Source organism: Lissotriton helveticus, chromosome 2_1 (genome assembly GCF_964261635.1).
Source record: "Lissotriton helveticus chromosome 2_1, aLisHel1.1, whole genome shotgun sequence".
NCBI classification, from domain to species: domain Eukaryota; kingdom Metazoa; phylum Chordata; class Amphibia; order Caudata; family Salamandridae; genus Lissotriton; species Lissotriton helveticus.
In genome coordinates, this window is record NC_136059.1 from 1,054,881,481 (window position 1) to 1,056,034,913 (window position 1,153,433).

General features: G+C 46.1%; 2 protein-coding genes across 3 annotated transcripts; both read right to left on the reverse strand.

Annotated features, from left to right (window-relative positions):
• Positions 1-131,329: 131,329 nt before the first annotated feature.
• Positions 131,330-222,063, reverse strand: PSAT1 (phosphoserine aminotransferase 1). The gene is made up of 9 exons (XM_078675854.1): positions 221,670-222,063; positions 203,094-203,154; positions 202,516-202,585; positions 202,115-202,320; positions 191,563-191,735; positions 165,318-165,487; positions 160,897-161,025; positions 140,356-140,493; positions 131,330-132,712 (listed from the first exon to the last, which is right to left on the reverse strand). Exons 1-9 carry the CDS (start codon positions 221,727-221,729, stop codon positions 132,613-132,615), a joined length of 1,107 nt encoding a protein of 368 aa, XP_078531980.1. The 5' UTR covers positions 221,730-222,063; the 3' UTR covers positions 131,330-132,612.
• A 104,506-nt stretch (positions 222,064-326,569) lies between these two features.
• CEP78 (centrosomal protein 78) lies at positions 326,570-863,237 on the reverse strand. 2 transcript variants are annotated; one of them, XM_078675855.1, is made up of 16 exons: positions 863,116-863,237; positions 853,335-853,616; positions 832,064-832,239; positions 828,154-828,226; positions 805,099-805,202; positions 798,944-799,118; positions 794,539-794,652; positions 787,450-787,514; positions 696,624-696,732; positions 628,887-629,022; positions 608,829-608,874; positions 583,778-583,921; positions 554,788-554,865; positions 506,949-507,115; positions 337,159-337,297; positions 326,570-327,467 (listed from the first exon to the last, which is right to left on the reverse strand). In XM_078675855.1, exons 2-16 carry the CDS (start codon positions 853,585-853,587, stop codon positions 326,910-326,912), a joined length of 2,337 nt encoding a protein of 778 aa, XP_078531981.1. In that variant the 5' UTR covers positions 853,588-853,616; positions 863,116-863,237; the 3' UTR covers positions 326,570-326,909. The 2 variants fall into 2 exon arrangements, with proteins under 2 accessions (XP_078531981.1, XP_078531982.1); XM_078675856.1 differs by lacking the exon at positions 583,778-583,921 and having other exon boundaries at positions 326,761-327,467.
• Between the last annotated feature and the right edge of the window lie 290,196 nt (positions 863,238-1,153,433).

Below are 1,153,433 nucleotides of genomic sequence, written 5' to 3' on the forward strand. Positions count from 1 at the left end.
GGACGAGTGGAGGACGGCAGCCAGGGCGGGTGAAGGCAGGTCGGGGAAGGGACGGGCTGGAAACGCCCGGGACGCGGCCTTATATCGGCGCCATCCGCCTCTCTCCTCCTCCATCCCCACCTTTTAATTGATTTGTAATAATTAAGTTGCCTTTGCATCGATGTCTCTCGCTTGGAAAACAAGCATTAACAAGAAACAACGGCACAAAAGGGGGGCAGAGGCTTACCTAAAAGCCTCGGTAGACGCTGCTCAGAAAGCACAGCGTCCTGTAGGGATTCGGGGGCGTGCTCTCCCCTTCCCATTGGCTGGAAGGTAAAATTCCAGCCAATGGGAAGAGGAGAGGGCGTGACTTAAAAAAAGACACGGAAACGCCCCCGAATCGCGTTTTCACGGGGAGAAAGTGATTGACGCAGATGTCTTCCAATGGCTAGCCTCCATTTATGGAGCTAGCCAATGAGAGGCAGAGGCGGTGCCTACATCCCTACTAGAGACAATAGTTTTCGATCTGGGAGTGGCACTGCGTGCCCCTCGCCAGGTCGAAACCTAAAAATGAATAAGATAAGGTCGCAGGAACATCAAAGCGGGTATAACAAGTAGCACTGTACAACATGGTTTGTGAAATAATCAATTTCTAGCTTGTGCTAGAATTCCATTGCCTTGCAGGAAAGGGATTTGTTCAACTTTTTCAAACTTGGGTAAATATAAAGAGGCAGGACTCAAGCAACGCTCTGCAGGACTCTGTTTTGCTTGCTTAGACCAGGGGCCTTGGTTACAAATTTGTCAGAAAAGAGTGGGAAAGACCACTATCATACATCTCTTAATGCTGATCCCTGGGCAAACACGTTTATAGCCATCGGCTCGCAGAGAGGGCCTAACTATTCATTTTTACAGGCACAGCCTTCTAAAATGTGAATGTTATACTCTGGCCTACATTTCCAAACCAGCCTGATAACTTCAGTATTACAGATGTCTTTTTCTTGCGTATGCTTTACTACTGAGCAAATTGAGAGGTATCCCCTGTGCTGCGTTGATTTCAATGTACTGATGTAAAAATATATACACACACATATGTTTATGTATTCTAAAGGGAAATATAACTCGTCTGCAGCTATGGTTGAGATGGTAATCCAAAGGAATTGCATATCTGTTTATCAATAATTTTGGCGCTGGTTTAGAAAACTCTAAAAAAAGGGAATTCACTTTTGATCTATTCTAGCTGAACTGTTTCTAACGCATCAGGCTGAAGACTAATTTGCATATGGCTGTGTGTTTTTTTGTTTTAAACAGCACCTGTACTTTTAATGGATTTGGGCTGCTTCAATAGAATTTCCATTTTGGAAAGCGAATGAATTGACGGAGGCCTGCTGTGGCTCGCACTTCTCCACCCCAGCATTGGCAGTCAATCAGAGGGGCTTACTAATTGCAATCTACCTAATTATTATTTATTGGCAAAGTGGTTTAGGGACCCCCTGCTAATGGACAATTTGCGAGGTGACCTAAAGATATATGAGCTGCATTGCAAGGGAAATGTGACCCTCTGACCATCGGTTTATAACTTGTAGTGCGTCAGATTCACATGCTGTGCACAACCCTGCTATCTAGTGTTGGGCACGAATGTGTGCAAGTAGTTTTTCTTCGAGAAGTCTTTGATCTCAAGATGTCTTGTGGTTCCTCCTTGAAACCCACAGGGTACCAGGACAAAGGCTCTACCTCACATTGTGACACACCCCGGGTGGGTTTATTAGGTGAAGTAAGTGAAATAGAAGAGTTAAAGTCTATTAGTGCATAGTACAAGGGAAAAGCTCATCTGAAACATTGCCTCGCATCTGGGAGGGCAGGCGGGCGCATATGAATCTACAGCACTACAAGCTACAAACCGATGGTTACAGGGTAACATTTTCTGTTGGTAGTATGTGTTGCGAACAAAGCAAACACAAGATGATGAATGGAGAGCTGATACTTTTCAGATACTCACCCCTGCCACAGATCTGGGTTAAATCCATCATCGTTCTTTAGCTCACTTTGCTACCCCTGTTCCTCATGGGAACATTCTAGCCTTAACTGCCAAGCCAGGTCTTCCCTATACCAGAAACAAGCATCCTGGGACCGGTTTCATGGTAACACCCTTCATCATTCAGGCTAGCTTGAATCTAGTGGCAAACTGTGCAAGGGATCCACATCAGGGCATACCCTACCAACTTAGGACAAACAAAGCAAACACAAAGAGATGATGGACGGAGAGCTGAAACTTTTCAGACACTCACCCCCAGGCACAGATCTGGGTTGAATCCAACATCGTTCTTTAGCTCACTTTGTCACCCCAATTCAGACCCAGCTATGTACAAATAAGTCTTGACCCTGTGTCTCTAGGGAACAGTCCAGCCCGAACTGCCAAGCCAGGTCTTCCCTGGACTGGAAAAAAGCATTCTGGACCGGTTTTGGGGTAGCATCCCTCATCAGCCAGGCTAGCTTGAATCTAGTGGCAAAGGGCCCGATTCACAGAACTAACTTAAGACAAAATCCTAAACTTACTACCATTTTGGTATTCACAGAAGGCACTTATTCATTTTGGTATTCACAGAATGCACTTACTCATTTCGGTATTCACAGAAGTTAGGAGTCCTAACTTTAGGACTCTTAAATGCCTTCTGTGAATACCGAAAGTCTTAAAGTTAGGATTTTTCTCAATTTAGTAGTAGTAAAGTTAGGACTCCTAACTTTAGGACTCCTAAATGCCTGCTGTGAATACCGAAAGTCTTAAAATTAGGATTTTTCTCAATTTAGTAGTAGTAAAGTTAGGACTCCTAACTTTCGGACTCCTAAATGCCTTCTGTGAATACCAAAAGTCTTAAAATTTGGATTTTTCTCAACTTTACTACTACTAAACTGAGAAAAATCCTAATTTAAATACTTTCGGTATTCACAGAAGGCATTTAGGAGTCCTAAAGTTAGGAGTCCTAACTTTACTACTACTAAATTGAGAAAAATCCTAATTTTAAGACTTTCGGTATTCACAGCAGGCATTTAGGAGTTCTAAAGTAAGGAGTCCTAACTTTACTTCTACTAAACTGAGGAAAAAAACCAATTTTAAGACTTTCGGTATTCACAGAAGGCATTTAGGAGTCCAAAAGTTAGGAGTCCTAACTTTACTACTACTAAATTGAGAAAAATCCTAATTTTAAGACTTTCAGTATTCACAGCAGGCATTTAGGAGTTCTAAAGTAAGGAGTCCTAACTTTACTACTACTAAATTGAGAAAAATCCTAACTTTAAGACTTTCCGTATTCACAGAAGGCATTTAAGAGTCCTAAAGTTAGGACTCCTAACTTCTATGAATACCGAAATGAGTAAGTGCATTCTGTGAATACCAAAATGAGTAAGTGCCTTCTGTGAATACCAAAATGGTAGTAAGTTTAGGATTTTGTCTTAAGTTAGTTCTGTGAATCGGGCCCAAAGTGAGCAAGGGACCCACATCTGGGCATACCCTGCCAACTTAGGGCGAACAAAGCAAACACAAGGAGATGATGGACGGAACGCTGAAACTTTTCACACACAGATCTAGGTTCAATCCATCATCGTTCTTTAGCTCACTTCGCCACTTCAGTAGTCTGTGGTGCTGCAGATCATATGCTCTGCAAAGACGACAAAGAAGTGCAGTCCCACTAAAACAGTGGCTAGGGAGCCAATGAAGCAGATGTATGAAATACAGTTCTGAGCAATGTTTGGTTAACTTGAGCCTCTCAGCAAGTTTAGAATATCCACTTAATATTTATTGAAGATGTCTGGTGTACTGTAAGAAGCAGGTTACACTGGTTTGCTAGTAGTATGTTCTCATAAAATGCCATTGTAGACCCTTTATTTCTGGTAGAATGTGCCCTTGGCACCAAAAACAAAAGTTGTTTTGCTTTGGCATAATAGACTTGGTTTAGGCTTAGCTAAAGTGACAACGAGTTTTTTTGTCTAACTGATATAGTTTATTCTGTCAAAGTAAAATATTCGTACTCTCCTACGTCTAATGTGTCCAAAGCTCTTTCCACTGCTGTGCATAGGTGCAGAAGGAAATGAGGTAACTCTCTGGTTAGGTTGACATGACAAGGGCAAACCACCTTGGAAGAAAATGGATATTAGTCTTCAAGATGACCCTAGCGCTGTACAAGTGAATTACAGATGTGTTCCTCTGTGAAAGCTTGCAATCAACTTCAAGGAGGGATTGTGAGCAGAAAAGCCACCTTCCATGAAAGAAAGATATTGCATTGCACAAGAATGACAGTTCTCAAAGGGAGGTTCCTTAAGCCTGGTAAGTACCACCTTAATTACAATTGTGGGAACCAGTGGTGCTCTTGGGCGGATTACTCTCTTTACCCATCCATGAATGCTTTGATGACTAGAATTCTAAAAAGTAAAGTGTGTTTCCTGTTTTACATATAGGAGCCACTGTTGCCAAATGCACCATAATGGGTGTATATACTAACCATACATTTTGAAACAGCAGATAATGTCTTCCACCAAAGCTTCTAGAGGCTCTGCTTTTTATTTTAGGCAGTAATGAACAAAACACTTCCAATTTGCTGCATGCCTCCCACTGGATTTGCACACTGTCTTTGGGTAGTTTGAGGTACCCAAACTCTATGACCTCAGGTGCTAAATTGCAAGGTTTATTTCTCTGAGGCTTGGATGTCTCCGCTTACCCCTAATGTTGTGACAGATTATCTGCCTTTATGGGGAGCTTCTCGTGTGGATGGGCTGATATTTCTAAAAGTGCTGAGTACCAAGGCTGTGTTGCCCATTTTGACGCGACCAGGATGAGAGTCATTGTCATTTGTCTGAGTGTCCTCACTACATAAGGACACAGAGGTAGTGAAAGAAAAGCGTAAGTTCAGATTCTTAACCAAGTCAACCATTGTGCACTGCCAATGGACTGTGCATACTGGAGGTGCCGTTTGGGCATTTTGGGTTTTCTGCAGTGGCAAGAAGATTGATTGTGGGCATCCCTCATTTTTTGAGGTAGTGCCGAAGTACTTGGGGATTTAGCTCCCATTGGTGTACTTGTCGATGAACCGTGCTTAGTAGGTACACAAAGGTGGTATACACCCCTGGAAGGTGCTCTAATGGAGCTATATCTGATTATGAATGGCCTGGTGGCAGTTCATTTTGGCCAAGGATGACAGCAGAGACAACTAAGTGCCCCTAATGGCTGTCATGTTGTCTGTCCTCACCAGGACTTTTTTATGTCTAATGTGCATGTAAACCCCTATGAGCGCCATTTGTCTTTCTGTCAGTTTTAGGAAATGTATGTCGTATTTTCTATTCTTCCGTCCAGATACCATGAACAATCATATCATTTTGATGTGCTCCCCTCCCCATGAGTGTAGCATCAGTGGTAAGGGTACCTTACTCTGAGGATCCGTCCTCAAATGGCATGCCCAGTGACAAGTGTTTGCCGTTCCACCAAGGGTGAGTGTGCTGCACTCTGGGTTCTACCAACACTAGATCTTACCAGCAACCAGTGACTTTTGATAATTACCTGGCCAGACACACTTGTATGGGGCGCACATGATGATGTGCATATGGCACTATGGCTATGCATTAGGCCAGCATCCCCCAAAAATTGCATTACTGTTCTCATAGTTAAAAGACGTGTTGTCTGAAAAGGGGAGCAGATTTGAAATGTAATTTCCCTTTCCTGGTTTGAGTAGGATTTACCTTTAACTGACGTTAGCACTGCTCTTAGAAATGGCAGAACCTTGCTATGGATAGAGATGGGACTTCTTGGCCTTCATTGTGAACCATAGCCTACGTATGAGTGGTACTGCTACCTGAGTGTATGTTAGCCACTGCTGTTGGCTTTTGCTTTTTTTGATCAACCATTCATCCAGATAAGAAACCAAGTGAATGCATTGAGGCAAAGATGTGCTGCAAATGCCGCAAGCCATTTTGTAGGTACTCTAGTGGCTTTTTTGATACTTGCGCGTAAAATATTGAACTGGTAACATTGACCACTTACCACAAATAGTAGATAGTGGTGATGTGCCGAATGAATCGGCATGTGGAAATAGGCCTACTCCATGTCAAGGAACGCCATGTGTTTCCTGTGCAGAGAAGAGGGATGACATCATGCAGGGTTCTCATTCTGAAATGCTTTGACAGAATGTGGCAATTTGGTGGCCTGAGGTAGTGAATAAGATGCATGGTTCTGTTCTTTTTGGGAATACTGAAATACAGTAAGTACCCTCCTGGTCTCTGCTTGTGTTGAGGTACAGGTTTGATGGCAAGTGATTGCACTTCCTCCTAAAGCAGTCATTGATGTTCTAGGGTGATTGTTTGACTTTGTGCTGATATGTTTGGTGGTGTGGAACTCCAAGCATTTCTTTGCTGAACCAGAGATAGGGCCTACCTTTGTGATGGTGTTTATGGCTATTCCAGATAGAAAATCCTGATCGTCCCCCAACAGGTGCTGTCTCACCGAGAATCGAGCCGAAACCCTAGCCTTTACCAATGATCAAGCTTCTGAAATATACTCTCTGATTGACGACATTCGGTCCTTCACTGTGCAGGGGAGCAGTTTGCCGCAACAATTAAAACAGCTTGAATTTTTAACAAAAAGACGCTTAAATCAACGCCTTCATGCGTCCACACTTGTGCAGTATCATCGATCAAAGAGAATCCCAAGAGGATTAAGAATGCCCATAAAACCTATGTTATTTCGTTTCCACATGAAGAAAGACTTTATGGACCGCTGGTACGCAGTTCTGAATAAATGTTCTTTGGACTTGATTTTATTGTTGATTGAGGAACTATCTGTTGTCATTAAAGAGATTACAGACGAAATCACTCTCATTGAATCAGACCTTGAGACCAGAATGGAATCGGATGATTGGTCAAAATTTCTTGAGGAAATGAATGCCAGAATGGATAAACACACCAAAGAGATTCAGGAAGGGAAACTCAGGAAATACAAACGAGACACTCTCGACTACAAACTAAATGAAGTATATACTTGGGCGGAGGTGTATGCCCAAAGAAGAACCTTCGTCAAACGAACCACCAACACTTCATCACAAGAGAGCGTGGCCTCAGAGGGAGACACGAACATCAATAGAGCACCACCCAAAGTAGTTGAAAGAACCCCTGATAGCAGGGACACAACATCAGTGGAAGGAGCTTCTTCATCTAAAACGTCTTTTTCCACACAGGACGCGGATGCCACACAACCACCAGGAAAGACAAAAGGAAAACAAGGAGAGGCAAAGGAGGTGGTAAAACCGAACCTGAGGAGTACCAAACAAACCTAGTGATTAATATCTCTTCACAGGAATTGACCATGCAACAAACCAGAATTCTCAACAAAGGTTTAAATTTTGTACCGACCTATCAAACGAACTCCTTAGAAACTGAAGTAGATTTCTTTAAATTTATGAGGATCTTGCGACTCAAATATTTCTTTTCAACTTTACCCGATCCATCATTAGAATCTGATCCTCCAGAATATGTTGAGTTCAAACCAAAATCGACCTTTCAGGCACCAACATCACACAAAATTCTAGATGCATTTGAAAATCTTGTGCTTAAAGATCTGAAATCAATTAACACGAAGAAAAGTTGTCAGTTGAACTTTTCAAAACATGACAGAAGGATTCTCAAAGAATTGGCGGAAGACTCCAGGATACACATCCAACAAGCAGACAAGGGCGGCGCAATTGTCGTCATGGATCAAACATTCTATGATTCTAAAGTTCTGGAACATGTATCCGACACCAACACATATCTCAAATTGGATCAAGATCCAATCAAAGAATTACAGACCACTTTGGAAAATATTCTACAACACGCAGAGAATATGAAATGGATCACTAAGAAAACCCGTCAATTTCTGACAGTTTCTTTCCCCAAACAACCGGGAATCTACATGTTACCCAAAGTCCATAAGGATCTTTCGAACCCACCATTCCGTCCTATTGTCACCGGGTGCGGCACCATCTTTGAGCCTCTGGGCCAATATATAGATCAGCTCTTACAACCATTTGTCCAAGGCTGGTACTCTTATACCAAAGACACCACTCATTTTTTGAAAAAACTCATGGATGTACAGGCAAAACCAGGTTTGTGGATCTGCACGTTAGATGTCAAGGCCCTCTACACCTCTATCCCACACTCCGAGGGTATAGAGGCTGTGGAATGGGCCTTGTTGATACAAGAGGAGATATCAGCAGAAAAAATCTTTGTGTTAGAACTTTTGCATTTTTGTTTACATCATAGTTACTTCAGGTGGAACTGTGATTTTTATTTACAGAATAAGGGTACCTCTATGGGTTTTTCGGGAGCGCCGGCATATGCCAATACATACATGGCAAGGTATGAAGACATGTTCCTAAAGAATGATGAAGAATGGACAGACAATATAATTTTATATTGTCGTTATATCGATGATATATTCTTGATTTGGCAAGATACTAAAGAAAGGCTGGAACATAAAATTGCCCAAATGAATTTGTATGATGAGAACATTCAATTTACTTGTAACATACAACAAAAAGAGATTGCATTTCTGGATGTACTTGTGAAAATAGAGGACAACACCATACAAACTGAAGTATACCACAAGGCGACTGATAAGAACACGGCCCTTATGTATAACAGTTTCCATTCTAGGAATCTCATTAACAATTTACCTTATTCCATGATGTTATGAGCCAAAAGAATCTGTTCACAAGCAGAAACATTTCAAACTAATCTGAACACCATTACAACCAAGTATGCATCCAAGAGGTATCCCCCTACCGTGCTAGAAGTAGCAAAGGATAAGACTGAAAAACTATCGCGTGATTCTCTACTTAGCACGAAAGCGAAAAAGCAACAACATCGTCAGGTACTTGTCTCTAAATACTCCACCAGTTCAAATGAGATTAAAAAGAGCATCATTTCACATTGGGAATTACTGAGGCATGAGACTGATTTCAAAGGGTTGTTCTGTGACAAGCCCATTTTTGCTTATAAACGTTCAAGAAACATAAAAGAAATGTTGAAACGTCATCCTATGATTACATCCAAAACCTACAAGGGCATGAAAAAATGTCAAAATTGCGTTCACTGCAATAACGTTATTGTGACTGACTGCGTCAAGCATCCCCACACAGGAGAAACAATTCCCATTGGGATTAATGCAGATTGCAACACAGCTAATGTTATATATGCCATTAAGTGCCCATGTGGACTTTTGTACATAGGTAAGACTGAAAGAAAGATTAAAATCCGCATTTCGGAACACAAGAGCACCATCAGAAATAAGAATCCCAAGAGCAGTTTAGCCTCACACTGGGAGAACCATAGACACACTATAGCGCAGGTGAAATTCCAGATCCTCGAAGTGGTTACCCCGTCACCGGGTAAATGTCTCACCAAGACTCTTTTACAGAGGGAAGTTTTTTGGATTCGAAGATTACAGACACAAGATCCCAAAGGGATCAATGATCGAGTGGACCTTACTTGTTTTCTATGAGAACTGCACAATTCACTGTACGCAGAAGGACAGTTGATATTGTATTGTAACTGTGTATTTATGTATTTTGTTCTGTCACCGGGTGAAATTCACATTATTTTTCACATGACCCCGTTTATACATACATTTTCCCATTACAATATGGCGCCTCTTGATTTTTGCAGTCATTGACCCCCAGGACTGTCCATGGTTTCCGTTTCGTTCGTTTCATTGTTTGGTCCGTCATTTATTTTTATTCATCCATGAGCCACGTCATTTAATGGCGTCGCGCTGTGTCAGGGAAGAAAGATTGAATGGTGGTAACAGTCCGGTTGGGTAGAAGAGTATCGTCGAAGCTTTCAGGTACTTTCGCACTGTTTTTTTGAGGCAGGATGAATCGGGTAATCATATGCAAGTATTCTTCAGTTTCGCCGTTTCATTTTTTCTAGATAGTTGTGCCAAGTCGTAACTGGAAAAGTGATTGCCGATTTCAGCTTGCGCGTTACTGTTTGACAAATACGAAGGTCAGTCCGAGATTATGCTAGTTCAGGATCACGACAAAGTGAAGAGTGTGTTTCACAGTGTATCGGACATGGCTCATAGCCGAGCTCGATTGAATCGATAAGAACGAGTTTGTCTAAAGCGTGGTTCATTCTGTTTCCTTTAGGTCGGGTGCACCAATTGTTTTCGAGTGATCGTCAACACATTCGTGCTGGCTAAGTTTTGACATCACAGAAAAGCCTCATGTGAGTGAGATTCTTTAGGGTTCAAACCGGCACGTTTATTTTACCCGTATTTGAGTGGGTGTATTTATACATGTCTCTGTATCATTTCTTTTAGTAAACTGAAAAACACAGCCCTGACTCACCACGCTCTCAAACAGAACACCTCACGGAACCCCCATATTTCGGTATTACCTTAGGTGACACAAGTGAGTTATTTCAAATATTAGGGGTTATTCAACTAACCACACGTCTTTGGATGTATTTTCAACGCGTCATTTCAAAGTGGCATTATGTATATTTTTCTATTTTGCACATGCATACTCATGACCATGGTTCACCAGAGTTTCTTTTAAACGCATTTTCTATGTTCATTAATTTGGTATTTATGTACGTTTTTACATGTTAACAATTCATTGTGGCAGATTGCACAACTGTACGATGTCAGACCAGTATATGAAGCAACAATTAGATTTATGTCTCTTTTCAGGTACTGCCCCCGACGAAGGGCCGCGGGGCCCGAAATGCATTGGGCATGACAACTTGTGGCCATAATTTGTAAGATGAAAGTCATATAGATGTGATTATAACATTAAGACTTAATGAATTCATTCATTCAACCAATTATAAGTATTGCACATAAATTTGTGATTATGGATTAATAATACAATTCAATGTGACTGAAATCACAGCGTGTGTCGTTTTCTTTTTGAATTTTGAAAGTAAATTGTTTAGAGTAACTATATAGAAACCCAAAGGGGAATAGCTACAGTGCGCAGAGGGCAAGCTGTTTAGCTTGATTCTTTCATGCTGTGTGTTTGAGGCCCTAGGAAAGTACATTTTTTGAGGGGGAGGCAACTTTTACAGAATCACGGTTACCATTTCCACAACCATTGCCTTAAAATCCTCCCTTGTGAAAGGATTTTTGGGTTTGAGTTTCCTGGTAGGGTTATTGTTGATAATCTGACTGCTGCAGTGCTGGTCCAGTCTTCGGACTCCCTCACATCTGTTGAAAGTGACATCCAGGCTTTATCATTTGAGTCTGCAGTGCTCTTTAGTGGTAGTGGTGTCCATTTAAATTTTCTCCAGGCTGGAGTAAACCTGAGGGATGAAGGGATGTTCTCTATCAAAGGGGTCATTAAACAGATGTTGCGGCACCTCAAGCTGAAACCCTGGCACCATGATCCATGTGTGGTGGTCAAGGATCACATTGGTGTTGACCACTCTGGTGGCTGTGATGACTTGCATCTAGGCCACATTGAATGTAAGGATTGGAAATGGTCTTTTCCTCCTGCACCAAGTCCTGCCTCTTTTCTTGTAGGCCTGTAGAAGTCATTTTACAAGTTGTTCCATCTTCTCTCAATGGTCCCTATTGTACCTAGAAAAGTCAACCGAGTTTGCAATATGCCTTTGTGCTGCTGCTTCAACTGCAACACATTTCCTTGCAGCATCTATATTCCACCTTTCTATGTTGGGAGAAGATGCATCACCTATGCAAAGTCTCACTTATAAGCTGTGTACACCACTGGAGAATCAGGAGAAAAATGGTCCTGTATGTAGATTGGGTCCTCGGGAGTGACACCTTGTCTTCACTAACTCCTTACAGTTCTCTGCTTCACACTTTGTCATGCTTTAAAGCATCAACAGGAACTGAACATAGTTCTCCCTCATGGGCAGTGTTTTCTACAAGAAAATCTCCATCCTCAACCATATGAAGTTTGACTTCATGATGATCAGCCAACCTCTGAATAACCTGTCATCCGAGGTAAATGCTAAAGCTGGAATCAACAGCACTTTCAGAAATGATTTTAGCACCAAAGATTTAATACCTAAAACCTGAAAAGGTGTCCTTTTGATTCATGGCTTAATGTCTGTGGGTCAAGGATTTTCTATTAGAGACTGGCCTTACTGGAACCACAGCCAGAGCCAGGTGTGGGCCTCTTAGACTGTGTCTTAGTGCTCGAAGCCAGCCACCCTAGGGAGCAGTGCTTTACCTCTGTGTGAGTATTTTTGAGGCGAAACCCCAGGGAGTCAATCCTCTTGTGCAGAAGGAGACATGGGTGTTCTTGGGGTGGTTGTTTCCTATGTGCAATTTTACCCCAGACATTCTTTTGTGATCTATGTCGGAGGACTCCAAAAATAGGGTGCTGGGATTCTCCTCAGCTTGTTCTGGTGGAACACCAGAAAGGCCTCCCTCTCCAAGTACCTCAGTCCAAAGAGCAGTTCCTGCCCTGCTGGGTCTTGTAGTTTCATTTTATAATGAACCCAGCAATGTACCAATTAGTCTTCTTGTTTTTAAATCCCATACATGAGGAGTGAGTGGATTCCTCATGGTTTGGAGGAAGACAGAGTTTAAATACTAGGGGGCAGATTTACAAGCCCTGTACGCCACATTTGCACCACCGTTGCGTCACTTTTGTGACGCAGCGGCTGCGCAAAGCCAGCGCCATGCTGCGTGGTATTTACAACGTGACGCAACTAGGGAGATGAGTCACGTTGTAAAGCCATGTGCCACATGTGGAAGTTCCAGCACAGAGGGGGGGAGGTAGGGGGGGTCCGGCGCAGGAACACCTCGGAAAAGTGGCTGAGTGAAATCTACACGATTACACTCAGTCACTTTTACAGCCATGCTGCGTCAAAACCCTGCGCCTGCTTTGACGCAGCATGTTAGGCATAAGGGCACCCTAAGCCTTGCTGGAGCTGCGTCGCGCTTGCGACGTGACTCCAGCAATGCGCCGCCTTTCCGCCGGGAGATGCGACACGCATCTGCCCATCGTTGCACCATGGTGCACCGCATTGTAAATGCGGCGCATCAATGGTGGCGCACGGGTGGTTTGGCGTGTCGCAACTGTTCTGGCGCATCCCTACTGATTAGCAGAGATGCGCCAGAAGTTGTAAATCTGCCCCTAGGTGATGGTCTGAACCCAAGAAGTGTTATAATATTCAGTGCAGAATTCGAAGGGTCTGTTCTTCATAACTCACCTGTTATAATTGCTATGCTTTTTTTCTTTAGGTACCCCCTTTTTTAAACTATATATGTTGGTTATTAAATGGAAATGTCCAAACCTTATTCAAGCTCCTATTCATTGCAACATAACAGTCAAGTCTTCTTGAATATATTCATGTTATTTCGTATGAATCAAATCCTCTGTTCTAGTGATTGTTTTGAATGATGGACAAGAGTTCATGGAAGCTGAAAATTTCAATTGTCGTTCATTGTTTTTAAACAGAAAGCATGGTTCCACGAAATTCAAGTAAGTGAAAGTGTGACATACAACCACTATGCAAAAGTTGACCACTTCACAAGCCTGCCATGAGGCTTGCCGAGAAAAGCTGGCAACTCCATGGAGACCACAACCACACCAATGGAGAACGAAGACATGGATGACAACATCCCGGAAGGGGTCGCACAGTTAATCCATGCCATAGAGCAGTCTCAGATACGCGTCCAAATGGCACCTCGCTGCCGGACCCTGGGGGGGAGCCAAATCTCAATGGCACTCATAGACACTGAAGCTTCAATCAACATACTGTCACTGGCACTGTGCAAGTCAATGCCCACTCCACTGATCCTTCGCCCTACAACTACAAGGATATATGCTTTTGGCACCAACACATGCATTCCCTTGGCTGGGGTTCTCACCTCCGACATCACCAGATCTTGCTTTAGGGTAGTGCAACTGGTGCAGTCAAACCTGCCTCTGACATTGGTGGGGGGGCGCTGTGCTTAGATTAACTATTGGCTTAAAAGCATGTGAACTTCCTTGTGCATCAAGTAGTTTTCAGGTAACAATAGAAGATATCACAATACCTCTGGTGATTAATGTTCCTGTTGGAGAAAGATAGGAATTTTGTCTAGTGGCAGTTTTGACTGAGCATAAAGTAGCGTGGAGAGTTAATGTGCCTGCTACAGAGAACATGTACCAGGGGAATCACAGAAATGAGTGTGAATGAACTATGAGTAGCAATATAAAAAAAATGAATTGTGTATCAGAGAGGGGCTATGGCGGGGTGAGAGGCACTGGTGGAGGGTTGTAGTGAGGGGTTCCTTGAAGAAGAGGGTCATTAGTGGGCGCAAAAAAAGATTGTCGTACCAGGCGCCATCAGCTCTAAACCTGGTTCTGGACATCACACACCAGGGACAATCAACGAGGGCAAATATATTTGTCATTTTTGGAGCAGTGGACATGTTCCCAAGCAGTCAGCCATCTGAACACCTCCAACTAGTCCAGTTGGTATTTGGAGTCCATGCACCTTCAACTCCCTTCTAGGAATATTCAAACACCAGTTCCAAGTTATTGGCTGCCTGAAAGGCTGAGTGGTCAGCCTGCACATCAACCAGTCCATCCAACCCGTTACTCTGTGCCACAGACGTGTAGCCTTCTATCTCAGGCCCATAGTGTAAGTGGAACTCTGGAAACTCAAAACCGAGACACCGGTAAAAAGGTCAGAGAGCTTACCCCATGGGTCTGACCCATTGTTGAGGCCACGAAGCAGAAGCAACATGGATAGATGCAAATCTGTGTAGATCTGTGCCTCCCAAATATAGCCATAAAACGGAAGAGTCATCTGACCCCCGCAGTCGACGAAATCGTAGGGGAGCTCACAGGTTCCCGCTGGGACTCACCTAGGTGGAACACTAGCCTCAACCTTGGCATTTCCAGCACTGATGAAGTGTTTCAGGACATCATTAGTGGGGAACTCTCCGGACTCCCAGGGGTACTAAACATTAGTGCTTATATTCTGGTACTGTCACCAACCCTAGAAGAACACCTCAGCAGCCTACGAGCTGTGTTCAGTCGACTTCAAGACAATGAACTCACTCTGCACAAGTAGATGTGTTAGGAGATGTGTGAATGCTTAAAAGAGGAAATATGCTTCTACGTGAAAGGAGTTACCTCCAGCCAAAGTCTGTAACATCCAGTCAGTACCAGCCCCAACCACCATGACAGGTGTGATAAACTTCCTAGAGATGGACACGTACTTCGGCAGGTTTAAGCAAAAAAACCCTATGCTCACCAACCCCCTCCGGGAGTTTGCCAAGGCATCCACACCCGTGCATCAGGATGGTGAATGGGATCTAGCATTCCAAGCCACTAAACGAGGGATATCTGAACATACTACCCATGCCTACTTTGCCCAAGAAGGGGCACAGAACTATCAGTGGATGCTAGCTCCACTGACCTAGGAGCTGTACTCTCACAGAGGCAGTCGTGCGTAGAACGGGCTCTCATTGCCTACACTAGCATGGTTCTGACCCCAGCAGAGCCGCGGTATGCCTATATTGAATAGGAGGTGGTCGCCATTCACTGGGGCTGCAAGTACTTCCACCTGTACCTGTAAGGCCACTTCTTGATTGTGAGTACCGACCACTAGCCCCTAGTCCCTTTATTTAAATAATCCTCACTTACACCCCGCTTCTAACAAGGATCGAAAAGTGGATCATTTAGCTGCAGGAGTAAGAGTTCATCAGTGAGAACAAACCTGGGGCACACAATCCTGCTGACTATGCCGGAAAGTCCGACTGGCTATGCTCCAAGAGGAGAAGGAAGTGGCTGACACAAAAGACTATGGGCCTGAATTAGATCTTGGCGGGTGGGTTACTCCGTCACAACAGCAATGGATAGTCAGCCTGCCGAAATAGAAATTCTAATATGTTCTATGGGATTTATATGTCAGCGGACGGGATATCCATCATCGTTGTGATGGAGTAACCCATCTGCCAAGATATAAATCAGGCCCTAAATCAGAATGGTCATAGAGCAATCGCGCCTCTCTCCCTATCTCTAGCTGACATAGTGGAATCCACCAACTCAGATGACTGCCTGCAACTAGCCGCCAAGGCAGTACAATCAGGTAACTGGAAAACCACCACTGATGTTCTATCACAGAGAATAGAGGAGGCAAAGCAGATGCTAGCATCACTAACACATGTATGAGACAAATTGACAATCAAGGCAGAAGGCTGCCTTCAGAGAGGCCCCGGCTAGACATACTGAAGAGCCTGACACGAAGGCTTCTATCAAGGTATTGTAAATATGAAGAAACTATTTTGCAGCAAAGCTTGGTTCCCAGGGCTGGATAACCTTGTTGAGCAGACGGTCCAACACTGCGAACTCTGCCAAGTCACTGGGGCATCCAACCCCCGATGCCCATCATCACAGAGCATATCCCTTCTGTGCCTTGGATCTCATCAGTGCAGACTTTGGGAGGCTCCCCGGCGAGAGATACCTGTTAGTGGTTATCAACAATTTCATGAAATACCGGAAGGTGGAGATCGTAGGATCAACATCAGTAGGAAAGACTGTACCCAAATTGGAAACAATCATTGCCACCCATGGCCTGATCAAAGAACTACGTATGGACAACAGGCCTTCATTCAGTAAGCAAGTATTAGCAAACTAAGTCATGTCCCTAGGAACCAAACATCGCAAAAATCACTCCTCGGTGGCCCCTAGCCAACAGGAAAGTCAAGAGGTTCATACATACACTACCCAAAACTATCGACATCGCTCAAGCTGAACAGCAGTGCGTGGAAAAGACCATTCATGCTTTCTGACTGACTACTGAATAACTTCCCATACCACAACAGACGTTGCTCCCTGCCCCCTATGGTTCATCTGGAGAGTTGGAGAAGCCATCCCCCATTACTCTGCATGGGCGGAGGAGGCCTCACTATTCAACCAAGCACATCACTGGCGAGTGGACTAGAACCACCAGTCCCCCCCCCCCTCCCGAGAGAGGAGGGCCAAACCCATCAGCCTGCAGGTCGGGTGACAAAGTACTAATTAAAGATTGACACACCCGGAAGCAAATTACAGCTTCTATTTGAGCAGCAACCATGGCAGGTCGCCCAGAATCATGGCGCTATGATGTCTGCGAGGAAAGGGACAAAGGTAACCTCAAAGAACGCATCATCTTTCAAATGCTTCCACACATCACCAAGGGAAAGCAAGTGATCACAGTACAAGAGGTCACAGTAGACTGAATTCAAGATACCAGGACCATGGACCACCAAGAAGGACCACGGACCCCTCTCTAGGCTAGAACACAGGTAACAGGTGGCACGCCATCTCAGCCAGAGTTACGAAGCTTGGCCCCGGTGAGAAGGCCAGCAAAGAAGCTCCAAGAGACACTGCCTTAAGCACTGAAGGGATCCAGGCCAGTCAACAGGACAACCGGGGGTGAGGTTTACCTTGCTACAAACTCCTGAACAATTGTGCCCCCACTCAGAGATTCCAGGACTATGCCATATACTCCTAAAACAGCGAATCACAGAGCACGAGGCTCGTCTAGCCAATATCCATTTGTTGGTGTTTAAGCATTTAGTGAAGACAGTTGTGTATGTCTTTGTGTCATAGGCCCAGTGGTGTCTGAGTTACCACCCTGATCCCTAGTGAGGATAATAATTGCACCTGTGTTCATGTGACAGAGGGCAATAAAGATCGCAGCAGAGCCTATTATAGGCAGTTGCATGCTAAACGCAGCCACTCGTGTGTGCATCCATTATTTACTGCGTGCAGTGCGGCTCTGTGGCTTACGTCACTGCCACAGCCTGCCCCACCTCTACCAAATATAGCCACAAAACATAGGGGCGACTGACCACCATGGTCGATTACAACATAGGGGAGTTCACAGGATCTCGCTGGTTCTTCAATATGGACCTAAGATCACGATATCACCAGATCCTGTTAGCACCAGAAGCACGTCACAATGTTTTCCACCCACTTCAGATTGAGGCGGTACAAGCGCTCACCTGGGGCTAACATAACAGAGAACTCTCAATGTTCATCTATTGAATCACCAGGGAAATTTAGTTTTTGGTGGGTTATTGTGGTAATTACAACAGCTGGACTTGACATGGCCACACCATTGCAATGACACATCAATTGTTTATGATCAAGTGCCTGTACAACTAGCTTTGTCCCAAATTCTAAACGTTCATTGCACAGCCCTGCTGTAGGCACAGATAGTAATGCTAGAAGGTGGTAGTCGCGTTTTACTAAAGATCTCTATGTGCTGTGCTCGTCAGCTACACAGGTAACTACAAAAACCTGTGCGATGCTTCATGCACTTTACTTTGCTTCCTTTAACAATACACAGTGTGGTAGTGCCCAGAGGAGCCCTTCCTTAGGGCACCTCACAAGACACCATAAACACAGGGCAAGGACTAGCTGCCTGCTATCTGGCTGATCTTACAGACTTTTGTTCAGATTGTTCTCAAGGGCCTATTACTGTAATGCCACCCTATCAATAGAGCCAGCCTTATAGCTGGTGGCGCCTGGTGCAACAATCTTTTTTCTCATAGACACACTATTGTATTTTCACTCTCTGCAGTGCATTTCTGCAAGTCAAAGCCATAACCCTAAAAAGTATTACCAACACTAATAGGTGTAAAGTGCATGAACACAAATAAATATGTTGTCAGCCCACACTCACACTGCTGTCCTCACATGGGCACATTCCTCTTGCTGCATTCATACAAACAGATAACTAAATGTCATGCTTGTAAAAAAGTGCATTCCACTTTTGTCGCAGAATTGCATTCCTTACAATCAGTCTTCAGCATGCCTTTCAGGCAAAGCCACAAGCTCCAGCACCTCCTTTCCAAAACCATGCTACCTTCCAGGTATGTGTACATTGAATCACTTTTTATAAATTTCATTAAAGTCATTTTGATTTACAAAAGCATACGCAAATGGAGTTTGTTATACTCTGATCAGTAACTGATTAATAGTCATTGTATCTAACTGTATTCTAGTACAAATAAAAGTTCCTAAAATCTTGAATTTATTTATAATTCTAAATTGATGTATGATTGTAAGGCTTTTTCTTATGGTCCTTGTGAAGTCCTACTCTACTGGACTTTACCCTTAATGGGTAAGGTTGGTCACCACTGATACCGCACAGCAGTCTGAATTGGATTTCCAATAGAGTCGCTCATGCAGGTAACTCTCTCAGGGTAGTGATGGCGAACAGGGAAGGCTTCTTCCATGGTAAAGTGGGGTTTACAAACTAAGAAGCAGTATGAAAGTTTGGATAATAAAGAGTACCTGAAGTGTTCAGTTAGTGTCAGGACAACGGCCGTACAAAGTCTAGGGCCCGCCCCACACATTCCACGCATCCCTATTGTGTGCAAGGTTTGTGTACCTTTGCCACCCAGTGTTTCACACCTCTCTTTTGAAGGTAGCCAGTGATACGTGTCCAGAGCGACCAGCACCTCTCTTTGTGCAAGGTCATTGAGAATATGAAGAGCAAGAGATGTCAGAGGATCTTCTTTGTGGTATTTGATATCCTGGAAGGGATATGGACCTGAAAATAACTCATGGGAGCCTGCGAGAAACGTTCACGCTCTACATTTATTGAGAAGCTTCCACCTCCATTATCCTCAAAACCCGGGCCCTAGACCACGCTTGGGAGGGGGGAGTACTGTCAGGACTAGGGCGGTACGCGGTCTAGGGCCGGCCCCACACATTCCACACATCCCTATTGTGCGCAAGGTTTGTGTACCTTTGCCACTTTGTGCCAAATCACGAGGTGGCAAAGCTCATGAAGCAGCCTCTGTTGCACAGTGGTGGGTTTGGTGCTCCTATTGTTATTAATGATGTTGATAGGTTTCATTTCTCCATGCCCCGCCCACTGCATACATTATGCTTATGAGTTAGCAGAATGTGTCTAACTACTGATATATTCATTTATGCATTTACGTTTATATTCTACTATTAGTTATTCATTTATGCGTGTGACATTATTTCAGTGTTCTTAGCTTAGCCTGTGTGCCACCATTTTGATGCATTTCCCTTTTCGTGCGAGTTGCACTTGCTCATTCCCCCTCCCGTAGGAATAGGAATATTCCACATGTCAGCAGTTTTTGCTTCTCGGCCCACTGTGACTGAAACTACCAGCGAAACTCCTTATCACTCTGTTCTCATGTGCTGGAGATGCTCAAGCCTGGCTCAGTGTCCTTGGGGGCTGATAGGGGAATGTTGCAATCCCAGGTGCAGATGCCTACTGTATGAGACCATTGTTCACCATCTCAGGGGTTCAGTACTTTTTCAGTATGGGCGTGCCTTACTCTGCTTTTTCGCATTATAATGTGTTACTGTAATGACGTGAGTCAGTCCTTCTCGGCGCACTCTTAGGGGTGAGGTCGAACAGGGTCCTCTCATATGGGAGAGGTGTGGCGCCGCGGCCAGGGCGACTGACGCTGGAATCTGGGGATCAGGGTTCGATCCCCGGCTCCGGCGGCAGGTTAGCCCAGCACCATGCGACTCTGGGCAATAGCTTGCTTAATCTTCCCGACGGCCCCCAGCGCCTAGAGACCCTAACGGGTGATTGTGCGCTATACAAATGTGTATTATTATTATTATATGGGAGCTTATGGCCTAATAAAACTAATTGTTTTTATTCTTCTCCACTGACCGGCTGGCTTATTATTGGGTAATAATAGGTGAGTGCTGTAAGTCACTCGGGTGGATTTGAGCCACGCTTATCAGATGGCGCCCGAACAGGGACTCCGCGATTAGGACTTTTTCTCACCCGTAAGGGGGTAGCAGAAGGCCGGGGACCCTCTGGTCGGCACGGTGGGCCCGGGTACCCACTTGATGCCGAGCTTGGTTCTCGCAGCGCTGCCCCGCCCTGCTGATCGGAAGAGGTCCCGGTCCATGATCCTACGCCGGAGTCCAGAAGGCGGAACTTCGGAGCTGACCGTGTTGGTCCAGGCAGCCGGAGGTGGAGAACGGTAGAAGTTGGTACCGCGCATAGAAGGTGAGTGGTCCGACTGTTGCTTGGAGGAGCCGGAGTGCTCCGAGGGACCGGTGCGTCTCTGGTGATTGGAGGCTAGTGTGCTCCGGGGAACTCAGAGTGCAAGTGGCGCTCTGACAGACTTGGCGGAGATTGGGTGAACGTTGTTTTGTGGTCATCCGACTGGATAATACTGTAGGCGGCGGGTGGCTTGCCACAGAGGGACCTCGGGGCTCACCCGAACACCTAGGGTGGTGGTTCGCGGAGATGAGCACTGAGTCCCACGTGGTGTAGTGCATGCCGATCTGTAGTGTTGCCCGGGAGACGGATGTGTTCCCCAGTCTCGGAATAGCCGGTGTGCGCTGTTCGGTCTGCGGTAGGATCCAGGTTCCCCAGGACTTGGTCGACGGGCCTTGTCCCATTGTGTAACACGTGTTTTGGTACGGATTTGAGGTAGTGTGTACTGAAGTTGTGAGTGTGATCTACCGGTAAGTGAGCAAGAGTGCAGGTGCGAGTTTTTCTGCTAGTGTGTGATTGTGTGAGAACAGGATGCCGTGTTTCAGTAAATTACGGTGCTTAGGGTGCTGTGGCGATGTCTCAGACGTTAGATTGGCTGAGAGCCAACCTGCCCCGGTGGAGGGCTCTCCAAATTTCGACATGTACGTTAAGCATGGCTTACCCCCGATTTTGTTTTCTACTTTGTGGCATAAATATACCAAAGATAATGTGGATTTACAGTGGCCTTTGTTTGGCTCTTTTGATGGGGCAAAGTTAGATTATTTACAAGATAGATTGTTTGCTAGGCGCAGCCGCCAGAGTATGTTCGATTCTTTGCGGATGTGGCAGAAGGAGGTACGAGAACGGCAAATGAGGGAAGAGAAAGTGATTCAAAAGAGAGCGGCACAGACGATGGCGCAGAAAGTAGGGAACACACTAAGAAAGAGAATGAGCAGCGAATTGAACGCGCAGATAGACGTTTTAGGCTATTGGATAATAAGAGCTTTGTGGTGAGAGAAGATGACCAGGATGAGATGGAGGACATTTTGAACACCCGACCCCCTCCCCCATATGCCCCGCAGTCTTTGTACCCCGTGTTGGTGGATTCCACCTCCTCGGCGGCGGTTTCAGTTCCCCAAATGGGTGCCCCTCCCTTGTCCGGTGCACCTGCTTCCTCCGTGGCTGAACGAACTCCCCCCTCTGTCACTACACCCCTGCTCTCTTTCCCCGCGGCAAGCCCAATTGTACCTGCTGTGCTCTCCCCGGTGTTCTCTACTGATTCTGCTATTCCCGCTGTTTCAGCCAGTGCTACCCCTCAGAGCGCGCTACTGACCCCCACTAGAGGAGCGGGAGGCGGACTGTTTATTCAGGTACGGAAGTTACTTACACGTTCGGCTGTTGGGTTGGATGAGAAGACAATGGTAGCCAACCAAGCTTGTCAATGGGCCAGAAATAACATTTATTCATTGGAAGACATTTGGTCTACCATGAAAGACTATGAGCCTCTGATGCAGCAACATGCTTTGTGGCATATGTCGACGACATTGATAGCGTTGTGGGAACAGGGATATGGTGGGGAGACGCCAGCGATTCTCCGAGATATCAAGAATAATGCCTATAGGGCCAACACTGGAATAAGGGATGTGTTCCGTAGTCTGAGGTTCCTGTTAGAATATAGAAACGAGTTGCCAGAGGCGGGGGAACCCCATTACCCTGGGGTACACCCGATGCGGGAAGTGCATCCTATATTTCACCCTGAGGTACCCGAGATAAGAGACCCTACAACGCAGGTTGTGACCCGAGCTCGTATCGACGCTCATTTCCAGGAACAGTGGGTGTACACGCCCTGGAAAAGGAGCGAGGTATTAGCTTTGAAAGCTCAGTTGCCTGACTCGAGAAAAAATCCAACGGCTTATTACAAGGAATTAACAGAGGCAGCTTCCTCGACGGTCATGACTTTTGCAAATATTGAATTGTTTTTCGGATTATTGGTTCCCGTGGATGTGTGGAGACAGGTGAAGGGTTCAGATCATGTAGAAGAGCTGTGTGGTACTTGGGAAGAGTTCAAAGATTGGGATAAGGAGCGGAAGCCAGGAGAAAAACCGAAGGCTGAGGTACTAGCGCTGCCAGGGCGAATAATAAATTATATGCATTCACTCATCCCACCTAAAAAGGTAGATTGGGACAAGTTGACGGCCTGCAGACAGAAAAAGGATGAGGCAGTTTCAGATTTCTTTACCCGTTTTGAGGAAACGTTCATGGATTTTAGCGGGCAGGATATATCTCAAGATGGCGGGTTGCGACTTTTTGTTAACAGATTCGTAACGAATCTGTTGCCAGAGATATCAACCCGATTGCAAGCGTCAGAGAGTACATGGACGACATCCACTCCCTCTGGGATTCTGAGTATGGCCCAGTATTACGAGCATAGGGAAAATGAAAATAAGGACAGGCAAGAAAAAAAGGCGAAGGATTTGAAGACAAAGGTGTTATTGCAGCAAGTGGCGAAGGGACGGGGACGTGGAGCCCCGCCATGGCGGCTGGTCGAGGAGGAGGTAGCTACGGAAGGGGACAGAAAAGAGAGCGTTTGGGCCACAACCAGTGTGCCAACTGCAAACAGGAGGGGCACTGGTGGAAAGACTGTCCACTGCTCCGGTCTACTGCCGGACAGGGCAGGGGACGGGGACGGGGAGACGCGAATAAGGATAATAGGCAGTCTGAAGAAGGCAGGAGACCGGGTGGGAATTACTTCGACGGGGGAAGAGACAGGCAGCACTTTCAAAAGGAGGGTGACGATTACAGAGATCGGCAGTACTATAACGATGCATATGCTATGGATGACCTGACAGGATTTTCTTACAACTAGGACAGCGTAGGGCAGAGCGAGGGACCTGTTTCTGTGGATGTTGATCAACGTGGGCCTTATGTAACGGCAGACTTGTCGGGATCCCCTCAGAAATTTTTTGTGGATACAGGTGCTACAAAAAGTTCTGTGGCACATTCCCAGGTCCCAGGGGCAGCTCTGTCTGGCAAGACTAACATTTCTGTGGGATTCTCCGGTACCCCAGTGGTTAGCCCCATCTCTAAGCCTCTTGCACTTACGATTGGCCCTTTCACTGTTGACTCTCCTTTTCTTTTAACATCAAATTGTGGTGAGAATTTATTGGGTTTGGATCTGTTGAAAAGATTGAATGCTACAATTTACTGTTCTCCAGACGGTGTGTACCTCACGTTGGGTCCTTCTGTCGCGCGTGCGCAGCAGTGTTTCTCGAAAGATGAGCCCCTCCCGGTTGAGTTGGAGGGTGTTCCTGGGAGTCTGTGGGCCAGCTGCGATACTGATGTGGGGAAGATGGACATTGACCCAGTGTCCATAAAAGTTAAGGTGGGAGCGAAGTTGCCTCGGATACCCCAGTATAAAATATCTAGGGATGGGGAGAGGGCTCTGCTGCAAATAATACAGGACTTGATCCGGTCTGGGGTAGTAGAAGAAACAGATTCTAACAGTTGCAATAGCCCCATCCTTCCGATACTTAAGAGACCCTCAGGTGATGCAGGCGAGGGTACACCTGATGTCTATCGTTTTGTGATTGATTTACGCCACATTAACAAGGTGGTTGAGCCTCAGTATCCGGTGGTCTCCGATATCACCACTATTTTGACCATGATACCTTCCACAGCTAAGTACTTTTCTGTACTGGATCTTAAGAATGCTTTCTTTAGTATCCCTGTGCATCCAGATAGCCGTTATCTCTTCGGATTCTCATTGGCTGGCCGCAGCTTTAGATTTTGTAGAATTCCCCAAGGTTATACGGAAAGTCCCAGTATTTACAGTCAAGCTCTGAAAGCACAGTTGGATGATTTGGAGCTCCCACAGGGGAATGTCTTGTTGCAGAATGTAGATGATATTCTCGTTGCCTCAGATACGGAGGATGGATGCCGTGAGTCTACTGTTAAATTGTTACACCATTTGGCCTGTAAGGGACACATGGTGTCTCTTCCTAAATTCCAATACTGTCGACAGGAGGTTACCTACCTCGGTCATCTCCTATCGAATGAGGGGAGAAGGCTGACGGCGGAGCGCATCAAGGCGATAACTAACATGGCTATACCTAACACGCAGCGAGAGGTGCGCGCATTTTTGGGCATAACATCATACTGTCGCCAGTGGATACCTAATTATGCTTTACTAACAAAACCCCTTCTGTATCTGACTACTAAAGAAGTGCGCGAACCCCTACCTTGGACTCCAGCATGTCAGGAAGCGTTTGAGTCATTAAAAACTGCTTTATGTTCTGCACCCGTCCTGGGGACACCCGATTACCGGTAGTCCTTTGTACTCTACGTGCACGAGGCGGAAGGTTGCGCGCTGTCTGTCCTAACTCAGAGTTTTGGTGGGAAACAGAGACCTTGTGCTTACTTCTCTGCTATGCTTGACAACGTGGCAAGAGCACTGCCGAGCTGTCTAAGGGCTACAGCGGCTGCTGCGGTCTCGATAAGACAATCGGCAGGGCTCGTACTGGGCTCACCCCTCACAGTAATGGTACCACATGCCGTGGACATTTTGCTAAACAGGACACAGACGCAGCATTTAACTAGTGCTCGTCTAACAGGTTATGAGATGACATTATTTGCACCACATGTAACGATAAAAAGATGTGCCACCCTGAACCCAGCCACGCTATTACCCCTCCCTTCAGATGAGAAAGACGATGAGGTCCATGATTGCCTGTTTCGGACACAGGAGGAAACAAAGGGAAGAGTAGATTTGACAGATAAGCCCCTAGATGATCCCGATGGGGAGCTGTATGTTGATGGGTCCTGTTTTAAATTAGCAGATGGTACCACAACGGCAGCATACGCAGTTACGACTTTAAAAACAGTGGTAGAGACTTCTAGAGTCCCGTACAATTCAGCTCAAGCTGCAGAGATAATAGCATTGATGCGAGCGTGTGAATTAAGTGAAGGATTGGATGTGAACATTTACACGGACAGCCAATACGCCTTTGGCGTGGCTCATAGTTATGGGAGACTGTGGGCGGAGAGGGGATTTTTGACATCACATGGACAGAAAATTCAAAATGGCCCATTGATATTACGACTGTTGACAGCCTTGACACTCCCCAAACGATTGGCTGTGATTAAGTGTAGTGCACACAAGGCAGTGGTGGATGATGTAGGACGAGGGAATGCACTTGCAGACCAAACAGCTTAAGAAACTGCTAGGACAAAACTTCCACGAATGTTCGTGGCAGGACCAGCTAGGTGGGTACCAGATGTTAACATGTTTGCAGACACTGTACAGAGTGTGCGGAACATACAAGAGAAAGCAACTGAGGAGGAGTTGAAACAATGGAAGGATGGAGGGGGGCGGTAGGACTCGGATGAGTGTTGGACGGATGTGTCAGACAAACGACGATGGTTGCTCCCGAATGCATACGTTCTCCCGGTAGTGACGATGGCACATGGACCAGCTCATATAAGTACAAAAGGGATATGTAAATTATTAGATCCGGTGTGGAGTAATAAGAACATTTCCAGGGTGGCGACACATTTGATACAGCAGTGCATGGTTTGCTTAAGACACAATCCTGGGAAGGGAACACCCGTCCCTGTAGGCAATTTCGCACCTCCATCCTACCCCTTTGAAGTGATACAGATGGATTACATTGAAATGGAAAGGGTGAATAACCTTAAATACATCCTTGTGGTGGTATGCTCATTCAGTAGGTGGGTGGAGGCTTTTCCAACAAAAGACTGTACAGCCATATCGACAGCTAAGATGTTGATCAAGGAGTATTTCAGTAGGTATGGTTTACCCAGGGTGATCTGGAGCGATAACGGCACATCCTTCAATGCTGAACTGATGAAACAGATCTGTAAGGGATTACAAATCTCTCAAAAATTCCACGCAGCCCAACATCCACAGGCGGCGGGTTTGGTTGAAAGATTTAACGGAACATTGAAGTTAAAAATGGCCAAGATACAGGAGAGTACAGGGCTGCGTTGGCCAGACGCGCTTCCCCTTGCCTTGCTTTCCACAAGAGTAACAGTGAATTCTAAGACAGGAGTTTCCCCCCATGAAGTTATATTTGGCAGGCCCGCCAATGTGTGGGGTGTTCCTAGACCCAAATGTTTCTCAGAGATTGAATATCCTTTGTTGACAGATTATCTGTACGCTTTGACTAAAGATCTTCGTTCTATTCATCAGCAGGTAGCAGACACACTGAAGCCGTTGCCTGAGGGGCCGGGACACGACATCCACCCAGGGGACTGGGTCGTGGTGAAGAAATACCAGCAGAAGTCCTGTCTGGAGCCTAGATGGTCCGAACCAAAGTTGGTGCTCCTCACCACCCGCACCGCACTTCGAGTGGAGGGTCGGAAGGCGTGGACGCACGCCTCCCATGTGAAAAAAGTTCCTTTACCTCTACCTTATGATGCGTGGGTCCGAGGTGGCGTTGCAGATCACGAGACCGAGCGTGTGCCCAGATATATCCCCTTCTCTGATGCTTTACTGACAGAGGGGGAACACAACGAGAGCGCGCGGAGGCCAGCCCTGAGTACAAGTAGCGAGGCTTCTTTTGGTCGCAGTGCACAAACAACGGAAGCCACCCCTTTTGAAAGTGATTCACCAATTCTGTTCACAGATCCTGAAGTGCGAGGGAGCACTCGCTATAACTTGCGGCCCAGAAAAGAGACGCGAAAGAACTGAGCACTGGAAGAAGGGCTGAGATAGGGATTAGAAGTGGACTATTTTGAACAGGTTAGTCTAGCGATAGGGATGGACTGTTGAAAGAGCCCTGGTGCACTATTGAGACACTGCTGAACGGGACGCTAGAGTTGTGTGTGGGCCCAAGTTCAGTGCTCCTGAGTTGCTGCAGTTGTACGACTCCGTCGAGGGATTAGGGTTTGGGAGACTGAAAAGCCTGCCTATGAGGCTTTAACAGACATAGGGAGAAGAGCCCTTTGAAGGGCAAAGCACCCCTCTGGCCGGTTTTGGAGTGTCTGGAACTTTTTAGTAGAGCCCCTAGTGTTTTGAACTTTTAGGGTATCACTTGGTCCGTTCATTAGGAGACATGTATCCCTTTGGCCGTCCTATCCCCGAGGAGGAACAGCCTTTTGCTGCTCCTCGCAGATCCGAACCCGATTCCCCATGGCATGCTCTGCCGCGAAAAGGCAAAATTGTGGCTATTGTGGTGTTCATTATTATATTCTTGATAATACTTGGAATATTGTTCTTTCTGGATGAAGCTTACCCTGTCCACAAGCTGGTTCCTACTCCCTCTACTTTGCCAGAGCATAATATGATCACTGTAGATTATGGTGAACAATGTATGAGAAAGGGCTATCGTGATAATGTTTTCATAAAAACTTTGCATCATGCTCATGCTGTGTATAATGTGACAGACTGTTGGGTCTGTGGGTTGCTTCCTTCTGCTGCATATAAGAAGGACAGGTTACTGGCACTTCAATTGACTCCTGTGAATAGCTGTGTGGGCTGGTATACCCTGATAGGCATGGTAAAGTTCTTTCAGCAGCCTGATTCTCTATCCCCATGACTCCCTGGTAGTGGGTCAACACTGACAATGCGAGTACGCCCTCTGCCCCCTTCATCCCTTGGACGGTTGTATACTGATAGACGTTTTGACCAAAAATTCCTCGAGACCTGTTCGAAAAAGGTAGAACGATTCACGATGCCTAATGACACTGACAAAGTGCGAGAGAGTTTTCTACAGTTGAACTCTTCCCTAGCATACAGACATCCCCCTGCAGCAAATAGTACTAGTCATTCTCTGGTACCCCTAGCGACAGTAGGGCCCTCACCTTACTTTTGTATTCAAGGTAGAGGTACGATTAAAGTGGGTGACAGCCTTTGCAATGTGACTGCCTCGATTCGCCTGTCCCTCAGTCCTTCAATGGTTACCCCCCCCGAATATTTATTTTGTATGTGGCGATAATGGGTATTTGTGGTTGCCTGAGGGTTGGGGTGGAACATGTTACTTGGCGTCCTTACTCCCACCTGTTTATGTGGCACCTTCAGATTATCATAAAACTCACCGAAGGTTTGCCGTCATGGAAGGACTGCGCAAAAGGAGGGACCTCCAGGTGGAGGACGTCGATCAGACTGACACTTCTGGGCAACAATTCACAGACTTCTCGAAGGGTTTGTTACCATTCTGGGGTCCTATCTTTAATAGTAGAGCCATTAGGCATCTGTCGAGGGTGATGGAAAAGGTGGTAACTACGGAGGCTGACATTGCAGCAAATATGTCTCTTGAGATGCAGGCTATGAGATTATCCACGATCCAAAATCGGATGGTGCTTGACGTCATCCTTGCAGATAGGGGTGGAGCTTGTCGCGTCATCGGGACCTCTTGCTGTGTGTATATCCCTGACTCCGCCCCGACGGTTAATTTAGCTGTACAGAAACTCCATAGGTTGGCAGCCGAACTCCATCAGGACACAGGTACCTGGTCCTTGCAGACATGGTTATGGGGTGTTTTCTCCTCCTGGGGTTGGAAAATACTGATGGGTTTAGTAGGAGTAGTTGGTGTCCTTCTGACATGTTGCCTTTGCGTGTACTGCCTTCCTCCTTGCTGCTCTATGTGTGCCAGTAACATACGAGTTTCTAAAAAACGGTCAAAACAATTCCCTGTTTCCAATGATCTTGAACTTTATGATCCCCGCTGGCTGATGCTTATCGATGATGATGTTCTTGATTAACATGTTATGCTGGCCCTTAGAATTTGATGTAAAGGCTCTCCTTTTAGTTAATAAAGTTAGCCACAGTCTGCTAAAAGGAGGGTCTGATAGGTTTCATTTCTCCATGCCCCGCCCACTGCATACATTATGCTTATGAGTTAGCAGAATGTGTCTAACTACTGATATATTCATTTATGCATTTACGTTTATATTCTACTATTAGTTATTCATTTATGCGTGTGACATTATTTCAGTGTTCTTAGCTTAGCCTGTGTGCCACCATTTTGATGCATTTCCCTTTTCGTGCGAGTTGCACTTGCTCATTCCCCCTCCTGTAGGAATAGGAATATTCCACATGTCAGCAGTTTTTGCTTCTCGGCCCACTGTGACTGAAACTACCAGCGAAACTCCTTATCACTCTGTTCTCATGTGCTGGAGATGCTCAAGCCTGGCTCAGTGTCCTTGGGGGCTGATAGGGGAATGTTGCAATCCCAGGTGCAGATGCCTACTGTATGAGACCATTGTTCACCATCTCAGGGGTTCAGTACTTTTCCAGTATGGGCGTGCCTTACTCTGCTTTTTCGCATTATAATGTGTTACTGTAATGACGTGAGTCAGTCTTTCTCGGCGCACTCTTAGGGGTGAGGTCGAACAGGGCCCTCTCATATGGGAGCTTATGGCCTAATAAAAGTAATTGTTTTTATTCTTCTCCACTGTCCGGCTGGCTTATTATTGGGTAATAATAGGTGAGTGCTGTAAGTCACTCGGGTGGATTTGAGCCACGCTTATCAATGTGCCATTAATGCTGTGCCTATTTGTCTTATTGTGTTCTTGGTTTGAGGGCTTCTTATGGCTCTTCTTCTATTGCCTTACAGGGAAGTATTCGTATTGGGACTACCTGTCCCATTATGCCTGGGGTGAAGACAGGTTGAGCGTGGCAACATTTATAAAAGCTGCCACACCCTTTTCTCCGCGCTCACTATTCTCTTGGCGGTCAGTGAGGAGGGAGCGCTTCATTCCGGTGCTGCTCCAGTTTCCAGGAAGAGCATTTACGGACCTTTTGTGAGTACCCTAGTGGTTTCAGCAGCATTCCGGCATTCTAGTGGCTGGCTCCTGCAACTCTGGTGAGTGCTTGTCTTCGCTGCGTCGAGTCTGTCATCACTGCCGGCCCCCCACTGGAATTTCCTGATACCGCAGTTCATGCCAGCTCCCGCAGAGATTTCCCTCACTACCACAGTTCATGGGTACTTTATTCAGAGTAGGCCATACTGTGTAGGGTAAGAAAGGAATGTGAAATGCTTGAAATTGAACGAAGAGGCAACAACTTTTCTTTGTCATATTGTGAATATTGATGCCTGTCTGAACCATTCGACAAGATTCATGGTGTTGAGCAAGTTAGAACATTAAAACAAAGTACTAGTTTGTGTAAAAAGCGAGTAGTATGCCTTAAGATTCTGCATATAAAACTCAAGACACGCATATCGGTGATTTTATGAGTGAACTTAACTCGCATAGACTTTAGAGTGATTTTCACAGTCAGAGTATGACTTTTGTATTGAAAATGAAACCTGCAAAAACGACAATCTGCACAAAAGCATGCTTTTAATTGTTCTTTATTGTATAATTTATGTTATATTACTTTAACCTTTTCCTTTGCAGATCTCCTTCCCAGCTGTTCCCATCCTAATTTCCATCCCCCCCCCGCTTGATCACTCCAATACGCTGTTACTGTATAACCCAGAGTTGGAGGTATCGAGAGGTGGGTCCATTGTGTCTTCGCGTCCAGATCCTGAGGAAGAACGTTCGCTCTTACAGAATAGTGCGCCCACGGGTTTTATTCCTCCCGGTCTGTATGAGGGGATACAATGGCCACCATAGACGATCTTATGAAGGTCATTACCCAGATGCAGAGAGATTTAACGGAAGCTAAAAATGCTACAGCGGCACTTTCTGACAAAGCAGACCACTTGGAGCAACAAGGTGTTGGCAGTTCTTTTCCTCAGAACACAGTACCGCCGCCTAGATTTGATCCTCACCCTTCCACTAACATTGCTGTGAACATTCCTACGCAGATCCCGTTAGCTCTACCTGAGCGTTTTTTTCTGGTGACCCTTCCAAGGTGCAAATATTTCTGACTCAGGTCAAGTTACATTTTACATGTACACCTAGTGCATTTCTAGATCGGCAGTCCAGAATAGCCTTTTTCATATCTTACCTGTCTGGAGACGCAGCCACTTGGGCTGTTCCCTTGGTGTGGCAAGACAGTCCAATGTTGTATAATTGGCAGAGGTTTGTGAAAGAATTCAAGAAGGTTTTTGATCTAAGTGCCATTACTCTGTCAGCTGACAGAGAATTATTGGAGTTGAAGCAGGGGAATAAAGATTTGATAACGTATTTATCCCACTTCAATCGGTTAATAGCAGAGACTTCTAGGCCTGAAGAAAAAAGGGCAGCTTTATTTTATCAAGGACTGAAAAGATGAGCTCAAAGACGTACTTGCTCAAATCGATCCTCAACCAACTTTGTGTCTTGAATTGATAAACTTGACCCTACAATTAGATCATAGATGATCTGAAAGAAGTGGTGAAAGGAAAAGACCAGAAAAATCAGGTTGGCCACTAAAAAGGCCAAGAGTACAACCTGCTGTTTCAAAATCAGCTATAGAGCCAATGGAAATTGGAACCATTCAACAACCACTATCCAAAGATAAAAAGGACACTTGTCGTAAAAATGGGCAATGTTTATATTGCGGTCGTAAGGGGCATTTTGTTAAGGAATGTCCGATAAAACCTAAAGGAAGAAACCCAAAAATGTTATCGCTTCCACAGATAAAGGAAGAAACAAGAACAGTTGTCGCTTCCACAGATAAGTCGACGGAAAACTGATCTGCCCAAGATGTTTGGAAGGGGATCTCTTGGGTACTCTCACCTTCCCTTCGATTAATTCTTGTATCACAAACTACAAAACTCATTTTCAACTGTCTGTACAAATCATAATAAATACCAAAGTTCACCAGTTACAGGTATTAGTGGATTCAGGGGCAACTGGTAACTTTGTTGATTTGGAAACAGCTCAAAGGTTACAGATTTCTTGTGTAAAAAATGAAACACCATAAATTGTGCAAGCAATGGATAGACAGATGCTGTCTGGAGGTCCAGTGACTGTGCAAACTACCATGATTCACATGCTTTGTAAAGATGCTATGGAACAAAAATATTCTGAAATCTTACAACTTGACGTTATCCAAGCCCCTCAATATGGTTTTTATTGTAGGGATGCATTGGCTCTGTTTACATAATCCTTTCATTGATTGGCAAAAAAGAGAAATTCGCTTTCACTCCCTGCAATGTCTAACTCATTGTCTTTCGACAACAAAAAACACCATCAACAAAGTAATGCACGGACATATCGCTACAGCAGAGGAAAAAGAAACCATATTGACTTTTCAATATTCACAATTCCATTATGTATTCAGTGAAACCAAGACTGCTCTTCTACCACCACATCGGACATATGACTGTCAGATAGACTTGATACCTGGTTCTTGTGTACCAAATTGTCGAATTTATGCTTTATCAGAAACTGAAAAACATAATTCATGACAATATCTCGATCAATACTTAGAGAAAGGCTTTATACGTCCATCTCAATCTCCAGCCGCTTCATCATTCTTTTTTATCCCAAAATCAAACGGTGAACCGATTACAGGGCATTGAATGAAATCACAATTAAGAATAAATATCCTCTGCCACTTATCCCTGTCCTCTTGGATCAAGTGAAAACAGCAGTAATTTATACCAAACTGGATCTTAGATGGGCGTACCATTTAGTCCGCATTAGAGAAGGGGACGAATGGAAGACCGCCTTTAAATCGCAATATGGTATTTTTGAATATTTAGTCATGCTCTTTGGTCTTTGCGACGCCCCTGCTGCGTTTCAGTTCTTTTTAAATGATGTTTTACGAGAATATCTGGATTTATTTGTCATCTTATATATTGATGACATTTTAAAATATTCAGAGAATGTGGACATTCATGAAAGTCACGTGAAAAAGGTTCTGGACACCTTACGAGAACATCATTTATATTGTAAGTTATCTAACTGTGACTTTCATGTTACACAAGTAGAATAAGTAGTACTTTTGGGAGTGATTTTGACACCATCAGGAATGAAAATGACCGAAAGAAAGATACAAGCAGTTGTAGACTGGCCGATACCTACGTCAATCAGAAATGTGCAATGCTTTTTAGGTTTTGCAATTTATTTTCGGCGATTCATCGATCACTCATCATCCCTAGTAGCTCCTATCACAAGAATGTTACATAAGAGAGTGAAGTTTGAATGAGCGTCAGAAGCTGACACTGCTTTTCAATCTCTAAAGAAGGGGTTCACGTCTGTCCCAATTTTGATGCATCCGTATGTACATGACCCATTTATTATAGAAGCAAACGCCTCTGATGTTGCCATTGGCACCATTTTGTCACACAGACATTCTACTGCAGACAGTTACACCCAGTGGTATATATATTTCACCCCTAAGGCAGGCCCTATGCAGTCCATAGAGAAGGGTCCAGTGGATTTAAAAAGTTGGACATGTCCATCACCACCTGACCTGTCTACCACAGCTGAAAGTGATCACAGAAGAGGACTGAGCTTCCACAGTCTCCACACAATAGCCTGAGCACACCAGTAACTTGCCGAAACCTCATCGGCTGGCTCACTTCATGCACCCACACCCTGGTTTCCCTCAAGTGCTACCCAACAGCAAAAGATTGACCACAGGCCAGATAATACAAAGAGAAATTCAGTCAGACAAAATGCCACTGCAAGCAACAGGAGCGCAAATGGAGAGCAAGTGAGGCACCATGGGTAAAGACCTGTTCAAATCTGCCCTACGACTGTACCATCAGCAGATATGGAACATCAAATGCACAGCTCTTGCAGACCGCATCACCACCCATACAAACAGTAGCAGTAAGGAAATCTTCACCATCATCAAAGATTTTAACGCACCCCTGACCATCTCCAGCAACATCACCACCTCTCAAGTCCTTTGCAACAAGCCCTTGGCCCTTGGAACTATTGTGTAACAAAATGGCCTTCATGTGCTTCAACGTCGACCCTCAATGAACTTCATCATTACTCTACTCTACTCTGAATCAAGAACGAGCCCTGACCTCATGGTCTCCTGTTATCACAGTCAAAACTACACCTAACATTAAGGTCATCTACTCGGGGTACCCATCTGATCTTTGGCCCCACCACGGCCTTCACCAATGACTCCTACCGACCAACGAGGTACAAACACCCATCCTCAGCAACTCCATCGTCTCAGCCATATTCCTGGACACCTGAAAACATGCCACGTCCCTGCTTAAGAAAACATCTGCTGATCCTGCCACGCTTTCCAACTACGGAGCCATCTCTTTCCCACAATACCTGGCCAAGGTCTTAAAGAAACTTATCAACTGATGCTTCACTGACCACCTCACCAACCAGCAGATTCTTAATTACACGCTTTATGGATTCAGGCCCCACAACAGTACAGAAACAGCACTCATCGCCACCAATGACATCTGCAACAGAGACATGGCAGCCCTCATTCTCCTATATCTCTCATCAGCATTTGACATGGTCTTACACCTCATTAGGCGACTGCATGAGATTGGCATCCAAGAACCCGCTCGCCACTGGCTCTGCTCCTTAATAGATAGAACACAAGCTGTTAACCGGGGCACCTTACTCTTCGGAAGCCCACAAACTCATCTGCGGAGTGCCTCCAGATCCACAAACAAGTTCACCTCCTGCGTGACTTAATTCGCCATCTGGATGAAAGCTAACTATCTAATGGTCATCACTGACAAGACAGAAGTACTGATCTTTGGCAAGAACACCTTGCCATGAAGCTCCAACTGGGGGCCGGCCAAACTTGGACCTGTACACAACACCCACGCCAGGAACCTTTAAATCAACATTGACAGCAAACTAGACATGATTGCACAAATTAAAACTGACAATGCATCCTGCTTTTCTAACTTGAAAATTCTGAGGAAGATCTTGAAAGGGCTCAAAAGCAACAGAAGAAAAACTGTCAGTCATGTGCTCGTCACCAGCAAGTTGGACTTCGAGAGCGCCCTCAATGGTGGGATCGCCAAGCAACTCACTGGAAGACTACAAATCATCCATAACTTAGCAGCCAGACGCAGCCTGAACCTCCCACACAGATCTTGCATCACACCACTCCTCAGGATGATCCACTGGCTCACAATTGACAAATGAGCTCATTTGAACACACACATACATACACACACACACACACACACAGACACACAGCCACACATACCCACACCCCCCACACTCACACAAACATGCACACACACACACACAAACTCTCTCTCCTCTCTCTCCACTACACAACTTAGGCTCAACCTACCTGAACTGTCGAATCTCATTAATCCAACCATCCAGACACCTCCACTCCACAGGACTCTTATTCGCACACACCCCACACATATGCAGAAACAGATCAGGAGGATGGGTGTTCTTTTACATCGCTCCTAAGCTAAGCTGTGGATTGACCTCTCACTCCACATCAGCTCCCCCTCCTCTCTTCTTGAATTCTGCAGTAAGCTGAAGTCCTAGCTCTTCAATCAACTAACTTTCCCTAGGCAGGGCTAAGCAAACACACCTGTTCTGCACTGCGATACCCTCGCAGGTGATTGTGCTCTTTACAAATACACAGAATACAACAACAAAAACTTGCCTGTACTGATCCTTATTCAAAGATGCAAATCATCCAGGTGACAGCAAACTAATTATTGTCAACCTCCTCAAAACCTCCTCAAAAATTATTCCAAAATATATTTTATTTTTCATTTTTCAAAAATCATTTTGTTTTTCACATAATATCATAAATCAACAATTTTTGATATTACACCAGAAGACCAAAGAACAATTTTAACCAAACAAACCACGGAATGACTAAAGGTCAATACACAAATAATGGACAACATCAAAAGATAACTTACTCACATACAAAACATGAAACCCAGAACATATACATATACATATATTCTTTTCTAAAGAATTTTTTACATTGCTTAATCCATCTAGAGAAACCAACAAAAACAATGTGGATTGTTCAATGGAAACATTTCTGCACTGTGCCAATTTATGAACGTTTCATAACTCATTTTACCAGGCAGAAAACATCTTATCATTCGTCACACTTGTTTTACAATCACAACAAAAAAGGTGGACGCATTTCGAACCCCGTGAGTTGTTGGCTGGGGGATCTCCTCAGGACCAATCACTACTTGGCAAAATCGGCCGATTTCGCATAAAGACTCAATCAAATGCTGGCTAACATAGGTTTTTAATGTGAAAAGAGTCTGTGGGACTTCATAATGGCTTGAATAGAAAGGATGTGCCCTTTTATCGATTTCTTTTATTTGTAGGTCTAGTCGGCCTCGTGGCAGGACCAATTTCCTTTTTCAGAATCTATTATGCACGTCCGGGCTGAAAGACACATGCAAATACACAACATGAAAAGATCAATCAAAATATAGTACAAGAAAAGATGCGAGAGGCAAATAGGTTATTGCAACTTACCAGAGCTGATGCTCTTGGTAAGTTAGTGGAATTTCAACGTCCTCGAAAAGGACGTATTCCTCTGGAGGTTCCTCTGTTTTGTAGTAGTGGAACTCGTGTGACACAGCATTTGCTATTGGTAATGTTATCCATGAAGAGAATACCTCTGTCTGCCGATATTCATGGGCCTCTACCACAAATATGACTGTACCACCTCTTGATGATACTCATCAAGAGGTGGAGCATCCGGGTCATTTTGTTGGAGAGCTGTGTCATCTAAGACTACTTGAGCTGCTATTCTAGCTCTCTCCCTTTCGTCGTTACTATCCGTCATTTTTCTGACAGAAAGTTGGCAGAGCACGTTTCCAGGAAACAAAGATTAGGTGCACAATATTTTGGAACACTGTATCATTCAACGTTGACTAAACCAAAAACTAATACATAGGATTCTCTTCCTACTATGTTTTGGCGGATATTAACCTTTCACCCACTCCAGATGTCTATTGGAGTTTTTACGGGAAAAAGGGGTCTGTGTGAAAAGCACGACTGAGTTACTCTAGTATCTAGCATTAAATTATCGCCTTACCAAACGTTTGGTGCCATGTAGTGTAGTTCCTATATTCCCAATAGGCTCTGCGCATTGGAATAACATAAACGATAGTTTAGACGTAGGACTTAGGTCGACTAGGTCCCTATTGAATATGTTAGACTTAATTATGAATGCCAGCTAGCTCAGAGGTCACTAGAAACTTTCTCGAATTCACAAGAAGGGAATAGTTTCTGACAACTGCATAAACATGACAACTTTGCTCCCTCCAGAATAAGGAGTATACCTCCAGAGTCGCGGAAACAATAGATAACTATTTTACTCAGTCAATCGTGCATGCTTAGTTTCACCAGAAGTGCAGAGAAACAGAGAGACGGGCGTTTTCAATAAAAGAGGTTATTTATTGAACAGTCTTCTTTCTCATGCAAGAGAAGTGAATTGCTACAATTGCAATACTTGTCATAAAGTAAAGTGTGTACAGTAAAATGAGTATTATGAAATAATACTGTAAAAGCATGGTATGGTTTCTAAGCCATATGGTGTTTAAAATGGATACAATATATACATTGATAAAATCATGACTAAACGTACTCAACTGGTGCTTCTAAGATACGCCTACCCCGGTGTACCTAACCTAAGCCTAGTACATGGGAAGGAGTAAGTGAGCTGTAGTTTGAGTTAAGATAGTTTCTGCCAAGAATCTAAATCAAGAATTCTCTAAGGGTCCGTACCTTGGTTATAGAATGAAGGAGGTCTTGTATCTCTCTCTCAGGACTCGATCTCCCAGCAACCCGCAAGGGTGACAGGGAAACACTGGGGTTGGATTCTCAGCAGGAGAAAAGACAGCGTCTCTCTCAGTGCGTCAGCGGGAGGGTCGGCTTCCTTCGGCACTTGCTACAGCAGGGCGTCGGGCAAGTAGATAGTCGATCTGCTCCAAACCACCGTGTGTTGTGCTAGGGCAGATGCTGGTATATTTATACCTGGAAGGTGCCGAGTTTGACATAAGGTTGGACATAAGACGTCACTAAGAACTCGCAGTTCTTTCAGAACTCAGGGAGTTCTAGGACTAATCAATACAGAAGCAGGGGGAATTCCCGGGCTGCTGGAGGCTTGGTTTGTTTAAGAACGCGTTGTGCTTTCTAGGAGTCTATGGGAGTAGCCTTGCCGTATTTGGACTGCATTGGCTATGTCTTAATATGGGTATGATTCTTATGCCTATATAAGGATATGATTTGATATAACCACATAAGGGCATAAATCGGGAATATTTACTAGAGTCCTAGATTCGTCTACAACAATATGAGATGTTGTTTGACTACTGTCACAATCCTTAAATCCTGCTATTGGGGGGGCTACTTAAAGACCTTCTGTGAGCCTCCTCCCATCATGTACACTAGGTTGGAACCTGTGCGGCACTTCGGTTTTCATTCAGAGACCTTACAGATTATTTTGGAAATCATACCCACTCCAGATTCCATTCCAAACTTAACATATCAACAACACATGCATTGTGGTACTTGTATGCTTTACATGAGTGTGCAAGCTGGAGTGGAGTCTTTTGGTAAATCTTATTATACTTGGAACTCTTGATTACCATTTCCAGCATGCCCATGTGCTTCTTTGCATGAATTCCTGCCATGTCCAGGAACATAATCTGATCATTGTTCCATTTCGGAGTTTCATTCGGCCTACCGGTTGCTTCATGGAACTTCAGTGCACTCCTTCAAGCAGAGAGCTGAAGGAAGGTCTTGTACTGCTCTTGCCTGCACTGTGCTGCAGCTAGCTCACATAATTTCTGAATGCCAATCACCCTGTGTTGCTGTGAGCTGGGAGGAGGGATGTAAGCCTGGCTTCTGCATTCAGTATTTGTGCTTTAACTGCTGTTACTGGGAGTTACTGTTTTTTATTCAGTTGCTTTCACTGCCGGATACTTTAACCCCTCCTGTGCTGAGCTCGTCATGAGCCACGGCGCTCCGGTGCTCATGACGAGCTGAGCTTGTCATGACCGCGCCCGTTTGATGGGACGCTCGCATGCTGGGCTGATTCCCCTGCTGTGCTGAGCGTTCCATTAAACAGGCGCAGTCATGATGAGCTCAGCTCGTCATGAGCACCGGGGCACTGTGCGCGCCCCCCCCACCCACCAACACAGCGGGGGGAAGCAGCCCCGCAGGCAAAGGGGTTAAAGCTGAGAGGAGTCCTGATTCCTGCTACTGCTGTTTGCAGTGTTCTGCTTTCCTGTGGCTGCAATGTGCAGCATTGTGCTTCATGAGTTTTCCTCTCTTCACAGTCTTGCTTTTCTTTCTGTCTTTCCTTTTTAACCTCATCTCATGATATATGAGTTTTCCCTATTGGCTTTCTGACCACATATTCATGAGGTTGGCAGCTGTTTCCTCTGTTTCCTTGTTCTGATTTGCTGTTCAGACCTTGTACTGAATGCCTTTGTGTATTCCATGTATCAGCAAGGCATTACTTGTTTCAGTGCCTGTTTGGGATATTTTCGAATTCCTTCTTTTAGTTACAGTTTCCATGAACCAGTAGAGCATTACTTGTTCCAGTGCCTGGCAGGTACATCCTTGAGTTCCTTGTTCTGAATCCTAGTCGCAAGTTCCCTGTACCAACAGGGCATTACGTGTCCCAGTGCCTTTTGAGTGCAGCCTGCTCTTGATCTCTGTACTCCTGTCCTTGATTTCTGAAGCCCTGTTCATAACTCCTCATCTTGGCTTTCTCCTTGTCTCATTGCTGTCCTCATCTATCCTGTATTCTGGTTATTCTTTCCACTCTGGTATTCTGTTCCATTACAAATCTGCTCCACTTCTACTGCAGTCCATATCTGTTTACAGTGTGACTTCTGGCTTTGTCTCAACTCCAATCAGGTAAAAGAAAGACTTCTGTTGTTGCACCCTGGTCCTTTGAAGTCTTACCTGTCTCAGTACTTTTGTTAAGAGCAATCCACTGTTGTGAGCCCACAGGGTGTTCCCTAAGCTACTAAGATACCTATTGTCATATACTAGTACACCTTTACTTTGATTAAACCTTGTTCTCCTCCAGCTCCTGCCCTTTGTAGTTCTGTGACCACTGTTTTAGTTTGAGTAGCCTGGTATTGACCTTGCTCTGTCACCTTGCTAAATGTGCCCTCAGAAATCACCTGTCCCTGCCTTCACTCCACTGAGTTACACTCATTGTTGGCCTGGCCATTGTCCTCTACATATGTTCATGGATATGTCAGGATTGCATGCTACTGACAACAAAATAATTATGTCAACAGGTAGCCATCAAAGAATTGTAAGTCAGCCAGCAGGTTTTCACCCCAGTGGTCATATGGTAAATATAACAATTAATTTGCAGTTTGTTGGCAGTCATTGAGTTATCAGTCTGATGGATGTGGACAGCAGATTCTTTTCTCCCTACCTTTTTACATTTTCATACAGGTTTGTGGTGTGCCTTTGGATGATAAGATGGTTCTCTGGCACTGAAGAAGTTGCCAACAGAATTTAAGGCAATGAAATATGTTATCTTGATGCAATTAACAGGTCGTAACATGCACTATTATTTTTAACCATGCGCCTTGTTACCACATTTAATAAAATACAGAGGGCATCTCGGACACATTTTTAATAATAATATAGGACAGAATAAGTACAGCGATTTGGCGTGGCTGTACCACCCAGCTATGGTTATAATTGCCAAATTGTTAACTGAGCTAGGCTGACTGAACCTCAGATGCAAAGCCCCTTACCCTTGCATTCATAGGAGTACACTTGTGGCAGCAAGCCCGGGGCACTGGAATTATCCTGCAGTGTCGCTTTTGGTCACTTATGTGATTGTGAGATGTCTCCTACTTCTCTTACAACGCTCTATGCTTACCAAAGTTCACTGTTGTAAATAGATGCACTTTGAGTAGCCCAGTGAGCCAGACAGTGGCTGGACTAATACCCTTGAGAGTCTGTTCAATTGTCCCAGTGCCTTTTGGGTGCAGCCTGCTCTTGATCTCTGTACTCCTGTCCTTGATTTCTGAAGCCCTGTTCATAACTCCTCATCTTGGCTTTCTCCTTGTCTCCTTGCTGTCCCCATCTATCCTGTATTCTGGTTATTCTTTCCACTCTGGTATTCTGTTCCATTACAAATCTGCTCCACTTCTATTGCAGTCCATATCTGTTTACAGTGTGACTTCTGGCTTTGTCTCAACTCCAATCAGGTAAAAGAAAGACTTCTGTTGTTGCACCCTGGTCCTTTGAAGTCTTACCTGTCTCAGTACTTTTGTTAAGAGCAATCCACTGTTGTGAGTCCACAGGGTGTTCCCTAAGCTACTAAGATACCTATTGTCGTATACTAGTACACCCTTACTTTGATTAAACCTTGTTCTCCTCCAGCTCCTGCCCTTTGTAGTTCTGTGACCACTGTTTTAGTTTGAGTAGCCTGGTATTGACCTTGCTCTGTCACCTTGCTAAATGTGCCCTCAGGAATCACCTGTCCCTGCCTTCACTCCACTGAGTTACACTCATTGTTGGCCTGGCCATTGTCCTCTACATATGTTCATGGATATGTCAGGATTGCATGCTACTGACAACAAAATAATTATGTCAACAGGTAGCCATCAAAGAATTGTAAGTCAGCCAGCAGGTTTTCACCCCAGTGGTCATATGGTAAATATAACAATTAATTTGCAGTTTGTTGGCAGTCATTGAGTTATCAGTCTGATGGATGTGGACAGCAGATTCTTTTCTCCCTACCTTTTTACATTTTCATACAGGTTTGTGGTGTGCCTTTGGATGATAAGATGGTTCTCTGGCACTGAAGAAGTTGCCAATAGAATTTAAGGCAATGAAATATGTTATCTTGATGCAATTAACAGGTCGTAACATGCACTATTATTTTTTAACCATGTGCCTTGTTACCACATTTAATAAAATACAGAGGGCATCTCGGACACATTTTTAATAATAATTTAGTACAGAATAAGTACAGCGATTTGGCGTAGCTGTACCACCCAGCTATGGTTATAATTGCCAAATTGTTAACTGAGCTAGGCTGACTGAACCTCAGATGCAAAGCCCCTTACCCTTGCATTCATAGGAGTACACTTGTGACAGCAAGCCCGGGGCACTGGAATTATCCTGCAGTGTCGCTTTTGGTCACTTATGTGATTGTGAGATGTCTCCTACTTCTCTTACAACGCTGTATGCTTACCAAAGTTCACTGTTGTAAATAGATGCACCTTGAGTAGCCCAATGAGCCAGAGAGTGACTGGACTAATCCCCTTTGAGAGTCTGTACAACTGACCTCTGGTATAATGACTGCATATTGTGGAAGGTGCTAGAGCAGGGTTTTATTGGGAATGCAAGATACATGAATGAAGGCCCCCCCAGGCTCCTCTTGATTCCCTCTTGGCTCCCACCTTTGTTGATGGATTTATTATCATTACTACCCTGACCAGAACTAAACAACTTATTGGCCACAGCCACTTGCATAGTAGAATGAGTAGTGTCAAGCTGTCTAGCATCTTCTTCTGAGCCCTCAAGACTTTTGGCAAAACAGTTGCCTCATCCAATGAAGGATCTTGCATGCTAATAGTGATGCTTGCTCCTTCTTCGAATCTCACCTAGACAAAAGTTGATCTCTTATGAGTAAGATTACGCAGTAAAATATGAGTCTACTGATTCAGTAGGAGCCTGTACATTTGTAAAAAGAAATTGTGGGAATGAACAACGTTATTGAATTTGCCTTCAAAATACATTTTCTGACGTTTCACAACAACTAGATGTTCATCTATAATATCATCACCTGCAGATGTATAATCAGGTAAATGATCAAGCACATTTTGGCCTTCAGACCTTAGATGATAATACAAAAATTTCAATTTCCATCTGCTTGGATTTATTACCATCAATAGCCCCATGATACGCGTAAATGACAAAAACCAAAATCTCCGTTTGAGTAGAGGTACTTGAAGGAAAGGGGATTACATGTTAGCAATGAATGAAATAAAAAAATAAAAATAGAGTAAAAAGAGAGAAGGAAAATATCACAAATTTACATTTACCCTTGTTTTCACAGTGCTGAGTTTTCAAAATCGTGATATTGAATGTGAAAAAATAAAGATTAGCAGAAAATAGATATTAATTGATGTTCCCAAAGCATGGCAATTGTTGTGAATTAGCACGTGTCTGTTAATATTGTTAATCAATGTTGATCACGTTGCATGAATTGTCAAGTGACATATTGAATGTCGTATTAATTGCTGTAACATGGAGAAATCAGTACAAGCTTACTCGCTGCTGCTGCAGAATGCGAATAGGACTATTATAATATAATATAGTATATTATAATATATAATATATAATATATATATATATATATATTATAATATATTATATTATATATATAATATAATATATATTATAATAGAGAATTATTCAAGCTTGGTAGAAGTAGAATGTATTATTTTACTCCTTGTTTTGTGTCAAGTGTGCCAATCGCTGGCAATGCATACTGCAGAGGTCTTCAAACTGGGGGGCCTTAATTGATCCCAGTGGGGGTCGCTAGACACTGTCCAAGAGAATCATCATGCTGATAAGAGTGCTTTGTTTTTACTGGGGAAAAACAGAGCGGCAGAAGGCCACTCTGTGATGAGCCATTACTAACATCTGTTGTCGTTCATATCCTGCTGGGAATAGATGTCAAAGGACGAGGGCCTCCAAATGAGACTTGTACGCTTCAGTGTAACCTGACCGAACAGAGTAGGATGTTCCAATCATGTATTTGTTTGCATTTTTACAAGGGATAAATAACTGCAATGTATAAATATGTTCATTCATATTTACATATTGACAATTTTGCAGAAGAATTGTGAAGAAATAATACGTTTTCTTTAATGGAAAGAATAGGGGCAATTATTTATGTATTTGTGTATTTTGACACCGGACTGGGCATACAATTAAATCGATTGAAGACCACTGGCATACTGGAAAATCACCGTGAAATAAACTTCATAATAATATTAAAGATGTCCAGCAGGTGGGGCTGTAAGTTCACTGTGAACAGAGGGAAAAGGAGCAAAGCGGAGTTGAACCAAGCACCAATAAGCACTAGAGATGGGCGCGCCCACTGGCGGTTCGGGCCGAAAGCTCTGGCTCAGCTCGAGGTCTTCCTGTCCCTGGAGACCAAAGAAAGGAAGCTGAGATTTCATGTGGCGTTTGCCTTCTCATTGTGAAATTCCATAGCTGCCAAGTTTGAAGTGTAGTTGTGTGTGATATTTCTATGTTTGCAGTGAGCTTATGTGTGACATTCTAATGCATTATGTGTGACATTCTGCGTGACACTTTAAGGTCAGCTGAAAAAAGCAGTTACGTCCATGTAATGAGATTAATCTTTCTTAAAGCTATGTTTTGGAAGGGGCTTTAAAAAAAAATTGCAATCCTCCTGCAAGGTGATTAACCTTTTTAACGTGATGCCCAGGCATTTCCCAAACTAGTTCCTGCAAGCCTCACTCTGATCTCGGCCTTCCGGCTATGCCTTTCTACCTCAGTTAATGCCTCTTTCCATTTTTTTACTACTGATTTTGTCTTCTCCCATCCCCCTTTAAGTATAGATTCTTCCTTTCACTGATTCTTACCCTGGTCTAGCCCTTTCCTCAGAGCACCATGGCCTGCTTTGAATAATACACTTTCTTTCCCGCTCCTTACTCATCTGTGGTTCTGTCTCCTCATGATGGATAACTGTGCAGGTGCCATTTCCTCTTTCCTTGTTACTCACCCTGAATTTTTCTCTCCTGTTGTTTTAGGTTCATAATTTCCAGCGATGTATTGGTATATGTAAGAGTGTTTTATATTTATTTTAGTCCTGTAATGCAGTACTTCTGTAAAGTACTCTAATGCCCTTCGGTCAGGTTATTCCAAATCGCTTCCGTGTAATTGACGGGGCTCTGGTGGTATATTTTAGATGTTGCCACAAGAGGGCAGCAAATTACATATTTTCTTTTCTCACGTTCTTTCACTGATTGTCGGTGGTGATCAGTCCGACATAGGGAGCAGCGGTCTGAACTCCGTATTGCGATGCGGTCGGTCAGACCGCTGCAGGCTGGGAAAAACCGACGCCTGGGACAGGATGGGAGATCCGGTCAGGGCGTCGGTAGGACAGATAATCCCTAAACATAGCTGCCAAGGTTTAAGATTGCTCTGTGTGACATCTTCATAAATTCAGTGTAATTATGAGTGACATTCAAAAATTATGAGTGACACTTTCTCACGAGCAAAATTAAGTGCATGGAAAGAGCGAAATATTAGAAATTACTGCCTTTTATGTCAATGGGAAGCCCTAAAATACTGGGAACTGCTCAAAACCCCTGAAATAAAAGGCAAAGATCCGATACCAATGAGACAACTGTTTAGGGCACCAATATCACATTGTTGCAATCAGAAATGTAATAGCAATTGTGCTTGTCTGAAGGATACAACTGTGGAGACCGCTATGGGTAAGCATGATGAGAGTAGGGTGTTCAGTTACTACACGTAAATTAACATCATCAAAACTTGTAAGCCAAGCAGGATGAAAGAGACAGTAGCTCATGAGTAACATCCAGAAAGAGTGGAACTTTATCTGCAACATCTCTCTCAAGATTCACTCCAACAAGAAACACAGGTAGAAATTATTCATGGCTGCACGTGCAAGTTCTCAAAATGTTTCATATGCTCCATTGCAAAGACCAAATTAAATGTTTGATATTGACCAATAGCCGCAGAAGGAGGAAATCAGTAAAATCTGGCATTAACTTTAAAGCTGTTTTAAATAGAATGCAATTTGCAATGGATACAGTAATAAAATGTGCACAAAACATAAAGGTAAAGAAATTATCATTGAGCACGTCTCGTATACTTATGCCATTTCACTTGTTTTAACCTACTACAGTTAAGTACTGTACATGTTGCCGGTATCAAATTAACTAACACAGGGCACAGCGGGTGACTAACCTTCCTGCTGCCACTCCACACGTGCCTGGGGGCTCAAAGCTGAGCGCTTCGGCCAGCAGCTTTGTTTACACATCTTGAGCCTTTGAGATGGAGGGTCGCAGATAGGTCTCCTCTTCTGAGGAGTGTCCCGCTCTGGTTGGCAGCAGTTTCGATAGTTAGGGAACCCATTTGGTATTTAGCAAAATGAAACAACTTTCTGCCTGGTATCAGTCGCGCGCCGTAAACCCATTTTCATCGACTTTTCCAGTTGGATACTGTCAGAGCTTAGGACGTTTTGCTGGTTAAAGTTAATGCGAGACAATATCTTCCCAACAGGTTTCTTTATTGCTTGCATTCTGTGATTGCGGACCGCAAACCAGCAAGCGCAAAGCCGCGCCCTCCTCAATACTTCCCGCTTCCTGTCAAGCGGAAGTGACGTCCCCTGCGGCGCAATTAGGAACAACCGGACATTATCTTGAAACATGACTGCACACTGCCATTCAGCCTCGCTATGGGGAATCTGATCTAATCCATGGTACATCTGGCATTGTAGTTCAGTTTTTACTTTTTGTGTTTGACTGCCCGTTACTGCCTTAGCTGCACCAACACCTACGGGAGCACAGCTGCGCAGGGCACCTGCCACGGGCAGTGCGCTGTCTCTGCATTGGCCCTATCAGTGAAAGCTGCGTCGGCACTACACAGATTGATATGCGTGACAATTCATTTCAGTGCGGTAATGCGGATTACCACATTGAAATGCGTTGGTATCACGCCCGATGCGTGATACTTGGCAGGACTGCCTAAATGGTAGCGGTGCTTGTTCAGGGGCAGCCGCCAGGATTATGATGTCAATTTTCGACAACCTTTCCATATCAGCCTTTCCGACAGGGAAAGGCTGTGGGAAAGCAACTTTGGGGGCCCCAAGCAGGGTCCATGCCGGGCGCCCTCCGCTAGGGGGCCCACTCATCCATGCTGTGTGGCAGGCTAGGGCGCTCGAGCTCGGACCTGGGGAGCTGGGTTCGAGTCTCGATAACGACGCCAAAAACCTCCTGTGATTCTGGGCAAATCACTTCATCTCCCCGTGCCTAAAATGAATGTGTGTCCTCATGTAACGTAACTGGTGCTATGTAAAGCGCTCTGATACCAGATTCGGTTCGGGTCTAGTCTGCGCTAAATAAAACTGCAAAAAAATCAAATAAAATGGTGCCTGCCACACAGGGCATGGATGCTCTAAAAATGTATGTTTTCTATTGAGGCTTGACGGCTGCCGTGAAGGTGGTCGCATCATAATGATGGAAGTGGGACCACGACTCCTTGTTGGGCAGTCCCGTTTCCGCTACAATGTCGGTCGGACGCTCGTCCAACCGACATTGTAGTTAGGGCCTTAGTCTTTCATAGTAAACTACAACGCAATGTTTCTTTACTGTCTAAAATGTAAGCAGATCACTGTAGCGCTGTTCCAGTAGGGAACAGCGTCCTCATTCGGCACTCAGTATAATGAAGTTCCTTAGAAAGTATTCCTTTCAGTATATTTTTATTCCAGTAATTTCATCCTTAATAAATCATAAATTCATCAATAAGATCGTCATTTTTCATGTAACAAAATCAAAACGCCCAATGCATTTCGGGCCAATTGCCCTTCTTCAGGGGCATGTCATTCTGTTGAGGAAAAAACACAACTATAAGAAATGTCGTTTGAAAATGTTTTTGGTACAATGCAATTCGAACGGCTTTTTTAGAAACCTTATATCCCATCATATAAATGTATAAACACAGTATCTGTAGCTCCATGTATAAAAGCATTTCAAAGCATAAAAAACATCATGATAGACCCAGTCATGAAACGTGTTCAGTCTTGTTACCAATGAAGTGTCTAAGAAGTTCGTACCTGAATGGTAACGCCCACAGAAATTCTGATGGCGATCGGTAGAGACAAACACGCAATTGTAACCTGCAATATATGTGATTCCCGTATTTTAACATCACGGTAATTTAATTGTTGACATTGTCATAAACGTAAGTAAAAAACTTACATACCAGCAGAAAAATGCTGCCCGTGGCTTGCAATGTCTGTTTACCGGTAGTTCGAGGAGTATTCCTGAAACAAAACATGAAGCGCGTTTAAGCATTAACGAGTGAGGGAATGTTTCACCTTCACCAAATGTCGATTTAGCGGTTAGTTGGCAAGCGCTTACCGTAAAAACGGGAACAGTTCGTCTGGATAGTATCGCCGGTGTCGAACCAACAGCCCGGACAACACCGGAGGTGTGTACAGGATGCAGCTTCTGAGCTGCCATATTTAACCCGGAAGTTTCTAACGTCGTCAAGGGGTCGTGGTCATCCGCATCAAAAATGGACTCCATTTCATGGAATATACACCATGCAACATGGCGTGTTGTCCGGGCTGTTGGTTCGACACCGGCGATACTATCCAGACGAACTGTTCCCGTTTTTACGGTAAGCGCTTGCCAACTAACCGCGTAATCGACATTTGGTGAAGGTGAAACATTCCCTCACTCGTTAATGCTTAAACGCACTTCCTGTTTTGTTTCAGGAATACTCCTCGAACTACCGGTAAACAGACATTGCAAGCCACGGGCAGCATTTTTCTGCTGGTATGTAAGTTTCTTACTTACGTTTATGACAATGTCAACAATTAAATTACCGTGATGTTAAAATACGGGTATCACATATATTGCAGGTTACAATTGCGTGTTTGTCTCTACCGATCGCCATCAGAATTTCTGTGGGCGTTACCATTCAGGTACGAACTTCTTAGACACTTCATTGGTAACAAGACTGAACATGTTTCATGACTGGGTCTATCATGATGTTTTTTATGCTTTGAAATGCTTTTATACACGGAGATTCAGATACTGTGTTTATACATTTATATGATGGGATATAAGGTTTCTAAAAAAGCCGTTCGAATTGCATTGTACCAAAAACATTTTAAAACGACATTCCTTATAGTTGTGTTTTTTCCTCAACAGAATGACATTCCCTGAAGAAGGGCAATTGGCCCGAAATGCATTGGGCGTTTTGATTTTGTTACATGAAAAATGACGATCTTATTGATGAATTTATGATTTATTAAGGATGAAATTACTGGAATAAAAATATACTGAAAGGAATACTTTCTAAGGAACTTCATTATACTGAGTGCCGAATGAGGACGCTGTTCCCTACTGGAACAGCGCTATAGTGACTTGATACATTAGGCTCCCATGACCCAGAAGGGAGATCTTATTGAGCACCAATAAACTTTCAAAACAGATTTGAACTTTCAAATAGCCAGGAGTGCGAGGATTCTGATACATTCTAAGTTCTAAAATGTAAGCAACCCATGTCACAAAGCAGCTGTATCTGCCATGTTTTCATCCATACTAATATAATAAAGAGAGAGCCCAAACCTTTGAGGCGGGTAATCTCAGGAACCACAGCACCAATCACAACACCCAATACAGCATTGGAAAGGGCAGTTGCAGCAGAAGGACATAGGCTATGCAGACATCCACCGTATACATTTAGAAGGTAAAAGAACGTGCCAGCAAAGTAGTCCCTTGTGAGCGTGTCTGCGTTGTGCTGTGGGCGTGTGCTGGGGGCGAGACAAACGCTGGGGGCATGTGGTACATTCCGCCCTTCATGCCATGTCTCATATCGTGTGCTGTGGACGTGTGCTGGAGGCGTGGGCGTGTGCGGGGCGCGGGATTACGGGGAAAAAAAGCGAGCTTTGTGTCCAATATTTCATTGTTTTTTCTTCCCAGGTTCTGTACATTCCAGCTCCGGATGTCCACCCTGCTCCCTTTAAATACCCCTGCACCCCATAATCATAACCCACCCTTACTCCTTAAAATACCCCAACACCCTTAAACACTAACCCATCTTAACCCTATAAATATACCCTGTACCCTAAAACCCAAACCTATCCCTAAACCCTAAAAATACCCCTGTACCCCAAAACCCAAACCTAGCCCTGAACCCTATAAATACCCCTGTACCTCAAAACCCAAACCTACCCCTGAACCCTAAAAATACCCCTGTACCCCAAAACCCAAACCTAGCCCTGAACCCTAAAAATACCCCTGTACCCCAAATCTACCCCTGAACCCTAAAATACCCCTGTACCCCAAAACCCAAACCTAGCCCTGAACCCTTAAAATACCCCTGTACCTGAAAACCCAAACCTACACCTGAACCCTAAAAATACCTCTGTACACCATAACCCAAACCTAGACCTGAACCATAAAAATAACCCTGTACCCCAAAACCCAAACCTACCCCTGAACCCTAAAATACCCCTGTACCCCAAAACCCAAACCTAGCCCTGAACCCTAAAAATACCCCTGTACCCCAAAACCCAAACCTAGCCCTGAACCCTTAAAATACCCCTGTACCCCAAAACCCAAAACTATATCTGAACCCTTAAAATACCCAAACACCCCAAAACATATACCTCAGTACCCCAAAACATATACCCCTATATCCATACTTACCTTATCCAAACATTAAAAAACAACATGCTTTTACCATTCATGCATTTACAACGAATTTCGTTATAAATGTATGCGTGGTAAAAGCATATAAAATGTAATGCCATGCGTTATAATGGCATTGTGGAGTCATGGTACTTTCGTAATGAAAGTATGCGGAGTGATGGTATGCGGAAAGAAAGTTGCGGAATAATGGGTGTTTACCCTCCCCCGGTAAGTACATTGGTGGCACGGCGGCCCACATCTCCAGCAACATACTCATATTTTTTCACCACCGATTTGAAAAATGCACAGGTCTCTCTTATTGATGGCCAGCACCGACATACACTTTTAGACACACCTCCCGCCACAAGTTCTAGAATTGCGAACTTTAGAGCTGGGGAGCTACGTTCGAATCTCGGCATCAGCTCAACATCCTGTGATTCCAGGCAAATCGCTTTGTCTCCCCATGCCTACCACAAATGAATGTGTTCTTCTGTAATGTAAATTGTGCTCATGCCATGTTGTCGAGTTCGCGCTATATAATATTGCAAGGAAAAATAAAGTAGGGAAACTCGAGTTCACACAGTACTGAACGCGCACTCTTAAGTGCATCAGCAGTGCACTGTGAATCGGAGCGTTTCACAGGCCTGTCACAGATAAGAAATGCTATCAAAACGAAATCCTACAAAACAATATACTACTGGCCGGCAGCAATTCATACCCGGACAACGTCGGGCGGGCTGCTAGTGGCATATAAAGTCAATCTTGGATGCTGTGCTGCATTTAATAGAGTGCCACCGTCACGGTAGCTTTCAACTTTCTGCTTTAGTTCCCTCAGGCTCAGTGCTCACAGGTGGTCAAGGCGCTAAAAATGTGTGATTTTTTTAATGTGGTGATGCGGACCACCACATTAAAATGCATTAATTTAATGCTTGATGCCTGGTACTTGGCATAGCTGCAATCCTCCTCTCCATTCCCCTGCCTTTTTGCAGCAAAATTGCTGCCCAGCACAGCCATGAAACAGAGGAGGGACAGTAAAGACCAGTAGAACCCATCTGCACACAGCTCGCAACCACAGAGGGTAATAAATAGTGCAAAAAGGTTTCACAGTGGAAGATTTGCCACTGCACTTCCTTTTTAGGTCTCGCGTGGGCGTGGCAGCGAAGCTGCTCCACCTCTACGAGAGATATTGTTTGAAAACATTTTCTAAAGGGGACTCCAAGCCTGCCCCTCTTTGCCATTGGGTAGCGTCAGCATTTATGGTAAACGCTTGCTTTCCAATGGAAAGGAGTGTTTTTGGGTGCCACCCTGTCTGTTTCCTCGGACAGCCCCTCTGGACACCATGGCGTGGTTTGCGGCTGTCTTGAAGACTTTTCTTATCTGCTTGTTTATTTTAGCAAGCAGGTAAGAAAAGTGTTCACGAAGCAGACGAGCCGCGGCGCACAGGCATTCCAAGGGTGCCTGTTCGGAGCACTTCCCTTTTCTCTTATCTGATGGGCCGTCACTCGCCTCTTCTGTTTACTCCCTCCCTTCACTACTCTACCTCCCACCCCATTCTTGCTTGAGGTGCGTTTCTGCTTGTAGGGCACGCTGAAGAACGCTGCTGTGTTTGATGTGCACCAAAATGCAACAGTCTCTTTTCGTTGTTACTGTGAAGACCAGCCCTCCCGCTCTCGGGGCTCTCACGTCTCAGAGGCAGATTCCTCCCACACCCTGCCTGCTGCTTCTGCCGAGAGACGCGCCTCTGCCTTCGCAACCCTAACATTTGGCTGTCAGGCAATTGCCGTTTAAAATACAGCAAAAGTAAGTGTTACCTACGGACAATGCCCACTGGCTCGCAAGCAGTGTGTGACCGTGGGCACAATGCCGAGGGAGGCGGTGTTTCAGCACAACAAAGTCAGGAGTTGGTAAACGGAGGATGGGGAGGGGTGGAGTTGCCTTCATTTTATAATAATTATTAACTATTTGCTATTGAGTGTAAAATGCTCATGGCCGCCAGTCCACATCACCGACCCCTGGGAGGCAAAAACGCCTTCGTATTGCGCCTTTTTTTATGTCAAGGGCATTTAAACACACTGTGGTGCAGTGCGACTCCCCCCTCCCGCGTCATCAGGGCAGGCAGTGCTGCGCAGCGTCCCTCAGAGAAGGCACTACTACACCCTGACACTGTGATGCAGTGCGACTCCCCCCCTGCGTCATCAGGGCGGGCAGTGCTGCGCAGCGTCCCTCAGAGAAGGCACTACACCCTGCCACTGAGGTGCAGTGCGACTCCCCCCTCACACGTCTTCATGGGGGCAGTACTGCACACTGTCCCTGTGGTGCAGTGCGACTCCCCTCTCCCGCGTCCTCAGGGCAGGCAGTGCTGCACAGTGTCCCTCAGAGAAGGCACTACACCCTGACACTGAGGTGCAGTGCGACTCTCTCCTTCATCATTTGGGCGGGCAGTGCTGCGCAGTGTCCCTAAGAGAAGGCACTACACCCTGACACTAACACTATGGTGCAGTGCGACTGCCCCCTCACACGTCTTCATGGGGGCAGTACTGCACACTGTCCCTGTGGTGCAGTGCGACTCCCCCCTCCCGCGTCCTCAGGGCAGGCAGTGCTGCGCAGTGTCCCTCCGAGAAGGCACTACACCCTGACACTGAGGTGCAGTGCGACTCACTCCTTCGTCATTAGGGCGGGCAGTGCTGCGCATTGGGGCCCACCCAGGAGGGCGAGGGGGGGGGGGAATGACCGACCACAGACACTGTATTAAGGTGTGACAAATGCCGCTTTATTGAAAGCAGGTGCATCCTGAAAACCAATAACCTTGGCCTGCGCTGAACAAAACTAATCCTCACTAAATAAGTAAATACCTCAGCAACACCCCCCACCCCCTCCCCTAAAACATATCCCCCAAACAGAACTTACTCATAACATCACCACAACATCTCCTCCGCCACATGCCTTCTTTCTGAATTAAACATTCCTTGCCCCCTGCAAAGACACCCCACCCCTTGAACAAGCCATCCCAGTGCTCCAACTTAGCCCCTTTTCTCTAGGAAAAGCGCCCATCCTTTGCATAGCACACCTGCACCTGCTCCAGCGACACTGTAAAACACCAAACTATCACCCGGATGCACCGGCTCCCAACAAACCCCCTCAGATCCACCACCGCTACACCGCCACCTTTTACTCCTCAGGCAAAACCCCCCAGGCCAAGACCCCTTGGTAACCCCCTCCGAGAAGGTCCACCCACCAGGAACCCCCCCCCAGAGTAGGAGTTTTCCCGCAAGCACCGTAACAATTGGGAGGGTGGGAGGGCCAAAAAACACCAGCCCAGTTAACCCCTCCGGCAGATGTGTCACTGCCACCGAAATGGTGGACAGTGACACAAAATGGCCGTAGAAATACCCCCCCAGCCCAAAAACAGCCCAAAAGCAGCCCACCCCGCAGCCAGAAGCCCAACTAGCCCAAGCCCCCAGAAACCCAATTCGGGCTCTCTCTCTCCCCCCCCTCCTCCGGGCCCCAAATCCCCCCGGGTGTGGCAGGCCTCCCGGTGGTCGCCCCCCCTCCCAAAACCCCAGTGTCCCTAAGAAAAGGCACTCCACCCTGACACTAACACTATGGTGCAGTGCGACTCCCCCCTCACACGTCTTCATGGGGGCAGTACTGCACACTGTCCCTGTGGTGCAGTGCGACTCCGCCCTCCCGCGTCATCAGGGCAGGCAGTGCTGCGCAGTGTCCCTCAGAGAAGGCACTACACCCTGACACTGAGGTGTAGTGCAACTCCCTCCTTCGTCATGAGGGTGGGCAGTGCTGCGCAGTGTCCCCAGGGCCGGACTGGGAACCAAAACCGGCCCTGGCAAAGTGCTCTGCCCCCCCCCCCCCCCGCCCCCCGGGCGGGAGGGGGGCGAGCGCTTTGCCAGGGCCGCTTTTCAGCCGATTTTGTTACAGGGCCGATTCTGCAGCTATGCTGCAAAAACGGATCTGCAACAAAAACGGCCCCCAGGGCCCAAAACCGGCCCCCACCCTTGCGGCCGACCGGGGGATTACCCGGTGTCCACAACTGCCAGTCCGGGCCTGAGTGTCCCTAAGAGAAGGCACTACACCCTGACACTAACACTATGGTGCAGTGCGACTCCCCTTTTCCACCCCCTTCCCGTGTCATCAAAGGGGCAGTGCTTCGCAGTGTCCCTGGGAGAAGGCCCTACACCCACAGCCGGCATTATGATACACTTTCCCCATGGCATATTCAGTCCCCATAGTGATACCATACTATTGATGTTGTTAAAAAAAAAACATTAATAAAAGCCATTACCATTTACAATGCCAATAGCTCACACTCATGTAAATGCGATGCAATATATTCACATTTACAAAACTTTTGACTATTAGCATTTTAAATTACAATGCCTTTTATTTATGTTTTACTAAAGAAAAACAAAAAAAAACAATGTCATTTGCAATGTCAATAGCTCACAACAATGTCAGTGCGAGACCTATTGCATTGTAAATGCTTGTTATAGATGGGAAGATTTGTCATGATGTTGAATCGCCCACATTGTTTGCTTTACCAAAGGTGTATTGCCTGCTGTGTACGTAGTGGTGCTTCACACTCCCCCAGTGCTGCGAGCCGGTGTGCTCATACCGGCAGGTCATTTCGTCTCATGGGTGTGACAGGGAGGCCCACCCATGACCACAGGCACCATGCTCCAGGCATGTGGGTCCGAGGTTTCCTTGCTGCGCGGTTCGTCTCCAATGCCCCACCTGGTGACCTGAGGCCACGGTGGCCGGTCCCTACATCGCAGGTGTGCAAAGCCCACCGCTGCATCTGCGGAAAGCGAAAGTATCACCTGGAGGCAGTTGAGGACATCTCACCCTGCCTCGTATCTGGCCTGGAGGTGTCACTGTGAGAGGCAGTGACATGTCTCAGGGAGGGCCTCACATGAGGAAGCAGGCACCGGAGTAACTGTAAATGGGCTAAATTTGACAATGAAGAAAATGACCTACACCAATGACAAAACACTTGATAAAGACCATGAAAGATGGGTGACCAACTGTGTGGAGCAGCACATAGAGTGTGTGGAGCAACTGATTATTACACTGCATAATATTTGGACACCACTGAAAGGAATTGGGTGGAAATTATATGCAGAAAAGACTGCAAAGACTGTGTCTTGCAGGAAGACCCTCAGAAACTGCTCATACTAGGGCTAAGGGCAAACCACCCAGTCTGCCTGAGAAAAAGGGCCACGTCGACACCTGGCATGCAGTCCGGATGCTACCCACGCGAGAGACTCAGGGGTCGCACACTATGACCCAACAGCAGAATCCTCCCCTGACTGCCCCTGTGCACTGAGCTCTCTCTCCTCAGTCACTTGCAGACCCTGCCATGGCCGCCCTGTGCGGACACACATGGATAGGGTGCCTGCAGCATTATTTTTGTGCCACCCGCCAAATGGATTGGGCACTAAAAAGGTCAATAATACTCCATATCGGGGTGCAGAACTAAATTACCTGTTTTAACACCTTCCAACACAGGTGGAGATGATGACTTTGATGCTGCGGTGGCAGCACTGAACCACCATTTTGACCCCCAGATCAACCCTGACTATGAGAGGTTTCATTTGTAGCAGGCCTGGCAAGCAGAGGATGAGTCCGTGGATGTCTTCTATGTGCAATTCAGAACATTTGGAAGCATCTGAACTGACATCAACCAGTCCGACGAGATCAGGGTTCAGATTGCTGTTCGACCATCCCGCGGAAGCTCATACTTCATCAGCCACATATTTCACTGGACAATATATTAATATTGACATGGTCACATGTGCTGGCGGATAGCTGAGCTGACGACATGGAGGCAGAATTGGCAAGGGGAGCAGCCCCTGCAGGCACAGCCTGGATGGTGAAGGAGAGGGCAGATATAGCCTGCTCAGCACCAGACTGCAAACATGCCCAAACCACCTGATAAGGGGTGCCGCAACTGTAGTCTGACACGTCGCACGCCAAATTCATGCCCGGGGCAGGGTGAAGCACGTTCCAGGTGTGTAGGAGAAGTGGGCACCATGCAGGTGCAGAAACAGAGGAAAGGGGAAAGCAACCCTATGACAACTATCTCTAGAGGAGGAAGAGGCCAGGCACCCATCGAAAGCACCTGACACAATGGATCGCCCCAATGATAACAATGTGTCATTGGGAGTCAGTAAACAAAGTACAATGTATAACAATAGATAATTATATAAACCCGTACTCGTATATTTGTAGATTCAAGAATTCATATTTATCAAGGGAAAAGTTGACTGTGTTTTCACAAAGAAATCTGATGGCCGCATCAGTAGCATTTCTTAAATTGTGCGCAAAGTGCAGGGTGAACACATAGTGCTCGTGAAAAAAGTGTTTTTAAACAGCGCAAGTGAAACACGTAGGTAAAACAAGGAAAAAGAACAGCATATAGATTGGAAGTCTTCTGATGCAAGAATTATATATGACCAAATGACTTCACAGTATAATTAATAAAATCATAACATAATTAGCAATTCTAATCAAGCTGTATGAAGTTGATGGAGTTTTGACCTTCATAATTTGAGGTCTTCTTCAGGACAAAGAGAACTCAATGCGAAACATTGCTGCCTGGCGGGGAAAACAGATGAAAAGGATTATGCCCAAAGCATAATTTATGCATTACATTTTTAGACCAGTGTACATATCATTGGAATACATGTCTGAAAGGTACATGAAGGAAATCCAAGGCTCCTGAAAAGATGAAAAGAGGAACTGAGAAAGGAACTCCTAGCGAGTTTCTGAGTAATTATTAAGTACTTCTGACTGTCAACAGCCGTAGAGTCAGAACAGAGGTAGGTAATATACACTGTTACACACAAATGGGGCTGCTCCCAAATTATGAAATGAAATGAAATTAAATTAAATTAAAAAAAATGTGTATAGCGCATGGCTACCTGGAGGCATCCCAGCACTGGTAGCCGCAGTGGTGGGGAGTTTCAACCAGCTAAGGGAACAACAAAGTCTTTAGCAGTTTACGGAAGGTTAGGTGGTTGGTTTCCTTTCGTAGATGGGGTGGGAGGGAGTTCCAGAGCCTGGCTGTGTTAAATGAGAATAGCCGACCCCCGCTTCTGACTTTCTTAATCCTGGGGGCAATGACAAGGTTCATATTAGAATGGCCAGTAGTGCTCAAGAAGTCAAATTCATACTGTGAGTGTTGGCATCTCACAAAAAATAAAGGACTGGCCTCACACACCACCTGGTGTCATGCTTCATCATCGGCCATCCTTGCCCTCTAAAAACTTGGTTTGATGGAGGGCGGCAATACACCTGATGACAGGGATGCACTTCTAAACTAAGTGGGGCCTGTGAATAGAGAATGTGATTTTAAAAACCATTATAGTTGTCTAATTAATTTTAGTAAGGTGGGCAACTGTACGGTATTAAAACAGTGGTGTTTTGAATTGAGGAATTTATTATCCCCTCACCGCGGTGTATAGGGTCGACATGTTTCTGTCCAGTGTCCCAGTAGGGTACGTAGCATTCATCAGGACCTGTTTTTTAAGAGCAGGCACCGGCCTTACCAATCTTGTGATAAGGGAAACCACTATGTGACCTTTTTTCACTCCACTCGTTGAGGGGGCTGCACGTCAGCCCAAATTTCTTAGCCTATGTGCTCCATTGAAGGAGTGGAGGGAAGGCTCCTACAGTCACACTTTCGTCAAGGTGCACCTTCCGCTGAAAACACCTAGCTCTGTCCATCTCTCCTTCCCGTAGATGGTAATATACACTCATAGTGGTGTGGTTATATGAGTTGTCAAAATCCAAAGCTGGGCCAGTGGTTCTGGTCAACAATGAAGAGGGATCAAATCAACCATGAGTCCTTTGAACTAACTTAATTCCTAGACCCCAGGGCTGTGTAGGGAGACAACAACAAGGCGGAATGGCAGTCAAGGGACAATAGTGCATGTATTGAATTAGGACCGGATGGGAAGGTGGAAAGAAGCTTACCCATGTGGGCCAATCTGAAATGCACATCACTACCCCAGTGACACACAGACAACATCTCATGCCAACACGTTTTTTAGCAAGTGGCCCTGGACGCGGCAGAGGACCGTGGGAATTATCAATATGAATAACCAGGGGAAGGACAAACCAGATGTAAATTCTACCAATAGGGCTATCCACAAAAACAGTTCCACCGTAAGAGATTCATCAGAAATCCATACTATACCAATTTCCAATCTCTCTAGCCATAATCTGTCCGGGGCAGAGGTTAATCTACTGAGTAAAGGTCTATATTTTGTTTCCACAGTACCTAACAATTCTTTTGAACTGCATGAGCAACTTTTTGGAATTTTTCAGGAAGATGAGTTTTTTGGTAATAAACCAGAGAACCTGAATTCCCCCTGGTCTCCATTCCACCCTTCAACCACATTCCACCCCGTCTTCAACAATGCAGCCGGAGATCCTAACGAGATACTAACTTTTGAAAAATTGATTTTACAGGAAATTTTAGAACTAGAACAAGAATTTGAATTTGTCCCACACAACTTGCCTTTTTTGGAAAAACAAGCTCTTGATTCTCTAAAAACCAACAAGAACCTGATCATCAAATCAGCAGACAAAGGTGGAGGAATAGTTATCAAGGACTCCACAAAGTACAGTGCAGAAATTGAAAGACAACTTTTGAATACTGACCATTACTGCCGGTTACCTACTGACCCACTTCCAGAAATCCAAAATGTGATTACCACTGCTACTAACCGTGCCTTGGAACAAAACATAAACTCCAAAAAAGAATACCTGATCCTTAACAACAAAAGTCCCCGCTCTGCAGTAATTTATGTCCTCCATAAAATACATAAGGACGTTCAGAACGCCCCAGGCAGACCTATTGTCTCAGGTTGTGGTTCGGTGCTAGAACCGTTGGGCAAATACATTGATTCTATAATCAAATACATTGTACCACTTATCTCCTTGTGTTTGCTCCACTCACAAATACCTACATTCATGATAGCATGGACTTAATTTGCCAAATTGAAAACAGACAATTTGCCCCTACCACAGAGCTTTTGTCAGAATGGATATAGAATCCCTATATACCAACATCCCCTACATGGAGGGGATGCAGATGATAAAAGATCTCCTCAACACCAGACCCCTACCCACACGTATACCAACGGACTTCATCATGGAACTATTACAAATTGTGTGGCAACAAAGCTATTTTCTATGCAAAGAAACCTTTTGCCTAAAAAAGAAAGGTGTATCTGTGTGGGCTTGCTTCGCCTCAAACTTTGCCGTCCTATATGTGGGCCACCTGTAAAGAAAAATCATTCTTTGCCAACACAATCCAGTCCATGTTCAAATTTCATTCGGGTGTAGCTACTTTGATGATGTCTTACTCATCTGGAAGGGTGTCGAGACTATTTGTAAATTGGCTCAATACCAATCAACCACATTTTAGGTTCACTTTCGAAGCCAAAAAGAATGAACTTCTCTTACTTGACCTGTCTCTTCAGAATGAAGACAGTAAAATAACAACCTCCCTCTTCAGAAAACCAACCGAATGTAACGCTTTGTTGCTATACACCAGCAGCCACCCCAGAGGACTAAAAGATGGGCTATCCTATGGACAGTTCTACACTGCAAATGGAAATAAAACTACTTCAAAGAAGCAGCTATACTGAAGAAAAAATGCATGTCACGTGGCTACCCGATACGCCTGGTATCATCACGCTCCCTGAAGCGGGCAAGGTACTGCCCCAAAGAAACACTTTTGTCACCCAGCACTAGAACTGCAAATTCTTGTATTCCATTTGTATTCACATTTTGCCTGGCAAGTAATAAGATTAACAACATTATCAAAAAGAACTGAAATGTGCTATGCACCTAACCAAATTTGAGGGCCCACCCTCATTTTCCTACAAAAGAGTTAAAAATGTAGGCAACCATGTCACTCATGCGATCACATGGACACCTAAAACAAAAGCCAGTACGCCCATCACTCCTGCTCCTGTATGGGGACTCCCACCAGTGATTGGACACTACAAATGCCAAAACTGCACAATGTGTACCCAAACCATTAACACCAAAACTTTCATGACGAGGACTCAGACATACGATTTGAAACAACTGGGCAACTGTAGATACTCTAATGTAATCTACACAATCCACTGCCCTTGTGCCCACATCTATATTGGACAAACTACTCAGTCAGCTAAAGATCGTATCATACAGCAGAAGAGTAGAATCAGATGCCAGGTACAGACTGTCCCTTTGGTCACACACTCCATAACACATAATCATACTGAAAATGATTTTACATGGCAAATAATAGACCAGCCTACCTTGCCAATACACAGAGGCAATTTGGGGCAACTCGTATTATGCTGTGAGTGTCGCTGGATCACACTCTGTAACTCTGTTGACAATGGCTTGAACACCATTGACGAATGAAACAACATTGTATCAACCTAACAACTTATTACTATCTCCTCTGGCTATCATGATATTCTAAATGTAGTATTAATCTAACAAAATTGGTCAAATTGTGGTCATTTCCATATATACTGTTTTATTCCTGTGACATTTATGTAACCACTTTAACATGTATCTTTAGACCAGTCCCTCTTGATTAGCTCTAGAAAGTACGCCATCTAGGGCAGACTACCAAACATTCGATTGCCCCTGGGGCACTTCCTGGTCCCCCTTTCCCACACAACTCTAGAGGCTGGCTTGACCCAGTCTCTTACGTTCTGGTAAACCATTAGGCGCACTGTTCCTGATTAGCTCAGGACACGCCCTCACCTAGACAAGTTTGGCTCCCATCGAGGTCTTGGTAAGTCCTGCAATGTATTCCTTAAGATAACGGGCTACTGCAATTTATTTTCTTTTAGAATCCATCCCCGGGCCGTGCCATAATACCTTCATCCGGCACAGATAACACTTTTGCCTTTGCATGATCCTTGGTATACACTCCCACAGGCATCTAATTCTACGTGAATGCCCGGATGCACCCAATTGGATCTCCCAGACTGCATTGGCCCTTGAGGGAGCGGTTTTCCAAGCCCCCAATATGCATACTTACAACTCTGATTAATTTTATTTTAACTGCAAGAGGCCCATTATTCAAGGACATTTTCCCATTGTGTGGAGCAAATTGATTTTTTCTGTGGCGCCCCCACATACAGAACTCGGTCGCATCTCATGCCAACGCATGCTTGCCATCCTGAGCAATTCACATCTCAAGCTTTCAAGCCATCCTGTTATCGCATGCCTTGTTGCTTTAGCAATTCACCCATGCTCATCACCTACAGCGATACAAAATAAGGGTCCATTTAACAGGACTCTTAATTGTTTCTGCGGTGCCCACACACAAGGAATTCTGTCACAACTAATGCCAATGCAAGCTTGCCATCATGAGAACACAGCACCGTCTACACTCTTGATAGTCGGGAGGCAGCATGTATATACAAAGGGACTAGCCCCCCACATCGGAAGCCCCAATCATAGACACTTACTGCATCCCTACATTTGTCCTTCCTTTTATCAGATTCATTTATCTTGACTGATGGATATCATTTTCTGGATTGAATCTTAATTCGGCCCATCTGTACGTTTTAATTTGGCCCATATGGGGAATCTTCTTTCCTCCTTCCCATCCGGTCCTAATTCAATTCATGCACCATTGTCCCTTGACTGACATTCCACCTTGTTGTTGTCTCTCTGCACAGCCCTTGGGTCTAGGAATTACGCAGATCCAATGTGGTAGTTCAAAGGACTCATGGACTTTATCCCTCTTCATTGGTAACCAGAACCACTGGCCCAGCTTTGGACGTTTCACGACTCATAAAACCATACCACTATAAGTGTATATTACCTACATCTGTTACAACCCTACAGCTGTTGACAGTCGGAAATACTTATTTATTACTCAAAAACTAGCTTGGAGTATATTTTTTAGTCCTTCTTTTCATCTTCTCAGGTGCCTTGGATTTCCTTCAGGTGCCTTTCAGACAGGTATTCCAATGATGTGTATACAGGTCTAAACATTTAATGCATAAATCATGCTTTGGGGATAGTTCCTTTCCTCTGTTTTCTCCTCCAGGCAGCAATCTTTCACACGGTGTTCTCTTTGTCCTGAAGAAGACCTCAAGTCATGAAGGTCGAAATGCTGTTGACTTCATACAGCTTTATTGAAATGGCTAATTATGTTATGGTTTTATTAATTATACTATGAAGTCATTTCCTCATATATAATTCTTGCATCAGATCACTTCCAATCTACATGCCATTCTTCTTCCTTGTTTTACCTATGTGTTTCACTTGTGCTGTTTAAAAAAAAAAATCACGAGCACTATGTGTTCACTCTGCACTTTAAACACAATTTAAGAAATGCTACTGATGCTGCCATCAGATTTGTTTGTAAAAATACAGTACATTTTTACCTTGATAAATGTGATATTGAATCTACAAACATACAAGTGTTTATGTAATTAATTTACTGTTATAACTTGTACTTTGCTTACTGACTCCCATTGAGACATTGTTGTATGACACTACACTCACCCAGGTCTCAACTGGGGATATGGGTTTTGCTCCTGTACCTTATTAACACATACTTTAACCCAAGGTGCCAGACCGAACGGGTGGTAGATACATGCCTCATGGGACTTATGCAGTTCTCCTGCAGGAAAAACGAGGGGTCATGGGTCCCCATATGTAAGTAGAGCATTGACAGACACTGAGACGAGGTACGCACAGTTGAGCATGAGGCACTGGCAACCAGTGGGCCTGCCGCCATTTCCACTTGTACCTCTGTGGACAGTGGCTTCGGGTCACAACGGACCATGAGCTATTGGTCCCACTGTTGGCTGGATTGCCCAGAATGCTCCTCTCCCACATTGATAAGTGGGACGTGCAGCCTCAGCTGTACATGTTGATGTTGTGTACTGTCCCGGAGTGAATAACCCAGCAGACTACTTTTCGATACATTAGCAGGCACAGACTGGTCCCGAGGAGATGGAGGAAAACGAAGGTGCCAAAGAATTTGTGAAAATAGTGGTACATGATGCCTGTCCCAGGCGCTATCATTTCAGGAGATCCAGAAGGCAAACTAATTGGACATGAGCATATCAAAAGTGAAAGAAGTGCTTCTCAAGAAACAGTGCCCAAACCTCCATAGATGGTGCCAAGGGGCTGACAGCCGTTGAGCAGGCGACAATGGGCTAACTCTGGAGGGTCAGAGACTAACTTAGAACAAGTGCAGAGGGCCTGCTTTTTCCGAAGAAGGCAGATCATTATTCCCAAGAGCTTTTGGACACAAGCTGTTGATCTGACCCACCAAAGTCACCAAGGCGTTGTGACCACAAAAGCCAGGCTTTCCTCGCATTTACACGTGGGCTGACGATAAAGTCAGAGTCTGTTACTCATGCATGATTAGTAGGGCACCCCCATCTGTTCCAGTAATCACAGAAGAGTTGTGTCTGACACTGTGGTTCTGTGTCAGTATAGACTTTGGCAGTTTCTCTGATGGCTGTCTCATGGCTGTGATGATTGACAGTCATTCCAAGTAGCCAGTTGTGGAGTTGTTATCCAACACAGCATTCTCAAAAGGGAAACCGGTACTGGAGATCTTCGAGTTACTGGGGATCCCAGAAGAGATCAAAACTAATAATGAACCCCCATTCCAAGTTCAAGTCAAGACTTTCAGTCATATCTATTTAGTCTCAACATGAGACACTGTAAAGTAACCCCACAATGGCCGCAAGCCAAAGGGGAAGTGGAGAGCCCTACCTGGGGGTTGTTTTTGACGAAGGCTCTACGTGGCAACCTCAAATGGTAGAGAAAAAAAATAGCTTTGTCACGTTCGATTTCGGCGGTGCTGAACTTCTCTCGTAAAGTAGGGGTGAAGCCCACCGAAGCAGTGTTAAAAGTATATGCTGCCAAATGCACTGCTATCGCCATGTATGGGGCCGATCTGTGGGGCTTTAAGCCAGTCATATCGCTTCAGGTTATAGAGGACAACTTTTTAAAAACACTTCTTTCCCTCCCAAGATCCACCGCAAGCTACATAGTTCATCAGGAAAACGGCGTGGGTTATTTGGAGGATAAAATTGCCTTGGCCCCCCTGCTAAAATGGTTAGCAGTCTGGCTAAACCCAGAACTTGAAGTGAACCACGAAATCTTAAAAGACTGTTTGTTGCTAGATCACTGGGAAAAGATCCCCTGGTTGAAATACGTGCAACAACTGTGCGAAAAGCTGGGTCGGCCCGAACTGTTTGACAAACCTTCCAGTTTGGTGAAAGGAGATCTGAAATGGGCCAAAATACCTTTTTGTTGAATAGGGAAATGGATAGAGAGGACAGAGAGCTGCTAAAGCCCTCTGTCAGGACCCATCAGCTGATCGTCTCTTCTGGCCCCGAACCGGAACTGTACCTCAAAGTTGTGAACGATGCCAATCATAGGTATTTGTTAACAAGGTTCCGATTGAACAAAATTCACCTCCTAATCTCCGGACGGCCTGTCTGGACCAGGACTAGGGACTTGGATTTATGCAAATGCGACGGTTGTTCAATTATGGACACTGTCCATTTTTTGTTTTTTTGTGATCACTTTAAGGGCATCAGATCAAAATTCATTCTACCACTGTTAAAAGGAAAGGGCTTTAGACAAGTGAAGCCAGCTTTGTTGTACCTTCAACTTTTGACAGAAATATGGGAAATCTATTATGTGGCAAAATTTTTAACCATAGCAGTAAGACTTGGCAAAAAGATCGCTTGGTCCTAGTTGATTCTCCATAAACGTCAATTATTGCATGAATCTTTTAATGAGGTGAGAAATATTTATGCTGTTGTTTTTAAACTTTTGCCACCATGTATTGCAGATTGTATAGGGTATTCCCTGTTTTTGCATTTATATTGTATTTTAACACAAATTATGCAGTCTGGTGACTTGTGGACCTTTTTTACTTGTACACTTTTATGGTTTTTGTGATTTAAACCGAATAAAGTATCTTTGATGATGATGATTGACAGTCATTCCAAGTAGCCAGTTGTGGAGTTGTTATCCAACACAGCATTCTCAAAAGGGAAACCGGTACTGGAGATCTTCGAGTTACTGGGGATCCCAGAAGAGATCAAAACTAATAATGAGCCCCCATTCCAAGTTCAAGACTTTCAGTCATATCTAATTAGTCTCAACATGAGACACTGTAAAGTAACCCCACAATGGCCGCAAGCCAAAGGGGAAGTGGAGAGCTTTATGTGTACACTAAACAGCGCTCTGCAGATTGGTGTGACACTGGGGAAGGCTTCGGGTGTTTCCTACACCGGTTCTTAAGAGCATACATGCAAACACTATACAGTCCCACAAACTGTAGCCCGAGTAACCTACTGATGCGAAAAACTACCCGAGACATCATTGCGGTGGGTCCCAGCTGGAGCCCAACTGTCCATGAAGTATAGGACACACAAGAGAAGAGAAGTCCACGAATGGCCACGCAAGCTGAAACAGCAAAGCAATGGTTTCTGATCTGACCGTAAGGGACAAGGTGATCATGCAAGATCGCCACCCAGAAATTCATACTCCGTTCGAGAAGGAAGTGTGGGAAGTTGTGAACATCCATGGCACAATGCTCACCATTCAGTGTGAGCAATCCACAGTTGCCAGGAATATCTCCTGGTTTAAACGAGTTGAATCCCTGGTGGGGGACAAAACTACAGCCATGAGGAGATGGACAAGATGAAAAGTGGAAACCTTGCAATACATCTGGCAAGACTCAACACAAGGGGAGCAAGGGCAGGTAGTGGCAACGACAAGAGCGGCAAGTCCCGGGAGCATAGTAGTTTTTCATATCTGGCACTCAAGTGATCATCACGACCACCGGTAATCCAAGGGACGGAAGTATGGACTCCAGCCTAACCCTGCAGCCAGTCAGAGACTATTGGCCAGATGTAGGTTGCCCAATACCGGTCGGTAAAGGCCGAAATTACCAAATTTCGGCCGTTACCGACCGGTATTGGGCTTTTTAGATGTAGGTGGCATTTTTTTAGGATTCGGTATTTTACCGAATCAGTAATTTAAGGATTCAGTAAAATACCGAATTCTTAACATACCAATTCGGTAAATTACCAAATCCAGGATGTAGGGAGCACTCAAGTTGGTGCATTCCTCAGTTAAGGATTCGGTATTTACCACCAACTACAAGTTAGTGGTAAATAATGAAAACCTTTGAAAAAGCATTCTTTTTGCTTTTCCAACTGTGCGATGTGGCAGACATACATGCCCTTAGGGCATGTATGTGTGCCACATGTGCACCCATACACAATTGAGGGGTGCAACAGGGTATCAAAGTGACACCCTGCCACCCTTCAATGTTTTCCCCCTTTTACCGAATCGGTATTTACCCATTCGGTAATTGCCATTCATTCCAGGCCCATAGGAATGAATGGCAATTACCGAATCGGTAAATACCGATTCGGTAATTACCGAAACTTACCGATTCGGTAATTTTTTACGAAAAATTACCTACATCCCATTTACCTATTCTTAAATACCGAATCGGTATGATTCGGTATTTAGGAATAGGTAAATTGAGATTACCTACATCTGGCCCTATGTCTGCTATGTGCCCAGAAAAAGAGTTCTTGCATTTTCTGTTATATTAAAAGTTGTAAGGGATGTGGAGTGCCACTCGGCCTCTACTATATATTGTTAGCAATTCACCACCCTGAGCGAAGGGTGCAGTCCGAGGGGATAAATAAACAGTGGAGTGGTCGTTTGCGGCCACTCAGCGATTGCACCGGCAGTACCTGTGTGTTGTGTGGTGTTTTCCAGCAATGCTGCTGGGCTTTTGCAAGTCTCCATGAGGCAGACGTTACATCTAATACGTAAGGCGAGTGAGCCTCATACATAGAGTCACATCTAACAATAAGATGTGTGACAGCAATGCCAAGAAGAATACTTCAGGTCACGCGCAGGCTCCAGATAATAGAATGGTGAGAGTGAGGATTGTAGCCCGATATAGATGGGAGTCTTTACCTATTGTCATTTACTCTCCATTTAATGGTGCTTGGTTCTTCTTCCATATCGACTATCTTCTGCTCACAGTTCATAATGTCTAGTTTGATGGTGAACTTTCTAGCACCACCTGCTGGACATCTTTAATATTCATCTGAATTTAGGTTTTGCCTGCACAGCGCTTGGGCTGTGCTTGAGAAATCTATTGTTTTCAATATAAAGTTAACAAGCATTTACAATGCAATGGTTTTGCCTTTGTTAAAGTTAGAGCTATTGGCATTGCTCTTGACATTATTTTTGTTTATGTGTTTTTTTTAGAACATAAATAAATGGCATTGTCATTTACAATGCAACTAGCTTTATCTCTCGCAAATGACACACACAAACACCCACAGAGAGCCCCCCCACACACACACACACACACAGAGCCCCCCACACACACAGAGCCCCCCACACACACACCCAAACACTGCTCCCCCCCACACACACCCACACAGAGCCCTCCACACACACCCACACAGAGCCCCCCCACACACTGCGACCCCCCCCCACACACTGCAAGCCCTACACACTGCGACCCCCATTTCAATAGATGTGTGATGCTTACCTGGTACTAAATTGGTCCCTGCATGGCTGAAAGGTTGAAATGGTGTAGGAGGCAAGGGGACAAATGTGAGCATGGAGAGAAAGGAGTATAAGTTTGAGATTAGTGACTAGGTGAAAATAAAATCAGGAAGGACACAGGGTGGTCTTTCCAAATTAGATGGTCTATTTCAGGTAGAAAATGTCAGTAGGTTATTTGTGTTCTTGAGGGGGGATAGGTCCAACCGGCACCATAATCGGACGTTTATTGTTTATACCTAGGCTTTCCTGTTTTCAGTTTCTATTTTTGGTAAATTCTGGTGGGGTTTTTTCAGTGTTTTCAATATCTTAAAAAACAGTTTGTATCAGTGGTTACACATTTCCGCGCCACTAAAAACAACAGAAAAAGTGTTTTTCCGGTGTTTATGGAACGTTTTGATTTTATTATTGCTTGCTTTCTGCACTGAAAGAACATGGTATATAGACAGTATACTTATAGTGTACATGAGGTCCAAATAGACTTTTGCAAATTAATCTTATTGTAGTACACCATACAATACTTCTTCAGTGAGTCTTTGGGTCATGTGTGCTTGCTCTTTCCTTCCCATGTAAATTTCTGTGAAAAGGCCCTCTTAGCATTCTTAGCCCATTGGGCTGAGCACCATCAGCTAAGGGACACAGTTGGGATGACTCTTCTTTGATGCCACATAAAGCAGGAAATGATAAATATTTGCGTTTTAGTTCCTGTGCATTAGAAACCAGTGCACCAGAATGGACTAAAAAGTTAATAGCATCCCTCATTAACTCTTAAGATTGTAAAGATGCTTTCAGCATACCATCTAACAAGTAGCAAGGATCTACTACAGGGAATCACTTCAGCACGGGTATCAATTTTGACAGGTCATCACACAACTTTTTTATATACGTAGCTGAATCACTGCAAATACAAACAATATCATTACAATCTTTGTTGAACTTGGAAAGAACCTTTTTTGCAGAGCATTACAAGTGACACTGCGTTCCATGTTTTCCAAAAGTCTGGTGTCATGTTTTCACCACTGTCCCAGATGATTGGTGATATATATACTTGTCACTATACCTTGCATTGAATGTTTAAAGCCTGAGGTGTTGGCAATTCACCTACTATCAATACTGACCCACTAGAAACTATGGTCTGATGTATTAAGGGTTTTTACCCATTCTCTGTGGGTAAATGTGATGATACATATTAGGAAAGATTTTTAAAAAAACCAGCCATTTTACCTATCGGTGAAAGAATCAAATGCAGGCAAAATATCAAATATGAGTTTGATATTTCCTGATTCTCTATAGTTTATAAAATAATTAAACTAGACCTAAAACATGAAACTAAACCCTACATCTTTAGACCAAAGGCCACAAAACTGAAAAAGTAAAAGGAAGAAGAAACAATATTTTAGTGGCATCCCTAAAGAACAAAACTCAAGCAGAATAATGTTAGCCAGTCTTTCTTACTGCTACTTGTGTAACAAAGTTACATTGTATTGACCCCTTCAGGAAGAAAAAAATGACTCTCTCACTCTCTTTTTCCTTTCTTTGAATGACATTTAGTTTGTGGTTGTCCAGGTGTTTTTTCAGTGTTTATATGTTTTCACCGGTGAGGGCTATTTTTCTTTCAGTGGGGTTTTATCAGTTATTATAGGTTTAAACCTAAAACCCCACAGCCTATTTATACCCATTCACAACAGGCAACTAGGCAGGATGGCCGTCTCAGAGCCCAATCAGCAGTGAAGCAACAAGGTCCCTAAACCTCCGTAAAAGCATGTCTAACACTGAGGGGCCCTCCTCAACACACACAGGGCTTGATAGAACTTAATTAGTTCCATACTGACAATTATTGCCAGACCAAAAATGTGTTTAAAACAGTAACTTGTCTTCGGTTTCTTTCAACAGTTCGTGAAGCAGAAGTGTTAAACCCCAGTCACCGAGTTCACAGCATTACTCACCCCTGGGCCTCTCTGGCAGCCAAGTAATCAAAGACAGAAAACAACCAAGGGGCAGACAGGACACAGACAGGGACACGCCTAGGTGCGGGGGGCATCGGAAATACACAGAGAACAAGAAACAGACACTGAAAACTAAGCAGGGGCATAAACCGGAGTCAGGCAGACAAGGCACCTGGGTAAAATTAAAGTACAGGGAGGACAAGGAACAGACAAGTGTCAGGCAAGGGCACAGAAAGACATCTGGAGTATACAGAGTACAAGGAGCAGGCACTAGGAACAGACAAGACACAGGCATGGGCACAGAGAGTTATCTGGAGTATACAGAGCAGAGGGAGCAGGCACTAGGAACAGACAAGACACAGGCAGGGGCACAGAGAGTTATCTCGAGTATACAGAGTACAAGGAGCAGGCACTAGGAACAGACAAGACACAGGCAGGGGCACAGAGAAGTCATCTAGAGTATACAGAGCAGAGGGAGCAGGCACTAGGAACAGACGAGAGACAGGCATGGGCACAGAGAGTTATCTGGAGTATACAGAGCAGAGGGAGCAGGAACTAGGAACAGACAAGACACAGGCAGGGGCACAGAGAGTTCTCGAGTATACAGAGTACAAGGAGCAGGCACTAGGAACAGACAAGACACAGGCCGGGGCACAGAGAAGTCATCTGGAGTATACAGAGCAGAGGGAGCAGGCACTAGGAACAGACAAGACACGGGCAGGGGCACAGAGAAGTCATCTGGAGTACACAGAGCAGAGGGAGCAGGCACTAGGAACAGACAAGAGACAGGCATGGGCACAGAGAGTTATCTGGAGTATACAGAGCAGAGGGAGCAGGCACTAGGAACAGACAAAACACAGGCATGGGCAAAGAGTTATGTGGAGTATACAGAGTACAAGGAGCAGGCACTAGGAACAGACAAGACACAGGCATGGGCACAGAGAGTTATCTCGAGTATACAGAGTACAAGGAGCAGGCACTAGGAACAGACAAGACACAGGCAGGGGCACAGAGAAGTCATCTGGAGTATACAGAGCAGAGGGAGCAGGCACTAGGAACAGACAAGACACAGGCAGGGGCACAGAGAAGTCATCTGGAGTATACAGAGCAGAGGGAGCAGGCACTAGGAACAGACAAGACACAGAGAAGTCATCTGGAGTATACAGAGCAGAGGGAGCAGGCACTAGGAACAGACAAAACACAGGCATGGGCAAAGAGAGTTATCTGGAGTATACAGAGTACAAGGAGCAGGCACTGGGAACAGACAAGACACAGGCATGGGCAAAGAGAGTTATCTGGAGTATACAGAGTACAAGGAGCAGGCACTAGGAACAGACAAGACACAAGCATGGGCACAGAAAGACATGTGGAGTAAACAGAGTACAAGGAGCAGGCACTAGGAACAGACAAGACACAGGCATGGGCAAAGAAAGTTATCTGGAGTAAACAGAGTACAAGGAGCAGGCACTAGGAACAGACAAGAGACAAGCATGGGCACAGAGACATTTGGAGTATACAGAGTACCAGGAGCAGGCACAAGGAACAGACAAGCCACAGGCATGGGCAAAGAGAGACATCTGGAGTATACAGAGTACAAGGAACAGACCCTGATAACCGAGGACGTGACCTAGGAACAGGCAAGAGACAGGCAGGGGCACAGAGAGACATCTGGAGTATGCATAGTGCAGAGAATAGACACTGAAAGACAACCGAGGACGTGACCTAGGAACAGGCAAGAGACAGGCAGGAGCACAGAGTGACATCTGGAGTATACAGAGTACAAGGAGCAGGCAATAGGAACAGACAAGAGACAGGCATGGGCACAGCGAGTCATCTGGAGTATACAGAGTGCAAGGAGCAGGCACTAGGAACAGACAAGAGACAGGCATGGGCACAGAGAGACATCTGGAGTACATAGAGTACAACGAGCAGGCACTAGGAACAGACAAGAGACAGGCATGGGCACAGAGAGTCATCTGGAGTATACAGAGTGCAAGGAGCAGGCACTAGGAACAGACAAGACACAGGCATGGGCCCAGAGAGACATCTGGAGTATACAGAGTACAGGAACAGGCCCTGACAATCGAGGACGTGACCTAGGAACAGGCAAGAGACAGGCAGGGGCACAGAGAGACATCTGGAGTATACAGAGCAGAGGGAGCAGGCACTGAAAGACAATCTGGATTATAAAATGGAAACAGCCAGGAGACAGAGAGGGAGACACTCGAGCACAAAGAGACACCTGCAATACACAGAGAAAGCTCAAAACCTACTCTTGAAACGGTCAGGACAGGCAGGGACACACTTGGCCCCATGGAGGCGTCTGCAATAGGACCATGGGAGAATACGGACCATGCACAGAAACTGACCGACAGGAAAACCCCTGGAAACAAAGTATCCGAAGTTCAGAGAGAACAGGGAACAGGCACTGAAAGACAACCAATGCATAAACTGGAGACAGGCAGCAAACAGACAGGGCCACGGCTCGACACAGAAGCACATCTGAAATACACAAACTGCAAGAAATAGACAGTGAAAATCAATAAGGACACACACTGGAAACTTACAGTGACACACCTGTGCACAGAGGAACATCTGAAGTATTGATTAAACAAAAATCAGACACTGAAGAAACAGGAACATTAACTGGAAGTAGACAGAAGACAAACAGGCAACCAGAGACATCTGAAAATATTGAGAAAAAGAAACGGATGCTGAAAACAACTAGGGGAACTCTCTGGAAACAGACAGTCGACACCTAGGGTCTCTCCTGGGCACCGAGGGGCGTCTAAAGTATTAAGAAAACAAGGAGGAGATGGAAACCATGAAAAACACAAATACAGAATCAACTGCTAAAAGCCACAGACACGACTCACCAGTAACAGCTGCAGGATAATAGAAGCTGGGGGTTAGGAGCATGCAGGCAAGAAATGACGAGGGAGGTACGGGCGTTAGGAGCATGCAGGCAAGAAATGACGAGGGAGGTACGGGCGTTAGGAGCATGCAGGCAAGAAATGACGAGGGAGGTAGGGGGGCGGGAACGGGGCCGGGGAGACAGAGAGCGAGGCAGCGGTAGGGGGGCGGGAACGGGAGTCGGTCCATAAGAGTAGGAGAACAACACAAAAAAGCAGGTCGTGTAGGGAGCTACAAAGCACAGACAACAGACTAGCTCGTAAAGACAAGTACACTAAGCCTGCAGAGTTGAGTTCATTATACCTCACCGCCGTGTTCTGACCCAGGTCACTAGAGTCACACTTTGGGGGTGGGGGGGGGGGGGTAACTCGGATATAATGTGCGCCGCGTTAAAAACAGGAGAAAAGCTTTTTGCTCTAGTTCAAGTTTTCACATATAAGCCCATTACAAATTCACATGAAGCTCTATCAATTTTGATTTCCTCCAGCGATTCGCTAATGGAAAAATAGCGCACAAAAAGTGATGCATCAATGTTGCGTAGTTTTCTAAAATCAGGTGAAGGGGCTCTGAGAGAAAGCAGCGCTGTTTGGTATTCCCTCGGAGGCCCCAGTACCCCAAAGGCGGGCGGGATGGGGAATAGTGGAAACAGCGGCGAATGAAAAGTGGAAGCGAAAGAAGGTGTACCAGACCATTTGGAGTGCAATAAAGGCATCATACAACCTAAATTACCTGCATTGAGCGGCTTCTTCCCCAGTGAGTGAGTCTGCCCTATCAAGCCGAGATAGCGGGCGTTCCTTGGAGTCGGCCCTCGCTGCCTCGCCTCCACGAGCTGCTGCCTTTAAGTCGGTCTCGCGCAGGACTTGGCACCCCAGGCGGCCTGCACCCTGCTCAGCACCAGCCTCTTTTTTGGGTGCTGAGGAGGGGAGGTGATAGGAGGGGGTGTCGCGTGCTGGGTGGCAGGACCGCGGTCCCAGCCATTCACCGATAGAGCCACGCCCGGAAGAGCCAGCTGCAGCCACTGTTCATCTGTATTTACTCGCACACGCAGAGCCGGGTTCGGTTACTCGGTTCTCCCTGGACCTGAGTCTATGTTTATTTTTCAATAATAATAAAAACAAAGGGCTGCTATGCCTCTTGTCGCACGGCTCTCAGTAGCTTTTCTTTCTTTGAATCCTTCATCTTCGGTTCATGGTCTGTTTCCGGTTTGAAATCTAATATCTATTTTTTTAGGCTTGATCATGTCATTTTTATTGATGACAAACACAGGAACTTCGCAATGAAAACTCTTCCCGCACAGGCTGAAACAAAAACAAGCATTTACAATGCAACGGAGGGGGGGCAGGAACGGCCACACACTGACAGCGGAGGGGGAGGGAGGGGGGGGGGCGCAAACAGACACACACGGACACACTGACAGCGGAGGGGGGGGGGGGGTGGGGGAGCGGGAACAGACACACACGGCAAAAAAAACAAAGCACTCACGCAAGCAGGAAGGCGGGTGCCGGCTCAATGCCGGACCAGATTCGGGGGCGTTCCCGGCTTTTGGCTGACGTCGCGTGACGTCGGCAAAAGCCAAAGAATCTCGGGAACGCCCCCGAATCTGGTCCGGCATTGACGGACAGGCCCCTCGTCCAATGGCTAGCCTCCATTTATGGAGCTAGCCAATCGGAGGAGGGGGCGTATCCCGACCCACACACACAACTCAAGAGGTTTTTTGGCGCATGCGCAAAGCGCATGGCCAGTCAAAACCTAAAAAGGACTTATATCCCTCTATCCTGGCCTCTCATTGGTTCCTGTGCATGCCACCTACATTTCTTCTATTTCCATTGCCTGTAGCATATTTTCCTTCATTTAGCAATGCTTGTTCCTCATCTTCTTCTCTTATCAGTTTTCCGGCTGAAATACTATTAACTTCTGCTTAAGTGGAACTATATTTTCATAAAGTTTTGCCTTTAACTATTGCAGCATAATAATATAACAATTTATCACCAGAGAGATTACGTGATTTGTATAGAATCACAGGATATTGGTAGCACTGCCAAGACTCAAACCCGGATCCCCAACTCTGCCTGCTGTGCCACATCCTCTCCACTCCCGTGTTATCTGTCAGGGAGCTCTTTCCTTCTCCAGACGATGATTAATGAAAATAGCTCTTTTCATTACCTAGGCGATACAGATGCATTACCAATGCTTGTTCAGTGTGTGCTCACAGGACTCGGCATGCTTTAGACAAAGCACGGAGTAAAAGAACAAATTCTTCTTCTACAAAGCTTGGATAGTTTTCACATTTTCTACATTTTTGCACAGGTTTATATATGTGTTCGGAAGTAGTTACTACACTTGTGCTGACTTCTATGTCTTGCATTATACCACATAATGCTAACATTTGGAAGCAAGAAAGAGGGATGATTAAAAACAAAATCTGAGTAATCTATCTTACTTGCATTAATTTCAAGGCAATTTTAGGGAGGAGACAGCATAAAATAAAGCTTTATGTGGTTTAAAAAATTGTGAGTCACCCTACTGAGACAGGTGTGTTGGCACGTAGGACATGGAAGTGCATGCAAATATTCTTCAAGCGCACAAACATTTTGGCAATGGGGCCTACATTAATAGGGTTGCTATCTAGCACTGTATGTGAAATAAAAAAGTTTGAGAGGGTACTCTAAAAAAAGGCATGGGCATAGAAGTGTAACTAGGAATATTTTATTAGAGGCGCCACCGTAATAATATGAAACACCCTGCGTATATGATTTTGATACCTTCATTATCTACATCCTAATTATTTTCAGGGAGAAAAATGCAAGTACTCCAGAGGCCAGGTTAACATCCACCCCACCCTCCAAAAAAGTATCAGTGGCAATGGCCAGTGGGTCAAGGGAGCTGTGGGTCAAAAACGTTTGGGAGCCACTGGGCTAGACAGTTCAGAGTCCACCAGAGGCTGGTGCAACTTCTCTGATGAACAATATGGTTGAATGCGCTCCTTAACAATTAGGTTATAGAGACCTTCATAATTGCTCACTTTGTTGTTTTTAATCCAGCCATACAGGGCCTTAATTGAGGTATCTATGAAGTCAACCCATGACTCTTGCCCTCCATTGTGCTGTTCTAAGCTTCTGCCTATACAATTCATAAATGAGCCCAAATAGTTCAATAACTGCTGCATTCATAATACAGTGTGTAGGTAGGATTCTGCTAACTAATCCGCAAGTGTGAGTAGTCTATACCTACCAACTACTGGCACTAATTTCTAGAGTAATGGCCTCCAGTGTTGTGTGCCCACCTTCCTCATAATGTGAGCTCTCGCATATGAGGACAGCCACTTATCTATATCATTTCCCTGGATGGTACAATCCCTTTGGGCAAGCTGACTTCTTCAGCACCCCTGTCAGATACCTCAATTGCTCTTCTGCTTCCACAATCTTTTCTGAACTTCATGCCAAGACTTGCCCTCCTTCCCTCAAGTGCCAGTCTTCCCTTTTCCTGTACCAGAGCTGTCATGGCCTTCTGAAGAGACCTGTGGCCAATGATGGTTCCCCTTAGACTGCTGGCTCTGGAGGCCACGCTTGAATTGGCTTTGGGGGCCAGGTTTTTACCAGCCCTTTCAGTTTCCTCAATGACACTTCAGCCATGCTCTTCTTCTTCCACACTGCCTTGAGGTAATTGCTTTGTCAGTACTCTGTGGGCCGCTTCCCAAGCCTTGATCAGCTCATTCTTTCTGGCCCTAGTTTTATGCTGATCATGCTGTCCCTGCAAAGTGCCCGCACCTCATTTCAGGCTTGCAATGTCAAACTCCATGTTCCCTTGGTGAAGATGTGAGTCCTTAAACTCTCCTTAAACTTTTTTTTAAACTTTGTTGAAACTTTCTCACAACTTTTCGCATCTCCTTGAAAAGTTTGGCAAACCTCTGGAATCAGTGCTTTTGGAGACAGCAAAACGCAACTACTGCTTGGGATGCACAAGACCTTTTTTTCCCTCTTGGCAGATTCTCACTAGTCTCAAGCTCCAACAACTGTATGGTACTGCTAAACACAAGTTCTGGATCCCACCGCTACCACCCTTGAGAGAAAATTATGTGTGTTATATGGTGTGGTTGTGAGACCTCAGCATGTAATACACTTACCAAGCCCTTTAGGACCAGGAGGTTTTATTTATTTAACCTTTAGCTCAACCCTGGGTAGCTGTGGCTCTCAGCAGTCAGGCTTACACGAAGTACAAGTGTAAAGCATTTAAACAGCTCAGAGACAATTGAAGATATCAATGAGACACTCAAGAAATGTGACTCCTATGTCTAAAAATAGTTTCGATTTTTATAGAATTGCTGCAACCAAAATGAAAAAGATCCAGCAGAGGGTTCCAGAGATACCGAATTTACGAGATACAGTAAATCAACACTTTTTACTAAACCACAAACAAGCATTGACAAAATTTAGCTGGCTAGCTCCAGCAGGGAGCTAGTCAGGGGGCCAGCAAGGTCCACAGAAAGGTCCTAGAGAAAAGAGGCAGTCTCTAGTCTAGTTCCAGCGTCAGTAGCTGCTTGCCTTTTTCTTATATGGAGTGCTCCTGAGAAGGGACACAAAATGCTGAAGAGGCTGTGCAGTCAATGGGGTCTTCCTGGGGTTACTCATCAGTCCACAGGCTTGGTGAGGCGATCCTGGCCACAGGGGTCGAAATCCCTTAATGTCCTCTCAAGCTGGGTGAAAGTCCAGTCATCACCAGAATACCAATCGCCCGGTACAGCGTTTTCACCGACAACGACTCCTGTTAAGCAGAGTCGGGGGGAGGCAACCTTTGGGCATTGGGTTCTGGTCCCTTGTACTGCATGGAGGTGAGGAGCAGTGATCCAGGAATCATGACTACCAACTCACCCTAGCAGGATTCTTCAGCTGACGCTGCTCTGTGCTGCGAACAGATCATCCAACTGACCCTTTGAGTTTCTTGCTTCGGCTGGGCTCAGGAGTCAGCTTATCCATGAGCAAGACACAGTCACGCTTCTTCGCTACCCACTAGGTGCAGCAAGCGGGGTCCATGTAGGTGCAGCCTCTCTTCGCTGGGTACTTGGTGTAGCAGGGCAGTCATACTCTCGTCCTCTTCTCCAGTCTAACGAGGTTCGAGTGCAAAGGTTGCTCATTTTACTCACAGAAAATGGCCTTAGGGGAGGTTGCGGTCACTAGCCAATGGGCTCCTAGGTTTCCTCAATCCTGATGACTACTTCCTGTGAAGTGTGGAATCCACCTATCCCAGAAGTCCTTATTCTGCTCACTCTCTCGGCCTGCCCAACCCAACGGTGTGGCTATCAGGGGGCTACACACCCGTGGGAAGCCGGTTTAACAACTAGCTTTCCCTCTCTGTCCCTTGTGCCAGCCAGTCTACCTGGACAATAGAGCAGTCCCTTTCCCAAGTGTTCATCATATGCTCTTTGATGGTTGCTTCCCATTTGAAGCTCACCTTTTGGGCCAACACTTGTGTGGCTCCCTGCCACGGAGAGGTAACAACTCTCCCCCATGCAAGTTTTTAGTGTTTCCTTTCCTGGGAGTCATTTACATGTCTCCCCAGGAGGGTAGAAAGCTGTCTCGGGTACAGAGCCCATGTGCAAGCATAAACGGGCACAGGAGACTGAGGGCAACAAAGTGGCAACTTTGTAAAGGTTGTACACCGCAACACATTATATCAATTTCAAATTGGTAAACAAGTCAGCCAAAAGTAACAAGTTGTTTGATATCTTACAGTATCAGCCTTAGTACTCCCAGTCAGAAGTTAGCGGTACTGTTGTGGCAACCTGTAACTCTGTCATTTTATTGTGGAATAGGCTAGTACTACCATTGGTGAGTGCAATTTTGGTATTTTACTGTTGGATGTAAAAGTACGTTACACTTTCCAATATACTGTACCCTGCCTTTAGGCTTGATAGGCCTCCCTTTGAGTGACATATAAAAAGAGAAGATTAGATGTTGCTATTGCGTTAAATGGCAAAGTTATCAGTTTGCCACTGCCCTTCCAGTTTGCAGTGGGAGACTGGAAGCCGCGTTTTGCCTTTGTCACACTCACAGTGGCGCAACCAGTGCTACAATCCCTGGGGTGACCTTCTAATGGACAAGCCCTGGGTACTATTCTAGGGACTTACAAGTAAGTAAGTGTTGTATCTGAGTCATAGATGGTGATGTCATGCCTAGGGAGACATTGGAATGATAAGTATGTCATGCTGGAATATTGAGGGGGAGAGATGAGCAGTTGGCCAGAGAAGCTGTTCCTTATGTTGGAATAATCTACTTTCTCCTCCACATCTCCGCTATGGACTCATTCATTTCGTCCCGGCAGCTATAGGAGAGGATCTCAACAATCCCGAATGGATTCGTATTACAGCCATATGAGTGGTTTGGAAGTCCTGCTCTACGACGTTTTGCCGCAAACTGGTGAGTAATCTCTTTAAAATTTTTCATTGGTGGACGTGTTCAGCCAAGCCACCCAGGGAGAATATAATACCGCCCTAGACTTTGGAACATATAACAGTAACATCTGGGTTATAGCCCATTTTGGAATTCATCCTAAGTGATTTGTTTCATGGTTTTTTTTCAGCCTTTTTAACCTCTTAAAGACTTGATGTTACTGTTAATCATGCACTGACCTGCTTAGACAACGGTGCTGAGATTGCATGCTGCCTTCATGCAAACACTCACTTGTTAAAAGCATGCTTCCCTCGTGACAGCTTCTCTGTTGACAGCTTCTCTGTTGACCACTCCCTTGGCAACGCACCACCCAGTGCTGATCTCCGTCACAGGTCTGGAATCCCTCATTGAAGTGGCCCGTTTCAACACTACCGCCTACAAGGATTGGCTTGGACTTCTCTGCGCAGTGACGAGCTTCCAGAACACCTGCATACAGTAATCAGCAGTGTTCCGCTTCACGTAGGCTGCCTTAGTGTGATCCTCTCATGCAATCACAAAAACTAGTCTGCTCACTTGCCTGTTCAGTGTCGGGCACACTTCTTGGAGCAGCAATTGTTATTATTTATTTTTTTTATGTTCAGAAAATGTTTATTGAAAGAATATGACATAAGCTGACAAAGTAAGACAAAGAAAATAACAAGCAAAAGTATACATCAAGAAAATTAAAGGTATTAATATAAGCTACAAAGAGAAACATCAAAAATTAAGAATAAATATAAGCAAAATTGGCAACTGGTATGATACAAGGCAATATAAGACGTACTAAATATACATTGTAATTACAAGAAAAGCGAAAATAATATTAATATGTTTAACAAAGTACAGGAATTCATGGAGGTTTAGGAACTTCTTGTTGTAACGGGGACAAAGGCAGAGAACTCTGAGCACTTAAATCAAAAAATAGTGTAACTGGACTCCACAATTCTTTTCGCTTGGCAGCTAAAGCCAAGGGGTATACAAAAGTCGTATCTAACCTGTGATTATAGCAAACAGCATACCACCAAGCCTGATACGATATTTTGGTAAAATCCTTCCAATTTTTAGTTATTTGCTGGAAAGCTACTGCTAACAATAAGTCAATTATTCTAACACTAAAAGTGCAATGATCCCAGATGGGGGAAACACTCCATAAGAAAATGTGAGATAAAGAGAAAGAGTGATTAGAGGAAAAGATCTTGTTAATTTGAGACCAAACTTGCCGCCAAAAATTATGAACATGAGGACAACTGAAAAGCATGTGTAAAAGATCTGCACATGGTAAGGAGCAGGACCAACACTTATCAGAAGCATCTGGGTATTGTTTACTAAGAACTAGTGGTGAAAACAATAAACGATTATAAATAAAAAATAGTGTTTGAGTAGTATTAGCAGCTCTGGAAGATCTACGAATCTTAAGCCATAATTTGTCCCATAGCTCATAGGCCAAAAGACTTCTAGGTCTTTTTCCCAGGATTCTTCAGTTGTGGTTTTCGTGCGGGATGAAGACTGAGTTTGAAGAAAAGCGTAGATTTTTGAAGCTTTAGGTTGTTTAAGAAGTAAAGAACTCAGTGAAGACATATCGGAGGATATGTGATTTGATGGAGGAGGTGCAGCAAGGGAAGCATTGTAGGCAAGTTGTAATGCGTGTGACAATAATGAATATTTAACTCGAAAAGCGGGAGGTAGATTGAAAGAAGTAGCAGCTAATGCAAATGGGATGATCTGATTTTGGTGAAACAATTGATGTACCCAGATAAGGCCACGTGATCTCCAGGATTTCCAAAAAATCGGCTTATTATTAATTAATATAGATGTATTGTGCCAAATAGGTTGATCAAAAAAGGATGAAACGTGAAAAGGAAGGAAGGATTTTGGAGGTATACTTAAGAATAGGAGTAGATAAAGATTGAGGTTTACGGGAAAACATAATATATTCTTTGAAAGAAAAGGGAGATATAAAAGATTTTTCTAAGGCCAACCAGAGAGGAGAGGATGATGCGGTATCCGTAATCCAGTTCGATACTTGATTAAATAAAATTTATTTATGACACAAGGCAAAATTCGGAAAGTTTACCCCACCCTCTCTTTTAGAACGCATTAATTTGGACAAAGACATACGAGACTTTTTATGTCCCCACAAAAAGGAAGATAAAATAGAGTTAATTTTCTAGAAACATTTCAAAGGGATAGAAAACGGTATGTTAGATATTGAAATAGGACAATGGGAGAGAGCATCATCTTGATTGTATCTAATCTCCCCCACCACGATAGATATAGAGGATGCCATTTGCTAGTGAGAGTAGTCAATTTTTGTAAACAGTCATCCATACACTTAGTAACTGTGCCCGAAAGAGAAGAAGTAAAATGGAGACCCAAATATTTAATAGAGTTAGGGCTCCAAGTAAAGCCCGAAGCAGAGAAATCGTCCTTGAGAGTGAGTTTGGTAAGTGGCAAAATTTCACATTTATCTTTGTTTAATTTGTAGCCAGATACTTGTGCAAATGAATTAACTTCATCCAAAAAAGCAGGGAGGGATGCGTCTGGTTGGGAGAGAAATAATAATACATCATCAGCGTATGCTGCCATCTTAATATCAGAGTCGTGGAAATTAAAACCATGTATATTAGCATTCTGACGGATTCTCAAAAGGAAAGGTTCTAAAGCAAGATTAAATAAAAAAGGTGAAAGTGGGCATCCCTGTCTAACCCCTCTAGTAAGTGAAAAGTAAGAAGATAAGGTACCGTTTGCCGAAATTGCTGCTCTAGGGCGGGAATAAAGGAACGAAATCAGGGCGGAAATCTTTGGACCAAACCACTTGAGAGTACTAAACAGATATGGCCACTCAACTAGATCAAAAGCTTTCTCTGCATCTAGGGCTATAGCTGCAAGGGGATGAGAGCTATGCGAGGTCTTAGAGAGAATGTCAAAAAACAATCTAGTATTATCCGTTAGCAGTCTACCTTTAACGAAACCGGATTGCTCTTTCCCTAAAAGCTCGGGTAAAAAAGATTCTAAACGCAATGCTAAAGCCTTTGAAAAAAATTTATAATCGATATTTACTAAAGAGATAGGGCGATAGTTTTTACAATGTTGTGGATCTTTACCTGGTTTCGGGATAATGCAAATAAGAAAGAGACAGAAGCAGAACCAGTTTGAAGGAAGGTGGAAAGAAGAGTATGTAATTTGGGAATAAGTAGTTTTGAGAAACAGGAGAAGAATTCAACAGTGAAACCGTCGGGACCTGGAGCTTTACCATGTTTGAGAGAGTTAAGAGCTTGAAGGAGATCTTTCTGCGTAAGGTCTGATTCCAAAGAGGAAAGGTCCGGAAGAGTGTCAAAAGGAGAGGAAATTTTGGACAAAAATTGGGAAATGTCTTGTTCAGAAGAAGAAGATTCAGACGAATATAATGTTTCATAAAAATGTAAAAACTCCTGTGGGATATCTTCACTTTTGTGTTTTAGTGATCCATCACAACTATAGATAGATTCAATATAGACCTTGTTCTGCTTTACCTTTAGATAGTTGGCCAGTAATTTCCCAGCCTTATTCTGTCCACCATAAAACTTGGCGCTAGATTTTAAGAGGAAATTGGAGGCATTGTACGTGGAATCTTTATTAAATTGAATTTTGGTGGCGATAAGATCATTTAAACAATCCTTTGATTTGGAAGTGTAATATAAGTGCTCTAATTGTTTAATTTTAGAAAGGAGGTCATTGGTGGCTTGGTGGGCTTTCTTCCGTTTGCGAGAAACATAGTGAATGATGAAGTCCCTAGCTGATGCTTTGAAAGCGTCCCAAACTACAGGGAATGGAACTTCATCCGTGTGATTGAACAAAAAATATTCATGAAAAAAGGATGTGAAAGAAGAAACAAACTGTGCATCAAGAAGGAGAGCATTATTGAAACGCCATTTTTTAATAGAAGTAGGTTTTTGTAATACATCTAAAGCAATGGAGACTGGGGCATGATCAGAAATTAAGATGGAGCCAATGTCAGAAGAAATAAGGGATTGGGTAAGTTGATGAGAAATAAAAAAATAATCCAAGCGTGATTGAGTTTGATGAGGGGGTGAAAAGAAGGAGTATTCTCGCAAAGTGGGATTGCAGAGTCTCCATGCGTCAGTAAGTTTGTATTGTGTAATGAGTTGTGTAAAAGATTTTTGTGACTTATGAGGGATGTATGTACTGACTGAGTGCCTATCTAAAAATGGGTAAAAAACTTCAATACAGTCACCCACAAGGATGAAATTATCAACGTAGTATTGAGTGATAAGCGGTGCGAGGGAGGTCCAAAAAGTGGCGTCGCCACTCGTAGGAGCATAAACATTTAAAATAGAAATAGGGACGTTATCTAGAGTGAGATTCACTAGCACCCATCTACCTGAAGTGTCTGCAGAATGTGTTACTACTTTAATTGGAAGAGATTTTCTAAACAAAATCAAGACTCCATTACGCATACCATCACCTGGGGAAAAATAAACGTCCCCCACCCAACCCCTATTCAATTTAGCAGACTCATCAGCCGACAAATGTGATTCCTGTATACAAGCTATATCTGCGTTGAGCTTGGCCAAGTGGGATAATACTCTCTGTCTTTTGATTGGTGAATGTAAACCTCTGACATTCCAAGACAATATTTTCAAAGGCATAACACACTTTTAGAAAAGCATATCAAAAAACCAGTTGAGGGACACTTATGAAGCAGAAAAGTAATTAAGGCATATAAGCATATTAAGAAGAAACACCGGAAGTGAAAGAGAAGAAATGCATTAGAAATAGCATAGTAAAAGTCAGTGAAATAATGGATGAAAAAGTTAAGAAGAAAAAAGAAAAAGAATAGGAAAGAAGTCAGCGAAACAGAAGGAAAATTAGAAAACTGAATCAATAAAGCGATAAATAGAGCAATAGAAGGAAGTAAAATGTAAGACGAATAAGAAGATAATAAGAAAGAAGTTGAGAACTGTAGGAACTTGAGAAGAGGAAGGAAAGAAATGAAAGAAATATGAGAAAACAAAAATAGAATAATGAGAAGAATGAACAACTTACATATTGATGAGAACATACAAAAGGGGGAGGGAGGATGGAGGCCACATAGAACAATGACGGGTCCTAAGCTCCAAAGGGAAGGCAGGGAGGGAAGACGACCGCAACGGACTCCAAGAACATAGGGATGGGATACAACGTGAAGGAAGAGAATCTGTGCAAAAGAGAAAAAAGGGTAAAGCTTAACATTGGGAATATAAAAATAGTACAAGCAAACAATTAGCGAATGAGGCTAGATATAACAATCTTAAAGAACAATAAAAAAGAAAACATAACAAGAATGCAATATTATAATGTCAACATGAAAAGATAATCATTTAGAGCTTGATGAAGCACTGGTATCCATTGTAGCAGTACTATGGGAGTAGAGGAAACTTTTAAGCTTTAGTGGATCATCGTAAGTAGTAGTTTTGTTATTGAAAGTCACTCTGAAAAGACAAGGATGGAATAGTCCATATCGTGCTCCCATAGAACGCAGCTGTGGTCTAAGTGAAGGAAATTCTTTACGGCGGTCGGCAGTTGCTTTTGAATAATCCTGTGAGAAGAAAAGAGTATTTCCAGACCAGGTGATTCGAGGCATGGCTCTGGCTGCTGATAAAACTGTAAGGAGATCCGTATATTCAAGGAAATAAATGATGACACCTCTTGGCCTTTTGACAGTGGAATTAGATAGCCCAGCAGGAGGAGGACCTAAGCGATGAGCTCTTTGTATGTTGAGGTTAGTGCTCTCAGGCAAGTGAAGAATTTTCAGCAAGAAGGATTTGAAAAAAGCAAGGGCATCAGAGCCTTCTGAATTTTCCGCAAGGCCATAAATGCGGAGGTTGTTTCTCCTGTTCCTGTTTTCCAAATTTTCAATTTGTTTGTGAAGTGCTGTAACTTGTGCACAAAGCGGATCAACTTTGGAAACAGAAGATGTGAGAGCATCGACGTTTTGTTCCAGAAGAGTAACACGTTCGTCAACATTTGACCATTTGTCAGATAACAGCTGAAGAGTAGATTTAGTTTCCTCAATGAAGGGGCGCAGGGCCCTAATTTCCTCCAAAATAATGTCCATTGTCACTGAAGAATTCTGTTTGGGAGGAGAAGGCGGATCCTTTTTTAGCCTTTTAGTAGAACCTTTAGTAGCTCCAACCGTTGGCGGGGCTGAAGACGAGGAGGAGCTTTTGGAAGATGTGTCGAGAGAGTCATCCATCGTAAGACACTGATATCGAGAACTGGTATGAAGGAGAAATTTACGTGGAACTGGAGAAGGCTGACGAAGATCCTTAGGCAATCTACCCATGAAATGAATGAATGAGTACAGAAATATAGAGAAAAATGAATAAGCGCAATCACAGTCAACTACAAATATATAATAGGAATGCGACCAAATGAGACTGTCTAATATAGATGAAAGCAGCATACGTATGAATCGATCATGACAGCAAACAACGACACCTAGGAACCAAGGTAAAGATGCTACCAAACCAGAAGGTAGTAAATTCAAGAATAACTTCTGCAATGAAGAAGTAGTAGGTCACAAATGGCACAAGGAAACAAATATCCTCAAAACATAGGTAACATTGTAGGTAAGCAATGACAAAACATCTTAATACTGTAAAATAGAATTGGTATAAAATGAACCATAAATAGAGGCCATTTAAATGTGAACCACATTGAAAGATCAATTAAAGAAATGCTAGCTGGTAAAAATAAGGGAAGCACTTCACCAAAAATGCATATAGTGGAACAAGTTATTGTGTGAAGTTTACAAAAACATTAGGGTAAAAACATTTGTATGCTTAACTTCAAGACCCAATACGCACTATATTATAGCACCAATCTGACCACTATGACAAAAAAGTTACTTACAGTCACATAAATGCATATTAGTATGAGCACTATTAATAAGAAGCAAATGTAGAGCAAGCATGTAGTTCATGAGAAGGTATAACCTCACAAGAATTGGATGAAAAACTGCGTCAACTTGAGGAGAAAACGCTTGCAGAAACTTTTCAAAATTATGATATAAGTGCCATTGGTACAAAGTCAGTGAATTCAAACATATAATATACACATAGTTAGATGAACGTAGAGTATGACAGAACACTTTGTCTATATATATAATAGCAATACCCAGGCAGAGCTATAGAAAATGAGTCAAACATGCATGAAGTGGTAAAAAGCAGCAAAGATATACAGTATCTATATCTAAACAAAATTATATAAAAATGAGATAAACATGCATGAAATGGAAAAAACGCCAAAGATATAGAGCCACAGCAAAAGAAAACAATGCATGACGCAGCTTATAGTAAATACGGAAAAAACAGTCCTGTCAACTGAAGGTCGCTTAGGCAGGAGACGTGATTTTAGCGCCACCCAGAAGTGAAGAAAGTCATGAGGTGTCAAAATATGAAGAATAACACCAGGGGTATGCACTAATTGAAAATTAATAACAGAGAGTCTCCTGCGGCAAGTGTTAATAACGATGTGCCCAGCAAAGCGTCTCCAAAGGAATAAGGTAGCGCATGGAGATAGTGAATATTAATGAACTCACTGGCGTCTACAGCAACATGTGAAGAGCCACACTGGAGTATGAGCTTTTGTGGGGACAAAACTGGAAATGGCGGGAACAGCCCGTGAGTAGAGTCAATGCAAGTAAATTACCCCATTGCGCAGGCACATGTAAATGTAAATGTAAATGTAGGTGTACTTATATAGCGCAAACCTGTCACCCAAAGGGCATCCTGGCGCTTGCTTAGGGAACCCGTCCTGGTATTCCCCTGTGAGAAACCCCGGCAGGGTGTCCACAAGAAGAAAGCCAGGCATCCCGCCGCGAGGGGCCGTAGTGGAGATTAAGCAAGCTATTGCCCAGAGTTGCAGAGTGTGACCCCGTGATTCGAGTAGGCACCGGAGCGAGAATTGTCGAGTCCGCGGAATTTTGAGCCCGAGACCCGCCGAGGCGGGGAATTGAACCCTGGTCCACGGTCGATCTCAGCTTCCGGGTCTGCCGCCTCTAACCACTGAGCCACGCTTCTCCACATTGAAGAGAAACCTCAAGGGAGGGCACAGGAGTGAGGAGAAAACAGCAATGAACAAATGTGCAGCTCAGCACACGTGAAAACCAAGTTGCCGCTTAGAGCAAAGCTCCGTCAGCGGGACAATGAAAATGATGGCCGCGCCCTCACGGACCTACGCTCCACTCACTTCCGGCATAATATGCCTGCTGCTGTTTCAAAAGTTCCTGAAACGGGAGCTAGTCAAGTCAGCAAGGCTTCCCACAGCCTTTCCCGCAATCCGGCAGCATAACACGAAGGAAGGAGTCACGCCAGGCCGCCTCTCATCTCCGCCTCCCAGGAGAGCTACGGGAACACCGCCATCTTCCGCGGGCTCAAGCCACGCCCCCCCCATCAATTGTTATTTAACACTACATAATAACACGCTTGAGTGCTGCTTAGTTGGATCTTGCCTGCCGAGTGACAGGCACACTTATTTGTCTCTAGTCTGCTCAGTTGCCTGTTTAGTGACGGCAACGCTTCCTGGAGCAGCTATTGTTATATTTGACACTCTTCCCAGGGCATGCTCATGTTGTTCCCGCCTGTTCCGTGACAGGCACACTTACTTATTGTTACTCTGAATTGCAGTGATGCGCACACTTCTTTGTACATCCATTCTCTCTAAGTTTCCTTTGTCAAGAAAACAACAGTGCTGCACACTCTCTATAATTCTGTCAAAGCAGTGTTAGTTGGTCATGTTGTCAAATTTTATGAGAACCCATTTACAAACGTTAGTTCTTTGGGCTTGTTTTTGGGACTCTTTTGAGTGAAAGCCTCATTAAACATGTACTGCTTTTGTGCTTACGTAATTGTTTTTAAGTATGCAAAATATACCTGCACCACCTTTTTTCCTCACTACTCCTGGTAATCCTTCCATGAAGTGGCAATAGTGGAAGAAAATATTTGAAAAAGGTATGCTAAGGTATGTGGGGCATCTTCGAATGATGAGAGAAGATCTTCCTTGCTGCTCCGTTGTTTAGGCTCTGAGGGGCAAGACATTTTCGATCATCTCCCAGATCTTGCTGCTACAGAGGCCAAAGACTTAAATGAGGATGACATTTGCATTAAAAAATTGGACAAACTTTTTTTGTACCAATAGTGAGTACTATACTAGAGAGGTATCATTTTGCAAGGAGGCTTCAAAAGGAAGGTGAATCTGTAGAAAGTGATGTCACTGAATTAAGAAAACTAGCTTCCTTTTGTAAATTTGGTGTCTTCTTGATGAACGAATTAGCTATCAATTCATATTGAGATGTGACATGGAAAGGGTCAGGGAGGAATGGGGATGAGAGATGAACCTTCATTAGATGAGGTATTGCAAGTTGCCAAAAGGTTTGAACACTCTATGAAATGCGTGGCAACAATAAAGAAGGAAAAAGACTAGAGTGTACAAGCGGTGAAAGAGAAATTGAAGAAGCTTAACATGCAGAGTGAGAGAGTTCAGTGAAACAGAGGGTAAACCCATGCAAGTTTTACAGGTGCGAAAAAACAGGACATCTGGCTAATGACAAGATGTGTCCTGCCTTCAGAGCAAAGTATACCAGGTGCAATAAAAAAGGGCACTTTGCTTCAGTGTGCAAGGCAAGAAGTGTCAGTATGTGTGTAAAACGGATTACAGTAGAGGATGATCCGGCAGAAGGTGATCAAGAAAATGATCCTCCAGATTTTGAGTGTGGATAAATTCTCTTACAGATAGGTTGTAATGACAAGAAAAAAAAAGGTTAGCCCTATTGATGTTGAGGGGGAACCAACCCTAAAGTACTCTTTGACTCCGGTGCAAAGATCACGAATGTCTCTAAAAAAATTTACCCGGAGAAACTTGCAGGGAAAATTGAATTGTTAAAACCAGATATTGTCCAAACGCATATGGAGGTGAACATATACGCCTACGAGGGTATTTTAAGGGGCTCATTGAGTATAAAGAAAGATATGTCCCAGGTAAGATTTATGTCTCTGAAAAAAGGGGATAGTATCATAAGTTGGATACATCAAGGTGAACTTGGCATCATGTTAGATCCCAATTGTGATCCCCCATTTGCCTTAAGGAATTAATGTCCTAATGTGTTCGGAGAGGATCTAGGTTGCTTGAAAGGTTATCAGCATAAAATAAGGTTGGTGGCTGAGGTCCAACCTGTACGTTGTAAAGTTAGGAATGTCCAAATAGATCTCAGAGATGCGATGCAGGAGGAGATTGAGAAACTTAAAGTTGGAAGGATAATATAGGAGGTAAAAGGGACAGAGTGGCTTACACCCATGGTTGCAGCACGCAAGGATAATAACAGTTTACGACTCTGTGTAGATTTCAGGCACCTAAACCAGAATGTCATTGTTAATAGGTATCCCCTCCCCAACATCTCTGAATTGTTATTGTTACTTGGGGGTGCAAACGTATTTAGCACCATCGATCTCACCTCGGCCTATCACTTGAGCTGAAGGACTCTTCTAGAGATTACATGGCATTTATTACCCCTTTTGGTACTTTGAGATATGTTCTACTGCCGTTTGGTTCGGTATTGGTGGCGTCAGTTTTTCAACATGCCATTTAGAAAGTACTACAAGGGATTGTGAGTGTCTGTGTGTATGAAGATGATATTCTTGTCTTTGGCAAGGATTTTGGAACAACACAATGCTTGCCTTAGGAAAGTATTGGAAAGGTTGAATAGGGCAAATCTTACCATCAAAGCTGAGAAGGAAAATACCACTTACCCAGTATGCATATGTTCTTTGCATGTAGAGCTGTAGATTCATATGCTCTGCATAGCCTGCCATCTAGTGTTGGGTCCGGATGTCTGCACTTTGTTTTTCTTCGAGGAAGTCTTTTCCAGTCACGAGGTAGGTGACTCTTCCTTTCTGTGATAGTGCGCATGGGCATCAACTCCATTGTTAGATTGTTTTCCAGCAGAGGGTGGTAAAGGAGTTAGTAATAGTAGTAGAATAGAGATGTCCATGTGCATGTATCTAAGTAAGATATCAGTGCAATAGGTATAGGGTCCTGGGGAGGCGGTGGGCGCATGTGAATATACAGCTCTACATGCCAAAAACAAATGCATACTGGATAAGTAGCATTTTCCGATCGAGGCATGTGAGCTGTAGAGCACATGCTGTGCATAGACTATATAGCAGTAATTTCCCAAAGCGGTAGCTAACCGGTAGCTGTCGCAGTGGTTTGAAAGAGTACGTAGACCTGCCTGGCCCACACTAGCTTTCTGTCTTGCTAACACATCTACACAATAGTGTTTTGTGAATGTGTGAGATGTAGACCATATTGCAGCTTTGCAGATGTCATCTAAGGGGATGTTTCCTAAGAAAGCAATAGAAGCCCCTAATTTGCAAGTGGAGTGCACTCTAGGGGGAATTGTTAATGTTTGCTTCGCTTTTGGATAGCATCTCTAAATGCATTTGACTATCCACCGTGCAATACCTGATTTTGAAATGGGATTGCCTTTATGAGATGGAGCAAAAGTCACAAAGAGTTGCTTCGTTTTACTGAAAAGTTTTGTCCTTTCTATGTAGTAGACTAATGCATGTTCTGCCACAGAATCTGGTTGAGGGAAGAACACAGGCAACACAACAGATTGGTTGATATGGAAGGCACAAATCACCTTGGGTAAAAATGTAGGATTAGTCCGAAGAACCACGTTGTTTTGGTGTTCTTGTAAAAATGATTCCTGTATGGTTAGTGCCTGAATCTCACCTACTCTCCTCAGTGATGTAATAGCTATGAGGAAAGCAACTTCCCAAGTGAGAAATTGCAGCTCACATTTGTGCAATGGTTCAAAGGGTGGACCCATCAGTCTGGTGAGGACAATATTGAGATTCCACACTGGGGCAGGTGGAAGTCCTGGGGGAATTACTCTTTTGTGTCCTTCCATAAATGCCTCAATAACAGGCACTCTTAAGAGAGACAGATGTTGTCTATTTTGAAGGTATGCAGCTATTGCAGCAAGATGTAAGCGTATGGATGAGTACGCCAAATTTGAACGCTGTAGATGCAGTAAATAGCAGATGATATATTGAACTGAAGCATCAAGCGGGTTGATTGGATTGTTATTACAATAAATAACAAACTGCTTCCACTTTGCTGCAAAGCAAGCTCTTGTAGAAGGACGTCTAGCTTTGAGAATGCTCATGCAGTCTTGCGGAAGATTGAGGTAGCCAAACTCTATGACTTCAAGTGCCAGATCGCAAGTTTGAGTTGACCGGGATCTGGGTGTTCTATCTCTCCACGGCTCTGCATGGGGAGATTGGGTGTAAGATGTAGTTTTTGGTGATGGACTACTGAGAACTCCAACAGGGTGGTGAACCACGGTTGACGGGCCGACGTGGGAGCGACTAGGATTAGTGTCATGGACGTCTGCCTGAGCTTCTGAACCACTAGTGGAATGAGTGGGAGAGGCAGAAAAGCAAAGGCAAATATCTGTGACCAATTCATTCATAGTGCATTGCCTCTGGACAGTGGGTGTGGATGCCTGGAGGCGAAGTTTGTACATTTTGCATTTTGGTGTGTGGCGAACAGATTTATGTCTGGGACACCCCACATCTGAAAGAACGGGAGTACTTGAGGGTGGAGTTCGCACTTGTGAATCTGTTGTCTGTGTCTGCTGAGCAGATCCGCAATTTGATTTTCTACTCCTGTAAGGTGTTCTGCGAGGAGATACATTTTGTAACGTATGGCCCACGTCCAGATGGTCTGTGCTAATTGTGACAGTTGGAGAGAGTGTGTCCCCCTGTTTCTGAATGTAATGCATTGCTGTCATGTTGTCTGAGCGTATCAGGACAGCTTTGTGTACCAGGTGAATTTGAAAGGCTTTGAACACTAGAAATATGGCTAGAAGCTCTAGATGATTTATGTGAAGTTGCTTTTGATGCATGCTCCACATGTCCTGAATTGTGAGTTTGGAGATGAGCTCCCCAACCAGTGAGCGATGCATCTGCTGTTAGCACTATCTGTGGAACCAGGTTGATGAAGGGCCGCCTTTTCGAAAGGTTTTGTGGATTCCACCACTGCAGAGAGGCAGAGAGAGAGAGAGAGAGAGGAGTGCAACACTAGATATGATAACTGACCGTGAGACTGATTCCACTAACAAGCTACACATTCCTGAAGGGGAAGAATTTGGAGACTTGCATAAGGGAGTATTAGGATGCAAGGCGCCATCATTCCTATTAACTGCATGAACACTCGAGATGGCAATGAGTGATGAGGCTGGAACTGGGAAAGAAGAGTTTGAATATTGCGGATTCTGGCCGGATTAGGATAGACCAGAGCTTTTTGTGTATCTAGAGTGGCTCCCAAGTACGCTTGTGTGTCGGAGGGTTGGAGATGGGACTTGGACAGATTGACTGAGAATCCAAAATCGTGGAGCAGCTGCACTGTTTTGTGAGTATGTTGTAGACAGTTTGCTTGCAAGCTTGCTTTTATGAGCCAGTTGTCTAAGTATGGGAAGGTGTGAATGTGTTGTCTTCGTAGATGAGCTGCGACTACTGCCAGGTATTTGGTGAAAACCCTTGGAGCAGTAGTGACTCTGAATTGGAGTACTTTGAATTGGTAATGTTGCCCCCCACAAACCTAAGGTATTTGCGGTGAGCGGGATATATCGGGATGTGGAAGTGGGCATCCTTTAAATCTAAAATTGACAGAAAGTCGCCTTCCTGAAGGAGTGGGAGTACTTGTTGGGGTGTCACCATATGAAAGTGATCCGATTGGATGTATAGATTCAGGTCTCGGAGATCCAGAATAGGTCTCAGAGTGCCGTCTTTTTGGGGAATTAAGAAGTGTAGGGAGTATACACCTGCCCCTTGACATTGTTATGGGACTGATTCTATAGCTCCTTTTTGTAACAGAGAGAGAACTGCTTGCTTGAGAAGGTGGAGACATTGCATGTGATCTTGGAGGAATGTTTGGGGGAGTGTCTGTAAGTTCCAGGCAATAACCATATTGGGCAATTTATAAAACCCATCTGTCTGAGGTGATTGTATTCCAGACAGGTAGAAATTGGGAGAGACGTCCCCCAACAGGCGTGGAATGATCGGGGGTAGAGGAAGGAAGTCACTGTTTGGTGTTTGCAGCGGAAGTGCGTGTTGAGTTGCCTCTGCCTCTTCCCTTGCCATTGTTCCCTCCAAATCCTCTTCCTAAGTAACCTCTTGACGAGAGCGATTGATTATTGGCCTTGTAAGAGGAGGAGGGATTCTCTGATGAAGTGTTTTTCGACCAGATCAAGTAGTGTGTTCCCTACTGTGGTGGGGAGCACATAGTGTTTTTAAAATACCCCTCAAACACAAACGACCGACGACTGCATGGGAGCACTGATAATGAAGACTATGCGTGGTAGGGTTATTTGTGAGTATGTGGTGGAGTGATACAAGTGAGTGAATGTTTAAAAAGCACCTGGCTCGTAGGGTAAGTCAAAAATAATTTTAATGAGCCCCCGGGCTGGTACTGGTAAAAGGGGTGCAGGACGAGGTGTTCTTATGTGATATTAAGCACATCCCCTCTTGGGTGCGTCGACATGTTTCGGAGATCAGCTCCTTCTTCAGGACAGGGTGCACCACACCCCACCTTACTCACATTTTTCTAAGTAAAAAATGTATTTACAAAGAGTGGAGAAGTAGAACTGAAATGTGCCTACAGGTCTCAATGAAGTTGTCTGCCAATATGCAAAAAACCTGGAAAAGAGAAGGAACAAAAGGGGGAGAGCTGCAATGTAGTACTCCACTCCTTATAGTTAGATAAGGTACAGTGACCTGCAACAGAAATTTTTTTATCGTATAAAAATATATATATATACAGTGAGGGGTCAGTTGACAAGTCCTGTCATTCTACTCGTGTAGGTGACCCTGTAAAAAATATACGAGCTTACCACACGACGAAACCCTATGCATTATTGAGGAGGTACTGTTTAGTAACCCTTGGAATTACCAAACACCCAGAGGTGTGGTCCTTGAATGCATTTCTTTGGCACTCACCAAAAACTTCTTCATGTACAATACCACCCTGTACCTTCAAAGCCATGGCACCAGCATGGGGAGTACTTTCGCCCCGAGTCTTGCTGGCCTGTACGTTCACCATCTTGAAACCACCAAGATCCTTAACACGACGAATCCCTTCAGGGACCGGATCCTCGTTTGGAAACGATACATTGACGACGTCTTTGTAATCTGGAAGGGTGATTTACAGTCAGTAACTGAGTTCATGACATGGCTCAATACGCAGAACACCTTCCTCAAGTTTACGAGCTTTGTCTCTAATGAATCCCTGGTTTTCCTAGATCTGAACATTTTCCCAGAAGCAGGCACTCTTAAAACCACGACTCACTTCAAACCCACAGCTAGAAATTGCTTACTGAGATTTGACAGCTTTCATCCTCGCCACCTACGAGAAAACCTACCATATGGCCAATTTCTACGACTTTGGCGGACCTGCTCTGATATAGCAGATTTCAAAACACAGGCCAGTGACCTGAAAACCAAACTGCAGCAAAGGCGTTATCCTGATCGCATCATCAACAGTGCTCTAAAAAGGGCTAGGAATAACAACAGAGACACACTCCTAGAGGACAAACCAGAACCAGACACCAACCAGAAAAGGCAGGTATGTGTGACAACGTACAACACATACTCAAATGATGTCACTAAAATTATTAATAAAAACTGGCGCATTCTGACATGTGTGAAACTGACCTATGAAAAGCCAATGTTTGCCCATGAACGCGGAAGGAACTTAAAAGACATACTAGTCCATACTCGTCCAAAAAAATGCCAATCACACACACCATCTATGCACGGCATACAAGGCCACTTCCCTTGTGGCAATTGTAGTAGTTGCCACCTCAGAGTCAAGAGCAAAAACTAACCTTCAGAAATGGCACAACATGGGAACAGAGAAAACTAACAAACTGTAACAGCAAAAATTTAATTTATTTAATTACATGCCCGTGCTCATTGGAGTATGTAGGGATGACAAGCAGGACCACAAAAACTCGCATAAATGAACACAAGAGTAACATCAGGTGTAAAAAGAGTACTACGAAAATGGCAACGCATTTTTTGGAAGCCCAACACTGTGTCAATGATATTAAATGGACTGTGATCTAACAACTACCATCAGAAAATGGGCTGTTCCAAAAAGAACAACGATGGGTGTTCCGTCTGGGTACTCATATTGATGGGCTCAATGACGAGATTCCATGGAGCCAACTCACCTGAACCAGTAGCCCAAAAACAATGTACCCTCCCTTTTCTCTTCACAGATGAGACAAGGAAAAAGCCACAGTAACTATCTATGATGGCTCTTTTTCAATCCATGACAAGCCCCTTCTTTGCCATCTCATACTGCTGACAAACATTCCCCTACATATGTCTTCCAAATCTGGGACTTTTTGTGGCAAAATGGGTTCTCGAAATTTCTTTCCTTGTTAATAGTTGCATTTATACATATGTTTTCCGAAATTGGGACTTTTTGTGAAGAATGGGTTCTCGAAATTTCCTTCCATGTCAACAGTTGCAGGTATACTTTATAAAACATCGTAATTACACTCGGGCACAGTGCGCTGCTCCGCCTCGCATATTTGAGCGGTTCACGCCTCGTATATTTGAGCCCTTCGCGCATGCTCCGATTAGTGATCGCGCCTCGTATATTTGAGCCCTTCGCGCATGCTCCGATTAGAAACACCGCCCAACTCACGGGAACTCTACATCAACGCGCATGCGCATGCTCCGATTAGAGACACCGCCCAACTCATGGGAACTCTACATCAACGCGCATGCGCTGTAAGGAAGACGCTGATGCGTCTTCTGACACGCATGCCCTAATCACAGACTCGCGTACGCGACTAGAACAACAACCGGTAAGGCTGACGAATGCTCACAATAGAAACGGAATACCCATATAAGGACCTTCCGCCAATCAGGTTATCAATTAACTTACTAAACGAGCACGGTTGGCGACTATAAATACTACCCCACCAGCGCACTACCGCATTCACAGCGGAGCCGCGTTCGGGGGAGCAAGGTGATTCCTGTTGCTACAACTCGTGAGTATATACAAAAAGGAGCAGGGGCCATCGGGAAGAATCTTTCTGTAAGTACAAACAATTGCTGAAATGTACATTACTTACAGGATTTGGGCCAGAGCAACACCCCCAACGTTCAGAGGCTCATGAGGCATTGTACTAGAAAATCCTTAGTGAGCCTTTTTCATTAACTTTACAAACAATTATGTCTCCACGTTAAGAGCTAAGTCCTAGAGGCACGATGGGTTAATACCTCTAGAGTGTGTGTTTTATGTTCAATGTTCGTTTGTTAAGTCTATGTCTTTTTTACAGGGTCACCTACACGTGTAGAATGACAGGACTTGTCAACTGACCCCTCACTGTATATATATATTTTTATACGATTAAAAATTTTCTTTTGCAGGTCACTGTACCCTATCTAACTATAAGGAGTGGAGTACTACATTGCAGTTCTCTGCCTCTTGTTCCTTCTCTTTTCCAGGTTTTTTGCATATTGGCAGACAACTTCATTGAGACCTGTAGGCACATTTCAGTTCTACTTCTCCACTCTTTGTAAATAAATTTTTTACTTAGAAAAACGTGAGTAAGGTGGGGTGTGGTGCACCCTGTCCTGAAGAAGGAGTTGATCTCCGAAACATGTCGACGCACCCAAGAGGTGATGTGCTTAATATCACATAAGAACACCTCGTCCTGCACCCCTTTTAACAGTACCAGCCCGGGGGCTCATTAAAATTATTTTTGACTTACCCTACGAGCCAGGTGCTTTTTAAACATTCACTAACTTGTATCACTCCACCACATACTCACAAATAACCCTCACACGCACCACGCATAGTCTTCATTATCAGTGCTCCCACGCAGTCGTCAGTCGCAGCACGCCGCATCCCGTAGAGGGGTGCGAAGACCCCAATGATGAAGCATGACACCAAGGGTCCTTTTGGTGTGTGAGAGGTATATTAAAAACACTATGTGCCCCCCACCACAGTAGGGAACACACTACTTGATCTGGTGGATTCTTGTTGTTTATTTACATTACCTGGGAAAAGGTATCCACCCCAACTTCTCTCTCTCTCCCCCTCCTTGTTGATTGTAAGAAGTGTTTATTGAGCCAGCCCTGTAAAAGGAGCGATGAAATGATCCCTGATTGGAAGGGAGTTGCAAAGGCCCCATGGATTTCGTGACCTCTGCATCTTTTTTCATCTTCTCTAAAGAAGTGTCCACTGTAGGGCCGAATCGGTGCTCTTTATGAAAGGGTTGGTTCAGAATAGAAGCTTGGCCTCAGGTTTGAACCCGAAATTCTGAGCCAAGCATGTCTGCGTAGCAACACACTGGTGTTGACTGCATGGGTTGCTGTGTCTGCTGAGTCTAAGGTGCACCTAATAGAAGTATTGGTAATTAATTTCCCCTCCTGCATAAGATAATTGGCTTTGGTTTTGTGCTCGTCGGGTAAAAACTGCATTAATTTTTCTAGCTCATCACAATGAGCTCGTCGTAGTGAGCTAAGAGAGCTTGTGCATTTGCAAATCACCAGTGATTGGCTGCTTGTGATGCTATTCTTTTGCTCAATGCAAAACAACAGTTGATGGACAGAATGCACAACAATGTCATACATTCGCCCCAGTACATAGATCTGGGCCTAAATCCATCGTTTTTTTGCACTCCACACCACCCCAGTTCAGACATGGCCATATGCAAATCAGCCTTGACCCTGTGCCTCATGGGAACAGTCCAGCCCGAACTGCCAAGCCATGTCTTTCCTAGACCGGAATGAAGCATCCTAGAACCGGTTTCTGGCTATCAGCCGTCTTCAGCCAGGATAGCTTGACTCCAGTGGTGTGGAGAGCATGGGACTCACGTCTGAACATACCCATCCCACTCGGGGTGACAAATGCAAAACAGCAGTTGATTGACAGATTGCAGAACAATGTCATACATTCACCCCAGTACAGAGATCTGGGCCTAAATCCATCGTTTTTTTTGCACTCCACACCACCCCAGTTCAGACATGGCCATATGCAAATCAGCCTTGACCCTGTGCCTCATTGGAACAGTCCAGTCCGAACTGCCAAGCCATGTCTTTCCTGGACCGGAATCAAGCATCCTAGGACCGGTTTCTGGCTATCAGCCGTCTTCAGCCAGGATAGCTTGACTCCAGTGGTGTGGAGAGCATGGGACTCACGTCTGAGCATGCCCATCCCACTCGGGGTGACAAATGCAAAACAACAGTTGATGGACAGATTGCAGAACTATGTCATACATTCACCCCAGTACAGAGATCGGGGCCTAAATCCATCGTTTTTTTGCACTCCACACCACCCCAGTTCAGACATGGCCATATGCAAATCAGCCTTGACCCTGTGCCTCATGGGAACAGTCCAGCCTGAACTGCCAAGCCATGTCTTTCCTAGGACCGGAATCAAGCATCCTAGGACCGGTTTCTGGCTATCAGCCGTCTTCAGCCAGGATAGCTTGACTCCAGTGGTGTGGAGAGCATGGGACTCACGTCTGAGCATACCCGTCCCACTCGGGTGACAAATGCAAAACAACAGTTGATGGACAGAATGCAGAACAATGTCATACATTCACCCCAGTACAGACATCTGGGACTAAATCCATTGTTTTTTTGCACTCCACACCACCTCAGTTCAGACATGGCCATATGCAAATCAGCCGTGACCCAGTGCCTCATGGGAACAGTCCAGCCTGAACTGCCAAGCCATGTCTTTCCTGGACCGGAATCAAGCATCCTAGGACCGGTTTCTGGCTATCAGCCGTCTTCAGCCAGGATAGCTTGACTCCAGTGGTGTGGAGAGCATGGGACTCACGTCTGAGCATACCCATCCCACTCGGGGTGACAAATGCAAAACAACAGTGATGGACAGATTGCAGGACAATGTCATACATTCACCCCAGTACAGAGATCTGGGCCTAAACCCATCGTTTTTTTGCACTCCACACCACCCCAGTTCAGACATGGCCATATGCAAATCAGCCTTGACTCTGTGCCTCATGGGAACAGTCCAGCCCGAACTGCCAAGCCATGTCTTTCCTGGACCGGAATCAAGCATCCTAGGACTGGTTTCTGGCTATCAGCCGTCTTCAGCCAAGATAGCTTGACTTCAGTGGTGTGGAGAGCATGGGACTCACGTCTGAGCATACCCGTCCCACTCGGGGTGACAAATGCAAAACAACAGTTGATGGACAGAATGCAGAACAATGTCATACATTCACCCCAGTACAGAGATCTGGGCCTAAATCCATCGTTTTTTTGCACTCCACACCACCCCAGTTCAGACATGGCCATATGCAAATCAGCCTTGACCCTGTGCCTCATGGGAACAGTCCAGCCCGAACTGCCAAGCCATGTCTTTCCAGGACCGGAATCAAGCCTCCTAGGACCGGTTTCTGGCTATCAGCCGTCTTCAGCCAGGATAGCTTGACTCCAGTGGTGTGGAGAGCATGGGACTCACGTCTGAGCATACCCATCCCACTCGAGGTGACAAATGCAAAACAACAGTTGATGGACAGAATGCAGAACAATGTCATACAGCCTGAAACCGGTCCTTGGATGCTTGTTTCCAGTCCAGGGAGGACCTGGCTTGGCAGTTCAGGCTGGACTGTTCCCATGGGGCACAGGGTCAAGACTGATTTGCATATGGCTGGGTCCAAGCTGGAATGGCATGGTGAGCAAAGAAACGATGGATTTAGGCCCAGATCTCTGTAATGGGGTGAACATATGACATTGTTCTGCATTCTGTCCATCACCTGTTGTTTTTGCATTTGTCACCCCGAGTGGGACGGGTATGCTCAGACGTGAGTCCCGTGCTCTCCATGCCACTGGAATCAAGCTATCCAGGCTGATGAGGGCTGAAAGCCCGAAACCGGTCCTTGGATGCTTGTTTCCAGTCCAGGGAGGACCTGGCTTGGCAGTTCGGGCTGGACTGTTCCCATGGGGCACAGGGTCAAGACTGATTTGCATATGGCTGGGTCCAAGCTGGAATGGCATGGTGAGCAAAGAAACGATGGATTTAGGCCCAGATCTCTGTAATGGGGTGAACATATGACATTGTTCTGCATTCTGTCCATCACCTGTTGTTTTTGCATTTGTCACCCCGAGTGGGACGGGTATGCTCAGACGTGAGTCCCGTGCTCTCCATGCCACTGGAATCAAGCTATCCAGGCTGATGAGGGCTGAAAGCCCGAAACCGGTCCTTGGATGCTTGTTTCCAGTCCAGGGAGGACCTGGCTTGGCAGTTCGGGCTGGACTGTTCCCATGGGGCACAGGGTCAAGACTGATTTGCATATGGCTGGGTCCAAGCTGGAATTGCATGGTGGGCAAAAAAACGATGGATTTAGGCCCAGATCTCTGTAATGGGGTGAACATATGACATTGTTCTGCATTCTGTCCATCACCTCTTGTTTTTGCATTTGTCACCCCGAGTGGGACGGGTATGCTCAGAGGTGAGTCCCGTGCTCTCCATGCCACTGGAATCAAGTTATCCAGGCTGATGAGGGCTGAAAGCCCAAAACCGGTCCTTGGATGCTTGTTTCCAGTCCAGGGAAGACCTGGCTTGGTAGTTCGGGCTGGACTGTTCCCATGGGGCACAGGGTCAAGCCTGATTTGCATATGGCTGGGTCCAAGCTGGAATGGCATGGTGAGCAAAAAAACGATGGATTTAGGCCCAGATCTCTGTACTGGGGTGAATGTATGACATTGTTCTGCATTCTGTCCATCCCCTGTTGTTTTTGCTTTTGTCACCCCGAGTGGGACGGGTATGCTCAGACGTGAGTCCCGTGCTCTCCATGCCACTGGAATCAAGCTATCCAGGCTGATGAGGGCTGAAAGCCCGAAACCGGTCCTTGGATGCTTGTTTCCAGTCCAGGGAGGACCTGGCTTGGCAGTTCGGGCTGGACTGTTCCCATGGGGCACAGGGTCAAGACTGATTTGCATATGGCTGGGTCCAAGCTGGAATGGCATGGTGAGCAAAAAACGATGGATTTAGGCCCAGATCTCTGTACTGGGGTGAATGTATGACATTGTTCTGCATTCTGTCCATCACCTGTTGTTTTTGCATTTGTCACCCCAAGTGGGACGGGTATGCTCAGACGTGAGTCCCGTGCTCTCCATGCCACTGGAATCAAGCTATCCAGGCTGATGAGGGCTGAAAGCCCGAAACCGGTCCTTGGATGCTGGTTTCCAGTCCAGGGAGGACCTGGCTTGGCAGTTCGGGCTGGACTGTTCCCATGGGGCACAGGGTCAAGACGGATTTGCATATGGCTGGGTCCAAGCTGGAATGGCATGGTGAGCAAAAAAATGATGGATTTAGGCCCAGATCTCTGTACTGGGGTGAATGTATGACATTGTTCTGCATTCTGTCCATCACCTGTTGTTTTTGCATTCTTTTGCTCGAGGCATCAATACATTTTGACTGCTTATCAGGAGGAGGGCTGATCTCCTGTAGTTTGTGAGTTTTCTCCTTTGCGAGCATTGGAGACTAAAAGGGAGTCTAATGGAAGTTGACCCCGATGTAGGAGGGGTCTGTAGGTGCTGGCTTGTACTTTTTCTCAATTCTGGTCGTGATAATTCTTGCCCGCACAGGGTCTTTAAAAATCTCGTCAATATGTTTAAGCATTCCCTTACGCATAGATAGTGTTGGTGTTGATCTCTGAGAGGAAATTAAGGTCTCAAATAGAAAATCCTCTTCAAGAGCCTCTTTATGTAACTCCACCACATGGTATTGAGCAGCCCTATTAACCACTTCCATGCTAATGACAAGGCCAGCTCGTCATGCAGTACACTGGAGCTGTGCTTATGACGAGCTGACCTTGTCATGAACAATGGGAAATCTCTAGTACCAGCACCCAGCGGGAATTGCCTTAGCATTGAAGGTGTTAAGTAGTTCTATATACCCGATGTTGTCATCAGGTGGTGAGGGTTGGGAAGGGTATAAATCCCATCGTTGTCTGATCAGATCTGTATCATAGTCCTCCCAGGGGTCATTAGTGTCCTGTGGCCTATCTTCATCCCCATCGCCTTCGTCTTGTATATCAGTTGATTGAGGTTGTGGGAAATTTGGGGGTGTGATGAGCAAATTTGGGTCAATGGGTGAAGGAGGTGTAATGGGAGGATAAGAAGGGTTAGTAACCACATTCTTGAGTTTTAAAGGAATAAGGTAATCTTCTTGTGAGCCCATTTTCCTTTTCTCTGGCAGTTTCACATGAATATGCCCAGTATCTGGATGGATAACCAGTTATTTTTGTTTCGGATCCGTGTTTGTAGGTGGATTGTCGAAACGAGGCTCTTTGGATGGAACAGTCGTTTTCCCTTTGGGCGCCATACTTTTTGGCAGAGGAAGGGCCAGAGCCTTTTTCTTCAACAAATGTTGGGGCAGGGGGGTGTCTGTACTCACGGTACGCTGATCCGGTGTCATTGCTCTTGTTCTTCCATGTTGGAGTCAGCTTCCGAAACGGAGATGTGTTCCCCATCTTCTTCGGCTCCTTGTGGTGCATGTAATTCTTCCTGGTCGGAATCTTCATTGAAGATGTTTGGTGGGAAGCCGCTTTGTTGGTGCATTTCGTGACGTCGAGCCCAACAGTCACAGAGCATCTTCTTGGATCGATACTACCGGCACGCGTTGCAGTCTTGTTTGTCGTGTCCCAGGGTAAGACAAAAATTGTACACTTCTTGCAAGTCGGTGCATGGAAACTTAGTGCGACACCCGGGACAGAATTTTAATGGAGTCCGTTCCATCGACTGCTAGCGAGCCTGACACGGGTAGGCCCAACTGCCCTCCACGAATCTTCCGATAGAAGACCTTGACTCAAAACAATATTCGGAGAATCGGAAATGCTATCGAGAACAACACCGTCAAGGATTGCGCGTCAAGGGGAACCTGAGATACAGTGTTGAACCGGAGCACCGCAATTCACATCCGAACCCGATGGCAGAAAAAAACAATTGAACAATGGGGTCGATGCCCATGCGCACGATCACCGAAAGGAGGAGTTACCTACAATGTGACTGGAAAAGACTTCTTTGAAGAAAAGCAAAGTGCAAACATCCAGACCCAACACTAGATGGCAGGCTATGCGATGCATGTGATCTACAGCTCACATGCCTCGAACATGCAGATTTGCCACTACCAACATTGATTATTTGGAGCACATCACTGGTGATGGGATAGCTCCCAAGGCTGAGTTGGCTAATACCATTGAGCGCATGTCCTTACCCTCTTCGAGGGAAGAAGTCATGAAGTTTTTGGGGCTGTTTGAGTACTATAAAAAATGTTTGCCTAATTTTGCAGAATTGAGTGTCAACATGAGAGAATTGTTGAAGAAAGGTACAGCGTTTTTATGGGATGAAGCTTTTTTTTGTTGCTTTTAAAGGAAAAGCTCAGTTCAACACCCTGATTGAAGAATTTTGATCTTCGGAGATCAGTCATCACCACTGATGCCAGCCATAAAGGTTTGGGTGCAGTTCTGCAGCAGGAGAAGAGTGATGGTGGCATGGATACCATCATGTTTGTTTCTCACCGATTGAAAGAGGCGGAGCCAAGGTATTAGGTGATTGAGTGTTAGGCTCTGGCACTATATTGGGCCATCAAGAAGTTGAGGAAATTTCTGTGGGGTATGAGATTTAAGGTTAGAATGGACTACAAACCTATATGTGAGATTTTTATGAAAAAAGGGATTGACTCAGTTTTGGGGAGAATAGCTAAGTGGGGTGTAGCTTTGCAAGAGTTTGATTTTCACATGAAGTATATCCCAGGGGTGGAGAACAGGATTGCCAACACGTTATCCAGGTTGGTCTCAAAGGAGAACCATGGCGAAAGTGATGCTGATATGTATGATGAGGAGTCTGAGTTTGTGTGTGTGTTGGAGAATAATGTCATCTCAGAGGAGCGATGGCATTGAAACTTAGACTCAGATACCTTACTCATGGAAGTGTTGTCTTTGGTGAGGAAGGGTTGGCATGGAAGTGTTGTCTTTGGTGAGGAAGGGTTGGCATTCAAGGAAACAAAGTTGAACACATGTGGTGGTCTTTTGTGTCGGAGTGCTCAACTAGTGCCTTCGGTTAATTAACGTGAACTCATAGACTTGGCTCATGAATCACATTTGGGCATGCCCAAGACAAAGGAGAGGTTGCGTCAGATGTATGGACATACAGGTAGAAAGAAAGATACAACACTGTTTGCCATGCTCTTTGAATGAGAAATCTAAGAAACCTAGGGTACAGCCTATCTTGGGGAGACAACGCCCCTCTGGACAAATGGAAGGAGCTTGCTTTGGACATTCTTGGTCCAATTCATAGTGGGGGGCATCAATCTTGTGTTGGTGTGGTGGCTTTGCACTCACGGTGGAATGAAGTATGTCGGACAAAGAGCGTTGAAACCAAACAAGTTTTGAGTTTCTTGAGGAGTCTCATAGCTAGGGAAGGTATTCCTGAAACTCTTCTAATTGACAACGGGGTTCAGTTGGTCTCAAAGGAGATGGAAGAATTTTTGAAGGCATGTGCATAGCACACAAGTGTGCACTCTAACCCTTCCACCATCCTATTTGTCTCAGAATGGTAAACAGGGTTCTGAAGGAAATCATTACGCTTGCAAAGTCCAATTCCTTGAAGTGGAAAAGAAATTGAATTGTGTAAGTTGACACCCCATAGCACAACAGGAAAGACTCCATTTGAGCGGTTTAGAGGGAGACGTCCTATTACCTTGTTTGAGCCTTCTTGGGTGCAGTATTTTGAATTGGAAATAAAGGGGAGGCGGCACAGATCTGTGGTGAAAAAGAAAGAAAGAAAAGTGTTAAAAAGAAAGGAAATGCTACACCAGTATGCATCTGTTCTTGGCATGTAGAGCTGCAGATTCTTGCACTGTGCATTAGATCGCCACCTGGTGTTGGGCTCGGATGACTGCAAGTTGTTGTCGTCTTGGATGAAGTCTTTGTAGTCGGCTCCATCCTTAGATTGTTTTTCGCCATGATGGGAAATGATGGAGTTTGTAGAAAGAAGAAAGGATGTTCATGCGTGTATATCTAATTAAGATAGAACTGGAACAGATACAGGCCCGAGGAGGCGGGAGAGCGTGTAAGAATCTGCAGCTCTGCATGCCAAGAACAGATGCATACTGGTAAGTAGCATTTTCCGTTCGAGGCATTTGAGCTGCAGATCTTACACTGTGCATAGATTGTACAGCAGTGCCTCCCCTTAGCGGTGGTCACCTGTATCTGTTGCAGTAGTTTGAAAGAGGTTTTTGAGGACAGCTTGGCCTACTACAGCTTGCTGCTTAGCTTGCACATCAACACAATATTGTTTAGTGAAGGTGTGTGTTGTAGACCATGTTGCTGCCTTGCAAATGTCTTCTAGGGGAATGTTCCCTATGAAAGCCATGGAGGCTCCTAGTTTGCATGTGGGGTGCGCCCTAGGAGGAACTGTTAATGTACGTTTTGCTTTTTGATAGCATATTTGTATACATTTTACAATCCACCTTGCAATTCCAGCTTTAGAGATGGGGTTGCCTTTATGTGGTGGAGAGAAAGCTACAAACAATTGCTTTGTTTTGCGAAAGGATTTGGTCCTATCTATATAATAGAGGAGAGTTCTTTTAACGTCTAGTGTGTGTTAAGCTCTTTCTGCTACAGAGTCTGGGTTTTGGAAAAACACTGGTATCTCTACAGATTGGTTTAAATGAAATGGAGTAATGGCTTTTGGAAGGAATTTGGGATTTGTTCTGAGAACCACTTTATTACGGTGTAATTGTAAAAATGGTTCTTGAATCTCACTTACTCTCCTAAGAGAGGTAATAGCTACTAGATAAGCTGTTTTCCATGTGAGGAATTGCAGTTCACATTTGTGTAGAGGTTCAAAAGGTGGTCCCATGAGCCTTGTAAGAACAATGTTTAGGTTCCACACTTGAGAGGGTGGTAACCTGGGAGGAATTATTCTTTTTAATCCTTCTATAAATGCTTTAATAGCAGGTACTCTAAATAGAGACAGATGTTGTCTATTTTGTAAATATGCTGCAATTGCTGCCAGATGTAGGTGTATAGATGAATATGCCAAATGACATCTTCGTAAATGTAGAAGGTAACAAATGATATTTTGGATGGAAGCATCTAGGGGATCAATTTGGTTATTGTTGCAGTAAATGGCAAATCTTTTCCATTTAGCACCATAGCAAGCTCTAGTAGTAGGTCTCCTGGCTTCTTTAATGATATTCATACAGTCTGGTGGTAGGTTAAGATAACCAAACTCTAAGACCGCAGGAGCCAGATCGCCAGATTCAGTTGACTGGGGTCTGGATGTCTGGTGTCTCCATGGTTCTGTGTTAGCAGGGATGGTGTCAGACATAGCTTTTGGTGTGGAACTAAGGATAGATATAGAAGAGTTGTATACCACGGTTGGCGTGCCCATGAGGGAGTTACTAAAATCAGTTTGAGCGACTGTTGTCGTAGCTTGCGTACTATTAGTGGTATTAGTGGTAGTGGCGGAAAAGCATACGCAAATCTGCCTGACCAGTTCATCCATATCGCATTGCCCTTGGACAGCGGTTGTGGAAACCTGGCGGCGAAGGTTGGTCATTTTGCGTTTTCGTGTGTGGCTAACAGATCTATGTCTGGATGACCCCACTTGTGAAAGAATGGTTGAAGAACTTACGGATGTAGTTCCCATCTGTGAATCTGTTGTGTCTGTCGACTTAACAGATCCGCTATCTGATTGTGAACCCCTGGAATGTGTTCTGCTAAGATATATGTTTTGTGGAATGGCCCATCTCCAAATGTTCTGTGCAAGCTGGGACAGCTGCAGAGAGTGTGTCCCCCCCTGTTTTTGTATATAGTACATAGCTGTCATGTTGTCCGTCCAGATTAAGAAAGCTTTGTTTTTTCCTTCTACTTGGAATGTTTTGAGTGCTAAGAATATTGCTAGCAGCTCTAGGTGATTAGTATGGAACAATTTTTGTTGATTGGTCCATTGCCCTTGAGTTGTATGATGTAGGAGATGGGCTCCCCATCCTGTGAGAGATGCGACTGCTGTAAGTACTGTTTGTGGAAGAGTTTTGAGGAACGGCCGCCCTTTTGTCAAGTTTTTGGTGTTCCACCACTGCAGAGAGCGATGTGTGCGGATGTCTACCAACACCAGGTCTGTTAGTTGTCCTTGAGCCTGATTCCACTGTTGTGCTAGACATTCCTGTAACCGACGCATTTGCAGTCTTGCATATGGTACAATGAAGATGCAAGATGCCATCATGCCTATTAGTCTCATGAACACTATGGCTGGAAGAGAGTGTTGATGTTGGTACTTTGTGACTAAGGCTTGAATGCTCTGTATCCTTGCTGGACTGGGATACGCTAGAGCTGCAGACGTGTTTATTGTGGATGTATGACATTACAACGCATGCTTTTACATCGCATGCCTTTACAACGCAAGTATTACAACGCAGTCCATTACAACGCATAGTGCTTTGGGGTGCTGGATAGTGAATAGTTTAATTTACTATTCCAACTCCGGTCCCCGTGGACACTAGGGAAGGTTATTGGTTAGTATATTAACATATTCCCTATCCTAGAGCGCCCCCCCAGAGCATTGCGTTGTAATAGTTTGCGTTGTAATGGTTGCGTTGTAAAGGCTCTGCGATGTAAAAGTTGCGTTGTAAAGGTTGTTTCCCGTTTATTGTAGCCCCTAAATATTGATGTACATGAGAGGGCTGTAGGTGCGACTTCATGTAGTTGATTGTGAACCCTAAGTCGTGCAATGTTTGAATTGTCTGATGTGTGTGTTGGACACACTGATTGAATGACTTGGCTTTTATGAGCCAATCATCTAAATAAGGGAAGAGATGTATCTGTTGTCTTCTGAGATGTGCTGCTACTACTGCTAGGCACTTTGTGAACACTCTTGGTGCAGTTGTTACCCCGAATGGAAGGACTTTAAATTGATAATGCTGTCTTTCCAGTACAAAGATTAGATACTTCCTGTGAGAAGGATGTATAGGAATGTGTAAGTAAGCGTCTTTTAGATCTAGTGTTGTAAGGAAGTCGCCTTGTTGCAGCAATGGGAGCACTTGTTGTAAAGTGATCATATGAAAATGATCTGAGTGTATATAGTGATTGAGGGGCCTGAGGTACAGAATTGGTCTTAGTGTCCCGTCCTTTTTGGGTATTAGAAAATACAGCGAGTAAACCCCTGTTCCTTGATGTTGTAAAGGAACTATTTCTAGTGCTTTCTCTTGAAGAAGTGATAGGACTTCTTGTTTGAGCAACGTAAGATGTTCTGCAGACATTGGACACTGCCTGGGTGGTATGTGTGGAGGGGTAGCTGTAAGTTCGAGGCAGTAGTCATACTGGATAATTTGTCTTACCCACCTGTCTGTTGTGATGGAATTCCAGACAGGTAGGAACTGTGTTAGTCTGCCCCCCACAGGAGTGGAGTGTTGTTGGGGGAGCAGAGGGAAGTCACTGTTTTGTGGTTGAAGAGGTTCGATTATTGTGGTTACCTCGACCTCTTCCTTTATTGTTGTTGCCTCTATAGCCTCCTCTAAAATATCCTTTACTGGTGGATGCCTGTCTATTGGATTTGAAGGAAGCTGTATTATCTGCTCCAGTTTGTTTGGAGCTTCCTTTATAGAAGGGCGACGAAAGGAGCCTCTAGCTTGTGTGGATTGCAAAGCTCCTATAGATTTGGCTGTATCTGTATTCATTTTCTCAAGTGCTGTGTCTACCTCTGGTCGAAACAATTGATGTTGGTTGAATGGCTGATTTAAGATGGTAGTTTGCACTTCCTGCTTAACCCCTTCCATGCTGATGACGGCCCCCAGCCGTCATGCATCACGGTGGGCGTATGCTGATGACGGCTGGGGGCCGTAATGAACCCGCCCACTCATTAAAACGGCCGCACAGATGCAGCATTGCGGCCGCACCCAAGGGGTTAAATCCTGAAATGCGTAGCCACGCATGACATCTAAGTAGGACACTAGTGTTTATAGCTTTAGATGCAGTGTCTGCTACATCAAGTGCACACTTGATTGAGGCATTTGAAATTAACTTGCCTTCTTGTATAAGGTCGTTTGCCTGTGCCTTATATTGGTCAGGTAGATGTTGCATTCATTTTCTAACTGATCATAATGAGCCCGGTCATATCTTGCAAGGAGGGCTTGCGTGTTAGCTATACGCCATGTATTAGTAGCTTGTGCAGCTATTCTTTTGCCTGAGGCATCTATCACCTTAGATTCTTTAACAGGGAGTGGTGCTTCACCTGCTGTTTGTGAGTTTGCTCTTTTTCTAGCATTTGAGACAACTAGGGAATCTAAGGGTAGCTGCCCTTTAATGTAGGCTGGATCACCAGGAGCAGACCTGTACTTTTTCTCAATTCTAGGGTTTAGGATCCTAGCAAGTACAGGATCTTTAAATACCTCTGGAGTATGTTTGATGACCCCTTTGATCATAGAAAGAATTTGAACAGACCTTTGTGATTGTTCTAACGTATCTAATAAAAAATCTTCCTCTGCCTCATCTGAATGCATGGTGACCCCATGATAAATGGCAGCCCTATTCAGTAAGTGCCCAAAACCAATATTATCTTCTGGGGGAGAAGGTTTTGATGGATAGTACTGTGGGTTGGGAATATCTGGCACATTCTGTGGGTTTGGGTACTCCCAATCTGGATCATCAACAGGGTAGGAAAAAGGCTCATCTGGGTCTACCCTTTCCCCTATGCTATACTAATCATTTTGAGGTGTATGTGGTGAAGAATGAGGAGGAGAGTGTTCATGAGAATTCGGAGGTGAATTGTTAGGAGGAACAGGAGATGAAGTAGAAGGAAGTATAGGAGAAGAAGGGTGCATAGGAGATGTGCCAGAGTCCTTCTTCTTGACAGGCACTCCAGGTGTAGGTGCTGTGTCAAATTTTCTTTTCCTGTGTGGTGTAGTGGATACATGACCTGTCTTTGGGTCAATGTAGATCTTCTTTTGTAGAGGATCAGGTTGGAAAAGTTCTCCTTGCGGAACCTTTGCCGGTGCCGATTTTTTCGGTTCCAGGCGTGGTTGCTGCTTGTCTTTAGCCTTAGGAGTTGTAACTGTGTCCTTTGGCATAGATTTCGGCACCAAAGGTGTTGTTTTCGGAGTCGTAGGCTGTTTCGAGGGCTGGAACGCATCGGAATCAGGCCTGGTAGGTTTCGGAACCAAAGATATTGGCTTCGGAGTGGAAGCTGGTCTCGTCGGCTTCAAGGCGTCAGACGCTGGCTTCATAGTTTTGTCTTTAGAAGTCGACGGTTTCGGAGCCGAGACTTTCGGTTCCAAGGGAGCTGGTGGGATCGGCACGTGCGGCTTGCTCGGTAAGGAGCTACCGGAAGGCTTGAGTATTATCTTCGGAGCAGGGCTCGATGGTGGGGATTTCGAAGTGTGTTTTCGGTCGCGACTGGACCTCGGAGGCGGAGTTTTGACCTTTGCCTTCGATTTGGGTGGTGGGTATGGGGCCGGGGCAGTAGTACTCACACGCTGACCCGATGGTATGGAGTCATCTGAGTCGTCTGCCTCTGATACGATTTGGAGATCGTCTGAATCTTCTTCGGGAACAAGCAGAACTTCTTCGTCGAAGATATCCACCGTTCTGGGGCCGATCTGTGCATGTCGTGTCGACGGGCCCTCCGATCTTGAATGGTTTTCTTGGATTGAAAGGATGCACAGGCTGTGCAGCTGGATTCATCGTGTTCTGGTGATAAGCACAGGTTACACACTACGTGATGGTCACTGTGTGGGAACTTTGCTCCACAGTTGGGGCATCTTTTGAATGGTGTCCTTTTCATGAGGTGTAGGCCTCACGGCGTGGATAGGCCCAACGGCCCGCGTCGACGACCGGAATCGAGTTGATGGAGTCGAGACGATGTTTGTCGATATCGAAAGTAGTTTGGTGAAGTTTAAATAAGTTTTTTTGCGTCGAAGTACTTGAAAAGTAGATTTCGAACCGGAGCGGAAAATTTTCATCCGAACCCAGTGGCGAAAAAAAAACAATCTAAGGATGGAGCCGATGCCCATGCGCACTATCGTCCAAGGGAGGAGTCACCTATCTCGTGACTACAAAGACTTCTTCCAAGATGACAACAACATGCAATCATTCAAGCTCAACACCAGGTGGCGATCTAAAGCACAGTGTAAGATCTGCAGCTCATATGCCACAAACATTTAATTTTGATAAGAGAAAAGCTGTAAAGAAAACTGTGGGTGATTTGGCAATGATCAAACATCCCGGGAGAGTTGGTGAAGAAGCAAAATATTCCCAACCTATCAAAGTCATTAAAGTTTTCAAAAATGCTGTGAAGACACAATAATATCACATTTGGAACCTTGGAAGAGTGGTGGTGAACGTTGCTCCTCTGGATTCCTCTTTGCCTAAGGGGTACCTGGGGAAAACCATGGGGAAAAGGAGGGGATTTTATTGACCCTCAAGGGAAAGTTGGGCCAAGAATGTCTCAGGGAAGAAAGAAAAACGAAATATTTGAAGGATTTTGTTTAAAATATGTCTTACATTTGATACCTTCCTGTGCTTTATGTTTTCTCTACTCCAATGTCTTGAGCACTGTAATATCTACTCGCTTGTTGCTTCTGTTTCCATTATTTTCAAGACATAGCTTGTTTTGTTTAATTGTTAAAGGAGAGAGGTATGTGATATCTTAGGTATAGATGGTGATGTCATGCCTAGTGAGACCTTGGAATGATAAATATGTTGAGCTAGAATCTTGAGGGGGAGAGATGAGCTGGCTGAGTTTCCTCTCCTTATGTTGGAATAAACTACTTTCTCCCCCTCATCTCCGCAATGGACTCATTCATTTCGCAACTGCCTGGAGAGATTCTTACAGTTAGCTTATTCAGATTGGGTATAAGCCAATCACTTACAGATTTTAAGGTCAGGGCACGGAGGTCTGGTTAGCTGACTGCAGTGCACACAGTCGAAAAACCAGCAGCATCATACAAAAAGAGGCTTTTCCTTTCACATGCATACTCATCTCTATTGATAAAGTAACTATATATTTATTACTGTGTGCTGGAGCTAGGCTTACCATATTTTCCTAAGATAAGTTCATGAAATTCTGGGCAAACGAGGGAAAATGCTACTTCCCAGTATGCATCTGTTCTTGGCATGTTGGGCTGCTGACATTCATATCTTAACATAGATTGCCGCCTAGTGTTGGGTCCGGATGTTTGCACCTTGTTGTCCTGGAAGAGTCTTTGCAGTATCACGAGATAGGTGACTCCTCCCCTGGACTACAGTGCGCATGGGCATCCTCTCCATCCTCAGATTGTTTTTCGCCATTGTGGCAAAGATGGAGTATAGAAAAGTAAGAGATGACCATGTAAATGTTTGTAGAAAAGATTACTGCAGCTGTGACATGCACCGGGGAGGAGGGTGGGCGATATGAATGTCAGCAGCCCTACATGCCAAGAACAGATGCATACTGGTAAGTAGCATTTTCCGTTTGAGGCATGTGGGCTGCTGAATTCATATCTTAGCATAGACTGTATAGCAGTATCTCCTCTAGCGGTGGTCACCTGTACCAGCTGCAGCAGTTTGAAAAAGAGTTTTAAGGACAGTGAATGGTAGACCATGTAGCCGCCCTACATATGTCTTCTAGGGGAATATTTCCTAGGAAAGCCATGGATGCCCCCATTTTGCGCGTTGAGTGGGCTTTTGGGGGGACTGTTAGAGCGCGCTTAGCCTTTTGATAGCATATTTGAATGCATTTAACTATCCATCTGGCTATTCCTGATTTTAAAATGGGATTACCCTTATGTTGTGGAGAAAAAGCAACAAATAGTTGCTTTGTTTTCCTGAATGATTTAGTTCTGTCAACATAATATAGCAGAGCCCTTCTTACATCTAGTGTGTGTAGGGCTCTTTCAGCCACTGACTACGGGTTTTGGAAGAAAACTGGCAATTCTATTGACTGATTGATATGGAAAGTGGATAGAACTTTTGGCATAAACTTAGAGTTAGTACAAAGCACTACCTTATTGTTGGGTATTTGCATGAAAGGTTCCTGAATGGTTAGTGCCTGTAGCTCACTCACTCGCCTGAGGGAGGTAATGGCAATCAAAAATGCCACCTTCCATGTTAAGAATTGTAATTCACATGAGTGGAGTGGTTCGAAAGGTGGCCCCATAAGTCTGGTAAGTACTACGTTTAAGTTCCAGACTGGCAAAGGTGGATGTTTTGGAGGGACAATTCTTTTAAGTCCTTCCATAAAAGCTTTGATAGGTGGTATTCTGAACAGGGACACATGTTGTCTGTTTTGGAGATATGCTGCTATAGCAGCAAGGTGTAGCCTTATGGAAGAGTATGCCAGATTGCATCTTTGAAGATGTAACAAGTAACAGATGTGTTGGATGGAGGCATCTAATGGATTGATTTGGTTATTATTGCAATAAATTACAAATCTTTTCCATTTAGCTGCGTAGCATGCTCTAGTAGTTGGGCACCTTGCTTCCTTGATAATGTTCATACAGTCTGGAGGCAAGTTAAGATATCCGAACTCTAAGACTTCAGGAGCCAGATCGCTAGGTTCATCTGATTGGGATCTGGGTGCCTGATTTCTCCATGGTTCTGAGTTAATAGCTGTGGCGACAGGCGCAGTCTTTGATGGGGAACTACTGAGAGTTCTAGGAGCGTCGTGTACCATGGCTGTCTTGCCCATGTGGGAGCAACCAGGATCATTGTGAGTGACTGTTGCCTTAGTTTGCGTGCCACTAATGGAATCAGTGGGGTTGGTGGACAAGCGTACGCAAATCTGCCTGACCAGTTCATCCATATCACATTGCCTTGTGACAACGGGTGTGGGAACCTGGCGGCAAAGGACTGGCATTTTGAGGTTTTTTTTGTGGCAAACAGATCTATCTCTGGATGCCCCCACTTTTGGAAGAATGGTTGGAGAACTTGAGGGTGAATCTCCCATTCATGTATCTGTTGGCTGTGTCTGCTTAGTAGATCTGCTATTTGATGGCCTTTCCCTGGTAGGTGTTCTGCGAGGAGAAAGATGTTTTTGGGAATTGCCCACCTTGTTATGTTCTGTGCTAGGTGAGACAGCTGCGGAGAGTGTGTCCCTCCTTGTTTCTGGATGTAGTACATGGCTGCCATGTTGTCCGTCTGGATTAACACAGCCTTTTTGTACAAGTATTTCTGGAAGGCTTTCATTGCTAGAAATACTGCTAGCAACTCTAAGTGGTTTATATGCAGTGTCTTTTGCTTGACTGTCCAGAGCCCTTGGACTGTGTATTGAAGTAGGTGGGCTCCCCAACCTGTCAGTGATGCGACCGCTGTTAATACTACTTGTGGAACTGGCTCTTGGAATAGTCGCCCCTTGGAAAGGTTTTGTGGGTTCCACCACTGCAGAGAGTTGTAAGTGCGACTGTCTACCAACACTAGGTCTTTTAGTTGTCCTTGAGCTTGGTTCCACTGTTGTACTAGGCATTCCTACAATGGACGCATTTGAAGTCGGGTATGAGGGACAATGAATATGCAGGAGGCCATCATGCCTATAAGCTGCATGAACACTTGAGCTGGCAAGGAGTGCTGTGGCCGAGATCTTTGAATGAGAGTCTGTATGTTGGCTATCCAGGCTGGATTTGGATATGCCTTTGCCACTAAGGTATCTATTGTTGCTCCCAGATATTGTTTGTGGGAGGGCTACAGACGTGATTTTGGGTAATTTACGTAAAATCCCAGACTGTGCAGCAGCTGGATTGTCTGAGACGTATGGTTTGCACACTGTGCGTATGATTTGGCTTTTATGAGCCAATCGTCCAGGTATGGAAACTGAGGTGTCCTGCTCTTACTGCTAGGCATTTTGTAAAAAACCTTGGTGCTGTAGTTACCCCGAAGGGGAGAACTTTGAATTGGTAATGGTGACCTTCTATTGTGAACCTGAGATATTTCCTGTGAGCTGGATGTATAGGTATGTGAAAATATGAATCTTTGAGGTCTAATGTAGCAAGGAAGTCACCTTGCTGGAGTAATGGGAGTACTTGTTGTAGAGTGATCATATGGAAATGCTCTGAGAGTATGTATTGGTTCAGAGGTCTGAGGTCCAGTATCGGTCTGAGGGATCCGTCTTTTTTGGGAATTAGGAAGTATAGAGAGTATACTCCTGTTCCCTGGTGTTGAAAAGGGACTGGCTCTACGGTTCCCTTTTCTAGCATGGATGTGACCTCTTGTTGTAACAGCGTGATGTGTTCTTTGGACATTGGACGATGTTTGGGGGGCATGTTGGGTGGAGTAGAAGTGAGTTTCAGGCAGTAACCATACTGGATAATTTGTCTCACCCACCTGTCTGTGGTAATGGTGTTCCAGACTGGTAGGAATTGTGTTAGTCTGCCTCCGACTGGTATTGAGTGGTCTGGAGGGAGTGTGAACAAGTCACTGTTTGGTGGCGGTGGAGGCTCTGGTGGTGTTGCCACCACGTCCTCTGCCCTTGTTATTATTGCCTCTATAACCTCCTCTGTTGGAGCCTTTATTAAAGGTGCTCTGGGTATTACTTTTGAATGTATAGGAAGTTTGGGATATGTTGCCTCTCCCTGAGCCTCTGAAGGAGGATCGACAAAACGAACTTCTGGGTTGTTGAAACTGAAGTGCGCCCATAGACTTAGCAGTATCAGTATCTTTTTTCATCTTTTCTAAGATGGTATCTACTGCAGGGTCAAACAAGAAATATTGGTTAACTGGCTGGTTGAGGATGGTTGATTGCACTTCATTCTTAAAGCAGGAAATACGTAGCCACGCATGCCAGTGTAGTAATACGCTAGTGTTGATGGACCTGGCTGCTGTGTCAGCTGCGTCAAGTGCACATTTAATGGAAGCGTTTGTGATTAAATTTGCCTTCCTGTATTAGGTAGTTAACTTCAGCTTTAAAAGGTTCTGGCAGGTGTAGTAAACCCTCTAGTTGGTCATAATATGCTCTATCATAGCATGCTAATAGAGCTTGTGTGTTTGCAATTCTCCAGGTATTTGCTGCTTGGGAGGCCACTCTTTTGCCTGAGGCTTCTAATATCTTTGACTCTTTGTCAGGAGGGGGAGCATCTCCTGTTGTTTGTGAATTAGCTCGCTTTCGAGCGTTTGATACAATCAGTGAGTCTAATGGCAACTGGGACTTAATATAAGAAGGGTCTGTAGGGGCTGATTTATACTTTTTCTCAATTCTGGGATTGAGGACACTCACTCTGGCTGGGTCTTTAAATATGTCTGGCGCGTGTTTTAGTACCCCTTTTAACATAGGAAGTGTACGTACACTTTTTTCTGAAGTAGGAAAAGTGTCAAATAGGAAATCCTCTTCTATTGGGTCAGTGTGCATGTCTACACCATGATATTTAGCTGCCCTATCCACTAGTTGGTTAAAAACAATGGTGTCGTCAGTAGGCGACGGCTTTGTATGATATGTAGAGGTGTCAGGGATGGGTGTGGCTCGTATGTATCATAAGGATCATTCTGGTCATCCCATGTGTTATCCTGTACATCATGATCCTCGGGTTCTACAAAATTATCCTGAGGATCTTCCCCCAAGTTTTCTGTCTCATCATAACCTGACGGTGTAGGAGAGTAAGGCACAAAAGGCATGTCAGGAAAGAAAGGAGGAGGAGTAAAAGGCCTTGAAGGAGATGTTCCAAAGTCTTTTTTCTTTGGAGGAACAAGGGAAGAAGTGTCAGTGTCCAATGGTCTCTTCTTCCTCTGGTAAACTGTTACGTGTCCTGTTTCAGGGTCTATATACAGTTTGGGTTGTTCTGCGCTCACTGGATCAGGATGGAAAAGTTCTTCCTCAACTGACCGTGGTTTTGGCGCCGATATTTTTGGCTTAGTCACTTGTTTGTGGTGAGTCTTTGGCTCGAGGGCCTTCGGCTGTGAAGCTTTTTTCGGCTCTACTGCTGTTTTCAGGTTGGTGACCTTTTTCGGTTCGACGACTCTTTTATTCGACGTCTTTTGTTAGCTGTACTGCCTTTTTTGGTTCGACGACCTTTTTTGGATCGACCGGTTTCCTTCGGTTCGATAACCTTTTTCGGTTTGACGTCTTTTTTGGGCTCGAGGATTTTTGTAGACTCGACGGCCTTCTTCGGGTCAACAGGCTTTTTAGTGTGATCTGTTTTTTGTAGATCGACACTCTTTTTCGGCTCGAAGACCTTTTTCGGGTCGACTGTTTTTTTTGGGATTAACGACCCGTTTCGTTTCGACACCCTTCTTTGTATCGACGAGCTTCTTCGGGTCGACAACCCTTTTAGGTTGGGCGGCCTTTTTGGGAAGAGTGTTGCTCGTTCCTGGGGTATCAGAAGGCTTGGGTTTGGTCTTCGGAGCCGAGCCGGAAGGCGGGGCCTCTAAAGGAGTTTGTCGATCTCGGCTAAGGCCTTTAGGTGATGCTTCGACTGGAGCCTGGTCTTGAGATGGAAGCGGGGTTGGGGCTTGGTACTCACAGTTTGCCCCGGTGTGATCTGATCATCGGAGTCCAACTGGTCCTCTACAGTGACAATTTCTAGGTCGGAGTCCGCCGCTTCTGGGAGGTCATGTTCGTCGTCGAAAATGTTCTCCAGTTCCGGTGCCTGCCGCTGCATCTCTTGTCTAGCAGCCCTTCGGTTCCGGATAGTTTTCTTCAACCAGAACTGAGCACAAGCTGGACAGTTGTGCTCGGGAGATAGGCACTTGTTGCATACTGTATGTTTATCAGTATGTGGGAATTTGGAGTGACATTGTGGGCACCTTTTAAACGGGGCAGAACTAGACACGGATTCTAGTCATCTAACAGAGTTTGTGACACAAGATGGCACTTTTGAGTTTTGTCAGATGGTATTGGGACACACCCTCAATGTTGTGGCATGTGCTTTTCTCAAAGTAATGATAACAACGCTTAAGAAGATTTCTGAAGAGGTAGTGTTTTAAAAGGATATTCAACTACACATTTAGAGACAGTACCTTGGGTTTTCTTATTAGTAACTCCTTAAAAATCCAAACATATCTTTAAAAATAACTTGGTGGCAAAATGTGAAGGATTTAGAGACCTGCGACTGACATAAGGTTAGCGGAGAGGATGTGCACTCTAAGAAATATCACAAGATAGTTACTAGGAGAGTGGATTACCTGCAGGATAACTAATGGGATAATATGAAAAAACTTGTCTGGAATATAGCGGGGCTTAGAGCTAAGAAGGAAAACAAAGATTGGCTAGCAATAGTCAATAGCTTTGACCTGGTGTGCCTTCAAGAAACATGGAAAGTGGATATGGTGTCTTTTGATGGGTTTTGTGTATTCCACACCCCTGCAATCCCGCCTCGGTCTGGAAGAGCGAGAGGCGGTATAGTAACGTTAGCAAAGAATATCCTAGCTATAAAAAAAAAAAATGATATGGGCATGCAGTCACCGTATTACAATTTATTAATTTTAAGTGGAGATTGCCAAACAGTTATTTTATTAGTTAACTACTATAGTAATTTTTTTGAAGGCAACATGGCAGAGGTAATATGTTCTCTTGAAAATGAAATAGAAAACGCTATAGCAAATTATTGCAAACCCCTGCATATAATGTGGGTGGGTGATTTTAATTGTCAGAGTTGCTCAAAAGTCTCAAGGCCAAGTTGTGGATTGGTAGATGATGATGGGGTTACACCATACCATTTTATTCACCATGAATATGGGGAGGAATTAAATAGATTTATGGTTTTTAGAAACTTAGAGATTTGCAACCCTGTAGATGAAGAAACAGGCATCCAGACAAAAACCTTTGGGGACCCCATGATTGGATCAACACTAGATTACCTTGTAGTGGCAACTGCCTTTAAGAATTTTGTAAACCAGAGAAGAATCTTTTTTTAAATTTTAGTGATCATGCCGCACAGTTTTTTACATTACACCAAGAATAGCAAGGAGAAATGGTATAGTGCTAAAATGGACGAAAATAAATAAAACTGTATTAATCCCTAGTGTAATTGGGTGTACCAGGACAAAATTGCTATATGTCTTGATTTGAATGGCGATTTGCAAAATATAGTAAAGGCTTTTGCATCACTGTTGAAGGTGGTGGAGGGGAATTTAAAATTGAATTCTAAGGTAAGTGCAGGAAAAGCCCCACGATGGTTTGATAGGACCTGTACAAAAGCATTGAACAGGCTACCTAAGGCATTAAAGGAAAAACCAAGAAGTATTGCCCTGGTGAGCCTCTTACGAGGAAAATATAAAACATGCAGACAGGAGAGACTTGTGGTTTTAAAAGAAGAGGCATGGGAAAAATTGTGGTTAGCCTCTTTTTAGGTCGAAGGCCTAAAAGGCTGCGCTTGCGCAGTCTTAGGCCGGAGATTTAATGACTCTTAGTAGCGCAGAAGGTCCCGCCTCCCTGTCCTGTCTCTCCTTCATTGGCTGGCTTCCTAAACGGAGGCCAGCCATTGGAGGAAAGATGCGTCACTCCAAACAAGCCCCGTCTTTTTCGGATTCGGGGGCGTAAATTTTGCTGTTCTTTAGACAGTGACGTTGTCTGTCACTCAAATCAGCAAAACTACGCCCCCGAATCCAAAAAAATCGGAACCTTGAGGCCGCCATTTTAGTTGTTGTCTGCAGTGAGGATCGATCTTTCATTTAGCCCTTCTACTGCAATCCACAGACACCCGGTTATGCCGCCCTTACTACTGCCCTGTGACAATCCCTCCCCTGCCTGGGCACTCTCGGCTCTTCACTCGTTTGCAGCGCGGAGCGTGCGGCTTTGGGTGGAGCCTGCCGTGTGCGCTGTTCCCTGGGCCGAATTCGGAGTGTCGTCACTGGCGGGAGGCCCTGCTGCGGCTGCATCCGTTGCTGGATCCCCGTGGTGAGTGTGAGTGGGTGTGGGGGGGCAGGGGTACCCATTAACTTGCTTGCTTTATCTTGCATGCGGGTGCGGCAGTGTGCTGTGCCTGCAGCAGCCAGAGGCTGCCAGGCGCTGGGAAGGTGCCCGAGAGCGAGGAAGCGACCCGCCATAGCCGGGGGCTGGCGAGCTGTTTTAGTAAGCCTACAATGTAGAGTCACTGCTCGGGCTCACCTATGGGCCATGCTTACAGAGACCCCCTCAACGCTGTCCGTCTCCTTTCCCCCCCCCCCCTCCCTCCCGCTGTCTCCTTTTCCGCACCCCCCCCCGTCCGTGTCTCGAGCGAGGAAGCGGCCCACCGACCCGCCATAGCCGGGGGCTGGCAAGCTGTTTTAGTAAGCCTACAGAAACAGCAAAATACATGTTGGACGGGTGGGGGGCTACTCGCAGATGCAGTGACAGAAACAACCCTCTACCTTATTTAAAAGTGCGGTGGGCTCATCCAGAATTAAATGTAAATTCACATTTGCGCAGATGGATTGTTTAATGTCTGTGGCTGCCACCCCTGGTGACACAGCTATTGAAATGATAGTGGTCTGGTGTAGGGCTGTAGGACGGCGCCTCAGTTACCTCAGTACCTTTCTTTCCATTCTTGGAAGGTGGATTTGTGGTTCAGGGCTTCTTTCCCTCACAGGTCTCCATGCACCTGGATCACCAGGGCGGGCAGGGATATGAGACTATGAGTGGGAGCTCTGTCGCAAAGCAGACATCTTGGTCTCTGTCAGCCCACCTGCCAAATGCACTCTTTTAATGCATCAGCCATTTGTGCTAACCGCAGTTGTTACCAATCGGTCCACATGGCATGCAAACAGCATGTGGACTGCTGTGGACTAGCTGAAGTAAAGGTATTAAGCCCCAGAGATTGAGGACACACGCTCACTAGGATATCATATCTCAGCTTTTACTGAAAATGCATGTAATCTGGTAGCTCTTTTCCTGTAATACCCACTGTTGCTCCACTTCGCAATCCTGGGAAAGTGTCGGAATAGAAGCATTGTACTACTTTTTTAATTGGCAGGTCAATTATGCAAACCTTAGTTTATTTAATCTTTTTTAAGTTTGCGCAAAAAATCTATATACTTTTTTTTTTTAACCAGTGGTATTTATTTGATGTAACCCCACTTTATTTAAAATTGTGTATGAAAGGTTTCTTAGTCACCAAAACCTTATCCTCGGATAATGCAGGAGGAACAGTAGACTGTCTTATTGTGTCTCCCTCACTACCTCACTCTTTCACTACCTCACTCTCTACATAACTGTCTCTAGCTCACTACTCCACTCTATCTCACTACCTCACTATCTCACAACTTCTCTCTCTCAAAACATCACTACCTCACTCTCTAGCTCACAACTTCCCTCTCTCTCTAACTCACTACCTCAATCACTCTCTCACTACCTCACTTTCTATTTCACTAACTCACTTTCACTCTCTCTTTCACTACCACTCTCTCTATCTCACTACATCACAACATCACTCTATGCTTATATCTCACAACATCCCTCTCCCTCACTACCTCACTCTCTCTATCTCACTGGCGCCGCGGCCAGGGCGACTGACGCTGGAATCTGGGGATCACGGTTCGATCCCCGGCGCCGGCGGCAGATTAGCCCAGCACCATGTGACTCTGGGCAATAGCTCGCTTAATCTTCCCGACAGCCCCCAGCGCCTAGAGACCCTTACGGGTGATTGTGCGCTTTACAAATGTGGACTTTACTTTACTACCTCACTCTCTCTCTGCTAATGCAATAGGTATCGCATATGCAAAAAAAAAAGCTAATGCCCATAGAAATGACAATGCCATTTATTTAGGGATACAAACAAGATAAAAAAATAATGAGCAATACCAATAGCTCTACCTATAATATTGCCGAGACCATTGCATTGTAAATGCTTGTTTATAAAGTTCTAAAGATTTTTGGGGGATAGTGAATTCTCCATTTCTAGGTGAAGACACAGATCCCTCTATAAGCACCCATGTGGGAGAAGAAGACTGGGTGAACCACTATACTGCGATATTTGGGTCGGCAAATTTTAATGATGACTATCAAACAGGCCCCAATACAGGCACCCCAATCATGATTACAATGCCCGAGGTAGAGAAGGGATTAAAATAATGCAGCAGTGCAAAGGCCCCAGGCCCTGATGGTGTGCCAATTGATTTTTTCTTTGAACCGTTGGGACCTTGGATACCGTTTTTAACTAATGTTTTTAATGTTATAATGAAAGGAATACAACAATAATCATACCAATATTTTAAACAGGTGATAAAGCATTGCCTAAGAATGATCAGCCGATTTCACGAATAGATGGCACCTGTAAATTACTGGGTAGCCTTTTGTTATATAGACTTGAGGAATGGGCTGGAGGGAAAAATAGTTTAATCAATACACAATATGGTTTTAAAAAAGGGATGGGGATACTTGATCTGTGTCTTAATCTAATTGCGGCAAAATATACTCATGCTAAAAATGGAAATATATACATGGCATTTATGGATCTTTCCACCGTGTTTGATTCAGTATCACATGGAAAATTATGGTCGATTTTAAAAGAGATGGGCGTGGAGGAAATATTATACATTTTATCAGACAATTATACTCTCAGTCCACAGCATGTGGTTCCCAGGGAGAATGCACAAGGGCCTTCCCAATTCGCCGGGGAGTTGGGCAAGGCTGCGTCCTAGTCCCCCTTTTATTTTCTATGTACACAAATGGGGTAGAGGCTGCAGTAAACAAGGATGTTATCGATGTACCTCGGGTAAATAAGAAACAGCTTCCCATATTATATGCGGACAATGCCGTTTTGTTGGCAAGGACAGATGTAGCCTTACAAAAATTAATAAATAATTATGTGTCTTACATGGCGGGACTAGACCTTCAAGTAAATGAAGCAAAAACGTTAGTCCTAATAGCTGGGAGTTCCAGCTTTTTACATTACCACTCGGAAAATTGAATTAACCAAAACCTTTTTATATTTGGGTGTTTTTTTTTAACAGTGAAGGGACTTGGAAGGACAAGGTGGCGAATAGATGTAACGTTGTAGGAAAAAAATGCCATGGCTATTCGATCCTTTACAAGAAAGCTGGGTTCAAAACCACTGGACCCAATCAAAAAGACGTATGGGGCCAGAGAGCGCGCCTCTGCTACATATGGAGCAGGTATTTGGGGTGTAGCTAACACTGATGTGCTACAAAAAAAAAAAAAAGGAAGATATGTTCTTTAAAAAAGTTATTTGCTATCACCAAAGGGTGCTCAAATTATATTATGCATCCGGAATTACAAGTCACTTTTATATCTGATCTGTTATTTTTATCCCAAGTTTTATTTTGGCATTCAATTTGGACGAGCGGCACAGTGGGATTTACCGAAGATATTATTCAAGATTGCTTGATTAGGTAAAACGAGTCCCATGGTTGTGTTACATTAAGAACACATTGATGAAGCTGGGTTTGGAGACTCTTTTTAGATCCTCTAGCTTGTAGGGGTACATCAAAAATGAATATGCTACTTACCAGTATGCATCTGTTCTTGGCATGTAGGGCTGCTAACATTCATATCTTAGCATTAGATCGCCGCCTAGTGTTGGGCTCGGATGATCGCACATTGTTGTCCTGGAAGAGTCTTCGAAGTATCCTGAGATAGGTGGCTCCTCCCCTGGACTACAGTGCGCATGGGCATCGGCTCCATCCCCAGATTGTTTTTCGCCATTGTGGCAGAAGATGGAGTGAAAAGTGTAAAGGATGTCCATGCTAATGAATAAATACAATAGTATATCTGCAGCTGCGACAGGCACCGGGGAGGAGGGCGGGCGATATGAATGTTAGCAGCCCTACATGCCAAGAACAGATGCATACTGGTAAGTAGCATATTCAGTTCGAGGCATGTGGGCTGCTAAATTCATATCTTAGCATAGAATACATAGCAGTCCCTCCATCAGCGGCGGTTGCCCGTGCCAGCTGCAGAAACCTGAAAAAGTGTCTTCAGAACAGCCTGTCCTACAGCAGCTTGCTGCTTGGAATGCACATCAACACAGTAGTGTTTTGTAAAGGTATGTGGTGTAACCCACGTGGCTGCTCTGCAAATATCCTCTAAAGGAATGTTCCCTAGGAAAGCCATGGATGCCCCCAGTTTGCGTGTGGAGTGCGCTCTGGGGGGTATTGTTAAAGTGCGCTTGGCTTTTTGATAACATATCTGGATGCACTTAACAATCCATCTGGCTATCCCTGCCTTGGAAATCGGGTTGCCTTTGTGTTGTGGTGCGAAGGCAACAAAGAGTTGTTTTGTTTTTCTAAAGGGTTGTGTTCTGTCTATGTAGTACATCAACGCCCTCCGTACATCTAAGGTATGGAGCATTCTTTCCGCCACCGTTTGCGGGTTTTGAAAGAATGCTGGTAAGTCAATAGTTTGGTTTAGATGAAACTGTGACACCACCTTCGGAAGGAATTTGGGGTTAGTGCGTAGCACTACCCTATTTGGATGAATTTGAATAAATGGCTCTTGGATTGTGAGCGCCTGCAGCTCACTGACACGCCTCAGAGACGTAATAGCTACAAGGAAAGCTACTTTCCACGTAAGGAACTGGAGTTCACACGAGTGCAGTGGCTCAAATGGTGGTCCCATCAGTCTGGTGAGAACGACATTGAGGTTCCACACCGGAGCTGGCGGTGTTCTTGGGGGAATGACTCGTTTCAGACCTTCAAGGAAGGCTTTAATGGCGGGCACTCTGAAGACAGAGAGGTGCTGCCTGTTCTGGAGATAAGCCGCTATGGCGGATAGATGTATCCGAATGGAAGTGTACGCTAGATTGCACTTGTAAAGATGCAACAGATAGCAGATGATGTTGGGGATAGATGCATCTAGCGGGTTGATGTCATTGGCTGTACAGTAAATGACAAAACGCTTCCACTTTGCAGCATAGCATGCTCTAGTAGTTGGTTTACTCGCCTCCTTGATGATGTTCATGCATTCCGGAGGTAGGTTAAGGTATCCAAACTCTAGGACTTCAGGAGCCAGATCGCCAGGTTGAGCTGTTGCGGATCTGGATGCTGAATTTCTCCATGGTTCTGCGTCAAAAGACTGGGTGTGAGGCGCAGTCTTTGATGCGGCACCACTGAGAGTTCGAGGAACGTGGTGTACCAGGCCTGGCGCGCCCACGTTGGAGCAACTAGGATGAGAGTCATCTCGTGCTGCCTTAGCTTTCTTGCGACCAGCGGTATTAGAGGGGCTGGCGGAAAAGCGTACGCAAATTTGCCTGACCAGTTCATCCATATCGCATTCCCCTGCGACTGTGGGTGAGGGAACCTGGCGGCAAAGTGTTGGCATTTTGCGTTCTCTTTTGTGGCAAACAGGTCTATCTCCGGATGACCCCACTGCTGGAAGTACGGGTGGAGGACAGATGGGTGTAACTCCCACTCGTGCATTTGATGGCTGTACCTGCTGAGCAGATCCGCCATCTGATTGTCCTTTCCTGGGAGGTGTTCTGCCATGAGGAAAATGTTCCTCTGAATGGCCCACTTCCACATGCTCTGAGCCAGATGAGACAGCTGTGGCGAGTGGGTGCCTCCCTGCTTTTGAATGTAGTACATCGCGGTCATGTTGTCCGTCCGGACTAGCACGACTTTGTTGCACAGATGTACAATGAAGGACTTGAGCGCCATGAAGATTGCCATCAGTTCCAGATAGTTGATGTGCATCTTCTGTTGCTGCGTCGTCCATAGTCCCTGCACTGTGTAAGTGAGCACATGAGCTCCCCATCCCTGGAGAGATGCGTCCGTTGTCAGGACAATCTGCGGCACAGGCTCTTGGAACAGTCGGCCCTTGCAAAGGTTGTGTGGAGTCCACCAATGCAGAGAGTCGTATGGCCGACTGGTAACCAACACTAGGTCTGTCAATTGCCCACGAGCCTGTGTCCACTGATTCGCTAAGCACTCCTGGAGCGGGCGCATATGTAGCCGTGCGTGAGGGACTATGAAGATGCAGGAGGCCATCATGCCTATCAACTGCATGAACACTCTCGCTGGAAGCGAGTGTTGTGGCCTGAACCTTTGGATCAGAGCCTGCATGCTGTCTATCCTGACTTGGTTTGGCTGAGCCATGGCCGTCAGGGTGTTGATCGTCGCACCTAGGAACTGCCGGACATGTGCCGGCTGAAGATGCGATTTTGGGTAGTTCAGGGAGAAACCCAGATCGTGAAGAAGGTGAATTGTAGACGACATGTCTGCGGCGCACTGTTGCTCTGACTTGGCTTGCACGAGCCAGTCGTCTAGGTAGGGGTAGACATGGATGTTCTGGCTCCTGAGGTGCGCCGCTACTGTCGCCAGACACTTGGTGAACACCCTCGGGGCTGTGGTGACTCCGAAGGGTAGGACCTTGAACTGGTAGTGCCTGCCTTGAATAGTGAACCTGAGGTATTTCCTGTGTGACGGGTGTAGTGGAATGTGGAAATAAGCATCCTTGAGATCTAAGGTTGCTAAGAAATCTCCCTGGTTTAGCAATGGAAGAATCTGTTGCAGTGTAAGCATGTGGAAATGTTCTGACAGTATGTACAGGTTGAGGGGACGTAGATCTAGAATGGGTCTGAGAGATCCGTCCTTCTTTGGAATAAGGAAGTACAGGGAATAAACCCCCGTGCCTTCCTCTCCCACCGGCACGAGCTCGATTGCTCCCTTTTGCAGCATCACCACTACTTCCTGCTGCAATAAGAGCAAGTGCTCTGCGGACATAGGCCTTTGCCTTGGCGGGATGTTGGGTGGAGTGGACCTCAACTCTAGGCAATAACCATACTGGACTAGTTGTCGCACCCACCTGTCTGTGGTGATGTTTTTCCAGACGGGCAGGAACTGCTGTAGTCTCCCCCCGACAGGTGTTAGGTGGTCGGGGGCAGTGACAGAGAGTCACTGTTTGCTTGGAGCAGAGGAGCGGGAGCTGTTGTTTCCTCTGCCGCGACCTCTGTTGCTGTTATTTCTGTAACCTCCCTTGTTCTGTTTCGTGAACGAGGATTGTGCCCCACCTTTAGAGAACTGGGATTGTTGACCCATTTGTCCTCTGGTGACTCCACGTGCACCTGAGCGACGAAAATTGCTGCCACGAAACTGTTGTGACTGCAGGGCCCCCATGGACTTAGCAGTTTGTGTCCTTCTTTATTTTCTCTAGGGTGGTGTCAACATCTGGACCAAACAGACTTTCAGGATTGACTGGCTGATTAAGGATTGTTGTCTGAATATCCGGTTTAAACCCTGAGATGCGGAGCCACGCTTGTCGTCTCAGCATAACGCTAGTGTTGATAGCTCTAGCAGCTGTGTCCGCAGCGTCAAGTGCACACTTGATGGCTGCGTTTGAGATTAGCTTTCCTTCCTCAATGAGCAGTTGGGTGGCTTCTTGGAACTGTGGAGGCAGGTGTTGTACAATCTGTTCTAGGGTGTCGTAGTGCGCCCTATCATAACGCGCCAAGAGTGCCTGTGTATTGGCGATGCGCCAAAAGTTTGATGCCTGTGCAGCTACTCTTTTGCCCCCTGCCTCTAGCACTTTGGACTCCTTATCCGGGGGAGGAGCTTCACCCGTTGTCTGGGAGTTGGCACGTTTCCTGGCATTGGCGACCACAAGAGAGTCCAGTGGCAATTGTCCCCGGATGTATGCGGGGTCCGCAGGTGCAGGTCTGTACTTTTTTTCAATGCGAGGGTTGACCACTCTCGCTCTTGTAGGCTCCTTAAATATGTCCCCAGCATGCTTGAGGACTCCTTTAAGCATAGGCAGTGTCTTTACTGTCCTTTCAGAGACTGAAAAAGTGTCGAAAAGGAAGTCTTCCTCAACCGGGTCGGCATGCATGTCCACATCATGATTGGCTGCCGCCCTTTCGAGTAGTGCATGAAAACCTGCTGAATCCTCAGTCGGGGATGCACGTGCATTAAAAAGCTGCGGGTCCTGCCCCACACCCTGGGTGTTCTGGTCACCAGTGTCATCATATGAATCCGGTTGTGCATCAGGTTCATTGATAGGGAAATTGTACTGCTCGTCTTCATCATACCCCTCACCCGCAGAGTGTTCTGGGGAGGGAGTAGGGCTCCGTCTCGGAGGAGGCTGGATTGGTTCCGTGAGGCCTGAGGCGTCAAGGGGCACCCTCTTCTTCTTTAGTGGGATGACATAGGAGTCCACTGGCTCCGAAGTGATTTTCCTCTTATAGAGGGTCAGTTTGCCTGTGTCAGCGTCGATGAAATGCTCTGAATCGTCCTCTGATTCGAGTACCCGACGTGGAAGCGGGCCAGCGGGTGAAGAAATCACCTGTTTCGGTGCCGACTTGGTTGAAAAAGCTTTCGGCGCCTCCCTCGGCGGCAAAATAAAGAGAAGTTTCCCAGAAGGCTTCGCTGGAGTGTCCTTTTGCGGCTGCGGCGATGGCATCGGAGCCGACGGGGCAAAGGCCTTCTCCCTGATTCTTTGCAGTGATTCGGCTATGAGGGACGGCTCACTCACAGTTTGTTTCGGCGCTGACGAGGATGGTCTGATCTTTCCCTCGGATCCGACGTCCTTGTGGGCCTTGTGCGCTTTGGGCGCGGATCCTGTCTTAACCGCCTCCGATTCCTGTGTTCGGGGCGCAGACTTCTTTCCGTGTGCCTGCGTAGCCTCCTTGGAGCCGACTTTGGCGGGCTTGGACGGCGTCGTAGCCGCTGACCCGTGCCGACCATCTTTTTTGGAGGACCCCTCCTCTGGCGTCGGTTTCGACTTTGCAGCATCGGAATCGACGGACTTCTTCGACTTCTGCGGACCGGAGGTCGACGGAGTCGATGGGGTAGCGGGCACCGTCGTTTTCACCGGCACGGCAGCCATCTTAGGGACACTCGAGTCCTTAAGTTTCGGTTTCGTTTTCGGGTCGGCCATTTTATGTGTTGTCGATCCCGATGGTTTCGGTTTCGAAACAGTCTGCTCAGCAAGTAAGTCCGTGGCCGGGCCCGAAGGCGGGGCTGTGGCTTGCGGCAACGGGTCTTGGGTAAGGCCGACAGGCGATCCCGTGTCCCGGTCGGTATCCTCGTAACCTTCGGGGCAGAGCTCGTCCCCCGAGCTGTCTGCCGCGGCCCCATAAATCTCATCGTCGTCTCCTACCTCATCGACATATTCAAGGCCTTGACCCGCGACTCCGTCGTCGTCTCCCGGATCCGCCTCGACCTCCGTCTCGGGTGGGGAGATTTGGAGATGATGACCCTGGTCCTCTTCGTCCTGGTCGCCGAAGATGTTCTCCGGATCCGGGGCCGCTTGTTTAGCTTCCATGCGCACCGCGCGCCGAAGCTTGAGAGTCTTCTTCGAGCGGAACTGTGCACACAACTTGCACTTGCCGTCGTCGTGGTCAGGCGAAAGGCATTTGTTACACACGGGGTGTAGATCGATGTGTGGGTACTTGGACCCACAGAGCGGGCAGTACTTAAACGGGCTCCGCTCCATGTCTGAAAAGGTTTGCAGTCGTGTCGCGATGAGAAGGCCTCAAAGTTCCGAGAGCGAAGAAAACTCCGCTTATTCCGGCTCCAAGAGACGGAAGACTCGAGACCGTGCGCAGACAATACCGACGCAAGAAAATCGAGGCCTTTTGGCCGCTAAAAGTTAGTTTAACTTGGTTCCGACAGTAAGACGTCGAGACCACATCCGAACCCAATGGCGGAAAAAAACAATCTGGGGATGGAGCCGATGCCCATGCGCACTGTAGTCCAGGGGAGGAGCCACCTATCTCAGGATACTTCGAAGAATCTTCCAGGACAACAATGTGCGATCATCCGAGCCCAACACTAGGCGGCGATCTAATGCTAAGATATGAATTTAGCAGCCCACATGCCTCGAACATGTAATTAAAGCATGTGCGAAAGAATTTAGAGAGAAGGAAAGAGATATGTTAAATTGTGTTAAACCAACTGTGGCATTATATCTAACCCTCCTGCTTCTATCAGGTGAAATGGACTCATACCCGACATCTGTGACAAACCCCCCGATATAGAATTATATTGTTAAAGTTTAGATTAACTTTTATCCCCTATATGTTGGATTATCCATCATGGACCCATTCAGTAAACAAACTTTCACTTTGTCCCTGTGATAACAAATCTATACAATCTAACGTAGACTTTATTCTTTTGTACATTTTATTCGTGTTTCCGGAGAAAGTATATCCGTCCATTGCTGCAAAAATGTAATTTTACTCAATGCTGCCCTGCTTAGTTTTTCCTCCAAATGCTTCCTAATCCATATGTTAATTATTGTGTCGCATCATATTTGAGCTTGGCATTATCGAAAAGGAGGTCAACAAGGAGTTAGATTGTTTTTTTTATTGAACACTGCACTTAAAAGCACTTTATAACAAAGGATTGTGGGAAGTCCGGTATCATGGGCCCTTAATATGTCTTAGATGAAATATTGGATAATGTGAGATATTGCATCTAATGTATTGGTTTTGTTTACAAAAGTCACTGTTAGCACGTTATATGGCATCTTGCGTATTTGCACAAAGCACATTATGAGCTATTGATTAACTTTTTGATGCGTTTAACTGGATCATTGGTGATGCATTTCTCTTTTTAATTATAAGCATGTGTATTATGCAGTGCTTTTATGATCTTGCCGTTTAAGATCGAATAAAGTTACGAATTGAAATAAAAAATTTATGAAATATAATCTAAAATATAGTATCTAAAGAGAAAAGGAAGAGGTTAACAGAAATTCACGTTGTGGAACAACACTTAAAGACAGAAAAAGAAAAAAGGTGCGTATGAGGAAGATATGATAATACAAGGAACGAGGGTGTAGCAATTAATAAAAACAAACTATTTTGAAGCTAGGAGGGAAATGGAAACTTATGTTTCGAGATCCAACTGATAACGTCAAACCAAAAAACTGTGCAGCCTGCACATCTAAATATGTGTAATGCAGGAAGAATCTCAAACTGGCTATTTCAAACACCAAAGTCTGCTATTTTCTTCCAGCAAACATTCACAAGCAAATTAAATATATGGCACTTCATTTTTTAAAACACTTTAATTGTTTCCCATTTCAGCTAGATCATGAACTGAAATGAAGAATTTGCCGATAAGAGCTCCAAAGGTAATGTCACAAAAATGTTATTGCTTAATTTCAGATGTAGAACGGCGAGTTACACTTAAGCATCCCCATATAAAATGTTAAGACATACAAATTATCATGAAACACAGAACATATACAATGCATTACATTTTTTACATAAATACAGATATGATTTTAATTCGTCCAAGACACCACTGATAAGTGCTTACTGGCACAGCAGCTTTAATGAATGACGTTTGGAAATTGGCAACACCGTTTTGTCATATCACAGTATATACAAATGATAGTCTTCTTGTAGTTTTCAGTACAACGTTCAGCACAGCAGTGAACGGTAGGAATGCAAACATCAACTGAGGAATGTTACAAAATTGCAAAAATAAAGCCTACAAATATGAAGTTATTTTGCGAGATGGAAATGTCTGATGTTGCACGTGATAAGAGCATGTAAACTCAAACACATAGCTGATTTTCTGACTAGACAGAAAATGGTACACCGTTGTTTGCAGGTATTCCCGGTCTACTGCATCTGCATGAAGTTCCTCATAAAAGTTGCAAGCTTCTCAACTTCTTCAACAGTAACAGCATTATAAAGGGAGGCCCGGATGCCACCGACTGACCTGTAACACAAAGGAAAAGTGAACACTTTCACACCACATGGTCACACTCAGAAGAGAGTTAAGAACCCTTTCCAGTCCAAAGAATTGGTTAACGCTCGGAGTATGGAATATGCTACTTACCAGTATGCATCTGTTCTTGGCATAGAGGGCTGCAGAGTGGTACATTTATGAATAGATCGCCATCTGGTGTTGGGCTCGGATGATTGCACTTGTTTTTCTCTTGGAGAAGTCTTTGTCGTCACGAGATCGATGACTTCTCCCTTGGGTGCTAGTGCGCATGGGCATCGGCTCCATCCTTAGATTGTTTTGCCATAGTAGGGTTAGATGGAGTAGTGTAATAGAATACAGAAAGAGATGCCCATGTAAGTGTATCTAAATAAGATAATGTTGGGACAGACACAGGTTTCCAGGGAGGGCATGTACCACTCTGCAGCCCTCTATGCCAAGAACAGATGCATACTGGTAAGTAGCATATTCCGTTCGAGGCATATGGGCTGCAGATGGTACATTTATGAATAGATTATACAGCAGTTACCTCCCTAGCGGTGGTCACCCGTGTCTGTCGCAACCGTTTGAAATAAAGTTTTTAATATAGCTTGGCCCACTCTGGCCTGTTGTGTAGCCTGCACATCAACACAGTAGTGTTTTGTGAAGGTATGTGGTGTAGACCAAGTTGCTGCTCTGCATATGTCATCTAGGGGAATGTTTCCTAAGAATGCCATAGATGCTCCTAGCTTACGTGTAGAATGAGCTCTAGGAGGAACAGCTAATGTTCTTTGCTTTTATGTAACATATTTGTATACATCTTACAATCCATCTGGCAATGCCCGCTTTAGAGATAGGATTGCCCTTATGTGTTGGGGAAAACGCTACAAATAGTTGTTTAGTTTTCCTGAAATTTTGTGTCCTTTCTATGTAGTACAATATTGCCCTTTTGACATCTAATGTATGTAGGGCCCTTTCTGCTACCGTCTGTGGTTTTGGGAAAAAGACTGGTAGTTCCACTGGTTGATTGATGTGAAATGCTGAAATTACTTTAGGCAAGAACTTTGGGTTTGTTCTAAGAACCACTTTATTCTGGTGTAACTGTAGAAATGGTTCTTGTATTGTCAATGCCTGTAATTCGCTTACTCTCCTGAGGGAGGTAATGGCTATAAGGAAGGCCACCTTCCATGTAAGGAATTGTATTTCGCACCTATGCATAGGTTCGAAAGGTGGTCCCATTAGTCTGGTGAGTACTATGTTGAGGTTCCAGACCGGGGAAGGTGGTAATCTTGGTGGAATGACTCTTTTAAGGCCTTCCATGAAGGCTTTGATTGCTGGCACTCTAAACAGGGATAGGTGTTGCCTGTTTTGTAGGTACGCTGCTAGATGACCTCTGATAGATGTGTACGCAAGATTACATTGCTGTAAGTGTAGTAAATAGCAAATAATCTCTTTTGTTGATACGTCCAGAGGGTTGAGGTTATTACTGGTACAGTATACAGCAAACCTTTTCCACTTTGCTGCGTAGCATGCTCTGGTGGTGGGACGTCTCGCCTGTTTAATGATCTCCACACAATTTGTGGGTAGATCTAAGTATCCAAATTCTAGGATTTCAGGAGCCAGATCGCTAGGTTCAGTTGTTTGGGATCTGGGTGCATTATTTCTCCATGGTTCTGTGTAAGGTGCATGGGTAAAATTTTTAGCTTTTGGTGTGGCACCTGTGAGAGTTGCAGGAGCGTGGTGAACCACGGCTGTCGTGCCCACGTGGGTGCTACTAGTATCATGGTCATTGAGTGTTGTTGCAGCTTTCGGACCACTAATGGGATTAGTGGGAGAGGGGGGAAAAGCGTATGCAAATTTGTTGGACCAATTTATCCATAACGCATTGTCCTGCGACAGTTGGTGTGGGTACCTGGATGCGAAGCTTTGGCATTTTGCGTTCTGATGAGTGGCAAAGAGATCTATCTCTGGTTGTCCCCATCTTTGGAAGAATGGCTGCAGTATTTGTTGGTGCAGTTCCCATTCGTGTATTTGTTCTGACTGTCTGCTTAAGATGTCTGCCATCTGATTTTGAACTCCTGGTAGGTGCTCGGCTAATAGATAGATGTTTTGAGGAATGGCCCATCTCAAGATTTCCTGCGCTAGTCTGGATAGTTGGAGAGAGTGCGTCCACCCCTGTTTTTTAATATAATACATTGCTGTCATGTTGTCTGTTCTGATCAGGACTGCTTTGTTGATAAACGTGCATCTGAAAGGCTTTCAATGCTAGAAACACTGCTAGTAGCTCTAGATGATTGATGTGCAGTGTTTTTTCCTGCACTCTCCATCTTCCCTGTACTGTATATTTCTCCATATGCGCTCCCCATCCAGTGAGCGATGCATCCGCTGTTATCATCACCTGTGGAATTGGTTCTAGGAACGACCGCCCCTTGGCAATGTTTGCTGTGTTCCACCACTTCAGAGAGCGGTGTGTGCGGTCGTCTACCAACACCAGATCTGTAATCTGTCCTTGAGCCTGATTCCACTGTGTCGCTAAGCATTCTTGCAGCGGACGCATTTGTAGTTTGGCATATGGTATTAGCAGTATGCAGGATGACATCATCCTAATAGCTGCATGAACACTCGCGCTGTTAGTGAGTGTTGTGGTTGGAATTTTTGAATGACTAATCATTGTTTGGATCCTGACTGGATTGGGGTATACTTTGGCTTTTTCTGTGTCTATAGTAGCCCCTAGATATTGTTGAACCTTGCTTGGTTGCAGGTGTGACTTTGTGTAGTACACCGTAAACCCTAGCTGGTGCAGCAGCTGAATTGTCTTTTGTGTGTTCTGAAAACATTCTTCTTGTGACTTGGCTTTTATTAGCCAGTCGTCCAAGTAAGGGAAGACATGTATTTGTTGTCTTCTTAGGTGAGCTGCAACCACTGCTAGGCATTTTGAGAACACCCTTGGTGCCGTTGTGACACCAAACGGCAGGACTTTGAACTGATAATGTTGTCCTTCTACCTCAAACCTGAGGTATTTCCTGTGGGCTTTGTGAATAGGGATATGAAAGTAAGCGTCTTTTAGATCCAGTGTAGAAAGAAAGTCCCCTTTCTTCAGTAAAGGAAGTACTTGTTGGAGCGTGACCATGTGGAAATGTTCCGAATTTATGTATGCATTGAGAGGTCTGAGGTCTAGTATTGGCCTTAGAGACCCGTCTTTTTTGGGGATCAGGAATTATAGGGAGTATACTCCTGTTCCTTGTTGGTGTTGTGGAACCTTCTCTATGGCATGCTTTTCTAGCAGGGATAGTACTGCTTGTTTTAACAGTGTTAGGTGATCTTGTCTCATTGGACCCTGGGGGGGGGGGGGGGGGGGGGGATGTTTGGTGGGGTAGCTGTGAGTTCCAGGCAATAACCATGTTGGATAATTGGTCTCACCCACCTGTCTGATGTGATGTTTTCCCAGACAGGTAGGAACTGTGATAGGCGTCCCCTGACCGGTGTTATATGGTCTGGGGGGAGCTGTATGAAGTCACTGCTTTGGGGTTGGAGAGTTGCGGTTGTTGTTTCCACGACCTCTACCCTTGTTGTTGTTACCTCTGTAATTGCCTCTAGAATTACCTCTGGGTGATGTCGGTGTAAAAGAGGTTGGTTGCTGGCTTGTACCTGTATTTTTGGATCCTCCTCTATAGGTGGACCTACGAAAGCAACCTCTTTGGGTTGGCTGTTGCAATGCTCCCATTGATTTAGCCGTTTCCGTATCTTTTTTCATCTTTTCTAAGGCCTCATCTGTCCCTGAGCCGAAAAGTGTTTTCTCATCAAAAGGCTGATTCAATAATGATGTTTGTACCTCTTGTTTAAACCCTGAAACTCTGAGCCATGCATGTCTCCTTAGCATGATGCTTGTGTTTATGGATCTTGCTGCAATGTCTGCTGCGTCTAGGGCGCACTTAATGGAAGTATTAGTTATTATCTTCCCCTCTTGTATGAGTTGGTCTGCCCTCTTTTGATGTTCTTTAGGGAGATGCGTGATGAGTTTTTCTAATTCATCATAATGAGCTCTGTCATACCGTGCAAGTAGCGCTTGCGTATTAGCTATGCGCCAGCTGTTTGCCGCTTGGGATGCTACTCTTGCCGGAGGCATCTATTAGCTTAGGCTCTTTGTCAGGAGGTGGAGCTTCTCCTGTAGTTAAAGAGTTTGCTCTCTTACGAGCGTTTGTGACCACTAGTGAGTCCAGAGGAATTTGTCCCTTGATAAATATTGGGTCTTTTGGAGCTGCCTTATATTTTTTATCAATTCTTGGGTTTAATACCCTAGCCCTCAACGGGTCTTTGAATATTTCTGATGTGTGATTGAGGAGACCCTTAAGCATTGGTAGTGTTCCTGATGTTCTTTGTGCAGCAGGTAGTGTTTCTAACAGGAAATCCTCTATTTGAGGTTCTGCATGTAGCTCTACCTTGTGGTATTTTGCTGCCCTATTAATTAGTTGTGCAAAACCTGTATTATCATCAGGTGGTGAGGGTTTTGAGGGATACCGTTCAGGGTCGTTATCATTATCTGACCCTACATTATAATCTTCCCATGGGTCTTCATCCTCTGGGATTGTGTCTTCATCATCCCTAGGATGTTCTCCCTCTCCTGTGTCACTTTCTACATCTGTTATAGGTGTAGATGGGCGTGGTATGAAAGGAGTAGTTGGCCTAGTGTGAGGAAGAGGAGAAGAGGGTGTGTCTCTAGGTTGGAGAAAGGGGAGGAGTTGTATTCGTCCCCATTGATCTCAAATTAGGAGGAGTTTTGTCGTCCAACTGTTCATTCTTCCTCTTTTTAGGTAGTTCTGTCACTACCTTGCCAGTTTGTGGATCAATAAACAGAGTCTTTTGTTTAGGATCGGTTTGATACTCCTGTGTCGGTTTTTGGTTACGAAAGGTGCTTTTTCTTCTGGCTGTCCATTTGTGTTTTCGGCACCGAATGTTTATTCGAATCTGATGTTTTCGGTGTCGAGGATGTCTTCGGTGTCGAGGTTGTCTTCGACATCGAAGCATGTTTCGGTTTCGAAATGGACTGTTCCGACTTCGAGCTTTCCTTTGTATGGAGCTTCGGTGTCGATGTGGGCCGTTTTTCGGATCCACCATGATGGGAGACTGAGTGTTTTGGTTTCGTTGCCGGGCCTGAAGGCGGGGCGTCTGAAACTTTTTTTGGTTGTCTGACCGGGCTCGAAGGCGGGGTCGACACCGTGCGGGGTCTGTTCTTTGGTAAAGGGACGTCGTCACTCACGGTTTGATGAACGTCGATTTCCTCGACGTCGGACTCGTCCGCTCCTAACCCCGCCTCGTCCTCTTCTTCCTACTCTTCGGGGTGCTGGTCTTCGAACAGCTCCGGGATTGCCTGTGACTGCATTCTCGATACCTCGTGTCTTCGGGCTCGACGGTTTCTAATCGTCGACTTGGAGGAGAATGCCGCGCAGGCTTCACAGTCCCTGGATTCGTGTTCAGGGGACAAGCAGAGGTTGCACACCTCGTGTAGGTCCTTGTGTGGAAACTTAGCACCACACGTTGGACATTTTTTGAATGGAGTCCTTTCCATGGACTCCGGGCTGGACTACGTCGAGATGGGCCTGTTGGTCTCGTCGACGTAGTAGTTGGAAATCTTGTTGTTCACGTCGAAATGGAAGTGTAGCCGCGTTCGATAACAATACCGTCGAATTGGAAAGGGAATACGTGCCAAATACAACTCCCTTTGTCGAAGTCGATCCGGAGCGCTTCGATCCTCATCCGAACCCGATGGCGGGAAAAAACAATCTAAGGATGGAGCCGATGCCCATGCGCACTAGCACCCAAGGGAGGAGTCATCGATCTCGTGACGACAAAGACTTCTCCAAGAGAAAAACAAGTGCAATCATCCGAGCCCAACACCAGATGGCGATCTATTCATAAATGTACCATCGGCAGCCCATATGCCTCGAACACATTAATACACTAGAAAGTAAAAAGTGACAAATCCATACATTTTACACTGTTCAGTCATACGAATTAAGTAGAAATAAGAGGAAAAAAGAAGCTAAAAACAATATTTCATGACAAATACGTTGAACTGAACAGGACAAACGGTCTTTTGAGTAGGCCTCGTTTATAACCAATTATAGCTTAGACATTGTGATGGACAATTATCAAAAGTTTATTAATGTAAGTGATGGGTTATTTTTGTCGCAAGGATAGGGTAGAATGAGAGTATTGCACCATCCACTGTACGTTTTTATCCATTCAGTGCCTGTAACTTCAAGGGTTTCCACATAAGACATGAAGAACAATGAAGAGAGCGCAATCACCACTGAGACACGTGTAAAAGACTTGTAGATTGACTTAAGTCATAACCGATCTTCACACTCCCAGAATGATTGGTACGTATGTGTCGTGTAACAAGATTAATCACACTGTATGCCAGGTCTTACAGGTGGCATAGTGGAAAGAAGGGAAAGGGAGAAGATGGAGTCTGAGCCACTAAATATATGATGTGCGTGTCAATCTTTTTTCTTGAACAGAAACATGGCTACGGGAAACATGAACATTGTTTCTAAAAGCGCTTGCTTGCCCAGAGGCATCTTGCCGCTAACTAGCATAAGCAAACAAAGTTGGTTAGACCGTATGTCCACTGTAAGAAATGGGAGGTTTTGATCAGCTTCCTGGAATGTGTGATCGTCCACAGCGTTGATGTTCATTGGGGGCGAAGTCCAGCTTGGCTGAGAGAATGGCAAAGGTACTTCCTACCCATCTAGATTACTTTATTCTTAGGACAGCCATGTCTGTGATCTCTGCTGACCTGGTAGGGCTCCAAGGGCATAACAATTAAACTTATATTTAATTGATGCTGCACCAGTCCTATATAACGCCCTAGGCACCAAGCAAAGGGCCTCAAATATGAAGTGTTTGAATAAAACAGCCAATGTAGGTCATTCAGAATCTCTGCCACAGAATCAATCTCGCAGACACATTCCGAGTGACATGTAATCATGAACATACCACCTGGGTAACTCCCAGATAGATGGGAATTGTAGTAACCCAGGCGAGAGGCAATTTTGGCTTGGACAACCGTTTTGTGCCGAATGGGAGATAATAGCTATATGTTGCTTTAATATTAGGAAGCTAAAGAAAATCTTACCTATTACTTGGTTTAATGAGGGCTTTAAAGGGCAAGTCTTAGTAAAAAAAAAATCACTCCATGATTCAATGCAGAATTACCTAGTTGCGGTACAGCACAGACAGCCACCATGCATGAGAGCAGGTATTTAGCGAGTTTCTAAATATCTGGACATCTCCTCACACCATTAAGTTTTCAGCAATTTGATCACTGTGTTAAGGCCAACACCATGAGAACCAGTTTTAACAGTATTTGGTTAAAGAGCAGCAACAAAGCCTCACTTCAGCCCAATCACAAAGGGCCACACCACAGCACATTAAACTGTTCCCTTTTGCTGGATCCCCCGGATCTCTCACCCCACCCCCTTCACTGCTTGTCCACATGGACCAATAAGATGGGGCTTGCTATCCGCAAGATCTAGAGCTGCGTGGATCCTCTACTCTGGGCTCAGATCAATATGGAAACAGTGGTCATTTACATAATAGACTGTGAACATGTATGCCATCACAAACATGCAAGCAAAAGTTACTGTCATCTTTACCTGTGACCTTTCAATGACATCATTCCCAGCTCAGCAGCCTTCTCAAGAAACATCTTTTCCAAAGTGTCATCACCTTTTGCATTTCCTATACGGAAAGGTATGTTCATTTTGCTTCTGCTCTTTTTTTCAACAGGGCAGCTAGAAAAATATAAAAATTAAATTGTTGGCTTCACCAATGTGCTGGGAATTGAAGGTTGAATGCAATAGCTTTACCTGCGTGTTCTTTCCACATAGTGTTTTAACAATTATCTGGCCTAATATTTACTGAGGAAAGGTCCAAAGGCAATTTTACAGAAGACAACAAAACATGTACATTTTGTTGGCAACACATCCCTTTGATCTGTCTTTGCTTCCATATGTAAAGGAGAAAAGGCTCAAAGGTATTCATTTTTCACCAACAGCATTTCGACTTGCACCCAAGCGATGATTCTTCTCTCATAAAAAACAGCCGAAAAGGACTTTGCAATAACTCATTTTTTGTAAACTATTTCTATATCAAATAAGAATTTAAAGAAAATGTAATACTAAATCAAAAAACTTGCAAGCATAGACAACTTAGATTTATTGGGCTTTTTTAATTCATTCGAAGATGCCACTCAAAAGCATCGTCTAATATGGTAAATGTTTTGGTTAAATATTGGCAATTGCACTAAAATCGGAGATTTTTTAGGTTCTCTTTTTTTAAGCCCATAGAGCAATTTCTAATAAAACATGAACTTATCACAGGAAACCCAATTCTGGACAGAGTATATTTAAGCATAATTAAATTCAATTAGATTTTCCATTTGATTATAAAAATATGGTGGCTCTTTCTTCAGTCCCAGGTGACTAAATCATGTAAAGACTAGAACGTTGCCCATATATTTGGCTCTCCACTGGAGGGCAGGATGTAAACAAAGACGAGAAGGAATGAAGACCCAGTTGTGGTGTAGTAAGGGCTACCGATGGCAGCACAACTTTTTGTGCAATCTTAAGTAGTTCTGAGATTTTGCACCGGGCAACGCAGAGCAGTCTACATACTAGTGCACTGGGCAGGTTTTTAGCTGGCTAAAAATAGTGTAATTCTCTGTAGGAACACAGATAAAATATATATAATCAAGTGCACCAAGTAAAGGCAATTACTACCTTCTGATCATACTAGTTATCTGACTCCCGGGTTGTGGAATTCCACATATAAAATCCCCTACTTGGCTGTTATAATCTCGCCTCCAACAGTGAAGATCCTGTAGTATGGATCCCACACACACTGGTTTTAAATGAAATAAGCATTGGCATAGCCAATAGGTCTCACTTTCGGGACCTTATAAGTGTTTAGCCATGCAGCACATTATCATGGGTGCTATGCCACCTGAGACTGGAGAGTTATACAATTACTACACACTGGATGAGGAGTCTGATTCAGGAATATATGCTTGCCTCAGGATATAATTTAACACATTCAAAAGGCTTTTTAACTGCAACCCCATTCTCACTACGAATGCACTGCACTCGGAGATCTCACATGTACAACCAGTGCACTACAGTCCGACATGTCTCAGGCACCACTGTGCACTGTACTTCGAGATGTCCTGCTTTCAGAAATGGCACAAACACAGACAATCTGCACATGTGAAAAATCACCAATTTTAAAAAACAAATGCTCAGCCATTGCAAATGCCCTAAGGATCCAGGACAGGCTGAATGAATGATTAAACGCTCCCGGCTGACATCTGCTTTACGTGTTTGAAAAGCCTTGAGCAGTATGTAGGCCCCCTGTGTCACATGGCACGCACGGAAGTCAGACAGTAGTTAGTCGGAATGCTTGGAAGCCATGAGTAATGAGCAGGGCCAATGGAATCATGCAATTGCAAAGCGATTTTGACTAAAAAGATCTTAGTTACTTTTGAAGTGTTTAAGCTAGAAACCAAGAATAGGACATGTGTTGCTGCACAGTGGAAGGACCTTTGCAAAGCTAAAGGGGTCTGCTTTGTGCTATATTTGAGTGTTAAATTAGTACTAATGTAATACAAGCAATGTCCAGAGAGCATTACCAAGTTTAAAAATGACGAAGTGCCACATTATGCCCCATAATTTTCCTTTCACTGCAATCTGCTGCTAAAAGAAGGGAGGCATTTTAACCAGTCCTTAAACATGACCCCTGGAAATTCTATTTTCTCAAGCAGGAAGTGGAAAAATATGTGCAAATTAATACCTCCCACAAAAAGAGCGAGCCTGGGTGAGCAGCAAATTGAGAATGTAAGCCAGAGACTGGTGTCTGCGGTTTTACCTGGTCTGGTCCCAGTTTGCAGCAAAGTGCAACCAGTATCTTCCATCCATAGTGGTCCAGGTGGGAGAGCACCCCGGGAAGCCGACCTTCAGCCCCTGCTTGATGCTGGGGTCGGTGGCCTTTAAGTTCTTGAACATGTCCAGGTTCTGCTGGCGGTACTCTAAGTACTGTGCCAAGAGGCAGAAGGCCTCGAAGTGGTTGAACTCCCTGGCCTGCAGGAACCGCAAGATGAAAGCGTCATCCGTGTGTAGGAAGCCAATGTCCGGCCGGGTGATGACCATGTCTCGGACCTCCTGGATGTCCTAGTGCAATGAATCAGAGTTCTCGTTCAGCTCTAGTCGGGCTTTCTCCAGGGCCTCGTGCGAAAGGCCCGCCTGCAAGTGGGCCATCGTGGCACCTTCTGGGGCCCAGCGTCCTTCTGCTGGGAGAGAGGCACTGCCCGGGGGCCGCAGTCACTGAGCAACAGGCACAAAATCTGATCCCAGCATAGGGTCAAAAGGTGGCTACCTCTACGTCGTGCAGCAACCAAACCACTTATTCCAACGGATGCATTGCTTCATCAGTGACGGAAAATTTTGCAGCTGCCTCCACCCTCCTTGCTCCATTTAGATTTTTGACATCCTTCAATCAGTGCGTGAGATTTACCAGTCAAAGATCTGTCTTGTTTTCTTTATAATGAATATGTCTCCTGCACCATTTGGTTTGTGTGCTCTTTCCCATTTTAGGCACATTTAGCAATAAACCGCAACGGAGTAAAATCCACCCAAGCTGTGTTTAACAAGAAGCAGCGATAGCTGAACATGGAGACGTAGAACAGAAGGAATACAAACCAGACACAGCCTGGACGGAGGCGTCCCGCGAGTGGCGCGCTGAAAATTTAAAAAAAAAACAAGTTACACCTCTACGCTCCACCCCCACAGTAGATGGCCAAGAGAGACCCCTGAGACACCCGCACCACACTGATAATCATAATGGTGCGTCCCACTGAAGGGGGGAGGGGGAAGAGAGGGTGGCACACGCCGCTGAGGCTGCAGGGGCCGCTGTACGCCACACTGAAGATCCACACTGGTCATGGGAAGTGCACAGTTATGCACTGTAAATAAAAGCAGATTCTTGCATTTCACGTGCCCACAGTAAGCCATGATTCATGACAGTGTAGGAAGCCCAGTCAAGGAAAGCTGCTGTGTGCGCACAGAGAAACTGGAGTGAAGAGTGACCTCACGAGCCCCGCTGAGCCCCGAAGGAATGCAGGACACTGCTCGCCAAGGCAGAGGGTGTGATCGGGGGCAGGGTGAGAGGGCTGGCTCTACTGACAGGCAAGAGAGGGCGCCTGTCTGATAGTGCTCTGGAGCGGGGCTGCTGGTATACACAGAAGACGCGTGGCCTGTTAGAGACCCGCAGACAGAGACTCGCTGTATGGGGGATCTGGGAGAGGTGGGGGTATTTTGGGCCGATGGATGGTTTACTACTGTGGGGTCTGTTTGCCCAGGGCAGATAAGGGCGACTGTGCTAGTGTTGGGCGCAACTCTGTTCCTGGTGACGAGCGTAGGGAAGCAATCGTGGCTGGGAACAATCCCAGCGCTGCTCAGCGGTGACATCTGGGGAATCCCTAGAGGCTGGACCAATACCAGCGTGGCTTGGCGATGAGGTTTTCGGAATCTGCGCACTGCAACGTTAGGCGCGAGAGCGCGCGCCACACAGAGACATGTGTTATGAATTATTGCGCACGCCTCTGCAATAGAAATGAACACATGGCGCCCGTATGGGTAACCGCAATCAATAGGCCATGGGCGGAGCAATGTGCCCGCCTTTGCCCAATTGCATGCTGTCTTCATTAAAAAGACCCATGCATAGGCCAATAGCCTGGGACAAAACAAAAAGCACACGCAGGAGCATGTGCGAGCGGGAGGTGAGATTTAAAAAGCCCTTACATAAAGTCTTCGCCAGAACGCAAGCGCTGTTACAGGCTCGACCTAAAAATGGCCTTCCTGCAGACCTTTGCTTCACTGAAATAAAGTAAACACCGTCCCACAGTCTAATTAAACCGGGCGCAATAACCTTGGTGGCTCATTTCCAGAACCATGTTCCAGTTCCAAGGAGTACCTGATTGCATGCCTTTGACATTTACTTCATCTGGCTTTTAGCCCTCACAATAAAACCAGACTGCATCAGAGGAAAGGGCAGTGAATCATGAACTCGTCAGTACTCAAAAGCAAATGTGACTCTATGGAGAGTGTCAGAAGAATTCAAAATTAAGGTCATAAAAACCATACATCTTTTCAAATGTATTCTTTTTTAAGTTCCTTTCTATACGAAAACATGAATTGATTTGAAGATGTAGGTCTATAGAGCGTCATATGCCACCATTGGCCGGCTTGCTTATTATATTGACGTCTCTGGTCTTACAAGGGGCATCTTGCTCCTCTTCAAATCCTTTATCGCATATAGTTTGTGGCTTCGATACCCTATGCTATAAGCATAAATGTAAACTTGAAGGTCTGTCTTCTGGCCACAGAGCTGTAGCCTTAGGCCTGTACGGATTGATCACTCTGCTGCAGGCTTCTTTACCACAGCAGCCTGGAGACAAATGCTAGGACTCAACTCCAAGCCATGAACTCAGTCGCTCATAAGGCACGGTGAAGAAAGAAAAGGAGGCATCCGGAAAAGGAGCAAGCTTTTGATAGTTTTAGTTTACATATGGTTCTGATGAAGCAAAGCTTCGCATATTTTGCGACCTTGCCGAAGTCATGAACCTCGTTTATGTGTAACAAGGTAATAAGTGTACGTCTTACTAACGTTTATTTTTAGTTTGAATAAGGATTAAGAAGCTTGCCTATGTGTATTCCTAATCATTTTAATCCGTGTCCGTAAAATATGGCCGCCGCTTGTATTTTGTTACTGCGCATGCGTCAGCCACACTCACGTGTCCTGACAGGTCTGCAGAAGTGGAGGGAAATTTATGCGCATGCGTAATTCATAGCTTTGCCTGCAACGTGGTACTGCTCGTGCCACTGCTCTTGTGTATGTTATGTGTAGCTAACATTTAGACTGCATAAGTATATTTTGTAGTGATAAGTTGAAAGTTCAAAACCAAATGATGTGTTTTCATAACGTTATTTCTATGTATTAATTTGTTTTCGCTTACTTTTCATGTACCGCGGGGAATGGGGGTCTGTTTGTACCGATGAGCCATCTTGGAGGTCCCTTCTGCGCATGATCACTTTTCCAGGGACCTGACAACTTTGGCTGATGGAACTTAGCCAGCTGGCAGTGATGGGCAAGATGCTCCTGAGAACTGACCTGAAAAACCCAGGAAAACAGAGACAATTGTCCTAGCTCGGCAACAATGTAAATTGTCACTCATGTTTCTGCACAGTTTCTCATGGGAACCCCAATCTCGCTAGGCGGTACCCAAATATGTAAATGTAGCATCTAAATAGACTGATATGATTGGTGTGTTACCCAAAGCCTACCTTAGGACCAATCGAAATTGGGGATTCTGACACTTTGCAACATTTGGGGGGTGGTACCCTGTCCCAAAACAGTATATCTACCCTGGGTTCACCTAGGGAATTGTCCGACTTGTCTGGTTTAGCTGACCTGTCACTGACCCATCGTACTCAATAGGTGACTGAAGATACAGAGAGCTGCGGAGCACTCTGTCCGAAATTGACCATAGACTAAGGTTTTACTGAACCTTAAAGTGCTGGCGAAGCACTTTGCTGGGAGTTCGTTGACCCAATCGGGGTCTTGATCGATCGCTGCAGAGAGGGTGGAGCGCAGGCGTTGCTTCCAAACTGCGGGTGCGGTCCTGTCCTGAGCGGTCCTGTCCTGAGGGTTTGCTGTCCTGTCCTGAGGTCCTGTCCTGATTCCTAATCTGAGGGTATCCTGTCCTGTCCGGGGTGTCCGTTCTGCACCTGCTGTCCTTTGAGGGGTATCCTTCCTTGAGGGTTTCCTGTCCTTAACTGACCCGTGGCCAGGGTTTGGTTTCCACACCAGTCTAGGTAAATACTGCTCTAAGTTCCTTTAAACTTGCACCTTTCTATATTTCTGTCTTTTGCTCAAATAAAGAGACATCTTGCATACGTTGATTTTTCCATGCTTTTGCCGCAAACTATTGAAACGTAAAGTCATTTGCATAATTTTCTTGATATGTTCTCATGTTACCCTATCTTTTAGAAATCATATTTTGCATTGCAGTTTGTCATTTTCTGATATGGTCTAGAACGACCTTACTTAGATTTTCTAAAGAATTCCTGCCTTGAATGCATAGCATATTTCCTTTGCATCTCATAATTTCATTTTAATGATTACCCTGACTTTATTTCTCTATAGTTATGTACTTTTCATTATCTTGATTATCGATTGCCTTATTCTTGTAAATCTCATGCTTTCAGAAAACGAACTTTAGATAAACATTTTAAAACTTCCAGTTGTCCGTGGTCATTTCCAACAGTATTGAATGTCATTTGAAATTGCATTTGCTGCCTTTCCTTTTACAGCTAGGCCCCTGATCCATTGAAGTCATAGGTACCCGTGTCGGTGGATGGTAAGTCGGGTACACTAAGTAATAACAGTAGGGAACACACACACAATTGGTAGCAGCCCGTGAAGTCGCCTGGTCAATGAATAGTGTGAATTGAAAGTATATGGGCCCTGAAGCCGGAAACGGCGTAATCATTGGCTGGGTGACCTCGCGCGCTCTATCAGTTTTCTGGTAGATCAGAGGATGGTTAGGGACTAGCTAAAGGTTAGGCAGGATTAGTTAGACTAGTTAAGTCGGAAGCTGCTAGTACATTAATGCTGCTATAAGAGCGGCTGTTCCGAGGGGACTGATCACTCTCTTGTGAATACGCTGCTGAAATCAATGAACTGTTTTTTCATTATTATTCTTGTTCTTATATTGTTATATGTATTAATCCATGCATTTGTAAACCGTATTGTTTCTTGTTGTCCGAACTCCCCGGGGAATTGAAAGGGCAAGTGGTGAATAGAATCCATTGTCCTGAGGTCACAGGCTTAAGGAAAGTTAGGTGCAGGTTAGGATAACCGGGAAGCACTAACTAGGGTTTTCTGAATACATGTGTGAATAAATGTCAGTAACGAGGTTCATTGGCAAAATTCCCATAGTGGCGTAACCTAGTAAGGGTCACATCGGAAGAGTAGCAGGTTCCTCGGAGCTTGGGTGAAAGCAGAGGGGTCCGCTGGGAAACCTTAGACTCAGATATATCCCGGAAAGAAGTGGATGAGTTTAGGGGAATAACAGGTTCACCAATGCTAGAGTGAAGGGTAGGCGGAAGAGATCTGCCCGCAGCGCGTGAAAAGTAAATGGAAGTAGTTTACTTGCAGTAAAAGAAATCTTGCTGTCTAGACACTTGAGCACTGTGGCGAATGTGTATTTGTTGTAAAATAACCAAGCACTGAGCACTTTAAAAGGAAAGAAAGTTTCCGTTACCTTGTGAAGGGAGCGAGTCAGTCGCGAAGCGCCTCTGACGTCACTCCGTGCCGCGCTGGGATTGGTAGAAGCAGCGGGCGGGTAGCGGGGCTGGAATTGTAAAGGAGGGGTGAAACGCCGGAGCGTGAGAACAGTCTCACGAAGGGGCCGCGCACCCATTGGCCGAAATTATTTGAACGCGCGCACCCCATTGGTTGCACGGAATTGCAAGACGCGTTCTGATTGGAGGTGACTTTGTAAACAGAGTTAAGCGTAGAAATTGTATGTGGCACTCGTATTGTCCAGAGACTAGACCCGATCCAAGAAACCAAGGGTTTGAAAGGGATCAGTGGAAAGCTAATAGATACGATATTATGTACGGAGCTAAGAGAAAGATGTCCCTTGTAAGCAGGGTAAAGAATTTCTTCAAAACGGACAACCCGATTAAGTCTAGAGAGGGTGTTACTATCCCGCCACCGAATACTCCTGCCTCATTCATGATGTTTGACCGAGGGTACAACACCTGTGTGTGGTTGGAGAATTGGGTAAAATACACAAAAGATGACAGAGTATTGGCTTTTCCGTTAGACGGTACTTTTAATGGCAGAATTTTATTTAATTTGAGAACCCGCATGAATGAATTACATCCCAGACCGAGACTAACGCAGTATGAGGCATTAGAGGAATGGGAAATTGAGGCTTTTGAAAGAGAGAAACACCGAATGGACAAAGGTCTGACTAAGTGGTACCCCAGGCTGAAACAAGAGACAAGGGACAAGAGGATGAAACAGTGGAGGCAGAGCATGATTGTTGAGGGTCTGTTTCCTATGATGCCAGCATGTACCCCGTCGGGGGGAGAAAAAAAGGACAGAAAAGTGTAAGCATTGGGGAGCCCTTGGAGAGTCAGATGATGAATTGTTAGATGACATCTTTACGAGAAGTCCGCCCCCTTATAATGAGGGAGCCCGACCTTCCAGTGCAGGAGAGAATCCCCAGCGTCCATCTATTAAGGAGGAGGACAGATCCCTATGTAGGGGGGGAGGGGGCCAGGTATTGCCCTATTTCGAGAAGCCCGAGCCCCCGGAGGTACGCAATATATATCCTAGAATGCCCGAGAGCTTAGAGGAAAAATATTCCCGTGAAAGAACATTTTACCCCAGACCTCTTTATGAGAACGAAGAAAAGCCAGTAGGCTCAGGGGTGCCCTTTTTGCAGCCTCCATATGGGGAAGAGCGCAGGTCGTTGGGGACAGGAACTTCGTTCCCGAAACCAAATTATGGTGGGGGTCCAAGTGAAACGCATCCTACTGCCCCGAGTCTTACCCCTCACTTGACCCCACAGATGATACCTGACCGGACATTAGGAAGAGTAATAGATTAAAGGGAGCAAGAGGCCCTAGCTAGACAGAGAACAGAAATAATTCAGAAAATCTCCCAGTTAAATACCAGTCCTGAAGCTTTGACTATTCCGGTAACAATCGGACCAGTGGTTCCGTTGTACGGGAATAATCAAGGAGGTCTGAACACTCCAGTTATGAACCCGATAATGGCCCCGCCGAGGCAAGAGCCCCTACTGATAGACGATCAGTCCAGTGAGTGTGAGTCCGAAGTGGTGTTCTTGGATCTACCAAACAAACAGACCGGAAAGGGAGTGCATTAGAGGCATAATCCTTTTGATGCGAAAGAAATTAAATTAGAATCAGCAACAGGGACTAGGAGTGTTTCCTTGGTAACGCCAGAAGAGATTGAAAATTGGAGTCGTGATTTAGAAAAACAGGCTCCGCAAACGAAACCTTTAGACCTCTACAAGCTGAGGGTAGAAATAGAGGAATTGATGGCAGGAAATGTGGGGTTAGACAGATTAAACACCTATTCTGAAGAAGAATTGCTGTTCATGTGTAAAAGCCTTACCAGAAGTACCAGGGTGCTCCACGAAAAACTGACCGACACTGCAGCTAGTATGGGGATAGATATATCGAGATCGAAGCCCTTGCAGAAACCATACCGAGCTGAGTTCTCAGATAAGGATTTAGAGAACTTGAATGTGTCAGGGAGGAAGTTGCAGATTAAAGAGTTGCTTGCAGTTTTGCAAAAATGGGGAGACGTGGAAAGGTGGAAAACGAGGTGGGCACGTAAGAAAGATGAGGCCCGATCAAGACAAGCTACCCCTGAGTTCCCTCTGAGAGAAGTAGACAAACCCGAAACATTATGCCCCATGCGGGAAGTACCAGGTGGGAGGTATGTGCACGTTCCATGGTCCAGACAGGATATTGTGTCCTTTACTAACGATTTCCCGAAACTGCGCGAGAAGCCGGTTGAATGGTACCGGCAAGTGGAAAGGTTTATAAAGGTGCAGAAATGCCTGTGGAAAGACCTGGATGGGTTTTTCGACATTGTGGTCCCAGTCGATCTATGGACCGAGTGTAAAATAGCCATAGCCTGGCCTAGTGAGGAGTATACAAGAGATAAAGAAACAGGGGAACCTTCGAAGGAAGTCATGAGAAAGTATGAACAAGTAATTCAGCACTTGAAACTAAAGGTGCCAGCTAAGGAAACTGATTGGACCAGGATAGATAGAACAACGCAGGAAAGAGAGGAGACAGTGCACTCCTATTATGAAAGGCTGTTGCAGGTGTTTAAAACATACAGTGGTATAGATAGCATCGAGATTAAGGACATGACGCACTTTATTTACAGGTTTGTAAACGGTTTAAGACCAGAAATTTGTCAGTGGATAAAAGATAACAAAATCTGTTGGCACTCCAAAAAGGTAGATGAGGTCCTGCGGTATGCAAAGTACTGCGAGGACAAGATGGCAGAGAAGAAAAAGTCTCTCAAGGAAAAAAGTGATGTGGGCTCAGGTGAAGCTCGCAGAACAGCAGGAAAAGCAGTTGAGTAACATGGTCAAAAATGCAAAGAACGAAGGCCCTGGGGGAGGAGGCAAGCCCCGGCCCAAAATGAGCAGGGAGGAGGCTATGAAGAAATTTCCCTGCCATCAGTGCGGCGAAATTGGACACTGGCGTAACGAGTGTCCTTACTTGCCCGAAGATAACCCCAAAACTCCTGATTTAACTCCACAGACGCAGAAAGAGAGACCAAGAAAGACTCAACCACAGGTAAAAACAGTTCAGGTGCCCCGAGCACCAAAGCAAGTATACAGGGGAAAACAGCCAGAGGGAGATGAGATAGAAGTCTGGGAAAGCAATGAGAACAGAAATGCAGCAACTTCGCAGTATCTTCTAAATGATACCTTCCTTTGTGATGACCAGTACTGACGGGGCCTGAGAGGGGAGGACGAGGAGTGCGTACTTGGCGCCTCCTTGCCGGTAGACCAGTCCGGACCATACATTGAAGGAAAGGTTGACGGAAACGATGTCACCTTTCTGTTGGACACTGGCGCTACCCGTTCTACTGTGAGAACAGTGGACGTTCCAAACCTACCCCTCTCGGGAGAAGCCATCCAAGTAGTGGGTGTATCTAATCAATTGATTAGTACTCCTGTTACCAAGCCCATGGAGATCTCAATTGGAAATTTTAGGGAAATGCATAGATTTGTCGTCTGTGACACCAGTCCAGTGAACTTACTGGGACGCGATTTGCTGTGCAAAATGAACTGTACCATCTTTTGCACACCAAAGGGTGTGGAAATTCAGACCCCAGATGAAGACGGCATTTATAAATTAATGTTAGTCAGACCTGACTCGGAAATTAAACGAATGACCATGCAGGATTTGCCCAAAGAACTCCAAGAAGCAGTGAAGCCAGAGGTGTGGGACTTTACTGGGAAAGATGTAGGGTTAATGAAAAATGTGGACCCCATACAGATAGCAATAAAGGACAATGCAGTATACCCCAATACTAAACCCTACAGGATGAATGCAGAAGTGAAAGCTGGTGTTGCTGTGGAAATAAAGAAATTGTTAGAAGGAAACATCATACAGGAGGTGATGAGTAGCCCATGTAACTCTCCGATTATGGGCATTAAGAAGCCTAGTGGCAAGTACAGAGTAGTACAGGATCTACGAAAAGTCAACAAAATAGTAGTCCCCTGTTGCCCTATTGTCCCGAATCCAGCAGTGATTCTGTATCAGATTCCCTGGGATGCTGAGTGGTTCACGGTGATAGACTTGTGTCATGCATTCTTTTCCATTCCTTTGCATCCAGATAGCAAATTTCTTTTCTCATTTGCCTTCGAAGGTCACGTGTATTGCTGGAACCGGGTCCCTCAAGGGTATACAGAGAGCCCCTCTATCTTTAATCAAATCTTGAAAAAATGTTTGGAAACTTTAGTCCTACCTGGGAACTCTGTCTTAGTGCAATATATAGACGACCTCTTGGTGGCGTCTAAAAGTCATAAGGATTGTGTGATTGACACCATTGCCCTACTGAATCACCTGTGTGAAAAGGGACATAAAGTGTCCCCTGACAAGTTACAGTTTTGTGCAAAATCGGTGAAATATCTGGGGCATCAGATAGAAAAAGGTGTCAGAAAAGTGACATCGGAGAGAGTGAGAATAATTCAAAAGATGCAGTTGCCCCGTACTCAGAAAGAAATAAGAATGTTCCTGGGCGTGATAGGATACTGCAGGCAGTGGATTCTGGGATTTGCAGTCCTAGCCAGGCCCTTGATAAAAATGACTAAAAGAGGAACACCCGAGATTGTAGAATGGGATGATGAAAGCTTAACAGCCTTCACCAAACTACGAGATTGTTTGTGTACTGCTCCTGCATTGGGGATGCCAGACTATTCCAAAGAGTTTGCCCTTTTCTGTGACACTCGTGATAATTGCGCATTGTCAGTCCTAACTCAAGAACATGGCACAACAAGAAGGCCAGTGGCATATTTCTCTGCCACTTTAGATCCAGTGGCTGCTGGATTACCAGGTTGTCTGAAAGCAGTAGCTGCCACCTGTGCTAGTTTAGAGCAGAGTGAGTCAATTGTCATGGGACATCCGGTAACTGTGTATGTTCCACATGGAGTGGTAATTTTGTTGACCAGAACAAAAACTCAGTATCTCACCCCTAGTCGGCTGACTAAATATGAGAGGATTCTTGTGGGTGCTGCAAATGTAAACATTGTTAGGTGCAGTATTCTGAACCCAGCCACCTTACTCCCCGACCCAAAGGATATGGAAGGGGGGGTGGATGATGAACATGATTGTATTGATCTAACTGAATTCAATACCAAGCCACGCCCAGACATAAAGGAAACGCCATTGCCTGTGCATGACAAAGAACTATTTGTAGATGGTTCATGTCTAAGGCATGAACAAGGAGGCCTGAGTGCTGCCTATGCAGTAGTGTCCCTAGAGAAAATTGAGGAAGCAGGTTATCTATATCACATCAAGTCTGCACAAGTAGCCAAATTGATTGCTATGATAAAAGCTTGCCAAATTGGGAAGAACATACGCATAACAGTGTATACTGACAGTCAGTACTGTTATGGGGTTGTGCATGACTTTGGCCAGTTGTGGCTACAGAGGGAGTTCCTGACTTCATCAGGTACCCCTATTCGAAATGGAAAAGTTGTTCAAGACCTTTTAGAGGCAATCCAGTTACCAAAGGAACTGGCAGTGGTAAAATGTGCTGCTCATAAGAAGAGCATGGACAAGGTATCACTGGGAAACGATTATGCTGATCGAGTGGCCCAATGGTGCGCAAGAGATCGGTATATCGTAAATCCGAAACGAGGGGGGCCAGGAACCAGCTGCCAACTTAAAGTGTTTGAAGAGGTGCCTACATGGGATGAAGTGAAAGAGTGGCAGCAGGCGGCACCTTGGCAAGAAAGAGAGAAGTGGAAGGACGATGGGTGTAGACCAAGACGTGTGGATGGTGTCATTTTATGTCCAACTGGTATGCCTGTGTTGCCTAGACACTTAGCACAATGGCGAGGTTGATACATGAAGGATCACACATTGGTAGGGACGCCATGATTCTAGTGTTCCAACAGACTTGGTACAGTAAAAAGTTCAGGAAAGTAGCAGAGTCCCTCTGCCAGAGGTGCCTGTCATGTCAAAAGATGAACCCAGGGAAGAGGACTGTGGTGGAACTGGGGAAAATTGGGAGGTCTGGGGGTCCCTTTGTAAGAATACAGGTTGATTTCATCACCATGCCCCGTTGTGAAGGGAAAAGATATGTCCTTGTCATGGTCTGTTTATTTTCCAAGTGGGTGGAAGCTTTCCCTACTCCCCAAAATGACGCAAAGACAGTAGCTAAGTGTTTATTAAAAGAACTGATACCTAGGTTCGGGGTTCCAGTCACTATTGAATCAGACCAAGGCTCACATTTTCAGAATGCAGTGATCGACGAACTCTGTAAGGCCTTTGGAATTTCCCAAAAGCTTCACTGTGCCTACCGTCCAGAGGCTTCTGGAGTAGTGGAACAAATAAATGGAACTATCAAGAACAGACTAGCAAAACTGTGTGATGCAACTAAATTGACCTGGGTGAAGGCCCTGCCCTTGGTCCTGATGGGACTCAGAAGTATCCCTGATCGCAAAACAGGCCTAAGTCCCCATGAAATAATTATGGGAAGAGTGATGAGACAAGCATGGGTGCCTGGAAGCAAACTGTTGAGTATTACTGATGATTTGGTGCTTGAATACTGCAAAAGATTGGGTGACCAAGTGCGTTCTATCTCTCGCCAGATCGGAGAAGACGCCATCCTCAATCCGACGACTCCTCTCCACAAACTGGTCCCGGGGGACTGGGTGAAGATAAAGAAGCATACTCGGAAGAGCTGCCTGGAGCCAAGGTGGGGAGAAAAACGTCAGGTGATTCTGGTGACTACCACAGCAGTCAAGTGTGCAGGGGTTCCGCGTTGGATACACGCCAGCCACACCCAGAAGGTACCACCAGACGAAGTGCCTGAAGCAGAAGGACGTCCAGCAGAGGACTCTGCAGGAGCCAGACCAGAAATAGCTGATGACGTACAGCCCAGTACCAGTCAAGCTGCAGAATCAGCAGACGTTGGCCCAAGAATAGTTGACAACGAACTACCAGGAGCCCAGCCTGCTGAAGGGGTCCAAGAAGCTGAGCCAGAAGTAGCTGAAGACGAGCTGCCAAGCATATGGCCAGAAGAGTGGATTCCATTGGTTGACCTCACTGAAGACCCTATTCGAACAAATGAAAGACTTTGGGAAGGTAGAGAGTGGACTAGTCAGGAAAAGCAAGGCATAGGCGAAGAGCCTCAGAATCTTGAGATTCACATCAAAACTGAGGAAGGAGAAGGTCAGACAGGGACAGAGCACGTGGTTGATACAGAACAAGTGAATAAGACTGAACAAGTGCCCGATACTGAACAAGTGCAGGATACAGAGCAAGTGTTTGATACTCCTCCACTGACTCCTGATATTGGGAAGGGACAGACTAGATATAGTGTAATAGTTCGAGCAGAAGAAAATCAAGAGATCGAAGTGCTTGAACAGGATCAGGTAGTGCCAGAAGAAAGTGTTCAGGAAACAGAACCAGAGACACTGGGAGAGCAAAATTTACCTGAACAAAGCCAGATTAGTACCCAGGCAGAAGAAACAGATGCTAGCCCTGGAATTAGTCAGATAGAAGAAGAAGAAACTGAAACAGAATTGCCACAAGTAAATGAGAACAAAAGGGCAAGAGAAGGAAACGAAGTCCAAGTACCAACAAAAAGACTTAAGAAAAGAAAGCATCTTGAGCCTAAATACATAAAGAAATTGAGATTGAGAATAAAAACAGTAGAAGAAAAACGTGCAGAAGAAAGGAGAAGTGCTCGTATAGCAGGACAACCAGAAGACACTTCCAAAAGAAGGAGTGATCGGATAAAGAGACAAAACAAAAAGTACAAGTCACCTGAATGGACACTTGTGTTAGAAGAACTTGAAGATCTCGATATCACTGACGTAAGCGACGGAGAGCCCGTCCCTGAGTACTCTGACGAAGAGGAAGAAGAGCCACCGTGAATTTGCACAAAGTAAGATACTTGTGTAGAGACACAAAGAGGGGTTGAGAAACTTCTACTGAAGCCAAAATGTCTGATTCAAACGTGAATGGTAGACCCAGTCGCAGCTGTTGCAAAACATGCTGCAAGGTATGTGTCTGTAGTATAGTTGTCCTGATATTACTGTGGATAGGACTAACAATTTTCATTCCCTTTGCTGTAAGCAAAGATACTAATATTGTCCCTACTGAAATTGTAAATACTGACAGTGAAGAGCTGACAACACAGAGTGTAGCTAGACATGAGAGCACTGAGACAAACAAAACAAGACTTAGAAGCATCAGATGAGGAAGAACTACACTATCATAGAATCAAAAACAGGACACGCTTAAATGTTTTCGCAAACTTGTTAATACACTATGTAGAGACTATGGAAATTGAAGATTGCTATGTCTGCATGAAGCTACCTACTTCTGTAGCTGAAGGCGTGACATACCATCACTTGCCGCTGACATACGGAATTTCCTGTAGCATTTTAGCTAGTTTATTTTACAAAAGAGGACCGTTACAGTACTATCACTCTAACAATGACGTGATCTTTTCTGAGCTCCCTATACGTGGGAACTTGAATCCTGTACATACCAAAAGTGACGCAATACGATACATGGGAGATTATTTCCTGACTATAGGTAACATTGACATAGCGGACGCACACAGAGATAACTTGACTTGTTCTTTGCATGAGCAGGAAAAGATGTTCCTAAACATGGCAGAGAAAAGGAGAATTAAAATACAAAAGAAGGCTAATGACGAAAGTCAGAAAAAGCCAAAGTGGGCAGAGAACATGGAAGGCACCTCAACTGGTGGGGCGGGTCCTGCTCTGTTGCTGGATTTTGAAAAGAAAGGCAAGCTATGTCTTCACCGCAAGAAGACTAGCTATTATAATAACATTTTCATTGGTTCCAGTGAATGCGAACATAATTACAAGGTAATTGGAGGTTGGGGTTTCAAAAATGGGTCAGAGCCTGTGTTTCCCGGAATTTATTATATTTGTGGGGACAAGGCTTATTTCAAATTGCCGGATCACTGGTATGGAAGTTGCTATTTTGGCATTGTCTTCCCGAAAATATACCATGTGAATGGAATTGCTGGAAGCAGTGAAAATACTAATGGCTTAGTGCGTAGTAAAAGAGAAAGTATAGGTGAAATTATGGGTAGTATTTTCAGTGCACTGATACCTGGAGTGGGAGTGGTTCTGAACACTCACAGAATTTGCAAATTGTCCACTATAGTGGATGTGTTGTCGACTGAGACAGCTCATGGATTTCTGCTGGTCAATACCGAAATGGTTGCGATCAGATCAATGGTTTTGCAGAATCGACTTGCTCTTGATACCTTATTGGCGAAAGAGGGCGGAGTCTGCCGGATGTTGAAGGCGCAACATTGTTGCACTTATATTCCGGACAAAAGTGTGCAGCTCAAAAGATATGTGAGAAACATTACTAATTTGGCAAAGGAACTCAGACCACTCGAGGTTGATAGTGCCTGGAAGAGACTGGTAGATGGTCTCTCAAATGTAGGTCATTGGTTCGCTAGTATAGGTAAAGGCTTATTGCTCAAAGTACTGATGCCAATTGTAATTATAGGTCTCATCCTATTTTCCATATTTGTCTGTTGCAAATGCCGCAAACACACAAAGAAGTATGAGGTGAATGAGAGAGAAGTAAATACAAGAGGAGTGAAACGGAGTGTGGATGAGCTCGAATTAGAAGAAATGAATAATCAGATCTATAAAAAGGTGAAGAATTCTCACCCTACCAAAAATGAACGAGAAAAGCTGGAGCGATTGCTAGAAGAAATAGAACTGTATAAAGTGTGAAAGAAAAGTTGGCATCTGGTTCCATTTATTTTGTGATGATAGTAAATATCATCAAAGAGGGGATTGATGAAGCAAAGCTTCGCATATTTTGCGACCTTGCCGAAGTCATGAACCTCGTTTATGTGTAACAAGGTAATAAGTGTACGTCTTACTAACGTTTATTTTTAGTTTGAATAAGGATTAAGAAGCTTGCCTATGTGTATTCCTAATCATTTTAATCCGTGTCCGTAAAATATGGCCGCCGCTTGTATTTTGTTACTGCGCATGCGTCAGCCACACTCACGTGTCCTGACGGGTCTGCAGAAGTGGAGGGAAATTTATGCGCATGCGTAATTCATAGCTTTGCCTGCAACGTGGTACTGCTCGTGCCACTGCTCTTGTGTATGTTATGTGTAGCTAACATTTAGACTGCATAAGTATATTTTGTAGTGATAAGTTGAAAGTTCAAAACCAAATGATGTGTTTTCATAACGTTATTTCTATGTATTAATTTGTTTTCGCTTACTTTTCATGTACCGCGGGGAATGGGGGTCTGTTTGTACCGATGAGCCATCTTGGAGGTCCCTTCTGCGCATGATCACTTTTCCAGGGACCTGACAACTTTGGCTGATGGAACTTAGCCAGCTGGCAGTGATGGGCAAGATGCTCCTGAGAACTGACCTGAAAAACCCAGGAAAACAGAGACAATTGTCCTAGCTCGGCAACAATGTAAATTGTCACTCATGTTTCTGCACAGTTTCTCATGGGAACCCCAATCTCGCTAGGCGGTACCCAAATATGTAAATGTAGCATCTAAATAGACTGATATGATTGGTGTGTTACCCAAAGCCTACCTTAGGACCAATCGAAATTGGGGATTCTGACACTTTGCAACATTTGGGGGGTGGTACCCTGTCCCAAAACAGTATATCTACCCTGGGTTCACCTAGGGAATTGTCCGACTTGTCTGGTTTAGCTGACCTGTCACTGACCCATCGTACTCAATAGGTGACTGAAGATACAGAGAGCTGCGGAGCACTCTGTCCGAAATTGACCATAGACTAAGGTTTTACTGAACCTTAAAGTGCTGGCGAAGCACTTTGCTGGGAGTTCGTTGACCCAATCGGGGTCTTGATCGATCGCTGCAGAGAGGGTGGAGCGCAGGCGTTGCTTCCAAACTGCGGGTGCGGTCCTGTCCTGAGCAGTCCTGTCCTGAGGGTTTGCTGTCCTGTCCTGAGGTCCTGTCCTGATCCCTAATCTGAGGGTATCCTGTCCTGTCCGGGGTGTCCGTTCTGAACCTGCTGTCCTTTGAGGGGTATCCTTCCTTGAGGGTTTCCTGTCCTTAACTGACCCGTGGCCAGGGTTTGGTTTCCACACCAGTCTAGGTAAATACTGCTCTAAGTTCCTTTAAACTTGCACCTTTCTATATTTCTGTCTTTTGCTCAAATAAAGAGACATCTTGCATACGTTGATTTTTCCATGCTTTTGCCGCAAACTATTGAAACGTAAAGTCATTTGCATAATTTTCTTGATATGTTCTCATGTTACCCTATCTTTTAGAAATCATATTTTGCATTGCAGTTTGTCATTTTCTGATATGGTCTAGAACGACCTTACTTAGATTTTCTAAAGAATTCCTGCCTTGAATGCATAGCATATTTCCTTTGCATCTCATAATTTCATTTTAATGATTACCCTGACTTTATTTCTCTATAGTTATGTACTTTTCATTATCTTGATTATCGATTGCCTTATTCTTGTAAATCTCATGCTTTCAGAAAACGAACTTTAGATAAACATTTTAAAACTTCCAGTTGTCCGTGGTCATTTCCAACAGTATTGAATGTCATTTGAAATTGCATTTGCGGCCTTTCCTTTTACAGCTAGGCCCCTGATCCATTGAAGTCATAGGTACCCGTGTCGGTGGATGGTAAGTCGGGTACACTAAGTAATAACAGTAGGGAACACACACACAATTGGTAGCAGCCCGTGAAGTCGCCTGGTCAATGAATAGTGTGAATTGAAAGTATATGGGCCCTGAAGCCGGAAACGGCGTAATCATTGGCTGGGTGACCTCGCGCGCTCTACCAGTTCCAACAAGTCATTCAAAGACTAGTTGCAGGCAGTCCGGAGACAATACAAATTGACCTAAATGTATCCAGGTATGGATACACAATTAAACATATTTCTTATTGACTATTTGAAAGAGGTTATTCAGACAACATGGCTGTGATCCTTCTTTGACTGCCGTTAGAAGAGACATTACAACTCCCCTCCTAGACAACTTTAGAGCACCATTCTTAAGAACTAGCGTTCAAATTCAAGTGCCATTGAACACTCCACGCAATAATCTCAACAGAAATAGCAATCTTTTATTCTCATTTAGAGAAGTATTTAAAATCATAAGAAACAAAAACGGATTTGAAACCTCAATCAGGAACAGCACAAAACCTGCACATCAATGCATGCGCTTACTATGACTTGCGGCTTGAATCGGTTACAACAAACAAGGATTGACAACCACAACCACCACTAAAACTAAAAACTGGTGCAGATCACTTCTCGTCGGGAGCCCAAATAAGTGAAACATTTCAGAGGAAGTGCATTTGCAAGATTTTCTTGCAGCCTATTAAACTACTTCTTTATCACACACAGTCATTCATTGAACACATAAATACTTCCAACTCCTCAAAATGTAAGGAAAGCAAACAACCAGGCATCCTCTGCTGTCCCACTTTTGCTAAATCCCTCCTGGATATGCCCAAATTACATCTGCTCACTAGGACCTCTTCCTAATACAAAAGCAAGAATAACCCACTAGAAACCCTAGTGTAACTCCGAAAAAAAGCACACAAAAAAAGCATGCATGTGGAATCCTACAGTGCCAGTATCAAATACCTATTTCTGGGACATCAGTGTGGGAGTAAGAAGTGAGCATCCTTTTGCATTACGTTGCTATAAATCAGCAATAAAATCGAAGTATGTGATGGTTTAAAATATGCAAAATACTTTGAATAAGAGAGAGGACATGAAACACTTAAAACAACAATAAGAAAAAATAGTAACTTACACATAAAATCCATGGGATTCATCAATGAGATCATAAATCATATTTGATTTGAGACGAGTCATTTTCTCCATGGCTGCAGCACCACCATTGTTCTTAATCCATTCCAGAACAAGACCTGTAATGTAGATGCTGTAAGAAGGAAACAATGATGAAGTCACAGTGTGCACCAACAGAGACAAATTACAACTGGTTCCCTGTCTGTAGTTCACCGATAAAACCAGGGAGTCCAATACAACCGACAACATAAATTAATTGCTTTGGATAGCCTTTTTCTGCATGCAATGAGAACATTTAAGACACTCCACTAATACTTTGACTGAATATAATACATAGCTACAGGAGGCACACTTTGAGGAAGCTGAACTTTACCTCCGTAGAGGTTAGCAAAAATATTAAATATCCAGCAAGATAGATGTGTTATCATTCGAGGATGCCTTGTACAAAACACCGGAGCAACTTAAACTTCAACTCTGGAGGGATTACTGTTCAGCAATGCTTTGAACTACAAAATGCAAATCATTATGAAGCAACAAAGAATGGTTTATGTAAATCTTAAGGAGGATATTAGGCAGCATACTTTTTTAATTATATGAATAATCAATTTTACAATTTGAAAAATGAGTAGCACACTTAAAGCTTTCTTTCATCTTGCAGATTCAAATTCTAGGATGCTCTTAAATATTTCACTGCATTACAAATTACTTTGTTGTGTGGATGATTTGCAATAGAAAATAGAGCATGTGCAAAGATCTACCATATTTTGCTAAGGATATGACAATTTCCATGAACTATACAAATCTATATATCATCAATTATAACTGGATCGGACAGAACATTTCTACACTGGCAGAGGCTTTCATTTTCCACAAAAGCCAGCATTTTGTCCTGGAAAGAGGAGGGTTTATGCCAAAATCAAGCAAGGTAGAAGCCGGAGGTGACTTTTTTAAAAATTCAGCACGGTTGTAGGGTGGATGTTTACCGTAGATGATGCTTGCCCTCTCCACAGCCCTTGGAGTCGTCAATAATTTTTTGCTGCATGAATTCTTCAGAATGGTTAAAACCACAATAGGCCCATGTAGCTGCTTCATAATTACATCAGAACAGATTTCAATGTGTTAAGTTGGCAAATTTGGTTTCCTCTTCTCCGAAACTTTGTAGAGTATTTAAACGACTAATTGTGTACCACTCCAAAAAACATTATGCACTGCATAAAAAAGTGCACAATTACTGTAGATCAGTCTTAAAGGGGGTTTGCTCTCTACTATAGACAAGTTATTTTGTTCAGGACAGAAACCCTCACCCACCCTCAGGTGGCATGCTTCACCATAAGGTATCTCCTCAAACCAGCCCCAGAGGTTGCTGGTGTGGGCTAGAACTGTAAATGTCCAGTATTTGTAAAGAGCGAACAATTACCCGAAGGTGTCAGGGCGCTGCGGGCCGTTGGGAAGATTAAGCGAGCTGTTGCCCAGAGTCACATGGTGCTGGGCTGACCTGCCGCCGGTGCTGGAGATTGAACCGGGAGCTCCCGGGTTCCGGAGTCAGTCGCCCTGGCCGCTGCGCCACACCTCTTCCACTTCAGCAAGGGAGGATTTCTTGGCGTGTTGGCGATGTTCATTAGCCTGTAGGGGCGGTTTGTGTGGATGAGGTAAGAAGAACGCAGCTTAAATTCTTAAGGAGAATAAGACTGCATCTTGGTGGACTGATCAGTAACTTTATTTTAATGTTTCAAAGGGATAATTAAAAATGAGGGGAGTGAAACGTCAACTCAACCCCCATTTAAAGCCGATCTAATACAATAATTTTTTTACACTGTATGCACTTTTTTGTGCAATGAACAATTTATAGAGTCCTTCGGGGCTCCGTCCTATTGCCATCACATTTTAAGTTCAATATCTTACCACAGCTCCAACTGATGCATTGGCAGGGCCTAAAATGTAATTCCTGTATAAGGACACCAAGATCAATCAGCAGGCAACTGGTGATGTCACCAGTCTATAGAGCACTTTTTCCTAGAAAGTGTCCGCTAGTTCAGGCATAGTGGTTCAAAACTTAAGGTGGTTCGGCCAAAACGCATTTGTGCCTCTTCCATGCTCGGTCCTCCTCACTACTGTCTTTGATGTCCCTCTTAAGTGTGTAAAGAGTCAATAAACTGGAATTCCAGTGCAAGTTACGTTCCCCCAACACTGGCTTCACCATCGAGGTACCTTCAAGAAAGAATGGGAAAAGGGCATAATAAAGTGAGCTAGGCCTGAGAAAATACGCATAAAAGCTGGAAAAAGGATAAGAAAGCACCAGCTGACCTAGCTAGCTGGGTAGATATGATTAATGAACTAATGAGGAACCCAGTAAAAGAAGCATTGCAAAACTAATGATTGAGATAGAATATGTATAGGATTCATGAATATCTATGCTTAGTGCAATACAACAGTATGTAGAAATCAACCAAGTTACAACCGATAAACATGATCGGATATTTGGCTTGCAAAAAGATATGCTGAATATTGGGAATGTTTATTTCTCGGCTTAATGACAATATCCTGATTTTTGTGTCTGTATTTTCATTTACAAACAAATAAAGAGTTTTAGTAAGGTCTTGTTCTCTAAATCAACAAAACTGTCAAGAACAGTAGGTTCAATCTCCAACTCCTACGAAAGGTACTCCGTTTGTACTGGTAAACTTTAATAAAAATACGTGCGGGAACCCTAATCAAATCTAAACTCGATAACAGCATCGCACTGTTTGGTAGACATCTGAAGTTTCATGTAGCAGCACAACCACCTCATAGCGACCATCTTGTTTACAAAACATCATTTGTCCTTCCAAAAAATTACTCCATTTGGAGGCCAGGAAGTTAATTCACTTACACAAAACAATTAACAAGTACTGCTCGTCAGACCTTTGAGATAAGCTAATTTCGTGCTACTGACAGTCACCCATTAAAATCCAAACACAATGGGACTTTAAATTCTATGAGCTTGATCCTAAATTGTGTGCTGCTCTTCCTCCTACTTTCAGAAAGAAATGTTCACCTTTCCCCTTTCTTAAACCCAAATAAGCATGGCTTTTCTGTTAACTCTTCCCGCTTCCTTAGGCCCAGAAATCACTGCTTGAACAGCACCTGAATACAATCGGGTTTTCGTGCACAGTACAAATAAAATGAATAAATTAGCACACTTTTAGTAAACATATACCTGGTCCTTCTTCAAGCAGCACGATCTTCTCGTTAAAACACTCAGGGGCCCCATTACGATGGCGGGCGGACACACCCTAACGGTAAACGGGACCGACCGCCAGAGGTGTGGCAGTCCCGCAAGCCCATTAGGATGCAACCGCCAGCCTGGCGGTCGCATCCTGCATATTTTACATTGTGGCAGGCGGTGCTGTAAGCAGCAGCCGCTGCAATGTAAAATATGCATGTTGTGCATTATGCCTGCCACCTAAAGTATGCCAATGAAGGGGGTATGATAGGTGGCAACGCCCCCACCCCATCCAGGGGCCCGTAACAGGGCCCCCAAAGCATTTTCCGCAAGCCTTTCCATGGCGGCATCACCACCATGGAAAGGCCTTTTAAATGGCACATGATAATACCACCATATTATCTACCTTTTCCTCCCAGCCAGGAAACAGACCGGCGAAAAGCAGCGGACGGTCTTTCCATCCGCCACAGTGCCCCTCGCCATACTAATATGGTGGTCCCTGTGACACACAGGGACATTTGGCAGGCGGATCACCACCGCCGGCCAGGCGGTGGCGATCCGCCCGGGATCATAATAGGCTCCCAAGTACGTCTGACCATACTATGTAGTGGTTCCTGTAGAAAACATACAGCCCCCAACATACAATTTAAAAGTGTTCTAAAAAGCAATGTTGTCTCGACCAATCAGAAAACGCTAGCTTTTATTTATGACTGATCTGCTTACAATAACTTCGAGTATTAGAAACCTACCAAATTAAAATAAAAAAAAGTAGTAAATTGGGGGGGGTCACCTTTTTACAGTTCTACACACCACTAAGTCTGTGTGCGTGCTAATGGTGTACTAAACCCAGCTCTGTGTAGACTTCATATCCGACAAAATGGGTGCGGCAATATTTCAGCTACTAATTGAGAGCAGGCCAGTGCTTGCATCTGTCCTTATTTGGGATGGTTTTATAAGCACGGTTGGCTTTCATTTCCACTGTACAATGCCATTGTACTGAAAGAGCTAAGGAAGCGCACGCGATATAAATAGGGAGTGTTTGCATCCAGTTTTTTGTTACCGTTGCTACAATTGAATGTGCCCAAATACTTCATCCAAATGTAAATGAAATCGAGAATAGAGGGAGGAACAAAAAAAGGTTTTAAAAATTCAAAAAAAAAAAAAAAAAAAGTACAGGAGTGTTGATTTCATAAGCTTGACTTTTACAAGAAGACCAGAATTACCTGAAACATGGAGGGGTATTGTATAAGGAATTGTTCCCCATTTGAATTTTGTAGTCGAAGATGGTAGGGCACTCTTTCAGAGCAAATCCGAGCAAGTCTTCGCGGACTATCACCACAGTGACGCCAGCACAGCCAATGTTCTTCTGCGCTCCAGCAAAAATGAGTCCAAACTGTAAAAAACGAAATTATAAGTCAGTGAACGCGGGTGTCATTTTAACGCTGCAAAGCACTGGAGAACATATATTCACTCTGGGCTTTGTGGTGGTGCGAACATTGCCATCCCACCGGGCTCCAAGGTTAAGGGTGTGCACGCTGCATGGCATGCTGATCCGAGATAAGAGCAGCATGCAGAGATCTTGCTGGGTGTGGCATCTTTCGGGAGATAATTACAATGGCATGGCAGCTCTCATGGTTAATGCACTTGAGGGAGAGATACCATTTTGACTCCTGATATAGTAGCATAGAGTGTTAATGTTCCTGCTACAAAGCACAACGTGTGACATGTAGATCACAGATGAGTATTTTATGCAGCTAGCTCAGTGGGATGTTGCTTTTGTCGCAGAGATCCTTTTGTTACTCAGTTTCAATCCTAAAATAGCATATTTGAGCTATAAAATGGCATCCAAGTACTGCATGCAAATTGAAAGGCATTTGTTTAGATTAGAACCTTACTGTTCTCTTCCCCTCAAAATTTCGTTATTCTTCGGTTGCTAAAGAGGTCTCCTTTAGGTAGCAGTTAAGTGTTATTAGAATTACCCTGTCCCGCCACCCTCAAATGACAGGGTTACATTTATGGATAGGATTTACTAACACTTTGCACCCAAGTTTGCATCACTAACGTGATGGTACAAAGTGCTGCTTTGGGGTTTACTTTCCAGCACAAATCCTGAATTGCGTTAACAGTAACCTTAAAGTAACACAAGATAGCACTATGCAATACTTTACGTGAAGGACCCATACAAAGGGTGGTACACAGACAGCCCCATACACTCACCCATGGATTTTTTTTTACCCCAATCTACTTTGTTACAAATAGAGTGGTAAAAGAATAACGCCTCTTCGAGGCAGACGTAAAGATAGAGAAAAGATTTAAATCCTCCAAACCTTTCCAACTTTGCACATATGCTCTATGTACAGCGCAGAAATAAAGTGGTAAAGTGTTAAACTTTGCCAAAGCATAACATTTTGTGCTAGGAGGGTACCCTTACAGCATAAAACCTAAGCTTGTCCTTACACACACACACACACACACCCCCTTCCACTATGGTGCAGTCTACATTGGGATAAGCAGCGCTATAAAATAAATAAATGTGAAAGAGGGGCAAAGGAGAGTGGAGAGCCACCGCTGGAGGGTGGTAGTGAGGGAATCCATGAAGATAGGTCAGTGGAGGCACCAACGAAGACTTACACTGGGCGCCACCGCGTTAAAGCTGGCATTCCATACATACTGCAAAACATGTTTTTGACAAAACACAAGGTAGGGTATAATGTAACTCTTTTTAGCAAAATTAATAGCAACACAAATCATCATAGCATCTTTTCAAGGTCTGTTTTCAGCTTCGGCCAACAGATTGATCAGGGAGTAAACAATATTCAATATGGCAGGATATTTTGTATTTTTTAATGTCATATACTAAAAATGAAGACAATAAAATACGTGAAAGTCTGCTGTTAAACTTCAGCATGCCAGCACACCTACAGACGTTGTGTGCATGCCAAGACAGTGGTCAATGTGCAGTTTGCATCATCTGTGGTGTGTTGGCAGGGGCACCAAGGACTGGCTGCATGATAATTAAACTATTTTCTCAGTAGTTGAAATCCAAACTCAATTTCTCCGAATCGAAACAAAGTGCCAAACTTACGGAATATTTTGTTTATATCATTTTATAAGAAGTTTTTGTCCTGTTGGCACAGGCTCTAGATGGAGATGAAAGCAAGACAGCAACCTTGAGGGTTTTACATCCGTTATAATTTACAGATTTGTCCCGAAACACCAAAGTTTGCTGTAATTGAGTCCAAGGTTTTGGTTTCAACCATCACTTCCAAGCTTATCGCAGTCTAACTTTCCATTTTCAACTACTGGAAGATGTAAAACTCGTTGAAATATCAGATCATATTGCTCAAGCCTGATATTGCAGACCGCTCTTTAATCTCACATCACTCCGCATCTTAAGTCTCAGGCCTTTTCTTCCCATTTAAAATAGGTCCACTTCCACCCTTCACATCATGTCTCACACAATGAAACCTGTAACCGATTTAGCAATACCATTTGTACATCGGGTAGTTAGACATTACAGCTCAATTTAAACAAGCATTTACAATGCAATGGTCTCGGCAATATTATAGGTAGAGCTATTGGTATTGCTCATTATTTTTTTATCTTGTTTGTATCCCTAAATAAATGGCATTGTCATTTCTATGGGCATTAGCTTTTTTTTTGCATATGCGATACCTATTGCATTAGCAGAGAGAGAGTGAGGTAGTGAGATAGAGAGAGAGTGAGGTTTTGAAATAATAGAGAGTGAGGTATTGAAATAGAGAGAGAGTGAGGTAGAAAGAGAGTGGGGTAGTGAGATAGAGTGAGGTAGTGAAAGAGTGAGGTAGTGAGGGAGAGGGATGTTGTGAGGTAGTGAGATAGAAAGAGGTAGTGAAAGAGAGTGAAAGTGAGTTAGTGAAATAGAAAGTGAGGTAGTGAGAGAGTGATTGAGGTAGTGAGTTAGAGAGAGGGAAGTTGTGAGCTTGTGAGCTAGAGAGTGAGGTAGTGAGGTAGTGAGGTAGTGATGTTTTGAGAGAGAGAAGTTGTGAGATAGTGAGGTAGTGAGATAGATAGAGTGGAGTAGTGAGCTAGAGAGAGTTATGTAGTGAGAGAGAGAGTGAGGTAGATAGAGAGTGAGGTAGTGAGAGACAGAGAGAGTGAGGTAGTGAAAGAGTGAGGTAGTGAAAGAGTGAGGTAGTGAGGGAGACACAATAAGACAGTCTACTGTTCCTCCTGCATTATCCGAGGATAAGGTTTTGGTGACTAAGAAACCTTTCATACACAATTTTAAATAAAGTGGGGTTACATCAAATAAATACCACTGGTTAAAAAAAAAAAAGTATATAGATTTTTTGCGCAAACTTAAAAAAGATTAAATAAACTAAGGTTTGCATAATTGACCTGCCAATTAAAAAAGTAGTACAATGCTTCTATTCCGACACTTTCCCAGGATTGCGAAGTGGAGCAACAGTGGGTATTACAGGAAAAGAGCTACCAGATTACATGCTTTTTCAGTAAAAGCGGAGATATGATATCCTAGTGAGCGTGTGCCCTCAATCTCTGGGGCTTAATACCTTTACTTCAGCTAGTCAACAGCAGTCCACATGCTGTTTGCATGCCATGCGGACCGATTGGTAACAACTGCGGTTAGCACAAATGGCTGATGCATTAAAAGAGTGCATTTGGCAGGTGGGCTGACAGAGATTAAGATGCCTGCTTTGCGACAGAGCTCCCACTCATAGTCCCATATCCCTGCCCGCCCTGGTGATCCAGGTGCATGGAGACCTGTGAGGGAAAGAAGCCCTGAACCACAAAACCACCTTCCAAGAATGGAAAGAAAGGTACTGAGGTAACTGAGGCGCCGTCCTACAGCCCTACACCAGACCACTATCATTTCAATAGCTGTGTCACCAGGGGTGGCAGCCACGGACATTAAACAATCCATCTGCGCAAATGTGAATTTACATTTAATTCTGGATGAGCCCACCGCACTTTTAAATAAGGTAGAGGGTTGTTTCTGTCACTGCATCTGCGAGTAGCCCCCCACCCGTCCGACATGTATTTTGCGGTTTCTGTAGGCTTACTAAAACAGCTCGCCAGCGCCTGGCTATGGCGGGTCGGTGGGCCGCTTCCTCGCTCTCGGGCACCTTCCCAGTGCCTGGCAGCCTCGGGCTGCTGCAGGCACAGCACACTGCCGCACCCGCATGCAAGATAACTCAAGCAAGCAAGTGATTGGGTACTCCTGCCCCCCAACACCCACTCACACTCACCGCGGGGATCCAGCAACGGATGCAGCCGCAGCAGGGCCTCCCGCCAGTGACGACACTCCGAACTCGGCCCAGGGAACAGCGCACACGGCAGGCTCCACCCAAAGCCGCACGCTCCGCGCTGCAAACGAGTGAAGAGCCGAGAGTGCCCAGGCAGGGGAGGGCTTGTCACAGGGCAGTAAGAGGGCAGAAGTAAGGGCGGCATAACCGGGTGTCTGTGGATTGCAGTAGAAGGGCTAAATGAAAGATCGATCCTCACTGCAGACAACAAAAATGGCGGCCTCAAGTTTCCGATTTTTTCGGATTCGGGGGCGTGGTTTTGCTGATTTGAGTGACAGACAACGTCACTGTCTAAAGAACAGCAAAATTTACGCCCCCGAATCCGAAAAAGACGGGGCTTGTTTGGAGTGACGCATCTCTCCTCCAATGGCTGGCCTCCGTTTAGGAAGCCAGCCAATGAAGGAGAGACAGGGCAGGGAGGCGGGACCTTCTGCGCTACTAAGAGTCATTAAATCTCCGGCCTAAGACTGCGCAAGCGCAGCCTTTTAGGCCTTCGACCTAAAAAGCACTCAATTGCGAAGTGCTATTTTATTACAGATTTTACCATCAAGGTCAGTGCAGGATTCCACCCTTTAAATGGCAAGCACAGATTTTCCAATGGCACAGCAGCCAAATGATTCAGTGAAACTGTGGTGAAGTTTGACAAGCCAGGAACAGAGTGGAGCCAACAATAGCAGGAATCACCAAGAAAACTGTACGAAATTATCAAACATCAATCTACTCAACAAACTAACCCCTCCACATATTAGGGTCCAATCCGCAGCCAAACTGCAATATATCTGCCTCCTACTTCCTTGAAAAACTCAAAAAAGATAGAACGTGATAAACAGCAATGGAACACCTCACGAGGATACCTCCAAATAGCCCCTGCCGCTCTGATCGAGCAGCTCCCAAACCAACAAGGACTTCCCGTCAAAAACACCACGTCATGGAACACTTTCAAAACCTTTGATGAAAATGTCATCCTGAAGATCTTGACAACACTTAAACCATCAAATCATTTCTGCGACCATCCACCAGCCATTGTCTTCAATGAGATCAAAACTTCTCTACTACCTCTCTGGACTAGGATAGTAAGTGCTTCACTACTTCAAGGGGCTAGACCAGACTGCCTAAAATTAGGACTGGTAACCCCCATTAAAAAAAAATCCACAAAAAGAAAAACCACACAGCAGACCACACGATCTCAGATAACCTACATCCAATAACCACCATCCCCCTCCCTGGCAAAGCTACTTGAGAAATGAGTCTATACCAAACTATGCAACCACATAGCTCAATTCCACCTTATTGACCAATTTCAATCCGGCTTCATTCAGGGCCATAACACTGAAACAGTCCTTACACACTGTCGATGACACACTGCAATTACTAGATCAAAACTATTCTGCCTCCTAGACCCATCCTCAGCCTTCGATGCAGTAAAACATAACAGCCTCCTGGACTTACCAGAACACATAATGGGTTTATCAGGGGTTGTCCTAAAGTGGTTCACCTGGTACCTAGACAACAGAACTCTAACAATCAAGGTGAACCATTCTCTGTCCCCTACCAGTCTGGTCACTTTGGGGGTCACTCGGGGGTCCACCTTATCAGCTACTCTCTTCAATCTGCTCATGAAGCCCTTAACCAAAATTCTGGAATTTTCCAAAATACTGTACCAGATGTATGCAGTTGATACCAAACTATACCTAAAAACATAGTCCCTGGATAATTTCTGATTACTCAACAAAACTGCAAAAAAAATAAAACGAATACTGGCTCACTAGAAACTACATCAAACTCGAATCGCTCAAAATCGAATGCCTCCCAATTGCTCCACCTGAAAGATCCATCAACATTGAAGACTGGCATGTTTAGAGAAAAGACGGTATACATTGCGAGAGGTTGCCCTAAGAAGTGGTCGCAAATATGGGGGGCATGGAACACATACCATGGGGAGATCTGTGGTCCACCACGCAACGTATCCTTGGATGACTTGCCCTCGCCATAAGCAACGTATCCCCAGATGTGCCATTGATTTATTCTAATTGTAGTCATGACTGTCAGTGTCCCCAAACGTATTCCACCTATTTGTACCTACATATACGAAATCTGCATTAGTGTTGATTTTTTTGATTGCTTAATAAAAAAAAAACTATAAAAAAAAACATTGAAGACTGTATGAAACATTTAGCAGCCTTCAACTGCCTACCACACATTATAGATTCCACAAGATCACTGGGAATAGCACTAGACTAGAATCTCACCATGCACGAACACATCAGCTCAGCCACCAGAGGAGCAAACTAGGAACATTCAAAGTAAACTAAAACCCTTCCTCCCTTCAGACGACCTCAAATCAGCCATGCAAGCTCTAGTGATTCCCACATTAGACTATATGACTGCAACCCTATGTGGTTTACCGAGATCCAGATTGGCTCCACTAAGGACATCCCTTAACTCGGCTGCAAGGCTCATCACTGGATCCAAAAGGAACAACCACATCACTCCTGATCTGATGGCACTAAACTGGTTCCCTTATGAGGCAAGAATACAGAGGAAAATTGCTTGCATGACACAAAGCCTTGCACCTCAACACACCAAAGTATCTAGCAGATAAACTGGAATTGTCAGGTGAGGTCAGACTGTCGAGAAGCACCAGCACCATATTACTAAAACCTCAAACAGCTCAGGAAAAGAAAAACCTACAACCGCACTTTCTCTGGACTAGCACCTAGAAGAAATGCGTTACTTACCTGTAACTGCAGTTATCCAGTATTGGTGTCTTTCATAGATTCACATGCCTGAATCATTCCCCGTCATCGAGACGGGAGTCTCCAGTACATAGAAAAGTAATATCCTATAGACATACATAGAGAATAGTAGGCCTAAAGGCCTCACATTAGTAAGATATCCATGTCCTTTTGTAAAAAGGACCAAATTCTAAACAAGAGCCAATCAGCTATCACCTCCCTCTAGAACCTTCCTGGCAGGAGCCTCAGTCCCTCAGATTTTCGTACGCACTAAGCTAAGTAGGCGTGACTCAGAGAGTTAGGCGAGTCCTTCCAGGGAAGGCGGGAGGGTTGCATGTGAATCTAATACTGGATAACTGCAGTTACAGGTAGGTAACGCATTTCTTATCCAGTATTATTGGTGTCTTTCATAGATTCACATGCCTGAATCAGAGTAGCAAGCAATGCAGAGTGCACATTTCTGATGGAACAGCATATACAAGTCCTTAGAGAATACACATCATGCGAGCATGAACCATCATTAGACATCCACAATAGTATTAGTAAAGAATTGTGCATTCCAGAGTAGGATGAGGGACGGAGGAAGGCTCACCTTACTGAAATAGATGGCGTAACACTACTTGTCCCACTGCTGCATCATACATCAGCTCCGTATCCAGGCAGTAGTGCCTAGTGAAGGTATGCGGCGACTTCCATGTTGCCGCCCTGGAAATGCCAATGACTGGCGCCCCTGCAAAGAGCCATAGAAGTGGACATAGCTCTCGTGGAGTGCGCTCTCACTTTGGAATGCAATGGCTGTCCAGCTTGGTCATGACAGAAAGCAATGGCTGCAGAAATCCATCTGGAGATGCTCTGCTTGGTAAGTGGTAGACCTTTCCTAGGTCTGCTGTAAGCTACGAATAGCTGGTTAGATTTCCTGAATGTTTTCGTTTTGTCAATGTGAAACTTCAAGCATTGTTTGAGATCCAAAGAATGCAGCGATCTTTCAGCTGCCGTGCTTGGGTTTGGAAAGAAGGAACGCAGAACCACAGGTTCATTTAGGTGGAAGTCCGACGGGACTTTTGGGATAAACCTAGGATTGGTTCTCAGGATTACTGTCGTTTTTAAAACTGTAGAAAAGGATCCTGGATTGAAAACGCCTGTAGCTAACTGACCCTCCTTGTGGATGTGAGCGCCAGGAGGAGTGCTGTTTTCCATGAGACATACTTCAGGTCAGCTCTGTGTACTGGTTCGAACGGATGTTTCATGAGCTGGTTAAGAACCGCAGTGAGATGCCAGGTAGGTGGCAACACACTTCCTGGCGGGAAAGATCTGTATAACCCTTTTAGAAATTGCTTAATCAACCTGCTTGACCAGAGAGATTGACTCGTTGAAGTTCTTTTATAACGAGATATTGCTGCTAAGTGTACTTTAATGGAGGAGTGGGCTAGGCCCGACTGTGCCAGATGTAATAGATAAGGTAAGATTTGCTCCGGTGAGGAGGAGAAAGGCTGAATGCTTTGATCTGCACACCTAACACAAAAGCGCTTCTATTTCAGGGAATACGTTTTGGTCGTGCTATCCACCCTTGCTCTGGCAAGAATGTCTCTACAGTCTTGTGGAATATTCAGATTGTGGAACTCTCGGAACTCAGGAGCCCGGTAGCTAACCTGAGAGACTTCAGATCCGGAAGTTGAACTTGATTGTTGTTCATTGTGAGCAGAGATGGAGACTGCTGCAGGTGGATCGGCGGCTCCAGGGATAGACGGTGGAGCTCTGTGAACTAATGTTGCCTCGGCCAAGTTGGGGCTATTAAAATTAGAGTACAAGGCTCCACCTAAATATTCCTGAGGACTCTGGGAAGCCTCGGGAATGGCGTACGCAAAGACATTGCGCCATGCGATGGAAAATGCATTCCCTAGAGACCCTGACTGGGGATGCCAACTTGCGAAGCGTGGGCGTTTGGCGTTCATTCTCGTCGCAAATAGATCGATTTGCGGCGTGCCCCATCTGGAGAAGATCTGGTCGATAATTTGTTGATCTAGCTCCCACTCGTGTGACGAGGTTTTCTGCCTGCTCAATGCGTCGGCGAGCACATTGTCCGCGCCTGGGACATATTCCGCCCTTAGGGTTACATTGTGGAGTATGAGCCAATTCCAGATTTTTTTTTGCGACTCGCGAGAGTGTCAGCGAGCGTGTCCCTCCCTGTTTGTTGAGGTAGTGCATAGTCGTGGTGCTGTCTGTCTGGAAGAGCACCAGGGAATGTTTGAGTCTTGGCAGGAAAGCTTGAAGGGCCAGGAAGACCGCCCGCAATTTGAGCAGATTGATATGTAGTTTCTTCTCCATAGGAGACCACTACCCGCTTATCTGTAGCTCTTGCAGAAAAGCTCCCCAGCCTTCCAAGAAGGCGCCTGTTGTGACAACATGAGGAGCAGCCGGAAGCAGGAATGACAAGCCTTGAGATGACATCCACCATTGCAGGGCTCCGACCATCTGAGGATTCACTTTTATGTGGTCGTCGAAAGACCCTGTGCATTGGACCCACTGCTTCGGGAGCGCCTCCTGTAGATTCCTCATTCGTAGTCGACAGTGAGGAATCAGGAGGATACACGCTGATATCATCCCCAGGAGGGATTTGAAGAGGCGGACTGTCAAGACTTTCGAGGCTACTATAGCAGCTAGTGCAAGGGGCTTGATCATCCTCTCTCCGGATGGGAAAGCTTTTGCTGACCGTGTGTCCAGGGTTGCACCTAGGAAACTGATGGTTGTAGGACCGATTTTTCCTGATTGAGGGTGAGACCCAAGCAATCGAAAAGCTTTAAACAGGCGTTGGAAGACCTGGACGTGTCTTCTAAGGATGGAGCCTTGACCAGCCAGTCATTCAGATACGGAAAGACCTGGTGATGGCACTGTCTGACCGGGGTACGACATTTCGTGAATATGCGCGGTGCAGACTTGAGCCCGAAGGGCAGAACGCGAAACTGCAAGTGTCTGCCCGTTACTGCAAATCGCAAGTACCTTTTTGTGATTCCCGTGAATTGGGATATGGAAGTAAGCGTCCTGCATGTCTAGGGACGCCCTAAAATCCTGCTCTTACAGAAGTTGCAAGACCTCCTGGATCGTTACCATGCGAAACGACTGCTTCTTAGGAATTTGTTGAGGGCCCAGAGGTTGTGGAAAAGTAAATTTTGCCATGTTCTGTGTCCCTACGCGTCCTCCATCATATGTTCTGTGTGCATGATTAATATGCATATGTATTCCCCATGTTCGATTAAAGACGCAATTACAGTTGTGTCCATCTCTAGTATGTCAGTTTCCAGTTCTCGTGAATACTACGAATATCAGGCCTATGTAAAGCTACGTTGCCACGTTTCTCAGTGCGCACGTTATTCCATTGTAAAGTCCCCGTTTCTAGGCCTCAAAAGGGCCTGGACACCAGATTCAGCTTCTGTCTCCTGAAGCCCTCGCTGAGGAGCGATACAGCCCCCACCTGTGTTCCTGACCCTTCACTTACTTCCTGCCTTGCAGTGCCCGGTCCAGCCTGGCTCTGCCTCTGAGTCTGCCAAGAGTATGTTATGATTCCAGTTATCAGTTAGTCCTCCTTCTCTGCATTCCTAAAGCTACTGAACTGCATCAATAGTTACCATCATAGTCTAGCCTTTACGTCTCCATGTAAGAGAAATACTGCATTTAATGGTCATTTAATATTCTTCATCACGCACTACATGTAGAATAATGCATGCTCCAGTCTTAGAGTCTGTTCGCCTTTGCCCCGATAACTTTTGGATTCTATCAACATGTTCTCTAAACATCAGATACTAGATACTGCTTAGGTACATGTCGCCCTGACTCTCCAGACTTCAGTCTCTGCTCCTAGCACAGAGTTCGTAGCCCCCAGCTTCTTCTAGTAACACGTCATTGCCAGTTTGCGCGCACCATTAGGTTAGAGGTCCCGGCTCCTTAGGTAGCCCCCTCCATGTTTCCGCCCCATTTATGACATATTCTGCTACGTTTGCATCACATGTCTATGTATGCGCCCCTGTTACACCCATTTTCACCCTTATCTTTCGCGACTGCTATTGACCACACCCACTGCTCCGCCTATCATATGTATTGTAATGCAACTGTTTTAGTATATATGTTCGTGTATTGTTATTAAATGTTAGCGCGCTCATCCCAGATCCTGCCCGGCAGCTGTCGGGGCCCCCCTGTCAGGCCCTGCCATCCTACTCCTGTGCAGGTTGTCCTGTTCCTGTCCTTTATGCTGTAATAAACCTGCAAAACTCCTACTACCTCGAATCTTGACTCTTATTTATTGAGCTATCTGTTCTTCATTTATCCATTCAAAAATAGAGGTATTATTTATTTATTTACCACATAATGGCGCCCGAATAGGAACTTGCCCTTTCCCCACGCGTCGGTGAAGCCACGCCGGCCCCCTGACCCTCTGCAGTCGTGACGGAACTCTTCTGCGCACCGGCAGATATTTCTGCTTCAAGTATCCCTCAGGCCCACGGAGGAGACAGAGGAGGCGGTCCAGCATCCAGACGAGACGGTGGAGGTACGCGGCGAGTCCCGACCAGAGCCCAAGCCGAGAGTCCAAGGTCCGAGGTATCCGGAGGCCCACCCGTAACAGAAGTCCGAAGTTCGTCCGTCCGGCGTCGAAGCAGTCCAGTCCAGTCCGAGGCCTTCCGTTCTTGCTGCCCGGTGAGTACCGTTGCTGGGGTAGTATCTAGACAGGGTCAATCTAAATTGTCTCTGGTCCGATGGGTCTGGGTACGCAGATCTGAAACGAAGTGTTCACCTAGGTGGATACGGGTCTTGATGCGTCCCTTTATGGGACCGGTATGTTCCGTGCTGTTTCAGCAGCGCATCCAGTAATTCTAGTCTGTTCCGTTCGAGAAATTCATGTGTTTCTGTTCTCAGTGTTCCAGGTAGTATTCTGTCCGAACTGTTGCTTCATAATGTTATTCAATGTATTTTCAATGTCGTGGTATGCCTGAATTGTTTTCTCAATTGTTATTGTTCCTCGTGTATTGTATTGTGTTCAGATTCAAGTTTGCAATGTCCCTCTTTTCGAGATTACGTCAGTTAAAAACTAGAAAGGGTCTGCTAGAAGAAGCAGTTCCTGTCCCGCCTAGGGACAGTCCAGGTCATTTTATGTATCAAAAGCATGGCATAAGTGCCATACTATATCTAGATTTATGGGTAGAGTATACCAAACAGTTAGAAGAAAAGTATAGATGGCCCGTATCGGGTACATGGGATGCCGAGTGCATCATGAGAGTAGAAGAAGCATTATGGAAAAAGAAAGCCAGACAGTCACAGAAAGACGCCATCGAGTTATGGCGCAAAGAATCTCATAAAAGAACCGAAAAAGAAATCAGAAAGTCAGAACTAAGTAGAGAATCCTTGGAACGAGCCCAGGAAAGGGAACTAATCGAGATTGGTGAACGAGTTAAAACCGAACAGTCAGACAGACAGAGGCATGCTCTTATTAAGGGTATGTATCCTCTTCTTGCCGAGGGCTTGCCAAAAGCGACCCCAGAGGCATCCAGTAATTTCCCGCCACCACTAGTTCCGATCAAGCTACGTCACAAACCGACCGCAGCTGATATTTTCATTTCGTCCTATTTGGACGACACAGTCCCAGAATATGCAAATCCTGTTCCTGCTCCGCCAGTCCCTGTAAATCAGGCACTTCCCGCTCCTCCAGACACCGGAGTACCTGTTACGGTACCCCCGGTCCAGCCCGCCATACAAGTCCAGCCTGCATTTCCATTTCCCACTCTGCCAGGACGAAGAGCATCAGTAGACGACTCTAGTTTAGGGGCCGCAGGGGGAGGTCCTCCTGGAACCCCGCCGCCACACAAGCGTTTAACGTTAGCCGAATTACATGCACAAGCGTCACAGCGTACGCCCAGATATCAGTCTGTTGCAGAAATAAGAAAAGCCCTTACCGAATGTGGCTATGATCCAGTCCCAGGCGAGGATAATATGGTTTTATATTCACTACGCGTGAGAAAGGTGACCGAGTATCTAGTCACTTTACCGAATATGAAGGAAGATCTAGACAGAATATATCGTTTCATCCGTACAGGGGATGATCCAGAAAGTATTAGTGAAGTCATGTCTCAAAGGAAAGCTGAGATCCAGCTCATGTTATTAAAGTTCCTGATTAATTGTCTAATAAGAGAACAAGATTCCCCGACTAAAGATCAGGCCGAAATGAAAATCCTGACAAGGTGGAGTGATAATATAGCCGAGGGTAAGCATAAGACCATCAGTAGTATAGAGAGTATGTACAAGAAGATTCGTAAAGAAATAATAAGGTTACACGAACAACGTAAAGCAGCACAAGTAAGCGAGAAAGAAAGTAACTCTGATACTGAAGAGGTAGACGACGAGAATCCCGCCAGGATAGCGTATGTAGGAAAATCTAGATTTCCAGATCGCCATTTGCGTCTAGAACACAAGACAGTTTTACATCATCCAGCACCAGGTTCCCTAGAACAAGTATTTCAAGCTACCGATCACATTCTGAAGTCACGAATCGGTTATAGCGAGTTAAGTACTATGCATGAACAAGAACTAGTCCGATCAGCAGTCCGATGGATTACTGATTCTACCACTTTTCCAGACGAAATAGTGGCACAAATGTTTCTGAAATTGCCCCCAGCCGAGCAACGACTGGTGGGTATGTATATGATCCAGCACCTCATTACATTGTATGAGGGTCAACATTCTGATCCAGGTCCGTTACATGATGTCCTGAACGAGTTACTCCAGTACAAATGGAAAGGTTTAGGTACCGATTTGATTAGTGTCATTCTAGAACAGCGCCACAAATACAGAACGTTTCTGAACCCACATTTTGTTCATTTCTCACCCCCAGAAAGTAAACCCTTTTACATAGACAGAATCCGTTACGAGAAGTGCATCCAGTTAAGACAGAGGGTGGTGAAATGCAACGAGTGTTTGTTTACACCCCTATCACAAAGATGGAACTCTTAGAGATGAAAAAATTAATTCCCTGTCATGATAAAGATCCAGCAGGGTTCCACCGAGAATTAAAAGACATGCTCCGTATGGGAGAATACACGTATCCAGATATTATTAAAATGTTAAAGGTCCTGCTGCCCGCAGGGGTATATGAGAAACTCAAGGAAAAAGAATGGGAGGTGGGAGAGAAAAAGATCGATTGGGCAGTTCTAGAAGCCGAAGATAAGGCACGAGTACCAGGTACCGGTCTTGGAGATAAATGTAAAGAATTACCTGAACTATTAATACAAGTTTTGCCCAGACTATTAGCAACTAAAAAGGAAGACTGGGATGCAATCTCAGCATGTAAACAGAAACAAGACGAAGATTAGTGATTTTTACTCTAGATTTGAAAAATGTTTTATTATAAACAGTGGCCTCAAGACGAGTAGCGAGTCATACCCTCATCTTTTTGTTACTAAACTAGTCGAGAATTCAAGTCCACAAGTTAAGAATCGAGTTTTGAAAGTCGAAAGTACCTGGCAAGCTAATACCCCGTCCCAAATGTTACAGATGCTTCAATATCACCAGAATAGAATCAGAGAAGAGCAAGATCACGAGAGAAAACGTATGAAAGACACGAAAATGAAAGTACTAGTTGCACAATCTGTTCCTCAAGACAGTCAGAAGAGGGGTCCGAATCAAGCCAGTCATCCTGCAGCTCCCGTTAAAGGAAACTGCAATTATTGTAAACAGCCAGGTCATTTTATAAACGAGTGTGCAGTTCTGAAACACAACATAGCTACTGGTAAGACTAAAGAAAGACCACGTCCGCCTAGACAAGAACAAGTTTCACAGACTTCTCAGCCACAGAATGCACCACAGACAGTTACAGCACCGCAGCCTATCGCTGCAACACAACATGTTACACAGCAGATGTACCAGTATGCACAGTCTGAGTATCCAGAGTATCAACCGTATTCATGAAACAGCCTAGAGAGGGAGGTAGGTTTGCCTCTCATCGAGATACCTGTAGATCAAGAGGGTCCCTATGTTCATAGTCAAGTATTAGGGAAAGACAGAAAGTTTTTGATTGATACAGGGGCAAGTAGGACCACCATCAGCCACGCCGAAGTTCCAGGGGCTCCACTCTCAGGCTCTAGAAATGTTTCCCTTGGATTTTCAGGAAAACCTATCGTAAATGAAATTTCAAAGCCAGTTACTCTAGAAGTAGGTCCATTGTCCCGCACTACTGATCTGTTACTTACTAAGTCATGTCCAGAGAATCTATTAGGCATTAAAACACTGAAAGAGTTAGGTGCAGTTATATGCTGTTCCCCAGAGGGAATACGATTGTTCCTACGCGACTTCAAGGGCACTATGTATTACGAGATTTTGATCCCAGATTGTCCAATGTTCCGCAGCATCTATGGGCGCAAGGTCCAACTGATGTTGGTTATATGCAAATCACACCCCATCGTGTGACTCAAGCCAGGTGTAGTGTTACCACGAATCAGACAGTACAGACTGCCACCTGAGGCTGTAGCAGCCTTATCCAAAATTGACGAGCTCATCGCTCAAGGAGTAGTTGTAGAAACTGACTCCAATGTATGTAATTCTCCGATCATTCCAGTCATGAAACGTACTGATCCAAATGCACCTCCAGTATATCGTTTAGTGATTGACTTTCGAGAACTTAATAAATGTATTATTCCCCAGTACCCAGTTGTCCCAGATATCTCTTCCCTATTGACAGCCATTGATTCTGAAGCCTCATTTTTTACTGTCCTAGACCTCAAGAACGCATTTTTTAGTGTCCCCATTCATCCAGACAGCCAGTTTCTTTTCGGATTTTGTTTAAATGGAAGGAGCTATATGTTCACACGCGCGCCTCAAGGTTTCACAGAAAGTCCAAGTATTTACAGTCAAGCACTTAAGAGACAACTAGACAATATTCACATGCCAACTGACACTGCCCTGCTCCAGTATGTCGATGATCTACTGATCACAGCCCGTTCTGAACGTGCTTGCGAGCGAGCCTCACTTACAGTCTTGTATTTCCTAGCCGAGATGGGACACAAGGTGTCCCCTTCGAAGCTTCAATTCTGTGTCCAGCAAGTGGTCTACTTAGGACACTTACTGTCCAAGAGGGGTAGGCAGTTGACACCAGACCGTATCCAGTTAATAGCGAGTCTTCCTCAGCCCAAGACCCAGAAGGAGGTACGTGCTTTTATTGGCCTTACTTCTTATTGCAGACAATGGATTCCTCAGTATGCATTTCTAGCTAAACCACTGATACAGTTAACGACACAGGAGGCAGCCGTATCGACTGTTCTCCCTTGGACATCTGAACATACACTTAGTTTTAATGAGTTAAAGAAAGCCCTATGTCAAGCTCCAGTTCTAGCAACACCGAACTACAGTAAGTCTTTTACACTTTTCGTCACAGAACGCGAAGGTACAGCATTATCTGTCCTCACACAAGATCAGGCAGGACAATACAAGCCCTGTGCTTATTTTTCGAGCACATTAGATCCTGTAGCCCAGGCTCTGCCTGCGTGCCTCAAGTCAGTTGCAGCCACAGCACTTGCTATCAGACAAAGTGATTCCATAGTATTAGGACACTCCCTGACAGTACAAGTTCCACACTCCGTGGAAGTTCTTTTAAACCGAACACAAACTCAGCACTTGACAATTGCACGTTTAACAGGTTATGAACTGACACTGTTCCAGCCACACATAGAAATCAGACGCTGCAACGTTTTAAATCCTGCTACATTGTTACCATCAGTTACTTCGAATTCTGCCACACACGACTGTGTGGAAGTTGTTAACATCATGACAAAGCCAAGACAAGATCTGACAGATATTCCATTACCAGATCCCGACCTAACACTTTATGTGGATGGTTCATGTATGAGAACAAGTACAGGAGAACTAGTAGCCGCGTATGCAGTGACTACTGACACTGAAGTTATTGAAACACACCGTATTGACACCCTGTCTGCTCAAGCAGCGGAGCTAGTTGCTCTGACTCAAGCCTGCATTCACGCCAAGAACCTGAAAGTTAATGTTTACACCGATTCACGTTACGCATTTGGAGTTGTACACGACTTCGGAGTGCTCTGGCAGGAGAGAGGTTTCATGACTTCTCATGGAACCAAGATTCAGCATGGTCTCCTTATTCAAGCTCTGTTAGATGCAATACACTTACCGACATCCATTGCTATCATGAAGTGCAAAGCACATACGAAAGTTACTGACACTATTTCTCAAGGTAATGATCTAGCAGATCGCACAGCCAAGCTTACAGCTCAGACACCAGACATTCCAGTTAATAAGACACCGACACACACTCCAGATCCGACTACATGTATGACAGTTAAGGACCCTACTCAAGATGTCATAGATATCCAGTTACATGCTACTCCCGATGAAATCAAGAAATGGTCCGAACAAGGAGGGGTCCAGACAGATCAGGGATGGGTAACAAAGGGTAGAGCCACATGGTTTCTCCCCGACTCCATGGTTCAAGTCATTATTAATACCGCACATAGTCCAGCACATTTAGGAGAAAAAGCTATGTTAGACAGTATCCAGAATATTTGGTTCAACAAGCATTTACGAGCTGCAGCCAAGCAGAAAGTCCGTACCTGTATGATATGTTGTCAGTTTAATCCAGGTAAAAGTGTCCCGGTGGAACAAGGTGGATTCCAGCCTCCTGACCACCCTTTTGAAGTCCTCCAGATGGATTATATTCAGATGGAGCGATGTCGAGGTTTCAAGTATGTCCTCGTAGTTGTATGCGCTTTGTCCAGGTGGACAGAAGCATATCCAGTCCCAGATTACACAGCCGCGACCACTGCCAAGCAGTTGGTTCGTGAGTTCTTCCCCCGTTATGGACTCCCTAGAGTCGTATATTCTGACAACGGCCAGCCATTCTCATCTGAACTCATGAAACACGTGTCCCTTCTGTTAGGGTACCAGTGGAAGTTCCATTGTGTACGCCATCCTGAAGCAGCTGGTCTCGTAGAGAGACACAATCAGACCCTGAAAATTCGAATTGCAAAGGTCTGTCAAGAGAAAGGTGTGGACTGGCTAATAGCTCTGCCAGTTGCCCTGTTCTATATGCGCATGGTCGCACATTCCAGATCAGGTCTGTCCCCGTATGAGGTCGTTTTCGGCCGCCCCCCTAACATGTGGGGTACTCCTAGACCCCGAAGTATTACCGATGTTTCAAGTAATATGCTGACAGATTACCTAGCTTCCTTGATGTCTGCCCTCAACTCTTGTCGTTCACAGGTTGCCGCCACATTTCCAGACAATACCGAGGTGGCACCGCATGAAATCGTTCCCGGATCCATGGTCCTAGTGCGAAATTTCGATCGTTCAAGTCCGCTGGAGTCTCGCTGGAAGGAGCCCCGACAGGTCCTCCTGGCCACCCGCACAGCCGTGAAGTTGGAGGGACGCAAAGGCTGGGTGCATCTTTCGCATATCAAAAGGTTTTATGGATTGAAACCAATTTCAAAGAACATTTCCGAGGATTTAAAGGACTGCCAAAGTACTATTCTTAAGGACTGTCCCGCAAAAGACAATGATACTGCACCCTCCCTGTTAGAGACAACTCCGCAACAGGAGTATAAGAAGAAATTAAGGTCTAGTAAAATAAGTCAGCCAGTTTGATTGTCTAAGTCCTCCCCTAGGTGAAACGGTTAGACCGGTTTCTGACATGTATAAAATAGACCCCCATAGTGAGAGAGTTAGTCAAAACTCAATCCGATGTATCGTTTTTCTATGTTTCATATTATTTCTCAGTATTATGATTTCCTGCACCAGTTATGCATTTTATCTGTATTTTCCAGTTTCTCATGTAAATAAGTCTTCTAATGTTACAGTAGAGCTCACGTTTAGTGATCTGCCTCCTCATGAACTCTTACCGCCTCGCTATGCGTAACAATTCTTTTATCCGCATGTTACATTATTCACACCAGACCAGCAATGCCACTAATTGTTGGGTGTGTGGTCGACTCCCCCCTTTCCAGACACCGAAGGGAGTTCTGCCACTCTTTCCTTATCCATTTTCACATAATGGTTCGTGTGGAGCATGGTCCACGTTAACGTCATCTTCAACAGATATGTCTTTTCTTAACAGTACATGTTTCCCAGACAAGCAAGGTCTTCCCCACAGAACAGGGTTAGATCTAGAAAACGAAGTTTACAATTTAGGTAATTATTCTTCGAATTTCATGGTCCTGAATGTTCAGTCTGATTCCACTCCAGACTTACCTGCTATTTCAGTACTACCAGTCAAAGGCGAATTATGTGTTAGAAATAATGGTTCCGTACATGTAGGACATAGCGATTGTACTACTATTGTCAAATATAGTGACAGTGGGAAATCTATTTTCAAAGCTTCACGTCATTCTTATTTTATTTGTGGTCAGACCGCATATGTTAGTCTGCCCCTCGATTGGGAGGGAACCTGTTACATTGCCTTCCTACTGCCACCTGTTTTCCTAGCTCCATCTGATTATCACAGAAACACACATCTAGTACACATTAGACATAGAAGGGAGTCCCCCATTGTCGATTATACTGAAACTGCTCTAGAACAGTATACAGATTTCAATAGAGGTTTCTTCTTCTTTATAGGACCTATCCAGAATAGTAAGCTAATTCGTAGGTTAACCAGAACCCTTGAAGCAGTAGTTAATGAGACTGCCTCTGCCCTAGGTAACTTAACTGAAGAGCAATCTGCTATGAGATTTGTCGTTTTACAGAATCGTCTCGTCCTTGACGTCATATTGGCCGATAGGGGCGGGGCCTGTAGAGTCATCGGATCTAGTTGCTGCATTTTCATTCCAAATAACGCACCGTCTGTTTATTCAGCTATAACCAGACTCCATAAAATTGCCCATCTGTTACACCAAGACCCAGGCACCTGGACATGGTCCGGTTGGTTCTGGAATATAATTTCCGCTTGGGGATGGAAAGTCTTGTCCTTTCTAGGTATTGCAGTAGCGATCATATTCAGTTGCTGCCTCTGTATACAATGTGGCCCTGCGATTTGCGGCATTTGTGCTACCTCTTGTATTCCTAGTCCCAAGTCCCGTTCTAAATCCCGTTCCAAGAAAATTCGAGACGAGCAAATGATACTGTATGAATTGATAGATGGTATCATGAATATTGATGTTTCCTGATGGAAACGTAGTGACAAGGAGGGAATGTGGAAAAGTAAATTTTGCCATGTTCTGTGTCCCTACGCGTCCTCCATCATATGTTCTGTGTGCATGATTAATATGCATATGTATTCCCCATGTTCGATTAAAGACGCAATTACAGTTGTGTCCATCTCTAGTATGTCAGTTTCCAGTTCTCGTGAATACTACGAATATCAGGCCTATGTAAAGCTACGTTGCCACGTTTCTCAGTGCGCACGTTATTCCATTGTAAAGTCCCCGTTTCTAGGCCTCAAAAGGGCCTGGACACCAGATTCAGCTTCTGTCTCCTGAAGCCCTCGCTGAGGAGCGATACAGCCCCCACCTGTGTTCCTGACCCTTCACTTACTTCCTGCCTTGCAGTGCCCGGTCCAGCCTGGCTCTGCCTCTGAGTCTGCCAAGAGTATGTTATGATTCCAGTTATCAGTTAGTCCTCCTTCTCTGCATTCCTAAAGCTACTGAACTGCATCAATAGTTACCATCATAGTCTAGCCTTTACGTCTCCATGTAAGAGAAATACTGCATTTAATGGTCATTTAATATTCTTCATCACGCACTACATGTAGAATAATGCATGCTCCAGTCTTAGAGTCTGTTCGCCTTTGCCCCGATAACTTTTGGATTCTATCAACATGTTCTCTAAACATCAGATACTAGATACTGCTTAGGTACATGTCGCCCTGACTCTCCAGACTTCAGTCTCTGCTCCTAGCACAGAGTTCGTAGCCCCCAGCTTCTTCTAGTAACACGTCATTGCCAGTTTGCGCGCACCATTAGGTTAGAGGTCCCGGCTCCTTAGGTAGCCCCCTCCATGTTTCCGCCCCATTTATGACATATTCTGCTACGTTTGCATCACATGTCTATGTATGCGCCCCTGTTACACCCATTTTCACCCTTATCTTTCGCGACTGCTATTGACCACACCCACTGCTCCGCCTATCATATGTATTGTAATGCAACTGTTTTAGTATATATGTTCGTGTATTGTTATTAAATGTTAGCGCGCTCATCCCAGATCCTGCCCGGCAGCTGTCGGGGCCCCCCTGTCAGGCCCTGCCATCCTACTCCTGTGCAGGTTGTCCTGTTCCTGTCCTTTATGCTGTAATAAACCTGCAAAACTCCTACTAGCTCAATAAATAAGAGTCAAGATTCGAGGTATCTGTTCTTCATTTATCCATTCAAAAATAGAGGTATTATTTATTTATTTACCACAAGGTCCAAGATTGGTCTCCACGTCTTGTCTTTTTCTGGATCAAAACAAGCGGGAATAAAAGCCTTTTCCCTTCTGAGATGAAGGTACTCTCTCTATTGCTCCTTTCTGCAGCATAATCGAGATCTCATAGAAGCAGCCGTAGATTTTTGTTATTTCCGCTGTCCTTTACCTTGAAAGGACGAACTCCCAAAAGAGGATTGCTTCTTTTGCCGTTGTTGGCGCTGTTGGTATTGCGGTCTACTCTGGCCTGAATAGCAGGAAGACTTGTATTGATAATTTCCTCTGTAGGAAGACGGTCCTCTTCCTCTATTTCAACTAAAGGACTGGTTCTTATACTGAAGAGTGCCTAAAGCTCTCGCAGTGTCTGCTTCGTCAATTTTTTGTGCCAAATAGTAACTGGCTATCATATGGCATGTGCAAATTCTTTGTTTGCATCTCAGGACGGAAAGAGGTTGCCTTTAGCCATCCTTGGAGCCGCAAGACTGCTTCTCCAGCCAACTGGTGGAACCCTGTCATAGTGATATCCATCGTGCAGTCTATAGTTTCTGACGCCGATGCTTCACCATCTAGCAGAATCCTCTTTACTTGCTCTTTGGATGAATCTGGCAATTCCGACAGGTATGGGGCTATGTGTGCCCACAATTGCCTATTATAGCGTCCCAAGAGCGCTAGGGCGTTCGCGGCCTTTACCGTCATTGCCGACATTGAGGAAAACCTGTTCCCAATGTTGTCCACTCTTCTTACCTCCTTATCAGGAGGAAGCGACAAAGGGGCCGAAGGATTCCTGGAGGTCTTCTGGGCCGCCTGTGTCACCACGTAGTCCGGCTTAGCATGTCCTGTTAGACACGCCAGTGTTGTATCTGGCGCCCTATACTTCTTATCCAACTGAGGGATCACTGGTGATACAGAGGAGGGGTTCTGCATGACCTTTACCCCTTCTGACTATAGGTAATCGATAGTTGGTATTGACCTTACTGCCTTCTTGAGAGGTTCTGTGAAGTCATACAAGAAGCAGACCTGTTCTTGAGACCGTTGAGATCTTAAAACGTTGAGCAGCCTTGTCTGCCACATTATAAGAGATTCCAGAATGGTCGGAATTTCCCTCGTCGACGAGCCCGTCGACGAGATCGGCGGGATAGACTGTGCCGTCGTAGACGAGCAGTCATAGACGAGGCCGTCGTAGGCGACGCCATAGACGATCCGTCGTAGATGAGGCCGTCGACGAAGACGCCGTCGTAGAGGAGCAATCGTAGATGAGGCCATGGTAAACGAGGCCATGGTAGACGAGGCCATGGTAGACGAGGCCATCGTCGACGCCGTAGACAGGCAGTCGTAGACGAGCAGCCATAGACGAGGCCGTCGATGACGATGCCGTCGTAGATGTGCCATCGAAGACGAGCCCTCGTAGATGAGGCCATCGTAGACGAGCCCATCGTCGACTCCATAGACAGGCCGTCGTAGTCGAGCAGTCATAGACGAGCCATCGTAGACAAGCCATCGTAGATGAGGCCATCGCCGACGCCCTAAACAGGCCGTCATAGACGAGCAGTCAGACTAGGCCGTCGTAGACGAGCCGTTGTAGATGAGCCATCGTAGACTAGAGAGAGAGTGTAATCCCCGTGCACTCTAGTGTATAATGATTTTTTGAATAACAAATTAGAGTCTGATAAGTTTGGCGCTGCAGACGTCGCACGTAGTCAGCCGTGCCTTTCAAAATGAAATGAATTATTGTGAGTATCATCAACTACCCACCAGTCTGTGCGCTCAATGAACGTTGAAACACTATGGTTTCTTCAACACTATCAAGTTTTATTCATAAAGAATCTTGTGGTTTTTCAAAACCAATTCTTATTGGAAGATTTCATAAATTCTTTTCATCTGATCATAATGTCCATCTTATGATACAAATTGCGACATGATTGAAATTATACATCCACCCAATGCATTTCGGGTCATAAGGATAGGACCCTTCGTCAGGGGTCTGAAAATAAGGGTCAAAACAGGAAGTGTTGAAGAAACCATAGTGTTTCAACGTTCATTGAGCGCACAGACTGGTGGGTAGTTGATGCTACTCACAATAATTCATTCCATCGTAGACTAGGCCATCGTAGACGAGGCCGTCGTAGACGAGCAGTCATAGACGAGGTCGTCGTCGACGAGCCATCGTGGAGGAGGCCATCGTGGAGGAGGCCATCGTGGAGGAGGCCATCGTGGAGGAGGCCATCGTGGAGGAGGCCATCGTGGAGGAGGCCATCGTGGAGGAGGCCATCGTGGAGGAGGCCATCGTGGAGGAGGCCATCGTGGAGGAGGCCATCGTGGAGGAGGCCATCGTAGAGGAGGCCATCGTAGACGAAGAGGCTGTAATAGGCAATGACGATGGTTTCTTCATTGACGATCCTGTTGACGATGTTAGCTTCTTAGTCTTTACCTCAGGAGGTATAGAAGACGCCTTCCTGAAGGGTCCTATGACCAGAGGAGGTGATTTTGACGGCTCAGAAGTCGGCTTTTTTACATGATTTTTCTCCAAAAGCAAGTCATTTACTCTAATTTTCCACAGAGTGAGGAGATTTTTTCAAACTGAGCCCAGAAGACCCATGAGTGGTCTTTGAGAGCCTTCTCAGGACGTTCCCCTGAGGAATGAGTTGGAGGAGATTTTCTTCTCTTTTGAGATCTCCTAGATGTTGAGGTCAACGTCTCATCACTGTCACTGGAGAAAATAAAAAACCTCCTTTCTGGTCTTAGTGCTCCTTACCAGACCTTCTTTAAAGAATGTATTTGAAGATAATCCATAGTAGGAAGAATCCTTAACAACCAAGTTAATAAATGAAGTACAAAACACAGAATCTGAGCAGAGCTCAGAGGAGACTTCCTTAGCACAACGTGCGGTAGAAAATCTGAGGGACTGAGGCTCCTGCCAGGAAGGTTCTAGAGGAAGGTGATAGCTGATTGGCTCTTGTTTAGAGTTTGGTTCTTTTTACAAAAGGACATGGATATGTTACTAAGGTGAGGCCTTTAGGCCTACTATTCTCTATGTATGTCTATAGGACATTACTTTTCTATGTACCGGAGACTCCCGTCTCGACGACGGGGAAGGATTCAGGCATGTGAATCTATGAAAGACACCCATAATACTGGATAACCTGGAACTCCTTGCCCCCTCAAGTCAGAACGAACATTTCAAGCAATTCCTTAAAAAAAAAAAAAAGCGAAAGTGTTTTTAAATAACAAAATTCTACCCTGAACACAACAACTCATTTATCCCGGTACCAATCTGACACAGTTCACCAACGAGGGTCTTCACTAGCCATTACGTCCTGATATTTAACTCACTCCTTCTCCTGATCTGTAACGGGTACTGACAGCATTTATGTTCCTTGGTGGTCTTGTTTTCTACTGCTGGAACATTTGTAAAGTACTCAGATACCCTTCCAGGATCTAGTTCACGCTACATAAAACTTTATAAATAAAAAACAAAAAACAAAATAGGGAATGCTTTACAGATGCTGAAGCCAGTCCAATGGGCACAAGTGGAATGTCAACTGTAAGATCTAGTGAAGGCCCAGGCAAAAAAGCAAAAGCATACCATTAGAAGTCACACTACTAACAAGCCCACACAAAACAACAAGCGTGGCCGCTAAAGTGAAAGCGACCGCGCTGGGGTTAATTAGTAACCCGATCCACGACGAGACGGCGAGGAATACAGCTGCCACCATGCGCGCCGCTGCTCGCTACAGAGAGCAAAACGCCGTGGGAGTGAACCTTTGGCCATTTGCGTGTTTTCATTATTGAAAAACACATGCAAAGGCCAATCCAATGTGTGGGAGGAGTCAGACTCATACGGAGAAGTCAGAGAAGTTTAGAGTGCTCACAAGAAGCCTCCTCATAGAGCAGCGCATGTGCGCGGAGCTAGGCACAACCGAAAAAAAAAAAAAAAAAAAAAAAAACTACAGTAATAAAGAATTAGCCACAATAATACATTTTCGTTCCTATGACAGTATACAATGTGGTATTGTAGAATACTGTATTCTTGTGTCATTTATCACTTTCTTACTCCTTTCAGCATGTTCTACTTTGTCACAATTCTCGAGTCCCAAGATTGATTTCAAAATTACTGCTTCTTTGAGAAACGTACCCAATCCATAATAAATCATTGGTGTTTTTACTGGCTACTGAAAAGGGAGAAGTAACATTTTGTGTTCAGGCAGAGCTCTGCGCTTTAAGTATATTGGAGCCTGAAGTCAGGAGGAAAAATACCTTATGGAAAGAAAAGCTGGAATGGCCTTACACTATGCAAAGAACTAATCAACTGGTACTACTTGCTACGCCCTTGAAGAGGACACTGTTGATACGCACTCTGCCTCCAGGCACACCACATCAAAGCCAAAACACGCTTACGTGGAAGAGAGGTTCAGTTTTGACAGAATAAACAGATTTTACCAAAGTGGGGGTCAGTTAATTCCTCTGCCAGGGGTACACAACAAGAGACCTGTGTCCTCTACAAGAATCTCATAAGTCACCAAACATTTGTCTCCTTCAAGGCAGTGGAGTGACAGAATAACCACATTCAACTGCAAGTGTGGTACGCTCTCGTTGCACATCTAATACTGAAGAACCCGGTACATAGCTGGTGAACAACATGAGCGTCAAGCTTACTGGGGGAAAAATTTAATCAACCCAGTAAGTTGATGCAAAAGGGCCGGATGTGGCACAGCGGTCTGTGCAAAGCAGTGGCTTGCATGAACTGAAACAATAAAATAAATAATTTGTGAGTGAGGAGTTTTAGGGTATTGATGTGTGTGCATAGAATTGTGTGTTACATATGTGCGTGCGAGGGAGAAAGCGGATACAAGTATCAGTCTTTCCTCGTAACTTAAAGAACACTTTATAGGGCCATTTGATAAAGTCATGTGCCAAGGTCGCTTATAAATTGGTTTAGTTGTGACTGGTATCCACTTTTGCACAAATCGAAAATTATAGATCGTATGGCCAAAATAAACAATTTGATTAAGCAAAAACGTTGTATCAGTACTCTCTACCTTTGAAATATCCACTGGTCTTGACAAGATATTTGAGGACATGTCACAAACCAAGACAGCTCCTTTGACATCAGGTACAAAGTCAAATTCCACACCATGGATGGTTTCATTTGAACAATAATACACGTATGAAGCATCAGGGTTAAGTTTCCAACTGCTCTGATCCGGGATTTCTGAAAAAGAAAGAAAAAGCCTTCAGTGTGTGCTATAACAATTCACATTCAATTAAGACTCCTTGAACTGAGCTATGTGGCTGAAATAAGTTTTGAAATTGCGTTGCCACTAAACAGTCTGAGTCAAAATATACTGCATGTGACCATTAGTGAGTGTGAACTGCGCATTTATTGGAGAATATACTTAATAGATTTGCCCAAACTACTAAGAGGAGTACCAAGGACATTAACTGCTGAAGGAGCGCAAGATTGTCCCTTAGAAGAAAACACAATAGGGCTAAGGAAGTCTCACAAAGATCATTTGTACATATTTTGCTGAAGACACCTGAACTTTGCTTTCCTGTTTGCGCAAGTGGAAACAAACTGAGAACACCGTGCAGAAAACTTATATGTAAACGCTCTAACATCATAGAACTCATGGAGTTTAACCCTTATACCAGTAGCCATAGACGCTTATGTGTAGGAGTATTTATCGTTGCGATCTTAGAATAAATTGCACTGCTGGTAATGTTAAGTAAACCCCGCCTTCTCATGTAGACTAGCTTAGGTCTACAAGTGTCTCTCAAAACACCACTTCCTGCTGACAGTAGTTTACCTGGCATAGAGGAGAAGGATTTATACGTAGATGCATCCAGGAGACTATACATTGAACTTTTATTACAAATATGTTGACCCAATGGATGCTAGGGATTGATACGTTAGCATGCAATTACCTGCGTCAGTTGATGAAGTGATAACATACCATTACCTCAACTTGACATATAGAGTTACCTGTAGTTTACTGCTAAGCTTATTCTATGGAAAAGGTACTCTTCAATATTATTACTTGAATCAAGGCTTGTTTTTTTCAGAAGTTCCTGTGTTGAAGCATTTGAATAGTCAGCCTGATACAACAAACTTAGAGATAGTGGGACATTTCCTTAGACCCACCATGACATCAGACCCTGCTTATGCGCATATATTCAACTTAACTTGTTCCTTAACAGGTGTAGAAAAGAAATTCATAGATTCAGTTTAAGACAGATGAAGAGACATATTGGCTAAAGCAGCAAATACTTCAAAAGTACCCTAATGGGCCAAAGAGGAAAGTAAGCACAGGTTTGTGAGAAATTTTAGCAGCATTAGCTTTAGATTGGCAACAAATTATGCATATTCATTTGAAAATCCACAACAGAAGGGCGGCTTGGCCCTGCCAGACCTTAATCTTTATTGTATGGCATTTCAATTTATAAACCTCTATATGCTTATTGGTGAGCCCAATTCTTCCACTTGGGGAGTTTTATTAGGGGAAATGACTAATGAGTTTGGGCCAGCAGCCTTTTTATTTAACTTCAGTGCTCAACAGTACTTTAAAAAAGTAAGGTTGAAGGTCCTAAAAGCAGCATTAACTCTTTGGAGTGCCGAGAGGAAGATGTTAAATATTGGACATTACTCGGAATTTGCACCAATCTGGGATTCCCCAGGAACACCGGAATGTCTGAAGGATGAATTGAGTCTTCCCTTGAAGCAAGCAGGAGTGTCCAAGTGGAGTGACCAGATAATAGCAGGTGAATTACCTCCAGTTTAGAAAAGCCCTAAAGACCCTCCTCTTCCCGCAGACATAATTTCATCAGACGGCTGAACCCCTTGGAGAACAGGTCAGCGCTGGGATGCTCCTCGAGTTACTACGCGCTTTACAAAACCTTTAAATAAATAAATAAATAAATAAATAGTTGCCTTGGGAGGTGCTTAGCGCCAAAACTGGCAATAGACGGTCTAGATTAAAATATGTCCAGCTCATGTCATGATTTTCAACAAACTTCCAGGAGACAGGTGGGCTATGGGACTTTGAGGTCATCCTCCAGGATGTTAGTGCAAAAAAATAAAGAAGTTGCAACGTGGTATGAGCAATTCCTGGAAGCAGAGGAAAAGAAACTGGAAACTCCTTGTGCGATCTGGCAGGACACATTCCAGGAAGAGAATCTACATCTGCTTTGGACGGGCTCATTAAAATTATTATACTCATTAGTAATACCTGCAAACTTTAAAAGATATCATTTTCTTGTAACGACTAGGTTGTATTGGACTGCTCAAAGAGTGGCTAAGTTCGTGTAACAGCCAGTCCCCAGATGTAACAGATGCAATCTTCCAAAAGCCAATGATGTACACATTTTGTACGTGCCCCACAATAAAAGAATACTGGAAGGTTGTAGAAACTACTATAAGAGATATTTTAGGGGAATCCTTAATTTTAACAGTTGGCTTAGTACGTACTCCTGGGGGTGGGTAATCATTTAAATAATACTTTAAACAGTAAGCAAAGGGGCTTGCTATTTTATCGATTCCTTCTGCCCAGACGTGAGGTATGTAAACACTGGACAGGCCCGGTGCCCCCCACATCCCACAGGGTGGTTAAAAGTGGCTAAGTGGACTAGCAAAATGGATACGGAATGTAATCCACGAAGGTCTGAGGAAATTTGAGAGGACTTTATAAAGTGGGCAAGCTAGCACTGGGATACAAAGTAGGGCTGCTTAGGAATATAACAATATCTTCCCTAGTCCTAGGTTTACTCCAGATCATGGTAGCTTGGGAGGTCATTCCCCCCTGGACCCTATAAGAGCTTTGGAGGCTCGGGCGAGTGAATGCAACAGACAATGAGACAAATAAGGGCGGCAACAATGGTACAAGACTTGCAGAATGCCATGGTGATATGAGGACTAAAAAAAAACAAAACAAAAAAAAACAGACAAATTATGTGGGGAACAGAGAACGTGATCATACTTTGGAAGTTTGTGGAAACTGGGGATTATACTTAGATTCCCTGGAGTTTATTCTATTTGTGGAAAAAAATGCATTTTACAGGTTACTCAAGAGATGGTATGGAACATTTTACATTTTCCAAAAATGTATCATGTGGAATAACTTGATGAACCCACGCTGGAACACATTTGAAAACAAAGAGGTGCTAGTGAAATTATAAGAGACATCTTTGGTGCTCCAATACCATCAGCAGGAGTGATACTGAACTTGCATAAGATTTGAAAGTTTTCTACTGTAGTTACTAAGTTATCTACTAGTACACCTGGATGATTTTTAGTTATAGATACTGAAATGGTTGCGATAAGACCCATGGTTTTGCAGAATAGACCTGCATTAGAAGTCCTTCAAGCAAAGGAGGGAGGAGTATGCAGTACGTTAAAAGTTCAATAATGTTGTACTTACAGTCCAGACGAAAGTAAAGATTTGAAGAAATAAATTAAGAACATTACAGACTTAAAGAGATGTTTGAAAGGGTTAGAAGCTACAGGTGCTTGGGAAACCACGGGAAAAGGATTTTCTGATATAGGCAGATGGTTTGAAAACTTAGGGTGGGTAGCTGTTGGAAGCATATTGAAACCCTTAGTGAGAACTGTTCTTTGTGGTTTATTCTTGTTTGTAATCTCGAAGGGATACAAATGTGCACAAGTGAAAAAGGGACTGAAGAGAAATAGAGCAGACCTAGAACTAGAAGATACAGAGCAAATACTATGACGACATGAAGTATCTAGAGAAATCCAGAAGAAAGATGATGAAAAACAACCAGATTGTGATTTGTCCATCTGATAAGACGCCCATCTTGATGTGATGGCTTGATTCGCCATCAGAGGGGAATTGGTGCAGAGTAATTTTAGCTCCGCTTACTTAGCACCTGTTTCTTGTGTGACTGAACGACTAATGTGAAGTGGTGCACTGGACACCATTAAAGTGCAGTTAGTGTAAAAGTCGGGACTTCATTCATACAGTGTGTGCCTTAATTGTATTAAATGATATATTCTTTGAAGACCTGATGAATAAACCAATCTTACTAATTAAATGTATACTCACTATAGAAATAAAAATGTTTTATATAATGTGTGCACTGTTTCATACATTGCATTAACATTTAGTTCCTAGTCTCACTTCCACCTACATATTCTAGATTTTACGGTATGTCACATGTAATAGGAGTCTTAACGTACTGACTATTTACATTTATTCGCGGTTGAAAGTGCATACACATTTTTAGGTTGAGCATTCGAGGCCTCTTGTATATACTTTAGTATATACTTATATGTGTATGTACTTTGTGGGCTCTGGAGATCAGCCCTAGGACTATTCTGCTGTCACTTTGGGACTTTTTTCTGTTCAACGGCCTCTATTTAAAGGTATTGATAGAAAAAGACCACCAGGTCGGTAAAATACCAGAATTGCTTTCTGCGGAGGTTTATTTTTTTATTTTTCTGGTCAACTGCCTCTCTTGAACTGTCTTGATAGAAAACAATCCCCAGAGGTCAGTATAATACCAGAATCACGTTAGCATTCTATAGATTTCAGTCCATAGAAATTGTCTTCCATGAGCACCCGTAGACAATAATATTTTTTTCAAATCTTGTATTTTCACTGATATGGCCACCGAAGGCACTGATTTTATATTATAAACAAAGCTTTGGACTAAACCATTTCCAGCTGAAAGGCAATGTTTCTCTCCATGTGTTCCCATACCTGGCGTGTCACGCAGTTTGGCGCGTACTTTCCCTCCATGTTATAGAACAGCAGATGTTTCAGCACCCAGGCTAATGTGCTGCATAGCTAAATACATACAAAGTCCCAATGGCGAGACCGATTGCATTGCAAATCCTTGCTAAGGTGCACCATTAATTTAATACTTTAAAGTTGACTTGACTAGGCCTGTTTTCCATTCTGCATAACTTACTGTTATCCAGTTTCTGCCTACATGACTTTGCCTTGCAGGTGCAGTCACAAGGATTGTTAACTGAGAATAGATACAATACCGTATTAGTGATAAAGAGAGCCTGAGAAGAATACCTTGACAAAGGAACATGGAGAACCAGAGTGCTAACTGAAAAGTCTTGTTCAGCACCATTGCAGCGTGGCTTGAGTGAACAAGAACGAGGTCGTTCCCATGTTCAGAGTGGGACATTTGGTCAATGTTGCAGCTTACGTGAGAATGGAAAAGGACCATGGAACCCTGATAAGAACAGAGGGGTGTTGCTCAAGAGACTCTTGTATATAATATCAAGTGTTCACACCATCTGAGTTCAGGTACTTTCCCTTTGGACTTTGAGAGGTTTATACCTCTATGTTTTCCCTAGATTATTTGCTAAGTGTGGCTAAGGCAAACGCTTACTCCCCAGACTAGAAAACTCTTGACCGAGGTTTCAAAATGATGACACCTTCCAATTCTTCCTATTTTTCCCGCACAGCCTTATTTTCCCTCTTATTGAAGTTTCCTAGCTTGGAAATCTTAAGTTTAGACTTTAACAATTCACTCATTGTTAGAAGAGAAAACCAGACACTCTTCTCTGAGCACCAAATCTTGTTATTGATCTTTTGTATTGCTGTGGCAGAATCTCTTGTTTGCTTAATACTAGTACACCTAATTCTTTTCAGGAGGTTGGGTTCCCTAGTTGTTATTCTGTACCTTTACAGCATGATGCTGAGATTTGTGTACCTTAATTGGATTGCTAATTTATACTAAACCATCTTAATTACAGTCACCAATTTCTGGTCCTTATTGTGTATCCAAATGGGTTACACGATTAATTGACATTTGAATAATTTAATTTTAACTCTCATCACCTCTCAGTCGACGAGAAAGGGGCATCAGAGGACAATTGGTAAGAATGTTGGCCCAGAGCGCTGGATCACACACAACGATTTAGTAGGGAAGGGGGAGGTTTTTACCCTGCTTCACAAGGGGCAATGGCGGACATTGCTAAAGTTCCTTTTAATATTCAAGGCTTTCTTCAGAATTATGAAAAGCATTAGGATGGTGACGAGTAGTAAAGGTAAAATTATGTTAATTTGAAGAGGGAGGCCAGAATGCCGAATCATGAAAGCTCCAATTGCTCTACAACACAAGGAGGAGAAGAAATCAGATACTGCAACACGACTGCCTGGAGGTGGATACATGTTTCCTCCAACTCACCATGAGTTCCAGGGATGAAAGCACGTCACATACAGATGGTGGACAAGTGAAACTTAAAAAGGAGAGGGGTTCATCAGTCTGTACTGTATTCACCATGTCCTGGCACATTTTCACAAACGTTAATCTGATTTTAAAACTAAATAGTTAACAACTGTACTCAAAAAAAAAATCTTTGGGGAGGTAGTGCCTGGATTTTGCTACGTACCACCGGCTCAGTACTTTCCACATGATCTTGTGTCATTTTTTGGGAGGGGGATCTATGTCCTTATACTCAACTAATAATGCTTTCTTTTTAATAGCGCAGGAGGCTCCCTCCGTTCCATTTCCTCTTCAATGACCGTTTCATGAATCTAGCTTCTGCTGAGAGTCCTCTTTTCTAAGAAATGTATCTAACACTGTTTAGAGCAACATATCCAAGGCAGTGGAAATTAAATTGGCACAATAACATGCTATTTAAAGCAACTGCACTAAGAAAAAGGCATTCATGCCTTTATTATTGAAGTGCAAAGTTCCAATTTGAGTTTTACCAGACTACAGCAAGAGTGTCTAGAAAAACTGTTTTACTACCACAAACTGGTTTTGCTACCACAGATTGCACAGAACTACTTTACACAGGGATACAACTCTCCCACTTGTCACAAGGTGTCTTGTGTGATTTTAACTTGCTGCACAAATGTAACCCTTTGTGTCCTGCTTTTGGTTGACTACAGGAGTTAAAACAAATGCACATGACAAAAATACCATGGCACAAACCATATATGCAGACACAGATTAATATGCTATTTATTATAATTTTTGAGTGTGAGGAGGTGCATCAGGACTCACAGAAGGTTTCCCTTCCCAGGAGTCATGGTCCTGCCCTACACTCAATGGTGTTAATATAGTACACTCTGCACATACGCTATTATCACTAATCACCCTCCTTTATTTCCCTTGCACAGCCTTCCTATTCCCCGCCAGTAACACCCATGGATCGCTCTGCATGATACTCAATACGAAATACAGATCGCAGACTTCTTGATGAATGTAAATTTTCATCTGAACTATATTGGAAACTACATCAATGATGATATATCTTTATTTGATGTTGCATATTGTTCCTCCATTATGGCTGTGAAAAATTGATCAATTGAACGTCCATGACTTTTCGCAAAGACCATATATAGACATAAAATTAACTTTTTTCGTCCAATCCAACTTTACTTGGCTTGAATAACATGGTACGGCCTTTCTCATCCACATTTTAACTTCACATCTGCATTGTAAGAATTTCAAAATCTGACCAGCAGATATGGGTGGAAGGTTGTCACTTTGTGTCATTTACAAAAAAGTCTAAGGTGAGGTCTTTGACTGAAGCTAGCAGTGACGAATAGTAACATTTGAAAGTGCTAGGGCGTGAAAGTTAGAAATTACTTTTAAGTAGCGAGCACCGCATTTTCTTTATCTTTCACCTTGTCGTTATTTTAAAGACTGTGTACTCCAATGATGGGTGCCCCATTATGCTCATTTTCACAGAATCACAATTACAACTTGAATACCGTATCACTGCCCTGTACTATCTCTGTAAAGAGGCCACGGGTTGGATGGCCATGTATTTAAAACACGCTTTTTGACCGACTGAAGCACTGTGCGAGACTACCTCGGTGTAGTGTGCCACTCACCTGCAGCCCTTGCTCCCTGGACAGTGTTTCTCTCTCATGGGATGTCTCGCTTCATACGTAGCCCCAGTCTAACAGTTGGTTCTAATGATCCTGCGTTTTCCAAGTCCAACAGAGCAGCAAGTTCCAGAGGGGGAGGTGGGGAGGGGAGGTGGGGAGGAGAGGGGAGGGGGGGGGGGGGGGGGGGAGAAGAGATGGAAGACTATCCAAATGCACCCCCAAAGGGAGATAGTGAGGGTACTGGATGTGCAGCTCAGCGCTAAGACATGTACATAACACATCTTGTTCTATCTGCCCAGGTACAAATGACTCTTATATCCTTTCCACTGACGCACCAAGCATTGTGCTCGCAAAGTGACAGGACTTCTATAGTCAGAGTTTAATTTTTCACACCCTTGCGAAATCGATATATTCCATGGCCTCCCAGTTCTATAAAAGGAGGAAACAAAAGTTACTTCTACCTAAAGTAATTATCCAAGGATCACACAATGTGTACATAGTAAACGCCAAATTAGTAACTCAACATCTTTTGTGAATTTTTTCGGTATCAAGAAAACTACATGGAGCGAATTCAAAGACACAACACAGCAGGTCTCGGGGCATCAACTTTATAAACCTGTACGTCTGTCCAATTAGTTTTACTAACTTTTGAAAAATGTACTTTGTTTAAAAAAAACACATCCACGTGATAAAAACGACTTATCAAGGTTTAAAATGTGCAGGGAAAGACCCCAGAGACACAGGACACCGTCCAATTGGTGTCTTCATAAAACGCAGAGCTGTAGTACGCCCTAATCCCAGGAATCTTCTGCAGGCCTCACTTATCCCAGGAATCAGGTGTGAGGACTATGCAGCAGGCTCCTTCCAGGCCTTGATTCAGAGTTTCTAGTGCATCTGATCTGCCTCGGAGTGCAGCGCACACTCTTGAAGTCCAATTGATTACTTTGGTTAGTGAGATGTGATACCTGTATTATGGACGCAGTGTGTTACAGACCCTTCAACATCAGATAGGTAATTAAAGTAAGAAACCTTCCAACACCCTTATCAATGCGGTTAGCCCTACAGTAAGTCTTCACTCTTACCCAAAGGCTCCAATTGCCAAATTAAAGTCTCTGTATCCGTGTCTCCATGTTTCGTATGATACCTGACCGCTGCTTGCTATTTCTGAGAACATACCTGTTCCCGACACTTAACATCTCGGAGCCCCCAGATGTAGCATTAGGCTCAACTAGGTTATTTTTGCTGGTTTCCATAACACCAGCGCATTTTGGGTGCGAGGAGAGGGGACGGCAGTCCGGGAAAGGAATTTTCAGTTCAGAAGATGCTCCAGAACCACTTTGGCATTTACCAGGAATAATCGATGTTCCCGGAAGCCACAGAGGGGAGTTGTGCCTTATTTACTTAAAAGAGCAAAAAGTCAACAAAACTAACTAATCTAGGAGCTGCTATCAGACTGTGTTCAGCATGAGAGAAGCACCAGCATTGGTTGAAGCAGGTTAACACAGCGCTCCTTTTGAGACTAGAAGCCAGTGTCAGTAGTCCACCTGGCTGTTTTACAGCTCAGATTGGTGTGATCTTAAGTGTGCATGTAGGAATGGCAGTCGCAAGACAGTCGGCAAATCTGACATGTACACTTTAAGCTTTAGGAAATTCATTACTCTGCCAATCAGCAGCAGGATTGGCCCAGCCTCCACCCTCATACTCGAAGTGGCACTTCACAAGAATGGTTACGACCATTTTATTTAATTTAGATTTTCTGCTGCACTCGCAGCAGGCGGGGTGCCGCCTCTCCACTGTAAAGGAAGAACCACCACTGGAAGGCCAATCACCTGTTCAAAATATAGTAGCAACTCTGCACGGTCTGCCACAAACACGCTCCTAAAGGTGGAGGGGAGAACATCACACAAAGAGGTTTGGAACCATGTTGTCATTATTTCTTAATTAAGTTCAGTATTTCAGGCTAATTCTTAAAGATAGGAGTATTTTACAGCCAAGCCGTATCCTCTTCACCCAGTGCAATTATTCATTGTTACAGCCCCACATTCTCTATTATAAGGGTACAGTCATCATAGTACCACCACTAGCGATAAACAGGGGAAATAAACTGCATAAGCAGTAACTCATTCAATGGATTTTAGCTACATTTTATCGACAAAAACACATTTACAACCATGCAGTTTATGCTCATCCTCACTCAATACATGGGATTGCTTGCCTGCAAATTAACTCAAATAGTCCTGGAAGAAAATATACAAATAAGAAACCTTAAGTGAAAAAAATGACAAAACAGACTATTATAACCGTGATAGTGTAGAGAGACTCAGCTATGCAATCTACTGAATTTCACAGATTATTCTTAGAAGTCACATGTGCATGCTGATTACATCTCATTATAAAGCAATCCGCACAGCGCAAACGCTTATCAGACCAACTCCCTTCCATAGATCTAGAGACTATCCACCATGTATGTAAAGATAGAGTGCCCACCCGTGTGTTCCACAATCCCACTGCCAACTACTGGACAGAGGTGGAATGGCTCATGCTAGGCAGAACAGTAGAATAGAGAATCAATCACACCTATTTCCCCCCACCTGTTTGGTTATTCAACAAGAGGGATTGATTCCAAGGAGCGAACTCGGAGAAAGGGGTTCTTGGCAAGTAACTGCTTTTAAAACTAATTGGCAGATGAACCTTATGCAATTACAAAGTAAGATAGCAGTGCTTCGATATGACGAACACATCTCAGACTAGAGATGTGTTCAAAGAGATATACCTGTGTAACTTCCAAGTTTAGGGTGAACAATATTCACGTTTCCATATTTCTCTGCCTCAAGAGCAGCCTTCGCAGACCAGGCTCCAGTGACGACATAGTCTGCACATCTGCTTCCCTTTAAGCCGATTAGGTTCAGGGGGACTGAACAAAACTGGCCCGATCCACCCCCCTGCAGGAAAAGGACCTTGTAGTTTTCTGGGATATTCCTGTGGTACAAAGAACATACATTCCATTAGTAAAGGAACAGAGACATGGAATTCAAGAAAGCTTCACTTGTACTGCACACTGTAGCAACAAGGATTAGGCAATTCACAGCTAAGTAAACATATCATTTTATGTTTACTAAGCATGAGTATGAAACAGAGATCACATTGTCAAGGTTACACCGAAAGTAAACTTACAATAATTCACGTAGCAGGTTTTCACATGTGTTGAGAATCTTAGTGAAATCCGATGATCTGTGGCTCATTTCTGGATAAAAAGCAAGATAAAAAGAAAGTTATTCCAGTTACTCAAAATTCCAGTATCCTTCCTCAGTTCATCTCCACAAGCCTTCATCAACCACCAGCCTCCCCCTACTAGCAAATCTTGTCTGCCAGCCTTACCAAATTTAGGAAGCCTATCAATCTCTCATCACCTTTGGCAATCCAAATCTAGGAGAATTCAATTTTCAGGGGCGACAAGAACACCTGACAAATGAATGACGTTGCCATCCAAAAGTCGGGCTAGTGGAGAACCCCTTTCAGCCTCCTTCAAGCCAGAGGGCACCAGAAACACACAGCTCCCCCCGTGGAGGGAAAACGCAAAACACCAATACAAACACATTGCGCTGCCACACAAAATGGATGCAACAAATAATCTTGTATCACAAGGTTATTCTTTTTTCTGAAGAGATGGAAAAAAACAATTTTCTTCATCTGAAGCATTTAACAGACACATTTGGAATAATTACTTAAAACGAATTGTCTGATATGCTTACCCAGAATACTAATACCAAGTCCTCTGTAGTCCACCAGTTCCTTCTGTGCTTCAAGCAGAACCTGTAAGTTGTCAAACAGTATCAAAGAGTCAAATACCAAAAGTCATTTGCTGTAGCAACTGGGTTTCACATTTTGAGTAAAATTGCAGTTTGTTTCAAGTTGTAAACTAGGCAAAAGAAAAATGTATAACTGGGCTCTCTCTGACGTGCTTGCTGGTTGCTACTATTGGGATTACCAATGCTGGTAAAATTATGTTGGTATTGCCAAAACCAATAGCAGTAGAAGGAGATCTTGGAAAGGTATTTTCTATATTACCTAGATGGCTGCCATGTTATGCTGCATGCAACAGGACGGCTTTGTTCGAATGGTATTTTCTATACTTCTAAGATGGTCGTCTGCCGTGTTGTGCTAAAGGCAATGTGGGAAATGTAGAAAATACTAATCCAGTCTAAGGTGGCTGACTACTGCTACTAACATTGCAAATGCTGCTGCAATAAGACAAGTATTGGCAAAGTGCGCAGAAAGAGGAGAAGGCCCTGAGCTGCACATGTGCGCTGGGGGGACCAGAATACATCTCCCTTGGTGGCAGAGGAGGACTTGGGCGTTTGTGTGGGGGAGAAAGAGAGCGAGTATTAGAGAAAAGAGCAGCTCATGCACTTCAGTGCTAAATGCCATGGTGGTTAAAGAAATAAGAAACTGAAATAGACATAAATGCCTTCCACTGATAAGCAAGAGGGCAGACTCATAGAATATTTAAAAGTATTAGTTATAATTCAGTCTGCAACAGAAAGCCTGAGCTGTATGTAGTGACATCACACAAAAAAAATTAGAGGCACTTTCAGGGTGTAGTTTAGCTTGCTAGGAAAAGTTTGCAAAATGAGATTCTCACCAGCTTTAACTTATTTCCTGCTCAAGTTCATGCATATTAAGTACCACCCTTAAGGTCTATGGTATCTAGCACTTCTAAGCACCGACAACGGTTTTCGTAAATTAGACTATGGATTTTGCAGCCAATCACAACAAGCATTTGGCCAAACCATTAGGTCTGGTTTAAATGAGGACCTTTTGGCTTTGACAATGCTCATTTTGTTTATGAAAGTTTTTGTATAAATGCGCACACTGTATGAAAATAAGCGTTGCCTAAAAGCCAAAATACATCTTTTATGCAAAAGCACACATTACACTGTAGTAGGCTCGAACACTGAAAAAGACTGCTTATCGTGAGGAAGTCCACTTTATTCAACAGCAGAATGTGGTCACTCTGATTTTAATTAAGCACAAACCCGTAACTCGCTCCGGTCCAGCTTGGTGGACGTGGCTGACTGATTGCAAGGAATTCTTATGTGAGCAGTGACAACCGGTCTCCACCGCCTTCCTGAATGTGTGAAACTGTTACTCTTTGAAATCATATGGCCGATAAGTGGCAAGTAGAGCGCTGACTGACTGTGTGCTGCTAAGTGCACAGGGGCCGACTAACTCCTGCCTTAATGCCGGGTCTTTCATTTCTCTTTAACCAAGGGTGTGGCAGGGGCCCAGCGCCGTCATGGATACGCCCAGCGGCGTAGGATTGTATGCCTTCGGAACCAGGAGGAGCTGGAGGCAGGTTATGCAGCAAGGAGTGGGACACGCCCAAGGAGGGCAAGGGCAGCACGCAATCTATTAACGAGGATGATTCTGGAATATCAGAGAGCAGAGTAGAGGGAGGACCCGACAGACAGAAACCTGAAACAATTGTTATTCCACTATGAGAAGCTTCTCAAAAAGGAGTCCAACAGATGGTGGGAGGTAACTTCCCTGAAAAATTATATTGAGGCAGGCAGGGTCCCAAAGGGACTTCAAAATCACACAACACCTATATACCAAAATCCCAACCCCAAATTACACGAAGAATAGTCAGCATAGCTGGCTTCTATGTGTAAAAACAGGATAGGCTAGATTACTTTCCAACCTTGAAGGAGAAAAAGCTGCTCAAGGTCACTTTGGATAAACACCACATATCGACTGACGATCTCAACCTATGTTTTACCCACAATATACATAAGAAACAAACAGATTTCCTGGTTGCATGTGTCAGGATTGAGAACGACTTCATACAGACTTGCATTTCCAGGAAGACCACCTCAAGCAACAGTGTATTACATGCTCAGTCGCCGCCCATTGAAACTAAAGTGGATCATTCGGTTTGGTGAGATCCACTCCGGCTCCCCAATCGACCCCTGCCCTCACCACATCTTCAACAAGGCCGACTCAGTCATCGCACCCCACCTACGGGACATCATCAACGCCTCCTTCGACACCGCCACCTTCCCTGAGAGTTGGAAGCACGCCGAACTCAGCGCCCTACTGAAGAAACCATCAGCGGACCCCACCGACCTCAAAAACTACCGCCCCATCTCACTCCTTCCTTCCTTTTCCTGCCAAAGTCATCGAGAAGACCGTCAACAGACAGCTGGCCGCCTTCCTTGAGAAGGATGGATCCCTCGACCACTCACAGCCCGGCTTCCGAGCCAACCACAGCACCGAGACCGCCCTCATCGCAGCCACCGATGACATCCGAACACTGCTCGACAACGGGGAAACAGCGGCCCTCATCCTCCTGGACCTCTCCGCGGCGTTCGACACGGTCTGCCACCGCACCCTAGTGCAGCGCCTCAACAACATCGGAATCCAGGAGAAGGCACTAGAATGGATCATCTCCTTCCTCGCCGGAAGAACACAGAGTACGCCTCCCACCGTTCAGATCCGAGGCCACCGAAGTCATCTGCGGCGTACCACAAGGATCATCACTCAGCCCCACGCTGTTCAACATCTACATGATCCCCCTTGCCGCCATCGCACGCCAACACAACCTCAACATCATCTCCTACGCCGACGACACCCAGCTGATCCTCTCCCTCACCAACGACCCTGCCACCGCCAGAACCAACCTTCACGAAGGGATGAAAGATGTAGCCGAGTGGATGATGACCAGCCGCCTGAAACTGAACTCAGATAAGACGGAAGTCCTCATCCTGGGATCTTCGCCCTCCACCTGGGACGACTCCTGGTGGCCCCCCGCCCTGGGCAGCGCACCCAAACCAACAGACCACACACGCAACCTGGGTTTCATCCTGGACTCCTCCCTCTCCATGACCAGACAAGTCAACGCCGCCTCCTCGTCATGCTTCAACATCCTACGCAAGATCTTCCGGTGGATCCCCACCGAAACCAGGAAGACGGTCACCCAGGCCCTCGTCACCAGCCGACTGGACTACGGCAACTCCCTCTACGCCGGCACCACAGCCAAACTCCAGAAAAGACTCCAGCGCATTCAGAACGCCTCAGCACGCCTCATCCTGGACATCCCCCGACACAGCCACATCTCCGCACATCTGAGAAACCTGCACTGGCTCCCCGTCAGCAAGAGAATCACGTTCCGACTCCTCACCCACGCACACAAAGCTCTCCACAACCAAGGCCCAAGATACCTCAACGACCGTCTGACCTTCTACACTCCCAGCTTCGATCGACCAGCCACGCCCTCGCCGCCATCCCCCGCATCCGAAGAGCCACCACGGGAGGAAGATCCTTCTCCTACCTGGCTGCCAAGACGTGGAACTCCCTCCCCATCCACCTCCGCCTGACCCAAGACCACCTCTCCTTCAGGAAGCAACTGAAGACCTGGCTGTTCGAGCAGTAGCGGATCCCCCTTCCCCAAGCGCCTTGAGACCCTCCGGGTGAGTAGCGCGCTATACAAATGCTTTGATTGATTGATTGATTTGTGCAGGGTGGAAAGGGCGAGATTTGCTGATAGGGAAATTCTGAAAGATGTGCGGAGAAAGGGGTGCAAGTGTCTATCAGAGACAGATGGCAGAAGAAAGTGCTGTGAAGGTGAGAATGTGTCCGAGACACCCCAAAGTGCACTACACTTTCAACAGCCCTGAACATAATTCACAATCTATAATGTTCAGAATATAACGTTTTCAATTATAATTTTTCAGTACAATCTTGTCGATATTCATTTACCTGATACAGCTAACAAGCATCGGCAGAGCCAATAAACAGGTCTGGCTTGTTTGAAGTATACGTGCCGAGTGCTGTAATATGTCTGGATGAGGTAACAAAAAAACAAAGCAAAAACAAAATAAAGGCACACTAAAACTAGCCAGGGGGCACATGTAATGTGAAGGAAAGGTTTTTAGTTTACATATTGTATCGCACGCCTTTCACTGCACAGGCCACGCCTCTTGGCCAGGATTCCTAATTGCGCCTCTTTGGCCATGCCACTGCCACCCAGGTTATCATCCCATTTAAAGCAATTACTATAGCTCACGCAGACTGGTGTGCGAGACCTTAAAGTAAATTAGCTCACTGATTATAACCTTTCAAATATTGACCGAAGGTCAAATAACAAAAACAAAAAGCTTGACCCTAAAGAATATGCATTTAATTAAAGAAATCTCAGCATTGTTCAGGTTACCGTACATGAGAGACCGATTAACTAACGTTGAATAGGAAAGATGGCATTGTATTTTGACTTCATACGATTAGGGGCAAGCAACAGTTTCAAACAAGCATTAGAAATGCAATAGGTCTCGCAGCATTAGAGTTAGTGCTTTTAGAATTGTTAATGGTTTTTTTTGTAAATCTTTAGCATGAGGTTGAGGGTGAGTGAGGGTGAGGGTGGGTGAGGGTGAGGGGTTGAGGGTGAGTGAGGGTGAGGCTGAGGGTGAGGGTGAGTGAGGGTGGGTGAGGGGTTGAGGGTGAGGGGTTGAGGGTGAGGGGTTGAGGGTGGGTGAGGGGTTGAGGGTGAGTGAGGGTGAGGGGTTGTTCCTGTTGGGCCAGCCCTGCTGCTGGCTGGGGGAGGGCTGGTGAGACTGGTGGAGGGAGTTGATGGAGAAGGGGTCGAGGTGTGAGTAGGGGTCTGCCGACTGGGAATACGACAGGGGCTGGTAGGGGGGCGGGAAGTACGGAGGCTGAAAGTCAGACGAGCCAGAATGAGAGAGAGGAGGGGCCGGGCTGTACAGGTGCTGGCTCATGGCCGAAAGGTGAGGTAACCTCGGGTTCCCGTTGCTGCTGCCATCATGTCGGTCCAGAGGAGAGAGGAAAAACACAAGATGTAGGTAATTGAGAAAGAAAAAGGACTCAAAATCCGCGCGCATGCTTCGTATATTCAGTTTTGCGCTTTTCACTTCAATTATCGAGTTTTAAAAAAAAGAAATTATATAGCTATATTTAACAGATTAATCGTAAGTCAAAATCGCTGGGAAAAAATATGCATCAATAAAATCAATTATCCATCTAAAAATGCACTATGGAATGGACTCCTTGCGTTTTTTTAGCGCCGGATACTTCCTATCCAATACCTGCGCACTATTGGAAGTTCGTAGAATAAAGACAGAAACACGATTTGCCCAGGATCACACAATTTTTATGGCGCTGGAAAACATTGTAAAACTCTGGACTCAGGATTGCGTAAACTACAATGTAGCCTTGATCACATGTATGACAGCTCGTTCCATGTGCATTAATGCTCAAACAGTGCTTCTCCAACACAAATGACATCCCCAGCTCACGGTAATCACCACAGGCACGCCACATCAGTCAAACAGAGCACGTACCCGAGATTTTAAAGGCATTTGAGCACCAGTTTCCGGGTGAAAAGAAATTAATTAATGACAGCGAGATATGTATGAGGAAAAACACATTTGGCAAGCAATGCAATTCAGCGGTGTGCTTTGTATATTAGAAGAAGTACGGGGAAAGCTGCAAAGTGTGTTTTTTTTGTTTTGTTTTTTAGGGGTGAGGGGTCCCACTGCGGAAAAATACATAGATGTTTTTGCAAACGATTGCTGAATTTTAAAACATAGACGGGTTGCCTAAAGCAAAACGTGAGTCACCAGTGGCACAGCCTGTCATCCGAGGGCAAGGCGCTTCCAGTGCGAAGAAAAACAGATTAACATATTTTCTCACAGAAAGAAACTGTGCCGTGATTTTACCGCTCCATGCTTGCTGGAATTACACAAATACTTAATTAAAGATAGTCGCACACATACTGCCGTTACGACGCTTGAAAACGACCGTTTCTAAATTCGTTTTACGCAAGCACCAACCAGCTGACTAACAGCTCCGCGACGAAGAAATCGCAGTTTTGTGCACCCACTGGCGTCCCCGCGTTACACTGTTCATGTGGTTCAAAAGCAGCTGACATAAGCAAAGTTCTGCGTTTAGATTCCACCCTGACAAGCACATTTATCAAGTTAATGCAAATTGTTATAGTGCGTGCCAGTTTTTAAGTGCGGCTGCGAGTGAAGTGGGCTTTATGTTAATAAATAAAAGTATTTGCGGCCGTGCACATTCTAGGTATTGCGTGGCTGTGAATATTATAGGTATTGCAAGGCTCTTAATAAAGCGGGCGCCATGTTAATAAATAAAAGTTTTCAGCAGCCATGCATATTATAGGTATTGCAGGGCTGTGAATAAAGCGGGCATCATGTTAATAAAATAAAAGTATTCGGCGACCGTGCACACTGTAGGTATTGCGTGGCTGAGAACATTATAGGTATTCACTCAGCATGGTGCCCTTGTTCACATTGCCCTGAAACTGCGCTTTAGATCTTGTTTAATTTTACATACACAGGCTGATCAAAATTATTTGAATAAACAACTTACCTCTGGTTAACTGTGCAGTTGTGCATTTATTTCATGTAACACAGTTTTAACCAGTCTTTTTTAAAAGCAAATAAACCATTGAAACAGGGCTGTCTACGGGATAACATGATTAGTCTACATCATACAGTGTGTTTGAAATATGCGTTACAGCAGTTTATCTAAGTACTGCCTTGTGAAAAACTAACTACAGAACCACTGAGAGCTTTATATTGTCCAGCATTTAAATCCGGCCGTCATCCATAATGCTTGGTAGCAGGCTCTGCACTCTGATTACAGAACGCCGGTGTCATTAAGTGAGCAAATTAAAGACGTGAATAATTCACTGGTGCGGCTGATTGTTGTGCTGTTTGCACGCAAGATATAAAAGAAGAGAGGGAAGTTGGGCGCGCCAGAGCTGGATGGGGCTAGGAACTTGTTCACTTCACAGGCGAGCATGTACGTCGGGCACAAACTGTGCAACTTCTATTGCCCGGCGGGTGTCTGTATGTTCCAGGCTTACCGGTACTTTTATTGCGTGGTGGAGCGGTGAGGCGCCCGCGAGCGGAGGGAGGAAGTTGGGCAGAGCAGCAAATGCTGCAGAGGGAAGTGTGTATTAAAGAAGCGTTGCAACCTTAAGGGAAAGATTGCATGTGTGCCAAGCGTGGGGATTCAATGCGAAGGGCAGGGGAGCTTGAAGGAGCACGCCGCGGCGTATAAAACAAAAGAAAGGAGGCGCCTGCTTCATGCCGGGTGAAACTGCCACGCATTAATGCACACTGCCCGGGCGAAACTGCCACGCATTAATGCACACTGCCTGGGTGATACTGCCACGCATTAATGCACACTGCCCGGGCGAAACTGCCACGCATTAATGCACACTGCCTGGGTGATACTGCCACGCATTAATGCACACTGTGAGAGCCATCTCCCTCCCTGGCTTCATTCCCATATGAAGAGAAGCACAGGGGAAGAGCAAATTAAGTTGTGCGAGCCGGCCTAAAAGACAAGACGGAGGGAAGAGAGGGGAGGGGGGAGGAGAAATGCGACACGGCGGGAAGGGGCAGGCAGGATGACTCAGGGGAGGGGGCGGAGCGGGGCAGAGCGGCATGTGGGTGTGAAGAAGCCGGGCCTTTGAAGTGAAGCTAAGCTTCACTTCAAAGGTGTCGGAGGAATGCGGGCGGCTGTGCACGCGCTTTTAAGCTCAATGCACATGCGCATTGAGCTTAAAAGTCACGGGCACTGCAAGGAATCGCCACGATTCCTTGCAAGTTAGATAAAGAGTCGATGAGCCCCTATAGTCTCGCTTGCTCGATGCGCATGCGCATCGACAGGCGAGACCTAAAAACTATAAATTGCAAAACCACCATTTAAAAGTTGTCTGAAAAGAGTATCAAATAAACACAGAAACGGAGGTTCAACAAAGGTAAGTAAACACACGTATGCTAAAAGGGGGGCTTGGGGGGGGGCAGCCGACCGCAGGGAGGTCCCCACCCCCGGGCTGATTGGGAGGGGCTAGTGGGGGGGGGGTTGCATCAGGGCACCGGCCTTGGGCTGGTTTTGGGCTCCCTCGGTTCCTACTGGGGGAGCCCAGCTATATACCCCTCTGGCCCCTCCTCCCGGCCACCATTTTAGGTTGAATGACCTGGTGGCCGGGAGCTCATAGTTATTTGGAAATTTTCTGAGAAGTCATTTCGTTTTATTCGTCATGTCGGGTGAAGATTACCGTGTTTTGGAGGCGATCCGCCTCTTGAGCGAAGCGGGACGCCTGGATCTGGTTATAGGAGATGGGACTGGGCCGTCGCGTCCTCGGCGACAGGCCTCAGCTCGTGTGGCGGCGGTGGTCGCGGCTTGCGCGTCGCCGAAAAAATCTCGCCGGGAGGGGGTAAGTGTCAGGGGCCGCCCGCGCGCTAGAAAAGCGGCCCCTGGAGGTGTGGAGCATGTTGGAGTGGGAGCGGGTTTACAGCGTGAGGCGGGTTTAGGGGAGGGAGAGGCTTCTACTCCCTTGGTGAATGTGGTGCCGCTGCAGCGCTCGCTTTCGGTCCCCGCTGCCAGAGGCAAGCGGGCCGTCAAGCAGGGAAGCAGAAAGCGTTCCGCTTCTATCTCCGCCTGTCAGGCTGAGGTCTCGGCGGCCGCGGCACCGGCGGTTGGCGCGCATGCGCATTTCGAATTCTGTGCGCCGCGCGCTCAAGTTGACTGTAGTTTCCCAGCGTCTGTGCCGGCCGGCATATCTGGTGAGCCTTCGGTTTTGGGGGCAATTGGTTTGCGTCAGGAGGCTGATTTGTTGGCTCCTCATGAGGGGTTTATAAATTTTACGCCAGCTGGCGCTTCTGGGCCGCAATTGTTGGGTGATGTTGAGCTTCGGCCTCCAGTGCAGCCTGGACAGTTAGGGGCTGGGGAGGTTTTTGTACCTTACAGCCCCCTGTTGTTTTCCCCCCCGTCTCAACTCGGGGGGAGGTACTGTCAGTTCTTAGTGGTTCTGTGGGGGAGGGGGAGTGGGCGCAGATGGAAAGGAGGGCAGGGGCAGGTTTGCTGGGACAGCAGTCTGGTCGTGTTTTGTTGTGTGATCCACAGGATGTTTCTGGGTCTGGCAGGGGGTTCATTGAGCCTTTTGAGGGTGGTGCTGTTACTTTTCCTCTGCAGGAGAGTGGCGATAGGCAGGTGGGTGTTAGATCTTGGGAGGGCCTAGATGTTTTTCCTTCCTGGGCAGAGGGGGTTCGTGATGCGGGCAGGGTTACACCAGTCCAGGACACTGATATGCTGAGTGGTTTTGGGGGCACTTTGAGTTTTCCGGGTTTGCCTGTTGGGGTCAGATCACTTGGGAGGATAGAGCAGCCCCGCGCTGATATCCAGCAGACAGGGCAGGGTGGACTGGCATCGGGCCCTGCGTCCAAGATGGTTCAAGGGTTGCTGGACTGGAGTAGTGGAGATGAGGTGGTGGAGCCTTCCCCTCCTCGGAGGGGCTTACCGGTTCAATCTAGGGGGTCTGTTGCTAGGGATGTTGGTAGGGTGCAGTTTCAGGATTCTGGTTTTTGTATGGCTAGTGGTGTTGATAGCTTTGGCCGTTTTGGTAGTAAGGGTCCCGGCACATCAGTTCAGCCTTTTGCTTTGCAGGTCAGGGAGCGTCGTGGAGAGGCAGACTTGGTAGGGTGGAGTGCGGCCCAGTTGCACCGAGGAGAAGGGAGGGTGGAGCCTGGCGCGGCATACCCCGTACCGGCGAGGGACCCCGGCGCGGTCAACATAAGCAGGTCAGGCGCGACCTCGTTGGCCCCAACGTCTTCATTACAGGATCTCGGCGGGGTCAGCAGAAGCAGGTCGGGCGCGGCCTCGCTGGCCCCAACTTCTCTTTCTACAGGTATCGGCGGGGTCGGCAGAAGCGGACCCGGCGCGTCCTCGCTGGCCCCATTGTCGGTTTCTCTGGATATCGGCGGGGTTGGCAGAAGCAGGACCGGCGCGTCCTCGCTGGCCCCACATGTTTCTTCTCATCAGCAAAGGGATTCATCGTTGGTTCAGTTGCACAAATCTGGTCAACGTTTGGGGGAGTACAGACGGGTCCAGTCGGCTCCCCGCCTCAAATGTCAGTACGGGCTGGTAAGGCCCGGGTTGGTTTCAGAAGTCCGTCAAAAGAATTGGCCCCTCCGAGGTTGGAGGAATCTTTGGTTTTAGATTATGATGAGGAGAGCCCTGAGGAGGGCGAGATACCTGCTAAGGGTGCAAGGGGGGGGCTTTTTCACGCTTCTGATGATGTTTTACAGGCACCGGTGGTGGTGCGTCCGAGAGCTACAGTTTCCAGACCAACTCGAGAGAGCGGCCCCGTGGTGAGGGTTCCTCGTTCAGGCGTTGATGTTGAACAGATGGCATGGAGAGAGAGGCCGGCCCAACTGCCTTTATGGAATCCAGGTGAGCTTGCTGGGCCGCGGAACAAGCCATTGATGGTTTCTGTTGGAACGGGGGGGGGATCCTCCTTCAGAGGGTGTGGATTTTAAGCTCCACAAGGGTCGTTATGTTAAGGATCAAGGAGTGGGTACGAGTGATGGGGGGGTGGGTTCTAAGGTGGATTCCGGGACTGTTACGGAGCCCATGGAGGTAGGTAAGGACCCCCCACATAGCAAGGAGCTTAAAATAAAGAAATTGCCTTACATGGGCGTCACAAAACCTTTGGGCGCTCATTTAATGCTGTCTACTAAGGAAAGGATTTGGAAAGGGGAGTACGTTGAATTATTGAAGCTTTTACATAGGGAGGTTAGGTCTAAGGAGGGGTCTAAGGAGGAAGAGTATGAGTTGGCCAAGCGCCCAAAGGTTCCTTTGACCATAGAAAACTGGACAGCGGCATTTCTTATATACGCTAGTGTGTATTGTGAGAAATTCCCTGAGCGCTGTGTGGCACTGTTTAAGTATATGGATGTGATCAGGAAAGCGCAGATTACTGGCAGTGGTTATGCCTGGTCACAGTATGATGAGGAATTCCGGGCTCGGATGGCTTGGGATCCTGAAGCGAAATGGGGGGAGTTGGATAATGACTTGTGGCAACACACTATGGGTGCCTCGGCGGGTGGTAAGACAATTTTCACAGCTAGTGGGTATCCATTACCTTCACGGCCCTTTCAGGGTAGGCCCACTCGGGGAGGGGTGGGTGCAGCTGTGTCAGTACAATCTGCCAATGGGACATGTTGGGATTTTAACAGAGGATATTGCCCAAGAGACTATTGCAAATTTCGACACGAATGCTCCCAATGTGGTAAACCGCACCCACTGTCCAAGTGTTGGGGGCCTCGGGTTACAGGGGGTAGACAGTGGTCACAACAGACAGCCAATGCCCCTGCTCCTGCACAGCAGCCTCAACCTTACAGGGGGGGGAAGAACACTTCTGGAACTGGGCCCAAAGGCTCATACGCCAGTTAATCCTTTTCACTTGGCTGTGGCTCTGAGGGGCTACGGGAATGTCGAGGCTGCTAAGTTGTTGTTGGATGGTTTTCAGGAAGGTTTTTGTTTGGGTTACACAGGGCCGCGGTTGCGGCGGTGGTCAAAGAATCTAATGTCGGCCAATGAACATCCAGAGGTGGTGCAAGACAAATTGGATAAGGAAGTGCGGGAGGGAAGGATGGCGGGTCCTTTTGATGATTGGCCCTTGGAAAATCTTATTGTCTCCCCAATTGGTGTGGTGCCTAAGAAAGAGCCTGGGCAATTTTGTTTGATTCAACATTTGTCATGGCCGGAGGGCTCATCAGTTAACGATTTTATTGATGGTGAGGCTGCTTCAGTGTCTTATTCTTCAGTGGATGTGGCCATGGCCCTGGTTGTATCTGCCGGCACTGGTGCGGCGATGGCAAAATGTGACATCAAATCGGCATTCCGTTTATTGCCTGTACATCCTGGGGATTGGGATCTTTTGGGGATTCAATTTCAGGGGAAGTGGTATGTGGATAAGGCTCTACCAATGGGTTGCTCCATATCCTGTGCGTTATTTGAGACCTTTAGCACATTTCTCCAATGGTTTTTCACCGACACGTCAGGACATCAGCTTGTGACTCACTACCTGGATGATTTCTTTTTTGTAGGTGCTCCCAATTCCTCAGCATGCCAGAATGCTTTGCGAACATTCCAAACTCTGATGGAATTTTTAGGTGTGCCGTTGGCACCGGAAAAGACAATGGGCCCTTGCGCGACCATGTCTTTTTTGGGAATTGAGATTGATTCTAATGTTATGGAGGCACGTTTACCAGTGGATAAAAAAGAAAAAATGTTGGACCTCTTACATGTTATGTTGAACAAGGCAAAGGTGACAGTGAAGGAAGTTCAGGTGCTGCTGGGCCATCTTAACTTTGCTTGTAGGGTGGTCCGGGCAGGTAGAACGTTTTGCAGGCGTCTGGGTAGAGCTCTGTCTGGTCAGTTTTTACCTCACCATCACGTTCGCTTGTCAGCAGGTGTTAGGGAGGATCTGCGGATGTGGGTAGCCTTTCTGCACTCTTTCAATGGCATTCCTCTGTACAGAGAAGAGAATTGGATTTGGGACGTCCAAATTTTTTCAGATGCTGCAGGCAGTGATGGTTTCGGTCTTTACTGGCAGGGCAGATGGTGTGCTGAACAGTGGCCTGCTGCGTGGAAGAACGGAGGCAGGAGTATTGCCTTCCTGGAGCTTTTCCCTGTGGTGGTGGCGTTGACTTTGTGGGGTCAGGAGCTTTCTCACAAAAAAGTGCTGTTTCGAATTGATAATAAGGCTGTGGTGGACATTATCAATCGGCAGTCGGCCAGGGATGCTCACATCTTGAACCTCTTGCGAGTCTTTGTGTTGGGGTGCTTGACGTATGACATCAGTTTTAAGGCCTTACACATTCCTGGGGTGGACAATGACATTGCGGATGCTTTGTCTCGTTCACAGTGGGAGAGATTCCATGGGCTAGCCTCGGAGGTGGACAGGACGCCGACCCGCATGCCGGAACATCTGTGGACTGTAGGCGAGACAGGGTTTTGCAGCTGGTGGTAGGTTCGCTTGCAGTTTCCACTAGGACAGCGTATGAATTGGCCTGGAAAGAGTTTTTAGAATCTGGGGCCGGCTGTCGCGCTCCGGGCTGGAGACGATCTGAAGATGTGGTACAGTTCATTCTTCACTTGATAGACAGGGGGCTGACACGTGTGACGATTGCTGGAAAATTGGCTGGTATTGCGTTCATGGGCAAATTGCTGTGGGGCTATTCTCCTTCGGCAGGGGAGGTGGGTAAGCGCATGCTAGAAGGTTGGTCTAGGGAGAGGGGTAGGGAACATATGGTTCGCCGACCTTTGTCTTGGCAGACGTTAGCCCGAGTTTTGCAGGTTTTGCCCTCGGTTTGTCTGAATGGGTTTGAGGTTTGTCTGTTTTCTACTCTTATGGTTTGGATGTTTTTTGGTGCTTTCAGAGTTTCTGAGTTACTGGGGTCGAAAGTTACTTTTGGGGTGGGGTGGGAGAATGTGCGATTTTTGGAAGCGGGGTTGCACGTTTGGTTGGCTCGGGCAAAAACTGATCAACACAGCAAAGGGAGGGGCATCTGGCTGGAAGCTTCTTCCCCTCCTGAGACGTGTCCTTTGAGGTGGGCCAGGCGTTTGCGGGACTGTTCGGGGGCCGCCTTTGAGGGCCCTGTTTTTCGACATGTGGATGGTTCCAGGGTGACGGAGTATCAACTGCGCATGGTTTTGCGTAAAGCGCTGCGCTTCCTGGGCTTGGATGAGACACAGTATGGGACGCATTCTTTCAGGATTGGGGCAGCTACAGAAGCTCATAACAGGGGTTGGTCGCAGCAAGACATTATGTCTTTAGGGCGTTGGTCCTCCAACTGTTTTAGGCGCTATGTGCGTACTGATCCTGTTATGGCGCCTGCGGATGATAGTTTTGCTTGAGTTTGATGCTGCTTTTCTTTTGCAGGTTCAGTGGCCGGCCCCCGCTCGACTGTCATGACGATCTGGATAGTGGGACATTCCTTCATTAGGCGCGCGGAAGATCAAGCTATAAGAAGCTATTTTGGTTCCACACTTGGTTTTAATTCTCGTCTTTTTAATGTTGTATGGAAGGGGAAGGGAGGTATGATCTGGAGGGAGCTTATCCCGGCCTTGAATTCTTGGTTGGTGGGAGGTATTTGTCCTGACGTGCTGCTCTTACACCTTGGGGAGAATGACCTTTGTGGGGTGAAAGGGGTGGTTTTATTGAGAGCGATGAAGAAGGATCTTTCTCTTATTCGTCAACAATGGGCGGGTTGCCATGTTTTATGGACAGAATTGGTCCCTAGAAGAACCTGGAGGGGTGCGATCAAGCCTAGGGCGGTTGATAAGGCGCGAAGGAAGTTGAATCTGGAGGTTTCCCGTTTTTGTAGAGATCTGGGTTTTGGGCGGGTGTCCCATAAGGACATCCGTTATGACAATGTGGAATTCTTTCGCGGCGATGGTGTTCACTTATCTCGTATAGGGATGGATTTATATCTATTGGAATTGCGAGAGGTGCTCTCCAGGTGTTTGAAGATTCAACATTTCTTGGGTTGAGGTTCTGGTTCCTTGGTTGGTCGTTTTTGGGGGGCAGAAAGAGAGGAGGGTAATTCCTTCCCCCTCTTTTCTGGGTGGCGGAAATTGGGCGTTCTTGGTCAGCAGGGACATGAAGCTTGTTGGGTTTTTGCTAAAGTTGGGCTATGGCTGGAAAAGTTTAAATAGTTGTTTCGTGGGGTGGTTACAAGGTTTTGGGTAATGTAAGTTGTTGGTGGGTAAGTTTTGCAATGTGATGTTTTGCCGTGGGTTGGGATGATATTTAAATGATTATCAGGTTTTGGTATTGTTTGAATTGTAATTATGTTGTGCTGGGTGGGGGCGGGGTTTGTGACGTGGTAGGGGCGGGCCTGACGTTTGGGGTTGTAAGGTAACATCTTATTTAGTGAGGACTAGTTTTGTGAGGCGGTTGCCAGGTTGGTATTTTTGTAAATATGCACCTGTTTCAATAAAAGCGGCCTTTTGCACACTTTCAATTTGTCTGGTGTCTGCTCACCCCCCCTCACCCCTCCCTCCCAAGGGGGGCTTGGGGGGGGGGGCAGCCGACCGCAGGGAGGTCCCCACCCCCGGGCTGATTGGGAGGGGCTAGTGGGGGGGGGTTGCATCAGGGCACCGGCCTTGGGCTGGTTTTGGGCTCCCTCGGTTCCTACTGGGGGAGCCCAGCTATATACCCCTCTGGCCCCTCCTCCCGGCCACCATTTTAGGTTGAATGACCTGGTGGCCGGGAGCTCATAGTTATTTGGAAATTTTCCCTCCCTCCCTCCCTATTCTCAGTTAGGTTTTTCTCTTACTTTCCCCGGGTTTTTTATTTATTCATTTATTTATTTATTTTCATTCTTTATTTGTTTTATCTTCCATAGTTTTAGGGTCTTTTGTCGGAACAGGTGGATATGGGGTAACAAAACATGTTGTTCATTGTCGCTTGGAACAGGTGCCGTGCGGAAATTGGGCGTTCTTGGTCAGCAGGGACATGAAGCTTGTTGGGTTTTTGCTAAAGTTGGGCTATGGCTGGAAAAGTTTAAATAGTTGTTTCGTGGGGTGGTTACAAGGTTTTGGGTAATGTAAGTTGTTGGTGGGTAAGTTTTGCAATGTGATGTTTTGCCGTGGGTTGGGATGATATTTAAATGATTATCAGGTTTTGGTATTGTTTGAATTGTAATTATGTTGTGCTGGGTGGGGGCGGGGTTTGTGACGTGGTAGGGGCGGGCCTGACGTTTGGGGTTGTAAGGTAACATCTTATTTAGTGAGGACTAGTTTTGTGAGGCGGTTGCCAGGTTGGTATTTTTGTAAATATGCACCTGTTTCAATAAAAGCGGCCTTTTGCACACTTTCAATTTGTCTGGTGTCTGCTCACCCCCCCTCACCCCTCCCTCCCAAAGAGGGTCGACATGCCATTGCCCAGTTTTCTCATAAGTGCGGCACGAGAAGCGTATGGAATCTAAAACAGAATGAAAAAACAGATGAGGGCATGCAGCCAGAAAAATTCAAAGTTGCGGAGAAACAGTTGACACTACACATTGTCAGGACTACCCACACGGGACACGCCCCTTTGTATCTCACTGGCTAAGAGCAGAGATTGTTGGCGCAATTTCGCCGATCTTTGGGTTTACTTCTCACCGTTCTACTAACAGCTGCTGGCGAGACAGCACGCGACACGAGTGCAGAAAAGTACAATTTTCATACAGAGGCTTTAAGTTGCTCGGGCCGCAAATCATGGCCATGCCATTTAACAACTAGAACGCGTGCTTACTTAGATAGCGACAGACTGCCAGGAAAGTGAAAGCTAAACCATATTTAGCAGCGGGCTCCGAAATTAATGACATAAGCACACAATTACACTAAAATCAAAAACAGAGTTTAAACCTTCCCACTTTACTTCCATTGGCTCACATTTTGATTCCTCGTACCAGGGAAAGGGAAAGTGCGAGGCCTCTCAAATTTCCATACAACACGTGAGACATTCAGCCTGTTAGCATCTCAATAAAGGACCCTTCTCCTGCAGCTGTTTTGAGCAGACCCCTCCTGGGCTTCAGCCCCTCCCTCTCAGCCACTTACATTTCGTAAAAGGCTGAAGGTGTGATTGTTACTTTTCAAGGGGGAGGGGGAAGCTCAATGCAATAGGCACCTCTCAACAGGAGGTATAATTGCAGGACAAATCTGCAGACTGTGTTGCAGCTGGGATTACAGGAGGGCCCTCCTTCCTACACCATTGCAGCCACCCATAGGAGGAGGGCCCCCTCCCCGTGTCTAATTGCAAGAAGACACCTCTCTTTAAACTGAAAAGGCGTGTCTCTATTGCATTTGCACAGAAACAATCCAGTGAGCCTTTTTTCTCTTTCTATGTGTACTGCTGCCCTGTATTATAAGGAAAGGGCAGGAATGCACTGTATTTATCCAATACGGCACATTCCTGTCCTTTCCCCTTGCGCTGGAACTGTTTTGGCAGCCTAGCGCCAAAGCAGGCACCCTTGCCCCATAGGGTGTCTCTGTTGCATCTAGTGAGACTTTTTTCTCTTTCTATGTGTACTGCAGAATGGAGCACTTGTAGAAAGAGGAAAAAAGTGAGGAGAAATGCATATTTCTCCTCGTTATGCCTTGCCTGGGAATGCCTACAATTTTGGGCACATTCCCAGGTTTACAAGCACTTGTAAATGTGTCAAAATCCATGGTAATTGCATGGGAACACCCACTACAACAACTCCCTTGCGCAGAGTTGGCCAACACAGTGATTTGCGTGGCTACATAATTCTGACCAAGAGTACTTGCGTTAGGCATGTACCACTTTGCATGGTGCAAACGTGACACAAACCTCTCGTGTCTGCACCATCTGAACCGTCGGGGCCTGGCAATCACTAATGTTCATGTTCGGAAAATGTACAGCGTCAAGGGAAGCTTTTTAAAGCCCAAGCATGCAACCTGTACCGTCGGCCTGCAACATCTTTCAATTGTAAATACAGCCCTTGAAGATGCTGCATTAATTTGACAGCGGCAAAGTGCCATGCACAGCTGCCTGTGGAGGAGCAAGGTCGGTCTACCAATAGGGCAATTTGGAAAAGCCACAAACCAGGTCAGACTGGGACTGGAATTAGGCCAGGGCACAAAAATAAGAGTAGCCCTTTTCACAAGACTGGTTAGCTAAAAAAAAGTGGCCTACATTTGTAAGCCGGGAAGTTTCGAACATGTAAAGACAGGTTTTATATATGTTTTGCAAGGTATGGGAGAATGTGCGCATATGTGGTGCTGCAGGAAAGGTTTGTAGTAATGTCTTGGTAAGCAACAATAAACACCAACACATCAGTTCAACAGATCCACACACTGAACGAACAGGCCAACCCTTCTGGCACCGCCAGAGTGCCCTATAGGGCGGTCTGACTCTGGCCAGAAGAGCTGCTTTGAGAGGTCAGTGCGTGGGCGGTTTTTGGCTGTTTGAGGACACGTTTTATGGGCCGGGTTTTATTACTGCTCAGTTCCCAAATATTACCACAAACATTCCCCGCAGCAACCACAAATGCATATAGTTGCACATACCATGCAAAAACTTAAGCAGCATGTCGCTAGTTTCAAACTACCCCAATTTGCAAATGTAGGCCACTTTTATAGTTATAAGATTCGCTAATTGTACACCTCATTTATTTTGGTGCCCCGGTCTGACCACTGGAAGGAGGGCAATTACAGATAAAAGGGTAAGTAGTACCAACGTCCAAAAATACACCTTCTAAATGTATAACGTCCCCCTTGACTGAGAAGACCCCCCCCCCAGCAGAGTTTAATAGCTTATGTCAAAAAGCTAAGAAAAGCAATCCCCAACACCTCATGAAGGGAAGCAAGCGCTACATACATGCCACTACACCGCAATACACCGAGTGACCAGTTAAGACAGTTTACATCCTTAATTAGGGGCAACACGAGGCAGGAAGGTGGACGAAGGTTGAAACACAACTTACAGACGCCGGCAGCTTGGCAGGCCCTGCCCCAAAATTCAGAACCTGCTTCTTATTCTCCATGTTGGATGTAATTCAGCTGCAGGTGGAGAAGAAATACGCGGAAGCCTGTGCTGCGGTTGAGTGCTGGGTCTGCAGGGGTGGCGTTACAAGAGAGCTGCAGAAGATGTTCACTGCTGCCGGGAGACAGATGGCGCTCTGGGATGTTACCGCAGGGGACTGACTGGCGGGCTCGGCTGGCGGGCTCGGCTGACTGACTCCCAGAGCGTCTCACTGCAGAAGAGCGAGTGATGGAGCTGTATTTGGTTTCAGGCCAGTCTACTTTTCCAGAGCTTGGATGTTTCTTCCCCGCGTCCTTGTGCAGCTGCGGCTCACGGTCCAGTCGCCCAGCACTAAATAACTCTCTGCCGGCCCTCTCGCCATTGGTCCGTTTCGCGTGCAGCCTATCATTGCCGTGCGGGGATTGGTCGCGGCGTGAGGCCTCAGCCCCGCCATTGGTTGGGTCTGCACGAGCGCGCCGCGTGATCACCGCTTCAGTGCAAGGCTGAGTGGAGATTGCACCATCCAGCAACAAATCTCTACACGTGAGCTCGGTGGAGCGCGAAGGAGCCAGCTTGGCGAGGCTGCAGAGCATCAGTATAATGTTTTATGCGTGTTTCCCCCCCCACCACCAAAAGACCTTTGTGGTACGGAGTACACATACCCTGCAGGTTGCACTTACGTTTACGAGGGTGCAACTCGATTCTCTTAAGAATCATTTTGAGGTTGCAGCAGATAGCATCTTACTGTCTGTTTTTGTCGTAAATAAAACAGTTGTACGAATACAATTCTTTTAACATCATGCCTGGGATTGGTTCCATAATACTAACTAGGCCCACGAAAGCCCAGTGATCGCGTGCACTATGCGAGGGTGTAGTGCACACATGAGTTGGCTGAAGCTGTGCATCTCGTGCTGCGCAACGAGACGGACAGAAGTTGTAAGAGGCGTGGTGAGGGGTTCCCAGATTGAAATGACGGCTGGGGTGTTGTCTTTGTTGGTGTATAGAGTGCGGAGGGTGGCAAGGGGGGCGGGGGTCGAAGTGTTTGTATATTGTTGCAATTTTGCTGTGGAAGTACTCTGCAAGGGAGCCACAGAGGTTCTGGGAGGGGGTGATGGCGTTCTCTGTTGATTATGGGTTGGTGAACTCCCTGACAATGCCAAAGAGTTAGTGCCATTACCGGCAACTTCTCCCACCCCCAGTCTGAGCATGCAAGAATGAATAAATACACAAGACAACTTTGTTATGAGAAAATATTGCTGCAGGTTTATTCCATACAAGAGTATGCAATATGTGGGTTATCTTACAGGCGATCCAAGGACGGGCAGCTGTGGCAACCTATGCTGCCCCGCCCGCCCGCCTGGGGAGCCAGCACTGGGGGGACACCTCGTCCGTGCTACCTTGCTGATCCTCTTACGGATCACGTGACACGTTGGTCTCTTCTACTCACGCCCTTTTCAGTGCGGAGCGTAGCAGGGCAAACCCCCGGTTGGTCAGGCCCCCAACCACCCCGGAGGACTACCGGGGCGCCGTCACGGTTTTCCAGGAACCTGCCCTGAGGATCCTGGACTTTGGCTCTGGCACCCCTATTGTGCCGCGCAGAGGTACCCTTACTGTACCGGTCTGCTGCAGAGGTACCCTTACTGTACCTGTCTGCTTCCAGATCACACTGTAACTCCGCCTACAACATAAAAGGAAAACATTAAAACATTGAAAGTACCCTGGCCGCCAGCCTGCACGCCGGGTAAGAGGTGGGGCGGGAGACGGCGAGGCTGGCGAACAGAGACTGCCAGGAGGGGCGGGGGAGGCTTATATGCCTTCCCCCCACCTGGCACACAGGAAGGACGCCACAGTGGCGACCTGGTGAGTGGGCTGCTGTAGGAGCCCCTAAAGACTAGAGCGGCGGTGGGCGATGCCAAAATGGCAATAAAGGGCCACCCTGCTGGATTGGCCCCCTGCGGGGGCCGCGGACAGCCGCATAGTGCCATTACCTGCAACGTCTCCCACCCCCAGTCTGAGCATGCATGAATGAATAAATACACAAGACAACTTTGTTATGGGAAAATATTGCTGCATGTTTATTCCGTATAAGAGTATGCAATATGTGGGTTATCTTATGGGCGATCCAAGGTCGGGCAGCTGTGCCAACCTATGCTGCCCCGCCCTCCTGGTGAGCCAGCACTGGGGGGACACCCTGTCCGTGCTACCTTGCTGATCCTCTTATGGATCACGTGACACGTTGGTCTCATCTACTCACACACTTTTCAGGGCAGAGTGTAGCAGGGCAAACCCCCGGTTGGTCAGGCCCCCCAACCGCCCGAAGGACTAACGGGGCACCATCGCGGTTTTCCAGGAACCTGCCCTGAGGGTCCTGGTCTTTGGCTCTGGCACCCCTATTGTGCCGCGCAGAGGTACCCTTACTGTACCGGTCTGCTGCAGAGGTACCCTTACTGTACCCATCTGCTTCCAGAGCACCCTGTAACTCCGCCACAGCTCTGAAGGAGGCTACCGTCGATGACAGAGCCCCTCACAATGAGCTACACCATCACCTTCAACCTGCTATCTTTCTAGGGCCTTGTGCATGTCCAGTGGAAATTGTCCATGCTCACCTGTGACAAATGCACCCCGTGTTTGTCAACCTAACCTAGGCATACGCCTGGATGGCAATGGTGACAATGGACCCCATGTTAGCAAAGTGACCTTTAGCATTTGCCTGAATCAGCTTGTGCCTGATGTAACCCAGGCCTCTCTGGTCTGCAAACTTAGGCCATGAATAGTTCCTTCTTGCAGGATGTTCAACGGCCTCTTCTGACTTAGCTCCGACCTCTGCGGGAGATCATCTCAGACCACCAGAGCTCACATTGACCCATGTAGTTGCTGATCTCACCAAAACAGCGCATTTCTCACCTGCAACCACTCATTTTCAGGCCTCCTGCAAATCTAAGAGCAGAGATCCCTTCCTACTGGTGATAGATGAACCCCATCTATATCACAATAGCCCTTGACGTTAGCCTGGATCAGCTGGTGTCTGAAGAAACCAAACACCCTTCCGGCCTGTGAACCTGTGCCAAGAACTATTCACCCTCCTGCGGGAAAGTTCCTCTGCCTCATATGACCTAGCCCCTTGCCGACTCTGGACGGGACGATTACCGACACCAAGGCTCACATTGCCCCATCTATTTGCTGATCCCACCTAGCTGCCATTCTTCTAGCACCGTGTCTGCCTGAAAACCTGTGTCTCCCCCCCCCCCAAACTATGGGACAGCAGCCCACTATTTGGGAGGCCGCTTCCACTCCCGCCTGCCTGCTTTGGCTATTCAGAATATGCTTACTCTTTTGCAGTCCTTTTGCTTTCTAAATCATGACGCACAGGAATATTAATAACTAGCACTATGTGACAAAGAGCAAGGGTGCCCTCCTGCCCATGCCCTGCAACCCTTATTCCTTATGGGAATTCCACCAGTTCCGCTCCCTCTGTGGTGAAACCCCCTAGGCATATCAGTTAAGAGAGTCGGTCTGATTTAATACAGTGCGCACTGAGCGATGTGGTGCCTAACATTCAGGATTGACTAAGTCCTACCTAACCTCCATCCTAGAATATTCCCGAACAGGGGGACAGGGGCGTTCCCACTGCCCACCCTTGGGCATCCCCGTAGGTGGAAAATTACCTGCTCCGCTAGATGTTATTCACTGATGCTCACTGGACGTGCCAAATGTTCTTTTACATAGTGGCCTTTTGTGCTTGACACCTTGTTTCCCCATTTCTTGGGACGGCAGCACACTATGTTGGCTGACAGCGTCACCACCCACGAGGCTACCATAGCTAACCGGACGGGCATTTGAGCTTAACTGCAGGAACTTGTCACCTGTCCTAGGTTCTGGGTGCACTTACTTATCCCATTGACCAGATGGTTGCACGAACCCCTTTGTTTGCTAAACCTTGGTGACCACCTTAATGGTATCAACAGCTGGTTTGAAACAATATATGTCTTGTACCCACTATTGGAGACACCTCACCCTTTCGTGCAATTACAACTTACGCAGCGCACCCCGCTTCCCTAACTGCCGTTGGATCACAAATGCACAGTGCCTACTGTTCATCTCCGACCCTGGAAGCTTTAAACCTGCCAGAGTGACGGAAACTAAGATTCCCAGTTCCCTTTTTTGCTGCAATACACCTTCAGTGGGTCCGCTAGGAGATACAACAAACCGCATTGGTCATGCAAACCTTAAATACCCAATTTCCACTTGGGTATACCTCTAAATGAGACAGGCTCCACACCGCTGTACCAGGGACACACGTATATGTATTTTGCCCACTATTGAAGACAACTCACCCCTTTGTGGAATGACAACTACACAGGTGCCTCCCAAGTCACCCAACAGACAAGTTAGCCCTTACTACCTAGTGTTCTGGTGCCAGATTTGGAAAGAGCCTTGCCTCTACTTGCTGCCCCCCTTAAACTTCTGCTGGTGTAACCCACGGACACGCCTCCCGTTCAGTACAATTTAGTAATTCATGGCACTGACAACCACAAGGGCCTACTGCTGGGCTGTATAAATGGGGCCCAGGGTGACCTTAAACAACCGGCTTGGTGTGGATGGGTGCTAACATTACCCGGCTTAAGTGCAATCCCTTTGACAATCACTCCTGACAAGATGTGCCAATGCAGGTAGAAGCAAGAGTTATCCAGCCCGCCTTACTTCCTGTCCCAGTTATCTGAGTAAATTAGTGAAAGATGCACGTTTGAACTGTCATCTGATTCTGTTCCTTACGTCTACGCCCTAGGTGAAGTCTTGCCCTTCCAAACTTCTGCTAGTATACCTGTGAGCAGACAAGGTGGTGGAAGGAGGAGGGGAAATCTAGGTATCAATACCTGCCCTTTCTTGAATACTGGGCTGCCAATGTTCTCTAATACATTATGGCCTATTTGCGCATTAACTTCCTGCTCCAACCCAGTTTGACCCAAACTTTGGGACAGTTGAAGTGGTGACATGACCAATATGGTACGTGACATTCTAAAAGCACTGCGATCCTCAGATCCTATGCATTTGTCCCTGCCTCTAAATGTTAGCTACCATTGTCATGCTCGCCGTCGTTATACGCTTTCGATCTGCCTGGTGGCTGCTCTATAACCTTGCAGTCACGACTCTTTGGCAGGGCATCTTAAGGATCTTGGAGCCCTGGGACAAACCCATGTCCGGGGCCCCTGTCCAGCACAGCTTAGAATCTATGCTCCAGCTACAGCTTTCATGCCCTTTCCTGGCCAGGTCGCTGTCCCTGCCGGCACACTTTCCCAAATTGCTGTCCCGTCTTGGTCAACCCAGCACTCGAAGAGTGCTCGCTTCCTATCAATCAATCAATCAATGACATTTATATAGCGCGCTACATACCCGTAGGGTCTCAAGGCGCTGGGGGAGGGGGGGTGCCGCTACTGCTCGAACAGCCAGGTCTTCAGCTTCTTCCTGAAGGAGAGGTGGTCTCGGGTCAGGCGCAGGTCGGTCGGGAGGGAGTTCCAGGTCTTGGCGGCCAGGTAGGAGAAGGACCTTCCTCCTGTGGTCGCTCTTCGGATGCGGGGGACGGCGGCGAGGGCGTGGTTGGCTGATCGGAGGTGGCGTTTGGGAGCGTAGAAGTTGATCCGGTTGTTGAGGTAGCTCGGGCCTTGGTCGTGTAGGGCTTTGTGTGCGTGGGTGAGGAGGCGGAAGGTGATTCTTTTGTTGACGGGGAGCCAGTGGAGGTCTCTCAGGTGTCCGGAGATGTGGCTGGTTCGTGGGATGTCGAGGATGAGTCTGGCTGAGGCGTTCTGGATCCGCTGGAGTCTCTTCTGGAGCTTGGCGGTGGTACCGGCGTAGAGGGCGTTGCCGTAGTCCTAGGTGAGGTGATGCAGCCTGACCAGCTATGCTAAGAGTGGAGTGCACCTGCTCCGTAACCCCCTGGCTGCTTCTCTGGCCTTCCTATATGCCATGGGATACCTAAGGCAATGCTTCAATTCGCACTTGTGTGACTGTGCCAGAAGTGTAGTGAGCTTCAGACAACAGACACGTTAGCCCTGACTAACCTTGTATTCTGTTGCTAGATTTGGGAAGGTGTATTCCATGTTCTATCAACTATTGGGCTGTTGGAATGCTGTGTGCAAGGTGGGGATGCTAACCTGCCCCAACTCGCGGCCCCACAGCTTGCGAGATACTAGAACATTTTTGGACGTTTAGTAAGTGTGACACATAGGACTTGTCCCTCAAACTTAAGTCAGGATTTGTCCATCGAATTGAGCCAGTACCAACCCTAGGTGAAGTCTGGCCCTCCCGAATTTCTGCTATTATACCCGGGAGCAGAAAAGACAGTTGTTACCGGAGGGGAACATACGTATCAATGCCTGCCCTTTCTTGACTACTGGGAATTCCAAATGGTCTTTAATACATTGTGGCCTATTTGTGATTTCTTTTGACTCACTGCTCCCACCCAGTTTGACTCCAAAACTTTGAGGCACTGTTAGTAGTAACATGCCCTTAATGGTAACGCCAGCCCGCTTAGCCGGACTTAGTAAAGCTACCCACTGTTTAATGATTCGGGCGTGCACAGTAAAGCTCCCCTACCAATGGGTGAAATCCTTTAAACTCCTAAGTGAGGCCCTGTTTCGATCCAAGGAAACTTGTTTTATGGCAGTCACCTGAACACAACACCATATACAACTGCAACAGACTCTCACGCATTACCATAGCTTCTCTTAAGTGGATCAGCTGATCATACACCACCGGCATTCTGCAAGAAAAAGGGTAAGGGGCTGTCGTGGGCAAGAGCTGCCCCTGACCCTGAAAAGTAAAACCGACCAGGGACACGACAGCGCACCCGCCGCAGCCCGGTCGGGCCCCGCAACAACAGAGGCGGCTGCGCCGTCCCCAACACTATCCAGCTCCACGACCTGCCTGCCCGACATAGCCTACAGATCAGTTAGCACGGCCCAGTAGTTCGCTTGTCCTTATATGAAGAACTTTAAGCTGGCATCTTTGCTTGGCATAGCGCGCTGCCTGGTTATACGTCTTGTGCCATTATGTCCATCCATTTATTCATCTTATAACATTGGGGCTATAGCCAGCCAGGTAAAACCAACAATTATGGCTACCTTGTAAGGGTATTACTGATGCCTGCGTTCTGAACTGATCAGACTGACAAGGAGGGTGGTGTTAACTTCGTGAGCAATTTACAAATATGCCAGACTTATCTGTTCGTATACCCTACCCCCAGAGGATGGGACCTAATTCGTACATAAAATGTGGGAAATGCAACGCAATCCAATTTCGTGAAAGTACCCTTTGACCCGTATGGGGATCGCACCCGTGACCTTGGTGTAACTAGCACCATGCTCCAACCAACAGAGCTGATTGGCGGGATCACCCAAGCAATTCCAAAAGCTCGGGACACCGATTATATGCCTTCCCCTCCACCTGGTGCACAGGAAGGACTCCACAGTGGTGACCTGGTGAGTGGACTCCTGTAGGAGCCCCCAAAAACTAGAGCGGTGGTGGGCGGTGCCAAAATGGCACTAAAGGGCCATCCTGCTGGATTGGCCCCCTGCGGGGGCTGCGGACAGCCGCATTTTTGCTGTGATTGGAGCTGGCTTTTAGGCGATTGTAAGGGCCTCTTTGATGGCAGTCTTTAGTTGGGAGTGGTATTTGTTTAGTGCTCTTTTGAGATTATCCCTGTTGGAGTTTTTTTTTTTGGTGCAACAGGTCCTTTCCAGTTTCTTGCAGGTTAATTTAGTGTTGACAAGTTTGTTTGTAAACCAGTTGGCTCAGTGGGGGGATTTACTGGGTTCGGAGTGTTTGAGGCGGGTGACTTTTTTGGTGCAGTGGGTGATCCAGGTTTTGAAGCTCTTGTTGGCTTTGTCAGGGTTGTGGGAGGGGGAAGGTAGTTATGCAACGAGGGTGTTTGTCCAGCAGTCCTCTGATACCTTGCTCTAGGTCCTGTGGTTGGTCGGGGGCTTGGTGGTGGAGGAGAGGAGAAAGTATACTATAGAGTGGTCAGGCGAGGTGATTTTGCTAGTGTGGCTGTAGGTGATTTTGTTGCTAGCAGAGAAAATGTAGCCCAGTGTATGTCCAACGGTGTGTGTGGGGTCGGTTACTAGCTGCAAGAGTCCAAGGTTTTCCAGGATCTTGAGGAGGTTGGTGGTGTTGGGGTCAAAGAGGTCCTCCAGGTATCTAGGTATGTGAGACCCAGGGGTTGTCCACCCCCTTACGCTCCCAGTTTACCCTTGGAACTGCTCTTAGGCACGTACTGATGTCATGGACGCCCAGAGTTGGGGGCGTGGAGGGAGAGTGGCTGGACACATGGGGTGACATGTACGTGGACTCGCAGTTACTAACATTTGAAGGCTTGGTGGAAACGTATGGTGTACCGCAGGGTTCCTTTTTAGGTCTCGCCTGACAGTGCATGCTGTCTCTTCGAGACATTTTGTAAGTGGCTTTTAAAAGTGCCACCAGAGGCTTTTGCTGGCCTACAGCTTGCGTTCACGAGCTCGTACACGTGCACAGCTGCCATCTGTGTTTTTATTGCTGTAATCAGGCTCCTCTGCTTGCACTACCCCCCTCCCTTTCCCCCTCCCTCCTGGTCAGCTTAATTTGTGTCTTCTAGCTGTAAATCATGCTCCTCTGCTCGAACTCCCCCTCCCTTCTCCCCCTCCTCCCCCTCCACTTCGTCAGTTTCATTTGTGTCTTCTATCACTGTGAATGCTCCTGCTTCCACTAGGCACACAAACCACCAGTCGTCAGTGCATGCTTTCACCAGGTACACACACCACCACCCGTCAGTGCACATTTCCACCAGGCACACACACCACCACCCGTCAGTGCACGCTTCCACCAGGCACATGCACCACCAGCCGTCAGTGCACACTTCCACCAGGCACACACACCACCAGCCGTCAGTGCACGCTTCCACCAGGCACACACACCACCAGCCGTCAGTGCACGCTTCCACCAGGCACAACCACACCACCAGCTCTCAGTGCATGCTTCCACCAGGCACACACACCACCACACACTTTCACAAGGCACACACACTACCAGCCATCACACACTACCAGCCGTCAGTGCAAGCTTCCACCAGGCACACACCACCAGCCGTCAGTGCACGCTTCCACCAGGCACACACACCACGAGCCGTCAGCGCACACTTTCACAAGACACACACACTACCAGCCATCAGACACTACCAGCCGTCGGTGCATGCTTCCACAAGGCACACACCACCAGCCGCCAGTGCACGCTTCCACCAGGCACACACACCATCAGTCATCAGTGCACGCTTCCACCAGGCACACACACCACCAGCCGTCAGTGCACGCTTCCACCAGGCACACACACCACCAGCTGTCAGTGCACGCTTCCACCAGGCACACACACCACCAGCCGTCAGTGCACGCTTCCACCAGGCACACACACCACCAGCCCTCGGTGCACACTTTCACCAGGCACACACACCACCAGCCATCAGTGCACGCTTCAACCAGGCACACACACCACTAGCCGTCAGTGCACGCTTCCACCAGGCACACACACCACCAGCCATTAGTGCACGCTTCCACCAGACACACACACCACCAGCCATCAGTGCACGCTTCCACCAGGCATACACACCACCAGCCGTTTATTATTTATTTATTTATTTAGCGATTTATAAAGCGCCTGGTGACCCGGAGGCATCCCCGCGCTAATGATACAAGTGGAGACCAGAGGGGGAAGGGGAGCTTATTTGGGGAAAAGCAGAGTTTTCAGTTTTTTATGGAAGAGGAGGTGGCAGGGTTCCAGTCGCAGGAAGCGGGGGAGTGAGTTCCATCCTGCAGACGCTTTTACTGCGAACCGTCTACCGCCAGTGCGTGCCTTCCTGAATCTCGGGACGGTGGCCAGGCGTTCGTTGTCAGAGCGTAGGAGTCTAGGGGCCTTGTAGCGGGTGACCATGTCTCTCAGGATAGAAGGGCCAAGACCATTGAGGAGTTTGTGGGCAGTGCACATCGCCTTGAATTCTACCCTCTGCCGCACTGGAAGCCAATGTAGGGCCTTCAGCGCTGGTCTGGAAGAGGTTCTGGAAGGGAGGCCCATAAGGAGCCGGGCTGCCGCGTTTTGAGTTCGCTGGAGTTTGGCCAGGGTAGATTCAGGGGCTCCCAGATAGACAGCATTGCTATAGTCTAGCAGGGCAAGGATCAAACCTTGAATCAAGAGTTTCCTAGATAGGGGCGGGAGTAGTGGGAGGATTTTACGGATGGAACGCATAAGTCCGAAGCAGGTGCCTGCTGTTTTGGCTGCCTGGGTCTTCATGGACAACTCCGGTTCAAGCCAGACTCCCAAGGTCTTGATTTCTGGTTTCGGGGAGGGCACCTCACCGAAAGCGTCTGGCCAGACCGAAGGTGGGATGGTGGACCATTTCTTGCCCATGAGCATGACTTCGGTTTTCGATCCGTTGAGCTTCAATGATGACTCGCACATCCAGTGGTGGATTTCCTGGAGGCAGTTCAACAGATTGTCCGGGTGATTGTCAAGATGAGAGAGTGAGACGACCAGTTGCGTGTCGTCCGCATAGCTCACTATCTTGATTCCGAAAGGGGAGACGACATCCTCAAGGGGCGCCATATAAGCGTTGAACAAAGTAGGGCTTAATGATGACCCCTGGGGAACTCCACTAGTGAGGGGGAAAGGGGCTGAGCGGGAATTGCCGTCCCATACCTGGAAAGAGCGGCCTGATAGGAGAGATTCTATCCACGCAAGCGCCGTGTCCGCGAGTCCCGCCACGGCCAGCCGGTGGAGTAGGACATGGTGATTCACCGTGTCAAAGGCTGCACTGAGGTCCAGGAGGATCACTGCCACTGACCCTCCTGAATCCAGAATGCACCTAGCCTCCTCGATGACAGCGAGGAGGGCGGTGTCTGTACCGTGGCCAGGGCGGAACCCAGTTTGGGACCGACGTAGAAGGTTGTTTGATTCAAGGAACTGGGACAGTTGGACGTTTACCAGTTTCTCTGCTATTTTGCTGATACTGGGGAGGAGCGAGATTGGTCGATAATTGGCCAAGTCGGAGGGGTCTAGTTGGGGCTTTTTGAGAAGAGCCTTAACTACAGCGCTCTTCCAGCTCGGTGGAACAGAGCCCTGGGATAGCGAGATGTTGATGAGTTCCGTGATGGTGGGGAGGATAGTGGGAACGACTGCTTTTAGGAATCTGATGGGTACGGGGTCAAGGGGGGAGCCGCTATTCAGTTTGGCCAGGGCTGATCCTACTTCGTCCAATGATACTGCCCTAAAGGCAGTGAGTTGTGGGGGCAGTATATTTCCTGTCTGATTGGTGAGTGCGTCAGAGTCCATGTGATTAGGTAGACTAGGAGGCGGGAGGGAGACTAGGATACGGGTGATTTTAGAGTCGAAGTAGGTTGCCAGTTCATCGCTTCTGTCCGGCGAAGATGAATTGTAAGAAGGGGGCGCCGGTATTTTCAGCAGTTCTTTGGCGATGAGGTAAGATTCTCTCGCTGAGTTGGTGGCATTCCTTATTCTGGTGTCATAATATGCGGCTTTGGTGCACCTCAAGGCGGCTTTGTAAGATCTCACCGACCTACGGTAGGCGTCCTTGTTAGTATGGAGCCAGTCCCTTCTCCATAGTCGCTCCGTTTTTTTACACTCAATGCGGAGAGTTCTTAGTTCCGGGCTGTACCATGGAGCTGACCCAGTTTTCCCGTTTTTATCCTCACGGGTTTTTATGGGGAGGATGGAGTCGACGGAGGTGGAGATCCACTCCCTGAACTTTCTGTCCGCGGTGGCTGGGTCCTCCGATGGACTAGGGGTTGCCTGGTCCAGGGCTTTGGCCCAATCCTCAGCCGAAAGTCTGGACCATGCTCTATCCCTAGTATAGGTGGCGGGTTTATGGGGTTTCCTAAAATCCCCTGGTAAGCGGAAGGGGACCAAAAAATGGTCCGTCCACGGGAGGGGGAGGGACTCTTTGGTTTGTAGGGTGTGGAGGTTAGTAAACACAGGGTCTAGTAAATGACCCTTAGTGTGTGTGGCTCCGGAGTTGGTAAGTATGAGGCCAATCTCCGCCAGGTCAGTGATCAAATCGGCTGCCCCAATGTCAAGGGGGTCGTCGAAATGGATGTTTAGTCGTCAGTGCACGCTTCCACCAGGCACACACCACCAGCCGTCAGTGCACGCTTTCACCAGGCACACACAACACCATACGTCAGTGCACAATTCTACCAAGCACACACACCACCAGCCATCAGTGCATGATTCCACCAGGCACACACACCACCAGGCATCAGTGCACACTTCCACCAGGTACCCACCCCACCAGCCGTCAGTGCATGCTTCCACCAGGCACACACACCACCAGCCGTCAGTGCACGCTTGCACCAGGCACACACACCATCAGCCTTCAGTGCATGCTTCCACCAGGCACACGCACTACAAGCCAACACACACTACCAGCAGTCGGTGCACGCTTCCACCAGGCACACACCACCAGCTGTCAGTGCACGCTTTCACCAGTCACACACACACCACCAGCCGTCTGTGCACGCGTCCACCAGACACACACTACCAGCCGTCAGTGCACGCTTTCACCGGGCACACACACCACCAGCCGTCAGTGCATGCTTTCACCAGGCACACACACCACCAGCCGTCAGTGCAGCAGGCAGGCTCTTCTTAGAGTTTCTTGGTAAATATGTGTTCGATGCCTGGGAGGGAGTGGGTCGAGTTTCCTTAAACCATGTTGAGTATGCAGGTGCAGTGCATGAACTCCTGTGTGAGTGAGTCATGCTGCCTGGGGCTCACTCCCTCCACACTTGTGAATTGCGCCTGCACCAGGCTTTTTCTCATTTGCAAAGTTCGGCGCACAGCTAGGCAGCCCCCACACCCCCGGGAATGACTGCTTCCTACAACCAGATTGGAAACAACATTCAGAGCAATGAAAAGTTCATTTGATGCAAAGAACTGTTAACAAAAACCATGTCCAGCTATTGTAGATCTGGCAACTTAAACACAACAGCAACAAAAAACAAACAAGCATTGGCATAGCCAATAGGTCTCCCTTTTTGGACCCTATAAGTATTTAGTTATGCAGCAGAATATCCTTGGTGCAACACCACCAACTGTTGCATGGCTAAACACTTATAAGGTCCCAAATGCGAGACCTATTGGCTATGCCAATGCTTGTTTACATTTCCAGTGCTGCTTTCAGAGGCGCCTGTTCTTCTGGAATCTGTAATTGCTACTGATTATAAGTGATTTGTTTTTTAAATGGTGCCTTTTACCGCTTTTAGACTTTGCCTTTACGTTGGATTTGAATGGCGGTGTGATCAGCAGAGGAAGTTGCGTGAATTGGGCTCGGAGAGCCGTGGTGTTGCTCCGGAGGCGGTGCCTGGCAGTCAGCTCACTGTGCTTTCAGTGATGGGCGGGGCATGCGTGGTAATGCATGCTTTCATGTTAGTAGCTGCTTCACAACTTTCGCTACTTAAAGTTATCGATTCCTGTGTACATCTCAGGCAGTCGTCAACTTATCAAATGCTCTACTTTCGCTGTCAGAATCTGTGTAATATGATGTTTATAATGCCCTGTTGTGGCAAGTATAAATATATAACTTCTGAATTCGTAGTTTAGTTTGAAGTAGTTCTTTATTCCTTGTTGACTTTACTCGCAGCATGAAGCGCGTCGCTGGTCTGAAGTTCGATCCACAACTGTCGTTGTACACAGTGTTTTAAATGGAAAAAAAATAAGTGAAAGTACTCACCAAATTGAGATGTAGATTAGGGGGCGGGGCGTTGGGTGTGGCAAGGGGGCGGAGCTATGGGTAGCGCAAAGGGATCCTGCCAGGGGCACCCATTTAAGCATTCATGCAGGCAGACAGGGCATTCAGTACATGTATTTTAGAAACGCTTACATTCGTTGTTGCCCTCATTACTAAACCTTGATCCCACGTGCTGTGCTACAGCATCACTATCGCCACCGTCCTCCTCATTCTGGTTGCAAACAAGTGCTGCTGTACTCTGCTTTACCAGCAGGAAGCCTGCTCTGAATGAATGTCTTCTGAAGGTCCCTCAATTAGTACATTGTAAGGGGAGATTGGCACTCGATCAGTGTTTCACGAAAACGGGTCCACTGTCCTCAGCTGTGTTGCGCTTTTTTGTAAATGCTAATTTCACTGAGCTTGGATTACATCTCCATGAGTACCGATACTCTCTTTCCGGTACTCAAGCGCCGAAAATTTAGAAGTGCCAGTACTCAGTACCGGCCCATTTCAAGCACTGGTTGTACACCGAATTCGGCCTCACCTCCACTCAGCCCCACCATGCACTCCATGCACGAGCGATCATTCTAAACATAACATTCTTTATTAAAAAAAAATGTTAGTCTTTTTATTGTAACAAAGCAGAATCATATCTTTACATCATCAGTATTGCAAACACAATTGAGCAGTAGCACCTGTCCCCTCCCCCCGAGTATTTTCAAAAGGCCTCGCAGGGCCGCTGTCCTCTTTACCCCCCTGTTATGCAATTGCTGCCCTCAAATGGTTTCTGCTTGAGTCATGGAAAAATTGGTGTCACCCACGGGAGGCGTACATGGATTCCCCCTATATACATTCCCTTTGTTCCAAATCTCCCCCCACTTTTTTGGACATCCTCTTTGGACGTATACCGCTTTCGCCACCACCATGCACCAGTCCATGTCCCTCTTCCAATCAAGAAGCAAGGGTGGGGTGGAGGGTGGAGGCCCCCCAACAGCGCGCTATGTTTCTTTTTGCCAGAATGAAGCCTAGGGTTACCCAGATTTGGTCCGGCCTCCCCAGGTCTGTGTCCTGCCACACATTCAAGTGGCACCATTTCGGTGATCTAGTCAGCTCTTCTCCCACCACCCCAACATGCAAGCCCCGACAGCCTGCCAGTAGTGCTGGATCAACTGACATGTCTATATAATATGGTAGAACGACCCCCTCTCTCTACATCCTCTGTTAGATCTTACTTCCGCCCTATGTCCCATTTTCATTAGTGCAGTGCATGAAATGTATACCCTATGTAGTATTTTGATCTGGACTAGTCGAAACCCAGCCCGGATTGCAACCTCCTTCGGAGAGGCTAAAGCCTCCGGCCAGTTCTCCTCTTGTAGGTCAGGAATATCGAAACTCCAGTGTTATTTCAGGACTGTGAACGGGCCGGTAGATTGTTAATCAGTTTTTTAAACATTAACGAGATTGCTTTTTTTGGTAGGTGTTCCTCAAGCAGTCTACAGTCCAGAGGAGACGACTCTGGGAGCTCAGCTCCCTTTGGCACTGCTGTCTGTATGACATGACGGATTTGCAAATTGCGGAAATACTCCGACTTGGCCAGTTCATATGTTGACTGCAGGTGCTCAAATGAGACCATCACTCTACCCATGTGGAGGTCTCCAACCTGGAGATCCCAATTAAGTCCCATTGAGTGAAGCTTTTCCTTATGTCTGAGGCCCCCAGTTGTTGGGATTCCCTAAGTGGTGTGGCTTTGGTGAGTTTGTTTTTCCACCCCAGCTTTGAGAGAGTCACATGACACTGATGAACCGCCATCGCTGTGGGGCCCTCCAAAGCGGATTTTCGTGGGTCAGTGTAAAGCACGTGGAGATAACCCCTTGGCTGCATTACCAGCCTATCCATCTGGTACGCCGGTTCTGTTAACGGTTGGTGGACCCATTGATTAACGATTGCGATTTGAGCTGCCCTGTTATACATCTGGATGTGTGGCAATGCGATACTTCCATCGTACCAGCCACGGGTCAGCTTATGGAGTGCAATTCTCAGGGGGGCCACCATCCCACAGGAGGGAGCGTACCTCACTGTCTATTGAGTTGAAGTAAGAGTCCTGGACCGGGAAGGGCGTATTGTGCAATACATATAGAAATCCATCAATTTAAACAAAGCCGCCCTACCGAGAAATGAGAGCGGAAGGGCTCGCCAGTGGCGAATGTCACTTTTGAAGCGTTCCAGTGGGGGCAGTATATTGCGGGCCTGAAAGCAGGTGTGGTCAGCTGTTACAAAAATGCCTAGGTAGCCAAATCCGTCTGTAGCCACCCGTGCCTCACACGCCATCGGCAGATTTGGCGTTTGTCCACTGAGGACAAACACTACAGATTTGGCCCAGTTTATGGTGTATCCTTAATATCGACCAAACATGGCGAAGATATTCAGTATTCTTTCTATGGAGGCCCGGGAGGACGCGACATACAGGAGGATATCGTCAGCATATAACCATATCCTATCTTCCCATTCCTTTGACCAGGGCAGCCCTCGTATAATAGGGTCCTTCCGAATCCATGCTGCCTTTATTAACATTCTTAAACATAATACAAACCACTCCCCATAAAATAAAGAAACAACAAATGTTGCCAAGAACCACACCGCTACCCATAATTCATCCAATTAATATTTTACAAAATCCTTGAATCTAGCTGGAACTCTTCTTACCCAACCACCAAGCTCAGCATTTGACGAGATTAAAGTTAAAGACCCCCCAACCTGGTCACTAACTGCGCGTCCTGCCCTTCCCAAAACTGAGGTGTTTCCAGTTTCCTCAGTAACCAATGGGCCCACCCGTGATCCTGCTCACTTAATGCCTCTTTCCTGCGCATTATCAGGCACATGCATCAAAGGATTTTGCGATCGCAAACGGTGCAAATCGCAAAAATCGTCTGTTTGCGATCGCAAAATCTGCTTTTGGAATGCATGAAGGGTCAAGGCCCTCGCAATTTAAGAATTCGCAAATATTTGCGAATTCTCAAATTGCGATTGCATTTAAGGAATCGCATTTTGCGATTCCTTAAATACAATGCATGAAACTTGAAAAAATTGCGATTTCGCCATTAAGGGGTGCAAATTACCATGAGGTTGAACCTCATGGTAATTTGCGAAAACTTTGAAAAATGCACTTTTGTGCATTTTTCAAAGTTTCATGTTGTGCACACACATGCCCTAAGGGCATGAGTGTGCACAACATATGTGCACAGATTGATTTCAGGGGTGCAACAGGGTGTCCTTTGGACACCCCTGCAGCCTTGAAATCGCATTCTCAATATTGATTCGTTAATTGCTAATCGCAAATTGAGAATGTCTTCCCATTCATTCCTATGGGCCTCTAGGCCCATAGGAATGAATGGGGAGGTATTCCTTAATTGCAACTCGCATTTTGCGAGTCGCAATTAAGGAATATTGAGAAATCGCAATTTATTTAGCGATTTCTTGATGCATTGCATTTTGCAATTCCTTAATTGCGATTCCTTATTTTTCGCAATTAAGGAATCGCAAAATGAAATATTGATGCATGTGCCTGTTAAATCCTAGTTTGATCTTTTGTCAGTTTCACTAACTGCCTCTTGTTCCACCATCCTTTACCATCCAAGAAAGCTACTCTCCTACTTATCCCGCTTACTTGCACCGGGTTTGAAAATACAGAGTCCCCTTTTTTTGCTTTGATAGGTTTTTTAATCATCACCCAATCACCTATTGCTATATCCTTGCTCTCTGGATAACTCTTCCTATCAAAATTTCTCTTTCATCCTTAACTGCTTTGTCCTGACTCTGTCCATGACCTCGTTTGCACTAACCTTTCTTCTGCCTTATCCACCCCTTTTCCCCCAACCATGAAGGAAATAAAGTTGTGTGTGCTTCTCTACCCCTCAAAAGTTTGAAAGGAGTAACTCCACTAGTGCACTGTGGTGTCGTATTGTGTTGTAACGCCATGCCTTCTCATCCAAAAATGTTCTTACATTTATGCCAGAAGCTAGAACTGACTGAATCCCTTCCTTCAGAACTTTTTTACCCCATTCCCCAAGTCCATTTGAGGTCGGAGAATACAATGCCACCTTGCAATGTTTTATATCTTGCATATTCAAAAATGTGCAATTTTGTTCCGACACAAACTGAGTTCTGTTATCTGTAACTATAGATCTAGGAGTTTCTTCTAACAAAAATACATTTTTCAAAAATTCTATTGTATTATCAGTATCCAGTGTTTCCACAAATTTGTATTACATCCATTTCGAATAGTAGTCCACAGCTCAAATTAGTTATTTCATTTTGATTGGTAATACATCTTATGGCCCTGGAAGTCCAGTCCCATCTTTTTCCAAGCTGATTCCGGGAACTGAGTTGGATGCAATGGAGTGTGAGCAGTCTTCAAGTGCTTGTCTGACAGCAAACACTTCTTGCATTTATTCAGTAAGTTGCTGACCTGAGAGTCTATGGCAGGCCACCAATATTGCTGCTTGACCATCATACTTGTCTTGGTAGCCCCCTTGTGACCTTGATGAGCTACCTTTATGATGGCATCTTCCAAATCCACTGAAGGAATGAAACTATCTCCTCTCATGACGACGTTATTTTTCACCGAAAGTTCCTCCGACACCTGAGCCAAATTTCTCAAGTCCCCAGACAAACTCCTTGCTTCAGGCCGTTTCTGAGAAGAATACACCAACACCTTGGAAAATATATTATCCTTCCTAGTAGCATCCCTCCATTCGTTTTCTGAAAGGACCGAGCCCCAGTCCTCAATGGCATCCACCACAGCCACACACTCCACATCCTCCTCATCATCCTTCTCTATCGACATTCTAGATAAACAATCCGCACGGAAAATATTCTCCCCAGGAACGTGCCTCATTTTGACGTTATACTCTTGTAACTTTGATACCAACCATGTCAGCCTGGCTGACATGTTGCTACCATTGACTCTGCTGAAGGTTAGAGGCTTGTGATTCGTACAAGATTTCGAACCTGCAACCCCCCAACATGTACATTTTGAATTTTTGAGCCGCCCAGACACAAGCTAACAACTCTCACTCAATGGTACTATAATGGCTTTTGAACTGTTTCAGTGTTCTAGAGGTGTATGCCACTGTCTGTTCCGTGACATCCACCCACTGGCTGAGCACAGCCCCCAAACCTCTCAAACTAGTGTCTACAGTTATGGCTGAGGTAAATCATCTCTACAAGCACGAAGGCCTGGGCTGAAACAATTAGTTCCTTCTCTCTTGCAAAAACCTCCTCAAGTTACCCTGACCACCCACATTTTTGACCCTTCTTAAGTAGTGCCCGTAAAGGTTCCATAGTCTGAGCATAGTTAACCACGAATCTTGAATAATACTCTGCTAGCCCTAAACAGGAGCGAAGCGTATCTTTATCACAAGAACGCTTCGCATATTTTTCCGCCCTGATCGCTGAAAATTTGGGTTTTATGCCTGCCTCCGACACCGTGTGACCCAGGTACTCCAACTCTCTCACTCCAAACTCACATTTATCCTCCCTCACTGTCATGCCTCTTTCACCTAGAGTAGACAACACCTTCTTCAGAAGCTTATTGTGCTCCCCCAAACTCTTTGCAAATACCAAAATATCGTCCATGTAAGCTTGCAATTCCTTTATGTTCTTAAATAACATGTCATTCAACCTCTGAAAGATGCTGGCTGCCGATGCCAGGCCAAACAGAAGTCTCAGGAACTTATACGCCCCAAAAGGAGTTACAGAAGTTATTAGCTCCTGAGACTCCTTTGTTAACGGAACCTGATGGTTGGCTGATTTCAGATCAATTGAGGAGAACCATCTGGCCCTTCCAAATTTGCCAAAAGTACGTGAATCCTGGGGAAGGGGTGGCAGCCCACTACAATGTTCTTGTTTAGACCCCTGAGGTCTGCACACAACCTGATGTCTCATGTTTTCTTGCCTGCTACCACAATGGGTGCGACCCATTGTGTTGGACTCAGTGGGTTGTATAATACCCTGAGAACATAACCCCTCCAACATGGTTTTCAACTTCTCTCTCACATTCAAAGGTACCGGACATACCTTGTGGACAACTGGTTGTTCTCCAGACAACAACTTAATTTTGTGTTCCACTCCTTTCACTAGACCCACATGATCACTGAACACAGACCAGAACTCAAATAATAGCTCATTTGTGTCTATTTCAGACTCATTCACATTGCACACTGACCTTTCTTTCACCCTAATAGGATTGTCATCTCCTGGTACCAAATACAGACTCATTCGAGCTAAATCTTTCCACCCTACTATGTTCTTTCCTTTGACGGCCACATACCCCTTAGTGAAAATTTCCCGGCCCATAACCTGTACATTGCCCATAAAGAACCCCATCATGACAATGTCCTTCTCTCCGAAGGCTTTAGGGTTTACATCAGTTTTGGACAAGAGAATGTCTTTACCCCACTTTTCATAGAATATGGAATCATGCAGGATCGTTATGGGTGATCCTGAATCCGCCCTAACCTGCAGTTCTACTCCATCAATGACAGCAGTGCACAAAGGACCTTTCATCTCAACAGCCTCCACCTCGTAATCCAAAGTTAACAACACATTGTTTATGGATTCTGAGCATAGATCTACCTCCACGTCCACACTGCCCCCCTTTGTCGGATTCTTCTGAGCGCTGCATACTTTCTGAAAATGACCAATCTTTTTGCAATTGCTACAACGTTTACCCAAAGCAGGACATCCTGGAGAGTTACTGAAATTAAATTTAGAGGCACACCTATAACAACAAGCATTGGCATAGCCAATAGGTCTCGCCTTTGGGACCTGCTGCATAACTAAATACTTATAAGGTCCCAAAGGCGAGACCTATGGGCTATGCCAATGCTTGTTACTACATGCCTTACTCTCTCGCTTGTCCCTAAGGACATGGAACGCTGAACAGATAGAACCTGTTACCTCATAATTACTACACACACTTTGCACACATGGTCGCGGTCGACGAGCTATTAGACTCGATGATCCTCCTGCATTGACGACACTGCATGCATATTGGGATAGGGAACTGTCCATTACCCTATCAGACAAACAATGGCAGCAATGTCTTAACCAACCCAAAACTATTTCAGTCAACACCAGAGTGAAATACATTCAATTTAATTACCTTCATCATATCTACCTCACCCCCCACAGACTGGCGCGTATGTGCCCTACTGCCACAGACGTGTGTCCCAGATGTAGAGCCCAGGGAGCTACCTTTACCCATATGGTCTAGACTTGTACCACCATACACGGTCAGAGGTGGTTACTGTGTTTACAGCGGCGACGGACGCGCTGGTGGAGATGGCCCCCCTCCATTTTCTTCTGGAGTCACAAGGCATAACTCGACTCGTAAGAACGTAAATACATTCTTGGATCTTGCTCTGGGCTTGGCCAAACGAAAAAAAGCCATGGCCTGGAAGGCGCAAACGGGCCCCAAGATTGGCACATGGCTGCTGGACTTGCAGAGAGCACTGATCCCAGAATGCACAAATCAGCGAGATGTGGAGGCAAGAGCGTCAGCTCCCCCGAGACAAACCCCTGCGCGGTGGCAGGAATATTTAACAGTGGCCGAAACAAAAATTGCTGCGGGTGTTCTCCCTGCCTGAGTCCTCCTAAATGGATGGAGCCTTGGGGTGGTTGCCCTCCCCTCCCGCTTGACTGCCTCCCTCATTCCACCTCACCCTTCACGCCCGCCCTTTCTCTTTCTCCCCTCTTATATTTATGTTTACATTTATATATACATACATATATATATTTTTTAAATTATACATGCTCGTTTCTTTGTGATACACAACAGCACACGGCTCATCACACCCTTATGTCCAGACACACGTCACTTCCTATTGCACCAGACCGGCACACGTACCTGCGATACTCTTTCCATCTAGAGATTTGGGGTTTTTGTTCCCTTTTTCGAGTTGCATATTCTTTTTTTTTATATATTATTATTTTGTTATGTTTCTTCTGTATGGACTCATAATTCATTACGCATATGTATGCAATGTGTCGTAGAACTCGATTTATGGAGCGTTGACCGATTTTCCTACTGTTAGGTTAACTGTAAACTGATTATGTTCCGTGGTGGGCACTGTGGAGTGAAGCAGCAAGCCACGCCAGCATAGTTGACATGGAAATGTTTTTTGGCTGAGTGCTTCCTTAAGCCCCTACCTATGCCATTCGATTATATTACTAATCTCCAATGTTAATAGTCTACCTTGATTGTCATGCAAATGTTTTGGATGATATCACACTAAAATTGAATAAACATCATTTATCAAAAAAAATAGGTCTTCCTGGTAGAATTGGAGGTCCCCTAGGAGGAGGAAGTCTTTGGAGTGGATAGCTAGTGGGGAAATTACATCTGCAATGTCCTTGCAGAAGGCAGGGTGGAGTGTGAGAGGTCGGTAGGCGAGGGTGTCTCTTAGTGAAGTTTTGCTGTTAGCGTTGATCGGAAAATGGAGGTGTTCCATGATGGGAGTGGGGTGTCTGTGGTGGAAGTGCAGTTCATGTCCTCTTTGTAAATGATGGCTATTTAACCACCCTGTTTGTTGGTGTGGTCACGGTGTATTATTTTGTATCCACTGGGAACAGCTGCAGCGATGATGGGTGCTGATGCGATGATGGGAGCCGATACCAGGTTTAGCCATGTCTCAGTACGAAAGACTAGGTCTGGCATGAGAGAGATTATGGTGTCCCAGATTTCACAGGTGTGTTTGTGGAGAGAGCGGGTGTTGAGTAGACAGTGGAGTTGTTCCACATCAGTGGTGGTGGGAGGGAGTTTCTGTGCAGCAGATTAGATGTTGCAGTGGAGAGGGCAGTGCCAGCAGGTGAAGGGTCCTGCCTTGTGGCTTTGAGATGCACAGTAGCAATTGATGTTGCAGGGCCTTGAGTTGAGGGTTTGGAGTTCGTTTCCTGAGTATCTGTGGTAGGATGTAGGGGGACCAGGGGAGCAGGCACTGGGCGCAGTCCAGACACGGACAGGTGCAGACGGGCTGGTCTTCTGTGCGCTAGCAGTGTGCCCACAGCAGACGCGCTGCGACCTCCATTAAGTAGGTTACCGGGAGGGAGGGCGGGGCACTGGGAGCACGTGGTTTGAAAAACAAGATGGAATCTGTGGAAAAAAGAAGAAACAAAGTTAGGGAATATGAAAGAAAACTAGAAAGTTGAGGGAATCTGAAAAAAAGAACAAATGAGAGAATCTGAAAGAAAACAACTAAGTTAGAAAATCTGAACGAAAACAACAAAGTTAGGGAATCTGGAAAAAAAAATGAAGTTTAGGGATCTGTGGGGGAAAAAAGGGAGGTTTATGGAAGAGCGGAGGACAGAAAGAGTGCCAGGATGAGGGAAAAGAAGCGAGAAACAGGCAGAAGGACGAGCAGTTAGGCGAGGGAGAAGTGCGAGAAAGAGGCAGACAAAGCTGGCAAACTGTGGAGAGTACGCTGAGGGACAGAAAGAGAAGAGAAGTTTAGTGGTTAAGGCGAGTGAGAGAGAGGCTGCTGGAGTCACTGGCAGGGGAGAGCTGGCACGATGACCTGCTCAATAGGACCGAGTTGTGGTCTCCATTAAGTAGGTTTCCTGGTAGGGGGGCGGGTGCTGGGCATTGTGCGAGGGAAGCGGGAGAAGGCAGATCAGCTGGGCAGGAGAGCGGAATGCATGGGGGAGTGAGTGGCTTAATAATGAAGAGGGAATCTGTGGAAAAGAAACAAAGTTAGGGAACCCGAAAGAAAAAGAGAAGTAAGTGAATCTGAAAGAAAAACACAAGTTAGGGAATCTGAAAATAAAGACAACGTTTTGCAAATCTGAAAGAAAAAGACAAGTCAGGGAATCTGAAAGAAAACGACAAAGTTAGGGTAGCTGAAAGAAAACAACTACCTTTAGGGAATCTGAAAGAAAAAGACAAGTTAGGGAATCTGAAAGAAGACAACAAAGTTAGAGTAGCTGAAACAAAACAACTACGTTTAGGGAATCTGAAGGAAAAAGACAAGTTAGGGAATCTGAAAGAAGACAACAAAGTTTAGGGAATCTGTAGGGAGAAAAACTGAGGTTTATGGAAGATCGGAGGTCAGAAAGAGTGCAAAGAATGAAGGAAAAGAAGCGAGAAAGAGTGAGCGGTTAGGCGGAAGAGAAGTGCGAGAAAGAGGCAGAGAGACAAAGATGACAAACTGTGGAAAGCAAGCTGAGGGACAGAAAGTGTGAGGAGTGCAGGGGTTAATGTGAGAGACCGAGAGTCTACTGGAGCAAGTGGCAGGGGAGAGCAGACCTGGGCCCATGTGTACCTTCTCAACAACTTATTCAAACATTGCAACAGTTCATACTACTGCCATTCCACCTTTTCCATGGCAAGTAACTTTATACAGTTGACGATCGAGCCCAAGATTGGCGCCTTGTCTATTCAATACTTCATACCACTCCGTCCATTTTACAAACGAATGTCCTACTATCCAGATCAATAGCTCTACTGTCTCTGGACCACCCAAAACACGATATATGAGATACAAAGAAGATGCAACTCTCTTATCACCCCTTCTGAGACAACCCTACATAATGCTGGAAGCAGCCTGATGATCACGGACCCAGTTGCATGATCCATGGTTTTTAGAAAGGTTTTTAAGCTTCCATACTCAACAAGGCGCATACTGATTTGCCTAGAGTTCTATATTCCAGCAATGGAAATAGAATGTAAAAAAGATATAGTTAAATGTGATCATCATATGATTTAGGCAGGTCCTGGCACAATCAGGAAAGCATTACTGTTAGAAATGGAGGTCTCTAGTTGGCAGTGGCTGGCCACAGTCCAAGTGGGGATCCTTCTTCCTAAGTCAGAGTAAGGGGGCTACACCCTTTGATAACCCCTGCTCAACCCTGTGGTAACGTAGCACAAGCAGCTAGGCTTATCTCATAAGCAGTGTGTAAAGCATTTATGATCATACACAGTAACACAGTGAAGGACACTAAAAATGGGACACCATACAAGTAGTTATAAAAATAAGTATCTTTATATATAGACTTAACACAAGACCAATAACGATAAAAAACTACAATACTGAAAAAGGGGGTACTCCTGAAAAGCAGAAAAAAGAGTTCAAAGTGTTCAAATAGGGGTTCAGTTCAAAGCAGGGGTCTCTGCGACCCTTTTACTTACAAAGTACCTGGATTTCGTAGCAAAACAAGCAAAATGTCGCAAACGAGCTGTAGGCCGGCGATGCGTTGAATCCTTGCCGCAAGGGAGGAGGATGCGCCGGTCTGTGGGTGCGTGCGGGACAAAGCGACAGACTTCTTCACGCTAGGCCAGCGATGCGTTGAATCCTTGCCGCAAGGGAGGATGATGCGCTGATCCTGTTGCGTGTGCGATCTTGTTGCGTGGAAAGAAAATGCCGCCCCGTGAGGGAGCGATGATCCGGTGCGATGCGAGGAAAATGGCAGATGCACGGCGGCCGCTCTGCGATGTCGTGATGCGATGATCTCGATGCGATGATCTGGGGTTAGCGAGCCGCCGAAAAGCCCGCAATCGTGCGATGCGATGATCTCTGGGGTTCGCGAGCACTTTGTGGCCCGCAAGCGTGCAATGCGATGATCTTTGGTTTGCGAGCGCTCGGCGGCAGCAGCACAATTATTTTTCTTACTCTCTTCAGCTGCGGCGGCTCACAAACGGGCGCTAGCGATGATTTCAGCACTCTCTTCTATGTAGTAGAACTAGAGGCCCTGTCACTCACAGGGGCCTCACCTGCAGATAGAAATCCTCGCTGGAAGGCATCAGGAGGCTGGTGGGGGAGTCAGATGTGACTGTGACTCCAGCAAGAGGCTAGCTCTCTTCTAGTCCTTGGGTGATTGCTTAGCAAAATAAAAGTCTCTCAAAAGTCCTTTTCCCTCTTCTTCCAAGTCCAAGGGGAACTACTGCAGGCCAATCCAAGAAACAGCACACAAGCACAAGGACAGTCCTCTCCTGCAGATTCCTTCAGTAACAAGGACAGAGGTTCCTCTTGAGATCCAGGAACAATACAAAAATCAGGGGTTTGGGCACAGATATTTATACCCCAAAAAGTCTTTTGTTCTCAAAAGTCTCTAGTCACTGAACCCAGCCAGAACCTGTTCTGCTCAGGCCTGGAGCACCTTGTTTACCAGGCTGCATCGTTCCTTTCAGAAAGAGGGGGTCTGCCATCAGACGCACAGTAGGAGGTGGAGCCAGCATTCACCTTGCCAGGCACAGCCCTATTCAGGTCAAGGAGCTACCGCTCCCCAGTATTCAATGCAGATCTCTCTATTCAACCCAGGTCTGACTCAGCCTGCCTTGCCCCTCTAAACCCAGACAGCCAATACACATAACAGCAGAGCACACTGGAAGGATTAGGCAAGAAAATACCCACTTTTTAAAAGTGGTATTTTCAAACACAGAATGTTAAAACCAACTTCACTAAAAGATGTATTTTATCATTCTGAGTTCAGGCATACTAAACTCGAATTTCTACCATATTCCCTGAGTCAGATAGGACTATAAGATAAAATAGCCAATCTGCCCATTCTAGCCTTAGGAGAACAGGTAGCCTTGCAGTAGTGAAAACAAAATGGAGGGTGATTCACTATCAGGACATACTACACATAGCAAGCCATGTCCTACCTTACACACACATTGCACCTACCATAGGGGTGACTGACATGATGCTAAGGGAAGGTTCAGGGGCTGGGAAGTGTAGGCACTTCACAGCCAAGATGGCAGCGAAAAATGGAAGGGAGACCCACGCCAATGGTGTCAGGTCTAACAATTACAAATGGTTTTTACAGATAACACTAGTCGCTGGGCAAGTGCTAGGCTTTGGCTGTACATGTTTTAGCACATTCATGTAGGGTACACTTTACATCTGTTCTCTCCTTTTTACTAAGTCCCCCCGAGTGTATGACCATGTACAAAATAGAAATTTTTAAAAGGACTATATATTTGTGAACACAATCGGGATTTGTATAAAGAAAAAGTATTCAGAATTTGTATTTAGAAATTTATGGAAAATCTGGTTTGATTCAATACTGAAAAGAATCATATAACCTCAAAATAAGCGGTCGCTAAGATAAAAATGTTCTTGAATACATTAGGCATTCCCTGGGGGAGTGTATACCATTACCCCACTCTAAGATGGCCACCTTGTAAACGAGAGGATCATCTGGGGGGCACTGAGAAAACCGGCAAGGTTGCTTCCGGTTCATGGTGATCCTTGATTGAGGGCGTGTTTAAATACTAGACACTCGCGTCCTTTGAAGATCTTCGGACGGAGCACGAAGTCGCTGGCAGTACGCGGTAGCAGGGGTTGAGTGCTGGTTTGTGGCGTGATTGCAAGGGCGAGGACGGGGCCACCTCTTTGGTATAAGTTCCCTCAGTTCCCTGTGATTATAAACTGAGATTGGCCATTGACGGTTGAGAGTCGTGGCGAGTGAAACAGGCCTACGTTGGGGGAGAGTATTCTTGCCAGATTGGGTGTTTTAAAGTTTTCAAGAGTATTAACATTGTGAATGAATATTCCGACATTAGACTTGAGGGAGTGTGAAATAAGGACACAAATTAGTGCACTTGATTATTGTAATATGATTCAATGTGTGTACATTTGTAGGGGATACTGTCAATCGCGGTCACCACTGAGACACGTGACCGTCTGACGCGTGGTCCCTGAAGAGTGGGTTGCAGGTACGAGGGATGATAGCAACCATTCGGTAATTATGCACATTTTAGAGCAGTTTTGAGATAATCCTTGAGTGCATTTGGAAGGAAGGTTGTATTTACTCCTGGCATGTTCTTCTTTTTAATGTCATACAACCACATGTCCAGTGTGAGTCTCAAGTGAGGTGAATACTGGTTACCCCGGCAGCCCTGATGAAGTTGCATAAATAGGTGGCAACGAAACATGTCAGCTTTCTGCTTTTGAAAATCATTCAAAATAGACCATTTTTAGGTCTCGGCTAGCGTAGGCTGTGCATGCGCAGTCTCGCTTGCGAGATCTTATGTCTCAGAGTAGCGAGGCTTAAACCCGCCCCTCTTCTCCATTGGCTGGCCTCCTAAACGGCGAACTCTTTTCGCTGTAAGCCCCGTCCTTTTCGGATTGCGGGGCGTGTTTTTTTTGTTTCTTTCTCTAAAGAAAAACACGCCCCCCAATCCGAAAAGGACGGGGCATTCCAAGTCTGGTAAAATGTCGGGCATCGCATATTGGTGGTACTTTTTCGCATAGTATGGGTATCCATAGCAATATGGTAGACTCTTCTGGTATAATTCTGACGTTACATAAGTGTGTTAATTCATGGCCTCTTTGCTGCTATCTGAAACCTGTGGGTTGATTGAGCATCCGTGCTAGGTTCTGAACCCGGCTCGAGCGCGGTTCTGAGCCCGGCTCGCGCTCTGTTCTGAAGCCGGCTCGTGCTCGGTTCTGAGCCCGGCTCGCGCTCGAGCCCCGTCCACGTCAGCAGTGGCCGCCGCCGCGAGGAGCGTGCCGCAGAGCACCGGCTACAGTACAGAGGCGGGCCCGCTGTTGCGTCACAGCGGCGGCTGCAAACATATCGGCCGCTGCATCACCGAGCATCCTGGGAAAGGCCGAGCCGCTGGAACATCCTCGCCCCTCCGCCCTGAGCTCGACCGGCATCCCGCAGCCTCCCTCCGCCTGCTGCCCGCCCGCTCGCGGGGACCAGCTGACCGGCGGCCATGGTAAGGGGGCGCTCCCCCGGCACCTGCCTCGCTGTCACCGCCCCTCTCCCCTCAGCCATTATCGAGCCCCCCACCAGCCCCCTGTCTCGGGGATGAAGCCGCTGTTATTTCAAAGTTCTTAGTGACCCGGAGCGTTTTTCAAAAAGAAACCAAGCACAGTAGCGCGACCTGTCTGCCACCTTGGTAGAGGGCTAGGGACATTTGTCAACAGAGAAGGTAGACGTTGCGAGGGACGTGTAATAATAGAATTATACCCCGTTGTGCTTGCTTTCCTGCCCCCTGTTCCCTCGTTCTGCTTGCTTTCCTGCCCCCTGGTCCCTCGTTGGGCTTGCTTTCCTTCCCCCTGTTCCCTTGTTGTGCTTGCTTTCCTGCCCCCTGTTCCCTCGTTGTGATCATTTTTTCTGGCCCCTGTTCCCTCGTTGTGATCGTTTTTTCTGGCCTCTGTTCCCTCGTTGTGATAGTTTTTTCTGGCCTCTGTTCCCTGTGTGTGGCTCTCTGTGTGTGTGTCTGTGTGTGTGTGTGTGTGTGTGTGTGTGTGTGTGTGTGTGTGTGTGTGTGTGTGGCTCTGTGTGTGTGTGTGTGGCTCTGTGTGTGTGTGTGTGGGGGGCTGTGTGTGTGTGGGGGGGGCTTTGTGTGTGTGTGGGGCTCTGTGTGTGTGGGGGGCTCTGTGTGTGTGGGGCTCTGTGTGTGTGTGGGGCTCTGTGTGTGTGTGGGGCTCTGTGTGTGTGTGGGGCTCTGTGTGCGGGGCTCTGTGTGTGTGTGGGGCTCTGTGTGTGTGTGGGGCTCTGTGTGCGGGGCTCTGTGTGTGTGTGGGGCTCTGTGTGTGTGGGGGGCTCTGTGTGTGGGGGCTCTGTGTGTGTGGGGGGGCTATGTGTGTGTGTGTGGGGGGCTCTGTGTGTGTGGTGGGATCTCTGTATGTGTGTGGGGCTCTGTGTGTGTGGGACTCTGTGTGTGTGTGGGGGGGTTCTGTATGTGTGGGGGGGCTCTGTCTGTGTGTGTGGGGCTCTGTGTGTGTGGGGGGCTCTGTGTGTGTGTGGGGCTCTGTGTGTGTGGGGGGGGCTCTGTGTGTGTGGGGGGCTCAGTGTGTGTGTGTGGGGGGCTCTCTGTGTATCTGGGGGGCTTCTGTGTGTATGGGGGGCTCTGTGTGTATGTGTGTGGGGCTCTTTGTGTCTGTGTGTGTGTGGGGCTCTCTGGGTCTCTGTGTGTGTGGGGCTCTCTGTGTCTGTGTGTGTGGGGCCTCTCTGTGTCTGTCTGTGTGTGTGTGGGGGGCTCTCTGTGTCTGTGTGTGTGGGGGGCTCTCTGTGTCTGTGTGTGTGGGGCTCTCTGTGTCTGTGTGTGTGGGGCTCTCTGTGTCTGTGTGTGTGGGGCTTTGTGTGTGTGGGGGGGGTTCTGTGTGTGTGGGGGGGATCTCTGTGTGTGTGTGGGGGGGGCTCTGTGTGTGTGTGTGGGGGGGGCTCTGTGTGTGTGTGGGGGGGCTCTGTGTGTGTGTGGGGGGGGGGGCTCTGTGTGTGTGTGTGTGTGGCTCTGTGTGTGTGTGTGGCTCTCTGTGTGTGTGTGAGTGTGTGTGTGGGGCTCTCTGTGTGTATGGGGCTCTGTGTGTGGGTGCAAATGCAATAGGTCTCGCATTTGCGAGAGATTAAGCTATTGGCATTGTAAATGACAATGCCATTTATTTATATGTTTTAAAAACAAAAACATAAATAAAAATAATGTCATGAGCAATGCCAATAGCTCTAACTTTAATAATGCCGAGACCATTCCAGTGTAAATGCTTGTTTGAATTGAGGACGCTCACGGCACCAAGTTAAATGATGTCTAGCAAGTGAGTTGTACCTCATTTTAAATACTGAGAATTGCATTTCTTTTCTCAGGGGGACCAGCAGGCACTTTAGTGACACAAGCACTGACAGTGCATTTACACATGTTTTTTCATTGTTCTTTTCCTTATCTTACCTCTGAGAATTCTATGAAGAAACACACACTTTTCCTTTCAGGTAAGAAAACTACCGATGATGATAAGTGGGTGAGCTAGTGAGTACCAATCAGCAAGTCCCCCTTGGTGTTACTACAGCGAGGTGCTTTCTTACCTCTCTCCCATTTTTTCACAAATTTTGTGTGGATACACATTTTTCTTTCACGTTTTGCTTTGAAATTTAACAATTAGACACATAGGCTAGTGGTAGTGGGCCCTGCCTTGAAGGAAGTTTTGGATTTTTTTTTAATAAACTCCTCAGGTGTCTTCAGAATAAATTTAGTTGTTCAGAATCAGTCAGGTCTACTTGTGTTTGTAGACTGTTGAGTGGGTGCGACCTGACTGTATACCCCCTGGTGCTCCTTTTGTGTTTATAATCTCTTGACGGCCAACAAGACATTGGGTCTGCCAGCTGATCTACTAACGGACATACCACTAACGACGGCTTGCCTAAAAAGCAGGAAAAGAACACCTCAAGGCAACAGGATCTTTAACGGATTAGATCTATCCGTGGCACAGAGGGCCTTGCCTACTCACACAAAGCTACCTCATGTCAACCATACCTGAAGGCAGGATTGGGAAGTCGAGCCCTACAGAATATTTTGAGGACTAGGTTCCTAACATTACCAATACAGGACTACAGGGCTCATTGAAAAAACACACTGCCAAGAAGCAGTGGATGTCGTTTGTGCCAATACCACATAGAATCTGCTGAGCACGTTATCTGCTGCTGTCCAGCTCTGTTGAGCCTGAGGCACCTATATTTAAGAACTATGTTCATTCAAAATGGCATAAGATCATGCAAGGAGGCCCTAATGTTCAAATTTTCAAATAGATACTGCCGCATTCGCCACGGAAACGAAGATCCACGCCTCGGTACCTCCAAGACGGCTAATGTCCCTGCGGAGGTGATCACAGCGAAAAAGATCTTCAAGCGACTCCTGGACAGCCCGAGTATGTCCCGCAATCGTCCTGAATCCTGATGAACCACCACAACCAGACAGGGCTTCTCAAACAGATACCGAAACCAAGCACCGGATCAGCACAGAGCTCAGCCCTTTAAGGGAGACTGCCTGACTCCATGATGGCCGCGCACGGCAATCACATGGATCTCTCCCGTACGAGCACTAGGGACTGCTGGAAATTGGACCTCTCATCTCCAGCCTTTGCAGCGAGGCTCAGCTTCCTTCCCCGACCACGTTCCAAGACGGAGCTGCCACTGGTCTCGCGCAGAGCGCAAGTTGAGACTGCCTGACCCCAAGATGGATGCACCCTTAGCTCCCACTTTGATGATTAATAGGGCGTGATAACCAGCAAATCACGGCTCTCACACCACACCCTCCAAGACCGGCAACTTGGATAGAGCCGCTAGGCTCAGCTTTACATGTGAGATTACGGGCCCCTTGCTGACTGCCACTGTGCACGCAGGGAGCGACACTAACTCGTCTTTGCCAACCACAAGATGGCCGCCCCTGACACACTCACTGAGCTAGATCGGATATCGGCACTGCACAAAGTTTCCAAGCATCTTTCCCCCTACTGACTGCCTCAGCTGGCCCAGCATCAAGCAACAACAGGCTGAACTGGAAGTCATCAATAGGAATGGAAGGTGAGGAAATGCTTAGTAGGGCAGAAATCCCCCACCTCCCTGCTCCAATGAGATTGGCCTAACTAGACCTCCCCTGGCCCGTAATAGACCAAGCTGATCCTCATTCAAGCTCTGACCTCTAAAGAACTGTCCTTATCCCACTACAATCAATCTGGAAGCAGACTAATGCTCTAATTGATCTAGCCTGACCTGCTAACTAGAGCTGATCCCTTTAGAGTGGTCCGCTTCCCCCCATCGACTAGTCCACTAGCTGATCTAGGTCTCCCTCACCTCTCAACAACCCAAGAAACAGAGAAACAATGGCTCCAATGAGATTGGCCTAACAAGACTTCCCCCGGCCGAGGGTCCCCAAAGCCCGCATCAGCCATTGAAGCACTGCCCGTAATAGACCAAGCTGATCCTCATTCAAGCTCTGCCCTCTAAAGAGCTGTCCTTATCCCACTACAATAAATCTGGAAGCAGACTAATGCTCTTATTGATCTAGCCTGACCGGCTAACTAGAGCTTATCCCTTTAGAGTGGTCCGCATCCCCCATCTACTAGTCCACTAGCTGATCTAGGTCCCCCTCACCTCTCATCAACCCAAGAAACAGAGAGGCAATGGCACCCGACACGTCAACTCTCGCAAGCCCTCCCGTACCAACCCACTTGATACCTCACAGCCCAAACTCCTTCGCAATCAGCTTCCCCCCCCAACGTCTCACTCAATGCGAAAAGAAACCTTAAACACAGATGGATCAGACAGTACCCCGAAACACTTTTCGCAGACATCTACCATTGCTCTTCTAGAGGGCAAATAAAAATGGATCTAATCTCCCACACTAATAGACCTGATGACTGGATCACCACATTCAGATCACAGCTACCCATCTCCAAAACCATGACCACCTTGCATAGCTGCAAACTGACGACCTCACTAACTAACCATTCGTCAAAGAACGGCAACACTTCTGTGACCATTTACAGGAATGGCAGTTCTGATTCAATCCAACAATGAGAATCTAGAGGCCTTTGACTCTCTCTTCCTCGCGATGCGAATCACCCCCTTGCACAAGCCCCTTTCCTCCGTGCCCTATTCTGTACCCTTGGCCCTTCTTCCCTGCCAGGAGAGATGATCAACCACCCCCACGCCCGATACCAGAACAACCATCCTGCCTACACAACCCACCTCCTGCAACCTCGCCCCTACGAACCAAGAGCTACAACCTCCAGCCCAAGGCCACCCTCATCCTCCTCCCCCTGATCACTCCAACCTTCAAGCTAGGATCGATCCTCTCTTGCAATCTCAATCTCAGTCCTCTAGACACCTCACCCCTACCGCGGACATCGGGTCGGTGATAGCGCGTCACGACCAACTGTGCTCCCTACCCACAGTCCAGAATTCAGGCAGCTCCTACACCAACAGGCCCTCCACCACTGACATCCCCACCTCCTTCCAAGACGCCCCTGCCCAAGTCGCCCGACCCCCGCCACGGGAAACATGGAACAGCGTTTAGCCCTCCTAGAAAGACAGCTAGAACTGATAACCCTGGGCCTGAGCGAAATCTTAAACAAACTCGATCTGGCCCGATAGCCTAGGCTCACTCCGCAATGGACTCCCACTCTGACCAGCTCCACCCAGCTAAATCCGGACAACATGCCTCACCTTAATGAGCTCCCAACCACCGCCGAGATCCTAACACAGGGACCCAGAGAAACCAATACCGGGTACCAAACCCAGAGACCTAGAAGAACCATAGCAGACATGTCCTCAAAGGAGGCGGCGGAGCTATCGTTATCCTACGACACTTCCCATAAAGCCTCACCCAAAGCCAAGATCCGAGTGATCACCGGTTTCGGAAGGGACCACCGCAACCCGAAATCACCTAGACTCCCTGCCCTCCTCACTGCCATACCCAGAGCCTTCCCATAAAAAAAACTCACCAATGAGGTGTACACTACCAACTGCATGCTCATAAACTGCAGATCAGCCTCCAAACATGCAACAGAATTAGCAGAAACCATTCTCTCCCATGACATAGACATCGCGTTCATCACCGAGACATGGCTAAATGAGTTCTCGGCACCAAGCCTAGATATGATGGTGCCCCCAGGCTTCTCCATCATTAACAAGGACAGAAAATACCAAAGAGGGGAAGGCATAGCAGTCATACATAAGAACAACATTGCCATTGCGGAAATGGACACCTTGAATTACAGCACCATCAAATGTCTTACCGCCAACATCAAGACAAATGAGCAATTCTCTACCATCTTCTATATCATCCCCCAGGCAACACCTCGGCATTCGGGGAACACTAGGCTGACCTGATTGCCCATTGCTCACTTGGGGACTCAAACAACCTAATTCTTGGTGACCTCAACCTACGTTGGAACAAGGTCAACAAGCCGCTAATTCTAACCCTAAACAATCTTCTTCAGGAAAACAACTTGACTCAATTTTGCTCAAAGGAAACGCACAAGAAAGGAGCAACTTTAGATGCTATTATCGCTCAAAATGACACAGTGACGATCGACCACGTCCTCCCCGTGGACTGGTCCGACCACCACAACATCCTATTCCATATCAATCAAAAGGCTCTACTCCAGTCCACTCCACAAGACCCTCCCAAATGGTCCAGAAATCTATTGCAGACTCCTCCCCAGCTCCTCTGATCACCTCTCTACAACCGATCTCACCTCGCACTACATCTCAAATATGACCTCCATTATAGATCAATTAGCCCCCCTGAAATAAACAAAAACCGGAGCATTCCATCTAGATCATGGTTTAACACTGACATCAACTCCGAAAGGAGACAACTAGGAGCCACAGAGAGACTTTGGATAAGCAATCCCTCCGACATCCTTCGCGAGCAACTCAAAGCAGCTCGCTGGAAGTATAAAAAACACATCAAGAATTTTTCTGCACCGCGCTGGATAACTCTAAAAACAGGCCCAAAGAGCTCTTTAACATCATTAGACAACAAACCTCCAAAGCCGCTACCCCCTCAGTGCAAGCCTGCAAAGAGCTCTGCGACAACTTTGCAAAGTTCTTTGAGGAAAAGATCAACAAGATTGAGCTCTCAACATCTCTCCCCTCAGCAAAATCATCTCGCCTGCATCCAAGAACATCACAGCAAAGCCCCCTTCAAAAGCCTGGAAATCTTTCGTCCCTATACAGGAAGCTGAGATAGTCAACCTGATCTCCACATCCAAGCCCTCCTCACACGCTCTAGATCCTCTTCCTCCACAACTGACCAAAAAGCTTAAACTCTCCCTTGCTTCGCTCTGGTGCAAGATTATAAACAGCTCCCTGAGATCCGGAGTCACCCCAGACTGTCTCAAAGTCGGGCAAGTCACGCCACTGTTAGAAAAAGCAGGCTTAGACACAAAAGATCTGAACAATCTCAGACCAGTTTCTAATTTATTGCTCCTATCCAAAATCCTAGAAACATGCGTGCTCCTGCAACTAACTCAACACCTGGAGAGCATCAACCTCCTAGACGCTCCCCAATCTGGTTTCAGGAAGGGCTGCAGCACGGAAACCGCGTCCCTCAACATCATTGATGACATCCACAAATCATTGGATGCGGACAAATGCTGCCTGCTCATTCTCCTAGGCCTATCGGCAGCCTTCGACACGGTCGACCACAAACTCCTCATTAAGGCACTTCAAGAAAGGGCAGGTCTCGAAGAGGTGGTCCAGCAATGGTTCTCCTCCTTCCTCCACAATCGCTCCAAAAGAATACAAATGTTTGCGTCCGACATACACCCTGTCAGCAGAGGAGTTCCCCAAGTTTCTGTGCTCTCCCCGCAACTTTTCAACATTTACATGGAATCACTCACAACCCTACTCAGAAAAGCCAATATCCTCTTCCACTTGTATGCGGACGACACACAGATCTACCTGGAAACCACCTCCAGTGATGACATTCAGAGACTTAATGATACGCTTAGAGGAATCCAACATTGGCTGTCAAGTAATCACCTAAAACTTAATCAAGACAAGACTGAAATACTCCTCATCTCAAACAAAGATGAGAATCCCCAAATTGTGGAATGGCTAATTGCAATCGATGCACTCAAAGGAAACATAACCTTGGCGGACTCTGTAAAATCACTTGGCTGTACTCTAGACCCGAAACTGAACATGACCAAACACATTAACAACTCCGCCAGGAGCGCCTTCCCCAACCGGAAGCTGCTACAGAAAATAAAACCTTTCATCCCCCCAAGGATCTTAAACTAGCGACCCAATCACTGGTTTTATCTAGATTAGACTACGTGATCGCAGCCCTTTCAGGCACGTCAAAGGCACACCTTGCTCCCCTCAAAACAATGCTAAATGCGGCAGCTAGAATGGTCACAGGAGTGAAGAAATTCGACCATATCTCACCTGCACTCAGAGAACTAAAATGGCTCCCAGTTGAACTGCGGGCCAGTTTCAGAACAGCTTGCCTTACCCACAAAGCCCTTCACACCGGCAAACCTGAATATCTGGCCTCCAAACTCAAAAAAGCCAGTCAGACCAGAAACCTCTGGAGCTCAAACACTCTTCTACTCATACCGCTGAAAGCACGCAAACAAAAAACCGCGGCCCGGTCCTTCGTGGGCAACGCGCCCAAAATCTGGAACCCTATCTCCCCCACATCAGAACTATCCCCACCTTCACAAAATTCAAAGGACAGCTCAAAAACATTTTCCTAGAACGTTCCCTAGCGAAGAGACTTGAGCCGCAGAGGTGCTGATGGCTACTCCCTGGAGAGAGCGCGACCCAAGATTATGTCACTCAGCGAAGGCACCTCTTGTCATCACTGCCCCTTGGTTATTTAACCTGCTGAAACTCATTTTTCAAGTTTGATACTTTCATTGTGTTTTGTTGTTTGTATTTGCGGTCTTTGCAATGCGACTGTTGTAAAGCGCTCCGATACCCTCTGGTCTGGCCAACGCTATATAAAACTCCTAAATAAATAATAAATAAAAACTCCACCACCACAGTGGTGATGGAGCTCGCACACATTTGGAAGTTCTCTGTGGCAGCTTGAATGACTCTACGATCAACGCAAGAACAGACGATGACAGCAAAATAATACATGAGCCACCGATCATCAACCGTGCCAGCAATCTTAGCATCATGATTTAAAATTTCACCCGCTTGCACTATTATTCATTATTTCACATCGTATAGGTTACTTTGAGAGGAGCAGTGTCCCTCAATCTATCCAACATGCCTGCCTACGCATATAAAAATCACATGCATGCCCCTAGGGCACTGTTTTGCATGCTCACGCACCTATGCCTCTCAGTTCTATCTGGTGACTCTGCTTCGTTTTTCTTTTACGTTCTTTCGCTGTTCTTTCACGGCTCATATATGTTCCATTCCATACATCCGCCTACGCATAAAGTAATTACACTCATGCCTGCATGACATCTTATTGCACGACCACGCTCCCATGCTTTTCAGTATTGCTCAGTGATGTCCCTTCTCTTTTCTGTTGCATTTTTTTTAGACGTTCTTAAAAAAAAAAAAAAGACGTTCTTAAAAAAAAAACAAATTCGGGTCACATGTTTTTTTAATACATTTTAAACCTTTTAATCAACCAAATGTATTTATTTACAATGTAGCATGTACTTTATTTGTAAATGATTTTAGGTAATCATACAATAAAGAATTACTTACAGTTGCATGATCCTAACCCTACCCCAACACTTTCATGCTGCTTCTGTGGCCACCCCGACCTGAAAGAACGGGACCCGTAATTTCCCGGCAGTTTCCCCAGTTTCATCAAGGCTTTCCTCAAAACCCATAAAAGTTAAAAATGCGTCACCCGGAGCCATCCAATGCCTGAACACCACCACTCACGATGCCCGCTGATCGCTCTAAGTTTGGTGGCCCACTTTACTGGGCATAAGCTTGACACTTTGAGTGGCTGCAACACCACTGTCTTCCCTGATGCCCTCTAATCAGTCTTAGAATGACAAATGTATAGCTCCAATCTGCCCAAGAGGCTCTTACTGCTCATACTATGCCTGTGGCCCCCGCCCTAATAAATCGGACAGCCTGAAATTCCAAATAACATCCATGTCATTAGTGTTGAGAACAAAACAGTTTCTTCCCTGCTACTGCATATGGCCGGTAGGGCTCCTACCACTTCGCCAAGAAGGCGCCTTTATAATGGGTTCCTCACTCGGGGATGGCGCCACCGCTCTCATGCCCAGCCCTCACCTTCTCCCTAGTTCCCCAAGCCGACGGCGTATAGCCCCACATGAACTTGCCTATAAATGCAATTCCCGTCAGCTTCCCTGTAATCATTATTCTGGATAAACCCTTCTCAATCACCACTAGCATATACTGTACTACTGTACTACGTCCTCCTCCCTATGCCATACCTCTTGACTATTGCCTAGACCCGCTGGCGATGAACTTCTGCTAAGCATGTGCTTATGCCTTCCAAGTGGATTCTGCCAGAGACCCTACCACCAACTGAAGCATCCTTTCTTGCCTATGCTCCTCATTGTTGCCGGGATCAGTGTCTTGACCTTGTCTGAATAAATGTCCAGTCCATGGAACCTCTCCCACTGTGAATGAGACAGAGCATCTGCAATGTCATTGTCCATCCCGGTATATGACTGGCCCTGAAAATGGCTCACGCAACCCATAGCACAAACTCTCAACAGTTTGAGCACTTGTTTATCCTGTGTGGAATGTATATTGACCACTTGCACCACCGCCATATTGTCCACACGGAGCAATACCTTTCTGTGCACCTGTTCCCGATCCCAAAGCGTCACCGCCATTACAAGGGGAAAACATTCCTGAAAATCTATGCTCCTGTCCCCCGCTTGAAGTCCCTCAGCCATTGGTCCACACACTTCCTGCTGCACCAGAACAAACCGAACCCTAGCCGACCTGCTGCATGGAAGTATATTTGTAAATCCCACTCTCAGTCCTGTGGTATTGCCATCCGGATGCCATTGAATTAATCCAAAACCCAGCACCACATGCTTAGTTCCTCTTTTGTGCCGGCCTACAATCTGATGTGGTGATGAGGTAGCGACAGCCCTGCGAGTGACATGCCCAGACACCTCCAAAACCTCCTCCCGGCCCTCACTACTCTACATACAAAATTTAGAGGGCTGAGCAGCACAAGTACCTCCCTGACAGTCACCTTTTTGCTTTTCTAGCATAGCATATGAAGTTTCTTGTCCACCGGAAGGCTCTCTTCCATGCAAACTGAATCTAGCTCAATGCCCAGAAATTAAACCACTGTGCTGGGTCCTACTGGCTTTTCTGTTGCTAGAGGCACCCCAATGTCACCCATGGGCTCTTGAAAAATTGCCAACTCTTATTGACAGTACACAGAACTAGGTTAACCTACAAAAAAGAAGCCGTCCAGGTAGCCTGACCAGAGAACAGATGCTCATGCTCAGGAGTTGTGGATATCAGAACCTCTGTGCTGAATCCAGAGTCCCTCAAATGGATTAGGCCCGTCATTGCTGAACTTCTTGAGAACTTGGTGCAGGATTGGTATCAGCGGAAAGGCGTACAGGAGTCCAGAGTCCCACTCGAGATGGAACGTGTCTCAGAATGACCTCTGTTTTGGAAATTCCAGCACACAGAAGTGCTGACATTGCTTGTTCTCGGGGTGGCAAATAGATCTAACCAAGGTACTTTCCAGTCTCGGAAGAGACCTTGCACAACCTTCGAGTGTAGATGCCATTAGTGATCGGCAAGATATCAACAGCTGAAATTGTCCATGCTGGTGTTCAAAGATCCTGTCAGGTGCTGTTCGACCTAGAAAATGTCATGACGGTCCAGCCACGTCCAGAGGTGCAGAGCCTCCTGCCATAGGGTCTGTTGGACTTGGGCCTTCTGGCAGGTTCACCCCTGAACTTTTTGCCTTGAAGTATAGTGATTTCTGTTCTTTGCGCACTTTGACACTGTGGCGCAGTGTAAAGTGCGTGCGCTCCCTGAGTGCGTGCGGGAGATAGGCCTGCCCTCCCATAGGAATGCATGGGGAATGTATGTGTCCCTGGTAGTTCCTGATGCGTGGGGTGCACAGGCTCGAGTCTGGTATGTGTGGACTCGTGTGATTGAATGCTGCGAGATGATGTATGTGGCATGAATGTGTCTAGTGGGGAAGTGCCACTTCTAGACATTGATGTATGTGTGCTGTGAGGGTGCTGGAGTGTGATTGGCTGGAGCTGGCTGGGATGCCAGGCTCCAGGATGTCTGGATGGGTCTGCCCAGTGGTGAGTGCTGAGATTAGCATGCTGATGTGAGGGAGGGGCTGCGCCTGTGTCCTGAATGGGGCTGGGCTTTTCCCACACAATGCTCGCTCCGCCCCCTGTGGTGCGACTGATGACCCAAACCCTGCCAGTGAATAGAGATGGTGGTTGAGCCCATCAGCAGTGCTCACAGACCAGCTGCGACTGGTTCTGCCCCCACCCTGCCCAAAGACAAAGGATTTGTCTGTATAAAAAGAGGCTGTGACCTCTTGAAAAATGTTCTTGTTCCCAACTTGAATCTACCAGGGGCGTGCTGCTGCTTGGGCCCAGGGGAAGGCTTGCCTCCCTGGGCCCTGCCCAGCCCCTGGACTACTGCAGCCCCTGGACCCCTGAAGGACTTTGCTGGACTGTTGGTTTGCCCTAGCGCTTGGGGCGCTTTATCTTGCCCCTAGCGCTTGAGATCGTTTTTCTGTTGTCCCTAGCGCTTCGTAGCGCCTTATTTCTGCCCTAGCGCTCCGAGCGCTTTATTTTTCCCCCAGCGGCTGCCCACGCCGCATATTGGCCCGTAATTGCTTCTTCCGAGGGAGCCCACCCCTCTTAAATCACCGCAGTCGGGCCCGGGATTCCCGAGGAGACGCTGTGCCCGCCTCCCTGCTCGGGGCCGCGCTGCCATTGGCGGACCCCTGAGGCAGGAAGCCAGGCAACCGGAGAGGAGACGTGGGCCGGGCCAGAAGCGAGCAGGAAGTCCCGCCTGCTGCTGGGCTATGATTGGCTGCCCGCCGGGATGGAGCAAAGAGGCCGAGTCCTCCCGCGGCCCGGGGCTCCCGTGAGCTAGGGAGAGCCCCGGGCCGCCCCACCTTGAGTCCCGGTCCCGAGATGGGGGACCGGGTGAACAGAGGCGCTGTCGGGCGGGGCTCCCAGGGATCGGGAGAGCCCCGCTACCGCCGCCCAGAGAAGAGCAATCCCGCGTAGCCGGTGAGTGGGGTCCGGTGCTGTGAAGAGGAGAGGGGGGCGTCGGGGCACATTGCCGGTGTCCGCCCCCCCCTCCAGTGGTGCATAGTCCTTATGGGGGTGCTGAGAGGCCCCGGGGGCATCACGTTGTTTTTGAGCCCCGAGAGGCTCAGGCGGCATCTTGGGAGTGACCAGGTCCCCCGAGGGGGGACTCCCACAGAAGGGCACAGTTCTTTGTTCGGGCCCACGAAGCTCCCGCATTGCTGAGGGTAGAGCGGCCCCGGCTGGCAGCGGGCCGCTCCCCCCACCCTGGCACACAGTCCTTGAGCCTAGTGAGAGGCTTGTGGGGGCATTTCTTTACTACCGCATTTTTGTGTTCAGAGCATAGCGAGGCTCTAGGGGGCACTTCTTTGTTGAGCCCTGCAAGGCTCCCCGCCCACAGTTGTATTCAGAGCCCAGAGGGGCTGCATTGCTTCGTTTTGAGCCCAGAGAGGCTCAGGGGGCATTTCTTTTGGCCAGAGCCTGCGAGGCTCCAGCGTGGGGCCTCATCCTCCTCCAGCTGCCCAGCACTTCGTGGGCAGCTGCTACGTTTAGGTCTTGGCGCAGTGGCGCAACCTGGACCCTGGACTTTTGATGTAAGTTCTGTGTTAATGTGATTTATGCAAAGTGTTCTTTGCTGCACCTCTGACTGTGTTGTAGATGCATCATGTGCCTTGTTCCTTACACCTCTGAATGTGTTGATTATGCATCATGTGTTCTCCTGTGCTGCACCTCTGAATGTGTTGTAGATGCATCATGTGCCTTGTTCTTACACCGCTGAATGTATGTTTATGCATCATGTGTTTTGTCCCCAGGTCTAGGCCCCTACTTGTATTGTGATACTTAGGGGGTTCTTGCTAGTACAGGTGGTGCTAGTGAGGTCCTGGTTCCCTGCGTGACCTGTTCCTAAGGTGGGTAGGATTACGTAGGTGGTACTTACCTGATTACCAGTAGTTACTGGTTGTATGCTATTTTGTGCTACAGTGATTTTCTATGTTATGTTCTAAGTGATATTCCAAGGGTGTGGTACTGAGCTCGCCCCCTGACCAGAGTCCCAGGACCAGTGGACTCAATTGTGCCTTCCCTGACAAATTGCTGGGACTTGTCTGATCTCCCTGGGCCACTGGGGCCTCGCTGAAGTGGGCCTCGCTCACTCCCCTCGGCAGCTCGTGCCCGGCCGCCCGTCCAAGCCTCGAGCCTCCCCGCTCTCCCCTGAGCCGCGCCGCTTCGCTGGGCCGCCCGCATCCTGCCTCCCCCTCCTCTTCTGAGTCGCACACATTGGTCGCCCCAGAGAAACGCTTGTAGCTACTCACTCGCATTATCCCGCGCAACCAGGACGGAAGGTACTGTCCGATAGGCTCTATGTTCTAAGTTCTAGGCCTACAAGTATTGTATTCTAAGTTCTAAAAGTGCTGATTCCTGACAGTGGTCCAGGTGGCCCTGTCTTGTACATATCCCCTGTAAATTCTGCCCGTGCCTGTTGGCACATTGTAAAGTGTGTTTTTATCTAATGTGTTTTGGTGTAATACAAAGGCTATTTTTACATATAACCTTGTGTGGAGTTTCCTTTGTGGTGGGCCTGGGTGTTGTTGCTGGGGTGCGTGCGCAAATACTTAACTCACATCGCCTCCAAGTTTAGCCTTGCTGCTCGCGCCACGTTACCTAGAGGGTGAGCAGGGGTTATCTTGGCGTGTAACTCCCTTGCCCTGACTTGGGAGTGGTGGTCTCTGACTGACTTTGGCGCAAGCCCTGGCCAGCCAGGGATCCCATTTCTAACAGGGTCCATGACCCCACCCCGCCCTGCTTATTGTAGTAACATATGGTGGTGGTGTTGGCTGTAAACACTTAGACTAACCTTTCTGTCTTCGCTCTTCAAATACAACAAATTGATTGGGAGAGACTCCACTGGAGACCAGAGTCCTTTGATCTCCACCTCTCCTACATGGCCACCTCAGCCCATGAGTGACGCATCTGTCTCCAGTGTGAACTCTGGTTAGGGAAGGGAGAGAGGTCTGTGGGTGGCTCAATGCGGGTTCATTAGCCACTACTTCATATCTTTAAAAGTTCCCTCCGATATCTGGACCAGGTCAGAGAGACTCCCCTGATGCTGCACCCACTGGGACTTGGGGATGTGTAATCAACATGATACAGAAGGCCACAAGATCCAGCACTTCAGAGTTAGTCTCAACGAAATCCAGGAAAGAGGTCGAAATATCGCAATGATAGCCTGAATATCACAGAGTTGCCACTGTAGAGGATAGAGACAGAACTGCACTGTGTCTGGAAAAGCTCTGATGAATGGGAGGGTATGAGAGGTTGTGAGTTGTGACTTTGACATATTTATAGTGAAACTCAGCGAATGCAGGAGGCCTGCCATAGTCTGGAGATCGATGACAACTGCCTGGGGTTAACCTGCTTTTATCAGCTAGCCGTTGTAGGGGAAAACTGGTACCCCTGCACTCCGCAGATGTGCTGCAACTAGCGGCATAACTTTCATGAACACCCAAAGGTTGCTGGTGAGGCTAAAGGGGAGCACAGCAAACATGAAATGCTCGGTCCCCTGTAAACAGTAGGTAAAGCCTGTGAGCCAGCAGGATGGTGATATGAATATACGCATCCTGCAAGTCCAGCACTACCATTGACTCTCCAGGATCCAGGGCAGACAGGACCTGAGCCAAAGTGAGCATCCGGAGGTTCTGTTTTATGGAAGTACTTGAAACGGCGCAGGTCTAGGATTGGGTGGAGGCCTTAGTCCTTCGTGAACAGTAGAAAATTGAGGCAATACCCCACACACTGCTACATATGCAGGCACCCTCTTGATGGCTCCCTTGGGCAAGAGAACCTGCACTTCCAGACAGAGAAAGGAGAAATGGTCCTCCGTCAGTCAATCGTAAATGGGTGTCATGAGTGGCGGGGTAGACGCACTCCTGTGGACGATGTGTAGGACCCACCAGGCTGGTGTCACTGACCATCTGTGGGGCAGGTGATGGTGTATCTTTGGCCTATGATGGTCGGAAGGCAAATTAACCCCTTGATTGCTGGGCACATTCCCCTGCTGTGCTGGGGGAGGGGGGCGCGTGCAGCGCCCCGGTGCTCATGACAAGCTCAACTCGTCATGCTGCACAGTGCTCGTGTACTCATGACGAGCTGAGCTCGTCATGACCACACCCGTTTCTTTAGAACGCTCCGCACAGCAGGGGAATTAGCCCAGCGTGCGAGCTTTCTAAAGGCCATGACGAGCTCAGCTCGTCATGAGCACATAAGCACTGTAGCTCATGACGAGCTGAGCTCGTCTTGAGCATGCAAGGGGTTAAAGAGTCTTGGAAGCAGCAGCTGCCATGGGGGGGGGGGGGGGGGTGAGCTCACCTGACCGTTGGCCGCACATCCTCTGTTGCTTATGGGGCCTGCTCCCTAGGCCACAAAATGGCTGGGAAGCCAGTTGGCCTTGGTGGTTCGGACGGAATAGGTGCCGTTTGAGGCCCCCTTCCGTGGCCAAGAAAGGGCTGGGAAGGTGGACTGGGGATGGCAAGGGGCCATAGACAAGCCCAAGGACCTGGGCATACATCTGCTGTCCTTAAAGCGTTCCAGTACTGAGTCCACTTTCTCTCCAGAAAGGTGAGAGGCATCAAGGGCATGTGCATGTTCATGAGGGAAGCCTGGACATCCCCTGAAAAGCCAATTGTTCTCAGGCGCTGCATGGTCACCAATGATGGAATCGCTCTGCTCAGCGAGTCAGTTGTGTCAATCCCACACCTTATGGTGAACTTAGCTGCATCTCTCTCATCAGCAATAGCCTGGGTAAGTAAGGCTCAGGCCTCCTATGAGACCATAGGCAGCACTTGCACAACCGCATCCCATACCGTATGGAAGTAACGGTCCAATGGGCATGCGGTGTTCACCATCTGCAGTGCTAGGCTGGCGGAAGAGAACACTTTCTTACCGAAGGTATCCAGCCTCTTGGAGTTCCTATCCAGTGGAGTGGTAGGGAATGCACCAGGATTAATTCTGGATGTGTAAACTTGGACTACCAAGCTCTCCGGAGTAGGCTGCGTGTAAGGAAACTGGGGTCCCCAGGAGCAGGGCGATGGTGACGGGCAATTGTTTAATGCACAGAAGCCCCTCTGCAGTGCTTGGACAAGTCCCAGGTTAGGACATGTGTAATGGCTTCATTATTAGAAGTAGAGGTTCAGAAGGGGTGACTGTCGGCTGAAACACCTCCGTCAAGACGTTCATCTTGCCTGCCACAGTGGGCAACTGAAGGTTCAAGACCTCAGCTGCTCTATGCACCATCATTGCAAAAGAGGATCCCTCCTCCATAGCCATGGTAGAAGGAGAGACCAGACCAGAGTCAGGTGAGTTGTCTGACCCACTGGCCTCCACCAGTTCCTCATACCAGTTGTCCTGTTCCTCATTAGAAGGGGGCTGGTAACCAGAAGGATCAATAGACCCCCTCCCTTTCATCTCCCACTCCAAGCCTATCAAACAAATAAGGCACTGGCTCCGCTCCGGGAATCATGGGCCTGGTTGGCATCTGATGACGCCCATCTGGCTTTGTATTGGAGTTGGGAATAAGGATAGGTATGGTGCCGCCTAGGGGCGTCGGAGGAGACAAGGAAGATCTTGGTCTTGCCAGTGGCTCTGCTCTGGATCCAGCATGGGCCGAGAGTGAACCCGCTGTTGTGGTTCTAGTAGTGACCCCTCCAGCGCCCATGGAGCCCAAAGAGCTGGCATGCCTAAATATGAAGCGCAAGGCCTCAAAAGGCTCCTTCAGTTGGGCGGGGGTTGCTTCAGCTCTGGGAAATCAGGAAAGAGCAGACCCAGGTTTGGGTTCCGCTGACTCGCCGGGTCTTGGAGTGCCGATGCTCCTGCATCTTCTTGCAAGACTTCAACGGACGCAGAGAAGTCAAACACCTCTTCGACTTCTTGGATTATATATGTTTCAGGTACTTACCCGACTTACCCAACAATTTGGAGTGTGATGACCACTGTCGGGAAGGGCTCCACAAATGGTCCTAGGACCTTTTGTGTGATCAGGACCTTGAGAATTGCATAGTCAACCGATGTTGGGCAGCAAGGAGCCTAAGGGAGCTATCCCTCAGTGCCTTCGGATGCATGGCATGGCAGTCCTCGCAGGTCTTGGAGTTGTGTTCCCATTCCAAGCACCACAAACACACTAAGTGGTGGTTTGTTGCCAACATTTGCCTTTGACAGGCCCCAAATGGTTTGAAACCAGCTGGTTTATTGGGTGACATACCATACACCAGGAGAACAATTCTCCCCAAAAAATTGACTAAACGTCAAAAAAAGACTGAGTGGCAACTCAGACTAGATCAACGGAAGTAAATAACTGATATTCGTGCACCAGGGTGGCGCCTATAAATGTGTGGAAACTAGCAGAGATCGCTGTTAGCATGAGCTGAAGCCATTTGGTTTTGGCAGCCATTTTAGTTAGCCATGTGCTCGCCTTGTGCTTGTTCCATCTTCACTGTTGCCTGTCCTTGTATTTCATCTGAGTCATCAGTATAGTTAACTCCTTCAGTACTGAGCCAGAGCTCAGTACTGCTCAGAAAGGCCTGTGGCTGCTGGAATGCACCAGTTACAAACTTAACTGTCCGGCTACTTTTACTGGTGTCATCAATTATGTAACTCCTCCCACTCTGTTGACTAAGTGATTCTCATGTACCCTTATATGTGAAAAGTTATTTGTGTGTAGGCTTGTACTGCCTCTTTTTGAACCTCCATGCTTACACTGCAACTATCACAATATATAAGCATCATGGTTTCTGTACTCCATGTACTGCCTCATACATTGCTTGAGGGTTATGTATCGCTGTAGTTACACTCATGAGTGTTAATAAACTATCTCTTTAATATTACAGCTTCCGTGCCAATCTCTATTTTGTCAGTCTAAAGGACCAGTGCGCAAAGAAGGGCAAACCCCAGCACCGGTGGGCCCCTGAAAAGGCTCACCCCCACATATGTACCCACACCCCACGTCCAGCGGGGCCGACACAGAGCCGAACAACGCCACCTACTGGTGCACAGGGATACTGCTCAAAAATCTTCCAGAATGAGTCTGATGCCAAGGAAATATCCTAAGGAAAGGAAACTGTGACTAGAAGTCTCTATCAGATATGTTCTGCAGGGGTTTTACAAAGTATGGGGGACTGTATGCATTGGTGCTTGCTGCAGACAATGTGTGTGATGTACGAGTCACTTACCTTTGGTAACGATGTATCTGGTAGAGACATTGTCTAGCCGCAGAATCCTTAACTTAGAATATCCCCAGGCGTCAGAATGGATCCGGAATCTTTTTTGCAGCAGGCGGGGGACAGCGCCACATGACCCCGCCCTGGCGTCGTCCACGGACGTGACATCAGCGAGGTCATATAAGTCCCTTTCGGCGCACTGGCGTCAGTTTTCTTCGGAGAAACCTATCCGCAGCACAACACGGAGCCACCAACAAAACTGTGAAAGTATGGGAACAGTGTGCGAAAGATGAAAAATCTGTGAAATAAAGAAGGTGGATGGTACAACACACCATCATAAAGGACAGTATCAGATACTGTCTACATATAAGTGAAGAAGTAAAGGCAGAGCAAAGCTCTGAGAAAGAACCTTGCAAGCGAAGTGTGGACTCTCCCCAAAGGCTGAGTAACAAGGGGAGAACATCTCAACAAACAAAGGTAGACTGTTATTACCACGTAGAACTGTGCCGGCCAACAAGGACGGAGCACAGAGAGAACAACAATCTACTGCGATAAGGTATGAAAAGAACGGCACTTCTCTTAAGTAATGGAAGGCCGAAACACAACCCAGCAGATCCCCAAAGAAGACGACTATAGAGGAGACAAGAGCCCTTAGTCAATGGAGAAGGCGGGAGGAGGGAGGCAACAGGAGAAGAAGAAGAATCTCCTGATGAAGGTGAATCAAAAAGCAGTGTTGTACAGGAAAGAAGCCACTTGGAGGGCAGCTGCATATGGTAATTCTTAAAAGGGTCGCACCAATGTGAGCACCCTGGATGAAAACCAATGCCAACTGAAAGGAGGGAAAGCGGAGAAGCCCACCTGACAAGGTCCTCGCAGAACAGGGAGGATAGGTGGGCGTTAAGGAATCTGCGGCTAGACGTCTCTACCAGATACATCGTCACTGAAGGTAAGTAACTCGTGCATCTGTTAGAGACATCTAGCCGCAGATTTCTTAACTTAGAATAGATACCACAGCCATACCCCAAGGGGGAGGTGGGTCTGCGACAGAACAACCGAAAGTGCCCAAAGCACTAGACTATAGGGATGGCTGTGGCGGAGTAGCCAAACAGCAACCCGAGTAGCTCAGAAGAGCAAATGACAACAGGAGACAAAGCATCACAAAACTGCCAGAATGGCGCAACACCATACCCGTGTGGGTATGAGATGTAGAAACGGCACTAGCCATATCCCATAACAGAGAGAGAGTCCACAACGAAGGGAGGAAGAAGGACTACACCCAGAGCTTAATGGTGCACTTTGTTGACACTAACCAAAGCTAGGGGACAACAAAGAGATGTAACCAGAGCCTACCAGGCTAGCCCACGCAAGGGATGCCGGAGAGGCAGTATCCAGGAAGCGAAGGGCCAGAGGCAGGAATTGAGCAACGTCTCAGAAGCACAGGCGGGAACAAAAGACACGCCAAGTGCACACCTAGTCACAAAGGGGGGCGACAGGGACGAACAGTATCACACTGATACAGACCACAAAAAAAACATGGCCAGAGCCGACAGCCACGGAGACAACAAGGTGGCGTAGGTAAAATGAGCACTGTACTGCCCAAAAAGGCAGACTGAAGGCCAAGGTGAGAACTCACCCATGAGAGACAGAGACGCAGGGTGCAGCACCTAGGACGACCTGCATTAGAGGAGCTGTCCCACAGGCATAGAGTAGGGTGACACCCTATGACAAAGGACACATCTGAAAAGAGTGGCAGCAGAGGCACTGAAGGTGCCAATAGGAGCTGTGAAGAGGAACACACATAATTGCTGAGAAGAACCTCAGATATCCAAACCACCTCCTCCGACTGAGAGGGGAAATGCACCCCCCACAGAAGAGTGAGACTGTTTAATACATGAATTGCAAGAAAGAGCATCCTGAAGCGGGGTACCACCCTAAGGAGTGGAACGCAAAGAACCCTTGTTGCAGTAAAAGTGCACTATAAAAGACACCGCTCTGCAGGACAAGGGCAAGCTTGAATACAAGCACTTGAATTGCTCCTTGAAACACCGAGATATAGGACCAGACCTCGCATCAGCAAAGAGAGGTGGAGGTGTATAACAAGGGATACCGCACAGGCAATCCGTGGGTATATACATATATAGCTAAAGGGGCGAACCACAATCACGTAGCCACGGGTGCCGTAAGAGGAACCCACCTAGTGCACCTGTGGCAGGAGGTACCCCTATTTTGAAGAGTGTTGAAATACATTGAAAACCTCCAAAAGAGGAAAATTAGGCACATAAGCATGACTCAGGCAAGGCGAGAGCCATGGCGTATAGTAGATTGTGCCAAAGGCACAACACTGAACACCGTGCAACGGTAAGATAGTGGACGAAGAGAGTACAAAGGGACCTCCATGCCCACCCGGCGCATAGTGGAGCTATACAATAGCATATAGGTACCCTACTTGGAGTATAGCACACTCCCAGGAAAAAGGGGGAACACCTCTTAGGGTAAATCACAGAGGACAGAACACAAACAACGTGTGGCACACCGCCACAGTAGGCTTACTGCCAGCTCAAAAATGCATAGTGCAACTGGTGGATGCTAAATGAAAGGGTAACCACACCAGAACATGACAGACTGAGACCTGCAAAGTACCGACCTATGGGGGAGGGCAAAAGCTTTTCAATGAGGCGCTGAACAGCCGAATCGGCGTGGGCATCAAAACAAAAGGACCCCATCAAAGGGAAGGTTAACAAGGCGTTCCCAGATATTCTCCAGAAAGACGCCATCCCGCAACCAAGCATGGCGCCGTAGGGCAACCGAACCAGCCATAGCTCGGCCTAAGGAAACCACGGTATCCAGGGCCGAGCGTATTGTAAATTCCGCCAGATCACAGCCGTCACAGAGAAGATGGAGGAGGTCAACACGAGCACCCTCAGAGGTGGAAGATAGAAGAGACTCGGTAGAGTCCCAAAGGGCAGATGTTGCCCGAGCCAAGACACACACTGTATTGAGTGAGCGAAGAGCTGCGCTAGAGGAGGCAAAAATATTACGACCCCACGTCTCCAGCCATCTGGACTCCCGGGAGGGAGGAAGCAGCACCTAAGGCAAGGAAGGGAAAGCAGCTTGCAGAACAAACCCCTGAACATCTTGGTGAACAAATAAGCAAACTGGGTAATGTGGAGCAGGACGGTGGCGGTGCAAGATAGAACGAGCCACCGGATCACCGGAAGCTGGCCGAGCCCAGGTTCCCAACAGGGCATCATAAAGAGAAGGTTCGAAAGGCAGAAGCGGCTCTACATTCCCCAACCCGTGGTGAACATCCAGCAGAGGGTCAACAGGCAGGGGGACCGAAGGGGGTTGCATACTTAGAACACGGGTGGCAAAGGACACAACTCGTATGAACGCCGCACCAGCCTTGGTAGCCCTCCGAGGTGGGGACAGCAACTCATCCGTGGGTGAGGGCTGTAAACTAAACCTCCCACCCCAAGGGGTTTGTCCAATGAACTGAGGATGAGACCAATGTCCAAAAGAAGAAAGCCCCATTGAGAATGAGCGTCCTGATAGGGCTCCTGAGGCGGTGGGGAGTCCGCCGGACCACAAATTCCAAGAGGGGGCGAGGCAAGGACAGATCCGGTGTCGCCGGACGTTGAGGCAGCACCGAACCCCGCTGGAAGCCTCCGGAGAGGAGTCAATAATCCGGCGTCGAGACGGCGCCAGGATGACTTCAGCTGGCACCGATCCTGCCTTGTGTGACGCCGGCCCGTCCTTGTCCGGCATCGACTCGACCTCAACCACGACAGGCTCCAGTTCTGAAGAAGGTACAGGGCCGGAGCCGGGGAGGCAAGCCTACGCCGCTGGACCGGCGCCGACCCAGCCTCAACCACAAAAGACTCTGACTCCGAAGTAAGGAATGGAGTTGTAGCCAGGGAGGCAAGTCTACAGCACCGACCCTGCCTTGGAACAGGCAGCCGCCTGTCCTGAAGGCCGAGGTGGTCTCGAAGCAAAGCTGTGAGCACCAGCACCCACCTGCCATGCCACAGGGAGCCCCACTGGACTATGTGACGCGATAGGGGTGCTATGAGTCGAAGAGGGGGACTCAGCCGTGCCGTGCCCTGACAACATCAGATCTCCATCATCCCTCGAGGCAAGGGGCTCAGCCGGCAACGGGGGCGAACCCGCGAGACCCAGCACATAGTGGAGGCTCCGAGGACGTCCTAGGGAGAGGAGGGGACTCAAGACATGCGCCGTGACTTACCCGGAAAGGGCGACCGACGCACATGGGAACCACATGGCGACCAACGCCGCAAATGGAACCCACTGCCACAGGGACCTGCCGTCGAAGAGGAGGCCGGGGCAAGGACGCCTCCGACTGGGATAGGCGAGCCGAAAGCAGCTTCATCTTGCGATCCCGCCGGGACTTCGGCTTGAGGTGTTGGCAGGCGTCGCAATCCATTGAGTCGTGGTGTTCGCCCAGACACCACATGCGGATAAGATGTGGGTCCGTCGTGGACATTTTCAGCGAACAGGAGGTACACGTTTTAAATCCCAAAGGCATTGTAGTGTTCCAGACGCGAAGCGGCAAAGGGGGCCTGAAAAGAAGCCAGAGAAACGGCTTACTCCGGATCCGCGTTGCACACGGAAAAGAAGGAAACTGACGTCAGCACGCCGGGAGGGACTTATATTACCTCACTGACGTCACATCCATGAACAACGTCAGGGCGGGGTTGTGTGGCACTGTCCCCCAGCGCGCAGAGGTGCTGCTGCAAAAAAAATTCCGGATACAGTCTGACGCCTGGGGATATTTTAAGTTAAGGAATCTGCGGCTAGATGTCTCTATCAGATAACAGGGAAAGCAACAGTAACATGCATTACCAAGAGCTGTTAACTTTGTTAATGTCAATGTCGTTTAACCATGTTGTACAGCAGCAAGACTGCTGTGCCGGATGACTGAAAGTTAGGAAAAAAAAGTGCTATGACGCGACCACGATGTGCAGTCATCCGTTTTCTGAGAATGGGATTATTCCCTGCCTTAAAAAAAATATTTCCAGGAATAAATGACAACACCTCAGCAAATGTAAACCAACAAGAAACTAAAACACACACTTACGCAGCAATCTTTTTTAATGGGGCAGTAAATGTAAGCCGAAGGCTGAGGAAGCTGGGCAAAGAACAAGTTACTTACCTTCGGTTACGCTTTTTCTGGTAGATACAATATCTGCCTGTGGATTCCTCACCTTATGAATATCCCCTTGCGTCAGCAACGTTCGGATATTTTCTTCGTAGCTCGCCGGCGTGGACGACGTCACAGGAGCACGGCATCGCGCGCGACTCCGACTATCGTCACCGACTCCTTATTAGACCCACGTCAGCGTGATGACGTCAGTTCGGCCCTTTTTTCCTGAGCCTTCGAGGCACCCGGACGGACCAACGACAGCAAATATGCAAATATACAATGTACACAGTACATACAAATCAAAATCGCACACAAAGTGCGCAGCAAAATTTTAGCAAAATAGCAGAAAATATACACACATAAAACCAGGTATAGCAGAATGGACAACGGGGAGGCGGGTGGGCATGTGAGGAATCCACAGGCAGATATTGTATCTACCAGAAAAAGCGTTACCGAAGGTAAGTAACTTGTTCTTCTGATAGATACATCTGCCGTGTGGATTCCTCACTTGTGAATAGAGTTCCACAGCAGTCCCCACTCCCGGAGCAGGGTGTCCACTCTGCTACACCAGGAAATCTTGGAGGACAGAACGCGCGAAGTGGCCATCCCTCCTCACCTCGGTATCCAAGCAGTAGTGCTTAGCGAAAGTGTGGAGGGAGGCCCAAGTCGCGGCTCTGCAAACGTCCTCAACAGGTACACCTCTAGACAAAGCAGATGTTGCAGACTTTGCTCTAGTTGAATGTGCTCTAATACCCTCAGGAGGGTCCTTACCCGCCAAGGAGTAGCAAGTCTTGATGCACAGGATTATACACCTGGAAAGTGTGCGCTTGTGCACCGCTCTGCCTTTCTTACAACCAGCAAAACCAATAAACAGCTGGTCGTCCATCCGGAAGTCTTTAGTTCTATCCAGATAAAAAGACACCGCCCTCTTAGGGTCCAGACGGTGCAGTCTCTCTTCCTCCTTAGATGGGTGAGGGGGAGGATAGAAGGTAGGAAGGGTAATGGACTGTCCTAGATGGAAGGGAGTTACCACCTTAGGCAGAAAAGCAGCCCTGGTCCTAAGAACCAATCTTTCAGCATGAATGGTCAGGAATGGGGGCTTAGAACTAAGAGCCTGAAGCTCACTCACCCTCCTTGCCGAGGTGATTGCAACCAAGAAGACTGTTTTAAAAGAAAGAAGTCTCATGCGACACTTGTGCAAGGGTTCGAAGGGAGAACCCATCAAATAGGTCAGCACAAGATTCAAATCCCAATGAGGAACAACAAAAGGAGTAGGAGGGAATCTATTAGTGAGTCCCTTCAAAAATCCTAAAACCACAGGAGACTTAAAAAGAGAAGGCTGATCCGGCAAACAGAGAAATGCCGACAAAGCCGAAAGATACCCCTTGACCGTGGCAACAGCAAATCCTTGCTGCGCAAGAGAAAGAGCAAACTGCAAAATGTCAGACAAATGAGCCTTCAAAGGGTCAACATCCCTTTCCCTACACCAAGAGACAAATTTAGACCACCTATACGAATAAATGGACTTAGTAGAGTCACGCCTGGCAGAAAGAATGACATCCACCACATCGTGAGGGAGAGAAAAAGAATTCAAGTTGCCCCGTTCAATCTCCAGGCATGAAGGTGTAATGTCTGGAGGTGTGGGTGTAGAACCTGCCCCTCCATCTGAGAGAGGAGGTCTGCCCTGTGAGGGAGACGGAGCGGCGGGTGAGAGGAGAGGTGGAGAAGGTCTGTGTACCACACCCTTCTTGGCCAATCCGGGGCGATCAATATGACTTGGGCCCGGTCCTGGCGAATCTTCCTCAGAACCCGAGGAATCAAGGGTATGGGAGGAAACGCGTAAAGGAGTTGATTTTCCCAACTCAACTAAAACGCGTCCCCCAAAGCTCCTTGCATCGGAACCTGGAGACTGCAGAATGACGGGCAGTGAGCAATCTCGTGAGTGGCGAACAGGTCCACCTGAGGAGTCCCCCACATCTGAAAGATGTCGTGAACCACCTCCGGGTGAAGCCTCCACTCGTGGTCGGCAGAGAACTGCCGACTGAGACTGTCTGCACGATCGTTCAAAACTCTGGCCAGATGATTTGCCATCAGACAAATCTGGTGATCCTGAACCCAGGACCAGAGACGTAGAGCCTCTCTGCAAAGACACTGCGACCCTACACCTCCCTGCTTGTTGATATACCACATCGCGGACGTGTTGTCCGTCATCAGGACCTGAACCGACTGACCGCGAAGGGAAGGGAGGAAGGCCTTGAGAGCCAGACGTATCGCCCGCAATTCCAGAAGGTTGATGTGAAGCAACCTTTCCCCTGGAGACCAAAGACCTTTGACCTCCAGGTCCCCCAGATGAGCACCCCACCCGAGAGTGGATCCATCCGTTATTACTGTGGCCACTGATGGAGGAAGTTGAAAAGGCTTTCCTTGCGACAGATTGCCTTCCACGCTCCACCAAGACAGATCCGCTGCAGTTTCTCTGGAGATCCTCACTGACTCCCTGAGATCTCCGTTGTGCTGATACCACTGCCTGCGGAGGCACCACTGGAGTGCCCTCATGTGCCAGCGTGCATGATTGACCAACAGAATGCAAGAAGCCATCAGACCGAGCAGACGAAGGACCTTCAGGACTGGAACAACCGCTCCATTGTAGAATAAAGGAATCATTTCCTGTATGTCGTGAATCTTTTGAGGTGGAGGGAATGCACGACATACAGTAGTGTCCAGTACCGCACCTATGAACAGGTTGCGCTGGGAGGGCACCAGGTGAGACTTGGGTACATTTATCGAAAAACCCAACATGTGCAACAACTGATTTGTCTCTTGCAGATGATGAAGCACATTCTCCGGCGATTCCGCTTTGATCAGCCAGTCGTCTAGATAGGGGAACACAGGAATCCCCGATCTTCTGAGATGCGCAGCCACCACTGCCATCACCTTGGTGAAAACTCGAGGCGCAGTAGTAAGCCCAAAAGGAAGGACCGCAAACTGGTAGTGTTGCGATCCCACCGTAAAATGGAGATACTTTCTGTGCGACTTCAGAATGGGAATATGAAAATACGCATCCTGCAAGTCGATCGACACCATTCAGTCTTCTTCCATCAGCGCTTGAAGAACCTGGCAAGTGTGAGCATTTTGAACTTCTCCTGTTTGAGATAGAGGTTCAAAATCCTGAGGTCCAGGATTGGCCGAAGCCTGCCATCCTTCTTGGGTATCAGGAAGTCCCGGGAGTAGCATCCCTGACCCCTCTCCTGCTCCGGAACCACCTCGATCGCACCCTTTCTGAACAGTGCCAGGACTTCTTCCTGCAGGAGAAGAAGGTGGTGCTCCGAACAATAACCTTTGCAAGGAGGGTAATTGGGAGGGAACTCCTGAAAAGGAAGTGCATACCCATTTTCTACGAGATTGAGAACCCAAAGATCTGATGTAACCGATTCCCAATCCCGTAGAAAATGAGTAAGCCGACCCCCTACCGGACCCGCACGTCCACGACCCGTCTGTCTACCTCTATAAGACTTGTACAGAGGGTTGTGTTGCTGCTGTTGTTGTTGCTGGCCTTGTCTGAAGGGACGAAAGGAGGATCTACCAAATCCTCTAAACTTCTTAGTGGTAGAACCTCTTGCCTGGAGACCCAAAGATCTTGCAGTAGCCCGGCTATCTTTGAATCTTTCCAAAGCCACATCTGCCTTCTTCCCAAAGAGGCCTGTCCCATCAAAAGGCAAGTCCATCAAAGTGGATTGAACGTCTGTTGAAAAGTCAGAAGATTTTAACCATGCAGCCCTTCTGGTGGCAACAGTAGAACCCATAATTCTGGCAACAGAGTCCGCCGTATCCATGCCACTCTGAATGACTAAACAGGCAGCAGCTTGAGTGTCGGAGACTACCTCATTAAAGATTTTCCTATCATCCTCAGGAAGCTTAGATGACAGTTGATTCACAGAGTCCATCAAAGCATGCACATACCTCCCTAGCAGACAAGTAGCATTAGTAGATTTCAAAGCCATGCTACTTGATGAGAAAATCTTTTTAGCAGATTGGTCTAATTTCTTTGAGTCTTTGTCTGCTGGCACTTGAGGAAATGAACCTGCCGACCTGTTGGAACAAGCGGCCTGTACTACCAAGCTCTCAGGAGAAGGATGTGAAGAGAGGAACTCGGGGTTACCAGGGGCCACTCTGTAACGTCTCGCTACAGATCTGGAAACCGCAGGAGCAGTTAAAGGTCTTTTCCAAACCTCCATTATCGGCTCAGTCAAAGCCTCAGTGAATGGAAGTGTAGGCTCAATAATGGATGAGGGTGAATGCAAAACCTCTGTAAGAATATTAGGTTTGTATTCAACAGTAGGTAAGGTTAAATTAAGTAGATCTTCAGCTTTTCTAATTACAATGTGGTAAGGTGCCACGTGCTTTGATGGAGCATCAGAAACTGAAGGCAAACCCCACTCAGGAGAAAGTTCTAGACCACTGGCACTATGAAGGTCATCAAAACAGTCTCCCTGATCCAGAAGTTCACCTTCCTCCACTTCAGGATCATCGTACTCCTTCTCTTCCAAAATACGCTGAGCTCTGCGCCTCGACCATTCCATACGAATCGAAGTCGATGGATCCGGTAACGACTCCGATGGAGCCGGATCCGACGTCGAGCGAGGAGCTGGAGCAGCAGGAGGATGAGACTCACGAATCGGCGTGGCACTTCGATTGGATTCACGAGGTCGATCCGGAGCCAGCGGAGTCGATGACCTCGTCGGAGCCGTACCGAGCCAAGGTGTATAAGGCGTCGGCATAAACGGCATAAAGGGAGCCGGGCGTAAGATTGAGGAATGCCCAAGTTGAAAGACAATGGACCCACGGGACCAACTGGTGAGCCAGTGGGGTACATAGCTCTAGAATAGACCCCAAACATCGCATTAAGAAAATGTGATGGGTCTTGTCCCGGACCAGGAAAGGGAGGATACGAACCAACCGGTTGTTCCGGAGGAGGTTGTTCCGGCATCGGCTCAACCTGGACTTCAAGTTTTACAGGGACTTCCACTGGAGTCTGAGCTCGAGGAACTTCCTCTTCAACCTCATGATCCGAAGAGTGGTGTGATTCCGGATCGGGTTCTTGTTCCGGAGTCGGGGAACCTTGAAGAGATTGTAAAGGAGAAGGAGAAACAAAGTCCTTATGATGTCTTCGGGACTTTTTCTTTGAATCCGAAGAGTCTTTACCAGAATGATGTCTCGAGCTATGTTTTCTCCTCTTGTGCTTCTTCCTCGAGGAGCCTGAAGCATGACCCGAAGCCGACTTGGATCCGGACCTTGATCTTTCTCTAGATCTCGACCTTGCTCTGGATCTCGACCTCGAAGCCGACTTCGACCTCGAAATCGATCGCGACTTCTGTCTCGACTTCGAGCGCCTCGACGTCGACCTCGATGATCTATCAACTTCTCTTCCTTTTACTTTCGCTAGAAGAAGTTTAGCTTCACGTTCTCGCAAAGCTTTAGGATTCATTTTGAAGCAGGATCGACAGTTTTTAACGTCATGGTCTGATCCAAGACACCATAAACAATCACCATGTGGATCGGTGATCGACATCATGCGAGCGCATGACCCACACTGTTTGAACCCTGTCTTCCTCGACAACATTCTCGATGAAGAAGGAACAATCAAAGATGAAATGGAAACACTAAAACAGTAGAAGATACTAAGTATCGCAGAAGATCCCAGAAACCGTTAGCGTCGATGACGCGGAAAAAAGGGAACTGACGTCATCACGCCAACGTGGGTCTAATAAGGAGTCGGTGACGTCAGTCGGAGTCGCGCGCGATGCCGTGATCCTGTGACGTTGTCCACGCCGGCGTGCTACGAAGAAAATTTCCGAACGTTGCTGACGCAAGGGGATATTCACAAGGTGAGGAATCCACACGGCAGATGTATCTATCAGAAGCAACAATTAAGCAATAATAACACAAATAAATAACAGCCAACTGTAAACGGGTGTGAGGACTGCAATCTACTTAAACTGGTCTGAAGCTGTTAAACTCGAGAAGGATCATGATATTTATTTTATTTATTTTATTTTGAAAGTTTTATATAGCGCGGACAAGATCTTTGCAGATATCAGAGCGCTTTACATAGAAGGGGTACATGAGGGAGCATAGTCTGGCAACAATATCTGAAACTCACAAATACATAAAAGGCATTTAAGGAAAAGAAACTTGTTTAGTTATCCTAAAACGAGTAGTATATGCCCGTGTGAAGACAATGCCAAAAAAGCCATGCTGAACCGGAAGCACGGCATTGCTTACATTTTTATGGCATCTAGAAACCTGATGGCATGAAATTTGGGCACAGTTTTTTCCTGGTGGGATAGGAGAATGCAAGCAACAAAAGGGGAGGGGTGGACGGGGCAAGCAATTACAAGGTAAGGAGGTGGGGGTGTACCAGACAAGCAACAACGCAGGAGGGAGGCAGGGCATACAACAACTCGTGATAGGGGAGGGAGGGGCACAAGTAAAAGGAAAAGTACCTTTGACACTGGGCAAAGGAAGCAGTACTTGGGTCGTAGAGGATAAGGGTGATTTCAGTATTTAGGTGTAGGTAGGGGTAAAAAGAGATACATGTGATTTTAGAGTTTAGTGGTGAGTAGAGGTAAAGGGCAGTATGAGTCATTTTAGGGTTCAGGGAGGTAAAGGTGATATTAGGGGTCAGGGTGGGTGGGGGTAAAGAGAAGTAAGGGTGATTTAGGGTTTATGGGTAGAGGTTAATGGAGATGAGTGTGAATTTCGTTTTCAGGGGTGTGTAGACGTAAAGGAAGCTAAGGGTGTTTTTAGGACTTAGGGGTGTGTAGAAGAAAAGGGTGGTAAGAGGGATTTTATGGTTCAGGGATGGGTAGAGGTAAAGGGAGGTAAGCGTGATGTTAAGGTTCAGGGGTGGGTAGCAGTAAGGGTGCTTTTAGGGTTCAGCGGCGGGTAGAGGTTTAGGGAGGCGAGAGTGATTTTAGGATTCGGGGTGGGTAGAGGTAGCAAGAGGTCAAGGTGATTTAAGATTTCTGGTGTGGGTAGAGGTAAAAGGAGAAAAGGATGAGTTAAGGTTTTGGTGAGGTGAAAAGGAAGGTATGGGTGATTTAAGGTTTCGGTGAGGAGTAAAGGGAGATTTTTAGGGTTCAGGGTGAAGTAAGTGACCCGCTTAGGGCCACCCGGGTCACCACAGACCACCTCTCAGCCTTCCATACCGAATGAAGAGTCAGAGAAACAGTAGAGAATATACACCAATAACCTAGTTTTTTTTTAAATTATTATGCGTGATTAATTAAAACCATTGCATACAGTAGACTAACAATAAAATTGAGGAATATTGTACTAATACAAAAATTACAAAGATTAAAATGCTTTGTTGTATGAGTAAAAAACTTAAAATAATCTCGGAAGTGGTAGCACCACTGGCGCAGTTTTTACTAAGTCTGTTAAAAGTCAATTGGATAAGAACTTTCTGTTTAAGCCGATAAGGTAGTCCAGTGCAGCAATTTACAGCACTCTGTTACCCCCGGTTGAGTCGACCAGGTGCCATTGTGATGAACCATTGTGTTACTTCACGAGGCTGGCTCGTGTACTGTGCAAAACCATTATACAGGGCTGGATCTTAACTGTTGAGAGTAGATTTTTTCAGCCTCAAAGATGTTAGGTCAAAAAATTTTATAAGGCGACAGTTTAGCTGTACTAAAGTTAGATTAAAGCACAGCATCGCCGCCTGCCAACAGGACCTTGCTCCATGCTGGTTAAACAATGGTTTTAACAGAGTTTTCTTGTTGCATATACATATGATATGAATCAGCGTCTCCATGTCGCAAGCGCACAGACGGCAAGGCTGATCTCCCCCTCTTCTTTCCCATGGTGGCAAAAACGGATTGATTGGACCGACTCCCAAGCGGATTCTTAGGAATTTTTTATTGGTCGCAATCTTAGTACCGGCCTTGAGATAGGGTTGGGGTTTGAGGACATCATAATTATTGAGCACAACCCATCCATGAGCTTGTTTGGATACCGCTTTCTTGTCCTCTATGGCTGATATGAGTCTTTTTTTTTTAAAAACACATTTTTATTGGGTTTTTGTCACAAAAAAGACACATCAATTATAACATTTCCCATATTTCCCGATCATATGCAAGTGGGCTTGTATAAGAAAGTCCTAACTAGCGGTCCCCAGTATGTACAGGGTCAAGGGTATAAATTCTCAAAAGGGGCAGTCCTACCCAATTTGCCCTTGAAGGTCCAGGAAATGCTAAAGTTAACTCCTCCACCCCCCTCCCCAGTTCCCACCATCGGTGCATGTTGAACATTGAGGTCATTGCGGTTCTGAATCACAGGAGCCGTCAGGTAAGGGATCATGCGGTGCACCTGTCACGTTACAGGGGAATAGTCTATTCGTAGTGTTAGTCTTCTGGGTCGTGTCGTGTGTCATGGTCCCGTAGTGCTTGTACCAGGGCCTCCCACGCCTGCGCCATCTCCAAAGCCTTGTCATTCTGCAGTCGTCGTGCCAATTGAAACCTCAATGTGCTTTCCCCACTAGCCCATTTAAGGAACTCATTGCGCCATCTATCACCCACTGGACCCGTCTGTGCTTTCCAGTGTCGCGTAATTTCGCGCTTCGCAAGAATGAGCCCCATGTCTATGAATTTGCTTGTGATCTTATTTTTAGGGGTATGCGGAAACCAATGGAGGACCCCAACAGCCATGTCAAACCTCAAGCCTCGCCCTGTCACCTCGTTGAGAGTATCCCCCACTGCTTTCCAATAGAGGTCTAAATGTGGTCAATCTCTACACCAACTACCTTACATCTGGGGCAACTCGCTGAAACGGCATCAAAATATTTCCTGATCTTTCCCGGGGTCAGGTGTGCCCTATGAAGGATGTAAAAGTGGACTAGTTGAAATCGCGCATTGCGCGTGCTCTTCCAAGCCCGTCGCAGCAGTTGTGCCCATACTGTCTCGGGAATGTCTCTCCCTATATCAGCCTCCCATTTGCTCTTCAGCGTCTCTAGAGATGGCAACCCCTCGTGAATCATTCTGGAGTACAGACACGTGACTGCTTTGACCGTTCCCGCTGCCATCATGGTGTATTAGCAGGCCATCGTCGCTTTTGACTCGTCGAGCCCCCCCTTCCAGTGTGCCTGAATTGCACGTGCGAGTGCCGAATGCAACAGAAAGTCTCCTCTAGGTAGGTCATAGCGATTCAAGAGCGTCGGGCAGGACAGTAGCGTTCTGTCTTCATAAAGGTCTCCTAGGACTTGGATCCCCGCCTCCTCCCAGTTCTGCAGCTGCGACCAGTCTCCGCCATGGGGCAGTGCTGTTAGCATCCCCAGCGGGATTTGGGGGGCATATGGGTGGGACACGCCCGCCCTACGTTGTGTTCGGTTCCAGCATAATCTGATTGTTCGCTCCTCTTGCGTGAGGTCATGAAGGACTAATCTCTGTTGCATTGCTATATAAGAAAGGACATGTCTAGGTATTCCCCGGCCCCTCCTATCCTCCGGTCCTCTGAACTCATGTGCTATTTCCTGGGTATATATCTGCAGTTGAGCCGCTAAATAATATACTTCAAAGTCGGGGACTGCTAACCCTCCTTCCAGTTTAGGTCTCATCAGCGTTGTGAGAGCCACTCTGCGTCGGCCCGTTCCCCAGAGAAAGGGCACCATCAAAGATTCCAGGAGGCAGAAGGTGGCAGGAGGGATCCAAACGGGAAGCGTCCTAAAATAATATAGCAGTCGTGGGAGCGCCACCATTTTTAGCAGTGCTATTCGACCCGCTACCGATAGCGGGAGTGTGGCCCAGAAGGACATACTACCCTTCAGTGCTCTGATACTGCGAGAGATGTTACCCTCCAACATATCAGTTGGGGTGTGATAGATAAAGACGCTTAGATATTTCAGGCAGCTGGGTTCCCACCTGATTGCCCCGATTGTGGTGGGCTGGACCTCCCCTTTACGTACTGGGAATAAGCATGTCTTGGACCAGTTTACTTTGAGACCGGAAATTTCACCAAAGGTGGTCAACAGGTTGTCGGCTCTCACCAAGGCTTCGTCAGCATCCTCTAGAAAGAGCAAAAGGTCATCAGCGTTTAACGAGATGAACTGCTGCCCCATCAAGCTCCGCAATCCCCTATAATGGGACCCCGTGCGGATTGACATTGCGAGGGGCTCCACAGCCAGATCAAACAACAACAGGGACAGGGAGCATCCCTGTCTTGTGCCTCTTTCTACTGAGTATTGTGGCGATATCAGTGCGCCCGATTTTACTCTAGCCGTCGCCGAGGCGTACAGCACCGCAGTCCACCGCAGGTACCCCTCGCCCACCCCATAGCGCCTGAGTACCTTGTGAAGGTATTCCCATTCGAGGCTGTCGAATGCCTTTTCCCGATCTACCGATAGTATCTTGGGGTGGGGGGCCTCTACATGTTCCTCTTCCAGCAGTCGTATCAGTCGGCGTATGTTCATCGTGGTGTTGCGCTTCGGTATGAAGCCCGCTTGATCCTCGTGGACCAGTGTGGTCATATGCCCTAAAAGTCGGGACGCTAGAATGCTACTCAGGATTTTGTAATCCGCAGTTAGCATCGACAACGGTCTGTAGGACGTCGTATCGTTGCTCTCTCTACCGGGTTTATGTAGGGGGATTACTAGTGCTTCGCGCATAGTTCGCGGTAGTCGACCCATTTGTTTTGCCTCCCTATAGACCACCAGCAGACGTGGAGCTAATATGTCCATGTATTTGGCGTAGAATTCAATGGGCAAACCGTCCAACCCCGGGGTTTTATTATGTGCCATCTGTTTTATGGCGCAGCGGATTTCGCCGAGCTCAATATCTTTACCCAAGTTCTTTGCATGTTCAGGGTCTAACACCGGAAAGGGGAGCTCTTCAAGGAACTGGTCTATAGCCGGAGTGCCAGCCAATAATTTGCTCTGATATAGAGTTTCATAATAATTTGTGAAGCTGCGCAGGATCTCAGGTTGGGTGTACACTTCGTCGCCCTCGGCCATGCGTATGGACACTATGGGGGAGCTTCGTCTCATGGGGTTGGCTAGCCAGGCTAACATAGCTCCTGACTTGTCTCCCTCTGCGTGGGACCTGGCTGTGTAGGTCTTGTGGTCAAAACTACGCAGCCTTTCTACTTCAACTGCCACTGCTTCTTTTGCCGCAGTGCTCTGTTCCTGCAACTCGGGGTGACCTGGTCGCAAAAGTTCCATTTCCCGGAGTTTCTTGTCTGCCTTATCAAGGTCGTCCAAGAGCGCCTTTCGCATTCCCACCTTTTTGCTAATGCAAAACCCTCTGATGACTACCTTGAAGGCATCCCATTCCGTCGCTCTCTCTCTTGTCGTGCCATCATTCTCTTCGAAGTAGTGGATTATCCTCTATGGAAGAGTGGATCGTCTAACATTTCTGGGCGTAATCTCCAGGTAGGAGCACAGGAGGCACCCGCGAACCACTTCATAGCAATCAACAAGGGATTGTGATCAGATAGGGTTCTCGTTAGATATTCCGTTCTCACAATCGTTGGAATTAACGATGAGGAACACAACAGCGCGTCCAACCTTACATGGAGCTCATGCATTCCCGAGAAAAAGGAATAATCTCGGGCGTGCGGGTGCTGAGCGCGCCAGACGTCGGTTAGGCCCCATCTTGATTGCCAATCTAGCCTGCCCTTAGCTATACAGTGCGCTGGGGAGTCTGCCAGCGCGGGGTGCGATCTGTCGAGGGTAACATCTAACACTGAATTGTAGTCTCCTCCTAGTAGCAGAGGTCCCGCCAAGAAGTGGGCGAGGGAGCCCGACAGTGTCGCGAGAAAGGTCAACTGGTCTACGTTGGGCGCTTATACGCTGCAAATGTTAATGTCCCTGCCTCCCAGCTTCCCCGCTATGGCGACAAACCTCCCTTCAGGGTCCACCACCTGCTTGACAACCTGAAAAGGGACTCCAGCTCTGATCCAAATTAGTGCGCCCCTCGTATATGCTGAATATGTAGTGTTGTATACCTGGCCTCTCCATCTGCGCTGTAGGGCTATCCCCTCCGCCTTCGTCAAGTGTGTTTCTTGTAATAATGCTATCTGGATCCCCCTGCGCATCAGGTAGGCATGCAGTTTATGGCGTCTCGTCATGGTGTGTAGTCCCCGCACATTCCAGGTAATGCATTTCAAGTTAGATAGTTCACCCATTGTCCCACAGTGTCCCGTGTCCGCTTCTCCATCCAACCTCAACGTGGTCCAAGTGTGAAAAATCCCCAGTACCGATGGTGAGCCCTCCCCCCAACAAGGTAACATTCCCCCAAACCTCTCCCCCCCCCAGAACAGGACCCAAAGATCGCAATCTAGTTCCCATCCAAACTTCCCACAAGAAACTGTCTAAATGAACCCAACGGTAGTCACCGCAGGTGTGCCTTAAGGGCAATAAGGGGGGTCGAGTACCAACGGGAAGCCGCCCACAACCCGGGTCTCCTGTGAGTGATCGAGCCTTAAATGATCACACGAAGCTGGGAGCTGCGCCCGCCTCCCCCCTGTAAATAATCAAGCAGCCTCCCCTCCCAGTGTGCAGTAACCAGTTCGCCATAGCTTGTGTTCCAACCTCAACAGCTCACCAGGAGTTCTCATTGTTCGTCTAGTATTCCTTCAGCCGTCTCTGGGGTGACCGTGGGCAGCGGCACACTGTCAGTTTCTGAGCCCTCAGTGTCCGATTGATCGTCACCCTTGCCGGATTCTGTCTCCTCCGTCATCGGCGTATCTTGTGAACCTGATATGTTGGACACCACCTCCAAAACACCTCGCCGCTCCGCCGCCGTCTCCTACAGTGAAGGTCGCCCCAGTCCTCTACGTCTATTGCGTATCCGCCTGGACTTCCGTCGTGGCAGCCCCTCGAACACCGTTGCAAGATGTGAGCCAAAGCCGTCTTTGCCGGCTCTATACAGTTCCAGCCAGCTACACACTTCTTCTGGTGAGTCAAAGAATTTGGTAGTGTCATCAACGATTATCCGGAGTCTAGCCGGGAATAATAAGGAGTATTGGATGCTCTCGTTTCTCAGCTCCCGTTTGACCGCCAGGAAGGAGGACTGTTTACGCTGACTTTCGTAAGTATAGTCCGGGAAGATATTGATTTTACTGTTGTCCAACTGAAAGGGACCGTTTGACCGAGCATTGTGAAGTAACAGGTCTCTGTCTCGGTAGTGCAGCAGTCGTGCAACCACAGGGCGTGGAGGGTGGCCCTGCTGCAGCGGCCGGGACGGGACCCTATGCACACGTTCCAGCGTGTAAAAAGGGGACAGTCCCTCCGGCGCCACCGCCGTTTGGAGCCAATCTTCAAGAAATCTAACCATATCTCCTCCTTCAATTTTTTCCGGTAGGCCTACAATTTGGATGTTGTTCCGGCGATTGCGCCCTTCAGCGTCCTCGGACCTTTTCTCCAATGCGTCTATTCGGTCCAGCACCTCAGTCATGGTGGCTGAGAGGGCTTTTTGCGCTGGTTCTAGGGTGCGAACCATGCTCTCCACCTCCTTGACCCTATCAGAAAGCTTGCCGTGATCTGCTCTGAGCAATCCAAGCCCCGTTGCCACTTGTGCTATGTCCTGTTGTGGCGCCGCACGGTTATCTGTTATCGCCGTCAAGATCTTGTCCAGCTGAAGTTGGAGGTGTGGATCTCGTGGCGTATCGAGGTCTGATTGCTCTCCCTTGTCCGGCACCTCTGCGTCCGATGTGGCTTGCGTGGTGCCCTTGGTTCCTATCGGTTTCCCCATGGCTAAAGCGTCGTCCAACGTTGCCCACAACGATCAGGGGGGAGCCGCCCAGCAGCAAGCGAAACCCGCCGAGGGCTACCCCGGTTAGTGGACACTCCGGTGGCCGCGAGGGACAACGCCCAGATGCTCGGAACTCGGGCTTGAAAGAATAGTCACAGTGAGGTCATCAGCAGTGCGCCGGCAGGCCACAACAGGTATATCCGGTCAAGATGGCACCGGCCAGGAACCCTGCAGCCTTCGGGCGTATTAAGGCCTCGGCGGGGGGAGAGAAGACCCAATGGGGGTCTCCATGCAGCGCGGTAAACCAACCAGTGTCAGCTGCAAGGCCAGTGTCAGCAGAAGTTTTCCAGTCCCACCTACCACCGACCGATCACAGGGAAAGGTCTGCTTGGCGTAGCTCGCAGAGCCAGGTGAAGTCACTCGGTAGTCCCCCGGTTTTATGGTACTATCGCCACTGCGCAGGGGGCCCTTAGCTTGCGCCGCTCCGCACCATCAGCCCCACTGCGTCACCAGCATGTGTCCCAGAGCGCAGCCGTCTGTGTACGAGTGACCTCAATGGTGCCCCCGGCAGGTGGCGACAGATATCTTGCCGCGGGTCGGCCACCCGCCACCGCGGAGCAAGCTCGCCGCAAGAAGCACTTCGCCCACATCTCCGCCCTCACTGTCGTACAGGGGGGGGCCCGCAAGGGCGTCCTGGGGCTCAAGGGGCAGCACGCCGATCAAGAGGGGCCCCTCGACAAGGCTACGGCGGCCGAGCGCCGGCAATCCAAGTTCCACGCCGGCCAGGGTCACCTGGCACAGCAGCGCGCTCACCTCGGTGCTCTCCTCAGGGTCGCTCAGCTCCTCGTAGGGACCCCCTGGCAGTTCATCCGGCCCTCCGGTCGCCTCCGCAGCCAGTATCCAGTCCAAGCACGGTTCGTCCACAGCCCGCCGCAGGGGCCTCCCAACGCACCCAGGGGGGACGACGCAATCCGCTACCCCCTCCGACACCGTCTCAAGCCCACCGCCGCCTCTGCCCCAGATCCGGCCCAAAGCGAGGTCGCGGGAAAGCCAGTCACCTCTCCCTGGAAAGAGGGAGGCCGATATCCCAGCCCGGCCCCGGCAGCGAAAGGTCCTCCCCAGCTCGGGGGCTCGTCGTTTAGCAGTGCTGCCTCCTACCCGGCCAGGCGGTTCTCGCCGCCTCTCCTGTCTCGCTCCGCTTAGTGGCAGCCGCCCGGCAGGGTGTTTCGCCCGGGCTCGCTGCTGCAATCAGAAGTCCGCTGGGTCCCCAGAGGCAGACAGAGCTCCCGGCGGTTTCAAAGTCAGAGGAACTCCGCGGGCGCCATCTTGGCCACCCGTCCTCGGCAACCCGGATCGTCCACAAAGCTCGGAACACTCGACTGCAGGGTCGGGGAGGGGACGCCCCGCTGCCACGTCACAGGAGATCGTCTCCGCCGTTCTTGTGAGGGGATACGGGGCCCCCAGCGTTCGACTATCAGGATAATATCGGGCTCGATCACGGAGCCCAGCTCTCAGGCGACCTCCACCATCGGCGCTCAAGCCACGCCCCCCTGGCTGATATGAGTCTTGTTGACTTTGTTACTAGCTCTTTAAAAACCAAGTGGCCCATTAGGATATTCCAGGCATCTGTCAGGCCTAGAGTGTGAATGGATTCCTGGAGGTACACATTGGCTGGCAGTTTTCCAGTGCTGGACATCTCAAGCGAAAGCTGATTATTCAAGGACCCTTTGTCAGCAGCTCTGATTTTGTGCCAGCTTTGTACAGAGGCTCCCTTTCTTTCTGTTGCCTGATTCTGGAGGCCAAATTCCAGCCTTATTTGGGCCGGTGAAACATATTTGGGGAGCTGAAAAATCGCTCGGTAAGAGGTTACTATTACGCTGTCAAGAATTGCTGCGTCTCTTCCAGTCAGAGATTCGCTTCCATAAGTGATTGTTGGCTGCAATTTGACTGGCAGGACTTTTAGAAAGGTTCAAGTGTTAGGTCCAGCAACAGCTTCTTCAGGGGTTTTAGTGCTAAATAGGTCATAACTCCCTTCCTTCGTAGGGATTCCAGCTGTGGCTTAAAAGGGTTGTTTTGATCTAAATGCACGCCCAGGTATTTATAGTTTGTTACTTGGTCTAGACGTTTGCCGGCCAAGTACCAGCTAGCGTTTGCCTTCTTGTGATTGTTTACACCCATAACTTTCGATTTTTTTTTTTTTTTTTTTAAACCTTTATTGTACAGAAAGCGCTCACAAATACGGGCCTACAACCCGTCGGGCCGGCCACCACAATGAAGGAAACATATCAGGCAGTACAGAAGCTCCAAGAGGATATCACAACAATCCATACAAGAAGCAAAGGTGCAAAGCCACCGAGCAACCACCACAAACAGGATGAGAGAAGGTTGATTTTATAATAGAAGAAAGGGTGTCGCAGAATAATGGCAAGCCGTAAAGTCCAGAGGGCCGTGGTGGGCCGCGAGCAAGCAGAAATATCGAACACAGGAAAAATCAAAAAGAACAGTCACATTTTGGTAAAGGCAGAACGTGAGTCCCACCACAATAAGCAATTGCAACCGCTGCCCAGCGCCCTCCCACCACTACGAGAACACACAATAATACACAAAACTGAAATTAAGCTTACAAAACAATGAGCCCTCTGTTACAACAACCCGGGGAAGGAAAGAAAAAAGGGGGGAGAAGGGGAAAAAAAGGGGGGGAAAGAACATAGGAAAAAAGGGGGGGAGAAGAAGAACGCAGCATCACTGCACGCGCCCCACGGCTAACGAAGCACTCAAGAATAGATCGGCACATGGAACTAGCGGTAACAGGAGGAATGAATGCGTAGTAAACCGTGACGGCAGAAATACCAGAAGGCCCATGCTAGCAAAAAACACCCCAGGGGGCCACATGCCGACACCGCGTCTCGAAAAAGGGGATACACAAGAGCCATAGAACCAAAAAATAAGGGGAAAACACAATACGACAGACCCCCCCCCCCACCCCGTACATCCCACCCTGCACCCCTGCAGAAGGCTATGGCCTACCCCCCGGCAGCGTGCCTGTCGCCCTAATCAGAACCCGAAATATAGAGAGATAAAGTAAGAAAGAACCACAAAGACAAAAAGAAGAAGGGAAAACAGGGAAGTAACAACGGGAGAGGAGCCATACAATCAAAACCCCAGCAGCTCCCACCTCCCCGTCCGAAAATATTCAGAGCCCACGGGAAGATAGTAAGCACAAGGATAAAGTCCAGGAACATGAAGGAGAATCGAACATAGTCATACAGTTACAAACGGATCATCCGACCATACCACAAGATAATAGTCCACCGAGGCAAGTTCATCTCAACCCTGTCCTTGTTTATCCCAAGCTGTAGTCGTCCAACGCACAAGGAACCAGATCATGTGGAACAGGAGGCGAACAACAGGGAGTCCGATCGGCAATCCACACAAGTCACATCGATTGCGACCCGGATGAACAGGATAGAACGGCAACCACATCAGGCAATGCAGGCACAGTTCCAGCGACAATATGAGGAAAGCCGATCCGGCGGAGCAATCACAGGATCTTCGATCGGCCATTCGAGGCAAAAAGGGAAGGGGAGATCCAACGAGGCCGGTCCGGACGGGACCCGGCCGGCGGACCCCCTGCACAGGGGGGAGCACAGGATGAAGGAGGGCAGCAGACATCCGCACACCCACACCGACGACAGCCGCCGGGCCCACGACCTCCAGGAAAGTTCCAGCAGCACACAACAGAGCTGAAGCCGCACCCATCAAGGGGGGCCCAGCAGGCCCGGCAAAATGATCCTCCTCCAGGTCAATGATAGGTGCGGCCATGGGAGCACCCCAGGAGCGCAAGGCGGCGAGGATGTCGCCAAGCGTAGGCTCACCTTTACGGTATTCAGCAAACGTGCCATGCGGCGGACCAGCGTCACCAGTCTCGGCCAGGTCGAGAGACACGGGGCCGGCCGCCATTTTAGAAGCCCGGCGGGGCCGCGGCAAACTCCGACCCCCGTCCGGACACCAGCGGGGCAAACAGGATACAGCCGACCACCAGCAGAGGCACCACCAGAGCAGGAAGGGGGGCCACCAGAAGAAGGCGGATCGCCGGCTCCCCACACGCTACCGGCTCCGTTCTCCGAGTCCGGGCGGAGGGACTCAAAATGGCCGGACCGGAGAACAAAGGGGAGACGAGCCACATACACGGTCAACCCCGTCCATGGAAGGCAGCGCCCCAACACCAGGTCACAGGACCGTCGGACCAGGCCCAGATAGCCGGCACCGGTCTAATTGCACATCGGCCTCACCGACCGAACCCACACCGCCACCAAGGGCCGGCCACAGCGCATCGTCCCTCCCGGGCGCCGCCAAGGAGTGTCAGGCCCGCTCGCTCCGGAGGCCCCGAAGCAGACAAGGGCGCAGCTCAGGATCCGCGGCACCCAGGAACAAACGGATCAAACGGTAAGTGCCTGTGAAATGTCGTAGTTCCATAGTCCATCAAAGAATACTTCCCGGGGCAGGATAAGACACAGGATAGACGTTCCAGACAGGAAAGCGAACGGAGCCGAGCTAAAACGCGGCCATCTCGGACGCGAGCTTGGCTCCTCCCCCAACTTTCGATTTTTTAAGTTTATTTTTAAAGCATTCCGTTGCGAGAATTTGTAAGTTGCATCTAGAAGGTGCTGGAGCCCTATTGGAGTTCTACTGATCAGAACTAAGTCATCAGCGTATAGCAGGTTTGTCAATGTCATGCCACCTAGCTTCGGGGCGTGTGAAGAACAACTGTCCACTTCTGCCGGCAAGTACGTCAGGAAAAGGCTGAATAACAAAGGGGCTAAAACGCATCCTTGCTTTAACCCCTTTGTAGTGGTGATTCTGCTTGAGAGATGCTTCCCTGCACCTAGTTTAATTCTGATCCACGTGTTAGTGTGCAGTTGTATGAGTTGGTCTAGGAGGGGTGCTTAGTACCCCCATTCGTTCAGGTTTTGCCAAAGCCTGACGCGGTCGACGTGATCAAAGACAGCTGAGTAGTCTAAGAAGCAGAGGCATAGGGGATATTTGCCATGCTTCGCTGAATCCATGAGCATAGTTAAGGCCATTATATTAGTTATGGTTCCATGCCCTTGACGGAAACCTGTTTGGGTTATAGGTATAATGCAGTTTGTGGAGGACCAGCTAACCAAATCTTTTACTACAATCCCGCATAGTATTTGGCCTCGGTATCTATGAGAGCTATCAGGCGATAGTTGTTTGGAGCAGACCTCACTCATTGCTTGTGTATAGGGCTAATGATTGAGCCTCTCCATGACTCTGGGATTGCTGTAGTTCTTAGAGCATGTCCTATAACTGGGACTAGTGCGTTGCTCCAAAAGTCAGGATCCTGTTTATATAGCAATGGTGGTATGCCGTTTGGGTCTGGTGCTCCTGCCTGTCTACCTCTGGATATTTGTTTCCTTATTGCTTCGACCAGGGGATCTTTTTGCTCATCTACTGCACTTAGTGGGCGGTGTGGACTTGGTGGCAGTGCTATCTCCAGCTGCGTCGGGTTGAGTAGTTCACGTGGGTGGTGCTGATTTGTTCCTGCCCTTATTAAATTGTTGATGAAAACGTGACCCGAAGAGGCCAGAGGAGTGAGTGTTTCTGGTTCTTGATCGTTGAAGTGTTTAGAAAGTCAGCCCAGGTAGCTTCAGTAATGTTGGAGTATATGGATTAGTTACTTACCTGTAATCCTAGTTCTCTTCCAGGGGTATACTCATTAAAGTCATAAGCACTGAATAATCTCCGCCCATGAGCGGGAACCCGGAACATATAATAATATATATATATATATATATATATATGTGTAAATACATATAATAGTAGTACATAGTACTAAACAAATTATACACATATATATGTATAACCAATAAAAATGCAGCCCAACATAACCCATAGGCTAATAAAGCCATAATTACATATTTTCTGCAGTATGAAAATAAATCATAAATAATGCAATAAAAGGCATGAGCCTCAAAAGCATTCCATAATCAGCAGAAAACCTTTATTTTCATCAAAGAATTTGTAATAAAAGGCAATTAGCCTAAGAAGGCTGCATACAGAAAAAAATATCCCTGTATAGAAAATCAGACTGACACCTCGCCTTTAAGGCATCAGAGAATCTGAACACTTTGCCTTTAAGGCCTCCAGGGGAACTCTGTTCCCATCATGCACCACAGGTGACAGTTAGGTCAGTTCTTTTGTATGGTACAGTAAACTTAGCAGGAATCTGCATCTAGAAACATAATAGTACCATCATAAAGTTACTGCTCGCCCGGGGAGGCGGGAGGGTGCTTATGACTTTAATGAGTATACCCCTGGAAAAGAACTAGGATTACAGGTAAGTAACTAATCCTTCTCTTCCAGGGGATACTCATTAATAGTCATAAGCACTGAATAGAGTAGCAAGCTCATACCCACAAAACGCGGGCGAACAGAAAAAATAACAACAACAACAACTGAAAACACACAGTTCTCAGGTAGCATTAGCAAATAAATTTCTAAGAGATGCTTGCCCAACCTGAGCATCTGCCTGTGTGTCTGAGTCAAGGCAATAATGGCGAGTAAAAGTATGCACTGAACGCCAAGTAGCTGACTTACAAATTTCTGCCATAGAAACATTTCTGAGGAGAGCTATGGTAGAAGCTTTTCCTCTTGTAGAATGTGCTTTTGGTCTTCCTGACAAAGACCTATTTGACAACTGATAAGTTAGAAGAATACAAGAAACAATCCATCTAGCAATGGACCTCTTAGATGCTGCAGAGCCTGTATTAACAGGACCATAGTTAATGAACAAACGGTCTGAATGTCTCAAAGTCTTTGTTCTATCTAAATAAAACTTAAGGACTCTCTTCAGATCTAAGGAATGAAGAGCCCTTTCAGCAGGACTAGTAGGATCTGGAAAAAAGGTAGGCAAGGTTATGACTTGATTAATATGAAAATCTGACACTACCTTGGGCAGAAAAGTAGGATGTGTCCTGAGTACTACTCTATTGGAATGGAACACAGTAAACGGTTCTTTGCAACACAGAGCTTGAATCTCGCTCACTCTACGAGCAGAAGTAATAGCCACCAGGAATGCTACTTTCCAAGTTAAGTGCTGCAAGGAAGATTTATGTATCTGCTCAAAAGGAGCACCCATTAACTTAGTTAACACCACATTAAGCTCCCACGGTGGAGAAGGAGACCTGACTGGCGGATACACCTTTCTCAAACCTTCCAGAAAATCCTTTACTACAGGCATCCTAAAAAAGGAGACCTGAGTAGGTGATTTTCTGTAGGCTGTGATCGCAGCAAGATGGACTTTAATAGAATTAAATTGAAGACCAGATCTTGCTAAATGTAAGAGGTAGGGCAAAATCACCTGTTCCTGACCATGGATAGGATCAAACCCATTACTCTCACACCACAGGTAAAATCCTTTCCACTTAAATCCATAGGATTTCCTTGTAGAAGGCCGTTTCGGCTCCTTATGGATGTGCATACAGTCAGGATTCAACTGCAAGTGTCCATACTGGATGACTTCAGGAGCCATGCTGCCAGGCGCAGGGAGGACAGATTGGGGTGGAACACTCTCCCCTTCTGTTTGGACAGAAGATCCGGGCGACACGGCAACCTCCTGTGTGGTACTTCCGACAACTGAAGGAGATCTGGAAACCACCATTGGCGTGGCCACTCTGGGGCAATCAAAATCATCCTGGAGTTGGTTCTGTACATCCTGTTGATTACTGTTGGTATCAACGGGGTCGGTGGAAAAGCGTATGTTAGACGGGGACCTGGAGGGTCGGCCGAGCACAAGGGGAGAGGCCTCCGGTGAGGGCCGTCTCCAGCGATCGTACAGACAAGTAACTTCCCCCCCACAGATGGACACCACACGAAGATCAGATTAACACCTTTTATAGGCAGTTCTGGAAGTAAGGTAGTACGATACAAGGGGGTCAGGACACGATGATCCTCTCAATTCTAGTCTCTAGTAGGGAAAGGGGGTAGCGGGACAGTCTTGGTACCGACTGGTACTGAGGTGAAACGGCGGTAGCTCACAATCCTCGAGCTCGGTGTTCGGACGGGTCGGACCGCGGCAGCGCCAGCAGGTCCCGAAGAGGTCGTAGATGGCAACGGGCCGCGGCAGCGCCAGCAGGTCCCAACGAGGATGACGGTTACAACGGGCCGCGGCAGCGCCAGCAGGTCCCACGAGGATGAAGGTTGCAGAAGGCCGCGGCAGCGCCAGCAGGTCCCACGAGGATGAAGGTTGCAGAAGGCCGCGGCAGCGCCAGCAGGTCCCACGAGGATGAAGGTTGCAGAAGGCCGCGGCAGCGCCAGCAGGCAGGATGATAGTTCACAAGGCAGGGCTGCGGCAGCGCCAGCAGTCCGTCAAGGATGAGTTCTTCTCGGTGTCTCTCGACTCCAGGATACAACTGCCCTCCCGCTCTGGGGCTGCCTCAGTTATAGGTCTGGCGCCCTTTGATGTCCGGACCCTCGCACTGGGAGGTCGGGAGGTCCGGGATGAGGGAGTCCAGACACCCAGCAGGGGGGTGGAGCCAGCACCCGGGGAGGCTGGGGGCGATCGGCACCTGGCTGGGGGAGAGCCATCGACACTTCTTTCTCCCATTAGCCTGCCAAGTGGTCCGTTCACCTCCTGGGTGGATGGTGGTGCCGGGATCGCGGGGCCTGGCCAGGTCCAGGGTTGGGGTCGAGCTGAGGCCACGCGGCCGCGTGGTGCAGTGTCCAAGATGGCGGCTGGGCCGGGCAATGGGGCTGACGGGGGCCCGGGCCCGTGACACAGAGACATCCGGGAGCAGGCGTCCCGGAGGGGACGGGTTGCGGGTTGCTTCTGCGGGTAGCCCCCGGAGAGCCGGTGTCTGGGCCCTGTCATGCGGGGAGGGAGCGAGCCCTTCGTGGGGCCTGTCCAACATGCGTCCCCCCCAGCTGAAGGCGGGGAGAGTCACCCATCCTCTTGGGGACTCTCCCCGTCGAGGCGGAAAAAGCGGGACAGGCCATCCGCGTTGTCGTGGTCTTGGCCAGGGCGATGCTCCACAGTGAAGTCCATCCCCTGCAGGGAGATGGACCATCGCAATAGTTTGGGGTTCTCCCCCCGCATTTGCATTAGCCATTGCAGGGGCCGATGATCTGTTTGTACCCGGAAGTGGGTTCCGAAGAGGTAAGGCCGGAGCTTCTTGAGGGCCCATACTACTGCGAAGGCCTCTCGCTCAATTGTGCTCCAGCGCCGTTCTCGGGGCAGTAGGCGTCTGCTGATGAAGGCCACTGGCTGGTCGACTCCCTCGGGGTTCAGTTGGGAGAGGACGGCCCGATGCCATGGTCTGATGCATCAGTCTGGACGATGAACTCACGGCTGTAGTCGGGGGCCTGGAGCACAGGAGCGGTGCACATGGCGGCCTTCAGCCTCTCGAAGGCCGCTTGACAGTCGGGAGTCCAGTTGACGGTTCTTGGGCTGGTCTTGGATGTGAGTTCCGTGAGGGGCCTCACAATGCTGCCATAGTCCTTTACGAACCGCCGATAGTACCCGGTGAGCCCCAGGAAGGCTCGGACCTCGGTTTGGGTTACGGGGGGGCGCCAGGACTGGATGGCAGCGATCTTGAGCTGGAGGGGGGCCACCAGACCGCTCCCCACTTGGTGTCCGAGGTAGGTCTCGGACCCCTGGCCGATTTGGCACTTGCTGGCCTTGATGGTGAGGCCGGCCCGTTGGAGGGCCTGCAGGACCCCTTGGAGGTGGCGGAGGTGGTCTGACCAGTGGCGGCTATACACCGCGATGTCGTCCAGGTATGCGGCGCTGAACTCTTCGAGGCCCGCCAATACCTGGTTCACAAGTCGTTGAAACGTGGCTGGAGCGTTTTTCATGCCGAATGGCATCACTCTGAAATGGTAGTGTCCATCCGGGGTGGAGAAAGCGGATCGTTCTTGTGCCCTGGGGGTGAGGCCGATCTGCCAGTAGCCCGCCGTCAGGTCGAAGATGCTTAGGTAGCGGGCCGCCGCCATGCGGTCAACTAGTTCGTCGGCTCGGGGGATGGGGTGAGCGTCGGTTCGGGTGACAGCGTTCAGACCCCGATAGTCGATGCAGAACCGGAGCTCGGATGTGGTGCCCGGGGCCGCAGCTTTGGGGACCAGTACCACCGGGCTGGCCCAGGGGCTGTCCGAGGGTTCGATGACTCCGAGTGCGAGCATCTTGGAGACTTCTTCTTGGATGCAGGTGCGTACCCGATCTGGTACTCGGTACGGCCGGTGTCGGATAGGAGGACTGTCGCCAGTGTCCACGTCGTGCAGGCACCAGGGGGTGACCCCGGGTGTGAGGGAGAATAGGTTTGCAAATGGCAGCAGGAGGGCCCGACAGTCTTGGCGCTGCTCCGGGGTCAGAGCTTCGGAGAGTTGGACCCCGTCCACCGAACCATCTTTTTCCCCGGTCCCCAGTAGGTCAGGGAGGGGCTCGGAGTCCTCTTCCGCCCCACTGTCTGTAGCCATCAGCAGGCTGAGCTCCGAGCGCACGAAGTGGGGTTTGAGTCTGTTGGCGTGGAGGACCCGGAGGGGGTTCCGGGGGGATTCCATGTTGATGAGGTAGGTGACGGGGCTCTTACGCTCGATCACCTTGAAGGGCCCCGTCCACTTGTCCTGTAAGGCACAAGGTTCGATGGGGGACATCACCCATACCTGCTGGCCATGCTCGAATTCGAGGGAGGAGGCATGTTGATCGTACCACGTCTTCATGTCCTCCTGACTGGCTTCAAGATTGGCTTTGGCGATCTCTCTGAATCGCCTGGTCTGATTACGGAGGGTCAGGAGGTACTTGTAGACGTCTGGAGGGGTCTTCAGGGGGGCCATTTCCCACTCTTCTTTAACTAGGCTGAGGGGCCCGCGAACAGGGTGTCCGTACAGGAGTTCGAAGGGGCTGAAGCCGAGGGACTTCTGGGGTACTTCTCGGTAGGCGAAGAGGAGGCACGGTAGTAGCACGTCCCACTGGCGGCGTAGGGGTTCCTCCAGCCCCATGATCATCCCCTTGAGAGTGCGGTTGAATCACTCGACCAGTCCGTTTCCTTGCGGGTGATAGGGGGTTGTGAATCGGTAGGGGACTCCGCACTGTTGCCATAAGGATTTCATATATTTTGAAATAAAGTTCGTGCCCCTGTCGCTGACGACTTCCCTGGGGAAGCCCACCCGAGAGAAGATTCCCATTAAGGCTCGACCCACCACTGGTGCGGTTACAGTTCGAAGGGGAACCGCCTCAGGATAGCGGGTGGCGTGGTCCACCAGGACCAGGATGAATCGATGCCCTTGTGCTGTTCGGGGGTCCAGGGGCCCCACAATGTCTATCCCCACCCTTTCGAACGGGGTGGTCACAACGGGGAATGGTTGCAGGGGTGCCTTGAGTTTGCGGCCGCTCTTCCCGCTGGCCTGGCAGGTCGGGCAGGACCGGCAGTGGTTGGAGACGTCATTTCTCATTTTCGGCCAGTAAAAGTGAGTCACCAGGCGGTTGTATGTTTTGTCTTGCCCCAAGTGTCCAGCCAGGGGGACATCATGGGCCAAGTTCAAAAGGAAGTCTCTGAAGCAGAGGGGCACCACCAGCACTCGACTGGCCCCCAGCTCCGCTATTCTTTGTTCGCTGTACAGTAAGTCATTGTCCCAATAGATCCAGTGGGCTCCTGCGGTGTCTCCTGCGCTCTGGGCGAGCGCTTGCTGTCGCAGTCCCTCGAGGGAGGAACATGTCTTTTGCTCTTGCCGAATTGTTCTTGGGTGGGCCCCCCTTCCTGACGCCACTGAGCCAGGTCGGGAAGGTCTTGGGGCTGAGCGGCCTCTCCTTGGGTTTGTTCCGGGGGGTCGGTAGGGATGGAGCTTCCCTCTGGAGCGATCGGGGGAGGCGGTGCTGGCCATTCGGGTTCTTCAGATCCAGGGATGGTGTCGGCGGCCATGGACCGGGTTGTTACACACGCCCAGCCCGGGAGGCCCAACATCCCCAGGTGCTCTCTTCTTTCAACGGCTGCCCACGGGGAACTCTCGAGATCGTTCCCCAGGAGGCAGTCCACGGGGGCATCGTCGCGGACAGTCACTCTTAGCATACCGGACACTCCTCCCCATTCGAAGGGGACGCAGGCCATCCGACACAGGCTCTCCGAATTGTCGGCCGATCGGACGGGGCAAAGAACGTTTGGCAGGATTTGTTCTGGGGTCACCAGGTGACAACGGACGGCCGTCACACTGGCCCCTGTGTCACGCAGGGCTTCGGCCTTACGCCCATTTATGTTCACCCACTGACTGTATTTCCTGGTGTTGGCTGGTAGGGGAGCCCGCGGGATCAGGTCTCTTCCCCCTAGGCAGGCCAGGGTCATGGCGGCGGGTTCCCACTCGGGCTGCTCCTGCTCGTACTCGTCAGGCTCTTCGGAGACTTGCTCTTCCCCTAGGGCGGCGGCAGCCATCTGGCGGGGCCCGGGGGTCTGGTTCTTTGGGCAGGTCGGGTCACTGGCATAGTGGCCGACTCGTTGGCATCGGTGACACGTAACGTTGGCTCGGAACCCCAGGCGCATCGGGGGGTTGCCCCGGCCGGCCGGGGGCGGGGCGTTGTTTGCGGGAGCGGCCGGGACGGCGTCTCTGCCCCGGCCCTGTCCTCCTCCTCCTCCTCGGGGACGATGATGACCTTGGTTGGTTCTGTTCTGCTCGTTTGGCCCACTCCGGGTCACTCGGGTGCTCTCCCATCGGTCAGCCTCGGCGGCGAGCTGCCGTGGGTCAGTCAATTTGCTGTCGAGGAGGTGCTGCCTGAGCTCGACGAAGCAGTTGTTGGAGAGGTGCTCCCACACAATGAGGTTGAAGAGCTGCTCGTATGTTGTTACATTGCTACCCTTGATCCATCCCTCGAAGGCTCGGCTGAAATAGTTCACATATTCTATCCAGGTTGTACCCGGGATCCGGGTGCAGTTGCGGAACCTCTGGCGGTACATCTCGGGCGTTAGCCCATATCGACTGAGGAGGGCGGCCTTCATGTGGTCATAGGACGTCATTTGATGGTCCGGAAGCTGCAGCAGGGCATCCCGGCCTTCATTGACGAATCTCCCCCATAGACCGGCTCCCCAGTCACTTCGAGCGATCCGGTGGGCAGTCATGGCGATCTCGTAGGCCTTGAACCACTGCTGTATGTCGTCGTTCCGATAATATTCACGGACCACATCTTTGGGGATGTGGACCTTCTGTTCGGTAGTCCCTGGGGGGCGCGGTTGCTCGGGCACCCCTAGGTCTTTGTTCTGTTTGCGCATTTCTATCTCCGCCAGCTTGCACTCGTGTTCGTATGCCAGTCTTTTTTCTTCGAGTTCTCTCTGTCTCTGCTTTTCCTCTCGCTCTTCTTGGAGCCGTAAGTGTTCTAAGTTCATCTTTTGTTCTGCCAGTTTCAATTCTCCGTCTAATTTGAGCCGTGCCAACTCTAACTCGTGTAGTCTATTTTTCTCTCGTTCTCGGATCTCTTCCCGGGAGAGATCCGTTCTCCTTTCTTCCGTCAGAGTGGTGTTTGTCTCCGGGGCTTCGGGGTCCCGGGGTCCGGCGATATTTGTCTCTGCCCAGGATTCTAGGGCGTGTTTGAAGTCCTCTTTCGTGCTCAGACCGGTGGTGGCAATGCCTAGTTCCATGCAAAATTGTTTTAGCTCTCGGTGGTTGTACTCTTCCAGTTTTTCCATCTGGAATTTCTCTGCAGATCCGCTCTCTCTGGTCGTCATTGTGGATTAGTCGTAGGGTGAGTTACTCTCTGTACGGTTACGCGTTGGTTCGGATCGCGCCGCTTGCCACCAATGTTAGACGGGGACCTGGAGGGTCGGCCGAGCACAAGGGGAGAGGCCTCTGGTGAGGGCCGTCTCCAGCGATCGTACAGACAAGTAACTTCCCCCCCACAGATGGACACCACACGAAGATCAGATTAACACCTTTTATAGGCAGTTCTGGAAGTAAGGTAGTACGATACAAGGGGGTCAGGACACGATGATCCTCTCAATTCTAGTCTCTAGTAGGGAAAGGGGGTAGCGGGACAGTCTTGGTACCGACTGGTACTGAGGTGAAACGGCGGTAGCTCACAATCCTCGAGCTCGGTGTTCGGACGGGTCGGACCGCGGCAGCGCCAGCAGGTCCCGAAGAGGTCGTAGATGGCAACGGGCCGCGGCAGCGCCAGCAGGTCCCAACGAGGATGACGGTTACAACGGGCCGCGGCAGCGCCAGCAGGTCCCACGAGGATGAAGGTTGCAGAAGGCCGCGGCAGCGCCAGCAGGTCCCACGAGGATGAAGGTTGCAGAAGGCCGCGGCAGCGCCAGCAGGTCCCACGAGGATGAAGGTTGCAGAAGGCCGCGGCAGCGCCAGCAGGCAGGATGATAGTTCACAAGGCAGGGCTGCGGCAGCGCCAGCAGTCCGTCAAGGATGAGTTCTTCTCGGTGTCTCTCGACTCCAGGATACAACTGCCCTCCCGCTCTGGGGCTGCCTCAGTTATAGGTCTGGCGCCCTTTGATGTCCGGACCCTCGCACTGGGAGGTCGGGAGGTCCGGGATGAGGGAGTCCAGACACCCAGCAGGGGGGTGGAGCCAGCACCCGGGGAGGCTGGGGGCGATCGGCACCTGGCTGGGGGAGAGCCATCGACACTTCTTTCTCCCATTAGCCTGCCAAGTGGTCCGTTCACCTCCTGGGTGGATGGTGGTGCCGGGATGGCGGGGCCTGGCCAGGTCCAGGGTTGGGGTCGAGCTGAGGCCACGCGGCCGCGTGGTGCAGTGTCCAAGATGGCGGCTGGGCCGGGCAATGGGGCTGACGGGGGCCCGGGCCCGTGACACAGAGACATCCGGGAGCAGGCGTCCCGGAGGGGACGGGTTGCGGGTTGCTTCTGCGGGTAGCCCCCGGAGAGCCGGTGTCTGGGCCCTGTCATGCGGGGAGGGAGCGAGCCCTTCGTGGGGCCTGTCCAACAGCGTACAGTAAGTTTTGACACCAGTCTATCAAAAGGGCATTCCCCTGAGACCCGCTCTGGGGAAACCTGGACGCAAAGACGGGGCATTTTGCGTTTCCCGCGTCTGCGAACAGATCGATATCTGGTGTTCCCCATGCCTGAAAAATACTGTTTGTGACTTCCTCGTTGAGGACCCAAACATGAGCCTCGACGAAGTCTCTGCTTAGAAAATCCGCTTGAGAATTGAGGACTCCTGGCAGATGTACAGCTGTTATCGACAAGTCTCTCGCCAGTAACCAATTCCAGATGGTCTGGGCTTCTATGGACAGAGTCCTGGACCGAGTACCCCCCTGTTGTTTAAATAATACATTGTCGTTGTATTGTCTGTTTGGACCAGGAGGGACCGAGACTGGAATGAGGGAAACAGGGACTTGAGGGCTAGATGAACAGCCCGCAGCTCCAGCAGGTTGATGTGATAGCCTTTCTCTCCTTGTAGCCCTTGTACTTGCAGAGGGCCCATATGAGCACCCCAACCCTGGAGTGAAGCGTCCGTGATCAGAGTCTGCACCGGAGGGTCTTGATGAAACGGAACACCTCTCATCAAGTGTGATCTCTTCATCCACCACCTGATGGAATCCTTGGCGGACTGATGAAGAAGAACTCGATCCTCCCAACATCCCGTCCTCTGACTCCACTGATCCTCTAAACACTGTTGTAGAGGACGAATGTGCAACCTTGCGTTTGGAACTATGAAGATGCACGATGCCATGGATCCCAGAAGAGAAGATACTTGACGAACTGTCGGATAAGTGGATTGACGAAGCAGTTGACACTTCGACCTGATTGATAACCACCTCTCCTCCGAAGGACACACGTTTTCTCTTTCTGTGTCCAGAAGAGCCCCCAGGTAATGGATCCGCTGAATAGGATTCATAATTGATTTTTTGAAGTTGACCTGGAGACCCAACCTGTGCATGAGATGAAGACATATGGGCATATGATCTTCCAACAGAGACGGGGACGAACGCTTCAGGAGCCAGTCGTCCAAGTAAGGATAAATGAAAATTCTCTGCTTTCGAAGGAAGGCAGCAACCACCGCCATACACTTGGAAAACGTTCGGGGAGCGGACTTCAGCCCGAATGGAAGTACTGCATACTGGTAGTGATGAACAGACACTTGAAACCTGAGAAATCTGCGATGTCTTTTGGAGATTGGAACATGAAAATATGCATCCTTCAGGTCGATGGAACACATCCAGTCCCCTTGATGTAACTGAGGGAATATTTGATTGAGCGCCAACATTCGAAACTTTTCTTTTCAAATGAACCTGTTCAACAGTCTCAGATCCAGTATGGGCCTGAATTCTGCCTTGGGACCTTTCTTTTTCACCAGGAAAAACCGGGAGTACAGACCTTGGTTTCGCTGTGGACGAGGGACTTTCTCTATTGCTTTCTTGCATAGAAGGATGTTTGCTTCTTTTTGCAACAGCTTTAGATTGTGATGAAAAAGCACCTTCGGACTGATAATGGGAGGAGGTTTCTTGAACTTTAGGAGGTAGCCATTTTGGATAATGCCGACAACCCACCTGTCCTTTGTTAATCTTCTCCACTTGTCCAAGTATAAAGCAATGCTTCCTCCTACCGGAATGGACAACAGCTGCGGAGGAAGTCTCTTTTCATTGCTTCTGAGGCAGTTTTGCAGCAGAAGACTGTTGTCTATTTCCTCCTCTGCCTCGCCCAGGTCTGCGCTGTTGAAATTGAGACCTCTGTTGGCCTTGACGACCAGTTCGACGATTGCCCACGTTGCTGGAACGACCTTTTGTCATAAGGACGAAAATTACGCCGGCGGAAGTCTTTCTTCTTCTCCAGGCCCACTGCCTTCAGAGTGTCCAGCTCCGATTTCATCTTGGTCATCTCATCATCAGCATGAGATCCAAATAATGTCGATCCGTTGAAAGGTAGGTTAACTATCTTTCTTTGGGCATCCAGCTTTAGACCCGTGAGACGCAGCCAAGCCGATCTTCTGGAGCATATGCCGTGGGCATAACCGTGAGCTGCCAGATCAGCCGAATCCGCAGCCGCACTTATACTTTGGTTTGCAACCAAACCACCTTCTTCCACAATCTCCAGGAAATCTTTCTGATCTTCCTTTGGAAGTTTGTCTGCAAACCTCACCATAGAGTCCCATAACAGGCGATCATAGCGACCCAGCAAAGCCGCAGCACTAGCCACTCTCATGACCGAACCAGCTGTGTTACACATCCTTCGGCCCAATGAATCCATATTTTTACTGTCTTTCTCAGGTGGGGCAGACGAGACAGATGTAGCCGAATGGGCCTTCCTGGCTGCAGCCACTATGAGAGAATCTGGTGGCGGATCTGTGCGCACGAACATGGGGTCTTGATCAGGTGCCTTATACTTTTTCGCAATCCTTGAAGGACCTGATCCTACAGTTGCTGGCGTCAAAAAAAGTCTTCATTGCCGGTTCCAACAAACCAGGCACCAATGGAAGAAGAGGCCTAGCAGAGGACTTTTGATGTAGAGTCTCAAAAATGACAGAAGATTTCACCTGAAGCACTGTCATAGTAATATTGAATTTACTCGCCCCATGACACAAAACCTCATTGAAGGTTCCCAAATCATCTACAGGCGAAACCCTGGAGGGTGGTGTTGATGAAATCGTGGGCAAATAGTCTCTGTAAGAAGACCTTGTTGAAGATGAAGAAGCAGGAGATCTATGTCTTCTCTCAGGAGTAGTAGACCGATGCCTACAGCGTTCCCTAGAGCGTGAACGCCTTCGCACTGGAGATCTGGATCTCCTTGGAGAACCCCCAGCCGCTGGTCTCGAAGCCCCCATAGTCTTTGATTAGGTCTTGGCTGCATCTTCCAATGACGGATGCTTTCTAGCCATCTTGGAGACATACCTGCAGGTGGTGTTTTACGCACCGGAGAGCCCTCCGGGGAAACCTGCAGAATCTGCATTCCCAACGAAGAAGAAGCAGATGAGGAAGCACTCCCAACTGAATGTGGAGACCCAGAAGCTGGAGCCTGCACCTCTCTGGGGACCACCTGTCTTTCTCCTGACGCTGACTTCCTTGACATCGAGTCAGAATGAGCCACCACTGAAGAATCTTGGTGTGGAGAAGCTCCTACCACAGGAGATCTGTTCACCGATGCTCTTGACTGCAGGCCGTGTGAAACAGACCTTGGAGAGCTGCTGGTGGATTGTCATCTTTAAACCGACCATTTAAAGCTCTCATATTTAGGTGCTCCAAGTCCCGGAGTAACTTCTTTGCAGTCCTTGAAGGCTTGGTAGTCTCTATTTAGCCTTGTGTTAGGATTCCCCATGCGCCCGAGAGGTCCTGCGTTGGATCTTCATCCTGAGTTGACCCTCAGAGGTGCATATTAAAGTCCCCAGCCAAGATGATGAGATCCGTTGCCTCCTCTACCATTACTCTATCTAGCTCTGTTAACAGCTCCTTCGCTGCCTTTGATTTTTGTTTAGGGTGCACGGAAATATTTATTATTATAATGTCCTGTTTGAGCTGATTAAGCATGAGTGTTACTTTTGCAGCCTGGATACTGCTTGGTGGTGTTAAATGTATAGTAACGGGAAGAAGCTCTCCTATTTCAGTTATTGAGGCTAGAAACAGTGGGCCCCCGAGCGGCGGCCAAAGGCAGATCCCTTGGTCGTCGGAAGTGAGTGGGTGGTGTAACCTTGCAAATCAAAGGGCTTGTCTTCCCAGGTCTCTTGAAGCAGGATTATGTGAAAGATTTTCAAGTAGTTTAATAACTCCTGATCATACATTTTAGAGGCTAAGCCGTTGATGTTCCAGACGCATATGGAGATTCCATCACGTTCTGTTTGTGGTGATTGTGCTACGTCTGTCGCCTGTTAATTTGGACGTGCAGATGTTATTTGCCGATGTGTGCCTGTCCAATTGTTACTTGTTGGAGGATGCAAAGAGACAGGAAGACCTCGAGTCGGTAGCAGGGCAATTGTCAAGTTGGCCTCAGTCGTTAGGCCCGTTGTTCTGCTCCTTGCAAGACTGAAAAGGTCATCAGACTTGGGTAGTTTATGTCTGTGCTGAGGAAAGGTGTTGGATATAATGGCTTTGGGATTGATTCCAGGCTTATCCCCCAGTATAGGAATCTATCTCTTTCCCGAAGAATTCTGCCGGCAACCTCTGAGGTTCCCCATCTTGTTCTTGTTGCTTCTGGGGTCTGGCTAGAGTTAGATGGCAAGAATTCTATTGGCAATAAGTCAAAAGTTTCAATGTTACCTAGGGGTATGATGGAATGTAAGAGCCGAAGAATGTTCCTTCTGTTCAGTATATCCACGCGACCTCGGGATTTATATTGAGGATGGAACACTATAGTGTGTGCCCCTGCTGCCTCGGTTGAGGCCTGGTCTTGAAGCTGTGTGCTGTCGCTGATAGTTGCTGTATGGGCACCAATAATCATTTATTTGTATACGCTAGAGCAGGGCCGTATGCACGATCTCGAAAGAGTACTACAGAGGGAACTGAGGAACCGTAAGCATAAAGATACATTATACGTTGCATGATTAGCTAAGAAGACGCCCACAGTGGAATTTTCCAAACAGATGTGGCCGGTCAGCGTAAAGAGAAAAAAACGTCTAATCTTGTATCTTGCACAACTGAAACTATTTTCAAGGTCATTCCACCCTGCGCTGCGATCAAACTGCCAGACAAGTGGAAGAGGGCCTTGACCAAGATGGAAAATTATGAACAGTTATTTGTTGCAGAAACAAAACTTAGCAAAGGGTATTTCTAGGAACAAGGAAGGATTAGTTTCGAACATCACCCAAAATGGAGTCTGAAAAAGAAAATGGCGCAGCGAATGCTAACTTATACCTGGCATTACGAGAGCATCAGCAAGCATAATCTAACAAGGGTGGGTAAAGAGGTAGGAGTAAATTTGGGGTTCTGGGTGGGTACAGGCATAGGTAGGTAAGGGTTATATTAGTGTTAAGAGGTGGGTAAAGGGAGGTAAGAGAGGGTTCAGGGGCGGGTAGAGGTAAGGGTGTTTTTAGGGTTCACAGGAAGGTAGAGGTACAGTAATGTGAGAGTGGTTTTAGGATTCAAGTGGATAGAAGTAGCAAGAGGAAAGAACGATTTAAGATTTCAGGGGTGGGTAGAGGTAAAGGGAGATAAGGGCCATTTATGGGTTTGTGATGGTAAAGGGAGGTAAGGATGATTTAAGGTTTTCGTGATGAGTAGAGATGAATGGAAAATTTAGGTTTCAGGGTGGGTAAAGAGAGGTAAGAGTACATTTGGGGTTTAGGGTGGGTACAGACAAACAAAGGTAATGGTGATTGTAGGGTTTAGAAGTGGGTAGAGATGAAGGGAGGTAAGGGTGGTTTTAGGGTTCGAGGTGAGCACAGGCAAAGGGAGTTAAGGTTAAAACACAACCTTTTGAAAACACCACGTTTTATGATTAATGAAACATCCTCTAAATTATAGAAGAGGTAACCACAGTGGAAATGGGTCAGAGAGGAGTTTGGGAATGCCCACAAACCTAATTTTGGGGATGTTCCAAACATTCAAGGCAAACCACATATTAGAACGCCCTCTCCTCAACCAATATGTAGGATTTATGAGTACAGATTAATCGGTCATGCATTGACGCCCAGGAGGAATTCCTTTGTGGACTCGTGGCAGCAGCGAAAAATTAAAAAACTGTTAAACTCATATGCATTTACTAGAATAGTGTCCGTTTTCTTTTGAGGCTGTTTGCCAGGATCAATCCCTCCTTCCATCGACCCCTTAAAGCAAACCCCTGGCATTTAGTCTAGGGCAGTTCAGCCCTGGTGTACACTTATAGCGGCGTAAACATTATAGATCGGTTGGAACCTGCTTGCTTTGCCAGTTCATACCTTGAGCAAGAAATTCGAGGGTCCAGAGCCTTGGGAAACTAAACACGACTAAATCTCAACTTGTTGTAGAAATCACGTTTTGTCGTCTTGTGCTTGAGTGGGATCGAATGTGGAACTTTTTTGTTTATGTTCATGGATATGCTAAATCCATCATCCTGTGTGTATGTCTCGGCCTGTATGGCCATGACGTTTAGTTAAAACCCAACCAAATTTGTTATGGAAAACCCAAAATCATAGATGGGATTAGGGTTATGGAATTGCCATGTCACCTGCCCCACCATCCCCTTTTCCTGCATACTGAGCTGGACTTCTGTCTTCTTAGCTATTTTGTACCTGGATATAATACATGTTGAATAAGAGAGAAGCAGCCAAATAACATTTATTGGACACATAAGTTGTAGGCATAGGATTTTGTTAACATTGTTTTCCAGAATGTAATTAACATTTCTCTGTGTGTTTTTTTTTAAATAGCATGTCATTAGTGAAAAACTGATGACAAACAAAAGAGAAAAAAATAGACAAGACATGTTGTACAAAGCACCAACATTTACTTTTATTTCCTATAAAGTTGTGAAAAAGATATAAAAGTATATTGGCTTTGAAACTGATAATGCTGAAGACAGCACACATGTTTGTTCATATACACAGTTCAAGTTTTAGAATAAGGTGTCAGCAACTACAAAAATAACATTTTTCAAAGCAATAAAATGATTGTATAAAACATGTTTAGTTAATGACGACGCATAAATCATAATACTCCAATCATTTTAACGTAAAACAACTCTGAGCATTTACATTAAAAAAACACACACACATAAATAGGTCCTTTTGCAATTCATTCGTGTGATAGGACGTAGGAATTTGGAAGTTTGCAATTCTGATCTCTTCTTACTGCTGTGAAATTGACCTTGAAGAAAAAAATATGTTCCAAAGTTGCGTCCAAGTTAGTAAAACAATATGAAAGTAAAGAAGCTGAACTTTGTGGTAATGGGCAAGGTACAAACAGTTGGTCTCAATCTCGCCATGGCATATTTATGTCACCTTAACTACGAATTGTTGTAATGTATTACTACACACTTTTGCCACCAATCCACTGGGGATGATGGGCTGGGGCAGTAAAGGTATGTGAGGGCATCTCGAATACAAAAAACGAGTCGAAATGGTGTAAAACATATCTAAAGATTGAATAAGACGAGCCCTGTTTATTGCAATCATTTACATAGTAACAATATCTTAGGATTTAACCCATAGATTCATCAAGCATCCATTTTGTGATTCCTTATTAGCAAAAAATAAGGATTCACTAATAAGGAATAGCAAAATGCTATGCATGAATAACTCGCTTAAAAAAATAGCGATTTCTTAAAATTCCTTAATTGCGACTCGCAAATTGCGAGTCGCAATTAAGGAATACCTCCCCATTCATTCCTATGGGCCTAGAGGCCCATAGGAATGAATGAGAAGACAATCTCAATTTGCGATTCTCAATTAGAGAATCGCAAATTGAGATTGCAATTTCAAGGATGCCAGGGTGTCAAAAGGACACCCTGTTGCACCCTTGAAATCTGCATATGGGTACATCTTGCACACACAAATGCCCTAAGGGCATGCTTGTGTGTAAAATGGAACTTTGAAAAATGCACAAGTTTTTGCAAATTACCATGAAGTTCAACTTCATGGTAATTTGCTCCCCCTATTAGAGAAATCGCATTTTTTTTACTTTAATGCATTGCATTTAAGGAATCTCAATTTGAGATTCCTAAATGCAATAGCAATTTAAGTAATCGCAATTTTGCGATTACTTTAAATGCGATTTTTGCATTTGAGATGATGCATCCCAAATGCAAAAATACCTGTCGCAAAGGGGCAGATTCTCAGAATCTGCCCCTTTGCGAGCAGTTAGCTTGATGCATCAATGCCTAAGTCCCCTCTCTCCATTATGTGCTACAGGTGTAAAAGTTGATTTGTTTGACAATCTAGTTATAAAAATAAATGAACAATTTGGAACGCTGAGTGCTGAAAAGATAGGTAGTGTGATTTCTCCATAGAATCGTGAATGGAAAATAGGAGTCGAGTACAATTACAAAGAGCAAGATCTTTGAAACTTTTGTTACACTTTAGTTTGGTTATTCTTTAAACCAGGTGTGGACTAGCCAGTCAAGCAAATCGTTTTATCACGTCCATGCTATTTCTGCAATAAAGCACAGTTCGTTTGAAATGGCAACATACACACTCAGGGCACGAATATCAAAGGTCACATCCACAGCTACAGCTATATGGTTACAAGCAAGGATGTAGATTTACGACTACAAAGAATTATCCCTGGAAACATGCGACTGGCAACCTCTTAAAAACTGTGAATTCCATTTACTCATACAAAAATATACACAGGTACATTTTTGCATGATAAAACATGGAAAATGCACTGCCTAACATTTTTCAATGTGGCAAGACCCTTTTTCCAAGGCCACCAATTTCGTGGGGGTGTACTATTCCCATCGAAGGGATCTTCATGTGGTTTGTAAAAGCCCACAAATATGCAGTTGTGAGGATGTGCACAAATTTGCTTTGCAGTTCTACTCTGGATCACCACTCCCCTCCCACAGGATACTGTTGTGGGGTTTAAGACAACAAGCTGAAGCAGATGCCGTATAGGACAGAAACCTGCTTCTGAATATTAAAAAATGCATTGAAGCGAAGAAAAAAAAAAGGGAAAATCTAGTGTCATGTAGTTAGATTTGACATGTTAGCTGCTTTGTCATTAATAAATAGGGTAGCCATGCTTTAATAATTTAGAATAAATGCTGCAGCAGGAGTGTTGGGTTCTCAAAAAAGAATTGGGGAATTATGACCCCACTGTCAGACTAGCTTACAATATGTGCAAATCTAACTTTCTTGAAAAGTAAAAGTGGTTTTGCTCTCGTAAAAGGGCTATTTCAGTGTGTAAACAAAGCATACACACCTAAATAGCTTTGCAGTTCATGCTTACAGTAAACAAATAATATTCACTGCTTCAAGGAACAAATGAAAGTAGTCATAGCAGCAGAATAAAAAGGTAGAACAAACATATGTATAGTCAGAAAACTGGACCGACAGCCCTTAGTAGCCGCTTGAGAGCTCCAGGCCAACCATTCAAGATTCAGGCAGTTCATACTGGTATAAGCCTGCTGCCATCAACAGGGACTCTTCCTCTTTAGACTAGCAGAGCCTGTAAACCTCTCTCATTCGGAGCAATGGACAATCTAATCAACTTTAAAATCCATCTTCCATGTTATTGGCCCACACAGACTGGGCCTCAAACGGCTGGTACAGACGACTGTTGCAGAGAAGAAGTATATATAACATGATGGGAAAAGGTAACTGTCACTGGAATGTGACGTATAGCTTGATCTTTTATTCTGGGGTGTAGTGACAATGGTCCCTCATAAGCCTTCTCTACTAAGGGCTACCATTTTATTATTAAATATACTGGAAGGAACTGTAGAGTGATTATCGGTCATATCTCTAGATATAACCTTAAAAAGTAACCCTCCCAAAAAAAAGAAAATATTGGTAAATGAGGCTTGTGATAAATTTCAACATATTTACAAGCTTTCAAAAATGCCTTGCTTGATCTTATTGCAGTAAACATTTACCTGGTGGCATACCAAGCTGTCACAGAACCAGGGGTAATGGAATAGTAATCTATTTAAATATATTTTTATCAACATACAAACTTTAGGCTAAACTTACAAGACAATAATTTAATTGACTTCCATTATTGTGTATAGGGACATACATACTGGAAGTCTCTGATTTAATAGGAATGCTAGTCATTACTTGCAGTTTATTCCCAACCGAGTTGCTACACAACGATTATCAAAAACACTGCAACATAAGAGCAACTGAGTTATTTACTACTCTGATGTCGTAGCAGTGAAAAAACTGGGCTCTGAAGCCATGACTGATCTGCCACCTCCGATGGGTCTTCAGAAACCACAGGGAAGCAGTAGAATGGCAGTTGACAGGCTACTGTCTGAGAGGCCTCTGCAAACCCAAGAGAGTTGTGGTAATACAGGAGGTGTTCTTACGCAGCAAACTGCTGCATCTCTGGTGAGCTGCAGGCCGACACAGCCAAATCCTTAAAGGTTTTAGATGTCAGATTAGCAAAGGGTGCACTGCCATTCGTAGGCGCATCAATTCAATAGCGCGCTGTGTAAAGATGGTGCAACTGGGTGAGTGGGAAACCCTTGGAACCACTCTGCAGTTAGTAAATACATCTACCAACTAAATAAATAACAGAAGTACCCTATGCACACATAAGAAATCAATCATAAGTTATGTAACAATCAGTATACAGTGTACAAAAGAAACAAAGCAACAGATTATTTCAGGGATCTCCTGTGGGAGAGTAGTCCAATGAAATCCTTTATTGTGTTAGACAGCCAGCCGACACGTGTTTCATCGCCTATGCGAATCCTCAGGTCTGAAATAACAAATAAGTCACAATGGAGCATCCCATATGTAGTCGTGCAGTAATATTAATTACAACATCTCATGGTGTTTGAAAACAGATCGTGGCTTCCACTGGTGTTTAACATATATTTTATTGGCAAATCAGTGCACCCAAACGTATACGTGGCGATCGTGCGTATACTGCGCGACTCACGGTTTGTGCCGATGGTTTTTTGTGTAACAAAGTGAAAAGGATCCGGGTAAGGAGAATCTAGGAGAAGACTCCTTGATTACACCACGGCGTAGTCAGTGTCTCCTCATAAAATATAGGAGTCTAGTATAAAAGTCCTGAGTAAGTTATTGTGTAAACGAATGCAGCTAGTTGTGATCGACTCATTCATAAATTTAGTGCAAGGCAACAAAAAATCAGGGTGACGTGAGGGTGCGGTTTCATCGTGGAAATAACACATACCTGGCTGTGTCAAACCGGGAGGTCTGTATAAATGAATCATAAAGAATAGAGGGGCGGAAGACCTCATAAGTCAAAAAATCTCTCTGAGAGCTAAGACATGTATAATTAAAATCAAAAAATCAAAGGAAGTAGCTCACCGCTCTGCTGGTGATACTTCCGACCCAGCAGGGCCCGTGACCTTGGTTGTATGTATCAGGGAAATGAAGTCCACACTGTACAGGGATCAAACAATGTAGGTAATGAGACAATATGAGGGTAACAAGCCAGAGTCTCAAAACTTGAGTCAGAGAGGAAGACAAAGGGGTAATTTTCAAAAACAACAACTTGCTCAAAGGAACAACACATTGTATCAAAATCTAACAGGTTGAGTGGCAATCACAGTTAGAGTCCTGAACGTTTCTATTACTAATTTGAAAGCCTGTGCCTCTTAGTATAGTACACAGGAACAAAAAGGCACTGAGTTGTGCCAGTCATCTGAATATAGGACCAGCACTAAATAATAATATTGAAACGGATAAAATGGGAGTGCATCAGGTAATCTGCACGTGTATCGGGAATAAAGTTAAAGAATTGCCGATCAAAGTAAAAACAGAACCATATCCAGAATTGTCATGTCGAACAAGTTACTTACCTTCGGTAACGCTTTTTCTGGTAGATACTATATCTGCCTGTGGGTTCCTCACCTTGTGAATATCCCCTTGCGTCAGCAACATTCGGAAATTCTTTTTGTAGCTTCGCGCCGACGTGGATCCGGACGTCACAGAGGCACGGCATCGCACGCGACCCCGCTGACGTCACCGACGCCTATAATAGGCCCACGCCGGCGTGATGACATCAGTTCCCTTTTTTCCGCGTCGTAGACGCTAACGGTTTTCAGGGATTGTACTGTAGCTTACAGTAACGTTGTTACTATTTTCATACTATTGTGTCTATCTTTATACTCATCGAAATGTCGTCGAAGAAGACTGGACTTAAAGCTTGCGGCGAATGTGGCAAGACTATGTCTATCACCGATCCTCACGAATGCTGTGTCTGGTGTTTAAGCTCCGACCATGATGTCGAGGACTGTCCTTGCTGCAAGAAGATGACTCCGAAGGCTTTAAGAGAGAGAGAGATGAAACTCCTCGCGGCAAAACTTAAAAATAAGAAAGTAAGAAATCTTCGAAGTCTCGATCTCGTCGGTCGAGGTCTCGTTCGAGGTCACACTCTGAGTCGTCTTCAGCTCACGCTTCAAAGTCTTCGAGGAAGAAACACAAGAAGAGGAGCCATGAGTCACGTCATCACTCTGGGAAGGACTCTAGTTCAAGACCGAAGTCCCAGGTCAAGCTTCTGAATAAGGAAGTGGAGATTTCGGAGTCGGAACATGATGAGGCTTCACATCCGGATTCACCCGAATCTCAGAAACAGGTCCATTCTCCGATTCCATCCAATCCTTCTGGTCAGGAGGATGAAGGTGAGGAGCAAGGGGCTGGTGAAGTCGAGGTTCCGGTACCTGCGGGTTCGTCGACCCCGGTTCCTAGACTCGATGAAGAGGTCGACGTCGTATCGACTCCGCCTCCTCAAGAACAACCAAGAGGTCCATATCCTGAATTTCCGACTCCAGGTCAGGATCCTTCTCAGTTCCTGAACGCCATGTTTGGTGTCTATTCCAGGGCAATGTTCCCGTCTGGTGCACCTGTTGGTCCCACGGGTCCTATGGCCTTTAACTTAGGTGTTCCCCAGGCTTACGCCCCTGCACCCTTCATGCCTTTTATGCCGGCTGTACCACCGCATTGGCATTTTCCGACACCGGTGGTGTCGTCGACGCCGAAGCGCACGACACCGGTTCCGTCGACGCCGATCCCATCGACGCCGATGCCTACGACTCCGAGGCAGGATTCTGCCCGACCTCGTATTGAAAGACCTCGTCCGACTTCGGGTTCGACGCCGGCACCGACCCCGTCGGAGTCGACTCCGAATCCATTGGCTTCGGTTATGAAGGAAAGATCTCGGAGAAAGGCCCAGAGACTTCTGGAAGAAGAAAGATATCGGTATTCAGATACTGAAGAAGGAGAGTTACAGGATTCTGAGGATCCTTTTGAAGACTTGTGTGAGGCCAGTGGGCTTGAACTATCGCCTGAATGGGAATTGGCTTCGGTGTCAAATGTTCCATCAAAGGATGTGGTGCCTTATCACACTGTCATTAAAAAAGCAGCGAGCTTATTGAATATTACTCTACCCACTGCTGATTATAAGCCTAATATTTTGACTGAGGTGCTTCATTCACCCTCATCTATTATTGAACCTATGTTACCCTTCAACGAGGCCTTGTCTGAGCCCATCTATGAGGTTTGGAAGAAACCTTTATCTGCTCCTGCAGTTTCTAGAACAATGGCGAGGAGATATAGAGTTGCACCTGAGGACCCTGCATTTTTATCAACACATCCTCTACCTGAGAGTTTGGTGGTGCAGGCTGCCTGCTCAAAGAAATCTGCTGGTGCTTTTCCACAGGTTCCTGGAGATAAATAATCCAGAAAGCAGGACCAAAGTGCCAAGAAGGTTTTCTCATCAGCCAGTATGGCATTAAAGTCAACCAACGCTACGTGTCTGATGGGAAGGTATATCCATGCTTTGATGGATTCTGTCAAGCAGTTGATTCCGAAGATTCCTGAAGATGACAGGAAGGATTTTCAGGAAGTGGTATCGGACACTCAAGCAGCTGCGAGACAGGTCCTTCAGAGTGGTCTGGACACTGCTGATTCAGTGGCAAGGGTCATGGGCTCCTCCGTGGCCACTAGGAGGGCTGCCTGGCTTAAATCATCAGAGTTCTCTGCAGACGTCCAGTCTGTTTTGATGGACTTGCCTTTTGATGGATCAGGGTTGTTTGGCATACACTGTACAAGTCGTACAGGGGCAGACAAAGATCCCGCCCTAGAGGTCGTCAAGCTTCCTCCTCCTCCTCCTCCTCCTCTCCTTCCCAACCCCCTGCCAACGCAGCAAAGCAGCCCTTGATCCGCCATTCCGGATCATGTGGGCCCAGTGGGGGGTCGGCTTACACATTTTCTACAAGATTGGGAATTAATAACATCGGATCTTTGGGTTCTCAATCTTGTAGAGAATGGGTATGCACTTCCTTTCCAGGAATTCCCTCCCAATTACCCTCCTTGCCAGGGTTATTGTTCTGAGGACCACCTGCTTCTCCTGCAGGAAGAAGTTCTGGCTCTGTTCCGAAAAGGTGCGATAGAGGTGGTTCCAGAGCAGGAAAGGGGTCAGGGGTGCTACTCCCGGTATTTCCTGATCCCCAAGAAAGATGGCAGGCTTCGGCCAATCCTGGACCTCAGGATCTTGAACCTTTACCTGAAACAGGAAAAGTTCAAGATGCTCACTCTTGCGCAGGTTCTTCAAGCGCTGTTAGAAGAAGACTGGATGGTGTCGATCGACTTGCAGGATGCGTATTTTCATATTCCCATCTTGAAGTCGCACAGAAAGTATCTCCGTTTTACGGTTGGGTCACAACACTACCAGTTTGTGGTCCTTCCGTTTGGTCTTACTACTGCGCCTCGAGTCTTCACCAAGGTGATGGCAGTGGTGGCAGCTCATCTCAGGAGAACGGGGGTACATGTGTTTCCGTATCTAGACGACTGGCTGATCAAAGCGGAGTCGCCGGAGAAGGTGCTCCATCAGCTGCAAGAGACAACTCAGTTGTTGCACAGGTTGGGTTTTTCGATAAATGCACCCAAGTCTCACCTGGTGCCCTCACAGCGCAACCTGTTCATAGGTGCGGTACTGGACACTACTGTGTGTCGTGCATTCCCTCCTCCTCAAAGGATTCGCGACATACAGGAGATGATTCCTTTGTTTTACAATGGAGCGGTCGTTCCAGTCCTGAAGGTCCTTCGCCTGCTCGGTCTGATGGCTTCATGCATTCTGTTGGTCAACCATGCACGCTGGCATATGAGGGCGCTCCAGTGTTGTCTCCGCAGGCAGTGGTATCAGCACAACGGGGATCTCAGGGAGTCAGTGAAGATCTCCAGAGAAACTGCAGCGGATCTGTCTTGGTGGAGCGTGGAAGGCAATCTGTCTCAAGGGAAGCCTTTTCAGATTCCTCCATCGGTTGCCACAGTGATTTCGGATGCGTCCACTCTCGGGTGGGGTGCTCATCTGGGGGACCTGGAGGTCAAAGGTCTTTGGTCTCCAGAGGAAAGGTTGCTTCACATCAACCTTCTAGAATTGCGGGCGATACGTCTGGCGCTCAAGGCCTTCCTCCCTTCCCTTCGCGGTCAGTCTGTTCAGGTCCTGACGGACAACACGACCGCGATGTGGTACATCAACAAGCAGGGAGGGGTAGGGTCGCAGTGTCTCTGCAGAGAGGCTCTGCGTCTCTGGTCCTGGGTTCAGGACCATCAGATTTGTCTGATGGCAAATCATCTGGCCGGGGTTCAGAACGTTCGTGCAGACAGTCTCAGTCGGCAGTTCTCTGCCGATCACGAGTGGAGGCTCCATCCAGAGGTAGTTCGCGACATCTTTCAGATGTGGGGGACTCCTCGGGTGGACCTGTTCGCCACTTACGAGAATGCTCACTGCCTGTCATTCTGCAGTCTCCAGTATCCGATGCAAGGAGCCTTGGGGGACGCGTTTCAGTTGAGTTGGAACTCGCAACTCCTTTACGCGTTTCCTCCCATACCATTGATTCCTCGGGTTCTGAGGATAAATTCGCCAAGACCGGGCCCAAGTCATATTGATCGCCCCGGATTGGCCAAGAAGGGTGTGGTATTCAGACCTTCTCCACCTCTCCTCTCACCCGCCGTTCCGTCTCCCTCACAGGGCAGACCTCCTCTCTCAGATGGAGGGGCAGGTTCTACACCCCCACCTCCAGACCTTACACCTTCATGCCTGGAGATTGAACGGGGCAACCTGATTTCTTTTTCTCTCCCTCACGATGTGGTGGATGTCATTTTGTCAGCCAGGCGTGACTCCACTAAGTCCATCTATTCTTATAGGTGGTCTAAATTTGTTGCTTGGTGCAGGGAGAAGTCTATAGACCCTTTGAGGGCCCATTTATCTGATGTGCTCCAGTTTGCCCTTTCTCTGGTTTCCGAATGTTGCTGACGCAAGGGGATATTCACAAGGTGAGAAATCCACACGGCAGATGTATCTATCAGAAATGACAAACAGTGCTTACCGCTGTGTCCAGGAGTGGGTGATCCCTATGAAGAGTCCCAGTATTCTGCGTTAGCAACGAGTAGAAGAACCATGGAAATCGTGCGATTCTGTAATATTAAAATACGTAGGGATCGGTACCCTCAAACTATGTGGGAACACGTTTGGAAAGTAGGACAAAGTACATCACAGGGACCACAATAATAATGACCCTGGATGCCAGCTCACCATCTTACCTACAGATAGTGTAGAGACGTGTAGTACCCAGGAGTCGTGTGCGAACTCGATATAAATTGCCGATTGTCTCTGAAATGTCTAGAAACACAGAGACAAGGTATTGTAAGAACTTAAGACTCAAAGTTTGAAAGATGAGCCAATCCGACAAACGCAAAACCAATGTTCTTGCTCAGGTGACTGGAATCTTACCTGATGAACGTTAGTGCCGTGAAGCCGCGTACTCCTGGGTCGCCATGTTCCTGTGTGGACATGTGACCCGGAAGTTCCGTATGTTAAATAGGAAGCGTAACGTAACGGACGCCCAATGAAAGCTGGTCCGCAACCGGATTACGTGCGACCAGCGTACAAGAATGTGTGAACAATGCTGCTTCTCATAATCCGGATAGACGGCGTACACATTACCAAAATAGTTTTGATCAAGCGGGGTCACAAAAATGAAATTCCTTCAAGCGGATCGCTCTCTGAATCAATTCCCCGATAAATTGCAACATGAAAAAACAGGCCGGCAGGATGATCAAAATCACTGTGAAACAAACGCAACATGCAATACTGTGTGTGCGCGAGTATGTGCATGCGTGCAGATCCCAATCATACGTGGCTAAGTACAGTACATTATGATAGTAATACGTCGCTAATTAACAGTTGTATGGCTCATAAACACATAAAAGACATATCAACCACACCTTCAGACCATCTTTGAAGGTAAATAGTAGCAATATTAGTGTCAGAATGTATATAGCAATATCTCGCACAGATAATAAGCACTTGTTTTCATAAAAAGAGGATATCCATAGTCATGAGATATCCAATCGTACAGAATAGTGAAAGATCATCCCAATACATTGCTTTCGTGTGTAGTACACTGTACATATTGAACATCAGTAGATTGAAACGCTATTGTATAGTGTTGATATACTAAATACATGAAGATTATCATACAGAGCGGGCAAGAAGCTCAAAAAATGGTCACCAAATGGATTATATAATAAAGAAAGAGGGAGTATGTTGGAAAGACATATAGACCTGTATATGTACAAATCTGTACTGGAGTGATACTCTAAGGCAATACAATAGAAAGAAGACTGGCCAGGTGTAAGCACCTTTGACCAGTAAGTAGTGCATCCAATAACCAGCTCACATTACTAACAGGGAAATTATTGCATCAATATCAATCACCTAAAAAGTATTGCAGCTCATGATCGTAATTCAGTCCATGCTCGACCGTACGTAAGCGCATGATCCACATGGCCTCCGTGCGACGTAACTTAAGTTCCCTATTGCCATCCCTGACTCCTTGTGGAACCATGTCAATGCCAAAAAATCGTACATGTATGTCAGTTTCTTCACTTTGGCATGTAGCAACATGTAAAGCCACAGGATACTTGTGGTCTCGTTTGTGTATAGCCCTAAGATGTTCAGCTATTCTGTCTTTGAGGGGTCTAATTGTGCTGCCCACATAGTATTTGCCGCAGTTACATTTGATAATGTATACTACGAACTTGGTGGTACAGTTTATGTTTGTTTTGATGGCAACATTTTCCCCTCTTGGACCAATAAAATGTGTGGTGCAGTGTTCAGCCTATCTGCACATGGTACAAAATCCACATTTGTAAAATCCAAGACTGTGCTGTGTCATCCAGGTTGTAAGGGTGGTACCACGAGGTACAGTTGGACTTAGTCTAGTCCTAAGTGTGTTACCTTTCCTGAAAGTAATCTGAGGTTTGTCAGAAATAAAGTCTCTAATGGCTCTCTCAGACTTCAAAAGCCCCCAATGTTTAGTCACGCTTTTGCGTAATGCACCATGGAGGGAATTGAAATCAGTGATCAATCTCAAAGTGTCGCTGCATGGTAGTCTTGATGTCTACATTGCAACGTTCTCTTCACTTTCCCAACTCTTTTCTCAGCCTTGCGGATTACAATCGTTGGGTAGCCTCTTGTGATAAATCTGTCCTTCATACTGTTCAGACATTTTTTGAACTCCAAGTCCTCACTGCAATTCCTCCTTGCCCTCAGAAATTCCCCATACGGTATGGAGTTTATTTGGTGCGGAGGGTGCGAACTAGAAGCATGCAAAATATCATTGCATGCAGTGGACTTCCTAAAAAGCCTGCTCTGTAAGGAGTCGATGGAGACATAAAATTCAACATCCCGGAACTCAATGTGTGTCCTGCTGAATTCCATTGTGAACTTGATCTCCCATGTGTTGTTGTTTAAGTGTTGAAAAAAACTGGTCAGAAGTTCCTCTGAGCCCGACCATAATAGGATGCAATCATCAATATATCGACCCCAAAAAATAATGGAGTCGATATACTGAGCCCCTTTTTTGCCCCAAATTAGATCAGATTCCAGTGTACCCATAAAGAGGTTCGCAAAATTTGACCCCATGGCGACACCTCTCTTTTGGCGATACCACGTCTGGTCGAAAATAAAGAAATTGTTTCTCAGTATTAGTTCCATCATCGTAGATAACATCATAGTGTGTTGCCACAATGAAGCTGGTCTATTGTGCAACAGTTTATTGACAGCCTGTAGACCAAGTTCCATGTTAATACTGGTGTACAATGACACTACATCCATTGTCACCAGTATCATCCCCGGTTGCCACTGAATGTCTGCCAAGGTGCTCAAGATGTGCTTAGTATCCTGTATATAGGACGGCAAATTTCTCACCAAGGGGCCAAGGAAGAGATCGACATATTCGGCGATTCTTTCTGTCGGTCCTACCATACCAGAAACTATTGGCCTCCCTGGAGGAAAAGGAAGGTTCTTATGCACCTTGGGTAAGGTGTACAGCCAAGGATAAGAAGGTCTGAAGACCTTCAGGTACAGGTATTCATCATCATTAATAAGTCCTGACTGTTTCCAGACCAGTAATTTAGAGTTGATCTCAAATGTTAGTGGACCCATGGGGTTGTAAGTCAAGCGCTTATAGCAAGCATTGTCTCCAAGTTGGTCAAGAATCTCTTGGTGGAAGTCAACGCGGTCCATCACCACCACGTTGGCCCCCTTGTCCGCTTCTCTAATAGTGATCTTGTCATTATCAATAAGTGTGGTTAGAGCCAACCTGTGGAGTAGTGTGGCTCACTGGTTAGAGGCGGCGGACCCGAGAGCAGAGGACGGCCCGGGACCAGGGTTCGATTCCCGACGCGGCAGGTTTCTGGACCAGGGTCAGCGGACTCGATAATTCTCTCGCCTCGGTGCCCACTCTGATCAGCGATCACACTCGGCAACTCTGGGCACTAGCTTGCCTCATCTTCACTAACGGCCCCACCAGACCGCCGGGGATGCCTGGTCTCACCCTGGAGATACCCATTAAGGGACCATCTCTCAGGGAAGCCAGGAAGGGTTTCGCAGCGGTCGAAGCGCGGAGGTACCCCTTCGGGAGTGATTCCAGCGCTATATAAGCACATAATTAATTAATTAATTAAAAACCTTTCTCCATGAGTCAGATTGTCTCTGTATTTGAACATCCTGTCTTTACGCAGGCAATTTAGATTGTCAATGTCCTCTAGTACGCGCTTAAGGAAATTGTCAATAGCATTGCCACCAGGTAAGGTTGGAATTCATCTAGATTTGGATTTTAAACCACTGGCAATGCTATAATCGGATTCAATGTTTAGCTCTTCCAATAGTCTGTCCATATCATAAGGAGTATTTTCCATATCAGTAAGAGACAAAAGGAGATGTGTTGTTTGAATGTCCTTTATTGATAAAGATTCAGTGTTGACAAGTGCAGGAATATTTCTAGCCCCCCTGCCGCTCTTATCCATCCCCAAAAAATGTTTTTAAGTTTTAAATTCCTCACGAATTTGAAGAGGTCTATCTTTAGTTTACAGATGTCCCCTGTGGCATAGGGATTGAAATTGAGACCCTTGCTCAGTAGTGCAATCATATCTGGTGTGAGATGAAAAGAAGAGAGGTTAATAACTTGTACTTCCCTAGCACATGTACTCTCTAGTTCTTGTTGGTCCCTGACCTCAGTTTCCTCCTGTATTCTTCTTTGCTTAATCCTCCTGCCCCTCCAGGTTTTGGATCTGATTGATTTCTTTGTGGTATTAGCCTGTTGCCTTTCCTGATACGCAAAACCTCGCGAAAAAAAGCAGAGCTGCTTTGCTCAGCCCCTTCCATATTATCAGTATCACTACCATTGATACTGACTGAGTTCAGTGAGGTGTTGCTGGAGGAGATGGAAACAGGTTCTGCACTAGCCTTGTTATTCTTGTCAACCTTGGAAGTGCTAGGGATCATAGAGTCATATTTTTTCTCATATGTAAAGATCCTACCTTGTGTGTAATCTAACTCATCTCTCCTAAGTTGTCTCGCTTTTCTATTCTTTATGTCTGACTGATGTATGAGTAGGATGTCATCCAGAATGGTATAGTTTTTCACTGTAGCTTCAGGTAAATTTAGGTCCTTAATTTCTTGTTCCAGGACAGAAATTTCCACCTGAAGTTTAGTGACCTTGCGTTCCGCACTTTCTATCAACAAATCCATTAAAGTCATGGAATTGTTGATGAGTGCTTCCTCCCATGTATTCATTAGATCTGTATCGAGGTCATCATATGTAGGGAAGATCTGACCTCTTAGCCCTCTGGGAATACGTTTAAGTCGTAAGTACTGTTTAAGTGTGGTTCCATCCTACCACTGAGTTTTCTTGTTTCTTGAGTCTCTCGAGTTTAAGAAACTTCTCTTTTAGTCCCTCCTTCCGTGGTGGGTTAGTACTAGTGGAAGCTGATTGGGTGGACATACCCTTGGCTAGATTCTCGAACATTTCTTCTGCTACTTTGTTACGGTCCATATTTCAAAGGCAGTAAGCTATGGGTCTGGGAGTAGACCAGACGATAATAAATCTTTAAATGCGCGGGGGCTACCCTGTACTGACTGGAACAAAGACAAATCCTGAAAGGTTTTAGATGTCAGATTAGCAAAGGGTGCACTGCCATCCGTAGACACAGACATAGCAGATAGAAGGTTTCAGGTTACACTGGTAGTGGCTCTCAGAAATGCACATTGAGCTTTACTCCCACATTGACAGGTCAGACTGCAGCTTCAGACTGAAAACTGGAAGGAATATGCAAAAGGTGTTGGAGAAGGATGGCAGGACACGAAGGGCGGCCGTAGTATATTTACAGAACACTTTCCCTGTTTGCGCCACAGAACACCTTTCAAAATATGCGCCGGCACAAACAGGGCCAGTATGGAATGCGCTGGCCCCAGGGCAGCTGCAAACACTCGGGCAGCACATTCAAGTGAAATACAGTGGCTGCTTCAAAGCCGCTCCGTGTTTCAAACTGCTGCAGAATGCCGCTTGCACTTTCAAGAGGGGAGAGAGCTATCCTTTGCAACAAGTGCAGTAAGGGACCCCTTTCTCCCATCCAGAGGGCTGGAAAATGACTGCTATTGGCAGCTACCCATCAACAAATCAATATGCATTGACCAAAAACGTGCCTTATCAGGCCACAAATTGAATGAGATCTACACACTTATTTAAAACCCAAAGGGCCTAATTTTCAAAGTTTACCTTCCCCACCTTTGAACATACAGAAAAGCACATTATGTACATGAATACATTCATAAAGGCAATTGGAACATGCACACATTTCAATGAATGTGTGAAAATTGCCTTATGCGCACCCATTTTGCCCATCACAGAACTTGGGGGTCTAGATTGAGCCACAGATGTGGCCGGTGTGTATCGTGTACATCCCTCATACACAGAGGGAGGTGGAAAGATCTGTTCCTGGCCTTCCTCATACTCCTACTGGACTCCTGGACTTGGGCAGGACTCCCACGTGGGATCAGTAATCCAAGCGGCTGACAGAAGTCTCACTCAACCAGTCATTTTTCAAAGAAAGCACTATCAAACAGTCTTAACTTGCAACTTAACTATGTAAGCAATATTTTGCAGCTTATAAAACAGATATAAAGGCAATGAGGGAACACAATATGGCGGTGTCAAAAATGAAATTGCTCGCTTTTTAAGTTTAAACTGGTCGCTCTAAGTTACTGCTCTATAAACACAATTTTTGTAACACACTCTTACCTCATAGGGCAAATCAGGATACAGTACTAGAAAATCAACAACCTGAGAGTAATTTCTTTTAACAAGGACATATTGAATGCAACTCTTTGCTTACTCAAAACTCAAATTTCCACCTCATTGTTCAAACAAAATTAGAAGTTTATATTATGAACTTGAAAATATATTATACTTCAGCACCTACATACGTGAAAGGTAGTTGCAGAGTCATAACATTTCCTGGGCTTTGGTTGGAATACAGGCCTCTACAGTAAAAGAAAAATGCATGGCACCTTTATGCCCTACTTTATCACTATGTTTATTATTTAAGTTTATTCTTTGTATTCAATTGTTTTCCTTCTTGGGGCAAAAAGAATGTAACCTGCTTTAATAAGTGATTTTAATATGTGGGATTATTTTTAATTACCAATAGATTTTTTTTTCCTTGTCAAGGTCAATAGGGTAACTAGTTTGTTTCATTAGGAAGTACCATATGACTGGAAAGTATGAGATTGGTGCAAAGGAAATTTAGCCGAAATATTAGTTAAGGTTATCGCTGCCCTTTGTACAGTGTATTGTGCTGCAGGATGACACTGAACAATTTGAGCTATAAAAGTGTAAATTTCTATAGTGAGGTAAGCAACCAGTACACAAACTGGTCTTTTGGCACATTCAACTAGACCCTGGCCACAGTGATGCTGCGACGCTCGACAAACACAACTGAAGCATAAAACAAGTTCCTGGGTGAACTCTCGTAAATTTCTTTTGATGGAATAAACACAGAAGTAAAAGGTGGAAAATAGGTTTTTTTTTGTAAACCTGGAGAAAGCTGTTGAATGTTATAGACTTGGCTACTACTCCTTTGTGACTGGCCTGGTATTTTTAGGACATATGTGTATATTAGGTAACGATAAATAAAGACAACACTTTTACAAGATACACTTTGCACTTGTTCAATGATAACTAAGTTTAGATAGTCAAGAACTGCAAGACAAGTGTTCGAGATTGGAGAGGAAAGCATGGGCAGGACCAAAATATGGTATTTAGTAGAACAAAGCAAGTTGCAAAGTTAACATCTACCAGTTAAAAAACAATAAAATGAGCAATTAAAAGATTTTTTTTTCAAATGTTCCAGTTATCGGATACTGGCAACCTTGGTTGGAACCTTGGCTACATTGGGCTCAACAATAATCGCTTCTGCGCAAGTTGCCCATTCTGTGCTTCAATAAAAAAATATCAGTCTATTTGGCACAATTCTAGGGCAATGTCCATACGTACACCATTCGTATAGACCCTTTGCATAGGACTAATGGCCTAATGTAATCACAGTTTCAGAAAACGTATTCCACCTTATATAAACAGTTCACGAATAATCCATTTTATTTGGTGTCACTATTTTTTGCCTTACCAACTTTGGAGCCAACATGTTTAATAGTAACTTATGAAGTTACAATGCCACTTATTCAGCACATTTTAATCTTATGATCCGAGACTGAGGAACTGCACTCCCATTAAAAAGCTTAACATTACAAGTTCAGGGCGTTGACTAAACCAACAGCAAAAAAAACTAAATGTAGTGTTTCTCGATGAACATTCAGCTGGCTCTGCAAAACATGTTACTTTACCTAATTAAATCTTGCGTGAACCCTATTTTCTGCTTTCACCTTCAGGTGCATTTATTGGTATCAGTAATGTGCAAAATCTAGAGTCTATCTCCACAGCTGCTGTGCAGGCTTGCTAGGGACTGGATGTGTTCTTGTATTTCCGAGTCGGAAGCTGTGCCAGTACTTTTAGAGTCGGGTGCACCTTTTGGTCTACTTCGACTTGCTTCTTGTATGGCCGATTCCCCACTGGATCCTTTGGCACTGTGAGAGGAATGTTTTTGTTTGGACGCCCTTTTACTTTTGCCACTACTGGAGGAAGCAGATTTTCTACTGCCATGACTCTTTTGGTTAGCATTGGAGTCGGTTGAGGAATGATGGCTGATAATCTGTTGCTCCACAAAGTCATCTTTCTTAGTTAGCTCGATGCCCTTGCCATTTTTCTTTGAGGAAGATGAGCTAGCGTAGCTGTGAGCATCTAGATGTTTTTTTGCGGTATCAAAAACAGTGTCTGTGTTTATGCTAGGAGCATGCCGGTGCCGCTGCTGCTCAGAAGCTGGGGTCGGAGGCACTACTACACCTTCTGGAAGGGTATTGTTAGCCAATTCTTCAAGTGCAAATAAGCCGGAAAAATAGTCTCCAGTACCTTTTGCGCCACCCTACAACAAAAGAAAATAATATTTAATACACTATAGAAACAAATTACAAAAATTCTGAAGATGGAGTGTATTACAATGACACTCTGGCTACAATTTTGTGATTTTAGATTCAATCAAAGTCATTTCAAAGGCCGTTTTCTAATTATTTTTTGTTTATATTTTTATATTATAGGTTGTGTGGTTACATATTTAAGGGAGACTGAGCATCTTGTAAATGGAGTCCAGAATAACTCGGCAATAAATTGATTCTGATTCTGAATCTACGCTTTCAAAAATCAAATAGGTAACCATTTACAATCATTGAATCGGTTGAAGAACATTACATCAGGTACAAGGATTTGCCAGAAAGTTTACGGTAGGATAGATGAATATCTAGGTTCCTCTGAGGAGGAGGAAAAACTTTCCTGCAGGCCAAGTCAAGTCCCACCCCTATGAAAGATTTGGCCACTGATGGTAAAGAACAAGTTACTTACCATAGGTAACGTTCTTTTTTATAGGCTAAGTAATGCAGATTCTTCACCTTTTCAATATTACCCAGGTGTCAGACTGGATTGGGAAACTTTTGAGCAGTAACTCTGTTCGCCGGTAGGTGGTGCCGCACTGACACCATTTCGCTCTAGGAATAACGTGCAGAGCCTACAAAGGCGCCTCTCCAGTGCACTCGCGTCAGTTCCTTGTGAGGCTAGCTGCACCCTCAGACACAGAACCTCAAAAGGAAACTGGCTTGGACTAGTGTGCAGATCTCTAGATTTCAGATCTTCCTAATGAACAGAGTGCAAGTCACAGAACAGGGAAGGTCGGTTAGGAATCTACAGTTAGATTGAGTCTCTACCAGAAAGAGCGTAACCGAAGGTAAATAATTTGTTCTTCTGATCGAAATAGTCGTGCTTTGTGAACGTATAGAGTGATACCCAAGTAGCTGCCCTACAGATGTTCAGGACTGGAACTCCACCTGGCAATGCAATGGTAGCAGCTTTGTCCCTGGTGGAATATGTTTGCAGTCCTTCTGAATACTGCTTTTTAGCCAATGTGTAGAAGATTTTGATGCAGAGTATGAACCAGCGGGAGATGGTCTTTTTCTGAACGGCCTTTCCTGTTTTTGCTCCAGCTAATTTGTCAGAACTACTTTCAGATACCCACATGGCAAGCATGGGCTACTGGGCCCAAACGTGGGAGTGGACGCCTTTTACTCCTTATGTACTGGGGCCCGACTTACTATGGGTCCTGAGCAACTGGGCAAAGTACCTCTTTTATCACTTGACTTCCAGTACTAGTGTAGGCCGAGCTGTTGAAGGCTTCTTTTGAGGGGAGGTAGTTGTAGATGTAGGGGGTTAACACGAGCTCACAACTAAATCCACGTTCAATGGCAGCAATAAGTGAATGTCCAGTCAAATACTTGCTTTTATGAGGGAAAAAAAGTATTATAAACATAAAGTAAAATACAGCACACACAAACAATATGCACAGTCACCTGAGATCAGGGCTCTAGCTTTCAATAGACAGGTTCTTGAGTCCCACTTTCCTCTCACTAACGGTAGGGGTTATTCCTCATTTACTATAGGTGACATTCAGGTTAAGTGCCATTAACAGTCCAATTCTCAGGAGTCCCACTCCGACTCTTCAAAAAGTCAAGAGTGTTCCAGCGCTCAGAGCTATGCAGTAGAACAAATTTCCATGGGGAATTCCAGTCCTGTGATCAGTCTTACTGGCTCATGCAGCGGTTGCACGAATGGAATCTTCAGGAGCATTTCACTCTCCCTGATGTTGCAGAGGGCTGCAGCGACTGCTGATGGGGAGCATCACTCGCAGCTCTGCAAGGTCAGCAACTGGGCAATCATGGCATTTCCTCTGGTTTGACAGAAAATTCCTCTGATCCTTTTCACAGGTGGGTTGGGGGCGAGGGGGTGATCGCTCAGGTTCCAATCCTCAGTTGGGGCTTTGACACGCACAGGTCACCACAGCGTCCTCTTCTATCGATGACAACGGAACCAGGCACCAGACCAGGCATAGACCATAGGATCACTGATCTTACTCCACCCACTGGCGATGGCTCAATCGGGATGGCAGTCATGAAACCTTCTTGGCGGCCCCCTCTGTGATACAGGATTTCTGACTTTAGTCTGCACATGGGCGACGGCCAGATCAGTGAAGCAGCAGTCTCCTCACACCTCGCTACAGGGATCCAATTACCAGGATCACATTAGACCTCGCTCCCTCCAAGCGCTCTCCTCTTCCTCACAGGTCACACTGGTCTTTCATGTTCCAGGAGCAGGTGTTTCATGTTCCAGGAGCAGGTGGTCTTACATTTCTCTGGGTGAGACTGGCAGACCTGAGCACATAGTCCTGGTCACAGGCAGAAGTCTTGCAGCGCTCTCTTGGGGCACTTTTTTATATAGTCCATTTCAAGACACCAATTGAGCTTTAGGGTCTGAGTATTTGAAGTTTGTGTAGGGGGTCTGCTTCCTGTTGAAGTGCCTACTCCTCTGCCCTTCCTCCAGAAATCAGTCTGAAAGCGGGAGCAACTACAAATTTGAGAGCACCACATCACAGGCCATGAGAGTGACCAAAGGTTCACACCTGGATGTCAACCATAGTGAAACGTGCATCAAAAGGTTACCCCAGGTACCCAGCCCTATTCTTGATGATTCTCCTATCAGCCCCATCTCATTCCTGAGATGTGCCCAAGCCCCTTTACGGTGACCAAACCCGGAATTAAAGAGCACCCTTTGAAGTGTACTGAAGAGCCTGACTCTCATTCCTCCAGTATATTCTACCCAGCTCCTAAGAATGCATCAATCCACAAATCTGTCTAGGCAGATTCCTCTACCGCCTCATGCTCCTCCAGTCAGCCGTGAGTGTCCAAAAATGGAACCCAAAGTCTTCCATGTATTTTACCATTCATAGGCACCCATACACACACATGCAACAACACGCATGCTGCACAGTGCTTCACACTAAATTGATTTAAGCCAAAGGTAAGTTAAGCACATAGCAGTGGAACATTACTTGGGTGAGCCAGTAGACCACACTCCAGTGACACAGGTCAAAAAGCCTGTTCACTTCCTTTGATCACTTTACGGTATGCTGCCACCACTGCACTCATGCCTCTTAACTCTTGGGAAAGATAGTAGCCTTTCACCACTATGAGGGTAGCGCTTTGGGAACCCCTGCTTGTCTAACAAGGCCACAATCCATGAGACAGGCCTATGTTATGTCTCACACGCATGATCCATGTTCACCTATGACATCAAAAATCAGCACTAGGGATCCAGACATCGTTACAGATGGGGCACTCAGGGCACGAACGCACATCTGTCACGATGCAAGGGACTTTTCCGTCCCAACAGAACCACACAAAGAGCTGATCATCCACCCCATGTTCTCTGGTACAATCACTGTAAAAGCTTAGTGCTCTTTTGAGGATCAAGAAATGAAGTCACTCATTGGAGAGTGGAGAAGCATAGAACACCGACATGGTATGGGTTTGACTTGTGTGGAATGGCACCACAACGTTCGGCAAGGATGCTCGTGTCTGCATAACCAGTTTGTCTGGGAAGAAGGTTGAGTATGGCGTACTGATGCAGAGGGCCTGAAGCTCAGTCACTCCCCGCCCTGATGTTATGGTAATGTAGAACACGGTATTAAGAGTTAGGAGCTGTAAAGGGCAGCTGTGAAGCAGCTCTAACAGAATACACAGCAATTACGTGATGACCAAGTTATGGGCCCACTGTGGCAAGACAAAGGGAGAGGAAGGAATCAAGTGTAGCAGGCCTTTCAAGAAACAGTCCATAAATGGTGATTTAAACACGGGTGGGGGGTGTCAATCTGGTGTGTACTGTACCAAACCTCAAAACTGTACAGACGACAGGGGTAAACAATTTTAGTTGAGGACGCCTGATTGCCAAGATGACATCAAACATCTCTGGAGAAAGGTTGAAGGTGTTCAGCTGGCGCCGTTCAATCTCAAAGCACGCAGGTGGAGATTGTAAAGGCTCGGGTGCAGAACCCTGCCCCATTGCTGCAATAACAGGTCCTCACGGAGGGACAGCCTGACCGGAGGACAGATGCTCAAGCCCAGGAGCTCTGAATAGCATACTTTCTGGGCCTAATCTGGGGCCACTAAGATGACTTGGGGCTAGTCAGTCCTGATCTTCAGAATTCAGGCATAAGAGGTATCGGCGGGAAGGCATATAGGACCCCACTACACCCTGGTTGTTGTAATACCACAAGGCACAATGTAGAAAGTAAGCATCTGTACTAGCCTTCCCCTGATAGAAGGAAAAACGCTTTCAACACCAAGCAGATGGCCCTGAGCTCCTGAAGGCTGGTATGGAATGTAATTCGACCAGAGACCTCTGATCTCCACCTCTACCAGGTGGCCTCCCCAACCCAGAAGTGACACATCAGTCACCACGGTCAGCTCTGTGTCGGTTAGGGAAAGGAGTCTGCCCCCAACCTAATCAGGGACCATGAACCAGCACTGCAGATATTTTGAACTCTCCTCCAAAATCTGGATGTCGTAGAAGAAGTACCCTTTGATTTTGGTCCCACTGAGACTCCACATCCCACTTTAAAGCCTGCATATGCCACCTAGCATGCTTGACCAGCAGGATGCAGGAGGCCAGTCCCAGCAGCCGCAGAGTTGACATCATTTGAAATCCAGGACAGAGGCTGAAAGATTGGGATCATAGTGCCAAGAATGGCTTCAATTATGGGGGGCACCTGAGAAGGAGTCAGGTTTGACTTTGGCACGTTGATAGTGAACCCCAAAAAATGACATAATTTTCGCAGTAGTCTGGAGGTGGTTGACGACTGATTGAGGCAAATACTCCTTCAACAGTCAGTTGATGAGGTAAGGGAAGCCTGAAACCTTTACCTATGAACGTATGCTGCTACCACTGCCATCACTTTGGTGAACACCTGATGGGCACTGATGAGACTAAAGGGAGGCACAGTGAACTGGAAATGTTCCTGTACCACCATGAACCGCTAGTACCAACGATGGGCCTCTAGGGCAGGTATATGGTAATAGGTGTCCTAAATGCCCAATGTCACCATCCACTCTCCAGGGTCAAGAGCAGACAATACCTGGGCCAGGGTAAGCATCTTGACTTTGTCCTTCTGGAGGAAGGCATTGAAAGGGTGCTGGTCTAAAATATGGTGATGGTCTCCGTCCTACTTTGTAACCAGGAAGTAATCGGAATAGCAACCATAGGCCACTTCCGATGCAGGCGTCCTCTCAATAGCCCCTTTGGCCAAAACGGTTTGCAGTTCCAGATGGTCCTCCATCAGTCATTCTAAAGGTGGTGGAAATTGTGGCAAAGTCCATGGGGCCACCTACCAGCATGCAATCGTACTACTCATAAGTTTCTAATTCCAGTATGAAGCCGGGGAATATTCAAATGATGAGGAATCTGTGGTTAGAAGTCTCTATTAGAAACACAAGACATGGAGGAGAGCCACGATGCAGAAGGTGATACTTGACCAGCGCCAGGTTCTCTGCTTTCACTAGCAGAAACAGACCAGGGAACAGACAGTGTTGAGATCACACTATAAATCCAAAGTAATGTCTGTGAGCCTGGAACATTTGAAGATAAAATTGGCGCACTGGAAATGTAGACACCAACCAAACATCCACTTTCAGGGCCTGCAGGCCTGGGCTCAGAAATATCATTTGAACCTGTACTGCTAAATGAACAAGTTGAGAGGGTTGAGATCTAGGATGGGACCCGGATCTCCATTCTTCTTGCGGACGAAGACATAATGGGAGTACAATCCTGTGTTCCATTCTTCCAGAGGCAACACCTCTATGGCCTCGTTGTTCAACAGGGAAAGGACTTCTGTCTCCAGAATAGAGGAGTAAGCTGGAAGGCACAATCTGGTGCAGAGAGGTACTTTCAGTGGAAGACTCAGGAAAGGTAGGGTGAAGCCCTTGCAAATTAACTAAAAGACCTAGAGGTCTGTCTTCTTTGCCTCTCCTTAACCCGTGTAAACCTCCGAGTCCTAGGGGATTAGTGGGCAGCAGAACTGAAGGAGGCTCCGACCAAACAAGTCTTAGTAGGTTTTGACTTCTTTTTCTGCAGCAGGACTAAATTCCATAAAGGCACAGCATTCGAAGGCATCAGGTCAGAACCATAAGAATTGCCTTGCCTGCAGTAATGTGCTCCCGCTTGAAGGGGACAGCTCAAAGGGTGTAGTAGTCCTGAACAGATTTAGCATAGATGACGACTGTTCCTTCACAGGGTGCTTTTTATTTTTTTATCTTTTATTTGTGGTACTGGTTACAATAATATATACATAATATCTGGTTTACGGAGCTATCACATTATTTGTACACGTGTTACATTACTGTATATTTTTATATTATAGCACAGTACTTTCATGTCCATAAGCTACTACAACCTAGTATTTAAATTCCCTGGGTTCTCAGATTGCACTCTGCAGTATTTTTCTTCACATTCACAAGGTCTATATCCCACTAGGCTCCCCTATCATTCCTTCTAAATCTAGTCCATACATTTCTTTCCACACTCTCTTGCCTGTAATACTATTCCCAAAATGTATTTTTGGGTGCATTCCTTTTTTATATGTGTAAGGGTACCCACCTGATTGTAGCCACAAAGCCATCTACTGTCAACAGTCATCCCAGATTTCTTTAGATGCACCCTGACATAGTATATCATGTGTAATATCTTCATTTGGTCAAGTCTGAAGCAACCTAGTATGGTCATATACTTGCCTTTGCCCCATCTTCTTCATCGAGTATGTCTTTCCCATTTGTTCCTTAGTGTTCTAAGCAATCGCTGGGCCTTTTTTTACCAATGGCACTTTTTGTGTTTTTTGTGAAAAGATCTTTCAGAAGATCGCTCTCTTACAGATTACTTGCCTGTGGATGAAGGAGTTCACTAAGCTTCTCTTTGCTGGTCTTAGACGCAAGAAGCTTTGACATCTGCTCCCCGATGGTCTTCGGGTGCATAGGAGCACAAGAATCGCACGCCCACCCCAATTGCTTGTATAGTCCCTTTCAATTTAACCTTGTGGTATAGAGCTCTGTTTTATAGCCATGAATGCATTACGCAAGAAGCGTGCATACACACACTGTAAGCCACTAGAAAAGTGTAACATTTTAACAAAAAGCTATTTTTTTTACCACAAAAAACACAGAACACATTTTCATGGAGTCCAGATTATGCGAATGACTTCTAAAACAGAGTAGTAGCGCCAATGGTGCAAAAGGTTAGCGAATTGTTACAAAAACTAGAAAAGCCCTCTGCTTACTTTAGACCACAGCTGTGGTCTCAACCAGATCATGCAATATAACAAGCATTTGCAGTGCAATAGGTCTCACATTCGCGAAATTCTAAGCAGTTGGCATTGTAAATGACAATGCCTTTTATTTATCTGTTTTCAAACCAAAACATAGATAAAAGGTTGTCATTTACAATGCCACTAGCTCAAATTCTCGCAAATGCAAGACCTATTGCATTGCGACCCTCTATATGAATTTAGTTTGGTGTCCCCCTCTATGAATGTGTCCTCTAAAATCAGTGTAGTTTGCTGCCCCGTGCATCAATGTAGTTTAGTGTCCCTGTAAATAAATGCTGGTTGGTCCCCCCGTATGAATGTGTCCCTCCTGCTTGAATTTAGATTGGTGTGCCTTGCATGAATGTAGTTTGGAGTCTAGCTGTATGAATGTAGTTTGGTGCCCCCCTGCATAAATGTAGGCGGGTGCCCCCTTCATGAATGTAGACTGGAGCCCCCCTGTATGAGTGTAGCCCTTAAGAATGTGATACAGGGTGAGTGGCAGTCCGGACAACACTCTCCCCTTTACCCTGGATGCCCCGCCCCTTTGCATCCCGATGACATGTTACTGCACAACACCTACAGGAGAGATGTGCCTGTGACTGACAGCTTGACCCGTAGGTTTAGGGTCAATTTTAACACTGACAGCCCAGCCAGCTTCTGTCCAATGACACTGTTTCCGCCGATAGACACTAACTTTCAGCCCATTCCGGGGTCACCACCTCATGTGAAGCAGCTCTGGATGCGTTTCTAAAAATGCACAGATAAGTGGGCAGGGGTCCCCAGTAACAGAGGGGGGCGCTGCTGTTTAGTCAGAGATGCACATGTCTTCTCTGGTGCTCCCACCTGCCCCCCTTAAAAACGCTGCCACTAAGAAGGCTCTCCTGAACCCAAGGGAGAAGATGGGAGGGGGACAGGGGTCGACTGGGGTTACCCGTGTGCCAGGAGACACCCCGAATGTCTTCTGCGGGGCAGCAGAGCCAGCATTCATGAGGCGCCTCGGATTCTGAGACGCTTGATTAGAGAAAAAAAATACAAAAAACTGTGAAACTTGTAGGGACAACAGAAAATGGTGGGTCAGACACCCAGGATCCATCCACATATGTCCTCGAAACGGCCAAGGTTAAAAGAGTTCATATAGAAAGGACACTCACTGAATCTACCCCCTGGTTGGGCGCACTCTCTTGATTCGAACCTGTGCCCTGCAGCAGATGCATGAACCCTCCAACGGCCTCTGTGCAGGGCAGCTGCAGAGGATCAAGCTGCCATGAACAGCTGCAGGTCGGTGCCGGGAGTGAACATGTCGTCGGGGCTGCCCGCCTCCCACCAGGGCCCAGGGAAGTCAGAAGCAGGGTTTAAAAGTGGGCGCTCTTGAAGGGGGGGAAAAAGGGCACACAGCTGTGCAGCCTGCAGGATGTGGGCGGGCAGGCCTCAGAAACCTCTTCTGGAAACATAAATAAATCCAACTCGTGGCCTCTGCTCACCCTACCTGACCCACAAGGGAATAAAAACTAGGGCAGATCCCGATGAGTGCGGATGGGGTCTCACTCCCAGCATGGAGTCCTGCCCACCCTTAAACGTGTGATAAAATCAATCACTAGCAGCGCAGTGTTGGTCAACAGTGAAAAAAATATTTGCAATGCTATAGGTCTCGTATTTAAATGCGAGACCTATGGCATTGCAAACAAATGGCAGTCATTGGGCTGCTTCGAAAGTGAAAGCGGGCATGGCCCACTGAATGTAAGCAAAGCACGTGGTCGTGATTGAGATAGGAGAAACTCAATAAAGAAAATAGAACAGGTCCAGTGTAACAACCAAGTAAAGGGGTCAGTAGCTAAGGGAGGAATCAACTGGCGAAACAGCCATACTATGGAGGGACTAGGAATCAGAAGACAACATTTACGAAGGACAAAGACACAAGCCAATGAAAAATATAGGCGGGAAAGTGGGCGGGGCTTCTCTCCCGTACTGAACTACCACAGATCATCCCCAGAGCAGCGCTTGTGCGCTGGCTCAGACTCGACCTAAAAAACGGCAGTCACAGCTATAGCTTTTGTTTACTAAGGAGTTCCACCTCAGCAAAAATTAAATAATAAGAGCGCAAATCTACATAGATCATATGCAGAATGGGAAGTTATATTACATTCAGTTTGCAATATAGACAAAATTTAAAATGCTAGTCATGAATTCTGTTGCTTATAGCAAACATGTTTTCAACAGACCACTTGTACATGCACTAATGTGCAGATCCTCTTGCTGTTATTTTGGGAATATTGGTAGCAAGAATAATTGGCATCAATTAAATGAAATGTACTAATGTAACACACCAGAAAGTATTTATCGACTATGAAATACAATGCCAGTTCTGACGTTAGTGCTCAGTGCTCACATTGTGAATCCTTGAATGCTCTTGTTTGATGTCGCTTCTTTCAGCAGGAGGCTTCTCCAGGGTAGATGACATCTGAGGTTGGCCCAACATACCAAAGTCTGACTGATTTATGCCAGCCATTGTAGCAAGCTGTCCGAGGCTGCATAAGATAAAGGAAAACAAACAGACCATGAACAACATGACAAATGCACCTTCCAAAGCATTCTGCTCTGTATAGTACATTAGACTAAACCCTTTCCTTGAGATTGCCGCAGGGATTGTTTTATTTAATACCTCGTAAATGGTCTATTACTTTAGAGAAAATGTGCACAGATCATGTATAAAGCCACAGCGAAGAATAGAAAATGATAGATTCTCTTCACTGGCGAGTTTTCATGCCAGCATATTGAAAAATTAAGCACACCAAATGTTCTATTCCTATTAACTTATTGCACAAGTTACTACTTGTGTAACGAAATACCTGTAAGAGACATTAGTTAGTGATAGATTTCATACCTTAGAATATCCCCAGGCATCAGACTGGATACGGAAAGTTTTGCTTAGCAGTACCCCTGAGCGTCAGTAGGTAGCGTTCTACGGCTCAGTGGCCATCACTGGCATCTTAAGCGCCGAGATGACGTCACGGACACTACTTAGGCGGCACCCATGCGCGCTGACGTCAGTTCTGCACACGACTTTCCGCGCCAGGAACGCAGAGCCATGCAAGATACTGACCATTGGTGCATAAAACTAGGGCCCTAAAAGGGGATGACCTTAACCCTAGTAATCATTTTGCAGAACGGGGAGGATGGGTGGGGCAGTAAGAAATCTATTACTAACTAATGTCTCTTACAGATATATCGTTACACAAGTAGTAACTTGTGCATCTGAAAGAGACACGTTAGTGATCGATTCCTCACCTTAGAATAGATACCCCAGCAATACCAACCCCGGTGGTGAGTCTGTGAACAAAATTACACCAGGAAGTCACAGAGAACAGAATGGCCAAAGAAGCCGTATCTCCGGACTTGACTGTCAAGGCAGTAGTGCTTTGTAAACGCGTGCAGCGAGGCCCACGTAGCTGCCTGACAAATGTCCTGCAGTTGTGGCTGCAGTTGCCGTGGTCGAATGGGCACGCAGCCCCACAGGAGGCTCCTTCTTGGCCAAGGAGTAACATGCTTTGATGGACGGAATGACCCACCGGGAAATGGTCCGTTTGTGCACAGCCCGACCTTTTTTGGCGCACAGGTAGCCGACAAAGAGCTGATCATCCACCCGGAACTGTTGTGTACGCTGCAGATAGCATGTGAGCGCATGTTTAGGGTCTAGACGGTGGAGTCTCTCCTCTTCCCTAGAAGGATTCGGAGGCGGAAAGAAGGTGGGCAATGTGATGGTCTGCCCGATGTGGAAGGGAGTGACAACCTTTGGCAAGAAAGGACGGGTCCTTAGAATCACCTTGTCCGGATGAACTGAAAGGAAAGGAGGTTTGGAAGAAAGAGCCTGGAGCTCACTCACTCTTCTGGCAGAGGTGGTAGCTACCAGGAAGGCCGTCTTTAAGGTGAGAAGACGTAAGGGACAATTGTGAAGAGGCTCAAATGGAGCGCACATTAAATAAGTCAAGACAAGATTTCAGTCCCACTGAGGCATAATGAAAGGCACGTGAAGAAACATGTGTGTAATGCCTTTGAGGAAACGGTTAACAACCGGGGACTTAAAAAGAGAAGGCTGATCAGGAAGCCTTAGAAAGGCGGAGATGGCAGAAAGATAACCTTTGATAGTGCCCAAAGCAGAGCCCTGCTGGGCCAAGCACAGAAGGAACAGAAGGACTTCGGAAAGAGGGGCAGAAAGGGGACCCACAGACTTATCTGTGCACTATGCCACAAACTTATTCCACCTTCAGGTGTATACCGTTTTCGTGGACGGCCACCTGGCTGCCAAAATGACATTACAGACCTCGGGAGGAAGGTCAAAAGCCATCAACTGTTGCCGCTCAATCTCCACGCATGGAGGTGGAGGCTGGACAGGTTCGGGTGGAGGACCGTCCCCTTGCTGCTGCGACAGAGGATCCTCCCGAAGAGGCAGACGGATCGGTGGATCAATGCTCATATTGAGTAGCTCGGAATACCATACTCTTTGAGCCCAGTCCGGAGCCACAAGAATAACTGGGCCCAGTTGCGCCTGATCTTCTTCAGCACTCTGGGCAGAAGTGGTATAGGCGGAAAGGCGTACAACAGACCGCAGTTCCACTCGAGACAGAAAGCGTCTCTGAGCGAGTGGCGCCTTGGAAATTCCAACGCGCAGAGCTGATGACATTGCCCGTTCTCTTCGGTGGCGAATAGATCTAACCAGGGCTCTCCCTACTGCAGAAAGAGAACTTGCACCACGTCCGAGTTCAAACGCCATTCGTGAACCATCATGCACTGGCGACTGAGGATATGAAAATATGCGCCCTGCAAGTCCAAAGCTACCATCCAGTCTCCAGGGTTGAGGGCAGCCAAGACCTGAGCCAGAGTCAGTATTTTGAATTTCTCCTTCCGGAGGAAGCAATAGACTTTCTGGAGGTCCAAGATGGGGCACAGGCCCCCCTTGTCCTTCTTGGGGACAAGAAAGTAGTGGGAATAACAACCACTCCCTACTTCCCGCCTGGGAACGTACTCAATGGTCCCCTTGGCCAAGAGGGCCGTGACTTCCTGTTGGAGAAGAACTAAATGATCCCCCGACATGTGGTGGCACCGAGACAGCATGGTTTGAAGAGGGACTGAAAGGGAAGGAAGTAACCCTTGCGGATTATCTGCAGCACCCACTTGTCCGATGTGATATCTTGCCAGTGGGGGAGGTGATGGCAAAGCCTGCCACCCACCGGCGTTGGGTGCTCCACGAAGGACGGACTAGGAAGGTTTGGAGGTAGGAGCACCGGGGGTGGAGGTGGACTGACCCGCACGCTGATTCCACGCCCCAGCGGAAGCCGCAACCATGGCCGCGTTGGGGCTGCTTCTGCACAGGCTTGTTAAAGGAACGTGCCTAGGAGCCCCTGCCCTGGCCACAAAAGGAACGAAAACCAGGAGTGGTCGGGTTCTTAGCAGAAAGACCCAAGGACTTGGCCGTGGCCCGTTAGTCCTTAAAGCACTCCAGTGCACTGTCTGCCTTATCGCCAAACAGGCGGGTACCATCAAAGGGCATGTCCATGAGCGAGCCCTGGACAACAGGCAAGAACCCAGTCGAACGCAACCAAGCATGGTGTTGCAAAGCCACTGTTGTAGAAATCGCCCTGCCCAACGAGTTGGCGTGGTCCAAATCACACCGAATGGCGAACTTAGCCACATCCTTACCCTCAGCAATCGCCTGAGAAAGGACAGCATGGACCTCCTCAGGACACTGAGGCAAGACCTGAGCAACAGAATCCCATACTGCGTGGGAATAGCGGCCCAATAAGCAGGCGGTGTTAACCGACTGCATCCCCAAGCTGGCCCAAGAGAACACCGCTTACCAAACTGTTCCAGTTTCTTAGAGACCTTATCCGGCGGAGCCGTGGGAAAAGCACTCTGCAACATCGAGGTCTGGATGACCAGACTCTCAGGCGTGGGATGGGTGGTCAGACAGGCAGGGTCGCCAGGAGACTGCCGGTGCCGTCTGGCGATGTTTTTATCCACCAGGGCCCCTGTGGCCGGGTGCGACCAAGTGCCCAAGAGGACGTCGGTAAGGGCGTCATTGAGGGAAAGCAACAGCTCCGACGAAGACGTCGCCGTCTGGAGCATTTCGGTGAGGAGGTTGGTTTTGAGGGCCACTGTGTGGAGGTCGAGGTTGAGGACCTCAGCAGCCTGACGGAGCGCCATCTCGTAGGAAGCACCCTCCTCCATCGTAGGCGGGGAAGAGGCAAACCCCGGGTCAGAAGAGACATCCAGGTCGCCGGCGTCTTCTAGGTCATGCACCCAATCCTGCTCGGAGTCACACTGCCGGGCAAGGGGGTCCTCGGATCTGCCCCAGTCCTCCTCTGCCTCCGGAGGGGCCGGTTGCGGTGGCAGGGCCGGAGCCGGAGAAGGGACAAACCGAGTCGGAAACGGCGCCGCCTCCCAATGCAGATCCCAGGTCGGAACAAAGTGGTCCTGGAACCGGGTCAAGGGCGGAATGAACGGCACCCAGTGCGTCGCCGAGGGTGGCGCTGGGGCGGAGTGGGCAACGCTGCACCTCGTGGTGCCGGGGCCAGAGTCAACAGGCATGAGATCCTGTGGCGCCGAGGCTGGATCCACTGGGGGAGCCGCCGGGCCGACAGGATCTGGACACGGGACCGCAGGGTCGGAAGGCGCACCAGCGTGAGCCCGAGGCCTAAAAAGGTGGGCCATGGCAGCAAGAAACTCTTGCACCTGTTTGGGAGTTACCGACGGACCCGGGTAGGGCGGGTAGACAGTGGCACACCCAAACTCCAGAGGAGCCGCAGGGGCGGAGCCCCTGTCCCCCTCGTCCACCTCTGAGGAGCGAAGGGGGGACGTCGGAGAGCGAACACGCTTCTTCGACTTCTTTTCATGACGTCGCTTACCAGAATCCGAAGGCGAAGACTTGGAGCCCGAGGAGCGACGGCTCTGGTCCCACAAGCGGTCCCGGGAATGGCCCCTAGACCCCCAGCGGCGGTAAGATGAATGCCGGACCTCCAGCAATTTCCGGCGCCGCTCCCTCAAGGCCTTCGGGGCCATGGCTCGACAGTCCCGGGAGTCGTGATCAATCTCCAGGCCCTATAGGCGAACATCGTGGGGGTCCACCACCGACATATTATGGCGGCAGGCCCCACAGGACTTAAAGCCAGGCATCCCTACGTGCACCAGGAGAAAAGGGGGGAGGACAAAAGTCCCAATAATAGTCAAAAAGTGACAAGGTACATGCTAAATCCAGATATGCGCTTGTTGGCGCGGAAAAAGAAAGAACTGTCATCAGCGCGCATGGGTGGTGCCTAAGTAGTCTCCACTACGTCATCTCTGCACTTACGGCTCCAGCGGCGGCCGCTGAGCCGTGGGACGCCACTTACTGATGCGCAGGGGTACTCCTAAGCAAAACTTTCCGGATCCAGTCTGACGCCTGGGGATATTCTAAGGCAAGGAATATATCACTAACGTGTCTCTTTCAGATTATCGGTTTTAAAAGAACACACAACAGGTGTACAGCCATTGTCAGAACATAGTAGTGTTATAATCATTTGCATTGCAATCACAGTACAGAACCCCTCGCTACATATAATAAAAGCAGCCTCGTAGCCATTGTCCATAACTGGTCCAAGCACCTAATCTGACTCTTCCTCCGAGCTTGTATGTCTGCAAACCCCCGATTTATTCTGGGCACTCGCTGGTATCCCAACATTCAGGAATTCATGGCAAAGTTCCGTCCATTGCTTTAGATCCTCATCTAGCTTGTCATCTTTACGACTCGCTTTCATGTGAACCTCACTGCTAACGTCCATTCACGTGCATCTTTCATCCACGCTTCAACCTTGTGTCTCTATCCACGCTACCACCATCCTGTGCCGTGCTAACACTATGATCCATTTCAAGAGTTTGTGGGCTATCTTCCTCTGTTTTTTGGGCTTCCATACTAGTCTCAACATGCAATGAGGAGTGAGCCCCATGCAAAGCCCAGTGGCACTCCGCACCCTCTCTACCACCCTGGCCAAGCACACCTAATTTTTGACTTTTCGTCAGAAAAAACTTTCAAGTTAAAAAAACAGGCCTTTTGTCCTACAAGTTACAGTTATTTCTGTTCTTTGGCCATGAGTAAGGAGGTAAGGCGTACATGTGTGCTCAAGTCTGTACTGTTCAATACAGAATAAAGTGACATTTTTACACTTTGCAGGTCACATCTCAACTAGGACAAGCTATCATTTTAAATGTAGATTATTTGGGGCGGAGATAACCAGATTTTATGGAGGAAGTTCCATTGCAAAACTCTGAGGGAGTCACACTTTGTGGGCACCTTTAGCCATCTCCAGGAGTGCGATTTCATCATTGAATCTGTATTTGATAGGGGGTGATTTGAAGAATCAAGTGTTTCACCGATTCACACTTTGAAATTCTAAACCTAGTCCCTGTTTTGCTCTCTAGGTCCCCTAGCTAACAGAGGACACAAGTTGGTGATACTGACACACACATTGAAAGTGAAGAATCATCAAGTATGCAGCAAGGTTACAGAGGGTCATACTGGTCCACAGTGAACGCAGGAAAAAAAATAGGAATAAGGTGTGGACTGTGATCAAGTAGAGAGTAGGTAATTTAAAAGAAACCCTGTGAGAGAAACACATACCTACACATAGAAATCACTGCTGAGAAAATGATGTATTTGTGATTAAAATTAAGATTAGTTAATTAAATATTAGTAGCTCCCCAGCTATCTGTGTGTAGCTCTCCTGTTTGTGTGCAGCCCAGTCTATTAGATTAGAAGTTGCTGCTTGGTTGAATTAATAAATGTATACCACAGTTGAAAAGTGTGCATTTGAGACAAATATGTGAGCATTTTCAGAACCTATAATTATCAAAATATATTTAAAGCGGATATTTGACTGATAAATCATGCAGCATTGGGATCCTTGTTACCAATAGTATTATGTTGGTGTCGGTAGCACTGCAGCCGTGGTTATGTTTTATCATTATAGAGGCATTCAAAAGTAACTGTCTTTTTAGGTCTCGCCCAACCAGTGCTTGCGCTGTCTCTTCGAGACATGCTGTATTCAGGATATGGGCATAAAGCTCCACCCACTTTCCGCCCATCTTTTTAATTGGCTCCTGTCCCTGTCCTGTGTAAATGGTGGCTTTTTATTAGCCAATAGGCTTAGTAGTCCCTTTTTAGTACTGCCTTGTCTCTACTTGTAACCCTGGTTTTTCCTGCCTCCCGGACAGACACTGCCAACGCTGAGTTGAACGGTTGGTTGGGAGTTTGTACCTATGGCAATGTGCCAGGGACAGATGATGTAAGATACCTGACAGCTGCAGGTACACCATTGAATCTGAGGAACAGCTGGATCACTGGTTTTGTATGACACTGCGTTGCTCTGTTATTGCAGCCTTATTATTTTTCTTTTTCTTTTACACACTCGCAGTAGCTTTTATAAAAGAGATTCTGAAGAAGGCCACAACACTAGTATAGGTCAATACGGCTGAAACATGTTGATCACTTTTGAGTGCAGCTGTCTCTAATTACGGCAGCTACACTTCGCGATTTTTTGTTTTAATCCTGGCACCAGGAAGCATCAATAAACTTTGGTAGGCTTACCTTGTAGCTAGTTTTAGTTATTTTCAAAGTTTAGCTAGCACTGCACTTCCTCACTCACACCTTCGCTCACATTGGGTATTAGTATTACCCTTTTTCCTCACTAAAACATCCCTGAGCTCCTCCTTCGCAGTGAGGGGGTTGTAGCCCACATAACGACTAGGTTTTTGACGCAAGGAGGTATCCCCATGATGAAGCATGACACCTTTGGTGTGTGAGGGAAACTGTCCTTAAGAGGGACACCCCCACCTTCACCCCTTCTCACAGCACAGTTCTCTTCACTTTCTCTCATTGGGACAACCGGTAGTCCATTGCTCGCACCGGAGGGCTTCTTGTGTTTTCTATTGTCTGAATCGGGGACAGTGCCCTCGCTGGTCCATTAAATCTCCTCCAGCCCCCCATTGTGTATTATATATCTTCTTGTAACCGCCCATGAGGACACCCCCTGTTACATGTGTTGTTACTTTCTAGGTTTTAATTACATCCTCAAGGCACTATTTTCTTAAAAGTCTTCATGCAGGACACGCCCTTGGTCTTAAGCTAGGCTGGCAGTGGTTACTTCACTCACTAGAACATCTCACATTTATATGAGCGCATCTATAAATTTCCCTTCATCAGCTCCACACAGAGTACAACTTAATCCGAAATTAATGTAATCATTCTTTTGTCACATTTCAAAGCTACTAATTTTATATATGGACATAGCTATTGAATGTATTTGTAGTACTGTCTTGCAAGCAAAGCATTATGGGTCGGGTGGATTTACCATATCTTCTACAGGGTGCAGTGCCATATGTGACCAAAAGAAGTCCCCTGTTGGCAACATATGATACTAAACCCTACAACGGGCAAGGTAAAAAACACTGCCATTTATAAAGCCAATAACCCCAACTTTGTACAAATGTAGTGCTGGTGCCTTGCTCACTAGGGACCTCTAGGAGCAGTTTGCGGCACTGCACCAAGACATGCAGTGCTGGTGCCTTGCTCACTGGGGACCTCTAAGAGCAGCTTGCGGTAATGCACCTAGATATGCAGTGTGGGTGGCTTACTCAATAGGGACCTCTAGAAGCAGCTTGTGGTACTGCACTGAGACATACCATGTTGGTTCCTGGCTCACTAAGCAAGCATTTGCAATGCACTAGGTCTCCCAAGTATGAGCTATTGGTGGTGCATTATTATTTGCAACGCCTATACCTCATACCATCAGTAAAGTGAGGCCTATTGGAATGCAAATGCTTGTTTACATTACTGCTGCCAATCCTGCACTGAGGTGATCACAGCTAGTAATCTTGCATACAGTGGCCACAAATGTAATCTTGTCTGATGTGGACAGCACTAATATTAGTAGCTCAGGTTGATTTTCATTTTACAGAAGTAGCTCTTGTTAGTGAAAAGTTTGGAGACTCCTGTTGTAAAGGTTTTTGTCTGGACAAGCACTTTATTATCAAACAGAAGATGGTGGTACATGAGCAGAGGGTCAGTGGCAGAAATGGTGGAAGGGGAAACAGTGACACCAGCAGCAGCCGCGAGGGAACCTCTTAGTTAGCTGGAAACACCTGAGGACTTCAGTCTTACCAGAGGTGACCATCCTCTTCCCCCCCCCCCAAGCTGTTTTCATATGGTGGGAAGGAGAGTATGGACCCAGCACTGATGGAGAGATAAGATTCTCCTACAAAGAACTATGAAGGAATGGAACAGAGCTGATCTTTAGATATGCGTAAACATTAACACGAAAACTGAGAAAAGCACTGAGTAACAATGCAATAGCACTTTAGGAAGAGGCCTCTTATTCAGCTTGGAGGCAAAGAGCCACCTTGCAGCCATTTGTTAGTTAAGAGAGCAAGTCTGACTAATTCAATTGAATGAGGATGTGGGCTGCATCGCTGAGAAATTAAAGAAAAACACAGAAGTGAAATGTGCCCTAGCATACCTAGAGGTGAAGTTCTTGTGGATTGTCACGCCACTGTCAATTTATGATGCATGACTTAAATGTGATGTCGAAGAGGCTAGCTTCAAACATATTGTATAAGGACTGTCCCGAGATTACATACTACTGGAGGGAAGTTACAGGAGTGTTGACTGACCTCACTAATAAACCGACTGTATGCATTCCAAACACCTGTAAACTGGCAATCATGGTTAGAAGAACTCTGAGGTAGAGTGCAATTTTATTTATCTGCCCAGGCTGGTTTCTTAAGACAAATAGTACTGTACTCAAAGGCTACTAACCGTACACAATTATTAGGCTGGATGGTGGAAATAAAACAAGGGGCTGAAGCAGAACTCACCGCTAATAAGTCGCAAAGGGGGCAAATAAGACGCAGACTCTTTTCTTTGTTAAGAATACCCTTTCATTACAGGTTCGGGACAATGAGGACCAATTATTCTACATTTCTTTCCTCACTGTTGAAATAAGACTTCTAGGGTCACTAATAAACTACTCAAAGGGGTGTGAATTTGATCAAAATAAGAACTAGATCAGTGCCAATTACTCAATACCAATGTTCAAATATTTGAAAAGAGGTGCGCATTAAGACATTTTGATGTTCATGAGCAGGACAACACATGCATAGGAGTGTGGAGTATTTTTTACTACTGCCTGATCAGTCCAGGAGAAATTGTAGATGATAGGTACCCAATGGCCACACTGAAACGTCACTGTTATAATTTAGGGACTAAGTTGCTAATATTACCATGGTTTTTAAGTTGCACATGTCTGCTTTTAGTGTTATTTATACTTTATCAATTTCTTAATTTTAAAATGTTTTCACAATGATGTAATCACAATAATATATGTAAGCAATAATGTATAGTTTTGAATTTAATATTTAAAAAAAAAAAACATTTTACAGTCGCTTTGTTTGCAGGTGCTTTATGATAAAGTGTTTTGATGAACTTGGGGGTTTAAACAGGGGATATGGAATGAATCGGGAATACAGCGAGGCTAAGGCTTTGGTCTCAAAAGTCACATGGATGACTTGTTCGTGTCGCACCTTTAAGCAGGGATTGCAGACTCTAAAACCTGACTTGTATGAGTATTGTGGTGGGGTGCACTGGTATGAGTCGTGTGGGGATGGTGTCAAGGCCAGTCTAGCTTTTAGGGCAATCTGGCAATGCGCAACGGCCTGGCCCGACAGGTCAAGTGTGTAGGCCAGTTTTCTGGTGGTTTGTGGGCCTGTTTATATTGTATGGGGGACGTCTTTTTAGGTCTCGGACTAGGCAGCGCATGCGCTGTCTCGTCGAGAGATGCTGTATACAGTATTGTGGGGGAAGCTCCGCCAACTTTCCAATCTATGTTTTCATTGGCTCTAATTGTAAATGCTGCATTTTCATTGGTTTTTAGGTTGTTAGTCCCTCCTTCTGACAGCCATATTGTCACGTATATCCTTCATTGGCCCCCTTACTTCAAAACTATTTTTGTCCTGTGTCCCCCCCTCCCGCAGTCCGTGACTTTTTGGCCCCCCTCTCACATCCCCCCCCCCACTCCCGTTCGTGCCTTTCTGTACCTCCATCCTCCCGTTTCCAATGCAATAGGACTCTCGTAAATACGAGTCCTATTGCATTATGAAATGCTTATTTATTGTGGGATTGGCTGATTGCTTGCACTCCTTTTCCATGTCGCGAAGCTGACGGCTTTTTTTGCCTGACCATAACACATGCGCAATACTCACTTCCGCCTCTAGTCTCTCACCGCTCTCCCTTTGGTAGCCTGCCCTGCCCTCCTTCGCCCCCTCCCTCTCCCCAGTGCTCGTGGGAGCGCCGGGCTCGTATTCTGCTGCCTGTCGTCCATGCCCAGCCTCACTCACACGAAGGATCTGATTCACAGGCCTATGTGTGGGAGGGTGACAGCCGAGCTCGGAGCGGAAGATCCCAATGTGAGCGGCAGAGGAAGGAGGAGGTAGGAAGAGAAGCTACTGTTCGCACACAGCATTACCACACTCCCACCCATGGCTGCTTGGCTCCAGCACAGGTGGGCCCTGGGCAGAAGGGTAACAGGAGACCCCCTGGTTCACTGCACTGGGAGGTGAATTCCTCAACGATTTATGGGGCAGGTGCTGAGCTGTGGGGGAAGGGTAGTTCATAGCTCTTATTGTGTTTTGTTTAATGGTATCAAATTAATCAAAACCAGCTATTATGATAATGGAATGCCTTTGGGGTCTGAATGTACATAGGGGGAGGGAAGTGGAGTACTCCGAAAAGTCAAATTTCAGCTTAAATGGCCAGAAAGGACTATTCATCCTGCAGGCCAGCGCGCGCCGGGCATTAGCAAGGCTGCGCCAGTCGTGGCATCTCAGAGAGGACAAAGCTGGAACACGGAGTACAGTAAGCAGCAATTAAACAATACATCCGCTGCGCATTTGGCTAAAGACTACCCTAAGGATACAGAGGTAATAAAGTGGACGTCCAGGAAGATTAGGCAGGCATTTAATGTACTTGTGAAAGAAGATGCATCAGGTGAATATCGGGTAATGTGCAGACAAGAACACACACCGGCCTCCCGGGAAGGTCACAGGAGGTTTCTATCGCCTTGCCTAGTACTGAGGTACTGTATTGTAGCATATTTTTTTATATTGCTTAATATCCATGTTCGCAACGTATAAGCGTTTAGCGGCTAAACGCTTATACGCTGTGAACAGGGATAGAATTGCAAGTTACGCATTATTACATCTTAAATTCCAGTGTGGACATCTTTCTACGAAAAGCTCTGTTCTGTTACTATGTTTATCCATCTCTGCCTGCAAATGATTTCCTCAGAGGTCCGGAATATTGGCTCCTGCTGTGCTTGAGAGATGTATTGGTTGAGTAAATAGACACCTTTTGTTTTAAATAGACACCTTTGTTTTAAATATACATCTTTGTTTTTTTATGGATTATTTTAGCACAGTGAAGTAGGTGTGTGTTATGTGTACATTTTGGTCAAAAAGCAAAAATCAAAAAAAATAATAGGAGTACCATCAAGATTAGCTCAAAGAGCAATCTGAGTGGGATGACTACAGTGGAAAAAGAAGAGAGTCCTTCTTTTATTTATAAACCCCTCACTCACCAACCTGGTTGGTGCCATGCTTCATCATCGGGGTCCACCCTGATAGCCGAGTGCCATCAGGGTGTGCTTCAACACCTGAATTACAGTAGAGCTGGTATTTGTGTGAATGGTGTAAAAAATTAGTGTTAAAAATTGTCCTGGTATAACTTCTGTGAAATACAAAATTTATTCTAAAGCTACTGGACAATATTAAAAACGGTGTGTGGATACAATAAAGGTATGTTATGACCAAGTGTATCTCTATGTGATAGGTCTACATGTTTCAACCCGTGATGGAAAATTCTGGGTTTTCTTCAGGACCATAGGAAAATGGGTAGTCAGGGCACACTAACGCCCTGCCAGTCCTAGATTCCTTAAACCTACTGACAAAAATCTGTCGTAGGAAAGTATCTCAAACGGAACTGGGCGAGAAAAAAGCAAAAAGACCTGTGGAGAAGAAAGGAAAAAGTCACGAATAGAACTGTTACATGCCTGTAACGAAGTGCAGTGCTGACTCTCACGTGTCTGCTCACTCGCTGTGCAACCCATTTAGAGTAAATGCAAATAGGTCGTGTTTTGTAAGACTACCCATCAATAATAGCTACTTATGATGGTGCTTACATTTATTCAGCTAACACGTACTATAACAAAGTCCATGCAAGGCTTGTACTGGCATACCTATCAATCGTGGCGTGCTCAGTGATCAGAACATCGTTATTTCAAAGGTCTAACACACATCAATTATTGGTGCGTGGCTCGATTACTCACACTGACACTAGCATGAGATTACAACGATGTGCAGTGTATTCTTTACCCTTTCAGACATTCGTTTACAAACAGGACGAACACACATTAAACACACATAAAAAGACCTTTAGTGGACAGGACTTACTCCTGTTCCGGGTCTTAAGGCTTCACGGGGTGGAGGGAAGGTTGGCCTCTGTAAGGGACATATTCTGTGGGGGAGAAGGATTGCAAACATTCGTCAGGTGCCGAGCTGACGAAATATATTTAAAAATCCGGGATCGGCAGCCAGGCCGTCTGATAGGTTGGTTACTCTCAGTTTTGCAGAGGTAAAGTGGCAGGATACCTACTCGCCTCTCCATGCCGCCCCTCTAGAGTGGGACGCCGGTCGGCGTGTTTTGTAAAGTCAAACCGGCTTCCGGGGTGGGCGGGGTGGCTGACACGCGTGATGACGTCGTGTTGGGTGCGTCTACGTTGTGGAAACAGTAATAGGACAAAAAGCTCGGAATGAGCTTGTTGCTAAGCAACATGGCAATACACATACTGAATCGGAAAAAGCTCCGATAAAGAATCTTGTGACGCAGGGCTGGTTGTGGAGAACGTATATGCGGGACGCCGACCACGAGCATATTTGTACAATAGGCGGTGTGGCCATTAGACACAAATACTCGGGCAATGCTCCAAAGTATAGTTAAAAAAGGGAGGAAAGAAGGGGAGCCCAGCTCATACACAAAGACGAGCAAAGCTACGTAAAAATACTAAAAGGAATACTAATGATTAGTAATGGCGGCCATTGGTTGATTTACAGGTGAACGTGCAAAATAGGCCTTTGATAGTTATCAAAAGGACCGCACACGGGGTCACAGCAGAAGTGCTCATAGTAGCCCAATGCAGGGGAGTTTATAATGCACAGGGCTGGGGGTGTCAGAAAAGTACCATTTCAGAGAATGTTTGCCCAAGGAATATTGTCGTAAGTCCTGTCACATGCGTGGATAATCTGTATATCCATCTCTGTTCCTTTTCGTACAGGCGTTTCTGCATGTTGGGTCCAGTAGTGATCTGTTCAATAACTGTCCACATCATGTCGTTGGGCGTGTGGTTGAATTCAAGGAAATGGTCAGTTAGTCTGGTGGCACTTTTTTTACAGCGAATAATACTGCGGTGTTCGCAGATACGCTGCTTTATCTTTCTTGTTGTCATCCCTATGTACCGTTTGTTGCAGGTACATTCAATTAGATAGACCACGTTGCAGCTATTGCAGTTAGTGTGAGATAGTTGTCTCCACACCTTGCCTGTTTCAATGTCAAGTGTTTTGGTGTTTCTTGTTAAGTGGCACACGCTGCAGTTGCCACAGCGATAATGCCCAATAACTTCCGGTAGGCCCCATGCTTTAGTGATTGATTGGCTGTTGTTTGGATTTTTTGTTTTAGGTCTGGTATTCACCAGTGTGTCTTTCAGGCTATGCGATTTTTTGTAAGAAAACATTGGCTTTTCCCAATGAAGATTGCCAGTGCTCATGATCGACCAATGTTTGTTGATGCTTTTAGTAACCTGGTTGGAAATGGCATTAAAAGTGGTCACACAAGTGAGTGGTATAGTGTTTTCTGAGGGGGGGGGGTTCTCCAGGAGGGCTTCTCTGGGTTGGTTCCTAGCCCGCTTTTTACATTTATTGACAATCTTTGTTGGATACCCTCGTGTCGGCAATTTTTCAGTTAAGTTAGAAGCTTGTTTCTTATATTCTGTCAACTTGCTACAGTTGCTCCTTAGCCTCAAGAATTGTCCGTAAGGGAGGTTTTCCTTGAGGGGCCGAGGGTGGAAGCTTTCAAACCTAAGCAGATTGTTCTTGGTGGTAGGCTTGTAATGCGTTCTGGTCTCCAGGCGTTCATTCTCCTTGGTGATGACTACATCGAGGAACACTATCTCTTTTTTGTCAAAGCAATTGGTAAACTTTAAGTTATGATCACAGGTGTTAATCCAAGTCGTGAATTCCGTCAGCTGGTCAATAGGTCCTTGCCAGATTGCAAGGACGTCCTCAATATATCGTCTCCAAAACTTTACATTGTCCTTGAATGGGTTTTGGTTGCTCAGGATGAACTTCTGTTCAAAATCATAGACATAAAGCCCTGCCACGCTTGGAGCAAAGACACTGCCCATTGATGTACCCCCCGTTTGTAAGTAGAGGGACCCCTCGAATTCAAAATAGTTGCGTTTCAGTGCCAATTTGGCGCACTCGATTATGAAGGCTCTGGGTGTGTTGTATGTCCAATCGATATTGCCCAAGGTATTTTCCAGGACTGATATTGTGTCATCTTGTGGTATACTTGTGTACAAGCTTTCTATGTCGAAGCTGAGTAAGATGATCTCATCCACGTCAATATCCTGTAGAAGATTCAGCAGACTTTTAGTGTCTTGTAAGTAGGTTGAGGTGGCGTGCACAATAGATTTGAGAAAGAAGTCACAGTGAACGGAGAGTACTCCTAGTCCCCTGGACTTAATATCAAAAAAACATAAGAGGAGTACCATCAAGATTAGCTCAAAGAGCAATCTGAGTGGGATGACTACTATGGAAAAAGAAGAGAGTCCTTATTTTATTTATAAACCCCTCACTCACCAACCTGGTTGGTGACATGCTTCATCATCGGGGTCCACCCTGATAGCCGAGTGCCATCAGGGTGTGCTTCAACACCTGAATTACAGTGGAGCTGGTATTTGTGTGAATGGTGTAAAAAATAGTGTTAAAAATTGTCCTGGTATAACTTCTGTGAAATACAAAATGTATTCTAAAGCTACTGGACAATATTAAAAACGGTGTGTGGATACAATAAAGGTATGTTATGACCAAGTGTATCTCTATGTGATAGGTCTACATGTTTCAACCCGTGATGGAAAATTCTGGGTTTTCTTCAGGACCATAGGAAAATGGGTAGTCAGGGCACACTAACGCCCTGCCAGTCCTAGATTCCTTAAACCTACTGACAAAAATCTGTCGTAGGAAAGTATCTCAAACGGAACTGGGCGAGAAAAAAGCAAAAAGACCTGTGGAGAAGAAAGGAAAAAGTCACGAATAGAACTGTTACATGCCTGTAACGAAGTGCAGTGCTGACTCTCACGTGTCTGCTCACTCGCTGTGCAACCCATTTAGAGTAAATGCAAATAGGTCGTGTTTTGTAAGACTACCCATCAATAATAGCTACTTATGATGGTGCTTACATTTATTCAGCTAACACGTACTATAACAAAGTCCATGCAAGGCTTGTACTGGCATACCTATCAATCGTGGCGTGCTCAGTGATCAGAACATCGTTATTTCAAAGGTCTAACACACATCAATTATTGGTGCGTGGCTCGATTACTCACACTGACACTAGCATGAGATTACAACGATGTGCAGTGTATTCTTTACCCTTTCAGACATTCGTTTACAAACAGGACGAACACACATTAAACACACATAAAAAAACCTTTAGTGGACAGGACTTACTCCTGTTCCGGGTCTTAAGGCTTCACGGGGTGGAGGGAAGGTTGGCCTCTGTAAGGGACATATTCTGTGGGGGAGAAGGATTGCAAACATTCGTCAGGTGCCGAGCTGACGAAATATATTTAAAAATCCGGGATCGGCAGCCAGGCCGTCTGATAGGTTGGTTACTCTCAGTTTTGCAGAGGTAAAGTGGCAGGATACCTACTCGCCTCTCCATGCCGCCCCGCTAGAGTGGGACGCCGGTCGGCGTGTTTTGTAAAGTCAAACTGGCTTCCGGGGTGGGCGGGGTGGCTGACACGCGTGATGACGTCGTGTTGGGTGCGTCTACGTTGTGGAAACAGTAATAGGACAAAAAGCTCGGAATGAGCTTGTTGCTAAGCAACATGGCAATACACATACTGAATCGGAAAAAGCTCCGATAAAGAATCTTGTGACGCTGGGCTGGTTGTGGAGAACGTATATGCGGGACGCCGACCACGAGCATATTTGTACAATAGGCGGTGTGGCCATTAGACACAAATACTCGGGCAATGCTCCAAAGTATAGTTAAAAAAGGGAGGAAAGAAGGGGAGCCCAGCTCATACACAAAGACGAGCAAAGCTACGTAAAAATACTAAAAGGAATACTAATGATTAGTAATGGCGGCCATTGGTTGATTTACAGGTGAACGTGCAAAATAGGCCTTTGATAGTTATCAAAAGGACCGCACACGGGGTCACAGCAGAAGTGCTCATAGTAGCCCAATGCAGGGGAGTTTATAATGCACAGGGCTGGGGGTGTCAGAAAAGTACCATTTCAGAGAATGTTTGCCCAAGGAATATTGTCGTAAGTCCTGTCACATGCGTGGATAATCTGTATATCCATCTCTGTTCCTTTTCGTACAGGCGTTTCTGCATGTTGGGTCCAGTAGTGATCTGTTCAATAACTGTCCACATCATGTCGTTGGGCGTGTGGTTGAATTCAAGGAAATGGTCAGTTAGTCTGGTGGCACTTTTTTTTACAGCGAATAGTACTGCGGTGTTCGCAGATACGCTGCTTTATCTTTCTTGTTGTCATCCCTATGTACCGTTTGTTGCAGGTACATTCAATTAGATAGACCACGTTGCAGCTATTGCAGTTAGTGTGAGATAGTTGTCTCCACACCTTGCCTGTTTCAATGTCAAGTGTTTTGGTGTTTCTTGTTAAGTGGCACACGCTGCAGTTGCCACAGCGATAATGCCCAATAACTTCCGGTAGGCCCCATGCTTTAGTGATTGATTGGCTGTTGTTTGGATTTTTTGTTTTAGGTCTGGTATTCACCAGTGTGTCTTTCAGGCTATGCGATTTTTTGTAAGAAAACATTGGCTTTTCCCAATGAAGATTGCCAGTGCTCATGATCGACCAATGTTTGTTGATGCTTTTAGTAACCTGGTTGGAAATGGCATTAAAAGTGGTCACACAAGTGAGTGGTATAGTGTTTTCTGAGGGGGGGGGGTTCTCCAGGAGGGCTTCTCTGGGTTGGTTCCTAGCCCGCTTTTTACATTTATTGACAATCTTTGTTGGATACCCTCGTGTCGGCAATTTTTCAGTTAAGTTAGAAGCTTGTTTCTTATATTCTGTCAACTTGCTACAGTTGCTCCTTAGCCTCAAGAATTGTCCGTAAGGGAGGTTTTCCTTGAGGGGCCGAGGGTGGAAGCTTTCAAACCTAAGCAGATTGTTCTTGGCGGTAGGCTTGTAATGCGTTCTGGTCTCCAGGCGTTCATTCTCCTTGGTGATGACTACATCGAGGAACACTATCTCTTTTTTGTCAAAGCAATTGGTAAACTTTAAGTTATGATCACAGGTGTTAATCCAAGTCGTGAATTCCGTCAGCTGGTCAATAGGTCCTTGCCAGATTGCAAGGACGTCCTCAATATATCGTCTCCAAAACTTTACATTGTCCTTGAATGGGTTATGGTTGCTCAGGATGAACTTCTGTTCAAAATCATAGACATAAAGCCCCGTTTGTAAGTAGAGGGACCCCTCGAATTCAAAATAGTTGCGTTTCAGTGCCAATTTGGCGCACTCAATTATGAAGGCTCTGGGTGTGTTGTATGTCCAATCGATATTGCCCAAGGTATTTTCCAGGACTGATATTGTGTCATCTTGTGGTATACTTGTGTACAAGCTTTCTATGTCGAAGCTGAGTAAGATGGTGTTCTCATCCACGTCAATATCCTGTAGAAGATTCAGCAGACTTTTAGTGTCTTGTAAGTAGGTTGAGGTGGCTTGCACAATAGATTTGAGAAAGAAGTCACAGAATCTGGACAGAGGTTCCAGTAGGGAACCAATGCCAGAGACAATAGGACCGCCTGGAGGTGCCATGCAATCAAAGCCCAGTCTTTCCTAAAAACCGGGTCTTCAAGAAAAGTAAGACATCCTGGAAGACCTCTCCGGGTTCGCTGATGCGAGCATTTCACAAACCATCTCCCAGACAAGCGACTGGGAAAAACTATCCGAAATGAAGAGAAACAGGATAAGAACAATATTACATGGAACCATCCTAAAGGAATATGTGACAAACAATACTTCCTGGTAACAAATGCGCCGCGCATTTTTCTTGAAGACCCGGTTTTTAGGAAAGACTGGGCTTTAATTGCATGGCACTGTACGCATGACTGGATCATGTTAATCCTCAAAACAGCTCTAAGACTATCGGAAACTATTTTAATTGAAATCCAAAAAACAGAAACCCATATCAAAACCAGCATTTCTGGGTACAAGAAAAAACTGGACGAGATAAACAAAGAGATAAATGAGTACAGGGAAAACCTCACGCAACAAAAAGTCACAACATTTTAAAAAGACCTGAAACGTTTTTCCTTCGTAAAAACCTATCCATACTCTGACCCTGATTTTGTACCATCAACTAAACCAACATCAGACTCCGATGCGTCAAGTAATTCATCTAACAGTAGCAATGGCTCAAGTACGGGCAGTACGAAACAGAAACCAAGAGGCGGATACAGAAGCCAGAATCATTGGCCACCATTTAATCCACCAATGTTCCAAGACCCCTACAATCAACCGCACCATTTTCCGATGTATGGCTGGCAACCACCTTTCCAACCGCATTTTCAACCACCACCCTTCCAACAAAACCAGTTTCGGACCCCTTTTTTAGCCAGGGGCAGGAGGGGAAAAGGAAGAAGAAGACAAATGAACCAGGTACACTGGGAGGAAGACGACCAGGTGAGTGGCCAGACCAGGAGCAAAGCAGGAACAAGCAATGCGAGAACCTAGTGTCAAATCTATCCACCAGACCCCTGTCAAAAACAGAAGAAAGTGTCCTTAACAAAGGCTTGGGTTTTGTCCTTACTGCACGTTTGGATAAGTTTCAATTACACTGCGAACTGGCTAATTTCTTTAGAAAGCTAAGATTAAAAGCTTTTTTTGAGAAACAAGGAACTATTACGGAAACTGAAAATCAGAATGAAAGCGGTCTAGGGACAAAATCTACGTTCATTCCGCCCCCTCACACAATTCCGGTAGAACTGATTACATTGGAACAGGCCATCTACAATGATGTGGAGAAATTGAACGCCACTTCACAGTTCCAGAATATGAGTCGAGAAGAGAGTACTGCATTATCAGATCTTCGTACCTGCGATACTATTACTATAAAACCCGCCGACAAGGGCGGTGGACTAGTAGTCATGGACACAAGCGCATACCGCGAGGAATGTCAACGTCTGTTGAACGACACAAAGAACTACCAGATCCTGGAATCAGACCCCACTCGAACTTCAATCAGAGATAAAGGAACTAGTGGAAACCGCAGAAATGCTAGGCAAAATATCAAAACAGGAGGCAGACTATCTATGCAACACAGAATGCAAAGTGCCATATTTTTACATCTTGCCTAAAATGCACAAAGGGAAGCTACCACCTCCAGGCCGTCCTATTGTCTCTGGCATTGGTTCCCTACTGGAACCTCTGTCCAGATTCTGTGACTTCTTTCTCAAATCTATTGTGCACGCCACCTCAACCTACTTACAAGACACTAAAAGTCTGCTGAATCTTCTACAGGATATTGACGTGGATGAGATCATCTTACTCAGCTTCGACATAGAAAGCTTGTACACAAGTATACCACAAGATGACACAATATCAGTCCTGGAAAATACCTTGGGCAATATCGATTGGACATACAACACACCCAGAGCCTTCATAATCGAGTGCGCCAAATTGGCACTGAAACGCAACTATTTTGAATTCGAGGGGTCCCTCTACTTACAAACGGGGGGTACATCAATGGGCAGTGTCTTTGCTCCAAGCGTGGCAGGGCTTTATGTCTATGATTTTGAACAGAAGTTCATCCTGAGCAACCATAACCCATTCAAGGACAATGTAAAGTTTTGGAGACGATATATTGAGGACGTCCTTGCAATCTGGCAAGGACCTATTGACCAGCTGACGGAATTCACGACTTGGATTAACACCTGTGATCATAACTTAAAGTTTACCAATTGCTTTGACAAAAAAGAGATAGTGTTCCTCGATGTAGTCATCACCAAGGAGAATGAACGCCTGGAGACCAGAACGCATTACAAGCCTACCGCCAAGAACAATCTGCTTAGGTTTGAAAGCTTCCACCCTCGGCCCCTCAAGGAAAACCTCCCTTACGGACAATTCTTGAGGCTAAGGAGCAACTGTAGCAAGTTGACAGAATATAAGAAACAAGCTTCTAACTTAACTGAAAAATTGCCGACACGAGGGTATCCAACAAAGATTGTCAATAAATGTAAAAAGCGGGCTAGGAACCAACCCAGAGAAGCCCTCCTGGAGAACCCCCCCCCTCAGAAAACACTATACCACTCACTTGTGTGACCACTTTTAATGCCATTTCCAACCAGGTTACTAAAAGCATCAACAAACATTGGTCGATCATGAGCACTGGCAATCTTCATTGGGAAAAGCCAATGTTTTCTTACAAAAAATCGCATAGCCTGAAAGACACACTGGTGAATACCAGACCTAAAACAAAAAATCCAAACAACAGCCAATCAATCACTAAAGCATGGGGCCTACCGGAAGTTATTGGGCATTATCGCTGTGGCAACTGCAGTGTGTGCCACTTAACAAGAAACACCAAAACACTTGACATTGAAACAGGCAAGGTGTGGAGACAACTATCTCACACTAACTGCAATAGCTGCAACGTGGTCTATCTAATTTTATTTATTTAATTATTTATTTTTTGCACTTATAATGCGCGCAGATACCCACAAAGGGTTTCCCGGCGCCAGGACGGAGAGGCCGAAAGCACAGAAAGCAACACAGTCAAAGACCACAATTATTTATTGAAGAGCCAGGTTTTAACGTTTTTCTTAAAACTGGCGAGGTTTTCCTCCTTACGTAGGGCTGAGGGAAGGGAGTTCCAAAGGACTGGTCCCAGATGGGAAAAAGATTTTCCCCCCACTCGGGCCAGTTTAAATCTAGGAACCACAAAGTTTGCTCCATTTGAAGAACGGAGGTTGCGTGCAGGAGCGTAGGGCCTAACCAGTTTTTGCAGGTACTTAGGTGCGGTCCCTTCCTTGATCTTAAACATATAGGTCAAAGCTTTAAACCGGACCCGGTTCTCAACTCTGAGCCAGTGCAGGTCCTTAAGGTGCTTCGAAATCCTTGCTGTCCTAGGGATTTTACACAGCAGCCTGGCTGCGGAGTTCTGGACAAGCTGAAGCCGCCTAATCACGGCTAAGTTGGAACCCAGGTATAGGATGTTACCGTAGTCAAGCCTAGATGTAATCAGTGCATTGACTACGGTCTTCTGGGTATCCACAGGCAGCATCCAGATAATCTTCCGCAGCCATTTGAGGATAGTGAAGCAAGTACCAGCCACTTTATTGACCTGCTGTTTCATCGATAGTGAATCATCGATGCACACCCCTAAATTTCTGACCTGGGTAGCCGGGATGGGAAAAGCACCCCAGGATGGCGGCCAATGAGTATCCTGCCACAGATCTCTGTTTTTACCTAGGAGAAGGATCTCCGTCTTCTCCCCGTTGAGCTTCAGCTGGTTCGTTGACATTCAGCTGAAGACTTCGTGAAGACCTAGTTTCAGCGCAGAAGAGGATGAAGGCTCTGAGTTGGTAAGGGAAAAGATAATCTGCGAATCATCCGCATAGGTCATGAGTTCTAGACCTACTCGCTCTGCTAGATCGGCGAGAGGGCGGAGATACAGGTTAAAAAATAGCGGACTCAAAATTGAGCCCTGAGGCACGCCATGGGGTGAGAAAAAGGTGTCTGACTGAGCTTGCGAGGACGAGATCTGAAACGTCCGGTTGCTCAAGTAGGACCCAATCCAATCCAGCGCTGTCCCTCCGACGCCATCCTCACTCAGTCTGATAAGCAGTCTGTTGTGTGAGATGGTGTCGAAGGCTGCACTTAGATCAAGCAGGACAAGAGCAACCGTTTGCCCATCGTCCAAGAGTCCCCTGATCTTCTCGGTGACTCCCAAGAGGGCGGACTCGGTGGAATGGCCCGCCCTAAAACCTGACTGGGAAAAATGGAGTAAGTTGTTATTCTCCGTGTATGTTGAGAGTACACCAATAATGTGCTTCTCCAAGATTTTTGAGAAAGCAGGCAACAGGGATATCGGGCGGTAGTTGGCCAGCACCTCAGGATCAGCAGCTGGCTTCTTCAACAGAGGGCTGACCATGGCGTGCTTCCAGGACGCTGGGACAGTTGCCAGATGAATGGAGGCATTTAATGTCTCAGCAATAATCCCCAAAGCAGAGTCATCCAGTTGGCTCAGAAAGCTAATAGGGAGTGGGTCACAAGGAGAGCCCGACTTAATGGAAACAGCCAAGGATTTCAGGGTGTCCAAGGAGATGGGTGGCCAAGAGTCAAGCCGGTGTCCTGTTGGACTTACTGGAGACGGAACTTCCCTGTCATCCCTCACCGGGGGATTAATATTAGCGATAATAGTCTCAATCTTTTCCACAAAATACGTGGCAAGATCTTGACATTTTTGAGGGGTAAGGGGGCGTGCAACCGCCATAGAATTAGCTCCGGCTAGTTCTTTGACTGTATTAAAAAGAGTCCGCGCTTTATTGGCAGCAGTGTTGATGGTCTCTGTTACATAGCAAGCTTTGGCTCTGGTGCAGGCCGAGTGATAGAGATTTCTGGCCTTACGATATGTTTCTTTTTTAAGCGGATCATAATGTTTGCGCCATTTCCGCTCGAGTGCCTTACACTTGGTTTTCTCTAATTTCAGTTCTTCAGTGTACCAGGGAGCCGGGGGGCGATGAACATTCCCTCTGCACCTGGCAGCAGGCAGACAAGTGTCGACTGCTCTCTCCAGCCAAGTGTGGGCTTCCAGCGCATTTGTTTCCATGTCAGCACCCAAAACAGGGGGGGATATCTTTAATGCATTCTGCAACTCGGTCAGGTCCAACCTTTTCCAATTTCTCATAAAAATCGGAGGCCGAGCAGAGCGTGGCAGTTTAGGTTCACTAAGGGTAATACTAAAAAGAGTTAATTGAATGTACCTGCAACAAACGGTACATAGGGATGACAACAAGAAAGATAAAGCAGCGTATCTGCGAACACCGCAGTACTATTCGCTGTAAAAAAAGTGCCACCAGACTAACTGACCATTTCCTTGAATTCAACCACACGCCCAACGACATGATGTGGACAGTTATTGAACAGATCACTACAGGACCCAACATGCAGAAACGCCTGTACGAAAAGGAACAGAGATGGATATACAGATTATCCACGCATGTGACAGGACTTACGACAATATTCCTTGGGCAAACATTCTCTGAAATGGTGCTTTTCTGACACCCCCAGCCCTGTGCATTATAAACTCCCCTGCATTGGGCTAATATGAGCACTTCTGCTGTGACCCCGTGTGCGGTCTTTTTGATAACTATCAAAGGCCTATTTTGCACGTTCACCTGTAAATCAACCAATGGCCACCATTACTAATCATTAGTATTCCTTTTAGTATTTTTACGTAGCTTTGCCCGTCTTTGTGTATATGCTGGGCTCCCCTTCTTTCCTCCCTTTTTTAACTATACTTTGGAGCATTGCCCGAGTATTTGTGTCTAATGGCCACACTGCCTATTCTACAAATACGCTCACGGTCGGCGTCCCGCATATACGTTCTCCACAACCAGCCCTGCGTCACAAGATTCTTTATCGGAGCTTTTTCCGATTCAGTATGTGTATTGCCATGTTGCTTAGCAACAAGCTCATTCCGAGCTTTTTGTCCTATTACTGTTTCCACTACGTAGACGCACCCAACACGACGTCATCACGCGTGTCAGCCACCCCGCTCACCCCGGAAGCCGGTTACAGTTTACAAAACATGCCGACCGGCGTCCCACTCTAGCGGGGCGGCATGGAGAGGCGAGCAGGTATCCTGCCACTTTACCTCTGCAAAACTGAGAGTAACCAACCTTTCAGACGGCCTGGCTGCCGATCCCGGATTTTTAAATATATTTTGTCAGCTCGGCACCTGACGAATTTTTGCAATCCTTCTCCCCCACAGAATATGTCCCTTACAGAGGCCAACCTTCCCTCCACCCCGTGAAGCCTTAAGACCCGGAACAGGAGTAAGTCCTGTCCACTAAAGGTCTTTTTATGTGTGTTTAATGTGTGTTCGTCCTGTTTGTAAACGAATGTCTGAAAGGGTAAAGAATACACTGCACGTTGTTGTAATCTCACGCTAGTGTCAGTGTGAGTAATTGAGCCACGCACCAATAATTGCTGAGTGTGTTAGACCGATGAAATAACGATGTTCTGATCACTGAGCACGCCACGATTGATAGGTATGCCAGTACAAGCCTTGCATGGGCTTTGTTATAGTACGTGTTAGCAGAATAAATGTAAGCACCATCATAAGTAGCTATTATTGATGGGTAGTCTTACAAAACACGACCGATTTGCATTTACTCTGAATGGGATGCACAGCGAGTGAGCAGACACGTGACAGTCAGCACTGCACTTCGTTACAGGCATGTAACAGTTCTATTCGTGACTTTTTCCTTTCTTCTCCCACAGGTCTTTTGGCTTTTTTCTCGCCCAGTTGGGTTTGAGATACTTTCCTACAACAGATTTTTGTCAGTAGGTTTAAGGAATATAGGACTGGCAGGGCGTTAGTGTGCCCTGACCACCCATTTTCCTATGGTCCTGAAGAAAACCCGGCATTTTCCATCACGGGTTGAAACATGTAGACCTATCACATAGAGATACACTTGGTCATAACATACCTTTATTGTATCCACACACCGTTTTTAATATTGTCCAGTAGCTTTAGAAAAAAACTTGTATTTCACAGAAGTTATACCAGGACAATTTTTAACACTATTTTTTACACCATTCACACAAATACCAGCTCCACTGTAATTCAGGTGTTGAAGCACACCCTGATGGCACTCGGCTATCAGGGTGGACCCCGATGATGAAGCATGTCACCAACCAGGTTGGTGAGTGAGGGGTTTATAAATAAAATAAGGACTCTCTTCTTTTTCCATAGTAGTCATCCCACTCAGATTGCTCTTTGAGCTAATCTTGATGGTACTCCTCTTATGTTTTTTTGATATTAAGTCCAGGGGACTAGGAGTACTCTCCGTTCACTTTCGTGAATATATTCCCTTACTCTCCTATTTGTTTATATTCAAAAAGCAAAAATGTCAGGAAGCAGTTAAAAACTTTTGTTTCGGGAGAGTACCTGCTTCATTGAATTGGCGAGTGGGGGTGGCGCTGCGGGAGGGTCATTAATTAAGCTGTGGTGGTGAGGCTCGTTGAGCTGTGGAGTTGTGGGTTTTATTCGCTACAGGTGATTCATAGATGAGTAAGATGCTATAGGCTTCAATGGCACGGGGTGTTTTCTTGAGCTGTATATATAAGATTCAGTAATATGTTGGGTGATACTTTGAGCTGTTTGCTCATTAGCAAAGAAGAGGGGTCATTGAGCTGTGGACCATCATCGAACTGTGGGCAATTTAAATTAGCTGTGAGTTGTGTCTTTAGACTGGGGGTGGGGGGGTATATGGAGTTGCATTTGAGCTCATTAGAGTAGTGAGTTGTTGAGCTGTGGAGTGGCTCCTTGCCCTGACGGGTCCTTAAGTTGATTGGGGGTCATTGTGGTATAGGTAGTTCACTGTTCTCTGGGGGGAGGATTCCTTCTGTCGCTGTGCTGTACATTGTGCTGCGCATGAAAGGTTCATGGAGTTGAGCTGTAATGTGATGTGATTGGTTGAGCTGTAGCAGGTCCTTGTGACGTAACGTAGTTTGTTAATTTGCTGGTTGGTCACTGAGTCTATGGGCGTTTCATTGACCTGTGTAGTGATTCCTTGTACTGTGGGATCCTTGAGTTGATGGGGGAGGGTTTGATTGAGATGTAGGTAGTTATCTGATCTCAATATTATGCTGTACATTGAGCTGTGTGTGAGGAGCGTATCGAGTTGAGCTATGGGGAGGTTGGTTGAGCTGTAACAAACACCTTGTAAAGTGACAGTCGGCTGAGTTGCTTGGAGGGGTCACTGGATTAAGAGGTGGGCTTACGTGCTGTGAAGTTCATGCAGGTGGGGTTCAATGAGTTTTGGAGGGTTCAATGAATTGTGGGGGTTCAATGAGATGTATGTGGAGGATCCCTTGAGATGTGACTGAGTTGTGGTAGATCAGTGAGCAGCGGAACATATTGTTGAGTTACTTTATGGCCAGTAGGTCGTCTGTGAACTAGTTACTGGGGCTGTTTGCTTAGTCTGTTGAGCTTTGTAATGTAATGTAATGTAATGTAAGTCGGTTTTTATAAAGCGCGACTATCACTCCAAGGAGCATCTTGGCGCTGAAAGACCAGAAAAGGTGAAGGGTCTGGTCAGTCTGCTTCCAGTAATAAGGCCAGGGTACTCATATTAAAGCTCTAGCGCCCATGTCCGGAAGACTAAAAATCCAAGTCTTCAGTGTTTTTCTGAACTCAGATTCCAAGGCCATAGCACGGAGATGTAGGTGAGTTTATTCCATGCTTTGGATCCAAGAACTGCCAGGGATTTACCTCCCTTCGAGATGAGTCTGAAAGTCGGGATAGCCAACAAATTGGCATTAGAGGATCTGAGGTTGCGTGATGGATGGTAATGCGAGAACCTCTTTTGTAGGTACTTTGGTGCTCGTGAGTGAAAAGCCCTAAAGGTGATTACTAGGACTTTGAACAATACCCGTTTGTAAATTGGTAGCTAGTGAAGAATGTTCAGTGCGGCAGAGGCTGAAGATTTCCTAGGCCACTTCAGTACAAGCCTGGCCACTGCGTGCTGTACCATTTGCAGCTAGTGTATGACAACCTTGTTGGTTCCCGCATACAGACTGTTACAGTAGTCGAGTCTCGATGTTATAAGGGCGACCGCTACCATTTCTCTGGCTGATAGAGAGAGTAGATAAAAAAATTCCTTTAGCCCTTTATAACATTAAAACAGGTACCTGCTACTGTCAGAGCCTGTTGTTTAAAAGATAGGGAGGTGTCAAACTTAATGCCTAAGTTTCGTGCTGCATTAGTCGTGTTTGGAGGCACCTCCGCATCTTCAGGCCACCATTGCTAGGGAACAAAGTTATTCTGTGGGCCCAACGGCAAGATTTCCGTTTTTCCCGTATTGCACTTCAAATGATTCCTACCCATCCACTCGAAAGTGGCTGATAGGCAGCTCTTAAAGTTTTCTTCCCAGTCCTTGGTGTCTTTGTCCAGGACTAGGATAAGCTGCGTGTCGTCAGCATAAGAGATAACATCCATCTTAAAGGACGATATCAGCCCGATCAGAGGAGCTGTGTAAACATTAAAGAGCGTCGGGCTCAGGCTAGATCCCGGAGGGACTCCTGACGTGAGTGCTTTTTCTTCTGAACAAAAATCTCCAAGGGTGACAACTTGACGCCTGTCACTCAGAAAGTTTTTGATCCACTCTAATACGTCTCCTGCTATGCCATATGTTACTAAACGGTCTATAAGGATGGCATGTGAGACCGTGTCGAAGGCTGCAGATAGGTCTAATAAAATCAAAACAGCCTTCTTACCCTGATCCATGGCAGTGTGTATGGTGTCTGTAGTAAACAGGAGGGCCGATTCAGTGGAGTGCTGAGCTCTAAAACCAGATTGATTCGGGTGCCAGGCATTATTTTCCTCAAGGAACTTTGTGAGTTGTCTATTCACAAATGTTTCCGCTATCTTACATAACACAGGGAGAAGCGAGATGGGCCGAAGATTAGACAAAGTAGTAGGGTCTGCTAACTGTTTTTTCTGTAAAGGCTTTACCGCCGCACATTTCCACTCCATTGGAATCATTGCAGTATCCAGCAAAGGGTTTACAATGTTATTAATAATGGGGTTAACTGTCCACAAGGGCTTGTAAAAGAATAGGGGGACAAGGATCAAACGGGTATCCCGACTTTGGGCAGTTTATTGGCTTTTTAGATTGGACTGAGCTGCTGTGTGGGTCAGTGAGTGGTGTGACTGGCTCTTTCTCCTAGGTGTTTGCTTGTTGCGTTGCAGGGGGGGGGGGGAGGTTCATTGAGCTGTTGTGCATTTCATTCAGCTGCGAGTAGTTGGCAGTGGCTGGTTCTTTGAGCTGTGTGTGACTATTGCAGTGTGCATGAAACCCTGAGGAGTTGAGGGCGTGTTGCAGGGTCAGTGGCATCGGATGTGCCAGCTTCCTGCCCTCCTGGGAGGAGAGTGCAACATGTCCCCGGGCGGGGGGCGGCTGTGATCACCGCTGCACACCCACCTGCGCCAGAGTGGAGCTTCTCCTCAGCAGGTTTGTGGTTTGCGTGTCTGTGGGTTGGGAGTGCGAGACGTACTTGAAGGGGGTGGCACTGTTGACGTGCGCCGTTTGGCAGACTTCCAGTGTGCGGCGGGTGGAACCGGCGCCCCCAGCACCGCTCACCTATGCAGAGGTGATGCTGTGCTCCTAGCAGCAGGTTGTTTACTTCTCTGAGCGCTGAGAGGCTCGCCCTCGGTGCGAGGGGCCAGATCCCCACGCCTGTCAGCACTTTCAAACACGCTGGTCGTGCCACGCACTCCAACCCGGCGGGGATAGCGAGGCGACCCTCTCTTTGGAGCATATTAGTTATTATTTAACAAGCATATGGCGGAACCTGTTTGCATGCGAACTTAACGACTTTTGTTTTGACTGTGGAATCAGCTCCATGTGCGTCGTTCGGAGCCAAAATTATGTTTTTTCCTTTTCGGCGTTATCGCGTCCTTCATTCAATGCTACTGTTTTCCAGGCGTGCGCGTGTTTTGGTGTCTGGCATAAACTGGCAGACGCATGCGACTACTTCCTTTAGTTGTAACAGTATCCGTTAACTCTACTCTGGGTCATGCTGACCGACAGTGAGAGGTTTTGCAGGGAGCACATCGGCCACTTTCGCCTCCAATGACTCTACTTTTTCTCCTCCCTCCGAGCACCCCCGAATCCTATTCCCAGGAGTTTTTTCCATACCAGAAACGGGATTGGTGCAGAAAGACAGAGCATTGAAGAGGAGAGCCCGAGAGGAGGGCTCCTCCACAGAGGTGGGGGCGGGAGTACGCTGAGCAGAGAGGAAAACTTAGAGGGCTCGGTCCTTATAGAGCGTTTTTAATACGAAAACAAGTGCGTGCAAGAGTGAAGTGTGCAGAGCGGCGAGAGGGCCTCTTCATTTACGGGGGCAAGAGCCTGCGTATACACTGGGGGGTGGACCGGGGCGTTGACCTGGTGCCGTGTTTGTGCATCTCTGGGATAGGGTCGTGCTTGGGGAACACACTTCCAGGAGAACTACGTCCTACAAATAGCTCTCTTCGCGGTTGTTAGACTCAAACATAGAGGCCCCTCTGGTGCTGACTAGGGGTCAGGAAAGGTTAGCTGCAATTCAGCAGGCATTGGGGTAGATACCTTGGCAAATCGACCAGATCTCTAAGACAGCCTAAGAAGAATGCACTCAATCTCTGTTCGCTTTATGAGCCTTTTCTGTGGTAACGTTTTGTGGAATACTACACATGTCCACTATTCTACCACCTCCCTTTACTTTCTCTCTACAATCCTCTTTTCCATCTCTACTGAGGCACGCTTGCGCTTCTTCAAAGCATTATATAAATAAGCAATAGCAAACAAAATGGGTTGCGATGCTCACCCTCACACACCCTCACACTCATACACCCTCACCCACGCTCACTCACCCTCACAACCTCTCACACACCCTCTCACCCTCACCCTCACACCGTCACACACTCACTCACACCCTCTCACCCTTACACACCTCACACACCCTCTCACCCTCACTCCCTCATCCTCACACCCCCTCACCCTCACACCCGGCGCTCTGTGTGTGTGTGTCGCTGTGTGTGTGTGTGGCGCTGTGTGTGGCGCTGTGTGGTACTGTGTGTGGCGCGCTGTGTGTGGCGCTGTGAGTGTGTGTGGCGCTGTGTGTGGCGCTGTGTGTGTGTGTGGCGCGGTGTGTGTGTGGCGCTGTGTGTGTGGCACTGTGTGTGTGTGTGTGGCGCTGTGTGTGTTTGTGGCGGTGTGTGTTTTTGTGGCAGTGTGCGTGTGTTTGTGTGTGTGGGGCGGTGTGTGTTTGTGTGTGGCTCTGTGTGTGTGGCTCTCTGTGTGTGTGTGTGTGTGTGTGTGTGGCTCTGTGTGTGTGTGTGGCTCTGTGTGTGTCTCTGTGTGTGTGGGGGGTGCAAATGCAATAGGTATCGCATTTGCGAGAGATTAAGCTATTGGCATTGTAAATGACAATGCCATTTATTTATCTGTTTTCAAAACCAACACATAAATAACAATTGTGTCATTTACAATGCCAACAGCTCTAACTTTTGCAAAGGCGAGACCGTTGCATTGTAAATGCTTGTTCCTCCTCTGAGCCAGGCCTTCCTTGTTCATGGCCCGAACTTTTTGTGTTCAATTATTTATCAAAAGCGGGTGTATGTTTAAAATTGCGTAACACGGACATTTACCTAGGATATTTAACAAATATGTAATGTGACAATGGCAATTTTTATTTTGAGCACGATTTGTCACGCCTAAAGGCAAAGCTAATACATATTAATATTTTAAGTATTACTAAACTAAACGTCTATCGCCTATCAGGTTTAAATACACGTACAATACAAACTGGGCATTATAGGCAAAACAGATCCATAATAATCTGCCCTCTACTGGGTTATGTAAAATGACTAACGACCAGTGGCAAACATGTTAGGAATGTGCACTGTGAAAGGCTGTCGGATAATATGTCCGTTCATCCTCTATTGAAAAAGGTCGTGCAAGCTATTTGATTCAGCCGCGATGAGACTGGACTAAGGAGCTTTGTTTGCCTTTCTAATAGAGGGGCGATAAAAGTCTGACTGGGCATCACAGGCTTTTTATCAGCAGCTGACAAAGTTTTCCTAAATTCCAGCGTGAAAAGTCAACGCTTTTTCTATCTCAACTCAGGCACGTGCCATTTGGTGTCTGGTTACCCGCTTGGGAGTCTGCACACGACACGCATTCACACAGATATGTAGGAGACAAATCAATAAACACGCATCCAAGCAACTAGCAAACATCGAACAAAAGACATTTTAAATGGGACTGATTTAAAGCAGATAACGGATGGCATTTTTAAATGATATCAGAGTCGGCAGGGATAGGGTGTGCAAAGAGATGGGTTTCCAAAGCTGGGCAGCTGTGGTGGTAAACCGAGTGGTCTCTAGAAGAGAAACCTGTAGGAGCTGAGGATTCCCTGAGATAGCTTGGTGTAAGAAGGGGAAATAAATATTCGAAGCGAGAGGGGTGGTCTGATAGAAACATTTGCATGTTAGACAAACTATTTTGAATCATATCTTGGCAGTGAAGAATAAGTAATGAAATATGATCTCTTTTTGAGACTTGAAATTAGATGGCCCGCAGCGTACTCTACTTTTAAAAGGTGGCAAACCGATATTTGAGGGGGCTGTAATACAGGGTACGTCGGTAATGGAGATTTCTGTTAGCTGGATACCAGCCGGAAACCTATTCCATGAAAGGGTAAATCGAGGTAAGTAATTTTTATTGTTCAGTTAATTAAAACTGACAATATAGAAACATAACCAACATGTTTAAAAACCACATAAAAACAGTCCTTTTCTCAATTTATACAGCAACTTATAAATATCAGAATATACAGTCTTATATACTGAGCTTGCTGATAATACGGTATGAGTGGGAGACCACACCCAGTTCTCAGTTCCGATGTCGATTTTGGGCATTTAAAAGACATATCAAATTTGAACCGCTTGTGCTTCAGGATGTAAACATGGACTGCACAATCTGGCCAACCAATAGCACGATCAGGTTGAAGTGTCAATAGAAATAACCAGACTATTTTGCCATTCACTGTTCACTTTGTGACTTGCATTTAAGTCTCGCTTCCACTGTATCAAAGAACTTTGTAAGTCAGCCCTTTAGCTGAATTTCTGCTGGGTTTAAGCATAACTTTACTGCCTGCCTGCAGGTCCTAATGCCACTCTGTTTGAATATTGGATGGAGTGAAGTGCGTCTAATGCCCTTTAGACGAGGGTAGATACAGATGACGTGCACAAGGTCCTCGTTTCCTGTTCCCCAAAGGCAGCAGGTCTGCTCTCCTGGTCTCCTTTTCCAAGGTGGCAGGTGCGATAGGATTGGTAAAATGCCGAAACATAGCTTTATGAATTTACCATTTATCTACATTTTAACTCCTGTTTTTAAATACGTTTGAGGTTTAATAACTTTATAGTCATTATGCACTGTCCAGCCATGAGCCCTTTTAGCCAATGTTTCCTTATCTTCTGAGATAGATGCCATTCTTGTTACTTTTTTTACAACCTTTTTAAAACTCTGGTGACCTGTAGAGGTTGCCCAAAGGTTGCCCAGTCCCAGTCTATTTAGAGAATCAAGCAGATACTCTTTGGGGGTTATTTTTCATGGCATGACAGTTCACTCCAAAGGTGCAAGGTTAGAGATCCTGGCACAGCGCCTCGATCTTATGACAGCTTTTTAGGTCTCGCAGACCTACCGCTAGAGCGCGCATGCTCTCCACGCTGTGCAAGACTCGAAGCCCCGCCCATGTTTCTTATTGGATAGCTTAATCATTTATGTTAAACACAGGCTTCTAATAGAGACTCAGGCTTTTTTTTAACCGCCCTGTCTCCTTTTAACTCCGCCCATCTGGATTGGATCGTTTACTCGCGGAAAATACACGGTGCCTTTATGTTGTGGCTCACCACTATTTTTTTTCCACTCGTGTTTGTCAATGGCAGCCGCATGTTAATTTTTGCATTGTTGACTAGTCAATTTGTTGCGGAACCTAGAACTAATTGCAATACAATTTCTGTCAGTGGATTGTTATTATAATTTTTCCGTAGATAACGATGGTGAAAAGTCTACCACTCTATCATGACGCGTTAATCCAATATGGCGGATTTTTCAAAATGGCTGTCCATTATTTGAGATATAGGGTATAACTGTTTATATGCCCATGTGTGGTATCATTTTATATGTTTTTAGGGACGGGAAAGTCAAAAATAACATCAAAAATTGTTTCCGATGACCATAATATCAAATAATCGCGGAATATGTCAGATAGACAAAGTTTGTATACATTTTTCATTGACTTATATGACAAGGTGTGAAGGAAAGTAAATATTACAATTAACTTTTGAAATGAAAAGTTTGCTTTTGTTTTGTTTTGTAACTTTGTTGTTATTGTTTGTTTTTTTGTTAATCAAAAACGTTTCATTTATCTGTTACAGGTTCTTGCGAGTTGCTGTGAGATACAGTGAAAATGGACGTAGAAAAGTGTTTCATTTGTGATGTGGTGTTTCAAGAAGATGACAATGTATCTGGACTCACTGAAATAGGAGTGACTGGAATTGAAAAAACATGCAAGCAGAGAAAAATATCTAAGTTTCACGTTTGTGTTGGGCAGAAAGTGCACAAGAAATGTAGAGTGCGTTTTATTAACTTGAAAACTCCGTTCCAGGAGAAAGAATCAGATCCCACAACTTCTCCTGTTCTACGGTTGTGTGAAACCCCAATTGATTTTAGAAAAAATTGTTTTTTTCTGTGGTACTGAGTTAAGTTTATACTTCAGGGAGAGGAAAAAAATGTGTGGTTTAATGCACGAACAGTTGAATTCAAATCATCAGTTTTACAAAAATGCAGCAAACGCAATGATGAATGGGCAGACAAAGTTAAGAGACGTATCCAAAATGTGTCTGATTTACATGCTGTAGATGCATGCTACCACAAACAGCGTTACGTCAATTTTTATACTGGAAAATTAATTCCCGGGCAGTTCACTGATAACCCTCCAATATCTTCAGGTCGACCAGAGGACTCAGATCGCTAGGAAAATCCTGAACTTGCAGAAGAAATTGGAAATAGAATTCTTAATGAGATGACGGATAAAAGAGTCTCTGAGTGCACTTTCAGAAAAAACAACCAGGTGAAGGTATTGAAATCAGTTCAATCTGTTAAATTGAAAGAAGAAACCTTTGTTAAGGATCCTGAACTATTGTTTCAGCGCTTGTTGCTTTGTGCTCAGACTAGTGGCTTGGATTTGCAGGAGGTGTTTCATTATGAGCTTTGCTCATACCCAGCTAGTCTATTCAATAAGCATGGACTTATGAGGGAATCTGGGAAGTTGCAGCTTGCCAATTAAATTAAAGAGCAAGTACAAGCCGTTGCTAACATGCCCGAACATATGCAGTTTGTCATTGATGGTGGGTGGTTACTACATCGCCTTCTTTGGAGTCCGAATCAGACATTCCATGAGCTGCTTTGTGCCTATGAGAGATATGTGCTAGCAAATTATGGCCAGGCAATAATAGTATTCGACGGATTTGGAGATACGTTTTCTACAAAGTCAGAAGCCCATCTAAAAAGAAACCGAGGTATTGTAGGACCTAAAGTAAATTTCATAACTTCTACCTCCAACGCCATCCAGAAACAATTATTTCTGAATAATAATGAAAATAAACAAGCCTTCATTGCTCAATTATCGCAAAAGTTACAAGAAGCTGGGTGTAAAACAAAGCAAGCTCATAGTGATGCAGACTTCATGGTCATTTTGGAGGCTATTGAGTCGCCCAAAACTCATCCTACAGCCATTGTTGGCGAGGACACCGATCTTCTCATACTACTCCATCATTTTCAAGAAAACCAATTTGATATTTTCCTTTGCCCAGAACCTAAGAAATCTTCCAAAAACATAACTGTGTATGATATTAGGAAATGAGCAAAAGCTTTAGGACGTCTGCTCTCACATCTTATTTTCTCACGCCTTATTAGGATGTGATACCACCTCCAAACCATTTGGATTAGGAAAACGTGACTCCATAAAGTTGCTAAGAAAATCAGGCAGCTTCAAAGAAAGTGCTGCCGTATTCCAAACTTCACAAAAATTGAAAATGCTGGTCTTAATGCTATTATATCGTTGTATGGAGGATTAACAGGAGACAGCACACTACATGATATGAGACTTTGGACTTTAACTTCAAAGGCAACAAAATCAACAATACATGTGAAACCGGAAGTCTTGCCTCCTACAGAGGATGCCTGCAAATTTCATTCGCTCAGAGTATATCATCAGGTGCAGCAGTGGATGGGTATTCAAATGGATCCATTACAGTGGGGATTTGAAGAGAAAGGTGGAAGATTGGCTCCCATTAGAATGAGTCAAGCACCAGCACCAGAACATTAATTCAAATTTGTGAAATGTGGCTGTATCAAGAGTCAATGTGCGACTCTGCAATGTATATGCAAAAGACAGGGAATAGTGTGCACGGATTGTCGAGGAATAAGCTGTTGCAATTCCATGGAATTGGACATGGACGATGATTGAAATCAAACTATTCTTAAACTAAGGAGTGCTGTTTGAATGTATCTCTTTAACAATTTTCATTTGTCAGTGTCATATTGAGAAGTGCTATATTATCTAGTTGAAATTTGTTTATCCTTTTCAAATGATGTTAAAAAAATGTAAATAAAAAATAATGTAAAAACTATGTTTGGCATATTAACATACAATTATCGTTGTTTATTGTATTAATCCCAATTTGATGTTTATATTCATCAGAAACAATTTTTGATGTTATTTTTGACTTTCCCGTCCCTAAAAACATATAAAATGATACCACACATGGGCATTTAAACAGTTATACCCTATATCTCAAATAATGGGAAGCCTTTTTGAAAAATCCACCACATTGGATTAACGTGGCATGATAGAGTGGTAGACTTTTCACCATTGTTTTCATCGCTTTCAGTTAAAAAGATAGTTTCATTAAAGTGAAAGCGCGATGGCTCAATGGCAATAGCTTGTCCATAGTGTTGGTCACAAATCATGACCACGAAAAGTGGATCTAAGCGGCGTGGCTCAAGAGGCTATGGTAACCACTTTGTGCTCAGTTCGGTTGTAAGCATGCGGATGGCACAGTTCCCTGTGCTGCAGGTCTCCTAGCACGAGTCCGGGAGGGGAGTTTGTCGGGACTCTGAGATCAGCTTGGCTGCAGGGGGGAGGGAATGTGGGGGCTGGTGTGTGTAAGAGCAGCAGTCCCCCATGGCCCCGTTCCCTTTGTTTTCAGGGGCGTTTAAGCCTCTCCGTTAATGATTAAAGTGGGCCGGGTTGATTGGCTGTATGTAACTTGTTTCTGAAAACATATTTTTATGCAATATGTTGACATTGCAGGCCAGCGTCACGATCCAGCAACATGCTAGTTTATTTCTGTCAAACCAGGTTTTTGGGATATTCTGTTCCGCGGAAGACTCGTAACAAAGAAAATTCAATAAGACCAAAATTGCTACCCTGTCACAGACCTCCAGATACCGTAGCACACTGGGGTAAAGCGCACTTCACACTCACTCTAACATTATTCAACAATACAACACATAACACGACCTCCCCCCCAATCCCGGGGTGCTGGCATGAAGCTATGTACACTTGGAGATTTTTTTAATAGCCAGATACCGCAGCATTAACATAGCAATAGGCGTTTGGCCACAGCCCCCACCACCAAACCTCTTCCTTTGGCAAAGAGACCAGAGCACACTATATTTTTTTCTTTATTGTTCTTTTTTTCTTTTTTTCAAAGTATCTTCTTCATCAAGTTTTCATTCATTCGGGATAGATCACACCAAATGAATATTTTTAAAAGGTTTTTATTTGTGAACAATGTCCACTTCTCAGAAATCACTGTATCAATCACTTAAGCCTACACGTGTTTCATCACAGCATGTGGCTGTGACTCATCAGGGCTAAATAAAGAATAAAGAAAAGAAAAAAATAATAAAAATATACAATGATATTTCTCAATACACGTTCTAGCGTGCAATTAGAGGGACACCAGTGAGTGGAAACCAACACAGAAAGGAGGGAAAAAGATAAATAAAATAAAAGTGACTTGTACATGTATGATTGAATCGAAAATTTTAGACCGTTTGTTGATCTTTCACTAATGTGTGACAGGGGTGAGTGTCGTGACATTCGGCGTTTTGAAGCTATTTTCTCTATAGACACGTGTGATGTGAGGTGAGTTTATCCGATTTGCTAGTCAATTATATAATACATCATTATTGCTCGAGACAGTCTTTGAAAAAATGCGTTACTTCGAAAAACATAAGTGAAAACTCCAAGTTGACGTGGCATACTGTTCATTGCTTAATGCATTAATTAAAAAATTACATATCTACATATCGCTGATGTCAAGAGTTTTGTTTCCTTATAACCCACCTCCTAATTCTGACATTCTATTCCAACTTATAATTCCATATTCTCTCTATGTATACTCCAATTCTGTAAGCGGTGCTTAATCATCATAGAGAAACATTTTATTCGTAACTCACAACATCTCAGTACTGTTTTATCTAGTCATTTATTGCCAAGCGGTTTTTAAAGGGGTATTAAATTTAATTTCTATCAATTCGAGAAAAATATAATTCATATGTCACCAAATTTAAGTACCGCTTATTCCAGTCAATCTATGTACAATAACATTAACGCCCTTGTCATTCTTTTCTTAGCACAGTGGATGCCAACCCATCCATTTCCAATTCAGTGAATGCTAGTTCGAGTGACATTTATTCAAGAGGCAACTGTGAACGGAAAATACTTAAATGACTTGATTACCTGATCAAAAACGCGTGGTCTGTGGGGAAATATAAAAAGGCGGGTTTGTTGTTGTGTTTTCTAAACATACGAACGGAGGAGTGAATTTAAATACGCAAAGGGGAAGTGAATTTAAACACAAATGAGGGGAAACTACAATTGACAGATGCACATTAATTTAACGGAACTCACCGGGGAGCCGGTGATAATTCCAACCCGGTCCTTGTCGGGTAGTTATTATGGTGATTAAGTTTGCCGTCAGGAAACTTTTTTTCGGTGCGCAAATATTCTTAAATAATTTCAGGCTGAAATTGTAAAACAACCAAAAAGACGAAATGAGGGTTTGACACAAATGGAGTTTCCATTCTAGGTCAATATAAAGCACGAGGGCTGTCAGCGTGATGTTTTTGAGAGCTCTTACCCGTATGCAGCCAAGGTCCAGCCTGTAAAGCTTCTGTCTCCGAGTGCGGGAACAGTGGAAGTGGTTGCCCCACCCCTTTTTAAGACGCGTGAACTGTGAGAGACTAGACTGCTAATCAGTCAAAAGAACGTCATGAAAGAGAAGAGTTACTATTGTTGGGTACCAGACAAACGTCATGGTCCCCCAGAATGTGGCTGGATATTTAGTAAGACCAGGTTTAAAGGAAAAGGAAATTAATTTAAGACATTCAATTTTGAATGGGAATAGCCTGTAAAGCTTCTGTCTCCGAGTGCGGGAACAGTGGAAGTGGTTGCCCCACCCCTTTTTTTTAAGACGCGTGAACTGTGAGAGACTAGACTGCTAGTCAGTCAAAAGAACGTCATGAAAGAGAAGAGTTACTATTGTTGGGTACCAGACAAACGTCATGGTCCCCCAGAATGTGGCTGGATATTTAGTAAGACCAGGTTTAAAGGAAAAATGAAATTGATTTAAAACATTCAATTTTGAATGGGAATAGTAAGGGTGAAATTTATATATGCAGTGGTATTAAGATGTGATATTCCAATTAGTTCACAGTTGCATGTGACTTAAGGTGAATGGAAGATGTTCCAAGAGGAAAAGAAAGACCAATTGGTTGGTCAGCTGTAAATATTTAAATATTTAAATATTTTAAACAATTTATATTTAGGATAAACAAAATCAGGCATCAGTTAAGAAACAGACTCCCTTTCAAAAAGACGGGAGGAGAAGGATCATGAGACAACTCAATCTATGATTTCATTAGTTATATTAGTTAACTATTGTGGGTCAGATTGTCATTACTAGCATGATCATATTCTTTGTTAATGCATACATTCTCACTTATTCCAGTGATTATATATTTCTACAGTTATTATTACTTTAGCAATCCTCATTATAAATGGTTCAGTTGAACTGTTTTACAGAATTGTTACATATATTCTTAAATGAAAATATGTCCGGTGGGGATCTATCAGATTGTTTGTTTCCAAATGGGCTTGAAATACATTTGTGCAGAGAAAGACCAGTCTAGGAATCTGATCCCAAGAAGAAATGCAGCTCATCATCAGTATTTTGTCCGGTTCTAGTAGTATCTAGACGCATAATCCAAAGTGCTTCTTGTCTTCTCAATCGAAGTTCCCTGTTACCACCTCTCACTGCAGCTTGTACAACATCAATGCCATAGAAGGTGAAGGATTTAATGTTACCTTGTGAGGGACAAGAGGCCATATGTATGGCCATGGGATATCTTGGGTCCTTAGTGGCATATGCTCTTGCATGTTCTCTGATCCGCTCTTTAAGGGCCCTGATTGTACTTCCCACATATCTGCTTTTACAGGCACATTCAATAATATACACTGTGAATTTTGTGTCACAGTTAATATTTGCGTTGATTGTGTATACTTTAGATCTGTGATCAAAAAATGTCTTGGTTCCATGTTTAGCCCATCTGCACATTGAGCACATACCACATTTGTAGAAACCTTTTGATTTTTGGGTCAGCCAATCACAAGTCTTTTATTCTCTTGGAACAGTTGGGCTTAGTCTGTTTTTCAAATTCCTTCCTCTGCGAAAGGTTATCTGGGGATGATTTCCTATTGCGGATTTTAGGGTTTTGTCAGCACTAAGGATCCCCCAATGTTTTTGAAAGCTTTTTCGTATCACTGGACTTAGTTCATTGTAGTCTGTTATCAGCCTCACAGGTTGTTGATTTCTTTCTGCAGTCCGATTTTTTGGTGTTAGGGTAGATTCTCTGCTTGTTCTTTTGATTTTCTTGTTTGCTTGAGAGATAATCTGAGGTTTGTAACCCCTCTTGGAGAACCTGGATTGCATATCCTTTATGCAGGTTTCAAATTCTTGCTCCTCGCTGCAGTTCCTCCTAGCTCGCACAAATTCCCCATAGGGGATACCGTTTATTTGATGAACAGGATGACAACTGTTGCTATGCAAAATAGAATTGCATGCTGTTTCTTTGCGATAGAGTCTGCTGTGTAGAGACCCATCTTTGATGTATATCTCTAGGTCTAAAAAAGAGACACTGGACGTGCTGATGTGCGTAGTGAATCTCATATTCATTTCATTGTCGTTAAGATATGTACAGAATTCCAAAAGTGTTATTTCTGTCCCTGACCATATTAGGAGGCAGTCATCAATATAGCGACCCCAGTAGAGTATATAGTCGATCCATTTGCTACCTCTGATGCTCCAAATCATGTCTGTTTCAAGAGCCCCCATGTAGATGTTAGCAAAAGAAGGGGAGAACCTTGAGCCCATGGCTACCCCCCTTGTTTGTCTATACCATTTTTTGTCGAATACAAAGACATTTTGGTTCAAGATAATATCCATCATTGTAACCAGCATTTTGGTGTGTTCCAAAAGGGTGATCGGTCTTGTATTCAAAGCTCTGGTTACAGCTGCTAGTCCCAGATCCGGTTCGATGGAGGTATATAAGGATACCACGTCAAGGGTTGCCATTATTAATCCAGGTTGCCATGTTATATCTGCTAGGATACTTAGGATGTGCTTTGAATCCTGTATATAGGATGGCATGTTCTTAACCAAAGGATTTAGGAATTTATCCACGTATTGGGAAAGTCTCTCCGTCGGACCCCCAATCCCGGACACAATGGGTCTCCCTGGTGGGAATACAGCTGGTTTGTGGATTTTAGGGAGAGTGTATAGCCAAGGATAAGACGGACGTGTTACTTTTAGGTACAAATATTCCGCATCGTTTATTAAGCTAGCATCCTTCCAGTCTCTCAGATGGTTATTGATCAGGAATGTTAAAGGGCCCATGGGATTACTGGATATTGTTTCATAGCAGGAAGTATCCGAAAGCTGAGAGAGAATTTCCGCGTTGTAATCTTCTTTATTCATTACTACCACATTACCTCCTTTATCAGCCTCGCGGATAACAAGGTCCTGGTTATTGCTCAGAACTCTTAAGGCTGTTCTTTCTTCCTTAGTTAGATTGTCATATTTCATATGTCTTAGGTTGGGGATTTTAGCCTCATGTTTGTTGATGTCCTCCAATACTAGTTTATAGAATGTGTCAATAGTGTTGCCACTAGGCAGAGTAGGAGTCCATGTTGATTTATTTTTTAAACCACTGTCTATGGTGTTATCAGTTTTTAATTCTAGCTCAGTTAATAGTTCATTAAAAGAGTTAGGTGGATCATCAAAATCCGTAATTGATAGCAGTAAATGTGAAGCCAGTACCTCCTGGATACTCATTGGATTAGTAGTGACTTCAGTTGAATCATCAATGTTAGTAGTTTTATCTGTTTCTGTAGCCCAGAAGTGTTTTTTTAGCTTGAGTCCTCTAATATATTTGAACAAATCAATCTTCATTCTACATGGATCCCCATGTTCCGTAGGATTGAAACTCAAACCTTTGCTCAATAGTGAAATCATATGTCTGTCCAGCTCTATGGATGAAAGGTTAATCACCTGTACATCCTGATCAGGCATGTTATTCATTTCTTGTTCCCGGACCTCAATCTCTCTCTGTAGTCGTCTTTGTCCTCCTCTCTGACCTCTGCGGGTTTTACGTGGGTTTGGTTTCCTCTTGTGCGATTCGTTATTTTCATTGTCCTTACTTCCCGAGAAAAAGTATTGCTGGCTCCAGAGGTCGTTGGTGTGGCTCTTGAGTCCTGATTTTCGGTTACATTTTCTTCCGTTTCACTCTCAGTTTCAGGAACGCTGCTCAGAGAGGTGTTGCTCGAGGAGATGTTTGAGGCACCAGATCTAGCAGTTTGTTGATTGCTAGTAGGTTTCTGGAATTGTTGATTGCTAGTAGGTTTCTGGAATTGTTGATCATATTTTTTGGCAAAGGTGAAAACCCTACCTTCCCGGTAATCTGCTTCATCTCTGCGTATTTGCCTAGCCTTGCGGTCCTTGATGTCATTTTGGTGTTTGGTCAGGATCTCCTCAAGGATCTTGTAGTTTTTTTCAGTTGCATCCTTTAGATTGAGTGCTTCTATCTCCTTCTCTAGTTCCATAATTTCTGCCTGTAATTTTGTCACCTTTCGGTCCGCATTTTCTATTAGAATTCTCATTAGATTGGTAGAATTCAAGGTCACTGATTCCTCCCATTGTTTAGGAGATCATCATCAAGATCATCAAAGGTAGGGAAGGTCTGTGACCGAAGACCCCTTGGTATTCTTTGCACTCTTAGATATTGTTTGAGTGTTGCACCATCCCACCAACGTGAATTTTCAGTTTTCTTCAATCTCTCTAGTTTGAGAAATTTTTGTTTTAGACTAGTTCCTTTTTGCTGATTTCCACTTGTAGAGGTAGTAGCTGAATGTGTGCCCTTAGATAGGTTTTCAAACATCTCGGAGGCGATCTTATCCCTATCCATTTTGTAGCTGTTTGGTTAGTTAATCTGTAACCGTAGTGGCTGCCTTTAATAGCCAGATACCGCAGCATTAACATAGCAATAGGCGTTTGGCCACAGCCCCCACCACCAAACCTCTTCCTGTTCCTCCAGGACTTGGAGGGCGAACCAGTACTCTGGTTGGCGAGTGGTGCAGGGACCTATGCGCGACCTGCATAGGGCGGAGAGTGTCTGGGAGGGTCGTGTCCATCAGCCCTTTCGATCTGCTGCTCTGTAAACGAGGCAACCACATAGCACAGTGCCAGTTTCACGGCCCCCATGCTTCCACTTTCATAAAGCTCAACAGGCCCCATACTAATGAAAGAAGGCTCAGACTCTTTTATTAAGCACCGGGCACCAGGGGTGGGCTGTAAATAAATCAACCCACCATCAATAAAATGCTGAAATTGGCTCAGCCACCCGGGAGGCATTAGCTACACCCTCAGGCTGGGAAGAAGGGGGAGGGGGGGTGCTAGCGGGGGCGAGGGGAGTTCACGTAAGGCCCTGTCTGCTCCATTATTGGTCTCTCTACTGGTATTACAGCCCAGAGCTCTGGTTACCTGGGATAATTTGGTAGGCTACCTTGGAGGGTCAAGCACCTGCTGCGGAGTTAGCCTGTCACCCTTCACAGAATAATTAAAAGGAACACCGTGCACGCATTAAAAGACAATTCTGCTTCGGTGGTGAGCAGTGTGGCCTCTCGTGCAGTTATGACCGCCGGCTTTGTTATTATTTACTAGGGGCAATTCTATGGCTGCGTGGCCACACACCTTTTATTAACAGCGCCAGTTTCACAGCCGCCACGCTTTCAGTTTCATAAAGCTCATGCAGAGGAAAGAAGGTCAGACTCTTTCATTAAGCACCGGGCACCAGGGGCGGACTATAAATGAAGCAACTCTGGTCGTGACCATGCCTAAATCCCATCTCTGATACTGCTGGTGCTCTTATATGGGCAGGAGGGTCGGACAGATTTGCATATGACCAGGGCTGAACTGGGGAGGCAGAATGGGTTAATGAATGGTAACACATTAAACCCTGATCTGTTGAAACTAATGTTGCATCATGATTTACGAGAGGTGGCGGTATACTATGTATTGATAGGAAAATCACGTGTGGCACCCGGTGGGCCACCTGTTACATGCAACCTGTTAAGGGAATGATGCTCAGTTTGTGCTCAGTTTGGTATCATGACCATAATATATATAGGTTATGGTTGCCCCTTAGTTATATTACGCATTACCATTGTCAGCCACGGTCGAAGCCAACAGTCAGGCGCGAGGGGTTCTATACTTAGTATACGTATATATCATCAAGTTGTGGTTGGGTGGGTGCTAATCCTATGCTTAAAGACTTGGATGCGGCATTGGCAAACAGACTGTTCCTTTTAAACTGATAGCCTAATCATCCTTAAGGAGTCATGAGGGCGCTATGGTATTCACTGGGGACTCCATGCTTTGTGTCACTGAACTGCACACTGGGTAGTATTCGTTAATGAAGGCCATTTTTACAGGGCACTCTTCGTAACACTAATCCAGTCACGCTACAGGGGACGCAAACTGAGGCTATGCTTAACACTTAGTCGGAAGTGTGTATGAGTATGCATCTGACGCTAATAGTATCTCAAACTTAGCAAGTGATGGCAATGTAAGACTAGCACGTGTACAGCAGTTATCGCCAGAAACACTAATGGTTTGTGTTTATCTTTTCCATTTATGTATGGCCGGGTCCATGGTGGATATCTGGAGTGCTCCACATCACAACAGCGGCTACAGGTGGACAGCCCAAGGGATGCTTACGTCAGGTAGAGGATGACAAGCAACAACACAAGCGTGATGGGCGAGCGATCATAAGACGCAGGAGGTGCCAGCACTGATTTGATTGTTTATGGTGTGTAAACCCTTGATTGGGCTGGCCGCAATAATGGAGCGGGATGTTGCCTCACACAAAATGGCGGTAATTTTTCCTGAAACAGGAAATCGTATTTCTACAGTAACGGCGCCTGTGCTCGCAGGGCCACCAGTGTCAGCATGGCAGATGCATAAGGGTACCAATTGGTAAAGTATCAGGATACCCCCGGTCACAGCAACTACAGAGACACCAAAGATGGGGTCTGTCCGTCCAGAGCGGGAAGGTGAAGTACCCGATAGGCACGCCCAACACCCTCAGTCAATATCTGACAGCGGGTAACAACAATTGGGGTTTGTTAATTGGGCAAAAGGGGGTTCTGGTGGAAGGGATAATCGCGCTAGCAAGTTAGTTAGCAAAATATAAAACACAGGCTGCACCATAGGGGGGGTCAGTTGTTTCCCAGACTGCAGGAAATGGGGGTCGACTTGGGGAGTGCGCAGAGTCACTCGGTGAAGAATCACTCGGTAAAGAGGATCAACACTTGGATTGAGAAACTATTTCATACACATTAATCGCAGAATATCCCACAGGGGGTCATCTCAGGACCAAGTAGACTAACAGTCGGCTGATAATGAGGAGTTGACGTTTATTAGAGGCTCTACTCACAGGGTGGGGGGTCCAGTGGACAGAGTCAGGGAATGCCCTAGGGATAGGGAACAAAATAGCAGGGGTAGAGGGTTTTTGGATTAGGAAGTTATGACCTTTCAGTGTAGGCGGTTTGGGGGGGGGCCAGATAGTCGGTCAACTACCTGGCCTGTGGCGGTAAGGTCATTAATCGGTGAGCAGCATTTTAAGGTCCTTACGGGGGGGCGGACCCATTCACGAAAGGGGCCGCCCGCGGGAGGGACCATTGGTCTCTCTCAGAACTTCAGGGGCAGGATATGATATCCCGTATTTTAAAGGGTGCGGGGGAGGGAGTCTACGCTTTCCTCAGGCTGGTAGCCACCCCTCACAACACTATGACGTCACTAAGGTGCGCGAGTGTCTGGGCCCTCCTGTTATGGTTAAATGGAGTTCAGGGAGCGCACGTGGGTGTAACGTGCCCTGGGTTGCGCATGCGCATCTCGAACGTGAGAGCGCAGCTGTAAAAGGATCTGACACCGGTTGGCGACCTTGCCGTAAGACTTTATTATTATTAGAATGCAGTTTAATTTTCAGGATGATTAGATTCGGTTAGGAAACACGCTGTACGAGATATTTGTTAAGGTTAGCCCATCATACCATGTCGAAACGGAAGCCCCCTAGAAAAGTACTGTGGCGCTTTGGTTGTGCTTCCGGTTATCACAGGGACCATGTTCGAGGTTATTACAGCCGTGTAGTTATTACACATGCTGAGTGTGTCAAGTATCACTTGCGCTATGGCAAAACGTGTTTCCGTGTTATCGCCCGATGAGTAAATAACACGGGAAGGTAATATTGTTCGGCTGACATCCCACTGTTTAAGACGCCTTATTACCAGCATGACATTCCCTTGCTTCTGTGTCTCTTTAGTAATTCGTGTGGTAAGTAACTTGAAGGGGACCGGGAAAGCCGAGGCACGTAAAGACGTGAATTGTGTTAACACCGTGGGTAGTACTCTCCAGAAGGGCTGGAATGTTTCGGCACAGGATGTGCCTGCTTGTCGGTAGGGAGACCTGTTGGTGCGTGATTTACGAACTGGGGATGTGGTTTCGAGCCTCGGTATCGACGCTAAACATCCTGTGAGTCTGGGCAAACTCACTTAATCTCAAGGCCACCAAGAAACACACCCGCTCTATGCAGTGAGTGCAAGTGATGTATTTATGAAACAGCAGCCTCAGTACCCCTAATCATTTCATCGGTCAAATTTAGTGGACACATCTACTTGTGATTTAAAATGACTACAGACTATGCAAATAGAGTTATGCAAGGAAATCGGGTTACATAATAGCTATTTTAGATTGGTTACAAAGTGCTTAGTGCATTGATTATAAAACTATATTACACATGTATACGGGCAAATGCTCCTCAAACTGTAGGCTTTGAACCGTAGAAATGACATGAAAGAAACCGTCTGATTATTCCATACAATTATTCGCAGAATAAGACTTCTAAATTCAGGGCGATAAATATTACAAATAATTTGCAAAATGAAGGTGTCAGGCAAGACCTGAATAAGCATTGTGTACATTCCAGGGTTATCTTAAAATATCTATCAACTCGGAGAGGCCTGTCGTTGTTTCCATATCAAAGACATTTGCAATCACTATTTTGGTCAGCGGAACTGACTGTCCCTCAGAATGGCCCATGTACAGATGTTGTAAAGAGCTCACTCTACCAGATTCATGGTCGGGAATTGGTGGACAGGGCGGTACATCTCAACCACAGTCCTGGTCCCTCAATTCTACTTCTAATCGAGGGATATAGGCACTTAATTGCATTTATTTAGCTGGTGGTGCTTGTCGATTTGTGTGTTTTCCAGTGAGTTTCAATGTATTACATTAATTTTGCTTTGTCTGCTTGTGGTTATGATGCTGATGGTGGGTTCTGTATACCGATAAATCGTCTGCAAGTGTGAGTGATACGAGGAAGAGGGGTCACCTGGCGAGTGGTAACAGAGCCCCCTTGCAGTGATCTGTGCTGGCAAGAAGCACACTCTGCTGTCACCTGTCTTTGCGAGGGAAGCTTTACAATAGAAGTGAAAGGGGCCAGTGTTTTATTATAAATGATCTTTGAATGCCAGCATATTGGTGCAAAAGCGCCTTCTTAGAAGTAGTTCTACAGCACAAGGCTGAGCGTTTACATTGAGGAAAAGCTTTTAAAAGTTATTTGAAAACGGATGCAGTTTAGGTTATAAAAATGACTGTTAGCAGAACGGAGGAGAATTAATATTTTATGCCCAAGCAGTCAGGGAAATAAAATAATTTGCATGTTTACATTGGCATCAGGCTGTGTTAAATATAATGGAGCCGACCTGACACCGCCGGGCTTACACGGTCGCATGATCTCCACATTTAAGCTATCACATGTCACAGCGAGCGGTCATTATTTGAATGACCATAAGACATTCTGCTGTACATTCCGGTACTCGGGTTATCGTTAGCGGCTATTGTGTGTCTCCCTTTGGCAGACACTATCTCTATAAAACTGAGGGTTGGTGGACAGAGTAGTACTGCACATGGGTGACAGAGTATTCTGTACACTAAACTCTAGCCTGTCCCTATGTTTTACAACAATTATGCTTAAATGACATAAAACACATATCTCGTAACTAAGGTAGATAGCCAACGAAAGCTGAAGCAAGATGATAGGCTCAACTCCTTTCTGTATAAAGAGCCACAGTGGAATAATATTTGATGCTAGAAGTGACGCGATCAGTCCACTTCAATTTCGAATGCCCAAAGTGGACGTACTGATGTTTACACGGTGATATCAAGTACTGTTTGGCTCCAGTTTGGTGGAGAAGTGTGGCCAAAAATGGTTAGACTGGCAGACCATGATGCAGAGGTATGGCCCGGGACCAGGAGTAAATTCCCCGTCTGGGCGGGTTTTGGGCTCAATTTACCAACAACTGACAGCCCCTGATGTTCACGAATTTTCATTTAAGTAAAATAGTGGGGTAGGAAAAGTACTATCCCACATCCTATCACACCTGTTTACAAGCAGATGGGTCCAGTAAATTGTTGACCAGGGTGACCACCTGCTACTGGGGATAAGCAATAAGGCAGTGGGGCTCTTAGCTCACAAGGTAATCGAAAGGATGGTTCAGGGCCACAAATAATTGCCTGCTGAAATTGGAAGATCTTTATCTCTTTCTTTAAATCAGGAATGTCCAATATAGGCCCAGGAGGGCTGTATCCATGACAGATTTGCAGGATAAGCAACAAGTTTTAAAATGTGTTATATTTAGATGCACTGTATCTAAATGCATTTAATATGTTAATTCTAATCTCAGAGATGCTGCCCATGGTATACCTACATTTGGGCAAGAACACTTTACACGATCATTTGTCAGATTGGTTGAGTGCAAGGAGCGTGAAAAGCTGCCCACTTGGGGTTAAATGCTGTGACATTAGGATGACAATTACTGTGCCCTTGTTTTTTCCTTTCTGACTCAGCGACAAGACAGTCGTGGTTGCTATTTATTCGGTAAATAGACAAGGTAACCATAATTGCTGGGCGGGCACTGTAATCTGATCCCGGTTTAACACCCACCTTTCACTGACCCCGCCACCCCACAATATTTCTTCCTGGGTGCGGGGATTCTTGTTGTTTCAGAACGTCCTCACTGTTCATAAAATAATAGGTCCTGTCTGGTGCAACAGGAGGGATCTCAGTAAACAATATTGTGTGTCCGCTTCACCTGGGTATCCGCCCACAGACCAAGCTAATGCTAGTTACAACGATAACATGGCAGAGTGGTCTATGTAGTCAATATATCTACCGGTAATGAACAAGTTACTTACCTTCGGTAACGATATATCTGTAAGAAACAGTAGTTAGTATTAGATTCCTTACCTTAGAATATCCCCAGGCGTCAGTCTGGATCCGGAAACTTTTGCGTAGCAGTACCCCTGCGCGTCGGTAGGCGTCGTCTGCAGGCGTCCCCTGCGGCTCCGCGTCGTCGGCGTCGTGCGCCGTGATGACGTCGCTGGAGTATATAGACGCCGCCTCCGCGCGCTGACGTCAGTTCTTTGCACACAGCTTTTCCGCGCCAGAACACGCAGAGCCATGTGAGAACCAACACTGGTGCCATTTGAAACTAGGGCCCTGAAAGGGATGTCCCTAACCCTAGGTATCAGTTCGCAGAACGGGGAGGATGGGCGGGGCGGTAAGGAATCTAATACTAACTACTGTTTCTTACAGATATATCGTTACCGAAGGTAAGTAACTTGTTCATCTGAAAGAAACAGGTTAGTATTAGATTCCTTACCTTAGAATAGATACCCCAGCAATACCAACCCCGGTGGTGGGTCTGCGAACCAATACAACCTACACCAGAAAGTCCTGGAGGACCGAACGGCCAAAGAAGCCATCCCTCCGGACTTGACTGTCCAGGCAGTAGTGCCTCGCAAAGGTGTGCAGCGAGGCCCACGTGGCCGCCTGGCAAATGTCCTGCAAAGGGACTCCCCGGCCCAGGGCAGTAGTAGCCGCCGTGGCCCGAGTGGAATGGGCCCTCAGCCCAACAGGAGGCTCCTTCCGAGCCAAAGAGTAGCATGCTTTGATGCACAGGACGACCCACCGAGAGATGGTCCGTTTCTGTACCGCCCTTCCCTTCTTCTCACCCACGTAGCCAACAAACAGTTGGTCATCCACCCGGAACTGGCGTGTGCGATCCATATAGAATGAAAGCGCACGTTTTGGGTCCAGACGATGGAGCCGCTCTTCATCCTTTGAAGGATGCGGAGGCGGGAAGAAGGAGGGCAAGGTGATGGACTGCCCAATGTGAAAAGCAGAGACTACCTTGGGCAGGAAAGAAGGTCTGGTCCGAAGAACCACCTTATCAGGATGAACAGACAAGAAAGGAGGTTGAACAGAAAGAGCCTGGAGCTCACTCACTCTCCTGGCAGAGGTGATGGCTACCAGGAAGGCCGTCTTTAAGGTGAGAAGACGGAGAGGACAGGAATGAAGGGGCTCAAAGGGAGCGCACATCAGGAAAGTCAAAACCAGGTTCAAGTCCCACTGAGGCATCACGAACGGAGCTGGAGGATACATGTGCGTGATGCCCTTTAAGAATCTTAACACAATAGGGGACTTGAACAAAGATGGCTGATCAGGTAGCCTCAAGAAGGCGGAAAGGGCAGAAAGATAGCCCTTGATAGTGCCCAGAGCAGAGCCCTGCTGGGCAAGGGAAAGGAGGAAGAGGAGAACCTCAGATAGAGGGGCAGAAAGGGGATCCACAGCCTTTGCTGTGCACCATGCCACAAATCTGTTCCACCGGCAGGCGTATACCGACTTTGTGGAGGGACGCCTGGCTGCCAGAATGACATCACAGACTTCAGGAGGCAAGTCAAATGGCCTCAACTGTCGCCGCTCAATCTCCACGCATGGAGGTGGAGACTGGACAGGTTCGGGTGGAGGACCGTCCCCTGCTGCTGCGACAGAAGGTCCTCCTGAAGGGGCAGGCGGATCGAGGGACCGACTGTCATGCTGAGTAGCTCGGGATACCAGTACCTTCGAGCCCAGTCCGGAGCCACAAGGATAACTTGGGCCCGGTCGCGCCTGATCTTCTTCAGCACTCTGGGCAGAAGTGGTATAGGCGGAAAGGCGTACAACAGACCGCAACTCCACTCGCGCCGAAAGGCGTCGCCGAGCGAGTGCCGTCTTGGAAACTCCAACGCGCAGAACTGATGACATTGCGCGTTCTCTTCTGTGGCGAATAGATCTAACCAAGGCTCTCCCCATTGCTGAAAGAGGCCTCTCGCCACATCCGAGTTCAGACGCCATTCGTGATCCACCGAGCACCGACGGCTGAGTTCGTCCGCCCTGGCGTTCAGAGAACCTGCCAGGTGTTGAACCGTCAGAGTCACGCCCTGACGTTCCAGCCATTGCCAGAGGCGCAGAGCCTCTTGGCAAAGGGTCCACGACCCCACACCGCCCTGTTTGTTGCAGTACCACATGGCGGTGGTGTTGTCCGTGAACACCTGCACTACACTCCCGTTGACAAAGGGGAGGAATGCCTTCAGTGCCAGGCGAATCGCCCGCAGCTCCAACATGTTGATATGGAGCCGGGACTCCGCCGGAGACCAGAGGCCTCTGATCTCCGCCTCTCCCAAGTGGCCACCCCAGCCTTGGAGGGACGCGTCCGTCACAACCACGTGCTCCGGCTGGGGAAGGGAGAGGGATCTGCCCCTGACCCAATCGCGGTCTGTAAGCCACCACTGCAACTGTCTCGCAGTGCCCTCCGAGATCAGGACATGGTCGGATAGGTTGCCCTGATGCTGGGCCCACTGAAACTTCAGGTCCCACTGCAGAGCCCGCATCCGCCATCTGGCGTGATGCACCAGAAGGATGCAGGAGGCCATCAGCCCCAGAAGCCGCAGCGTCAACCTGACCGAAACCCGGGATAACGGCTGAAAGATGGGAATCAGAGCCTGAATATCCCGGACCCGCCGTTCCGGGGGATAAACCCGAAACTGCGCCGAGTCGAGAACCGCTCCGATGAAAAGGAGCTTTTGAGAGGGACACAGGTGTGATTTCGGCACATTGATGGAAAACCCCAACTCGTGCAGGAGGTCTGCCGTCATCTGAAGGTGGTGGACGACTGTCTGGGGCGAGCCCGCCTTCAACAGCCAGTCGTCGAGGTAGGGGAAGACTGAAACCCCTAACCGGCGCAGATGAGCTGCGACCACCGCCATCACTTTCGTGAACACCCGTGGGGCGCTGGTAAGGCCGAATGGGAGCACGATAAACTGAAAATGCTCGTGGCCTACCGTGAACCGCAGGTAACGCCGGTGGGCCGGCAGGACGGGGATGTGAAAGTACGCATCCTGCAAGTCCAACGCTACCATCCAGTCTTGTGGGTCTAGAGCAGCCAAGACCTGAGCCAAAGTCAACATCTTGAACTTCTCCTTCCGGAGGAAGCCGTTGACGTTCCGTAGATCCAAGATAGGACGCAGGCCTCCCTTGTCCTTCTTGGGTACCAGAAAGTAGTGGGAGTAGCAACCACACCCTACTTCTGGCCCAGGAACGCGCTCGATGGCCCCCTTGGCCAAGAGGGCCGTAACTTCCTCCTGCAGAAGTGTCAAGTGGTCCCCCGACACACGGTGGTTCTGCGGTGGCATGGCTGGAGGAGTGGACTCGAAGGGGAGGGCATAGCCCCTTCGGACAAGCTGCAGCACCCACCTGTCCGATGTTATCGCGCGCCAGCGGGAGTGGTGATGGCGAACCCTGCCACCCACTGGCGTCACGTGAGCCCGAAAGCTCGGACTAGGAAGGCTTGGATGCCGCAGCGGAGGGAGGCGTGGACTGACCACGACGCTGGCCTCTACCGCCACCACGGCGGAAACCACGGGCGCCACCGCGCTGGGGAGCGCTCTGCGCCGCGTGGCTGGCAGCACGTGTGGGACCTCCTCTCCCTTGGCCACGAAAGGGCCGAAACGAACCCGTCTGCTGGCGCTGGGTCTGGGTCGAGAGACCCAAGGACTTGGCCGTGACCCTGGAGTCCTTGAAGCGCTCCAGCGCGTGGTCCGCTTTGTCACCAAATAGGCGACTGCCATCAAATGGCATGTCCATAAGCGTATTTTGGACGTCTGGTGAGAAGTTGGCAGATCTCAGCCAGGCATGGCGACGAATCGCCACCGTAGTGGACATGGCCCGTCCCAGTGAGTCCGTGGTGTCCAGACCACAACGGATCGAGTACCGCGCCGCATCCCGGCCTTCAACAAAGGCCCGGGTGAGCTTGTCCCGCACTTCCTGGGGGCATTGCGGCAAACACTCCTCGACCGTATCCCACAGGGAGTGGGTGTAGCGGCCCAAGAGGCACGCGGTGTTACAAGACCGCAGCCCAGCACTCAAAGAGGAAAACACTTTCTTTCCAAATTGGTCGTACCTCTTTGATTCCCGGTCGGGCGGAGCCGACGGAAATGCGGACTGCGAAGTGGAGGCCTGGATCACCAGACTCTCCGGGGAGGGATGGGTGGACAGGAAGGCAGGGTCGTCCGCGCAGGGACGGTGACGCCTGGCAACGTTCCGGTCAACCGGCGCACCAGAGGCGGGCCTGGACCAGGTGCCCAGAAGGACATCCGTCAGGGCCTCATTAAACGGCAGCAGAGGCTCCTGGGGGCATGACTGCGGTTTAAAAACTTCCGTCAGGATATTCGGTTTGACCTTCGCGACGGGGAGCTCAAGGTGTAAGGCCTTGGCAGCCCTCATCAGGACCACCGAATAGGCAGCACCCGCCTCGGACGCCACAGGGGACGGAGAGACAAACCCAGGGTTGGGCGACTCGTCCAGGCCACTGGCATCACCCAGATCACCTACCCAGTCCACATCGTACTGGCAGGCACGGGATAGAGGGTCCTCAGACCCCTCCCAACCCTCTCCATACTCCTCCTCGTCATACCCATATTCTGGGTCGACGATATAGACATCGGGGTCAACGGGCCCCATCGGCGTCGGGTCCGGCGTCGGCCGACGCCGGTCCGGCTCCGAGTCCGGAGTCGGGGAGGAAAGGGGGGTGGCGCCGCGCGGCGTCGGTGCCGGGGACCCGACGCCGGCCGGAGCCGACGGCGGAGTCGCTGCACCACGCGGGGGCGGTACCATGGGCTGGCCCACAGGAACCGACGCCGGAGAGGCCGGGAGACCAGCCGGCGACGAACCAGAGGGAACCAGCGGCGCCGGGGCCGGAGCCACCGGCGGCGCCGGGGCAGGAGCACCCGAACCGCTCGGGCCCCCAGACGGGACCGACGGGCCCGCAGGCGCCGAAGGCCCCGCCGGAGAAGACCTCGCCCTCATAGCAATGAGGAAGGCCTCGATCTCCTCACGCGACGCGCCTTCCCCAGGGACCGACAGGTGTGGGGTAGACGGCGTCGGCGACCCATGCGGGACCGCGGGGGTGGGGTCACCCGAGCCCCCGGCCGCAGCACGCGGGCGTCGGGGGGAGTCGGGGGTGCGATGGCGACGCCCCGACTTCTTGTGCTTACCTGACGAGCCGGAGGAATGGTGGCGACTCCCGGAGCGCCCATGGCGGCTCCGCGACCGCTCCCTCGACCGCTCCCTCGACCTCCGACCGGACCGGGACCGCTCTCGACGCGGGGCCGACAACCGGAGTTCGAGAAGCTTGCGGGACCGCTCCCGCCTAGCTTTTCCAGTCAAGGCCCGACAGTCGACGCAGGACTCCACGTCGTGGTCCGCGCCCAGACACCGGAGGCAGAGTCGATGGTGGTCGGTGACCGACATCATGCGGTCGCACTCGTCACAACTCTTGAAACCGGGCATCCTACCGGCACCGTAAAGATCAATCAGTTAACAAAAAACTTGGTCAAAAGACCGGAGTACTGCTCTTCGGATCTGCGCTAACTGGCGCGGAAAAAAGAAGAACTGACGTCAGCGCGCGGAGGCGGCGTCTATATACTCCAGCGACGTCATCACGGCGCACGACGCCGACGACGCGGAGCCGCAGGGGACGCCTGCAGACGACGCCTACCGACGCGCAGGGGTACTGCTACGCAAAAGTTTCCGGATCCAGACTGACGCCTGGGGATATTCTAAGGTAAGGAATCTAATACTAACCTGTTTCTTTCAGATATTGACAATACTAATTCGGGGTCACCTGTGTGCGCTTGCGTGTCTACTTAACAGCATTGGGCACTAAATTTCTCCCCTCCTGTTTTATTGCCTGAATGAGTCAGCCGTACCAAATGTCAGCCAGGAAATTGACATTCCAGAAGTGTGCCTATTAGTTTCAGGTAATCTTCTCAGAGGACATATAGCAAGCAAAGGACCCACTATAGTAGAGTGGATCTAAAAAGGAAGGTCGTGACCATGCCTAAATCCCATCTCTGATACTGCTGGTGCTCTTATATGGGCAGGGGGGTCGGACAGATTTGCATCGGACCAGGGCTGAACTGGGGGAGGCAGAATGGGTTAATGAACGGTAACACATTACACTCTGATCGGTTGAAACTAATGTTGCATCATGATTTGCAACAAGTGTCGGTATACTATAATTGATTGGAAAATCATGTGTGGCAGCTGGAGGGCCACCTGTTACATGCAACTTGTTACGGGAATGATGCTCAGTTTGGTATCATAAGAATAATATATATAGGTTATGGTTGCCCCTTAGTTATATTACGCGTTACCATTGTCAGCCACGGTCGAAGCCAACAGTCAGGCGCGAGGGGTTCGATACTTAGAATACGTATATCTCATCAAGTTGTGATTGGGTGGGTGCTAATCCAAACAGACGGTTCCTTTTAAACTGATATCCTAATCATCCTTAAGGAGTCATGAGGGCGCTATGGTATTCATGGGGAACTCCATGCTTTGTGTCACTGCACTGCACACTGGGTAGTATTCGTTAATGAAGGCCATTTTACTGGGCACTCTTCGTAACACTAATCCAGTCACGCTACAAGGGACGCAAACTGAGACTATGCGCAACACTTAGTCGGGAGTGTTTGTGAGTATGCATCTGACGCTAATCGTACCTCAAACTTAGCAAGTGATGGCAATGTAAGACATGCACGTGTACAGCAATTATCGCCAGAAACACTAATGGTTTGTGTTTATCTTTTCCATTTATGTATGGCCGGGTCCATGGTGGATATATGGAGTGCTCCGCATCACAACAGCTGCTACAGGTGGACAGCCCAAGGGATGCTTACGTCAGGTAGAGGATGGCAAGCAACAACGCAAGTGTGATGGGCGAGCGATCAAAAGACGCAGGAGGTGCCAACACAGAGTGATTGTTTCGGTGTGTAAGCCCTTAATTGGGCTGGCGGCAGTAATGTAGCAGGATGTTGCTTCACAAAAAATGGCAGTATTTGCCTTAACAGGAATTGTATACCTACAGTAACGGCGCCTGTGCACGCAGGGCCACCAGTGTCAGCATGGTATATGCATGGATCACCAATTGGTAGTGACTGACATCGGTAGAGATGGGACAGTACACAAGGGTGTGCATTCCTAGCCTCGGCAACCCCAGGAATGATAGGCCTATGCAACGCCTCAGTTCCCCTGTTCAGGAAGTGGGGACTTCCATAGTAAAAAATAGTACCATACACTTAACACTTTTCGAGCGTAGTGGCTAGGTGTGGATGGTTAGCAGACTGTACAGTATGCCACTGGGAGGGGTAGAATGATAGTACCAGGATACCCCCGGTCACAGCATCTGCAGGGACCCTCGATCGGCGTGCCCCCACACCCTCATGCATTATAGGACATGAGGTAACGATGACCAGACTGCACCATAGGGGGGCTCAGTTTCCCCCAGGCTGCACGAAAAAAGGGGGGGGGGGACTAGGCGAGTGCAAGGAGTCACTTGGTGAAGAATCACTCGATAAAGAGGATCAACACTTGGTTTGAGAAACTATTTCATACACATTAATCGCAGAATATCCCACAGGGGGTCATCTCAGGACCAAGTAGACTAACAGTCGGCTGATAATGAGGGGTTGACGTTTATTAGAGGCTCTACTCACAGGGTGGGGGGTCCAGTGGACAGAGTCGGGGATGCCCTAGGGATAGGGAACTAAATAGCAGGGGTAGAGGGTTTTTGGATTAGGAAGTTATGACCTTTCAGGGTAGGCGGTTTGGGGGGGGCCAGATAGTCGGTAAACTACCTGGCCTGTGGCGGTAAGGTCATTAATCGGTGAGCAGCATTTTAAGGTCCTTACGGGGGGGCGGACCCATTCACGAAAGGGGCCGCCCGCGGGAGGGGCCATTGGTCTCTCTCAGAACTTCAGGGGCAGGATATGATATCCCGTTTTAAAGGGTGCGGGGGAGGGAGTCTACGCTTTCCTCAGGCTGGTAGCCACCCCTCACAACACTATGACGTCACTAAGGTGCGCGAGTGTCTGGGCCCTCTTGTTATGGTTAAATGGAGTTCAGGGAGCGCACGTGGGTGAAACGTGCCCTGGGTTGCGCATGCGCATCTCGAACGTGAGAGCGCAGCTGTAAAAGGATCTGACACCGGTTGGCGACCTTGCCGTACGACTTTATTATTGGAATGCAGTTTAATTTTCAGGATGTTTAGATTCGGTTAGGAAACACGCTGTACTAGATATTTGTTAAGGTTAGCCCATCATACCATGTCGAAACGGATGTCAATCTAATGTTCTGAAATGTGCATTTTAATAATTGTCAGAAATGTTTATTTTATTAAAATTTTTGATTATTTTTATATTTTAATAAATACGGCCAGGGGGGGGCCCTGTACCCCCTGACTTCCAAAGACCCCCATGTGTTGACTGGTTGAATTGGGTAATTCAGTGTGTTAAGGGGGGAGGTGGCCGGCAGTCCAAGACCATGAGAGAAGGGGGGGCCAATCGGCCCCCACGCAAGCATGGCGGGGCCCGGCCCCTCCCACACCCCGTTCCTTTCGGGGTCGCTTGCCCCGCGCCCTCACCCCGGAAGTGCTTGTGCACTTCCGGGGTGAGGGGGCGGGGCCGCGGCGGCGAAAGGGTTAAAAGCCTGGGGAGCGCGGGAAGCGGCCTCTTTGTGCCCGCGCTCCCAGGCTCGCTCCTCGCCCCACCGTGGGGCTGTGTAATTTTCCCCGCCCTCCATCCCCTTTAGCAGACCTTTGGGGCCGGCCAATGGTAGGTATAAAGTTTTACAATGTGCCGGAGTATAGGAATAGGATGCTTGATCCATTAGGCCTTGGTTTTTCTGTTTACTGGAAGGTTGAACAGATGTAAATGTTTTGTGCAGTACTGTGATATTTTAACTAATTCTCTCCTTAGGCCTTTTTCCCCGCTTACAGGAGTATCGGTATATGTATATGTTCTGTGCTTTGCTGTGTATTAACTAATTTTCTCCTTAGGCCTTTTTTCCCTTTTAGTATAGCAATGTCGTATTTATTATGTGTGTCTGGCGGTAAGGTCATTAATCGGTGAGCAGCATTTTAAGGTCCTTACGGGGGGGCGGACCCATTCACGAAAGGGGCCGCACGCGGGAGGGGCCCTTGGTCTCTCTCAGAACTCAGGGGCAGGATATGATATCCCGTTTTAAAGGGTGCGGGGGAGGGAGTCTACGCTTTCCTCAGGCTGGTAGCCACCCCTCACAACACTATGACGTCACTAAGGTGCGCGAGTGTCTGGGCCCTCCTGTTATGGTTAAATGGAGTTCAGGGAGCGCACGTGGGTGAAACGTGCCCTGGGTTGCGCATGCGCATCTCGAACGTGAGAGCGCAGCTGTAAAAGGATCTGACACCGGTTGGCGACCTTGCCGTACGACTTTATTATTGGAATGCAGTTTAATTTTCAGGATGTTTAGATTCGGTTAGGAAACACGCTGTACTAGATATTTGTTAAGGTTAGCCCATCATACCATGTCGAAACGGATGTCAATCTAATGTTCTGAAATGTGCATTTTAATAATTGCAGAAATGTTTATTTTATTAAAAGTTTTGATTATTTTTATATTTTAATAAATACGGCCAGGGGGGGGCCCTGTACCCCCTGACTTCCAAAGACCCCCATGTGTTGACTGGTTGAATTGGGTAATTCAGTCAGTGTGTTAAGGGGGGAGGTGGCCGGCAGTCCAAGACCATGATGTATCTGGACTCACTGAAAGAGGAGTGACTGGAATTGAAACAAGCATTTACAATGCAATGGTTTCGCCTTTGGAAAAGTTAGACCTATTGGCATTGTAAATTACAAAATTTGTATTTATGTGTTGGTTTTGAAAACAGATAAATAAATGGCATTGTCATTTACATTGCCATTAGCTTAATCTCTGCAGTCACTCTGCACTCCCTAGCCCTCCCTAGTCACTCTGCACTCCCTAGCCCTCCCTAGTCACTCTGCACTCCCTAGCACGCTGCACTCCCTAGCACGCTGCACTCCCTAGCACGCTGCACTCCCTAGCACTCTCTAGTACTCCCTAGCACTCTGCAGTCACTCTGCACTCCCTAGCACTCTGCAGTCACTCTGCACTCCCTAGCACTCTGCACTCCCTAGCACTCTGCAGTCACTCTGCACTCCCTAGCACTCTGCAGTCACTCTGCACTCCCTAGCACTCTGCACTCCCTAGCACTCTGCAGTCACTCTGCACTCCCTAGCACTCTGCAGTCACTCTGCACTCCCTAGCACGCTGCACTCCCTAGCACTCTGCACTCCCTAGCACTCTGCACTCCCTAGCACTCTGCAGTCACTCTGCACTCCCTAGCACTCTGCAGTCACTCTGCACTCCCTAGCACTCTGCAGTCACTCTGCACCGAGGCCCCCCTCAACTCTCGGCCGCATCAGTGTATCCAGCGCCACTCTGCGCTGTCCTGCACCCCAGATGAAGCTACCCACCTCGGAGCGGAGTTGTCGAAAATGAACGTTGTATTTATAATGTAAGCAATTTATGTTTGTTTTATCGCTATTGTGGTGCCCCCAGCACCTCCAGCTGGTATGTTTTGTTCGTAGCGTGTAAAATTAACTTTTAAAAACGATCACTCACTAGCAAGCGACACGTGACTAACAATCTGAAGTGGGCGGCCACAGAGGTTGCAAAAACACCCCAGGGTCATATCTGTTAAGCACCCGCCATCACTTTGAACCCAATGAATACTTGTTTTTTTAAAAAGAGAATAACGCACACACAGCTTTCGCATTAGGCTTTGCGCACCCTATGAGCTGCAAATGCACCCCTGTTTTGTGCTGCGCCGGCACCTTGATGCAAGTCACACGCCATATAAACGGTCCAAACATTTCCACAAACCAGATTTTTATAACAAGCGGGACAGCGCGGCGAGCACGAACGCACAATGACTACTAATGTGCCATAAATTGGAAAACATAAAACCCAAAATATTCTATACAACACCATACCATAACATTAAATTCTACAAAATCCCAGAACCTAAGGCACAATGTCATGCCTCAGCATATGACAACTGAACATAGCCTAATCTGACCACATCTATAACCATCAAGTTCAAGTAACACTGCCAGGCTTCCAAAGACGCAAACGACAGACAGGGTGTGCATATGACAATGTCACGCACGCCCAGTGCACTCTAAAAGAGCATGTTTACTCTTGTGTTTTTCATTGTATTGAAGTCATTCCAAAAGCCCTTGTGATACTGTTAACGTGCGGGTTCATTTCCAAAACAAAGATACTTTATTATTTAAAAGAATATATTTACAATAAAGAGCAGAATGCAGAACTCTTGTACACATATAGCACTTTAAACAAGCAGTAGTGCAATCTGAACCTTAAGTCACAAGTACTATATCACAAAAACCTTGCACTAGTGCAAAAAATGAGAACTGAACCAACACAATGTTGCTACTTGCGTAATGCAAAGTAAGACAAATATTTTTTCCAAAGACTGTAATAAGAAAGGTTTTTGTAGTAGGATTGCGAAGCATATGACAACGTGATTGAATATAAATCACTTCACTTGTGTGGGTATTGAATATTTGCAAAATAAATCTTAGTCATCAATTATTAGTTTTAAAAAAATAAATGAACTGATTCTGCACTATTGTTTCTACTAGTGTGATAAAAAAATATAACAAACGGATTTTGCCACAAACGTAGGGCACACTTTTACGTTTGAAGAGTGCAGGACGTGCGTAAAATAGCAATACAATTCAGAAAGAAATTGTTTGTTTCCTGTTGCTGCTGCTCAGTTAACCTGTTATGACAGCCTTGTCCCAGTGTACACAGCAATAGTTTTAAAGTACTAGGTTGAAGCCCTGGGCATGCCACTGTACCAAGCTTGCTTCAATGCTCATATCGTTTATACGTGAGAATCCGCAAACTTAAATTGCTTCTGGTATGAATTTCTTGTTTTTTGACATGGAGTGGACATCGGTTTGTTTGGCTTGGCTTTCCCGTGGTCATTAATTGTTTTTTCCGAAGAGGTCCTTTTTATTTGTAATATATAAAAAGCAAGCCCTATATTCTAAGCCAATGTGCGTTCACCATAGGATGCTCTACCAGTGCTTGAAAAGCCACCATCTAATGCAGCAAAATCCCAACTTCTGCACTTCATAATCTTTACTGCGTTGGGGAGCTTTCCAGACTCCTAAAGTCGCTGTAACCTTTCCAAGACAGATAGCAACTCTACATTTTGTGATGGGTTTATTTAATGGTCTCGGTGCTCAAAAGTGAATTTTCACAGTGAGCACAAGTGACTGGAAGGAGCTTTTTCAGCACCATGTCGCCTCTTCAGATTTATGGACACCGCTGACTGATAAATGGCATAAATATGATCCCAAAGATGTGGTCAGATTCCTTATGCTATTTTTAACTGCAGACATCTATTACGTGCATTTTATTACCGAAACTTTTTGCACCAGCTGAAATAAGAAGACGGGGTGCAACTTAAAATCAGGTGCCGTGCTGAAGCCGAAAGCACAGCGCCGATGCATATAGGCATGTGTTCCTGCATGATGCTCCCTTGCAGCGGAAATTAACAATTAACAAGTAATCGCGCTCGCGCACAGCTGCCCCCGGGGTGTGCTTAAGCCTCTGAAAGCAATGCGATCATTGCGGCGCTCCAGCCCTTCCACCATCTGTAACTGCAGACATCTATTACGTGCATTTTATTGCCGAAACTTTTTGCACCAGCTGAAATAAGAAGACGGGGTGCAACTTAAAATCGGGCGCCGTGCTGAAGCCGAAAGCACAGCGCCGATGCATATAGGCATGTGTTCCTGCATGATGCTCCCTTGCAGCGGAAATTAACAATTAACAAGTAATCGCGCTCGCGCACAGCTGCCCCCGGGGTGTGCTTAAGCCTCTGAAAACAATGCGATCATTGCGGCGCTCCAGCCCTTCCACCATCTGTAACTGCAGACATCTATTACGTGCATTTTATTGCCGAAACTTTTTGCACCAGCTGAAATAAGAAGACGGGGTGCAACTTAAAATCGGGCGCCGTGCTGAAGCCGAAAGCACAGCGCCGATGCATATAGGCATGTGTTCCTGCATGATGCTCCCTTGCAGCGGAAATTAACAATTAACAAGTAATCGCGCTCGCGCACAGCTGCCCCCGGGGTGTGCTTAAGCCTCTGAAAGCAATGCGATCATTGCGGCGCTCCAGCCCTTCCACCATCTGTAACTGCAGACATCTATTACGTGCATTTTATTGCCGAAACTTTTTGCACCAGCTGAAATAAGAAGACGGGGTGCAACTTAAAATCGGGCACCGTGCTGAAGCCGAAAGCACAGCGCCCATGCATATAGGCATGTGTTCCTGCATGATGCTCCCTTGCAGCGGAAATTAACAATTAACAAGTAATCGCGCTCGCGCACAGCTGCCCCCGGGGTGTGCTTAAGCCTCTGAAAGCAATGCGATCATTGCGGCGCTCCAGCCCTTCCACCATCTGTAACTGCAGACATCTATTACGTGCATTTTATTGCCGAAAGTTTTTGCACCAGCTGAAATAAGAAGACGGGGTCCAACTTAAAATCGGGCGCTGTGCTGAAGCCGAAGGCACAGCGCCCATGCATATAGGCATGTGTTCCTGCATGATGCTCCCTGGCAGCGGAAATTACCAATTAACAAGTAATCACGCTCGCGCACAGCTGCCCCCCGGGTGTGCTTAAGCCTCTGAAAGCAATGCGATCATTGCGGCGCTCCAGCCCTTCCACCATCTGATTGCAAATAAAAAAAAGTACGAGTGACCCAACGGCTTCTCCTCATGGTTGTATATGAAGAAAAATTTCTTCGAAGATTAATTCTTTAATGTTTTCAAATTTGGGTCAGCGCCTCGATCGTCAGGGGTAGTAAGCAAACACATTTACAGGGAGAGCCGAACCAAGTGTCTGCCTTGAACCAAAGTTTCATCACAAGTTTAAACAAGCATTAACAAGAAACAACGGCACAAACAGGGGGGCAGAGGCTTACCTCATGGCCTCGGTAGACGCTGCTCGGAAAGCACAGCGTCCTGTAGGGATTCGGGGGCGTGCTCTCCCCTTCCCATTGGCTGGAAGGTAAAATTCCAGCCAATGGGAAGAGGAGAGGGCGGGACTTAAAAAAAGACCCAGAAACGCCCCCGAATCGCGTCAAGGCGGGCCCTGAACTGAGTGACGCTCCTCTCCTCCAATGGCTGGCCAGCATTTACAAGGCCAGCCAATGGAGAAGAGGGGCGTGTTCAGCCCCCATACTACAGACAAAAGATTTCGGCTCCGCCCACTGCTTACGCAGTGCGACGGTAGCCGAAACCTAAAAACATGCAAGCAGAGAAAAATATCTAAGTTTCACGTTTGTGTTGGGCAGAAAGTTCACAAGAAATGTAGAGTGCGTTTTATTAACTTGAAAACTCCGTTCCAGGAGAAAGAATCAGATCCCACAACTTCTCCTGTTCTACGGTCGTGTGAAACCCCAATTGATTTTAGAAAAAATTGATTTTTTCTGTGGTACTGAGTTAAGTTTATACTTCAGGGAGAGGAAAAAAATGTGTGGTTTAATGCACGAACAGTTGAATTCAAATCATCAGTTTTACAAAAATGCAGCAAACGCAATGATGAATGGGCAGACAAAGTTAAGAGACGTATCCAAAATGTGTCTGATTTACATGCTGTAGATGCATGCTACCACAAACAGCGTTACGTCAATTTTTATACTGGAAAATTAATTCCCGGGCAGTTCACTGATAACCCTCCAATATCTTCAGGTCGACCAGAGGACTCAGATCGCTAGGAAAATCCTGAACTTGCAGAAGAAATTGGAAATAGAATTCTTAATGAGATGACGGATAAAAGAGTCTCTGAGTGCACTTTCAGAAAAAACAACCAGGTGAAGGTAATGAAATCAGTTCAATCTGTTAAATTGAAAGAAGAAACCTTTGTTAAGGATCCTGAACTATTGTTTCAGCGCTTGTTGCTTTGTGCTCAGACTAGTGGCTTGGATTTGCAGGAGGTGTTTCATTATGAGCTTTGCTCATACCCAGCTAGTCTATTCAATAAGGAAGGAGACAGTGGCAGTGTCCCTGATCCGCTTCGCGATCTGACCGAATGTAAGCTGACACGCTGTTTGAAAAACGCTGATTGAGAACGCTTTTAAATTGTTATGTTGTATTTACTCTGTGACTAGTGCTTTTTAAAAATTCACTTACCCCTGCACCACACGTCACGTTACTGATTATAGGTGCCGGTTCCCTGCATCGCTTCGCTGGGGCACTTCCGGTCGGACAGCTTGCAGAGCGGTTAGCGCTCTAGTGCACAACTTCCTGCGGGTATTTAGGCAGAACTAGGCTGCAGCGCCTCGCGGAAGGAGACAGTGGCAGTGTCCCTGATCCGCTTCGCGATCTGACCGAATGTAAGCTGACACGCTGTTTGAAAAACGCTGATTGAGAACGCTTTTAAATTGTTATGTTGTATTTACTCTGTGACTAGTGCTTTTTAAAAATTCACTTACCCCTGCACCACACGTCACGTTACTGATTATAGGTGCCGGTTCCCTGCATCGCTTCGCTGGGGCACTTCCGGTCGGACAGCTTGCAGAGCGGTTAGCGCTCTAGTGCACAACTTCCTGCGGGTATTTAGGCAGAACTAGGCTGCAGCGCCTCGCGGAAGGAGACAGTGGCAGTGTCCCTGATCCGCTTCGCGATCTGACCGAATGTAAGCTGACACGCTGTTTGAAAAACGCTGATTGAGAACGCTTTTAAATTGTTATGTTGTATTTACTCTGTGACTAGTGCTTTTTAAAAATTCACTTACCCCTGCACCACACGTCACGTTACTGATTATAGGTGCCGGTTCCCTGCATCGCTTCGCTGGGGCACTTCCGGTCGGACAGCTTGCAGAGCGGTTAGCGCTCTAGTGCACAACTTCCTGCGGGTATTTAGGCAGAACTAGGCTGCAGCGCCTCGCGGAAGGAGACAGTGGCAGTGTCCCTGATCCGCTTCGCGATCTGACCGAATGTAAGCTGACACGCTGTTTGAAAAACGCTGATTGAGAACGCTTTTAAATTGTTATGTTGTATTTACTCTGTGACTAGTGCTTTTTAAAAATTCACTTACCCCTGCACCACACGTCACGTTACTGATTATAGGTGCCGGTTCCCTGCATCGCTTCGCTGGGGCACTTCCGGTCGGACAGCTTGCAGAGCGGTTAGCGCTCTAGTGCACAACTTCCTGCGGGTATTTAGGCAGAACTAGGCGGCAGCGCCTCGCGGAAGGAGACAGTGGCAGTGTCCCTGATCCGCTTCGCGATCTGACCGAATGTAAGCTGACACGCTGTTTGAAAAACGCTGATTGAGAACGCTTTTAAATTGTTATGTTGTATTTACTCTGTGACTAGTGCTTTTTAAAAATTCACTTACCCCTGCACCACACGTCACGTTACTGATTATAGGTGCCGGTTCCCTGCATCGCTTCGCTGGGGCACTTCCGGTCGGACAGCTTGCAGAGCGGTTAGCGCTCTAGTGCACAACTTCCTGCGGGTATTTAGCCTTCCCATCCTCTTGGGCGCGCAGCGGCCGCGCGCAGCCCCGCCGAAGACCCGCCAAAGAGCTGCCCGTCTGCGCCCGTCCGCGCTAAGGTAGCGCCGGGCGCTGGGCACTCTGCTCCTCATCCTGCCATTAAACTGACAGGATGTGTTACTCTAAAACCGAGCTGCTGAGTCTTCAGCACTCTTCTTGTTGTTGCAAAAGACGCAATCCTGCTCATATACACCACCCGCTTGTTACTCCCTCCCAACTGTGCTCTACTTCCAAGCGCAAATCTAAACCTCTCCCTGTGCACACCATCAGGCTTGGTCATCTCAATGTAAGATCCATGTACAAACACTCTTCAGAAATACATGACCTTTTAACGGACCATGCTCTAGACGCCCTGTTCGTGACTGAGACATGGCTCCTTGATGAGATGGACTCGGTCTGTAACCTGGCAACACCCACAGGCTACTCTATCTATACGGTGAACAGGGGCACGAGAGGGGGCGGGCTAGCGCTCATAACTAAGTCCCACTTTCATTGTCAACTTGATAAAGTGGACATCAAGGGTAGCGAAAGTGCTCGCTTCTCGATTAAAGTCAATCCCCAGTTCTGTGCTACTGGCCTCCTGGTTTATAGACCTCCTGGTGCTGACGTTCCCTTCACTAATTCCCTCCTACAATATCTAAACACCAATGTTATTAACTCTGCCAACTTTACGATCATGGGCGACCTCAACTTACATCTTGACAAGGATACCGAGTCGAAGGCGGCAATTTTTTTAGCGGATCTTGCGGCTTTCGAACTCGAGCAACTTGTCCGTGGCCCTACCCATAGAGCAGGACACCTCCTTGACCCCATTTTTACCAACATCACTGGAGGGACCTCAGGCATACCTATTCCCATGACCTGGACTGACCACTATCTAGTGACGTTAACCATCCCCTGCAACTTAAGTGCTGTTATAGCACCTACCCCTTCAGTCCAGAAGCGGCCATGGAGAAAACTCCATCCTGATGAACTCCACGACATTCTGGCATTACATCCCCTACCCCCGAGTGAAGACCTGGACACAGGATATGACCAGTTCTGCCTTTGGATCACCCAGGCGCTCGACACTCTTATCCCTGCCAGATGGACCAAGGCCCGCACCCATACGGCGAGTCCTTGGTACAACTCAGAACTTGCCGCCTTGAAAAAGGAATGTAAGAAGGCAGAGAGACGCTGGAGGAAAAGTTATGCTGCCAGCCTTAAACAAGACTATGTCCTGCATCAAAAATCTTACCACCGTAAAGTCTGCAGAGTGAGAGCGGCATATTATGCCAGTGAAATTAACAACAGCTCTAACACCTCAAAATCGGTCTTTAAAATTTTGAAAGACCTCACGGCTAAACATACGGTTAATACCATTGCTACCTCGCCTGACCTCTGTAACAACATGGCTAATTTCTTCACAGACAAAATCAAGAAGATATACGACACCTTCCCCAGAGACCCACAGGCACCGGTCACCTTTGATCCTTCCAGGCATTCCCTCATCTCTTTTCCCACACTTGACCGTGATACTTTCTCTAAGATCTGTAGAAAGATTAAATCCGGGTCTCCGGCAGACCCCTTAAAGCCTGACCTCTTCTGTGACGCTCATGCACTCATCACAGACCACATTCGTGATTTCATCAATCGGTCACTCTCCACTGCCAGGGTCCCTATCAAATGGAAGCAGGCGTGGGTATCCCCCATTTTGAAGAAACCTACCTTGGACCCCTCACTCCCGGAAAATTTTAGGCCGATCTCCCTGCTCCCTTGGCCCGCTAAAGTGGCCGAGGCACACGTTAATAACATCTTGTCCAACTTCCTCCGGACCAATAACATCTTGGACGACTCCCAACACGGGTTTAGAGCTGGTCATAGCACCGAGACAGCCTTGCTTAGTGTTTCTGAGGACCTCCGTTCCATTCTTGACGCTGGCGGCACTGCAGCACTGGTCCTATTGGACCTCAGTGCTGCCTTTGATACGGTGTCACATGAGGTCCTCTTGATGAGACTGGAAGAAATTGGAGTCACAGGGGCAGCCCTGGGGTGGTTTAGAGACTTCCTGGCTAACAGGTCCTTTAGAGTCTCCACCCCCCCTTACATCTCGAAGGAGCACAGCATTGGACAGGGAGTGCCGCAGGGCTCGTCCCTAAGCCCTACCCTGTTCAATGTCTATGTCCGCCCGTTGGCGGAGGTGGCCAGAAGGAATGGAATGGCTTTAGTATCATATGCAGATGATACCCAGTTGGTGGTGGCTTTGAATAACAACAGTGGTCTGGAAGCCCGTCATTTCAAACAGACACTCATCGACATCACCAACTGGATGACGGCGAACTTTCTCCAACTAAATGCCGGTAAAACCGAGATTCTCCTCTTGGGAAAAAACACCGCTTCCTGGGGAGACAACTGGTGGCCTGATATTTTGGGCTCTCCCCCTAAGCCTAAAGACTGTGTTAAGAATCTAGGCGTCTGGATGGACTCGGCTCTAAAATACACCGTCCACACCAAGAAAGTGGCCGCCACGTGCTTCGGCATTTTACGCAACATCAGGCCTATTCTGAAGTTTTTTGACTGCAGCACCCGCCAGCTCATCGTCCAGGCGACGATCCTTTCAAGACTGGACTATGCCAGCTCTCTCCTTTTGGGAGCAAACCTGGCCGAAATCATTAGACTGCAGAGAGTCCAGAATGCGGCTGCCAGAGCTCTGGTCGGCCTACCCCGCCACTCTTCTGTTTCTGGAACTTTAAGGAAACTACATTGGCTCCCGGTGGGAAGAAGGATCCAGTTTAAGGCTTTGTGTTTGGCCTTCAAGATCCTTAAAACCGCCTCCCCCCCACTGCTGAGCCCCCTCCTGTCTGAGTATACACCCAGCAGACCTCTCCGCTCAGAGGGACAACATCTAGTGAACATCCCACGCACCAGACTTGCTAGAGTTGGGGGACGTTCTTTCAGCCTCCTTGTTGCCAAACTATGGAACAGCCTGCCTGTTACCATACGGGGGATGCATGACCTTTTAGCCTTTAGGAAAGCCATTAAAACTCATCTTTTCCAATAATCCGTTCTTTTGTGCACCTTCATTTTGCACTCTGGTCAGTTCGCAGCGCCGGGACGCCCCTTGGCTGGGGCAGCCGCGCGCTATACAAATCCATATAACATAACATAACATATAACATAACATAAGCATGGACTTATGAGGGAATCTGGGAAGTTGCAGCTTGCCAATTAAATTAAAGAGCAAGTACAAGCCGTTGCTAACATGCCCGAACATATGCAGTTTGTCATTGATGGTGGGTGGTTACTACATCGCCTTCTTTGGAGTCCGAATCAGACATTCCATGAGCTGCTTTGTGCCTATGAGAGATATGTGCTAGCAAATTATGGCCAGGCAATAATAGTATTCGACGGATTTGGAGATACGTTTTCTACAAAGTCAGAAGCCCATCTAAAAAGAAACCGAGGTATTGTAGGACCTAAAGTAAATTTCATAACTTCTACCTCCAACGCCATCCAGAAACAATTATTTCTGAATAATAATGAAAATAAACAAGCCTTCATTGCTCAATTATCGCAAAAGTTACAAGAAGCTGGGTGTAAAACAAAGCAAGCTCATAGTGATGCAGACTTCATGGTCATTTTGGAGGCTATTGAGTCGCCCAAAACTCATCCTACAGCCATTGTTGGCGAGGACACCGATCTTCTCATACTACTCCATCATTTTCAAGAAAACCAATTTGATATTTTCCTTTGCCCAGAACCTAAGAAATCTTCCAAAAACATAACTGTGTATGATATTAGGAAATGAGCAAAAGCTTTAGGACGTCTGCTCTCACATCTTATTTTCTCACGCCTTATTAGGATGTGATACCACCTCCAAACCATTTGGATTAGGAAAACGTGACTCCATAAAGTTGCTAAGAAAATCAGGCAGCTTCAAAGAAAGTGCTGCCGTATTCCAAACTTCACAAAAATTGAAAATGCTGGTCTTAATGCTATTATATCGTTGTATGGAGGATTAACAGGAGACAGCACACTACATGATATGAGACTTTGGACTTTAACTTCAAAGGCAACAAAATCAACAATACATGTGAAACCGGAAGTCTTGCCTCCTACAGAGGATGCCTGCAAATTTCATTCGCTCAGAGTATATCATCAGGTGCAGCAGTGGATGGGTATTCAAATGGATCCATTACAGTGGGGATTTGAAGAGAAAGGTGGAAGATAGGCTCCCATTAGAATGAGTCAAGCACCAGCACCAGAACATTAATTCAAATTTGTGAAATGTGGCTGTATCAAGAGTCAATGTGCGACTCTGCAATGTATATGCAAAAGACAGGGAATAGTGTGCACGGATTGTCGAGGAATAAGCTGTTGCAATTCCATGGAATTGGACATGGACGATGATTGAAATCAAACTATTCTTAAACTAAGGAGTGCTGTTTGAATGTATCTCTTTAACAATTTTCATTTGTCAGTGTCATATTGAGAAGTGCTATATTATCTAGTTGAAATGTGTTTATCCTTTTCAAATGATGTTAAAAAAATGTAAATAAAAAATAATGTAAAAACTATGTTTGGCATATTAACATACAATTATCGTTGTTTATTGTATTAATCCCAATTTGATGTTTATATTCATCAGAAACAATTTTTGATGTTATTTTTGACTTTCCCGTCCCTAAATACATATAAAATGATACCACACATGGGCATTTAAACAGTTATACCCTATATCTCAAATAATGGGAAGCCTTTTTGAAAAATCCACCACATTGGATTAACGTGGCATGATAGAGTGGTAGACTTTTCACCATTGTTTTCATCGCTTTCAGTTAAAAAGATAGTTTCATTAAAGTGAAAGCGCGATGGCTCAATGGCAATAGCTTGTCCATAGTGTTGGTCACAAATCATGAACACGAAAAGTGGATCTAAGCGGCGTGGCTCAAGAGGCTATGGTAACCACTTTGTGCTCAGTTCGGTTGTAAGCATGCGGATGGCACAGTTCCCTGTGCTGCAGGTCTCCTAGCACGAGTCCGGGAGGGGAGTTTGTCGGGACTCTGAGATCAGCTTGGCTGCAGGGGGGAGGGAATGTGGGGGCTGGTGTGTGTAAGAGCAGCAGTCCCCCATGGCCCCGTTCCCTTTGTTTTCAGGGGCGTTTAAGCCTCTCCGTTAATGATTAAAGTGGGCCGGGTTGATTGGCTGTATGTAACTTGTTTCTGAAAACATATTTTTATGCAATATGTTGACATTGCAGGCCAGCGTCACGATCCAGCAACATGCTAGTTTATTTCTGTCAAACCAGGTTTTTGGGATATTCTGTTCCGCGGAAGACTCGTAACAAAGAAAATTCAATAAGACCAAAATTGCTACCCTGTCACAGACCTCCAGATACCGTAGCACACTGGGGTAACGCGCACTTCACACTCACTGTAACATTATTCAACAATACAACACATAACACGACCTCCCCCCCAATCCCGGGGTGCTGGCATGAAGCTATGTACACTTGGAGATTTTTTTAATAGCCAGATACCGCAGCATTAACATAGCAATAGGCGTTTGGCCACAGCCCCCACCACCAAACCTCTTCCTGTTCCTCCAGGACTTGGAGGGCGAACCAGTACTCTGGTTGGCGAGTGGTGCAGGGACCTATGCGCGACCTGCATAGGGCGGAGAGTGTCTGGGAGGGTCGTGTCCATCAGCCCTTTCGATCTGCTGCTCTGTAAACGAGGCAACCACATAGCACAGTGCCAGTTTCACGGCCCCCATGCTTCCACTTTCATAAAGCTCAACAGGCCCCATACTAATGAAAGAAGGCTCAGACTCTTTTATTAAGCACCGGGCACCAGGGGTGGGCTGTAAATAAATCAACCCACCATCAATAAAATGCTGAAATTGGCTCAGCCACCCGGGAGGCATTAGCTACACCCTCAGGCTGGGAAGAAGGGGGAGGGGGGGTGCTAGCGGGGGCGAGGGGAGTTCACGTAAGGCCCTGTCTGCTCCATTATTGGTCTCTCTACTGGTATTACAGCCCAGAGCTCTGGTTACCTGGGATAATTCGGTAGGCTACCTTGGAGGGTCAAGCACCTGCTGCGGAGTTAGCCTGTCACCCTTCACAGAATAATTAAAAGGAACACCGTGCACGCATTAAAAGACAATTCTGCTTCGGTGGTGAGCAGTGTGGCCTCTCATGCAGTTATGACCGCCGGCTTTGTTATTATTTACTAGGGGCAATTCTATGGCTGCGTGGCCACACACCTTTTATTAACAGCGCCAGTTTCACAGCCGCCACGCTTTCAGTTTCATAAAGCTCATGCAGAGGAAAGAAGGTCAGACTCTTTCATTAAGCACCGGGCACCAGGGGCGGACTATAAATGAAGCAACTCCGGCTCTAAGCCGCTTCAAAAACTTGCGGGTGAGCAGGCACATTTGTCAGCCCCCAACAGCACTCTGCTGCATTGTGCATGAAACCTGCGTACTCAGCATTTTTTATTAAAAAATGAATAATATAAAAAGTATTTGTACATTTTCTGTGTATGCTGTTGCCATTGTCTGTCTTCTCAATATAAAAAAGGAGGCTTACAAGCAAGTATAACTGAGCGCCAACTGTACCCAGAGCCAAGCTAAACTGCCATTCGCATGTTCATTATGCTTAGTAAAGGAGATGTCGTTTACTAGGTCTCGCCTATGCAGCGCGCATGTGCTGCATAGGAGGAGAACGTTACAAATCGATTCAGTTTTTCAGGCAAAAACGTGCACGCATTGCATTGCTTTGAATGGCAACGCATGCACGTTTGGCGATTCCCTTGCGGGAGCGAGCATTTAAACCATCTGTTTGTAATTAACAGATGGTTCCTGCTCGCTCCCGCAAGAGAAACAGGCGCAGGCCTCCTCCTTCTCTCCTTTTCAAACCTGTTTTTTTTTTTTACTTTCAGCACGAGGCGCGCACACTTATTTTCATGCATGCATCATATAAGCTCTTAGAGAGGCTGTCGGGAGATTCGCTAACCCCGGGTCACCCCGAGACCGGAGTCTGTTTTCCCTTACCTTCCAGTTAACTTGTAACTTGCTTCTTGTTGTTTTCGCTTGTCTTTTGTCGATGCTATTTGTTTTACAGTGAGATATGCGTGCATTATCAGACCGGGGGCGTACAATATATGGGTCATCTTAAATTAAAACTTTTAAAGCTCTACACAAGTTTACTTTTTCCGTGCTCCATATAATACATTCCCTTCCCGCAGAGAGTAGTATTCGAAATATATGCAGGTGATACGGAATCTTCTTCGCAATTGGCTTCTAATCAGCTGTTGGAAACTCTTCAGTTACAGGCTTGTGGTGAATCATTTCCTTCTGCAGCTCATGTGGCCATCAATCATGTGAGGCCCTGCTTTGTCTCTTCACACACAAGAAACAGGATAAGACAGACAAGCATCTGTAACACACATGCAAAGAAGGAGTTGTGTGTTCCAGGCACTCATAAAACAGTACCTAACGCAGAAGCACTTCAGAGACAGTTCATGCCCCATTAAGTGGAAGAGACTGAAGAGCATTCTGACAAATGCTTTTCACAAATGCAATCGCCATGATGCAGGCAGATATGTACAGGCAGACGCTCAAACATTAGCACTACAAAGGGACGCCGTGCATATCAGCTAAGTGGAAAGAGCGCATACTTTGCAACAACGTAGCATCAATCCCTTTCCTAATAAAGCACAAGCCTGGGTTTTTTTTAATACAAAAGAGGGAGGGGTCACTTTCGGATTTGCTGAGACAGACAGGATATCACACATGGGTACACTGAGGTGAGACATTTGTCTGGAAAAACTGTCTCATCTCCCTTGTAGTCTGTGAGGCCCTATATTTGACCACAGATCGATTTACATTAACTATTGATGGCAGTCACATGGGGCAAATAAAGGGAGAGTATGTGGCGTTTAAACCATAGCTGCAGAATTTGGAACTTAGTAACCTGGTTCGAGTCTCGGCGTCGGCTCAACATCCTGTGATTCTGGGCAAATCACTTAATCTCCCGTTCCTACAAAAAAAATGTGTCCTTGTGTAATGTAACTGGCGCTCATGTAAGGCGCTTGAATACCTTCAAGTCGAGTTTAGGCTGTATAAAACTGCAAAAAAATAAATAGGTAAGCGTGGCTGCTCTTTTAGCATTGTAGTACTATAGCAGAATAAAGTAACCAAACGTTCATCTTGGATCCAAAAATGTAAACTATTTCTGTGGCGGGCGTACATACATACTAACTTACCCGATTCAGGAGGGATACACCAGGTTTTTTAAGCAAAAAATGGCTTTGTTTGAGAAGTCGCCTGCCTAAAATTGCCTCTGCTTCCATAGACGGCAATAGGGAAAATAAAAGTCCCAGATTTTTTCCCAAATCTCCCACTTCCCTATTCAAAATGTTGGCTTTTATAGATAGATGTGCTTCTATTTTAAACATTTGACATGAGAAACAAAATTAGACCAACATTCTCAAAGTCTATAGATGTCAAACTGAATCTGTTGGCTATGCCAGTGCTTTTTGCTGATGCTAGCCAGCATCAGCAAAAAAGAGAATAAAGAAAAAGGCAAAAAAGGCAAGAGGAAACAGGTGCTGTTGCATGTCCCGTCATTTTGCATGCGGGAGCAAGCATAACCCTGCATGCATGCAAATAAGGGCAGGGACATTTGTTTAATATATTTATTTACCAACCTAAGTAAGATGACTTACACAACTTAGATCGGCAAATAATAATTTTTAAAAAGTATGTGGAAGAGCTTTTCGTTTAGCAGAGCGCCTGTCAGTAAATGGCAGTTGCCGGAATCACCAAAAAGATGAAAATAAGCATTGGCATAGCTGATAGGTCTCGCCTTTGGGACCTTGTAAGTGTTTAACCATGCAACAGTTAATGTTGTTGCACCATTGATCTTGTACTGCATAACTAAATACTTATAAGGTCCCAAAGGCGAGACCTATTGGCTGTGCCAAAGCTTGTCATACAAAGTCTCTGTCAAGCCAATTTGCAATGCAATAGGTCTCGCATTTACGCGAGTTTAAGCTATTGGCATTGTAAATGACAATGCCTTTTATCATAAATGCAATGCAATATGTCTCGTATTTACAAGAGTTTAAGCTATTGGCATTATGAATGACAATGCCATTTATTTATGTTTTATAAATGAAAAAAAAATAAAAGGCATTGTCATTTACAATGTCAATAGCTCAAACTGGTGTCAATGCAAGACCTATTGCATTGCAAATGCTTGTTATATATGCACCCCTCCTTTCCACTGATTATTTCTGTAGCCCAAACTCTAAGCGCATTTGGGCAGCGGACACAGTTTGGTAAATGAAAAATTGCTCTGTAGGTGCTGGTGATTATTTTATCTAGGGTCATTGCATCTCTCCCTCGCATTGATTCACTCCCGTATGGTAGAATTGGTTGTAGTTTTGCTCGAATGACCTGTAATAGAGGGTCTAGGGTTAGGTCTAGCAGGGCATTTCTCAGAGGCTACATTGCTAGGTAGCTTGTGGTGCCCTTCCGTCGCAGGTCCTCCATTTGGGGTTTATTCGAGCCTCTGCTGTGCAATAAGACTCTGAGGTATTTATAGTTAATTACCCAGTCTAGGCAATGCCCATCCAAATACCAATTAATCTTTTTCCTCTTGTGATAATTCACGGTGAAGAATTTTGTTTTATTTCCATTAATATTTAGTGCGTTACGTTGCGAGAAATTGTTAGTGACATTCAGGAGGTGTTCCAGGGCAATTGAAGTACGACTTACCAACATCAGGGCGTCTCCATATAGAAGGTTGGACAGCAGTGTATTTCACAATCTTGGGACTTGCGATATGCTCTTGTCCAGCTCCCCAAGGAGGTCAGCCATGAAGAGGTTAAAAAGCAGGGGTGCTAGAATGTACCCTTGTTTTAGCCCTGTGGAGGTGAAAATGATGGTAGAACTACTCTGGGAACTTACAGTAAAGGAAAGCTCAGGAACTTCTTGTAAGAAAGTGATTATTAGAAGTGACAGCAGCCCACCTCAAGAAATAATAATATTCCTTTGTTGGTGGAACCCTAAAAGTCACTAAATTAGCGTGAGGTCAACTCCCTGGTAGCACTGGCATAAAGCAGGCATGGTTAACCTATGGTAATGTGGAAGGTAGGTATGCAGAACCAAAACAGTGATAGGGTCAAAACGCCATGCTATAATAATCACAAAACAAATAAATAGTGTAAAATGTAAATAACAAAATGACATCAAAACAGCAAGAATATATTATGGGGAACCTGAGATTTTTACTTTTAGAGTTTTAAGTAGAAATAGTGATACTATGGAAGCAGTACACTAGAACCTAGGCGCGATTTGAAGCCTACCACGATGGAGCCCTGGTCAGATGCATCAAGTGGATAGGTCCCAGTGAGTGTCTTGAATTCAAAAAGTACAGACAAGTTTTCAAGTCGCCCTTTAATGTTTAAGCCACTATAATGTATAGAGACTGACACCTCCAGTCTAGCTTCATGGCATAGAAATCAGGGTGTCTTCTTTATTCATCTTATTTATTTTCTTTTCTAATTGTTTAGTTTAGTTAATATCATTGTTAATAGCTGTTGCACAAAACTGTTTTGATTTTGCACCACACGCAAATTGTGATGTGAAGGCATTTGCCAGACTGTACATGCAATGACATTTTATCTCATTTCAATGTATGATGAATAATGCTTTGCTTACTGACTTTTGCTTGTCCATGTATATTGTGACATGAGGATTATTCAGGTTTGATGTACTGATGGTCTGAATAGCAACCACAAAGGAATACTGGGGAACAGATGGAGATTAAACAGGTCACAGTGGTCATTATGAACTGCTTTGCTTATGCACACAGCATTGGACTGCATGGTCGGAGCCCTGTAACATGCCATATAGGCAATGTACTAATTATTAGCTTTTTAGAAAATAATAAAAATACTTAAAAAAAAAAAAAAAAAAAGGGAATTGGTCACTTTTTGTGAAGAAAAGTTTCCCTGGGCAGGCCGCTGCTCAAATTGTAGCCACCTAAAGACAGACCTTTGGGCAGTTATTAGTTTTAGGTTGTCTCAATATACAAAGCTTAGCAGCTGCAACCTCCCCTCCAAACCATCTTGTGAGTTGATGCTTGATCTCTAGGTTCACTGAAGCACAAGTTACTTACCTTCGGTAATGATATATCTGTAAGAAACATTAGTAGTGATAGATTCCTTACCTTAGAATTACCCCCAGGCGTCAGACTGGATCCGGAAAGTTTTCGCCAGCAGTACCCCTGCGCGTCGGGAGGCGTCGTTGTCGCCAGGATGACGTCGCTGGAGCTACTTGAACGCGCCCAGGCGCACTAACGTCAGTTCTGTACACAACATTCCGCGCCAGGAACGCAGAGCCATGCAAGAAACTGACCACTGGTGCCCTGAAACTAGGACCCTGAAAGGGATGACCTTAACCCTAGAAATCAGTTTGCAGAACGGGGAGGTTGGGTGGGGCGGTAAGGAATCTATCACTACTAATGTTTCTTACAAATATATTGTTACCAAAGGTAAGTAACTTGTGCATCTGAAAGAAACATGTAGTGATAGATTCCTTACCTTAGAATAGATACCCCAGCAATACGAACCGCGGTGGTGGGTCTATGAACCAAGATAACACCAGAAAGTCCTGGAGAACAGAACGGCCAAAGAAGCCATCTCTCCAGACTTGGCTGTCCAGGCAGTAATACTTGGTAAACGTGTGCTGTTAGGCCCACATAGCTGCCTGACAGATGTCATGCAAGGGAACTCCCTGACCCAAAGCAGCAGTGGCTGCCATCGCCCTGGTTGAATGGGCGCGTAGCCCCACCGGACGCTCATTTTTAGCCAAAGAATAACAAGCTTTTATGGACATAACGATGCACCGAGAGATGGTCCGCTTGTGCATGGCCCGACCTTTCTTGGCGTCCACGTAGCCAACAAAGAGCTGGTCATCCACCCGGAACTGTTGTGTGCGGTTCAGGTAGAATGAGAGCGCATGTTTGGGTCCAGACGGTGGAGCCTCTCTTCCTCTTCTGAGGGATGCAGAGGCAGAAAGAAGGTAGGCAAAGTGATGGTCTGCCTGATCTGAAAGGCAGTGACAACCTTTGGCAAAAAAGACGGACGAGTCCTCAGAACCACCTTGTCGGGATGGACAGAGAGAAAAGGAGGTTTAGAAGACAGAGCCTGGAGCTCACTCACTCTTCTGGCAGAGGAGATGGCCACCAGGAAAGCTGTCTTTAAAGTGAGAAGACGAAGAGGACAGTTGTGAAGTGGCTCACATCAGATATATCAGAACCAGGTTCAAGTTCCACTGAGGCATTATGAAAGGAACAGGAGGAAGAAGATGAGTAATGCCTTTTAAGAACCTATTTACAACAGGGGACTTGAAAAGGGAAGGAAGCCGTAAAAAGGATGAAATGGCCGAGAGATGGCCCTTGATAGTGCCCAGAGCAGAGCCCTGCTGGGCCAAAGAAAGAAGGAATAGAAGGACCACTGAAAGAGGGGTAGAAAGGGGATCCACAGCCTTTGCTGTGCACAATGCCACAAACTTATTCCACCTGCAGGCGCAAACCATCTTAGTGGAGGTACGCCTGGCTGCCAAGATCACATCACAAACTTCAGGAGGCAGGCCAAAAGACGTCAACTGCTGCCGCTCAAACTCCACGCAAGGAGGTGGAGGCTGGACAGGTTCGGGTGGAGGACCGTCCCTTGTTGCTGTGACTGAAGATTCTCCCCCCCCCGAAGAGGCAGGCGAATCGGGGGATCGATAGCCATGCTGAGTAGCTTGGGATACCATACTCTTCGAGCCCAGTCCCGAGCCACAAGAATGACTTGGGCCCGGTCGTGCTTGATCTGCTTCAGCACTCTAGGTAGAAGTGGTATAGGCGGAAAGGCGTGTAGTAGACCGCAACTCCACTCGCGACGTAAAGCGTTGCCTAGCGAGTGCCGCCTTGGAAATTCCAACTCGCAAAACTGATGACATTGCGTGTTCTCTTCGGTGGCGAATAGATCTAACAAAGGCTCTCCCCACTGCTGAAAGAGAACTTGCACCATGTCAGAGTTCAGACGCCATTTGTGATCCATCATGCACCGACGGCTGAGTTTGTCCGCCCTGGCGTTCAGAGAACCTGCCAGATGTTGAACCACCAGGGAAATGCCCTGCTGTTCCAGCCATGTCCAGAGGCGCAGAGCCGCCTCCTGACATAGGGTTCAAGGCCCTACCCCGCCCTGTTTGTTGCAGTACCACATGGCGGTGGTGTTGTCGTCTGTGAACACCTGCACTACTCTTCCCCGGACAGAGGGAAGTAATGCCTTCAGTGCAAGCCGAACAGTGCAAGTTCCAGAAGGTTGATGTGGAACCAGGACTCCAACGGAGACCAGAGTCCTCTGATCTCTGCCTCTCCCATGCGGCCGCCCCATCCCAGAAGGGACGCGTCCTTCACAACTGTGTGTTCCGTTTGGGGATGGGAGAGGGATCTGCCATTGACCCAATTGCGATTCGTGATCTGGACGTGATCGGACAGGTTGCCCTGATGCTGTGCCCACTGGAACTTCAGGTCCCACTGCAGAGTCCGCACATGCCATCTGTCATGATCCACTAGCAGGATGCAGGAGGCCATCAGGCCAGTAGCCGGGGGGTCATCCTGACCGAAACCCAGGAAAGAGGCTGAAAGATCGGAATCATAGCCTGAATATCCCGGACTCGCAGCTCGGAAGGATAAACTCCAGAACCGTTCCGATTGAGAGGGAATCAGGTGCGACTTCGGCACATTGATGGAAAACCCCAGCAAATGCAGGAGGTCCGTCGTGGTCTGGAGGTGGGAGACTACTGCCTGGGGTGAACCCGCCTTCAACAACCAGTCATCGAGATAGGAGAAGACTGGAATCCCTGATCTGCGCAGATGAGCTGCGACCACCGCCATCACTTTCGTGAACACCCGCGGGGCGCTGGTAAGGCCGCAGGGGAGCACAGAAACAGAAAGTGCTTGTGGGCTACCGTGAACCGCAGTTAACGCCGGTGGGCCGGCAGGACGGGGATGTGGAAATAGGCGTCCTGCAAGTCCAACGCTACCTTCCAGTCTCCAGGGTCGAGGGCAGACAAGACCTGAGCTTGCGTCAACATCTTTAACTTCTCCTTCCGCAGGAAGCGGTTAACGTTTCTGAGGTCCAAGATAGGACGCAGGCCCTTGTCAATCAATCAATCAATCAATCAATGCATTTATATAGCGCGCTACTCACCCGGAGGGTCTCAAGGCGCTTGGGGAGGGGGTGGTCCGCTACTGCTCGAACAGCCAGGTCTTGAGCTGCTTCCTGAAGGCGAGGTGGTCCTGAGTCCGGCGGAGGTGGGTCGGGAGGGAGTTCCACGTCTTGGCGGCCAGGTAGGAGAAGGACCTTCCTCCTGTGGTGACCCTTTGGATGCGGGGGACGGCGGCGAGGGCGTGGTTGGTCGAACGGAGCTGGCGTGTGGGAGTGTAGAAGCTGAGGCGGCTGTTGAGGTATCTTGGTCCTTGGTTGTGTAGGGCTTTGTGTGCGTAGGTGAGGAGTCGGAACGTGATTCTCTTGTTGACCGGGAGCCAGTGCAGGTCTCTCAGGTGTCCGGAGATGTGGCTGCATCGGGGGATGTCGAGGATGAGTCTTGCTGAGGCGTTCTGGATCCGCTGGAGTCTCTTCTGGAGTTTGGCATTGGTTCCGGCGTAGAGGGAGTTGCCATAGTCCAGTCGGCTGGTGACGAGGGCCTGGGTGACCGTCTTCCTGGTCTCGGTGGGGATCCACCGGAAGATCTTACGTAGCATGCGCAGGATGTTGAAGCACGATGAGGAGACGGAGTTGACTTGTCTGGTCATGGAGAGGGAGGAGTCCAGGATGAAGCCCAGGTTGCGTGCGTGGTCTGTCGGTCTGGGTGCGCTGCCCAGGGCGGGGGGCCACCAGGAGTCGTCCCAGGCGGAGGGTGACGAGCCCAGGATCAGGACTTCCGTCTTGTCTGAGTTCAGTTTCAGGCGGCTGTTCTTCATCCACTCGGCGACGTCTTTCATCCCTTCGTGTAGGTTGGTTCTGGCGGTGGCGAGGTCGTTGGTGAGGGAGAGGATCAGCTGGGTGTCGTCGGCGTAAGAGATGATCTTGAGGTTGTGTTGGCGTGCGATGGCCGCGAGGGGGCTCATGTCGACATTGAAGAGGGTGGGGCTGAGCGAGGAGCCTTGAGGAACGCCGCAGATGACTTCGGTGGCTTCTGATCTGAACAGGGGGAGGCGGACTCTCTGTGTCCTTCCGGAGAGGAAGGAGATGATCCAATCGAGGGCCTTTTCTTGGATTCCGATGTTGCTGAGGCGCTGCACTAGGGTGCGGTGGCAGACAGTGTTGAATGCCGCGGAGAGGTCCAGGAGGATGAGGGCCGCAGTCACCCCGTTGTCGAGCAGGGCTCAGAAGTCGTCGGTGGCTGCGATGAGCGCGGTCTCGGTGCTGTGGTTGGCCCTGAAGCCAGACTGCGAGAGGTCGAGGGACCCATTCGTCTCGAGGAAGGCGGCCAGCTGCTTGTTGACGGTCTTCTCGATGACTTTCGCCGGAAACGGGAGGAGCGAGATGGGGCGGTAGTTTTTGAGGTCGGTGGGGTCTGCTGATGGTTTCTTCAGTAGAGCGCTGAGTTCGACGTGCTTCCAGCTCTCCGGGAAGGTGGCGGTGTCGAAGGAGGTGTTGATGATGTCCCGCAGGTGGGGTGCGATGACGGCGTCGACTTTGTTGAAGACGTGGTGAGGGCAGGGGTCGGTAGGAGATCCGGAGTGGATGGAGTTCATCGTGCGTTGGGTTTCTTCGGTGTTGATCGGGGTCCAGGCGCGGAGGGTGGTGGTGGGGGGTGCCGGTGCGGTCGTGGGGTGCGTCGGCTGTGTGCTGAAGCTGTTGTGTATGTCTGCGATCTTGTTGTGGAAGTAGGAGGCGAGGGAGTTGCAGAGGTCTTGCGATGGGGTGATGCCGTTGTTTCCGGCGTTGGGGTTGGAGAGCTCTTTGACGATGTTGAAGAGTTCCTTGCTGTTGTGTGCGTTGTTGTCCAGTCGTTCCTTGAAAGAGGTTTTCTTGGTGGCGCGGATCAGTTGGTGGTGTTTTCGGGTGGCGAGCTTGAGGGTGGTCATGTTGTCTGGTGTTGGGTTTCCGCGCCAGGTTCTCTCGAGGGCTCGGCAGTTCTTCTTGGAGCTCTTGAGTTCGTCGGTGAACCATGGTGCTTTCTTACTGCCGGGTCTGCTGGGCGGGGTCCTCAGTGGGGCTAGGACGTCTGCGCACTTGGTGATCCACATCGTGAGGTTGTTGGCGGCCTGGTTGGGGTTCGCTGAGCTGGCGGGGGGGTCCTGGCTCAGGGATGCGACAAGCTGGTCGGCTGTGATCTTGTTCCAGTTTCTGCGTGCAACCTGAGGCTGGTGGTGGTGGATCGTGTTCTTCCTGGAGCTGAAGTGGACGCAGCTGTGGTCCGTCCAGTGGAATCCGGTGGCGTGGCTGAAGGTGATGTCCTTGCTGGAGGAGAAGATGGGGTCGAGTGTGTGTCCGGCGTAGTGGGTGGGGGTGGTAACCAGCTGCTTGAGGCCGAGGTTGGCGAGGTTGTCCAGCAGGGTGGTGGAGTTGCGGTCGTTGTTGTTCTCCAGGTGGAAGTTGAGGTCCCCGAGGAGGATGTAGTCGGCGAGGGCGTGCGGGCTGATGAAGTCGGCGATGTCTTCGCTGAATTGTGTGCGTGGTCCCGGGGGTCTGTAGATGAGGGTGCCTCTGAGGGTGGGCTTGGGGTCGGTGTGGATCTGGAAGTGCAGGTGTTCGGCGGCTTTGAGGGTGTCGTCGGTGTTGGTCGTGATGCGGATGGTGTTCTTGTGGACGATGGCGATGCCTCCTCCGGTCTGATTGCCGCGGTCCCTCCGGGTGATCTTGTATCGTCCGGGATGGCGATGGCGATGTCGGGTGCTGAGGAGGCGTTCATCCAGGTTTCCGTGAGGAAGGCGACGTCTGGAGATGTTGTGTCGATCAGGTTCCAGAGTTGGACTGCGTGTCTGTGGACGGAGCGGGTGTTGGAGCAGGATGCACTTCAGGTGGTTGCTGTTGGTGCTCTGCTTTGCGGGTGCCGTGCACGTCCGGGTGCAGGTGAACTTGCAGGAGTGGCAGCTGAAGGGTCCGTGGGTGCCTCTCGGGGTGGCTCGGTAGCATCCAGGGATCCGGCCTGTGTTGAGTGCGTTGAGTTCGGTGGCGTCGTAGGTCCGGCGGGTGGGCTGGTGTTTGCGGGAGGCCAGGGGTCCGGGCGCTGGGCGCGGGCCAGGCGCGGACGGGCGTAGACGGGCTTGCCTTTGGCGCGCTTAGGGCGCGCTCGCTGCGCGTCAACGCTGCGCGTTTGCCGCTCTGCCATATGTGGAGAGTGGGGCGGGGTGGAGCGAGGGAGGGTCAGCTGGGCGGCGGGAGCGGGGCAGCGAATGGGGAGGGCGCTCGAGGTGAGGGGGCGGGGCCGCAGGGGGCAGCGGCGGGGAGCGGGGAGGTGGCGGGAAGCGCGGCAGGGGCTGGGTGCGACAAGGGGAGAGCAGGGACAATACGACAACGCAAAAAGAAAACAACACGGGGCAAAGGGAGATACAGACCACTAAACAAAGGAGCACAGGGTAAAAACAACAGTCGCAGCGCAAGCGGGGCAAGATCAGCACCAGCGGTGTCCCAGGATCACGGCGGCAAGATCAGCAGCAGAGGAGAACCGGGATCACAGCTGCAGGCAGTGGCGGCAACGAGGGGCAGCCTGGGCTCACTCACGAGGAGTGTGCCCGGTGCGTGGTGTGACCGGCCCAAAGGGACAATGGTCACTGCTCACCACCGCGTGCACTCCGTCCTTTATGGTCCAGTGGGAGGGAGGGTCAGCTGGGCGGCGGGAGCGGGAGCGGGGCGGCGAATGGGGAGGGCGCTCGAGGTGAGGGGGTGGGGCCGCAAGGGGCAGCGGCGGGGAGCGGGGAGGTGGCGGGAAGCGCGGCAGGGGCTGGGTGCGACAAGGGGAGAGCAGTGACAATACAACAACGCAAAAAGAAAACAACACGGGGCAAAGGGAGATACAGACCACTAAACAAAGGAGCACAGAGTAAAAACAACAGTCGCAGCACAAGCGGGGCAAGATCAGCACCAGCGGTGTCCCAGGATCACGGCGGCAAGATCAGCAGCAGAGGAGAACCGGGATCACAGCTGCGGGCAGTGGCGGCAACGAGGGGCAGCCTGGGCTCACTCACGAGGAGTGTGCGCGGTGGGTGGTGTGACCGGCCCAAAGGGACAATGGTCCTTTTTGGGGACCAGAAAGTAGTGAGAATAACAACCACGACCTACTTCAGGCCCAGAAACATGCTCGATGGCCCCCTTGGGCAAGAGGGATGTTACTTCCTGCTGAAGAAGCACAAGATGGTCCCCCGACATGTGGTGGTACTGAGGTGGCATGGCTGGAGGCGTAGTCTCGAAGGGGAGGGAGTAGCCCCTTCGGACTAATTGCAGCACCCACCTGTCCGAGGTGATGTTGCACCAGTGGAGAAGATGATGGCCAATTCTGCCGGCCACTGGCGTTTGATGGGCCTGAAAGTGTGGACTAGGAAAGCTTTGAAGTGGATGCTGTGGGGGTGGAAGTGGACTGATCCGCCTGCTGGCCCCCAGAACCACCTCGATGGTTCCCACGTCAGTGGCCACGCTGAGGATGTTGCTGCGCAGGCCTGTGGCTCTGAAATGAATGTGCTGGGACACCCCTCCGTGGCCACGAAAGGAGCAAAGAGCAGAAGGCGGAGGAGGGCGAGTGGTGGACCGGCCCAACGCACTGTCTGCTTTATTGCCAAAAAGGCGAATGCCAACAAAGGGCATGTCCATAAGAATGTTCTGGACATCCCCTGAGAAATCAGTTGTCCTCAGCCAAGCATGGCGCCGAAGCGCCACCCTCGTGAAAATCGCCCTACCCAGCGAGTCGGCGGTATCAACCCACAACGAATGGTGAACTTAGCTGCGTTCCTCCCAGCTGCTATAGCTTGGGAGAGTACTGTCCGTGCCTCCTCCGGACAGTTGGGCAGCACCTGCGCAACCATGTTCCACGCAGAGTGGGAATAACGGCCCAAGAGACATGCGGTGTTCACCGACCGCGCTCTAAACTGGCAGATGAAAACAGTTTCTTACCAAGCTGCTCCAGCTTCTTGGATTCCCTATCCGGAGGTGCGGAAGGGAACGCGCTCTGGGAAGCAGAGGCTTGGACAACCAAGCTCTCAGGAGTGGATTGTTGGGAGCGTAAGAGGGGGTCGCCCGGAGCCGGGCGATGGCGTCAGGCCATGTTCCTGTCCACAGGAGCCCCTGTGTTGGGCCTGGACCAAGTGCCCAAAAGAACGTCTGAAAGTGCGTCATTAAAAGGCAGCAAGGGCTCCGGAGAGGTTGCCGCCGGTTGAAGCACTTCTGTCAGGAGGTTAGTCCTGATGGCCACTGTAGGGAGTTCAAGGTGGAGGGCCTCGGCTGCCCTACGCAACACCACTGCGTAACTGGCTCCCTCCTCCATAGCCAGGGTAGGAGGAGACAGCATGCCAAGGTCAGGTGAGGTGTCAAGACCACTGGCATCCTCCAAATCCTCTGTCCAGTCCAGATCATAATCACACAGTTGTGTGAGAGGATCCTCAGACCCTTCCCAGTCCTCCTCTTCCTTCGAAGTCTGTGAAACAGGCTGAAAACAAGGAGGACGGACATAGGGGTAAAAAGGCACCATCACGTCGGAATCTGCGTCGAGCGACGCCGATCCAGCGCCGTGTCTGGTTCGGGGCTGAAACTGGGGCCGACGTCAGTGGTGGCACCGGACGATGTCGTCGGTGATGCCAGGGGAGGGGTTGACACCGGTGGGGGTGTTGTGAGGTCAACCGGTGTCGCCCAAGATCAGAGCACGGATCCAGGGGGGACCTGCGGTGCCGGGACCGGAGCTGCCGGCGATGGAAGGGCAGGACCCCCAGTCGGGCCCGTAGACGCACTGACAGGGCCAGACGGCCCAAAGAGTCGGGCCATGGCAGCAAAAAACTCATGCACCTGAGCAGGTGTCGCCAAAGGACCTGGAAAGGGCGGGTAGCCCGGCGACGACGTCGCAGCCTCCGCCTGAGCCGCGGGGGTGGCACCACCGCACCCTCAGCCACGTCGAGAGAGGGGAAGTCGAAGAGCGACAATGCTTCTTCGGCTTCTTTTGGAAAGCTTCGACTTACCTGACCCCCGAGTGCGAAGACTTAGATCCGGAGGAACAATGGTGACGGCTCCGCGACCGGTCCCTCGACCTCCCACGAGACCTGGACCTTGAGCGGCGTGGAGCAGACTGCTGGACTTCCAGCAACTTTCGGGACTGCTACCAAAATGTCTTCAGGGCCATGGCCTGGCAGTTGGAGCACGACTTCGAGTCGTGGTCGCGGCAGTAGAGACACACATGGCGTGGGTCCGTCACAGACATCATGCGGTGACAGTCCCCACAGTTCTTAAAGACGGGCATCCCTACGACACCAGGAGTCGATTGACTCAAAAGAATTGAGACAAAAGGCCTTGAAAAAACCCAGTCAAAAAGTGACTGGGGGTACTTGCTCTTCCTCGATCTGCGCTTGCTGGACCGGAAAAAAATGAACTAACGTCCGCACGGGTGGGCGCGTCTAAGTAGCTCCAGCGACGTCATCCCAGCGCCAACGACGCACGAGGAGCCGCACAACGACGCCTACCGATGCGCAGGGGTACTGCTGACGAAAACTTTCCGGATCCAGTCTGACGCCTGGGGGTAGTTCTCAGGTAAGGAATCTATCACTACATGTTTCTTTCAGATGTGGTGTTTAGCAATATCAACAAGCTCCCCAAAAGACCTGTTCTGTCCATAACATCATTCATTACCTTTGAAATTAAAACTTGAGATTAAAACTTGGTTGTTCTCTAGAAACTGATTCTGTTGGGCTTCAGTAATGCTCATCTTAGGTTGTATTTCATCTTTAGTCATCCTTCTTGCTCCTGCTGGTCTGTGTTTCATGTATCTTTTTAGCGCCAGGGTACCCGTGGGGTGTTTGTTGCGCTTTATAAATGTTATATACAATACAAAACAAATCTGTGCCCAATACTGTTTTAACATCTGCCATTGTCAGACTATATATTCCATCTCACTGTCTGGTTGCATCTAGTCTTTTCTATGACCAGTGTAATATGTTTCAGATTTTACAATAACCAAAATTTCAACTCTGCTTTTCATAGATGTTTGAAATGTGCCAAAAAAGCTCGAACCAGTCTTTGTGAGTGTACTCCCCATTCAGATTACGTAACCACCACTCTTTCGCTGTCTACAGGGTATGAGAAAGTAAAGTTCATCAAAATATTAACCAGCCCTAAACACCCCCTTGTGTGTTTCCCATATGCTCAAATATTTCAAAATCCGAGAATAAGGAATGTCAATAGGTCGGGAGGCCAATAGTTTATAGGGACAGTGAGTTACCCGTTGATATTCCATAATTTTGCAGGGTAAAGCCTAAACTCAGTTTGCAGTTTTTCCAATTTGTATGCTATCTTTGCCCCATAATGGGCCCCCTACATGTATTCTGCTATCTACTTTTAGTTTGCTGTGTGCTCTGTGGCAAGCATCAGTCACTGCATTTAGAGTTTTAAGAATCTCATCTATTATAAATCCCACCTGGGCTAATTTGAAGAACAGTTAGTATATCTCTACAAGCAGTACTATTAAAAGACAACACTCTTATGTATAATCCGGCCATTTTTAGGTGTGGTTCTCCCTCTTTCCCCCTCCGTATTATTCACCTTGCTGATCATCATCATGGTTATCCGTGAAGGTAACATTGCAAAAAAGTAACTGAAATGTGACGTCACATTCATTTTATCACGTGCAACCTACTCCCATGTAGACAGGTATAAGGCAGACCACTGGTCAGGTCCGTTTTTATTTCATCTACCAAATGACTCTCCATTATGTTACTAAGGCCTCTATTTAGCAACAATCCTTAGATGTTCCTGTCTGGACTCCTTCCACCAGAAGGGGCTCAACCCAAGGGCCTAAGCTGTGATAGATCTAGTCAGCAGTAGGGTCTCTTATGTCCCTCCAATTTACGAGGTAACCTGATAATTTGAGTAATCGCGATATAAGCCAAGTGATGATCACTACTGATTTAGTAGGGTCCGACAGTTACTAAAGTTATTGTCTGCATATAAATGGGCTTAACGTTTGCCCACTAGTGTAGTTATTCCTTTAATGTAAGCAGCTTGCCAAATAGCTGTCACCAACAGTTAATGGGCTAAAAGGAATAGTAAAAGGTAGATGCGTACAGCCCTACTGGTTGCCATCCCATCACGAAAGGTGAGGATACACAACCACCACTGCTATACAATTCGCAAAAGCCATTTTACTTATATAGTCTTTCCAGATTCCCATTTGAGCTAGCACGGTGTATAAATATCCTCATTTTATCCGATCAAAAGATTTTCCAGCGTCTACTGAGATTGTTACTTTTTCGTCTATGTCATTACAGACCTGCCATAGTACATGAGCCAATGATGACAAATGGACTGCCAAATATCGATGTGGGGAGAATACCAGCCAGTCTGGATTTATAAATAAAGGTAGGACAGCTTTTAGCCTACTGGCCAAAACTCTGGCCGGTATCATGACATCTACATTTATCAAAGAAATGGGTGTTTCACTTGTGCAACTCAATGAATGTCTGTCTGTTTGAAGGATTAAGGAGAGTTTGACCTTATTTGAATTCGGTAGCAGGGTTTTTTCCTCTAGTATTTTAATTAACATCGTACACAAGAGAGATACCAGTTTCTGTGTATTAACTTTGTAAAACTCAGATGGGTAGTCATCAACTGCAGGGGCCTTACACATAGGAAGTTAATTGTTTACCCTCCTTGTTTCATCTATTGCAATATCTTCTTCTAACATCTACATGAGGTCTGAAAGTGGTTTTAGTAACCATGTACGAAGTGTTCCTCTGCTGCGAAGACATTTTTATATTCTGCAGAGTATTTGTCCTAATAGCATGTCTGGAAGATAGAAATTACTGACAAGGAGTATGCGAATATTGTAACTTGAGCATCTTTAATAACTGCGATAGTGTGGTTGGCTTTTTTGTTGTCATAGTTGGACTGACAGTAAGCAGCCTGCTTTCTCACACATCTTATAATGAGGTTAAGACAAAAAGGGCTCTTTCGCTTTAGAGCTGTACAGCCCCTTCAACTCATCAGTAAATTATGCAACACCTCTTGGGAATGTGTGGTCTTGTATTGCTCATTTAGCTTTTTAGTCTCTGCTCTAGAAAGTTTATAACTCGACATATAGAATCACCCTTGTCCTAGTGGGGGTTTCAGTAGGCCTATGCCAATCCGTATCTGTACCTTATCGTGTTTCGTTCGAGCTAATGTTGGGTGTTATATCTGTATCCATCACAAGACTCTGCAATGAAGCAGTGACTAGAAATCAATCTATATGGGTATGTGCTCCATGTGTGCCAGAGGTGAATTTGTAATTCCGTTCTATTGGATGCATCAGTCATCATGGGTTAGCTAAGGAATAGTCTGTTATTAAGTCACCCAGTAAATGTCTATCTCTGGGATGGCGGACTGTTCAGTCGTCCGAATCAAGCCCCATTTTTACACTCCCACGATGAGAACTTTACAGGATTAGGGAAGAAGGATTCGGGAAATGGTCTTAAAGAACCAGCCCTTATCCCATATTAGAGTTTGTAACTCACACCCAGTACTATCACTTACTATTGTATTGAGGCCTTTACGAACAAATAGTAATCAACCCAACTGTGTTCTGAGTGGCAACTCTTTCCAAACCAAAATGGCAACTCCTCGTTTGCGATAGTATCTAGTGGGGGAGATTTTGTCTGTCAGTGGACTTTTCCTGGCATGGTATTCCCTCCCAACCCAGTCTTCCCTCACTTTCCATGTTTGAGAGGTGAGGTTCTTGCACCAGAGCAATATCTAGGTGGGTGTAACAGAAGAGAGTACTTTCTTCCTTTTAATGTAATAATTAATAATGAGTGAAACTTTATATTAGTCTTAAGTTAGGGGGTGCTTGCCCATGAATGGAGTATAAGACCGAGTACCATGGTGTATCTGAAAAGACAGCTGTGCCAACTGGGCGCAATCTATGAGAGTACACTGAGGATGAAGTACAAAGTATCAAGTATAAGGGTGCACTCCTTGCAACGGAGAGAAGTGTCAGGAAAAGTACCATACCCTCACTCCCACTTGCCAGTTGTAGAAATATTAAATTGATTCCTTACCAAACTTTTAAAATCAAGAACAGGAACAGAACAAGTCAAAGTCTGTTACGTACATGGGTGCTCTCACTTTTGTCTGATTAGTTATCAACAGCCCAGGACAGCGTTCTTCTGCCGGTGAGGCAGAATTAAGTCTACACAGCTCCCGAATAAGAGAGGAGAAAGTAAATCAGTAATCTTTGCCCTGCGAGAGATAACATCCATTTTCTGTCCCACAAAGAAGATGCATACTATAATTAGCGCTGGAACCCACCAGTTCCCATGAGTTATTGACCTTGGACCATATTTTTCTCCCCCATCTGTGATCCGTTCATGGTCCCCCCTCCCCTATGGATCAAGGGGCAGACTCTAATGATTCCTTTCGTCTTGCCTACTATTGCATCATCAAATATTTATACCAGTGTATACATTACTTCAGAGTCATCAAAACCCAGAACTAAGTTCGACTGAAATGTATGACTTATCCTCATGCAATCATAGCACAAACACCTAGCAACAGCAATCATAGCATTAAAAGTCTCAGCTGTCGCCTGAGTCCCAGGATGTTTTGTCCGGGCACTTTCAATGTAGATTTTTTTTAATAAAGCATTTTTATTGATTTCAATAATATAGCACAGACTTATGAAAAGGATAGTTACGGTTCTTTCAAAACACTTCATGACTGTATCATCATTAGCCACAGATTCAATAGGAATAATAAAATTAATGCAATCAACATGTAGGCTATTTCAGTATCCTCTCTGATGTCTTCACAAAGAAAAAAGCTATACATCCGTGGCCTCACCTCTCCTCAATGGCAGTGGAGATCTTGACTTCTCTTACTTGTGGACAGATGGCCAGGATATTTGTGTTTAGGTCCTTAAGCCCAGAGTCTTGTGATTTCTTTAAGCCTCTCCTGTAATTCTAATTGATTACCCACAGAAGCCTTTCCTACTGGTCTGTGGGGAGGACCGGCATCCTCTGGTTTTTGGGACACGTCCATGTCTAAGGAATCAAACAGGTCTAGAAGTCCTTCCAAGTGATCTGGATCATCGAATTCCACAGTACACCTTTCCCCAGCTATTAACATGATCACTGGATAAAGCAGACTGCATAAAATGTCTAGTTTTTTTCAAACAAGGCCAAAATGACAGGAATAGCATTATTTTCAACATGGTTTTGTGAGTGTAATCTTGAATGACGTGGATGTTATGTTCCCTGTACAAAAACGTGTCACATTGTTTTGGAGCCAAGAGGGCCTGTCATGGCTGTAAGTGGCATAGGACACAGACTACGATCTCTATCGGAGCATCTCCCTCCTTGGTGTTTTGGGTCTTGATCCTACGGGATCTCTGCGGTTCCAAAGAAAGGTGCAAGTCTACCTTGGTAGGTTCCAGGATAAAACAGACCATAAAAGCCATTACTATATCTTTCTCCAGTTCTCCGGAATTGCAGAAAAATTGAGGTTATCCCATCAATTTCTATCTTCTAATTCATAATCTTTTTTCTGCATGTAACAATAATCCTATTCTCAGTCAATTTTGGTAGCCATTTTTGTTCTATAGTTGTGATTCTGTCTTCGGCTGTGATCAGTCAAAACCTAAAGGCAGCTATATCAACTTTAATTGAGGACTTCAGTGGACCTCTTCAAAGTGTTCTGTTCGACTGTAGGCATGCATGTTCCCAGGTGGTCAGATCTTTCACGATGATCTCCCTGGCTGTGTCTATGACATTATTCCATATTTTCAGTAGTCTGCTGGGTAGTCCCTGTCACTGCTTCTATGAACAGGAGTTGTCTTGCTGGTTTCAACATCTGAAGATTGTGCTCAATCGGGGTTACAAGTTCAGCTCTGACACAAGTATGCTGAGGATGGGGTGGCGCTTCAGGATGCCCTTTCATGATCAGGTGGGTCACTGATGCAGGTCTCAATGCTACACTGTAAAATGGTTCAATATCATGTGTCTTGAGGAAGTGGCAAAAGGTGATTAGCCTCTCCATGAGTCTGTTTTGAGTGCCTGTAAACACACTCCTCTTCAGCGCTATTAAAAAATTCTGAGCAGTGACGTCAATGTTTGATACTTGTTCTCCAGTTTCTCCACATTGCTTCTTTCATTTTGATCGATTATGTGCTCCTCTTGGGGTCAGAACTCCTTCACTACTGGTGGGTAAGTAAGATGCCACTGTGCATTTCAAAGGCTTCTCTCAACCTTCAATTATCTATCCCTAGCCATCAAAGTTAGAGGGTGAATGGCAGTGTAAATGACATACAGTCAGGCAGTTAGGCCAGTTATGCCAGCTAGGGATCAGACACCCTTCCAAATTCGAAGATCGTTGCCATCAGGAATCATGTGCAGTCCTCTTTCTATTGCTACCACGGACTATCACTGATCATGTCTGCTGAACAGACTAGAATGGCTTACATCGCCAACACCCTACAGAAACTGAACCCTTTTGTCTCCCAGTCCTGAAGGGAACATCTCCCACTCTGCCGCAGAGGTTCAGGGGAGTGCTGTCCTCTTACCGGTCACTTAACTCTGCTCCCCCATGTTGTGAACTAGTTTCTCACATAGGATGATTTAAAATAACAAATTCTGCTATCGTAATCAAAGAGCTTTATAAAGGCAAGTCTTATTTATACTGTCATAATGTAATGCTGGCAGCATATCTTGGTAACCACTTAACGTGCAAATCTTGCAACAATATACTATGAATTATGGCTCTGTCCAACACTGCTGGATCAGTCGCATAGTCCACATGCCCAAATTAATTTCCCATCGGGAAACAAAACATATGGGTAAATACCCTCAGTTAAAAATGCAACATGAACATGAATATCTGCACAACTATGGCGCATGAACAACTAGTTTACCACCAGAAAGTAAAAGTGATTCTGTGGAACTTGGAAATGACATAAAATACTTTGAGACCAAAGTGAATTGAAAGTTCTGTAAATAAACTAAACTACAAAGTTATGATAACTTATGGAGTCTTAATATGTTCTGACGAGAAGCATTAAGTAGTAAATGGTACCCAGACTTCCTTACAATCAATGTTCCTAAACATATGTCAACATATACAGGCTTATTCACAAAGGCATTCGGGAGTATGTAAAAAACATAATTATCCCTTTCATAATTCTGTGTTATGTGGTGCTCTCTTATGTACTTAGGTACTCTTCCATATGTTTCTGATTCAGCACAACACATCCAGCTCTCTATTAGTAAGGTAAAATTCCTTCCTGTTTCTGCTACTTATATATGACTATTCCCTGAATGCTCCCCATTTTATTTCCATTTTAGATGTTTGGTGGCTAATTCAACAAGCATTTGCAATGCAATCGGTCTCGCCTTTGGGACCTTATATGTATTTAGCTATACAGCACATTAGCCTAGGTGCTGAAACATCTTCTGTTCTTTAACATGGAGGAAAAGGTAGCACCAAACTGCGTGACACGCCAGGTATGGGAACACATGGAGAGAAATATTGCCTTTCAGCGGGAAATGGTATAGTCCAAAGCTCTATTTTTAATATAAAATCAGGGCCTTTGGTGGTCATATCACTGAAAATACAAGATTTGAAAAAAATATAATTGTTTATGGGTGCTCGTGGAAGACAATTTCTATGGACTGGAATCTAGAGAATGCTAAAGTGATTCTGGTATTTTACTGACCTTTGCTGGTCATAGGCAGTTGCCAGAAAAATTCAAAAAAGTCCCTCAGCAGTGTTGTGTTTTGTTTGTTCTTTCTTATAGTTCAAAATGTTATAATTGTATTGTCCCCTCTCTGCCTCCTTAGTAACTTGGAATGTGGGGGCAGAGAAGGAGCTGACGACTGAAGTTGGTGCTGCGTTTCTGTTGAGGTTGCTTTTCTGCAATAAAACTAAGGATTCACACTACAGTGCTTAGTCTCTTCACTACAATTTTGGCGACATGGATGGGAGGGGAATCTGAGGATGAACACAATTCTATTCTGAAAGACGTTTTGTTACGCTTACAAGATAAAGGCCTCACTGCACAAGTGTCTAAGTGCAAATTTGCTTGCAAATCAGTTACTTATTTGGGTCATGAGGTTAGTGGAAATGGTATTGCACCCAAATCATCTCTCGTTGATACAGTCAAAAATGCTCCTGTGCCATCCAGTAAAGATGATGTTAGATCTTTTTTGGGAATCGCAGAGTTCTATGCCAAGTATGTCATGCATTTTTCCACAAAAACATTTCCTCTCAGACAGCTTTTGAAAACCAAATCTGAATGTATTTGGTCTATTGAGTGTAATAATGCTTTTCAAGAGATTAAGATTTTTATTTCCTCTGCTCCCGCTTTACAAGTTTCGACCCCAGTTTGAAAAGCATTATAACTACTGACGCAAGCTGTAAGGGTTTGGGGGCAGTTCTCACCCAGGATGATAATATTAATAATGAATTTGATATCGGGTTTGGTACACGTGCTATTACCCCTACTGAAAAGAAATATTCAGTAATAGAGAAAGAGGCACTGGCCTGTACTTGGAGCATTTTAGGACTTTTGTTTGGGGTTCTAGGTTAACTTTACGTAGTGATCATAAGCCTCTGACAAGAGTTCTAACCACAATTGGTTTTATAAAAGCTTCTCCCAGATTAGCTCGTTTATCTTTAACATTATTGGATTACAACTATGATGTAGTGTATGTTCCAGATGTCAAAAACAAGATTGCAGATTTTTTAAGCAGGTCACCTTTACCTTTTACTAATGAACCTAGTAATGTGTGCAAAGATTTGTGTGTTGCTGGGATTGTCAATGAAGATATACACGTTTCTGAATGGGTCAATTGACGATTTCACCCTTAAAAAGCTCATTGAATACATTCTCAATGGGTGGCCTGGCAAAAAGTGCGTTGATAAAAGTCTTCGTCCTTATTGTTCTATAAAAGGGGGAGATGTGTGTGTTTATTCTTTCTTATCGTTCAAAATGTTATAACTGTATTGTCCCATCTCTGCCACCTTAGTAACTTAGAATTGTATGGTGTATGACATGATGTAATTTGGATTGTGGAGGCAGAGAAGGAGCTGACGGCTGAAGTGGGTGCTGCGTTTCTGTTGAGGTTGCATTTCTGCAACAAAACTAAGGATTCACACTACAATGCATAGTCTCTTCACTACAGGCAGAAAGCAATTCTGGTATTTTACTGACTTCTACTGGTAGTTTTCTATCTGGAGAGTTAAATAGAGGCAGTTGAACAAGCAGAAATCAATTCCGGTATTTTACTGACCTCTACTGGTCGCTTTCTATCAAGACAGTTGAATAGAGGCAGTTGAACAGAAAAAAAAGTCCCTAAGCGGTAGTAGACAAGTCCTAGGGCTGATCTCCAGAGCAACACAAAGTACATAAACATATAAGTATATATAAAAGTATATACAAGAGGTCTCGAATGCCCAACCTAAAATAGCATGTAAGAGTACATAAAAATTTACATCGGGAGATTTCTAGGTACTAGAAAATGCTTTTGAGAATATACCCTGTATTATTAAAAACCCTGGATTTACGTGGCTAAATGGCTCAATAGCTATGATGTGCAATTAACATATACTTAAACTGGGTTTTTTAGTCAAAGCCAGGACTTTATAGAACGGACTCCCAGATTGCAGAGGGTGAGCCAAAAACAGCAGGTGGGTAAGATCGAGGTCCTACACGGTATGCACAATCTTGATGACCAGCCAACTGAGCTGGCGATGATCTTTGCCTCCAGACTTTCTCAGAGGAGCTAGACAGATAGGCCAGATTTCTTGGCAGAGGCCCTTGTGGTCAAGATATATGGCAAACTGGAGGGCCTTAGTAGGGGACTCGCATTGCTATTTACTAAGGACTTCTACAAAAATAATACAATTATTTGGTACATAAATGATGGCAAACTTGTTAATAACGAATTTATGTTGTCTAATCTCAACTGTATAGGTAGAGATGGTCAAACCTGTTGAGGGTTGGTGGCTTCCTCATTGTAGTGCATCTCTCCTTACTAGTGTTCCCTATAAAGATGGACCCGGACAAGTCAGTCTTGCATCTAGAGGTCAGGGAGGCAATATATTGGCTTGCAAGAGGTAAAGCACCAATTCCTAACTGGCTTCCTCCTGACTTTTACAATGAATTTGTTGACATTTTACCACCCCACGTATTTGAGTACTGGAAAGGCCTTGTGGTTGGTCATGTACATATAATGTAATCCTCTGCTTAACTAGATGATGCTGTTATTACAATTAGTTTGCACATCTAACTACCCCACGGGGGGTAATAAAACCACTCTGAAGCAATGTTTCATTGCAGCGACGAGCAGTAAGATTGCAGCTGGTAGTGAACGAACTGGGTCTTCATGGCTCCATGTGATGCCTTGCCCTACAGCTTGCGGCATGTCACAACGCTGTGCCATTTCAAAACAGGGGAAACCTAGAGCTTTAGGGGTGGTTATCAGAGGTTCTTTTTCGAACCAAACATTCACTATCATAAGTGTTGATTTAAAAGCAGCAAGATGGTCTTTAGGGGGATTGGGAGACCACATTTGGCAAACTGCACTTCAAAAAAGGGTCGCCCCAGGAATCAAATGTATTGCCGCTCTCTGCCTTGTGTTTTTCGTCTATTTCACTAGGAATGCAGTTAGGTTTATCAAAATATTTCATTTGCAGATTGTGATATTACAGGAACATTTTTAGAAAATAAAAAGGTTAAAATGCAAATTGCCAAGTGGGTTCCTTAAACTCTGCTCTTTTCATCCGGGTGGAAGTCACAGTGGGGTCTGGGAGAACTATGTTCCTGGTAGCAATTGTCTTTGTGTTGGATGAGCAGCAAAAAAAGGTCTTGAAAGCATTTCGGGCAGTCATCCTTACTGCAGCAAACCGGCAGTTGAACTTCTGTTTTAAGCTAATAAGACAGGATCTAAGCACACACAGTAGTCTATCTTCTGTCCTGCAGTTTCCAGCAACACCTCCATCTCATCTACTGATAGTACCTTGTTCAGACTACTGAAGAAAACAGGCAAACTTCTTCTTGATGCAAACACAAATGCTCTGTTCTTTGGGGACCATCTCTCATGAGCAAAGCTGGCTATGGCCTATTTATTTATTTATTTATGTGGTGTGCATCTTTTTCTAGAATACTAAAATGCCGTTTTTGCAGGAGACGCAGCAAATATCGGAATTCGGACACAAGCTGCATGTTTCATAACTTAGCCAGACGAGGTGGCAAGAGAATCTGTAATTGAGATCCATCAAACAATCATCTACGTTGAAAGATGGCTAAGACAACAACTTTTGTTGGTGTTCGGCAAGTCAAAAGGTGCAACTTAGTTGTACAGAGTTTCAAAAGACAGAAGTACTAACGATAAAAAAAAAAAGCCTCTGACGCCTGATGGCCTAATTCACTTATAGCCTCGGTACTCGTGGCGGAGGCCACGTAGTTGTGGGGGAGTCTCCGCACTCAGGCAGGAGATTCCACCCAGAGTGAAAAGTCTCCCCCACGACTACGGGGTCTTCCCAGGAAGGCGGAGGACTTTTGTGAATCAGGCCCTAACTTTTTTATTGAAAGGACATGGAGCATACAAACAGCAGGAAAGTAGTGGCTTTTTTTCTACATTTGGTCACACATCGATTCACTTGAGCAAGACTATTTGCCACAAAGCAAGGAGGAGGCACTTCGTTCATAAAGAATGAATCTAGTTTTGAACCAACTTCGAGGTTTGAACTGTTTTTAGCAATGGAAGTTGCTTGAAGAATGGACCGCAAATGAATTTAACTCATTCCTCTAACGCCCTACATGTATAATTTTAGTCTAAATTCATCGCCCAATCATGAAAAACACATTTGAACATTCTTACTGTTATCAGAATACTAATGCAAGATTTATTAATTTAGTGCACGGTTTAGCATACACTGCTGTGATCAGCCAAGGATTTAGTTAGATTAGGCGACACGGCGGGCAGGGGAGGGGGCGGAGCGGGTAAAAAAAAAAACAAGACGGAGGGAAAGGCAGATAAGGGGAGGGGGGAGGAGAAATGCGACACGGCGGAATCTGTAAAGGGAGTTTCGCAAAGATCCACACCATGCTTTTACTGTGGCTTGATAAACGGGTGAATTTGAGAAAAGGCTTCAGGGAAAGGTGGTGTGCGCGCTGTGTAGAAGCATCGGGAACTTATCAGCTGTATTTACTGAATTGTTAACCCCTTCCAACCATTTTCCCATTTCATGCGAGCTATCGCTGTGGTTGTTTGCGGAGACACTGTGTGGAAAAAAAGACAATATTGGCTGTGAATTAAAGCCATTTCTGAGCGCTGTCGCAGCAGCTTCCAGCATGTGGAAAAAAAAGACAGGCGACTCACACGGTCATTTCAAATGTTATTGATTACAGCCTGTCGAAATGGCTGTAATTGGGAGGCTGGCAATGTCAGACAGCCCGGCAACCAAGCACTGAGACGAGCGCTTATAAAAAAGGCCTGCCTTCGCGCATGTATGCAGACTTGACATTTGTCACGGTTTTCACGATGATGACAAAAAGACCTGCAAAAGGAATGTACTCTAAACAGCAATACATTGATCAAATCGTGTGTTCGACTAGTGCATGGTTTATCCACAGGAAAACAGAGCAAATCTTTGTAAATTACCAATGTGATGCACTTCCTATCGGAACATGTTTTTAAGCTAAAGTAGAGTCGCGGGTAAAAAAAACAAGATGGAGGGCATTGCTGTGGGGAGGGGGTGGAGGAGAAATGCACACGGCGGGCAGGGGAGGGGGCGGAGCGGGGAGAGCGGCATGTGGGTGTGAAGAAGCCGGGCCTTTGAAGTGAAGCTAAGCTTCACTTCAAAAGGTGTCGGAGGAATGCGGCTGAGCGAACAGACGGCGATTGCGGCTGAGGGAACTGATGTGCACGCGCTTTTAAGCTCAATGCACATGCGCATTGAGCTTAAAAGTCACGGGCACTGCAAGGAATCGCCACGATTCCTTGCTTCTTAGTTAAAGGTTGTTTAAGCCGCAATAGGCTCGCAAGCTCGATGCGCATGCGCATCGACAGGCGAGACCTAAAAAAACTAGCGTCAAGGCAAGGCGGTATCAAAGCAACAGCGAGCATTTCTTTCTGCACAAATGCGAGCGCACATTTGCTTTACTGGCGCAAGAAGCACATGCACAACAGATTTAAACATTCTGTAAATCATCTAAACCCGTATTAGCCCACACAGAGTATCAGAAAATACAAAAAATACACACACCCAGAAGCTTCTTATCTCCTGCACCAGCAGAAAACTGAATTGTTTTACCTCGCATGAAAACACACAATACACACGATATTGGAGAGCAAGTAATAATCACTAAAGTGGTTGCATTTACAGGCGACGAAAAATTAAGGAGCGGGGTAACGTGATGAGAAGACCCCGAGGTGTACCGGAGTATGTGATCCCCTGCTGTGTTGCACTGTTCTATCAGTTTGATAACAAAAAAGAGGACAAAGTTCCTATACAAGGGTGCAAAAGTCACCGGTGTATTAGGGTGCAAACAGTCACCCATGCATTAAAAACAGGGAAGGATAAGGGAAAGGTAATCCTAGGTATAAAGTACCCTAATATGAGAGGGAAAGGCATTCAACATCCTCTGCTGCCCTCACACACCCCGAGGCATGTCATGCTTCATCATCGGGCATTTTGCTCCTCGTAGGGCCGGCGCTGCAATTCCCTACGGGTCCCCCGAAGGGTCACTATATCGGAGATCTTTTTGAGGAAATGCCGGATGTTGCATGAGGGTGTGTGGGGGAGGGTAATTCATGTACGTGCAAACGTGATAGTGTGATAAAATTCCAAGGGTATGAAAGCAGCGTTAAGTTTTACTTGATAAACCCTTGGCTGTTCTATCAGTCTCAGCACATCACACTTTGACTGGGCCACCAACCTCACTGCTTGCCTAGTTGGGAGGAATGAGTCGGTATCCTTTGCCATTTCCCACCTGCCCCCGAAGACTGTGGTGGGGTCTGTTGCTTCAGGACCAGCTGTTGCGGTGTGGGTGAAGATATCAGTGTCTCCCCTGGCATCAGGCCCTTGCTACATTGGCTTCGGTTGCACACGCACGAAGGAGCACAGCTTTAATTCAACTATCCATCACACAGCATGCACATCAGGCTCTGCGTGCTATCCTAACTTGTACTTTATCCTCCACACTCTCCAATATTACTGCCACTGAGTGTCCCCATCTAATAAACTATACATAACTAGCGCCAGCTTAAGAGGGACTCGGCAGGATGTTGCCTCCCCTGATGAACTCCAAACAGCAATACACAAATTCTTTTATATCAAAACTAGGTCTGTTGAGAGGTACAAGATGCTCTGCAGCGCTTTAGAATATATGTTCAATGGGTTTGAACAGCCAAAGCCAGGATTGTATAGCCAGGATTCTCACGACCTCTGAGGGAGAGCCTAACTCAGCTGGTGGGTGAGATCAAGGTCCTACAAACTATACACAATGTTGATGACCAGCCAACTGGTCTGGCGATGATCATGGCCTCCAGACTTTCTCAGAGAAGCCAAACAGACTGGTCAGGTTTCTTGGTAGGGCCTCTTGTGGTGAGGACATATGGCAATCAGGAGTGCCTTGATAGGGCGCTCACGTTTTTGCTTAGTAAGGACTTGTGCATAGATAATGCAATCAACTTTGGGGGTCTCCTTGCTTCCAGAGGCGAGGAGGTGCCTCCTTAACATATGGGAACCTACTAACCTTAACTCCGCACAGACACAGTGGGTCGCATTGAATTTCATGATAGCGAAAAGGAATATTGCCCAGCAGTGGGGATCAGAGCAGACTCCCACCCTTGAGACCTGGAAGAGTAACTTAGATTGGAGCATGTTCTGGGAAAAAACAGTTTTTATGGCAAGGGGCCGCCCTCAAAAATGGGCTTCAATATGGGGACCCTGGAATAAATATAGAGGAGAAATCTGTGTGCCACCTAGGAATGCCGTTTTTGATGTACCCCCATCCCCGTAAGGTTCCTGATGTGTATGTACTCTAGTTTCCTCTGCCCCCGTGGGTGATGTGTTGAACCTCACAATCAACAACAGCAGAAACTAAAGCCACTTGTTCACCCTTTACTCCAGACCAACAAGAACTCCTGCATACTTATCCGCATACATTGCTCCCCATCCCATCTCTAATTAGTTTACCTAGGTAGCTAACACCTTTCAGGAACCAGCAGAAATAACAGTTGGAGCCAAGCCAGCCAGAATTTTGAGTCAAAGATATGCTCTAGTTCAACTGCTGTCACCGCAGCATCTCAATGAGAGTGTGAGCGTTGCATTGGTAAAAATATGGGCACGTGGTAGGTGTGTAGCACTGTATTATGTTTCAATTGATGCTCCAAAAATTCACGCTTCTTTTGACCTTCCAGCGATAACTCCTCTTCAGGTGATCAAGAGTCATTTCAATATTTAAGAGGGGGGCTATGACCTGCCTAGTATCAAAATTGGCCATAATTTATCACAAAAGATTAACCCCGAGATGATGTTGATGCAGTCTTAAAGAAATTACCTTAGCCAAAAATAAATCTTGATGGTCAGCATAGACCGCGGCCTGTAGGAGCTAGACATTTGGGGGGATTAAGTGGTCGAGCTGAAGACATGCATTTGCTCATAGTTTGAGACAGGACTAATCACGAGGCCCTCACAGTACTCCTCAAAAAACATGAGGTGCTAGAAAATCAACAAATTCCTTGTAAAAATCAGCAGAGTCCATGCAAGCTCGGTGCTTTACCTCTTGCAAATCACTGTATTGCCACCCGACGTCTACAAGTGCGAATGGTTCGTCCATGGCGACCCTTATAGGTTACACTTGTAGTGGGAGATACACTACATCCAGGAAGCCACCAACCATCAACTGGGTTAACCCATTCCTACCTATACTGATGTGGTTAGACCCCCTGTAAACTAAAATTGAGGGCACCATTATCATCAGTTGTACCATCGTTTCCTACCTGGTGATTGGATTATCTTTTTTTTAACAATTCTTTTTTTTTAAACAAAGCAACAGCAAAAATAACACAGTACAGAAGATTAATGTCAAAATCTCAATTATTAAAATAGTTGTTCTACCAAAATTGTTTATGGCTTTATGGGTATCCTCCCACTGTCATATTTTGATAGACTTCATGCTTGTTTGAGGAGTCTTCTACTCTGGCGGAGATGTTCACTAGGAAAGCATTCTAGGTGTATGAGCAGAGTGTGGGGTTATCTTGGTCAAGGTCACTCAAGTAGAGGATCAGTAAACGAGACGGCGCTGGCCTATTTAAAGAGTACAGGATAGGGCTCTGGCTTGGATGCCACAAACCAAAACGAAGTAATGGGCTATTGAGATCAGGCAATTCAGTCTTCGATACAGCACACAGAGTCTACTTGCAAATAAGGTTGAGACAAATCATCCAACCTTATTATAGGATGAATGGTGCTCTCAGGAAACATTGGCCCGACTTCCCTCTGTTCTTTCCTGCATATTCAGTGTATATCGCAGGGTGCCAACTCGGTTATCTTGAAGTTGAATGCCAAGGTGGAGGAGGTCGAGCAGATTTCTACCATAAAGAAAGTCCAGTCTGAAAGATGAATCTGGGATGGGATATCATCGAGGAAGTTTAGAAGTAAGAGTCTTAACCGGATTATATCAATAAGTATCAAACTAAAGGGTGTTGCAATACAAATACCCGCCAAGGCTATACTATACACTGGGGGGGTGTGGCTAGGATGCACAACATGGCGGTCACTTGAACGCGGAGCTCCCTGCTCCAGTTTTGAGATATGCGCCCATCCGTCGAGGTGCGCTGGACCTTCAGAGCCCCTGCTGAGGGTACTGAGTGGTGCTGGACTCTTTCCCCGTCTGGCGGAAAGGCATTTTGCCGGTCATTCCGGGTTTTCTGGGTTGGGCTGCCAGGGCCTGGCCAAGGTGGGCCTACTCCTGCCCCCACTGACTTAATCGGAGATCAAGACCCATTTGGGAGGTGGATAGGGGGGGTATCCTACACTGCATGCTCCTGGGGGCCCCAGCGGGGTGACAGGTAGCCCCCAACAATGGCGATCACGCACACTCCTGGCTCTTCTAAGCTTGCTGGATTAATCGGTAGGGGTAAGGTCGCGGTGGACCTACCCCTGCTCGAGCACTCAAATGCGAGGCTCCCTCCTGGAGGTGAGTGAGGGGGTCTTTTACATTGAATAATCCAGAGGTCCTTGGCAAGAACCCTCCCGGCAACGTACACTGTGCGGAGTGTTTGGGGCACGCGTGGGAGCCAGTTTTCAACACCCTCGAGGACTTGACTGGAAAGGTGAAGCAGAGATTCTAAAGTTTCTGAGCTCCCCTGGTGGACTCAGGCTGTTTGCGGCCTGCCACCTCTTCATTGGACCACCCGATACCCTCAGCTTGGCATGTGAGACCCTCCATGGGCTGGGAGGGACCTCCTAGGTGGCAGGTTGCCTGTGGAGGTAACTGCGATGGAGCGGACCCTGCTGCTCCTTGTGGCTTGTCGCACAAGTTACTTACCTTCGGTAACGATATATCTGTAAGAAACAGTAGTTACTATTAGATTCCTTACCTTCGAATATCCCCAGACGTCAGATTGGATCCGGAAATGTTTGCGTAGCAGTACCCTTGCGCGTCGGTAGGCATCGTCTGCGGCTCCGCGTCCGTCGTCGTGGGTGCCGTGATGACGTCATCGGAGTACTTAGACGCCGCCTCCGCGTGCTGACGTCAGTTCTTATACACAGCCTTTCCGCGCCAGAAACGCAGAGCCATGATAAAAACCAACACTGGTGCCATGAAACTAGGGCCCTGAAAGGGGATGACCTTAACCCTAGATATCGGTTCGCAGAACGGGGAGGATGGGTGGGTCGGTAAGGAATCTAATACTAACTACTGTTTCTTACAGATATATCGTTACCGAAGGTAAGTAACTTGTGCATCTGAAAGAAACAGGTTAGTATTAGATTCCTTACCTTAGAATTGATACCCCAACAATACCAACCCCAGTGGTGGGTCTGCGAACCAATAATCACACCAGAAAGTCCTGGAGGACGGAACGGCCAAAGAAGCCATCCCCCTGGACTTGGCTGTCCAGGCAGTAGTGCCGTGCAAACGTGTGTAGCCGCCTGACATATGTCCTGTAAGGGGACTCCCCGGCCCAGGGCAGTAGAAGCCGCCGTGGCCAGAGTGGAATGGGCCCACAGCCCAACAGGAGGCTCCTTTTTAGCCAAGGAGTAGCATACTTTGATGCACAAGACGACCCACCGAGAGATGGTCCGCTTGTGCACCGCCCAACATTTCTTAGCACCCACGTAACCAACGAAGAGTTGGGCATCCAACCGGAACTGGCGAGTGCAATCCAAATAGAAGGAGAGCACACGTTTTGGGTCCAGACGGTGGAGCCTCTCTTCCTCTTTCGAGGGATGCAGAGGCGGAAAGAAGGTGGGCAAAGTGATGGACTGCCCGATGTGGAAGGCTGTGACTACCTTGGGCACGAAAGAGAGTCTTGTCCGCAACACAACCTTGTCCGGATGGACAGAAAGGAAAGGAGGTTAAGAGGAAAGAGCCTGGAAGTTACTCACCCTCCTGGCAGAGGTGATGGCAACCAGGAAAACAGTCTTCAGAGTAAGAAGGCGGAGAGGACAGTTATGAAGTGGCTCAAAAGAAGCGCACATCAAAAAAGTAAGTACAAGGTTCAAGTCCCACTGGGGCATCACAAATGGAACAGGAGGAAACATGTGTGTGATGCCATTCAAAAACCTATTTACAATGGGGGACTTGAACAAAGATGGCTGATCAGGTAGCCTCAAGAAGGCTGAAAGGGTAGAAATGTAGCCCTTCGCTCCGTCCATCATCCCCTTTTGTATCGCTTTAACGCTCCGTCCATCATCCCCTTTTGTATCGCTTTGTTCGCCCTAAGTGTGGCAGGGTATGCTCAGACGTGAGTCCCTTGCTCACTTGGCCACTGGATTCAAGATAGCCTGGCTGATGAGGATTATGAATCCGAAACCGGTCCCAGGATGCTTGTTTCCGGTCCATGGAAGACATGTCTTGGCAGTTCGGGCTGTACTGTTCCCATGAGGCACAGGGTCAGACTGATTTGCATATAGCCATGTTTGAAATGGGGTGGCTGAGTGGGCTAAAGAATGGTGATGGATTAAACCCAGATAATTTGACTGGGGGTGAGTGTTTGATTTGCACAAACGCTCCGTCCATCATCCCCTTTTGTATCGCTTTGTTCGCCCTAAGTGTGGCAGGGTATGCTCAGACGTGAGTCCCTTGCTCACTTGGCCACTGGATTCAAGATAGCCTGGCTGATGAGGATTATGAATCCGAAACCGGTCCCAGGATGCTTGTTTCCGGTCCATGGAAGACATGTCTTGGCAGTTCGGGCTGTACTGTTCCCATGAGGCACAGGGTCAGACTGATTTGCATATAGCCATGTTTGAAATGGGGTGGCTGAGTGGGCTAAAGAATGGTGATGGATTAAACCCAGATAATTTGACTGGGGGTGAGTGTTTGATTTGCACAAACGCTCCGTCCATCATCCCCTTTTGTATCGCTTTGTTCGCCCTAAGTGTGGCAGGGTATGCTCAGACGTGAGTCCCTTGCTCACTTGGCCACTGGATTCAAGATAGCCTGGCTGATGAGGATTATGAATCCGAAACCGGTCCCAGGATGCTTGTTTCCGGTCCATGGAAGACATGTCTTGGCAGTTCGGGCTGTACTGTTCCCATGAGGCACAGGGTCAGACTGATTTGCATATAGCCATGTTTGAAATGGGGTGGCTGAGTGGGCTAAAGAATGGTGATGGATTAAACCCAGATCATTTGACTGGGGGTGAGTGTTTGATTTGCACAAACGCTCCGTCCATCATCCCCTTTTGTATCGCTTTGTTCGCCCTAAGTGTGGCAGGGTATGCTCAGACGTGAGTCCCTTGCTCACTTGGCCACTGGATTCAAGATAGCCTGGCTGATGAGGATTATGAATCCGAAACCGGTCCCAGGATGCTTGTTTCCGGTCCATGGAAGACATGTCTTGGCAGTGCGGGCTGTACTGTTCCCATGAGGCACAGGGTCAGACTGATTTGCATATAGCCATGTTTGAAATGGGGTGGCTGAGTGGGCTAAAGAATGGTGATGGATTAAACCCAGATCATTTGACTGGGGGTGAGTGTTTGATTTGCACAAATGCTCCGTCCATCATCCCCTTTTGTATCGCTTTGTTCGCCCTAAGTGTGGCAGGGTATGCTCAGACGTGAGTCCCTTGCTCACTTGGCCTCTGGATTCAAGATAGCCTGGCTAATGAGGATTATGAATCCGAAACCGGTCCCAGGATGCTTGTTTCCGGTCCATGGAAGACATGTCTTGGCAGTGCGGGCTGTACTGTTCCCATGAGGCACAGGGTCAGACTGATTTGCATATAGCCATGTTTGAAATGGGGTGGCTGAGCGGGCTAAAGAATAGTGATGGATTAAACCCAGATCATTTGACGGGGGTGAGTGTTTGATTTGCACAAACGCTCCGTCCATCACCCACTTTTGTATCGCTTTGTTCGCCTTAAGTGTGGCAGGGTATGCTCAGACGTGAGTCCCTTGCTCACTTGGCCACTGGATTCAAGATAGCCTGGCTGATGAGGATTATGAATCCGAAACCGGTCGCAGGATGCTTGTTTCCGGTCCATGGAAGACATGTCTTGGCAGTTCGGGCTGTACTGTTCCCATGAGGCACAGGGTCAGACTGATTTGCATATAGCCATGTTTGAAATGGGGTGGCTGAGTGGGCTAAAGAATGGTGATGGATTAAACCCAGATCATTTGACTGGGGATGAGTGTTTGATTTGCACAAACGCTCCGTCCATCATCCCCTTTTGTATCGCTTTGTTCGCCCTAAGTGTGGCAGGGTATGCTCAGACGTGAGTCCCTTGCTCACTTGGCCACTGGATTCAAGATAGCCTGGCTGATGAGGATTATGAATCCGAAACCGGTCCCAGGATGCTTGTTTCCGGTCCATGGAAGACATGTCTTGGCAGTTCGGGCTGTACTGTTCCCATGAGGCACAGGGTCAGACTGATTTGCATATAGCCATGTTTGAAATGGGGTGGCTGAGTGGGCTAAAGAATGGTGATGGATTAAACCCAGATCATTTGACTGGGGGTGAGTGTTTGATTTGCACAAACGCTCCATCCATCATCCCCTTTTGTAAAGCCCTTAATAGTGCCCAGAGCAGAGCCCTGCTGGGCAAGAGAAAGAAGGAAGAGGAGAACCTCAGACAGGGGTGCAGAGAGAGAATCCACAGCCTTTGCTGTGCACCATGCCACAAATTTGTTCCACCTGCAGGCGTATACGGATTTTGTGGAGGGACGCCTGGGCTGCCAGAATCACAGTATAAACTTCAGGAGGCAAGTCAAATGGCCTCAACTGTCGCCGCTCAATCTCCAAGCATGGAGGTGGAGACTGGACAGGTTCGGGTGGAGGACCGTCCCCTGCTGCTGCGACAGAAGGTCCTCCTGAAGAGGCAGACGAATCGGGGGATCGACAGACATACTGAGTAGCTTGGGATACCAGAACCTTCGTGCCCAGTCCGAAGCCACAAGGATAACTTGGGCCCGGTCGCGCCTGATCTTCTTCAGCACTCTGGGCAGAAGTGGTATAGGCGGAAAGGCGTACAACAGACCGTAGCTCCACTCGCGACGAAAAGCGTATCTGAGCGAGCGCCACCTTGGAAATCCCAACACGCAGAACTGATGACATTGCGCGTTCTCTTCGGTGGCGAATAGATCTCCTCACAGTTCAGACGCCATTCGTGATCCATCATGCACCGACGGCTGAGTTCGACCGCCCTGGCGTTCAGAGAACCTGCCAGGTGTTGAACCACCAGGGTCACACACTGATGTTCCAGCCACTGCCAGAGGCGCAGGGCCTTCTGGCAGAGGGTCCACGACCCCACCCCGCCCTGTTTGTTGCAGTACCACATGGCGGTGGTGTTGTCCGTGAACACCTGCACTACACTCCCCTGGACAGAGGGGAGGAATACCTTCAGTGCAAGCCGGATCGCCCGCAGCTCCAGAAGGTTGATGTGAGCCAGGACTCCGCCGGAGACCAGAGGCTTCTGATCTCCGCCTCTCCCATGTGGCCCCCCCAGCCCTGGAGGGACGCGTCCGTCACAACTACGTGCTACGGTTGGGGTAGGGAGAGGGATCTGCCGCTGACCCAATCGCGGTCCGTGAGCGACCACTGCAATTGTTGTGCAGTGCCCTCCGAGATCAAGACATGGTCGGACAAGTTGCCCTGATGCTGGGCCCACTGAAACTTCAGGTCCCACTGCAGAGCCCGCATCCGCCACTGGGCGTGGTGCACCAGAAGGATGCAGGAGGCCATCAGCCCCAGAAGCCGCAGCGTCAACCTGACCGAGACTCAGGATAAAGGCTGAAAGATCGGAATCGGAGCCTGAATATCCCAAACCCGCTGTTCGGGAGGATAAACCCGAAACTGCGCCGAGTCTAGACCCGCTCCGATGAAGAGGAGCTTCTGAGAGGGACACAGGTGTGACTTCGGCACATTGATGGAGAACCCCAGCAGCTGCAGGAGGTCGGCCGTAGTCTGGAGGTGGCTGACGACTGTCTGGGGCGAGCCCGCCTTCAACAACCAGTCGTCGAGGTAGGGGAAGAATGAAACCCCTAACCTGCGCAGATGAGCTGCGACCACCGTAAGGCCGAAGGGGAGCATGGTAAACTGAAAGTGCTCGTGGCCTACCGTGAACCACAGGTAACAACCACACCCTACTTCTGGCCCAGGAACGCGCTCGACGGCCCCCTTGGCCAAGAGGGCCGTAACTTCCTCTCTGAGAAGTGTCAAGTGATCCCCCGACACGCGGTGGTACTGCGATGGCATGGCTGGAGGGGTCGACTCGAAGGGGAGGGAGTAGCCCCTTCGGAAGATTTGCAACACCCACCTGTCCGATGTAATAGTGCGCCAGTGGAGGTGGTGATGGCGAACCCTGCCCCCCACTGGCGTCACATGGGCCTGAAAACTCGGACTAGGAAGGTTTCGAGGCGGATGCTGCAGGGGCGGGTGTGGACTGGTCGCGCCGTTGTCCCCGACCGCCACCACGGCAGATTCCACGGCCGCCACCACGTTGGATATTAGTCTGCGGTGTGTGGCTGGCAGCACGTGTGGGGGCACCCCTTCCTTGGCCACGAAAGGAGCGAAAGGCACCCATTTGCTGGCGCGGGGCCGAAAGGCCCAAGGACTTGGCCGTAGCCCTGGAGTCCTTAAAGCGCTCAGGCGCATGGTCTGCCTTGTCGCCAAAGAGGCGACGGCCATCAAACGGCATGTCCATAAGAGTGTTCTGGACCTTAGCCGAGAGGTTGGCGGACCTCAACCAGGCGTGGCGACGAATCGCCACCATCGTTGCCCTCGCTCTGCCCAGTGAGTCCGTGGTGTCCAGTCCACGCCGGATGGAGTACCGTGCCGCATCTCGACCCTCCGCAAGGGCTTGGGCGAGTTTAATCCGGACCTCCTCCGGACATTGTGGCAGCACGTCCGCAACCGTGTCCCACAGAGAGTGGGTGTAGCGGCCCAAGAGGCATGCGGTGTTGACGGAGCGCAATCCAAAACTGACTGACGAGAATATCTTCTTCCCGTACTGCTCATACCTCTTGGATTCCCGATCGGGGGGGGGGGGGGCGTCGGGAATGCAGTCTGGGAGTTAGAGGTCTGGATGACCAGGCTCTCGGGGGTGGGGTGGGTGGACAGGAAAGCAGGGTCGCCCGGAGCTGGGCGGTGGTGTCTGGCCACGTTCCTATCTACAGGCTGACCTGTAGCGGGCCTGGACCAGGTGCCCAAAAGAACGTCAGACAAGGCCTCATTAAATGGCAGTAGAGGCTCGGCCGAGCTTGCCTGCGGTTTAAGGACCTCAGTGAGGAGGTTAGTCCTCACGGCCGTAACGGGAGCTCAAGATGTAGGGCCTTGGCCGCCCACGTCAACACCACACTATAAGCAGCCCCCTCCTCCGTAGCCACTGTGGGAGGGGAGACAAAACCAGTGTCCGGCGAGGTATCCAGACCACTGGCTTCCCCTAGCTCTCCTGACCAGTCCTGGTAAGACTGACACTCCCGTGCCAGAGGGTCTTCAGACCCCTCCCAATCCCCCTCACCACCCATCTCCTGATACTCAGGACCAAAGGATGGGGCCGGGTCATAGAAGTAGTAATCTCCCATTGGCGTTGGATAAGGCGCCGGACCCGAATCGAGGGAGGGATCGGGGACGGCGCCGCATTCGGCGCCGGCGAGGTCGTGAGGTCGACCGGCGACGACCCAGATCCGGAACCTGATCCTGCGGGAGCCTGCGGCGCCGGGACCGAAGTCACCGGCGGTGTCGGGACCGAAGTCACCGGCGGCGTCGGGACCGAAGCACCCGACCCGCTGGGACTCCCAGTCGGGGCCGCAGAGCCCAAAGGCGCCGCGGAGCCCGACGGAGGAGTGAGCGACCTCATGGCCGAGAGGAAGGCCTCGATCTCCTCCGGCGTCGTGTGCTGCCCAGGGACCATAGGGTATGGAGCAGGCCGCGTCGCCCGCGGAGCCGCATGGGTGGTGTCGCCCGAGCGTCGGGGGTAGTCGGAAGAGTGATGACGTCTCTTCGACTTCTTATGCTTACCTGAGGAGCCTGAACCGTGGACGACTCCCGGAGCCATAGTGGCTCCGACCCCGTGACAGGTCCCTCGACCTCCTCGCGGACGGGGACCTCGAGCGGCGTGGGGCCGACTGCCAAAGCTAGCCTTCGACGTCAGGGCTCGACAGTCGGAACAGGCCTTGTCGTCGTGGTCAAGGCAATGAAGACACCGGCGATGGGGGTCGGTGACCGACATCAGTCGGTCGCATTCGGCGCAGGGTTTGAACCCGGGCATCCCTACCAGCACCGTCGGAGTAGTACAGACTTCGAAATAGATCAAAAATTATCGAAAAAGTTTAGTCAAAAATTAACTAAGGGTACCACTTTTTCCGGATCGGCGCTTGCTGGCGCGGAAAAAAGAAGAACTGACGTCAGCACGCGGAGGCGGCGTCTAAGCACTCCGACGACGTCATCACGGCGTCGACGACGGACGCAGAGCCGCAGACAATGCCTACCGGATACAGTCTAACACCTGGGGATATTCTAATGTAAGGAATCTAATACTAACCTGTTGCTTTCAGATTTTGGGGGCAGCCATAGGGAGTGCTGTTGCAGATTAGAGACTTGGGGCCTATTTGGGCTCCTATTAACGGCTTGCCGCTGCCCCTGACCTTGTGCTTGGAGCCATTGGGCCTGCTCGTTATGCCCCCCATCTGCAGCCAAGGAGAGGACAAGTGAGCCCGGGCGACGGGTCTACTTGGCTTCTCCAAGAGACATGGGCCACACAAAGATGACTACGGTGATCCTCCCCTCTGAACGACATCGATGTGGCTCACCAGAATACTCCTGGCTCACACTCAGTGGTCACTTCAACCCTTGTGAGAGCAGTGGGAAGCTGAATTCGGTAGACCATTTCATGGCGAAGGCACGGAGTATCCTGTAATTCATGGTTTAAATTAATTCAATTTTATAAAGAGCCTATTTATCTCCCAATCAGATACCTCGTATCTTTCTGGGGGCGTGGTATGCTTGTGCTAGGTGCAGCTCCTCAGGCGCTGATCCGAAGCGTCTCTTATGAGAGTGTCCTCAGCTGAGTTCATATTGGAGCACTGTATTCTCTCAGCAATCCCGAAATATCTCCTCTTGGAAGACGAGGCTGCTGGGTCTTTATGCCAAGGAGCTTAGGCATAGAGTAGCAGTTCGCTTCCTAGACTTGGCTCTTGTCTAAGCTAAGAAAGCCATTACAGCGGGCTGGAAGTCATCTATCCCCAAGCCCTGACTAATGGCAGCTAATGTTTATTCGCTGGCCCACTGCAGTGGTGATGGCACTTAACTGTGAGCACCCTTGGGGGTATGTCATCACATAATGGCCCGATGTGGAAAGGCCTGTGATGTAGATTGACTGACCCACTATTAAGCTCCTCCTCAGACACTGCCCCTGCGACCCAGTAATTTATGTAATACACCAAGTGCAACTGCCTCTCCTAGTGCCCACTAACCTTTGCTAGACGACATGTAAGCCCCCATCATCTACATCAGCGAGCCCCTATGCATTACTCATCCACCCCCTCCTTTCCTCCTTTCCTCCTCTACCCCGCTTTCATGCGCTTATTCTCCCTGCCCACAGCGCCTCCCACACCCTCCTCATCATGCCATTTTGTGTCTTGCCTGCATGCTTGTTTCTGTCACACCTTCCATGTACACATGACATATGTATAGTCGATTTCATTGATTGCTGTATTTGTTTTGTGCAAAAACCTAAATGAAAAGGTGTTTATAAAAAAAAAAGGCTATACTATATACACGGGTCAGGGTTAATAAAATGGATGCCTCCTTCCTGGAGTAGACACAAATAAATTTGCCTTCGCTAATTTTATGCATTTGACTAGGCATTTCATTCTGATGCTCTTAATTTGGGATTAGATAGCGTGCTCACTGTCTAGGGGACTTTACGTCAAGGTCTTGTGCTTTACTTTATTCTGAGGTTATATGTAAACATGGCACATCTGACAAATGCCAGATTACTAGACTAGCCACCATGAACTCTTTCTGCTGATTATAGCTTTGCTGGATTTCCATCATCGGTCCTCAACTAGAAGACTGGATTGTCCATATGATTTAGTATAATACTGCTGAAGATGCATAGTTGTTTCAGGATCACAGCAAATATAGCCATGTCTGGTTACCATTTCAATAAAAGGTACCAGGATGGCATGGGTAGGGTGATTTTCAGCACTGACTCGAGTCAAAGTCAGATTTTCTGTGATCGCTGCCTGTCTTATTTTAAATATGACTATTAAATTTGGACAATGATCTGAGCTGGTTCCTTCCTTCCTGGATTTACTAAATATATTGTCCTTGTGGACTGTGATACGGCTTGCTAGCTTTGGGGGAATGTCTGCTTTTCTATGTCGGTTTCTATGTTTTAAAGTTGAAATAAAGTTTAAAAATTAAAAACAAAATCATCTAAATTCAAGCCATACATAGCTAGAGTAACAGCTCAAACATTAACCAAACAGGACATGTAGTCATGGACTAAAAAGTAATAGCCTGTGTAACATTTACTCCACTTTCCTGGAGAGAAAGTATTTGTTTATGCTTTTTAGGTCTTGCCTAGCGATGCAGCGCAAGGCGCTGTCGCTATCAGCGAGATCTACTGTTGGCTCGGAAGGGGCACATAACCTGTGCACGCGTACGGGAAGGCCTGGACTGGAGATGTGCCCGTGTATGGTATAAGCAGGAGTTGTAATAACACCGCAAGCCGTACTCGTGCACATCAACTCTCTGTGCCGTAGCTTAATAGACAGGAGATGTGCACGGGTACGGATCGCAGCGTTATCACAACTCCTGCTTCACCATACGCGTGCACATCTCCTGTCCGAGCGCGGCACGCTTACCACGTACAGCATGCCTCACCCCACTTACCGGCTCTCGTGGGGACACTGCGCTGCTCCCCTGCTGGTCTTGCGTCTTCAGCCAGTCACTGCAGCAACACACGGGTGCTCCTTCTTGCTCACAGGAGCCCCGCCTGAAATCCTGCTTCGGCCGCACCATGCGGCATTCACAAAGGCGGGGTGGGCTCCCGCCGGACTTCCTCTACACTCGGGCTGCAATACGCGGGGCTCCCTCAGCTCATGGGAGCCCCGGACACTTCCGGTGGCGCGCTCCATGCCTCACCCATGTCCCGGGCAAGGACGACGTGTCTTCTCTGGCATTCTCAGCTTGCTCTGGGACACCAGATGTGCACGCTCATGGCAACACGCTCCCACCGCGCTCTGACTTTCGCGCGTGCGCTCCATCTTAGCTTTTACTTTCGTTGCGTCTTCACACAAGGCACTGAAAGTTAAACTAAAATGTGATCAGTTCATCTTTGCTAAAGGTCTTGCCTTCAACTTCGCGGGACTACGGAGAACACCCACTATTAGCCATAGGGAGAAATATAACTAAGTACCTTCAGCAAACAATTATTTTACTTGATGCCAAATGGATATCCTAGCACTACACTTGTGCACCCCTGAACTGTGTAATAATAACAGCTGTTGTTTTCTGTGCTTTGAAAGGTCGAACTATCCAGCAAATGAATATCTGTCAAGAATGATGTAAAATGCCATGCAGTAGTGTTGTGTGTGCACATGGTTGTGGAGCTTACAATCTGCAGAGCTTGTTTTTACTCTGAGGGAGCCTTGCGCCTCCCGCGATCATTTCTGGCCTGTAGCATAATTCATCCATCGTATGTAACTTCATTTAGTGTAACCCAATGTCGGAGCTGGCTCCTTCCTGAAAAATGCATACTTAAACAAACCACGTAGCGAGAGCAAATTTCGTACAACAAATTTAAGTAAATAACACAGATTACCTATTTAGATGTACTTTACCCATAATAAAGTTCTTGCTTTCTGACATGGCATAAATTACATGTGCAAAACATCCAGGTGCAACTTTTGAACCAAATTTTAAATGTTGCCACTGCTAATGAGGACTATAAAATTGTAAGATACACAGTGCTTCAAGTATTAGTATTAGAATTGATGTTACCTCTGCTTATTGTTGTTGTCATTAGAATGTATAAATATTATGTCAACTTTAAAACAAAAATGTGCAACACTGTGTTATCGATAGACCTACATATCCATGCTGGAATTTTCAATGCTAAAAAATGAATACTGTTTTACCTGTGATAAGGAAATGAGCCGTCGTATGGCTGTGAGCAACCCTTGACCCTTGACCATCAGTCCAGGCAGGTCGCTCCCTCTGTCACTGTACAGACCCCCGGATTCCCGCTGCTGCTGGCCCGTGCCATCTGCCTCCCTGCAGACTGATCTACCACTCGCTGACCGCTTCTTTGAGGGCTGTTCTCCGTGGTTTTTCGCCTCTGCTCTCCGCCTAACCCTCTGGTTCCTTCCCGGTTTTGCCTCCTGTTTCCACTTCTACGGTGCCCCCTGTCTGTGTCTCTTTCCCTTCTGATTTCCGTTCTGTGCCCCTGCTGCCTTCCATGCCCCTCGCTCTCTTCTGTGCCCCTGTCTCCTCCTGTACCCCTCATTCTTCCTCTGCACCCGTCCCCCCCGTGGTTCCCGCCGCTCGCGCCCCATGCGGCCCCGCCCCCCCACTACCCATTGGCCCTCCCTGCTGCCCCTCCCTCCCTCTTATGGAGGCTGCACAGCGGACGCGCTCAGCGGGCGCGCCGCTGGCGCACCGAAGGCGCACCTAAGGCAAGCCCGTCTGCGCCCGTCCGTGCCTCGACTGCGCCCAGCGGCAGGACCCCTGGCCCCCGACGATGCCAGCCCACACGACGGACCTACGACGCCGCCACCCTCAACGCACTCAAACCCGGCCGGAACCCCGCCTGCTACCGAGCCACCCAGAAATGCACCCACGGACCCTTCACCTGCAAAGCCTGCAATTTCACCTGCCTCTGGACCTGCACCGCACCTGAAAGATCAGGCACCAGCAACAACCACCTCAAGTGCATCCTGCTCAACACCCGCTCCGTCCACAGACACTCCGTCGAACTCTGGAGCCTGCTCGACACAACATCACCAGACGTCGCCTTCCTCACGGAAACCTGGATGAACGCCTCCTCAGCCCCCGACATCGCCATAGCCATCCCGGACAGATACAAGATCACCCGGAGGGATCGCGTCAACCAGACCGGAGGAGGCATCGCCATCGTCCACAGGAACACCATCTGCATCACGACCAACTCCGACGACACCCTCACCGCCGCCGAGCACCTCCACTTCCAGATACACACCGACCCCAAGACCACCCTCAGAGGCACTCTCATCTACAGACCCCCGGGACCACGCACACAATTCAGCGAAGCCATCGCAGACTTCATCAGCCCGCACGCCCTCACCTCCTCTGACTACATCCTCCTAGGGGACCTCAACTTCCACTTGGAAAACAACAATGACAGCAACACCACCACCCTGCTGGACAACCTCGCCAACCTCGGACTCAAGCAACTGGTGAACACCCCCACCCACTACGCCGGCCACACGCTTGACCCCGTCTTCTCTTCCAGCAAGCACATCTCCTTCAGCCACTCCACCGGACTTCATTGGACTGATCACAGCTGCGTCCAGTTCAACTTCAGGAGAACCACGACCCACCACCACCCGCAACAGGCTCCCCGCAGGAGCTGGAACAAGATCACTGCCGACCAGCTCACCACCTCCCTCAGCCAGAACCCTCCTGCCAGCGCAACGGACCCCAACGAAGCAGCCCGCAACTTCACACAGTGGCTCACCAACTGCGCCGACGACCTCGCACCTCTGAAGAACCCACCCAGAAGACCCGGCAGCAAGAAAGCCTCGTGGTTCACCAACAAACTCAAAACATCCAAGAAAAACTGCTGCACCCTCGGAAAAGCCTGGCGCCACGACCAGACTACAGAAAACATGACTGCCCTCAAGAACGCCACCCGCATACACCACCAGCTGATCTGCACCACCAAAAGAACAACATTCAAAGAACGACTGGACAACAACACCCACAACAGCAAGGAACTCTTCAATATCGTCAAAGAGCTCTCCAACCCCAGCTCCGGAAACAACGACATCACACCCTCGCAAGACCTCTGCGACTCACTCGCCTCATTCTTCCACTGCAAGATCGCTGACATACACAACAGCTTTGACGCACAGACCACGCACCCAACCACCGAACCAACGCCCCCCACCACCACCCTCTGCAACTGGACCCCGGTCAACACCGAGGCCACCACCCGCACGATGAGCACCATCCACTCCGGATCCTCTACCGACCCCTGCCCCCACCACGTCTTCAACAAGGCCGACTCCATCATCGCACCCCAACTCCGGGACATCATCAACATCTCCTTCACCACCGCCACCTTCCCGGAGAGCTGGAAGCATGCCGAGCTCAGCGCCCTCCTGAAGAAACCGACAGCGGACCCCACCGACCTCAAGAACTTCTGCCCCATCTCGCTCCTCCCTTTTCCTGCCAAGGTCATCGAGAAGACCATCAACAGACAGCTCGCCGCCTTTCTCGAGACGAACGGATCCCTCGACCCCTCACAGTCCGGTTTCGGAGCCAACCACAGCACTGAGACCGCCCTCATCGCAGCCACCGACGACATCAGATCCCTGCTCGACAACGGGGAAACAGCTGCCCTCATCCTCCTGGACCTCTCGGCAGCGTTCGACACAGTTTGCCACCGCACACTAATACAGCGCCTCAGCAACACCGGAAGCCAAGAGAAGGCACTGGAGTGGATCAACTCGTTCCTCGCCGGAAGAACCCAGAGATTCCGCCTCCCCCCGTTCCGATCCGCAGCCACCGAAGTCATCTGCGGCGTGCCTCAAGGATCCTCGCTCAGCCCCACCCTCTTCAACATTTACATGAGCCCCCTCGCGGCCATCGCACGCCAACACAACCTTAACATCATTTCCAACGCCGACGACACCCAGCTGATCCTCTCCCTCACCAACGACCCCGCCACCGCCAGAGCCAGCCTACACAAAGGAATGAAAGACGTCGCCGAGTGGATGAAGAACAGCCGCCTGAAACTGAACTCAGACAAGACGGAAGTCCTCATCCTGGGATCATCCCCCTCTGCCTGGGACGACTCCTGGTGGCCCCCCGCCCTGGGCACCACCCCCAAGCCAACAGACCACGCACGAAACCTGGGCTTCATCCTGGACTGCTCCCTCTCGATGACCAAACAAGTCAACGCCGTCTCGTCATCATGTTTCAACATCCTGCGCATGCTCCGAAAGATCTTTCGATGGATCCCCACCGAAACCAGGAAGACGGTCACCCAGGCACTCATCACCAGCCGACTGGACTACGGGAACACCCTCTACGCGGGAACCACAGCCAAACTACAGAAAAGACTCCAGCGCATACAGAACGCCTCCGCACGACTCATCCTGGACATCCCCCGACACAACCACATCTCCGCCCACCTGAGAGACCTGCACTGGCTCCCCGTCAGCAAGAGGATCACGTTCAGACTCCTCACCCACGCACACAAGGCTCTCCATGACCTGGGCCCCAAGTACCTCAACAACCGCCTCACTTTCTACACGCCCACCCGCCAGCTGCAATCGACCAGCCTCGCCCTCGCCACCGTACCACGCATTTGCAGAGCCACCGCCGGAGGAAGATCCTTCTCCTACCTGGCGGCCAAGACATGGAACTCCCTCCCCATCCACCTACGGCTGACGCAGGACCATCTCTCCTTCAGGAAGCAACTCAAGACCTGGCTTTTCGAGCAATAACGGTCCCCTCTCCCCCAGCGCCTTGAGACCCTAGCGGGTGAGTAGCACGCTATATAAATAGAATGATTGATTGATTGATTGGGTATGCAAATGAAAACAAGCATTTGCAATGCAATAGGTGTCTCATTTGCAGAGTTGGAGCTATTGGCTTTGCAAATGACAATGCATTTTATTTCTGTGTTTCGAGGGCGCACTTTGTACTTATAGTCCTTGCTTACGAGATGCAAGACTGGCAATAACTGCGCATCTTTTACTGCCAGCCTTGCGTCTCGTAAGCAAGGACTAGAAGTACAAAGTGCGTGTTTACGCACCGCTTGCAGCTTTTCAAAACACATAAATTAAAGGCATTGTCCTTTACAATGCCAATAGCTCAAACTCTCGCAAATGCAAGACCTATTGCATTGCAAATGCTTGTTTTTAACGTATTTTTACAGCTCTCAGAACAAGACTTAGCCTTGAAAATCGGGTACTAGGACCTCAGTCTACGATTCTATCATCTATTGCCTTAAGCCCAAGACTTAACAAATATGTTCCTCTAAATCTTTCAACAGTATTATAAGGGAAACTTAAGGTCACAACCAAAAGGAAATTGAATAGGCTAGGAAACAAAATAATAGACGATTAGTATTAGAAAAAGGAATATTTTCATTCTACTCCAAGTCAACAGTGTAAGATACTGACGGTGTGGAAATATTGCTTTCATGCTGTTGTAGGAGCCGACCCCCAATATTCTGCCGCACCACAATATTTAGATCACTCCAAAATTCAGCTGAGGTGGCTCGGCTCGGACACACACTTAGTCTAGCGATAAGAATCACTACCCTAAGCAACATTAGGCCCAACATATCTGCAGATAAATAGTAACTGGGACCACTCACTGAGTTCAAAATTGGAAAAAAAGTTAATGGATTTATTACAGAATCTCATTAATCCAGCGATACTGAATAATTATCTGTCAAGAACATATTAATGCTGAATACAAATTCAGAAATCAAAATACTTCTTAGTCCCAGGAATATAGCTAAATTTATAGAGAAACAAACACCATCCTAAAAGAAAAAGGAAAGACTCATGCTCAAAATCAACGGGGGGTTATATACATTTCTAACATAATTTATTAGCAAAATCTACAAACTCACGGTGGCCTCACTAATGATAAAACTTTTTTACAAATCACAAATATACATCACTAATAATCACATTAACACTATCCTACCTTTACAGAATTCTCCAACAGTTTCAACACTGTTGCTATCCAGAGGAGCACGACATTATGTAACAATGTATGAGATAATAACTCACACACCAGTGTTCTCTACTAGGTCCATCAACAGGACGCTACAGTAAAAGGACCTTCAAAATTATACTTTACAGCACACAGTGAAAAGTTTCAGGCACATTACGTGAGCTTGAGGAAAATATCCAGTTGCGCCACAGTATCCTGTGCTCTGTTGCGTCTGCAGAAACATAAGGAGGGATGACACGCAACTGTGTACTCAGAAAATACGGAAGGCACGTATGGGAGGCAGAGCTTTCTCCTACCTGGCAGCTAACCACTGGAATACGCTCCCACAAAACCTTAGGGCCTGCAGGAACTTAACCAATTAAAAAAAACTGCTGAAGAAGTTCTTTGAATTCACCCCCTCCTGACCTTTCTCCTGCAAAGCGCCGAGAGATCCTTCCAGGGATGATTCGTTTGCGCTCTACAAATCCACAAATAAATAACTAAATAAATAAATAAGGGGACAATGATTGGGAGGGGGGACAATGATTGGGAGGGGGAACCAGCAGGAGCGGTTTGAACTGAACATCAGAAATGACATTCATATTTAAAAAATGGTGCTTCACAATAATGTGGCACAACGTAAACATGTTAAACACACTTCTAAATATTTTTAGCAAAATGGTTTCAAGTGAAATATTAATTCATCATTTACGACTAGAATTCATTCTAAAACCCATTAATACTCAAAATAATTAGTCACCCAAAATTACACATTGAAAATAACTGAGAGGCTATAAACAAACATCACCCGTACAATCTTCTTACTCTAGTTCTAGAACTTGAGTTTATCTAATTACTTATCTCTCGCTAATATTTGGACCGGATAATTGTATAATTAATTTAAGAGTTAATATTTCTTTACAATTATTCTAGCTCTAGCAATGTCTAGTTGATTCGTGCCAATACATTCAATCTGTTCTCTCCATATTGTAAAGGCTGGATCTTTCAATTCCAGCGAACATTTTGCAATCACCAATCTTATGGTTCTTGCAGCTAGCTTAAAAAGACAGGGGGCTATTATGATAGCGTGTGGTCGGACCGCCGCCTGCTATCACGGTGGTCAGTAGACCGCCCGACAGCCAGGTGGCCGCCCAATTACGAGTTGACCACCGAGCTGGCGGTTAGAAAAGTGCTCTCTAATACTGCAGCTTGTGCTGCGGCCCAGGAAAAGGCCCGAAGCACAAGACACAGTGTAGATGAGCACTTTGTGCACATCCATGGTACACAGATGTGCGTGAGGGTAGTACATTTGCAGTGGCCCATGAGGGACGGGGTAGTGTTCTGGACAGCCATGAAAAAGTTGTAAGAAAGGAACATCATAATCCCAACAGGACTACGATTCCGAACGCTGCCCCGTCAGGGCCAGAAGATCTTGTTGGACTGTCCTGCATCTTATTTGGTTTTTTAGAACAGTGACAAATGACACAGCAATCAAGACAGAAATTCAGTTGGAGGGATTACAATACAAATTAATGCACAGACACTGGGGCTGGTTGCTATTAATCCAATAGCTGTGGTAAATAAATAAATAATACCCTATTTTTGAATGAATAAATGAATAACAGATAGCTCAATAAATAAGAGTCAAGATACGAGGTAGTAGGAGTTTTGCAGGTTTAATACAGCATAAGGACAGGAACAGGACGACCTGCACGGGAATAGGATGGCAGCTGCCGGGGACAGGATCGGGAATGGCGGAAGGAATAACTTTTAATAACAATACATGAGCATATATACATAACGCAAACACATAGCATTACATTGCAATAGGCGTAGCAGTGGGTGGAGCAATAGGCGTGACGCGTAGCGGTCGCGAAAGATAAGGGTGAAAAGAGGTGTAACAGGGCGTATACATAGACATGTGATGCAAACGTAACAGAATATGTCATGAATGGGGCGGAAACCATGGAGGGGGCTACCTGAGGAGCCGGGACCTCTAACCTGATGGTGCGCGCAAACTGGCAATGACGTATCACTAGGAGAAGCTGGGGGCTTCGAACTCTGTGCTAGGAGCAGAGTCTGAAGTCTGGAGAGTCAGGGCGACATGTACCTAAACAGTATCTAGTATCTGATGTTTAGAGAACATGTTGATATAAACTAGAAGTCAGGAGGGGAAAGGCTAACAGACACTAAGACTGGACCATGCATTATTCTACATGTAGTGCGTGATGAAGAATATTAAATGACCATTAATACAGTATTTCTCTTACATGGAGACGTAAAAGCTAGACAATGACGGAAACTATTGATGCAGTTCAGTAGCTTAGGAATGCAGGGAAGGAGGGCTGAACTGATAACTGGAATCATAACATACTCTTGGCAGACTCAGGGGCAGAGCCAGGCTGGACCGGGCACTGCGAGGCAGGAAGTAAGTGAAGGGTCGAGGATACAGGTCGGGGCTGTATCGCTCCTCAGCGAGGCTTCAGGAGACAGGAGCTGAATCTGGTGTCCGGGCCCTTTTGAGGCCTAGAAACGGGGACTTTTCAATAGAATAACGTGCACACTGAGAAGCGTGGCAACGTAGTTTTACATAGGCCTGATATTCGTAGTATTCACGAGAACTGGAAACTGGCATACTAGAGATGGACACAACTGTAATTGCGTCTTGAATCGAACATGGGGAATACATATGCATATTTAATCATGCACACATAACATATGATGGATGACACGTAGGGACACAGAACATGGCAAAATTTACTTTTCCACATTCCCTCCTTGTCACTACGATTCCATCAGGAAACATCAATATTCATGATACCATCTATCATTTCATACAGTATCATTTGCTCGTCTCGAATTATCCTGGAACGGGATTTAGAACTGGGCTTGGGACTAGGGATACAAGAGGTAGCACAAATGCCGCAAATCGCAGGGCCACATTGTATACAGAGGCAGCAGCTGAATATAATCGCTACTGCAATACCTAGAAAGGACAAGACTTTCCATCCCCAGGCGGAAATTATATTCCAGAACCAACCGGACCATGTCCAGGTGCCTGGATCTTGGTGTAACAGATGGGCAATCTTATGGAGTCTGGTTATAGCTGAATAAACAGACGGCGCGTTATTTGGAATGAAAATGCAGCAACTAGATCCGATGACTCTACAGGCCCCGCCCCTATCGGCCAGTATGACGTCAAGGACGAGACGATTTTGCAAAACTACAAATCTCATAGCAGATTGCTCTTCGGTTAAGTTACCTAGAGCAGAGGCAGTCTCATTTACTACAGCTTCAAGGGTTCTGGTTAACCTGCGGATTAGCTTACTATTCTGGATAGGTCCTATAAAGAAAAAGAAACCTCTGTTGAAATCTGTATACTGTTCTAGAGCAGTTTCAGTATAATCGACAATTGGGGACTCCCTTCTATGTCTAATGTGTACTAGATGTGTGTTTCTATGGTAATCAGATGGGGCTAGGAAAACTGGTGGCAGTAGGAAGGCAATGTAACAGGTTCCCTCCCAATCGAGGGGCAGACGAACATATGCAGTTTGACCACAAATAAAATAAGAATGACGTGAAGCTTTGAAAATGGATTTCCCACTGTCACTATACTTGACAATAGTAGTACAATCACTATGTCCTACATGTACGGAACCATTATTTCGGACACATAATTCGCCTTTGACTGGTAGTACTGAAATTGCAGGTAAATCTGGAGTGGAATCAGACTGAACATTCAGGACCATGAAATTCGAAGAATAATTACCTAAATTATACACTTCATTTTCTAGATCTAACCCGATTCTGTGGGGGAGACCTTGCTTGTCTGGAAAACATGTACTGTTAAGAAAAGACATATCTGTTGAGGATGACGTTAACGTGGACCATGCTCCACACGAACCATTATGTGAAAAAGGATAAGGAAAGAGTGGCAGAACTCCCTTCGGTGTCTGGAAAGGGGGGAGTCGACCACACACCCAACAATTAGTGGCATTGCTGGTTTGGTGTGAGTAATGTAACATACGGATAAAAGAATTATTTCGCATAGCGAGGCGGTAAGAGAGTTCATGAGGAGGTAGATCACTAAACGTGTGCTCTACTGTAGCATTAGAAGACGTATTTACATGAGAAACTGGGAAATACAAGTAAAATGCATAACTGGTGCAGGAAATCATAATGCTGAGAAATAATATGAGACATAGAAAAACGATACATCGAATTGAGTTTTGACTAACTCTCTCACTATGGGGGTCTATTTTATACATGTCAGAAACAGTCTAACCGTTTCACCTAGGGGAGGACTTAGACAATCAAACTGGCTGACTTATTTTACTAGACCGGAGTTTCAGTTTATACTCCTGCTGCGGAGTTTTCTCTAACAGGGGAGGGTTTGTAGCAATGTCTTTTGCGGGACAGTCCTTGAGAACAATATTTTGGCAATCCTTCAAATCCTGGGAAATGTTCTTTGAGACGGGTTTCAGTCCATAAAACTTCTTCACATGCGAAAGGTGCACCCAGCCTTTGCGACCTTCCAACTTCACGGCTGTACGGGTGGCGAGGAGGACCTGTCGGGGCTCCTTCCAGCGTGGCTCCAGCGGACTTGAGCGGTCAAAATTCCGGACAAGGACCATGGATCCTGGAACGATTTCATGCGGTGCCACCTCGGTATTGTCTGGAAATGCGGCGGCAACCTGTGAACGACAAGAGTTGAGGGCAGACATCAAGGAAGCTAGGTAATCTGTCAGCATATTACTTGAAACATCGGTAATACTTCGGGGTCTAGGAGTACCCCACATGTTAGGGGGGCGGCCGAATACGACCTCGTACGGGGACAGACCTGATCTGGAATGTGCGACCATGCGCATATAGAATAAGGCGACTGGCAGAGCTACTAGCCAGTCCACACCTTTCTCTTTACATACTTTTGCAATACGGATTTTCAGAGTCTGGTTATGTCTCTCTACGAGACCTGCTGCTTCAGGGTGGCGTACACAATGGAACTTCCACTGGTATCCTAACAAAAGGGAAACGTGCTTCATTAACTCAGATGAGAATGGCTGGCCGTTATCAGAATATACGACCCTAGGGAGTCCATAACGGGGGAAGAACTCACGAACCAACTGCTTGGCAGTGGTCGCGGCTGTGTAATCTGGGACTGGATATGCTTCTGTCCACCTGGACAAAGCGCATACAACTACAAGGACATACTTGAAACCTCGACATCGCTCCATCTGAATATAATCCATCTGGAGGACTTCAAAAGGGTGGTCAGGGGGCTGGAATCCACCTTGTTCCACCGGGACACTTTTACCTGGATTAAACTGACAACATATCATACAGGTACGGACTTTCTGCTTGGCTGCAGCTCGTAAATGCTTGTTGAACCAGATGTTCTGGATACTGTCTAACATAGCTTTTTCTCCTAAATGTGCTGGACTATGTGCGGTATTGATAATGACTTGAACCATAGAGTCGGGGAGAAACCATGTGGCTTTTCCTTTCGTTAACCATCCTTGATCTGTCTGGACCCCTCCTTGTTCGGACCATTTCTTGATTTCTTCAGGAGTAGCATGTAACTGGATATCTATGACATCTTGAGTAGGGTCCTTAACTGTCATGCATGTAGTCGGATCTGGAGTGTGTGTCATGTTAACTGGAATGTCTGGAGTCTGTGCTGTAAGCTTGGCTGTGCGATCTGCTAGATCGTTACCTTGAGAAATAATGTCAGTAACTTTCGTATGTGCTTTGCACTTCATGATAGCAATGGATGTCGGTAAATGTATGGCTTCTAACAGAGCTTGAATAAGGAGACCATGCTGAATCTTGGTTCCATGAGAAGTCATGAAACCTCTCTCCTGCCAGAGCACTCCGAAGTCGTGTACGACTCCGAATGCGTAGCGTGAATCTGTGTAAACATTAACTTTCCGGTTCTTAGCGTGTATGCAGGCTTGTGTCAGAGCAACTAGCTCTGCTGCTTGAGCGGACAGGGTGTCAATACGGTGTGTTTCAATAACCTCGGTGTCGGTAGTCACTGCATATGCGGCGACTAGTTCTCCTGTACTTGTTCTCATACATGAACCATCCACATAAAGTGTCAGGTCGGGATCTGGTAACGGAATATCTGTCAGATCTTGTCTGGGCTTTGTCGTAATGTTAACTACTTCCACGCAGTCATGTGTGGCAGAATTCGGAGTAACTGATGGTAACAATGTAGCAGGGTTTAAAACGTTGCAGCGTCTGATTTCTATGTGTGGCTGGAACAGTGTCAATTCATAACCTGTTAAACGTGCAATTGTCAAGTGCTGAGTTTGTGTTCGGTTTAAAAGAACTTCCACGGAGTGTGGAACTTGTACTGTCAAAGAATGTCCTAAGACTATGGAATCACTTTGTCTGATAGCTAGTGCTGTGGCTGCAACTGACTTGAGGCACGCAGGCAGAGCCTGGGCTACAGGATCTAATGTGCTCGAAAAATAAGCACATGGCTTGTATTGTCCTGCTTGATCTTGTGTGAGAACAGATAATGCTGTACCTTCGCGTTCAGTGACGAAAAGTGTAAAAGGCTTACTGTAGTTCGGTGTAGCTAGAACTGGAGCTTGACATAGGGCTTTCTTTAACTCATTGAAACTGAGTGTATGTTCAGATGTCCAAGGGAGGACAGTCGGTGCGGCTGCCTCCTGTGTCGTTAACTGTATCAGTGGTTTGGCTAGGAATGCATACTGAGGAATCCATTGTCGGCAATAAGAAGTAAGGCCGATAAAAGCACGTACCTCCTTCTGGGTCTTGGGCTGAGGAAGACTCGCTATTAACTGGATACGGTCTGGTGTCAACTGCCTACCCCACTTGGACAGTAAGTGTCCCAAGTAGATCACTTGCTGGACACAGAATTGAAGCTTCGAAGGGGACACCTTATGCCCCATCTCGGCTAGGAAATACAAGACTGTAAGGGATGCTCGCTCGCAATCACGTTCAGAACGGGCTGTGATCAGTAGATCATCGACATACTGGAGCAGGGCAGTGTCAGTTGGCATGTGAATGTTGTCTAGTTGTCTCTTGAGTGCTTGACTGTAAATACTAGGACTTTCCGTGAAACCTTGAGGAGCTCGTGTGAACATATAGCTCCTTCCATTTAAACAAAATCCGAAAAGGAACTGGCTGTCTGGATGAATGGGAACACTGAAAAATGCGTTCTTGAGGTCTATGACAGTGAAAAATGAAGCTTCGGAATCAATGGCTGTTAATAGGGAAGAGATATCTGGGACAACTGGATACTGGGGAATGATACATTTATTAAGTTCCCGTAGGTCAATCACTAATCGATATACTGGGGGTACATTTGGATCAGTACGTTTCATGACTGGAATGATCGGAGAATTGCATACATTGGAGTCAGTTTCTACAACTACTCCTTGAGCGATGAGCTCGTCAATAATTTTGGATAAGGCTGCTACAGCCTCAGGTGGCAATCTGTACTGTCTGATTCGTGATAACACTACACCTGGCTTGAGAGTCACACGATAGGGTGTGATTTGCATGTAACCTACATCAGTTGGACCTTGCGCCCATAAATGCTGCGGAACATTAGACAATCTGGGATCAAAATCTCGTAATACATAGTGACCCTTGAAGTCACGTAGGAACAGACGTATTCCCTCTGGGGAACAGCATATAACTGCACCTAACTCTTTCAGTGTTTTAATGCCTAATAGGTTTTCTGGACATGACTTAGTAAGTAACAGATCAGTAGTGCGGGACAATGGACCTACTTCTAGAGTAACTGGCTTTGATATTTCATTTACGATAGGTTTTCCTGAAAATCCAAGGGAAACATTTCTTGAGCCTGAGAGCGGAGCCCCTGGAACTTCGGCGTGACTAATTGTGGTCCTACTTGCCCCTGTATCAATCAAAAACTTTCTATCTTTCCCTAATACTTGACTGTGAACATAGGGACCTTCTTGATCTACAGGTATCTCGATGAGAGGCAAGCCTACCTCCCTCTCTAGGCTGTTTCATGAATACTGCTGGTACTCTGGATACTCAGACTGTGCATACTGGTACATCTGCTGTGTAACGTGCTGTGTTGCAGCGATAGGCTGCGGAGCTGTAACTGTCTGTGACGCATTCTGTGGCTGAGGAGTCTGTGAAACTTGTTCTTGTCTAGGCGGACGTGGTCTTTCTTTAGTCTTACCGGTAGCTATGTTATGTTTCAGAACTGCACACTCGTTTATAAAATGACCTGGCTGTTTACAATAATTGCAGTTCCCTTTAACGGGAGCTGCAGGATGACTGGCTTGATTTGGACCCCTCTTCTGACTGTCTTGAGGAACGGATTGTGCAACTAGTACTTTCATTTTCGTGTCTTTCATACGTTTTCTCTCGTGTTCTTGCTCTTCTCTGATTCTATTCTGGTGGTATTGGAGCATCTGCAACATCTGGGACGGGGTATTAGCTTGCCAGGTACTTTCAACTTTCAAAACTCGATTTTTAATTTGTGGACTTGAATTCTCGACTAATTTAGTAACAAAAAGGTGAGGGTATGACTCACTACTTGTCTTGAGGCCACTGTTGATGCTAAAACATTTCTCAAATCTAGAATAAAAATCACTAATATCTTCATCTTGTTTCTGTTTACAGGCTGAGATTGCATCCCAGTCTTCTTTTCTAGTTGTCAATAATCTGGGTAAAACTTGTATTAATAATTCTGGTAATTCTTTACATTTCGCTCCAAGACCGGTACCTGGTACTCGTGCCTTATCTTCAGCTTCTAGAACTGCCCAATCGATCTTTTTCTCTCCCACCTCCCATTCTTTTTCCTTGAGCTTTTCATACACCCCTGCGGGCAGCAGGACCTTTAATATTTTAATTATATCTGGATACGTGTATTCTCCCATACGGAGCATGTCTTTTAATTCTCGGTGGAACCCTGCTGGATCTTTGTCATGACAGGGAATTAATTTCTTCATCTCTAGGAGTTCCATCTTTGTAATCGGAGTGTAAACAAACACTCGTTCTAGTTCGCCACCCGTTCCTCTAACTGGGTGGACTTCTCGTAACGGATTCTGTCGCTCTATGTAAAATGGTTTACTTTCTGGGGGTGAGACATGAACAAAATGCAGGTTCAGAAACGTTCTATATTTGTGACGCTGTTCTAGAATGACACTAATTAAGTCGGTACCTAAACCTTTCCATTTATACTGGAGTAACTCGTTCAGGATATCATGTAACGGGCCTGGATCAGAGTGCTGACCCTCATACAATGTAATGAGGTGCTGAATCATATACATACCCGCCAGTCGTTGCTCGGCTGGGGGCATTTTCAGAAACATTTGTGCCACTATTTCGTCTGGAAAAGTGGTAGAATCAGTAATCCATCGGACTGCTGATCGGACTAGTTCTTGTTCATGCATGGTACTCAACTCACTGTAACCGATTCGTGATTTCAGAATGTGATCGGTAGCTTGAAACACTTGTTCTAGAGAACCTTGTTCTGGTGCTGGATGATGAAAAATAGACTTGTGTTCTAGGCGTAAATGGCGATCTGGAAATCTAGATTTTCCTACATACGCTATTCTGTCAGGATTCTCGTCGTCTAACTCTTCAGGATCAGAGTTACTTTCTTTCTCGCTTACTTGTGCTGCTTTACGCTGTTCGTGTAACTTTATTATTTCTTTACGGATTTTCTTGTACATACTCTCCATAGCACCGACGGTCTTGTGCTTACCCTCGGCTATATTATCACTCCACCTTGTCAGGGTTTTCATTTCAGCCGGATCTTTAGACGGGTAATCTTGTTCTCTTATTAGACAATTGATCAGAAACTTTAATATCATGAGCTGGGTCTCAGCTTTCCTTTGAGACATGGCCTCGCCAATGCTTTCTGGATCATCCCCTGTACGGATGAAACGATATATTCTGTCTAGATCTTCCTTCATATCCGGTAGGGTGACTAGATACTCGGCCACATTCCTTACGCGTAATGAATATAAAACCATATTATCCTCGCCTGGGACTGGATCATAGCCGCATTCGGCAAGGGATTTTCTTATTTCTGCTACAGTCTGATGTCTGGGCGTACGCTGTGATGCTTGTATATGTAATTCGGCTGTCGTTAAACGCTTGTGTGGCGGCGGGGTTTGAGGAGTACCTCCCCCTGCTGCCCCTAAACTAGAGTCGTCTACTGAGGCTCTTCGTCCTGGCAGAGTGGGAAATGGAAATGTAGGCTGGACTTGTATGGCGGGCTGGACCGGGGGTACCGTAACAGGTACTCCGGTGTCTGGAGGAGCGGGAAGTGCCTGATTTACAGGGACTGGCGGAGCGCGAACAGGATTTGCATATTCTGGGACTGTGTCGTCCAAATAGGACGAAATAAAAATATCAGCTGCGGTCTGTTTGTGACGTAGCTTGGTCGGAACTAATGGTGGCGGGAAATTACTGGATGCCTCTGGGGTCGCTTTTGGCAAGCCCTCGGCAAAGAGAGGATACATACCCCTAATAAGGGCATGCCTCTGTCTGTCTGACTGTTCGGCTTTAACTTGTTCACCTATCTCGATTAATTCTTTTTCATGGGCTCGTTCCAAGGATTCTCTGCTTAATTCTGACTTTCTGATTTCTTTTTCAGTTCTTTTATGAGCTTCTTTGCGCCATAACTCGATGGCATCTTTCTGTGACTGTCTGGCTTTCTTTTTCCATAATGCTTCTTCTACTCGCATGATGCACTCGGCATCCCATGTGCCCGATACGGGCCATCTATACTTTTCTTCTAACTGTTTGGTATACTCTACCCATAAATCTAGATACAGTATGGCGCTTATGCCATGCTTCTGATACATAAAATGACCTGGACTGTCCCTAGGCGGGACAGGAACTGCTGCTTCCAGCAGACCCTTTCTAGTTTTTAACTGGCGTAACTTAGAAAACAAGGGCATGACTGGACTGTAATCTAGACACAATACAATACACAATAAACACGATACTTGTTCCCCATTCATACCACAACATTAAAATACATGAAGAACATTTAAAATAACAGTTCGAACAGAATACTACCTGGAATACGGAACACAGAATACATGAATTTTCTCGAGAACAGAACTGACTAGAACAGGAACTAGATGCACTGCTGAAACAGTACGAAACTTACCGGTCTCATAAAGAGACACGTCAGGACCCGCATCCACCGAAGTGGACACTTCGTTTGTGGGTCTGTGTACCACCAACCCACGGACCAGAGTCAATTAAATTGACCCTGTCTAGATACTACCCCAGTAACGGTACTCACCGGGCAGCAAGAACGGAAGGCCTCAGACTGGACTGGATTGCCTCGACGTCGGACGGACGAACTTCGGACTTTAGTTACGGGTGGACCTCCGGATACCTCGGACCTTGGACTCTCGGCTTGGGCTCTGGTCGGGACTCGCCGCGTTCCTCCACCGTCTCGTCTGGATGCTGGACCGCCTCCTCCGTCTCCTCCGTGGGCCTGAGGGATACTTGAAGCAGAAATATCTGCCGGTGCGCAGAAGAGTTCCGTCACGACTGCAGAGGGTCAGGGGGTCGGCGTGGCTTCACCGACGCGTGGGGAAAGGGCAAGTCCCTGTTCGGGCGCCATTATGTGGTAAATAAATAAATAATACCCTATTTTTGAATGAATAAATGAATAACAGATAGCTCAATAAATAAGAGTCAAGATACGAGGTAGTAGGAGTTTTGCAGGTTTAATACAGCATAAGGACAGGAACAGGACGACCTGCACGGGAATAGGATGGCAGCTGCCGGGGACAGGATCGGGAATGGCGGAAGGAATAACTTTTAATAACAATACATGAGCATATATACATAACGCAAACACATAGCATTACATTGCAATAGGCGTAGCAGTGGGTGGAGCAATAGGCGTGACGCGTAGCGGTCGCGAAAGATAAGGGTGAAAAGAGGTGTAACAGGGCGTATACATAGACATGTGATGCAAACGTAACAGAATATGTCATGAATGGGGCGGAAACCATGGAGGGGGCTACCTGAGGAGCCGGGACCTCTAACCTGATGGTGCGCGCAAACTGGCAATGACGTATCACTAGGAGAAGCTGGGGGCTTCGAACTCTGTGCTAGGAGCAGAGACTGAAGTCTGGAGAGTCAGGGCGACATGTACCTAAACAGTATCTAGTATCTGATGTTTAGAGAACATGTTGATATAAACTAGAAGTCAGGAGGGGAAAGGCTAACAGACACTAAGACTGGACCATGCATTATTCTACATGTAGTGCGTGATGAAGAATATTAAATGACCATTAATACAGTATTTCTCTTACATGGAGACGTAAAAGCTAGACAATGACGGAAACTATTGATGCAGTTCAGTAGCTTAGGAATGCAGGGAAGGAGGGCTGAACTGATAACTGGAATCATAACATACTCTTGGCAGACTCAGGGGCAGAGCCAGGCTGGACCGGGCACTGCGAGGCAGGAAGTAAGTGAAGGGTCGAGGATACAGGTGGGGGCTGTATCGCTCCTCAGCGAGGCTTCAGGAGACAGGAGCTGAATCTGGTGTCCAGGCCCTTTTGAGGCCTAGAAACGGGGACTTTTCAATAGAATAACGTGCACACTGAGAAGCGTGGCAACGTAGTTTTACATAGGCCTGATATTCGTAGTATTCACGAGAACTGGAAACTGGCATACTAGAGATGGACACAACTGTAATTGCGTCTTGAATCGAACATGGGGAATACATATGCATATTTAATCATGCACACATAACATATGATGGATGACACGTAGGGACACAGAACATGGCAAAATTTACTTTTCCACATAGCAACTATACATAAACCAGTGAATAATACAATATTTCAGTTTAGGAGCACTAAAATGATGCAGTACTAAGGGATTGGGCTGGAGGTGGTATGACATTTCCTCCCAGAAGTATGTCTGTCACTGTACACCAGCCCTTAAAGTCCTCAAGGACCTTCTCATCAGCATGGACCATTTTTATCCATATTTCCTCTGCCAACAGCCATCTTTGTGCCACATCTGTATCAGAGAACCTCTAGTTTGAGTACAATATATCATAATCCTACGCTTGGCCAATAACAATACCAGTGACAAATCTATATTGAATTTTACTTTTGTGGTGAGGAATGTAAACCTAGTATACATTGTCTCAATGAGCATTCGACCCTCAGCGACTGTATCTTTAACAGGGCCTCAGTCATCAGCCCCAGTAATCAATGACCACGACAATATCATGTGGAGAAGGTCTGCCACATTGAGGACAGGCCCACCTGTGTGTTGGGTATATCTTTCTAATGACATACGCGGTTAGATATGTACGGCATAAGAGTTTAAATTGCAAAAGGCGAAACATAGCATTACTTCAAACTAGCTTAAGATAGCCCAGCACCCTATCCCAGTTCTGATCATGAAATTTCCCTAGTTATTCCTCCATTCACCATAGTTGGCATCCTAGGGGAGTCATATAGAGCCTTAACAGTTTCAATGAATCCATTTGGTAAGACCATCTCACAGATTACACACCAAAGATAATTTCAAATGACTAAACAAACACCTTCCTATATCTGAAATTAGGCACAGTATTGTTTGAGGGGAAGCTGTAGCCGAATCAATGCATGGGAGCAAGTTCATTATTCTAGTTTTTACTACATCATGGTTTTATAAACCCTTGATGGTCTGGTAGGATTATTTGTGGCATGAATTTTTGAAGATGTAGAGCCAATACCTTTGCAAATACGTTACTGTCAAAATACAACACAGGAGCAACTAGGGGAATTCATCTCTAGTTTACTGAGATGGCCGCCCTTACCAAGAAGTTAGAGTTATTACAGCTTGATCTACCTCCTGACATATATATTCTTTTTTTTAAAAGCTTCAACACCTTGGCCGCGGCTGAAATTCCGCGCCGGTGCTGGACATTCCGATCGCGGGCGTGGTCATGACGGCTCCCGGCTGTCATCAGCACACGCCCACTTTGACTCATGACGGCCGAGAGCCGTCATCAGCACCGAAGGGGTTAATGTGGAAATGATATCTCTGCAAGAAGCTCATTACGGCTTCCAATTTATTAACTATTACGTTACATTTCCTAGATCTTCAATTCGGCTGTTCACATCAAGATTAACCTCATCTTGATCAGAAGCTCCAAAACGATTCACTTGTTCCATAAAAGCCAATATTTCAGCTCTTTACAAACATATACTTTAACCAGAAATTAAGCAAATTCTTCCTGTAATCTTGGACCGTTACTTGTCTATTCCCTGCATATTTAATTTTTTTACTTTATTCATATTTTGTTTACAGGTCATTTGCTTGTCTAAGCTTACTGTATTTCCCACAAATTCAGACATTTTAAAACCTGTTAATGCTCTTCCAAGATGCACCCTTCTCAGTATCAGTAATTAAGAGTCACTCTTCCTGTAATACCTTAATTCGAGTTGCATATATCAAAAATCAATTTTATATCTGAACATATTGAAAATATGCTTACAATGCCCCTTTGAAAGGTTTATGTGTGTCCCATATTTAGAAAATGTTTGTTGAATTCATTTTGTTTTAAAACAATTCTCCGATTTTCATTTTCATTCCATTCAACAGACTGGAATTTCTTTTTTAACACAGACCTTTTGAACATCCAATGTCTAACTTTCACTGAACGCTTAATATTTGGGGTAGTTAAAGAGATCAAGTTATGATCTGAAATATGGCGCTGAGCTAGAGTCCCTTCTACCATATTATTAAACACCTCATCTGACAGAAAAAAATATCTCTAGCTATACGATGTATAAAATGGCTGAGTTGAGTAGTAAATCCAAGTACATCAGGATGTTTCATCTGTATGGATTGATGCATTGCGGAGATCCTTAACCAGCCCTCAGGAGGGATGGGGGTATCAAGAGGGCTTATACCAGCTTTGAATATAAAATACTACATTTGTTTCTCAATTTTAGATTATCATGCTTTAATATAGGAAGTGTTTCCAATTTACCCCACTCTTCGTTTCAGAATACAAACGTTGTGGTCTCGCATGTGACAATTTTCAAATGAAGGATAATGCAGCTAAGCCTGGCAATTAACAGTTAAAACATTTGAAATATAGTAATGAAGTTCCCATAGCCTTTGAGCAGTATGCTTTGAAATATTAAGGCTTGTCAGAACATTTCCTGTTGTATTTCTAGTGGTTTGCGAGCAGTGTCCAACATCTTATTCCAAATTAATCATGTGAGGGAGGAAGAAGATCTGATCCATTCAGCTTCCTGTGCTTAATGTATCTATTAATCAGGTGGGGAAGGATCACTGGTCCTGCATACCCAGGGTATGCAGGTCGTAGATTGGTGTGTCCCAAATAAAAATAAAAATAAAAAACCCTCATGCACGTGTTGGAAGGATCGAGGTAGCGATGCATCTTGATTGTCCGCTATTCATACATGTGTGTGCATAATCATTGGGTCAGTTTGTAATGCAGCCTCCACCTGGAGGTTCTTACCCATGGTTAAAATCAGTAGTGATCAGTGATGTGGTCAGTGCTCTGTGAAGTTAAAATACCCGGACAGCCAGATTTTGTGCTTTATTAGGTCTAGATTCGGGTAGCCTGTTGGTTAATTTGTAAGGTTGTGCGTCCTGTGAATTGCTTAGGAACTGATACGCACACAAATTAGTAGTTAAAAGTGGTCGACATGTTTCTGCCCTGTGTTGCCTTGGTAGGTCTGACGGGCTTTCTCCAGGACCGTGGTGAGTGGTGAAAAGTGAGTGTTTATAATAGAAACTTTCTAATTATAATAAAAAAAATGAAAAAGGAATAAAGTGACCTGTTTTCCTTAATTTCAAGAAGGTCTTATTGTACCTTGAGTGAGGTATTACCGCACTTCAACGGGTTTGGCGGGAGGGCGAGGGTGCCTACTGCGGCAAAATCCCTCTCGCACTGCTTGTGCTGACGCTGCCTCTATCATATCTGGGTTGGACAGAGGCAGCGTCAGCACAAGCAGTGCGAGAGGGATTTTGCCGCAGTAGGCACAAGGGTTTTTTATTTTTATTTGGGACACACCAATCTACGACCTGCATACCCTGGTTATGCAGGGCCAGTAACATCTTATTCTAACATAAAATAGGTGAGACAGTATTTTACTTGGTCTTATGTCAAATTTTATTGCCAAATCTGAAGGCTATAGATCTCTCTGTAGATCTTCTAAATTAGGAACTTAATTTAGCTCCCTGATATTCTGTTTTAGAAGTTGAGTCATGACGCCTTTAAGATACAAAGTTATCTTGTTATTAAATTCATCAAATGTATCTATTCATCCGATTCGTAGATTATGTCTGAAGAAATGCTGATTCCAATAATTAGTTCTTTTTTTTCAAACCTATAATTATATTATCTTGCTCTTGAACTTTAGATTTCATATCAGTTACCTGGGTCTCAGTTTGGCGTATACTACCCTTGATTCCAGAAACTTACACTGCTTGCTTTTGAAATTGCTTATTAATTGCCTTCTGTTTGTGAGTAACTACATATATTATCCTCTAAATCGATCCCAGCTTTGTCTACTCCGCCTCCTTTAATGACATTTGGCAATAAAGTATTGGGTCTCACTTCCAGGTTAGGACCTTTGTTCTGTCTCTTAACTTCCTAGCATTGTGCCTACTGAAAAAGACCCCTCATTTACCAACTGTTTCTGCGTAATCATAGAATTTGTATTGTGCATTGATACTAGAATCGTCATCACAGTGGTAACCTCAGAAACTTCAGAGAATGTGAGAAGCTTACAGGAAGATTGGATTTAGTCCCTCTTATTCAACCGAGGACCAATGTTTTTTTCCTTGTCTAGCACCTTGCATGATATTGCTTTTTCTGCAACATTTTGGTGAAGTTGGTAGCTTGGTTCTGAGGCACTATATCACTACACGGTGCGCTAGAGACAGTATAGATCTCATGCATCATTTTGCTATCATTACTGATTATCCTGATTATCACCTGTATCACTTCTTCAGAACATGCATCAACTCTAGGCATGTTTAAGATATTTTAACGGGTGGGAGTGAATTCAACAGACAATTAAAAGCAGAATGTAGTGGATTTATAGGCAATTGTTTCCCTGTGTCCTTTGCTATCCGAGACAGCGTTTGTTCTTCTGCTATTATGATTAAGTTTGGTTCTTATGCAACTCTTGCCCAGTTGGTACAAGACACCTCACTTCTTAGTACAGCATACCTTCTCTCTAGTCTTAGTTATCATTTTGGATAAAAATTCTAAACCATTTCCCCCTTAATTGTTTCAATCAGAAATTGTAAAACTTTTTTTATCCTCATTCGTCTTCGACCCCACAAACAAACAAGGCATCCGTACCAATACCTGGTAATCTGGGAGAAGTAAGCTTTTAGTTGGAGCCATGGGGAACGCCCGCCTACAGGTACTATGACAGACTCAAATGTCACTAGCCCAGGAAAAGGGGGAGAGGTCACTCTTTTACAGGGCCCAAATGAGCCTGGTGACTATCATCGTTGGCCTGCAGAATAACTGGGCATGCCCAACATAGTCCGAAGAGTACCATGGAGACATAATCATAGGACCCACTAGTTGTTATATGGATGTTTAGAGGATTGTATATCTCCCTAGGGATTAAGCCCCAGCCCATTTTAGCAAAAAGTTTCAAAATGCGGTCTTTTTTCTGCCACAAGCTCTAGACAAGTCCATCTTAGATGTCTTAAAGAGCGAAGCCAGCCAGTCGGAGTGTGAGGGGGATGTGGGTTTCATCCATCGCTTACATATTTTCCTCCTCACTAACAATGTGCATAAAATAGAAAGGATCTAGCTAATCCTGTAACTTGGTTAGAAAAACCAAAAATGATCAAGGTCAAGTTTATTTGGATTGGGAGGCCTAACATATCCACTGGAGAATTTCCAACTCCCTCCCAAAAAACTGCTATAGCCGGATAGTCCTTAAACGTGTATATCTGAGGCTCCAGCCAAGCCACATTTTCTAAAGTTAACTGGAGACCCCCTCGACATTTTGGTCAGCCTCAATGAAGATAAATAGGCCCTGTGTGCAGTGAACAAGTAGTTTCTCTTTAGCCAGGCTGGTTTTACGCTGTCAAAAAGGATCTTGAAAGAAGTTTGCCACAGATAGTCCCACTGTCCATTTGGTAAAGCTTGGCCCACAGTACTTCGGCCAGTTTAAATTCTCCATCTACAGCCTCCTCAATGGTCCAATACAAAAAGGAGACCTCTCTCCTCCCAACTGGCCCAGCCACTAACTGGTGTTCCAAGGTGTTGCCACTACCTATGGAAATTTTCAAAGTTTGCTGGGTTTGAGCCCAGCTCCGCAGCTGAAGATATTTAAACCTTGAGAGACCGACTCCAACAGTTTCACTAAGTTGTACCAATGAAATGAGTGTACCCTCATAGGCCAAGTACCCACAAACCATCAAACCAGCTTCTCTAAGAGGTAGGGCCAACCTATCCCTTATGTTTTAAACAACAATGTCTCAACCTGGTTTAATGAGGAAGGCAGATACACAAGTATGTACATGACATTACAAGGTAGCAAAGAAAGGAGAGACTCCCGGTATCTTTTAAAAAAGTGCTCATGGCATCATATATTGAATTCACACTTTACAAAGGACAGTTAGAACAGCACTGTAGGCATAAAATGCGACAGCAACCCAAGGGAGCTTTGTGCACTTAGTGCTCGTGAAACAAAGAGTTGCGGCGCGAGTGACAAGTGGAGAACACAGCGAAGGACGCAAGGTGACAAGGTTAAGAAAAAAATATATAAAAACAATGGTTCCTCTTCAATGATTGTAAGACAGATAAGTATTTGTGAACCAAAGTTGAGACTGCGCCGTGAGTTGCGCTGTATGATCGGTCAACGGCGTTTTGGTCCTATCAAGTCAGGATCATCATCAGGACCGGGTTGCCATTTTATAGGTGCTGTATAAGAGAGGAGAGATAGAAATGAGGGCCGGGGCAGGGGAGGGTGGACGAGGGTGGACAAGGGGGCGGGGGGGGGGGGGGAAATCGGTGGGGGCGGGGAAAGGGAGGTCAGATAGGCAGGGCGAGGTGGAGTGTAGGACGGGGTGCAGTGGGGCATGTGGGCGAGGCTGGCGCGGTGGGGCGGGGGAAGAAGGGAGAGGTGAAAATGGGGGGGGGGGTAGCTGGGACATGGAGGTTAGGACCTGGCTTGTGTGGTGACAAGGGGGTCAGGCTAATGTGGTGGCGTGGGGGAACCCAGAAAGGGGGGTGGTTTGGGTATGGCAGACAGAGCAGTGCGGTGGGATAAAGGGAAAGGAGAGGCAAGCCAGAGTCTGTACCCTGTGCCATGTACGGGAGTGCGCAGGGAGTGAAGGACAGGCAGAGTTGGGGGGGCGGGGCAGCACGGAAGCGAAGGTGTGAGGTGGGGTGGGAGGTGTCAAGCCCTGTGGCGGAAAAGTGCTGTAGGAAGAGGATGAGGTAAAAATGTGAGATATGTTGTCTGGTAAAGCCATTGGGCCAGCGCGTGGGCCGATAAGGTAGAAGGGAGGGGAAGGAGTGTGGGGAGGGAAAGTTTGCGCGAGCGGGCGGTGGGAGCAACTTACATGGAGGAAAGTGGTGAGCAGCAGGAATGCTGGCTAGGAGGGATGGTGCTGTACAAGGCGGTAGAAGTCGGCAGGAACCGGCATCCCTAGGTGGGAGGGAAGCAGAGGTTAGCACCGGAGGGCGTGGGAGCTGTGGAAGTGAACGAAAACACTAACGAAGAGACAAATCACGTGGTGATTAAAAACGGTGGTGAGTGGAGCGCAGGCACAGGGTTGGAGCCCTGATCCACTGGTTGGCTCCTGGAGAAGTCAAAGAGGGGTTGACGGCAGGGTCGGGTCCCCGATCCACTGCCAGTGTCCCGAGTCAGGTACCTGGAGAAGGAACAAAGCCTGAATTATGCAGGGGGGCTGGGCGTACTGATAGGCGGTGGTGCGAACGGATAGTAGCAGCGAGGCTCCAGGCTTACCTGGGTAAGAGAGTTGGGGTGCAGCGGAGTAAATCCAGTGGCCGTCAGGTGGCTGCAGCAGTGTGCGAGTCAAGTGTAGTCTCGCCCGGAAAGTTTAGTGCGGGGCGAGGAAGTTCGGCAAAGGAAAAGCCATCGGAAGGGGGGCGTGGCCTAACTGGTGGGAGAAGCGCAAGTCCGGGGGGAGGGCGGGGCAAGAAGTGACTTGCATAGGGAGTGAAGCAGTAGAAGAAGGACTACCCACTAGACTCGACAGCAGTGTAGAGGGGGCTCGAAGGATGGCCACTGGGGCCTGACAAGGGAAAGGAGAAAAATGAAAAAGATCCTATGGTGACATGTTACCACAATAAAGGAGACAATTTCAATATTTGAATACGAGACAGAGCAGTTGAAAATAAAATAACTATTTTTTTTTCTTTTTTAAAAAAAAACAACTACCAACCTCAATGCTCTGGAGAAAGACAAACCGGAAACAGGTCCTACCAATGGGGACCGCAATACTAGCCAATGGTCCGAACACCCAGGCCTCTTCCACACCAAGTGCCACCATCCTGGACAAACAAGACCAACAACTCATCCCAATTTTCAACCTTTCCAGCCATATTCTATCCAGCAAAGAAGTCCATCTCCTCAGTAGAGGCCTCAGCTTTGTGCCCACAGAACGTAGCAACTTCTTTGAACTGCAGATGCAACTACTTCAATATTTTCGAAGGATTAGACTACGGCAATTCTTCAGGGACAAGCCAGACTCTAAATACACTTCCAGACCCCGATTCCATCCCCCCCATCACCTTCAGCCCACCATAATCAGCAATGCCCCCTGAGATACTCTTGTTTGAACAACTGATCCTACTTGAGGTATCAGACCTCCAGCAACAATTCGAACATGTCCCCTACAACCTTCCACTTGTGGAGAAACAAGCCCTCCTACACTTGAAGGAACAAACTGATGTCATCATAAAACCGGCTGACAAAGGGGGAGGTATTGTGGTTATGGATGTGGACAAATATGATGTGGAAATAAAGAGGCAACTTTCCAACCCTCTATACTATCGCAAACTCCCAAGGGACCATTACCGGAGTTGAAAACTAAGATCCAGCAAGTAACCAACCAAGCGAGAATGGATGGTATCATCACTCAGAAATAATTTATATTCCTTAACAACCCTCATCCCCGAGTACCAGTAATTTTGGTCCTCCCCAAAATCCACAAGGACAGCACTAACCCCCCAGGGTGCCCAATAGTATCCGGCTGTGGGTCCGTCCTCGAACCGATGGGCAAATACATCGACGCTGTGATTAAGGAGTTTGTTCCCCACACTGAAACATACATTCAGGACAGTATGGACCTCATCAAGACCAATGAGGATATGCCCTTCGACATTAACACGGAACTCATGGTGGGACTCGACATTGAGTCCCTCTACACCAACATCCCCCATGAGGAGGGCCTCTCAGTCATCGAAGAAATGCTTGAGATTAGGCCACGTCCCACTTTAATTCTGACCTCTTTCATCATGGATCTCTTACGCATCGCCCTGGAGAATAACTATTTCCTTTACCAAGACACGTTCTATCGACAAATCAATGGGGTGTCTATGGGCGCTTGTTTCGCTTCGAACTTTGCTATTCTTTTTGTGTACAATTTGGAAATGACACACATACTTACCCCCACTAATCCATTCCACACACAGATCTGTCTCTGGCGATGATACATACACGATATCTTACTGCTGTGGACAGGCCAGTCCAACACCAGGAACGCCTTTGTTGAATGGCTCAACAGTTCCCAGCCTCACATCAAGTCTACCACGGATTGTAGAACCAATGACTTACCCTTCCTAGATGTCACCATCCAAGCAGAAGACGGGAAAATTGGCACAGCCCTATTCCGGAAACCCACGGAACGGAACACACTTTTACACTACTCAAGTTACCATCCATGGGGCCTTAGGGATGGCTTACCCTATGGCCAATTTTTACGCATCCGCAGGAATTGCAAGTGGCACAAAGACTATTTTAGGCAATCAGACATCCTCCAGAACAAGCTGATCTCAAGGGGCTATCCAGCACGCCTTGTAAAACGTGGCCGCAAGTGGGCTTGGTACTGCCATCGAGACGATCTTCTCACACCCCAACCCAAGAAAACGAATACCTGTATTCCTTTGAGACGAAATTCAGCCCTAGCAGTAACCAAGTAAAAAAAGATCATCACATGTAACTGGCCAATTTTGCACTCACAAGGGTTGTTCCTCGAACCCGCCCTGTTCTCATATCAACATGGACAGAACCTTGCCAACCATCTAGTACATGCCATTAAGTGGCAAACCAAACCCACCCAACAGAACTCCATCACTGCCACTTGGGGTTTACCACCACTGGTCAGACACTATAGGTGCCAATCCTGCTCTGTTTGTGATCTCACTTCCAACACCAAAGAATTCGAAATCAATGACAAAACCTACCCCCGTAAAACCTTCACGAACTGTAAATCACAAAATGTGATCTATGCCATCCACTGTCCTTGCGATTTAGTATAAATTGGCCAAACCACCCAAATGGTCAAACAAAGAATAATACAACACAAAAGTAGAATCCACTGTAAGGTCCTGACTGCACCATTAGTGTCACATTACATTGAAAAGAATCACAATGAACTAGAAATATCGTGGCAAGTAGTCGAACAACCCTCACTATCCATCAGAGGCGGGAACCTGCAAACCCTACTGAATCGCAGTGAATGCAAATGGAGCACACTCTGCAACTCGGTCAATCAGGGCTTAAACACGTTAGATGAATGGAAGAGCACAATACAAGTGTGAAACCTCCTGCTATCGCACAGACTTCTTCGTCTACCCCCTGACTACCACCTCTATCTAGTGAAGGCACCCACCACCACTGGGACGTGTCCATTCTGACCTTCCATGCCACACAGCTGTGGTACCCGTCCACGCCTGGGAGTCTCACCCAGAGGCACGTATCCTCCATTCTGCTGCCACAATTATCCTTATTTTGGCGCTCCAGCCCCTTAAGCCCCTGGCCCCGCGCCTGCTTCCCGTCCCACTGATGCAGGCTACTCCTACCTTGGTTTCCAGTTAACATAGTGAGTGCCCTTCTACTTGCCCTATTACATATTCCATCAACACATGCCCCCTTCACCATGACCTGGGTACTAACATGTGTATTGTCAATTGGCATTTGCCTCAATACATCGTAACATGGGGACAATCATGTGTTTTGGGAATGACATTTACCTTACGTGTTATTTTTGATTTCTTTAATTCGCAACTGCGCTGTTTCGTATTCAAATATTGAAATTGTCTCCTTTATTGTGCTATTATGTCACCATAGGATCTTTTTCCTTTTTCTTTCTTTCCCTTATTCGGCCCCAGTGGCCATCCTTCGAGCCCCCTCTACACTGCTGTCGAGTCTAGCGGGTAGTCCTTCTACTGCTTCACTCCCTAGGCACACCACTTTTAGCGCCACCCTCCCCCCAGACATGCGCTTCTCCCACCCGTTAGGCCATGCCCACCCTTCCGACGGCTTTTCCTTCGCCGAACTTCCTCGCCCCGCACTAAACTTTCCGGGCGAGGATGCACTTGACTCGCACACTGCTGCAGCCACCCGACGGCCTCTGAATTTACTCTGCGGCACCCCAACTCTCTTACCCAGGTAAGCCTGGAGCCTCGCCGCTCCTATCCATTCGCACCACCGCCTTTCAGTACACCCAGCCCCCCTGCATAATCCATGCTTTCTCCCTTCTCCAGGTACCCGACTAAGGACACTGGCAGTGGATCGGGGACCCGACCCTGCCATCAACCCCTCTTTGACCTCTCCAGGAGCCAACCAGTGGATCGGGGCTCCGACCCTGTGCCTGTGCCTGTGCTCCGCTCACCTCCGTTTTTAATCACCACGTGAGTTGTACCATCGTTAGTGTTTTCGTTCACTTCCACAGCTCCCACGCCCTCCGGTGCTAACGCACAAGTTACTACTTGTGTAACGATATATCTGTAAGAGACATTAGTTAGTGATAGATTCCTTACCTTAGAAGATCCCCAGGCGTCAGACTGGATCCGTAATTTTTTGCGTAGCAATACCCCTGCGCGTCGGTAGGCATTATTAGCGCCGGAATGACGTCGTCGGAGTACTTAGACGCCGCCCATGCGCGCTGACGTCAGTTCTGATACACAGTTTTTCCGCGCCAGATACGCAGAGCCATGATAGAACCAACACTGGTGCCATGAAACTAGGGCCCTGAAAGGGGGATGACCTTAACCCTAGATATCGGTTCGCAGAACGGGGAGGATGGGTGGGTCGGTAAGGAATCTATCACTAACTAATGTCTCTTACATATATATCGTTACACAAGTAGTAACTTGTGCATCTGAAAGAGACACGTTAGTGATAGATTCCTTACCTTAGAATAAATACCCCAGCAATACCAACCCCGGTGATGGGTCTGTGAACCAATAATCACACCAGAAAGTCCTGGAGGACGGAATGGCTAAAGAAGCCATCCCTCCGGACTTGACTGCCCAGGCAGTAGTGTTGTGCGAACGTGTGCAGCGAGGCCCACGTAGCTGCCTGGCAAATGTCCTGCAAGGGCACTCCCCGGCCCAGGGCAGTTGTAGTGCCCGTGGCCCGAGTGGAATGATCCCTCAATCCAACAGAGGGCTCCTTCTTAGCCACGGAGTAACATGCCTGGATACACAAGATGATCCACCGGGAGATGGTCCGCTTGTGTACCGCCTTCCCCCTCTTAGCGCCCACGTAACCAACAAAGAGTTGGTCATCCACCCGGAACTGGCGTGTGCGATCCAAATAGAATGAGAGCGCACGTTTTGGGTCCAGACGGTGGAGCCGCTCTTCCTCTTTAGAGGGATGCCGAGGCGGAAAGAAGGTTGGTAAGGAGATGGACTGCCCGATGTGGAAGGCTGAGACAACCTTGGGCAGGAAAGATGGCTTAGTACGCAACACAACCATGTCCGGATGGACAGAAAGGAAAGGTGGAGTACAAGAAAGGGCCTGGAGCTCACTCACTCTCCTGGCAGAGGTGATGGCAACCAGGAAAGCAGGCTTCAGAGTAAGAAGACGAAGAGGACAGTTGTGAAGTGGCTCAAAGGGAGCGCCCATCAGGAAAGTAAGAACAAGGTTCAAGTCCCACTGGGGCATCACGAAGGGAACAGGATGCCCTTAAGAAATCTATTCACAATAGGGGACTTGAACAAAGAAGGTTGATCAGGTAACCGTAAGAAGGCAGAAAGGGCAGAAAGGTAGCCCTTGACTGTGCCCAGAGCAGAGCCTTGCTGGGCAAGAGAAAGAAGGAAGAGGAGAACCTCAGAAAGGGGGGCAGAGAGTGGGTCCACAGCCTTTGCTGTGCACCATGCCACAAATCTGTTCCACCTGCAGGCGTATACCGACTTTGTGGAGGGACGCCTGGCTGCCAGAATGACATTACAGACTTCAAGAGGCAAGTCAAATGGCCTCAACTGTCGCCGCTCAATCTCCAAGCTTGTAGGTGTAGACTGGACAGGTACGGGTGGAGGACCGTCCCCTGCTGCTGCGACAGAAGGTCCTCCCGAAGAGGCAGACGAATAGGGGATCGACTGACGTGCTGAGTAGCTCGGGATACCAGTATCTTCGTGCCCAGTCCAGAGCCACGCCTGATCTTCTTCAGCACTCTGGGCAGAAGTGGTATAGGCGGAAAGGCGTACAATAGACCGCAACTCCACTCGCGACTAAAAACGTCTCCGAGCGAGTGCCGCCTTGGAAATTCCAACGCGCAGAACTGATGACATTGCGCGTTCTCTTCGGTGGCGAATAGATCTAACCAAGGCTCTCCCCACTGCTGAAAGAGGCCTTGCGCCACGTCCGAGCTCAGACGCCACTCGTGATCCATCATGCACCGACGGCTGAGTTCGTCCGCCCTGGCATTCAGACAGCCTGCCAGGTGTTGAACCACCAGGGTCACGCCCTGACGTTCCAGCCACTGCCAGAGACGCAGAGCCTCCTGGCATAGGGTCCACGACCCCACCCGCCCTGTTTGTTGCAGTACCACATGGCGGTGGTGTTGTCCGTGAACACATGCACTACACTCCCCCGGACAGAGGGGAGGAAGGCCTTCAGTGCTAGACTAATCGCCCGTAATTCCAACAGGTTGATGTGGAGCCCTCTGATCTCCGCCTCTCCCATGTGGCCACCCCAGCCCTGGAGGGATGCGTCCGTCACAACTACGTGCTCCGGGTGGGGTAGGGAGAGGGATCTGCCACTGACCCAATCGCGGTCCGTGAGCCACCACTGCAGCTGTCTCGCAGTGCCCTCCGAGATCAGGACGTGGTCAGACAGGTTGCCCTGATGCTGGGCCCACTGAAACTTCAGGTCCCACTGCAGAGCCCGCATCCGCCACGAGGCGTGATGCACCAGAAGGATGCAGGAGGCCATCAGCCCCAGAAGCCGCAGCGTCAACCTGACCGAGACTCGGGATAAAGGCTGAAAGATTGGAACCAGAGCCTGAATATCCCGAACCCGCTGTTCGGGAGGGAAAACCCGAAACTGCGCCGAGTCTAGAATCGCTCCGATGAAGAGGAGCTTCTATGAGGGACACAGGTGCGACTTCGGCACATTGATGGAGAACCCCAGCAAGTGCAGGAGGTCGGCCGTAGTCTGGAGGTGGCTGACGACTGTCTGGGGCTAGCCCGCCTTCAACAACCAGTTGTCGAGGTAGGGGAAGACTGACACCCCTAACCTGCGCAGATGATCTGCGACCACCGCCATCACCTTCGTGAACACCCGTGGGGCGCTGGTAAGGCCGAAGGGGAGCACGGTAAACTGAAAGTGCTCGTGGCCTACTGTGAACCGCAGGTAACGCCGGTGGGCCGGCAGGACGGGGATGTGAAAATAAGCGTCCTGCAAGTCCAACGCTACCATCCAGTCTCCGGGGTCCAGGGCAGCTAAGACCTGAGCCAAAGTCAGCATCTTGAACTTCTCTTTTCGGAGGAAGCCGTTGACGTCCCATAGGTCCAAGATAGGGCGTAGGCCCCCTTTGCCCTTCTTGGGTACCAGAAAGTAGTGGGAATAACAACCACACCCTACTTCTGGCCCAGGAACGCGCTCGATGGCCCCCTTGGCCAAGAGGGCCGTGACTTCCTCTTGCAGAAGTTGCAAGTGATCCCCCGACACGCGGTGGAATTGCGGTGGCATGGCTGGAGGGGTCGCCTCGAAGGGGAGGGAGTAGCCCCTTCGGACGATTTGCAGCACCCACCTGTCCGACGTGACAGTGCGCCAGTGGAAGTGGTGATGGCGAACCCTGCCCCCCACTCGCGTCACATGGGCCTGAAAACTCGGAAGGTTTTGAGGCAGGTGCTGCGGAGGGAGGTGTGGACTAGCCTCGCCGTTGACCCCGACCGCCGCCACGGCGGTTTCCACCGCGCTGTTGGACATTCTGCGGTGCGTGGCTGGCAGCACATGTGGGGACGCCCCTTCCGTGGCCACGAAAGGAGCGAAAGGCCCCCGATTGCTGGCGCGTGGCCGAGAGGCCTAAGGACTTGGCCGTAGCCCTGGAGTCCTTAAAGCGCTCCAGCGCATGGTCTGCCTTGTCGCCAAAAAGGCGACGGCCATCGAGCGGCATGTCCAGGAGAGTGGCCTGGACATCGCCCGAAAAGTTGGCGTACCTCAACCAGGCGTGGCGTCTAACCACCACCGTCGTTGCCATCGCCCTGCCCAGTGAGTCCGGTGAGTGTGGTATCCAGCCCACACCGGATGGAATATCGCGCCGCATCTCGACCCTCCACAAGGGCTTGGGCGAGTTTAGCCCGGACCTCCTCCGGGCATTGTGGCAGCACGTCCGCGACCGTGTCCCACAGGGTGTGGGTGTAGCGGCCCAAGAGACAAGCGGTATTGACAGACCGCAGCCCTACACTCAGGGACGAGAACACTTTCTTCCCAAACTGTTCATATCTCTTGGATTCCCGATCGGGCGGGGCCGTTGGGAATGCGGTCTGGGAAGTGGAGACCTGGATAACCAGGCTCTCGGGGGTGGGATGGGTGGACAAAAAGCAAGGGACGCCTGGAGCTGGGCGGTAGCGTCTGGCCACGTTCCTATCCACAGGCGGACCTGTGGCGGGCTTGGACCAAGTGCCCAGAAGAATGTCACATAAGGCCTCATTAAACGGCAGCAGAGGCTCATTGGAGCTTGCCTGCGGTTTAAGGACCTCAGTGAGGAGGTTAGTTCTCACGGCCGCGACGGGGAGCTCAAGGTTTAAGGCCTTGGCTGTCCTCGTCAACACTACGCTGTAAGCAGCCCCCTTCTCCGTAGCCACGGTGGGAGGGGAGAAAAATCCAGTGTCTGGCGAGGTGTCAATACCACTGGCCTCCCCAAGCTCATATGTCCAGTCCTCTTGAGACTGGCACTCCTGTGCCAGAGGGTCCTCAGACCCCTCCCAATCCCCTTCGTCACCAGTTTCCTGTAAAACATGGTCAACAGACTGGGCCTCCTCATGGAAATAGAAATCCCCAAAGGCCGTCGGAAGTGGAGCCCAGCGGCGCCGCTCCGGTGTCGGAGTCGGACCGGAGGGAAGATTGGGGACGGCATCCACAGTGGGCGCCGGGGGCGACACCCCCGGAGCCGGCGCCGGTGAGGTCGACCGGCGACGACCCGGAACCGGAAGCGGATCCGGTGAGGTCCTGCGGCGCCGGGACCGAAGTCGCCGGCGGCGTGAGGCCCGAAGCACCCGACCCGCTAGGGCCTCCAGCCGGGACCGTTGGACCCGAAGGCGCCACGGAACCCGGCTGAGGAGGGAGTGTCCTCATGGCCATGAGGTACCTCTCGATCTCCTCAGGCGACGCGCCGTGGCCAGGGACCCGAAGGTGTGGGGCAGGCGGCGACGCTTACGACTCCCTGGGAGCCGCGTGGTCGGTGTCGCCCGAGCCCCCGGCCGCATCGTGCGAGCATCGGGGTGGGTCGGAGGAACAATGACGCCTCTCCGACCTCTCATGCCTCTTACCTGAGGACTTGGATCCCGACGACCGATGTCCACTCCCGGAGCTGCGATGACTCCGACCCCGCGACCGGTCCCTCGACCTCCCGTGGGACCGGGACCTGGAATGGCGCGGGCCGACTGCCGGAGGCTAACGAAAAAGACCGCTTGGTCGAAACGTGTCGCCAATAAACGACATTTACACGGACCCTGGAGTGCGAGTCTTTTGTGTTTCCTGAACTAAGAACGTGGGAACCTCTTCTGAGATATATATATATATATATTCACTGAAAAAAACATAGATTTCACACCAGTTATAGTTAGCTGGACATTTTACTCATACAAAACCATTGAAATTCCCCCGTTATCTCACTATAACTCGCGCGCCCGCAATCCACTGCTGATGATGTCACATATTACATCATTCATGACATGGTCAGTGATATCACTGATGACATCACTGATGACATCTCAAATGACATCACTGATGAGATCATCCATGTGACAATCAAATACACCTCATCACACACTAGCATAATCTTTCACCACTCACTGTAAAATAGAAAGTGCCATATTTGAAACCATTGATACACCAATAGAAATTTCTAAACACCCACTCAGTTATTCATAGAACTATACACATATCTAATCACTTACCTATAGATTCAGTGTTATATGCAGTGAATAATCAACAGAACACTATCAAATATACCTATACGCCTATTTCAACATTACACACCAGCACACATTGTATTCACTTATAAAGACACCCTTCTGACTTATGCAAACAATTGATTATACTTACATTTACTCACCTACTCACTTATACAAACACCACTTCATCTATTTATATAGATAGTAACTCACACTTAGTGTGTTATAAAATCACTATTACAAGTATACAGTTATCCATATAGTGACTCATACAATCACTAAGTCTTAGGCACACTTAATTAGATCTAACTATCACATACACTGCCTTTTTTTCAAGTTTAATGGAGATGTACCATTAAGAGAAATATTTATCACCACCACACCCATAAACCTATACACTCACTGAAACAACTGTTATAACATGTAGTCTTAACCTCATATACCTACTGAATGAACTATTCACACATTTTTGGGCAATCACACACCACCCACCAAACAACATAGACATTCATTTACCCATACAAATACTCAGTTAAGAAACCAATAACAAATATAGTCTTTAACATAGCAATTAAGACAAAGCAATAAAGACTTTTACACAGTTTAGTAACTACACATTATATATAGTGAGACTCTACAAATTAGGAAACAATCAATGACACTGTTACTAAATCCACCATCCACACATTTATATTTATATATCCACTCATTCTTCAATGCAAAGTAGTGTATTTATAATACATATTTAAATATCAAAGCAAACCACATTCACTGGATGATGTCATCAGTGATGTCATTTGAGATGTCATGTCATCAGTGATGTCATCAGTGATGTCACTGACCATGTCATGAATGATGTAATATGTGACATCATCAGCAGTGGATTGCGCGCGCGCGAGTTATAGTGAGTACAGCTAACTATAACGGGGGAATTTCAATGGTTTTGTATGAGTAAAATGTCCAGCTAACTATAACTGGTGTAAAACCTATGATTTTTTCAGTGAATGTCAAAGGTTTTTTAAATGCTAATTCCTAACTATAACGAGTGTGAAACCTATGGGGCCTTATTTATGAGCCCCTTGCGCCTCCGGAACATCACTTTTTGTGACTTTCCGGTGGCGCTGTAGACTGAGTGATATTTATCAGGCAGGACTAAGCCACTTTTTGTGGCGTAATCCTGCCTGATAAATATCAGTCCCTTTAACCCAGTGTCCTGCGTTAAAGGGGCATGCAATGGGTGTTGCTGGGGGCGTTCCCAGCAGCATCCATGGACTTGAGTAATTTATAGCATCCTCACAGTCAGTCTTTCAAAAATTCCAAAGTATAGGACATGATAATCCAAATCCAAAAGTTTCTCAAGAAAAGTCATAAACCGTGTCCGTGGGTCATATCTGCCCAAACGCCGATATTCCTAACGATTGAAAATGACTTTTCTTGAGAAACATTTGGATTTGGATCATCATGTTTTATACTTTGAATTTTTGAAAGACTGACTTTGAGCATGCTATAAATTACTCAAGTCTGCCTGAATTGTGTGGGTAAAATTGATACCTAGTCACTGAATAAGAATGTACTTACGACTCGTCTAACATTTGGAAGAAATATCTAGTTATATGAGAACAGGATACCGACATAACTTGAAGGAAATAAGAACGCCCTGAAGAAATTCTGTTGTACAGAACAAAACGCGTCGACTGGCTGTGGTACATAAACTTAAGGAAAATAAAAGCATTTGAATATACACCAAGATTCAACGCTTCAATAAGGACTCTAAGTGATATGATTTGATTGGACTTCTTGTGCAAGTGGTGCTGTGCCAAACTTTGGAATATTCTCCACTACTCTCTACTACTCACTCACTACTACTCCACTACTCTCTAATACTCACTCTCTACTACTCATTCTCTACTACTCATTCTCTACTACTCTCTCTCTACTACTCACTCCCTACTACTCACTCCCTACTACTCACTATCTACTACTCTCTACTACTCACTCTCTACTTCTCACTCTCTACTACTCTCTACAACTCTCTACTACTCACTCTCTACTACTCTCTACTAGTCTCTACTACTCACTCTCTACTACTCACTCTACTAATCACTCTCTACAACTCTCTACTATTCTCTCTCTCTGCTACTCACTCTCTACTACTCACTCTACTATTCTCTACTACTCACTCTTTATTACTCTCTACTACTCACTCTCTACTGCTCTCTACTACTCACTCTACTACACTCTCTACTACTTACTCTCTATTACTCACTCTCTACTACTCACTCTCTACTACTCACTCTCTACTATTCACTCTACTACTCTTTACTACTCACTCTCTGCTACTCTCTTTACTGCTCTCTACTACTCTCTACTACTCACTCTCTACTCTCTATTACTCACTCTCTACCTCTCTCTACTTCTCTCTCTACTAGTCTCTACCTCTACCTCTCTACCGCTACACCTCTACCTCTCTCTACACGCACACATATACACATATATATGCATATATATGCATATGCATTTATATATATATGTATGTATATATATATATATATACACACATACAAATATAAACATATAATCTGCATATCTATATAAATAAAAATATAAATGCATGCATACATATATGCATACATAAGCATGTTATCTACATGAAAGTTTGAAAAACACTAATAAAAGCAAAGCTAAAAAGCCACCTCATTACAAACAGAATGGCTTTAACTTAAACGAGGGCGAGATCTATTGCATTTTCAATGCTTGTTTACTTTGGTTCCATCAAGAAGACATTCAGATGTGTCACACATTTGCCATAAATTCTGAATGTTAGCACTCTAGTTGCTCATTAGATCATTGAAGTAAAGCTACTGCTCACCCGGGAAGTTTGCTGCTGGTATTCAAAGTGCATGTTTCAGTCTGCATCTCAGAATGTTTTTAATGAAATAGAAGAGGATTTGAGAAGTCAAAATGTGCCCTAATTTTTCTTTCTTCAGCACTAATCATAATTTCTATGGCAAAATGAACCCCCTCATTTTGTTCCTTTGCAAATTAAATGTTTTAAGTGTTACCACTTTATTCCAATCAAGATGAATTCAGGTGTGCCATACTTTTGTCATAAGTAAGACTGCTAGCGCTCTAGTTGTTCTTTAGAACACTCTGGGACATTCTGTCATTGGGCTATACTTGGGCTACATCTGGGGGATATTTGTGCTACATTTGGGCTTTTTTGTCTCTGGTGGCCATCTTGGAAGACTTATTTGTTATGAAGTTTCCTAATTTCCTCATTTACGACAGTCTCCTCAGTAGGAAATACTTTCAGTTTTCTACTTTGAATCCATCAAGAAGGCATTCAGATGTGACACACATTTGCCATGAATTCAGAATGTTAGCACGCTAGTTGCTTATTAGATCACTGTAGTAAAGCTACTGCTCACCAGGGAAGTCTGCTGCTGGTATTGAAAGTGCATGTTTCAGTCTGCATGTCAGAATTTTTTAATGAAATAGAAAAGGATTTGAGAAGTCACTCAAAATGTGCCCTAATTTTTCTTTCTGAAGCACTAATCATACTTTCTATGGCAAAATGTACCCCCTCATTTTGTTCCTTTTTTAATTAAATGTTTTCAGACTTACCACTTCATTCCAATCAAGATGGCTTCTGGTGTGCCATACTTTTGTCATAAGTAAGACTGTTAGCGCTCTAGTTGTTCTTTAGAACACTCTGGGACATTCTGTCATTGGGCTATACTTGGGCTACATCTGGGTGATATTTGGGCTACATTTGGGCTCTTGTCTCTGGTGGCCATCTTGGGAGACTGCATGTCAGAATTTTTTAATGAAATAGAAGAGGATTTGAGAAGTCACTCAAAATTTGCCCTAATTTTTCTTTCTGCAGCACTAATCATACTTTCTATGGCAAAATATACCCCCTCATTTTGTTCCTTTTTAAATTAAATGTTTTAAAAGTTACCACTTTATTCCAATCAAGATGGCTTCAGGTGTGCCATTCCTTTGTAATAAGTAGGACTGTTAGCGCTCTAGTTGTTCTTTAGAACACTCTGGGAAGCTGCAGAAGAACACAAAGGAATCAACTGACAGTCTCTGTCCTTGTTGGATGTCCATGTTTTACTGAGAATGTCAGACTTCATTCTCACATGACTGAGAAAGATAATGTGAATTTACATGAAATATGCTTTTAGTTTAGCTTATATATCCCTTTCCAAACCACTGTGGGAAAAGCATGAGATAATAGTTTTCTTTCAAACATGATTCATGATATCCCAGCAGAAGGCTTTTTCACATGGTAAAATCACCTTAGAACACACCACAATTCCTAAAATGAGTATGGTACCATCAACAAATGATTTATAATGTAACTAAAGTCCTAAAACCTTCTATTAACTGCAATGCTTTTTAATGAGGTGCTATCATGTATATTGGTCCCAAGATGGCGGCCAACACTTCTTGGATGAAGTACTGACAGCCAATCAGACCTCACGATGAGATGTGTGGTTAGGCTCCACCTAGATATATACATTTTTTCACATTTGATTTTCTCAACAACTACTGGAGGGATTTACACCATTTAAACAAAAGGGCGATCTGCGAATCAGACTCTACCATTTTGCCAAATTACTTGTAATTCCGTTCAGCAGTTCGGGCTGTAGCCGAGTCTAATCGTCGTATGGAAAATAACATGGGGAAAACACGTTTTGGGACCCCCCTTTTTTCTCAGCCCCCACTTGACAAATCCCCCCAAAACTTTCAGGGAAGGAGCGGTGCGGAGCGGGCCATCTTCTTTGAGAAATTTGCGAAGATTTATCAACAGGCGCCAAAGTTATTCCCAATAGAATGTTGCGGATTTCCTATAGAAACTAGGTCCTAACTATAACTACCTACTGGCGACCGCCAGTAGGTAATATATATATACACACACACACACATATGCACATACATACACACACACATCCTACTGACAGTCACCAGTAGGTAAATATAGTTGGTACCTTGTTTCTATTCAAAAAGCGTTTTTTCTTTTGCCAAAATCTTTGGTGCCGTGTGACGAATGTTTGCGTAATTTTCTAAACGAATGCCCTGCTCTGGTGAACTTCTGTCTTGAAAGTTTAGGGGTGATTAGTCAAGCGGGGCCGAGAAAAAAGGGGGGCTCCAAAATGAGTTTTCTCTATGTTAATTTCCATAGGAAACTTTAGACAAAGCTACAGCCCGAACTGCTGAACGGAACTACACCAAATTTGGCAAAAAGGTAGCTCTTTGTGCAGAGTGAGACCTTTTTTAAAATGGTGCAAATCTGTTACGTAGTTCGTGAGAAATACATATATTAAAATAAATTGTATCTGGTCACCGCGGTGGATCCACGAACCCTCCAGAGAACGAGCTTGACTTTGATAGGCTGCCAAAACTTCAAACCAGGAAGTGTTGGCAGCCAACTTGTGACTCGGTTGAACCAAGTCACAAGGACAAAGGTAAAAAAAAAAAAAAAAAAATAGTAAAAGGGGCTGGGCAGAAATACCCTGACCCCCTATGCTTCAGGGCACAAAAAAGGTTTTTTTTGTAACTTTTTTGCGGAAAAAACCCCAACAAAGTGCAGACTCCCACGCTTCGTTTATTCTAGGCACCCGGGTGGGCCAGGTCCCGGGGGCAATCCTTAATTATTATGCAGGGGCCTGCTGGGGCCCCTGCAGCCCTGGGGACCGCTCTTGCCTGGGAGGCCCTTCTCCCTAAAAAAAAATAGAAAATATTGTCTTTAAATTGGCCTTTAAACAATATTTGTACATGCAAAGTCCTAGTCCCGGGGGATGGGGCCCCTGGGGCCAGAATCGGCCTTGGGAGGAGGGCTCATGCCCCCCTCCTTTTGTAATTTTTTTTAATTAAAAGTGGGTCTGGCCTAGGGAATGGGGTTTCCAGGGCCAAAAAGGGTTAGGGAAGGAGAAAAAGGAAGCTCCACTACTCGCCGGAAGCCCTGCCCCTTTTCACCACTACTCTGCAAACGCATCTCCTGACGGGTTCTAGGTTGGGGGATGAAGTTCCCTTCCCTACTGAGGGTGCTTAGGGGCCAACTAGCCCACCTCTTACCTCCAGTCTCCAAATGCGCCTCTTGGAGCACTGCTGGTGGGGCGATGAGGTCCCCTTGCGTCCTGAGGGCTTCAGGACAAAAATGGACTTCACTGCACAAGCAGAAGTGCGCCAGGAGGTGTTATTTCACCTCACAGCAATCCAGCTATGTGGGGCTTACTGGAGGTAACAGGAGGGCTAGTTAGCCCTCAGGGACCCTCAAGAGGCAAGTGGATTTTATCCCCAAACCAAGAGCATGCCAGGAAGCGCGTTTGCAGAGTGGTGGAGAAAGTGGCCGTGGCCTGTGATCACCTCTCTGCAATCCCAATGTGTGGAGCTTACTGGAGGTAACAGGAGGGCTAGTTGCCCCCCACTGACCCTCAAAAGGCAAGGGGACTTCATTCCCCAACACAGAGCGCGCCAGGAAGTGTGTTTGCAGAGTGGTGAGCAAAGGGGGCATGGCCTGCTATCAGAACTTAGCAATCCTGCTGTGTGAGACTTAGTGGAGGTAATAGAAAGGGTAGTTGGCCCCCAAGGATTTCATTGGGGGCCACATACCCCATCTGCTATCTACAGTAAGTCACACAGTGGGATTGCTAAGAGGGCTTGGGAGGCCACGCCCCAGTTTGTCCACCACTCTGCAAACGCGCCTCCTGGCACACTACTGGTTGGGGGATGAAGTCCACTTTACTCCTGAGAGACTTTGGGGGCCAAGAAGGCGTCCGGGTACCTCCTGTAAGCGCTACACAGCAGACATCCTGAGCATAGGTCGGATGCCCAGCCCCCTTTCTCGACCATTCTGGAAACGCGACTGCTAGTTAAAGAAGCAATTGCAATGCACTAGGTCTCGCATTTGTGAGAGTAGAGCAATTGTCGTTGTAAATGTTTCTTACTAATGTTTTTGGGAGTGGAGTGGAGTGGATGTACGTTGAGTGTAACGGAATTATGTGGTATGTTGTGCAGTGAAATTATGTGGATAGAAAGTATGTGGTATTTAGTGTATAGGAATTATGTAGAGTGGGATTAAGTGTTATGGAGAATAATTATGTGGTGTGTTAGTCTGTGTTGTTGAGTGGTAACCTCAGGTTTAGTCTTCCTCGTTTCCATAGAAGCTAAAATATCAATTGAATTAGACAAAAAAAGAAAGAACCGCTGAGGAGCATTTCTGGGCCTAGTCAGAGGTATGAGCAGGGCCACTGGAATTATGCAACTGTTTGGCTGCACTGATTTCTCCATAATTATACATTTTCCACATAATCTTCAGATTTGAACAAAAAAAAAACAAGCATTTACAATGCAACGGTTTCGCCTTTGGAAAATTTAGAGCTATTGGCAATGTAAATGACAATGCCATTTATTTATCTGTTTTCAAAACCAACACATAAATACAAATTTTGTCATTTACAATGCCAATAGCTCAAACTTTTCCAAAGGCGAAACCGTTGCATTGTAAATGCTTGTTTTTGGTTACTTTGTGTTCCCTGTCTCAGTGAGAGTGGTGTGCTCCCTCGCCCAAGTCACTGTCTAGTAGGTTCCCAGACGGCCGTAGGTGCAGACAAGCACTTCGTGTTAATCTCTCTACTAGATTTGCCTGCAGACCAGAAGCTTGGAGTAAGGGTAATTGAAGAGGAAAATGCAAAATTGCCTAATTTCCAAAAATTCTTTCAATGTATGTAAGGACACAGCGTTGCTATGCCATAGGTAGAGCTCCTAGAAGCTGTGTGTAACTTTATCTGAAATAAACTACGCCACAAACCTTTTATTGGAAGTATTTTGCTACAGGTTTGACCACACGCTTTTGGATTAATCTGAATGCTAAACAGGACAGTTGTCGACAACATGACCTAAGCTGACAATCCACCTTCATTGATAACCTGTACCTTTTTTAGCCTCTGGCATAGTCTTTTCATGTTTTGCCCTTCATCTGGTCACCCCATCGCTGAGGTAAAATTTTGCTTCGATACAAGGCAGAGCAATACAAGAGCAGCCTTGCTTCAGCACAGAATTTCAATGGTTCCTACCAGAGCAGAGGGCGCTGACCTTCACTGTTTACCTGTGGCCCAAAGGATCAAATTAAAATCCTTGTGCACAGATCCTTTCATCTGAGCTCCCACATCTCCCACCAACTGGATATCCCTTGCTCTCCCAAAAGGCTTCTTAGATCCACAAACTCTCATTTAGCCACCGTCCCTATTGTTAGAGCCAGAAGTGGAGGATGTTCTTTTGGCTGCAACGTGGTCAGGCTCTGGCCATTAGATCTATGAATGAGTTGTTTTCTAAAATCCCACAAGACCTGGCTTTTTAGGGACTGATCTTGGTGCAGTGGTTTTCTTTTGGCCACCAGAGCTGGGAAGCCTCCAGATCCCCATGTGCTTTACAGATCCCTTAGCATAGCATATGCCTGTGAGCTCCCTTTGCGATTATTGGTGTTCTTTGCTGCACCTCTTTTCTTGGGGTTGCCCTATGATTTTGTATTAGAGGAGAACAAAGCAATCTGGCAGAAATGTAATAATTAGAAAGACTGTCAAGGAAGGGTACTCTGTGTGTGCATGCGGGGTGGAGAGGGAAGGTTGACAAGTAAAATTCAAATTTGTACTGGCTCTTTAAGAACTCCAAACAACAAGTGTGCCTTCTTTCAAGAAGAGCGAGCATGAAGAACTGACTAGATTCTTTAGAAAGCCCTCACTCACCAACCTAGTTGGTGACATGCTTCATCATCGGGCCCCACCAGGAGAGCCCTTCCATCCCACACCCTGTTTTTAGTGTGTCTGATTGTATCCAGAGAAAAAATTATTAAATGGCCATTCTAGACATTTTTAACCACCACACTCACACTCACTTGTCACAAAAAAACCTGCTACGCAGTAATTCTGGCGTTGAAGCACACCAGGGAGGCACTCGGCCTCTCCTGGTGGGGCCCGATGATGAAGCATGTAACAAACTAGGTTGGTGAGTGAGTGCTTTCTAAAGAATCAAGTCAGATTATTCATGCTCACTCTTCTTGAAAGAAGGCGCACTCTTTTGTTGTTCGCATTACCTTGACTTGGGGACCAAGAGTGTTTCTATGATAACTATCCCTCACTCTCTTGTTGATACCAGGTCTTTAAGAACTCCACCAAGCTTAGTCCATCTCTTTCACATTCATTAGATCAAAGTGGATGACCTGCCACAGCCACCATAAGAAATTGGACTAAGAGGATGAAAGGAACCTTCAGACCTACCAGCATAACACATTTTCATTATCTGTGTCTATCAGTTTCACGTCCTTAACTCCACTAAATGCTGCATCTCATAACACCGTAATTGCGATGTATTTGCCATAACAAATGACTTGGAAAAGCGTCCCCCATGGGGATCAAAGGAAAGACAACACTCACTCACTCACACCTACGTATAGTAGTAAGCTGTCCGGGTGTATAAGACCTTCAGGATCCCACTTACCTACATTAACACTACAATACAGCCCCTCGGGCTGACGTCATGGGATGCAACTTGGGTGAAGCTACTGATTAAACTAATTTCAAACTCAACCCGTAACAGTGTAGGAGTGGGATGATCTACTTACCTTGTACTGGAAGCAAGAGTGAGTTTCTGTCCTCTCGCATATTTTTTTTAAAATTATTTTATTTAAGGTATAACCAACATAACCAAAAGGAAAATCATATTATTAGTCAGTACAGCAGCGACATCGGAGTAAAACAATAATACAATGTGATTTTAACATATTATTCTTAGTGAATCTTGCATATTATGTGGTCCGTTTAAGTAGCAACCGTGTTCTGCATAGTTTCTAGTCTTCAGTTGCATCCTCAGGGCAGCAGAGGGTTTCGTGGGGGCTGAAAGGCAACTTCCCTATTCTAACTGCAGTTGGGGGTATGTGTAACTTTCCCCAATAGTTCAGGAGTATTGTTTACTATTCTAAGTGCAACCATAGAATATTTTGAGGAAAGTTAAAAATTCTGAAGTGTTTTTATTTTTATTTTAAAGTTGAAAAAGGGTACTTTTGCATTGCTGGAAGTGCTGCCTGTTCAAGGCAAAAGAATATTAATACCCGCTTCAGTTTGGGTGTGCTACAGACTTGCTGCTTGTGTTTGCACTGGATCTGTAATGGAACATATAAGCAAAATATGGTGGAATATAATGTAGTGCAAACACAAGGAAATGATGGACGGAGCGCTGAAACTTTTCAGACACTCGCCCCCAGTCACAGATCGGGTTTGAAACCATCCTCATTCTTTAGCTCACTTCGCCACCCGTGTTCAGACCCAGCCATATCATACATGCCAAACCAGTTTCACGCGGGAGATTACTGATTTTCCAAGCTAGAAATGGCTTTATTTCCGCTGTCTCCCGTCTGAAATTGTATTTTCTACAATAGAAGTCAATGGGGCATTTTCATTCTCTGGTTTTTTTTTGTTTTGTTTTTTTTTACTTCTCCCACGTCCTTGTCCTAAAATGTTGGCATACACCATATGCAAATCCGTCTTGCCCCTGTGCCTCATGGGAACAGTCCAGCCCGAACTGCCAAGCCATGTCTTCCCTGGACCGGACACAAGCATCCTGGGATCGGTTTCGGAGTAACACCCCTCATCAGCCAGGCTATCTTGAATCTAGTGGCAAAGTGGGCAAGGCACCCACGTCTGGGCATATCCTGCCAACCCAGTGCGATTCCCAGTGACTGGAGTTAATTCAACACACCACCCTAACGTTTTGGGTGGAGAATTCATGCCACTCTGATGATCCCAGGAATGCCAGGCTGAATTTGTTCATCATAACCTAGAATGTGCAGTTTCTTGTAAAGACGTAGGAAGCCTGTGTGATTGTCATAATACCCCCTAACTTGGCTAAAAAGCACCGAACACAATACTGTAATAATAATATTATTCAGATATGTTGTGAAGAAATGTGTCTCCCTCTGAGAGAGCCCTGAGGTTGGAATAAACGCGACATGGGTGAATGCCGAGACTCCCTAGGTACCCTTGAGCCGAGACACTCTTCATATACAGTTGTTTTGCATTTTTGTGACGCAGGAGGGTTTGAACGTCAACCCTGCAGTGGGAGGCACTGGGAGACAGACCCGCTGCTTCATTATGGCCTCGAGGCGGGGTGGCGCCCTAGGTTTGCCTCGTATCCCGCCTCGAGCTCGGAGGGCCCCTCCCCTGTGTGATCTCTTGGTATGTCCAGGTAACTCGCTTCGAGGCTAAGAGAATTCAAGCCAGTTTAAGCATGCTTTATCAACTTTTTTGCAGACCTACGACATTCATACAGTTGTCACTCCTCCCTAGTGTCGCATCTAACAAAACGAAGTTTGCTGGGCAGACTTTAGCAGCCTGTTGGTGTTGCTGCATTCCCACCATTGTGTGGTGTCAATCTCTTCCCTCTGTGTTCCTAATCCTGTTCTCTGTGGGTGGTAAGAGTCTTATGCAGATAACGTCTAAGAACCCTGGATGCGTACATTTGACTGTTATCATAATGCAACTCCAGTTGCTTCTCATCAAACCAATGTATTTTCACAGCCCGTAAGATATTTTGGACGATTTATCCCCCAAGCTATGCACACGACAGGCGCTTGAGCATATGTATATATAGGTAGTGCGTACCATCGATTGGAGATGGGGGTTGTAAGCAAAGTAACACCATGTCCCAGGCTACCCGGAACTGATGACGTCTGCCGACTGCTGGTCTCTGTATATTTAATTAATGGTCTCATTGTCTTTTCTTGCAAAGCTCTGCTTACTTCAAATTGCGTCGTCGCTTGGCAAACGAGCGTTGTTTGTGCCTTTTGTTGTGTGTCCGCCTCGTCTATCAGCGCTCACAAATACCTGTCGTGTCTCCCCCTCAAAATCGGTTGTTTTCCAACTTCTTGCGTTTGGCAGTGAGCAGGGTGTGATGAGCAGAGGTGCGCGCGCTCTCGTCCGTTAAGTTGACTCGTCCGGACATGCTTGGTTGCTAGTACTTTGTCTTGTGAGTTGATGTTTTTGTGTAGCTTTATAACTTCGACGGTTGCGTTGCCATTTGGTGCTGTGAAAAGGCGTCGCGTGCGAGCTTGTGCACGTTTTCTATGGTGCAGGGTCCGAAGAGGTTCTGCATGCAAGCTCCAGCCACGTGACATTGGGTGTGGTGTGTTGTGTGTATTCGAGGATGGTGTGTTGAGCGAGTGAGGTTTGCAGATTTGGTTAACTTAACAGGCTCTTTGCTGGATGGGGTAGTGCCCGATACCGGCACCTAAAATACTTGCGTATAGCATCTTGTGACCCCCGCCCTTCTCCTGCATGTGTTACTTCTCCCTATGCCAGTGTTTGTGGTACGAGAACGATTGAGTCAGCCTGAAAGTAGACGTGTGCTGCCCTCATTGTTCAGATCTCACCCATCCTTTGCTTTCCAGGGATTGGAGGGGGCGGGTTAGATGCTCAGGCTGCACCTCTTTTCCGACTGCAGATCTCCTGAGAAAAGCAAAGTACTAACTGCTGACAAAATACAGCGGCTAGCCTTTTATTCAATGTGTAAACAAACAGCAAAATGCACAGGATGGACACGTTATAAGGATCACGGCTAGAGTCGGGGCACTAGCAGGTTACGTATTTTTATGCAAGCAGGAGCTCTGATTAACTTTCCCAATTTGTTTATAAAACCTGCTGTTATTTCCTGTTTCGCATAATAACTCTGCTATCCTTGGGCATTTTGCTTTTCACCTGCATTGCTGTCGCACGCAAGCCACGCCTGGAGAATGGAATGTAAACAAACCAACCCAATAGTATGTAAAAATGGAACTCTTTAAACATGCAGTGTGTGTGTGCGCGCTCAGTGAATATGATCAGCATTGAACTCGTCTTGTGTTGCTTATGCGTTGCGGCAGCTTATCGAGTAATACTCGCTTACTGTGAGTCCGGCCAAACCACAATCGTGTCTTTAGAGGCGGTGGAAGTATTAAGAGCTTGGACCCGGCGTGCAGCTACTTGATTTCCAGCCAGGGGTGAAGCGTACCTTCAGTGTAGGTGGTGAGAAGACTGCGTATTTGTACAAAGCTGTTCTAAATATCGAAACCTTTCTCTTGCTCAAAGTAACTTGGCTTTTAAATGATTTGAAATGCATCTTCGATGATGACTTCTGTTTAAAGTTCTTTGAACTTTAGGCATGCACCCACGACTTTAGGGAGGTGCAGTGCAGGTGGCTTGTGATCAGTTTTAGGCAGCAGTGCGCATGAGTGGTCCATCAGCGCCTGCTTCTTGGAAGCAGGATGGAATTGAGGCGGGCAATGGGCCGGTATCTCGGTTGCAGCTGAGGCCTGCTATTTTGCCAGCGTGGTGGCCGATTTGGGCTGTATAGATGCTGCCAGCAGCCCAGTGGGGGCCTAAGCGGCCTCACCAGAGGCAGATTGGCCTCTACCACCACCTGTATACCAATTCCCAGTCTCTCCCTGGGCCGGCCCTTTTAATGTATGTAGATTGAGCAGTGGGGGGGGGGGAGCTAAGCATAAGTGGCCTCAATTATAGTACGGTGTGGGGTTCACTACTGTGAGATAATCCGTGCACAAAGAGTCAGTGTAACATTTGCATTTTTTTTTTTAAATCGGCGAAGTTTCGAAAAAACACGCCTCTTTAGCGACCCCATCCTCCTTTGTAACACGTAAAACACGGAAGCAGTGTTTTGTAATAAAGCGCAATCCGCAAATGTGGGACACTTTTTTTTTTAGGGTGACCGGACCTATTTTTTTTTTAGGGTGACCGGACCTATTTTATCACAATCCAACCCTGATTTTAAGATGGGAGGAGCTGTATGTACAACGCAGCTTTGGGACACACTTTTACATTAAAAGTGCTAATAAGTATCAACACGGTCATGTTACTAAACCACAAGAGGTCCTGCCCCAATGCCATTAATTCAGCCGAACGGTCCGACATGATTTAGATTAGGATAATGGTCACCTTTGGGAAGGGAAATTTCAGGAGCACAGTTTTTTTTTTTTTTGTCTGGAGGCAGCCCTCGCAAAACACTACTGAATAGTTGTGTACCCGCTCAAACTGCATGGAACGGTTCGAATGTGTGCTAGGATATCATGGCTTGCTTGTGTAATGTAACAGTATAACCCCCTCTCGTCACCCTTTCTGGAAGAGCAGCGCGCTGGTCACGCTCCAGTGTCATGCTGATATTTCATCCTCTACGACGGAGGAGGCTTGCTCTCGACATGAATAAATCACTTGACGAGATCTCGAAGACGACCGGTAGCACCGATCCATATCCAACCCACTCTGCAGTCTGCTTGCTTCGGGCGCTCGGTACTGGGATCTGTTCTCGAGCCCTTCTGCACTGCCCTCGCGCGCACACATCTTAAACACCCTCCAAGAACCCGGCGCGGAGGTACTTGCCGCTTGGGTTCTTTCTCACTCTGCCATGGTTGGTTTATTAAGCTTAATCTTTGAAGATTTTTCAAGCTAGTTTGGCAGCTCCTATGCAACTCTGTAACCGAAAGGGTCATATGGTCTCACATAGAACAGGATTTAAAAAAATCCATTTGGATTTAAGCCATTATTTAATTAACATGATTTATTTCTGTATTTATAAACGACATCGATGGGAACAGAGGTTAGATATTAAAGTCTTACAAATAAATCCTAACAATCGCCCAATTACATGGATGTTTTAATGTTACAAAATACTTTACCGCTTTAAGGAAAACTGTTTGCTGGCGCTTCATTGGGAGCGGTCCCGCATTGAATTCGTAAAAGGCTTTGCATAATTCAACCAGGTTAACCACAAAGAACGTACACACCGGTCCTGCATCAAAAATTAAATGCAACTGATCTTCAACTGCAAAGTGACGGAAGCGCAAACCGTACAGGTCATGCAGGACGTGAGGTCCCACTCGGTTAGTAGGTTGGAGAAGAGGTGGCTGCTGTAGGACACGGGTCTTAATCCAACTAACAAAGCTATCATAAGGGGTTTACATCTACACACGTGCTGCGCGGATAAAGTGCTATGCCATGTCAGAATTGATGAATGTTTGCATAAAAAAACAAGTCAGGTCCCGGGCCGCGCTGTGATTGGCTGACGTCACGGGGGTGTCCCGGGCCGGCAGCCAATCACAGCGCGGCCCGGGAATGACGTCACGGGGGTGTCCCGGGCCGGCAGCCAATGGCAGCGCGGCCCAGGACAAAGGGGCGGGGCTTAAAAAAACACCGCGAAACGCCCCCGAATCGCGTTTTCAAGAGAAAGCGCGATTGACAGCCTCTGTCTCCCAATGGCTAGCCTCCATTTATGGAGCTAGCCAATTGGAAACAGAGGCTGTCCTAACCTCACTATTAGAAACAACAGATTTCGATCTGGGAGTGGCTTCGCCCCTCGCCAGGTTACGAAACCTAAAAACTTGTTTCTGGCTCAAACGTTACCAGAAATGCAGCGACAAGTGTTACAGCATGGTGGAAGGCCCTTTGCAAACCAGGAATGGTCACCTGTTACTTATTGCTAAATGTGGGTGTTAAATTGGTTCTAGTGTTGCGCAAACAACTCTTGCTTCTTTCTGCGCCTCTCTTGCCTCTTTCTGAATGTCTCTTCCTTCTTTCTGCACTTCTATTGCCTTTTTCTGTACATCTCTTCTGTTTTCAGCGCCTGCCTTTTTTCTGCACATCTCTTACTTCTTGCTGCACCTCTCTTGCCTCTTTCTGCACTTCTCTTGCTCTTTTCTGCACTTCTCTTGCCTCTTTCTGCACCTCTGTTGGTTATTTCTGCATTGCTCTTGTTTCTTTCTGCACCTCTATTGCCTCTTTCTGCACCCCTCTTGCTGCTTTCTGTACCTCTCTTGCATCTTTCTGCACTTCTCTTGCCTCTTTCTGCACTTCTCTTGCCTCTTTTTGCACCTCACTTGCTTCTTTCTGTATTTTCCCTTGCTTCTTTCTGCACCTCTGTTGCTTCTTTCTGCACCTCTGTTGCTTCTTTCTGCACCTCTGTTGCTTCTTTCTGCACCCCTCTTCCTGTACCTCTGTTGCCTGTTTGTGTACCTCTCTTGCTTCTTTCTGCATTTCTTTTGCCTCTTTCTGCACCTTTCTTCCTTTTTCTGTACTTCTCTTGCTTCTATCTGCAACCCTTTTCGTGCACCCCTCTTCCCTCTTTCTTCACTCCTCTTTCGCCTATAGTGAGGCTGACATTTCACTCAGACAAAATCAGAGAAATGTGGCAGTTATAGTTAGCTGAGCCCCCCGAAATGTACTGCTGATGACGTCACATATCTGCTTCTCTCTTGCCTGTCTGCATCCCTATTCCCTCTTTCTGCACCACCTCTTTTGCCTGTTTCTGCAAGTCTCTTGCCTCTTTCTGCTGTTCTCTTGCCTTTCTGCACCTTTCTTCCTCTTTCTGCATCTCTTTCCTCTTTCTGCACTTTTCTTGCTTCTTTCTGCACTTCTCTTGCCTGTTTTTGCACCTCACTTGCTTCTTTCTGTATTTCCCTTGCTTCTTTTTTCACCCCTGCTGCTTCTTTCTGCACTTCCCTTGCTTCTTTCTGCAACCCTCTTCCCTCTTTCTGCACCTCTCTTCCCTCTTTCTGTACCTCTGTTGCCTGTTTCTGCACCTCTCGCTTTTTTCTACATTTCTTTTGCCTCTTTCTGCACCTTTCTTCCTCTTTCTGCAGCTCTCTTTCCTTTTTCTGTACTTCTCTTGCTTCTATCTGCAATCCTTTTCCTGCATACCTCTTCCCTCTTTCTTCACCCCTCATGACTCTTTCTGCGCCTCTGTTGGTTCTTTCTGCACTGCTCTTGCTTCTTTCTTTCTGTACCACTCTTGCAAATTTCTGCATCCCTCTTGCCTCTTCTGCACCCCTCTTGCCTCTTTTCCGCACTTCTCTTGCCTCTTGTTGCATCTCACTTGCTTCTTTCTGCACCCCTCTTTCTGTACCTCTGTTGCCTGTTTCTGCATCTCTCTTGCTTCTTTCTGCATTTCTCTTGCATCTTTCTGCACCTTGCTTGCTTCTTTCTTCACCCTTCTTCGCCCTTTTTTGCACCCCTCTTGCCGCACCTCTGTTGCCTGTTTCTGCACCTCTCTTGCTTCTTTCTGCACTTGTCTTGCCTCTTTCTGCATCTCTTTCCTCTATCTGCACTTCTCTTGCTTCTTTCTGCACCTCTTGTGCTTCATTCTGCACCTCTCTTGCTAATTTCTACACCCCTCTTGCCTCTTTCTGCACCCACTTCCTGCTCCTCTCTTGCCTCAGTCTGCACCCTTTCCCTCTTTCTGCACAGCTTTTGCCTGTTTCTGCAAGTCTCTTGCCTCTTTCTGCAGTTCTCTTGACTCTTTCTGCACCCTTCTTCCTCTTTCTGCACTTCTCTTGCTTCTTTCTGCGCCTTTCTTCCTCTTTCTGTACATGCTCTACCTATGTAGGCATAGTTAGAAATTAGCATTTAAAAAACTTTAGAAATTCACAGAAAAAAACACAGATTTCAGGGACGTTTTAGTTAGGGATTAGCATTTAAAAAACCTTAGAAATTAATTGAAAAAACCACAGGTTTTAAGGGACGTTAGAGTTAGGCTGGCATTTCACTCGTCCAAAAAACAGAGAAATGTGGCCGTTATAGTTAGCTGATCTAACTATTACTTGTGCCCCCGCAATGCACTGCTGATGACGTCACATATCTGCTCCTCTCTTGCCTGTCTGCACCCCTGTTCCCTCTTTCTGCACCTGTTTTGCCTGTTTCTGCAAGTCTCTTGCCTCGTTCTGCTGTTCTCTTGCTTCTTTCTGCACCTTTCTTCCTCTTTCTGCATCTCCCTTTCCTCTTTCTGCACTTCTCTTGCTTCTTTCTGCGCCTTTCTTCCTCTTTCTGTACATGTTCTACCTTTGTAGGCATAGTTAGAAAGTAGCATTAAAAAAACATTAGAAATTCACTGAAAAAAACACAGGTTTCCGGGACGTTATAGTTAGGGATTAGCATTTAAAAAACCTTGGAAATTCATTGAAAAAACCACAGGTTTCAGGGACGGTATAGTTAGGCAGACATTTCACTCGTACAAAAACAGAGAAATTCAGCCATTATAATGCGGGCCCCCGCAATGCACTGCTGATCAATCAATCAATCGTTTATAAAGTGCACTACTTACACGTGAGGGTCTCAAGGCGTTAGGGGGGGGCAGCTCTGGATCAGTCGTAGATATGGATCAGTTGAAGAGCCAGGTCTTTAGGTCCTTCCTGAAGGTTTGCAGGGTTGGGGAGCATCTGATGTTTATCAGGAGCTCGTTCCAGGTCTGATGAAGTCACATATTACATCACTCATGACATGGTCAGTGACAGTACTCATGACATCACTCATGACATCTCAAATGACATCATCCACTTAATATCTGATGTACCTCCTCACACCCTAATATAACCTTTCATACACTCATTCTAAAATACAGACTACCATTCTCAAAACCATAGACACCAATACCAGTTAGTCCACTCACTCACCCATACAGTCACTCATACACGTAGTCACTCATCAATACAGTCACTGATATATGCACTCATACACCCACACAGATACTCACACACGGCCACTCACCCATAGTTACTCATACACCTAGTCAGTCACCCAAATAATCAATCGCACTGCCATTTACTCACCTACACAGTTATACACACACCACCTCACTTATTCATACAGCTACTAACACATACTGACTCTTATACAATCACTGACACAAGCACACACTCATCCATACAGCCACTCTCACACTCACTCAGTCACTATTATACTCCAACACTCACATATACTGCCTTTCACATATGCAGTTACTCATCCATATACCACCAAGACATCCATACACTTACTGACACAGCCATACACACACTCACTTATTCAACCATACCGTACCCCACAGACGCACTCATGAACCCTTACACACAGGGATTCACCCACTCATACATCCATGCATGGAGTCACACAGCCCCTCACCCACCCACACAGACACTCCGGTACCCATACAAGTACTGAGACAACTAATCAATAACCCATATAGACAAATCATCCACACAGACACTCATACACCCACACATTCTTTGAATACACCGTGGTGTATATATATATATATATATATATATACACCGTGGTGTATATATATATATATATATATATATATATATATATATATATATATATATATATATATATATATATATGTTGCATCAGCTTCTTTTTCCCACGATTCTCGTAGATAAAGACACGGCACAGCAACAGATAGCTTCTCCACTATTTTTATTCACACCATGTGCAAAGCAAAGTGCATCAAATGGACGGTCTACGCGTTTCTGCTTCCTGCCTTCAACTGGACCATAGAGTCCCTTGGTCTAGACCTGATTTAAATACAGTGCTGTGTATAAGTACCCTCTACCATTTCCGTGGTCATCTAGACCTTCAACCCTGCACAGTCTATTTTCGGCTAGCACATATTCAAGGCCATTTTGTGAATATTTACAATATATATAACATTCTTTAACTTTTTAGAAACACTCAGTCACTGGATGATGTAATCAGTGATGTCACTGACCATGTCATGAGTGATGTAATATGTGACATCATCAGCAGTGCATTGCGGGACGCGAGTTATTGAATTGCGGGACGCGAGTTATAGTTAGCGCAGCTAACTATAATGGCCAAATTTCTCTGTTTTTGTACAAGTGAAATGTCAGTCTAACTATAACGTCCCTGAAACCTGTGGGTTTTTTTCAATGAATTTCTAGGTTTTTAAATGCTAATCCCTAACTATAACGTCCCTGAAACCTGTGTGTTTTTAAGTGAATATATATATATATATTTTTTTTAATGTGATTTGTGCCCCACCTCATTAAAAACTATAACTAAGATTGCGAGGTCATCATATTCAATTTCAACATTTTTGAGTTAGTAACGTTAACACATCTATAATCATAAATATATGTTTCAAAATATAAAAAAAAGAAATAAGGCAGAACTCAAATCAATGAATAACCTACCCCGCATCCTTGAGAAGATCCAGGAATGCATGAAACTTTTGGAAAGAGGTCTCAATGCTTTCTAAAACACCTTCATCTTCCAGAAAACTGCTTGCAACTGTTTGTTTGTGGACGTCCTCAGAGAGAGACAAGTTGATATGTCTTAACCGTGTATTTTCAATTTCCAACTGTCAAAAGAATGTTGAAAGTATATTAGAATAAATATCACAAGAAAAAAAAACTTCGTCACATTTTATAATCTAAAACAGCTATATTATTTTTGTTTTTTTGCTACGAGGGGAAATTATTGAGCCGAACTAGAGGGGTGGGGCACACATTTACAAGATTCAATTTTTTACATCCACAGAAAGAGTTCTTTCTCCGGTGTTCACTGATATGAAATGTATATAGCTGCAAACATAGTACACTGATCTGTTATGTTGCTAACTGATGCCCTGCAATGTTGAAACAGGAGCTCCCGATTGCAATTCTTCCATGGTGATCAGTTTTCAAGGTCACCGACTTTTCAGGATTCTTGCTCGTGTCTGGAAGCAGTGAGATGAGAGGAAATATAGGATATTCTTTTTGGAAGGGTTATAAATGGGTGGTGGGTGATAAACAGGCGTAAGTGTCTACAGATTGACGAGGAAAAAACAGTGGTACAAGCCAGTGTAGCAATCAAACAGGAGGCAAGAGCCCAGAGCAGTACACTTCCAGCAGAGGAGGATATGCAGTACCAGGGAGCAGTTAGAGAAGAATGTAGATCCACTCAAGAGAGGGAGTGAGAGTTGGAGTGCCCTACTGCAGAGGAGAAGCAACAGGTATATATTCAAGAGGCTCAGGATTTTAAATTGCTTCACTGGGACTCTGGCAAAACAGAGGGCTTTCCTGCTAATGAGTGAATGTAAACCACAGTAACACTGCACTGCTTGTGTAGGCGTGCCGGAACGTTGGGAGGGCAAAGAACCTACGTAACATGTGGAAGACTGGCTGAGGACCCTGCTGCCGGGGGGAGCCCTGTTGCCGCACTTTGTGGTGGAACGCGCGCACCGTGTACCGACGAGGCCTCTTCCCACGGGATCGAACCCTCGGCCACTGCTCCTTTGGATTCTGAACTACCGTGACCGCGACTCAATTCTACGTGAAACCAGGAAACTTGCGGATGCCCAGATCGACAACTCTAAAATAATGTTTTTCCCAGACTTTACGGTCCAGGTGCAACGCCAGAGGCACTCATTCCTTGCTGTGAAGCAGAGGCTGCGACAAATAGGTCTCAAATATTCCCTCCTCTTCCCTGCCAAGCTGAGAGTGGTGGCACAGGACAAAACACACTTCACTAATCCGGAGGAAACTGAAGCTTGGCTAGACAGCGGTGTGGATACAGTACCCAGACGAGCACCGGGGTCCGCCAAAACAACACGCACTCGCGCACTGCGGCAGCGCCGCAGGCATAGTTCACCAGTGGTCCACCAGTCGCGGGGGTCGATGGACCTCTCCCCACCTGTGGAACTGGTTCTTCTTGAGCAACAGGACGCACTCCGCAAAGTGACAGAAATCAGCAGCTCCCCAGCATCGAACCACGCCCCGGATACCAGCCCTCGGGCCGTCCCGAGTGATGATGAGGCTATTTATGGGCTACCTGATTCTCAGATGTCCATGGAACAACCAGATGTCACACCACAGACAGCGGATCTGATAAACTGACGGGTGCCACTGGACCTCAACGGGGAGCATCGGAACAGTAGCGCTTTTGATTCTGACCTCAACGCATAGCTCTGCTGGATGGTGGCCTAGCAAATGCCGGGGGCGAGGTCCTCGTCTTACCGTGGGACAACGGACACGGAGCACAGTGAGTACTACCCTCGAAGCTTGAACAGTAACATGGCGCTGCACTAATGATGACTTTTAGCTGCCCCTGACAGTTGGGCTTTGACACTGGGCAGCTTGGCCCTCTACGAGGCGCACAAACCTGTATACCTTGCCGAATTATGACCGGCCTCGAATAGACAAATGCATAGCGAGCCAGGCCATGATAGTTTATCATATATCTTGCTGGATAACGCCTGCTTCCTGCGGCCTGGGGAGGGGCGAGGCCTCTCTTGCTGGCCATACTACTAAAACACCGTAGCTGTGCCTATCACAAAGCGACCCCCTGAACTGAAAGGTTAATTACCTCAATTGAGAGTTTGGACGGCGGCATGTTTAGCAACCAACCTTTTGGTATTCTTCTCTGGTTTAGTCCTCTATGGCCTGTTATGTTCTCTACCCTACAAACCTTTTGTTACTTTGAGAATTTCATCCTAATGCCAATGAAAATGTTTCTGTGGATAGGCAGTGGAAATGCGCGGAGGCTCCGGGGGCGGGCTCCTGGGGTGGAAGAGTGGCGGGAAATGAACACAGGGATCACTTAGCAAAGTAAAATGACAGAGATAAAAATATGCACCTGGAACATCAGAGGGATGCACACGCCATCGCGCAGGTATCAAATTTATTCCTACCTCAAACGCCATCAGGTCCACATCCCACTCCTACAGGAGACACATTTAAACAAGGCGGAAGTGCAAACACTACGCCACAGATGGCGCGGGCAACTCTACGCCACGGAATACTCCTCCTATGCCCGCGGAGCGCTACTTTGGGTAAGAACCGGGACTCCTTTCACGGTAACGCAATCACACACAGACTCAGAGGGCAGATTTGTGATCATCCAGGGATGGACAACTGGTGGTCCTGGCTTCCTTATACTCCCCAAACACGGACCAGGGAGATTTCCTTGCGCAGCTGTCTACGAAGCTAGCGCCCTGGCACGGCTTCCCCTGGATATTGGGAGGCGATTATAATTGCATACTTGACGCCACACTAGACCGCTCCTCCCCACCCCGGGCCGGCACACCAGCGCATGGCGCCATGAAGGCTCTCACCCACTGGGCAACACAATGGGACCTGCACGATATATGGCGTATTCGGAACCCCACCTCTAGGGTGTATTCCTACTACCCGGGAGCGCACAATTTGCACGTGAGGTTAGATAGATATATGATATCCGCGGACCTTCTCCCCCTAGCCACGGACACATACTACATGGGCCGCACCCAGTCCGACCACAACCCACACATACTTGCCATAGCATGGAAGAGCCCACACCCGCCCATCCCCACTTGGAGATTACCATTGTGACACCACTTAATGACCTGACAAGCAAGAAAATGCCAAAGAAAGTTCAGTGGACAGTTAGCTGTCAGAAGGCATTTGATGACCTAAAGCAGGCCATGTGTACTGCACCTATTCTCAAGAGTCCTGACTACTCCAAAACCTTCATTGTCCAAACAGATGCATCTGAGTTGGGTGTGGGAGCTGTTCTTTCTCAACTGAATATTGATGGTCATGACCAGCCCATTGCTTTTATAAGCAGAAGGCTGACCCCTAGAAAGAAACGTTGGTCAGCTATAGAGAGGGAGGCCTTTGCTGTGGTTTGGGCCCTGAAGAAGTTGAGGCCCTACTTGTTTGGAACTCACTTCAAGATTCAGACCGACCATAAGCCCCTCTTATGGCTAAATCAGATGAAGGGTGAAAACCCCAAACTTCTTAGGTGGTCCATTTCCCTACAGGGGATGGACTTTACAGTGGAGCACAGACCAGGGACTGACCATGGCAATGCAGATTGTCTCTCCAGGTATTTCCACTTAGAACAAGAAGACTCACCTGGTCAAGGTTAGTTTAATGTCCCTAAGTTTGGGGGGGGGGGGGTTATGTAGGAGAGTGGGGTCTGCAATCCTATGGTCACCCCAGATTTTTGCTTTTTGCTTCACTGGTTTACGACTTTCCCTGGCTGTGGGCCTGCTAATCAGACCCACAGCCTAGCTGTTCTCTCTCTAAATTGACAACCATGTACCTTAGGTGCATTTACCAATTGGTACTGGGCCACCTCATCAGTCCCTGTACAGTATACCTTAGGTATCCAGGGCATAGGTGTACCCAGGGCCTACCAGGGGCTGAAGCATGTATTATGCCACCCTGGCTGGCCACCTAAAACTGACACAACTGGCTGCACGACAGCTGGGGCAAGGTGGTGTAAACACCCTTTGCTGTAGATATAGTATACCTATATCTAACCCTAAAATGGACACATATATTCCTATCAGTCACTCCTATGGAAGGCCTTATCAATCCTGAAGGCAGAGTGCTTGGAATTATGTGAGATGGTGCTCTGGCATGAGCTGAGCCCGGTTGCAGCTTGCGGAAATAAGTCCTAATAGCTGTTCCATGATAACGCTATACCATATACTCTTAAGTGCATTATAATCCTCGCGGTTAAATGCCAACTCATCAAAACATGTCGAGTAAGGTGTCATACGATTTGGAATACTACCCCCTCGCCAATTCTGGCGACGGGGGTAGCATTCCACCCTTCTAGAGGGACACGACATGTATGTAACTGAGAACCCCGGTTAAAGTTAACTCGAGCCTTGGCATCACAAAATGGATGCTGCCACCACAGACACAAGTCTGACCTCCTGCTGCTGGGAGTCCTTCCAGCGAGGGAGGCTTGGACAAAGGGTTTCCTGCCTTGGGAGGTGCTAGCACCACCCCAGACAGGATTTTGTGTATTGGGTAGGGTAGGCTTGAAAGGAATGAGACATGCCCGGGGCACACAAGGTGTCCTGTGCATACACCGGTTCCAACCAGTTGCTGGGGCACTCCAGCCCCAGCTCTGGCGGGAAGCCAGACAAAGGATTGGGGGTGTAGCCACCCCCCTTCCTGGTCCCACCCAGGGGAGGGACCTAGTCAGTAGTGCAGCCCTCTTTAGGAGAATAAAGGTAGGAGCTGGTCCCATTCCAAATTAGATTATCCTGAACTATTCTACAAGAAGAAACTCTGGCCCTTCGACGTTCTGCTCCACAGAAGACTGAAGAATCTCCCTTGTGGACAAGGAGTGTCCACCCTGCACAAGCAGGCACCATCAAGCGTCCAGCGGCTTCCCTTTGTCGTCTTCCTTCCAGGATCCGGACTTCAGAGCCCGACGAGACCCGGATTCGCAGACCTCTCCGACCTCAACCCACAGCTGCAGCAAAGCTGAGACCCATGGGTGCGACGAGACACGTGGGACCGGCCATCTTGGAAGAAACTGCACTTCGCTTCCAGCACGACACCCGAGGTAAACTCGACCAAGTGCTTTGGGGACTGAGAAGCCCCATCCCCGAGCAGCCCCTGCACCGAAGATCAGCCCTCCAGCATCCACGAGATCTGCGTGGGGCCCTTCTGCTTTGTTGCTGCTCGACACGTTGTCTGGTCACTTGCCGGCTGGCTAGTGGCCTCCTAGACGACGAACCTTTGAATTCTTTCTGCTGGTCTGGTTGCTCCAGACTGGCCCTTGCTCCCTTCCAAAAGAGGGGCACCCCGGACTCTCCTAGTCCGCACCAGACGCTTTTCCTCCTCACCGCGTGGGTTGCCTTTGCCAAGGCCTGTGGACGCCAATTCCGGATCCAACACCGCCGACAGCGAGAGCCTGCGTGGGACAGCTCGTGCCTCCATCCTGGTCGCCGAAGACAACTCCTGGTCCACGTGGCTGCAGAGTCAAGTGTCCACTCTTCACCTGAAACACGACAACAACATCTGGTTCCACTCCAGTCACTGGCTAGTGACTGTGAACATTGTCCCCTCTGCTTTCAGGTCTCCTTCTTCAACAATCCACCCTTGGATTGCACCGGGCATCTTCCTCCTGGTCGCCTGCATCATCTTTTCTTTCAGGCTCCATAGACTTCAACGCGAGAACCCGACACGACTTCGCACCTATGCACCCGCAGCCCGTGGGTGAAGTAACAAGAGCATTTCGGTGCTCAAGGGTAGTTTAACTGTCCTAGTGTCCAGTTCCACAGTCGTTGTTGTCCTATCTAGTCAGGATTGTCCGTACTCACCTTTAACTTGAACTGTACTGTCCATAGACGTTGTTACGCATCTCGCGTGTGAGTTCACACTCTGCACACGCGTTCTGTGGGCCTCCTATTACTTACCTGAAGTTAGTGTAGCGTGGTCCCACCGATCCTACAGCCTCTGGACAGCTCCATTCCTTCTATTGACTTTCACATTCTACTTACTTAGTATATGGTTTGTTGTGCCCCTAGGGCACCATTGTGATTTCGTGCAACTTAACGTATTTTTCAGAAGAGATTGTCATGTGCTTAGCCCTCTGACCTCATAAAGAGTTCAGAGGTGTTGTTATTAATAAATATACTGTTTATTTTCATAACAACCTGTGTGGTGTCCTTTCATCTGGTATTCAAGGGGTTATATTGTGGTAAAACAGCTGGCTTCACATGCCAAAAGAGTTTAGCCTAAGACTGCTTTGTCCATGCTACCATTAGGATAGCTGGTCTATAAGGTTGACTTACAACCAATCACCATAAGGGTTGTTTGGACTGATACAAGGTGATCACTAGAACTAGTGAGCATCATATATCAGGCCAACTTCTCACAATGGTCCTCTTGTGCACCGCTTTTCCCTTCTTAGCGCCCACGTAACCAACAAAGAGTTGGTCATCCACCCGGAACTGGCGTGTGCGATCCAAATAAAATGAGAGCGCACGTTTTGGGTCCAGACGGTGGAGCCGCTCTTCCTCTTTAGAGGGATGCGGTGGTGGGAAGGAGGTTGGCATGGTGATAGACTGCCCGATGTGGAAGGCCGTGACAACCTTGGGCAGGAAAGAAGGTTTGGTACGCAGCACCACTTTGTCCGGATGGACAGAAAGGAAAGGTGGAGTACAAGAAAGGGCCTGGAGCTCACTCACTCTCCTGGCAGAGGTGATGGCAACCAGGAAAGCAGTCTTCAAAGTCAGAAGGCGAAGAGGACAGTTGTGAAGTGTCTCAAAGGGAGCGCACATCAGAAACGTAAGAACCTGGTTCAAGTCCCACTGAGGCATCACAAACGGAACAGGAGGAAACGTGTGTGTGATGCCCTTAAGAAATCTATTTACAATAGGGGACTTGAACAAAGAAGGTTGATCAGGCAGCCTGAGAAAGGCTGAAAGGGCAGAAAGGTAGCCCTTGATAGTGCCCAGAGCAGAGCCCTGCTGGGCAAGAGAAAGAAGGAAGAGAAGAACCTCAGAAAGAGGGGCAGCAAGAGGATCCACAGCCTTTGCTGTGCACCATGCCACAAATCTGTTCCACCTGCAGGCGTATACTGACTTTGTGGAGGGACGCCTGGCTGCCAGAATGACGTTACAGACTTCAGGAGGCAAGTCAAATGGCCTCAACTGTCGCCGCTCAATCTCCAAGCATGGAGGTGGAGACTGGACAGGTTCGGATGGAGGGCCGTCCCCTGCTGCTGCGACAGAAGGTCCTCCTGAAGAGGCAGATGAACCGGGGGATCGACTGACATACTGAGTAGCTCTGGATACCAGTACCTTCTCGCCCAGTCCGGAGCCACAAGGATGACTTGGGCCCGGTCGCGCTTGATCTTCTTCAGCACTCTGGGCAGAAGTGGTATAGGCGGAAAGGCGTACAACATACCGCAACTCCACTCGCGACGAAAAGCGTCTCCGAGCGAGTGCCGCCTTGGAAATTCCAACGCGCAGAACAGATGACATTGCGCGTTCTCTTCGGTGGCGAATAGATCTAACCAAGGCTCTCCCCATTGCTGAAAAAGGCCTTGCGCCACATCCGAGTTCAGACGCCATTCGTGATCCATCATGCACCGACGGCTGAGCTCGTCCGCCCTGGCGTTCAGAGAACCTGCCAGGTGTTGAGCCACCAGGGTCACGCCCTGGCGTTCCAGCCATTGCCAAAGGCGCAGAGCCTCCTGGCAAAGGGTCCACGACCCCACCCCGCCCTGTTTGTTGCAGTACCACATGGCGGTGGTGTTGTCCGTGAACACCTGCACTACACTCCCCCGGACAGAGGGGAGGAAGGCCTTCAGTGCTAGACTAATCGCCCGTAATTCCAACAGGTTGATGTGGAGCCGGGCCTCCGCCGGAGACCAGAGTCCTCTGATCTCCGCCTCTCCCATGTGGCCACCCCAGCCCTGGAGGGATGTGTCCGTCACAACTACGTGCTCCGGGTGGGGTAGGGAGAGGGATCTGCCACTGACCCAATCACGGTCCGTGAGCCACCACTGCAGCTGTCTCGCAGTGCCCTCCGAGATCAGGACGTGGTCGGACAGGTTGCCCTGATGCTGGGCCCACTGAAACTTCAGGTCCCACTGCAGAGCCCGCATCCGCCACCTGGCGTGATGCACCAGAAGGATGCAGGAGGACATCAGCCCCAGAAGCCACAGCGTCAACCTGACCGAGACCCGGGATAAAGGCTGAAAGATTGGAACCAGAGCCTAAATATCCCGGACCCGCTGTTCGGGCGGATAAACCCGAAACTGCGCTGAGTCTAGAACCGCTCCGATGAAGAGGAGCTTCTGAGAGGGGCACAGTTGTGACTTTGGCACATTGATGGAGAACCCCAGCTGGTGCAGGAGAGCTGCCGTAGTCTGGAGGTGGCTGACGACTCTCTGGGGCAAGCCCGCCTTCAACAACCAGTCGTCGAGGTAGGGGAAGACTGAAACCCCTAACCTGCGCAGATGAGCTGCGACCACCACCATCACCTTTGTGAACACCCGTGGGGCGCTGGTAAGGCCGAAGGGGAGCACGGTAAATTGAAAGTGCTCGTGGCCAACCGTGAACCGCAGGTAGCGCCGGTGGGCCAGCAGGACGGGGATGTGGAAATAAACGGCCTGCAAGTCCAACGCTACCATCCAGTCTCCTGGGTCCAGGGCAGCTAAGACCTGAGCCAGTGTCAGCATCTTGAACTTCTCCTTTCGGAGGAAGCCGTTGACGTTCCGTAGATCCAAGATAGGGCGTAGGCCCCCTTTGCCCTTCTTGGGTACCAGAAAGTAGTGGGAGTAGCAACCACACCCTACTTCTGGCCCAGGAACGCGCTCGATGGCCCCCTTGGCCAAGAGGGCCGTAACTTCCTCCTGCAGAAGTCGCAAATGATCCCCCGATACACGGTGGTTCTGCGGTGGCATGGCTGGAGGAGTTGCCTCGAAGAGGAGAGAGTAGCCCCTTCGGACGATTTGCAGCACCCACCTGTCCGAAGTGACAGTGCGCCAGTGGAGGTGGTGATGGCGAACCCTGCCCCCCACTGGCGTCACATGGGCCTGAAAGCACGGACTAGGAGGGTTTTGAGGCGGATGCTGCGGGGGAAGGTGTGGACTGACTTCGCCGTTGACCCCTACCGCCTGGACGGCGGTCCCCATGGCCGCCACCGCGTTGGGTATTGCCCTGCGGAGCGTGGCTAGCGGCACGTGTGGGTGCACCCCTTCCGTGGCCACGAAAGGAGTGAAAAGCAGCCGATTGCTGGCGCGGGGCCGAGAGGCCCAAGGACTTGGCCATAGCCCTGGAGTCCTTAAAGCGCTCGAGCGCATGGTCTGCTTTGTCGCCAAAGAGGCGACGGCCATCGAACGGCATGTCCATGAGTGTGTTCTGGACATCTGCCGAAAAGTTGGCGGACCTCAGCCAGGCGTGGCGTCTGACCGCCACCGTCGTTGCCATCGCTCTACCTAGTGAGTCGGTGGTATCCAGCCCACACCGGATGGAATACTTGGCTGCATCCCGGCCCTCCACAAGGGCTTGGCCGAGTTTGGCCCGTACCTCCAACGGACACTCTGGCAGCACTTCCGCGACCGTATCCCACAGAGAGTGGGTGTAACGGCCCAAGAGGCACGCGGTGTTAGAAGACCGCAGTCCCAGACTAAGGGATGAGAAGATCTTTTTACCATACTGCTCATACCTCTTGGATTCCCTGTCCGGCGGAGCCGACGGGAACGCGGTCTGGGAATTAGAGGCCTGGATGACCAGGCTCTCGGGGGTGGGGTGGGTGGACAGGAAATATGGGTCGCCCGGGGCTGGGCGGTGGCGGCTGGCCACGTTCCTATCTACGGGCGAACCCGTAGCGGGCTTGGACCAAGTGCCCAGAAGAACGTCGGTCAAGGCCTCATTAAAAGGCAGCAGAGGCTCGGCCGAGCTTGACTGCGGTTTAAGGACCTCAGTGAGGAGATTCGTCCTCACGGCCACGACGGGGAGCTCAAGGCCCAAAGCCTTGGCAGCCCTCATCAACACCACACTATATGTTGCCCCCTCCTCCGAAGCCACGGTAGGAGGGGAGACAAAACCAGTGTCTGGTGAGGTGTCCAGGCCACTGGCCTCCCCAAGGTCTCCTGCCCAGTCCTCATGAGACTGACACTCTCGGGTCAGAGGGTCCTCATACCCCTCCCAATCCTCTTCTTCACCCATCTCCTGATGCTCAGGGTTTTCAATCAATGGGGCCTGTTCATAGAAGTGAAACTCTCCAAACGACGTCTGGAGCGGCGACCATCGGGGCCGTCCCGACGTCTGAACAGGAACGAAGGTGGAACCGGGGACGGCGCCGCCCGAGGACGGCACCGGAGGCGACACCCGATGGTCCGACGCCGGGGAGGTCGTAAGGTCCACCGGCGACGATCCAGATCCCGAAGAAGGTCCAGTGGCGTCCTGCGGCGACGGGCCCGAAGGCGCCGCCGGGGCCGCTGAACCCTGCGGCGCCGGGCCCTGCGGCGCCGGCGGCGTATGGAGAGTGGGGCCTAGCGGCGCCGGGCCCGAAGGCGTCGGCGCCGAAGCCCCCGACCCGCTAGAGGCCCCAGACGGGTCCGCTGGGCCCGAAGGCGCCGCGGAGCCCGTCGGAGGAGAGAGTTTCCTCATGGCCATGAGGAAGCGCTCGATCTCCTCCGGCGCCGCGTTTAGCCCAGGGACCGTAGGGTATGGGGCTGGACGCGGCGCCCGCGACTCCGACGGAGCCGCGTGGGTGGTGTCACCCGAACCCCCGGCCGCATCGCGCGAGCGTCGGGGGGAGTCCGAAGAGCGATGACGCCGCTTGGACTTCTTGTGCTTCTTACCCGACGACGACTTCGACCCGGAGGAGTGCGGCCTACTCTCTGAACTGTGGTGGCTCCGAGCCCGCGACCTGTCCCTCGACCTCCCATGGGATCGGGACCTCTCGCGGCGCGGGACCGACTGCCGGAGTTCGAGTCGTCTGCGGGACCGCTCCCGCCTGGCTTTCGAAGAGAGGGCCCGACAGTCGGAGCAGGCCTTGTCGTCGTGGTCGACGCCTAGACAAGTTAGACACAGGTGGTGAGGGTCCGTGACCGACATCGTGCAGTCGCAATCCTCGCAGTGTTTAAAGCCAGGCATCCCTACGGCACCGATCGGAGTCGTGAGATTTCGAAAAATGACCAAAAAGATCGAAAAAGTTAGTCAAAAATTGACTAGGGTTACTGCTTTTTCCAGATCTGCGCTTGCTGGCGCGGAAAAAAGAAGAACTGACGTCAGCACGCGGAGGCGGCGTCTAAGTACTCCGACGACGTCATCACGGTGCCCACGACGCCGACGACGGACGCGGAGCCGCAGACGACGCCTACCGACGCGCAAGGGTACTGCTACGCAAAAGTTTCCGGATCCAGTCTGACGCCTGGGGATATTCTAAGGTAAGGAATCTAATACTAACGTGTCTCTTTCAGATTTGTCGTTATGGAGCTATGCAGATTATATGTACCCTTTCCTCTTACATAATGCATAATTGTATACTGAAAATGAATATTGGAAAACTAATAAAATATATTCAAAACAAAACACTGCACTGCTTGTGCCTTTGGCGTTGCCAAAATAAAGCTTTGCAAACGCAAGAGATAAAATGCCCATATTTTGTTCCTGTAATGAAAGATTCAGTAGGAGTTGCAAAGGTGACATCACCAGAAGAGTGACATACATGAGTCTTCAACGCCGACACCCAGCACTCTCACTCATCCACTTTACACGCACATTAAATACAACTTCCAGGGCCAAAGGGATACCATCATTGCTTTCCTTTTGAAACCGAGAGTTGCTAAGAGTCCTAATTCAGATACAAAACTTCTTCAGTGCCCTTTCCACTGCAAATTCAAGGGCTTTTGTTAGTATGTGTAGTTGCCGCGCAGCTGGAGCAACTTTGAGCCTGAGGATTGATTAATCATGTTTCAAACTATAAAACATGAAGCACAATCATGTAATTCATGTTCTCGGCTCATGAGATTCGGCAGCAACCCACAAACCATTATCCAGCTCCACAGCGGTCCCACCACTTCATTCACATTTTACCCGGCAGTGTCCTGGGGCAGGAGGATTGAATGATCCTCATGTGTAGAGATGTTACAGCAACGCCTGGGACTGACTTACTTTAATTTTAGGTTATGCAAAATCTTTGGAAGAAAGCAAAAATGTTTCAGCACCTACAAGAAATGAGCGTGGCATTAGCACTGGTCTACACAATTTTTCCATGACAAATGTGAGATGAAAATTTCGGTTGGATCTTGTTTACAAGTGGGGTGCCTTCCAAAAGACCTTTTACCTGCAGTACTCATCAGTGACAATATATTTTATACCTCGTAAAAGCAATTTACAAACCTTATTTATGAAAGGAGTTATGTTTTGCTCTGTTGAGGGAATAAAGTATCCTGCAATTGCTGCAAGTGGAATGTAATTGCAAACAGATGTGTGAGGGGAAGTATTCTGCTACTGTCTGTGTTGCACCAGTTATGTGTGCAAGCGAGGCTTGCACTAGTGCTGTCTGTACTTTACATATTGTGTGCACCTGGGAAGCATGCACTCCTCTCACCCATTGGGACTAGTTCAGTTTTGTGTAAATAAATCTTACGCTGCTCCTGTCACCTCTGCTGTACCGTTCGTGTATGTATAAGCCTGTGGTCCTGCTGCCCAAACTGTACATGTTCTGTGTGAGAATCGTATGCACCGTTACTGCCTATGCTGGATGTTAACGAGTGTGATGCATATCATACCTGCTGAGTATGTGTGGGAATCTTGTGGTGGTGCTGCTTCTGCTTACTGTTCTGTGTAAGGGACGCTTGTACTGCTACAGGCAATGCTGTACTTGTTTTGCATGCGTTAGCACACCTTGAGAAAACATTGCCACTACTATGGATTTATAAATGCTTGTTAAATTAGTGACTGTTGTGAACTGAGTTGCTATTGCCAATGCTTGGCTACTCCTTCACAAAAACAATTCCAGCTCAGCTTTTGACGGTCTCTGAGGGGATGTATGGGTTGGCCAGGTGGAATGTCAGCACCACCATCATCTCTTACTGATGGTGACAGGTACAGAGCAAACAAGCATTTGCAATGCAATAGGTCTCGCATTTACACCAGTTTGAGCTTTTGACATTGTAAATGACAATGCCTTTTATGTTGGTCTTCATTTTTAAAACATAAATAAATGGTATTGTAAGTTATAATGCCAATAGCTTGAATTCTCGTAAATACAAGATAATGCCTTTTATCATAACTAGAGAAAAATTGAGCATCCCATCAACTGCCAAGACCTTCTCCGTGTATGCTAGATAATTTAGATGCCTAGCAAATATATTCATGTTAGCATTACAAGAAACCTGATCATTACAAGAAAACGTAAATACAGCTTTGCAAAAAATTTCCGACATAAAATGTAAAAGTGAAAGAGTATTTGTTTCAAGATTGAGCGTTTTATGCCTTGAGATTACCGGTGAAACGTAATTAGAGAGGGGATAATCCCCAAGTGAAATAGTAAACATGTCCTATGTTCCCTCTGTACCAAGGGAAATGAGAGGTTGATATGACTTTTCCAAGGCATGTGCATACATATATATCTATATATATATATGCAAGACTTTCCTGTGCAACAAATTAATTCACTAACATACCATTTGTACAAGGTCAGTTAATATCTCTGCACAAAAACAGCATGCATGATCAAAAAATAATTGAAATCTTAAATAATTGTAGATATCAACATGTATTTGTAGTATACATGAAATGGGTTGCATTACTTGACCTCTGCTCCACATGGGAGTTCACTTTAATTAACTATATGTCGAACTATATTGGCTACAACGTTATATTTCATATACCAAAATAAATATGATTAAAGTCTGACAGAATGAGCACAAAAAAAACCCTATAAAAAAAAGCATTTGCAATGCAGTAGGTCTCGCATTTACACGGGTTTAGGCAATTGGCCTTGTAAATGACAATGCCTTTTATTTATGTTTTGAAAACCAAAACATAAATAAAGGGCATTGTCATTTACAATGCCAATAGCTCGAACTGCATAAATGCAATAGTTTAACATGAAGCTATATAAATTTTGCCTGGTCAGTTATGGAATATAACATTTTTATTATATTACCTTGTGTTAAGTTATGTGTTAGGTTTTGTTGTGGCATGTTTTATGTGATGTTAGGCTGCTCTATGTTAAATTACTCTATGATCTAAAGATTCAAGCACCTGACCTATTCTGGGTATTTTAGTTCTGGTGCCCCCTTCATGGAAAATATGGAATATCACCTTTTGTTTCGTGAAATTTGCAGTGTTTTTTTGTTATCAGTTTTGTAAGACTGGGATCACAACCCCCATCACTGGTGTACAGCGGCAGGAAGGTGCCACAGCCTTATGGAATACGATTACCTAATGCTTGTACGATTAATTATGTGAAACAATCTAGTTTAGTTTACTCAGGCCAGGCAAACAGCGGGTTTGCCTTGTAGCGGAAACAACTAATGTAGATATAATAATTGTGTGAATATTCAGTGTTTCACAGTGGCGACACCACGTGTGCTTGACAATCGCATCACATATGGAGCTGGTGACCGCACTCTGCCTGCAATCTGAGAACGAGCCGCCATTTGTCACTATCCATTATCTAAAGCTACGCGTCTTTTAACTCCTGAGTGCCTGGGAGGGGTTGGGGAGGGGCATTCGAACACTGAGGGGTCAGTCCCTGTTGCACTTGTGGGAAAGAATTAAAGATGGCGTGTCACACTCCTAGAATTTCGGCATTCTGAGGCCTGCTAAAATTAAGGGTCCTTTATGTACCTTGTATAGCCTGACGGAAAGTATGCCATGACCAGGAGTGGGAATCCCACCAATTGTATCTTTTTTTCGAATGCACACCCTAAACATGAGGACTTCGAACATACCTGCAGTAGTGCTGAAATGGATTAGAACTTTTTTTGTGCAAAATATGTGAGATAAACTCTCAAAAGAAACTAATGAAAGTGATAAACTAGGTTCGAAATTGTGCTCTTTCATATCAATTCAGTGACAAGGTGGTTGGTATTTACTCACTGTGTGTGCATGCGTGCTTGTATTTCGTGGCTCTGTGGAGATGACCTCTCAGAAGGGGATACTTGCCCCCAGAAGGCTATGAGACGTGTGGGAGGGAGACTGGCCTCTCAGAGGCCTGGAACCTTGCCCACTGTGTGGATGTGTGTCTCGGGGCTCAGTGGGGAGCAAGTGACTGGCCTGTCGGAAGGCACAGAAGTTCACCCCACCGAGTGACTGTGTCTTCTGGCTCCGAATGAGAGGGGGTCACCTCTCGGAGGCCACTGATTCTCGCCCACCATGGGGCAGAGTGTATGGAGGCCGAGTGGGGCCATGGAACTGATCCCTCAGAAGGAAAGGTTACATCTAAAGAGACACTCTCTGTCTTCTGCGTGTTCCTTCCGGGTCACTGGTGCACGTGTACTTCAGAGACGATTCTACCCGAGACATTTTCTATAGCCGGTGGGGACTGCTTGCAAACTGCGTGGTATGTTTGATTTGGTAGTACACCCTATTATTATTTTAAATGCTGAAAGCATTACTGCGTCTGGTGCTTTCGTTTCCAGCATTTGATGTTGCCCGAGGTACTCCTCGCATCCAGGCTTGGATTACACGCCCGAAGCGTGCCCACCATGAACATCAGCCCTGTTGGTCTTTGGAAGCACTTCAGTGGTGTGTTCGTGACTTTGTGGCAAATAGGTAACTGTTTAGTTCCCTTCAATAATGACCTTTAAGTTGGGGTCCTCGGGGGCTAGAGAAACTCCCTTTCCTTAAACAAAACCACCTTTGGAAGAGAGGAGCTCACCGTTGCTCCTGTTTCCACCTACTCTTCCAGAAGGGACTGGGGAGCCCCGTACTCCATGCACCCTGCACCTGTAACGGCCCTCTCCCACAGGAGGAGCGAGGAAACATCGTCAGGACACCCCGAGGGGAATGACTCCCTCGAGGAACGGAAACCCTCAGCCATGCAGTGGCGTCAGGCAGGCGTCTCGGAGGCTCCAGCACTCCATGGAGTGTGTGTCCTTGATGTCAGTACACTGCACGGCATGCGCAGCCCGGCTGCAGCCATGCTGGCTACCCGAGAGAGACGTCTTCATATAAATGCTTGGTGCCGAATCTAAAGCTAGCAGAGGGAGGGACGTCTCCACACAGCCCCTGGGGTGGGGGGGGAGGTGGTGGTGCTGGGAAGAGCCCGCAGCGCTCACTCAGGCAACCTGCAAGGTACGGGAATCAGTTTGCACTCATATACCCTCAGACCAGCTGTGTTGTCATTCACTTAGTTGACACCACACATAGAACACCCCGTGACTACTCCCTAAAAACACATCAATGTAGTGTGTGCGTATGAGTTGTGATATCTACTGCTGGCTGCTACTACTAAGTAGGCAAATGCAGCTATAGCCTGTAAATGCCTACATGATCGGGTGTTTCCTGCACCTTTCCCACAATCTCTTTCACATACTAACTGTGCCCTGCACTTCCCCACATGAAGGGAACTCGCATCTCAGTGATCTTCCAACGTGTCTCGTTCAAAGATTCGGATGGCAGCAGTTGTGCCCCCCCACCCCCCCCCCCCCCGCTTTGACCAAAGTCCTCCAGAGTTTAGGGGATGTCTCTGCTGCACGGAAGGAGGCAGTGGGTTTAAACCCTTCCCAAGTCCTGCTTACTTGGTGATGCCATGAATCCGGACCAACTGTATGAGGGCTCTGCAATCTAACGTCTTATCAGTTCACCCCAGTCCCCCTGAAAGTACACCAGTCCTGAGAGGATGGGGTGCATGGTCTACCCTGGCCTCTCTCTGTCCCGGTCACACTACAGCCTTCCCCGGGTGAGGCAGAACCGCCTGCCCTCCTATGAGGGCTCCAGCACCGTCAGTCAGCCCTCCCCGGGCCTCCACTCCCGCCTCTTAGCTCGGATGCACCTCTCTGACCCACTTCGCTACTCTGTGCTCTCCCTGCTCAGGATTTCCCTCCAGACACCTCTCCCAACTCCCCGGCCTCCGATTAGCAATTTAACGCGCCTGCATGCTCGCTGCCGAATCCCGGGCAGGCTCAACAACCCCCCCGCCGCCCCCCCCCCCACACACACACACACATACAAAGTGATCCTCGGGCGGAGAGCTTGCTGCCAGTTGTGCTTGTTTATCTTTTAAGTTGTATACGGCCCACAGTTGCAGACTAAAGGGAATCATGTATGTACGTGACAATGTCCAAACATGATCTGAAGAGTCAGACGCCGAGGTGCACACTTTTAATCATGCCCTGAGAAGTGTGAGCCCAAGTTTCTGATCACAAGTGCACTTGTATCACCTCATTTAGCGCTGCACAAACACACACAACATAATATCACAATGACCCATGGTGTCAGTGCGCTCTATAAGCACCCCTTACAATACAATACAATACAATACAAAGTGGTGCCACGTGACTGGTAGGAGACAGTTAAATGTCTGCGATGGTGTGTTCAGCTTTGGGGGGTGGGGTGCACAAGTGAGTTGAGTTTTGTGGTTTCGCATGTGTGTCCTCGGGCCAGGCTGCTGGAAAGTTTCTCTCTAGGGTGGGAGCGTTAGAGAGGTATGGCTGCAGGGTACGTTTTCAGACGGGAATGGGGATCAGTTGTACAGTAAGTGTTCGGGAAGTGGGGAGGGGGGATGTGCGACAGGATAATTTGATTTTCAGAAGACTTCGATGTGAGCATGAGTTTTAAAGTACTCTCGCGATGCTGGCCGCAGAGGTGGTGCTGATGGCCACGGCCAGCCCGGGGGTGCAGGCTCCACCGCTGATGCCACAGCTGCCCGGGAGGAGGTTGGGGCTGCTGCCGCCTTAGCTGGTGCTAATGCTGCTCCCTGCGCCGCCGCTGCCAGGGGTGGGGGCGTTGGATGCTGCTGGCAGTAAGGGCTCTGGCAGGAGGAGTCCTGCACTGGAGGCGGTCGGAGGGGCTGTGGCCGGAGTGGCCAGGCGCGGGGAGGGCGAGGAAGAGGCGGTGGACGAGGACGAAGAGCTAGAGGAGCACACAGAGAGTGCCGCGGCTGCAGGGGCACCAGCTGGGAATGGGGAATTAGAGCAGCCTGTATGGCCATGATGGTACCCAACCCCGTTCCGCCAGCAAAAAGATATTTAAAACACATTTAAAAAGAAACGCATATATAATACAACAACACAAAAGAAAAAATCCTGAAAAAAACTGGCCTTACATTGTGGAAGCGCTCTCCCTCTTCTATAATGGAATCAGCAAACAGCTAAGCACCTGCAACGGTCCAGCACGAGGTAAAAAAGACAGAAAACCACACGCACAAAAAATAAAGCTAGCTATAGCTAAAATCCCTCGGTTACTCACCAGTAATGTTCATGATTGCCCTTATGTCCCATTCATTACAAAGTGTCTCTGTAGTGACGTGGGCTGCGCATAACCAAAAGCTGCCTACGGAAATAATAAGCAAAAACAAAGGTGATTGGCCCATGCTGCCGTTTTTGCTGGGGCCACGACGCACCGTGCAGTTCAAAATGATAGCGGACCAGAGAGGGAGCATGTCTCAAAGGAGTTCTGCCTCCTGATTGGCTGTTTAAATAGAAACCTGTGGTGCGCGCGCACCACAGAGGAGCCGACGCGGGAATCGAAACTAGTGGTGCGCGCGCACCAGAAGAGCGGGGGCAAGGGAGCGCGAAGACGCCGAGATGAGGTAGGGGATGTGTGTGTAAGTGCCGGGGGTTCTCTGTGTATGTGTGTGCGTGCGTGTGTGTATGCGGGGGTTCTGTATGTATGTATGTGTGTGTGTATGCGTGGGGGGGGGGCTGTATGTGTGTTGTGCATGTGTTGGGAAGAGCCTGCCGGAATCGGAGCGCGTGTTGACGCGCGCGACCTGATCCTGGCAGGCTGCTGCTTGTGTGCGCGTGCCAGTCTCTTGTCCTCTCCCTTTCAGTCCTTGAAAGCCGGAATGATAACAATAGTCTCGCTCTGCGACAGCAGGCCTTTGGCCTGCAATCGCAGGGCGAGACCTAAAAAGGGACATTTTCGGTTTTTGGTTCCATGGCTGCCGAGTGAAGAATAGACGGTGGTATGTATTGAAACCAAAGAACATCCGCAGCCGACGGTGGGGGTACGGGAGGGGGTCGGGTGGAAAACTAAGCCTGGGCACTGCTAGAGGTTGGGAAATCTATCCATAAACCTGCTGCAGGATAACAATTCTGAGCACAAGTGCTTCGAAGCAAGAATTAACATTAGATATCAAAGTAACAAGCAAAAGTGTAGTTGCTTACACGACAATCTGCAGCATGTGAAAACGGTGACAAAGGTAACAGATAAGAAGTATGCTCCACAAGGACAGAGTGACCTAGAGGGCAGTCTGGCAGTGCCTGAAGGGCTGGTCTAACAGATCAGTAGGTTGGCTGCTTTTTGGCTGTTTGTGGGCATGTTTATGTTCTGGTGGACCAGTGTTGACTGCAGCTTACCCTGCTATTACCACAAACATTTTCTGCAGCAAGCACAAAGCCATGCAGTCTCCCATACCTTGAACATTTTTTTTTTTTAGATTTGCCGATGTGAGACACTTGTGTTATCTGATTCACTGATGAGCCACTTTTATTTTTGTGCCAGGGACTATTTTCAGTTCGAGTCCGACCCTAACGTTTCAATTATCAGAAACACAGTAAATTCTGTTTACAAAACAGAGGGCTAGAGTCTGCAAATGGAAACAATGATCATCATAGTCTTAGTACTTCAAGTGTGCAAAATAAAGCATTGAAAATACGCGAGTGGGGTCTTCACACTATTTAACAATACAGGAAAGGAAAAGCCTAAACTGGGTGCAACCTTTCACTAGAGTTGAAGCTGTTGGGAAGCGAAGTGATATGTAGGCGACTTCTGCATAAAACAAAATTTTTTATAACATTCCAACTACATTGAAAGGAAATCTAGAATAAGCAAATTAGGTTTACGTGTTAATGTTACATTTTTAGGTTTAGAGTTAGCCAAGTGAAGAATCCTTTCTTCAATAATCACGAGGAAGTCAAAGTGGGTAAGAGGTTTATTAAAGATGCGGCGCATACACTTCCCACCGGATCCGGGGACACAGGAAAAGTGAAGGCTACACCTTAGCAGTCTGAGCACATTTGGGGTTTTTGTTTAGGGTTTAAAGTGATTTTAAATTTTGTTTTCCTTCCTCCTTCTCCCACTTCGCCTCCCCTCCCACCCATTTCCAGCTTGGGCTTATGATCACTGCACCGGCCGATGGATGTAGGTGCAAGACGATGTAAATGTATTTAAGCTCTACTGCCTATTCCACGCCGGCCAAATGGATGTAGGCGACGGCTAATGTTCTACCTTCCCTTCCCTTAAAACTCAATAAAATGTTTCAATCCTAAAGATGCGGCGCACAAGGAGTGAGCCTGCCAGCCACTTGCCAACTGTCATTCCCTCAAAAATAAGCATTCAAATGGAATAAGAATGTTCGCGCATTATCTCAGTGTGAGGAACAGAATGTAACACATCCTCCTTCCTTCCTTATTTATTTTCGAATATAATTTTTATTGCGTTTTACCCCATAAGTCAGAGCGATCAAAACGTTGTTTTATCATATTGTCAAAATTTTTTATAACATTATGGCATGCAATCCCCAAATTAAGAATACAGTTACTAGAAAAAAAGAAGGAGGTAACTAAAAGGAAGTTCGCAGAGAAAAGAAAGAAAACAAGAATTATATGCGAGGAATACTTTAAATTGGTTACATTCACGTAAAAGCAGGGGAGTCTAATACAGCATACTACATCCAATGAAGTTGAGACCAAATCCCTTTCACCTTTTTAAATGATCTGGTCCCCGAGCCTTGGCGACTGCATTTTCAGATACATACATCTGACGGAGCATGGCCCAGAATTCAGGTACTCTTGCGGTTTATAAACTGCATATTTGGGAATAACAGAAACTCACTCGGCGTATAAAGACCAGCAGGCTCTAACCACTTGGGGTATGATAATAGTATCTGATTATCCCAGACAGTGCCCATACGTGGTGTGGCTATAAGGAAGTCTAAGGGCTTAGCAGTCAGAACTATTAAAACCTCCTCAGAGAGTAGGGAAAGGTAGGCTATAGCTCAGTTGTTGATTAACACCCAGAAATACACCATCTGTGTTGTTTACAGCCCCCACCTCAACAAACCGGGTGTGTTTGAATTTTTAAGTATAGAATTGTTGGATTGGGCCGGGGAATTGATCACAATGCAGGAGGAAGAGACGACGTTGACTTGCTTAGTCATGGAGAGGGTGGAGTCTTTTATGCGAGTTGGGACAATATGATCCGATTGGGTATCAGTGTTTAGCCCGTTTCCCTTTTTGTGAGTCTCTTTGTGACTTTAGCTTTGCCTTGCTTTTTTTCCGGAATCTTCGGAATGCTGATAATACTGCTATCCAGGTGCTCGATGGCCGGGCATAGTTCATTATTTACCCCCCGTCATGTCTCATGTAGCCTTCTTCATCCTTATTTTTAGATGGCTCAGCTATGTGGTCAATCGAGGTCTACAGGTCCCCATATCTCTGCGTTTGATCAATGGTCCCGTTATTGCTGCCCACATAAACAGAGGTATATGGAGTAGCAGTTTTCAAGCTATCATCTCCTACTTCAGCTTGCTCAGCAGGTTCAGATCCCAATAGGGATTGTGGTCCACCATTATCATTTTGTTCAATAAGGCCAAGCCCTGCGCTATCAATGATGCACCCAGAAATATGTGCAGTGCGGTGTTCAGCAAAAGATACTGGACCCCCTGGGGAAGTGCTGACACACTGACATCTGCAGTCTTTTTTTTAAAAGTCACTGTGATTGTACAAGACATCTTGCCCCAGCTCCAAGCTAGCACCCGTTGTCAAATGCACAAGAGGCTCTGTCTCTGTGGTTCCTTTAGTGCTTTGAACAGCGTTCAAGAGCACTTTCACCATCATTGAATCCGTTGCGTCCACTTTGTCCTTACTGCAAGCCTGCAGCAAACTAACAGCGCTGCCAGACTGCAGCAGTTTAAGAATGGCCTTTTCAACCCGAGAATCAGATGCTATAGCAGGTGTCACCACCTGGGCCAATTCATCGCCCGCAGTTTCAGCCGCAGCTGTAGCAGCATGGCCTGCACGTCCTCCTCCCTGCGGGGCTCAATGCGGTGGTACCATCACTGGTTTTCTAGTCTCACCTGGAGAAAGAACGGCCTTGCCAGAGAGCCGTCTGTGTCTACAGCAGACAACACGGCAGCTTCATACACAGCTGCCACCACATCAAGAGCCACAAGCCACCCCCTTTTCTGAATCACCACATCAAGAGCGACACTGAGCCCTGAAGACCAGGCTGCCAACTCTGCTAAAAAATGTCGGTCCAGCCGAGTTTCACTGAGCCCTGCCGATGGGGATGAAACCAACCCCGAAAGAGGTAAGCAAGGCGGTATGGTGGGAACAGTCCGAGAGAGTGCTCACTGCAGCGGGATCAGCCCGCCATCTTCCTTCCCCCAACACATTCTCGTTCCGAAATCATGAGTAAAAAAAAATTTCAACAACTAATAAAACTATACATAAAAGCTTCCAATGTTAACAAGAATGCCCCTCTCTAATACAACTCATGTTCACTTAGTCTATCAGGAGCACATTTGATACCTTTTATACATGAACACAGTGACCTAGGAAATGGGCTCTCAGTACAATAGGCATGATCCAGAATTTCGTTGTCATCAGTGAGATCTGTGAGACACATGTGCAATTTTACCACTTTTCAGTAATTCCAGCTATTACCATCACTCAAAAGAACAGTGCAAGGATTCACCTTTTTAACTTGAAAATGCTTGAAAAACCTGCACATACCTTCCTTTCACACCAGTTCTTTCCTCAAACGTTCCCTGTCCCCCACACTACAATTCTCCAATCTGGAATTCTGTAATTCTTAAGCAATTATTTCTCCAGATCTACTCCTTTCCACTCCTCTAAACAAAAGCTATCTAGGCATTCTTTCTCTCGAAGCCTCAAATAATGTCTTTTCAGTGACACTATTGGGCGTCGAGCGATATGCCCACAACAACTTGTTAAACGCACACCTCTACTGAACCTCCTTGGTGTATGGCCAAATGCAAACTTTCATTAAGTGTCTTGTTCCACCCTTTCAAAAGTCCATTACTTTGGGGATAATACACTGATGACTAAATTTGTTAAGCATCAATCACTTTTAGAAAATCCTTCATCAATTGGGAAACAATCATATCAAAAGTGATCACATGGTTGGAAAATGTAATCTCAGGCCATCTTGAATAATATTCTACAACCTCCATGGCATACTTGGGACAAGTCGGCAAAACATTATGGGGCTGATCAGGATGTCAGTCGGAGTTTCCTCTGATCGACATACCTGCGGTTTCGAGATCGACCAACCTTGAGTCAGAAGTCCAAAACTGCAATTAGCATGCGACCACACTTGGTGCAGTTGCAGACTACCATTTCCCTATGGGAGCTTGTGCAGCAGTCCGAAACCGACTGCAGCACATGCTCCTAGAGAGAAATGGGAGTCACTGTAAATCCTTGAACTGTGTGGCAGGCACAGTTAAGTGCAGGGATTTACAGGGGGGCAACTGGAGGCCACAGTAGAAAGGGGCCCTGCTAGGAGCCCCAAAGTCGGTTTCTAACAGGCTTTCCATGTCGGAAAGCCCAACATGGAAAGCCGGTCAGAAACCAACATTATAATCCAGAATGAGGAAACGCTGGCTGTAAGGGATTATTTTTCGGTTTCTGACTGACTGATGGACTCCTTGAGCCAGTCGGAAGCTAGCCATAATGACCGGCCGGTTTGAATTCCGACCGTTGTAATCGTAATATGGCAGACGGAATCCAAACCAAGCTTTCAGACAGACATCCTAAAAGGGGCCTTGATGGTCCTAAAATATCTAAACCAGTTTTTTCAGGGGAGCATCCATTTTATTGGTTTCCGCCAGTGGATACTCTACTGGCCTTTGGAGCTAATTACTCCGAGAACAAGGTACAGTCTCTAATGCTTCTTTCCACATCACGTCAAGACCAGGCCACCGATATTCAGCTCTAATTCTGCGGTTGGTCGCTCATGCTAAAATGACCCTCATGTGTCAACTTCAAAATGTTAAATCTTTATGTAGAAGGTGTATTGTTGCGTAATAGGAATTTTTAAGCAGGACCCATTTAAATGGTATTATGGGAAATGTAGAATCCATCACGTAGTACAAACCCAAGGGCCAGCGTAAAACTGTTTCTAATCCAGTGCTGAGTTTTTGTTTTCTAATTGGCACGTGACTGTTCACCTGAAAAGAGCAGGAGGGGTTAGAAATGAGTAATCAGGTTTCAAATTGGGCGTGAAAGTAACTATGCGCGAAGATGTGCCAGAATATTTGAAAAAACATGAGTATGTAGGAGCGTACCCTAAGCGTGTTTAATATTTTTGAGTAAGAAAAGTTTAAGAACGGTTTTATAGCAGCAGTGGGGCAGAGTGAATTGTAAAAAGTGAAGGTTTTATCTCCGATACGTGATGCTTTTTAGAACACCAGGTGGTTTGATAAAAATCAATAGGTGGACAATATGCCTTTAGGTGACTATTGAAGTTTATGGAATTGTGTCATTCAGCATGCAGTTTATTGTAACTAAGGTTTGATTTATTTATAAAGAAATGAATAAGAGGAAGCATGTTTTTTACATTGCGATCATTTGTATAATATTTAGGCTGATGGTTTGTTTATGAATTTTTCTAGATACCCCTGACAAAGGGAAATGTCTCGAAATGCATTGGGTGAATTACGAATGAAGTCGTGACATGAGGAAACAGCTCCTGTTTGTGGACATTCTTGAATATGAAATGGAAATGAGTATAATAAATTGATGAAAAATGGAAAACTGGAGAAAAGTGAAAAGTGGTTCAACAAATGGATGAAACTAAAGATTAGAAGCATGAAATAGATTTATTCGATTAATTGTTAATGGATATGGCTGTGCATCTGGAGTGGGATCTACTAAGGTCCCCTGTGTGTCTGTTTTACATTGCAACGCGCAATTGGGCGGAGCGCGGATCCTGTTTGCAAGCCTACATATGTTTAAAAATAGTTAAGCACGGTTAAATAAAGAGAATACGGAGTGCATCTCACCACCACCGATGTTCATAACTTCAAAATACGGCATCTTAAAAACTTGTGGTGCCACCAAAAGCTCACGTATCAACAGGACTCCACCAAGTACCAACATTTCCTCACTGACATTACGATAAGACCTGGCTAACCTTCTCATATATACTTTTTGACTGCCTGCAGGACTTCAGCTGTACTTACTGTCTGTATCCATTTTTCATGAGATATCCACCCTTCTGTGATCTCATTATCACTGTCCACAACCTATTCCTCCCCCAATCATCCTCTTCACGCCTTTGCTTCGCTGACAAGCGTGATAGGCAATTGGCCAAAACATTTTTCTTGCCAGGAACATATTCCATACTATAAAAATATACCAACATTTTTAAACCCTACTTTGAAATTTTGGCATAAGCTCAGCATGTACCTTTAGCCGTAAAAACATCCACAGAAGCCGAAGGTCTGTGCGAATAATTAATTCAGTGCCCTAAACCAACTTCCAAAAATGATTTACACCCCACCTACATGGCTCTCTCTGTGGTGGAATAAGACACTTCTGCTTTCTTCAGAGGTCTGGATGAATATGCTATGGTAACTTCTTTACCATTTCTATATTGCATCAACACAGCCTCAAGACCCACACTACTAGCATTCATACTAATTATACTTTTGTCAGATGTCAAAAAATGTCAATGTTGGAGCATTAGATATACACTTTTTTAGCAAATTTGTAACTTGCATTCAGCACATCACTCAAATTTTAGGTTTTTATTAATCAGTTTCAGCATGCATTTTGATTTTTCTGCGAACATAGGAATAAAACGTGAATAATATTGTGCCAATCCTAGAAATGATAGCAATTTATCTATGCTCTGAGGAAGAGCTTCTTCAATAGCCTTTACCAATTACATCCTAGGCAAAACACCAGTTTCATCCTACCAATGTCCAAGATCATCAACACTATTTACTCCAATATTACATTTGTCCACTCTGATGGTTAACCCACGTTTCTGGAAAATACTCAACACCTTACCCATCACTCTATCATTACCTTCCACACTTTCAAGGAACAGAAGAATGCCGTCTTGGAAATATGTTACATTCGCCACACCCGGAAAAGCGGGTGTACTGACATGTGGAAAAGAGCAGATAGAGATGCCAGCACAAAAGGCACGAGCAACAACCTGTATGCTCCTTACGGAGTGATGAACGAAGTGAGAGGTCTGGATTCTGGGTGCAACACAATCTGATATGCCGAAGACAACCTTAGCTCCTTTGATTGCCATCAGCATATCACTTATGTTAGGCAGAGGATATCTATCTGACCAAATTACCCTATTAGAGTCACGGAATCCCACGCAGTCGTAATTCTCCTTTGACCTTCTTGGCTACAACAACAAGAATCAACCATTCTAATACATCAAACTTTTGAGGATGAGGCTTGGGCCACCAAGCTCTCAGGTGTAGGGTGTTGGGAGAGGAAAAGTGGGTCACGGGGGCCAGGTGGTGGCGTCGGGCAATCATCCTGTCCACAGGAACCCCAGTGCTGGGCTTGGACCAAATTCCCAGTAGAATGTCAGTGAGGGCCTCATTAAAAGGCAGCAGGAGTTCTGAAGAGGCTGCTGCCGGCTGAAGTACCTCAGTCAGGAGGTTAGTCCTGATTGCCACCGCAGGAAGCTCAAGGCCCAAGGCCTCAGCCGCCCTTTGCAATACCAGAGCATAGGAAGCTCCCTCCTCCGTAGCCACAGTAGGGGGAGAAAGCATACTAAGGTCTGGGGAGGTATCCAGACCACTAGCATCACCCAATTTCTCTCACCAGTCTGGCTCCTCAAGTTGGTCTGCTAGAGGGTCAACAGACCCCAGTCCTCACCCCTCCTCTGGCTGCCACTCAGGGAGGTAGTAAACACCAGGGATGAATAACGGTTCAAAAGTAACCTCCAACGTGAATCCAGAACTGTGTCCATGTCGGGGGTGAGTCTGGGGTCGGCGCCGGTTGGGGGCGCATCTGAGATCGGGGGCGTCGTCACTGGAATCGGCCCCGGCGTAGGTACCGTGAGGTCAACCGGCGCCGATCCGGATCCAGGCCTAGATCCTTGGGGGCCCTGGGTCTTCAATGCCGGCGGCTCTGGCCGCGGCGCCGCAGGGCCCCCAAGAATCCAGGCCTGTATCCAAATCGGTGCCGGTAGACCTCACAGTACCTACTCCGGTGCCGATTCCAGTGACTACGCCCCCCAGCCAAGTTCGTGGAGCTCGAAAGAACGCCTGCAGAGTCAGACTCCCCAAAGATGCTGTGCAGCGCTTCATAAAATGCACAAAGCTGGGCAGGGGACACTCCGGCTCTGGGAAAGGGAGGGAGCATGAAGCCGTCCCAGTGGGTTTCGAGGAAGGAGCTGGAGAGCGACGACGCTCCAGGAGCGGACTGCCGGACCACCAAAAGCTTTCGCGACCGCTCAAAGACTTCAGGTTCAGGGCCGTGCAGTTGGAGCATAACTTTGGGTGGTGGTCGTGCTCCATGCACCAGAGACACGAGGTGAGGATCAGTTACCGGCAACAACTTGTGACAGGAGTCACGGGGCTTGAAACCAGGCCGACGGCTGCACATCCCTTGTGCACCAGGAGTCGAACACTCAAAAAGATGTCGACAAAAGTAAAAAAAGGATTAGTCAAAAAGTGACTAAGGGGCGCGCTCTCTCCGGATTTGCGCTGGCTGGTGCAGAAAAAGAAAGAACTGATGTCAGCGCGCAGGGGCGTCGTCTAAGTAGATACCGCAACATCATCCCAGCAATCACGACGACGGATTCGGAGTCGACCGACGCCACCTACCGATGTGCAAGGGTACTGCTAAGAAAAAATTTCTCCAGATCCAGTCTGACGCCTGGGGTAATTCTAAGGTAAGGAATCTATAACTAATGGTCTCTTTCAAATACCATATTCAGTGGTCCCTTATGTGTTCAAGAGAACGTGGTCGTACACTGGGAGGACGGTTCCATTTCTGACAACCTTGACCCAGCATAAAATATTTTCAGCGGCTAGGAAACAGCAGCACAAATAAGAGCAGAGCAACAACTGTCAATTAGCTCAGAGGTCAAACTGCCTTCCATCATGGACGACAAAGAGACACGTTCTCTATCAATTACCATGGAACATCACAGTCCCCATTTCTATGTTTGGAAAATACTAATCTGATGGATCCCTCCATCGAATACCTCACCAATGATACATGATGAACTTGTCTGATCTGACTAGTTAAAATCCCATTCTCCCTGCATATCAAAGGTTCCATGCACTTCCTCAGAGTTGTCCACAAATAAAAGAGTCTAAGGCACAGCATTTAACCCTGTCAATTTATAAATCCATTCTGATGAGAAAGCAAGATTGCAGCAGGACATCAGCAAGATCAACTGACTGGACACAGTGACATGAATTTTCAAGAGGTATTTGTTTTTGTTTTCATGATTTGACAAAAATTCTCACTTTTGAATTCCTCAGTAGAAGAACATTTAGAGTCAGCTGACTGTAGAAGATGCCAGCTCTCAACAGGATGCAGAGATTCTTGCTCATACAAACCTCTGCTGCTATAAAATTAGGAATTGAGGATATGAGAATAGACTCTGACATATGAACTTCGAAAAAGTGACATAGCTAAAAGAGTTTAAGGGCAACCACATGAATATAAAGTAACTGATTTGCAAAAATCCCTACCAGAGTAGAAACACTGACAATGTGATAATTGGATCACAGGAGCACATTGTATGCCTTTAATTTTTTAATGGATAGGCTCAAACAAAGGTCCATTACCTAGTAGGCTACATAGTTGCAATTTCTAGTTGAAAGAAGAGATTATTGCTATAGCTTTATATCAAGTTGGGTAATGTTTTAACTTCATTTACCAGAGCTGATATAAAGTGAGAAGCAGTGGAAGACCACCGGATTTGTGTACCCCCTTGGACAAATTCTAGTACATGGGGGACACTGTGGATCTTTACAATCCAGCGCAGTTGAAGGTACTTCATAAGTACAAGACATGTTTCTCTAATGACTAAACTATACATTATAAAACTGCAAGATAATGATCAAAGCCGCTTAAAGAATTTCAGAATTGATTATGAGTTGAGGTCTCTAGTGGAGGATAAAGAAGAAAAAGTGAGTAATATATATGTATATTTTAAAATATGCCATCCTCCCCAGGGTTCTCCAAGATTAAATATAATAATCTTAAAAAATACTATTGTAATTGGGAAGGTGGGAAGGGCAAGAAAAGGTCTGCTGTATGTGGAATCATCTGCAAAATATGGAGTGGGGAAGGAGAGTTGTTATGGTTGGTAGGCAGTTAAAAAGGAGGCAATGTACTTTAAAATGACAATATTACTGAAGCAATTATGAATATTTTTTTGTGTCCGTGTCTTATGGTCACTTTTTGAGCCAGATCATGAACAGTTTTAAGGAGGCCTCAAAAATGTGACCTGAAATACAGATATACCCTTCGCCTACATATTGGTATATGTCTTGAAAATTCTAAAATATGCAGCTTACAATGAATTTAATATATGGAAAATATAAGACCTGCTCAATATGCCAAACAGGAACCTGGGTATATACTAGAATTACAAAACAGTGGTTCACTAGGGACTCATTTCAAGAAGTGTTAATTGTACAAAATAGCAAATTACCAAACACAATGCCAATCTCTGGTCATAAATACGGTACTAACCTCTCCCTTACAAAAAATATATTTTGAATACACTTCAAATAATTATGTTATAGACTGGTACCACTGGCCTCCAAAGATGTGTTGCAGTCACTGCCATCACTTTTGTGAATACCCGAGGGGCACTGTTGAGGACTGAAGGAGCACTGCAAAATGAAAATGCTCATGGCCCACTGTTACCTCAGGAAGCACCTCTGTGCTCACAGGATGGGGATATAGAAATAAGCATCCTGCAGGTTGAATGCCACCATCCAGTTTCTGGGATCTAGGGCAGACAGGACATGGGCAAGTGTAAGCATTGTGAATTTATCTTTCCACAGGGAGGCATTGGAAGACAAAGATCTAAAATGGGACAAAGGTCTCCATCCATGTTTGGCATAAGGAAGTAGCAGGATTAACATCCAGTTCCTACTCTGAAAGACAGAACTCTCTTGATGGCCCCATTGGCCAGAAGGACCTGTACTTCCTGCTGCTATATGGATATGTTGTCCTACGTCAGCCACCCTGATGGTGGTGGCAGGTGTTGCGACATAGAAAGAAACGGGCAAGCATAGTCCCGATTGACAATTTGGAAGACCCACTTATCTGATGGAAAGGCTTGCCACATGCAGAGGAAATGCTGGAATCTGTCCCCAACAGGTTGGGTGTTTCTTGCAAAGGACATATTAAAGAGGTTTTTGACGCTGCAGTAGGTGAGATGGCAGGGACTTAGCTCCCTGCTGTCCCCAATGCCCTGTGCGTTCCCTATACGAGCCATGGAATCAGCCTGGAAAGGGCTAAAAGACCCGTTGGGCTAATGGCCGTGCCGGCACTGGCTTTAAGGGATACCCCTACCATAGCCTCATAAGCAGTTCAATTGATATTGGAACTGTTTGGGTGGGGCAAACATGCCAAAACAATATGCTATGGCCTGGCTTTCTTTAAAAATTTCCAGAGCGGACTCCTCTTTCTCACCAAAAATGACAGCCATCAAATTGCATGTCAATCAGGGACACTTGGATATCCCCACGAGAGGCCCATCCAGACGTGGTGCTGAAGCGCCACAATCAAATCCATCGCCCAACCTAAGCAGTCGGCAGTGTCCAAGCCAGAGTGAATCACAACTTTAGCTCCATCATGGACAATCTGGATAGCCTAGTTCAGGGACACCCACAGGTTGTCAGGTTTCCGGCAAAACCATGCCACAGTGTCCCATGTGGCCTTTGGAATCATATGGGTGGAGTCTTCACAGTCCCTGGAATCTTGCCCTGACCCCAGGCCCAATAGACATACTTCGTGAGGGTCTGTCACAGACATCTGTCTGCGACAATACCTACAACGTTTGAACCCTGTTTTCCTAGAATGTGACATTTTCCCTTGCACACTGGATTTTTTTTAGAGCTCCAGATCCGTGTTTGAATGTGTGGAAAGAAAGAAACTGGTGTCCGCACAAGTGGGTGGCATTTATAAGCAGCTCCACTTGTCACTTCTGGAACTGACAGACAGCAGTGGAGCCACGTGACAACACAGTCCAATGAGTACTGCTCTAAAAGTTTCCAGATCCAGTATGACATCTGGAGAATATACACAAGGTGAGAAATAAGCAGTTCGAGTCCATCAGAAACGGTGTATTCTTGGTGGTGACTTAGAACTCTAGCAAGGGCCCTCCCCAAAGCTGAATGACTCTCTGCACCACTTTTGGGTGTAGTTGCTATTTGTGATATGCAAGGTGTACTCAACTGAGTTTGTACACCATGTCATTTAAAGATCCCACCAGATGGTTTACTACCAGACAGATACCCTGCTGACTCTGCCAGTTCCAGAAGCGCAGGGCCCAAGACACCACTCCACCCGGCTTGTTTTAGTACCATATAGCAGTGATGTTGTCCATGAGCACCTGGATCAGCATCCCTTTGATAGATGGTAGGAAGGATTTCACTGCCAAGGAAGTGGGTTACAGCACAAACAGAGGCAGATCATCTGATCCAGGTGGTTTGGGGCAGGGGTCTACACCAGTCAAGCAGCCACCACTAAATGTCTTTGTCAAACTCCCCTGAAATCTGAATAGAATCCAACTGGTTCCCTAGGAGCTGAGCACACAAACTTCAGATCTCCCTGCAGAGCCCAAGTGCTCCTTCTGGCATAGTCCACCAGCAGGATGCAGCAGACCTAGAAGCCTCAAAGCCACTCTCACCGAGACCCAGGATCAAGGATTAAGTGCTGGGATCATAGCCTGGATGTCCGGGAAGGAAGGCTTGAATTAGCACAGTAACCAGAACTGTTCCAATGAACTGGAGACTCTGTGAAGGAGTCAGGTGAGACTGTGGCACATTGATTGAAAACTTAGGAGGTTCACCATTGTCTGGGGGAAGTCTACAGCTGACTGATGAGCCCGCCTTCAACAGTCAGTCGTCGACTTGGGGGGAAGACGGTATCCCTAATGACCAAAGATGTGCTAAAATCAACGTAATCATTTTTGTGAGCACTCAAGGGACACAGGTAATGCTGAAGGTTAGCACAGCAAATAAAAAATACTCCAGACCCATCTTAAACCGCAGGTAATATCTGTGGGACTGCAGGGCACGGATGTAAAAATATGTGTCCTGCAGGCCCACTGCCACTATCCAGTCTTCTGGATCTAGGACACATTGATCTTGGGACGATGTGAGCAATATGAATTAGTCCTTTTTTTTAGAAAGAAATTGAGACAGTGAAAATCTAAAATAAAACAGCTGCCTTTCTCTAGCACCAGAAAATAACCAGAGTAGCGTTCAGTCCCTATTTCTGATGCTGGGGCCCTCTCCATGGCTCTTTTGTCCAAAAAAAAAGCATTCAAAATCCTCAATCTCCTGTTGTAAAATAGCCAAAAGTGTCATCCGACACCAAGTCTGATGCATGGGGAATGTGTGGCTGGTCTGAAAGCAATGGTAGGGAATAACTTTGCTGAACTCTTTGAATCACCCCCCTGCTGGATGTAATGCTCTGCTAGCAGGTGGGGGTAATACTTTATCCTGGCTCCAACACAATGGCCATGTGCCACCGATTGCAAGCTAAAGTGTTTTGGTGAAAGTAGAGGGAGCCGCGGGAGACTGAGCAGTGCATTGCCCCAGAGGGCCTGCCAGATCCCCAAGCCTGTTCCTGTGAAGGTGGTCCTAGGTGTTATCTTCTCACCCGGCCCCATCAGCAGCCTTGAAAGAGGGACTGTAGGGGAATCTGCTGCACTGAAGAAGAAAGGCTGGGGGAATGCTGTGGCCCTGCTTTCCTTGAAGTGCTCTAGGCCAGCGTCTGTTTTGTCTCCAAAGAGAATGGTGCAATTAAATGACTAAACTTGAGAAGCCCATGGATCTCAGCCACACACGGCAGCGAAATACTACAATGGTACTGAATACCCTGCCCATGCAGTCAGTGGTGTCCAGTCCAGTGCGGAAGACATTCTTCACTGCATATGGACCATCTAGGACAATCTGTGGAGATTGGCTGAGAATTCTTCAGGGACTATTGGCAAGATCTCACCAACCATAAACCCACAAAGTATGCGAGTAGCATTATAAGAAACAAGTAGTTTTTACTGAACAAAGGGTGAGGCTAGCTGGGGAGAACATTCTCTTCACAAATGCCTCTATATGTTTTGATTTCCTGTCAGATGGCACAGTACAAAATGAGCTAGGGTTAAATCTACTTGTCAATCAGAAACATCAAGCTTACAGGTGTAGGGTGTTGCATAAGGAAGTGAGGATCGCCAGGTGCAGACTGCATAGCCTGGAAACCTCTGTTGACTAGTTGGCAAGAGCCGAGCTAGGCCCAAGTACCTATTAGTGTGTCCTTCAGAGATACGTTAAACAGAAAAAGTGGTTCTGTAGAAGTCTGTTCAGGTTGCAGGACTTCAGTCTGGACATTAGTTTTAAATGAACAGACAGAGGTTGGAGGTCTAAAACTTCAGCAGCAAACAAAGCGGATTCCTCTGTGGAAGGGCCAGGGGGAGAGTTCAACCCAGCGCCGGGGGAAATGTCTAACCCAGTGGAGTCCTCAAGGTCCATTAAAATATTGCCCTCAATACAATTATGGGATGCATCGTCCCTATCGTCTCCATGATCATTTTGACTGTGTTCTGAATCTGAAAAAAAGAGAATGTGCAGTATGTGCAGTTGGACCGACTGCACCAGAGGTTGTAGAGGGTGCCACTTTGGCTGAGGTCATATTGGGTTTGCTTTGGCGTCCGATAAGACAATGGTTTCTTTCTTTGACGTTGGTGGCGTCAGTGCGTGTATTGACGCACATTAGATCAGTGAAGATTGTGGCTCTGGGTTGGAAGCCAGGTTGGGGGGTCAGCACCGGAGTCAGGGCGGAACCCGCAGCAGAGTCAGAAGGACCAGGCAGAATAGAGGACAGACCTGCCAACGCTAAACCAACTGGAGGCCTCCTCAAATCCTTGGGCCAGAAGGCAGAGATAGGGAGCCAGGAGGGTGCCAAAGATGCACAACATGGCTTTCGTGAAGGCTTCAACTTAATACAGTGTCGCCTAGAGACCCTGAAATTGGGATTGAACTGGCATATGCTGTGGAATCGCTTCCATGGAATGGGACCAGGACAGAGCTCAATAGGCACCTTGACATACATGCTAATTCTGACAAGAGTGGCTGGAAGAGGTAGAGTCACGCAACGTCTTTTATGTTTTTAGATTTATACTTACCTGACGGTTTGGGAGTCCAAGAGACCTTTTTGCAGGAAGGGGTCTACGTTCAAGTCTTTGACCAGGGCTGGCCCTTACCTGTATTCTGACGTGTTTGGCAATGTAGAGCTTGGCTTCACAGTCCTGGATTACCTTGGATTTTCTCCTGTTGCAGTCCATGGAAGACTTAGCATTGTGCGAAGACTGTAGACACCAGAGACATACCTGGTGGGGGTGTGACATAGACATTTGTTTGTGACAAACCCTACAAGTTTTGAACCATGTAGTCTTTGGAGGGGACATGATACCTTGCAAACAGAGAAACTTTTGGCAAAAAACGTGTTAAAAAGACACAGAATAGTTGAGGTAGTGAACTCTGTATACACACTCGCAGAAGGAAACTGACGTCAGCGTGTGAGGGTGGCACATATATGTGACTCCGGCCTACTGATGTGGCACCTGAGGGCATTCACAAGGTGAGGAATATGCTGCTAATAGTATCCATCAGAAACTAACTTGTCTAAAGCTGGCGCGAGCAAGACCGCTTTATAGAATCAGATTCTGAATACAAATCGATTTGATGTCATGATACGCAGTGAAACAGAAGTTAGTTCAAACTCATTCATTGGTGGACGAGGCCCGGATTGAAGTTTTAAAGAAGAGTAATCCTTGAAACCAGAATTGCAGATTGAAAGGGGCCTTTGTAATAAAATGGTGAAAAATGAGCCGATTATGTGGGTAGGGGTGGGGGAGGGGGTTAATTTTCTTGGTTTTACTCCTATTCTTGCTTGGTCATAGTTATTACAATGTAAACTGTACCACGATACTTGGTGGTGATCTCCTGATTGTGGGGAACCACTTCTCTTATTCTGCTCAAATCAATCAATAAAATTTGTTGTGAAAAAAAAAATGAGCAGATTATGAGCAGAAAATGTGGTAAAGTTAATACTGGCAGAAGCCTGTGTTTGCAAATGCCACTTAAAACATTTAGAAGGTTTACAAAACGTCTTTTAGTCTGTCCTCAGTATAAATGAATCTAGAAAATACAAACTGTCTCTTGGTTAAGGAGAATGGATATAAGGAATATAGCAACTGCAACGCTTCCACTGTTTTATTACCAGGATAGTTCTGTCGCAAGATCAGTGGGACTATTCTGTTGAAAGTATGGAAAATATGACAAGACACAAAGGACTTCACGTATGATGATAAAATACTAACTTAAGTCTTGGGTCTTCAAGATCTAGTCAAGATAATGACCAAGACAAGGGAAATAGATCCACAACCCCTGAATTGCACTGATGTGGGAGGAAGTTCAGGTGGATCATAAAGGAAGTTAAAGGCACAACCTGGAGAACCAATTAATCAGATAGGGTGGCGTGCCAACCTAGAAGAAAATGCCTGATCCTATCTTCCACAGGGTGGCTGCGTGCCGCTAAGGCCACACTAAAGTGGCTTGGAGGCTGATGCCAAAGGGTTGGAGGAATGAGTGGGGCCATGCCCCTGGTGACCTGCAACCATATCTGTTTGAGACGGCATCTTGGCTATGAAAGAACTTGGATGACCCCTGCAGTGGTGAAGGGGCCTAGAGGTGTCTATAAATCAGATAGAGCGGAGGATGCCAAAGGCAGGGCCCGCCGCAACAACGTGTGCGTCGTGGGCCTTCAAGAGGGAGTGGAGGGGAGGAACGCAGTAATATACACGGCGGATTGGACCTGTTCGCTGCTACCAGGAGAGGCCCTGTCCCCACACTTTGTTGTTGAAAGAGCGTACAGGGTACCTGCCAAACCCCCACCTCCGGGCTCAAACCCAAGACAGTTTCTAATCCGCTTATTAAATTATAGGGACAGGGATGCAGTTCTCCAAGAGACTAGAAAATTGCAGGACATACAATTGGACAATCACAAAGTAATGATCTTCCCTGACTACACGTTCAAGTTTAGAAACAGAGCCACTCCTATTTAGTGGTGAAAAAACGCTGCAACAATGTGATCTTAAATACTCGTTGTTGCTCCCTGCAAAGCTGAGGGTCGTGGCAAATGGAAAGACCCATTTCTTCACTACACCAGAAGGCGCAGAGGAATGGCTGGATTCTTTCAACTCATCACAATCTGGGTGCAGAGAGTAACCACCGGAGACCACTCTAAGGCGCCGCAGGCGGAGGAGGTCGCAGTCTTCCACCCCTCAGGCATCTGGCCTGACGCCAGAACTGATATTGAGCGGGCAACTCGAGGCGGTACAGACAGTGGTGAACATCAGTGGATCCCCGCAGGGGGACTCAGACTCCGATCACCGAGGGCTGAATAGTGAAGAGGAGCTATCGGACGCTTTCCCTGTTTCCCACGGCTCCTGTGAACTGCCACATGTCACTCCGCAGACCTCTGATAACATTGCTTGAATGTGTAACTATTAACTGCTCACCTTTTCTCTCCCCCACACTCTGAGCGGCGCACAGACTTTTTGGTCACACACGTAATCAAATTGCCCAGTAAGCTGTATCTGCATTGTAATATTTACACCTACTAATTATTTGTAGCTCAGCATTGCGGGGAGGGTCTTGGATTTATTAATGCACTCTTTTCGTTAACTTTGAAATATATGGGAATTTTTTGTATGATACATAGGCAGCATCCCCGTCCAGAAACGGGTCGGGCCAGGGACAGGTTCAGCTATGCATGACAGGCCCCTCCTCTGTTCTTTTTGACTCCTAAATTGCTGTACACAATAGCCCCCCAGACGTTAGCTGTGTACTATTGCGTTCTACGTTTGGGCGTTTGACTATTGCAAAATTGCCTTCATGGTATTTTTGATTGTAAATTGTTTTTATGTTTTCTCTGCCATCATTCTTAGACACAGGTATGATTGTGCCCAGTCGGACTCCGCAAAGAACACATGCTAAAATGATCCATATACGCCCACTACCACCCCCTCCTATCACAATGTTGGATGAGCTGAGATGCACCTCCGACATTCACTGGTTATGGCACCCATTAAAATAGGCACATGGAACGTGCGAGGCATTCACAGCCCGGAACAACGCTATCTTATATACTCCTAATTGAAATGCCATCATATACAAATAGCACTTCTCCAGGAGACACACTTAGCTCAAACAGAAGTCACACAACTCCACAGACGATGGAGGGGGCAACTATATGCAACAGGATATTCTGCAAATGCGTGGGGAATCCTAGTGTGGGTGAGGCCAGGTACTCCATTTAAAGTGGTGGATGCACTGGTGGACGGGGAGAGCAGGTATGTTGTAGTTAAAGGGGTGCTTGATTGGAAGCCGGTAATACTGGCATCGCTTAATGCGCCTAACACCTAGCAAGCAGCTTACTTAGATCTTTTATTGCAAAAACTGTCTATATGGCCTGATCTCCCTATGATTCTGGGTGGAGACTATAATTGTGTACTGGATGTTTCCCTAGACCGGTCCTTTCCTCCTTAGCCAGGCATCGCCACACACACACCCGCTAAAGCACTAAGGCACTGGGAGTTACAGTGGCGCTTCTCCAATGTATAGCGATACAGACACCCACTAGACAGGGTACTCCTATTACTCCGGGGCCCATAGGCTACACGTACACTTGGACCGCTTTATGGTGTCCAACGACATCCTACCATGCATTTCCGACCCCACCTAAATGGGACGTACACACTCTAATCATAACCCGCACATTATGGAGTTACAGTGGGAGGATGAGTTGCCCCCGATCACGATCTGGTGCCTTCTGCAAGATATCCTACTGGACGCGCCCTTTTGGGATTCACTGGCTACTAATGTGGCACAATATTTTGAGGACAATGCAGGTACAGCCACGTCCCCATTGGTGGAGTGGGATGCCCTTAAGGTGGTTATTAGGGGACACTGTTCGGGGACGCAAGCATGTATGCGCGAGCAGCTGCAAAAAGGAACTCACCGCTTTGGAGCGGAGACTAGCCGCCGCAGAGCAGGCAGACATAGATGACACTCAGGGACAGCAGGGTTCCCTCAAGGAGGAACATGCACGATTGCTAGAGCGACTGAGATGCTTCAACTACGCTGCACACTCGGCGAGGACTCACTATATGGGCCACATGGCAGGCAAACTGCTCTCATGGCTCATCTGTCAGAATGAGTCGTCGGCACCCATAGCGTCAATGAGGACGACGACGGGGGTAATAGCATTTACACAGTGCGACATCCACGGCGCTTTTGTGACACACTATCGAGACTTGTATAAATCGTGTGCACGAGCCACACCCCTGGAGATACAGACATATCTGGACGGTCTAGACCTGCCACGGCCAACGCGCACCCAAAGCCAAGACCTGAACGCCCCTCTTCACTTAGAGGAGCTTCGTGACAGTATCTTTTCCTTGTCCAATGGGAAGTCGTCTGGACCGTACGGCATGCCGACTGAATTCTACAAAGCATACACACTCATCTTAGTACCACAACTGCTCAAAGTGTACGAAACAGCGCTCGATGATTCCACCCTTACTGTTACGCAGAACAAGGCTCTGTTGGTCTCCCTCCTTAAACCTGATAAGAACCCTGACCTCTTAGGCTCCTATCGTCTGCTGGCGCTCCTTAAGACAGACTAGAACATTTGTTGCATCACTATTAGCTAAGCGTCTCTCACCCCTAGTAAACGCGTTGGTGCACCCTGATCAGAATGGTTTTGTTCCTGCGTGCTGTACTTTCCTAAATATACGTAGATACGTGCAACAGTACTCCACGCATGCCTGGCCCCGTTCAGGCTGCCTGGTGCTAGATTTGAGAAGGCCTTTGATTCATTAGAATGGCCTTATCTGGCATCTGTGCTGGGTAAATACGAACTAGGGGAACATCACTTAAATATGGTTCGCTTATTGTACCAACGGCCCACTGTCCGGGTTCGTACAAGCAAGATTAATTTCAGATAAAATCAGAGTGAGACGGGGGACGAGTCAGGGATGCCCACTATCTCCGTTGCTGTTTTCCCTAGCTATGGAGCCTTTAGCAATGTGGCTCCGGAGAGATGGTGAAGAGTGGGGGATACGGTTGGGAGACGGGCTACATGCCGTTTCCCTGTATGCGGATGATCTGGAGTTGTATCTCCGAGACATCACTGCAATCCCGAAGTCTATTGCTGATATAATCAAATCCTTAGAGGAGAAGTCAGGACTCCGGGTTAACTGGGCCGAATCAGGGATCTATTCATTCAGCGGTCACAAAATAGAGGTAGATGTTTCTCTAAATGGCACATGGTACCCCACCATGTTCAGATATCTTGGCGTCTTTATATGTCGCTCACCTGAAGACTTATTGGAAGGTAACTTGACAAGAGCGATTTCAGCCATACGTGCTCAAAGGTAATTCGGTTCCGCTGAATGTAATGAGCTGCATCACCCTGTATTTTATTATACTCCCCAAATTGCTCTATTATTTTTCAAATCTCACACTATATATCCTTCCTAAGACATTCCGAGACCTAGAGCGACTATCCCGGGACTTAATATGGAATAATGGAAGGCCACATATCGCTTTGTGGAAATTGTATGCTCCTACTAGCCCGAGCGGGCTGTCTGTCCCTAATAAGGAACTGGACTATATACAACAAAGTGGTTGACTGACATGTGCCTGGAAGACATGGCGACCATGCACCAGCCTGGACCCTTTCCAAAATGTGTCACTTGTTCCATCCCATAGCCAAACTCCCAAGGCCACTGCAGTTACACTTGGGATTAACCCATAAATGCTATAAAAGAAGCTTATATTTCACCCGCAAGACACCTCCATACGCCCCAATTCTACCATTGATGGAGACACCACGGGGTAGGCTGGGTACCACAGAGGCGGCCCTCACGGCCCGGCATACGGCAGGGCTCGAAACATTGGGTGACTTATATAGGGACGGCGTATTACTAACATTCGAGACACTAGTCGAAGACAATGAACTGCCAGCGGGCCAATTCCTGTTAAACACTTCCCTCCTGAAAGCTCTGTCAACTGCCTGGGGGGGATCTGGCAATTGAGCCATCGACGCATTTGTTAGTGGAATATTTACAGGTAATGGGTGCTGGGTCACATGTGGTGCATTGGTTGGTGGAGGCACTTCTCACACACACACGCTGAGGCTGATGCAACGGCTTAAAGACAGATGGGAGGCAGATACAGGCCGGCCTTGGACAGACAAGGAATGGGATGCCATATTAGCAGGTGCTAGAAACATACCCAGAAACTCGAGGTTCAAGCTTATTCAAACATACATTAGACAGAGAGCATATCGCTCGCCGGACATGATAAATAGATACTTCCACATCGCCACTGCTGCATGTCCACGCTGACAGCATGCTGATGCAGACCTGCTCCATACGCTGTGGACTTGCGTATCCCTTGAGCATTATCGACAAGAAGTAGTTACAATCCTAGCTTCATGCACAAATACGGAAATGCCATTGTCGTGGGAAGTCTGCCTTCTAGGGCTGTACGCCAGATCAAAAAAGAATAAAGTCACCTCGAAGTTTCGAGATCTGGGTCTCATTACTGCAAAACGTCTCATAACTAAAAAATGGGATAATGCAGTCTCCCGGAGATACTTAGTTGGAAGTGCTCATTCATAATATGGGCTCAGGCGGAAAGTACGGTACTACATAGAGAGGAGATAGCTGGGCTTCGTAAGTTCCCCATTGCACAGAGCCGAGACACACTGCTTGTTGCCTACAGACTGGCAACCTGACAGCAGTTTATGCCGTCCCGTTAGCCAATCAGTGATAAACCCACCAGCCCCCCACCTCTCAGCCAAGGGGAGTTGACACGCCTCAGAGTTTGCAGAATAGATTCATATTGTTCCCCCTGATCTGTGATGGATAGCTATTCACACCTCCTCCGCCCTCGGACACAAGGGTCTTCTTTGTTGGAAGCTGTCCTGCCCTGTTATGTGCAATGTGTCAACTATCTATTAGGTGTGCGGATACGTGGAAGTGAACCGATAATACATCTTTGCATGCAATCATGCACAATTAACATTGATTGTATTAAGTAGATGGCAGATGTTTTAAGTTTCAGTTTTGTTTAGAACATTTTGGTAAATTTGATTTATTGGTGCTCACTGGTGATCGATATATGCGTGCTATCATCATTCAAGTCCTTTCTCCTACCAAGCAGTGAATAGACGATAAGACCCGACTGGCAAAGATTTGTATGTATCTGGTGCACACACCCAAGCTCCTGTCATGACTGCTCAGATATGATGTGTTATGAGTAAGCAATAGATCTATGGTGTTGCTCAAATGTGGGCAACGGCATGCAGAGGCATTCGTACATATATTCAAGTATGATAAAAATGTTTGTAATAGAGAATAGCATATATGTGTTAATTATACATTGCTGTGATAGTCAAAGCTATTCTGCACATCTAAATATTTTTGTACAGATCCGTGATGACAGTCATATTAAAAAGAAAAATACCAATAAATATATTTTAATATATATATATATATATATATATATATATATATATATATATATATATATATATATATATATATATATATATATATTTAAACAAAAAAATTAAAATATAGTGTGACAAGTTGTGAGGTAAATCTGAATATATAAAATGTTAGGTGTAGACTGCTCTCTTTTCATATAACAGTATAATAGTAGGATAGTGTAGATTTCATAGAATATATATATTTAAACCACCTGTGCTGTATGTACAGTGATGATAGTCAAGCATGATAATACTGAGGAAAAATAAATCATTAAGTTACAAGGAATCATAAATAAGACGTCCAAGTCCTGTGTGCTGTGTTGCAAAGACCCCCCAACACACATAAGCACTGCAACGTTATCCTGTATATTTCTATTAAATCAGCGGTACAGCCATCATAAAATGGGCAGTTAAACCTTCGATGAGCCACAATAAAATATTTACTCTCAATTAGATACTGCCACGCAAGAACAAATAGTGCACGCATTATAAAACGGAATACATATTATAAGGATGAGAGGTTTTGACATTTTTAAGCCAATGCCTTTAAATCTTTGGTGTCATACAAGATATTGGATTCGACTATGCTTCAACAATTGTTTCACTATACTCATTCCACATTTTTTTCCGATGCAAATATCTATGTAACCCAATCTACAATTGCCATCATTTACCTATGTATTCAAATAAATGTAATAATACAATAGTATTAAATCGGTTGGATTAAGTTGTTGGAAGAAAATTGTAATGCTCTGACAACCTGCATGCACTGCGAAATAGGTTATAGACTTATGATTTTAAAATGTCAGTCTTTGTCATAACAGTATAAATACATCTTTCTGCTCAAGTGAGCTGAAGTTTTAATTTTAGTTCACTCCCTTCATGTGCCAGGTGCCAATGAAGTGGTAGCATCCTCGATGCTGGTGGAATGAGTTCTCAGTCCTCTCATAGACTGCTTCTTATCAAGTCAAACTAGACTATCGGAGGACTACCTACCTCAACAAAGTCCATTTCTACACCACCTTACCTTTCTTTGCTCCAGAAAACTCCTTGAAAAGTAGATCTTCCACCCAATGTTTTCTGATTTCTTTGATTATAAAACTCAGGGTTCTATTTGGGTCTAACTGATGGAGTCTCTCACTCCCCCCATCGATGGGTGAGGAGGAGCAAAGAACGTTGAGCACTCAAAGGACTGCACAAGGTGATAAGGAGTCACTACTTATGGCAAATGCTCTGTCTTTGCCCTCAACACCAGTATGCCTTGAGAAAAGTTGGTTTAGAGTTGCTGCACCTTGAGAGCTTGAAGCTCAATCATGCGACCAGCTCAAGTAATCATGACAAGGAATACTATCTTCAGAGTCAGAAGACACAATGAGCAGATGTGCATCAGCTATGCCTCTGGTCTAATTGTTATCAAGTAGCCAATATTGCAGATCATTTGTAGTCTTCTCTAAAACCTGGACGTTCCCTGGTCCCAATAAGACTTCAGGTTCTAATGTAGAGCCCGCATATTCAATCTGGCATAGTCAACCAGCAGGATACAGGAGGGTCAAGGAGCCAAGAAACCTCAAAGCCACTCTAAGTAAGACCCAAGAGCGAGGTTGAAACATCTGGCTCATTGCCTGGACGTCTTGTGACGGAGGGAAGGCCCGCAAATGCACTGTATCCAAAATGGCTTCAATTAATGGAAGCCTCTGTGAAAGAGTCATGTGACAGAGGGAAGGCCCGCAAATGCACTATATCCAAAACGGCTTCAATTAAGGCGAGCCTCTGTGAAGGAGTCATGTGTGAATTTGGCATGTTGATTGTGGAGCTCAGCGTTGTCAGGGGTTCAACGTCATCTGGAGGTGGTCTACAACAGACTGTGGTGAGCTAGGCTTCAACAGCCAGTCGTCAAGGTGGGGGAAAATTGGTATCTCCAACCTCCAAAGGTGGCCGCAACCATAGTCATAACTTTTGAGAACACCTAAGGGGAACTGGTGAGGCCGGGGGCAGCACAGAAAATGCTCCTGAGCTACCTTGAACCGCAGGTATTGTCTGTGGGACTGTAGTAAGGATATATAAATATGAAATGCATCCTGCAAGTCCAGGGCTACCAGCCGGTCACATAAATCCAGGGCATACAGAATCTGGGCGTGTATGAGCATCAGGAATCTGTTGTTCCACAGGAAGGCATTGAGAGGGCAGAGATCTAAAAATAGGTCAAAGGACTTTGTCCTTCTTTGGCGTGAGGAAATAGTAGAAGTAACAACCAGTCCCCATTTCTGAGCCAGTACCTACTCTATGGCCCTTTGGAAAAGAGAGCCTGCACCTCTTGCAACAGAATGCCAGGTGCTCCACTGAAGAGTGGAAGATGAGATGTGAATCGGAAAGGAATGAAAGTGCATAACCCTGTTGAACAATCTGGAGGATCCATGTGCAGGATAGGATCTTTTACCACCCTTGGAGAAAATTTTGGATCTGGGCTCCTACTAAGGGCCAGCTAAAGTGCCTAGTAGACCAATGCCGCAGAGCTGGGGGACACGGATGATCAATGTCCCTGGTGACCTGCACATTGTCTGCCCAAATCCCGTGGCTTACACGACTGGGTTGACTGATGCGATAGCTAGACGCTGCATATGGACCAGCCATCTGGAGTAACCTTGAAATCGACAAAGTTGCTGGGGAAACTGGCAGGCATTGAAAGGCCCAATGAATGAACTGTGTTTTGGCACTCCTTAAAGCATTCCAGGACCGAATCTGCCTTCTCGCAACATGGGGAAGGTCTATCAAAAGGCATATCCATAAGGGTCACCTGGACATCCCCAGAGGTGCCCAAACATCTCATCCACTGAATGTCTCAACTCTCTATGATTCCCTGTCTGGTAGGGAGTGATGGAAGGGGAAAAGTTTCTGTGGGAAATGGATTTGGGTTCACCTTGCTGGTGGAACTTTGAACCAAGAGACTCTTAGAAAATCGGTTTGCCTGGTACCGATCTATGTCACCAGGCAACCGGTCGGTTTACTGGAGGGCAAGAACTATACTTGCAACAATTGCTGATCAATGCGTCAATAAGGGTTTCGTTGAATGATAGCAACGGTTCAGAAAAAGCCTGCCTAGCCTGCAACACCATTATGAGGACTTTAGCCTTTACCTCAACAGAGGGGGTTTTAGGTTCAAAACATCAAGCTGCACTCCTAATCACATCAGCAAAGAAAGTACTTTCCTCTGCTGGTGGCCTGTGATGAGGGACAGGGGGGTGGCGGTGGCAGGAGGGAGTCACATCACTATCAGGGAAAGTATACTACAGTCTACTCGCCTCCTGCAAGTCCATGCAGAGACCCTAGACAACATAAAAAGGGGTCACATCATTCCCATCATCTTAATTGTCATCTCTGAAGGCTGCCTGACTGATCATAGTAAGAACCAAAAAGATGCTCTATCTGAATCTGACTGAATGGGGACAGAGTGCATAAAAAAATATTCAGGACGCAACCATGGCCCAGGCAGAGATGAGTTCAGCTCTGAGCTGGACACCAAAACTGGTTGAGGGTCCATCTCTAGTGTTTCGAGGCCAGCATCTAAGTCAAAGGAAGCGGAGCAGATTTTGATGTCAGAGTGGAAGTAGGTACTGAATCCGGAGTGGAACCTAAAGCCATTTCTAGAGGTACAGATGGCACCAAGAACAGATCCACCAGCGGCAACGTGACTTGAGGCCCGTGTGGTTCCTTAGGGACAAAAAGAGTGCCAGAGATCAGCAATATGACCTCCGTAATAGCCTTGGAGTATTGCCATGTTGCTGATGACCTGAGAAACTTGACAGCATCAGGACGAATTGTGGAATCGGCTTCTCTGTGGATAGGAAGCAAGATCAATTGGTTTCTCCGGAGACAGAGAGTGGCAGGATGGGGACTAGTCCCAATTGGCTTTCTAGCGTTTCCTCTTTAACTTCAATTTAGGCTTACCCGGAGACTTGGACCACGACGAGGACCAGTGGAGGGAACGACCTCGAGAGAGGCAGCCAATCCGCACTCTTAACTTCGAATGGGAGCAGGATTGGCACAGTTTCTATCAGTGTTCGGCGACGCACACCTTTGCTTCATGTTGTCGCATGACTTCGGATTCATTTGGGACCGTTCCTTACAAGAATGGAAGTTGCGTTCTGGGCACACACACCAAAAGCATATCTTGTGCTGGGCTGTCAAAGACATTTGTCTACAACAGTCCTGGCAAGGTTTAAATCCTGTAGTTTTGTGAGGGGTCAAAGTTTCCTTGCACACCAGCTGGAAATGTTCGCGAAACATATGTGCCTAACCTACTTACAAGATAAGAAAAGAGAGGAGTGGAGCTCCGGATCGGTGTTCAAAGGTGCAGAAAGAAAGTAATATATCAACATAGAGGGGTGGTGCTTATATGTGACTCTATTCGCGACTTCCTTAGGGAATAAAGTCATGCAGATCTGCATAGTGTCACCTACTGGCAATGAGGGAGCACTGCTGTGTATACATTTTCAGGTCCTGATACCTGGAGATAATCTCAAGGTGAGAAATCTGCAAATAAAAGTATCCATCAGAAGTTAGGCCCTGTAGTAAAATGGCTCAACTATGGATCCTCTGTTTAGATAGTGACAGAGCTGACAACATAGATAAATGTATATAATTATGCTATTTCTAAGATTTAAGATCAATTATGTAATCTGTTTGGCATTTGAGGGTATTGTTCATATGATTGTGCCACAAATTACACACGTACAATTGATTTGACTTTATTGATAGAGAATCAACAATTACTTAACAGGTATAAATCAGTAACATCCCCTCAACCCCTCAAAAGAAGCATGCATTCAAATAATAAAATGATGGGCAAGGGTGAGCCTCACTAAGAATTACAGTAAATAATGCACTTTGCCTTTTGTAAAAAAAGGATATCGTAAGGCACATCCTGAAGGAACTAAGGGTCTCGTGGGTGTGGAAGGCTATATGGCAGCAATTCTATAATGTCTATGTAGCACAGTGGAATTGCCACCATAATGTGTGAGTATTGGAAATGTAACCCAAAGGAGTGGATTCAATTCAGTATCCATTGAAGAAGCGCCACTGACATGCTGGAAATTTTACCATGCAACACTGTTAGGGTTTATAGGACTGTCTTTGACAGAGTAGTCTTATTCGAAAATAGTGGCTGGAAGACCGGCAAGCCTAAACTATGTGTCAGGTATACCGCAACACTTGGCAGAGTCTACACCAAGTATTAAGAAGTCTTGTAGACAGAATCAGATTCAGCTTTTGTATTAAAAGGCTCTAGTCCCTCACCCAGGCACATGGGTATAGGAACAGAGACATGGGTGGAGAGAACTTCCAACATTTCAGTCTCTGACTGCTTTACTAAAATTGAGTTGAAACTCATTTACAACTAACAATTTCATGATAAATAACAAGTATGGCTGCTTAATACCGTATATCAAAATTAAAATGATGTCAGCTTGAGGCATTGTTTACTTCTTAGCTTCCATAATATACATATTTATTCCCATTGTAGAGTGGGTACACTGACAATTTGCCAAAGCCTTAATTTAAAGAGTATTGTGTTTATTAATGTAATTATTGTAGCTGGACTTCTACTGGTGGTCAGCTTTGAAGACATATATATTTTGCCAAGAATATAATTCACAGGGTTTTCAAAGATAAAAGGAAAACAACATGCACTGAGCCAAAAAAGTTAACTGTGGCAAAACCAACAACAATAGGATACAGATAGAAAAAAAACGCTAATAAACAAAAACAAAAAAAAGATGCAAGATGGAGAATTTGTTTGTTACCCACCTCCATTATACGTTCATCTGATTTTAATCTTGCTCTCCTCTCCTCATTAAGCTTTAACCTGCAAGTTTCCAGTTCCACCTGTTAATTATAAACAATATCATAAGAAGCAGCGATCTTGGGTCATCCAGTTTTGGTTGAAAAATAACATTTTATGATATTAGATTTTTTTTATGTTAGCTATCACAAAGAATGAATGAAGTCCTGCATTGGTTCCATGCAGAGGAATTAACTTCAAGATCTGCTAATTCTCATTGTGATACTTACATCACCTAGTCTCACCAGATAATTGACACACCCCTAACTAAAAAGTCATATACTTTGGAAGAGGTACAATTACAAGACACAGAAAGTGGCTTTTCAAAGAATGGCCTTAGGTTCAGAAATAAGGCACAGACCAATCAACAGTGTGCAACGTATTTACATGTGGCTATGGTTCAGGGTGCATTGAAAGGGATTTTCAATCTAAAAAATCTTAAACCAAAAAAAGACTAGCATGAACTAGTTACTTAACTTTGGTATAGCCTTTCTGGTAAATACTCTATCAAACTGCAGATTCCTCATCTGTAGAATTTCCCTCTGGCGCCAGACTGGGTCAGGAACCTTTCACAGTAGTGCTTTCGCATGATACTTGATGGGTTGTGTAGTCCAGCTTAGCATTAGTCTCATTCTGCCACAGAAGAGAAGGAATGGAGCAGCATAAAAGCGACACCCAGCATGCAGAGGTCAGTTTCTTATTTGACTCTTTCCACACCCTCAGGGACGTAGCACAAACGATTGGAGGTAGCAGTGTGCAAATCTCTAATTTGGGTCTTTTAAGATGGTAAAAATAGGCCACTTCACAGAAATGGGAGGTTTGCGAGGAATCTGGATTAGATAAGTATTCACCAGAAAGAGGGTTATCATAGAGAAGTAACTTGTTTTGCTCAGCAAAACTTCTAATCACAGATTTCTCACCTGCAGAATAGATTCCAAAGCAGTAACTTTCCGAGGTGGAAGGTCTGTGGAGTGAACTAAGACAAAAACATCCTGCAAGACTGAATAGACAAAATGCCCTTCCCATCAGACCTGGCTGTCAAGGCAGTAGTGCTTGTGAACTGGTGCATGGACGCCAACGTCACTGCCTGATAGATTACACAAATAGACCCTCCACATACCAATGCAGTGTTAGGAGTCCTGGTCCTTGTGGAATGAGCCCTCAGACCTTAGGGAGGCTGTTTCATGGTCAATGGCTTGCAGATCTTAATGCGGAGGACGAGTCACCTTGACAAAGTCTGTTTCTGCACTGCCTTACCATTCTCTCTTGAGGGGCGAGGCAGAGAAAAGAACATTGAGAGGGTGATGGACTGCCCAACGTGAAATGGATTCATGACTTTTGGCAAAAGGGGTGTCTTGGCCCACAATACCAGTTTGATTGAGAAAACGGTGGTGTAAAGCTGCTGCACTGAGAGGGCCTGAAGCTCACTCATGCGATGAGCTCAAGTAATAATGTCAAGAAACAATGTCTTCAGAGTCAGAAACACAATGAGCAGCTGTGCATCGGCTTGAAGAACCACATTGAGTTCCCACTCTGGCATCACAAGGGTTTTAGGGAGAAGGATATGTGTTAAGCCTTTTAGAAACCTCATCACAACAGGTGATTTAAATAAGGATGACAGGTCAGCAAATGCAAAAACGCCGAAAGGATTGGCAAAACACCTTTAATAGTGCACACTGCAAGGACTTGCTGGCCTAAAGTCAAAACAAACAATAAAACATTTGGCATGGAAAGGGTCTGTTTTGCTAATCCCAGTCCAAACCACAAATTTGTCCCAGTGCCTGGCATAAATGGACTTCGAAGACAGGCGCCTGGCAGCGATTATGACATCTAAAACCTCTGGTGGTAAACCGCATACAGTCAGCAGCTGCCACTCAATCTCAACACATGGAGATATAGATTGTGCAGGTTCCGGTGCAGAAGCACAAGTTACTACTTGTGTAACGATATATCTGTAAGAGACATTAGTTAGTGATAGATTCCTTACCTTAGAATAACCCCAGGCGTCAGACTGGATCCGGAAATTTTTGCGTAGCAATATCCCTGCGCGCCGGTAGGCGTCGTCCGCGGCTCCGCGTCCGTCGTCGGCGCCGGAATGACGTCGTCGGAGTACTTAGACGCCGCCCATGCGCGCTGACGTCAGTTCTGATACACAGCTGTTCAGCGCCAGATACGCAGAGCCATGATAGAACCAACACTGGTACCATGAAACTAGGGCCCTGAAAGGGGGATGACCTTAACCCTAGATATCGGTGCGCAGAACGGGGAGGATGGGTGGGTCGGTAAGGAATCTATCACTAACTAATGTCTCTTACAGATATATTGTTACACAAGTAGTAACTTGTGCATCTGAAAGAGACACGTTAGTGATAGATTCCTTACCTTAGAATAGATACGCCAGCAATACCAACCCCGGTGGTGGGTCTGCGAACCAATAATCACACCAGAAAGTCCTGGAGGACGGAACGGCCAAATAAGCCATCCCTCAGGACTTGACTGTCCAGGCAGTAGTGTCTTGCAAACGTGTGCAGCGAGGCCCACGTAGCTGCCTGGCAAATGTCCTGCAAGGGCACTCCCCGGCCCAGGGCAGTTGTAGTCGCCGTGGCCCGAGTGGAATGAGCCCTCAATCCAACAGGGGGCTCCTTCTTAGCCAAGGAGTAACATGCCTGGATGCACAAGATGACCCACCGAGAGATGGTCCGCTTGTGCACCGCCTTTCCCTTCTTAGCGCCCACGTAACCAACAAAGAGTTGGTCATCCACCCGGAACTGGCGTGTGCGATCCAAGTAGTAAGAGAGCGCACGTTTTGGGTCCAGACGGTGGAGCCTCTCTTCCTCCTTCGAGAGATGCGGAGGCGGAAAGAAGGTGGTCAAAGTAATGGACTGTCCGATGTGGAAGGCTGCGACAACCATGTACCGGAAAGAAGGTCTTGTGCGCAACACAACCTTGTCCGGATGAACAGAGAGGAAATGAGGTGTGGAAGAAAGAGCCTGGAGCTCACTCACTCTCCTGGCAGAGGTGATGGCCACCAGGAAGGCAGTCTTCAAAGTAAGAAGACGGAGAGGACAGTTATGGAGCGGCTCAAAGAGAGCACACATCAAGTAAGTAAGAACAAGGTTCAAGTCCCACTGGGGCATCACGAAAGGAACAGGAGGGAACATGTGTGTGATGCCCTTTAAAAATCTATTTACAATAGGGGACTTGAACAAAGAAGGATGATCAGGTAGCCTTAAGAAGGCGGAAAGGGCACAAAGGTACCCCTTGATAGTGCCCAGAGCAGATCACTGCTGGGCAAGAGAAAGAAGGAAGAGGAGAACCTCAGAAAGGGGTGCAGAGAGAGGGTCCGCAGCCTTTGCTGTGCACCATGCCACAAATCTGTTCCACCTGCAGGCGTATACCGACTTTGTGGAGGGACGCCTGGCTGCCAGAATGACATTACAGACTTCGGGAGGCAAGTCAAATGGCTTCAACTGTCGCCGCTCAATCTCCAAGCTTGTAGGTGGAGACTGGACAGGTTCGGGTGGAGGACCGTCCCCTGCTGCTGCGACAGAAGGTCCTCCCAAAGAGGCAGACGAATCGGGGGATCTACTGACATGCTGAGTAGCTCGGGATACCAGTATCTTCGTGCCCAGTCCGGAGCCACAAGGATAACCTGGGCCCGGTCGCGCCTTCTTCAGCACTCTGGGCAGAAGTGGTATAGGCGGAAAGGCGTACAATAGACCGCAACTCCACTCGCGACGAAAAGCATCTCCGAGCGAGTGCCGCCTTGGAAATTCCAACGCGCAGAACTGATGACATTGCGCGTTCTCTTCGGTGGCGAATAGATCTAACCAAGGCTCTCCCCACTGCCGAAAGAGGCCTTGCGCCACGTCCGAGCTCAGACGCCATTCGTGATCCATCATGCACCGACGGCTGAGTTTGTCCGCCCTGGCATTCAGAGAACCTGCCAGGTGTTAAACCACCAGGGTCACGCCCTGACGTTCCAGCCACTGCCAGAGGCGCAGAGACTCCTGGCATAGGGTCCACGACCCCACTCCGCCCTGTTTGTTGTAGTACCACATGGCGGTGGTGTTGTCCGTGAACACCTGCACTACACTCCCCCGGACAGAGGGGAGGAATGCCTTCAGTGCAAGATGAATCGCCCGCAGCTCCAGAAGGTTGATATGGAGCTGGGACTCCGCCGGGGACCAGAGGCCTCTGATCTCCGCCTCTCCCATGTGGCCTCCCCAGCCCAGGAGGGAAGCGTCCATCACAACCACGTGCTCCGGGTGGGGTAGGGAGAGGGATCTGCCACTGACCCAATCGCGGTCCGTGAGCCACCACTGCAACTGTCTTGCAGTGCCCTCCGAGATCAAGACGTGATCGGATAAGTTGCCCTGATGCTGGGCCCACTGAAACTTCAGGTCCCACTGCAGAGCCCGCATCCGCCACCGGGCGTGATGCACCAGAAGGATGCAGGAGGCCATCAGCCCCAGAAGCCGCAGCGTCAACCTGACCGAGACTCGGGATAAAGGCTAAAAGATCGGAATCAGAGCCTGAATATCCCGAACCCGCTGTTCGGGAGGATAAACCCGAAACTGCGCCGAGTCTAGAACCGCTCCGATGAAAAGGAGCTTCTGAGAGGGACACAGGTGCGACTTCGGCACATTGATGGAGAACCCCAGCAAGTGCAGGAGGTCGGCCGTAGTCTGGAGGTGGCTGACGACTGTCTGGGGCGAGCCCGCCTTCAACAACCAGTTGTCGAGGTAGGGGAAGACTGACACCCCTAACCTGCACAGATGAGCTGTGACCACCGCCATCACCTTCGTGAACACCCTTGTGGCGCTGGTAAGGCTGAAGGGGAGCACGGTAAACTGAAAGTGCTCGTGGCCTACCGTGAACCGCAGGTAACGCCGGTGGGCCGGCAGGACGGGGATGTGAAAATAAGCGTCCTGCAAGTCCAACGCTACCATCCATTCTCCGGGGTCCAGGGCAGCTAAGACCTGAGCCAAAGTCAGCATCTTGAACTTCTCCTTCGGAGGAAGCCGTTGACGTTCTGTAGGTCCAAGATAGGGCGTAGGCCCCCTTTGCCCATCTTGGGTACCAGAAAGTAGTGGGAATAACAACCACACCCTACTTCTGGCCCAGGAACGCGCTCGATAGCCCCCTTGGCCAAGAGGGCCGTGACTTCCCTTGCAAGTGATCCCCCGACACGCGGTGGAATTGCGGTGGCATGGCTGGAGGGGTCGCCTCGAAGGGGAGGGAGTAGCCCCTTCGGACGATTTGCAGCACCCACCTGTCCGACGTGACAGTGCGCCAGTGGAAGTGGTGATTGCGAACCCTGCCCCCCACTGGCGTCACATGGGCCTGAAAACTCGGACCAGGAAGGTTTTGAGGCAGGTGCCACGGAGGGAGGTGTGGACTGGCCTCGCCGTTGTCCCCGACCGCCGCAACGGCGGTTTCCACGGCCGCCACAGCGCTGTTGAACATTCTGCGGTGCGTGGCTGGCAGCACGTGTGGGGACGCCCCTTCCGTGGCCACGAAAGGAGCAAAAGGCACCCGATTGCTGGCGCGTGGCCGAGAGGCCTAAGGACTTGGCCTTAGCCCTGGAGTCCTTAACGCGCTCCAGCGCATGGTCTGCCTTGTCGCCAAAGAGGCGTTGGCCATCGAACTGCATGTCCAGAAGAGTGGCCTGGACATCGGCCGAAAAGTTGGCGGACCTCAACCAGGCGTGGCGTCAAACCACCACCGTCGTTGCCATAGCCCTGCCCAGTGAGTCCGTGGTATCCAGCCCACACCGGATGGAATATCGCGCTGCATCTCGGCTCTCCACAAGGGCTTGGGCGAGTTTAGCCCGGACCTCCTCCGGGCATTGTGGCAGCACGTCCGCAACCGTGTCCCACAGGGTGTGGGTGTAGCGGCCCAAGAGACACGCGGTATTGACAGACCACAGTCCCAAACTCAGGGACGAGAACACTTTCTTCCCGAATTGTTCATATCTCTTGGATTCCCGATCGGGCGGAGCTGTCGGGAATGCGGTCTGGGAAGTGGAGGCCTGGATAACCAGGCTCTCGGGGGTGGGATGGGTGGACAAAAAGCAAGGGTCGCCCGGAGCCGGGCGGTAGCGTCTGGCCACGTTCCTATCCACAGGCGGACCTGTGGCGGGCTTGGACCAAGTGCCCACAAGAACGTCACACAAGGCCTCATTAAACGGCAGCAGAGGCTCACTGGAGCTTGCCTGCGGTTTAAGGACCTCAGTGAGGAGGTTAGTCCTCGGGGCCGCGACGGGGAGCTCAAGATTTAAGGCCTTGGCTGCCCTCGTCAACACTACGCTGTAAGCAGCCCCCTCCTCCGTAGCCACGGTGGGAGGGGAGACAAATCCAGTGTCTGGCGAGGTGTCAATACCACTGGCCTCCCCAAGCTCATATGTCCAGTCCTCTTGAGACTGGCACTCCTGTGCCAGAGGGTCCTCAGACCCCTCCCAATCACCTTCGTCATCCGCCTCCTGTAAAACAGGGTCAACAGACGGGGCCTCCTCATGGAAATAAAAATCTCCGGCGCCCGAGTCGGACCAAAGGGAAGATTAGGGACGGCGTCCACAGTGGGCGCCAGGGGCGACACCCGCGGGGCCGGCGCCGGTGATGTCGACCGGCGACGACCCGGATCCGGAAGCGGATCCGGTGAGGTCCTGCGGCGCCGGGACTGAAGTCGCCGGCGGCGCCGGGGCCGAAGCACCCGACGGCGTCAGGGCCGAAGCACCCGACCCGCTAGGGCCTCCAGCCGGGACCGTTGGGCCTGGAGGCGCCACAGTGCCTGGCGGAAGAGGGAGGGACCTCATGGCCATGAGGTACCGCTCGATCTCCTCCGGCGACGCGCCGTGCCCAGGGACCCGAAGGTGTGGGGCAGGCGGCGACGCTTGCGACTCCGTCGGAGCCGCATGGGTGGTGTCACCCGAAACCCCCGGCCGCATCGAGCGAGCGTCGGGGTGAGTCGGAGTAATGAGGACGTCGCTCCGACCTCTCATGCCTCTTACCTGAGGACTTGGATCCTGACGACCGATGTTCACTCCCGGAGCTGCGATGACTCCGACCCCGCGACCGGTCCCTCGACCTCCCGTGGGACCGGGACCTGGAACGGCGCGGGGCCGACTGCCGGAGCTCGAGTCGCTTGCGGGACCGCTCCCGCCTAGCCTTAGACGTCAGGGCCCGGCATTCAGAGAAGGTGCGGTCGTCGTGGCCGAGGACTAAACACTTCAGGCATCGGCGATGGGAGTCCGTAACCAACATCAGTCGGTCGCACTTCGAACAGGGTTTGAACCCGGGCATCCCTACCGGCACCGTAGGAGTCGAAGACTCGAGTAAAGAATGATCAAAAAGATCAAAAAGTTTAGTCAAAAAGTGACTAAGGGGTAGAGCCTCTCCGGATCTGCGCTAGCTGGCGCGGAAAAAAGAAGAACTGACGTCAGCGCGCATGGGCGGTGTCTAAGTACTCCGACGACGTCATTCCGGCGCTAACGACGCCGACGACGGACGCGGAGCCGCGGACGACGCCTGCCGGCGCGCAGGGGTTTTGCTACGCAAAAATTTCCGGATCCAGTCTGACGCCTGGGGTTATTCTAAGGTAAGGAATCTATCACTAACGTGTCTCTTTCAGATCCATGCTGCCCGAGACAGAAGAGCCTCCCAAATCGGTAGCCTGAATGAAGGACAGATGCATGCGCCCTGAATTCCGGGTATCACACTGCCTAGTATAATCCTACTTACGCCTGGTCATTCCTGATCTTCTTCATAACTCAAGGCAAAATGGAAAAGATATACAGGAGTACCATGCTCCACTCCAGCCTCAATAAGTGTCCTAGAGAGAGTTCTTGGGGACTCCAATACGCAGATGTTTTGACACAGCACTACTCGTCGAAGTTGGGGGAAGGCTTGTATCCCCAGATTTCAAAGCTGGACTTTCGTGAACATCTGAGGGGCGCTGGCAAGGTCTAAGGGGCGTAAGTCAAATTGAAAATGTTCTTGGCTGACCTTGCATCCTGCAGTTTAGGGTTACTATCCAAACACCCAAATCTAGCACAGCGAGAACCTGGGCCAGCGTAAGCATTTCAATATGTCATTCCGTAGGTAACCAACTATCCTTATTTATGAAGCAAGCATCCTCTCAATGGATAGTAGGGCTCACACTGTTTGCAGAAGATGGATAGGTGCTCCTTTGAGAGCCACTCTGATGTGGGAAGAAACTTCAGAGGGTCGCAAAGAAATTGAAGGTTATTGTCGGCTGGATGACCTGGAGGGCCAATCTGTCAGTTTGGATGGACTTGAGAAATGTTGCACCAGCCTCTCAAAGGGTAGTTGCACACTGCTAAAGGCAAGCTAACATGCAAGGGGACACTTTTATAGGGGATTCGTGGGGATCAAATTAGGATTCACCTGGCTGATGAAAGCTTGGACCACCAAACTCTCAAGAGTAGGAAATCTGGGTCACCATGCGCTGATCTGTGCCCATATGCATGCCAGTTAGGGCTTGATTTAATGGCAGTAAGGGATCATAAGACGTCAACTCAGGCTGAAGGACCTCAGTGAGCACATGTGCTTCAATATAAATAGATGCAAGTGTAAAACCAGGACCTCAGCAGCACATCTGTCCACTACTGGAAAGGAGGCACTCTTGTCCGTGGGCAGCCTAAGGGGAGAAATCAACCCTGTACTGGAGAAGTATCAAGCCCACTGGACTTCTGTAAAACCATATAAAACTGTCATCATCAAATTGTAGGGGTAAATCATCTCCTATGTTATCTCTAAGCAGAAGCAATCTATGGTACGAATATAAGCCAAAAAGGGATGGGGGACTATTCTGTGGAATAGAAAAGGTTTTTGCCTGAATGAGATTGTATGGAAACCCGGTGCACTGAAGAGGATGACTTCACTCAAGTGGATTCGGTTTTGTTAAAAATTGGGTTTCTGATTGGCAGAGGTATGCACCCTGCCTAAGCAGGAACCACAATCCTAGTCAGGGTAAGCTAGATACACACTAAAAGATAGCCTGTGCTCACCATTTGGTAGCTTGGCACAGAACTGTCAGGCTTATCTAAAGAGACACTGTGTAAAGAATTTGTGCAACTCACATACAGTAATATAATTAACATACCATAAAAAGACCCCAAACTGCTTTGGAAAAATAGAGAGAATCTAAGAAATGAATTTTGAAAGAATATCCAAAACTATAGTGCTTAGAGACTTAAGAAGCCTATGGGGGCTATCTGGTCGCACTTGATCAGAGTAAATCCAAAAGTTTAGACGGATCGCGATGGAGCGCAGGTTGGATACAGGGACCAGCCTTGGCCCACTGAAACAGTACCTTTGGATGGGGCTGAGTCAACATCTAGGACGAGATGCGAGGAGCAGGGAGGTGATGAGTCTTCGTTGATCCGAGGGATTCATAGGAGATTCATAGGATTCATCGAGCTATGCACTTGGGGAAAGCTTCATCGTCGAGCAGCACTAAAGCTGGGCAGTGTGTCATCGTCAAGCCGCTCACTAGGGGAAGCTTTGTCGTTCGAGCAGCGTTGAAGATGGGTGATGCATCGTCATCAGGTCAAATGCGTCGGTTCTGATCGGTGCAAAGCAGGCAATGTGTCATCGTTGGGAGTGGCAGCACATAAAACCCCACTTTCAAGGGGCCAGGACTGGATTGGCACCATTTGAGAAAGCAGGACTCAGATAGCAGAGCCCAGGTGCTGTTGCAGGACTGGAGGAAGTCTTTGGGGTCCCTGAGACTTCAGAACGGGGGCAAGCCGGCATGCCTTTGGAGTCACCCTGGGATCAAGTAAAATGGGTCTAGTCCTTTTCCTCGGCAGGGCAGAGGGCAGAAGGCAGCAGGGCAGCATGTGAGAGCAGAAAACCAGTTTTTCTAGAGCAGCAGTCCAGCAGAGTGGCAGTCCTTGAAGCAGCACAGTAGTCTTTCCTCTTGGCAGAGTTCTTCACTGGTCCAGTAGTGTGTTTCATGAACTTGTGGAGTGACGCCCATGTAGCGGTGGGGCAGATATCTAGTACAGGTACCCTATGTGCTAACACAGTAGTAGCAGCCTTAGCCTTGGTAGAATGGGGCCGCAAGTCCTCAGGAGGCTGCTTTTTATCAAGTGCCTAGCAGATTTTAATACAGAGTACAATCCATTGGGAGATGGTCCACTTCTGCACAGCCTTGCCAATAAAGAGCTGTTCATCCACCCTGTCCAGACAGACAAGACCGGAGTTCCGAAGAAAGGTGTTCAGAGGGAGCAGGTCAAGGACACAATTAATTCTTCCATCCTTTTTCCGCCCCACAAAGCAGCAGGAATAGCAGCCACAAACTACTTCTGGCACAGGCAACCTCTCAATGGCTCCTTTGAACTAAAGAGCCTGCACTTCCTGACGGAGCAAGGAGAGGAGTCCGCCATCAGCCGTTCTTGGGATGGTAGTAAAGTTGAAGGGGTTTCCACAAACGAGAGTGCGTACCCTTTCCGCACAGTGTGAAGTGCCTACTTGTCAGATGGAACAGGCAATGCCTGATCCTGCCAGGATGGCTGTGTCTGACAGAGCAACATTAAGGTGATGGATGGAATACCAAAATTATGGATTGGGATGCGGCCACGAGTGATTGCCAGTGGCTGAGATTAATTCAAGCATTTCATCATCACCTTGTTGTTGCAGTTGGCGGCCGAAGTGCGAGGGGTATACCCAGACATGGGTCCTGTGCTTTCTGTGCCACTGGAATCAAGCTATAACCTGGCGGATGAGACCATATAAGTTCAAAACCAATCCTAGGCTGCTAGTATTCAGGTTCAGGGAGAACGTGGCTTAGCAGTTCGGGCTGGACTGTTCCTATTCGAGCACGGTCAAGATGATTTGCATATGGCCGGGTCCAAACTGAGGTGGCATGGTGCGGCCTGAGCAATTGCCAGTGGCTGAGATTAATTCAAGCATTCCACTGGCAATCGCTCAGGCCACATCCCAATCCATCATTTGTCCAAGTCAAGTCTCTTGGATTCCCTGTCCGGTGGAATGGACTCGAACACATTTGGGTTGACTTTAGAGGTGGAGGACTGCACGACCAGGTTCTCAGGTGAGGGGTGCTGGAAGAGGAAAAGCTTGGGCAGGACGATGATGTTGGGCAATCATGTGCTGTGCAGGAGATGCTGTGCAAGGATTGGGTCAGGTCCCCAAGAGAACGTTGGTGAGGGCTTCACTAAAAGGGAGTAGGTGCTCAACCAAGCCCGCTCTTGGGTCAAGCACATCAGTCAAGACCTTGGTTTTGATTTTAACTGCCAGCAACTCCAGTTCAAGGACCTCAGATGCCCTGTACATCCCGGTAGTGAGCAATGCGCCTTCTTCCAAGACCGGGCCCTGCGGGGAATCATGGTAGAGCCTAGTGAAGTTTGCAGTCTACTGACGTTACCCAGCTTCTCATATCACTTTTCAGCTGGATCACAGTACTCCGTCATAGGACCAAACACTTCCTCCTTATCTCCATACACAGGGAGGAAAGGTTATCAAGTAGCTGGAAGTCCAGGAGTTGGTAGAGTCTGGACGGAGCTGGCAACGGCGTTGAGTGGTGTCGGGAAAGTGATGGCTCTGAGTCGAGAATCAAAAGGGTTTGTCATCTTCGAGCAATGCCAGCAACTCCAGGGTCGGTGCCGGGATGGATGCAGCCGGGGTGGAAGGAGTCATCCGTGTTGGCACTGGTTCAGATCTGGGTTCGGATTCAGAGATCCCCGCTCGTGTGGCAGGCGGACCCACTGGCGGTACCCCAGACAGGGCACCTTGCAGATCCGTGGGGCACAAAGACACTCCAGAGGGAGTAGAATGCCCATAGAGGGCGGCATGGTGGCCTAGAATTTTTAAAGTTGGGTGGGTGTTGTTCGGACTCAGGGGAACTTGTGGTGGCGTGAAGAATTGCCTGACTCCGGCTTCGCAGGCGGAGTGTGTGAGCAGGGTCTAGAAGCACAAAGTTTGAAGGGCAAAGTCAAAGAATGCTTCCACTTCTTTTTCTTGTGCTTCTTCAACTTACCCGGGTTAGAGGAAGAGGTCTTTCAACACGAATACGACCGTCTGTGGGAACGGCTCCTAGAATGACCTAGGGAGTGGTATTGAAAAAGGCACAGATCCCAGCTTCTTCTGCTGCGCCGCCAGGAGCTTGCCCGCTCGTGAATCCCCTCAGGGTCTTGCACTGTCATATAGATACGCTTTGCCTATATGCTGTGTTAAGTTAGCATGAGCTTATTAGAAGTTTAAATGCCATTTTACCTTTCTGCTGCTCCTGCACACGACACATAACTGTTGTTTTAGCTTTGAGCCTAGTAGAGCGTTTTGATTCACATGAGAATAATATGTTATTACTCGGATATCAGCTTTGCTTAGTGAGCTGTGTCTGTACAGTGAGTGCTGAAGCCTTCAAGGATAACTCGACACAGTGGTTGTTGTGAAGTCTGATCTTCGCACCTTCCTAGACATAACATACATGCAGTGGCAGCCAAATTCTTTCTTTAGGCACATTTTATATTGCTTCACACAGAGCACTCAAAGAACACTTGATGGTGCTTCGCATGCAGAGAGCTGGTGGAAGATGATGTGATCTCTTACCACTAGGATCTTGAGGTATGGGGCCGCCCTGCTAAAACCCAATGAGACCTTCTTAGATATAATATAATATACTAGATAGGGAGGGTGAGAATTAGGTGTTGTTTAATCCTATTCATTTCCGCATTTTAGCATGTTGTCACCTTTTGCATTCTATGGATTAGTAACTATGCTGATTACTTTGCTTCTTATAATATGTTTGCTTGTATTATCTAAGATACTGCGTTTGAGAACACTGCATTAGTAAATAAATATTTCAAATATGCACGCGTCCTCATTTACTCCTTGTTCTGGATTAAAATGATTGTATAACGAAAGAGTGTTCATGTGGTCCACGTTACCGGAGGTATTCTAAGTTCATGTTCTGGTTTGTCTAAGCATTGGGCGTTTGTAATGACCAATGTGACACTGTAGCTAGTCTGGTAGGGGATTTGGGGTACTACGGTGAGTTGTGGCACACCCTAATTCACTGAGGTTCCAAGTCTCTATGCACAGTTCTGTAGGAGAACGGAATCCCTGCGACATGGCGCCCAATGTTTTGGTGGTCTTATTACATGACACTTGAGTAGTACATCATTCGGTCCTTAACCCCTTCACTATTGTTTCCGGTTAACGGTGGTGTCGGACAAACCTACCTATTATTTGAATAGGTCTTTTCAAGCTTGAATCTTTCCAAACGGTTTCCTTGAATTACTACCCAGTTGTGCTACAAAGTTACCTTTGTACCTCTTTCCTTTCTGTGTCGGTATGGCCGCGGTGGACATTCCGCAGCATAGTCGCATTGCGGTGCGCAACCATTTGCTGCAGTATAATGTTCCCGTGGATGGCATGGCCGTGATAATGGTGGTGAGTGCAGAGGTGGCTTACCCTTAGGAAATCTTTTACTCGTGGGTGACCGTCCCAGCTGTGGACGGAACTTCAGGTGTGTTCCACACGTACACTCCCACTGCTGTGCCGAATGAATATACTCCGTATAGGGCACAGGAAGTACCTATTGATACTTGGCAGCATCGTGTTTGGTTTGGTGGCGCCCTACCCCATTCTTTAACCGCTCCGAGGTTAGGTCCTTTGTCCATTACGGGCGCAAATTGGCCGGTTTTGGCTGGATTTACACCTCATCCTCAACACGGGGCATGTACCGTAGTTGAGTTAAGACTACTACATGTAGTCGCAATTAACGTGATTAGGTCGTTAGTACAATACATAACCCGTAATCTCCCGAGCGGGGCCCCGGGTGGTGCGGCGCCTCCTGCCGGACAGGGAGGCATGAAGCTCAGTCCTGTAATGGTCAACGCTGTGATGGGCAAGCGTCCCCACGATAAGGATGATTTTCCTTTCTGGCTTGCCGAAAAGTTTGACCAGCTTGAGGCAGTATTTCCTAACACGACTCCTGGTGAGAAACACAGGATTCTGACAATCAGCTTACCTAAAGACTTGGCCCCTGAAATCGGTGACTGAGACCTGGGGTAGAACATTTGCGGCGGTCTATGCGATGTGTTACGGCACTCCATCTATGGCTGTCCTGCCAATGGTCCTTAAGCGTGTTCAGGATGAGCACGGACCTGAGGCTGCGGTTGAATTGGGTATGCACCTATGTGGCAACTTTGAAGTGGTTTGCGATCTAATTCTTGCTAATGTCAAGGGGGACGCAGTGAACTTCCAGGTAGCCAATGCTTTGCATGCGCTTCCCGATGCAGAGAAACCCCGACAGTTAGCGAGGATTATTGTGGCGGCTTATAAAACCGTGGGCCACAATAGTAGGGGTCTCAAGCCTTTTTCTACTAAAGAGAAAAACCAACCCCAAGGGCAGAAGTCAGAAACTGACATTCAGACAAAGTCAAAAAAACAAAATTGGCCTAAAAAACAAAAACAGGGGAAGCAATAACAACAGAAACAGGAGTTTCGTCCTGTGTCTCCATTGCCTGCGCCCCCAGAACGTGTTTAAGACTTGCGCGATCGTGCAAAGATAAAATCACCTGATCGATTTCAGGTTTCTGATCAACGCTCTCCTCGTTCTTTTCAGGATTCATCGGCCTCGACGACCGGTGGTGGAGGAGGCGGCAGGTGTCGGGGTGGCCAGCAGGGACGCGACCAGCCCCGGCCGAAAGACAGTGCAGGCAAACAGGACGGCTCTACACCGAAAAGACCCCAGTTTCAAAAGAAGAAGGTCAGCGCTTTAACAGCGAGATATGCCACAGACAGTGAGAACGCGGCTTCGGAATCTGACATGGGCTTTGACCTTGCTGGACAGCGCGGCGGAGATTACCATAATACGGGAGGCCCTGCGTCCACTACTGAAGCTGACAGCGACTGACCGTTATGTTGTGGTAGAAACAGCTGACACTAGAGTTTCTCCCCCTGACAGACTTTATGAAATTGTCCTGCTGATCGAAGATGACATACAGCGTACCATAAAAGGGATATTTTGGGAAAATCTTACAACTACCTATAACATTTTGTTAGTGGAGGCTGACTGGCCCGCGCCTTTTGTTCTCGCAGCTCCGAGAGGGGAGGAGGTGATCCTCCCTAGTTTCGCGCACAGTCTCAAAGGAGCATGCGCTGAATTTTGCAGAAGAGTGGGCTAAGGCTCTAACGCCGGCTCTGTACAGTACACACTGTGGCTGGAATAAATTTTCGCCACACCACGAAATACCGTTGCGGTCAGAACGTCAGCCTCAACCTCAGTATCCCATTAGGCGTGAAGCTAAGGCTTCCGTTGCGGAAATCCTTGAACAATTGGAATATCAGGGAGTAATTGAAACTTGTGTGTCACCAATGAATAAGCCTCTTTTTACTGTGACCAAGCCGGACGGTTCATATCGTTTGGTATTGGATTACCGGCATTTAAACTCGCATTGCCGTAACTGTGCAGTACAGAATACTCACGGCTCTGCTTTGGTGGATAGTCTTGTACGTAAGTGGTTTAAGACCGCGCTTGACATTTCCAACGGTTTTTATGCCCACCATTTGGATAGTTTCAGTTCCAAATGGAGTAGCTTTACTTGCGGCGGTGTGCAAAAACAATTTCGACGTTTGCCAATGGGCTAGAAAAATAGTCCAGGGATATTTGCTGCCCGCATTGTATCTCTCTTAGAGAGAATTGACCCTGATGTGTGCTCGTATGTGGATGACATTTATCTCACAGACAACGAACTTTGGGAGCATCTGTGTCAAGTTGACCGCTTAGTTTGTAGCTTTGCAGACTTCGGTTACAAATTCAACTTTGCAAAATCGCACATTGCAGAGTACACAGTGTTTTCCTTGGGCTATGAGCTCAATGATGAGGGTCGAGGTTTAGCACCTCACTTCTTGGAGGAATGCGCACAACTGTGCGCTCCAACAAGTATGAAATAATTACAGTCCTTGCTGGGTTTTTTTAATTTCGGGAGGACATACATTCCGGAATATGCCCAGCGTATCAAGCCTGTGTATGCTTTGATACAACCAACTTTTACCAAATCATGCTGGCTGCCTGAGCACTCTGCTATTCTGCAAACTTTGCAGGCAGATTTGCTCACTTCAAAATTCTTACTGACTCGTGACAACCACACCAACCTGGTGATAAGAATCATCCCTTGGACGGTGGGTTTCACTTACCTAACTTTTAACGAAGGAGACAGTACCTATTGCTTACAAGTCACACTTGTACACTTCGGCTGAAATGCGATTTTCCACTGTGGAGAAAGTTTTAACGGCTGTACAGATGGCGATTCTTAAGGAACGTGCTCTGTCACAGGGAAAACGCATGTTGGTTGTTACCCCGTGTCCTGCTTTGGAGGCAGTTACGAAAGCCAGTGTACCTAATTCAAAAGCTTTGCACCCTCGGTGGATACAATGGGCTGCTTCATTTACATCCCCGGATGTCACGTTTATTTTTGATGCCTCCTTACGGTCGCAGGAGTTTTTGCAATATGAATTTGTTCATCCTGCACCTTTGGCTATGCGGCCTTTGGAGGATTTCCATTGCATCATATACACTGATGGTTCGGCGCAGATTGCGCATGGCTCTAAACACGCCTACATTTCTGCATGCGCCATTGTGGTCGGTGCCATGGTGAACGATGAGTTCAAGTCCATGGTCGTGCACACGCAGACTCTTGGGGACTGCACCGCACAATTGGCAGAGCTTTGTGCTCTGATGCTTGCATTGGAGTACACAGATCCTAGTGTGACGACTCTTATTGTAAGTGATTCTTACTACTGTGTCCAGTCTTACAATGAGAACTTGTTCTTTTGGATTCAGAATGACTTTCGTGATTCCAAGGGTAGCACAATAAAACATAAAATGATCTGGGTCGGAGTGGCTGAGCTTAAAGAGCAGTTGCCACTTGTGTTTGTAATTCATACTCTTGGTCATCAGCGCGTTGGAGTACACGCTGTTGGCAACTCGCTTGCTGATGAGGCAGTGAAATCAGAGGTATCGACATATTTAGTTGCAGCAGTTACACGGTCCATAAGTAAGATTAATGATGATATCTTGGCGGCTGTTGCGGCCACTGAGAAGGGAGGTAAATATCCTACGGGTTTCCCTTCGAAGTACTCATTCCACTTAAGTCCCGATAAGGTTCCTTATGTGAAAATTCCTGACGTTGGGGAGAGATTGATTCCCAACTCGGATCGCAGACATACATTGATCACAGCGGCCCATGAAGGGGTTGCGTCTGCGCATGCAGGCGTTTCAGCCACTGTATCTCAATTACAACAGCGTTTCTGGTGGCGGGGACTGTACAAACAGACGCGCGATTATATCCTTCAATGTGACATTTGCCAGCAGGTTAAGCCTTCAACTGCTGCGCGTCCGCCCCAGACACAGTTGTACATATCTAATAAACCACTAGGCTGTGTTTATTTAGATCACTGCGGTCCTTTTTCTTCTGATACTGCATATAAGTACATCTTAGTCGCAGTTGATTCAGACACACGCTTTGTATGGGTCTGGCCGCACCGCAGCACTGATTCACGGACTGTCATAAGAGATTTGTGTGTCTTTGTAGGGATTTTTGCCTGTGGTACCTTCCAATCGGATCAGGGTCCGGCTTTCGCCTCTAAGCCGTACAAGGATGCCATGATTTCGATGGGGGTCCAAGTCAAGTTTTCGTCTCCATACAGACCTGAGGGTAATAGTGTAGTGGAACGAATGAACCGTGACTTAAAGCAATCACTGACAGCTCGAGTTATAGGCACTGGCAGGAACTGGCTGGCCCATCTCAATGGCGTGCAGCGTGCTCTTAATAATCTCCCTAGAAGGTCTCTGGGTGGGCGGACCCCATACGAAATGCTCTTTGGTATCAAGATGTATGTACCGGACCTTGGCGGTCTAGACTCAGTAGCTGGCGCTACCTCCTTTGACGTAGATGAACATTGCTCTGTTTTACAGACTCTACAAAAGACAAGAGACAGTCTTGCAAAGGAACATTTGCCCTCCACTTCGGATGATGCGTTACAGATCCCGGTAGTTGGCTGGCTACCCCAAGTTGGAGAACTGGTTCGGGAGAAGATCGAGAACAAGAAAGAATTTGGTCCCTCTTACCCAGCTCCGGTTCCTGTGCTTGGTGTGATGAGCACAAGAACAGTCATTTTACCACCACTTCCAGGTCGTAAGGAAAGCAGGTATATCTCAATTGACTATGTCAATATACACGGAGTGGCCGATTCTTCTTAGTATGACACCGGCAGTCTCCTGTCCTTCGATTGTGAGGAATTCTGTTTTGGCCACTTCAAATCCTGATACGGAGGTGGCTCTCGAGATGCCTGCAATTTCTAGTCCTTTATTTAGTACTTTGCCTGGTATTCAACTTGATGAAATTGACTACACTTACCCAACTGACTTATCAATGCCTGATTTACAAACTCGTTTGGCCACAGAATCCAGATTTTCATTTGACACTTTCACATACATCAGGAAAGCCCTCACGTATTGCAGTCTATACAAGTTTAGTTAAAAAACATTTTTTGATTCCCCCTTGGACATATATTTGGGGGGTACTTTTTTCAATTTACCTTTTCATGTCAATTGGTTTTGTGTTTTATTTTTTCCAAATCGTCAATGGACACTATGTCGAAGAGAGAACATGCATTCGACATCTAAATGAAACTTTGGCACCCCTTTCCTCATCACATTCTGCTCACAGACTGAAGAGAGACTTGGCTTTTGTTAACATCACTGCTTGGCCTGTCCTTGATGGGATTGTATGGGATGCTGTTAAATTTCAAATCCATGGCCCTATTGAGGTTGTTAATGTCCCTAATGTGTTCAGAGTAAACATGGGGGATGTGGTGAAACAAAACATACGTTCTGATGATTGGGATGTTCAGGCCGTAGAGGCATTGTTTTCGGATTTGAAATATTATGCTGCCTTTGATGCTGAAGATTTGTACTTAGAATCTGCTAATTATGGTGCTTTATTTTGCTTCCAACATTTTGGCAATCACTACTTACATAAAACTAATTCCAGAAGGAGTACTGCGAATTATACACAGTGGGAGCATTGCCCAGCGCCTATACAAGGCAGTTCAAATACTTTTTTGAAAAAGTACACTTATTTTACTGACTTCTATCAGTCCAATCCCGCTTCATTTTATTGTAAAATGACAGAAAAGTCTATGTCCAAGGTTAGACTTACCGATACTCAGTTATTGTACTCGAAGTCCTTTGTAGACCAGCTAGCTGTTGTAGGCTACGAGTTGTGGAAGGAAACTGTTGACCTTAAATCTGTTTGGGGTTCTAAAAGTTGGCAGGTACAAGGCACTGAGGCTTTGCACCGTGCATGTCTCATCCCAAATCATATGTTGTTTTTGAATTCTACCATTTCTCAGACAACATGCTTTGGATTGGCTACTTCTGCCGTCCCTGATTTAGAATAATATTCTGGTTGAAGTAATGTTACACAATTTTCCATTAGGGAATTGCAAGCTCTATTGCTAAATTTGTCCTTTAACACCTTGCACTCTAGCGGTTTTCCCGCTGTGCGCGGACTTTTGCGGCAGTCCGCGTTACATGACGAGCTCAGCTCGTCATGAGCGTACGAGAGGCGTAACTCATGAAGAGCTGAGCTCGTCATGAGCGTAGAAGGGGTTAACATATCCAGTTTGGATCCAAAAGGTTGGCTGTTGTGGCACAGAGGTGCTGATTCATGCCAACATCGTTTTCTGGGTTTAGCTGATGGATTTACACAAGTCAGGACCGATCCCCGTTGTGAGACTGACCATTCTGTCACCACTTATTCAGTAGGCAAATTATGTCAGAATTGGCTCAAGCATTCTACCTTGGCTTTGGTTAAACTGCATCTATCTAAGCTGACTGATGATGTTGATTTAAATGATTTCATAACATGCCCGGCTAGTGGTAGATCAAAAAGATGGATATATGCGATTTATAATGAAATCTGGAAAACATCACAGATTGAGGCGGCTACACGCCCTAGAGCTATTGATCAAGCTAACTTAGAAAAAGTGCTTGCAGTTGTAGATAATAGCATTAACACCAGATTGTTGTGGGTTAATAAAAGGCATTGCGTATGTGGTTACAGTCCGTGAACGTGTGGTTTGCTGTAAAAATATTTTGTATCCACCCCCGCATGGGAACTCGGATGTTTCCATCTGGCCGAGAATTCCAACCTTGAAGGCAGAGTTCAATGGAATGAGTAGAATAAGAGCCCTTTTGTCACAAAAAGAAGTTGCCCTGACTTCGGCTCGTGAAACATTTGTCCTTCACGTAGCCAACACCCGCACAGAGGTGCAGGCTTTATTAAATACTGACCTACCATTGCATTTCAGTGAACTGATTCATACAATCTTTAACGCGTCCACCACATCGGGCCTCGCACATTTTTTTTAAATAGTTAGCAGCGGTCTTGTGACTTCTTTTGAAAAGATATTTGGAGTCATTCCTGTTTTCTTCCATTCAATCTTTTCCAGCTTGTTTGGTGGATTTCCCGTTTTACTGGCGCTGGCTGCAGGCGTTCTGGTGATATTTTGTTTTGTTAAAAATGGATGCCCATCCTGTTTTCCAAGACGTGCAGTCCCGACTGGCACTGTTTCGCAACAGGATGCTTGAATATTATGGCCCGCTCCCGCTCGCCACCTTAAGCGCAGCATATGGATTATCGTTTCGATTTTCCTATTTCACATGTGTCCAGCCTGTCTTTCATTGCCTGGGCTGCGATTTCGACTGGGCCCTGGATTTGTGTCTCTGCAATGTGGTATCTCCTGACGTGGATTTTAATCAACTCATGAGACCCTTAGTTGCTCATGAGTAGCTGTGTTCCGACGAAAGGAATATGGCCTTGGCAGCGATGCATGGATTACTGGGTCGTTGGAATATATTCGCAGCGGCACAAGATTTCTTGGCACACAGCTTCATTGAGAACCCACCGAGTTGTCCTCTGATGGTGCTAGAGGCTCCGGTGCTTGATGAGCATGTATGTTCTTTCCCGCTATTAAATTGGATGGCTGAATTGTTTTCGGATGATAACAGTGACTTCCTCTTGGAAGCTGTTTATTTTGCATATTCAGTCCTGGCCTGAGGGCATTCAAGCCCTTTGATGACATTATATTTTTCGTTATTGTTTTGGGAAATTATGAAAAACTTTTTAACTCCCAGACCTATTGACTGGATTAACGTGAACACTAAATTGCCATGATGATGACGTTTTCGGATTTTGAGTGTCGAAAAATTTTTTTCCCCTCACTATCTCAAATTTGAACTGGCTAGATGTACTTGAACTCTGCTTTCATAATTAAGCCCCTTATTTTATCTTATCTTATCCGTGCTCGGATCATGGGGGGATGTCATATAGATACGCTTTGCCTATATGCTGTGTTAAGTTAGCATGAGCTTATTAGAAGTTTAAACGCCATTTTACCTTTCTGCTGCTTCTGCACACGACACATAACTGTTGTTTTAGCTTTGAGCCTAGTAGAGCGTTTTGATTCACACGAGAATAATATGTTATTACTCTGATATCAGCTTTGCTTAGTGAGCTGTGTCTGTACATTGAGTGCTGAAGCCTTCAAGGATAACTCGACACAGTGGTTGTTGTGAGGTCTGATCTTCGCACCTTCCTAGACATAACATACATGCAGCGGCAGCCAAACTCTGGCTTTAGGTACGTTTTATATTGCTTCACACAGAGCACTCAAAGAACACTTGATGATGCTTCGCATGCAGAGAGCTGGTGGAAGATAATGTGATCCCTTACCACTAGGATCTTGAGGTAGGGGGCCGCCCTGCTAAAAGCTAATGAGACCTTCTTAGATATAATATAATATACTAGATAGTGAGGGTGAGAATTAGGTGTTGTTTAACCCTATTCATTTCAGAATTTTAGCATGTTGTCACCTTTTGCATTCTATGGACTAGTAACTATGCTGATTACTTTGCTTCTTATAATATGTTTGCTTGTATTATCTAAGATACTGCGTTTGAGAACACTGCATTAGTAAATAAATATTTCAAATATGCACGTGTCCTCATTTACTCCTTGTTCTGGATTAAAATGATTGTATAACGAAAGAGTGTTCCTGTGTTCCACGTTACCTGAGGTATTCTAAGTTCATGTTATGGTTTGTCTAAGCATTGGGAATTTGTAATGACCAATGAGACACTGTAGCTAGTCTGGTAAGGGATTTTGGGTACTAAGGTGAGTTTTGGCACACCCTAATTCACTGAGGTTCCAAGTCTCTATGCACAGTTCTGTAGGAGAACGGAATCCCTGCCACAGCACTTGGTGCAAGCCTTGGAGGCGTGACTCGACCTCAGACACCTGAGACAGATCAAGTGAGAATCAGTGACATTCTCCACAAGGCTTAAACCCAGTAAGTTTAGAAGGGTACATGTCCCTGGCAAACTGGGAGCAATTGTAGGAAAACAAATTGACAAAAGGTCACAAAAGGTTAGTAAATAATGACTGAGGTAGTTCTCCGGATCACGCTGTTTGTGCGGAAAGAAAGGAACTAATATCAATGCAGCAAGGTGGTGCTCATATGGGTGTAGTGACGTCACTTCTGAGACAGAAAACATTGATGCCACCTACCAGCACACAGAGGTACTGCTCGAGGTTTTGTGGATCCAGCCTGATGCCAGTGGAATACTGTTGTACTTTACATATGAAGACACTGGTAGCCAGGTTGTAAGTTTATTGTAGTCTTCTTTATTAATCCATGTCTATAACATCAAACAGGGATCATCCAAGTACAGCTCTTAATCCAGCTCTAGTAACTCCTATGCCAGCCCCACCAGGAGCAGCCTGCCTAGCTGCTCAGCCCATCTCCAACTGTCATCCACTCATCCACACAGTCACCCAGGCATTCCATTAATCACAGGCACACCAACATTCCGTCACCATCTCTCACTCTGGCTGAGCAGCTAGGAAGACCTAGGCGGATTCACATAAGAACGTAAATCTTAGGATACAACATTATCCCTTTCCTTTAAAAAAGAAAACAAAACGTACAATCTTTAAAGAAAAGAACTATACACAAAAAGCAATAATGTTCATAACTAAAGGATGAAAATGAATTTGAAACATCACCAAAGAGAGAACAAAGCAAACAAGAACAGCAATATTACATTTCAAATCAGGAATAACCCCATCTTTTCCCAATAACACAAAAGAACAATTTAGTAGTGAAGTGTGCACACACCCATCGACAAACACCCGAGACCAGAAACCAACATCAAAGGTGAACCAATACTACAAACACATGTTAACCACAATATGGACCACATACAGGGTACACACAGTGAGGCGCAGGACGACTTACACACAACAACATCTGAAGCGTGGAGCGACTTACAAAGAACAACATATGACGTGCAGGGCGACTTATACACGACAACACCTGAAGCGCAGGGCGACTTACACAGGACAACATGTGAGGCGCAGGGCGACTTACACACAACAACATCTGAAGCGCAGGGCGACTTACACAGGACAACATGTGAGGCGCAGGGCGACTTACACCCATACAAACATAAGATGTGCAGCGCAAGGCGACTTACCAACACACAACACAAGAAAATGGAAACCACCCACCAAGACCAGAACCACCCACATTAACATGTGATGTCCACCCTCCAGGAGACTAAGACGCCCAAGCTAAATAGAGTAAAAAAAAACTGTGGGATCACAACATAAACACAATGTAGAACATACACAATATCTTTTAAATACAGCATAAAATATAAGACAATGCCCCTCATAAAACTCATGTGCTCTTACACAACACGTCAGCAGGTGATACCTAACCCAAGCAGCAAAACGCAGTTATAATAGGGCAGACAGAAAGAACAATTAGCCCCAAGATAAATGCTAAACATGTGAGCGCCCAAACGATGTAAGACAGCAATGAAAGCAGTGCGAAGTGAAAACAAAAACAAGAACACTCCCATGCTGCACTAGACCTTACTATAACAACGTTTGACATTATACTAATCCTGGCCTTTTCCAAATACACAGCATCATAAACCAGGCGTTTTCTTCAATTACACAGAATCATTGACAAGTTCCTCGAAGTAGTCACTTCTTGTTTAGAGAAAGGAAACATCCCAACAAATGGAACAGGAATAATCACAAATATGGCAACCAAAACAGTGTCTGCAATGTTTACGCAGCAAAACGGAAAAATAAAGTGTGAGCAACACAACTCACAGACTTGGTAACTCATGCGCCGCACTTACTTCTATGCTGCTTGCCGTAACCACAACTCTGTGCATGGACACAATATACATACGTGAAAGAAGTCTTCAACTGCGCATATTCCCATCTTGAGTGCACAACAGGAACTCTATTAGTGGGCAACCCTTACCCCACTACCTTCGTGCTGAAAGAAAATTTGTGAAAACGACAACCCATCTTGAAACGCGTTGAATGCCAACAGGTACAACCAAAGAAATTGACCGCTACCGCCAAACACAAGATGGAGGCACGTTGCAGACGTTCAGCCGGATGGCTAATGGCACGTTTGTGGTGCCTGATGAAGATCTGCTGCTCCTAGCAGCGCTGAAGAGACAACATGAAGAAGGCTGACGTGGACAAAGCTGATGACGCTTCCATCATGCCAAGACTCCATGGTGACAGAACAGGAGACATCGATAGAAGGTAAGGCTGCGATTTGAAGTCAAACGCTGAGTCCCAACCGCGAATAGCCCAGGGGAATGCCCGCATTAAATAAAATTGGAAACACTCACCCACAAAATACCTCAGCAATCCAGGGGAAAAAAAATTAGCCTGCGCAGCAAACACATTGGCAGGAAAATACCACCAAAAATTGAATTGGAAGGGTTCCTCATCCCAAATGCGTGCGCTTCCCTGTGTTACACAAGTGAACAATGAACACAACACGACCAATCCAGTGTGGCACTTAGGACGTCCTCACATTGGCAAGAATACTCCTCGCAGATAGCAGTGGCTTCATACACCAGAGAAGTAGCAGTGGCTGGATCACCCACATGTGGCATTGGTATCCCTTACGCCACATACACACCAATCCTTATTGTAAATCCAAAGAAGTGTTACCAAGGTGGGCTGTAACAACACCTCCACTCACTGAAAACTCCTGTAGTGAACGCTGTGGCTGACTGATATGTCAGATGTAGTTACAGCTTTCTATGCATAATGAAGACATCAAACTTGGCATAACCACACCGCTCCAGTGTGGTACATGTGAATACATTCACTGAGTTAGACCATAACTCATAACTTGATCAGCCACAGTTCCCTTGCGCAGTGGATACATCCATACAGCTGGTTCATAGGTTAGTGGTAGGGTGAAAGTCAGTACATTCATACCCTAACATACAGACCATACCTGTGGTCAAGTCCATGGAGTAAGATCAGGCAGGACACAGGTTGGGGCCGTCCGATGACAGGACACTGGTGGGGCTGACTTGCCTTTTACTCCATACTGCTTCATGGATTTTTCTTTCTTTTTTTTTCTTTGTAGTTGCGCTGGTTACAATGTTTAATTGTTTAGTCCTTAAGTACGCTTGGGTTCAGGTCCTCGTCTCCAAAAATATGTTGTACTTTACATATGAAGACACTGGTAGCCAGGTTGTAAGTTTCTTATAGTCTTCTTTATTAATCCATGTCTATGACATCAAACAGGGATCATCCAAGTACAGCTCTTAATCCAGCTCTAGTAACTCCTATGCCAGCCCCACCAGGAGCAGCCTGCCTAGCTGCTCAGCCCATCTCCAACTGTCATCCACTCATCCACACAGTCACCCAGGCATTCCATTCATCACAGGCACACCAACATTCCGTCACCATCTCTCACTCTGGCTGAGCAGCTAGGAAGACCTAGACTGATTCACATAAGAATGTAAATCTTAGGATACAACAAATACCCTAAAGTGAGGAATAAGCAGTTAGACGCTATCAAAAGATTACATTTATGGGAGACATCAATAGCTTATCTGAGAGCACTATGAATCCCAAAGGAAGCCCCAGAGGTAAAATGAATTTCCTGTCATAGGCATCACAGCGTAATTCCGCCGACAGAAGCCCTGATAAGAAAAGAGGGGTTAATGAAGTTAACCCCTTATTGTGTAATCAGGCATTATCATTTTCTCGGCCACCCCACTTAAGGTCACATGTGGTGTTCCCCAGGGTTCTTCTCTCTCTCCTCTTTTGTTTAATCTTTATATCTATCCCTTAATCTTCGCGCTCCAGCAGCTGGAGGTCACCGTTTATAATTATGCGGATGACCTCCAGCTCATCTTTAACCTATCTTCTTCTTCCCATTCTATTTCCAACTTTCAGACTATTATGATTTTTATTAGGGACTGGATGAACCACAACCATTTGAAGTTGAACCCGGATAAAACTGAGTTGGTTCTCACGGGTGGTTCTTCCAGTCCCTGGAACTCTTTATTTTGGCCTTCTTCCTTTGGTCCCCCTCCCACTCCCTCTCCCTCAGTCAAGACTTTAGGCATCAAAATTAACAATCATCTTACCCTCCACTCACAAATTAGCTCTGTTGTTTCCTCCTGTTTTCTTACCCTTCGCACTATTCGTGCTGTCTCTCGTTTCTTTTCTCCCCTGGCACTTAAACTGATCATGTCCGCCTTGGTGATCTCCCGGCTGGATTACGCTAACGCCCTGTACAACGGCATTCCGGCATACAGCCTACGGAAGCTCCAACTGGTCCAAAACCAGGCGGCCCGATTAGTGTACGGCCTTCCCCGCTCTCACCACTCAACCCCTTTATTGAAGGCGCTCCACTGGCTGCCTGTCAGGGAGCGATCCCTTTTCAGAACAGGTTGTATGGTCTTCCAGGTGCGCCAGGGCCTAGCTCCCGCCTTTATTGCCTCTTTGATAAGGGAGTATATCCCCGCTAGAGAGCTTCGTTCATCATCTCAATCACTTCTGCAGGTACCCCGCTACAAGCGCAAAAAGTGGGGAGGAGCCAACTTCTCATTTTTGGCACCCTCTTTTTGGAACTCCCTCCCCGACCACCTACGGTTGGCCAAGCACTATCCTCTTTTCCGTAAAGACCTCAAAACTTTCCTATTCAATCAGGCTTTCCCTCTGTAAATTGTCCTCATATTTTTCTTTCTTTGTACCAGCTCTACTGCGTCTCCTCTGCTATTTTAGCCTCCATAGCGCCAAGAAACCGCATGGTGAATGTAGCGCTTTATAAATATTTTAAATTCAAATTCAAATTCATCAGTGCACGAGAAGTAGGTTCTTCCAAGGACTAAGGAGAGTAGCAATAGTCAGAAGTTTGAGCCATAGGTGAAAGCGAGAATTTCTCATGGAAATTAAGGAGCGAGGCCCAGGCAACTAGATAATGATTTAATTATATATAAGCACAAAAGGAAAACATTTTTCACAGCTGTACTTAGAATTCAACAGACAGTTGAAGCGAGTTTAATTCATAACACTTGCTTTGTGAGAATATTAATTGATCTACGTTTTGTCGCATAGTAACTGAATAACATGCAAAAGGGAGGCAGTGAATGGGACAACAGGTCGCCTACTGTCCAAGGATCAAACTGCTATCTAGCAAGTGTACATATGAGGCTTGGTTAGTGAAGAGGAGATGAACATACATACAATGCACCGGGCGAAGGCTTCACTGACAGATAAGCAAACACTGTTATTAAGAGTGAGAAGCAAGTGCCTTGAGGGCACAGGACTGGTCATGCGCAACGTCACAAACTATTAGGAAAGTGTCACACTGTTGCTATTTTACTAAACCTCCAGAAAGAGATTTTGATTTTCAATCATTTAAGAATACCGCAGTGATGCTCAGTCTCCATACCGTAAATGCTGCGGTCGAGCTAACTACAACTACTTCCAGATTTTGGCCATAACATGCGCAGACAGTTTAATCTGCAGTCGAAAATGTGGGATTCTTCCAACTGCAAACTCCATTTACAACTGCAGAAAACCTGCAACTCTAGTTAATTTTCTCCAGCCTTAAGTGTAGGAGTGGAACAGGGAGGGATGTGTAGGCCGTGGAATTGCTTCGAAGACCTACAAAGAAAAACTTTTCCAGATTTTCCATGGTCATTAGCACCTCGGGAAAAGATGTAGATTCTGCTGGGGGGCTATATTCTGCACATGAAAAATGCATTGAAGGCATAGTTATTAAGAAAAAAAATTCTGTGAGCCGCCCATTCTGCAGACAACCCAAGTGAGAGGACCGGAAAGGCATGTGATCAGTGATTTGCACAGATTTCCAGGCGTACTTCATGGGATTTTTTTATTTTTACTTACCCCCAAGCTGAAAATGCACACATTTGGTAGGAGAATACAGACTAGACTTCAATTTATGACTTTCAATAAGTTCCTTTGTTCAATGGGTTCAGTCAATCCAACACCAGCTAAGCCCTGGGATAAATGAACATCAACCTCACAGACAGCTATCACTGCCAGCTTAAAGAAAGCAAGGACTTCTCAAAATCACAATTAAATCAAATTTAGAAAGGACATGTCACGTAAATCCTTCCAGTCGTCAGATGTTTCAGGAGTCATGTTTTTTAAGTACATTACTGAAATACTATGGGGATATTGCCAGAACTCTGGGCCTCAGTCCACAGTTCGAGGAAATGCAATGTAATGCCCTGGAGTCAGGAAAACGCTGCTCGAACTGCTGATCCCTTTTATTCGATGGTGAGGTGCTCTTCAGTTTATGTAAATGAAAATGTGCTAATATAAGTTACAAATTATAACGATCAAATACTTCAGTTCATTAAACAAGTTGAAAGTCTCATGTGCGCATCAAAAATGAACATTAACGATAAAAACAAAAGGTGTTCTAGAAAACAATAGTAACGATGCTGTTCTATTTGGCAGAGCATTTAAAAGCTCAGTTTCCAGACACCAATTTGAACCTGTCTCTGTCAGTATGGTACCTGCAGCCTCTTGTACTGCCTGAGTGTGCTGTCTCCAGGGGACCGAGTCACCAAAGCATCCTGATCAGCATCACGTAGGCTCTCTGTCTCCTCTGTCTCAGTGGAGGAATCACTTTCCATGAAAATCTTCACAGGGCGACCTGTCTAGGATACAAGTCAAGAAGAGATATTTAAAACCAGGAACTGAAACAGTTGGTTAGTGGTAAGGAAACATAATGCTGCTAGTGATGTCTAGGTTTCAGGACCCATCCCTACAAGATTCCCTGTGTAACAACCTACAATAATACATTAGGGGCCAGATGTATGAAACAGTTTTACCCATTCTGTCTCTATGGGAAAAAGTGTTTGTTCATCTGGCCCTTAATACGTAATGGCAAACAGACACACAGTGAGATAAACAGTGTCAGGTTGTAGACATCGCGCCTGCCCAACGAACTACAGTTCCCAGCAAGACCGGGGGTTGGACTACAATTCCCAGCATCCTCGGCGTCAAGTGGGATATCCCTGGGCGGAGTTGGGCGCTCGAGGCTTGTGATTCTGATTGCGAGGAGGAAGCGGCTGCTCCTCCTTGAGCCCGGCGTTCTTCTGCTGTTTCGAGGGATTGCCGACTTCTTCGTGAGTTTTTGAGACTGTAGGCTTACATGACTGTTTACTCGCTGGCTAGCGCGTATGTTTGTTTCCTGATTTACATTTCGATTATTTCAACGGAGCGGTGCTGCCTTATTTTTGGTTGTTAGTCCTTGCGGCTGCGAGGAAACATTTGTATTGGATTCATTCGAGTCCCATTCCTTAGACACTCAATTGTCTGCCCTTGCGGTGCGAGAGGAGTTCAGTTTAATGTACGTTTGGAGTACAAGTGGCGGAGTGCAGGGGGGGATGAGGACCTCCGCACTACCGGCATGAAGCAGTAACTTTGTGTTCGTTCTCTCATTGGATGGGATTACAAGTACCAGAGCGGATGATAGTAGTGAGCACTACATCATGCCGTGTCTGGAGTAGACATTAATTGTCAAGTACTTTCTTGCAGGGTAAAGGAGCTATTTACACTGGTGAACTCAAGGAGTTTTGGGCACTTAACAAAAGGATCCTGGGGTGCTGTTTTACTTTCACGGAGTAACTGTTCCTTGTTGGTGCTTACATGGATTACTGTGGTATCATCTCCAGAGTTATGGAGGGAGGCTATAGGGTAGGTTGTTAACAGACATCTTTGATTAAGGAGGAGGTGGTGTAGTCAACATATGTTTATATGTTTTCTCTTGTGTTGATTAGGACAGAAGGAAGGTTGAAGAAACTGCGGTATGGGGCCGGTTCACAAATCATACAGGTGATATGCTGGGTTGTGTCATAGTGAGAATTACATGAGTGTAGCAACTGATGTCGTACCAATCATTGCCCTTCTGTTTTCCAGTTTCTTTTTCCCTGCTGCCCTTCCCTTCTTCTCTTTTCTTTTGTTTTTTTCCCCTTTTGGGGTTTTTTCCTCGCCGTATCGTCTGAACACCCTGTATATATATACGTCAGGGTGTTCGGAGGGTCCGGAGGTGGAGCATTGTTGCTGCATGCTGATCCTGCGGAGTGCGAACCTGACAAACAGAGTATTTAATGGAGATTGTGTTTTACTTTTCACCTCCTCAATCAAATACATAACCCAAAATATTTTGAGGTATTTGAAAGGTTCTTAGTCTTCTAACCATATGTGGATTCCTGGTTTAATTTTTTTATCCTAAGATATTGAAAAAGTAATTTAGAATCATTCTATACGGTTACCATACCAGTTACAGTTTGCGCTGGGATGCAGCGCACACAACTGCAGGGAGCAGCCTATCTCCACCGATTAACTCTAGAATAATGATCCACACAGGAGGCATGATGTTTGGGACAGAACAAGGATCAGAACTTGCAAAGGTAAGATAATGGAGCTTCTATGAATGTTTTAACACTGTAGCTCACGATCATCTGTTATACTAGTTCTGTTGGAAAGTTTTTGATAGGAAAATAAATTTCTGAGAAAGAGCAGCCATCCGTAGTTGATCAACTCAATTTTGACATCTCCAGCACGTTAGGGCAACACTTCTGGGTAAAATGTCAAAAAAGAAACCAGTCTCTCAGTTGTGATGGACTTCTGCCTGAAACTGCCCGACTAGTCAAGAACAATGTATATATTATATACAGGAATCTCGAATCACAAAAAAGCCCTTTCAAAAAGGAATAAGAACATTATGGCCATGTCTGCATATTGAAAAGATCAACTATATGGGAGGCTATAAAAAGCCTCACCAGATGTCTACATTAAGGTGTCAAATGCAAGTTCAAAACTGAAACAACGCAAGGAGGACACTACTGGGAATAAATGCCTTAAAGTCACACATTAGCTAAACCCAGCTGTTTAGGCATTACACTGAAAAGCAGGCGGGGATGACATGAGACCTGTAATCGTTACTGAAAAGGATCAAGGGTCATACTGGAAATCTTCTATTTTAAAACACTCTAGTTAAAACAAATAGCACTGACAACTCCTCCAGAATGACGACAATGATTAACCTTTCCAAAGATGAAAATGATGTTTAGAAAAACCATGTTTAAATAAGAGTGAAGAGGTGAAGAAAGCAATAGGAGGAGAAATGGCAAGTTACATTTTATTTATTTAAGGTTTTAGAGTGTGTGAACGTGACCCGTTAGGGTTTCAGAGCCTTTACAGGGATAACACGTTAAGTACAGGTTAGACACAGGCAAAACACAAGGATGGGGATTAGGGAATTGACTACATTAGGACAAAAGCCAGAGTTATATACAATAATCAATGCAGTACCATAATCAGCAGAGCGACATGTCAGCGATAAAAAAAACCAGTAATTTTATAAGATGGGAGATATGATAGCAAACAGCAGAGAGAACCAGAAGAACATTTGAAGGAGTGAGAAATTGGTACACGGAGAGGACCAGGCAGTACAGGAAATTATGCACAGAAACAAAAGCCATGACAAAAGGCGGCATGCGCGACAAAGGAGAGTTATTGGAGGAATTTGCTCATTAGGAAGGTTTTAGCTTCCTTTTTGAAGATTGACAGAGAATGTATTCTTTTGATGGAGGACGGCAGTGAGTTCCAGATTCTTGGTGCAGCCCCAGAGAACACTTGGTTATATGTTTTTCCTTGCGGAAGCGGGGTGGCTGGAGCACACGGTCTCTGGAGGACTGGGAGTTTCTGAATCCCCCAGATACCACGATTTTCTGGGCGATATATGCCGGGGAGTTTGTGTATAAGGCTCTGTGTGCGATACAAGCCAGCTTGCCCTCAATTCTGGCTACAAGAGGAAGCCAGTTCAAGGCCTTCAGATGTGGTGAAATGTGGTAAAAAAATGTTGAGCCAGATAGGAGTCTAGCTGCTGCGTTGAGGCAAGATTTTAGAGTGGCCGTGGATGTCTTTGGTAGGCCAGATAGGGTAGAGCAGCCGTATTCAATTCTGGAGATAAACACCTGAACTGCTGTTTTAGGTCCACAGTTTCAAGGAAGCATTTTAGTTTTCTCAAATAGCTCATGTGGAACCTGGCAGTTTTGGCCATCAAGTTGGTGGGTTCACGCATATTCAGGTTGCTGTCCAAGGTTATACCAAGAGATTTAGCAGAATCTACTAGGGTCAATGTGCAGTGAAGGGCTGTGATCGAATTAGTCCATTCCAGGATGTCATTAGAGTTTTTAGGGGGGGGAGATGAGAAGGAACTCCGGTTTTTGGGCATTCAGTTTGAGCTGGTTGTTGGCGAGCCATTGAACAGTCAGTTTCAGGGCGTCATTCAGATAGGTAATCTCTAGAGAAGATATTTTGATGTAGATCTGAGTATCATCGGCGTACATGTGGAAGGAGATGTTGGTTGTGCGAAGTATTTCAGCTAACGGTTCAAAGTAGAGATTGAAGAGGGTAGGGGACAGAGTAGAGCCTTGAGGGACACAGATTGCTATCGGGGAAGGAGCAGATAGGTTGCTGTTGACTAAGAATCTCATCTCTGGGTGGGGTTCTGGAGGAAGGAACCAAACCATTTGAGAACGGTACTTCCTGGAGCCATTGTGTTTGAGGCGTTCAAGAAGTTTCTCGTGGTTGACTGTGTCGAATGCCGAGGAAAGATCCACTAGGATCAGGAGACAGGTTTTGCCTTGGTCAAGGGCTTGGAGAGCATCATCTACAATGTGAAGAATAGTAGTTTCAGTGCTAAGCCCAGGCCTGAACCCACATTGGAATTCGTCAAGTTGAATTTAGCGATATATTGGATAAGCTGTAGCTGCACACATTTCTCCGGCATTTTCGCAAGAAGAGGAATATTGGAAATTGTTCTGAAGCTGTCTGGAATTGCTGGGCTCAGAGTAGGTTTTTTTCGGATGGGGATGACTTGCCCGGTTTTCACCGGAGTCAGGTATGGAACCTTGAAGAAGGGAAGCGTTCATAATTGTAGTCCAAATGGGAACGATGAATAGGGAGGTGACTGCCAGGCATCTGGCGGGGAGAGGGTAGTTGAAGTGGGTATTCAGTTTTAAGGAGGAAAGAATTTTCCAGATTGAATGGTCATCATACAGTTTGAAGTTGGACCAGTGAGCTTGATTTTTGGGTGTTGCCTGGGAGGGAAGTGAGGAGAGATGGGTCCCGGTAAAAGGAGGAGGAAAGTTTGAGATGGCATTAAGTTTGTTACCTAGAGAGTTAATTTTGGTTGCAAAGAAGGAGGAGAACTCACCACAGGTTATTAGGAATTTTGTAGTTCCTTTGGATGACTTAGCTGGTTTGTTTGATTGAAGTTTGACTATTTAAAAGGCTTTGCAGGGTCTGTTCTTGGCGTTTTCCAGTTCTGATCTGAAGAACTCTTTTTTGGATATGAGGATGTTCTTGTTGTAAGCATTTCTGGCCTGACAGAGAAGTTTAAGTTGAGAGGCTGAGGGGTGCTGTCTCCAGTTTCTTTCTGTAAGTCGGAGAGCTCTCCTTTCAATATAGAGGAGTCCGCTGAACCAGGCGTTTTTGTCTTTGATTTGGGACCTTTTGAGATTTAACGGGGTCAAATCATCCATTATGTTGGACATAGTCGAGTTGTAGTGCTCAGTGAGGTCGTTGACCTTAGATAGATTGAGGGGGTGTAGGTCATTCCCGAAGCGAGCAGTCAGCTTCTCGAGGTCAAAACTCTTAGTGTCTCTGATGCGGCGTTTCTGTTTCACCGGTTGCCGACGTCTTTTCATGCGTTAGTCAGGTATTAGGAAGGTGATGGCATGGTGGTCTGACCAGTCGCAGGGATCTATTGAATACAGCCTGAACGGCGATGCCTTAGCGATGCATCTTGTAACCAGTGGGCGTAGATGCATGGAGTCAGCAGTTGCAAAGCAACAATGCTACCCAGAACTCAGCAACGCTGTAGTGTAAACTTTGCCTGGTTTACTGCACTGCTGTCGCCTGTGGTCAATTTGCAACAAAAAGAAAAACATGCCGAACCTGACGAACGAAGGCTATGCTGAAATACTGATCGCAAATACTTAATGAAATGCTTATATTCTGAAATACTTACCGCTGAAATACGAGCAGCGTGACTGATTTAAGAGTGACGCCGCTATCCAGAATATTTGTAAATTGAAATCCCATTTAGCAGCACTAAATACGAACATGTTCGAGCTCATCATTTTTTTTTTTTTAAATCACTGCGCCGTTCTGATTTTAAAAGACTGCACTATGAAGCTAATTGTGTTATTTCCACATTTTTAAATACCTGTGCACAAGTTGATCTGTGTCCCCTGTAACCCCGGTCCCCCGCAAGCGCTAGGCTTGTTTGTGGGGAGGGTGCAGGGCGGGACCTTCTTCCGCCTTCCAGGCTGAGGAAGCCACTGATTGGGCAAACTGGTTTGTACAGGCGGAGCTGAGCAATAGCCCGTCCTATACAAAAGCCCTTTTCAATTGTAGCCTCTTTCTGTTGACAAACCTGACGAACGAAGGCTATGCTGAAATACTGATCGCAAATACTTAATGAAATGCTTATATTCTGAAATACTTACCGCTGAAATACGAGCAGCGTGACTGATTTAAGAGTGACGCCGCTATCCAGAATATTTGTAAATTGAAATCCCATTTAGCAGCACTAAATACGAACACATGTTCGAGCTCATCATTTTTTTTTTAAAAATCACTGCACCGTTCTGATTTTAAAAGACTGCACTGTGAAGCTAATTGTGTTATTTCCACATTTTTAAATACCTGTGCACAAGTTGATCTGTGTCCCCTGTAACCCCGGTCCCCCGCAAGCGCTAGGCTTGTTTGTGGGGAGGGTGCAGGGCGGGACCTTCTTCCGCCTTCCAGGCTGAGGAAGCCACTGATTGGACAAACTGGTTTGTACAGGCGGAGCTGAGCAATAGCCCGTCCTATACATAAACCGGTCATACCCTATGACGCGCAGCAAATACGCGCAGCAACCGCGCCAAAAACCGCGCCAAAGACTAGCCTAAGACATGCCCGTCTGGGCCCGTCCGGGACAGGGCGGGGCATGGGGCAATAAACCTGGTACGATCAATCCAGGTATGAGCTCCATGCAACTGAAAGCGTTACGTCCCCCACTTCATCGCAATTGCACGGTACTCTCGCCATTGGATAGCTTACGTTGCAATAACTGTAAATTACAACTGTCTAATATCCAACCCTACCCTGATGTAATAATCAATACTCAAACGCCTTTTCACCGCCCTAAACGCACCAACTGCAATTATTCTTTCCTCAGCGTAAATTGCAGATCCCTGCCACAGCATAAACTTGACATATTCAACCTTCTACTGGAAGAGGCGCCTGGCGCTCTCTTCCTCACGGAAACCTGGCTACACGATAGCTCAGGACCGGATGTTGCAACTGCTCTCCCAGCCAACTATGCCATCGCAAGGAAAGATAGACAAGGCCAAGTGGGTGGAGGCATTGCTGTTATATTTCGAAAAGAGTTTATCTGTAATTTGGTCCCAGCTAATATCCCAGACTGTGAAGCCGCCTCGTTTCAAATCACTCTAAACCCCAACTTTACGCTCTGGTCTCCTAATATATAGACCCCCGGGGAGTCCCAGAAATTGGACAGCTAGTCTAGCCAACTATATCACACCTTTTTTGTTAGAATACAAAAACTTTACACTAGTAGGGGATTTAAATCTACACCTCGAGGACTCAACAAACGTGTCCTGTCGCAATCTAATAGACGACCTGACAGCTTTGAACCTTTTACTCCTTAACTCCGGTCCTACGCATAAGGCCGGACACCTATTAGACCCCATAATAACAAATATCCCAGATTTAAAATGGACCAAAACCAGTCCTCTGTGCTGGTCAGATCACTATCTTCTTGAATTCAATCTTAATAGAACTGTAGCCCCAAGAATTGTTACACGGCCGGTAAATTCCATGAGAAATTGGAAACAACTTGACGTAAATAAATTGAACCAAGTACTAATAAACAGCACACCCGCCCGTGACCAGAATATGGAAAACCGTGCGGCAGCCACCAACCAGTGGTTAGAAAGTGCAGCTAATCAATGCCTCCCTTTAAAGGTGATAAAAAGTAATTTCCATCATCCCCCTGCCCCTTGGTTCAACGAACTTCTTAAAGCTGAAAAGTCAAAGTGTAAAGCGTTGGAAAGGGCATGGCGCAAAGATTACAATCATGAACAAAAGACTACATATAATAAGGCCAGAAACGCTTATCACTCCTCATGTATTAAAGCCCGGGCCCTTTATGTCGCTAGCTCCATTAATAATGCTGCAAACAAAGCAAAGTCTCTATTTAACACAGTGAAGGATTTGGCAGGCGCACAAACAATTGCCACTGCCCGCCCCTTAACGAAACAACAATGTCACGACCTAGCAACATTTTTCAATAATAAAATAGTAAATATTATCTCTAACATCGCTGCTAGACCTCATGACAATTGCTCACAGCTCACTATCCCTATGTTACCAGACAATGCAAATTTCCTCGAGAAATGGCCCCCTGTAACTATGGATTCCTTAAAAATCTCTCTGAAATCCATTACATCAGGCTCCCCCTGTGACCCTCTCCCTGTGAGTATTTTAAAACAACTTGACAATATCCCTCTAACCACTATAGCAGACACACTAAATGCTTCCCTTCAATCCGCTATAGTTCCGTCATGTTGGAAGCACGCAATGGTAACCCCTCTGCTAAAGAAGCCAGAAGCTGATCCCACAGTCCTGTCTAATTACAGACCTATTTCGTTGCTCCCTGCTTTTTCCAAACTTTTGGAAAGGCACATCCACTCTGCCCTCAGTACCTTTACAGAAGAGAACAATCTCCTTCACCCCTCACAATCAGGCTTCAGAGCAGGATTCTGTACAGAAACTGCCCTACTGGGTGTAACGGAAAAAATCAGAAAATTCCTGGATGAGGGTCAAACAGTCGCACTCATTCTCTTAGATTTGAGTGCGGCGTTTGATACCATATCTCATAGTACCCTCCTGGCTACCCTTGAGAGAAATGGCATCCGCAGCAATGCCCTACAATGGATAAAGTCCTTTCTCACAGGGAGAACCTTCCAGATAAAATCCAGCATTGCCTGCTCCGACATTGTTGCCGCTCCACAGGGGGTGCCACAAGGCTCCATCCTAGGTCCGTTGTTTTTTAACTTGTACCTAAGACCACTGGCCGATCTAGCAGATCGCACAGGCCTGACATTAATGACTTACGCTGACGACTCCCAAATCATTTTTTCCTTATCTGAGTCAAATCCATCAGCACCCTCTCTACTCAAAACTGGACTCCATGAAATCTTCAACTGGATGTCCGACAACCAGCTGAAATTAAATGGGGACAAAACAGAGGTTCTCATATTGGGAAGGAACAAGGAGCTCTGGAACCCCTCCCATTGGCCTCCTGAGCTGGGTACTCTTCCCTCTCCAGCGACTCAGGCAAGAAACCTGGGGGTCATTTTTGACAATACTTTGTCAATGAAACAGCAGGCAAATAAAGTCGCGGGCCTATGCTTCACCATTATAAAATGGTTGAAGAAGATCATGTGGATGTTGCCCCCTGTGACACAAAAAACCGTAGTCAACGCACTAATAACATCGCGTATTGACTACGGAAACATCTTATACCTAAGTTCGAACTTAGCAGTGATCAAGCGACTCCAAATGATACAAAACTCCGCCGCAAGACTCCTGTGCAGGATACCTAAGTTTGAAAGAGTATCACACCACCTAAATGATTTGCACTGGCTTAGAGTTGAACATCGGATTAGTTTTAAAACCCTCAGTTTCATGTTCAAGATAAAATCCAAAACGGCACCCTCCTATCTACAAGCCTTAGCTTCCCCCTACCTGCCAACCAGAAATCTGCGTTCCCAAACTGCAGCGAATTTTTCTGTCCCCAGATACAAACTTCAAAGGACTGGCGGAAGATCTTTTTCGGTTCGAGGGCCGGTTCTGTGGAATTCCCTTCCCCAGTTCATCCGGAAAGAAGAAAGCTACACTAAATTCAGGAAATTTGTCAAAACTTGGCTTTTTCAAAAACAACTGTGCTAAACTCCAACTCAGCTCCTGCCTTCGTTAGACCCAATGTCACAGGCGCCGGGAAAGCCTTGTTGGGTAGCTGAGCGCCATACAAATGCAAAAAATATAATAAATAAAATAAAATAAATGCCAGGACTTTCGTCAGGAAGCAGCTTGCACCAGCCCATTTCTCTTGTTAGCGCCACCTAAAACAGAACCAACTACCAGAATTGCATTGATTGCGATGAATGGTGAACTTGAAATGAAAATTGTTTAAACAATGATAATTTAAAAATAATGTATCAACATGTAAATTTTTGTAGCCATAGTTATTATAAAATGCATTATGTCACTAAAGAAACAGATTGAACATTAAACATTCGGAAATGTTGATATAGTGTAGGAGCTGATCTGTCGTGCAATGTGAATGATGGTAGGATTTTATGTGTTGAATTTAAACATTTTACAGTCGAAGGGTGATAACATTGTGGAGTTTGAATGAAATCAAGAAAATCCATTACGGTATATGTATCAGCACCCCAGTAGTTGAAAGTGCTGTAAAGAGTGCTAAAGGACTAGGGTCCTGAAATGTAAATTAAAAATGGTCACAGCGGGTATGATGTAGGCCCAGTGGAAGGGTAGCCGAAACGCTTCAGCCAGGAATTTTTGTATTTTTATGCACCCTGCATGCTTTTTTTTTATCCACATGAGATTGGCAATACATTTTTAGGTTTGCTACATGACATTCTGGCTCCCTACCTCTGAGATGGCCAACATTTTATTATAGTAGCTTTTGCACCAAAGAACTTGATAGTAATAAACTACCCACGGGATATAACGCCGTTCTCCCGTCAACTAATTCTGCAATAGCGCATGTGCGGGGAACTAGCACTTGTTCACCAGCGCCTGCGCACTATCGTTTGAAGCAAGGGTTCCACACCTGTTCTTGATTTGGACCTAGGCACTACAAAGGCAAGCGCTCTGGCCACAGACACTCACCTCCGGTTGCAGCCTCATTCTGAGCACGGGGTACCGACGGAGAGGTGAGTTGCGTGGCGGGGCTCTGCCCCATTGAACTTGGATGTTTTGCCGCTCCCTTTAAGATTACAATATCCATGTCTCTCCATGGCTTTGCATGGTTTCCAATAGTAAGGGGTGAAGCTGTAATGAAAGTGTTTCTCTCATGGTCACTTACTCTCTGGCCTGGGAAGTCTGTTACTTTGCCTTGGCGAAGTGTTAGTTCCGAAATGTTCCATACTTTTTACGCCACATGTGTAGCCCGATAGTATGTGTACACGTGTGAGGATCTAATCATTGAGACACAACGAACGCTAGATGCCTGGTACAGTCTATGTACTCCATCAGGTTTCCCTTCATTGTTTGCTCCTAGTACCTTATGACTACCCTAGTTTGTATGATTCAGGCACACTGCCAATAGACTTGGAGTAGGACATACTGTAATAATGACAGTTGCAGCACCACTACTGTTCTTCCTTCTAGAGCGGTCACCCTATCCTGAGCTGTCGCAGGGTTGAGGTGGAGTTCCTTGTCCAGCAAAAGCGGGTAAGAGTTTCTCTTGTTCCTTTTTTTACTCATAGTAGATTGAAGCCATTAATTATACCACCTCCCCACAGGTTGCACAGATTTGAATAAATGGTTCTGTTTCTATTAGGTAAATTCACCTTCTGGAGCAGTTGAACCATGAACACATCTGGGTCTTGTATCCTTTTTTGTTTATTCACTTGAGCACTGTAGCAGGAGCATCCGAATAGGTCCTGAAGAAAGACTCGCCCGACTCAGGGTCTTTTTAGGCTGAAACATGTTGACCACTACTTTCCACCATACCACTGCGACTTAAATCCATGTCGCTGGTGCACTGTTTTTAATCCTGGCAACGGGTGCTCCCAAATAAAGTGTATATTTTGCGCCCCCTAGCTAGTTTTACTCGCACTTCTTCCACATTTTGTATTTACTTTTGCACTGAGCCCTCGCTCACACTATTTTGCTCATCAAATGTGGATTTAGAATATCCTAAGAAAGTAGAAATTTAAAACATCCCTGAGCTCTTCCCTCACAGAGAGGGGGTTGTAGCCCTCATAGGAACTAGGTTTTTCCTTTGAGAGGAGAATCCCATATGATGAGGCAGGTCACCCTTGGTGAGAGGGATTTCGTCTTAAAAAGGGAATTTCCCACAGCTAGATCTGTGTGTTATAGTCTTTGGCTTACTAATCTTGTACTCATCAATATTCTGCACAAAAACGACCCAAGGATTTTGCACGTGTTTTTTGTCTGATACCTTTTCGGGACATAATCCTTTGCGGGTCTTTAAACTACCTAGGATCCTTCTGCTTGAAATTCTTTTGTTGTGTTAGTATGATGGATTACAAGACCTGCCAGCATTTGGACATGAGGGGACTAATAGTTTCAGAAACCCTAGGTTGCAGCCGTCTTGGGCAGGTCTCAGCTATAAAAGCAGCCCAGCCCAAGCCTTGCCAAATGTGAAGCTGAGAACGTCGAGGGAGTGCTAGGCCTAAGCGATGGCCAAAAAGAACACCAAGAGGATACAGAGACCATATTGGTCTCATGGCAAGGGTGCAGTGAGCCCAACAGCGACTTCAGTTTTTAGTTTGTAACAAAAAGAGAAAGGAAAAGTCAAAAGAGTAAGAAACCTGTGGAATTTTGTTGAATGTCAAAGTATTTAGAGGCCTAGAGGACACACTTTCCAGGCTTTAGGGGCACATTCGTATCCCCTTTCAAAAGGAGAAGACATACACCAGCGAGAAGCCTAGAAATATACCTTGGACCGTTATTGAAGTGGCAAAGTGTGGGAAACGTTGTGAGAAAGTTTGGATAGTGGCTTGGTGAGGGTGCAGTTTCTTTCTTATGATGCATTAAAGAGGAGCATATTATGAGTCTAAATTACTAGAAGCAAACCCTGACAATGCCTACAACTGCAGAATTTATAGTAGACTAATATGTGCATTCACGACTGCACTTTTGTCAAAGGACTAATCCTTGCAAAACGATTCTAGTGGAGATTTCAAGCAGGGTATGGTGAGCGTTATTCCCATCCAAGAGAGTGTACACCTGCAAGGACTTTCAAGTGAACTCTTGTGGTATGACACTTATGTCTGAATTCATATGAGGATGTAAATGCTTATGGAATTACGTACTAAGTACCACAGTAAGGATATTCTGTGATATCCTATGAACAGTGTAACCCATCAAGTGGTCAATACAAAGTAAAACCCAAGGTCCTGGGTAGACGTTGTGGCAACTAGCACAAGGTAATTAAAGTGCCACGTTATTTTAGTAAAGAACATTTTACAACAAAATATAATAGTCTTTGTTTTTCATTTCCAGGTAACCTTCTGAACAGTTCCTCTCCCCAAAACCCTTTTCCTCGTCTGACCACTTTCATTTTCTGTTCTCTAACGTCATTCAGAATTAGACCTGTTTGTAGGTGGACCAATTGGACCATAAGAATCAATGGTCCTTCCACACCATTGCAGCAATAAAACATAGAAATAGAGTAGGAGGCATCAACGTCTTTTTTCGATTCTCTTTTTCTGTTTCAGTTGTAGATCCTATCGTAATGAACTGAATGCAAGTGGTCTCTGATAAAATTGCTCATTTTATGAAATAACTATCCTCTATCCATAACATGGAGGCCACTTGGGCACCTTAAATTAATAGTTGCACAATGAGGAACTCACAAACAGCATTCTCCGTGGTGACAATGGTAAGCAGTGATAAGAGAGACTACGTTTCTTTTTCCTGTTTACAAGAAGTGATTATTTGTGTGTGATTCAGGACCACCGGACTTTATCGTATGCTGGAGATTGACAATGAAGTAGCTTTTTCTGCTCTAAGGGTGGAGGGAGGGCTTTTAATGTGAACCAGGAAAGGGGGGCGGGGGTGATAAAGCATAGGAGCAGCCAAAATTGAAGCTTGGAGGTGAGAGCGCTCAAGAAAGGAGAGTAAACCAACAGCTGAGCACAACCGCTGCTCGAGGACAGCTAAAAAAAATTGTGCTCACACGTGTAATAAATAGCATGCAGCATAATAGCCATATAACAGGGGCAGTCCGCGTGGGATGTACTAGTAAGCTATTTCCCCAATGAATAGCCGGTATTTACCAAGGACAGTAAGAGGAACTAATAGAAAAGATGAGCGGGGCTTCAAGCTTATATCCTTAACACAGCATGTCTCGAAAAGACAGCGCAAGCGCTGCCCAGGCAAGACATAAATAAGGTTGAATTATCGAATGTTGTCCTGTATTGGGAATAAAAAGAGGCACAAAAAGACTGTACACTAGGAATTAGAAATGCATAATTATGCTGCAAGTCTCATTCACCAGAAATCACAACTCACTTAACTGTGTAACCTGCAAACTCAGTGTAACCTACTGCTTACCTATCCTTCTGACCATTGTTAATGAAGCCATCAATATGCATTCTACTTGTATCTGAAGTTGTCCAAATAGTGGGTGTTGGCCAATTATTGGTATCAAAGGGGACGGGGAAGTCTACAGATATAAAAATGGTAATAAAACAAGACAAGATTGTTTTTAGGGGCTAGACCGATATCTCATTAGTTGGTGAACTATATAAGAAGCACTCTGTTACTTCTCTTAATTTGTGAGTCTTTTTAAAGTTCCAAGACAGTCTCACACATTAGCTTTTAGACTTGGGTTGCCATCTATTAACAATAAACATTTTGCTTAATTATCTTTGCCCCATATATTCAATAAATCAATGCTCCCATTTATCCTGTGTGCCCCATCTTTTTGGGGCTGGGCAATCATAATTTACGTATGGCCTCTGGTGTACAGCTGTTTCTAATATCCAAATTATCATGTGTATCACGTCTGTTTTAAGAGTCGGAGATAATATTTAGCCATTGCCTCTGGTCAGACGGCGGTTTCTGACATCTCTTTGGAGTCTGGCAGTCATCATTAGGTGTAGTGGGAGACCATTTGTTTCATATATTAGAATGTACCATCTTTCCTTTTTAAATTTGTTCAGTTGTTTTTTCTGAAATGCCTCTTAAAACTCCTATGGCAAATTGCTTCAGGAAAACTGTTTTGGGACGGCCTTCATCTCGGTCTCGCTTGTCAGATCACTCCCAAAACATTCCAAGAAGAAGCAGCAGTGGCCGAACCTTTTTTTCTGAAAGGTTTGTGAAGATTCATCAAATGATGTCAAAGTTAATAGCAACACCAGAAAAGCTCTTCCAATGGAACCTCTGACCTAACTATAACTACACAGTGTCAATATTCATATATAGTTTATATGATTTACATTACTCTATACCAGGTCTATTTAAATTCTGCTACGACGTGTACTTGAGGCAAGTATTGTGAATGTGGTGCACAGTCAAAATATCGATTCCTAATTATCCACTTATATTAATATCGAGTTTAAAATATCGAAGGTGAAGAATATCGAGGTGAAGAATATCGTTGGACAGAATATCGACCCTAAGGTAAGTAATATCGATTTTTTTATATCGATGTAAGTAATATCGAAGTTAGTAATATCGATATCAATTATATCGATGTTACTAATTTTGATGCTTCTAATATCGCTATTTGTTTGTTGTTATGTATGTTATGTATTTTATATGTATGTGTTATATGTTTTTTTAAAGTATTTTATTTCTTTTAAATTATATGTGTACTACTTGTATATTAAAAATGTTATTTTTAATTTAATTTTATGTTTTAGTATTGGAGCGGGTTGTGGGCTTATAGGGGAATAGGGTGGGAAGTAATTTAATTATAGTAAATTAATTATTAATTTTTAGGAAAAGTAATTTAATTTTAACACATTTTTGCGTTTAAGTTCTGTAGCGGGTGGTGGGTTTATAGGGGAATTGGGTGGGAAGTAATTTAATTGTAATTAAGTAATTATTTATTTTTTATTGGTATTGATATTTTTTTATTTCTAATTAATTATTAATTGGTAAATAATTATTTTAATTGCTAATTAGTTTTTGTAATTGGTAATTAAGGTTTGTAATTGGTAATTACATTTTGTAATTGGCAATGAATTTTTTACAATTGTTAATTGATATTTTTAATTGTTAATTACTTTTTATTAATTGGAAATGTATTTTATTATTGGTAATTCATTTTTCATAATTTTTTTATTTAAAAATAAATTTATTTTTTAATTGTTAATCAATTTTCAATTATCAATATGTTTTTTGTTTTGAAAAATATTTTAGTGTTCAATATTTATTATTTGGTAATTTATATTTATTAATTCATATTTATTGGTATTTAATGTTAATTTAGTGTTAATTAATTATTCAATTTTAAATATGTTCTTAGTAATTATAAATGTGTATTCGCAAATGATGTAGAGTTATTTAAAAATGACATTTTTAAATATTTTAGTTACAACAATTTTTTATAAGTATGTTATATTTAACGTCTACGCTATCCAATGCTTTCCCTACTGTTGCACTCTCTGGAGTTGGAATAGTAATTTTTACCCCTACGCTATCCAACGCTTTCCCTACTGTTGCACTCTCTGGAGTGGGAATAGTAATTTTTACCCCTACGCTATCCAACACTTTCCCTACTGTTGCACTCTCTGGAGTTGGAATAGTAATTTATACCCCTACGCTATCCAACGCTTTCTCTACTGTTGCACTCTCTGTAGTTGGAATAGTAATTTCTACCTCTACGCTATCCAATGTTTTCCCTACTGTTGCACTCTCTGGAGTGGGAATAGTATTTTTTACCCCTACGCTATCCAACGCTTTCCCTACTGTTGCACTCTCTGGAGTTGGAATAGTAATTTTCACCCCTTCGCTATCGAACGCTTTCCCTACTGTTGCACTCTCTGGAGTTGGAATAGTAATTTTTACCCCTACGCTATCCAATGTTTTCCCTACTGTTGCACTCTCTGGAGTGGGAAAAGTAATTTTTAACCCTACGCTATCCAACGCTTTCCCTACTGTTGCACTCTCTGGAGTTGGAATAGTAATTTTTACCCCTACGCTATCCAACGCTTTCCCTACTGTTGCACTCTCTGGAGTTGGAATAGTAATTTTTACCCTTACGCTATCCAATGTTTTCCCTACTTTTGCACTCTCTGGAGTTGGAATAGTAATTTTTACCTCTACGCTATACAACGGTTTCTCTACTGTTGCGCTCTCTGGAGTGGGAATGGTAATTTTAAGTTCTATGCTATTCAACATTTTTATTACTGTATTTTTTTTACTTATGGATTTTGAATAGTATTGTTATTTATTTAGTTATTTAATTTTTTTGTATAAATGTAGATAATGTAGTATATAATTAATTTAAAAAATATTAAAGGTATATTTAATTTTTTTAATTTATTAAACCTAATTCTTTACTTTTTATTTATCTTTTTGTTTTATGTTTTTAAATGTATTTGTAATTTATAATATTTTTATTAATGTATAAATTATTAAAATAATTATCACAACTTATTAAGTATGTATATATTATATATTTCATGTATATGTTTAATTAATGTATTATTATATATGTATTATTTATTAATTTTAAACATTATTAGATATTTTTAATTATGTTTATTTGATTTATTAGTGTTCTTTACTTTATTTTACATTTATATTTTTACAGGAAAAAAACAATATTTTTAACATCGATATTTTTAACATCTATATATTTTTTTCGATATTTTTGTACTTACCATGTTGTAGATAGGATGTCGATATTCTTGCCTTCGATATTTCTGCATCGATATTCCTGTTGGTCGATATTTTGTAGGTCGATATTTTAACAGTGATTCTGTGAATGTATGTTCAATGGGAGACAAAATACCAATCGGTCTTTTTGTTCAGCCCTATTCTGTCTGTGCCAAGCAAATGAACATGAAGTTTCCCACAAGGAACATAAACAGGAGTTCTTTTATCACTCATTTTCTCAGTGATGATCCACCATGTTATCTGCTGTACGTCTGAGCTCTTCAAAATTTGTCACTGGTTTTGCAGTGAGCACTTCCCATTGTAATATTAATATTGGATTTGTGCTCAAATAATATGGTTCTGAATTTTCCTGTTGTAATGCCCATATGTTTCAATAGGCAGGGGCACTCCAACAGGTAAATTAGCTTCTCACTGTTAGTCAGTGTTCATTTTTCCCAGGGTAATCTTAGTCCCGGGATAAGGGTATTTGTAGCTTTAGTTTAACAGCAGATGGTACAACCTCCACATGGAATTTCCCAATGGTTTTAGGTAAACCCGATACGGTTGGTTGTCATTTCTAATTTGGTTCAAGGGACACTCATGGATAACACTGTCCCTTTTATTTCTTCTCTTTAATGTGAACACGGGTTGCTCTAAACGTTGTTCCAGGTTTGTCAATAGCTTCCGATGTTTCTTGGTGTATTGGCTAAATCTACTGCAGAGTAGAGAAGGTAGTTACACATCATTCAATTATTGATTTCCCTTTCCTGCATCTGCAGAAGACTCCTCTTTTTTGAATTTGTGGCTCTCTTTCCAGGTCTTTTACTAATCCACATGGGGTCACAGCACTCCTTTAATTGGCTACATATTACTTGTTTGTTCTGAAAACAATGTAATCTGCAAGCAGTTTCTCCTGACCTGAGAAACTGTCCTGCTATGAGTAAACTCAGATGGTGATAAAGAGAATTTGCATCCTTTTTTGTATATACAGGGGTCGTTAGTTTTCCATTAGATGCAATTATATTTAGAGCCAAAAAAAGAGATTTTCTTCTTTGCCAATTGTCATTGTAAATTTTCAATTTCACTCATGGGTTAAATTACTCTGGTGGAAATAGTGGAGGCTAATTCTGATATCCCCAGGTGCCCCCCTGGAGAGGATGTTTTGATTTGATTAGATCAAGATTTATAAAGCACACAAAGGCCCATGGGCGGCAAGGCACTATAGTAAAGCACATAATGCAGAAGACCAGTTAATTTAAAGGATATAGTGCCTATTATTGGACAAGTGATTTCCTAAAAGGGAGATGCATTTTCATGGATGCAAGGCAGAGGGGGAGAGTGTTCCAGCCATGCCGCAGCAACTGAGAAGGCTCTGCCTTCCCATTTATTCCTCTGAATCCTGGGCACAGTCACCTGATTTAGATGTGCTGAATGGAAAGTTCTGGGGGGCACATATCATTTAAACATGACTTTAATATCGACTGGACTTACAGTGTAGAAAGCTTTGTGTACTGTACATATATCCTTAAACCATACAGGTCTCTGTACCAGTAACTAGTGCAGTTCTCCGAGTTCTTTTGAAACAGACTGCTGCTTAGGGCTGTTCAGCGCTAGTCGTGCCAGTACATTCTGCACAAGTTAAGTTTTGCTAAAACTTAGCTAGTTAGTCTTGAGGTAGATTGCATTGAAGTAACCTATCCTTGAAGATAGCAAAGCAAGAGCAACATGCTTATGAGATGGAAGGGCCAGAAATGGAAATATCTTTTTAAGCATTATAATGATCCAGAAACACATGGAGACTGTGTGGTTAGCTTGGTGATCCAGTGAGAGATCACTGTCCAGGAGGACACCTAGATTTTTTGCATTATCCACTGGGATGGGTGGGCTGCCCAACATGTCCAACCACCAGTTATCATTATGAATCGAGGTAGGGGGGGCCAAAAAGCAGTATCTCCCTCTTCTCTCCATTCAGCTTAAGGTAGTTTAGGCCATCCAAAGTGCAACAGCCTTCATACAGAGATCGGAAATTGTGTGCAATGCCCTGAGAGTCTTTAGGGATTGACACCATAAAAACTCGAGTGTCATCAGCATAGGACACTGTCTTGAAACCAAAGGAGCGGACAAGTTTAGCAAATGGGGCCTCGTTAAGGTTAATTAATGTGGGACCCAGGACCATTCCCAGGCAAGATTTGCAAGACTGGTGAGGGTAGTGGCGCCAGAGTGCTTTGGTTCTAAGATGGCTGTATCTTCAAAAGGCTCCTTGAACCAGGCCTGAAAGACTTCACTATCCAAGTGCTGCAAAGGGACTTTTAAATGCACACATCATCCTGCTTAACTAAATCACTGTGCAGCATTTGGCGCAGCGAGTGCAGTGCAAATTGACTAATTAAGGGGAGAACCCTCACAAACTTCCAGCCGAAGCGCCCTGCCAAAATGGTCCTACCCATGCGAGCAACCTGAAAGATTTGTGGGCGACAGATCAGACTGTCAGTAAGGTGCTAGCACAAGGCAACGTGAGTACGCCTCCTCTATAAGCACCGGAGAGAGTGGGGAAATGAGCAGCGCAGGGCCAGATTGCGAGAACTCTTTGGTAGTGAGCATTTGATGAAGCTAGGCTGCCTGCGTGAGCCTCCTGGAAACATTATGCTGCCTGAGGGAGGCATAATTGGCTGGGCCCTGCACCTCCATACTTGAGGAGGAGTATTGTGTGTGGGGGCCTAAATTTGGAAACTGTGCCACCCACCTTCAGCGAGAGCTGGGGGACCAAGCACCCTCGCTTGCCATTGCAGTTGGTAAAACGGCAAGCGTGCAAGACTGCGGCCATCTGCCTCTGCCTTGCTAATTAGATCCGTCTACACTAGTTGAAGCGGACACCTCCCCCTGGTCAACATGTGGCTGCAAGTGATCCTCAGACATGTGTGCTCCTTTCGCTTGGTGCCAACATTAGCAATCTTATGCCTGGGCACGGGGTCATATAAGCTTGTACTTTACTCTGCACGATCCCCATGCGGGTGTACTGGTAGCTCCCCCCTACTGGTGGGAGATCGTCCCTATTGCACAAGTTACTACTTGTGTAACGATATATCTGTAAGAGACATTAGTTAGTGATAGATTCCTTACCTTAGAATATCCCCAGGTGTCAGACTGGATCCGGAAAGTTTTGCTAGCAGTACCCTTGCGTGTCAGTAGGTGGCGTTGTGCCGCTACGTGTCCGTCGCAGGCGTCGTATACGCCGAGATGACGTCACGGAGACTACTTAGGCGCCACCTATGCACGCTAACGTCAGTTCTGTGCACAACTTTCCACGCGAGGAACGCAGAGCCATGCAAGAAACCGACTACTTGTGCCATGAAACTAGGGCCCTGAAAAGGATGTCCTTGACCCTAGTAATCAGTTCGCAGAACGGGGAGGTTGGGTGGGGCGGTAAGGAATCTATCACTAACTAAGGTCACTTACAGATATATCGTTACACAAGTAGTAACTTGTGCATCTGAAAGAGACACGTTAGTGATAGATTCCTTACCTTAGAATAGATACTCCAGCAATACAAACCCCGGTAGTGGGTCTGCGAATAAGATTACACCAGAAAGTCACAGAGAACAGAACGGCCAAAGAAGCCGTCTCTCTGGACTTGAGTGTCAAGGCAGTAATGCTTGGTAAACGTGTGCAGCGAGGCCCACGTAGCTGCCCGACAAATGTCCTGCAAGGGAACGCCGCGTGCCAAGGCAGTAGTGGCAGCTGTTGCCCTGGTGGAATGGGCATGCAGCCCCACAGGAAGCTCCTTCTTAGCCAACGAGTAACAGGCCTTGATGCAGAGAACGACCCACCAAGAGATGGTCCATTTGTGCACGGCCCAACCTTTTTTGGCACCCACGTAGCCAACAAAGAGCTGGTCATCCACCCGGAACTGTTGCGTGAGTTTCAGATAGAACGAGAGCGCACGTTTTGGGTCCAGGTGGTGGTGTCTCTCTTCCTCTCTCAAAGGATGCGGAGGTGGAAAAAAGGTAGGCAAAGTGATGGTCTGCCCGATGTGGAAGGGCGTGACAACCTTTGGCAGGAAAGAAGGATGAGTCCTTAAACCACCTTGTCCGGATGAACAGAAAGGAAAGGAGGTTTGGAAGAAAGAGCCTGGAGCTCACTCACTCTTCTGGCAGAGGTGATAGCTACCAGGAAAGCTGTCTTGAGAGTAAGAAGACGGAAAGGACAGTTATGGGTCGTGGACCAGGGTCAAAACTGACTCGATAATTCTCGCCTCGGTGCCAACTCTAACCAGGGAACACACTCGGCAACTCTGGGCATTAAGCTTGCCTCATCTCTACAATGGCCCCCCACAGACGCCGGAGATGCCTGGTTTCACCTTGGAGATACCCAGAAAGGAGCCATCTCACAGGGAAAACCAGGACGGGTTCCCCAGCGGTCTTCAGCGCCAGGATACTCCATGGAGTCGCAGTGCGCTTTACAAGTACACCCACATTTACATTTACATTTATGAAGGGGCTCGAAGGGAGCGCACATCAGAAATGTCAGAACGAGGTTTAAGTCCCATTGAGGCATGATGAATGGCACAGGAGGGTATTATTATTATTATTAAATTAGTTTTGTAACGCGCGCAGCTACCCAGGACACAAAGTGCTAGAAAAGGAGCAGTCAAGAACCATTTGCTACTAAAAGAGCCAAGTTTTAAGATTTCTTCGAAAGCTGAAATAGGACGGGACATTCTTCAAGGACACCGGAAGAGAATTCCAGATCTTGGGGCCAAGACAAGAAAAGGAGCGCCCTCCCATTCTTGCAAGTTTGAATCTGGGAATCACGAAGTCTCCGTGGGCTGTAGAGCGTAGGGGACGAGAAGGAATGTAAGGATGGATGAGCTCTTGCAGATACGCTGGTGCCACACCTTGTTTGATTTTAAAGATATAACACAGGGTTTTAAATGTAATTCTTTATCAATTCGAAGCCAGTGAAGGTCACGTAAATACGGCGAGATGCAATCCTGTCTAGGAACTTGACAAAGAAGGCGTACTGCAGAGTTCTGAACTACCTGTAGCTTTCTCAGTATTGTTTGGCAGCTACCAAGATAGAGAACATTGCCGTAATCGAGGCGAGAGGTGATGAGTGCCTGGACTACCGTGCGTTGGGTTGAGGCAGGAAGCATCCAAATGATCTTACGAAGCCACCTCAAAATCGTGAATCAGATGGCAGCAACACTCGCCACCTGTTGTCTCATAGAGAGACTATCATCAATAATGATGCCCAGATTACGGACGTGGGTGACAGATAGGGGAAAGGAACCCATTTCCTGAGGCCAATGGTGAGGGCCCCATAGGTCCTTGTGCTTGCCTAGGATAAGGACCTCAGTCTTATCCCCATTTAACTTCAAAAAGTTAAGGCGCATCCACACTGTCACTTGCCGTAGGCCGCACTGAAGGGCAGATGTCGTAGCGTCTTTAGTGGTGGAAAGCGAAAAGACAATCTGCGTATCATCCGCATACGAATATAGGGAAAGACCCGCCTCTTCCACAATCTCTGCCAGAGGTCTGACATAGATGTTGAAGAGCAGGGGGCTTAAAGTGGATCCCTGTGGGACTCCATGTGCTGATACGCAGATCTTGGATGATGCCTTAGCAGAAAAGACTTGAAAAGTGTGACGGTACATGTGCGTAATGCCTTTCAGAAAACGGTTAACAACCGGGGACTTAAAAAGAGTAGGCTGATCAGGGAGCCGTAGAAAGGCGGAGATGGCAGAAAGATAACCTTTGATAGTGGCCAGAGCAGAGCCCTGCTGGTCCAAAGAAAGAAGGAACAGAAGGACCTCGGAAAGAGAGGCAGAAAGGGGATCCACAGCCTTTGCTGTGCACCATGCCACAAAGTTGTTCCACATTCAGGCGTATACCGTTTTCGTGGAGGGAAGCCTGGCTGCCAGAATGACATCACAGGCTTCGGGAGGAAGGTCGAAAGCGGTTAACTGTTGCCGCTCAATCTCCACGCATGGAGGTGGAGGCTGGACAGGTTCGGGTGGAGGACAGTCCCCTGCTGCTGCGACAGAAGATCATCCTGAAGAAGCAGTCAGATCGGGGGATTGATCGCCATGTTGAGTAGCTCGGGATAACAGTATCTTCGTGCCCAATCCGGAGCCACAAGAATGACTTGGGCACGGTTGCGCCGAATCTTCTTCAGCACTCTGGCCAGAAGTGGTATAGGTAGAAAGGCGTACAACAGACCGCAACTCCACTACCGACTAAAAGCGTCGCCAAGCCAGTTCGGCCTTGGAAATTCCAAAGAGCAGAATTGATGAAATTGCGCGTTCTCTTCGGTGGTGAATAGATCTAACCAAGGCTCTCCCCACTGTTGAAAGAGACCTTGTGCATCATCGGAATTCAGACGCCATGCGTGATCCATCATGCACCGGCATCTGAGCTCGTCCGCCCTGGCGTTCAGAGAGCCTGCCAGGTGTTGAACCACCAAGGTAATGCCTTGATGTTCTAGCCATGTCCAATAGTGTAGAGCCTCCTTGTCAGACTGGGGTCACCAATTCCGACATGGTAGCTTCGCGCGAGGCAGGAAGGCACCCGAAGGCAATGTGTAAAGCAGTGGTGCAGCACACACTCGCACTGAGACAGTAACTCGCACGCAATAGAATGACACCACAACAGGTTGCTTTCTAAACCAAGACTCTTTATCTCATTTTTAGTTCGAGCAGGTTTCCCTTCTTAGTTACTGAGCAAATGGAGCAACCAGCTCTCAAACATCAATTTCATAAAAATAGCACTTTTGATATTCAGGGACTTCATAGGCAACATCTCTTATGCAACATTAGTACAGGTAACATCCCCACTGCACTTCCATAATGAGGCAACACTTTGTGGGCATGAATACAACATCAGTACCATTTCCTAGGCACACATTCATTAGAGGCAACACTTGGCATGCTTGTATTGAACATCAGTTACATTTCCTATGCATGGGGATCATATAGGCAACATTTCTCAGGCATAGATTTAGTACCGGGAACAATTCTCAGGGGGGGGGGGGGGGGCAGGAGTATCTATGCCCGACAAACATCAACTCTCGGCAGATGTATATTCAATAGGGGCACTCTGCCCTATGTAGGGATACTCAGTACATGCAGCAGAGATAAAGCAGTTACTAGGTCGTATGCAGACATTCCCCACGGGTAGTCACTCCTGGGCCCTTATTCAGGACAAGTAATCATTATGCCGATGTTCACTACAGGGCCCCTCCCGCTTAAGTAGATATTCCCCGCAGGTTCGGAGGAGTATGTCCCAGGCCGTTCTCCGCGTGTGGGGCTGAGTCGGTAAAAGTATCGGGGCCCAAGGAGCCCCTACTGCTCAAAGGGTGGGCCTCCTCGCGGCGTAGGCCCCCAGACCCACACAACTCACCGGGTTAACCTTGGGGTCAGGCACAGTCCTCACCGCAGCACCGGCCATGGCCGGCGCGGGCTGCCTCCTCTCCGGTCAGCCCACCTCTTCCTGCATTCTAAGCAAAATAAGGTCAGTGTGGAGCTGCACGAAGTCACCTACCAGCGCACAAGAGTACAGGTTTAAAGTTACCAGATCTAGTCTGATGCCTTGGGAATATTCACAAGGTGAAGAATATGCGGTCAGAAGTATCCATCAGAAATTAAATTATTACACAATAAATACAGTACTAACTTACATTTTATGGATTATTTTTAAGTGAATATATTGATCTTTAACTCCTTCTTTTATTTTAACATGCAAGTTCAAATAGGTTATACAATTTGTCTGATACGCACATAACAAACCTTATAATAAACATAACTTGTTATTTTTAAGCTAATATAAATTTCATTTAACGAAGCAAAGCTCATGATAAATAAACGAGTACCTGTGCATGAACGGGAGAGGCATTTGAGTGGTCCAAAGGAAATCCTCTAAAAATGTAAGGTGCAATGGAAAAGTGAAAGGAAAAGAGAAAAATATTGCCTGTATGAATTGTGATCATTTAACAAAAATGAAATAACAAAATTCATTGCCAAAAACATGTTTTAAAGACTTATGGTCACTAAATGCAAAATGATACAATTAATTTAAAAAGACAACTTCATAATGACACCAGCTGCTATTGTTCTTTCTTTTTAAGAACAAACACTCATGAATATGTGATGCAGTATTGTTTGTTAGTGAGAATACAAGAAGAGATGCATGTTATTTCAAGTCTGGGCTCCACACCTGACTATGTGAGTGATGGCTTGGTAAACCATGTATACGATACTTAACTGAAAGAAGTAATGTTTCCAAAAGTCATACTTTCTCCTCTCTATAGTCTCTCTCTGTAATATTCTCAAACTTTTAGTTGAGCCTCGGTAATAATTCTCAAAACCCCAAATGATAAAAAAGTACTATGGTAAACTGGAGAAGCACTACATCACAAAGTAACAATTCTAAGTTACTTACCTTCCGTAACGCCAGAGACTCTATGAGGCTGCATATTCCTCAACTTAGAATATCTCTCAGACATCAGACTGGATCCAGAAAACATTGAGCAGTACCTCTGTGCACTGGTAGGTGGCGTTGAAAGGCTTCACACCAGCTTTGTAGGTATCGTGTGCTCCAGAAGTAGCATGCAAAGTGTCTATATAGGCGCTACCCCAACGTGCTGACCTCAGTTTCTTTCTCAACTATTTCAGCGCCAGAAGCACAAAGTCATGTCATAAGGTTTTTGGACCAGTGTGCAGATTCTAACGGCCTACAAGGTCTTTGTTAGGTGGAAAAGTCCAGTTCACAAGATGGAGAGGATGGAAGGGTCAGTAAGGAATCTGAAGCTAGAAAGAGTCTCTACCAGGCAAGGCATTACTGAAGATTAATCACTTTGTCATCTGATAGAGACTTCTAGCCACAGATTCTTTACTTAGATAAGATGATACCAAAACAATCCCTCCCTTGAGTCGGGCCTGTGAACTGGCTCAGAACAAAAAGTCCTGGAGGACCAAATGAGCAAAGAACCAGTCAAGACTAACCTGTCAAGGCAGCAGTGTTTGGTAAACATATGTAAGGATGCCCACGTAGCAGCCTTAAAGAGCCAAGCTATGCATGGGTTCAAAGGGGGGACACACCAGACAGGTTAAAAAGCAAGTTGAAATGCCACTGGGGCATAACACAATGTTTGGAAGGAAATATGTGTTGAAGACCTTTCAGAAAATGTTTCAACGGGTGACTCAAACAGGAAGAGTTGTTTTTCGGCAACCACAAAAAAAGTAGAGATGGCCGAAAGATACCCCTTAACTGTACCCAGAGCCATGCCTAGCCAGGATAAGGACAAAACAACAACCCTTCGGACAAGGGTGCATTAAGTAGGTCAATGTTTTTCTCAGCGCACAAAGCCACAAACTTGTCCCAATAGCAGGCGTGTACAGTTTTTGTTGATGTCCGCCTGGTTGCCAAGATGACCTCAAAGATTTCGAGAGGAAGGTCTAAGATCCTAAACTGTTGCTGCTCAATCTCCAAGCATGAGGGTGTGGAGTACACAAGTTTGGGTGTAGGACCCTCCCCTGTTGCTGCGGCAAGAGATCATCCTGGCTGGGAAGCCTGATCAGAGGACAGATGCTCCTGCTCAGACGTTCTGGATACCATACTCTCCTCACCCAATCCGAAGCCAGTAGGATGACTTGAGATCAGTCAATTCTGATTTTTATCATAACTCAGAAGAGTAGAAGTATTGGCGGGAAGAAATATAGGAGTCCTATATTCCAGTCTATTGTGAATGAATCTCTGAGCAAGGGCCGCTTTGGAAACTCTAGCGCAGAAGTACTGACATTGCAACTTCACGGTGGTGATGAACAGATCCAGCTCAGGTTCTCCCCACTCCTGGAAGAAACCATGAGCCACCTCCAGGCGTCATTCATGGTCCATGAGGCATCAACGGCTGACTTAATCCTCCCTGGCATTTAGAGATCCCACGAGGTGCTGCACGACTGGGAAAATGTTCTGACATTCCAACCATTTCCAGAGGCACAGAGCCTACGCAGAGCTTTCCAAACTGTGTGTCCCGACAAAGTACTGTGTCGCCTGCAAATGGTGGGTGTCTCGCGGGATGACACCAGTATTAAGGGCATTTAGCACATAACTGCAGGTAATTAAGAGGCATTCCTTTCAAAGAGTGTCTCGGAGTCCGCCGCAGCAGCGCGGGCTCTGAGACACTCTGCTCTATGGGGGCCGAGCGATTCACAACAAAGCCTCATTTACAAGTAAATGGTCTTTTAAACAACTGTGAAGTACTCGGGTGCAGCTGTGTGTGTGCCCGGGAAGCTAGGGTGAGGTGACAGAGGGTGACAGGCAGAGGGTGACAGGTAGAGGGTGACAGGCAGATGGTGACAGGCAGATGGTGACAGGCAGAGGGAGGGAGACAGGGGAGATAGAGGGAGGAAGACAGAGAGAGAGGGAGACAGGGGAGATAGAGGGAGGAAGACAGAGAGAGAGGGAGACAGAGAGAGGGTGGGAGACAGAGGGACGGAGACATAGGGAAGGAGACAGAGGGAAGGAGACAGAGGGAGACACAGAGGGAGACAGAGAGGGAGACAGAGAGGGAGACAGAGAGGGAGACAGAGAGGGAGACAGAGAGGGAGACAGAGAGGGAGACAGAGAGGGAGACAGAGAGGGAGACAGAGAGGGAGACAGATAGGGAGACAGAGAGGGAGACAGAGAGAGAGAAAACCCGTGGGAGGGAGAAAGAGGGGACAGAGGGACAGAGACAGAGGGAGACAGACATAGGGAGACAGACAGACATAGGGAGACAGACAGACGGAGGGAGAAAGACAGACGGAAACAGACAGAGGGAGGGAAACAGACAGAGGGAGGGAGACAGAGGGAGGGAGACAGAGGGAGGGAGACAGAGGGAGGGAGACAGAGGGAGGGAGACAGAGGGAGGGAGACAGAGGGAGGGAGACAGAGGGAGGGAGACAGAGGGAGGGAGACAGACAAGAGGGAGGCAGACAAGAGGGAGACAGACAAGAGGGAGACAGACAAGAGGGAGACAGACAAGAGGGAGACAGACAAGAGGGAGACAGACAAGAGGGAGACAGACAAGAGGGAGACAGACAAGAGGGAGACAGAGGGAGAGCGAGGGAGGGAGAGGGAGAGCGAGGGAGGGAGACAGAGGGAGGGAGAGAGAAAGAGAGAGGAGGAGGTAGACAGGGAGAGAGAGAGAGGGAGGGAGACAAGACAGAATGAGTGAGACAGAGGGAGAATGAGTGAGACAGAGGGAGACCGAGGGAGACAGCGAGAGAGAGAGTGGGAGAGAGATAGAGAGGGAGGGAGACAGCGCGAGAGGGAGGGGGACAGAGAGAGAGCCAGAGAGGGACGGAGACAGAGACAGGGACAGACAGAGACAGGGACAGACAGAGACAGGGACAGACAAAGACAGGGACAGACAGAGACAAATAGAGGCAGATACAGGGACAGACAGACAGAGGCAGAGACGGAGAGGGAGACAGAGGGAGGGAGACAGGGACAGACAGACAGACAGAGGCAGAGACTGAGACAGATAGAGGCAGAGAGTGAGGCAGAGGGAGAGAGAGAGGGAGACAGAGGGTCACAGAGGGAGGGAGAGGGAGGGAGACAGAGAGAGAGGGAGACAGAGAGAGGGGGAGACAGAGAGAGGGGGAGACAGAGAGAGGGGGAGACAGAGAGAGGGGGAGACAGAGGGAGGGAGTGACAATCAGGGGGAGACAGAGGGAAGGAGAGGGAGACAGAGGTTGACAGAGAGAGAGGGAGACAGACAGGAAGACAGCGGGGGAGACAGAGGGAGGGAGACAGAGGGAGGGAGACAGAGGGACGAAATAGAGGGAGACAGACAGAGGGAAGGAGACAGAGAGCAGGGAGACAGACAGAGGGCGACAGAGGGAGCGAGAGAGACAGACAGAGGGAGGTAGACAGACAGACGGAGACAGAGAGAGGGAGGGAGACAGAGAGAGACAAAGATGGGAGGGAGACAGAGACAGACAGAGCTAGAGACAGACAGAGACTGGGAGAGACAAATAGAGGCAGAGACAGGGACGGGGCAGACAGACAGGGACAGACAGAGACGGAGAGGGAGACAGAGAGAGGGAGACAGGGACAGACAGACAGATAGAGGCACAGACAGATAGAGGCAAAGACAGGGACAGACATAGACAGAGACAGAGAGACGGAGAGGGAGACAGAGAGAGGGAGACAGAGGGTGACAGAGAGAGGGAGAGGGAGGGAGACAGAGAGAGAGGGAAGGAGGAAGAGGGAGACTGGGGAGACAGAGGGAAGAGAGGGAGACAGACAGAGGGAGGTAGACAGAGAGAGAGGGAGAGAGACAGAGAGAGAGGGAGAGAGACAGAGAGAGAGGGAGGGAGACAGAGAGAGGGAGGGAGACAGAGAGAGGGAGGGAGACAGAGAGAGGGAGGGAGACAGAGAGAGGGAGGGAGACAGAGACAGACAGAGATAGAGACAGACAGGGACAGACAGAGACAAATAGGGGCAGGGGCAGACAGACAGAGTGAGACAGGGACAGACAGACAGATAGTTAGAGGCAGAGACAGGGACAGACCGAGGCAGAGACTGAGACAGACAGAGACAGAGAGGCAGAGAGGAAGACAGAGGGAGAGAGAGAGGGAGACAGAGGGTGACAGAGAGAGAGGGAGACAGAGGGAAGGAGAGGGAGGGAGACAGAGAGAGACAGAGAGAGACAGAGAGAGAGAGAGAGAGAGAGAGAGAGAGAGAGAGAGAGAGAGAGAGAGAGAGAGAGAGAGACAGAGAGAGAGGGAGACAGAGAGGTAGACAGAGGGAGACAGAGGGAGAGAGAGAGGGAGAGGGAGGGAGACAGAGGAACGAAGACAGAGGGAGGGAGACAGAGGAATGGAAATAGAGGGAGGCAGAGAGCAGGAGACAGAGAACGGGAGACAGAGGGTGACAGCCAGAGGGAGACAGAGGGCGACAGCCAGAGGGAGACAGCCAGAGGGAGACAGACAGAGGGAGGAGGGTGACAGAGGGAGGGAGACAGAGGGAGATAGACAGAGACAGACAGAGGGAGAGAGAGGGAGGGAGACAGAGAGAGGGAGACAGACAGAGTGAGTGAGAACCCCCCCCCGAACTCCCCTTAGGTGGTTCGTGCTCACTCCCTACGCTCGCTACACTGCTCTACTATGTCCCAAAATGATGCATCTCCAAAAAGTGTGTCACCAACATAAAAATTTTGGAAAGCTACAGGTTCCAGGAGGTCACTCCACCCTGCTTGTTGCAGTACCACGAGGCAGTAGTGCTGTCCGTGAACACAATGATGGAGGTCAGGAAAGCTTTCAGCGCCTTCAGTGAATCACATTCAAGCCTAGAAGGCTGATGTGGAGCCAAGTCTCTGTTAGAGACCAGAGGCCTCTGATGTCAACCTCTCCCACATGGCCACCCTATCCCAGAAGCAATGCATGGGTCAGCACTGTGAGCTTTGGGTGGGGAACAGAGAGGGGGTCTGCAACTTACCTAATCTTGGTTCAGCAACACTCCAAAGCAGATCTTTTGCATTCTCCTACATTAGCTGAACCGGAGTGGAAAGGATTCCTTGGTGCTGTGCCCACTGGGACTTATGATCCCACTGCGGAGCCCATATGTGCCACTTAGCATAATTCATTAGCAGAATGCAGGAGACCATCAGACACAGCAGCCTCAGAGTCAGTCTCACTGAGATCCAGGACCGAGGCTGAAACACTGGTATCATATTCTGAATGTCCTGGAATTTCCGCTCTGGTGGGTAGGCACAGAAGCGCACCAGGTCCTGAAAGACTCAGGTGAAAGAGAGCGTCTAAGAAGGAGTCAGATGTGACTTAGATAATAAACCTCAGCGAATCCGCTGTTGTCTGCAGCTGGGTAACGACTGCCTGTGGGGAGCAGTTGAGGAAGCCAGGTATTCCCGACCTCCGCAGATGTTCTGTAATCACTGCCATTACCTTTGTGAACACCCAAGGGGTACTGGTGAAACAAAAGGAGAGTACAGCGACCTTGAAATGCTCCTGGCCTACCATGAACCATAGAGAATGACGAAGGGTCTGCATGACGGGGATATGACAATAAGCATCCTGAAGGTCAAATGCTACCATCCAGTCTCCAGGATCTAACGCAGACAGGACCTGAGCAAGTTAGCACCTTGAAATTCTCCTTCCTCAGGAAAGCATTGAGATGGCACAGATCTAGGATAGGGCGGATGCCTCTGTCCTTCTTTGGCACCAGAAAGTTCCAGGAATAGCAACCACAACCTACATCTGAAGCGAGTACCCTCTCGGGTGACTCCTCTGGCCAAATAAGCCATCACTTCCTGGCCCCAGCATAGAGAGATGGTCCTCGGTCAGCCGATCTGAGGGAGGTAGCAGGGTTTCTAGGAGTGAAGGGGATAACCCTGCCGGACAATTAGGAGCACTCACTTCTCAGATGTCATAGCATGTCACTGGGGCACGTGGGGTCGGTGCCTGTGTTGATGCGAGGGCACACTAAAGAGATTTGGAGGCTGGGGCAGGCTAGGCAGATCTCTGCCTTGGTTCCCAAGGGACTTGTAGGAGCTGTGTTTGTGGCCACAAAAAGGCTGGAAAGCCTGTTGGCTGTGATGGCTTTGCTGAAAAGGACACGGCTGGTAGCCCATACCGTAGCCCCAGATGAAGCGAAAAGAAGAGTGTGGCTGACGTGGGGCCATGGCGAGCCCAAACACTGGGCATGACCCTACTGTGCTAAAGTGCTGTATCAGCTTTGTCATCAAAAATGCAAGTGCCATCGAAGGTATCTTATCCAGGCGTGGCGGAGGAGTGCCACCAAAAAGCAACGACTCTGCCTAATAGGTCTGTTGTGTCCACCCCGAATCTGATGGTGAACTGTGCAGTGTCTCAGCCATCGGCAACAACCTGCTTCAGAATAGTCTGGGTCGTCTCGGAGACCATAGACAACCCTTGTGCAACCCACACTGTGTGGCTGTATCAGTCCAAGAGACACGCGATGTTCACGGAGTGCAGTACAAGGCAGGCCAAAGAAAACAACTTCTTCCTGAAGGTATCCAGCCTCTTGGATTCCCTACTTGGTGGACTGTTAGGGAAGCGCCAGGAATAACTTTGTTGCCTGCACCACCAGTTTCTCAAGGGTGGTGTGCTGGGTGACGAAACCTGGGTCCCGGGATCGGAGGCAACGGGCAATCCTCCTGTGCATTGGGTGCAGCGCTTGGCTCAGGATTCGAGCTGAACATGAAAAGGGCTTCACTGAAGGGCAGTAAGGGCCAGACCATTGTCACTGGTTTGAGCCAAAGACGGCCTAAACTCTTCTGGGAGCGCTGGCAAGATCTTGCTGGCCATGTTGCAGAGCCTAGTTGCAAAAGGCTTTGACCCAACTCAAGGCTTGCTGGCTTAAGAGAACAACTGTTTCCCAAATGCCTCAATCCATTTTCCTTCCTTGTCAGGGGGGCGGTGGTGGGGAATTAGGATTCACTTTGCTAGTGGAAATTTGAACCATCAAACTCTCAGGAGTAGGATACTGAATAAGAAAACTAGGGTTGACAGGCACCGATTTGTGACATCTGGCCACTTGCCTGCACTGGCTGTCAAGAGCAAGGTTTAGTACACATGCCCATAACAGTGTTGATTAGGGCTTCCATGAACTGTAGTAAGAGTTCAGAAAAAGTCAGCCCGGGCTGAAGAACTTTAGTAAGCACATTTGTTTTAGCATCAACACAGGGTAAATATAGATCCAGAGGCCAAAGAGGGGATATCAACCAGTATGAGGGGAAGTATTAAACCCACGTGCCTCTTGTAAATCCATACACAAACTGTCATTATTATATCGTGGAGGTAAATCATAAGCATCTTCTCCACGGTCATCTCCAAGTGGCGGCAAACTCTGGCCAGAGTTGGAATCGAAAAGCTGGTGGAGCAATTGTTGACGGCTCCATGGTAGATAGAGGGGTTAGTCTCAATCAGATTTTAAAGGAATTGGGTGCCCTGGAGTGGAGTCAGAGCTTGACCCAGGTCAGGGTCTAGGCAGATTTGGCTTTGGGTCAGACACAGACACCAATGATGTCAGGACCGGTGCAGGACTTGGAGCTGGAACAGTTATTAGCACCATAGTCAGCATGGAACCCAAGGCAGGTTTCAGGGATTCAGAGAGCACCAAGGAGGGATCCCCCATTAGTTATGCGATTGGAGACTCCTGCAGATCCTTGGGGCCCGACGGCACACCACAAGGAGCCTAAAGAGTGCCAAAAATGCATACCATGGCCTTCCTAAAGTCCTTGACCTGCTGCAGCAGCAGGTCCAGGGGAACATTGGGATCAACTTTGGGATCAGCCCTTCAATCAAATATCAAGGGAGTTTAAGGAACTCTCAACTTTTCTTTAGCTAGAGAGTGGAGTGATGCCGTAGAGTCCCACTTCTCCTGTTGTATTTCTGCTTCAATTTAGACTTTGACATAATAGATCACTACACCAGAGAAAAGGACCTGTCTGGCCTCAAGAGCAGGAAATGGTTCACACCTTCAACTTAAAAGTGAGAGCGAGACTTGTGTGGCGTGTTTTGATGTTCAGCAACTTGCAGCTTCACTTCGTGGAAATGCACTAAGTCAACTCAAAGTCACACAGAGCCACCTGGCGCGGAGTGGGAGCGCTGCTTGGAAATCTTCAAGATGCAGTTTGGCACATGGGTGATATTGTAAAGGTAAGGAATCTGTGTTAGAAGTATCCATCAGAATTAAAATGCTATTTAACGTTTATTACTACTGGCCTAGCAACTCCTGCCTGGCACAACATTCTGCAGCGTAGTAACAGCCTACCAAATTCATAGTAGATGAGTTATGGAGGTTGCACAGTTGATGATACATGGTGGGGCATGGCCACTGGCAAATAACATTTCCAGGGAGAAGGGAATCGTTATTTCATTCCTTAATATATGACCTGCATACTCGGCTATATGTATGTTTTGTTACTTCTAAGAGAAAACTTATCTGGCTACCAATGGAGCACGACAAATGGGGCAAGTGCAGTGCGGGTGGGGGCAGAGGAGGAGGTGGAGGTGGAGCTACTGGAAGGAGTGATAAATCAGCCTACCGGAAGCAATGTTCTTTGAAGAGTTGTTTCCAGTTTATTTCAGAACTGTAGGAGGGTTGGCGATGTACTGATGTCAGAGGGAATGTTGTTTTAGACCCTTGGGGCGTAGGCTGAGAATGTTTTTCTCCTACCTGCAGTGCTTGGTCTCAAATATGGTAGGATTTATTCAGCCCCTTGATGAACTGTGCTGCTGCGTGACGGATGCCTTTTACGGCAGTGTCGCCTCTAATATGCCATTAAGTAGGGCACTGCTGTTATCTAGATGGGAAGTAGACATAAACAGCATCTTTGCCATATACTATACTTCCATACATGCATGGCCAAATGATGATCCAGGGGACGTATTACTGGGTTACTTGCAGTAAAGCATTCCACCTGCACCACTAGAGGACCAGAAGATCAGAAAATGGAATTAGAAGTTCCTTTTGATGTCCAGAAACAGAAAAACACGATGGGTTAGAGCAGTTAATCTCTCTTTGAACAAGCACCTTTGCAGTACAATCTAAACTGTCAGAACTTCTGTTCTCGGTGTAAAACACTACTCCAAGCTCAGCACCGTGTGTATACTTCGAGTGACATTCTCAGTCGTCCTGTTCATATAACAGGCTGTTAAATAGCCACTGCATCCCGGTCCGCTGAGTCAAGATGCAGAAATCTTGCCATGCATCACAGAGTTCGTTCTGATGTAGAGTGTGAGGTGCACATGCTCCAAAAGTACACTTACACCTTTGCTTGAGTTGCTATGCAAGGATCCACTGTGACAACTGGCCTAATTATCATTTCGCAGGTCAGTGGTGGCAGAAGGTGCAAGATTCCTGAGGGCTTCCAGTGGGTACATTCTTACAGTCTCTTTTGGGACCACTGGCAAGGTCTAGCTAGCCATGTAGCAGAGGACAGTTCATATTAGCAGAATAGTAAATCTGAATCAGCCTAAAGTTCACACAGTGAACAGAACTCACTTTCACTCACTTAAGATCAGAACAGATCCTCAGACTTAGAAGTAAATTGTGTCGTATAAGTCTCCAACATCTCCATACATTAAAACTAAGAAGACAACTCTGGCACTGCATATTAAGCATCTTCAGTCACTCAGTTTTGTAATAAAGCCCTGATGCACATACGTCCAAATACGTAGTTTGAGTTTATTACACATGAGGACTATCTCAACCCAGCTACATTTTCAGTCCCAAACAATATGACCACAGCTTCAAACCATAATATTAAAAAAAGATGCTCACCTGGGCAGCACTAAAAGCAACACAGGTCGAGCATAAACTAACACAAAAATATTTTGGTTACTAAAAATGATTCTATCGTAGTGTTTAATCAGGCAATAATATAAGTTGTCCTTCTCCCATGTAGCTGAAGAAAATAAACTATCCAGTTATGTTACTTGCGTGGAGATAATGTTAGGATAGTCTCTCTGTGAAAGAGCCAAAACAGAGGACCATAATTCAGGTTGTCAGCAACAAATTAAAAAAAAACAACAGTTTGCTGATGCCCATATATAGTAGAATGATAGAATATGTAATCTGCCCACCTCTACTCAGCTGTTAAAGGAATTTCATGTATGTGTGTGAGCAGCACAGCCTAGATAATCTAAGGAATTCCCATATTGATAGGTGGTGCACACAGTAGGGAAAGTAATCCTTAATCTTAACAATGTTCCTCAGGATGAGGAGGTAAAGGAACTAATCTACAGCCTTGTTAGATTTTGTGGAGCCGAAGAAGTCCCCCATTCAAACTGAGACATCAGCCAAAATGTGTGGCGAGTTTGTGGTCCCACCACAATGACCATCATAACATGCTGAAACCGGGCTGCAAAACTCCCACCTGATTCAAACACATTGAGAGTTAGGTTGTTAGCAGGCACAAACAGGATTCCACCCTCCTACTGACATGTGAGGAAACCCATCTACCCCATCAATAGAGTTCCAGGAATTTTCCCTTCAACCCACTAAAAATGAGTTGCAAAATGGTGGAGACGTAGGAGTCCCTGAACTAGGGATTATGCAGGTGTCAAAGAGCGACTACCAACTCTGGGCTGAGTGCAGCTACACGTTTACTACTACCAACAAGCCAGGTTACCCAGGCACAAGTAAATGAACAACCAAAACTGCAAAACAGCTGAAAATGTAATTTGAGGTCCAAGCAAAACCACAGAACTACGGTGCTTTTCAATGTCAATTGTACACTGCTTCCACACAAATAACTATTGCTCATACACAAATAAACACCTGTAACCCAGAGTAAAGGGTGTGATACAGGCATAGCCTAGAAGACAGATGGGTAGACTTTGGCTTTGCTAGCAAACAAACGTCCTCACCTTGATAGCTAGCCTGAAAGGGAAACCTGCAATGCTTGTTCTAGAAAGGAAATCCCAATTTGATGAGTTCAATGGCCCTCCTTTTCAACTAGTCCAGTTGTGGACTACAATTATCAGAACCTTAATAAAAACGTGAATTCTTCTTAACTGTGCCAGTCTTCTAAAACAGCTAGCATGAATGTCAGAAGTAGATGACTTTAAGCACAGCTCTTTAAAGTAACACCCATGAGAAAACAAATCTACTTTTCCACGGTCCTCAATACCAACAAACATTCAGATACTTCATAGAATCAGGAGTATTGTGCATCAGCAAAAAGAAACGAACCGTACAGGATCTGCCTGCCTAAGCTTATGACATAAAAATGAATTGACATTGTTAAGCAATTTAGAACAAAAAAATCCCCTTTCCATGGAAGCAGGTTGAAGGCAATTTAAAGTGAATTGAAGGTCCTTCAAATCATCATCCTGTTTTCTTTGGGGTTGTATTACCGAACCACATGCCTTAACAACGAGGTATTTAACACAACCGCGTCTTTACTACACATGCCTTTACAACAAATTGTGTTGTAAAGGCATGACTGGTAAAGGCATATGCATGGTAATGTTTACACCCCAGCCCCACGCCCTGAGCCTAAAACCTGGCCCTCAGCCCTAAAAACACCCCAGCCGATTCCGACAGCCTTTCTCCGACCGCCGAGATGGCAGTCAGAGAGAACAGCTGCCATAGGGCAGTGCAGGGATCTCCAACCACCATCCAGATTACGATGTGGGTTTCAGACGACCCGACCATGGCAGTCTGACTGACTCGAGTCTTCGGAAAAAATAGTTTTGGGGGATACATACTCACCCAATTCTGCTTCTCCCCAGCACTCTCCACTGTGGAACCGTTTCTCCAGGTCCCCCTACACCTGTGCAGCTGAACCCCGATGTCTACGACGATAAGGGAGTGGAAATCCAAGTAGGTTCTTCTCCAGTATTCCCCAGTGACTGGACTGTGCACATTCCACCAGCAATGGAGTACATGGAGCACAAGGCATATCCCCACATATGTCATGCATGTGTGTACAATTCACAAGTTTAGATATGTGCACCACAGTAGATGAGACAGTAGCGGTTGCATCGTAATACAGCTGGGGGAACTTTCCCAGCCTCGGCGGTCCAAATCAGATCACGACAGCCGGACGGTCGGTACGACCAGCATCGTAATGAAGCCCACAGTTCTGCATTACCAACAGAAACTGTGCAACACAACTGTATTATTGGGCTTTAAGTCATACAGACATATGTCCCTTATATACATGGGCATTGGGAGCATTAAAGTGTCTTTAGTAAAATTCATATCATGGAGCTTCACAGGTGCAAAAAACCTCCTGTGAATGTTTTTTTACTGAATGAGTTGATGTTGAGGATGTATTGAAACAGATCTAGTTGAACGGCAATCTTCCTTAGACTCATTGAGGTACAGGTCCTCTCCTATACCATTGCTTATGGGGAGAGGGGATCATTTTCATTTCAGTTTAAATTATTACTAAGATATTTATAAAATTTTCAGACTTTCCTGAAGGTTAGACAATACTGGGGCAAAAGTGTAGCATTTACACATGCAGGAATAAATCTGGAATGGTCAATAATGACTAGCACGGGGGTAATGTAGTGGATTTTGCATCAAAAATTAAAGCAGACCTAAATATAAAAATCGGCCTGTAGGAACGGCCACAAGAGGACCCCCAGCAATAAAGCACACAATGCAGATGCAACGATATACAAATCGAGTACAGTACAACCCTCGGAAGTGAAGATGTTAACTTTCTGCAGATACAAGGCTCAATCAACACATGCTGTCAGACTACACAACCAATCAACGTAAACTCATACTGCACAGCACTAAAACACCCCTTGTCCCAAAGCCGCCAGTGAGCACTGAGTGTATGTCATGGTCTCGGATAGCCCTTGAATAGTGGTTTCATGCGGCTGTTAAGAGAAAATCAGAAACAGCAGATCCAAATGACACCAGCAATAAAGGGAAGAGATCAACAAGACGTGTTCAAGACCAGATTAAGAGAAAGTCAAGGTAGAGCAAAGGGATTGCCATTATGATGGCAGAAGTGCAGCAGGATCTTCCAATAATTGTTGTGCCTCACAGGCTCCAGGGAGCTCACAGAAGCCAAGTGATGCAGGGGAAAGGACACATATATACACTGATCAGGTATGATAGCATCAAGGAATAGGCCTCTAATAAAAAAAAAGTCTGTGTACAGATAGAACCATGGCAGTCAGAATGCTATGCTACGCTAGTGAATGGCTATCCAATGTACCGCCCAGCGCTGAAGGTCAAGTCCGTCACATAGTAGTTAAAGCAAGCGGAGCATTCATAGAGATGAGTTTTAAGTAGTTTCCTAAATTTTGTTTCTTCCTTGGTCACTTGCAGAGATAAAGGCAGGTTTGGCTTGGTCCCAAATAGGTGAATGAACACCCCCCACTCCTAGCTTTCTTCATTTTTGGTACAGTGAGGAGTCTCTGATCTGCAGAGCATAATGCTCTTTTAGGGTTGCAGCCACTGGATTAAAGGAGAACTTTTATTATATATCAAATCGGTAGGCAGACAGAGAAATTTTAATTTGATTCTATTGAAAACCGACAACTAATGTAACCCTGCCAATGATGAAGAGACAGAATGTGGGCTGTAGCCTTCTGAGCAAATTGTAGATGCTTGATCACATACAGGGGGCCTCCCAGTTCAACTGAGTTGCCATAATCAAGCCGGGAAAGCACTAGACTCTGGGCTATAGTTCTTCGAGTGGCCTGAGGGAGCCAACTCAAAACCTTCCTTAGGGTCGTAAGTAGACCAAAGCAGCAAGCTGCTAATTTCTTAACTTACACCGCCCTGGTAACAGTCAATCCAGAAGCCCAGACTTGTTTTCAGTTGAGGGTGGAGGCGGTTGAATCTCCTAAATACTGAGCCATAGAAAGGAATTGTTGCCGACCACAAAAAACATCTGTCTTATCACCATTAAGTTTCAGGCTGTTGCTGGACATCCAATCTGTGACATCTCAGAGGCAAGCGTTAAGCTGCGCGGATAGAGCTGTTGTGTTTGAGGAGTTAGGGAAATGGTTACCTAAGTATCATCGGCATACGATATCATTGAAAATCCATGTCCCATTATGATGTCTGCCAGTGGCTGTACATAAATGTTAAACAGGGTGGGGCTCAGTGAGGAGCCCTGAGGCACCCCGTGGTCTAAGGCGAGTGTATTCGAGCAAAATGCTTCATTCCAAACCTAAATATGTCTGTTTTTCAGAAATTTGGTTAACCATTTAAGGGCATTCCCAGCTATTCCAGCATCTTCCAGTCTCTTGGTGAGTGTCAAATGAGACACCGTGTTGAATGTGGCAATTAGGTTCAGGAATAGAACTGCCACTAACCCATTCGTTTCTAAAATTGTTTTGAGTTAATCAGTAATGGGTACCAGAGCCGGCCCGGTGCTGTTGCTGGCTCTGAAACCCGTTTAGGTGTAATGGAGAATTCCATGATCTTCCAATAACGACAATACGTTTTTGTTAACAAATCTCTTTTACTGATGACGGAAAACAGGGCAAGTCATATGTAACTTTCATGGATTAAGGGGTCTAGTGAGGTTTTTTTTTTTTAAAGTTGCTTTAGCCTGGCATACTTTCTTGTCCGCTGTACTTCACCGCTTTCTAAAGACTGATTCATTATATTCGCCCGAACTGGGCAAATAACTTTTCCGCCTTTCAGGAGAATTTTGGGAGGTGCGCAGTCCAAAGGGGATCGTGACTCAATTGATGTAAGTAGACTTTCAAGATCTTCTGCCAACCAGGTCCCCTGTTTTGGAACTCCTTCCCTAAAACTGTACCACGATTGGCACGATATTAGACCCCCCTGTAAGGCCCTAGTGAATGGAACCCCTGGTACCTAGGGCATTGGGACTGAAGAGGATCCCCGAGGGACCCCTCACCAAGGATATGCAAACTGCCACTGCAGCCTGCATGCCTTGATGCAGATAAAATCTACAAAGTCGACACTGCCTGTGTGCCATGTCAAAAAATACTGCTTAAGTTATAGGTTAAGGTATAGGTAAGTCACCTCTCTAACAGGCCTTACAAGCCTTAAGTCAGGGTGCACTATATCTCAGGTGTGGGCATATCTGCATAAGCAGATATGCACCTACAATATTTTAGTCTTTTCTTAATATTGTAAGCACCAGGGAAGCCTTAGAGAGTACATGCACTGGAAACTCGACAACACGAGTTCCCAGCACCATGATGGCTTCACTCAACCCAGGAGTGTTTCGTACCAAACAACTCCTCTTAATAAACCCACACTGATGCCAGTGTTGGATTTAATAAAACATGTACTCAGAGGGCACCTCAGGGTTGTCCCATTCAAAATTACCAACCCTTGTGTGGTCTCGGACTGGCTTTAGGCAGCCTGCTACCACCAGCCAAGTTTCTGGACCCCTGGGTCGAGAGCCCTAGATCTCGGAGGCCAGAAACAAGGACCATCATGGGCGGAGGTGTCACATCTCCTTTCCCAGGCAGGGACAGTGCTAGAGGGGGAAGCTTCAAAGGTCCTGCTGCCTTTGTAATGCAAGCCCAGCATCTGCGCCAGCTGCATCTGGCAGCCCCCAGTCACACCCCAACTTTTGGCGGGAGAAGCTGCAGGAAAACTAAGTTAGAATAGGAGGACTGCCCTCCTTCGCCAACTCCACCCCTCAGGTGCTGGGCAAAGTGAGGAACATATTTCAGTGCCCACCATCTTAAAGATGGTAAGACGTATCCAATCAGGGCTAGGACTATGCCCCCTTCCCACAGGAGAGTGGCATAACAGAGGGTGTAGACACCCCAGGTAAGGAACCCATTGGTCCCTACCAGTCACTTTCCTGTAACACCCCTAAATCTAGTATTTAGATGGGAACCCTAGACCCTGAAGTCAGATTCCTGATGACCTACGAAGCCCGGATGCCAAAAAGCAGCAACAGCAAGAAAGAAGGACCAGTGACTGACTTGGCGCCAGCCCTGCCAGCCTGCCTGCAGCCTTCCACCCCAGCTACAAAAGTCAACTCATCTTACAGGCCCAGCGACCTCCAAAATCTGGGAGGGCTGCCTGCCTTCAATAGAGATCAAGAACTCCCGTGGACAGTTGGCCTGTCCAGAAGGAACCAGCTTTAAAGAATATGAGCTCTGCCCTGAGGAACAGTGAAACCACCCACCGGACCCACCTCTGCACCGGACACACATGGTCAGAGTCCAAGTGGACCACCTGTCCTGCGAAGGTCCCACGGAGATTCTGAGCACGAGTCCACTGTGGGATGACCCCTGCCGGACTCCACATCAACACCTGCAGCTTCTACATGGCAACCCCCCTAACTGCAACCTGTTCCGGTATGCCTTTACCAATGTCTAAGGACACCCTTGCATCAGAAGCCCCTGGGCCTTGGGTAATTCGACCAACGGAGTCCCTACGTCCCCAAGCATCAGTACTTTACTAGGCAGCTGTTGGTTTTCTTTGTCCAGCCTTCCGATCAGAGCTTGCAACTTTTTTCCAAAACCAATCTCCTCCATTGATTTGCATTGGGCGCCCGATACTGTGTTGGCATGCTGCACCCGGCTGCCCTTGGGCCACTGAGGGTGTACGTTTGGTACTGCCCTGTGGCCCCCCCAGTGCTTGTCTATACCCCCGGAGACTAACCCCAGACACTGCTTTTACTCATCTATTAACAGCGTCTCTTCGACCCCCAGCCTCCATTGGTTAAAATTGGGCACCGATCCCGAATTTGACCTCTGTACCCAGCCACCTCTGTGCCGCTGGTGGTGCAGTCTTGATGCTAACTTGAGCCTTGCCTGGTGTTGGCCACAGACCCCGAAGACTGGACTTGGAAGCCCTGTACTTGCAAAACTGCATTCTTCTTTTCCTCCCAGAGGTTAACATTGTTGAACTGAAAAATCGAACTAAGCATTTAAAGTGAAAAGTATTTTTTATTGAAAAACATACTCACCTTTTAAAGTAAATCTTGGTCTTAAAATAAATCTAGAGAGAAGCTTATTTTTCTAAAATTGATGTGGATCTCCTTTTTGAGTCGTGTGTCATTTATTAATCACTACGTGTATAACAAATGTCTTACACTCCTCTGTGTTAGGCCTAAGGCTACTGGCCCACTCTACCACAAATAGAGCACTTTGGGTTTACATTGAGCCATGCACACTTCTGGGGGAATCTCAGGACTCTTTACATGATATAACCAATTATTATTGGTATGTCATATAAAGAGCCAGCTTCCTACAATCTTTGAAAAGGAGATACAATGCACCTTCGCCTTCTCTCACTGTAATGATGAGTTGCACATATTTAATTAACTTTCTTCAGAAAGTAAGTAGCAAGGATGTTGCATCTGGCGTCAGATGCTGTTAGGCCTGCTAGTGAAGCGGAAAGCTTCATAAATTAATTTACAATTTAAAAAAATTATTTTACTGAATTGGCTGAATTTTTGGTCTTCGTACTGAGAAAAGCTATCCTGGTTTTCAAAATAGCATAATGGTATTTTTTAACGTTTCCTTGTAGACTTTTGTTTACTTGCTCTGTTGGGGTATTTTCTCTGACTTCTCTCCTTTCTCTTACATTATTTTCTTTAAATTAGTAGCTCTTTAGTGAACCAAGGAACAAGCTTGCATGCAACTATTTTTCTGAATTCTCTTTAGGATTATTTGCTCTAAAGAGTTTTCTATCCAGTCGTCGAATGTAGAGTGTATTTGGTCCATGTCTCCTGTTAAAGTGGGAGCAGAGCTGGAAAGGAGACAGACCTAATTGGCTTCGTCTAGTTTAGTCCAGCTTCGATAAAACCTAGGTTGCTAGGTAGGAGTACTTTTCACTCCGCTTAAATTGGGATAAAAAGAGATCATGTAATGGTCCAACCAACAAAGAGGGAAAGGGGTGCTTGCCCTTAACTGAGATATGTTTGAAAATATAGGGTCAAGGAGGTTGTGTGGGTTGCATCACTCTGCATGAGATGAATAGCCCCTAAATCCTGAGTTTAAATATTTGCATTTGAGCATCTAGTGTTTTCAAAATGGAGATTAAGGTCTCCCAGTACTAAATAGTTCAACTTCTACATACACTGTTTAGCTAGCGTATCAGGTAGTGCTTGAATAAACTGAGCTCTGGCACCCGGTGGCTGATATCTGAGAATTCCTGACACCATAAAAGCATGAGAAAGTTCAATTGCGAAAGTAAGATTTTTGCAATCAGGCAGAGGTAAGGTTGAAAATTGGGCATTTAGCTTTTTCTTGAGAATAATGGCAACCCCACCCCCCAACTTGGTTTGGCGATCGGCCTGAATAATAGTGAACTCCTGTGGTAGAGTGATCATATCTGCCATGGAATCATCTTTTGACCAGGTTTCTGTAAGAAATACCAAATCTGTCTTAGTCTCTTCAAAAAAAGCGAAAAGCTCTAGTTTATGTCTTGGGAGCGATCTACATGCAGTTTACAAGGTAAAAGTTCCCCTTATAACGGTTATCCTGCTAAAATAATAGCTTGTTATTATGTATTATATTATGTGAGTAGCCTAGATTCTTGTTACATGCTTAACATTTGAAACAAATACTGCATTTTCTTGTTGCAACTATCCAAAGACGGGCAACAGACACATTTCCTATGCTAAAACAAGTCTCATCACACTGGAGGAGGGATGCGTTGCTGTTTGAAAAACATACATTTGAATTATTGTAAAAGAGCAAGAGCAGTTACACATTGAGCACTATCAAGCACCTACATGGTGCAAAACCAATTATAAAATAAATCCTTGTGGTTTTACATCATCTTAACTGTGATTATAGCTCGAATGGCTTGAAAGTTAGAGACAAAGAAATCAGGGGAGCTGTCAAAGTGGATGATGTCCTGATATTCACATAGCACTTGTAACAGGGTAAGAACAGTTCACTGGACTTATTAATAGGATTTAAAAACCTTAAGTATACCTACTTTACTAAATCCAATTGATTGTCAGATTTTTACGTGGAGAAAAGTGGTCTAGTGAACTATATTGCTATTTTTATTACCTGGAATTTAGGTTCCTAATCCTAACTTTACTATTTGATCAAAAAATGATTCTGGATACATTCCTAAAACTCCATGTGCCTTAGACTGTAAACATTTCCAATAAATTGCAAATATATGAAATGTAAATGCATCCAGCATGCCCCTTTGTATTCCAATACATTTTATAAATATTAGATAGACAGACAGACAGAAAGATAGATAGATAGATAGATATAGACCTCATGTTAGTGATGTTTTTGGCGCAATAAAAAGGTTCTATGCAAAGTCTTCCTGTTCTTTCAAACTACGTTAGCTCTTTAGCAAATGCCCAAGAAGAAAAATTGTGGTCCAAATCCCAGACCTTGGTCTTATAAAAAAAACACTTTCAGATAGCTTTTATAGAACACCAAAGAAACAAAAGCAGGTATACACATATCGGAGTTGATGACATAGTAAGAAGAAACGATCAATGTACCTGTGTCTGTTTGCACGCTCTGCAGTACGCCATGGCAGAAAACCTTGTACTCCTGGAGGCAATGGCTCTGGAGCATAACCTTCTTTATAAGACACAGACTTTCTTTCCGACGGTAAGTTTTTTTTAGATGGAAACCCTATAATGGATTAGGAAGAGGAAGAACTATGTCATGAAGCTGGTGAACGAGATATAACTCTCCAGAGGCATGTTTATTGCATTCATTTTCAAACTCATGTTTAATCAGTTCAGACTACTAGAGACTACAAAAACCCACTAGGTAATAGTAACTGGAGCTTTTTACTTTCTTTAGGCCTTTATTGTTTTCCATATTAGAATTCTGTTTGTTTCATTTGTTGTTTTTTAAAATTATGTTAATATGGTATTTTGAATTTGCAGTACAGGCCTGCATTGCTTCTGGGAAGATAATTGAATTATAATACAGACATGTACGGCGGACGCACTTGTGGCATACCCAGAGAAGCCCCGCCCGTCCGCCCCCAATCCTTGTATTAGCTACACAGAGTGGGAGATACTGCTTCTACTTCCTAGTCAAGACTATCTCCAGCATCTCCATTTTGTCCCAAGTTGATGGATCCCACTGTCTGACATACCAGAAGAGCTTTGCCATCAACACTATCACCCCAAGTCTATTTCGCTCTCCCAAGAGTTTCTGCTTATAACCAAAACAGTGAGGTCTTCCATATTAGTGAATCTCGCCTCTCCCATGGCCAACTCTACATATTTTCAGTCCTATTTCAGCAGCAGCAGAAACTTCTGCGCTTGATGCAGCTCATCACTTATAACAATGCTTGACTAGATTGTGGCTCATCTCTAATCTCTATCGAGGATCCATAATCTCTGCCACTAACTCAGAATCCCTTCTCGACTGCGATCCTAGTTACATCTTTTGAATTTGTCATTCCTCCCTTAAAACAAGGAGGAAAGTCTGAGAACCAGTAACCGATCTGTAAACATACACTTAGTAGTAGGTAACTACAGTGAGCCTGCTTGCATTTAAAAAGTGTAACTGGAGCATGCCTTTGCTCAGTCACATTGCATGTGAATGTTGCCAGATATCAGATACCATGCTATAAACAAAAGGCTTCTGATTTGATTTGAACATTTATATAGCGCACAACTGCCCGAAGGCGTCTAGGCACTCATACCTGATGGAAAGTAAAAGGTTACCACACAAACAAGGGACTGAAAGGTTAATTTACAAAAAGCCACGTTTTTAGAGCTTTTCTAAAGGCCAAAATTATTGGACAATTCTTTATCGCACCAGGAAGCAAGCTCCAGATTTTAACAGTCCCTAAAATAAAGCTTTTTCCGCCCCCAGCAAGCTCTCTTGACTCTGGGAGTTTGTAGGAGTTTGCAGTGAGCCGACCTCAGATTTCTAGTTGGTATATACCATTTCAGTTGCTTTTTCAAGAAGTCAGGGCCAAAACCATGGAGTGCCTTGAAGGCTAGGCATTGGGCTTTGAATATAATTCTCTTGTCCACAGGGAGCCAATGCAGGGTCTTCAAACTATGCGAGACCGGCTGAAGTTTCGGGATGTCCAGCAGCAGTCTGGCAGCTGCATTTTGAAGGTGTTGCAGCTTTTGAAGGTGCTGCTTTTGGATCCCTACATGCAATGCATTTCCATAGTCTAATTTGGACAATGGCAGTGCTGTCACTAAGATTTTTACTAACTCCAATGGAATGAAGGGGCGTATTTTTCTAATCATCTTCAGGATGAAAAATATTGAGGGAACTATTCTGATTTTTGAAGGTCAATTTATCAAAGATAACGTCTACATTTTTAGCCTTATTTACCGGAGTTGTGGTGTCTCCCAGGCTGGTAGGCCACCATCTGGGTGTCCAAAAAGAGGTATCTGAGCCAAATAGGAGGACCTCAGTCTTTACAGCATTCAGTTTCAGGCAGTTCAGACTCATCCACCGATGTACCTGAGTCATACAAAGATTAAAACGATTTGCTGTCTCTTCAATGTTGCTGGATACTGACACCACAAGTTGGGTGTCATCAGCGTACGAGACCACTTAGAAACCACATTGCCTGATGACTTTGGCCAAAGGGGAGACAGACAGATTGAACAACGTAGGGCTAAGGGGAGAGCCCTGTGGCACCCCACAAGGGAGCGAAAACTGTTCTGTGGCGAAGGACCCGGTTTCAACTGATTGGACTCGGTCAGAAAGGAAGGAGGTCAACAGTTTAAGGGCCAATCCTCTAATGCCTAGTTCTAAGAGTCAATTGATTAAAATAGCATGATTCACCGTATCAAAGACGCTGACAGATCTAATATCAGTGCAGCCCTCCCCCAGCATCTAAAATAGATCTCAGTTCTTCAGTGGCCATAATCAAGGCTGTTTCTGTACTATGCCCCTCCTGGAAACCGTATTGAGCTGGATCCAAAAGGTCCTCGGAGGAGATAAAGGTTGAAAGTTGCATATTTAGTATTTTCTACAGTACTTTTGCCAGGAAGGGTAGTCTTGAGATGGGTCTATAGCTGCTAAGATCAGCAGGGTCCAGATAAGGTTTCTTCAGGAGCGGCAAGATGGATGCATTTTACCATGCAGCAGGGAAAATGGCTGAGCCAATGATCCCTTTAAACATGACCCATAATTGCTCACTGACCACTTCAGGGACCATATGCAATATTTTAGGAGGACAGGGATCTAGCGGGCCCCAGATTTGGAGGTCTTAACCACCGGGATGATCTGCTCTATGGGAGGTATGGAGAAACAAGTCAGAAGGCGAGAAGGGGAGAGTAGCATGGTCCCAATCAATGTATTGCCATATCCAATAGGATCTTTATACACTGCCTCCACTTTCTCCCTAAACAATTGAGCCAATAGATTGCAGAACTCATTGCTGCTATCCATCCCCTGAGGTTCCCGGGAGTTTAGCTAGGCTTTTCACTGTTAGAAACAAGTGCTTGGTTGAGTTCTTTGCCTGTTGTATTTTTGATGTAAAGTATTTGCTTTTCTCTCCCAGAAGTTTATTTATTTATTTATTTATTGCATTTATATGGTGCAACAGCTACCCTGAGGGTTTCCCGGCGTCTTGGATCCGATTTACCCAGAAAAAAAAGGAGTGTGGAACTATTGGTTAAACAACCAGGCTTTGATGCCCTTCCGGTAATAGATATAACTAGGTTCCAGGCGTAGTTTAAGCGGAAGTGAATCCCACAAAACTGGGGCAAGGTAGGTGAATGAGCGTCCGCCCAATCGTGCACGTTTATACCTGGGGACAGCAAATTTTGCCTGATACATAGACGGAGGTTACGAGAGGGTAAGTATTTATGGGCCAGCTTACATAAATAAGCAGGTGCTTCCCCTGTGTTAATCCTGAACATATAACAAAGTGCTTTGAATTTCACTCTGTTGGCTATCTTCAGCCAGTGCAGTTTTTTAAGATGTTTCGCCACACTCGTCCGCCCTGGGAGATGGAGAAGCAACCTAGCTGCGGCATTTTGAATGACCTGAAGTCGGTTTATGGTATCTTTATTGGCTCCTAAATATAAGATATTCCCGTTATCTAATCTTGAACCGATTAAGGCCTGTAGTACTGTTCTCTGCGCCCCTTCCGGGAGTTGCCATAATATTTTCCTCAACCATTTGAGGATTGCGAAACAGGTTGAGGCCGTTTTGGCTGTTTGTGCCCGCATTGATAGTTTGTCATCAACTATTACCCCAAGGTTGCGTACAGATTGTACCGCAACCGGGGTCGGACCCATTTCTGCGGGCCAGTGCGTAGGACCCCAAAGATCCTTATGAACCCCAAAAATAATCAACTCGGTTTTATCCCCATTCAGTTTTAATTTCTTGGAATGCAACCAATCAGCCATTCTCAGGAGCCCAGAGTGAAGAGAGGACGTTTTGGATTTATCAGTGGTTGCTAGGGAGAACACTAATTGTGTATCGTCCGCGTAGGAATAAATTGTGAGGCCCATTTCTACTGCAATTTTAGATAACGGGGTAACATAAATATTGAAGAGTAGCGGACTCAATATTGAGCCCTGGGGTACCCCGTAGAGGGAGTTCAGGAAATCGGAGGTGTTATTTTTAGAGAAAACCTGGAAAGTTCGATGCGAGAGGAATTGCTCCAGCCACTCCAGCGCTTTCCCTCTTACCCCTATGTCTTCTAGAGTCTAAATCAAGGTCTTGTGGGAGATGGTGTCAAAAGCAGCACTCAAATCTAAAAGAATGAGTGCCGCTGTGCCCCCACTATCCAATTCCTGACGGATCGCTTCAGTGACCCCTAATAGGGTAGACTCCGTGGAGTGACCCCTTCTGAACCCTGACTGAGAGGGATGGAGTAATTTATTATCGTTGACAAAGTCAGCTAGCTGTTTGTTCACATGCTTTTCCAGGACTTTAGAAAATATTGGCAGGAGTGATAATAGGGCGAAAATTAGAGAAGACCTCCGGGTCGCCGTTCGCCTTTTTTAGCAGGGGTACTACCATAGCACGCTTCCAGTCATCGGGTACCACTGCTTCCTTTAAGGAAGCATTTAACATTGATCTAATTATGTCCAGGATAAATGGATCCAACTGTTTCAGGACAGAGGCTGGCATTGGGTCCTGAGGTGAGCCTGATCTAATACTATTTAGTACCTCCACAAAAGTTGTGGGGTCCAGAGGTTGCCACATCGTAAGTACAGTTTCCGTGGAAATCTCACTTTTGTCACTTTCACTAGGGATGTTGGTTATTAATGAGGGATCTGCGTCGTCACCATCTTTATTGAAGTTCGAATACATTTTAGTTATTTTCTCGTTAAAATAATTAGCAATACAATTACATTGCGTGGTAGTCAGAGTCAGGGGTTTTGGTTGTGTTGCCGCTCCCGCTAGGTATTTTAAAACTTTGAAAAGAGTGCCTGGGTTACTTTGTGCTACTTGGATGGAGTTTTTGGTGTAGTTTCCCTTAGCTATTTTACAAGACAGATGGTAGACATTAAGTGCTTGTTTATAGATTTCCTTGTTAACTGAATCATAGTCTCTTCTCCACTGCCTCTCTAGTTTTTTGCAATTACTTTTTTCTTCCTTTAATTTCTCTGTATACCACAGGACTGGGGGATTACATGATTTCCGTTTACTTAAAGTAGGCGGGACTATGGTTTGTGCAGCCCTAGATAGCCAGCTGTTGATCTCTTTATAGTCTCTAATTTTAAGCTCCTTAGGATCAATATCGGGACTAAACCATATTAGCTGTACATTGAGATCATTTATATTGAGTTTTTGCCAGTTCCTGAACCACATCTCAGATCTAATCAGGTCTTTAGTAGTGGGAACCCAGATTTTAAAATTGATGAGGTAATGGTCGAACCGTAGAAGAGGAAATGCAGGCTCACACCTTATGCTATCAAAGTTTGCAAAAATTGGGTCCAATAAGTGACCTGCAATGTGTGTGGGGCCATTGTTCCACAATAGGACATTGAGTGCTTCTAGGTCAGACAGAAAGTTGAGGATCAAAGGACAACTACGATCCTCCAGATGCAGGTTAAGGTCCCCAAGAATAGCGAACATCGATGCTTCCATTAGGAGTGGGGTGATACACTCTGAAAGAGCCGCCACCCAATCCCTGGCCGCACCAGGTGGACGATACACCAGGATCCCTGTAAATGTAATTTGGGGTGTCAGGGCCAGTTTGAAAAGACCAGCTTCACAATAGGCCAAATTAAGATCTTCCCAATTGCATTTGATTGTTTTCTTAACAATAATACCTATACCACCCCCGCTTTGGTTTAATTGATCTTTCCTGAATATAGCATAGTTTGGGGGTAGGGCCGTGGCAATGTCCGGACCTGAGCTAGCATTTAGCCAGGTCTCTGTTAAAAATAGAGCATCCGGCTTCTGATCAATTAAAAGATTAAAAATGTCCTCTTTGTGTTTGGGGAGCGATCTACAATTGGTGCTGAGGAAGTTAAAATGTCTGTAATGGGTTTTATCCGTTACAGAGGTGTGATTCATACATTCTCCATTCTCCCCAGTTATTCCTAGCTGAAAATGGGAAAAGGAGAACTTACAATCCGGGCAGAGGAGTGGTGAGGCTTCAAAAGGCAGTGACTGACATTTAGTGTTGCGTTTCACCCTAAGGCTGAGTAGATCATCCCGAGAGTAGCCGTGTGCTTTATGAAATCGGGCAAGGGGGGTAGCCCCTGGCCTCGTCTGGGCGCAGACGGGCTTGCCTTTGGCGCGCCCGCTGCGCGACGAGTACATGACCGTCTAAATAGTGTTCCAGCAGGGTTGGTCCCGCCCCCGACCTCTAACCCGTGACTGAGTCCCTGTCCCACCTTCACTCCCTCCACATCAAGCGGGAGAACCCGTGGTGGAACGGGGAGCCGGCGGACAGGACAGCGGGTGTAAGAAGAGGCAGAGGTGAGCTTAGTGTTTATTAAAATCAATACAAGCAGCGCTCAATAAAATAGTTCACAACAGTATTTTTAAAAGGTTCGACATCAACAAGAGTGTGCAAAATAGCAAATATCTCAAATCATACCGCCACTTCGCCACCCCCTGTCAACAACAGATCCAGCGAGTGTCTCTGAAGTCAGCAACTAAATAGAGCTCCAGCAGGGTTGGTCCCGCCCCCGACCTCTAACCCGTGACTGAGTCCCTGTCCCGCCTTCACTCCCTCCACATCAAGCGGGAGAACCCATCAACAAGAGTGTGCAAAATAGCAAATATCTCAAATCATACCACTACTTCGCCACCCCCGTCAACAACAGAAGTAATTTCTTATAACCAGTCAATGATTGCTTATATTGTATTTTATCAGTTGTATCATACTTCAGTCTCCACCTTCTTTCCTTCCTTCTACAGATCGGTTTCTGATTTCTTAATTTCTCAGAGAACCAGGGTTCCGATGGCTTATTCCGCCTATTAGAGAAGGTCTTGATGGGGGCCAAAGGATCCACCACATTTTTTTTTTTTTTTACACCACCATAGAGTCCGCCACCATAGAGTAGGAGGGACCGTCCGCAGGGGCTGCGGCGGTCCCTCCGTGCAGATTAGGATGTGACCGCCAGGGTGGCGGTCACATCCTCAATCTTAAACATTGCGGCGGGTGCAGCTTCAAGCTGCACCCGCCGCAATGTTAAAAATGCATACATTGCATTTGTATGCAGCAAGCGGCAGGCACCGCGCGGTGCCTGCCGATTACTGCATACAAATGCAGGGGGGTACCATAGGTACCCCCCATGTGCACCCCCCACGCCCCCTTCACCCAGGGGGCCCGCAACGGGCCCCCGCAGTGAAGCTCCGTATGCTTTTCCACGGCGGAAAACCCGCCGTGGAAAAGCATTTCTTTTTGGGCATCCTAATATGGCTGACGGTGTCTGAGAGACACTGTCACCATATTAGTGCTTTTCCGCCGCGGTTGTAAGCCAACCGCAGCGGAAAAACTGCGGACGGAAACCAGGACCCACCAGCCATCCTAATGTGGCGGTGGGTCTTTGGTGGGTCCGCTGCGGTTTTTCCGTATCCTCCGGGCCGGCGGTGGCTTCCGCCGGCCCGGAGGATGCGGAAAAACCGCTATCCTAATCAACCCCTAAATGTTGCAAATACAAAAAAAATAAAAATTGGCATTGAATCAGCATATGTAGGCATATTGTTGACAATATTAATGGCATATAGGACAAAAGGCAGCATAAGGGAGGGAAAGGTACAATGGGGAAAGAAAAATCATTTGCAATCATATCACAGTGAGGAAGGAAATCAGGCATGTCACTGAGTTCTAATGAGGACATTACCAGGGTCGACCCTCTCCCTTCCTGTCGGGATTGGACCCACTGGCTATATCTAACCCACTCTCCTTGCGGTCAGTTGTATCCTGCGAGGAGGGCTCGGTACACATGTCACGCCAAGATAGTAGGTCTTCTTGCAGCTTCTGGTGAGTTTCATGTGGGCCTCTTCGGCTAGGGACCATTCACGGACATCTTTGAGCCAGATGGGCACTTCTGGGGCCCTGTGCTCCATCCAAGTTATAGCTACCCTGCACCTAGCGAGCACCAGTATTATTTGTAGGAGCTTGTATGGGAGTTTCATTTTCTTGGGCTTCCGGACGAATGCAAGTAAACAATACAAGGGTTTAGGCGTCATTTGAAGGCCAGTGGCTGCAACAATCCTTCCCCCCACCCCCACCCAAAACTGCTTGACCATTGAACAAATCCATGCCAAGTATAAAAAGCCTGCTGCCTCCGCGGCACATCTACTAGGGCATCTATCTTCCCTGTCACTAGAGATGCGTTTCATGGATACCGGGGTTAGATAAGTTCGGTGTAGGAAGTTGAAGTGCCTCAACTTAAAACTGGCATTGCATGAAACTGTGTGTGTGAGGGAGCCTATGCGTGCCCATTGCTTCTCTTCCAGCTGGGTAGCGAGATCCTTCTCCCAGGCAGCCCGATTTGGCGGTACCAGGGGGGTGGAATCCTGTTTCGTAGCTTTGGACAGGAGAGAAATCAATTTGCGACCTGTATCACATGAGAGTAGGAAATCCAAAGAGTGTGTCGGTGGTGGGATGTCTGGGTACTGAGGCCAGGTCATTTTCACCACATCCTAAATTCCCCGGAAGTGTAGGAATTGGCCCTGTCCAAGGCCAAATTTCTCTTTCGCCTGCTCGTAAGTGATCAAGGTCTTGGGAAAAAGTTCGGCAAGAACGTCACACCCACCCTCCCTCCAAGGTTGGAAGGACATGTATTGCCCCATGTCTATGAAGGGGGCCAGTATCCAGATCGGGAGCTCCCTGTGACAGGGTGCCCTTCTTAAGACCTTCCCAGCAAACAGCTGCCATATACCGGCTGTGTGTCGCATGGTATAGGGAAGAGATGTGTTTGACCCCCTGCCCTGCATCAGTGCTTCCTGCAGCGTCTGGGTGTCTACCCTGTCAGTGAGAAGGCGTTTCTCTCAATTGTCTGTGTCTGTGAGCCAACGTGCTGCATGTTGTAGATGGGCCGCATGATAATATAAGTCAAAGCGTGGAGCTTCCAGACCGCCCTACTCAAAACTGCGAATGATAGTGTTGAGAGCTACCCTACTGTGCCGGCCCGCCCAAAGCAGAGACGTGAGTAACGTGATGAGAGTTTTGAAAACTCGTGGCGGCAACGGACATAGTGAGTTCTGGAGTACGTATAGTGTCCTAGGAAGCATCACCATCTTAGAGATGGCCAACCTGCCCATCAACGAAAGTGGCAGAGTGTTCCAAAATAATACCGACTGCTGTCACGAAGCGATTGTGCGGTCTACATTCCGGGCTAACGCCTGTGTGTCCATCAGGCCACCTGTATCCCAAGGTAGCGGAACCCGGTCTGTTCCCAGCGCAGCCAGAGTTCTGGCAGATCCCCCAGGGAAACTGTGGCCAGTCCTGCAAACGGAAAGATAAGGGACTTACCGCGGTTACGTCGTAATCCAGAGACCTCTTCAAACCGTTCTAGCAGGTGCAGCAGTACCGGCAGGGCGTCCCGGGGAGAAGCCAAATAAAACAGTGCGTCGGCAGCATATAGGGAAACAATATGACTCGTGCCACCCACTCTAATTCCTCACTGTTCCATGTCAGTCCTGACCCGGATCGCGAAGGGCTCTATGGCCAGGGCGAACAGTAAAGGCAAGAGGGGAGACCCCTGGCGTGTACCCCTTCCCAATTGCCACTATTCTGACCTCGCGCCCCCAAGTTCTACCCTAGCACGGGGAGCCGTGTATAGGATGCAAATCAAGTGACAAAATTTGGGACCCAACCCCACAGCGCGTAGGACCTTAAGAAGGTATCCCCAGTCCACGTGTCGAACGACTCAGCGAGGTCAATGGATACTAATACCATGTGTTCCTCCCGATCCCGCACCTCATGCAGAATGTGATTCAGCCCTCGCAGATTCATACCCGTGTTCCATCCTGGTATGAACCCACACTGATCCTCAGGGACCAAGTGAGTCATGTATGGCGCTAATCGAGAGGCCAAGAGCTTGCGTAGGATTTTAATATCTGTGTTGATCATCGTGATCAGATGATACAATGAGGGCTCATGGGCATCCCCTTGCGGTTTTAGAATCATGCACATTTCCCCCATGTCATGCTCGGTGAGAGAACTCAGCGTTCAAATGCCTCAAGATAAACCTGCAACAGGAGTCGGGGAAGTGTACCCATGAATGCTTGATAGAACTCAGGAGGGAAACCGTCACTACCCAGGGATTTGGCTCATGGTAGATGCTGTAGGGCAGATTGTACCTCATCCAGTGTTAGGGGTTCGTCGAGTTCCTTCTGTGCCTGTTTAGGTATAGACCGTAAGGTCAGGTCATGGAGGAAGGGAGAAAAGAGGCCTCACAAATTGCAGGGTCTGCGGTATACCAACTCGAGATGGGATTTGAGAACCTGCAGCAGTCCCAACCTCGGAGTGCACCAGGTTCCCTGTGGGCTCCAGTAAAGCCACAATCGCAGCAGGGACGCGTTCCCGGCTGAGTATCCAGGCCAGAAGACGGCCCGATTTATCGCCTTCTATATGAAGGTGTTGTCTGTACTGTGTGAGAGGGTATTTGTCAAGATTGTCCCAAATATCATGGATGCTTTCCCGAATGTAATGTTCCCTATCCCTCTCCGTTGTGTCAGGGGCTTCAGAGGTCTGTACTTCCAAGAGGTGGCGTTCCTCCTCCTGTAGCCCTCATTGGAGCTGCTTTCGAACCCCACATGTAAGGCTTATACATGCTTCTCTCACTACCGCTTTCAGGGCTTCCAACTTTGTGGCCTGTGATAAGTCCGACCCGCCCCAGTTTAGGTAAACATAGTCAGTCATGGCAATTTCTAGGTGATGCTTCCCTACCTGGTCCTCGAGGATCTCCACCGGCAACCTCCAAGTCCGTGGGTGACATATCGGGCCCCCCAGCTAATCACACATGCCACAAGGGAGTGATCAGATAGGAATCGCGCTTGATGGGTCACCTCAAAGGACATAGCCGCACCCGGATTCGTGAGTAAGACCCTATCTAAGCGACTGTGTGTATTATGAATGGATGAAAAACAGGTGTACACTTTCTGGGTTGGGTGTCCTATATTCTCCTGTATTCTCCTATATTCTATATTCTCCTATATTCCCCATGACCTCTTGGAGTTTCATTGTCATCCTTGGTTTCGTGCCAGTGCGGGGGAACCTGTCCAGGAAGGGGTCAAGGACACAATTTAAATCCCCCATCCAAAGTAGTGGAACCTCCAGCTCCGATAACAGGACCTCCTGCAGGGAGTGAAAAAAGTCTGTGTCATCTGTGTTTGGGGCATAGGTGTTCATTATAGCAACGTCACTACCATCAAGCTCAGCCCTAAGCAGCAGGTATCTCCCAGCTTCCACATACTGGATGGCAAATGGGACCCCAGGGGCCACCCAAACAAGGACTTCTCTGGCATAAGTAGAGAATGAAGAGTGGAAAACCTGTCCCCACCATTTATATGCCTATTCCTGAGCCCCTTCGTCGGTGAGGTGAGTTTCTTGGACGTATGCTATCGAGACCTGATGTTTGCGGAAAAAGGTCAGGACCCTGTATCTCTTGGTGCATGCACCCAGCCCCCTCACATTCCAGCTTAAAAAATTAAACCCCATGTATGGTAAAGTATGCAATCCCTGTGTGTTCCGAGTCCCATGTAGCCACCTAGGCTCTGTGCCTTAAATGCGATCCATAAAATGCCTGAAAGAATCCAATAATAGGCCCCTTGGGATACCCTTCCCCCTTCCCTTGCTGGTGCTGTGGTAAATAAATAAATAATACCTCTCTTTTTGACTAGACATATATCATAACAGATAGCTCAATAAATAAGAGTCAAGATTCGAGGTAGTAGGAGTTTTGCAGGTTTAATACAGCATAAGGACAGGAACAGGACAACCTGCATAGGAATAGGATGGCAGGGCCCAGCAGCTGCTGGGGCTGGGTCTGGGATGAGCGCGCTGACTTTTAATAACAATACATGAGCATATATACATAACGCAAACACATAGCATTACATTGCAGTAGGCGTAGCAGTGGGTGGAGCAGAAGGCGTGACACGTAGCAGTCGCGAAAGATAAGGGTAAAAAGAGGTGTAACAGGGCGTATACATAGACATGTGATGCAAACGTAACAGAATATGTCATGAATGGGGCGGAAACCATGGAGGGGGCTACCTAAGGAGCCGGGACCTCTAACCTGATGGTGCGCGCAAACTAGCAATGACGTATCACTAGGAGAAGCTGGGGGCTTTGAACTCTGTGCTAGGAGCAGAGACTGAAGTCTGGAGAGTCAGGGCGACATGTACCTAAACAGTATCTAGTATCTGATGTTTAGAGAACATGTTGATATAAACTAGAAGTCAGGAGGGGAAAAGCTAACTTGATTCTAAAACTGGACCATGCATTATTCTACATGTAGTGCGTGATGAAGAATATTAAATGACCATTAAATGCAGTATTTCTCTAACATGGAGCCCTGAAGGCTAGACAATGACGGAAACTATTGATGCGGTTCAGTAGCTTAGGAATGCAGAGAAGGAGGACTGAACTGATAACTGGAATCATAACATACTCTTGGCAGACTCAGAGACTGAGCCAGGCTGGGCCGGGCACTGCGAGGCAGGAAGTAAGTGAAGGGTCGAGGATACAGGTGGGGGCTGTATCGCTCCTCAGCGAGGTTTCTGGAGACAGGAGCTGAATCTGATGTCCAGGCCCTTTTGAGGCCTAGAAACGGGGACTTTATAATAGAATAACGTGCACACTGAGAAACGTGGCAACGTAGCTTTACATAGGCCTGATATTCGTAGTATTCACGAGGACTGGAAACTTGCATACTAGAGGTGGACACAACTGTAATTGCGTCATTAATCGGACATGGGGAGTACATATGCATATTTAATCATGCACACATAACATATGATGGATGACACGTAGGGACACAGAACATGGCAAAATTTACTTTTCCACATTCCCTCCTTGTCACTACGTTTCCATCAGGAAACATCAATTTTCATGATACCGTCTATCATTTCATACAGTATCATTTGCTCGTCTCGAATTATCCTGGAACGGGATTTAGAACGGGGCTTGGGACTAGGAATACAAGAGGTAGCACAAATGCCGCAAATCGCAGGGCCACATTGTATACAGAGGCAGCAGCTGAATATGATCGCTACTGCAATACCTAGGAAGGACAATATTTTCCATCCCCATGCGGAAATTATATTCCAGAACCAACCGGACCATGTCCAGGTGCCTGGGTCTTGGTGTATCAGATGGGCAATTTTATGGAGTCTGGTTATAGCTGAATAAACAGACGGCGCGTTATTTGGAATGAAAATGCAGCAACTAGATCCGATGACTCTACAGGCCCCGCCCCTATCGGCCAGTATGACGTCAAGGACGAGACGATTCTGTAAAACGACAAATCTCATAGCAGACTGCTCTTCGGTTAAGTTACCTAGAGCAGAGGCAGTCTCATTTACTACAGCTTCGAGGGTTCTGGTTAACCTACGGATCAGTTTACTATTCTGGATAGGTCCTATAAAGAAGAAGAAACCTCTATTGAAATCTGTATACTGTTCTAGAGCAGTTTCAGTATAATCGACAATTGGGGACTCCCTTCTATGTCTAATGTGTACTAGATGTGTATTTCTATGATAATCAGGTTGGGCTAGGAAAACTGGTGGCAGTAGGAAGGCAATGTAACAGGTTCCCTCCCAATCGAGGGGCAGACGAACATATGCGGTTTGACCACAAATAAAATAAGAATGACGTGAAGCTTTGAAAATAGATTTCCCACTGTCACTATACTTGACAATAGTAGTACATTCACTATGTCCTACGTGTATGGAACCATAATTACGGACACATAATTCGCCTTTGACTGGTAGTACTGAAATAGCAGGTAAGTCTGGAGTAGTATCAGACTGAACATTCAGGATCATAAAATTCGAAGAATAGTTACCTAAATTATACACTTCATTTTCTAGATCTAAACCGGTTCTGTGGGGGAGACCTTGCTTGTCTGGAAAACATGTACTGTTAAGAAAAGACATATCTGTTGAGGATGACGTTAACGTGGACCATGCTCCACACGAACCATTATGTGAAAATGGATAAGGAAAAAGTGGCAGAACTCCCTTCGGGGTCTGGAAAGGGGGGAGTCGACCACACACCCAACAATTAGTGGCATTGCTGGACTGGTGTGAGTAATGTAACATGCGGATAAATGAGTTATTTCGCATAGCGAGGCGGTAAGAGAGTTCATGAGGAGGCAGATCACTAAACGTGTGCTCTACTGTAGCATTAGCAGACTTATTTACATGAAGAACTGGGAAATACAAGAAAAATGCATAACTGGTGCAGGAAATCATAAGGCTGAAAAACAATATGAAACATAGAAAAACGATACATCGGATTGAGTTTTGACTAACTCTCTCACTATGGGGGTCTATTTTATACATGTCAGAAACAGTCTAACCGTTTCACCTAGGGGAGGACTTAGACAATCAAACTGGCTGACTTAATTTACTAGACCGTAGTTTTAGCTTATACTCCTGCTGCGGAGTTTTCTCTAACAGGGGAGGGGTTGTAGCAATGTCTTTTGCGGGACAGTCCTTGAGAACAATATTTTGGCAATCCTTCAAATCCTGGGAAATGTTCTTTAAGACGGGTTTCAGTCCATTAAAAAGTTTGACATGAGAAAGGTGCACCCAGCCTTTGCGTCCTTCCAACTTCACGGCTGTACGGGTGGTGAGGAGGACCTGTCGGGGCTCTTTCCAACGAGGCTCCAGCGGACTTGATCTGTCAAAGTTGCGGACCATCACCATGGATCCTGGAATGATTTCATGCGGTGCCACCTCGGTATTGTCTGGAAATGCGGCAGCAACCTGTGAACGACATGAGTTGAGGGCAGACATCAAGGAAGCTAGGTAATCTGTCAGCATATTACTTGAAACATCGGTAATACTTCGGGGTCTAGGAGTACCCCACATGTTAGGGGGGCGGCCGAATACGACCTCATACGGGGACAGACCTGATCTGGAATGTGCGACCATGCGCATATAAAATAAAGCGACTGGCAGAGCTACTAGCCAGTCCACACCTTTTTCTTTACACACTTTTGCAATACGGATTTTCAGAGTCTGATTATGTCTCTCTACGAGACCGGCTGCTTCAGGATGACGTACACAATGAAACTTCCACTGGTACCCTAACAAAAGGGAAACATGCTTCATGAGTTCAGATGAGAATGGCTGGCCGTTGTCAGAATATACGACTCTAGGGAGTCCATAACGAGGAAAAAACTCACGAACCAACTGCTTGGCAGTGGTCGCGGCTGTGTAATCTGGGACTGGATATGCTTCTGTCCACCTGGACAAAGCGCATACAACTACAAGGACATACTTGAAACCTCGGCATCGCTCCATCTGAATATAATCCATCTGGAGGACTTCAAAAGGGTGGTCAGGGGGCTGGAATCCACCTTGTTCCGACCATTTCTTGATTTCTTCGGGAGTAGCGTGTAACTGGATATCTATGACATCTTGAGTAGGGTCCTTAACTGTCATGCATGTAGTCGGATCTGGAGTATGTGTCTGATTAACTTGAATGTCTGGAGTCTGTGCTGTAAGCTTGGCTGTACGATCTGCTAGATCATTACCTTGGGAAATAATGTCAGTAACTTTCGTATGTGCTTTGCACTTCATGATAGCGATAGCTGTCGGTAAATGTATGGCATCTAACAGAGCTTGAATAAGGAGACCATGCTGAATCTTGGTTCCATGAGAAGTCATGAAACCTCTCTCCTGCCAGAGCACTCCGAAGTCGTGTACAACTCCGAATGCGTAACGTGAATCTGTGTAAACATTAACTTTCAAGTTCTTGGCGTGTATGCAGGCTTGTGTCAGAGCAACTAGCTCTGCTGCTTGAGCGGACAGGGTGTCAATACGGTGTGTTTCAAGAACTTCAGTGTCAGTAGTCACTGCATACGCGGCGACTAGTTCTCCTGTACTAGTTCTTAGGCATGAACCATCCACATAAAGTGTCAGGTCGGGATCTAATAACGGAATATCTGTCAGATCTTGTCTTGGCTTTGTCGTAATGTTAACTACTTCCACACAGTCATGTGTGGCTGGATTTGAATTAACTGATGGTAACAGTGTAGCAGGATTTAAAACGTTGCAGCGTCTGATTTCTATGTGTGGCTGGAACAGTGTCAATTCATAACCTGTTAAACGTGCAATTGTCAAGTGCTGAGTTTGTGTTCGGTTTAAAAGAACTTCCACGGAATGTGGAACTTGTACTGTCAAGGTATGTCCTAAGACTATGGAATCACTTTGTCTGATAGCTAGTGCTGTGGCTGCAACTGACTTGAGGCACGCAGGCAGAGCCTGGGCTACAGGATCTAATGTGCTCGAAAAATAAGCACAGGGCTTGTATTGTCCTGCTTGATCTTGTGTGAGAACAGATAATGCTGTACCTTCACGTTCAGTAACGAAAAGTGTAAAAGGCTTACTGTAGTCCGGTGTAGCTAGAACTGGAGCTTGGCATAGGGCTTTCTTTAACTCATTGAAACTAAGTGTATGTTCAGATGTCCAAGGGAGGACAGTCGATACGGCTGCCTCCTGTGTCGTTAACTGTATCAGTGGTTTAGCTAGAAATGCATACTGGGGAATCCATTGTCTGCAATAAGAAGTAAGGCCGATAAAAGCACGTACCTCCTTCTGGGTCTTGGGCTGGGGAAGACTCGCTATTAACTGGATACGGTCTGGTGTCAACTGCCTACCCCTCTTGGACAGTAAGTGTCCTAAGTAGACCACTTGCTGGACACAGAATTGAAGCTTAGAAGGGGACACCTTGTGCCCCATCTCGGCTAGAAAATACAAGACTGTAAGGGACGCTTGCTCGCAACCACGTTCAGAACGGGCTGTGATCAGTAGATCATCGACATACTGGAGCAGGGCAGTGTCAGTTGGCATGTGAATGTTGTCTAGTTGTCTCTTGAGTGCTTGACTGTAAATACTAGGACTTTCTGTGAAACCTTGAGGAGCTCGTGTGAACATATAGCTCCTTCCATTTAAACAAAATCCGAAAAGGAACTGGCTGTCTGGATGAATAGGAACACTGAAAAATGCGTTCTTGAGGTCTATGACAGTAAAGAACGTGGCTTCGGAATCAATGGCGGTTAATAGGGAAGAGATGTCTGGGACAACTGGGTACTGAGGAATAATACATTTATTAAGCTCTCGTAGGTCAATCACTAATCGATATACTGGGGGTGCATTTGGATCAGTACGTTTCATGACTGGAATGATCGGAGAATTACATACATTGGAGTCAGTTTCTACAACCACTCCTTGAGCCATGAGCTCGTCAATAATTTTGGATAAGGCTGCTACAGCCTCAGGTGGCAATCTGTACTGTCTGATTCGTGGTAACACTACACCTGGCTTGAGAGTCACACGATAGGGTGTGATTTGCATATAACCTACATCAGTTGGACCTTGCGCCCATAAATGCTGCGGAACATTAGACAGTCTTGAATCAAAATCTCGTAATACATAGTGACCCTTGAAGTCACGTAGGAACAATCGTATTCCCTCTGGGGAACAGCATATAACTGCACCTAACTCTTTCAGTGTTTTAATGCCTAATAGATTTTCTGGACATGACTTAGTAAGTAACAGATCAGTAGTGCGGGACAATGGACCTACTTCTAGAGTAACTGGCTTTGAAATCTCATTTACGATAGGTTTTCCTGAAAATCCAAGGGAAACATTTCTTGAGCCTGAGAGCGGAGCCCCTGGAACTTCGGCGTGACTAATTGTGGTCCTACTTGCCCCTGTATCAATCAAAAACTTTCTGTCTTTCCCTAATACTTGACTGTGAACATAGGGACCTTCTTGATCTACAGGTATCTCGATGAGAGGCAAGCCTACCTCCCTCTCTAGGCTGTTTCATGAATACTGCTGGTACTCTGGATACTCAGACTGTGCATACTGGTACATCTGCGATGTAACGTGCTGTGTTGCAGCGATAGGCTGTGGAGCTGTAACTGTCTGTGGTGCATTCTGTGGCTGAGGAATCTGGGAAACTTGTTCTTGTCTAGGCGGACGTGGTCTTTCTTTAGTTTTACCAGTAGCTATGTTGTGTTTCAGAACTGCACACTCATTTATAAAATGACCTGGCTGTTTACAATAATTGCAATTCCCTTTAACGGGAGCTGCAGGATGACTGGCTTGATTTGGACCCCTCTTCTGACTGTCTTGAGGAACAGATTGTGCAACTAGTACTTTCATTTTCGTGTCTTTCATACGTTTTCTTTCGTGTTCTTGTTCTTCTCTGATTCTATTCTGGTGGTATTGAAGCATTTGCAACATCTGGGACGGGGTATTAGCTTGCCAGGTACTTTCGACTTTCAGAACTCGATTTTTAATTTGTGGACTTGAATTCTCGACTAATTTAGTAACAAAAAGGTGAGGGTATGACTCACTACTTGTCTTGAGGCCACTGTTGATACTAAAACATTTTTCAAATCTAGAATAAAAATCACTAATATCCTCATCTTGTTTCTGTTTACAGGCTGAGATTGCATCCCAGTCTTCTTTTCTAGTTGTCAATAATCTAGGTAAAACTTGTATTAATAATTCTGGTAATTCTTTACATTTATCTCCAAGACCGGTACCTGGTACTCGTGCCTTATCTTCAGCTTCTAGAACTGCCCAATCGATCTTTTTCTCTCCCACCTCCCATTCTTTTTCCTTGAGCTTTTCATACACCCCTGCGGGCAGCAGAACCTTTAACATTTTAATTATATCTGGGTACGTGTATTCTCCCATACGGAGCATGTCTTTTAATTCTCTATGGAACCCTGCTGGATCTTTGTCATGACAGGGAATTAATTTCTTCATCTCGAGGAGTTCCATCTTTGTAATTGGAGTGTAAACAAACACTCGCTGCATTTCGCCACCCGTTCCTTTAACTGGGTGGACTTCTCGTAACGGATTCTGTCTCTCCATGTAAAAGGGTTTACTTTCTGGGGGTGAGTCATGAACAAAATGCGGGTTCAGAAACGTTCTATATTTGTGACGCTGTTCTAGAATGACACTAATTAAATCGGTACCTAGACCTTTCCATCTATACTGGAGTAACTCGTTCAGGACATCATGTAACGGACCTGGATCAGAGTGCTGATCCTCATACAATGTAATGAGGTGCTGAATCATATACATACCCACCAGTCGTTGTTCGGCTGGGGGCATTTTCAGAAACATTTGTGCCACTATTTCGTCTGGAAAAGTGGTAGAATCAGTAATCCATCGGACTGCTGATCGGGCTAGTTCTTGTTCATGCATGGTACTTAACTCACTGTAACCGATTCGTGATTTCAGAATGTGATCGGTAGCTTGGAATACTTGTTCTAGTGAACCTTGTTCTAGTGCTGGATGATGGAAAGTAGACTTGTGTTCTAGGCGTAAATGGCGATCTGGAAATCTAGGTTTTCCTACATACGCTATTCTGGCGGAATTTTCGTCTTCTACCTCTTCAGTATCAGAATTACTTTCTTTCTCGCTTACTTGTGCTGCTTTACGCTGTTCGTGTATCTTTATTATTTCTCTACGGATTTTCTTGTACATACTCTCCATAGCACCGACGGTCTTGTGCTTACCCTCGGCTATATTATCACTCCACCTTGTCAGGGTTCTCATTTCGGCTTGATCTTTAGACGGGTAATCTTGTTCTCTTATTAGACAATTGATCAGAAACTTTAATATCATGAGCTGGATCTCGGCTTTCCTTTGAGACATGGCCTCGCTAATACTTTCTGGATCATCCCCTGTACGGATGAAACGATATATTCTGTCTAGATCTTCTTTCATATTCGGTAAGGTGACTAGATACTCGGCCACCTTTCTTACGCGGAATGAATATAAAACCATATTATCCTCGCCTGGGACTGGATCATAACCGCATTCGGCAAGGGATTTTCTTATTTCTGCTACAGTCTGATGTCTAGGCGTACGCTGTGACGCTTGTGCATGTAATTCGGCTGTCGTTAAACGCTTGTGTGGCGGCGGGGTTTGAGGAGTACCTCCCCCTGCGGCCCCTAAACTGGAGTCGTCTACTGAGGCTCTTCGTCCTGGCAGAGTGGGAAATGGAAATGCAGGCTGGACTTGTATGGCGGGCTGGACCGGGGGTACCGTAACAGGTACTCCGGTGTCTGGAGGAGCGGGAAGTGCCTGATTTACAGGGACTGGCGGAGCGCGAACAGGATTTGCATATTCTGGGACTGTGTCGTCCAAATAGGACGAAATAAAAATATCAGCTGCGGTCTGTTTGTGACGTAGCTTAGTCGGAACTAATGGTGGCGGGAAATTACTGGATGCCTCTGGGGTCGCTTTTGGCAAGCCCTCGGCAAGGAGAGGATACATACCCCTAATAAGGGCATGCCTCTGTCTGTCTGACTGTTCGGCTTTGACTTGTTCACCTATCTCGATTAGTTCTTTTTCTTGTGCTCGTTCTAAGGATTCTCTACTTAATTCTGACTTTCTGATTTCCTTTTCGGTTCTTTTATGAGATTCTTTACGCCATAACTCGATGGCATCTTTCTGTGACCGTCTGGCTTTCTTTTTCCATAATGCTTCTTCTACTCGCATGATGCACTCGGCATCCCATGTACCCGATACGGGCCATCTATACTTTTCTTCTAACTGTTTGGTATACTCTACCCATAAATCTAGATACAATATGGCGCTTATGCCATGCTTCTGATACATAAAGTGACCTGGACTGTCCCTCGGCGGAACAGGAACTGCTTCTTCTAACAAACCCTTTCTAGTTTTTAGCTGACGTAATCTCGAAAAGAGAGACATTGTAAACTTGAATCGGAACACAATACAATACACGAGGAACAATAACAACTGGGAAAACAATTCAGGCATACCACGACATTGGAAATACATTGAACAACATCATAACATAACAGTTCGGACAGAATATTACCTGGAATACTGAGAACAGAAACACAAGAATTTTCTCGAGAACGGAACAGACTAGAGTTACTGGATGCACTGCTGAAACAGTACGGAACATACCGGTCCCATAAAGGGACGCATCAAGACCCGTATCCACCTAGGTGAACACTTCGTTTGTGAGTCTGTGTACCACCAACCCACGGACCAGAGTCAATTTAGATTGACCCTGTCTAGATACTACCCCAGTAATGGTACTCACCGGGCAGCAAGAACGGAAGGCCTCGGACTGGACTGGACTGCTACGACGACGGACGACGAACTTCGGACTTCAGTTACGGGTGGACCTCCGGATACCTCGGACCTTGGACTCTTGGCTTGGGCTCTGGTCGGGACTCGCCGCGTTCCTCCACCGTCTCGTTTGGATGCTGGACCGCCTCCTCCGTCTCCTCCGTGGGCCTGAGGGATACTTGAAGCAGAAATATCTGCCGGTGCACAGAAGAGTTCCGTCACGACTGCAGAGGGTCAGGGGGTCGGCGTGGCTTCACCGACGCGTGGGGAAAGGGCAAGTCCCTATTCGGGCGCCATTATGTGGTAAATAAATAAATAATACCTCTCTTTTTGACTAGACATATATCATAACAGATAGCTCAATAAATAAGAGTCAAGATTCGAGGTAGTAGGAGTTTTGCAGGTTTAATACAGCATAAGGACAGGAACAGGACAACCTGCATAGGAATAGGATGGCAGGGCCCAGCAGCTGCTGGGGCTGGGTCTGGGATGAGCGCGCTGACTTTTAATAACAATACATGAGCATATATACATAACGCAAACACATAGCATTACATTGCAGTAGGCGTAGCAGTGGGTGGAGCAGAAGGCGTGACACGTAGCAGTCGCGAAAGATAAGGGTAAAAAGAGGTGTAACAGGGCGTATACATAGACATGTGATGCAAACGTAACAGAATATGTCATGAATGGGGCGGAAACCATGGAGGGGGCTACCTAAGGAGCCGGGACCTCTAACCTGATGGTGTGCGCAAACTAGCAATGACGTATCACTAGGAGAAGCTGGGGGCTTTGAACTCTGTGCTAGGAGCAGAGACTGAAGTCTGGAGAGTCAGGGCGACATGTACCTACACAGTATCTAGTATCTGATGTTTAGAGAACATGTTGATATAAACTAGAAGTCAGGAGGGGAAAAGCTAACTTGATTCTAAAACTGGACCATGCATTATTCTACATGTAGTGCGTGATGAAGAATATTAAATGACCATTAAATGCAGTATTTCTCTAACATGGAGCCCTGAAGGCTAGACAATGACGGAAACTATTGATGCGGTTCAGTAGCTTAGGAATGCAGAGAAGGAGGACTGAACTGATAACTGGAATCATAACATACTCTTGGCAGACTCAGAGACTGAGCCAGGCTGGGCCGGGCACTGCGAGGCAGGAAGTAAGTGAAGGGTCGAGGATACAGGTGGGGGCTGTATCGCTCCTCAGCGAGGTTTCTGGAGACAGGAGCTGAATCTGATGTCCAGGCCCTTTTGAGGCCTAGAAACGGGGACTTTATAATAGAATAACGTGCACACTGAGAAACGTGGCAACGTAGCTTTACATAGGCCTGATATTCGTAGTATTCACGAGGACTGGAAACTTGCATACTAGAGGTGGACACAACTGTAATTGCGTCATTAATCGGACATGGGGAGTACATATGCATATTTAATCATGCACACATAACATATGATGGATGACACGTAGGGACACAGAACATGGCAAAATTTACTTTTCCACAGTGCCAGGATGTGCACAGCTGTCATATTAGCCCAAACGGGGCAAGAACTACTCTACAAAAGAAGAAGAAAACCCCCCACCCCCAATTCAGCTCCCGCTCAAACCAGCCGCCTCATGGCATAATTCAATGTCTCGAACTGCCCAAATATGTACCCGTGAACGCTCATGTCAGAGTGATCGGCAAATCCTACCAAATGCTTACAACATCAGCTCTATTTCAACAAGTAACTCTCCCAAGTCCCTGTAAGACAACAATCACTAGGCCTCTAAGGTCCGGCCCCCTCCACCCCAGCAATAGGAAAAGAGAAAAAAGGATATCATCCTCAGGACGGTGCTGTATTGGATGTAAGTGGGTCCATGACCATTTCTGGAAAAACATTAGTGGTCGACAGGAAAGTCTCTGGCACCAGGCTCTCCTCAGGAGTCGCTGTCACAGTCTGTGGGGGAGGGTCGTCGGAGTCGGATGACTCCACATGTAGGGCGCCGTCGTCCCCCACCGTGATCTGCTGTCTCTCCGCTTGAGCCTCGTCCACAAGCTGACTCCTGCGTCTGCTCCTGCGGTTCCTAGGAGGTCTGGTCCCCCAGGTACTTCGGGATCCTCTCGGTTCGCGCTGGGGGAGGGCCTCTCTCCTTATCTCAAGCCATTCCCATACCTCTTCTGGAGAGTCAAAGAAATGGGCGTTTCCATTTGTTATCACCTTGAGTTTCACAGGGTACAGTAACATGTACTGTAGGTGGAGTTCACGTAGCTTCTGCTTGATGCCGAGAAAAGATTACCTTTGTTCCTGCACCTGGCGGGTGTAGTCCGGATAAATGGACTCCTTGGCATTGTCGAAAGTGAGTTCTGCCGCTTCTCGTGCAGGTTTCAGTATACAGTCTTTGTCCTGATAGTTCAGAATTTTGGAAATGAGGGCCCTGGGAGGGGCCCCCGGCGACGGAGAAACCAGTGCCCTATGGGCTCTCTCCACCACAAAGACCTCCGACAGACTGTGGGGCATAGCTTAGTACGTATCCAGTTCTCCAGAAATCGCTCCGCATTGCCCTGTTCTGAGCGCTCCGGAATGCCCAGGATCCTGATGTTGCTTCAACAGGCCCGTCCTTCCGCTTCCTCCGCTCGTTGTTCTAGCGCTCAGGTGGTGATGGTGAGATGAGAGACCTGTTGCTTTAGACCGGTCATTTCCCCCTGGAGCTGGACGATATCTCCCTCCGCCGTGGAGACCTTATACGCCACCTTCCGCAATTCGCCCGTGGTAAATTCACATCAATAGAGACTGTCTCAATTTGTTTTCAAGGGCGGTACGAGACCCCTGTATTGCCTCTAGGAGTTTAGCTCGGGACGACTCATTGGAGGCATCTCCCTCCCCATCCTGGCCCATCTGACGAGTGATTTGTTGCGTGGCTAGGTGTTGTGTGGTATACTGTGTGATGGTGTTGGGGTTGGAGGCACGAGGCAGCCTGTCCTTGCCCATGATGTAGGCCTCAGCGAAACACACAGGAGCCTGCAAGTGTCACAATCACCAACACGAGTTTCCCTGTATAGGGCTATCGACAGCGAACCTGTGTCCCTCCCGTAGGTGTCACCTGGAGTGCAGGACGCCAGGCAAGCGCAAGAGGGCCCATGTCTCCACCCAGCAAATCCAGGGAGCCCAAGTCTGTTGTGTCTTAAGGAAGGGCTGAGCAAGTGGTCTAGCAGTGATCCTAGAGCAGCTCACCTCAAGGTTGTCGCTAGTGCGACGTATCTACTGGTGAGGGCCCCCGCAGTGCTCCCGGACATCAGAATCGCCCCTGTAGTTGTCTCCAAGCAGGCAGTGTGTACGAGGGTTTCCAAGCGGGGTCGGGCACCCCCGCGACCCCCGAAAGGGGCAGGCAGAAAAGAGAAGGGCCAGGGTGGGCGTCTCCCCAAGCGTGGCAGGAGTAAGTATCCTGCATCAAGGCAGCCAACTCATTGCAGAGCCGCAGCCAGTCAGTAATGGTTTATTCTCCGGTGGCTCGAAGAACCAGAAGGCCCTCAGGCGCCAGCAGGGGATCCAAAATGTCCTCACCGAGGGGGGAAAGCAGGCCAATACGGCGTGCCCTAGATGTGCAAGCTCACCAGTCCAGCCGGGCCGATCGCGAACCCTCGTCCTCAGGAACTCCCCAGCAGGTATGGGGGGGGGCACGTTGGCCCACCACCCCCTGGGCAGTCGCCGTCAAGTACCGCTCCTCAAAGACCCCCATTTGGGGTCATCTCGCAGTCCAGCCCACAAACTGCAGAACACTCAAGGGCCGGCGGGGGCGTACGAGGGGTCCGCCAGCAACGGCGGACACCTCTGCCGCAGACACCAGGGCCTACGGATTAGGTGATAGTAGGCCCGGCCCCCAGATGCACTCCAGGCCGATCCCCAGTGCCCCGCGAGGCCCCTCGGGAACCGTCCAACTCTTCAAGGCCTAACAGCGACGGCCGGGGTCAGTGGATTAAAGGAGGCCCCCGATGGATGGGAGAGGGTGCCTTCCCGGTAGCTGCTGAAGTCGCCGGGCAAGCGGAGAGGGATTTGCTGCCCTCGGGGCAAGCAGAGAGGGATTTGCCGCCCTCGGGCCCACGCCGATCTCCGGTTGGCGTATGCCTCGTCCCCTGGCACCTCTGCTGCGGACGCCAGGGCCCCCGGATTAGGCAATGGTAGGCCCGGTCCTCAGACGCACTCCAGGCCGATCCCCAGTGCCCCGCGAGGCCCCTCGGGAACCGTCCAACTCTTCAAGGCCCAACAGCGAGGGCCGGGGTCAGTGAATTTCAGGAGGCCCCCGATGGGAGAGGGCGCCTCCTCAGTAGCTGCTGAAGTCGCCGGGAATGCGGAGAGGGATTTGCCTCCCTCGAGGCCCGCGCAGACCTCCGGTTGGTGTAGGCCTTGTCCCTGGCCTCGTGTGATTACAGCCGCCTGGGTCGGCGGGTGCAGAGCCGTTGCAGCCGAATACGGGCACTTCCTCCTTCCCGTTTTCCCCCAAGGGTGCCCCCCACAGCGTGCAGAGTCCCAGGCGCACAAGGGGACTGTCGTGGGTGTCACCAGACAGGATAATGCAGGATTTGGTGGCTGTCTGGTCGGGAGCCGAAGAAGCTCACGGCCTGTCGGCCATGTTGCTTGGCCACGCCCCCGACTCACCGAACTTTTAATCCAGGTAGAAAATCTGTAAGCTGCTGTGTTAGCGTCTGTAGACAGGTCTTGCTGGGTTCTAGCTAGGGAAGCTTGTAAGGAGGGGGGTGTCAATGATGCTCCAGTTCGCCCTCTGGCTACGACACCAGGGCTGCTAAATTTTGTGGAGTGTTGGATGATACTCACAGAGAACATTATAGCCTTATGAACTGACTTCTGCTTCTAACTCTAAAACCCACTCTCAAGACCATGAGTGAAAACAAACTACTGTGCTGATCCAACTTTTTTTTTTATATATTTTTTTTATAATCTGTTTATTAGCATTTGAATAAAAAGACATGTCATACAGTCAAACATATAGTGGAGAAGTGTGGCTCACTGGTTAGAGCGGCAGACTCTGATGCAGAGGTCTGGCCCGGACCAGGGTTCAATTCCCGTCGCGGCAGGGTCTTGGGCTCAATGTCCTCGGACCCGATAATTCTCTCGCCTCGGTGCCTACTCTAATCATGGGTCCCACTCTGCAACTCTGGGCAATAGCTTGCTTAATGTCCACACCGACCCTACCGCTAGGATGCCTAGCTTCACCTTGGGATGCCCAGGAGTGGGCACCTGACAGGAACAGGCCAGGACGGGTTCCTCAGCGGCACAGCGCGGGGACACACTGGCTAGTGTAAGCAGGCGCTTTATAAGCTCAGTATTATTATCCAATGCAGCGAGTAATAAACAGATTCATTTTACATACAACCATCTCAGAAACACAAGAAAAAGGGAAAAATTACAATGACATCGGATGGTCTGGCCTCAAGTCATTGGATAGTGATTTCATATTTACTGATGAAGTGCGTGTAAACAATTGGTGGGGCACTGACTCACATATAGGAGAAATATGTTGATTAGGGACAATACATACAGCTCTACGATTAGGAACCCGGGAACATCGAATAGGAATGTCATTACCATAAAATGTAACATGTGGTTGAGACTGTGCCTCAGAACATCGAGACAGAAGATCCGTGCCCACCCAACATCATATAGACAAATCAGGGATTCTCAAGAGCCTTCCCCTAAGGTTTCGGGTTGGGGGGATTGCGCCCTCGACCTAGACCTCTGCAGAAAGGGTTCCCAAACATCCCCTAGGCCTGGAGGCCACGGGCATCAACTCCCAGAAGGTCCCCACCTGCGTGTGACCATAACTTACATCTGCCAGCCATGCCTCACAGGTGGGTACCCTACGTCTACCCCATTTAACAGCAACCTGTCTACGGGCATATAAGAGCAGAAGGGCATGAAGTTTTTGCCTCTGCGGCACAGTGTCCTTAACCAGACCCAGCAAGCCCAGATGTTGTACAATGTCATCATTTCTACCAATTATTTTATTAATTGCAACGAACACATCCGACCAGAACCTGTCGAGCTCCGGACAGTTCCAAGCCATATGGAGGAATGTAGCCGGCTAAAAACCGCATCTCCAGCATCCAGCACTCTCCCTCAACCCCATTCGATGCAGGCTAATAGGTGTTCTATAATATCTGCGTAAAAATTTAAAATGAATGAGGCGCAGTTTATAATTGGGGGAGAGGTCCAGGAGCTGTCTGCAGCAAAAAGACCACTGTTCCTCATCTAGCGGGGGATCTAAGTCTACATTCCAAAGTTCCAGGGATCGTGGCGTGACAATTGAGGCCTGGTCCTGCATGGTCGTATATAGTCTAGTCACCAACGTTCTCGGTGACGCCCGCGCAAGCAAAGACTGTAAGGCTTGGAGCATGGGGGGAGCCTCAGGGAAACCATCCCCAAAAGACTGACATGCCGATCGAAGTCTGTGGTATGTAAATTTCTCCATAAAGGGGACCTCATTCCCGTCTACACCAGTGGGGGGGGGCCGAAATGTACCATCTGGGTACAAATCCGCAAATGTCAGTAATTGGGTACCAGCAAGTTCAGGAACTTCGCCACCCAGCTCCAAGCATGCTAACATTGGATTGTGACGAAGCTTGATTGCGGGAGCGTACATGAGCGGTAGGTGTGCCCGTCGTTGAAGGGCTCTCCAGGCCCATCTCAGCGTGTCAGCGTTATCCACATCTGCACCAGGACGTGGCGCTTTTTTGTATAGTGCAACTGTCAATGGCAGTGGTGCCACTGCGTCCATCTCCACCGCAACATGTGGTTGATAGGGATTCTGGTATATCCAGAAATGCAAGAATTGGGCTTGTGCGCATAGCGCGTAGAGTTGCATATCCGGGGCCCCCAGTCCTCCATGGCGCAGCGGCAAAGTCAGGAGATCATATGAGACGCGCACCTGCCCAAATGAGAGAGAGTAAATGGGATCGGAGAAATTAAAAAAATTGCTGTGTAAGCGGAATCTGTATGTTCGCAAAAAGGTATAAAAATTTCGGAAATTTAACCATTTTAGACAGCGCCACCTTACCGGCAACTGATAGGGGGAGCTTGGACCATATCGCTACCTTTCCTCCAAGCCACGTAGTGGCCCTTCCAAAGTTCATGGACCAGATGTCTTGTAGATTGCGACACACCCAAACATCCAAATATTTGACTTCGCCCGCTTCCCAACGCAATGGGTATTCCGAATTAACCTCCGGTGTGCCATCGGTTAGCGGGAATATGACTGATTTTTTCCAGTTTATGGAGATCCCCGAGAGGCCCCCGAATTTGATAACTTCCCGCAACACTGGATCCAGGTTCTCTGAGGGATTTAAGATATATAACGTATCATCGTCAGCATACATTGAAATCAGCAATCTACGCAAACTAAATCCTATTCCCCTGGCGGTGTGGTGCTGACGAATGCGGGCAGCAAGGGGCTATATGGCAATAGCAAACAGGAGTGGTGATAAAGGACAACCCTGCCTAGTGCCACGTGTGATCGGAAATGCATCAGATATCAAGCCATTAATCCGCACTCTGGCCAGGTGGGCAGTGTACAGCAGTTTTATGCGCTGTATGAACAGAGGGCTAAATCCCATACGCGTTAGAATGTGGAACAAATAGGGCCATTCAAGGGAATCGAATGCCTTCGTGGCATCCAGAAAAAGTGCGGCCGCTTTTACTGAGGGATGCAAATAGTGTAAGACTGAAAATAGTGTCCTGAGATTGTGGGATGTCGAGCGACCAGGTATGAACCCAGACTGATCCGGGAGTGCCACCATCGGTAGGAGTGGTTGGAGGCGATTGGCCAGTAATTTCGCATAGATTTTAACGTCCACGTTAATGAGTGACAGAGGACGGTACGAGTCCAGTTCCGCTTCGTTTTTATCTGGTTTGAGCAATGCCATAATCAGCGCCTCTCGCATGGATGCTGGGAGGACTTCTGCTTCAAGGGCTTCCTCATATACTGCATGAAGGCGTGGAGCCAGTTAGTCAGCGTATGTCTTATAAAATGCAGTCGTAAGACCATCAGGTCCTGGGGCTTTATTAATGGGAAGACTTTTTATGACTGACTTGATGTCTGCAACTGTGAAAGAAAGATCCATGTATGTACGATGTGAGTCGTAGAACCACACGAGTGCAACTGAGTCAAGGAAGGCCTGCATTCCCTCCGTACATTCCATCTGTGTAGCAGTGTAGAGGCGAGAATAGAAGGTGCGGAATTCACTAAGGACTTTCTCCTGACCTACCACTGTAGCTCCCTCTGGGGTATTGATTGTGTGTATGTAAGGGAGGATACCGATTTTTGGATCATAGTGGCTAGTGTGCGTCCTGGTCTATCCCCCTCACCGTAGCGTCTAGCTTCAGCGTATTTGCCTAAAAACTTTAGTTCACGTTGCGCCTCTTCTACAAAATCCAAGAGTTTAGTTTTCAAGTCCGCCGCCACTTGGGGGCTACTGTCCGTGCAGAATCATGTCTCAAGTTCTCTAATTTGCATTTCTATGTCCGTCAGGGTACCTCTGATTGCCTTCAACACCCCAGCTTGTCTCGATATACATTTGCCCCTGATCACCACCTTGAAGGCCTTCCACAAAGTAGCAACCAGTGTTTAATTCAAAATAGTCTGCAATATCAGATCGAATGCCTTCCTTAAACGCCTCATCTAATAAGGCATGCTGTGGGAGTTTCCAGTTGAAGGCCTTGGGTGGTAGATAAGGGAGGGCAAGGGTGAGTAAACAAGGGGCATGGTCCGATAGAGAGCGAGCGAGGTGTCTGACCTCAACAGTCCAGGCAGCTACATCAGGGGATACAAGCCAAAAATCTAGCCTGGACCAAGCAGCATGGTAACTGGAAATACATGTCCCCTCCCGCAAATCTGGGTGTCGGAGCCGCCAGATGTCGATCAGCTGCCCCTCGTCCATTAGGTCATGAAGGGCCTGGGTTGCAGCAGGGTGCAGTGGCCTAGGCGCCCCTCTCCTATCTAGCGCGTCCTGTAGCACCACGTTGAAGTCCCCACCCCAAATAACGGTAGAGTAGTTAATAGAAGCTAGTTTAGCCCAAATCTCACGGAAAAAATCTGGGAAGTCTACATTCGGTCCGTAGAGGGCCACCGTGATAACAGGTTTCCCGCCTAGCAGACCCTGAAGTATAACAAATCTACGTTCGGGATCCAGTTCAGCTCCACACTCCCTCCAATCAAGGCGCCTACGTAGGAGTATGGCTACCCCCCCGCGCGTAATTGGAGTATATTGCAGAATGTACATCTGACCATCTATTATGTTTCAAGCGTGATGATGGCGTGGCATTTAGGTGGGTTTCTTGTAAAAAGCATATGTCAATGTGATGTCTCACCAAGTAAGTATGAATTAGGCGCGCTTTCCGGCAATCATTCATTACTCGTACGTTCCAAGTGAGGATCCTACATAGATTAGAGTCAGTCCCTATCGGCGCGCCTGGGTCACATCATGATAGCTCACCACCTTTATACAGATATCACTTCCATACACTTGTGTAAATATAGAAAGCCCTGACAGCTCAAACATAAGAACAAACCCAACAACCCAACCTTCCCCCCCACCCGCCTCAACCCCCCATTTAGGTTGCGACAAATCCCCCCTGATCCACTTAAACAGTGGGAACAATTGAACAGTGGGGACAGTCCCTCGGAGGCATGGGAGCACACGCATACACCCCCGTTCACACAGGGTGGCTGAGCCTGTGACAAAACTCGACACCAAGGTCACAAAATAAACAAATTAAAACAAAAATACAGTGTAGAATAGTAGTATCAGAAAACATGTGGTGGACCAACTTTCGGGGCACTGCATGTATCAGCAGCATTATATCATGTAGAACATACTTTCATGCAACAAATAATAGCACCAAAGTTCAGGTATTAGAACACGCATGGAAGACAGTGGGGTCAATCATTGTCACTAAGGTGGACTTGAGTTTCAATTGCTTTGGCCCCTGGTTTCTTTCCGTTAGGGCCACATATGCGTTTAGGAAACTTAAGTGCAGATTTGGCGTCAGTGAAAAAATGTGCAGTGCCATCGTGGGAGACCTTCAGTTTGGCAGGATAGAGTAACGCATACGGGACTTCAGCCTCCATCAACAGACGTTTGGCCGGTAGAAATTCACGCCGCGCTGCCTGCACTGTCGGTGTAAAGTCAGGGTAAAAGGAGATGGTATTACCTTTGTGCGTGATACAACCCTTTTCTCTTGCCAGTTTTAACCGCATGCGTGCGGTACGCTGGGTTTTTAAAAATCGCACTTTACGTGACGAGCTGGGCTCGTCATGAGCGTGCGAGGAGGCTACGCCATGACGAGCCCAGCTCGTCATGAGCGTCGAAGGGGTTAACACCTTGTCCCTGTCCTGATAGCTGAGGAGTTTAGCCAGTATTGGTCGAGGCGTGCCACCCACCGGCGGCTTTTGGCCCAGGGCTCGGTGAGCGCGCTTTACCACAAACACTGAGTATAGGTGAGGTTTCAAAAAGCTCATGCAGGCGATCTGTTACAAACACCTCCATCTTCGTGATGGCTGTCGTCTCTGGAATGCCTGTGGTTCGGACGTTGCTGTGTCGGGAACGTGCCTCTAAATCGTCCAACTTCGCACGTATGACGTCCAGTACCTTTTCCATACTTAGGAGTTGTTCTCTGGCTTCCTGTTGGAATTCGTGCTGCTCGGTGTGGCGATTCTCCAGGCAATCTAACTGTGTTTCATGGGTGGCTACTTGAGTTTTTACAGAGTCAAGTTGGGACGTCAGGGTATCCAACTTTGCATCTATATTTCGCAGACTGTTTCGCATTTCCAACATTAATGACCTAAGTTGTGGTTGTGGCCGTCTTCTTCGCCTCCCGCGGCCCCCTGAGCCTCTTGGTCTTGGCCCACCTGTTTTGCCAGGCGTTTATTTTCAAACGTGATTTTGGAATGACGGGTGTCAGTTTTGCCCATGGTTCCCTCGCAGGCCAATGCAACACTCACGGTACGATGTAGGGCTTCGCAGGGCGCAAGCAGGGCTCTCTAGCCCCAACTCCCTCTATTGCCCAGAATCAGGTCCTGCTTGCGTGTAGCGGGATCCAGCCAGGCTCAGACCCTCAAAATGGAAAGTGGATGCCAGGCCCTGGTCGTATGCACCCCCTTATAATGTCCAGGCCCCACAGCACGGATCACTGCAGATCGGAGGCAGCAGTGTCAGCCTCCCACAGGCTTCCAGCACCCCTGCGCAGGACACGCTCCAAGCCCACAGGATGAGCCTCTCAACACGGTCACCGAATGAAGCACGCCAGCAGCGGGACCGGGAAGGACACACAGCGTAGGGCTTGGGGGGTGGGGGGGAGGGGGGGGTGCAGCACTATGCAGGGCAGTCTCTATCTCAGCTCCCGAACCGCCGCTAGGGTCACAGCTCAGGGCACCCCTCACCACCGGTCAGCTCACCTTCCACGCGGCTCCCGGCGCCGGGATCCTCACCCTCTGCGTCTAGACCGGCAGCTCCACGCGAGGTCCACAGAGCACCACTATCGCCCGGGGCACAAGGGGCAGCAAGTGGCGATCGATCCGGTAAACCCCTGGCAGCAGCAATGGGGGCAACAGGAGTAGGGCAGTGGTCAAGTAGGAGGCAGGGGTGACGTTCGCCCCGCGGTCACCACCCTTCCCAAGTGACAGGACCGCGCCTGGATATCACATCGGCGGCCGCCTCACCGCCCGTCCACAAAATGGCGCTGTGCAGGATCAGACGCCATCCACTCACCGCAGCCCAGGGCAGGCTTCGCAGGGGCGGCCGATGTTGATGTGGCGTTGGAGGGCCGCCGCACCTCCACTGGGGCGCCAACACGAGGAAGGCTCTCAACCGTCCGCCGCGATGCCCCACTTCAATCGCAGCAGGCCCGCACAGCCCCGTACTCGATTATGGGAGGTGTCCAGGAAGGGCCGCTCCAGTCCCGGCCACAGCAGTGCGCCACCTCCGGATCCCGCCGACGACCGCGTCGGGGTAGTGTAAGAAGCACCACGAACCCCCAAACTTGGTCCGCAGGTGCTGTGTGGGGTCCGGTACACAAATCAACTAAGTTGCGACCCTGAAGTCTCGCTTTTAGCAGGATATTTGCAGGATTACTAGCTCAGCCGGCGGAGCTCGCTTAGATAGCGGCCATTTCGCTGCCTGACTAGCCACGCCCCATGCTGATCCAACTTTGATATAACCCCTTGAAGCATCTGCCAATACTAAATTGTTTTATATATTTCTCAATTGTCAGACTCTCAATAATAACTCTCAACAATGGAGTCATCCGCTACAATACAACACACTCTGTGGATGAGAGCAAACTGCAAGCCATGTGTTTCACTTATCAACCCCAAATTGACATCAGTAGTGTTGATAAGCTTAATGTAAATACTCTATACAATTTCTTTTTTTAAAAAAAACAATTTTTATTGCAGATGCTCAGACATGAAAAGGGTGACAGTGGCAACAGTATTCAGGCAAAACAAGTACATAGCAAGATGCACTTCGTGGAGCCCCCGGTGCCGTATCAATGCACAGTCCATAGGTCAGTCTGACTGAGTCTTCGGGTCCCTCTCGGTGCAGCCCCGCCTCAGCATACCTAGAGGTCACATTAGGCAACTGGGCATCTGCTTTTTAGTTTTGTTGAACTCCCCCCCCCCACCCCCCCCCCCAACAATCACTAATGGGAATGTAGAATCGGTAGTACATCCGCTCATTCAAGGTCTAACATCACAGCCACTGTAAGAGCACATACATTTCGCCCCTTCCCCTTCTCCCCCCCATACCTGGTAAGCAACTGGTGTGAAAAACATTCAAGCATGCATAGCGTGATCGACGAGCAATGTCCACTCTTAGTACGTCCTTCATCCTGGACTCGCTCATCGTCCCATTCCGGGTCCACTCACCGGCCTCCCTCCCCAAGACCACTATCCAGCCCATGATATTGCCTCCATTTTGACCAAACCTTTTTGAACTTTTTTAGGCAACCCCTTGACTTATACGTCACTCGCTCTGTACTCTATACAATTTCAACCAATTTCCACCATCTCCTTCTCCTCAAATTGCAGGCTACGCCTTCTGAGACCTCAGATCGAGTCATCTCAGAAACTTAACTGTGCAGTGGCAAACTGTAACTCAGTCCTTTGAGGGGGATTCGATTTGTTTGGAGCCCTTTGCAAGAAGTAGTTTTACCCAGTCCCAAGTATCCTACAGAATTATCAATCACCTTCAGCTTTGCCAAGAAGAAAAGAATGTATACTATCAGATTAATCTTATTCTTTCTTCAAATGAACACCTGTTTTTTTTACTTGTTTGGAAATTTTGCCTTTGGTATTTTCAACTCGATGAAGTCCATCTTCAGGTTTTTTCTAAAAATGGTTTCACTAACATTGCAATTGAGAACCCTCACACTCCTTACTCTGGGGAGATCTACAACTGAGACAAAAAATATCGGTGATTAGTGGATCAAGGAACCTAGCTAGTTGAAATAGGGGTCTACTGAATGAGTAAGACGCACCTTGGTTACAGGGAAAAGAGAATTATTTTCTTGAGTCCCCTCACTCACCAAAGGTTTCCCCTAGGTGACATGCTTCATCATTGGGGCCACCTCAAGTATCTACTGCTTGGGGCGTGCTGCGACTTGCGAAAGTTACGTTTAATTTTTTTGTTTTATTTTTATTAAACAGTTGGACCACACTACAGCAACTTTAGTACAGTCAGGCTGGCACCTCCAGCTCAAAGGCAAATCACTGATACAAAAGTAATTGACAGATTTTACATATGACAAATCGGGGGGTTTCAGGAGCCTCCGGTTCACGGTGACAACTTGGCGGGAGACAAATATCACCCCTATAACTGTTCTACGCTCCCCAGACCCTACCCCACTTCCCGGGGCATCCTCTCTCTATAAAGACTGACTTTTCTCGAAACATGCACCAGTCTAGGTCCTCCTTCCACTTCCCCACCCGGGGTGGTCAACTGGCTCCCTACAGTTGTGCGATATGCGTTTCGCTATTATGTAAGCTAGAGTCGCCCACTGTGTGGTATATGCGTTAAGATCCGAGGGTTCCCAGACATTCAATAGACAACTGCGAGCCTCCGGCTGCAGAGTCACCCCTAATACAGCTCGCAATATACCGTGGATATCTGCCAAATATTTTCCTATCTGCCGACAGATCCAGAGTATGAGCACAAACGTAGCTACCTCCCAACATCCCCGTCTGCACTGGTCACTCTCCGCCTTTCCATGCCTACCAGGCCCGGACCCGTGACAAACTCTGTGTAGGATTTTAAGCTGCACTAGCTGCAGCCTGGCCGGAATGGCTACCACTCTTGGGGAGGAGATCGCCACCTGCCAATCCTCATCGTCCAGCTCTAGACTGTCGCCCGTCCACTTCCCTCTAAGCCCATGTAAAGGATCATCCATGTTATTAATGAGCTTCCTATAAATGAGTGAAATAGTTTTTTCTGGTAGATGCCCATCAAGCACCCTATCCTCCATGGGGGAGGCCTCCGAGAGGGACCTTCCCACCGGCACCTGAGTTAACATTGCGTGGCGGATTTGCAGGTAGCGCAAATGTTCGGTATCGGCCAATTTATATTGTGCTTGCAGTGCCGCGAATGAATGTAGCGTGCCCTCTCCCCATACGTCCCTGATCCAGGATATCTCGATGATGTCCCATTTATCAAACCCCTTAGTTTTCCAGAGGCTGCCCAATCTCTCCGAGTTCCACAGTGGCGTAGCGAGCATCAGCTTATGTTCCCACTGCAGGTGCTTGGTCACCACATACCACACATGCACAGCGTGGGCCGTGGGCCCAGTCAGAGGGTATCTACGCGGCTTTGCATACATCGCTCTAATGTAATCCCTGCTGGGGAGTATCCATCTGTCCATCGCATAACCAGGGTCGTCTGGTTGCCCATAAATACCATGGTTAATCGCCGCCAATTGAGACGCCCAATAATACTTCTTCACGTCTGGTAGACTAATTCCTCTGTCGTACCAGTTGAGAGTAAGTTTGGTTTGAGCAATACGTGGTCTACCTTCCCACATCAGTTGCCTCTGAAGACTCTCAATATCTTTGAAATAGGAAGCGGGCACAGGGTCCATCGAGTTTTGAAGCTCGTAAAGAAAGCGTGGGAGCGCCATCATTTGAAACAGGACTGACCTACCCAACATCGACAAAGGGAGAGCTCTCCAGCGCTTGACATCACTCTTGAGTCTTTGCAGGGGTGGATCAAGATTCCTTGCATATCGAAGCGCAGGATCCAGGGTAATATATATCCCGAGATAACGGAACCCTTCAGACACCACTTGAACCGGGTAACCTCTGGGTATCACTGGCGGCGCCCCACTTACAACAAAAACCACCGACTTAAGCCAATTTACGGTGAAACCCAAATATCTCCCATGAATCGCCAGCACATCCAGTAGGCAACTCATGGAGCCCCTGGGGTTGGTGAGGTATAGCAGGATATTGTCTGCATATAGCGACACCTTGTCCTCCCAGCCAGGAGACCATTTCATTCCACTGATATTCCTGTCCTGCCTGATCCAGGCAGCCAGTGGCTCCACTGCCATGGCAAACAGGAGTGGAGACAGGGGGAATCCCTGCAGGTGCCCCTGCTGAGGGGAAAGTCGAAGGATTTGCGGTTATTGACCACCACCCGGGCTATCGGATCAGAGTACAAAAGCCAAATCCACCCACAATATTCTTCCCCAAAGCCCAACTTGGCTAAGACTGCGAATAAGTAGGGCCATTCAATCATATCAAAGGCCATCGTAGCATCCAACAACACTATTACGGCCGGTTCCAGTATGGTGGACGCTCTTCCCAGCACACCGTGGAGTCTCCGCAGGTTAAGGCCTGTATTTCGGTGAGGTATAAACCCTGATTGATCGGGGTGAATCAGAGTAGTAATTACTTTAATCAGTCGCATCGCCAGTAGCTTAGCGAGGACCTTAGGTTCCACATTTAATAATGATATCGGTCGATAAGAGGTACAGCTCGTTCTCGGCTTGCCATCTTTGTAGCTTATATAACTCGACGGGAATCCCGTTGGGACCTGTGGCTTTGCCCGAATTGACTCCCCGGATTGTCTGTGCCACCTTGTCAACGGTGATGGGAGACTCCAGGTATTCTCTATCTGCATCTGAGAGAGTGGGGACCTGAATGTCCCTCAGCAATTCTGCATTTTCTGCTTTCGCATATTTGGTGGTTGTAGTATAAAAGGAGCGATACTGGGCAGCAAAAGTGTCGGCTACGGCCTGCGGGTCCGTGACCGGAGCTGACACGGCCCCTCTCCCTCAGGTACCACTCAACTAGCTAGGTTCCTTGACCCACTAATCATGGATCTTTTTTGTCATACATATACCCAGTAGGACAAACCTAGCCATATCCTCCACTCCCCCCTTTTTAGGTCGAGCTGGTGTAAGCAGTGCGCAGCACTGCGTCCAGCGAAGCATCTTTTGTTACTCACTTCCTGGGAATGTGAGATAGGGGATGGGCACGCGCAGGAGAATCCCCCATGTGAGCGTGCACGTTCACCCACAAGCCGTGCACATCTCCTGTCCTACATTGCCAGGAAGTGGATAACTAACTAACTAACTAACTAACTAACACACACACACACACACACACACACACACACACACACACACACACACACACACACACACCCCCACCCCCAAGTCTGTCGGACTCCTCTTGTTTTCTAAGCAAATTACCTTATTTTACAATCATGAGTAAAGTAACTGGTGCTCGTGTAAAGCGCTCGGGTACTGTAAAGTCGGACACCTTCGGGTCATGTTAGCGCTATATAGAAACTGCCCAAAAAAGGGACGCATCAGCAGCTGCTGCTCACAGAACGAGGCTCACCTCAGGTGAAGATTGTAAACCGCCATTTTGAGCGTTCCACTGAAATCTAGAAGCTTCCGGGTTCACAGACGGCGAGTTTTAGCTGGACAGGGCGCTCACTACGGCGGAGGTTCACCGCCTTAAGGCATCGTAAGCTGCGTAGCAGAGAAGCAGGGACTCTTCCCCTGTGCGCCGGTTGCTGGGCAACCGCTATGTGGGCGAGATGTGTCGACTTCCCGGTCTGTGGAAAGCCGATGTGTGCAGGTCACGGTGCACAGTGGACGACTTTAGCTAAAAGTAACTACTAAGGCTGTGGATTCAGAACCCATCTAACCCCCATTGCACGTTTAAGCCTCGTCTTACCCAAAGAAGATGCAGGATCCTGGGTGGACACACACAATACTGCCACCAGAAACAGGAACAAAGTCCACAGCGGGCTTCGACTCGATCAACTGTGCGCCCGGCCTGTGACCGAAGGAGCCGCCGAGAGAACAGAACCAAAACAGTCCCCGCCCAAAAAAGGACATGAATAGCATTTTCCAAAGCCACCTATTTTTTCGGTCTCGCCTACACCAATCCTGCTGCACCAAAATGCTACTACGTTGCAAGTAAGTGAAGCAAACAGAAACGGAAGATGAAGGCGTAGTCCGGGCCATTGGTATCTACCGCTAGGCCATGCCAGCAAGCAGATGTGCCCGTGGAGGGAGAAGGCAGTGAGAGGGGGGCTGAACATATAAAGCCCAGGAGAGGTGAGTGCAGCCTCCTCCTGCTTTCCGTTCTCTGCTTGCAGCGGTTACTATTTCTCCCTATGCTTCTGTCCCCCAGCATAGTTTTGCTCTCTGTAGCGCATGTGCTTTTCCCCGGCCCCTGTTACGTTTCTCCCCACCCATGCACTTCTCTTCTATGCCTGTTGTTGATTTCCCCACCTGCACCCTTTGTGTTGATTCCCTCTTCCCCCATGTTGCTTCTGTCATCTTCCACCATCCCCGTGTTGCTTCCACGTACCCCCACCCGGTTTGTTTCTTCAGTGTTCCCCTACCACCCCCATGGAGCTACTGTGCGCTATGTCGCTTGGGCCCCCGTTTGTTCTGCCCCGAGTAGTTTCTGCTACAGCCGTCCTCCTGCATTTAATAAAACATTTGTTTTTAAATGTCGCTTCTTTTTTCTTCATGTTGTCAGTCTGTTGCCCACATAAACAGGTAGATTTTCCATTTCATCACTGATTGTGATGCATGAAGTCCTCTGACCCCGCCAAACTCTTATCTGATCTTTGGGTAATGATCATACTTCTATTTAATTGCTATGGCTGCTGTGTGCATGGTTTTCTTGATTACATTTGTACCCCGGCTGTTTCCATTTTGAAAGCTGGCCTACAAATCCCATAACGCATCAGTTAAAAAACAGAACAAGGATGCTTCAGCTGGGCTGTGTTATTTTATATGCCATGGCCTTTGAAGGTTATGTTGGCTCACACTCCCTCCAATCAAGGCGCCTACGTAGGAGTATGGCTACCCCCCCGCGCGTAATTGGAGTATATTGCAGAATGTACATCTGACCATCTATTATGTTTCAAGCGTGATGATGGCGTGGCATTTAGGTGGGTTTCTTGTAAAAAGCATATGTCAATGTGATGTCTCACCAAGTAAGTATGAATTAGGCGCGCTTTCCGGCAATCATTCATTACTCGTACGTTCCAAGTGAGGATCCTACATAGATTAGAGTCAGTCCCTATCGGCGCGCCTGGGTCACATCATGATAGCTCACCACCTTTATACAGATATCACTTCCATACACTTGTGTAAATATAGAAAGCCCTGACAGCTCAAACATAAGAACAAACCCAACAACCCAACCTTCCCCCCCACCCGCCTCAACCCCCCATTTAGGTTGCGACAAATCCCCCCTGATCCACTTAAACAGTGGGAACAATTGAACAGTGGGGACAATCCCTCGGAGGCATGGGAGCACACGCATACACCCCCGTTCACACAGGGTGGCTGAGCCTGTGACAAAACTCGACACCAAGGTCACAAAATAAACAAATTAAAACAAAAATGCAGTGTAGAATAGTAGTATCAGAAAACATGTGGTGGACCAACTTTCGGGGCACTGCATGTATCAGCAGCATTATATCATGTAGAACATACTTTCATGCAACAAATAATAGCACCAAAGTTCAGGTATTAGAACACGCATGGAAGACAGTGGGGTCAATCATTGTCACTAAGGTGGACTTGAGTTTCAATTGCTTTGGCCCCTGGTTTCTTTCCGTTAGGGCCACATATGCGTTTAGGAAACTTAAGTGCAGATTTGGCGTCAGTGAAAAAATGTGCAGTGCCATCGTGGGAGACCTTCAGTTTGGCAGGATAGAGTAACGCATACGGGACTTCAGCCTCCATCAACAGACGTTTGGCCGGTAGAAATTCACGCCGCGCTGCCCGCACTGTCGGTGTAAAGTCAGGGTAAAAGGAGATGGTATTACCTTTGTGCGTGATACAACCCTTTTCTCTTGCCAGTTTTAACCGCATGCGTGCGGGCGGAATTCCGCCCGTACGCTGGGTTTTTAAAAATCGCACTTTACGTGACGAGCTGGGCTCGTCATGAGCGTGCGAGGAGGCTACGCCATGACGAGCCCAGCTCGTCATGAGCGTCGAAGGGGTTAACACCTTGTCCCTGTCCTGATAGCTGAGGAGTTTAGCCAGTATTGGTCGAGGTGTGCCACCCACCGGCGGCTTTTGGCCCAGGGCTCGGTGAGCGCGCTTTACCACAAACACTGAGTATAGGTGAGGTTTCAAAAAGCTCATGCAGGCGATCTGTTACAAACACCTCCATCTTCGTGATGGCTGTCGTCTCTGGAATGCCTGTGGTTCGGACTTTGCTGTGTCGGGAACGTGCCTCTAAATCGTCCAACTTCGCACGTATGACGTCCAGTACCTTTTCCATACTTAGGAGTTGTTCTCTGGCTTCCTGTTGGAATTCGTGCTGCTCGGTGTGGCGATTCTCCAGGCAATCTAACTGTGTTTCATGGGTGGCTACTTGAGTTTTTACAGAGTCAAGTTGGGACGTCAGGGTATCCAACTTTGCATCTATATTTCGCAGACTGTTTCGCATTTCCAACATTAATGACCTAAGTTGTGGTTGTGGTCGTCTTCTTGGCCTCCCGCGGCCCCCTGAGCCTCTTGGTCTTGGCCCACCTGTTTTGCCAGGCGTTTATTTTCAAACGTGATTTTGGATTGACGGGTGTCAGTTTTGCCCATGGTTCCCTCGCAGGCCAATGCAACACTCACGGTACGATGTAGGGCTTCACAGGGCGCAAGCAGGGCTCTCTAGACCCAACTCCCTCTATTGCCCAGAATCAGGTCCTGCTTGCGTGTAGCGGGATCCAGCCAGGCTCAGACCCTCAAAATGGAAAGTGGATGCCAGGCCCTGGTCGTATGCACCCCCTTATAATGTCCAGGCCCCACAGCACGGATCACTGCAGATCGGAGGCAGCAGTGTCAGCCTCCCACAGGCTTCCAGCACCCCTGCGCAGGACACGCTCCAAGCCCACAGGATGAGCCTCTCAACACGGTCACCGAATGAAGCACGCCAGCAGCGGGACCGGGAAGGACACACAGCGTAGGGCTTGGGGGGTGGGGGGGAGGGGGGGGGGGTGCAGCACTATGCAGGGCAGTCTCTATCTCAGCTCCCGAACCGCCGCTAGGGTCACAGCTCAGGGCACCCCTCACCACCGGTCAGCTCACCTTCCACGCGGCTCCCGGCGCCGGGATCCTCACCCTCTGCGTCTAGACCGGCAGCTCCACGCGAGGTCCACAGAGCACCACTATCGCCCGGGGCACAAGGGGCAGCAAGTGGCGATCGATCCGGTAAACCCCTGGCAGCAGCAATGGGGGTAACAGGAGTAGGGCAGTGGTCAAGTAGGAGGCAGGGGTGACGTTCGCCCCGCGGTCACCACCCTTCCCAAGTGACAGGACCGCGCCTGGATATCACATCGGCGGCCGCCTCACCGCCCGTCCACAAAATGGCGCCGTGCAGGATCAGACGCCATCCACTCACCGCAGCCCAGGGCAGGCTTCGCAGGGGCGGCCGATGTTGATGTGGCGTTGGAGGGCCGCCGCACCTCCACTGGGGCGCCAACACGAGGAAGGCTCTCAACCGTCCGCCGCGATGCCCCACTTCAATCGCAGCAGGCCCGCACAGCCCCGTACTCGATTATGGGAGGTGTCCAGGAAGGGCCGCTCCAGTCCCGGCCACAGCAGTGCGCCACCTCCGGATCCCGCCGACGACCGCGTCGGGGTAGTGTAAGAAGCACCACGAACCCCCAAACTTGGTCCGCAGGTGCTGTGTGGGGTCCGGTACACAAATCAACTAAGTTGCGACCCTGAAGTCTCGCTTTTAGCAGGATATTTGCAGGATTACTAGCTCAGCCGGCGGAGCTCGCTTAGATAGCGGCCATTTCGCTGCCTGACTAGCCACGCCCCATGCTGATCCAACTTTGATATAACCCCTTGAAGCATCTGCCAACACTAAATCGTTTTATATATTTCTCAATTGTCAGACTCTCAATAATAACTCTCAACAATGGAGTCATCCGCTACAATACAACACACTCTGTGGATGAGAGCAAACTGCAAGCCATGTGTTTCACTTATCAACCCCAAATTGAGATCAGTAGTGTTGATAAGCTTAATGTAAATACTCTATACAATTTCTTTTTTTTTTTTTTAAACAATTTTTATTGCAGATGCTCAGACATGAAAAGGGTGACAGTGGCAACAGTATTCAGGCAAAACAAGTACATAGCAAGATGCACTTCGTGGAGCCCCCGGTGCCGTATCAATGCACAGTCCATAGGTCAGTCTGACTGAGTCTTCGGGTCCCTCTCGGTGCACCCCCGCCTCAGCATACCTAGAGGTCACATTAGGCAACTGGGCATCTGCTTTTTAGTTTTGTTGAACTCCCCCCCCCCCAACAATCACTAATGGGAATGTAGAATCGGTAGTACATCCGCTCATTCAAGGTCTAACATCACAGCCACTGTAAGAGCACATACATTTCGCCCCTTCCCCTTCTCCCCCCCATACCTAGTAAGCAACTGGTGTGAAAAACATTCAAGCATGCATAGCGTGATCGACGAGCAATGTCCACTCCTAGTACGTCCTTCATCCTGGACTCGCTCATCGTCCCATTCCGGGTCCACTCACCGGCCTCCCTCCCCAAGACCACTATCCAGCCCATGATATTGCCTCCATTTTGACCAAACCTTTTTGAACTTTTTTGGGCAACCCCTTGACTTATACGTCACTCGCTCTGTACTCTATACAATTTCAACCAATTTCCACCATCTCCTTCTCCTCAAATTGCAGGCTACGCCTTCTGAGACCTCAGATCGGGTCATCTCAGAAACTTAACTGTGCAGTGGCAAACTGTAACTCAGTCCTTTGAGGGGGATTCGATTTGTTTGGAGCCCTTTGCAAGAAGTAGTTTTACCCAGTCCCAAGTATCCTACAGAATTATCAATCACCTTCAGCTTTGCCAAGAAGAAAAGAATGTATACTATCAGATTAATCTTATTCTTTCTTCAAATGAACACCTGTTTTTTTTTACTTGTTTGGAAATTTTGCCTTTGGTATTTTCAACTCGATGAAGTCCATCTTCAGGTTTTTTCTAAAAATGGTTTCACTAACATTGCAATTGAGAACCCTCACACTCCTTACTCTGGGGAGATCTACAACTAAGACAAAAAATATCGGTGATTAGTGGATCAAGGAACCTAGCTAGTTGAAATAGGGGTCTACTGAATGAGTAAGACGCACCTTGGTTACAGGGAAAAGAGAATTATTTTCTTGAGTCCCCTCACTCACCAAAGGTTTCCCCTAGGTGACATGCTTCCTCATTGGGGCCACCTCAAGTATCTACTGCTTGGGGCGTGCTGCGACTTGCGAAAGTTACGTTTAATTTTTTTGTTTTATTTTTATTAAACAGTTGGACCACACTACAGCAACTTTAGTACAGTCAGGCTGGCACCTCCAGCTCAAAGGCAAATCACTCATACAAAAGTAATTGACAGATTTTACATATGACAAATCGGGGGGTTTCAGGAGCCTCCGGTTCACGGTGACAACTTGGCGGGAGACAAATATCACCCCTATAACTGTTCTACGCTCCCCAGACCCTACCCCACTTCCCGGGGCATCCTCTCTCTATAAAGACTGACTTTTCTCGAAACATGCACCAGTCTAGGTCCTCCTTCCACTTCCCCACCCGGGGTGGTCAACTGGCTCCCTACAGTTGTGCGATATGCGTTTCGCTATTATGTAAGCTAGAGTCGCCCACTGTGTGGTATATGCGTTAAGATCCGAGGGTTCCCAGACATTCAATAGACAACTGCGAGCCTCCGGCTGCAGAGTCACCCCTAATACAGCCCGCTATATACCGTGGATATCTGCCAAATATTTTCCTATCTGCCGACAGATCCAGAGTATTAGCACAAACGTAGCTACCTCCCAACATCCCCGTCTGCACTGGTAACTCTCCGCCTTTCCATGCCTACCAGGCCCGGACCCGTGACAAACTCTGTGTAGGATTTTAAGCTGCACTAGCTGCAGCCTGGCCGGAATGGCTACCACTCTTGGGGAGGAGATCGCCACCTGCCAATCCTCATCGTCCAGCTCTAGACTGTCGCCCGTCCACTTCCCTCTAAGCCCATGTAAAGGATCATCCATGTTATTAATGAGCTTCCTAGCAAAGGAGTGAAATAGTTTTTTCTGGCAGATGCCCATCAAGCACCCTATCCTCCATGGGGGAGGCCTCCGAGAGGGACGTTCCCACCGGCACCTGAGTTAACATTGCGTGGCGGATTTGCAGGTAGCGCAAATGTTCGGTATCGGCCAATTTATATTGTGCTTGCAGTGCCGCGAATGAATGTAGCGTGCCCTCTCCTCATACGTCCCTGATCCAGGATATCTCGATGATGTCCCATTTATCAAACCCCTTAGTTTTCCAGAGGCTGCCCAATCTCTCCGAGTTCCACAGTGGCGTAGCGAGCATCAGCTTATGTTCCCACTGCAGGTGCTTGGTCACCACATACCACACATGCACAGCGTGGGCCGTGGGCCCAGTCAGAGGGTATCTACGCGGCTTTGCATACATCGCTCTAATGTAATCCCTGCTGGGGAGTATCCATCTGTCCATCGCATAACCAGGGTCGTCTGGTCGCCCATAAATACCATTGTTAATCGCCGCCAATTGAGACGCCCAATAATACTTCTTCACGTCTGGTAGACTAATTCCTCTGTCGTACCAGTTGAGAGTAAGTTTGGTTTGAGCAATACGTGGTCTACCTTCCCACATCAGTTGCCTCTGAAGACTCTCAATATCTTTGAAATAGGAAGCGGGCACAGGGTCCATCGAGTTTTGAAGCTCGTAAAGAAAGCGTGGGAGCGCCATCATTTGAAACAGGACTGACCTACCCAACATCGACAAAGGGAGAGCTCTCCAGCGCGTGACATCACTCTTGAGTCTTTGCAGGGGTGGATCAAGATTCCTTGCATATCGAAGCGCAGGATCCACGGTAATATATATCCCGAGATAACGGAACCCTTCAGACACCACTTGAACTGGGTAACCTCTGGGTATCACTGGCGGCGCCCCACTTACAACAAAAACCACCGACTTAAGCCAATTTACGGTGAAACCCAAATATCTCCCATGAATCGCCAGCACATCCAGTAGGCAACTCATGGAGCCCCTGGGGTTGGTGAGGTATAGCAGGATATTGTCTGCATATAGCGACACCTTGTCCTCCCAGCCAGGAGACCATTTCATTCCACTGATATCCCTGTCCTGCCTGATCCAGGCAGCCAGCGGCTCCACTGCCATGGCAAACAGGAGTGGAGACAGGGGGAATCCCTGCAGGTGCCCCTGCTGAGGGGAAAGTCGAAGGATTTGCGGTTATTGACCACCACCCGGGCTATCGGATCAGAGTACAAAAGCCAAATCCACCCACAATATTCTTCCCCAAAGCCCAACTTGGCTAAGACTGCGAATAAGTAGGGCCATTCAATCATATCAAAGGCCATCGTAGCATCCAACAACACTATTACGGCCGGTTCCAGTATGGTGGACGCTCTTCCCAGCACACCGTGGAGTCTCCGCAGGTTAAGGCCTGTATTTCGGTGAGGTATAAACCCTGATTGATCGGGGTGAATCAGAGTAGTAATTACTTTAATCAGTCGCATCGCCAGTAGCTTAGCGAGGACCTTAGGTTCCACATTTAATAATGATATCGGTCGATAAGAGGTACAGCTCGTTCTCGGCTTGCCATCTTTGTAGCTTATATAACTCGACGGGAATCCCGTTGGGACCTGTGGCTTTGCCCGAATTGACTCCCCGGATTGTCTGTGCCACCTTGTCAACGGTGATGGGAGACTCCAAGTATTCTCTATCTGCATCTGAGAGAGTGGGGACCTGAATGTCCCTCAGCAATTCTGCATTTTCTGCTTCCGCATATTTGGTGGTTGTAGTATAAAAGGAGCGATACTGGGCAGCAAAAGTGTCGGCTATGGCCTGCGGGTCCGTGACCGGAGCTGACACGGCCCCTCTCCCTCAGGTACCACTCGGGACACCCATTCCCGCCTGTCAAGCCACGCTATCAACCTTCCCGCCTTGTCCACAAGCTCGTAGATTCTACCCTGAACATCCCTGCTCTGGGCCTTAACCCTCTCCCTTGCGATGCCGAGAAACTCATCCTGTCTCAACCGCACCAAATGGGGCCCCTCTGGGGAGAGCACCCTGGCCAATTCCTCCTCAGCCCTCAACACTTCCTCCTCTGCTTTTTCAAGTGCAGACACTTTCTCCCTTTTTTCCCCTGCTATCATGGACAGAGCCTCACCTCGGATCGCTGTCTTATAGGCTTCCAATACCGGCTTGGTAGACTCGACCGAGTTGACATTTTCCTGGAAATAGTGGTCTCTAGCCTTGATCAACTTGCTGCGGGTCTGTGGGTCCTTCAAATACCACAGGTTAATATTCCCACTTCATTTGGACCCAAAGAGGGGAGTGATCGGAGATCCCTCGCACCAAATGACGGATATCACGAATAACGTGGGTCTGTGCTCCCGGGCCCAGGATATAGTCATCTCTAGACAAGCTGTGGTGGGCCCCCGACATGTGTGTATTGTGTTTTCCCAGGGTTATGCAGCCGCCACCCATCCACCAGACCCATATTGTCCACAAAGTCAGGAAGCCATTTCAGGGCTGGCCGAAGCGTCCGCAGATGATGTCGATCTTCCTCTCCGGACATGACCGCATTGAAATCTCCCCCCAACACTAGAATGCCCACCGGAAGCATGAGAAAGACCACTCCAAGGTCCTTAAAAATGTCTGCTTGTAGGCCGGGGGGGGACATATATCGAAAAGAAAGTGGCGAACTTCCCTTCCCAGAGACCGGATACATCAATGTATCTTCCCCATCTATCCGCCTACGTGTTTTGTATCGTGAAGGGGAATTCATTCTTAATCAGTATGCCGACCCCCCTAGTTCCCGAGGTGAAACCCGCATGTGCTACCAGTTTAAACCCCTCCCTATGAAGCGCCATACATCTGTTCCCCACCATGTGCGTCTCCTGCAAAAGGTTCACGTCGGGGGCATGCCTCCTAATGAATTGACTGACCATCCCTCTCTTTAGCTTGTCACCCAAGCCGTTCACATTCCAGCTATGCACCTTCACCCCTGACCTCCTCCTATCAAGTGACATCTTGCCCCCGCAACAGAGTACCCAGCCCTGTATCGCTGCTCCACATGGTCGAGGAAAACAAACAACCAAATAACGCAACCAACAACACAAAAAACAACCACCCCACCCCCTTCACCCCACCCTGCAACCCTGCACATGGCATTTGCCCATCACTAGCAGAGTGCCTACACACAACAACTACTACTACTATGTTACTAAAGGTAGTAAGGTGGAGAGAGACCAACCCCATGGCAACTGAATACTATTGTCCCTCCGAGCCCTCATAGTCCGGAGAACAAGGCATCCGCTCGGTGGTGTCACTGGTCCCCAATACCTGACAAAGTACATATAGTCCTGGAGAGCAGATGCCAGGCTCATTCTTGTTCCGCGATTGCCTGTTCATCAGACCGGTCTCGGGGCCCGAGCCGTCAGGGTGGCGGCTATCAATCCAGTCAGACACAATGTCAGGGTTATCAAAGAACCAGTCTCTGCCATCGGCTCCACCGTCAGCCGCGCCGGGAACATCATGGCATATTTCATCCCCCTGTCTCTTAGCTTCTTTTGGACTCCCAGAAAGATACGTCGTTGCTTCTGTACTGCCTCCGTGAAGTCCGGGAAGAAGGAGAGGGCGGCGTTTGTGTAGTGTAGAGGGCCCTCCAACCTAGCAGCCTGCAAGATGGCGTCTCTGTCCCTGAAGTTCAGGACCCTGGCGATAATGGGACGCGGGGGTGTCTAGGGTTTCGGTCTTCCCCCACGGGACTCTGTTGGCACGCTCAATGGTAAAAAAGTTACCCAGCGTTTTGGGCTCGAGATGCTTGAGAATGAGATCCTCAACAAATAAATTAGGGGCCGGACCTTCTGACTTCTACGGCACCCCCAAAATAAGGATGTTGTTTCGCCAAGTCCTTCCTTCATACTCGTCAAGCTTGTGTTCAGCCAGTTCACGAGAAGATTTGAGCTTGCGCATTTTGTGCTGCAGCTGCGCCATGTCGTTCACCAGACTGGCCGTCTTGATATCCAGCGACTTGACCTTTTCATTGACTTTGGTAAGGTCAGCTTGTATGAGATTGACTTCGATTGATACTGTGCGCAACTTCGAATCCAAAGTCTCCATTTGCTGTCCCAGGGAGGACTTGACCCAGTCTATGGCCGTCATGACATCGTGGAGTGTGAACGCCGCCGCCGTGCCCGAGGGGTCCCCTCGGTCCGGTGTCAAATCTAGTCGTGGTCCCTGAGCCTTCCAGACGGTCTAAACTCCGGGCTCCTCACTCCAACTGTCAGCCCCGCATGAAGAACATGCGCCTATCCTGTCGGGGGAACCCCCAGTCGACCTACTATTACAACCAGTCACTTGCTCCCCGCACTTTGCTGGAGCCACCCCTCACTCAGCTTCACGCCACTTCTCAGCGCCGGACGCCACCTCTGCATCACTGGCGACAACCTCTTCCTCAATCCTCTCCCCCAAGTCTGTGCCCGCACCCACCAGGGTGTATTCAAAGCAGAACCTCGGGGGGGAATCCCACCAAGCACAGGGTCCGTCCCTGCCCCCTCCCATGCAGCACAGATACGTGTCACCTCCGCTGATCCAGCCTCCCATCCGCAGGCAGGTGAAACAATAGAGAAAGGGGGGGGGTAGAACAACCCAGCTCTCCAACTCACCCCCTGCTGCTCCCAATGTCCGTCTCGGCCACTTGCGGGCACTGCCCGCACCCGCGCGGCAAATCTGCAGGCCTCCGAGGCCCACACAGCTGTTCTCTCACGCTATGCATACAGGAGGGGGGCCTCCGCACCCCGTGTATTCCCCCGTTTCTCGCCGTCGCGGCTAAGTCCAAACATTCTGGTTTACCTGCCCACCAGAGTGGTGGGCAGGCAGCATGCATTAACCTCTCTGTTTTTATCCCTCCATTAGATACTACGTGTTCAGAGTAAACAGTATGCAATTTATATCAGTGCTCACACAATAGGTGCGTGCCATTTTTCTTTCCTTTTATTACAGGTTTTGCACGGAGTGGTACACATGGGACTGGTCCCCATGCGGTCCTGAAGAAGAAGGGACACCTCGCAACATGTTGACATAATAATTAGGGACTACAATTACATAATAATTATTGTTTTCTTTTTATTAACCCCTTTTTATCTTTACCAACTGGGAGCAGGAATAAATTATTAAGCTCACTAGTTAGGTAATTTTTAAACAGCACTCACACCACTCCCCCTTCACTGCACTACACATAGTCACTAAAATAAAAGTGCTCCTACGTAACTTTTGCAAGTCGCAGCACACCCCAAGCAGTAGATGCTGGGGATGGTCCCAATGATGAAGCATGTCACCTTGGGGAAACCTTTGGTGATTGAAGGTGCTCAAGAAAAGAATTCTCTTTTCCCTGCAACTAAGGTGCGTCTTACTCATTCAGTAGACCCCTATTTCAACTAGCTAGGTTCCTTGACCCACTAATCATGGATCTTTTTTGTCATACATATACCCAGTAGGACAAACCTAGCCATATCCTCCACTCCCCCCTTTTTAGGTCGAGCTGGTGTAAGCAGTGCGCAGCACTGCGTCCAGCGAAGCATCTTTTGTTACTCACTTCCTGGGAATGTGAGATAGGGGATGGGCACGCGCAGGAGAATCCCCCATGTGAGCGTGCACGTTCACCCACAAGCCGTGCACATCTCCTGTCCTACATTGCCAGGAAGTGGATAACACACACACAGACACACAGACACACAGACACACAGACACACAGACACACAGACACACAGACACACAGACACAGACACAGACACACACACAGACACAGACACACACACACACACACACACACACACACACACACACACACACACACACCCCCCCCCCCCCCCCCCCCCAAATTACCTTATTTTACAATCATGAGTAAAGTAACTGGTGCTCGTGTAAAGCGCTCAGGTACTGTAAAGTCGGACACCTTCGGGTCATGTTAGCGCTATATAGAAACTGCCCAAAAAAGGGACGCATCAGCAGCTGCTGCTCACAGAACGAGGCTCACCTCGGGTGAAGATTGTAAACCGCCATTTTGAGCGTTCCACTGAAATCTAGAAGCTTCCGGGTTCACAGACGGCGAGTTTTAGCTGGACAGGGCGCTCACTACGGCGGAGGTTCACCGCCTTAAGGCATCGTAAGCTGCGTAGCAGAGAAGCAGGGCAACCGCTACGTGGGCGAGATGTGTCGACTTCCCGGTCTGTGGAAAGCCGATGCGTGCAGGTCACGGTGCACAGTGGACGACTTTAGCTAAAAGTAACTACTAAGGCTGTGGATTCAGAACCCATCTAACCCCCATTGCACGTTTAAGCCTCGTCTTACCCAAAGAGAAGATGCAGGATCCTGGGTGGACACACACAATACCGCCACCAGAAACAGGAACAAAGTCCACAGCGGGCTTCGACTCGATCAACTGTGCGCCCGGCCTGTGACCGAAGGAGCCGCCGAGAGAACAGAACCAAAGCAGTCCCAGCCTAAAAAAGGACATGAATAGCATTTTCCAAAGCCACCTATTTTTTCGGTCTCGCCTACACCAATCCTGCTGCACCAAAATGCTACTACGTTGCAAGTAAGTGAAGCAAACAGAAACGGAAGATGAAGGCGTAGTCCGGGCCATTGGTATCTACCGCTAGGCCATGCCAGCAAGCAGATGTGCCCGCGGAGGGAGAAGGCAGTGAGAGGGGGGCTGAACATATAAAGCCCAGGAGAGGTGAGTGCAGCCTCCTCCTGCTTTCCGTTCTCTGCTTGCAGCGGTTACTATTTCTCCCTATGCTTCTGTCCCCCAGCATAGTTTTGCTCTCTGTAGCGCATGTGCTTTTCCCCGGCCCCTGTTACGTTTCTCCCCACCCATGCACTTCTCTTCTATGCCTGTTGTTGATTTCCCCACCTGCACCCTTTGTGTTGATTCCCTCTTCCCCCATGTTGCTTCTGTCATCTTCCACCATCCCCGTGTTGCTTCCACGTACCCCCACCCGGTTTGTTTCTTCAGTGTTCCCCTACCACCCCCATGGAGCTACTGTGCGCTATGTCGCTTGGGCCCCCGTTTGTTCTGCCCCGAGTAGTTTCTGCTACAGCCGTCCTCCTGCATTTAATAAAACATTTGTTTTTAAATGTCGCTTCTTTTTTCTTCATGTTGTCAGTCTGTTGCCCACATAAACAGGTAGATTTTCCATTTCATCACTGATTGTGATGCATGAAGTCCTCTGACCCCGCCAAACTCTTATCTGATCTTTGGGTAATGATCATACTTCTATTTAATTGCTATGGCTGCTGTGTGCATGGTTTTCTTGATTACATTTGTACCCCGGCTGTTTCCATTTTGAAAGCTGGCCTACAAATCCCATAACGCATCAGTTAAAAAACAGAACAAGGATGCTTCAGCTGGGCTGTGTTATTTTATATGCCATGGCCTTTGAAGGTTATGTTGGCTCACACTGCCACTCATGCCCTCCTTCATTTGTTAGGGTGCTGGCTGAGGTGATCAGATTGTTCTGAGCACATGAGTGCCCTCTTCATCCTGACACCACTGAAGAAAGGAAACCCCCGCCCAGAGCTTCCACTGCCAAGTTATTATGTGGGTGGGAGCGGGTGAATCACGCCCTACTCCCAGACTGCTAATCATAAGGGCTCTTGCGTGGGGCGAGTTATCGGATGTGGACTAAAAGGTCAGCGGCCCCCTTCCCAAACCAGGGGAAATGCTGTGTAACTCAGCTAAAGGACTTCACCATGTCACAGACGCTCAAGGGCACGTGAACACTCTTCTGCTTTCGCCTAGTGCACCACGTTAGCTGATATGTTCTGCCGCATGCACTCTTGTTTGCAATGCATTGATCTGTGTTCATATTTGTTAACTGTATAGAGATCTCTGCTTTACCACATCACAGAGAGAATAGCATTTTTGAAGACTTTATAAATTTGGTCGATTTAGTACATGTTTAATTTGATCTCTTTGCATGTATTTTGACACATTTCCATTAAAAACTGCTTTTGACATAAATTAACATGCCAGCCAAAAAGTGTTTCGGTTTTAAACCGCTGATTGTAGCTAAGTCGGATACGTTCCATTTACACATTTGGTTAAATACAGTTATCTACAACTATTAACTTGCCCTTACTTAGGCGTCCTGCTGTGTCACAACTGGACGCTCCTGAGATCACATTGTGGAAGAGTGGATGTGAGTTTGAGGCTACAAAGGTTTGGTACCTACAGTGAAGGGGGTTGTGTATATTCTAAAATATGTTGATAGTCCCATGGACCTCAAGCTTCCCCTCTCACTACACTTTACGAATTCAAGCAGCTGCTAGTCTAGATTGTTTTATTAAATTTCACCCTTACCTATTTATTCCTTGTTCACCCTCACCCAACCTTCACTCCTTCTCAATAGGCTGTGTGTGGTTTGCAATGCAATAGGTCTCACATTTGCGAGAGTTTTTTTGGCATTGTAAATGACAATGCCTTTTATGTATGTGTTTTGAAAAACCTGCAAGCATTGCATAGTCATTGCTTACTAGAAGCAAGCCTGGCAGTAACTGCGTCCTTTTACTACCAGCCTTGCTTCTCGTAAGCAATCGCTATAAGTACAAAGTGCGTGTTTACGCACCGCTTGCAGGTTTTCAAAACACATACATAAAATGCATTGCCATTTACAATGCCAATAGCACAACCTCTGGCAAATGCGAGACATATTGCATTGCAAATGCTTGTTTTATTTCAGATCTACAACTAGTCATCTCCATGCCAGATCTCAATGTCTTTCTTAAATAGTGAATAAAGGGAAATGTGTCTTTTTCCATCAGCCTTTTTAGGTTTAGACTCATGAAGCTCTTCATGATTACTTTTGTCTAAGTTTCTGGCAGTGGTCACAATTCAGGCGTTGTTCCTCTGAAAACTCCAGTCTCTGATTTATATGCACCAGTTCTGTACCTGGTAACCAATGGTTTTCATGGTCTCCCCAGCATGCAACACATCCTTTCACTTCAATTACTCGAAGGGACCCTTTCTGGAGGCCATGACTAATGGGTATTCTTTCAGCATGCAACTATCCAACTTTGATATCCAGCATCTGGTTAGAAGCATTCCGTGGCTTTTTCTCTGGCAAATTTTCCAACATGAGTGTCTTTTCTCCAGCTGTGTAAATATGTTGAGTTTAGACTTTTGGTCCTATAATTTCTATATTGATCTTTGCCATATTCTATAGTGGAGAACTATCACTAAAGCAGACGGGTAGTGCCAGAAAAGTTGATGCTGCTGAGCTCACCATACCGTTAGAGAAAACATCAAAATCAGTCAGGCAGGTGAGCTAAGCAACCCCTGAATCCTTCAAGACACACTGTATTATTTTGGCAAAAAAAGATATTTGTTTAACTATGATTAAACTAACAAATAAAATACATTTAAAAAAAAGAGTGACTACCAATATTACCACGGGAGAGGTCTCCTCCTCCTGCAGTGATGCTGACAGAGGTTGCATGTGGATCGCCGACCGCTATTGCTGCTGTGATTGTGCCCGGCATTTGAGTCATCTACAGCCGTCTACAGGGAGCAGTGGAAAGTGGTGGAGTTGTTCACACCACCACGAACGGTGTGGTAGAGAACGAGGTAAGTCCAGAGCAGAGGCTCAATTATAGGCTGTTCGGTGCACAGGAGGGTACACGGAGGGCAGAGGTCTGTGTGGAGCTCACGCCTCGCCTCCTCTGTGCCTAATTAGGCCGGCCTGACCACCCCCCAAACAGATTTATAGACCTTCACAAAAAAATTTGGGGCTTGCGTGCCAGTCCACCCCCACTGTGCACATTCCCCTGTGGGCAGCCGCTGTTGGGCGTGCGGCAGGGATTGGGCATACCCTGACGAGCCAACCAGGAGATCAGAAAATAAAGTTGAAAATAGAAAATAAATGCCAGTAAGAGGTACTTGCTAAAGCCTGTGTCTCAATGTTTTAAGTTCAAATGCCAGAGATTGAATTGGGTTGTCAATGAGGCGCGCGCTACTACAGGTGCATAATGGTGGAGGCGGTGGTAGTGAGACAGCATTTAAGAGTGGAAGGAGGTAATTCTTTATCACGTCTTTGTGTTTCGTGTTAACAACCTACAGTGGAACTATAAAAAGATAGGCGGAAAACCAACCGTAGGAGAATGGTAGGCCCTTGAGTGTGGTGGGTCTTCAGCCCCACCAGGGAAAAGACTGGGAAAAAGTTATCTGTGGCCTGTGTCCTCGACTCCAAGGAAACTTTTCTAACCTTGTGTACATAAAACACCAGTAAATTTAGAGGTGAGATAAAAGACCTTCCTTTGACCTTTTATTTCATTTGGATAGGATGTCGGTAATAAAGACAAAAATCAGCAAGACAGCTGCGGGCAACCGTAAATGGAGGGGATCCTCGAAAGAGGGAAGAAGGAAGGAAAGCAAGGTCAACTGTCCCTTCCCAATCAGGGAGCTGGAGAATTCAACTTCGAGTGCCACATTGTCGGGTGGGCCTGTGCATAGCTTGAAGGGTAAATGCTCTACTATCTCAGAGAGGTGAGATGATGGGAGATTGTCTCCTACGGTACGCTCCCTGGCTACATCAGTCCAACAATTTGTAGGGAAGCACTTTAAGGCGGGCTGGTTTGATGATGTCCTTAATGCAGAAGTGTCAAGTGACACTAATGAAAACTCAAAAACGACTTCATTCATTGTCCATGACGACCCTCCGTGTTCCAGTCTCATACCCACAGAGGCATTGCTTCCAGAGCCTAGTCTGTGCTCCCTGCTGAAACTGACATAGGGTACATCATGTGAGCAGTATAAAGAGCGTGTGAAAAATGGAATACATTACAGTGCTGGACCTTCACATTGCATTTCTTCCGAAGAAATGCGTCGTGTTTAAACTGGGGAAGGCAGAGATGGAGAGTTGAGTGGGCTTAGGGGGCTACAAGCAAAGGAAAATAGAGATTTGCTCCATTCTTTGCCCGACACCTAAGCCAGCTCATCGTCCTTTATGCAGGGCGTCATTCTACTTATGCAGCAAACTCTCCACAGAAGCCTGGAAGCAGTGCTACTGAACAATTATGCAATAAAAAAAACTAAACGAGTCTATTACAGTCCATAGCAACAGAGATAAAAGTGATAAATGGTTGTATGCCCTCTTTGGGGAGGCCGGTTGTAATTCCACCTGAAACAGTAGCCTCACATGCAAAAGAGCAGACCTGCGTCTTTGTGTTACATGTACCTATGCTGATAAAAAAAGAGGGGATACTAAGTTCTATAAGAAAGGCTGGTCATATGGTGCAGGCGGAAGATTGAGGAAAAGAAAAGGAAAATAAAATCTTGGCCAAAAAAAGAGTAAAACCCCCATAAAACAGATGACAAATTTCATGGATAAAATCAATCACACGAGATAGTGTGTAGGTTATAGTTGGTGCAAGATCTGATAATGAAAGAAGAAAAAGAACTGAAGGGTAAAGAAATTAGACTAATCTCAGATTCACAGGTGGTGAGACCCGGGGTGAAAAGCTTTCTTAAGCAGAAGTGCCGAAACCAGATATTACACCTCTAACACTAACAGCAGAAAACATAATTCCAGAGAGGTATGTAGCATCACTCACTAAGCCCTAAAACACAAATGCATAAAACACAGGAAGGCAGCATGAGTCCAAGACACATTATGTACTAACAAGTTAGCTGAGGCCTTTGTCACTATTCCTCCTAGTTCATTCCTGCTGCATCAATCCTTCCACTCAATTAGTAAGTGACGCCCACATTCTGGCTCGCCATCACTGCATCTTCCAGCATTTACACTTATATAAATTGGTTTCCATATTATAAACTGCTAGCAATCTTGATCTTCACACTGAAAATGTTGGATGGGGTAGAATGTAACCATTCTGACGCAATGCACAGGTGGGCAACGAACATAGCAATAAATAATAAGTATGCCTCTCTTTTTACTACCTCATTATCTTCCGAGCGTTCACTCACCCCCAGAATCATCATTCCCGGAGAGATCCGAACCTGCTGACCCACGATAGAGCCCAAAAACTTCCTAATATCCTGTTTCAATGATTCCAATTTTGTTTATGAAAAAAGATATGAACAATATCAGCCTGCACTGAGCCACATCTGTTACTTTTACCACCAACCCTTTCACCGCACTTGGCCACCCTGGCCGGAGTGTGGTACAGATTGAAGAATGTCTTGAAAAGTTTGCTTCTTAACCTAGCCATCAATAAAACTTTATTACCCCAGTCTAATGATTCCTGGAGATAACGCCCTTCTACACCAGGCCTAGCCTCCCACTTAGAATTTTGCATTTCCCAATCATCTCCCTGAGCCTGCACCAGTACATCATAGATTAAGCCAATTCTATCCCACCGTCTCTATCAAGAGACTCTAAGACACTGAAATTAATAAAATCTTTCCTTTTGAAGAGAAAATCCCATATCTGGAGAAATAAAAATAAGAAAATAAAAATCACCCGTAGCCAAAACAAAAACCTCATATAAACCTGTGTAGAAAAGGAGTTGGTCATCCCTAAAAAAAATCCCCATATACTGTAAATCCGTTCTGCACCCACCTATCCATAATCACATTCTGAAAAACAGGGGGGGGGGGGACTGACAAGGCCAATAAACATGAATACAAATTAAATGTAGGAATACCTATTGTCACTTAATCTGGCTCCAGATTTTATATACTGCTTTTAAGACCTTGAACCTGGTCTTCTTTTAGTAGCTAGGTTCAATTATTTTGACAAGACATGTCCTAGCTTCCGTTCCCAAAATCACCTCATAAATAGTTGGGGATTTTGCTTAAGTATTTTGAATAGCTCCATCTGTAATTGAAATACCCATATGTTGTAGCATAAACGCCCAATAATGCAGAGTAAAATTAGGAACCACTCATTCTCCTCGCAAACATGATAAAATCATATTTGGCGGCTCTTCTTGATCTCCTATACCCCCACAAAAAGCTATAGAGTGATGGGTTTATTAAGCCATGGGGGTCTTGGACCTTCGATAGAAAGTTGATGCCAGATGAAACATTTGGTTCATATGTGAGACTGGATAAGACACTTTCTGGAAGACAACAGAGGGACGGATTGATTGGCCTGGTCTGAGATGCTTTAAAGGTGGGAATTAGGGGGGAAACTCTTAGCTTTAGTCTGCACCAACAGAGATCAAAGCACTCAAAGATCCACGGGCTATACAACAAACTTTCCGCAGCAGAGGAGAAGTTAACATGGAAGCTATCTAAGGGGATGGGGTCAGCAAGAGGCCCAGCAAGAACTCGCTATTTTAAAATCAATAGGTGTTTAAGAGAGGAGGTGGCAACTAAGTTTCATCTCTATCGTTCAGAATGCTGTGAGTATAGGGAGGCAACCAGGAGACTGTTGGCAAAACATATTAGGCAGAAGGGAGTGGAGTACGGAATTCCTGCTATTATGGATCAAGAGGGTAAGACTTCTGATAAATAAGTTTGTAAGGATTTTCATCAAACCCTATATACGGAGGAGTTGGAGACCCCAACAGATAGGTATGAGGATTTATGTATGGGTATTGTCAGAGTGAGATTAATTTAGGAAGGTCATTGGATTTTAGATGACCCAATAACAATGAATGAGATTTGGAGGCGATCAAGTCGTTAGCCTCTAAGAAAGCTACAGGTCCCGACAATCTGGGACTGGAGTTCTGAAGGGTATTTTTTGGGAAATACGACAAGACATGTTTCAGGCTTTCTTGTAGTCCCAGAGTGCGGTGGCCCGTGTGACCTTACCCTCCCAGCCCAGGCTTTTCGTTGCTGCCCGCCACACCTGGACGGCGTGCATTGTGGGGCCGGACAGTTTAAGTTTGGTAGGGTTAGCATACAGCGCACCTATGAAGCTCCCCCCAGAAGCAGCCACCTGTCCATTTGGTATCCAGGGTCCCATTGTGGCCTGTATATATATTGATTAGATTAATTGCGATGAGGTGCGTCGCATAGTAATATCTCTTAATATCTGGGAGACTGATTCCCCCGTCTTACCACCCTCGGGTAAGTTTCTGAATGGACACTCTGGGTGGCTTTCCCCCCCACAGAAGCTCTCTTTGGGCACTTTCTATGGGCTTAAAGTATTCTGCCCCCTTTGGGTGAGGCGTATTTTGCAGCATATATAAAGATCAAGGTAAGGACATCATTTTAAATAGTGCCACTCATCCCAGCAGGGACAGTAGGAGAGACTTCCAGTGTGTGACATCACTTCTAAGCCTTTGTAGTGGGGTCAAGAGATTGCATTCATAGAAATTAGCTGGATCTTTAGAAATCTGAATCCCCAAATATTTGAATCCCGTTCCAGCTTCCTTGATAGTATAACCCTTGGGAAGGGAGGGGAATTCACCACCGAGAACATAAACGATTAACTTATACCAATTTATACTATAGCCGAATATTTCCCAAACACAACAAAAATGTCCATCGCTCTATTCAAGGAGGCCTCGGCCAACGCCATATACAACAATATCTCATCAGCATACAGTGAAATACGGTCTTACCAGTCCACAGCCCACCAGAGTCCTCTTACAAGGGGGTCTTTCCGTATCCACATCGCCAATGGCTCTAACATGAGGGCAAAGAGCAGCGGGGATAGAGGGCAACCCTGCCCCATGCCCCTCCCAAGTGTAAATATTGGGGACTTTTGGTTGTTGACTACTATCTGGGCCAATGGATCCTTATATAGAAGCTGAATCCATCGCAAAAAGCCCAGGCCGAATCCCAGTTTCTTTCATACTGAGAACATATAGGGCAATTCAATCATGTCTAACGCCATGGCCGCATCAAGAGATACCACTAACACGCTCTCCCATATTGTGTTTGCTCGGTGCAGCACTCCATACAATCGTCGCAAGTTAAGAGAAGAATTTCTGGCTGGCATAAAGCCAGATTGGTCCGGGTGTACTAGTTTGGTTTTGACTCGTAATAATCGGGTAGCCGGTATTTTCGCTAGGATCTTGGCTTCCGCTTTGAGCAGTGATATTGGCCTAGAACATTCATTCTTAGGTTTCCCACTTTCATGAATGACCACTATAGTCGCCAGCCTCTGACATATTGGGAGTGATCCTATCTCACGACTCTCCTGAAACATTTCGGTCAAATAGGGTGCCATCTTGCTCGGGGCGAGTTTGTACAATTCGATAGGCAAGCGGTTTGGGCCCTCGTCTTGCCCGCCCGCAATTCTTATACATCATTTTCTACCTCTGTACTCTGTAGTTCCTGCTCTAAGTCAGCTTGGTCTTCATTCGAGAGTATGGGTAGGGAGATATCCTTTAATAGAGAGTCCGCATCTCGTTCCGAGTAAGACGTCTGGGATTTATAGATCCTACCATAGTAGTCCCCAAATGTGTTCGCAATCTCTTGTGGCTCAGTAATTCTCCTGCCGGAGTCAGCCATGAGCTCAACCACTAATCTATTGGCTTGCTCTCTGCGGTCTAGTCAGGCTAGCAATTTCCCAGCCTTATCCCCGATTTCATACATTTTACTGACCGTTGCTCCATGTTGTGCTATGGCCGCATCTGCAGCCAGGGCCGCATATTCTTTTGTTTTTAACTGCAAGTGCCTAACGGTGTCTGTATTCACGTCTCTGAGCTTCCCCTCTAGCTCTAATATATCAGTTTCTAGTCGTACTAATGCTGCCTATTTTTCTTTCATGATTCTTGCAATCTGGGAAATAGCGGATCCTCTTATCACAACCTTAAAGGCCTCCACAATGTCTGCGCTGAATCAACAGAGTTCTCATTTTCGCTAAAGAAAAGCTTGGTTTCTCGTACTATTGTTTCTTTTAATTGGGGGATCTTTAGGTACCATGGACTGATTGGGGCTATCCTTCCTATCCGTGGCTCCTCCACCTCTATCAGGGCCCAGATGGGTGAGTGATCCGATATCCCGCGTGCCAAATGATTTACTTTTCTGATGTGCTCAAGTTGGTCCCCTGGCGTTATGATACAGTCTATCCAAGACATGCTATGGTGGGCCCCGAATAAAAAGTGTAGTGCTGCTCTACAGGATGGAGCGTCCTTCAAGTGTCCACTAGCCCCATTGCTCCCAGAAAATTATGGATTGCGTACTAGCAGGCGGCAAGTCTCTTGGGGGCCAGCAATCTAACCTATCAGAAACGATAGAGCTGAATTCACCCCCAACAAGGAGTCTTCCCTCTGTTAGTGCAATCAATAGGTCCCCATGGTCTTTGAAATCTGGGGCCTGTAGACCAGGCGGTATCAATACTGACACCAGGTTTGGTATACGGTCTTCCCATATCCCTGAGATCGCTACGAATCTACCCAAGTTGTCTGTCCATGTGCGATCAATCTCCATCTGAAAGTTTTTCCGTGGCATAATACCCCTGGACCCGGACGCAAACCCAGAGTGCGCCACAAGCTTAAAGCCCCATCTGGTCAGTGCCTTCCAAGCATTCCCAAGTAGGTGTGTCTCTTGGACATATTGGAGTACTATGCCTCTTTTTAGCTTGTCGCCCAGCCCATTCACATTCCAGGATAATATTTTAAGTCCGTGTTTCATTAGTGGCCCCATTTCTGCTTACGTCGATAGAATGTACAGTCAAGGAAGTCTCCCCTGGTTATCCATAGTCATGCTCGGCTGTATCCAACCGTCCAACATCTCCTAGCATCGGTGTCTCATCGTAAAGTGTGAGAGTCGCAATAGTCACTTCCGGTCGTTGCCTGTCATCGTTATCTAAACTATGCAAAAAAAATAACAAACATCCCATACCCCCCCCCTCCCTGTCTCCATGCATTTTTGGCTGCATCAACATATTGTCCTTCCTGGCTGCGACAAGGTTTTTTGGTGACAGGAATCCCACCCCTCCGTCAAACTGCACCCCCCTCCCTGCCTCCCTGCATGGCGGTATGAACCTCCCACCACCCTAACTTTGCAGATTGCCTATAGCCCACCCCTAAAACTTGTAGTGCGTGAGCCAACCCCACACCCAATCAACATTGATTTTCAATGAAATACAATGTCGACTATATAGCCTCCCAAAGGACACACTCCCTCTTTCCATTTTCCAATCCCCGGTCCCTGCAAAGGGACAGTCACTCATGTGGCACTCCACATCACTCATTTGTCTAATGAGGGAGATGAAATCAGCCGTGTACCGGATGAAGGGTCCACAATTACTTTCCGTTGTGACATTAAAGGACACAATATAGTTATTCTTTACCACCGTCAATCATAAAAGTGTCCCCAGGTGTAGTCCCTGCCTCACGGGTGTCGAAGAACCATACTTTCCCATCTGCATCCACATGCAGCTTGGCTGGCAAGAGCATTGCATATCTGATGCCTTTCTCCTGTAGGGCACTTTTAACTCCAAGGAAACTATGTCGTTGATGCTAGACCTTGAGCGTAAACTCTGGAAAAAAGGTCACCCTGCTATTTTCGAATTCGATTGGCGGCGCTGTTCTGGACGTTTGTAGTATGATGTCACAGTCCCTGTAATTAAAAACTCTGGCCACTATGGGCCTTGGGGGTGCTCTACGTTTAGGTCTGCCCCCGGCACTCTGTGTGCTCGTTCGATCATAAAGAATTTTGAGAGTCTCGTGGGCTGTAGGTCAGTCGCAACCAGTTCTTAAACAAACAAATCCATTGCTTGCCCTTCCGCGCATTCCGGCACTCCAAGGATTGGTACATTATTGCGCCATGAACATCCTTCGTATTCATCAAGCTGAGCTTCCATCCTTTTATTACGAGCCTGTAGATCAACCCTGTTTTTAGAGGGTTGTAGTATCTTTGGCTAGGGAGCTGGCAGCCAACTCTATCTCTTTAATTCTAGTGTTCATATTACGCATATCTGCTCGTATTAAAGAAACCTTGGTATAGACAGAGTCAATCCTAGTTTCCAAAGATGTTCTTACGGTTGTAATGGCAGTCAGTATATCTTGAAGGGTCAGGTCTGACACACCGACCATTTCTTGTTGTTTCTCTGGCAGCTCATCCACTTCTTTATCCTGTGGGCCCGCTCCTTTTTGCCAGGCATACTTGTCGAATAGTGGATTTGCCACTTCTTCCTACAGCCATCTTGGATTCCTATGGACACAAAGGACGCTCGTAAAAATATTTACTATCTGCCTTTCTCCACTGCTAGTCCCAGGGCAATTAGCGCTCGTGTACTTGCCTTGTGTCCTCAATGGCCCTGTTAGACACTCCAATGCTCTTTTCTTGCACTACCTTCGTTCTGCTTTTCCATATTGCAAATAATTACTTTCTAGTGCCAATTACGTCTTGGCTGGGCCCGCTGGGTATTCCCGGATTATTGGTAGGTCCTCCCTCGCTACTCACCGCATTTGCCGTACCAACCCGGCCGTTCAATGAGTTTCCATTGATGAAGGTCCTTGCCCGGGTGGAGGAGCTTCCGACTCTGCCCCCTCCCAATGGGCCCCTGCCGATTCGTTGTCTGAGTGACTATGACGCTGCCACGTACAACCATAGGACCGACCGGCATCGAAGTCCCAGAGTGACTGTAGACTGTAGGGCTGTAGTCTAACCCGGGAGGAGCGGTGGCTCACTCGTCAGGATGATTAATAAGGGTTATTTGGGCAGTTGTTAAGTCAAAGCGGCAGGCGACGGCACAGTTTCGTAATATCCCCCTGGTCACACTCACTGCATTACAATTTTGTCCGTTGATATCGGCCAGTGTAGCGCGAGGTCCCGGCGTATTTCCAGGAATCCCTAGGGTGGGGGAAAGATTAGACCTCCGATCTTCTGCTCCATCAGCCGGTTTTTAGCTGTATATGTCACTGTGTTTCGTATGCCGCCATCGCACCCCAGCAATTCCAAAGTGTTAGACGCTTACTCTCTACGCCGCTGGTGGCCCCATTAGATCCTCGCGGGAGTATCTGAGACCGGGGCAACAGCCAGGCCCCCTGCGGTGTTCCACCTCAGACCGCAGCCAGACTACTGCAAGAAAGGCTGTTTCATTGGGCACATACTGCCACTTCCTCTTGCACACCGTTGTTTGAGGCGGCAGTGGGGATTCAAACGCCCCTCCTCGTGAACTGCGTAGCCGGGATCGGCTGTTGTGGCATAAAGTCCATCTCCGCTCTGGCGTGCTGAATTCACTCGATCTCCCGACCAGAATATTCTTCTCAGGTTCCGGCGCAGCCACGAACCGCTTGTGCCATCATTTTCAACAGATTATTGGACGAATTTCGTTTTGAACTGGTGCGTTCGGTCATTTGTGCGCCCATCTTACTCGGCGGTTGACCACACCCCCAATGTCATTTTATTTTGCTATGATTTGTTCTGGCACTACTGTGATACCTTATGTAATAGTTTTCTTGATCTTTTGGTCTCATGGTAGGTTTGCATTGTATAAAATACCCACATGATTGAGTTAAAGCTTGGGTAACACCTTTTCCCCTAAAACTTTTTTTTTTTTAGCCTTTTACGATCATCAGTAAACTATACCCTACCTGTCATAGATCCACTTGAAGATCCTGCGAAGCATGCGAAGGGTGTTGAAGCAGGAGGAGGAGACAGCATTGACCTGCTTTGTCATGGAGAGTGTGGAGGCGAGGATGACCCCTAGGTTTCGTGTGTGGTTGGTGGGTGCCACCACTCATAATATAAAATCCTGTCCTTTCTCACCTTTCTGCTTAGTGCAGTTATCTCCATCCGCGTTCTCAATTATTCTAGAATAAGGGGTTCTTTCCACTCTGCTGTGAATGAATGCTGTTCTTACATCAATTCTTTCATGGATTTTTTTGTATATGAATTCCAAAGTTTATGTTAATATAGATCGAGACTGAAACAGCTATAAGGCCCTGTATATCTCTTCCTAAATAATGTGTTTCTGTATTGTGGTCTTCACCTTTCGATGTATTTAATAAACGTCCATCTTGTGGTCAGTTTTATTTGTGGGTTGAGCAATATATAAGCCTAAAAGGAAGGGGGATAATTAAAGAGAAAATTGGTCAATTACACTGAATAAGTTCTTTTCATATTGTTTGTCTGGGTACATGTCCTTGGTCATCTCCATCTTGCAACACACGACTGTCACCAACTTTTTGACAATATAGAAAACAGCGGTTTTATCAGATTCTGTACAGCAGCCCATAAACAGCAGTGCAAGGCCTTTGTGACCTTTGGGAGCAGAGGTATGTTGGTAGTGCCTGGGATTGATGGATTAATGGTACCAATATGTACCCCCATTGCCACATCATCTTGTTTCTTTATACTTTTTCTATGGTACTGCTGCACCAGGTGGTATTACAGTGCTTTACATAGAACATTTGAAGACATATGCGAGCATTAATGGCAGCATTCTATTACACAGAATTCCTCTAAATCCTCTAGTACAAACGTCTAACCAGATGGAGCCTGTCTTTCTCCAATAACTAGCTATGAACAGTGTTGCAGTGTATCAGAACACTTGTAGACTTCTCCCCTATAACCTAGTACAAGCCAGTTTTGTGTCTTTGTCTTTCCTTTATGGTACAATCTGGTTCCACATTTACCAAGGCTTCATTGTGCAGCATTAGCCATCTCCAACAAAGCAGGGCAATTTCATGAAAGTGTCTACCCATACTTCAGAATATCCAGCAAAAAGAGAACAGGCGTATGGCTTGATTTCATCCATCATTTCATCCGCATGCCTTTACTTGGTCTACATTACTAACCCTAACTTTACATTAAGGCTAACCATTTCCCTGATCTTAATTTTACTTTAACGGCATTAAATGTAATTAATACTAAACCTTGCTCTACTCTTCAACCTAACTAAATTAATCTAAATCACAGTAATTAAAATGTCACCTTACTCTTACACTAACCCTAACCCAATCTTAAACACATTTATTTCATGTCAAAATTAGTTCAAACTTTTGTAAATCAAATTTAGTTAAACAATAGTAACCAGATTGTAAACCAAATGTTAAATAGTTACTCTAAGAATTTAAAATGATAGCAACTGAAAGCACCATTACATTAGATTAAAATAACTATATCTAAATTTTACATTTATGCTAAAAAAATAATGAAATATGTTAAGGTTATGTTAATACAAAGCCTTCCCTTCTTTATTTTTTAATTAAATTAATTATAATCAAAATAACAGGGTTGTAACACTAAGCCCAAGTCTTATGGTATTTCAATTAGATACATTTTCATTGAATAGCAATATTAACCTTAATCATAACTTAACAGTAAACAAAAATATAGGATATTGCATTATTTAAAATATTTGAGTGATATTTATATGACATCAAGATTATACTCACCTTAAAAGTTATTTCCTTATGTGATCATTCAACTTCCTATAAGCATATGAAGTAATTCAATCTGCATTCAAAGCTATTGCAGGGATGCAAGGCTAGGCAAACTAAAATGAAAAGCACAAGTTTGTCCTATCTCTCACCTTCCGCTACCTACAAAGACTGTAGAAAAGGCTATGAATCCTTAGCTTGCACATTTTATACAGAGCAGAGAAATAGCATTGATTAAAGCAAACTGAGGAGATAAGGGCCACTATGGACAAGGGAGGAGTGTGGCTCTTGTCTTACTCGATGTATTGGTAGCCTTTGATACAGTTGATCACAATTTATTGATTGACTGTCTTCGAGCTATCGGGATCGAGGGGGCTGAACTTGCCCTGTTAAGATCTTTTCTCTCAGGGCAAACGAAAACAGTGGCCCTGGATCAATTTGTTTCTGATTCTTTCTCTCTATGTTGTGAGGTCCCACAGGGATACTCACCTAGTCTCACATTGTTTAATGTTTATGTGACGTTGTTGACGATACACAAATTGTGGTATCTTTGTCTACCAATGATAATAGTGCAGGTGTGAAATTTCATCAGTGCATGTTGGCCATCAGCAACTGGATGAACAGAAATTGTCTAATACTTAATTCTGGGAAGACGGAGGTCACCTTATTTGCCAATCAGACCTCCCTATGGTTATCATCTTGGTGTCCAGAGGAACCTGGAACGCTGCCTACTCCTGTTAGTAAGGCCAGGAATCTAGGAGTTGTAATGGATAACAAACTCACCTTTGGGGAGCAGGTGAATGCAGACATTTCGTACTCTTTCTCCATCCTGAGGATGCTAAAATAATCCTTCCCTACAATTCCACAGAAGCACAAAAAACTCTGGTAACAGCCCTGGTCAAATTAAAGATTGATTACTGCAATGGCTTGTATCTAAACATGCAGCACCAACATCTGACCAAATTACTAACTTTGCCAAATTGCTTGAAGGGATCCCCAAATGTAAATCTGCTTTGTGCGCCTTTTACAATTTGCATTGGCTCCCCATCAGGCAACAAATCAGATTTAAGTCTCTGTGCACAGCGTACAACTCCCTACATGATGCTGGTCCAGAGTACTTGAAACAGAGTTTCAGGTGGCATGAAGCAAAATAATGTTTCAAATTCAATAAGAATGATACAAAGCAATAATATAAAATAATAAAATAATAAAAAACTTTAAAAGAAAAAATATCCGCCTTGTGTTGAAAAACTTTTATTAAAAGTAGTAATGTTGTAATTTGTAGAAATCAGAAGGTCATGAGGGAAGTTTGCTCTGTTATGAAGCAAACAGAAACCTGCGCCGCTTTGGAGCCAAGAAACTCGTCCCTAGGTTTAAATGCCCTAACTGGGGAGGAAGAAACTTTGTTACATGTACTACCAAGGCATGAAACAAATTAACCCCTCACATTAGAGCCATACCCAAACTGTTATTCTTTAGGAAGGAATTAAAAACTTGGCTTTTCTCTAATTAATGCTTTTCTGAGCCCATTCAACAGAGCCACCTCCGGGTAATCGTGCACCCTAAAAGTTACTTTAACATAACATAAAAATCATGGAATAGGTTATTGGGAAATGTAGCTATTTATGATTCACAAACGAAATTATTACCTATGCGTATGGTGGCTTTTCCTTTCAGACCATTACGAAGAATAATTGTTCTTCTCCTTTGTTTGACCTTCGAAGTATCTTTAGTAGATGGAGATTTCAACCACTTGTACTAGAAGGAAACAGATCACTTTTGTGAAACGTTTGCAGTACATAAACTATATACACCGATATCAAATGGTTTACTATCAGATTAAAAGCCTAAAAATTACAAATACCACACTTTTTTGATTTTAAGACATAGCATCAATGCCACAGCAAGTCCAAACAAACAGTACACTGTGATGTTTCTGTATACACAGAGGGAAGAAGCCTAGTCGATTATTGTTGTTCTGTTGCCACTTAGGTCGATAGAAGCGTGAATAATCAGTACATGGGGGTACCATATCCATACCTGACAAAAACATAATTTTGTCTTTTGGGCAGTGAACAGATTTTCTCAAATTACAAACGACACATGCCAGGTACCACATGGGCAACGGCACTGCAAGATTTTCTCTTGCAAAGCACAGGCACCACCTAGATGAAACACAAACGGGGACACATACAGACGAGCGCGCACACACACACTTGCTGAACTTCATATTAGAGAAGAACTGGTGATCCCTTTACCAACATTCCTTAAGCTTTCATTAGTTCAGTGACACAAGCAGGGATACAATGGCTGGGGGCCACACAAAAAAGTGGACAATTAGGCAGAAAGCACATGGCCAATCTAAAAGTCACACAAGAGGTAAAGAATTGCAAAGGCAAACATGAGCAGGCAGAACAGGGTGTGGTGGTGAGGAAGGCAAGGTACATCGAAACAGTGTGAAGATTGCAAAGAGGCTTGGAGTGAGCGATGACGGAGGGAGGTCTACAGTGCAAAGAAGTAGAAAATATGGCAGCAAAGGTGGCTTGCATAGGGAAGCACTAGGAAGGAAGGTCAAGCAGGGAGTAATGACGGCAGAAAAATGAGGCCTTGGAGCTGCAACAGCAAGGGGACATATGAGGCGCACCAACAGGCAGGCAAAGGAAAGCAGCGAGGCAAAAAGGGCAGATAGGTTCAGAAAGGAAATGTAAAGGAGGCATGCACAAGGAAGCAAGGGGCACTGTCAAAGAGACACAGGTTGGTATTCAAATTGTTATTCAAAATGTTAAGCATTTAATTGAGTGCAAACAATCCTTTCGTTATAGAATTACAGAAACACAGATGTGGCGCTGGGGTGAGTGCAAACATATAAGAGTAGCAGCATACCATTTAGGTTTTAATTAAGTTGTAGAATTTTACATTAGAAGTATTTACAAGTTGAAACACTCCGAGATAAAGTAATTCACACCGAATCATTGATAATGTTATTCGTGATGTTATTATGTATGAAGTCATGAGCAGATCATTGGGTGAAAATAATAATGGGTGCATTGTTAATCATACCACAACTGGCGTATTTTAATGTTTTTTTCGTTTAGAATAGTAACCATAATGACCCTAAAAAGGATGCTTTTAGAGGACTGCACTTAACACTCACCTCCTGAGCGAGCAGAAGACAGGTACGATTGGTTTACTACCTGGGCAGCTGAGATAGCCAACAAGCATTTGCAATGCAATAGGTCTCGCATTTGTGAGAGTTTAAGCTATTGGCATTGTAAATGGCAATGCCTTTTATTTATCTGTTTTGCTAATTAACGCATAAATAAAAGGCATTGTCATTTACAATGCCAATAGCTCAAACTCTTGTAAATGCGAGACCTATTTAGCCGCCATTGTCCCGGGCTGCTCGGAAAGTGAAAGCACACATTGCGAGCTCAATGTTGCAAGAAAGCATCTTGTCCCTGCAGTAGGAGAAACTCATTAAAGAAAATCTTGCTTATAGACTGAAAAAGACGTACCGTGTAACAACCGAAGTAAAAGTTCCAGTCCTCATGGGAGGTTACAAATGAGACAAGGCGGTACTAAGGAGGGACTAACAAGCCTATGAACGAATCAGAAGCCAGGATTTACGAAGGGCAATGACAAATATGGTCGGAGAGTGGGCGGGGCTTCTATTCCATACTCCAGTACAGCATGTCGCAGAGCAGTGCTTGCGCTGCGCAGGCTAAACCTAACACTCTTGGCCAGGGATTTGTTGCAGCTCGACCCATGACAAACAGTAGTCCTTAAGAGGCTGTCAGCAGCATACCCACAGGAAGTAGTCATGCAAGTCTCTTTCTGATGCCCCAAAGACTATCTGGCATGTTATGCCTTGTTCACATTGCAGATGGAGTTTACTTAAGTGCCACACCAATACTCTGTTCGAGGGCTGTATTGCTGAGCTCACAAATTATGAAGCATTATGCTGCCTGAGCTCTGGAGGCAAAGGAAATAGTTCTACAAGAAGAAGGGTGCAGTATTTTTTTCCTCAGGCGATACTAGATGGGTGCCAAGATAATGCCTACTACACCCAGGGATATTAAAAACAAAAAAAAGAATGGGGTGGGTATATCATGTTGCACCTCCACACCTAAACTCCCAATAGTCTTACCTCCCCACTAGGGCCTAGCAAACACACAAGATAGATGGATTCCTGAAACTTTTCAACCACTCACTCCCAGCCAAGAGATCTGGGTTTAATTAATCGTTCTTTTGCTCACTATGCCACCCCAGTTTGGACCCTGTCTTGAATCAGTCTTGATCATGCTCCTCATGGAAACAGTCCAGCCCAAACTGACTAGCCAGATCCTCCCTGGACTGGAAAGGAGCATTCTGGGACCGGGTTCGGGATATCATCGCTCGTCAGCCTGGCTACCTTGAATCCAGTGGCACAGCAAGCAAGGAACCCACGTCTGGGCATTCTCTTGGCCACTTGGGGCAAACATAGCAAGCACAACAAGATGATGGATGGAGTGCTGAAACTTTTCAACCACTCATTTTCAGTCAAGAGATCTGGATTTAATCCACCGTTCTTTTGTTCACTATGCCACCCCAGTTTGGACCCAGCCATATGCAAATCAGTCATTTAAAAAATATATTTTTTTATTAAAGCAGCTCATTGGATACAGCAAGACTGAAAGTGTGTACATGTACATCACCAGTAGTATGCCAAGAATGTATACTTTATTACAATGGAAAGGCCAACAACAGTCACTATGATTTATATAGAACAGTTTCTTTCATCCTTTGACATTGCGGGAGGTGAGAGTTATATCTGGTCTGCCCTACTGCACTATTTGGGGGGATTTGAAGTGTGTGTCGGAAGATGCTAATCAGTCTTGACCCTGCTTCTCATGGGAACAGTCAAGCATGAAGTGCCAGGACAGGTCCTCCCTCCGGGAAACAAGTATCCTGGGACCAGTTTCGGGGTGCCACCCCTCATCAGCCAGGCTAACTTAAATCCAGTAGCACAGCAAGCAAGGGACCCATGTCTGGGCATACCCTTGACCACTTAGGGAGAACATAGCAAACACAACAAGATGATGGACGGAGTGCTGAAACCTTTAAACCACTCACCCACAGCCTTGCTCGCTGTGCCTCTGGATTCAAGCTAGCCTGGCTGATGAGGGGTGATACCCCGAAACTGGTCCCAGGATGCTTGTTACAGGTCCAGGTAGCCCTGATCTGGCAATTAGGGCTGGAGTGTTCCCATGAGGAGCAGGGTCAAGACTGATTTGCATATGGCAAGGTCCAAACTGGGATGGCATAGTGAGCAAAAGAACGATCCATTAAACTCAGATCTTTTGACTGGGATTGAGTGGTTGAAAAGTTTTAGCACTCCGTTCATAATCTTTTTTTGTCCTCTAGGGCCTAGAACAGGGGTCTCCAACCAGCAGCTTGTGAGATACCGTAGCTCTCCAGCTACGTCCGAGTAGCTCATCTGTGTGCAGCCCAGCTTATTAAATTAGAACGCTTTTGCTTGGTTGAATTAATATAGATATTAAAAATGGAGCTCATGCAACACTAATAATATTAGTAGCTCTTAATCTGTTTTATTGAACATAAGTAACTCCCAGTACAGAAAAAGTTGGAGGCCCCTCGCCTAGAGCATCCCCACAGAAAGCTAGAGGAACTCTGGATGCTTTTATTGGGGTAGTTTTGTTTTACTACACATGGACCAGTTCTCTTTTGCCAAGATAAGAGGCTGCAATTTTTGGGATTTTGATCAGCCAGCAAATAAAGAACCCTATGAACCCTTGGCATTTCTGCAACCTATAAACCCAGATGTATCAACTGTGGCCATAAGAAGCCAATAAGGTCTTCACATACACAGTCCAAAGGTTTGATCTATTCCTGTTGCAGGTGCTAGGCAGGCACACGTTGCAGGTGCTAGGTACAGTCACACAAGCGAACTCCCCTGCATACCTAGTATTCAGAATTGTCTGAGTATAATAGGATTCCCTAGGTGGTAGAAGAGCCCATGCTCATAAACCTCTGTTCCCAACAACGCCAAAATGGGTTGCTTTTGATAGTAAAAACTTGATGTCTCCAGTTATGTTTTGGGGCTTTTCTTGTAGCAAGCACTAGGTCTAGCCATACATGTTGAGTACACTGTATATTGGGAGAACTGTGGAAATCTTTGTGGATCCTCACAGATTCCAGAGCTTTCACTCATCGAAATATTAGTAATAGTGAGATTTAACCAAAGTTGAGGTTTTCTGCGCAATCTGGGCAAGAAAACAGTGGGATCCATGAATGTCACCACCCCTCCATACTCCTACGGATGACTAGTTTTCATAAATGTCTTGGTGTAGGAGGTTTCCTCCTTGGGTGCTGGCCGAACCTGGATCCAAATTCGGCTACGACCCACCAGTGTGAAAACAATGCATACTGAGGCATTTTCTGTAGCAGGCGCTAGGCCCACCAACACAAGTGGGGTACCGTTTTTATCAGGAGAAGTGTAAGAGCACAGAGGTGTGTAACATTTGTTATTATCAACTGAATTTCTCTCCATTTTTAGCTTCAAATGGAAGCCAATAAGCAGAAAAGAACATATTTTACAAAATGCCATCTAAATCACATGATAATATGGTTAACACAAAATTCAGGGTCATGAAAATCACCACTTTTCCTAAACTCAGTATCTTGGTCACATGTCAAAAACACATTGCCATTCATTTACTCCATTCTCCTCCTTTATTCATTAGATTTGATTGTGTGTTGAAGAACAGTCGCTACACAAAGAAAATCATTATAGGCTGCAGCTCAGTTGTTGTTTCAGGGTATTATATGCTTTTGAACAACCAGGAAACACTATTAATACCTGCGAACAGAGGTGTCTCGTGGATGTAAAAATATAACAAATTTGTAGATTGGTAATTGAGGGAAAATTTATAGATGAAAATGTCAGCTATTTCTATTGTTTCCTATTTTTGTTTATACGTTATTTTTAATGTCAACAATTAGTTTCTTTGGGTACATCATGAGCAATCCACACAAATGACCCATGGATTTCATACCTGTTTCACTCCACAATCTGCATTTAGGCTAAAACCACAAAATATGAAAAATTAGCTAAAACTACAAACATGGTAATCTTTTTTTTTTTTTTACAACTCTGGTTGTTCTGTAAAGCTTCGAAGATGGTGCTCTTAGCAAAGCAAACTTTTTTTTAGTCTTTAGAAAACAATCTATGCTTTCTTGCACAGCTTTTCTTTCACTAGTTTTCAAGAAAATGTTTGCTATATTTGTGCCAATTTTTTCTGTTCCCTTCACTGAAATACACAAACTCTTAAGAATCCTTAACATGTGGGAAAAAAAGACGAAAATCTGGCATGCAAAAGTTCTGAAAGCGTAAGCATGAAGTGCCTTGCACCTCAAACAAGCACTGGCCAAGCCAATAGGTCTGGCCTCAACAAGCTGGTATCCTGGTTAAATTGTTTTACTGCAAGGCTTGTGCCACAAAACTAAAAAGTGGCCACTATATGCTTGTAATAAAAAAATGAACATCTAAAAAAGATTTACTAATGTGATCTCTTGCAATACAAATTTAAAAAAAAAAAGATTTACTAATGTGATATCTTGCAATACAAAATGATATTTAAAAAAGATTTACTAATGTGATGTACTAGTGATTTTTTTTAAATCAAAAGACTTTTGTTGAACTGTGCATTTTATTCATTATTAGAATTGTTGTGCTTTTTTTTTTAAGGAGACGAGAACAAATCACCATCTAAACAAGTACTCAGTCACAGGCAGGTACAGTGTTACACTATCCCTCAAACACTTTATGCCAAAAAACGTAAAAAGAACACACCAAAATAAATCACTGGTTAACTGGACACCCGAAGTGCAGGAAGAAAACATATTTAAAATGAATTAAAAAATGCTATTCAAAAACGCCTTAAAACACCTTTGTCACTTAAAAGAAAGCAACTAATTTTGGCAGCTGTGAACAATGAACACAGGCTTTATGAAGTGAAAAGAATCAAAGGGAAAAGTGTGCTGACTGCATGCAGCATACTGAATTGGGTGGGAGTACATTGTGAATGGCAATTCAACTGACAAATAAATGAAGCAAACTTTCCAAAGGCCCTTCTGAACAGGTATTATGTATGAAATTTTGGGGCAAACCGAGTATGGAAGGACAGCTACAGTAGTCTCAAAGGCCTGATCAAAAAGGAAAAAAAAGAAAATGTAACCCAACCTAAACATGGCCCCTACAGGCATGCAAATAAAAAACATTGGCAGACCGTTATGTTTTTACGTTCTCGCCTATGCAGCGCGCAAGCTCTGCTTTGGAGTGACCTCTTGGAACCTCTCCGGGCTTTTGTGGAAACTCGTGCATGTTCTGCATTGTTTCCAATGAGCCTTCGTGCATGTATGGCGTTTACCTTGTGGGAGCAAGCAGCGGCGCCATCTGTTTGTAATTATCGCGCTGCTCTCTCCCGTAAGGTAAACTCTGCGCATCGCTTTAACTTTCATTGTTGCAGGACCGCGCTTGTCTTTCAGCGCTTGTTTTAAGTAGTCGTGTGTTTCTGTTTGCACTTCAAGAGCTGTGCATGATGTGAGCCATTACAATGCCTTACTGAAAGTTTACATTCAGAATGAGCACAGATTCTCGCCCACCGACTTCTTGGCAAAAATGGAAGCCGCTAATGTTGTTCCAAATCGGACACGGGAGAATTGTAGGAAAGGAAGATTTTTCATGGAAAATATTGGACAAGAAGAAGAAAAAAATCAAAGTTATTTTACAGACTCTTTCATTGCATGAAGTTGCTATTATTTCGCGCCAACTAGCATAGTTACATTACGTGACTTGTACAGAATCGCAGGTTTTTGAACAGAAGCCAGGTCTTGTTTTGAAACGTCCTGTTAACTCGCACTCCCCCTCCCTTCCTCCTATCCTTTTTTTCAACACCCAGCAGATTAGCAAAGCCAATCACTTGTAAAATAAATTTTATGGATGCCCAGCTTTTCCACTTTTCTGTTTCCCGTTTGCCTTTGTTTGTCTGTGTATTTGTCTGCTATTTATCTTTTGGCAATCTTCTTTTTCCCCCCGTTTCTTTCTATTTTGGCTCATGGTGTTCTTCCTCTACTAAGCTCTGCGTCTTATTTCTCTGTGCATTCGTCTGCTTCGTTTTTATATGTTATATGTACTGTGCCTCACATCTTTACTTTCACTTTCTGGCCTCTCCTCTTGTATTGTTCTTGTTTTTCAGTAGCAGGCAGTCCACTCCTTTTGTCATAAACTCACACAAGTCACCTGAGGCTATTTAATCCTCTCCCCTGCATACAATACCAGAGTAATATTCACAATACTTGTCGAGCAGCTCAGCTGTGCTCAGTGACTCTGAGCTTCTCATAACTAAATCCCCGAGTCTTGTAACAATGTTGCTAATATTGCTTATGCACACATTGTGGCTAACTTCTTCGTGTTAATGACGAAAGATTCTTGTCTCGGTTTATAAATTGTACTTGACAACAATTACCACTGCTACCACGTGATTCTGCTCTCGCTTCTTTTCTTTAACTTTATGACCCTGGCTTCAGTTTCTACATTTTCAGTAGCCAATGATGCACTGCCAGTGAATCTAACTTTATACATGTACATTACCTATATAGGGTACTGCTAAATATGTGCTATTACCACTATTAGGTGATTACAACACTACAGTTGCGATGTAAGGTTTTAGTCGGAATTTCATTTTTATGTCTCATGCAGATATTTTATTTACGAACAGTGGGCTTAGAGGCTGCTTGTTACTTACCATTGGTTGGTTTCATTGCCACTCATTTTCTTGATTTTTATTGGTCAGTTGTCATAGGTGTTCCTCCTCTTCATGTGTTTGTCCCACCCTTGGAGCATGGACGCATTACTTATGTCCTTCCACTGCTCACTTTTGAAGCATTACTTTTTCATTTTTTTCTTTTAAATACTCTACAAAAGTGCATGCTCTTTTGCTTGTGTGCTGGTCTCTAGGCTCTTCATTATTGTGCTCATCAATATGTGCTTCTCATACAGCAGCTACATTGCTCTACAAAATACCTCAAAAACATTGCTAATATCTCTGACTAAACACTTATAAGGTCCCAAAGGCGAGACCTACTGGCTATACCAATGCTTGTTTAAATTAAGACTCCTTTCAATTGCGCAATGCATTTTATTATTAGCATTGTTTGTGAAAGAGACAAGATTAAATAATGACCTAACTAATAGTGACGAGGGCCTGAGTGACTGTCTTTCTGATGTTAGTTGGGATCCATCTGAAGATTCTGCAGAGCATGCAAAGTGTGTTGAAGCAGGAGGAAGCAGCTGTGTTGACTCGTCATTTCATGGTCAGTTGGCTGTTGAGGATGATGCCCAGGTTGCGTACCTGCATGGTCGTTCGGTGTGGGTGTGAGTCCGAGCTCTCCAGGCCACCAGCTGTGGTCCCATCGGAGATGTTCTTTCCGAAGATCAATACTTCAGTTTTGTCAGAGTTGATTTGGAGGCAGTTGTCTCTCATCCATTCGGATAAATTGGTCATGGCGTTGAAAAAGTTGGTTTTGGCGTTGGAGGGCTCCTTGGTGAGGGAGAGGATCAGTTGAGTGTCATCTGCGTAAAAGATTAAGTTGAGTCCGTGGAATCTGACTATGTCTGCGAGGGGGGTCATGTAGATGTTGAACAGGGTGGAGCTGAGGGATGATCCTGGTGGTACGCTGCATATAATGTTTTTGGGTGCAGAGGCGGAGGGAGGCAGTCGGATGCTCTGTGTGCGTTCTGTGAGGAAGGAGGTGATCCACTTGAAGGTGTCTTGCTGTATGCCGGTGTTGTGGAGTCTGTTGAGGAGGGTGTTGTAGGAGACGGCGTTGATCAGGGTCACAGTTTCAACAAGGTCGAGGAGAGTTCTGATGTCATCTGTGGCAGCAATCAGCGCACTCTAAGTGTTGTGGTTGGCAAGGAATCCTGAGACGTCCAGTATGCGGTTTTGTTCTAGGAAATTGGTGAGCTGCTGGTTGAGGTCTTTCTGGAGAACTTTGGCCGGGTAGGGGAGCAGGGAAAACGGACGGTAATTTCTGAGATCGTTTGAGTCAGTGGAGGCTTTCTTTAGAAGGGGTCTGATGTCTGTCTGTTTCCATCTGTGCGGGAAGGTTGCTGTGGAGAAGGAGGTGTTGAAGATGCTGGTGAGTAGTGTGCTGATTGGGCTCATTGCCAGGGTGTAGAGGTGGTAGGGGCAGGGGTCGGTGGACGCCCTTGAGTGGGTGGAAGACATGATTGCAGAGGTGGTCAGGGTGGTGAACGGCGACTAGGTGGGGATGGTTTGGCTGGTGTTTGTTGGTTGGTTGAGCTCGTTGGGGTCGAGGGTGGCAGGTTGGATATTGAATTGTTGTAGATGTCGGTGATCTTGCTGTGGAAGTAGTCTGAGAGGGTTTCGGAGAGTTCTTGAAAGAGATGGATGTTATTCTCTATGGCTGTCGGGTTGGAGAATTCCTTGACTATTTTGAAGAGTTCTTTTGTGGGATTGGCTAAGCAGTCGAAGCAGGTGGTGGTGGCTGCTTTCTTGACTTTGATGTGCAGGTGATAGATGCTGAGGACTGTTTTGTGAGCTGCTCCGTCGGCGGGGTTCTTGGGGGTGCACCATCGTTTCTCCATTTGGTGGCAGTTGCGCTTGGTGGTCCAGAGTTCTGGGGTGTACCAGCTGGCATGTTTGGGGATCTTGTCGGATTTTGAAGGTTTCTGTGGGTCAACTGTCAGCGAAGTTCTGGATTGCCTGGTTGAAGTCTGTTGATATTTCATGATGGGAGGTGGTGAGGACCTATGACCACTTAGTTTCAGTGGCAAAACAGGCCCTCTCAGCAGAAAGGGCCAAATAGGCATTATCACATTACAAATCTAAACTCCAAGTGCTTTGTAAGAGGGAGTAATCAACACCAAAACCCTTGCCTACTAGAGTAATCTGTGATATTCCATAGTACAAAATACATGACAACAGCATTTAGCAAAGGGTATTGGAAACCAGTCCATTAAGGCATATTGCCTTTGTCATACCTTTTAATTATAAACACATCAAACCGATTTAGACTACCGCCTTTACCATTGGCCAGTCAACTAATGCGAAACTACTGAATTCTACATAAGCTTTCCTACAAGGCAACACTCAGGGATACAGTCAGATAATTATCCACATCTATACAAATGTACAATTGTTTAAACAATATTTAACCCCTCTTAAGAGGGTTAGCAAGGATCATTGAAGAGCAATTCTTACAAGTGTAGGGTTTCCCAGTGAGGGAGCCCAGAAGAAGAAATCAACACCAAAACCCTTGCCTGCTGCAGCGATAGGTGAGCTAAATGAAACACAATACCTGACTCCAGGGTTTAACACAGCATCACAAATCCACACTTAAAGACCTATTGGCTTTAACATATTTTGTTCACAATAATTATTTAAATTGTTATTGATACAGATCTCTTACGAGATCAACAATTCAACGTTTACATGGCTCCGCTCGCCCCCATCGTCAGAATCAACGTCTACATGGCTCTGCTCAACCCCATCGTCAGAACCTATGCACTCAACATTGTGTCATACGCAGACGACACCCAACTCATCCTCTCCCTATCCAACAAACCCAACACCGCCAGACACAACTTTTGAGAAGGAATGGAAGTCGTCGCTAAATGGATGATAAACAGCTGCCTACAACTAAACACCAATAAAATGGAAGTACTCATCATGGGCCCAAACCCAGACTCCTGGAACGACACCTGGTGGCCCCCCCGACCTCGGAAGCTCGCCCACCCCCACTGACCACGCACGCAACCTGGGAATCATCCTGGACTCAGAGCTCAAAATGGACTGCCAGATCAATTCTGTCTCGTCCTCCTGCTTCCACAACCTCCACCTCCTACGTAAGACCTTCAAATGGATCCCCTTCGAACACAGAAAGACCGTCACTCACGCCCTGGTCACCAGCAGGCTCAACTACGGCAACGCACTCTATGCCGGAATAAACAAAAACCTCACCCGCAAGCTACAGAACATCCAAAAAGCCGCCGCAAGACTGTTCCTCAACCTGCCAAGACACTGACATCTCCCAGCACCTGCGCACACTCCACTGGCTCCCCATCGAAGCTAGAGTCACCTTCAAGATGCTAACCCACGCTCACAAGGCTCTCCACAACACCGGACCAGCATACCTGAACAGCCGACTCAAATTCCACGCACCCCAAAGGACCCTACGATCAGCCCAGCTCTCCTATGCCGTGGTCCCCCGCACCAGAAGGACCAGATTGGGAGGCCGCTCCTTCCGCATGGCCTGAGCCTGGAACGACCTTCCGCTCCACCTCAGACAGATAACATTGCTCCCCATCTTCGCAAGAAACCTCAAAACCTGGCTCTTCAACAGACCCCCTCATTGATGGACTGGAACCTGCGAACCCCACACCCCCAGCGCCTTGAGACACCTGATTTGATTTGAACAATTGTACACAATTCCGTTTGTAAACATAAAATTCTTGCATAAAATATTTCAACGCTTAGTATAAAAATGACATTTAAAACAAAAATAGAACACATTTAATAAATGTGTACAATTTATAGCAAACAAATTAATTTAGTGGACTTTTAAAAAAAGCAATTAAATTGGTGGAGGAAGAAAGGTCATTTCTAAAAGATTTAGGTTTTATAAAACGGTTTCAAGCCCCTACTACCTCCTTGTTTGAACATAACCATAAGATATGTGCTAGGTCCTGGTTTCTGTGATTGCATTTATCACATACCCTACGATCATCGTCAAGATTATTCCAGTGTCTTGTAAAAACCTTTAAAGGAAGTTGCCCTAAGCGCAACATGGTGATACATCTCCTAATATTATGTTCCAAGGTAAAACTTGTAATTTGTTATGGGGACTTAAACAAGATTGTAGAAGTGATAGAGTTGTAATGAGATAATTGCATGCAATATGCCTTGTAAAGGTTGAAACAAAACAGGGAGTCACATTTTTCGGAAAGTTCTTCAGGTGTGCTGCAGACCAGGATTGAAGAATGGCATCAGTACAGAAAGTTTTGTAGAGCCGTCTTGAGATTTGTTTGAAATGTATCATGTTTTTCCCTGAATTAAAGCTTTCGTATCTCAGTAAGGCCCTTAGAGAGCCACCTTCTGCATGTAGAAGCCAATCAGATTATATTTGCTAAGGATATTGAGAATGCACTTACAATGGCAAATTCCAAACGAAGGATCTGTACTGGGACGGCTTTTCTTAACATTAATTTACATAAAAATGTACCTTCACTAATATTCAAGATGTTCCATCTGACTAAAAGAATATACTCTGTGGCATAGGTTATAGTTGGGGACATTTTGGCACTATATATTTCAAAAAGTGCTTGAAAATTCCTCGACTGATTAATTGTAAAATCTCCTTATGGCGTAAATGTGTGATTCTGCTTTTTGGTTCATCTGGTGAAGATGAGAATGAACTTCTATGGTTTGAGAAAAGTCTTGCCCGAGATAGGTATAGGCGTTTATCACCTCGATTTTAGTGCCATCTAGTTGCCAATTATAGTGTATGTGGTGGTCCCTACCCCTAAATGGAACTACCTTTGCTTTGGAAATATTCACCTTTAGGAAATTTGTTTCTGTATATTTAGTAAGTATGTCTATATTTCTCTGTAAGCCCAGCGGGAAAATGACTACGTCATGGGCGTACATTAACGCATATATTTTTTCATAAGCTACTTTTGGAGGAAAATTATTTACAGATAAAAAGATCTCTGGAAGATCACTTATTTATTGAGAACAGAAGGGGGGCTAGAAGGAAGCCCTGTTTTAGGCCATTATGCGTGGATATCTTGTGGGTCAGGCCTTTGTCGGCTCCCATCTGAACTTTACACCAAGTTGAGGTGTGAAGAGCTACTATCAACCCCAATAGTGAATCCGGGATCCCTATTTTCTTTAGTTTCCTCCAAAGAGTTGGTCTATCAACCCTATCGAAAGCTGTCAATATATCAACAAAAAGACTATATACTATTTGAGATTTAGATAGTACATACTCATCAATGAAGTACATACTCATCAATGATAGAGTTTAAAAAACCTTTGTTGTCAATCAGAGTGATAGGACGAAAACCTGCTTGAAACTTGGGGACTACACCTTTAGAAAAAGCCCAGTCACTTTAATGTTCGAGGATACTTGCTGCAACTATTTTCCCTGAAGCATCCAAAAGTGCAATTTATCTATAGTTTCCAGGGTTAAGTTGAGTGCCCTTTTTAGGTCTCAGCCTGCAGAAAAGCAGCGCATGCGCTGCTCTGCCATGCAGAGGACCTTTTGGAATCGATACGATTCCAGCGCGCACACGGGGAGACGAACTGAAGATGTGCACGCGGGTATTGGCCCCTTTTACTGGCGGCGTGATACTCTGTGGACTTTTTTTTCTCACCGCCAGTAAAGGCAGTCCCTGTAAACAGCCGTTCAAGTCCCATGACAGGCCGCGTGTTTATTTTTGCATTGCGCTTTCACTTAAAGTGAAAGCGCAATACAATTATAAACAAGCGGCTGACTTTGAGAGCTTGTTTGCATGTGGGAGGTGGGTGCCAGGTTGGTTTTGTGAGCGTTAAATAGAAGAAGGCGCTTGGCAGCCAGAGAAAGGCAGGTGGAGTGGCGAGAGGAGCTGGAGGTAAGCCACAGCTTTCACTCTCTCCTTGTGTACCCTCTTGATACTGTCCGGCCCGAGAGCAAACTTTTATGTACTCAAGGCCACGTGCTGCACACACTCTACCCCGAGATTTATGAGGCAGCGTGTACTGGCACGACCTTGGCTCAGGGGTAAAACGCAGGAGTCCTCTTGGGCGACTTTTTTTTAAGCTCGTAGCCCAGGTTTGGTGCTTTGTGGGAGTTGTAGTTTCACTTCAAACAAATTAAAATGGGTTCTGAAAGGAAAAATCCAGAATTCGGGAAAGGTTGCCACCTGTATCCACAGTGTCAGGGCACCTTGTTTCCAGGCCTCGGATTTTGAGGTCACTGCATTCTGGGAAATGTAGTCTTGTTTGACATCAGTTCAACTAGCCCACCTGTTACCTATGATTTGCAAGGACAAAGTTCACGACCGGAAACGTGTGTTGACAACAGAGAGGAAGGTGGTAACCCTCCGACATGCTGCCTTAGAACTATATGGCTGGCCCACTGAAATTAGGTGGCAATAGAGGCCCAAATGATGTGGCGGGTTGACTGAGCTATGCAGAAAATAAAAGGTAAATTATGCGGTGGGATGCAGCATGTTGTGTTGCAGTATAATTTCACTATTTTGTCATTTTGACACAGGTTAAAGCGGTCTGAGCAAAGGTTTAACTTCATCAACGTTTCTATAAGAAAAGGGTTACTAACTGGGGCAACTCTTTTCCGATGCGTTCAGCATCTGTAAAGGGGGTTAATTTGTTTCTTTCTATCCGCGCCAGCGCTTTTGGCTTCTTCCTTCAGACAAAAAATGTCCCCCTAGTTAGCAGCAGTTAACACCTTAATATACAGGGAAAGGCTGCTAAAAAGGGCGCAAGTTAGCTTTTTTGCAAAGGGCATTCGCGCGAGTGTGGTGTGTGTGTTTGTGGTTTTTTTATTTGTTTTTAATTAAGTTTCAGCTAGAAACGTTTTATTAAATCTGCAAATGATGTAATAGCAGATTATTTCTTAAATCCGTAATTATGCTGAAAACACTGCGACCGCAGGATTGCATAGTCCAGTGACCCTGGTTACAGATAAACCTAAGCAGAATAGCAAGTACACCCACCCTGCACCCAGAGGTGTCCCGCTGTGGCAAGCACAGACCACCATGCACCCAGAGGTGTCCCGTTGTATGAAGCACACACACCATCCTGCACCCAGAGGTGTCCAGTTGTATGCAGTACACACACTACCCTGTACCCAGAGTTGTCCCGTTGTATGAAGCGAACACACACACCACCCTTGCATCCAGAGGAATCCCGCTGTGGCAAGCACACACTACCCTGCACCAAGAGGTGTTCCGCTGTATGCAGCACACACATCACCTTGCACCATGAGGTGTTCCGCTGTATGCAACATACACCAACCTGCACCCAGAGGTGTCCCGTTGTATGCAGTACACACACCACCATGCACCCAGAGGTGTCCCTTTGAATGAAGAACACACACACCACCCTTGCACCCAGAGGTATCCCGCTGTGGCAAGCACACACCACCCTGCACCAAGAGGTGTTTTGCTGTATGCAGTAACACACACCATCCTTGCACCCAGAGGTATCCCACTGTCACACAGTATGTAGGAATTGTTCCTAACTTGTATTTTCTTCCACCTGTACTTTCGACTACTTCGCAGACTTTTAATGGCTAGGGTTGTCTGATCACGCCATCTGTGCTTTCTTTTATAAATCATGGTTATTTGGCTATAAGTTGTGTTGATGGAATTCAAATGTACCTTGAGCAAAACTCCCAGAATGCACGGATTTGTTAAACGAACGCCCGGGGCAGGAAACATGGTGTTCTGTGAACTTTGGACAACCATAATAACGAGGGGTGTGGTGCACGGAGTGAAGGGGGGAGGGGTGGATTAGAGAGTTCCGTTTGGAAAGGAGTACATATTCTTCTAATGAATTACTTGCTCTGGACAGGGGAGACCTTGAGGTCTGTACATGCATTTTATTTCTCTCTCTTCCTCTGTCTGAAACTTTGGGTCACCCCACCTCAGCGGTGATGGGTTAAATCGGACTACATTTTTTGCCTGTAGATTCAAGGTATTTCTGTCTTGTATTCCAAACTATAAACGAAAGATTACAAGTCCTCGAATGTAAAGACAAGAGAAGCAACTCGCAACTGCCACGAAACAAACTCAAGCTTTGTGTATCATAGGAGGGATTTATTTTTACTAAGGGAAGTTTTGCAACCCGGAGATTGCAGGGCCGGACTGGGGAACCGAAGCAGCCCTGGGGGAAAATGCTAAATCCAACCCGGCTCACTTTGCCTCCTCGTTCAATCTCCTTCCATCCATTATTTTTCTATCCTTCTCTTCATCCCTCTGTGGTTGGGTTCTCTCTCCCCTCTCTGGAGCTTCCAGGGTCTCCGCCCCGCTGGTGAAGTGCCCGGTGGATTAAAAGCCCCTCCGGACCTGGCTGATTGCTTCAGTGCACCACGTGCTGCGAGGGCTTCCATCTTCCAAAGGTTCTGCAGCGCTTGTGGGTTGTTGCTTGTCCCTGAGGGTGGTTTGCTCGTTTGCTTTTTCCCCTTTGCATTCTGGGGCTCGTAGTGCTTTGTTTTTATATTGATGAAAAGCAATGACTGAGTGTCACAAAATTGAGTAATGCAACAGGAGAGTGTGGGGCGCTCCTCCCTAACAAGGGATTGACTCAAGACCTCGAAGAGTGTATGTGAGCGGGGTGGGATGCACCCTCGTACATATTAACGGACAGTGGCCGTCTAGTTTCTGCACCTGTTGAATAGTACCGGTACAGGAGACCCCTACCGTCATCGAAGGCCTCGTGAGAAGCACGGGCTGTAGTGTGGGAGGCCTTCATAGGGGCCCCTTGCCACGGTATGCCTTAGCCAGTCATGACTCTTTGGTCAATGCCTTGTAGCATTCTGAGACTTGTAGGTTGGCATTTAATATTGAATATTATTGGAGCCTATTTTTGAAAAGTGTTGTTGGCGTAAAAACCAAGATTAGGTAAAGGTGTGACAAACAGCATGGGGGTCACTTGTTAGACCCCACTGAAATATAGCAGTTGCAGTTCCCCCTGCATGCCCTCCCACCAACGTGCTGGCACTAGTATAGCACCACTGCTAAGAAGTGTTGTAGGTGTGTGCGTGTGTTTGTTTATATGTGTATAATATTAAAATGCTGCACGCTTGTAAAGGACCCCCTCTTAGTACTTTGTCTGTTGAAATGTCCGCCTTAAAATTACGGAAGAACCACCCACCCCCACTAAGAGTGGCCGCACTGAGACCCGGGCAGCAGCTGACATCTCTGCCCTTCAGTGATTGCTTATAGAGTCGGTGGGGGTGTTGATGGTTAGGCGGCGGTGGTTGGGGAGTTTACCACTTCTCGCAGGCCTGCCCCTTAGCTCAGCAACATCCTTCGCAGTTAGAGGTGGTGTGAGGCTGTGTTGCTGACTGTGTGGCGTGTTTCAGCTGTTTTGAACGTGTTGTTTGCTCTTTGTATCTAGGCCTTTGTGTCTGTGCAGTGCATGTGTGTTTATTGTGGCTTGGTGTTTGCACAATACTACACTGGGCTGCCGGAACTGCTGGTGCATTCACGTTGTGTTGCCAGTGTGTGTGCAGGCTCCAGTGTGCTTTTGTCTCGTCTGTTCCTGTGGCTGGTGCGAGTGTGTGTGCCGGTTCTGCTGTGTTTTTGACCGGTGTTTTCTTGTGGCTGGTGCAAGTGTGTGTGCACGCTCAGGGGTGTTTTTGTTTGGTGTGTACCTGTGACCTGCGCCTCCATGAATTGCCTCGCTACCACTCTCCAACAGTGCCCCTCATCTCTCCATAACCATTCTCTGACATACATTTCATATTTTATAGCGCTACTCATAGTTCAATTACACTTCTGTTAGTGGCATGGAACAAGGTTTTTACAGCAAGCACATTAACCCTCTGTGCTATTTTGTGATGAGTCAAAATGGCCACTAGAAAAAAACTGATCTCTTTCCAGAAGGAACATTAACCACCAGAATTATCTTTACATTTTTATTGCTGCCTGAAAAATGCTGGTCACACAAGGAACTCTGCAGAAGATGCTTTAAAACCATGTTATTTTTTAAACACAGCACCCCCTCTCACCGGGTTCGCACCGGGTGTGGCTGCATCGGTCGCCCTGGGTGGCATAATTAATCTGGCTGCTCCTTTGCCAGAAGGTCTGCACATCATTACCAGTGACGTTATCAATGTTTGATACATCAGTATCTCAGATTTGAATATTTGTGACTCTCGATAATTCTGTATATTACCAGCAACCATGTTGTCTATTTTTATTCCTTAATAATAATGTATTCTTTTGTACAGATATTGATCAATTGGAAAATATTGTTCAACTTGAAATATATGGTACAGATGGAATATTGTGTATATAGAATGTACAAGTTTTATTAATGATTATCACATAAATTTATATTTTTGATAAAAGAGGTATACAAAAAAGCAAAAAAAGCAATCAACAATAAAAATAATAGTTTGTTTGACACATTGTTTATTTAGAAGTGTTAACACATGGATTTCTGCAATATAGTCTACATTTAACCCGGCTAATTTGTGCATTTTCTAAATAAGTCATTTCCCTGTTAGGGTTTATCCTATAATACAGGGGCCCCGTCCATTTGTCAATGCTCCTTTGCCAGCGCCATCTTGGTACTTGGCGGGCTCGTGCTGAGCTCGCAGAGTCTTTTCATCTTTGCAAAGTGGTGAAAGAGTCGCTTTGTGAGCTGTTGTATTAGGATAGGTAACATAAAAATCCCTTTTACGTCCAATTTGGGAGTCGGTCACTTAAGCAGGGCCACTGTAATTATGTGGCAGGAAAGGGCCAAAATGATGCTGCAGGGTTGAGTATATGTGGCAAGAAACGGCAAATTATGCAGCATAATGCAGCACATTTTGTAATAGTATTTCTTTATTTTGTCTTTTTTTTTTTACTTGGTAAGACTGTCTGGACATTGTTTGTACCAGCTTAACCTCCAAACTTAGCAATAAGCCATGGAAAGGTGTGGAGTCCAGATGTGCAAAGGGCCTTCCACTCCACAGAAACACAAACACATTTTAGTAACTTTTGATCCGTTTGAGCTAGAAACATTTTTTTTCTGTTGATAAAATCTGTTGATTATGAGGCAGTTAATGGATTATGTGGCAGTTGCGGCATATCTATAATCCCCCCCCCCCACCCTACGCACAATTGCATATTTCCAGTGGCCCTGCTTATAAGAGGTTAAAAACAAAGGACATAGGAGGCGCTCAGTAGTGACTATGATGCGTTCCTCACAGGGCCTGACTGAAACCAAAACCAGCCCTGGCAAACAGCTTGGCTGCCACCTCCTGGGGAAGAGAGGGGTGTGCGACGGAGCAGTTTGCTAAGGCTGGTTTGTGAAGATTTTGTTACAAGGGGCCGGTATTGCCGGCAACAAAAAGCAAAGAAAATGCAATAGGTCTCTCCTTTGATTAAGTTAAAGCCATTGCTTTGCTGATGGTATTGTATAGCAAGAGACATATTGCATTTTCAATGCTTGTTTAATATTGGAATAATTATACTCTCAGTCCATGAATAAGAAATTTGAGCAAGTAGGCACTCCACTTCGCAGGATCACTTTGTAGAACTTTTATTGGTATCATGTCTGGACCCATAGCTGCGGAGGTTCTCACCTTCCTAATATAAAACTCAATTTGTTTTTCTGAGAAGGGACATAAAAGTTGTTTGATTCCACCGGAAGGACTCAGGTAGATGATGCATCCCTACTGCCCATATGCTCCAAGTTTCACTTCTAAGGTCCAGAAGATAGTTTTCCCATTTGGTCTCTGATATTGGCGCTGCTTTTAAGGAATTAAAATGACCCATTCCTTTTTATTTTAAGAGTTTTATATAGCGCTGGCTAGACCCGGAGGTATCAGAGCGCTTTACATGAGGTTTCACAAAATTACAAGATTACATCAGTTCCAATTTACATCAGTTGCTAGACAAACAATTACAAGAGCATAGAAGACGAGATAAGTGAAGTGTAGAGGGGAAGCGGGTTATGGGTAAAGGGGTAGGAGGGAGACACGTCAGAAAGGCGAAGGAAAGTCTGCCCAAAGTCCGGCTGGGTAGGTGACGGTCGAGGGGGAAGTCCCAAAACCCATCTCCTCTATAGCTATCAGGTAGCTCCACCGGGCATTGTCCAAATAGCTAGGTCTCAATGGGAAAACATTTAAAGAACATGGAGGGCAAAAAAAATGAAGCGTAGAGGGGAGGGGGCAGGGAAGGTGAGAAAGGGAAAATAGGGGAAGAGACAACAAGGAGAGACGAAATGAAGTCTGTCTAAAGGCCAACTGGGTAGGTGACGACCAAGGAGGGAGTCCATGGCCCATCTCCCCTATATAGCTAAACCAGGTAGCTCCATCGTGCATCACACAAATTAGTTCAGTCTCAATACATTGAGAGAGTAGAGAAGGAGAGACATAAATAGAGGGAGGATGCGGGAAGAGACAACAGGAGAGATGAAAGGAAGTCTGGCTAAAGCCTAACTGGGTAGGTGACGTCCAAGGAGGGAATCCCCGATCTGTCTCCCCTATAGCTAAACCAGGTAGATCCATCGGGCATCAGACAAAATAGCTAGATCTCAAATGAAGAGGGAATATTCACAGATAAACAGGGTGGGGACTAAGGGCCAGGACAGGTGAGGGCAGAGGTCAGTAGCAGGAAAGTGGAGAGAAGTAGAGCAGGGAGGGGTAGGGGTAGGTAGAACCGTAAAAGTTTCCATGGATCTGCTTCGGATCATTCAAAAAGCAGGTCCATTCCTTCTCAGGCGCCATATTGAGGTTAAAACGCCGGGTGAGATTTTCGCCAGTATCCTTGTGTTGCTACGACCGGGAGGACTAGGAGGGCTCATCTCATAAAGCTGAAAGGGGTCACAACCCGGGAGATCAGGCAGTCTACCGGTCAGCAAGCGGGGGAGGCCACCAGCGCCACATCCATAGAATGCAGGCCGGTAAGTGTGAAGATGCCAGGAAGCGGGGGAGGCCCTGTGGTCCCCTCCAACCCAGTAGAAGGCAGCCAGGTATCAGCAAACTGCAATGGAGGCAACAGGGCACCCGAGCACCGCCCCAGTGCTCTCCCCGGCTTGACCCAGGTCCTAGGAGCAGGCCTTGCTGTTGGTAAGTAGGTCTGCAATGATGGTCACTGCGAGGTGGAGGAGGTGCGCAGCTACGGCCTAGAGGCGGTAAGGGGCACTAGACAGGCTATCCGTGGAGTCAGCTGAGGCGCCTCACCAACCACAGTATCAAATGTACTCCCCGGAGCAAGGACAGCAGGCAGCGCCGGACTGAAGATTCGGGTGCAAGAGAAAACCGCCATTACAGGCGGCATGGCCGCCATGATAGGGTCAGGCAAATGCGGCGGAGGGGAGTCCGTCTGACTTAGAGAGGAATGCCGCCGCTTCCCCCCTTCCGGTGCTATCGGTACCTGGTACATGAGACCGCTCTTCAGCTGCGGGGTATTGTTTCCAATCCGTCCACGGGGCTTCAGGAAAGGCTCCAGTCGCCTCAATTTTCATGCCACCATTTCTGTTCCGTTGCCGGGATGCGGGTCCTGGCTTGCAGATCTCACTGGCCACGGTTTACCGATCTCACTGGTGCAGCGCTGCGGATCTCATCCCTCCAGGGCTGCAGATCTCACTTATATAGAGATACGGGTATCACAGATCCGCGGCTGCAGCTATAACTCATCCAGCGCCACGTCCAGAGATCATTGACGCGGTGTATGTATATGTAGAAGCACCGTAGAAGTGGTCCCTTGCTATTTTTTATTCTCTTGATTAAATATTCATGAGCCCGTCGCGCGGCAGGCAGGGGGGCGGAGCTGTGCGCGGATGGCGCTGGAGACAGCTGCTGTAGTGGCTTGCTTGCAGTTTGTCTTAATGGGGGGCCATATGTAAATCAAACCAATGTGTGTCAGACGCTACTTTGTTTTTTTCCTTAACAAGTCTTTGCAATTTTTTCTTCAAGCTAGCTAGTTCTACTTTTCTTGAACTTGAAAAGGTGATAAATTGGTGCCTTATTAATTGATTGAAGAGATGTTCTTTCCTCCTCTTCTTGCACTTATGAGAGGTATTGCATGCGAGAGCCTTCTTGTGTAGTTTATTGACAATGGCAGTCTAAAGGGGAAAAACTGGGATGGGTGGACATGATCAGGTCATACGATATTTTATGTTTCCAAGAAACCTGGTGTCCAGAAAAACCTAGCTTTGAAGGGTTTGTTTGTTACAGTTTAGAAGCTACTGAGTCACGGCATGGCAGGGCAAAGGATGGTTTGCTCATACTAATATCTGTGGACTTATTGTTGACTGTTGTTAAACATATAACAGAAGGAAGCCATTCCCAAATTTTATGGGTACATCAGTAGGAAGGCTCAGAGTTGCTTTTAATTAATTTTTATAACAATATCTTTGATAACTCACGGTATAAGGTTATCGAGGAATTGGGAAATGCCCTCGTGAAGCTTGAAACTGAAGCAAAATGTATTTTTAGTTATATTTGGCTGGGTGATTTTAATTCTTCGATATGTCCACTTTCGTCCTCCAGGGCATGTGGGGTGTTAAACAATAGTGGTGAGAATACACCCCACTTTCCACATAACACATATGGGGAGGCCATAAACAATATTATGGTAAAATTTGATTTAGAGCTATTAGAGCCAGTGACAGATAATAGTGGTCAAATTATCCCTACATACACTGGAAGGAATACTAATTCCAATATAGATCACGTTATGGCTTCAGCAAGTATTGTACCACACTGTAGGACTTCGGTAATTGAGGATCCTACATTAAGTGACCACAATTGTATTGTATTGAGACTGGAGTCCTGGCACTGTAGAAGTCAGGATGTGTTAAAAACTCTAGTTAGTGTGGAGCCACATAGGCCAAATGGGACTAGGCTAAGGTGGAAAGGGGAAAAATCCACCACAGTATTGCCTATAATCATATCAAAATCTTTGGTAGATATCGAGGGCATTCTGGCAGCAGGTAGTGCGCCTGTTGCCATTATGAATAATTTTGTTAATATTAGTAAAATTATTGACTCCATATTTACAGGACGTAGGTCAGGTAATGCTGTACACAAAAAGGGCTGGTTTGACCATGCCTGTACAGCGACCCTAGCCCAACTCAAACAGGCCTTAACTCTTAGACCGAGGGACCAGAATCAAGTTACACTTTTGAGACGTGACTATAAAAACACACTCTCAAAAAGGAAGAGGGAGCTGCAATTGGAAGCATGGGATAGTTTATCTCGGGCAGCAGAAACCTCTGATAGTTGTTTGTTTTGGTCCACGGTCAATTCGCCCCTTCTTAAGGATGATAAAGTCCCACATTTTGCATCTAATGTTAGTAGTGAGGCGTGGGTAACTCATTTTTCTGCCATATTCCATGCGGGTGGCCCCAACGTGGGAGAACAAAGTTGTTGGTCTATAGTCCCGTTGGACATCTCCTTGAGAGAAGTTGAAAGTAGTATCGGGGCTAGCAAGGGAGGAAAGGCACAAGGGCCTGACGGAGTCCCCAATGATGTGTATAGGGCTGTTCCGCTGTTGTGGGGACCTATTCTTACTCTGGTTCTTAACGCAGCTGTGACGACCCTGATCCCGCCTTCATGGGGAGACTCCATTATCGTCCCTATTTATAAGAAGGGGGATAAGTCAGCAGCAAGTAACTATCGTCCTATAAGTCTGCTCGACTCATCGGTGAAAGTCATGAGCAGAGTGCTGCTGTCTAGATTGGAAGTTTGGGCGGAGGAGAAGGGGATCCTTGCGAGCTCCCAGTATGGTTTTAGAAAGGGCCGAGGGACACTAGATCAGTGCCTGAATTTAGAACTCTTAATTGGCAAGTACACAGAGGCGAAGCCGGGTACCTTGTATCTTTGTTTTGCCGATTTAAGCAGCGCATTCGATCTAGTAGACCATTCTATCCTATGGGCAGTCTTGCTAGAACTGGGTGAACCAGAGGCTATTATCTTTTTCTTAGCTAGACTCTACGAAAAGATGCAAGCCTGCGTGCGTTATGGGGTAAATGGAGAGTGCACCCCTAATTTCAATGTAAAGTGGGGAATTAGACAGGGCTGCGTTCTTGCCCCCCTGTTGTTCACTCTTTTTGTTAACGCTGTGGACTCAGTTTTGAAAATAGTCAAGGCGGATGCTCCACAGGTTAATGGATCAGGCGTGCCAGTACTGCTCTATGCAGATGACGCTGTGCTATTATCTAGGACACCTATAGGTCTACAGCGCCTGATGGATAGGTTCTCTGATTTTATTAGAGAAAGAAAGCTGCTGATTAACAAGAGTAAAACCCATGTAATGATCTGTGGGGCTAAGAACAATAAAAAGCATGCCTTTTTTATCGAAGGGGTGAAAGTGAAGCAAGTGGAAACATTTTGCTAATTGGGTGTTACATTTACGAGTACTGGTAGCTGGTCCCAAGAACTTTTAAATGTCAGGACTAAGATGGCAAAGAGTGCCTATGGTATATTTAAATTTGCCTCCAAGATCGGCGATAGGCGGATCAGGGACATGATATTGATTTACAAGGCCAGGAGTGTCTCAATTGCGTTATATGGAGCAGGGCTATGGGGCTATACAAATGTATGTTCTGTGCAAAGGGAAGAAAATACCTTCCTTAAAAAACTTCTTTGCCTACCAACCTCAGCCCCAAATGAGTTGATCCATAGGGAATTGGGTGTCGCTTATTTAGGCGACCTCATCCTGCTGAGACATCTGATGATATGGCGTGCGATTTGGCGGAAGGAAGAGACTGATTTTAATCAAAACGTCATCAAGGACTGTCTAGATCTGGACAATTATATCAAGATACCTTGGCTCAAGTATGTTGTAGACAGCTTCCGGGATATTTTTGGGCTTAACTTACAGGTAGAACCATATTCTGCAGGAAACATCTCTAAATCAGATATGGAAAATACCTTTATGTTGTATAGAGCCCAGAAACGTCTAGTAGTTAACTGTCGCCTTACTACAGTCCATCTTTATAACAAATATATTGAAAGCGATGGTTTCCAGTTATACTTGAACATGGTAACTAGAACCGCCCATAGGTTTGTTTTAACCAGACTCAGATTTGGTACGGCCCACGTTTTGGTGGCTTACCCCCAACCAAAGAAGCACCCCGTCGGGCCGTGCCCATGTGATGGGCGTTCGAAGCAAAGCACCCTGCACTTTATGCTAATTTGTACTCTCTTCTCGAATGTCAGGGTGGCCTACATGAAGCCAATCTTTGTAAAGTATGGTGTCAGAAATGTGGAGGACGCAATGAAGTTGATTTACAATGTGAATTCTATGGACAAATGTTTTTATACAGCGACTTTTAAATGTAAATCAATCCAGTTTAGAAACAGCATGATATTTTAAACATATTTATTCTTTTCCTTTCTTAAATTGTACCTGTATTTTACTATGCATTTTGCTTGTGTGCTTTTATGGTCATTGTCAAACATGTACCGAATAAAGCTTCATGAAATGAAATGACAATGGCAGTCAAAGTTTGCTTAAAATTCTCAATAGGGCTGAGAGTATGATCTACCAACCAAAGCTGATGAGGAGATATTACTTAATTGATTATATTTATGGTTGCCGTATTCCAGATTATACGACTCACCATTCATCTGACACAGCGACCATGAGGCAGACATCGAGAAATTTAGACTGAGATTCAGATCGAGTATCGTGAGGTCGTTAACGGGTGAGAAATGGAAATCTAAAAAATAGCATTTTCGATTATTTTAAAAAATATATCTTTTATTGCATTTTATCTTTTTCTTGTTACATATAAACCAAACATTGGTACATGTCGCACTTATAACAAGATCGTTGTTACAATGCCACCGTTTACATAGTTCAAGGTATATGCAACTTACAATTATATCGTGGTTTACATCTGTATCGCAGTAGTTGACGTGCAGTTGCAATTTAGCATAGGCATTAATAGCCCACGCATACCGGACACATCTGATTGAAGAGCGGGGCATGTCTATCAGATCTATCTCTTCCCAACAGTGGTTTTCACTATGCGGGTATATCAATAGAAACAGAGGTGCACAGCCCATATGTGGTTCAACTGTAGAATCACAAAACAATGTTGCTTGGGCAGTAAAAGTGAGTACCATAACCGACTGCGAGATATCCACATTTTAAACATTTAACCACAACTAACAAAAACAAAATAAAATCAAAAGAAAAGGGAGATATCCAATACTGAAAGGAATATGTATCTGGTATATTAGGTGCCGTTCGAGTTCAGTCGTGTCTAGGCTTGGGTGTTTGTAGTGGATGTGAGCGGTTTTTGCTGTACTGTATATAGTCGCATGGACACCAGGGCATCTTGTATCTGAAGTCGTGCCTATAAAGGTCCATGATGGAATGTGAGGTCATTGCTTAGCTCCGACAGCGATGGCCGAAGTGCTTTGTGAATACAGCGTATCTGTTGCACCCAGACGACATGCTAGGCATTATCCCGTTTGTTGCATGGGGGTGTATGTGATGTGGCAATAGAGTGTGTAAGGGCTTTAAGGATATCATCCCAGGCCTGTGCGATGGGATACTTACGCAACCCTGCTGTTTCTTCCCTATGTAAAATAGTGCTCTCCGCCTGTGCCCAGATCTCTAGGGATTTTAGCCAGTGGGGTACCTGCGGGGGGTTCTTGTGTTTCCACCTCTTAGTTATCAATTGTTTCGCAGTTATGAGGCCTAGGTCCTGAAATCTAAGCTTACTTTGTTAGCTTTCGTTCGTTTGTAAAAGCCCAGAATACAGACCTCCCATGTGTTGGGTACCTCAGTGTTGTTTGTAAGTGTCTCTGTTACCGCACGCCAGTAGGACAGAACTAAGGGGCAAAACCACAGCATATGTAGAAGGTCAGCGCCTAGTAGATGGCATCTCGGACAATCGGTGTTGATGTTAAAGTATTTATTAATCCTATCTGGTGAGAGGTACGCTCTATGTAACATATATGTTTGTATAAGTTTAAATCGTGAATTGCGTGGTATATGTGTGGCACTGGCTAAGACAAGCTTCCATTCCTTATCAGTCCAGGGTCGGCCTCTGTCCTCAGTCCAATGTGCACGGAGCCTCTGCGGTGGTTTTAATATGTGAGTAAGTAGGGCCTGCACTAGCCAGTGGATCACATGTGACCCACCCCCATCACATGCAGACACTGCAATAACTGATGCATCAATGGCTCATTTGACAAGTCTACCCATGCTGATGTCAACGACTGTATGATGGCTGCATGTAGAAGAAACTGGCCCACCGGTAAACTGCTATCTGCCGTTAGGGTTGCAAAAGGCATAAGGGCACCGTTCGCGTATAAGTCTCCTAGCGTCTCCACTCCTGCTTCGGTCCAGGGTGTCAGCACTACGTCTGTCACAGAATCTCTGCCTCTGGGTGTCCCGATAAGTGGCAGTATTGGGGCATAATGGATCGTATCTTTTGTGAGCTGTAGGCTCCTCTGGTAGCATCTATAGGCTAATTCGATAGGTATCTGTGTCGGGCGGGGACGTTTCGCCAGTGGTTTAAACAAACTATAGACTTGCGTCTGCGTCCATGATGATGACTCGGTCGCCGTGTCCGTCAAGTTCTTGCCACTCAACCACTTTGCAACCCATTGTAACTGCGCAGCTAAGTAGTATAGTTCCAAATGTGGGACTGCCAAGCCTCCGCTCTCCGGTGGTGCATACAATTTCAGTAGTGCTATCCTGGGTCGCCCGCACTCCAGATTAATCCTCTGATTAATCCCTCCAGCTCCTGAAACAGTCATAATGGAACATATACCGGAAGGTTTTCAAAATAATACAACAGTCTCTACAGTACTATCATCTTCGCTAAGGTAATACGACTCATCACATTGAGCGGTAGAGTCTTTCAGAATTTTATTTGCGCCCTTACGGAGGAAATGGCGTGCACTAGGTTGCCCTCCAAGATGTCTGCTGGGGATCTATAGATATAGATACCTAGGTATCTGAACGTGGTTGGATACCAAGCAAGCGCAGTCCCGTTGATAACTATATCAGCTGCGGCCATGTCTTTGTGAAAAGAATAGACGCCTGATTTAGCCCAATTTACCTTAAGGCCTGACACTTCCTCGAAACTACGAAATAGCGTGGATATGGCTAGCGGCACTGCATGGAGGGTTCTCATGTACAGCAACAGGTCGTCCGCATATAGGGACACTGTGTGGAGACCAGTCCACGCCACTCTCACGGAGAAGAGCTGATAGAGGCTCCATGGCAAGGGAGAAGAGCAATGGGGACAAAGGGCATCCCTGCCCGGTTCCACGTCTGACCCTAATCGTGTCAGAGATGAGCCTGCCCGTGCAGGCCCGCACTGTGGGGTGCTGGTACAATAATTGCACCAGTTGTAAGTATCCATCCCCCAGCTCATATTTACGCAGGACCGCAGCGAGATAGGTCCACTCCAACGAATCTAAAGCCTTCTCTAGGTCCAGCACCAAACATCCAGATCGTGGCCAGTTCTTCGTTGCGTACTTCTGGATCTTAAATAGTCTACATATATTAAGGGAGGTGCTCCTGGCTGGGACAAATCCATTTTGATCTTTATGCACCAGAGCCGGTACAAACCGGGCTAATCGTTTAGCTAGAGCGGAGGAGAGTATTTATAGTCTGTGTTCAGCAAAGCCAGTGGGCGATAGGTGCCAAGGAGTTCAGGGTCTCTACCCGGCTTTAAGAGGGAGATCAGCGTCGCCTCATTTTGCGTGATTGTGTGGGCTGTCATCAAGAGCTGCTGTATATACCCGCAACAACTCAGGTATCAATATGTCCGAGTAGGCTTTGTAAAATTCAGCTGGTAGTCCATCCGGACCCGGAGATTTACCATTTGAGAGGGAGAAGATACTGTCCCGTATTTCCTCCTGTAGCAGAGGAACACCCAGCTCTTCTTGCTGCTGCTCTGTCAGTTGCGGCAGCGGCAGGGAAGAAAGAAACTCCCACATGACCGTGTCTGTAGCTAGTAGGCAGGACCTGTACATCGTAGAATAGTGTTCTACAAAGGCGTTGTGTATATCACTCTGGGTATGCACCACGTCGCCTTGTGTATTCCGTATTGACATCACCGAAGTGGTGACTGCATCTTGCCGTATCAGCCACGACAGCAACTTGCCAGGCTTGTCGCCCATAAGGTGGGTGCGCACTGAGTGTGCTGCCTTGGTTCAAATTGCGGAGCCGGTCTAGCAATCTGGAATGTTCCTCTCTATCTCGCGCCAAGGACTCATCATCGTAGTCCTCTAGTGCTTCACCCTCCCTACGGAGCAGGTCATTTTCAAGGTGTGTAGGTTCAGGCTCCAGCTGTCTTCGCATACCCGCTTGCGCACAGAGGCAAACACCTCTGACCACTACTTTAAACGCGTCCCATTCTACTTGAGGCATCATGGCGGTGTCAGTATTTTCTTCAAAGTATTGTGTGATATTAGTGGCTAACAGGCTTCAGAAGGGTGCATCCAATAGCATATCCGGTTGCAACCGCCAGGTTGTAATTGGCGGCCGGGGGTACTCCCACGACACCTCCAAAATATGTGGGTTGTGGTCTTAATGACTGCGGATATATGTGGAAGTAGCTCCTCTGAAAGCATGTAGCGGTCTAGCCACACATGTAAGTCATGAGCACCCGAGTAGTAGAAATATACCCTAACATGGGGATTGCGATGTCTCCAGGCGTCTCTGAGATGCTATTGCGTTGCCCAGTAGGTTAACGCCTTCATGGCATTGTGTGTGCTTGTGCCGGAAGGAGTGGGAAGGAGCGATCTAATGATACATCAAGCACCCTGTTGTAGTCCCCCCCTAATAACAAAGTTATATAATGCCATGGCGCTATAACGCGCAATATATTGTCAAAATAAGCAGCCTGCTCTGTGTTGGGAGCTTATAATGATGCAATTACGATCTGCCGGCCATCTAATGTGCCCCTAACTACAACATATCTGCCCTACGTGTCTATCAACGATAGTGTGATTTTAAGTGGGACCCCTGGTCTTACCCATATCAGCGTGCCACGCGCAAAAGTCAAATATCCTGTGGTATACAATTGGCCACGCCATCGGCGGTGCAAGCATTGGATTACTGGTTTGGCCAGGTGTGTCTCTTGCCGAAGAGCTATTTGTATGTGATGTGGTTTAAGGTACGAGTACATCTGATACCTACGTGATGGTGAATGCATGCCCCTTAGATTCCACGTACAAATTTTAAGCACAGACATAGCACTCACAATGTATTAAGTGGCCATGCATCCGTAGCAGCCCAACAAACCAATGCAATGCAGATGACCTTGAAATGCACAGCTTCCCTAGCATACTGACTCGTGGCATGTTGTGTTGTGTGAAACAGCATACAATAAAGGATATCTCACAATATAACCAAAACAAGAACATAAATATAAGCAATTCATAAGGGCGATAGTGCAACCAGCAATTGTCCAAACTCTCAATAGAGATAACGGTCAAGAAACAATCCGGGGGGGCGCGCTGCATGCTATGCACAGGTAACGGCCAATATGTGTGTCCAGTGTCTTAGAGGCGCCCCGTCTACAGGCAGTATGCAACTTAAAGAAGGCAGTATGTGCACCCCAACTCAGGAACATCTGCCAGGCGAACTATATGTACTGGTGGCTATGCGGCAATAACAAAACATGTGGTTAGGTCCTGCCCTCCCTCCCCATATCATGATGCCACCCACGATCTCATGTGGATGTTCAGAATCACAGCAGCGTCTATTACATATGGCTATATCGTCAACGACTGCATACCCCCACACATCAACTACAATACCTCAAGCCACAGTCCAATCAAGGATAGGGTCTCGCAATGTTCATATTATCATGTCAGTCATTTGCAGAGTGACATCTGGCTGGTCCTGGTTGAGTCCTGTGAGGCCATATATTCGTTCGTCATCACTGGAGAGGTCACGTTGGCTGGAGTTGGATGCGTCCTCAGTCCCCAGAGAGCCACTGATTTCTGCCACTGCCTGCAGGGCATCTCGTTGCCCACTGGGAATCAAAGCCTAATTCATACCTACAGTTGGCTAAGGTGGTGTCCGCGCCGCCGACGATCTACGCTCTCTCCGGCGCAAGGAAGCAGTGAAGGTGTCCAGCCAGTCCTCTGCCTCCTCCAGTGTGGCAAAGAAATTAGTTGTATCACTTGCAACTACCCGCAAGTGCGCCGGGAAGAGTAGAGTAGAGTATTTCAGATTGTTTTGCCGAAGGCGTTTTTTCACTGCCATGAAGGAGAATCTCTGCCTCTGCACCTGGATGTTACAGTCTGGAAAAAACATTATTTTATGATTGTGAATATCCTGCAGCTTCCTAGTTTCCTGTAGGATGGAGTCCCGGTCTCTGTAATTGAGGAGGCGGAGGAGCATGAGCCTCAGGTTCGATCCTGTGGGAGGGGGCCTCACTGGGACTCTATGTGCACGTTCAATGACAAAGTGAGGTGAGAGGGTCTCCTCCGGCAACAAATCTCTGAGCCAGTTTTCCATGTGCAAGGTGGGCTCTCTCCCTTCCCAATGTTCCGGCATGCCCACTATGCGCACATTGTTTCTCCGTGCGCGCCCTTCTGCGTCCTCGGCTCCAGGAACTCCACTCAGTTGAGCAAATCGTGTACAAGTTTGTTCGTCTGGGTCATCTGTGGTTTGATATCAGCAAGCGTAGTTTCCAGAACAGTGGTGCGATCCGTTAGTTTCCGGAGGTCTGCATGCAGGTGAGTGAAGTCAACAGCCACATTATCGATTTTAGATTCCAGAGAGGTGCGGGTCTGATTAACTGTTTCTTCCAGTCGTTCCATCGCGGCAAGCACCGCATCCAGTTTATTCGTGGTTTGATCGGCGTGACCCTGTTTCGTTATTTTGTCTAATTTAGGTTTGGGCGGCAGCAGTGGGGCCTCAGTTCCTCCCGTTCTGGTCCGTACTCGGGTGCCACCCGACATGAGTCGCAGATTTCACACACCTGCGCTGTTCCGTGTATGGCAGGACCCCAATACAATGTCTCCAGGTCACGAGCCTCTCAGCGTGTCTCGCGTCGACGTTGGTGGGCCGCAACTAGCACCCGCTCCACAGCCCTAAGCTTTAGCAATAGGGCTCCTCCGCTATGCACAGGTAGCTCCTCCGCAGCACAACCACCATTCACATCTCACAGCCATGTAGGTCTCGCCAGGCAGTGGTTCATATCCATGCCTCAGTGAAGGGCCAGGTACAGTCTGCGCCAGTGATGTGACTATCTGTGGGCGCCAGCAAGACCCACCTCCGGAGACCACTCAGGCAACCTGCACGGGGATGCTCAGGCGTGGCACGCCAAAGCAAAAACGCGCCCGCACCAACAGTCTAGCACTTGCCAGGGTATCAGTGTGTGTCTTTCTGCTGCCAGAAGCTGCGGGTGTTGAGTATCAAGATGGCGGCTAAGTACCCACACGGTACAAAAGGGGGTGGTGATGGACGGAGCATCTGAACCAATCAAACACTCACACCCAGTCAAGCAAGCCGGGCTGAAGACGGCTGAAATGCCAGAAACCGGTCCTAGGAAGCTTGTTTCCGGTCCAGGGAAGGCATGGCTTGGCAAGTCGGGCTGGACTGTTCCCATGAGGCACAGGGTCAGACTGATTTGCATATGGCCGTGTCTGAACTGGGGTGGCAGAGTGGGCTAAAGAACGGTGATGTGATTAAACCCAGATCTGTTGACTGGGTGTGAGTATTTGATTGGTTCAGATGCTCCTTCCATCACCACCCCCTTTTGCACCGCTGAGTACCCGCACAGCGCCACCACACAGCGCCGACCCAACAGGATCACAAGCGCCGTTGTACTTAGCTGTCGGGCGGGGTGACCACTGCGCCTTTCCTAGGCCTGGTCGCCACCCCCTGCTCCCGCTGACGCCGACTGCCATTTTTTGAGCGACCCAGCCACCGCTGAGCCGGCCGCTCGATCCCGCCGCTGCCTCCCTGCGGCCCTGCCCCCCGCCGCCCATTCACCGCCCCGCTCCCGCCACCCAGCTGACCCGCCCTCCCGGCTCCTTACTTATGATGCCCACTCCCACGCGCAGCGTGGGCGCGGATTGTGCACCAAAGGCAAGCCCGTCTGCGCCCGTCCGCGCCTGGCCCGCGCCCAGCGCCAGGACCCCTGGCCCCCGACGGACCTACGACGCCGCCACCCTCATCGCACTCAAACCCGACTGACCAAGAGCCTGCCACCGAGCCACCCCGAGACGCACCCACGGACCCTTCACCTGTCAAGCCTGCAAGTTCACCTGCCTCCGGACCAGCACCACAGCTACCAAGCCGAGCACCAACAACAGCCACCTCAAGTGCATCCTGCTCAACACCCGCTCCATCCACAGACACGCCATCGAACTTTGGAACCTGCTCGACACAACCTCACCAGACGTCGCCTTCCTCACAGAAACCTGGATGAACGCCTCCTCAGCACACGACATCGCCATCGCCATCCCTGATGGATACAAGATCATCCGGAGAGACCCCGTCAACCAGACTGGAGGAGGCATCGCCATCGTACACAAGAACACCATCCGCATCACGACCGACTCCAACGACACCTTCGCCGCCGCCGAGTATCTCCACTTCCAGATACACACCGACCCAAAGACGACCCTCAGAGGCACCCTCGTCTACAGACCCCCGGGACCACGTGCACAATTCAGCTAAGACATCACGGACTTCATCAGCCCGCACGCCCTCCGCTCCGCTGACTACATCCTCCAGGGGGACCTCAACTTCCACCTGGAGAACAACAAGGACCGCAACACCGCCGCCCTGCTGGACAACCTCGCCAACCTCGGACTCAAGCAACTGGTCAACACCCCCACCCACTACGCCGGCCACACGCTTGACCCCGTCTTCTCATCAAGTAAGCACACCACCTTCAGCCACTCCACCGGACTTCACTGGACCGACCACAGCTGCGTCCACTTCAGCTTCAGAAGAACCACGACTCACCGCCACCCACAACAGGTTCCTCGCAGGAGCTGGAGCAAGATCACCGCCGAGCAGCTCACCACCTCCCTCAGCCAGAACCCACCCGCCAGCACAACGAACCCCAACGAAGCAGCACGCAACCTCACGCAGTGGCTGACCGCCTGCGCTGACGACCTCGCGCCACTAAAGAACACTACCAGCAGACCCAGAACCAAGAAAGCCTCCTGGTTCACCGACGAACTCAAAGACTCCAAGAAGAACTGCCGCACCCTCGAGAAAGCTTGGCTCCTCGACCAGACCACAGACAACATGACCGCCCTCAAAGACGCCACCCGCAAGCACCACCAGCTCATCCACACCACCAAGAAAAAATCACTAAAGGAACGACTGGACAACAAAGCCCACGACAGCAAGGAACTCTTCAGCATCGTCAAGGAGTTCTCCAACCCCATCACCAGCAACGACATCACTCCTTCACAAGATCTCTGCGACTCTCTCGCCACGTACTTCCACCGCAAGATCGCAGACATCCACAACAGCTTCGGCGCACCATCCACGCACCCAACCATCGAACCAACGCCCCCCACCGCCACCCTCCGCACCTGGACAACGGTGACCACCGAAGACACAGCCCGCATGATGAACACCATCCACTCCGGATCTCCAACCGACCCCTGCCCCACCACGTCTTCAACAAAGCCGACTCCATCATCGCACCCCAACTCCGGGACGTCATCAACTCCTCCTTCAACACCGCCACCTTCCCAGAGAGCTGGAAGCATGCGGAGCTCAACGCCCTACTGAAAAAACCAACAGCGGACCCCACCGACCTCAAGAACTTCCGCCCCATCTCGCTCCTCCCTTTTCCTGCCAAAGTCATTGAAAAGACCGTCAACAGACAGCTTGCAGCCGTCCTCGAGACGAACAGATCCCTCGACCCCTCGCAGTCCGGCTTCCGAGCCAACCACAGCACCGAGACCGCCCTCATCGCAGCCACCGACGACATCCGAGCCCTACTTGACAACGGGGAAACAGCGGCACTCATCCTCCTGGACCTCTCTGCAGCGTTCGACACCGTCTGCCACCGCACCCTAGTTCAACACCTCAGCAACATCGGTATCCAAGAAAAGGCACTGGAGTGGATCATCTCGTTCCTCGCCGGAAGAACACAAAGAGTCCGCCTCCCCCCGTTCCGATCAGAGGCCACCGAAGTCATCTGCGGCATACTGCAAGGATCATCACTCAGCCCCACCCTCTTCAACGTCTACATGAGACCTCTTGCAGCCATCGCACGCCAACACAACCTCAACATCATCTCCTACGCCGACGACACCCAACTGATCCTCTCCCTCACCAGAGACCCCGCCACCGCCAGAACGAGCCTACACGAAGGGATGAAAGACGTCGCCGAGTGGATGAAGAACAGCCGCCTGAAACTGAACTCAGACAAGACGGAAGTCCTCATCCTGGGACCATCGCCCTCCGCCTGGGACGACTCCTGGTGGCCTCCCGCCCTGGGCACCGCTCCCAAGCCAACAGACCACGCACGCAACCTGGGCTTCATCCTGGACTCTTCCCTCTAGATGACCAGACAAGTCAACGCCGTCTCCTCATCGTGCTTCAACACCCTGCGTATGCTCCGAAAGATCTTCCGATGGATCCCGACCGAAACCAGGAAGACGGTCACCCAGGCACTCGCCACCAGCCGACTGGACTACGGGAACACCCTCTACGCGGGAACCACAGCCAAACTACAGAAAAGACTCCAGCGCATACAGAACGCCTCCGCCCGACTCATCTTGGACATCCCCCGACGCAGCCACATCTCCGGCCATCTGAGGGACCTGCACTGGCTCCCCGTCAGCAAAAGGATCACGTTCAGGCTCCTTACCCACGCACACAAGTCTCTCCACGACCTGGGCCCCAAGTACCTCAACGACCGCCTAACCTTCTATACGCCCACCCGCCAGCTACGTTCTACGAGCCTCGCCCTCGCCGCCGTACCACCGCCGGAGGAAGATCCTTCTCCTACCTGGCAGCCAAGACATGGAACTCCCTTCCCATCCACCTCCGGCTGACACAGGACCATCTCGCCTTCAGGAAACAACTCAAGACCTGGCTGTTCGAGCAGTAGCGGAACCCTCCCCCAAGCGCCTTGAGACCCTTCCGGGTGAGTAGTGCGCTATACAAATGTTATGATTGATTGATTGATTGATGGGCAGGTTCAAACTTCTCTTATGTGTCGCCACTCAGCTCTCTCAGGGGTGCCAGCAGTGCGCTCTTCAACACTCAGCCATAGGTACGTCTCTACATGTCTGAGCCGTAGCTAGCAATGTCATGAGCGGCATCAGAGGGGGTAGCGGCGCTCCAGGAAGGAACCTGCAGTCTACAGAAGGCAGCTACTCGGTGGGGGCTCACCTTATTTGAACGTGCCGTGAAGGCAACGGCAGCATCAGCAATCCAGTTAGCGTCATCGCCTGGTATCCGTCTTCTATCTTAGTAATGGCCAACAGTTGGTCAGGGGGGTCTCGCTCAGCGGCAGTGTATGGGTGGTTTAACAGGGGTCCCAGCCGTGCCTTGCCGCTCAGTGGTGGTTGTCCATTGGGATGGCAGCAAGGCGGGCAGCCACAGTTCTCTTCCACTTGCGGGGGACTCACCCCAATCCCACCACCACAAATGCAACAGCAGCGCAGGCTGTCCAGGCGGAGTCTGCACAAGCCATCCTCTCTCATACACTTCGGTGGTCAGCAGTCAATCCGGTGGGGTGCCGCGTAGTGAAGCCGCGTAGAGGGTCCTGCAAGGGCCCCAGTCTCACCCAGCCGCCCGCCGATGGACAAGCATTCGGCAGCAGGGCGAGCAGTCGCAGGCGTCCTCCATCATCAGGGGTCCACACACCCCATTCAGGCTGTGAGGGCAACGGCAATCAGGGCAGCGCTACCGCCCATGATTGACCACCTCTCGCCGCAGCAGACGATCCAGGGGTCCCATGTGTCGGAGGCAGGTAGGTGACGCAGCAGGGGCCCCGACCGCACTCCGCCACTCCTCAGCCAGTGTCCAGCTAGGCGGCGGCAGGGCGAGCAGCCACGGCCCTCTTCTGTCGGATCATTAAAACTGAGCCATGTTTTGCGGCCTTGTGGCGGAGCTAAGCCCCGGGCTCGCTTAGTCTGTGCCAGCCATAGGGATCGCGTGCAGGGCGGCCCATCTAAACGAAGTCCACAGATCAGGGCTCGAGCAGGATGTAATCAGCAGTGGAGGTCCGGGTGTCAATCCTGACAAAGTGTAGCCCAGAAAGAGCCTCCATGGGTGACTACAATTAGGGAGCAGGGACTGTTCAGGGGAGCCTCCGGCGGAGCTCTACCTAGACACGTCTGCCTCCATTGCAGTCGTAGCCACGCCCCCCCATAATTGCATTTTTAATATAGCGGTTGGCTGCATATTATATAGTCTATGTTCACAATAAATAAGACAGGGCTATTACGTTGGTTGTACATTTTTCAGAATAATGAGATTACATAGCTTCTAACCTAACTTCTTCTAATGAACAAATCCAGGCTAAGCTTTTATCATTGGCTTGTCAACATAACCAACTCCGGGCACAACATACATATATGCACTTAAAATTACACTTGGCAGTACACAACCCTTTCTAAAACAGTATTGCACAGATTCTCAAAGTGTGAATCTTCTACCCCTAGGTTAGCCACATGGGAAACAAACACCAAAACTCACAACTATTATAGTACTTGTGTGAGCCCCTATAATAAAATACCTGTCTACAAGCTTTAAGAAAGTCCACCATTACAGACCTATTGGATTTTAGTTATGATTTTTTCACTAAGTCAGACCTACTGCTGTTTTCGTAACTTTCAAAACAAACAGATCAGGCTTATAGCTTTGATCGATGGCTTGTCATCCTAACCATCTCCGTCCTGCTCTGTGAAGCATAAGCTTTCCCACATGGCAGAAAGTTCAGTACAGGCACTCTTTCAGAAGAAGTGCACTATTTCTGCCCAATCAAAACTTTTACACTTGAGAATCAACATATGAGCAGTGCCAACGCCCCTATCTCGGTAGATAAAGTTTCAAATATGTACAAAAATTACTGTTGGCAAAACAATTTCCTAAAATTACAGAACAAGAATCAATTTGCAAAGTGCAAATCTTCTACGCTTAGGGATTGTTGCAGGGAGATAACCAACACCAAACCTTTGCCTACTATGGCAATCTGCAAGGTTTCCTGCAACAAAATACATGTCTACATTCTAACAGTGCAATGACAATCCTCCATTGAAGGCCTATTGGCTTTCATATAGAAGTCGGGCTTACTGCCTTTTGCAAAACCTTTTAAAATATAAATCTAAGGATTATAGCATCAGGCTTGTCACTAGAACCAATTCAGTCCTGCTGTGCAGAGCATAAGCGTTGCCACAAGGTAAAAGAAACTGCAATACAGGGACTCTTTTTTTCAGTAAAAGCATATAACTTTAATCTAATCAAAATCTGTACTCTGACAACTAACATGTGAGCTTCACAGTCCTCTGTAGTACTCATGAAAGCTCTTTTTCTGCTGATCACAAAGTAGGGTGACAGCTGTGCTGTCAAGCCAGACATAAAAAGCATTGGAAAAGCCATTAGGTCTCATCTTTGAGATGTATTGTCTTTGACAATGGATTTTAGACATGCTGTACAGAATCTCCAATGCTGTACAATGTGGCTAAATACAAAAGAAAGTTTTGGGACGTGGCTGGCTGCAACATTTATCTGGGTGTCAAAGTGGTACTAATGAGGCAAAACCTTTGCTCAAAGTCAACATGTTTAAGAATTCCAAAATAATGAGGCAGTACTTATACTAAATGTGCCGCTTTTTCTGCATAAAAAGCCTTTTCGAGCCGCAAAATGTATTCAATGCGGCACATTATTTGGTCCTCCTCTCCTGCCCTGACAATATGTCCCGAAATAGAAAGCCCATGCTCCATCTAGTTTAATAGGATCGACCTAACAAGCATTTACAATGCAATGGTTTTGCCTTTGTTAAAGTTAGAGCTATTGGCATTGCTCTTGACATTATTTTTATTAATGTTTTTTTTAACATAAATAAATGGCATTGTCATTTACAATGCCACTAGCTTTATCTCCCGCAAATGACACACACAGAGCCCCCCCCCACACACACACCCACACAGAGCCCCCCACACACACAGCCACACAGAGCCCCCCACACACACAGCCACACAAAGCCACACAAAGCTTCCTACACACACAGCCACACAAAGCTTCCCACACACACAGCCACACGGAGCCCTCCACACACACCCACACAGCACAAGCAGGCAACAGGGGCACACGGAGGCACAAGCAGGCAACAGGGGCACACGGAGGCACAAGCAGGCAACAGGGGCACACAGAGGCACAAGCAGGCAACAGGGGCACACAGAGGCACAAGCAGGCAACAGGGGCACACAGAGGCACAAGCAGGCAACAGGGGCACACAGAGGCGCAACAGGGGCACACGGAGGCACAAGCAGAGTCCATAAAAAAAACGGCTTTTATTTTGAATGTGGTACTAGGCCTTATGGGTGTGCACTAATTTCGCTTCCAGCACTGACATTCATTACCTCTTTCACCAGTTGTTACTCAGTCTATACGCCAAAATATTGTTGATTCTGTCTTATTAGCTCAAACCTGGAAATTCTCCATGCTGTCTTCCTAATTCTTTACCAATGGGTATTTACATTTTGTCTTCGCCTATTGCTTAACCACTGGAAATACAGACAACCCAATTACACAGAGACAACCACACTACACAGATGCACCCACCCCTGCACAGTACCACACAGCCCTCCCCACAGAGGCACACCACAGTGCAGACACACTAATGCAGAAACTCTATCATGCACAGACGTTCGCAAGTACAGACACAGATCCCCTTTAGACAGAAGTACATACTCCCAGTAGGCTGACACACACACACACACTCACCTTGAAGACAAAGATACCCAGATTTCAAAGCACACACATACCCTGCTGCACATGCATACACGCACCCCTGAAGTATACTTTCAAATGTCAATACTGGGCATTTATACACATACCCTGCTAGAAAGCCAAGGCAGGATGTAGTAGCCAAAGACAGACGTTTTCACATTCTCAAATACAGTGCGACACTGGAGTGGTCCACATCGCTCTCCAGAAGTTTTAGCTGGTTAAAAAGCCTTTATGGGGGACCGTGGCAATGCCAGCAGCTGAGATAGCCACATAATGCGAAGCACTGAGTTCAGCACCTTCTAGAGACCACCCTCTCCACACACACACACACCTTTTTTCGCTCCCACTGAAAGCCCCGTGTAAATGGCTGATTTTCACTCTGCACTTAACTCAAGTTCATTAAGCACTTTAGAACACCTAACTTTGTGTGCTGAGATGTAACGCTCATCCTTCGGAAGGTAAACGCAAAATACAAGCCCCAGAATGCAGCGCGCCGCTGAGTAAACAGGCCCGGCTGGCACGGGTGTGCAGCGGTCCAGGGCAGCAGTTATTGCTCCACACTCGCTTCCTGCCCCATGGACTTCCTGCTTCGTCTCTCTGACGACGGAGGTGCCCGTCTCTTCTGGGCGTGCACGGCGAGGTCTCAGACACCTGATTTCACCTCCGGATAATTAGGGTGAAAGGAGCGGCCGTGGGGTGAGGTCTGCAGCGGGCCTGGCACAGGTGAGTCCCTTCCTCCTTATTACACACCGGGAACCAGTGCCCTCCGGTCCTCAGCCGGGGCATCGACGTGTGAGCACTTGTGAAATGGGAGTCACAGGCAAGCCAGGAAGTGTGCACAAACGAGGGCACATGCCAGCCTCCCGGCAGGTGCCCTGGTAGTAACAGCTTGCTATTAGCACACTGCCCTACAATCCTACCGGGGCTTTTTATCACCGGGCTCGGTGGTACTCTTGTGAACGACATGGGCAAGATGAGAGGCTGAGCTGAAACGGGGATAAGGGGCAGTGCTGGTCTCTGGAATTGAACAAGTAAAACCTGAATTCAGTAGCTGTATTTAATGCCGCTAACGTTAGACATCCATGCCCCCGCCCCCCTACCAATCTTCAAACTCCTCCTCTCCGGGGCCTCGCCGAAGACAGGGGCGGCGGCTGCGGGCTCCTCACGGCCCGAGCAGGAAGGCGGGTGCACCATAGAAACTGTAGGTAGGTTTGTTGGGGGGGGGGGGGGTATTTTGCGCCTTCCGCTCCTGTGCCAAGTAAACGTGCTCGGGACTGGAGGTAGGCGCAGGGGCTACCGATCCTCAGCTGCCCAAGCAGCAGCGCCGCCTCCGTGTCCTGCCACTGCGCTTATTGTACCTGAGGCGGCGGGGAGTCAGAGCATATCTGCAGAGAGGAGGCGGAGGGGGCGGGCCAGGATTCCGCTCGGCTTTCCCCTCTCTGCAAACTCACCGGATCCGTCAGCTGAAGGAACACAGCTCCGCTCCTGCCGTCTCTTCCCCCGGGGCTCCCTCAGCACACGGGAGCCCCGCACCATCCAGCACTTCTCCTCCGGGGCTCCATGCGTCTCCGGGCGGGGGCGGGACTTCCGGCCGGCCGCGCCAGGATTGGCCGGCCGGCCGGCCAACCACTTCCGAAATGACGGCGGCTGCAATGAGGGCGGGTGCCGTCGCCTATGCCCACGCTTAGTAGAGCAACCAGGGATCAATGTTAGAATTTCCAAAATAGAGGCGCTTTACCCATTGAAATGCCTGCTCTCGTGAGATGACTCAGGACTACAGAGTGACGTCACAGCGTCTGCTCCTGTAGTTCTAATGTGTCGTTGTTCACAGGAATTTGCCGTCGATGCCGGACCAGATTCGGGGGAGTTCCGGCTTTCGGCTGACGTCGCGTGACGTCGGCAAAAGCCAAAGAATCTCGGGAACGCCCCCGAATCTGGTCCGGCATTGACGGACAGGCCCCTCGTCCAATGGCTAGGCTCCATTTATGGAGCCAGCCAATGAATGACGAGGGCCGACCCAAAGCCACACTACAGTTCTCATCAGGTTTTCGCCTGCGCGAAAAAGATGCGCAGAGCGCATCTTTTCGCCAGGCAAAACCTAAAAAGGACTCCGTGCTGGTGAAGGAAAATCCGCAGCAGCTAACGAGTGACACAAACTAAAATGGCTAAACTTAGACAGTTTTTTTTCCAGATGGAAGTCGACACGATTCCATGCATTAATCTCAGAAATCCAATAAAGCTTGGATTCATTTCGTAGTAATTAATTACGGGTCCATATATTTATTATTAGTGTTTGCGTAAAAATCGAATGAATTTAATCTTCATCTAATGTTTATATTCATTTTAGCCAGTAGATGGCAGTGTTGAGTTAAATTGTGTTTCCTTTGTTTTGTTCTAACCGTTTTTATGTTCTCTGATTTTCGTTCTTATGTTCGCCCCGTCATAACAACGTCCCTTTTTTCCAAATTAGTTCCTACTTCCTTGTCCCATAACCCCATCCCATTTTATTTACTATTTCCCTGAACTCATTTTACATACACAGTTTTTTTTATTCCCGATATTTGTTTTATTCAGATTTGATTATCCCTAGATATTTGAATCCAAAGGTAATAAAACCGAAATTAACACAAGTCACCCGCTGTAATGTAATGAATGTAATAATCATTTACAGAGCACCTTGATACCTAATAGACGCCCAGCCCCTAAAAACAGTAGGCAGAAAACAATACGCCTACAAGGTCATCTAACCAGTTTCAAGCTGCTAGAGGGGGTGCAGCCAGTTTTAGTGCGTCACGAAAGCTCACTATCTTAGTTCCAGATATTAAATTGAAGAGCAATGTGTTCCATGTCTTAGTTATCCATCACAAAGAAAGCGCGCTCATTGGACCGAGTTCGATTAACGGGGGGGGGGGGAACCCCGATTCTGAAGGAAGTGGTTAACTAACTCACGAGTAGGACAATATTATTGAAACTTATGTTGAGTTAGACCAGTCCCATGCAGGAAGAAGCTTTGAAAACTATCAACAACATAGCCTGGAAAAGAACCCTCTTTTCAACCAGCAACCAGTGTAGATCACTCAATGCATCCGTTGCGGAGGCAATTCGAGATTTTTGGAAGGCAAGCTTGGATGCGAAATGTTGTACTCTTTGCAATCGCCTAATAAGGTTTTGGGAAGCCCCCATGTAATAATGAGTTGCCTTAACTGAGTCGACTCAATATGAACGCCTGAACCAGCAAGGGGCGTGTCTTTGCTGGTAAATGGGATAGAATCGTGTAACCAGCCCAAGAAATGACAGCAGGTAGCTGACCGCTTGCTTACTTGGCATGTCAGAGATAAATTCGCGTCAAAATGAAATCAACGATTAAGGATTGATGCAGAAGGAACCGGCACTTCTAATTTAAGTTTCCATTGACCAGGTGGGTATCTAGGCACAGATTTAAACCCTGATACTACCAAAACCTATCTTATCCGAGGTGACGTTCAAATTGTTGTCAGCAAGCCAGCTCCCGACCACAACCAAGCACTGCTGCAAGTTATTGCCAGCCTCCGTATCAAATGTCAAATCGTTGTCCAATGAGATCAATATTTAAGCATAGCCTGCATAGTTCATGAATCTCCATCCGGATGAGCGCATCTCCTGCAGAGTGTTTTTAAGGGTCGGATCATGTCCCCTATGATTCTCGAACTGTACAAGCATCTTATTGCTGATTAGGTCCTCACCCTTCATGACAACTGATTTGCTGATCAGGGCCTCTCCATATTATATCCATATGCCAACACCACAACTGAATCTGAAAAGATATTACATTCAGCCGTACCAAGCCCCTAAACAAGCCACTCCTGTTCACCAAGGCCCAGATGTCAATCAATCAATCAATCAGGCAAATTTATATAGCGCGCTACTCACCCGAGAGGGTCTCAAGGCGCTGGGGAGGAGGGGTCCGTTACTGCTCGAAAAGCCAGGTCTGGAGTTGCTTCCTGAAGGAGAGATGGTCCTGGGTCAGCCGTAGGTGGATGGGGAGGGAGTTCCATATCTTGGCCTCCAGGTAGGAGAAGGATCTTCATCCGGCGGTGGCTCTGCGAATGCGTGGTACACTGGCGAGGGCGAGGCTGGTCGATCGCAGCTGGCGGGTGGGCGTGTAGAAGGTGAGGCGGTTGTTGAGGAACTTGGGGCCCAGGTCGTGGAGAGCCTTGTGTGCGTGGGTGAGGAGTCTGAACGTGATCCTCTTGCTGACAGGGAGCCAGTGCAGGTCTCTCGTGGACGGAGATGTGGTTGTGGCGGTGGATGTCCAGGATGAGTCGTGCGGAGGCGTTCTGTATGCGCTGGAGTCTTTTCTGTAGTTTGGCAGTGGTTCCTGCATAGAGGGTGGTCCCGTAGTCCAGTCGGCTGGTGACGAGTGCCTGGGTGACCGTCTTCCTGGTTTCGGTGGGGATCCATCGGAAGATCTTACGGAGCATGCGCAGGGTGTTGAAGCAGGATGACGAGACGGCGTTGACTTGTCTGGTCACCGAGAGGGAGGAGTCCAGGATGAAGCCCATGTTTCGTGCGTGGTCCGTTGGCTTGGGGGTGGTGCTCAGGGTAGGGGGCCACCAGGAGTCGTCCCAGGCGGAGGGGGATGATCCCAGGATGAGGACTTCCGTCTTGTCTGAGTTCAGTTTCAGGCGGCTGGTCTTCATCCACTCTGCGATGTCTTTCATTCCTTCCTGGAGGTTGGCTCTGGCTGTGGCGGGGTCGTTGGTGAGGGAGAGGATCAGCTGGGTGTCGTCGGCGTAGGAGATGATGTTCAGGTTGTGTTGGCGTGCGATGGCTGCGAGGGGGCTCATGTAGACGTTGAAGAGGGTGGGGCTGAGTGAGGATCCTTGTGGTACGCCGCAGATGATTTCGGTGGCCGCGGATCTGAACAGGGGGAGGCGGACTCTCTGGGTTCTTCCGGCGAGGAACGAGATGATCCATTCAAGTGCCTTCTCTTGGATTCCGATGTTGCTGAGGCGCTGTATTAGGGTGCGGTGGCAGACAGTGTCGAACGCTGCAGAGAGGTCCAGGAGGATGAGGGCAGCTGTTTCCCCGTTGTCGAGCAGGGATCTGATGTCGTCGGTGGCTGCGATGAGGGCGGTCTCGGTGCTGTGAGGTCGAGGGATCCGTTCGTCTCGAGGAAGGCGGCGAGCTGTTTGTTGACGGTCTTCTCGATGACTTTGGCAGGAAAAGGGAGGAGCGAGATGGGGCAGTAGTTATTGAGGTCGGTGGGGTCCGCTGTCAGTTTCTTCAGGAGGGCGCTGAGCTCGGCATGCTTCCAGCTCTCCGGGAAGGTGGTGGTGTTGAAGGAGAGGTTGATGATGTCCCGGAGTTGGGGTGCGATGATGGATTCGGCCCTGTTGAAGACGTGGTGGGGGCAGGGGTCGGTTGGGGATCCGGAGTGGATGGTGTTCATCGTCCGGGTGGTGTCTTCGGTGCTGACCGGGATCCAGACGCAGAGGGTGGCGGTGGGGGGCGATGGTTTGGTGGTTGGGTGCGTGGTTGGTGCGCCAAAGCTGTTGTGTATGTCGGCGATCTTGCGGTGGAAGAAGGAGGCGAGTGAGTCGCAGAGGTCTTGCAAGGGAGTGATGTCATTGTTTCCGGCGCTGGGGTTGGAGAGCTCTTTGACGATGCTGAAGAGTTCCTTGCTGTTGTGGGTGTTGTTGTCCAGTCGTTCTTTGAATGTTGTCCTTTTGGTGGTGCGGATCAGCTGGTGGTGTGTGCGGGTGGCGTTCTTTGAGGGCAGTCATGTTTTCTGTAGTCTGGTCGTGGCGCCAGGCTTTTTCAAGGGTGCGGCAGTTTTTCTTGGATGTTTTGAGTTCGTCGGTGAACCACGAGGCTTTCTTGCTGCCGGGTCTGCTGGGAGGGTTCGTCAGTGGTGCGAGGTCGTCTGCGCAGTTGGTGAGCCACTGTGTGAAGATGCGGGCTGCTTCGTTGGGGTCAGTTGCGCTGGCGGGAGGGTTCTGGCTGAGGGAGGTGGTGAGCTGGTCGGCGGTGATCTTGCTCCAGCTCCTGCTGCGGGTGGTGGTGTGTCGTGGTTCTCCTGAAGCTGAAGTGGACGCAGCTGTGATCAGTCCAATGAAGTCCGGTGGAGTGGCTGAAGGAGATGTGCTTGCTGGAGGAGAAGACTGGGTCAAGCGTGTGGCCGGCGTAGTGGGTGGGGGTGTTGACCAGTTGCTTGAGTCCGAGGTTGTCCAGCAGGGTGGTGGTGTTGCTGTCCTTGTTGTTCTCCAGGTGATGGCGTGTGGGCTGATGAAGTCTGCGATGTCTTCGCTGAATTGTGTGCGTGGTCCCGGGGATCTGTAGATGAGAGTACCTCTGAGGGTGGTCTTGGGGTTGGTGTGTATCTGGAAGTGGAGGTGCTCGGCGGCGGTAAGGGTGTCGTCGGAGTTGGTCGTGATGCAGGTGGTGTTCCTGTGGACGATGGCGATGCCTCCTCCGGTCTGGTTGACGCGATCCCTCCGGGTGATCTTGTATCCGTCCGGGATGGCTATGGCGATGTCGGGCGCTGAGGAGGCGTTCATCCAGGTTTCCGTGAGGAAGGCGACGTCCGGTGATGTTGTGTCGAGCAGATTCCAAAGTTCGACGGCGTGTCTGTGGATGAAGCGGGTGTTGAGCAGGATGCACTTGAGGTGGTTGTTGCTGGTGCCTGGTCTTTCGGGTGCGCTGCAGTTCCGGAGGCAGGTGAACTTGCAGGCTTGGCAGGTGAAGGGTCCGTGGGTGCGTTTCGGGTGGCACGGAAGCAGGCGGGGTTCCGGTCGGGTTTGAGTGCGTTGAGGGTGGCTGCGTTGTAGGTCCGTCGTGTGGGCTGGCATCGACGGGGGCCAGGGTTCCTGGCGCTGGGCGCGGTCCAGGCGCGGACGGGCGTAGACGGGCTTGCCTTTGGCGTGCCTTCGGCGCACAATCGGCGCGCGCCTGCTGCGCGTGCCCGCTGCACGTACGCGTGGGCTCCATTTGAGGCCAAGTGGGAGGGAGGAGCAGCTGGGAGGCGGGAGCGGGGAGGCCAATGGGGATACAGAAAACAAAGGGGGTGGGGCCACGAGGGAGCAGCGGCAGGGAGCGGGGGGGTTACACCAGGGTTACAGTAATGACAAAAACGCTAATAACTACTGACAGAAGAAAACACTAAAAACAATACAATTGCGAGATGGCAAACAAAAGTGCAAACGAGGGCAACAGCGGGAGGAAAAAAACGAGCAGCAGCGAGGGGGCACCGAGGTCAGGGACGGACCTGTAGTGCTGGTGCAGAGACGTGCCTACAGCTGGTGGGCGTGGGGGTGTCCTGGGGTCAGGACACCCCCACGCCCCACGTATTGAATAATACCTGAAGGATGGTTTTTATGATAACTATGAAAATACATCTCTGCCAATTCAATCTTTTTGCCTGGCCTGGCAGCTGACCCCACTATTCAGTTATCTGCCAAATGCTTATGGGTGCCTGCTTACACGAACGAATGCACCCCTACTCTAAAGATGACTACACGGTAGTAGACACCGGCTCTGATGCCGATTCAACGGGCGGTTCGTCTAATGGATCAGAGGGGAGCTACGATCAACAATCCACGAGAAGAGGTAGCTACAATCCAAGACACCGTGGACCAAGACGAGGCAACAGAAACAATAGAGGAAATAGAGGGAATAGATGGCAAAAGCCGCCTTTTTTCCAAGGCAACCCTATGCCCTTCTTCCAACCATACATGCCTCCCTTCGGTGGATGGATGAACCCTTATACTCCCAACATGGATCAACACCCACAGATGGGAAATCAGATGATGCCAATGCCGATGGCCAGCACCTCACATCAGACACAACAGCCTTTTTTAGGCCAAGGCCAGAACCAGCCAAGAGGAAAGAAGAAAAATCTGACATGGCAAGATCATCTACCCAACGTGCAAACAAGGAGTATGGCGTCAGCACAGTCAGAGACCAGCAAAAAAACTCTCTGATTGTTAATCTATCAGGGATCCCTTTAACATCGGACCAAATGACTATCCTGAACAAAGGTTTGGGGTTCGTTCCAACTCCCCCCTCGGATCCGTTTAAACTCAAGTGTGAGTTATCCGAATTCTGCAGAACTCTAAAACTGAAAGGATTTTTTGATGGTTCCCCCATTCAAAATAACGAGGGAGACACTACACTACGGAGAAAATCGAAATTTGTACCTCCATCTAACGCAGTTCCACCAGAAATCCTGGCCTTCGAGCAAGCAATCTTGAAAGGCATTGATAACCTGGACCATGACAAAAAAGCATTCCAGAATTTAAACAGAAATGAACGTCGGGCTTTATCTGAACTAAAACAAAATGACAACATAGTCATCAAGCCTGCGGACAAGGGCGGAGGAGTGGTCATACTAACGAAAGAAGGGTACGACCAACAGTGCCTTGCGCTACTTTCGAATGAAACTTTCTACAAACAGCTTGATTCTGACCCCACTGAGAGGATTACGAACACAATAGCCATCATGACACATGAAGCGGAAGTTAATGGGTGGATCTCAAAAAAGGAGGCCGACTATCTAACACCTAGATCTACAAAAATCCCCTTCTTCTACTCCTTACCAAGACCCACAAAAACAAGCTCCCTCCTCCAGGTCGCCCAATAGTTTCGGGCATCGGGTCCCTATTGGAACCGCTGTCCAAGTTCGCTGACCAATTTCTCAAACCTGTCGTACAACGGACACCGACATACCTTAAGGATACCCGGGACCTCTTAGTACAAATTGAAAATAGAGACATCGACCAAAATACAATGCTCCTAGTGGGCTTGGATGTCGAATCCTTGTACACGAGCCTACCCCAGGATGAGACAATGCAAATGCTAGAAGATCTACTGTTCCAAGAAGAGTGGGCTTATCACACTCCTCACCACTTTGTTTTGGAGTGTTGCCACATGGCGTTAAAAGAGAACTATTTCGAGTATAACAACAAACTGTTTTTACAATGCCATGGAACCTCTATGGGCAGTGCCTTTGCCCCATCGGTAGCCGGGCTATACGTCAGTCAGTTTGAAAAAAACTGCGTCCTCAATAATTTAAACCCTTTCGTTTCCAGTATACTTTACTGGAAACGTTATATTGATGACGTGCTACTGATTTGGGACAAAAAACAAGATCTGCAGACGTTCATTAACTGGCTAAATGGACAGGACCGGTGGCTGAAGTTCACGTTTACCGCGAGCAATAAAAGCATTGACTTTTTAGATTTGACGCTTTTCTGTGACAACGGCAAACTGGAAACCAAGACATATACTAAGCCAACTGCTAAAAACAGTTTGTTGTCGTACCTGAGCTACCACCCCCAGCCCTTAAGGGACAATCTACCGTACAGCCAGTTTTTGCGCCATAAAAGAAATTGCAGTAGAACTAGTGATTACATCCAACAGGCGCGAATCTTAAGTGATAAACTGGAAGCCAGAGATTACACCTCCCGGGTCATTGCAAAGTGCAGAAAACGGGCAAATAATCAACCACGAGAATGCCTACTGCAGACTTTTGAAAAAGAGCCGATAAAAGACTTGGTGACCTGTGTCACTACCTTTTGTCCAACAACGTATGAGGTCCAAAAACTGGTAAAGAAAAAGTGGTCCATCATCACCTCGGGTGCTTTCAATTGGCCAAAGCCGAGATTTGCCAATAAAAGGACAAAAAACATCAAAGATGTGTTGGTCCACACAAGACCCCTTAAGAAACAATCACTTCCAAGAATCAGAGACCATACCATGGTCCCGATGACAGGACATCACCCCTGCGGGACGTGTGGGGTCTGTAAATTTACTAAGAGTACAAAAATTTTACAACTGAATGACCAACTACTATGGACCCAACGCTATCACACTAATTGCAACTCGACACACGTGATTTACCTCATCACCTGCCCCTGCCCAAAACAATATATTGGGATGACATGCAGGAAGGTGAAAATCCGCATCGGAGAACATCGGAGCAATGTGAGGCTAAAAAAGAATACAACAAAACTATGTGCCCACTTTGTCGAAATGGGCCACACATGCGATGATTTGAGGTGGACAGTCCTTGAGGTGCTGCAAGAGAGAGACACTAATTCTGAACAAATCCTTTTCGAAAAGGAGCAAACATGGGTGAATCGCTTGAAAACCCACTTGTTTGGGATGAACGATAATATTCCCTGGCATCATTTTTCCTGAGGTGTACGTAAAGCTCAACTCCAATCACAAGAGTTAGGGTGATCCCTATCTGTCAAGAATGTGCAATCTCAGTCTAGACCTACTCCACACGAGCATTCCGTTTGCATTCACCCCGTCACACTTCTAATTATTATAGATCTCCTCACTGAGGTGTGACAATCTGAACACTCCAAAAGGAAAATGACCCCATTTTGGAAATTAATCGTTTTTCATATGAAGAGTTGCATATGAAGAGGGACACCAACCTGTTACGAGTGTACAATCCACATCTAGCCCAACGCAACATATGTCTCTGAGCATTTTACCTGACAATCACTCCTCATTACCATAAACCTCCTCATTGAGATGTATACGGAGATTTAGGACTCTGCTGAACGGAACTGAACATAGTTCAGTTTAACTACTAACAGTATGTGTGGCTCCCTACATGGGGACATGTTCGGTAAAATTCAGACCGTGTCCTATTCCATGACATCAGTTTGCAGATTTTATCTGATTCTAGGACATTATTATAAAATAACGTTTCTGGTTAACACATTATAACTGTGCTCTTAATACCTAATTTTTGAGTAAAAAATCAAGAAATTACGTGTATTGTGTAAACTTTGAAATAACATCCCCTGCTCTGTGACGCGAGTCTGTCTTCCAACAATGCAGACTTTGTCCGTTTCTATGATAGCTTGTCATAACACCGTGCCTCTCCGCACCTCGGCGCTTCCAGAGGCAGAGTCAGTACAAGCGATGAACGGACCGACTTGTGGGTAAGCGAGAACCCTGCCGTGTGAATCCCGGGTGGGGCCTCTCTGTATAACATGACAACTCACACTGTGTTTATCGTTTTTAGTAAAGACCATAATCCGCAGTGGCTCTTTGCACTCTGAAGAGGAGTTTTCCTCCGTGTACTCAGGTAATTAAGTGCGGAGTTTTGACTAATGATATGAAGATGTATTAGCGTCTTTTCTTTATTCATCAGCTTGTCTTGCGAACTGAGCACTAGAAAGATACTAAGACTATGTTCATTGAATCCTAATGCTAATTACACTGTTAGCGTTCTTTCAAAATCATACCAGTATTAATATACTAGGGTTGTCTGCTTGCTAGTGGTCACCTTAAACCTGTTAATTCCATGACACAGAGTAGATCGTTTCTAACTGAGACTCTTAGCGTTCTTTCAAAATCATACCAGTATTAATATACTAGGGTTGCCTGCTTGCTAGTGGTCACCTCAAACCTGGTAACTCCATGACACAGAATTGATCGTTTCTAACTGAGACTCTAACCTGTTTTCCCACCCACTTTTTCATCACCCATATAGAGTATGTGTGTATGCATTTTCACGCACATTTTACAAATTGGCACATTCTAAATAGAATAAGATGTCACAGACTGCGACGTATGTGGTCAGTCCAGTATGCCGATGTCACATATATGAACCATATGATGTTGTGTTTTATGTATCCAAAATACAGGTAAATGAATCTGTGAGTACTTAAACACATGAATACTGCACAAGTTGTGTAAGTACATTTTGTTTGTTTTTTTGTCCTGACGAAAGCTCCACAGACCCGGCTGGGCCATAAGGAGCTGAAACATGTCGACTTTTAACTACTAATTGTATATGGTAATCTAGTCACTCGATTACCGAATATACCCTATTCTTTTAGTCAACAGTTCTCACCTTCCCGAATAAAGTACTTGAGGTGTGCAAACTGTTTTTAATATTTCCCTCATAGTCTGACCTTGTGTTCCCTTCCATTTGGAGGTACAATTGTTGGTCTCTGGACACTTCTACACTGTTCCAGAGGTGCCTCGGGTGAGGCCGGCATACAAAACCTTTTGACTACCCAATGACTATGCCATGACGCTTGATGAGGGGCGGAAAAAACAAATATACCGCAACGTCTAAATCTTCAGCGTCTATGAGGGTTGTCAATTTGAACCAATGGTTCGTGTAGATACAAGTGTCCCCTTCTTTTTGATTAATTAAAACTTTATCCCTGGGGAATCGAATGGGACAAGTTTCCTCATCCCTCCTCTTTGATGAATGCCTGCTTACACAACCATGTGGTCACAACTTGAGAGGTTTCGAAGGGATCACAATACTTTTTGGCATTGATGCAGATATGGCAACCGATAACAGATTGCAAAGAATTGAAAAACAATCCTTGAATCTCCTTCATACAAGACAACAAGAGTCCTCTTGATATGAGCTGAGGTTTTTACTTTTGAGAATATGGCTTGTCGTGAACCTTTATCATACACATTGCCTATTTGTAGAAAAAACAGTTCAATGTATTTTATCTAGAAGAAATGCAATATAATTAAATTGAACACTGATACATAGCACTGTTAAGAACTTCTTACGAAGTTCAGTGCCAATCATTTCACTCTCGTTCCCCCTTGCTGTTTCCGGATGTAAGCATTATACATAATCTGGCCTGTCCCACTTTCAGAGACTTTAATTTTGAAAAACATGTAATTATGTAAAAATCTGCCTTTGTCTAGTCGTTCTCAAACTATCACCTACAATTCAGGGACTACTTTGGCTATTCCTCCAGTAAAATAAATCCAGTAGTTTGTAGTTCTGTCCGACTAATCCTCTTTCTGTCTAGATCCTTCTTTGTTAACATTATTTCATGCAGAATATCGAAGGAAAATACTGATGTAAGAATGTAATTGATGTGAATCAATATACAACAGAATGTCGAAGTGGTGCCAGCTCCATGTGTAGGGGTGGGGCTAATGTCTACCCTTAGTAGCTGCATTTGGTTAAAGTACCCCAAGACTGAACTGTTTCAAGGATTCGTGGAGGCAAACACTTATACTAAGTAATAGGGTCCTGAACGAAGAACTTGTACATGCCCACAAACATAATTATTAGGACACTGTACTATCCTGAAAAAGACTATTCGTACAAACTACGGATTGGACCCTCAGAACTACAAATATCTACCATACAGTTTGGATAAGAACTTGACTTCTTTCTCTTATCACCAATACTTGCTGACTTTAGTCAAATTTTGTACATGCACCCGGTACCATCCTCCAAATACCACGATTCCTGAAGCTAAACAATGAAGATATAAGCCCTTGTGAAAGGAAGCAATACAAATTTTTTATCTTCTTCAACCTGAACAAACCTGTCATGAGCAATGATCATAAAGTACTCCCAATATATCTTGCACACACTGCAGCCATCAACAAGAATCATTGGACCAACACACACAATTTGTAGAAAAAAAGGACTAGACAGAAAGATGATAAACATTTCAAGCTCAAGAATCCCACAGCATGGAGGCATGGCCAAGCGTCAACTAAGATGGCGGCAGAGTAGAGAAGCTCTGTCACCTCGCTTGCAATACTCCCAGTCATCTGTTCAATAATCTGCCATCGATGCGCATGATAATGAGGTAACGCTTAAGGAACTACATGTACCTGGCCCAGAAACCAAGAGCATTAGTAACAGAGAAAAAAGTAAATGTGGAGACAGCTGCTGCAATGGGCCTACACAGCTGAGTGCGATGACGGCCTTGAGTGAGAGGCCGGAAGTGAGAACATGAGCCAGATGGCAAACAGGGAGCAGACCGCTGGGCCGAAGAAAAGGGCAACCACAAGCGGAAGTGAGAACCACTCAAAGGTCACGAGCTGAGGCGAGGGGAGGAGCCTGAAAACGACGACACGCCCCAGATACCAGTGTGTCCTACATACCTGGGGCCCAGGACTCCGTGAGCGGAACCGAGGTGGCCTGGTGAAGACAGCCTCTCAGTTGGATAGTGCTTAGAGCGGCGGGCCAGGGTGGGGAGACCCAGATAGAGCCAAACGTTCCTTGAAGGAGCAGAAGGAAAGTGGGTAACGGGTCCGGCTTTTTTGCAAGCCTGCATCAAATAGAGCAAATTAAGAAAAGGTCACTTGTCCTTGGCAATGGGAGACCCCTTCCTCATTACTTATACAGAACTTTAAATTGTGCCACTACTTGTTCTGGCACAATTCAAAGTTCCTTGAAGGAGGGCAGGTGTTGAGGGCAGAAAAGCTGAAAGGCATTACAGCTTTTCTAACTATACTTTTGGGATTGCCACCGGGCAAGCAGCAGCAAGTGCCCTCCCTCTCTCGAACCAACCACACAGCAGCGTTAGATTGCCGGCAGTAGCAGGGTGCGGGGAGCAAAGGTCTAAGATAAAGGGGGTAAGCTCGGCCTGCAGAACCATCTGAATAAATACGCTGAGGATCAGGATGCTAATGAGAAGACTCCCGCTCAATGACATAATGGAGGCGATAATGGGAGTCAGGAGCACCATGGAACCTAAAGTGGACCATTTAACCACAGAGGTAACCTTCCTAAGAGTGGACCTTCACAAAGTTAGCGACAAGACCCTACAGATGGAGAAAGGTATGACGGGGCTAAATGAAGACGTTCAGAAATTGAAGAAGCAGGTTGGCTGACTTAAGAAAAATAATGACACCCTGTAAGCTTGTTTGGAGGACGATGAATGCCGATCACGCAGATACAACATAAGAGTGGTGGGGCTCTCTGAGAGAGAGGAGGGCCCAAGTGAAGAGTTGTTTCTGGAAGAATTTATCCTTAATACCCTGTAGCCGAAAGGCCTCTAATAGTTTTTCTCCATTTGTGCACATAGGACGCCCATACCTCCTTGGACACCAGGAGAGCCACCACACATAATTATCACAAGTAATATTCAATCATAGAGATCAGGACGCAATCCTCCAAGCAGTCTGGTTTCAGGACCGTCTCTATCATGAAAATGCAACAATCAGGATATTTCCATACTTTGCAATAAGCGTGCAAAGTGGTACAGAAGTCTGCCTGCTAAATGTTTACGCCCCGAATGTGGATGACCGTGATTTCTACCTTGACTCTGAGATCCGCTTACGCCCATATGTTGGGACTCCAATATTGTGGGCTTGGGACTTTAACTGTGTCTGGAATGTTCCTGCCGGACCTAGCCCTCTACTATCTTGCTGGCCTCCTCCAGTAGGTGGTGCAGTGATGCGCAGAGTGTACGAATGCAGAGGAGGTGCTTTTGGCAGATTAGGGGCGGTGGGGGGGGATCTCCAGAGGTATCTTATGATGGGTTCCAGGACCCCCCGGATTGCCGTTTGTGGTTCACCAGGATGCGTGGGCCTGGGAGTGAGCGGTCACCTTGGTCTTGCAAAGGGCTCTGTAAGTGCAGCTGCTTTCCCAAGCTCCATACCTTCGGTCACATACAAATAGTGATGGTTTTGATGGGATGGTTCGATGGTGGCTGTGTGGCGGCAGGCGATTTATACCTGAATGGAACCTTTCTCTCCTGCGTTGATGGAAGAGAATGCCATCAGGTCCCAAAGGGAAATTTTTTGCAATACGCAAAAATATTGTGCACAGCACGCAAATAATGGAAACTATTTCCTGAAGTACCCAATGCATCCCATACTTTGATGGTGATCCCTGATCCGGGCTCCTTCAAGGGTCTGATTTTCTGCCTGTACAAGGCCTTTAAGGCATACTGTACAGTTTGCGTCTCTCGGGTCCAGGGCAGGTGGTTAGCGGACATACCGTTGTCTCTTACGGAGGGGGAGTAGCGGCACACGTTTGCACAGGTTTGGGAGGTGGCTAACAACGCTCACTATAAACTCCCGCAGTTCCACTACTTGAATCGTACATGCCTGACCCCCCCCCCCCACTGGTTGGTGAGGTTTAGCGTGGCATACTCGTCAGCGTGCCCCCGTTGTGGGGTTGAGCCCATGACGTTTACACACATGACATGGGAATGTACCCGGCTCCAGATGTACTGGTCGAGGGTCCTGGGGCTACTACGGGAGTCTGTGTCAAGGGGACGGTCAAGCACGGTCTTCTCAGGGTTCTGCCGGTTCACAAGTTGAGGAACCAAATGCACCATAAATTTACCTTGTTGTGTGGGGTATTGGCCAAACAGCGTATTGCCAACCATTGAACACACCCCAGTCCATCTCGGCTGGCTACATGGAGAACTGACCTATTTGAATGGGGAGTAGCTGAGGAGAGCCGGCTGAGCTTAGTCCATACAGATGGAAATGCTGACCGTGATTGTGGAGACTTGGGGGAGCAAACTGGAGAGGTTTCAGTCAATGGGGCGGCCAGGTGGGAACACAACACCTTTGGCCCAGGTGGGGGACTCCAATTCACAGTCAGGGACGCATGTATCTGCTGCGTTGCCCGATTGACTGTTGCCGGCTGGGGTGAACGGTTTGGAAATGCATGTTGGGAATGGTGACTTGTGCGTTGTAGATTTTGGCGGGGCAGGCTGTCATTGGCGGGCCCCCTCCTTGGGGAGATGGGGTGATGGTTTCTTGTGAAATCATTATTTTAGTGTTTAGAACTCCTTTATCTCCTTGTCACCGGATGGTTGTGAAGCTGACCAGTTGCCCCATGTTATGGCCTCGTCAACATGTCATTCGGTGAGCTATGGATCCATTCTGGGAGATGCAAGACATGGACTCTGATATCTGCTTGAGCCTGTCTCTATGACTTAAGAATATGTATAATATGTAACTCCACCAATCACTCCCACAGTTTTTTTGGTTTCATGTTTTGTGTATCACTTTATCATTAATGGCAACTGTTCATCTCATTGGGGTTGTGCAGCACTTCAAGCACTGTTGAATGTACCTCACAATGCCAATTGTGAGCCTAGTTCCAGATTGGTCTCAGGGGCACTGCAGCTCCTGGGAGGGTACTTGTATGCATGAAGTGTACTCAAACTTTGATATAATTTACGCACGAAGCACTCACGTGTGAGTTACGTGTATGCTGATCTCTGTATGATTCCGAAATAAAAACAAATTGAAAAAAATAAGTTTCAAAGAATGAGACAAAGTTTAAAGAGGTGAAAATGTGCCTCAGGGAAAGAGAACTGAAACAGATGATGTTGTTACAGGCCTAGTTAAGAGTGGGGGCAGAGGGGAAAACTTGGCACTTTAACACTCTGGAGGAGGCATGGGACTGACTGGCCAGAGGAATGCTGCCGGGTGAGATGCAGAGACATTATGACCTAGCGATGGGAGGTGCATGAGTGAAAGATGGCGCAGAGGGAGGGCCACCAACATAACAGGAGCCCTGGAAAGGAGTGCCTGTCCTCCACAATAGGGTCCTCCCTGGCAGAAAGGGGTGACGAACAGCAGATTGGCCTGCAGACTGGGGATGCTGGCCTAGTGGAAGCCAGGAAAAGGCCGATAACATTAAGAGTCACTGGTAGGATGGTAACGGTAGCAGGACTTAAGCGAAAGGCATGTAAACTGGGCGGAGAGGGAATCAGTGGTCTGAACTAAGACTAAGACACTGAACAAAACGCGAGATGGTGAAATGAAAACAGGGGGATGCATAAGGCAAGGGAGACGACCACGTAGTTAGTCCATGAGTTATTGGGAGTATGGGATGACAGGCACTCTGCAAGTAACTGTCACAGGAAGTTGGGGGCCTGCTCCGCAGAGCAGTGGGGGAAAGGGAGGGGGTTCCACAATTGTAAGAAGCAAAGGTCAGCCAGGCCAGTGCCTAGGGACCATGCTGGGAGGACTGCACGTTCGGCAATATAGGCGCTGCTAAATTAAAGATACTTACCTGGAATGTGAATGGTTTGAGGAGCAAAATGAAGTGGGGGATAGTTATGCAAAACTTAAAGAGGAAGGGGGCGGATATTGTTCTCCTGCAGGAAACCTGGAAGGCAGCACTTTGTAAGGTCTTAGAGAGACAGGGATATAAGGCTCTTCTTCATACTGGGTTCACCACAGACTAGAGAGGGGTGGCAATACCGTCTCTAAGGGCTACCCCCTTTGTGCTAAAACAGACCTGGAGTGATGACCAGGGTCAGTTTGCAGCGTGAACGGGTGCATGGGATGGTCAAGTTGTGAACATCTGCTCGTTATAAGCGCCCCCTAAACTGCACTCCCTATCCTAAAAGCAATGAGCTACTTGCTACTTGATATGCTGCTGGCGTGGATGAGACACAGATCATTGGGTGATGGAGGTGGTAGATGAGTAGGTCAAGCGAGCCACCCAGAATTATAAGATAGCGCATACATTTGCCCGTTACTATAGAGAGCTGTATACCTCAACGCAGGTGAAAACACCAGCTAATATTTAGAGAGCTCCTTGGGGACACAGACCTCCTGATGCTTTTGCAGCAGTACAGGGAGATGTTGGACGCAGAGCTAACCTCAGCAGAAATATAAAAGGCTATTAGAGAGCTACAATCGGATAAAGCAGTGGGACCTAATGGCCTGCCAGTGGAACTGTGCAAAGGGATGGCAAGCAAGTTGGCCCCCATCTACTGCAAATGTAAAGGGCGGAAAGACAGGAGGGACAACTCCTGCAAGACCAGCGTCTGTCAACAATAGTCACTATTCTTAAAGAGGGTAAACCCCCGAATGACTGCAGATTCAACCGCCTGCTACCGCTAGTAAATGTGGAAGCTAAGCTACTGGCTTAATTATAGACGAATAGGCTGAGGAGGGTGGTGTTGACACTGTTCCATTCCGGCCTATCAGGTGTCATGCCCAATAGGGGGACCAAGCTCAACTAGAGCAGGCTATATGGCTGTATGTCTTATACTGAACAAGTGACAGAGCCAGCTTTGGTGCTGCCTTGGAGGCTAGGATGGCATTTGACTTGTTGGAATGGTCTTTTATGTATGGTGTTCTAGAAATAATGGGGATTGGATGGGAATACCGAAGCTGGGTGGAGTTACTATACCAACATCCAATAGTGTGGTTCTGAAAATCTGGATTCATATAATAGTTCGGGACTCAAGAAATAAAACTTCGTCGAAACATGACGAATTTGGTATCAAAAGACCGAGAATGACGAGTACATCATGTACATGTATTTTCGGCGTGTTCGAGTGACGATTTCACCTCGAAATCGTCATTTACATTCTGAACCCTTGGCTCCCATTTATATGTTGCCCTTTACATAGGCCTTAATCCAGTTGAATTTGATTCCACAAGGACACATACTCCTTAATCGACTTTTCCCTGACCTCAGTACAAGTTGGAACCATTGCCCCAGGCCGAACTCGTTAGGTCAGTTCCCTCCCAGTGGCCAAGCAAGATAGCATCTAGGCTCAACAAACCATAAAACCATTTCAGCGCGCACACCTGCCATATCTCGCTCACATCTTTTTCCACTCCTTTGCTTCACTCACTTTATGGTGGGGAGGTGCCCGTTTTTATTAGGGGTCCAGTGATATCTGATGAAATGTTGGGCCTGCCAAATGATTTGTTGTCGGCAGCACGAAGTGAAATATGGACATGTCATCATGACTCTGCTTTTTCTTTGAACCAGAATATGTTAACTATTTACTTTACAACCAAGAATGTTTTGCCCAAGGCCCAAAACTGTGTATAAGAAGAGAAGCCTGACTTCATGAAGTGTGCAGTCTCCTGAGAACATACCCGTATTGTACTTCTAGGACACCTGTTACCTTGGTTGCAGCCAATAAACTAATCTTTGACTTCACCTAGAAGACTCTGAAGTTTCTGTAGGTCTGGATCAGGAGAACCCGAGGTCTCTGGGTGTTGATTCCCTGGCACCGCTGGGTTACCGGTTCTGTGCCGGTTCTTAAAAACCCAGTACCTCAGTTGGCGCCCAACGTTTGGGGCGATTCCAGTGGTACCAGTCAGCCTGAAGATCGTGAGGAGCTTCGTTTGGAAATTCCGGAGGACGGCCAACCACCTCATCGACCCCTGCATGTCGACGTGGTCCGAAGGTCTTTGCTGCGAGGTTCCCCGCTTCCCGACGGCTACAAGGACTGCTGCCCTGGCTATCGCCCTGATGTTGGACCCTTGAAGTTTTTGGTAGAGCGAAACACTGAGACGAGTCTTCTGGTGACGTCATCGATATTTCAGTTAAGTATAAGTGGAGCGTCTCCCAATCCTTAGTTGGACTTACTTTGTGGTATCTTGGGGATACAAAAGGTTTTGTATTGGTACTTGCAAGCACCATAACCGAAGGACTCGTGTATTCACGAGAAATATCGTAATCGATAATCCTTTGAAGTTTGGAACTAGACTAGAGAGTGAGGATGCCTAGTCTTAGACTTGGGAATTTGTTTTGTCTTGGTAATAATAGGGACTCCCGATTGGAGGACTCATGTCCGGTTCCTCCAGTTGGAACTCCGACTTAAGAACTATATGTAAAACATGGGGTAGGCCCCATCACCTACAACGAAGTATGGATTAAATACACCAGGAAAGATGGTGTTTTAAAATGGCCCCAATATGGTAGCTTTGATTCTGAAATCTTAGACAACCTCGAAGTTAAACTCTTTAAAAAGAAAGCCCGGCCGGCGATGTTTGACTCTTTCCGCTTATGGCGTAAAGAAGCCAAACAAAAAGAAATTAAATTAGCTAAGAAAAATAGGAGAGAAGGGGGACTTTCAGTAATGCAAGCTGCTGTGCAGTTTAAAGATAATGAAGAAGAGCAGATGAATGAGCAGTTGCACAGGCAACGTAAAATGGCAATAGATAAGTGTTATCCAGTTTTGCCGTCTCTTCAGCAAGAGGCAGCAAAAGAACGTGAAAAAGACCCATTAATGTCACATTTGCTAAATTCACCCCCCCCCTATGCGCAGAATGCCACAGCACCCCCGCAACCTTTAGTTGCGCAAACTACGCCTCCTGCTCTTCCACAGCACCCACCAGCTGTTCTTCAGCTGGCTCCTACTTCTTCGGTGCAGCCTTCTCTAGGCCCACCGACCACTTCTGTTTCACCTGTGTTTTCTACGATTTTGCCTACTGTACTTTTTACGTCTCCTAATGCTCCCTCTACGATTTTGCCTAGTGCCCCCTCTATTCACTCTGATACCTCTTCTGCTATCTCTACCCCCGCCTTATCTCACCCCGTTTTTCCATCTGTTTGTCCTTCAGTTTCACCTTCCATTCGGCAGAAAATGGCCAGCACTGTTACTAATCTTCTTTTACCTCTTTTCGGGTCGCCTGCTACCACCCCTAACATAGGAAGAAGACAGTTGCGACGTCAACTGCCTGATTATCAAGAGAGAGATTCCCTGAATAGTTTAGCTCGGAAATGGGTTATGGACACTGCAAAATATGATGTACAGTCTGTCATGGAAGTCTTCCATCAATGGGAAGCAGCGACACAGAGATATGTTTTCGAACAGATGTGTGTTTTTCTTGGCGAGGATTTAGAAGACAATGATCAAGAATGCATCCCACAAGAAATGTGTCGTGTACGGTTTAAGTTTGGAGAGGGTATGATTGTAGGTCCAGATGTGGAAAAAGCAGTTGAAACGTTATTATCATATCGGAGTAAGGGAAACAGTTCTGGGTCACCATCTGAATCTAATACATCCAGTAGGAAAAAGGCACGACAGTACCCTATGAGAGAAGTTCCCCCACAGTGGAGAGAGGGTGACGCGACTGCTGTCCCACCTATTCTGCCACACTTCCAGCGTGTATGGGTACATGTTCCATGGAAGCGAGCTGAAGTTTTAGCACTCAAACAAACATTACCAGATCCGCGTAAAAATCCTGCAGGGTACTATAAAGAATTGTCACAGACTGCTGGGTCATGTATAATGAATTTAGCCGATATCGATATGCTATTTGGGAATGTTGTTCCACAGCCTTTATGGGGTAAAATTCGTCATGTAGATCATGACCAGGAATTAGGTGATACATGGGCTAATATTACTGCTGCAGATGCCCGACAAGTTGGTGGTGCCAAGCCTGAGCCTTTGATAGCAGAACTTCCTGGTAGAATAGTAGATTACATGAAAACGATAAGGCCTGCAATACGCGTAAATTGGGATAAGTTGTCTGCATGCAAGCAAAAGAAAGAAGAAACTGTTTCAGATTTCTTCACCAGATTTGAAGAAACATTCATTGACCACAGCGGTCAAGATATGACCACAGAAGGTGGTCAGAGATTGTTTGTCGATAAATTCGTGCACAATCTGCTTCCAGAATTGTGTAAAAAATTAAAAGATTCAGAAAGTTCTTGGGCAGTCTCATCTTCAGCCCATATATTAGCTACTGCGCAATATTACGAGAATAGAGACAAAGATGAGAAAGATAAAGTAGAAAAGAAAACTAGAGAACTCAAAACGAAGGTTTTGCTACAGCAAGCCTATCCACCACGTGGTGGTGGTAATCAACATAATAATGGCCAGAATCACTACCAGAATACTTTTCAGCAGCCTCAACAGTATCAGAGAAACTCGCAAAGATTTGATTACACTCAACCCCGTGTAGGTCCCAACCAGTGTTTATATTGCAAACAAGAGGGTAATTACAAGTATAATTGTCCTGCCCTGTCACAACGTGCAAATGGTGTTTCTGGTGTAAGAGGTCGTGGCAGTCAGCAAGCACCTAGAGGTAGAGGGCGTGGAAACGCCCCTCAGGACACACGTCCCCTTCCACCACAAAACTCTATGAACAGGTTTGATCAGCAAAATAACGTATCTGACAGGACAGCTCAATACTACGTTGATGATTATTACACAGAAAATGAGCAGTGGGAAGATAAGGATTGCTAGGACAGCCATAGACAAAGAGAGGGAGTTGTTTCAGTTCCAGTAGATCAGAGTGGACCTTACGTTGAGGTGATTACATCAGGTGTGTCAGAACCTTTTCTGTTGGATACTGGTGCTACAAAGAGTTCTATTATGCACTCCAAACTCCCTGGCGCACCTTTGTCTGGCGAAATGAACGTTTCTGTAGGTTTTTCTGGCACCCCAGTTAGAAATCCGATTTCTGACCCTTTGTCTCTTTCTGTTGGTCCTTGTGAATTCGAAGCACCCCTCATACTGACAACAGGTTGTGGTGAAAATTTGCTAGGATTAGATTTGCTAAAAAGATTGAATGCGACTTTGTACTGTTCTCCTTCAGGACTGTTGAAAATGGCAATGTGTATGTACATAAGCGGCATTCATTTTGTGTTCACTGTACCCCTTGTTGTAAGCAGAACGGATATCGCTAAAACACTGACTGTGTCATCCCGCTAGCATAGACCCATGCACACACGTACACGACAGCCATTTTAGGTATCATGGTCTCCTTGTTCACGATCGATCATCGTCACACTTCCCTGACCCTGCAAGCTTCCCCCATGCACCCTGACCGCCCCCGCTCTCACATGTACAAGTCATGAGCACCTCCCCTCCCGCATGACTCTGTCTCTAGGGATCACACCCCGCGCCTGACCAACACCTCCTTTCCTTTCATGAATACCCCTCTTTGGATAAACCCTTTCTCTACGCTCGATTTTCCACACTGACCTTTTCTTTCATGAATATCTCTCCTTTGATGACCTCTTCCTCTGAACCTAATTGTTTGCACGGACCGCTGGTCATCCCTTAGCCCGAGGATACAGTTTATTGCCCACTACTGTATGCACTCGTCTCTCTCTTGAAAGAAGCCACTATTGATCATGGCCACCCCACCCCCTGAGATTCGATCAGGCACACACATTCCAATGGAATCAGCAGAACACTCAGCTGCGTGACAGCCCCCTCCTATTGCATGAAGGATAAGGGCCCCTACTGTAGCCACGTGTTGGAATATCTTCATACTTCACAATGTCTTGATTGTAATGAAGGATGTGTGTGTGCCTTAAACCTGTGTATAAAAGACGAAGCCTCAGAGAAACTTGTTAGAGCACCTCCCGAAGACACTATGCGAGTGTCCCAAATGACATGCTCTCCTCATGAGAAATAAACTCCGTTCTTGTTTTCCTGCCTTCAGCGCCCGTCTCTTTATTTGGTAATTATTCAAGATGGGAACTAAGAGTCGCCCTGCACCAGCAGCCTGGGCATCCGGTGCGTTATGGGCTGACTTTTCAACAGGAGTACAACTTACTTTAGGCAAGAAAGTGGTTTCTCCTATGTATTTGTCGAGAGATGCACTTCCAGTGGAATTGTCACTTCTCCCAGATATTCTTTGGGCTACTGGTCCTAATGATGTAGGTCTTTTAGAAATTCCACCATATGTTGTAACATTGAAGTCGAATGTCAAAATGCCACGAATTCCCCAACACAGAATATCTAATGAGGGTGAAAAAGCTTTGCTAGCGATCGTTTACGAATTGATTGGAAAGGATGTGATTGAAGAAACGCGAGGCAATGTTTGCAATAGTCCTGTTCTGCCTGTTTTAAAAAGAACTGACCCTTCTCAGCCACCTGTGTACAGATTCGTGATTGATCTTCGAGAAGTAAATAAGATAGTCGTGCCACAATTCCCAGTTGTGCCCGACATTACCACATTATTGACTATGATTCCAGCTTCTGCTTCATGGTTTTCAGTGATTGACCTAAAGAATGCTTTCTTCAGCATCCCAATTGCTGAGGAGAGCAGGGACATTTTTTCCTTCAGTTTAGGAGGTCGAAGCTTCCGCTTTAAACGCGCTCCTCAAGGCTACTGTGAAAGCCCCTCAATATACAGTCAGGCTCTGAAAGCTCAGCTTGACACGATCGTTTTGCCTAAAGGTGCCATTCTTGTACAGTATGTGGACGATTTGCTCATTGCTGCAGATACTGAGAAAATTTGTAAAGAGGCCACATTGACATTGTTGCGTCATCTGTGTGATCTGCATCACAAGGTGTCACTTTCCAAGCTTCAATATTGCCGACAAGAAGTGACCTACTTAGGTCACCTCTTATCGAAGGAGGGAAGGAAACTGACCCCAGAAAGAATTCAGGCAATAGCGAAATTGAGTGTGCCAAGAACACAGAGAGAAGTGCGTGCTTTCTTGGGCATTACATCGTACTGTAGACAGTGGATTCCAAATTTTTCGTTATTGGCCAAACCCTTGGTGGCATTAACGTGTAAAAATACACCCAATCCCATTCCTTGGTCTGAAGAGTGTCAGAAAAGTTTTCTCGAATTACGCACAGCATTATGTTCGGCTCCTGTGTTAGGTACCCCCAACTACAGTAAGCCTTTCACATTGTATGTCCACGAGAAGGAAGGTTGTGCATTGTCTGTACTGACTCAGTTATTCGGAGATAGACAGCGGCCATGCGCCTATTTTTCGTCAACTTTGGATCCGGTAGCACGAGCATTGCCAAGTTGTTTAAGGGCCACAGCAGCAGCAGCTGTTTCTATTCGACAGTCTGCTGGTCTAGTAATGGATAATACACTAATCGTGATGGTCCCGCATGCAGTAGACACATTGTTAAATAGGACCAAGACACAGCACTTAACTAGTGCTCGACTGTCCAGTTACGAATTGACGCTGCTAGCAAGCCATGTGCATATAAAAAGATGCAGTACCTTGAATCTAGCTACGTTGTTACCAATTGCAGAGGAATCGGATGCTTTAGAACAGCACGATTGTTTCCTCACAACAGAGGAAGAGACAAAAGGGAGAGTGGATTTATTTGACACTCCTCTTGCTGAATGTGATGGTACATTATGGGTTGATGGTTCATGCTTTAAGCTCCCAAATGGGAATGTGACTGCAGCATATGCTGTCACAACTTTGCACACAGTCATTGAAACTGCGCGAATACCACATGGTTCAGGTCAAGCCGCAGAACTAGTCGCACTTACGAGAGCATGTGTGTTGTCTAAAGGAATGAGAGTGACTGTCTACACTGATAGTCAGTATGCGTTTGGAGTGGCTCACAGTTTTGGACGATTGTGGAGAGAACGTGGGTTCCTGACTTCGCATGGAACTAAGATTCAGCATGGTCAGTTGGTGAATGAGCTTCTTGAATCACTGACCTTGCCCCTGCAAATGGCGATTGTGAAATGTAGTGCTCACAAGAAGGTGACTGATTATGTTGGTCGTGGAAATGCATTCGCTGATGAGATCGCTAAAGAAACGGCAAAGAATGTGATGAGCCGAATGTATGTTGCAGGCCCTGAAAGATGGACTGGTGAGGTTGGAATATGTGAGGACACGATAGAGAGTGTGAAGTCCATCCAAGCTGAGGCCACAGAGAAAGAGTTGAGCACGTGGAGAGAAAGTACAGGAAGAATGGATGCAAATGGTTGTTGGGTTGAATTGACAGAGCATCAGAAATGGTTGTTACCCGATGCATATGTACTTGCAGTGGTTACAATGGCTCATGGAATGGCTCATATCAGCGTGAAAGGGATTTGCGAGTTGTTGGCCCCAGTATGGAAGAATTCAGGGATTCCCAAGTGTGCAGAGAATGTTGTCAAGAATTGCATGGTATGTCTGAAGCACAATCATGGTAGGGGAACCCCAACTCCAGCTGGTCATTTTGCACCTCCTACGTACCCGTTCGAGGTTTTGCAGCTAGATTTCATACATATGGAGAGGTGCAACAACTTAAAATATGTGCTCGTTGTTGTTTGTGCCTTCTCAAGATGGGTAGAAGCCTATCCCCTAAAAGACAATACTGCCTTGTCCACAGCCAAAGCCCTTGTAAAAGAGTACTTCCCCAGGTTCGGAATGCCTAGAATGGTCTGGTCTGACAACAGAAGTGAATTTGTGGGTCGTGTGATGAAAAGAGTGTGTGAAGGGCTAGGCATTAGGCAGAAGTTCCATGCTGCAAATCACCCCCAATCAGCTGGATTAGTAGAATGTTACAATGGCACGTTAAAACTTAAATTGGCCAAAATCAAAGCGAGCACAGGTCTTAAATGGCCTGACGCTCTACCCTTAGCACTCCTATCCACCAGAATGACTGTGCATTCTCGAGTGAAACTCAGCCCTTATGAGATTGTCTTTGGCCGGCCAGCCAACATATGGGGAGTGCCTAGGCCCACGAAATTCAGCGAGCTGCAACACCCTATTTTGCTTGATTACTTGTATGAATTGATGGCTAAATTGCGTGTTTTACATCAACAGGTCCACAACACCCTGCCTCCGGTCTCTGAGACTCCAGGTCACTCCATTGTCCCTGGATTCTCATAAAAAACTTTCAGAGGACAAAGAACGATCAGCCCAGGTGGACCGGGCCACATCTCGTCCTTCTTTCCACGAGGTCAGCTGTTCGAGTGGAGGGGAAGGCCAATTGGATCCACGGGGTCCATTGCAAGAGGATCCCTTCACCTCCGCCACATGACCAATGGGTCCAGAAAGGTGGCACTGACTCAGAGCTCACAACGGATGACCGTGTAAAAGAAACTAACCCTGATTGTGAAAGCGAGAACATTTTTCAAGAAACTGTGCCACCACCAGAACAATTGAACTCTTTGAAGCCTGAACTGCTGTTTCAGGACCAGACAGTACCAGGAAAAAGACGCTACAATTTGCGACCCAGAAACGAACGAACAAAAGTGATTCCTTTTTATGATTTTGAGACCAAGACCTATGGACTAATAAATTCTTTTTTCTCCCAAATACTTTTGTGCAGCTCTCCCATTTAGGAAACTTGCTTATTTTTGTTTTTTGAACCGCCATCCGGGTTCCGCTGCTAGGGCCGCGATTGGTTAAAGTCTTCGGAAGTGCAGCCAACGACGTTAGGTCGGTGGTTCTGGTCGGTCCAAGGGAGTTGCCCTAGACTGACAGAAGCACTCCTTAGCAGAATCAACCTCCTCGTCGCGGGCAGCACTTTAGAGAGGATGGAGTTTCCTGATGTGGAGAGACCTGCCCAACCAATGAACTTTAAGCAGAGACTATGTAACACGATGACAAAGAAAAGTTTTATAATATTGTGTATTTTTATGCTATCCAGCGTAATGATCTTTTTGATAAGTTATGTTTTATTCTCTTTCCATGTAACATTTGCGCCCACTGCATCACCCATACCTCCTCCTACTGTTTCCTCTCATTCTTTCCACCCTCTGCCTGACCACGAATCCAATAGAAGGTTAGAATTCATTAATAACTCCTTCGTTCAGTTATTACACCAACACCAACTTGTAATGAACACGACTAACTGTTGGGTGTGTGGTCTCATGCCTCACACAACGGATAAAGGTATCCCCTATTTGGTCCTGCCATTTAGTCACAATGGTTCAGTATGGGCATATAGGACAATGTTCATATATGCACGAGAAGTCCAACCCCTACGTTCTGTAAAAGACAACCTCAACACTAGCGCCCTAGTCAAAGGTATAGTTGACATGATCAAGGAAGTAACTTCTTATGAAGATACTCCAGATTATGAGATACTTGCATATGTAGGTTGGAATGTGACCGGATATGGCACTACATTAAGTGAGAAACAGCAAGCCAAAAGATCGTCCCCTATCTGGATCGTACCCCATCAAGGTCACCTGTGTCTGCAAGGTATTGGCAAAAATCCCAGAGCTCAGCTAGGGAAGAGTATCTGTACAGAAACGTATGTTTTTGGATCTCAGACTTCCCCTGCGTTTTTAGCTGCTAAGGGTACTTATTTCATCTGCCATGATAGAGCCTATACATGGTTGCCCCCTGATTTCTCGGGCTCATGTTTTGTTTCATTCCGGTTACCTCCCACCTACACAGCAGCGGCGGATTACCACCGGACAAGGGTAGTTAGAGGTGTTTTGAGTAAAGAAGACACTGCAGGTCAAGAATTTGGGGACTTTGCAAAGGGTTTTCTGCCGTTCTGGGGATCCATGGCTAACAGTAGAAACATAAGGCAATTAACAAGGGTAGTTGAATCCACCGTGATTGAAACTGCTGGTGCCCTTAGTAACCTGACTGCTGAGCTCCAGTCGGATCGACTTATGACCCTTCAGAACCGGGTCGCTTTGGATGTAATACTTGCTGACCGAGGTGGAGTATGCAAATTGATCCAGTCTAGTTGTTGCATTTTCATCCCAGATAATGCTCCGACCGTGTACAGGGCCATCTCCAAACTACATAAAATTTCTGAATCCATTCATGTGGATAAAGGAGATTGGTCGTTAATGGGATGGTTCTGGGAACTGATATCTGCCTGGGGATGGAAAATTCTTATGGTCATTGGGATGGTCTTAGCCATTCTTTTTCTGTTCTGTCTATGCATACAGTGTGCTCCTGCAATATGTGGCCTCTGTGTTACATCATGTGTAAGGAAGCCTGTGTCAAGAGATGAACTAAGCACTAGGATGATGTTACAGCAACATCTCAATGACTTTAGGAATATAGATCTGGACTCAGACTAACATGAGGATACATTAAATTGCCTATGTAAGGGCAAAAGGAGGGTTTGTTGTTCTGAAAATCTGGATTCATATAATAGTTCGGGACTCGAGAAATAAAACTTCGTCGAAACATGACGAATTTGGTATCAAAAGACCGAGAATGACGAGTACATCATGTACATGTATTTTCGGCATGTTCGAGTGACGATTTCGTCATTTACATTCTGAACCCTTGGCTCCCATTTATATGTTGCCCTTTACATAGGCCTTAATCCAGTTGAATTTGATTCCACAAGGACACATACTCCTTAATCGACTTTTCCCTGACCTCAGTACAAGTTGGAACCATTGCCCCAGGCCGAACTCGTTAGGTCAGTTCCCTCCCAGTGGCCAAGCAAGATAGCATCTAGGCTCAACAAACCATAAAACCATTTCAGCGCGCACACCTGCCATATCTCGCTCACATCTTTTTCCACTCCTTTGCTTCACTCACTTTATGGTGGGGAGGTGCCCGTTTTTATTAGGGGTCCAGTGATATCTGATGAAATGTTGGGCCTTGCCAAATGATTTGTTGTCGGCAGCACGAAGTGAAATATGGACATGTCATCATGACTCTGCTTTTTCTTTGAACCAGAATATGTTAACTATTTACTTTACAACCAAGAATGTTTTGCCCAAGGCCCAAAACTGTGTATAAGGAGAGAAGCCTGACTTCATGAAGGTGTGCAGTCTCCTGAGAACATACCCGTATTGTACTTCTAGGACACCTGTTACCTTGGTTGCAGCCAATAAACTAATCTTTGACTTCACCTAGAAGACTCTGAAGTTTCTGTAGGTCTGGATCAGGAGAACCCGAGGTCTCTGGGTGTTGATTCCCTGGCACCGCTGGGTTACCGGTTCTGTGCCGGTTCTTAAAAACCCAGTACCTCAATAGTCAAAGTGAATGGGATATACTCCACAATATTCCCACTGGCAAAAGAAACAACAGGGATGCCCGCTCTCGCCAATGCTTTTTGAGATATCATTGGAATTCCTGGAAGCATTGATTCAGAGAGATGGGCTAGTCAGGGGGCTGCAATGCAGTGACACGTGGAATGAGAGAATCTCCGTTTATGCTGACGATGTGCTGCTATATGTAGCCCAACCAGAGACTACATTACCTAGGCAGTTACATATACTTCAAATCTTCGGAAAGTACTCAGGCTACACCATAAACTGGGGAAAGCCCCATCTATACTTGTGGTGGGGGGTGAGAGCGATTCCCAGCGACCTTCCATTGAAGATGGAGACAGAGGATTTTCGATACTTGGTATTATATCTAACGAGGGATGAGGAAATATTCCTCAGAGCAAATCTCTATAAACTACTATAGGAGGTCAGAAATTATGTGAAACACTGGAGGACACTCTCCCTCTCCATAATGAGCAGAGCAGCGATGTATAAAATTATAAAAATTGTAAAAATTACGCTACGCCCTACAGATTACCTCATACTGGAAATAAGAGGTGTTTTTTCAACCGCTGGAAGGGCAAGTGAGGCTCCTAATATGGAACAGGAAGGCCTCTCCTATCTTGTTTGCTAAACAGGACCTGGCTTGGCATTTCAGGCTGGACTGTTCCCATGAGGCACAGGGTCAAGTCTAATACGCATATAGGTGGGTCTGAACTGGGGTCGCTAAATGAGCTAAAGAACGATGATGGATTCAACCCAGATCTGTGATTGGGGGCAAGTGTCTGAAAAGTTTCAGTGCTCCGTCCATCATCTCCTTGTGTTTGCTTTGTTCGCCCTAGGTTGGCAGGGGATGGTCAGACATGTGTCCCTTGCTCACGTTGCACTGGATTCAAGCTAGCCTGGCTGATGAGGAGTGTTACCCCGAAACCGGTCCCAGGATACTTGTCTCCAGTCTAGGGTAGACCTGGTTTGGCATTTCGGGCTGGGCTGTTCCCATTAGGCACAGAGTCAAGACTGATTTGCATACAGCTGGGTCTGAACTGAGATGGTGAAGTGAGCTAAAGAACGATGATGGATTCAACCCAGATCTGTGCCTGGGGGGGGGGGGGGGGGAGTGTCTGAAAAGTTTCAATGCACTGTCCATCATCTTGTTTTTACTGTGCCATATGATGGGACTCTCCACTCTGGGGCATATCTGGGACAAGGAGAAATTGATGTTATTCGAGAGTTAAGGCAGGAATACCAACTGGCAGACACATAAAGGTTCCGAAAACTTACAAATAAAGCAAACCTAAGCGGCCATAATCCAGAAAGACACGCCAAAAGAGGCCTACTCACCACTAGAGGATATGGTGCTGGGGGAACCACTGCACAAAAAGGCGATTTCCCCGATCTATACGAAAATTATGTGCAGCTCGCCAGAAGTGATGGGAAAACTTAGCACAGACTGGAGAAGGAGGGTGGGCTCTTTGGAGGACGGGGAATGGGAAGAGATAGCGATACGATCTGGGTTTCAACTAGTATAGCTTCGGATATTGCATCACTCATATTATACTAGAGAGGCCGTCTGCAAGACGGGGGGAAAATTAGCTCCAATTAATGCATCGAAGGATGAGGTGTTACAGGAGATTTTATACACACTATCTGGTCTTGCCTGAAGCTTCGGGGGAACTGGGAGGGGTGGGTGGCAGGCAGCCTATACAGAGAGACCGGTGCTAATTTAAGTAGCTCAACAAAAATGTGAATACTCGATGTATGAGGTAATGACATCCCACCAAAATACACCAAGCTGTTACAGATGTCAAGGCTTGCAGTGGCAAAAAGGAATATCACTAGGAGTTGGGGCACACAAAGCACTGGGGGTTACTACCTATGCGGTAGAAATGGACATGGTACATGCTGGCAGAGAAGCAAGTCTATGCAGGGAGGGGATGCCCCAAAAAACGGGAGTAAAGTGTGGACTCCCTGGCAAAGATAAAGGGGTATTGCTTTCACTCTGTGAGCAATGTTAGAAGACTGCAAGGACAGGAAGTCAAGGGAATAGTTGGGAAGAGGATGACAGAGGGTGAAAAGGGACCGAAAAAAGATGATCTGCCCAAATGGAGAATGTATAACCCGCTCCACCTAGTGGAAATTAAGGCTGTCAATGGTTTGTATGTTGTAAACTCGATACAAATATTAATCAAATAAATTTTTTTTTAAAGTATTGTACAGCAAAGGAGCTTTAAGCTGGCACAACTTAGAAAATGGCCTTGGCACATGTTCCAACAATTTGTGAACAGAGTTGAAAGAAGAGTTTAGGGTATGGACAAACAATTAAGACAGAATTATCCGCGGACTGAACCTTCACTGCCTTTTTACTAACTGTAACTACAATCACAATGAGCAAGCCTGAATTACCAAGTAACTTTAGGTATATGCCAAATAATGAGACACGTGTTAACCAAACTTTCCTTACATTAATGTAAGTCCCCATAAAATATAAACATAAGTACCTAAAACAAGCAGGACCAGGAGGACAAAGGATGGGTAACAAGACAAGGAAATAAGAAACCTATCCAATCAGCAAAGCGGTTATCATGTAATTCATGGTATACCGACCATAGCAATTCCTACTTTTCTAAATGTGTGTTATCTGGCATTGCAATAGCTCCTATTTAGATAATATCAGACCAATCAGACAATCTTTTTAAATCACCTAGTGCCGTAGGAATGAAAGTTAAACAACTATTGGAAAAAGCTCTGGGATATAAAATAAAGTACAGAAGAAAAGCAACTGCTCATGCAGCATGAAGTCCGGATTCAAATAGAGATAAAATATACAAACGATACATAGTAACCAAATTAGACGCAAAATGTAAAATAATAGCGGACAATAACCACACAAAGCAACGACGTACGGATGTCTAAATGTATAGCAATAGTAGTTACATTGTATTTTCTCTAGTCAGTCTCCCAAATTAGCCCTGAAAGATAATCATGACCATATGCAAATCAGTCTTGACCCTGTGCCTCATGGGAACAGTCCAGCCTCCCAAGCCATGTCTTCCCTGGACCGGAATCAAGCATCCTAGGACCGGTTTCTGGCTATCAGCCGTCATCAGCCAGGATAGCTTGACTCCAGTGACGTAGTGAGCACGGGACCCACGTCTGGGCATACCCTTCCCACATAGGGCGAACAGCAAAACACACAAGATGATGGACGGAATGTTGCACATTGGCAAAACATTCACCCCAGTCACAGATCTGGGTTTAATCCATTGTTAGCAACACAATTACCAAACCTGAGCAACTCTAGTAATTACAAGTGTCCATATCAATAATAGCCTTTTCAAGTTGTTGCAATTTTCCGTATCTTCTTTATTTATTCCAATTCAAATTTTCAATTGCGGTCCAATCACTGGGTACAGATCATCAAAATCTTGATGATCTGTACCCAGTGATTGGACTGAAATTGAAAATTTGAATTGGAATAAATAAAGAAGATACGGAAAATTGCAACAACTTGAAAAGGCTATTATTGATATGGACACTTGTAATTACTAGAGTTGCTCAGGTTGGGAATTGTTTTGGTATTTTATGGTAGATAATTATCTGCCTATTGTTACAACCTGTGGTAGGGGTTGTATCTCCACCTTAGAGCATATACTAGTCATATATATAAAGATAAGATATTTCTTTACACTATTTAGCGCATTGTTCCCTACTGCCAACCTTTTGTATGGTTCTTTTTAATCCATTATTATTTTGCTCACCACGCCACCCCAGTTCAGACATGGCCATATGCAAATCAGTCTTGACCCAGTGCCTCATGGGAACAGTCCAGCCCGAAATGCCAAGCCATGTCTTCCCTGGACTAGAATCAAGCATCCTAGGACCGGTTTCTGGCTATCAGCCGTCATTAGCCAGGATAGCTTGACTCCAGTGGCGTAGTGAGCACCTTTTTTGTAGGTTTCTAATAGATAATAAGAAGTTGCTTATTTGAGGAATTTTTACCATTTATGCGTTTGACAGAAAACTGGCCAAGCCCAGATTCAAAAGAGAAATAAAACATACAAACTATACATAGTAACCGAATTTGACGCAAAATGTAAAATAATAGCGACAATAACCACAGCAAAGCAAGAACATAAAAGAGAATGCAGAGGTACAACAAGAAAAAACACACTTTCACAAGACAAGGGTTTTGTTCTGTAAACCTCTAGTAAGTTGTAATGCACCAGACTGTTGCTAAGGCCATTTCGCTGTGCATGGATGAAAGAAAGAAGAAAAGCTGAAAATGATTAGATGAAAATTTTGGAGAACAGTCCAGCACAGGTGAGGCAGAAACACCAAGGGAGGGAGAGAGCCTGCGGCGGGGGGAGGAGGGGTGGAATATGAAAACAACCCACTCCTCTGGCATCTTTTTTTTTTTGCAGATTTATATAGCGCAAACTTGACCCAAAGTTATTGGAGTGCTTTACATGACCACCAGTTACGTTACACAAGGACAAATTCATATCTTGGTAGACACAGGATAATTATTTGATTTGCCCAGAATCACAGGATGCTGAGCCCAGGCACAAACCTGATTTTCCAGTTCCAAAGTCGGCGGCTCTAGCCGTAAGGCTACATCCTCTCCCCAAATCTTGCAGATTACACAAGCAATTTTCCTTATTATGGGGTGGGACAAACTAGTCTCCATAATCCCCATTATTGTCTCCATATAGCAGACTCTGATCGGAGTTTGAATCAAAATATTGGCGCATTGGAATGGTATGGTGTCTGAACCATGATTGAGTATAGGCTGTGCCACATTGGGATCAAAGTGGGGCCTCAGTTGAGACAAATTTGGATCAGAGTCAGACACAAAAATAGGTGGAGGGTCCTCCTCCATCGCCAACAACGTCAGTGCTGGTTTCCAAGGGGCCAGCTCAGAAACTGAATGGGTTTGAGGTGCACAGAGGACTGATCCAACTGCACTAACCTGATCGGAGGCACTTGTGGATCCTTTGGGCCTGAAGACGCACCAGAGGGAGCCGGAAGCATGCCAAAGATGTGCAGCATGGTCTCCCCAATGGCTTCGATCTGCTTCGACGTCGCAAAGGGACTAGGAAAATCAGGGTACATCTGGACCAAGATTGGAATCAGTTCTTCGGTGGTAAGGGGGCAAGACCAAGAAGCACAGTGATGACCTCGCAGCTTCTGTGAAGACCAAGAGTGGCAGGAACTGGGTGAGTCCTTCTTGAATTTTGTATGCTTCTTCTTGGACCTACCGGAATACTTTGACCACGATAATGATTTGTCACAGGAAAGAGTTCGGGAGGGGGACCTGCATGGAGTTTTTTGCCACATATATCTTTACCTCCCATTCTCGGTGGCTTTCAAGTTCATCTGGGTGCAGTCTTCTCAGGCCTTGGATTCATGTGCCAAACACCAGAGGCACAAATTGTGGGAATCTGTCAGAGACATCTTTTTGTGAGAGACACTACAAGGTTACAGCCCGGTAGTCTTAGGAGGTGACAGGTTCCTTTGCACAGTGGTAGATCTGAGGGTAAATCGCTGAGAGGAAGAAAAAAAACTTCTTCAAGGTATGAACAAAAGGGATCACAGTCTGAAGGCGTGGAAAGAAAGTAACAGATATTAGTGCACATGAGTGGTACTTATATGCAGCGTTCCTCAATTACAGAGTGGGACAGAGTTGGTGCACAGCACACAAACCGCCACATACTGGTGCAAAGGAGAACTGCCTTTTGCGTTTCAGGATCCAGGTTAGTGCTTCAGTATATTCGCAAAGTGAGGACTCTGCAGTTAGAAGTATCCATCAGAAATTCCAACACACATGATGGAGGTCTTTGAATTAAATGGTACAGAGCCATAAGGGTGTCTCTTGGATCATTATCTAAAAGGCTTGTGATATTCTGCATGGCCAAATTCCCGATGGTAATGAGGATTAGACGTGCAAAATATGCACTTGAAAGTTTTTTAATGCCCTCCTTTCCTGGGTACCTTTTTCCCTTATACAGCTACTTGAATGCCCTGCTGTTAACAAAGTGTCTAAGGTTTTATCAAAGAACTTTACTTTTTATATGCTATTTTAAAAGTGTTTTAAAGATGAGTTCTAATGGGGTTTTTCTAAAGTGGAATTTCACTCATATGCAGCTAATGAAATGGACTAACAATTGAGCATTTAAAGTTTCTTCTGTTTTATGTATCTAGTTTTATCTGTTTAGAGAGTCAATGTTGTGCTATTTTATGATTGTATCTGTATTGTTCTGTGTAGTACTTTTTTGATCTACTGTGATCGAAATAAAGTTTTTCTGAACTGAACTAAAAGCTACTACAATCCTCCCACAACGTTCTTAGGCTAGGGAAGTTGTCCTGCAAGTTAATCACTAACAAATTGTAGAGGAGTGAAATCTATCTTGTACCTCCCTGTATCCCCAGTCAAGAGTATGGACTCGAGAGGTTAAAGTCAGGTAACCAGAGTTATCAGGCGAACGCAGAGACAAAGAAGGTATCACAATCAAAGCTCAGAGCAGGAAAGAAATGTTAAGCTAGACAACATTGTTACTCATTTTTCGATAGAGTACTCACAGATATTAAGGTGGAGGTTCTCAACAAAGGTTTAGGTTTTGCTCCAATTAATGTATGGAAGGACAGATCGAATCAGATTTACACAAAAACTGAAAATTTCAAATTATTTTGCCTATAAATGTGCAGGGAGGCAACATATTCACATCACAGACATTGTAAGTTAGATTTCTTTTAAACAACTGAAGGATATCTCTTTATTAATAAGTCTAGAAGAAAGTCATGATAATGATGATTTAGCATTTCCAATTGAAAACAGATTCAGGTCTATTTAAAGAAAGTGGTTCAGGAACTAAATTCAAACGTACTCCACCACCACAAGCTGTCAAAGCTGTAGATATTTTTCACAGTTTGGTTCTGAAACAGTTGACTGTGTATATAATTTTAATAAAAATGTATGCAGAGCTTTGAAGGATTATAATACGACGGCCCGATATAAGTAGGAAGGTGGTTGTGATGAAATTTGGAGATTATGATTAGGAAGCCAATATACAATTGAAAGATAGATCTAATTATGAACTACTTGATAATTGTTTGGAGGAGAATTCTAAGAAAAGTTTGAAGAATACATTGAAATAATATCTAATTACTGCAGATTAATACAAATATATGGCCATGAAAAATCCTATTACACTTATTTCATTTTTACTGAAAATTCACAAAGAATGCAAGATCCAACCAGGAAGGCCCTTTATTTATGGTATCAGAAAAATCAAAACATGTGGCTTGCTAAGGATATACATGAACTGCAATTCATCACTGAACTTAGTAATGATAATGACATTGTTTTTAAAAGTCTTAAAAATATTGGGATGTTCTTAAGTACGGGCGAGCGGTAAACTCAGCTCTGCCGGCGAAGTTTTTCCCCACTCTGTAAAAACTTTGCAACCTGCAGCATGGCACAGTTTTTCTCGCTACTGGCTCGCCAACTTTACGTTGGCGAGAGCAAGTAAGAAAAACTAAGAGCTAGGACTAGCCCCGGGGCGATTTCCAACGCAGGCGGTGGGTCTCTATAGTTCATGTTGGGAAAGCTGCCGCCAAAGTAGAAGATCTACTCGAGCGGCCAAAAGCAGCAGCGCCCTCTGGTGTCCCATGTGGTGCTATTTGCGCTGTTTTTACAGCATGTAACAAGCTCCCGGCACTAAAAAATAGTACAGAAATTCCGCCACTTACAGAATTTTGCGGAGTTTGTATGCAACTCCAAAGAATTCTGGAGTTAATCTCAATGAATTCTGCCCACCCTTATTCTTAAGCTGGATCCAGATACTCTACAATTCCTTCCAAAGCAGTCTATCACAACGTATAAAAGAGCATCTATTTAACTCTTCTGAGTCCATGTGACAGCATAAAATATAGCCAGAGAACAGAGATTATATCTGAAACATTGAGGTGGCTGTGAGAGTGACCAACAGTTTTTTATTTAATGCAGTAATTTCTCCTGTTGTAAATAAGCACTAGACAATTGTAAACAATTTACTGATGGTCACAAAATTAGGACCATTAATATTCAAACATTCATCAATTGTAACACATCTTGTTGTATTTATATGATTATATGAGTCTGTGAGAAACAATATAGTGGTTCCACCATGAGGAAGTTGAAAGAAAGATGGTGACAAAAGGATTCTGACATTTAAGAATGAAGGTCCCAAATATTCAATGGCGGTACACTTTAAAACATGAACACAGTGACTGTACTAGAAAAATTACTAATTACTGGGGGTTGATACATAATAGGAGAGAAAGTGATATATAATCCAGTTTCAGAGCATGAGAAACCTTTTGTATCAATAAATTAGGAACAGTTGAAAGTGGTCTAAATTTGGATAGAGAATTGCATGCTCTACTATAAGAAATAGGGTATTTTTATACAGTCAATATTAGTGAGGATTCTTAGTTACATTGAGTGTATATGATAATTAGTATGAGATTTTGTGTTAACAAAAACAAAAGCATAAAACACATTTGTAGAATTCAACTTTGAAGTACAATGATTATAGTTATTTAATCAGGCACATTAACGTAATTACAAGATGGCACACTGTGGAGGTGTGTCGCTTTGGAGGTTCTCTAACTGCCGTTCGAGACCCCAATACGAATTCTAATAAATGCTGTAGATGTATTGTTTAAATGTATGTATAAATAATTTGAATAAGATTCTACATTTTCTGTGTTTACTTGTCCTGGAATTCATAGCAGACATAAAACACATTTGTTGAACTCCACTTTGAAGTAGAACGGTTAGAGTCATTTAACCAGGCATGATATTGTAACTATAAGGTCGCACACTAGAGGTGCAAGACTTTGGAGGTTATCAGACTGGGCTTGAGACCCCTTCAGAGGATGTTAATGGACAATATTTTACCAAAAATTAATTTATGTTTATATGAATTGAATAAGATTAAGAGTTTTCTGTTGTTGTTGGGCCAGGAACTTCTTTTAAGCAGAAGTACTGTAGCTTACTAAATAAGATATCAGATTTGGAGGGGCTGGCTCTTGTGGTGGGGAACCCTGGAAGCTTTACGACAGAGGCAGAGCCCTGTTGAAGATGATTATGGATGATGGGTATTCTTAGGACTTTAGCCATACATGGAAGTATTTCAATTGATTCATTAGGCTAATGATTTCCCAATAACTTGAGGATATATGTTGTGGCACAATGTGTTATTGAGACAGGCAACACTATGGCAAACTAAGATTTGAACATAATCTAGGATAGTTGTTTTGTCTCACATTTTTTCTTTTCATAGAAAAGTTGAAACAATGAGGGTTATCATAAATTATTAATTATTTTGTTCAATTACTCAGTAAAAATTCGTTAGGTATGGTTTATAGGTATTGAAAGCAAGTACAGAAGAATTTTTAAAAAATTAGAATTGGATCAGCGTGTATAGACTCACTGAGAAACTTTCAAAGTTGCTAATTTGCCATTGGAAGCAGGAACAGTCTGAATTTGAATTTTGGCTGTTGCATTTCAAGTTTTTTAATGGAATGGAGCAGCCTCTTGCTATCACAATTGGATCAGATCAGGTATGTGGTGCTGCAGTAAAGAAGAGACATGTTACTGGGTGAATCAAGAGTGTTTTTTGGATATAGTTTCTGTAATTACATTTTACTGATATTTTGCACCACACTGTTGGACTTTAGACACCCTTATCATGGGCCATGGATGACCACATTAAAAACCTTGGATCGTGTGTTTCATTGGGGTCAGTTGGATATGGTTATTTTAATAGGAAACCCATGCTTTAGTTAGTGAATGTGTTGTGTTCTGATTTTAATTTATACACATTTCAGATAACAATTTTGTGAGGACCGGTCTATTGTTTTCAAGTTCAATTGTGAAGATCTGAGAGGTTGCCAACAAGAGTCAAATTTGTGAAATCAAGTGTTGTATTTCTATCTAGGACCCTAATCAATATTCCTAATTTATGCCCTTGTATGGCTATAATAAATAATATCCTTATAAAGGCATAAGAATCATATCCATTTTTAGTAATAGCCCATACAGTCCAAATACGGCAAGGCTACTCCCCTAGACTCCTAGAAAGTACAACGCGTTCTTTAAACAAACCAAACCTCCAGCAACCTGGGAATTCCCCTTGCTTTTGTTTTGATTTGTCCAAGAACTCATGTGAGCACTGAAAGAACGGCCAGTTCTTAGTGACATCTTTATTGACGTCTTATGTCCAACCTTACGTCAAACCCGGCACCTTTCAGGTATAAATATACCAACGTTGCCTTAAGCAAACACACAGTGGTTTGGAGCCGAGCGGCTATCTACTTGCCCGAGAGCCCAGCTGATGCGAGAGCCCACGGACGCCGCCCCTCCCCTTTGACGCACTGAGAAAGACGCTGTCTTTTTCTCCAGCCGAGAAAATCCAGCTCCGGTGTTTTCAGCCGCCCTTGCGGGTTGCTGGGATATCGAGTCCTGAGAGAGAGATACCAGACCTCCTGCTTTCTATTACCCAGGTACGGAGCTGACTAAACCCTTAAAGAGAATTCTTGACTCAGATTCTTGGCAACACCAACTTAACTTAAACTGCTACTTACTTACTCCTTCCCACGTATTAGGGTTAGGTCAGGTACACCGGGGTAGGCGTAGTTAGAAGCACCAGTTGAGTACGTTAGTCAATGTATTTATGTATGTATATATTTTATCCATTTTAAAGTATCATATGGCTAAGAAACCATATCAATGCTTTTTCAGTATTATTTTATAATACTCCTTTTACTGTACGCACTTTACTTTATACTAAGTATTGCAATTGTGGCAATTCATTTCTCTTGCATGAGAAAGAAGACTGCTCAATAAATAACACCTTTTATTGAAAACGCCTGTCTCTCTATTTCTCTGCACTCTGGTGAAACTAAGTATGCACGATTGACTGAGTAAAATAGCTGTCTATTGTTTTCACACGACTCTAGAGATACTCTTATTCTGAGGGAGCAAAGTTGTCATGTTTATGGTTGTCAGAAGCTAATCCCTTCTTGTCTATCCAGGGAAGTTAAACTCCTCCTTGTTTATTCGAGAAAGTTTCTAGTGACCTCTGAGCTAGCTGGCAAAACTAATTAAGTCTAATATAGTCAGTAGAGACCTAGTCGACCTCAGTCCTATGTCTACACTAATGTTTATAATATTCCAATGCGCGGAGCCTATTGGGAATATAGGAACTACACTACACAAGTACGTGACTGAGAATGGTATAATTAAGTGATGGGTGAGTAACAAGTGTGATGTCTGTGATATTTACAAGGGCATGAATTTGGAAGAAATGCTAGTGTATCTGTATATGGTAAATGTAGAAAAAAAACCATATAACATGCTAGTTTTATTCCACCTTGGAGTGGAGTGGAACGGCGATGGTCTTCCACTTAGCGACGATACTGCAAATTATAAATTGGCACACTGAGGAGGAGTGGGTTTTTGACTATGAAATACAACATGCATATGATAACTCTGCTGCTTGAGGGGTGGGTTTGGAAATGCAGAAGATGACAATAATCCTCACTGGTAGAGTCATGAGCAAAAGGCTAGCAAATAATTTTTTTATGTGAATAATGCACCATAACGTCTGATACAGACTGTGTCAGTTATATAAGGATAAGAATAGTGACAAATGAATAACACTTTGTAAGATTCTTACACACAATTGAATTGGTTGTAATTTACTCTTAACAAATACTTTGTACTATAATACGCAGAACACATTATTAGATCAAATTGGTATCTACTCAGCATATTGAAAATATTTCTTAAACTTTATGGTTCAGGATTTGTTTGAGTTATAGTGAGCTTAAGCTAGGAACAAAATTATAAGGTGTAAACAATTTGTATATTAATTAGGACTATTTATGATACTCACTTTTAATAACTATCATTATAAATTTCATTTGAAATTACATCATTGAGGTTTTTATTTGTAACAATGGGATTCAACAATATTTATGAGAGTTTGTGAAATTCAAGGTACTTCACACATTATATTGTAGTCAGTTATTTGTTTACAGGATTTTAGGCACAAGGTATGCTAAAATAACTGCAATAGAATGAACCAGAGAAAATGTAAAAAACCTGAATAACTATTAACTTCCTGACGATATGAGAAGTCAATGGGAAATTAATGGGAATTAAGATGTTGGGATTTTATCGCAAAACATGTGTTTGCTGGATGTCTACTTTTTTGAGTCATGCAACATTTGTGAAAACGATTCAACGAATACTACCAGAATGTGGAATTGTATCAAAAAGTGGACAATTGAATAAAAGATTTGTAATCTGACGCAGCAAAACTGATAGACTTCTTTCATATATTTTCAGTCAAGATCTTTGAATTATGTTAAATTCAGATATATTGTCAACATTTTTTTGAGGTAAGGTGCTATAGCGTGTCACAGTTGTAGTACCGGAAATATTGCTTTTTGTGCAAGCCTAAAACAGAGTGTAGGTCAGAAAAGGAAGGAAAGCAATTATGTTTTACCCTTTCTCCCGGAACGGGAATGCCAGTGGCGCTTTACATCCAAAAGCCGTTTAGGGACTGAAACTGTCCCAACATGCCAAAAGAGGGTTACCAGGGTCAGATGGCCATGCCAATCAATAGTATTCAATGTTTCTTTCCACAGTCTGATCACTGTAGTAATCATGGAGATAAGGTACTTAAAGAAAATGAAGGAGGTGCATATTTCCATTTGCTCACCATTCAATCGCATATGTAGGGTCTGTCTGAGCACTGTGAATCCAGTTGTTTATGCCCACCAGCTATGATGCCCAGTGATAAGAGCGGATATCACCCATTTTTCCATAGAAAAATTTCATAACATAGCTAAGTCATGGGAAGAAGTGACAGGAAATTTTGTGTGGATAATTCTGCAGCCTACTCAGTTACAAAAGAACATAAACTATTTTAATGATTGCTACCAGGCCCATCAGTGAGAGCTTAAGAGGGGATCAGAAAGCCAGGCCTCAACATAGGCTGTCAAGCAGTAGGGTCATATTGCCCCTGTAGTTTATCAACTCCTGTGTCGTCATGTACACCTATAACTATGTGAAGCGCCCAGTCTCTAAAGCAAGACCTAAGGACTAACTAACTGCCCTACACATAGCTCAACTGGGTTGATCACAGGCTTGGACCTACTGACTTTAAGTCCTGAAAATTTCCAGCACATGGGCTGGGTCAGCGCAGGTCCCATAGAGGAAAAAGGGAGGCCTTCATCATACAGTGATATCCTGTCCTCAACCCCACCTAACCTGTCAGATACTCGTATCTTAGTGTCAATCTGGAACCATTCCACTAGTTGCTCAATGACCATGGGAAGAAAAACGGGGACAGAGGGCACCCCTGCCTAGTCCATGTTCTGTGGCATGTAGAGGATTCACACATGTTGAGGGAAATTGGGACCGAAGTTTATCTTAATGATTTCTTGAAATCCACGGCAAGCAGGGCCAGAAGGGAGTTTTGCAGGAATGCCAACGCGAAGGCATTGTAGAATCTATGGATGTTGGGGCTCATGGTCCTACTGGGCACAAAGCCATTTTTGCCAGGATGCACAACTGTGCCAATAGTTCTCAGCAAATGAATGGGAAGGGCTTTCCCCAAGATATTCACCTCCACGTTTGCGAAGGGAGATAGGCCTATCGGAGGTGAAAGCCTCCAGGGGTATACCAGGTTTTGGAGAACTGTAATTTTAGCAGGTTCAAAGTACAGGTGCAACGTTCATGGAAGCCTCTACAATAGCGTGAAGATGGGGATATAGTCTTACATAAGGCAACTGAAAGATTCTGCCAGAAACCTGTTGGGATCTGGAGTTTCACCATTCTGGTGTTGGCCCAGCACCTTTTAAAGTTCTGCAGCAAAGAGTAGCTTGTTTCTGAAGTTCCTTCAGCTATGGTGTACAACTATTTCAGTATAGGTTCCAACAGATGTCGGCAAAGTTATTGGCCAGCAACTCCTGAAACTATTATCTGCCCAATCACTGTGTTAAAGATCTTTCCATATGGTCAGTCAGTAAAGAAGGTTGCCAGTCTTAGTGCCCAAATAGTAAACTCAGCTCTGAACTGCTACTCAAGACATCTGTGTTTCGTCTAAGTGTTTGCCTCAGGAGGTTTTTGTTGTAATCGATCTGCTGGAGCAGCTGTGGCACATGGGATATTAATTATTCCTTTTCGAGATGGGATATTAATTATTCCTTTTCTAGATTGAGAAGCAGAGATTCAATCTGTTTAACCATTTCCTTCTGAAGTCAGTTGAGGCAAGCTCTATAGCTGATCACCTGGCCCCCAAATGGCAGCCTTAAAAGCATCAAAAAGGTCAAGGGAAAAGCTATATTATTTTTAAATATCTATATGCCTCATCCTTCGTTGCACCAGGATATCTGCATCAACCACCAGGTGCTAAGTTTGCAGCCCGCATGCTCATACCCATCCTCGCTACATGAAGTGAGCTCCATTCGGGGATGGTCTGATAAGGCTCTCACCTGGATACTAATATGCTTGTGGTCCACGGGAGGCATCAGGAAACAGTCAATCTTAGAAAAGGACGTACGAGCTCTAGAATAAAATGGGTCTTGCCTTTTATTTGTGGGAAAGTGATGCCAGACATCCCACAAGCCCAGGAACATAGTGAACTCTAAGAGGGGGATGGTGGTTCTGACCAGGTACGAAGGGGCAGACTATCTGTCTAGCATGTTGTTAGTAACACCATTAAAGTCTCTCCCCCACCAAAACAAATCGTGGCATTCTGGCAACGATTGCTCCCAAGCCCTAAAGAATTTCCGAGACCAGGGGATGGAGTACATTAACTAACGTCAAAGGCCTACTGGTGAGGCTGCCTGACACAGCCAGTTAAAGGCCCAGTGTGTCGCTTTGTATGTTATGGGTTTGAAAGGATAGGTAGCATTTTATTAGAATGGCAGCACCTCATGCCCCTCTTATTAATCCAGTGTACAAAAGTGTGACTAAGCCATGTAAAGCCAAGAATCCACTTGTAGTCCCCCACCACGTGGTGGGGGACTACAGGCCTATCGGAATATACCTTTTGGTCACTTTGAATAAGCTCTGTGTTTAATCTTGTCCACTAAACCATTGACATTTCATGAAAGGGGTCCAAGGCATTGTGACAGCTTTCCTTTTGATCTTTCAGATGTAGACAATGAGACACTTAATTGGAGATGCGACTGTCACAACACCAATATTAGTCAACAAGAAACAACAAAAACACAAAGCATAAACTTATAGATGACTCCTTCTCCCCCCACACACACACCCTACAATTCAAAACGAGAAGAAATTGTCATTGTATTTCAATTCCCCATGCTAAACGACAAAGCATGGAGCCTGTCAGACTCTTAATGAATCAGCATAACGAACCAGATCACATTGGAATGCTAAAGACAAGGGCATTGTTTACTGCGTAGGTCCACACCTAGCTGTTGCTCTACTTCGCTGTGTGACAAATCTGGTACATGGAGTTCAGCTGTTGCAGTGAAGGTGCAGGCTCGCCATGGCCAGACAAACCTCTTGTAGTCTAGCTCAGCAAAGAATCAGGTTTTAAAAAGTTACTCCCAAAGATCTTGCTCAATTACCAGTTCAAACCAACGGAAGGATGTTGGCACAATGCCCCAATTTAGTGACATCTTCAGAGGCAATCCCCAATAGAGCCAGGTACTTGACCAGTTATGGGAGGTTTTCTCCACGCAGGAGTTTTCCACAGAGAATGTAATCTCTGGATCAGTGGCATCGTGTGCTGGACTCCCTACCGTCTACTCACATGGTCTTAGAGGAACTTACCCAGTGACTCAGTTTCCTGGGTCCTGCTCCCAGTGTAGGTGGGGAAAGGAGACAGTTTGGGGGAAAATCATTCCTACTATTTTGTTGTGCTCACTAATCCCATGCAGACTCCAAGGTATCAGAGAGGAGCAATTTGCCTCAAGTCTTGTATGATACAGAAGCAAATAGTCCACCTTCGAGGCCTGTAGCTTCTATTTGAATCAGTCAAATAGTTTCCATTGTGTTGTACAAATATTGTGTAGTCTGAAAAATGAAGGAAGTGGTTCGGTTGTACAACACAAAGCTTTTGACCAAGGAGCATTCATGATAGCACCTCTGTCCATGTAATGCAGCACCATAGCAATCATCAGATAGGAGAGAGCCCTGGAAGAAAGTCTCTGGATTAGGGCACAATTGGGCAGTTCGAATACAAACCATAGAAACAGGTCTGCCTGGAGGACCCCAGTACAAATCAAGGCATTTCAGAGGCATTACAGGTTTGTGCCTTTGACTTTCTTTGGAAATCCCACCATGTGGATATTGTTGTGCCTGACCTTTCCCTTGGGGTCTTTCATCAATGATTTAGTATTTTAGGGTAATGAGTGTGCTTTCCTACCTTGGCTTGGCAGTCTTCAATTGTGTTTTTGAGTTAGGAGAACCGACCCTCCACCTCGGTCCTTGTCTGAGGCCAGATGTCGGTTACAAGTCATCCAGCTCCGCAATCGGGTGCATTGCCCCCTCGCACTTACAATCGCAAGGTTCCACCGACCCTCCTATGGGGACCATACTGGGAGCCTGTTCTAGTGCACCAAACCAATAAGCCTCATCTTCCTGCTTTGTCCAAGTCCTTTTATAATAACCTTTCCTTCCACCCTTCTGGTTCCCCTGGATAGTCACAGGTTCGCATCCCCACCTGCTTTTTCGAAGCTTCGCCTTCAGGGCATCGAATCGCTAGTAATCTGTTCTTCCAGGGCTCCTCACATGTGCTGCTTTTGTGTGTCCATCCCTAGTAGCAGTCAGGTGTTAGCTCCAAACGACCATGAACGCTCCCCTAGCCTCTAAGGACAGTGACTCAGAGGCCACTCTGGGGACAGTCAAGGCAACTCAGAATCGCCTGGTAAAAGTACAGGTCAACAAGGATTATGCTTAAGCAGACTGAGAGGGCAAAGCTCAGCTTCCACCATGTTAGTCCACACCAATAACACAGAGCATCTTAATGTGACTACGCAGGTTTTTTTTCTGGAATTGAGTTCCCTATGCTAACCTCAGACTTGTAGTCCCAGCTGGTTATAAACTGCCAGCATTTCCTACTGATGCCAGTTTGACAAATTTCATAACATTTCTATTAATTTAGTTTCAGTATTAGTGCTTCAGGCATCTAACACCAGTTATTGATATAATTATTTATAGAATTTGTATTGGAAGCAGTAGAGAAAGAGTTAATAGTTGCTTGATCACTCCGTTTTCTGTTATAGTTTCCTTTTGGATTTAAGTTCAGCACCAGCTACCTATCTGCTCACCGTTGTGATTAAGCCGTTTAGCGGACCTTGGCAGTAGCACACCATTTAGAGGCCCATTGAGAAAGGCCCTTTGGAGTATGTAAAGTAGTTTTTTTTGCCATACATGTTACATGCCCTTGTGAATTGGCCCAAAACATTTAAACATGGAGTGAAATCAGAATATTCAGGGAAGATTCATTTGCCATTAGACCAAACAGATAGGACTGTGCCCTTTTTGCACATTTACAAATGGGGAGTAGCTCACGTTGAGGCAGAGCTCCAAAGGCCTATAAGAGTATATAAAAGAGCACTCTTGTAGGTTTACTTCCCATACTCACAAATGCTTTTGTGAATCAGGCCCGTAATTAGGGAAATGGAGCATCTTAGTAAAGTGTAGCTAGGAAGCTTTATAAAGCGATTAAGGAGGTCTCGTGGAATTTAGAGGCAATCCAACCCATGCCCCTCTCCCATTCCTTGTAACTCCACCTAATTTCCTTACTAAATTCCTGATGTATACAAATTTACAACAAGTGAGACCAATTGAGCTTTGTTGTCCCTTTCAAGTCTTGTTATGATTGCAAAACGTTTAAACTGATCGAATGAGGAAGCAGGCACAAGCGTTGAGCCTCAAAGAGTGTTCTTTTAACTAGAACAATGGTGGTAATTTATTGGCACATCTGCAGTGAATGTCCCACTTACAACTCTCAATTTAACTGAATAGAGAAATCTTAAAAGTCTGGTCATTTGGACAGATTAGCACTCGGCCAGCTTTATCACAGCTGGAATGTCAAAGCAAAATAAGTGAAAAATAGGAACCTATAATTTCCTTGTCATACAAATGATGTGTCACTTTAAGATTCAAATCACAAGCCAGCAGTGTGCACACACTTTAAAAGTATTTAGGGAGCTCATTAGTTCAACTATTTTTTGTTTTTCTTTCCACAATATGACAAGATAAATACAGAATTTAAAAGCATCTTTATTTATTGTTTGGAGTTTCACAACCCACCAAAAAAATCGGATGGAGACCTACCAGTGCGTTGCCATGCACAGTTTGGGAAACACTGAGTTAGCTACATCTGCACCTATCTCACCAGGCAGCTAGTTCCAGTCCTGTGTTCTAAATTGTTTGGAGCACCCGCCCGGTGTAAACAAACTGACTTTTGTACATGTTGACATGCTCCAGTAAATTTAGAGGTTCTCATTCTATAGGTTTAGACATGTTGAAGCCCCCTGAGCACCGTTAAGTATTGTAGAGCCCATGATTCTTGTTTTTTGACCTGGGACTTCCTATTTATGCAAAGGGGGCAGGTACTTCAGGAGTAAGGCCCTAGAGAGCCTAATGTCAAAGGTGGCTCTTTTTCCAGAACGGCTCTAGGATGTTCCAAGAAATCCTGGTTCATTCAATAGTCGAATGGGTTCAGCAATTAGAATCCCACACCATCTAGAAGCATGAGAAAAATATGTTTCAACAGTGTATCACATGTTTGAGATCTTATGCAAATATTCACCCTCATCATTCTCTATTCTTTAAATCCAAGTTAAGTATCAGTAAGAGTTTAAACTTGCTTGCCAAGAGTTTCAGGGCTGCAATCGTATTAGCATTTCCATAGTTTGTTGCAATGGTGAAAGAAATCACTCCATAACAAACATCCACCTTTGCAGGGGCTTAAGACCATTCACTTCCCCTCTAGTGGCCACTATGAATCTGCTATTGTGCTAAAGAGTTAGTCTCTGACTTACCCACCCTGTTATTTTGCTTTTCTTTAACCCTATGTTCCTCTTTTGTTCCGGTTATGTGAGGTTCCAGCAGTGAACTGGTCCTCGCCAACCTCAGTAATTTTTTGCTGCTTGGAATGCATTTTTTTTAAATGGGGAAGTGTTTCTGTATATCTGAATCATTGCTAGACCCCCAACCGTGGACACAAAGGACTTATTTTACATGATGTATCAAGCTTACAAAGTCTTTTGGGGTGTTTCCTAGAAACAGGCTCAACTGGCATAGAGCTCTGAGCCCATATATGCCCTTTCAACAGACTATTGGCCCGCAATTGTTTGTTTTGCTTATGCTCGGCCCCCACAAACATACGCAGCCCCACTGTATTTAATATATGGAGCAGTGTGATCGCCTGAAGAAGAGAAAACACGCTGTGTGATTTAAACATTTCAGCCATCATAGGAAGTTATCGAATTTGCATGAGATTGTGATCCCTTTAAGTATTTTAAACGATCACTTATAGTTTTGACAATTTGTCAGGCTATAATGGCAAGTGAGAGGGAGGTGGGGGTATTACCCCAGACGGTTTGCCTAATCAATGAACAAAGAGTCGACAATATGGTATCAAGAGAAGATACAAAAGCTGCAAGTGTGTGGCATATTAGCACCTGTGTGTCCAGTTTATCAGACTGCGCTACAAAGTATGTTTAGAAATTTACGTTAGTCCTTTCTGAAAACTCTGGGGAAAAACCAGAGCTGTGCTCTTCAGATTGGTTAGCATCTAGTGATGACAGTAGACTCTCAGACTCCTGGCAATGTGGTTTCAGGGCTCTGCCAGTTCTAGGTACAGACTAATGGACATGTGTGCAGAATTGTTGTGTTTCTGATGCCAACATTTTGCTAAGCAGTGGTGGATTTAAATGAGGAAATAATTTGTTGGGTCTTTTTAGATCGGTTGTAGGTCTTTACTTTTTTTGTTTGTTTTAGTACTATTATTTTTTAGTAGCGGTGTGAATTTAGCATGATTAAAGGTTGATGTAATCTGACTAAATCTGAATGACATGTTCAACAGGAGAGCAGGAGAGCGTTGTCTAGAGTAAGGGTGTCCATCCGTTCTTTAATAAAGGCTGCTGGACAGGGATCAGCTGTAAGTTGGCTGCCTCTGTTATTGTAGAGATTGGAGAACTTGCTCTCAGAACAGATATATAAAACAACTGAGGAAGGTACATAGATAAGTTGGAGTGGTGTGTATTAAGGGGATTTCTTGCATGGTCTGTACAATATTTTTGGTCTTGCAATTGAATACATTAAAGAAATGTTTGCAGAATTCAGTGGTTGCCATCACAATGCTTCTGATGGAATCTGGGCCAGTTAGGCAATTTTGAAGTGTTCTCTCAATTGGTCTGTTGCCTTTTAAGTTTTCAAAGAATAGTAATGTTTTTGGCTTCTTGGATCGCTTTTGATGCTTGCATATGTGACTTTTGTAGCTAGGCAAATTTGCACTCAGCTTGACATGCTGCTTTGAAAGACACTGAACACAAAATAAATTAATACATTAAATAAAGGTTGGACAGGCCCAGACAAAAATTACCTCTGGATTTGTATCATGTGCATTCATCAAGACTCTTTCGATAATAGTTTTCAATAGACTGTGATCTAAGAGGAAACATTACACATGAAGTTAGCAGTTTTTAACAGGAAAATGAAAATCAACTTAGACCGATGCATTAATCGTGTACCAAGATACTACATGTAACATTCAACAGTCCATAGACACTCACAAGCAATAATAAATAACACAAATCAGAACATGGTCCCAGCCCCCCATGAAAAAGCAAAAAAAGGTTTAAGGATGTGAACATATTTTGCAACAAAACATCAGAGACCTATATACATACTCTAATTTGAATACGGTATGTCTGCGGACGTAACTACTGTGTATAATTCCACTTAACATAGCTTTTGTGTGCATATTCACATACAACAGTTATCTCCTGCCCACATAAGCTTGCAACATATAAAAAGTACACTGGCTTGTTTTAAGTGGATACACATTTCTTATACATTACTGCAGGAATTGGCATCACATCACTGACAAGCTACCAGGTGCCTTTTTAAGTCAAGCTGACCTATGTAAAGCAGCCTAGAACTGCCCCCTCCGCCCCACCTCCCAGTCTCCGGCCACAAGGGTGCTCCTCTTGTTACTGGAGTTGTAATTAAATATTTGGAATTGCAAGCTGAAAAATGCCCAGTGCCATACTTTTCCTTTTCTTTCCATGTATAGCAGGGACCTGAATGGCAACATCAAAAACGGTCATTATATAAACAGGGTAGAGGAGAGAATGCATCACAGTCCCCTCCTCCACCTGCAGTACTGCAGACCCATCAAAATCAGAGGGGGCACTTTCGTTATTTTAACCCTAAGCACCGTTCCGCATTAATTGCCTGAGATTCTGAATTTAATCAATTGAAGACTGAATTTAATCAATTGAAGACAATCATCATGTTTAAAGAACTGTAGATGCAGCCTTATGCTATTGCATTGCGACCCTCAAAGCACTGCTCCACTCAAAGCGTGTCAGAATAGCACCCATGGAATGCATACAACCTAGATGCAAACATATCTGCAGATGTTTTCCAGTTATCTTTATATGATGCATATAAGACCTTTGTGTGGCAATGTTAACTGGTATATCCCTACAGGTCCACAATAATCAGCCTCCACTGGCATTGGTTGAAAAGCAAATTAATTATAAAGTGTTTTTAATACAGCACTAGGTACCTTACAAGTTGACTATTTAATTGACTTGATAGTAAGCATTTTAGCATCCTCAGAACAGACGAAATGCTAATTCAATTCCTGGAATTAATCGTGGGAACTGCACACTGCATAGTACGGACCTCAGTAGGGAGTAAGTAATTCTCTGAACTAAGTTGGAGACTAATGGAGCTAATGTGGTAGTTCTGCATTCCATACTCTGTTTGTGTGAATGAAAACAGCCGCAAGGAGGTAACCCCCCTTAACTTGTCTTTTCACTTGCAACTCACAAGAAATCGCAATGTGCAACAAATGTTTTGTGCACTGCAGTTTGAGATGTGAAGTTCATGAGGCCTGCCCACATATACAGCAATCTTTTGGTGCATGTGACCCAATGTATTAAATGTATCAACATGACATCCCTACATTAAGCCTTACATGACAATACAACATGCAGTTGTACTCTAAGGAGCTCTGGACTACTTGTATCTTACTGTTAAGTCTGTATATATTTCGCGCCCTGGCACCAGGGTAAGATCCTTTGCATAAGCTAAAAGGTATCCATCTAATATTGTACATGAATGTCCCTAACCTAAGCAGTGCTGAGATCTACATAAAGCATTACATAGCAGAAACATCAATTCTAATTCCCCTTTATTTTTAAGCAGGTTGGGGTGATTATGTTCGTTTTCTGAATAAAACGTCTTCCTTTAGCATTGTAAATAAGAGAAAGCATTTCAAGTTGAAGCAAACCGCCCTTTACACCAGCAGAACTACATGGTAAATTACCTCCAACCACTGACCCTGCACTATAAATTACTCCATTGTGCAGCCAATCAATTCTAAGATATATCCAGCACTACTGTTACCTCTGCCAGAGATTCTTCATAAGAAAAACAAATCATTGTGTTGCTCCTGGACAAGAACAAAATCAAAGCTACTCTTATCTTCACCAGTATCTTGCTAGTTCCGAGTATTCTGTGCCACTAATTTCGCAAACATTTCTAGAGGATCTACTACTGCAAACAGACATGTAAAATAAAATATAAATGCACAATGGCACACAGTGGAGCAGTGACTACAGAGGCGAAAACTGACCCAGTGGAAAACACTGAATTTCGTTCAGATGTGACTAAAATCTGCAAACACTAGCAACTCGAATGGAGTTTAAAATAGCTTCCTATTGGACTTGGCCCTTTTGGCACGTTCACCCCTAAACTTTTTGCCTGTTACTGTGACCTGATATTAGTAGTTTTTGGTCTCTGCGCACTTTAGCACTATGTCCCAGTCCCAGTGTAAAGTGCGTGCGCACTCTGAGTGCGTGTGGTGAGATTGGTCCGCCTCCCATAGGAATGCATGGGGGATATGTGTGTCCATGGTAATTCCTGGTTTGAGAGGAGTGCAGGGGCGAGTTTGGTATGTGAGAACTGGTGAGAATAAATGCTGCGCAATGGTGTGCGCAGATTTATTGTGACTGGTGGAGAAGTGACACTTTTAGAAGTTGTCATTTCTGTGTGCTGTGTGCCTGCCTGCCTCAAGTGGAGTGCATATCTGGCTTGTGATTGACAGGGGCTGGATGGTGTGCTTGGCTCCAGGAGCCAGTACGAATCTGCCCAGTGGTGAATAGGTAGATCTGCATGTAGATGTAGATGGGAGGGAGGAGTTGCACCTGGGACCTAAATAGGGCTGTGCCTTCCCGCCACAATGCTGGCTCCGCCCCCTATGGTGCGTCTGAGCACATAGCCCCCACCTGAAAAAGGGGAGGGGAGCTGACCACAACAAAGTGCTCCAAAGCTCCCCCAAACCAGTTGCACCTGGTTTTCCCCCAGCCCTGTGCTGTGACACAAAGGGAAAATGGTATATAAAAGAAGGGGCTGTGACCCCATGAAAGTTGTTCTCTGTTGTGCCTGACTTGAGGGGGGCCTGCTGCTGCTGCGGGGCGCCAGGAGGAACCGCCACTAGGGACTGCCTCCCTGCTGGAGGGCCCTGTGAGCTGGCCTGCCTTGGCCCAGCCTTTGCTGCCCCCCCATTCCAAAAGACTTTCTCTGCACTTTGTGCTAAAGCGCCTGGGAAGCGCTAAATCTTCATTTTCTGAGGAGAGCTTTATTTTTCATTTTGAAGAAGCCCTTGACTTTGGTGCTGAGGAGCACTGTGTTTCTGCCCCAGGAGGACTGCTGGGGCCTGCAGCATGAAGCTGCACCGTGTAGGACTACCCTAATTGGCGTGGGAATTGAGCGGGAGCCCACCCTGCATTCGCACCCTCTAGCGGGTACCTACCCCACATTTTCGGTGACTTTCTACGTATAGTTACGGAGCGGGAGCCCACCCCGCATCTTTGCCGGTTTTCGGTCCTATTGACAAAGCAGGTGCCCAACATGCATAATTGCAGCTTTTTTTTAGATATTTAAAACAGCGGGAGCCCACCCCGCTGTTGTGCTTGCAGAGGCGGGTGCCCACCCCGTACTTGTGGAGAAACAAAATCACCGCCACGACCCGGGCGAAACAGGAAGTCCGGCCAGGTGGTGCCTGTCTGGGGGCGGGGCTTCGGGCAGGAAAGGGAAGCCCAGCACGCTACCCAGAAGAAGACGGAAGCCAACGGGAGCCCACCCCGCGCTCCGTGCACAAAGGAGAAGTGAGCCGGAAGAAGAGTCCAGGCGAGAGCCCACCCCGCACTGGACAGTGCCCGAAAGAGGAGTGCCGCAGTGGCTGGCGTGGCTCCCGTAGTGAGGGAGAGCCCCGCGCCTGCACTGGAGGAGGCGTCTCCTGAAATGAGGAGAGTTCCGCACAGCAAGCCTGCAGACCAGAGGAGCATCCCTAGACAGCCCGGTGAGTGGGGCTCGTTTCCGAAGGGGTTGGGGGTGTGTTGGGGCACATTGCCAGTGCCTGCCCCCCTCCTGCCAGTACTTACTTCTTTGGGGGCACAGCTGCTGAGCAGACTCGCAGGAGGGCGAGCCGCTCTACCATTGGGGCATGATTTTTATTCAAGGAGCCCCAGAGTGGGGCCCCCGCCTTCCTGTGCCCGTTCTTTCTATTCTTGTGGGGGCATATTTGTTTTGGAGCCTGTGTGCTCCAACGTGAGGGCATAGAGGTGCCCATTCCCCATTTCTACCAGCTGCCCTGCTCGCAGAGGGCGGCTGCACCAAGAGGGCAAGTGTTATTGTTCAAGAGCCCCAGAGCAGGGCTCAGGCCATTTTCCCCGCTGCCCCGCCTGATAGAGGGCAGCGGCCACGGTTGGCGCAGATTGATTTAGGAGTCCCTGAGAGGAACAGAGTTGGCACAGGGAGAGCCAGTGCCCACATTTTTGCCTTCAGAGCTGCCCAGCAAGTAGTGGGCAGCTGCCACGTTTAGGCCTTAACTTTTGCACACTATTTTTGCTGCATGCGCAGCCAGCCCTGACACTGTTGTACATAGCGGTACAAAAGGGGGTGGTGATGGACGGAGCATCTGAACCAATCAAACACTCACACCCAGTCAAAAGATCTGGGTTTGCTCAATCACCGTTCTTTAGCCCACTCTGCCACCCCAGTTCAGACATGGCTATATGCAAATCAGTCTGACCCTGTGCCTCATGGGAACAGTCCAGCCCAACTGCCAAGCCATGCCTTCCCTGGACCGGAAACAAGCTTCCGAGGACCGGTTTCTGGCATTTCAGCCGTCTTCAGCCCGGTTTGCTTGAATCCAGTGGCAAAGTGAGCAAGGGACTCACGTCTGAGCATACCCTGCCAACTTATGGTGAACAAAGTGGTACAAAAGGGGGTGGTGATGGACGGAGCATCTGAACCAATCAAACACTCACACCCAGTCAACAGATCTGGGTTTGATCCATCACTGTTCTTTAGCCCACTCTGCCACCCCAGTTCAGACATGGCCATATGCAAATCAGTCTGACCCTGTGCCTCATGAGAACAGTCCAGCCTGAACTGCCAAGCCATGCCTTCCCTGGACCGGAAACAAGCTTCCGAGGACCGGTTTCTGGCATTCCAGCCGTCTTCAGCCCGGCTTGCTTGAATCCAGTGGCAAAGTGAGCAAGGGACTCACGTCTGAGCATACCCTGCCGCACTTATGGCTAACAAAGTGGTACAAAAGGGGGTGGTGATGGACGGAGCATCTGAACCAATCAAACACTCACACCCAGTCAACAGATCTGGGTTTAATCCATCACCGTTCTTTAGCCCACTCTGCCACCCCAGTTCAGACATGGCCATATGCAAATCAGTCTGACCCTGTGCCTCATGGGAACAGTCCAGCCCGAACTGCCAAGCCACCGTCTGTCAGCCGCTGTGCCTTCAACTTTTTTAATGCTTCCTTCGAGCACAAGGGCAACACTATCAGCTAGTAACATTCACCTACTCCAAAGAGAAGGATAACCTTCCTGTGGAGACCACCAAATAGGATGTTGAAAAAAGTATGGCCTGTGAATCAAACATACAAAGCCAATATCCTTGAAGAAGCAATGTGGCTAAGTACTAAAATAATTGGGACTCTCAAACATTTCCCCTGTTCATATGCTTGTTCATCTAACATAGGTCTAGGATAGATCTTATATTTGGAGCAGTTTTCTCCATTATGAAATGTCTAGCGCATGTACTGTAGATATTGGTATATTTTTGGGAGTAGGTGGTTTGCCTCCTAAATAAGACAGCAACGCAACATAGTTGATTTTTTACATTTCATGGCGATGGACACTTTTTTCCATCTACTCCTGCAACTGGGTCAACTAAAGAAGGTGCATTTTTTTTAAACTGTCAAACCACATAAATACAAACATTAAAGAGTCTTTAATAACAGAAGTCAGGCATTAAGCTGCTATGATACCTAATAAGTGAGAGTTGCATACAGTATTAAAAAAATAGAAATAATTGTACCTCAGGCATAAGTAGCAGTGAGGAGCTACTGTACTTTCATTACAACAGATTTTAAGGTATCAAACTCTGCTCAGAATGGCAATGTGAAAGCACAGTATCAAGCTTACAGTATTTGCATAATCTGATAAACAACTAACATGCTCACAAAATAATAATAAAAAAAGATGCTGGCCACCGACTGGCAAAAAGATCACTTGTTGGCTGGCAAAAAAGATACCTGGAGAAAATTGGTACGTTAAACATTTTGTTGCACACAAAAAACAAATTAGTCTGTTTGCAAATCAACATAGCATCAATTAAACAACATGGTCTGAGTACCGGGAAAAAAGCATGGAAAATGTTGCTTTTTTAAAATGCTATAACAGAACTCTCAATATTCATTTTAAACTTATTGAGGTAAAGGAGAGCTTTATCATGCACAAGGACAGGAGACAAGGCCAAAAAACAAAGAAACCCTCAACTAGAACTGTCAGCGAATGTTTACAGGCAGAGCTCTCTGGAATGTTTAATGTGCTCCTCTTAACAGTCCACATCTCAAGCGTGTCCAGAATATTGTTTTTCAAAAACTATGTACAGGTTGCAAATCTTCGTCATGCTGTTCTCCTGCTACTCCAGAAAGCAGGAGAGCAGCAGGAGAAAACTGAGTACTTAGTCTAAGTTTAGTAGTCCGTCCCTACATGAGGTGGTGGATTTAGAGTCCAACAACTGACCTTGTCCCATACCCCCTTAGGTTTCTTCTCTTCAAGACCGAAAATACCCTTCAGGAAGATGGTCTGGTGTGATAGTTCTATGGTACTAAAATAACATAACATACAACAGGACTGTCCTATTAAAGAGAAGGGGGATTTGTACAGCTTAGATAGAAAAAGGGAAGTAAAACCCAAACACATGCACCAGAGAAGGGTGTTTTTGCTATTAAAATGTCTATAAATTGAAAGTTGACTACAATTATAGTTAGCAGATTTACTTTAATTTAAGACATCTTTAAAACAATTTCTTTAAAATGGTAAATCGGTCAAAGTCACGTCATCACGTTATACTCCTTAAAGTTACGTACCAATTAGGGGATTTCTTCGTACGTCCAGTACCATTAGGGTTGTGTTGGTCCGAAAAGCATCTAGTAAGGCCTGAGCCCCCTGATTGGAAATTCCACACTGCTGCATGTCAAGTGCTAAGAAGGTAAAAAGGACACTTATGTTTAAAGATTACCAAATAATGGGTAAAAGACTGTAATACAACAGAAAAACACACACTGCACTTGACATGAAAATAATGAACAGCACAAAGACAACCTACTGAGATTTTTTTTTACTGGCAATGCTTTTAACGTTTTGCTGCCAATTAGCAAAATGCTATAAATACAATAAAGATGTAAACCATTGCTCACCAAATATTAAAGAGGATTTTCAATCCCTACAATGTGATCTTTCAAGACTGCCTATTAATCAATACTTGGTTCTGTATATTTTCTTTTGAATAAAAATCTTTAACATGGGGCTATGACAATATACTTTTACGATGCTAGTAGTATATGTCCCTAATGTGTGAGGTACAGATGATGAAACCACAATGTCATATAAACAAACTTAAAATAAAGAGTGAATCAGTAATATAGAAAGGAAATTAAACTCCCTGGAACAGAATGCTGCACCTTGATAGTACTCACAAGATGTAGATCACCCTTTACAGAGGGACAAAATAATTAGACACCTGTTTCACAAGGAATGATAAGTAACAGACAGTCTGTCCAAAGAGCCTCGTTCTGAGTTTGGGGGAAATGGAACAACTACTAAAAAATGCCTAAAATAGATAGATGCCATGTCCGTCCACCTCTTGACTCCTCAACCTCATTTAGAGATTGAAGAATTCGAGCAGTAGCAGCACCCCACCCCCCTTCCCCCAGCGCCTTGAGACCCTCACGGGTGAGTAGCGCGCTTTACAAATGTAATTGATTGATTGATTGAAGAACCACTGTGTTTCAGATGGAGGACCTTCTACTAGCGACACCAACAGAAACATGCTTAATGCGAGCCACTCATTGGGAATTGGTGGCCAACATGGAGCTGGAAAGCCTGTCCTATACAAGGCAGTACTTATAAATCTAAGTCTGCTCGGTTTTTTTTCTGTCTATAAACACCGTTTAAATCATATAGACAATTGTATCACAATTTTGTAGACAAAATACTTTTGGAATACATGTCAAACCAAGAAGAAAACACTCTTGCAGACTGCTCTGTCATAACTGAACTGTGAGGGAGTCACAAACTGACTTAAAATTAGGGGGGACGCAGAGCTTGGGACACGCGCCGTGAGGGCAACGGCTGGCTCGCACCTGTCCCTGGGCAAACAACACCTTATCGTCCATCTCCTGCGCCGTGAGGGCAACGGCTGCTGTCTCCTTCTTGCCGGTCCGGTTTGCAGCGGGAAACTACATCCCCCAGCTGCCCCGGGCTCCGGCACTGCACCTGTGACCTCATCCCTGCGCCCAGAGGCGCTACAAGTGCAAGGAGCGCCGAGTTCTCTAGGGGGACGCAGAGCTTGGGACACTCGCCGTGAGGGCAACGGCTGGCTCGCACCTGTCCCTGGGCAAACGACACCTTATTGTCCATCTCCTGTGCCGTGAGGGCAACGGCTGCTGTCTCCTTCTTGCCGGTCCGGTTTGCAGCGGGAAACTACATCCCTCAGCTGCCCCGGGCTCCGGCGCTGCACCTGTGACCTCATCCCTGCGCCCGGAGGCGCTACAAGTGCAAGGAGTGCCTCCCGCCCAACGGGAAGTGCGCGGGCGGCGCCAGGCTAAGCCCGGGCAAAGGGCGGGCCGTCTGTGGCCGTCCGGGGCAGTACGAGGCAGGGCTGGGTCGTATCCTTAACATCTGTTATTCCGGATCTACGACTGGCCTTGTACCATACCCGAGGACTGAGTGTACTCCAGACGAGGCCAAGGCTAAGTAACTAGACTGTACTACACTGGGCTGACCGTAGTCATCTTTTAACAGTTGTACTGTATTAAGCAAAGTAGCTCATATATTGGTGCTATTGGGAAACGCAAAACCATTGAGGGTGGCGGGGGGTTGGGGGGGGAGAGAGAATGGGGGGGGGTGGCAAACCCCCAAAACAACGAAAGGGAAAGAAACCCAGAAAAGTGGCTATAAATTGTGTAATAGATCAAATCAATGATCTTGTCAATGAATGTAGCAAAATCCTCGTGGCCGATCAAGGCCATAGCAGCGGGGAGGCTACGAGCGACAAGGGTGGCGACACACACAGATCGCCAGAGGATACTACTGATCTTCCTACAATTCCAGCCATGTTTCGGGCAAAAAGAAAAACTAAGACTGGTAATAATAAAGATAATGGGGTTTGCTCAATTATATCGGGTGAGGCTCATTGTTATGTGGATCAGGACGCCCCCATTAATGCCATGTGTTATAACTTGCCACCTGCTACTGTTCCACTGACACCTTACAGCAACAGGTATATAGTCCTGGCTGATATTCATACTGAACCTCCTGCCCAGCAAATGTCGCCCGACGCAGGAGCTGAAGGGGTTCAACAGGTAGTCAGTTTGGATGCAGTGCCCAATGCAAACATCAGTAGGGGCAAAGTAGTCTCTGAAGAAGTTAATACTTTAACAAATCTTGTTATTCTTCTTCGCGATGAAATAGATTCACTAAAGTCATTAATAATAAATGTAACTACTCTAGTTAGGGGCGAGCCTGAGGGAGGAAGAAAAAAATCCATCTAACGCGACAACAAATCTACAAAATTCCTTCCCCTTAAAAAGTAAGGCACACCAAATCCCGGTAAGGGATAAGCGTAGCGATCTAAGCATTTCGCATGTTGTTGACCCCAGTAAAATTGGTCATTCTACTCTGAAAGGCACTAAAGAAGGGCCGATATCAAATAGCTCTAGAGTAATAGGGAATGTCTCTGTAACTCGTCAGAAGTCTGGTACCATGTCAGGTGGATCAAAAGCAATTCCAAGAGCAGTAGAGGGGGTAAAAGCACCAGGAGCTACTACCCTAGGGAAAAAAGGGACTAGTTTTGTTAATAAAGATTATTCCCATAACAAAATATACATGACCATTGTTCCTAAACTGGTGACTGTTAGCATAGAGTATCCAGATTCCCTAATAAATAAAGCTATTCACTGGCTGCGGCACGTTAGAGGCTGTTGCTCAGTGATTAGGGAAGATATTCTGGAGGCGAAAAGGATTAGCCCCCCAAACCATATATATGACTCTACAGAGTTAACCCTGAAATCAGCATCTCTTGTCGAAAATCTCTTTGCTTTAGAATTTAGAACCAGTGCCCCTGGGCAATCTCTGATCCAGCTAAGAAAATCGTGCCCCCAGTCTCAGGAGCAAAGGCTTCGTGCTAGGGGTAGAGCATGTGAGAGAAATTGCTCTGGTTTGGACAGCAATGATTGACATCCAATAGATCCATCTACAGGAAATAAGGGTAGCTGGGGGATCCTGAACGGGGAGGAAACCACGGGGGTATTAGAGACAGCTGGTGGGATAGTGTTGGGTGTTGACTATCTTACCAATTCTAATCCAAAGCTAGGACAGAACTGTGGGGAGATTTCCATTTCCATAACTGACCCGCATTTAGGTTTCTCGTATGAAGGTGAACAGAGGCTGCTTACTATCCCCACAGTAGCAACTTCTAATAGAATAGTCGAGGGGACCGGGGTTGGCGTGGGTAAGTTGGTTTCATGGAATATTGCCGGGCTACGTTCCAGACAGGAATCCCAGGATCGGATAAGTTTTGTAAACATCTTTGATGTGTGCATTTTTCAGGAGAAGTGGCTGTGCGAACCTTCTTTTGCCGAGGGTTACTTGAACTACTATGTCCCAGCATCAAAGGGTCATAAGGGGCGACCCATGGGTGGCCTTACTATTTGGGTTCGGCAGAGTTTATCACTTACTGTCAAAGTGGTCGACACCGGACTTAAAATTAACCAGAGAGGACTTTTCCTCATTTGGGCCTAGTCGAACTGTAAACTGACATCGCACTTGCTAACCCTTTTCTTCCCCTCTCACAAAACAAACCTTGGGAGTCTGCTTGGAGGCAGAACTAACAACGACACAGACAGCAGCAGAGGAAAAGGCAAGTATTTCTTTTCTTTTTTTTTTAAGAAAGACTTTAGCTATGTATCCTTTCCCCAAACACTCACAGCAATTAAAGTCCTTCCTTCTATCTTGTTTGGATTAGGCGAGCACTTTATGGGCCGGTTTGTCAGTGTAGTCTGATGCGTGTGACAATCATAGAATGCCTCCACTTCCCAGATGCAAAGTGAGAAAATGGTGATAATAAATCATACTGGCCCAAAGTTCAGCATACTGGTTTGCAGCTTGCAAACAAACAGAACTTTCATTTCTGACAGGACATAAATGCAGTGGATGAGTTCACCAGTCTGGGTACACATTCTTAAAATAGAAAACAAGAGGTTAGTCTCATACCCTTCAACCAGAGATCTTCTTTTAGTGATTCTGCTAGGGCAATAGCACCCTCATCCCCAATTAGCATGTTATAATTCAGAGTAATGCGTCTCAAACCAGTCATGCAATCCAGGTCAGGTCTCCTGTACCTCAGGCTTTCCGCCCAGATATCACTGTGCCGTCTGGTTGCCTGGTGCTGCAACAAAATAGAATACAACATTCATGTTAGAGAACAAAAGTAAAGTATTACTCGTGACGAAAAACTGCTTCAAATAGGAAAAACATTTGCTAAGACTGTCATTGTTTAGCACACATAAATGAACATCAATGAGAAATACCTTTCACTGCATACAGGAGATTACGCACGAGTGAGGGGTCCTTGAAAAGTGAGAATCTACCACACACAATTTGTTCTGAAACTATTTAGCAGGCAAATAGGCAAGTATAAGATCTAGATATTCATGAAAGGGATACAATTTGTCCCCAAAACTAAATTAAATAGGGATATTTAAGAAAGAAATGTGTCACTTAAAGAACAATCTACGAAACACCAGAATGACACATAAGGTTGACACTGTATTGTAGACTTAATCGCATCTATCAAAACCAATTATGTAACTCTAATGAAAAGAGATCCACATGTAGAAAATATGAGATTGACTTAAATAGTAATAACAGGAATTGTGGGTTGTTTTGTGAGCTGGTAGTGCAGTGTAGAAATCCCCGGCTTCCTGTATCAATTATCAGGTGTTTGCTTTCAGATATTAGCAACTTTGAACAGAACCAGAAGGATGCACATTGGTGGCTATATGAGTGTTTATTTATCTTCTCGATTTGCCTACCCTGGTTTAGCTACTTAAAAAATATACATTTCTGAATAAATTATGGAGATCCCAGACGGATATGCCTGTAATCTATCACTTTATCCTTTTTTAAATATGGTTGGCTGTTGTTCATTTGCAGTGTGTCTTGTGGAACATACTTCACACACCCTGGTTCTATCTGGATGATATCAATGCCCTAAACAATCACATTGCATAAACCCTACACTTAACACTCCGGTCTGTTTGATTAATGTCTAAAGAATTTGACCTTGAAACCCTCATACTAAAGATCATATCTTTGCTTTCAATGAAGACTCATATCATCTTTTAGATCTGAGACATCAGATACAGGATAGTAACAACTAACACATCACCTTACCTAGGGCTATCTCAGGTGGACTATTATAACACGCAAAGCCAAGACACAATCATCCTCAAAGTTAAAGAAACACAAATTTAAATAAAAGGAAAGGCAATTTTGAGCCACATCCCCAGGATGCAAAGTCCATCCAACTGTACATCAGGGTTGCTCCACTGCTTCAAACTCCAGAAAGGGCCACAAAAAAACTCTCCAAACACCTCATTCACAGTAGAAAGAGCACCTATCACTCTACTCAGGGGCACATTTCTGGCTACCAACACAATTCCTTATCACATTCCTCTTCTGTAAAAGATTTTTAATAAGTATGCCTATTAACAATGCTCCATATTTAGGTTTACACAATATGACTGGGATGGAATGTAATCTGAAAAGAGCTGCCACGTGTAATCTCAGGGTCTGAACTGATTGTATTCTTATCTTGCAGTAAAGAAGATGTGCCACTTTCTTGGCCTGATAATTATGTTTGTTCAATACATTTATGTATAATGTATATGTAAACAATTCACAAAAAAATCTAAAGGTTAAAGTGAAGTTTTTACTCGTAATACCGTAGGGTATGTTTAAAATATAACTCTGAAATTCACATAAAAAACAGTTGAAGTGGAGTTATGGTTACAAAACAAAATGTAAAAAAAACAAAGAAATTCGCCAGATACGGTTCATTAAGCTAATCATAACCTGTGCCAGTCATGCCTCCCTATAACCTCACGTATTACGTCAATCATGACATGTTAGATGGCATAGTTGATGACATCACTGATGAAATATCAACTTATATCACTGATTACAAGTCAACTTGGAGATAAAAGCTAGGCCAGCCTTCTGAGTAACCAACCCACAATGCACACAACCTCTGGTAACATGCAGCAAGTACTGACCACAGAGTTTGCACACACAGTTAGGCTCTATAGACAACCCTCTGCAGTTGGTTAACACGCAGTGCATACAGTTCTCAGCTATGTATAAAGGAGTTACAATGGGGTTTAGCCTTAGGGACACATTTACATCACCACCATGAACTAAAACATCTCTGTGTGACTCACACTACAGTGTACATCCATAAGTTGTGTGCAATGAAGCATAGTCCTCAGCGAAGTCCTGCACCCAACAGTCCACAGCTAATAACCTCCCAGTTTACAATGTCTTAGTCGATAGCACTTGGTTTTGAGTATATAAGAGGGGCATGAGCCCAGCTCTCTACAGGCAGGTATTCTCTGGTGCACACAGTATTTGGCTTTATTTAGATGAGGTGGGCAACTGGCGTTGGCTTTAAGCCAGAACTTTCATTGAAATGTATCTCAGCAACCAACACAAGCTGCACGCCGCCTTTACCCTGTGAAGCAGAAGTTACTGCCTGTGGCCAAACCTTTCTGGGTTGCCAATCCCTGCAGCGTACAGTCTTCAACATGTGCAGCAGGAGTAGCCTCCATGGAATAGTCAATGTCCAAACCACGTACCCGTCCTTTTATCAACAGTATTCCTATGCCATATATGACCATAGTCCCCTTTTTCCTTATTTTTCTTTTTTTAAGTTTGTTAGGGTTCATTTAGTTTTGCAAACAGCAGTATCATTGATGAAGTTATCAGTGATGTCATTTTAGATGTAAGTAATACCATCTCTGATTTAATATGTGAAGTCCTAAGCACTGTGTGATGTTTTATTTTACAACTGTACTTTAACAGTTGAATTGAAATTGAAATTGAAAATAGATTTATAAAGCGCGATTGCTGCCCAATGGGCGTCCAAGCGCTGAGCAAGTAGATAGAGCTGGGCAGTGTGAGAGATTAGGACTCAATAGACCTTGCAAACAGAAGCGTTTTAAGTTGTTTGCGGAAGGAGAGCAGATTCGAGTTGGACCGGAGTTGGAGAGGGAGTGCGTTCCACAGTTTCGAAGCGTTTAGAGAGAACATCCTACCTCCGGTCCTAGCTCTCCTTACTTTGGGAGTCACAGCCAAGAAAGCATCCGTAGATCGAAGATTTCTGGATGGGTGGTAGTGGGTGACTAAATTATTACAGATTGTTGGGCCTGTCTTCCAGAAGGCCCGGTGAGCAATACATAGGGCCTTGAATGCCACTCTTTGTTTCACTGGAAGCCAGTGCAGGCTTTTCAATCCGGTTCTGGCTGACTGGGTGCGTGGGATCTGCAGCAAGGAGCGGGCTGCACTGTTTTGTACCACTTGCACTTGCAGTGTTTTTTTTTAGTAAATTTCAGGTTTTTTAAAATAAACAATATGGTTTAATGAGAAAATCAAAAAATAACTTCACATTAGCCTTTACTTTAAGTGAATTTCTGTAGTTTTTAATCATGTTCAAAATGGAAGTTTTCTCTGCACTTCAACCCATGTTTAAATCTAACCACTGCTGTGCATTTACTTTGGTTTTGACCTGTAAGCAATCACTGCAGTCTCTGTAGAAAACGTTTGTAGACAACTTAACAATTAAAGAACATGGTGTGTAGACATATAAGGCAAGGGTTGACGGCATATAATATTTTATGGTAAGACCTTTATCCTAACTGTACCAAGTGATGTATGTGCGGGCGCTGTACCCCAACCTACTCCAGTAGGCTAATCTGCAACGTGTTTTAGCTTCGAGTGTACTCAGCATGGGTAGACAGATCATAGGAGCCCAAAGGTCAGGTTCTGAGGATCAAATCAACCAGCAGCTTTTGTCTGTGTGCAAAGGAGGGTGGAGTCCAGGATATGATCTCTAGCAAGTCACTGCGCCAAATCATTTGTTTGTGTTTTACAATACAAAGTGGACAGCCTCTGTTTGTCTGCAGTGGGAGCGAGACCGCTGTCTCAAAGTTGTATAATTCCTCGAAAGGGGGCAGGACCGGGACTCAGGTCAGGCCCTGTTGACCACTCCCTTTAGTGGGGAAGGGAGCCTGACAGTTCTGACGATAGCTGTTTCGTACTGGGGTGTAAGACAGCTTGGCAATACTGCCTTTAAAGGTTCCACAACCAGCCCCTTCAGTCCGTGGAGCTTGCTCTGGAGTTGCATTATGGAATGGAGAGAATGGGGTGGCGGTGAAGGAGCTTGATAGTTCCATCTTTTGGCGGATTCATAGTCGGGCTCTTCAGACAGTGAGCTTGCCAAGGAATTGATTATTGCAGGATAGGTGGGGAAGGATGGAAGCTTGGTGGTTCCACCTTTTGGTGGTTTCACAGCTGGGCACTTCGGTACATAAAGATTGCCCTGGTATTGGTGTTCTGGAGTTGGGGTCGGGGTCGGGTAGGGCAGCTGAAGCTTGGTGGTTCCACTGTTTGGCAGTTTTGCAGGATGGGCCCTTCAGTCCGTGAGCTTGCCCAGGCATTGGATTTCTGGGGTGGGGATGAGGGAAACAGGGTAAGCTTGGTGGTTCTGCATGGAAACATGTACATATTTGTATGGTATTTATATAGTGTGAATCTATCAAAAAGGTAGCAAAGTGCTGTACATGCTCAAAGATAGGCATAAAGTCAACAAGAGATAGGAGAATAAGCTGGGTTGTGGACAATGAATGCATTGTGATGTAGTGTTCTAAAAAAAAAGATGAGTTTGCAATTTCTCCCTAACTGGAGCACCATTGGGGGAGTCCTGATGGATATGTGGATATTTTTCCAGATTCAGGGTCCATAGATGAAAGGAAGGGTCTTGTTGTCTTGTTTTTCCTTTTTATACTTCTTAGTCTGCAGTCTGATGGTATCCTGACTGGGGATGTGCTAAAAGCCATCAGTGAAGGCTAGTAGACCTGGAAAATAAGTGGGGATGCTAGACCCGAAGGCACTCTAAATGAAAACAGTTTGTTTGAAGATGGTCCAGGTTGGCAAGGGGAGCCAATGAAGTTCCATCAGGACAGGGGTGATACGATCGTATTTCTTCAGGCCCTAGATGACACATGCTGTTGTGTAGTGTTCCCCTAAGGGGTGCCAGTGTGGCATCTCGGAGGCCATGGAGTAGGCCATTGCCACCAGATGGGAGAGTAGCAGACTTGAACAGCAGTGCTGAAGTCCTTCTGGAAGAAAACATTTCACTTTCTTTAGAAGAGAGAGCTAGTACTAGACCTACTTTTGTTTTTTGGCAGTGTGTTCCTTGAGAGTGAGATTGGTGGTCCAGGGTGAATCAAAGTGAGTTGGCATTTAGTGAATGTTCTGGTTTGAAGCCATCTAGGTTCACGTTATTGAAGCAAATGCAAAATTTCCATAGGAAATGCATTTTTTTCTTTCTTTAATTAATTTGGCGCCATATGTTGAATATATGAAGATAACATCCTAATTTTTGCAAGATTAATTTTCGAATTTTTTAAAGACATACTATACATTAAGAAAAAACCTGCACCCCATCACTGCGCTCCTCTCGATCTCACACTGCATCACTGATGACATCTCAAATTATATCATCAATGGCATCAGTTCTGAACCTCTGTAAGCCACATCCCACAAAAAAGACAAGGCTACCATGAGTTCATGATTTCTCTTCTTACACTCAGATCCCTGACACAATCTTTGAAAAGTTGAAGTGGTTGAAAAAAGGATTAAAAAAGAGCATCACAAACTATGTATGCCAAATTAAAATACACCCTTGCATTTGCTTTCTTCCCATTTAAGACCTGGTCTGTGCTGAAAACAAACGTACTTATATTAATGAGTCATTCGTTTGAGAAGATATGTTCACACTCCTAAGCTGAAAAGACACAGTTAAGATTTGTGATGTCAACCCTTTAGATAACGTAGTCTATCGAAGTGGGAAAATAAGAATGGAAGAAATGGTGCAAGAAAGTAAAGGACAATCAACATGAGAGGTGAAGTAACGGCAACAAAGACAAAACAAAGTATGGCACAAGGGAAGAAAAGCATTAAAGAAATTAAGAGGAGAAGGGGAAGGCAAAAATAAAATAAGGGAGTTTTTGAAGCTTTTGGGAAGCATGGTGAGAAAACTCAGAGGTGGATTATAAATGCAATAATATTTACACACAGCCTCAGTCTACCTTTATTATGTTAGCCATGTGCTCAGCTCCTAACCAGGTTAAACCACAACCTGTAAAATTGACTGTCTTGATGGTGGATGAGTTCTTCACACTTTGACAAATAACTGGAAAAAAACACAGAAACAAATGTTGCCATTAAACCTTCTAATGATCAGACTTAAATTTGCATTGCTTGATTAACTAGGTTACTTCTTGGAAACAAAGGAAACCATTAAATATAGAAAGTACAATTCAATGTAAGCTTTTCTTCACACAAAAAAACAAGCAGAAAATAAGCAGGTGAGAAAATGCTGTAAGTTTGCATGAACACTGTTAGACGGGGACCTGGAGGGTCGGCCGAGCACAAGGGGAGAGGCCGCCGGTGAGGGCCGTCTCCAGCGAATCGTACAGATAAGTAACTTCCCCCCCACAGATGGACACCACACGAGGATCAGATTAATACTCTTTATAGGCAATTCTTGAAGTAAGGTAGTACGATACAAGGGGTTCAGGACACGAGGATCCTCTCAATTCTAGTCTCTAGTAGGGAAAGGGGGTAGCGGGAAAGTCTTGGTACCTACTGGTACTGAGGTGAACGGTGGTAGCTCACAATCCTCGAGCTCGGCGTTCGGACGGGTCGGGCCGCGGCAGCGCCAGCAGGTCCCGAAGAGGTCGTAGGTGGCAACGGACCGCGGCAGCGCCAGCAGGTCCCAACGAGGATGACGATTACAACGGGCCGCGGCAGCGCCAGCAGGTCCCACGAGGATGAAGGTTGCAGAAGGCCGCGGCAGCGCCAGCAGGCAGGACGATAGTTCACAAGGCAGGGCTGCGGCAGCGCCAGCAGTCCGTCAAGGATGAGTTCTTCTCGGTGTCTCTCGACTCCAGGATACAACTGCCTTCCTGCTCTGGGGCTGCCTCAGTTATAGGTCTGGCGCCCTTTGATGTCCGGACCCTCGCACTGGGAGGTCGGGAGGTCCGGGATGAGGGAGTCCAGACACCCAGCAGGGGGGTGGAGCCAGCACCCGGGGAGGCTGGGGGCGAGCGGCACCTGGCGGGGGAGAGCCATCGACACTTCTTTCTCCCATTAACCTGCCAAGTGGTCCGTCACCTCCTGGGTGGATGGTGGTGCCGGGATGTCGGGGCCTGGCCAGGCCCAGGGTTGGGGTCGAGCTGAGGCCACGCGGCCGCGTGGTGCAGTGTCCAAGATGGCGGCTGGGCCGGGCAATGGGGTTGACGGGGGCCCGGGCCCGTGACACAGAGATATCCGGGAGCAGGCGTCCCGTAGGGGACGGGTTGCGGGTTGTTTCTGCGGGTAGCACCCGGAGAGCCGGTGTCTGGGCCCTGTCATGGGGGGGAAAGCGAGCCCTTCATGGGGCCTGTCCAACATGCGTCCCCCCCAGCTGAAGGCGGGGAGAGTCACCCATCCTCTTGGGGACTCTCCTCGTCGAGGCGGAAAAAGCGGGACAGGCCATCCGCGTTGGCGTGGTCTTGGCCAGGGCGATGCTCCACAGTGAAGTCCATCCCCTGCAGGGAGATGGACCATCGCAATAGTTTGGGGTTCTCCCCCCGCATTTGCATTAGCCATTGCACGGGCCGATGATCTGTTTGTACCCGGAAGTGGGTTCCGAAGAGGTAAGGCCGGAGCTTCTTGAGGGCCCATACTACTGCGAAGGCCTCTCGCTCAATGGTGCTCCAGCGCTGTTCTCGGGGCAGTAGGCGTCTGCTGATGAAGGCCACTGGTTGGTCGACTCCCTCGGGGTTCAGTTGGGAGAGGACGGCCCCGATGCCATGGTCTGAGGCATCAGTTTGGACGATGAACTCTCGGCTGTAGTCGGGGGCCTGGAGCACAGGAGCGGTGCACATGGCGGCCTTCAGTCTCTCGAAGGCCGCTTGACAGTCGGGAGTCCAGTTGACTGTTTTTGGGTTGGTCTTGGATGTGAGTTCCGTGAGGGGCCCCACCATGCTGCCATAGTCCTTCACGAACCGCCGATAGTATCCGGTGAGCCCCAAGAAGGCTCGGACCTCGGTTTGGGTTACGGGGGGGCGCCAGGACTGGATGGCAGCGATCTTGAGCTGGAGGGGGGCCACCAGACCGCTCCCCACTTGGTGTCCGAGGTAGGTCACGGACCCCTGGCCGATTTGGCACTTGCTGGCCTTGATTGTGAGGCCGGCCTGTTGGAGGGCCTGCAGGACCCCTCGGAGGTGGCGGAGGTGGTCTGACCAGTGGCGGCTATACACCGCGATGTCGTCCAGGTATGCGGCGCTGAACTCTTCGAGGCCCGCTAATACCTGGTTCACAAGTCGTTGAAACGTGGCTGGAGCGTTTTTCATGCCGAATGGCATCACTCTGAAATGGTAGTGTCCATCCGGGGTGGAGAAAGCGGATCGTTCTTGTGCCCTGGGGGTGAGGCCGATCTGCCAGTAGCACGCCGTCAGGTCGAAGATGCTTAGGTAGCGGGCCGCCCCCATGCGGTCGACTAGTTCGTCGGCTCGGGGGATGGGGTGAGCGTCGGTTCGGGTGACAGCGTTCAGACCCCGATAGTCGATGCAGAATCGGAGCTCGGGTGTGGTGCCCGGGGCCGCCGCTTTGGGGACCAGCACAACCGGACTGGCCCAGGGGCTGTCCGAGGGTTCGATGACTCCGAGTGCAAGCATCTTGGAGACTTCTTCTTGGATGCAAGTGCGTACCCGATCTGGTACTCGGTACGGCCGGTGTCGGATAGGAGGACTGTCGCCAGTGTCCACGTCGTGCAGGCACCAGGGGGTGACCCCGGGTGTGAGGGAGAATAGGCTTGCAAATTGCAGCAGGAGGGCCCGACAGTCTTGGCGCTGCTCCGGGGTCAGGGCCTCGGAGAGTTGGACCCCGTCCACTGAACCATCTTTTTCCCCGGTCCCCAGTAGGTCAGGGAGGGGCTCGGAGTCCTCTTCCGCTCCACTGTCTGTAGCCATCAACAGGCTGAGCTCCGAGCGCACGAAGTGGGGTTTGAGTCTGTTGGCGTGAAGGACCCGGAGGGGGTTTCGGGGGGATTCCATGTTGATGAGGTAGGTGACGGGGCTCTTACGCTCGATCACCTTGAAGGGCCCCGTCCACTTGTCCTGTCAGGCACAAGGTTCGATGGGGGACATCACCCATACCTGCTGGCCAGGCTCGAATTCGATGGAGGAGGCATGTTGATCGTACCACTTCTTCATGTCCTCCTGACTGGCCTCAAGATTGGCTTTGGCGATCTCTCTGAATCGCCGGGTCTGATTACGGAGGGTCAGGAGGTACTTGTAGACGTCTGGAGGGGTCTTCAGGGGGGCCATATCCCACTCTTCTTTAACTAGGCTGAGGGGCCCGCGAACAGGGTGTCCGTACAGGAGTTCGAAGGGGCTGAAGCCGAGGGACTTCTGGGGGACTTCTCGGTAGGCGAAGAGGAGGCACGGTAGTAGCACGTCCCACTGGCGGCGTAGGGGTTCTTCCAGCCCCATGATCATCCCCTTGAGAGTGCGGTTGAATCGCTCGACCAGTCCGTTTCCTTGCGGGTGATAGGGGGTTGTGAATCGGTAGGTGACTCCGCACTGTTGCCATAGGGATTTCATATATTTTGAAATAAAGTTCGTGCCCCTGTCGCTGACGACTTCCCTGGGGAAGCCCACTCGAGAGAAGATCCCCATTAAGGCTCGACCTACCACTGGTGCTGTTACAGTTCGAAGGGGAACCGCCTCAGGATAGCGGGTGGCGTGGTCCACCAGGACCAGGATGAATCGATGCCCTTGTGCTGTTCGGGGGTCCAGGGGCCCCACAATGTCTATTCCCACCCTCTCGAACGGGGTGGTCACAACGGGGAATGGTTGCAGGGGTGCCTTGAGTTTGCGTCCGCTCTTCCCGCTGGCCTGGCAGGTCGGGCAGGACCGGCAGTTGTTGGAGACGTCATTTCTCATTTTCGGCCAGTAAAAGTGAGTCACCAGGCGGTTGTATGTTTTGTCTTGCCCCAAGTGTCCAGCCAGGGGGACATCATGGGCCAAGTTCAAAAGGAAGTCTCTGAAGCGGAGGGGCACCACCAGCACTCGACTGGCCCCCAGGTCCGCTATTCTTTGTTCGCTGTACAGTAGGTCATTGTCCCAATAGATCCAGTGGGCCCCTGCGGTGTCTCCTGCGCTCTGGGCGAGCGCTTGCTGTCGCAGTCCCTCGAGGGAGGGACATGTCTTTTGCTCTTGCCGGAATTGTTCTTGGGTGGGCCCCCCTTCCTGACGCCACTGAGCCAGGTCTGGAAGGTCTTGGGGCTGAGTGGGCTCTTCTTGGGTTTGTTCCGGGGGTCAGTAGGGCTGGAGTCTACCTCTGGAGCGATCGGGGGAGGAGGTGCTGGCCATTCGGGTTCTTCAGATCTAGGGATGTTGTCGGCGGCCATGGACCGGGTTGTTACGCACGCCCAGCCCGGGAGGCCCAACATCCCCAGGTGCTCTCTTCTTTCAACGGCTGCCCACGGGGAACTCTCGAGATCGTTCCCCAGGAGGCAGTCCACGGGGGCATCGTCGCGGACAGTCACTCTTAGCATACCGGACACTCCTCCCCATTCGAAGGGGACGCAGGCCATCCGACACAGGCTCTGCGAGTTGTCGGCCGATCGAACGGGGCAAAGAACGTTTGGCAGGATCTGTTCTGGGGTCACCAGGTGACAACGGATGGCCGTCACACTGGCCCCTGTGTCACGTAGGGCTTCGGCCTTACGCCCATTTATGTTCACCCACTGACTGTATTTCCTGGTGTTGGCTGGTAGGGGAGCCCGCGGGATCAGGTCTCTTCCCCCTAGGCAGGCCAGGGACATGGCGGCAGGTTCCCACTCGGGCTGCTCCTGCTCGTACTCTTCAGGCTCTTCGGAGATTTGCTCTTCTCCTAGGGCGGCGGCAGCCACCTGGCGGGGCCCGGGGGTCTGGTTCTTTGGGCAGGTCGGATCACTGGCATAGTGGCCTACTCGCTGGCATCGATTACACGTAACGTTGGCTCGGAACCCCGGGCGCATCGGGGGGTTGCCCCGGCCGGCCGGGGGCGGGGTGTTGCTTGCGGGAGCGGCCGGGACGGCGTCTCTGCCCCGGCCCTGTCCTCCTCCTCCTCCTCGGGGACGATGATGACCATGGTTGGTTCTGTTCTGCTCGGTTGGCCCATTCCGGGTCACTCGGGTGCTCTCCCATCGGTCAGCCTCGGCGGCGAGCTGTCGTGGGTCAGTCAATTTACTGTCGAGGAGGTGCTGCCTGAGCTCGACGAAGCAGTTGTTGGAGAGGTGCTCCCACACAATGAGGTTGAAGAGCTGCTCGTAGGTTGTTACGTTGCTACCCTTGATCCATCCCTCGAAGGCTCGGCTGAAATAGTTCACATATTCTATCCAGGTTGTACCCGGGATCCGGGTGCAGTTGCGGAACCTCTGGCGGTACATCTCGGGCGTCAGCCCATATCGACTGAGGAGGGCGGCCTTCATGTGGTCATAGGACGTCATTTGAGGGTCCGGAAGCTGCAGCAGGGCAGTCATGGCGATCTCGTAGGCCTTGAACCACTGCTGTATGTCGTCGTTCCGATAATATTCACGGACCACATCTTTGGGGATGTGGACCTTCTGTTCGGTAGTACCTGGGGGGCGCGGTTGTTCGGGCACCCCTAGGTCTTTGTTCTGTTTGCGTATTTCTATCTCCGCTAGCTTGCACTCGTGTTCGTATGCCAGTCTTTTTTCTTCGAGTTCTCTCTGTCTCTGCTTTTCCTCTCGCTCTTCTTGGAGCCGTAAGTGTTCTAAGTTCATCTTTTGTTCTGCCAGTTTCAATTCTCCGTCTAATTTGAGCCGTGCCAACTCTAACTCGTGTAGCCTATTTTTCTCTCGTTCTCGGATCTCTTCCCGGGAGAGATCCGTTCTCCTTTCTTCCGTCAGAGTGGCGTTTGTCTCCGGGGTTTCGGCGGTATTTGTCTCTGCCCAGGATTCTAGGGCGTGTTTGAAGTCCTCTTTTGTGCTCAGACCGGTGGTAGCAATGCCTAGTTCTATGCAACATTGTTTTAGCTCTCGGTGGTTGTACTCTTCCAATTTTTCCATCTGGAATTCCTCTGCAGATCCGCTCTCTCTGGTCGTCATTGTGGATTCGTCGTAGGGTGAGTTACTCTCTGTACGGTTACGCGTTGGTTCGGATCCCACCGCTGCCACCAATGTTAGACGGGGACCTGGAGGGTCGGCCGAGCACAAGGGGAGAGGCCGCCGGTGAGGGCCATCTCCAGCGAATCGTACAGATAAGTAACTTCCCCCCCACAGATGGACACCACACGAGGATCAGATTAATACTCTTTATAGGCAATTCTTGAAGTAAGGTAGTACGATACAAGGGGTTCAGGACACGAGGATCCTCTCAATTCGGGGGGGAAAGCGAGCCCTTCATGGGGCCTGTCCAACAAACACTATTTCAGTCTCCGAACCAAAGTGTTATCAAAAAGGAACATCTAATAATGATCAATCTTGCTACGATACGTTTGTGATGATTTGTGATAATTCAGACCTACAAGATTAAGTATTTTGGGACGCAGCTCTTGACATTTCATTTCATTTTATTTGGCAAAACCCGACTCCAGAGTCCTTTACAATTATAATTTTTCTTTAAGTCAAGAATCAGTGAAATACTTAATTCTACAGAGAACTTCAAGGAAATGGTGCTGGTTTACAAAGCACACAACTGGACATGGCGGCAAGAAGTGGCAGCTCAGGTGCATGTGTATCCTCTTCATGGCCCAGTCCCATTAGGATTATGATGTAGGTGTCAGACCGCGCTCTCCTCTCTACCCACTTAATGTGCCATGTGTTTCATGTTTCACGGACGGGCGGGGAGCTGTCGGTGAAGCTGCAACGAGTGCATCGGGTCGGTGTAGGAGTTGCAGTCCTGTATGGTCTAGTGAGGAGGTGCTAGGCAGCTTTGGGGTGTTGCATACCTCAGGTTGCGCACGGCGGTGAAAGACCTATACACCTCATTCCCAAATGAACGGCAAACACATAATGCATTTAAATTCCCCTTACTTCCTTACTTCTCCAACACGCCAACGCCTAGTCACTCGGCACTCGGCACAAAGGGAACAGCACCGTACACAGGAGAGGACCCTACGGAGATGGGAATACATGCTGGGCACATTCTTAACTCAGGAGGACTGGGAGTACAGTTGATAGCAGAGGCAAATGCTCACATCGAACTGTAACCTGCGCATTATACATTTTAAATGTATACAGCAAGCATACTATTGTAGTGTAGCTCCTATCATCCCAATAGGCTCTGCGCATTGGAATAATACCTACAGCAGTAAAGGCCTAGACCAGACGTTAACTAGGTCTACTACTGTCGATACTAGACTTAAAGTTTTGGGTTTGCCAGCTTAGCTCAGAGTTCACTAGAAACTTTCTCGAATGTTCAAGGAGGACTTAACTTCCCTGATTAGACAAGAAGGGATTTAGTTTCTGACAACCATAGAACATGACAACTTTGCTCTCCCCTAATCAAGAGTAAATCTCGAGAGTCGTGTGAACAAAAGGCAATTTATTTTACTCAGTCAGTACGTGCATTCTTAGTCTCATCAGAATGTAGAGAAAAGGAAGAGACGGGCGTGTTCAATAAAAAGGTGTTATTTATTGATCAGTCTCTTTTCTCATACAAGAGAAATGGATCGATATTATTGCAATACTTATAGTTAAGTAAAGTGCATACATTAAAAGCAATAGTATAAAATAATACTGTAAAAACATTGATATGGTTTCTAAGCCATATGATGTTTAAAATGATTAAAATAGATTACATACATATATACATTTGACTAAACGTACTCAACTGGTGTTTCTAAATACGCCTACCCCGTGTACCTGACCTAAGCCTAATACGTGGGCGGGAATAGAAAGTTACAGTTTAAGTTAAGTTTGTTTTTGCCAAGTGAATAACTAAAGAATTCTCTGTGAGGGGTTATTCAGTTCTGTACCTGGAAGTTAGGATGAATGAGGAATGGTATCTCTTTCTCTGCTCTCGATATTCCAGGCTGCCTGCGAGGGCTACCCGGAAGCGCCGGTGCTGGGTCTCTCGGCAGGAGAAAGCAGCTTCTCTCAGCGCGTCAGGAAGGCGGGGCTGCTGCCAGCGGGGTCTGCTCTGCTCTGGGCTTCGGCAAGTATGGCTGCTCCGTCTCGTCACCACGCGTGTGTTTTGCATAGGGCAAGATCGGTAATATTTATACCTTTAAGGTGCCGAGATTGACGTAAGGATGGACATAGATACGTCAATAAAGATGTCATACGACTTGCTCGTTAGCACATTCTTTCGCTGAAGTTCTCGGTGAAATCAAAACAATGGCCGCACGGATTTTCCAGGTTGTCATAGGTTTGATTTGTTATGAGAACTCCGTATGCCTTATCAGGGGCTGGAGGAATATCGCTTGTCTAATTAGATCTCAAGCGTTATGACCTAATCGGATAACACGTTCCTGTGCCGTAGTGTGACTGCGTCAGATAACGGTATCTGCATCATGGGGGTTTTCCTTGCCTCATGGGCTGACTGTTAGTTAACTTGTTGGTTAGTTTAACTAGAATAGGGTCAGGAATAGGGGGATCGATTCAGAACCTATAGGAATACATGACACCCACTCCACGCTAACTATGGACATATTTACTAATCTAGGCATAGTATAACATAGTACAACATACTATAGAGTAGTGTGTATACCTTACCACCCCAAAATACATAAATGCATTTCGAAATTTTCAAATATACGGAAAATTGCAGTCATATAAATTGTATGCACTCAAGCTGTATAATAATGCCAAAGTAATCACGCATTTGTATACATTATTGCTTATTTGGTATATGAGAAATTAGACATGAAATGGCTTCTTAAATACAGAAAAAAGTTTCGAGACCATTCCATCATAGAATAACATATATGTGAACATACCAGCGGGCAGCTAATGTCTATAAAGTATCTAAAAATAGAAATCTTAGTTCTCTAGGAATAGTTTCTTACTTTAAGCAGAAGATAGTGTCCCGAAAAATTGTAAAAATTAATTTGGGGCTGCTACAAATTGCTGTCCGTGAACTGGAAGAAAAATTGTCCATGTGACTTTATTTTTAAAGTTGAAGGCCGAATTCAGGGAACGCCGAGTGCGAGCTTGCTCAAAAGTCTCTATTTCTGTTCGGGTGAGAACATCATATCATTTAGGCTTTCGAAAAAACTGTCAACAGCTTCCTGGGAAAGTTCCACTAACTCGGAAATAGGTGTAATCATGCATTCATGCGCATGATTGTCTCCATTGACATTCTGATTCATATTGATGACAGAAGGTCGTACCTGATCGATGCTGCTTTCATCTTGAACTTCACTACCCCTCAGTCGTAGTGGTGAAGCTTCCACGAATGCCGTCATCAGGATTGGCAGCCTTTGAGGGCAGCACAAAGCATGAACCTTTATCGGGCTCAACAATGTTTCTGCATCCATTGGCGCATCCGATTGTAGCGTCAGACAGGTGTCTAACACGCATTCTTCTCCGCATAGCAGACACCTTAGTACAGGTAAAACACATCTTTGCCACATTGGTCGAAATGATAGAAACCAAGTCATGTTCAGGTCTCTAAGCCGGGAGAGTCCCAGGATTTTTGTTATCCGGTCCCGGTATCCAATGGCTAGGATTGTTTCTTCCCTTGTCGCGAGAGTTTGGTCTGTGACATGGGTTGCCATAACGAAAAATAAGGACTAAGAATAGGATTCCTGCAATTAGTCCCAGGATCAGGGGAAGTCCGCCAAAAATCAAATGGACGAAATCTGGAAAAATACCCAGTATGGCTTTGAATGGTGTTAATGCCATCGAAAATACTGTCTTAAATACCCCTGAGATCCCATTGGTATCAGAAATATTTAAGATTTCGTTCAGGATTTCCGCGAAATGTACGGGGGAATTAGTTGATAATAATGTATGTATCTCTGCAGTCGTCCTTGCGACTTGTAGATCATACGTTTCTTTTGATGACGTGAGCCTTGTAGGCGTCTGAAGAAGCACTGTTTTCATTCTGCTTAAAGTATCTATTCGAATAGAAGTAATTTTCAAATTGGGCCATGCCCTTGCCTCCCTGTCTGGGAAGGAGCTGGGGAACAATGAGCGTCCACAGCACTTGACCTTCGCAGTCGTAGTTACTAGATAAGGAGTCCCGGGCATAAGACTACAGCATCTGCGGTCTACAATTAGAATGTAACTCCCATTATAGAGTCTTTGAAAGAATGGTTCTATCTCAGTTGCAGGTGTGCCTTGCTGGTGACATGAAAGGTTGTATGAATTCCCTTCACAGGCTCCATGCAAACTAATTCCGTTACACAGAAGCGTGCCGCTTGGTGACATCGCACAATTATTGCCACTAAGAAACACTTTCTGTCCTTTATTACTGACACATGCATGTGAATAGGGCAGGTCCCATGTTGTTTTAAGGTACCCCTTTCCCAATTTCTCGTACATGCCAGCCTGTATATATTTTTGGCAGTATTGAAACCTGAAGGTTGAGATTGGAATATTTATTATCCCATGTATTATCCATTCACTGACAGGTCGTTCTGACATTGTCACTGGTAATCTTTCTAGTTTTTCAATGCTCAAGATTGTATAATCAGCACCCTTTTGTGCCATACTGATTTGTCTATCAGTAAGGTTAAAGATTTGGAATAGTGACGTTGTGTTGATTAAACGCCAAGGCACATAGCCTGAACGCAGATTTTGTAACGTCCAGCCAAGCTGTACAATAGAACGCAATTGAGACTGACCGTGTTGTAATAACAGTAAGTCCTGCTATAATATGTCGATTGCTGAAGACACAATGCTGTCCAAAGAAAAAATTCTGGAGGACAGAGTCATTAACCCATTGTCCACTACAGAAAGTGATTTTTCCAAATTAATACGGTCAATTTCCCGTATTTTCTCTGCTGTTTCAATTTGAGTAACTTTCCAGGCCTCATTGTATGCTGCATATACAGAGGCTGCTATGAAACGCTTTTGACGCTGTTTGCGTGGTCCCATTATGAAATCACGCAAGTCAGCACCATCAGTAAGTAAAGTTAGGTGTTGCTTAATTTCTGCCAGTGTGGAAGTTTGTAGCCATTGAAGGCATAATTTGCCCACACTGTAGGTGGTTATTATCCCTGGGTGATGTCTTTGAGGATATCTAGGGTCTGGCCTGGTCATTTTGAACCCCTGTGTTTTGTTCAGGAATCTGTCTTGACAGTTATTAGTATCTGTGGGCCAGATCAACCACTGTTTCCAATCAGGATGTGTTCTGTTTTGGTTTAATATATAGTTTACGTCTATCTCTTCATCTATAGAAGTGTTGCTAAACATTGCTGGTTTTGGAATAGACGGTTTATTTAGATCTTTGATTTTGGCCAAGCCAAGACAGGTGGTTTGTTGGACAGTGTCATTTAAAAATATAATTTGTTCCGGGATCATGCAGGCTCTAAACAGTGATTCTATACCCTGTACTTGCCATTCTTTTGTACCCCAAACACTTTTCAATTCAACATTTTTGTCCCAGTAATCAAAACCAAAAGTATTCATTTTTTCAAAGAATGAGTCTGAATATATCAATTTTGTGTTGGTTATCATGGTTTTCATCCCTGTCTTGTTCGACAATTTAAAATAAAATGTTTCAGCATTACTTGTGTTAAAACCTGAAAAATATGAATATTTGTCGTAAACGGTTCTTGAGCTCCCTTTTGGAGGTGTAGCACAATGTTCCCATTGATTATAATTTAAAACATTTCTAGGCTGTGCAGATCTATGTAGAAAATGGTTACCATAGTGGTTATAGCAATACATACTATCATAATTTGTAGAACCCTGCAAATAATCATGTTTGGTAAATTTAGCAGACATTACTAAGTCAGACATCATATTATTAATGCTTTCGAAGTCCCAATCATCAGCAAATGAGTTCGGTTTCACAAAGTCACTCAAGGAGATCTTAATTTGGTGGGATATTTCAGGATCTCGACCGGACCATAAATTTCATAGTCAGTGTTGTCCCATGCTACCCCACCCGGTATAGGATTGGCTGTGAAGTTGGCTGAAGAAAGTTCTCTTTTCTCGACGTGTGAAGATGTGTGTGGTTTGAGGATCAAGTTGATTTTCTGACTTGCTGTGTCCATTTTAGCATATTTTCCCTCAATGAAGCGTCCCAAAGTTAGTATCATGATGAGCCAAAGTATGAGGATAAATGCACCAAAACCCACCCAAAATTCAATCCATGGAGAAATCAGATATGTTTCTTTCAGTTGTTTCAAAAGTTCGTTAGCTTTATCTTTAAAGGTTTTTGATGATGGCTGTGTCTTTGATTCACTGAAGCCTTCAGAGGAATCATCGAAGTTTATGAAGTAGCCGGATGCAGTTCTGTCAATTGTTCCAATTGCTTCAGGATTTCTGTTTCTTGCATTTTCACTTGGTACTTCATTGTAGATTGGTGTGTCTCTGCTAAATGTTTTTATTTGGGTTTTCAGAGGTCTGAGTTCTATTGCATTGTTGCATAGTCCTTGTTGTTCTTCTGTAGGCGTTTCGAATGTGATGAGCCTCTTTGTTAAGACCTCTGTATTGGTAGCAAACCTTGGTGTTCTGCTACTTATTGGGAGTCCACTTGGCCTACTGTTTGTTATCGGCCACATGATTGTGGTTTTACCAGGTCGATGGATACAACTCGGTTCTCCTTTTTACCAGCAAGTGGCGGTAGTACAACTGATCTTGTCCCGTTGACAGACAAGACAGGAACTGCTTTTCTGTAAGAAGGCCCAAATTCCTTCTTTACCGCGATCTTTTCCCTGACTAGATCCCCGACTTTTGGAATCCAGACAGGTCTTGCTGGGACAGGTGGTGGTTCTTCAGTGGTTGTTGGCTGTTGTTTCAACTTTATGTTGCTCAGGTCTTTTCTTGTTTTGTTTAAGTCCTGTAAAATAGCCAAACGGTCTTTGATATCAAAGCTTTTTCCTTTTACCACTGAAGTCTGACTGTCAAGGTCAGAGATAATCATCCTAGTTCCGAATAATAATTCGTATGGACTGAATCCCTTCAGAGAATTTCTTGGCAAGTTATTTAGACTACGTTGGACACTTATTAGATGTTTGACCCACCCAGCTCCCGAACCTAATATCCTTTCCGTTATAGATTGCTTTATGCCTTGGTTTTTTCTTTACACCATCCCGTATCCCTCAGGAAGGAAGTGAGAAGATTCCCGCTGTGCTATGCTCATTTGGCCATGTTTCCCTTCAGGCTGGAGGGCTAGATTGAAAACAATGGTCAGACGTAGCACGCTCTTAGCGTATATGCCATTTAGACTCGCAAATCTTTGTATAACAGTCCAGACGTCAGCCGAGTGCCGAGGATCTACATTATAAGTGGAAACTAGCCTGTATATGTTAATCGCAAGCCATGCTCTTTACTGGTGATATTATCTGCAATCAGATTCCACCGTGTTACACTTCTTCTCTCCCCACTGCGATTTCTGTTGCAGTTTGGGCAGTTTTTTACAAACATGGTGTGATGCAGGCTCATGCCTGGCCACCAGTACCTTGATTGTAATTCTTCCAGAGAATCTTTCAGTTTGAGGTGTCTGAGACCCTCGCCCATATGTGCGTCTGCGATTAACAACTTTCTCCTGTCCATGTTTGGAATCACTCTATCCCCCACTCCAGGGATTCGAGCAAAAGGGACGGAGTTTGCATCGATTATGTATGTGTAATTGAGTGGATAGTTGATTGGTAACGCTGAGCAGTCGCCTTTTGATGACGTTTTCACCGCCAGCACTGTTTCACCGTCAATGTATTTTAATGTACGCTTTTCTCGAACTACGGGAGCCGATTTAGTGGCTGCCGCTGCGGCCGTTTCAGCCAATGAATTCCCTGCAACGTGAACGCCATCACGCTGATGACTCAGTGTATGTATCACGTGAGTCTTTGGTAGTTCTTTCTGTAAAAGAACTACTTGTTCCCAGAGCAGTTTCTGCTTTATTAGTGCATCTGTGTCATCTTTGTAACCGTTCCGAATCCATGTCTGCAAATCCTTGTTGTATGATTTGACGCAGTAATATGAATCGGACACTATAAGTGTCGGGAATTCGCGATCCGCATTATCTAGCGCCATTTTCAATGCTATTATTTCAGTTTGTTGTTCTGAATTAGTTTCTACTGAGTGTGTTTTTGTTAATAGAGGTCTCAGTTTACCTCCGCGCCACACTTCTTTTGTAATCTCACATGTGGGGTTGTATGCTTGTTCTCCCCAAACGGAGGGTTGAGCATGTCCGTTCGTATAGATTACACAAGCGTATTGTCGTAAAGGCAGAATGTCGATTGGCAGAGGGAATGTTTTTTCATATTCTAAATTTTTTAATTCTTCTAGTTCTGGATCAAAATAATAGTATACTTTGTCCGTTGTGATTGAATTCACCCATTGTATCCACTTTGGATTCAATGGTGTTGTTGGCAAATTACATGGTGTTGTTAATGCCTCAAAGGATGATTCAGCTGTTCTGATTGTGATATGTCTACTGTCAGCTTGATCTTTTTCTCTAGCTATTGCGGTTTGAACTGCATGAACAATTTTTTCTTTTTTACTGAATTTTTGTTCAGAATCTGTGTACAGGTGTGATTTGAATGTAATTGGTACCTTATCTCCCTCATTAGAGGTCAGGTATGTGAATCCGCATCTCCCTGGGATGACTCGAATCACAAGATTGCGTGTATTGTCACGTGTTTCTAATTTTGTTTTAATTAGCATGTCTGTTTGTAAGGATCTCAGAATTTCTGTGTGTATTTGAGTCCAATTGGATTTCTTAAAATCTGGTTTTATTAGATCATAAAGGGGTTTAACCCTTTCTGCGTAATTTGCAATGTATGTTCTTCCGAAATTTAGGAAGCCTAGAATTGACTGTAGGTTTTTTAGTGTTCTAGGAGCTTGGATTACGGCACATTTCTCTAGGAAATTGTCAGCCAGGCTTTTGCCTTCACTTGATAATTCATATCCTAAGAACAGGACTTTCAGATGGGCAATTCTGGACTTTTTAAAGTTGAATTTGTAACCCTCTGCTGCGAACCCAAGTATTATGGTGTTCACTCTCTTCAAGTGAGTATCCAAGTCATCATCTGTTAAGTAAATGTCGTCGACATAAGATAATGCTTCATCATCATATATTTGTAGTAATTCTGTTACTCTCGCTGAGAATACTCCCGGGCTGTTCTTGTACCCCTGGGCTAACCGACAGAATTGTTTATGAGTGCCATTTATTGAGAATGCAGTTAAATATCTGCTCTCTGGTGCTATGTTTTGACAAAAGAATCCATTAGAGATGTCTAAGGTTGTTTTGTATTTTTTGAGCACTATGTTATTCATTAGTGCAGCACTGTGTGAGTTTTGCACTGCAAAGGTTTTGCAACATGTGTTAAGGTGTCGGTAATCCAAAACTAGACGATATGAATTGTCTGGTTTGGAGACCGGAAACAAAGGGTTGTTCATTTGTGAGGTGCAAGTTTCAATCACCCCCTGGTATTCTAGCTGATCTAGTATTTCATTTACCTGTTTTTTAGCTTCTTGCTTAATTGGGTACTGCCTTTGTGCAGCAGGTTGCGATTTTAACTGGATTTTGTGAGGAGGGGAGTCCTCATCCCATCCTACGTGATTTTTATATAAAGCAGGAGCTAGAGCCACTGCCCACTTTCTAGCAAGTGTGTATTTTTTATGAATTGGAATTTGATTTGAGAAGGCTGGCATAATTACTTCTTCGCCATGAGGGCACTCCCTAACAAACTCTGGTGGCCAGTCTTTTTCAGCTAGAAGGATGTCATAGCCCTTGGAGAGATTATCCCAAAATAGTCCCCTTATTTTCCTAGTCTTATCTCCCTCTATACGTAGTGTTATTTCGTATATTTTGTGAGGTTTGCTAACTCTGGTGTCTGCAGTTTCTACTTGAAGATATTCATTCGTGTCCACTGTCTCCAGATGATTCATAAGGACTTTGCGAGCTATGCTCACTTCTGCTGCGCTGTCTAGCATTGTCTGAGCCCACTCTCCGTTTTTCAGTTGTGTCCTCTGAATTCTCGGCATTGTTAACTATTTTAATGCTGGCTACCTTCTTTTTTGGAAATTGTAATTTCTTTTTTAGCTGAGCAGGTTCCTTGTCTTTGGACTTGGCGTGCTCTTCTCTTTGTTCTGATCGTCCTCTTCTTTCCGATTTCTGCGAGGAAGTCTGAAAAGATTGAGAGGGACGTGTATCAATGTCTTGATATCTATCAGGCTTTTTTATATTATCCCTATTTCTAAAGTTATATCTTTTCCCAGAGGGGTCACTCTGGGGTGACCTTTGTCTCTGGTTTGGAGATTTTTCTCTTCGCCTAGGAGACCTCCCTCTGGACTGGAATTTCTTTTCTTTAGGATTGGATTGTTTGTTTCCATCCCAGTTCTTTTTTGGTGAATTATTATTAAAAAATATTTTTTCTGGACTTTCAGTCAGTTGCGGTTTTACTGGTATTCCACCTAGACTGTCTCTACCTAGTTCCTCATAGGATTTTTCTATGATTCTGGCAATTTCAGCTGGTTGGTCTGCTATATCTGTCTCTTTTAACCTCTGGCGGATCGCCACATTCGCTGCTTCTCCCTTTATGTTGGCTAATAGTATAGCCGAGACCTGCTTGAAGTCTTTCAGTAATTTCATACCAAGAGTTAAAGCGGGTTCTGGACCGTATTCGTCTTGAATTTGTTTTAGCACATCTGGTATTACCGAAATGGATGGAACACCGTGCGTTTTTGTGTAGATAGAAGCAAAGACTGTACCCCAAGTGTCACAGTCCTCTATGTGTGGTGCGATTCCCATTGGGAGACATATAGTCAGAATCCTGTGTTTTTCTAACGGGGTGGTGTCAGGAAACACCGCCTCTATTTGGGTGATTTTTTGTGCCAACCAGAATGGTATTTGTTCCCGTTTAGTCGGTACTTTACCTAGGCAGGATTGGATGTTCTGTGGTGTAATTATATTTGTGTTCCCCTGGTGAGGGGTCAGCTGTGGAAGTTTAATCGCTGGCTGAATTGTTGAAGTCCGCATCACATACTGTACTAATTGTCTATGAATTTTTATTAATTGTTTTAGCTGTGTTAACAGCTCTGCTGTAGACATCCCTTCGATGTCTGGATGTGGTGTGTATCCGGCTAGTACCGGCCACGTTGCTCCTGGTCTACCTAAAGGACCGAGCCTGGTGATGTGATTATTATGTTTTAGGGCGCCATCAAATAAGAGCAAATGCTCTTGAAATTTGAGTGGTACTTCCACCTCCTCGAAAGGAGTGTACGTTTCAGGAGGTTCCTCTATTTTGTAATAGTGGAAGTACTTTGTTACAGCATTTGCTGCTGGAAAATGTATCCATGAATAGTATACCTCTGTCTGCCGATATTCGTGTGCCTCAATTACGAATATGACTGTGCCACCTCTAGGTGTCAGTCCATTTTCTATAAGTTTTAGAGTTATAGATCTCCTTTTGATGACCGGGATGAGTATTATATCCCCGTCCGCGTCTTGCAGTGCAGTATCAGCTGCTGCTATTTCAGCTGCTAATCTAACTGCCTCTCTGTCTCCTTCACTGTCTGACATTGTATTGTCCAGAAGGTTATTTTATTTGTTTGCAGATCAGGTTTCTTATGGAAACAAAGATTAGATGCACAATATTTTGGAACAGTGTATCCTTCAACGTTGACTATACCAAGGACCATACATAGGAGTTCCCTCCTGCGAGGTCTGGCGGATATAACCTTTCACCCACTCCAGACGTCTTTGGAGTATTGTGGGAAAAGGGGTCTGAGTGAGAAAGCACGACTGAGTTACTCTAAATGTCTTACGTTCGTTTTATCGCCCTTTCCAAACGCGTTGGGCGCCATGTAGTGTAGCTCCTATCATCCCAATAGGCTCTGCGCATTGGAATAATACCTACAGCAGTAAAGGCCTAGACCAGACGTTAACTAGGTCTACTACTGTCGATACTAGACTTAAAGTTTTGGGTTTGCCAGCTTAGCTCAGAGTTCACTAGAAACTTTCTCGAATGTTCAAGGAGGACTTAACTTCCCTGATTAGACAAGAAGGGATTTAGTTTCTGACAACCATAGAACATGACAACTTTGCTCTCCCCTAATCAAGAGTAAATCTCGAGAGTCGTGTGAACAAAAGGCAATTTATTTTACTCAGTCAGTACGTGCATTCTTAGTCTCATCAGAATGTAGAGAAAAGGAAGAGACGGGCGTGTTCAATAAAAAGGTGTTATTTATTGATCAGTCTCTTTTCTCATACAAGAGAAATGGATCGATATTATTGCAATACTTATAGTTAAGTAAAGTGCATACATTAAAAGCAATAGTATAAAATAATACTGTAAAAACATTGATATGGTTTCTAAGCCATATGATGTTTAAAATGATTAAAATAGATTACATACATATACCTTTGACTAAACGTACTCAACTGGTGTTTCTAAATACGCCTACCCCGTGTACCTGACCTAAGCCTAATACGTGGGCGGGAATAGAAAGTTACAGTTTAAGTTAAGTTTGTTTTTGCCAAGTGAATAACTAAAGAATTCTCTGTGAGGGGTTATTCAGTTCTGTACCTGGAAGTTAGGATGAATGAGGAATGGTATCTCTTTCTCTGCTCTCGATATTCCAGGCTGCCTGCGAGGGCTACCCGGAAGCGCCGGTGCTGGGTCTCTCGGCAGGAGAAAGCAGCTTCTCTCAGCGCGTCAGGAAGGCGGGGCTGCTGCCAGCGGGGTCTGCTCTGCTCTGGGCTTCGGCAAGTATGGCTGCTCCGTCTCGTCACCACGCGTGTGTTTTGCATAGGGCAAGATCGGTAATATTTATACCTTTAAGGTGCCCAGATTGACGTAAGGATGGACATAGATACGTCAATAAAGATGTCATACGACTTGCTCGTTAGCACATTCTTTCGCTGAAGTTCTCGGTGAAATCAAAACAATGGCCGCACGGATTTTCCAGGTTGTCATAGGTTTGATTTGTTATGAGAACTCCGTATGCCTTATCAGGGGCTGGAGGAATATCGCTTGTCTAATTAGATCTCAAGCGTTATGACCTAATCAGATAACACGTTCCTGTGCCGTAGTGTGACTGCGTCAGATAACGGTATCTGCATCATGGGGGTTTTCCTTGCCTCATGGGCTGACTGTTAGTTAACTTGTTGGTTAGTTTAACTAGAATAGGGTCAGGAATAGGGGGATCGATTCAGAACCTATAGGAATACATGACACTATACTCCGGTGAAACTACACAAGTATGACTTACGAGATGAAGACAGGTGTCACAGATGTAGGACCACGGGAGCAGACTTCCTACATATGGCATGGGGATGCCCAAGGGTTCAACAATACTGGCAGGAGGTGACTGATGCTCTCACTACTATGCTGACTGATCAGATACCTAATACACCTTTAGTCTGTATTTTGGGAATACATAAGCTTAAGCACGCTAGACGATGGAAACTTTTAGCAGTGGCGCTGTTATTAGCCAAAAGGTGCATAGCCCAACGATGGGGTAGCAGGCAAACTCCTCGTAGTAAAGACTGGGTCACCAACATGACATACTGTAAGGCACAACTAGAAACTTATGCAGAAGAAATACCCCAGGCCTCTAGACCCAGGGACCTCAGGGAGCCACTAGTGCAATGCCGTGGCTCTATACAAATGGATGAATGATTGTATACTCCATACTGTGCAAAAGTAGATACTAGGGTTACCCTTCTGGGTCAGACTCCATTGCTAAGACCATGAGTATTTTGCATAATGTTGTAAATTGGAGAATTAATTTTTTCAATACTGTAGGGAAAACGATGTACTTGTGAGTTTTATAATAATGATTTTAATTTGAATCAAAAACCCTCTAAGTACTTTTTATATTGTTTGGAAATCAATGTTTCGATTGCTTGGTTGGCATGAAATTACATAATAAATAAAAACTTGAAACTTAAATTCCATTGAGAATGATCGTAAAATCCAATCAAGATTTATAATGTACTTGCTTAAAGGGGATTTTTTAAATGCTCATGGATAGCGGGAGAAATAATGTCCTGGAAAAATTAAATGTGCCGGATATGGTTTCATACACACCCCTTTTTTCTCACTACAGGTGAATTTTATACCATGCAGACCTGTTTACTTCATTTCCATTCTTCAATGATCTCCTCAGGCAAATTACATTTTGGAAAGGGGTCGGGCTTGGAAAGTGCAATGATGCAATTAGTGTGGACAGGTAAAACAGGATTAAAAATAACAATAATTTTTTCTGTAGAGGATTAAGGGGCAGATTGAGCGTATGGAGGACAGGGTACTCCGCCACAAACATGGCACAGTACCCAGTCCCTCAAACGCTTGATCCACCAGCTATATTTTTATAAACCAGGAAGACCGTCATCTTCCAAAGGCAGAGCCACTGCTGACTCAGCCTTCTTAAAGATGAATCCAACTGAGACGAACCTGCCGCTGAGATATTGAAGATGTTGTCAATGATTTGGTCAAAAGGAACAAGAAATCAAACAAGGAAAAAAATACGTTTCCCACACCACAACTGAAAGTTTGCACAGTGGAAACCATGCTTGGTCAAAGGCTGTGGAAAAGAGGTTGCCCTGGCCTACTTTTTTCTGCTGTGCAAGATCACCAACAAGAGCAACCTTATTGATGCGTTAAAGGTGAGAGCTTGCTAGTGGCAGGAGTTGCAGCAGTATCTGATGGAGTGTGCTTGTAACAAGGAGCCCTGCATTCTCAGTACACCATGAACAGAACGGGTTTGGCAGTAGATGGTTTTATTAGAGAATATCCTCAAGTGGATTAGTAAATCCATGCAATCCTTTGGCATGCCGACATTTCTACATTCTAAGCCCTAAAAAGACACTCTGTGAGTTGCAGCAGGCTGTAGTATAGGGCCTACCCAGAGTCCCTGGAGACGAGCCTGGATGCACTCAGGGTTGGAGATAGTTTGAGACTGACATCTTGTTCAAGATCATATTCAATATTTAGTTACAATCATCCAACATAGGCACATCTTATGCACTTAACTGTGGAGAAGAAGTGACAGAACAAGTCTATGTGGGGCAGCCTCACAGAAAAAAGTGTAAATCTCTTCATTAACGTCTTTGGGTATATGTATTCTTGCATATCCCAGGTGGGCAAGATATGGGTGATCTACTTTTTTGACAGGCCACAAGTTAACTCTTGGGCCTCCCTCAAAAGAGTGGGCGAGCAGCTGCCATTTATGTTGAAGGCGAAAACATGCCTGTGATGATATATTTTTCACCATTGCACTCATCTTTGTGACCTAAGGAAGAAAGGCATTCACAGCATACTTGGCCGTCCTAAGTTCAAATACTGTAGGAATCTGCCTTTTCTGCATGGTCAGCCCAGATTTAATGCCTTTTTGGACCCTATTGATCCCTGTGCTCCCCTTTAATCATTATTAAATTGTCTCACTCCTGAATGGCACATTTAACGGGCGTGTAAGTCCCTAGTATATAGTGTAAAATGTGCACCCAGGGCCTGGGAGGTAATTGCCACTTGAGAACATGTGGTGCTAGCCTGAATCTGCCAAGTCCAACTTTGCTATGCCTTGTAAGGAGGAGAATATATCTCTCTGTAGAATCTTCTTTGCCTCAGCCTCCTTGTCATCAAGGAGGGATGTTGCCTTGCCCTATGTTGAACTATATCAGATGAAACTGGGTTCATAACATCATCTGGTGGCAACCTATACCACCCAGTTTAGCTAGGGCCATGGAAGGACTGACTGCTGACTCCCTAACACGGGAAAGAATAAGGAAGGGACAATTACACATCAAAATAATTTAGCTAAGATCATCAAACTGGTCACTCAGTGGAGGAACATTTAGTAAGGGCAGAGGTGTTGGTTAAGCCAGTAAGTACAATAGAAGATACTTTTTCCAGTCTTAAAGGGCAGTTAAACCTCTCTAGCATTGAAGATTGGAGAGCTGTAGACATAATAGTTGCAGCTGTGCCAGGACCTTTGCAATGCGGTAGTGAGAAGGATGGAACAAGAGAGACAGGGTCTTCATAACACCTTCAGAACAGAGTCAAAGATGCACAGGGGAGGGAGCATAACTGCAAATCAAAAATTGTGGCTATCCTGAGATGGGAAAAAGGTTCTCAACATGAAGACTTTTGGAATCCTGGCTTAAAACACTACTCCTGCCAGAGAAGCAGTGCTCCTGCTTTGCTGTGGAGTGAGCTCGCTGAGCCCTTAGGCAAGGTGGGAAACCTCCTAGCCACAGTGCCTAATCTTCTCAATTACAAGGACCATGACACTGAGCTATGTGTGGTTTGTTGAATGGATGAGATAAAATGTCAGTCCTCCCAATTCACGCATTTTCCTAAGCAAAACTTTTAACAAAAGTGGAACACCATTGAGGCAGTTAACCACCCACAGACTAAGGGCGATGCCTCTAGGAGTGTTGTAGACCGTAATTAATAGGATTACATTTCATACAGGGTTTGAGGGCATACAGTGGTTCACACACTTTTCAATGAACACCTGAAGGTAGAAATATGATGAAATTAATTTTTGAAATAGTAATATTTTTAGGTGCACCAACTGCAGATGAATTATGGGCCACAAGTAAGGTTAAGCAGTCCTGCTAAAAACAAGAGGCAGAAAGCTATTAGGGCCTCTGGAAAAAGCACTGTGATCCTAGAGCTCTGATGTGTTAATCAGTGAAATGTTGAAAACTATGGAATGAGAATGCTTTCTGCCCATTACTATAAAGATTCTAATGATGAACATGTAGTAATGACTTCACGTTTAGCAATGAATCCTTACTTGAATAGACAAGAGATTCAGAGTGGATCCTGAATGTAACATACATATACGCGAACACCATAAACTAGTTATTGGGAGTCATAGGGAAACCCAATTGATAGTGATTTTCCTTGTGCATTGAAATTTAAGTAAAGGTAAAAAAAAATAGATCAGTAATAATTTAATGCTCACATCTAATGTAAAGGCAAACTGTTTTTTCCATTCCCAAATATTTACTCACTTTGTAATCCTTTATCCCCAAATAGACACTGCGGTAAAGACAGGTTCTCCAAGGATGATGTCGTAGCCAGTCCCTTCAATAAAAAACAATTCTATTTAAAATGAATGCTTGAATACAATTTGGAAATGCATGTGATGTCTTCTTTGGAAAAGAGTTTGCTTCGGTAAAATGAACTTAGTTCTGCTTAAAAACAGCATTCAAAATAAAAAGGTTTAAGTCATACCTGGCAAGGTAATGGATACAAAAACTGAAAAACTGAAAAAACAGGTGTAAACAATCAAGGTAGAAAGGTGGTAATTTTACCTTTTAACTTTTTCACAGGGCAAATGGCAATACATCCTCATTCCAACACGAGTATTATAAAAAAAAAAGTTTAGGGCCTCAATTTTCAATATTTGTGTATTACCCAGTCACCTATGCAAGAACCAGGATACCCACTGAAAGTATCTGCCGTTTAAGCTGCTAGAGCAACGCTTGTCACAAAGAAAATCTACTGATCTCACAGTCAATCTTATTTTTCCTTGATCTAGTAGAAAAAGTTTTATTTTCATTTGTTTGGGGGGTGGATGGTGGTGGAGGTCATATTGATTCAATTACATTAGGGGCTTACAAATCAAAAAGAGCGCAGCGTGAAAACGGCCATGCAGCAAAGATCTTAGAGAAGCACTAAAGTCGCCCGTTCAAATTCCAGGAAGGTGCACTCAGTTTTTCATACCTTTATAGTCAATAAAATAAGCACTACCTATTTTGTAAACTTCATATACTGATTTTCAGATTTCTATAGTACAAACAAGACCCTTATGGGCGGCTGAGGGCTTTACAATGATGAACAACAGATATCTTTACAATAAACAGGTCAACAGTAAGCATATTTGTTTATTTGTAGTTCTGTAAAGACCACAGGAGACCCAACAGGGTAACTTAGGGCCAGATGTACTAACATTATGAATACCAATTTCCGAAATGACGATTCTCTCCGAATCGCAATTAGGTAATCTGTATTTCTAATGTATGAAACTTTTTTGAGTTTGATTAGCGATTTCTAGTGGTCCTCAAACAGACCTACGTCATGCATATTAATGAGGTAGGTCGCAATTTGCAACCAATTAGGAATCACAGCCATTACAGAGATGGTGGCTTGCTAAGGTCAGCAGACCACCATGTTGGTTATTGCTTTTTAATAAAGCACTATTTTTTTTGTGCCTGGATATTCTCCATACAATTTAAACTGCTTTACAATCACATTTGGAAGGAACACTGGAATAATAATGCTTTGAGTTTTTGTATGAAAATGCTAGAAGAAGAAATCTTCCTGATGGAGGAGGGTACAGAGTTTCAGAATCGAGGGCCACTCTATGAAAAAGACTGTCTCAAGTCTGATGTTTGAGGGTTGTTGATAGAAGGTGAAAATCTGCCCTTTGGAGCAAACTTAATACCCCCGGAACGCTCCCCCAGAGATGGTCAGTCTACCAGCTCTACGTGTTATACATGCCCGTTTGAATAAGTTCCTTATTTCCAAGGGAAGCAAGTACGGGATCTGTGGTACTTTGGTTATATGGTCGGATCCTATGGTTCCTGTAATCAGTTGAGGGGCTACTTTTAACAGAGGAGGTGAGTTGTAGGCGTGCTAACAAAAAGGAAGTTGCCAAAGTCAATCATAGAGAGCAGAAGAGCGTGAACAACATAGCTGAAGTCAGTTGTTGGGTAGTGGGACTATATCTCTGAGGAGTCTAGAGTCATGTGAGTAATTTACCATAAATAATAGTCTAAATGGGAGAAAGGTGGCATTTCAGACACTTAGGGCACTTCCAGGGAAGACATATAAAACCCTTGTGTTATTGAAAGAGTGGATCACAAGTAGGAAGTAGTCTACACGTCAGAGCGTTTGGAGGCATCCTGGTCACATCAGTTTCTGAGTGAGCTAGCACCAGAATATAAAGATCTGGGACTAATGCATGCTCCTTTGAAGATTCTCCTAGTTCCTATTGAGAGCCATTATTGAACAATATTAGTCAAATGTGGCCATACCATCTAGTGTATGAAGCTAATTTAGCGGCTGCATATAGAATAATCTTCAGCTGGGTTTGGTGAACTTCGGGCAGGCTGAGCACAACAAGCTGCTTTAGTCTATCCTAGACTGAACTAGAGAATAGACAATTGTTAACAAGTCTTAATTCCTCTAAGCAACCTGAACTGATAACAAGCACTTTTCACTAGTGTGCTTCGTGAAGCCTGAAGAACAGGGATTTACCACCATCAATTGACAGTACTACAGAATACTATGGTTGATTAATATTTTAAATTACCATTTGTATCATTATTCTCTTGTGGAAAAAAATATGACAATGTATCTGGAATGCAGAGTGCACTTGATTGAACAAAGCAAATTAGTTACAATGATGAAGGCCATGGTCTAGGGGAACACACTGTTTATTATCTGCACAGAATGTACTAACTATGCTCCACGTGGTCAGATATCCTGGAACTCTGCAGAGAAAAGAGTTTCAGTCTTTCCTAGTAAGTGTAAAGTTGTAAAAATATTTAACTGTATTTTCTGCTTTTTAGTTCACACCTGCGTAAACTTGCAGTCAGCCTCAACATAAGTGTGGCTTATGTGCTTTTTGCTTGGATTTACATCAAAGGATTATTTACTATCATGAAAACTGCTCTCAAACACATTGCGTTCAGCTGAAAGGTTTTTTGGCTCCCTCAATACTGCACACTGCTATTTGATATCTCCAGTTAACCAGCTAAAAACTTGGAAAGAACTCCATGCTCAATTAATCATTGGCAAAAGAAAGCCACAAAAAATATTCAAATGAAAATAGTGATAAAACAGGATAGATACAGGACCTTGGTTTAAAAGAGGTACATTAAAGTTCTTCCAGACAGCTGTTCTGCAACTGTAATTGGCAGAGAAAAACATAAACCTTCAATATGCTGAAAAAACAATGTTCAAGTTTTCCTTAAAGGCTATTTCTGCAAACGAAATGGGTTGGGTGAGCCACGGTATTAGGATTCCATGTAGGTAGGTGATGGCTACATACTCAGAGTGTCACCCATAGTTTTGCTTATAGAAGGAATGGCATTCTGAAGGCCACTATAGTCCAGCAACTGCCACAGCAAAACAAATGCTCTATGGGGAAAGAAATGCCATTGGGACATTTTTTGTGGTGATGGGCTTCTTTTTTTACAACACATACTTCTGCCCATCGTCTCTGGAATTATTTATGGCTCGCCTATGGACCCTTGAGGCACCTCACTGCAAACATTTACCTTAAAACAACACATTCTTTCAGAGGTAAGTTTTGGGGTTTGTGTAAGTAGACTGATGGGATTAGAATGTGTACTGTTTTTGAGAAACTTAGAAACGGTGCTTGTGGAAAAGTTCTAATGCTGGCAGTATTTCTGCCTGGTGGGGAATGGTAGCGGGATTGTTTATTTGTGATGTTGAATAAACTACTCCTTTCAACTACCTTGGCATGTAAGATGTTTAACAGTCAGCAAACCAAACCAAAATCACCTGCCAACCAAGTAATCTGCCTGGGCATTACAGGTGCATTGTCTCACAGTCAGTTGGTTCAATGTAAAACATGCTAACAGCAAAGATCCAAAAATAACATTGTATATTACAAAAAAGAATAAAGAAATGTTCACCAAACCAGCATTTGTTTTCAAAACTGTGGGTCTTGACCAACAATTAATAACGTATTATCTTGAGATAAAGTTGCCTGACAGAACCAGATCAATCTATTCTAAGCAATACACACAACCCATTTAGTGATGATGAAGGATTACAAAAATCACTGAATTTACAAAATGGGGATAAGTTAAAGAAAGAATTGAAAATCCACTCATGTTCTTAGTGCTAAATTGTAAAGATTCAAATTAAACATTTTCCAAACCTCACCTTGGTTAAAGCTATCAGATCTCGTTCTCTTAAAGGAAGCCCTTGAATTTCAAGATGTTTAAGTGCACTTGATACAGAAAGGCAGCTTCTGATGGCTTTGCATAATTGGAAAGTCATGTCCCTGGATCGTATTGCCGGAGTACGTCTTCGAAACTGTGCTGTATATCGCTCCTCACCTGTTATTAATTAAAATATAGATATATAACATTTGAAAACGATGCCTTTATGATGCAAAACATGTTTCTTGTTGGAGAAAATCATGGGGTTAATCCGAAAATATCTTATAAGATTACCTGTTTAAAAGCTATAAAAGGACTAACATACCCCGCCAATGCAGATATTGCACAGAAGAGCGCTGAATCAACAATGATCCGTTATTTAGTCTATAATACTTTCTGTAATGCCCCTTCTCTTCAGCCAAGTTTTGGTCAGAAACTTTACATATATCCAGAAGCCAAAATGCGCCCTAGTTTTCAGTCTAAGTATATCAATGTGCCCATTCATAAGACAACATGGATAGGTAGAGGAATACAAAGAAACATATGCCTACTTTTAACAACCGGAAGAAGGAAAGAAAGAACTATAGAAAACAATTATAAATGTGCTTAATGTAATAGGTTTACACATTTGCCAATCGTTGCCTGCAATCCTTTAAATGATAACATATAAACATCCTAATGCTCTCATACCCAACACATCACTAAACATTCAATACAATAACTCTCATTGCAAAATTATCTGGAAAAAATTACGTCTTTCTATAGCGTGACAACATGCAAGAAGTTCAAACAACTTAAAGCTACAACAGATAAAAGGACGATGAAACTGCAAACGGCTGATGCCTCCTAAATGAGAAGGGGGAGAAGCTATTGTAATATACTTTGGCAACTTGAATTGCTTTCTGTCATAAAAACACTGTTAGATTCCCAGATGCAACAAAGTACCTATACGACACCATCTGTCTAGTTTGTTTATATAGGTGGGGACTACTCATCTGGTAAATAAACAGGACTTTGACAACTAGTGACTCACAATGATAGATTTCCAGGTCGCCAAAGTGAGAGCCTGGCAACCACTTTACTGTACAATGTCCATTCACGGTCCTTTACTATCACTTTCATGATGCTCATGAAGGAGGATGCATCAACCAAGTTGCTAACCTTGAGTCTATCATTATTTTAAGGGTTTTATTGATTATGGTTTCACAAAGAATAATCAAAACAATGAGACAACGCATTGGTTGTGCTTACAATCCATGCTAACAGTTCTATGGTTCTAACAAACTACATACAATGATCTCAATGAAACAGTGCAATAATATTAGGCTGTCCTATTTTCAGTGTTTATTTTTTACGGATTTCAGTGGAGTTTTCACACTGTATTTCAAATCTTTTGTAATCAGTGCTTATCAGTGTTCATTCAGCTGCCTAACCCACAAAATAAACAAGATCTATGTTTTTTTCCAGTGTTTACAAAACATTTCTTTTGTAGTGATTGTTATAAATCACATATTTAACATGAATAAATAATGGATGGTATCTAGTGGCATTGTGTCTAATGGACATTCGTTAGTCTATTTTAAGCATAGAAAGTCTGTGATTTGCACTCACACCTAATTGTTTTCCCCGAGTACCTCTTTATTAAGTTTTTGCTACATCCAAAAACATCGTGATCACCACGTGAATGCAGTAGGGCAACAGGTTTACACAAGCAGTACAATTTATGTGCCCTTACACTTCCTGGCACCAATCTCACAAGGTTCATAATGGAGCAAAATATAAAAGCAATCGAATGCTTACATAAACCAAATGCACTCAGAGTGGTATCCATAGGACCTAGGAGCCACTCTGTTATTACCCGGATCCAACGTGGATGACACTAGAGGAAATGACCAAATAGGAACCTTATAAGGGGTTAGGGGCACATATTAAGAAGCTATGCAATGGCAACAATAGGAAAATATGAAAAATAACAGAAAATGTATCTGCCCCAATAAGGATCTGGAGACGGGCGCCATAGTGTGGTGTAGTATGTACTAGTTATCGTTGGGGCAGGCAGAGGGAAGCCAATTGCCAGGCTTATGAGGGGGGTACCAATGAAAAGGATGCCCCTAGGTGTTACTACCAGGAGTGCAGTTGAGAAATCAGCAGGGTTAGGGGGCGCCCAAGGTCCAGGGAGCATCAGTATGTACAGGGGGACCACCAACTCTACCCCTAACGGGCCAGCAGGCACCGGTGAGCAAACACTCAGCTTCAGGGAGGTCTCACATCTATCTTAACCAATAATATACGCATCCCAAGTGCCCAGAGACAATACCACCTCACACTGCAAGGGCAGTGATCTCCATGTCATTGTCTCAGCGGACACCCATTTAAGGAAGTCCTTCAACCATAGTGACAGCGATGTCACTACCGCAGATTTACAAGCCATTCCTTTAAAGCGCTTCAGGAAAAAGAACGCCAAGTCGATGAACCTGACAATGTATCTACTCCTTTACATTCAAGCTGTCAGCCCCATGGGGGAAAAAAGCGGAGGACATTGCAGTCCTCGCGAAATCTACACGTCCACTTACTATCGAGAGTCAGACTTCATCAGGGCGAGCAAATTTTAGAACCTACCTGCTCGTTCTGGTGAGCTGACAAATAATAACTGTTCACTCACAAAGTGAATGAGCAATAATGATAACTTTAAATCTTGTTTTTATCTGGTCACATTTGCTCTGCTTTCAGAGACATATGTCAAAAGTCAGTTTGTCTTCCTACATTTACTTTTCTTTCTCTGACTGAAGTTAGAGGATTTTCCAAAGTGAGTTGTGTGACAATCGTGCTGTGCAAAGCGTGTGAATTGAAAGGATGTAAGATGTGAGGCTTTTTTCTAACACAACATTGAAGTAGCTAATAAGTGAACGGTACAAACATTTCAAAATATATTTCAGTTATAAAGACACATTTTTGTATTTGTATATAAAAAAGATTTTTATAGGGTGAAAACAAATCAGAATACTTTACTTGGTGATGTGCAAATGATAAATATTTTTTGCTGAAACCCAATTTCCAAACATTGTTTGTACGCTATATACTTTTATTAGTAAAATTGCATGTTAGTGGAAAGTTTGTGGCTATTCAATGGAAAATGTGCTGAATGTAAATAACAGTGCACTATCACATCATGCTTTAGCAATATATCTATTTGGTTGTGAAACATGAACTGAGAAATATTCCTGCCCTGCTCTGATGACAATGCTATTGGCAAGTTGAAAATGGTAACGAATCCAGGGCAACACCTGCATCTTTGCAATGGATAACCTGCCTGTTGAGGAGAGCAATAAAGTGTTCCAGAAAGTCACTGAACAGTGTGTTGCTGCCAGAACCCTACCCGTATTGCCTCTATTAGATCTCCTTCTGCATAGTAAACATTAACTCCAAGGTAACAGAACATATCTATTGCTAAAGCAGACCAGAGTGGTGGGAACACTGTTCTCCCTAAGGGTTTCTGCACAGAGGTAACAGACAGTTCAACCTCAAGCAAGAGGCGCCACCAAAAGCATCTAGCACCTCCATCACCCCAGGCAAATCCCAGAGAAATATTAGCATGTCATCTGCATACAGCAAAATCACCTCCCAGACAATGCCACTCTATATGTCCCATTGCAGGCCTCGATGGCAAAACAAGCCGACCAGCAGCTCCAGAGCCAGGGCAAAGATAAGCGGGGACAGCGGACACCCCTGTCGGGTCCCCCTATGGAACCTAAATGGTGCGGAGATTTCCTTGCTGGTCCACATTTTAGCAACTGTTTCTGTGTATAGGATATTGATCCACCACAATATCTCTGGACCCAGACCCATGCACCTCAACACACCAGGCAAATAAGGCCAAACCAGGTAGGCAAAGGCCTTTTCAATGTCCAACAAAAAGGTCACACCTGGGAGCAACACAAGGCCAAACAGACGTTGGAGACTGAGAAACGTATTTCTCCTGGGAATTAAGCTATTCTGGTCTGGGTGGACCAGATTGACTACATGCAACAGCAGCCAATTCATTATAATCTTCCCAAGAACCTTACAGTCCATATTGAGTAGAGAAAGCAGACAATAGGAGCTCACCTCCAACGGGTCTCCATCCGGCTTAGGAAGTACCACACTCAAGGCCTCTCTCACGGAAGGCGGAAGCATGCCTAAGGACTTCGGTGAATGAAACTGCTGTAGGTGCTTTGGAGCAAGCGTAGCCAGATACGCCGAATAAAACTTCACAGGAAGCCCATCTGTCCCTGGGGTCTTATTGTATGCCATCTGGGCCAGTGCCAGATAGACCTCAGCAAGGGTCCATGGGTCGTCCAGGTAGGCATAGTATTGTTTGAGAGTTTTTGGTCTGTTTAGATGGGTTTTTTGTCACTGTTTTAAGGTTGAAGAAGGGGCCGCACCAGTCAAGCATAGATTGCAAGGTGTCCAGTTCAGCTTAAGAGAAGATTTCGCAGAGGAATTGAAACAGATGTGTGTGAGAAGGGTTACTGAACCCATTGAATCATCATTATGGCGGTCTCCACTAGTTGTAGATAGAGTAAAAAGGGAGCCTTGAGGGTGTGTGTAGATCTACGAAGTCTAAATAAAGAGATATGGATGGACTCATTCTCTACCAAGGATTGATAATATCATTAGTGCATTCGCTGGAGCTAGTTTTATTCCCAAAATTGATATCGTTTCAGCGTAACAATAAGTTGAATTAGATCCTGCCATAGACATCTTGCAGCTTTTGTCTCTCCTGCGGGCACTTTTCAATTCCGAAGAATGCCTATTGGATTGGCGTCAGCTACATCTGTATTTCAGTGCATTATGGAAAGAGTGTTGTAGGGTGTTTTGATACCTTGGCCTTTGGGGATGATATTTGGGTTGCAGGAAAAAAATACAGCGGAGCATGATAAAACCTAGAATGTAGATTTGTCTAGGTTTCAGGAAGCAGGTATTGTAGCCAACAAACAGAAATGTATGCTTGCAAAGAGCTCCATAGAATAATTGGAATCTGTGATCTCTCAAGATAGGGTGGAATCACATCCAGGTTTGATTGAAGAAATTGTTCAAGCACCTAGTCCAACCAACAAAGATCAAGTGTCATCATTTTTGCGGGTTTGTGAACTTTATTCAAAATTTGTATTGCGTTTTGCTGCAAAAAAGGAATTTTACTAAAGAAAGGGAAAACCTTTCAATGGAATGCAGAGTGTGAAGAATGTGTACAACTTAAAAAAGAGTCATTTTCTCCATTTGATCCTGCTAAAGAGTGTAATTTATCATTGATGCAAGCTTGTATGGCTTCGGGGGGTAGGGGGTGATCATTCAAGTGTGTCAGGGTCCAGAGCTTTTGCATCCAGAGCTCTCCGTCCCAGTGAAAAGAACTATTCTGTGATTTAGAGAGAGCTACTTGCATGTTGCTGAGCGATTGAAAGATTTAAGAGTTTTTTTGCAGGGCATGTCTTTTCAATTATTGACGGGTCACATACCATTTGTTTACATTCTTAAAGGGAATGTCATTAAGGATCACACACCAAGAATTACCAGGTTGTGTTCTAAATTGCTCCAATATTAATTCAAAGTAGAACATATACCTGGTAGTAAAAATGTTAGAGGAGATTTTCTGTCGAGATCTCCTATGTATGCTGTTGCAGGTGATGATATTGGTGCATGTTAGAAATGGATACTCTAGTTCGCAGTGGTTTGCAACCTGTCCAATTAGGAACCTGGTCAGGGTAAGCGAGTCACACAGCCAAGAAAGACCCTGCTATTGCCACTGGCAATCTCAGAGGCAATGTGTAAAGTGTTTGTGCACACACAGTAACACAGTGAAAACACTACAAAAGGAGTCCACGTCAGTTTAGAACAATAGCTAATATTTATCTGAATAAAACAAGACCAAAATGATAGGAATCTAACATACACAAGTGAAAATATCACTTTTAAAAGGCTAAGCAAGTTTAATCTATAGAAATCAATGGATGCGTTTGTTTTAGTCGAAAGTACCTTAGATGCAAGGCACAGGGGAGGTGAGGCGCCAGAAAAGCAAAGTGATGCATCGGTTCCTTACTACACAGGGTAGGTAATGAGTTGGTTCCTTACTGCTAAGCACGGGAGCTGATGCGACGGCTCTTTACTAACAGGGGAGGTGATGTGTCGGTTTCCGGACAAGCGGCATCAGTTCCTTACTGCAGCAGTGTTGATAAAATGTCAGCGTCAAGGGACGATGCGTCCAAACTCCAGAAGCACTGCATTGATGTGATAGTTGTTAAGAAGGAGCTGTGTCACTTCAGATCGCAAAGCAGACACTGCGCCGATTCCTCAGCCGTGAAGCAGGTGTTGCGTTGGAGTCAGAGCTAGTGTCACCGACTGCCGTGACACGTGGCTCTAGACTCGCGCTGCTGCGATTCTTCTGACATGCTGCAACGGCGATACCGGGCCTGCGGTGAAACCCGTGGTCAATGCTTCAAGTGGGAATCATGCTTTGGAGCAGACAGCGGAGATACACCCATCTTTTGCATAGGTGAGTCGAGAAAACAGGTGCTGGGAGTCGATGCGTGAATTTTCTCCTCAAGATCACCAGGTTACACTTCCAAGGGCCCAGGAACTGAATTTGGCACTACTTGGCAAGTCAGGACTCTCAACAGAAGAGCCCAGGGACTGATAGGTGAAGTCTTTGACGGCCCAAGCACGCACAAGCCCTTGGAGAATCTTGGAAGTAGGATACAGAAAGCAAAGTCCAGTTCTTTCACTCTCAGGACAGAAGGAGCAAGCAGAAGGCCAGCAAAACAAAGCAACAGGTAGAGTGGTAGTCCCTCCTACAGCCTCCAGTTCTTCTTCCGGGCAGAATGCCCTCAGTCCAGATGTGTTCTGATTTTGGGGTGTCAGAGGTCCAATACTTATACCCCTTTCTGCCTTTGAAGTACACAAACTTCAAAGGAAAGTATTTGTAGTAGACAAGACCCTGACCTGACTCCAGACACAATACAGGGGGGCGAAGACAGCTTTGTGTGAAGACAGGTACAGCCCTATTCAGGTGCCAGTGACAACTCCTCCCACCACTCTAGATCAGGAAGGCCCATCAGCTTGGCGATGGCCCATCAGGATGTGCAAGGAACACCTCAGCACCCTTTGTGTGACTGTCTAGAGTGAATGCACAAGAGCCCAGCTGTCAGCCAACCTAGACATGTATTCTACAGACAGGCTGAGGCACAGAATGGTTAAGCAAGAAAATGGGCATTTTGAAACATGCAATTTAAAAACCAACTGCGCCCAAAGATGCGTTTTTTAAATTGTGAGTTCAGAGACCCGAAACTCCAAATCTGCTCCCAATAGGAAATTGCACATAAAACATATTTCAAGACAATTCCCATGTTACCCTGTGGGAGAGATAGTCCTTGCAATAATGAAAAATGAAATTATCAGCATTTCACTATAGGACATGTAAAACACACCAGTACATGCCCTACCTTTTAAATACACTGCACCCTGCCCATGGGACTGCCTTGGCCTACCTTAGGAGTGACTTACATGTAGTAAAAGGGAAGGTTTGGGTCTGGCAAGTGGGTTAAGTTATGTTAAATGAATTTATATAGCGCAACGTATACCCAAGGGTGTCTTTACGCTGACTGCTAAGCATAGTATGGGAGAGTGGTGGAAACTTGCCACATCCAAATGCCCGTTTAAACCTGCACTCACAGACACTGCAGTGGCAGGTCTGGGACATGTTTGCAGGGCTACTTATGTGGGTGGCACAATCAGTGCTGCAGGCCCACTAGTAGCCTTTGATTTACAGGCCCTGTGTCCACGTGGTGCGCTTTACTTTGAACTTAGTAGTAAATCAAATATGACAATCATGTATAAACCAATCAACAATACAATTTAGACAGAAGGCATATGCACTTTAGCCCTGGTTGGCAGTGGCAAAATTCCCAGAGTCCTAAAACAAACAAAAACAGGTCAGTAAAAATAGGAGGAAGAAGGCAAAAAGTTTGGGGATAACCTTCCAAAAGTGGCAGGTCCAACAGTGCAGATGATGATGAAGAGTGTCGGATAGCTGAGGTTGATGCTTGTTTAACAGAAGGCTTTTCAAAAGAGGAACGGTTCGTTGAACTGGAAGACAGAGTTTTGAGGGTGGTTTGTAACTATATAGTAAAGGGTTGGCTTAAAGAAAAAAATCTTCTGCATAATATCCAACCATTTTTTTAAAAATCAGATGCATTATTGTTGGGAAAAAACATCATGATGCTGCGGGGAGATAAATGCATCCTGTCAGTTGGCCTGAGGTCACAGATTATTGTTTTAGGTCATCAAGGTCTATGGATACCCAAATATCGGAAGTGGTTAAAAGTTGTGTGTGGTAAGCTCAACCAGTGACAAGGCTAGGAAAACATACTCGTCCTTGTCAGCCCGTTCAATTACCTGATGGACCTTGGATCAAACTGCCAGATGATTTTGTTGGACCTTTCCACATTTTACCTGGGCAATACAAATTTGCTATTGTTTGGGCAGGGTATTGCAGTAAATGGTGGGAAGCTAAATTTATGGCTGATCCCAATACTGCAGTGGTCATTACCTTTTTCAAAAAGATATTTGCCACTAACCCCAGGGCTGACTGCAGTCTGTGTTCATGGTACTTTGGATAGTTTATATGTGAAAAGCAAACCATACAGGTTGCTAGACCAAGTCCATAAGTGCATCAAGGAAGTGATGGCCAAACTTTTAGACCTGGGTGCGGTGAATGCTAGTACATTGGTACAAGTAACTAAGTAAGGTTGAAGAATCTTCACTTTTTCCGCCACTCAGAAGTAAGTGAGACCTTATCTAGGTTTTGCCAGTCATTGTAGGAACTTTGTGGGAAGCCATGGAACTATAGTTGTCGATTAACAGCTCCCTTCAACAAGGTCTCATCCCTGACTCACTCAAGGTGGGGCAAGTCACTCCCATACTCAAGAAACCCACAGCTGACCCGTCTGACCTAAACAATTACCGTCCCATCACAAACATCCCCACCTTGGCCAAACTGCTGGAAAAATGTGTACAGCTTCAACTAACAAAACACATTGACAAGTTTGATCTCCTCAACACCCATCAATCAGGCTTCCGAGCGAAACACAGCACGGAAACGGCCATGACTCACATAATTGATGACGCCCTCCAAATCCTTGATCGCAATGATTCATGCCTCCTCATCCTCCTCGACCTTTCCTCAGCTTTTGACACGGTCAAACATGAGAACCTCCTTGAGCTGCTAAACACTAGAATGGGTTTATCCGGGACTGTTCTCAAATGGTTCACTTCCTTCCTACATAACCGGTCTCAGAAGTTCAAGATCAACAATATGTTGTCCTCGCCTGTGCCAGTCGACTTAGGCGTTCCACAAGGATCCTCCCTTTCACCCACACTGTTCAACCTTATCATGGAACCACTTGCCTCCTTGCTCCAAGCATCCAATGTACACTTCCATATGTATGCCGATGACACCCAACTCTACCTAAAGGTACAATCCCCGGACAATATCAAACTCCTGAACTACACTCTCACAAAGACCCAATCGTGGTTGGCCGACAACCACCTCAAACTAAATGCTCTGAAAACTGAGTTCCTTTTGATAGCACCCCCTGCGAAATCTACCACCACCCAACTTTGGCTCAACCACTTAACAGCGTTCAATGTCCGGCCCACCATCGTGGACTCCGCGAAATCCTTAGGTATCACACTTGACGCAAAGCTCAACATGCAACAGCACATTAGCAGAGCTACGAAAGGAGCTAATTTCCAAATCAACACATTGAGAAAGTTGAAACCCTTCCTCCCAGCCAAAGACTTCCAAAATGCAGTTCAAGCCCTAGTCATCCCCCGCATTGAATATGGAATTGCGACCCTCAGTGGTCTCCCTTTAGCAACAACTGCACCCCTAAGAGCCTCCTTGAACGCGGCCGCGAGACTCATTACGGGCTCAAGAAAACACTCTCATATAACCCCTGACTTGAAATCTCTGAAATGGCTGCCCCTTGAAGCCAGGATACAACTGAAAATTGCTTTGATGACACACGCGGCTGTACACCACAATGCACCTAACTACCTCACTCAAAAGCTAACTATATCAGGAGGGTCGAGATCCAATAGAAGTTCAAAAAACTTACTCTTGAAACCTCGCAGATTCCGGAAGGAAAAAACATACAAACGCTCCTTCTCAGGAATGGCGCCGAGGATCTGGAACGCACTCCCTCCCGAAACCAGGCTTATCTCCTCCACGGCCTTCTTTAAGAAAGAGGTGAAAGCCATCCTCATGGCTAAGCTCACCTGAACTTTAATGTCTGTTCAACAATGACTTTCGTGCCACTTGGGTAGTACTGGTTTCATGTTTGTCTAATGTCATATAATGTCATATTTTGCATGATTTAGATTTGTTTATTCCTTTTGGTTGACACAACTATATGATGGTCAGTCGATCCTTTTATGCTACTCACTAAATATCTATTATTAGACTATTCAGATTAGCCTACTGTATATCGAGGCCCCTTCCCCTTGCTCCCTGTAACTTTTAGATACTTATAGCATAAGTTCTCCTGATTTTTATCGTTGTTGTATGTAAGACTCAGTATCGTCTTTTATTTTCGCTTATCTGATTGTTTACTGACATTCTATTTAGAACACGACTGCTATCCCATCATGCTACTGAAGTTTATATTGCACCCAATATTATGTCGCCCTCATGTTACCGTCACCCCCTGTTTTCTGTGAAGCGCTCTGATATCTGTAAAGATCTTGTTCGCGCTATATAAAACTCTGAATAAATAAATAAATAAATAGATTATACAAACCTGGCATCCAAGAAACAACCAATCAAGGTGATCGGGACTCAGATTGTCGGTAGAACTTGGATGACCTGAACACTACACTATACAATACACCAGTTGTGTAAGCCCCGACTAATCAACACCTCATTGTGTAGACTGATGGTTCTACTTATGGAGTTTGGGCAGTTCTGTGATATCATCATAGGTCTTCCAAATAGCTGGCAATGGACTGGTGACCTTGGTAATTTCAGGAATTTGAATCCAGTTTTCCCTAGTAAGACCTCTTTTTTCAGGGATTAAGGAGAAAGCTCCCACTGCCTGTTAAAAAGACTTGCAGAGTCAAAATGCTCCTCGGTACCCAGTCATAAACACAGGAGCATGACAGGGATGTATCATCAAAGGAACTGAAGAATGTCATCAATGGAAAGAAGAAGGGAGATTTGGGAAACATAGCTATAGAGCAGACATCAGTGTGCTTGGAGAAACAGGCAACTCTAAGCATGGGGTATGGGGTGTAAGGGGTGCGTGGCCACTGAGGTGAAGATGGCGGACGGGTTCTGGTACAGCTCTGCTTCTCATCTCCAGAGATCCTGCCAATTATCCTGGGATAGACAGCCTGGAGCCTCTGCTGTGTGCAGCAGCAGACCCGACGCACCAGCGAGATACCATTGGACACTCGGGACGACTCAGAGGCTGGAGGAACCCAAAGACACAGGCTAGAGAAGGTGCTGGCCAGCTCCTGGAGGCGGGCCTGCCAATGCTACGCGAAGCCGGTGCTTTGTGAGGAGTCGGACAAGCCTGGGACCAGTTGAATGAAACAGGGATATCAAGAGACCCCCCCCGCCATTCACGGGCTGCCTAAGGCAAGCGGCGGCAACTCTACACTGCAGGGGAGCGGCCGCTCAGTAAAAAGAGAGGCCAACAACAACACGGCCTGATCGCCAAAATGCATGTGGAGGCTAGGCCGGAAACTAAACCATGCCGCAGGAGTACAAAGGCAGATCAGAGGAGACCAATTACAGTGCGGGAACGGGGCGGGGCACAGACCCACTGTATACGACCTGCTCTGTATGCTTTAAACTACTGGGAACTGCCCCGGGATAGGGGGAAAATCGGACATCCCCGAGGCTCCATTCGGTGCACGTGGAGATGGTGCCAGAGGCGCAGTAACGCAAGCAAGGCCGCCAAGTGCCAAGATAGCAGGGGGAGCATCGGGACAGTCACCTGGGCGCAACATTCCACAACAAGCGACGTAACGGGGCAGACAGCACCAGAATTGAAGAGGAATAGGTGTAAGGGAGCAAACAGAAAGCAGTGGGCATCGTGGTGCAAGATACGGCGAGGGTTCATAAGACGCTGTAGCACTCACCTGACCAAGTGCCTGCAACCCGCAATGCCAGGCTCCGACGAGCAGCCGCCCGAAAGCTGTATTCTGAACCTAGCAAACAAAGACCAGCCACCACAGAACGGAGCAGGAAATAAAAATAGACACGAATTCCGAGGGGCTTGGGTTCCTTCTTGCAGTGCACTGCTGTTCAGTGTGAGGCCGTAAAGAATAACAGTAAGCAGCCCGCTAAGTGTGGACAACTGTAAGAACCAGAGGGGAAACAGGGATAGAACAGTACAGGACTATACACACAAACGCTGTAACCATATGTCGGACATGGGTCGCTTTTGGTCAGGCACAGAGGGACATGCCAGTCATCCACATCTACCTCACTCTCACCCGCATACACCACTGACTAAAACTTCTACGGACCCCATGTCCAGCAAACTCGATGCAATCCTAGCTGCCGTGGAGAAGCTGTGTGCCATGATGGGATTAACAAAGACTTCACTTGAAAACAAGATAGACAATGCTGCCCTAGAAGTAAATCGTCTTCATGCGGACCATAGAAAACTAGCCATCGGAACACAGGCACTGGAGGATACGGTAGCCAAATTCGCCCCGCAGACTCATGACATGGACAAACGCCTAGAAGAACTTGCCACTAAAATCCAGCTCCAGGAATGCAGAGCAGAAGACTCGGAAGGCAGTTCCAGGTGCAACAACGTAAGAGTTGTGGGCCTTTCAGAACGAGAAGAGGGGAGAGATGTCACAAATGTTGTAGAAAAATAGATCCGTGGCCTGCTGCCAGAGGGAGCATTGTCAAATTACTTTGACGTGGAGCGGGCCCCACACAGTGCCGGCTCGGCCTCCCCCCCAGGAGCTGGCTCTAGGCCGTTCCTGTTTCCGGTACAGAACTACAGGGACAGAGATGCGATACTGCAAGAGACCAGAAAACTACAGAAAGTACAGGTGGGGAACAGCACTCACAATGCTTCAAATAAAGCTGGCTGGCTACTAGCGTGCCTCATTAGACAAGACAATGTTAAAACTCCAGTCACAACTATCCGTCCTCCGCAAGGTGAACTATTATATTTGCAGCAAGAGATACATCAGGCGTTCACAAGACATGTCAAATTATATAAGTCCACAACCACAGAAATAGAGGGGATACACCAGTACCTCTCGGAAATTACTCTCCCTAAGGTGACCCCAGCACAGGAAATAGAACTTGACGCCCAGCTTAACATAGAAGAAATATTGGCAAGTATGTGCACCCTAGCCACGGGGAAACCCCCGGCCCGGACAGGCTACCAGCGCAAATTCTATAAGACCTATGAAACAATGCTAGCGCCGCAACTCAAGACAGTATATGACACTCCATTAGCCAACACCACACTTCTGGTTTTACTCCGGAAACCAGACAGAGATGCAACCATGATGGGCTCCTACAGACCATTGCGCTTTTAAACACTGATTATAAAATCCAGGGGAGGGGAATTCCTATCTCTCGACGCCCGAGACATCTAGATTTCTTAGGAGGGCAAGAGGTTTTAATTTGAATTTTGTCCAAAGGACAAGTAGACAGTGTTATGGTAATCGGATACACAGCTGTTCAACCCTGTAGGTCACAGCCAGTTAAGTTGCTCTGAGCAGTTTATTGGCAGTGAAAGGGTCAATGCAAAAGCTGGGGCCTGCACTTTAATTTCCCCAGAGCAGAACAACAAAATGATAAGACAGAGCTCAAAGTTGGAGCCAGCTCCATAAGCTCGTGTGGCTTCCAGGCCCTCCCCTGGTCCTTTTATTTTCTTCAAGCATGAGACACATATCAAACTTCCGCAGCTCCAGTACACTCACAGCAATGGCATGTAAGAGGCTGCCTTATCTGCCTCTTGGCCCCTTGCTCGGACTTGAACTGTATGACCCCTGCCTTGTATTCTCTGCTCCACTCCTGGGCCTCATAGGGCCCCAATATCCCTGCTCATCTTCAACTCACTTTGCTTGTCCTTCTCATGCACCCCCTCTTTTGCACTTTGCCTTTCCTGAACACCTTATGTTACACCCGGTGCCTGAACCTGCTAACCCCACCCCACCACCCTCCACCGCCCTCTCGGACATCCCTGACCCGCTCCCCTTGGCCTCTCATATCTTACGTCATCGAGGGCTTACATTAAAGCTCATTAGTTTCCTCATGGGCTTTCATGCAGGCCTAAGGCCACCCCCAATTCTGTCCTTGCACTAGACCTCTCATCTCACTTTGTGCCTGCACCAGGGGCATTTTGAACACACCGCTGTAGCAACTACAGCAGCTGTGGAGATTTTGATGGGCCTCTTCAGTCTGCTGGTCCGCCGACAAAGGCCCATAATGGACTTGAATGGGTGGGTGGGTGAGTGAGTGAAAGGGTGGATGAATAGATGCATAAATGAATGAGTGAAAGGGTGGATGGATAGGAGCATAGATGAATGGATAGGTGCATGGATGAATGAGTGGATGATAGATGCATGTATGAATAAGTGAAAGGGTGGATGTATAGATACATGGATGAATATGAGCAAGAGTGGATGATAGATGCATACATTAATGAGTGAAAGGGTGAATGGATAGATGCATGGATGAATGAGTGAAAGGCTGGATGAATAGATGCATGGATGAATGAGTGAAAGGCTGGATGAATAGATGCATGGATGAATGAGTGGATGGATGTAAGGATTGATGTGTGAAAGAATGGTAGGATAAGTGCAAGGGTGAATGAAGGGATGAGTGAGTGGATAGATAGGTTGAAAGTGGATTGATGAGTGAAAGGATGGATGGCTTATTGAAAGGGTGGATTATTGGGTGATAGAGTAGATGAATAGATGGCTTAGTGGGTGGGGGATGGGTGGGTGGCTGGGTGGAAGGGATGGTGGGTGGACAGTTGGGTGTAAAGGTGGATGGAGGGATTAGTGAAAGGGTCAATGGATATATGAGCGAAATGGAAGATAGATGGGTGAAAGGGTAGATGGATGAGCAAAAGCATAAATGGAGGAAGTGAAGGGGTAGGTAGATAGATGAGTGAAAAGGAGGATGGATGGGGTGGATGGATGAGTGAAAGGATGGATGGAGGGATGAGTGAAAGGGTGGATGAATGGAGTAAAAAGGAGGATGTGTGGGTGAAAGGATGGATGGATGAGCAAAAGGATGGATGAGTGAAAGGAAGTCGGGATGGATCAGTTGGATCGATAGGTTTGGAGATGGCAGGATAGGTTTGAACAGGGGCTTCGTGAACGCCCCGCTTTAGCAGCTGCAGTAGAGGTGAAGCTCTTGATAGGCCTCTTCTGTCTGCAGCTCGGCAGACAAAGACTCAAATTTAACGTGAAAGGATGAATGGATGTGTGGGTGAAAGAATGAGTGAGTGGAAGTGTGACTGGCTAGATGGATGGATGGATGAATGAGTGACCGGGATGGTTGAGTGACGAGGATGCTGAATGGACAAAGGATGTTATAATGAAGGGAAGGGTGAAGGAGAATGAGTCGATGGGTTACAGGCTGTAAGAATTAGAGAGTGAAAGGATGGATGAGTGTAAAGGATAAATGGGTGGATGAGTGGAAGGATGGTTTGATGGATGGGTAGAAAGGTGGGTGGATGGATGAGTGAAAGGGAGGGTGGATAGATGGAGTGAAAGGGAGGTTGTATGGATGAGCGAAAGGATAAATGGATGGTTGAAATGGATAGGTTTGGAGATGGATGGGTAGGTTTGGATATGGATGAGCAGATGGACTGACGGATGAACAGATGGACGAACAGATTGGTGAAAGGCTAATAAATAAAAGAATGAATGGGTGCCAATGTAAAGGTGAAATGCTAGATATCAGTGGGTGAAAGGAGGAATGGATAGATGCTTAGATGGAAGAGAGAAGAGAGCTATTCTGGAGAGGATTCCACTGACTTTTTTCACTTGCTTGGGTTCATAAGAACTTTGGATCAACGTGGAGTGTATTTTAATTTTCTGGTTACTCACTTGACCTACCCTATGCTCCTTTCTCTACCTGGGGATTAGCAGGTAGGCATCGTGCTGTTTGCCAGCATGTTCTTACTAAACAGCTAGCATTTGGTCTCATAACGGGCACATTGCCATAGAAATTCCTGGCACTGAACAAAACTACTTTGTAAAAGAGCAGAATGCAGTCACACACAATGAAGCCAGCTCACAGATAGGAAGAGATAGCATTTTAATAAAAACCAAAAGGTCTTGGTTAACTCAGATTTAATTAGGGACTCAAATGTTGGTCACAAAAGTGCAACCATGATATATGTCCTTGTATAAATGCAGATTTACGTTTTTCCTCAATTCCCATGAATTTCCTTAAGTACGCCAGGAAACCGTAGTCCTAGAAAATATTTGTGAATTGCATCCTAGCATGAGCAAATATGAATATGCCCCAGCGGAAATCTGTTGAGTGTGTACAAGTTCACTTTTTCTCCAACCACATATTTCCCAGCCCTGGAAGAAACTTTACTTCTGCTGTTGTCAGGGGTAAATTTCCGCCCTTTCTCAGTATGGGAAAAGATTAGAGAAGAGCTGGTGAAAACCTCCAAAATTCAAATCCTTCTATAGTATTAGCCTGACATAACCAGAGAGGCTATTATCAGAGCTCTTCTATAAAGAAATTGCAGCCATTATTTGACGGCGCACTACATGGCACGAAAGGGACAAGTGGATTTTGTTACAGGACAAGTAGATTTATGAAGCTACTTGTCCCATGGACAAGTACATATTTAATTCAATTCCACACCCCTGAAAATCCTAGCATCAGTCATTGCGTCGAGGTTAGCGTCCCTGGTACAAGAACTAGTACATCCAGATCAAAATAGATTTGTCCCTTCCAGGAACACCTCCTTGAATATACGTAGATTTTTTCAGAATCCAAGAATACGCAACACAGTTATGGCCTGACTCATGGTGTGCAGTTCTGCATTTAGAGAAGGCCTTCAACTCCCTCAAATGGACATACTTCTTTCAAGTATTGAGCAACTATGGGCTGGGAGATACCTTCCTACAACTGGTTGGACGGCATTATACGCAACCCACCATCAGGGTATGCATGGGCACCAAGCCCTCGGAAAACATAGCCATCAACGGAGAACTAGGCAAGGCTGCCCACTGTCCCTGCTCCTGTTCTCATTAGCTATGGAGCTGCTTGCAGCACGGGTGCGTAGCGGAGGACATGACTGGGGCATACTGTTGGGAGATGGTACACATGCAATCTCTCTTTATGCAATGATCTCATGGTATACATTAAGGACTTACACAACATACCAGACACCATAGCAGACACATTACAACAATTTGAGGCAGTGTCTGGGCTAAAAGTAAACTAGACTAAATCATGTCTATATCCTTTCAGGTGAGAAACCCAAAATCCGGACCTTTGGATAAATATTTCGCCCCTCAATTGGCAACCTGTCTCCTTCCGATATCTAGGCATATTCATATACCGCTGCCATGCAGCTATATTAGAAGGCAACTTATCCAGAGCGATTTCCGCAGTTAAATCTCAAGTGGAGTTTTGGAAAACGCAGCCGCTAGCAGTGATGGGTAGAATAGCTTTGATTAAAATGGTTATACTGCCAAAATTGCAATATTACCTTGCGAACCTACCTGTCTACATCCCAATAGATATTTCGAGAGCTAGAGCAAATGCTATGGGACTTTATATGGAATAAAGGTAGCCATAAGATAGCGCTTTGGAAAATGTATGCGCCTTTGAAGGAGGGAGGACTTGCAGTCCCGAACTTAGAGCTATATTACCTGGGGGTGCAGCTGCAATGGGTGGCACAGTGGCTAGCAGAGCATAACATATCTAACACTGCCACGGAAAGGCCAGCATGGTCGTCATCCCTAATATACCACATATTCCACACAATAGCGCACCCCCAACACCCAAGCCCATGGGTCTAGCCCTAGCTTACAGCGGTTACAAACGCAGCCTATATCTCACTAAGAGCGCATCACCCACCTTATGCACCAGCGCTGCCCTAGTAGGCACACAGAGAAATAAAACATGCACAACATATAGTATGCTTGCGCAGTGGGAGGAGGCTGGAATACATACTAACGACATTTAATACATTGGTCAGTGATTATGATTTACCGGCAGGCCAATTTCTCCTATATAACTCGCTGATATGGTCACTCAAGCTGGCCTGGGGAGTCATAGATCCTGAACCACAAATCCAATCTGATCCAATTTGATCCAATATTTGCACATGATGGGAAATGGTAGCCATATAGTCCACTGGCTGGCTGGCAGAGGCACTACTAACACACACCACCCAGCCATTCGCGTTGTTGCGCGCAAAATGGTAGGTAGACCGGGGAAGCCAGTGGACAGCAAAGGAATGGAAGGATATCCTAGCCAGCCCAGCGCAAATTCCGCGAAGGCTAAATTTCGTGTTATACAGACATATAAAGTGCACACAGCATACTTGTCGCTTGACAAGTAAAACAGCTATTTCAATCTGTTGACAGCTTCATGTCCCAGATGTAATCAGATAGGGGCGGACCTGCTGCATATGCTATGGTCCTGTGGGGCAATACACACATACTGGTGAGGGATAAAAGAAGCGTTAGCGGCATGAACTGATCGACCTCCCCTCCATACTTGGGAAGAATGCATATTAGGGATATTCTCAAGACCTAAGAAGTAGAGAGTAACCTCAAGATGTATAGATCTAGGGCTAATAGTGGCCAAAAGATTACTTACCAAGCATTGGAAGGCTAGACGTACCCCCACTCTTAAAAACTGGAAAAACTCACTAGCGGTGTGGGCCCAGTCAGAGAGTACAGCAGTGCAGAGGGAGGAAATAGCTGGCCTGCGTAAATACCCAATTGCGCAGAACCGGGATGTGATACTGGCTGAGACTCGAGCCGAGACACATTACACAGAGGGAGACGGCGCACAGAGTGGGGAGGAAAACAGAGACGAAGTAGAGGCTTGAATGGAACTCACCCCGGAACATCTGCAGGCATCAGGGGTGAGATATCTAGCGAGGGAAAGGAAAGTGCAAGGGTATGAAGAAACGCATATGAAGAAACGCAAACACATACAAATGGAAAAGCCAGACAAGATGCAATGGGGGGAGAGAATGGGGAGGGACTAGACCATAAAATGATGAAGACATGGTAAAATAGTTAAGTGAACTGAATGTACCAAACTGTTTGTTGTTATTAGATAGTTTTTATATTGATGAAAAATTTTTGAATTCAGGAATAGGCCACATTTGAACAATTAATACGCAGCTCTTCCCTTAGAACTTACATAGCAAGTCCTAAGCCAAAGTACAGACAGCTGTACTATATGTTGTAAACAGAAGTGCCCAACTCACGGGAAGACTTTAACAACCAAATGATAAACTGTACCAGTAGAATAAGCGGGACACATATGCGTTGATACCATTTGCTGATGCAACCATAACTGTTAATATATTATGTAAACAGCATGTAAGACACACAAATATAAATGTAACAACTGTGAATTGATCGTATGTACTACAATGGAAAAAGATAAAATGTTAATAAAGAAATTTAAACAAAAAAATGAGGGACGGGGTGTAACCACTGCCCCATATCTCGATTGTAAGCATTAAGAGTTGGGGAATGTGTGGATCAGAGGGAGCTATAAGTGTAAAAGCTGGGATGAGAGGCTCTCCAATCTCCTGGCTGACACTTTGGACTAGGAACTGTGTGAAGTAGGTAGTCGCTGCTTGGCCAATCCAATGACGGCTTCATTCGAGAGCCTCATGGGAAGCAGCGAAGGCTCAACACTTATTTGATGGTCACTCCCAACTCTCTCCACTTCCCCCACTGGTGGGGGCATGCTAGAGACACCCTACCACCTCTACTTTCTGGACTGTGAGACGAAAACACATGTTGATGAGAATAATACACACATTTGTTCATATTCAGTGGCAGATCAGCCACTTCAGATGAGGGAGATGAAATAGCAGCATGTAAGAATTGCTGCCATACCTTAGTAGGGTCAACAGCAGAGCCAGAATGGCTTCTGCCAATGAGATGTCCTTCCATAGGAACCAAAATAGGCTGCATTTAGTGTTGAAGATACAGATGTCCAATATGTCAATTTGTACTATTAATAAGTCCAATCAAACTATATGGAGAAATTGTGCTTCGTATTACCCATGTCAGCTGTAATGAAGCTAGAGCCTTAGAATTAGTTATTTTGAATATGTGCTGAAAAATACAAGTATTGTGTTTTTTGGGCTGCAATTAGAGTAGCTAAAAAACTGCTGAAATTATTAGAGACTAGGCCAAACATAGGATTCAATCCAGCAATTTCTGGTCTGAGACTCTATATTTTAGCAGTCACTAATCAAGATTTAGCCACTTATTCTAGATGCAGCCTTTCATACTTTATTTAGCACGGACATGCATTAGATACTAAGGCCCTAATTATGATATTCGTTAAAGCTGCCTCTGACCGACACCGTCTAAGTGTGGGAACCAAACGACCGTAGGTCGGCGGTTCTGAACACTATTAGAATGCGGCCGCAAAACTCCCATTTCCCTATAGGAGCTAGTGCAGCTGTCAGAAACCGGCAGCTGCACAAGCTCCTATAGAGAAATCAAAGTGTCTGTAAATCCGTGCCCTGCGTGTCAGGCACCTCATGGTGCAGGGATTGACAGGGGGGGCACCGTAGGTGACCCCAACAGGAGGCTGCAGAGGCATGGGACCCTGCTAGGAGCACCCAAAGTAGCTTTTCATGTTTGAAAGCCCGACATAAAAAGCCGACATCATAATGCCGACAGCGGAATTGCAGTCCTTAGGGGATAATGTGCGGCCTCCGACTGGTCAACAGGCTCCTTGAGCCCGTTGGAGGCCAGTCGGTCCAACCGGCCGGTTTAAACTCTAATTGCCTACTTTGTAATTAGGCGGTCGGACTTAAAACCAGGGATGTCGATCGGAAAGCTTCCGACCGCACCGACATCCTAATCAGCCCCAAAAGATTTTTTTTTTTTTTTTTTTTTTTTTTTTTTTTTTTTAAACACACACTGTTCCATTTTACTTGAATAAACCAGAAATGTCACTGCGTACAACGTAATTTACCTAACACCAAAATACCAAAAAGCTTGCTACAAACCTGGTTCTACGGGACCTGGCTGAAGGAAGCTCCTAATGGCAATCGAATTTAAATTCTTGTTAATGCGGAGGGTGTCCAAAATGGGCTTCCAGTCAGCAAGCTTAACTCGATCTCCATTTATATCAAGGATGCCATGACGTAAATTGGCTTTTACAGCTGGCAATGGAACGGAGTCTTGAAGGACACAGAGGTATTCGTAATGGGCCTGGAAGTCAAAGGCACCCTGCCGACGTATTTGGACAGAATCAATCATTTCTGTAAAAATATGGCTGAGGCTTTGAGCTGTAAAAGAAAAATAAATAAATTACTTTAGGGCAAGGTAGGTCTATCTTGCTGGACAAATAACATTTCATTGTGAACAGTAGAGGAGCTGTCCACCTCCTATTGCCTTCTGAGTAGAACCATTAAGATTAATAAGCAGTAGCTGAAATTTTAAAGATAAAACATAGGTAAACCTGGAGGTAAAGAAACTTTAAGAAAGGTAGCATCCAAAGGATACATTAAACATAGGTCGCTAAATGAAAACAGTTCATAACATGATGTATCAGATCAGCCGCGGCCTTGCAGGTAAGAGCGGAGGGGCAGAGTTGGGGGTGGGGGCGGATTGGACAAACAACCATGCGAGGGAAAATTAAATAAATAAATAATTAATTTTCCCTCGTCGTCGTCTGTCAACCCATCCTACAACCCCCACCCCTACCTGGCCCACCTGCCCTACCGCTCTTACCTGCACGGGCCACGGCTGTATCAGATTCAAGGGAACAGAACACTCAAAGCAAAAAATCTATGTACATCCAATTAAGGAACATCCCAACAAAAGAATGCAAAGGCATTTAAATTTTCACAACAAATCTGCTTTACAACACTCCCTCCCCAACCTTTCTACAGGTAGTTTGTAAGCCACGAAAGGAACACAATAAAACATTTTCTAAGGAATAACACTCGGCTAGGCTCAATGACTACCATTAACGAATCAGACACGCTGGAAAGTTCTAAAACATGTTATTGCAATAATGTAAATAGGTAGATATAGAAAGGTCTACATTCAGCAATAGGTCTGTTTCTGAAAGAACACATCTTACTTTTATCAAGCGCTTACTGATCACTTGCATCATTCTTGGAGCATTTAATTTTAATGAGTTTCTTCACTGTTCCTCAAAAATGTATTTCTTTTATAAAGACAAACACAATGCCTGAATATAGCCTGCAAAATACCTAATTTTGTGGTGTTATGAAATAGCACAGTTACAGTTGATATGACTGCTACTGTTCCCTTTGTTTACCTTTCCCCACATTGTTATGTAGGGCTGCTTGCTGTATACAAATACCAAAGCAATTTGTAGTTCACAATTGTGTAGTTGTAAGAAAGATCTACTCCAGTAATGAATAGAGGGTATTGAAAGGGGATCAGAGAGAAAGACAGAGGAAAGGCCTCTGACAAGGCTCTCGCTTGTATTATTTAAACATGGAAGGATAGTACGTTGTACTAGAATTCCATAAAAGTATCTATACAGGCAAAAACAATGCAGTGTTTTGACAGCAACAGAACAGGATACCAGCAAGTCGGTTTTTAGTCCACTGTGGTACATAAAAAGCAGGTAACCACCAACATATGTGAAATTATTTTTTTGTACTGGGGAGAAAGAAAAATGTAATCTCACAGTTATATACAGTGACGATTGGACTAACGAAATAGAGCTGACTGACTTAGAAGGAAGGTGGCAGAGGGACTTGGGTAAAGACCTTGAAGACAAGGAATGAATATTGATATTAGACCACACTACAAAAATTACCAGAAATGCTAGATGTAAACGACTCCTTTTTACTATATTACACAGGACATATGTAACATTGAAACACCTGAGAAGAATATATTCTCTACCCTCAACTGAATGTCCATGACGCAGAGATGAAAATGTTGACTACTAGAATATGCTATGAGCAGGACCCGTCATACAATTCTTGGGGAATAAACACTAATATACAGAAGTAACAAAAATATATAATCTAAACATTACAAAAACATGCCCCCTATGCTTAAAAACTTTTCACTCCAAGACTACGAAAGCAGCCTTCAGATTTGTAGACCTAGCATTACTACTAACAAAAAAGGAGATAGTAACTTACTGGAAGTCGTGTCGTATATCAGTCATCATAAAATGGCAAGACAAATGGCAAAATAGGCTATTAAGAGAAGAGAGCCATTAAGTATGGACAGAAAAAGAGGCCTAACAGATGAAACAATAGCCTTCGCCTAGGATATTCTTCTCGTAATGACAAAGCCAATTAAAACAAAAATTAATTGAGAGAAGCGAACCAACTAAGAAATTCAAGGTTGTACAAAACATATGACAGAAGATGAGGAAGCATTCACACAAACTCAAAACTAGAATAAAATACTTGATAACGCGAGCAGGCCAACTCCCCATGTAAAATTCAATTACATAAAGCTTGTCTGACTTATAAAATAAAATTCTGCCCAAACTAACAACAAAAAGAAAACAGTGAGGGCTAATAAAACAAGAGAACATGGACATCCAACTACATATAAATGTCAAGATATGAGACTTAAAGTTATAACATTATTAGGTTAATGTTTAATAATCTGGGGCCAGATGTAGGTAGGGATTTACCGGTCGGTAACGGCCGAATTCGGCCGTTACCGACCGGTAAAAGGAATTTGAGATGTAGGGGGCAAATTATTACAGAATCGGTAAATTTACCGATTCTGTAAATTACCGAATCGGTATTTTTACCGATTCGGTAATTTTGAGATGTAGGTGGGACTCTACTGAGTCCCACAAGCCTTACAGAATCGGTATTTTACCATCAAATTCAATTTGATGGTAAAATACCGATTCCGGTGTGCATGCACATGTGTGCATGCACACCTGTGCCATATGACAGGCAGACCTGCCCTTAGGGCAGGTATGCCTGCCACATGGCACCCGAGCCTCTTTTGGGGGTGCCAGAGGGTGTCAAAGTGACACCCCCTGCACCCTTGTGACATTCGGTATTTACCGATTCGGTAAATACCGAATCGGTAATGCCCATGCATTCCTATGGGCTTCAAAGCCCATAGGAATGAATGGGCGTTACCGGTCGGTATTTACCGAATCGGTAAATACCGATTTTTACCGATTCGGTAAAAAAACATCTGGATGTACCTACATCTCCCTGCTTCTATTTTACCGATTCATAAATACCGAATCGGTAAAATTCTGTATTTATGAGTCGGTAAAATAGATTTACCTACATCTGGCCCTTAGTTATTTAAGGGCTGGACCATAACAGGGAACTTGAAGACACAAGTACATGAATACTATAAACTGCTGGTGGCAGGTATTGTATCATGTTCTTGCAGTCACACTCAAAAGATACAGTAATAAAAATTTAAATACAATTTATGGACCATGATCTCAATATAACGATTTTAAAATTAAAAAAAGATTAGGACCTTGGCTGTAGTAATCTAATGAGTCAAAACACCGATTAGGCTCCATACAAGTTTTAAAAAATACCCCTAAAAAATTAAATGAACCAGGCACAGTAATTTGAGATTGATCTTGATCAATGCTCTAAGTCAGTGTAGATGGCATATGGCAACCAAAACAGAGACATGTCTGGGTTGTTGAAGTAGTACCGGGTGGATGCTAAATTCACCCTTTCCAAAATATTCATATAATATGACAGCTCTACAAGTATGTCAATCATACAGTAATGCATGGATATCACTTGTGCAAGGACAGCAGACACTCAATGGGAGAATGTATATATTTGAAAACCGACTTCATCATTCCCAGATGGAAGCGGCAATTCTAGATTACATGGATAAGATACATTGAGAGGTCACACCATATATTTTTTATTTATCAGATGGAATAAAGGGTGTGCACCAGCGGCTGATCAGTAATCGGGCACCCACAGGTTGCTTGTATATCTGAGTTTCATCCAAGTGGTAAAGTTAGCAGAATAGTGGTTATAAGTTTCTTGAGCCCACGCAGGAGCTTGTGCCATCCACATACTAAAAGGAAATCTGAGATTATTTAAATAGATAATTTTCATAAGAGGGTGGGTATAACTTTAAAGAAAAATCAAGGGTGCTATGGTGACCACTAAAGAACATCAGAGGTTGTGTCTAAAGAGGGGGCAAAGCTACAGTGTAGGTCCAGTTTGAGAAGTAAGAATGGCATCAGGCCAGAGCACAGCCTTTATACATGGGCTTCATCCATTGTGGTCAAAATCGCCAAATAGGAGCACCAATTTTCAGGCTCCACCATCACCCTTCCTATAAGAAAAATATGTAATTCCACAATGTACATTCATAGATTGTCAAAACTAGAAACCTCAAATATGGAAAATGTGGGATTCCAAGTTTGTGAAATGTACAGACATAGATTCTAAATTTAAAAAAAGACAAGTTGGGGATAATTTTACGCTGAAATGAACGTGGGCCAAGCATTATGTAGCGCACCTATGTATTGGTTAGGGGGAATGTTCTGTAGATTCACTAAAGTAAAAAAGCCTCTGATTTTAAAAATGACTGAATATATGTATAATGGTCACTTAAATAAAGGCTCTCTTCCGTTCCCTTAGCTTCACAGTAGTCTCAAATTTGGTAATTGGTAGAGGCCTACATGTCTTCAATCTTCAACTATGTAAGCTTTGATTGATTTAGCTGCCACCATAAATACCTGTCCAAGCCACTACCCTTGGGGCATTTGGACGGGGATGATAAGGTGAAGGTAGCACCTCAACTCCTACATTTCTCGACTTTTCAGTTTTATTGGTGAATCCACTGTTAACATACTGGTCAATCTTAACTTGCTTAGAGTTTTTTAGTTGATCCGCAGATGCTGTGGGCCACAGAGGAGCAGATATGCTGGCACTCATTCCTACAGCAAATTGTGAACAAGATGCAGAAGCTTGTGCCAGTTCGCCAATTCTTCTGTTGCCTAAACAATGCTGTCCTGTTATTTAGCGTGTATTTGTATAAGGCAGTGGTACTTCACCTGTGGTCTGAAGATCCCTGGGGGTCTGCAGGGCCTACTCAGGCGTTCCACAACAGTTTAACAAAAGTAAATAAAGTATACACAAATATAGAAGCAAAACTGAGCATTTGAAACCTTTTTCTATATTTGATAGTGAATTCACAAAAGATTTCAATATTTCAATATTTCACCATTTGTTAGGTGTATACTTGTTTTTTTGTATTTTTGTGTATTGTTTGGAGGTCCAAATCATAGAAACTGTTTAGGCCACTGGTCTTCGGGTTCTAGTAATGATTCAGTGAGGGTCCACAGATGTCAAAAGGTTAAGAACCGCTGGTACGGTGCACAACTCACCGGGGAGGTGAATTCTGTTCCCACAACTCACCCGGGAAGTGCATCCTGATTCTGTATGTAACACCTGCTCTCACCTGTGCCCTATTTACAAACAGGGTGCAAGAGTAGGCGGCAGATGATCCACTGCTCTGTGGCTCGCAGAATTCTAGAGATCATAGAGGAGGATAAGCTGCCATCAACTTCTTGCCCTGTTGCCAATTACAAAGTAGATGCAGGAATGGATGCCAGCTCACTAACCCCTTCATTGCCAACACAATACAGGGAGCTATAGAAGTGCACAGTAGCTGGCATCTGCTCCTGTGGTACGTCAGCGATATTTTGCAGGCGTTACTTCGAAGCTCGTTACAGCAAGAGTTTTTGCTTTGCATCCGTTTTCTAAAAAGTTTTACTTCACAGGTAAATACATATATAATAAATACAATGTTTGGCATTTTTAACATTCAGGGAGGGAAAATGTATAGGTATTGTAAAACGTTTTTACGGCTCAAGGTTCAGAGATAGGTAGTGTGTATGGGTAGTAAATCATTTTTAGGCTAGTAAAGGATTTTTCAAGCCTCTCTGTAAGGTAGTCTATAATGGACAGTGAGGAGTTTTTAGGGTTCAAGGATAGTAGTGTAAGGGGGTAGTATATGGTTTTAGGGTTGGGTAGTAAATAGGGATAGTATGGAGTTTTCGGCCTCAAGGATTGGTAGTGAATGGGATAGTAGAGTTTTTAGGGTTCAGGGTGGGTAGTGTATAGGGGTGGAAATGGGTTTTAGGGCTCAGGGTAGCGTATTGGGGTAGTTAGGGGGGGTTTAGCGTTCAGGGATGGATAGTATTAAAGGTATTTTAGCCTCAAAAATGGCTTGTGTTTAGGAGTAGTAAGCAGTTGTCAGGGTTCAGGGATAGTAGTAAGAATTGTTTATGGATGGATAGTGTATGGAGGTAGTAAGGAGTTTTTAGGGTTACAGTGATGGGTAGTGTATAGGGGTAGCAAGGATTTTTTTTAAGATTCAGGGATCAGTAGTGTACTGGGACAGGAAAGGGGTGTTCGGGTGTAACGATGTGTAGTGCATGGGATAGTAAAGGAATAAGAATGCAGAAGTACAGAAGTTTTATATCAACAGAAGAAAGAAAATGTTATTCCAATATTTTAAAATAAATAAATTAACTTTTTTTAATAATATTATGCATATACAAATTAAGTTATATACACACACATTATAAATATGATATATATATATTAACTAAAAAGAGATTTGAGTAATATTTACTTGCCCCTCATGTTAATTAAGCAGCGAGGGGAGAAAAATGTAATTTCCGTTTCCCTTAGGTGAGTGGATTGAATGCAACACCATTCCCTCGACACCCCCATTCTTAGGCAAGAAGAAATGTGGCAGTGGAGCATTTCACCCTTGGGAGGGGAGGAATCTGATTAATGAGCCACCTGCCTTGGGTTCGGGGCGAGAAGGGCTATTCCTCCTGCCCTTGTGTAAAGTGGGTGGAGCAGTTTGCAAACCCCTCATCACTCTTGGCTTTATTTTTAGGTTTAGCCTGGGCTTGAGAAATCTATTGTTTTTAATATAAAACTTAAAAGGGACTTACATCCTGCCTCTTCTCTTTCTTGGCATCTCACAGGTTCCTGTGCGTGCCACTTACCTTTCCTCCATTTCTATTGGCTGTAGCATATATTCCTGCATTTACCACTGCTTGTTCCTCATCTGCTTCTCTTATCAGTTTCCTGCCGCCGACATACTGTTAACATCCGCTGAGGTGAAACTATATTTTCATAAAGTTTTGCCTTTTACTCTTTCAGCATATTTATATAACAATTTATCACCCAGAGAGATTAAGTGATTTGCATAGAAGCGCAGGTTGATGAGCGGCACAGTGGAGACTTGAAGCAGGTTTCCCAGCTCTCGAGTCAGCAGCTCTGGCCACTGCACCACATCCTCTCCACTCCCGTGTTATCTGTCAGGGACCTCTTTCCTCCTCCTGGATGATTGATGAAAATAGCTCTTTATTCATTACTTATGGGAAAAATTACCAATGCTTGTTGTTTTTAATCTTTGTTTTCAGGTAAATCTGTAGAATGTTATAAACTGGTGTGAACAAGTGTTACAACATCCAAAATGCGACAGTATGTTAAAAGAGACTTCGTAACCTTAGCTATAAAATTATGGGTGTGGATGTTATATACATATGAATACTATGAATATTGTATTCCTCCTTGTTCTCGTGCTTGCAAGCACGAGCAGGGTCACCTTGGTATTGTTAAAACCTGTCAACGCATCAAACAATTTTACTGGTGGCCTTCCATGGACTCACACATTAGGAACATGATTGACAATTGCACGCAATGCATTCTATCTGATAAGCATTGGAAAACTCTTTCCACACCTCTATGTCCTGTTCCTTTACCGGCTGGTCCATGGGACAAAGTAGCTTTGGACTTTTCTGGTCCATATGATGTTTTACCTTCTGAACACAAGTTTCTTATCCTTCTTGTTGATTATTACTCCAAATGGCTCTACTATTCCTTTTGCAATTCTGCTTCTACTGACAACGCCATTAAATTTTTGCAGTCTATTTTTGATGTCGAAGGCTTTCCCAAGTCCATCGTTACTGACAATGGAACTCATTTTGTCTCCCTAAAAATGTGCTCTTTCCTCAAGTGTCACGATATTTCTCACTTCAAGGTTGCTTTGTATTCACCATCCTCGAATGGTCTAGTAGAGAGATGTAATCGCATTTTTAAGGAGGGTGTTCAAACTGCTTTGTCTTCTAGGCTTGACCCTTTGGCTTTTGTTCATGACAAAGTGTGGGCCTACAATACCTCCCCACATTCTACTACTGGTGTCTCACCCTTTAGCTTGCTTCGCAAAAGAGGAGTTCATTCTGCTCTCAATCCTAGTTGGTTGCATAAGGATTGTGAATTGTCTAATTCTTCTTTTTCTGTTCAAGATCGTGTGAGTGCTAAACAATTGTCCATGAAATCTCGTTTTGATAAAGGTAGACATTCTGTTGATCAACCTTTGCAAAAAGGAGATATGGTTCTTATCAAAAATCCCAAGAGAGTTTCCAAAGGAAGGTCTAAATTATCTTCTCCAAAATTGGTTACACAAGTTAGTAAAACCTCAGCTCTCCTTGATGACAGTGGGTGGTGGAACAAGCGAGCTCTTGTTAAGATTTCTCCACTTCAAGCCCATGTCATCAAGGAGCATGCCACTTCAGATTCCGAGCATTGTGATTGGTTTGATTTCTTTTATGATCAAACACCTTCATCCAATCCAGTTGCTGAATCTTTCTCCAATCCAGTTATTGAAACTTCAGATTCCCTTCCTTCCACCTCTGCTTTACCACAGACCTCTGTTCCTGCAAAGTTACCTATATCACACGATTCAATTTCACAGGAAACTCCTGAAGTGGCAACAAAAAGGGCTTTTCGGTTAAAGCAGTTATCATGCAGATTGAGAGACTATGTTTTAGAATAATATTGTTAAACTGTGCATTAGCTTACAGTTAAGGCAGTTACCCTGCCGTTTGAGAGACTATGTTTCAGAATAATATTGTTTTACTTTATAATTGCTCATGTTTGCTCTTTTGAGTTTTCTTTGTTTCCCTTCTTAGTGGGGAAGATGTTATATACATATGAATACTATGAATATTGTATTCCTCCTTGTTCTCGTGCTTGCAAGCACGAGAGATTCCCATTATGGTTCTAGAATCCCCACGTTCAGCCTCGAGGATTCCTTGAACGTCACTTTGGACGTTGGCTTCCTCTAGACTGGACGGCTCTGGTTGTGGGTGCTTTACCTGATATTTATATCCTGAATAAATCGAAGATTGAACCTACGCAAGTCTCCGACTTCATGACATAACAGTGGAAATCCTGGTGCTGGCATAGGCTTGTATAGAGCTTGCAGCAGTCGATGGTGTCCTCGACGCCTCACGTTGATGGCTTGGCTTGTGGTCACCATGACAACATCGTTGGCCGCCAAACAATCTCAGTAGTGGCCATATATATGCATCAGCAACTACCTTCTCAACGTGCTGTATACTACACTTTCGTTCTGTTCTAGCCATGGGCATACATTTAAAATTCGGAAAGGGCATGGCAAAAGCAACCTTGGCAGTTGCTCATTCAACAGTATTTTTTGTGAATGTTTTAAAACCTTGGAATACCATTCATGAAGAGATCAATATTTAAATACTATTCCAGGACTGCAGTCATCTTGCACTGAACTAAAATTGTGCGGACAACTGCACTCGCCGTGAAGAATCACTGCACTCAGCATGCACTAACCGGGCAGTACACTGCACAAGAAAACCAGCTACCGAGTACTCAACCTGGACCAAGGCGCCTCATGCACCCGCACACTACTACACTTAAACGTCAAAACCACGGCACGAGCTCTACTCGTTGCATGACCGTTTACAACCGCACCAACACTCACCCTACGCAGCAGCAGTAGCATTAAGGCACCGCTTTATTCAGAGGTACAGCTTCTTGCTGAAGCCTCAGTTCCGGACAGCCAACAGACGCTTCCTTTTCCAGGGACAACGCAAGATAATCATGTGACACCAGCCAACAAATGAGAAATGCGCATACGTCGTTTGTTCCTTGTAGCTCCGCCTCCTCCGGAAGAATCTCCATCGGATTGGACGGCATGGTATTGTTGTCATTGAATTTTCATTGGTTAGAGTGGCGCCTCAACCTGCCGCCTAGAAACGAAAATAATAGGCAGGAGAGGGCTAAGCGAGCTTCAGCAGTACAATGAGAACAGTTCATTTGATAATCAGGGAAACAGAGACGTTTAAAGGCATGGGCAAAGTGGGTTCCGGCCAGGCCGGGCCCCAGACCATTCAGGGGACCCGTGATAGAGCCAGCTCTGTTCTGGAGAATCTTTCCCTGATGACCTGTCCTTGGGTAATTCTTAAACCGATTGTTTTAAATGCTGTTTCCTCTCATTTACTTTTAATGTGCGTGATGTGTGACAGTCTATTACAGATAATTTGCATAGAAATGTGTTCATGTTTCTTGCAGCATCCTTGAAAAAGTTTCTTATAGATCAAAACAGGGCCTGACATGAGAAATAGGAGGGTGTCTGTTGTACATGTATAAATCTTATTATCGTGCGGGTGGTTATCTGCATAGTATGTTTTCCCTCTCCATGAATTGACATCACTCGGTGTCATCATGGAACGTTCATTATCTATTTATATGACGTCACATTAACTGTCAGTTAGATGACAGCTGACTCCCATGTTGACTGATGTTATCTTTTCCGCTCCCTGTGGGCCCTTATGTTATGGATTAAAGCACAATTGACAACAACCCTTTTGATTGTCATATATTTCCACACTACAATTGGCGACGTGGACTGCGGACCGGCGAAGGGCCTGCGGGTGACTAAATAGATTTTGATGCGAGTTTGATTGACGAAGCCCGCGATCGATTTACAGAGCGAGAAAAGGAATGAAAATAAATAAAAGACGGAAACCTTCGCGGAGTAAGTACACCGTGTTGTGACTGGAAAGTGCCGTCTGAAAGGAGTGGACCGCTACTAGTAATTGTAGTAGTGATACGTTTTCGCTAAAGGAGTTAATGGCGCATAACTAAAGTTCTGTAAAGAAGAAAGAAGTAAGCTGGCTGAATAATCTGCTGAAAAATTAAGCGCTGCAGTAACTGAAATCTAACGTATATACCGGCTGTTGGTGTGATTTCACGTTTTGGCGCGTTTCGCTGTCAGTGTCAGGCAACAGCTGAAGGATCAGAATTTACCTCAGCTGTGACGCGTGAGGCATGCCGGGATAAACAATCTGGAAGTTCATTGGTTCGTGGCAACACACGTCATCGTGCGTGAGCTGCGTGCGGCCATTTTAGAAATTGACTTTGCCTCAGAGTAAACATATGCCGAGGCGGTGTGCTTTTCAGCGTACATATCGCTGTTGTAACATCTTAAACTCTGATATGCAAGTAAGAAGCTACATCCAAGTAAGTCCACAGTTTTATTGATAAGTAAAGCATTACTGGGAATATAAACAAAACTTATGACAATAAAAAATGATGAGATTTCTCTAACGAGTGACTGGAAAGGAAGCTGTTAAAGACATATAAACATAAAGATTTATTGTGAGAAATATTTGAGGAATCTGCGGAAAACATGGCTGAATGCAATAATATATGTGCACCTCCTCGTTTCCTAGATGAGCCTGGAAAACCCACAATGAAGTGGAAGAAATGGATAAGAGCATTCGAAAATTACATTATATCTATAGATGGAAAAGCATTTGATGCCGAAAGGAAGTGTTCATTGTTATTTGGGTTATTAGGAAAGGCAGGTCAGGATGTTTTCGACAGTCTGCCCGAATATGAGAGTCCACCTGGATCATTTATACCTCTGAATGAGTATCAAGAAGCCTTAAAAAGGTTAGAAAGGCAATTTGATGAAGAAAACAACATTATGGTCGCAAGGCACAAGTTTGCTTTAAGGAAACAACAAGAAGGAGAGACAGTAGATGAATATATTGCATGTTTAAGAATTCTTGCTGTAGAATGTGAATATGATGAAATGACAGATCTGTACATAAGAGATCAAATTGTTTTCTATTGTTATTCGAAAAAGGTGCAAGAGAGGTTGTTGGCATGCAAAAGGCCAACCTTGCAAGAAGTTATAGATATCGCTAGGGGTATCGAGAGATCGCTAATATCTACTAAAGAATTGTCTCTTGCAGGAAATAACACTAATGTATTTTACTTACAGGATAAAAGGAAGGGTGATGGTAAAACATATGAGAAAAATTGGGGTGAAAGGAAAGTAGGAGGTAAGCAATTAAGCTGTTTCAGGTGTGGATCGAATGAGCACTTAGCTGATTATAAGAATTGTCCTGCATTTGGTAAGAAATGTGTAAAATGTAAAAAATATGGTCATTATTCTACCTTATGTAAAACTAAAAGAGTGAATAATAGCATGAATATAAACGCTGTAGGAAATTTTGATGAAGAAATGTGTGCAAATATAATCCTGTATGTCGAGATGGAAGATGGTAAAATAAAGGGTCCTATTGGGGATGTTAAAATTGGGGAGGTCGAGCTTAAGTTCACTGCAGATTCTGGGGCACCTATAACAACCATCTCTGATGTTCTTTTTGATGAAAAATGGCAGAATGTTGAGCTCATAGAATCGGATGTTAACCCCAAAGCCTTCGGCGAAAAGGATATAAATATGTTGGGATATTTCAATGACACAGTTAGTTTCAGAGGAAGAATTATTGATACCAAAATCTACGTGGCAGAAAAAGGGAGAATATTGGTGGGATGGAGAGATCTAGCCCGTTTAGGTGTTATTTTGGTGCCTGGAGCTAAAGACCCAGTTATCTTGAGAGAGGAATGGGTGAATAGTATGAGCTTAGAGGAAGATAAAGTAGATTTAGTAGCTACTCTTGATAAACATAAAGAGGTGTTCAAAAATGAAATTGGTTGTGTCAAAGGTTTTAAACATGACATTAAATTGAAAGAAGGTGCCATACCATGCAAGCATAAAGTAAGAACCATTCCTTTGTCTATCAAGGATGATTTGAAGGAGGTACTAGGAAAATTGTTAAAAGATGGAGTAATTGAGGAAGCAGATGAATCTGAATGGATTTCTGCTATTGTTGTTTCAAAGAAAAAGAAAACTGGGGACATCAGGTTGTGTGTGGACCTGAGGTCGCTAAACAGAAACATAATTGTGAACTGTCATCCCCTACCTAAAATTCAAGACATACTTCAGTCAGTAACAGGTTCAAAGTTTTTCTCATTAATAGACTTAAAAGCTGCATACCATCAGGTTTGTCTATCTGAAAGGTCTAAACAACTAACAACGTTCATTACACCATTTGGCGCATTTAGGTACATGCGACTACCATTCGGTTTGGCTTCCTCTTCTGGTGTCTTTCAAAAACGTATGGACATCCTGTTCGGGGAAATGAAAGGTGTGGAAGCCTTTCAGGATGACATTCTTTTGCATTCAGAGACGGAACAAGACCACTTAAAATTAATTGATAAGGTGTTGGATGTTCTAAAAAAAAAAGGCATGACTGTCTCAAAGGACAAATGCAGATTTATGACAAGTAAGATTGAATATCTGGGACATGTCTTGACAGCAGACGGTATCTTGCCTAAAGATGATTTTGTACTTGCCATAAGGGGGGCCCCAGAACCTAAAGACAAGGAAACCCTTAAGTCATTTCTTGGCCTCAGTGAATATTATGCAAAGTTCATGCAAAAGTATGCTGAAAAGGTGGAACCTCTCAGAAGGCTATTAAGAAAAAATGTGGTATTTAAATGGACGAATGAGCAGGAACAAGCATTCAAAACTGTCAAAGAGTAAATAGCAAATGCACCTGCGCTGAAACCCTATGACCCACAATTGGAAAATATAATAACTGTGGATGCAAGTGCCGAAGGAATTGGTGCTGTGTTTTGTCAGAAACAGGGAAATGTGGAAAACACAATTGCCTTCATCTCTAGAAGGCTAAATGAGACAGAAGTCAATTACAGTACTATTGAACGTGAAACTTTAGCGTGTGTATGGGCTGTGCACAAACTCAAGGATTATTTATGGGGAAAAAGTTTCACTTTAGTGACTGACCATAAACCATTAATATATATGATGGACGGCAAAGGTCGAGGCAATGGAAATGCAAGCTCTAGACTGATAAGGTTGATGTCAAAGCTTCAAGAATTTAATTTCAAGATAGAGCACATAAAAGGCGGCAAAAACTGTAGAGCAGATCGCTTATCACGTTTGCCTATACATGATCAAAACGAAGAAAAATCAAGATGACACTGAATGTGTGGTGGCGCTCATTGATGCCACAATAATGTGTGAAGGGTCGATAACAGATAAGGAATGGCAGGAGGGCACGGCAAAGGACGCTGTCCTCACTACAGTTAACACATATGTGCCATCTAAATGGCCACCTGTAAGGAACTTGCCAAATGAACTGAGAAATTACCAGCAGGTGAGTGATGAACTAACGTTGGAAAATGGTTTCTTAAAAAGGGGCGAAGTCTTTGTATCGCCATATGAACTCAGACAAAAAATTATTAAGCTTGCTCACAGAGGACATCCTGGTATCACCGCCACAAAGAACATTCTAAGGGTACATTATTGGTGGCCAGGTGTTGACAGTGAAGTAAGAAACTATGTTGATAAATGTGAGCAATGTTTAAAATCTGATAAGCATTGGAGGATTGAGAAGAATGAACTGCAAATTGTAGAAATCCCGGATGGACCTTGGGCGAAAATTGCGATTGACTTTGCAGGACCGTTTAATTTATTGCCTAATGAATGCAAATACTTGATAGTACTTACAGACTATTACTCAAAGTGGGTTTGTTATAAATTTGTGGATGTGGTTACAACAGAAAAGGTCATACATTTCTTGAAGAAAGTCTTTGACAAGGAGGGTCAACCTAAGGTCTTAGTGTCTGACAATGGATCGCAATTGGTTTCACGTGCAATGAACGAATTTTTAGAAAACTCAGGTATTTCACAGGAAAAAACGCCACTGTACAGTCCTAAAAGCAACGGCCAAGTTGAAAGACTGAACAGGTTCTTCAAAGAAGGTATTCAAATGGCCATTGCAGACAAAATGGATGTGAAAGAATTCGTAAGGGTGAAAATAAATGCATACAACAATACGCCTAAAGAAGCCACTAAGCATACTCCATTTTTTTTGATGAGAGGAAGAACTTGTAACAACATCATAACGCCTAAAATAGGTGGATGGAGAGGTACAGTTATCAATTCTAGAGAAATTTGTGATAAAGAGCTCAAAGTAAAAGAGAATATTGAGAAACAACAGATGAAAGCCAAAGCATACTCAGATATGGTAAACAGGGTGAAAGACAAATGTGTGACACAGGGAGATTGGGTTTTGGTGAAGAAGCCTGGTTTGGTAAGTAAGGGAGAGTCAAGGTTCAGTAAACCCATGAAGATTGGTAAGGCATCTGGTGGTGCTGTGTACATAGAAGGAGAAGGATGGCGTAGTAAAGACGATGTGGTAATGTTGAAACATGGACAAGAGAAGATAATTATGAAAAATGTTGAAAGGGAAGAAGGGAACCTTAATGAAAGTGTGCTTGAATGGGATGATATATCTGAAAGTCAAAACCAATCGCATGCTGATGCCAGCCCCAGATATTTTTCACAGTCAGTAGGAAGTTCAAGGAGTTTCATTTGTGAAAATGGGGACACTGTTCTAAACCAAGAGGACTCTGTGGTATGTCCCAGTAAAAAAGGAACAGGGTTCCCCGCCACACACATGGGAGACGACGTACTGGAACCAGAAAAGGGTTTGACCTCTAGAGGGGGTAGAGCTGTCAACCTGCCCAAAAGATTTAAAGACTATGTGATGGAGTAGCATTACTGTTTTGTTTCTCTTTTGGGAAAAAGGGAGATGTTGTACATGTATAAATCTTATTATCGTGCGGGTGGTTATCTGCATAGTATGTTTTCCCTCTCCATGAATTGACATCACTCGGTGTCATCATGGAACGTTCATTATCTATTTATATGACGTCACATTAACTGTCAGTTAGATGACAGCTGACTCCCATGTTGACTGATGTTATCTTTTCCGCTCCCTGTGGGCCCTTATGTTATGGATTAAAGCACAATTGACAACAACCCTTTTGATTGTCATATATTTCCACACTACAGTGTCACAGATCATTTCCAGTATTATTAATGACCTGCTGCTGTTACAATATTGAAAACACACATCACTATACTTGAATATTAAATGTAAATACATTTAGCATTTGGAGGGGTGTCTCTGTGCACTGTGAGTGATCTGGACAAAGAGGGCATGAAAACACTGAAACTGGATTATTAATTCAAAATTGTCCCGAACAGGGGCCCCCAAAATATTTTTGTCCCAGGGCCCCCAAAATCCTTAGGGAAACTCGCATATATGAGTCAGTCAAGGACTATGGAGGGAGAGGAGAGACTGATGCGGTCTAGGAATTTTGAACGTTTTTTTTATTTAAGGGCTCTGGCAAGAAATGAGGGTGTCAGAGCAGTTTACATCAGTACTTGTTCATAACAGATAGCTAATATAATCAATTTAAGTACAATGAGGTAGAAGTGGTTTATGTAGAGAGCCACCCGTCATCTTCTGTACTTGAATTCACCCCAGACACCCCTTGCGACCGGGCTCGGTCCAAGGGTATAAATAAAGGAGCCAGGGTTGCACACGACCACTGGCTAAAGAGAGACCGACATGTCTTGCGTGAGCTTCTTTTGTGGTGCGTAGCACAGGCCTTCACTGCTGGGCCTTGCTTGCTACACTGGCGACAAAGGGTGACAAACTCATGCCCTCCCGCCGATAGCCTCGCTCACCTCATAAGCTGAGCAGCGAGCCTGCCACTCGTACCACAAGACAAGTGTGGGGACATCCTGGTGGGTATTATTTTTGATGGCTAAAAAAATAATCCCCTCCGCTCTCTACCGCGTATCCCGCTGTGGCAGCTCAGCATCAGCTGTGGCAGTGCAGCGTGAGCATACTGAAGTCAGCCTAGCCCGCAGCGATGATCAAAAGAGATTGTGGAGCTTGGACGCACTCCGACGTCTGCGAGCGGGCTAATCCAGCAGAGAGGCCCGCAGAAGAAAAAACAAAACATAGCGGGCGTGGTTTCCTGCCTGCCTCCTCATCATGTATAAGCAAGACGTGCACCGAGGGAAGAGGAGTGAGTGCCCTGCCCTGCAGAGATACAGCGAGGGGAAAAGGTCACATAGGGAGCCTGAAAAGAGGTATTTCAAAGTACATTCCTCCCCTTCCACACAGAACGGCCTAAAGTCTTGTTTCAGGAGCTGAATACCCAGCAAGAGCATCTTACAAGCCTGCAAGCGGTCACCTGCACACTACTGCCTGAAGCACAACGTGGAGGCGAGCACACCCATAACCACTAAAAGAGGAAAGGAGAGCCAAACACAAGCACAAAGAAGGTGAGTTGCAGTCTGCGAAAATAATAGTGCCACAACAGCACCCGACTCACCTCCAGCAGCACTACCTCAACAACACACAGGGGCCACCATCTACTCACAATGGGAGATCCACCGTTGCCACAAGTATCAGCGCAGGCACCACCAGCACCATTCTCACAGGCATCAGTGATGCCCATAGCCCCCTTCAGCCAGCTTGCCAACTCCGCCACGACCGCGCCCAGGTGGAAACTCTGGTTGGGTCGCCTCAATCATTACTTCCGGGGGACCAGAGAGACTGATGGTGCAGTAAAGCGCTCCCCGCTAATGCACTTTGGGGGCAATGAGCTATACGAGCTGTTCGAGACACCGTCAGACACGGGGGAGGATCATGACTACGACCCAGCGGTCGGTGCCCTCTAAAGTCATTTCAACCCCAAATGAACCCAGACTTTGCTGGGTCAAACTGCATCAGGCCCGGCAAATGGAGGTGGAGATGGTAGACATGTTCTACGGGAGGCTGAGAAAGCTTGCCCGTACATGCATTTTTACCGATCAGTCGGAGGAGATCCGTGCACAGATCATTCAGGTGTGCAAGTCTGTTGCGTTGAGAAGTCTGATACTCCGCAAACCAGGCATATCCTGTGACAAGATCCTTGTCCTGGCACTCTCCCACAAGCTGGCGGACAGCCGGGCAGATGAGATGGAGGCTCTCAGTAGCTCAGTAGTTCTCAGTAGCTCAGCTACTCCAGCTCTGAAACCTGTCCACATTAAAGAGGAATCTGTGTAGGTGATACAATGACACCCTGGACCTACACACATGCGAAACCCCCCCAGCCGGCCCGCAGGGAAATGCGGATACTGCGGTTCTGACCACAGGGCGCCAGACCTATGCCCAGCCAGAGGGCAGACCTGATCCAAGTGCGGCAAGGCCAACCACTGTGCCAGCGTCTGCATCGAGAGGTGGAGGGCAAACTCGAGGCCGCGCACCAAGAGGCCGCACCACGACCATAAGACATCTGATGCTTGAAGACCCCACCCACACAGAAGAGCAATGAGGACAAGGAGTGGCAGCCCAGTAAGAGGACGAAGACAACGTCTTCGTCATTTCTTTTGCTGGGGGGTTTGGCCAAAAGAAACGCCCCCCTCCAATGTGCCATGTGCAGGTCAACAGCACCACCGTTCACGCACTGATCGACACAGGTGCTCAGTGAATGTGATGGACTCTGATCAGTATAAAAAAACTATCACCTCAACCACCCCTCACACCCAGCTCAGCCAAGATGTACACTTTATGGAGGCACAACGCCTATGCCGCTTCTGGGAGTAATCGAAGTCGACGTTTCCAGTACAACACATTCCATTCAGACAAGGTATAGCTCACCAAGTAAAGCTCCACATAGACAAGGCAGTCAAGCCAACAGCGTTCAGTCACAGACGCATCCCATTTCATCTTCGGCCCCTCGTGGAGAAAGAGCTACAAGGCCCTGAGAGCCAGGGTGTCATTGAGAAGGTGTCGGGGCCTACCCCATGGGTATCCCCGCTGGTGATAGCCCCAAACCCCAAGCAGCAGGGAGCCATCCCGCTATGTGGAGACATGAGGCTCCCCAACCAGGCCATTCAGAGAGAAAGGCACGTGATCCCGATGATGGACGACATTGTAGCCGATTTAAACAGCGCCCAGTGGTTCTCCAAACTGGATTTGAAGTTGGGGTACCATCAGCTGAAGCAGGCGCCGGAAAGTCATTACATAACGACCTTTACAACACATGTGGGCCTCCGGCGATACACTTGGCTCAGCTTTGGGGGATCTTCTGCCACCGGGGTGTTCCAAAATGCCATCAAAGAGACCCTCTCGGGCCTGGTGGCGTGATCAATCTCAGTGATGACATTTTGATATACTCTCAGAACCTGGAAGAACACCACGCCTGGCTACGAGCCACGCTGCAGCGTCTGGCTGACTGCTGCCTCACGCTGCACAAGAAGAAATGCTCATTCTATCAGGAGTCAATTAAGTTATTTGGGTATGTATTCTCATAAGATGGGCTCTGTGTAGATCCACGCAAGGCGGATGCCATCCAAAATGCCCCGGTTCCCCAGAACCTGATGGAAATGAGGAGATACCTTGGCATGGTGACATACTGCAGGAGGTGTATTCCTGGCCTTGCCACGCTGTCTGAACCCCATCGCCAACTTACGAAGTCCAGTGTTCCATGGGGGAGGGGCCCCAGAGAAGAGACAGCATTCAACAATATTAAAAAGGCACTGCTGGACCAGATGACCTTGGCGTATTTTCACCCCAAGAAGAAAACAGAGCTACCAGTGGACGCCAGCCCCGTAGGGCTCAGGCAGTCCTTCTGCAAGAAAACAACAGAGGAATCTGTGTCCCGGTCGGGTATGCTAGTCGGGCGTTGTCACAGACTGAAACCTGCTATGCTTAAATAGAGCGGGAAGCCCTGGAAATCCGTTGGGCATGCAAACATTTCCACCTATACCAATGATGCCACCCGTTCCGTGTAGTCAAGTACCACAAGCTCTACTACCTCTGTTCAATGGGTCATCTCGCCTAGCACCACCAAGGATAGAAAGATGGGCAATCCAGATCCAAGCCTACTCCTTCCAGCTGATCTACGGACGAGGAGCGGACAACCCGGCAGACTTCCTATCAAGACACCCACCTGGCAGCATAGGGGAAACCATGGTGGAGGACGAACATACCGAATGCTTCATAAACATGGTGGAAGCCAATGCCTGCCCGATTGCCATAATGCGAGAAGACATCTGGAGTGCCACAGGAGCAGATGACACCCTTGAAAAGGTCAAGGAGACTGGCTAGCGGTCGGTGGCATCAATTCCTTGACAGCTCCAAGTCACTCATGCCAGAGGAACAGAATGTCAGATGCCAGCTCTGGAGGGTGAGACACAAGCTAAGCATCAGCGGGACAGGTTTGGTACTACGGGGGCAGAGACTTATCGTTCCAAGAAGCCTTCGCAATCACATGGTCACACTTGCTCATCAAGGATACCTGGGGGCCGCAAAGACAAAGGCAAGACTCCGCACAAAAGTGTGGTTCCCCAACATGGACAAAATGGTGGAAGAAGAAGTCAGGCACCGTCATCCCTGTGCAATCACAGAAAAAGAACCGGCTCCGGCGCCCGTGCTGACGGAAGAACCATGCCGGGATCCCTGGACGAAAATCAGCATGGATTTTGTGAGCTTCCCAGATGGGCGGCACACAGTAGTAATCATGGACTCATTCTCGAAGTTTCCCATAGTGGAAATTGTGCATTCATTCACATCCAGCCAGTACTGGAGAAGACTTTTGCGCTGTTTGGGCTCCCAGAAGAGGTCAAGTCAGACAACAAGCCGCCATTCCAGGGGGCAAGACTTTCAAAATTTCCTAGCACAAAGGGCCATCAAACACCATCAGATCGCCCCACAATGGCCCCAAGCTAATGGGGAGGTGCAGCTATTCATGAGAATGCTGAACAGAGCCCTCAGAATTGGTGTGAATCAATAACAGGACCCCGAAGTGTGTTTGCACCAGTTCCTGATTGCATACCGACAAACTCCTCACTCCACGACCCGGTGTGCCCCTGCCTCCCTACTGCTCAAGCAGTCGCCCAGGACATCATCCCAGAAGATCCCGAGTTCACCCGCCCTGTATGGATATAGGGAGGCCTCAACAGAAGCGATGAATAACCAACGAAAAAGTGACCTAGGATCTGAGGGCAAAAACTCCGACACTGCACGTAGGAGCACAGGTGGTGCTTAAGGATTGCCATCCAGGATGGAAGTTTTGCACTCCATATGAGCCCGAAGTATGGACAGTGACCCGAGTGGATGGCACCATGATTACAGCTCAACGAGGCCAGCACATCGTAGTGAGGAACGTGTCCTGGTGATGCCTTCCCCACACGACCACCCCACTCAAAGGGGTGGGGGCCTCAGAGTGATGACGATGTGCCGACCATGGCTGGCAGCCGGGGCTCGGCACCCTTTTCCCCATCGAAGGCCACGACCATGCCGGGAGACGGCAGGCAAGAGCAATCACATCCACCGGCACCAGGGAGACCCTGAGGGTGCTCACCTGATGCCATTCCAGTTGAGGAGCCTCAGAGTTTGTACTACCTATTGCGGCACAACCCCGCTCCAAGTCAGAGAATTAAAGACTTCATGTGCTGATATGCCTATGCACTTTTGTTTGGTTATTCTCTTTCACGTTACTCCTGTATCTGTTTTCCCTTCTCTCTCTCTCTCTCTCTCTGTTTTCCTTTCGATCTCTGAACTAAAATACGGGAGGGATGTAGAGAGCCACCCATCTTCTTCTGTACTTGGTTACACCCCAGACACCCCTCACGACTGGGCTCAGTCCAATGGTATAAATAAAGGAGCCAGGGTTGCACACTACCACTGGCTAATGAGAGATCAATGTGTCTTGCGTGAGCTTCTTTTGTGCTGCGTAGCACAGGCCTTCACTGCTGGGCCTTGCCTGCTACAGTTTTCAAATCGCAGCTCCTATAACATATATACATGTGGGTATAGTATGGTGATCATCAAAAAGCTTTTGGTTGGTGCTTTGACGGTATCCAACACCCTACTGCCAGGTGTGCAAACCGTACTGGACCATAGGATCCACTGTGTATATTGAACAGCAAATGCAAGAGGAGATACCACAGCACTCAAATAGAAGTCCATAAATAAGGATTCATAATAATGTGATTCAGATTGGATTATTTATTGAGATGTGAAGAGTTCTATAATCTTCAGTGCATACGTTATTACAAGAGCCAACATGTATTTCGTCACAATGGTGACTTTTTCAAGGCCGTAAAATTCCATACAAATAACAATCAGAGAATACATAAGGTTACAGAGATAAACCTATTGAATGAATGTGTGAGAGATAGATAATGGAAGACTTGTGCTAGACAAGAGAGGATTCACTGAGAACGAAAGATTAGCACAACGTGACAAACCAAAGTGGTGGGAAGAACTGTATATTGACCATTGGATGTACGCATTGTGCAGAAAGTGAGTAAATACACAAGGCTCTGTGCCCAAACTTGAGCATGCCACCAAGTGAAGGGCTCAATTCTGTGGTAAGTGTTCAAGGTAAGTGAATGAGATGAGCAGGAAAAACTGACCCAATATTGAATTAGATTAGGTTCTTTCATGATAAGTTTGGGGTCCTGTGTGATTTCTGGAGATCTGACGGAATCAGCTAGCATTAGATTGAAGTTAAGAGCGTCTATGGAGTTTATTGTTCTTGTATCTGGGGGGACTGCTCTGTCTTTGATTTGAGAAGAACTTCTGCCTTATATTGGTTGAGATTAAGGTGGTTGCGAGATAGACAGTGTTGGACTTCTTTGAGGGTGGTATTTAGCCGGTGCACTTCCTCCAGTGAGGAGATTTCCATGTAGAGCTGGGTGTCACCTGCGTACAGATGGAACGCAATGTTTGCTTGATTGAAAATGATGGTGAGGGGCTCCATGTAGATACTGAACAGTGAGGCAAGAGGACAGAGCTCCGAGGTCCACCCCAGGTAATTGCTGTTGTTCACTGCCGCCGAGTGACCACGCCCCCTGCCTCGAGCAGCGCGGCCCGTGGCCGCCCGACCTGCCCCTGTTGTGATTAGAGCTTTGTCCGTGTTTTGCCTGGTTTCTGTTTTTGCATTTGCTTTTCTGCTGTATTCCCTGTTGCCTTAGTCTCTGTATTGCCTGATCTCTGTACTTTGGTTTTTTCCGCCATATCTGCCGTTTTCCCTGTCTTGCAGCGCCCTTCGTCATCCCTCCCCGCTTCCCGCCACCGCCGCTAACCCCGCCCCTTTTTACTTCTGTACCCTCCCCGCTCCCGCCTCCCAGCTGCTCCGCCCCTCCGCGCACTTCGCCATATATGGCGACCGTGCGAACGCGCAGCGGTCACGCGCAGCGGTCACGCGCAGCGGGTGCGCCGTATGTGCGCCGAAGGCGCGCCAAAGGTAAGCCCGTCTGCGCCCGTCCGCGCCTGGACCGTGCCCAGTGCCAGGACCCCTGGCCCACGAGGACCCCGACCGACCCGCCTGACGTACACCGCCGCCACCCTCTACGCACTCAACACCGGCCGAACCCCACGATGCTACCGAGCCACTCCGAAGCACACCCACGGACCCTTCAGCTGCCACGCCTGCAAGTTCACCTGCATCCGGACCTGCCCGACACCAGCACCCGCCAAGCCGAACACCAGCAGCAACCACCTCAAGTGCATCCTCCTCAACACCCGCTCCGTCCACAGACACGCCATCGAACTCTGGAACCTCCTAGACACCACAGCCCCGGACGTTGCCTTCCTCACGGAGACCTGGCTGAACGCCTCTTCAGCACCCGACATCGCCATCGCCATCCCTGAGGGCTACAAGATCACCCGGAGGGACCGCACCGCCAACCAGATGGGAGGAGGCATCGCCATCATCCACAGGAACACTATCCGTCTCACGACCAGCACCGACAACACCCTTACCACCGCCGAACACCTGCATTTCCAGATACACTCCGACCCGAAGACCACCCTCAGAGGCACCCTGATCTACCGACCTCCGGGACCACGCACTCAATTCAGCGAGGACATCGCCGACTTCGTCATCCCGCATGCCCTCCCCTCCGCTGACTACATCCTCCTGGGGGACCTCAACTTCCACCTGGAGAACAACAACGACCGCAACACCAGCACCCTGCTCGACAACCTCGCCAATCTTGGACTCAAGCAGCTGGTGTCCACCCCCACCCACCTCGCCGGACACACACTCGACGCCGTCTTCTCATCCAGCAAAGACATCGCCTTCAGCCACGCCACAGAACTTCAATGGACGGCCCACAGATGTGTCCACTTCACCTTCACAAGAACTACGATCCACCACCACCAGCAACAGGCGGCCCGCAGAAGCTGGAACAAAATCACAGCCGACCAGCTCGCCACCTCCCTGAGCCAGCACCCACCTGCCAGCTCAACGAACGCCAGCCAGGCCGCCGACAACCTCACGAAGTGGATCAGCAACTGCGCGGACGAACTCGCCCCGCTGAGGACCCCGCCCAGCAGACCCGGCAGCAAGAAAGCCCCATGGTTCACCGACGAACTCAAGAGCTCCAAGAAGATCTGCCGAGCCCTCGAGAAAGTCTGGAGAAGGGAACCAACACCGGACAACATGACCACCTTCAAGCTCGCCACCCGGAAGCACCACCAGCTGATCCGCGCCGCCAAGAAAACTGCATTCAAGGACCGGCTGGACAACAACGCACACAACTGCAAGGAACTCTTCAACATCGTGAAAGAGCTCTCCAACCCCAACGCCGGAAACAACGACATCACCCCATCGCAAGACCTCTGCAACTCCCTCGCCTCCTACTTCCACAACAAGATCGCGGACATACACAACAGCTTCAGCACTCAACCAACGCACACCACGACCGAACCACCGCCCCCCACCACCACCCTCCGCGCCTGGGCGCCGATCAGCACCGAAGACACCGTCCGCACGATGAACTCCGTCCACTCCGGATCTCCGACCGACCCCTGCCCTCACCACGTCTTCAACAAGGCCGACGCTGTCATCGCACCCCACCTGCGGGACATTATCAACACCTCCTTCGACACCGCCACCTTCCCTGAGAGCTGGAAGCACGCCGAACTCAGCGCTCTACTCAAGAAACCCACAGCGGACCCCACCGAACTCAAGAACTACCGCCCCATCTCGCTCCTCCCGTTTCCAGCCAAAGTTATCGAGAAGACCGTCAACAAGCAGCTGGCCGCCTTCCTCGAGATGAATGGATCCCTCGACCCCTCACAGTCTGGCTTCCGAGCCAACCACAGCACCGAGACCGCCCTCATCGCCGCCACCGACGACATCCGAGCCCTGATGGACAACGGAGACACAGCAGCCCTCATCCTCCTAGACCTCTCCGCGGCATTCGACACTGTCTGCCACCGCACCCTAGTGCAGCGCCTCAGCAACGTCGGAATACAGGAGAAGGCACTGGAATGGATCATCTCCTTCCTCGACGGAAGAACACAGAGAGTCCGCCTACCACCGTACAAGTCAGAGGCCACCGAAGTCATCTGCGGCGTCCCTCAAGGATCCTCGCTGAGCCCCACCCTCTTCAACGTCTACATGAGCCCCCTCGCGGCCATCGCACACCAACACAACCTCAACATAATCTCCTACGCCGACGACACCCAGCTGATCCTCTCCCTGACCAACGACCCCGCCGCCGCCAGAGCCAACCTTCACGAAGGAATGAAAGAGGTAGCCGAGTGGATGTCAACCAGCCGCCTGAAGCTGAACTCGGACAAGACGGAAGTCCTCATCCTGGGCTCCTCGCCCTCCGCCTGGGACGACTCCTGGTGGCCCCCCGCCCTGGGCACCGCACCCAAACCAACGGACCACGCACGCAACCTGGGCTTCATCCTGGACTCCTCCCTCTCCATGACCAGACAAGTCAACGCCGTCTCCTCGTCATGCTTCAACATCCTACGCATGCTACGGAAGATCTTCTGGTGGATCCCCACCGAGACCAGGAGGACCGTCACCCAGGCCCTCGTCACCAGCCGACTGGACTACGGCAGCGCCCTCTACGCCGGTACCACCGCCAAGCTCCAGAAGAGACTCCAGCGGATCCAGAACGCCTCGGCCAGACTCATCCTCGACATCCCACGAACCAGCCACATCTCCGGACATCTGAGAGACCTGCATTGGCTCCCCGTCAACAAAAGAATCACCTTCCGCCTCCTCACCCACGCACACAAAGCCCTACACGACCAAGACCCGAGCTACCTCAACAACCGAGTCAACTTCTACGCTCCCAAACGCCACCTCCGATCAGCCAACCACGCCCTCGCCGCCGTCCCCCGCATCCGAAGAGCGACAACAGGAGGAAGGTCCTTCTCCTACCTGGCCGCCAAGACCTGGAACTCCCTCCCGACCGACCTGCGCCTGACCCAAGACCACCTCTCCTTCAGGAAGAAGCTGAAGACCTGGCTGTTCGAGCAGTAACGGCACCCCCCCCCCCCCCTCCGCCCCCCCCCAGCGCCTTGAGACCCTACGGGTAAGTAGTGCGCTCTATAAATGTCTTTGATTGATTGTTCAGAGGTCAGCTTGCTTATTTTTATTTGTGTAGAGGAGTTATGTACAAAAGATGTGAACCAGCGTAGGACCACCTAGTCGGTGCAGATATTTTTTTGTAGGGAATCCAAGAGGAGGTTTTAGTCGACCACGTTGAAGGCCTCCGATAGGTCTAGGAGTATGAACAGGCAGCATTGGTCTGTATCCAGGGATTTACATAGGTCATCTACTATGTTCAGAATGGCTGTTTCCATGCTGCATCCTTTTCTGAAGCCCAATTGATGAGGGTCCAGGAGATTGTTGTTGTCAATTTGTTGGTTTAGTTGTGAGACAGCACATATCTATAGAGTTTTGGCTAGGAAGGGGTGGTTGAAGACAGGTCTGAAGTTATTGAGGTTCTTCGGTTCTGTCTGCTTCTAGTTTTTTAAGCAGTGGAATGACTTGGCCGTGTTTGAGACAGTTTGGCATCACTCAGTCATCAGGGAGTTGTTTCTAATCGTAGTCCAGAATGCTGGGAGGGGCATCCCCAAGGTGGGAGGAGGGTTTGGACGTAGCCAGCAGAGCAGAAATTTCTGCCTCCAAGAGTGGGTTGAATACCTTCCAGCTTCTAGGAGTTGTGAAGGACCTTTGGATTTGATTGCACCCGTTGTTGTCCTGTGGAGTGATCGTTGATAGGGTGGCCACGAAGAGCGAGGGGGATTGTTGTCTTCCTTTGTGAGAGGAGGGTTTCATTGGTTGAGTGATTGTGATCTTCAAGGAAGAGCTCAAACTTCATGATTTTATCACTCACAAAATTGGCAAAGTTGTTGCACCGTTCTTTGAAGAACTAAGGGTATTTAAGGGTAGTTTCGAGGTTTGTTGTTTGATGATATTGAAAAGCTCTATAGGGCAGTTTTTGGCCTTGCCTAGAGCGTTGCGGAAGAACGTGGCTTTTTCTTTTGTGAAACTTTTTTTGTAATTTCTGAGTTCCCTCCTGATTTGATCAAGGTGGACTGTGGATGGATTTTTTTGCCAAAGTCTTTCTACCACAGTAAGATGGATTTTTTCAGTGCTGGGGTCGTTATTGAACCAAGATCTGGAGTGTGTATCTTACCTTTTTCAGTTTCAGTGGGGCTACTTGGTCCAGTATAGAGGACATTGTTGAATTGTAGTGGGGTTGTGGGTTCAGCTGTTGAGAGGTTATCTGATGAGTGGGGAATAGTGATCCTATTCTTCCTTCGAGGTCCACTGGGGGAATTTGTCTTATGTTCCTCGCCTGATGGAGTGTTGTTTGTGTGCGAGTTGGGTGGTGAAACACTTTGTTGATATGGAACAGAATGATGTGATGATCCAACCAGTCGACAGAGAGGATGTTAGAGTTTCTTCCAGAGCTTTGATAGCATCCAGGGTTGATCCTTTGTTGTGGGGTTGACCTTTGCAATGCTGGGAGCGGTTCTTACTAAGTAAGAGATAATTTAAGGATTGGATTAGAGTATTGCTTTAATTATTCCAATGAAGGTTAAGGTCCCTTAGGATGATGTTATTGGCGCATGAGAGTGAGGAGTGTGTTATCAAATCTGCTAGATGTTCACCAAAGGAGAGTATGTTACTTGGACGGTGGTAGAGTGGGTGACAGTTCATATTTATGTTGTCTTTCATCCTTATGGTGGTGCTGAGATATTCAAATGTGTGGTAGGTGAAGGTGTCTGTTACCCCTCTGTTGATGATGTACTAGGAGCTTGAGGGGTGGGAGTCAGGGGGGTATTGATGAGTTGTGTTGATGGCCTGGTCGTGCTTGTTGGTGTGTGGCTTCTCCCTAGTCCAGTGATTACCTGGATCTTAGAGGAAGGGTTGTTTTTGGCTAGTTGCAGGTTGTAAGATTTGGCTAATGAGGCTTAAAAAAGAATGTAGGGGGTAAGGTATGGGATGGATTCTGATAAAGAGGCACAAAAGTTGTGGTCGTCGAAGTGCATAACAAAGTATGAGAGAAAAGTGATCCTGAGTGCAATGCAGGTAGGGTTATCGAGCATGGTGGTGGTGGGGTCAGAGGCACTGCCATTGCTTTACGTGGAATGAAAATGATGAAGGTGAGCTTGACACTTGCATGAAGGTCCCCCCCAATTGGCTAGAATTCTCAAAAGTAGTCTTGCTTAGAGTGTAAAGTGGCTTATTTTTAGTGTCATAGAGCCTTTAGATACACTTTGACCGATGTGGATCTAGGCAGGGGCACAACTAGATCAGCACTTTGGGTCGGTGGGGGGGTCTAACACTTTGAATAATGGGGCAGAGCCATATTCAGAGGCAAAGTTTAAATTATTTTTGAGTGCTCCCTACACTGTTCTCTTACAGTGCGTAACATGAGCTGTATTTTTCAATATATAGAGTCAGTTTATTTGATTTTGAAGTGCACTAGACCAATAGGATTGGTCTCAACAAAACAAAAAATAACAACTTTTACAGTGGGTTTAGGATTTGCTCAAAAAACTTTTACTGAATGAGTCTTTGATGCTGTAGACCTGGCTGGAGGTGGACTTTTGTGTTCTGTGTTTTTGTGGCAGGCAGTGGCAGATGGTAACCCCATATCTGATTTTTAATAATTGCAAAAAATAGTAGTACTTACGCAGAGTTCTTTAGTTCTTATTTTAATCACACAAAATTTAACAATATACAGCACCTTTGTGTTATGTGCATGGATAAAATGTTAATACAGTAGACAATTCTCTTGCAATTAGGGCGAGAGAACCTCATGATCAGGCTCCATAACACAGTGAATGTTGAATCTGTACTCCCTGGTCTACAGAGTAGCTCTATGTTTCAGCTCCTGGCAAATATTCCTGGATGTAATCTGTTTGCGAATCTCATCATATAAAAGGAAGATCACATCTAGAAAGATACTGGGTGCAGAAACACACATGGCACACACAAATACAGCATAAATAGGGCTAGAAAAATCTAGATGCCCACTCACAATGGCGAGTCAGATTTTACCAGGTACAGCTACTTTTTCCACCTACTGGCCCATTCTAGCGAATGAGCATAATCTGGAAAGGAACATCTGTTCTGTTCATTCAGAAAGTGAAGGAGTAATAAAGATGCCTTTAAATCTTTTTTTATTTTGACACATTTGCTGTCTGTTCAAGGACAGAGGTCAAATGGAGTTTATTTTTCTTTCTCTTACTACAGTTAAAGGTTTTTGCCAAGTGAGCTGTCTCACAATCACTGTGAAACAAAAGACTGTAAAATGTAATTTTTTCCAACACATAACATTTAAATAGCTTGTACATAAATAGTACAAATATTTCATAATATATTAGGAATTACTAAAGCACTTTTTTTGTAATTGAGAACTGTGATGCAAACAAAGATTTAAATAGGAGCAAAACAAATCAGAACACTTTACTTCGTGATGTAAAAATGACAAATATTTACTGAAACTCAATTTCCAAACATTATTGTTTGTACACTATATAGTTTTCAGGGGTGTGAAATTTAATAAAATATCTACTTGTCCATGGGGCTGGTTGCTTCATAAATCTACTTGTCCTGTATCAAAATCCACTTGTCCCGTTGGTGTCATCAGTGCCGCGACAAATTATGGCAGCAATCTTATTATATAAGAGCTTTGAAATAACCTCTCTGATTATGCTAGGGCTCATACTATAGTAGTGTTTGAATACTTGCAATCCCCTTATGTTACCAAGTTTCTGCAGATCTACATACTGGGGCTGAAGGTAGTGGTAAGTAATAGTTCCAGGTTTAGAATGCCCTTTTGAGTCTGTGCATACCTACCAACTTGCTTGTTTTAAGGGGTTCCAACAACTCTTCTCTAATCTTTTCCCATACTGAGAAATGTTGGAAATTTACTCCTGTCAATGGCAGACGTAAACCTTCTTCCAGATTTGAGAACAAAGTAGTTGGAGGGAAAGTGAACATGCAAACACTCAGATTTTTGCATGAGCAAATCTACGCATGCATATTTGCTCATGCTAAAATGTAGTTCACAAATATTTTCTATGAGTACTATTTCTTGTCCTACTTCTGTAAATTCTTGGGAATTCAAGAAAGCCAGATAGCTGCACTTAATGCAAGGACACATACCCTGGGCGCACTTTTGAGACTTTCTTTAATAATTGGGCCCATAATTTGGTCTGGAGTTCACCATGACCATTTGTGTTTATTAAAATTCTGCCTCTCTCTCTGTATCGGCTGGCTTCACTGTGAGTGACAGCACTCTTCTCTTTCACAAGGAGCATATCGGCACACAAAATAGTTCAGTGTCAGTAACCACTGTGGCAGTGCTTGCTTTTTGAGACCAAAACAATTTTTACTTTTGCCAATGCTTGTTTTAATGGTGAGGCCCCGGTTTTTCGCAAATCCCTCTATCTCTTTGCTCTTGTCAGTTACATAACCACAGTAATTCTCCACTTTCAACATTTTACAGACTCTGCCTTTCTCTGCTAACAATACATCTAAAGTCAGTCAAACTTGTAAAACCATAGATCTAAGACCTACTAGTTCTAAATCTACTGCTAAGAAAGTTAGCTAAGTTGCTAACGTATCCACTACTATAGAAAAAGTTCTAATCTTCTCAACATTTAAGACTACTCCTTCTGCAGAAATAATGGCACCAAAAATATCTTCCACTAAATGTGATCCATTATTATTATATTATTACTCCTAGATCTGTGATGTGAATTCTTCTCAAAAGCCTCTAAACTATTCACGTCTTCCTTTTCTCTTGCCTTATAAAAACACATGAGATCTCCTTTCTTTTGAAGACTGAATACATTTCTTCTCTAGTGGGTTCATAGAACATGTCAAATCGTGTTCATATTCTCTAACAGTGTCTATTATACTAGGCAACATAAACAAATACCAAGCTGTCTCCATCTCCTTTGCTTGTGGGTGAAAGTTCATTCTTTATAAAGGGGAGCTTCTGAAACAATAAAATCATAATTGGAAACATTATACTAAAAATGAGCAATATACTACAGATGATTCCATATGAAAGGAGAATATGATGATTGGTTACATCCTCAGCAGCTGAAGCAGGTAAGTAGGTGCAAACTCAGAAAACCTTAGCGTCTAGAGCATGTGTGTATTCTTGCACTAATGTAGAATAAACGTTTGATTTGAAATCTCCCTCTTCAGCATCTACATATGAAGCCTTAAGTTTTATTTGATCTACTGAATGTGCAGGTAATGTAGGTGTAGGTGGTAGATCTAAGGGTACCTGTATCATGAAAAATACTCATACCAACTAAAAGGGTTATTAATACGAACATAACTGTGAATATTCCAGCGATCACTATTTTATATCTAGTCTTCAAAACTCGTTGTTGTTAATTGTGGTCATTTCGTTCTGTGTATACACAGCAGTCTTCGTGAGGCATCCCTAACCTAATCTGTCTTTTTCTAGAATGAAAACTCTACTATTCTACTGCAGCCTTGGTCCTAGGGAATCTTATTAATTCTTTTGATATATATATATATATATATATATATATATATATATATATATATATATATATATATATATATATATATATATATATATTATTACCTACTGGCGCTTGCCAGTAGGTAGTTATAGTTAGGATCGTTTTCCATAGGAAATCCGCAACATTCTATTGGGAATAACTTTGGCACCGAATGAGGGATCTGCCTGTAATTTTCCTTAACTTTGCCTCGCTGCGATCCGCTCCTTCCCTGAAAGTTTCGGGGGGATCCGTCAAGCGGGGGCCGAGATAAAAGGGGGGGTCCCAAAACGTGTTTTCCCCATGTTAATTTCCATAGGGCGGTTGGACTCACTTTTAGCCCGAAGGGCTGAATGGATTTCCACCAAACTTGGCAAAATTGTAGGGACTGGTACCCCGATGTGCCTTTGCTATGTCTCAAGATATATGCTCCAGTGGTTTTTACGAAAATTAACTTTGAAAAAATATATATTGGGCTACATTGGGCTATATATATGTTAGAGCCCAAATGTAGCCCAATGTAGCCCAAAGATGGCCACCAGAGACAAAAAAAACAAATGTAGCCCAAATATCAGCCAGATGTAGCCCAACTATAGCCCAATGACAGAATGTCCCAGAGTGTTCTAAAGAACAACTAGAGCGCTAACAGTCTTACTTATGACAAAAGTGTGGCACACCTGAAGTCATCTTGATTGGAATAAAGTATTAACACTTAAAACATTTAATTTGCAAAGGAACAAAATGAGGGGGTCATTTTGCCATAGAAATTATGATTAGTGCTGAAGAAAGAAAAATTAGGGCACATTTTGAGTGACTTCTCAAATCCTCTTATATTTCATTAAAAGAATTCTGATATGCAGTCTCCCAAGATGGCCACCAGAGACAAAAGAGCCCAAATGTAGCCCAAATATCAGCCAGATGTAGCCCAACTATAGCCCAATGACAGAATGTCCCAGAGTGTTCTAAAGAACAACTAGAACGCTAACAGTCTTACTTATGACAAAAGTATGGCACACCTGAAGTTATCTTGATTGGAATAAAGTGGTAACACTTACTACATTAAATTTGAAAAGGAACAAAATGAGGGGTTTCATTTTGCCATAGAAATGTTATATATAAAACCTATTAAATTCACTGAAAAAACCATAGGTTTGACACCAGTTATAGTTAGGTGGAAATTTTACTCGCATAAAACCATTGAAATTCCCACGTTATAGTTAGTTGGACTCACTATAACTTTAAGAGTTTAAGAGAGTAAACATGTTTCCGTTTCTGTTTCTGTAGAAGTATGTGTAGTGGTGTGTATATAGCAGTATAATCAAGTAAATGTTTTTTTGATAGTTTATTTGCATGTGTGAATTTGTGTGTGAGTAACTATATGGATGAGTATTAGTGTGTAACAGGATGTATAGGTGTATGAGTACATATGATGAGTAAGTACATGCATGAGTGACTATATAGAACTGTTGGTGAATGAGTGGATGTGTATGTCGATGTTGGAATTACCTAATAAGTTTTTGTAATTGGTATTGGTTTCTCCTTTTTTAGGTAAATGTTAGTTTCTATTTTTGAATGTGTGTGTCAAAGGTTATTTTATGCTGATAGGAGGTCTGCCACTTTGTCACAAGGATGTTGTCATCAGTGATGTCATTTGAGATGTCATCAGTGATGTCATGAGTGATGTCACTGACCATGTCATGAGTGATGTAATATGTGACGTCATCAGAGTGCATTGCACGCGCAAGTTATAGTGAGTCCAACTAACTATAACGTGGGACTTTCAATGGTTTTATGCGAGTAAAATTTCCACCTAACTATAACTGGTGTGAAACCTATGTTTTTTTCAGTGAATATATATATATATATATATATATATATATATATATATTATATATATATATATATATATCGTGCACATCGCCGTCTCGCCTAGCTCTGGAGTAGCAACCAGCCAAGGTAACAAGGTACGGACCACTCGGACACGGACCAATAAAGTTTCTTTTTCTTTTAAATTTATTTAGTGCAGAAAATGTCCATGACGTTTCGGCTCCACGAGCCTTGTTCACATGATATATATATATATATATATATATATATATATATATATATATATTTATTTTGTTTTATATATATATATATATTGTTCCCTTGCTTTTTTAAGCAACAATTGTAGTTTGTTTGTGAATTGTCGCAGTAAATCGGTTCAGACACAGTTCTTTGTTTGATGAACCAATTGTATTCTTTCATTTTTTACTTTCTCTTTTTGAACATGCAAGACATAAATGAGTCAGTCTCATTACCAAAGTGCAGTTAGCAATGATGGTGGGAAGAAGAGAAAAAAAAGAAAAAGAAAAAAAATGGAGATACAAGAAGTTGTGATGAAGTCAGATAACCGGACTGTTAAACGAAGTGATAGCCAAGGAGAACCCAGGTGTTTGTCTGGTGGGTGTCGTCTGTTTCATGCTTTTAATCAACAATTGGTCACGGTCATCGCTACATCGATATTCTTATCATCTGGCGAGGGTCATGTTCTGATCTCATCAGCAACATTTCGCAACTGAATTTGGTCAACCCTAGGATACAATTCACATTCCATACTGATTCCCAAAGGATTTAGTTTTTGGATGTAATGTTAAACATTAACAATGGAGTAATCACTACTTCAATTTTCACCAAACCCACAGATCAAAACAATGCTTTAGCATACCAAAGCTTTCATCCCTGGTCACTCAAACGCCACCTACCATATTTGCAGTTCGTTCCTGCGAATCAAACGGATTAACTCTAACTTACAAACTGGCCTGCAGTCTATAGATGATTTCACAACCAAATATAAGCAGAGAGGGTACCCCCCAAAAGTGATTGGTGAGGCAGTAAAATGGGCTGCAACCCTTGACCGTGACCAATTGTTGATTAAAAGCATGAAACAGACGACACCCACCAGACAAACATTTGTCTCAACATATTCAACTCAATCAATAATGGTCAAATCCATCATTCTAAACAGATGATCACTTTTACAATTAGAGCCTGACTTCAAGGGAATGTTTGCAGAACCCCCGCTATTCGCATACAAGAGATCACTGAATCTTAAAGAAATTCTAAACAAACGCCAATGTACAACAAGAGCCACATATAAAGGAATGATGAAATGTTTAAACTGCTCCAATTGCAACAATGCTATTACAGGCAAACAGATTCACCACCCGAGGTCAGGCAAATCCATTACATTGAATTTCAATGCCACATGTATTAGCCACCATGTGGTGTATTTCATAAAATGTCCTTGTGACCTATTTTATGTTGGAAAAACGGAACGAACGCTGCGTACACGAATAACAGAACACAAGAGCCGGATACGCACCAGCACAATAAGTTCCCCCATTGCACAACATTGGAACAATCGCAAACACAACATTTCGCATCTTAGATTTGGGGTATTGGAAGTGGTAGAACAACGCCCAGATCGTGATGTGGCAAAATTGAAGCACATTGGATCCTGTTTATGCAAACACTCACCCCTACAGGGCTCAATGATAAATTCGAATTAGCTTGTTTCCTATAAGATCGACATTTGTAAATGTGTAGGTTTATATACATGTCATGGGCATTATTCTTATATGCATGTATTGATCTGTAGGACAGGCATCCGTTTTTTTTTTAAATTATTTAAAGATTCAGAGAGTGTACATCTATTTACCTTGTGATGCCAATATTAGTTTGATTTGTGTGACTTTCTCATGCTTTTTTAACAATTTAAACGCATATTCTTACATTGTTGTATTTGTTGCAGGATAGGTTATCAATTATATAGCTTTCATATAGACTTCTTACTAAGTGCTATAATTGCTGTTTCTGGGGGATGTTTGATCACTTTCTTTTACTAAAATGCACAGTCTATATATTCCCCCACTCTAAGATGGCCGACACCAGTTTTCGACTAGTCCGTCCTCCATACCCTTGACGTATACACTTTAAAACGCTGGCAGATCGAGTCGATGCCTTCTAGCGTGTCTCGATCGGTGATGCCCTGCCATTACGCCATTTTCGTGAATCATTGACTCTTAAGCTGGTGAGTGCCCATATAATTAAGGTAACTGCACGGCACTTTTTGTATACGATACCTGAGTACTTCAGTTGCTCAAAGTACGCGTGTTTATTTTATTTCATTTTCAGCACACGCGCAATTATCCCAGCATTCGCCCATGATATTTGCTGCCGCTTTGTGATATTCTGACGGGTAAGTCCCGCAATTTAATATCTGTCCCGAGTAGTACTAGAGGCGAGATCGGTCCCCTAATCCACATATTATTCATTTCCTCGTTGCAGCAACCTTCACCTAAGAGTGTTACATGCCTAATCTTTCAGCCCTCCCGGGCTCTTTGCCCAGGCTGTTTCTGTTGGTCAGAGGTAGCGCGATGCTACCGATCCAAGTAAGGACTAACTTTCGAAGAACTTAAATATGTTCGCGTATTTTTCTATCTCACTTAATGCTTGGTACACATTAAATTTAAGTCCAAGTCCAGCCGTTATGAGCACCTGGGTTCTCCTTGGCTATCACTTCGTTAACAGTCCGGTTATCTGACTTCATCACAACTTCTTGTATCTCCGTTTTTTTTTCTTTTTTTCTTTTTCTTTTTCTTTTTCTTTTTTCTTTTTTTTCTCTTCTTCCCACCATCATTGCTAACTGCACTTTGGTAATGAGACTGACTCATTTATGTCTTGCATGTTCACCTATACCTAACCCCCTGTACAAGCTCAAGTAGACACGCTCCCTCTGAGGCTGTATGTATTAATGTATTGCACTAATTTTTGTAGATACCCCTGATGAAGGGCATTGCATGCCCGAAATGCATTGGGAATGTTTAAAGCTGAATCGATGATACTATATTTGAGGATTTTGTGATCACCAACAAATTTCCATCGAGCAATTAAAACAAACTAAGCATCAAAACTTCGTCTGAAGATCTCGTCATTTTCAGCAGTCCTTTGGCTTTTTGATTATTTTGTTAACTTGTATGAAATGCACGTTAAGTTTCTAGTTGTATATAGTATATTGATCTTTACACTCATCTGAGTGAGCTGAGCAGTGCACTAGGTTCTCCAGATCTCCATCTGGATATTCTTTTTTTAGAACTGAGGTCATAGCATTGCTCTTCAACAGAACGTACTACATCAGCCAGTCCTTTGCAGTAGTCGAGAATGAGGTCATCGGTGATAATGACAAGCCCATTTGTAGGCACATCAGGCAGTCTCAAGGCACATCCCATGAGTATTTCATGTGGTGACACATCTGTTCCTCTGGCAGGTGTACTTTGGAGACCCATCAACACTAAAAGTAAGGCATTCAGCCATTTAAAAAAAAGTAGATGCACACACTTTGGCTAAACAATACTTCAGTGTCCTGTTAATCTGTTCCATAATACAGCATTCTAAGGATCTCATTATTAAACTGGGTCTCTTGGTTTGAATCCAGAGAAACCAGTAATACAAATTGTGATGTGAGTTCTCGTGACAGCAATTTGGCTACAGTGCATTCTCCCTTGCTGGGTAGGTTTCCACCCATCTGGAGAAAATGTACACTATGACCAGCACATGTCTTAGCCCTTTACAGACAGGCATCTCAATGAAGTCCAACTGCATTCTGGTAAAGGGTCCTCCTGATTTGCCATTGTAACTCATGGTCTCCTTACATTAATTTGCTGACATGTCACACACCAATGGCACAAATCCTCGGCCACAACCCTAAATCAAGAATTGAATCAATTCTGTTTGACAAATCTAACCATGACATCTCTCCCTATGTGTACGGACCCATGAAAAGGTTTAGTCATTGGTTACAGCAAACTGTCAAGCAACACAAGTCTTCCATCAGCTGAGACACAGAACTCATTCTCATTCTTGATAAATCCTGCTCTGACCCATCCTTTACTCCTGTAATCTCTCAACTTCATCCCAAGTATCAGCCACAGACAACAGCATAGTAAAATTTGTGTCCTCATGAGAATAATTTCTGCACCCCCCATGCCACAGTGGCACAATACAGAGCAACCTCATCTGCATATCTATTGCCAGACATTACATAATCGTTTCCACTCCTGTGGGCAACGCATTTAACTACATCAACTTTCTGTGGTAACTGTAAAGCCTCCAAAAGGTGCATCACATATTCCCCGTTCTGGATGGGTGACCTGGATGCAGTCATGAATCCATTCTATGACCACAACTGTCCAAAGTAATGGTCCACACCAAAGCCATATTGACTGTCAGCAAATATTGTCACCCTCAATTGATTTGAAAGACAATAAGCTCTGTCTGGTTAGAGCAACCAGTTCTGCTGCTTGGGCAGAGGTGACATTGCCGAGCCAAGAGGCTTTCACTACTTCATTAACTGTGCAGACAGCATAAGCTGCTCTCAAATTCTGCGTCGTAATCCGGGTCCCCTTTATGAGTATCCACCGCCCCGGAGCAACACAGTACTGAAGCCCAAAAAACAACGAGTTTGTCCTAGAAGAACTTATAATTGGTAGCTTAACTACCCGTCACCTGTGCCATCACCTGACGTGAAAGGTAAAGAAAGGGGGAGGTAAGTGCCCTTCTTTTTACTTAACCGAGTCTCGGTGTGCACCACTTCTTCCTGTCAATGTTTAATAAAATGGAAAAAGGGCACCTCCCTGAAGCTGCGGCCCTCCTGGACTGCAGCACTGTGTATCGCCACGTCCCCTCTCTCCTGGGGACAGCAGGATACTTGGACGTTGCCTCGGGGCAGTGTCTCGGGCTTCCCTTTGGACCTCTTGGCTGCAGCCTCCGTCGTTAGTCGAAACGCTCTCCTCTCCTCCGGAATCTCAGTTTTCTTCTCTTGTTCCTCGCGTGTTCTCTCTTCGTCAGACTTCAGCCACACCATCTGTGCAGGACCTGGCGTCTCGACTAGTTCTCTTCCTTTTACTGCAGATGGGCATTTGATGGGCGCCATCTTGGAATTCCCAGCCATCTGAGACACTGTTTCACATTCACCTTCCAGGATTATGGCAGTAACAGTAGATTTCTCTACTGGAGATCAAATCAGAGCAAGGCATGCTTATATGGAAGTGTTAACCATAGCATTGTATACATTCATAGCAGAGACACCAGAGTTATTGGGAAGGGAGGTCCAGTTACATAAAGAATTCCTTTTCCGGAAACAAGGGCAAGATTCTTGGATAACTGATATTGAATTAATATTGCAAATAGAAGCCTTAAAGGTAACCCTTACTTATAGTGCCCTGATAGTGAGTTTTCATAATCATGTCTTATGGGCATGTGTTATATTAATTGAACTAGGAAAAAAGGTTAGGGAGATAATGGATGATCAACTGTTTTATGATGATTCCAAGAAAACAGTTGTAGTCTTTCAGGAAAACATACAGTGAGGACATTGTGGGACGTAAGGATGCCCACATCAGGTAAGGCTTTTGATTCCAAAAGGGAAGCAGATCTTTCCCAAGTACCAGATACTTTGTTGTCTAAGGTTTCCCATGATGTAGGCCTTATCCGTACTGCAAACACAAGAGATGATGGACGAAACACTGAAACATTTTAAAACACTCAACCATAGTCACAGATCTGGGTTGAATCCATAATCGTTCTTAAGCTCGCTTCGTCACCCCAGTTCTGTCCCAGCCATAGGCAAATTGGTCTTGACCCTGTTCCTCATAGGAGCAGTCCAACCCGAACTTCCATGCCATGTCTTCCCTGGACTGGAAACAAGCATCCTGGGACCGGTTTCAGGGTAACACCCCTCATCAGCCAGGCTAGCCTGAATCCAGTGGGAAAGTGAGCAAGGGACCCACGTCTGGGCATACCCTGGCAACTCAGGACAAACAAAGCAAACACTAGGAGATGATGGACGGAGCACTGAAACTTTTCAGACACTCACCCCCAGTCACAGATCTGGGTTGAATCCATCATCGTTCTTTAACTCACTTCTGCACCCCAGTTCAGACCCAGCCATATGCAAATCAGTCTTGACCCTGTTCCTCGTGGGAAGAGTCCAGCCTGATTTGGCAAGCCAGGTCTTCACTGGACCGGAAACAAGCATCCTGAGACCGGTCTTGGGGTAACACTTATCCGTACTGCTATACCTTTCAGAATTACATGAAAGTAAGGTGCTATCTTACCTAGAGTGAGGCAGTATCCTCTTTCTAAAGAAGCAGAGGAGGGAATCTCCCCAACTAACAGGCATTGCTAGAGCAAGGAGTAATTTACCCTGGAGTATCTCCTTGTAGCACTCTGATTTACCCAATTAAAAAGTCTAAGGGTAATACTTGGTGTATGGTTCAAGACCTGTGCTCCCTGAATGATGTAGTGGTACCAGAATTTCCAATTGTCCCTGACCCCTCCATCATTCTGACAAATATTCCTCAGAATGCTAAATATTTCTCCGTTATTGAACTGAAGAATGCCTTTTTAAGTATTCCTCTTCATCCAGAGAGCTGTTATTTGACAGGGTTCTCCTATCACGGGACTCAGTATTTGTATTCTCGTTTACCTCAAGGGTATTGTGAGTTCCCTAGCATTTTTGACAGTGGTGAAAAATAATTTGTCACATTTCCAGTGTGACAGTACACTTTTGCAGTACATCGACGACATGCTAATCTGCAGTCCTACAGAACAGCAGTGTAGGAAAGATACCATATCTCTTTTGGTTACTCTTGCACAGACAGGATACAAGGTCGAGAGAGACAAAGTCCAGTACTGCCAGGAGGAAGTCCATTATTTAAGACAATTGCTGTCAGCATCTTGTCGTCATGTAACCCCTGAAAGAGCAGCATCCATGCGTCAAATCACTAAGCCAAAAACTGTTAAAGGAATGCAGAACTTTCTTGGTCTCTGTAATTATGTGAGGTAATGGGTTTTTGATTACAGCACTTTACTAGTGCCTTTGTTGGCTTCTATTAAACAAGCAAGAGAGACATGACAAGATAACGTGGACACCAGGGATGAGGGAGACTTTTCAGAAATTAAAGACTGAGATAACAAATGCTCAAAATATGGGGACTACTGATTATACAAAGGAGTTTTATCTATTTTGCCATTGCAATTCTAAAGTGATGACTTCTGTCCTTATGCCAAAATGTCCTTTAGGACTCAAACCCATTGCATATTTTAGTGGACAGTTGGATTCAGTGAGAAAAGGACATTATCCTTGCGAGCAAGCTCTCGCCACTGCATCCTTTGCAGTGCAGAAAAGCTCCCTATTGTCATGGGAGCACCTTTGACGCTCTATGCAGAGCATGCAGTGTTTGCTATCAAGTAGAAGGCTAAGCCCACTCTGACTACACAGTGAGTGTCAGGATATGATGTGACACTGTCACTACCATCTTTGAAGGTTGTGAAGTGTAATACAGTAAATCCCGCAACATTATTTGCTCATCCTATATTAGACTCTGAGGATGACTGTGCAATTTATATTCCTAATTAATCTAGTCAAGCAATTGAGGACCCTAAACCTGGTAGCATTATCTGGTTTGTTGATAGTTCTTCTACTATTGACCAGGATACAGGAGTAAGACACAAATGTGCAGTAGTAGTTAGAGCACAACAGCATGATTCTTCCGATATACTCCACAGAATAGAGCAGTTGACACTAACAGCACATTCTTCTGCGCAAGCAGCAGAATTGATAGCATTGATAGCGGCTCTTAAGCAGGGAACAGGGAAAGTCATAACGATTTATTCAGATTCAGCTTATGTGACTACCCTGCTACATTCCAGTATTATGAGATAGAGCAGGAGAGGTTTCCTGAAGTCAGACAGAAGTCCTGTTATGAATAGGAACCTCCCGGAGGCTTTAACAGAAGCACTTGTGTTACCACAGGCAGTGGCAGTTGCGAAATATGCAGCACATACAAATGGATAGGATTTTGTGTCTCGGGTAATGCACTAGCAGATTGGGCAGCTAAGAATGCAGCTAGGCGCACACCCTCACCTGTGCCATCAGGTTCACAACATGTCCCTGTTTTGGTGGTTGAGACTGCCTCGCCATCTAAATCTAACCAACAGCAGATAGAGCCATGTCTCATTATACTGAGACTGCTCGTTTTCATCCTCGAGAATAGAAGGAAGCCACCCCACCCCTTGGGAGACAGTTATGGGAGGCAAGAGGATGCTCCCAGTCAATGGATGACCTAATGTATAGACAAATATCTACAGGTAAACCAGTGATGTCTCAGGCTTTAATTATGGTAGCTCTTAATCAGTTGTATTTACCAACCCACATTTCAAGAGATCACTTGTGTATACAAATACAACCAAGATTGGCTTGTTCCCAATTCAAATGATGTGCTTACCTTGTACCTTCACAATGGTATTGTCTGTCAACAATTTTCCCCAACCCTACAATGCAGGTGATAAATTCCACCATTCCACAACCACAAGGTCCCTTTAAAGTCCTCCATATTGACGTTATCAATATGCTAGATTGGTGCAATAACTATCAGTATCTTATAGTTGTAGTTTGTCTTTTTTCCAGATGGCTTGAAACAGGATCACACGTCCATTGTGATGCTAAGTCAGCAGTTACCTTTCTGATTTGTGAGTTGATTCCATGTTGGGGAATTCCAGAAGTGATAAGATCTGACAACAGCACACAATCTGTACACATCTTACAACAGTGTTAGAGATAAAACAGTCTGATGAAGAATAAGATCAACAAGTTATGCGCCACATTGCACAAAAAGTGGTTGTATTGCCTACCATTAGCACTCTTCCCCTTAGGAATATCCCTGGTTCTGATCATCAACCTGACACCCCATCAGATAGTGATAGGAAGACACATGAATATGCAGTTCCCTGCCACTAGAAGTAATGTACAGGGAGAAAGCACATCAGAAATATTGAATGATGAAATGCATGTTTACCTCTGTAAATTAATCAATGCTGCAAAGTTCATCTCTAAACAGGTAACCGTAGAAGCTTGCCACTGCTGAGGTCAACCTCCCAGTTGTGTACACAGGCAGCAAGGGTTTTATATGAAATTTTGTCCGGAAATGGAGATGACCTCAGTTCGACGGATCTTTCACGGTTACCATGGTGACCCCCCACTGCCCTCAAGATAGATGACACATGTTTTCAAAAGTAGAATACTTAGTTTGTTAAGCATTGTTAGAACTGCAATAAAGGATACGTAGAACATTAGGTTAAAGTGTAACCACCTGCTAATTTATTGTTTGAGCTTTTGGAACCACCATTGTCTAATGGTGTATAAAAATAGCTGCATGTGAAGCAGCAAATGGAGAACGGCTGTTTACGTGTGTGAAGACGCTCCCTCTCAATGCCGCAACAGTAAAGAGCTGTTTTCACATTGCCAACAAGGAGTCTGTCTTTTCTTAATTTTTTAAGTTACCCTGCAACAAACCTGTGGAGACAAAATGGGCCTGTGGAGACAAAATGGGGACAAGGGGGTTTACCAACAGCTGACTGCTCTCCTAAGTTGATAAGTTACATACATGGTATTGCTGGACATATACTCACCATCCATTACTATGACTCCATGAACCTTTAAAGACTATATGGTGAGACTCTGTTGGTGATCCTTGAGGCATTACTCAATCATTACTTTTATGGATATTTGATTTTTGGGAGACCTTTCCCTGGCTTATGGATGGTGACGATTATCGCCTCTCTCATCGACCGGGGCATCTTTTTCTGCATCGCCATCTCCTCGAATAGAGTGACTAGATGAGGTATGATCAGGTCTTGGTAAGCTTTGTAAATGGCTACTGTTAAGCCATCCATGCCAGGAGCAGATCCCGCTCGCATGGACGCCAGCGCAACCCGTATCTTTCTAGGGTCTAGTGGGGCCATGAGGTGTTCTCTATGTGAGTCAGTGAGCCATGCCACCTGCATTTGTGCCAAGTAGTCTTCTTTGGCTTTATCATCTTGCGCTAGTCTAGACCTATATAAGTCTGCATAGTACCTGCTAAACCTCTCAGCTATCCCATTTGCATCACAGACCAGGTTGCCATCCTCGTTCGTTATTTCAACAACAGTGTTGGTGTCCCTTTTGGGGCACTGCAGCCTTGCTAGGATGGCCCCTAGGCATTTGCTCTCTCCATATATTTGCCCAGTAGCATATTTGCCTAGGTGCTTGACTTCACTGTCTGCGGCGTCTGTTTAATATCATCTAGTCACTCTATATCTCAAGTCTGCAGGTGCTCCCTCTCCAGACTAGCTATTTTGGTTTCTAATCTTGCAAGTCTATCTCGGATGGAGCGCAACTCCCTGCATGCTTTGAAATGGCCACCCCCCCTTATGTACACCTTGAAGGCTTCCCATACCATCAGAAATAAAGAGACTGATCCTATATTATCCTCACAGTAACACTCTATGGACATAGCAATTTCCACGCAGAAAACCTGGTCTAGCAGAGAAAAAGGGGGATACCTCCATGTAAAAGGAGCAACGTGCTCTGCAGGCATCTCTAAGTCTAGCTGAACAGGAGAATGGTCAGAGTAGGTTCTTGGAAAAGGCAAACAGGAAGCAACCTGTGGAAGAAGACTCCTATGTACGTTTGTTTATGCCTTAGATTCTAAGGCATAAACAAACGTTTACGGCTTAGAAAGACAATTCCTAAAATACATATTGTATTCTTGTGGACACACAATGACATTAGAACATTGAAGGAACCTGCAGCAAGGAGAACTTATGCAGTCACCTTGAAGGGCCCGAGTACTCCGTCTTTTGTTTTTACCACTTCCCCTTTCCCCTGGTTGCTGTTCTCGCTTGGACTTATATTTACTTTGCTCTCCAACATGTCAAAATCCCTCAATTTCCGAATATATTTAGCCAAATCAGAATTATGCAACCTCATTCCTGAAGATTGCATAGTGACAATCCCATCATCATCTGGTTGAATTAAAAAACTCTTCTGCAAAGGAAGACTTCTATAAAGATCTACTTTACACTTTTTTGCCAAGTCTGATAACATTTCATGTGTCATGGCTGCACACCTAATTACCTCTTTACTCAAATATATCAGCTTGTGTTTATGGTAATGATTCAAATGTGAAAGGTATAAATATCCTCTAATAATCTCTTCCAATTCTACCTTCAATTTTTAGACATCTAAGGGTCTAATTTTACCCTGACTTGTGGATGGTGACCCTGCCTCATCCATTTCTACATTCTCTAGGGATTCTGCAAACCATGGGGGTAAAATTCTATTATCACTAAGTCCCAATCCACTTTGGGCAAATGGTTTCATGAAGACAAGTCTCCCTCCTTCTTTCAGCACTCGTAGATTTTGTGGAAGGCTCCAAGCAACAATCTGTGAATTCTGCAACACTGGGATAAATCCTGTCACGGCCACTCCATCTAACGCTTCTAAAACAATCAGGGCAAACGTCACTGGGGCAGGTACAATGGGACCAGCTAAAGCGTAGTACTACTACTAGCAGTAGCACCAATTTGATCTCTAGACCGGGCAACATATTGTGGTGGCCGTGAAGACAACAAAGCATCTAAGAGATCATCACTAGAGTCACTATCAGTACGAGACCTTTCGGCAGCATTGGCGACTTTTTCTCCCTGTATTATTTTGTTTTTAGACATTTCAGTCGTTAATGCAGGATACATCCTAGTTCCCTCAACTATTCATCTCCTCCACCTGTCCTGTTCTTTACCACTTTACATCTGCATAATTACTCACCATTCTCTTAGCCTTATTCTGCTATTTCTCTTTGGCATCTGCAGAATGCTCTCGAGCATTCAAAGCCTCGTACTGTGCGGTTCTGGGGGGGGGGGGGGGTTCATGTCATACAATACTCCCCTCAAGTTCTCAAACATTCTCAAATTAAATGTGCCATACTGTGGAAATTGTAATGGGCCTTCTTTCTCCGTGATCTTATGCAATTGACAAAGCCATAAACATGTGTGAAGTCCTATATTTCTCACCACATAATGACCTGGCATAATTTCCAGTGGAACTTTCGCGCCCTCACGGACAAGAACTCACACATCGCCTCTCATCAAATCTTTAAGGGCTCTAAACAATTTCATAATTACAACAGTTTAGCAATGAAATGAACAATCTTCATTCGAATATACAGCTTTTTAGTCCAATTCAGAATTCAATATAGATCAGCACGTGTATCCAATCCTAACACATTTTCTCCATGGACCTATCACAGCATGACACTTGATGACACAACAGAAAGTCTCAGCACGACACATAGCACCAACTGACCTATCGCAGCACGACACTCGCTGATGCAATCCTCACTCCTCGCAGCGGTTCTCCCTCCTTCACAATTTTCCGAACATCAACTTCTACAAACACTAAAGCAAGCACAATAAACAAATAACTTTTGTCTGCTCCACTAAAGAATTCAGAGTAATTCACTCGCACAAGAAATAGCCAGAAATAACACTAACAACTTCCACACACACACACACACACAAACAATCTTAAGCAGTTGGAAATCACCCTGACTAATGCAGCTTTCCCTTTGTGCAATAGGGTCTATCACCACCAATCACTAATAGTACACTCACAACAATCAATTACAGTTCCCTACCTTAATTGCGTGGTATATGGTATACCTCACGAACTGACATCACAAAATCTAGCAGACAATTTAAACCACAATATACACTTATCTATTTTGGGGACTTGGATTGCCACGATCACCTTCAAAAGCTCAGCATCAAGTACGTGTGCACATTTACACAAGTAGGCCACAAACATCACTGCAACACAAAACACACAACTTCAACACAACACCGTAACTATGAAATATACAATTGCTCTGCACAACCGTATTAATACTCACTCCTCCACCACTGCAAATGCCTTCGGAACCACCAGAAGGATCGATCTTCAAAGTTGGGCCATGGAGTTCAGGAGCATTGGCAATTTGGGCTGGGGCAAGGACCAATCAGGTCTAGATTTTCTGGACCTTTCAAGATCGTTCTCTCCCGTGACAAAAGTATCACTCTGCTACCACTTAATAGAGAGGGGATTCTTAAATCTCAAACTTTGTGTATAATCATCATACAAATCCCTGTACCCTGGTCGTTTGAACCTTTCTGTTCAAGATTGTTAGAAGCAATCATTTGCGTATATTTCACAAAACAGTGGAGACCAATGGTACTCCACAGGAAATGACAAGGAGAGTTGAATATGTTTTAAAAGGTTTATTAGCAATAGTTAAATTAGTCATTAATTCAGTTTTAAACATCATTATTATAAGGTTAAATGGTTCAAAAATACATATTTTAGGATAACGAAAAATAGAATATTAACAAGAACTTCATAAAGAATGTAAAGTATCCCAAATGTGTGTCCATAAAGAAAGTCCCAAATGTAAATTTAAGTAGGTATGAGTCAGGGATGGGTATATAGTTAAGCAAATAAGGTGAAGTATCTGCTTCAGAAAACCAAAGAAAGGTCTCTGATGAGACCTCTTTCTGAGGGCAACACAATGGTCTATGCATGGCTATGTCTTTTAAGCTGTTACACTGGACAGTCTGTCGGGTACAGTCAGCTCTTCCTCCAAATCGCTCTCCCACCACAGCATCTTCTCCTTTGGATGAGAACCTCACTATCAGTCGTCTTATATGTAAAAATATACTATTCACTAGCTAGCAACAGGAGACTGAGAAAAACAGCTTCGAAAATGGAATAATGCAATTGTACCAAACAAATGAGATGAAATGTGGTAGGCTACAGGTAGCCCAAAATACAGCTGCTAGACTGATCTTGAATGCTCCATCTAGACCCCCCTCTCGTCCTCTGTTGAACAAACTACATTGGTTGCCTATTCGCCAGAGGGTGAAATTCAAGATATGCTGTACAATTCATAAATGCCTGTCTGGTACTGGTCCTAAGTACCTATCAGAAATTTTTAGACCTTATGAGCGAGGTCGTTCTCTGCGCTCTCAGACCCAATCTTTGCTCCAAGTACCACGGATCAAAAAGGAAAGACAGGGAGGCCGATCCCTCTCTTACAGAGGCCCCACCCTTTGGAACTCCCTGCCTCTCACCCTTAGGCAAATCTTAATTTTGCCACCTTTAGGAAATGCTTAAAGACTCATCTGTTCCAGACCATGTAGATATCTTTTTTTTCTTGCCTGATCGGTTTTTTATTTGGATATAGCTCTGGTAAGAACACAAGCCCGGAGATACCTCTTCGGGGGTCGAATTCCTGCACTATACAACCAAATAAATAAATAAATGTGCAGGCCTCTCAGTCTTAAACGTCTAAAAGTGAACATTCAAGGTGGGAATAGAAATGAGGCTAACATAAGTTACATAGGCCATATGTAGGTGGGCAAATACCGGTCGGTAAAGCCGAAATTTGGTAAATTTCGGCTTTACCGACTGGTATTTAGCCCTGTGCGATGTACGTATTACCGAATGCCATCGGTAATAACGAATCGGTACATCGTATCGTATTAACGCATCGGTATTTACCACTGATCCTGAGCAGGTGGTAATCAGGTGCAGTGCATAAAAACAGCCCCAAAATGCAACAGTGTGAACACAATGGCGTGGCTCTACCTCATAGCAAGGCGGCTATGTTTGAGAGCAGCAGGAGTGAGGATTTGGAGACGGGAAGAGCAGGTGTACAGACTGCGTGTCACATTGTTCCAATTGACTGAACCTGAAATCCATGAGAGGTACAGGCTGCACCTACACACCATCCCTGACCTCATACAGGACCTGAAACCATATCTTGAGCATCAGACACCAAGGGCGCATGCAATACCCACCCATGTACATGTGCTCTGTTGCCTGCACCTCCTGGCTTCAGGAAGTTACCAGGGTGTGATAGCTGCAGTAGGTGGTGTGTCACAGAGCTGCCTATCCAGATTTTTCAACACCTTCCTGGACGCCATGATGGACCAAATGCATCATTACATAACCTTCCCCAGTACACAGGAGGACCTGCAGAAGACCAAGCTGGATTTCTACCAAATGGCACAGTTCCCACACAAGTTTCAAGTTTATTTTTATTTATGTTTTGGAACTCTAGACAGAGGTCCACATAACATCATCAAACAATGATATTTATACAATTTTCAACAACTTACAAAAAACAAGTCTAATATATATCCCAAAAACTTTTTAAAAAGTTAAAAATTGTACAACAAAACCTCTCATTTGGCAGATTACAGATAGCATCTAAGAAAGCAGAGGCGGAGAAGATATTTAGTCTTAAACAAGTAGGTCTCAACCATTTAAGACGGTGTTGTTTTAAGGCCGGACATACAAATAACACATGTTTAGCATCCTGTTTAAAATTGTTACAAAAATTGCACATCACTGAAGAGCCATACCATTTTGACAGTAAGTTATTTAAAGGGAGTAAGTCCTGCCTCAAAAGAAACAAAAAACGACGTACCCGATGGGGGAGATTCCAGGAAACATAAGGTTGAGAAATCCTAATTTGATAGGAATTAATGACAGGTAGGGGACCTCTTTTTATAGTGAGGGCCTCCTTATCTATTTCAAAGCTTAGGTTCCATGAGGCCAATTTTAGAGTAAGTTTTAACTGATAGGCAGATAAAGAAAAAAGTGTCAATTTATCTAATTTCAAAAGTTTAACTGCTAATCTAAAATTCTTTACAATTGAGGAGTACTCTTTTAGGGTTCCGAGGAGTTCTTTTTGGATCAAATATCTTAAGGTGCCAGGTTCACCCTTTGCCAAGCTGGAAACCCACCGTACTACCCCGACAAGGCCCTGGACCCAAGCACTTCGTATACCAAATTCCAGCCTAAGAGCCGCTATATTACAAGCGGTATTAACCATACACAGTTTCCTTAAAATGTTTCCTTCTGTGGTGTTCAGAAAACCCAATTTCCCCACTTTGAGTAATTCTATGCCATATAGTAAAGAGGCCGGGACTTTGGCTCTAAAAACCTCCAGTAAATAGGCGAAATGTCTCTGGCCAGTAGGCGAAATGTCTTTGGCCACACGTAATAGGATGCGTCGATGGGACCCACATACCAATCTGCCCACCTGCAGCAACAGAATACATTTACCGCAACCGCAAATCCACTCACTCCATAAATGTGCAGGTGATATATGATGCAAAGTTCATCATAACTGACATTGTGGCAAAATTCCCAGGGAGTACCCACGACTCGTACATATTCAGTAACAGTGGTATCCATATACATCTGGCTTCTGGTGAATTTGGAGAAGGATACCTACTAGGTAAATCAATGTGACACACCCTGATGTATACCTTGGCTGAACCTATTGGTGACATAAATTAATGGCACTTTCTTTTGCATTTAGGTGACAGCGCATATGCCCTCCGGTCTTACCTACTCACACCATATCTCAACCCATCCACACCAAGGGAGAGGAGATACAATGTGGCACATAAGAGCACACGCAACGTGGTGGAGCGCACCTTTGGACTGTTTAAAAGCAGATTTCGTTGCCTCCACAAAAATGGAGGTGCACGTCAGTACAGCCCCATCAAATGTTGCAAAATAATTGCTACATGTGCAATGCTACATAATCTAGCCACAAAAAAGGAACAGCAGTGGAACTAACTGACTCTGAGGACGAGGGCGAGGACAATCCCCAGCCAGAGCCCTGCGCAGCTGGTGTTGCAGTAGAACAGGATGGGAGACACAGACGGGCTGAGATAACGTGCAACTATTTCTGAGTGAGTAACGAGACAGAGCCAGTTACTTTATTTGTGTAATGGTGTTTAATCAGCACACCACCAGGAGCTAAACCAGTGTCCATACAGACACCACCCATTAAATGAGTCCCAAATAACAGTAGGATCTATTTTTTGCACCCACGCGCTGCATGTCCACGTTCACAGACAACACTGTCTGTGCTGCCGCTATGTTCCTGCACAGCGCTGTGGCGTTCGCTGCGCCTCCTGCCCTCGGTGGGAGAGGGCGTAATGCTACTACGGCTGGTAGTCTCCTCACTATCCCCCCCCCGCTTCCATAGTGGCCGCCTTCACATTCTGCAGCACTTCCAGTGCAGAGGTCATTGACACCAAGCCCCTGGCCACGTCCCTGCTACAATGTGCCATCTCCTCCTGCATGGCGATGGACCTTCTACACATTGGGGAGATAGCAGTGGCCAGCCGGTTCACTCCTTTGGTATAGGCCTGGAGTCTCTGCCTCTCCCTGCGCCTACCAAGACGGTCCTGCTCCAACTGGCTGCAGAGCTTGTCCACAGACGTCGCAATGTCTCTCATGCCCTCAGACATGTTGTCGCCCATTGCACTGATGCCCTTTTCTATTCTTTACATGTGTTTGTTGATGTGAGCCACCTCTCTATGAAATGATCGCATCTCTCTCCATTGCAGGTGCTGGACCTTAAGCATGTTGCCTTCCAGTCCAGCAAAAACACTTTCATCATGTTCTGAGCCTTGAAGACTGGCTGGCCTTACCCTGCGGTGTCTTGATGATGTGTGGGCGCGCTCAGATGGAGTCCCTGCCCTCACCATGTTGCCCTCCTCAAGGACTGGAGACTGTTGCCCCCCTGTACCCTCCTCCTCCGACTCCTCCATCTGCTGGAGGGTGGCCACGGCATGCTTCCTGCCTGATTGTGGTGGTGATTGTGGCACTGGGGATTGAGTTTGAGGAGATGGCGGCGTTCTCTGGTGCTTTGGTGATGTTGGTGAAGGAGAAGTTGTTGGTGGTGGTGGTGGTGTGGTGGTTGTGTGCCCTGCAGGCAAACTCTCTTCCTCCTGTTGCCTCCCCTCTGGCCTGGCTGCCTTTCGCCTGCTCCCCTGTGCAGCACTGCGAGATGGCTCGCCTGTAATGACAGAATGTACATATACTCACTTCTCTGGCTGCATTTGCATTTGCATTGCATTAAACATCATGCCTACAGATCACACTGACTGTCCCAAGCTTTCTAATTTCTTTCACATGCTATTGGGTTTGCTAGGCTGACTGTCCTATACATCTGTTCTCTAGGACTACATCTCCCACAATGCATAGCAGGTAATGAGTAAGACATGTAGTGGAGTGGGAGCCCCTATGCCTCTATTGGGATTGGGGTTGGGGAGGGGGTAGCACAGCATGCTGGGCCTGCATCTTACCTTGTTTCCTGGCAGCTCTGGCAGAGCTGTCTCCGTCTCCCTCGCCACTCACACCCTCCGGCTGGAGGGTGGACTCTACCATCAGTTCCAGTGATGTTGGTGCAGGTGCTGTGTTCTTCCCTCCACCAGTTTTGCCGGCCTGCCTCTCAGCCATCCTTGCCTTCGCCGTCTTCCTGAGGTCGTACCACCTTTTTTTTATGTCCTCTATGGAACGCCTGGTGACCCCAATTGCATTAATTTTACTCTGGATCCCAGTCCAGATCTGTCTCTTCTGAGACTCAGGCACCTGGAGGGACTGCTTTCCAAAAAGCTTGTCATGGTCCTGGCTCACATCTTGTATGAGTACCTCCAGCTCCTTCTCGCTGAACTTCAGCTTCCTTTTCCTTTCGGATCCCTCCTTCTCTCTCTCCTGGCTTGCCATTTCCAAGGTTTTTTGGGGGGATTTGTGGATGTGTGGCTCTGTTGCTCCTGGATCATCAGCTCACCTGTCTGCCTCACAGTCAGCTCCAGGTTCAGAGCAGCTGCCTGGGTGTGGCCACTTCCTGTTTGGGAGGTAATTAGGAGGCACAGGATTGGCTGATTCATTTCATGTGTCATGGCTGCACACCTAATTACCTCTTTACTCAAATATATCAGCTTGTGTTTATGGTAATGATTCAAATGTGAAAGGTATAAATATCCTCTAATAATCTCTTCCAATTCTACCTTCAATTTTTAGACATCTAAGGGTCTAATTTTACCCTGACTTGTGGATGGTGACCCTGCCTCATCCATTTCTACATTCTCTAGGGATTCTGCAAACCATGGGGGTAAAATTCTATTATCACTAAGTCCCAATCCACTTTGGGCAAATGGTTTCATGAAGACAAGTCTCCCTCCTTCTTTCAGCACTCGTAGATTTTGTGGAAGGCTCCAAGCAACAATCTGTGAATTCTGCAACACTGGGATAAATCCTGTCACGGCCACTCCATCTAACGCTTCTAAAACAATCAGGGCAAACGTCACTGGGGCAGGTACAATGGGACCAGCTAAAGCGTAGTACTACTACTAGCAGTAGCACCAATTTGATCTCTAGACCGGGCAACATATTGTGGTGGCCGTGAAGACAACAAAGCATCTAAGAGATCATCACTAGAGTCACTATCAGTACGAGACCTTTCGGCAGCATTGGCGACTTTTTCTCCCTGTATTATTTTGTTTTTAGACATTTCAGTCGTTAATGCAGGATACATCCTAGTTCCCTCAACTATTCATCTCCTCCACCTGTCCTGTTCTTTACCACTTTACATCTGCATAATTACTCACCATTCTCTTAGCCTTATTCTGCTATTTCTCTTTGGCATCTGCAGAATGCTCTCGAGCATTCAAAGCCTCGTACTGTGCGGTTCTGGGGGCGGGGGGGGGGGTTCATGTCATACAATACTCCCCTCAAGTTCTCAAACATTCTCAAATTAAATGTGCCATACTGTGGAAATTGTAATGGGCCTTCTTTCTCCGTGATCTTATGCAATTGACAAAGCCATAAACATGTGTGAAGTCCTATATTTCTCACCACATAATGACCTGGCATAATTTCCAGTGGAACTTTCGCGCCCTCACGGACAAGAACTCACACATCGCCTCTCATCAAATCTTTAAGGGCTCTAAACAATTTCATAATTACAACAGTTTAGCAATGAAATGAACAATCTTCATTCGAATATACAGCTTTTTAGTCCAATTCAGAATTCAATATAGATCAGCACGTGTATCCAATCCTAACACATTTTCTCCATGGACCTATCACAGCATGACACTTGATGACACAACAGAAAGTCTCAGCACGACACATAGCACCAACTGACCTATCGCAGCACGACACTCGCTGATGCAATCCTCACTCCTCGCAGCAGTTCTCCCTCCTTCACAATTTTCCGAACATCAACTTCTACAAACACTAAAGCAAGCACAATAAACAAATAACTTTTGTCTGCTCCACTAAAGAATTCAAAGTAATTCACTCGCACAAGAAATAGCCAGAAATAACACTAACAACTTCCACACACACACACACACACAAACAATCTTAAGCAGTTGGAAATCACCCTGACTAATGCAGCTTTCCCTTTGTGCAATAGGGTCTATCACCACCAATCACTAATAGTACACTCACAACAATCAATTACAGTTCCCTACCTTAATTGCGTGGTATATGGTATACCTCACGAACTGACATCACAAAATCTAGCAGACAATTTAAACCACAATATACACTTATCTATTTTGGGGACTTGGATTGCCACGATCACCTTCAAAAGCTCAGCATCAAGTACGTGTGCACATTTACACAAGTAGGCCACAAACATCACTGCAACACAAAACACACAACTTCAACACAACACCGTAACTATGAAATATACAATTGCTCTGCACAACCGTATTAATACTCACTCCTCCACCACTGCAAATGCCTTCGGAACCACCAGAAGGATCGATCTTCAAAGTTGGGCCATGGAGTTCAGGAGCATTGGCAATTTGGGCTGGGGCAAGGACCAATCAGGTCTAGATTTTCTGGACCTTTCAAGATCGTTCTCTCCCGTGACAAAAGTATCACTCTGCTACCACTTAATAGAGAGGGGATTCTTAAATCTCAAACTTTGTGTATAATCATCATACAAATCCCTGTACCCTGGTCGTTTGAACCTTTCTGTTCAAGATTGTTAGAAGCAATCATTTGCGTATATTTCACAAAACAGTGGAGACCAATGGTACTCCACAGGAAATGACAAGGAGAGTTGAATATGTTTTAAAAGGTTTATTAGCAATAGTTAAATTAGTCATTAATTCAGTTTTAAACATCATTATTATAAGGTTAAATGGTTCAAAAATACATATTTTAGGATAACGAAAAATAGAATATTAACAAGAACTTCATAAAGAATGTAAAGTATCCCAAATGTGTGTCCATAAAGAAAGTCCCAAATGTAAATTTAAGTAGGTATGAGTCAGGGATGGGTATATAGTTAAGCAAATAAGGTGAAGTATCTGCTTCAGAAAACCAAAGAAAGGTCTCTGATGAGACCTCTTTCTGAGGGCAACACAATGGTCTATGCATGGCTATGTCTTTTAAGCTGTTACACTGGACAGTCTGTCGGGTACAGTCAGCTCTTCCTCCAAACCGCTCTCCCACCACAGCATCTTCTCCTTTGGATGAGAACCTCACTATCAGTCGTCTTATATGTAAAAATATACTATTCACTAGCTAGCAACAGGAGACTGAGAAAAACAGCTTCGAAAATGGAATAATGCAATTGTACCAAACAAATGAGATGAAATGTGGTAGGCTACAGGTAGCCCAAAATACAGCTGCTAGACTGATCTTGAATGCCCCATCTAGACCCCCCTCTCGTCCTCTGTTGAACAAACTACATTGGTTGCCTATTCGCCAGAGGGTGAAATTCAAGATATGCTGTACAATTCATAAATGCCTGTCTGGTACTGGTCCTAAGTACCTATCAGAAATTTTTAGACCTTATGAGCGAGGTCGTTCTCTGCGCTCTCAGACCCAATCTTTGCTCCAAGTACCACGGATCAAAAAGGAAAGACAGGGAGGCCGATCCCTCTCTTACAGAGGCCCCACCCTTTGGAACTCCCTGCCTCTCACCCTTAGGCAAAATCTTAATTTTGCCACCTTTAGGAAATGCTTAAAGACTCATCTGTTCCAGACCATGTAGATATCTTTTTTTTCTTGCCTGATCGGTTTTTTATTTGGATATAGCTCTGGTAAGAACACAAGCCCGGAGATACCTCTTCGGGGGTCGAATTCCTGCACTATACAAGCAAATAAATAAATAAATGTGCAGGCCTCTCAGTCTTAAACGTCTAAAAGTGAACATTCAAGGTGGGAATAGAAATGAGGCTAACATAAGTTACATAGGCCATATGTAGGTGGGCAAATACCGGTCGGTAAAGCCGAAATTTGGTAAATTTCGGCTTTACCGACTGGTATTTAGCCCTGTGCGATGTACGTATTACCGAATGCCATCGGTAATAACGAATCGGTACATCGTATCGTATTAACGCATCGGTATTTACCACTGATCCTGAGCAGGTGGTAATCAGGTGCAGTGCATAAAAACAGCCCCAAAATGCAACAGTGTGAACACAATGGCGTGGCTCTACCTCATAGCAAGGCGGCTATGTTTGAGAGCAGCAGGAGTGAGGATTTGGAGACGGGAAGAGCAGGTGTACAGACTGCGTGTCACATTGTTCCAATTGACTGAACCTGAAATCCATGAGAGGTACAGGCTGCACCTACACACCATCCCTGACCTCATACAGGACCTGAAACCATATCTTGAGCATCAGACACCAAGGGCGCATGCAATACCCACCCATGTACAGGTGCTCTGTTGCCTGCACCTCCTGGCTTCAGGAAGTTACCAGGGTGTGATAGCTGCAGTAGGTGGTGTGTCACAGAGCTGCCTATCCAGATTTTTCAACACCTTCCTGGACGCCATGATGGACCAAATGCATCATTACATAACCTTCCCCAGTACACAGGAGGACCTGCAGAAGACCAAGCTGGATTTCTACCAAATGGCACAGTTCCCACACAAGTTTCAAGTTTATTTTTATTTATGTTTTGGAACTCTAGACAGAGGTCCACATAACATCATCAAACAATGATATTTATACAATTTTCAACAACTTACAAAAAACAAGTCTAATATATATCCCAAAAACTTTTTAAAAAGTTAAAAATTGTACAACAAAACCTCTCATTTGGCAGATTACAGATAGCATCTAAGAAAGCAGAGGCGGAGAAGATATTTAGTCTTAAACAAGTAGGTCTCAACCATTTAAGACGGTGTTGTTTTAAGGCCGGACATACAAATAACACATGTTTAGCATCCTGTTTAAAATTGTTACAAAAATTGCACATCACTGAAGAGCCATACCATTTTGACAGTAAGTTATTTAAAGGGAGTAAGTCCTGCCTCAAAAGAAACAAAAAACGACGTACCCGATGGGGGAGATTCCAGGAAACATAAGGTTGAGAAATCCTAATTTGATAGGAATTAATGACAGGTAGGGGACCTCTTTTTATAGTGAGGGCCTCCTTATCTATTTCAAAGCTTAGGTTCCATGAGGCCAATTTTAGAGTAAGTTTTAACTGATAGGCAGATAAAGAAAAAAGTGTCAATTCATCTAATTTCAAAAGTTTAACTGCTAATCTAAAATTCTTTACAATTGAGGAGTACTCTTTTAGGGTTCCGAGGAGTTCTTTTTGGATCAAATATCTTAAGGTGCCAGGTTCACCCTTTGCCAAGCTGGAAACCCACCGTACTACCCCGACAAGGCCCTGGACCCAAGCACTTCGTATACCAAATTCCAGCCTAAGAGCCGCTATATTACAAGCGGTATTAACCATACACAGTTTCCTTAAAATGTTTCCTTCTGTGGTGTTCAGAAAACCCCATTTCCCCACTTTGAGTAATTCTATGCCATATAGTAAAGAGGCCGGGACTTTGGCTCTAAAAACCTCCAGTAAATAGGCGAAATGTCTCTGGCCAGTAGGCGAAATGTCTCTGGCCACACGTAATAGGATGCGTCGATGGGACCCACATACCAATCTGCCCACCTGCAGCAACAGAATACATTTACCGCAACCGCAAATCCACTCACTCCATAAATGTGCAGGTGATATGTGATGCAAAGTTCATCATAACTGACATTGTGGCAAAATTCCCAGGGAGTACCCACGACTCGTACATATTCAGTAACAGTGGTATCCATATACATCTGGCTTCTGGTGAATTTGGAGAAGGATACCTACTAGGTAAATCAATGTGACACACCCTGATGTATACCTTGGCTGAACCTATTGGTGACATAAATTAATGGCACTTTCTTTTGCATTTAGGTGACAGCGCATATGCCCTCCGGTCTTACCTACTCACACCATATCTCAACCCATCCACACCAAGGGAGAGGAGATACAATGTGGCACATAAGAGCACACGCAACGTGGTGGAGCGCACCTTTGGACTGTTTAAAAGCAGATTTCGTTGCCTCCACAAAAATGGAGGTGCACGTCAGTACAGCCCCATCAAATGTTGCAAAATAATTGCTACATGTGCAATGCTACATAATCTAGCCACAAAAAAGGAACAGCAGTGGAACTAACTGACTCTGAGGACGAGGGCGAGGACAATCCCCAGCCAGAGCCCTGCGCAGCTGGTGTTGCAGTAGAACAGGATGGGAGACACAGACGGGCTGAGATAACGTGCAACTATTTCTGAGTGAGTAACGAGACAGAGCCAGTTACTTTATTTGTGTAATGGTGTTTAATCAGCACACCACCAGGAGCTAAACCAGTGTCCATACAGACACCACCCATTAAATGAGTCCCAAATAACAGTAGGATCTATTTTTTGCACCCACGCGCTGCATGTCCACGTTCACAGACAACACTGTCTGTGCTGCCGCTATGTTCCTGCACAGCGCTGTGGCGTTCGCTGCGCCTCCTGCCCTCGGTGGGAGAGGGCGTAATGCTACTACGGCTGGTAGTCTCCTCACTATCCCCCCCCCGCTTCCATAGTGGCCGCCTTCACATTCTGCAGCACTTCCAGTGCAGAGGTCATTGACACCAAGCCCCTGGCCACGTCCCTGCTACAATGTGCCATCTCCTCCTGCATGGCGATGGACCTTCTACACATTGGGGAGATAGCAGTGGCCAGCCGGTTCACTCCTTTGGTATAGGCCTGGAGTCTCTGCCTCTCCCTGCGCCTACCAAGACGGTCCTGCTCCAACTGGCTGCAGAGCTTGTCCACAGACGTCGCAATGTCTCTCATGCCCTCAGACATGTTGTCGCCCATTGCACTGATGCCCTTTTCTATTCTTTACATGTGTTTGTTGATGTGAGCCACCTCTCTATGCAATGATCGCATCTCTCTCCATTGCAGGTGCTGGACCTTAAGCATGTTGCCTTCCAGTCCAGCAAAAACACTTTCATCATGTTCTGAGCCTTGAAGACTGGCTGGCCTTACCCTGCGGTGTCTTGATGATGTGTGGGCGCGCTCAGATGGAGTCCCTGCCCTCACCATGTTGCCCTCCTCAAGGACTGGAGACTGTTGCCCCCCTGTGCCCTCCTCCTCCGACTCCTCCATCTGCTGGAGGGTGGCCACGGCATGCTTCCTGCCTGATTGTGGTGGTGATTGTGGCACTGGGGATTGAGTTTGAGGAGATGGCGGCGTTCTCTGGTGCTTTGGTGATGTTGGTGAAGGAGAAGTTGTTGGTGGTGGTGGTGGTGTGGTGGTTGTGTGCCCTGCAGGCAAACTCTCTTCCTCCTGTTGCCTCCCCTCTGGCCTGGCTGCCTTTCGCCTGCTCCCCTGTGCAGCACTGCGAGATGGCTCGCCTGTAATGACAGAATGTACATATACTCACTTCTCTGGCTGCATTTGCATTTGCATTGCATTAAACATCATGCCTACAGATCACACTGACTGTCCCAAGCTTTCTAATTTCTTTCACATGCTATTGGGTTTGCTAGGCTGACTGTCCTATACATCTGTTCTCTAGGACTACATCTCCCACAATGCATAGCAGGTAATGAGTAAGACATGTAGTGGAGTGGGAGCCCCTATGCCTCTATTGGGATTGGGGTTGGGGAGGGGGTAGCACAGCATGCTGGGCCTGCATCTTACCTTGTTTCCTGGCAGCTCTGGCAGAGCTGTCTCCGTCTCCCTCGCCACTCACACCCTCCGGCTGGAGGGTGGACTCTACCATCAGTTCCAGTGATGTTGGTGCAGGTGCTGTGTTCTTCCCTCCACCAGTTTTGCCGGCCTGCCTCTCAGCCATCCTTGCCTTCGCCGTCTTCCTGAGGTCGTACCACCTTTTTTTTATGTCCTCTATGGAACGCCTGGTGACCCCAATTGCATTAATTTTACTCTGGATCCCAGTCCAGATCTGTCTCTTCTGAGACTCAGGCACCTGGAGGGACTGCTTTCCAAAAAGCTTGTCATGGTCCTGGCTCACATCTTGTATGAGTACCTCCAGCTCCTTCTCGCTGAACTTCAGCTTCCTTTTCCTTTCGGATCCCTCCTTCTCTCTCTCCTGGCTTGCCATTTCCAAGGTTTTTTGGGGGGATTTGTGGATGTGTGGCTCTGTTGCTCCTGGATCATCAGCTCACCTGTCTGCCTCACAGTCAGCTCCAGGTTCAGAGCAGCTGCCTGGGTGTGGCCACTTCCTGTTTGGGAGGTAATTGGGAGGCACAGGATTGGCTGATTCATCAAAAACCAAATTTTTGAATTACCGAATCGGTATTTACCAATTCGGTAACAGATTCGGTAATGCTGATTCGGTATTGGTGTTTCGGTATTTTTTGTACCGATTGCTTCCGAATCGGTATTTTTTTACCGAATCGGTATTTTTTACCTATTTTTACCGAATCTGTAGATTTTACCGATTGTTTACGTACATCGGATATACCGATTCCTTAATACCGAATCGGTAAAATTCGGTATTAAGGACTCGGTATTTCACGATTACCTACATATGGCCCATAGCGTATTAATTCAGGTGCTGCTCATAATGGCTAAATGCCGTCACCTACTCTAAATTATGTGATTAATATTCACATATTATTTAGCAATGTAAATCCCACTTTGCACATAAAAGTTGTGCTTCCCCTCTATTAGACTTTTTACATCCACTAAAGTCGTTTTAGAGACCACTTCTCCTCTGAAGATGGAGAAGGGAAAAAAGAAGGAAGAATCATCTTTTGTGAGTTTTGAAAGGAAAAGTTATCTTTAGAAAGAAAAGAGTGATCTGTTCTAATTATGACAACACCATCAAAAAATCTTAAAAAAGAAGGATGACAGAGTAAAGCCTATAGTTTCCCACTTCATCGTGCTGAGGGGATAGCCACAATAAAAAATAATCTTACATGAAAACCAGGCCACTTCCTCGAAAGGTTTGAAAGGAGGAGATTGTAAAGACTTCCATAGGCAGATGCCAATAATGAGACAATTCTACCATGGTTCTTGATATAGAAAAGCTTTTAAAGACTGTTAATAAGAGTATCAATTTCCCTTTGAGGCTCAGAAAACTCCCAAAAGGCTTTAATAGACAACCAGTGAGTCTTACATGTAGAGAGAGAAAGATTATAGTGAAATCCCTCCACCAAAAATTGTAAGGCCGCAAAGAAAGGACTGGAAGAAATCAAGAACTCACACTGGATGGGATGCCGGGATGCCCTAGGGTAACTGTGCGCTATATAAAATTTTAAATAATAATAATAACACTGGGAACACCATTTGTGGAAGGTCTTTCAGTGTCTAGAATATGTTTTTAGAGCCAAAGGACTTCTTGAATTGTGAATGGTTATAACCAAGATAGAATGGAGTCCCTTACTTAAAAATTCACCCATTCATCCACCACGCCAAGTGAACATGTCGTAGAGGCAGCGGGCAAGGAGTCCTGAAGGGAGACAGAGCTGATGGAAGAACCCACAGAGGGCAATTTGCCATCTCTTCAGAGTGTGGAACCAAAGACGTCTCGGTCTATAGGGAACTAGTAACATCACTACTACTCTCTATCTTGCTGTACCTTTGGCAAAGTATTGTTGATTAGTGGTAACTGTAGGAAAACATAGAGCAGTTTGTGGGGAAAATTCACCAGCAGAATGTCCTTTCCCCATGCTCCCTTTCCTGAAACATCAAGCAGAACCACAGAACCCTTGTGTTGCTGCTTGATGCAAATAAGTCTAGAAACAGAGATCCAAATCTCTTGCAGATCTGATTGAAGCTCTTGTGAGACAATGATAGGTCAATTGATGAAGAAAAAGATCTGCTCTTAAGGTCTGCCTGAGTGTTGTCTATCCTCTAGATGTGTGTCACTGACAGATTCAGAAGCTTTGCCTCTGCCCACAGACCAATTGATGTTGCCACCTGATTCAAGGACCTGGATCTGGTGCTTCCCTGGTGATTTAGGTATGCAATGGAGGCAGTGTTGGCCGATCTCCTTGAACTTTAGGAGAGCCCTGTAGATCACCATGAGTTACCTCCAGTTCGATGACTTATTCTGCTGCAACCATGACCATCTCCCCTGATCTTGCTGGCATTTATAGTTATCAGGGGCTGCTGGGGATGCATCAACATGCCCTTGCAAAGATTGTTTATGTTTAACCACTATTCCATCTTCCGCTTGATCTGATTGGTCAGAGGAACCGACTGGTCCAATGAATGAATCTGTGGAGAATACAACTTGTGCAGGTGCCACAGAAAAAGACACTGATGAAGACATGCCTAAGGGACTGTAAATACACAGGCTGCTATGTTTCGCTGGACCTCCATATATAACCTTGCCCGAACCTGTGAACTGGAGAGAAGGAGCTTGCTGAATCTCTGCAAACTAATAATCCGTTCCTGAGGAAGAAAAATTCTCACTAGATTTATCCTGAAAACGTCTCCAATTAACTCTGTTTCTCACAAGGGAATCTGCTGATCGGGAAATTGAGAGAAGGCCGAATATTTTCATCACCTCTTTTGTGTATTCTAGAATTTTCAAGGTTTCCCGAAAAGAAGGAGCATGACGAAGACAGTCGTCCAGTTACGCATAAATTGGTATTTTAAGTAAATGAATATGAGCAACAGCTGGCGGCATCTTCTTTTTGAAAACTCTGGGGGCTGATCTTTTGCTAAAAGGAAGTACCATGAACTGCCAACAACCACTCCCTAATGCAAATTTTGGGAATCTCCAGTCCTTCCATGCTATAGGGATGGAAAGATAAGCATCCATGAGATCTAACGTAATCATTAAAGGGGAGATCCTCTGGAGTGTCTCCATCTTGAATTTTATGTCACAATATATGTATTGAGACCTTTCAGGTCTATCACTAGACGATAGCCCCTGGATGACTTCTTTAATAGAAAGACAATTGAGTAAACAACGAGGCCCTTTTCATTTGTTCGAACAGGACAGATCATATTTTTCTTCAGGAGAGAGGCAATCCCTTCAATCAAAGCTCGACTTTTGAGGAAATCCCTTGGAACAGGGGTTAATACGGAAGAGTCAGAAGCTCTATCTGGTAACCTGTTTTGACAGTGTTGAGAACCTACTTGTCTGATGAGATTGTCTTTTATTCTGAGAAAAACATCATTATCTGACCCCGACCTGTAATGGAACATAACTCCCAGAATAGTCAGGAATTCTGTGGTTTAGAACCTGAATCAGATTTCTGCTTCTTGAAAGAACAAAATGAAGAAGATTTGCCCTGGAATCTAAAAGAATGGTCAGAAGTTTGCCTTCTTGCAGGTTGCCTAGAGGATTTTCATCAAGAAGACTTAAAAGACTTTGGCACCTCTTTCTTAAGTAATGAAGAACATTTCCTCTTGAAGAGACAATGGAGTTTATTCTCCAATTCCGCTCCAAAAAAGCTGTGACACTCAAAAGCATTTGAATGGCAGTGGCCCTCTGAGCGGTGTTAGTGTTCCAGTCTTGTAGGTATAAATCTCGCCTGGCTGGGATAGATGCTTCACTGGCTAGAGCCAAGGATCTAACCACATCAAAGGAGATATCTCGTAAAAATTCTATCTGGTGCTCCATTGATTCTAACAGATAAACAATCTGTTATTCAGCGCCAAGATACCCTTGAGTGAACATACACTTTACAAATATACATGTTATGTTATGTTAGGTGACAGAGAAAGACAGTCTTTCTTTTCTTGATGGCCTAGAACAGCAATTTAAAGTATGTTAGCAAAGATTGAATTGATTATAACCCATACACCAACTCTCAACCCTATCTGAGATTACATAAAGACCTCATTTAATGAGGAATCCACTTTCTTGTCTGAGGGTAGCTTTAGAATATTCTGCCATTGATGACCAACCCACTAAACTGGCCACCACTGAATCAACCTGGATTGTCTGAGGTAGATCAGGTAGAACAGTCTCCATTTCTTTCAGAGGATAAAGTTTTGTCATAAACCTAGACAGGTTTTCTCAGGATCTCTCCATTCATTTCTAATAACATCCAGAATAAATCGATGAATTGGTAATCCCAAATTAGGAGGTTTGTGAAACTGAGGCAATGCTGTCTTGAGAGGAGGATGGCTTCTCCACCGCAGAAAATTCCATATTTTCCCTCACATGGGTAATGAGCTCTTGCATTACATCCTTAATACTTCCCCTTAAAATATGGGGTGGGAAAGGAGTCCTCACTGTCTGAGGAGACATCAGAAGCAGAAAGGTCTTCCACCAGCTTCTTATTAGGCCCTTTTTAATTCTCCTCCTGGAATTATCCTTAAAAACGTTCAAGGTTTCTAGGGCTATATGGCAAATCCTCTCCTCTCCATCTTCCTACCCCTCTTGTGACTCTTAGGAGTGGATGAGGAGGCCCCATCTGAGCAAGATGATGTCAGGGACCTAGAGGAAGAGATGTAATGTCTTTTTGCTGAATGTTTTCCCAATGTGATTTAGAGATGGACAACTACCAGAACAACACAACAGTCAGACTCCAAACATACAAACTGCACAAGAAGTCACCACCCACAACATATCACATACCACTGGGCAGGGCAGGTCTAAATACTCCCTTGAGAGGCGTCTATCTCATGTTGAGCCGAAAACAAAAGTATGTGCATGCAAGGAGCCAAAAGAGTCATGCCACTCATGTGCTCTTACCCAAACTCAGCAGCTCCCAGAGGGGAGAACAGAGAGGAATATTGCACCAAACCATGTGACATGAGTAAGTCCTTTCATCTCCACCCCTCGGTTCCCTCATTGACCGGGAAAATGTGGCAGACCACCAGGGGAATAGGCCCAACCCCCCAATACTCTGCTCCTCATTCCTTCACCAACCGGGAGAAGGAACAATCATTAAGGCCCACCGCTATCCAATGCAGTAAGTCCTCTACCAAAGATTTTACTTTCCAAAGTAGCAGAGCTCACAAGCCCATCAGGTGAGCCCTACTCCTCCAAACATACTTCTAGTTCCTATGTTGCTTGTCCCAGAGGACAGAAAAACTAACAGGAGGATTTCAGGAAAGCTATCCTTTAAATAGCACCCAGGAGTGTGGGTAGGGATTACTTCAAATTCTCCTGTTTTGTTCTGTCCAGAGGGTGCAGTGACCCTCATAGTGTAATAATGAGGACAAGAAATGTAGAGGTAATCAAAGTATCTTCCTGGAGCCAGGTACACCCTGGACGCTCTTAAACTGCGAGAACATAAGTTTACCTCTTTGTGCCAGATAACCTCCAATAACACCGGTATATGATGTTTAGAGTCATTCATTTCTGATACACCCATAGTATTTAGGTTAGTAAAGAATATTTGTATGATTGTCTCGCTCTGTCAATATCACTTATCAGTCATTTGTCTTTTTGGTGGTTGTTTGTTTCAGCGATTTGTCTCCAAAGCAGAAAATGGATGCCACTTTTTCTGACCTTGCTCAGTGACATCATCTGGCAGTTTGATTTCTCGGTCAAGAACAGTGTTTTGCGTCATCACACCAAGATGGATGTGACAGCTGTACCTGACCATACTAATCAGTACATCTCTTCTCTGCCTGTCCTCGTTTGAACAGAATGCTGCTCCATAGGACATAATGAACCACGCTTGATTGCTGCTGGTTATCATAACATAAAGTTCTTATTAAAAAGAAAAAGGATTACTTATTTGGATACTACACAATAATCAGCAAATATGGGCATTTAAGGTATGATTGAATGAAAATATATCTTCAGCACATTAACTACCTCATTACTGTGAGAATTATTTGTAAAGAATGGGTCACTAACGCAAGAATCACGACATATAATTTATTTTAGTATTTGCAAGGCTCTGTTGTAGTGACTTTAGTGTTGTGAAACACATTTTTCAAATAAAAAAAATAATAAAACTCCTTTTGGTAGAAAGAATCCGTACGTTTCTGACTGTATCATTGTCTTACACCTCAGAACTCAGACTGTCTTTGTCTAATTCTAGCGGAGATGAAGAAAAATCCCCACTCTTTTGAGGTCATACCTGTATGACTTTAAGAGCCTCCACTTCCCCCTTTTTTAGGTCAAGTCTAGCACTGCGCATGCGCTGTGTGCAAGACATGCTGTATTCACTACAAGGACTGCTCCCACCCGCTGCTTACCATAGGTTGACTCCAGTGTCGCTCTTCTTTCCTGCCATCTAATTGGTTCACGCACCCAATACATCACTTCCATTTATAGCTGAGGGGCACCGCACAACTACAGATTAATTCCTTTAGATTCGTGGCCGTCCACTGCGATACAGGTACTATGTCTTTCTACCCCCTCCGATCCCCCACACCCTCTTTGCCAAGGCATGTATTTTTTTGGTTGCTTTCCGCACGTTACTGTTTTTTTTGCTTCCCGCCACCCTCCAAGCACAAACACAGTGTTTCCCTTCATCAGACGCCAACGCTTCCTCCCGCTGGAGACCGAGCAATGTCTCTGCAAGTGCCATGTGTGCTTGTCCCCATTGCCACCTCTCCTACCACGTTCTCCATGTTCCCTTCCCGTCCCAACGGCCCTCTCTGTATTCCTTTCATATTCATCTCCCCACCTAACCCCATGTTGTTTTCATATTCACCCCCACCCTTCCTTGTGCTGACTCTGTGCTCACGGCCCAACCCTTCCCTTGTGTTTATTCTCCGAACAGAGTGCAGCCTTTCGCACAAAGCGAGAACTCCTACTCCAGTGGTCCCACCATGTTCCACGCGGGTCTTGTGGGCTTTCCTCCAGGCTCTCCCGTCTGCTTCACCGGGTCCGCAGCTTGTCCACTGCAGCAGCCATCCCTGTGCTAGAGCCTGACATTTAGGATAACAAGGAAAGGCATGTGCGGCATTGGCTCTAAATGCACTGCTGTATTGTAAAATGCAATTGTGTCTTTGAGTTTTACCAGACGACAAATACCAGATCGTCTGTGCCCTGAAAACATGAGGACAAAGCTTGCCTAGTCGATCGAATGTTCATAGGACGAAATGCAGTCCACAATGATAACTTCCAGGCAGGATCGGATTGGGATCACAATTTGGCCCGGGCACTGACGAAAAAAGTATCCCACATTTTCAGGGCCTGGCCCACTTTCGCTAGCGTGGCCCACATTCGCGGGCGTGCCCTTTCATGAAACACACAAGGAATGTAAGCGGGAGGATATTCTTCTTGGGAAGGACACAGGGCCAAGGTGACAATGTCCAACAAGCTGAGCACCTGAAAAACAACTGGGCCCCTTTCTATTACCAAATTATTTCCAGCGCTTCAGCGCAGGAGTACCTGAAAACATCAAGGCCCCTCTCTCTTAAAAAATTATTTACCAGCCCTCCAGCACAGCAGCACCTGAAAACAGAGAGGCCCCTTTCTCTTAAAATGATTCCCCAGCCCTCCAGCGCAGGAGCACCTGAAAACAGTGAGGCCCCTTACTCTTAAAAAAGTATTCCCCAGCCATCCAGTGCAGAAGCATTTGAAAACAGCGAGGCCCCTTTCTATTAAAAAAATTAATTCCCCAGCCCTCTAGCGCAGGAGCACCTGAAAACAGCGAGGCCTCTTTCTCTAAAAAAGTTATTCCCTAGCCCTCCACCGCAGGAGCACCTGAAAACAGCGAGGCCCCTTTCTCTTAAAAAATGATTCCCCAGCACTCTAGCGCAGGAGCACCTGAAAACAGTGAGGCCCCTTTCTCTTAAAAAAGTATTCCCCAGCCCTCCTGCTCAGGAGCTTCTGAAAACAGTGAGGCCCCTTTCTATAAAAAAATTATTCCCCAGCCCTCCAGTGCAGGAGCATCTAAAAACAGCGAGGCCCCTTTCTCTTAAAAAATATTCCCCAGCCCTCCGGCGCAGGAGCACCTGAAAAACAGGGAGGCCCCTTTCTCTTAAAAAATATTCCCCAGCCCTCCAGGGCAGGAGCACCCGAAAAACAGCGATACCCTTTTTCTCTTAAAAAATTATTCTCCAGCCCTCCAGCGCAGGAGCATCTGAAAACAGCGAGGCGCCTTTCTCTTAAAAGATTATTCCCCAACCCTCCAGCTCAGGAGCATCTGAAAACAGTGAGGCCCCTTTCTCTTAAACAATTATTCCCCAGCCCTCCAGCGCAGGAGCACCTGAAAACAGCGAGGCCCCTTTCTATTAAAAAATTATTCCCAAGCCCTCCAGCGCAGGAGCACCTGAAAACAGCGAGGCCCCTTTCTATTAAAAAATTATTCCCAAGCCCTCCAGCGCAGGAGCACCTGAAAACAGCGAGGCCCCTTTCTATTAAAAAATTATTCCCAAGCCCTCCAGCGCAGGAACACCTGAAAACAGAGAGGCCCCTTTCTCTTAAAATGATTCCCCAGCCGTCCAGTGCAGGAGCATCTGAAAACAGCGAGGCCCCTTTCTATAAAAAAAATATTCCCCAGCCATCCAGTGCAGGAGCACCCGAAAAACAGCGATACCCTTTTTCTCTTAAAAAATTATTCTACAGCCCTCCAGCGCAGGAGCATCTGAAAACAGCGAGGCGCCTTTCTCTTAAAAGATTATTCCCCAACCCTCCAGCTCAGGAGCATCTGAAAACAGTGAGGCCCCTTTCTCTTAAACAATTATTCCCCAGCCCTCCAGCGCAGGAGCACCTGAAAACAGCGAGGCCCCTTTCTATTAAAAAATTATTCCCAAGCCCTCCAGCGCAGGAACACCTGAAAACAGTGAAGCCCTTTTCTCTTAAAATATTATTTCCCAACTCTCCAGCTCAGGAGCACCTGAAAAACAGGGAGGCCCCTTTCTCTTAAAAAAATATTCCCCAGCCCTCCAGGGCAGGAGCACCCGAAAAACAGCGATACCCTTTTTCTCTTAAAAAATTATTCTCCAGCCCTCCAGCGCAGGAGCATCTGAAAACAGCGAGGCGCCTTTCTCTTAAAAGATTATTCCCCAACCCTCCAGCTCAGGAGCATCTGAAAACAGTGAGGCCCCTTTCTCTTAAACAATTATTCCCCAGCCCTCCAGCGCAGGAGCACCTGAAAACAGCGAGGCCCCTTTCTATTAAAAAATTATTCCCAAGCCCTTCAGCGCAGGAGCACCTGAAAACAGCGAGGCCCCTTTCTATTAAAAAATTATTCCCAAGCCCTCCAGCGCAGGAACACCTGAAAACAGAGAGGCCCCTTTCTCTTAAAATGATTCCCCAGCCCTCCAGTGCAGGAGCATCTGAAAACAGCGAGGCCCCTTTCTCTTAAACAATTATTCCCCAGCCCTCCAGCGCAGGAGCACCTGAAAACAGCGAGGCCCCTTTCTATAAAAAAAATATTCCCCAGCCCTCCAGTGCAGGAGCATCTAAAAACAGCAAGGCCCCTTTCTCTTAAAAAATATTCCCCAGCCCTCCAGCGCAGGAGCACCTGAAAAACAGGGAGGCCTCTTTCTCTTAAAAAATATTCCCCAGCCATCCAGGGCAGGAGCACCCGAAAAACAGCGATACCCTTTTTCTCTTAAAAAATGATTCCCCAGCCCTCCAGCGCAGGAGCATCTGAAAACAGCGAGGCCCCTTTCTCTTAAACAATTATTCCCCAGCCCTCCAGTGCAGGAGCACCTGAAAAACAGCGAGGCCCCAGCTATTTTTAAATTACTCAGCCCTCCCCAGCCCTTCACTGCCTCAGGGCAATGGCGTGTCAGGAGAGGGACTAAAGCAAAAACACAGCTTCTGGGCCATCCATGGGGGTGGGGGGGAGGCTGAGGTGAAGATGGAGTTCCCCACATCACCTGGCCCCCATAGTGATACCCATTCTTGCTCTCCCACTATGCCCGGAAAGAGAAGGGTTTCTTGGGCCCCAGGGGGGGGCGAGGTGAAAATGGCTCATAGGCCTGAGCAACACCTGGCCCCCTGGGAGGCCGATTCTGGCACACAATCACCCCTCCCAAGCCCACCATCAGCATGATTGCTTGGCAGTGCAGGGGGTCAAGGAGAGGCCACAGCTGATCATCGCTGAACGGCCGGCGCACATTGAAGCCTCTTTCCTCTCCCTGTCAGTGCTCTCTGTGGACTGGTAAAGTGGGGAAAAAACGGCCCACAGAGTGCACTGAGACACCGGCCCTTCGGCCCATGCCCGAGTGCCCACAGTGCCAATCCGCCGCTGCTTCCAGGGCTATGGCAGACGTGCTGGCACTCTCTGTAGTAGGAGCTGTTCACATGCAGTTTGTGTCGAGCCATGCTGTGGTGTATTGGGTCACTTGCTTTCTCTATGATCATCCTTCCCTTGTAACATGTGGGTTCGATAAATTAATAGTGTGTGTAGTGAGGTGCACAAGTCAGTGCATCAGGGCAAGTGCAGGATTAGAGGACAGTCCTAGAGATTGTGTTTGCTGCATTTGTTCTGCTGTTAGATTTATGCTTCATCTGCCCGCAGTCCGTGACAAATTCACACTTTCACTGCAGTGTTCTTCCCTGTATCTGGGATGCTGCTAAGTTTAGCCAAGCGTTGTGATTTTTAAAATGCAGCAGTTGGTAGATCTGTCGATTATTCATACATACAAGTCTTCTGCGATGCGATTGCACACAGGTGCCTACAATCATAATGCATGTGATTGGTTCAATTTGCATGTTTCGTCCGGGACAAAAAAGAAAATGGAGGCAGTATTCCTGTGTCACATAGCGTGACTTGTAGAAAGAAAATCATAGTAAAATCGTGAGCAGTTATTTCTATTTGGGCACTGTCGACAGATGATGCAGGTAGTATAGCATATTAGTATATCCAAAATGTGAAACCTAAAATACCTGCTCCTTCCTGCAACTCCCTTTCCCCATGGCTTTCCTCAGCGTCTTCAGCCATCACATTCTTTCATCCCATTCGAAGCAAGTATTTCCACCTACGCTTCTCTGTATGGTTAATGCCACATCCCTCACTGTCTTCCACCCTCCGTAGGCTTTTACTGTGTGCCACGCCTACCCTCCTATTTCACCCAGCCTAGTTTTCTCCTTCGTTCCTGCACGTGTTCTGTACTCACTTCTTTGCTATCCTTCTGTACCATTCCTGCTTCTTCTCTAATGTCCTCCCTACCCTCATGTACCTTGCTTCCTGTATGCTAGCCTTTCCCCTCGCTGTCCTTGTTCCATCCACTCTGCCGCTCCAACACGAAATAGAAGCAGACTTAAGTCAATTCACTAAGGGTAATCGGGACACTGGCTCATATATGGTCGACAATAGGAGGCCCTTCAACCATCCCTAAAATTGGGATGTGGCTGCTCGTGATAAAAGCTGTATGTACTGATTTGTAACATGACTCATGATTTTGTTCACTTTAATTATCGATCAGGGGTTATTAATGCTACTCTAGAGCACATTCAAAACTTTGTCTATTTATATTTGGTCTTTAAAGTATCTGCAGATAAAGGCTTAAAATGCCAACATCATATACCAGTGGTGCTGGTCGAAAACTGGTCATGTGGCAACCCTGTTCACAGGCAAAGTTCCTGTGCAAGACAGATCATTCCACCTGAGAATGTATAAATTCCAATCCTGCAAGCTGAGTTATAAGTCGGGGCCCCTGACGGCCATGCTGTCATGGAACAGCTGTTGGTGGCAGAATGTGACGGGCTTAGCTGCTTACTCTTGGCAATGAAGTGTTTGATTCTCTTAACTATTGTGCATTTTCAACATCCCTCATAAAAACCAATGTGCAATGCTAATTTCAATGTTCACAGCCACATTCACACCCCTACAAGAGGGGAGCAAGTTTTCTTAAGCTCACTGTGCATTTAATTTTGATTGTCTTTATAATACGGCGTCCAAGGTCCCTTAGTACCCTCAAAACCAGGCGAAGTTCATTTTTTTTATATTTGAAAGCTTTATTAGAACAATGAGTAAAACAGAAAATTTGACAGAAGGAGGGGATTACAAAATATATAATAAAGGTATAACAATCCTAATGTCAAAAGCATATAATACAAAGCATTTTTATAATTTTTCAGGGAAGAGAGAAAAACAAAAAGGGGGAGAGGGGAGAGAGAGAAAGAAAGAAAGAAGGGGAAAAAAAGGGAAAGTAAGAGAGGAAAGAAAAGAAAAAGCCAAGGCAATGCATAAAGAGGCAAAGATAATGAGGCAACCTGCAAAAAACTGTATAACATATCAAGGAATTTGGGAAAATTCAAGGGAAACAACATCAGAAATGAAAAAACAAAAAAACTAATTATAAGAATATATATGCAAGCATAACATAACAGAGGATACATCATCTAAGGGGGTTTAAAATTCTCAGAGCTAGTAAGTAAAGGTGTCTTGTTTATGGCCAAACGATCTAAATAAGCAGTTAGAGGGAGCCAAAAAAGGTCAGCATTATGAGGAGGTTTACAAGAAGAGGCAAAGGAAACATCAAGCCTATGAAAATGACAAATGGAATTCCGCCAATGTTGCATGGAAACATTTGTAAGAGTCTTCCAATTGGAGGAGATATGTTGAAAGACAAGTGCAAGCATAAGGTCAAAGAGACCAGAGGAGTGTGGTGGCAAATCAAGTGTGTCTGAGAGGCTTCCAAGGAAAAGGACAGAGGGTGAGTATGAAACGGAGAGAGAAAAGATTTGAGAAATACAGTGCCAAACCCGTTTCCAAAGAGCAGAAACACTAGGACAGTAGAAGAACATGTGAAGAAGATAAGCAGAAGGAGATTTACAAGTCCAACAAGAAGAGTCAGAAGAAGGGGAAAAACGAGAAAGGGAGAGAGGGGAGAGATAAAGCCTGTGATAGAGAAAAAAAAGAGACTGAGTAAGAGAGGCAGAGCAGGAGACTTTCAAAGACTTGAGCCATAATCTATCCCAAATTGATATGGGCCACACACAACAAAGATCAGACTCCCAGGCGAGTTCAAGTTTGGACTTAGGACGATCCGGGTTAGAAGAAGAAAAGAAATTGTAAATAAAAGAAGCTTTGGGAAGAGTAGAAAGTAACGTTAGAAGAGAAGAAGGAGGAACGAGTGCTGACGAAGGAGAAAGAGAGTAATAACACTCCAGAATCACTTCCATAAGAAGAGTATATTTATGAAAAAATGAGCGTGGACAGAAGAACCGTAGCTGAAAAAGAGGAAACGGACAAGGAGTGGTGCCATCAAAAAGATGATGAATCCAAATAATACCTATCCGTCTCCAAGAATCCCAACAGATGGGTCTATTATTGATAAGAATAAGCGAGTTATACCAAATAGGTTGTTGTAAAAAGGATTCACGTGAAATAGGGGAAAGGGAAAACAGAGGGCGTAAGAGAGAAGAGGTATGTTTAAACAATGGGAAGGAGTCATAAGGGGATTTGGATGAAAAACGAATTAAGTCGTCAAAAGAGAAAGGTAATAAAAAAGTACATTCAATAGAAAGCCAAAGAGGGGAGAAAGGGGATTCCTCACGGGAAAGCCAATGGGAAGCTTGACGGAGGGAGAAGGATTTATGATAGACACGGAAATCAGGGAAATTAGCACCACCATTGGATTTGGAATGACGCAGTGAAAGGAGGGAGATCCTAGATCTCTTATCCTTCCAAAGAAATTTCGAGATAGAAGAATCAAGACGCTTAAAGTAAAGAACGGGAATATGGACGGGGAGCATAGAAAATGTATAAATAAGAATGGGAGCAATCATCATCTTGATAGAATCCAATCTACCCCACCATGATAGAAAAAGCGGGTTCCAGGAAGAAAACAATTGATCTATGCGAGAAAGGGCAGCAGACATATTCAGTTTGGCAGAGGATGTGATAGAATTGGAAAACCAGACCCCAAGATATTTAATCTTGGTAGGATTCCAGGCAAAACCAGTGGAGGCGAAGAAATGAGGGAGACAGAACTTTGTTAAGGGAAGGATTTCTGTTTTGTCAGAATTAATCTTGTAACCGGAGACAAGGGAAAACTTATCAAATTCAGCTAATAGTGTGGGAATGGAGGATTCCGGATTTGAAACAAACAAAAGAATATCGTCGGCGTAAGCAGAGAGTTTTAACTGTTTAGAACCATAGGGGAAGCCAGTGATAGAATCATTCTGGCTGATGGAGGATAAAAAGGGTTCAAGGGCCAAAACAAAAAGAAGCGGAGAGAGAGGGCAGCCTTGCCGAACACCTCTTTGAAGGTTGAAAGAGGAGGAGAGCTGGCCATTAACCAGAACAGAAGCTTTGGGGGAAGAATATAATAGGGAAACAAGAGAAATAAATTTAGGACCAAAGCCATGCCAGGAAAGAGAGGCAAATAAGAAAGACCAATCAACCCGGTCAAAAGCCTTTTCAGCATCAACTGAGATGGCGGCTAGAGGAAGCGACAGGGAGGGGGCTTTATTCAGGACATTAAGAAAAAGACGAGAATTATCTGATGTAAGTCTGCCCTTAATAAATCCTCACTGTTCATTTCCAACGAGATGGGGCATAAAAGAGTCCAAACGTAAAGCAAGAAGTTTAGCAAAGAGTTTATAATCGACATTAACTAGCGATATAGGGCGGTAATTCTTGCAGAATTTTGGCTCTCTACCTTCCTTCGGGATCAAACAAATAGTAGCGTCTTGAAAAGTACCTGCAGCAGAGCCTGAAGATACAAAAGATTGGAAAAGTGTCAACAGTCTAGGGAGAAGGAGATCGGAGAAGTGTAAATAGAATTCCACTGGGAATCCATCGGGACCAGGAGTTTTACCTTTAGTAATTTTGGATTCAGGAGGGTCAGTGGCAGTGATCCTCCTGGACCTCAGTGCGGCGTCGACACCGTGAACCACCAGGTGTTGATTCAACGGCTGTCAGAGGTGGGTGTGTCAGGGGTTGCCCTGAAGTGGCTGAGGTCATTTCTTACCAGACGTACATACCAGGTTTGGGAAGGCAGTCATCGGTCTACATCTATCCCCCTCCAGTGTGGAGTGCCAGAGGGCTCCTCTCTTAGCCCGACATTGTTTAATGTTTATACGGCCCCCCTGGAGGATGTGGTGGCCCCCTATGACATTAAGATCGTCAGTTATGCGGATGATACGCAGTTGGTGGTCGCCTTATCTCAACTGGTAGAGAATCCCGACCTACTGCACTCCTGCCTGTCGGAAGTTCACACTTGGATGGATGAGTCAGCTCTTAAGCTGAATGGCTCGAAAACAGAAATAATGCTGTTAGGGAGTAAAACTCCTTCGCTCCCTTTGACCAGTTGGTCGAGCTGCATGGGAGACCTCCCAAGCTCGAAAGAGATGATCAAGAGCTTGGGGGTCTGGTTAGAGCAAGATTTGTCGTTTAGGACACATGCCAAGAAAACTGCAGGAGTGTGTTTTTCCCTGCTACGGTCAGCTCGCAAAATTTTCCCTCTTCTGCCTGTAACATCAAGGAAGTTGCTGATCCAGGGGCTGATCACATCAAGACTGGATTACAGTAATGCCATCTTTGAATAAACTTCAGCAGGTCCAAAATGTGGCTGCAAGGCTGCTCATGGGCATCCCTAGGACACAGTCCGCCAGACCTGCCCTAAAGGCGCTGCACTGGTTGCCAGTGCGGGAAAGAGTCAATTTAAAGCACTCTGTACAGCCCTCAAAATCCTCCTTGGGAAGGGCCCTCCAATACTGAGGAATTTAGCGGTCCCATATAAAGCGAGCAAAACGCTGCGCTCTGATCAAAAACACCTTCTCTAAGTCCCCAGAGTCAAAAGGGCCCGTACTGGCGGGAGAAGGTTTTCAGTTAACACAGCGAAGCTGTGGAACTCGCTTCCTTTTGAATTGCGTGCTGAGACTTGCACATTGCGATTTCGCAAATGTCTTAAAACCCACTTGTTTCCTGCTTGACTGCACTAATCTTGCCGTTTTTATTATCTGATGGTGTCCGGAAAAGCGCTGGGATGCCCAAGGGTAACTGCGCGCTAGATCAAGATCCAGAGAAGCAAAGTTAAGATGAGGGGCGGAAGGTTTAGGGAGATTCTCAAAATAAGAATGAAGCATAGAAGGAGAAGGCGGAGATTCAGGAGTGTAGAGATGTTTGTAGAAAAGTTGGAACTGCTCAAGAATCTTATCAGTATCATAAAGAAGAGAATTATCAGATGAGAAAATAGACTCAATAGAAGTACGTTCTTTACGAGATTTCAGATAGTTTGCTAAGGGTTTGCCAGATTTATTCCGGCCTCCATAATATCGAGCACTACTGCAAAGAAGTATAGACAAGGCATTGTCTGTGGACAGCTTATTGAAAAAAAATTTGGCACGTAAAAGGTCTGGCGACATACACTTAGCAGAGGAGGTGTAGAATTGATGCTCTAGTTTTTTAATATGGGCAAGACAGTCTTTCCGCTATTTGAAGAAATTTCTTCTTTTTCCGGGAGACGAAATCAATAATAAATCCTCTAGCCGTAGCCTTGAAAGAATCCCAAAGAGAATGGGGGGAGATATCAGGAGTGGCATTGGTAAGGAAAAAGTCATTGGTAAAGGTACGGAAGGAGGAGGAAAAGATAGGATCAGAGAGAAGTGAGGAATTAAAGCGCCAACGAGAGGTTTTAGGGCGAGGGGGGAGCAAGTCAACATCAGTAATGATGGGAGCGTGATCAGAAATTACAATAGGCTCAATAGAAGAAGAGAGAAGATTCTGAGTAAGAGAGTGAGAGAGAAAAAGGTAATCCAGTCTAGAAAAGGAGGCATGAGGATGCGAGAAAAAAGAGTAGTCATGGGTATCAGGATGTGTGAGTTGCCAGGAGTCTGAAAGGTTAGTTTGGAAAATAGTATCTAGAAATTGCTTATGAGACTTATGTGGGACCAAGCGAACTGTGGATTTACGTCTAGAAAGGGATCAACAACTTGGTTACAATCACCACCTAAAAGGAAGAAGTCATCTTTGAATTGTATACATTTGCTTGTAATGATCGGACAAAACACAGAATCGGGTTGGGTAGGGCCATAAACATTGAAGACAGTCAAGGGAATAGAATCAAGTAACAATTTAGCTAAAATCCAACGACCCTCTGAATCCTTTTCTTCAAGCAAAACTTTACACTTAAGTTTTTTATGAACCAAAATGGCAACCCCGTTTTTCTTGTTGTCCGTTGGCGAAAACAAAACATTACCCACCCAGCTTCTCTTCAATTTAAGGGATTCTACATAATTGAGGTGAGTTTCTTGTAAAAGAACAATATCAGGGGAGTATGAAGATAAGTGGGAAAGTATCCTCTGTCTTTTAATGGGATTAATAAAACCTTTAACATTCCTGTGAAATGGCCCCTCGGGAGACGACCCCCAGGACCCTGTCCCGTACACCATCAGAGATGCCCCCGTTAAAGCTCTCACCTTGTACATCGGATCCGATCATCACGGCGTCCCTGACACCCAGAACTCCTCCCCTCTCTGTATTGCAGGGACCAATCCGGACCGATCAGGAACCGGAAGTGCAGCCCTCTGACCCCGGAAGTTCCGCCTCCCCGACGCTGGACGGAGAAAGAAAAGACGGAAGCAGAGAGACTGAAGGCGTCGGAAGATCGTGGCAGGAGCTTGTGACCGGAGAGGAGGAAACGAGCGGAGAATACTGTGGAGAAGAAGACGAGTGGTGCGAGGACTGGTGGAGTCCCCCGGGTGGAAGCTGAAGAGCGGCCGCAACTCACCTGGAGAGTTGCGGCGGAGCCCGTGAGTAACCCCTCGCTTCTCTGTTGCACCTTAAGTGCTTGTAAATAAATAGAGTAGTGTTTTCTTCTAGTAGTAGCACAATTTAGGCACGCTAACCCTGTAAGGACACTGTTTATACCTGTATAGCACTTTGTCTGTAAATAGCCCTTGTGTACTAATCGACCCCCCCCCCATCACATCTCCTCCACAGTCCTTAGCCTTTGTAACCGTAACCTGAACCCCATACCCTCCTTCCCTCACAATACCCTTCCACTCCTCACGACCCGGTGTTGGTGGAGACGCTTAGAATCCGATTCAGTGGGACTAACGGCTCCTTATCCTGTTTTTTCTCTTATTGCCCTCCGGTGGACTCCCCGACCCAAGACCCGGATCTACATCCTGAAGAACCGGCCCTACACCCAAGACCCGGATCAACATCCCAAGAATCACCCCAGCTTCTCAGAACACTAATTCCCTTCGGACTTCCCCCCTTTCTTGGACTCTGTTGCGCAGGACTCTTTTGCACATCAATAAACCACAATTGCACGTTATATCCGGCCTCCTTGCCTGCTTTTCCGGCCAGCCGACCACCCACCATCACATTTGGTGTCAGAAGTGGGATCGCCTGGAAGCATAGAGGCCGCGGTGAAGAAGATGGCCGAGTCCCAAGAACAACTAGGGAAGCTTATGGAGCGGTTCCTGAAGACCGCTGAAGATGACCGTGGCCAACTACACGACGTCCTAAAGGGGCAAGGGGATTCACATGAACAAGCAATGGGCAAACTCACCGATGTTCTGGGTCAACAAAGACTGATGACCTTCCTCCCCTCAGTTGTTCTACAAAAGTATGTACCGGGGGAAGACCCGGATTACTTCTTTACGAATTTCGAGAGGCTGGCCCAGGCCGCAGCATGGCCGAACGACCGCTGGGGTCAATACCTGGGACCCTTGTTAACGGGCGATCTCCAGGCGGCTTATCAACAGGCAAACATTCAGGGCAACACACCTTACCCAGACATTAAGAAGTGTATCCTGGAACGGCTCGGCATAGATGACGAACGTTATAGGGTCAAACTGAGGCAGATCAGGGAAGGACCCCAGGAAACACCTAGAGCCCTATCTTTCCGTGTGAAAGACTTAACCAACCGATGGCTTAGACCTGAGACCTCGACCAAGGAAGATATACTTGAGAAGCTATACCTCGAGCAGTTCCTGGCCTCCCTACACCCTGGGACCCAGCGTTGGGTAAGACAGCACGCCCGACTCACCCTAGAGACCGCCGTCGAAATTGCGAGTGCCTACAGCCGAGCCCAGGAACCACAGCGGCACAAGGATGAACACCCGTGTAAACCCCACGTCCCTACTGGCACTCGCCCTCAACGGCCTTCGCTGCCACGACGCCATGACCTGCCCCCCTTTGTACCAACCCCGCTCCTGGTTAGGCCAACCAATCCAGGACCCCAGTGTTACAGTTGCGGGGGATTTGGCCATATAGCACGTCATTGTCCTCAGAAGGATGAGCCCATGGAAGTCGGCTTAGTGCATAACTACGTTTGTGCTCCACCGGACCCAGCACCGCCCCCGTTTCGATGTCCAGTGACCATCAACGGACAGAAGGTCCTCGCTCTAGCCAACACTGGGTGCCGTCAGAGTGTACTCAGGCCACAAGACATGACCTCTGCAATGGAAACCCCTTCGGGCATGGTTGCCATACAGTGCGTACACGGAGACACCAAGAGCTATCCCACCACCCGGGTACATGTACAACACCCAAAGGATCCCGGTTCCACTCTCAATGTGGGTCTTATTCCCGCTCTTCCAGAACAAGCCATCCTCGGAAGGGACTATTCCGGCCTACCCCGGCTTCTCCAAGACCCCACCGATTCCCTTTCCAGGTGGTGGGGAGAAGCACCGTATCCACACGGACAAACCCCACCTGTTCTTGCATCCAAGATACACAAATCCCGGTCCCAGAAAAGGAAGGAAAAAAGGGACTACACCGAGGTCCACCTCACCACTACTGAAGAACACCCCTGGCAGACGGACAGGGAATTCAGGGCGGCACAACAGGAGGAACCCCAGCTGCAGGAGGCATGGAGCAGAGCCCTGGAAAGCGAGGACCCCCTTCAAGTAGGTCCCTATTTTTTTAAACACAAAGGGTTATTGTACCGTAAGGGAGGGGCCCGGCAACATCCCCAACTCCTGGTCCCCGGCCCCTTCCAGGATAAGGTTCTCTACCTGGCCCATAGTCACCTCCTGGGGGGCCATTTCGGTGATGAGAAGACCAGCCAATCGGTTCTGGAGAAGTTTTATTGGCCTGGCATCCACCAGCGTATCAAAACGTTCTGTCGAGAGTGTCCAGTCTGTCAGAAAAACAGTAGATACCGACCCCCCAGAGTACCACTACGCCCTCTCCCTGTGATAGACGTCCCTTTCAGCCGCGTAGGGATGGACATAATCGGACCTCTGTTACCGTCGAAAAGCGGCTGCCGTTATGCACTAGTGATAGTGGACTATGCCACGCGCTTCCCCGAAGCCCTACCCCTGCGTCAACCTACTACACAGAACATCGCTAAAGCACTCCTGTCGGTATTTTCCAGGGTAGGGTTTCCACGTGAAATCCTGACAGACCAGGGCACTCCATTCGTCTCTGCATTAATGAAACAGGTCTGCGCCCAGCTGGGCATTAAACAAATCCGAACCTCGGCTTACCACCCTCAAACCGACGGCTTAGTCGAGAGGTACAATGCCACCCTTAAGCAGACGTTGAAAAAGTTGTTGGGGCTTGAAGCTCGAAGATGGGAAGAGATGTTGCCGCTTGCCTTGTTCGCCATCTGATGCAAACCGCAAAGTAGCACAGGATATTCCCCTTTTGAGCTCTTGTACGGACGCCCACCCCGCACCTTGTTGGACATGGCTCAAGAGGCCTGGGAAGCGGAACCAGATCGGACCCGTCCCCTTCCTGAATACGTCGAGAACCTGAAAACCCATCTGTCGGTACTACGAGATATCGTGCGACAAAATCTGGAGAGCGCACAACTTGCGCAGAAAGGACAATACGACAAGGGCACGAAACCCCGGGAGTTCCTTGTAGGCGATCAGGTTCTCCTGATGATGCCATCTTCGGACCAGAAGCTGTTGGGTCAATGGCAAGGGCCGTATACCGTCCTGCGGCAGGTGACCCCAGTCACGTATGAACTAGAATTGGATCCCATTCTGGGTACGACACAGATTTATCACGTAAACCTTCTCAAAAAGTGGGAAGGGCCACGTCCTGTCATGTAAGGTTCTACCTCGTCTCTCTCTCTCTCCTTTGACCCCTGCCTTGACACAGACCTGACCAGTACCCAAAGACAAGAAATCCAAAACGTTCTATACCCTCTACGACAGGTGTTCTCCTCTTCACCCGGAAGGACCACTGTCACTGAACACGTTATTCAAACCGAACCAGGAAAGACCGTTCGTCAGCGACCCTACCGAGTACCCGAAGCCCGTAGGGAGGTGATTCGGAAGGAAACGGAACAGATGCTGAAAATGGGTATCATTGAACCGTCAGTAAGCGACTGGAACTCGCCTATCGTCTTGGTACCGAAGCCTGACGGGTCGGTCAGATTTTGTATCGACTTTCGAGAGATCAACAAAATCTCTACCTTCGATACCTACCCGCTACCCCGCGTCGACGAAATGGTGGAGAGGATCGGGAAGGCGAAATACATCTCCACATTGGACCTCTGCAAAGGGTATTGGCAAATACCCCTCCGACCGGCAGATCGAAAAAAGACCGCCTTCGCCACCCCTGATGGGCTGTTCCAGTTCCTAGTCCTGCCGTTCGGATTACATGGAGCACCCGCCACGTTTCAACGAGCCATGAATCACGTCCTAACGCCACATTCCCAATACGCGGGCGCTTACTTGGACGACATTATCATCTACAGTAACAGCTGGCCCCAACACTTGGAACACCTACAGAAGGTTGTCACCTCTCTAGGGTCTTTCTGATTCACCATTAACCCCGCCAAGACCACCCTGGCCGCACAAACTGTGAAATATCTAGGCTATCTCTTAGGCGAAGGCCTGATAAGACCCCAGAGGAACAAGATCGACGCCATTCAGTCTATTCCCTTTCCCCGGACCCGGAAAGACCTTAGAGCCTTTTTGGGATTCTTGGGTTACTATAGACGGTTCGTACCCAACTTCTCCCAAAGAGCAGCCCCCCTTACTGATCTCCTCAAGAAGACCACCAAAACAGAGGCCGCCCTCAGAGACCCCACTCCCCCACTGCAAAAGGCCTTCACGGACCTAAAGAACGCCCTTACGTCCGGTCCGGTATTGGTGAGCCCGGACTATACCCAGCCGTTTCTCCTCCAAACGGACGCTTCCGACCAGGGTCTGGGAGCAGTATTATCCCAGAAGGACAGACAGGGAGAGGAAAAGCCAATTCTCTACCTCAGCAGGAAACTATTTCCAAGAGAGAAGAACTATGCCGTGGTGGAGAAGGAGGCTCTTGCCATTAAGTGGGCCATTGAAAGTCTACGCTATTACCTGGAAGGCCGTGAGTTTCTCTTATATACAGACCATGCCCCCTTGGAGTGGATGGCTCGCAACAAAGGACGAAACGATCGGGTCCTTCGCTGGTTTCTGGCCTTACAGCCGTACCGTTTTAAGACTTTGCATCGAAAAGGGACACGTCAGGGCAACGCGGACTATCTCTCCCGGTACCCCAGAACCCTTACCGGTACAAGAAGGACAGCTAGGGAAAGGGGATGTGAAATGGCCCCTCGGGAGACGACCCCCAGGACCCTGTCCCGTACACCATCAGAGATGCCCCCGTTAAAGCTCTCACCTTGTACATCGGATCCGATCATCACGGCGTCCCTGACACCCAGAACTCCTCCCCTCTCTGTATTGCAGGGACCAATCCGGACCGATCAGGAACCGGAAGTGCAACCCTCTGACCCCGGAAGTCCCGCCTCCCCGACGCCGGACGGAGAAAGAAAAGACGGAAGCAGAGAGACTGAAGGCGTCGGAAGATCGTGGCAGGAGCTTGTGACCGGAGAGGAGGAAACGAGCGGAGAATACTGTGGAGAAGAAGACTAGTGGTGCGAGGACTGGTGGAGTCCCCCGGGTGGAAGCTGAAGAGCGGCCGCAACTCACCTGGAGAGTTGCGGCGGAGCCCGTGAGTAACCCCTCGCTTCTCTGTTGCACCTTAAGTGCTTGTAAATAAATAGAGTAGTGTTTTCTTCTAGTAGTAGCACAATTTAGGCACGCTAACCCTGTAAGGACACTGTTTATACCTGTATAGCACTTTGTCTGTAAATAGCCCTTGTGTACTAATCGACCCCCCCCCTCCATCACGTCTCCTCCACAGTCCTTAGCCTTTGTAACCGTAACCTGAACCCCATACCCTCCTTCCCTCACAATACCCTTCCACTCCTCACGACCCGGTGTTGGTGGAGACGCTTAGAATCCGATTCAGTGGGACTAACGGCTCCTTATCCTGTTTTTTCTCTTATTGCCCTCCGGTGTACTCCCCGACCCAAGACCCGTATCTACATCCTGAAGAACCGGCCCTACACCCAAGACCCGGATCAACAACCCGCCGACAACCTCACGAAGTGGATCAGCAACTGCGCGGACGAACTCGCCCCTCTGAGGACCCCGCCCAGCAGACCCAGCAGCAGAAAAGCCCCATGGTTCACCGACGAACTCAAGAGCTCCAAGAAGAACTGCCGAGCCCTCGAGAAAGTCTGGAGAAGAGAACCAACAACGGACAACATGACCACCCTCAAGCTCGCCACCCGGAAACACCACCAACTGATCCGCGCCACCAAGAAAAACGCATACAAGGACCGGCTGGACAACAACGCACACAACTGCAAGGAACTCTTCAACATCGTGAAAGAGCTCTCCAACCCCAACGCCGGAAACAACGACATCACCCCTTCGCAAGACCTCTGCAACTCCCTCGCCTCCTACTTCCACAACAAGATCGCGGACATACACAACAGCTTCAGCATCCAACCGACGCACGCCACGACCACAGCAACACCACCCACCACCACCCTCCGCGCCTGGACTCCGATCAGCACCGAAGACACCGTCCGCACAATGAACTCCGTCCACTCCGGATCTCCGACCGACCCCTGCCCTCACCACGTCTTCAACAAGGCCGACGCTGTCATCGCACCCCACCTGCGGGACATTATCAACACCTCCTTCGACACCGACACCTTCCCTGAGAGCTGGAAGCACGCCGAACTCAGCGCTCTACTCAAGAAACCTACAGCGGACCCCACCAAACTCAAGAATTACCGTCCCATCTCGCTCCTCCCGTTCCCAGCCAAAGTCATCGAGAAGACCGTCAACAAACAGCTGGCCGCCTTCCTCGAGACGAATGGATCCCTCGACCCCTCACAGTCTGGCTTCCGAGCCAACCACAGCACTGAGACCGCCCTCATCGCTGCCACCGATGACATCCGAGCCCTGATGGACAACGGAGAAACAGCGGCCCTCATCCTCCTGGACCTCTCCGCGGCATTCGACACTGTCTGCCACCGCACCCTAGTGCAGCGCCTCGGCAACGTCGGAATCCAGGAGAAGGCACTGGAATGGATCACCTCCTTCCTCGACGGAAGAACACAGAGAGTCTGCCTACCACCGTACAAGTCAGAGGCCACCGAGGTCATCTGCGGCGTCCCTCAAGGATCCTCGTTGAGTCCCACCCTCTTCAACGTCTACATGAGCCCCCTCGCGGCCATCGCACGACAACATAACCTCAACATAATCTCCTACGCCGATGACACCCAGCTGATCCTCTCCCTGACCAACGACCCCGCCGCCGCCAGAGCCAACCTGCACGAAGGGATGAAAGACGTAGCCGAGTGGATGACGACCAGCCGCCTGAAACTGAACTCAGACAAGACGGAGGTCCTCATCCTGGGCTCCTCGCCCTCCGCCTGGGACGACTCCTGGTGGCCCCCCGCCCTGGGCACCGCACCCAAACCGACGGACCACGCACGCAACCTAGGCTTCATCCTGGACTCCTCCCTCTCCATGACCAGACAAGTCAACGCCGTCTCCTCGTCATGCTTCAACATCCTGCGCATGCTACGGAAGATCTTCTGGTGGATCCCCACCGAGACCAGGAAGACGGTCACCCAGGCCCTCGTCACCAGCCGTCTGGACTACGGCAACGCCCTCTACGCCCGAACCACCGCCAAGCTCCAGAAGAGACTCCAGCGAATCCAGAACGCCTCAGCCAGACTCATCCTCGACATCCCACGAAACAGCCATATATCCGGACATCTGAGAGACCTGCACTGGCTCCCCGTCAACAAAAGAATAACCTTCCGTCTCCTCACCCACGCACACAAAGCCCTACACGATCAAGGCCCGAGCTACCTCAACAACAGAGTCAACTTCTACGCTCCCAAGCGCCACCTCCGATCAACCAGCCACGCCCTCGCCGCCGTCCCCCGCATCCGAAGAGCGACTACAGGAGGAAGGTCCTTCTCCTACCTGGCCGCCAAGACCTGGAACTCCCTCCCTCCCGACCTACGCCTGACCCAAGACCACCTCTCCTTCAGGAAGAAGCTCAAGACCTGGCTGTTCGAGCAGTAACGGCACCCCCCCCCCCCCCTTAGCGCCTTGAGACCCTACGGGTGAGTAGCGCGCTCTATAAATGTCTTTGATTGATTGATTGATTGATCAACATCCCAAGAATCACCCCAGCTTCTCAGAACACTAATTCCCTTCGGACTTCCCCCCTTTCTTGGACTCTGTTGCGCAGGACTCTTTTGCACATGGAGAAGTGTGGCTCACCGGTTAGAAGCGGCAGACCCTGAAGCAGAGGTCGGCCCGGGACCAGGGTTCAATTCCCGACGCGGCAGGGTCTTGGGTCAAAGTCCGTGGACTCGATAATTTCTCGCTTAGGTGCCTACGCTAACCATGGGTCCCACTCTGCAACTCTGGGCAATAGCTTGCTTAATCTCCACAACGGCCCCAGCAACGCCGGGGATGCCTGGCTTCACCTTGGGGTGCCCTCTCACAGGGAAAGCCAGGACGGGTTCCCCAGCGGTATACAGCGCCAGGACACCACGTAACGAGGTAACAGTGCGCTTTACAAGTATACATACATTACATTACATTACATTACATTACATCAATAAACCACAATTGCACGTTATATCCGGCCTCCTTGCCTGCTTTTCCGGCCAGCCGACCACCCACCATCACAATTCCAAGATATAACTCTGAATTGTCAAACAGGGAAAATATGATAAATATAACACAACAAATAGGAACATTATAAATACAGCAAATAGACTCAAGAAATAAGCGACTAACAAAGAACGAAAAGAAGAAGCAAGGGAAAATAGGAAAGAAGAAGAATAAACGCTTCGAGAGAAGAAAAAAAGGCAAAACCAAGGGAGGACGAAAAGGACGTCAGGAAAGAGGCCTTCAAAGGTAAGGAAAGAAAATAGAAAGGGAAAAATAAAGCCAAGGCCGAAGAGAAGAAGAAAAGAGGAGAAAAGGAAAGAGGAAAAAAATAGGGAAAGGATAGAGAGAAGAGACAGCACAAATCCAGAAGGATGACTGCAAAGAACATACCTGAGGGGTAGATACAAAGGAAGGAGATTGAGGAAATGGCGACCCTTAACAAGATGAACCAGCCGAAGAGCAGGGACACAACCACAACGGGACATCATGGGACCACAGGATGGGATTCACAAAAAGGATGGAACAAGGGGATATAAATCTGTGGAAGGGAAGGAAAATGTTAGAACTACAATGAGGATAATGAAACACAATATGAAAGAAACAACAAATCACAAAAAATAAAATGATAAACGCGAACAAGTGAAATACAATTTAAGAGCACAAGTGAAACACATGAATGTAAGGGGATATCAGAAGAAAAAAACAATAACAACTACATACGCAATGGGACAAGGAGGAGCAAGATAAAAATGTCAAGAAACATCCAAAAAACATCCCAAAAAAAACAAAAAACGTCAAAGAGCACTCAAAAAAAGTCACCAAAAGCATTCAAAAAGCAGACTAGCAAGATGGAGAGGGAGAAGTATCCATGCCACTGCTATTCTGGAGAAGGATGAAGTTCTTAAGTTCACCAGGATCTTGAAAGGTCCAAGTCTTATTTTGATGGGTGACTCTAAAGGTGCATGGGTGGAACAGACCATAACGAGCACCCAGGGAGCGCAGAGAAGGGCGAAGAGAGAGGAATTCCCTCCGTCTCGAAGCTGTGGCATTAGAAACATCCTGAGCAAGAAACACATGTTGACCCAACCAGGAAACTTGGCGCTTAGCTCTGGCTGCAGAGAGGATTGAAAGGAGATCAGTGAATTTTAAAAAGAGAATGATAACTCCACGTGGTTTCGTAGAGGAGGCTAAGCGAGGACCAAGTCTGTGGGCTCTCTGAATACTGATGGTAGTAGATGGTGGCATGTCTAAGAGCTTAGGGAGGAAAGAGGTGAGGAAGGTCACCGGGTCATCCCCTTCGAGGGACTCCGGCAGGCCATAAATACGGAGGTTGTTTCTCCTGTTTCTGTTTTCCAAATCTTCCGTGTGTTGTTGGAGAGAGAGGACAGACTTTTCTAGGGAAGAAATCCGCTGCGAGTTAGATTGAATGTCAGGAAGTTGCTGTTCCACAGAAGTGATTCGGGTGTCCAAGACCACCCACTTCTCCTTCAAGAGCTGCATATCTTTATTAGTCTCCTCGACGAAAGGACGCAAAGCACGTATTCCTCCAAAATTAATTCAATAGAAATGGGAGACGCATTTTTGTCAGGGGAAGGAGGATCGTGCTTTAGGCGCTTGGAGGAAGTCGCAGGAGGCGAGGATTTGTTAGAAGAAGCTGGAGTCACTGATGAGCGATGAGGGGCCGAGGCAGCCATTGTTGAGGTGGAGGCGCACAGAGTCACAGCAGAGGAGTCCTGGTGGCGCTTGGAGGGTACAAAAATAAACTTTGGCGAACGTAGTTTGACCATATGAAGGAAAAGCTGCAAGAAGGTGAATGAAAAGCTTACCGGTCAAATAAGGAAATACACGCCAAGTAGTTGGTCATGAGAAGAAGTCTATTGGCTAAGTCATTTGTTGTGATGAATAGAACACACAGAGAAATAGTGCAGCATAATCCTGAAGAAATACCAATTGATCCAAGAGGAGGCGGCAGACCGCTGATACTATGACGCAAGAGGAGAAGGACACAGCATGCAGAGGCTTATCAGCATGCGAAGTAATTCAAAGTCAACATGAGGAGGCCACAGGAAACCTTGCAGAGGAAAGTGCACAAAATGGCGATGGCCTGCTCCGTAGGTAGCAACGAGATGTGGCATGAAAGTTGCGTAGTTAAAACATCCTGAGGTGTGACAAGAGGATAATTTAGAGTGATGATGGAACCATAAGGATGGGCCTCTCCGTGAATACGCAGTTGAAAAGAATAAACAGCAACAGGAGGCAGTATAAATAAACAGGAGTAGAGTACAACACTACTAGCTGACAGCGAAGAATCCTATGAGGTGGTAATCAAAGGCGTCAGCCAATAAAAGAAATAGTAACAGCTTCAAAGTTACTTAAAAGAAAAATGCTGCTGAAGGAGCATTCCAGGGTTCAGCATGTGCAGCAACTTAGTGGAGGCAACATATAGGGCAGACTCAGAAAACATAGAAAGTCCATAGGTTGTTAATAGCACCTAAATAAGTGCATATTGAAGGCAGACTCCAACCACAACATTCCAGTCACGCTGTAAATCGCGTGTCTATCAACGAAGAGAATGGGTCTGAGGAGCGGTGAAAGGCAGCGTCAGGAAACACAGCAAAAACCCATTAGAGGTCAAAGGGTATCAGGAAATGTTTAACTGAGGCAAGCATCTGTTAGAAACTGCATACACGTGGAAAAAATGACAGTCTCACCAGCGCGCACCATGAGGGAGAAATGTTCTGAGGTGCGATAATTACTGGAGCCAGCTGGCGGGAAGCGCGAACGTGAAATGGTGACGGTCCGCTCTACCTGAAGAGAACGGGACGCATCGCCGAACAGCGCTGGCAGACAGTAGAGGCACAATGGAGATATATGCCGACGCCGCTCACGTTCCGACGGCTGCTGCAGTGACCAAAGTCGTCAACGAAGGGCAGGAAGCGGACAGGATAACAAAGTCCGTCCCGATGTGTCGGAGACCCCACGCTAGGCGGCCATCTTCATCGGCGCCGTAGCCACGCCCCCGAAGTTCATTTTAACAGTAACTGTTTTGGTACTTTCTCGCATCGGGTGAGGTGTCGCATTTGGGGGGCTCCAGTTACCTCCCAGATGCATTTAAACCAACAATTCAATTCAACCCACATGTTTCCACTTCAAACCACATACTTCCACTACACTACAAACAAAAACACATAGATAAAAACATTGTCATTTACAATACAAATAGCGCCTCTAACTTTCGCAAATGCGAGACCTATTGCATTGTCAATGATTGTTTCTTTAGTTACTCGTTTCAGCAGTATCTTGGAGGTCAATATCCCTTCTGCCTATTCTACTCTGCTCTGCAGTGTTTGCCATCCTCCACTCCAAAAGTCTGCAGCCCCATTGCACACAATGTACTTTTTTTTACCCTCTGAAACCAATTCTTCGGGTGGCCATTGTCCTCACAGCGGTATGCAACAGGCCCGCAACGTTTGACACTCGTCTCCATAATTTAATTGGTGATCATTTATACCTGCATGCAGATACACCAGCAGGTTTGAAGTCTCGAACACCGTCTTGGTGAGTGTGTAAAATAGTTTAGTTGTAGTGATAAAGATCCTGCTGGTACATTGCCCCTGATCCGGCACCAGATTATGACTAACTACCACAACCAAGAACTGTATCTTATGCACGGTTCAACAAGTGAGAAGCCCTTGCTTAAGGCACAAGTACAACACTAAACCCCAAAGCCATAAAACTGTCACAGTAGCATACAACAGAGAGGTCTTTAAAAGGACAGCCCTCATCAGTCTGAAACTCTCACAGCCTTCATCCTCATCTCCACAGCTCTGTAGTTTTTAGGTCGAGCCTAGCAGCGCACATGCGCTGCTCTAGGAGATGGCCTCATGGAATCACTCCAGAAACTCGCGCGTGTCGCATGGCCTCCAGCTTGCAGGAGCGAGCAGGGGTGTGCATGGTGCCATCTGTTCTGGATCATGTTACCGGTTGCATTCACTTTTGTGGCCACAAGGCCACACTTGTTTTAAAATACTTTTCCTGCCTACCGTTAAAGTCCGGCCAGCAGCAGCAAGTTTGTTTACTTTAAATGACCTTTCTCATTGATCATTAAACACAGCGTGGTCACTCGCAGCTGGAACCAGACGACTTGTTAACCACGTGTGTCTGAATTATCGTCATTGTTCTGCCGTTATTGTAACTTGGTTAGATTTTAGCGCTCATGTTTTTGGGGATGTGTGTGTGCGCGCGCCCATGCTTGTTTTAAAAGTGAGCAAGAATGAGAAGGTGTTACCCATGCCTTGAAAGCTTTAATTAGAGGGGAGGGGTGGAAATGCGAAGAGGGGCTGAGACAGTGGCCCGAGGCTGTGAACTCATTCCTCGTGCTGGTGTTGTTCTCCACCAGCATTGCTTCTCTTGCTCACCAACAAAAGATGGCAAGCCCCTCCGGGAGTGAATTGTAATTTCGGTCACCTCTCCCGAAGCTTATGATAAATCTTTCACATTGAGAGGGCTGTCTGCCCTTCGGCCATTGTCGGATTTTCTTCTGAGCGGAGGGTGTGAGGGACTATTTTATGATGAAGTGCTCAAAGCAACTTGTTTACAAGGTCGTTGACTTCCGGAAGCGTTTGGGGAGATGGATGAGAGGAGCTGCAAATCGAAGCCATGAACACAGCCTGGAAGAAAGGGTACGTGAGCAGCGCATTACGGGTTAATAAAACTGGGTGAATGTTTCACTTTTGTTTCGTTTTCATATGCCATTAATGTTGCAAGTTCTTAATTAGTCTAACGTTATTTTTGCATTTCTGTGTCTCAACGCGTCTCTTTTGGCAAGGTTTGCGATAGTGATCAGTTTACGAGCACGCCATTCCGTTTGTTTTTGAAAGAGTGTGTATATGTACCGAGAGGGAAAAGAGAGACAGTACAAAATAATTGAATATAGATTAAAAGAGTAATTAATAGTTCAGCCTAAACATGGTGGATGCAAACAAGGCAATCATTAAAATCCACAGACTTTACATGCTGTTGTAACTAACGTACATGTAGCTCCTCATACTTACATGCATTCTCTGACCAAAAACACTTTTTTTTTTAGGTTTTAGAACCGTGAATTTGCATACGGATGAGAACTCTGAGACAATCTGTTATTTTATGACCCTAGGCCTAAAAATGAGATTACAGGAAATTACATGACAGGATTTTTTTAGAGGAAATCTAGGGGCGGAGTGGAAAGGACAGGGACATTCAGAGCAAAAAATCAAAGAGGAAATGCAAACAAAATGTAAAAAATTCTCCAATCATGCAGGTAATGCGTGTCAGTTTTTAATACAAGTATTCACTGAGGCATTCCAAATCACAAAACACAAATAATTGGTATTTTACGTCTAAAGGGGGGCCACAGCGCCATGACCCCATAACAAGCAGAGTGAGTCATTGACTTATCCACTTAGCATTGAGAGTACTTGGAAGGCCGACTCAGCCTTCGAAGGTTGATAAATTCAGTAAATGTAGCACCTGTTATTTACAGCTTATGAAAGTGCTGTATAGAGCGCTTCTTTAAACAAGCATTGGCATAGCCAATAGGTCTTGCCTTTGTGACCTTATAAGTGTTTATCCATGCAACGGTTGATGTTGTTGCACCAAGTATATTGTGCTGCATAACTAAATACTTATAAGGTTCCAAAAGGCAGACCTATTGGCTATGCCAATGCTTGTTTGAATTCTTACTTATATCATGTGTCATGTGACACACACCCATTTGTCTTCCATCTGGCTTATTTTGGGCTCGCACATCCCATCTCTATTTTAATATTTAGTTCTTTTGAATGTGTCTCGGACTATGTTTTTAGGCTAGCCTCTGTCAAGGAGTTTAGTCTTTAAAACTTCAGTGTGTCTCATAAATTCTACAATGGTAGTGCAATTTCTTTGTAGCTGTAGAAATTAGCTAAAAGGAATCCCCTGTTTTTGACAGCATGGGTGGAAACTGCTGAAATGGAGAAGTGTGTTTCTGGCTGTGGGTTTCGTAAATAGTGAAACCTGTAGATGTTGATTGGGGTGTTCTATCCACACATCCAGAAATTCGACTTTCTCTGTGCTGGCCTTGGCCACAAATTTAAGGTTAATGTCACAAAGTTTGATCCTTAGGCAGAATTCTTTTAAATCATCCTCATTACCCTGCTATTCAAAGAAAATATCATCAATGTATCGGAACCAGTGGAGATGTTCTCGAAGAATGTGGCAATCTCATTATAAATTCATTTATTTTCAAAACTCCCCATATACAAATTCACTATGCTTGGGGCGCAAGCTGCTCCCATACTTACCCCCTTAGTTTGTTGGTTTAACTCACCATCAAACTCAAAGACATTTTGATTGAGAACTATCGCTGTACATTGTAAGATGAACTCCTGGTTGGGCACATGCTCTTCCCTGGATAAGGTCTCCTGAATCACTTTGAGGGCTTCCATTTGAGGCACGTTAGTATTTTATTTATTTATTTTTAGTGTTTCATAGAGCGCGAACTTGACCCATTAGGGTATCAGAGCGCTTTACAGGGATCATAGCAGTGTACAATAGGCATGGAATCACAAAGTATACAAATGTAGAACAATTGTAAAGTTTCAGCAGTAATCATCAAGGCTCCAATCCCTTGATTTTCAGCCACTGTGCCTCTACAGACAAAGGCTAGCAATATGCAGATCAGTCTTGGTCCTACTCCAACAGAACAGTCCATTCCAAACTTCCAGGCCATGTTCCCTGTAGATGGGAGAACAAGCGACGTAGGAGCGGTTTCGGCACTACTTGGGCTTCATCAGAGAAGATTAGCTTGAGTCCTGTGAAGAGCGAGTGTCTTCCCTGGCTGCTCCCTGTTGCGGTCGCTGGCGCCCGATCTTGGTGATGTGGGCGGCGGGCCCCCTGCATCTCCCTACTGGCGCGGCCCCAGCCTGGCGTGCGCCTCCCCCCTTGCTGTGCACCGGCCTTCCTCTCCTCCATGAGCGGACAAGTGGGCGCTGCATGCCGCTGACTGCGCTCCTCACGGCTCCTGGACCTATGTGCCGGCCCTCCTCCCACGGCTCCAGATCTCCCCCTGCAAGTGTTGCTGCTGTGATCTGCCTCCGGACCTCCTGCGGCCTCATTGTGCCTCCTGCCCAACTGCCTTCCTGCTGAGGGGGGTGCTGCTGGAGCCTAGCGGACCATACCCTGCACCAGCCCCCTATCCTTGCTTTTGAGGCCTCCCCGCTCCTGCTCCCGAGCGGAGCATATTAATTCTTCTGCAAGCGTGCATTGTGGCTCCTGCATGTTCTTGTAGCTGTGCAGGCCAATGAACTCTCCTTGCCTCCATGTCCTAGCGCTTCTAAGTCCATGACTACTGGTCATCAGCAAAACGCGGGTCGGCGCAGTCTCAGAAGATAAGACGAGAGGACCAATATTTCTAGCTATTGCTTTGATTGTTTAAATAAATGTATTAGATAACATATTAACTCTAATGGCTACAGAAATACAACCTGTTCTTTAACAAAGAAGCTGATTGCTACCTGTAGGTCCTCACAGATTTAGGACACATCGTATGTTTCTGATGTTTCTGTTTTAGTGGGTATCAAATGAGGTATGAAGAGAGTATGTGAGGTTGTATGGTCAGAGATTTATCTTATGAGTTTTGTGGCACAATTTAGGATTTTGTAATACATAAGAATGTCATTTTTGCGAATTAACTTAAATAATGTGTTCTACATATAAAATAAACATAAAAAGGATAGAAATACGAATTCCCCAAAAATTAATGTGAGTGTGTGTGTGTATATATATATATATATATATATATATATATATATATATATATATATATATATATATATATACCCAGATATTATAGTTGTATCTATGGATGTTCTTGTTTTCCTTAGCTCCTTTAGGACTCTACATGAGCCTTTGTGACATGGTGAGAGTTTCTGCCAAGCAATGATCTGTATAGGTAGGAACCTTAGTTCTTTTTTGCTTCATGGTTATTGGGACTCTAGCAGCCTCACATGGAAGCACCTCATCTGATGACTGATGTCTGGAAACTGAGGAATCGCATTGATCCTACTTCATTGTACCCTACCAACCTGTCACTGTGTGAGAAAGAGAATGGCATTTGCATGATTGGGATGAGGAGGGTGGAAAGGGTTGTTTGTTAAGTTAAAGTATTGCTGAGAATTACACTTTCTTATTCAAAGATGATGCAGTGTGGGCTTCTGAGCAACCTCACCGAGTTGTGAAGGAATGTAATGTTAGGTACACACAGGGGTGATATATTGCTCTTCTGCCTGGAACATCAGGGGCCTCAACAACCCACGAAATATACAACAGGTGATAGCATACTTAGATCACCAGGACAAAGCCATTGCCTTGTTTCAGGAAACCCATTTAACACACAGCACAGAGAATAAGATAGGCAGCTGATGGACTATACATGGGTTTGCGTCCTCCCACTCATACTCGAGGGGCGTCATGATCCTTGTGAATCACATTTCAACTCATACACACATGCTCTGGTGAGCAGGGACACTATGTAATTGTACAAGGTACACCATATGGTATTCATGGCACCATAGTTAACACCTGTGGCCCAAATATGGACAACCCAGCGTTCTAGACATCCCTCTGGAATAAACTTCTCATTCTGCGGACCAGGACCGTACTGTGGGGAGGTGACTTCAACACCAGATCTAAAAAAATCAAAAAAATGGTACCAGACCTGGAGGTCTAGTAACTTAAATAATCTACTCAACCCAACTGTAATGCTCTTGACTCATAACCTGGTTTAAAATTATGTGATCCTGGACAAATATTTTTTAATTCACGGAGCTGCCATTTTCTTCTTTGTCACATATGAGAGCACCTTCAAATATGCGAGTTCAGAATGTCTGCTGTAAGGGGGCGTGGCTAGGCGCCCAACGAGTATGGTGGCGTCTCCATGAGGCTCCTCTCACCGGAGCGGCGGAACTGCGCTTACCACACCCTTAGCGCGGAGTAACCCGTGAAAATGCCTCTGTGAAGACGTGGACATTAACGGGAGACAACGCCTAAGCATTTCCCAACAGCAGGAAGACGCATTTAAAGGTAAAGGTTCTTTTCGTGAAATCGCCGGACCGCGGCCGCCATTTTGAATTTCGGAAGACGCGCTAATTATGAACTTTATGTACCAGCGCCCCAGCCTCTCTGCAAGTAGCATCTTCAGCTCTCCCTTTTAATGGGATTTTACCATGATACAGCGCCCTAGCTTAACTCCAACCATTAAATAAGAACTGAGGTAATGAAATTGCGACCCGCATTTTGAGAAAGAACTTATTTTTTCTCTCTTTTTTTCTTCTTTCTTCAACTAAATTTGGTGACTGCCTCAATATATATTCATACTGTGCATGGTCTTCTTGTGGTTTCTCTCTCCTGCATAACCTCCAGAATAAGTGTTTATTTTAATGATTTCTACTTACCTTAGTCATGCATTAGCTTTAATGATACACACTAAGTGGAGAGGAAGGACTTATCGAGCATTATAAATATATTCAGTGTAACAGATGTCTTATTGATTTACAATGTTTCAAGGCTGCAACTGTTCCAAGCTGCTTAGCTTGTCGATTTAATCATCAAAACAGCACAGTTCATTTTTGATGAAGCTTCTTCCAGACTGAACTTACCTGTTTGTCTCTCAACCTCAATAAGATTATTCTTTGACTTGAATTTCAAGCTTCTATGCTTCGCATACATGGAAAAAATGAAAGGATCCCTTCATAACGCCCCAAAACTACAACGCTCCTTTATCAAAAACTCTACACTCTTCTCAGAATTTTCCAAACTGGAGGATTAAGGACTACTGATCACTGATACGACAATGGATCCCTCACAAGCAATACCAGGAAAATCCAACGTGAAACGCCTGAAAAAAGGCCCTCCTTCACCACCTAAACCGGCTTCTCCAGTTTCAATGGAGTTACTATTACAAGAAATAAGAGAACTCAGACCCTTTGTGGAGGAAACTAACTCTAAATTACAAGTACTCTCAGACAATTGGTCTCAGCTTGATACAAGACTTACAGTAGTAGAACAAAGTGTCTCTTCCTTTAATGATACCACTGAAAGTGTTACTTTCCTACACTCTCAAGTCTCAACACTTCAAAAGCAGGCCGAGGACCTTGAAAATCGCAACAGGAATAATAATATGCGTATTTATGGTCTGGCGGAAGGGACTGAAGGTACCGATCCCCTTGCATTCTTCAAATCGTTCCTTCCTAAGATCCTTCACATGCCAGAGGAAACTGCACTAAATATACAGTGCGCCCATAGGTTGGACCGATTTTCAAAACATATATATCACCTTCACACCCACCACGGGGGTCATCCTTTACTTTCTAGAGTATACAGACGTGCTGAAAGTTGTGGAAAAGTAAATTTTGCCATGTTCTGTGTCCCTACGCCTCATCCATCATATGTTATGTGTGCATGACCAATATGCATATGTTATTCCCCATGCCTGATTAATGACGCAATTACAGTTGTGTCCACCTCTGATATGTCATTTTCCAGTCCTCGTGAATACTACGAATATCAGGCCTATGTAAAGTAATGTTGCCACGTTTCCCAGTGTGCACGTTATTCCATTATAAAGTCCCCGTTTCCAGGCCTCAAAAGGGCCCGGACCACAGATTCAGCTTCTGTCTCCTGAAAGCCTCGCTGAGGAACGATACAGCCCCCACCTGTATCCTCGACCCTTCACTTACTTCCTGCCTCGCAGTGCCCGGTGCAGCCCGGCTCTGCCTCTGAGTCTGCCAAGCGTATGTTATGATTCCAGCTATCAGTTCAGTCCTCCTCTCTGCATTTCTAAGCTACTGAACTGCATCAATAGTTTCCGTCATTGTCTAGCCTACTCGTCTCCACGTTAGAGAAATACTGTATTAATGGTCATTTAATATTCTTCATCACGCACTACATGTAGAATAATGCATGGTCCAGTCTTAGAATCAAGTTAGCTTTTCCCCTCATGACTTCTAGTTCATATCAACATGTTCCCTAAACATTAGATACCAGATAGGGTTTAGGTACATGTCGCTCCGACCCTCCAGACTCTAGTCTCTGCTCCTAGCACAGAGTTCGTAGCCCCCAGCTTCTCCTAGTAACACGTCATTGCCAGTTTTCGCGCACCATTAGGTTAGAGGTCCCGGCTCCTTAGGTAGCCCCCTCCTATGTTTCCGCCCCATTCATGACATATTCTGTTACGTTTGCATCACATGTCTAAGTATACTCCCAGTTACACCCACTTTTACTGTTATCTCTCGCGACTGCTACGCGTCACGCCTTTCTGCTCCACCCACTGCTACGCCTACTGCAATGTAATGCTATGTGTTCGCGCTATGTATATATGCCTGTGTTTTGTTATTGAATGTTAGCGCGCTCATCCCAGACCTAGCCCCAGCAGCTGCTGGGCCTCTTTTCCCCTGTTGGGCCCCAGTTGTCCTGCTGGGCCCTGTCATTCTGTTCCTATGCAGGTTGTCCTGATCCTGTCCTTATGCTGTAATAAACCTGCAAAAACTCCCACTACCTCGAATCTTGACTCTTATTTATTGAGCTATCTGTTATGATATATGTCTAGTCAAAAAGAGAGGTATTATTTATTTATTTACCACATAATGGCGCCCGAATAGGGACTTGCCCTTTCCCCACGCGTCGGTGAAGCCACGCCGACCCCCTGACCCTCTGCAGTCGTGACGGAACTCTTCTGCGCAGTGGCAGATATTTCTGCTCAAGTATCCCTCAGGCCCACGGAGGAGACGGAGGAGGCGGTCCAGCATCCGAACGAGACGGTGGAGGAACGCGGCGAGTCCCGACCAGAGCCCAAGCCGAGAGTCCAAGGTCCGAGGTATCCGGAGGCCCACCTGTAACTGAAGTCCGAAGTCCGAAGTTCGTCGTCCGTCGTCCAGTCCAGTCCGAGGCCTTCCGTTCCGTGCTGCCCGGTGAGTACCATTGCTGGGGTAGTATCTAGACAGGACCAATCTAAATTGACTCCTGGTCCGTGGGTTGGTGGTGCCCAGACTCACAAACGAAGTGTTCACCTAGGTGGATACGGGTCTTGATGTGTCCCTTTATGGGACCGGTATGTTCCGTACTGTTACAGCAGTGCATCCAGTGACTCTAGTCTGTTCCGTTCTCGAGAAAATCTGTTCTATTTCTGTTCTCAGTATTCCAGGTAATATTCTGTTCGAACTGTTATTTATAATGTTCTTCATGTAATTTACTGTTGTGGTATGAGTGCGATGTGATTTCGTGTTTTTATTGTGTATTGTATTTTTGTCCAGATTACAGTTCAGTCATGCCTATATTTTCCAAGTTACGTCAGTTAAAAACTAGAAAAGGTTTATTAGAGGAAGCAGTTCCTGTCCCGCCTAGGGACAGTCCAGGTCACTTTATGTATCAGAAACATGGCATAAGCGCCATATTATATCTAGATTTATGGGTAGGGTATACCAAACAGTTAGAAGAAAAGTATAGATGGCCCGTATCGGGTACATGGGATGCCGAATGTATCATGCGAGTAGAAGAAGCATTATGGAAAAAGAAAGCCAGACAGTCACAGAAAGATGCCATCGAGTTATGGCGTAAAGAAGCTCATAGAAGAACGGAAAAAGAAATCAGAAAGTCAGAATTAAGTAGAGAATCCCAAGAACGAGCCCAAGAAAGAGAATTAATCGAGATAGGTGAACAAGTCAAAGCCGAACAGTCAGACAGACAGAGGCATGCCCTCATTAAGGGTATGTATCCTCTTCTTGCCGAAGGTTTGCCAAAAGCGACCCCAGAGGCATCCAGTAATTTCCCGCCACCATTAGTTCCGACCAAGCTACGTCATAAACCGACCGCAGCTGATATTTTTATTTCGTCCTATTTGGACGACACAGTCCCCGAATATGCAAATCCTGTTCGCGCTCCGCTAGTCCCTGTAAATCAGGCACTTCCCGCTCCTCCAGACACCGGAGTACCTGTTACGGTACCCCCGGTCCAGCCTACAGTTCCATTTCCCACTCTGCCAGGACGTAGAGCCTCAGTAGACGACTCCAGTCTAGGAGCCGCAGGAGGAGCTACTCCTCAAACCCCGCCGCCACACAAGCGTTTATCGGCACTCGAATTACATGCTCAAGCATCACAGCGTACTCCTAAAAGTAATAAGTCTGTTACAGAAATCAGGCAAGCCCTTAACGAATGTGTTTATGATCCAGTTCCAGGCGAATATACTATGGTTTTATATTCCTTACGTGTAAGGAGAGTGACCGAGTATCTAGTCACCTTACCGAATATGAAAGAAGATCTAGACAGAATATATCGTTTCATCCGTACAGGGGATGATCCAGAAAGTATTGGCGAGATTATGTCTCAAAGGAAAGCCGAGATTCAGCTCATGATATTAAAGTTCCTGATCAATTGTCTAATAAGAGAACAAGATTACCCGTCTAAAGATCCCGCCGAAATGAGAATCCTGACAAGGTGGAGTGATAATATAGCCGAGGGTAAGCACAAGACCGTCGGTGCCATGGAGAGTATGTACAAGAAAATCCGTAAAGAAATAGTAAGGTTACACGAACAGCGTAAAGCAGCACAAGTAAGCGAGAAAGAAAGTATCTCTGATCCTGAAGAGGAAGAGAACGAGAATCCCGCCAGAATAGCGTATGTCGGAAAATCCAGATTTCCAGATCGCCATTTACGTCTAGAACCCAAGTCTATTTTTCATCTAGCACCAGAACAAGGTTCTCTAGAACAAGTATTTCAAGCTACCGATCACATTCTGAAATCACGAGTCGGTTACAGTGAGTTAAGTACCATGCATGAACAGGAACTAGCCCGATCAGCAGTCCGATGGATTACTGATTCTACCACTTTTCCAGACGAAATAGTGGCACAAATGTTTCTGAAATTGCCCCCAGCCGAGCAGCGACTGGTGGGTATGTATATGATCCAGTACCTCATTACTCTGTATGAGGGTCAACATTCTGATCCAGGCCCGTTGCACGATGTCCTGAACGAGTTACTCCAGTATAGATGGAGAGGTCTAGGTACCGATTTAATAAGTGTCATTCTAGAACAGCGCCACAAGTATAGAACGTTCCTGAACCCGCATTTTGTTCATGTCTCACCCCCAGAAAGTAAACCATTCTACATAGACAGACAGAATCCGTTACGAGAAGTCCACCCAGTCCAAGGGGCGGGTGGCGTAATGCAACGAGTGTTTGTCTACACTCCGATTTCAAAGATGGAACTTCTTGAAATGAAGAAATTAATTCCCTGTCATGACAAAGATCCAGCAGGGTTCCATAGAGAATTAAAAGACATGCTCCGTATGGGAGAATACACTTACCCAAATATTATTAAAATGTTAAAGGTCCTGTTACCCGCAGGGGTGTATGAAAAGTTAAAGGAAAAAGAATGGGAGGTGGGAGAGAAAAAGATCGATTGGGCAGCTCTAGAAGCTGAAGACAAGGCACGAGTACCAGGTACCGGTCTTGGAGATAAATGTAAAGAATTACCAGAATTACTGATTCAAGTTTTACCCAGATTATTGACAACTAGGAAAGAAGACTGGGATGCAATCTCAGCCTGTAAACAGAAACAAGATGAAGACATTAGTGATTTTTATTCTAGATTTGAAAAATGTTTCAGTATTAACAGTGGTCTCAAGACAAGTAGTGAGTCATACCCTCATCTTTTCGTTACCAAATTAGTCGAGAATTCAAGTCCACAAATTAAAAATCGAGTCTTGAAAGTCGAAAGCACCTGGCAAGCAAATACTCCGTCCCAGATGCTCCAGATGCTCCAGTATCACCAGAATAGAATCAGAGAAGAGCAAGAACACGAGAGAAAACGTATGAAAGACACGAAAATGAAAGTGCTAGTTGCACAATCTGTTCCTCAAGACAGTCAGAAGAAGGGTCCGAATCAAGCCAGTCATCCTGCAGCTCCCGTTAGAGGGAACTGCAATTATTGTAAACAGCCAGGTCATTTTATAAACGAGTGTGCAGTTCTGAAACACAACATAGCTACTGGTAAGACTAAAGAAAGACCACGTCCGCCGAGACAAGAACAAGTTTCACAGACTCCTCAGCTACAGAATGCACAACAGACAGTTACAGTACCGCAGCCTATTGCTGCAACACAGCATGTCACATCACAGATGTACCAGTATGCACAGTCTGAGTATCCAGAGTATCAGTCATATTCATGAAACAGCCTAGAGAGGGAGGTAGGCTTGCCTCTCATCGAGATACCTGTAGATCAAGAAGGTCCCTATGTTCACAGTCAAGTATTAGGGAAAGATAGAAAGTTTTTGATCGATACAGGGGCAAGTAGGACCACAATTAGTCATGCCGAAGTTCCAGGGGCTCCGCTCTCAGGCTCAAGAAATGTTTCCCTTGGATTTTCAGGAAAGCCAATAGTTAATGAGATATCTAAGCCAGTTACTCTAGAAGTAGGTCCATTGTCCCGTACTACTGATCTGTTACTTACTAAGTCATGTCCAGAAAATCTGTTAGGCATCAAGACACTGAAAGAATTAGGTGCAGTTATTTGCTGTTCCCCAGAGGGAATACGTCTGTTCCTACGTGACTTTAAGGGTCACTATGTATTACGAGATTTTGATTCAAGATTGTCTAAAGTTCCGCAGCATTTATGGGCGCAAGGTCCAACTGATGTAGGTTACATGCAAATCACACCCCATCGTGTGACTCTCAAGCCAGGTGTAGTGTTACCACGAATCAGGCAGTACAGATTGCCACCTGAGGCTGTAGCAGCCTTATCCAAAATTATTGACGAGCTCATGGCTCAAGGAGTAGTTGTAGAAACTGACTCCAATATATGTAATTCTCCGATCATTCCAGTCATGAAACGTACTGATCCAAATGCACCCCCAGTATATCGATTAGTGATTGATTTACGAGAGCTTAATAAATGTATTATTCCTCAGTACCCAGTTGTCCCAGATATTTCTTCCCTGTTAACAGCCATTGATTCTGAAGCCATGTTTTTCACTGTCATAGACCTCAAGAATGCATTTTTTAGTGTTCCAATTCATCCAGACAGTCAGTTTCTTTTCGGATTCTGTTTAAATGGAAGGAGCTATATGTTTACACGCGCTCCTCAAGGTTTCACAGAAAGTCCTAGTATTTACAGTCAGGCACTCAAGAGACAACTAGACAACATTCACATGCCAACTGACACTGCCCTGCTCCAGTATGTCGATGATCTACTGATCACAGCCCGTTCTGAACGTGCTTGCGAGCGAGCATCACTTACAGTTCTGTATTTTCTAGCCGAGATGGGGCACAAGGTGTCACCTTCGAAGCTTCAATTCTGTGTCCAGCAAGTGGTATACTTAGGACACTTGCTGTCCAAGAGGGGTAGGCAGTTGACACCCGACCGTATCCAGTTAATAGCGAGTCTTCCCCAGCCCAGAACCCAGAAGGAGGTACGTGCCTTCATCGGCCTTACTTCTTATTGTAGACAATGGATTCCCCAGTATGCATTTCTAGCCAAGCCACTGATACAGTTAACGACACAGGAGGCAGCCGTATCGACTGTCCTCCCTTGGACATCTGACCATACACTTAGTTTTAACGAGTTAAAGAAAGCCTTATGTCAAGCTCCAGTTCTAGCTACACCGAACTACAGTAAGCCTTTTACACTTTTCGTTACTGAACGGGAAGGTACAGCATTGTCTGTTCTTACACAAGATCAAGCAGGACAATACAAGCCCTGTGCTTATTTTTCGAGCACATTAGATCCAGTCGCCCAGGCGTTGCCTGCGTGCCTCAAGTCAGTTGCAGCCACAGCACTAGCTATCAGACAAAGTGATTCTATAGTTTTAGGACATTCCCTGACAGTACAAGTCCCACATTCAGTAGAAGTTCTTTTAAACCGAACACAAACTCAGCACTTGACAATTGCACGTTTAACAGGTTATGAATTGACACTGTTCCAGCCACACATAGAAATCAGACGCTGCAACATCCTAAATCCTGCTACACTGTTACCATCAGTTAATACAAATTCTGCCACACATGACTGTGTGGAAGTAGTTAACATTACGACAAAGCCAAGACAAGATCTGACAGATACTCCGTTACCAGACCCCGACCTGACACTGTATGTGGATGGTTCATGTATGAGAACTAGTACAGGAGAACTAGTAGCCGCGTATGCAGTGACTACTGACACTGAAGTTATTGAAACACACCGTATTGACACCCTGTCTGCTCAAGCAGCAGAGCTAGTCGCTCTGACACAAGCCTGTATACATGCCAAGAACCTGAAGGTTAATGTTTACACAGATTCACGTTACGCATTCGGAGTTGTACACGACTTCGGAGTGCTCTGGCAGGAGAGAGGTTTCATGACTTCTCATGGAACCAAGATTCAGCATGGTCTCCTTATTCAAGCCCTGTTAGATGCCATACATTTACCGACATCTATTGCTATCATGAAATGCAAAGCACATACGAAAGTTACTGACATTATTTCCCAAGGTAATGATTTAGCAGACCGCACAGCCAAGCTTACAGCACAGACTCCAGACATTCCAGTTAATCAGACACATACTCCAGATCCGACTACATGTATGACAGTTAGAGACCCTACACAAGATGTCATAGATATCCAGTTACATGCTACTCCCGATGAAATCAAGAAGTGGTCTGAACAAGGAGGGGTTCAGACAGATCAAGGATGGTTAACGAAGGGTAGAGCCACATGGTTTCTCCCCGATTCTATGGTTCAAGTCATTATCAATACCGCACATAGTCCAGCACATTTAGGAGAAAAAGCTATGTTAGACAGTATCCAGAACATTTGGTTCAACAAGCATTTACGAGCTGCAGCCAAGCAGAAAGTCCGTACCTGTATGATATGTTGTCAGTTTAACCCAGGTAAAAGTGTCCCGGTGGAACAAGGTGGTTTCCAGCCCCCTGACCACCCTTTTGAAGTCCTCCAGATGGATTATATTCAGATGGAGCGATGTCGAGGTTTCAAGTATGTCCTTGTAGTTGTATGCGCTTTGTCCAGGTGGACAGAAGCATATCCAGTCCCAGATTACACAGCCGCGACCACTGCCAAGCAGTTGGTTCGTGAATTCTTCCCTCGTTACGGACTCCCTAGAGTCGTATATTCTGATAACGGCCAGCCATTCTCCTCAGAGTTAATGAAGCACGTTTCCCTTTTGTTAGGGTACCAGTGGAAGTTCCATTGTGTACGCCATCCTGAAGCAGCCGGTCTCGTTGAGAGACATAACCAGACTCTGAAAATCCGTATTGCAAAAGTGTGTAAAGAGAAGGGTGTGGACTGGCTAGTAGCTCTGCCAGTTGCTCTATTTTACATGCGCATGGTCGCACATTCCAGATCAGGTCTGTCCCCGTATGAGGTCGTATTCGGCCGCCCCCCTAACATGTGGGGTACTCCTAGACCCCGAAGTATTACCGATGTTTCATGTAATATGCTGACAGATTACCTAGCTTCCTTGATGTCTGCCCTCAACTCATGTCGTTCACAGGTTGCCGCCGCATTTCCAGACAATACCGAGGTGGCACCGCACGAGATCGTTCCAGGCTCCCTTGTAATGGTCCGAAATTTCGACAGATCAAGTCCGCTGGAACCACGTTGGAAGGAGCCACGTCAGGTCCTCTTGACCACCCGAACTGCCGTCAAGTTGGAAGGCAGGAAGGGGTGGGTCCACCTTTCTCATGTAAAACTTTTCAATGAATTGAAATCAGTCTCCAAGAACATTTCCAAGGATTTCCAGGATTCGAAAGATTGCCAAGACATTGTTTTAAAGGACTGTCCCGCACAAGACATTATTACAACCCCTCCCTTGTTAGAGAAAACTCCGCAGCAGGAGTATAAGCTCAAATTAAGGTCTAGTAAAATAAGTCAGTCAGTTTGATTGTATAAGTCCTCCCCTAGGTGAAACGGTTAGACTGTTTCTGACATGTATAAAATAGACCCCCATAGTGAGAGAGTCAGTCGAAGTTCACTTCAATGTATCGTTTTTCTGAGTTTCATATTATTTCTCAGCATAATGATTTCTTGCACCAGCTACGCACTTTTCCTGTGTTTTCCAGTTCCTCATGTAAATATGTCTACTAATGCTACAGTAGAGCACACGTTTAGTGATCTGCCTCCTCACGAATATTCTTACCGCCTCGCTATGCGCAACAACACATTCATCCGTATGTTACATTATTCACACCAGACCAGCAATGCCACTAATTGTTGGGTGTGTGGTCGACTCCCCCCTTTCCAGACACCGAAGGGAGTTCTGCCACTGTTTCCTTATCCATTCTCACACAATGGTTCGTGTGGAGCATGGTCCACGTTAACGTCATCCTCAACAGATATGTCTTTTCTTAACAGTACATGTTTTCCAGACAAGCAAGGTTTCCCCCACAGAACAGGTTTAGATCTAGAAAACGAAGTATATAATTTAGGTAATTATTCGTCGAATTTCATGGTCCTGAATGTTCAGTCTGATACTACTCCAGACTTACCTGCTATTTCAGTACTACCTGTCAAAGGCGAATTATGTGTCCGTAGTTATGGTTCTGTACATATAGGTCATAGTGAATGTACTACTGTTATCCAGTATAGTGACAGTGGGAAATCTATTTTCAAAGCTTCACGTCATTCTTATTTTATTTGTGGTCAAACTGCATATGTCCGTCTGCCCCTCGATTGGGAGGGAACCTGTTACATTGCTTTCCTACTGCCACCTGTTTTTCTAGCCCCATCTGATTATCACAGAAACACACATCTAGTACACATTAGACATAGAAGGGAGTCCCCAATTGTCGATTATACTGAAACTACTCTAGAACAGTATACAGATTTCAATAAAGGTTTCTTTTTCTTTGTAGGACCTGTCCAGAATAGTAAACTGATCCGTAGGTTAACAAGAACCCTTGAAGCTGTAGTTAATGAGACTGCCTCTGCTCTAGGTAACCTAACCGAAGAACAATCTGCTATGAGATTTGTCGTTTTGCAAAATCGTCTCGTCCTTGACGTCATACTGGCCGATAGGGGCGGGGCCTGTAGAGTCATCGGATCTAGTTGCTGCATTTTCATTCCAAATAACGCGCCGTCTGTTTATTCAGCTATAACCAGACTCCATAAAATTGCCCATCTGTTACATCAAGATCCAGGCACCTGGACATGGTCCGGTTGGTTCTGGAATATAATTTCCGCATGGGGATGGAAAGTCCTGTCCTTTCTAGGTATTGCAGTAGCGATCATATTTAGCTACTGCCTCTGTATACAATGTGGCCCTGCGATTTGCAGCATGTGTGCTACCTCTTGTATTCCTAGTCCCAAGCCCCGTTCTAAATCCCGTTCCAAGACAATTCGAGACGAGCAAATGGTACTGTATGAAATGATAGATGGTATCATGAAAATTGATGTTTCCTGATGGAAACGTAGTGACAAGGAGGGAATGTGGAAAAGTAAATTTTGCCATGTTCTGTGTCCCTACGCCTCATCCATCATATGTTATGTGTGCATGACCAATATGCATATGTTATTCCCCATGCCTGATTAATGACGCAATTACAGTTGTGTCCACCTCTGATATGTCATTTTCCAGTCCTCGTGAATACTACGAATATCAGGCCTATGTAAAGTAATGTTGCCACGTTTCCCAGTGTGCACGTTATTCCATTATAAAGTCCCCGTTTCCAGGCCTCAAAAGGGCCCGGACCACAGATTCAGCTCCTGTCTCCTGAAAGCCTCGCTGAGGAACGATACAGCCCCCACCTGTATCCTCGACCCTTCACTTACTTCCTGCCTCGCAGTGCCCGGTGCAGCCCGGCTCTGCCTCTGAGTCTGCCAAGCGTATGTTATGATTCCAGCTATCAGTTCAGTCCTCCTCTCTGCATTTCTAAGCTACTGAACTGCATCAATAGTTTCCGTCATTGTCTAGCCTACTCGTCTCCACGTTAGAGAAATACTGTATTAATGGTCATTTAATATTCTTCATCACGCACTACATGTAGAATAATGCATGGTCCAGTCTTAGAATCAAGTTAGCTTTTCCCCTCATGACTTCTAGTTCATATCAACATGTTCCCTAAACATTAGATACCAGATAGGGTTTAGGTACATGTCGCTCCGACCCTCCAGACTCTAGTCTCTGCTCCTAGCACAGAGTTCGTAGCCCCCAGCTTCTCCTAGTAACACGTCATTGCCAGTTTTCGCGCACCATTAGGTTAGAGGTCCCGGCTCCTTAGGTAGCCCCCTCCTATGTTTCCGCCCCATTCATGACATATTCTGTTACGTTTGCATCACATGTCTAAGTATACTCCCAGTTACACCCACTTTTACTGTTATCTCTCGCGACTGCTACGCGTCACGCCTTTCTGCTCCACCCACTGCTACGCCTACTGCAATGTAATGCTATGTGTTCGCGCTATGTATATATGCCTGTGTTTTGTTATTGAATGTTAGCGCGCTCATCCCAGACCTAGCCCCAGCAGCTGCTGGGCCTCTTTTCCCCTGTTGGGCCCCAGTTGTCCTGCTGTTCCCTGTCATTCTGTTCCTATGCAGGTTGTCCTGATCCTGTCCTTATGCTGTAATAAACCTGCAAAAACTCCCACTACCTCGAATCTTGACTCTTATTTATTGAGCTATCTGTTATGATATATGTCTAGTCAAAAAGAGAGGTATTATTTATTTATTTACCACAAAGTGCTGGCAGCAGCAAAAGCTATTCAAACGGTTTCTTGGTCTGGCTCCACATTGTTCTTTGTGCAAGATTATTCCAAGGTTACAGCAACCAGGCGTAAAGCTTTTCTTTAATACAAATCCACAAGGGAAGAAGGGTCCTAGGGATAGTTTAACGACCAACTACCAGATTTAATCCCCAATTAAACTTATATTCATTCCAAACAAATCTGGTGGTCAAAAAAAGAGCTGAAGGGAAGCAAAAACTAGTTGAATACCACACACTTTGGGGTCGATTCCAATCGGGTAAAAAAAACGTCCGTACAAATCGTATCCGGAGCCCTCTCCGTACGACTCGTACACACGCCGTACGACCCGACAAGTACAATCCGGACCGGGGCATCAGGACGCGATCCGTACCATCCACGCCAGGTAAGGGCGATTCGTACGGAAAAGCGCACAATCACATACACATCATACGGTGCGTACCCCCCATGATCGCAGGGGTACGCCCCGTACACCCAGCGTACATGTGGTACGGTGCGTACCCCCCATAATCGCAGGAGTACGCCCCGTACACCCAGCATACATGGGGTACGGTACGTACCCCTGCGATCATGGGGGGTACGCACCGTACCCCATGTACGCTAGGTGTGCGGGGCGTACCCCTGCGATCCTGGGGGTAAGCACCGTACCCGGGGGGGCCGTTCCGTACCTGTTTCGGCACGAACTCTGCTTTTACGTCTGTTTTCAGCTCCCGTAAAAAAGGGTCATACGGTGCGTACCCGACACGTATCGTACTTGCTGGGTCGTATAAACCAGCCGCGAGCCGTACAGATGTCGCGTACAGCGGGTTCCGACGGAGACTCGTACGGGGATTTGAGTCGTACGGTCTCTGTACGATTCGTACGGAGTCCGGCTCCTGGTACGAATCGTACTTCGACGTACGTTCGTGAGACGTTGCAGGGTACGATTCGTACGGGAAAAACGCTACGAACAGCTGTTCGGAGCGGTTTTTCCCGAATCGGAATCGACCCCAAAATGTGCAACAACCCAACAGATATACTCAATAGATAAGAACAACATATAAGAAAGCGGCCTTTACTAAATAGTCGGATTTCCATCAACTGCCAAGAGAGGCCGGTGTCATCACTTGGGTATCCTTCCTCCCTGCCACAGCACTTCTTGATCACAGAGGGGAATCATGTGGTTCGGATTTCGTACAGATCACTGAAATCTCGACAAGAGGAAGTATAGAAGAAGGGTGAAAAGAATGACCAGCTTAGTCACTTATTTCGAGGATGTAAACATAGGTCGATTTGGTCGGGTGATGGATAATATTCGTGCAGTGCAAGTGAGTAAGGACTAAAAAGGATACAGAAGAGAAAAATACTTTTATTACAATATCTCTCCCAATCCTATTAAAAATGTGCAGAAGCGGCTTTTAACAAATAGGCCACTTTTCAAAAATGGTCGACTAGTTTCAGCCTAATGGGCCACTTGCCCAGGCTTTCTTCAGGACCTAATCTTTAGATTGCTACTACAATCTTAAATACGTGCAAATGTGCATTATAATTGTTAAATAAATACAACCTTGTACATAATTCCTCGATACAAGCAGAGTGGTCTTCACACCTGAAAGAGATAGTGACACAAACACTTGTTGTGAAATAGTACACCAGTTTCACATACTCGCCCTAACTCATAAGCCACACTGTCATTGGCTAGCTATTTCTATTATAACAAATGCACTCACCTGTCTTGTATGAGGTATAAGCCTCACCGCACAACACCTTGGGTCTGGAAAAATGGGTAAAGGAGTGAGCGGGAAGAGACCAAGTAAGCAGAATGTATGTCCACGGGTTAGGATACCAACCACCTCATTGCAAGAGGAGAAAACTGTATTGCCCAAAACCCATCATTCACAATTTGTGAGTTATCATCATTTGGGTCTGGCCTCCTCTTCGTTCGGGTACTCAGTCTGGGAAAATGACTGGGATGCCCTCAGCTGTTTACCAATCAGAGGATGGCTGACTCGACTAAGCACACCATAAAACCCATAGGCATAGACTCTCGCCAAGTGAAGAGGGTTCAAAAACAAAGAATAACAAGTGCAGCGCTAAATGATACGAAAAAGGTGTGTTAAAAATGACTCAGGGAACTCCATAACAATTTTATTCTCAGAGTGCCCCTGTCATGGTTAAAAAAGCAGACCGCTAACAATTGAACTCAAAAGTTAGACGATAGAAAAGGTCGACATGTTTTTGCCCTCCCTAGGATCTACAAGTATCGGGGCATTCCTCAGGACCAATTAGCTAGAAAATATAAATAACCGCTGCTATAAAGTGATGAACCAAAAAAAAAAAAAAAGTGTTGAAATATAAAGTAAACAGTTCATATACTCCACCGACATTATCCAACTTGGCTGCAGTGGAACAAATTGTCGGTCACCTGCAAGACAGTGTGCATACATTAAAACAATACTGGTCACACCGCTCATGATTTACCACAAGAATGGCCTCTCAAAAAGAGGCACTGTTAACAATTGATCTTAGATGATCACAAAACCATCTATATAGTGCATATAGTATGTACACTTACCCACAGAAGTTGGGTGTCACCCTCACCTCTACCTGTTAATTACTCAGGGAAGGGGGCTCGCTCTGTAATAAAAATTAGTATGATCCATGATCATTATGCAAATGGTATACTTTTCTATTACAGCAATCTTTATGATACCAACCGGCACCATCAGTAAGCACTTATAAATCTCTCTGCCTTATCCATATGTTCCTGTTGACTATTGGAGTTTATCTAGAAACTCCCATAGACATTAATATACTCTGTTGTTTGAGCCAACCTGCCTCACTGAATTCGTTCTAGGTTGGAACAGTGAGGAGACTCAAACAACCATATCTCTCACTGTATGTTGGTGAAAACGGTCTTTAGCACTAGAGGTCTCCCATTTAGACTTCTATCGATGTCAAAGGGCAGCCCTCCAATTAACCAACAAAACTCGTGTGGACCTAACTGATCTTGCCACCGATATCAGGGAGGAGACGAATGGCAATGCAAGTGGTTTTGACATCGATACTCGCTATGATTATATTACAGGTTAACAATTCAAAGAACGTTCGCAAGCAAGCCAAACGCTCGAAACATACACGTTACGGGTGTCACTCTAAAGCAGTCACGTGTCACTTATATAGATGGTTTTGTGATCATCTAAGACCTATTGTTAACAGTGCCTCTTTTTGAGAGGCCATTCTTGTGGTAAATCATTAGCGGTATGACCAGTATTGTTTTAATGTATGCATACTGTCTTGCAGGTGACCGCCAATTGTTCCACTGCAGCCAAGTTGGATAATGTCGGTGGAGTATATGAACTGTTTACTTTATATTTCAACACTTTTTTTTTTTTTTGGTTCATCACTTTATAGCAGCGGCTATTTATATTTTCTAGCTAATTGGTACTGAGGAATGCCCCGATACTTGTAGATCCTAGGGAGGGCAGAAACATGTCGACCTTTTCTATCGTCTAACTTTTGAGTTCAATTGTTAGCGGTCTGCTTTTTTAACCATGACAGGGGCACTCTGAGAATAAAATTGTTATGGAGTTCCCTGAGTCATTTTTAACACACCTTTTTCGTATCATTTAGCGCTGCACTTGTTATTCTTTGTTTTTGAACCCTCTTCACTTGGCGAGAGTCTATGCCTATGGGTTTTATGGTGTGCTCAGTCGAGTCAGCCATCCTCTGATTGGTAAACAGCTGAGGGCATCCCAGTCATTTTCCTAGACTGAGTACCCGAACGAAGAGGAGGCCAGACCCAAATGATGATAACTCACGAATTTTTAATGATGGGTTTTGGGCAATACAGTTTTCTCCTCTTGCAATGAGGTGGTTGGTATCCTAACCCGTGGACATACATTCTGCTTACTTGGTCTCTTCCCGCTCACTCCTTTACCCATTTTTCCAGACCCAAGGTGTTGTGTGGTATATGTTTGTTACTTAGGGGTAATACACCTTGCAGGTCTTTAAACTAACCCTGAGACCCTCCTTAATGTTTTGTGTTCCATAAGCCTCACCTCACCTGGTAACCACTCAGGTATATGAGACCCTGCCCTGTAAAGAAAATAAAGTCACTATTGAAGAGGGGGCCCCAAACAAACTTCTGGATATACTCTGTTCGGGTAACTAGTACTCCATTAAAATCAACTTCACTAGGAAAACGCATCTGAAAAACGTAAATTCTTCTCATGGCTGATATTTGTGTCTTTGTTTTCAATATAGGGTTCATCAAGAAATGTCTTGCTCAGTGTAGGTCTTAAAATAGCAAAATCTCTGCCTGTGTTTCGCGTCAGTTACCTTAATATATATAATGGAACCTTGTAGCCATAGACATAGCATTCAACTCAAAATGCCAAAATTCATTTGCACTTAATTTGTGTATATAGGATCAAAACAGGATTTCTTTCGCTCGCAGCTCTAGGCACATACTAGAACTAATCGCGCATAAATGCTGAAATTTCAAAACAAAAGCGCATTTATGTGTTATTCATGGTACACTCTTTATGTGTCTATTTGGTCCACTCTAATGTGTCAACAACTTTAGACGCTCTTCCAGATGTAAAAACAAAGCGTACTCCGGACATAGCGCTTGATAAATATCTTTTTTGATAGCGCGGGATTTCCTGAACTTAATGTGAGATCAGTATACAAAGGCGTGGTGGCATTAGCGTAGGAATACGTTTCTCATATGTCTACTTCTCCTTCCTAAACCAGTCAAAAGTACCGTGTTAGGGGTGCCTTAACCCCTTCGATGCTGATGACGGAGCGGTTCCGTCATCAGCATCGGTTGGGCTGTGCTGATGACGGAACCGCTCCGTCATCAGTACAGCCCTGGGGGGAGCGCTGGCGCTCCCCCCCCTGTGCAGCGATCTTTTTTTTTTTTGCAGGGGTGGCAGCGGAAGACTTTCCGCTGCCACCCCCTGGCCCCCCCATGCTTCCTGGTGACGTCAGCGCGCACAGCGCGCGCCGACGTCATCAGGAAGCGCTGGACGCGCTGGAAGCCATTTCTTTTCAGCGCGTCCAGCAAAGAGGTTCGTGTTTGGTGCTTCGGTGGGGCGGGGGGGCCGGTTTTCGGTGCCTTGAGGCATCGGAGGGGAGGAAACTGTGTTTCCTCTCCCCTGATGTCCCAATGCACGGCATTCCTGGTGCACGATCGCGCACAGCGTCGCGATCGTGCACCAGGAATGCCCCACTAGACACCAGGGATTGTTTTTGGGCATATTTATTTGTCAAGGAAGCGACCCCTTGGGCAAGGGTCGCTTCCTTTTGGGGCCAAATAATGTTTCAGACTTTTCTGCCCCCCCTGGGGCAGATCGGCCGTTTTGTTTGGCCGATCTGCACCCAGGGGGGGGCAGAAAAGCCCACTAGACACCAGGGATTGTTTTTTATTTATAAAGGAAGCGACCCCTTGGGCAAGGGTCGCTTCCTTAGGGGGATATAATATTTTTCAGACTTTTCTGCCCCCCCTGGGGCAGATCGGCCGTTTTTTCGGCCGATCTGCACCCAGGGGGAGCAGAAAAGCCCACTAGTCACCAGGGATTTGTTTTTTATTTGAAAAGGAAGCGACCCCATGGGGAAGGGTCGCTTCCTAGTGGCCCTAATATTTTTTTAGACTTTTCTGCCCCCCCTGGGAGCAGATCGGCCATTTTTTTGGGCCGCATCTGGACCCAGGGGGGGCAGAAAAGCCCACTGGACACCAGGGATTGATTTATATTTATAAAGGAAGCGACCCCTTGGGCAAGGGTCGCTTCCTTAGGGGGATGTAATATTTTTCAGACTTTTCTGCCCCCCCTGGGGCAGATCGGCGTTTTTTTGGCTGATCTGCACCCAGGGGGGGCAGAAAAGCCCACTAGTCACCAGGGATTTGTTTGGATTTGGGCAGATTGGCTGATTTTTTTACCGTTTCTGGACCCAGGGGGGGGAATAGAAAAGCCCACTAGACTCCAGGGTTATTTTTTTTTATAGGGAGCGACCCCTTGGCCAAGGGTTGCTTCCTTGGGCCCATTTGTTTTCAGTATGTTCTGCCGTGTCTTTATTTGGCCTCCCTGCCCTCCGTAGGGTTGCTTCCAGGGGCCCACGTTTATAATCATTTATAATCTTACCCCCTTGGGGACAGACACCCCATTTGTGACATACCCTGTGACATAGCCTGTTGTAATGTGTGTTGTTTTTGTTTCTTCTAATGTGTATTGTTTTTTTTTCTCTTTAGATTGTTGCAGTGTGCGGTTCTGTTACTGGTGGTTCTGTTGTTCTGCTGTTTCTGTAGTTGCATGTGTTTGGTAAGAGACCTTTTTTTTGTTCAATTGTAATGTAATTGTTTATTTTGCAAAGTGTGTAGTAATACGAGTATGTTTTGTTTCTGTTTGTTGTGATTGTAAAACATGTTTTGCATTTGTTTTTGATGTGTCCTTCTGTAGACGTACGTTTTTTTTTCTTCTTTCTAGTGGGATATCGTTGCCTATTTGCTGTGTCTTTGCAGAGTAGGTGCTGGTGAGTGTAGTTGTGTCTTGTAAGTGAATTGTATATTTTTTCTAAATATAGTTTTTTGTGAAAAAGTCTTACATTTTTTATCTTACTTTGCGCAGTGTTGGGGTTGTTGAGTTGTTTGTGCAGACTCCTTTATTTGTAAGGATAATGGCTAGCCGCCGGATTACTGCTCAGCAAGTTGTTGGAATGCTTTTTGATTCTTCCTCTGACCATGGTCCAGAGTCTGACTCTGATTCTGAGCCAGAGGTGGGAGGTGAAGATTCAGGTAGTGAGTTTTCTCTACACATGGCTTCATCTGATGATGAAGACACTTTGAGTGCTGATGAAGCTACTTTTGGTGTGGATGATGTGCCTGTGGTTGGGGAGGACATTGCTGTGGTTACGGTTTGGGAGGACATTGTTGTGCCTGTGGTTGCGGAGGACATTGATGTGCCAATAGTGCGGCAAGAGACATCTGGGCTGCAGCCTGGGGCTGCTAGACTTCCAGTTGGTGTAGTGAGACAAGAGGCAGCTGGGCGGCGGCCTGCGGCTGCAAGACTTGACGATGACAGTTCTGACCTCTGGGTTGCACCAGGCATGGTGCAGCTGGCATTGCCTGAATTTACTGGTGTTCCAGGGTGTAGGGTGAACACTGAAAACTTTTTGCCTATTGATTTTTTCAAGTTGTTTATGGATGATGTGTTTTTGGCAGAGATTGTAGAGCAGACTAATTTGTATGCTGAAAATTTTTTGAGGGTGAACAGTGCCAGCCTTAAGCCCCAAGCTAGAGCTACCCGGTGGACTCCCACAAATTTGGAGGAGATGAAAAAGTTTTTGTGTTTAACTTTTTTGATGGGCTTGCTTAGGAAACCATCAATGGCTTCATATTGGTCTACTAGTCCCTTGATGGCAACAGCTATATTTCCGGCAGTCATGAGTCGTGATAGGTATTTGCTTCTGCTGCAGATGATGCATTTTGTTGACAATAGTCTTGCTTTGCCACGAGATCACCCTGATTGTGACCGTCTTTTCGAGATTCGGCCTGTCATTGATCATTTGATTGATCAATTTTCTGAGATCTTTTATCCTGGGAAAGAAATTGCAGTGGATGAGTCTTTGCTGTTGTTCAAGGGCCGCTTGGTATTTCGGCAATACATTCCTAGTAAGAGGGCACGCTATGGAATCAAACTGTATATGCTGTGTGACAGTGAGACTGGATATGTCTCTAATTTCAGGGTGTACACTGGTAAGGAATCCAGGATTAACCCCCCTGGTTGTCCGTCGACTTTTGGAGTGACTGAGAAAATTGTGTGGGAACTTGGTCGTGGATTTTTTAACAAAGGCCATCATTTGTATGTCAATAACTTCTACACTGGTGTGCGGTTGTTCAGGGAATTTGGCCAAAGTGGACACTGTTGCTTGTGGCACAATCCACTCAAACCGTAAAGGTTTCCCAAAAGAACTTGTTTGTCGAAAGCTTGCTCGGGGACAGTGCAGTGCATTGCGTTGTGAGGAGCTTCTAGCTGTGAAGTTTACAGACAGGAGAGATGTCTACATGTTGACTACAATACATGATGAAAGCACTGAACCGCGGACTGTTTGGGGTCAGGTTGCAGAAGTGCGCAAACCTGTGTGCATACTGGACTACAATAAGTACATGGGTGGTGTTGACAGAGTTGATCAGAGGTTGGAACCGTATGCTGCTCTTCGTAAGGCTTACATTTGGTACAAGAAGTTGGCTATTCATCTTTTCCACTTGGCAATCTTTAATGCTTTTATTGTGTTCCAGAAATCTTGTCCCCAGTCAAAGATGACTTTTGTAAAGTTTCAGGAGTCTGTAATAGGCAGCCTTGTTTTAGTGGAACAGGCAAGTGTTCCTAGAGTTGGAGTGGTAGAGGATGTTGCTAGATTGAAAGATCGCCACTTTCCTGATACAATTCCTCCTACAACCTCAAAAGACTTTCCCAGTCGGAGATGTAGAGTCTGTTGGCAAAGAGGTTTGCGGAAGGAGGTTCGCATAAACCCCGGGCTGTGTGTACCTGCTTGTTTTAGATTGTACCACACGCAAAATAATTTTTGGGAGTATCAATGAGTGGTAAAGTGAACTGGTTGGTCTTTATTCTGTAAAACTTATTGGTCAGTTTCAAAGTTTGTATTTGTGTAGTCTTTTTAGATTTAGTTGTCGAGTTAGTAGATTTGTATCAATTTGCAATTTGTTTTTGTTTCTCTTTTAAAAACTAAAGTATGATGTTGGTTTGCGTGTAGTGTCCATTGTCTGACTGTGTGCATGGTTTGGCGCTTGGCTGCCGGTGTCTGTGGACTGGTGCTTGTCTGGCGGTGTCTGCGGACTGGTGCTTGACTAGCGGTGTGCGTGGTCTGGTGTTTGGTTGGCGGTGTGCGTGCTCTTGCGCTTGCCTGGTGTTGTGTTTGGATTTGTCTTTGGCTGGTGGTGTTCGTGGAGTGGTGCTTGGCTGGCGGTGTGTGTGGAGTTGTGCTTGGCTGGTGGTGTGTGTTGAGTGGCGCTTGGCTGGTCGTGTGTGTGGAGTGGTGCTTGGCTGGTGGTGTGCGTGGAGTGGTACTTGGCTGTCTGTGCACGGAGTGTTGCTTGGCTGGTGTTGTGTTTGTGGAGTGGCGCTTGGCTGGTGGTGTGTGTGGAGGGGCGCTTGGCTGGTGGTGTGCATGGAGTGGTACTTGGCTGTCTGTGCACGGAGTGGTGCTTGGCTGGCGGTGTGTGTGAAGTGGTGCTTGGCTGGCGGTGTGTGTGGAGTGGTGCTTGGCTGGCGGTGTGTGTGGAGTGGTGCTTGGCTGGTGTTGTGTTTGTGGAGTGGCGCTTGGCTGGTGGTGTGCGTGGAGTGATGCTTGGCTGGTGGTGTGTGTGGAGTGGTACTTGGCTGTCGGTGTGCGCTGAGTGGTGTTTGGCTGGCGGTGTGCATGGTCTGGTGCTTGGATGGTGGTGTGGGTGGACTGGCGCTCGGCAGGCGGTGTGTGAGTACTTACTTTCTGTTGGTCACTACACACACTGCTAGTTGAGTGACACTCCACACAGTCCATCATTTTGTGTAGTTGCAGTGTCAGAAATGTGGGCGTGTGAAAGTGATGGGCCCTTGAATGGCGCTGTTTGCTGGTGTGAGTGTTGAAATGTGATGGGTCCGCGGCTGGCGGTGTGAATGTTTTGTATGTGTCACGCGTACGAAAGGTGTATGAATGGCCTGTAAAGAGGTTGGTGCCTTGACGTGGCTTTACAGCTCACGAGCTGTGAGTCAGTGGTTCAGTTTATCATACTTTCAATTATACACAGTGTATTTCATTTTTGATGAAATTACTTGCGTATCCAATTGTATGTACTGAATCATCACTCACCCTCGTGCCAAATCCAACCAGTATGTGTGTGTGCTTGCGGATTAGATGGGTGTGCAGTAATAATTGTTTTTTTTCTCTTTCTGCAGTAGGGTGTACCTTGTCCCTTATTGTGATTTTTGTTATGTGTTGCTTTTCCATTCGGATGGTGTCAATGGTCTGGTTTGTATCAGGTATGAAAGGTGCGTGAATGGCCTGTAAAACGGTTGGTGCCTTGTCGTGGCTTTACAGCTCACGAGTTGCGAGTCACTGGTTCGGTTTTTATGCATTTATTTATTGACAGAGTATTTCATTTTTTTGAAATATCTTGTTAATAAAATTTTATGTACTGAACCATCACTCGCCCTCGTGCCAAATCCAACTTGTATGTGTGTGTCTTTGAGGAATAGATAGCCGTGCTTGAATGTTTGACTTTTGAGTAACTCTGTTAAGGTGTGGTATCCTTTTACTCGGGAGAACAAGGGGAACGCAGGGTGGTAGGACATTTTTGCCGGCACGGCGATCTCACGCCAAAAAGTTTGGAAAAGTGCTGTTTTTACCTAATTTTAAGGTTTGCAAGGAGTTCTGGGTAGGAAAACATTGGGGGACCCACACATGCCATACCTCCCTGGACTCTCCCGGGTGTCTAATTTTCAGAACTGTTTGGTTTTGCTACTTTGCAAAGAATACCACCCAGCCCCGGGCCAAAAACTCAGGTGCCCCCCCCCCCCCAAAATCAAAGTTATATTGCTTCAGGGTATTTTAAATTCACCACCGTACGATTTGGACCTTTTCCTGTTGCAGCCACTATGGCTACCCACGCAAGTGAGGTACCGTTTTTATTGGGAGACCTGGGGGAACGCTGGGTGGGAGGTAATTTGTGTGAGCCCAGTGATGCCACGCTTTCCCAGACTACAACGTGTGAAAAAATTGATTTTTTTCTGCAAAAATTGAGGTTTGCAAGGGATTCTGGGCAAAGGAACGTTGGAGGATCCACGCAAGCCATACCTCCTTGGAAGCCCCCGGGTGTCTACTTTTCAGAAATGTGTGGGTTTGGTAGGTTTCCATAGATGGCTGTCTCGCACGGGGCCAGAAACCCAGGTAACCCCTCTTGCAAAAGCTGGTGAATTTAACAATGGTGAAAATGTCAAGTCCACCAGCTTTTGCAAGAGGGGTTACCTGGGTTTTTGGCCCCGTGCGAGACAGCCATCTAGGGAAACCTACCAAACCCACACATATTTGAAAAGTAGACACCCGGGGGCTTCCAAGGAGGTATGGCTTGCGTGGATCCTCCAACGTTCCTTTACCCAGAATCCCTTGCAAACCTCATTTTTGGCTTGGAAAAAATCAGTTTTTTCACACGTTTTAGTGTGGGAAAGCGTGGCATCACTGGGCTCACACAAATTACCTCCCACCCAGCGTTCCCCAAGGTCTCCCGATAAAAATGGTACCTCACTTGCGTGAGTAGGCATAGTGGCTGCTTTAGGAAAAGGCCCAATTCTTACTGTGGAGATCAAAAAATTACCTTTAGCCAAATAATCTTATTTTTTGAGGGGGTCACCTGAGCTTTTGACCCGGGGCTTGGCGGGCATCTTTGGAAACTACCAAACCCAAACAGTTCTGAGAACTAGACACCCGGGGGATTCCAGGGAGGTATGGCATGCGTGGGTCCCCCAATGTTTTCCTACCCAGAAACCCCTGCAAACCTTAAATTTTGGTCAAAAAACCCACTTTTCCGTACTTTTTTGGGTGGGATCTCGCTGCCGGCACAAATATCCTACCACCCTGAGTTTCCCTTGTTCTCCCGAGTAAAATGATACCTCACTTGTGTGGGTGGGCTAAAGGCATGTGACTCAGGCTGGGGGGCTTAATTAGTAAAACTCAAATATGACTAAAAACTACTTTTTTCAAAATTCATTTTTGGCGTGTTCTGCTTTGGGGCACCCACACAAGTGAGGTATCCTTTTACTCGGGAGAACAAGGGGAACGCAGGGTGGTAGGACTTTTTTGCCGGCACGGCGATCCCACGCCAAAAAGTTTGGAAAGTGTTATTTTCACCTACTTTTAAGGTTTGCAAGGAGTTCTGGGTAAGAAAACATTGGGGGACCCACGCATGCCATACCTCCCTGGACTCCTCCGGGTGTCTAGTTTTCAGAACTGTTTGGGTTTGCAACTTTGCAAAGAATACCACCGAGCCCCGGGCCACAAACTCAGATGCCCCCCCCCAAAATCAAGGTAGTTTTGCAATAAGGTAATGTAAATTCACCACCGTACGATTTGAACCGTTTCCTGTTGCAGCCACTATGTCTATCCACGCAAATGAGGTACCATTTTTTTCAGGAGACCTGGGGGCACGCTGGGTGGGTGGAATTTTGTGGATCCACGCAGATTCCAGAACTTTCCACCACAGAAATGTGAGGAAAATGTGTTTTTTTTGGTCAAATTTTTATGTTTGCAAGGGATTCTGGGTAACAAAACCTGGGGGTAGGCAGACGAGTCACCCCATCCTGAATTCCCCTGGGTGTCTAGTTTTCAAAAATGTATAGGTTTGCTAGGTTTCCCAAGGTTCTGGCAGATCTACGGCGCAAAAACAAAAGGTAGTCTTTTTGTCCAAACGTGCTAAATTTCACTGGGAAATTGAGGTGCGACCATGCTGCGTTTTGCGCTGTTTCATGTCGCAGCCACTATGCCTACCCACGCAAGTGAGGTACCATTTTTTTCGGGAGACCTGGGGGCACGCTGGGTGGGTGGAAATTTGTTGATCCACGCAGATTCCAGACCTTTCCACCACAGAAATGTGAGGAAAATGTGTTTTTTTTGTCAAATTTTTATGTTTGCAAGGGATTCTGGGTAACAAAACCTGGGGGTAGGCAGACGAGTCACCCCATCCTGAATTCCCCTGGGTGTCTAGTTTCCATAAATGTATAGGTTTGCTAGGTTTCCCGAGGTGCTGGCAGAACTACGGCGCAAAAACAAAAGGTATCTTTTTGTCCAAAACGTGCTAAATTTCACTGGGAAATTGAGGTGCGACCATGCTGCGTTTTGCGCTGTTTCATGTCGCAGCCACTATGCCTACCCACGCAAGTGAGGTACCATTTGTTTTGGGAGACCTGGGGGCACGCTGGGTGGGTGGAAATTTGTTGATCCACGCAGATTCCAGAACTTTCCACCACAGAAATGTGAGGAAAATGTGTTTTTTTGTCAAATTTTTATGTTTGCAAGGGATTCTGGGTAACAAAACCTGGGGGTAGGCAGACGAGTCACCCCATCCTGAATTTCCCTGGGTGTCTAGTATTCAAAAATGTATAGGTTTGCTAGGTTTCCCTAGGTGCTGGCAGAGCTACGGCGCAAAAAGAAAAGGTAGTCTTTTTGTCCAAAACGTGCTAAATTTCACTGGGAAATTGAGGTGCGACCATGCTGCGTTTTGCGCTGTTTCATGTCGCAGCCACTATGCCTACCCACGCAAGTGAGGTACCATTTTTTTCGGGAGACCTGGGGGCACGCTGGGTGGGTGGAAATTTGTTGATCCACGCAGATTCCAGAACTTTCCACCACAGAAATGTGAGGAAAATGTGTTTTTTTTGTCAAATATTTATGTTTGCAAGGGATTCTGGGTAACAAAACCTGGGGGTAGGCAGACGAGTCACCCCATCCTAAATTCCCCTGGGTGTCTAGTTTCCAAAAATGTATAGGTTTGCTAGGTTTCCCTAGGTGCTGGCAGAGCTACGGCGCAAAAACAAAAGGTAGACTTTTTGTCCAAAACGTGCTAAATTTCACTGGGAAATTGAGGTGCGACCATGCTGCGTTTTGCGCTGTTTCATGTCGCAGCCACTATGCCTACCCACGCAAGTGAGGTACCATTTTTTTCGGGAGACCTGGGGGCACGCTGGGTGGGTGGAAATTTGTTGATCCACGCAGATTCCAGAACTTTCCACCACAGAAATGTGAGGAAAATGTGTTTTTTTGTCAAATTTTTATGTTTGCAAGGGATTCTGGGTAACAAAACCTGGGGGTAGGCAGACGAGTCACCCCATCCTAAATTCCCCTGGGTGTCTAGTTTTCAAAAATGTATAGGTTTGCTAGGTTTCCCTAGGTGCTGGCAGAGCTACGGCGCAAAAACAAAAGGTAGACTTTTTGTCCAAAACGTGCTAAATTTCACTGGGAAATTGAGGTGCGACCATGCTGCGTTTTGCGCTGTTTCATGTCGCAGCCACTATGCCTACCCACGCAAGTGAGGTACCATTTTTTTCGGGAGACCTGGGGGCACGCTGGGTGGGTGGAAATTTGTTGATCCACGCAGATTCCAGAACTTTCCACCACAGAAATGTGAGGAAAATGTGTTTTTTTTGTCAAATTTTTATGTTTGCAAGGGATTCTGGGTAACAAAACCTGGGGGTAGGCAGAGGAGTCACCCCATCCTGAATTTCCCTGGGTGTCTAGTTTCCAAAAATGTATAGGTTTGCTAGGTTTCCCTAGGTGCTGGCAGAGCTACGGCGCAAAAACAAAAGGTAGTCTTTTTGTCCAAAACGTGCTAAATTTCACTGGGAAATTGAGGTGCGACCATGCTGCGTTTTGCGCTGTTTCATGTCGCAGCCACTATGCCTACCCACGCAAGTGAGGTACCATTTTTTTCGAGAGACCTGGGGGCACGCTGGGTGGGTGGAAATTTGTTGATCCACGCAGATTCCAGAACTTTCCACCACAGAAATGTGAGGAAAATGTGTTTTTTTTGGTCAAATTTTTATGTTTGCAAGGGATTCTGGGTAACAAAACCTGGGGGTAGGCAGACGAGTCACCCCATCCTAAATTCCCCTGGGTGTCTAGTTTTCAAAAATGTATAGGTTTGCTAGGTTTCCCTAGGTGCTGGCAGAGCTACGGCGCAAAAACAAAAGGTAGTCTTTTTGTCCAAAACTTGCTAAATTTCACTGGGAAATTGAGGTGCGACCATGCTGCGTTTTGCGCTGTTTCATGTCGCAGCCACTATGCCTACCCACGCAAGTGAGGTACCATTTTTTTTGGGAGACCTGGGGGCACGCTGGGTGGGTGGAAATTTGTTGATCCACGCAGATTCCAGAACTTTCCACCACAGAAATGTGAGGAAAATGTGTTTTTTTTGTCAAATTTTTATGTTTGCAAGGGATTCTGGGTAACAAAACCTGGGGGTAGGCAGAGGAGTCACCCCATCCTGAATTTCCCTGGGTGTCTAGTTTCCAAAAATGTATAGGTTTGCTAGGTTTTCCTAGGTGCTGGCAGAGCTACGGCGCAAAAAGAAAAGGTCGTTTTTTTGTCCAAAACGTGCTAAATTTCACTGGGAAATTGAGGTGCGACCATGCTGCGTTTTGCGCTGTTTCATGTCGCAGCCACTATGCCTACCCACGCAAGTGAGGTACCATTTTTTTTGGGAGACCTGGGGGCACACTGGGTGGGTGGAAATTTGTTGATCCACGCAGATTCCAGAACTTTCCACCACAGAAATGTGAGGAAAATGTGTTTTTTTTGTCAAATTCTTAGCTTTGCAAGGGATTCTGGGTAACAAAACCTGGTGGTAGGCAGTAGAGTCACCCCATCCTGAATTCCCCTGGGTGTCTACTTTTCAAAAATGTATAGGTTTGCTAGGTTTCCCTAGGTGCCGGCTGAGCTAGGGCTCAAAAACAAAAGGTAGTCTCTTTGTCCAAAGAGCGCAAGATTTCACTGGGAAATTGAGGTGCAACCACGTTGCATTTTGTGCCGTTTCCTGTCGTAGGCACAAGGCCGACCCACACAAGTGAGGTACCGTTTTTATCGGGAGACCTGGGGGAACGCTGGGTGGGTGGAAATTTGTTGATCTACGCAGATTCCAGAACTTTCCACCACAGAAATGTGAGGAAAATGTGTTTTTTTAGTCAAAATCTTAGCTTTGCAAGGGATTCTGGGTAACAAAACCTGGTGGTAGGCAGTCGAGTCACCTCATCCTGATTTTCCCTGGGTGTCTACTTTTCAAAAATGTATAGATTTGCTAGGTTTCCCTAGGTGCCGGCAGAGCTAGGGTGCAAAAACTACAGGTAGGCACTTTGCCAAAAAAGGGTCAATTTGTTACTGCAAAATTTAGGTGTGACCACGTTGCATTTTGCGCCGTTTCCTGTCGCAGGCACAAGGCCGACCCACACAAGTGAGGTACTGTTTTTATCGGGACACTTGGGGTAATTCAGATTTGTAAATCAACTGTTATTACCAATTGAGCTTTCATGCATATCTCCCTTTCAATGAAAGACATTGTGTAAAAAAAATATCTTTATGAAAAATGACCAATAATTCTCATGCTAGTATGAGTATTCCCAATTTTGAAAATGTGCAATTATATACTGTTTCTGAACTCTATAATTTGTACCCAATTCAGAAATACATAGGTGTCTTTCATACAGATTATTCCATGTATACATTTTCCAAGACAAAGTGCACTATACCCAGTAAATGAAAAAATACCATTGCAAGTTGCTGCTCAGTTTTTGGATGTGGGTTCGTCGGGTTCTTGGTGAAACTACAAGTCCTATATATCCCCACAACCAGGAAGGTCTAACGGATGTAACGGTATATTGCTTTCCAAGAGCTGTCAAAATTAGAAAAAGTTATAGGTGAAAACGTTGAGACAAAAGGCTGTTTTTTTCAACAAATTTTCAAATATTCCAATATCTAACTGTTAGTTTCTATAACGAAACCTTCATGGATTTAGACAAATGACCCCTTTCTGAATTCAGAATTTTGTCTACTTTTCGAAAATGTAAAGCTTTCCAGGATCCATTATTGCTTTTAAACTCATTTCTACCATTAACTGGAAGGAGGTGGAAAGCTCTAAAAATAGCAAAAATAGGCTATGTCCCAGAAAAATGCCAAAACTGAGTGAAACATTTTGGTTCTCTGACAAAAGACTGTCATTCCCTGAAAGCTGAGAAAATGGAGATTTCAGCCCCACAAACCCTTTTTTGATACCATTTTCAGGGAAAAACCCAGAGGCCTTCATTTGCAGCCCGTTTTTCCCATTTTTCTGAAAAAAACAAAAAAATCACTATATTTTGGTTAATTTCTGGGACCCCTCCAAGGGAATCCACAAACCCTGGGCGCCTTTAGAATCCACATGATGTTGGAAGAAAAGGACGCAAATTTGGCGCGGATACCTTATGTGGTCAAAAATTTACAAGGGCCTAAGCGCGCACTACTCCAAAACGCCAAAAAAAGCCTTAGCACAGGAGGGGAAAAGGCCTAGCAGCGAAGGGGTTAAACAACCCAGCGCGTAAATGCAAGACGGCATTGCTGTGCAGAGAAGCGTGTTGCTGAAAGGATTTCCAGAACTTAATGTAAGATCAGCATGCAAAGGCATGGAGGCGTTTGCGTTTCTCATATGTCTACTTCGTATACCTAAAACAGTCAAAAGTAATGTGTTACGAGTGGCTTAGACAAACTAGTGCATAAATACAAGACGGCATTGCTATGCAGAGGAGCTTGTGCAGCTGATGGCTGCGGGTCCGATGTTTTAACCGCTAGTTGCCTATACCTGTGGGATAGTCTACTAGATTTAGATCACACTTCTTCCAGAGGAATAACTCACCCGGACAGGGTTCTTCGACATGGCTGAATGTGGTGGTCTAGCATATGACGATGCCACATACCAAAGCATGTTAGACAACACACCGAGTATATTGGACAGCATTACCAGCTCTGCAGGTCCTTATATAGATGATTGGAGCACAGTTTTGAAAAAATCTCATTCACGTACAGTGATACATGGTGCCATTATGGCAGAGTACTTGCGAGGGAACTGTGCACCCCCAAGTCTGATTGTTACTAACGCTCCATGCCTGTTTTTACAGGACAAGGCCTTCCAGAGGGATTGGTCTTTAATAGCCTGGCGCTGCACGCGTGATTGGCTACTCTTGATTATCAGCACGGCAAAACGGTTAGCCAATGCCATTTTAATAGAAATACAGGTGATGGAAGCTCAATTTAAAACTACCATCACGAGTATTCTCTTTAAAAAGAACCAAGATGAATCCAATAAGGTGAACAAAGAAGTTAAAGACTCAATACTTCTGTCCAAAGTAGTAAAATTTAACAAAGACTTGGCTAAGTTTAAACCTGAGGTGGTTTATCCATATACTAGCGACAACTATACTCCTCCCGAGTTCAACAACAAAGGTAAACGCTATGGCTCTACATACTTGAGGAGCAGCTCCGAAGATAACTTGAGCGACTCAGAACTCTCTGAAACCAACAGAGAACCATTCAGAGGTCGTGGTAGAAGAGCATCATGGAGAGGATATATTGCCCCACCGTTTCAACAATGGTGGCCACCCACACCATGGGGTTACTCGCCACAACAATTCCAGCCACCCGGGGCGCCATTCCAGCCATATCAGCATGACTTCAATAGCCAGTCTTTTTTAGGGTCAGGCCCAGGCAGATCCAGAGGCAGGAGAAGAAATCGCCAATTACAAGTACATTGGAATCTTCCTCCGCCAGCACCTCAACAAATAGGCACTCGCAGCAAAACCAAATTGAATCAGAACCAGCACCAAAAGGGACGAACCCAGACGGGACCTGATAGTGAACCTCAGCAAAAAAACTATGACAACCGAAGAGGAAACAGTTCTCAACAGGGGCCTAAGTTTCGTTGCTACGTCGGATGGTGATGATTTCACAGTTCAGTGTAAACTTGCGCAATTTTTTCGGAAGATCCGCTTATACTATTTTTTCAAAGACAGAGGCCAATCAGAGCCCACGATTGATACCAACAACACTGTGTTAAAAAAGCATTCTACCTTTAATCCCCCCTTACAGAGTGTACCACCACAAGTACTCACGTTCGAGAGAGCAGTACAAGAGGAGATCACCACCCTTTGTACAAACAAAAGAAGGAATTACAGTAATCTCCCCAAGAAAGAACAAATTGCTGTTCGAGCGCTCACTGAAGATCAAGCAATTACAATCAAGCCCGCAGATAAGGGCGGGCAATTGTTATTTTAGACACTGAGGCCTACCGGACTGAGTGTCTGCGACAATTGAATGACAGGAGATTTTACCGCCCTCTGAAAGAGGACCCCACAGAGAGAATCAGTAGAGCCATCACGTAAGTAGTAGAAGAGGCCTACAATGGATGGATAGCCATCACGGAAGTAGTAGAAGAGGCCTACAATGGATGGATAACATCTCAAGAATATGCATTCCTCCAGACTGCCCACCCGGTGATGCCCTATTTTTTTACTGTACCAAAAGTACATTAGATTCAAAGACTGCCACCGGGCAGGCCCATAATATCGGGGATAGGCTCTCTGTTGGAGCCATTGTCGACCTTTGTAGACTTCTTTCTAAGGCCGATAGTAAAAAAGATGCCAACGTATCTGCAAGATACAAAAGATGTACTACGTCTGCTACCCACAGTGGAATTTGACTCGGAGTGTGACCTATTGGTCTCCTTCGATGTTGAATCACTTTATACGTCTATACCTCAGGATGCGACGTTGGACACTATCTCGACCATCTTGACTGATACAAACTTGAATTCGATCACTCCGGTCCGTTTCATCATGACACTGGCAAATTTGGCCATGAAAGATCTTTTTTTTTTATTTGAAGAAACGTTCCAGGTCTCTGGAACGAGCATGGGGAGCGTTTTTGCGCCTAGTCTGGTGAATCTTTACGTTCACAACTTTGAACAAGAACACGTACTGAATAACGATAGTCACTTCCATAAGTCGATCAGACTATGGAAGTGATAAATCGATGATATTTTCGTGGTATGGTGTGGAGATAATTCCAATCATGGCTCAACACTCGGAACGATTTTCTAAGGTTTACCTTGGAGGTGAACAAAACTAGGATCTCTTTTCTTGATTTATCAATCTATGTGACACCTACAGGATTGGAAAGTGAACTCTTCCGTAAACCAATGGCACGCAATTCTCTTTTGCGGTACGATAGTCAACACCCAAAGTCATTGCGTGATAACTTGCCATTCGGCCAGTTTTACAGGTGAGACGGAATTGTTCTACAACTGAAAAGTATAGACACCATGCACGTAATCTGTCCAATCAATTGATGGAAAAGAAGTACCCGAAGAAACTCATAAAACAGGCATATAAGCGCGCCACCAACAACCACAGAGAGGCGCTTTTGGAACCTATGATTGTAAAACCACCATTGGGGCGTTTGACTTTTCTCAACACTTTTCGTACACTAACCAATGAGATCCAGAAGTGCATTCGAAAAAACAGGTGTTTTCGGAATACCAGCAAAGAAAAGATACCAATGCCTCTTTTTGCCTTCAAACGAGGGCTAAATTTACGCGACAGATTGGTACATACACGTCCAACACAACAAGGACCAAGAAAAGTTGGGACACTGTGGGACTTACCACCTGTCCACGGCCATTTTCTTGCGGAGCTTGTGCTATCTGCCCACAAACCCAACAATCAAAAACGGTTGACATTGGGACATCAAGGCCAAGCTTCTCCAATTGCAACAGTGACAATCTTGTCTATCTCATCCAGTGTCCTTGCGGACACAAGTATGTCGGAATGAGAACTCGGACGGTTAAACTTAGGATGTTAGAACATAAAAGCACCTTCCGGTGTAAGAAGACTAATACCAAACTCACAAGGCACTTCACTGAATTCAATCATCAACCAGACGATTTTGCATGGACGGTCTTAGAAAAACCGTTCATACCACCTCATGTGAGTGACAGAACCAAGTTTCTTTTTAATAAAGAACAAAAAATGGGTGTTTAAACTGCGCAGTGACACCAAGGGCCTTAATGATACAATACCGTGGACATTGCTATGAGCTCCTTAAATTCATTACCCATCACAACGAGGTATGAAGAAACAGAATTTTTTCAAAAATTAGTCTTCTCAGGGATCACATGATTGTGACCTGACTAGCATGCCCTGAAGTTATCGCTAAGGGCTGATGAATACACAAAAATATACAGATCAGACCTATGGCCAAAACTGCTAACACAATAATGAGACGGGCCCTACATATAGGCCGATGCCACTTTGTATCTGAATGCTGATTTAGGCCTTACCTATTTTTAATCTATTACCATATATTTCTCAAGCGCTATGTCCGGAGTACGCTATGTTTTTACATCTGGAAGAGCGTCTAAAGTTGGTGACACATTAGAGTGGACCAAATAGACACATAAAGAGTGTACCATGAATATGAGCTTTTGTTTTGAAATTTCAGCATTTATGCGCTATTAGTTCTAGTGTGTGCCTAGAGCTGCGAGCGAAAGAAATCAGGTTTGATCCTATATACATGAATTGAGTAAAAATTAATTTTGGCATTTTGAGATGAATGCTATGGCTACAAGTGAGGTGTGTTTGACATATTTGCCTGCATTTTTTAAAGTTGCTACCTTTTGTCATTTTACTGTGTGCAATATCGTGTTATGTTAGCTTTGTACCCTAATTTTTAATCGTACTTGCCTGGAGCTATTCTCGTCCTACCTGGTGCATTTTTCTATTTTTCTCGAGACGCCCCGGTCCACCGCAGCCACTTAGGCTGATTGTTGTGGAGGGCGTCCGGAACGCTTTCGGGGAAGTCCTCACTTCCGGTTCTTTCGGCTAGCTGCCATCTTGGTCGACGGTCTAGCTGTTTGAAGACTCCTTCTTGAGGGGCTATGGCGCAGGAGTGCAGCGGACGCGTGCAGCGGGCACGCCAGCGGCACGCCAAAGGCAAGCCCGTCTGCGCCCGTCCGCGCTTGTACGTCGCCTCTCGCCAGAATCCCTGGTCGGAGGCTGCCCGGTTTGCTCTCTTACAGTAGGGAAGAACTTTTGGCCTTTAACTTGGGCTGTATTTGCTGTGGAGGAACTGTACTTAATTTAGGGGAAAACTTTATTAGTTGTCCGGCCTGTTGCTACACTATACCTGCCCCTGCACGTATATCATGTGCTTCAGGTGCCCAGCCTCTGGCTGGGCTGAAAATGTTGGTGCGTAATGTAAGGTCGTTGGCTAAACATTACCCGGAAATTCACGATCTTGTCACAGAGGAAGTCCCTGACGTGTTTTTCCTGTGTGAAACTTGGCTTAGCGAGGACATGGTAGTGGAGCCTAATTTAGCTTTACCTACTGGATACTCTATTTGCACGGTCAATAGGGAACTCAGAGGAGGGAGCATTGCAGTCATTTTTAAATCTTGCTGCTCTTGCTTGTTCACTAAGGAACCCATTGAAGGCTGTGAATGTGCCCGCTTTAGGCTTTCTGTGAGCCCTCAACTCACCCTCTCAGGACTCCTGATATAGCGGCCCCCTGGGCCGTCTGCCAAGTTTAAAGATGCGCTCCTGGAAAGAGTTAGCTCGCTTGTTGTGGGCCAGGCCAATTTTAGTATCCTTGGGGATCTGAATTTACATCTTGATTTGTCTCACGATAGTGAAATCTTCAGTTTCATTGCCGACTTTTCAGCTGATTCAATTGGTATGTGGTCCCACCCACACTGCAGGGCACCTGCTGAACCCTATATTTTCTAATATTCAGTCCTCCAAGTTGGATACGCCTACTCCCATGGGCTGGACCGACCATGCTTTGGTTGTCATGTCTGCCCCGCTCACAGAGCCTCGTTACAATGATTCTGTAAAAATGGTCTTCAAACGTCCTTGGCGTAAATTGAGAATCAAGGAGTTCCATGACTTTTTAGCCAGGAACCCTCTGGGCCTTCTATCCGACTCAGAATCTGACTATGGCTCATTCTGTGACTGGATAAAACACGGTCTTGACTCCTTGATCCCTGCCAAATGGTTCAGGGGGTGACCCTCCATCACTAGCCCCTGTACACCGATTCTCTGAGTGCACTAAGGAAATTATGTAAAAAAGCTGAACGAGTGTGGAGAAGGGACTATGATCCTGAGAAAAAATTGTGTTATCTCGCCACTATCAAGCAGTACCATAAAGCCATTTGTAAAGCGCGGGCTGATTATTATGTGAGCCAAATCAAGCTGAGTCCCAACCCAGCAAAATATATCTTTAAGATTCTTAAGGATCTCAGGTCTAAGAAGGTCTTGATGCCTGCTATATCATCGGCACAGCAGTGTGATGATTTAGCCACCGTTTTTGTAGAAAAGGTCCTCGCCATCTATCATTCTTTCCCTCCAGGCCTCTCTTGTTCTATTCCTGTGCCCCCTGACACTGGACCGTGGCAGACGCTGTCACCATTTGTCTCAGGAGGAGCTCACCCGGTTGAGTGGTAAAATTAAAACTTGCTCCCCTGCTGACCCTTTAAGGCCTTCTCAATTTAGAGAGTCCTTCTCCATCTTTCAGGCCCCTCTCTGTAACATAATCAATGCCTCTTTCTCCACTGCTATTGTACCTGCTCTCTGGAAACAGGCTTCTGTGTCCCCCATTCTTAAGAAACCCACAATGGACCCGTCCAAGCTGGAAAATGTCAGGCCTATTTCCGTGCTCCCTTGGGCGGCGAAGGTTGCAGGGGCACATGTTAACAACGTGCTCACCCAATTCCTGCAATCCAATAATACTTTGGATGTCTCTCAGAATGGGTTTTGTTCGGGACACAGTACGGAGACTGCACTCTTGGCCACCTCTGAGCACCTGCGGTCCATTCTTGATGACGGTCAAAGCCCGGCAATTATTTTGTTAGATCATAGTGCCGCTTTGACATGGTCTCATATAACATCTTGCTACAGCGGCTTGAGGAAGCTGGAGTGACCGGGTCAGCTCTGGTAATGGTTTAGATCTTTTCTGACCGAGAGATCTTTTAGAGTGTCCGCTCCTCCGTTTCTCTCCCGAGCCCATCCCATTGTCCAGGGAGTAACCCAGGGCTCAGCTTTGAGCCCGTTTTTATTTAACCTTTATGTCCAACCCCTGACTGCGGTCGCCAGGCAATGGGACCTTGTTATGGTCTCATATGCCGACGATACGCAGTTGGTTGTCACCTTGGCGGAAGGTTCTGCTCCTAATGCCTCTAAGTTTAGAGATGGGATGGCGGCTGTGGCCTGCTGGATGGCGTCCAACTGTTTGCAACTTAATGCCAACAAAACCGAGGTTTTGTTGGTTGGGAAGAACATTAAACTTTGGAATGAGCAGTGATGGCCAACCGTTCTGGGTGCAGTCCCTCCGCCGATGACCCTGGTAAAAAATCTTGGGGTTTGGATGGACGTTTCCCTTAGCTTTCGGGATCACACCAGGAAATTCGCCAGCACCTGTTTCATTCTGTTACGGGGTTTTAAGCCCCTTTTGAAATTTTTTGATCCTACAACACGTCAGCTGGTTATACAGGCTACTATTCTTTCACGCCTTGATTATGCCAGCTCTCTTTTACTTGGGCTAATAAGGCCGAAATATGTCGGTTACAACGCGTCCAAAATGCCGCCGCAAGAGCGCTTGTAGGCCTTCCACGATTCTGCTCTGCTGCTGACACTATTTGTAAATTGAATTGGCTTCCTGTGAAGTGTAGGATTCAATTTAAGGCTATGTGCCTATTTTTAAAATTGTGAAATCAGCCCATCCCAGTCTGCTGAGCAATTTGCTCACTCTGTATGTTCCCAAACGCAGCTTACGGTCGGCAGGTCCACAGTTGGTCGCTGTTCCTTGGGTTAAGCGCAGCCGGGCGGGAGGGCGTTCCTTCGGCTATCTGGCAGCTAGGCTGTGGAACTCCTTGCCGGAGCAGATCCGTGGTATGGACTGTTTACTTGCCTTCAGAAAAGCTGTCAAGACCTTCCTCTTTCCATTAGCTTAATTTTGGTATATCTGGCTGTTGCTCTGTTTCTGGTCACAGTGTGCCTCTTCCTTGTAGCTGAAAGCGCCGGGACGCCCCTTTGCTGGGGCAGCTGTGCGCTATACAAGCCACTCTAACATAACATAACATAACATATGGCTGCAACGTTACATTATAAATATTAAGGTAACTGATGCGAAACGCAGGCAGAGATTTTGCTAATTTAAGACCTATACTGAGCAAGGCATTTCCTGATGAACCCTATATTGAAAACAAAGACACAAATATCAGCCATGAGAAGAATTTACGTTTTTCAGATGGATTTTCCTAGTGAAAGTGATTTTAATGGAGTACTAGTTACCCGAACAGAGTACATCCAGAAGTTTGTTTGGTGCCCCCTCTTCAATAGTGACTTTATTTTCCTTACAGGGCGGGGTCTCATATACCTGAGTGATTACCAGGTGAGGTGAGGCTTATACCTCATACAAGACAGGTGAGTGCATCTGTTATTATAGTAATAGCTAGCCAATGACAGTGTGGCTTATGAGTTAGGGCGAGCATGTGAAACTGGTGTACTATTTCACAACAAGTGTTTGTGTCACTATCTCTTTCAGGTGTGAAGACCACTCTGCTTGTATCGAGGAATTATGTACAATTATAATGCACATTTGCATGTATTTAAGATTGCAGTAGCTATCTAAAGCTTAGGTCCTGAAGAAAGTCTGGGCAAGTGGCCCATTAGGCTGAAACTAGTCGACTATTTTTGAAAAGTGGCCTATTTGTTAAAAGCAGATTCTGCACATTTTTAGTAGGATTGGGAGAGATCATTTTTAGTCCTCACTCACTTGCACTGCACGAATATTATCCATCACCCGACCAAATAGATATCCTATGTTTACATCCTTGAAATAAGTGACTACGCTGGCCATTCTTTTCACCCTTCTTCTATACTTCCTCTTGTTGAGTTTTCAGTGATCTGTACGAAATCCGAACCACATGATTCCCCTCTGTGATCAAGAGGTGCTGTGGCAGGAAGGAAGGATATCCAAGTGATGACACTGGCCTCTCTTGGCAGTTGATGGAAATCCAACTATTTCCTAGAGGTCGCCTTCTTATATGTTGTTCTTATCTATTGAGTATATCTGTTGGATTGTTGCACATTTGGTGTGTGGTATTCAACTAGTTTTTGCTCCCCTTCCGCTCTTTTTCTGACCACCAGATTTGTTTGTTATGAATGTAAAGCTTTTCTTAACATGAGACCTGATCTGCGTTCCATGGGAGCTAGATATGGTTTATTCCACCCGTGTATTTTTAAAGTAACTTACAATAACAAAACAACAACGTATGAAGATCCATTACGTCGGCAAAGCTTCATCAACGCGCATAAAATGGAACATATGGATTCTTCAGGATCCTCTTCTTCACATGTTACATGAATTTCCTGAATTGTACACTTGAGATATCATTACTTCTTCGAAAAGTATACTTAAGTTGTTAGTCATATATATGCTGATAACTTTCCCTCAGTAGTATTACAGTTTATTGTCGCTTTTGAATATCGCAGTTCATGTTATTGAGGCTAAATGTCTTCTTGTTTATTATTGCTCTTATACATTAATGTTGCGTATGTTATTTTTCGCTTCACAGTTATGTTCTAGTTATGGCGTGGTTCTTCCCCGGTTCAGTTGAGTCATCCCCAGACGTCTGTCTGCTCCATGTGGCCCCACCCATCCCCACATCTATGTTTTCCTTTTGTAGGTATGTTTTTGGTTTTGTTTTTTGTTACTTATCATATCACACTTTTTCACTTTCACTTTTCCATTGGTGTCTCTAGTATCTTCACTCCATTTTCCCTTTTTGTAGGTATATTATTTGTTTTGTCTTTTGTTCTCTGTATTGCTTTGTTTGTTTGCATCTTCTCTTATGCTGGTGTCTCTTACTTTTTTCATTTCTTCTTATCTTCTCACGCTCATAACTATTTCTGTCATTACAACTATAAATATTTTTATCTCTTCGTTCTCTCATCACTTATCTATTTGGTTTATATTTCTCCATATTGCGATATTGGATTTGTATTCTTGGCTTGGGCTATTTGATTTATATGTGCTTTTGTTGTTCTAAGATTGAAATAATCATTTAATTTCCTCTCTTCTCCTTCCACATTCGATATTGTTGTTACAATGAAATAGACTTTTGTTTTATATTTCTAGATCAACTTGTTTTTAATAATTTATGTCATTAAAACTGATTTCATGGAACGTTAGGGGATTAAACTCTCCCATCGAAAGGCAAAGAGGTCTAACCCATTTAGCCAAATTAGATGCTGATATTGTATTTTTGCAAGAAACACACTTCTCGGATGCTGAATCACTAAAATTAAAAAAAGGTTGGGTGGGGGAAGTTATCTCTTCCCCAGGTGATGGCAAGCATAATGGAGTAATGATACTTTGACATAAATCCCTTCCAGTCACACTCATGTCTCAAGAGTCAGATGTTGATGGTTGATGGTTGAATGTTAAACTGTGGTTGAAGGGTGTTCCAGTTTCTCTCTTAAATGTCTATGCCCCTACATGTGGTGAACCCTCTTTTTGGCCCACACTGGCCAAGCAAATTACTCACTGCATGGAATATAATTTCATTCAAGCTGGTGACTGTAATCAGACTTTTGACCCGTTTATTGACAGAAACTCTAGATTTTCCTTTGTTCCTAATAAACCCCATAAATCTTTTGTTCACGCTATTACTCAACACAAACTCCTCGACGCTTGGCGTTTATGTAATCCGACCACTAGAGAGTATACTTTTTACTCCCCAACCCATCAAACTCAATCAAGAATTGATTATATATTTGTCTCCCATACCATTTCGCAAACCCTTACAAATGCAGACATCGGTCCCATTATATTGTCAGATCATGCTCTGTCTCAACTGGCTTCGATATTCTACCTAAAGTCACAGGTCCTAGAAGGTGGCATTTTAACAATGCTCTCCTTTTTGATCCAAAGTTTTCTGCTTCCTTCACTACCTTTTTTGATGAGTATTTTTAGATACATCAGACCCATTCCATGCCTTTCTCTAGATTATGGGATGCATTCAAAGCATCAGCAAGAGACTTCATAATCGGCTTTGTTGCCAAGAAACTTAAAAATGCCCGTAAATTCACTGAGGACCTTCTTCACGACATTAAGAGACTGGAGCGCTCTTATTACACTTCACACTCGAAGGATTCTCTAACAGCTCTCATAAATGCCAAAATGTAATTCAATAAGAAGTCAACAAAGGATGCCTCATTATACCTGTTAAAATCAAAATTCTTTGGAGGTAAAAATAAAGCAGGGAAAATATTGGTCAATTATTTAAAAATGTAGGCACAATAAACTAAATATAGAATCTCTCTTTGATGAACAGTTAGATTTAAAATGTAAGGATGCTGAAATTTTGAATGAATTCTCGCTCTTTGACAAATTATTATACACATCCGAAACACAAGCCACTGATCATTCCTTGTCACACTTTTTCTCCAATATCCAAAAACCCCAACATACTCCTCCAGATTTATCCTTCCTGGAGTTGGACCTAACACACCAAGTACTCTTAAAAGCTCTTCAACACCTTAAAAAGGACAAAGCACCGGGACCGGATGGTTTCACTGTCGATTTTTATCTCCATTTCTCCAAACTCGTAATGCCCAAACTATATTCTCTAATAAACTGCTTTCGCACATCAAATGGCTCCTCGGGATCTTTTTCAGAAGCACATATCTGCTTCATCCCCAAAGAAGGTAAAGATCCTACATACTGTAAAAATTATAGACCTATATCCTTGGTTAACATCGACTACAAAATATTTTCCAAAGCATCAGCTATACGACTAGATTCTTACCTACCTGATCTGCTGGGAAAAGAACAATCTGGATTTCTCAAGGGTCGATTCATAACTGAAATACACGACTCCTTTTTAACGTTATCTAAATCTTCCCATTTAAAACAGTCCCTTGCGGCAATAGCAATTGATGCCGAAAAGGCGTTTGACAGAGCTGAGTGGTCTTATTTGTTTTAAACCCTCAAGTGGTTTGGCTTTGGCCCTAAATTTACATCCTTAATTTATTTTCTCTATTCTAACCCTCGTGTGGCAGGCTGAGCCAATGGTTTGATTTCCCCATTCTTTGACTTAGGGAGGGGAGTGCGCCAAGGATGTCCTCTCTCCCCCTTCTTATTCAATTTGGCTTTGGAACCTTTTCTTTCTAAATTACGTCAAAACCCAAATTTACTTGGTTTCCAAACATTAAATTCCCATATTAAACTAGCAGCCTATGCTGATGATATTTTGCTTTTTGTATCGAAACCAAATGACTCTATGCCTTCCTTTTTGGCAGAAGTACAAGCATACTCTAATATTTCTGGCAACAAATTAAACAATGATATATGTGAGATTTTGACCTTAACTAATTACACTTTTAAATCGGATTTTAGTGCTTCTAACTTTACATGGAGTCCTAACCACATTAAGTATCTAGGACTACATGTTACTTCTTCAATTCCGGACACAGTAGCATTATGCATGAATAAGTATACTCAAAAGATTTCAGATCTTACTACTAAATGGCATTACCTCTACTTATCCTGGTGGGGCCGTTTAGACACTATAAAGATGATGTTGTCGCCCATAGTTTTATATACTATTTCTAACATCCCAGTCAGTATTCATGCTAAATTTAAAAAAAAGATGAATTCCATCCTTTCTTCCTTTCTATGGAACAATAAGTAGTCCCGAATGTCTCTATTAAAGTTAACTCGCCCTAAAATAGAAGGTGGAGTTAATTTGCCCGACTTTCAGGCATATCAGAAAGCATTCCTCTTGCGTCAAACCTCTCTTTGGTTGCACGATCCCACAGAAGACTGCCCTCTATAGACTACAATTGAGCGTCTTTTTCTGTCCCCCTTTTCCTTTTATGAATATCTCTCCTTCTCACGCAAACCACAGGCCCTATCTACTCCCATAATCAAACTGACCTCCAAACTCCTGAATCCGTATCTCTTCCTGCTCATAGCACTAGAGATTCCTTCCTCAACTCAACTATTTGGCACAATAAAAACTTGCTTATTCGAAATAAACCATTCTACTGGAAGACTTGGAGACAAGAAGGAATAATAAGGATCTATCAGCTATTCTCACAATCGGATTTTTTACCTTTTTCCTCACTTAGTCAATTGTTTCATTTGCCTCCTTCATTTCATCATCAGTACAATCTACTTAAGAAAGCTGTGATGGATACACCTACTGCTTCTACCATTTCAGACCCAATTCACACCTTTACACTTTGTTAAAAACTACGCCCAAAGCTTCCACTATATAGAGTTATTTACAAGGTAAAGACATTGTCAGGCAGAAATCCAAAATAGAAGAGACATGGGAGCGGGATTTTACGATATCTTGGCCTGTGTCTTTATGGAAGAACATATGGCCCAAGATACGTAAATCATCCAGAGCAGCTAACATAACCCAAATACTGTTTTTTTGTCTACAATAGACTTTTATTAACACCGAATGCTTTAAGCAAAAGATTTACGACTACCAGATGCTTGTTGGACATGTTTGTCCCCAAATGCTTATTTATTTCATATGCTATTCCTCTTGTCCACTTGTATATAGTTTCTGGAAACAAGTATTGTCCCAAATTAATGATTTTTGGAACTAAATTCTCTTTTTCCTTTACTCATGTTTTCTCAGGAAGTCTCTCATCTATCTGGGAAAATGTTACGCTTAATGTCAAAATCATTGATTTGTTATTAGCGGTCGCATTTCAGCAAATCACAAAAATCTCTTAGAAGGCATGGTGGTATGCTGTTTGGCATAATCATAGGTTGGACACCTCCTTTGTGTATCCTATACATATGGCGGTGAAATGTCTGGATTTATGGTCACCTGTTACAACATATGTTGACGTAAATGCCAGAAGATGTTCCTAGCTACATCCATCTCAACAAGAAGTTCTAAAACCCCCTTGACCCCCAAATATTCCTAGTAATTTCGATATCTCAATGTTTTCTATGATCCATTTATATCCTTTTGATCTTTCTTTTTTTTTATTCATAAGTCTGATTCATATAACTTTAATGCAGTAAATTTCAATTGTAATGACATGAGTTTAATATTGTGTATTTTGTAATGACAACTTTATTTTCGTCAATAAAACTTTTTTGAACTTAAAAAAAGAATGTCTGCTGTACAAAATATTATTTTGTTTGATTTACTAGACAACATTTTTGCTCCATATATAATACACATCTAGCCACATATAGGATTACATGATCCCTGACTTGCCTCTTAGTTCATTAACAGCATTGTCATCAGGGCGGGGTCAGGAATTCTTCTCAAATCATGTTTAAAAATGATCACTTTGTGCAAAGCGCGACATAGCCGCCAAGTGGTTAAGTCCTATCGCCCCAACCCTTGCTCATGGAGGTGGGGTGTGGATTGGTGCGCTCAGCAGGAGCATGTGGTCTTCGAATTGTGGGGTTGCCTCCAAACACAGGGGCGGGTGTGGGGAAAATGGCGTGGTCACCTGCTGTAATTCGACTGTTGCTTGGTGCTCTGGATCAGCGTGTGCAGTGTCTGCTTTTACATATAATTGTCATGTCATTTCATTTGATCATGGTGTGTCATTCCACAATGTACTGCTCAAATGCCGTGCTTGCTTGTTTCTGTGTGGCCTACTCCTGTGGCCTGAAAATTCAATAAAGTTTGTTTATCAAAAATTATCACTTTTAATAAATACATAACTGAAGAATGAATTGGTAGCAAGTTATCATTTGCAATCAGCACATTTTCCATTGAAATAGCTACAACATTTCCCACTGGCATGCGGTTTTACTGCTAAAACGAAACAGTGTACAAACAATAATGTTTGGAAATCAAGTTTCTGCAAATATTTGTCATCATTAAGTAAAGTGTTCTGATTTGTTATGCTCATATTTAAATCTTTGTTTGCATCACACTTCTGAATTACAAAAAAATACATGCTTTTCGCTATTCCCGATATATATTTTGAAATATTTGTACTGTTAATTTACAAGCTATTTAAATGTTGTGTGCTAGGAAAAAACCTGACATCCTACAGCGTTTTGATTCACCATGATTGCCAGACCTCTCACTTGACAAAATCCTCTAACTGTAGTAAGAGAAAGAAAAGTAAGCACCATTTCCCACCATAAATAAGCAGCAATTAGTAAAAAAACAAACTGACATTTGACTAACCCTGGGTGGAACACTACGCTACGCTCGCGGAGTGTGCGGAGTTTGCGCAACTATGCGCTACGCGAATTGCACGTAGCACAGGGCAAAACCACGTAGCGTAGCGGGCATTTTTTGCTTGCTCGTGGTCCTCAACGTCAAGTTGGCGACCGCGAGCGAGCAAAATCACCATCCCGGAGAATCTTTTTCCTCGTTCGCGATCAGCAACATCAAGTTGCTGATCGCGAGTTTGGAAAATAAACCTCCCGGCGAGATTCTCAAAGTGGGGATGTCAGGTTTCTTATTGAGAGTGGTCGCGTATGTTCACGACCGCTCGCGATGAGAAACTACCAGTCCGCGTTGAGAAAGCTGCCGCTCAAGTACAAATCTACTCGAGCGGCAGAAAACGACCGCTTGCACTGTGCAAGATGCCGTTTGCAATGATTGCACAGTGCGGACAAGCACTGTGCAATCAGTGTGAACAGCATTTTCCCTACCACACTAGGCAGTTCGCATAGCTACGAGTAACGTGCGTTGTGTGAAGTGCACTTCGCGTAGCTACGCATAGCGCTACTATGCAAACTACGCCAAGGGTTACATTTGACCACTGTCCTTGAACAGAAAGCAAATGTGTCAAGATAAAAACAAGATTTAAGGCATCTTTATTGCTCATTCGCTTTCTGAATGAACTGAAGACATGTTTCCGGTTTACTTCCAGAACGGACCAGTAGGTCCTAAAAATAGCTTTATTATCCATCGGTATTAGTAATACACAAACAAAAAGCACCTGAGTTCCTCAGTAAGGCAAGCATGAAAGATATCTATCCAGGAGGGGAGTCACTTAGGCTAGATGATATACTCAGAACACAGCAACACACACCCTACTGATTTTCACATACTACCAGCTCCGGTGTAGGCAACATTGCCTCAAAACAAAACGAACCTCCACCACTGCGCGCACTACATACACTGGTGACTACTACTACACATAGAGGGCTAATCACTAAGCTTTACACCTCCATGCAAAAGGGCAGGCCCAAACGAGTGAGTTAACCTCTAAATGTAACCTGCGTATATATTTTAAATACCTACATCCAATGTTCATACTTGACCGAAGCTGCATCCGTCTGGGTTAAGGAAGGATGCATGTAATTGACAGCTAATCAGAGAATGTTCCTCACTGTCAGTGCATTTCTGGGAGAGAGTCCTATTATTAGGACAGACGCCTGTGACAATGGCCTACACACATATCTTTACAGTAAGTACACTAACACACTGATATATCTCATTTGAGTAGAACGTGTGATTGATAAGTCTCACCCACATATCCCACTGAACTTTCGCATTGGGTGAAGACTATGTGGCCTACAGAATATACACAAATCTCTGGGGAAGGTGCATTCATTCACTCACTTTCTTGGCCTGGATTAGAACCAATGACCTGCAGGCCACACATGTCTGTGCAATCAAAAGTCTTAATGGTTAAAGAACCCTGTGCATAAAGTACAGAAGGGTATGTTAGACAGCAGGCCATTTTTGGAAGCTTCAGATACAGTATTTGAAGGGGTGTCAGGGACCTGGGAAATATGCTGACTTTGTAGTTATGTACATACAATGTGCTGCCAGAGGGCCATGAGCTAATGAAGAGTGACAGGTGCTACATGTATTAAGTTTCATGTAGGACCCACAGTAGGCTACTGAATCAGCTCTGGGCAAGACAAAAATATGACAACATTTGGCACAAGAGGTATGTGTTGAATAAAATAAAGGAAAAATAGTACATGTGGTACTGTAGTGTAGTTCCTATCATCCCAATAGGCTCTGCGCATTGGAATAATACCTTCAATAGTATAGGCCTAGACCAGACGTTAACTAGGTCTACTACTGTCGATATTAGACTTAAAGTTTTGGGTTTGCCAGCTTAGCTCAGAGTTCACTAGAAACTTTCTCGAATGTTCAGGAAAGAATTAACTCCCCTGATTAGACAAGAAGGGATTTAGTTTCTGACAACCATAGAACATGACAACTTTGCTCTCCCCTAATCAAGAGTGTATCTCGAGAGTCGTGTGAACAAAAGGCAATTTATTTTACTCAGTCAGTACGTGCATTCTTAGTCTCATCAGATTGTAGAGAAAAGGAAGAGACGGGCGTGTTCAATAAAAGATGTTATTTATTGATCAGTCTCTTTTCTCGTACAAGAGAAATGGATCGATATTATTGCAATACTTATAGTTAAGTAAAGTGCATACATTAAAAGCAGGAGTATAAAATAATACTGTAAAAACATTGATATGGTTTCTAAGCCATATGAAGGTTTAAAATGATTAAAATATATTACATACATATATACATTTGACTAAACGTACTCAACTGGTGTTTCTAAATACGCCTACCCCGTGTACCTGACCTAAGCCTAATACGTGGGCGGGAATAGAAAGTTACAGTTTAAGTTAAGTTTGTTTTTGCCAAGTGACTGACTAAAGAATTCTCTGTGAGGGGTTATTCAGTTCTGTACCTGGAAGTTTAGGATGAATGAGGGATGGTATCTCTCTCTCTGCTCTCGATATTCCAGGCTGCCTGCGAGGGCTACCCGGAAGCGCCGGTGCTGGATCTCTCGGCAGGAGAAAGCAGCGCGTCTCGTTCTCAGCGCGTCAGGAAGGCGGGGCTGCGCCAGTGGGGTCTGCTCTGCTCTGGGCTTCGGCAAGTATGGCTGCTCCGTCTCGTCACCACCGCGTGTTTGCATAGGGCAATATCGGTAATATTTATACCTTTAAAGTGCCGAGATTGACGTAAGGATGGACATAGATACGTCAATAAGGATGTCATACGACTTGGTCGTTAGCACATTCTTTTGCTGAAGTTCTCGGTGAAATCAAAACAATGGCCGCAGGGTTTTTCCCAGGTTGTCATAGGTTTGATTTGTTATGAGAACTCCGTATGCCTTATCAGGGGCTGGAGGAATATCGCTTGTCTAAATAGATCGCAAGCGTTATGACCTAATCAGATAACACGTTCCTGTGCCGTAGTGTGGCTTTGTCAGATAACGGTATCTGCATCATGGGGGTTTGCTGCCTCATGGGCTGACTGCTAGTTAACTTGTTGGTTTGTTAACCAGAATAGGGTCAGGAATAGGGGGATTGATTCAGAACCTATAGGAATACATCACACCCACTCCACGCTAACTATGGACATATTTACTAATCTAGGCATAGTAAAACATAGTACAACATACTATAGGGTATTGTGTATACCTTACCACCCCAAAATACATAAATGCATTTCGAAATTTTTCAAATATACGGAAAAAAATTGCATTCACATGTATTGTATGCACTCAAGCTGTAGAATAATGCTAAAGTAATCACGCATTTTCATACATTATTGCTATTTGGTATATGAGAATTTACACATGAAATGGCTCTTAATACAGAAAAAAGGTTCGAGACCATTCCATCACAAAATAAAATATTTATGAACATGCCAGCGGGCAGCTAAAGTCTATAAGCTATCTAAAAATAGAAATCTTAGTTCTTTAAGAATAGTTTCTTACTTTAAGCAGAAGATAAGTGTCCCGAAAAATATGCAAAAATATTTTGGGGCTGCTGAAAAAATAGCTGTCCGTGAACTGGAGGGAAAACTGTTCATGGTTTTCTGTTATTAAAGTTGAAGGCCAAATTCAGGGTGTCGGGAACGCCGTGTGCGAGCTTGCTCAAAAGTCTCTATTTCTGCTCTGGTGAGAACATCATATCATTTAGGCTTTCGAAAAAGCTGTCAACAGCTTCCTGGGAAAGTTCCACTAACTCGGAAAAAGGTGTAACCATGCATTTGGTCGCATGATTGTCTCCATTGACGTTCTGATTTGGATTGCTGACAGAAGGTCGTACCTGATCGATGCTGCTTTCATCTTGAACTTCACTACCCCTTAATCGTAGTGGTGAAGCTTCCACGAATGCCGTCATCAGGATTGGTAGCCTTTGAGGGCAGCACAAAGCATGAGCCTTTGTTGGACTCAACAATGTTTCTGCATCCATTGGCGCATCCGATTGTAGCGTCAGACAGGTGTCTAACACACATTCTTCTCCGCATAGCAGGCACCTTAATACAGGTAAAACACATTTTTGCCACCAGTGGTATCAGAAATATTTAAGATTTCATTCAAGATTTCTGCGAAATGTATGGGGGAATTAGTTGATAACAATGAATGTATCTCTGCAGTCGTCATAGGTCGAAATGATAGAAACCAAGTCATGTTCAGGTCTCTAAGCCGGGATAGTCCCAGGATTTTCTTGCGACTTGGAGATCATACGTTTCTTTTGATGACGTGAGCCTGGTAGGCGTCTGAAGAAGCACTGTTTTCATTCTGCTTAAAGTATCTATTCGAATAGAAGTAATTTTCAAGTTGGGCCATGCCCTTGCCTCCCTGTCTGGAAAGGAGCTGGGGAACAATGAGTGTCCACAGCACTTGACCTTCGCAGTCGTAGTTACTAGATAAGGAGTCCCGGGCATAAGACTACAGCATCTGCGGTCTACAATTAGAATGTAACTCCCATTATAGAGTCTTTGAAAGAATGGTTCTATCTCTGTTGCAGGTGCGCCTAGCTGGTGACATGAAAGGTTGTTCGAATTCCCTTCACACGCTCCATGCAAACTAATTCCGTTACACAGAAGTGTGCCGCTTAGTGACATCGCACAATTATTGCCACTAAGAAACACTTTCTGTCCTTTATTACTGACACATGCATGTGAATAGGGCAGGTTCCATGTTGTTTTTATGTACCCTTTTCCCAATTTTTCGTACATGCCAGCCTGTATATATTTTTGGCAGTATTGAAACCTGAAGGTTGATATTGGAATATTAATTATCCCATGTATTATCCATTCACTGACAGGTCGTTCTGACATTGTCACTGGTAATCTCTCAAGTTTCTCAATTCTCAGGATTGTATAATCAGCACCCTTCTGGGCCATACTGATTTGTCTATCAGTAAGGTTAAAGATTTGGAATAGTGACGTTGTGTTGATTAAACGCCAAGGCACATAGCCTGAACGCAGATTTTGTAACATCCAGCCAAGCTGTACAATAGAACGCAATTGAGACTGACCGTGTTGTAATAACAGTAAGTCCTGCGATAATATGTCGATTGCTGAAGACACAATGCTGTCCAAAGAAAAAATTCTGGAGGACAGAGTCATTAACCCATTGTCCACTACAGAAAGTGATTTTTCCAAATTAATACGGTCAATTTCCCGTATTCTCTCTGCTGTTTCAATTTGAGTAACCTTCCAGGCCTCGTTGTATGCTGCATATACAGAGGCTGCTATGAAACGCTTTTGACGCTGTTTGCGTGGTCCCATAATGAAATCATGCAAGTCAGCACCATCAGTAAGTAAAGATAGGTTTTGCTTAATTTCTGCCAGTGTGGAAGTTTGTAGCCATTGAAGGCATAATTTGCCCACACTGTAGGTGGTTATTATCCCTGGGTGATGTCTTTGGGGATATCTAGGGTCTGGCCTGGTCATTTTGAACCCCTGTGTTTTGTTCAGGAATCTGTCTTGATAGTTATTAGTATCTGTGGGCCAGATCAACCACTGTTTCCAATTTGGATGTGTTCTGTTTTGGTTTAATACATAATTTACGTCTATCTCTTCATCTGTAGAGCTATTGCTGTTCATTGCTGGCTTTGGAATAGACGGTTTATTTAAATCTTTGATTTTGGCTAAGCCAAGACAGGTGGTTTGTTGAACAGTGTCATTTAAAAATATAATTTGTTCTGGGATCATGCAGGCTCTAAACAAAGATTCTACACCCTGTACTTGCCATTCTTTTGTACCCCAAACACTTTTCAATTCAACATTTTTGTCCCAATAATCAAAACCAAAACTATTCATTTGTTCGAAGAATGAGTCTGAATATATCAATTTTGTGTTTGTTATCATGGTCTTTGTCCCTGTCTTATTTGACAATCTGAAATAAAATGTTTCAGCATTACTTGTCTTAAAACCTGAAAAGTATGAATATTTGTCATAAACGGTTCTTGAGCTTCCTTTTGGAGGGGTTGCACAATGTTCCCATTGATTATAATTTAAAACATTTCTAGGTTGTGCAGATTTATGTAAAAAATGGTTACCATAGTGGTTATAGCAATACATACTATCATAATTTGTAGAACCCTGCAAATAATCATGTTTGGTAAATTTAGCAGACATTACTAAGTCAGACATCATATTATTAATGCTTTCGAAGTCCCAATCATCAGCAAATGAGTTTTGTTTTGCAAAGTCACTCAATGAGATCTTAATTTGGTGTGGATATTTCAGGATTTCCACCGGACCATAGATTTCGTAGTCAGTGTTGTCCCATGCTACCCCACCCGGTATAGGATTGGCTGTGAAGTTGACTGAAGAAAGTTCTCTTTTCTCGACGTGTGAAGATGTGTGTGGTTTGAGGATCAAGTTGATTTTCTGACTTGCTGTGTCCATTTTAGCATATTTTCCCTCAATGAAGCGTCCCAATGTTAGTATCATGATGAGCCAAAGTATGAGGATAAATGCACCAAAACCCACCCAAAATTCAATCCATGGAGAAATCAGATATGTTTCTTTCAGTTGTTTCAAAAGTTCTTTAGCTTTATCTTTAAAGGTTTTTGATGATGGCTGTGTCTTTGATTCACTGAAGCCTTCAGAGGAATCATCGAAGTTTATGAAGTAGCCGGATGCAGTTCTGTCAATTGTTCCAATTGCTTCAGGATTACTGTTTCTTGCATTATCATTTGGTACTTCATTATAGATTGGTGTGTCTCTGCTAAATGTCTTTATTTGGGTTTTCAGAGGTCTAAGTTCCATTGCATTGTTGCATAGTCCTTGTTGTTCTTCTGTAGGCGTTTCGAATGTGATGAGCCTCTTAGTTAGGACCTCTGTACTGGTAGCAAACCTTGGTGTTCTGCTACTTATTGGGAGTCCACTTGGCCTACTGTTTGTTATCGGCCACATGATTGTGGTTTTACCAGGTCGATGGATACAACTCGGTTCTCCTTTTTACCAGCAAGTGGCGGTAGTACAACTGATCTTGTCCCGTTGACAGACAAGACAGGAACTGCTTTTCTGTAAGAAGGCCCAAATTCCTTCTTTACCGCGATCTTTTCTCTGACTAGATCCCCGACTTTTGGAATCCAGACAGGTCTTGCTGGGACAGGTGGTGGTTCTTCAGTGGTTGTTGGCTGCTGTTTCAACTTTATGTTGCTCAGGTCTTTTCTTGTTTTGTTTAAGTCCTGCAAAATAGCCAAACGGTCTTTGATATCACAGCTTTTTTCTTTCACCACTGAAGTCTGACTATCAAGGTCAGAGATCACATCCTAGTTCCAAATAATAATTCGTACGGACTGAATCCCTTCAGAGAATTTCTTGGCAAGTTATTTAGACTACGTTGGACACTAGATGTTTGACCCACCCAGCTCCCGAACCTAATACCTTTGCCGTTATAGATTGCTTTATGTCACGTTTTTTTCTTTCAACAATTCCGTTCCCCTCAGGGTGAAATGGACAAGAGTACCGCAATGTAACGCCCATGCTGACCATGGCCTCCTTATAAGCTCTAGAGCTAAAAGCAGGACCATGGTCCGAATGCAGCATCCCAATTGCGTATGTGCCGATAAAGACTCGCAAATCTTTTATAACAGTTCTGGCGTCAGCCGTTCGCTGGGGCCACATCCATATGAATCTCGTACATGAGTCCACTGCAACTAAGATATATTTATAGTTACCATCCCTTTGTAAGGGACCACAGTGGTCTAGGTAAACACAGGCTAATGGTTTATCCGAGATTAGAAGGGGCGTCTGCGCTGGACGTCTCACCGTTGATACTTTCATTTTTTGACATATCTCACATTCTAGAACATAGTTCCTTGTTTGTCTTCTCATTTGTGGCCACCAGTATCTCTGTTTTAATAATGATACTGTGGCTGAGACGCCAGCATGTATAGAAGCAAGCCCTTCGTGTGCCGCTATAATGAGTCCTAACCTATGTTCCATGTTTGGAATTGCCCTATCCCCCACTCCAGGGATTCGAGCAAAAGGAACATTGTTTGCATCAGTTATGTATGAGTATTTTACTGGAAAGCCTTTCGGGAGTGTTTCTATCGAATCCTTTCCTGAAGCGCTGACAGCTTGTAATATTTTGCTGTCTATTTTTGTTTTTGACCGGGTGATGGCAGCTACGGAAGCCGTTTGCACAGCTGCCTTCGCGGCCTCATCAGCCAATGAATTCCCTGCAACGTGAACGCCATCACGTTGATGACTCAGTGTATGTATCACGTGAGTCTTTGGTAGTTCTTTCTGTAAAAGAACTACTTGTTCCCAGAGCATTTTATGCTTGATTGTGCCACCTTTCGCATCCTTGAAACCATTCTGAAGCCAGATCTGCAAGTATTCATTGTAAGACTGAACGCAATAATACGAATCGCACACTATGAGTGTGGGGAATTCTCGATCGGTATTTTCTAGCGCCATCTTGAATGCCAGTAGTTCAGCTCGCTGAGCTGTACAATCTCCTAAGGATTGTGTTTTAGTGAGTGTTGGTTTAAATTTCCCTTCGTGCCAGCGACCTTTAACAATCGCGCACGCAGCACTGTAAGCTTGTTTACCCCCTACTGCGGGTTGTGCTGATCCGTCTGTATATATTATACAGCCGTAATGTTCTAGAGGCAGAATTTCGGTCGGCGGAGGACATTCGAATTCATATTGGAGAAATTCTTGTGTTTTTAAGTTAGGATCAAATTCGTATGCCACGTCTGTTGCAGCAAGAGAATTAGCCCATTGTATCCATCTTGGATGGAGCGCTTTAGCATTAGGAATGCTCGCTTTTGTCACAGCCTCTAGGGCTGGTATCGGTGTCACGATTATTATTCGTTTACCTTGTGCCAGGGCTCGTTCTTTTGCTATAGCTGTCTGTGTTGCAGTTAGAATTTTTTCCGTTGGGCTGAATTTCATTTCAGCCTTAGTGTACAAGTGTGATTTGAATGCAATTGGTACCTTTTCTCCCTCATTAGAGGTCAGGTATGTGAATCCGCATCTTCCTGGGATGACTCGAATCACAAGATTGCGTGTGTTATTACGTGTTTCTAATTTTGTTTTAATTAGCATGTCTGTTTGTAAGGATCTCAAAATTTCTGTGTGTATTTGAGTCCAATTTGTTCTTTTGAAATCTGGTTTAATTAGATCATAAAGGGGTTTGACCCTTTCTGCGTAATTTGCAATGTATGTTCTTCCGAAATTTAGGAAGCCTAGAATTGACTGTAGGTTTTTTAGTGTTCTAGGTGCTTGGAGTACGGCACATTTCTCTAGGAAATTGTCAGCCAGGCTTTTGCCTTCACTTGATAATTCATATCCTAAGAACAGGACTTTCAGATGGGCAATTCTGGATTTTTTAAAGTTGAATTTGTAACCCTCTGCTGCGAACCCAAGTATTATGGTGTTCACTCTCTTCAAGTGAGTCTCCAAGTCATCATCTGTTAAGTATATGTCGTCGACATAAGATAATGCTTCATCATCATATATTTGTAGTAATTCTGTTACTCTCGCTGAGAATACTCCCGGGCTGTTCTTGTAACCCTGGGCTAACCGACAGAATTGTTTTTGAGTGCCATTTATTGAGAACGCAGACAAATATCTGCTCTCTGGTGCTATGTTTTGACAAAAGAATCCATTAGAGATGTCTAATGTTGTTTTGTATTTTTTACGCACTATGTTATTCATTAGTGCAGCACTATGCGAATTTTGCACTGCAAAAGTTTTGCAACATGAGTTAAGGTGTCGGTAATCCAAAACTAGACGGTATGAATTGTCTGGTTTGGAGACCGGAAACAAAGGTTTGTTCATTTGTGAGGTGCAAGTTTCACTCACCCCCTGGTATTCTAGCTGATCTAGTATTTCTTTTACCTGTTTTTTAGCTTCTTACTTAGTGCAGTAGGTTGTGATTTTAACTGGATTTTGTGAGGAGGAGAGTCCTCATCCCATCCTACGTGATTTTTATATAAAGCAGGAGCTAGAGCTACTGCCCACTTTCTAGCAAGTGTGTATTTTTTATGAATTGGGATATGATTTGAGAAGGCAGGCATAATTATTTCTTCGCCATGAGGGCAATCCCTGACAAACTCTGGTGGCCAGTCTTTTTCAGCTAGAAGGATGTCATAGCCCTTGGAGAGATTATCCCAAAATAGTCCCCTTATTTTTCTAGTCTTATCCCCCTCTATACGTAATGTTATTTCGTATATTTTGTGAGGTTTGCTAACTCTGGTGTCTGCAGTTTCCCCTTGAAGATATTCATTTGTGTCCACTGTCTCCAGATGATTCATAAGGACTTTGCGAGCTATGCTCACTTCTGCTGCGCTGTCTAGCATTGTCTGAGCCCACTCTCCGTTTTTCAGTTGTGTCCTCAGTATTCTCGGCATTGTTAACTACCTTGATACTGGCTACCTTCTTTTTTGGAAATTGTAATTTCTTTTTTAGATGAGCAGGTTCCTTGTCTTTGGACTTGGCGTGCTCTTCTCTTTGTTCTGATCGTCCTCTTCTTTCCGATTTCTGCGAAGGAAGTCTGAAAAGATAGAGAGGGACGTGTATCAATGTCTTGATATCTATCAGGCTTCTTTATATTATCCCTATTTCTAAGGTTATATCTTTTCCCAGAGGGGTCACTCTGAGGTGACCTGTGTCTTTGGTTCGGAGATTTCTCCCTTCGCCTAGGAGACCTTCCTCTGGACTGGAATTTCTTTTCTTTAGGATTGGATTGTTTGTTTCCATCCCAGTTCTTTTTCTGTGATGCTGAATTATTATTAAAAAATATTTTTTCAGGACTTTCAATCAGTTGTGGTTTTACTGGTATTCCACCTAAACTATCCCTACCTAGTTCCTCATAGGATTTTTCTATGATTCTGGCAATTTCAGCTGGTTGGTCTGCTATATCTGTTTCTTTTAACCTCTGGCGGATCGCTACGTTTGCTGCTTCTCCCTTGATGTTGGCTAATAATATAGCCGAGACCTGCTTGAAGTCTTTTAGTAATTTCATACCAAGAGTTAAAGCGGGTTCCGGACCGTATTCATCTTGAATTTGTTTTAGCACATCTGGTATTACCGAAATGGATGGAACACCGTGCGTTTTTGTGTAAATGGAAGCAAAGACTGTACCCCAAGTGTCACATTCCTCAATGTGTGGTGCGATTCCCATTGGAAGGCAGATAGTCAGAATCCTGTGTTTTTCTAGCGGGGTGGTGTCTGGAAACACCGCCTCTATTTGGGTGATTTTTTGTGCCAACCAGAATGGTATTTGTTCCCGTTTAGCCGGTACTTTACCTAGGCAGGACTGTATGTTCTGTGGTGTTATTTTGTTTGTGTTCCCCTGGTGAGGGGTCAGCTGTGGAATTTTTATTGCTGGTTGAATGGTTGAAGTCCGCATCACATACTGGACTAATTGTCTATGTACTTTTATTAATTGTTTTAGCTGTGTTAAAAGCTCTGCTGCAGACATCCCGTCGATGTCTGGATGTGGTGTGTATCCGGCTAGGACCGGCCACGTTGCTCCTGGTCTACCTAAAGGACCGAGCCTGGTGATGTGATTATTATGTTTTAGGGCGCCATTAAATAAGAGCAAATGCTCTTGAAATTTAAGTGGTACTTCCACCTCCTCGAAAGGAGTGTACATTTCAGGAGGTTCCTCTATCTTGTAATAGTGGAAGTACTTTGTTACAGCATTTGCTGCCGGAAAATTTATCCATGAATAGTATACCTCTGTCTGCCGATATTCGTGTGCCTCAATTACGAATATGACTGTACCACCGCTAGGTGTCAGTCCATTTTCTATAAGTTTTAAAGTTATAGATTTCCTTTTGATGACTGGGATGAGTATTATATCCCGGTCCGCGTCTTGCAGTGCAGTATCAGCTGCTGCTATTTCAGCTGCTAATCTAACTGCCTCTCTTTCTCCTTCACTGTCTGACATTGTACTGTCCAGAAGGTTATTTTGTTTGTTTGCAGATCAGGTTTCTTATGGAAACAAAGATTAGATGCACAATATTTTGGAACAGTGTATCCTTCAACGTTGACTATACCAAGAACCATACATAGGAGTTCCCTCCTGCGAGGTTTTGGAGGATATTACCTTTCTCCCACTCCAGACGTCTTTGGAGTATAATGGAAAAAAGGGGTCTGAGTGAGAAAGCACGACTGAGTTACTCTAAATGTCTTACGTTAGTTTTATCGCCCTTTCCAAACACGTTGGGCGCCATGTAGTGTAGTTCCTATCATCCCAATAGGCTCTGCGCATTGGAATAATACCTTCAATAGTATAGGCCTAGACCAGACGTTAACTAGGTCTACTACTGTCGATATTAGACTTAGACTTAAAGTTTTGGGTTTGCCAGCTTAGCTCAGAGTTCACTAGAAACTTTCTCGAATGTTCAGGAAAGAATTAACTCCCCTGATTAGACAAGAAGGGATTTAGTTTCTGACAACCATAGAACATGACAACTTTGCTCTCCCCTAATCAAGAGTGTATCTCGAGAGTCGTGTGAACAAAAGGCAATTTATTTTACTCAGTCAGTACGTGCATTCTTAGTCTCATCAGATTGTAGAGAAAAGGAAGAGACGGGCGTGTTCAATAAAAGATGTTATTTATTGATCAGTCTCTTTTCTCGTACAAGAGAAATGGATCGATATTATTGCAATACTTATAGTTAAGTAAAGTGCATACATTAAAAGCAGGAGTATAAAATAATACTGTAAAAACATTGATATGGTTTCTAAGCCATATGAAGGTTTAAAATGATTAAAATATATTACATACATATATACATTTGACTAAACGTACTCAACTGGTGTTTCTAAATACGCCTACCCCGTGTACCTGACCTAAGCCTAATACGTGGGCGGGAATAGAAAGTTACAGTTTAAGTTAAGTTTGTTTTTGCCAAGTGACTGACTAAAGAATTCTCTGTGAGGGGTTATTCAGTTCTGTACCTGGAAGTTTAGGATGAATGAGGGATGGTATCTCTCTCTCTGCTCTCGATATTCCAGGCTGCCTGCGAGGGCTACCTGGAAGCGCCGGTGCTGGATCTCTCGGCAGGAGAAAGCAGCGCGTCTCGTTTTCAGCGCGTCAGGAAGGCGGGGCTGCGCCAGTGGGGTCTGCTCTGCTCTGGGCTTCGGCAAGTATGGCTGCTCCGTCTCGTCACCACCGCGTGTTTGCATAGGGCAATATCGGTAATATTTATACCTTTAAGGTGCCGAGATTGACGTAAGGATGGACATAGATACGTCAATAAGGATGTCATACGACTTGGTCGTTAGCACATTCTTTTGCTGAAGTTCTCGGTGAAATCTAAACGGTGTAGCACGGTTACAACGAATTTTTTACAACGCACTACCATTACATCGCAACTTTTACCACGCAAACCATTACAACGCAATGCGCTGGGGGGCGCTCTAGGATAGGGAATGTATTTAATATACTATCCAACACCTTCCCTGCTATCCACGGGGACTGGAGTTGGAATAGTAAATTAAATAATTCACTATCCAGCGCCTAAAAGCATTATGCGTTGTAATGGACTGCGTGGTAAAAACCGCGTTGTAAAGGCATGCGTGGTAAAAGCATGCGTTGTAGTGACGCCAATCCCAAAACAATGGCCGCAGGGTTTTTACCAGGTTGTCATAGGTTTGATTTGTTATGAGAACTCCGTATGCCTTATCAGGGGCTGGAGGAATATCGCTTGTCTAATTAGATCGCAAGCGTTATGACCTAATCAGATAACACGTTCCTGTGCCGTAGTGTGGCTTTGTCAGATAACGGTATCTGCATCATGGGGGTTTGCTGCCTCATGGGCTGACTGCTAGTTAACTTGTTGGTTTGTTAACCAGAATAGGGTCAGGAATAGGGAGATCGATTCAGAACCTATAGGAATACATCACAGTACATGGACATCGAAGAGGGGTTGTATTTTATCATAAAAAAAGAGATGAGTATGTTTCACCAGTGCAGGGTGTCTTGTGATTGGAAAAATATCAGAAGAAAAACAATAAAACATTGACAAAGCCAACAGATCTGGGTTTAACTTGCTAACAAATGCAGCCTGTGCATGGACAAATGCACTTTGTATGCTTTAGCACACTAAAAACAGACCTATTGCCTATGCTAGTACTCATTTGTACATATTCATCAGGTTACATAAAGCATGCCCTACTTAGAGAAAGTAGATTATTGTGTCAGACCTGAGACAGCCTTCTTCCTCTTCCTTCTTCCATGTTCAACAAAATGAGTACATTGAGTACACCATAAGCTGTCATTGTACACCTTAAGAGCCTTTCAGCTTGTAGTGTGCAATGTAAGAACCTGTCTTGGCCTTTCTGGCTGGCACTGCATATTGAATATTTAGCTAAATGAATTAATGTGTTCTCCAACTAACCTGCTTACTTCCAGGGTGGAAGAATACACGCTGTCTGTTGTAGTATATCTTACTTGATGTCCAAACATACATGCACAAGGAGCACCAACTCGCACAGCATGGCTGTTTTATCAGAGACGTGTTCAGATGAGAATAATTGAGCCAAACACACGGCTCTATGGTCTAATTTTAAAAAATGTGTGATTTTACTAGGGCACAAGTTGGGGGCACACGCGGGTACATGGAATCCACCCACTATTTTCACAGGGTGGACGCTGTCCACCCTGCTAAGAAGTTGGATCCCACAGAAATATGTTGAACTTGTCCCAGTGTAATTTTCAGACACCGGTACACGTTCAGCAGCTCCTGCAGGTTGTCTGCTTTCCATTCCCAGCAGCAAGTGCACTGGCGGGTTTGTCTTTTCACATCCTGCTGGGCACAGATAAAGACAGGGGTTAAGGGGCCATCAGGCCTCCTTTTGATTGAGTATTGGGCTGGAGGAGTCCTGGAACCTCACAAATGCAAATGCACCAGCAAGGAAACAAAAGCACACAGCTTATCTTTTCACAGGTACTTAAGGGATGAATGCTTTTTACTTTGTTCTATATAAGTGCATGCACTGTAAGAATGTCAGATGGGTTAATCTGTACCAGTGTTTACACAAATAACAATTTAAATAGCACTATTTTATTTCTTTTATAGTGCTACTCATCCCAATGCAGAGTGTTAGAACGCTTTACATAATATACACATTATCCATTCCAAATAAATCATGTAAGTGTTTAAATCAATGTGCAAAATGTGCTACATGAGACAGTCAGGGTTACAAGGTGTAGGAGTTCAAGTTCAAGTTTAACATTTGTATAGCGCGCTACTCACCCAGAGGGTCTCAAGGCGCTTGAGGGAGGGGGGAAGTTTACTTATCGAATATCCAAGTTTTTAGTTGTTTTCTGAAGGATAGGTGGTTCTGTGTAAGGCGGAGGTGGGTGGGGAGAGAATTCCAGGTTTTGGCCGCTAAGTAGGAGAAGGATCTTCCCCCCATGGTGGATCTATGGATGCGTGGAATTGCGGCGAGGGCTTGATTGGACGATCGTAGTTGGCGGGTGGGGGTGTAAAAGGAAAGGCGAGTGTTGAGGCATTCGGGTTCTAGGTCGTAGAGGGCTTTGTGTGCGTGGGTGAGGAGCCGGAATGTTATTCTCTTGTTGACGGGGAGCCAGTGGAGGTCTTTCAGGTGGCCGGAAATGTGAGCTTGGCGGGGGATGTCTAGTATGAGTCTGGCTGAGGCGTTTTGGATGCGTTGGAGTTTTTTCTGTAGTTTGGCTGTGGTTCCGGCGTAAAGGGTGTTTCCGTAGTCCAGTCGGCTTGTGACCAGTGCGTGGGTGACCGTCTTTCTTGTTTCGGTGGGGATCCAACGGAAGATTTTTTTTAGCATACGTAGGATGTTGAAGCATGATGATGAGACGGCGTTGACTTCTCTGGTCATCAAGAGGAAGGAGTCTAGGATGAAGCCTAGGTGACGAGCGTGGTCCGTGGGTATGGGTGCGTTTCCCAGGGCCGGTGGCCACCATGAGTCGTCCCAGGCGGAGAGGGATGATCCTAAGATGAGGACTTCCGTTTTGTCCGAGTTCAGTTTTAAACGGCTGATCTTCATCCACTCGGCTACTTCTTTCATTCCTTCGTGTAGGTTGGTTTTGGCGGTGTTTGGGTCGTTGGTGAGGGAGAGGATCAGCTGGGTGTCGTCTGCGTAGGAAATGATGTTGAGGTTGTGTTGGCGCGCGATGGATGGGAGGGGACTCATGTATACGTTGAAGAGGGTGGGACTGAGTGATGATCCTTGTGGTACGCCGCAGATGACTTCGGTGGCCTCTGATCTAAAAAGGGGGAGGCGGACTCTCTGGGTTCTTCCGGCGAGGAACGAGGTGATCCAGTCCAATGCTTTTCCTTGTATTCCGACGTTGCTGAGGCGTTGTATAAGGGTGCTATGACAGACTGTGTCGAAGGCTGCGGAGAGGTCAAGTAGGATGAGGGCGGTTGTTTCTCCGTTGTCCAGTAGTGTTCGAATGTCGTCTGTTGCTGCGATGAGTGCGGTTTCGGTGCTGTGATTGGTTCGGAAGCCAGACTGTGAAGGGTCCAGGGATTTGTTGGATTCGAGGAAGGTGGCGAGCTGACTGTTGACGGATTTCTCAATGACTTTGGCAGGGAATGGGAGGAGCGAAATGGGGCGGTAGTTCTTAAGTTCAGTGGGGTCTGCTGTGGGTTTCTTCAGGAGGGCGCTGAGTTCAGCATGTTTCCAGCTTTCCGGGAAGGTAGCGGAGTTGAGGGAGCAGTTGATGACGTCTCGGAGATGGGGTGCGATAATGGAGTTTGCTTTGTTGAAGATGTGGTGGGGACATGGGTCGGCTGGCGATCCTGAGTGGATGGAGTTCATCAGGCGGATGGTGTCTTCAGTGGTGATTGGGTTCCAGGCGCAAAGGTTGTTGGGGGGGGTTTGGTTCGGAAGTGGGTGGGGTGGGCTGGTCTCCGGACTGGTTTTCAAAGCTGTTATGTATGTCGGCGATTTTGTTGTGGAAGAATGAGGCTAGGGAGTCGCAGAGGGCTTGAGAGGGAGTGATGTCGTTGGTGCCGGCGGTGGGGTTGGTAAATTCTTTGACGATGTTGAATAGTTCCTTGCTGTTGTGTGCGTTGTTGTCTAGTCGATCCTTGAATGCTGATTTCTTGGTGGATCGGATCAGTTGGTGGTGTTTGCGGGTAGCGTTTTTGAAGGTGGCCAGGTTGTCAATGGTTGGGTTTTTTCGCCAGGCTTTCTCGAGGGTTTGACAGATCTTCTTGGATTTCTTAAGGTCATCGTTGAACCAGGGGGCTTTTTTGCTACCTTGCATGATTTGATGGTTTTTCAAGGGTGCTAGTTCGTCAGCGCTGCGGGTGATCCAATGTGTGAGGTTGGTGGCTGCAAGGTTTGGGTCCGATGATATTGCAGGAGGGTTTTGGTGAAGCGATGTGAAGAGCTGGTCGGTGGTAATTTAGTTCCAGTTTCTGCGGGGGATTGGTTGAGGGTGGTTGTGGGTCGTAGTCTTTTTGTAGTTGAAGTGAACGCAGCTGTGGTCCGTCCAATGGAGAGCTGTGGTGTGATTGAAGGAGATGTGCTTGCTAGAGGTGAAGATTGGGTCGAGCGTGTGTCCGGCATAGTGGGTGGGGGTGTCGACAAGTTGCTTGAGTCCGAGAGTGGCGAGGTTGTCCAGAAGGGTGGTGGTGTTGTTGTCGTTTTTCTTTTCCAAGTGGAAGTTGAGGTCTCCCAGTAGAATGTAGTCCTCGGAGGGGAGGGCGTGTGGGCTGATGAAGTCAGTAATGTCTTCACTGAATTGTGTGCGGGGTCCTGGTGGTCTGTAGATGAGGGTGCCTCTGAGTGTGGTCTTGGGGTTGGTGTGGATCTGGAAGTGAAGGTGTTCGGCGGCTGCGAGGTTATCGTCGGAACTGGACGTGATGCGGATGGTGTTCTTGTGGACGATGGCGATGCCTCCTCCTGTTTGGTTGATGCGGTCCTTTCGGATGATCTTGTAGCCGTCCGGGATGGCTATGGCGATGTCGGGCCCTGATGAGGCGTTCATCCAAGTTTCTGTAAGAAAGGCGGCGTCTGGTGATGTTGTGTCGAGTAGGTTCCAAAGGTCAATGGCGTGTCTGTGGACCGAGCGGGTGTTGAGCAGGATGCACTTCAGGTGGTTAGTGTCGGAACTCTGTTTGGAGTTTGTGGATTTGGTGTGGGTCTTGGTGCAGTCGAACTTGCAAGAGCGGCAAGTGAAGGGTCCGTGGGTGTGTCCTGGGGTGGCTTGGTGGCAGTTTGGGGGTCGGCCGGGGTTAAGTGTTGAGAGGGTTGCTGCGTCGTACGTTAAGCTGGTGGAGTTGGGATTGCGGGGACCAGGGGGTCTGGCACTGGGCGCGGTCCCGGCGCGGACGGCCGTAGACGGGCTTACCTGTGGCGCGCCTTCGGCGTGCATGGGGCGCTTCCGCTGCGCGTGAACGCTGCGCGCAAGTGCATCTGACATAAGTGGATAGTGGGGGGGTGGAGCGAGGGAGGGTCAGCTGGGAGGCGGGAGCGGGGAGGAGAGACTGGCCAATAGTCACAACAACAAAATGGCAGCACAAACAGAAAGCGAAACAGGGGCACAGCCAGAATAGCGCTATGATCCGGGCAGTGGTAGCGGCACAATCAGGCACAAATAATATTGCAGGAGATGCGGGCAGTCTAACAATGATTATTAAAAACCAATGAGCAAAGTACAATTAACAATTATCAGCAAAGCGCTACGATAGTCAAATACCCTTCATAGCTCACTGTGGTCTGCTAGAAGGATTACAATTTATTAACTAAAAGTAACAAAAGGAGCTCTGTGTTCAAAGCAGTAATCCACTTGCCTATCTATATAAAATAAAAATCTGTGATCTGCAAGCGATATGATATTCTTTACAGGAGACAACTTTTTTTTTTAAACATATTTTATTACATTTGTAGTTGCCACGTTTTAACATACACATATCAGAGCACTATTGCATAAGTGCATTAAGTGGTACATTTATGCTCACAACATTGTATAAGATGCCCAACATGTATGTTGTCATATCATGAATAGTAAACCCCAAACGCGCACTCCCCCCCAAGAACAGTGGGTGATTATGTTTTGCAGTAGACAACCTAATCTTCTATACTACTTTGATTGAAATGTGGAACTACACAAAATAAAGATCTCTCCAACAAATGAGTAAACGTCCAGAGTTATCTCACCATTATTATTTTTCCCTGAGATTTACTGGGCACCTCTGGAGCAGATGACTTAACTTTTATAATCAAGGAGATTCTATCGAAAAAGTGAAAAAGTGAAGAATCCCCTATCTATATACTCTACCCAAAATCCACAAAAGGATGGATAACCCCCCGGGACGACCAATCGTCTCTGGAATTGGGTCCATTTTGGAGCCGATCTCAAAATTTGCTGACGCCTTTCTCAGACCAATGGTCCAAAAGACTTCTACATATTTGAGGGACACTAAAGATGTTCTAAACTTGTTAGAAGAGGTACCCTTTGATCCGAATACCCAGCTATTGATTAGCTGTGATGTGGAGAGTCTGTACACCAGCCTGCCACACCAAGCGACTCTGGAGATTATCGAGGAAGTGCTCTTCGAAGAATTCTGGGAGTATCAAACACTGCGCAACGTAGTGATGGACTGTGTCTCTTTGGCATTGAAGGAATTTTTTTTTGAGTACAATGGCACCATATACCTACAAAAACACGGTACCAGTATGGGAAGCACATTTGCTCCAAGCATAGCTGGATTATACGTGCACCATCTGGAGATGACGAAAATACTGAACTCTAATAACCCTTTCAAACCCAACATCAAATTGTGGAAACGATACATCGATGATATCCTTATCATCTGGGATGGAGATGAAAGGACTTCTGAACGATTCCTGACCTGGCTGAACCTACAGGACGAGTTCCTGAGATTCACAAGTACAATCTCTAGGAGCAACTTGGTCTTCCTTGACTTGAACATCTTTCCGAAGAATGGAAGATTGATGACGACAACCCACTTCAAAGGCACCTCAAAGAATTGTCTTCTCATGTACAATAGTTTCCATCCTCGACACCTGCGGGACAATCTCCCGTACGGTCAGTTCCTGCGACTGCGCAGAAATTGCACAGAGATTGACAATTTTTAAAAAACAATCGGAGGAATTAAAAAAGAAATTAAAAGCGCGGAGATACCCAGATCGTATCATCAATCAGGCATACACAAGAGCAAAGAACAACTGCCGTGAAAGCCTACTGGAGCCAAAGATACCAAAGATCGAAGAGAAACGACCAATTTGCGTTACCACATATAATACCAACTCAGATTTGATTACAAAAATAATCAACAAAAATTGGAAGATCCTGAACAGTGGAGGTCTACAGATACCCAAACCCATGTTTGCCCACAAGAAAGCTCAGAGTTTACGAGACGTTTTGGTGCACACTAGACCGAAAACTGACACTAATATTGTACTAAGAAACCCAAACTTTGTCCAGGGACATTATCCATGTGGAGGGTGTAAGGTTTGCTGCCTTACCCAGAAGAGCAAACAAATAACATTCAATAATGGAACAAACTGGGAACAAAGAGGTTTCAGTAACTGTAATAGTGTGAACGTCGTTTACCTGATTACCTGTCCATGCAAACTTGAGTATGTAGGGATGACAAGCAGGGCAGTGAAAATCAGGATAGGCGAACATAAAAGTACAATAAAATGTAGGAAATCCAGTACAAAACTGACCAATCACTTCCTTGAATTAGGTCACAAACCAGAAGAAATAAAATGGACAGTGATTGAAATTGTCAGCAAAGAGAGAACCCTTCTTGAAAAGGAACAAAGATGGGTGTTTCGTATTCAGTCGCACAAGATTGGGTTGAACGATGACATCCCGTGGGCGCAACTGTAAAGCATCCCATTGGAACTGTCCCACGTAATATGCTGTGAGTTTTCTGCAGTCTAGTTAATGATATGACATTCTTTGACCGAATAGTTGGCAACCAGGGGCATGCACCCCCCCTGTGCATGTCAGAGCAACCATGACAGAGAATGTGTTAATACACCAACACTGTGACCCTCAGGTACTCTTGTTTAATTGCTTTTAGCATGGATACAACAAAGAGAATGAGATTTGAAAATGGGCGTTGTGTTGTAAGAGTTGACTAATGCACAAATAAGATCATTTGTGTCTGTTGGCAAAAAAGTTTTTTTCAATATCGGAACGTAGTATTACGAATTGTGTATGTGTCAATTCTGATGTTGCGTAAATAGTTGACAATGAGGGACATGCACGCGTCCACCCACCCCCCCCCTGTCTGAGTTACAGTGAGCACGACAGAGAGTGTGTAAATACACCAACACTGCGACCCTCAGGTACTCACCTTTAATTGCTTAAAACATGGACACAACAAAGAGAATGGTACTTGAAAATGAGCGTTGTGTTGGAAGAGTCGACAAATGTACAAATATAGTCTTATTTATATACTATGATTTTTCTTAGTATCTAAGAGCAGTATTGTGAATTGTGTATGTGTCATTTCTCACGTTACGCCCCCCCCCGAGTGAAAGTTAAGAAAGAATAGAAAGACTTCCGTCTTTCTCCTCACATCGTCCCACCAGTCGGTGGCCATCTTGGGAGGGTTGCGTTCTAGTTGATACTAGATTATAGAGTGACAATGCGGAAATGATCGTGTCTTAAGGAACACGAGACACACGAACCGGGCATTCATCAGAGAAGCACGGGGGTGGGAACAATGCGTCTTTTCCATGCCGGACATGTGAGTAATAGACTCTTACCCCGAGTCTCTAATAAATGGGTAACGGGTATAAACGATAATTCTGAACTTGGCGCAACAAGTAAAACCAAGGTGCGGTTTTGTTTTTACAGTACCGCGGAAGAACACCCCTCGCCTGCAAGCTCATGGGGCTTTGAAATTAACTGAAAAGTGTACGTATTGTAGGGCTAAGAAAATGCCGAATTAATAGCTAGCGTTTTCTTGTTTTCCTTGTTATAGAAACCAAAGGTGAAGGAGGTCCCTTCGCTTTGAATTGCTTGTTTATTGGTAATGCATTGAGTCGCGTTTGTGTGTATGTATGACGAGATGACAGTGGAACCAATCAGTTTGAGGTCCCTGTTTTTGTAACCAGCAACAAGACGCTGTTTATAACCAAAGCAATATCCCTCCTTAAAGCATGTAGGGATATGATCGCCTTTGATATATAAGGCATACTGGTACATAGCCGATTGTCTGTACTTTTCTTTGGATTACAACGTAGAACTTACGTATATGTGTTGCTTTTCTCTTTTTCCTCCTTTTCTCCACAGAGACCATAATAGGTCGTTTTTGGGTACTATTTGTATTTTTGTTTTTGCTTCACTGGGCCAACTCATGCCCCGAAGCACGAAACAGTCAGCTGATTTTTGCTGCACTGTTCATAGGACAGTAGGCATATTCTGTAGTAACTGAGTATACTTAAGTAGGGATCGCTTTTTTGGTCCTGATGAGTAAGCAGTAGGGGACTGCTTACGAAACATGTCGACCAGGTAGCTAGCTACTGCTCTACCTCACAACCCCTTCTTAACGTTCCCAGCTAGAGAAGCGAATAAAGTATTTGTTTCTACTACGCCAGGGAATTTTTAACTTTTTTATAAATCACTTTTTGAGGTCCCTACACTTTCACTGACACCTGTGCACTCACACATAGCCACTGTCACAATATAAGTGCTCCCGCGTATTCGTTTGGTCGTAGCACGCCCCGTCCCGTTATAGGGGCGGGAAGACCCCTATGATGAAGCATGACACTACTGGATTTTTTTAGTGTGTGAGGGGTATTTTAAAAAGCACATTGCGCTCTGGTCTTTCCACCTTTAAGAGAGAGCCTAGCACGTTCACTAGAGAAATAGTATCTTAAAAATTAAAAATATTTCACTTTTTCACTTTTTCGATAGAATCTCCTTGATTATAAAAGTTCCGTTTGGAGGGTGATTCTATCAGTCCCTCTACGCTCCCCTTTTGTTTTGGAAGCAGATGACTTAACCCCATAAAATATTTTAAAATGCAGACTTTGCAACCAATTAAGCAGAATTTCTCCATGCTTTTCCTTGTTGCCAATTTCTTTGTGGCAGGGTTTAAAAAAAATGATTTGTTGATGCCCAGATTTTGCATCAGGATTGCGCAACTTTTTTGGCAAAACCTTGACTCCAAATCTCCTTTGTTAAGTATCGTAATGCACTTAAATGTACTCATGATGCACCTGATAAACATATATGTGAGATAGTAGTATCTGATGTCTCTTCTTGTGATGCCACTTCCAGTGAGGTCACTTCCTGTGATGCTACATGGAATGTCACGCGTTGTGACGTCATGTGCTTTGATGGCATGCGTCATGATATCACTTGCATACTGCCTAATTTGGTCAGTCCCCGCACTTCTTTTTTTAGGACTTGTGCCCTCGATTTTACATTTTAATAACTTAAACACCCTAAACGTTTGACTCTTCCACCCCTGCCCATGGAGGAGCTGCAATCATGGCATGACTCTTCGTTCCTCTGCACTGACACACAAATGAATTATCCCGCCCATTTATGGCTATTAAAAAAAAGCACATTGGGAAGGATATCATGTACTTTTTTATGTTGCTCAGCACCCTCGCACCATTTAAACATTGGTCAGACGTAGCTTAATTCCTATCTCTTATCAGTTTCTGTGGTTTCCCAACACATACCCTGCCTTATTTAAATAAATGTGAGCCCAATCAAAACACCAGCAGTGTGGACTGGAAATATGTCTAATTCACCTGTCACATCACCTGTTACTTTGTCTGAATTTCCCTTTTTCTCCTAGCCCTTCCAGGCGTGGTCAGTACAGGTAATGGCAGTGGGGCGAGGCGGGGGTGGGGGAGGTAGTCGTCATACGACGGGATTGGGAACATGAAATAAATACTTACCTTGCACTTGCTGCATCGCCACCGCATGTCGAATTCCCCCCCACCCCCACAGTTCTTACCTGTACCGGCCGTGCCTGAGCCCTTCTCAACTAACTTCGGAAAGCTGATCCATACCAAGCCCTTACATACCAGTCATACACCATAGCCCAGTGGACAAAATGTTTGAGGCAGGGCCACTGCTGAAAATCCAGCCCACCCAATGAATGTTACAAACCTTGGAGTTCAGCAAGATTGGTAAGGGTCTTTGTGAATCGAATGAAGGCAAACGAGTTGGAAACCAAGTAATATCGGGTTTCACTACAAAGGTGGCACAACCTTGAATTGTGACAGTATGCCGTCAACTCAACCACACATGGAATTGAATGCTTTGAAGGCGAAAAAGAGCGTTTGTAAGTGTGTCTTAAATAGGAGGAAAAAAGGATATTTGAAATACGTGACTGTTGGGACACTGATATTTGTGTTTCACAACAATGAAGCATTGTGGTTAATGCAGTTTTCAACCTGCGAAAAGGAAGAACTGTATTCAGTGTGCTGAATGTGGAGATGCTAAATGTGGAATTGTTTGGACTTACCAACACATCGATTTTGATTAAAAGAGCCACAGATTCTATTATTAATTTGAACTGTGTATTTGCGAGTCAACTGTTTGTACATCTTGATTCTTTTTTTACTCTCTGCTGAAAGAAATTGACTTTGTCCCTCATCACTGTTGACTGATACCTTGTTTAAATAAGACCAATGAGTGGCCACTTTTGGGAATGCAAATGATTATGACTCACCTGAGTCGAACCGGGTCATGCTACCTGTTTTGCCCGCATAAAGGTTTTTACTACTGAGGACAGTGGTTGGGTGTTGATGACACGCCTCAGGAGGCGAAGTGTGAAGTTCTTGTAGAATATATGGGGATTGATGCTATCCAACAAACCCTGATCCAACAGGATGGGCGTCCCAATGAGTAGCTGTTGGTTTGGAAGTAACATTGAATGGGATGCCCGCCTGCTGAATAAAGAAATGGACAAAATGTTTGAGGCAGGGGCACTGCTGAAAAGCCTGCCCACCCACTGAATGTTTAGAAACTTCTGAGTTCAGCCAGGACTTGTAGGGGTATGAACCCTTGTACACTGTGCCTGTGTGAATCGAATGAAGGCATAGGAGTTGGAAACCAAATAATATTGGGTTTCACTACAAACTTGGCAAATCTTGAATTGTGTTAGAAAAAAGAGAGAGGGACCCAAATCACCACAGGGGTAGGGTACCAAAAGACAAATGTCAACAGAAATCCCCTTGGGAACCATTAGAACTGTTTAATCATACGTCCAACCACATCAATCATCTGGTCATCCTAAACTCACACAAAAATAGCCACAATGTGAACCAAGGAAACTAATCAGTACAAAATCAATTATAAAAAAGTTGCTTACAATTTATTACACATGTTGTATATATAGCAACTCTACACCATTAAAAACACATTGTACAATAAAACAATAAAGTTAAAATAACACATTTGTGAAAAAGTGGGACGAAAAAAAGACAACAAGAAGAAATAATTCCAAGTCAGGAAACAACACGGTAATTTGTCATGTCAATATGTATGCACAACTTTTACGCAAAACTATTTTTTTGCTGAATAGTAGAAAAGCAGATCTTTGCATTAGTCAATTATCCGTGATAGTTCCCATACAACTGGGACATCATGTTTCCTGACTTGGAATTATGGTTGGGCGTATGAATAAACAGTTCTAACGGTTCCCAAAGGGATTTCTGTTGACATTCAACAATCTTGAATTGTTACAATATGCCATAAACTCAGCCACACGTGGAACTGAATCCTTTCAAGGAGAAAGTGAGGGTGTTCAATTGTGTCTTAAATCGGAGGACAATAGGATATTTGAAATACATGACTGTTGAGATACTGAAATTTCACTGGCAAAAAACATTTTGTCCACGTCAGCCTGTCAGAAGTCAGAAAGAGGATTACCTTGAAGGCCCTCTGCATTTTATTCCAAGGCCTGCATCAAAAAGGCCTCAGCCAACTTAACTCACTCTTCCAATGGTACACTCCTTGCAGGCTATTCAGATCCTCCCTATGTAAAAATGTGTTTGTTCCTAGATTTCAGAAAGCCATATGTAAAATTGTCAAACCTACAAAACGACTATAAATTCATATCAATGGCAGTACATCAAAAAACAGTAACCTAACCTTAGATAAACTTCACCTGTTTTCCATCACTGAACTGTCTCATTGGCCCAGATAATTGTGTGGTTGCCTGTGAGCTCAGGTAATGTGACAAAACAATTTGCTTTTCCGTACACAATCGAAAAACACCTAAACTTTTAGCAGTTGGACAAAGGGCTCGAAAAAGAAAATGTTAGATGTTTTGAATATTTATCCAAGTTGTCAACATGTAAACTATAACATTTCAGTAGATTTAGTTTTTTAAAGTTGAGTGCTGAAATAAACAGAAATTCTTTTGTTAGGCAAGCCTAACACCTCTAAGGCCCCTATTTGCTGGCCCAAAGAATTGCTTGCACCCCCAGAACCAGTCAAAGAAGCCAAAAGCCACGGTGTTCTCATAGATGATAAACTCACTCTTACCAAACACATTTTAAAAGTAGCCTCTACCTGCTCTTTACTACGTTGGATGCTCAGCAAAATGTCCTCTGATATCCGTTTCCCTGCCAAAAATCTGTAATTCAAGCCTTAAGTACATCTCTGCTGGACCATACCAGTTCTCTCTCCCTCACACCCTGCTCAGTCATTGGATGATACAGAATGTGTCCGCTAGGCTTAATCTCAACCTTCGTCCAAGGAATCAGGTCTCAGGACTTCTTCACTCTCTTCACTGGCTCCCAGAATGAAAAAGGATTGAATTCAGAGTAAAGTGCACCACCCATCGGACCCTCTACAACTGAGGCACTGCCTCCCTTAAATAACAAATTATTTTGGTATTTACCCTCATGATACCTGTGATCTACCTCTAAAGCCCTTATTCCAGTCCCATCATTTGTTCCATTAGGTCTGAAGGAAGATCCTTCTCCAAACTGGTTGCAAAAATGTGGATCTCTTTCACACTAAAGAACAATCACTCTTTCTTCAGAAACAAATCAAGGCATGGTTATTTTGCCATTACTGGCCCCAACAAAATCACAAGAAATGCTGATACACAGCAGATCGGTTAACTTTCACCCGGAGATTGTCCTGACCAAGATGAGTGATTACTGGGCAATTTGACCCCAAATTGCCTATTCCCCCAGTAATTGCTAATTCCTTAGTGAATTGGGAAGAATTTTGAATATAAAATACTGAAAATACGCCATGCAATGGGCTACTCTTACATACATGATCGCGAAATGTAACATTGCACAGTTGTGGGGGGGCCAGTCAACCGCCCCAATTGGGGAAGTGGAAGGAAGATTTAGTCTGGTGCATGTTCAGAGAAAAATCAGTGTTCGTGGCGAGGGGATGCCCCAGAAAATGGCTTAAGGTGTGGGGAGCGTGGAACCGAAATAGAGGCGATATTTGTCTCCCGCCGGGACGACAGGCAGACGAAGACACTCTTGAAACCCTTAAACTGACTCAAGTATTACTTGTGATGTATTTTGTAATTGTGCATGGTCTCTGTGATGGATGTAGCAGACTGCTTGTGATTATTATGTTGTGATTTTGTCGAATTGTTTAATAAAAAAAAGTATAAAAATAATAAATACTGAAAATAAATTATCACAAAGGAATTTGCACACAGATTCCCATATGTGCACCAATATCATTCAAGGTACATATGAAAGGAATATTAATAAATAACAATAATTATCCTCCATTCAGCATTTCCAACATGCCAACATGTGAGAACTGGGGATGTCTAGAGCACCCTGCAAGGGCCCAGCCCAAGCCGTCGTGCAAGGGGAAGCAAAATGGGCCCCATCCAGGATGCCTCAGCATCCTGAAACAAGAAGTAAAAAATAGCGGAAAGGCGGCTGCCCAGAAGCACAATGAAGCAGCCGAGCCTGCACGGGAGGAGGTCGCGGGCCTAAGACAGTTCCCTATTGCGCAGCTCTGGGACGGTTTTGTGAGATCCCTCCAGAAAGAAGGTGCGAACAGGGGACTCATATATGGTCCACAATACATGGAATGACACAAACGAAATAGATGAAGGTACATTGGGTGAATGAATGGTGTTCCCTTTCCCCCCCCCCCCGGCGACATAAACACACCGAGGGTGCTGGTGGAGTGGCGTTTCTGGATCGGTAGGGACTGCCGCCCCCCCAGTTGCTCAGAAAGCTGACACCTGTGAGCACCACGGGTCCGGTACGCTAACTTATAGACTGGATAGACATTCACCCGCAGGCGCGACACCACACAGACCCGTTCTGGTATCTTGCCGCCCGCCCTCCGTGGAGTCACTTCCTTCGATGCACTCTCCCCCCCCACGACTCCCCCCTCCCATACAACCACCCCCGTTTATATGTTTAGGACTCTTATCTCCCACACGTGGTTTGTCAACTAGGAAGCACGCACGAATACCGACTTAGGCGAGGGGACTGGCACAGGCCACGTCTCTCTCTCCAGCTCACTGACGGTCTATAGAACCACCCGCACGAATCACTACACAATGCAGAGATGAGATGTAAGGTTCAGCTGTCCCTCAGTGGGTGGAGTGATTCGAAGCGAAGGCAGGCCACACTCGTATCTCATTTACATCCACATTCTTGACACGCAACTGAGGTCTGCGAGCGCTCTTCCTGGGCTCGAAAACAAGGTTGCGGAATTGTTCTCTGATGATACAGCCGACAAAATGGGACATACCGATGAGAACTGTCCAGTTTACAGTGTTGAAATGTTGTTTTTTTCTCATATTTACTAAAACAAGGCGTCATTTATAAATAATTTGTACACAGGGGCACCTATAGCGTGAAGGTTATTGTTCATGAAAAGCAATGTTTGGTAACCGGTACGCGACTACATACATGCTACTTATGCTTCATTGTCTTATACGTACATCCTCCAGTTGCGGCCGGCCCTAAGGGTTGTAGGCTACGCTATATGTACTGCACTGTGAAAACTTAATAAACGTCTTTAAAAAAAAAAAAAAAAAAATGAAGCAGCCGAGCCTGCACCTGAGTGAGATGAAGACACCACAATGGAGCCGCCCGAGCGGGGTGCGAGTGAGGTAATGGTGGAACCCTTACACCACCTCACTAGCTAATCTGTTGGGCACAATGTTTTGGATGCCTGAGATCCTGCTTTGCAAGAATACAAACTGTCATCCTGCAGTAAATAACAATGCCCTGTCCCCTGATGTATCTGATTTGCTATACTCAGTGTCTTCCTCATTATGGTCCACGTGGTCCAATCATGTGGAATTCAAAGCTTCAATGAAATCCTTGAAGCTCAAGATCAACCCACAAAAGAAGCTGCCTTGAATTCTCTAGTATCTACTCAAACCTGGGCCTGTGGTAGGGTTCCATCCTGTAATAACTGATTTGAACAAGCAGTGGTGCTTGGTATGTATTGTTAGTAGATGCAGAGCCTAAAAAAGGCGGGAAAGATCAACATGAACAGATTCATACAGGAATTGTGAGCCATTAATGACAAGGTTATCCTAGCTTTCTTGTGATCCACAAGCATGCCACCATCCTTTCTTACATCCCTGCAAAAGCCAAATAGCTTACCATGGTAGACCTTTGTTCTGTCTTCTTTTCCATCCCTTTGCACAAAGATAGTACGTTAGTTTTTCAGTTCCTTTTCGTGTTCCGATTCAGAGGGTCCCAATGCTCCTGGCGGAGGCTCCCACAAGAATCTTTTTATAACCCTGGAAGAAAGATCTGGATAGGTTGGTATTCCCCTGGGGTTCTACATTAGTTTAGTATGCTGATGATTTGCTACTAATTTAGATTCACTCTACCTCCTCACTGAATTGGTGATGAAGGGGCACAGACGTCAAAAGAGAAACTACAGTGCGATACTGCAGCCACCAAATCTCAGCCAGTGAGTGTCACCTGTCACCCGACTGCATTGAAGACATTCTTTAGTCACTGTCTTCAAGTTACAAGCTTTATTGTATATGGCTGAGTACTGTAGCCATTGGATTCTATCTTATACTGGTATGGCAAAGCCCTTGCACAGTATGTCAGAAAAGACACCCCTTAACCTCGGCAGTGGTCTAAAGTTGTCAAAAATGCGCTTGTACAAGTAAAACAAGCACTGACTTCTGCACCAGCTTTGGGTCACCCAATTATGCCAAACTGTTTACTCTATATTATCATGAACGTAGTGGATTTGCCCTTGAAGTACTAGTCCAAGACCCTGGGGACCAGAAAATGCCTGCAGCCTATTCTGCTGCTATGAACAGAATTGTGGTTGGGCTCTCTCTATGTCTGCCAACCTTGAATATACCGACGTAGAACGCAACACTGAGCACATATAAGATAGTTGTGAGAGTCCTCTGATGCTACGTTAGACTTACAGCTGAATGATGATGTAGTTTTACAATGTTGCAGAAAACGTAGACACCGTTTCTACGCTTTTCCTTCTCAAGTCCAAGATGCCTTACCTAAGAGCGTGACCAAAGCCTGCCATTCCCTCTAACCTGACGAGTGGGTCTTGATATGCGTCCACAAGAGGAATTCCTCCTTGCAGCCTTTCTGACATGTCAACTACCAGATCCTGCTGATCACCAACACAGCTGTTAGGTGGTGTGGTCTTGCAACGTGTATCCACTCTTCCCAGTCCCAGTGCGTTGTACCTTCCTAAGATCACTGCTCACTACTGCCTGCTTCCAGACCTGCCTCAAGCCCAAGGCTGGGGCCCTCTGCTGAAGCGGTTCCTGTTGCTGACTTGCCACCTTCCAGAGGTCCTTCTCTCCAGAGTCCACCTTCTTCATCTGCTCCTCCACAGCTGCACGCCCATCACACCTCATCGTTACCACCTCCGCCCAAGGTAAGTAGCCGTCTCCTGTATTGAGCCTGTCCTTGAGTGTGGACGAAGCTCTGAACAACTCCTAGAAATACTGCCAAACATTTATACTTTCCCTCGGTTGGATCTCCACTCACTTGCCTCTTGATGTGGGTGGAAGTGTGCCTTTGATCTGAGTGCTCCTCAGCAAAAACAAAACTTTCCTCGATCTGTTTGATCACGGGCACAAACTGCCACAAAGTGCCGGCATCTCCCCGAGTCTATCCAAAGAATCGAAATGTAACAATTGCCTTGGCCGTTACAGACCCGATGTGACTCATCTGGCCATGTCAGACTGGTGGTCAGTCTGCGAGCACCACAAAGCAGGCAAGTGAATGTGACACTTTTGTTGAGAATATACTTTTCAAATCTCTTCCACAGGTAAGCCTTTGCCTCGCTGCCTCGAGAGTGGCCTGGGATCTGTTACTCTGGATACGTTGTCCCTGCTGTCAGAGATTTTGCTGCTTCCTCGCTCCAAAGAAGCTGAGACTGCCACAAGATCTCTGAAAAAGCGGGTTCTTCTCTATTCTGTTTCCAAACTACGGTGTATGGCTGGCCATTTGAGAAACTAAATGCAGTCGAAGAAGTAGCCAGTTCATCAGCCATTTCTTTAGGGTTTATTACAGATCAGTTTAGATGCCCACAAAACCACCATCTTATAAAATAGAATGGCATTAAAATTAGCTCCTGGCAGCCAAAGGAGGGTTGGGGAAGGGGGCTGTATTATTACAGATCAGGTAAATGCCCAGCAAACCATGCTTTTGCAAAATAGAATGCCATTACATTACCTCCTGGCAGCTAAAAGAGGGGGACTGCACAATAGTAGGTACTGAGTGTTGCACCCACTTTTATGGCACCTCACCTAGCATACACAAAAAGATAAATCATATTAAGGATCTTATTTATATAAAGAAACTACATTAAATGTGAAAATATTTTGATTTTAACACCAGCGGCATCTGGGCTTGGGTGTCAGGGATATTCGAGTAATGGGGTATGAAGATCTTTCAAATCTTGATTCCATTTATCCTACATGTACTAACATTGTATGTGTTGATCACATTGTGCATATGTGCATCATCCAAGATACTTGCAGTAATAAAGGCATTGCCAATACGTATCCACTGCATACCATTGATTATGAAGACAGTGATAATGATATGAAAACTGAAATAATACATTTACTCACCATTTAATTGTTGTAGAGATTTGGCCTTCGAGCAAAAAAGGGCCCAGTGAAAGGGAATTTACCTACATATCAGCCTTACTACTTTGTTTTTATTGTGAAAATGCTAATACTCATGTGCGCCATGACATGAACAGATATATTTTATTAATCAATTGCAATGTCATTTCTTTACCTGTGTGACGACCAATAAAGCCTTAGTATTGTTGCACACTTACATATTTTAAATAAAATAAAGTTCAGATCCTCCATGTTGTACATTGCATATTTCTGCTGAATTGTGCTGGCAACCATTAGCCTTATTTTTAAGTTAGCACAACAAAGAAAGGATTTCAGAAGATAGCAGAGTAAAATCCTGTTAATTCTTTATCAAGGACTTTTCACAATCCCTACCACAAGAAGGTCTTGGCGCCTGCTCAATAGCGCCGTGAGACTCTTTGGACGTGATATGTGCGCGTTTCAAATGCCTTTGACTTGACTTGACTTGACTTGACTATCTGCAACTGTCTGTTTTGTGACATATTCCTACTCCCATTTACTTGTATTGAAAGAAATGTATAAAAATGTTCAGCCAATGTATGCATTTTAGCTCTAAATAATCAAGTATGGAGCTAGAGTCCATTGAAACAACAACTACCTTGCTTTATTTTTTTAATGCTTATAGTCTATTGTGCATTGAACACGTAAGACTTCGCTGTGCAGTCCCAGTTTTTCACAGTACTTTTATAAACATTGGTTTACCCTTGTGGTCTGACCTTCTATCTGAGGATGGTGACTGGACCAGAGTACACATCAGTCTGAATCAAGGCCCAAAAGGATTGCCAGAAGTGAATATGCAATGGTAATAGTGACGGCTTAGGGCGGTGCGACCGGTGCCACCGCACTGGGTGCCAAGTTTGTGCCGGCGCCATTTGCAGGGTTTCTTAAATGAGTGCCGTTATCTGTCTTTAGCTTCCATGATGTCAGCAGTTCTGGTAATCAAAGCAGACACCGGCACACACGTGGGCACAGATGGCGACCAAAAGGATACAAATTGGCTTATGTTAGCATTCGGCCAGCAAGCTTCACATTATATGAATGATGCACTGCAATGAGTGTCTTCGTGCTGCTTGTATCCCCATCACTCATCCTCCTTCCTGCACAGACCTCCTCCAAGCCGAGGGGACCAGCTTCATGCTACATATAATGTATGTTTAATGTATATACAGGGCACTTTTGCCACGAAGACAGCAGGCTTTCCGGAGAGTGCTTTTCTAGAGGTGGTTGTGCTTCCAGGGGTTGTTCTGTGGATGTTTACCGTACACTATAAGAATGCTGGTGACCTAACAGGTGCTGAACACATTCTTTCCTGCTCATCGTTGTGTGTCATTTTAAAATAAGCTCACCAAATCAGAAACCGTTGATATTAGAGCTCATGTCTGTTTTGACCCACAGAACAAATATCAAATACCTACTCAGGAGCATGCCTTGTGGAACGCTAACAATTACTTCGTTTCATTTTGGCGCACTGGATAGCTCGCTGCAAATTATGAAAGCCTCCTTGGCACTGCAAAACAGACCTCCTAGCTCGGCACTTGTGATCCATGGAGACCAAGGTGGAGTGAGAGTGCCTGATTTTTGGAGCTTATAAGCAGAACAGTTCACGCATTTGAGGCGGTTGGAGCTGAGGAGCATCGAGGTGGTGTCCGGGAGCTCCAGGTAAGTTCTTCTTTTTTTATTATTCCCCTCCTACAACGTCCCGCGCTGCCCACGAAGTTTTAGTGACAGCAGCTGCCACTGGTTAGTTTCCATCCACTGGCCCCACAGCTTTGGACCATAGGAGAGCATGGCTCCCCAGACCCACACTATCATAGCAGACAGCACAGCACTGCCACTAGAGCAGGTGAGGCAACTGTGGCTGAGGTACAGCACATGTAATTTTTTAGGTCTCGTGACCTACAATGCGCGCAAGCGCATTGAGGGATCGAGAATTCAAGTGGCCAAAAACATCGTCAAACCAAGGGCTTCGTTCCTGCGGTTTTCTTGAAGTTCACGTGAATCACGTGAGCAAACAAGCACGCGCATTCACGGCCAGCCCAGCACATCAAAGGGCTTCTCCTCCCCTAATTATTCATGGCCGGCCGCAGGCCGGCCGTACTTTCAGTTTGCCGGCATTATCAGGTACGTGTTGTTTTTCACTTTGTCTCCGTGCGTGCTTTTTTCGTTCTAACCTTCTCTAATTTCTCTCTTTCTTTGCAACATCGTATATATCTTCTGTCTAACCTTCTCTAATCTCTAGCTGTCTTTGATTCTATCTACAATCTCTCTGTGTCTACTTTCCTAATATTTTCTTGTCCTGCTCTTAGATCATAGTTTCTTTTGATTAGGTGGCTTGTATCCCTCAGCTGCTTATATTCAGGGAACTACGATTTTGTATGTTTTATTTTGCTATCTAGCACTCTATGGGAGGGCATGGCTTTTCGTGATCTCTCCCTGATGTGCTGCTTCCACCTTCACATGTTGTCCCCCACCCCCTAAAGGTAGTTGCTTTCCATCCAGCTTGCCCGATGCTTCCTTCACCCCTCATCCTGCTTGGCTTTTTTTTGTCTTTTTAGAACTACTCCACCTCCATTGCTTCCTCCCACCGGACTTCACAAGCTCAACTCTTCCCCCTCCCGTTCCTCCAGCCCCCAGTTTTTATTAACTTATTCTGATGGTCCGGACAGCTGCAATTTGCTAATAGGATGCTTGTTTCTATAAAAAAAAATTATGTTGTGCATCAACCACCATCTAGTAAATGTACATTTTCAAAAAGTATTCTGCGGATATCTTTTAAATCTGAACAGTATTCAGCCGTCCTGGAACTACTTTGGACACCAGGAACTTTTAGTCAACTTTTAAATCTGAACAGTATTCAGCCGTCCTGGAACTACTTTGGACACCAGGAACTTTTAGTCAAAAAGCACATCACGGGGGAAGCCTGACTGTGGCCTCCGTCTCCGCCCACTCCTCCCACACCAGCACCTCCCCTCTCTCTCCCCGCAAACACAGCCTTTACTTCTCCTCTTTTCTTGTCCTGCTCTTAGATCATAGTTTCTTTTGATTAGGTGGCTTGTATCCTTCAGCTGCTTATATTCACTGTTTTTAGGCATTGCCAGTAGACTGCCTCAAGTGTTCGCTGTGGACTGCGTAGGTAGAGTAACTTTTGGATCAGTCCGTTGCTTTGCCTTTCTTGTCAGTCTCGTGCTATCTCCTTCGGTGGTTTTCCTAATCTTTTCTTGTCCTGCTCTTAGATCATAGTTTCTTTTGATTAGGTGGCTTGTATCCTTCAGCTGCTTATATTCAGGGAACTACGATTTTTTATGTTTTATTTTGCTATCTAGCACTCTATGGGAGGGCATGGCTTTTCGTGATCTCTCCCCGATGTGCTGTTTCCACCTTCACATGTTGTCCCCCACCCCCTAAAGGTAGTTGCTTTCCATCCAGCTTGCCCGATGCTTCCTTCACCCCTCATCCTGCTTGGCTTTTTTTTGTCTTTTTAGAACTACTCCACCTCCATTGCTTCCTCCCACCGGACTTCACAAGCTCAACTCTTCCCCCTCCCGTTCCTCCAGCCCCCAGTTTTTATTAACTTATTCTGATGGTCCGGACAGCTGCAATTTGCTAATAGGATGCTTGTTTCTATAAAAAAAAAATTATGTTGTGCACCTTTTATTTAATTTGCTAGTCCAAGATCAACCACCATCTAGTAAATGTACATTTTAAAAAAGTATTCTGCGGATATCTTTCAAATCTGAACAGTATTCAGCCGTCCTGGAACTACTTTGGACACCAGGAACTTTTAGTCAAAAAGCCCATCACGGGGGAAGCCTGACTGTGGCCTCCGTCTCCGCCCAGGCACTGCCACGTCAACCAGCTTCCTGCGAACAGTCGTGACCTCACTTTGAGGACTGGAGAAATAAATCTGTGCGTCAGCTCGGGGTGGGCGATTGACTGCGGCTTCTTCACTGTAAGGTGTTTCCAGTATTGCTCAATGTGTCTGGGCTCTCTGTGTCTGACATTCTTGGGGGGTGAAGGGCGCTTCTGACCAAATGCTTCTTCCGCATGAGGGTCTCACCGCTCGTCTCAACCTCCCGCCGCCCCTAAGAGCAAGTGTACACGCAGAGCAGCGCATGCGCTTTTGGGTGTGCGTGTGGGTGCACTAAAGGCCTGAGAGTCTCTAGTGCGAGAATGTGTGTGTTAGCGGCTGTAGTCACTGGTGAACATGCCTGTGTGTTTGGCAGGATCCATATGATGTACCGGAGATCCCATGGACCTAATAAACAAACTGCATTTCGCATTCCTTAAGCAGTGCTGTCGTGTTAATACAAAATGCGTTTCATTAACTTACAAACAGAGGCCTCCCCTACTCCTGTAGGAGGTCTCCACTACATATGTTTTGGTGTAAAATGTATTGCGGTTCAGGCTGGGAGTAAGTCGAGCTCCACACATGGAAACTCACTGGTGCCCCAACTCATTCCCAGATAAGATAGTGGGGACAGGAACTTACTATAACACCCTGTACGAAATGATAATAAATACATTACACGATTTTGACTTTTAAATTACATTTCTATAAAATTGTTTTTAGTGTTAAAAAAGTGACAATAAATGTAAAAATTAAATCTTTTAGATTTTCAAAAATGATTACTTATTTTAAAAAAAATGAAAACCCTAAATTAACCCTTTAATACAAATGTGATATTATTTTAAATTAATATAAAACGCTTAATATTACTAACATTTAATAAATATTGTGAGTGCATATATTGACTTGCGAGTGCCACTATTTCCCTGTTAAGAAATTAGTCGGAGCGAAAACGGATGCACTACACAACCCCACCACCATACACGCATACAACCACTCACACATTCAACCACTCACACATACAACCACTCACACATACAACCACTCACACATACAACCACCCACACATACAACCACCCACACATACAACCACTCACACATACAACCACTCAAACAACTACACACAACCACACACAACCGCACACACACAAAAACACACATCTGTCGCCCTCACTCTATCTATTCCCCTCACTCTATCTATCTATTGCCCTCACTCTATCTCTCTATCGCCCTCACTCTCTATCAATCTATCTATCTATCGCCCTCACTCTATCTATCGCCCTCACTCTATCTATCGCCCTCACTCTATCTATCGCCCTCACTGTCTATCGCCGTCACTCTGTCTATCTATCTATCGCCCTCTATCTATCTATCTATCGCTCCACCACAGCATCACTCAGCACCACCACAGCATCACTCAGCACGACCACAGCATCACTGGTTCAAATATGTTCTCTCAATGTTTGATGCTTTATTGCAAATGCCACAAAAAATGTTAATATTTCACTTCTGTTCTTGGATTTTAGTCACTGAACATAATCTTCACAACAGTTATTTACAAAAGTTTAAGCTATTGCCATTAAACATTACAATCACTTTTATTTAAGTATTAATTATTTAAAAAAATTAAAAGCCAATGTTAATTGTAATATCAATACATCTAAGTAAAGGCAATACAAAACATGTGACATTACAAATACTAAAAGTGTCACATATGCTAAAGTTAAAAGTATTGGCATTGTAAATCACACAACATAAATATAAAATGTCATTTACAAAACTAATAGCTCCAACTTTCCTACTGCGAAACCTATTGGCAACGCCAGTGCTAGTTTATCATGACTAGTGCTGAGTACACTGCTGCTCGGCTTCTGTCCTTTGATATTCCCCTGTTAGAATTTATGGCACATGTGAAATGCATGAGAGTGTATTTCGTATTTATTTTATTTTGTATTGCACAGTTACTTAAAACCATCTGCAATATAACTTACATGCAATTTTAAAAGCAAATTGAAACAATTGTTTTAAAAAAATACGTTCTTGGAGGAGGAGCTTCGCGCGCACCCAAGATGGTCGCGTGAGCACAGGGCTCCCGGACCCTCGCCACCTCCATCAACTATGCTGTACTTTATCCTGGTTCGGACGACGGGTGTTTACTGGCATAGTTCTACTGATCATTTATCTGTTTCAAAAAACTTTTTGGGACTTCGGGGTCCAGAGCTACAGACTGTCGCAGTTTTCTGGCCTGCTCCATGGTGACGCCCCGAGCTATCTTGTCTGGCCTGCCGTCCAGTAAGTGAACAACAACGGACTACCAGACTTGCATGGGCCAGTGACCGCTTTTGGTTTCGATTCCTGTCCGGAGATCAACCTGACTTTGTCAGCTGCATAGACGGCCGGACGTGCCTACACTTCTGGTCTATCCGCTCCTGCTACCGATTTGTCGTGGCTTTTAGGTCTGAGACTGGCACCACCTTCGCCCTTTTGGTCCCGCATTTGACAACGCAGTCATCATTTTTACCCGACAACAGGCGACCGGTACGGGTCCAGGATCCAAGATGGCCACCAAGCCAGAGAGTGGGAAGCGCGGGCCTAAACCGGGCGTTCGAGGGAGTGCTTTGCAGACGAACATTATGGACCGGTACACCCTTGCTAAAGGATCGCCGGGAGCACCATCTAAACCCTCGACGACAGTGCCGGAGGACTCATCGATTGAGGAGGAGCCCTCGTTGCGGGATCTTATGGGCGCCATCACCGGTATGAAGGCTTCACTGGGGCAACAATATGAGGCCTTGACTCTCAAACTGGACACCGTGTCGATTGATGTCAATCTGATCAGGGCGGATTTGGCGAAGACGAACGAAAAGGTCAAGTCCCTGGATCTTAAGACCACTAGTCTGGTCACCGACGTCTCTGACTTACAGGCTGAAGTCGGGAATCTGAGGAAAGCCAATGACTATTTCTCTGGGCGCCTAGAGGACTATGAAAGCCGTGCCAGGCGCAATAACATCCGCCTGATTGGGGTCCCGGAATCATTGACTGCTGCCTCGACGGACTTATTGGTGGAAGACCTGGTGTTGAATCACTTGGCGCCCAAGGGTCTCAGCAAGTTTTTCGCTGTCGAGCATGCACATAGGATCCCCGGCGGTACACCTAAATCTGGTGCTAACCCTCGACCCATCATTGCGAGGATCTTTCATTTCCGGGACAGAGACGCTATCCTGCAGGCTTCGAGGCAGTCTGGTCCCATTGCCTTTGAGAACTCTACTGTCAGCTTCTATCCGGACTTTACACAACAGGTCCAGAAACAGAGGCTGGGGTTTCAAGGGGTCAAGAAGAGACTCCGGGAAAGGTCTATGAAGTATGCCATGCTCTTCCCGGCCCGTTTGCGGGTGGTTCATAGGGATCGTACTTTTTTCTTCGACCATCCTGGGGTCGTGAGTGACTGGCTTGACTCGTTGCCTACGGCTCAAGAACCCTTTGAGGACTCTGGCAGGTCGGATCGGGCGGACGGTGGCCTGACGGAGCAGGAGTAGATGTCGACTTTGACCCCGTGCCCTTCACGTTGGCTTTGAACTGTGCTATGCTGTGTCGTTAATGTTTGCAAGTAATAGTCTTTTTGGGGGTGGGTGGGGGGTGAACGGCTCCTTTCTCCTCCTGGGTTTTCTTTTCGTAGATTAGTTGGGTGGTTGGGCGACAGGCACACTGCAAGTTTATGGGGCTCTTTGGTCTTCAGCAGGGGTGCGGGGTGGGGGGTATAGTTGTTATGACATTGTTGGGGGGATTGGGTTGTTGGTTTGAATTTTATTGTTACTTGCAAGGCGAAGGAAAGGCACACTCCTGTTTTTTGCAGTTGCTTCTGGTGTGGGGCGGGGGAGGGGCTGAATTTGGGGATGGGGGGTAGGGGACTTCCGATATTGTGTTGGAACGTGAACGGGTTGGGGGACGGGATCAAGAGGAGGGTGGTGCTGCAATTGCTGAAACGTTTGACTCCAGATGTTGTCTTACTGCAGGAGACTCATTTGCTCGGCAACAAGTGCTACGCTCTGAATAGGCGTGGTTATCGCCTTGTGGCGCACTCGGGTTTCACTTCGGGCTCCAGGGGGGCGGGCATTCTGGTTCGGACCTCCCTCCCCTTGGCTATTGATGATGTCATACTGGATGATAAGGGACGATACGCCACCATTGTGGGGCACTGGGAGGGGAGGGTTCTTATCCTGATTTCCGTGTACGTGCCCCCGGGCCTCCAAGCCACCACGTTCGCTGATCTGAGTGGGCTTATCCTGGGTCTCCCCAAGGGTCTGCTTTTGGTTGGAGGTGATTTTAATGCGGTGGTCTCGGGGATGTGTGACCGTCACCCTCCCAGGGAACTGCCGAAGGCCCAGACTTGGTTGAGTGACTTCCTGGAGACGCTGGGGCTCACTGATTGCTGGCGATTGCTTCACCCGGGGCAGTTGCAATATACCTATCATTCTGGTGCTCATGGTAGTCTCTCGAGGTTAGATCATATATTACTGCCCTCGGCACATGCATCCCTCATACGGGAAGTTAAACATCTGGCAAGGGGTATCTCGGACCACTCTCCGCTTTGGCTGGTGGTTGATGCACGGCAGGGCTCGGCGGGCCGAGTGGCCCCGATTAACCCCTGGTATTTGAAGGACCCCAAGGTCAGGGCTGAGCTGGTTAAAACACACGATTGTTATTTTGCGGCAAATGTGGGCTCTGTTTCCTCCCCTAGTGTACTTTGGGAAGCTTACAAGACGGTTATTCGTGGCCAGGCCCTCTCGTTGATTGGTAGCGTGAAGTTGGCCAACCGTGCTGAGATGGTTTGCCTTGAGGGGGAGGTCACGGCTCTGGAGGGGTGCTTGGAATCTGGGGTCACCGCAGAGGGGTTACATCTACTGGAGTTGAAACAACATGAATACAGGGCTCTGGTCACTGACGCTGCTAAGGAAATGGGAAGGGAACAGCAGGGCAGCCTGTATGATGTGGGTGATAAGGCTGGTAAATTGCTTGCTTGGCTGGATAAGAGGGAGAATGCAAGTCGTGTTGTCCCTGTGATTGTTGCGGAGAATGGAGAGTGTTGTACAGACCCTGCTGATATTGTTACATGTTTTGCCGATTATTTTCGCGAGGTGTATTCCCAGGTGTCTGATCGATCTGAGCAGGACTCCCACCTGCTATTGCGTGATATTGCACTTCCCCAATTGCCTGACATTGATAGAGATGCTCTGGATGCACCGCCTACTGTGGACGAGATTGCCGCTGCTGTTCGTTCGGTCCGATCCGGCAAGGCTTCGGGCCCTAATGGACTCCCCATTGAGCTATATAAACTACGCCCGGACTCGCTGGCTCCACATCTGCGCTCTATGTTTCTTGAGTCTTTGGAGGTGGGTTCTCTCCCACCAGACCAGAGACTGGCCACTATTATCGTTATCCATAAAGATGGTAAACCTCGGGATCGCTGTGCCTCTTTTAGACCCATTTCGTTGATTAATGCGGAGCCTAAAATCTTGGCCAGGCTGCTGGCGACACGTTTGGCGACTGTCATTGGGGACCTGGTTCACCCTGATCAATCCGACTTTATACCGCATCGCAACACGGCGCTTAACCTCCGAAGGCTGCATGGCGTCTTGGCACGGGCTGAGACGCTACGTGAGCCCGCCATCTTGGCGTCCTTGGACGCTACGATGGCGTTTGATACCATAGAATGGCCGTATTTGTGGGCGGTTCTTGCCAAGTTTGGTTTCGGTCCGGAGTTCGTTAGGTGGGTCAACTTGCTTTTACGCCGGTCCCATGGCCCAGGTGGTGGTCAATGGTCGGGTCTCTGCACCCTTTGCACTGGGCAGGGGGACGCGACAGGGCTGTCCCCTGTCCCCCTTGTTGTTTGCTCTTGCCTTGGAACCGCTAGCGGCCTGGTTGAGGTGGGAGCCGTCCCTGAAGGGCATTAGATGGAATTCAGAGTTTGAGGACCGTGTATCTCTCTACGCTGATGATATTCTGCTGTATCTCACATCTCCCCGTAAATCCCTCATTGTATTGTTCGATGTTTTAACGTCCTTTCGCAAAAACTCGGGTCTTGTCATCAATTGGTCGAAGTCCTGTGTATACGTCCTGTCGGGAGACGCCCCCCTTCTGCCAAGTGGTTGTCCTATCGCGATTGTGCGAGATGGATTTAAATACCTAGGCATTTTTATCACCCTGAAACCTGAACTGCGGTTTGACCGTAACTTGCTGCCCCCTCTTCAGCGTCTTCGGGCAGATGTTGTCGCTTGGGGGAAACTTCCTCTCTCTCCCCTAGGTAGAGCGGCATTGTTTAAGATGATGTCACTGCCCCGCTTCCTCTACGCATTGCAAAACACACTTGACGTTGTCCCGGCTAAATATTTCCGTGAGGTTGAGAGTTTACAGAGACAACTGGTGTGGGGGGGTAGGCCCCGGATCGCCATCGCCAAACTGTCGCTCCCGTGGTACGACGGTGGAATTGCTTTGCCTGATATCCGTCGCTATTATTGGGCGTCTCAATTGGGGGCAATAAATCATTGCATGTATGGCTCTTTGCCGAATCCGGCCTTCGCGATGGACAAATGGTTGTTACTGGGGGGTGACTATAATAGAGCCCTCTACTCGAAACTTACCCCTCGAAACGTGACGGGCCCCACTAGGACGGCTGTCCAGGTGTGGAGACATGCTTCTATGGCGCTTGGGTGGTCTGATAAATTGACTCGTGCCACCCCACTGTACGCATCTGATAGACTTGGCTCACTCTGGCAGTTGAAGGGGTTTGATAGGTGGGACTTGATCGGTATTAGCAGGATTGGTGATGTTTGGACTAAGGGGAGAATGAAGACGTTTGTGGAATTGAAAACCGAGTATGCTCTGAGCGATCGCAAATTTTTTCGCTATGCGCAGGTCCGCCACGCGGTGCTCTCGGCTTTCCCTTCGGGTGTGGAGATTCCGGAGTCGTCCCCGCTTGAGGACAGGGTACTGGACGGTCATGTTCCTGATAGTACGATTTCGCTTATTTATAAAAAATTGATCAACTCCAGGTCTGATCTCCTGTTTCGCCTCAGGGAGGTCTGGATTGGTGATGGGCTGGAGCTGGACGATGAGGACTGGCAGGCGGCGATCTCCTCCCCTAGAGAGGTGGCCATCCAGGCGCGTCTTAGATTTGTGCAACTCAAAATCCTGCATAGAGTGTATGTGACTGGTCCCCGTTTGGTACACATGGGTTTCTCTGTGGATGGTTTGTGTCGGCGTGGATGCGGTCTCCTGGGCACCTTTTTACATATCATCTGGGAGTGCCCTGAGATAGTGCGATTCTGGACCCGTGTGCACGAGGTCATGAGTGAGGTAACCGGGGTGCGATCGATGCCGGAGGCTAGGAGATGCTTGCTGAATGTATGGGAACCGAACGATTACTCCGTGCCGCAGCTTCGATGGGTGACCTTGGGCAATATGATCGCCAAAAGAGACATTGCGCAACTGTGGGGCGCTCAGGGACCACCCGGGCTTCGGAAATGGAAACAAAACATGGACTGGTGCATGTTCAGGGAAAAAACTGTATATATTTCTCGGGGAACCCCCCGCAAATGGGGGAAGATATGGACTCAGTGGAACACTTACCGTGGCGATATATGTACCCCCCCTCTCCCTGACCCAGATGTTGCACCTACGTCCCCGTAACCCGAGGGTTCCTCCACTTACTACTGTGTATTGATTACATTTTGTTCCTTCTGCCCCCCCCCCTGCGAGACTCCTTTTTGATGGAACAAACGCTCACTGGTTGACCTTCCCGCTCACACACCATGTACTGCAACGTTGTTTATATTGCTGACTCTCTTTTTCTTTATTCCTTGCAAGTTGTTTGTGTTTATGTTATAAAATTAATAAAAAGTTTTTCAAAAAAAAAAAAAAAATACGTTCTTATAAAATAAAAGGACATTGGGTTTACTTGCAACCGTGTAAATACTAAGTAAGAAAATGTATTGTATACATTTAAAAGTCTGCAAATGATTGTCAGTTCGTTGTCGGTTCGGCCTTGTTGGAAAATACTAGTTTAACGGGCCAAGTTGCCTTTTATAATGCCTGGCCCCTCTTATTCCGTAAGCCTCAGACGCAGCTCGGCCATGTATCTCCCAAATCTGGCCAAGTCCTGTGGTGTAGTACAGGAAAAGAGAACCGAAGTTGCTTCTTTCACTGTCCGTACCCCGTTACGGAGCCATATTTGTTTTAAGAGGATCCTACGGGGCTGCGACATACCAGGACAGCAACAAATCAAGTGTAGCAAAGATTCAGATTGATAATCACAGATTCTGCATCTGATTCTATGTTCTAGAGATCTCCACCCGGGATTTAATTCCTTAATGGGGAGAGGCACCAGTCTGGCCCATACAATGTTTTTTAGTGCTCTCCTTCCCAGAGCTTGCTTCAGATATGGCTGGATTTTACTCCCAGCAAATGATGTTTTCAGCCAAGGTGAGCCTCTTCCTGTTGCGTGTTCTGCTAGATCACTTTGGTGCGACAGTTGATAACATTGTTTATTGATTGAATTTTTGATGGCCAGATAGTTTACCGTTCCCTGATCCTAATTTTACGTTGCTAATCCCAGTGTTTCCACTGCTTCTTCTGTGTAACGATGCCACGGGTTAATTAACTCCCAAAAATTGGCTTAGGCATGCTCTTTAGGGTTCCTGCTGGAGCTGTTAGGACTTGGTAGTAGTATTTCGCATGCGTTCCCAGGCATTCTTTACTTTGTTGCTTCAGACCAAATTCTAGACGAATTAAGCTATTGCGTGTGTGTTTGGGCAGTTTGAAAATGCGTTTGTAGGCCTGGCATTGTGCTCTGTCTAACATTAATTCCATTTTACCCGGGAATGCCTGCTGTGCGTAACCAGCAATTGCCCTGATTTTTGCTTGTATTACTTTCCTAATCGGAACAGTTGTTGGGCTTTGCATGATCTCATTTAGTTTACATAAGGCATAAGTTGTTGAGTGTGCTTTAGCCTTCATTTTATGTAGATGTATTGTTGCTTTACCGGTTTCACTTAGCCAGCAACCTAGGTAATTATAGGATTTTGCTGTGACGATGATTTCTTTGCCCACATACCATTTCAAAAGAGCCTTTTTTGGGTAGTGTCCAAAAATAACTACTTTAGTTTTTTGAGCATTTATTATAAGTTCATTTCTTTCATTGTAGTTATTGAGGGCATCTAGGCCCCTTTGTAGCCCGATTTTTGTGTGGTCAATTACCACAAAGTCATCTGCATACTGTAATATTTGCAGTTTGTTGGTTCCAATTTTCGGAGTTACAAGACTAGCATTTTGAAGTTTCTTCCCCAGGTCAGCCGTATATAAATTAAACAGTGTGGGGGCAAGAACGCATCCCTGTTTTAGGCCATGGTTTGTCCGACACTTCTTCGTTGTGGTATTATCTGCTACCTTCACTTTGATCCAGGTGTTACTGTACAATGAAAGGATGGCGCTAAGAAGACCTACTGGTATATGCCAGTTGCGCAACTTATTCCAAAGCTTGTGTCGAGGCACTCCGTCAAAGGCCGCTGAGTAGTCAACGAAGCATGCAAAGATTGGTTTATTATTTTTGCAGTTAGCGTGCTGGTTCAAATACGACATGGCCACGATGTTGTCAATTGTGGAGCAGCCTTTGCGGAATCCGGTCTGGTAGGAGGGGAGGATTTCATTCTCTTTGATCCAACTATTTAATTCATTCAATAAGGTGCTGGCATAGGCTTTTCCTTCAACATCTAAAAGGGCGATTAAACTATAATTTGTTGGGTCTGTATTATCTCCTTTTTTGAAGATAGGATGTAAAAAAGAGCCTCGCCATGAATCCGGCACCTTTGCATTCAATCGACATTCAATGAACAGATTGGATAAAATTTTGCCCCAATATACCGGATCTTCTCTAAAAATGGCTCCTGGAAGACCGTTCGGCCAGGGTACCTGAGAGTGTTTGTATATGTCTTTCTGACAACGGCATTGGCAGAGCCAATTAGCCAAAGAACCACCAAGCACAAATCCAAATGAACTACTCATTCACACAGGGGAACCCTGTATGTGTAGTGGTACTTATTCAGCACTGTAATTTACAGCATATGCAACAGATCAGAGTGGCAACTTAGAAAACAGATGCCCTGACATGCATTTTGGTCTTTTGGAATGTAGAAGTTGTGCAACGATGAACATTAAGGGAATACTGCGTTGACTGCCATTGGCAACTTTGTTTGTTTTCTGACTCTTCACCAGCCCACCTGTAAACGGCCCCATTTCCCTGTAGGGCACCAGTCTGCGCACTCTGCCCCTGTATGGGTTTCCAGTGTTGCTATCTTCCTGAGTAATCCGTGCTGGGAATTACGGTCTCCTGAGTGAAAGGAAGTGAAGTTAAAAATAAGTTCCTACTGCAGGTCATTGTAGAAGAGTGAATCATTGGAAGGCCTTGTTATAGCTCTTGGAACATCTGGATATTTATGTTGTGTAATTAGATAAAGGGAAATCCCTTATGAAGTTGTGTGGTTGAGTGTGTTATAATGTGCCCTCATGTACATGTATTCCATCTTTCTTTGCGTGTGTGACTCTATGATTATGCAAATCAGTGTCTAAAAGTGTGAGAGGATCTAGGAAGTGATACGGGACACCGTTGGAGAGTGGCAGTGAGGGAATCCTTGGAGAAGAAGGTCATAGGGGGCGCCAACAAAGATTGTCACACCGGGCGCCGTCAATGCTAAAACCGGTCCTGAATGGTAATCATGGTCTGTGATTTTTAGAAAGGGGTTTCCATGTAAGCACAGTTTGCAAAAATGTAATGTTGACGGTATTAGCAGAAGCTACCCCCTTGAAGGGAACACAATGCAGCATTTTGATCAGGTGATCCACCACAAGCAAGATCGTGTCATATTCGGGATAAAGTATGCCAGGGTATAGGTATCGGTTGCAACAAATTCCACAGGTGACCACAAACTCCTGTGTAAACCACCAAAGTAACTTTGCACTATTTGTAAATTCTCTTTCTACCCTGGTTGGCTTGCTTAAGGTGCAGAGTGACTGCAATATAATTCTTAGTCCTAGAGATCTGAGGAAGAAAGGTTCAGAGTTTCTTGTATAAATCTTAAGCCCTCTTTGACACCCCCCTCCCCAGCCCCTTCACTTAACACTAGCTGCTGCATGTCTCTACCAGCATGGCACTCATGGGTGGTCTCATGAATGTATTCCAAAACACTTGACACAATGAGAGCTCCAATTATTCTTCCTGGTGCACTATCTAAGGTGGCTTTGTAGGAATTCCCCTTATAGAATACTCGTCTCGAGACAAAGTACAGGCTTTTGCCTCTTTTGTCTGCGGGCGAAATTGTATCACACTGTCATATTCATTAAACGACTGTGACCACCTTAATTGTTTGAATACAAGGCTCTAGTTGACTTTAACAAATGTAAATTATGGTGATAAGTTAACATGATCCCTGTATAACGTACTCCGAATAAATAATGCTGTCACTCAGTGGCCAGCCAGCCTGGTCTGGTGTATGCATTTAATGATTTAAATGGAAGCAGTTCATTTGCAAAAGCATTAATCAAGTCCCAAACAACACACTAGGTGACTGTAATTTTGCAAATGAATTGCTGACATTTAGGAACAAATTTGCTATTATTTCACACAATGCGGCACTGCGAGAAAGGCGAGAGGAGAATTGCTCCAAATCTACAGTTATAATACTGCTGCTGTCTTCTGAAGCGGCGGAGCACTGTTAGACTGCCATATTGCAAAGGTGTGTGCATGATGTCTAGCATAGGTTTTAGAGTGCACGGATACTCTGTCAGTGCTAAATACTTTGCCCAGACAAAACGTTTCCAACTGTGTATGTGTGCTGTAGATTGAGGCACACATGAAAATTTTGAAGTTTGGAGAAAAAAACGTTTCTCCTACTTTGCGCCTACCTCAGAAAAGGATATATTTCTGGTACAAAGCTCTGTCTGCAAATTTTAGTAGATAGGGCTTTGTGTCAAAAACTATGAGTAGTAGCATGGGAACACCGATGTGCAGAACCTTGACGTAAAATAACGCAAAGCGACTCAAAGCGCTATTTTGAATTACCTTTAGGCAACTTTCAAGTGCAAAACAAGTCTTTTGGCAGACAGCAAATGCAAATCAACACTTTACGCTAGTTTTTATCACTATTTTGTGACTTTGCTCCTGACAAAAGTTGATGAATCTGGCCCTTAGAATGTCAAGCCTATGCAATTTGTTTTTGTAGTCTTGCTTGCACAGGGCCCAGGCCGAAGTCAAGATCTGGGCTGTGAGTAACGAGGGGAAGAGATGGGATGTGCATCGTTTTCTCTGGGACCCAGACTGTCAGCCGGTCCAGAATCGACCCCGTTAGGATGAGCGCAGCAGACGCTGCAGGCTCCCAAGCGTCCTTATTGTTTGAGTGTCACAGCCAATAGAAAGAAAGTGTAGGCACCTTATAAAAATAGTGGGCAGAGTATAAGGGTCAGTGAGTAAGAGCAAAGAGTATTTTTTTCTTTTTTTTTTTGGGAACCCACATATAAAGGTGTCTGTCCCACCACATCAGCTGTAAGAGACATGGGCTATGTGGAACTCATCAGGTTCCAGCATTTGTCACACAAAAGGTTTCTAAAATACTTTTGGCCATCTACAGTGGATAAGTGTGGCAGGAGCGAGGGCATAGAGGAGAGGACTGAGCCGTGGATCAGGTAAAGTGGCTGAGGCCCCCCAATGTGCCTGAATGTAAGGCAAAACACCCATCTGTACCTCCCACTCCATATCTCCGTCACTGTATTTTTATTTTATTTTATTTATTGACATTTATAGAGCACACTGTTACCCGGAGGTGTCCTGTACAGAAGAACACCAATAGGGCCATCACGTTGCCAGCTCTGTTCATAAAGACTTTATTAAAGAAGATGTTTTAGGTCAGATGCCTGTGGACAGTGCACATTGTGGTTACCCTGGGCACAGTGCAGACGTCAGTGGCTGCCTTTACGTGGCCCTGCTTTGGGTAGTAGCAGTGCGCATACCATCTTTTTTGAAACCTGGGTACTCTGTTTTGAGTGAGCTACAAGATTTCCACCAATCGATAATGCGGCTTAGACATGGATAATAGAACGTGTCATTATCCTGTAAAAAAGCAATTTGAAAGTCACATGTTTGTCAAGATCCAGTCTCCGGTATATTGCTTTTACTGGGTGCCCCCACTGGCATCTGAAAGTTGTTGGGTTTTCAGCTTGTAATTTATCCAACGTTATGTGTGCGGAGGTGGGCGTTGCATAGCAGTATTTGCTCCTGTATGTCCCTGCAGCTTGAAATATTGTGGGGAGTGCATGGTCTGCTTTATGCTCTATGCCTGTGTGTTTACAGAGGGCATGAATGGACTTCTGGAACCACAGCAGTCGGAATAGCCAGGTTGTAACTATATGCAGTTGATCAACAAACTTCAGTAAGTCTCGTTAACACAAGTGGACTATTTTTTCAAGGCCATAAGAACATTTCCATGTTATTAGAATATGTGGGCTTACAGCGCTTCTTATGCATTGTCACCATGGGTTGGGAAGGATCCCATACAGTGTGTCCTAATACACACAAATGCAGTCGCACACAACTAGGTTGGTACTGGCAACTTGTTTTAGGAATATTAATGACTGACTTGGGTTTAATTTCTCTATTTCCCCATTTTGTGCTATAAGCTTTACAGTCTTTTTGTAGCATGAAATGGGTGATGTCACCTGCCTGATGAGTTGCGGTTTTGCTTGTTTGTACATTTTGAAGGACCCCAGCTCCATCTGAAGATGGGGGGGATGGGGGAGGACTACAGGGGGTACTGTCCATGAATGACAGGGATCCACTCACAATTCACCGTACCAACCTCCACTTTGAATCACTCTTGGCACCACTCCCTTCCCCACAGGCTACCCCTGCCAAATAGGGCCGTTTTGCGGAAATGTCTGCAACAAGAAACTGTCCGAGACCCTTCACAGAATATTACAGCTGATAAGCTTGAATCCTAGACGAGTGCCATTAGCCTGTCCCTTTCATCCTTCCAAGAGCCACATAGCCACAGCCAACATAATGCAGATACATTGTATACTTGCGTGTCACGGCACTCACAACTGTGCTAAGCCCTAGCATTAACTCACACATATTCATCACATTAAAAAATATTCTGTACATCTTTTAAAAACAGCTGAGATGTGTCACATGGTCTGGTTTCAACATGATTACAACAGAATAAATTCCAAATCACACAACAGAACAGAGGGGGTAACCTCAACATTACACGTTAGAGAAAACATTACACACACACATCTAACCCTGCACATATAAGCCATATAACATACATATTTGTAAAGTTCAGGATGACCAGAAGGGTGTCTTGGCACTGACAACAGGTGTTTGTTACCTAGTTCATTGATAGGCCTTATTCAAATGTTAGTAGGATGAAATGAAGGGCGGATCCACACTGAATCAAACCTGTCTTCGTGGAATCAAACAGATCACTGAAGTGGATTCATTAGTCCACTGAGCAATCAGGCCTATATATAGTTGGATGGGGGAAACAACCTTTACAACGCAACTTTTACAAAGCACTACCATTACAACAAAACTTTTACAATGCAACATCCATTACAACGCATGCCATTACAATGCAACCATTACAACGCATGATACTACAACGCATACCACTACAACGCATGTCATTACAACGCAGTCATCACAACGCATACCATTACAACGCATACCATCACAAAGCAGAGTACCCTTACACTATCCAACACCTACCCTACTGTTGCACCCCCTGGAGTTAGAATAGTAATTTTTACCCCTACACTATCCAACACTTACCCTACTGTTGCACCCCCTGGAGTTAGAATAGTAATTTTTACCCCTACACTATCCAATACTTACCATACATGCAATGTAATGGTATGCGTTGTAAAGGTAGTATGCGTTGTAATGGCATGCGTTGTAATGGAATGCGTTGTCCTGGATGTTGCGTTGTAAAAAATGTGTTGTAAAGGTATGCGTTGTAAAAGTATGCGTTGTAACGTCATACATTCTTGGATGGTGACATGCTCACAACTGTCACACATCATCTTAAAACAGCACAAATGTAGACAGAACTCTGAACATAAACCCAATATAGACCCAGGGGATCATTTAGAGTTCGGCGGATGCATGACACCCACTAAAAATCCATGGTTAGAGCTTATACTTATGTCCTGCATCCACCAAACAAAATAACATTCCCGTATATGCAAATCACTATTAAAGCATCCAGCAACAATAGCTATCATCTGTTGCCAACCACACATATGTTTTTGCAATGAAAACCACTACCATCCAAGGAACTATGTAAGCAATTTACTACAGCCCTCCTCACCCACTAAAAGATTTGGAAGGTCATACCCCGGGCTCCTCAAAAGTCCCACGATGTCATACTAATGGTAGACTGTGCACTATGGTAGACTGTGCCAGCTAAAAATTACAATAACATTATAAGCCAACCTTGGCTCCTCCTGACACCCTGAAGTGCACTAAAAAATGTAAATGTTATTTCTAGTTTTGGGATCACTGTAGATTGTTACATGATTGGTATTCATAAAAAAGTACACGATGTACTAACAAAGGTAAAAATGTTATTGTTTAATAAATTTATAGCAGATGTTGCCAATTGTTTTTGTCTGCTCTTACATAGGTATGGTTTTAGAATATCCTTGCCCGTACATCGCTTGGCGTAAACTTGCGTCTTAAATTTCATCTACAAAAGTATCAGAGTTAATGATTGAAAATCTACACCCTATAGGACGATACTTTTGTAAAGTATATTTAGAACACAATATTTATGTCCAATGCTATTCCTGCTTATCATATTCTGGCAAACAGCCGTTACATTTTGGGTACCGTAGCCAACTCAGTATGTGTGCAATTGTAAACTTCATGATGATGAATGGCTGAGCCAGCCCTGTTGGTTTTTATCCCTGTGTCCTCATTTAAGACCCGCAGTTGGGATGGGTAGAAATGCAAAATAGGAAATGTCAGCTTTCTGCCTGACCTTGGAAGCAATAACACATGCCATGGCAGTCAACTGGTCACTTGGGCTGTCATTGATGGGCTTAGTAAAACATGGTGAACCTGAAATGATGCTTCTACATTTTTTTTTACCTAGACTGTATATTCAAACATAAGAATTAGAAAGTAAGTGTCATCCACTATGCCTCTCGCTTGCGCTTGTGAATCAGGAATGGCACATGTATGTTTTGATGTTGACACAGTTGAAGGCTAGGAGGCCAATCGAAATGATATTAAAGGGAGAAAATTAAATAAGGGCAATCCAGCCTCAAATATGGAACAAATCAGCTAGTAGAGAAATTTGGGGAACAAAGTGGATGTTGGTTACACACAAAACAACATTGTACGGAGAGTATCAATCTGTCCAGGGTTTCTATAATGTTCCTTTAATTACTTCAGGAAGCAACCAATAATTCATGACATATTGCAATAGGGTATACGATATATATATATATATATATATATATAAGTATATATATATATATATATATGTTTAGGAAGCTTTGAAGAGCATTGCTTTTCACACTTGTGGTTATTTTTTACCACTACATGGTCTGAGCTTAGAACTGTCGTGTACCCCCCAGACCGGCTTTCTATTCCAGCGGCCGGCAGGGAGCAGGAAGCGGGAGCCTGAGAGCACACACAGAGAATGCTAGCCCCAGAGTGGGGACTCCATGCATTTTACCAATCAGAGTCATTTTGAAATTTCACTCGTGTCCTCCCCAAGAAGGCGGCATATATGCACCATTGACCATCAGATTTACGTTCTGGCTCGACACTGAAAGCGATTACCCACACCTGTGTCTCTTCATCAAACTTGCGAGTGATAATTATCAGATGCTGCAGCATATGTACCGCCTCCTCTGCTCCCTCAGTACCTTCAGGGTAGCAGAGATGGGTGGGTAGGTTGCAGCATTCCTAGCACGCTGAACGCCATGAGTATTTTGAATAGTTCTTACTTTATATACCTTTCTCCACTAGTCCAGTGCTGACTGTTACTTCTCCTCTGAACTAGTTTCACTCAGCAGCTAGCGCGGTCTCTGACATCACCTAAGAGGTCATTTTCTTACTCAAATTGGGTACGTTCTAACACTCCTGGAATTTTACTGCATTTGTGCATCACAGATTTTTTGTTACAATTGCCAAATGCATTGCTATGTGACAATGAGGCATGACCTACTGGCTACCCTCCTTGATTTTAATTCTCACTATCTATGGCTCTTTTCCATTGCAGGTCGGGTTTAAGATATTATAAGGTTGTATTGTCGTGGAACCTGCATGTTATCAACTTTTGCTAAAAAGAGGTCTGGATAACCATGTAACCTGTGCCTTTTTGTAATTTCGCAATAAAAATATTTCCCCCCCCAAAAAAAAGATATTATAAGGTATACCCTACACTTTGAGGGTGACTTTTGAGATTGGGTATTGTTGCTAATTACCTCTGCTATAACCCCAATCATTGGTAAATTAGGTTACATGGTCCTGATGAAGTGCCCAGATTCCCAGGGATTTTACATAACATAACATCTGTATTTGTAAGGTGCATGTTCACCCCCAACGAGGGCTCTTGGCACTGAATAACAGATGTTTACTGCTAAGTCAATAGTACTCATTTTATCGACCTCAGATGGATGAAAGGCTGAGTGGACCCACCAGGATTTGAACCTGTGACCATGAGGTAGAACACTATCCCCCTGAAGTGGATGCATTAGTCCACTGAGCCACTAGACATGGCAAAAAACATGTGGAACGACATTCTCACTTTCCTGTGAGCTATACCGGATCATTGTCTCCAACACAGCCACCCTTTGTTTTAATTTATAACCAGGGGCGGACTGGCCATAGCGGGCACTGGGCGTTTCCCCGGTAGGCCGCTAGGGTGGGGGCCGGTTTTGGCCCCCTGGGGGCCGTTTTTGTTACCAGGGGTCGGCAATATCGGCCCCCTGTAACAAAATCGGCCGAAACCGGCCCTCGCAAACTGCTCAGCTGCCCTCCCCCTCACCCTAGGTGGGCCAGCTGAGCAGTTTGCCAGGGCCGGTTTCTGTTCCCAGTCCGGCCCTCTTTATAACAAGAGGTCCCATGTATTAAAACTTTCAGGGTCTCTCTTAGTTAGTTTTATACCACACTTATACCAATCTACATATACAGCACCTCCACCTACACTTCATCCCAGTGTCTTATTTTGAAAGACCTTCAGCAAAGAGCCCCCTCAAGGGGCCCGTTGGGCATTGCAGCGCCGGCCCAATGACGAGCTACCTGGTGATGAAGCATGACACCTAGCTGAGTGTGTGAGGGCTCTTGCTTCTGACTGAGCAATCAGATTCCCCTGACCTGCGTGCTCAGACGCCTCTCTACCTACTGGCTTTTCTATTTCCTTTTCTGATTTTTTTAGGAACTGCATATTCCATTTGTATACATGTACATTTAAGGAGCTTGTATGCTGGACCTAGACGTGCTCCCAATCCCCCCATTATCCTGTTCTGACTGAACACTAGGCACAGGGCCCACAAATGTTGCTGGAAGCAATATTGTACTTGGCCTGGAAATGCATGACTTCATGTCAGAGAGCCCTGTTGTCTTGTAACATTCTGAGCATATTTGCTAAGTATCAAGGAAACACTGTGAATCCATGTCGTTCCCAATTCCACTCTCGAAGTGATAGCTCCCTGTGAGGGTTACACAAGGGAACTGATCAGCAAGACAGGGGAAAGGGAAGTGGGATGGGAGTGGAGAAGAGATGAGAGAGTGGAGTGTGTGTTCTCTGGTGCTGCTTCCAACGTCCCATATCTTCCGCTTATTACTGTGAGGACCGCTGTTTATTGAAGCGTAGAACAGGTTACCAACAAAACACCCTTGCCCTTCTTCGACTCTCCTACTAGTCTTTTTTCCTCCCTTTGTGTCACCGTACTGAACTCTTCCCTGTTCCTCACTATCACTAGGTAAAACTTTTCTCTGGTTCTTTGCACTAGAACAGAAAAGAACTTCACATTAGGTGTCCTATTACTACCAAGTTACTGGTACCAGTGACGCTCCTTTTCTTTACCTGTTAACTGCTGCACAGTGCTTATGCCTCCTTCCTGGTTAATGGCACCAAGATTTCTCTCCAGTTTTTAAATCTAGCTTTTTGTCTGTTCTTCATCACTGCTGTGACAATATCCCCTAAATGTTGCTGCACAACTAAAGGTCTCAACCCAGTCTCTAAACCTACAGCGCTACACCAGACCCCAACTAGAGGTAGTGCCAAACAAATGTTCTGAGGAGAGTTTGATTATGATGGACTATGAATAGGGCTACAAAGCACATGATGTACCAGGCGTAACACTGTCTAGCCAATTTAGAGCAAAATGGTCAAAGAGCTGCATCAGTTTTCACAACGCGGTACCTTTACCACGCGGCCGTTACAACGCAAGTCGTTACCACGACTTGCGCTGGAGGGCGCTGTGGGATAAGGAATTTTATAAATTTATATTCCAACACCTTCCCTAGTATCCACGGGGACTGGTGTTGGAATATAAAATTATAAAAATCCTAAATCCGCGCCCTCCAACGCAAGTCGTGGTAACGACTTGCGTTGTAGCGGCCGCGTGGTAAAGGTATGCGTTGTTACAACCTGCGTTGTAACAACGTACATCCGCATCACAGAGATGTAGGATGCAGATGGAACCATATACAGTGGGGAAATGGAGACAGCTGAGAGATTTCAAGCCGAAGCGGCACAAGTACCATTTGTTCTACGCATTTCCCTGGATGACGTTGTTATGCCAGGTTCTTTTTCGAGTCCATACAACATTAAGACAGTTAAACAGATTCTACGTGATTGAACAACTTCTAGATGAATTCAATACCCGGGCTTCCTTCTTTAATGAAGATCCTTGTCTCGACATGTAGTTGCCACAATATGTTGTGTTTTCATCGCTGTGTCCACCGCTACGTTCATCAATCACCTGAACAACGTGAATTGTATGATTTCACTCACTGGGAGCACTGGGAGACTCCTTGTGCTTGCATCTTAAGGGAGTTCATTAAAGATGTATTTATTTCGCCATCAACAGAAGATCTGATTTATCTACTTTTTTTATTTGCAATATCCTGAGTAATTTGCCAATGGTTTTTGTTACACCTCATGAAGCCATATATTTCTCAGAGTTCTTTTTCAGAGCATGATTTCTTGTATTCCTGTAAAAGGTATTTGCGGCACTGAATCCTAGGATTTGAGACATACAATATGTCTTGCTTGTTTATACCCAAGAGAGTGTTGCAGTTTACTATCATGGATTATCGTTTTCAAACACTAACTAAACGAGTCCATACTATCTCTACTATCACTTCAGCTGCTCTGAAGTTAATTAGAGAAAGTAAGTACAACCTACGTCAAGAACACATTCAAATATGTGCCATTACAGATTTGTGTTTGGCTTTGCAAATGCTTAAATCTCATAGAGTGTCCTTGTACGGCTTTAGTTTTAAATCTGTGTATTGTTTGAAGCCAGGATATAATGCAGCAACTTCCCACCTACATCCACAGGCCGGTGGGGGAGAATGGAATATAAGACAATCACATGTAACAATGAGGGGCAAGAGGGTCATGAATAGGGGAGAGGGGGGAACAGGGAGGGGAAACAGAAGCTTGACAGAGCCCAGCAAGTACTATTCGCAAGAACTAGAGCCCAGTAGACAGAGGGCGCAGAACACACAACTTTGCCCATTAATCGTCAGCTTGAGTCGGCTGCGTGAGGCAGAGTGTGCAGACATAGATCGGGCATGTCAGTTCCCTGAATTAACCAGATAAAAAACGTATATAGGGTCCACATGTGTTGTCAAACCGTGGTAGTGTATGGTTACTACTGCTGTCATTTTCTCTATTCCCAGGAGTTCCCATAGCTTGTGTAGCCAGTCCAGTCGCGTCAGGACATCCTCTGTACCCCAATGAAACAGTTGCTCTTGTTTGACTACACTCAGTACCAGAGTGATAGCTCGCCCTCGCATTGATCGCAAAGGGTAGGTCAGTGCGTTGGGGAGGCCTAATAGGATGTAGCTGGGAAATGTCTGTGTCATATATTTCGTTGAGATTTGTTAGAGCTCACGACCAAAACTGCTGTATATTGGTGCAATGCCAAAGCAAGTGCGTCAGAGTGCCTGTCTGGCAGTGCACTCGGTCAAAGGCCTTCTCAGTGTCGACCGATAAGAGGAGTGTCGGCAAGCATGAGCATTATGTCTTGTCAAGAAGATGGCAAAGGTGCTTGGTGCCGTCACTGTCTCGCTCCTCCCTTTTCCTGCTAAAGTCATCGAGAAGATCGTCAACAGACAGCTGACCGCCTTCCTCGAGACGAACGGATCCCTCGACCCCTCGCAGTCCGGCTTCAGAGCCAACCACAGCACCGAGACCGCCCTCATCGCAGCCACCAACGACATCCGGACCCTGCTCGACAAGGGGGAAACAGTGGCCCTCCTTCTCCTGGACCTCTCAGCTGCGTTCGACACGGTCTGCCACCGCACCCTAGTCCAGCGCCTCAGCAACATCGGTATCCAAGAGAAGGCACTGGAGTGGATCATCTCGTTCCTCGCCGGAAGAACACAAAGAGTCCGCCTCCCCCCGTTTCACTCCGAGGCCACCGAAGTCATCTGCGGCGTCCCGCAAGGATCTTCACTCAGCCCCACCCTCTTCAACATCTACATGAAACCTCTCGCAGCCATCGCACGCCAGCACAACCTCAACATCATCTCTTACGCCAACGACGACACCCAGCTGATCCTCTCCCTCACCAGAGACCCCGACACCGCCAGAACCTGCCTACACGAAGGGATGAAAGACGTCGCCGAGTGGATGAAGGACAGCCGCCTGAAACTGAACTCGGACAAGACGGAAGTCCTCATCCTGGGATCTTCGCCCTCCGCCTGGGACGACTCCTGCTGGCCCCCAGCCCTGGGCACCGCACCCAAGCCAACCGACCACGCACGCAACCTGGGCTTCATCCTGGACCCCTCCCTCTCGATGACCAGACAAGTCAACGCCGTCTCCTCATCGTGCTTCAACACCCTGCGTATGCTTCGCAAGATCTTCCGCTGGATCCCGACCGAGACCAGGAAGACTGTCACCCAGGCACTCGTCACCAGCCGACTGGACTACGGAAACGCCCTCTACGCCGGAACCACAGCCAAGCTACAGAAAAGATTCCAGTGCATCCAGAACGCCTCCGCCCGACTCATCCTGGATGTCCCCCGACGCAGCCACATCTCCAGCCACCTGAGGAACCTGCACTGGCTCCCCGTCGACAAGAGGATCACGTTCCGGCTCCTCACCCACGCACACAAGTCTCTCCACGACCTGGGCCCCAAGTACCTCAACGACTGCCTGACCTTCTACATGCCCACCCGCCAGCTACGGTCCACCAGCCTCGCCCTCGCAGCCGTACCACGCATCCGAAGAGCCACTGCCGGAGGAAGATCCTTCTCTTACCTGGCTGCCAAGACTTGGAACTCCCTCCCCATCCACCTTCGGCTGACCCAGGACCATCTCGCCTTCAGGAAACAACTCAAGACCTGGCTGTTCGAGCAGTAGCATACCCCTCCCCCCAAGCGCCTTGAGACCCTCCCGGGTGAGTAGTGCGCTATACAAATGGCATGATTGATTGATTGATTGAGTATAACCCCGGCTTGGTCTGGTTAATAAGGCCTTGCATGTAGGCAGTCAAACAAGAAGCTAGGTTGCTAGTAAAGATTTTAACATAAGCATTTAGTAAGGAGATGGGCCGGTACGAAGTACAGTATGCTGGATCTTTGCCTGACTTATTTATTTATTTATTTTGTGTACTTATAGAGCGCAGTCCTGTCACCCAGAGGGCATCCTGGCGCTTTGATCTAGGAACAGCTGCACTTTTTCCGCTCAAGCAGATTTTGGAAACAGATGCGTTTTTAACGCTTTCCTGAACGGAAGATAGTCCCTGTGGCTTCTCAAGGATATTGGCAGGGAGTTCCAGAGTTTGGCCGCTGCAACACTAAAGGAGCGGCCACCCATCCTGACTCTCTGGAACCTCGGGACTACAAGTAGATGCGCCGAAGAAGAGCGGAGGGGCCGTGAGGCAGAGTACCACGCAAACATATTTTGCAGAGGAATAGGACCCTGTTGGTGGACAGCTTTAAACACCAAACACGCAGCTTTATACTGTACCCGCAGGTGTACCGGGAGCCAGTGTAGGTCTCTTAAAGCTAGAGTAGAAGAGCTAGACCTAGGGCGGGAGACAGCCAACTTGGCGGCCATATTCTGCACCCGTTGTAGCTTCCCCATCAGATTTTTTGGGGCCTCCAGAAGTAGCCCATTACAATAGTCGAGACGACTTAGTATGGTACCACGAACTACTTCCGGCCTGGCTTGAGCGGGGAGAAGGGGCAGAACTTTACGCAACATGCGTAACAGCATCATGCACGTAGAGGTGGTTTTGTTAACGTGCATGTCGAGCTGTAAGTTTGGGCCGAAGATCACCCCCAAGTTACGAGCTGATTCCGCCGCCAACACTGGCACAAGAAAGGTGCTAGGCCAAAAATTCTCTGGAAGTGCCCGCGGAATCCGGTCTGTGGAACAATGGAGCACCTCCGTCTTGGAGCTATTAAATTGTAAGGAGTTAGCTCGTAACCAGTCCGCTGTGGCTGCCATGCAGCGATGGAAAGTCTCCAGCGAAACCGCATTGTTCCCCTCCAGCGAAAAGACCAGCTGGGTGTCATCGGCGTAGTTAAAAGCCGAGACACCAAAAGATTTTATTAGCTGGACTAGGGGGCGGAGATACAGGTTGAAAAGTATAGGGCTGATGGCCGAGCCCTGTGGAACCCCCTGTCCTACCCTCCTTGGCTCAGAACGGAATGGGGGGAGTGAAACCAACTGTTGCCGGCCGCCAAGATAGGATATCAGCCAGTCTCTTGCGCCCTCAATGACCCCGCACTCCTCCAGTCTCCTGACAAGGGTCCGGTGGCAAACCGTATCGAACGCGGCCGACATGTCGAGCAGCACTAAAAAGGCTGCTCGACCAGTGTCGACACGCGAACGAAGATTATCCAATACGGTTACCAGCGCGGACTCCGTCCCGTGCCCGGGGCGGAAGCCAAACTGGGCCTCATCGAACTAGCCGATGTTTTCCAGGAAACCTGAGAGTGAGCGAGTCACCCATTTTTCCAAGATCTTGATAGGAAAAGGGAGCAAGGAGATTGGCCTGTAGTTGGAAAGACAGGCCGAGTCCAAAGTTGGTTTCTTGAGCAGAGGTGACACTACTGCTAACTTCCAGCATTCTGGCACAGATGCCAGCTCCAAAGACTGGAGACAGACCGAGAACAGAGGCTGAAAAAGTTCTGCGTGAAAAACCTTCCAAAATTTGGGAGGCAGTGGGTCGAGCGGGGAGCCCGAGGACACCATATGTGCCAAACTACAGAATTCCTCAAAAGAAGGGGAGGGAAAAAGTCTTAGTTGGGGTCGACTGGAGGGAGTATCCGGAGCTCCCAAGCAAAGGACAGGGACGCTCGGCTGGGGTCGACTGGGTGGGCTGCCCGGAGCTCCCAGACTAGGGACAAAAGCAACCGTCTGGGGTCGACTGGGCAGGCCAACCGGAGCTCCCACACCAAATGCTCCCAATATACGAGCAGAATCAGTCGGCTGGGGTCGACTGGGTGGGCTGCCCGGAGCTCCCAGACTAGGGCCAAAGGCACCCGTCTGGGGTCGACTGGGCAGGCCAACCGGAGCTCCCGCACCAGAAGCTCCCAAAAAGAGAGCAGAGACACTCGGCCAGGGTCGACTGGGTGACTCGGTCGGAGCTCCCAAGCCAAGGCTAGAAGCAGTTGACAGGGGTCGACTGAGCGGGCCAACCGGAGCTCCCAAGCCGAGAGCAGCAGGCAAGGGGTTTGTTAGGCCCTCTAAGATCTTAGCAGTCTTCTCCTCGAAAGCATCCGCCAGCGAGTCGCACAAAGCCTGCGACGCACGGACCGTATTAGCCGCACAAGCAGGGTGGGACAAGTTCCTGACAATTTTGAACAGGGCTTGGGATTTATTAGGCACCAGGTTCAAGGAAGATTCCAGGAAGGCCGCCTTGGCCAGCTTAATCTGCGCCTTATAGCCCTGCAGTGCGAGCCTGAACGAGGCTTTAGCCGAGGTGGAGTACTGCTTCCTCCAAGCTCTCTCAGCACGTTTACAGCTCAACTTCAACTGTCGTAGCTCTTCCGTGTACCAGGGAAAAGCCCGGTTCACTCTCCCTCGGGATTTGCGGAGGGGCACCACCTTGTCAAGCGTGTCGATAATGGCCCGGCACAAAGTAGAATAGCTTTCCTCCACCGAATTACTCAAGCAAAAGTTGTCCGAAATTAGAGAGGGCAATGGACATGAACTAAGTAGTCTGGACCAAGGTCTACCCAGTTTCGAAAGTCCTACCCCAGCGCCTTCAGAGGAGTAATCCCCTAGGCGGAGGGAAAAAGCCACAAGCGCATGGTCGGTCCAGCATTGGCATAGGATGTCGTTGATCACTACTGATTGAGCGTCAGCGAAAATCAGGTCCAGAACATGGCCTCCCCTGTGAGTCGCCGATCAGACCAGTTGCTGCAGTTGTATGTCAGCAAGAGCTTGGCAAAGTGACATAAACGCCCCATCTGATGGACCCCCCTGCCATAAGTTAAAATCCCCCAGGACTAACAGCTTAGAGTGGGTGTTAGATAAATCGTATACTAGGTCAAGGAACTCTGATAGAAAGGGAGCCGTGCCCGGTGGCCGATAACACAGCACACCCGTAATCAGTGTTCTCTCCGAATCTCTAATAGAGAACCCCATCAATTCAAAGCCCGAAACCTCACCAATTTTAAGCTGGAAAAGACCCAGCCTTTCTCGATAGATGATACCAATTCCACCACCACGGTTCTTCAGCCGAGGGGTGTGAATGATTTTAAAACCTGGGGGACAAGCCAATCCCAGTTCAACTAGACAGTCCTCCTGAGTCCAAGTTTCGGTTAGGAACAGCACGTCCAGCCCTGAAGAATCGATCAGGAAAGCAATCTCCGTATATTGCTTGCAAAGCGACCGAACGTTAAGCAGCCCACAAGACAGAGATTGGGACGGGGGTAGAGCAATGGTGCTCTGAGTCAGGGGAGCCAGAGCCGGTCTTAGTTCCAAAAGGTCCATCCGAGAATAAACTAAGCGAGGAGAGTGCGGATAATCAGAGGTAGCGGCCCTAAGCGCGCCCGTTGCGCGAACGGGCGTAAACGGGCTTGCCTCTGGCGCACCTCCGGCGCGCCTACGTCGCGCCCGCTGCGCGTGACCGCTGCGCGCGAGGTCTTCCATCCTTATGAGGTATTAGACCGAGCGGAAGTCCGCCTCCAGTGTCCCTTGCCTTCAGCAAGATGGCGCCCGGAGTGCTCCTAGCCTTCGCCCCAACCCAAGATGGCGGTCGGACCCGCTAAACTATCTGTATCCCGCCAAGAGCGGGTGAAACTCCTATTAAAATGCAGGTGAGCCTAAGCTAGTTCCCCGGCCTAAGAGTACGACCCTAGGACAGTAGGAAAAAACGGCGCAATTAACTGAGCCCTTCACAGCTCTATGGCGCGATGCCAGCGGCGCGAGTACATTTTAAAACAAGCACAATAAAAATGCCACAGCAGTATAGAGCGCGCAGGTCCAAGATCTAACCTGAGCTGCAATCTGGCGGCTTTAATAGGCTCACCAATTTGCGGAAGTCCGCCTCCAGCGTCCCTTGCCTTCAGCAAGATGGCGCCCGGAGTGCTCCTAGCCTTCGCCCCAACCCAAGATGGTGGTCGGACCCGCTAAACTATCTGTATCCCGCCAAGAGCGGGTGAAACTCCTATTAAAATGCAGGTGAGCCTAAGCTAGTTCCCCGGCCTAAGAGTACGACCCTAGGACAGTAGGAAAAACGGCGCAATTAACTGAGCCCTTCACAGCTCTATGGCGCGATGCCAGCGGCGCGAGTAAATTTTAAAACAAGCACAATAAAAATGCCACAGCAGTGTAGAGCGCGCAGGTCCAAGATCTAACCTGAGCTGCAATCTGGCGGCTTTAATAAGCTCACCAATTTGCGGAAGTCCGCCTCCAGCGTCCCTTACCTTCAGCAAGATGGCGCCTGGAGTGCTCCTAGCCTTCGCCCCAACCCAAGATGGCGGTAGGACCCGCTAAACTATCTGTATCCCGCCAAGAGCGGGTGAAACTCCTATTAAAATGCAGGTGAGCCTAAGCTAGTTCCCCGGCCTAAGAGTACGACCCTAGGACAGTAGGAAAACGGCGCAATTAACTGAGCCCTTCACAGCTCTATGGCGCGATGCCAGCGGCGCGAGTAAATTTTAAAACAAGCACAATAAAAATGCCACAGCAGTATAGAGCGCGCAGGTCCAAGATCTAACCTGAGCTGCAATCTGGCGGCTTTAATAAGCTCACCAATTTGCGGAAGTCCGCCTCCAGCGTCCCTTGCCTTCAGCAAGATGGCGCCCGGAGTGCTCTTAGCCTTCGCCCCAACCCAAGATGGCGGTCGGACCCACTAAACTATCTGTATCCCGCCAAGAGCGGGTGAAACTCCTATTAAAATGCAGGTGAGCCTAAGCTAGTTCCCCAGCCTAAGAGTACGACCCTAGGACAGTAGGAAAAACGGCGCAATTAACTGAGCCCTTCACAGCTCTATGGCGCGATGACAGCGGCGCGAGTAAATTTTATAACAAGCACAATAAAAATGCCACAGCAGTATAGAGCGCGCAGGTCCAAGATCTAACCTGAGCTGCAATCTGGCGGCTTTAATAAGCTCACCAATTTGCGGAAGTCCGCCTCCAGCGTCCCTTGCCTTCAGCAAGATGGCGCCCGGAGTGCTCCTAGCCTTCGCACCAACCCAAGATGGCGGTCGGACCCGCTAAACTATCTGTATCCCGCCAAGAGCGGGTGAAACTCTTGGGGAGGACCGTGAGAGTGGCTCCCCTCAAAGATTCTGCAAGGGCACCAGTGTGACTGAAGAAGTTGTATAGGTGTGCTAGGAGGGGGCAAAAGTGGTTGCAAATGCTTTATAAAGTTCTGAGGTGTAACCGGCTTGTCCTGGTGCTTTGCCCGAGGGCATGTGTTATATAGCCATGAGTACTTCATCTGGGTGGATATCCCTATCTAGTGTGGAAGCTTCGTGTTCCGGAAGTTGGGTTATTAGAGCCTGATTTAGATATTCTGCCGCAGCTTCCGCATCAAGGGCCTCTGTTGTTTATAAGGTGGACATTTTTTTTCAAATTCCTGCGCTATTTGTTATCCTGGTAGACTCTATTGCCCTGTGGGCCCACAATCTCCGTTACTCGTTGTTGTATGGGTGGGGCGCCGAGCCGTTGAGTAAGGAGGAGGCTCACTTTGTTACCCCCAGTGTAGTATTTCTGTTTGGTGCGCAAAAGAACATATTCCGCTTTGTCCATGTCTAGGGCCTTAAGTTGTTTGTGGGCCAGCGTGAGTTGGTACATCGCTTTGTGGGAGCCTGGGCGTATGTGTACCTCTTCTAGTTCTTTCATGCTCTCCTCTGAAGCTGTGTGTTTGTTCCTCCTATCCATATTAAGCTTAGATGATATTGGTCATTGACAACTGCTTTCAGGGTGTCCCACAGTAGGGCTTCAGGAGTGTCCTGTATATCATCAGTGTCTAGAAAAGCACATATTGTGTCAGTGATTTTGGAGATATTAGACTCATAACTGAGCGTCTGTGATTTAAGTGCGTTGGTGAGGTACTCCCCTGGGTAAGTGTAAAGTAAGAGTGATAGGCGAATGGTCGGAAAGAGCCGCTACTCCAACGTAGGCTGGTGTCATATCTATCAGGTTGCGTGTGGAGATGAGAAGATTATCTATCATTCATAGGGCTGGTGGGGGGCCGAGAAGAATGCTTTCGTTGTCGGATTACACTGCCACCACACATCTACTAGTCCCATATCTGTGAGTCATTTCTGGCTTGTTGCTGAGCGGTCTCCTGCCTGTCTTACCCGTTGTGCTGACCTGTCTAGAGTGACATCGCCCACTACATTAATATCCTCCCCTTAAAGTATGTCAGCGTCTTCCGTGGCCACCACTCGCCCCACTGCATCATTAAGAAAGACATCTTGCATGGCTGTTCAGGGCACAGTCTACCACGCAGTTCTGACTGTACTTATATCACCTTCCTCGGAAAGTGTGAGACTATCAGAATTGCCACCCCCACCCTCCTCCCAGGCCCAGAGGAAAAGTGCTGATGGTCAAACCATTGTGATCGTGGACGTTTTACAGTCTGTAAGAATTAGGTGTGTTTCTTGAAGCAAGCAGATGTTGCATTTGGATTCTTTAAGTAATGAGAGTAGTGCTGTCTGCTTCCCCAGCACCTTTAGACCTCGTACATTAAGGATTAATAATTTAACCATGTATCAGGGTGCATATTTGCTCTAAGCAGGGAGGGGCAGAGAGGGAAGGGCTGTGTAACCCTTCGTATGACCCAGTAGGTAGCAGTGAGCATAGAATGCCCATCAGAGTGGGGGGCTGTCGGGTAAGGGAGTAGGCAAGAGAATATATAACAGAAAAACTGCAAAGTTCCTGTATTTGAACAAAGTAGTCAAAGAGCAAAGGGTCCATGCCATTGGCGGGTTTCGAGTCCATAAGTGGTTGCAGCAGATTGGGATGGGAACTCCGCCAGCTGTGGAGAGGACTAAGGCGGCACCATCGTGCCATACAGCATTGCTGGTATTCAAACATTCATCCTGCAAGTAATGGACCTCTCTGTGGCCTGAGTAGGTGACAAGTTTCTCCTTCAGGCATTTCAGGTTCTGAAGTGTTGTCCTGTTCCTGCAGTTGGCACAGCAGAGCAGCTATCACCTTGCGGTGTTCGGTGTCAGTCAGTTTATTGAAGTGCTTCTTTGTCCGATGAGAAGAGGGGTGGGGCCTCGCATTTGATCCCGATGTTGACGTCGAGGAATGGTGATCATCGTCATCCTCCTCTAGTTTATTCATGCCTAATAATGAGTGGGCCTCTTCTGGAGTGCGTATGCTTGGAGTCTCATAGTTTCAGACAAAAATCAGTCTAAAGGGGTGTCCCCACTTGTAGCGGACCCCTTGCCCCGAAGAAAGTCAATTATGGGCCGAAGAGATCTGCAGCGTTGCAGTCTTATTGGAGAGAGGCCTTGATATAGCCATATTTGTGCACCTTGAAACTTAATATTGTTCTTGTCACGGAATGCTGCCACGATAGTTTCTTTTTGACAATATGAATGGAGGCAAGTGAGTATTTCCTGGGGCCGACCAAGAGGCGTGGCTGAATGACCAGCTATGTGCAGGCGGTCCAATACTATTTCCTGCTCTGCTAGGTTGGGTACCACATGACGGAACAGCCATAATCAGTTTCCCTAAGTCCACTTGTGGTGGGGGTACCTTGTATGCTGATGTTAGATCATTGAGACCGATTTTCCAGGTCTTCCAGCTGGTATAGGAGTCTGGTGTTCTTGGTTCTCAGTTCCAGTAGTTTTCTCCTGTGGTCCTCCAGCTACTCCTCCTGCCAGCCACCCGTCTCCTCCAAAGCGGGAATCCTCTGAACCAGCTTGCCAGTGTCTTTCTTCCTCATATCCTTGACCTCTGTAGCTATGTCGCGCTTCAAAGCCGCTAGGTTTTCCCAGAGGGTGCCAAAGAGATTTTCCAAGAATGCCCGTGTGACTGGTGCGTCATTGTCCTTCAATCCGGTAGCTGATGGCGATGGGGGCCGGGAAGCAAGAAAAGCCATGTTACCTCCTTGATCAGTCTTTTTCGAGGATAGCTGACAATATGAATGGAGGCAAGTGAGTATTTCCTGGGGCCGACCAAGGGGCGTGGCTGGATGCCCAGCTATGTGCATGCGGTCCAATACTATTTCCTGCTCTGCTAGGTTGGGTACCACATGACGGAACAGCCATAATCAGTTTCCCTAAGTCCACTTGTGGTGGGGGTACCTTGTATGCTGATGTTAGATCATTGAGACCGATTTTCCAGGTCTTCCAGCTGGTATAGGAGTCTGGTGTTCTTGGTTCTCAGTTCCAGTAGTTTTCTCCTGTGGTCCTCCAGCTACTCCTCCTGCCAGCCACCCGTCTCCTCCAAAGCGGGAACCCTCTGAATCAGCTTGCCAGTGTCTTTCTTCCTCATATCCTTGACCTCTGTAGCTATGTTGCGCTTCAAAGCCGCTAGGTTTTCCCAGAGGGTGCCAAAGAGATTTTCCAAGAATGCCCGTGTGACTGGTGCGTCATTGTCTTTTAATCCGGTAGCAGATGGCGATGGGGGCCCGGGAAGCAAGAAAAGCCATGTTACCTCCTTGATCAGTCTTTTTCGAGGATAGCTTGGCAAAACGGTCCTTGACAGTTGCGTCTTTCTTGGCACTGCAGTGTGTGGACCTGGTAATTACACTAGGCGCTACTGAGAGAAAGGAAGATGGATCCTGAGGTTTAAGGTGGATGTCGTTGTGTGTGCTGAGGTCTCATCTAGCATCTCAGGAGGGCAGGGGCCGTCGCACTGGCAGGGGTGCTGGAAGCACCAACACTCCGGAATGGAGGCGATCACTGGGCACAGTCTATCTGCAGTATCCTCAGCCCTGCCACTGTATGGGGCATTCTGTATTCTCTTTGTCAGGCCTAGTGGCATTTACACAGTGGCCGGGAGAATCGAAGTAGCTGGAGTGCCCCACACAGTAAATCTATGTACCTCCTGCAAAGTTGGGTTGTTGCGGTCGGTGTTTGGGCAATGAGGTGCCCCCAGAGCATCAGACTGCTAAGAAGGTACTGTCTAGGGCCAGGAGCGTAGGTACCAAGGCCTCCCGTTCGTATGTGCCCAATAGCACACCCAGACCCAGGCATCAGGTGTCGTTCCAGCACAATGTACAAGAAAGTTATGTGCACTGACCTGGGGTAGTATGGACCCACTTTACTGTGTGGCTATTCAGAGTTCTTGTTTCAGTTTGTGGCCCTTAGTAGTGGTACATGTCCCTCTGTCTAGTAGCACTGTAGATGCACTGAGGGGTAGATAGTGTCACCTTATTGTCCTACCGGTGGGCTACCCGACGTAGAGAACGGCCAAACAGAGATTCCCAATGCGGTGGTTGGGCGGGACCCGGCACTAGTAAATATATGCGAGCCGTTTCTCGGCCTGTGCGGCGTCACTGTTATGACCTCAATGTCCACTGCCTTCAAGGGTGTGAGGCGGCATTGGTCACGGCCTGGCCAATCTTCATGGGCTCGCTCAGGGAGTCAGACCAATGGCCGGCTGGCCAGCTCCCAGCCTCGCAGCACCACGTTTGGCTGCCCCAAGCGATAGCTTCTACAGGTCCCTAAAGGCCCACGCTCCATGTGGCCACCCACCACCGTTCTTGTGATCACTGGCTTTACAGGTGTGCTTCTGTTCGCTAGGGAGGGGCTGACGGGGTACAGCCACCAATGCAGGTCGGATGTGAGTGCTGCTTTCGGGAACGTGCAGCCCCTATCACCGCTGGGCTGCGGTGGCCGCCATGTTGAGGCCTCAGCTGGCAGGGCTGAGTGGATCTCTCAGTGGTGGAGAGAGGTGGTGATGAAAAAGATGGTCAGAATCAGTTTCCGGCAGTCACCAGCAGGTCCAGAGGGGACAGGAGTCAGCTGCGGGGCTCTCGGACTGGCCCATCCGCCCGTGCTGTATTAAGGAAGCAGAGCACCATGCTGGTCACGCCCCCTTGTCCCTCTTTAATGAATTGCACTGAATCAACCTTTGATGGTTCAGATTTGCAGTTTCGATCCCTCTTTCTATGATGCAGAACGCAGTTTAAAAAGAGAGGTATGTACAATGGCTGATGCCCAAATAAACTATTTATTGTTTTGCAAGCTATTTTTTTATTGATTTTTTGCACCTTGCTTCATAGTTGAATTAGATGTAAGACTTTTGCCTTCTTTCACATTTTATCAACAAGTGTATTAGCGTATTGATATATGATAAGCTTTAATGTGGAAAGATATGCTTTATATATTTCCTAGACAGCTGACTTTCATTCAGGGTTGTCATATATTTTGACTTGTGTTTGTTTTGAGGCCCCATATTGTGATTTGCATAGGCCCCAGGTCATATAATTCGTTATTCATTTGTAATAGCTAATTAATGTATTTCCTTTATAGTGCAACAATGTGCATTACATTAACTGTATGTTTTGATAGTATTCTTCCAGGTCATTTATTTTTATGAACAATTGGTGCTTAAAGAAGAGCTTTAGACTTTCACATGAGTGTGCAAAAGAATTCTTGCATCATTATTCTCATTTGACATCTTGATCACAAGGTTCAGTATTAACAAAATTAATTATTTGAATGGTACAGTTCACATATTTGGGAAATGGAGGGGACCCCTACTTGTGATGCAATTGCTACACGTAGGGAAGTGTAAACATAATTGGAAAAACAGAGTGTAGCAAGTAAATCAATTCTTATAAGCCAATGACTATAAGGTGGACTACATAGCAATACACACACAATATAGAAAAAGCACAAAATGTCTGATATAAAAATATATATTATCTATTTATTTTTTCATATTTTTGCTCTTTATATATAAGGATTTGATAACAATTTAAATACAAAATGATCAAAAAGAGTACAAGATTATACAGACACAAATACAAAAAACAGAAAACAATGTCAAATGACCAGTTGGTATTGGGACTATTGACGTTGGCAGTGCGGTGAGATGGAACACTACGCGCGTTTCGGCCACAGCCTTCATCAGGAGACCGTCATTTTCCACCAAACAACAAAAAGAATATTTTAAATTGTATTTAGGATCAGAGGAGAAATACAGTGTAAACTTATTCGAAATATGCTGACATCTTCTTATATTTGGCTTTCGTAGACTGCGTGGATTGGCTATCGTCAGAAAATATTCTGCTTTATGCCGAAGCTCCCTCTAGGGGCTGATAGGAGAGGCGTCTTCATAGAATGAAAACATCTTTTATATAGCAAGGTTCTGTTGAAAAAATAATAAATATTTCGATGTATTGGGGGTTCTGTTAGGGATTTACTCTGCTATATGTCGAAGCTCCCTCTAGGGGTTGATAGGGGAAACGTCTTAATCGAATATAAACCATCTTCTGTCTAGCGAGGTTCTATGGATAAAATAAATATTTGGATGTATTTGGGGTTCTGTTCGGAAATTCCTCTGCTATTTGTCGAAGCTCCCTCTAGGGGTTGATAGGAGAGACGTCTTCATCGAATACAAACCAACTTTAATCTAGCGAGGTTCTATGGATAAAATAAATAATTCGATGTATTCGGGGTTCTGGAGGGACGGCAATGCACGCGTGCAGAAGGATGATGGTACAGTTCACTCCATGAGAGAGATTGGGACTTTGAAGACACTGCAGACAGTAGAGCTGCATGGTTCAGACATGAGCCTGCCAAGGCCATCAGTGCCAAGACAGTTGTGGAGCTGTTTGGTCAGATAATATTTTTGACTACAGAAACACAGCTTGACCTCATCTCGCAGACATGCCCACAGACTGGGAAAACAGATGAGGGTCAGATACAACTGTGTGTTGACCAATGGTTAATGCCCACGGACTGGAAAAACATGTGAGGTTCAGGTACAACTATGTGTTCACCTGTTGTTAATTTGTAAAATAATAAGAGTTGGTGCCCAAAGATTTGCTCAGATACCCGCAGCCTCACTGACAAATATCTGAATTGCCAAATACCAAGGTTGCGTAGTCTGGATTCCACCAAATGCCTCTTTCTTCCACCACCATACTCTCCATGCCATTTTATTTCACTCTTGGATGTTCGCTTTCATCACATAGGAGGAGAAGACACACCTCACCTTCGCTCAGTGCCCAGTAGACTTCATCCAGTAATTTTAAAGCTATAGTTTCTTTGCTCTAGTCACTTTGAAACCAGACTGGTATTCCACTAATAGGTCATTTTTATTTAAGCAGGCTGTTAATTGAGTATATACATATTTTTTGATCGTCTTACTTGGCCACTGTAAATTCAAGACTGAACTGTAATTTGTTTGAATGTTTGGGACTGCAGTAGGTTTCTTTAAGTGTGTCTTTGTAATTGATTGAATGACTTTGCTTCACAATTTGTACTCTGGGATTTTGTGTAAGAAGCATTGGAGATGAATGTTTGTAAATTATTTTATTTCTGATCGTATCTACTTTCTCGTTGAAGAATATAAGGAATCCTTTGCATTAGACTGCATTGCATATGACTTGGTCTTCTCGCGAAACTTGTAAATCCTATGAACTACATATGAATCTCTAAGTCTCCGTAAACTCTCCATGTGGCAGAGGTGGAAACCTCCACCTGGTTCAATTTATGGAGCGGTACTGCCTAGGGTATTCTGTTGTGCCAATTTTCTGGTCTTGTTCCATGGCAACATACAGGTAGACTCAGTATCCTTTGAGGCAATGTTGGCACTCTGCAGGTTTCAGTTTCAATCCTGAATCGGATTCCTTCGCACCCAATATGACAACTTAGAATATAAATCTTTAAAGTGATGCCATTAATGATGCTAATTCATGAAACTGATTCTTCTTCTGGATTGAAGAAAATGCATGTCCCAAAATTAACTGGATGCATGGCAAAGTACCTGACAATGCTGGGCACATACTTATCATGGTGGAAATTACTGTTTGTGTCTGTCCTATGTGAGAAATCGCATTGAAATGAAGGAAGCTATAAGCAAAGTGCATTACTTTATTGAAGTAATTAATCTCTCTCCTGTATAACTACAGGCCAAGGTAAGGGTCTGTGTGCTTCAAAGTCCTTCAGGTATAGTCCTCATGTTTTATCAACTTAGGACATTTTCGGTCTTTCACCTTTCCCATGAGCCTGTGTGGGGAGAAAGGAACATTTGTCAGCCAAAGAGCCTACTCGCCTCCTTTAATAGTTTTGAACGACTTAAAAATCATTAATGACCTTTTCCCCTTTCCTTATCAGGAACATGCTGAGTTCAGGCATCTGAGTGGTTATCTGCTAATTGATTCATGGCAGGTTGAGTGTCAGGGCACAGTCCATGTCCAGCCAGGCTCTGGTGAGAGCGCGGAGCTTTTAGTTTGAGGAAATAAGGTGAGTGAGGTAGTGAAAGTGGGTGTGAAGTAGCAAGTACACCTCTATCTAGGGATAACTCTGGATTACCCTTGGCCTTCGAAGAGAATGGGGTTTGGACACTGGTGTCTTTCTACTTTTTAGGATGTCCGATGTTTGGAGCTTGGTTTGCTCCAAGAATGTGTCCTTAGAGTTTCTTTGCTTCTTGTCTCCACACTTATGTGCCTTTCGGCTCCGGTTTACTGGGTATTGTGCGAATTTGGGTTCTGTTTTATTGGTCCGCCAGGTTAACTACCACCCCTCTACATGTACTCTATGGGTTCAGCTTCCGCACAATTTGTCGTTCCTTTAATTTTCATAACGCTCATGCCCACCTGTTCATCGCCCTGTAGTAAATAATGGTACCCAGAAGCAGAAAATATATGGTTGGACTAGACTGGGTGTACTCCTGAGGTTGCTCCCCCAACATAAGTGGAGCTGGATTTTGCACATTATATAGGAAACTCTTGTGAAACCAATGGTGTTTTCTGTACGTTTTTATGATACAGTGAGTGTCATACAATAAAACCGAAAACATACATTCCTACATTGTGTAATGTCATGGGGACAACGAACATAATGAGTTAAAAAATCAAAAAGATACTTTATTCCGTTTCATAACCATCAAAGTACAAAACATCCATATAATACATTTAACCTATGTTAACTTCAATCAGCAGAATTTATACATAAATATAATAAAAACGTTAAAAAATCATATGTCATAAAACTTGATTCCAGCAGACTTCATACAAATTACGATTTCATTACCATTGTTGCTGTCAATAAATATCTGGATATTCCCACAAATCAATAGCATTATATGTACATTACCTAAATCAATCGTTAAAATCAAACCCAAAATGTATAAAAGTCATCGGTAGCATATCATGACATAAAGAAGTACAGTGTTCGAAAAAGTACTTTTAGAGAGGATAGATCAATAATGAGCTATTCAGGAGAACATGGTCCTATCTGATACACAAGTATTGCGAAAAACATTATAGTGCGCTGAATTTACACGTTTAATACTTCCACCTCCCTAAAAAGACAGCATCCCGCTCAAATGTATTTTTCCCAGGTAACCCTAGGCCTCCGTGTAGGGATAGCAGGATGATTTAAAGTGTTTCTCGTGTTCATTTGACTTGGCCAAGTCCTTCGTGTATGCCAGAAAGCTAGAGCAGTTCACAGCATCCACCTCAAAGCAATTTCCCATTATACAAATAAGAGAGCAAGTCCCACAAACACAGTTTGGGAAATACGAAGCTTGGGGGCTGTGCAAGCGATATAACCATAGGATCAAGAGGTATTTAAATACTCACAGTGGAAATAAAATCTTGACGTACTTTATCCCAGAATACATAACTAGCATAATTCCAGATCAACTTGAGAACTCCAGCATCACCACCTCTGCAAGTAGACCATTTAGGGTCAACCTCCAGGTTGCATTCATAGAAAGCCTACTGGCGAGATAGTTTCTAGTAATAAATATGTACTGAATCATCTGATATCATTTAAAAATGACCCCATATTGTGCTAAAAAGCCACCTTGTATTGGCTTCTCATTTAGCCTTTGGTTGTAGCTGGTCCACTTGCATGTCCTGTCTGGTAGGTTGTAGTTTGTATAAACCCAGGGACCAGTTTTGTACAGCCAATATTATTTACCATTACTTTATATACTTATTATAAATTGCAGCAAGAATTTTAGAGGCGGCCCTTTCTGAATGTCTTTACAATGGGCTTTTAACACCCTACTCAACTGCGCTTATCTGAGCTCAGCCCTATCTGAACCCCGTTGTCTCGTCCCAAAGTTCTCAGGGATCTAACCTCAAAATCCTCGAGCGGGTCTTCGATCCCTACAAACATTTCAGAACACTATGCAATGGCGTAACACAAGCCCCCGCCGACACCGCTGTGCAAAAGTGCTACGTGGTGGGAAGGGGGACCCCTCCCCTCCATGCTCTTTGCAGGTGGGGCTCTCAAGGTTTTTTATGCCCCTGACACTATGATGAATCCAGTCAGAGGAGTTCATATCAGTAATTAGTCGCATCGTCGCAGTTTCAGGGATATACTGACATTTTGCTTCGAGGGTGGCAAGGGCTGTGGTCTATTCATTTTCAAATCAATCTTTATTAATTTTACATAAACTATTTGGCCATGCTCAAATAAAAATGGACGCAATACTACGTTGCAGCAAACAAAATAGATCAGTCATCAGCCGTGGGTGCAGTCAACACAAGAGTTTCATGAGTTTCATTTGGAGGGGGATGAGGACCAACCATCTAAATTGAAACGCAGAAAAAACAGACGTGGTAGCCATTAGTAATAGACTTGTCCTCTGGAATAATCACTACTTGCCGTCGGATATGGGTCATTTCTCCACTCCCAAAGACTCGCCAAAACACTGAGTGTTACAATGGATAACGGTCTCGCACTGAGACCTCAGATTGCCTCAGTGGCGTCTGTAGTGTCGTGCGATCATGTACAGTAGGACCCTTGTGGTCCTCAGTGGACTCCTTACGAAGTTAGGCAATCAGTTGGGAGGTATTTGGATGTGTCTGGGTGTGGTCAATAAAGATCATGACTAGTGCATTCAGTTAACGAAGAATAAAGAAGTGTGTTACAGAGCTCCATGTGTGGCTTGTTAATTTGCTTACTCCAAAGCTGGGGTGGACGCGACAACCTCCAATAGTATTCTTCTGCTCAACCTGATTAGGAAGTTGGTGCCTTGTACTCCGGAAGCCTTTCAAATGTTCACTGTAGCAATGACTGTCTCCAGGTCGGATTATGCCAACTCCCTGTATTCTGAACTTCCTAACACTGATCATTTTAGACTGCAAGCCGTTCAAAATGCAGCGGTGTGCTTAATGTTTAAAGTATCAAAAATATCTAACGCGACATCTCTATTGAAACAGCTGCACTGGCTTCCAGCGAAGCAAAGAATTCAGTTTAAAACTTGCTGCATAACGTGCAAGGCATTGCATGATATGTCATCTTCATTTATAACCAAGCACATTTCACCATAGGAACCTTCTCGTGCTCTCCGTTTTTCTGTGCAGGCGACTTTACTGTGGAGCTCCCTACCTGACCAGCTTCGTGCTGAAACGGAGTTTAAATCTTCTAGAAACCCTCTGAAAACTCAGCAAGCGCCAAGAAACCATTGATGATCATGCGCTGTATCTCCATTTGTTAACAATAACCAGGGACACCTGAATTATGCTGCATGGGATGGCCAAGTTATGTGGCAGGATTGAGTAAATAAAGCAGCAAAAAAAGGCAAATTATGTAAAGTAATACGGCACATTTGTGATAGTATTACATCATCCTTTTGTAATTTTTACACTTCTTGGCACTGTCTGGGCATTGGTTGCACCTCATTAGCACCCGTTGTTAACACCCAAATAAAGCAATAATCAAAAGAAAGTTAACCAGTCAGCCTATAGAAAGGACCTTCCAGTAACTCGTGTCGCTGCATTTTTCGTAGTTTTTAAACTGTTTGAGCTAGAAACATTTTGTTGTTGTTGTTAAAATCTGCAAATTGTGCAGCAGATGATGGAATATATGCCAAATGCAACAAATCTATAACTATGCGATCGCATGATTCCATTGACCCTGACAATAACAATGAGTACAGTGGCCATGCATCAATACATCTTGAAAAGGATTTAGGCAGAAAACATTTTATGGCCACGGATTCCGTGATATTAAGATGGAGTGGAAATCACATCCCCACCCCCAACACCTTAAATTTTCCCAAATGTTCTCTGACTGATAAAACAATAACCAGAAACACTTGTCAATCATGGTGGCTTTTCATGTGACTTTGGATTAAGGTCAAGCATGATTCCAAGTTCTTGTTAACCTAATCAGTTTCCTGTCTCTTATGCTGTGAGATATATGTAGTTTTCCGCAGTTGGTCATATATGTAACTCTGACCTCCACCCATTCATGCTGGGTGCAGAATATGATCAACAGTTTATAGCTATGAACCGTTTGACGAGCAGTAGGGCTAAATCAGTGAATCCATCAACTTCTCAGCTTTGGCCTGGAACATCAGTCGAACAAGACATGCTTTGAGGCTACCGGTGATATTCCTGCTGATCAAAGACTGCATCTGATCTACAGCAGTCCTTCAAATTACATATATTCTGGGACATCCCCGTACCATATGGAAAAAGATTGCTTCCTCACTCCAGCATCGAGCTCTTTCTCTACCCTGCCTCATGGTTGATTTGATGCCTTGCTTTCCAAGTTTTATACTGTCCATTAGTCAAGAACTATAAATATTGTCTATAAGGTTTTTTCTGCCCTTTATAGCTTTTTCCACCCAACTGAGTTCTAAGGAGACACTTGATGCCTTTCACATATAAACCCATGTGCAGAGCAGCACCGTGGCTACTGGGAGGAGTCACTGTGTACTATGAAAATCAAGAAGAGAAAAAGAGGGACCATCACTATGACCAGTCCACGACATCTGCTCAGTTTACAAATATAAATTACCCAGCGAGATTCTGAACCTTCTGATCACCATTAAGGATCAACTAGTAAAGCATTCAGTTTCTGGAACAAGTACATACATGATAGCTTCTCTTTCTCACTGAAAGATAGCTATGGGGGCAGAGTAACTTTATCATTTGCCCAAATCAAGATGGTGGATTGTAGTTCTTGCTCAACCTGCCCCTCCTAATAAGGAGCCTAAAGGATTGATTGGATAGGTTTCTGTCTTCTAGGCTATAAAAGGAGTTTGCGGATGGGGTTACTTCAGCTGCAATCCACTTCTGAAGTTTTGTTTCATCTGATTCATTACCCCCTTCGCAATAATTTTTTCCCAGCGTTTTGCATTTTTTCGTCTTTATGGTTTCCAGTGAATTTCTTGTTGCAGCCATCTTTCAAGCTCTCTACTCTTCCTTGGTCACCTATTGAGGCTCACTGAGGATTCATCCAGCCACTTTTCATCCAGGAGGGATTTTAAACCAGTAGGGTTTTGCCTCCTTCTGGGGCACAATCTTGAAGGGTTCTGTAGTCTAGTCGTTCCTTAGTGGTATAAATCAACATCGTAGCTCCTGGGAAGAGTCTCCCTTTCTTCTGGCAATCACAAGTGCGACCCCGGTACCCAGCCCTTAGCAGCAAATACAATATTATCATCCACATTCAATAAAATATAGAGTTTAATGCCCTGTACGGTTACAGCTGTCACTGCCAGCTCTTGCCAATAGTATTGTTCCAAGCAAAGCACGTCTAGGGCTAATGTAGGGGGGAGACCAGGGACCCTTGACTGGTGCCTTGTTGGACAGCCAGGAAAGGAGATAACACACCATTCACAGTTACCTTGGCAATTCACTGTATTAAGATCTACCTGAAGCCCTAGTGGCACAACAACCTTATAACATAGACCCAGGATAGCTAATCAAACGATGCCTGCTCACCATCATCATTGCATTGCTTGATGGCGTGAAGCTATCTACTGATATAACAACCTGTCATGCCCCCAAAATTATGCCAGGTCGATATTTAGGCGCCGCTATTTAGGCGGCCCTGACCCGAGTACCTTGCAATTGGTGGGCGCCATCTTGGGTGGGTCTAGGAAGCGTTGCATTACCGGGCGCTCTAGTAGTCAGGTACAGTAGTTAGAGCACTATATAAACCGGATCCATGGCGCGCAGCGTGTGCGCGCAGCGTGTAAGCCGTCGCTACGCCGGAGTCACGCCAGAGTCCAGCCCGTCTGCGCCCATCCGCGCTGAGGATGCACTGGACGGCTGGACTCTGGATCTAAACGTAGCTATCGCTTCCTTACATAGCTATTCTCACCAGGATATGTTACGCCTGAAACCGCGAAGATTAGAGTGTTCGCGTTCTTGTGAGCCTGATGCGTTTCACTTTCCTTTACGATGCGGTTGTCAACATATGGGTAGGCTTTCAATCCCTGCCCCCAGTCATCTATCGTCTGGCCTCCCTGATGATATCAGTTCTAAGACAGTGGGAGTAGAAGGCATTTTGATCAATGCCCGCTCCCTTGTCAAAAACAAGACCATGTTCAGGGAGATGGTCCTAGATAGACTGCCTGCTTTAGTGTTTATCACTGAAACCTGGGCGAAGGACTCATCTGGCCCTGACCTAATCGAAGCGGTCCCCGAAGGGTACTGCCTGGTTAGATTGGACAGACAGGAACGAGTGGGTGGGGGGATAGCGATCCTTCACAGAGACTATATGCAATGTCATACTGTGCCCATACCTGATTTCCCGGATTGTTTCCAAGCTTTTTATTTCACAATAAAGGAAGCACAATGCCCCTTTTTCAATGGAATCTTATTATATCGACCTCCTGGTCCTAGGACTGATTTTACATACAACTTTCTACAGTCCCTGGAACCATACTTTGGTCGTGAAAACTTTTCCATCCTAGGTGATTTCAATTACCATTTAGAACGGTATGACTCATCCGACACCTCATGTCTCATAGAGGCTTTGGGGTCCTGCGGACTCACGCAGCGAGTCAGCGGAGTTACACATCGTGCAGGCCATACTCTAGATGGAATTTTTTCCAATGGCCATCGTTTAACCACCTTGGATCCAGTACATCTGTCATGGTCTGATCACCTTGCAGTTCCATTCCTCTTAGAATACCATAGGGCGGAGGGAAGTATAAAAGTGAACCATATAATGGAAACTGCCAGAAATTTCAGGAATATTAGTAGTGACTCCTTTGCGCCCTGGGCTGCCAGTCTGTCTATCACTGGCCTGGACACTGTACAGTCTGTGGTTGGCCATTTTGAACAGGTCACTACTGAGGCCTTGAATGAACTGGCCCTAGTACAGACCTGTCGCCGAGCAAGAAAGAGACCATCCGCCCCATGGTTCTCAGACTCCCTCAGACTCCTTAGGCAAGAAGTGAGGAGGAAGGAGAGGCTTTGGCACTCCAGTTGGGACTTTAAAAATAAGGAAGCCCACAAAGCTCTGGTCAGGAAATACAAAGCCGAGATTATTCAGGCCAAACAAGATCATTTTGTGGCCCTAACAACTTCGCTTTCCTCACCGAAGGAGCTTCTCAAAATTGTAGACTCTTTAGTTAATCTACAAACTCCTGATTCTGTTGTTCCTTCGCAAGATCTATGTGATCGGATCGCTTCCTTCTTTCACACCAAAATTCAGGATATCCACATGGCTCTTGAGGAACAAAGAGCATGTATCAGTGCGCCTTTTGCTCGGTTTGAGATGATTACGATCTCCCCTAGCATCCCCCTATCGAGCACTCTGGACTCTTTTCCTCCGCTGACTCTGCAAGATCTGGAGATCTTGCTTAATAAGACCAAATCCGGCTCCCCCTGGATATCTGCCCACTGAAAATCATCAAGCAGTGTAGGGTGACCCTTCTACCTCCTCTGCTAGAAATAATGAACCTAGCTATGAGAGACGGTATCTTCCCCCTGGAGTGTAAGAGCGCAGTTTGGAAACCTTTGCTAAAGAAGGCCTCCCTTGACCCGGAGGTCCTAAAAAACTTCCGTCCAATCTCGCTGCTCCCAGCCCCAGCGAAGATGCTTGAGATACATCTAAACAAGCATCTCGCTGCCTTTGTGGAAGGTTCGGGCTGTCTGGATTTTTCCCAGCATGGATTCAGGAGGGAACACAGCACCGAGTCGGCCCTCACCATCGTGCTTGATAAGATCCGCACGACAGTGGATGGGGGTCAGACCACCCTCCTGGTCCTGCTGGATCTAACTGCAGCCTTTGATACCCTCTCCCCCTCAGTACTTACATCTCGGCTGAGGGAAGTGGGGGTGAGGGACGCAGCTCTGGACCTTCTGACTTCCTTCCTCGATGGTAGGGTACAAAGAGTTAAGCTGGGGAAGTTTCTATCTCCATCCCGACCTGTGCGATGTGGGGTCCCACAGGGGTCGGCCCTTAGTCCGACCCTATTTAACATTTATGTGACCCCACTAGCCAGACTAATAAGATCTTTTGGGATGGAGGTAGTCTCTTACGCGGATGACACCCAAATCCTCGTCTCTCTCTCCCATTCAGATGTACATACTGCCTCCAAATTTAGATCTTGTATGGAGGCGGTCGGTCAGTGGATGATTATGAATTCACTTAAGCTGAATGGGGAGAAGACCGAGGTGATGGTGTTTGGAGGGAAAGAGAACATCTGGTCAGCCAGCTGGTGGCCTGACTCGCTAGGAGTGTGTCCTTCTCCCACAACATCGGCTAAGAACCTTGGGGTGATGATAGACCCTGCCCTGGATATGGGAAACCAGGTGAGTAAAACCATTTCCACCTGCTGGGGCCTAATTCACACCCTACGAAGGATTAGGAAATACCTCTCCTTGCAGTCCAGAAAGCAAATAGCTGTCGCACTCATTGGCTCACGTCTGGACTACTGTAATGCGCTTTACGCGGGGCTTAATAGGAGCCTCCTGCAGCGCTTACAGGTAGTTCAGAATGCCACAGCCAGATTTGCCCTGGATGCTCCTAGACGCTCTTCGGCCACGTTGGCCAGGAAAGCGTTGCATTGGCTACCGGTAGAACTTCGAGTTCGATTTAAGGTTTTATGTATGACCTATAGAGCCATTGCAAAAAATAGTGACACGGGAGTTGGGTCCATCATTTCCCACTATATTCCTGGAAGGAACTTGCGTTCCTCCGGGAAATTGCTCCTGACAGTCCCCCGGATTCGAAGAGCCAAGTGGGGTGGCAGGGCTTTCTCCATCCTGGCCCCCAAATGGTGGAATGATCTTCCTCTGGATCTCAGATCTCTACCTTCCCTTCAGAAATTTCGAAGGGCTCTTAAAACTCGCCTCTTCCTGCAAGCTTATGTGTAAGGATGTACGTTCCAATTTTGATGTGATTGTTAGGCGCCTTGATACCTGCGGGTTATTGTTTTGCGCATTATAAATTTTTATCAAATCAAATCAGATCAAATCAAATCTGGACAGACAAGCTTGCATACTACATCTGGTGCCATGGGACAAATGGCCTTCCAAAAAATCATATTAGGTGTAGCCACTTCCTTCATACCAGTTGGGAGATCGAATTCTCCAGTTACTGTAAAAGCCTACAGCAGTTTGGGAGTTAGAATTACTGCAAACACAACATTGTATTTCAGTCTTAAATCTATATGGACATGGGCCTGACCTAAAGAGAACTTCAACAGCCTCCATGATTTCATATACCATCTCAGGCCAAATAATTTCACTGCCCTCTTCAGTCTTATACCTGAACAAAGGCAGTACACTGATGTATGTCTCCCCCTCACTGTCACACAGTGGGATTACTTGTGTGCAGAAATTACCATAAAATTGCCAAAATTCTATAGAGATGGCCTGGTCCCTAATTTCACGCACAGTCACCTTTTTATTCTACTTCACCTGGGAATGATCTACTTCTTTCACTACAAGCCCTGTCAAGGTGATTAGGGGCATATCTGCGAGCCATAATATTTTGACTTATCAGTCACATCTGTCTGTATAAGCTGTGACCTCCACCAGTAACAGGTTGTATTTATCATAGTCATAATGTGATTCTACTTACTCTGATACCACCTCAATTTAGCCAGATCTCCTCTGAGAGACTACATGATACTCCCTTACAGCCCCCTAAGATACACCAAGAATATTTCCTGTATGTCACCCATGAGCATTCCAGAGATGGTATTTCTAAAGAAAAAACACATCTATTTTCCTCAATCAATGTGTAGACATGCATTATCTTTAAGGGTGTCCACCTTGAAGCACCAGCTCATTGAGCAGTGGACACACGGTAAAATGAAAGCCATCGCTATAAGGCTATGATCCTTGTGTTGGTGCACAGTGAAGTGTTTAATTAATAGCATCTCATATATCTATGATATGATAATATATAAGCTTTGAAAGAAAGCTGTGCACACTAATCAAGTGTATTTCTTGATGGTTCAATAACTTTGTTACCAAAGGTCTTATGAGACCACAACAGTGCAATACCCTAATTGCTGGTTTACACAGTGGATTAGGAGTCCAGGTGACTGTTCTACATCTGTGGCTCGAATCACACTAAAATATATGCATTATCAATTCTTGTTCAGGTGTGGCCTGCTACATGTGATGTGGGAAGGTGCATCATAAAACTGTGGCCAATCTACATCCGGCCATATTCATAGGAAAGTACCAGTCGTCTACCTTGAAATGTGCTATGAGCAATAAACAACTCACTTCCTCGTTCTAATGTGAGATCAACATTTAATGTAAAGTGACTTATGCATGATTATCACCACTCCACTAGAACTAACCAAACGCTAAGCAAAAAAGACATCTGTCAGCCCCAAATTATTGTGAAGTTTTTTTTGTCTTCTCGGAGAAGGTGGATGTTTTCCAATTTTTTTAATGCTATTGTTGATCTCCTGTACATTCAAATATGACATCCTATGAACTTCACTCATCATATTGCCAGTTAATAAAAACCATGAGCCATGACCCCATTCCGGTGCTTGTCCCCCCTCATATATGTACAGTATAGCACATTCCAGCAACCTCATATGAGCAAACCACTTAGAATCACCTTCCCTATCTATCCCCCACCTTCATTGGTTCTTCCAGCTTAACAATATGGGGAACTCCACTGTGAACTAAAGGTCTAACAAACAAAAGTGAAATCAGTCCTAAAGAAGCCCACCTACCCAAAGTGCTATGCTGACACAAATGACTGAGTTGTGACCAATTGTGACAGACAAGGAGCAATGCCACTCCGCGAAAACAGCTACCCTCTCCCCCTATCCCGCAGCTACACAGTTTACCCTGAATCATTAATCACGCTCTGCGTTTAATTCTTTGGTGCAGAATTGTAGATATTAGCACCAATTTACACAAACAAGTAGCTCTCCGAGAATCAATACATCTGAGTTTGAGATATATGGATGGATATAAAGTCTCTTGTTGGTATAGACACTTCTGTTTATTGTTCCATTGCACAAGCCAACACGTGTTTCATCGCAAGGAACAATCTGCGAATCTTCAGGGCTTTCAAAGGAAAAGCAAGTTCGTAATGGTAATCACCCAGTCCGGGTGTTATGTTGCAATTTGAAGTCAGCAAGTCAATTCACATTTCGGTAACAATCGATCTTGGTGTTTGCTTGGTTAAAAGGTAAACCGGGCGGAGAGAAAGGTCGTGGCTGGGCAGATATGCCGATTCGTCCACGGAATAAATACTCGTTTTAGTTAGGAAACGAGTATTTATTCCGTTTCCACTTCCGGTTCTTTGTCCGTCTTTGAAAAACGGCGCCGGGCAATTCAAGAGGGAGACATATACAGATTAGGTGCACTTCACAACGTGGACGAATCGGCATATCCGCCCAGCCACGACCTTTCTCTCCGCCCGGTTTACCTTTTAACCAAGCAAACACCAAGATCGATTGTTACCGAAATGTGAATTGACTTGTTGACTTCAAATTGCAACATAACGCCCGGACTGGGTGATTACCATTATGAACTTGCTTTTCCTTTGAAAGCCCTGAAGATTCGCAGATTGTTCCCTGCGATGAAACACGTGTTGGCTTGTGCAATGGAACAATAAACAGAAGTGTCTATACCAACAAGAGACTTTATATCCATCCATATATCTCAAACTCAGATGTATTTATTCTCGGAGAGCTACTTGTTTGTGTAAATTGGTGCTAATATCTACAATTCTGCACCAAAGAATTAAACGCAGAGCGTGATTAATGATTCATTGAATGTGTACAAGTGCAGGGGCATAGTTGGTTTTTTTTCTCGTTTGTGGGGATCAGCTTTCTGATCTTCTTGTTGGAGCGGTTCTGGGGGTAATACCGCTCGCCTCATTGCCTACACTCAGTAACATTGGAACCCATTATCTTGTGGTAACCCGGGAGTTGCGCCCAGGAATTCTGGATTATATAAATACCTCTTAGCTGTTTGTGGTACACAGTTTACCCTGTCTGCTTTAAAAAAAACAGGTAGGAACAAGAATTGATCAGTCGCTTAGCCTGTTCAAAGAAAATGCCAGTAGGAAACATCTCAGTTCCATTCGTACAAGCATCATTTCTCATTGAACTCCACATTTCATCCTTGCTCACAGGGTACGGCCATACAATAAAGTAATTCTGCATCAACCAACTCTTGAATGTGAAGTTCCCCAAAAGTGTAGCTATCCTAGAAATAGCTACTATCAAATGTCCCACGTCAATTGAGAACCAGTAGTGCACCAGCCTTCTATATGCCACTTGTAATCACTGGGCTGCCCTGGTGGTGGTGACCATCAGCGCCCAGCTAGATGATACAAAGGAGACCGCAAGTAGTTTAGCGGAGAGCATTCTTCTGGACCAGTAAATAGACTACCTCCTATTCAAGGATTATTTTTACCTTCACTGGGTGCAGCATTGCGTGCTTAGTAACCCTGGCCTGGAGAGTTGCTTTGACTGTATTGAATAGTTTGCTGGCTTTCTACTCAGCTAACGTGAAACCTTGGTAATAGCTTATGCTGTTATTATCCTGTGTGAGATCTACCTTCTCTCTGAGGGTAGCCATAAGTATAATGCCATAGGGTTGAAGAATATCTCAACCCATGGAGTTGAGGATTTGAACAATTATGGGCCTGATGGATTTACCTGGGTGGGAGGTCTATGGGCCAATAACCTTTGGCCTGTTAAAGCCCTTCTGGGAACTATGGTTCCTGCAGTAGGGTTCTAAGCATCAATAATAAGATTCCTGGTCCTTCTTGCACTCACTTTAGTTATGAAGGTAGTCTGCTTCAGCTCGGATGTGAAGGAGTGAACTATGTTCTCCATTGATTTGACTGCATCCTCATTGGAACTTTTTTCCTCTCACCCTTATGACTCTCCTCAGCGGCGTGTCCATCTTGTGCTGTAAAGGATCCAGTTCTGTTCCCATACTGCCTTCCTTCCTCTATAGCCTACTGCCTAGGGCTTCATTCCCTTAGTACCTGGCCAAAATTCAGCGACTGCAGCAGCCTCTGCAGACTCCCAATCAGGAGCCCGACTGTTTACTATATCTGATTCAACTGTTAATCCAATGGGGGCGGGTCGTGGACTCATTTAGGGGCCGCCACGTTGGCTTGCCCATTGCTACCCCTAGCAGTGCCTTTGAGACTCCTGGCCTCAGAGGTGGCAAATTCAGTGCCAGGAACACAGGGGCAGCTGGGGCTCCACTTTCTTTATTTTCTGTCAATGTTTGATTACACTAATTGTGAATCAATAAAATATATTATTCACTAATATTGTAATAACAATGGAGTACAACAAGCTGGAATATGCCTTTCCATGGCAGCTGTGAGGGCAGCTGAGGTAAGTAAAATATGCTTTTATATGTATGTTGTGTGCGTGCTTGCGGGTGAGAGTGTGTTTATGTGTAAGAGAGTGTAGATGTCTTTATGTGTAAGTATGTGTGTGTGAGTGGAACTGGAGGTCAAAGGGTGTGTGATGTCACTTCCGCTACCCTAGGCATTTTAACGTCCATGGGGCAGGTGCGGGCTTTTGGGTAGCAAAATACTGCCCATTTAAACTACATTATCGACTTGTTTAGGCACAGATATTCACACGTTCCTCCGGTAAAAGTTTCTTGGTTTGAAGTTTTTTACTCAAAAGTGAAGAGGCTCAAAAAAGACAGCAATTTAGCTATGACGAATCATGTGGCTCGCAAAACCTGTCCAAGTTTGATATCCGTATACTTGTGAAGATGCAGGTGTATTAACTCCGAGGTCACATTTGCCGCGGGCATAGTCCTGTTTGAGAGAGATAGGATGGAAATGAGAGAGCGCAAACTGACTTAAATGTATGAGTACATCACACTTACCTGTAGTAAGCACAAATCATGAGGAGAAATGCCATGAGTGCTAATAGTATCTGTAATTATATTCTGAATGTATAGCTAATGTAGAGATTTAAGTAGAAGTGGAACTAATACAGAAATGTGTGACATTATATGATTTTAGTAGATGTGATTATTTCTGAATCCATGTCGTGTAGCTGTTAAAATGTAAGATGGTATGTGGTTAAACGCAGAATGTGGTAGGCCTCAGGGCCAGAGCTAAAAGGGAAGGTGTTTCTTTTCACGACACAGATTGTATTAATGTTTTGGTCATTGCATTAAATGGGCCATGATTTATAGAGATGTTTACTGAATAATAGAATAAGAATATTAACATGCTTTAATTAATGAAGAAGTTGAATGCTATAATCATGATGAGAAATATTGTAGGCCTGAAATGTTTTAACATCAATTTGCACGTACATGTCTGGGCTGAGAAATGTTGCAAGCCTTTTTTGGAAGTCTATGAGAGTTGGGTTCTTGGCTGCAGATATCTGTCTGCAAAGGAAAGGGGGGATCCAATTATAAATGAATGAATAAAGGTCTGTTCAGTAGACGGCCCAGACATGGAGGAGGGTTCCGGAATGTTTAAGGGGTATCAGCGGGCCGGAGAAGAGTCTGAGAAGCAAGGTCAACTCTAACGTATGAGGCCCAATACAAAGCATCATGGAAAAAGCCAGAAGCTACACCACGTGAGGGGCGTCTCGCAAGGGGCGTCTCAAATGTTGTTGACTGTTTTGTATTAGGGACAGCACCCCTGGGTGGAGTTAGAGCAGATACCTGAGGACCCTTTAGAGAGCGGATGGGTAGGCAGAGAGGGGTCATGACTGGAGAACTATAGGTTTTCACCAAGAGACTTAGAGTGAGTGACTTCCCTTGGGGGTCATTCACTGCTGACACCTTTGTTAGGTTGGGACTGGGTTAAGTAGGGATACCATCTAGAGCAGGGTAGGGACAGCCTAACCTGTGCGTTTTCCTCCAACTTAAATGAAGGAGAGATATGCGTCAATGCTGATAGCTTTATTATTCTTAGAACTTGTGTTAGTGATTTCCGTTGCTCGTCTGAGGGCTTTCCGAGAGCACATGTATGTAATTGGACCTGTGTATCTCGTGAATCTCATTCTGAGATGCCTGTATTTGCAGCTTATCATATCCTTACAATAAACTTTTGAAAGCTAGAAGTTGTTTGTGATCTTTGGGAGCAGAGTCTTTTATTGGGTGAACTAGCTTGCAGAGAGGGGCACTTTCTTCCTCCAAGACAGGCAACAAAGGTTCAGTCGACCAGATCGAGGTTTGGATCAATAGTGATGAGGTATCGATCAAAATCTCGCCCTTCCAGTTGGTAGCTATAGAGGATGGTTGCCTTCTTGAGGACGGTGACCTAGGCCAGGTTAGCTTACCCCAAGGCCCCTAGAGATCGATGATCGGAAGAACAGCCCGCTGAAGAAGATCCGGATGACGTGAGACAGAAAAGGCAGCAGTATCGGTCGAGAGTGAGTATAAAGGGTTATGCGTGTTAGATTGCGGTGTTTTGTATTGTATCTATGTTGTAATGTCTGGCGGAGTTGAATGTCTGTAGAGTGACTGTGGAACAGGTTGTGAGCGCGCGCAACCGGTGGAAATCTTAAGTTCAAGGAGAGCTTAAGTGGTTCGGGTGTATCGGACACCCAGAGTAATCGTCAACTAGTGTGAAGGGGGTCATGAGGTACCATTGATCACCCGAAAGACCGAGATAGGGGGACCGTAAGAGTGAGTGCGTGAGTAACGGACGCTGGTCGGAAGTTACTGTGTGTGTAAGCAACCTATCAGAGAGACGATAGACATTTCGTCAGTTGTGTTGACAATTACATATAGACTGTGGACGTACAGTCGAGAGAAGTGACCGCTTGGTCGGAAGTAGTCATTTTTCGGTGTATGAATGGGACGCATGCATAACCGGGAGACGAGTTGAGAAAGGAGGGGTGCTGCTGCGAAGCGGAGAAAAGTGACGTCAGAAAGTGTCGCGACGTGATTGGCCGACCGAAGAAAGACCGCGCCGTGATAGGCCAGCTAGAAAAGACGTCAGAAAGGGTCGCGACGTGATTGGCCGACCGGAGAAAGACCGCGCTGCGATAGGCCAAGCTAGCAAAGCCGCGACAGGATTGGTGGATTGTCATCAGGAAGTAAACAGAGTAGCGAGGCTGGATATTGTGCGCATAATTATGAAGTGTTTTAAATGGCTGAGAGCGGTGTTTAAAAAAGAGAAGCGGGGATCGTATGAAGGGGAAGAAGCCCCGCCGGAGGGTACGCCGGCTCGTTATATGGCAGTGAATGTTGGGCTGCATACGATCCTTTGGATATCAGAGTGGAGTAAGATTACTGAAGGAAATGAGGAACTGACGTTCCCGAAGTACGGGACGTTCAGATTAGAGGTGTTACATCGATTAAAATCAGTCATGACCTCAATGAGACCCTTGCCTAGACCGACCCAGTTTGAAGCTCTTGATGCATGGATTAGGGCAGCGCATGAAAAAAATATGAACAGACGACAAGAAAGGGTGAAACGATCGGTAAGGGCAGTGCAGGATGCCAGGTGGGATGCGGATGCTAAAAGATGGAGAGTGCATAACATGGAAGTAAATAAACTGTACCCAGTGTTAGAGGTGCCCGTAAATAAAAGCCCCCTAGAAGAAGATGATGAGAGCGAAACAGAGGACAGCCTGATAAACAGATTACTGACAGACAGGCCACCCCCGTATAATAGAGCAGGGGGAGAGGTCGAGCATACAGAAGGAGAAAAGGGGGGCAATGCAGGAGAGCATAGACCGCTTCCCAGTTCAGAGTGGGATCCGGAGGCAAAGAAAGAGCTGTCCCAGCCTAGTCAGGTGCAACAGGTAGTCGGGAGGTTTGTGGTACAAAGAGCGCCGGAAACGGAAAGCGCCACATCCTACGCATTACCAGATGCACTACAGGTACCTGTTACCATAGGTCCTATAATATCGATATATGACCAAGAGAGAGCAAGAGGGGAAGAACGGGTACGGAAGGACAGAGAAAGAGCAGAGAAGGCAAGAAGGAACGATACGATCAATTCCCCAAGTCAGATGCCGATACCGAGAGAGTGGAGCACCCCGATGCACACAGCAGGGGACCCAGGAGGAGATCCTGGGGGCCCTAGATGGCCAGTGGATCTGAGGGGATCTGGACGAAAATCCTTTCAAGAGCTAAATGAGTACATGAAGCAGTGGGATGAGGCAGTGAAGGCTCAAAAGAGCATCATAGCTGCGGAAGCTGAAAGGGAAAGTCAGGACAGCCGAGCTCGGACTCACTGCGGGGCTGGGGAGAGCAGCCCGGAGTGGGACTGTAGAGAGAGAGATAGTAGGGGAGTCACCCATTGGGCCCGGAGAGGAGATAGAACAGACCTGGAAAACGGGGGCCCCGGGAGTGGAGGGGTGGCGCGCCCAATACTCAGTGAAGGGGAGAGGAGAGCGCAAGAGTACAGAAACAGCTTTAAGTGTCCACACTGTGTGCCCGGCACCAGAGAACTGAATGGGAGTTGTGAGAGGTCGCACCATAGTCCCTGTGATGACGGAAATGAGCGCAGCCCAGGGAATATGGGGAACCAGGAAGGATCGTATCAGATACTGAGCGATACTAGGCAAAGAGAGAGTAGAGACCAGAGGGAAAATAACAGAGAGGTGTGCGGTGAGAGGAGAGAAGAAGAAGAGAGTGGGCAGAGCAAGAGTAGGGGTAACAGGCCCGTGTTCCATCACCTTCCAAGATCGGATGGCCGAGCATGGGACCTGGAGAGATGGGAGCAAGGGAGGGCACCCATTAACTCTCCCGAGCCCAAACGTAGAGCTCGAAGTTGGGATGGTAGGGAGACCAGTGAGCCCCCTTCGAAAGACATATTGCGAGCTGAGATAAAAGCCAAGAGACTCGATGTCGCCAGTTTAAGGTCAGACCTGGATGATATGGTAGATGGTACCCTGCCTTTAGAAAGAATGGAAATGTATGAACAGGATGAAATACTGTATATGGCAAAGGACATTACTCGAAAAGCGAGAGCAGTCCATGAGAAGTTAGTCGAACTAGCAGGCAAATATATGGTGGACTTGTCAAGAACCAAAGCATTACAGGGTAACCACAGGCTACATTATACAGATCGAGACCTAGATGAGAGGAGAACGATTGGGCTGAAAACGCACATAAGGGAACTGATCGCTGGAATAAGGACATGGAGGGCACTAGATAAGTGGGAAGAGAGGTGGTCCAAGAAAGGGACCGGCAGGAGAAGCACGCTTGGTATGACACCAGGAGGACAGCAGGGAATAGAAGCTTACCCTTTGCGTGAAGTCGCAAATGGGAACTATGTACATGTCCCTTGGAGTAGGGGAGATTTAGCTGCTTTTACCACCTCCTTCCCCAAATTACGGGAAAACCCAGTGGAGTGGTACAAGCAAGTGGAGAGATTTGTAAAAATCTCAAAGGTCCTATGGATAGATCTGAACACGCTGTTTGACATTGTAGTACCAGGAGATCTGTGGACAGCATGCAAGGTTAGCGCTGAGTGGCCCACAACGGAGCCAGAGAGAGATGCTAAGACTAATGGGCCGTCCGAGATTGTGATGGCAAAATTCGAGAGAGTGATGACTTGGCTGAAAGAGAAAGTGCCAATGCAAGACATAGATTGGGTCAGAATAGACCGAACAAGACAGGAACCCAAAGAGACAGTCCACGAATATTACGAGAGATTGCTGAAGGCGTTTAAACAGTATAGCGGCTTGGATGTAATGGATCCAAAAGACATAGGGCAATTTGTGTCCAAGTTCGTCCTGGGACTGAGACCGGATATTAGTTTAATGATTCAGCAACACTCGATTTGTTGGCAAAGTAAACCCCTAGACGAAATACTGAGATATGCCAGGTACTGCTGTGATGAGATAGACTCCAAGGCTAAGAAACTAAAAGAAAAGTTGATGGTGGTACAGATGCAGGCAGCAGGAAAGGGGGGACAGCAGCAACAGCAGCAAGGGACAGGTACAGGAGGAAAGAAGCAGTACAGTCAGAACAAGGGCAATGAGGAGAGTTCCACCTTTAGACCCAGAATAGATATAGCTGCCTTGAAGAAAACGACTAGGTGCCACCAGTGTAACGAGGTGGGGCATTGGAAACGCGAGTGCCCCTACAATGTAGAGATAGGAGAGCAAGAGATAGAGGAGGAAGAGGTCCAGAGCGCGCCTACAAGAGGGGTGACGCCATACCAAGGAAAGGTGCTCAAAGGGGGGGGGGCTCCTCCCCGAGCCCAGTTCCCGCAACCTCCTCGAGTAGGGACTATGGGTAAGACCTATAGACAAATGCCCCTGTTTGTAGAAGGGGAAGAGTGCTATTATGTGGACCCATTAACCGGACAGAGAGTGGAAAGAGAAGACTGCACCCTCGGGGCAGCCTTGGAGGTGGACCAGAGGGGACCCTATGTGGAAGCAGAAGTAGCAGGGTGCCCTACGACATTTCTGGTGGACACAGGAGCCACTAGATCCATGATCAGATCAGCTGCAGTTCCAGACCTGCCCATGTCTGGAGAGACCATACAGGTGGTGGGGGTCGCAAACAGGAGAATAACCAGCCAATTGACAGAACCGGTACAGGTGAAAATAGGGAAGTACAGCGATGAGCACCAGTTTGTGGTTTGCGATTCAAGTCCTGTGTGTCTGCTAGGAAGAGACCTGTTGTGTAAATTGAATTGTACTATATATTGTACACCTCAGGGAGTGGAGGTATTGACCAATGATGATGATGCAGACTTCAAAGTTGCAAACTCAAGAATATGCGTGGAGCTGTATCCTACTTTAACAGTAGATGAGCTCCCCTGGGACTTGAGAGAGACAGTGGCACCAGAAGTATGGGATTTCACTGGGGAAGAGATAGGATTGGTAAAAGGGGTGGACCCAGTGAAAATTGTAGTGAAACCGCATGCTGAGTTCCCAAGAACACCCCAATATAAATTGACTCCAGAAACGATTGCAGGCATAAAACCCGTGATCGAGTCCATGATTAAACAGGGAATACTGAAAGAAATCGTGGGTAGTCCATGCAACTCCCCGATTATGGGTCTGCAGAAACCAAATGGGAAATTTCGGATAGTACAGGACCTTCGAAAGATTAATAACATAGTCGTTTCGTGTTGTCCAGTGGTACCGAATCCATCAGTGATACTGTTTCAGATTCCATTCCAAGCTGAGTGGTTCACTGTGATCGATCTTTGTCAGGCTTTCTTTTCGATCCCTCTGGACGAAGAAAGCCATTTTCTTTTCGCATTTAAGCTGGAAAATCGCGTCCTAACATGGTGTCGTATCCCTCAGGGGTATACAGAGAGCCCATCGATCTTTAACCAGCTTTTGAAGAAAAATCTTGAAAGTCTAGTGCTGCCCCAGAAGTCAGTTCTGGTCCAGTACATAGACGACCTCCTTGTGGCGTCAGAAACAGAAGAAGCTTGCAGGGAGGACTCCATTGCTTTGTTAAATCACCTAGCTGCCAATGGGCACAAGGTGTCCCCGGGAAAATTGCAGTACTGCCTGACAGAGGTGCAGTACTTGGGACACAGAATAGAGAAAGGCAAACGAAAGGTGTCACCAGACAGGATAGAGGCGATCATGAAAATGAATGCGCCTAAGACACAGAGAGAGGTCAGGATGTTCCTAGGGATGGTGGGTTATTGCCGACAGTGGATCGTGAACTTTTCACTGAAAGCAAAGCCCTTGCAAAAACTGACGCACAAGGAGGTGAGCGATCCGGTACCATGGGACAAAGACTGTTTGATGGCATTCCTACAGCTGCGAGAGGACCTGTGTCGTGCTCCGGCATTGGGAATGCCTGATTACAATAAACCATTTTTTCTTTACTGTTGTGAGAGAGAAGGTTGCGCGTTGTCTGTGTTAGTCCAAATCCATGGGAATGCCCGTAGACCAGTTGCTTATTTCTCGGCTACTTTAGACCCAGTAGCCGCAGCGTTGCCCGGATGTCTCAAATCCGTTGCTGCAACGGGTGTCAGCATTGAGAGATGTGAAAATATCGTCATGGGGCACCCGTTAGAGGTGTGCGTGCCCCATTCTGTTGAACTGTTGATGACCAGGACCAAAACACAGCATCTGACCAACAGCAGGCTCACGCGATATGAGCAAGTTATTCTTGCTGCAGAGAATGTGACCCTCAAGAGATGCTCTGTTTTGAACCCTGCTACCTTGATGCCACTCCCAAATGATATCGAGGATGATGATGAATGTACAGACCATGACTGCCTCGATGTGACTGAACTATGCACCAAACCCAGACCCGACATCGTAGATGAGCCACTGACCGACCCAGACGAAATTTTCTTTGTCGATGGCTCATGTGTAAGAGACGAAGTTGGGCAGTTGAGAGCAGCTTATGCTGTTTGTACAATTGCTGGAGTTGTGGAAGCTGGGTGCCTGGAAGGAGTACACTCCGCTCAGGTAGCCGAGATTGTTGCCTTGACACGTGCGTGCTTGGCCAGCAATCAAATTCGAGTCACCATATACACCGACAGCCAATATGGTTATGGGGTAGTTCATGATTACGGGCAGTTATGGTCTCAAAGAGGCTTCATGACCTCTTCAGGCTCTCCCATTCGCAATGGAGAGTTTGTGCGCCTGTTGTTAGAGGCGTTGCAATGCCCAGCAGGTATCGCAGTTGTAAAGTGCACCGCACATACCAGAAATGAGGACTTCGTTTCGAAAGGCAATAGATATGCTGATGAAGTTGCGCGGTATTGCGCGGAACAAGGGTACTCTTTCACAGAGGTGGAAGTGGGTGGAATAAATGTAAGGTCTGAATTAGCCATGATACTGGAAACTGTTGATACTTGGGATGAACTGTCAAACATGCAAGAAAATGCTCCTGATATTGAAAAAGAAACATGGGAAAAGGCAGGATGTGTAATGGGTGAGTCCCATTTTTGGGTCTCAGCAGACGGCAGAGCAGTGTTGCCCAATGAGATGGTGAGTCCAATGGCTAGACTCATACATGGTCCCGTACACTTAGGGAGAGATGCTATGCTGAGAGTGTTTAGACAGACTTGGTACAATCCTAAGTTTAGAATAGCAGCAGAAGCAGTGTGCCAGCGTTGTGTAACCTGCCAACAGCTGAACGTAGGAAAAAGAACACCAGTTGCACTGAGCCACATAGGAAGGTCTGGAGGTCCGTTCAATAGAATGCAGATAGATTTCATTGAAATGCCAAGGTGCAACCGCCTCCGCTATGTCCTGGTGGTTGTTTGTGTGTTCTCCAGATGGGTTGAGGCATACCCTACACGTAGGTGCGACACCCTCACAGTGGCCAAGTTACTGCTTAGGGAACTCATTCCGCGCTTCGGGGTGCCGGCCTTTTTGGAATCAGATAGGGGAACACATTTTAACAGCGAGCTTGTGAAAATGATTTGTGCAGCTCTGAATATCGATCAGAAGTTGCATTGCAGTTACCGACCAGAAGCCTCAGGAATTGTGGAGCAGATCAATGGCACGATCAAGGCCAGAATAGCCAAAGTTTGTTCCTCAACGACCCTGAGTTGGCCTGACGCCCTGCCATTGGTTCTCATGAGCCTTCGTAGTACCCCAGACAGAAGAACGGGGTTATCACCACATGAGGTGTTAATGGGGAGAGCAATGAGGCTGCCATCTGTCCCAACTACTGCACTGTTAAATATCACAGATGATATGATCCTGGACTATTGTAAGGGGCTGTCTGACGCCATTCGTTCTGTGTCCCTTCAGGTGCAGGCTGCCGAGGTTCCATCGTGCCAGGGCCCGTGCCATGACCTGTACCCTGGGGACTGGGTCCTGGTGAAAAAACATGTGAGAAGAAGCTGCTTGGATATTCGTTGGCGTGGGCCCTTCCAGATCATCCTGATCACGAACACAGCTGTGAAGGTGGGAGGCCTGCCCAATTGGATCCACGCGTCACATACGCGAAGGGTTCCAGCACCTCGGGAAGAAACAGCTCCTCTCTCGGATAGACGTCCAGAAGAGGACCGAGAAGCCATAGAGGGGGCTAGCCAAGCTGTAGAGGTGCCAGCGGAAGCAGGGAACGAGTCTGACCAAGCTGAGGACGGTCAGTACAACAGCGAAACGGAAGACGCTACAGAAGGAGAAAGTAGCTGGGAGTACGAGTCAGACACTGACAGGTCTGACAGAGAGCGAGAACAGACAAGAAGGAGAAGGAGTAGAAGGGCACGTGGAGAAGCTAATTGGCCGTAAAGAAGGAGCTCTAGCCTGAGGTCAACTCCAGAGGTAACCCTTCCTCCGATATCAGAAGACTCAGACCCAGAAGAAGGTGCTCAGGGCGCTGAAGCACCCGACCGAAGAAGGTCAAGAAGAGTGCGTGTGCCTAACAGAAGATACTCCACACCTGAGTGGACATATCTGGCGACAAATGTCTGTGAAACCGGAGACAGGGAGGATCCGAGCGGTGGTGGTGTCCAGTTCTGAGCCCATTGTCACCGTGGAAATACGACTGTTGGTACCCGGAGTCGAACAAGAAGGGTCACTAACATTCATGCTCCCCAGACCTCCCCGCCTCAGCAAGTTAAAACACATGTTCCTTTCAGAATTGCAATTCCCCGACTTTGGTACAACGATAACAGCACATGAAGAGCACAATCTTCGTTTGGAAATACTGAACTATGCTATTGAAGCTACAGGCACAAACCTGATAGTAGACTGTTAAAGGACTTTGTAAATAAAACAAGCAGAAAAAGAAGATTACCTAGCGCCCAGGAAGCAGAGAATTTTAGGGAACTTCCCTTGAGTTGATGGAGAAGGGCTAGGGTTGTCTTTATTGAACTGTTAAAGGACTTTTGCGAAGAAGGTTGTCAGCTTCCAGTTGTGTGGATTCTAAAGACAAAAGGATTAAAAGAGACTGTAAAGGAACGAGAGGAAAATAACTTTTTGCTAAGATAAGAGAGAGCCATATTGTCTGACGAAATGGAGGCCGGCACCCAGAACCGCAGAGCTAAATGTATAATAGGTACACTAATAGTAGGAGTGATAATATTAATAGCTTTAGTGGTAACAATTTCTTATGTAAAGGGACATGAGGAAGAGGCAAAGGTAACTGATGTGAATTCTGTAGAAACGCTTACACCTACTGTTGCTGGTGAGAAAAGGGAAAACACTCAAGAGAAAGCGTTATTAGCTGCAGAAGCCCGCAGGTTACACGTAGATGAGTCCCAAGGAGACTTTAGGTCAAATGCTTATGCTAAACTCTTATATGAATACGTGGATGCCATGGAGGTTAAGGATTGTTACGTCTGCATGCAGTTGCCGGCGTCTGTAGATGAAGGCATTAGATACCATCACCTCCCGCTGACATATGGCATTACATGTAGCTTATTGCTTAGTATATTTTATGAGAGAGATAGTTTCGAATACTATTTCTCCAATTATGATTCAGTGTTGCCAGAAGTCCCAAATTATAAGCAGATGAACAAATGGGACTACTGGAAGAGTGAAGACAGATTGGCCAAGTTCTTCATTCCTTGGATTACCTTAGATACTTCACATGCCCGTAGAAATAACCTGACATGCAAGGTGTCAGAAGTCGAGAAGAAGTTCATAGGGCAGGTGGATGATCGTTACAGGAGACAAAAGATTTTGAAAAAATCAGGACAATGGAAAACAGATTGGACCGAGGAAGAGAAGGCACACAAGAGAAAGGGTAGTAGTGGTCCAATAGCTTTAGATAAGACGCAGAGAGGAAAGCTATGTCTTCACCGAGCCAAAACGTATTATGAAAATGTATACGTGGGAGAAGTCGACTGTGAACATGCTTTCAATATAGAGTACTATACTAAAGATTTCCTGAAGGGAATGCAAGTGATTCCAAATGTGTATTTTGTATGTGGAAGAAATGCCTACGTGAGACTACCTGACAACTGGTATGGATCATGTTACTTAGCAATTGTCTTCCCCAAAATATATCATGCACAAGACTTAGTGATCATTGAGGGCAAGACATCATCGAGGGGAAGAAGAGATATAGGAGATGCAGAAATGGTTGGAGATGTCTTTGGAGCTATGTTCCCTCTTTTGGGAGTAATCCTTAATGATGTTAAAATTAGACGACTGGCAACAGTTGTCGACAGGTTGTCTGCCAGCACTGCTCAGTCCTTAATGCTGGTAGAAGGAGAGATGCAATCGATAAGGGCTATGGTTCTTCAGAACCGTCTTGCGTTAGATGTCCTACTAGCAAAAGAGGGCGGAGTCTGTAAGGCTTTGAAGGTCCAGGAATGTTGTACTTACATTCCAGACAATTCGAAGCCCCTTGAGAAAGTTATTAGGAACATAACTAATATTCACAAGGAGATCGAAGACTTGAGTAGAGAAAATGTCTGGGAAAAGGTGGGCCACGGAATGAGTGAAGTTGGAGGGTGGATTTCCACCTTAGGCAAAAGCTTTGTGTGGTATATACTAAAACCTATCATCATAATATTGATCTGTGGGATTATATTGTGGGGATTGGTGAGGGTATTCAAATGGTACAGAGCAAGAAGGTCAGAAAGGGCCCAAAGAGAACAGCTGCAGAGATTGGCTGCCATACAAGATAATCAGTACAGGAGCCTGAGGGCTCTGGAAGCGCAGAGACAAATCATGCCAGCAATAACTGCAGTCTAAATGTTAGTGATGACCCCGAGAGGTCATCAAAGGGGGGAACTGAGAGAGCGCAAACTGACTTAAATGTATGAGTACATCACACTTACCTGTAGTAAGCACAAATCATGAGGAGAAATGCCATGAGTGCTAATAGTATCTGTAATTATATTCTGAATGTATAGCTAATGTAGAGATTTAAGTAGAAGTGGAACTAATACAGAAATGTGTGACATTATATGATTTTAGTAGATGTGATTATTTCTGAATCCATGTCGTGTAGCTGTTAAAATGTAAGATGGTATGTGGTTAAACGCAGAATGTGGTAGGCCTCAGGGCCAGAGCTAAAAGGGAAGGTGTTTCTTTTCACGACACAGATTGTATTAATGTTTTGGTCATTGCATTAAATGGGCCATGATTTATAGAGATGTTTACTGAATAATAGAATAAGAATATTAACATGCTTTAATTAATGAAGAAGTTGAATGCTATAATCATGATGAGAAATATTGTAGGCCTGAAATGTTTTAACATCAATTTGCACGTACATGTCTGGGCTGAGAAATGTTGCAAGCCTTTTTTGGAAGTCTATGAGAGTTGGGTTCTTGGCTGCAGATATCTGTCTGCAAAGGAAAGGGGGGATCCAATTATAAATGAATGAATAAAGGTCTGTTCAGTAGACGGCCCAGACATGGAGGAGGGTTCCGGAATGTTTAAGGGGTATCAGCGGGCCGGAGAAGAGTCTGAGAAGCAAGGTCAACTCTAACGTATGAGGCCCAATACAAAGCATCATGGAAAAAGCCAGAAGCTACACCACGTGAGGGGCGTCTCGCAAGGGGCGTCTCAAATGTTGTTGACTGTTTTGTATTAGGGACAGCACCCCTGGGTGGAGTTAGAGCAGATACCTGAGGACCCTTTAGAGAGCGGATGGGTAGGCAGAGAGGGGTCATGACTGGAGAACTATAGGTTTTCACCAAGAGACTTAGAGTGAGTGACTTCCCTTGGGGGTCATTCACTGCTGACACCTTTGTTAGGTTGGGACTGGGTTAAGTAGGGATACCATCTAGAGCAGGGTAGGGACAGCCTAACCTGTGCGTTTTCCTCCAACTTAAATGAAGGAGAGATATGCGTCAATGCTGATAGCTTTATTATTCTTAGAACTTGTGTTAGTGATTTCCGTTGCTCGTCTGAGGGCTTTCCGAGAGCACATGTATGTAATTGGACCTGTGTATCTCGTGAATCTCATTCTGAGATGCCTGTATTTGCAGCTTATCATATCCTTACAATAAACTTTTGAAAGCTAGAAGTTGTTTGTGATCTTTGGGAGCAGAGTCTTTTATTGGGTGAACTAGCTTGCAGAGAGGGGCACTTTCTTCCTCCAAGACAGGCAACAAAGGTTCAGTCGACCAGATCGAGGTTTGGATCAATAGTGATGAGGTATCGATCAAAATCTCGCCCTTCCAGAAATATAACATTTTCAAAAATATCTCCAAGTCATATTCTTACCGAAGCCGCTCAGCCACAAGGAAGGATTGCTGCGATGAAATTAGAACACCAATCAATATTTTTGTCATGCTTTGCTCGGATGCTGTGTCCAAAATGTATCGCCAAAGACCTGGCGCACCGTAGCATTTACAGAATAGCATAAAATGCTAAAACATATTTCCATTTCATAAACTTCACCCGAGCTCGCTTTTTTTTGTTTCTGTTTTCCTAAAATGTGCCTCTCTTGACGGACCTCCATTGCCCCTTGAACGAGGCTGACAATGTTATCTCCACTCGTGAATCAGTACATTTGCTGGTGGACAAACTGTTTCTTTCATGACGCTGGAGGCCTCCGGCGGAATGCGGTTTCTCAACCGAAGCTGCTGTTTCCTGACAGAAAGCGGTTGGTACTTGCTGAGAACACTGGCTGTGAAGGTTGATTTCCAGTCTGAGAAATCTTTTGTTGTAAGAAGATGAAAAAAAGCTATAGCTAATTTGTGCGGGAGAGTTTATAAGGCTGCTAATAAAGAGATTGAAAAGGAAAGGGCAATGAGATATTGATTTTAAATTCAGGACAGACTGCATGCATAGAAAATATACAAAGGGATGATGTATATCAGGGAGGTAAGTGCAAATATGACACAGCATTGTAACACTGGTGGTAAAGCCAGAGATGTTTGAAGGCATGGTCAAAGTGGGGCCCCATCCTTTCAGGGGACCCTGATAGAGCCAGCTCTGGTCTGCAGAGAGTCTTGCCCTGATGACCTTGAATAATTCTGAAACAGAAGGTTTTAAATACCGTTTCCTTTCATTTATTTTTAATGTGGGTGATGTGTGAGAATCTATTTACAGAGATTATGCTGAAAAATAAGGTTATGTATCATGCAACATCCATAAAAAAGTTTTATAGCTCAAAACAGGACCTGGCATATGAGAAATGGGAGGGTGTCACAGAGATTATTTGCAGTGATATTAGGCAGCTTCTGCTGTGTTATAATATTGAAAACATGTCCCCATCTCAGAATACTAGATGTAAACACATTAAGAATTTGCACAAGTGTGCCTGTGCACTGTCAGTGACCTGGACACAGAGGGCATGAAAGAGCTGAAACTGGATCAGAAATTCAAAGCTGTTCTAAACAGTCTACCCCAAAATGTACTGGGTCCAGGGCCCCCAAAATCCTAAAGATGTCCCTGTAAGAAGCCCATACACGACCAGTACAGGATTGTGTACATGTCGTAAAAGAAGACGAAGACGTCTTGAGAGCTATGCCAGGAGCTAGATGCCAGGATTAGTTCTCAATTTTTCTAGTGAGTAAGCTCTACTGCTTCTCTGTTACCGCCTCCTCCAGACATTACACTCCAACTACATCAGTTCATTTTTGACAAAAAATCTAAAGCCAGGCTAACTCCCTTTCTTTGACGTTTTGGGTGCATCAGTAGTACGTGGTATGTCAGTCGAGTCTCTCCTGCACTAAACGCTTGTAAGACATGTAACTGAGTAAAGCAAAACAAAAGAATGATGATGTTTTTAAGCCTGAGCTGACGTGATCAATGAACCCTCCCTAGGCCTGACTGCCTATTCCAAACAACAGATACATAGCAGAGACTGAAGCAAGCGCATATGTGTAAGCAGCGCTTAATTTGATCCGGTGGTTGCCAGTGGGAGCCACCGGCACTGATTTTTGGGGACCAGCACTTATTTTTCCTCTTTAGACATTTCCCAGAGAGCAACAGAGGGGACAAAAACACAGCGGGGAAAGAAGGAGGAAGAAAAAAGCGGAAAAACTGTCACAAGGGGAGAAAGCTGGAACCCACAAGAGCGAGGTGAAGGGGCGGGGAGTGTCGGGCAGTGAATTAAAGAGGCACGGGTTGGATTCAAGACTACGCCGCCGTGGTTTTCGGAGTACTGACATTTAATAGCACAAGCCGTGGGCCTCTGACCAGAGCTTTGGGTACCAGCACTTGTTCTCCGACAAATTACGCACTGGTTAAAGCTTTTTACCTATTACGTACACAACTCCAAGACTAGTACATAGTTACAAAATGTTTAAAAAACCACAGTAGGATCAGGAAGTCAAAGGAGTACAAATTACTAAGCACCACTCGCAGCCTACCTCAGAGCGTCTTACTTAGATTTTGGTCACTTCTACTTGCGGGGTAGCGTTCAACTTTCTGCCTTTCTGATGAGAAGATGCGTAGTTTCTCCAGCTGTCTGGGAGCTGGAAGATTTGTTAGGACGGCTTTAGGACCTGTTACTCTCACCGAGTTACATGAAAGAATGTATACTTGCACAACTGACTCCATTCTGCTGTAAATGTGTCTCCCGACTAAGATTTGTAAGCACTCCCACTTTTGCTTTGGACCTTTACGAGACAGGACATCTGCCCCACTAGAGCGAGTTTAAGAATATAAATTACTTGGCAGTAATTTTTTTAATCTCCTAAAATTAAGAATAGATAATACTAAAACAAGTAGTGAACATATCAGGCACTAATGATCTTTTGTTAAGATGTAAATGGCTCTTTAAGGTGGTTTGTTTCATATATAGTTTCATTTGCACTCAACCAAACAAAATGATGATGCACATTACTAAATGGAATAGTTACCTCACTTTGGGCCATATGTATGAAGTTTCCGATTTGCGATTCGGAATCTGCGATTTTTACCGAATCGCAGATTCAGATTCACATATCGGAATGTATCAACATAATCGCAAATATTTAGCGATTCGGATAAAATCGCTAAATATTTGCGAGAAATACAATTGCGATTCCTTAAATGGGGACATTCGCAAAATTGTGATTCCTTAACGGGAAAAATCGCAAAATTGCGATTTTTCCAGAATCATCCAATCGCAATCTTGATGCAGTTTGATGACATCACCATCCAGGAAGTGACTGACTACCCATGCTGCAGCAGTATTGTTTGTCAGAGAGTGGGAGAGTGAGGATTGCTACTGAGGAGCCATGACTGAGAGTGGGAACAAGGAATTGCCTGCAACCCAGCAGGAGCAGTAAGAAGGAGAAACTTCTAGAAAGAGAAAGATGAAGTTCTCAGAAGCTGAACTGGAGACACTCATTACTGAGATGGTGCCAAACCACGATTTGTTGTTTGGTAAGAGCTCACACAAGGTGCCTGAGGCAAGGAAAAGACGCATCTGGGCAGGCATACAGGCGAAAGTCAATGCCCTGGGAGTTACACACAGGAGTGTGGAGGTACTGCGCAAGCGCTGGTACGACCTGCGCCAGCACTCAAAAGAAAAGTTGGCAGCCAGGCTGGAGCAGTCACAGTTCACCGGTGGAGGGACCTCCAATGTACCGGATTCTACACCGCTTGAGGAACTTGTAGAGGGAACACTGGCTCCAGAGAGTGTGGTGGGCGTGTCTGTGCTAGACAGCTCTGACCAACCAGCTTCCAGACCAGGTAAGATGCATGCCATCACACCCCAACCCCCCCCCCCCCCCCACCCCCTGCAGCAACCTAGGGATTAGGGGAACCACATGTCACGCTAGAGCAAGTACACAGGCAGTCACAGCAATGCATTGTGGGAGATGTAGTCACATGAAAAATAAATGTTGCGAGAAGCAGCCACGCTAGGCAATTTTCACATGTGCAGGTCAGGAAAGGGGAATAACAAAAGTAAAGTAAGGGTAACCTGTGAAATATTTTATTTTCACATTGGAAATTAGTAAATTAAATTAATGTGTGATGTTCTATCTACAGCACCTTCAACTAATAAGCCCACAGGCAGTGGAAGAGACACAGGACCTCCAGACTCTGGAGACGCTGGGCAGGTGCAGGACACAGATGGGGAGGACAGCCCAGTCATTCCACCAAAGGGACCCAGCAGGAAGATTGTGAGGCCATTGGCAGTAATGGAGGACGATGATGAGGATACCAATAACAATGTGCAGTCTGATGCCATAGGTTTGCAGCAGGAGTCAAGGCCACAACACAGCCAGGGTCCACAGGTCACAGGCAGGCGTAGACCCCGCACGGCCAGCAGCTCCATTGATCAGCAGGAAGACTCGGTTTTCGCAGGGCTGGAATTACACATGCTCCAGGTGCAGCGCCTACAAGCCAAACACATGAAGGCGATACAGCGTGAGATGAGGGCAGGGCTCAGGGACATACGGGAAGAAATGAGGGTGCTGTGCAAGTGCTTTCTGAGGAGTTGCGTGCGAACGCGCTGCTAGGCGCAAAGAGCTGGGCCGCATGGACCAGTACACGCGCACAATCAACCCCCTGGCCTCAGCAACCAATATTCTGTCCAGGCGCACCATTGAAACACGGCGTGAGTTCTCACACGGCATACAGGACATCGCCACTGTCGTTGTGCAGTCCACATCTGCTCTGGATGAACTGCGTGCCCTACGTGCCACAGGCCCTGGAGTACTGACTCCAAGTGAGGCGGACTCCCAGTCAGTGCGGAGCTCCACCACCCCACCACCCACTGTAGCGAAGCGCCGTAGTGGCAGTAGCAATAGGCATGCTACATACCATTAGAATGTGCAGCCAAATACCAATGATTAGCAGGGGCAAAATATGGACAACTACAGTGTTGACTTTGCAGTCACTCCAGTTACATAGTTGCACTGTGAATTGAACATGTGCATTACATTGGGAGTGTATGTACTTGCCTATGAGGATGTGTGGCATTGTTGCTGTAGCTATTAAAACACAGTTGCACAGATTGAAGTTGTCATTGTGTCATTATTACTCACCTAGAAGTAGTTGCGCGTAATCTCATCACGCCTCTGTCGCCCAGCTGCAGCACCAGCTACACCAGCTGCCATGCATCCAGGTTCAGGCCCCTCCATGTCAGAGGATTCAGATTCGCTCAACTCCACTGGTGTGCCTTTCCTGGTAGCGATATTGTGCAGCATGGCACATGCTACAACAATTTTGCAGCACGTTTTGGGGCTGTATTGGAGTGCTCCTCCACTTTTATGAATGCACCTGAATCTGCTCTTCAATATGCCAAAGGTTCTCTCAATGGTGCCTCCTGTTGAAATGTGTGCCCGGTTGCAGCGCCGCTCCCCAGCAGTACCAGAATTGAGGTAGGGTGTCATGATGAAATCCCGGACTGCATAAGCACTGTCACCTGTGGTTGGAAATGTAAACGGTTAGTCACTGTAATGCACATGCTAGTCAGTTGAAATGTGGCCTATGTATGAGAGCATTTACCTAGTAGGTATCCCTCGCCAAAATCACCTCTTCAGAGTCTACGGTATAGCCCACTGTGACGGAAGATAAACGCGTCATGTGTGCTTCCCGGATACTTTGCCACTATGTCAGTGATGATGTTTTTGGCATCACACACCACCTGTATATTAAGTGAGTGGTAGCATTTCCGGTTCCTGTATACGTGCTCATCGTTTGAGGGGGGGGATATTGCAACATGTGTCCCATCGATGCATCCTATGACGTGGGGGAATTGGGCGATGTTGTAAAAGTCCTGCTTGGTCTGTGCTAGTTCCTGTGGGGTGCTGGGGAAGTGTATGTGGTGTTGCATCCTCTGTGTCATGGCATCGAAGAACGCATGGAAAAAGCGCGTCAGGGCACTTTGTGACACCCCTCCTGCTGTGGCTATCACCCCCTGAAAACTACCTGAGGCCAGCAGGTGTAGTGAACACAGGACCTGGATGTGTGTGGGTATGGCTTGTGTCCTGCGTGTGGGGTGTTCTAGATAGGGTCTGAGTTCTTCAATTAATTCTAGTATGCTCTCTTCCTCCAGCCTGTAGTGGGTGTAGATGTCCTCCTCAGTGCGCTGGTAGATGGTGATGCGCCCATGGAATATCCTCTCCTGCCGTCTCCTCCTCTGCGCCACAGCTCTCACTCTTCGCCTCCTCGCTATCACGTAGAGCCCAGACATTGTGGAAAAGAGTGTGTTGCATTGTGGGCTTCCTTAAATACTTTGCACCTGGTTACCACCTGCTCCCACTTGGTGGTAATTGCGATTTCTAGAAATGCGAATTTCGTGAATTCGCAATTTGCGAATTTTTGATACATATCATTGCGAATCCTTATTTGCGATTTCCGGATTTGCGATTATCGCAAACTGGTATAATCGCAAATTTGGGAATCGCTATGGATTTCGCAGATTTCAGGCTCTCGCAATTTTTGGGAATCGCTAAATTAGCGATTCCTTGATTTGCGATCAATTTTGCCTTCATACATTGGAAATTGCTAATTTTCAGTCGCAAACGCTAATATTACCGATTCGCAGCGTTTGCGACTGAAAATTAGCTTCATACATATGGCCCTAAATGTAATGAATGTCCTCCAACAGAGGATCAGTTGTTCCACATAACGGAATACCCCTTAAATCCAAAATAACTTTTGCAATAGGCCTACCCCATTTTATGACCATGGAGAGGACCAATTGGACCCCATACAAAATGCAGAACATTCCTTTTTTTTGGTTTTGCCAGGCTAAACAAGGGGACTTAATCCATATGCTACATTATTGTAAATAGATCAAAGCCTTTTGGTAAGAAATCTGGTAGACTGTCTCTTACATACTCTCCATTCCACACCACACATAATCCTGCATCGCTTTGGTTAGGTCTTTTCAAAATCCAAGTAGAATCCATCTTACCAATGCTGTCTCTAGCAGGTAAAACCATTATTTCATATTGGAAATAGACTGACAAACTTTGAAATGCTATATGGTTGCAAAGGATCATCTGCAATCACACGTGTGATATTATTGTTCTCTCTAGCGGAACATCTCATTTGGACAGTCTCAACAAATACCTCCAAGCAGTGCAACCATCAAGAACCCCAACTCACATCCATCTATACTAGTCACTGTGGGATAGATCTGTTCACTCATGCAATGAATGATGAACGTGTACGAGTATAACCATATGCCTAAGTGCTTCTCAAACAATGGAACACATATCTGTCAAAGTGTCTCCTATTCCTGGTGCCCAATCCTTAGCTCTTCCTTCCTATTTTCCAGCATTGTAGGGGCCTAACTTCTTACCTTACAAACCTTGGAAAATTACGTCAGAGAATTACATTTTTCTTCTTGTATCCAAGCTTAACATCTGCTGTGGTGCAACTGCATGTACAGGATATTGATCCCTGACATTCTCGCATTGACATTCTCAACATTCTCTAATTCTGTTATGATTTTTAAAAATCATCAAACATATTTGAACCAAAAGGACAGACATTGAAGCTTTCTAAGAGAGAAAATGCAAAGACAGGACAATTGCCCAACTGAACACGTTATGTTGAAAGCTTGAGGAATGGCTTTGGGTTTCTGTCCCTTAACTCTGCCACTGAAACCCCCTCACCACTGGGAGTGCTGACGCTGGTACTGGCAAATGTCTAGCAGTTCCATCGAGAAATGCCATTGAAGTGAAAATGGGATACGGTATACCCTAGATAGTGTCAAGTGAGTGCAGACCCTTTATATAGATTACCGCTTCCTTGAACTCAGGTCTAAAAGTTGCAGAGTTGGTGCAGCTATCTTACATACATACAAAACATATTTGTTAATGGTGACATTATAGTAATTATCAATCTCTACCAGATACCCAGGTATCAATGATCTTTGATATAAGACCCAGCTTTGTCACTGATAGAGGAGGTGAGCACATGTGATCAATCACAGTTTTTTCCAGGATATGAAACACTTTATCAATTATAGAAAATACTATTTATCTGACAAATCATTTGAGTTCCTGCTACCAATTTAACTAATGGGCTCCACAGAAAGACCATGATCTTTTAGATCACAAGATATATCATTCAGCCCTCCCCAACTTGCCCCATATCTCTTTCTCCCTGCACTCACCCACCTATGTCCACCACTCCCTTACTTTTGAGCCTGTTGGTATGTGACCGCCTTTCCTCAACCTTCCAGGTGCCCCTCCTAACATTTCATAGAAGTGTGACCCCATGGATGCCAATGGTTTCTGCCCACTAGTTTTGATTGCTACTGCGTGCGCACTGAGTGCAAGCCTCACCTTTTTTATCAAGAAGGAAGGGGGCTCCCAGGTGACATCAACAATATGCCTGTCAAGGAATAAAATGCCTATACAAGGCATGCCTGCTTTCCATTGCCACTGGAAAGGGCATAGCCAAAATAAAATGATAAATGTTTTGATGTGTGCACTCATGACCAGAATAGATCCTCATGACAAAACCCGATAAATGTATAGATTCTCAGGCCAAACTTAAGTTGAGAAGGATCTTAGAATATAACTTTTTATCTAAGCCTTCTAGAATGTGAAACAACTGTAGCCGAAGACCTCACATAATTCCCCCGATACCTAGGATCAAGTCAAGGCTATTGGGGATTTTTTTTAAATGTTAGACTGAAGGTATCTTCCCTAATTCACAAGGTTTTTGAGTGTTATACTCACCTTAGGAAAGAAGAAAATTAGAGCATTTACTAGAAGACCAGACAAGCTCTAGAATATAAGAGAACACTACCTTTTGCGCATAAGTTTCCCTCTTGTCAGTTCTTGTATATAAAAAGAAAATTAAGCCCATTTTTTTCCTGTATTGTTTTTGCATATGTGGTATCTAGGTTTTCAGTGAAGTAGTTGATTCTAGAGAAACAGTCAGTGGTGGAGTGGCAGTCCAGCTGTGTCCAGGAGAGCTACTGGATTGACCAGCTAAGGCAGCAATAGTTAAGCCACCTGGAGGCACCAGTGTTACATGGAATTGGGCTTGGCTAGTGGCAAGTTTTCAGACAGGGTTCCCTATGGTTTTCTAGGGTCATGATGGAACTTCAGAAGATCATGGTCCATCGATCAGAAACGAATACATTTCATCACCTGGACCCGATTCGATACCCTACAAGTCCCTTTCACGCTGGGTGAGTGTAAACCAAAATTACCAATTTTTCATTACCATATCATCCTCGCATTATCCTTTTGTGGTGATACAATCTTTATTATGTAATCAGGGATTGGCAAAATAATACTTGGATCTAGAATAAACTATTGTATGTAACCAGTCAATAACACTAATAAAGACAAACTAATCATCAAATACAATACAGCTCGAATCATAAATCACCACACAAGAGAAACATCAATTGAAATAACATAAACATATCTCAAATATAGCGCTCTGAGTGAGTGGAAAGGCTAAGAGACAAAAGAACATAAACATAAGTCATTTGTAAAACAGTTATGCAAATTCAGAATATCATACTAACCAAGGTTCAAGAAATTTGGAAAGTAACCCTCTGGCCATGAGAGTAAGCAAGGCCCCTCAAGAAGAGTTAAGGAGCAAAGTTTAAAGTCAGGTTTCAGCAGAACAGCAGCCAGCCCATAGAATTTGGGAAACAGCAACACAGTCCTCTCCTCTCACAAAAGTAAGAAAATCACGCCTAAAAAACCCCACCCCGTTTCTACAACTAGTTGAACCCTAAATTCACGAAAGTCCAACCCACACTGTATCATGACACGAAATTTCATTTAATTCTATTGGTCGAATCAGGAGGTGTTCTATCACACCACTCTTGACATGACCATTTTGCAAAAAGATCCATTGTACGTTTATTCATTTTATCAACTTCCATCCAAGGAAATACAATTTCAAGCTCCCATAGTTTATACGCTTCCTCCATCTCAGTCATGTATCAACTTTTGTGCACAATTGTTTTAATGCGCCGCTCACTGAGGAAGTGTTCCATTCTCTTTATTCAATTTGTTTCCTCTATGCAACCTTGGCAGGCACACAAGGACTCGCGAAGGACAGTTCGCAATTTCTTCCCCTCTACATTTCTAATATGCCATATTTATTTCAAAAGAGGCACTCGGGCCTTTTCTGCAAAGCAGAAAATCACACTTCTAGGAAAGACAAACACAAAGTGTCATTTATCTTTTATAAAGCCATACTATTAAAACACCTTATGTGATGCATATTTCTCGGTCTATCAATGTGCAATTTTAAAAGATTATTCTTTTGATTTAGTTTAGTGTAAAATAAAACTAGCAGCTTTTAGTCTGTTATTTTCTCCCTTAGCCACATGCATTTGAGGCCTACTACAGCACTTTAACACGCGCTTGCGCAATTTTTCGTCTTCTCCCATTAGCCTTTTGCGTTTAGTTTGCACATCACTCGATTAGTATTTTCACACAATGGGGGTGCAATCCGAGCAGGTTTTATTTCGTGAAAACCCTGCTCCATCAATTATGTTAGTCATTATTAATGGTATGCCCAAATGTGCCATGGTTTAATATTTTGTCATGAAGTGGGATCCACTAGACAATCAAATTTCCTCTCTCTTTTATATAAAAGATTCCTTGGTTCTAACACAAAGCAACTAAATGTATTGGACACTTAAAAGCGTTGGTATAATAAATAACAGGGTCAGGAAAACTCTGGATACAGCATGACTAGGAAGCATTGACAACAGAAGAGCAAGATACCAAGGCAACTAATGAACAAAATAAAAGGGAACCCAAACTAAAGGTGATAAATCAAATAAGGGAATAGGTTGCTGCACCAAACAGGCCTGCATGTGTTTAAAGGACAAGCCAAATGTAACTAGCGTTCCACAAATATATATGCACTATTTAATGGTGAGAACAGGAAAAGGGCTATTGGTCAAAGTGGTACATCCGCCTAATACACATTAGAGGTATTACTGGATTGTGAAGCCAATCTAGGTATAGCTCCTAAACGAAGTTGTTTAGGTACTTGGTTTTGTGGTGGATACTTTAACCAAAACATTTCTGCTTACTTTAGTGATTGTGTACAGCAATTTCATATATAAATCACATAAGAGGTATTTAGGCTGAGCCTTCAAGGACTAGCTTGACATTCCAGATCCTTAATTTAAGGTTAATTTTTGGTTTGGCTAATTTATCCTAATAATTACAAACACTTTTTTGTCATAGCTTAAAGCGGCTTTTGAGGGTGGTTGTGTGTGTCTGGCAGGGCTCTGCCAGCACGGCTGCGCACCACTGAATTGCAGCGACTTTTTATATGATTTAAAAATATTGACTTCACTGTGCTTTTAAGGTGTCATTAGCTGCCAAATTATTTTTGATTCACTTACTGGGGACCGGAGTGGTCTTTTTCAAGTTTCTGGGGTTTCTCCCCCCTGCTCGGGTCCGTCCATGCGAGCGGAACCGCCATCTTAGGGGTAGTCGGTCCACGTTCTAGTGGTCGGGTATTACGCTCTGAGCTCCTTAAAAACAACACTGGAGCGAGCGCGCAATCCCTAAAGCGGCTTTTGAGGGTGGTTATGTGTGTCTGGCAGGGCTCTGCCAGCACGGCTGCGCACCACTGAATTGCGGCGACTTTTTATATGATTTTAAAAATATTTACTTCACTGTGCTTTTAAGGTGTCATTAGCTGCCAAATTATTTTTGATTCACTTACTGGGGACCGGAGTGGTCTTTTTCAAGTTTCTGGGGTTTCTCCCCCCTGGTCGGGTCCGTCTGTGCGAGCCGACCCGCCATCTTGGGGGTAGTCGGTCCACGTTCTAGTGGTCGGGTATTACGCTCTGGGCTCCTTAAAAACAACGCTGGAACAAACCCGCAGCAGACGCGCGCAGCGGGCATGCCAGCAGCGCGCCAAGGGCAAGCCCGTCTGCGCCCGTCCACGCCAAGGAAGCGTCCAGTGCCAGCTATGTTGCCCGTTTTGGTTGTGATGTGGATTCCCGGCAATTAGCCGATTTTCCGTGTTATTTCAGATCGGTGAGTGCCGCGCTGATAAGGGGACACTTGGGTTTGTTGATTCAGCTCACCCATTTGTAGATATTCTTGCCGGCAGTCTCCTAATGTGTGGGCTTCTTAATGTGAGGTCCCTACCAAGGCATAGTGTTGAAATCCAACTGCTGATAGAAACACATGAGCTTGATGTTCTGTTTATGATGGAAACATGGACTGCCCGGATTGCGAGGTTGACCCTGGCTGGGCTTGCCCTCCTGGCTTTAAAATCCTTCATCTCCCCAGGCCAAATGGGAGAGGAGGTGGGGTGGGGTCATATTTAGGTCGTCCTGGAAGATTGGGACCATTGATATAGATATGATCAATGGAGTAGAATTGCTGGGCTTGACTATAAAAAATGACTCTGGACTTATTTTTACCGGGGTTATTTGCTATAGACCTCCTGGGGTGTTCAGTGTTCAGCAGCAACAATCACTACTAGTTACCCTCACTAATATGGCAGCTACTCACCACAAGTTGGTAATTTTAGGAGATTTTAATCTATGGCTAAATGCTCCCTTGACTCCGTTTTTTTAAATTTGCTCCATTCATGTGAAGGCCTTGGCCTCTTTCAGCAAGTTGCGGATGTCACTCACAAGGAGGGACATCTCCTTGACTTAATTTTCTCTGATCCCCACTTGCTGCATATGGGGGAAATTTTGCCTATGGACTGGACTGACCATTTTCTAATTAAATTTTATGTTAAACTTAAAGGTGTTCAGACCCGGGCCCCGCAGGCCACGAAGGAATTTCTGTGCAGAGATTGGAAGGCTCTTGCACGGTTGAAGTCCTCTGACTCGGTGTTCAAAGTTGGAGACTGCTTCTCCTTGGACAAACGGGTCGGTGAGAACTATGCTTCACTTTGCCTTGAGATTACATTGGCTGTGGACTCTTATGCCCCCCTCAAAACACTTAGAGCCATATGTAGGTAAATCAAGATTACCGAATCCTTAATACCGAATTTTACCGAATCGGTATTAAGGATTCGGTAAACGCGATGTACATAAAAAATCGGTAAACATTACCGATTCGTTAAAATTATGTAATAAATACCGAATGTGAACGAATCTGTAATAAAATAAAATACCGAAATACAAATACCGATTCGGAGTTACAGAATACATTACCGAATCGGTAAATACCGATTCGGTAATTCAAAAATTCGTAATTCGTTGAATCAGCCAATCCTGTAACACCCAAATACCTCCCAAACAGGAAGTGGCCACACCCAGGCAGCTGCACAGGACCTGGAGCTCACTGTGAGGCAGGCAGGCAGGCAGATGAGCTGAGGAGCCAGCAGCAAAAGAGCCTCACAGCTACAAATGGCAAGCCAGGACAGGGAGAAGGAGGGAAGTGACAGGAAAAGAAAACTGAAGTTCAGTGACAAGGAGCTGGAGGTACTGATACAGGATGTCAGCCAAGACCATCACAAGCTGTTTGGAGCCCAGTCCCACCAAGTGCCAGAGTCACGGTTGTGCAGATCCACCCTTAATAAAGATTCTCATACCCATCACGGTTGTGCAGATCCACCCTTAATAAAAAGTCACAGAAGAGGCACATCTGGAGTGGCATTCGTGACAAAATCAATGCCATAGGTGTGACCCAGCGCACCAGAGAGGACATCCGGAAGAGGTGGTATGACCTGAGGAAGACAACAAAACTGAGGATGGCAGAGAGACAGAAGCAGGCCAACAAAACAGGTGGTGGAAAGAATCGAGCCCCAGCACCAACACCACTGGAACAGATGGTGGAGTCCACCATCCAGCCGGAGAGTGTGAGTGGCGTGGGAGACGCAGACAGCTCCACCAGAGCAGCAAGAAAACAAGATAAGAAGCATGCCCAGCATGCTGTGCTACCCCCTCCCCAACCCCAATCCCCATAGTGGCATAGGGGCTCCCACTCCACTCCATGTCTTACTGATTACCTGCAATGCATGATGGGTGTTGTAGTCAGAGGGAACTTATGTATAGGACAGTCAGGCTAGCAAACACAATAGCATGGTAAAGTAATTGGCTACGTCAGGACAATCACTGTGCTCTGTAGGCATGATGTTGAATGTAATTCTTGCAGACAGAGCAGTGAGTACATCTACATTTGTGTCATTACAGGCGAGTCATCTCGCAGTGCAGCAGAGGGCAGCAGAGCTAAGTCAGCCAGGCCAGAGGGGAGGCAACATGAGGATTACAGCATGCCTGCAGGGACCACAAGCACGGCGCCATCACAGCGATCAAATCCTCCACCACAGCCATCACCACAGCGCCAGGGAAGGCCGCAATCACCTCTCACCCAGTCCCCACTGTGACGATCACCAACACCACCACCACCACAGTCAGGCAGGAGGCATGCCGTGGCCAACCTCCAGCAGATGGAGGAGTTGTCAGAGGAGGGCACAGTGAGCGAACAAAGTCCAATACATGAGAGATCCAACAGGGAGAGGGCTGGTACTCCATCCAAGGGCGCTCACAGTTCATACCGACGCCACAGGGCAAGGCCAGTCAGTCCAGAAGCATCCGAGCAGGGTGACAGTGTGTTTGCTGGACTGGAAGGCAACATGCTGAAGGTCCAGTGCCTGCAATGGAGGGAGATGAAGTCAATGCACAGGGAGGTGGCACACATCAACAAGCATATGCACAGGATGGAGAAGGGCATCAGTGCTATGGGAGAGAACTTGTGTGCGGGAATGGAGAGAGTAGCTACCTCTGTGGACAACCTCTGCAGCCAGCTTGAGCAGGACCATCTTGGCAGGCGCAGGGAGAGGCAGAGGCTCCAGGCCTATACCAAGTCGGTGAACCGGCTGGCCACTGCAACATCACTGATGTGTCGCAGGTCCATCGCCATGCAGGAGGAGATGGCGCATTGCAGCAGGGATGTGGCCAGGGGGATGGTGTCTATGACCTCAGTTTTAGAGCTCATGCAGAATGCTAAGGCGGCCACAATGGAAGGGGGGGGACAGTGAGGAGGCTACCAGCCGTGGAAGCATTACGCCCTCACCCACCGAGTGCAGGAGGCGCAGTGAACGCCACGGGGCTGCACAGGAACAGTCCAACACACCAGACAGTGTTGCTGTGGAACGTGCACGTGCAGCGCATGGACGCAGGAAGTAGAGACCTATGCCTGTTGCCATACATGAGATGGGTGATGTAACCCATGTCCGATTGGACATTGATCACAATACTGGAGGTGTGCTTAATAAACACCTTAACATGTAACTGTTACTGGCTCTGTGTCGTTACTCACTCAGACATAGTTTGACGTAATCTCTGCCCGTCTCTGTCTCCCATCATGTTCATTTGCAACACCAGCTGCGCAGGCCTCTGGCTGAGGGTTGTCATCGTCCTCATCCTCTGAGTCAGTTAGTTCCACTGCTGTTCCTTTTTGTGTGGCCAGATTGTGTAGCATTGCACATGTAGCAATTATCTTGCAACATTTGATGGGGCTGTACAGACGTGCACCTCCAGTTTTGTGGAGGCAACGGAATCTGCTTTTGAGCAATCCAAATGTGCACTCCACCACGTTGCGTGTGGTCCTATGTGCCACATTGTATCTCCTCTCCCTTGGGGTGGTTGGGTTGAGATAGGGTGTGAGTAGATAAGGCCGGAGGGCATATGCGCTGTCACCTATGTACATAATAAAGTGCCATTAATTTGTGTGACCAGCAGCTTGCGCCAGGGTATACATCAGGGTGTGTCACATTGACTTACCTAGTATATATCCGTCGCCAAATTCACCAGCAAGCAGACGTGTATGGATGCCACTGTTCCGGAAGATGTACGAGTCGTGGCTACTCCCGGGGAATTTGGCCACGATGTCAGTTATAATGTACTTGGCATTACATATCACCTGCACATTGATGGAGTGGGTGGATTTGCGGTTTCTTTAGATGTATTCACTTGCTGCAGGTGGGCAGATGGGTATATGGGTCCCATCGATGCAGCCAATTACGTGTGGGAACTGCGCAAGTTGGTAGAACTCTAGCTTGGTCCTCTGCAGCTCCGCCTGTGTACTGGGGAAGGAAATGTAATGTTCCATTCTGTCCATCATGGCATCCAGGAAGGTGTTGAAGAAACGGGATAGACAGCTCTGTGACACACCACCCACTGCGGCTATCACACCCTGGAAACTTCCTGATGCAAGGAGGTGCAGGCAACAGAGTACCTGGACATGGGTGGGGATTGCGTGGGCCCTTGGTGTCTGATGCTCCAGATAGGGTTTTAGGTCCCGTATTAGGTCAAGGATGGTGTCTGGGTGCAGTCTGTACCTTTCATGGATTTCAGGTTCTGTCAATTGGAACAGAGTGATGTGTAGTCTGTACACCCGCTCTTCCCGTCTCCAGATCCTCACTCCTGCTGCTCTCAAGCGTAGCCGCCTTGCAATGAGGTAGAGGCCCGCCATTTGTGTTCACACTGTTGCATTTTGGGGCTGTATTTATGCACTGCACCTGATTACCACCTGCCTTGGAAAAGTAGTAAATACCGAATCGTTATTACCGAATTTGGTCATATTCGGTAATTACGAGGTTTGCTTCATCGCATTTTTGGGGTTTTTACCAAAGCGTTATTTCCGATTCGGTATTCATTGTTCTGGTATTTTTCGATTGGTAAATAAGGAATCGGTAATTATTTACCGATTCGTTATTACCGATGCCATTCGGTAATACGTACATCTCAAATGGCTAAATACCGGTCGGTAACGCCGAAAACGACCCGTTTTCGGTTTTACCGACCGGTATTTGGCCACCTACATATGGCCCTTAGTTGTAAGGGCAGAGCTTCTGCCCCCTGGTTTAATGACACTCTAAAAAACCTGAAACTGGGTTGTAAACAGGGGGAGGGAAGAAGGAGGCATGGTTATGGGGGGACGGATAGGTCGCTTTGGAAGCTTAAAATCGTGGAGTATAAGAATCTGATTAGAAAGTCTAAGGCTGACTATTACTCTTCCTTGATCTGCAATGCCACTAACAGCTCTAGGAGCATTTTTAACATACTAAATAGTCTTACCAGTCCTGAGTGTGCTAAGAACTCTATAGCCCCTTCACAAGAACTTTGTGAGAACCTGGCTAAATTCTTCAAAGCTAAAATCGAGCTAATTATCAAGGATCTTGAGGTTTCCTCCAACGCTAGTAGCTCCCCTGTTACTGGGCACAGGGTCTCGGAGGACTTGGCTAACTGTCCTGACTGGCCGTTAGCGGATCAACTATCAGAGTTTTTGCCTCTAACAGAGGATGCCTTCAGCAGGCTGGCACAGGGTATTTCTTCTGGTTCACCCTTGGACCCTATACCACACAAGATCTGGAAGGAGTATGAGGATGAATTGTTCCCTACTCTTCGCCTGATCTGCAATCAATCGCTAGCCAGCGGTACTGTCCCATCTTACTGGAAGCAAGCTCTGGTATCTCCTCTGCTGAAGAAGCCTTCCTTAGATCCTGAATGCTCTAAAAATTATAGGCCTATTTCCCTGCTGCCTTTTCCTGCTAAACTTGTTGAACGCCAGGTTAGCACAACTCTCTCGAAACATCTGGAACAACATCATTTATTGGAGGAGGTTCAATTTGGTTTTCGGCCGGTTCATGGGACCGAGACTGCCCTGGTGACCGCCATGGATCAGCTTCAAAGGCGAGCAGACAGGGGTCAGGCAGTAGCGTTGATCCTGCTTGATATGTCTGCCGCCTTTGATACGGTTAACCATGAGATCTTGCTGAGAAGACTGAGTGATGCTGGGGTGAGAGGTTGTGCCTTGCGTTGGTTTCGGTCGTTTTTGCAGGATAGACAGCAGGCGGTGTCCCTCCCTCCCTTTCAGTCTGCGTTTTCCATGGTGCCGCACAGGGTGCCACAGGGCTCGGCAATTAGTCCAATTTTATTCAATTTATATTTAAAACCCCTGATCACGCTTATAAAAATCTTACAACATAAATATCATAAATTATGCGGACGATACGCAGCTGATCCTCTCCTTTGAGGGAGAGGACTCGACACCGGTGGAGGTGTTTCACAAATGTTTACGGGACACAGCTTGCTGGTTACAGAACAACTCCCTTCAATTCAATGCTGGAAAGACTGAGGTGCTTTTCTGTGCAGGGAATAAGACTCCCCTTCCTTTTCCTATGAATCTCTGCCCTCCTGAGACATCGATTATAGTTTGGCCAGTGGAATCAGTTCGCAACCTAGGCATCATGCTTGATAACAAGCTTAGCATGGAAGCCCAGGTTGCAAAAATGGCGTCCTGTTGCTTTGCAATTATGCGGTCTGTGCGAAAGATCTTGCCACTATTACCATCTCAGGCGTGTGCCCAAGTGGCAAGATGTACGATTCTTAGCAGGCTGGACTATTGCAACGCCCTTTTGCTTGAATCTCCCGGCTTTCTGTTGGATAGGCTCCAATGAATTCAATCAGCTGCTGCTAAGCTGGTTCTGGGGTTGCCCAGAAAAGCGTCAGCATCTGCAGCTCTGGCAGAACTCCACTGGCTCCCGTTGAGACAGAGAGTGCACTTTAAGTCCCTTTGTCTCGTCTTTAAGGCTCTTCATGGGATAGGACCCTTATCTATGCATTCTAAATTTGACTGGTATACTCCAACCAGACTGCTGCGCTCCTCATCGGCAAGACTGGTGAGAGTGCCAAGGTTCTGGAAGGCTAGGTCAGGGGGTAGGTCCTTTAGAGTGGCTGCTGCCAAACTATGGAATAGACTCCCGTGGGATATTAGGCAAATTAAGGAGCTTCTCCCTTTTAGGAAAAGTCTTAAAACCTGGCTGTTTCCCAAGTAATAGCTGTTCGGCCTGACCTGACACTCCCTTCCAACCCTCTTGAGCTACTAGCGCCAGGATGCCTGCAAGGCGGCAGTGCGCTTTACAAGTTGAATAAATAAATAATAATAATAAATATATGATGGAGAGTATAGTTTGTTTTTTTGTACCAAATTGTAGTAGGTCTCAGTGAAATATATGTAGTGTAGTTTATTAATTAATTGTATTATGTGATTGTTGCTTTGAGAAAGAATGCTATTCTGTTTGTATATATTTGGGGTATTTATTCTGTGCTAGTGGGTATATTGGTTTTTTGCAGAAACCTCTATTTGAAAGCATTCAAGACAGGACTGGCACCCACCCTTGCCTTCACCTGTGGGCTTCAAGTGAACGACTTAGTATCCCTCCTAGTGCATTCGGGTCAATGTGGTCCATTATTTGCAAAGTTGCATTTCATCCAGTGAAGCAATGCTTGATAAATGTTTATGTCTTCCAAGATATTTTGATATTTTGATATTTTGAGGGGGTATTTATAGAGCGCGGCGTTCGCTCCGGAGGGAGCATCATGGCGCTAAAGATCCTTATAACCCAGCCTCAAGAGGTAAGGGGGAGGCTAGATGGCAGCTCTGGTCCAGTCGTCGGGGAGGTTATAGATCCAAGTTTTTAGAAGTTTTCTGAAAGGCTTTTCTGAGGTCTGTATTCTCAGATGAATAGGCATGTTGTTCCAGGCCTTGATGGCCAGGTAGCTTAAAGTTTTACCACCTTTTAACTTCAAGTTAAACCTGGCGGAGGTCATGAGATTGTCTTGGGCGGAACGAAGAGAACGAGTCGGATGATAGTGAGGGAAGCGTCTGGTTAAATATTTAGGGCCGGTATTGTGGAACGCACGAAAGGCAACAATAAGAATCTTGAAGAGAATTCTCTTATGAAGGGGTAGCCAGTGTAGGGTTTTAAGGGCTGCAGAGATAGAAGATCTGCGAGGCAGTTTGAGAACCAGGCGAGCGGCCGTGTGAAGGACGCTTTGGAGTTTGGTCTGAGTGGATTTTTTAGTTCCTGCCAGGAGACCGTTGCAGTAATCGATACGGGAGATTATGAGGGCTACTGTAACCGTTTTTCTCGCCTCCAGAGGGAGGAAGTCAAAAAATTTCCTAAGAGATTTAATGATCCCAAAGCATCTCCCGGCGACATTACTGGCGTGTTGATCGAACGATAAGTCTGAATCAAATAGGACGCCAAGATTTCTGGCCGTGGAGACGGTCTGGGGGGGGGGCAACAGAGTTATCCGGCCACCATAGTGCTGGGCAGAAGGAGGTGTTCTTCCCGATGGGGAGGATCTCTGTTTTATTGGAGTTGCAACGGAGGTGGTTAGTGTCCATCCATTGGAAAACTGCAGAGAGGCAGTTCTTGAGATTGAGCTCAGCTGTGTTAGAATTGTTTTCTAGGGGTACAATCAGCTGGGTATCATCAGCGTACGAGGTGACAGGTATGCCAAATGATTCAATCAAGGCTAGAAGAGGGATGAGGTAAACATTAAAAAGAAGGGGGCTAAGGATGGAACCCTGTGGAACTCCAGAGGTGACCTTTTTTTCCCTAGATAAAAAAGGGCCAAGGGCGACGGACTGAGACCTGTCGCTGAGGAATGATTTTATCCATGATATGGCAGAGTCTGAAATCCCTATGTCAAGCAATCTGTTAATCAGGATAGAATGGGATATGGTATCGAATGCTGCTGTGAGGTCGAGGAGAATAAGAATGGCTCTCTTCCTCTGATCTTGCAGCGTTTTGATTGTTTCAGTTAGTTCGATCAGAGCTGTTTTCGTTGAATGTTTAGGTCGGAAACCAGATTGCTGTGGATGGAGTATATTGTGGACGTCTAGGTAGGATTTAAGCTCTTTGTAAACTAACTGTTCGGTAATTTTTCCCAGGGCCGGAAGAAGAGTGATGGGGCGGAGATTGGTTAGGTCCGTAGGGGATTTGTTGGCCTTCTTCATAAGCGGTTTAACGATACCCTTTTTCCAGATGCGAGGGACAGATCCGGAACTGAGTGACAGATTGACTATGTTGTTGATGATAGGGTTGACTACATCTATGATTTGGTGGAGGATCTTGGGGGGGCAGGGATCAGAGGGAGAACCGGATTTACAAGATAGAATAGCTTCTCTGGTCTGGGCCAAAGTGACCGGAGTGAAGCTTTTGAGATTGCCCCCTGAGGATGCCGGTTGCACAGAGCTAGGTAGCCCATGGGGGGTGGGAGGAGAGGGGAAGTTTCTTTGTATGGAGGTGATTTTGTCATCAAAGTACTCAGAGATTTTATCGCACAGATCTTGAGAAGGGGGAATTTCGGGTTGGAGGGCTTTTGGCTGAGTGAAGGATTTTACAATGGAGAACAGGGTTTTTTGTTTTTGGCTGGCATCTTTGATAGCCTTTACGTAATAGGTTCTCTTGGCCGATTTGATGTTGGAGAGATAGTTTTTCCTCAGTAGTATATAGGCTAGGCGGTCGTCAATGTTGTAGGTACGACGCCATTTACGCTCGGCCTTCCTGCATAGCAGGTGGGAGGTAGCTAGGTCAGGAGTGAACCAAGGGGCATTGTTAGAATTCTTGTGGGTTCTGTCGGGGTGAATTGAGGGGGTCCGGGTTTTAATTTCTTGTGTAACCCACTTATGAAAAAGATCTGCATCCCTTTCAATGTCGCCGGATAGAGCGGGTAGCAGGGAGTGAGAAATGGGGTTACTCGTAAGGTTTTTCTGGACGGATTTCCAGTTAACAGAGTAGTCACGGTGGGGATTGGTTTTTTTGGCAGTTTGAGGGTGAGAATTAGTGATGTGGAATGGGACCAGGCTGTGGTCCGTCCATATCTGTGGAAGGGGGGGCAGAGTAGAAAGGGCGAGTAGGTTAGTGCAGATACCATCAAGAGTGTGTCCTAATGAATGGGTAGGTAGAATGACAGTTTGTTGTAGATTGAAGATATCAAGTATCTGGGAGAAACTATGAGTTTGTGAGTCAGATGAGGACTCTAGGTGCAGATTAAAATCTCCCAAGAGAGTAAAGTGGGGGTAACGGAGGAGGAAGTGTCCTAGGGCGTCGCTGAGGGAAACTAGAAATTTGGAGGAGTTGCCGGGAGGGCGGTAAATCAGGCCTCCTGTAAGGGAGAGGGATTGGCTGAGTTTGATGGAGAAGCCCATACCTTCAGTGTCAGTTAGGGGATCTAGACTGAAAGTATGGCAGTTGAAGGTGTTTCTAAGGATGATAGCGACGCCACCACCTCTACCTTTGATTCTGTCCTGTCTATAGAAGGAGTACCCTTGGGGGAGGGCTATAGCAATGACAGGGTTGCTGTCTTCTGTGAGCCAGGTTTCAGTTATCATAAGGCAGTCCAAATCGGAGTCTATGATGAGGTCGTGAATATCTTGGCTGTGTTTACACATAGACCGTGCGTTAATAAGCCCGCCTTTGAAGGGCGGCTGAGGGACCTTGGGGGGGCAGAGGGTAGGGGGAGGGTGGGCTGGCAGGAAAGTGAGAGGCCCTTGGCAGTAGATGCAGGAAGAAGGGCCGGATACCTCTGATAGGTCGAGTTGACAGGGACAGGTCTGGTTACCACGTAGACGGTGGAGATCACAAGAGGAGTACCTGATATGTGGGGAGTTTAGGGCAGAGTTTCCTGCGCCTGTCGCGGTCTTGGCGCGGACGGGCGCAGACGGGCTTGCCTCAGGCGCGCCTTCGGCGCGCAAACGGCGCTCCCGCTGCGCTCGTCCGCTGCGCTTCCTGTGCATGCACATGTTAATGGAGAGGGGGCGTGGCCTAAATGGGCGTGGCCAGCGCGCACGCCTGTGCTGATGGCGGCCGCTGTGTGGGGAAGAGCGCGAACAGCGTTAAGATCGGCTGTGCGCTTAAGGATATTGTGACAAATGCGCGTGAGAAACACAGAGAATGGTGAGTAACAACACACAATTTTAAAATCCAGATTATAAAATCAAAGTGCAATTTTAGCTTAAAAGAGTACCTCCAGCTCCCGGCTACTTTGCCTCAGGACTGGGAAAGGGATCTGTCAGGCGCAAGAAGATGAAGCGTTTTTGTAGTATAGTCAGGGGGCGTGGCCTAAATGGGCGTGGCCAGCGCGCACGCCTGTGCTGATGGTGGCCGCTATGTGGGGAAGAGCGCGAACAGCGTTAAGATCGGCTGTGCGCTTAAGGATATTGTGACAAATGCGCGTGAGAAACACAGAGAATGGTGAGTAACAACACACAATTTTAAAATGCAGATTATAAAATCAAAGTGCAATTTTAGCTTAAAAGAGTACCTCCAGCTCCCGGCTACTTTGCCTCAGGACTAGGAAAGGGATCTGTCAGGCGCAAGAAGATGAAGCGTTTTTGTAGTACAGTCAGGGGGCGTGGCCTAAATGGGCGTGGCCAGCGCGCACGCCTGTGCTGATGGCGGCCGCTGTGTGGGGAAGAGCGCGAACAGCGTTAAGATCGGTTGTGCGCTTAAGGATATTGTGACAAATGCGCGTGAGAAACACAGAGAATGGTGAGTAACCACACACAATTTTAAAATGCAGATTATAAAATCAAAGTGCAATTTTAGCTTAAAAGAGTACCTCCAGCTCCCGGCTACTTTGCCTCAGGACTGGGAAAGGGATCTGTCAGGCGCAAGAAGATGAAGCGTTTTTGTAGTATAGTCAGGGGGCGTGGCCTAAATGGGCGTGGCCAGCGCGCACGCCTGTGCTGATGGCGGCCGCTGTGTGGGGAAGAGCGCGAACAGCGTTAAGATCGGCTGTGCGCTTAAGGATATTGTGACAAATGCGCGTGAGAAACACAGAGAATGGTGAGTAACAACACACAATTTTAAAATGCAGATTATAAAATCAAAGTGCAATTTTAGCTTAAAAGAGTACCTCCAGCTCCCGGCTACTTTGCCTCAGGACTGGGAAAGGGATTTCATTTTCTTAGCTTCACAGCTAGCTGTGGAGCAGAGGAAATACTCTGTCAGCTTTTTGTAAGCTTGTGCATATAGAAATTGAGTACTCTACAAACTTGTACTGATTTTATACCCACTAAAGTGTCTTTATTGAGCAATCTGTCACATGTTTCAGGTGGTATTCATGAATCTCTGTTTTCTTCTTTTGTAGGTCTAGGATCCGGGCTTCAGAGTGCTCCCCGCCGACTCTCTCTGGATAAGAAGTCAAGAATACCAGCTATTTGTTTTATGACCATCACCAGATTAAGTCACCAATAAGTGAGGTATAAGTGCACACACAAACGCTCCATTAGGTGTTTTTTTGTTACGTTATTCCAATTTGCTACCCAGATAAATCGCTATTCAACATGTGCCCAAAGTAACCTCTATTTTACTATCTCTGACAGGCTTTTGACATACAATTAGTAATTTGATATAATAGTGTTTTTCAAGTAGGATTAGTGTCCTGTGCCTTTGCAGTCTCACCATCTCCGCACCTGCTCAAGCCACATTCTTCCAGGAGTGTGCCTGCGACTTTCAGTTTGCCAATGGGGTTCTCCTTCTCTCGAATTCTCTCCTGGCTGGAATGTCAGCAGGCAAGTAGGTTGTTTCAGTTTAGCTACACCTTTTGAGATAGTTCCTTTGACCGGCTGCAGTCCTTCCTCCCGCAGTGGCTCAGTGTTTTGCGTCCACTGCAGCGTCTTCGAAGACGACACCTACCCAGTTGACAAAAAAGACTCGATAGTCGCTTTGAGATATACTGAATCTCCTGCATGACGCAGGCGCTATCCTCCACCCCTTTCTCCTTCAGTGTTGGTTCTTAAAAGTCCATCGTACGAAGCCCTGCAGACAAGCAAATCGTACATCTGTAGATGTTAAAGACGAAGGAAGCCAAGGTAGATATTCGGTAAAGGTTTCTGATGGCTTCAAACAAATGTGGAATATCTCTACCAATATATTTATCTGTTTAAATTTCGCATTTTCTGTCGGCGGCTAGTGAATTTTGTTGATTTGTTTGTTGTGGATTCAAAGAAGATCATAGACATCAGCTACAAAACTGTTAGATATATTTTTAATATTTTTAATGGGTAGAAAATGTGGGTGGCTTTTACCGTTTTTTATTTTATTGTAATGCTAAATTAATATATTTGTGTCTTATTTATTTACTACTGATTGGTAGTTGGTGTTTACTTATGATTTTGTGATGTATTTTGTTTGTTATTATGTATTTCTTTATTAACTTTATATTGATTTAGTTTTACTTATCATTCTTAGTACATTTTGTTCTAAACAATGCTTAGAATTTAGACTGATTAGTAAAAAACCTATTCAAATACTATTTATAAATAAAGCTATTTTGTATGTTTGTTGTTTAAGGTTGTTTTTTGACTTTTAGTTGAAGTGCTATATTTTTTATGGTAGTCTTCTTGCTGTGAGGTCTAGGTAGGGTACCCCTTTGTTACTAATACATTTTTTAAATTTGTGCTGTAGCATTTTGTACATTGCTTTTGTTTGTTTGGATAGTTTAGGCTTAATTTGAGTAATGCATGTTTCTATTTTAAGTTGTTTAAGATTTCTAGAAATTGATAGTGGGTAGGGTGGATTCAGCCTAGTATAACTTGGAAGGCATTGTGCCATCTTTCCACTGCGTTGTTTGTATTTGTCTTGTTGAGCCATGGTGCTGTCACATACATTCCGCCATAGTATTTGATCATTGCTGTGTATAGAACAGTGCAGTCTGCCAACACAAGTATCTTCAAAATATTCCATTAGGTGACTTAGTTTGTGTTTTTGGTAGAAGGGGGACCCTATGAGGAGGTTGTAATGATTAGCTACTTCTGTGGCTGGTACATATTCTGGGGATATTACTTGTTTTATCTCGTAGTGTAATTGGTCGTATTGCATATTCTACTCTTAGGGCCTCATTACAATGGCGGTTGGAAAGCACTCACACCAACTCCTTGCTGGAATGGTTTCCGAAAGACTCAGGTTTGGGGAGTCCAACCAACCGATTACGATGTTTCCGAAGACCGTTCGGTCGGACTCCCATTGCCTTAATTGGGAGCCTGTGTTCTGACCGACACCACAGGCTCCCATTGAAAAAAGGGGTGGTTTCGTATAACCTTGCACCCTTTGGGGGGCACCCCATGGGGCCTGCCACACTGTGCATGGTTGTAGAGAGGGGTCCCATGGGTACCCCCATGGGCCACAACCAGATGCCTCTGGGTGAATGGGGGCCTGCTACTGGCCCCCAAAGTCAGTTTCTGACAGCCATTTCGTGTTGGACAGACCGATTCAGAAAGGCTGTCAGAATCCGACATTGTAATACGTTAGTCGGAAACGCAGTCCATAGACCTGTACAATTTGGCTCAGACCGGCTCGGAGTCTCCGAATGCCAGTCAGAACCAAGTCAGAGAGACAGAATGGTTACCATCTATCTTAATTGGTTGGTCCGAAATATTTCCGAGTCGGTTGGAAACATGGTTTCCGACACGGGTTAGGAAATTCCGAATGCCATTCAGAGCCTTTCCGACCTACATCGTATTGAGGCCCTTAGTGTAGATTTTTGGGTGTGTCTCCAAATGCTTTGGTTGAAATGGTAATAACAACTGTGTATCCCATGTATCCCATGTGAGCAGGTTTTTAATATTGTGGTTATCATTTCTTGTTCAAATTCAGTGATCATTTTGAGGGTTAGTAGCTGTTAGTTTGGCTTTAATTTGGGTAAGTAGTTCATAGTACGTAACACTTTGTTGTTTAGGAAGCAGTAGGTTCACTAATGTTATATTTGCATTATGATATTCATCATGAATATTGTAAATCTGTGTGAATGGTGTGGGGAACAATTTAAAAGTGCCATTCAATATCCATATTTGGCTTTGGGTTTGCCTAATAAGGGTATTTTCTATTGTATAAATTATTATTCACATGTCATTATTATTGTTATTGTACATGATGAAGGGTTTGTCACTATGTGTCGTGGTTAAATTATCTGAATATTTCTGTCTTGGAATCTTATAGGAGCAGCAGGAGCTTCCGATGAAGCCTTTCTGGTGCATGCTATTAGTCTTTTTAAATTTGGGATCTCTGGCAGTCGCCCTGTAGTGTACCCATAACAATTTGGTAGTACATTATTTAAAATGGTTCCTGTAGTGGGTATGGCTTGGAACGAGCGGCAGATGGCGGCGCCCGGGTTGAGCTATGGGACCCGGCACGTCTTAGAGCTCACTCCTTACCCCTCCTATGGCTTCTTTATGCCTAGCGGGTGTGTACAATGATGCGGTGAAGCCCGAGGGTGAAATTGAAGCTCGTTGACCTTCTCTTCGCGAGCAGAGCTCGTCTTTGGCTGACGGCTCCGTTCTCCTCAGAAAGCTGTCGGCCATGTACATATTTACCGGTCATGCGCAACCAAAGATTTTTGTCATGAAGAAATGAGTCTTTTCATCTGCAGCAGCACTTTCATCATTTTTTCTTCAATGCCCTTGCCTATAGGAGTTTTCATGCATGAGTTTCTTGTTTTATGGGCTATTTTCTATTTTATACTGCTGTTTGCTTGCTAAACATTAGATTTTCCTCACTTTTTTGCTGCGGAGGTAAATTATTTCCCTCTCTGTGACTTGTTTTTATTACACTTTTGTGTGGTTTATCCTTCTGGTGCTGGAGTGCTCTTCACTGTTGACATTTTTATTTTATGAGTTATTACCCTTTATTTCTGTCTCTGAATATTTATGGGACGTCTAAGAAGGGCAAATAGTCCAGTGTCAACACTTACTTCATAAGTTTGTCACTAATTCTACTCTGTTCTCAAAGTTATCTAAGATGGAAAACCTTTCAGTCGCTCTGCACAAAGGTAGCCCCTCCTCTGGGTCTAATAGAGCTCCTGCCTTATCTTCTGCTGGAAAATCTACCACTAAACGCCTAAAAAAGGATCCTCCCTCTCCTACAAAATCTGTTTCGCCTGTCTCAATGGAGCTTTTGCAGGAGGAAATACGCGCATTAAGGCCCTTTATGAAAGAAATCAATTCTAAACTACAAGTTCTTACTGATAAGTGGTCTCAAATGGGGGAAAGGCTGAATGCAGCGGAACAGAGTATTACGTCTCTTGACTCAGCTGTTGGCAAGATTCAATCCCTTCAAACCCAAGTTTCATCTCTTCTCCAACAAGTTGAACATTTGGAAAATAGGAGCAGAAGGCACAATTTACGCCTTTATGGTTTGCCCGAGGGGTCGGAAGGCTGGAATCCTTTTTAAAGTCCTTTCTTCCCAAACTTTTACATCTGTCTGAGGACACCCATCTTAACATCAAAGGGCTCACAGACTGGGACATCAGCCAGCATATGTTTCGCATGCACGCAAGCCATGAGGAGTTATTATGTATTTTCTCGAATACACTGACCTGCTCAAAGTTCTAGCAGCTTTTAAATCTCTGAAGCATATTTCTTAGTCAGGCAATCCTCTTTTTATCTCCCAGGACTATGCCAAATCTACTTCTGACATACGCAAAGAGTTCCTCAACCTAAGGCCTGATCTTCGTCTACTTGGTGCTCGTTTTGGCTTGCTACATCCTTGCCTATTTAAGGTCACCTATAGGAATAAGACTACTGCATATGAAGATCTGATCAAACTGAAGAGCTTTATTGATACCTGCAAAATTGAAAACATGAACACTTCTGGACCTTTTTCTGTCTCTTGAATGGCGTTCTTTTTATTGTTACCTTTTCACTGTCATTAATCTTTAACTTTTAAAAGTTGAATGTTACTTAATTGTTGAAGATAATATGTTCAAACTTTTTGTTATCTCAATATAAGATTCAGGGACTTTATCTCCCTTATGTTCATTGTTATAACATAGTTCAATCCTGTTTATTAATCCTTCTTTGCTTCATTGCAGGTGCATCATTCGTGTTGTGGTCTTCCCCAAATGCTGTAGTATGTTTTGTGCTCCTTTCATGCTCTTCTCATGGATCCCCGACGCACAATCCCTTCCATGTGGTCTCATTCACCTCCAATCCTTCCTTGAATCCTACTTCTCATAGGTATGTTCTATTCGTTTTCCCTTTTGTCATCATCATATTGTTTTCTACTTAATGGATTTTTCTCTTTTTCTTGTTACTCTCCTCTCTTGACTTTTTGTTTTTTCTTTCTTCTTTCTTATCTTCTCTCACATCTAATTCTTACAGTTTTTTTATTCATGATTTTTTGGTACATATGTATCATGATAAGGTATATAACACTTTTCTATCTTGTTTGATATGAATCATATTTTTTTTTATTTTTTTTTTAATAATTATCCATGTGTTTGAAAATCATTTCATGGAACTTCAGGGTTTTCAACTCTCCTGTTAAAAGGCAGTGTGTTTTATCCCATTTGGCACATCTTGGTGTTAATATTGCTTTGATTCAGGAATCTCATCTCACAGAACATGAAGCCTTAAAACTCAAGTGAGGGTGGATAGGTGATGTTTTCTTTTCTCCTGGGGATGGTAAAAGAAATGGTGTTGTCATGCTGTGTCATAAATCGTTGTGTGCTAAATTGATTTCACAAATTTCTGATGAGGTGGAAAGATGGTTATATACTAAATTGTTGATAGGAGGAATTCCAGTCTCTTTGTTAAATGTATAAGCCCCAACGATTAGTGATTCCCAATTTTGGTCTGACCTGAATTAGACTCTTGCCAATTATTCTGATGAAAATGTTATCCTAGCTGGTGACTGTAAAACAGGTGTTTGATCCTTTTATTGATCGTAACTCCAAAGCAACCTTTATACCAAATAGTGCCCATATGTTCTTTGTCCATACTATTAAACAATAGAAGCTTGTAGACGTGTGGCGTCTTTGCAACCCTACTTTAAGAGAATATTCTTATTTTTCCCCTGTTCATCATACTCAATCCCGTATTGATTATTTTTTTTCCCCATAATATTTCACAATCGCTATGATCTGCAGACATTGGGTCAATTTTGATTTTGGATCATGCCCCTGTTTCCCTTCAATTGGATCTCTCTCTCCATTCTGTACCCCTGGTAGATGGCGCTTCAATAACTCACTTCTCCTGGACTCGAATTTTACTTCCTCATTTGAAGTTTTTTTTCAAGATTAATTTCTTCTTAACCAAACATAGGGCATGGCTTTCCATGTCATTTGGGATACCTTAAAAGCAACAGCACGTGACTTTATCATTTCATATGTTGCTAAGAAGTGAAGAGTTTTGTGTGCTTATACATCCGGCCTTTTAACCCAGACACCGAGACTGGGACACTCCTTTTATACCTCCAACTCAAAAGAATGCTTATCTGAAGTGGTCCGTGCCAAATTACAGTTTAATAGAGAGACCACAGAAAATGCTTCATCGTTCCTGTTTAAATCTAATGTCAAGTTTTATGGTGCTCAGAATAAGATGGGTAAGTTATTGGTGAATTACCTTAAAGTTAAAAATAACAAATTTAATATCGACACCATTATTGATGCAGGCTGAGTACCGAAATATTTAGACTCTGAAATTCTGAATGAATTTGTTCTATATTATAAGTCCTTGTATACACCTAAAATTAACACCTCTGATGTGAATATTTCCCAATTTTTCTCCTCTATTCATAGACCTGCTGATAAATGTATTGACCTCTCATTATTGAAAAATTACATTTCGCAGTCAGAATTACACACTGCATTAAATACATTAAATAAAGAATAAAGCCCCAGGTCTGGATGGCTTTTCACCACAGAATTTTACTTGCACTTTGCTAAATTGCTTATTCCCAAATTGTTAACTCTAGTGTCCTCTTTCTTTTCCTCTGGTTCTTCTTCTGGTTCCTACTTAGATGCCTTAATCTGTCTTATCCCCAAGGAAGGTAGAGACCCTCATTTCTGGAAAAATTATAGGCCAATATCATTGGTTAATGTCAATTATAAAGTTTTCTCTAAAGCTCTAGCCCTAAGACTTAATTACTATCTCCCTGATGTAATTGGCAAGAGGTAGTCTGGTTTTGTCAAAGGATGATATCTCTCAGATAACCCACGTCTTTTCTTTGACAAACTCTCCAGGTCTCCTTTTAAAAATGAGTTGGTCGCAGCGATTGCCCTAGATCCTGAGAAAGCATTTGATTGTATTTATTTGCCCTTTCTCTTTCATACTCTTTGATGGTTCGGCTTTGGTCCAAAAAGCATTTCCCTTATTTCTCTTCTCTATTCTGCCCCAAGAGCTGCCGTTTGTGCTAATGGTCTTTTCTCCTCTTATTTTCCTTTGGCCAGGGATGTTCGCCAAGGTTGTCCGCTTTCATCGTTTCTTTTTAATTTGGCACTAGAACCTTTTCTTTCCCGTATTCGTCAGAATCAAGACATTCAGGGTTTTCCTTTTAATGGTCTACAGATTAAAGTTGCTGCTCTTGCAGAAAATGTCCTTTTGTTCCTCTCTCAACCCACCTCGTCTCTCCCCGCATTTTTGCAGGCGGTTACTTCTTATAGCAATGTCTCGGGCTATAAGTTGAATAATGAAAAATGCGAAATCTTGCCCTTGACTAAGTTTACCTTTAAAGAAAAGTTCTCTATGTCTAATTTCAAGCGGAACCACTTTAACTACTAAATGGCATCCTCTTTATCTTTCCTAGTGGGGTCGCTTGGATACCATAAAAATGATATTAAGTCCCATTATATTGCTCTTTATATCTAACCTTCCAGTATCCATACCTCTTAAATATTTTAAGAAAATTAATTCTATTCTCATCTCATTCCTTTGGAGTCAGAAAAAAGCGCGTATGTCCTTACTCAAATTAACTCGACCGAAATCAGAAGGTGGCGTTAAGTTTCCGGATTTTCCTAATTACCATAAAGCCTTTCTTTTGTGTCAGTCATCTAGATGGCTTTCTGATCTCTTACTACCTGGTCGACTATGGATGTATGTGAAGAAATCCTTTCTCCTTCCCTTCTCTTTCAAGGAATATCTATCCTTTACTCGCAAGCCTCAATTTCTTTCTACCCCCATTCTTAAGCACTCATGTAGATTGTTGGATTCTACTTTATATATCAATTCTTCAGATATTGGTACACGTCTTAATTCTGCCATTTTACACAACAAATGTATATTCCTTAACAACAACCACTTCTATTGGAAAACATGGAGGAATAAAGGTTTAATTTGGGTGCACCAGGTTGTTAAACATGATACCTTCCTGTCTTTTTTTCAAGCCTCCCAGAAATTTGGTCTGCCACCAACTTTTGAGAGTAGATATAAAGTGTTGTTTAATGCCCTACGCCCTATGCCCTATGAACAAAGTCAATGTTTCGTACCCGCATTGTCATCTATCGGTAGCCTCTGGTCTACCTTGCTGCATTCTTCTCCAAGTGCATCTACTATTTATTCCCACTTATCTACTTCTGGCTCTAGTAGATCCTAGACAAAAGTGGAGTTGGCCTGGGAATCTGGCTTTGAGGTTCAGTGGCCAATTAATATCTCGGCTAAAATCTGGACTAAAATCTGAAAATCTTCTAGGGCAGCTAACATTACGCAATCTCTTTTTTCATATATATCAGATTATTATTGACTCCTTCATTCAATACATCCAGACACACCGGATACTTGTTGGACTTACTCTTTACCACAAGCTGGTTTAAAGCATTTACTCTTTACATGTCCTCTTGTGACATGTTTCTGGTTGCAAATATGGGCTCAAATTAATTCAATTTTACAGATGGAAGTTCCTTTTTCTATTCCTAATCTCTTTTTGGGTATCATATCTGATGCTTGAACTCCACTATCTTGTGATATTCGTATTCTGGATTTATTGTAATCTGCAGCTTTTCAACAAATCACTAAAAATTGGAAGGACTTCACTAAATTGTCATTTCAAGCCAGGTGGAATGCAGTTTGCTACAAACACAGGCTGGACACTTACTACATTTCTCCAATGTCTCTAGCTTTGAAAAGTCAGATTTTGTGGACCCCCATTACTCAATTTTTAGATGATTGTGCACATAGTTTCCTGGCATGCACCACAGCCCAACTGGAAGTTCCTAAACCCCTCAGATTTTTCCTTTTAGTTTTACTTAGCATAACTAATTTTAATAATTAATAATCCATTTTTGTATATAACTTATACATGATATGTTTCTTTTGACATGCTTGCATTACCAAACTCCTTTGTCTCATATTTTACTTTAATCTTGTGTTTCATTATAAAATGATTGTATTATTTGGTACTGTATAATTTATGGGCATTTTATTGTAATGTATTGTCTCTTACCTCTATGCCTCATTATATTTTAAATAAAAATATTTTTTTAATATTTAAAAAAATAAATGGTTCCTGTAGGTTCTTGGGTTATATTTCTCACATACTATTTCTGTGACATGGGGGAGGGTGAGTGATTATGCTGTTTAACTTTAATTACAAAATCATTTTCAGAAGTGGCCCTCACATAACAAGCATTAGCATGGTATTTTGTACGTTTACAAGGTTTTATTTCTGTGCTTGTGCTCTCTTGACTGTATGTATATCCCATTTGTGACAATAGCTGTTTTCTTTTTAGGCCGGAGATATAAGTGGCTCCTTCTGCCATTATATCTGTAAATGTTAGAGTTATATATATTTATTTAGTGGTTGTAAAAGGACAGTTTTAGTTAATGTGAATATTTTAAAGTGCATTACCATTTTTTACATTTAATACTTACATGTTTGCTTTTGTCTGAATTTGTAGATTCCTTTCTTCAGGTTTTCTTTAATTTTGTCAAGATGGGGGACAGGTGGGTAACTTTCTGCCTGCTAGAACTAGAACATCTGTTTTAACTAAATGTTTTTGAAAAGTATTGTTTACATTTAGGGCTTCATATGTGTTAGTTTTATTTTTAACATTTCACATTTAATTACGTTTGCTTACTTTTAGGCATTTGTTCTTTGGAAAAGTGGTGTTCTGGATTGCAGGCTGGTATTATTTTTTTTATTTCTTTTTATTTCGTATATAAACAATACTTCCAACATCAGTATAGGTACAATGCAGTGATTCGTATATCGTACATACATCATATTGTCCAAAAATAAAGAATCGTTGGTGTATTCCGATCCATCTGTAAGGTGTATGCCCCATGGTTATTTCAAGTGCATCCTCCCTCTTCCCTTCATATCCCTCCTCTTTTCTATGTTGGTTGCTTTTCTGTCTGTGCGCATACAGTGCCCCGCCTCTACTTATTATCTGCTTTGATAGTGGTTAAGGGACATCATCGTTCATAATTCAGTACTGTAGGCAAGCAAGCATCTGCTACCTGTCTTGACAGTGGGCTACTTGGCTCCTCTAAGGGATTGGCTAGAAGGTATGTTTTCAGAGGGTCTCATATGTCTTTCGGTCGGGATTTGGTGGGAGTAATTCTGCATATGTAAGCGTTTGTTCCTGCCAAAATGGCATATCCTGGAGCCATTTCTTGACCTTGGGGCCCCTTCCCTGTCCCTATCTGCAGGTCACTCTTCGCTTAACTAGGCGAAATCCCATTGCAGCATACCTTCTATAAGCTGTTTCTATCTGCTCAGTATATCCCAGCAGGGCTATCAACAGGGAAGCTGGCAGCGGTGTTATTATCATTTGTTCCATTGTTTTAAAAACCTGTTGCCAATATTGATTGACTCTGTCAGAATCCCATGCAAGGTGCAGGAAGTTTGCACCCTCACTCCCACATCTATCGTTGTCTATTATTCGGAATTTGTGCATTTTAATTGGCGTGTAATATGTGCGGTAAATAAACTTGAAGTGAATTATGCGCACCCAACTACTAGCAGATATCTGCCCTGTTTGCATACAACAGTATTCCCACTGTTTGTTCACTAAGTTAATCCCTAACTCCACATCCCATTTCACGCATGCTGTGACCTGTCAATGTGTACGCAATGCTTGTACAGTATGATACATTAGTGAGACAGCAATGGGCGGGTTTCGCAGATTGTAATAGGGCATGCAATAGGGGTCAAGGCTGGAGGTTCTTGTGGAAAGGTAGGTGTGGCTGCCTGGACACTCTGTCTTATTCTAATGTATAGAAATATATTCATTGGCATGGGGTCTACACTGCTAAAAAATTGTTCCATCCATGTAAAGTCTCCCCGCTTTGTATCTTTGTCTTATGGAATAGTTGTTTGCAGCTTGATTCTCGGAGCACCGATAATTCTGGGTGATATGTAAGAGTCATTAAAGGCAAATATAGCATTGGAGCATTTAGCATCTCGGCTATGAGTCGCCAGGCTGTTATTGTGCACACAACCGTCGTGGGATCAGTATCGCGTATTTTGGGTACAACAGTAATGGCTCCAGTCAGTGGGATCGGATCCATGTATCCCTGTTCAACCGCAATGTGTGGCATATAAGGGGGTGGAGCCAATATACCGCATAGTGTGCTTGAGCACAGATATAGTATAGTTCTAGATTGGGAACCTCAAAGCCTCCCTGTGAAAAGGGCCTAGTGAGTACGTCCCATTTCAACCTTGGCTGCTTGCCTCCCCATATTAAGAGAATTGTTTGTGCTTTAAGAGCTGCAAAAAATGTTTTACGGGATTATATGATATATTTATGAATAGGTATGGTAGCTTGGGAAGTATTACCTTCTTGATTAGAGATATTCTTCCTGCCATTGACAAGGGGAGAGATATCCACGGTGTAATAGAATCAGTTATGGATGTTAAAGCCATATCACAATTGAGTCGTATTAATTCTGCGCGATCCCTGGTGATTTTGATTCCCAGGTATTTAACCTCTGCCGCACACCACTCTATGGGATAGTCAAGTGGGAAAGGCGCAGTAGCGTCTGTAAGGGGGACTATCTGTGAATTTTCCCAATTAATATGTATCCCTGAAAGTTCACCAAAGGCGACAAATTCCCTCAATATGGAATAAAAATTTACGTGCGAGTTTCTGATGTACAATGTGACGTCATCTGCATATAGGGAAATTAGAATATGTTGTGTGGAGTAGCTTAGGGCCCGTTCCTGATAATGTTGTGTAACTTGACTGCCAGGGGTTCAATAGATAGTGCAAATAAAAGAGGGCATAATGGGCATCCCTGACATGCACTCCGTGTTATTGTAAAGGGCGGTGAACTTACCCTGTTAATGAGGACTCTAGCTTTCAGTAGGTTGTACAACAGCTTTATTCACGAAAGGAAATCAGACGGCATTCCCAATTCGTTGTAGGATTCCTATTAGGTAGTCCTACTCGACGGAGTAAAAGGCTTTCGTGGCATCGCGGAGGACCACCACAGCCGCCAGTTCAGGGTCAATGTCCTGCATTACAGAGAAGAGGGTTCGGACATTCTGGGATGTCACCCGTCCGGGGATGAAACCTGCCTGGTCAGTTAATACCAGTCTCTCAATCAGTAAACTTAATCTATTTGACAACACTTTAGTGAGGATCTTCACGTCACTGTTGATCAGAGACAGTGGTCTATATGAGTCACATTTATTAGCTGGCTTTCCAGGTTTCAGTAGCGAGGTAATTATCGCTTCCCTCATGGTCTGAGGAAGAACCCCGGTCTCTTTTACCTCATCATATACACTTTTCAGTATGAGGGTGAGCTGGTGTACATAAGCCTTGTAGAATTCAGCCAGTAGGCCATCCAGCCCAGGAGTCCTCCCAGATTTCATATGCATTATTGCAGTACGAATCACATCCTCCTCCAGAAGTGCAGATAAGAATTCTCTGTGCGTGTCTCCTAGCCATCCGAGCGTCACATCCCCCAAATATGTAGCCATGTTTATTGGTTGTTGCCTCCGTGTTGTATATAAAGTATAATAGTGAGTAATGAACATTTGAGTAAGGTGGTTACATCTCTATAGGTGTGACGATTGAGGTCCTGAATTTACAACACATAGTTAGAAAAACGGGGCCTACGAATTTCGTCTGCCAGCATTCCCAGGTCGCTCTCCTTCTCCATGCGGGCTGCAAAATATTTCCCCCGAAATAGTGTTTCCTAGTCTGCTGTGCCTTTATAGTCCGTTAATTTATCCCGGAGTTCTCTCTGTTTGTTTCCACTCGGAGTAGTGCTAATCTCTTGCTGTAATTGTTTCAGCTCTGTTTCTAGCATATGTAGTGTATTGCAAATATTTCATAGTATTCCAGTTCGTTTGGTTATACAGAACCCTCGAATCATGACCTTGAAGGCCTCCCACACCGTGCCAATGTGTATTACTGTGCCGATGCTACATTGGAAAAAATCAGTTAGCTCTAGACCTAGTTCTATACTGAAAGCTGTGTCTAACAGTGTCAAAGGCATGAGCCTCCAATTCCTATGGGGTGCACTAATATCCGGTGGTGACAGGGTGGTGAATGGTCCGAGTATGTTTCTGACAGATGTTCAACTTTGCTAAACTAGGGACCTACACCTCTGGAGACCAGCCAATAATCAAGTCTGGACCGCGTGGAGTGTACTGCTGAATGGTGTGTGCCCTCCTTCGTTGTGGAGTGAAAGTGTCTCCAGGCATCTATCAGGCCATTTTCTGTAATTATACCTTGTACTTGATTTTGGGCTTTGGTGTAGTGGTTTGGGCGGGGGTTTGATCTATCCATCTGCGGCGCTAGTGTTGTGTTGAAATTTCCTCCCCAGATCACGTGTAGATCCTACATCTAATATCTTTCCCCTTAATGTAGTGAAGAATGTTGGATTGTCCGAGTTGGGACCATAACAGCTCACCAGTGTGGCAAATGTGGAGCCCAGTCTCCGCCACATTATACTATAGCTGCCTAGCTGATCATGTGTGGCTCCTATTGGAATGTCGGGTGTACTTTTTAATCAGTATTACAGACCTTCTAGAATATGTAGAATACGATGAGAAGCCTCGGTGTTCAGCCCATTGGGCAGCGAAGGTGACTCTTGACCCTTCCAAGCAGGTCTCTCCCCACGCCGCACAGCTCCACCTGCTGGTGCCTGTGTCCCTATCCTCGCTGCTGCTGGTGCTCTCACCCTGCTGAATCTGGTATGATTCCCCTCTTCTGTATTCTGATTGTGCTCTGTATTGTTGTATTCTGTCTGATTAACACCCTCCCCATCCGCCTGCGGCAGACCCAGGACCTGCTGACCTTCAGGAGACTTCTCAAGACCTGGCTGTTTGAGCAGTAGCAGCACACCCCCTCTCCCCTCAGCGCCTTGAGACCCTCACGGGTGAGTAGTGCGCTCTACAAATGCATTGATTGGTTGATTGAAGGCAGGGGTGCCATTAGGGCCGAGGGGCGTCTCTTGCAGTAAAGTAATTTGAATATGATGTAGGTCTAAGTAGGCTAGTATCTGTCTACATTTGTGTGGATCCCCTAGCCCCCGGACATTCCAGGTCAATAGCTGCAATTTTTGAAGAGGTATATACTTTGTAATAACAGAGTACAGAGGAATGCTGGAGCTAAGGGGCGAGGATCCGACGATAATGTGTTTGTGAATGTATGTGTTATATCTGATTTGTGTCTTTCATTTCCCTGGCTTTGACTTCCCTGTTGCTCAGCTAGTGTGTGTAGTAGAATGTCTGTTGACATCATGGAATGTTTGGTTCCTGGCTTGTGTGTGGAGTGGCAGTTGATGGCAGGCAGGCTGAGCGACAGGAGAACTGCTCCTGGTGGGGTTACATTTCTATCTACTTATCTTTTTATAATGAATTTATCCTGGAACTAATTCTTAATAAATCCAACCTATTTTATACTACTGGCTCAAAGGACTTTCAATTGTTACATATGGCGGCGAGGTAAAAAACGTACGTGTGGAGAAAAAGACTGGTTTAATGGAATTAAGGAACTACTGCAACCAAGAAACTTAAAGAATATTGGAACTACTTAAAGCTTGAAAGGAAAAGGTAATTTAACGGAAACGCCCTGGTTAGCCCCACCAGTGTACCACGTCATCTGGTCAGTCTGCAGCCCAGGGTGTTGTTCTTTTATTTCTGATTTTGTGCAGATTTCGGAGACTACTGCCATCCTACTACTAAGCAATGATTTGCTAACACACACTTGATTGAATGAAAAGTGGCTGTGTAATACCCGACCTCCAAGAAACTCGACAATCTACATTTGAGAAAGAAAAATTGTTTGAGCACCGTGGCAGGCCTGGTTGTATTGTCAGGGGAAATTGATGAAGAGCGTCTTGCTGCTAAGGAGCATTTTTGTTGTTTTCCTAAGGAAGGGGGATATGTTATATCTGACTTGTGTCTTGCATTTCCCTGGCTTTGACTTCCCTGATGCTCAGCTAGTGTGTGTGGTAGAATGCCTGATGACATCATGGAATGTTTGGTTCCTAGCTTGTGTGTGGAGTGGTAGTTCATGGCAGGCAGGCTGAGCGACAGGATAACTGCTCCTGGTGGGGTTACATTTCTATCTACTTATCTTTTTATGATGAATTTATCCTGGAACTAATTCTTAATAAATCCAACCTATTTTATACTACTGGCTCAAAGGACTTTCAATTGTTACAGTATGTAATAATGACATAGTATGCAATGTTACCTTCATTTTGCAACCCCCCAATTTCAGTACCTTACCACCCCCTCCTACAACGGCAACCCAAACTTGCCGAGGTCACATTTCCCACCCCCTCCAAAATTCCTCCGAAACTTTAACTCAACTAAGACATATTTTGGCATTTAAAAGAGAGGGAATCTCCCTTTGAGGAGCACCAGGGACTGTCACAGTTTTTCCCCTTCCCCCTAGTTGGTGGGGTGTCTATTGGGAGAGGGTGCCTGGATTTATTTCAAAGTCTCAGTACTGCACTTCTCTTCTTTTGTGTTCAGTAGGGGTCACGGAGTTTCACAATCACCATTGCTGCCTTATTTTCCTCAGGGCTGGCTTATATCTCTTCGCTGAGTTGTAGTGTTTTGTCACTGTTAAGTGACAGAGCTCAACGATTTTATTACTGTGCTCTGTGCTCATTCTACCCATAGTGTTTTTTCTCCAATGATGGTGATGCTGCTTGTGACGATAGATTGGTCAACTTATTGTGCGAGTCCTTCCATTGGGTACGTTTCAGGAAGTCGTCCACCTGTTGCGAGTTCACAAAGATGTATTGCTTGCCTTGATGAGTGACTCTGAGGTGTGCAGGGTACATTAAGGCATAGTCAATTTGCGCTTGTCCCAGTTTCTTTTTCACCCGAACGACTGCCTTCCTGGCTTCCTGCACTGCTACTGTAAAGTCTGGGTATCTAGCAAATTAATTCTCTTCAAACTGGAGTTGCTGCTTCTCTCTAGCCATTTGCAGTGCTGCATCTCGATCACGGTAATTTAAGAGTTTAAATTATCGGATGTGGCGGCGTTCCTGAGGTGGTTGAGGACCAAGCAATCAATGTGCTCCTTCTTCCACCATGTGATGGGAAAAAGCGTCGCCCCTGAAGACAGTCCGCAACAGCTGCTCAGTGTTCTCCTCCATCTGGCCTGTGTTCGCTCTCTGAGGTATTCCCAGTATCCTTATGTTATTGCGCCTAGAGTGCGTTTCCAGATCTTCATTTTTGGCCGCTATTTATTTATTTATTTATTTAAAACTTGTAATGCGCAACAGCTACCCGCAGTGGGTTTCCCGGCGCAAGGGATAGACTAAAGAAGAAAGAAAAACAACAACACTACTGAGTATTAGCATCAGGAACTGCAAGGGATAATTAAAAAAGTAAGGTTTTCAGTTTTTTGCGGAAGCAGAGCATGTTACTCTCAGTCTTCAGGGCAACAGGGAGAGCATTCCAATATTTGGGACCTAGATGAGAGAAGGATCTTCCCCCCATCTTCACCAGTTTGAATCTGGGAATGACAAAGTCACAGTTAGCCGAAGATCTTAAGGTACGGCTGGGCCTGTAGGGTTGAACTAAACTCTGGAGGTACAATGGGGCGGAGCCCTGTTTAATTTTAAAAAGGTAGCATAAGGCTTTAAATTTGATGCGGCTCGAAACCTTGAGCCAATGAAGATCACGAAGAGCCTGGGAGGCCGAGGATCGGATGTTGCAGAGGAGTCGGGCTGATGAATTTTGCACGACCTGTAGTTTGTTAATGGTCGCAACATCCGCACCAAGGTAGAGGACGTTACCATAGTCCAGGCGAGATGTTACTAACGCCTGGACTACGGTTCTCCTGGTGGCGTGAGGCAACATCCAAAGGATTTTCTGGAGCCATCTTAGAGTGGTGAAACAGATGGCCACCACCTTGGTGGCCTGTTGCCTCATAGACAGTTTGTCGTCTATGAGGAATCCCAGGTTGCGTACCACCGGGACCGGCTGAGGGATGGGACCCATAGCACTAGGCCAGTGTTGCGGACCCCAAAGATCTTTATGTTTCCCCAGGATGACGATCTCGGTTTTGTCACCGTTTAGCTTGAGGAGATGTCTCTGCATCCACTCAGCCACTAGTGAGCACTGAAGCCAACAATGTGTTCAAGCCGGACACATTGTTGGCTTCAGTGCTGGAGAGGGAAAAGACAATTTGCGTGTCATCGGCGTATGAAAAAATGGTCAGCCCGGCATCCTCTGCGATGGTAGCGAGAGGTTTGATGTAAATATTAAACAGCAGCGGGCTGAGAATAGACCCCTGAGGGACACCATACGCCGAAGGACAAATCGCAGATGCAGCTTTCGCAGAGAAAACCTGGAAAGTGCGCTCACTTAAAAAGGAGGCAAACCAGGCAAGTGCGAGGCCAGCTATTCCAAGGGACTGGAGAGAGTTCAGTAAGATGGAGTGAGACACGGTATCGAACGCCGCGCTCAAATCCAAAAGGATGAGAGCAGAAGTTTCTCCGCGATCGATACCGTGCCGAAGCCTCTCCGTTACCCCAAGTAGTGCAGACTCGGTGGCTGCCTGGACACTCTGTCTTATTCTAATGTATAGAAATATATTCATTGGCATGGGGTCTACACCGCTAAAAAATTGTTCCATCCATGTAAAGTCTCCCCGCTTTGTATCTTTGTCTTATGGAATAGTTGTTTGCAGCTTGATTCTCGGAGCACCGATAATTCTGGGTGATATGTAAGAGTCATTAAAGGCAAATATAGCATTGGAGCATTTAGCATCTCGGCTATGAGTCGCCAGGCTGTTATTGTGCACACAACCGTCGTGGGATCAGTATCGCGTATTTTGGGTACAACAGTAATGGCTCCAGTCAGTGGGATCGGATCCATGTATCCCTGTTCAACCGCAATGTGTGGCATATAAGGGGGTGGAGCCAATATACCGCATAGTGTGCTTGAGCACAGATATAGTATAGTTCTAGATTGGGAACCTCAAAGCCTCCCTGTGAAAAGGGCCTAGTGAGTACGTCCCATTTCAACCTTGGCTGCTTGCCTCCCCATATTAAGAGAATTGTTTGTGCTTTAAGAGCTGCAAAAAATGTTTTACGGGATTATATGATATATTTATGAATAGGTATGGTAGCTTGGGAAGTATTACCTTCTTGATTAGAGATATTCTTCCTGCCATTGACAAGGGGAGAGATATCCACGGTGTAATAGAATCCAGGACCCAGGACCTGCTGACCTTCAGGAGACTTCTCAAGACCTGGCTGTTTGAGCAGTAGCAGCACACCCCCTCTCCCCTCAGCGCCTAGAGACCCTCACGGGTGAGTAGTGCGCTCTACAAATGCATTGATTGGTTGATTGAAGGCAGGGGTGCCATTAGGGCCGAGGGGCGTCTCTTGCAGTAAAGTAATTTGAATATGATGTAGGTCTAAGTAGGCTAGTATCTGTCTACATTTGTGTGGATCCCCTAGCCCCCGGACATTCCAGGTCAATAGCTGCAATTTTTGAAGAGGTATATACTTTGTAATAACAGAGTACAGAGGAATGCTGGAGCTAAGGGGCGAGGATCCGACGATAATGTGTTTGTGAATGTATGTGTTATATCTGATTTGTGTCTTTCATTTCCCTGGCTTTGACTTCCCTGTTGCTCAGCTAGTGTGTGTAGTAGAATGTCTGTTGACATCATGGAATGTTTGGTTCCTGGCTTGTGTGTGGAGTGGCAGTTGATGGCAGGCAGGCTGAGCGACAGGAGAACTGCTCCTGGTGGGGTTACATTTCTATCTACTTATCTTTTTATAATGAATTTATCCTGGAACTAATTCTTAATAAATCCAACCTATTTTATACTACTGGCTCAAAGGACTTTCAATTGTTACATATGGCGGCGAGGTAAAAAACGTACGTGTGGAGAAAAAGACTGGTTTAATGGAATTAAGGAACTACTGCAACCAAGAAACTTAAAGAATATTGGAACTACTTAAAGCTTGAAAGGAAAAGGTAATTTAACGGAAACGCCCTGGTTAGCCCCACCAGTGTACCACGTCATCTGGTCAGTCTGCAGCCCAGGGTGTTGTTCTTTTATTTCTGATTTTGTGCAGATTTCGGAGACTACTGCCATCCTACTACTAAGCAATGATTTGCTAACACACACTTGATTGAATGAAAAGTGGCTGTGTAATACCCGACCTCCAAGAAACTCGACAATCTACATTTGAGAAAGAAAAATTGTTTGAGCACCGTGGCAGGCCTGGTTGTATTGTCAGGGGAAATTGATGAAGAGCGTCTTGCTGCTAAGGAGCATTTTTGTTGTTTTCCTAAGGAAGGGGGATATGTTATATCTGACTTGTGTCTTGCATTTCCCTGGCTTTGACTTCCCTGATGCTCAGCTAGTGTGTGTGGTAGAATGCCTGATGACATCATGGAATGTTTGGTTCCTAGCTTGTGTGTGGAGTGGTAGTTCATGGCAGGCAGGCTGAGCGACAGGATAACTGCTCCTGGTGGGGTTACATTTCTATCTACTTATCTTTTTATGATGAATTTATCCTGGAACTAATTCTTAATAAATCCAACCTATTTTATACTACTGGCTCAAAGGACTTTCAATTGTTACAGTATGTAATAATGACATAGTATGCAATGTTACCTTCATTTTGCAACCCCCCAATTTCAGTACCTTACCACCCCCTCCTACAACGGCAACCCAAACTTGCCGAGGTCACATTTCCCACCCCCTCCAAAATTCCTCCGAAACTTTAACTCAACTAAGACATATTTTGGCATTTAAAAGAGAGGGAATCTCCCTTTGAGGAGCACCAGGGACTGTCACAGTTTTCCCCTTCCCCCTAGTTGGTGGGGTGTCTATTGGGAGAGGGTGCTTGGATTTATTTCAAAGTCTCAGTACTGCACTTCTCTTCTTTTGTGTTCAGTAGGGGTCACGGAGTTTCACAATCACCATTGCTGCCTTATTTTCCTCAGGGCTGGCTTATATCTCTTCGCTGAGTTGTAGTGTTTTGTCACTGTTAAGTGACAGAGCTCAACGATTTTATTACTGTGCTCTGTGCTCATTCTACCCATAGTGTTTTTTCTCCAATGATGGTGATGCTGCTTGTGACGATAGATTGGTCAACTTATTGTGCGAGTCCTTCCATTGGGTACGTTTCAGGAAGTCGTCCACCTGTTGCGGGTTCACAAAGATGTATTGCTTGCCTTGATGAGTGACTCTGAGGTGTGCAGGGTACATTAAGGCATAGTCAATTTGCGCTTGTCCCAGTTTCTTTTTCACCCGAACGACTGCCTTCCTGGCTTCCTGCACTGCTACTGTAAAGTCTGGGTATCTAGCAAATTAATTCTCTTCAAACTGGAGTTGCTGCTTCTCTCTAGCCATTTGCAGTGCTGCATCTCGATCACGGTAATTTAAGAGTTTAAATTATCGGATGTGGCGGCGTTCCTGAGGTGGTTGAGGACCAAGCAATCAATGTGCTCCTTCTTCCACCATGTGATGGGAAAAAGCGTCGCCCCTGAAGACAGTCCGCAACAGCTGCTCAGTGTTCTCCTCCATCTGGCCTGTGTTCGCTCTCTGAGGTATTCCCAGTATCCTTATGTTATTGCGCCTAGAGTGCGTTTCCAGATCTTCATTTTTGGCTGCTATTTATTTATTTATTTATTTTAAACTTGTAATGCGCAACAGCTACCCGCAGTGGGTTTCCCGGCGCAAGGGATAGACTAAAGAAGAAAGAAAAACAACAACACTACTGAGTATTAGCATCAGGAACTGCAAGGGATAATTAAAAAAGTAAGGTTTTCAGTTTTTTGCAGAAGCAGAGCATGTTACTCTCAGTCTTCAGGGCAACAGGGAGAGCATTCCAATATTTGGGACCTAGATGAGAGAAGGATCTTCCCCCCATCTTCACCAGTTTGAATCTGGGAATGACAAAGTCACAGTTAGCCGAAGATCTTAAGGTACGGCTGGGCCTGTAGGGTTGAACTAAACTCTGGAGGTACAATGGGGCGGAGCCCTGTTTAATTTTAAAAAGGTAGCATAAGGCTTTAAATTTGATGCGGCTCGAAACCTTGAGCCAATGAAGATCACGAAGAGCCTGGGAGGCCGAGGATCGGATGTTGCAGAGGAGTCGGGCTGATGAATTTTGCACGACCTGTAGTTTGTTAATGGTCGCAACATCCGCACCAAGGTAGAGGACGTTACCATAGTCCAGGCGAGATGTTACTAACGCCTGGACTACGGTTCTCCTGGTGGCGTGAGGCAACATCCAAAGGATTTTCTGGAGCCATCTTAGAGTGGTGAAACAGATGGCCACCACCTTGGTGGCCTGTTGCCTCATAGACAGTTTGTCGTCTATGAGGAATCCCAGGTTGCGTACCACCGGGACCGGCTGAGGGATGGGACCCATAGCACTAGGCCTGTGTTGCGGACCCCAAAGATCTTTATGTTTCCCCAGGATGACGATCTCGGTTTTGTCACCGTTTAGCTTGAGGAGATGTCTCTGCATCCACTCAGCCACTAGTGAGCACTGAAGCCAACAATGTGTTCAAGCCGGACACATTGTTGGCTTCAGTGCTGGAGAGGGAAAAGACAATTTGCGTGTCATCGGCGTATGAAAAAATGGTCAGCCCGGCATCCTCTGCGATGGTAGCGAGAGGTTTGATGTAAATATTAAACAGCAGCGGGCTGAGAATAGACCCCTGAGGGACACCATACGCCGAAGGACAAATCGCAGATGCAGCTTTCGCAGAGAAAACCTGGAAAGTGCGCTCACTTAAAAAGGAGGCAAACCAGGCAAGTGCGAGGCCAGCTATTCCAAGGGACTGGAGAGAGTTCAGTAAGATGGAGTGAGACACGGTATCGAACGCCGCGCTCAAATCCAAAAGGATGAGAGCAGAAGTTTCTCCGCGATCGATACCGTGCCGAAGCCTCTCCGTTACCCCAAGTAGTGCAGACTCGGTGGAATGGTGAGCACGAAAACCTGAGACTGAGAGGGGTGTAGAAAGCCCTGATTTTCAGTGAAATAAGTGAGCTGCGTGTTAACATGCCTCTCCAGTACCTTAGATAAAATAGGCAACAGGGAAATGGGTCTGAAATTAGAGAGGTTTGATGTGTCCGCACCGGCCTTTTTCAAAAGTGGGACCACCATCGCGTGTTTCCAGTCCTGCGGCACATGAGACTCACTCAAAGAAGCATTTAAGAGTCTCATGAGAGGGCGCCGACATTCAAGATCAAGCAGCTTTAAGATCTTTGCAGGCACCGGATCACGCGGAGAGCCGGATCTTACACTGTTCAGGCAGGCAAGGAACGAGTCGTCATCAAACGGAAGCCAATTGGTTATCACTACCTTCGAAAATGGGGGTGCGTCCACGACCGTATGCCCCGGTTGGGGTTGGTTTGCTGTGATGGGGAGACTCATGGAGTTGTAAATACGCTCAACTTTAGCGGTGAAGAATTCCGCAATGGAATTGCACTGAGCTTCTTCCAGAACCGGGGGAGTCGGTGTGGTGTCTGCTCCCGTCAATTTTTTAACTACCGCAAATAGAGTGCGGGGACAATTCTGAGCTTGTGCCACTGTGTTTACCGTATGCGCGGCTCTTGCAACTTTACACATGGAGTGATAATTCTTCAGGGCTTCTTTATAGACGATCTTCCGGGAAGCCGAGTAGGTACGCCTCCATTTTCTTTCTAGAGCCTTGCAGTTGGTTCTCAGGGCCTTTAAATCGGCCGAGAACCATGGGGCCGGACAACGATGAGATTTGGATAGTCTTGGGGTAGGGGGAAGAACGATATTTACGGCATTCGTAAGCCAAGATGTTATCGCCAAGTTCAGTTCTTTGAGTGAGGCCTCGTCATTCAGAGGGCGGGTGTTGAAAAGATACTGGTTAAACTTCGAGATGTCAAGTTTACCCCACCTATGGATTAGTTCACCCTTGCCCTGTCTATTTACAATAGGTTGTTTAATGTCAGATAGGGCGAAATGGACTGCAAAATGGTCGGTCCACTCCAGAGGACGGGCACTCTGAGAGCAGTCAAAGGGGAGGTTGGAAAGAATCGGATCCAATTGATGCCCAGCAGAGTGAGTAGGGCCCGAGTTACACAGCTTGAGGCTCAAGACCTCTAAATCGTTTAGAAAACTCCCTTAGTAGTTTATCCATCAGTGTTAGTGTCTTCCTGCCGCTCGAGGTATTCTCCAGATTTGAGATCCTGTGTTCCACCTCTGTAAGGCGGGTGTCATGTTTTTCGAGCTTGTATACTTTGGAGTCCATGTGGGTTGTCATTGAGTCCATCTTTGTCTCTATGCAGATAAGGCTTTGCTTCACAGCAAGCAGAAGCAGAAGTGATTTAACGTCATCTTCCTATCTTTGTGCTATCCCTATGGTTTGGTCCATCCCACTGTGTTCAGGTTATTCCTGCTGTGTGCACAATACCTTCTTGTGTTGATCTGATAATGATAACTATAGTTTGGAGATATAAAAAAATACAAATATCATAGGGGTTGCTTTTAAGCTAAAAGTTAAGTAGTTAAAATAATTTCATTTTAAATTAATGTGTTCATATTACTGTTGGAAATTGGGTTGAGCGGCTTGGTTTAGGGATTCCTGTGAGAGGGGGTATGGAAGATCAAATGTTCTTGTACACTAGTGACATATTGCTATTTCTGTGCTCCCCACACTGGACTAAAGAGAGGATAATGACAATCCTAAACTTTTACGGGAAAGCTTCTGGTCCAAATTTTAACTGGGACAAATCTATAATGATACCAACCGGGGAGGATGAGGAAAGATTACAAGACAATGGCAGATGCAGACAGACCCCTTTAAATACCTGCAGATGTATATCTCTCTATATATATGATAGTCTGCTGGGAAGTTAGCTTGGCTACATAATTAGTGAACCAGTCTAGAGATACTAAGACCTTGAATACTCTTCCCATCTCTACTTTGGGACGAGTATTGATTTGGTAACAGGCACCTGGTTGCAGCTAACGAAAATAACAATTTTGTTTAAAAAAAAAAATACTTGGGGACGAGGAGCTCCTCTTAAAAATGAAAACACATCTCATGTTTCTCTATGTTTTCCAGAACCATTCGTTTGAAGCCTCTGAACATTTCTTCACAGCAAGGAGACCAGCTTTGCGGTCTTCAGAGCCAGGGTGTCCAGCTACAGGGCTAAAGTTAGATTTATTTGAGGGGCCTACACTAAATAGCTTGATTAAGTGGGGAGGGGATTATTTTGTGAAATGACATTATGACAACTCTCCCAGGTTGCTGCCCTCTGTGATGGCTCTTAAAATGATTACATTCCCCTGGGAACAGTCCCCTGGAGTCTGTGATCATCATAGAACCACTCAGTAAAATGGAGATTTTGCAGATGTACCACTCACTTATAATCAATGCCCTCAACTGCTTTGGGACATTGAGGGTCCAGTGGCAAAGATATGTACAAATAATACAAGATGAAGATTGGGCAAAATCCTAAATGGCACTCCATGAACTCGCAAGATCAGCACATCTTGGTTGTTCACCAGGTGTGCCGCTTTGTGGGTTTATACAGCAATACAATATTTGCATAATAGGAGAAAATAACTATTTAGACTCTCCTGGGCTGTCGAACTCCGAGTGGATTCTACTTTAAGTAAGACATTCACATGACATGAATTTCTTTACTGAAGTCTGTGATAACAGAGGTTTTAATATCAGCCACAGAAAATTTGACTAATGCAATCCCGTCCCCACAGATCTGTAGTAACGCATCCTTGTTTCCCGGGCGCAAAATCTAAAATCTTATGTATTATCTACAATAGTGTTCAGTTCGAACAAGCCGAATAATCTTGCTGATAAACCTACAATCACTGCTGTTGTCTGCTCAAACTCTGAAGTGCCTTGCGCCTACACTAAAACTCTCCCCATCCCTGATCCAACTTCTGTCACTGTCAAGAGCCTGATGGACACCTGGATTAGACCAGCTAGCAGGGTCAACGGAATTCAAGGCAAGGGAGTACTGATCGCCGGGAAGAGCAAGAATGAGCTGAAGACTTAGGTAAACGACCCAGGAACTGGGTAATGCCTGCAGGGGGCAAACATATACAGAAGACCCCCAAGATGGGGAACAGCATAGACAATAGGTTACAAAGCAGATCAACAACAGGTTAACTACTGTAATGATAGATAAATATGAGAGGACTAAGGAACCACTAAGGGGGCATCCTCGAGGGCGGGGGCATCATACCCCCTAAAATATAAATTCACAGGTTGGTCGTCGGTCTAGTGTCTCAGCGTTGGGTGTGGCAGTGCTTTGCTTCCCTCTGGAGCTGCAGCAATAGGGACACAGATGAACGTCCCTCTCATCATTTGAAGAGTTTGTTTCTGACAAGTGTATTGTCCCACTTACCACAACACAACAATGAACACTCATTGAGACCGGATAACTCAATAAGGATCTGAGTTAGAGAAGCCTTTCACATATGAAAACCTCCCTTTCTGCCCTAAGAAAATGCATTTTGCCTTGTTTACTTTATCATCAGGTGCTTTGAAGATCTCAGACATGAAATGTCAAAAACCATTTTGCCATGATGGAAGGGGATGTGCTGGGCTTCATGTTTTTTGGGAAGGGAGGACTGAGAGAATCAATTCAGACTCTGCAGCTGCCCCTCTTTAGCAAGACGGTGCTGACTTTCATATGAATATCTGAAAATACGTACACATTGTACTTCTTTCTTAAAAAATCCATTCTGCCAGTGTTCAGTGCACCAACATCCCTGTATCCATCAGGACCGCTCAAGCGGTTCTCCAATACAATGTATGAAGAAGTCGAAGACCCCCCTCTTTAAAGAACACTACATTACTTTGCTGTAAGAGTACACAACTGCTCCCAGAATCCAGGAAACTGACTCCTGACCCGGTACAGCGCTCCGCTGCCTTTCGGCTAGCTTCGCCCGTGAAAAGTGCCACATACCCATGTAATCCTCAGAGATAAATTAAAAAACGTTGGATGCTATTTAGTGGTAACACTAAACCACGTAAAGGTACTCCCCTATTAGTCTAACCATAAGTGTTGGTTGTAAGTATGGTTAGCTGTTGATAAGGAAATGGTGGGATGTCCCTATGCGAAACTGTGGATAATACACCTCTCAAAAAGTGGTGGAGGAGAAAACTCTTTTTATTTTATATTCCCTCACACACCCTAGTGGTGTCATGCTTCATCATCGCGACACCATGACCCCTATAAGTCGCGGTGGGCTCAACCGGTATTTCAGGGAGCACTTACATAATATATTTGGCCAGGGGGATAAAGATTAAAAATCCACTGGCATACCCCAGTATCCCTTTATTCTTGGGTCTGGCAGGGATATTAAAAATAAGGAACAAAAGAGTATTTTGGAATATTATGATCCTAAGACCCTAAGGCCAACATGTTTCAGTCCTATGGATGCCCAAAAAAATGGTGCAGGACTTTCTTCAGGGCTATATCCCCCCCTGGAGGGAATGTGAAAAGGGTATTTCCCTAGACTATTTATGAAAAGGGCAGATAGCCGCTCCTTTGTATGTCACTGGGGATTTGTATGTTAAATCACTCCATCCCGTTTTGGGAGAGGGAAGGACTCACGTGAAATCAGACTCAGTTTTTTTTTTGTGCAAAATTGTTTTTATTGCAGACATTCAATGCAGCAGTGACATAACAGTATTAACACCCATTAGCTCTTATATTTATCTGTCTCCAATCAGTATTGTACACAGCCTGGAGGCCCACAACCCAGGGGTCGGGCGGCGATAAAAGGAAGAAGTCTCAAGGCCTGGTAAGGCGTATCAGGGGTAAACCTCCCACTTGGCAATGTGTTCGTCTGCTTTTCCTCCACTCCCCTCCCTGGAGTCTCCCAACGTTAACTAACTATCCCCAACATCCCGTCCCTCCCCCCCTCCCAAACATACACCACCTACTCATGAGTTCACGCCATTGTCTCTTCTATGGGTGTGATCAGGAGACGCCATCCAGTATCTTCCTAGATTTGTGGTGTCCCCAGTGTGTCACGGGGGCCGGGCTCCTCCCCGCTCAGGTCAATCTCATCCTCCTGTAGTGTGCTGTCCCTAAGGGGTTGAACCAGTGCCTCCCAAGCCGCCGCCGTTTCCAATGCTCTATCGTTCGGTGTACGGCGAGCCATCTGGTATCGATGCGTACTATCACATGTCGCCCACCTCAAGAACTCATTGACCCATCCTTTATGTGTAGGACCCGCTCTCGCCTTACAATTCCGTGTGATTTCTCTTTTAGCTATGATCAGGCCCATGTCTATAAATTTGCTCGTAATTCTAGTTTTGGGCGTGTGCGGAAACCAATGCAATAAGCAAACTGCTACATCATATTGCAGTGTCCTGTCCGTCACCTCACCTAGAGTATCACCTATCGCTTGCCAAAATTCCCGTAGGCCAGGGCATGACCACAACATATGCTCCAACTCCGCTCCTTCTAAGGCGCATCTCGGGCATGCCGCATTGGGTGTACCAAAATACTTCTTGATTTTGCCCGGGGTGAAATAGGCCCTGTGGAGCACATAAAAGTGGATTTGCTGAAAGCGCGCGTTTCTCGTGCTATTTTTAGCTCGTCTCACTAACTGAGCCCCCGTCGTCTCGGGGATCTCCCTATCAAGGTCCATTTCCCATTTGTCCTTTAGCATCGTCATTGGTGGTAGGTTTTCCTGGTGCATTCTGGAGTACAAGCATGTCACAGCCTTGTAGGTTCCAGCTGCCATTATGGCGTACTGGCAGGCCATAGTCGTCGGTGGTTCTGCCAGCCCTCCCCTCCAATGCCTCTGGATGGCCCCAGTCACCGCAGCATGCAGTAGGAATTCCCCTTTGGGTAGGCCAAATTTCTCCCGCAGCTCCTGATACTGGACAAGCTCCCCGTTCTCGTAAAGGTCGCCTACTACTTGTATTCCTGCATCCTCCCAGCTCTGCAACTGCGACCAATCACCTCCATGGGGGAGCGCTGTGAGCATTCCCAGGGGTATCTCTGGGGCATATGGGTGTTGCACCCCCGTGCGACGCTGGGACCGGTTCCAGCAGAGCCTGAAGGTCCGTTCCTCGGGCGTCAGGTCTCTGAGAGCGATTCTCTGCTGCAATGCGATGTAGGCCAGAACATGGCGCGGCGTGCCCCCGCCCCTCCCGATCTCCGGACCTCGAAATACCCTCGCTATCTCCTGCGTAAAGATCTGCAGCTGGGCAGCTAAATAGTAAAGTTCAAAATCAGGAGTCGCCATACCGCCCTCATCTTTCGGGCGGGTGAGCGGCGCTAGCGCCACTCTACATCTGCCCTTCCCCCATATGTAGGAGGTCATCTGAGATTTCAGTTGACAAAAGAAGGATCTAGGTATCCAGATGGGGAGGGTACGACAGTAATACAAAAGTCGAGGCAGGGCGACCATTTTCAATAGAGAAATACGCCCAGTGACTGAAAGCAGGAGTGCGGCCCAAAAGGCCATACAGCGCTTCAGTGCCCGCATGCAGCGGCCCACATTACCCTCCATCAGGTCTATCACCGAGTGGTATATACAAACTCCTAAATACTTCAAGCAAGTGGGCTCCCATCTAATCTCGGGTGGGTGGTCCGGCTGTTCTGTGGTACTTCTCAGAGGGAACAAACAGGTTTTAGACCAATTGACTGTCAGCCCCGACAATGCTCCAAAGCGCTCCAGGAGTCGCTTCGCACCCTTCAGGGCCTCCGATCCGTCTTCCAGGAATAATAGAAGGTCGTCCGCGTATAACGAGATGAATTGTTGACCCTCCCTGCTGTCTATGCCCCGAAAATGTTTACCCGTCCGGGCCTCAGCTGCGAACGGCTCAATCGCTAAGGCGAATAGTAGGGGGGAGAGGGAACACCCCTGTCTGGTTCCCCGCTCCATTGGATATTGGTGTGAAACGAGGGAACTTATCCTCACTCTAGCCACCGCCGCCGTATAGAGGATACGTGTCCACTGAATATAGCCCTCGCCCAGGCCAAAGTGTTCCATGGCCCTGTATAGATAATCCCACTCCAGGCTATCAAACGCCTTCTCTATGTCTATCGAGAGGACCAAAGGCGTCTGGGCTTCCATGTGCGGACTTTCCATCAAGCGTGTAAGTCTCCTTATATTTATCGTTGTGCTCCGCGCAGGTATAAAACCCGACTGGTCTTTGTGGACCAGGTCGGGCATGTGCTGCAGGAGCCTCGCTGCCAGTATGGCGCTCAATATTTTGTAGTCCGTGGTGAGCATGGACAAAGGCCTGTAGGAGGCCGGGCTTTCACTCTCCCTCCCCGGCTTCAGTAGTGGTATCACCAGGGCCTCGCGCATAGATTGGGGCAGATGGCCAGTTATTTTGGCTTCATTATATACCATTTGTAGTCGCGGCGCGAGCAAGTCCAAATATTTGCTGTAGAATTCGATGGGCAACCCATCCAGTCTCGGCGTTTTGTTGCGGGCCATTCGTTTAATTGCTCCCCTAATTTCCCCTAACTCAATGTTTCTACCCAAGATCTCCGCTTGTTCCCGATCCAAACGTGGCAATTGTATGTCCGCGAGAAAAGCCTGGATGTCGGACTCCTGCCCCTCCTGTGTGCTCCTAAAAAGGTTCTCATAGTATCCCTGAAAGCAATTCAGTATTTCCAGCTGGGAGTATTGTATACGGCCCCCTTCTCCTTCTACTGCCAATATGGGGGAGCTTCGCTTAGCGGGGTTGGCTAACCACGCGAGTAGCGTTCCAGCTTTGTCCCCCTCAACATGAGCACGGAGCATGTATGCTTTATAGTCAAAGCTGCGGAGACGTTCCACTTCCACCGCCACTGCCTCCCTAGTCAAGCTGACCTCCTCCTGAAGCTCGGGGTGGCCCGGACGCGCTTTCTCGGCCTCTCTCAGCTTGGAATCCGCCCTCTGCAGATCCTCTAACAATGCCTTCCGTACGCCCACATGTTTCCCTATGCACTGACCTCTAATTACCACCTTAAAGGCGTTCCATTCGATCGCTCTGGTAGCCGTGGACCCCTCATTTTCCGCGAAGTACTGGGCAATGCCCTCCTCCAACGTCTCGTGAAACAGTGGGTCATCCAGTGTCTCAGGCCGCAACCTCCAAGTCGGGACCCGCGATACCTCCGTGGCCCAGTCCAAACTAAGCAACAGCTGATTATGGTCCGAGAGTGTTCTGGTTAGGTACTCGGTCCGCGACACAGCTTGCATAACCAACCGAGAGCACAAAAATGTATCAATCCGGACATGGAGGCTCGAGAAAAACGAGTAGTCTCGCTCAGTCGGGTGTTGTGTGCGCCACGCGTCCGACAAACCCCATCTTTCTTGCCAATCTGATCTCCCCTTCGTGATACGGTGTACAGGGGAATCTCTCAGTGGTGGGTGGGATCTATCTAGTGTCATGTCCATTACTGAATTAAAATCTCCCCCGATAAGGACCGGTCCCACCAAGAAGTGTGCAAGCGTCCCCGATATGCTCGTCAGGAAGGTCAACTGGTCAGTGTTCGGCGCGTATATGCTGCACAGTATTATGTCCCTGCCACGCAGTCTGCCCTCCACTGCCACATACCTGCCCTCAGGGTCCACTATGTGTCTTATCGCCTGAAATGGGGTGCCCGCCCGTATCCATATCATAGCTCCCCTGACGAAGGCCGAGTAAGTGGTGTTAAAGATCTGACCCCTCCATATCCTTTGCAGCGCTATCCCCTCAGATTTCGTAAGGTGTGTCTCTTGTAGCATCGCTATATGCACCCCCTGCGGATCAGGTAGGAGTGTACCTTGTGTCTTTTGGTCATGGAGTTCAGCCCCCGCACATTCCAGGTCATACATCGCAATACATTTGCACTAGCCATTGTCCCATAGGTCACATCCCAACCTCCCTCGCAATCCTAATGCAACATGAGTGGTGGTGTTCCCCCAACTAGCTTCCGAACCAGCTAACATTTGCAGTATCTTGCATCCCAGAACCTTACAACGCCAGCAAAACGAAGCAACCCCAACAATTCCCTCATTCCCCCCCAGAACAGGCCCCAATACCAATCTATTAGTATCCATCCAAACTTAGTCAAACCCCGCAATGTCCCACCTAATGCACGGTCGTAACCGTGAGTGCCTTAAGGGCAAACGGGTTGTGGTCTAGGCCGAAAGATGGTAACGCTGCCCCCTCCCCCCCGCATCCTCACTGTAGCAGCGGTCTGACAACCCGGTCAGTGACCCCCCAATCGAGGTACCTTACAGTTCGTGAATTTCCCCCTCTACAGGAGTATTCACTGGCCACCTTCTTAGGATCGTCATTCAGGATGCCTTCAGCCGTTTGTGGTGTCACCAGCGGGCCCCGGGTACTGGGTGTTTCTGAGTGCTCCGTCTCCGATCCCGTGCCCCGCTCGTCCGAGTTCGAGCCCCGTGTCGACGGGGAGGCGCCCGATCTTGATAACGACTCCACTGCCTGTAGTGCAGCCTGCCGCTCCACTTCCGTCTGAGACATCGAAGGTTTCCGCGATTCTTGCCTTCTCCAGCGCAGCCTCTGTGATTTCCGAATCTGCGTTTTTGCACGCTCCTTCTCTCTCTCCTCTCGGACTCTGGCACCGTCCGTGCCCGCTTTGTATATCTCCCACCAGTCCCAAGCATCCGCCGATGTAGGGAAGAAGTGTGTTTTGTCCTTCAGCACCACTCTGAGCTTGGCCGGAAAGAGCAGGGAGTACCGAATGCCCTCACTTTGTAATTCGCGTTTGATAGATAAAAAGGAGGCACGCAGTCTCTGCGTCTCAAAGGTGTAATCAGGGAATAGGGTCACCTTACTGTTTGCTACTTGGAACGGCCCTGCTTCGCGGGCTCTCTGAAGTAAAAGGTCCCTGTCCTTATAGTGCAGCAGTTTGGCTATGACCGGTCTCGGGGCAGGCCCGGCTTAGGAGGCCTAGCCGGAACACGGTGAGTTCGTTCCAAAGTAAAGAATGGTGATAAGCCTTCCGGCGCCACCGTGGTCTTAAGCCAGTTATCCAGAAACTCTACCATGTCTCCCCCTTCTGTTTTTTCCGGCAGGCCCACTATTCGGACATTACTGCGTCGGCTCCTATTTTCGGCATCCTCGGCCCTCTTCTCCAGCATTTGTATCCTGCCCAGAGCGTCCGTGAGCCTTTCCTCCATGTTTTTGTGGGCCGGGGCTAACTCCCCCAAAGTGACTTTGGCCTCTTTGACTCTATCTTTAAGTTTGTCGTGGTCAGTCCTCAGGAGTCCCAGCCCCAACACCACCTGCGCAATGTCATGTTGCAAAGCATCTCTCGTTGCCGCAATAGCCTCCAGTATGCGGTCCTGAAGTTGCTGCAGGTCCGAGGGCCCCACGGAGCCTCCCTACGATGCATCAGAGGTCGCAGCTCCCTCCGGCTTCCCTTTGGTTTTCACCATGGCAGCAGGTCGTATGTCACGCCCGTGTCGGCAGTCCTCAGCGCAGTTGCCGGGTAGGCACAGCAGTCCCCGGTAGATCTCAGTATCGTAGTAACTATGTGCCCTGGGCTTCTAGCTTCTCAGCCGGCTGCCCCCCAGGAGGTTCAACCTCGACGTCGTCTCCAGGCGGGGAATCCAAGGCCTCACCACACCAGTGACCCGTCCGCTCCCCGTATGTGTGGACTCTTCAGTTGGAGGGTGTTTCCTCCGGCCCCCCACTCCCTCGTGCAGCTATCTTGGGCTCAGTCACGGTACTCACAAGCGTGTAGGGGTTCACCGCCACTTCCGGCAACCATAGGGGCAGGATCTCAGGGCTCAGCTCTCGCCCTCTTCACGGGCAGGGACTGCACTCTCGTTGGGGTCTCCTCGGCAGTGAGGCCCACTCCCCCTCCGTGGTTCGTACTGCCTCAGGCCCTCTCAGCGGTTCACCGGCGGAGCCGAGGTCGTCTCCCGGTCCAGCCGACACAATGGGTTCTCGTCCTCGCCCAGCTTCACCGTTCCGCCCTCGGCGAGGTGTAGACGCCTCCGACGCTCTTCCCTGGACTCGCCACCCTCTCCAGTGCTCTCGAAAGCGTCCGGAGGCCACGCACCCCCGTCCGGAGGCCAAAAAGGAGTCCCTCTCCTTCCCAGCCGTAGCGTAAGGCCTATCCAGGGTCACTCTGCTGCTAGTCCCTGCCTGCAGCTCCTCTGTGTGGGATCAGGATGCGCAGCCTTCCCCAGTCCGCCACCACAGCATGCCTCCCCGCTTAGTGGTGGACACTACGCTGTCAGGCTCCTCTGAACACCCGGGTCAGCCACGGGTAGTCCCAGCTTCCTGGTCTCTCTTTCTGAGGGGTCAGGACGCAGCAGATCCTGTGTATCAAGGGGTACCTCTCCCCCCTTCAGGGGCAAGCGTCGGTTGTCCGGTGGAGGCCGACTCCCGTCCGCATCCGAGCCTCCTCCTTCGTCGGCGGGTAGGCCCCTCACCTCTCAAGTCCTCAGGCGGCGTCCGCTAGCTGCCCCCTCGTGGCGAGGATCGCGGTCCGCCTCTCCGGGCCTCCCGCCAAGCGGCTCCGCTTCACAGCCTCTCGCGGCAAGAGGCAGGTGTAGGATCACCTGGGCGGTCGCTTCAGCTGAGCCGTTTTCCCTTTTGCGGGTGCACCGCCGCCATCTTGTCCCCGCGGTCGTGGGCCGGTCCAAATCCCGGTGCGGTGGGCGCCCCAATCAGGGGTCACGGCACCTCGCCCGGCCGTGTCCTCCGCAGATCGACCACCTCTCCTCTCAGCACAACTCCCGGAGATGCGCCTCTCGTCAAGCGGGCTTCTCAGTCTGTCCCGGCGTCCGCTGCAGCCGCCATCTTGTATTCTTCCGTGCGCTGGACCGGGATCGCCCGTCCTCCGCCGACGGGCACTCCCACAGCTCCACTCTCGGGATCGGAGGTGCTGTCCCGAATCCTGCTGACTCCGGCTTGCACCGTAGGGCGTACGCGGGTGTCGCCGCACCTTTATTCAGGATAACTGCGGGGATCGGGCGCGGAGCTCCAAGCTCACGCCGCCATTCCCTTTGGCTCCAAAGCCACGCCCCCGTGAAATCAGACTCAGTTGGGGGTAACCATTCTTTCTGGTCTTCCCCTGTCTACAACCTAGTTGGTGTGGATTCCATCGGCTTGCGAGCCCATGAAATGTCAAACACCATTTTGCCATGATGGAAGGGGATGTGCTGGGCTATATGTTTTTTGGGAAAGGCGGACTGAGAGAGTCTATTCAGACTCTGCAGCTGCCCCTCTTTAGCAAGACGGTGCTGACTTTCATGTTAATATCTGCAAATATGTACATATTGTACTTCTTTCTTAAAAATCCATTCAGCCAGTGTTCAGTGCACCAACATCCCTGTATCCATCAGGACCACTCAAACGCTTCTCCAATGCAATGTATGAAGAAGTCGAAGACTCCCCTCTTTAAAGAACACTACATTACTATGCTGTAAGAGTACACGACTGCTCCCAGAATCCAGGCATCCCCCGCTGACCCCTGACCCGGTACAGCGCTCCGCTGCCTTTCGGCTAGCTTCGTGCGTGAAAAGTACCACATACCCATGTATTCTCCAGAGATATATTGAAAAACTTTTTTTATTTAGTGGTGCCACGTGTTCTCTTTGAAGAAGGAATGTACTTAAAAGAATACACAATCCGTGTATTTAATTCTGCAATGAAAGGAATAATGAACTCATTGTATAATGAACAGGCATGTTTGCCGCCAGCTCAATGTTGGCATTAAAACGGCTCATGAAGCCGTGATTTTCATGGATAGAAAAAAAAACTGACAATAATATACATCATAAATAATTAAGCAAACAGATACTATTTCTGAATTCTTTAGTGCCCCTCCCCCTTAAAGGTAAGCCAACTAGACGTCTGCACTCCCCTTCTCGGGTTCATATTTCCCACAGAAATTAAAAAGGCAAGGGATATGGAACACCATTGTCATCGCCACATTACAGCTTTAATCAAACCCCGATGACAGGTATCAGCTATCTCTACAAGCTGGAATTCCAGGGCTAGTAAAGGTAGCGTCTGTTCTCGTCGTCTCCACGCTGACCATGAAAAGGATATTGTTCTTTCTTGCTGTAGGGATTGCAGGCAGGGTCTACATGGCAGAGGAAGCAGGGTAGTGAAATCGGCAGCACTACGAAAATAGGAAGAGATGATTCATTTGTTTGCTCTTTCCTTTCTGTTACCCTGATTTGATGTACAGTGTTGCAAAATATGCCGAAATTCACTGCATGGAAATAATAAAACCACAAAGAGCAAATAAAACTAATTTTCAGGGGCATACGTGACCTAATATCCACCTAGTCATGAGGCAGCATAGTATAAAAAACTGTGGTGTGAACACAACCAGCAATATATTCGGGCTTGGTGTTCTGGATGGGGGAGCACAGGAGCATCGATATAACTGATTGTACGAGCACAAAGTTCGCACTTATGCAATTCTATTAGAAGAGATATTAGAAGAGATGCTCTCAACTTTGAACCGTGGCTAAGATTGTGCATTTATCATTCTCTGCATTTTTGCATTGTTTGACCCAATGCTAGCTTGGTCCAAGAATGACCCTCTCCTCGTGACCGTACCTGATCACCACAGCCTTTGACACACTTCAGCATCAACCACTCATCCAGAAAGGAATGCAGGGACTGGATCCGCAGTGATTCACCCCTTACCACACCAACCCACCATCTGCATCCTGCTCCCTTCACTTTCAACCTCTGTACGGAAGCACTAAGAACCATAATCACAAACTCAGCATCATGATCCACCGATATACGGATGACACACAACTCTTCATGAAAAGCTGCTCTGCTCATGACATTTGATGACTCAAGATCTCCCTCAGCCTCATCCAGCATTGGATGTCCCACACCTATCAGAAGCACAACCCAAACAATATGCATTAGTCACCATAAGTAACAAACAGCCACGTTGTTGCCAGGCTCATAATGGACTGGAACTCTTCATCCCTCAACCGTCAGGCAATCCAAACCTACTTGGATTCATTCGCAGCACTGTCATTTCCTTCTAAGGGAGCATCACCTGAAAACCAAGACAGCATGGTATCATCTCTTGCCCTTTGTGCCCTTTGACTAAGCACTCCTCCTTCCCTTGTTGGGGAAAGATCCAATATTTATACTCTGGAGTCTCAGCGAACCCGCTGAGTGAGTCCACTGCGCCAAGGGAGCCACTCACACTTGAGGTATGGTATGGCACCCTTTGCCAAAGCACTCCCTCTCCCCTTTTTGTGGAAGGATCCAGTATGTAGGCCTTGGAGTCTCAGAGACCCCTCTGAGAGAGTCCACTGCGTAAAGGGAGCCTCTCGCAACAGAGATAGGGAAGTGATACCACTTCCCCTGGGATCACAGCTTACTGGACTTTGGCCGTTGCCTTGACTCGTCTACCGGTTTGTGTCCCCGTCACCCTTCCCCTCCTCTTCCCATGCTGTGTCTCTCACCCTCCCCTCCTCTTTACCGCCTTCATTATCTGTCTACTTCCCCTGCTACAACTCCCCCTCCCTTGAATCTCTCACCTTGCCTGCTGTTCCCCTTATGTATTTATGCTTATTGTTTATCTCGACCCTACATTAAACTATGTTGCCAAGCTCTAAGAACTGTGTAACCTTTGTAACGATGTAACCTGTAACTAAGATCTGATGCTCATGTAAAGCGCTCTGATACCTCCGGGTCTAGCCAGCGCTATATAAAACTTTTTTTAAAAAAAAAACAATTGAAGCTGACTTTAGAGCAGCAATCGTGTACTTAGTCTTCTCACACTCTAGCAGCAGTGATGTCCTGCTCCAGGTCTCACCAACACCATGCCCCCCCAAAAGGTATTGTTTACGCTGCTTTATATGTTTCAGAAAATGCCTAAAGAAATTTGACCATTTCACACCAGCCTTGAAAGAACCTCACTGGCTCCAGCAGCAATTCCATGTCAACTTCAGAATCAACTCCATCATTTACAAGGCCAGTAGGAATGTCACTCCTCCATATCCGGCCAGGAAACTAATCACATCAGATGGCGAGTGCCATATGAGAGCCAGGTAGTCGCCAGACCGCAAACGAAGACCTGCAAGAATGGAGAAGACAAGATCAACCTTTTCCATCTATGTCCCCGAGAATCTAGAACAACATCCTACTCAGCTTTAGAACTACCCCAACCCTCCGGCCATTCAGAAAGGCTTTGAAGACTCGCTTCTTCAGACAATCCTTCACCAGCAAACCATCACAAATCATATCCAAGGCCTCCTGTCCATGTTCAGCACACAATAGCCCACTAGCTAGGTTTGTGGCTTACAAATAGTCTTACATACATAGTGTGAACCATGATAGACTTCTCAGCAAAATTAAAATGTTTGCACAGAAGGTAGACTGTGGAATTATGGGGGGGGGGGGTGAGAGAAGAGACGTTGTTATTGCATTGGTCCTGTATGTCAGATTATTGAATCTGAGGCTAACATTTTGTTAGAAAAATTCAATAAGATGTTTTCCAAAAAAGAAGGAAAATAAAAGTTCCATGGATTAGGTGATTACCAACGTTATGCTTCAAGTCCTTTCTCTCACATTGTACCCTAAGTGAACGAGGATATTTCCTTTCAAAGTCTTCCAATTTTGCATGGAGGGTGCGTCAAGGGTTTGCATCAACCGCGATCCTCTCCAACATTTATAGGATCCGTCGGTGGTATTGCAAGGGCTTATGTGAACTAATTTTTAAATTGTGCCTGGAAAGCTTCCAGAGCACAGCCTGGCATGGGTGGTGATTCTCTGGGGTCCCTACACCAGACAGAGTGCAGAGATATGAGGAAGAGATGTGAGGAAGAAAAGGGCACCAACGTTATCTGCAGAGGTGAAGGATGACAGAATTAAAGTGGAAAGTCTCATTTCTGAAGTTACTGTGTTCAAAGGGCTATTATACAGACAGATAATACAGATGCATATGTGCTCACCAGGCAAGTCCTATATGGCACAAATACTTTGTGGTGAACCCTGCAAAGACAGTCACGCGCGGGAAACATCCTTTACAACTGAACTTTTACCACGCAGTGCCTTTACGACGCAACTTTTACAACGCAAACCATTACAACGCCTAGCGCTGGGGGGCGCTCTAGGATAGGGAATAGGTTTAATTTACTATCCAACACCTTCCCTACTATCCACAGGGACTGGAGTTGGAATAGTAAATTAAACTATTCACTATCCAGCGCCCCAAAGCACTATGCGTTGTAAAGGCATGCGTTGTAAAAACAGAGTTGTAAAGGCATGCGTGGTAAAAGCATGCGTTGTAATGTCATACAT

Bases quoted from the DNA above. Each gene is read 5' to 3' on its own strand.
- PSAT1 (XM_078675854.1), bottom strand. From the start codon at position 221,729: ATGGAGAATAAGAAGCAGGTTCTGAATTTTGGGGCAGGGCCTGCCAAG. The intron at 191,736-202,114 runs GTATATCTCTTT...TTTCTTTTTCAG, and splicing joins TAAACTTGGAAGTTACACAG to AAATCCCGGATCAGAGCAGT. The intron at 161,026-165,317 runs GTAATTCTGGTC...TCCTTCTTACAG, and splicing joins AATACCCCTCCATGTTTCAG to CATCTACATTACAGGTCTTG.
- CEP78 (XM_078675855.1), bottom strand. From the start codon at position 853,587: ATGATTGATTCTGTCCAAATACGTCGGCAGGGTGCCTTTGACTTCCAG. The intron at 794,653-798,943 runs GTATGAGACTAA...TTACCTTCTTAG, and splicing joins AGAAGATCTCTGGTTGAAGG to CACTTGACATGCAGCAGTGT. The intron at 787,515-794,538 runs GTACGTAACTTT...GTTTCCTCTTAG, and splicing joins ACGAAGAAATCCCCTAATTG to ATCACAGTCTATTGAAAACT.